Consider the following 1153433-nt stretch of genomic DNA (forward strand, 5'->3'; position numbering starts at 1 on the left):
CCGCTGCCTGCAGCCAGTGGTGGCCGCTGCTCCAGGGGCAGTCATGTACCCTCCGGGACTCTTTTCCCAGCTCTTCCAGCCCATTTTTATATCTTCCAGCCTATTTTTACGTTGCCTTCTGTCCTACACTGGCTGCAACATGGAGACACCGTTTAAAACCTGCTGACATTGTGAATTGTTGACAAGCAAATGGAGGTCTATTTTCTATGATTGCTCTCTCTGGGATTTCATGGCGGGCAAAACAATTTGTTTGCTGTTGCAGTGTTTAACGGAGGCAACAGCTATCATATGTGAGGGATCTGCCATATTTCCCAAGAGTCAAAATAAAATTCAGCCACAGCGAGGTGTTCTCGGTTGCTCCGTGTACATAAATCCTCAGTTACCTTGCTTCAAGGTCAATCAGGTATTTCATGCCTCATAAGTGGTTTGCTTTGTCGAGTGACTAGGAAGTAATGCTGCCCAGACATATCAAATCTCTGATTTCACTGCTTATGTTTCTCATATATGGAAACATTTGAATTCTGCTTTCTCATCACCAATATGACTAATCACGTACGCACGCGACTGGTTCTGGACAAGCTGCTTTCAGGATGACAGCCCTGCAACCGTTTGTGGGGATCTCCATTGTGTGATGGCAGGTGGAGAGCTGCTGCCCGCATATGCTGAGGGGGTTTTGTGACTGGCTTGGCCAGTGTGCAGCGGCTGTTTGAAATGCCCTGTCTCCATGGGCTCTATTAGCACTCTGCACTGGGAGCATTTAAAAGGGAAGTTTTGTGTCTCTGCTGCAAACAAACTTGACTGAGTTTAATCTGCAGCATGTATGGCAAACTTTCTGGTTTTGGTGCTTCAATAGTTTTCTTGATTTCTAAATATATTTTTAGAGTGCACATTCATACATGCAGTTAGGTTTGAGATCTTTTTTTGTTTTGCTTTTGTGTGTGTGTGCATCCCAGCTCCCCGAGACAAGTGATCAGTGTGCAAACCTCAGGCTGGAAACAAAAGGGAACTAAATCTCTCAGTAGTGAAGGAAAACCTGAAAGCCAGTGAATGGTTCAAAATCCAGAAGGCAGTCAGGTGTAATCTCAGAAATAATATTTTGGTCTGAATGTAGTTCTCCTGATTGTACACAAAGGTCGGTTTCACATGCTTGTGACTACCTATTGCAGCAATGTGAGGACTGGTTGAGGGAACATACGCTGTCTGGGTTCCTGGCTTTGATGCTCTAGAGTACACAAGCTTTGCTTAAGTTAAACTGTACATCAAATTTTCATGATGAGATTAATTAGCAGAACCATATTACAGTATTGGAAGCATCAAATTATTTTTAAAATTTCTGTTGGACAGAAGTCTTATATTACCAGTTGGATTTTTTTATTGGAGCTCATCAGGAATTCAAAGTTAGGTTGCTCTTAAATAACTGTGCTCTATTTCAAAGATTTTGTATATCTTTGCCAAATTTAGGTGGGCAGTAAGCTGTCCATCCCTGCCACAGTGGCTGTTAGCAAGATATTGAATCCGTGTTCTTTGGTATGGTGATGACAGAATTTTCCGCAGGAAAAAGAACCATCTCCAGAATACTTATTATTATTTTTTTTTAATCCCTAAACTAGTTTCCCCTCCTAGCCAAACCCTGCTTAATTTTGAAAATATCTAAAACATTAAAACTGAAATCCCCTTTCTTCTTTGAAACAAAAAGGCTGTCTCATACACCACCTCTCACAGAAGACTTCAGTCAGAATGAGGGAGTCTGATAGAACGAATCGGCTAACCAGGACATCATCGCATAGTGGGAAAATTTTGAGTAACAGTAGTAATTGATGAATATTGCCCACAGTTGTGTAGGATCACGAATTTGAATACTTTTTATTTACTTGAGCCTTTCAGAAAAAGCCCTTCAAATACTTTTGTTGTCTTATTTTTGAGGATTTCTGAGCATTAGAATCCCGAGATACAGAGGGAGGGTAACAGGTGAAAGATATTCAGAAATGTGGGTGCATGGAAATATGTATTTAGGACTCCTGGTGCCTTAGTTCTACCACTTTACTGACATTAACCTCACTCATTCAATCTTTATTTGTATGTGACCCAGGGCCAGGTCTCGTCTTTTCTTTACTCAGTGTGTACATGTAAATTTCTAGAAATTTAGTGTGAGCACAGCAACCATAAAATCCTCAGCTTTCCACTGCCTCATCATTGTCCTGTCCTTTTTTTCTGAGGCACACAAAAGTACTCAGTATTGAGGAGGGTGGCACTGCAGCAGCTTGTAGCCCTCCTGCCATGCCAGCTTCCTATCGTAGCTACTGCACAGAGGCAGCAGCCAGATTTGATGACAGTAAAACCAAATTGGCAAAGGAGTCCAAGTGCAGAGAGGAGTTTCTCAGCAAGTTCAGCAAAAAAGGGTTCTGGCAAGCAGATGCACAGTAGCAGCAAAGGCTTCCTTACACCTTCAGGGAAACTTTAAGGAATGGTAGATGCCACTGTTAGTGAGAAAGGGCCATTTCGTGCTGAGCTCGTGAGGTTTCCAATGCCAACCCTGAGAGCACGACATAAGCAGTTCCGTTGCTTGGGGCAAGCCACAGGGACTCTGCAGTGAGTGCAAACAGGGCTCTGCTGATTGCCACACAAACCAGTCCATGGTGAGCTCTGGGCTGTTCGTTTGGGGACAGGGCTGCCACACAGTGGTCCATGGCATATCTGCAGAACTGTGCCTGCCCTGAAGAATTTTCATTTCAATGCTTTGGGATATTCCTGGTTTGGAGAAATGTTGCATGTTAGTGGATGTTAAGAAGATGCCGACAGTGCTGGCATAGACACAGGTTTTTCTCTCTTGGCACTGAGCTAAACCCAAACAAAAATATCCTTTGAAAGGTAACTAAGGCTGTACTCTGTTTTTATATCTGCTTAAAAATCTTGACTTACAAATGGCTTCTTATTATATGCCTCTCTAAAATTAGATTTTCTTTCTCTTTATTTTTTTTAAACTGTCTTCTGAAGTTATTGACTTACCAGCCCTGTCACTAAAACAGAATTGAATCTGGCACCTCCTGATTGTTGTCAACTGTTCCTGGTTGGCCACAATGCATGATTGGTATTGATTTTGTGGGAATAAAACTAACAATGATTTTGGTTTTAGATCCAGAGAGAGATTTATCTTTTCATCTGTAACTATCGTTTTCTTTAAAAGAATATATCCAGGTCTGTAAATTCACACTACAGTTATACATTGTATTATTTTCTACCAATGATTTTCATTGGAAATATTGAACAAGATGCTGGGGTTTTGTTGTACAACTTTCCACTCTATTCTTGTCTGGTAATGTTCCTGAGGGCTAATGGATATCAATATGTAGGATTCTGGGAAACTGAGAGGGTTAGAATCATTTTACAGCCTAGATCTTCATAATATCTCAGAATTATATGATGATTTAGATTTTATTGTGTTATCTACTTTATTGGTATATTGTATTTGGACCAGATGTATGGTTATTTAATGAATGTATTGATTATCAGGTTTATGGACCGATCAAAAAGAGAGGAGAGACAAGAATGTAATAAATAAGCATTAGTATTGGTTCATCCTATGTTATTTTGGTTATTCAGAGGGGCTTTGTGCATCAAACTTGATCTAAAAAAGGGAAAGTGGTCAGAACCCTCCTTTTTGCACATTTCCCCCTTCAGATGGCAGCACAGGAGGTTCCTGGGAAATGGAGCGAATGGAGCAGTTGCAGGGAAGGGTGACCAGATCCCTCCATTTGCCCAGTTTGCTCCTGTTACACCTGGCAGTCCCAAACAACAGGATGCTTCAAGAATACCTTATAGTTTTGGTGGGATGAGACCAAAGGAGGTATTCAAACTGCTTTCTCCAGCTGCTGCTTTGCTTCCCACCTGGGAGAGCTCGCTGGCCTGGCTGAGGTTGCTGCTCACCCCTGTAGAAGCAGCATCCACGTCCCTTGAGGGCAAGGTCACGTCTCAGTGACTATGTCATCCATGGGGTTTGTCTGCTCAACTTAAGTAGGTATGGGCTCAGACACACACACAAACCTGCATCAGATGAACACAGGTGTTCATCCTGACATATTTCAGCAAAGCTCCTGTGCATGAGTTTGTGATAGGATTGGTTCCAGATTAGCGGGACTTGGGAGGTGCCAAAACATGGAACATGGCTTGTGTGGTGGTTGGGAAGAGTCTGGTCGTTCCTCTAAAACTTGTTGTTGAACTGGAGCTCCTGAAGTTCTCCATTGAGCCAGAAAAGCAATAGGTAGTGAGCTGAGAACACATACTGCTTCATGGTTCAACGTTATGAACGCTGTAGAGTGAAAAAAGGTCGTTCCCTTTTAGTTTGGATGTGGAAATTACCAGAGATGTGCAGAATTTAACACAAGGGGGGAAGTCTGCTGTTTGTTGCCCTTCACTCTCGAGGGTTCATAATATTGGTTTGAATTTCAAGTCCTTCAAGAGGAGCCCATTTTATGGAGCAAACTGAACTTTCTGTGAAGTATGTATTGATTCAATGGGGTTAGTTTGTTTCTTTCTAAGATGTGAACAGCTTGATATGGTTTGATGGTTCTATATATATTAGTAAATAATATGCAATTTCTAAATTAATTCATGTCATTTCTAAATGTTTATGTGTGTAATAATAACTTTTTACTTCTTTTATGCCATTTACAGTGAGCAGGAATTTAAACACTGCCCCCCAAGATGCCAGAGCAATTTTGCTTGTTGACCTAAATGCTGTATACAGAGAAGAATTGTAGTCAATGTTTTTCTGATACTTAAACCCCCAAAACTTCTCTAAATCACTTTTCTAGAAAAATACTGGACCACAACATTATCACTGTGTCAGTGTCCTGGAAAGATGGATTTTTGACAGCACATGATGAAAAAATAGCACAGTGAACTTCATATTGTACAAAAGGAAAGCACCTTCACAATGTTGTGCTATTTTGTGGTTTAGATGAACAATTGTGAAATTGTCAGCATGTCTGGAATTGACTGGACGTGTCCTTTAAATTCTCACTACTGAAGGGACACTAACAATGGAAAATAAAGTCAGTGTTCACAGTTTTCTGGTGCACCTTATATGCTGCATAATACCATAAGACACTCTTAAAATTGGGATGGGGTGGGGAGGAGGGAAACAGGCTGAAGAAGGCTGAGATAAGAGTTTCAAAACACCTCTCTGAATTCTGCATTGCTAATTTCTTTGGTTTGTTTGTATGCACAGGGAGCTGGTAAAACAAGACAGAATAATTTGAATAATTGCTGTGAATAGAAAAACATGCAGTGAGGAGATATAATGAGAGATAGATGGTACATTAGTGTGCGAGTTGCAAAAGGTTATCAAAAGGTTATCTTCAGCTGCTGATGCAAACAAGCAGTGGAAATAGCAGAGCTTCTAAAGTGGATGCTTATGGAGGATAAAAAAATGGAAAAAATATTCCGAGTTCTTGTTTTTCTGAGCTTTATATGTGGACTTTGGAAGTTCAGACATCTGTCCCCATGTGGGTGGTTTGAATGATCAGAAGGTGATAAGGACTCTGTCTCACAGGGCGCCAAGAGAAATTCCCGACTTGTGACATTGTGCTCTCTGCTGCACATGTGAGAGGTCGTTAGTTGGTGAGTGCTGTGGGCATTGAAAGATGTAACTTGATGTTGGTTTCATTGCCTTTGGTGGGCAAATGGGTTCTTGGAATATGAGATAATTGCATTTCTACATTTTCCTTTGTCATCATCAGAAGCTACTTTTTAATGAAAACGTAAGTTCCTAATCCTGTGAGTATAGAAGCTGAGGTTTCAAAACTTTTTTGAGAGCTGGCATTAAATTTGCAGCATCAGGACTGCTGACTACTGGCTGTGATAGCTTTGTCTCTGTTTATCTCCTATAAAGAGCAAACTTCCCTGTAGGAGAACAAGCGTGTAACTTGTAGTGCAGTCTGATAAACCAAGGTCTGTCCCTGCACTGAAACATGGATATCGCAGGAAGTGAAAAAGTGGCTAGCAATAAGGCAACAGAAGAAGCCAGAAGAAAAATATAGGCATTGACTGGTTTGTGACATAATAGGAATTCTGAAGGGTTTGGTTTTTGTTTTGTTTTGTTTTTCTTCCACGAAGGAAAACCATACAGTCCAAGCTGTGTGGCTGCAGCTGAGGACTGAGGTTGTTACAGCACGAGTGGCAGCACTGTGACTAATATTTCCTGGGAAATACAAGCTTTGCAGGGAGCTGTTGGCAACTCGGCTGGATGTTCTGGTCTCCCAAAACCACTTCCATGTTACAGGGTCACGGCTGCATGTGCTTGCGTTTCTGCATTCCGTAGACATTGCTGCTCTCGTCGTTTTTTATTGTTATTGATTTTCAGCAAGATTAAGTTTCCCCAAGAAGCAGCATTTTCAGTTGACAGCTTGTGACTGAGTGTTTAAGACAGGTAGGCAGCCAGAGGTTGGAGCAAATGTTAAGTGCAGCTTCCGCCACCCTGAAGTTTGGTTTGATTTTCGTTGAACTAGACACACAAACTTGTAGAGTAAATATCCTGCTGTGAAGTTTAGAAGTTAGCATATTGACTCAGCCTCGGCATTTCTCGGGGTGGTTTCTAGCTTGGCTTAAACTCTCCTTTTGCTGTCACTACCAGATGAATTTATTTTCCTAGAGCAAGTGTCTTCAGCCTGTCTCTCTGGCATTGTTTCTTCGGTAAATCAGTGGACACTCACTGCAGTTGTGCAGTAGCTTGTAGGGTTGTGTCCTGTTCACCATTGCAGGGAGTCTTGTGCCCTTTCTCCATGACTTCTTCCATTACACTGAGCAGGGTGGTGGAGAAGACCCTCTCCAGTGCCCTCATGCAGAAGAGAGTGCCGTCATCCACACTGAGGTTAAAACACTCAGGTGAAAGACTCCCAGCATTAAATCAAGCAGAAGGTTTCCCTGATCTGCTTCTTACAGTTAGTATTTCCTTTCCTATTTACACAAGCACATGAAACAAAGCATTTCATTTCAGAGCAAATGGAATGTCAAGTGAAATGATTTGGTGGAGGAGTTTTGTTCTGCAGAGGAAAAAAGTTGGATCCGGGACAGTTTAATTTTTTTATTTTCACTCTATATCTTTTGATTCCGCAGCTGAACCAGAAAACCAATTGTTCCTACTGTCTTGCGTGGAGGGGGAATACAGATGCAACTAGAACCATATAATTTTAATCTGAGCTTGTGATTTAGAGGTGGCACTGAAAATTTTTTTTGAGGTATACAAATGTCTACATACTGCTTTAAAGAGAGTAATAGAGATGTGAGTTTTTGGATAATTGTAATTTGTTCATAGGTTAATTGCATATAAAAACCAAGTAGAAATTGTACATTTTAGAAACAAAAATTATGATATTTGATCCTGATAATTTAAATTAGTTTCACAGACTCCATTATCTGAGTTGATTGTGATCACATGCATGGGTTAGCCCACCCAATAAATGGTTGTTAGGCACCAAAGTGAGGTGTTTCTGCAAAATATTATTTTATTTAGATCTCTGCAATAAATGGAGCCCAGAGACTAAGCTAGGATCCGTACCCTGCCTGTTATGTTTGGGGCCAGAAGTGGGACTCTGGCCAAGTAAAGACTGAGGATGTTGAGGCAGCTGCTTAGATGGGATTATGGGGAGAAAGTGTGTGACAGACACACGTGTGTTGTGGGTGAGGGTAAAACTAAGGCTGGGAGCAGTGTGGGGTCACGGATTAGGGACTGGGTTGGAAATGTCTGGAGTTCCCCAGGTTCTGTTAGGATGGGGCTGGTAGGAATTAGTTTCCCAGACAGGATCAGGGTTGGCCTTGTATAGATTTTGCCATTAGTTTCATCATTGCTCCATAATTATTACAAAGAAGCCATAATATTAATTTGTAAAAGCCTGGTAATCTGAAAAGCTAAGTGATACAGTCTTGCAGAAATCCTGGGCGGTGGGAGTCAAGGGTTATGGATTGAGACATCCCAAAGGCACAGGTCCCCTTTTTATCAATAAAAAATTTATTTGAGTCCGTGGCTTCTTTGCAAGGGCACAGATATTCGTTTAGCCTTCTTTTACAGCTGCTTCGTGACTGGTTTAGAAACTTCTCTTTAGGCTGTTAGTGTGATCTGTAGAGAGAGGATCCTCCAGAAGGGAATTTGGGGCTCTGATTCATTTTCAGAAAGAAGCTCAGAAATGAGCTGACAATTGTTGACTGACAGTGGAAGTAGCCTAAATGAAAGCATCATCAGATGGAGGGAACACTCCCCAGAACAACCTTCTCCTGCTCTTTGTTGTGTTAGTTTTCCATGAACTTTCACAAATAGTTCTCCTGCTGAAGGCTCACCAGATTTCAGGTCAATGTACTTGTGTTTTATAGTTTTGTTGAATGTGCCATAGAGCACTTCAGACGTTCCCCAACCTGCCCAGATCACAACAATCCTCCCTTCGCCTAAGTATTAGGGGTCTCTGCTGCTCCTAACAACTGATTTGAACTTTCTGGAGCTGCCTTCAAGTGTTTGCCCCAAAGCTGCACAGAGGCTGAGATCTCTCCTGAGCCTGTTCCCTTCTTATGTTTACTTAACGCCTTTATCCAAGTGGCCAGTTGGTGGCCACTGCTGAAAGTCCAGCTGGCATGTGTGTGCCCGGGGGTGTCAGCACTGGGTGTCCCTCATGGGGTTGTCCTGAGTACACCGAAGTTTCTGCCTCTTCTTTTTCAGGAAATGAAAACTTGAGCAAATCACCGAGCATAAAGAATCTTAATTCTTGTTTTTCTTAACATTTTTGAGTTCAAGTTGAGCTTTATCTGAGGAAAGCATGTCATGCTCTGCTGGTTTCATAGGCAGGTGGGCTTTAGTCAGTAGCTTGTAGTGGAAGCAATCCTGACTTACACTTTTCATCTGAGGCAAGAAAATATTCTTTAATTAAATATTCCCAGGCAACTGTTGATATCTTTAAAGCAAATTCCTGTTTGTAAGATGTACTTAATGTAGTGTATAGTATTTCCAGGTATAGCGGAACTCACTGCAGGCAGGTCTTTCTTAACTTACAAAAGGGTCTTGTTCTTTTTAAAAACCTTCCATTACTGTCGACCTACACTGGAAAAAAAAATAAGATCTCTTAAAAATTCACAGTATATTTTAGAAGAAATACTATGTCATTTATAATGCTGTGAAAGCCCTATTATTGATTCATGGGTAGTCTCCATTAAAATATTAAATTATAGAGCCTGTCTGAAAAATCACTAGGAGAGATGCATTAACTCTGAGTATTTAGATGGGTCAGTGTAACCATAGTTAGAGTGGTAGGTTGCTGTAATCCTGATACCATCATGTGGTTCTTATTGACAGCAATCCAGCTCCCACACAAAAGAAAAGTAAAATTTCAGTATTTCCGAAACTCTGACCCCCTGGGAATTTTACCAGGCTCAGTGAGTTCAAAAGTTGGCATCTGTTGTTCCTAATTATTCCATAATAATTAGTGATGCAAATCCCACTTGGGGAGGATCTTCCCTGTGCTTTTAGAAGCTAACAGAAGACAGAGCCCTCGGAGATGAGGTTCAGTGTTTAGTGAGGTGATTATACAGTTATGTTAGTAAGGATTAGAAAGGGCAAGCTGGCTGCCTCTGCTGTTCCTGATAACACAAAAAATGATATTTTCTACTTGGCGTGATATTTTATTTTTTTATCAAGTCAAAGTGCAAAGTATTATGTGACACATCAGTGATTTACAGATGAGCAAGTCTATATAGACTAAATAAATTATAATTTATTGTTTTTAAATACCCAGCTCCCTCTCCAAATGTTTTATGTTTTACCATTAAAACAACTAACTGATTAGAATTATTTCACATGGAATTAATTTCCAGTTGGTTTACAAAATTCCTCCAATAATTTTGTTGTTGATGATCTTATCTCACATGATGTCTGTCAAACCTGGCTGTGAGAGAGGATTTGGGCCCTCTGATTCAAGATTTTCTGTAAATGTTTGTATCAGCTTGAACATTCTTCTTGTAAGACAGGAAGTTATATATTTGTGTACAGTTACAGTAATTACAGTATATCTCAAGAGACGTTGTGAATCATTCAGAAAAGGTTGTATACTGTCTAGCAGCAATTATTCTTAGTATGGAGTCAGAATAGCATGGATAAAACTGGAAGACCATGTGTTTTGGATCATGAAATAAAAAAAAAATGTGCTTCTGTTGTTCCTGTTCTTAAGAAGAGGTGGCTCTGAGGTGGATATCTGCACTGTCCAGTCTCCAGTGTCCTGGACAAGTATTTATCTTCTTCAGAAATGTCTGGTGGGCTTTCCAACAGAGAGTCCTTGCTACTGCTGTTTGATCATACCTCAAGACCCTTTTTCTGTCTCTCTTTTTAAAATTGTCTCTCAGTAATATTTAAAGTCTGATTAGCCCCAGAAGTGATCAGCTGTCTAGACTGCATCAGAGAACTTCATATTCAGGAAATAACCATGTTTCTTACTCTCTCAGATGATTTGGTTTCAGCATACAATTTATCTTCGCAGTGTTTGACTCTTGACGTCTCATGAAAAAAAACAAGAGATCACAGAATGACAGGAGTGTTGGCTGGGGGAGCTCTCTTGAGGTCTCTCGTCAACCCCCCTGTTTGGAGCAGAACAGTCACCAACACCAGACCAATCCAGTCCTGGTTTTCTCCAGCCAGCTCTTGGGAATGTCCAAGGATGCACTTTCCACCACCTCTCCAGGTACCTATTTCAGGGCTGTATTGCTCTCTTGGTGAAACAACTTCTTCTAGTGTCCAGTCTTTACCTCCTAAGCTACATCTTGTACCCACCATCCTGTCTTCCACTGTCTGCCACTACAAGGAAGAGTTTGGCTCTGGTAACTCTTGGTAACTCCTTTCAAGAACCTTTGAGCTCCTCTTGTCAGGCTAAACAAGCTAAGCTCTCTCAGGCTGTCTTCGTAGGTCTTATACCCTGACTCCTTATCCCTGGCTGCCCTCCCTCAGTCTCCTACCCAGGATCTTCTTGGGCATTCCAGTGAGTAGTTTACCTTGCTTATGATGGGAACCCAGGACTGGCTCCCATGCAACTTTGTGTCTGCCACAGCCCCAGCTGCTTTTCAGCAGGGCAAGCACTCAGGTGGTAGTGATGATGCATGGGGTTATTTCACCCCAGCTGCCCAGGATTGTACTTTTCATGGTTGAACTTGATGTGATTTCTTTTTGCCTGCTGCCCAAGTTTCTCCAAGTCCCCTCAGGTGAAACAACATGAGATACAGACAGACATCACTAATAGAAAGAGGTTTCATCAGTTCTGCGTGAATTTCTAGTGTGATGAGAATGAACCTGTTATCTCTGTGCATCATCATGTGGTACCATATATATGTATCCTAGTTGAGGAAGGGGAGCCGTAGCCACGCACTTGCATGCAAAAATATGCACTATTAATTGTCATGTAGGATGCAAGGGTCAGTAAAATAGCAGGGCAAACATTTTCAACACGTGTTTTAAACTTGTGGTTCATCATCCACTCTCCAAAAGATGTCACCTTTGTGCTGCAAATGTTCTGGCTATTGCCCTTGGCTCATCTGAAGCAGATTTTAGTGCTACCTTTTGTTTTATGAGCCACCACACATGAGTTATCTGCAGTCAAAAACCCATACTAGAAGCTAATGCTTAGTACTGGGTGCACACCTGGAATGGGAACCATGGATGTTAATTTAAAACAACAACAAAAAAAAAAGAACAAACAAGAAAAACAAACAAAACCACAACAGGGATGGAGATCTCCATCTTTGACTTGCTGAAGTGACTGGGAAAGTAAGTCTGTCATTGCCTTTGGCTTTTGGACTGTCCCTGCACAAGACCACCACACAAAGGGCTGTTTTTCCATTCTTTGTGACTTACTAAGGTTTTGGAACCTCTAATTCTGTACATAGAGAGCAAGCGGTACATTGTGCTTTTTCACTTAGACCCTGAGCAAGACACCACAGTGGTCATGCAATCGGAGTCCTTTGCCTGAATGTTACACAGTAGAATTCAACTGTCCTATCTGCCTGGGTCAGCCGAGGCTCAGTATCTCAGTATCTCAGTCTTTTACATAACAGGTGCTGCTTCTGCTCTGCACCTCTCTGGTTTTGACTACGTGTTTCACTCAGGACCTGAGAAATTCAGAGAACCATAAACACTGCTCAAACTTTTAGTAGTAAGTAACAGATGTAATTTTGAGGAGTCAGCATTTTCTGACAAAAGCAAAATGTGATCAAGAAATCCCTCACTTGATCTAAACCTTACCAAAGTTTTGGTCACTCTCTATATTTTTTTCACTGCAGAGTTGTAAATCATTTTACTACAGACATCGAAAAATTCCGCTCTCCTGATGCAGAAACAGTGCTGCCGTCTCTTCCGATTAATTTTCATCAGCCCTCTCCTAGTAATTGTTATTTAAAATCTCCTTCACCTAAATTCCTGTGAATATTGGTTTGGTTTCTGTCTGTGGGGTATATTTGTTTATTTACTGGGGGGGGTGTGGTATTTTTGTTTTTAGTAATTTTTCTACTGTTACAACTTAAGAGAAAAAACTTCAAAACACGGCTGAACTGTGAGGAATGTAAACCAAAGTACAAACAAAAAGAACAAATACCAACTCTCCCCCTGGATTTTTCAGCCAATTTCAGACAGCTTTAAAAACATTTAAATGTAGTTACTGCTATTGCATAATGTGGGCTGCATCCTTATACCTCCTGTTGGAGTAGGAGTATATATTGGATGTCATCTGCGTCTTACCAGATTGATGTTTTATTTCCACATGCAAATACTGTGGTGTTTTCCCTCTCTTCACTGTTCTTGCTTGCTGCTGGCTGTTTTGGTTGCATAATTCATTGCAGAAGTATTTATTAAAAGGGACTTTTTTTTCAAGATATTTGGTCCAGCCTTCGCTTCTCCCCACTGTTGTTGCCATAAAGTGCACTTCCACAATTAACCATTAAGCGGGGATGTAAATTAAGCTGCTGAACTAGCAGATAAATGAAACTGTCACATATATAATTGCTAGGCAAAGTGGCTACAATTTCAGCTATTTTCATTGGCCTATTATTGCAGCTTTCTATTGCTAAAATAATAAATCATTGTTTGTGTAGAAAGAGGTATGTACCATATGAGAAAGAGGGAGAACTATTGCATATGCAATATGCAATATACAGTAGGATGTCGGGAGATTTTTGAGCAGAGATTTTGTATAGAGCTTTGGCAAGGTCCCAGGCCCATTGTGAGTTAGAAAATAATTGTTTAAACGGGATGCAGGGCTGTGCTGGGTGCTTTGCCAGTGTGCTTGATGGAGATGGTGAGAACCAAGCGTAGGGTGTAGGCAGGATGAGGAACACCAGGCTGGGGCTCTACCTGGTCGTGCCATGAGTGGGTCGATAGCTCCATGTGAAGTCATCCTTGGTCTTGTGTGTTCAACTGTGAGCCTGTTTCAGGGACTGTATTTCATCAGGTGCATATGCCGTAGTTCACTCAGTCATTAGCACTGGGACAAGAGGCAGCACTGTGATATAAAACACAGCCAATGACTTTTAAAAGTAAAGTATTGGTAGGCTTTCATTCTCCTTCTCCGCCCGCCCCCCCCCCCCCCCCCCCCCCCCCCCCCCCCCGAAATAATTGTTCCTTAATGTTTAGTTTTGCTTAAAGAAAAGTATTGGGTGTATTTGATAATTTCCTTTCTTGTATGACATCCAAGAGACTCATTCATGTGCCAGGTGACTAGAACATATCTTTCACTTAGAAGTGAAATGAGAACAGTTTGGTTCGTGCTTCTGATGCATTTTTCAGGTTGCTCTGTGTAACTTTAAGCTGTGTCTTATTGTGCAGGTATTTGGAGCACTCTATAGTACTCGCTTTGGTCTATCAACTGCATGCATTGGTTAGTTAAAACTTCCATTTGGGGAAAAGCCCAGATTAAAAATTCAGGTGTTATTAACTGTGCCTACAGCAGAAAGTCGTCGGAGTTTCAGATAGGTCTCCAGAGCTCAAGAAGCTATAAATCATTCAAGCTCATTTGAAAGTTGCTTAAGCTCCTTTGTTTACTGTCCTAAAATTCTCTATTATGCTGTATTTTATGCTATACATAAAGCCCCTACAAACCCTCATTGTTATGAAGAACAAATGTAGAACTTTGCAATTGTTTGGTCTGTTTTCATGGAAGAAACTTCTGAGATATCACATGGAGATATATTGTACATTTAAAAACAAAACGCCAACTTTGGGCATTTTGTTGCCCAAGTTTCCAAGGATATTCAGTTCCTCAAAGTGATGATAGGCAAGTGATGGAAGCCCCAACTTTAGTAAATTATGCCACTGCAGGGAGTCTCCAGTGGGTCACTCAGACTGTCTGCTTCTAAAAATACAGACCTCAGTATCTCTCTTTACCTTAAAACCTTAAAGTAGCAGAAATAAAGGAACCCTGTTCTGGACTAAAGTTCCTGCTTTTAATTGGAAAATATCACATACTGTAGGCTGTGAATAGATCTAGCACAGTTGCAGATCCAATTCAATGTAAGTGAGGTGTTTGGTCTTTCTGCGATTTCCCAGTATTGCAATTTTCCCAGAAATATTAGCAGATATAGATAAGGCAATTTTAGCTATTCCTCAGTGGCATCCTCTGTACTGATTTCAGTCTCTTCTTGAAATGCTAATATATCATCCTCACTGCTGTTCTCTTGCAACCTGTTCCCTGAAGGGGATTTGGATTGCCTTCTTAGTAGCAGATTATTTCCTGATCACATTTTTCATATTAGGGAATCCATGAATTCAGCCAGAGACCAAAGCACAATGATCATTTTACTATTCAGCTTTATCTACTCATCTATTAGCAAGTCATATGATATTTCAAGTCATTTTAGCTTTGATGAGGAAAAGAGCTCACCAAGACGTTAATCACTATGTTTGTGTACAATACAAATCAGTGCCTCGAAGCATCTAAATAAAATACTGTCTCTTTGCCTAAAACCCAGATATTCTTGCTATTAAGGGCACCAGAGGATGTTTACAGATGCCTTCATGTGCCTGCTTTGCTGGATCATTTAATGCTAATCTAGTGTTAGATTACCTTTCTGGAAACTGCTAATAAAATCTGTTACATTACTGTGTTTAGCTGAGGCCCCAGGGCTTCAGAGATGAGATTTCTATCCACTGACAGATCATGGCTGTGTGAAAACTCAAAGCAGATAATTTTCTGCATCAGGTGTGAAACACACTCGCATCCTGATCTTGCCAAATGATACGGTGATGGGGAGATGTGTAGAAGGTTTATTTATTCCACAGAAGAGACTTCACCTGGGGATGAAGGCAGGGGAAATGTATCCTTGAGCTATATACAATTGCAGGAAGGCTGGAGTGGATGTAAAATGCTGTTTGGCACCCAGGGAATGCAGATGTTAAGGTCTGTACATAGTACAGAGTGGTAGAGCCTAAGACCCTCTTTGTCTTCCCAGCCCTGTTCGTCTCACTGGTGCAAACAGTCCAGGAAATTCAAGAACATCTCAGTGCGGAGGGGCTTAATAAGATATTTTCAGCTGACATAATTCCGGATCATTCTCATGTCCCAGTGTAACGATGACTGTTAAACTTCTGGGGCAAGTACTACAAGAGTTGGTGAGTAAAATAGGCCCTGGAGATCATCTCTCCATATGGCAGCATGACTGGAAGAGTGAGATTTTTCGAAGACATATCAGAGCTTTGTGCTTATGTTGCACGTTGATGGAGTAACTCTGTTGCATTTGTTGCCCAAATGTCTTCCCTTTTAACAAATGACAAAGTGTATTTTACAACTATTGGTATTCGTGGAAGATTCCCCTGGAAAGCATCACATTCCTTTGTGTAGGGCGTCTTTGGGGGTCTTCAGTGTTCTGGATGGATAGTGCTGGCTAGCACCCAATAGGAATGCAACTCGGGAGGAAGTTTGAGTTTGATCTTTTGCAGCGTTATATCTTGTGCAGCCCTTTAAATCTAGGCACTGAGGGCAGGAGATAGAACACCTCCCATACAAAAATTCAGGACACCGCCCTGGCTCTGTTCTTTCTGTGGTGCCAACCACAACTGGAAACCAGCAGGAAGTAAAGCCTTCTCTTTCTGCTTTCCAAGTAACGCATCCAATTCCTTCTGCTTCAGATAGCAGCAGATGACTTACTCATCCAGGCTTTCTTTATAATCACTGTCAAGGAACAGGCATTTCTAGAGCGTGATTCCTCTGATCTGTTTCAGATGTTTGTGTTAGGAGGAGGTGGGATCCACTGCTTCTCTGCCACCTATGAGGGGAGGCTCTCCATGTCTAGTTCTGAGGTAGGTGGCTAGCTGGCAGAGATATTTGTCTATATGTTCAGCCCCTTCACCTGATGAACTTAGTTGGCCCTTCTAGAGTATAAGAGGCCTCTTCTGAGTCAGATTGGATGTCTGTGGTTTTTGGCAGCTGAGCAGTGCAAAAACACAAAGCCCAGTGTAATTTGTACTCCAACTTAGAAAAGTCAATTCCCAGATTAAAACCTACATGTTTCTAAGGCTTGCTTCTGTTGGAAGAAATGCTCAGTGATGGTTTTCCACCAGAAGCACTGAACTCTACAAAGGGTGAATTACCCTTTGCAAAGGATGGACTCCAGACCTGGTGGGATGTTGGTTCCCTTTGGCTGCTTTTAAAAGGAGATGGCAATTTCCTTTCAGAAGTGTGTGTGAAAATAAAATCTAGGGCTTGACTCCCAGCTGTCTGTCCTTATTGCAGCAAGGATCGGCTCTGCACATGGCAACCTTCTGCCATACCTTTTGCTTCAGCTGCCCACCCCCTCTCTTGGGACATTTTGTATGGGTGACCAGATTTTCAGACTTTCAGAATCACCCAAAGGCAGCTACTGGAAAGAAAAGCCAAGTAGCTTTGTTTATAGAAGGGGAAAGAAATTAAGAGTTGGTCTGAAAAAAAGACTGGGAGACTAAATGAAGATAAACTAGAAAACAGCAAGCAGTCGGTAGAGTGGGTGGTCATTTTTTGTTCTTGAAAACTCTTTGGTCTTATGAATACCAGTGACCCTTGAAGGATCTCTTTGATTGATTGGACAACTCCAGCTAAGTGGGGAACACAACAGTATATTTTTCATAGTTCCTGGAGACAGGCCTGCTAGCACAGGCTCAGTAGCAGCTTGGATGGCTCTTTTCTAACCCTTTTGCACTGCTGTTAGACATTCTGCAGGCTGCCAAAGGAGGAATAATGAAAATAAAGCCAAGGGAGGTCTAAAGACCTCACTCCATCAAGGACAGTGTCTCCTGTGTGAATTGTCAGGAAAGGTTTAGATATTGGCACAGTCTTCTCTCCTAGAGGCACGGCAGTCAGGCAACTGAATTCTCCATAAATTTTCCTGTCATTCATCTGCCAGGAGTATTTTTCAGAAAGGCTGCTGTTCCTTCCAGGTACTCCCCTTTTGTAATCGAATGATGATTTATTATCCAAGCAATGAAGAAAAATATATTACCTTGGAATTTATGAATGCATAATGATATGTAAGCCATAATAATGAATCACTCCTTTCCCTCCTCTCCCTCATGTATATTTGGATGTTTATTTCCATATAAATTTCCATTTATTTATGTCCTCCGAAGTTCTCCTTCACAAGGGGGAATTCCCAAGTTAAGGTGTTGGAGAGTTTGAGATACCCAAGTTAAAGAACAAACAAACACAAGCCATATTCCCTCCAGCTTTCTGCTTCCCTGTTTACTTGCTTTCCCAATGCTTGCTTGTTCTCTTGGTCTGAGCTATTGCATGTTTTCCTTGCAGACATGTTTTTGAGCCAGGTAATTATTTACTTAAGATCTGAGTATGGAGCCTTGCCCAAGTCTGAGCAGACGCTAAGGCAAGCCAAGGTCCTTGGCCACTTGGCTGCCATTGCATGGGGCAACACAGGCTGGTGGAGAGTCAGAGAAGTGCTGGATCCCCTGCACGTTCTCCTGTGAGAGGTGCCCAAGGGGTGACCCCCAGGACAGCAGCGTTACGTGCCTTAGCGTCTTGAACCAATCCCACAGTTTTGGCTGCTATGTTAAAATCTCCTAAGACAGGACAGACACTGCAGCAGGCTTCATCCCTTTGGGGCTACAACATGTGGTTCTGAAGAGATTAATAAACCCACTGTATTTCAATGAGTGCTGTAACAAGATGGTATTGCAAAAGTCGCTCAAATACCGAGTAGGACTTTGGCCAGAGGCAGACTTTTCAGTGTCTAGAACTGCACACACACAGGCGCTCTTAGCTTGCTCAAGACATAAGACTTTATCCATCCTTGCAGGCTGCATTTGCATTTGAATGGGTTTTATTCTTTTCATGCTCATAAAAAGTGTTATATTAATATTTAATATGGTATTTTTCTTATGTTACTGTACACTTTCCGCACACCTGGAAATTAACTCAATTGTAACCACAATAACCCCCTAAAAGAGGACAAAAACCCTGTTTATACTAGTGGAAGAATATTGCAAAAGCAGATTGAAGAGTTTCAGTTTTCCACAGGCCTGCCAAACTCCTTGACTGACATCACTAAAGATATAAGCGTGACTATCACTGTGTTACTTTATTATTAAAATGCAGCAGAGCAACAGGGCAGGCAGTGCTTAGTAAAGCACAGAGAAAGAACTTGTAAAAACCTGCTAAACAGCCTTATCTTGGAGTTTTGCTCTCTGGAGACAAGTCCAAATGAGCGTGAAAATTTTGACTTAAGCTGCATGGTATATCATCTCTGATTTTTCTGCAGGCTGGGGTGGGACGTGTGTGTGTTGGGGGGAGATGAGATGGGAGCGGGACCACATGAATTCCCTTGCACTAGCTGGTGCGATGAAGGCACAACCAGAAACATCCTCATTGAAGTTCCTACTGATTCTGGTGCAGTTTCTTTTGCATTTACACTGGCTTGAGCACTTTGCTCCCTGTAGCAATACCTGTGCTCTGACTGCATTCGGTTCTTTCAGAATTACATTCTGGCCTTTCTGAGCAAGATGTAAATGTGTGAATGTAAACTTGAATTTGGAGCAACACAGAAAAGGAGAAGGAAATTTTCCATAGGTATAATAAGCATTAGACACACAATACCTACAGGCAAAGTAATTAAGTTTTTGTGCTCTCAATATGAAAAATACTAAGGTATCTCAGCATAGTCCCTCATTAAATTGCTATTTTATCTGAAGGTTTGTCATAGAAACTGCATGTCAAATTTCAGATTGAAGGACAGAGTCTCTCTTCTTCTGAGGAACAGACTGATTTGTTTAAGCTTGCTACACTTATGGCAAATCCTTCCTACCAGTTGCAGGGGAAAGATTCTCTTGCATGGTCCTGGTTGACTTTCTTATATATTGTGTACCAGGTGGCTGATCTTATTGGTCTGACCTTAGAGAGAAGGGAAAAACTGAAAGAATCAAGACCAACTCTGTCCGATAAGACAAGAACTGCTGACTCAGCTAAGCCGTATGTTTGAATTGCACATGCTAAGCTAACAGACTAGTATTTACAAGACTTCACTAAACACTTAGATCTGTTTTGTGGACAAAATGATTTTAAGTTAATTTATTTTGTTGAGAGAATAATTTAAGCAAGTTAGCATTTTGTTGACAGAATTATGATGAAATTCATTTTGTCTTCATAACTGATTGGACAGTTAGCTGAATGCATTTTCTTCACAGAATCAAGTATGTGCCAGGACTGTCAAACAGGGTTTCCTCTGCGGTTTCAAGTCAGTTTGTCAACAAAATGAATACAAAATCCTTTTGTCTAATGAACTTAGGTGTTAATTGTTTGTCGATAAAGAGTGCCAAGCCAAGTGATCCTCTGTGGAACACTGATAAAATGTATAGGGGAGTGTGTGTGTACACAGACACGCAGAGCAGTGTACCGTGCTTTGTCAGAGCCTGAATGTCACCAACCAAGTGCCTGGCAGGGAACCGTGTCTGATCCAAGCTGGGATGAGACGTGGTCTGGATATCGCGTTCATGTTGAGAGCATCACAAGGAATTAACTAGTGTAGAAACATAAAACGCAGGGGCTGGAAAACCATCAACACTGTTTCTAGCAGGGATTCAAAGCCTCCTGTTGTGAATCTTAATTCCAGTTGTGCTTGGTATGGTACAAGCACACGTGGGATGCAGTGGTTTTCCTACCTTGAAGAACTGTGTCACAAATAGATGTCACAGATGAGGAGCAGAGAGAGGATATGTTGTATTTGAATCATGCTGGCTGGGAGCTGAGGCATAATGAAATAAACTCATTGGTTTGAAGTCCTATGGGGAAACACCTCTCAGAGACCAGGAACAGATTTGAGTCTTCTTGACCACATAAATCACCCTCTCCTTCAAGATAGGCACTAATTAAGGGTGGGACACTGTGAGCCACGTGCTCATACAAGATGGAAATTTCACTCAAACTTTGACTGTAAGCACGGTGGCCACAGATGGCTTCATTTTCTCTTGCCGTTTTCATTTTTTTCATGTTTTTGCAGGTACAGTGGAATTGCAAGTATTCCTGGGGCTCAGTTTAGAAGATAGCACCGGGGATGTCATCCCTGAGCACCTCTTGGGTAGACCTGGAGGCATAATGGAAGAAACACTGTGTATTTTATTCTGAAAATATCATTATACTTTTGGAGCAGCCTACTTAACATTGAGTATCTGGAAAGGAACAAGAAAAAAGAAATATTCACTCATTAAATATGTAATAAAATTCACACAAATTCTTTTTTTTCCTTTTCCCTCTCCTCCTTTGTGCTTTTAAGAGAGTTAAAGTCAATGGAGGGTAGGAAAAATACAAAATAAAGCTATGAAGCAACATGACAGTGGCATAGTGCAACATGAAAGTTCAGCCCTCTAATATGTTTTCGTGTTCATTCAGGAGGAAGCAGCCAACTAATCTCCAAGTTAATTTATACTCTTTAAAATGACCCTGGCTTTCAGCTCTGCTAATTGTCAGAAAAGCCAAAAAGAAAAAAAAGCAGCATTTTCTCTAAATATTCTAGTCACTGACGGAGGCTTGAGGTTAAGGAGAGGTACATTGCATATGCAGAGACAAGGTTAAAGGCAGGAAAGTTGTTTCTCCTAATGAGGTTTGTCATTTACAAGGGCATAATCATCTCTGTTTTCTGCAAGGGAACATTTATGTGAGGAACACTAGGCGACACGCTGTTTTCACGTTCTTTTGCAGAATGTGACCTTTCAGAGAAATGCAGCCCTGTACCTGCAGGTTTAACGCTGCTCAACAGGGCACACGTTGCAGGAACTCGGCTGTCGGTGGGATCTTCCCGCTAACTCTGGACACAAAGAGCAACTGGCCTCACATCAGGAGGTGGCAACTCTGTTTGGGCTTGAGTGTCTGTTGCTCTTTATTGTGTTTGGTTTTTATTACATTCTTTTTATTTTTTTTTCATTTTTTACAGTGCTTCCCAAATGTTTCCCTACTTGCTTTTGCCTTTTGCTTTCTGGTGTGAACAACTGGTCTGTGAGGTGGAAAGGGAGCAGCAATGTGGGTTTTGCAGTTTGATTATACCATTTATTCGGGCTTCTTCGGTTGAGTACATTATGTTGCATCCTGCGCAGAGCCACAATTGCTCTTGCTGCGGAAGGTAAAGCAAATCAGTCGTGTCAGGCTGCCTGGTTGCTCACCAGTCGTTAATGATGGCAGCATATGTTGCTGCTTCACAGACCACTGGGAGCTCAGTGCATCTGTTGCTCCTCCAGGAGCCAAGTCCTGACTGTCGATACCACGATCCCCATTCGCTTGGTCAGCAGAACTGTGATGGTGTGAGATGGTCCCAGGCCTGTGGCAGTGGGGCTGTGCTGGAAATGCTGGCTGTGCTGGATACTGGGAGACACAGAGAGAATTAGGCAACAACTGGGGACCATGGCGTGTTAATTTGTAACACACAAATGATGTATCTCACAGCAATCCCAACCTGGAAATAAAAAGGTTGCAAATTGCCAATGTTATATTAACATGGGTTTGTAAGGTAGTCACTGGGGTTCACATGCATAAATTGACCAGGTAATAAAAAACTGCAGTGTTAGTGCTGAGGGGCCTCTTGGGGGCCTCTTGAAAGCCAGGATTTTCAAAAGAATGCGGTACCCATAGTGTGAGGAGTCTGTAAATCTGGCCAGTGAGTTACCAGTGTAAACCTGGGAAACCACATTTTTAAAATGGCCTGGGGAGAAAAAAAAAAAAAAAAAGGTGACATAAAAGGGCTTTGGTCACCCCTGTATTTCATATACTTCCTCACTGCTCAGAAACTTACTTATTTCCATACTTCCCAGCAGATCACACTGCGTTTCCATTTTACCCTGTGGTCAAGTCTGCAGTGTACGCATTCAAAGTCACACCTATTCATAAAACTGATTTTGCAGCCTAATAACTCTTCAGGGCCAGCGAGAGCAGAGCAGGATTTTCTGCAGACAAAAGGTAAGATACTTGGAAAAAATAAAAACTGTTCTATGTGCTATAAGGAGGAGAGAAGGGAGTACTTGCTATTAAACTTATAATGTCATACCATATAATAAAAACTAAATTTGAGCCACTAGAAAGGCCAAGCCCTGCTCTCCTTTGCCTACATGCATTTTCTTTGCTAATGTAGTTATTCCTGCTGCTGACTCCAGCACAATCATCTCCTAAATGACTTGCCCTACATTACACCTTGCTTTTTAGGGGAAACCATAAGTGTCATTTTAGTATGTTGAGGTGATGAAATAGACCTTCTCAGTATGTAAATTATTATCAGATTCATGTAAAACCTTCATAACTAAGTGCTTGAATGACTAGACAGTCTGCCTGCAAAGGTCACGTGGCATTATTTTGAGTGTAAACTGCAGAAATGGCTTCTAGTCAGGCTGTGTGGTATTTTGATATGAGGAGCATAAATGCCAGTGGTTATTCCACCTGTTTCTAAAGGAGTCAAGATGTGTGTGGTTTTTGCAGCTTTCTGTGAAGTGCTATAAAGGATGGTTAGGCCACCCTTGCTGCCTTCAGGCCACTTGAAATCTCTGCTGTTCGAGGCATTTGCTCTTGTTTTGTCCAACAGAATGCCAAACTAATGGAGCTGTCACTGTAATCTGACAGGTAGCGAACATATAAAGAAGGAAAGATACATGACTCGGAGCAGCACTTGTTTGGAGCTATCTCATTAGTCACATGCAGGAAATCAATCAGAGTGCGGTGGGGCTCCCATAATTCAAATGAGAATAAAATATATGTATACTTCATAGTCTGTGCAGGTGACCATTTTAGATCTCCGCTGGAGAGCTTTTCTGGCTCTGAGACAATTTTTTGTGGCATTCTCATAGGGACGTGTGGGTGTACCAGGGATTCACAGTACCTCCCTGAACACATTTGCTTAAAGACATGACCCAGCTACCCTGCCTGTTTTTTCAGATGCGACAACAGGTTGAAGAGATGGTCCAAGTGCTCTTCTGGGGGATTGCAGAGAGAAAAGGGCACAAGGTTTCCTTCTTGGAAGAAACCCAATGTGGTTTGCTGCACAGACATACTGGATTTGTAGGTAGCCTGAACCTCGGGTGAGGGCAGCCTGCTTCTGAAAGGCTCTATGGATGGGCAGAGCCAGGTCCTGGGGACAGCCTGGGATTCAGAGCAGGGTTGTGCCCATCTTCCGTGGTCTTGGTGCTGAGTCCTCATTTGCCAATGTGCTCCAGCTCTTGTGCATGTCCAGCAAATCACTTTTTCAAGCTCGGTATTGGCCTGATTGAGACCCTACTATACCCATTTTGAGACCAGATTTCATTTTTAATGACCAAAGACAAATCCTGCCTTTCTTTTTCGGTCAAGAGTGCTCAGTTATGTCAACACTGCTGTGGGAGCAGCAGTGTTATCTTCCTTCTCTTTTTATAGCCTAATGAAAAAGCATGAGAATGATGCTTAGAAACAATAGGGTTGACTCATACGAGGTGACTGTATATGACTCATAGTATGTGAGATTATTCCAGAGACCTGAAGTACATATACATGTACTGAGACTTGGGCTTGGGGAGGTTATTTTTCATAATTGGAAGAAGCATGCTTGCTGTGTATTTTGAGATGCCCCTGACACATAAAGCAGCGTGCTCCTTGCCATTGTGTATGTCACAAGATTCAGTGGCCTTTCTAAAATTTTCCCAATCTCGAGGAAATCCAGCATTAATCATGCTTTCCGCATCTTTTGCTTTAACTCACAAGACTACAGGTGATGGCTGGTACAGTCAGAACTGTAACTTTCTAAAGAATCTGAAATCACCAACTTTTGCTAGAGGTAGCCTGGGGCGGAAGCATCCTAAACCAAGGATTACCCTGCAGAGATACCCAGTGTCAGCCTGGGATTTTACACTGATTGAAGCTGGCTATGCCATTTTGCTCTGGAAACTAAAAAAGCCCAATGCAGAAATGTCCATGCAAGGGAGAGATACCCTGAGGATTCATGACCTGTCCCTTTAAGCAGCACAATTGAGCACCAAGTATCCATGAGTGACAAAGATGTGCGGTTTCACTGTTAAAGCCTCTCTAATGAACCCTTGTGATCAATCAACTGTCCTATTCAATTAGAAAAGAAAGATGTCACTGGTGAAGGTGTCCTTGCAGTCAGCAGGGTGGAAGCGCTAAACCAGCCCCATGGGAGCAAGACTTGGTGTCGCTGCCGGACAAGCACTTGTTCATTGCCTTGGGACCTCCATGGGTTTCCCAGCCAGAGGCTTTTGCAGCTCTTCGTAACCATGCGCTGGCAAGGAAAGGCAGCATGATGGATTAATGAAACAAGCCTGCTTGAACGGGGCTAGTAAGCAATTGATGAGTTTCTGCCATAGCTGCAGCGTTCTCCTGGATTATAACCAAAGGTACATCTTCCTTAAAACGAAGAGAGCTCTTGAAATTATGCCTGACAATACTATTTTCAAATGCCATAACATGTAGCAGCATCTTGTCCCATTAATTTACAGCTTGGAGAATATAAAGATCTTAGAAGAACAGATCACGATTAAACAGCATAGTTCACAAATCTGATTTGTAGGGACCTATTAGTCCACAAGGAAAGATCTCTCCTCCCAGCTTGATGGTTTCCTTCATTTAGCAGCACATAGCACAAACAGTGGCTTTTCCTCATGCACCCAGGTCCTTACTGCCCTTGAACTCTCTGCTATGCTCCAGGTATTGAAGTGCCTGAACAGCCTAAAATAAAAGAGCACATCTTCGGTATACTCTTTATTTAAAACTTATTGATTTTACATGCATCCTGTACCACATATGATTGTTTAACTCGGGCTGCTGAGATACCTTCAGAGAAATTCTAGCAGCTTCACAGTTGTTGCAAGCAATTAGTTGCACTTCTTCCTTCTCACCGTTTTAAAGAGCCATCAGATGGGGTGGAAGGGTAAGTGCCAGCATAACTTAAGTGGACCTCTGGGTCACATCCCAAGTGACAGTCATTTCTAAGATGATGTTTACATGTTGGGCTGAGCACGTGCTCAGGTGGGAGGGGGACATTCAGCATTTTCCTACACAGCGAAATCAGATGACGTGAAATCAGAGGTCAGAAAATTTTATTGTGAAACTTGCACCTTGTACCAGCCTAAAGAGCCCCAACTTGCTTGATGTGGTTCCCAGCATACTACAGATGTGTTTGCAAGCATTGGTCACCTCTTCTCACCATCACTATTGTTTATCAAAAGGAATGTGAAGAGGCTGTCATGAAAGTGTACCATGCTATAAATAATGGCTTTGCTGTGCCGAATATGAGCCATTCAGTGACTGGAGCAGAGACAACTGTTGACAGAAGGCTGAATTGTTCAGCAACAGCAGACACCAGGATTAAGTGTGAGATTTGGAAACTGCCTCATCACTTGCACAGAAAGGTTAACATGTGACATCAAAGATTATTTGTGTTGTCAGGCATGCATTCTCACAGTGAGCTTTCTTTGGGTAGGATTTTCCTCCTGGGAAAAAATGAGAAGACGGATTTGTGTAACTCTTTCCGAATTCTTAGCCTATTTTGAAGTTATGGTCTGTCAGTCCCCTAGACGCCATGCAACCCTTATCCCAGCTCTAGCTGGGATCCATACAGCAGTGCTTATGGTTGGGTGTGCACATGCTGACTCTGAATGGTCTTTTAAAGAGCAAGGTGTCCTCTGGGAAATCCTTATGTGATAAATTAAGACTATAGATGGTCTTTTAAAGAACAAGGTCTTTTCTGAAAAATCCTCATGTGATAAATTAACCCTTTTAGTCGTATGTGTCTCCAGCACCAGACATGTCAACCAACTACACAACCGTATGTGAAACCTGTGCTCAATCTGGGATTTAGCCTGCATTGGAGAGTTCAGTATGCCTAGCCTACATTTGCCACCATTAGACAGAGATTGAGTTATAACACCTCAATACATGTGTGCCTGTCAATGTGACCATGTCCCCTGGCTCAAGGTGTCAGGGTGCAGCGCAGCCCAGCAGATTGGGGCACACTCAGCACTCTGGGTGTGATGGGCAGGAGGGAGCTTGGCAGCCCTGCTCTCAGCTGGAAACTCCCCTGGGATGCTCCTCCGAGTGGTTTGTACAGAGCTGCTCTGGGGCTTACGGCCAGCAAGGTGTGAGTCCTGGCAGCTGGCTTGAGTAATACTATTCAGGTCTGGTCCACGGCATAGAAATACTCAGGGCATCTGGACAGCTGAGGCGTATGACATTTATTCAGAAAATCCACATCATTTCCCTGAGACTGATTACTGTAAACCACCATGAGGGTCTGCTTAGATGGGAGAGGGTAGGATGTTGCAGGAAAACCCTTGTTTCCTTAAGGCTGTCTTTTGTTTTGTTTTCCTTTTTACAAATAGCAAATATAATGTGTTAGAGACTTCACAGGACACAGGAGGTAGCTTTTCATGTTAACTATGGTTTGGAAAAGGTGACAAATATTAGAACCCGATATTGCAAAGTGTAGCAGTCCGGCAGCTTGATATTTGGAGCTTAGAATCACAGGTTCATTCTTGCTTGCTTGTACCAAAATCCATAATCAAAGTCTATATTAACAGTGTAAGAGAGGCTTGGCAAGAGATCCAGAATCTTGCCAGGACTTAAAAATTCAGAGTGAATCACAAATCTTTTTTTCAGGAAAGAAGTAATTTTAATTGTATCTGAACATGCAGTTTGGCATGTACAAAGCAAACTATTCTGTTCTGGTGATATCGGGACAAGATGAGAGTACAACTCTTGGCTTCAGAGTGGAAATCAGCATGAAGAATTTGTCTGTGTGTAGCTGGGAGTGTTTGGAAACCACGCCAGTCTGGCTTGATTTTTTCCATTGCAGACAAGTATTTTTTGCTGTAGCGTTTAACATAAGCAGCAAGACTTTTCCAGCTTCCTTTGAGAGGCAGTGCCACAGCCCTGTGAGACATTAACTGAAGGAAGGTTATCCTGGTGTTTATCCTATGTTTAACTCTTGCTCAGTTCCAGCCCATTTTTCATCATTAGAATTGGTTAAAATAGGTGGAGGGGTTGGGTGACGGGGAAGGTGTTTATTTTAGGGAATTTGTTGAAAATCCACTCATGCTGTTTATCGTTCTTTAAAGAGAGAGATGTGTAATGGACAGCATCAGAAGTTTTGATGAAGCATTTTGTTTGACAGTTTAACAAGCTGTTTCCCTAATTAGCACGGGTAATGTAACCTCACCCTCCTTCCCGCCTCTTCACCGGAGACTTTAGGCAAGCACTGAACTTTAATTACAACCTCATTTCACTGCTGCTTTCTTTGAGGACTTTCCTCCATCCCTCTGTCCTCTCCAGGAGTGGCTTGGCACCGACCTTGTTCCTTGCCCAGGAGTTTCAGAGATTAGTAATTGTTCTTCTGGGAATTAAACCTCATTTCTTTTCAGTGTCCCAAATAAATATATGATTGTTGCAGAAGGAGGGAATAGCAGTTACCCTAAAATATCTCCCCAACTGATCAGTCACTTCTTGCAGTTGAGCAGTTTTCTAACTCAACAGGTAATCCAGTGTTCCTATTTTTGTGATATGTTTGAAGACAGCTGCCTCTTCCTTACTGGGTACTTACCTTCTTTGAGTCCAGTGTATGCAATTAAGCAGAAGATGATATTTTAATATCTAATGCGTCATTTGGAAAGCAAGAACTTTGAAACAAAAATCTTTGCAGATAGATACTAGAAATGTAGGTCTTCAGAATAGGTTGCCTCAATCACAGTGACTCTGCTCACTTCTCAGTCTTCCTGGTTTTACTGAACCAAAAATCGGTCTTCTGCTGCATCTGCTGGAACATATTTTTCACAGCTGTCTCAGCCACTATTCCTCTCTCTCTACATCTCCACTGAAGGCACATTATCCTTTGCTGCATCTTTTGTTTGTTGCTTTTCTATTATTATTCATAGTCCCTTTACTGCTTCCTCTTTCTGAAGGACAAATACTCTTTTAGATTATGTGAAGCTGGAAATCAAGGCCACACATACCTTTGTAGGTGTTACAGATACATAAATTGTCCATGTCCTGTAGCCTACATCAGACATAGTCTTGTAAGCAAGGACATCAAATTCTGCCCTTACCTGCTCATGCTTAAAGCACTTCACAGTCGTTTTCACGTATAGCAAACCATGTATCTACTAGCTACATACAATTCACATATTGTAAGTATAAAGTCACACGTGTATATTTATGTAAGTAACAAAATATTTGCAAATAATAACTTCTGTTTCTCTTCCTAGCAAGTGGGTAGGCCTCCATATAACTTAATGATGTATTTACCATTTTAGCATAAATGAATAGGAGGCCCTAATAATGCAGGACAGAAAGGGAGGTGAAATTTGAATAGACAGGCCACAGTGAGAAAACTGCAGTTAGTTTAATCACAGGAGGAGAACAGGTGGCTCTGAAGGCCTTGTCAGATGCACCTGTTCCCAGTTATGAGTGTCTGTGCTGAGCACATAGGCAGGCAATATATGAGAGCGGGGAAAAAGCGAATTTATTCAAGTGGGATCTGATTGTGCCATGAGTGAGAGGAGGGTGCAGAGCCATCCTCCTGGAGAAAACCTCCATATCAGAAGTGACCTCATTCCCAGGACTCCTGGTCCCACTTGTGGAGACAAGCTGAACATCTTTGATCCTGTGCAGGGCTTGACTCTGTAAGAGAGGATCAGAAGACTGCAGGAAATTCATTAGGGACTCGGCTTCTGCTTTTTATGAAGGGTACAGAGAAAAGCAGCAAGAAAAAAAACTTGCAGTAAGGGAGAGGAAAGATCAGGCTGTTGCTCAGGCAGTGGCATAGCCTGGAGTCCTGAAGGTGCCAAGGCACATGTTAAGAAGTCGCTATGGAGCAAGGAGGAGGATCACCACCTGCTTCCCTGTCGGAAGAGGTACTTGCCCCCTTCACAGCTCCTCTCCTTTCTTTGGCACTCTAACATTTAAGGATAGTTCGTCCCATCGTAAAGGTACACAACTGCTACTTGTGTCAGGGAAAACTGAATTTGTATGTTAGGCATATTGAGCTTCATAATATCTTACCTGTAAGGGAACAGTTGTCTTGGTTTTGTTGCAAAATGAGACAGATACAGATAGGCAAGGGGGTAACAAAACCTATGCAAGCAAAAATAGCTTTGGTATTTATCCAGTGTGTGAAGAACGTTGCCAACGACTGTGTGTGAATTACAATAGATGTGTCAGGTAGTGCTTTCTTTACTGTGGTTTCCTAGAAATTGCAAGACTGTTTTTAGTTGCTGATAATTTTGGCAGACTTTAATTGCTTGGGTCGATCTTCTCTATAAACACAGCCATAGGCTGGTATCCTAAAATTACTGTTATTTTAGCCAAGTCTGTTCACCTCTTTTTGGAAACAGGGCATTAAGAATGCTGTTGATCTGTACATACTAAACAATTCTGGAAACCTTTTCCTGAGCAATTTGGGTGGTGGTGGCTGTTGCATCCAGCGTGTGGATTTCTGCTTTACTGTGCAAAGTTAGACTATGCTTGATTAAGTGTTTGGGGAATAAAGTTTATAATGGAGAGACCTGTTGACTTTAGCAGGGAAAAACCTCCAAAGAGTCAAAACTCTTTGAGTGTGTGCCATCCCTTTCTATCTGGTAGCAATGTTTGACGGGTGCAGGTTTCACTCCCACCGAGTGACTCCTGTGCCTGCCCGGCCCAGGACTGCAGCACCAGGTCAGTGTTTGAAATTGCCACAGCTCTCTGCCCAGGGGTACAACTGTATTGCCCTGTGAGTTTTGGTTTGTACGTCCTTCTTGTGTTTGCACAGTTCAGGCGGGGGAACCATCCTGTTCAAATGCAAAGTGGGTAGAGGATGAGGAAAATTAGACTACAATGCTGATGTTTTGTGACCTTTGAACCTATGAGGTTGCAGTACTAATAACGATATTTACTGTGATCTGGAACTTGTGCACAGGGTTATGCTGTAGTCAGCTTTCAGCAAAGACTCTATGGTGCTGAAGTTCCTTTTTAAAACGTCTGGGACTGGGAAAGTGATGGTTGTTCACAGCTTCAGAACATTTCACATGCAGGTGCTGTATCAAACAGGAAAACTATTTCAAATATGCAGTGAATTTTGAATTATAGATGTCAAAAGCCTTCAGAAATCATAGAACCTATCTCACTTATCATTTCATATCATCAGATCAGAATGGTTCTGATTCCCCAAAGAAGGTCTTGAACACATACTGCTTAAATTTTAAAGACATCAGGAAGGTATCCAGATTTTCTGTCATCTTGCTTCTGTTCATTATTGATTTGCTTGTTAAGGTTGTAGACGGGCTGAACTGAACTTTCTAACACACTTGCACCATGGATCATAAGTGCCGTGTGCTCGTGGTGGGCTGAACATGCTAATTCCTGCCACATGTGCCTGGCTGCTGTTGTCTGGTGGGCTGGTTGTTCTGGATCAGATCATTGCGTTGAGCAGTGTCAATGCCACTTCTGCCTCTGGAAAACCTCCAGAGAGGAGGGATATGCAAACCTTAATCCACACAGGGACAAGAAAGGATCTTCTGTAGGTCAGGAGGAGAATGTCACCTCGGAGCATCTGCAGGTGCACAAGCTGAGGTTTTTGACCTCAGCCTGCAGCTGGCTGGGCGGCCGCTGAGGGTGCGCATTTCTCTAAGCAGTGCAGATGAGAGAAAACTCCTCATCCCTGCTTTGTTTCCTCTTGTGAGGAAGTAGAGATTGAATTATGTTCTGGAAGGCATGCAGAATGGAGATGCTGACCTGGCATTACACATCCTAAAGCTCTGAGCAACCTTGTCAAATGTCGTTGCTGACCCTGCCTTGAGCAGCAGCTGAACTAGAGACCCCCCAAGGTCCCTTCCAGCCTGAATTATCCTATGATTGCTGCATGCAACAGCTGCCTCTTAGACATTTCTGTCCCAGTTCACTCACCTTTTCTGCCACAGGCTTTACATACTGAGCTGGAATGATACTGCTAAGAGCTGAAATTGCAGGCAAGGTATGAGGGATTTTTGCCAGGTCCTCGATGTCCTGCCATCCAGACCCACACGATCATCCTCCAGAGTGTGGTGGCTCTTCAGCCTGCGCTTCCCACTGTAGGGCTGGATTCGATTTATGGCAGAGACAGTGGAAAGAGAGGTTCCAGTGCTGCTCCATGTCCTAGGTGGGAATGGGCTTGCCCTTTGCTACAATCTCTTTTTCCCTTCTGTGGCAGAATGCAAACCCCCCCCCCTCTCCCCCCCCCCCTCCTTCAGTATGGAGGGAGTAGGCACATCTCCCTCTCTCTGCTACTTGAGGCTGACAGATTCTTTTGTTTGGCCCAGAGCACCCTGGCCAGGGTCATTAGGAGAAGGGAGTGCCGAGGCGCCAGTGAGCCGCTGGGCGCCTGTGACCAGTGTGGGGGGTGTTTGGAGGCTTCAGGGGCGCCCCACACACGGTGTGGGGGTGCAGAGAAGCTTCTAGAATGCCTACAGTCAGGTCTGATCAGCCAATAAAAACGGGACTCTCTCGTCGAGACTGAGCCAATTGTTGCCGGTCTCTCGGAGCTACGAGCAAGATCCTGCTGCTGAGACCCCGCCTCCCCGGGATGGAGACCCCGCTTGCCTTGCCGCCACGTGCGTAAGTAAAACACTCGCACAATTGCGAGTGTATTATAAATTTACACTCGCGGAATCGCGAGTGAACGCTTTACCTTTATCTCTTTAAGAATAATCCCACAAACCGGATTCAGGCAAGTGTGTACTCCTCCGGGACTCGAGGGTGGTTCCAGCATAGTTTTGGGTGAAGCCACGTGTATGTACTTTGTGGTCCGCCTGTTGTACTAGTTGTTACCCCTTAATAATTTTCCTCAACTGATACCCGAACCTATATTTAAGTCACTTTTGGAGTGTTAAAACCCTGTTTCTCACTGGTTTAATAAAAGTTGTTTTGGACCCTGTTGTCCCTTAAATCAGCCTCGGGGTGCGTGACACCTTCCCTCCCAGGTATTTGCTCTGGTATTTGTAATGCAGATGAATTAAGTCTTGCACACTCTGATTATTATCTGTGATTAAACCCTGAAGTAACAGGACAGCTGGGAAATGTGAGATGCTGATATCTTCTGGTGTGAACAAAGGGTAAAAATTGACCTGTTCAGGAGCAAATCAGTCTGGATATTTGTCACTATTGTTGAATTCTGGCTCTGTGCCTGCAGTTTATTCATTCCTTCAATCCCTATTCATCTTCCCTCCTTCCTCTTTTAAAAAATTATTTTTTCAGATGCCTAAATAAGTGGCTTTGCAAAACCCACAGTGTGTTTTCCTTATGTTTCTGCCTAGTCTAAGAATAAAGTATAGCTTTAACTTGGGAATGATACATCTGTCACTAGTTGTAAAGCAGCCTTGAAGAATTTTGCCTTGGCGAGCTGTAATTGCTGATAACTGCTCCTTTTATGCTAATCTGGGCACGTGTGGGACTTGCTAATGTGGTGGTGGGCTCAGCGGAGTCGTGCAGCTGCAGCGGGCAGGACGGCTTCGTGGGCACTGCTCTGCATTGCAATGCGATACCCCGTGAAGCTGGGTTTTGAGTGATGGTTAGCTTAGATACCTGCAGGCAAACAACGTGGTATTGAATCCAACCCAGAGAAAAAAAACAAGCAAACAAACAAAACCTATTTATTTAAGTTCCTGCTCATCACTAATTTAGTCTTCAGTATTTATTTTTAAATACAAGGAAATTGCCTTTTGAGCTGTGGTTGTTTTTATTGCCTGCCTCCCTTGCCTTCGGTGGTAAATACAACTGCACCGTGATCATGCTGCCTGCCAGCTTGGCTCCTGGGACGCTCACTGAATTACTACCCCATCTTACCTGCTTCTCCCTTACCATAGAAGCAGTTATTGCTTGGCAAAACTTGGAAACATAAAGTCATAAGGCTGCCAGCCCCATCCTTGGCCTCCGGATGTGGTTATGGTGCTGAGCAAGTGGCCTCGCAGCTGCTGAGCTGCGGTAATCTGTGTGTACCTCGCAGAAAATAAAGTGAGGCTTTTTCTGCTCCTTCAGCAAACGAGCAACTGCTTAAAGGGGTGGCAGTTGGGCAGAATGTTAAGATAAGACTACATGTTTTGCTGAGTAGTCTCTTCTTGCTTTAAGGCTTTGCTGAAGCGTATTCACACCACTGGGAATCTGACCACCCAGTTAACAGTCCCAGAGATGGGTGATGTCCCAGGAGCAACCCTGAGCATAACATACGAGCCGTTAGCTAGCTGGCATCTAGCTGCTGAGGCTTGCACTACCAAAAATGGAGTGATTATAGAACACAGTGAGGCTCAGTGCGGCGTGTGAAGCATATGTTCAATGCTACATGGGCAATAGCATGCATTGTAATACCTGACTTATCTGGAAAGGTCAGCAAGCAATGCAGCTGGGCGGCTGTCTTGCGATTGGTGTGGATATTTCTCTGCAGCCTGATGTGAAAGGCTGATTCCAGCACATGGATGCCCTGGTGGAGCTGACATTCAGTAGACTTTTCCTTTTTTTCTTCCAGGGTACAACAGAGGTCCTGAGTCCCAGTGTGGTACGTGATGTAGAGATGTGGGGCCTAGCAGGAGAAGCCAGCTCAGGTTTGGTAAGTCTGACTGTTCTTGGCTTGTTAATGGGGAACAACCGAGTAGTTATTTGCTGTTTGTGTGGAAGTGGCACTTCCCTGGGTGCAGGAGTAGGTGAGTCCTCAAGCTGGGAGGTGTGATAAGGAGCATGGATGTTCATGTCACATCTGGGCATGTGCTCTCAGAGAGGAGAGGGCTTTGCGCTGTCAGCTTGGGAGCGTGTCCTCCAGCACCGTCCTGCTGGGATGGCTGCTGAGCAAGGTTCTCCTGCCCTGTGGCCCTTTTCAACCAGGTGTAAGCTGGAGCACAACAGAAAGCTCAGCCCTGTGCTGCAAATCCATGTGGAGCAGCTGCCACAGGGGGTAGGTGAGGAGCTCACAGAGGGAACCTGAAATTACATATCAACTAGACATTTTGAATGAAATCAACCACATTGTAGTAAACCCTTTAAAAATACATCAGGAGAGAGGTGCTTTCCTTCCTTTTTACAAGTAATGGGGTTGATTTCCTTGAAAGGTGTGCTGGCACTCTTAAGGGACATGAGGTAACACTGACCAGGAGCTGAGTTATCAGCTCACATATCTGGGACTTCTTGGTCAGGTGGTACTATTTGCATTACCAGCAGCTTGCAAAAGCAGAGGCAATGGTATTTTGTTGCTACAATGTGAGTTCAGCTTGTACAGTTATGAATGGCACAGACTGTGTGTCCTCTCATTTATTTGTTGGTGTTCAGGCTTCTCTTAGCATGTCATATATTCAATTGCTGAAGACGAAATAGGGCTTTAATTGCATAATTCAGAGTTTTCAGGGACCATATCAACCTGGATAATTGCGGCTGGCTCTCCCTCTGTTTCCATCACCTCTACCGCAGCGCGCTCCTTGCTCAGGTTTGCTGTCGTGGGCATGTGTGACACCACACTGCAGACCAGGTTGGGATAATAAAATGCAAAGGCTGCACTAAAATGCAAATAACATACCTTACTTTTCCTTGGATCAATACATCCTTCTGGAGGAATGTTATTTTGCTGTCCATTTATGGCACAGTTCCATAAACACTTTGGGACAGTCTTGCACAGCAGCTTGACCTGCTGGGAAAAGAAAAGTCTTACCACTGCACTAGTTCATCTGTTGGGTTTCATACAATGTCTCTGGGCTTCTTAGGAGACGAGATGCACACAGTTCAAACCATGCCCTTACAAAATAGAAAGCAAAGGTGACATTGGGGTCATCCGTGTGAATCCCCGTAATGAACTGATAATTGCCTTTCTAGTAGCTAGAATAGCAATGAAGCAGTGCCACTGTGCTTAAATTATTGGGGAGAAAAATCCCCTGAAAGCTGGGTTTCAATAGGGAAGGCAGAATATGAGGTGAAATAAATTTTGCAATAATGCTCTCACAAACTGTTCTAGGCACATAAATATTGCGTGGCTAGCTCATAGTTGTCACCTAGGGGTCTTTACTATAGACTGGGAAGATTCAAGACTGGACTAGGAATAGTTGGTAGGATAGTACTCATTAAGGTATAGTTACATGTATTCTGTAGATGAGCAATATAGATACATAAAGGTATTATTTTACTTGTTTCACTTAATAAAAGTTCTGAGATTTGGGGAATTTGGAGTCCTTGCTCTTCCCAGCAATATCTCCTTCACTTCCCTGGTACGTGGGCACACCAAGCATTTTGCCTGGAGAATACAGGAGAATAATAAGGAAAAGTGGAGTGTTTACACTTGGGATGACATCTCAGAGATGCCTGGCAGAACTCAGGGCCGTCAAATATCTTGGCTAGCAAGGACATAGCAATATAAGAAGAAGAATTAGATTTTTGTGTGAGTAACAAAATGTTTAGTAGAGAATATGGGAGGGCTCAGGGAGATTTTGGAAGGACAGCCTTCATGGTTCAGGCTACAGAACAATTTTGCAAAGGAAGGAGGTTCCTTTATAGGGAAGAAAATTTCCTCACAGAAGCTATTTCTGCAACACTTTTTTTTTACTTTGTTTTGGAGAAACTGGTATGTTCTGGCTCTGTCAGCATTTGTTTTAAGTCATGGTGGTGTTCTCTGGGTCTGGCATTTCAAAGCTTGCAGTGTTGCCATTACAGGCCATGATAGCTTTGCTTGGAGGAGAACATTGCATGGGCATACACTGAAGTGTGACTCTAAAATCCTGCATTTAATTTTGTCGAAGACCTCTGCTAAATAAAACCAGAAAGGAGAGAGCACCTGATCTGTTCCCCTGATAACCTCGTGTTCTTTGACTAGCAGTAGCTTTGGGGCAGGTTACTGCAGGATGGTAGAATTAAATAGTTTAAAAGTTCTGGTGTAACTGCTGATTTTTCCGGTTCGGATAGTCCGAGTTTAGACAAGGAAACAAAGGAAGCGGGTGCCTTTGCAAGCTCTTGTGGCAGTGAGCAGAACAACCAGGGCATCTGCGTGGATGTGGCTGTTACCTCTCAGTGTGGAAAAGCCCCACAGTTCTCACTTGTAGCTCAGTCCTGTTTCTCTCTCTGTGTGTTCGGTGAAGAGATTCATGCAAGCAAGACAGAGGAAAAGATGCCATTAATGGTTCAGCTCCATGGCTACGTTAGTGCATGTAATTATTTGGAAACAAATATGACTGTAGATATCTCTCATGGTTGCAGGCAATATTGAACAAGTCATCTGCTTAATGGGGACTGTGCATCTAAAACTGCTTCAGCTATGTGGATGACTGGGTCCTTTTTATGTATATAAATCTGCAAATGTGTAGTAGGTTGTAAAATTTATGAGCGCTGTAGCCCTTATAAATTTTTATCAAGTGTGGCCTTTAAAACCAAGGGTTGTTATTAGTGTTACATGCACATTTTCATTATTACTAAACCTCTACTTACCCTTTACCTTATAAGGAGAAAAAAAGAAAAGCACAAAAAAAAAAAAGCAAAAGAGAAGACAGTGCCTTGGATGAAAGCAGTGAAATCACTTTCAGGTGATCACTTTTCAGATTGCGGGACTAAGGCCTGGTCATAAAGATTATGTAATCCAGATGGGAGGAATTTGAAGGAAGATATTCCAATTAAATTCTAACTGCCTAAATGCAATGTGGCTAAAATAAAATGTGTATCAAATCACTGTTCACTACAGCTAGATGAAAATGTAATGTTTTTCTTGCCAGAGTTTAACTTAATTAAGAAAGTAAGACATGGTGCTGTTGAAATATGCTGGACTGACATTTTGAGGAGGAAATTGATAACTGGAACCTTGATTCTGCATCTCTGTGCTTGTTTTTCCATGATTTGGATGCTGTCCTGTCAAAGCGTGTGCAGGGCTGGAGCATGCCTTGAGACCAGGGGAGGATGAGCCCATACAGACCAGGCTGTAGATTAGAGCCACTTTGCAGGTCTGCAAGGACCCTGGGAGAGTTGGCGGGACACGAGAAGTTGGGTTCTCACAAACTTGTTGATGGGCTGGAAAAACTTATACCAGTGCAGTGTAAGGATATTCACACTCATTGCAGTCTTGGGATCAGTGCTCATTACTACCAGTGCATACTACATTCTCACACCTGTGTTACCTGTGTTTTCCTTTCTCCTTCCATGTTTTGTTTTTTTGTTGTTTTTTTTTTTTTTGTCATGGAGGGGAGTCCTTTTTTCTCCTCTTTTAAAAAAGGGAAAACTGCTGTTAGGATTATGTCCTATTACTTAAAGTGCTTGTTCTGCTACATGTACACGTAAATTTAATTATATTTGCCAGATGAAAGATGCATGAAGGTTCAATTTCGGGAAGTATGCCAAAGATATCTTCTGAAGGTGTAACTGTTTGATGTAGGCTTGTGCATGGTAATTGAATTACTGATCAAGTACTGTATCAATGAAATAATCTTGGTAAACTCTATGTACTTAAGTCAGTACAGCCTTGAGGCTATGGTAACTGGAGTAACCCTGTTATTGATTTTTTTTCTGTTGAATATGCATATTTTGTGCCTATTAATAAGACTGTCCTTTTCTAGCTGTTTCTATGTCCTTCAGAACTGAGGTTTTTCTTTCAGTCACTAGTGAAGGATTTTCCTGTCACTGCTAATATGAAGGGACTTCTCAGACATCTTTCTCACTGCCCCATTGCTGCCTTTCTCCTCAGCCATGGGGAATCCTGCTGCAATACTCCAGTGGATTGCTCTTGGCTTTGTGCTCCCTCTCCTGTGGCCCTTGAGAGATAGGAAAAGTAGGACATGATTGTTCTCTTCTGGCTGCTTGCTCTGCAAAATGTCCTTGCTCTAATTCTGCTGGAGTTTTGTGGGAAAGGCCATTTAAATCTTCCTGGTCTGTCCATCCCTATCTGCCTTTCATATTGTCCGGGAGACTTATGGTCACAGGACTGGGGCGTGATAGTAGCAAATATAATCCATCCCAGTTGTGTCCCAGGGACCAGGAGAAGTGAGTCTATCAAGATCCTATTAATATCATGGGTTCAAAGTTAACCAGTTTGTCTTTCTCCTCCTTCTATTTTTTTACTCCTTTGCGGTAGGCTGCTCTGTGGTTAAGCTCTGGTCCAAGGGGTAGCTCAGTTGGTGCTCTTCATAGTGTTGCTATCAAATTGCACAAAAAACAGCTGAAGAAATAGTGAACATCATCCTAGGATCATCTTCTGCAAACAGGTGTTGAAGTTGTTTCAAAACAGTGTAGGATGGGAAATGCAGTAACTCCTAACACAGTAACTCCATGGATTTATGACCCCACCCACTTATATATAGGGGCACGGATGGTATGCAGTGGATGGACTTGAGTAAAGCTTATTTTGCAAACTTTAATTTTGGAGTCGTTCTGAATCCCGAAGTGAGATCTGAGCATGTACTTTCCACTTTTCCTAGAGTAAAGCTGTTTTCTTCACCCTTGTCAGTATTGGACATGATGTATAGTATCGATGACAATAATACAAATGACTGATAGAAGTAATTCCAACTCAGTTTTGGATGTAGGCATTATGTATAAACTCCCATAGTATGGCATCAGCAAAAAGCGCAGTCTTAAAAATTGACCCAAACCTTCTGTCCTGAAATGCATTATTTATGAAATACACTAAGTCAATTCCTTTTGGTATTTTAGAGATTGAAAATTTTAAAGAAAATTTCTGACTTGCTTGAAATCATTCATTGTTCACTGCTATTGCTGCATGTTGGATCAGACGTGCTCCTTTAGCAGCTGTAGTCTCCGGTGGCCTGTTCCAGCAATTCCTTCACACATTCAGGAGGTTTCCCAGTGAAACTCAACCCCAGCATTGTGCTCAAGAGATACAGTGTGTAGAACCTGGCTTTGTTCAGCTGGAGAAACAGCACTTTTGGAGGTATTAAGAAGCTGGACTGGACACAGTTCTTTGCTTTGGTACCTTTTTTTCCCCCTCCATTTAAGGAAAAATAAAAATCAGAGATTATCAGATGTTAATGTTTCCACTTGCTGCTTCTGTCCACATGGTGAACTTAAATGCAAATCCTCCGCTAGCAAAAAGGATTCATTGTTTCCTACTGTTTGTTCTTATTAGGACCAATGTGTGAAACAATGGGAAAAGAAATGTTTGATTTTCTTAAATTTGAATCACCCTATAAAAGAGGCGCTAGAAACAACATACCTTTACTAGTGAATTGAACAAAAGTGATGAAAATACCTCTGAACCTGAGTTTTTAGAACGAGACCTAGCAAACTGAATGCTGTAACTGTTCTTTCTTTGATGTTTGACATCACACTCATAAAAATAACATCTTACTTCTTGTCACTGATGATAGCAGGTGATGCAGGAACTTAAACATCAAACCATTTTCTCCGCCTCTTCTTTCCCACGAATTGCTCTTTAAGGCATTCTGTCTCAGTGTGATCAAACTATAGTTTCATTCACATCTGGTTGGGGTTTGTTTTGTTTTGTGTCATGGTTTTTATTTGTTTGTTTGGTTGTTTTTTTCCTACTAAATAGAGCAGCTGAAGGAGGTGGGAAAAAACCAACTGTCTGAGAGTATAGTGTAAAATTTAACATACTTAGTCTACTTCTTGATTTTTTTAATTTTTTTTTTTCCAAATTTGCGGTCTGTTTTCAGGTCAGGGCATAGTCAGGCCCTGTAATGGCAGTTTGAGTGTGGATCACACCTTTGCTGCACAGCACAGAACGGTGTGAATGTCCTGCCTGCACACAACAGGACGTCTCCAATTCCTGAAGAAGGATGCAGGTCTGAACCTCCCAAGCATCCATCAGCACCAGACCTCTCCCTGATTCCCCAGGCCTCTAGCAAGTCCCTGTTTTCTCCCAATGCTTTGGTCTCCTATCTATACAACACAGACATCTCCCCCGAGGAGCAAGGCTGGGTTTTCACAGCCGCTAATGCCATACAATCCTGCTCCATCACCAGCATTTCTAACAGCTGTGGAGGAGCAGTATATATTAATAAAACTAAAGGTTTACAGGCCAGGTTTTGGTTCTGTAGGGCTTGGTAAGGATTCCTGACCTCAGTGGAGCACATCAACCCACAGCAGCTGGGGGCATGACCTATCTCTCTGCATTTTTGCTCTCCGACATATTAACTTGATTCAGAGCAGCAAGGGTTATGGTTTGGGGACTGTTACCTAAACATGAGGCAGAGGTCAACAGCAAGGATGCATTTGTGGTTATTTTTGTACAGTGCCGTGGCCACTGAAAATTTCTGTAGTCTATTTAATGCGTTGCATGCAGGGTAATTGATGTACAGATTCTCTCAGACCTTTAAAATCAGGAAAGCCTCAGGCTTTGCAGTCCTGTCTCTTCCCTTTACTCCTGCCTTTTTCCCAGTCTCATGCAGTTCAATACTTGCATTTCCTTCACCTCAGCTGTACAATTTGGCTCCAATTGCACTAAGCCCCAGAGGCAAATTCTTTATAAAAATCAGCCAATAGTGCCACCGGGCAGCATTAGCTAAAGAGCAGCTTCTTCCAGCTTTTTGTCACAAGAAAAACATCCTTGTGTAACCCAGGCCTGGGGAAGGGGTTGGTGTGAAGCTCCCCCAAACCTCTGTTAGTGATCTGGGAAAGGGGACTAGACCATAACTGAGTTATTCCCTCTTAGTGCATCTGTCCTGTTGTGTGGAAGAGAGCTGGTTCCCTTTGTAGGTTGGCAATCTTGTGCCTGCAACATAGAAATTAATTTTCTCAGTGTTAGCCAGATTTTGAGTCCCTCTTAAGTCGTGAGATATAATTTTAACTGCAACCAATTATCTCTTTTTATAGACGCCTCTTAAAACTGCCTTCTCAGAAAGTCTTTAAGATCTCCATGCTGGTATTTTTTATTTTTAATAACATGGATGTTTTCTTGAACTCCTGCAAATACTCCACAATATTTTCCCAAGAGAAGTTCAATTGTTCATGAAGAGCTGTGAATAAGATTTCAGGGAATTTTCACTCTATAGGAATTTGTGGAATCTACATTATTCTGTGATTACAAAGGACAGTAAGAAAATATATTGAATTTGTTAAAGATTCTATTGGTATTCTACATTTTAATTTCAATTTCTAATATAATTAATGTAATTAGTTCAATTTGTCATAAAAGCAGTCCTTGAAATGTTTTCCAAGGCATATTCAAACATTTAAGAAAAAAAACAGACCTTACAATGTAATGTTTTGCATGTTTCACCTCAGAAAGAGTATTTAAAATAAGTGGTCATATTTAGAAACCCACATGAACAAATCCCTTTAAAATTCAGTGGTAGAAAGGTAGTCCATGGAGATTACAACTATAGAAAATATTGCACTACTAGCACTTACGCTTTCCTCAGCAAAATATAACTAATGAAACCACTTCAGTTTCCAGTGCTCTTATGAATACTAAGTCCATTGTCTAAAAAAAATGAATAAGCAGGAGTGGGAGTGTTATTTAATAAGAATGGTAAACAGTCAGGCTGCCCCTTGGGGAGCAGTTGCTGCTGCAGAGTCCAAGCAGAGGTAACGGGCAGGTTTGGTGAAGGGAAGCTACCATTAGTGGTTTCATTTCACATGGAGATTAATAACCTCATTTTCTCTTCCTTTCTTGTGACATTAAAACTGTTAAAAAAGCAAATAGTCTGTTTTTATAGGATGGAAAAACGGTGGAGAAAAGAATTTCAATGTACATAAAAAGATCAAAGAGAAAGAGACTAGTATCTCAGAGTAACGTGCAGAAGGACACAGTGTGGTACAGATAAAACAAAGGATTTATTAGTTCCTTGGCCCTAGATCTCACTCAGCAGAAAAATCTTCGCTAAATAAGTGTTTGCTTGTGCGTATGTGTTTTTCATAAAGTCCTTTCTGATTTTACAGTTGTAGTCAAAGACCAATATCACTGACAATATGGATGTCAGCAATTTAACAGCATCTTGCAGAAAAGATTTGGAGGTGAGCGAAATTTATCGGTTAACAGCTCAAAAATCGTAATGTCACCTGTAAGCATATTTGAGATTTTTCCAAAGTAGCAGGAATCATAATGTTGGGAACAGACATAGAAATTGAGAACTCATGGACATCCTAAGTATGTTGGGGCCACATGCAACACTATGCTCTGGGCCTGAAAGCTTTTGCCTCTAGTCTCTGATTTACCAGGGAGGTCAACTGATTAAAGTGCCTATTTCTTTCAATTCAATGGAGCTAAGACAAGCTTCAAGTCCTGATGGCTCAGAGGTTTCAGGGACAAAAAATGGGAGACTATAATGTCAGCTGGACTGAGGCAGACCAGAAGCACCAGCCTGGGCTGCCACTCTCTGGGATCAGAGCTGGGGGGTGTGCTGGAAATGTGACATTGTGGAAAATCATGAGTGGGAGACTGTGGCTTAGCCTATAAACTCAGATGTAGATTAAAAGCAAAATTTGGAAGTTTCAGGGTGTTCAGGCCTATGGTCTTGCTAAGAAATTTCTGTCAGTGCCCTACTTTTTGACTGCTGTAATAGAGTAAACATCAAGGGGCTAAATTTTCAATGCAGTTTGTGGCTCATGTGCATTGCTGTGCAAAATAATACCTGTTCTATATCTCAGTTCTCTATTTTGTGGCTTGAAAAATAAATATGGCTTTCCACTCACTAAATGCTGTCATCACCATCTAGTTGTCTGAGTGGTTTAAGTCTGTTACTGGAGTAGGATACATGCAGAAATGTTATTAAAAACCTGGCATCTCCAAAGAGGTAGACACAGCAAATGTAATGACAGTCGTAAGTATTTGATTTTTTAATACAACCTTCACAAATACATCTCTCAAACACCATTTTGCTGCAAACCTCACATCTCTCTCTAAGTGATAAAAGTATAAAAAAGCTGATCAGATCTAGCAAGTCATAGGTAAATGACGGGTGGTGCCTAAGCTGTTTAGTAGAATAAATCCTATTCATCAAAGCCTGCAGGCATGTAGTCTGGCCCAATATGGGCTAACTGGGGTCTTGTGACACATCAAGAATTGATTTGTTTCTGCCTATGAGACACTTTGTGAGAGTGTAAGTAGTTTTCATAAGTATCTCTTAGAGGGCTCTCAGTAATGACAGTGGCAAGGTCAACAATGTTTTAATCAATAGTTGCTGGGTCCCTAAACCCATGTGTAACATTATCTGCCAAAGTGCTTGTTTCTGTCTCCCACAAGATTTGCTTGTCTGCAAAGTCCCTTAGTTATTCATGAACCCTTTAGACAGAGAACCCCTCACTGAAAATGTTTCTCAAAATCACCTGCTTTTTTTTGTGTGTGTGTGGTTTTTTTTTTTTTTCTTTAAATAGCTTTGGGTGTTTTTACAAACCAGTAATGATTATTAGTCATGCCATCGCATTAATGGTGTTTCTGATGTTCGGAGGCAGGACTGCTTGCCATAGTCTTTCTTTCCTGTTGCAACTTCCTTTAAGTCCCTTACGTTGTTAATTCAGCAACAGTGGTAGTCTTTCAGACCAACCTTTAAAAAAGATACAATAAATGAAGTCTTTAGGCATGGTAAAGATGCAGTTGTCAAGCAAATGAAGAATAGAGAAGGCATAATCTTCTTCATCAGTACCCGGTCCCTTGTCTGTATGGGCTCTGGGAGCCCCATTCTGTACCATGGGCTTTGTGCCCTCTGTGCTGGCCTGTGGAGTGAAGCTGCACCTGTGGAAAATTGATTCTGAATTTCTTCAGAGCCTGTTGGATTATAACAGACTTCTCAGTCTGCAGGAAAAAAAAAATCACTGTCTGCACAATTCACACAGTTGACAAAATGGCCTTTACAGATTCTTGTAGCCATTCTTCGTGGTACCAAGCTTGAAAAGAAGTGTACAATGTTATGCCAGTGTGAAGCAAGAGAGACCATTTCTAATGCGGTTTACGTTTCTATTGGCTGCATATACAATACTAGGCATAGCCTGTAAGCCCAGTGGGAAGCGTTTACTGCTGAAAGGCTGTAGAAATAAAAAGATTCCTGAAGATTCTGTCCTCTCTTGTGAGCTCACTGACTTTGTGATCGATGCACTTTACTTCCACTGCATGCTATAGTAATTTGTAAACATTGGGTTTGCTTATTTGACCAAAGCCAATCAATTTTTGCCAGATGAAACAAGAGAACTGAGTGGGTTTAGGCTAATCCTTGTATAAAGAAGCAGCTAAATCTCTGTGCAGAGCCTCTGGGTCACCTCGGCAGGGCAGAGGGCTGAAGGCACAGGTCTCGGTTGAAGTGTTGTCCCTGAAAAGGGAGCAGCCAGAGGCCATGGCTGCTGTTGGCATTGTGGTCCTTTTCAAGAAGAGCTGCTAACCTGTTTTCCTCCCCCTGTTTATTACCAAGATAAAGAAAAATGACAACGGCTGCCTGATCTTTAACTGTAACCTAACTGGCTAGAAAGCTCGCTATCAGCCTGTCCTATTTTCTCGGTGTATTTTCTTGATTGCTGTATCTAGTGATGTTTAGTCGTATTCATTCTTGTTATCTGATCTGTTGGGTGATAACAGCAGACATCAAAAGCAAGGATTTTTTCTTAGAAACCCTACTGAGAACAGCACAGGCTTGATGTGGCAGAAGCAATAAGCTCTGCATCTGCTGGTGTGCAGTGAGAACTCTGTTATCAATTAGCCCGTCACTCGAAGGCTTGTGTTGGCTTCCCAGCCCTGCGATGTGTGCTGGTAACAGCCAAGTAGTGATGGAGATAACTCTGCTTTCTATATCGGACAAGTATTTTGCTGTAACTTTCTCCCTCTCTGTATTTCTCTCCAGCTATACAGCTCTTTGGGCAAGGCTCATCTTTGAGTTGTGCAGAGGACAGTGATCATATGCTAGGACCGGTGTGCAAAACACTTTGTTGAAGCTTGAACACCAATGTGTGCACGACTTTGGGTCAGTTAAGTAGTCCTAGCCCCTTCTTGTTTAGCAAACCACCCTGTACAAGCAATCAGGCTTAATCCCACACTTAACAGTCATCACAGGCACGAGAGTTTTGCTGCACAGGACATGATTCTCTTTTTCATGGAAAAGGGACTGTGAGTGAGGGAGACTGTCACCCTTCTCCTCCCTGGGAGTACCAGGCTTTGGGAGGGATGGGGGGGCTCACAAGGTGCTAGAAGGCAGCTGCAGGGCAGAGAATGGCAGTCATTGATCCCAGCTGTAGCAAAAGCATTGGGGTTAGAGACCTTTCTTCTGTTTTTATAAAAATGAAATACTGAAAAGATTTTTTTTTTCTGCTATTAGAAAATTGGCCAGGTTTCTGACATGTTCCCTGAGGATTATGACCTAGTAGCTGTTTTTCTGTGGCCTTCTTAGAAGTAACCTGTTCCTACCCCTGGTTTCACTCCCTAGAAATGGAAAACCACCATTTTCAGATGTTACTGTATGTGAGAAAAATATTTTTTCTCAGCTGAAAACAAGGGGCTACAGGCTTGGGACTACAAATTGGCCTATTTACAATGTGTACCAGTCTCCTTTGAAACACAGTGTTTTATAGAGTTGGTCAATAATAAAAAAAAAAAATCCCAGTTTAACAGTATTAACTGCAGCTTGGAACTCAGTATTACAGGCTTTAGTCTAGACAAGCTTGCAGACTTCCCCAGATCAATCCCATTCAATTCCATGTTGGTTTACAATGTTTCTTGTAGTTCCTACAGAGTTAGGTGTTTAAATCTTTTTTTTTTGAAACACATTAAAAGCTGAACTCAGCCTGGGGGAAGGTAGACAGAGTTCCCACCAGAGTTTTTGGAAGCACGCTGCTTTGGTTTACAGGCCTTTCTGCAGGAAAAGGCTACCAAGTGCTTAGCCAGATGCTTTTAATACTAAAAACACTATGGACAGAGTTCTAGCAGTACAAGCATGCTTTGTTTAGGGTGCTTGTTCCCCTCTTGTTGCAGGTAGAGAGTCCAATCAGACCAACATACTGCTTGCTTTCTTCTTTACACTAGCCAGCCAGTGTTGGCACAATGTGGTGTTTTGGTAGACTTGTAGGGTGTAGTCCCCGCCAGAGGGTGAGCAAGCTCAGTCTGCCCACACAAAAATCACAGGGCTGGGGACAGCAAATGCTGAGCCCGAACACCTCCAACATGGTTGCTCTGCATAGGGTTTTGTGTGTTGTCTCCATGTAACAGCTTGGTTTAGCTTGACTTTTTATGTCTTCAGTGTGGAACTTTGAGCAAAATGACATGTCCCACATTTGAGAAGTCCCCTTCTGCCCTGCAGCTGTCACACACGTAACCTGCTTCTCATCCTTTAGCCTTTCTATGTCTCAGATTCTCTGTGCACCAGTAGTACAACTGTTTTACAAGCATGCTGTCTGTTTATGGGAAAAGTTGAAATGCTTTCCTGGCATAGGAGAAAGCTCTGTCCCAAGGAGTTCAAAGACTAAGGGTAGAAAGCCTGGACTAAGAAGATACCAGACCATTGGTGGTTTGGGTATTAAAGCGCGACTCAGGTGACCAGATTATATTCTTCCTGCAACCACAAACCTCCTGTTTGACCTGGGGCAGGTCATGTGGATCCAAATTATAAAAGAAATACCGACAGCAGTGATCTGGGCATTGTATAAACCCCCTGTAACATAGCTCTGCTCCCACCTCCATGGAGCGCTTCAAGAATAAATGCATTATAGTCAGTAAGATCTCCAGGTACTAGCGACAAGGAACAGATTACGTGCATTAGCTGGGATCAGGGAAAGGGAAGCTGCTACACGAAGGACCACCATTTGTTGCAAGCTGGCATTAAATTTTAAAGCACAAGAAAGAGCTCCTTCACAAAGCAAATTGGCATGTACTGAGCCTCTGCAGGCAAAGCTAAACAGCTTCCTCAGCCCAACCTTCCTCCTCTGTGCTGGAGGGATTTGTACCATGTCAACAGGCTGGACGGGAGGAGGAGATTGAAAAATAATAAAAACAGTGGCAGGGGTATGAAGCAGAGAAGTTCAGATATGATGCGAAAATTTACAAGAAGTTCTAAGGAGGGAGATGAAAATGTGGCCAGTAAGTTTAATCTCTGACGGGGATTTGTGAGATGTTTGAGTATATAGCCCAGGCTGTATATTCAGCAGAGGTCAAATCTTTCTCTGCAATTCTTTATCTTTCCATGCTTGCCTCACTGAATTTTGATGGGTGTGTTCCTGCATACCCTGCCAACCAGCCTGGAATTGCCCATGTACCTAGTGGAAAATGACCCATGCAAACAATGGCATTGTCTTTTCAAACTACGGATACTACTATGGGTTTGAGTTTGCATGACGCACAAGATATCAGTTTCTTTATCGGGCAACTTCAGAATGAGTAGGTTTAAATGAAGGCCAAATATCATGGAGTTAATATGTTCATTTTCTGTAGTACTGTCTGTCCTGCAAATCCCTCACGGTGAATGATGGACAAAACTGGCGACATTATATAGTAGGGGACTACTTAGCTCAAGTAAAATTGTAGTATGAATAGGTCCTGCATTTTATATATATATCTATATATCTATATATCTATATATCTATATATCTATATATCTATATATCTATATATATATATATATATATATATATATCTAAAATTACCCTATCAGGACTACTAGGAGTAGCATGTCAGAGGTGTATCAGAATGTCAGTGTTCCTTTGAGCTACTAAAGACAACATATATTGACCATACTGCAGGGGAGACACTGACTGTGGTGAACAGGCTGGTAGGGGGTGTGAAATTGCCACCAGAAATCAGTATTTTTAATACACTGTTCCCTCTTGTCCTCTGTTCAACAGCTCCGAGAATTAAACAGTTTTAAGCAATCTCCTAGTCTATAACAATTGATTACACATTTATGAAAACATCTATTAAGCGTGTATTACCCCTCCCTAAACCAGTTATGAAGTGACTGCTTGAGCGCTCTGTGACTGTGTTTATAGTTGCTGTCCATGTACTCCAGCAGAGTTCTGTGGGATGTAAAGGTGCACAGACAATAAAAAGTCTTACTATATCATAGCCACACACATCTTGCTTGTTTCTTCCACTGTGGGTGACTCTAGTTAGCAGAATAGGGTGGTTCAAGCAAAACATGCCTGTACCAAACTGCCTTTCAGATAATGCACCATGAAAGGGGCCTTCAGTTCTTGTTTTAGTGAGGCATGTGTGTGATAAATGAAATAATACTTTGGGGTATGGTGTATTTCAAAGGGTTAAAAGGGACTAGAAGATTAAACTAGTTTTTTAGGAGTTAATGTTGCATTTCTACCTTGTGTTATTTGATGAAATGCAGTATTTTTGTTATGCTGTCCTACACACTTTAACTAAAATTTACCCAATCTTATACAGGAACCTTTGAAATATCCATTGGCAAAACCTGATGAGACGACAGCGATGTGCTTGGAACAGAAATCTGAAGAACAAAAACTGTGGCTACTTCCAAGACATGATGAGAAGACGACAGAACCTACAGCTCTCTGCAAGGAGGAACAAGTAGGTAATGGGCTCTCTATGAGGGCCAGTGATCACCACTTTAATGACACAGACCTAACACCAGCATTGCAAAAGCCATGATCTCAATAGCCTGATGAAAGTAGGGACACCCTGCCTACAGCTTTCGCCTCTGAGAGTCCTCTGCTTCTGCTGGTACTATGCTAAAGAGTGGATTGGTTTGAAGTGCTTGCTTTTCCTGAGCTCGGTTGTGACTAACAGCATAATGTTAACTGACAGCTCCTCTGTAGAAGCTGTGGCTTTAGTTGTGATGAACATTTCTGTGGAAATGGCCGAAGTGCCTCTCCAGACAAGTTTTTCTGCCCATCTGATGGGCAAAATGTGGTTTGGGGGTGAGAGTACCCAGTCTCTCTTAGACAAGACCCTGGCACCTGCCCAGCCTGCCAGGCTTGAATATTGTATGTGAAAGTGTGTGAATTTACATGAGTTCATTCCTGAACTTGCACTTTGACTTTATTCCTATCTTTCTCTTTAAATGTCTTCTACAAAAATACAGTGGATACCCAAAGGATTCTGGTTTTAAGTAAATTGAAATTGGAGTGCTGAACGTACTCTGCCATGAGGCTAGCAGTGAAATGTTCGCAGGTTTGAAGTGTTATTATTTGGATCTTTAGGTAGCTCATGAGGGAAACGATCTGCCTGAATTTCCAGTGCAGCCAATATGAAAATGAAAAAAAAAAAAAAGTTGGAAGCAGAAAATTAATTAAGCTGATAGTTAAATGCACATGGAAGGAACTGTGGGGTGCAGAAAGTCATGCAGCTTTTTTATTTTCTTTTTTTTTTTTTTCCTTTTAAGGAGTTTTCCTTTTGTTACTTTCAAGTTATTTCAAAGGCTTTTCAAAGGGAAGATTGGTGCAGTTCCTGACTTAAGCTCCAAGGCAGAGCAGTTGTGTGGGGTTTGTTCCACCTGGAGCTCCTTACCTTGCTCAGGTCCCCAGCCTCAAAACTTGCCACACACCGGAATATCTGTCTGTGTCACGAATGGTGCTGTGTCCCATTATGTCACTACTCTTGTCGGGGTCAAAAGCAAAAATTGTGAATATATATCTGTTCTGGTCATGGTACTGTTTCAAAGGAAGATGAAGTTTCTCACCTTTTATGTTTTCGAATCATAGATCCAAAATCCTTCTCTGACCTCCTCCTTTTGCATGCTCTGCAATAGGCTTTGCTAAGTGGTAGTTGGCACCCTTACAGAAACTGCAAAACAACATGCTCCTTGTCTTTGTGCTGGGCCTGCCCATGTGGATAGTACTTGACCTTAAGGCACAGCAGTCACAGGGGAGAGGAAAGAAATTGGAAAATTCCTTGGGCTGTAGGACTTGCTGTGCTCTCAAGGAAAATAAAAGCATCAGCAAAGCAGGAAAAACAGTTAATAGAATTTGTAGAGGAGATTTACAGAGTACAAATTAACCATTTTGCCAAATATCTCATTTGATTGTTTTGTCATGCACTAGTTTTCAGAATTGCTATTGCTGGTACCAAGCAGGAAATAAATGAAAACAAAGATGCAGAAGGAACATTTATATGTGAATTAATTCAGTTGCCTCCAAAGCTAAGGCTGTTCTTATATTTCAAACCTGAAAAAAATGCCTGAATTTTTCTTCTTTTTTTTTTTTTTCCCCCCTACTTCTAGAAGGTAATTCAGGTGCCTTTTTTTCCTCTCCCATATGTATGAGTGAGGAGATAACTGCTTGATCCCTACAGGGGAGGGCAGCTCTTGCTGGAGACAACTGGAAACAAACTGGTGGGATTTTTTTTCCCTCACAGCCGAACATTTTGCATTGAGCTAACATCTTTTAATCACTTTTTGATGCAAAAGAGGTGGAGAAGTGGTTAGGGCAAAAACTACAAAACCTTTATCAGCCTCTCAAGCCACTGAGCTCAAAAAGGTATGAACTTACATGAACACATATCTGTGATTTCTTTCCCAAAAGTATCAGTGCTTCCTGATGGTCCTGCAGGAGCCACACACAGAGACTTGCAGTGAATGTTAATACAAGGGCTGGACTGGGAGGTGAGTGAAGCACCAAATGAGTGTAGGTTTTTTCCCCTTTACTTGGAGGAGGAGGAGGGGAGGTAGATATGGTATTCTAGAGTCAATAACATCAGTCCAGAAAAGGAACCAAGCAGGTAACATCAGACAGCTCATGCTGACGGAGTGTTTGTGTACTGTGAACTGGGCACGAGCTTGGCTTGCTGCCTGTATTCAGGCTGGTTTAAATCGAATAAATGTGCAAGTAGAGTTTTACAGAGCTTTAGCTGAGGGAAGTTTCAGAGCAGAACTGGAAAGCCTGGAAATTTGTTTTGAATGTATTTATTTTAGGTTTGGTAGATAGTTTTACGTTATTTTATGTCATGACATAATAGAGTTGATTTTTTTTTCAGCCAACAGCAGAGAGTTGAAATTTAGTGATGATTGAGATATTTTTATAGTAGCTGCCCAAGGTTATTTTAAAAAGAATTATTTAAATAGTGTATCAGATTATTACACTAAAACATACCGGTAATGGTCATGTATATTCTGTAGAATGTACATACAAAAGTGAAGGAGAAACATGGTATGCTGAAACTCATAATCTTTGGATATATTTGTTGTCAGTCTGTATTGGAAAGAAAACAAATGTTGACATATCCAAATATTTTGTAGACCAGAAATCCTATCATCTGACCAAGTACACTGGTTAAAAAAGAAAAGGACAGTGTAAGAGAAAAATTAGAAAGCAAGCTTGAATGAGCAAAAAGAAAGTCTGGGGAAAGACAAGAGAGATGTGTCTGTATGCGTCATTCTCACTGGTGCAGTAGGCTATTTAGTATCTCTGCCATGGTTATTTCTTATGACAAAGTTCATAGTTTTTCCTCATTCCTGCAGTCTTGGTTAATTGACACACCTTTTTTTTTTAATATGCTATCACTTTCTTCTGCCCCAAGTTTAAAAAAAAAATTAAAAAACAAAAGTATCTTTTTTTTTTCTTCAATTGTCTCTTTGGTCTGAAAGTAGGGTAGGTGGGCAGATATCATTCATCCAGCAAAGGGATAGACACTGAAGGCTACAGAAAGGTCCAAGCATCTTTTGTTCTGTGGAAGTATATTATAACTCTACATCCGGTGTATCAGAGGTCTCAAAGGCCATGTTTCCATACTTTACAGTTCCTTTTTTTTGCCATCCCTTTCGCTTGTCCTTCTCTTTTGCACAGGGCTTCTAGCTTGCTCCCGGGAGTGCATGGAGAAATGATGCCTGCTTGGAGGTTGCTGCAGCTGGGGAGCCAAATGGGGGCCACGAGGGGATCAGTCACCCTAGGAATTCTTGCATGGTCCGTATTGGCTCTAAGAGGGCTGTGGTGCTTGTGTCTCCCAAGGCAGCCCCCATCTCCCCCATCCTCTCCTTCTCCACAGACCTGAAGTCAATGTAACTGCAGCAAACGCGAGCAAGTTTTATCAGCTGCAGCCAGCTGGAAATCTGTCCTTGTACCAGATAACCACTATATAACTCAGACTGCTTTCCATTCTCCCCTGCCTCTCCCTCCATGAATTAGTGGCCATAAAGCACAGCTATGGGCAGCAGCAAATCTTTACATAATTTCTGCCTTCTGGAGCCAGGTAGCAGTCCAGGTTTCTCATCATCTCTCTCTCCCTGTCTTTCTTGCTCTCTTTTAGGGACAGGTAACAATAATACTACACATTACATGTCCTCCTTACAACTAGATAACTAATGATAGCCATTATATCTCTGCCAGAACTGGGTAACTGCCATACTCTTAAAGCCAGTAACAGCAGTACTCTAAATTATGTAGCTTTCTTCCTTTTTCTCTGTCAGGCAGGTAATTGTTATGCTCATCCTTATGTGTCTTTCCTGGAGCTGTAACAGTTTTCATTGTGTGTCCTCAGAGCTTATTATGGTAATGTTCCTTACTTTATATTTTTTAGAGTCACCTCTGTAGTATTTTGCTTTCTATATTTCTTATAATTTTTGTAATTAAAATAGTGTCCTTAGGTTAACAGCTTTCAGAAGGATTGTGCTTTTGCTCTTGGGAGTTCTCTATAGACTGTCTTGGGGTTGGAGGTGTCCTGCAAAGTGGCCTCTGCCCACTCTTGATTCCAGGACTGTCTCGTGCTGTTCCCCCTTTGGATTTCAGCAGTGCTTTACTGCCAAGCCCCCGTGACTGTGGGTTCAGCCATGGAAGACGATAAGAGGGGCTTAACCTCCCCTGGTACTCAGGGGTCACCTTCAGAAATCAAGTAGTCCTAAATGTCTGCACTTTCATGTCCAGCTTTTTGCAAAGTGGGATGCTGAGTTATTCAGATGAATGGGCTGCTCCTTTACAGTGCCTCCTCCTGATTTTTATTTCAGTCTTCTTTCTTATAGTGTGAAAACTACTGTACGTGGGTAACTGAGGCAAGTTTCACAAACTTGGCTGTGACTCCTTGATTAAGAATTATCTTTCTGGGATTTCAGTCTTTGCTTTTCATTTTTCTTCTGATGGTACAATGTCTTCTGTGAGGCCATGATGGAGCAGAAATAATAGTGTGTGTTTTAGGTGATCATCCTTCTTGCAGCATGTATACTGAACAGGTTAATAAACCAGTAGTTGTTGATCAATTTATGTAAAATAACTCCAAGCAGCAAGCCCAATCTGAAAATCACTTGATAAACTATTCAGTAACTATATCTGCATAAATAACACACAGGAATAAATTGGAAATTGTTTGGGAGCAGAAAAAGAGGGCTACTTTTGCAGCATGATTCAGAAACTGTAAATCAAATCAAGCCAATTTTGTCTCCTGTTCCAGCTTTTATTGGAGAATCAAAATTCAGATCAGTCTCATGAAAAGATTTCCTTGTACTGCTCGAATCTCATAAGTCAGCCTGACTCTACTTGCAGGTGAACATAGCCTCTGAAAAAACATGGAAACACTGCCTGCCCATATACTCAACATGAAATAGCTGAAAAGTAAAATATGTTTCAAAATCATTTTGCTTGAATTTTGAGATGAACTGAAATAGAAGCTGCTGAGAGAACCAGTGTAATGTGGCTCCAGGTTAGGGACATGACAAATGAAGAACTCTTGAACTTCACGGGAAATTAAGTATAGTTGAAGTGGGTGATTTCAAGAGTGTAACCATAAAAGTTGATGCCGATCTGTGGATAACATTACATCCAAGAACTGTGTTATTAAAATTGCCACCTTATTGACTGGCATGGAGAAAAATCACAGAGGAAATCAGTCAGCAGTATTAAGGTCTAATCAAGACAAGCCAGCGAAAATGGAGGGCATTCTGCAGCTTAGAAAGAAGCTGCAAAGTTCATTGCAAAGAGCACTGCATTTAGGAGAAGGGCTTCTAGCAAAGCCAATCTAAGTGAAGTTACCTTCAGCTTAGATGAGAAAGATATGCTGGCAATATTTTTTCATATAAAAGAAAATTGAATTCTTAGCCAGAATAAGGAGGGGAAAAAAAGGTGGAATCTGGCCTGATTGGGAAATTCCCTCTGTGGTAATCCAATCTAGAGGGCATCAGCCAGGGGAGGCTTGATCTGTCATTGCCTGACAGGGAGAATTTCCAAAGCAGAATTCCCAAAGGAGTCAGCAGAGGTGATTGCTGTCAGCGGCAAAAATCCATCGACCGTCATAAGAGCAGAGCTGGGGTAGTGCTGAGCACCTCCTGTGGCAGTAGGTCAGACACAGACTAATGTCATGACGTGTTTGGTGTAAACGGCTGTTGATTTCAGCAGGTGTAAAACCAACCCTCAGAAAGAGCTTGAAAGCAATAGATAAGGATTTGCTGCCCAAAGTGCTTAACTTCTCTGAACCTCTGTTTCTTGGATGAAATGTTTTTATGTCTCATTTCCTCATCTATAAAATGGGTATGTGGGCACTCCTGCTTTTGCCTTGAATATGTGAAAGGCTACCGGATTGCATCATAACTGTAAATGTTAAATGTTCAATTTATCAAATTGAACCAGGGTATGAGTATTTATGTGGTATCTGCAATACAGCTTTGCGTAGCCCATCCCAGGCTGTTTTTGTGCTCCTCAGAAACTCGACAGACCATGAATTCACCAGTACTGGCAGGTCCTAAGATCTGTGGTATGCAGCACAAAACTAGCAGGCTCTCTGTCTCAGTTGAAGGCTTTTTATGTTACACACCCCCACCTAAAAAAAATAAGATGCTCAGTACTTGTTATGTTGCATTGACTAAGTTAAAAGGAATGATTTCTATCTACCTGCTAATAGAAGGAAAAGTGAAATGAGCCATGCTGTGTGTTTAACAAGGTCTACCAGTCTCACATAATAACATGCCAGCACAGGCAGCTGTAATGATAGCCAAACAACTTATTGACGAGGAGTTGAAGGAGTCAAATTCAGATAAACAATTTGCATTGAGGCATTTTAAAAATTGGTTTCAAATGAGGTCGAATCACTCGATTCTTTCTTTAAACAGCTGGAAAGGTTTTATGGATTTCATAATGTGTTCAAGGTAGCTTATGCTTTTGCAAGAGAGCTGCTTTGAAAGAGCTGCAAATACTTGTGTTCTGATGGAGGTGGTACTAAACAAAGAAGAGTTACATAAATGCCTTGTAGCATAGGCTTCATGTGTCAGGAATATTAAAAATAACTCCTCAGTGCTCGCAGGGTCTTATTTCAGTAAAATGTGCTGCGTTTTCCATCCTTTTATGCATGACTTCAACTACAAAACCATTATGGAATTGAAATGTATCTGAATATCCAATATACGATGCCCCTTGGCAAAACCCATGTGAAACTAAGAGGGCTAAAGAGGGAAAACACATTTAATATTCATATATGAATTGACTATATAGTCAATACACTGGCTTGCCTTTTTGCTTAGTCTTCAGTTAAGTGTAACTTTTTTTGTCCAGCTTCCATCAAACTTCACTGAAGCAGCATATGAAAAAGAAAAACAACCTATTTCTGAACAGAGAAGAGGTCCCAAATGTGACTTTGACTTTTCTACATTTGTGATTGGTAAGATCCATGATTTGGGGCTTTCTGTTATGAGAATGGGCCTAACTTTGAACATCTAGATCCATATCTCCAAAGGATTCAGGAAAGGTTTTGAAGTCAGACTCTCTTAACTCTGCTTTCAAGTTTTATACGAATCCATACCGAATCTCCTCCTGCACTTTTAGCTTGGCTTCTCATATAAAAAGTCTCTTTGGATGGGACAGTCTGTCATTTTTTTCCCCAATAACTTTTGAAGTTGTTCGGTTTCAATGTTTCCTAAGGGATCAAAAGCTTCAGAACATAGTATTCCTACAAGCATAATCAATATAAACAGCTGGATAAAGGAGAAAGACTGTAGAACTGTTCCCTGCTACAAAAAAAAAAGAGGTTGCAGTGAACTCCTCATAGCCATGAGGAGTTGGGAACCATGAGAAAAGTTCAAGATAGAACCCTTTTCTCCTTAGACTGCAAAAATCTAAGCACAAGACATGGACTCATAGTAAAATAGGCTCTTATTCAGATATATGGGAACTCTGACCTGTTTTCTTTGATAGTCTGGGAAAATATTTTTAAGCTTTAAGTGTAAGATTTACTCCTATGTGAGACGGGCGAACAGGGTTTTCCAGGGTGGAATAGGAACCTATTACCTTTGAAAATTAATGTGCGTATGCAAACCAGTTCCTCAAACACACACTTGACACCTGATTCACAGAGCATTCAAGAGCGATTGCATCCAGATTGTAGTCCTGAAGAAAATGAAATAATTTTGTGAAGGTTAGGTTTCTCTATTTTTATTTTTTTTTTTTCTAAATCTCGTTAATTAGGAGGACAAGAGCAGAGAATGGGATCTCTCAGGGCCTTTCGGCCTTCTCTGGAGAAGAAAAAAATAACCCAAGCAAATAAAAAATCTTGATTATTAAAGTCATTTTTAGGAGTTGCCAGGAAATTTGAATACCATAAATTACTTACCTGCAACACAAATTCCCATGTATTTATATTCACAAAGGCCTTAAAACTACTGCAGGAAACTAATTTTTCTTAATCTCGTGTACAGTATGTAAATCAAAGACCTCTTTTAAGAGAAACAGTATTTCTAGCACTTATAAAACCTCTAATAACTTTTGACTTCTTAAAATTTCCCAAGTGCACATACATGTGCTTTCCTAGGAGGGCCTGTTCTCTGTCTTCTCTGATGGCAAATACTGGGTGTGAGTTTCCAGTTTTTGTCAGCTATCTCTGAGCCAAATTGCACTGGGCAGGTGTCAGATTAGGTGGTTGTTTCATGTATAATGTATCAGTAAAAACTGTAATTATATTAATTTTGAAGTTTTAGAAATGTAAGGTAGTGTTAATAGGTGTTTCATCTTAATCACCTCCAGGACATGAGAAAGGATGAAGACTATTGGTGGAAGGATTAAGGGAGCAGCTTTGGGACACTTTTGGTGGAGGCAGCACTTGACTGTCAGAGTTTATCCTCCATTCAAGCTGGGTTTCAGAAAAGAGCTTCCCACTGTATCATATATGTCCAATGACCTAAAACGAGGCTGAATCTGTGTAGGAGGAAATCTTTCAAGATTAGTGTTGCAATGGAAAATAGATCGTCAAAATACTTCTATTAGGCGTGGTAAATTGAGGATTTCAGAAGGGAAGGGATGAAGAGAGTAGTTTTCTTCTGAATGTGTCATGTTCACATAGCAGTGAGGGGAGACAGGCTTTTTCTAGGCTTACACCAGTTTCCCATGTGTCCATCATGGTAAAGCTAGGGGTTTTGAAAGAAAATAATTGGACAAAATAATTTCAGTAATATTTTTGTGACCCTAAAAGCAAAGCTGGGAAATGGCATTTGTGAGAGAAAATGGCTTTACATTAGGTAAATTCTTACGCAGCACTTAGGCTTTGTCTGCCTAGTGTTAAGGGTTAAGGGTAGGATTTCTAAAAGAAAACAGGACTTTTTTTTACATATATGTATGTATGTCTGTATATATCTCCATATAGAATTAGACAGATATATAAAAACATATTTCAAACATATATAAATCTATATTTCTAGGTATGCAGAATTGCAATGAGGAGGACCATTTTTCTTAATAACTTTTCATGCTGTTGATTCAGAGACTGGTTATCATGGTGTAGTTGAAGGTAAGGGCAAAGGGCAGAGTTACCGCCCCAGAGAGGCCAGCATAGGGAGGGAGTATTTCTGGTGATGAGTTTACTGGCTATAAAGATAGCATGAGAAACAACAGCTTATGGAAGCAAATGACTTCTTGTATGTTTTTTAGAGGCACTGCCAACCCAGATGTAGTTTTTCCTGGGGTTGTGGTTAGAATGGAAGCAGATGAGATTGTTTTCTACATATTCCTTTATGGCCAAATAAGATCAAGTCACTTTCCATTGGTTTAGATACAGATACTGCTATTGTGGTTGTGGTTTTCTAGGTAATTAGAAGCAAAGTTTTTAAAAGAAAGTGATGTGTGGAGCAGTTTTCATCCATGCATGGTAATATTTAGAGGAAAAACAGTCCTTGTAGAAGCAGATGTATTTATATAATTATTTTATGTAGACACTCCTAACCTGGATGTGGTTTTTTGCCAGGGATTTAGAAACAAAGCAATGAGGTGTGCAGTTTCCTGCTGAATATTTTATGGCCTTTGGGATCAGTAAGAAGAATGGTGCTTGATAGGAGCAAGTGGCCTCAGATTAATCTGTTTCAATGCACAAACTGCCTGCCTGGGTATGGTTTTCTACCCCACTAGTGATGGCAGGAACAGCTTGAGGACAGCTGTCTGGAAGAAGGTACTTGGAGGGTGACCCTCCCTGTCTTCTGCTGTGCCCAGGGAACTGGGTAGACAAGAGGAGAGGTGAGAAAGGTTTCAGAAAAGAAGCAATTAGAAGAATGGTTTTCCACTGGAACTTTGACCCACTGCAGGGACCAATTTTGAACGAGACCATGATCTTGATTTTTTGCACACAGTGGTAACCTGAGTCCTGTTTCCATCAGAATTTAAGTTGCGTGCATTAACGTACAACATTTTGAAAAGCAAATATTAAGGAAAGACAGAAGTCTGAGATGAGAAACCATATTGGAAGGAACAAGTAATTTTGATTTATCTCTGTGAGCAGTAAGTTTTACACTGGGTTTATGATTAACATTAGAGTTTCAGAAAGTGAGCAGGGAGGACTTAATTTTCCTATTGATTGTTGAGTGTTCCACCATGGGTCACAGGGTAAACAGCGTTTACTTAGTTTGAAGTAAATATCAGCCACTCAGGTTTAGAATTAGTGTAAGATTAAGATTCTAGAAAAAAAGAAAATGCAACTCTTGTTTCCTACCGCTTCTTTTTTGAGTAGGGAACTTGGAAGAAAGCTTCTCCCAAAAAATTCTGTTGAATATATGCTTGAGGATTTTGGACTATGTCTTAGCAGAACAGGATTAAGAGAATGCAGAGCTTTTGTGCAAGTCTCGCTATTGCACTGCATTTTGCTGGATTATCCTGAAAACAGAGGCAGATTACTTTTTAGAGAAAAATCCAAAGTTAAAACAAGCTGATAATGCTTCCAGGAAGAAGCATTGTACTTCCTGGCATCTCTGTAGGCTGAGCAGCTAAGGCACATGGAGAATGAGAAACACTGGTCCGGAGAATGATCTCTTCTCCCCAGAATGCCAAGTCATACTCTCTAAATGAGATACAGGGGTCAGATTAAATGTGTTTGCCCCCTGTCTTTCTTAAAACTGGCTGAATGGGATTGCACTGCTATTGAGGAGCCCTAAAGTGACATACAGGCAGATGAGCTCTGTGTGCCCTGTCAACCATGGCATCATGCTGAAGGCAAGCAGGAGCACATACCATCCAAAAATGTTGTGGATGGAGAAGATGTTTTCAAGAGTCACTAAGAAGATGCTCTGGCTTGTACCAGAGGTGAAGGCCAGAGAATGGAAAGGTTCGAACAAGTTAGGGTCATGGCATGGCTGGACGCAGTTGTTTGTTATTAGGGCTCTTGGGTTATTAACATGGACAACATGGCTCAGTAAATGTTATGCCATTTGTGCAGGGACCTTTGCAAGCTGTGTTGCTATCACAGCTACGCTTAAGAGAGGTAGTAAAGCTTCCACATTGGCAGTAGATTTCAGAAACTACATCAATAAACGAAGCCAGCAAAAAAAAAAAAAAAAAAAAAAAAAAAGGAGCTTACCCCTGTCCTAACCCCTGTGATTACAGTAGAGGAGCATCAAGATATGCTGAAGTGAAATGAGCTCATAAAAAAATAGCAGTAACTGAGCAGCAACAGATTTGTCAGCCTGAGGAGGTTGCAAGAGCTACAGTAAAGATGGGCAGGGTGATCTGGGGACAAAGGCTGTGATATCCAGACCTCTCACAAATGGTAGTTGTTTTTAATGGGAGCTGCTGGAGCTCAGTAGCACTACAGCTTGTCATTTCAAAACAAATGTTGGAAAGGTAATGTTATGCCCTGTTTCTGAAGGAAATGACAACAGTTTCTCCTTTGGAAAAGACTCCCCAGAGCCAAGTCGCTGATTGAGTTTTGCATAAATTAAAGCGTATACAGATTCATTCAGAGGGATTGCTATACCAGTGAAGGGGAGGAATAAATCCCTCAGAGACAGAAAAAAGCAGAGACAGATGTGGCGTGTATGAGACTGGCAGCCCTGTAAGTGCGATACAGGCACGCAGCATGCCTAGAGATGTAGAGTCTGAGTCGGAAAGCTAACAGCACAGTCCTCGTCACCCTTTGGAGGTCAGAGAAGCTCTTACGGATGGAGCTAGGCAGTGGGCTAGCCTGCCAGCAACGTCCTGCCAAAAATGCTGCACTGCACCGGCTGGCGAGGGTCAAATAGCATTGCAAAAAATATCTCCAAGGGGGAAATATCCAAGTAAGGAGTTGAGAGAAAAAATATGTTGAACATACAGACTGTGCCTGAAAGAGCCCTCAGTGGCAGCACGCTGCTGCCAAAGCATGGGACCAGGGTATGCCTGGCTTGGTGTATGGGAATATAGCAGAAGATTGGCAAGGAGGTTAGTTAAATGTAAATACCCTCAAGTGACTTGCACCTGCCTGTAGAAAAAGAACATACAACACACAAATTGTTTTACTGACCTTGTGTGCTTGATGAATAGAACCTCTGTGTTAGATAACATAGGCCTGTGAGAAACTCTAGGCACCTTATCACTATGTCTGAGATTCCTGCTTTGTTGTAAGAAAGTGTGGGAGGCTGCATCTGCCCAAAGCCTTGAAATACAGGTGAGCTCAGCAGGCCCAGGGATCTTCCAGCTAGGCTGAACTTACCAGTGCCTCCATCCCTGCTGGTGCCACCTCTGCCTGGGAGCTTAGGTGCTACTTCAGAGATCCCCCAGTAGAGTGGTAACTAAAATAAAACTTGCTGTTTGCAATGCCTTCGTGGCCTCTGGCTCTTCTTATGACGTGTGTGCGTATGTGTACGCACCTAGGAATTCTGCCTCCTTTCATGTTAGACTGGGAAAAAAATTATTAGAGATAGTCCTATGGTCTAGATCACTTACGTATTACAAAAAGTCCTGAATACATCCTCAGTCTTTAATACAACATTACTTTCCTCTGTTATGCAATTTAATGGAAATTTGCAAGGGCTGTTTCAACAACACATGAGCAGGCAGATAAATGTGTCTGTGATTCTGTGTAGCTTATGCAGCTGATTTTCTATAGAGGTTGGATGTTATTTTGGATAATATTGACTGGTGTTATTTTGCTTTTGAGACTGGTTTTGTAAAATTGTACCTGTGTGAAAGGAAGCCCCTCCTTTAAGGCTATGAAGGGCCAGGACAATGATGAAACAAAAGGCATTGAAGTTTTTACATTCTCCACGGATCTGGAAAGCACTTGTGCTTTTCTGAGTGAAAAGCTCTTACAAGAGAAGTGCTTTTTGGGGCAAAAGACAAGCTTGTTGGGCAGTGACCCAGCCGGCTGCTCCCTGGGTTGGTTAACTTCAAGGGGAGTTTTCTGCGAGCAAAGCTGTCCACTGTCCCCAGGACAGGGCATCCGGGGACACTTCACCCCTGTGTTGTTCCCTCCCTGTGTCCAGCTTGTCTTTTTGCTCTGAGCCTTCTCAAGGACAGGCACAGGTGAGGCTCTTGTTTATTAGACACTCCACGTCCTGTTTCAACACGTACCATCTTAGCCTGTCTGTGCAGAGGGGTAAATATTTTTTACTTCCAGCTGAAGACTTCTTTTAGATGCTTTTTTTCAATTACTGGAAGCTAGCACTTACATATTTACCAAATGCATTGGTTATACATACAGCCAGTCTATTTTCGAGATGTCTCATTTGGATATGATCATTTGGGTAACTGCTCTGTGATGTGTACCTGAAGAGTCCTAGAAAATCTTTTATTGGCAAATAAGACATAGCTCCAACCTTCAGCAATTGGGGAAAGTAGATGAAAGAACTTAACAAATATGTATCTTTGTGGGTTTTTTTGAGTGGTTCTCTTTTTATTAACTCAATAAAGCAATTCTCAAAATTACATTTCAGGGCTTTCAAATGACCACAGTCTCTGGACATATCATTATCTTTAGACTATTCAATACATTTGTACTGTATTTTCTGCACAGTATACATTTTTACCCTTTTTTTTTTTTTTCTTTTTGAGAGAAATATTGATTTATCCAATGAAAGCTAATTAATTTAGGGGGGAAAATGTCATCCACAAGGGAAAGATAGAGAGCAGGAATATTTGGACAATGCATATATAGTAGAAAACATTCTTTGCATAGCTGACTGCATTGAGGTTAAAGGGCACATAGTTTCTCACTGCTCTGGAGAAGAATTTCATTGCTGACTGAACACAGGTTTTCTGAATCTTTCTATATATTGGCAGTGGTATGGACATTGAGATGCTGCTGATCTTCTCCTCATATTGATCCTTATGTCAGGTTATGGTCACAAATACAGTATTCATGCATTGGGTGCCCAATCCAGTCAGTCACGTCCTTCAACGTGTTTCAGGCAAGATTTTAGCAAATATCTCGAGAAGGAAAGAGTGAAAGAAATCTTTCCCATGCTGCTCCTTTGCAGGCTTATGACATGAAATTTGTGACATGTTAAGCTCCCAGTGCCTGGTGCGGGGTGGGAGATCAGCCACTGTTCTGCATATTGCACCCCCTCAAGACCCCCTGAGTGGCCTTGCCTCCTGCAGGTTGAGGTTATTCTTCAGGTACTGTGCCTTCTGGTGTTTTGGGGTGGAAAAGCTGCAGTAAGGAAGGTTGAAATGAGCTGAAAGGCTACAGGAGCTGGATGTTGAAGCCTAAGATATGGTGGGTGCAGGCAGATGACTAAATTTGAGAAGGAAATGAGGTGTTATTAATCTGAATTATTGAGAATAAAAATACACCAGAAATTTACTGGCTTTTATACATATGTATTTTAATATACATATATGTTTTATATGCATATTCTCAAATTTGTATCCAGCTTGGACCTCTCAAAGTAGGCAAAAACATCTCAGGTGGGACCCAGACCCTGGACTTTAAGGCCTTGTAAACATCCATCACCTCCATGCCTTTTGAGATGCCTTTCTGCTGGGGAGGTCAGCTCTTCATTTGCACGCAGGAAAGCTGCACTTCCAGCAAAACTTCAGCACAGTTCCTATTTGTTTATATCTGTAGAACTGTGGTTGGCACTGGAGACAATAGTACCTGCCTGCTTTGGAGGTGGTTATGCTTCCCAATGCGGGAATTTGGTAGAAGGATATGAAAGAGGGTCATGAGGTCATGAAAGATCCTGTCTTGAGGCAGCTGGGTGTTGGATCCTTAGGCTCACTCTGGCTTCATGGCCGTAACTGAGTCCCCTGCAGGGTGTTGTGCCTGCCCAGCACCCCCAGCCCGCATTCCCAGGGTGTTCAGTCAGGTGAACCCCCTGATCTGCGCTCGCCTGAAGCCGCTCCGCACAGCAGGAGGTCAGGAGAGGAGACATTCCCCGTGCCCTCCTGTGCCGAAAGCCCCGTCTTCACAAGCCATTTCCCAAATCCCTGCGTCTGAGCAGGTGCCATAGCCATCACAGAAAGTGCTGGGAAAGGATATTTGTCTTTCGTGTGTGTTTTATTCTTTTTTGTTAAGTACTAGTGTTTATTCTGTTTTTGTTTTTGAGGGGGGAAATTCTGTCTCGTGGAGAGATGAAACTTGACATGCTGCAATAAACAGCCAGCGGGCTAGCTATATATTTAGACAATTTTGAAAACTTGTGATACTGCTTGTATTTTGGAGTTGTGCCATCTATCACATCAGGTTAGCAGAGAGCTGAAAGAAGTGCTAACCACACACCAGGTGATCACATTAAAATTACCACAGTGACTATGGACACCAAAACATTTTCAAATGTAGTGTTTTCTGTCTTATTTAAGGTGACCTCCAAAATAAGGCTGTCTGGAGGAGCATATGGGTTTAATGCAGTGTGGCTGAAATGAGTGGATGTTTTTGTGGCTCTGTAGCCATGCCCAGAGGCCCCTTCGTGCCCAGCAGTTCTATAGGCAAGTTCATCTTCTTCATCTCAGTTACAGTTCTTGAATCTATTTAGTTTTGGTCCACAGTAGAATAGCAGCCTAAGGGGGCTATCTCTGGAATGTATTTCATTTTACTTTCTGAATCCAGATGGGTTTTTCTTTAGTGTGACCTCTGGAGCATAGTACAAAGATGGGGATGAATTTTCTTTTCTAAAAGACCAGTATATGGCCCTTATTTGTGACCAGAACAGTTCTTATTATACCTATCACAATCCTGTGAAGATACTGTCACAGGTGACTCAGATATCCAGTTTTTTGGTGGTGTGCAGAGCGTTGTGTTTTACCTGCATTCTCCTGACTTCAAAGCAGCACCATGAGTGCCCCACGTTTCTCTACTAAAGTATAGCTTAGAAGTGTAAGAAGAAAGAAATAACCTTTTCTGTTCCCTTGCTGAGATTCCTTTAAAGTGCCTTTCTCCAAGTGGCTCCAACTAACTTTCCTACAAACAATTAAAATAAAAAGAAAACTAGTGAAATGTTGAAACACAAAGGCTAAGCAAAATGAAACAAAACCCATCTGCCTATGCAAAGTAGCCTTGACTAAAGCACATACTTTCTTATGAAGTATAATTTACCAAATACTTAGATAAACATCAATAGTTAGTCTATTTTGCAACATCAAAGGATTTCCTACATTTCTTGATCTTGTTTCAGCTACTACCAACTCCTCTCATTAATTTAAACCTGAAGGGAGCACTTCTCTTTCGTATGTAGGAATAAGCTTAAAATGTTTTAAAATAAGTGCAGGAGATCCACTTTTCTTTTTAGCTTTGTGTATATAAGAGACATGCACCATCCTCCAGATGCTTCTGAGGTGATGAATCCACGTGCCGGGTTGAACACAGCAGCCACAGAATGGGCAGGGTGCAGTGGACAGGCAATGTTATTAGCAGGAACAGCAGAAGTCATGATGCCTGGGGTTTCTTCAGCCTTTTCAGCAGGAAGCTTCAGTTTGCCTCAGGGCATCAGGAGCATCCCCATGTGTACAAGGGAGTAATCTGGTCTGTGGGGGGGGCTTGTCCCGCAGAGCCAGCATCTGAGCCCAGCCCTCCTCTGCTGCTCTCAGTGAAGCTTAAATACTCAACTGCTTCCCAGGGGAGAGAGTAGAATGCGCTGGGAAAAGAAATAATTTTGATGCATATTGAGAACAGTAATATTTTTCTTTTCTCTGGGTCTAGACAGCTTGGATAACAGGGAGGAATTCAGATATTGGTGGCCTAGAACCTAGCTGATATAAATAGCAGTGGCTCTTGACTTCAATCACAACTGTTGATGCCAGGTGAGAATTAGGGCTCTGTTTGCAGAGCTCTTTGAACAATAAATCAGCCATCTTTTCTCAGTACTGTTTCTCTCTGATGAGAAGCCATATCCCAGAGAACGGCTGGAAAAATCAATGTATAGCAGGGTGACCAGAGGAAGGCTGTTTTGCCATCAGTGCAGAGGAGCTGCTCTGTCCTCAGGGGTGGCCATGCAGGGAATGGGGTTTCTCCAAGGCAAAACATGGTCAAGCCCTTTTGCCATGCAGGAAAGGGAGGCATAATCAAAGCTTTTCTCCATGTGGTTCTTGTGATATAGGTGAGTTAAGATTTAAAAGAATAATAGGGATAAGAAGCAGTAAGTCCAGTTACTTACAGCAGCCAGCAGCACAGAGGGAGCAGAGGGAGATCAAACACGCAGATTTGAGTGTTTTGTCACAGAATACTACACTCTCAATTACATATGTAGTGGAGAAGGGTAAGTAAGTCTGGGATTTTTTTTTCCTTTGCATGATGGGAGCCTTGGACTCCAGTAATGCTGTCAGCCATACCCTGACATGGTGATGTCAGTACAAATCCATTCATTAAGATTTCAGGTTTTATTATGACAACAAGCAAGTTTTTTAATTTAAAACACTGGATGCAAATACCTTTACAGCAGTATCAAAATGTGTTGCATCTATGGCATTTCTGAAGTGGAGGGTGGAAGTTATTTACAAAAGCTTTTTTCAGGGGCCAGGAGCTCTGCGCCTATTATCCTGTGAGCTTCCTCAGGTGACAGAAATAAAAAAGGACAGTCTCGTTTGTTCAGCAGCAACCTGTGAATGGAATGAATTCAGGAGAGACACTTTGCTAAGGCAGCAAAGTCCTCAAATGTTACAGGCAGTGTGCCAAGTTCAGTAGAGCAATTGCATTCACAAAGGCTACTAGGGAACAAAGATAAATGATCACTTAGTGCGCTAGAAGTGCTTATTTTCTCTCTTTCTTCTTCCCTCCCTTTCCCATGAAGTGTGAAGAAATGTGCTCATTTTGTAACAGTTCTTCTAGTTGTTTTGATTTCTGCATGGAAATCTGCAGATGTAAGGATATTATTTCTCTTCTTGTCCTAGCACCGGTGCAGTTGTCAACTTTGAGAACATCTGTGTAGAAGTAAAGTGAATCCTTTCTCTGTAATTAAAAACCACCCAGGCTATAGGAAGGCTGTGTCTTGGTGTTGTGCTACTGTGTGTTTTGCAAGATGATGATTATTAAATGGAGAACATTAAAAAATATAAAGACTAGTGCTTACATCAGTTGTTTCTTATTGTAAATACTTAGCTTCTAAAGATGTGTCTATTTGCAGTTTGTAATTGCTCTTTCAAACTCCAGATTGTTGTTCTGCCTTTTGCCATTAATTTAAAGAGTCCTTCAGTGCCTCAGGTTTTTGTCTCATACAGTGTTTTTTCACATCCCTGGAACAGCTGTGATTTTAAAGGGGAGAACATGTTTGCCAAGGGAGTCTCCGCTCTGGCACTGGGTGAAGATGCAGCACCAGAGAGTCGTCCTTCCCTGTGCTGGCACTGTGGAATGACAAAACATGTCTGAATTGATCCAGATGGCTGGCATGTAACAGAAGAATCCTATTGGATCCTTCAGGTGAACAACCCTGCTCCTTCCCTGTGGCAAAATGATTCCCCTTTTTAAGGGAAGACTTAACAATTCATTCCTTTAAACCTAATTCACTTTTGCTCAAGCCCTTTTCCAGCACACAAAGGATTTATTACTTTCTATTACCAAGCCTATTCCAACCTACGCGTTCCCTCATGGAAGTGGTGAGTTCTGTATTGATTTTGTGAGTGGCAGTTGCAGAAGGCAATGCGTAGCTTTGGGACACACTTCTCAAAGAACATGGCCATGTTTTTCTGCTATAGCTTGGGCACTGTCAGTCTGGAAACTCTCTCATTTCAGTATGGAGGAGATGCTAGAAACCTCTCAAAAGCATTTTGAACTGTCATACACTTTCTCCCTTGCGGCCATAAATTCTGTATGTTCAATTCTTCAGCACGCAGCAAAAGCTGTTTCCTCTCCTAGGCAGGTAGAGGGATGGACCATAAGGCTTGGAAATGTAGATAGCAATTAATTTCTCAGCCTTTGTTGGATTGGACTGGCGAGTTGTGGTTTTGACCACTGGCAATGAAAGATGGTGAGGATTTCAAAAGGCAGTAGTTAGATGTTTGACACTTTTCGTTTCACGCCTCCTTAGCAAATACCATCAGGGATTGATCCATATTGCAGCACATCTGGTTTGGAGGCTGCAGGAGAGATGCTAACAAGCTGGAGCAAGTCCAGTGGAGGACCATGGAGGTGTTTGGAGGCTGGAGCATACAAGTGAGGAAAAAGGGGGACAGGCTGGTTCAGCCTGGAGAGGAGAAGGCTTTGGGCATGAGGGGAGCTACCTGCAGACTGTCCCTACCAAAGGGGGATTGTTACGGAGGTGGAGGTGTTAGACCCTTCCCAGGGGTGCACAGCGACAGGGCAAGAGGCAACAGGCACAGGTTGCAACAAGAGCAATTCTTGTTGGATAGAAAACTATTGGCAGCAGTAACAGTTAAGCAAGGGAGCAGGTAGTCCTGCATGATGGTCCTGGTTGTCCCAGTTTGGTGCAATTTCCATTGTTGCAGATTTTGAGAATTTGAGTGGAAAAGGTGCTGAGTAATCATCTCCAGGTTCGAATTTAGCCCTGCTCTTAGTAGAGTATGGGTCTCCAGAGGCCTCTTCCCACTTGGATTATTGCGTGATTGCAGGCAGTGTATGCATTGCACATTGCATGCATTACAATTACACATGCTTTAGCCTGTGGTTACAGCCCTTTAGCAAAAGAGAATAAAATCTTTAAATTACCATAATTCCTATTGAATTCACTTGTTGTATAAATATTTAAAAACATTTGGTTTCCACTATGCAGTGTTGTATTTTCTTGAAGATCGCTGGTTAGAAACAAAAGCATTAAGAGTTCCCTTGTCCCTGCTTAACATGGCACTCGTGGCTTGATAAGGAAACCTGCCTGTTGAGTGCGTGTCTGAATTTGTTCTGTCTTCCTGAAGTGCTAATCCTGTTTATTCTTTCACCATAACCTCACTAAGTCTATTTATTTGCTGACTAGCTCTTAGCTTGATTGTTCCCTTTAAGCACTGACAAAACCTGCTGAAAACAAGGTGTACACATGACAAAATCTGAATAAACAGAATTATCAAGGAAATGCTAGAAGAAGTCTGGAACACAGTGCTGAAGATGCAGAGATGTCTGTTCCAAGCCATTGGTCTTAGATGTAAATCAAGAGGAGATTTAGGTGAGTAATGCGTGAAAACTGGGAAATACGTAGGTGGCTGTGATAAGGGACTCAGATTTTTCATCTCATGACAACTGATCCAACTCCAGTTACTTCAGTGGAACTGCACTGATTTATCCTAGCTGAGGATCTGGCCTTGTGGTTTGGGGGTATGGTTTGGGTTTCTTCAGAAAATCTGAGAATTTTAAAATTAATATTCAGCACACTTAATAAGTTGGTAGAGGAGGACCAGTTGCAGGAGAACCAAAGGACTTCACAGAGTCTCATATGTTACAGCTCATAACAATGGTTCCCCATGGTTTTAGACTGACCTAGTGAATAAACCAGCCCATAGTATTTTGTCCTGTGCTTATTCCTGTGTTAAGCTGATAACCTTTTTTGAGTTACCACAGAGTTTTTAAAAGGCACGTCTCCCTTGGCCAATTGTTTCAGTGGTTAATTACTCCTGACTATTAAAAGAAAATAATGCTTAATGTGACCTGAATTTATGTAGCCTTATCACCTGGCCATTGGATCTTTTTATGTCTTTGTGTGGCAGGTTAAGGAATTGCTGGTAACTGAAATGTTCTCCCTGGGTATTTGGTTAGAGACTGGCAAGATTTGCTTAAGCATTTAGGTATCAGTTGTGGTTTTAAAGCCATTTAGCCTATTGTCTTGGGGAACATAAACTTTGGTTATAAAGTAGACTATGCAGCCCATATTTACCTCTCAACTTCCACCTGAACCCTTGTTCCTGTTGGCTTCAGCCACCTCTGGTCCTGCAGAAATGTCTAATTAACAACAACCACAAACATGGTTGGAAATGGAGTTTAGACTCACTATATCTGAGAATGTGTTTAAGGAAGGATATCAGGGTCTACTGCAAAAAGGGTTATTATAACAAGTTCTAGGATTTAATTGGCCTGTTACTGCCCATTTAGTTACAAATAACAACACGTAAAATCAATTCATGAGAATATATACAGACACTGCAGTTGTAATGAATTCATATCATTAGCGTGATAAAAATAGCACTTGTAGAAATTGTGGAATATGGCAAGAAACACATTTATTTAACATGGATTTCTGATGTCAGACTTCTGAACTTCTTAGTAATGAATAATAGATGTGTTTTACCTGCTCAACACACTCTCTTCCATTTTGCACTCTTCTGGTTTCTTTGGTATATTTATGACATTAAGAGATTGGAACAGCGTCCGTCTGTCCCACAGAGCAAAGGTGAATCTTACAGGTGTTCTGCGTTGCCGGCACCCTGCAAACCTGGCCAAGAGTATCAGCTCATCTCTCTAACTATTCTCACATTGTATTGTCTGCTAATGCCATCAACAAACTTTGAAGGAGTTACCTCTAGCTCCATTGAGAGGAGGCTTGAGCTTGTCCCTGTGGTGGCTTACATTATATATGACTTACAAATACCATTTTGAAAGTGCTTTTTTTTGTGATAGATAGATTAAAATTTGGGCACACAAAAATATATCACCTTAGAAATTAATCTCTTAGGAAATATAGCTTAAGACATGGAAGAGTCAGACAAATTTTGAGATCACAATTGCTCACCTTATTCCTTAGCATGTTCCCTGCTCAGACCCAGAGTCCAGGAGCATAGAAAAATTGCCATGAGTAAAATGCAGAGACAGGCAGGGAATGAATAAAGATTTGTTCTTGTCCCATGTTACGCCACGTGCTGCCTTCTGAAGACACTGATTTACCATGAGCATAAACCAGTGTTGTAAGAACTAAATAGAGGTAGGGGATTATTTTGCACTCTGGAGTTGACCGGGCCTTATGTGGGCCATCTCTTATTTGCAGAAGACCAGCTGATAAGCGCCACAATTTATTTTTAGCAACATGGCACATTGTTCTTCTCTCATGGGTATAAGGCAGGAGAATGCTGTTCTCTATGCGCAGCAGTAATTCCCCCAGCGAGCGACAGGAGTAATTAAAACAGCTTCTCCATGATGAAAAACACATTGTAATGCCTAATTAGGAGAACTTTCGAAACAGAATGAATAAAATACCTGGTGCTACCCATCTCATCTGACTAAGGTGTTACTGTGGGACAGACTTCACTGCTTTTAAACTTGCACGAAGAAGTCTTCATTTTAATTCTTCTGAAGTGTACAGCAGTGCTTTCCATGTGGGAAGAAACTTCATGTCTTTATTTAGTTTGAGGTCAGTAGGAACCTCTTTCAGCTGAGAGAGCACTAAACTCGAGTGGTCCTCGTCCCCTTCCCCGGGTGTCCGTCAGTTCGGGCAGCCAGCACGACCGCTCACTGTCTGTGCATCCTCTGCTCCATCCTCACCAGCAAGTCAGGGAGCTGTCTGCTGTCTATAACACACAACTGCCTCTAACTCTTAAAAAACATAGCACTCTGCTATAACTTGGAGTGCTAATTGCTGATACAACCTGAATTATGGAGTCATAAACAGAGAACTTTTACTGTTGCATGGGGGATTATTTACAGTAGAGAAGTATATGAATACTGAATTCTCTGAGTGATTTCTGTGTGGATTTCACATATAACTTATGATAACTACCTTGATAAAAGCCCTGAGAGAATAATTCCATCTTGTAGCTTTTTCATGATTGCTATTGTATGGGTTATAGATCTTACACTTTTCGTTTAGATATGCTAAATAGGTTTTTTCTTCCATTAATAATGAGAAAATTTCCCCTTTTTTGTACGCTTTTCAGAATTAAAATTAGTGTTAAGGTTACTCGGATATCTGCTTGTGAAGGGAATTTCAATGATGTGAGCAAGAAAGTTAATTTCATTTTTAGAAGAATATTACCAGATGGAGAGGAGCCACACAAAGGAGAATTTGTGGGATGAGTCTTCTCTCTAGCAGATTCATGAGGTGCTCTGAAATGATAAAATTATTTTCTTTTTGCAGAATAAAAGTTTTGGAAACACAAAAAAGTTCCTCCCTGCCTTAAAAGTAATGTTCTTATTCCATTAAACTCTCAAATCTGGGCAGCCAATGTAAACTTATTTTGGAGACTCTTTATAGACCTGAGATGGATGGCGATGGAAGCGCTAAGGTGTGCCCTGCCACAGTTTCTTCTGCCCCACCGCAGAAACGAGAGCAGCGGTTTGCAGAGCTGGCTGGTAGCAGCTCTGTGCCTGTGGCTTTCCAGACTGACCGGGCAGCTTGTCTTGCTGTTCGTATCAACTTCATGTCCCTGTCCCCAGGGCTCTTAACAGGTGCCCAGCTTTCTGTCACGTGCCTGGCAATTGGTTTTGACTAAAGCAACAGTTAGCAAATATGGCACATCATGGATTTTGGATTTCTGGCATAAAACAACTGACTCCATCCCCCTGCTCTTTCTTGTCAGAATTCTTCTTTAAGCTGCAGTTCTCCTTTCCTTTTGAATCGTCCGGTCCTGACCTACTTCACAAGGGCTTACAGATATAGCACAGGTGAATTATTTCTAAAGACCAACTTTAGCTTAAAAAGGCTAATCTCACTGGGTGCCCTCTGTAGCCTGTGGAGAGAGACTTATACTCTCCCCAGGAAGCACAGCAGGGAATGGCTTGTTGGGTTAATAGTGGTCATGTTAGTCCAATGCAAGAGCCTCTCTTGCCCATTCTGAACCCTCCTCTGAAACGCCTTATCCCATCCATCACAGAAGTAAAAAGCAGAATTTTTACCATAGCTGAAACCTTTATTGGGTCCTTTCTCAGTTTTCCTCTTTTAGGGTAAACTATTCAACTGTTATCCTTCCCACATAAATTCTGTTTTCTGGACCTCTGATCCTGTTCATGCTCCAGTCTAAACTCTTCCCAAATGGTAGCTGATTTCCTAGAAATGCAGAGCCTAATTGTGGTGCTTCACCAAGGCTTTCTCCCTGCTGGAGAGCGGAAGGATTTTTTCACGTACTTCACAGGCAAAACAAATCCTCAGTCCTCTTAAAGAGCATTCTGGTGCTTGGAGCTAGAATTCTCATTTGTTAAAGCTCCCTGTAGGACACATGGATCCATACCACTATTTTGGTGTTGAAACACTGATAACTGCTTTCCAGGTACTGCTTTCCAACCACTTTTGCATTCTCCCTGCAGTGTGAAGCCCCTATGCTTCCTTAATTCAGTTGCGAGACTGCTACAAAAAACTATGTCTGAAGCCAAGATATATGACATCTGCTGCTGTTCTTCTACCTACAATACCTGTCAGCTTCTCATAGGAAGAAACTATATTGTTTTGACACAGTGTGCTCTTGAGAAATCCATGGTGGCTGCTACTCAAGTCCTGCTTTCTCCTAGGTGCACGCTGCACTGTATTCAACTGTTTGTTCCAGTTTGTTTTTTCTTTTCCTAGGATCTCATGTTGCTTCTATTTCATTTTTCCTTTCAGAAGAGGAGCCAAAACCAAAAGCTGTGAATTTGGAGATGTGAACACCGATAACACCCGTACCATGTGTGACTGCTGTTTGAGGTAAAGGTTTTGTGGAGGACCTGAGGCAGGAGCTCTCTGCTTGAGTTTACCAGGTGACAAATTTCAGTGACCCAAGGCTCTTTGCAGCACATGTGCAGATGGGCTTTCCCTGCCCACATAGTTCTCACTAGCCTTTTCAGGATTTTTTTTTTGCGTACACTGTGAGTCAAGGACTACTACTGGCTCAAGAGCTCAGAGCTGACCCTGATTTTTAAGTGTGATTTAGCTTCAGGTATAAAGTCTACAGACAGTTACAAGATGAAAGCTATCTGTTACAGAAAATGGTGTTGTTTTCTCTCTTTTCCCCAATTCCCTTCCCTGTAAACGAGGTCAGGAATGTTATGAAGCTGACATCATTAAAGCTTGCAAAGTGTTTTGAGATCCCTGAATGGAAGGGCTTATATAAGCGGTGAAGTCTTATTAGGATAATTATAATTGCTAACTGTACTGGCACAATATAGATCACTTAATGAATTATTTGGCTTTTTCTTTCTCTCTCTCTTCCCCTCAGCTCCCCAAAGCAACATAAACAGTCTGATTTTAATTGGCAACTTTCATTTCTAGCAAATGGATTTTTCACTGAAGTTCAAACTCAGCAGCAACATTTAGAAAATGCAAGTTGGTTTCAGATCAATTGGAATTCACAGGGCTGTGGTAAAGAGGGAAGTCTCTATGCTCTTTGAACTAGAGAAGCACACACTGAACCTGCCTTTTAAATTACGAGCACTTCTCTCTCCATTACCTTGCAGTGTGTTCCCTGCAAGAGCTGTGCTCAGCTGTTGACAGATGCCTGTGTCCAATATGATGAAGGTGAATTGATGACTTAGGCTGTCGACTAACGTGATATAACTAATAGTCTCTGCAGAGGAAAAGAAATCCTCTTTGTAGTTTGATCTCCCGCTGCTGTGATTTACGCTCTTGGGTTTTCCAGCATTTCATGTGTATTGGTTTTAATGTGTGGTCTTCTGGAATGGACCTAGAGATGGGATAAGGAAACCAGCCCTTGTTGTATTTTTAGGACTTAAAGGACTATTAATAATTAGCCAGCTTCCTTCCTGTGAAATTTTCTCAGCTGCAATAGCCACACATGTTCATCCCTGTGACTGAGAAGTGGCGACTTAATGCTTTAAAAGTGGCTTTAGAAAGTTATTAAGATTTAGGAAATTATGGTCTCCTTGTAAGTATTACTGCCTTAAAGTCACTAATATTCAATGCTTTAATCAGTAAGGGTTTATTTGTTGTTGAGCCCTGAAAATTGTATTTATTAGATGTGGGCCCATTTGGAAATGGCAAGTGTGTTGACTGCTGTAGAGCATACATGCCCTTTCTTTCCCTTCCTACTTCTTGCAGGTTCCTTAGAAGTGGTCCCAGAGGTTGTTTGCCCATGCATTGAAATACCATACATTTAATTTATACAATTGCCAAAATAAGTAATGCAATACTTCAGTATTATTACTGCTATACAATATTTAGCTGGAACTCATACCTGTCCCTTTCTGCTGAATGTTTTTTCTACTATACAGGGAGTGAAGTCTATACCCTATAAAACAAATAACATAGCACAAAAGGTTGTTCTCTAGCTTTTCAAGTTCACCTTCATTCCTGCTGTCAGCATGAGGGGAAAATGGCTGTTATTAATACAACACAAACCAGGGGCTCTTGAATCCTGGTGTGGAGAAGAAAGTGCCTTTGCTCAGCTGTGAAACCTGGGAGGGATTACTTACTTGCTTAGCCATTGCTTGTATAGGCTTCATGCTCAAGGGGCTGTGGAAGAAATCTGCAGTGAAGAAGAGCAACCCAAGGACTGTGCAGCCCCACTCTGCCCGTGTTTGCCTGCCAAGCTGAGAAACCCTTGTGGAATACACAGGGTGAGGTGGCATGCAAACGGATGTATTTCTGGCAATGTCAGAGCGTAGTGATGATAGTTTTTTACGTCATGAGTGAGTGGTGTGGCATAGCTCTGCAGCAATGTATTCAGTTTGGAGGAAGACAAGTCCCAATCTGTATTTGTTGCTCTATTAGTATTTTGTTCTGCACAGTGCTGATGACCACATTACTTAGTAACGGAAAACCCCCACAAATTAGTAGTTAAGCTTTCAAGAGTAGCTGAACTTTTTCATGCACTGTTCTTTAGGATGGTGTGTTTACCTCTGGATAAATTTCTGTGGGCTGGATAATGCTTTTAAAACGCAAGAGATGTCAGATGTGTAAATCCTGCATTGTGTCACAGTGTCCTTCTGATGCAGCAAAATGGGCTGGGTTCTGCCTGTTCCACCTCCCACCCGCCACACGCTTGGCAGAGAGGACAGCTTACACTGTAGAGCTGCCGTCAGGTATTTCCCAGGACAAGTTAAAAATTTAAATCTCACTGCCAACCTTACTAAAGATAATGCTGATGGTTATAGCCCCTAGAAGCCCTTAGATAAATGTACAATGTCCATACTGCCTGCCTTGAATCCAAAGTGTTACAGCAGGAATCACATCCCGTACAAGACTATCAGCTATAGTCTTGCTGCAGCAGAGCCCTGTTGCATGTCTAATTAGCTTTGTATCTCACTTGTATATGTATGTGTGTGTGTGTGTGTGTGTGTTCAAAAAACGCTCTGACATTAAAGATCCAGAACACCACTGGGTCTCTGAGGGAATGCTGCCTCATCTCTGCTTTCTATTCAGCCTCAGGCTTCCCACTTTGTGCATTAATACTTGGTATAGTGTGCCTCGTCCTGTTGTGCTGGAACATCTTCACCCCTTGGCAGAGTCTAGCCAAACATTTTGGGTACATCTCCGGGGGCTCTTGCTTTGTGTACCTGTTCCTTCAGTTCACTCGTTTGCCACCTAAGCCTGGGGAGATGCCACACACTGGAGCTGCCCTGCACCATGGCCCTGCAGTAAACCCCAGTTGTGGTTTGGCACTGCCCCAACAGCCTTATCTCCCTCTAGACCTCCTCAGCTCCAAACAGCATCCACATGGTCACCCTGTGAAGAATTTGGGTATCTGAAAACACGCAGTCTGAGATGCCCTTGTTTGGGTGAGCCATGCCAAAGAACAGGAGGAAAACTAAGACTAAATCTACTGTTTGTGTCTCAGAGGTGTGGTCTCTATGTGCACAACATGGCTGTACCTTTCCCTTCAAGCAGCCCAGCACCCAGCTCACTTATTTGGAAGCTTCAGTCACTGCTTCACCTTCTGTTACTTAGTCAGCCTGTGTCTGTATAGACTGATAGTATCACGGTGGGATGCGATACCACACAAGCAACACTGTGCTTGGCATAAGGAGCACTTCTTTGTGCATGAGGTTGCTGGTTCTCGTGACAGCTCTCTTTTTTTTTCCAGGGAAAGGTTTTTCTAAAGGCCTTTCCCTTCAGTTAAAGCAGAAATTGCTAATATTGAAGGTACATTACAGTTTTAGAAGCAGAGGGTGGCATTTTCCACAGTGCCACCGATACCCATGTTGAACAAGTTTCCTTTAAATGCTTCATCTCACGCTACCTGATGCCTCAGCATCACAGGGACCTGCGTGGTGGAGCAGATCGCTGTGGTTACAGGCTCAGTGCCCTTCTGGGGACTTGGGGCACTAATAGTGAGAATGAGGAAGCATTTGTGTTGTTTTGGGAGCATTCTGCTTTTTCTTGGCATGAAACATTCCCATACCCATAAAATACCGTTTGGGGTTTGTTGTTTTTTTTTTTTTGACCCTGCCATTCTGTGGAACTGATGTGTTTATAGCATCATTCCTCATCTCTTTCTCTCAGCTTTTAAAGAAGGAGTTGGACCACAACTATGCATGAGCTGTGGGTGAGAAGGGTGCTGGTGGGTGGCAGGTCCAGGTGGTCCTGCCTGCTGCCAGCCAGACACTGCCCAGAGAAGCGGTGGGAAAAGCTCTTGACAAATACTGAATATATCAGAAAATGGAAGAGAACTGACATAATTTACTGGTTCAGCAGGGATCTGGCAAGCCCTAATAGCCCCAAAAAGGGAAGTCCTGAAACTAATTTTGTTGTGTGATTTTTCTCTTTTTATTCATTAATGTTACAGAAATAGAAAATTTTCAGCTAGTTCATTCCTGCAATTTGCAAACAAAACTTGTTTGCTGTTTTGCTTTCCATTGAAAAAGGCATTTTTAAATTTAAATATTGACCTACTGATTTAAAAGGAGAAGAGGTTTAGAAAAAGGATCAATAATCTGAAGATGAGATGAAGGATTTTATGTTGCACTGCATGGAGCATTTTGCCCAAAATGACATTTTGAGGGTTTTTTCTTTTTGCTGGCTGAAATTTCTTTTTTTTTTTTTTTTTGGACTGGAGTTAATTGTTTTATTTCAGCATTACAAACGATTGCATAATTCCAGAGAGACACAAGCAGGGGAGACTCCAGTAATTATTAGGTATGGACAGTGAAGCTAAGGGGATTAATTCTTGGACTTCTTTTTCCTGCTATTTCCCCATGCTTTTTGTGTTTTGTCTAATCTTTGCTTCTTGCTCCCTTGCATTAACCCCCCTTCTTTAAGCCTCTCTTTATGACTCTCAAAGCAATTTTTTGTTTTCTCTGTGTGTATTTGTTTTCTTTTAATAGTTCCAGGTGTTGAAACTCCTCAGGTACCACCAAGGAGAAGGAAATGTGGATCAGGACTTGGCCAGCAAGCACAACAGGCTAAATGTGACATTCCTGAAGGTGTAGCAAACTTGAGACACAGGCTTTTAAAGTAAGAGAAATGATGATCAATAGGTGAATTTCTAGGACACTTAGGTGACAAAATTCAGTTCAAGGCAGTGTTATGCCAACTACTAGTGTAACAAGTAATCCTCACGATAAAATACCTCGTGGTCCAGGTTGACACGGTGGGATTAATAGGTAAAAACAGCATATTCAACAGGTCTTAGGTCGAACTGCAGTACCAGGAGATGGAGGCGCTTGCTGGGAACTGGGGAGCTGTTGGCAGCGTGACACTGGCTGCAGGGACCCCACCGTGCGTCTGTGCCGCCAGGAGGGCTGGGGCTCTGGGACGGAGCTGTTGGGGATCCCCGCCGTCCTCATCACTTCTGAGCAAAAAAGCCAGAAGGCAGCGTGCCATTTCATAACGTCAGCCTGCTGTTCTCCTGATCTAGCATGACAAATTGGTGTTCCCAGAGTGGCAGCGGAGTAATCAGACTGTGACAAATGGTTTACTTAGAGCAATTTGTTTTCATTTTACTGAAAATTTCCGTAGTCTTAACAAAAGATTCCCCCCTGCCTCCTCACTCCCACCATCTCCTCCTTCCTTTAATGGCATTCGCATGGTCTTGAGAGAGGGACTTGGACCTGACCTGTGGCTGAGAAGGCAGTGTGGCAGCTGGGAGATCACATTTCGGGGGACCTCAGGCTTTTTGCAGTTGGAGGCAACGCACTGGCGGGTGTGAAGCTGCCTGTCCATTACTTATAGGCCTGTACAGGTACTTCTGCCTGTGTTTCTCATGTGGGAGCTGAGCTACCTCTCACCTTTTGCAGGTGGTTCCTGATAGATGAAAGGTGTGTGGGATTCCCTGAGGGTTCAAAAAGGGTGTCTGTCAATCTGGCACCTTTCATCAAGTGCTAAAATCCAAGCACAGCACTATAGCAGTGATGTAGCTGGGAAAGGGGAACCTGAAGTGCTGCCAGCCACATCTGCCTCATAGGTGATGGGCAGCTGTGCAGTCTCAGCCCTGCTGCAACCTGCTGTGGGACAGCTGGATCCATCTAATTGGAAAAGATGAAGTATACACATAGAAGGGGAAAACTGCTAAAAATGAACCAACGCGCAAAACTATTTCAACCACTCAGTTACAATACCTGACCAGGAATTTGGAAGTGGTCAAGTCCCTCTCATGACCATGTGCCTCCATCTGACCCTGGCATGGGGACCTCACCACCCTTCCCTGACCGAATATCAGCCCAGCCTGGCATGGGTCTTCTCAGTACTGCAGTACCACTGCAAGATTAGAACCTGGGCGGATTCACCTGCTTGGCTTTCCTTGCACAGAAATGAGAAACAGGTAAGTTCTGCATTGCCTGTTTAGCAGAGCTGCACCCTGTCCTACACATGGAAGCAGCCAGTGCTTTCCATGGGCTGCAGAAAATGGAGACAAACACCCTGTGTAAAAGAAAAGGGTAGTGGTAGGTGGGGGTTGGAGCTGGCTCTCTGTGCTGTGGGGGACAGGCTGGGAGGGCAGGGAGGAGAGAGGCTGGTGACAGGGGAGGCTGCTGCAGTTGGCCTTTAGACATGGGTTACTGACATGAACGTTGGGAGTTCCCCACTCAATACTATTCTCCAAAACCATGCACCAGGATGGGCTTGGTGTCAGAACTGGCCAACAGCCTTGTGCCATCCAGCCTTTTTTAAGTTCTGGCTTCTTTCCTGACTGATCTTTTCCAAAAATACATTGCTGCCCAGGGCAGAGCTCTGCGGATACAACATGTGTTGCTGTCCACCTTTGAACCCACACCAGAACCAGAAAAAATTATCTAGGGCCTTCTGGGGTGCAAACCTTGCTTCTGGACAAGTGGTGGGCTTGGAGCATTGGAGGGTGAAGTGGTAGTGTTAAGGATTTTGTCCATGATGCATCTTGTGGCTGCTACTATTTTATATCTTTATGTAATTGTTTAAAGATTGCTTCAGTACAGGCTAATGGGATTAAATGCTCAGGCCACTCTCATATGGGAGGTTGGACGCCACAGTCTATAATGCTCTCCTTTGAGATCTGCCCATAGCCTCCAGGGCTTGATTTGGCAAGCTTCTGTGTTAGGTGCTGGTGCTACATCTTGCATCCTTGTGCTGCTGCACGAATGCTTAACAATGTGGTGCAATTTACTGCTGTGTTCCCCATCTGGCCACCAGAGACATCCATCAAGGCCTGGGGAGTGACCAGCCCAGTCCTCTTCCTGCACTTTGTGGCAATGGCGGTTGTGTCTGAGAACAGCACAGTGCCACTGAGGGAGCCTGACAGTGCAGTGACTTTCTTTAAATGAAATTCCCACTCTGTTGGCAACTTTGCTTTTCACAGAAGCTCTTGGAAATTACATGCCCACTGGAACGTGTCCCTCACCTTGGGTGGAATGAGCTTTCTGGTGGATGCTCATGCAACAAAATGACTTAAGAAAGACCATTAAGACCATTATCACAACATGGTTTTCATAGCAAACATAATAAAGCAGTAGAAAATTACTTGCACTAATCAGATATCCATAAATAGGCTCAAATAGTATGTTTAACTCTCAATTGGAGTGAATAATTTATCACCTGATTAAATCTGATCATTTTGTACAACCTGCCAGCAGTTTTCCAGTGCATGTTTTTACTGTCCATGTGTCTCCATTACATTGACAGATTTGGGTAGTTCAGAATGGTAATAGTTAGGGAAATGCCATGTGTAAGTAAATAAAGCCAGATATACAGCATTGGGGCAACACTCTCAGATAGCTAATGCCAAATGGGGTGCTGTTACATATTTAACTAATAGCTGCTCTGTGTCTCACAGGTGATTTTGTAAGACTTCAGGGGGAAAAAAAGAAAAACAAAACAAAACAACAAACAAACAAATAAACAAACAAACAAATAAATAAATCAGCTGCTGAATATAACCTTCCAGATATTGCAAGCAGGGCAGCAAAGCTGCCCAGAGTCCCTGCGATGCCTTCTGGGGTCACTCAGGGAGAGCAGTGGGGTGCAGCGGCAAGCAGAGGAGATTGTGGTGCTCAGTGTTTGAGTCCCAGCAGTGAACATCCTTCAGCTTCCGACCTTCTGTCTCCTTGCTCCTTTGTCCCATCTCCTCGCCATGTCCCTGCTCCCACCCACACTTGCACACTGTTTGCACCCGCATGGGGTTTTTCTGCATGTTTTGGTGTTTTGCTCTTCTTCCTTGGTGTTGAACAGTAGTTCTCTTTTGCTGTTTAGATATGAGACATTTCCTTTGATGACACAGTAAAGCTTATATTTGGGTGCAGAATCCCATATGGCTGCAAAATTTCCTAAGACATATGATTAAAAAGAAATTACCATTGTGAATAAAATGAGTATTAGATGGCCTGCCACGAACCAAGGAGCACCGGTTTCAGTGCTTAGCGCGATAGTCCCAATTCTGAGAACCGTACCAGTGAAACTCCTGCTGACTTCCTGAGGAGGAAATGGAGGAACTTGGCATCAGAGGAGCTGCAGGGTTGCTTAGCAGTAACTTAAAGGAATTAATATGAAAAGCACCAAGCGGTTGAACCAGTCAGCCAGGGACCATTTGTAGGGCTGGCTGTGTGTGAAGCAGGGATAACAACTGTTCCCTTTTCCTTTCAGATTTGTAGCTGCAATGTCGCTGTTATCCCCAAAGGTCATTGATCCAGTTCTCGACAAAGGAAGGAGAATTGAGAGAAAACAAATTTTCAGTGTTGGATCAATATTTCGGTAAGACATATTTCTGTGGACAGATAGAGGGGTGAGTATAGAATAAATATTAAATAATTACTATATGTCAGCAGATAAAAGTAAGCATATAAAATGTATACCTTTGGCAAGTTAATGAAGTTAGCTTTAGTGTTGTTACATTGTACTGCGAATATTTCCTGTGTCTGTCTGAGAGTGGTGACAGGTTAGGACCAATAATTAGCAACATTTTATAGGGACCAAAAAAAAAGCATTTTTTCTGTCTTAAATTGCCGCAAAACAAGATCCTGGCCTGGATTGGCACAGAGCCATGAAACCTGGAGAGTGCCTTGGAAGAGGTAGTGGTTTTTTTGGAAAGAGAGAACACCAGGAACACAATCGTCATTTTTCACCCAGTGACAGCATTGCTTGTTGTTTAGAAAACTGAAGTAGATTCTCTAGCATTTCCCCTTGTCACTGTTCAGACCAACCTGGGCTCAGCACAGCGTGGGTGGGGGATGCGGCCACACAGTGAAAGAACAGCCAAAGCTTTGGATTAGGCAGAGCTTTCTTGCATTTCCTGAGCTCGGTCCTGTCCCTGGTGTGATAGTGGGGGTGCTGCTGCTGCCTTCAGTGGGGTCAGCTTTTTGTCCCAGCCTCCGGGTAATGAGCGCTGCTGGCAGCGTTATGTTTTGCAGATACACTCAGCCAAACAACACTGTTGCCCAGCTCCAGCAAGCTGAGACATGCCAGGGGGGTGTTCAGAGGCTGGAGCTGCATCTTGCCTCTTTCCAGCCCTCACATGGAAGAATTAGCTTAAAGCCGGACTCTCTGGTTCAGGTCTGCTGGGAAGGCACAGAAATGCTGATCTGCAGCCGTTTCTGTTCTCACTTCTTCAGGTCTGTTTACACTAATGAAGCTGGTGATGATGTTAGCCTTAGCACACACCTCTATGACTTGGAGCACTGGCTGTGATTACCATGATAAAAGGACTAGTTCTTCCAAATGTTTTTCGTGGCTTGGTCTGTGCAGTGTGGTTTATGTATTTCCTCTCCCTTGGGGATAAAAACTGAGTTATTGTACAACTTGTTGAACAGAACAGTATATGGGGCTATGTGACAAGCTTGTCTGGAAGGATGGCATCAAAATTTGGGATTTGGGTTCACAAAATCCAGCGCTTTCTTTACATCGCTAAATATCAATCTTGGAGGCTCTCCCTGGGTTTTGTTGTTTATGTATTGCTAAGGTGACATTTGACACCTCAAGTAGGAAAAGACAAATTGCAGTGTTTGGCAAAGTTGCTAAATGTTCATCAGTTAGTGATGAACTACTTAATGATAAGAAATTGATGTATTTGGGTACTATCCAAAGCAAAGAGATAGGATCAAATCCTTTACTCACATCGGCATCCTTCTGTTGACTTAAGTGGGGTTAAGACAATTTACCAGCTGTGTACCTCAAAAGAGTACTTATTTCCTGGTGCAATTGGCAGCAAGACCAGAGCCTAGGAGAGTGATTTAGCTGTGAATATACAGTATGTTCAGTGCTGATTCCCTGCAGGCTCCCTCGTGTGTGCAGGCACAGCTCCCTGCTTGCTCACTCAGCGTGCTCTTCCTTTTGGACCCAGCTTGCGTTTCCACATCTGTTTGCTGTGTGCTTTCCTCTTTCAAGACTAACGTGACCACTAATGATTTCATGTGCCCCTTCTCTTCCTATCCTAAATAAGGAAACCAGGACCTTCTTAGTCAACAGTATTTCATTGTCATCTTTTTGATGTTTTGAAAACCGAGAGTAGCTGCTGATAATGCCACAGCACTTTCTGACACCGTTTTATATGACACCATTTGCAATTGGAATGGAAGGTGGTGGTGTGAGGGAAAACACTAGGTTTTACTGTTCTGCATCATCTCACCTAAGGAAGATATTCCTTTTGAAACTCGAGGAAGATGTTCCAAATTACTACAGCTGTAGAGTTACAAAACCCAAGCCATTTAGCAAGGCAAAAATAACAAACTCTCAGAACTGAGGAGGAGGAGGAAGGTGCAGCCCATCTCCCCTCCTTCAGGCTGTCCAGGGATTGTAGAGGGGAGAACCAGGGAATGGGGATATGGAAAAACGTATCTCATCCCAGTTACAGCCCGGTTATCTCTGACCTGAGAGCTGCAGCACTGCACAAATGTGTTTATTCAGGGACAGAAAGAAAAGCTACATGTTCAGAGAGCAGCATCAGTGATCTGGCCTGCCCAATATATTAACAGCTGGAAAAGGTGATTGATATTTCTTTTCATACAAGACCTGAGGCTTAAACTGTCTTCTTCAGTCTTGTACATTTGTCCAGTGTACAATCTATACCTTGGCCCTCCAGCAACCTGTTGATGCCACATTGGCTCTAAGGCAGCATTGTTGTCTTCTAACATTGCTCCAAGGTTCGTGGCTGCATGAAGCAGGGATGTGGGATCATAGTAAAGCCTGATTTCCAAAAATGGAATCAATATATTATAAGAGAGCTCTGGAGGTAACCCTGGCAATGTTCAAGTCACTGAATTTGCTGTTTGAGCCTTTAGCCACTGAGATGTTTGGGTATTCCCAGCAGTGAAAAGCAGTGCCTGTGTATGAGGTTGTGGTTTTGTGTCTCCTAAAGATTGATAAACAAACCAACCATCAAATGCAGAGGAGTATAAATAACACTGGAAAATCCAGATGGACACTCACCTTCATTCCCTCCAAAGTGGAGAGGACTGACTGTGTGAAATTCCATCTGAAAGAAAAAACTATCATTTTTACTATTTATTACAATAAAACTGAAAGCAACCCACATTGTCTCTGAAATGGGAAGCGTGACACAGTCAGTATTACATTTTCTTTCTGGGTGCAAGGAAATGACCTTCATAGCTCACTTGAGGCTTTGTCTCTTTAGAGTTATGGACCATTCCCTTGTTAGTGGTAATAAACTGCATTATATTCCACTTCACACTGATGGGGTTTTTCTACATAATGCCAGGGAACTTGAAAAAAAAAGGAAAGAAAAAAGGTCAGTGAGTTTCAAAATGTGCTTTATTAAAAAGGATATAAAAGGGAAAGAGCTCATATCACTTCTCAGATGATATGTGTTATATTAATAAGCCATTATGTTTTAAGCGCTATTTGTAAGTGTTGCGCACTTGTGGTTTGGGATGTTATTATACTGTACAAGAGGGTACCAGATATTCAGGACATAGACTGGGCTGGGACAAGAATCAGAGGGATCCATGGAGACATTGGCTCCTCCACTGCTGAGTGTGGCTGAGGAGCTTCACCTTGGCAATTTGAGTTAATGGCAGGTCCAATACTTCCACCCCTCCCAGATTTTTGGCTCTGTTTTTAAATAGCCCTACCTGAATAACAGAGACCAGGACACTAGGCTAACAAAAACCAAAACCCACATTGATGTTGATGATCTGCCTTTAAATAACACTCGGAAACTCCTTTCTCTCCCCTCTGCACTTTTGGCCTCCCGACAGGCCTGTAATTAGCACAGATTTTTCACATTCGCGGATAGATTGGAAATTTGGAAGCGCTTGATGAAAAAGGTCAGTTACCTTGACCAGACTGAAATTGCAGTTAGAGGACATTTCCTTACTCTCAAGGCCGGCAGCATACAAATATATGAATATTAATGTACTCCATGCAAAAATGCGTGTAACGTCTGCGAAGACAGCACCTTGTGTTCAGCATGAAACCAGCCCCAGGGCCTGCCTTGTGTTTTGGAGGCATTTCCTCCTAGACTTACTATTGCAAAGCTTCCACAAAATCCCTGCATCTAGACCTGGGTCCAGGTCCAGATTAACTAGCAATCCAGATTAACCACCCTCCCACATGATTTCAGCCACAGCTATTGCATTTGGTGGAGGTGTTTCCAATAGGTTTTGTCTTGGGGAGCTCATGTTGATAGGAAACTGAGTGCTGTTTTGGTTTGGGGTCAGGACCAGGGCCTCAAAGGTGACTACCTCTTTTATTTTATATTATATTCCTGAAACAAGTAAGTGCCTGTCTAGACTGAGAAACACCCCACCTGCAGTCTTGTGGGCTTTGGAATGAGCTAAAAAAATATATATAGCACAAATAAAATAACACTGTCTGGAGTGCCCCTGCGGCAAGGGACTGGCTGGTTTTGGTCCCATGGCATCTTCCGTGATGCCTCCTGTTTGGTATGTGTACACTGAAGGATAACAGTGGAGGTCAGAGGCTGCCTCCAAAACCTTACATATAGACTGAGAAGTGATTAAAGGGCTGCCGTGGAAATAGAAAAAGATATGTGAAGCATAATGTGGTTTCTTGTCTCTTCCTATATTTCATGAGTTTAATGCAGATTTCTGTGACACTGGCAATAAGTGCATAATGCATCTTTATTTATCTGTTTTAATCTCTCAGACTACACTAAATTATGACAAAAGTAAAATAAGAAACTCACACAGCAAATCCTCCTAATAACTGTTAAGAAAGCTCAGATCCTTTCATTTCTGGATCTCCTAGGTGCAGTTAATACATAATGGGAGAAGAAGAAAGTCCCTGGTAATCATTACACAGTTTGAATTGAAGCTTATTGCAGTAAGGATTCTTATAATAATGTGCAAAGCAGCATGTCCTATACTTATTAAAAAAAATAAAAATGCTTTTCAAACATTTATTTTTACTGTGTGTATTTAATACTAAAAGTGATTATAGCACATTGCTCTTCACCTTAATTGTTTGGCAAATGTCATTCTGTAAAACCAAATCCCTCTCTTGCACTTAGAGAGTACCATGACATTCTCGTGCTGCCAAGAAGCCCCTGCAAGATGCTTACAAGAGCACCCTCCCCATAGCAGAGTTTGTGGTTCATAAACCTTTCTACACAGAGCATCCCTTGGAAGTGAGGAAATTATTTTATTCCCACTTCTTTTCACCTGGAGAATTGAAGTACAAAAAAAGCCCCAGGTATCCCCTGTGCTGCTCAGATGCATAAGCCCCCCTGCCCCTCCCCCCAGCTGTAACTGCATTCTTAGTTAATCTCGCCTAACTTTCAGGATGTGGTTGACAGGAGGGTCCTGCTGGAAGTTTAGTTGCCCTTAAATATCAGTTCTCAAACACCAGACAGCTTTGTTGCTTCCCCTCCCACTTCTGCAGCCCTCAAGCTGGCTTGCTAGATCTCCAGCAATGCATGGCCAGATTTCCAGAAGAGGTCAGCACCAATTATTTGAGCACCTGGCACCATTTGGATCTAGTGTTTGTTTTGTTTTTAAAAGAAACTGGGCCCTAGCATGTGCACCGTGTGTTCATTAGCATGGGAGAAAAATGTGTGTGATGAGTTACCCTTACCAAGGATTAAAGCAGAGCAGACTCGCAGCTTGGCACAGCCAGAGCTGTCAGGGCAGAACTGGCACCTCTGCGAGAAGCTGGGTGGACAAGGTAAGGACAGTTTGGTCTTCTCCAAGACTGCCTTCTCCTCTGATTGCCCATGGAGCTGCCACCAGAGAGACTGCAGTGATATGGTGAGATCACCACTAGGAAAGGAACAGCAGGACCCTCAAACTTGTTGCTTGTGTGAAAGTTAGTGCCTGGCTGCTGGTGCTCTTAGCTGTTATTTGCTGGTTGTCATTTATAGAATAGGGGAAACAGAACTATCGGCATCTCAGGAGATGCCTGATGCCTTGCAAGATCAGGTTCTGGAAATGAGGAAACTGCTTTATGTAGCAATGACTGTCACCTGCACTCTCCACTCCACTAACCGGATTTATTGTAAGGCTGCATCAAACAAATGGAGTCATAAGCTGCGCTGTCCCCAGGGCAACTGGATGAGTTACAATATCCAAGACAATGATGAATGCTGCCAAAGGGTGTTGATTATTGAGCTGCTGGACCTGTTTTCTGTGGCAAAGCCCAAGAAACACTCTTGTTGTGGGGAGACTCCAGAGTTATTATATAATTCTCAGCAACAGAGGGCAATTGGGTTTCTTGCTTCTCTGCCTTTGCCATCAAAGGGGCATCCAGGCTCTGCGATAAAGCATCCCGCCTCTCCACAATTTTGAGAGTGAAAAGCTTTATATCTTCAAATTTAGCTTTCACAGCACTCATCACCTCCTTCCCTTCACTGCTCCAAAATTCAGCTTTAATAAAATATAGATCAAAACATGCAGCAAAATAGAGTGGGCCCTATGCAGCTCCTGGTGAAATCAGCAGTGACAAAACTCCTTGTCCTTTAAATAACATGACGTCAGCAGTATGGTTAAACATTTAGCTGTGCATTGTTATAATATTCTTTCTGTGTGTCTATGCATGTGCATTTTATATTATATATGCTTATACAGGTATGTACACATAGGGGAGATGAGTGCCTGTTTACATAAAGGCAGCACATATTTTTCTGTGTACCTGTACGTGTCTGTATGTGTGTTTTGCAAACATATGGTTAAACTGGCATAAGGCCACGGCTATGGCTGTGTAAAGTGTGTATCCCTGAATGTCTAAGGAAAAAGCTGGTCTGCTTTCGAATTGCAGAGGCCAGTTCTAAATGTAAGCTGTAATGGAGACCTTTGATTTATAAGACCTTCTCTCTTGGTGTCTCCTTGTGTAGGATTTCCATGTGATGCAAAATCTGAAATTGGTGATGGATCATTGTCTGCTGGGCTGCAAGGAGAAAGCTCTGCATGTAACCCTGTCAGGTACAAGCTGCTTGTATGATGCCTTCTTTATTTACAGCCATCCAAAGTGAAACTTTAATATGAGATAGCCTGTACTTTACAGCAGCAGGTCCAGAGCCCTGCCATGTCTTTTCCATTGACCCCTTTTTCTCCTTTCTCAAAAAAATTGATCAGGAGGCCCTTCACACGGGAGAAGTCAAGGAGGGTAAGTGAGTTCATCTGTTTGCAGTAGCAATGGCCAGCCCAGCTCTTGGCTGACTGCAGCCGTGTGCTGACAGCCTGGCAGATGATCCTCTGCCAGGAAACATGGCAAAGGAGAGGGTTTTTGGTAAAGCTGCCCTCAGATGTTCAGCTCCCCAGGAGGAACTGTGACCCTGGGGAAGGCCAGGAGTGAGGTCTCTGCTTGGGGGATGAACAGGGGTTACATGTGGGCCCTGGTGTTAAGAGGGTGAATCAAAATCTCAGAGCAAAGTGAGCAGTGAGTGCATCTGTCCATTGCATCTACGTCAGCTGTACGAGTCAGTCACACAGCCGCAGCCACCTGGGGCTGTGTGCTCATACACAGAAATGATACAGCCTTGTCTGCAGCAACCCCCTTCTCACCTGGTGTGCATCTTCCTTTCCCCAACCCCATCTTCTCCTGTCTGCATATTTCTGTCTCCAAAGAAATCACTAAGAGAGAGATACATTTCTTTTCAGCATCATGCTGACCCCCTTTCTCCTCCCCTCAAGCCCTGAAATTAATTAAATGATGTCACGCCTGATTTTATCTGATTTGGAAGCAATTCATCACCCTTTTGCTAGTTCTATTAGTCCAAGCGATCAGCACATTAATTCATTTGTGAGGCTAAGCTCAAGGGTAATTACAGTGAGGAAGCTTAATGCCTAAACGTGTTAATGTCTGTAATCAGAACTATTTTCTCAGTGCGGAACAATTGTTAGACAATTACACTTGGATATGATTGCCCTGGTAGGCAACAGACTCTGTGTCAAGAGGGGAATAGCAGAAGCTTGTTCTGCAAGTAGTGTGTTATCAGCAAATTTGACTCTGCAATCTCTCTGTTGCTGGATTCTGTGCAAGTTGCCCCTTCCTCAGGTTTTGCATTAATAATTAAGTTGAAAAGTAATCTCTTTCTCTTTTTCAGGCTGGGTAGTGTGCTTTTTTCTGACATAAATGTCACAAGCTTTTCCTTCTGGTGTCCTGGTTTATGTCCATGGAAAGAAATCATTCATTTAATAAGCAGCCTTTTGCTTCCTGGTAGGCCTATTTTTTTTTCTTTCAACAATCAGGGCTTTCCAGTCAAAAAATGCTTGGGACTGTGTGAACTTCAGGGCTGACGTTCTCTCTCCTTTGCCCATCTGGAGGACTCTTTGTTAACCTCATGGTGGGGAAGTGTCCTACCAGGGTGATTCTGGACTTCAAAGGAAAAGTAGCTGTTGATCCCATATGGGCACAGTGAGACCATGCAGGCATGGCAAGGAGGTGCAAAATCTTTCTGGGCAAGGTTGTTCCCTCTTGTTCTCTCTTTTTCTGACTGAGCTATTGGTGCTGTTGTCTGACCCCACAAAGTCATTCCTCTTCCTCCCTGGGCAGCCACAGTGACCTGTGCTGTCACCGAGCGAGTCCAAGCCCTTGTGCTTTTCAGCTGGGGAGAGATTTTATTCCAGCTCAACCTGGAGGTCCTGCACTCCACAAGGCACTGTACCTCACAGAAATTCTCATTCGGGGTAATGTCCCATACACAGTTTGCCTTGAAAAACGCATTTCTTGTTATTTGAAGAGAAGCCTCTAGCTGTGCTGGGTTGGCAGCATCCTCAGAGGCCCCTGTGTTAGTCCTTAGCAGCAATCCCAGCCTCCTGCCACAAATGAGGCAGGGAAGGAAATGAGTTTACAATGATGAGTTTTGCAGAGACGTTGAAACATGTGCCAGCGACAACTGCAAGAAGAGCTGTCTGCTTGAACAGCTTCAGAAGGCTGTCTGCGCCCCAAAGGAAGGTAAGAATAATCCTAAAGTTTCTATTGTTATTACTGGTGCAGATGAAGAACAAACTATTTCTTTTCCTCAAGAGAGCAGTCGTCTCTGGTCTCCAGCTGGGCTTGCAAAGGGGCTGTGGCAGCCACCTCCTCCTGTCTCCACACTTGATTTAGCAAGACTGGTATTAGCACCTCCCTGGCTTTTTCCAAAACCTAGGATACAACAAAATACTGCTTGGCTGCCCCCACGACATCTGAGGCCTGACCAGACAGGCAGATTCTTCCCTCTGAGGTAGCTGGGGACACGGCAATGGGTGGTTTGCTGACTGTCACCCCAGCGCGGTTTTCTGAGGTCTCACTGCAGGTTTGCCAAGGACCGTGGCGCAGCAGACAAATTGTGATAATGTGGTGTGAAAACCAACAAGATACCTCCAATGTTGAATGAGTTAAAAATAATGAAATTCACAGCAATCTCACATCTGTTCTCACCCAGCTATCAGGTCTGACAATGGGGAATATAAGCACAATAGGATGTTACTTGAAGAGGTCTGAATTTTGCATTGTTTCTTCTTCTTTATGCTGGAATACCTTCTTAACAGCATAGATAACCCATTTCTCACATTCTCCTGGCAGATCTTTGAATATTAATGCCATCACCAGCTTCCATGAGTTGAAGCGACCTGTGCTGGTTAATGAGGGTTGTTGGACACGAGTGACGTTCCTCTGCCCGCTCCCTCTCCTGTGCAGGCAGCCAGCAAAGCTGCAGCAGCACATTGTGTCCCAATACAGGGCTCAGTAGGGACCCTGGCCTGGGAATCGGGGATTTATTTGTTGTCACTGGTTCCAACTTGCCAGGGAAGCTTAGGCAAGGCATGTCCTCCCATCTTTTGCTTGCCTCATGATTTTAATCCAAAGCCCCTCCAGTCCTTGCTCTGCTGATCAGGTCAAAAGCATGTTGACTCTGTTATTCAGAAAGGCACTGAAGCCTGGGGTGGCTGAGCCCATTGTGCCTTCCAGGGCCTCCAAATTTTCCCTCTCTGTCCAAGTTGCAAGGAGTGGCAGGAGACATTGCCCCTCCATTGTGTTACGGATGTTATTCCTCAAATTTAGCCCCAAGTTGCTGTAGATACCATTTGAAACTGGCATTTGAACAACAACTTCTAAAATATTCACCTGTTGCTCCTCTTTTTGGCTTCATTAAAAGCTATAGGATATTTCTAATGTGACAAAAAACATGCTTCATTGTTTCCTCACTATTTGACTGAAGTGAATCTGCTCACCTGCACAAAGGTACCAATTTCTGAATAGTTCACTGTTCTGAGCCCTGTTGAATTTGAAATCACAACTTATTTTAACTGTTGCAGACTCAGAGAGACCAACTTGCGAAGTTCTTCCATGCCATTAAAGCTCAGTGGGGTTTTACCCTCTCAGATAACAAACCAGAACAATATGTGGCTTCTGATGAAGCACAAATAACAATCAGTTGAATCAATAAGGAGATTAACTTCTCCATCCTCTCTCCTGCACTTTGCGATTGGATCTCCACCAGAATGCAACCTCTTTCTCCATCAGTCATTTAGTCAGGGGTTATGAGATATAGGTGTAGTAAGAAGGAAAAATTAAATTGCCCAGGAGATCGCTGGGCTGGAGTCCGAGGCTTGTGCCACAGCTTGCGCACCGGTGTCCCCCTGCAGGGAGGGATGTCTCCCTATGCATTGCTGCAGCCCCTCTGTGCCGGGGCTCTTGGACCTCTCCATCCCGTCTGCAGTGTTGAGGGATGGCTGCCTGACGCTCTTTCCATAGATGTGCCGCTCAGGTAGGTAATAGGCAGGTAAAAGCCAAGCTGCTGGGTGGGGACGTGTGACTTGGAGCAGCAGGTTTCTGCTGAGAACAACCTGATGCATGTCACCATGATATCACCCTGATTCAAGAGGTCAAAACTTGCTGTTAGGGTTGGCACCATGGTTGAGATGAACGGGGTAGTGGCAGACAGGCCTCCGCAGTGCCTGGGGTGTCGCTGCAGGTGTTGCAGCCTCTGCGCTGCAAAGCAAATATCTGCCTGTACCGATTTGTATTGTAAATGCATGACTATAAGCCACCCCCAAGCTTCTTTGCAAATTTGTCTGACTGCAAAAGCCATCAGGAGAACGAAACTCCTTGCTCACAGATTTCAGTTCCTTTGCCCCTGCTTATGGCTTACAGAACCGAAGAAAACAGCCTTTTATGATGCAGGAAGAGTAAAGGTACTGAGAGTGAATTGTTTTTCCTTGTCACACAGCCAGCCACAGGTGCTGAAGAACTCCACCCGCATCTGTACAGAAACACCGCTGGGCTAAAAATCACTGGAGACTACCAGGCTGCAGGGAGGGGAGCAGCAGCGCTTGGTGGGATGCCTGAGGTCTCCTCCAGACAAAATAATCCATCCCTCCCAGCCTCCCCGCTGCACAACTCAGTGCTCACTGAAGCTGCCTTAACCTGTCTGTCCACGTGCTGCTCCCTGTGACGTATCAACGCGTCTGCGCCCTGTTCCCTGAGGTCGGTGAGCATGTGGGGTGCGTTGGAGTGTGTGAGCTGGGGCCGGGGTTTGCTCATAATGCTCCTGCTGCCCTTGAGGACCTGGGGGCAGCTCAGGCCATGGCAGCTGTGCTGTGGATGGGCACTGGAAAATTGCTCAGTTGTTGCTCCTGCCTTCTGTGCATGATCATTCTCTCCCTTGTGGTTCTAAATACATTCAATCAAAATGAGCATGTTTTGCTCTGCTCTGTAAACAATACAAATGCAATGCAAACATTTCACTGTCTGCTGCTTGGTATTTCTGCATAATCTGGCAATCCTGCACAGAGCAGATAAAACGGTAGAGAAAGCAAGTTCTTACCTCTTTTCTCTCTTCTGGTCAAAACAATACCTCTAATGGCAGGACACCCAGTGTGTCTGCCCCGGATACGCAAACGTTTCATATTTAAGTCTGGCTAATATCACCTCTGCTGGGGTCCTGGGAAGCTTTGCAGTCCTCAGCTCCAGCCACAACTCCTGGTTGCTGGTTGGAAGCCATCGTCGCCCCCTCCAACATTCTCATTTTAGCAAATCAGCAAATTCACACAAGAAAATATTTATTGAAAAATTTCTCCTTTCCTGCTGCCCTGCTCTCTCCTCAGGTCATATGGGTCATATTGCGTGGCATGTCAGTGTTTCGGCGAATGGCTTTGCTCATGGGCTAGTGTCTGTGTGTGTGTATGTGTGTGTGCATCCATTTGCTCCCAAAGCGCCCTGTTGAGCTGAGGGAATCATGCTGCTGCTGGCCACCCATAGTGTGCTTAGCACATCTCAGGGAGAACAAATGTGCCTTCTCCAAGCTTAAAGCAAAGAGGAAGCACCTCGACACAGGCAGGCTGTGGATTTCTGCTGGGTTTCCCTGGACTGTTGGGGCAGCTTATTTGATAATGATATTTACAGGCAACAGAACAAGTGGGGTGGCCTTCGGGTAGGACTGACTTGTCTCTGTTTGGTGAGATGTATTCATTACCTATAGTTTGTTTTCCTTGGTTTGGCAGGATTTGGGAGTGCCACAACTCCTTGGAACATAAAGCAGTGATGTGGCATTCAGAGCAGCTGTCAAGTGGGGAGCCCAAATCTGCCATCTGCTGTGTTAGAAAGTAATAGAAGGAAACAACTTGTCTGTGGAAAGCTGCTCCAGTACACAGCAAAGGAGGAGCTAAGGGCAGGTTGTTTCCATCTCCAAGTACAGCTTTGTGCTCATCAGAGTGGTGGTGCACAGGGCTGCTCGCTGCTGACCTACGCAGAGTTTGTGCCGTTGGGGCCCACTGCTGGCAAACAGGGTTTCCTGGAGCTGTGTCTGTGTTTGCTTTCCAGGTTGCCTTCCCTGTGCTGTGCTGCAGCGTGTGATGCCATCAGCCACTGTTCAGCTGCCGAGGAAAGTGGGGAGAGTACCACAGTCCCCAGCCCCAGTGGGACCACCAAGGTCAGAGGGACAGGTAGAAAAACAGAGAAAAACACAGGTGCCCAAGCAGCAGGTCATGAAGGAGATTGGTTTGCTTTTCACTCAGCACAGCTGTTTCTTTATCCCGCCTGCCTTCCCCAGCTCCCATCTTCTCCCCAGTCCTCGCCCCTGCCTTGCCAAGAGCACACTTTGGTACAAAGGTCTGAAAAATCAGGACCGTTTCCATTCTGTGGGAACAAAAGATTTCCTTTGTTGTAATTCCTCCGTTCAGCTCTGCAAAAGGCCCTTGCGCAGGGCACAGCAGCATGTGCCCTGTGTGACAGGGACAAAGGCAGGTTACTGTGGGGATGGCTGAAAGGAAACCATGACTCGTTCCCTTGTTGCTACGATCTTGTTGACTTGCTGGTCTTTTGCATTGCAATTCATACAGATTTTCTCTGCCTAATAATGGTAAAGGCTTTTCGTGGTGGGAAAAAAGCAGGGAGTAGAGGGGAGGATTTATCACGAGGACAAACAGAGCCTTGGCGCAAACAGTTTATACCATTTATGTGAAATTAAATTATCAGTTTCTGCTTCCGTAATGTTGTATCTTGGTGTTGTGGCCCTGATTGAGCATGGTGTGGAGGGTGATGTGAAGGGCTGAGGGCTCAGAGATCACGTTAAACTTTGTTCAGTGCTGGCCCATGACAGGAAAGCGGAGTGTGGCAGGGAGATAGGACAGCAGCTGGACTTTGCTAAGATCAGCCTGCTGCATGACTTGCTGTTGGTGGTTGGTTGTTTTTAACATTTATTTTTTGAATATATTTGTAAAAAAGAGTAGGTCTGTATTAAAGATCATGATGAACATGCACTCGACACATGGGGCTTCTGCAGACCGCTCCTGCTATCTGCACCTCAGCCTGCTGTTCCGGTGGCCCCCAGCACTGGCTGCTGTGGGGGGTTTAGCAATAGAAACAGCCACTTTTACAGTGGGGTTTTTTTTCGGTAAGGGGGAGGCTTTTGCAGATGTGCTGGCTGTTTGTCAGCCATTCCTTCTGGAGAGGTGAGCAGGCACAACAGGTTAGGGCACAGAGCAGGTGTCCCTTTTGGAGGTGCCAGCTGTCTCCTTAAACAAGGACTTGCATAGGGCTTTAATGGTCAGGGTTAAACCCAGCGATGCCCTAGTCTGGTGTCTGCAGAAGTAAAGCAGAAGATGGGTTTGAATGGAATGTTGCAGACAGCACAGAAAGAGCTTTTTAAGTACAATAATTTTATTTTTTTTTCTTTAGTAGTGATGTAAAGGCTCCCTTGGTGGCTGTGTTGGAGGCTGGAGGGGGCTTGGGCTCAGAAACAGCAGTCCCCAGGTGAGTGAGGAATTAAGGCCTGAGCTGTTTGGGGTTTTTGCCTCCTTTCTGGCCCACCTTCAAAATCAGCCTTGCCCTGGGGAGAAACAAGCCACGACTGCAGGTGAACAACAGATTACCCACCTTGGGCAGGAGGGAGGGAGCCAGGGCTGCATCAACAGCTCCAGAATGTCCAGGATCTGCCTGGGAGATCTGTGTAGGGATCTAAAACAAAACCAAGCATACCCTACCCTGCTCCCTGAAAAAAAAAGACCCAAATACAACCCCCCCAAAAAAACCACCTCCTACCCCTATAGCCCCGCCAAATGTTCTTAAACATCAAATCAATATTTCAGTTAACTTAAGCCAACATACTTCTGGCTTTTCAGGTGGCAAATGTTTAGTGAAGTGGTCTTAAAATGTCACAGGACACATTTCAGTCTCCACCTTCCTGTGTGGTGAGGGGACTTTGGCAACTGTGGCAGAATGCAAACCCCCCTCTCTCCCCCCACCTCCTTCAGTATGGAGGGAGTAGGCACATCTCCCTCTCTCTGCTACTTGAAGCTAACAGCTTCTTTTGTTTGGCCCAGAGCACCCTGGCCAGGGCCATTAGGAGAAGGGATTGCCGAGGCGCCACTGAGCCGCTGGGCACCTGTGACCAGTGTGGGGGATGTTTGGAGGCTTCAGGGGCGCCCCACACACGGTGTGGGGGTGCAGAGAAGCTTCTAGAATGCCTACAGTCAGGTCTGATCAGCCAGTATAAAAACGGGACTCTCTCGTCGAAACTGGGCCCATTGTCGCCGGTCTCTCGGAGCACGAAGAAGATCCTGCCGCCGAGACTCCGCTTGCCTTGCTGCCACGGGTGTGAGTAAAACCCCTCGCAGAATTGCGAGTGTATTATAAATTTACCCTCACGGAATCGCGAGCGTACGCTTTACCTTTATCTCTTTAAGAATAATCCCGCACCGTATTCAGGCAAGTGTGTACTCCTCTGGGACTCGGGGGTGGTTCCGGCATTGCTTTGGGTGAAGCCACGTGCATGCACTCTGTGGACCGCCTGTTGTACCAGTTGCTGCCCCTTAATCATTTTCCTCAACTGATACCCGAAACTATATTTAAGTCACTTTTGGAGTGCTAAAACCCTGTTTCTCACTGGTTTAATAAAAGTTGTTTTGGACCCTGTTGTCCCTTAGATTAGCCTCGGGGTGCCTCCGTGACAGCAACACGAAGAGCTCAGGCAGCAAATCCAGCTTTCCAGGTAAGATCCTCACTCACAGTGCTGTTCCCAGCTCTCTTACAGTTGCATGTGTCCAGTCCCTTTTTTCCACCCATCCCCACGCAAGCTAGTCCGAGGATGGCCGAAAGCTTGAGAGCTCTGGCATTTCTGGGCTGAACTCCTTGCACAGTTCATGTAGACATTTTGCACAGCCCATGTCTGTCAGTGTGGCTGACAGGGAAATTAAGTTGACCAAAGTGTTACAGGCAGATTGAAAGAGCCAAATGGAAGCTCATTTGCATAGCTTTATTTTTCTCCTTTGACTTTTTCTAGCTTCTGGCAACAATTCCCAAAATATTTGCTGAGCCAGCTTGAGGTGTGATAGAGGAAACATGGTCAACTACTGCACCTTGGCGATGGCCACAGCCAGGTCAGTGGAGCTGATTTTTTATTTGCTGATGATAGTTTCTCATTGATGCATTCTTCAATGCATGAGGTGGTGCTTGTTTTAAATGGGGTGTTCATTGGACCTCTTTAGCAGCTTTACAATCATAGCACGGTTTGCAAATTGAGTGCAAGCTTTAAAGTGATTTTTCTGAATTCTGGGGCTTATTCAGTATTACTGAAACTGTTAAAAACAGCCTCTCCTGCCTGGACAGTTCCAGGCCTTAATGGAGGCATTACAGGGCCAGCAGCAGCTGCTTATTTTGCTTTTGGAGAGAGCAAAACCCATTTGCCCTGTGCTCAGTGCACAGGGTTGTAATGATTGGACAGAACACTTCTGGTGGAGGAAGCTGGGACAGTTCTACCTCTGCAAACGAACACTGGGCAGTCGTGGGCCAGTTTGTAAAGCCCACTGTCGGTGTGTGTGTTAGGCCCTACCATCCCTGTAGGAAACTTTTTCTGTTGTTGTAGGATCAACTTTCTTCAGAAATTAGTCCTTGGGCTTAAATAATTTCATATTGCACTTGCCCATCTGGTTCACAAGTGACACAGAGCCATAAAGAACTTCATTGCCATTAGTGCAGCATGAAACTGCTTGCAAAAGCGAAATTGTGCTTTTCAGTTGCAGGTTAAACCCCTGAGTTCAACAGCTTTTGCCAAATCGGCCTTTGCTGAATGAATGGCAGAGGGCTTTAAATTAATATCGTTTCACTGGAAAGTAATAGGTTGACTGATTAGTTAAACAAAAATTATTATTATCGTTATTTTTTCCCCAGGTATTATAAATAAAACTCACTTGGGAAAGGAGTAGAGGGGGAGAGAGTGCATTTACTAGCACTTGCCTCTGTTGCATTGTTCATGTCTCTGGATTTGATTTATTCTGAAGCATTGCTGAAGTTCTCCTGTGATCATGTCACTAGCTTTTTTTTTGTCAAATCGCTGTCTTTGCACCAGACACCGTTTCCTCTGCGCCGCATGACACGAGCTGCAGCCTCTCAGGGTGTGCGTGTCCCTGAGTGCGGGACAGGACCTGCAAAGCGCCTCGTGGGGTGACGGTGGCCGGGGCCAGGTTGCTGCTGCAAGCCTCCCTTCACAGCCCCTTGCCTTCCCAGGGAAGGGTGGGCTTGCAGCAGCATCTGTTTTGCTGCCAACCCTACGGAAAATAGAGTTTATAATACCTACAGTTGTAAAGCAGGAATGCTTAATAAGGTAAGAAAGACCAAGAGCTTTTCAGCAAGCAGTGCTGTGACAACAGCCTCCCGAAAGCAGGAGAGAAAGTCAGCGGTGAGGCTGCAAGCAAGGCACAGGGCGTTGGGAGGATTGTGTGTGTCTGTGCAATGACCTTTCCAAACTACTGGGTATAAAATGTCGAGGTTATGCGTGAAACAAATAGTTGCAATCCAGGGAGACTGGAGTATTTTAAAATGCACCTCAAAGAGCCAAATGACCTTTACTGTTTCTCACTAAATTTAAAATGTTCTCTGGGGTCCTGGCAATGCGGTTAGCCAGAGAGGCAGATCAGGGCAGCGAGAGCACTTTTACTTAGGGTGTGTGCCAGACCCTGTGGGATTAACCACAGCTTTTGAAGTGAATGTTGTGCTGGGGAAGGGGCCACGTGCTCAGGCTGATGCTTTTTTTTTACATGCTGAGAGTATTTCCATATGGAAAAAAAAAAAAAATCTGATAATTTGTGATTTGAACAGGAGGTTTTTCTATTTCCTCATTTTTATTCTTGTTTGCTTGTTTGTTTCAATCCTTTCTTTACTGAGCAAAAGTGATGGCGTGAGCACCACAGCATGTTGGCTGCGAGACCCGAGGCTGAAGTTATGAAACCAGTGAAGGAGACCAGAGTGAGCACAAAGAAGTTGATGGTGAGGCCGTAAACACAGTACCGTGAACTCATGGAACACTGATAATTAGTTGTGGATTGCACTATCATGCTATTAAAAGGTAATGCAGCACCATGCGTACACCCTACAGCCTTGAAAAGGAGCAATCCTAAAAGAAAGTTGTAGGACACTGCACGTGAGGAGCAAAGTCTGTTCTTGCTCTGTGATGCGCCAGAGTCTTCAATGACAACAGAAAATGAATGTAGGCAGTGCTGCTAAATACTCCTCTGTATTACCCTCATAGTAGTACCCAACCCCACATATGGATAATTAGCCATTTTCAAACATTTGTCTACCATTTTATTAACTATAGGCATGTCAAATACTCTACTATTTGATATGGGAAAATGCAGATGATACCTATTATGGCCTTTCATTTATTGTCTTTATAATATATCCCCAATTTCCTGTTGTTTAAGGAATAATTTTATAATTACATACAGAAATTGTTTCCTGAAATGAGGCTTTTTAGTATCACACTCATAATGTCAGGTGGGAGTAGATGTGTATTTATTTTCTGGGTAGAGCTCTTATATTTTCAGCTTCTTTGCATTTGTTTCTCTAGTTTTTGTGATATTTTTACTTGACTTTCTATTTTTTCATGGGGCTGTTTAACAAGATGCCACTGATATGGAAAAAAGGTTTAAAAAGTGTGTCATGAAGATTTTTTATTAACAGGTTTTAAATGCAGCTGGAAGATATTCATGGCTATAAAAGCACTATCAACAGAGCTTTTGGGTTGGTTTTTTTCAGTTGTTGGAAGTTTGGTTAAACCCCTTAGAAGGGAAATAGAACCTGCTCATCTCTAAATGCAAAAGAGGTGAACTGGCTGCATAGCAGCAGCACCTACAGCTAACTAACTAGGCCTTTTCAGCTATTATACAACATTGTAAAGAAAGAAATGCAATTTGAGCCATGGTGAATATTTCATTAAAAAGCTTATTTTTTTGAGCCTACTGATAGAACAGCCATTTCCCTTAAGCATCTTCACAGTAAACAAAGGAACCTAAAATGTGACTTCTCAGCTTCGAGATCCAAACTATAGAGTGTTCTGAGGTATAGCTCTTGTTTCTGACCAGAACTTGTTCTCTGACAGGCAACTGCCTTGAAAAGAGGTACTTGTAATCTAGGTTAGAAAGTGTGCTGTCAAACTTCACTGTAACTTGTGGATTTGTTGTTGATATTTGTTTGTAAATAAATAAACTATCTCCTTCCCTCCCTCTTTCCCTTTCCTCTCTCCTGTTTTTGTCTATTTCTCTTTCCCTCCTCCCATCTTCCTCTCACTCTCTTCTACTTTCCATCTTTCTTCCTCTTTCTTTCTCTCCTCTCTTTTGCTCTCTTTCCCTCATTTCATTCTCTCTCTCCATTTCCTATCTCTCACCTTCTCTCTGCTCTTCCTCTTTTTTCTCTCTCTTTTCTTTCTCTCTCGCTCTCTCTCCCCCCTCTTTATCTCTTCTCCTCTCCAAGTCTTCTTTCTCCCTTTATCTTCCTCTCACCTTCCCTCCTTTCTTTCCATTTCTCCTTTCTCTTTCCTTTTACTCTCTCCCCTCCTCTTTCCCCCTTTTCCTTTTCTCTCCTTCCTTCCTTCCTGTTTTTGTCTGTTTCTTTTTCCTTTCCCTCCTCCTCCCATCTTCTCGCTCTCTCCCCCTTTCTCTTACTTTCTCTTTCCGTCTTTCTTCCTCTTTCCTTTTTCTCTTTGTCTTTCCCCTCTTTTGCTTTCTTCCCCCATTTAAGTCTCTCTCCATTTTCTTTCTTCTCTTGTTTCTCTCTCCCCCCTCTTTTTTCCTCTCTTCTCTTGCTCTCTCTCCCCCCCTTTCTCTTTATCTCTTCTCCATCTCCTTTCCCTCTCTTCATCTTTCTCCGACCTTCCCTCCTCCTTTCTTTCCATTTCCCCTTTCTCCTTCCTTTTACTCTCTCTCCCCTCCTCTTTCCCTCTCTTTCTTTTTGTCTCTTACCCTTCCTTCCTTCCTTCCTTCCTTCCTTCCTTCCTTCCTTCCTTCCTTCCTTCCTTCCTTCCTTCCTTCCTTCCTTCCTTCCTCCTTCCATCTTGCTCTCCCCCCCTTTTTCTCTCCTCTCTTTTGCTCTTGTTTCTCTCTCCTCTTTCTTCCCTCCTCTTTTTTCTCTCTTGTCTTTCTTTCCCCCCCTTTCTCTTTACCTCTTGATCTCCTTTCCCTCTCTTCTTTCTTCCTCTCCCTCCTTCCCCCCCACCACAGGCATGCCTGCATTGCACTCACACACAAAGATGTGCACACACAGACACACACGGGGCCTTACCTGAGCAGGGGCTGAGTCCCTGTTGCTGGCAGCACCTGAACCCTGGCAAGAAATTTCACACGTACACAGAGAGTTTGTTTCATATTTTATTGAATTTCATTTATATTAAATTAAAAATATATTTCTGACAGATTCATGTAACAAAAAGGCAGAACAGTTTTCAAATTGTTCAGCTGGGATGAGCATGGGTTGGTGCAAGGTGGGTCACAGTCTACATTTGCCTTAACAAACAGATAAAGCTCTACCCCAAGGACCGTGAGGAGAAACTCGGGACTGCACATGGGGCGGGGGGTGGGGGGGGCAGGAAATATAACCACACAAAGAGAAGATCCACAGGTTTCTCCCCAGCCTCCAAACAAGACAAAAAGGGAGGGAAGGAAACAAAACAAAAAACCAAGAAGAAACCATGAAAAGAAGGGAAATTATGCTAAAATATGTACCTAATATTAACCCAGGTCAGTATTTTAACAGTGCATAATTCTCGATAGCTAAAATATGAGAAACAAAAGGTTAAAGTAACGTTACACCACATACAATTGGCATACCCTACTGTGTAAGCAAGTGCAGAAAGTCTGAACACACCACAATAGTGCTAAAACACAGAATCACACAGAATGCCAAAAATGGTACTTCTAACCAAAACCAGAGGGTGGGAAGGAAGAGAAAGAAAAGGGGAGGAGCGGCTTAAATCACAAGCAAATTACCTATATACAAATCAACTCTAAGGACAATTATGTTCCAAATAATGATGTCCACAAGGAAAATAAAAGCAACATTATCCTTATTTACAAATGCAACTAGCTGTGTCTTTAACAAGCTATAAAAATACTATTCACATTTTCAAAGTAACATACAGTAGTTTTTGTATTTTTTTTTTTTATTTCAGAAAGGCAGCTAACTCTGAATGCATCACTTTGCAAGAAATTAGCATCTTCCCCAACATGCTGATGTTTCTCTTCGTCTGAAGGTATGTACTTACTTCATAAGGCAGAAGTAGTGTTGTTGTTGTTGTTTTTTTTTTTCCTTTGCACTTTGAGAACAAGGCGAGTTGGCTACAACCCAGACTGGCCCCATCATCTCTCTCTCTCACCCACCTCCCTGGCTGCAGAGCATCTCGCAGGAGTTTGGTGCTGCTCCTGCGTCATCTCCCAGCCGGGGCTTGGCTTTTGATGGTGAGGGGACAGTAATGTCATCCTCCGGGCCTGGGAGTCTGAGCCTCATCAGGAAGAAAAAGTCAATAGTTCAAGAGTGCCAGGTCAGGAAATATATTTTGGATATCTCTGTTTTTCAGAAAAAGACTGCTTTTTCCCCTTAATTCCGCCCCCCTACAGCTGGGCTGCTACTGCTTTAGAAATTCTGGCTTATGATGTTGGGGAAATTGCAAAAACTGGGCAAAAAAGAGATTAAAACCACAGTGAATAATGTATTGAATATGTACCAATCTCCAACAATAAAATGCTATAAAAAGTTATGCGTTTTATTGACCTGCATTTTCCTCTTAACATATCCCACCATAAAATGACAAGTACCCAGCAACTCCCTTCAGTCCCTGTCTCCAAAGAAAGGGTGGTTTGGTGCATTCAAAGTTAGCTACCCCTTACACAGCTGCTCAGTTAATTATCGACCCATTTAACAGCAGTACCAGTTTATGCTACATATGTCATAGTACCTTACCTCAAAAGAACGGCATACATATCTACACTTACTTATAAAATACCATTCACAGTTTATTACTGTGGTTATCCCAAAAGGGTTTAGTCTTCGGAGTGCTATGGACAATACAGTGTTTTCTCCCTTGGAGGGCTCAAAGGTTGGGCAGGGCACGGGGCTGATGGCGCCGCGGGGACAAACGTGCTGGTAAAGGGCGCTGATGGGCACCCTGGTCACACCCGAGCCACCAGCGAGACAGTGCTACGTGAGACGTACCTTTGCCCTGGTGGTTTCATCCACAACACATCTGGAGCACAATTTCATGGCTTTTTTAATTGGGGAGGGGAGAAGGACTGGGAAATAATTAATTACTCACCCTGCAAAACACCTTACAGGTCTCCCTTAAAACCCCTCTCTACCAAGGTCCACAAAGCTCTCTCTCAAAATTAAATAACAAGAAAAGAAAAAAAAAAAAACAACAACAACAAACCAGCTCTGACTCCTCATTTCCCAATCGGGACAATGTCCTTAGGCTTCCCCCTCATACCTTTTCCTGGCTTGTCTGCACGGACCCCAGCTGGAAGATGCCTTGGGTGGACGCAACTCTGGCTGCAGTTGAAGCAAGTCCTGCCACCATCAGCCAGACCTGAACACCCACCAGCTGCCCCTGAAATGACCTGTCAGTCATTTCCCCAAGAGCAAAGAGCCTACCAGCGTAACAGCATTATAATCCACTCAACAGTACAGGAATATTACCCACTGCTAAAATACAATTAAACCCAAGGTGGAGATGATGTGATTTTTTTGGACGTTTTACAGTGGTACTTGTAACCACAGATCTTTATTTCTGTTTTTCTTTCCCAGTTTGAAAGCCCCATTTGCAACAGTGACCTTTTCTACCTGTGTAACACTTAGCAAGAGCCAGGAAATAAAAATGAGGGGGAATCTTGCAAACACAGCAACCCGGCACAGAGGCTGCCATGAGGGACGACCCGCAGCTCTCTGCGTGTGATGGAGTGTGAATATTGCAGCCAATCAAACCCACCCTGCACAGCCTTGGTTTTCTAAAAACCAATTAAACTCAAATAAAAGGTTTTATATAACAATGGATGAGCTGTTGTGTCAGCAGCAGAGGTCTAAGATACACAGGAATGAGAATATTGCAAGTGACAGAGCTAGAAATGAACATGCACACAGTCTTCATGTAACCGCGACACCACCTTTTAAAAACTACCTGCCGAAGGGAACTCGAGGAGATAGTACTGTCCCCTTTGAGGTGCTCTGTAAGAGCCAAAGACATGACTGAAAACCAGAAGCCCAGCTCTGGTTCAGACAAAAAAAATCCTCTGCTCCACCACACATGCTCAACCTAAACGGCCTTCAAAGCAGGTGAATACCTACCTGAGCAAACAGTTCCAAAATGTGTCTGGGAAATAGCAAGGGAAGCCCTGATACTCCAGTTGTGCAAAGTGATGGGAAAATCCATGCCAACAGGTGAGCGATGCCCCAGCCATCAGTCCTGCCTGGGGCATTTCTGTCACTCCCGTTTCCTCTCTCTCAAAGGGACAGCGGGTGTGAGCACACCGGAGCTGCAGGGGCTGCCACCCTGTCCATGAACAGACACTTGCCCAGGGTGAAGCAAGGCTGACTGGGACACCTTCGGTTACCCTGGGGAATGCCAAGACCAGCAGCCTAATTCTGAGTTGGGCCAAAGCCTCATCTTGCAGGTGGTACAATGGAGCTCAAATAATCCCTTAATACCTTTAGCTGCCACCATGATGCAGGACACCTACACAGACCCCCATCAGAAAAAAAGATTTTTCAGTTTAATAAATACCTAAGTTTCCCATATAGCTCCATCCTCAAAAAAACCCCAACTTCAAGGCGTATTTCTAGGCTGACTTACCTCACAGCTCGTGTTTTCCATTGTCCTGCCCAGCTCGCCCTATAGCAATGGAAAGAATGGATCTGCAGAAAGTCAGGGGCAAGCTGGTCTTTCAGAGTTGCCATTTTCTTTGCTTCTAGTCTGGGCACGGTGGTGGCTGAGGGCGGGTGGAAACGCTCCCCTGTAACTCCCTCTCAAATCATCAGTGCAAACAGGTACCGGGGCAGTGGTGCGTGCACAGGCTGCCCTGCCCCGGCACCCTTCACACACAGCCTGCCCGCCACGGAACGGCAAGGGAAACGTATTTGCCCATTAATCACAAAATGGTTTGGGTTGGAGGGGACTTTAAAGATCATCTAGTTCCAGTCCCCAGAAATAAATGAAAAGAGATCATTCCACACAAGTACTGCAGTCGAGAAATGCATTTTCTACCAAATCAGTGGTACAAAGCAGGGTTAACACAACCTTTCTCTGTGCAAAGGATTTCTGGGCTGAGCTTAAGGTACCTGAAACAGACCCACATGGTGGCTCCTACTGATGATACCTGCTCAGATTTATTTCCATTGCTTGCTACCTGTGCGAGATGACCTGTTTGAAGGCAAGCTGTAAACACTCTGCTGCATCTGAGTGAGCGGCCATGTAAGAATCCCTCCTGGCTATTTTGCAGAAAAATTTGAAAAGAGTTGAAGAAAGAATAGTTGGTTTCAGTCAATTATGTTACAGTAAGTCAATCGGATCCAGCATCCCCATCTGTGTGAAATAACCCTCAGGTAGATAATAACATCTAAGACAAATGTCACTGAAAGAGATTAGGAAAAAATAAGCTGCTGTTCTCTTTCATTTAGTGCATTGCCTTGTGCCTTGGACAACAGCTGATACACGCTCAGGTATCTGCTCTAGGAAAGTTAGTCACTGCTCTTCAGTTGCACAGGGAAAGGAACACATTTACACATAGGAGACCGCATTATAAAACCCATAAAACCTGACAGTGCTGTGTACAGATACCATAGAAGAACCAGAGAACTAATTACAGCCAAACAAAACACTTCTACTAATGCTCTCACCTATTGCTTTGTGCTGACAAAATGCAGTTTGTGTGGAAATACTGGTTTGTTTGTTTGTTTTCCCCAAACCTGTGACTATTCATTAAAAAGCCTGACCCACATCTTTCACAACATAATCAGTTGAATACCTGCCATGATTTTGCCATGTACGTTTGCCCACCTTCCCTTCACCACGCCAGCAGCTGACACCCACTAAGGCAAACATGTGAGTTAGGACCAGCCAGTTATTTCTGCTGATCAGATTAAAACAGCCAAACAGTTCTGCCCTTAGTTTTGCTTTTTTTTCTTTAACCACGGTTAAGCTTTGTCCAAGAGACAAAAACCTGTCCAAGGAGCTGAGCGACACCACGCTTCCAGAGGGAACGCGCGCATCTACGGGCTGTGTTCACAAGATCGCGAATCTTTCTGGGGAGAAGGAACCGGTCACCCAGGTGCCCAGCACCATGGGCAGAACAAACGTCACCTGCTGGCAGCGCAGGAAACGTAAGGACCATTTTCAGCAAATTCAACACAAACCAGAAGCTCAGGGAAAAAACATAAAAAACCCACAAAACAAACAAACACTTCCCCCTAAAAATCAAACCAAACACACAAAAAAAACCCCCACAAACAGACAAAACAAAAAGCCAGACATTTATGAGGCTGCAGTTGTTGAGTTTTCCACCATCACGACTGTGCCCATCAGCCCCTTGTTTGCCCTCTAGTCACCACACAGCTGGCATGGCCCGGCCCAAAGCAGCTTCTGTTCCCGCCTTCACGCTGCCTCGCTTCAAGGAACCTCCGCATTTACACGCTACTTAAATATATATTATCACACCCACAGTCAGCAAAATGAATAAATAATTCAAGTTTTGTAAGAAAGTGTTAAGTTGTTAAAAACCACAATTATTTACATTTTGATTATTTGACGAGCTTGTTTCCAACACCGGTACTACTTAATTACCAGAGAAACAAACTGGCCTCACCTTCTGTCAGCAGCTACATCCCAGCCCTGTCCCACCCGGGCCGAGCTGTGTGCGCTTCTGCCCAGCAGCCTTTGAGTGCACCTCCGTGAATTCAAACACATAAGCTGTACCAGAATTTAATTTTTTCTCCATTAGGAGTTACTCTGATATGAGACTTGTTCAGGGACAAATCAACCCCTTTCTCCACCTACCTACAGAACCTGAGCTGCTTCTGCGCTGAAACAGGTCAGCCACAATCCCATGCCAGTCGTTGTCCTCGGGCAGCTTGGCAATTGCATCCCAATCTGGCAGAGCTTTGCCTGTGCTTCAGATGACGCCCTGTGAGCACTACTGCTGGCGAACCTTCCCCGGAGCGTGCTCTCCAGGGCCTCACACCACCCCTGCATCTCCAGCCCCTGCCCAATGTCCTCTTCCATCTCCTACCAAGGTCACGAGGAGCTACAGATGGCACCAGCAATAAGCAAGACGTGATATTTTTGTAACCATCCTTCCCACTTTAGTGGTCTGCTGGTCACTTTGTGCGGCCACCAGAGACCACCCTGGTACCACTTGACCCAACATCTTGTAATACCTTCAAAGATCTGTACTTGTTCCTGCTGTTTTCAGACTCTTCAGCTACATATTCCATTTACGGGTTTAATATCCACCCTGCAGCTGATGCAGAAACAGGCTGTCGGCTGAACCAACCTCGACCTAGTCATCATATACAATTTGCCTTCCATCTACAAATGTAACACCCAACCCAGGTTTGAAATCTCTTCATACGTTCGTCAGGCTGACCCCTAGCTACCATGATTTGGGTGACCACCATGTGTTTCTTACTTCTTCCCTTATTCCCCAATGATTAAAGGTGGCAAGCTGTTCAGATGGCAGGGTTCTGGAGGAGCCTGACGCCATTGCCAGAACACTGGTGGTTGCTGGTTTCATTGCCGTCACCCCAAATATCTCAACTTTAACAGTACTGAAGCGCATAAACTGAGATACTGTTGTATCACCTAAGATTGCCATCCATCGGGTGTTGTTTCTTCCTGTTTAAAAGCCATGATGGATAGAGACACAGGCAGATCTTCAAAGGTACTTAATAGTTCTTTAGGATTTTTGGTGAGAACTAGGTATGCAAATGTTCTCACACACATGGGTCTTGGTGCATCAGGAGCAAACAAACAGTGTCTCTGGCCCTTCCCAGCTCCATCTGCTTCAGATTGCTAAAAACGTCCAGAACTCTGGCTGACAAATATTCCCAAAGAGGAGCAGGCCAGGGGGTGAGGTGGGGGTGTCTACCTAAAAACTGAGGTTGATGAAAGCAGAACTAAGTGCAAGGACACTGACTCATACTTATTTACATTTTTGACTGAAAGCTTCCGTGAGTCATGCGCATTTTGACTTCTCCAACCTTGTATGCACTGTCCTCTGTGCCAGAGTAATCTTCCTTTTAGAAAAAAAAGTATTCCATCCTGTGCTGCAAGCCAGAGCAAAACATTTGTCTCCTCTGATCCCTGTCAGGGCTTGCTGTGCTGTCCTTCACGTGGTAGCAGCAAGAGCTGGTTGCTCTGTCACTGTATTCTCTGAAGCAGTCAATGCAATGGCCTCTCAGAACTGGTAGACATTGTTCCAAAGACTTGATTTGCTTCATTTTGGTATTTCCACAGTCAACCTTTACATATAATTATTTTTTTTTTAAATTTAAAATTATTATTTTGTATTTTGCTGGTCACTTCCATATTGCTTCATTCAAAATCCAGAAAATAGTTCAAATAAAATCAGAGCTTAAGTGCAAACTATCTTTCCAGTGAACCACTATGTGCACTTTCTCCAGTGAACCACTATGTGCATTTTCTCCAGTCCAGTGTGTGTCTTCCAGTTTAAAGGACCCTTCCCACCACCACCCCACAGAACACCAGTAGACTTCATGACCCATATCAAGCTCTCCAGTTCTCCATCTTGTCCTCAGTTCCTCAGTGTTGCCTGACAGCATCCCCAACTCCCTTCATGATCACCAAGAAGAAAAAGAGGGGAGAATTTGTTTGGGTCTTCCTATGTATCTATAATCAGCAGGTATAAAACAGGAAAGCTAAGCTGTTTGCATACAAATCTTGGTTTCTTGGCCTTTTAGGTTCAAAAAGAACATATTGGAGGTGTGGTTTTGTTATTCTTTTCTGAAAGGGTTTTTTTGTTTGAAGTTGGCACATATACAAAAAGGTCATGTCATGTACCAGTTCTGAGCTGGAGTCTCTGCGGTTAGGAATTGGCACAAAATCATGGTGTGGCTCAGAAAAAGGCTTTAGCTGTGTATCAGAGTCACATCATCATTTCTTGGAAAGCCACAATGAAGATCTGAATGATTATGAAAAGCCAGGTTAGCCATTTTAAGTCGCTGGGATAGAAAGTGTTAGAGAAAGAAATTGGATTCTCAATCTCAATTACTATGCTATCACACATGATATAAAAATCGTCCATTTTTCACCCTAATGGAAACTGCACTGAGATTTCCAGGAATGCTGTACAGACTCTCATCAGTTCCTGCTGAAAGAAAACAGCCTCTCTGTGGCTTTCCCTACCACATCTGGCTTCAATCACTGAGAACCTGCTCCAAGACAGGCAACAGTGCCACTGGCCTCTCCTGCTGCTGCCCGGCTTCTCTGACTGTCCGACCCTCCGGATCTGCGGAAAGTGAGAATCGCCAGGTTGTACATTGCCTTCTTTCAGTCTCTTTCCTTCCTTCTTTCCAGGTTCCCAACTCAATCTGCAAACGACTCCAAGACATCCATTCACTTGGAAATATCAAAAATGAGTGAACTGGCAAGAAGAGGAAGCTCATGGGAGAAAGAAAGGGAGGGAGGGAGGAGAGACAGAAAAGGAGAGAGAGAAAGAGCGAGGCAGCTAGAAGGGGTTGCCTTTCCACTTCTGTAAGACCGCAGTCGCTACACCACCGTATTCCGGTGTCTGTAGGGCGGCGGGGGCAGCACAGTGCCAGGCTTCAGGGAGAACTCGGAGAGGTATTCAGGATTCTCTGCCACAATGGGCCGGATCCGTCCATTCTGTTTGTAAAAGTATTTTGTGCTGTACTCTTGCAGGTAGTCCGGGTGCTGGAGGGTGCTTCGTGGGGGCAGGCTGTGATTCCAGTAGTCTGGGTTGTCGAAGGCCTTCTTAGCTTTCTCCGGCAAATTGTTCTTCAGGTACTCGGCATTTTCCAAGGTGTTTGCAAAAGTGTTGAGGTACAACGGCTCATTCACGTACTCATCCTCTGCTTTGGGCTGCCCATTTGGAGCGTTGTGATACTCTGGGTTGTCCACAGCTTGGAGATCTCCATTCTTTCGTCGGGAAACAAATGGGTTCTCTTCCACTGGGTTTAGGTAATCTAAGGAAAGATTAAAAATAACAAAGAGAGGGAGTAATCCATCTGTATTACCACCAGGCTGTGCCAGAAGCAGTACTGGGGCTTGTGCACCCTTCCACCCCAGCCACTCATTCCAGAAAAGCTGGAAATCAAACTACAGCTCTCACTGAGCCACAGCCCATGTGCCTTGTTGATCCTGGCCTTCCTCTGTGTGCCATCGACAGAGCCAAGCACGTCAAGTAACTTCTGCCTCTGCTGCTGACTCTCTGTGCAACCTTGGACGTATCAGTCAAACCCTCTGCTCTGCAGTGTTTCCACCCAGAAAGCTCTATAGAAATCTTAGCTAAGCCTCTCTGCACAAACACCATCCCAAGGGCTAACTTCTAAGACAGCTTCATTTCTAACAGAACAATTTGCCTGATTAAAAACCTTCCATCCCTGAAGGACAAAGGGCCTCGAAGCATAATGAAAAAAACGATTCAAATGAGCCCTGGAAAGTGTACAAGAGAATCTTACACCAGCTCCAAAACAGGAGTTGGAGCAGGCTACAGTTGTTTCAAATCACTTTCTGCGGATTAACACCACAAAAAATTGTAGCTGAAGCACAGAAAGGTTTTAATGCTGTCATGGAAAGCTAGACAGGGGATGGGGAGGGAAGAGAAACATAAAGAGACTGGCTGTCCTAGGTTAAAAAGGCACGCTTAGTAAGGTCTCGCCCACGGTCACACACAGGCGACTGAGCCACAGGGCAATGGATGTGTTGAGTGCCATGTCCTGCTTTGCTCTGTGTGTAAAAACGTCTTGCTGCAAAACAGAAAGCCCATCAGCCTGGGCAGGAGGGAGGTCACTGACACTGCGAGCGGGCTGCAAAGGCAATGGCGTGGAGGTGGGCCAGGGACAAAAGGAACTGGGGGTGGGACCATTGCGGCAAGATAGTCAAAAGCATCCAGTTCATCCAGGGCTGGAAATGATCAGATCAAATCCACTTCTGCCTTTCAAAGAAAGAGGCCCCTTTCTCTATGGTCCTCACTTCAGCTCTGCTTTTATCCAGGACAGGGACAAAACTATTAAATGCAAAAGTTCAAGACTTTGCAAGTACCTTTGACCACACAGCTAAACCTTTGCTGAATCTAAGAGGTGGAACAGGTACATGTGCCCATACCAAAAGCACTGTGAGAGTATCTTTTTTTTCAGTGATGACAACCAAGCAGTGCTTGGACTCGAAGCCTCCAGCTGACAGAGAGCATGGAGTGTTGTGGTCACACTGTGACATCCATGTGCCTATGCCCAGGGAGACTGGAAAGAGGTGCCTTCTCCTAAGCTGCTACTACCGCATCCCTGAGGGCTCAGGTGGCACCTGTGAAGTTCCTGTAGAACTCTGAGGCTCTCCAGGGTGAACCTGCATGTGAAGATATGCACGAGCTCACACTGAAGCAAACTCACAGCATCAGTTCTCCTAGTGGAAGGGTGATTGTGAAGTGCAGGGCCATGAGTGCACTCCCAAAATCACTGCTGCTGTGGGCCAAGCCCCAGGACTCCCTCCATTTCCACCACATAACACAAAGTATAATTTTGAAGAAAACTCAGTAGTTACTTGGCATTTACATTTGCATTAATTATTTTCTTCAAAGCTAATGCAAAGGTTTGGAAGCAAATTACTAATGACACATCCCCTCACATCTAAATGACTGCTGTCACTATTTAAAAAGGAAGAAACAAATGACGGCAAACTGGGAAGTGTAGCACTCTGAGCTGGCACAGATCAAGGCAAGCTTCACCTTGCAGTGATGGTCTCTCTGAAGCACATCTTGTTCTTTCAATCCTAAACTTCTCTTGGGTATAAAATGCCAACTGTGTGTATCTGCTCTGTGATACGTTCAACGTGACATTTACCAAGTGCAGTGCCATGAAGATGAAGAAGATCAATAAACAAAGCAAAGTGGACACTATGGCCAAAGACAGATCCTTTTCTTGGAAATCACTGAAGATTTGTGTTTGGATAAGAAGGGGGTTTGGGTTGTTTTCATTCCTCTCTCTTCTTATTTCCCAGAAAGAAAAGCAGGAATCACCAAACTTGACATATTGGTGCATTTGAGCTTTTCTTAGTAGAAAATTAAGTAAATAAAAATGAATCCTCATGCAAAGAAATATTAATCTGGTCAGAATGTTTCAACCTGGCTGGGTTGCTCAATAAATCCATTTCTGGTGAAAAGCTGCTGATGTAGAAAAAGAGAGAATGAAGTCAGACCAGACCAGGAGCTTCTCTGGAAAGGCAATTTCTTACCTGTTTTAGGCTTGTCTCGCATCGGCGTCATGTACCCGTCCTCATCCAGCTCTCCCCGGACAACCCGCTCAGGTATGAAGACTGTGGGATCAGCACTGTACCTCTGGGTGCTGCTGTCCTCTTTTGTCAGCGTTGTCACTTGTTTTCGTAGTGTGCCATTACAGCAAGTGTCTTCAAAGATCTCTGCTGTGGCCCCTTGAGCAACTGTGGCTTCAGGTATTATGCAGCCAGGAGCTCTGTATGGCATCGGCACTTCTGCAGCGTAGCCACCATCTCTATACACAAACTGGTTCTGTTGAAAAAGAAAAAGGCAGCATGGGAAAGGAGGCTCTGAAGGGAGAGAAGATCCATCAGCAACTCATCTCTGCAGCTCCTGTGCTTTTCCTGCCACACTCGCTCAATAACGCATTTTACCAGGCAGGAGAAGACTTCTCCATCCTACAGACTACTGCATTTCCAGTGTTGTGGGATCAGCAGCAGCACAGGCTCTGCTGTGGACCAAGCAAAGCATCCATCTGCCCGGTGGTGCTGGGTGAGCTTCCCCTCCCAGAGAGGCATCATGGGTGCGGGGAGGGGAGCAGGGAAGCAAACTGCATGTGTGGGTCTGGAAATGGGCCTAGAAATGGGGCAGGAAAACTTGTCTCCTATGTCAAGATGTGGAGGTTGGATATACATAACTGCAAGAGGCAAATATAGTATCTTCTATTATTTTGGCAATCTCCTCTAATTTTGGAACAAAACCCTTAAATCTCATGTTAGGGAAACCTCCTTCTGCAAAAGGGACTGGGGATGGAGGACATTATCACCTCTGAACTCAGTTCCTGGAGGAACTACTTCTAGGGTGTCCTGCAGTGACAACCTTGCAGTCACCCAAACACTATGTAATTCCATCAGGTAGTGCATTTCAGGCTGGTGAACCGTGTTCCTATTGGTACCTCAACTCAACCTACCATTCTGCTTGACAGCAAGGGTGTGGAAGGATATTTAGACAACATGACCTACAAATAGGAAGGAAAAAATGTACAGATTCATACAAGCCTGTTACCTAAATGGTTTTTCAAGAAAATCTGGCAGTTGGCAGAATTTTGCATGTGGGTCCATAGAGCGTGCACATGAATCCAGACTCAGTGTAGAGATCCTGACTATTCGACTGCTTACATACACACTACATTCACTGTTGGTTTTTGAGCCATTTATGTAGGAAAAAAGGGGTTTGAAACAGAAAATACGTAGTGAAGGAAGGAGGAAAACCTAAAGGATGAAGGTTGAATGTGAAATACTTACTCCTGACATAGGGGTGTAGGCAGGAGGAGGGCTGTGTCCAATTTCACTCTAATAGGAAAGAAAAATGGAATGATGGATACATAATAGGAGGTCACATGAATGAAACAAGTCACATGAGCTGTATGATCTAATGGGGAGAAACATGCAAATCGGATTTCCTAATTGAATCCAAAATTCAAAGAATTCAATCATGGCAAACGTCTCATCAATGTTAACAAGCTGTGTGCCTTCGCCAGCCTTAGGGAGGGCTACTGAGCTCCTCTGGCTGAGTAAGGGCACCTGCTGACACGTGTATATCCTCCAAATGTCTCGTGTCTAAGTTTTGGAAAGGCAGATCATACAGAAAGAATGATGGATGGTGCACTCAACTTCAGAGGAAACACAGGGCAAGAGAAGCACAGAAAGCACTGAGCCCTAAGCCAAGGCTTCCCTTCCCAGGGACAGAGCAGGAGAGGCATAAGCAGGAGGGGGCAGGACTGTCATTAGACTGTCACAGCTAGCTTCACTATCAAAGGAAAAACAGTCCCTAGGCTCTGGTAAACCCAAATAGCACAGCAGCTCCTGGATTTCAAGACTCTGGCATGCTGTGATCCTGCTCTCAACATATACTACCCTTCTAACGTCACCTCTGTATCATAGGCTTAGGGGTTTTACTGAGAAGTCTGGAGGCTGTACATCACAGTATCCATGCAGATTGTTTCAAAAACATATCCATACCAAGAAACATACCAAAATGAAAATAAAAGATGACATATATCCTCATATAGTAACAACTGGATGTACTACAGTCAACCCTTCCCTTACAGGCTTCTTGCCAAAACATCAGGATGGAGATGATGGTCACAGTCAAATATCTTACTTTATAAATGAATGCTTAGGCTTTAAGCCTCCAGATTGCATGAGAGTGAAAAGAGCTGTAGCAATACTGTGCTAGTGGGACATGCAGAGGAGCAGAATTCACTGCTGTCTACTTTTCACAGACACTAAACCAGTGACCGCAACTGCTCCTTTTCTGTTCCATACTACGCCGTGCTATATGACACACCTTAAATTTACATCCTCCTATTTTCACAGAGGTACTACCGTGAGTTTCAACTTGAGGTTCATTGATCCTAGATTAATAAGGGGAGAGCTGTCTTGAACTACTTTTAGTTCACAGCCCAGAGTGATCTCTTTACGGTAACTTAGAAAAGCAAGTTTCTTGTTAATGGGCTTGGATTCAGTACACAGGGCTATGTTCCTCTGCCAGTAAATGTCTAGGTGTTTAGCAACCTAAAAAAAATCTTGTTCTAGGATGAACACATTACCTGTCCATCGGCATACTTTACTCACTCTCATCATCAAAGGCTAAACCCACTGTCCCATCTTTACATCTTCTTGGCCATGACTCTAACATTTAAATAGGTACTATGCAACTATAACAACAGGCCTCCTTAGAACTGTCCTATCCCCAGATGTCAGGAGAGAATGGGCTAGCATTAATGCATTTATGGATATTTTTGCTGACAAGACCCTTCCCAATCAGTGACCTGCCAACGAAGACCACGGTAATGGTATTTTCTTCAAGCTTCTCCTTTAACTGCCTTACAACACCCTTAACACAGAACCAAACAGCTCAGTTCTTCTCAAAAGGACTGTTGCCCACATACTTTTAAAATTATTTACTGTTCTGTCCCACAAACTAATACCCTGTGGCCACTGTTCAAAAAAAAAAAAAGGAGGCAAAGAAAACAGCTGTGGTGCAAATTAGTGGGGCTGAAAACATGAAATAATTGTTTAAATGTCTCTAAATTGCCTGCTAATTGTAATGTGATGTCATCATTTAGGAGGCTTCCAAGATAAGTACTGAAAGCCCCAGCGAACTCCTATTGGTCAGGAACTGAATCGCACTGGGAGCAGAAAATGTATTTGGACCTTAACCATGTAAAAATTAAATAGCTTGATTTGTATTTGTAATCTAGTTTACTTTGTTGATTCTTTTTTTTTTTTTTTTTTTGGTTGTTGTTTTTGTCATCTTAAACGCTGTCTTGAAACAAAAAAGAGCTGATGTTCCTGTACTGAGAAGATCCAGGTTTTTGAATTTCTGATCCTGACATTCTGACCATCTCTAGCTGGTTGAGATGGACACAGACTTCATAGGCTGGTTGCTCAAAGACCTCACTGTGTGAGCCTACTTAAAAAAGCTCAACTCACATAATAAAAAAACCCAAAGATGAATAACTAATCACCCCCTTTTGCTAGTGTGACACACATTATATCCATTAGCTCTGGAGTGTACATATCCATCGATACCTACACTCTAAGCATCCCCCAGAAGGAGCCTCACCTTTTTAACTGTTCATGAGCAGCCCTAACCAGAGATGTCCAAGATTTCATTCTTTATACTACACGATTGAATATTAGGCATAAACAGGGCATCAGGAAGAAAAGATAAAAAAACAAGCAAATGTCCTCTAAAGCATTTTTAGAGGCTTGTTGATATTAAATACCAGTGATGTATCAGCTATTACAACCACTAACGTTTGTGTAAGAAAAACCTTGATAAAAGAGAGGTAAACAACACTTTTGTGAGTATTGGCTTGTGTTATTGCTTTCTATTCATTAATTTCATTTTCCAATTCCTTGCTTCTAAAATCTCCCAAAGGTAAATATCTCCTCCTTTATAGCAGTGACGTAATATTTTCTGGCTGCATGTTAAATCGTAACGAAATCAAAGCCTTGTTGGGCCCTGCCGCTCATATTTATGTAGTTGTGTGAATATGCATCTGTCTTGTCTCTTTTCATTTGAGTCCAGCATCATTCCTGGATTATGGTACCCAGAGCTGTTCCTCCCTGGCCTGTGCTGTAGCTCATCCCACACCAGCCCCACAGTGCCCACAGCTGTCTTCAAAGCTGACCCACAGCAGATTCCAAGTGGAAAAAATGCTAAAGGTACTCAGTGATGTGATGCTGCTGTGGGACTATGGGAGGTACAGGACTACCACCAAATAGAAAACAAATAAATGTTTTACAGCATGATACGGTACCCCCATGCTTTGCTTGCTAGTACAGCCTCCCAACAAGATCCTTGCTGCTGCAGAGCTGATTTTTCTTGTCACCCACCAAGACATGCATGAAAATTTGACAGGTTTGCATAGTTATTACTGTTCTTCTTAAGGAGCCTGCTAAGCTCATGTGACTGAAAGACTTTTCTTTATCAAAAGATAAGGCTCTGCCAAGATCAATGTACACACATACACAGATGTTTGAACCCACTCTGATACTGCTCCTGCTCACATGAAAACCCAATTCCCTTTCACTCTACTTCTTGCTCTCATACCCAAAAAGCATCAAAACACAAAGCAGGAGTGAACCACTCCCACCTTCTCACTGGGATGCTCCTCACACGTCCTGTTCAGGGGCATCTCACGGTCTGTGCTTCAGGCAACTCAGTGATTATCTGTTTTGATCTACAACACTTGGTTCAGTCCTGGGCCGTGTGTCCCCAGAAATAACTCACCTCCCTCCTTCCCCAAGAGACTGTTTACCTGATTCGAAACCAAGTCAGTACCCAGACTTGAGTAACCAAACTGCAGCCTCCTAACACACCAGGCTGAGCAGATCTTGCTGCAAGCACCAAGATTTCAGCAGTTCTGTAGGAAGGAGGACAGCTGATTTATGCAGGTGGATCTGAATAATACGTTTGGGATGCTCTGGTGGGGCTGCAGGCAGACCACACAATGCAGAGCTGTCCCACCAGCCCCAAGCAAACTTCAGCTGTATTTCAAGGGAGCAGTCTGGTATTTACAACTGATCTGAACTGAAATTCAAATAGGAAAGGCCACCCCAGGAGAGCAGTCACCTCTGCTCAGAAGCAGTCCTGCTTCCCTCTGACCGCAGAGCTAACAGCCTGCTCTGCCCCGCTTCAGAGAGCCCACAGCAAACATGTCTGAGATGAAAATCAAAGGGAAGAAAAAACGTATATCATGAGATAGCTGTGTAATGTTAAATAGAAATGAAATGCTGTTTGTATAGTAATAGCTAGAAGGTTTTGCAGACCTCTGGAAATTTCTGGTCCTAGTTCCTGCTCAGAGGAGGGCCATATATAAAAAGAAAGGATCAAACAGCCCCCTCAGCCATTATGGTTAAACCATGTCTGTCCCTACAGCTCGCAGCTCCTGACACAAGTCTGGCATTGCTCATGCTCTCTCTTCTATTGAGCTTGAACTCCTAAGCCTACTTCAGAAAACTCCATTCCCCACTGGGCACTTTAGGACTACGAAGAAAAGTTCCTGTTAGCATCACTGCCAAGTGTCATGGCTTGGCCCTAGGCACAGATCATTGCTGGTACCCTGCATCATTTCAGCACACAGAAGAACAGTCACAGCATACTGGAGATGTATGTCCTCTGAAACTGGTTTGGGATATGTGTGTGTGTCTCTTACCTATTTCAGGCACACAAACGGCAATGTGGCCCACCTGAGCTAATGTAGCAAAACAGGACATATATTTATCCAGTGAGAACAAAGGGGAGTCTATTATTCAACAACAAAGATAAAAGGTAGGAATAAAATACACAGGTTGCAGACAGGAGCTATGCAACAACTTACAATGCCCTTAATTCAATGGCTATAAGGTTCCATTAGAGACTGATGAATCTTTATTGGAAATTATGAAGTGTCTGTCCCTTTTCCAGCATTACCCTTTCTCAGAATGCGTGTAAACATTTTAACTTGAATGTTGATACGCAAGTATAGAAAACAACATAAGCACCATCCTGTGTTAGCTAAAGTGTTTGCTCCAGTCTCTGGTGACTGCTTCTTCTACTATCAAGACACAAAACACCCAGTTTAGATCAGTGAGAGAAAAAAATATAAATAGAAGAAACAAGGAATAAGTCTTTTCTGTACATAAAATTTTTCTGGTGGCTGTTTGTCAGAACAGAAGTAAGATTTGCAGGCAGCCTGACCTCACACGGGGTGTCTGCATCATCTAGATGTGCCCAGCCACATCTTGGCAGTAGGATGGGGTTAAGACATCCCACAATTTGTTCAAAATCAGTATGGACATTTCACTGCTGACCTGGGTTTGTGTCAGTACTGACTTACTTCATAGCTTCAGATAGGTCATTTAAACATTCTCTTGTAGAAATTTCTCTCCAAGCAGCTGTCTATTTTCAGACTTATCAAGTCTTTCAGAGCAGGCCATACCCAGTGGGATGCCCAAACCTGAAAACAGCCTTCAAGAAGTAATTTGGTCTGGACTGTGAACTCTAAATGGCATGTATCACAAACAAAACATGTCTAACAATCTTGGCATAGTGGTAAAGGAAATGACATACCTAAATATTACAAAGAATATTTCCTGTGCTGTTACTGGAAAATACCAGACATACACCATACATTTTCATTCTAGCACTTCACCAAGTCACAGATTATGAGGCGACCAATGAAAATAACTTGGTAAGAGATGCACAATGTGGGTGCAAAATTCAGTACCCAAGCACACTGACAAGGAAATGTAGGTGAAATGCTTTTCCGTAGACTCATCTCCTACACCTGGGCTGGGAATAGAAGCATTCTCCTGCTGTATGGCATCAAATGTTCTCCCTGGAAACCCCCTGTCCTCCAGACCTTGGATACCTTCATCCTTCCACCCTCCACAGTGGCTGGCAAACAGATTTCAGCTGGCACAATATGAAATTCGATCTAAGCGTGACACAAGACTGAAGATGCAAGAATTTATTTTCCCTATTATTTTGTATTAACACACCATGAGTGTCAAACAAGCAGGAGAGAAGGAAGAGATCCAGCTTGCATGTTGCTGCCTTTCCCTTTCAATCTCTCTTGCTCTCATACCATTCCTGTCACCCATGACTAGCTTTCTGTCACTCCTTTTTTAATACACTCTCCATGATGCTTTACAGTAAACGACACCTTCTAACACTGGGCCAGCATCCCACAGTTTGGAAGAGACAACACACCATTTCCTGGCTCCTCTAACAATTCCCTGGTGGAGAGACGGGTCAAGGCGTTGCTCCTGCTCGTATGCTGCAGCATCTGCCCAAAACAGGGGAACAGCAGCAGCTCCTTTTCTGTGCAAACCTTGCGTTTCAAATCCCAAAACATGAAAAGGATGGGGAATGGGACAAAAACCACAACATGGTCATGATTTGTGATTGTGACATGGTAGGCAAAAAAAAAAAAGCACAAAAGAAAGTTGATGAGCAACACTCAGAGCAGCAGCCCCCTCCTATGCTGCATGCTGCATTGCCATCTTCCCCAGTCTGTTTTATACAGTAATCAAAGGATATTCTGAGCCTCTCAAAATGCCATCAACCCTCATTGAGAATGAAATAGAGCACATCTCCACTGAAGCCTTTACAGCAGTAATCACTGCAGCATGCTGGCCTGAACAGGGAGCTCTTACAGACAAAGATGGGTTTTAAAAATAAAATAAAAAAGCCTTCCTAAAATCTGAATAGAAACTTGATGATAATCTCCCGATTTTATTATGCAAGGGGGAAAAGAAACCCATAATTGTGCACTCTTGGTCTCTTATAGCAAAGAATAGGCTTCTTGATGAAATGCTGAGTTGATTTAGAGCAGGGCTGAGGTTCTGGTGGCAATAATACGCTAAAAGAAATAACCATCCAGCTGATTTGGATAAAATAATCATTTTTTAACATTATAAATCTAAACTTCATCTGTGCCTTCTCCCACTTCTCCCCACCACATCTTTTGGTGAGTCTTTTTATAGCTTGTAGATTTTTTTTTTCCTCTCCCCTACCACAGCATTTAGTAAGACAGACAGATTCTTTACTCTGGCTAACATTTTTGGCTGTGCTGGCATTTATCCCCATTGCATGTATATTTAGAAAGTACAGTATTTGGCACAGGATGCTTCACAGTCCTCCTGCGACCTTACGCTCAAAGCACCGTCACAAGAGTCCCATTGCCAGGGGACACTGTGGACGGGACCCTCCAGCTCGTGAGCCTTGGCTGTCCCACACATACAGGTGTTTAAATGACAACTCTTTGGAGCCCTGCCAGGTGCATTTCTAAATCACAGCCCCTTACATGTTCAGGTGCTTTTATTCTTTTAAGAAAATCACAAAAATGATTCCTCAGAAATGGACTTTTTTTACTAACAATTTCTGTTTAAAATCTAGTCACTGAAGGAAAATTTTCTTCCAGCTCTCATAATTATTTCCTGACTCTTAGTCCACTTTTCCATCTACTGAATTATGTAGAGTTGTTTAGCTTGCGATTTTCCAAGAATGCCTCATCAGTGCAGTGTAGAAATATTTATTACTTACTTTCTTTATATCTATTGACTTCTTTTCAGTAGAGAAAAGAAAATGGATCAGCTGTGAGCCCTCTTGACTGTTAACACAGCCAGCAGCTATTCATGGATAAAGCAGATGCTGCCTGATTTTAAACCAGTTTATATTAAAACTCAATAAATTCACATGTCGTGCATTGAAGCAATATACAGCTACAGACTCTTCCACTGATACCACTGAGTGTTAACTTGCAGTAGGTCTCACCAGGAATTACTGTGAGCTAGCGATCTGTAATTAACTATATATTAATATTGAATTCGTAGAAACCAAGATGCCATCCAACACCTTCAGAAAGTCTGACTCTAAATGCATGTCTAAATTCAGGAGCCTAAATGCAACAGTGAACAGCTAATGCATTCAAAAATTTCTGTTTTAAGGCACTTGACCTGCAAAACCATGAGGCAATTTGACAAGTTGGTCCTGGTAATGTAGTCAGGCTGAGAGGGTCTTACTCCTGAGAAACATCACTGATTTCCGCCAGGCTGGTCGCAAAGCAGAGATTAATTGCCATAAAGCGCTTTCAAAGAATTCTATGTGAAGAGTCGGGCATCACCTATTCTCTTTGAGTCCTTCATATGAGTTTTCATCTTTTTTCCTCTGGCAAACTTAGCACATTTTAAAAAGGTATTTAAATACTTATATTCTAAATATACATATTTTGCAAGAAGCTTTCCTTTTTCGTGTAAATTACTAAGATTGAAATAATTTTTCATCTAATGTCTTTTACGGAGTATTTTTGCATGTTTATTCTTCCTACTTCATTCACCCTGAGCCCAGAAATTAGGCTGACTGGTATCATTCTGGGTTCAACTCCTGCTTTTCATGGACAAAGATTGCCTTGTGCTATCTCTGTTTCCAACAAAGACTAGAAATAGACACAAAAGAATTTCCCAGAACAAGGAAAGTTACAGGAGGTAAAATATTTGTGATGGTCAACTAGACGCCAGCAAAACACTAACAGCTACTGAGAAGTGTGTCTTGTAAAATGCAGAGCAGCAGACAGGAGCCCTCTACCAGTGGGATGCACTAAAACTTGGAGAAGCAGAAAATCGGAATTTGAGATCTTGAAAGAGAGCTTGGTGGAACTTCCAGAGTGACTCTAAAGATTTGATGGCAGTAACTGCATTAACCGGTACAATGTTGCCTGGACTCCACTAGGAAGATACATAAAATCTAGTATTTAATGAAAGACATAGAGTGTATTAATTCAACCTAACTAATCAAGCAGTTTTTCAGGAAGAGAGAGAGCTAATAAAGAGTTAGTGTCAATGTAATCTTCTGAAATGCTACTAAACTCTTTGATACAATGTCCAGTTAATTTACAAGTTCATCTGTTCTGGCATTGGAGATTTCATTGCAACACTTGATTAGGAAGTAACAGAGTATAGGAGAAAGTAAAAAAAAAAGAAAGACTACTAAGTTTTTCAGAAAATTTTTGATCACCTGTTCAGGAGAAGAAATCAAAGACATGGGATAGAAATAAATAAAAAAAGTCTACAACCTGACATACTGCAGTAATAAGCACCAAATTTAAGGAAAGATTTGGGGAAGATATTGCAGAAGCAGAGGGGTAGCAAACACCACAAATAAACCAAATACAAGAGAGACATCAGTGTTGTCCTTCTTTAACAGCAAACACATACAAATGGTACTATTCTACTCAGCCCCTTAAGTAGAAGGGATTTCTGATAACTGGCATCTCCTTAACTGAGCACAAAACTGGGCACGCAGTGGAGAGAAACAGGATCCAAACCCTGCTAAAGAGCCAGCATTAACTGCCCAGTGAGCCTTTTCTGCCCTGTGATGTATTTTCCATCCCACCTGATACAATCAAGACAATCTTTCTAAAAGACAAACTCTACCTCGAGCAGAATTTCTTGTACTTGACGCAGAAATTAAGAGACAGGAGACTCTGGCCTACGTTATTCCAGAAGGTTAGACAAAACGCTTGCAATGGCCCCATCTAGCCTGGATATCTCTTCACACAAATTATCTGTTGACTTTTGAAGAAGTTTTACTGCCATCAGCCTCACATGGCCAGGACACACCTGGAAAAATAACTAGCTTGAGAGCTTGGGCAGGAACACTTACCTGTTTTTTCTTACAGAAAAAGAAATGGGAACCAGGAAAGCACTGATTGCTACTATAGCCCTGGACACAAGGAGAACCATGGACGAATCATGACTCCTTCCTGCTGCTTCCTTTGCCAAGGGGAAAGGATGCTGTACCCAACTGCTGGCTCTCCCTGCCTGCAGTGACAGTACCTCTTGCACTAGCTCAGCTGTGCTCACACACTGAGAGGTGTCCCCAAATTCTGACTGCTCTCCAAAATCCTTCCTTTCAGCCATAACCGAGGATGGCAGTGCTCACAGTCCCCCACCTTCCAAATCTGCTGTATTTCAGGATGTGTAGGAGGTCATATTAGACCTCAGATCTGATCTACCACTGGAACACTGCAGGTGTCTAAGAAATTCTGCCCTGTTATTTAAAAATCTAATGAAAGTCACTTCAATCTGGTAGTGATCCCACTGGGTGAGTAGTCCCTGTTGTACATGATAAGCTTTGGAAGGAAAGATGCCATTCACCATGCTGATGTGAAACACATTTGAAAACCACTAACAACCACTTCTTTTGTAATCTTGTGATTTGAAAAAGGCTACCTTTCAAATTTAGAAACCAGAACAAATTAATCATAAAGATAATTCCAGAGAGAAAGCAGGCGAGAAGTTATCTTTTTATATGCAGACATATACAGATGTTCAGACATGAAACACCACCAGACCCAACACCAGACAGGACTGTTGCAATGGCATAACAGACGCTACTCAGGAAACTGAAACCTGGCTTTTGGCATTCCAGAGGCTGCTTTAGCCAAGTAAAATAGTCTCCCTGGACATATGAACTAGACATCCCTGAGAAAAATAGCTTGATATTTAATTGCAGGGTTGGCAGGTGCTTCCATGATATACAGCATATGGAATAAAATTACAAGGACAGTATCAGCAAGTAATAAACAGTATAGACAGTTTTCAGCAGGAATTAGCCAAGGATTTAGAGCAAAAAGCACCATGAGGCACACAGAGTGCCTTCTGTATTAGTATTATCTCTGTGCACACAGGACAGTACTTGTTACAAATACCTGAATGAATCATCTAATAGCTCTGAATGTAGGACACTCGAGCACTAGCTGGGGTCCTGCGCTCATGGAAACACTGCCGAGGATTCAGCTTATCTCTCAGAAGCACAGAGCTTCTAAAACTCCGTATTTCTAGAGTATCTCTAAACAACGGAAAATAAAAGTTGGGAAAAGCTGAAGAGCTAAAATTGCAACTGAAGAATCTCAGATGCAATGAAAGAATTCAATTTAGCTTTGGATGCTAATTTTTATTTAAAAGCTGCATGAGTCTCAGGTTGGACTTCATAACAGAGGGCACTGTTACAGGCTATATCCTAAAGACGTGCTAGTATGAAGCCAGTGTGGGTGTGATGAAAATGCTGAGCTGTGCCTGAGCCTCATAGCTTCATAAATCTCAGTAATACCTGGAGGAAGAAAGATGTGACACTTCCCAGGGAGCTGGTAGCTCCCTGGAAGGTTTCCCTCTTTCCAATCTGCTTTCCATGGGCTGCAGCTCTGTCCTGTTAATTCACATCCGAATAGCTTTTTTCTTCACATGGGAGAAGGCAAGCAGTGCAGTGTTTTATGTAAACTTCATCCAGTGGCGCCTCCCCCAGGCAACAAACTGCAAGGATTTAGGACTGAGATCACCCCAGAGAAACTTCAGAGCTTCCCTTAGAAAGTAAATGCTCTTGCTCTCCCTTAATTCCCTGACTTCAAAGCCTAAGTGTGAGGAGGCTCACGATCTCCCTGCTTTCTTCCTGCGAACTTTTGTCCCCAGTAGAGCTGCGCTACCGGAACACTCAACTGAAGCTGTCAGTACAACATGCCCAGAGAAGGAACACAACACCCTGCCACCACATAACAACTCTTTCTTCACTAAACTATAATCAGAACACCTAAGATGGGAAATACAGTATCTTTTATGCTTCTGATCTCTGAAAATGACACAAGGATCATGTAGCTCTTGTCTGTACGTTTTATTTCTTACCAAACTGTCTGGCAATCTCCCCATAGAATTTAATTTGCCAAACACAGTGAACACAAACTACCTAAGCTATATCAATTCACTTAGCATCTATGGCTGTAGCAGCAACATAATGAGTTTGTAATATTAATATTCACCACACCAAACAAGTATAAATCACAAACTATACAAAGGAAACACGAAGACAAAATCACACAACTGCTGACAGAGAGCTCTGACAGCATTTCAATTCTGTGTGATTCTTATAGTTGACGTCCATCTGTACTGAACTATTCACAGCAGACACACTATTACCTTGAAGGAGCTACTGTGTATTTTGTTTTAAATCAACATGAATCTTCACTGGAAGAATAGTTAATGTACCAAGAACCTGAGTGCTTCAGAAAAACAACAGACAAGTATACAGAGTTCTGCACAGAGAGGAAACAAATGTACTGCATCCAGAAAAAACCTCTTAGCAATGCTAAGGTGCTACAGGGCTTTCAACTTAGTCCCAAGCCCCTCCAGCAACAAGGTCCTGCGGCCTTTGTGTGATCTAGATGTATTTGCCTATGTGGCAGTACTAGCAGGGCACCTAGGAGATGCAGAATTGTTAGCAAACAAAATTGAGACTGAAGTTGAGACACTGGACAAGCATCAAAATTCTATTGGTAATCCTGTTCCAGGACAGCAGTCAGTCTCAAATGATATTAGCAAGTGCTATAAATCAGCTGGTTGTTCCATGGCAACCTCTTTGCCCACCTCTTCTTTCGGCCTTAAAAATAACCCCTCCATAAAGAGGCTCCTACAATAAAGAAAAAGGCTATGAAGCTTCCACCCAACTCTGTATTTCTGCACCCCTTCCAACTTCAGGTCAGAAAACTCGACTCAGAATCTGAAAACATTTGGCAAAGTGTAATTCCAGATTTAAGTGTTAGATTGTTGTATGATACCAGAGAAAAATTCCCAGTGGTAGGAGTTACTGAAATAAGGATGCAGTCTCACTACTGTCGTTAAATTGAATTGCAAAACAAAGCTCCCACTGACTTCAGCGGTACAAGATTGAAGTCTCAAGCCAAGGCGGGAAATTGTGAGCTGCAGAGAGGAGATGTCACATCAAGAATGTGATGGAGACTCCTTGTGTGGCAAAATAGAGGTCTCTTTCTGCAGTTCTACTGACTTCTAGGGGATCACATGTGTTCAAGTAGTTGCAAACATGTGGTTTAAAGTTGGGCAAAGGCTGTGAGAAAGTTACAATAATAATAATAATAGTAGTAATAGTAGTAGAAATAGTAATAATAATAAATCAATAAATTATGCCAGCAAGCATGTTGTCTGTCCAAACGGAACATTCTAAAAAACTCTTTCAGAATATTTACTCTTGGATTTTTGTTGGAATTAATTCCCTCAGCTCTAGTGGACTCCTCTGCTTGACTGGCACTTGCAACAGAGGGCAAAAGAACTGCTGAAAAGGCAATTACATTTTCCTGCTAATCCCTTCTGCTTTAAATGGGCCCCAGTGTATCACACTAATATAGGAGCAAGATGAATATAGCAAAGCTTATGGGTCTGACTCTGGTCTCTCAGCCCTATGTTGGGCTAAATTGCAGTACTCCACTAAGCTACAGTGATTTACATTAGTGTAACAGTGAAGACCTTTCAAAGGTAACTATTGTTGGTTTCTTTTTCTCTCAGAAGTTGGCAGCAAAGGAAACAAAACCTCTCCAGAGACAGCTAGGAGGAAAAGTGACTTACTTCAGATCAGCATCAACACTAAAAATTAACTCATGCTACCATAAAGAGGAGGTTTCTTGCTTATTGTTAATTTGTGCATCTTCCCCCCTCCACTGCCTTTCAGTGATGCAGGAGAAATGCTGCGTGAATCCAGCTTTGCCAGTGGGACTACAACGCAGCCTCTTCCAAAGACCTCTCTAGCCTCCTTGCCTTTAAAAACAGTAGCAATTTCCTTATTAATTGACTGGATATTATTTAATATCAGATTCTGTCTTCCTTATCCCAGAAAAGCACTACTTTACTCAGCAGAGACAAAAGAACTTCATGCAGTGTATGGTCAGAGCACGAATACTGACCTGGTTTATACACTGGATTCCTTCTCTTACCTCTTCCCTACCTCACATGGTGTAATCAGTTCAGACCAGGGTATGAATCTGGAACTACCTCAACTAAGGACACAAGTCCAAAAGGTTTCTAAAGCATGAGGAATAAACACCAGCATCCCAGTGAGACTCCACTTAGTATTTAAAATGTGACTTTCCATGAAAGGGAGCAGTGGATAAAGACACCTCCAGAAAGTAACTTATCGTACTGTAAATGTCCAAGGCAGGCACTGGGCACACACACTCTTTTCCAATGACACAAAACGAGCCTAGATGAAGATCTTAGATTATATCCTCACCCTTTTGATGGTTAGAGTTACGGTGAGCTGAATTCCACCTGAGCAATCTCTGTGCCTCAGATCCCCCTGTAAAGTGAACAGCATTTCCTCCCCTGACAGAAATGGTACGCAGATCAACATGCTAAAATCTGTGCTCAGCAAAAACACATGTTTGTGAGGGACAGCCATGAAAGCATCACATACAAACAGGAAAAGGGGTGAGGTTTGAAATCTGGCTCCAGACACAAAAGCAGCATTATCTATATATTGCAGCTGCCTCCATTACATCAGTGCCAGTCCTGTCAAGACAACAGGATTGTAGGGACAGGAGAATCAGAGCTATGCACCTCCTGGCCAGGACGGTACACAGCTGAGAAACAACACTGCTTGACTTCCCAAGTCTCAGCTGTGCTTTCAGGACAGGCAGTTCAAGTCAAGCCTTTGTGCACTCAGGGCTGAGCTATTAATTTATAACACACTGAGGCACAATGAACAGGGAATCCAGTGACAACATTTTTATAGTCACTCTCTTTACAATGGGAACCTGTAATTCCCAAGGCAACTCTGGCCTGTGTTTGATTATTGCACTTAAATCTCCACCTGTGCTTTTATAATAACCAGTATTTTCTGTCAGAGCTTGCTCTTACCCTGTTGGAATCAATTCTTGTCCTCGAGGTGTAGATGGGAGGTGGGATGTTGAAGGCTTGAGGAACCAGATACTCTTCAGCATCCATCATATCTTCCAGGTCTTCTTCATCGAGAAGGTTTTGGAAGAACTTGCTGTCATTTGGGCTTGGGAGCTTCATACGATCATCTCCCTAAATAGGTTGTATTCAGAGAGAAAACAGTCAAAAGATGGATTAATTTCCCAACAGGGAATTCAGCCTTCTCCATGGCCTGGCAGCCAGGCTGCAGGGACCACACATGCTGTTTTGTTTGTTCTAAAGCACCACATCCAAGTCTTTTTTTTTTTCTTTTTTTTTCTTTTTTTTTTTTTTTTTTGTACTGGGAATATGATGACAGAAACAGAATAACAGCATAAATCAAGCAAAGGCATTTTTTGCCATTCTGGTGGCTGAGCTTTTACTTCTTCTTCTCTTTTTCCCATACAAGCTCAGTTTCTGACCCAAGATCTGTCAAGGCCTGATGTATTTGGTGAAATATCTCAGCTATTTAGGCTCACATGGAGGGGACAGGGCAGAGAATAACATGGAAACTGCTGTGTCTATGTGTTTACTTTATTTTCATTTGTATTTTTAGAGACTTGGGGGTTAAATTTCCTTCTCATCCATACGGAAAGTTCTGCAGAATGTAACAGGGCTGAAAGCAATAAAAATCAAACCAAGCAACAACAGCAGCAACAATGATACGTATTTTTGTTGAAATAGCACCTATGAGGCTGGAGAGGCAAATCAGGGTTGCGCTTTGCTTATTGGCACAAACCATCCCAAAAGGCAGCTCATGTCCCAAACACCTAATACTCCATAGAAATGCTGCCATACTTAATTGCATGGCTAAAAATGGCCTCCCACCCTGTAACAATTATTATGCCACATATGGAATCCAGCAGGGAATGAAGGCTGCGCTATTGGGTGCACACAGACCAGTTTAACAGCTCAACAGCAAGCTCATCATTTGTGATTGCATCTGGAGGGAATGGGGAGTGGTAAGGGCAGAGATACCAGTGCAATGGAGTTAGCTGGTTTCTCCTTGAGAAGCACATGGCCTATATTGTCTGCAAGGATCACTAGAGAAAAAGCCTCACAGGATGAAACATCCACCAGACTATACAACAGCGGAGTGAAAGGGAGGGAAGAGGTATTTGGAATAGGGAAACATGTCCTATCTAATGAAGTAAATTAATCGGACGGATTTTTCTAGAATCAGTCGTATCAGCTGAGCTTACAATTTAACACATTGTGAAATACTGCAAGAGAAATTCAACGTTCAGCACCACAAATCCTCTTGACTAGCATTTTACTTTTCAAAATATTTGACTTCTCCTCAAGCTGAAGTAGAGTAGCACACATTCATGCTGTGCACTAACACACCATGAGTAGGCTAGCATGTCTACACAGCAAAACTATACAGTGAGACTAGCACTAGAGCCAGAAGACATAAGGAGACACAAAGTGGCAGCAGTAGTACTTCTGGAGGCTTTTCAGAGAAGAATTCTTACAACTGGATGTATGTCTGCCCTGTACTCCATGATGTGGAGCAGATATAGCATGAGAGTATCATTAACTCGATCAAACTAACTCTGTGCTTTGGTCTCTAGGATTTCAGCACCATCTTCTTTTAATTTTTCACTGTAACTTCTCACACACACTGGGACCATATAATGACCTTACCAAATAGCTGGATTCATTTGTTGTTGCTTGAATCTGAGTTGTAATAAACACATACACAACTCTAGGCTCCTCCAGAATGTGGGAGCAAAAAGAAAAAAGCTTCCACATATGCCTGTACTCAGGGCATACACAGCTCCAGCTACATGGAGTCTACAGATATGGCTACATGGGTACTGCACAGCTGCCACGATGTAGTTTCATGTGATGAATCGTGCCGTCGTGGGTCTATCACACCTTGAACTTAAGACATTCAAAGGTAACCCCCTTAACAGTCAGGTTTGGTAGACAGAATTCTCTACCCCTAGCCCCCCCCGACGTTGCAGAGCTGCTTACCTGAATTACTAGGTATCTCTGAGGGTCTCGAGCCATTCTAGAGAATTCAGCAGCCAGCTCCTTGAATTTGGGCCGACTGTCAGCATCAATCATCCAGCCTGGAGACAGATAAAAAATAAGAAAGAAAACAGTTAATTGGCAAGGGAAGAAATCAGTTTTTAAAAATGTCCTTGATAGCTCTGGCCTAAAGAAGATATGCAATGAAGAGTCCAGAAGAATGAAAAGCTAGAACTCTATTATTCATCTAAAATGCAAAACATCTGGTCCTGGTCAGAGAAGACTAGAAGTTCTGCACTGCATGGATTTCTTCTTAATATGCTCTGAGCTCCTGCTTGCTATTCCCAAAAGAGAGACAACACCACCTTGCAATTTTCTGAGTCTATCCTGCCCATTTAGATGTCAGCCCCAACTGTCTTTTATTATGGATGTGTTCAACTCCTAATATAATGAATCTGATCTCATCTGAATCTAGTGGGTTTATTAATAGTTACTACTGAATACAATTTTCCTTTAACTGTCCTACTGTTCCACAGTGACTTAGATTAAAAAGATCTGTTCAACATATCTACAGGGTGACTGACCTCACATCCACTTTTCAGATAATTCTGCATTCACATGTCTGCAGCATTAACACGAACCTCATACAAGGCATTAGATGCTATTTTAATTTAGTAAGGGTGATTCTTTTGTCCTTCACTCTCCAAGAAGCATTCATTAGGAACAACAATTCTCAATCCATGCTAATGCTTTCTGCAGAACAAGCAAGTAGCAGAGGCAGTCACCACCAGCAACTAGTTCTTCTCAGTGTCAGCTTTTTCTAATGGAAGATTCTATCAGCAGCTTCCCCAGAACATGTTCTCATTTGCCAGGGAGACTAAATGAGGCAGGCCTTATCTCCTCCGTGCCATTTAACTGAAGTAGTGACCAACACAGGAAAAACAAAGCTACTATAGCTCATAAAGAACTTCACACAAACATTGCAGGACTAAGTCTGTACGTCTCGCTGTAACTTTCCATCTTCCAGAATACTCCATCTACTAGAACTTCCTTTCGTCCACTGAGATTACTCTCACACTCATTAGAAATCCTGTCAGATGGAACATTTTTGCACTAAAATAACATGAATCCCTTGCACTGTTCAGACAATTTCCACACTTGCATGCACAGCACAAATGTTTTCAGAAGATACGTTATCTACCGCTTGTAGTGTTATTTTATTTCAGTTTTTTTATGTACAAAGCAAAAAGGAAAGGCCTGTATAAGATGGATGAGATATCTGCGTGTTAATCTCACTTAAATTAAGTCAGAAACACCAGAGAGATGTTGCTAATTCTTTTTAAATTAGAAGCATAGCCTTGGAGGATACTGTCACTCATGTGGGTATCTTGGCGATAAAAGGGTAGGAAGAAACCATGTGCAGACTGTTTTCCTTTTTTCGCTAAAGTAAAAATATTCATAGATTATTGTACTGTACTAAAAATGACAAAAAAATACCCTCTCCATAGCATTTCTTGTATTAATTTAACTTTTCATTATTACGATTACAATCAACATTCTTGTTGCTAACAATAAAACATTCATGCTTTCTTTCCTCAATATTTAGAACCAGTTTTCTCCTCACAACCTTCACTGGCTGGGTATCCATGTACCATAATTATGTTTAATACTATCTTTTTTAACATCAAAATCAATTGTCATGGAAATGACAAGCGTTTACAATAACAATCATACAATTTTGACTTCACAGCAAGAATATGAGATACCATCTGACAGTAATAAAAAGCTGAGCTAACTCAATCCTTCATGGCTAAATTTACAGCTTTTGCAAATGCAAAAAAATGTGCATACAGTATTTAAATGGAATTTACAGTATCTTGGGAAGCTTTTGTTTTGAAGCAGCCTGCCCTATTACCCAGCACTGTCAGGGACTGTAGACGCAAATGTTGTAAAACAGTGTCCCTCTTGCACTGAGCATAGGGATAATAAAAACAACTATTACTTACATTTCACCATCACCATATAAACATCAATAGTGCAGATTGGAGGTTGAGGCAACCGCTCCCCCTTCTCTAACAGGTCAGGGATCTCCCGGGTTGGGATTCCGTCATATGGCTTCCCACCAAAGGTCATCAGCTCCCAGATAGTGACTCCTAGACAGGAAAAAGAGAGTGTTAATATTTGAGGTCATACTAAGATTCCTTTTCAATTTCTTCCATCGCAGTATTTTGGCCCAGTTCTGGACTGCTATCTCTTCTTCATTACACCAGTGCCTGCAAAAACACTGACGTTTGGTCTGTCATTTTAAAAGCTCAATAAAATGGTGCAACAGCACTTTCTGTTAATCTTCAAAAACAATTTCCCTCATTTTTATCGGTGTAAGAAGCAGGATGATAGATCTGAGGCACAAGAGAAAGGTCTAAGACAAATAAATGGTGGTAAAGTAAATGGATGCAATAAGAAAAGAATGCATCACACTCTTCTATCATATCAAAAAGGAAAATAAATGGCTGATGTACTCTATTATTTTAAAGGCAAAAAACGCAGATGTTCCCTAATGCAGAACATCGATTTCCCACAAAGGTACAGCACTGAGTAACATTATGTCATTATCTTTGCCTTGTAGGTCATTCAGAGCCACTTGTATTATTTTTTTCCTTAAATCACCTAATGGATTTGAGTTATGATAGTGTTATGCTTCAAAACCAAGATTCTCTTTTTGAATAGCCATAGGATTTGTTTTGGCATCAGAGCTGGAAATAAGGATCATATATCATAAGTAACAGAATTCGTCCCCCAACAAAATCTTAAATATTGAAAATGCTGCTGTCACACCAGTTTAACTTTTATTTTTATTGCAAAGGTCATTTTAAACATGCCTCCAGATCAGTAACCACATTTTGCCACCTGTCATGCTAATGTGAAAGGTGATGAGCAAAATTACCATTTATGTAAAACACATATTTACTTCACCCTCATTCACTTCTTTGTTGATGTTCAATAACTATAACTTGCCAATTCTTTTTGGTCTTGTCCTTTCTGATTGTACATATTCTGGGTTTCCTGCATTTAAAATGAATTTCATAAATGAAGGCATATTTCTTTCTAAGTGATACAAAGTATACAGAATTTGAGGAGAAAGAGCAGCTTTACATGATCAATTTAACTTTCATATGTTTTTCTCAGCTTAATAGAAGGCAGCAGCTAACCAGCCACAGCAAACAGTGTCTTTTGCTGCTACCCACAGGTAAAAGTGAGTAATGGATAGAATTGTACACCTTTGTGTTTCAAAACAATATGGCAATAGCAAATGTAAATAGGAGTCCCTAGTCCTAGATTCTGCTGAAAAATTCCACTTAGAAAGGTATACATGATTTTATTAATAATAGCTACACTAGATAAAGAGGCAGGCAGCTCAGCAGATGTGGCACAATAGCTCATCTGGATAACAAAATTAACAACGGCAAACGAACATCTCATTTCTCGAATGTGACTTTTGTTTTGGTGTGTGTGGAGACCACATGAGCTGACCTGTCTAACCAAGTTACCTGTGAAACGAAACAAATGCTTGTTTTAGTTAGCTTGGAGAATTCATCTCTTTCTCTTCTTTCTTTTGCTGTATTTGCTCTGTACTATGACAAATTCCCTTTTATCTGACTGTAGGTACAGAAAGTCCCATAAGCCTGAAAATGTTTTTTGACATTCATGGCTTTTAGAGTTAAGATTTTCAAAGGACTGCTGAAAATTATGACCTGCAGCTGTATTTTTATGAATCTGTGGCTGAGCTGAAAGGGGCCTTCTTCTCTCATAATAATCAGCCAAACTTCTGCCAGCCCAGACCTTATGGCAGTCATCCCAGCAGGGACATCATGATAATGTATTTTAGTGAGCACAGAAGAAACGCAGGAGACAAGTAACAATTGCTGTTTAGAATTACACATTAAAAAACCAAAACCAAACCATCAGAAAAAGTGAAAAAAAAAGAAAAAAAAGAAGGTCAAAACCCACTAGAATTACCTCCTCTAGGAAAAGAGGGTATCTTTAACACTGTAATACAACCTGGTTTAATGCTCTACAAGAGACACATTTTTAAATTAATCACATGAAGACTTACCATAGCTCCAAACATCACTCTGATGAGTAAATTTCCTGTAGTGTATGCACTCCAGAGCCATCCACTTAATTGGCATCTAGGGAAAGACAAGAGAAATGTAACCTTAGAAATATATCATTAGAACAATACAGTCAGATCCTATACGTAGATGTTGGCTTCCTCCCCATTTCCTTTTTCAACTGCAAGTTAAAAAAACAAACAAACAAACCAGCACAATCCAGAAGAGGAAATGGTTGATCCTGCCCTCTAGAATAGGGCTTTTCCTCGTAAAACATATGAAGGTGAAAAATACAAACCAGTTATTTTGCAGAATTTCTCATACCACCCAAATTTTACTGATTCTGATGCAATGGAACAACTCACTTTTTCATCATACCTGTGTAAAAAAGGGACCAAAGCAAAAATCACATCCAATCCCCTTAAATCTGAAGTGCAGCACAGAGGGTGGAATACAGAAGCTCTTTTGCCTCAACAGTTTGCAAAACCAGACATTGCTATCTCGATTGCTCTCTAACGAGGCTAGTCAACAATGCAGCGTCCGTAACACTTCACAGTGCAAATAATTATCTTCAGAGTAAACAGGCAACAGTGCTTAATTTCTAATTCCTAATACTCGTTAGGAACTCAGGTTTCCTGGTCCTCTATTGTTACTGCAGTGAGAAAAGTTGTTTCCAAAGCAAGTCTAAGTCAGCCTTTGGCTCTGAATTGCCCTTGGGGAGAGCTCATTGTCTCTGACCCAGAAGGGTGTATGGGCAAACACAAACCCATGTTTCGCATGAGGGTTCACCCTCTTGAGTTCATGTCAAAATGAGAGTCACAGTGTTCCCTATTCCTGAGCTGGGCTGGTGAGGCACATTCCTGGAGCCATTAACTTCTAATGGACAGACACTTTACAGATATCTGCCTGGCATGGACTTCTGTGGGTCACGTGTAATTCGAAACTATGGAAGATGTACTGGAATAAACCAAAGAGATCTGTAACTGCATGCAAAATCTGAACAGATGGTGGGTGTAAAAGCAGAGGATGTGTCTTCATTCAAACCCTTATGAAAATACCTTCCATGAAGTTGACTAATGAACATAACCTATACAGTTGTGGCAAAAATAGCACTTTTTAATAAAGGTTGGCTTAGCATTTGTGAAGACAGTTCATCCTCCTCCACTAAACTCTGAAGAAATATATTGATTTCATTACCATTAAATATGATCAGGTTGTTCCAAACTGGAACAATTGCTGAAGGAGCAAATTTTCATTGTTCATTATGGGATAACTCAGGATGGAAGGGACCACTGGAGGTATCTAGTCCAACCATGGGCTCAAAGCAGGGTCAGCTGTGAGATCAGACCAAGTCGCTCAGGGCTTTATCCAGTCTGGATTCAAAAAAACTCCAAGGATGGAAGTGGCACCACCTCCATGGGCAACATCATAAACTGCTTGATTGTCCTCACGGTGAAAAAGTTTTTCCTTTTATATCATCTGAATCTGTCTGAGCATGTTCTCAATACAATTTTAAGCTGAAAATATCTTCTAAATTTCACAGGATGCTTCTCTAGAACTGGGAAGTGACATATCTGATGCATAAATCCTGCTCCAGAACTCCCAGCAGTGTGATTGGCCTCACAAGTCCAAGACACCATCTAACAACTGCCAGGGAACAGCTGGTTTGCAAAGACCAGCTCATTTTCTGTCATTCACTGGCTGATGGAGGCAAGAGGCAAAGGAGTTACTGAGAGGGGATTAGAGAGCTGAAGGAATCAGGGAAGACTGCCAAAACTCCACCTTCCCTGCCAGGAGGTCTCTTTACCGGGGAAATGGGAAAGCATTGGTGACTCCTTTCAAGCTCTTCACCTCATTGACTGAAATGCTGATGTAATCCACGCAATAGCTGCCAAAGGCAGCAGCCACACAAATAAGGCAGGAGGCCATCCAGGAGAAAAGCACACACTGGCAACAGCTGTTTGTCCCAGACAAGGGCATAAGCGAGCACAGAAAAACACAGATAGCAAGTAGATAGAAAACAAACTGAACATTCAGGAAATGGAATGACAGCAGACGCAGAACCCTTTGGGATTTTGTGACAGGTTGAAATGTGGAGTTTCAAGATGTTTAGAGAGCAGCCAGCAGCAGTGTGTACTTACAGCCTTCAGAATTTTACAATGCATTAATCTGAAGGCATTAGAAATTGGGTGAAGCACTGTATGATGTTCTGCGGTATGCTGAAAAGTAGCATGGGAATCACAGAATCACACAGATTCACAGAATTTAAGGGAATGGAAGGGACCTTAAAAGATCATCCAGTCCAATCCCCCTGCCAGAGCAGGAACACCCAGATGAGGTTACACAGGAAGGCGTCCAGGCAGGTTTTGAATGTCTGCAGAGAAGGAGACTCCACAACCCCCCTGAGCAGCCTGTTCCAGGCTCTGTCACCCTCACTGTGAAGAAGTTTCTTCTCAAATTTAAGTGGAACCTCCTGTGTTCCAGTTTGAACCCATTACCCCTTGTCCCACCATTGGTTGTCACCGAGAAGAGCCTGGCTCCATCCTTGTGACACTCACCCTTTACATATTTGTAAACATTAATAAGGTCACCCCTCAGTCTCCTCTTCTTCAAGCTAAAGAGACCCAGCTCCCTCAGCCTTTCCTCACACGGGAGATGCTCCACTCCCTTCATCATCTTTGTTGCCCTGCACTGGACTCTCTCCAGCAGTTCCCTGTCCTTCTGGAACTGGGGGGCCCAGAACTGGACACAATATTCCAGTATTCCAATATACCCCCCTTCTAATACACCCCAGGGAAAATGGTTTCAAAATTATCCTCAAGCAAGCTTTCTAGCTGCCTGGCATTCAGCACAGTAGCGGAGACTTGGAGACAAGAAACATGTATGCAGGCTCTTCAAATCTGACAGAAGCGGCTCTTTGCTGAGCATATGTAAACTCTCATATGCTACAAACAAAACATGTTCTGTGGCCTTCTTTTTTTGTTTTCTGGAAACCTACTTATCTGGGAAAACGGAAGTGCAAGTTATGGAGGTCCTTACTGACCAGAGAAAGGGTCTTGGCAGGAATGTCCTAGAACATCCATCACTCGGAAATCTTCAAAACAAGACACAAAATGAAGTATATGAACAAAATCTAATTCTGAGTGTGAAAACTGTTCAGACAACTATATTTCAGCACCTGGAGAAGCTCACTTAGCAAAAAATGAGCAGCTTTTCTGTGTGCTGTCACAACACAGTTCTTCTAGAAGACAGGGTTTTGCTAAGTCACTAACAGACTTTCTTACATAGATAATAGTCCCATAGGGATACATTGCCCCGAAGAGCAACCTCAGGAAATTTGTCAGAGTATGATACATTTACTGCCAGACATGTTCAGTACTCACCTTCCCTCCATCAGCATTATACTCCTTCTCATCCCCTTCCAAAAGTCTGGCCAAGCCGAAGTCAGTGATCTTCACATGGTTTGGTGACTTCACCAGGACGTTACGGGCTGCCAAGTCCCGGTGCACAAGTCTCCTTTCTTCCAGGTACATCATTCCCTGAAGCACAAAGAACAGTAAAACAAACCTTTCTTAGAACTACTTTTCACTGGTGACATAAAATTTCTAGTTCCCTTATTGGTTCACAATAAGAAAATGGCCTAGAAGACAGAAGTTCAATGCTGCCTTTGCTCTGGGCAAGAGGTGGGATTAGATGACCTTAGGTTCCTTCCAATGTGAATGATTGTATAAGATTATATGGCAATTGCCCAAGAAAAGAAAACCAAAACAAACCACACGAATTTGCTCCAGCAAATTTAAAATCTGGAAATGTGAGACACAGAAAAGAAAAATTACGGCCCTTATTTTTCAGAAAGGAAATATAAAGACCGTAAAAAATAATTAACTTAGCCAGAGCCCCACGGAAATTAGGTCAGACTGGGAAACAATCCCAGCTCTTCTACATTCCAGGTAAGTTTTACCCATCTCCAAACGCTTTTAAGTTGGACACCAATTTTCACTGCCCTCACTGAATTAGAAGGAGAACAATTATTTATTCCAAGTGCTGCAACCCACTTCCCTTTTCATTCCCTTGAAGTTTTGCATGGAGTATTATAAGACACTAGAACAATGGCCTGTTTTTTATGAGCACAAATATTCTGTTAGAAGTACTTTTGCTAACAAGCCCATCTACCTGCCTGTGAAGATAAGGTAACAAATACACAAGCCTCCTGGCCTTAACCTTACTCTTACTCTGATGACAGATTAACCATCTATCATCAGTACGTAAATTTAGGTGATGCTTTGTGAAACTGAGATGAACACCAAAGCTTGGTCTGATTAATTATATGACACACAAAGGATAGTCAGGCAGGATTACAAGCCTATAATTTTATTAAAAGGCATTTATGACATTAACCATCATTATAAGAACATACAGATGAAATTACACACTTGATAATTACCCTTAAGGTATCTCTTAATATATTAGCTCTGTATAATATATATGGTAATTTTTAAAAAGTCACTGCTGAATGCCTAAGAGATTGTATTATCCCATAATACAGCTGATAATTCAGAATCACAGGTAATGATTAAAACAACCAGATTACTCAGTGTCATGGGCCAGATTTTACGCCCTTTCACAGCATAAGAAGCTCACACATACCCATGCCCATACACACCATGAGGACAATCCATATGGATAAGCCAACATGCACAGCCACTGTGCCAGGACATAGCCCTTCCCTGACAGAAAGTGGATGTCTTCACAAAAAGCATCAAGTGGAGCTTTGAACTGCTGTGGCATTTAGATGAAAAATTGCAGTGCAAACACTGCTAAAAGGTTCAAAAATATGTGCCAGAATGTTTGGCATAAACATTATCTCATTTGTAATGTGGTAGGCTTTGCTGCAGTCGACATGAAGATGGTCTGAAAAGGGACACAGGGACTCTCTGGCATAGAGCAAATAGAATTACTTTTTTAAAAGCACTGCTTGTGGAAACAAACACACCCTCCTGCCAATTGCCAAGCAATACTTTTGGCTGTTGAACATCAGAACTGTAAGTCTTTGAAAGCATAATGGTTTTTGACATCAAATTAAAACCTGTAGAAATAGGACAAATAAACCTTATAGGTCAAACAGTTCTAAGTCACACAACAAACACACCATGAAACCAGAGGCACCATCACTTAACACAAGAATTACCATCTGAAGAAATCCAACCAGAAAAAGACAACACCACTAACAGAGAAAAAGCAACCACAAAAGTGGCCCTATAGAATTCAGATTGGGAGTTCATATAAATCCTGTTTCACACCTCTAACACTAAACAGTAACCAGAAAGGGCTTCAGGGCAGTGTCAACACTGCTCATACCAAGTACTCTGGCAAGGAGGTGGACCACAGCAACCTCCCAGCCTCATGTCTCTCCCCATCACCAAGCGCACTGCAGCCAGTCTGCTGAGATGTCTACAGGTAGGTGTCAACCAGCCTGTCTGGATGTGCCTCAGAAAGCCACTGAGTGAGCACCGTGCCTGCACTGTGTTGGGCTGAACAGTACATGTGGGACTCTGCATGCTTTGGGGGCAGCTTCTGGCCCACAATCACACACCCAGTTTTGCTGCTCTTCCAGAGAGTGAATCTGATCTTATGGGAGGCTTCAGGGTGCCTTTAAATACACCAGTCATTCCTCACCCATCTGAAGTTATACTGGCTGTTTGCAGTTCCTGAAAGCGCTGCCCTTGAAGCCAGGATTGCAGTCGTGTGCCAACAGAGCTGCCCTTCTGCTTCCCCCCAACACATCTCTCCTGCAGCTCACTATCTCTTCCTCCAGCTTCCACGGGATTAAGCTCCTTTCGTCAGTCCTGCGTCTCTCACTGCAAAAGAGCTCCTCCCTGAACAAAATGTCTCAAGGTGCTGCTTACACTTCCTTTCTACTTAATTCAGGACATATCTCAAATTTTCAGAATGAACAGAAATACTTCTAAAACTTCATAGATTTGACATAAGTTCCAATGTCCTTATTTGGTAAAAATTTTCAATACCTCAGAGGTAGGGAAGAGAAAGGTCCAAACCTGCAAACGGATCTTTGTGGGCAGAATCTGATGAGGCCACAAGAAGCCAGGGAATGTGATGAGAGAATACTGTTGGTATCAGAATACATTAGGCCCAAATAAAATTGTCATTTTTAATAGATTAATTTACACCTATCAGCACTGAAATGATATAAGGATACTGCAGATTTCTTTTAGCAGAAATGAAAAGCTAGAATATCTGTCTTGATAAATCAAAACAGAATCACCTGTATCAAGACTTTAGCCTCCCCTATTTAGCTGCTGATGGGAGGAATGGGTGGTAAGGTGTCCAGAAACATCCTTCATTGAAAGAGTTAAACAATAAAACCGTTAACCATGTCTCCTTCCTCTTCTTAAAATTCTCTACGTTTTTAATTTCCAAGCATTTTTTAAACACATAGGCTAACATATTAGGATGTTTCACTATTTATTCTACTCATTATTTCAATCTTGTGCTATTATTTAATAAGAGCTTAGTAAAATTATATTTTATTCAACATAGCCTCATACTCTCTTATGAACTAGAAAGACGTCTAATCACCAACCTGAAAACTGCTCCTAACCAATACCACACCTGGTTTTCTTTCCTATCCAGAAAGAGGGCAGAAATCATGCGTATCATTGTATTTACAGTTCACTTCACCTCTGTCAAACAAGTTTCTCAGGGCTTTTTCCCACCTGTGTTATCTGCGAAGCTAAATACAACCCATGTATGGTTTACAGCTACAAAATCTTCTGCAGGTCCTTGACCTGAAGAAATGTAAATTGTCTTCGGAATATCCAGTGTAAACATGTTGAATTTTCCTGTTATCCTATCAACAAGTTTTAAAGGTGGATGGTGGAAGTATAAGAGAAAAGGTATATATATGTATATTTTATTTCAATAGTTGACATTATACAAGTAGAATGAAAACAACCTAAAAATGGAAATCCTAACGGTTTTCACCACAGCAATACTGTCTAAACATATACTATGCCAAAAATCATCATTTGAAGGCATTTTCTAACCTTTTAGTAAAAGTGTTCTACATACATCTCTAATCTTTTTACATGACACAGAAGTACGATAAAAACAATACGCTCTGCTTTACACAGCTGGTGCCATCACTACCCAACAAGCCCATGACTGAATACCAAGAGGATATTTTATGAGAATTACAAGGCAGAACTACAAGTGACCCCAGACCCTGACAATGGAAAGGGATCTGTTTGTAAAAATGACACTTTAAAGCCTGATCCAAAAGACAGACACTATGCTGTGTGATCTGTGAGGCTGGGGAAATAGAGTACCCTTAAGGACTTGTCCAGATTAGAGCTATGCAGATTCCATATAACTATCAAAGTATAAAATACTCAGATAGTAAGACACCTCACACTTTACTTCATGTATTAGAACATCCACAGCAGGGTGGGACTTTCATGCTGAAACCAGTGAGGGGAAAAAGTTCACCACTAACGATCAGTTGTCCCATTATTTCTGAGCCCAGATTCATCTCACATGAACACAAGAATCAGCTTTGACCTACCCATCAATGCTGCTTCCTCATCACAGCCACAGCAGAGGTTTCCTCACAGAGAATGTCATTAGAAATGCAATTACTGCTAGGATCCCTTAACATAAAATCACTCTCTGAATCAGCGGCTGATGCTTAAGAAGTCAAACAGCCACTGCAAACAGCTCTAACACAGATAAGTAGAGGAAGTCCCCTTGGAACTTCAGGATGAGTGAGGAATAACCTTTTATCTTTTACAACTGCACCCCTTATCTTCAGCCAGTACCAGAGTCATGTACAAAGACAAACCTGTGCTATATGGATTTTTACCTAGACATACATAGCAGTAAAGCTGCCTGTAGCCTAGATCCCTTCTACCCCGTGACTATAAAATTATGAAAATGTAAATTCTCCTTTCAGAAGCAGACACAGATGCCCTTGCCAGGGCTCCAATTAGTGTTACAGGTCTTTTGTCCTTGCCTATGCAATTACTAACCTGACCCGCCCACGTGTTTATACCTTTCACACAAGGCTTGCAACAGCACCAAGGAAACTAATAGTAATGTTGAGGGGTAGAACAGGCTTGTAATAAGCCAAGACAGCTTTGTTCAAGGAAGAGAGGTGGACGGTAAAGATGTAAATGCCCACTAGGAGCTTAACTCCAGTAAGAATTTCCTACCTGTCACTTTTCAGCCTTGATATTTTTCCATGTAATAACTAGGGGGCAAAAAATCAGCAGTTTTAGTAGTAGCTGAGGTGAATTCTGCTCTCTACCCATCAGTTTACTCTCAGAGCTAGCTAGAAATAACAGAAAACAAAAATTATCTTGTTGAGTAGACTAAAAATTAGTCATTAAGAGCTATAAAGGAAGAAAATCTTCCCCAATTTTATTACAGAGTGTTTGTGAAGTCTCCAGGACTGTGGATAGACATATTTGGTATGATAACTTCAGGTATGGACAGGTATGCTCATGCTCTTTTCATCAGAAAAAAGACAGACCTGAAAATGAGACGTGCTAGCAACAAACTGAAGTTGGAGAGTTGGAAGGAGACTTTGTGTCAAAAAATCCACAGGAGGAGAGAAGACAGTAAGATAGGACAGCTTTCTGATCTTTCCATGTGCTGAACTGCAGTAGAAAGTACCAAATTAGGTTCATAAAATATTAGGACTTCCAGTGCTGCAGACACTTACAGAGGAATATCCTCAAAGGCAGGCTGGGGGGAGTGGGGGGGAAAGAGTAAAGGGATTTTTTTTCAAAAAGCAAAATGAAACTTTCTGGGAAAGTTATGGGTTTGTCTCTCGAGATTTGCCTTTAAGACATGGTCACAATTTGTTGTTTTCTTACTTTACTACCAGATTTACTTTCTGCTGCTGTCATTTGTCTCGCAGTTCCCGCGGGCAGTTTTTAAGCACAGAATCCATTTGTACAGCTCAGAGTGTAAGAGTTGCAAGCACAGCCTGTTTTAGATGCTGTTACTTGATTTCCTTCACTTTTCTGGACTTTTCAGAGTCCCTTCTCCCCGCTGAAGATGCTTCCGGATTCATTTCAAAGGTGGTAGCTGCTGTTTGGAGAACGTCTATCTCTTTGAATTGCATGAGGCTTGTCTGAAAGCCCTTTCCATTAGGTGCCTGTACCTCATTTCCAGAAAAAAAAAGGTATTCATGACTCAGGACGGAGTTTAAGCAGGTTATGTATGTTTCACTAAATACAAAGTCTCTTTAGGATGATTACCAGTGATGAACTGAAGTGTGTTGAATCACTACCTTAAGTATATCTGTATGTCCTTGCAAGATGCAAGACATTCTGCAAGACCATTCATATTAAAAAAAATAAAGGCCTTCACCTGTTCAAAGAATTTACGCAGTACCAGCAGACAACAAATGTACTATAAACACTTTTTTTTTCCTGGTGTGACTTTTTGCTGTTTTCTAGAATAGACATTATTTTCTCCCTAAATAGAGTGAATGTTGATCTTAACCCACCCAGAAATTTAAAGCAGCCTGCTTTTCTTCGATAATGACTTCCACCCACCAAAGCCAGCACACATGGCAGATTCATCAAACAGGTATGTGAAGAAAGAAAATTTCAAGTCCAACTCAAATCTCATGGACATTAATCTCCAGCCTTGGAGACTGCTCTCTTTTTATCCTAATAACTGGCAGTCAGCTTAATAACAGGAATCACTACAGAAAGCTTGAAATGATCATCTTTTTGCCCGCTTACCCCATGGAAAAAGTGTAATTTTACCTGGGGCTAAATACGCTTTCAAGGAAAACGCAGTGCCCTTTGTTGTCAGGAGCAACCAGAATCATCTAAGTAGCTGTTACTCCGGAGATAGCTGTGGGAGGGAAAAACTGACACTGCTCTGAAATACACTCACTCAGCTGCAGAGGTGTGATTTGTTATATAGCTCTGCTTGGGAGCTGGGGCTGGAGGTCATCCTCACAGCCAAGGGAGGGTGAAGAACACAAACAATTTCAGTCCAGAGCTGCCAAACTGAGCTGAGGACTCACACCCTGTGCTGTGCATGCACATCTCCACCAGGTTAGCTGCCAAGGGCTTCTGAAAATGCCTGGAGTTCATCCAACTCCAGCAAAGCTGGCAAGTGAGGTCCATTCCTGCATCCTGGGGTGTGGTGTCATCCCAAATATTTAGAGGTTCAATTACTTCAGATTTATATGGAGCAAATTAATAACTATCTCTCTCATTGGTAAAAGTAGACAAAAGAAAGCTTATGTGATAGCAATATATTTCTTCCCATCTTCTGTTACCTTAACGAAGCTCGCTCTCTCAAGGTTTATCTTCTCTACAGTTTACTTAAGTCTGAAGCAATGGGCTATTCACATGTAACAAGCCATATGTGGGGTACCAGTGCTTTTGTCTCAAGCTGCCTGTCTTTAAATGCAGCCTTAGGATACAGAGCTGACGTAACCAGCTGGATTCTCCTACAGTCACTTTGGACCTATCCACCTGACCAGGACCAGGTGAATGAAACCTTGCTAGATCTGCACTCCAAGGTGGTGTGACATGAGTAGTGTGGATGCTGTGTATTCATGCCTGCTAATAAATCCCTTTTCTTATAGTACTGTTGTGACGGTGCTAAATGGCTTCGGACTAAACAGCTCAGAGAAGCAAGCCCGAGACTACCTGCATTTGACTTAAGAAGCAAGATCCCAGTGCAGCTGGATTATTGCACCTACGGAAAGATAACCAGTGCAAATGCAACTCCTGCAGAGGTAACTCAAGCTAGTTCTGCCACTAAATAAATTAACAGTGAGGTTTTGCACACAGGTTAGTCTGACATCTTCGCCCTTGTGGGTCACCCAGAAGTACAAATTCTGTCCTCTCACACAGGGGAGCGTAATCGCGCATTGTCTGACTCACTTGAAGCACAAAATGGAGATGAGATGGCTTCATACCGACCACAGGAGGACACACACGATCTGTGGCAGTATAAACATGCCAGTTACCCATCAAAAGAACAAGCCTGGGGAAAAAAAACAAAGTCTACACCAGATCTTTGCTCTGCATCATGTGGCTGCTGCGGTATATTTGTTCCAGTAACCGGAGTTCTAAAGCCTGATTTACTGCATTGCTGAGCTCTGGCCCAAGACACAAAAAAGCACAACAGGTCAAAACAAAGTCAGGAAGCAAAAGGGAAGGGAAAGAGGCTATGAGGCTAATGTTTAGACGAGAATTACACGAAAAATGCAAGCTACTCCAAAATGGCAGGGAGAAAAAGTAGAAAGAACTGAGAGTAGAAGCAAGTTCATAAGCTTATGACATTTCAAGACTTAACTGACTGGACTAAGCAGGTATTTTGATGGGCCCAGACCCACTGCAATCCTAAATTAAAATCTCAGGAGTGGCTTTTCATCCCTTCAAAGCACAGATAAACAAGTCACAGCTGAACTGACTGGTTCACAGTTCTTAGGTTGTGGAGTCCTTAAAATGATGCTGTCTATCTAGGGTGGGTGTTGAAGTTCCTCAGGCATCACCAGAAGAGGAGTTTGTTCCACTGTCATCATCAAGCACGTCCTTTGTCTGAACTACCGTGAAAAGTATGAGTTGTCTCCCTAGCTCCCTCAAATTATGCAGCTATCCAGATTAGGTGTTGCTGAACACAAAGAGTCTGTGAGGCACTTCATGTTCTTCTGATGAAAGATGTGACATAAATATATTTAGTAGCATAAGCAATGAGCTGCAAAACAGGTTATTTCAATACTGCCCATACTGCATGTGCCTCCAAGTTCTGGTTCCACCTACAGGCGCATCTGTGCAGCTGCTACATGGGCTGGTTAGGACAGGAGAAAAAAAAAAGTTCATTCCTGTGCATGACATTCTTGAGGGAGGGAGCTGTGTCGAATCTCCATTTTGCAGTTAACTCAGACTCTTGGCACAGCGCTTCCTGGGGACAGCTGGGCACAACGTGCTCTCCTATGCCAGCTTGAGTGCCTTCAGGGGGCAAAGTGGCTCCTAATCAGCTCTATTACCACTTCACTTGGGCTGGGTGTCCCAGCCTCCTGGGCTATGTGGACACAGACTACATGAATCTCCTGCAGTACCTCCTCCCTGTTCACAGAGTGGTCAATAGGACAATGAAGTTATCCCATAATGTCTGAATAAAATCACAGGGCAGCTTATGGTACTGCAGCCCAAAGAGGCCTGAGAAATTGTACCTTGTAGCTGCGCTTATAATAAGTGTATCACCAGTAAGGACATGGTAACCTGGATACAGCTTTTCAGCTCCTCTCATACCCGCACTAGGCCAACATAAATGCGATGCACAAATACACGTTGCAGCAGAGACACACCAAGAGAGTTTCTGACTCCAATTACTGAACAGGACTAAGAGATGTAATAGGAAAAACTTAATAAAGTCAGGAACTCCTGGGTAAAGGGTCACCCCCAACACTTTGATAAAGTACTTGGCATCTGATGCTGCCCTGCTAGCTCTGCAGTATCTGCTGCTCACAAGGGCTTCTGAAGGTGAGCACACTAAGCAGTCAGGTGTTTTCAAAAGACTGTCCTTTGGGTGCATTGTCCCATGTAGGAAGAGAACAAAGCAAGGCAGAAATCTCCTGTGTAAGGAAAAGACTGACAACTCAGATGCAAATTTCTGTTCTACCACAGAGATGCCCTTCCACAGATGTACCACGGGGCCTGGGCTTTGCCAATCAGAATTTAATGCTTGCCATGCCCACTAACAGTAACAGAACGCATCTTTGTCCAGGGATCACAGAAGCACTTATCAATGGTGGATGTGGTCTACCTTGACTTCAGTAAAGCCTTTGACACAGTCCCTCACAGCATCCTCACAGCTAAATTGAGGAGGTGTGGTCTCGACAATAGAGTAGTGAGGTGGGTTGCAAACTGGCTTAAAGAGAGAAGCCAGAGAGTGGTGGTCAATGGTGCGGAGTCCAGTTGGAGGCCAGTATCTAGTGGAGTGCCTCAGGGGTCAGTACTGGGGCCAATATTATTCAATATATTCATTAATGATTTAGACGAGGGAATTGAGTGTACTATTGGCAAGTTTGCTGATGACACTAAGCTGGGAGGAGTGGCTGACATGCCAGAAGGCTGTGACGCCATCCAGCGGGACCTGGACAGGCTGGAGAGTTGGGCGGGGGATAACATGATGGAATTTAACAAGGGAAAGTGTAGAGTCCTGCATCTGGGCAGGAACAATCCCAAGTTCCAGTATAGGTTGGGGCATGACCTATTAGAGAGCAGTGTAGGGGAAAGGGACCTGGGGGTCCTGGTGGACAACAGGATGACCATGAGCCAGCACTGTGCCCTTGTGGCCAGGAAGGCTAATGGCATCCTTGGGTGTATTACAAGGGGGGTGGTCAGTAGATCGAGAGAGGTTCTCCTTCCCCTCTACTCCGCCCTGGTGAGACCCCATCTGGAATACTGTGTCCAGTTCTGGGCCCCTCAGTTCAAGAAGGACAGGGAACTGCTGGAGAGGGTCCAGCGTAGGGCAACAAAGATGATTAAGGGAGTGGAGCATCTCCCTTATGAAGAAAGGCTGAGGGAGCTGGGGCTCTTTAGCTTGGAGGAGACTGAGGGGTGACCTTATTAATGTTTATAAATATATAAAGGGTGAGTGCCACGAGGATGGAGTCAGGCTCTTCTCAGTGGCAAACAATGATAGGACAAGGGGCAATGGGATCAAGCTGGAACACAAGAGGTTCCACTTAAATTTGAGAAAGAACTTCTTCTCAGTGAGGGTAACAGAGCACTGGAACAGGCTACCCAGGGAGGTTGTGGAGTCTCCTTCCCTGGAGACATTCAAAGCCCGCCTGGACACATTCCTGTGCGACCTCACCTAGGCGTTCCTGCTCCAGCAGGGGGATTGGACTAGATGATCTTTTGAGGTCCCTTCCAATCCCAAACATACTGTGATACTGTGATACTGTGAATGCTTTCGCTGCAACCACAGCTATGTGTTGTCAACTCCTTTTTCTGCAAAAAAAGCCTTAAAATAAGAATTGCCTAAATAACAAACTTATTACTGCAAAACTGTCCTTGCTGGGCAATAAACACTCATTGCCAAGTAACTACAGTTAAGAGGCTGGCAGAAACACAGTCCTCATGGCAAAGACTGTGAATTGCTGTTTCAAAAGCGAATCCTTGTAACCTGTGCCACATGTGCCAGCAGGAAGAACATACCTATCCTCTGATTTAGGGAGTGCTCAGAGACTTCAGGATTCAGTTCCCAGTGGATCACATACTCCTGCAAAGTGTTTGATGCTTTTCAAAGTGGCAACCAAAGAGAGAGCTATCAGTGCATTAACAATATGAAAGGGCTTTTTGAATGCTATTTGTCAATCTTAGATTAATTGCTGCAGTTAGACTGGCTCCAGCTCCTTCCTCTGAAGAGGCAGCCAGGCTAAACGTGTTCTGTATAGGAGCTCCCAGCACAACTTCAACAGCAGAGCTGTGACCAGCACTGTCTCAATACTCCATAGTTATGAACTGCCCATGAGGGAGAGAACTTGGCCTTCTTCAAACAAAGTCTGCAGAGAAGCCTGTGCTCGGAAGGCCAGCAGCATACTAAATGATGGGCTACCTTTCCCCAGCCACTGACCTCTTGCCAATGCAATTATAATCGGGAGAGTATATTGTGTAGTGCATTCACTCTCTCCAACAAAGTGTATTTAAAATGGATTACTTCTGCTCCTTAGGCAGGCGATCAATAGAGATGTGGACTGCAATAAGTACAGAGATGTCTGTGGGCTGAGGCACTTATCCTCTGTGTCTCTTCAGAAATTAATTAAAAATCAATGAAGTGTGCAGCCTATTAATAAGGAACCTCCAGATTAACAGATACAAGTACAGCCTTCCCTAAGTTCCAGAACAAATGCAGCCACAGCACAAACATATTAGGAAATTCTCCAGCACTCCAAACAACACCGTAAGAACTGTGACCTTTCATGGCTAGGCCCTGCATCTGGCTGAACTGCAATATTCTCAGCTTTATGTGCCCCTAAGAAATTATCTGCTATTTATGTCAAGTTGGTTAAACAGGAAGACTTGGGGTAAGCACTCAGAGGCTTCAGAGTTACTGTGCTAGCTTTCTAGAAAATGATCTTATGACAAAGCAAAATCACCAGCATGAAGATTGGACTCAGCAAACGTCTAACATACAAATAAGTTCACTTTCTGACTCCTGGAGGTCACTCTCAGGATTCAGCAATAACTGAAGAATTCAGTTATCTGACTCCTCCAACAGTCTAAAGACTACACCTTGCAACCTGATGAATGCTTAATTACTGTGAGAGACTGAATTTGCCTGGGTTTAGAAGCATCTGGGCGAGGGCTGGAGAAAGGCGTTTTTGTTGCTGGTTTCTGTCAAGCAGGACCCCCGTCCCTCCCACCCCCTCCACAGCCCAGCAGTGTTAGCATGCAATGCACAAAATACAGAGCAGCTCAGAATACACCAGAGCTGCCAGCCCAGGCCAGGGCCCCTGCTGAGCACAGAACAGCACATACCCATGGCAAGAGCTTTTCCCTGCTTCCAGGAGATAAGATTCTGATAAAGAAACCACTCTATGTTAACAAACACTGTAAGAAAAGAAAAAAATAAAACATTTAATAAGCAAAGGTGTGTTTTAGAAAGAGAAAGATTAAATGACTTGCCCAAGATCACTGAGTTTGGGACAGAGACAGGGACTGCTCCTCGATCTCAGGTCCAATGCAACACCTGTCTTCCCTTAGTTACAAACCCACCTTTTTCAGACAGCTTTCTTAGGAAATAAGTACTGATCCAGTAGCAGGTAATAATTTAACACTGGATATGCAGCGATAAACTGACATGTCATGCATTGGATGCAAGTTTTTCCAGTATTCATCTTATGTTGCATGTTATGATCATAAAATATGACAAAAGAGGTCTTTCCTGTACTCTGTGCTTGGCTGGCTCAGATGAGACAATGTTTTTGGACAACTGAACTTACTGTTCCCTTCTCTTGGGCAGTGCCCACCGAACACTGCAGTGGCTACTATCTTGTGTATTCAGATGAAAATCCTACAAGAGGAGGACACAGCAGCTCCCCGCTTTACGAAAGGCAAGTATGCATATAATTCCACTGATCCCCCTGAAACACTTGAGAGGGGAAGTTTTTGAGCTCAAGACACATGCTTCCTAAGGCACTGTCGATCCAATTAAAAGCTTTTAGCATTACCCTCTGATCTCATTAAATTAAGCACGGATGATTTTATTTTGTTTTTCTCATGGTTGGGGCTGAATTTACTTGAAAGATGCCCCTGAAGCACATGCAGCTTCATGGCTCTGTATGAACACATTAAAAATCCTTATTTCAATGCAAATAGGAATCCAACAGGACAATGGAAGCACTGCTTCTCCCAGAACCCACCACTTTCACAAGCTATTCTACTGCAAGGGCCACGAGGCTCTGCAGGAGAAGAGTGGAACGAGGGCATATTTACTCTCTCCTGCTCCTATTTTCTTTTCACGTGAGCAGAGCAAGCAATCGGTCTGCATGATGACTTCTGCTTAGGACTACAATATTGTTCTACAAAAGAAAATGTTCAGAATTTATTCTAAATGCTTTTGATACTCCAATTCAAGAGAGTTCTTGAATAAATTAAAGCTTTGCACTTCCAAACTGTTGCCACTAGGTTTCTGAGCACTTCTTAAAAACCCACATCACAAGTAACCATAGTTACCTATTTCATGCTTGTTTTTACCTTTTCTAATTGAGAAGCTTATGACAGCTGACAGAACAGGAGAGGCCGGCCACATAAACTGAGCATGCTACCTGATAATGGCTGGAGAAACGTACTAAATAATCTATTAGCCTTATTCAATAAATCCAGACGAATGCTAGAGTGGGGTGGGTGGAAGAGGGAAATGTGGTTTCAAGAGGCACATAGTTCCCCCCAGTTAAAACATCACATTATTATTAATGGTTTGGAGCATCACTATGTTGACAGCAAGAGCCCACAGAGTGTGAGTCAAACTGCCACCGTGCCCCGCTAGTTGTACACATTCAGACTGAAGAGTCTTTAGCGTGTGTGGGGGGTTAATCATTAAATACAGCTGTCACCTTTTTCTTTCCACTTTATAATGCTGAGGAGGATGTTTATAACACAGATAATTTATCCAAGAATACATGAAAGGTTCATATGCTCCCTGAGTGTATGGAAACAACAGCTAGTGACGTTGCACTGGTAAAGGATGGCTGAGTACTGCCTGCTGCATGAGCGCACGACCTGTCCCTGCCCCGCTCCCCCATCCCTCAGCTCGGCCCCATCCAGACAGTGACACCGACTCCACAGAGATGTGGGAATAACACCTCCAAGGCAAGTTCAGACAAGCCCTCGCATTACTTGTTACAGGTTACACAAAATAAAGTATAATTCTACCCTTTAGGTATACGGACTCAGACAATTACGGAGCACTGACTGCAGTAACATTTTGTGCTCTACGTCAGTTGAGTTGTCCTGCAAAGTGGTTCTACAGTTTTACCAAGGGACCACGATCCTACACAGAGGAGAAACTACTTCTGAAGCTGTAAAGGTCTAAAAAAGAAACCTCCATTATGTCCTCAAAGCAAAACTAATTCTTCCTTTTGCTTAGATTCCAGAAATATCTGAACATGGTTTGGCTCAAGCTTTCAAAAGCCATTAACTTTTAAGGAGAATTCCAGGTGCTGGAGGTTTCAGTTCCCAAATCTGAGAAACTTCTCAGCGAGTGAGAACTGGCTGTTTTAATTGATCTCTGTACACTTCCCAGCTACAGCAAATACTTCAGTTACAGCTACTGTGGTTCTGCAGCAACATTTCCATGCTTGGACTATTGTTCCAGCACTGCTGATTTGCCATACAGCCACAATTGTTTTTGCCAAATTGCCATACAGACATATAAACCTTCTTTTTCTTAGTACGGAAATGAGAAGATTCATAAAAGCAAAGGTCTGCTAACAGTAAAATCATTGCAGTGAGTAGACAGGTCTCCTGTTAGTTTTAGTTCATTTGGATCATTCCCAAACATATGAGAAACCTCCAAGCACAGTTTCCACATCTCTTGGCTGGAATTTTTCAGCCATACCTCCATCTCTTGTCTGCTTCTTTCACAGTTACTTCCTTCTCCCTTTTAAACTGCCTATATATTTCAAAGGCTCAGCTATAGAAATGCACCATTTCCTTAAGGACCCAATCATGCTGTTTGTTTTCTTTTTTTTTTCCCTCTTCAATTAAAACTAACTGGCACCAGGCTTCAAATGTTTTTGTAACTTGAGTGTAACACATTAAAACTGTTATCGTGTTGTGCCTTTGCACAACATGACTCTCAGAAAGAAATACCTTTAAAAAGGTCTTTACAGTAAGGGCTCTTTAGGAGCATGGCAAGGAGAAGCAAGCTGTCATTGAGGAAAGTAAAAAAACATCAGCTCAATAAGAAGCTTCTTCACAGCGAGGGTGACAGAACACTGGAACAGGATGCCCAGGGAGGTTGTGGAGTCTCCTACTCTGCAGACATTCAAACCCGCCTGGACACCTTCCTGTGTAACCTCATCTGGGTGTTCCCGCTCTGGCAGGGGGACTGGACTAGATGATCTCTTGAGGTCCCTTCCAATCCTTAACATTCTGTGATTCTGTGAAATGCTGCACAGTCATCAGGTGGTATGGACTGTAATGAAAGCAGTTCTTCTAGAGGCACCCAGATGGATAAAGGTTCCTGGGATCACATACGGACACCTATCAGCTGGCTTCTTGCTCACAAGATTATTACTAGAACACAACATACCGACATATAATTCTAGTTCTGCCTCTCCACAAAACTCATGCATCTTCTCCGAACTGCACCACTACGAAAATTACTTTTAGCACATTAGCACACATAGCGCAGGTCATATGTGCATCTCCAATCCCAGATTCCAGAAATAGTATAATTAATTTTATAGATTTCTAGCCAAGCACATACAGGAGGAATGGAACTAACAGCTTCTCAGAATCTACTGCCTCTGTTAATGGTCACGCCAATAGGTTGGGATGGGATGCAGCAGTTGCAATTCTTTTATACTGCAAGAGCTCATAAATGACTACTCTCTATTCTCACCTGAATTGACATTTACTTCACTCCCCTGTGCCAGGTCACGTACTCAGCTCTCTAACAAATCAGGCTGTTGCAAGTGTGACGTGTGCTTATTTATCTTTGCATCTCTCTCTAATACTTTTGATGTTTTTGACTGTTTTCAGCCCAGTTTGGCACCACATTGTCTCAAAAGTTTTGCATCCCTATGAGTTTCCTGAAAGCAGGTAGGCAAGGAGAGGAGAAAGACAGGAATATTTTCCCTGGTATTGTGATCACAGTCTTTCTTGGGCACTAGAGACTCCATGTAAGAGAGACACATTATCAAGGATACTTTAACTAGCACTAGGAACATATTAAATTCCAGATAACCTAATCACGAGACATAAATCATAGGCAAACAGCTTTCAGTAGCTCTCCCGCTCATAAAACTGCTTTTCTAAAGGGCTCCAGGGGGCCTCATTGATCACAAATTGCAGGAAGTTCTACTGGAGGAAAAAATGCAGCCCTATCTACATACACTTATCTAGCCTAAAACTAGGGCTCGGTGCACCTACTCTGGGGAGCTGCAGAACGGCACACAACTACCCATGGGATGCTGAACCCCCTTTCCCTTGAGGTGCTAAGTGACACTAAGGGGGGCAGCTACAGAGATGCTGGTAATGGGGTCAGGGAGAGCTTGTTTTCAGGAAAACTACTGAGAGTTTTGTCCTTCACATGGAAATTTCTGTGTCATAGCATCACCCAACTTAGCCCACAAGAGGCTGAAGACTACCTGGCCTCACATACACAGTAGCTATGGTCCCCTATGTGGTGGTGTACCCTATGGACAGTAGGTGTTCAGGAATGGGAGAGACACAGCCAAGCACAGTTTCCTCTCACTAACTCTGGGACTGGAAGCACAAGGTAGGATGTGCAGATTAGGAAAGCCTAAGCTGTCTGCACATTGCAAAGGTCAAGGCTGGATGCACTGCAGCTGTTTCAGCCTCACACTGTGTGTAGGTACGGAGGCAACCCAGGTCTTCTCAACCTAGAAATGCCCTGGAAGCAAGGCAGGACATTGCATCTGGACCAAACTCTAAGTCCTATAAGGTGCCTACTGCACCACACAGTCCCATTTGCAGGTCAGAGGTTCCCACTGACGCATACATTTCTGCCCTGTCTTCCAGTATGACCTGTAGAGCTCACCTTGTAACGATGATGACATCCCCAGACCACAAAAAGGTTTCATGACGCTTAACGCACACTAATATTCTCCTTCTCAAGGACCTTGAAGTCTCTTCCAATACCAAGTGAAAGCCCTCTCTGAACTTTAGAGGGCTTGATGACATCTAGTTTTGAGGGAATTAGGTAGCTTTCCAACACTGAGTTCTCTCTAAAGGTCCTCATGTGTCCTGCTGATGCTGCAGGTGCATGGGTCAAGACTCTCCAAGACAGCCTGAAGGCAGGTTTTCTGTGGCAGTCTCCCACATGGACTCTCAGCTGTTTAATAACGTGGTTGAGCCTACAGTGACTTTTTTTTTCCTTTAGCGGGAGTACTAATCACAGTCTCATCTATCTGGATGCCTATTTTTATGAAACTCATAGAAAGATAATATCTTTGAGTCCTTTTCTGCCCTGTCAAATCTGAATAAATTCAACCAACATTTTGAAAAGTTATTGCAAGGGAAACTGAAGACTGACACAGAGATTGCAATGAGGCTAATTTCCATAGAAAACCAGGCTATGTCCAAAAAACTTTAAGAATACCCAAGCCCTTACACATTCTTTTAAAAGAAAACAGTTTCCCTTCCATTTTAAGGGAGATTTAAAACAACCATCCAGCACCATCCTGAGAGCGAAAAAGCCTGAACAACAAAAATACCCTTTGGGCATTATTTTATGGATGGCAAGCCTCATGTAGCTCTAGTAACTGCCATCTTCTCTATCTGAACTGTGAGCTGTTGTTCAGGAGAGAGACCATATTGGAGCATCTTTGTATCACACAGTGGACCACCAGCTCCCTGGCACATCCAGACCAGCAGCTTGGGCAGCACCTGGCTGGTTTTTTTTTTGTTTGTTTGGTTGTTTGGTTGGTTGGGTTTTTTGTTTTTTGTTTTTTGGTTTTTTTTTGTTTTGTTTTGTTTTTTTTTTTTTTTTTTTCCCGGGATATGTTTCTGATCTTTCCTGTAAGTGCAGTAATACTGTAGTTCCCCAGCAGTCAGGCCACCATAGAAGTCCCTCAGTACTCCAGAAGGTTCACCAATACACATGTTATATAGACAAAGTTCATATCTTGCTATGCAGTAGAATTACAGTCAACATAACAGACACAATACTGCCAACCTCAAATGCTGAAAAACCAAGGCCAGAGCCTCTCAAAAATAAAAAGCTCTTTACTTTCAAAATTCTGAAATTAAAAATACCTAGGGGGTACTATTCTCTTTTGCTCTTTGGTCTCTGAAATGTTAGGGTATACTTCAACCCTCTTTTTAGGCTCATCCATTATTTGATTCTGCTTTAAACGAAAGCAGAACATCCCACAGAGTCTGACTGGAGCTTGAGTTTCCAGAATATCCTGAGGAATGGTGGTTTACAACACAACCGACAGCAAGAGTGTCGATGTGCAAGAACACTTGGATAGCAAAAGACATTCCCCAAACAACTGATTCTCAAAGGTCTAAAAGTGTAGTTCATCTTTTACATATTATAATTTATACTGCAGTTTTCATACTATCAATTTATAATTTATATCTCCTAGACCCAGTGTGCTAGGCAGCCTTCTTCTGCCAATGAAAATACAACCCCAAGTCAATATTAATGTATGTGTTTACATTTTCAACACCTGAACAACAGAGTCTTGGTATGTGTTGAACAAACAACAGGTAAATCACAACAAGTAGCTGACCTAGCAAACACTGATGTTTTGGAAGCATCACGCTGTATTTTTAAGAAGGAAGGTGGTTTTGCACATTTCTTATGAGAGAGTTAACAGTGGCAAAGGAAAATGGCTAATATCATCCCAGGAGTTGTGTGAAACAACACAGAACCAGGTAGGAATGAAAAACAGATTTCATTCAGTATGAATGCAAGAAGAGATTCAGTGTATTGGATGGATTAGATGGTTGAAGCAAGAGAGGCCACCCCCAAGAAACCAGCCAGGAAGCTCAGATGCCTCCTGCGGGGTCAAAAACCAGCTTTGGAGAAAGGGAACAGCCTGAACGCCAACTGCACGTGTGTATGAGACTAAGGGATGCCACAGGATGACATGCAGACAGGAGGACAAAGAAAGTTAGAACAAGACTTTTAGCACAGCTTGAAGGAAAACAGGAGTTGGACTTGATTATCCTTGTGGGTCCCTTCCAACTCAGGACATCCTACGATTCTATAAAAACCTGAGAACGATGGTTTCTGCAGTGAATTCAGGCAGGGGGAAGTCAGCGTCTGTCTCCAGGGAAGGATGGCTTTTCCATATATTCCTAAATTAACTACACGTCATCAAGGAAAAACTTGAAGACATTATCTCTCTGCTATGCCCATGGAAACAACATTACAGATCTCAATTTTTGGCTGATTGTGTAAGTCTGTAATTACTGGCATTCAATCTTTGCATGTCCCCGTGGTTCAAAGGCACCGTGACACATCAAGAGACAGTGTTCTTGGGAGAGGGGATAAGAACATATTTCAGAGACAAAAGGTTGAACACAAACAGCCTGAGCTGCCAAAAATTATGGCATTTCTCAAATGCAAACCCAGATTTCAGAGCGAGCTGCTGTTCCTTGTTTCAATGACAGTAGTGGGGCAATCCCAGCCCTTGTCCTCAGCTTCCCTGGCTCTGCCGAGCCGCTGCGCTCCTACAGCAGGCAGCCTGGGATGCACATCAGTCCCTTTGGAAACACTGAGAGCTAAAACACCGGCAAATAAAAAGCAGGGGAAGAATTCACTGTTTTGGGCAGAACTGATTTGGTGACAGGGATGTGGTTCAGTAAAGCCAGCAGAAGAGATTGTCACTTTTAAATAAAAGTTCCTAGGTGAAAAAAAAAAAAACAAACAACAGACAAAATGGGAAGGGAGACAGAAGAAGATGAATTTACAAGGGCAGTGCTCTCAGTTGTCAAGAGACCTCAGGTGAGGTCATTTTTAATGTTTGCCATTTTGAAGGAAATGATCATATTCTATCTTGTAATTAGCCAAGCATTAGAATGAAAGCTATACTACTTACACAGTTGCAATGTGTTTACTATTCTGGGTTGTGATTTTTATATGTCTAATGCAATTTTAATACTTTGATCTTTTATGACAGGACTTGGTTCAGACCAAAATAATCACTGTATTAACATTTTTTTTCTTACCCACTCAAAGTAGTTGGGTTCATTACTGCAGAAACAGCAAGCTTCCCCAGTCCGTCATTAATTCCTACTGTTTTAATTATGACAAAGAAAAAAAAATCTCTATGGAAGACTTTGTGCATAATGACACAGTAAATATAAATCTTAACACAAAACTATAAAGTACAAACCAGACAAGTCAGTTGCTAAAGCAAGATTCTGGAAAAAGATCACATTTTATTTGCTAGAAACTTAATTTTACGCTCTGCCAAGACATTCTTATGCTACTCTAAACCCACTGAAATTAACTGTATCACATCTGCCTCAAAAAGAATGAAGCCCTTAAAACTGTCCCAACAATGAGTTCAAACCACATTCCTATACCTTAATTTGACAAAGTTCAGGGAAATGTCACTCCAAATGGTGCAGAAAAGACCTATTTCCATAACGAGCATGAATTTGGATTCCAATTCCAAACAGCTCTTCAGCATGGGGAAAGTCTTCATGAAGATCTGAATTTGGACTCATTTCTACTTTGGGCTAATTTCTTCAGCTGCTTCACAACAGAAGTTGAATCAATAAACATGCTGCTTGCAGACAACATTTATAATAATACAGATAAGCTACACATCTAAATGGATGGGATTTTCATAGGTATGAACAGACATAATTAGGACCATTTTGACCTAAGGGCTTTTGGATCTCAGACTGAAGCATAAGACGTGTCACAACACAGAAACTGCATATCCGCATTTCCAAATCAAAACATTTAAAGTTCAGTATATACATACATGGCACCTCAGAGAAAACAGTACTCTTGCAAACTAGAAAATTCAGGAACCTTAAGGTGATGCCAATAAATGCACTATACATATGTATCCAAATGTGAAAAGCTAGACTTTATTTTTTTTTAATTTTTTTTTTTAGATTTTGAGATTATCAAACCACAAATTCAAGCAAAACCAGGACCAGAGAAATAGATTATTCTGTTAAAAGAAACAGAATTTTCTTCTACCATCCACCGAAAGCCAATTACTTTTTACAACTAACAACTGCTGGCACCAGGACATTTTATTTGTTCATATCCTCGTTACAATATATTCAACTACTGAATGACCAAGCAGACATATTACTATGTGTAGTAGAATCTTCTTCAGAAAACAGAAAGAAAAAAGCTTCTTGCATGTAGCTTTGCTGATTAACTTACTCTAGCAGTAACGTCTGGAGCAACAGTGACCATTCCCAATAACTCTCAGAATAATTATTTTCATATATACACACAGACGCAAAAAAGCAAATATGACATGTTTATTGTGATACAGAAAACCTCTTAAGAACCTGATCTGACATCAGTGAAAAGACTTCTCAACTTCCATAGCCTCTGGATTAAAGTGAATACAGTGAAAAAGCTAGAGAGCAGCTAAGAAAAAGCATAATGTACTTTCACGATGACCTTCAAATACTGCATTATTATCAGGTTCAGCTTCAACAGATCAATAATTGAAAATAAAATTTCTCAAATTCTACATTGCTGCTGGATACTTGCTGTCAAGTCCATGGTGGATTTTACCTTGGGGTTTTCCTGCTTATAAAAATCACCATCTTCACTGTTTTTGGCATCTTTGCTGGCGATCCAAATTGCGTTTGGGCTGTCTGCACTCTGCCACTACCCCTTTGGCAAACACTTCAAGAACATGGACATCAGGAAACGTAAATCCCTACTGGACAGGTACAAGAGCTCCAAATATCTGCCAGTTGCCACAGGTCCTTCCTTAGGCTTCACAAGATGGAGCCAAATTAAACCTCAAACCACTTCTGCTTCTACATCAAGCCCAACTGAAGATCACTAAATGACTAAAAATTATCATCTCCCAGCCTTAATTTCACCGAAAGCCTCAAGCATCTCTGAGCAGCAAGGCGTGGACTGAAGGGTTAGGCTCTACGCTCTACATGGAGGCTGGCTGGAGCTGAGCAGAGCGAGAGCTAAGCTGATCCTGGTCCCAGTTCCCTGTTATTATTCTGTGATCAGGAGGCTGACCAGACCCAACAGTCATCAGATGGCATGTAGCAGCATTTCCAGCATGGCCATAAGACCAACTGAAATAATTGAACAAAATCCATCTCCTACTAGACAGAAAACAAAATTCTGCAGCCCAGACTGATTTCTGGACATTACTTTTCACAGAAAGTGGATGACAGAGTTAGTATAGAGATGTATGTATTACAGAAAAAGCAAGAGTTTGTACAGTGAGACCACCACATTTGGAGAGAAGCAATTTCTGTTTTAAAAAAATCCTGTTCTGGCCTTGAGCTGTCCCTGCCTGCATTTCAAACAGCTGCTCACCTCTTTCCACGGGCACCCTGTTTCACAGAATCTAGGGAGGCTGTTCACAAATAAGCAGCTCCTGGGAATGACAGCAAGGAACAAAACTTAAAAGAGACTATTTCAGAAGCCCTAAAGCCTGAGGTATCAATAGACAAAGACTTTTTTTCTAAAAGACATAGTTACAAACAGCGCAGAGTTTTTCAGCCACAGAGAAAATCAGCAAAGAGAGCCTTCCATGGCCTTATTTATGACTATATTTACTAAGGTACAACAGTTAGAAAAAGATGTAGACTTTCTCTTCATCTTTCTCCTGTGAAGCAGGTTTTTCTTTCTTACTTAGTATTTAGCATCTCAGGGCTCACAACTGATTTTCAGCAATGTGAATAATATTGGCTTCCTTTGTGTCTCTCTGCTGGGACCGTACAAGAAACTCTGTCCCTTTCCTAAGAGCAGTGCTCGGATATTGTGAAGATAGACCAGACTAGTGAGACTATCACAGACATTTAAAAATGTAACACTCTTGCCCATTTCATCCTGGGACACCAATTCACATGGTACATGTGTAAAATAAGAAAACTGTAAGAAAACTGGACACACGCTGGTAGGATAAGGGAGTTACACAGCTCCGGGGACACCCTGCACGTGGCTCTGAACAAAGCGAGCACCAGGTACCTGCTTGACAATAGATGCAACTGCAGCAAGTACCTCCTGACAAATATTTCCTGTCCATTTCATGTGGTTTTGTGTGTGTGTGTTTTGTTTGTTTCCCCCTGGTTTTGAGCTGCCATTCACAAATGAACACGGAAACAGAAAATTTAAAGGCCAAATAAGCCAATAGGAAGGGTAACGCATGAGGGCTTATTCATCTCAAACGCCCTCCTCTTCTCCTCTTGCCCCAGTTCTGATTGGGACCATGGTAATTGCAACTACTTAGTGGGGATGGGTCCTCAGAAGCCCCGTTATCTTTCTTTCTTAGGATTCGTGGCAGAAATAATCACTTTCACTATTAGGCAAACAAAAAGAGCTGCCAGTTCTCACACCGCTTGTGAGACCGACCTGCGCTGCTCTATTCCCTTCCTTTGCTTAAGCTATTTGTGGGCTGGCTGGCAGAAGAATGCCACCAATGTTTGCTAGCTGCTTATAAAACATTTTTCCAAAGGCAAGAAAGTGTGATCCCTTCACCTCTTCCCTGCCACTGCCACCCACACACCCCAGCCAGCCATTCAGCTGCTCGGCTCCTGCCTTCCTCTCTCCCACCCCTCTGTCTGCTTCTCTTTGACTGTATTTTAAATCCCCTTTAGTGTGTTTCCTTAATGCACTGTCACACATTTTAATTCCAATTCTTAGTCTGTCAACAATGAACTCTGCCAGCTAAATAGAGCTGAAACTGCTTGCAGTTGGTGGCAAAGATCTATTGAAGTGGGGGATAACATTTTTTCAATAGCAGCCTTTCATGTAAAAACCTAAACTGTAGTGCAGTCTTTCTACTATAGACTGCGATTAAACTGCAATTCCCTGGTAGACTTTATAACCATGATTTCCTACCAGCTGGCCTAGGAAATTATTTCTGTACTTCACCCAACAGAGCAGTTATTTAGATGGCACACACCAAAAATGCACATTCAGATTTGCAGTGCAGTGTGTGGAAGAGAGGAATGTGCTGCAGCTCTGACCGGGGGCAGCTTTCCACAGTAGATGGCAGCACCCAGGAGTGCTGAAGCTTTCCAGCTGGCCAGGCCCCCCTGCTTCTGAGGTCTTATGAATTTCCACACCTTACCCACAACAGGGATGTCCTCCTCCCTCCCTGCCTGTCAGGCGATGGTCAGCTTGTTCTGCTGAAACAACTTCCGAGCAGAGTCAGAACAGAGAACCTGCTCTTTGCAACTCTTATTTGACAGATTTATTTCATCCCACAAAAGGAAAACAATATGACATATTCTTCAGGGCACGAAACTTAAATGGGCTTTATACTTCACTTGCAGCATTTGTGGAGTGAAAAAAGAGGAGCAGTAACAGGTAGCGCTAACACAGATTACAGGCCAAAGGAAATGAGATGTGGAGGAGGAATGAGCTCCAAGCAACTGTTCCTTGCTTTGCAAACTGAGAGCACAGCATATGTTGTCTTTATTATGTTTCCACTCTGGCAAAGAGGCATCCCGCCACTCATTTGCACCAGCAATGAGGCCTGTTTCTCCCAGTACCAGCTCCGTGCCTTTCCACAGGCTTCTCTCCTGGCTGTGCATGCTGAGGCTCCTGCTCCAGCTGCCGCCAGCGGCTGTTACACCTGTCCGACTCACACCAACGCTCCCGGATTTCTCTCAGGTCAGAGGAACAGTAACCACCAACCTTTCTAAACTGTTTCAGCCAGCTCAGCTGATTCAGACTGAAACATGTCTCATTTGAACCAAAACAGACACAAGCAGCATGTGACAAGCCCAGGAGGAGTGACCTCTTTGGACAGCACGGGTACAGCCAGAGGGGACTGTGTCCCCCAACAGCCCTGTCCCGGCTGTGGTGGCTGGCAGATCAAGGAGCAGAGCAACTGCGTTGAGAGTTGCATGTCTGTGGCCTCCCCTACACACTCCACAAGTGGCAGTAGTACAAGGGATTGAAACTTTCCCCCAAAACATCGCCCGCACATCTTTAGTATGGAGACCGGAGTTATGAGGTTCTCAGAAAAAGGAAGAGAAGGAGAAAAATTTGGAGAAAAGATGAAGATGAGCTCCCACTTCTAGGGACTGAGAAATGACAAGGTATGTTGCTGCACAGCAATGGTCTGTTGGATGCCTCTGCGCAACAAAGCAAAGTGCTGTAAATCCAAACCTACAATGAACCATGGCACTGCTAAAAACGGCCACTGCATGAGGTTGGCATAGTTTTAACCAGAGAATAAAAAGACCCCAAACTGCAATTTTAAAGATTATTGCTTATTCTGAACTTTTCCTAATACTGCCTTTTCAAACTGCAGTGCCTTAGTTCATGCTGATTTGGCAACAAATGTGTTAAGGAAATCTGCACTGGCCTTGATGTGTGCATGGAGCAAAACGGGTTGTTTTCTTTTTCTTCCAGATTTCTGTGCTGTTGTAATGCACTTGAGGAAAGTATAGTAAGACAAGCATGACCGGGGAGGGTTAATATCACATCTAGTACTATCTTGCAATCATTTCAATGCATGCAAGCTGATTTCTTAGTACAAATACAGAAGCATTCACTCTTGCAAATAAAGACCTGGGATTGTTTTCATCTACTGATTTAATTTTAGGCATTATTTTGTAGGGTGCATTTCTAAGCCTTGTTTGAAGTGCCTAGACCTCTCTATTTTGCCTCCTGCATTCAGACATGGTATGGCAGAGCCTGAGGACAGGGTAAAAAGGGAAGACAGTGCTGTTTACTGTGGCTTTCATTCTGCTCCATTCCCTTTCCCAGATGAATGCAATAACTTTCACTGCCACTTTGTTGGTGAGACAAAAATATGCAGCATCAAACATGCCGTGTTAAAGTGGTGTCTCGGATATGAGTTGAGGGAGCTTGAGCCTTTGCTTGTGTCAACAGCATCTTTCACATCTCACAGGCATGGGGAGATGAAGGTCACTGAGGAAGAATACTTGAATCAACACAAACCCAACTGACAGTGTTCAGCTTGACAGAAAAATATTGCTCACATGTTTTTTTTCTTGTTTCTTACCAAAAATAATAGGAGGAAAATATCTAAAAATAACGTACTGCTAAGAGCACCTCACCCCCAAACCACCTGTGCCTCTAAGATAATGATAGAACGGTGTCTCCCCAGGACATTAGCAATGTGAATGCTCTTGACACACTTGCCACTTATGGCTTTGTGCAGAACCGAGTTCTGGGACTGGAACTTGCTTTTACCTCTCTTTAAAGCCAACTTGTCAGCCAGACATTTGTTGCCACTGGGAAAAGCCCCTGGATTAAATACCAAGTGGATTAGCAGAAAGTGACAGAGGGAGAGAGAAATACACATTATGAGTCTGATCCATGCACCATTCAAACAGTGAGGGACAATCCAAATGAACTGGGGATCAAGCTCCAGCCATTTTTTTCCCCTATGTGCAAGAAGGTGAGTTTTGTTTAGAGATAAAGTTACAAATACATCTAAGTTTTAAAATACAGAGCAGATTATTTCATTTGGCAGCAATCCTATGCCTTTATATTGTCTTCTACAAATTAGTTTAGAGAACAAGACACCCACCTAATAACTCACTTTCCTTATGTTTATATATTAAGTAGGCAAGGACTTCCACCGGCATTGCACAGAGGAGAATATGAAACACAGGAGGGATTTGAAGGCCTGCAAAAGGTGAGGCAGGAAGTCCATGAATTCATCAGGAACACTGTTCCCAATCTTGTGCTGTTATCACTGTCTGAAGACAACCCGTGCTTGCAGGACACTATTATCTGCTCTTGATACAACATCAAATCAACAGTGGGAATATCAGTCTTCTGACAGATTGGGAGTTTAATCCCCTCCCTTAAAACAATCAACACAATAGCTACTTGAACATAGCTGCAGACAGATTCAAAAGATGGTAAATCCTACCACACTTGTTTCAAGAGAAGGCTAGATGAAAGTTAATAAAGAAACAATCCAGGACATTGATTTTTCAAGTTTACAATATGTTTCAGACACAGCTGGCTCTGTGGAATTTGGCATCTTGTAAAAGTTTAGCATGGAAATAACATCCAGTCTCTGTCATATATTCAACTTCAGTGGAGGATTTTGCATTTTTGAATTATGAAGTTCTTCATTTAACACAAACCCAAGAAGAATAAAATTAAACTATACCTAATCTTGCCCACAGAGCCAGCAATTTCCTTTTTGCCCTAGACCGTGATCTCTTGTAAGTCCATGCTGAATGGAAACCTGATGCTGTAGAAGACATCTGAAGTGAACAGACAGACAGGGATCCCCAACCAGAATCACAGCCACACCTGTACCACTAGACAGAGAATGAATATTAAAGCTCAATAACAATTCTGAACCCTCTGGCTATTCACTTGCTTTGCCATAGGAATACGTGCCAAAGTACAGTTAATCTTACTTATCCCCTTTGTGTTCCTTAGCTAAGTAGTAGCTGGAGACATGAAGACAGAAAAGGAATATGCTGCCAAGACAGTTTCATCATCAGGGCTGCATCCCAACACTATTTACACCACATAATTAGAGTTCTCCTCCCCTCCAGATGAAAGAAGAGCACATACAGCCTCCAGGCATGAACTCTCAGTCCTTCCTACCTTCTTACCTAAAGGCAAATTCCCATTGCAAAGAAAAGTCAAATTGCAAAATAGTGGGAGTTTGGTGGAAAAATATTTGGTTCAGCTAGTAGGAATCTGTAGTATACATTTGAACACAATATTGAACAGCAGTCAGCAATGCACCGCTGTAGTCACGAAGAGTAACCACATACTGAGCTGTATGAGCAGGAAACAGCTGGCAGGTCAAAGGAAAAGATTAGTCCCCTTTACTTATTTGAAATTGCATATGTACCTCTCCACAGTACATGGGAGATGTCAATAGATCAGAGAGTCCAGCAGAGGGAGAGTCCACTAAGATGGTTAAGGGAATGGACTAGAAAAAACACCAGGAGAGGCTGGAGAAATTTGGGTTTGTTCACTCTAGAGAGGAGGAGGCTAATGGTTGGGTCTAACCGCACACTTCCACTACCAAAAGGCAGGAAAACAGAGCCAGATTTTTCTCACAGGTGCACAGCACCAATAGGCAAGTGTCCTGAGCCAACAGGCACAAACTGCAACAAAGGGAATTTCAGCTGGGCAGCAGGAAGCATCCAGATTGTTCGCGTGTCTGTGTTTGCTAACTTTCCCCTGCAGACTTCCTTACTGGTGAGGTAGGGGAGATAAAATGTTTAATACAGTCACTTAATCCCATTTTCTCATCAACAGAATGTTCACCGAAAATGAGGGGGGGGGGGGGAGGGCGCGGAACAAAGCAGAAACACAGAGAGCATGGCCTCTGAACTTCCTTTGTGTGTGACTACATGAAGTGGGGAAAAAACCCGCCCCTCATTTTTGGGACTGCCTGTGCCTATTAGTCCCCTGTAGTCAGTGTGAACTGGTGCGATGTGGTGGTGTTAATCTGCAGAAGGTCCCTAAAGAGGGATTCTTCTCACTAGCAGGGCTACCTATTTCTAACAAGTTTATCACGTGATTTAAAATATTACCTACTCCACTACCCTCACCCCTGATCTTTCTCTTTGTAATTTGAACCATTATGGACATGTCCCCTGAAGTTTCACAGGCCATCCTTGCTGCAAAACAAGGAGGCTGAGAGCTATCACAAAGAACCCAGTAGGCTTCTTTATGCTCAAGCCAGCCCCAGTGTTCTGCTTTTACCCACCACCTGCCATTAAAACAGGATATCATCCTTAAGCTGCAACAGCAAGAAGACTCTGATATCACTTGAATTACAAAATGCCCAAGTTATTGCAAGTGAAGAAACTGAAGATAAACAATTGCTTTTGACACAATGGAGTGATAGTCAACATGTGAAGCTCTAAAAGTAACAGCTTATCATTCTTATTATGAACCAAGCAGCCACTTTCCACTTCTCTGTAGTATGCTTGTGCATGCTACTATAAAAAATGAACACAAAGATTACATTTAAATCAGCAAACGATAATGAAATACTTCATAGAGAGAACCTGTTAGAAAGTTGGACCTGATAGCGAGTTACCGGACTGCTCAAATGATGGCCTGAACTCTGCAGTGGACTTCAGCTTTCTGCCTCTGAGGAAGGGGATTGCTTTGAAATATGAATATTCTGAAAAGCAACAAGGACCTCCAAAAAGCAACAACAAATCAAGACTCTGTAATAGCAATTTCAGACTTCACTGTTTAGAAATCTAGCTTCAGATAGTAAAGGTCAGTCCCCTTTTCCTGGGAACCCTGCTCTGCAGAAGTACTGACCTGTGCAAAAGTGATTTTCATGACATTTGGCTAAAGACTGAAAGCTGTCAGGTTGAGTCATATGCAAGGGGATGGATGATTGTAACAGTGTGTGGGTTTCTTCCAATCTTTCCATGAATTACAGTAATATAAAAAATAAAATTCAGCAAGGCAAGTTTAGGAGCCCTTGAGAAAGATTTTATAAAACCTTTACACAGAATTGCTTTCCCTTTATAAGTCAGTACTGTTGTTCAACACAATGGTCTTCACTTAACCGGAGTCAAGGGTCAGCCGTCTTTTTGTGATAGGTAAAAAAGGTGCCTCACAGCACTCCAAGGAGTTAAGCAGATAAAACATTTTAGTTCAAAGAGAAAATATCTGCTTGCAATGACATTGCAATGGGTTTATGCCCTGCACTTCACGTGGAGCTCTAACGCAACGCTGAGGTCTTCTGAACAAATTCATTCAGCTCTTGTCAGAAGGGAAATGTTGTGGCTGTAGCTTCTGCAACTTCATGAGCTCATTGCAGCTAGGTCTGAGGTTACAGAGTCCATGTACAGTCAGTCTGTGAATGCAACCAGGTTTGCCTTTGCCTGCTCCTCTGCTGGGTCTCCGCAGTTTCTGGGTTCTAACTGATCATCTCTCTGTCAGTAAGTGTGAGATCTGATAAGGCCTTGATTTCATCTTGTATTTTTGAGCCATTTAAGTTTTGTTCTGGTTCAACTTACAAAATCCCTCAGTTCACAGAATCAAAAGAAAAAGAGAGCCTGAGATAATTGGGTCATTATCATGATTACACTTTGGGAGAGAAGACACAGCTTTTTTAGCTGATATCCCTCTTTATAACTTCCTCTTGCTTTCTGCAAAAATGCACTAATGTATTTAAATAGCATTATATTGGGTATGCTTGTCTCTTTCCCAGGACAACGATGGTCTATCAACAGGCTCCTTGAACAGCTGACTAACCTTAAACAGTTTCTGAGTTTTGGTTCTACAAATCTGAGTACTCTAAGAAGCCAGTTCTGCAAAGAGTTACAGTATGAAACAGCATCTTCATTTCAGCATTTTTCCCTCCCCTTTCTTCTTAATTATTATACTCTGGTCCTATGCATCTGAACTTCGTAAACACACTGCAGAATGACTCGCCTAGTCAAGGGGTTGCACTACCTACATAAATGTCTATTAGCAACTGAAGTGATGCATGGCAGACAAGAGACTTCCAAAGAGAGACAAAGGGCTATTAATTCTATTTAGCTGCACGTATAGAACATGCAGCAAATAACAAACATGCACAGGAATGTACACAGCACTCCCAGAGGACAAAACTCAGAAGAAAAACCAGGAGCAACAGAAAAGAAAGATACTATTGCTGAAAAAACATTAAGCTTTAAAAGTAAAGATCAAATGTTTGCCTCTGAGAATAGGAAAAAAACCACAACAGGATCAGAGAACGCCCTGTTGTGCGTGGGATTCCTGCCATGATATGGAGTGGGGAGATGATGTTCAAATAATAAGGTTATTTTGACAATGAGTATTGTGCTAGTAGGCGTTGCATATGAAAAGCAGGAAGTACTCCCCAAGTAACAATAATACTAATAACCTCAGGTGTCTGGTTGCTAGCACTAGCATTTTCCTAGGTGTGAAAGAGCATATGGATGTCTGCCTTCATGGTTGTTGGACAGAAGGGGTGTCTATGATATTAACAGGTAAAAAAAAGTGTCCTGTAAGAAGTTATCATTATACACCAACCAAATGAATAGGAAGGTCAATGATATTGACTGACTGATTAAAAATGAGATTTATAAGAAAACAATCAGATTAATAGCTTGTATACATGAAATACTGCAAAGAACAGATAATACACCAGGGGATTTATTACTAAAACCAATTTGATTTTCTAAGCCTTACGTAATTTAGAACCTGCAAGCGAATAAGAAAAAGGCTGTTCTCCTCTAGAAAATATTGCTTTTGGCAAAAAAACAGGAAAAAAAAAAAAAAGGAAAAACCTGCTAAACATTCTCCCCCACAGAAATGAAAACAAAAGGAAATAGGAAAAAAACCCCAATCCTTAAGGTAGCAGAGCTCTATGCTTCATAACTTCATGTACTGCATTGTCAACCAGACTGGCAGATATGAGAAAGCTGACAGCTCTCCAGAGGACCCCGCTGAAGCCGCTGTGCACAAGTCTGGAACGGCGCAGACCTGATCCCGCATGTAATGAGACTGAAGAGAGCTGGAAGGTAAAACTCCCTCCCCCAGCTGCAGGGAAGGAGCAGACAGGCGGCTGCCCACCCCACGTATGCCCCCCCCGTCTCTGCAAACACACATGCACAGGCTTGGACCTGCTGTCCTGGGTGGCTTTGGTGGGGTAAGGCATCCTCATGGGGAAGAGGAACCAAAAAGTCAAGGTTCTGTTGCCATAAATGCACCAAAAAAGGCATTAAATTATATTACATTAGAAAAACCCCCACCCTGCACTCAAAGCGTCTTATTCATGACCTCAGAGAATACAGTCAAATCAAGGAAATACTGACATATCTCTGCTCTTTTTTTATGCCTTAGGTTAAGCACACTGGAAAAGCCTCATTAACTGGTGACAGTTTTAGCGGAAGGTCTTGTGCACCAGGCTGGCTGAGAATATTAGGCCTCATTAAACTAAAAAAAAAAAAAAGACAATGAGAAAAAAAAGAAAAAAAAAGGCAACAAACATAGGTCCTCTAATACTCCATCCCATTTGTCTAATTTCACTTTAACTGGTATCCATGTAACTGATCTCTTACATTCCTCACTGAACTGTCCAAGGCATAAGCACCTCACACAACTGAACACAATCAATCCTTTATTTTGCTCCCAATGATGCCGGCCCAAAAAGGCTCTGGAGGAACACAGAGACTTTTCACAGTCTCCTAGCAGGTGAGGCAATTCAAAAAACGTGGCCGTCCTGTTATATCATCACATCATTTATGACTTAACAGGATAGAGGTTCAACGAAAGAGACAGGAAAACACAACTGCCACCCTAATGCAATGCAGATGCCAGCTCATTCCTGCCCCAATACAGCATTCTGGCTTACCAGTGGTATGCTGCTGTAAAAGGTGCAGAATGAGAATGGGTTTGCTCCTTTTTTACAGCAATGTAGAAAAGAGTTTGTTTCACAGGATGGTTGTACTGCCTCCACATACGATGAAATTAATAAACATACAGCCATACACACGTCTATGTATATACATAGACCTGGAGAGCACCAACGTGAGAGAAAAAGAGAGGGAACACCCATCCTATTCTTTGCATAATATTCACAGATATGATTTTGGGGTTGTACTTGCTCTGACATGTGGTCTCTTTGATTGCACTGTATTTTCCTTTAAGGTGCATGAATTCCTTAGGAAAGGCGGTTGTGACAATAAGAAGTTTGCATCAAATGGAGATGCTGTTGGCTTGTAGATTTTTAAAGGAAAGTATCTCATTGACATTCCTGTGTGTCCAGTATACTTCAATTAAAATCAGTCACCATGCAATAATAAAAAAATAGAAATACCAACAAAAAAAGAACCATTTTATAGACCGATGCCTGTGGTGAGTAGGATACATGTGAGGATTTTAATAATTCTGACAAAATTAATAGGTATCATCACACTATAATTTGGGGAAAGACAATATACTACTCAAGTATAACGCAGGTGACACTAACAGACTGTGCTGGCATCTTTTAACAGCAGCCAGAAAGATTATGGCCAGGTCTCTGCTTCTCCATCAAGCACGACAGCCACACAGAGCATGCTGACATGGACTGCCAAACCCCTGGCACATTCTCACCCCAGGCACCTTCTCGTGAAGTTGTTCTACCAAAAGTCTTTAAAGGCAATACCGTAAAGTGACCCTTCCTCACTCCTCCATTCCCAGGCATGCACACACATGCGCAAGCATTCCCAAAGCTTCGCTGCTGCAGTTTAAGCTGATGAAAAGAGCGGCTTTATGGAAAACCCCGCTGGGACTGTACATTCTGCAAAACTGCCTCTACAGCAAGTAAATAAATAAATAAATAATGTGATCCTCGTTTTTGATTTAGACTGCAATTTCCTTTTTAATAACTATCTGCTTTCACAGCACACTCACCAACTCAACAGTATTTAACAGGAGGCTTACACTATTTTCAGGGGACTTCAATTACGAATTAAGACTATAAACTTCTTTCTGTTTTTGTTTTTTATTTCCTCTAACACTTTACGAGTTGGCAGTGTATTCAAATTCCTCTTCAAACAGATGTATTGCTTCAAGTTTTTACATTAGGGAATAGGGCTATTCTCTTCCTGACTCTACTGTTCTCCTCATGGCCATCAGATTATAAAAACAAAACAAGAAGAACAAACCAGCATGCTAAAAAAAGCCCAGGCACCAAATAAACACTGTCCAAGATGAATCCTGTGTTTCAATCATCCAGTGTTCCTTCATCTTGCTACATGCAGCATATTTGGTTGAAATAAATAGAAACGCTTAAATCTCAGTCACCTTTCTCCATTTTAAATGCCAAAATTCATTTGACTTTGTAATGAACTGCAGAGCTGTTTATATAGCTTCCATGTTTTAGAATTAAGCAATAGGCCCCATGAAATCACTCATTACCACCCAGTTTGCTTATTAGAGCCTCAGGCAAGTGTAAGGGCAATTAACTCTCTAACATCACGATGCCAACTCCAGTAATGACTTATTCCCAGGTCCTTCTTCTATTATATACGCCACACCTTACAGAGCAGGGTTTTTACAAAAATGCTTTAAAAATTTCATCTTCAACTAATCATTCATTAATAAATGTTAAAAATAGATATGTGGGTTATAGTTACTGGGATAAAGCTGTATCCTAAATGGGCCAAACAACAGGACAACCTTCATTTAGAAGCTGGAATCACAGTCTCTAGGCCAGTAACACCGAGCATGAGAAAGGGGAACTACTGTCACAGAGAACCAGCTACAACATGTTCAAATTTAGCCAGAGAGATCAGGAACAAAGTGATGCTCTCAGACCACTACCCGTGAGAACCGGCTAGGCATGATGGGGAGCCAGCCAAATCCTCTGGCTTTCTGCTCTTACAGAAGGTTATCAATAGCAGACACAGAAAGCAAAGAAATTCCCAGACATTTCAGCTCCTCTGCATTGCTCTCATGTCAATTGTGATTGTGCTCAGCTAATTGTGTCTTTCGAGGTCAAAGTAATAACCCTTGCTCTCAGCTTAGGAAAAGAGCAGAGATGTATTCTGATAATGAAAATGAAGCAGTTCAGCTATGCTTCAGGAACTCATACACCACGGGGTCCAAGCTTTGACGAAATAAATGTGAGAGGGCTTGTGTTTCACTTCTTGCTCCAGCAGCATCCAGAAGATTAAAAGGGGCTCTGTCATCATGAGCCACATGATTGGACCTGACTGCATCTAATAGGCCAAGTTCAGACTGGATTTATGAGGATGAAGCTCATACAAAACAAACACATGTTTCTGGTTGAAGTCAGTCTGAACTGAGTTCTAAATCTTCAGGAATCATAAGAATTTTGATGGCAACAAAGGATGCTGGCTTCCTCGCAAAGGGAATTTGCATCTACTGTACAAGTTACTGAAGGGAAGGGCTGAGTTTCCCACAGCCCTGAACTTCAGTCAGTCATTGACAGGATGGCAAAACTGTATCCTGGTATGGCAGGATACTCTAAATAAAACCAATATGCCTTGATCTATCTGCCCATATTTATTAATATACCTGATTAGACTATGAATACAATACTTCAATATACTAGGAAAGGGGCATGTCCTGAAGTCTAGTGGACTGAGAAGTGGAGGAGGAGAGGCCATTCATGGCTTCAAGAGTTACAGGACAGAGACTGCCGGCTTAATGGCAAAGAAAACTTCTGCACCACAGATTTACACCTTCACAAAAGGATCAGAGGCTACTTAAACATGGTTCTAGGTTGTTAATATGTTCAATAAACAATTTTGTTAATTTTATATTTAGTTTGTAAGTATATACATAATCATACCCTGTTGTGTAAATATTTGAGTATTTATATACTAGGTATATTTTGTTTATACATCTGTTACAAAAACACTCTGGCTTGAGTTTATTTAAACCAAGAAGGAAGACTTGCTTTTTTACATATCCAAAAATATTCTTCTATTAATATAGCATCTGAATTACTCTGTTGGAGAATGCTACAACTGCCAAGCTCTTAAGACCATGGTTCTACCAAGCTATTAAGACCGTGGTTCGATATAAGTCTATTTTCAGTTTTTCTGTTATATACCCAGAATCAACTATATTTCACGCAGTCCTGATATTAGCGTTCAGACTTCTTATCAACTGAAAGTTTAATACCACATGATAACATCACTGTGTGCTGTCAATGGAGTCAAAATATGAATATATTTCTAGACAGCAGTAGGATTTATTTTCATCCTCTCTAAACACACAGGCACAGATACAATATGTATCTGTGGTACAGGGAGGAAAGGAAGGGAGCTTTTCAAAGATACAAATTAGTTGTCTAGTACTTTTCCATTATATAACACATATATTTTATATATGGTAAAAATATGTCTGTGTACTTGACTTGTTTAGACAGAAAAATATATACATAATTGCGAAAAAAACCAAACCAAAACAAAAAAGGTGTCTGTAATACCGCATTGTACTAGGACTTTCAAACTTTTCCGCTAGGAAACAAAGCTGAGGCAGTGAGAAGTTGAAAAAAATTGCTTATTCTTACTCTACTACTGACATGGAGAAGAACAGCTGAGGGCAGAAATGAACCCATAAGTTCCCGTATATTTTAAGGCAGAAACAGAAACAAAATTCCTTGAAGATCTGTTTATGGTACACCACAGTATTAACTGATGTTCATATATTTTTTTTCCCAGTGACATGCGCAGGTTGCCACTCACTCGAACACCACTGATCTGGCAGCCGAGCTTGATAAAAGAACAGTGGTGCTTTTGAATTCCACATGGGCCGAGCTCAAGCAGTAAGAGAGCATTATGCTATTACTGTAAATTACCCTGGCTGGGGAGGGCTGCTGGGGTTATGTGGGACAAGCAATGTTGCACAGCCACCAGTAGTAGAAGTAATTAGTTGGTGTAATGAAGAGCAAGAAAAAGGAGAAGGGTGTTGGACAGCAGAGGGTTGTACTGTCAGCATTATCATTCTCCAAGGCTTCGGCAGAACAATGCACTGCTGAGCCCCTGGTAATCTCTACACATGGCTACCCATGAAGAGAGTAATTAAGAAATGGCATTGCCTCCTTGGGAAAACACCATCACATCTCAAAAGAATGATAATAATCTCCGTAACGGCCCTGTTCTCTAGCTCTCTGCTCTTTGTTTTGGTGGAGACTAAAAACGCGTGACAATGCACTCTAAGCTAAATGCGCTTTTGTTCTTCCTTTTGTTACACATCAACCCAAATAAAGCGCTGTTGGTTGAGCCAAAACAAAGCTGGATTTAGAAGCAAGCGCATGCACTCCCAAGGTCTGTATTACCAAGCAAAGCCAGATCTGCATTGGGCATCCCTATTAAAAAGAGTATTTAAAATTAAAATGTCTGGAACAAGAGAAATAAAATCATACAAAGTCAAATTCACAGAGAGCAAGGCTTTTACAGGAGCTTTGGGATCTGACAAGCATGGAATGAGCTGTGTTGCAGCCCTCATTCAAGGGCCGGGGAAGCCAATGCAGGGCTGGCTGACTCCAGCTGAGAAGCAGGATTGCTGCAGTGGTGTGCAGCCGTGTCACCCAGGGAAAACATCCATATGTCCAGGCCAACGTAAACAAGACAATGGCTGTTTTTCCAGCACTAGGCCAGGCTCCTGTCATGCTTCACTAGGTGACCTTCCTATCATACTCAATCTTTGTCAATCAGCCATAAAAGTCTGACCCTGTTAACCGACATCATGCCTGAAAACATATACATAAAACTGACGTTAAAGGTTACTACCTATAGTCTTCTATAAAGACTTTTCAGGGAACTCCACATGGCTAGGGAGCCAAGCAGTATGTCCTGTCAAAGGCCATTGATTGCCAGCAGTTGTGGAGGAAGCCAGAAACATCTCTGCCATTCTTCCTCTCCCTGCTAGATGCATACCACTGGAAACACATGAGAGCTGGTAAGTATCTTGCTTGTCACAGCTGTACCTGTATAAATACCAGAAATCCCCATACAAAAGGTGTGATTAATTACACAAGCAAAGATTTCAGAGAAAAAGGGTGAGTGCAGCAGTCTGCTAATAAGACTGATCAATTCAAATACCTTTTTCCTTGCCCCAAATTTCATTCCAGGTTGTTTACTCTAGTCTCTGAAATTAAGCAGGTGTGTCTACACAGCTAACATAGCTTTGATTCTCCAATTCACCACACATTTAGATTGTCCTGGAGATAAATATTTGCACCTGGAAAGTAGGCAGCTGAGAGTTTAAATTTAACAATTGCTATTTCTGTTTATTCCAGCCTGTTTCTGGTAAAAATGGAAAGGATGAGATGAGAAACTTTCATGTAAAAGGTGTCTTTTGGGTTCTGTGTTACACAGCGCAAAGGGCCCAGGATCCCAGCCTGGGGTTCTCAGACACTCGTACAACTCAAAGTCATTACCACTACTCACGTGTGTTATTCTGGAAACCTTTAGGCAGAAATATAGCATTGATTAGTGTGTTCCGAGATACCGAGCAATTTTTTCTGCAAGCACGATTACATAAAGAATGCCGATACCATGTTGATGGAATAAATGAGAGAAAAATTGAAAAAAAAAATATTTTCTAGTGATTATGGTGACTGTCATTCGCCAGAGAAGCCTGATGGGTCCCTGTTAGCTATTGCTAGCTTCCCAATTTCAAGACATTATCTAGTGACGCTGCTGGTTTAGCCCAGCATTCCCCCTCAGGATACAGCTGAAACCAATCAGGTAGGTAACTAGGCAAAAGATAATCACAGTGAGGTTAAAAATATAATGGAAAAATGAATATTTAAAAAGAGCTGAATACACAGTTTGAAGAAAATGGAAATGATGGAAAATGACAACTCCTCATAGGCAGATTCAGAAAGAAGGCATAGAAAAAAAGTAAGGCTTTTTCGATGGCTATTGAAAGAAGGACGAAGTATTTTTAATTTTAACATTGAACTATTGCAAGAATAGTCAACAAAGACTAAAATCTGTTAGAAAGCCAAATGGAGAATTACCACTGCCGTGGACACATAACCTTGTCCGATAGTGTTGCAGTCCCTGCAAAGGCTGTATTAAAAGTCTTTGCCTCTGTCTACAGCAATAGACATTTTTCTGCAGCTAAGGATCGGTGGGTTTCTAAAAATACAGAGGGCATTTTCTATATGCTTCCAATACGTTCAGTAATTATGTCCCTGAGTCTTTTATTTTCAGTAACAGCTACAGAAAAATATAGGTATGACAGAGACATATTCAACTGATACAGTCTGAAAAAGCTGCAAATATCCTAAATCTCCACTGGATTTCATGTACAATATAAATTCTGAAGAAGTGGCCTATGTCCCTTTCTGTCAGCTTATGTCGATCTCAGCTGTTCTGATGTGGACTTCAATAGACTCCTGATCTCAATCCAGAAATGTCCAAATATGACAAAAGGACAACCATTTTTCCCTTAGTTTATCAAGCCTAAAGTCTCACCAAGAATTCTTGTGTATAAGGTCCTGAACCAGGTGCTGACAACCAGCCCAGATAATTTGGATGAACACTTATCAAGTATGTCTGATCAGGAATCATTTTCAAAAGCAGTGTTCTTCATAATAAGCAAAATGATTCCATGTCATTGGTATGGCTAACCTCCCATATTATTTTTACGTAGCTTGAACAAATCCCTATACATGCTTTGAATCCAACAGATTTGCACCTGGAGGGAATTAACTCATTTTCAAAGGGATTTTCAATAAAATGTAAAGCTCTAAGTCTGTACTGTTTTGACTAAATACCTGACTAGATGAACAGATATAACTTCATTCTCATCTTTCACTAAACCAAACCTATTTCAATCCAGGCCCCAGTAAAACAGACTTATTTTGTGGGCTACTTTGCTATGATGCTGTCAAATGAAAAAAAGAGAAGGGTAAAAAATACACATGGAGGAGGGGGGTGGAAATTACATCTAATAGGGCTATAAAATTCTGCCTGACTCAGATCAAATGCTTCTGTCATTGCTGTCAGGCAAAATTATCACAGATCTGTATTAACGGTGAGTTCTTTTGAATCTATAGTCATGCTTCTTATATTGATTTGTGGAAATGGGTCAGTACAGAATCCTTAAAATGTACATTTATATATATCTGCATGTGAGTCACACCATTTGCGTGTGCATGCATGTGTGCATTTCATTTCATTTTGCTCCGATTTGCCACATGAACGTCTTTTCAAACACGTTCATTATCGTGACAACAGGTTCAATCTACAATTCACCATCTGCCTAAACAACATTAACCTTCATGCAACCTCATATTGTTATTGTTAGGCTTTGTCTGAAATTTAAAATCCTCCTAATATAAGCTGGGGGGACAACCCTTGCACTTTACATCATCCCTTCTATGATATGCTCAACCACCCTTCTCTGGTGTAGTTGGAAACTTGCATATGAGATGGGTTTAATTTACCAAAACACACCAGACTCTTAAGACAGCACTAATATATTGGTAACTGCCTTGTAACACTGGACAGTCTTCAGACACACACCCCCCTCCTCACCCCCAGCCTTCCAGCAGCTGCAACTTCTGAACAACGCTGCTGGGCTGCTGAAGTACATCGCCACATTCCCTTTTCCCCACTTCTAGAGACACAGACACAAGATTTGCCAACCACTTTAAATACCACAATGCTATTCCTATAGAATCTTCGCAAAGGACTGCAAGTAGTTCTGGATGTTTGAGTTTCCACTGAAAAATACAGCAAAGTGCCTCTAGTGGGAGTATTAACACAGCTTGCTGCTGCAACACAAGCACTATGAGGCTGTGGCACCACATCCAGCACTCGCTTCTTGACAGCAAAAGTATGGATGAGACTAAGGGAGTTCAGCGAATGCTGAAATATATCACACATCCATCCTGCCATTTTCACGAGGGCACAAAGCCCTTCCTTACACCCAAACATAACCCTCCTGACAGAAAGCTGATTGTACATGTGCTTATAGCATATGCACAGCTGAATAAGGGATCAGCTTCATCACTTTTAGAAAACATCTTGTATTAGAGAGAGTATTTTAAATCTAAATCCAATTCACAAACTCCTTCCTGAAAAGTATGTCACAGTTTAATGACCCAGGTTAAGCATCTCTGCATTATTCTTCCAGAAAAGGAGGTAGGTGCCTTCCTCCTTTCAAACTACCAACATGTGTTTGACTTAGATCACAGCTGGCACATCTGTTTGCAACTGGTTCTCACTCCAAGCACCAGTCAGCCAGGAGACACTTCAGTTCAGGAAACCTCCCTGCATGTGAAGGGGCATATTAAGCACATAAAGTTTGAGCACTTGCTTAAGGCCCTCTCCTCAATCACACCCAAAGTCAAAAATCATCCTTTAATTACCTGATTTTGAGGCGCCTGAGGTAGAAACAGAGCTTTCCTGGACTTTCAGTCAGGTAGAGGGTTCAGAGACCCCCTTCAGGGACTTGGGGGTTGTGAACAATGGGACGGTGACAGCCCTGCATGCTGCGATCTGCCACTGTCCACATATTGCCAACTCACAGTTCATGTCATTTGAGCAATGTGTCTCAAATGTGACCACAGAAGACACAAGAAGCCCATTAACCACTTCACGGTTTCACACATGAAACTGCCAACAGGAAACTGAAGCAGATTTTGAGCTTTAGGCATTTTTGCAACATTAAAGGTAGCTTTATATAAATCATATACTTCTAGACTTTAAATTGTTGCTTTCTTAGTGGCAGTAACTTGCATTGCCTGTCAACTAGATACTCAACTATACTTCAATCCAGAAAGGAGAATTCTAGGTAAAAGCATTTTAAAAGATAGCAGTCTGCTATTTTTATTATTTCAGAGAAGAACACACCAATTCCCTGGTTTTCCAGAAATGTACAGCCTTTACCTTCTTAGATTTCCTCTCCTTATAGACCACACCGCCCCATGCTGTTAGTCCTCTGCTCAGTTCTAAGCAGACCTTTTCATTGTCACTACCAATATCTCTTGGCAAAATATTTTTTATACACTGTATAATTTACTTTAATCATCCACTACCACTCTGTAATTAACATTCTGAAATGAAGTTGCCAGTGGCTGGTTACCATTCCCACTACCTTTGAAATCTAATCTTTCATCATGTACCTCAGATGGATTGTTTGCAGTGATGAGGTATGAGCCCAGTTGCTCCCATTTTACCTTTTCTTCCCCTGTGTAATTTCATTGGCATAAGAGAAAACTGGCATGGAATTAAAATAAAAGCCACTACAATCAAGCCTCCAGACATTCTTGGATCTCTGAGAAAGGCTAGATTCTGAATTCTGAAATTGCTGCTTCTCTCTGGTCATAACCAGAGTCTTCTTGCACTCAATGGAAACCTACCAGTAATAAGTGCTGCCCTGGGAATGCTGGGGTTCCAGTCCTGCAGAGCCTGAGTGACATCTCTGAGGATTTAGATACCAAGGATGGCAAAGATGTGTCACTTGAAAATAAACATCTTTGTTTTCTTTCTGCATGCTTGTTTTCTATAAATGCTTTAGCTAAGCCTCAATAGCTATATTTCACTAGCAGAACATTATCTGTTGGCAATTATGCAATTCTATTAACATCGTTGCCTTTTTAATCTATGAAAGGTTACATTAAGCAGAAAGAAGGCACACAGGAGACTACAGAAAGGAAAGTACCTACCCTTTTAGAAAAAAAAAAAAAAATTCAAATTATCATCCTGACATTTATTTTTATATGAAGGAAAATAGAATGAGAAACATAACAGGGTATTTGGTGACCTGCATACCAAAAGAAAGTAACTTAAAACTCACACAATAATTCCAAATGACAGGAGAGATTCTTCCCTCTGATCAGGTATGTTTACAAGGGGTGGGGTGAATAAGAATAACTGGGAAATGGTTATTTCATGGACTTGTCTGCACTAGGCACTGCTGGACTGCCTGACTAAGCACAGTGAATATCGAAGAGGATGATTTAATGTATGCTAACTTCCTATAGACCCTTGGCTGTCCAAAGAATCTGGGAAAACCAAAAGCAATCACCTGGAGCAAAATGGAGCTGCAGGCTTTCTCTGTATCTGGAGGTGGAGCATCACAGTATTGATGAAAACAGGACGGGCAGTCGGAATTTGCTTATCTTTCTTAATTCACAAAGGGCGGGGGGATGGGTGTGCTAATTAATCTAATAAGTAATACACTCCAAATACTGTGCTCGGTTCTACCCAAAAAGCTCCCTCCAAATCAGGACTATAATTTGAAATTGTCTCTGTGTCCAAATGTACCACTGCTTAAGTTGCTTCCAAAGTGTCACCTTTCAGCTGGAGTCACTGGTCAGCAGCATACGAAGCTCTGGAAGGTAGTAAATGCTTCTCTGACTTATGGTTTGTGGTTTTTAATTAACTCTGGGAGAAGAGTGGGCAAATACATGGTGGAGAATTGTGCATATGTGTTTTTCATCAAGCACAGGCAAAGAACAATTGAGACAGCAGAGAATTTACTGATGCTTAGGACACTGCAATTGACTGGCTTGCCTACTTTAGAGATCCCATTAGCTATTATTTAGGAGATTTCAGAAAAATCTGTTTAAACCCATTATCTGTCCAAGTGCATCTGGATGGGCTGATGACCTGTAGTTAACCGGCGCTTTGCATCACTCAAATACTCGCTTTCCAACGCTGTGCTGCCTATTGCACACAGCATAGGAGGGCTCTGTAATGACGACCCAGAAGGTCGGGAGAAAGAGGTTATTTTTCGTAAGTTCTGTTGGTGCTTGAAAGGTTGTATATTGAATGGAAGGAGCACCTGCAGCAGAAGCGAAACATGAGGACATCTTTCTTGTGAGCTGATGCTGTGTTTTGCGGAAGTTGAATGATGGCAAAATTGCTAAAGAATTCTAGGAATTGCACAATTGCATGCCTATTTGACATTAGCACAAAATCACTAAGAGACAGACTATGACTGTCTATGAGGGACAGCACTTTTTTTTCCACATGTATGAGTAGATGTACTATGAGTTGGTCCTTGAAATTCAAACTGCTACCAAGGAAATCATGTTTCCAGTGAAAATTTGCGTGTTCAGCCTTTAGGATTTTTTCACTGTTCCACACTTGGTCCTTTCCAAATTCTCATCTTGTGACTTGTGCTCTACACATGGCTGCTGTCAGATACAGCTAAGAAGTAAGAATAATAGTTCAGCATGCGGAGGCATTATAAGGCATGAAAGTACAGGTTATTTCTACCAGTGTCTGCTAAAAATAAAACTGAGAATGGAAACAACTGGTTGCACCAAGACAACAGATCAACATTTAAGTTCAGAATGCCACATTTTCTGTCACTCTACGTTTTTGTATAAATCTAAGCTATTTAGGCACTAAAATTTTCGTGACATTCCAACAATTGTGTTAGAGAAGTGTCACTAACTCACTAGCACCACCCTACACATGCCAGTGACCACTAATGATACACTTAGGCAACATTAATATAGCCAGTAACTGCAGAAAAGATAAATTAGTCCCTGTGGGGATATTATGGGGCTGTAATTTCAGTTCAAGTTTCTACGACAATACAAGCCAAGAGACTGAAGTCTGAATCATGCTGAACTTAATTGGAAACGGCAAGCTTTGGAATGCCATCTATAACTTCGCTTTTAAATGGCATGCTGTACTAATACATGAAATGGTTTTACATGCCTTTTACTAGTTTCCACTAAGGCTAGTTCAATTTCAGAACTCATTCTTTAATTGTGATGTTATCTGAGAAGAAGCCTTTCCAAATGCCAAGGTAAATAAGCATCAGCAAGGTGATGGATGAAAAAAGGAATGTGTTCTGCAGATAGACATCAGTATATAGATAGAGATTCAATTAAATAACATTTACCTGGGCTCTTATGTTCCAGCCTTGTTATTAGATCACCACGCTTAAGCCCAGATACCTTCAAAAGACCGTAGCTGGCCAGGAAAATTCACTTCCTGGAATGGGAAAAGCTTTGGATAACGTAAACGCTTGGATTAGGTTTTCCTCTGATTGCTAGCTAGAATGGAGAGAAGGGCCATCCAGTTCCATATGGTACCCAAGTACATCAGCAGCCTTGAAGTAGAATTATCAGACTCATTATATGGCATAGCAAAAAGTGTGACTCTTCTGGAGATTGCCAGTGCTTGAAATGAAGGGATGTCTTTCCTTTTTGTTGTTGTTTTGTTTTGTTTTTTTCCTTTCCTTATGCAAGAAGTACTTGGCAATAAGCTAGGGATTCTTTTTAGAAACTGTACAGAAGACAGAAATGTGTTTTCCATTATCAAACCTGTATCGACTATTACAAACTTCAGAAAAATGATGTGTTACAGATCTGCTGAAGCTAAAATACCTGCTGTTCCTAACAATCTCCAATTTGCTTTTGGGCTCAAAATACCCATTAGCTGTCTCTCTTCAGGGCAGTGAAAGATTACATTATCAATTATAAGCCAGACTGCTTATGAGTCTCTGCTGTCCATTTCTGGTAAGTGTGTTTCTTTGACTTCAAAAACCAACAACAGGCCATAAATGATGTGGTGTTATCTGTGTCAACTGCATGTGGAAAGCCAAAGATTTAAATTATATGGTGTAACTCCACAGATAGGTATCTGTGTTCCTAATCATTCTTACTCATAGTATTTACAAGTATTGTAACAGGCTCAAACACTTTTGACTTTGCCAAGCAATGTTCCTGGAGAGAATGAGACTTTTAAAAAACACTGAGATGGAAATAAAAGTATGTCCATGTAACTTGAGAAAACTAGCCATGTGGCATATTTAATGCAAAGATTTCATGCTGGTTTTTATGCATATTCTACATTTATTTAGACAAATATTGTCACATCTCAGACTTAGCACCTGTCAGCTCTGATTTGATAAAACATCATGTATGTATGTTACAACCTTCTGAGATTGCACAGTACAACTGGGTAACATAAACCACCTTTAGTTAAAAAGTCCACCTAAAAGCGACCTCACATAATCACATTGTTGTGCAACTAAAGAACTGCTGTAACAAATAGTTGGTTACTGTATGTCAGCTGCCAGGTAAAACTTTATTAAGAGATGCCAATTCTCATACTTTCAGGTAATCAGAAAGGTGAATGCTTTGCCTGAAAATTGAAATATAAATATTTCACTTATCTTCAGGTAACTGTAAACAAACAAACTGATGCCAGGTCTGGCATACATAATTTTCTCTCAATTTGAAGCAGCTGAGCAATAGCATTTGGCACTTGTGTAGTGCCTTTCAGTAGAGGACTTCCAAATGTTTTATTTCATTTAAGGGCTGCAAGCGCATTTGCTGAAAATAGTTTAACTGATATGTCAAGATCTCATTTAAAAAACAAAACAAACCCACAAAACCAAAAAAACCCACAACCAAACACCCCCAACCCCATCCCCGCCATGAAAAAGTGAAGAATATAATCCAGCCCTATCCAACCCCGTATGTTGTCTTTTACCATGAAAACAGGGACTCCCGTTTGAATCTTTCCCTTCTGAACTACCACTGAGTGCAGGTACCCCTGAAGAAAGAACACAAGCAACTGCCTGGAGTAGGTTTTTGCTTAAGAATCAATGGCAGTCTGTCATCTACTGCTTTAAAATGCAAGTGATCTTTTCTTCACCTGAATTTGTTCTGGGGGACACATTCAAGATTAAAAGTTGTATCTCTCCTCACTGCACACAGTCTGGATGGAGTGAAAGATTATCATTCACGAAAATGATGAGAAGCTAGAAAGCACCTCCTGACAGGGTCTGCACATGAACTGACTATGAAATAAAATATGGTTTGAGGTTTCCTTGACTGTAAGTGCCAAATGACTTCACGTGGTTGACGCTTCAGTTGCAAGCCACTATCCACGCTCCTTTGGCATAATTCCCATACTACATAAGCAGGAGGCACACACTTGCCGCTTAACGCAAAATTCTCTACAATACACCTGTTTCTCTACTTCTCATTTTGCAGATTTCCCATTTAGATATAGTCATCATATCAGGATGCAGAAAACTGGACCTTACCATGAAAATAAATTAAAGAATGTAATGTATAATTTCTTTCTTTCTTTGCTGGGCAAAATAGCAAGAGACCTAACACTTTGTTGCCAATACAGAAATGTGCATGTACATGCAGTTAAAAAGGAAAAGGTAAATGAGCACACCAGAAAAAACCCATAGGTTCATATGTACAGCTAATTACAAAGTCATAAGAGGATATGAAGATAAACTACATAAAAATAGGCCCTGGAATCTACTACAAGCTTTCTAATGCACTTGGACTCCCATGTGTCTATCAGGATTTCCAGGACAATAATACAAGCAAGTGTGCCCTGGAGTACATTCAATGTGTATCGCATGAATTGTGCAAAATCTATGTGTGCTCAGATCGTCAACACCACTGGTGTGACCTGTCCTGAACGTGCTGCAGCTTTGGGCACACTGGGCAGTCCGCACGTGCACAGAAGAGCAGGGTTTCTGGTCTCCCACAACTTGGAGATGAGCGTCAGTCTGCATGGCATCTGGGCATTTCAGCCTCCCCCAGACACCTGCCACTTGGTTTTTTCTCCAAGTGGGTTTTGATGCAATTACTACAACTATTCTGGAACATGTTACATCAGTGGCAAAATCCTGATATAAATCCTTTACGTGGTTAAGAGCTTTTAACATATTTTTAAAATTTCTCTCTCTTTCTTCAAATAATTGTATATTATTTCATATTGTTATGACACATCTACTCCCATAATCATAATGTGACACCACATCATGATAAAATACATGGTGAATGTATTAATTTTTTTAATCAAATTTTACATTAACAAGTATTAAAAGCAGCTACTACTAAAAGAACACTGCAGCATCTTATTTCTTTGATAAAAGCATCTCCCTGTTTGTGTTGAAATAAAATAGGCTCTAATCAAAAGGATCTTCAAAAGTTTTTCCAATTACATTTTATTATTATTATCTATAACTATATATTATAATATGTCAGAATGAGGTATGTTATCATACGATACTCTTGACATACCATAGCATACCTTCCAGAAAATAAGGTAAATATATGAAATTAATGTATTTTATATGAGCTTTCTTGAGTTTATTTCAAGACAAAATATGTCAAGTGCATTTTTGCTTCTTTTTGAAAGTGTAATCTTGTTCATGATCCAAATGTTGAAATTCTGATAGCTGGCCAGCTCTGTCAGCCAAAAGGGGCTTCCTCATGTGCTTTTTATCAGTTCTTTCAACCCATTCATGCAGCAGCCAAGGTAAAGACTGGAAGTCAAATTGAAACCAGCTCCAAAGAAGGTCAAACAGTAAGCAAATCACCCTTGAGGTTTTTACAAAAATACAACTCACTGGCTGAACTGGACGAATCCACAAGCTGTTTAAAAAACACTCCAAATCTTAGACATTATATCATAGAGGGAGCCTTTCTAACTCACTTGTAAGAGACATAAAACAGGCATCATGTAGGACTGCATTAGCTAAAGGGTAAAAATCCTGCTTGCTTTATAGATAGCTTATTTATTGTCATTTTCTGCAATTTAATCCTAAAATAAGTGTGTTTCTAGAGATCACTGGCTGACCATCACTTAACTCTGTCATGGTCCCTGAGGAAGAACAGCGCTAAATTCAAGTCAGTCTTTTCAACCATAGAGCAGCAGTTTAGAGACTTTTCCTAAAGTGAATCCTGGGCCTCCACCCAAGAAGCATGACAGCTGGGGACCAAGGGACTGTGGCACATTATTTTACCCTGAAATTTTGACAAAGAAGGGGAAGGAAGGGAGGATGTGAGAGGGGAAAGGAACCAGAGCTGAGTATGAAAGATAACCACTCCCAGGTAAAATCCTGCCTCTCTGGAAGACAACAGTGAGCTGTGAGGGCTGGTGGGGCTGGGATTTACACACAGATTACAACCCAAACAACACTGCGCTAGCATAAAAGAAGAGTCTGATGATGTAAAGACAGGCTATTAATGAGTAACTGAACGTTTTCCTCAGCTTGCTTCTGAAGGTCTGTTTTACAACAGTTTTCCATGAAGACAAAAAAATTTCCTAAGAACTATGCCCTGGAGATTAGTTAAAACACAGAAAGATTACAGTAAGTGATTCAAAGGTAAAGGCTAAAAATAAATTAATATTCTTTAACTAACACACTAAAATGGAGTCTGTGATTTAACTAATATAATAATAAAAGGAAGCTCTTATGAATTAAATTAAAATAACAAGACAACACTTTTTGAATAAATGCACTGTTGCTCTTCAGTGTTCAACTTGAAGTGGTAAAGCTTAAGAGAAGCAAAGATCTCACAATGCATGTTTATAACAGATGTTCATGAGAAAAAGCTTCTTAATCTGTCACAAATCTCCAATTCAACTTGGAATATTCTCCTAAACAAGGTTTTGCTTAATGTGCAGGTATCAAACATTCCTTTCTGTTCGTTAATGTCCTTCTGCCTTTTTTTTTCTTTCCTTCCCTTTTTCTCTTTATAGGAAACAGATTTAAAGAAAAACTCAGTTAACTAACATGTATGGAAAAGCCCTGAATCCTATCCATTCAGGTAGCACTATTCAGTGTAGCCCCATTGATTTCAAACCCAATTTGCCCTAGCTAAGAGCCTGTTCGCAACAGCATGGTAGAAGAATGCAACAAAGAGAAGCAACGAGCACTTAAACCCAACCCAAAACAGAAACTCCCTCAGGTTTAGGAAGACTATTTTGGATGTCCCACCTTGCACAGAAGGACAGTCCTGTGTAATGGTTGCCAAGAACTGAAACCTCCACGTATAATAGAACACGGGGCTGTGAGCAACATCTCCACTGCTGGGAATGCTAATGTGGAGCAGGAAGGAGCAGGCTGGGCAACAGGAGCCCAGGGGCTCTGCTGGCCAGAAAAGGGAGAGCATCCCTGAGGTCCAGTAACAGCTCCTGCACTGCTCAGTTGCCTGGGACACTACTAAATACAATAGATGCCAGTGGCGCAGACATGGTCCTTACAAATGCCTGAATCTAGCCCCTTAGCAGCAACAACAAGTAATAACATCAAGCCAGTGTGAGGGATCTCAAATTTCTTCTCAAATGTTAAGATCTGCTTCGGAAGCACAGAACCAAATTCAAAGAAGTGGGTTATTTTACTTTATCATAGCGATGACTACAAAGGCAATTTTCTATGAAAAAAAAAAAAAAATTACAAATTAAATCTATGCTTACCTCAGTTTGAGAGGCAAATAAAAAAAAAACTCACAACAAAGTACCAATATAGAGATGTCAAACCACACTTTTTCTATCATTTCTATGATTCTATTTCCTTTCTTTCTGACACACTCAGAGTTTTAAACCGAGATGTAAAAAAATTATTATTCATCTTACAATTCAAGATACACAGAACTGTACAGAGCATAACACCATTATTAAGATTTTAGTCTTAAGAAGACAGAACGGTAAATGGAAAAGAAAGCCAAGAGCGAGCAAAATTGGAAAGATTACAGAGGAGGAGGTAACAAGCTGTATTTGTAAGAAGCAGAATAGTAAAGAATTAATAACTAACGGGAGGGACAGAAGAACTGCAGCAGACAAAACATGAGACATTATTCTGTGACTACAGGTTGTCCAAAAAGACTCGTAGGTCTGAATATTTCACAAGAAACAAAGAGACTCGTAAGTCAAGAGAGCTAAAATGTGGAATAAATTCCCTCTTCAATGATATATTGTCCAGGTGGTTCAGGTGGGTGAGCTCTGAACTATAATGAAGTATTTTTAAATGTAGCCAAAATCAAAGACACTGTTGTTTCATCTTTTCCTTGAACCATCAGTTTTGCAAAAGAAACATTGTGGGTCATTAGTCTCTAACACAAACTAGAACACTCTACGTTTAAATGTAATAAAGTCTTCATTAAATAATTCCATTATGTGTGTTTTCCACCTACTGTACACATACCATGAATTACTGATAGCAAGCCCTAGGCAAAGGCAAGAGGTAAAAAGAGAGCTAAAGTGAAAACTTCATTTATTTTTTTTTTCTCAGGGTGAAGCAGTCTGAACACATGAGATTGATTCTGTTAATGTTTACTCACAAGAATAGCATCATCATTGCATGAATAGGCTTGCTGATTTCAATGAAAACTCAGAGTAATGCATTATTCAGTTCAGCTAATGGAATCAGAATCTGATTTAATTTGAATTAAGAATGAGTAAGGTGAGTAAGAAACAGAAAAACAAGAAACAATCCAAAGTGCAAAACACAACCTGATCTCCATCTGCAGAAGCTCCAAATTTGAGACCTGGGCTGTCTCCCAGCAAAGCCTTTCATTGTTTATTCTTGCTCTGTTACTCAGCGTCAAAACAGGGAACTAAAAGCAACCATATCACCGAATTCTGCCCCTTGAAAGCACTGTACCATTCACCCCACTTCTGCTTCATGAACTTATCAAGCTCCATCTTAGCAGTCAGCCAGCATTTTGCCTCCATTATTTCTACTAGAAGGTTTGAGAACCTCACCACTTACAGTGGCTAATAACCTTACTCTAATCTGCACTTTAAATTTATTCGTAGCCAGGTAAGACTCATTCGTTCTCATGCCTCTGTTGTCCTTTACCTTACATACTTGTTTTCCTCTTGGGTATTTAACCATGCTAAATTTATAGCTTACACTTAGCATATAAAGCTTAATTTAGCTAAACTAAATACATCCAAAGATTTAATCGCCTCTCATATGATGTACTTCACACAATCTCAAACCACTACATTTGTTGAAAGTGGACTTCACTTTTTAGGTACAAGCAGATGCTTTTCCCTGTTATCCAGAGGAGGTAAAGTCAGAGCTTCATATAGTGATAACAACACATCCTTACTCTGTCTAAGGTGACCTGGCTGGTGTAGTGTAGACTTATCTTAATATGAGAGATGGAAGTTTGTATTTAAATCCAAAAACATGAGAAAAACAAAACAATTGCAGAAAGAGTCATCTATGTTCCTTCCAATTCAGAAACAGCAAATCCTCTATTTGCTTTGTGTATGTAAATAGCATTTCTGCCTTGTGGAAATAAAAGATTTTTCAAAGGTTAGGAAATGAACCCTAAATTTTGGAGAATAAGGACATCTACTCCAGTGTCAGAGTCCTGACACACCACCTGGTCTTTTGACTCTGCAGTTCCTCATCTACTAAGACAAAGATATTCCCTCGTTTAGCAGATGTGTATTAGGACTGCTAGGTGGGAAGACAGTACCATTTTGAGGGTGCCCAAGTATGGCAGGGGAGTACAACAATGATAATACAAAGAATGGGATGAGATAACTTCAAGGTAAGCTACTTAAAATGCAAAACTCAGAAACGCATGTGGCCACGTCCCTGTGGGTTCACATCACAGACCTGCAGGGTTCTTTTATGACTTACCACATGCAGGAGCGTAGGCAGCAACATGCCAGCAAACACAGAACAAGACTCCAGGTCAAGCTTTCTCAGCAGCAGAGCCAGCCATGCACACAAGGTGATGCACAGGGATGCTCGCAAGGAGAATGAGGATGCAGCACCACCTGTTACAGCAGGCACAGCAGCAGCCTGAGCTGGCACAGCCCTGCCCAGGAGTCAGTAAAGCATGGCAGCTACTCTTATCTGCGCCACCTCCAAAAGCCTTAACGTAAAGCCACTGTCACCTGTCAGTCACAGTTTTGCACTCACAATGTCAAACTCCTTCACTGCCACCTCGCTCTTAGACTGTCTCCACTCCCAAACATACAGAAATTCACGTACTTTCTGCCTTTTCAAGTCCCCTTCTGATAGCTTATGTTTCACTTCTTTCTCCCCACCTATATCATGCAATTGGAATGGTTTACTGAATGCTGACATGGGAAACATTGCTGTAGGCTTGTCCCTATGTAAAGGAATTCATGATGCAAGTAATGCAAGTTGAGCCTAAACACAAGACCAAATTGTATTACAGTGTAGCATTTTACTTATATATACACAGGTTCCACAGAAAAATTGGTCACATATTTTTTTAAAAAAATGAAGTCGCCTTCTCTAAAACTGACTTTGGTTATATGTGTGAAACAACCTGGCAAAATAGCATTTTGGAAAAAAAAAAAAGAACAAAAAAATGTTTATGAAAGTCAGATGTATTTTTTTTGTTTCAAAACAATTTGTTTTAAAATTAATTTTTTTAAAAAGTAGTATAAATCCAAAGACATTTCAAAGGTCTTGGAAACAGTCTTCATTTGGAAATTTCAGAACTGTTCAGAACTGTTTCAGTTCAGGGCAATGTTTTTCATGGGATACGTAACCCAACCCTATTTCCCCTCTGATGAGAGATATTAACATGTTACAGGGCTTTAGGTTTAAGTCATGTGCCATGTGGAATATGATCCCCTCTGTTTGCTAACATGGACAATTAGTAAATAAAAATAGAAAAAGAGAGGATTTTACTCTGGCCCACAGACAAGAGTAAAGTTTATGGAAGCAGGAAGGTCACAGGATGAAGAAAGAAAACCAAACTAGAGTGGGAATTGCTGCATGCTGAGAGGTAATTTGCACAAACAAGCTAGACAGAAACAGATGGGATGTGGGAAAGCGGGAGAGCGTTGACTAATGACACCTGACTGCCAGCTGACCCTGGAGGTTTGAGGGCTGGCACGGCACCTGAGATGGTGCCAGCAGCCACTTGGACCTGCCCTCTCCCCTCTCACGTTTCATTAAGCAGCCTCACCTTGCTCTTCTGCACGGCACAGGAGCCCACACAGAGATCCCACAGCATCCCCAGGACGTGCATTGCTTCAGCCACACTGCCCTTATATCCTTGTTTATCGAGAAGCTGTTTAACCAACTGCTGGTCACTGCTGTGGGTGTATTCATTGCTGTGTCCCACAGAAACGTGGTTTCGGTAGATTTTCTGTGTTTTGACACATTCTGGTGTTTCTGTAAAACTCTACTTTAGGATGGAAGGAACGTATCAAGGAAGCGCCAGGAAGCAAGGTGCTGTCTTCAGGTCTCATTTATGGCTTGAGATATATCTCAGCAAGGTTTTGTAAAAGGATATTAAACGATTGTTGGTTTTGTACTTTCTTCATGACCCCCTGATACAGCAGGAGACACTAGGACAAGGAGACAACAGGCTTCAGTCTACTGCCACTCCTGACTCCGCCTTGGACAGCCAAGCAGTTTTACATGGACAGTGGAGACGTGTGGGGTTGGTTTGTTTGCTTTTAAGACACATCTGGATTTGGGACACGGTCAATAGTTCTTCTGCTAATAGACACGTGCAAGGTTTGATCTCACACTTACAGACCGTAGCCCTCATCGGGAACAGCTTCTGCCGAGCATCTCCCTCACCCTTCAACAGGCCAGTTCTTTTTTCTGGTAGAAAGCGCTACAGGATTGATGCCTGAGCACTGGATTGCACAGAATTTGGAGGTCCAGCCAACTGTGAAGGCTGAGCTCTATTCAAACATGGGCACACGTTTGAGAGTCCCAGAACCTTTTGCAAATGGCCTTGCTGTTTCCTGCAGACTCTTAACATGGCTTTAGGAGCAGGTTTTTGTGAGGCACGTGCATACGGTGCTACTTTGCAAAAATGTGGGGGGGTCCTAATTTTAAACATCAATGCCTTGGTCATTCATTTTTTGTAGTTATCAAGCAGGGTACATTATGTTATAAAATACAATGTCGAAAGAAAGGCATTCACTAGGGAAAAAAGCATTTTAATTTATGGGTATATACAGAGAGAAATCCAGCTTTTGTATCTGAACTCCAGGAACTTAAAAATATCTAACCACATATATTTCTTGAATAATAATAATAATAATAAAAAAATGCTTTAGGCTGAGATATTTTATGCCAAGTCACAGTCCAGAGCAGAATTTTATGGTTGAGTTATAAACCTGAAAAATATGGGCTTGTAATGGAAATCCTGACAGACCCTAGTAGGTGCTCCTATAATATCTTGAATTTGATTTAGGAGTGGTTTTCAATAATGCTTTCCCCAGGCAAGTCTGTTGGGGTCTGCTAGGAAAAATCTAATGGGTGTTTTTTTCCCCCTCCCCAGTGCAGCTCAGTGTACTTGATGAGAATGCTGGTATGTCCAGACAAAGCCAGCCTTTGGGGCTTGTGCAGCCTGTGGCTGTCAGGTCCCCAGTATCAGAGTCCCTATAAATGTCAGTACTAAGTGCACTTTTCATTTAACAAAACAATAAATTGTCTATATCTGTGCAATAAACTGCTAATTTCCATGCCTTTACAAAGGCTGACATGATTTGTAAATGGTTGAAAAGAATCTGCCTCTTATTTTCTAACAACCATGAACCATGGAACTGTTTTGGGGACCACTGGATTTTGGGGGGGAGGCAAGAGGAAGCCTAGATGATCTAGAAGGAGTCAGATTAAGACTGGAAAAAGAACAATTACTACTATAAACCTCTCCTGCTCACAGGACCTTATACAGTACAGAAGGGTACAGCTCTCTAAAACATGCACCATACTGTGCAGAAAAGAATCCAAACACACTTGTGTTAGTATTTCCAACCTTAACTTAGTCCTCCAGTACCTGCTTTGCTCCAGATTCCCTGTGTGTCCTTGTCACCACCCGCACCCTTCACATTTATCCCCCTGCAAATTAAGCTGTCAGAAAGCTACAAGGTTAGCCTACGCTTGTCTTCTAGACAGCACAGTCAGTGGAGAGAGATCGTCACCTTCAAAGGTTGAGTCATTCCACCCAGCTCTAGAGCTAATGACCAAATATATATATACATGTATACATACAAGACCGTAAACAACTGAAATACCATTAAACAGAGGTTATTATAGCACGCAGAAGAGCCTTAGAGAATCAGAGCACAAAGCTGAAAGAAATATATCTCTATAATTTTTATATAAAGTGATTCTTACATTTGTGTTCCTGTGGTTCTGATGCAATCTTCCAGACTCAAATATCCCTCCCCCACAAACTAGAACAGCAAATGAGGTTCATGCAGTCATCAGTTAACTGGTATTAAAACCATCAAAACCAAATGCATTATTATGAGAGAAATGAGGAAATTGAGGTCCTCTCCAAACCCTGTAATGAGACACAACAACATATTATAGAAACTCTGCTGGGTGGCAGGCGTGACGCTCCTGTGCTCTTCCAGAGCACTGAACAGGTACCAGCTAGAGGGAGCCAAGCAGCCAGAGAACGTGAATAAAGGAGAAATAATGACACTGAAGAAAGCAACAGGCAACAGAGGCTGACACAAACCCCTATAAAAGCAGGGGAAAAAGTAAAGAAAGCAATGGACAAAACTACAGAGAAAGAAAGTGTGAATTTGCTGAGTGGAAAGTCAGGCTGAGACAAAAGGAGAATGTGAGAAATTAAAGGGAAAAAAAAAAACCAACTTGTTCAATATTTAGGTGGATGAATTTTATTGTGTGTTTCTTCGTTCTAACACTTTTCACAGGAAACTTCTCCTTTGGACAACTGAGGTTCATAGAAAAGATAAAGAAGTTACTAAACCAGTTAAATACTCCAGATGAAATGGCTGGTGAAGAAATGGGGGAACTGCATTAACGCCTTCATAAATAGGTATGCAACTACACAGCAAAATGTGGGATACTGTGCCTGCCAAGGAAACATGCAAAGTGCAGAGATGCTGTAATTATTTTTAATAGGATCCAATTCCCTGATTTATTTGGAGATTTCCAGCTACAGCAACAGCTGTACTCAGTGCAACCACATTCATCTGAGCATGGCAGATCAGACACAAAGACCAAAGTTCTAAAATTTATTTCCCGCCCTGCCTTGGATAAAAAAAAAATATCTTAATATCTTAGAGGATTAAACACAGTCTCTCACAAAAGCCCAAGACAGTCCAGGTAACCACAGCAAGAAAGAAATCTGTCCATCACTTATAGTCAAAAGCTAGGATGTAGAATTCCACAAGATCCACCTAAATTTTGTTGCAAGAGCTTCTCAAGCTCACACGAATCTTTGTAACCCAGGGAGCTGCCCAGCAGGGTACCAGAAAGTCTCTAGGTATGGGCAAGGTAGAGTAATTCCCCTCTGAGACTTGATGGCATTCCCTCTTTCAGTGAGAGCTCTCTGGTGACACCAGGAAAAGGGTCTTTCATTTCAATCTGCCATTTCTGGATATCCAGGCTTGCCAGCTGAGTGAGAAAAATAGTGACAATTAATAAGAAAACTGCATGGAGGGATGCAGGGTAGTAAAATCGTACTTTCCCCACATATTTTGATTTAGCTCCTCCACACAATTAAAGCCTTGTTTCAATATGGCTTTAATTTCATAGTCCTTGTATTAGATCCTACTCTTCTATACACTGCACTTGCTAATAGAGCAGCCCCATTAGTAAACTACATCTATGCTAATGTACTTGCTTGCAGTGATAATTATCACAGCCCTTAGCCCTGGTCCTTGCCAGTGTGAGCACGTCAGGAGGGGCTGATATAGCATTATAATTATACAATTAGCCTTGTCATGGCAAGGAGCTCTGGGAATAGAGACATCTTGAAGCTTAAAACGTGGACAGCTGATAGATGACTGTCATTAAGCTCCTTTGTTCACTCCATGATGGAACAGTCACTGTGCTGAACAGTAGGCTTCTTTAATGAAAAACCAAGACCTTGAACCACAGTCACTACCCTCCACCTCTTCCCAACCTGTCCAGTTACCCCTGATTCCTCCCACTTCACACAGCTTCTCTCTCATCCCATCTGCAGAAGAATAACAAAAGCTGTCTCTAACAAGTAATTCCTAATCCATCAATTCTTGACGGAGGAGAAAGGCTCCTCAGCTCACAGCGCAGCCAAGGGGCCTCACTTGCCTCCAGCCCTCCCTTTATAAATGAGCAGCACCGGCCAAAACCTATTTAATTTAGGATGTGAGATGAGCACTGTCCCAGCTTCTGGGTCAGCTTCTCAGTTGCATAAATCAACATAGATCCTTCGAATTTCATAGAGTCTTTGAATTTACACCCTGTTGAGAAGCAGTGCCCTGGGCAGTAATAAAATACGCCTTTCTAAAAAGTGGGCAGCAGACAGGGCCTCCTTTTTGCCAAGAGAACTGCAGAAGGGCACTGAGCCCTGTACCTTGAACCAGTTTAAAAGAGAGAGAGAACAGCGTGGCAGAAAGCAGCAGTATTGGAGGCTTTGCAAGAGTCTTTGGCCTGATGGCTCCTGGAGACCCCCAGCTGCAGATCTGCACTGCTGGCAGAGAAATTTGAGAGAAAGCAATGAGTGCAAGTGGGCTGGAATAATACTCAACAGACTTGAAGATGTGCATCTGCTTCATTAAAATTCGATCCCCAAGTTCCTCTCTGTTTTTCTTTCCTAGAGTGTTTTCAAATGTTGTTTTCCTGCTTGCCTGGATAACTGATACTGTGCAGGGTTTTAGTTAAGGTAATTTGAGAATTCTTTTATATTGAAAAGGTATATAAAGTAATTCTCTGAAGTACTTGATTTTCCTTCCATGACATTCCACTGTATCAATCTACTACTGCTTTACCTTGTTAGTATTCTGAGGGATTATGAATGAATTATTATCATTCAGAAAGTAAAAAAACAGGTCTAGCAGCCCCTGGGGGATACAAGACAGAACAGAATGGGGCACTGGCTAAGACCCAGGAGAGCTGAGCTCTCCTCTACAAGCGAGGTGATCATAGGCAAGCTGCTTTGTTCAAGGAAGATTGCTGCCTTTCTCACTCTGCCCTGTCTTCTTTGGGGCAGGAAAAGTTTCTCTGCATTTGAACACTGCTCAGGAAAATTGGTGCAGGCGCAACACAAAAGCAGCAGAATGCAACCATAATTGTACTAGAAATAATACAAAAACAGTAGATGGGGCTGCCTGGGATGAATGTCTATGTTCAATTTAGCAAGTGTTGTATGCAACATTATAGAAGCAAAAATACGTTTCTATATGCCCTTGAGTCAGACAAGGATGCTAGCACAGCATGAAGGGCCACAATAATAATTCCAACAGGACTCAAGCTAATTTTTCCCCTCAAGTAACAGTGAGAGGGTATCAGCCTTAAATACAGGTGCCTTGTAGTTAACCGCACATAGTGGCAGAGTATAACCAACTCTTTCTGATTAGAAACCTCAAGATGTTTCTTTTCTTTTTGAATGTGCTTCTGCAAGAATCTCCTCACCCCCACACCGCCAACTTGCCAGGGAGTGTATTTGGGCAGCCCTTGCTGAGAGAAATTATATCAAACATACTGAAATATCAATACACACAGTATCTTTTCCTTTTTTTTTTTTTCTTTTTTTGTTAAATCTTCCTGATTTACATGTATGTCTCATACACTGGCTGACAAGAATTCACCTACTGACATTTAACTTCTAGGCTCGTGCTAACCTTACAGAATTTGAATCTCCATCCATTTCTCAAGTTGCCAACACTATGGTTGTTCATGAAGCATCCTTCCATACCCTAAGGTCACCACATCATAACTCTTGCTCCCACTCTAGGAAATATCTTGACACATGAGCGTAGTTTACTGCTTTAGTAGACAAACTCCACATAAAATTGCTGTGCTGAACTGAGAGCTAAAACGTTAAACATTTGGTCCCTAAGTGAGACAGTACACCCAGAAGTGAGACACAAGGAGATGCCTTGTGTATCTGCAAAACAGAAGGGAAGAACCCCCTTCGCTCAGCTGCTGTCTAACAACCACATTTTATGCTGAACGCTTAGGGGCTACTCTATTTTTATAACTTTCATCATAAAATGAGAAGCTAAAGCTTCTGCAAAGAGAACACAATTACCCTACAATGATATAACAGTCAGAATAAATTCAACACAATCTGTGTATGCAAAAAGAAAAAGCATCCAAGCTATTTTCAATTGGCAGTAGATAATACTTAATAACTGCCCTATCATCAACCTTCAGAAATGATCTCCAGAGCCATATGCAGGTTGGCAACCAGGCACGGTGCCTAACTAGTTTTCCATTTAGTTGTACAGAAGTAGAGACATATGGAAATGAACAGCCTGGCAGAACAAGTGAACTCGGAAGCAATGACTTCGATAAATAAATGCCTGCACACTGGCAGATGGAGAAAAGCGCAGTAGGGAGGAACTGTGTTGCAACAGCAACTTCATTTTAAACAATTTGTAAAAATCCGTTTGAACTTCAGAATTGAGGTATTGTTGGGGAAAATTCTCACCGTAAGAAGAGGGAAGGTGAGGGTAGAAAGGTGTACCTAACAGAAGATACCAGAAGCTACTTCAGGGAGCAGAGAACAGGGCTGGAAGGTTACTGATATTTTTTGCCTCTTATTACATTGCTAATCACAGTTTTAGTAGCTTTCAGAAAGACACAAGTAATCATTCCCAAAAGTCTAGAAAAGCAAGATGTGGAGAGACATTCTCAAGTTGTGTGGCACAGCCTGAAACGTGAGCACAGCGGATACAGGTACGTGGGATACACAGACCTTCCCCGCAGTGAATGGAAACTTGTGCTCGATGCAATAGCCACCTCCCGCACCCATTCCTCTGGAGACCAGCCTATCTGTAGCCAAATGGAATCGTTCCTATTTGCAGGCCACAGACTGATTCCTAGGCACTGTTAAATGTTACAGATGAGTGGAAAACAAGTATTACTATTACCCTGCTGCTAGCAGGGGACTAGCACATTTATTCCACTTTTTGAGCTAAGGAGAATCCTTGTCTGGTGATCTCAAAGACTGTTCTTCCTACCAGTTCTGAAACATTTTCTTGTGTATGTTCTCTAACCCCAATATGCATTACAGTCTGAGAGATAGCAAGGGAATAGGCATTCCCATATCCCATGAGAAGTACAATGCAATGCAGAAAATTCTGTGCAACGTTTGCATTACTCTTATACATTATGCGGTGTGCATGGCCTCATATGTCCCTGTTTCTTTCCTCTCTTCAATGATAGCCTCCTATAAGATAATTAAGATATGTATCTTTACATGTAGATGCAACCTCATGTGGAAGATTTTCAACATGCAACTGTCATGCAAGGTTTCAAAAGATAAGAAAATATAGAGTTAAAGGTACATATTAGTTTTTTGGAGTCTACTTCCACAATAGGGTTGCACCACACTGGCATGGTATGCAAGTAGCCGGTACCTGCAGTGACCTTCTCATCTATAACAAGCCATCCCCCCTAAACACCACCCAATACGCATCCCAAAGCAGCAAAACACAGAACTCCCTGTCAGACACATACTGATTGTCTCCATACCAACCACTGCAGTAAAAATAAAAGAAGGGAAAGAGACACATGAAGAAACAGAAAATAAAATAATCCAGACAAACTGCGATGTTAACATGTCTGCCATATATACCAAGTACTACACTTTTTCAGGAAAACAGTCACTTGCTGCTGTCCCCTTTATGGGTAGCCAAGTGGATGAACTTCATGCTGCAACATAAGGCCAAGGCAAAAATAACCTCGAGATTATTGTGATGTGGAAGAAGATGAATTTAACTAAACTTCAATAAACTAGATAAATTTTACTAAACTTCCCCTCAATAACAGACCAACTTCTGTTATAAAGAAACTCCTTTTCTCTTCCTGTCACTTTATCAGTTAATATTACACATATGATCTCACTTCTTTGCACTAGTTGGTTACCCTCCACCTCAGAACTCAAATATCTGTAATACCTCATCTTCTCCTCCCACATCACATAGTGATCAAGAAAACCAGCAGGCAACAATTTTCAAATGATTGTACCTAAATCCAATGCCCACGTTATGCTGAAACCCCTTACAATGGAAATCAGTTTGGAATCTGTTTCACTTTGATAAGAATCACTGTGGGAAAACATGACCTGGCTCCCACAGACCCTCCCACGGATCTGTCAGCTCTGGAAGCCGCTACTATGGATGAGGCTATTGCCTTCTCTAAAGCAGCTGCCCACATAAAGTCCATGGCAAAGCAAGTACAGCTATTAGTCCAGTGAGTCAATGGCTATATGCACACACAAAATGAAAATAAAGGTGGGTTATCTTCTCACGTATGCCACTGTGTATATGTTTTGTAATAAATAATAACAGCCACTATCAATCAAGAGAGTGGAGAACAGATGGGGAGGAGGTTGTGTTGAGAGAAAGGACTCAAACAGGAATATGTATTTTCTCCCCCACCTTCCTCACTCTGATAACAGCCCTCAACAAACCCTTGCAAATCTCCAGCTACAGGCAATCCCTATCAGTGTGCTCCAATATTCTGCGCAACTCTGTCTGCTTTACCACCACAGCAGAATCACAGGTACTAAAACATCCACGAAAAGCTGCAACACCAAAATGTGGGTTCGGGAGTCCCCCCACCCCTCCTATGGATGAACCCGTCTACCCAGCATTACGGTCATTTCATCTACTGTCACCTTCAGGCAGGTTTGACAACAGATCTGATCCTGGGAAGAAAATAGTCCCTATTAATGATGATTTTGCATTTAAGTTTTTAAAACTAGTGAACGTTTACTTGATGGCTGCTATTTGGTCCAGCAAAACAATTTCTGAATCTCCAGGTTTCTCTCCAGTGCTAAAAGTTTAACATTCCAACTTGAATTAAGACCTCGTTGTACCTGTTGTAGCAAATTTGCTTAAGGCTAAAGACTTAATAAAAGAGGGCAGTCTGTGGCACAGATTTGTATGTAAAAAGCATTTCCACCAAAATAATCTAAACCTTTAAATAACTCTAAGTAAAAAGTAGGTTCCAGACTCTCATTTGTAGTAACATCATTGTACACAACTCTGGTTGCAAGAGCCTTTAAAATATATAAAAACTATGGCCCTCCACACTGCTACATCTTGTTACCATTTGGAACTGATTATCAATAACTTGGTCTTGGCACAACACTGAATACCCAAACACACCTAAACCACAGGTAAAACATTGCACAAGGATTACACTAGGGCTTTGTTTATGACCTATACCCTGTTCCACCTCTGCTGAAGTGCACTCTGTCTCTGAATGATACTGGCTTCACTCTTGCTCCTAAAACCCCACAGCAAGGCACAGAGCATTATGCCACGGCAAGCAAAGCAGGATCCAGCACTTGAGATTTCCCATTCTGCAGAGAGTAGCAATATTATCCCCTAGCCTCAGCTGTTTTGATAGGTCTTAAACACAGCAGAACCGTGCTGGTTCCCAAAGGAGTGATGTGAAGTGAATATTTATCTTCTCGGCAATGTGGGGGCAGACAACTGATGGCATATCAGAATTTAACTGGCAATGCAGATTCAGAAAGGTTGAAAACTACAATCAGGTTAAATTGGTATCTATGAATAGTGAACAGTAGTAGAGGTTGCAAAATACTTCTGTGCTCAGTCCCCCTAGATGTCACACAGGGGACTTCTTCCCCCACTTTCCCCTTCTCCTCTGTAAGACCCCACCCCATTAACACTGACTTGGAAATACAGTCAAGAAAAATACTCTGGTTTACATATTAACAAGTAGTCTCGAATACTATAAGTAGCCAAAAGTGTGTATTTCAAGAGCTACTCAACCTTCTTGAAAACAAAAACAGGTCCAAAAAAAAACCCAACCAAACCACAAAAAAAAACCCAAACGGGAAGTTTGGTATTTTTTTTGTTTTGGTTTGTTTGTTTGTTTGTTTGTTTTGCATGACATGTTTTTCAGTTAGTTATGAAAATGACAAAAAAAGAGCAACATGAACTACATACCTTAGCTATTTGGACACACCAGTTTAGCAGAAGCTGGGAGCCAATATTATCCTTATGTTCATGAACATAATCCAACAGGCAGCCATGAGGCATCAGCTGAGTGACTAGTTGGATGGTCGGGCTCAAGCAGACACCCAGGAGTCTCACCAGGTGCGGATGGTCCATGCTGGCCATGATAAGAGCTTCCTGTAACAACAAAAGTGACCCAGTTACTCCAGTGTGCTTAAACACTCTATGCATAGAAAATTTCCCACAGAGTGTCTTAAAGGGGATCAGTGTCCCCTCAGTACCATGAATTCCTATGTTGTCTATCCAGTGCTAGGCATATCTAAGCAAAATCTACTCTGATGTAGTGAGCCCCAAGCAACAGGTCACATTATCTGAACAGATCCAGAGAAGGCTCAGATCAGAAGTTCTGTACTGCCCTATATCTCCTGTCCCATTACAGCCACAGAAGCAAAGATGTAAGTGCGACACACTTGACCTCTCTCAGAGGTCTCATTAGTATTGTTTTACTTCCCTTAATTTTGTTTCTTTAATGTATTTTCCCAATTTGTGTTCAATCCATTGGTCATCAGCAGTTAGGCCTCATTTAGCAAGATATTTGATTAAGCTGTGCTAAAATGCCTTACTGGATCAGACATTTCATGCATAGTATTTTATAAGCTTTAGCATGTAGCATTTATATGTTGATTGAAGCTTTCCCAAAGTTCAACCTGTGAAAGGTTACAAATCAGGAGGTTAACTGTGTGCTTTTCAAATGCGTCTGATGCTCAGAGTCCTACTGAAAGTCATCACATTTATTAGGCCGTTAGGATACAACCAGCCCGCTGTACAGCAACAGTCTGAGCTAGCAGTTGTGATGGTACAGCAGCAGTCCAGCCACAGGAGCAGTCCTGCCCGTCTCCTGATGTTGCCACAAAACCACTACAGAATGCAGCAGCTTTCTAAATCTGAGCTTCTCAGCTCAGCTCCTGATTCTTCCAAAGTCCTCTTCCAAGAGATCTTGGATGAGTTACTTCATTTTTTTTCCATGCTTCAGCTTCCCACACAGTAAACAAGAAATAATATTAATTTATTTCTTCTACATTTTATTTTTCTTTTCCAGATCGTACATTTTCAGCTAGCAAGCTGGGTTGTCCAATACCAAAGACCAGAACTTAATCTTGGCTATGCTACTTGGCCCTAAAGTTGACAAATAGCAAGGGAACTCCTTCTAAAAACCCCACATATCTGTACTTAGAGGTAATGCCACCATTACAAGCAACTGGCATTCAAAAAGGGTAGGGAGAAAACTGTTCTCATTCACTAAGCTGAGACTTCCATTTCAAGACCACTTCATCATGGCAATGGAACAATGAAAAGTGAGATGAATCTATGGTTTTGTAAAGCTATTTTTGTTCTCTCTCTTTCTCAAAAAACCTATATGACATCTTTCTGACAACTTAAGGAATAACAGCTGTAATAGTGCCAAAGAAAGAAAGAAAAAAAGGATGAGAAAAAGTTGGCATCAGAGGAACACAGCATACCCCCAACTCATAAAAGGCTTTTTTTTTTTCTTTCTTTCTTTCTTCCCTATATTAAGGCAAAAAAAAAAAAAAGGCCTGGCAAGTAGGCTGAGTTTGTATTAAAGGAAATTGCTCATCATAGTACAAAGAATATTTGAAACCAAATTGCAGAGTATTTGCATAATAGTTCTCCCTTTCTTCCCCTCTCTTTTTTTTTGTTAAAACTAAAAGATGAACAAGGCTCTAATTGTAGGGTTTCTTTTCCCCCAATAAGAAAAGAGCAGATGGCCTCCATTGGGGGGAGCATCTTCTTCCTTTTTCTTCCCAAATGTATGTGAAGAAATAAAACAAACAAGTAGGGATTATTTGATGAGATGACTGAAGGAGGAGCTCTGAGGAAGATTCCGATGTAACAAATTAGAAAAGAGATCTTAATTTAAATCATTTTGCTCACATTCAAATTAATATAGTTCTTGCTCACTCAACTCCTATGCATGGGGTCTCTTTGAAACAATTTTAGCCTTTCTTCTGCTGTCACTAGAAAATGTCACTGAAGATCACCAAGACAAATACCTGTTGACAGGTGCATTATCCACTTTTAGGGCACAAAACTACTCTCTTTTTTTCTTTTTATCCCACTCATTTTTCTCCTGCAGGTGCATAAGGGGATAGTACTTGTTGTGCTCGCCCTCTCTGAGTAAAGGTAAGAGTTCCTCCAGGAACATGGGACAGGAGTACTTTTATTTATAATGAGGCCTGACTGGAATATAGACAATATATTCTCTTTGTTCACCAAAGGACCAGATGGAAAGCTATGAAGCATGTGCTCCATTAGTCTCCAACTACTTGCCATTTACAAAGTCTGAGTCCAAAGGAAAGACACTTCTGTACAATATTAAAAATAAACAGTGCCGCTTGTCTCATTCTGATGTTATGGGAAAGCACATGTTCTTCCAATAGTTTTGGGCAATGATTCCAGAAAAAAATTAAAATGTTGTTAATAAAATATTATGGACGGCTCTATAATGAATTGAGACATACAACAGAGAGCAAGGAAACCATCATTATAGATCTGTGTCACTAATGGATACTCATTTAGCATGAATCCTGGCTTCACATAGTTGTTCTCATTAGTAAAAATATTGTTATTTTTATTGAACTTGCATCTACAGGAGAACTAAATTCAGGCTTATGTCTAACCAGCACAGCACAAAACGCAAAGTAAAAGAGAATGCAATTGTTCTGCTAGAGCCTAATTAGACAAAACAGACAAACAACAACAGAAACATTATGACTTAGTAGCATTTTAAAAACCTGTTCAGCAAATAAGGAGTATGAGCCCCCATTTTAAAATGATTGGACATGAAAGTTGCTGTAGCTACAATCTCCATGGCACTTAGGCACTCTGCAGCCTGGTTGCCAATTAAATTTTCTAAAACATGTAATCAGGTAAGGCACCTAAACCCAGAGCCTTGGTTGTCTGACACAGGCATCTTTCAAAACTGGCCTCTACAATTTCCCGTATGTTTTGGTAGCCTTGCAGATCTTGTCTCTGTACTCAGTTGGCACAATTACACAAATGGTTTTTAAATTGGGTCTATTCTAATCTAATGCAGAGGAAACTGAAGTACAGAAAAGCCCAGCCTACTGTTCACAGTCACACAGGCAGCCTAGAGCAGAAGTGGAAACTGTGCCCCAGATCACTTTATCTTTCTGTCCTGAAAAAATCCTTGGAAGGTTGAAATAAGAAAGGGAAGAAGGGAGAGAAATGATTAAGATATGGTACTTTATCTTTCCCCCAGGAGTCAGAGTCTTTGTAACATCATGTGCTCACACTAGCATCTGAGAAATTACAGGAGTGGTGATGGTTTTGAAAGGCTCCTATTTCACATCAGGCACTCTTCCTCATCTGTCTGCAGGATCAAGAAGTCTCATCTCAAGAGTAAGTCCCCTGCCAAACAGAATCCCTTTCTGGAGTTTCTTTACACTGTTGCGGCTCAGGTATTAATTATCACAGCAGTGTGTGGCAGCCATACACAGGACGGCTGTAAGCCAGCCAGCTTACACACAGGTAGTAGCTGTGGAGCTCAGCTGGCCCTTACCTCTAAGATGTACTTTGGAGTCTATGGTGAGCCTTGAGCAGCTGAGGCTAAGGTAATATAAGATCTCAAATGAGTTACCTAAAACCAAGGCGCTGTGTGTATATTCTATTCACAGCAATGCTTACAGTGTTAATATATCCAAGGGGAAGCCTGGTAAAGAAAGAGGCTTTGATGCAGAAGGCAGCTAATCCTTGAGCTTGAGAAAACCATTGTTGTGTCCTCCCAGCCTTGTCACAGAGAGAACAGCAAGTGACTGTAATTGAGCCTTCTACGTTCAACTTAGCATTAAACTTATCAGATATGCTATTTCATATAAAGAAATCACATCACATTGACCATTCCTCTCTTCTGCCCCTTTGAAATGTGGTTGAATGATTGCCACATTAAGCTCAACTCCTGTGATTTATATACACAACCCTATACTAAACAACTATATTAAACAATTACATGTTATTTTTTGCTTCACACTGATCCATCTGTCATGTGCATTTAGTAACACACTAGCATATCCAAGAAGAAGGGTGAGTTTGTAGATCCTAGTGAGATGCCACCAGACACATGACAGGTTTCTGTCAGCACAGCTGTGTCAGTAAATTCTGACAAGGAACAATTGCCAACCTACAGTGAGTGGCCAGAAGAAGCACCGAGCACTGGTCATTAGACCACCAAAACATGCTTAGACGAGTAGAACTTAAGTTATGAGAGCTGGCCGTCACTGTAACGATACAACGCATAGTTACATCCAGGCTAAGAGAACTTGTGAACACAGATGACGAAGGGAACTAATGACTCAGTTCTCACAGGTCACTTATGTCACCTTCATTCCTTAGATGGCTTTGAAAATCCCACTTGTTTCCTGATCTATCCATACTCTGCAGTCACGTTTGAAATGCCTTTAATTTGACTGCTGTTTCTGAAAAGTAACTCAAAATCCAACTAAAGCAGTATTTTCATTTCAGCCTTCCAGGATGTGGAAGAAATACAATTCTCAAGACTGTAAGGAGAAAGGATGCTCTGAGTAACATCTTACAGCACATCCTGTAAGATGGCATTTAACTTCCCCCTTTTCTACTTCGATATGTTATTGCTAACAATTACAACTGAACATAAATATTTGCCAGCATGACAGTCCCTGAAGAGCATCCTTTGATACTGGCTTTGTTTCCCTGACCATTTACTTTGTAAACCAGTGGACTCAGCAAGGTACATGGGTCAGTAAAATAATGGCGTACTTAAGTCTACGTTAAAATTTATCCTCCACCCAGAGTGGTCCAGGACACAACTCTCTTCTAGCACATGTGCTCATTCATTAGTACACCAGTTCAGTACATGGTCAAGCACCCCTGGGCAGACTGTTCCTGAGATGGTAAAGATGGTATACAGGCAACTCCTGAGATCCCTGGGGTCCTGGAAGGGGGCAGAACTGGCAGCAAGCCATCACCCTGCCCAGTCCAAAACCATGCTCTAAAGGAAATCTGAATATTGGAATTGGTCAAGAGATCTTCCCTGGGCTGCTTAGGGAGGCTCTGAAACATGTTAACAGGTTGTGTCATTAAGAGTCCTGTACTGTGTGGTGGATCCCAACACCTTCTAATGTAGTGCTTGATAACCTCACCTTCTTGCTGCTGAAGACTTCATCTAACATGAGAACTGGCACTTGGAGCAATATTATTTCCTTATATCAGGTCTAAATATCTGGCAGAATGGAAAAGATAGTCCTTCTGAAGGTTTGCTCTTTTAACACATGAGCTTCCTGAGCATCAATAACCATAGCACAGAGAGCACCAGGAGAAGTTCACTTACATATAGTCAGTATCCCCTTCCAGTGCAGGAGAAACATGCTGCCTGTTCAAGATAAGTATCACAGATCTGCTGCCCCAATTCAGCAAGTCCAGTTAAGCGAGATGAACATATGCACCTGACAGAGTTCAGTAAGCAAAGACAAAATCCGAAAAATCTTTGTTTCCCTAACCTTCTGCTTCTAACTGTTCTTGCCATAAAATAACCTCAAACAAAACAAAACAAAAGCAGCCAGGAAAGAACAATCCACCTGTTTTTCCTAATCATTGTTGAATAAATAAACGTATTTAAAAGCTGACTTCATACTGTGCTGTGCATTTTTCTGGAAACATAAGCCATGCTGTGGTAACAGGAGAGATGCTACAGTGAATATACTGCTTTTTACATTAATTTTACAATGCTTCTAATGGCTAGAGCAAACACCTGTCTGGAACACGTCTGACATGCTTCAGGGCAGATCTGATTACAGTCCAACATATTTTCAATGCCTTTTGTTTGTCTCCTATGTCTTACCAATTTTTTAGGTTATAGCCAACTTGGCCTATGCAGTCTGCACAACTACTTAAGCTGAGAGACAGCACAATTTATATACTCTACAGCACACGTGCCCACATTTATGGTATGACAACGATACTCATTTATTTCCCCTGTACTTCCTATGCAAAATGCAGTTTTCCACCGCTTTACAGCAGCGCTATACTTTCAACCCTTGGGCTCCAATTTTTCACCCCTTGGGCAGACACTCTCTGGAAAGCTTCTGCTGAAACGTCTCAGATGCTTCTGAAGATGAAATGAGAGATGCAGCTATAGGGACCAACAAAGGGTATCAGAGTTCCACAGTGGGACAGTAGCAAACAGAGGGAGGACAGTAACAGCATAAACTGCCAGGGCTGCTTTTTCAGGAACCATTATAGTCAACTAGGAGCAGACACATTTAACAGGGCACTTTCAGGCAAAAGTCTCATTTGGGGACTTGGCAACAGCTTCTATAACCAATTTTACTGATGTGTAATACAGTGACCAGCACTTGAATGCTGCACAGATAGATTCAACCCCGAGGTTACTATTGCAGGACTGAGCTACATGCTTTAACTTGGCTCATGTGAATGCAGCAGCATATCCTGTGTCTTGTGACAAAACAGGTTTCTGTCACTGTGCCCTCCTGGGAGATGGTGACAACACCTAGGTCACATACAACAAATTCTCTCAACATCTCACTGAGCATCAGGGCTAAAGAGGAAATGAAGAAAGGTATTTAAAAAAAAAAAAAATCTTCCTGTATGTTCACACTCATACACCATGCATAAAGCAAGATGAATACTTACAGTAGGTCCAGTTTCACCAACAGTTGTTGCACAGAAGTGTAAAAATGCATATTCAGGTCCAAATCCTATATTCACACACATGACCAACTGCTTTTTCTCTGGGGAAACATTTGGTTTGGCTGGCAAAGCAAGGAACAACTAGAGGTCTAAGTCAAGGCCCTGTTATGAAGAAAGGCTAGAAGGTTGTTAGTGACAGTTCTGCACTAACCATCCTTTCCGTGAAACTGCTTGCATGCTTCCTCTGCTTTCAGAAGGTCTATGGGAACTGAGAAGGTAACAGTTATGAGTCTTGTTACTTTGTGCTTCCTCAGAGCCAGGACAAATCCTTACCATTAGAGAGACTATAGGCTTAGAATGGAAGGTTCTGGGCTTTGTATACACATAAGACATTTGACCTTTTTTAAGTTCAGTTTCCAATGAGGAGCTTGACCAGAGCTCCACTGGGTACTAAGCAGAGTCACTGCATGCTTAGACAGGAGTACAAGTGTGCTGCGCCATTAAATGGTAAAATTAAGTCATTCCTTCAGAAAGTTCTGGAAAGTCATCTGTGCCACTACACCAAAACTTTACAGGATAAAAACTAAGAATGAAAAAGAAAAGAAAATTCCACAGCAGGCACCACACACTGTGGTGAGATATTTCAAGCCCACCTTGGAGAAGCAGTAGGTCTTATTCATGCAGGAACAGATACCTTCATGTGCTTAGAGAAGCAAATCTGGCTCACTATATATTTTGGGGCAACATAAATTAAAACAAACAAAACCCCACAACAGTACTGTGATCCCTGTCTTGCAAACACTGAGGCCATGGGCAGCCATGCTGACTCCAACAGAGCTCAAGTGCTTAAGAGTTAAGCACATGCTCAGATGTTTGAAAGTGAAGGAGACATATTTTGTAGAACCCACGCACCATATGCTCCTTACTTCTCCCTGATGACTTTGTACTAATTAAGTCTCTCAGTTCATCAGAGCCTGTGTGAGACAGCTGAGGAGGAATCTCAAGTCTAAAGGAACAAACCTCTAGTGTATAACAAACTAAGTGAAGATTTTCCATCTAACACCCAGTCAGGGGACAATTCCTACCAGCCTTTCTGTGAATCTTGCCTAGAAACATTGATTCTGGTGATTAGAAGGCAAACTCTAGATCATTTTCAGTTCACTTTTATGCATAAATGGCCACGAGCTCAGCACGCCAGCAACCAGAAATGTTTCTGTTGAAAGCCATCAAGAAAAGTAACAGTGGGTTTCAGACTGGCCATTCCCCCTCGCAGACTGGGTGTAAATGGTTCAGCAGCATGGACACCTCTTTGTAAAAACTTTCTGACAAATGTTTTACTTACAGCTTGACACGCATCATTATTTCAGAATAGTCTGTTAAAAGTGATTTGTTTTTTACTATTTTGATGCAACCAGCAAAAAATGTTTGATGTTTTAAATGCACAGTCTAAAAAAAGCAATAATTTCAACATTATTCAAACAGGAGAGTACAAAGACCTTACCACTGACCAGCTTATAAACATTTTCAGGCTTAGCAGCAGATTTCTTTCAGAAGGAGGGAGTTATTGCTTTAATTTTTTATTTAAGATGAGCGATGGCAAGGTCTCAAGAATGAGTCATAGAGAAAAAAAAACATCTATCAAGTTCTCACTCCTTTCTAAAGAGTCTTAGAGCATTGCTTTGAATTTTCCGGTATCACTGAAAAGCTTGACTTTATAATCACACACTCAAAGCTCCTTCCTCCTTCAGGATCAATTTAAAAAGACAGCATCAGATTGAAACCTAATTTCATCAAGTGTACTATCAACATTAAGAGTTGTTTTAATCAAAGATACATTTTGCCCATAACCCAGGTATTTAATATCTCACAACTGAGAATTCAAAATAGGCTCATCTCCATGCTTCCCTCACTTCTACTCAGTTGCATAAGAGTATCACACTTGGGACTCAAGTACTGCAAAGGGATGATGATATTTAAACAAAAAAGGTTTCATTTGACTTAGATGACACACTCATGGTGGGTTTTTTTTGGCCAAGCTGGCATCAGTGAACCATGAAGTCATGAAAAGCTGTCACAAGTTTCCTGCATTATAGCACTTTCTTCCTTTCAACGTTACTCTACCTACTATTTTCTCCTGAGTTTCTACAGTTTTTCCTCCATCTTGTTCTTTTCTACTTTGTTCTTTCTTTTACCATCCTGTGGACCTGCTCTTTTCCCGAAGATAAAATCAAAAACTTCTTAAAAAAAAAAAAAAAAAAAAAGCTGTTACACCATCAGCCTTTCTAAACAGCACTATTGCCTCTTTGGGATGACTTTTATAAAAGTGAAGTAGAGTTACATAAAATTTATCCATCCTACTTATTCCTTGTTGTATGCCTTAACTTTTATATTTTGAAAATTTTGTTTTTAAAGACCTATACTGCTGTGGTATGACATCTGACTGGGATCAAAGAATAAGCTGTGCCTTCAGAGGTGCACTGTGAAGCTCAAAATGACACCAAGTTGCCAGCTCTTTGGTCATCCTCAGCAGATCTCGTGCCAGTGAAACACCAAAGCCACAGCAAGCTGCTGCACATCACCAGAGGCCTTACAGGAGTGTTTCCTGAGAGGAGTTGTTGGAAGTCAAAAAAGATGGCATGTTTAGATTGTACTGTGACTATATAGACAAGGAGAAAATGGGTATGGGTAGCTATGGGCAAGCCAATATGAATTTGAAAGTGATCTGGAATTTTGTCTCATTTAAACAGGCAGGGAGAGAGACAGACATCTCTGTACATTAAGACATCTTTCAGGACTGGGCTATATAAGGATATTACGTGACAAGAAAATGTTTTCTCTGTGTGACACTTTTTATGTCCACATGGAGCACTGACTGCCACTCATGTTTTCAGTACCAGGTCAACTGCAGACCAGAGGGCTGATATGCAAGTTTTAGTTTAGCTAAAAACATTTATATGGTGACACAACATGGTTTAAGACACTTTCTGGAGCTCTAGGACGCTTTGAGAGCTTGCCAAGCTGCCACATAAACATCAACAACCTTTGGTAGCGTAGAGTTTCGATCAGGTCTATGTTCTCATCTCAACGACAGCACTGTCAAGAACTGAAATTGGGCTCTCACTTGAGAGAAGAGATTAGTCACAGAAGCATCTCCCCGATCTGCTTAAAATCAGACAGGACACAGCATTCAGATCCTTAGAAAAGACCTAGCACTGGAAAACGTTTCCCATCCTTTACTCAGCTACATAAGAAATTTCCCAGTTCTCCCTGTTCCCCACAATGACAAAGGAAAAATGTTTAATGTTCTAATTTGGATGTAACAACATTCTTGTCTAATAAACATAGTCTGACTTTCGAAACAACCAAAGACTTCAAAAACAGAAATCCAGCAGATTTCATTGAGAAAATGACAAAATAGGTATTTCAGTCACTAACATATTTCTAAAACATTCTAGCTGAGGAATTCACTGGAAAGCTTCAGCAGAAACTCTTCCTTTTAGTTCCAACAAGTTAATACATTTTACCAAGAAATATTTGTTCATTATTTTGCCAAGAAACCATTTCAACAAGGAAACCCACTTTCTTTCCCCATTTCAAACACCCTTTCTTTCCAAGCCTCCTCCAAACACTTCCATTACTAAAATTATGTATCAGAGGACTTGTGTTATTAGCAGGGGACTCTACGCACTAGCTTGACTTCAGAAAACATACAAAGAGCTAAATTCTGCTTTCATCTGCATGTAGAAATCACGGCACCGAACTCCAGCGAAGGGCACTCCCCAGCCAGCAAAAGCACCCTCCACATCAGAGAACATTTCCAGATGGATTCAACCCGGGGATTGCCTGACATTACCTCCACTCCCTAAATAGAAGACTGGGGAACTGCCCATAGCTAGTCCATGTTCCATGTGCCCCTACTTTATTGAGGTCTGATTTCCATCAGATTAAACTGTTATTTAACTGTACTTCAGCCATTTCCTACCATCGCATTGACTCTGCTCCAGATCACAGGATTTACCAATGTAAGTCAATCAATGAATGGCTTTGAAACCCATGTTGAGCAAATGCAAGAGAGCTGCAATTTGTCAATGTAGCTCAAAAATCTACATCACTGTATTTTCTTAAACATTTTAGTATCATTTGTCATGCAAAACATGAAGATCAAAAGAGGCTTTGGGTCTACCTGAAACATATTTAATTGTATTTTGTACAATTTTGTCTATGCAATTAAAAAACTGATATTCTATATAAAGCAGAAACCTTTAGGATAAAATTGCAATCATCTTACAAGGAACTAAGAGGTAAGAATACCTATTCTCTCTCTTCTGTTGCTAAATAGACAATTTGCCTTATATCAAGTGTTATCAGCTTCTTTAAGATACCTGACTTGGGGGCAAGCACTGACTGATAACAAAAGATGTTTGGAAAGAACATTTTAGACACCTTCTCAGTGGCTAATTAGATAAAGCAGCTTTGTCTGGAAACAAACATCATATAGTATCTGTCTTTCTCAGTAAATATTCCAAGTCAATTTAAAACCAGAATATAATTAAAAATAAAAATTAGTTAAAAAAAAAAATTCCTTAGAGGTTATGAGATCTGTGCTGCAATTAACAGAGTCCCATTTATAAACGGGTATAATAACAATCATTCCTCTACCCTGTATCTGTGATGTCCATCTTGATTGAAAGCCTTTCAGTTCAGGGATAAGCCCACCATGTTTTCACAGCACAAAGGTTTTCTAATCTTAATAGTTCCAAGAGATGCCGTACATTACAATGAGAAGCAGCACTGAATTTAATATGGAAAATATTGCTCTGCAAAACCTTGTTTATTTCTGGAACTACAGTTTCAGTGTTGAAAGACCAAGCATTTCAAACCAGCAATTACTGTTCTGCAGACAGCCAGGCACATCGTGACCTCAGCTCTATCTCTGTTTATCCTTGTTATTACATTGAAGTCAAAAAGGTATCGGCAGAATATTACAAAGATTATCAACAAGCCAGTCATGTACCAGATTTCCCAGTCCGATTTCTTCCATTACTACTATGTGACAAGCTGTGATATGGACAGTTGACTATCACTTGTAAATAATATGTAGAATATTAATACGAACAGATGTTCATTATGTCATTTTTATAAGTCTGTGACAGTTGCTGATGTATCAGAGGTGTCTGCATCAGCACTGAGACTTGGAATACACTTAATTTTTGAAGGGTTATCTGCAAGAAAGCACTAAGGGAGAAGTATTTCAAACTACAGTTTCTTAGAAGACTTAAAATATGTTTTGACAGTGATACTTCAAGTTCAGCTCCTATAAGCCTGTACCCTTAAATTTCTATTAAAAATGGACACCATGTGAGTATTCGTATGCATAACATGGTCTTGGATTTTTTTTTTCTCCCTACAATACAAAAAACCTTGTTCTCTCTTAACTTTAAGTTGACTTGGCACTTTGGCAGTACAAAAACAAGCATGACAAATATAATACATTGATCCTCCAGGGCCCTTTGCCCTTGCTCACTTTCTGCATTGTTGCTGATCTGTGCGTTGCAGCATGTGCTGGAGCTCACACGCAGCCCATCAGCCTTTCATGAAAAATCTGATATGTAATAGCCTGCCCATCTGGCGCTGAACTAAATCTCAGACAAGTGTACTTCAAAAATGATTAGCCAGCATATACATACAGTTTTACAGCCAGCTCCTCTGACTTCAAATATCAAGACATTTCTTCTTCAGTCTTTCCCTCAAACCTCATTAGATTCACCATTAACCTCGAACCAGTGATGGCTTGTTTGGGATGCATTACAGTTAAGCCTATGGAAACAGCATCTCTTTTTCATTAACAGAGGTCCCATAAAACACCTGTGTTTTTTATCAGTGTGGCAACATTCTGGCGTAAGATTGCCCTTTAGGAATTTAAATTTAACGTGTGCCTATTTTATATTGCTATTGTGAGCTGGAAGCACAAACAAAAATGCAAAGCAATAGGAAGTTTCTTAAATACAGGCATTTAGTTTCTTTTAGTGGTAAGTCAGCATTAGTTGCCCAGTTCTCAGTGCCAAAATCTGCTTTAAAACTGGGTATCTGTGTTGGCTTCTTCTCACAACGTATCAAGCATTATTCAGTAACCTTATCTTCCATTTTACCAAGCTTTTAATTTTTATTTCTACACTTTGAATCTAAACATCAGAAAGACTCTGCAAAGAATTCCAGTGCTCCCAGTCACTTTGTGATATTTAAGGAAAGCTGTTTCTCGTGTGTGTAATTACAAGTCTAGCAGTTATAGCCTACCACTCCAGTGAGATCTGTTCCTACACAGATAACATCTTCCCCTCTGCCTTAAATCATACCAGCCACTGGCTGTGCAGATGAAAAGACCAGCACCTGCAGGCACTATCTTGTTGAGAGGCAAGTCCAAAAGTTCATGGCTTTATGGTATCCAGTAGAAATTTTTACTCAAGTGTGTAAGATTGCTCTCCTAAAAGCCCACATCCAGATACAAAATACGTAAGACCTGGGAAAATATGGAGCTGAAGGAGAGCACTCTGGCTCAGGTCCAGATCTCGCACATAGTAAAGGGTGGCAACATACAGCGCAATGCGAAGAACTAGACACCCAGGTTACTGTAAACAACAGAAATCTCATCATGGAAATACAAATCCAAGAGCTTTAGATTAATCTACTAATTAAACTGTTGTGTACCACTTTCGATACTCACAGCAACACTATTCTGCCTTTTTTTTTTTTTAATTTTCCCATCCTTCGCCTGTTCAATTTGTAAACACTTTTTCGAAAAACCTCTCTCCTACTGTGTCCTGATAAAACAGCGGCAACTAAGGGATCCTGACTTTCATAACAATCACAAATACAGCTACGCAAATAACTGACTTCACGTTTCAGTAACGAAGCTCAAACGTAGACTCCAAAGCAACAAGTATGAACCAGGTTATTGGTGTACCTCATATACCTTGAAAAAGAAATCGGAATACAAGACACTAGCGCAAAATGTTTCCTTCACACACATACTCTTCACATCCGAAACTACTTCTTGAATTTGATCATAATAGTTTCAATTAATCCACAGTTATGTTTCCCAGTAAATAAACTAACACTCCTTCCTCATCTTCTCACTCACAGATTTACCCAATCTTATGCACGGTTTCCGAGTTATAATGTTTAAACAAGCAGTTCTGCCATTTCCATCAACAAAATCTTCTGAATATACTTCCTAATTCATTTAGGAATAACTCAAAACGTCGGTCACTCAATAAAGCATGTGATTCTCCCTTAAACCTGTGGCAGACATTTTAGAAGGATGACACCAGAGGTGAAGTCCTGGTTCTGCTGAATTTACTGGCAAATTCACAGCTCCCGTTGATTTAAACAGGGCTCAGATTTCCCTCCCCCCAGTACTAGCAGGCAAACTCTTTCTCACTGTATTTTCCAGTTAAGAGTGTTATGCCAGGGTGTTTGGAAACAGTTCTGCTGGCTTGTCTGTCAGTGCTTTCCCTGTATATACTTTCTCCATACAGCCACATGCTCTTGCATATGGAAAATTAATACCCCCCTGCACATACACACATCTGACCCTTGCATACTATGGCAGGAAAACGTACTGAAAGAAACATTCAAAAATAAAATTATTACTTAAGATGGAAATAACAGAAATGTGGCCTTGCAACAGTTAATCTTCAGATGACTAAGAGCAGTTAACCTTCAATAGTGATCAGACTTTCAGCTTCTGTAGAGGCTGATCACTCTCGGGGCTTGTGCATGGTATACGGAGTTCTCAAGGACAGCTTGATTTCTGGCATCTCTGGACAAGCTGGAAATTGTAATTGCAATCACAGTGAGCTTCTGTGCCGGGAACTGACAGGCAAACAGCTCCCCCTCCTAAGTGGCTACACTTACCGTGTGCTTAAGTGGGAGGAAGAAGGGAGACTGCACAAAAAGGAGTCTACAATCAGATGAGTCAGGTCAGTCCTTGCTCCCCACCCTGGCAACTTAACAGGATGGAGTGAAAAGCTGTTGGAGCCACAGCTGAAGCAGACTGCCAGGCAGCACAGCAGCACTGCTGCTCAGTATCAGCTACTCTTACAGAGACCCTGTGTACCAGGTGGAAAAGAGAATGTTTACATTAATGACAGCAGACGACACTAAAGAAAAATGTCTCACTGCTGCCATAAAGGATTTGATTTGATCCTAAAGCTGCCCTTTAAACTGAGGTTCAAGACTAACTTGGCTGTATTTCCCAAGCAGCCATGCAGCCAGTGGAACGACTGGGGGGTGCCTGGATCTCCCATCCAACTACTGCTAGTGGATAAAGTCTTTTCAGATTTTCAGAAGCATCTACATGGACTGTTGAAGACCTGGGTCAAACACTTGGCTAGGCAGCATGAGATGTACTCAAAGAATTAAAAATAATTCAAGGGCCAGGCAAAAATATTTCTTTAGTCACCTACACAGTCATATGAGGCAGGATCTTACACGGAGACTCCGTATAAATGAATGTGTTAACTGAGAAACAGTACATCAGAGCATGTGTCCACAGGGAAGCCCACGGGCTCTACAAAAGCAACCAAGAACCAGGGAAGGAACCCAAAGGCTTTAGCTTAGAACCTGTCTGTGTCTAATGCCAACGGTGGAAACCAAGAAAAGTTAAGTCTTTTGCCACCTTCCCCCTTGACTAGCTAACTGTATCTCCAAGGTACTTTCCACAATGGCATCTAGACATATCTGAAGAAACAGAGAAAGCATCTAGACCTTCCAGATGTCTGTGGGTTTTCAGCTGAACAGGAAATAAAATTTTCTTTTGCTAGTCAGTTACATGATTTTGTTCCCCTTGAAACCTCTGAACGAAAGGTGAGTTCAGTATGTCTTGAGGACTTTATTATAAGACAGGCTCACAATTTAGGAAAAACCGCTTCTCTTTCTTTTTTGCAGTATGAGACAATTGACTGCTTTATTAATTTAGTTCATTAGTCCAGACATAAATAAAAGGATGTGGGTATCAGCACCCTATATGCAGCTTTAATTTGTTTGCCGCATGCCTGGTGGGGGTCACTCATTACCTTTATACTTCGCTTGACAAATGCTCTCTTGCACTCTAAACACTGCTCCTAGAGACAGCAGGGAACTGCAGTAAGTCCAGGCGAAGTCAAGAAGCCACCTAGATCTTAATTATAAAACCATAAAAGAAACCAACCGCCTCTGAAGCTCTCTTACCAGGAAACAAATGAGAACGGGAGATTTATTTCCAACCATAAATCCCAAACCCTTCAGTTTAATTTTTCCCAAGTTAACTTTCTCACCTAGCTAAGCAGCACTGCTTTCTATTATTAGCTTCTGGCCTGGTATCAGCTGACCACCATCAGTCAAACTGTCTTCATCTCAATGAGCTCAGGGACTCCCAGGGAACTCTGTGTATGCAGACTTGTGCTTGCAGCCTCTAATTATTTTCTAACAGATAATGGAGCATTTAAGTTCAGAGAGGATAGATTAAACTTGTAAGTGCATCAAAACCCTGGACAGAATCACAGCTCACAGGATTACTTCCTGGAAACACCAAGCTCAGAGGGCTAGAGAGAAAAGGTCCTCATCCATTGATTGTTTCCCCATGACATGTTAGTTTAAAGATACATTTTTTTTTTAGCCTCAAAGATGGTTTGCTGTGCTTTTGAACTGCAGCATGACGTTGGAATGTATTACGTTATCAGTTGAGCAGGTTTGATGTTAAACCAACTGATCAGACAATCAAAACAGTCAAATAATTTGAGGCTGAAGAGGGGAAATAATTTTCACAAGCGAAATGCTAAGTCCCTGTTCTACTATCAAGTAGCCTCTTACCCACATATTTGCCTTTTTTTTTCCCCACAAGAAGCCTCTCTTCACTCCCTAAAACTCAGGACCCTCATATGTTCTGTTACCAGCCTTAGGCTGAGGAGCAGGACACCCTTCTCTCCTGACAGCCCCTGCGTCCGCTGGTGACTGCCCTTGCTGACGCGCTTGCAGGCAGATCAGTAACAACAACACCTGCACTCTGAATTCAATTCCAGCGCCCGTCTGGGGACAGTGGAGTGTGACCAGCCAAGCAGGGAGCAGGAACTACTCCCCATAACTTAAGGACCTAACCATTTCAACACCTCAGGCAAAATTCTTTACACTGTGAAATTACTCCAGGCATAATACGTATTTGAAAATACACAGAAGAATGGTAAACCTACATTTTACAAAACTGCAGCAACAACCTCTGCAGGGTGAAAACAAATCCATAGAAGTCCACATTTACATTCCGCTTCTGCGCTGGAGAAGGCAGTGTGGGTTACTTAGTAGACTTGAGCTGGCACCGTTGTAACAGACACTGACAACTGCAGTGATAAAAACTATATTAGAAAGCAGGGAGCAGAGTAAAAGAAAAAGAATTAGGTGGGAATGTGTGGAGGAAGCCTGAAAAATGGACTCTGCTGCAATTCCTCAAAGGAAAATTCTAAATAAGGGATGTACTTTCTGATCATGGCTAATTCATCATCCCCTGATGGGAGGAGGATGGGACATGTCTGACCATAGCAGGTGTTACCATCATGCATTATATCATTATAGTCATTACAGACCCATTAGTGGGTGTTCAGGGTGCTGAAATGACAGCCCAGTAGCCAAATTGTTGTTCTTTACTCTTTTAGCATAACATTTAGCAGAATTCCAGGAGCTTGCAGAGTGCTTTTAAACTTATATTCTGCCAACTTTAGAAGTCTTAACCAGAGCCAATGCACGATGCCACTAACATCTACACCAGCTATTTCTGTAGACACTGAAGTGTCCCAAGTACTCTGTACACAAACCACTGTTTTACGTTTTCCACAGCATCTCTAGAAGGAATGCTAAGTTTTAGTTGCAAGTACAAGGACATACACAATCAAATAAGAAGTTATTGCTGGCAAAAACACAACTGTGCTTGACAGGTTAAAAAAAAAGGTCAAGGGTGTGACTCTCATAGTGACACCTCCTTCCTGCTCACCACCTCTACCCATTCATAACCGACATGTCAGACCCTTCAGAACCCCCACTATGTTCATAATGGCACTTAGTCACCCATATAGCTTTAAAAAAATCTGATACAACTGCTTTTAACTAATGACTATTCATAATACTATTTTTACTGAAATCACAACTGATGCATTTTGCTTTCATATGTACATATTTTCCTCATAAAATAGCACCACGAAACAGTATCAAGTTTTATCAGGATAGATATACTGACCAAAGCATTGGAGTGAGAATGACTAAACCACATTTTTCTATGATAACTTACTCTTCAATGAAATATATTTAAGTTTAAAACTTAAAACTATTATGAGTAGACAAAAGTTCAAAACAATGTCCTTTCTGGGACAAAGAGGAGTAGTCACATTATACCCATAAACAATACCTAGGGCATTCTCTAAAAATTTGGCTTGTCTCAGGAAATAAATAACTGCGTTAGGAGGTGACGATGACAAGAACATGTGTACGATTGCATGAACAATTATTTCAAAAGAGTGAAATTAAATCTTGTTCTTCATCAGCGCAGTACTGAAAAGGATGTTAGACACTGCTGCACATCTACCAAATGCAGCTTTGATACAAAACATTTTATTTCACCTTATTGTCACTAATGTTAATTAAGTCAATTCCTTTTTTATTATGATTAAAAATAACCTTTAGGCTATTATTAACCTCTAGGACAAAAAATAACCTCCACTTTTGTCTCACCTTGTTAGCACTGGGTCAGAGGCTCATGATAAACTGTTATTTTAAAGAGAAATCTTTCCTAGTATGGCTGTACCTTACATAGTTAAAATCTCTGGAGTTTCCAAAAATCCTTCCTTATTTCAGAGCCATTTATCAGAGGTTCTGATGCATACACTGGAGGGGAATGTGGTCCAGTGAATTAAGTCAGCTGATCAAGCTGAGCTATGAAACCTCAGACGAGTAACTTTGTCTTTTAAAAAAGGACCTTATGTTTTCTTTGTAGAGTGCTTCAAGGTTAATCAATATCAAAGAAGGAGATATTACTATTATTTCTCTATCACATAAAGGGTCAGATCCTCAACTGGTGCAAGTTGCTCAGTTCCACTTTCATACAGTGATAATTCTCTTATCTTGAGGCTGAAATCTGTATCACCGACCGCTGGCATCAGATATGAAGCACAGATCCCTTTCAGCACCCTTGCGCTCCCTGCGCAGTCACTTCAAAAGGGTGCGGAACACCAGCTCTCCTTTTTCTGGGGCTCTACTGTCAACAATACTCTTGACCACTACTTTGTCCGTTTAACAAACTTCTAATACTAATACTCTTTATCCCTTTAATGCAATTCATTCTTTTTCAACAGGGCCAAAATGAAAAGGCCTTTTTTTTCCATGCACAATGATTACTGAATGTCATCAACATAAATGTGCAGTGCTCTGTAAAAAGCACAGGAAATCCGTTCATCTCTGCAGCCTTTGTTCAATTGCTTAAGAACTGACATATGATAATTCGTCTGAAATAGCTAAATCCATAAGTGTACATTTCTATTCATTTCTAGATGAAGAACAGACCATGCAACAGGAGTACATTCTCCTTGTGGTTTATAGTCTCATTAATGCTAAGTAAATTAAGCCTATACACTGAACAGATCTTCAAGACTATGTCCTATGTAATTTTTAAGTTCACAAGAGGGATTTACAAAAAGTGCAAATTTATATGATTTGTCAAAAAAGTCACTGAATAAGACATACACATTCACAGTGTCAATGAAGCTTGATCTTGATATAGAGCTAAAAAGAGCGCATAGTCCCTGTGAATATAAAACATTCATGAAAATTATAATCTTGACCTCTTACTAACAATATTTCAGATTAGTAAAACAAAAAGGCTTTTAAAATCCAGCATATTTGAATTTTCTTTCCCCTCCCTGTTATGCTTTACTGCAGCTGACAGCTTCCAGACTCCCAGTGCTTAGTTCTCAGGAACACTGAAGCAGGAGAGAGCTGAGGCTAAATTTCTGTTCCCAAGTTCTGCACCAGTGGAGACTTGCATACATGGTAAAATGCTCCCCTGCAACTCCTCCTCTTGTCTCTAGCTTCTCTACCATGGAAAGGTAAAATATGTGGCACACAAGACAGAGCAGTTTTAGACTTCCACTGATGGGAAGATCACTTGTAAGAACTCCAGGTATCTTCGGGTTCAGATATTTGCACGGCGCTTCATTACTACGGCCCTGACCTTACCTTGCTAGTGCAGGTACTTACAGTTCTGGAACAATCTACATGTAATAAACTGAACAGGGCAGAGCATTGCCTCACGCAGATCTGCCCAGTTCTACAGCTTCAGAGAAGCGGCACTGACCTACTTGCAGCTGAGGTATAACTTTGGTTTTTGTTTTTCGGTTGGATGGTTTTGTTTGCTTGAACATTGCTGCAATAGTGAATGCTATAGAAATGCATTAACACTGAGGCAGCTTGTCAAAGACTAAGGGAAGGTGGGAAATAGCCTACTCACAAAATCTCAACTGCTGAGTTTTTCTAGGGACATGATATTGTAGCCCTTGCTGAACATGAGCAAAAGATCAGTCCTGTGTACAAGCTCCCTTCTACTATTTAAATATAAGGAAAGAAAACCGGCAGAAATTCCTCTTCACAATCTCTGTGGACTACAGAAAGACAACCCCCCTCAAGACTCAAAGACACTGATCATCTCTTACTTACATCCATAAACTCCACATTGGCTTTCGGACCAGTGGTCTCATTAAGGATCTTAATGGCCACAGGAATCTTTACAGTTTCTCCTTCAGGTACCCAAATGCCCTAGGAAAGATTACCAAAAATAAATAAAAAGATACATAAAACAACAATCATAAAAACTTCATTCAGAATTACAGTTCTTTTTCATGTATTTGTCACATTATGCAGTTCAGTTAGTTACAAACCTCAGAACTGAGAATACACAAAGGTATAAAATAATAAAGACTCCACAAAACTACTTCTTGTTATCTGAGAATGAAAAGATGAGATGGCAAAAAGGTAAATTTTAAATTTAAAAATAACAAACTGCGTGTCCTTGGGCTATTTTGCCATCCTTCTTGACTAGTGCTATGTTCTTGGCAACCTCATGGCAGCCATCTCTATCACTTTACCATTGTCTAAGTATATGCAAACTGATTATTCAAAAATGTATTCCCATGACCTTGTAGCTGTAGTGACCTGGTCTGTATTTCCTCCAGGTCCTCCCCAGTCTGAAGACAGATGCAGTATCTGTCCTCCTCCACTGCTCTGACCTGACACCTCCATTTGACAGGTTTGTGTTGCTCCCAAAGGGTAGGGCAATTTGTCTGACTTGCTCACTAAGCCCTACTTCATGCCTTTGAGAACTGGACATGACCAACAGACCTTAGAAGAAAAAAATCTTTAAATGAAGTATGTTTTGCCTTGTGGGTTCTGCCCTTGCATCCTCATTGTCAAAGCGTGCATTGACATAACTCATCTATCTTCTCAAATGGAAGAAATAAAAAGTATTACTGTTTAGTTAATGACTATTGTTTTACATTATATTATTATTATTCCAAGACTTGTGAAATGAAGGTTTATCTAGCTTTCCAAAATCGTACTCTAAAGCTGTTGTGTAAGAACAGATGACAAATTTTGATATTGCATTTCAATATCAAGACAGCCCAGTTTGTGTAGTCCTCCTGCGTGCAAGGATGCTTGTGGCTGACACTGCTTTTTTTTACCAAGAAATAATATCTGCCCATCTGATTAAAACTGAAGTTAATGTTCAAGTATGAAGATGTGCTCCTCCTGCACAGTTCCACCATCCAATGACTTTACCAGACATGGAGGGCTCATGAACCCATCCATAGTATGGGGCACTTTGTCGCAATGCAGAACTTTACCTTTCAAAAGTTAAGTGAGGGGACTTGTTCCTGTAGATTGAAGACTCTTACCTTGTACACAGTTCCAAAGGCTCCAGAGCCAAGAACCTTGACTCTCTTCAGCTCAGTTTCCTTCAGGATACGAAGTTGTGCTTGGTTGGGTGCTGTGCCACTTGGAGTCAAGGGTTCCACAAGCTATGAAGGAAAATCCAAGAGCCTTAAATATTTAAAAATGTGAAGATCCATCAGAAGTTTACACTGAAAACAACTGTAAGACAGTGGTGGGGTGGGGTCTATTGACCACTGACCTGTCAATCTGTGGAGGAATTTCTCACATTCAAAAGCAAATGAGCAAGAGATCTAATAAAGAACATCCTCACTCAACCTGTCATAATTTCCACTAGGAATTGCACGATGGAGTTACGAACTGGAAATTGAATCGGTGTCACAATAACACACCCAAGGACTTCTGCTAATGGAAGCAGTATAAATATTTTCTGCATGACAGAAATACAGCATTTATTATCAGCGCACCACATTCTATTTTTGCCCATTTCAGTGCCTTTTAACTTGGCCATATTTCTTTTTAATAGCCCTGACTTAATGGCTCATCACATTCTTATTCTGTTTTGGGGAATGGACTATCTTATGAACTTCTGTTATACCACACAAGAGGACAGCTTTAAGGAGAAAACATCTTATAGCAGATCACTAATTTAGAACAGCCACTAATTTACTGCAAAAAAGGCACAACTAAACAATTTGCTCAAGATGTCCCAAGAAACTTTGTAAATGAGCCAAAATGGCACATTCAGTTAAAAATGCTCTCAGATCTCAACGTTATACCATCTCTGCCAGAAAAAAACAATGCTTCTTCAAAAATAAATTAAAAATACATGAAAAGGACAATACACTAAACAATGAAAAATAGTCTGTTCCTTTACAGGATGAAGAAAATAATTCAGGGCTACTCCTGCTCAAATTGGTTTGAAACCATAGCAGTATTTCGAAGTTGTCTGTTTACAAGGCTAAGTGCATGAAGCTCTGCAGATTGAGAACGACTTCTGTGGCTCTTTGAACTACTCAGTTAGTTGACCAGACTACTCTGGTTCAGGTGAAAAATACCAGTATCTGGAAGTTATGAGAGTATGAAAACATAACAAAACCAAACAGCAACAGGCCAGGTTATCACAGAAATAATTTGCGAGCTGTACTTTTTTTAGAGTGGTTTCTCTTTTTTCCTTTCCACTTTAGATACCCAGTGCTTACATGGTGAAAGAAAGATTTAGTGTAAAAGACAGGTAGACAGCCTGGCAGTACACCTCTGTGTTTTCAGTTTGTGAAGAGTAAAAACAGCTTCTGTGCCACAACCCACCAACATAGGTATGTCAGGGAGAAGCATTCAGGGTGTCTAAATAAATGCTGGTAGAGTTTTACCAAGGATGACCTACAGAAAGAATAGGTCTGTCACAGCCTCCAACTAGAACTGAAGCTGAAGCTATAGCCACTTGTGTGTCTACCTCAGGATGCTCCTGATTTAACCTTCAGTATCTAAGCCAAGACAAAAGATTCACCACATATTCTGTAGAAGACCTTGGTCCCCCAGGAACTGCTGTCAACCACAGCCTCTTTCTCTGACCAAATGGAGAATAAGAGCTGGACTTCACAAGCCAATACTTCTCAAACCCATTGAAAACTACCTGCTTAAAATAATTCACACTTAAGTAAAGGCTGACACAATGGCAAGATTTGCGTATCTAAAGGCACTGAGAATTGTTAAGCTTTCTATACAACTTAACAATATTTAAGAAGCAACAGAAACTCTAGCCAGGCACACAGATGCTCAGGCAGAACAGAAGGGGGATGCACATATCATTTGCTCCCAAGTTCTACAGTGGAGATGGGTGGGAGCAGGACCCTTGGAACAGAAACAACAATATCAAAGAATCCCTATCTAATAATATTTCCAAGCTTTATCATCTTACAACGGGAACCCTAATTTAAAATTATCATCACTTGCAAAGTGTCTCAAAGATAGGACTGAGGAGATGCTAATAATCACCTTTGCTGTAGCTGACAAAGATTTAATGTTATGTTTAAATAGACTTCCTAGATTGTCCCCTCTATCACTGGCATTACAAAGAGCAGGACCAAGTGGGCACAGCACACCATCCTATAGCTCCAGTACATATTTTTTGCCAGTAGAACCATGAACCTCATTTGGTAAGGCTCTGAGAAGTATCTTAGCTTAATAAAATACATCATGATCATGATTACAGACTTGGACAAAATCTGGACCACAAAGGCAATACAGGCACTGGGAAGAACAGTAAGCGACAATCTGTGCATTTAAACATTCTCAAGTTTGCATCAGAGCTTGCTGAACTTACTTCAGTCTTAAAAGTTGGCCTCAGTGTGCACTGGATGAAAACCTGTAACATTTAAGCATGAGAGCTGCTAAATGTACTGATGAACTGGGATAGAAGTTCAATTAAGAGCAGGATGGGAGTTCAAAAATCTGGTGGAACAAGACTTTGTGATCACATGGATCTTTTTTGGTCTTCAAAAGTCATGAATCTGTATATGCACAGAAAACTAACATCTTGAAATAACTTCATTCCATCAGTTCAGTACTGCAGAAGTTAGCAAAAAGATTTCTGCAGACCTCCCTGGTAAATGAAGACCTGAACATCTTGAACAGAAAAGCAGAATAGTTCTGCATGTATTTTCAAATATTCTGCGACAAGCACGCTCACCTCAGTCTCCAGGAATCTTCGCAATGCTCTCTTCTTTTTAATGCTTTTGCGTCGAACATACACAGCAAACGTCAGGCCCACAATGACAATGATGAAGAGGCCACCAATAACTCCCGCAGCAATCAGAGGAGTTCTAGCAATCAGAATCAGAGACTTTATTTTTAAGTAGAGAGAGAGACACCAAAGAATGGTTGGGTACATATAACACAATCGCTTGCAAAGCTTATTAACTGTCTCACGATCACAATTTTTAAGTCAGTCCTAATGGGAAGTCAGGCAAAACACATTAACTTATGGTATGACTTTTCCTGTTTCTAACCAATATACCAATTCTACTTTTTTCCAAACCACCATGCACATGTGAGGAGTTGTGTGGACAAGGAGACACAACATGCACTTTGATGGCAAACGCAAATCTGCAATGGCAAAATGAGGATACAGGTATCTGCAGTTTTCCTGCAAGACGTTTAACTATGTTTATTTATTGGCTACATCTAGATTAACTCATGGGCTGTGCATTTAGAGGAAAACAAACTAATGAAACATTCCCAAACTACCAATATGATGTGCCTTACTGACTATGGAGGAAGCAAGAGGCAACTTCAAACATGGTGTTTCACAGACAAAAATTGAGGCATCATACTCATAACACTTTCTTCAAGTGGAGGATATGTATCTAAGAACAACATAATTCATGACTAGAACCACATACACCTTCCGGAAACTCCTGGTTCATTGTTATTACACACAAACATTTTGGTTGTGTTTATGGCTGCACTCACCTGGTTTTTCTGTGGCTTTTCACCACAGCCAAATCCCAGACCAAAAGACTGGTGTGTTGGAGCCCAGCAGCTCCTGTCAACAATGCCAAGTGAGACTCAGCCTTTGCACAAGACCTGTTGTCCCCCACTACTCCTATAACTCTCCTCAGCTTCCCAGGATCTTGAGCAGCATGAGCTACAATTACTAACTTGTTTTTCCATAGCAATAAGAAGTAGTAGGCTGGCATCATGGCAGATACTACACAAGTACAAAACAAAAAGACAGTCTCAGAGAGTCAGCCTGACTTAGATGCCCATATTTGGAGAACATCCACAGTCACTGGAGCGAAGCAAGCACCCTCGGGTGAAAAAGTCAAAGTGATAGGTGCTCTGACTCAGTTTTCTTTCTCTCTCCCTGCTCCATGTCTAAAGGGTGGGTAGCAACCTCCAAACCAAAACCTTAAATTAGGCGTTTTCACAGAATACCACCAACTTACTAGCATAAACGCACGATGTTTAACATCCCCCCAACAATATCTGAAAAGATAAGTAGAAAGAGACAACAGGACAGCTGCAGAGTATAAATGGTGCCAAAACCACTTCTTGGTGACTACAGCAAATAGGTTAACTATTGTCAAGATTGTGGAAATATCACTGCTAAGCTTTAACAGCCTTCCTCAGTTATGTCTGAATGATGACAGAAGATACATTATGGCCTATTAATGAAGAGGTAGCACACACCTATTGAAAATGTAAAGGAGTGTCCCACAAAAACAGTAAATTGATTTATCTGTCCCTTTAGTCTTCTTTTTATGCCCTGCCATAAAGCTGAGCAGTGGAAAGTAGTGCCATCTAACCTGGTTTGGTATATTAAGGTGTGCCTATGTTACCACTGAGTACCATTTTGAAGCGCATCTCTGAACGGTCCTCATACTCCCACATCTAGTTATTAAAGCACAGTCTTCAAAGAAACGCTTTCACGTTTGCTGAGGGAAAAAACCACATTGACACTACACAACACTGTGGAAACCATAAGCCTGAAGATAAAGGAAGCTGAATGTTGGCTGGCTGTGAAATGGGTTATGATGCTCGGGAAATACAGGTCCAGCACCACCTACTCCTCAGGCAGAGACACTCCTCCTTCCTCTAGTTTGGCCTTTAGACACAGTCCCCTTTCTAATCCCATTGCTTATTCTGCTGATTTTGAGTGCAGAGCTCAGATTAAAGGACCTGGCATATTCACCCAAAACCGCACACCTCTTTATTTGCATGCACTTTCCATGATGCTGATGCAAGAAACTTTAATAGGCAATTGCAATAAACACTGAACATCAGAAGACTTCTGTGGAGCTACTACAAAGGTTCTTCAGAAGAGGAATTGGTGTTTTTTATGCCATATGAACAATCATGTAATTTTTAACAAACACCACCAAACTACAAACTGACAAAACAGGCAGGAAATCTCTCAGCTTTAAAGTGCCTACTAAATAACTATCATAACAGCTGTCAAAATAAATAATTAGAGTTTTATGGTACGGTGAACACTAAAAATGGTCCAAACCATGTCTGCATGGTAGACCATAATAAGGAAGTGGTTCCACAGGAAACATAATGACTAGTGAAGAAAATAAAATGAAGTTACAAATTCCTTGCAGCCCTTTTATTGTTGTAGAGTACAGGGGTTCAAAATGAATCTTTATGGTCCATTGCGTCAACTTTCATTGACTTTAAAAGAAAGTTCTTATCATGTTTAGTAATGAACTGAAAAATACTAAGTAGTTTTCAAAAACTTCACCATACAACCATTTAGTCATTAATATGAAATATGATGTAATTGCATATTATATCTGAATTTTAAGGAGGTATCACCTAAACACACTGTTAAGCAAGCTTAAAAAGGGAGTGTAAGTGGAATAATATAATATGTGAGGTAAAAAACCATATTTAAATGCTAAACAAATAACTGTAATGCAAAAGAAGTTTTATTTTGAACTCAAATGGTGCTCAGCTTCCTTCACTATTAAGTCCACTATCCTTGAAAAGAAAGTCATGACAGACACAAACACCAGAGACCTAAACGGATGTGACTGTGTACCATACGGCTTCTCCTCGCTCTGCTACTGAGCTAAGCCCCAAAGTCAACAATTACATGTTTTATGTGCTACAATACCAAATGACAAATCACTGCCTTCAGTGCTTTCTGGTATCATCAGTGCAGTTCACTGTTGTTTCCAAACACAGAAAAATTATTTTCTAAGCCCACTTTTCTGGGTGCCACCTACCATATTTGGGTTATTTTTACTTATCTTTGTTAGGCTGACTTTGCTTTTTTATCTGCTTTACTAGCATCTTCAAGTATCATGTATCATTTCTCTACTATTTTCACATTTGCAGTGTCTTATATTTAATACCCTGCTGAATTTCATTAACATGCTATTTACCTTTCCTCTACATCATTAAGTCTGTTTAACATGGATCCCTGTGAGGTGGCACTCATCAGTGATGCCGCATTGAAGATATAAAACCTTTCTACCGTTTTGGTTTTTTTTTATAAATCAAATCCATTTCTTGGATGTGCACCTAAACAACAGTTCAGCTTCACACACAGCTGGGCACACATATCTCCTTATCTCTAGTGGCATTACGGGCTTAATCCACAGAACCATAGAATTGTTTAGGTTGAAAAAAGACCTTTAAGATCATCAAGTCCAACCAATAACCTAGCACTGCCAAGCCCACCACTAAACCATGTTACACTGTGTTACTGTCCCACAACCATCTCTGTGAATGCAATTTGCTACCTTTCTCACCTCAGACTACTCTACGCTTAAACCTAATTCCATGAAAGCTAATAGGAGCAACGTTGATGCAGAGACAAAAATTTCACTATAAAATCTCTATTTTATTAAAGTCATTTTTAAAAACATGGAGACTCCATTTCTGTTAGGGCTCAGGAAGGCTAAAGTCAAGCAAAGAGAGCTAGTTCCACATCAGACCTGCCTGTCCAGCATAAATAATGGGCAGCCAAAAATCAATCCCAGCTCACATCTCAGCTCCACCATGAACTCCCCAACAGGAAACTCCTGATACTCTGCTGCTTTCCTTTACATACTGAAACTCTACCCAAAAGGACAAAATCTCTGCTAGCTGTTTCTGGACTTTTATGCTTATCAAAAGAGACTCAGCATTCCAAGAAATATGAATCATAATTCAACCCTATATAATTAATTTGCTATCCCCCTTCAGCTGAGGACAGGACGCCCAATTAATGATTGGAAAAGGCGGCAGCAGGGGAGGCAGTGGGAGGGAAAATATCACAACATGTGAAAAATCCTGCCTTTTAAACTGGAAACTGTGTATCTGTGGCTAAAAGTTGAAAGTAAGATTCTAGTATTCCCTCAGGAGAAATGAATAATATATATATTTTTTAAAATGTGTACTGTGTTTTCATATTTAAAATCATGTAATATACACTCCCACACACCAAAATGGAGACAAAAAGTTCAAAGTTAGTATTCCAAGATGGACAAGGATGCGCAACAGGGGGGCTCGTATCGTTCCATCCATCCAAAACATCAAAACATCTGCCATTCCCACAGTGATTTGAGAGCAGGTATTAAAGCCTAATTACTGATTTAGATGAGTACATGGTCTCATACTCTTGACTGGAGAGCACAGCAGAAGGGAGAAAGGAAATAGAATTGTGGTCCATGGAGTAAAGTTGAGAAAGAACACCTGTTTTTTCTATCTTGGGCATTAATCCACCTAACATGATATGCAAATAAACTGAGCTTTGAGGCTGAGCTGTTAGAGGGCTTTAAGTTCCTGCCTCAACCTTCCCTACCTTCGAGTTTCACCTATATATCCAAACAGGATTCCTTATAACTTTGAGTATTTGCTAAGTGGTCACTTCTTGTAAGTTCTCATTATCAAGGCATTGTTTTTTCCTGATGGATGACTCATACTGCATTCCTCACCCTTTCCATCAGTGGGGAGTTCAGCCGCCTTTGAAGCTGTACTTTTAGAAGTCTAATGGATTCTACTAATTCTGGAATGATAAACTTGGTATTAAAAATACACAAGATAAACAACCAGACTGGGAAGCAAATTTGTGTATGTTTTAACAGCTTCTCTCTGCTGTGCGGCACTCCCCTGGCAGAGCTCTACAACCACAACTTCCAGAGTGCCTGGTGTTCACCAAACAGTGCTCCCCTGGGCTGGGAAGAATTAATCTTATATTATTCACACTAAGACGCGCTTTGCTCTATGTTTTTCTCTTTCAAGAAAAAGGCTCCCTTTCCCCACCTAATCTGGGCATGTTTGAACACTGAAAAATGTCACCATTTGTGTACAGATTAGGAGGTTTTTTCATGCACAAACACAAATTTTAGTTCACAGCTGATCTCATGATTACTACCAATTCCACATTTAATCCAGATAAGGGCAAACTGCTTTCCATTGTTCTGTCACCTAGCTGCAGTTAAACTCTGGTGGCAGGTAGTTCTAGCCACAACTTTCCAACATAGGAAGTGTTCACAACGTTGCAGTCTGTATTTAGGTCTATTCAGCAGTTTAACCTCAAACACAGTTTTCATTTTGAACAAAGGTAAAGCTGACAAACAGGGATCTACAGCCAAAACCGTCCCTTACCCACACTGGTTCCTATGTGGAAGCCTTTCTCAAGCAAGGATTTAAAGACATTTCTAGACCACTATAATCAAGTTGTCTGTAAGATCAAAGTTTTTGCACTGGCTTTGCAAAATGAGAACATGCAGAACAAAGACCTGGGGTCTCTACTGGACAGCGCACACACACCCTTTCCTACTCCAGTGTACCACTAACCAAAATATGTTCTTGAGAGCAACTGTGCTATTAGGATACATCAAAATGTTTAACATAGCAACATAATTTACTCATGGTTTGCACATATTTTGATGATGAGGGCGTTTATTGAAAACAAAACACCAACAAGATGCAAATATCTATATTATGTGCATTCTTTAAATTGTAAAAGTGTCCTACTCATGCTTCATTTTTTTTATAGGTAGGATTTTGCATTTCACTCAGCAAAATAAACGAATATTTAATACAGCTCTGAAAATGAATATAACTTAGCATTCTAGACATTAATACATATTGATTATATATTTATGACATCTTTATTGTTATTAAGCACCGATAATGGATTTCTTTAAATCTAGTTTTAAATCTGAACTGCATAGTTTAGGACAACAACCACATTTCTGTAATGTTTTCACCATAAATTAGAAAGAATTCTCAATTTTAACTCCCTGTTAATACAGTTGATTGGGAATAAACACTGAAATCTCTGGGATTACAGCACCAATATGGAGGCTTTTCATGGGCTTCTCTCCCTTTAAAACCCATCTGACATCTCTTGCACCCCTGGTATTTTTAGTCTGAGATTCTTCTCTTCTGCCACAACATAAAAAATTGAATGCTATTGTTAAGAACTTGCACAGTGACTTTGTTTTAAGGTTTGTGCTTTAAGTAAGCAGATTAACGTTCCTTGTAAAATATGCCAAGTCAGGCCCCATATAATGCAGATTGATTTATCTGTGACAGAAAGCCAGTTAAATCCCCTAGATTGGACTCACAGGTGAAGCCAGTTCATCAAGTAAAAGAACAATCCTCTTTATACACTTGTCATATTTCGCATTTTCTTTGGAAGAAAACTTTGCTTGAAAATAAAGAAAACTAGACCTGTAATGACCATGGGCGCTGATGGACTGCTCTGAAACTAAAACCATCAACATTAGCTCAAAGAGTTTCTCTCTGCATAAAGCATTCCTATTAGAAGCAATAAACCCAGCCTGCTTCCCTGCAATCAGTTGCAGTCAACTGGCTCTACGATTATGTCTGTGTACGTGAAATTACAAATAAGAAAACATGGTTTTCTCAAACGGTGTGTTTTCCTGTTTGACATTATATGCTGACAGACTACTTTGTGTGGTGGCACTGCTTTTTATCCATTAACAGTCAAATTCAAAGGTACCAGAGAGCAGCACAGTCTGAGGCAGAGCACATCACACCACTTGAGAAGCTGGAGAAATACAAAGTAGTGCCCATATTATATCAGTAGGTAGCCAAAACACTCAATGGGAGCTGTGGCATATAGAGAATACAAATTGTAGTATAAAAGTGGCTATTGAAACGGAGCAGGAACATTCCTTCTCCACTCTGCAACAGGTGTTCAGGGCAGATTTTTGTAACATTTGCTTAATTGCTATATTTTGTTTTCTATTATATGTTTTAGCAGACAACGACGGGCCAGTTACCTTCACCCTGCCTCCTGTACATCTTCTCAAGCAGAAGGCTGAAATTGAGCCTAAATGGCTCAGAAATTATTTAAACCTGCCCTCAGCTTTGCTGCACCAGTGACTGTACAGATGAGTGAATACTGCAGCCAGTATTAATAGGAATTTATTAACACTTCAGGTGGCAGCTTGATTCAGCCTAATGAATGCTGGTTTTTTCTTTACGTTTAACAAAGAGTTATGTAGACAGGTGTATGATTCAGAGTTTGGAAAAAAATCTGATCTCTGGGGACCTGTGTTCATGATGAATTAGACATTCAATAGTTTGCTCTCTAGAAGTTTTGGTACCCAGTATTTGGTCCAGGAGCTAGAGGGAATATCACTTCAGTTGGGTGACAAATCAAACTGTAAAGAATAGAGAGTGGGAAGGAATGTTCAGGAGTATTTAAAATAACCATTAGGATGAAACCTGTTTGAATCCTGTACTCTTCTTTCTGCATTTTTTTAAACACTTTCCACATTCCACTGGAAAATGCTTCTAAATTACTTAAGCTCCAGTTAAGCGTTCACAGAAATTGAGCAAATGAACACACAAGCTCTCCAAAACCATACACAACTAAGCAAAAATTTGCCAGTAGGACTGCACAGGTGGTTTGCCTACCTTTAAAGAGCTGGAGGAGGAAGGCTTCTCTACGCCATATCCTTCATTTTTACTTTACTTCACAAATCATCTTTTGAAAATGCATTGAACTCTCTTTTTATACCTGCCTTCTTTGATTGTTTTTTTGAATATCAGTCTTTCCTGAGAGTAATCATTCGTAAGATTTAAGGAGCACAGAGTGGATTTTTTTGTCCAAGTGCCTGTGAATACTGGACTCCTTTCCGTTCCATCTTAGAATCATATGGGGCAGCAAGTGTTTGCCTTCACAAGCTCCAGGAGTATTTCACAGCAGGGAACCTTCAAAGATTGTATTTGGGGACCAAGTCTCATATTCTGTGCCAGATTCCCTCCTCCTGAAGTCTTTGTGACTTCACGTTTCTCCTTGTTAGAACAGACTCTAAATTAAAGAGAGCTCTAACTTGTGTCAGACCGCTTCTGGTCCAGCTCTGCATCTACACTCCCATGAGCCATCCCACCAGGGTGAACAGGTCTCTTCACACGAGCAAGCACTCAGATTAAGGTTCAGCACTAGACACTGGCAGAGGGGACAAAACAAACCAACCAACCAAACAACAAAGAAAAAAGAAACCTCACAAACACAGCGTCAAAACAAAATGGGACATGATAAACTGATGAGAACAGAACTGTCACACTGTGTTCCCAGTCTTCAAGTTTCTTTTCATATCCAATCATTTGTTTTGTGATAAATGTAGAGCTTACGTGGGTTTCAGCTGAGATTTTTTTAACAAGTGGCAGTATTGACGTATCTTCTGGACCTACGTTGAGATTAGAGCGCATGGAGAATTTGTATAAGATTGTGTTTGGAAATACGCACCCATATATCGGGCATGTATTCCATACATTCATACTATATCTATATATACACACACACACATTATTAAAATTTTTTCCTTCCAAGTCTAAATCAAAATATTAATGCTTCAACGTAGTAACACTTCATTCCACACTGGTATAAATGTATACATAAATATAGCATTTGAGACATTTATTAGAATACTAGTACTGGCCATGATGCTGTTAACTTCAGCATATATTTTAGCTACTCCTCATTTGAGTTCTAAATATGCGGAATTTATCTTTGTAGAGCATAGCAGGGAATAAATGCAGCCAGTGCTCATAAATATCAAGGAAAATCCAAGGTAGATAAAGAGCTGGGTATAAGGAATTTATTTCTAAGTATGCCTGATGCTACTTTTGGATTTATCACTATTATTTTATAAGGATAGCATTCTGTCTAAACACCCTACACAAATTACATCAATCATTAGAAAATCCTATATGATTATGCGGAAAAACTCACATAAAATCGAGTTCCTCCTTCTGACTCAAGGCTTATACAGGATCATCTCCTATATGATAATATGCCCAAAAATTCTTTTATGTCTGTAATTTATCAGTCATCTCCCAGTAGTTCTTATATTACCAAATGGAGCAGAGAGAAACTCTGATGCATCTTGCAACTCCTCTTAATTCTAGTTGTAATCCCACTGCCAGCATTTCCCCAGAAACCATTCAGAAAAAAACCCAAAGAAGTTAAACTTAGAAGTAGAAGCTCCACACCCACCCATCTTCAACTCTTCTGTAACCACAGCCACCCAAAGGAATCTATTCCGCTTCCCTGGCTGGAAAGCAACCCAAGGGAAACCAGTCTTTGTGAATATTATCTTCATCTTCTGTTCTCAGCTGTACTGATGATTTTGTGTGTGTGTGTCTCTCTATGTACACAGTAACTTCCTATCATCTTGATAGTCACAGATGTGACTTGATTAGAAAAACAGCTTGTGTCCATGGTGAGGGGACTGCTCAGAGTAACCTAGACTCTACAACAGCTGTTTTATTGTGATTATTTTGCAGTACAATATAGCCCAAATAAAGGCAAATCATAATTTAGTAAAACAGCTCTTCCTTCTCCTAAATTTCAGTATGATAGAACATTCCAGAATTGATTGCAGATACTAACTTAACTATGAATCTTCCAAATGTTAAAAATAGTCCTCTTCCAATAGCTGCTCAAATCCCAGAACATATCAGGCCAAGCATCTAGGAAAATGGTGATCCAGTTTAAACATATCTCCTCCTTCTTTTAGCCACAAGCCCCTTCCTCTTCCCCCACCATCAAACCCCCAAACCTAAGTACCAGCTTGACCGGCAGACAGCAGATCCTGCTGACCTTTTATGCCTTTTAGGGCTCACAGCTTCTGAAGCTCATTAGGGCTCAAGAAAATAAGGTTAGAGATGACTCAGACATCTTCATTTTCCTATCTCTATCATAAAGAGAGAGGAATTGCCCCTCAATTCCACTTCAAGATATATGTATTCGAACTGTTTAAGTGAGAAGAGCACAAAAAGGTTGATGAAACTAGCTAGAGAGAATACACACAAACATAACTGCTACAGCTATAGGTTTTGGCTTGCTTTCTTAGTAACTGCCTTTTTCCCACTGGAATGTTCCTGGAAAGGAAAGGAGCTCTCTTACTTTAAAAATCTGTTGATTAAAAGATGACTCAAGCATCCCAATGTTTGGAATTTGGAATCTGAACCACTGGTTGGTTAGGAAATCAGAGAGCGCGCGCGTTCATGCACAGCTGAAGTGGTGAGACACTGAATTTAGCCTGCATCCAAGTCATTTACATGCAGAGGACATCGCTACCACGAGGGAGAGAAAAACATATCTACAGGAGATGGGACTATTTAAAGCCAGAATATTATCTCTTCAATCTGTTCTTTGTCTATTATCCTTACTGTGATTGAGACTATGCATATTAACAACTAGTTGTCCACTTTTAATGCAGGAATCCTTTTTACTTCCCCTCCTTCCCCCCTACATGAGACCATGAGTGGTAGGGAAAGAGGTAATTTACTCCTGAAATTTATACATTTTCTTTAAGGAAGGTTATTCAATCAAACAAAGCAATGCCTGCCAATACAGAGCCCACTGAAATGAACTGAAAACTTCCCAATGGTTGATTAAAGCCTAGTAGGAACATAGAAGTGACCAGTTTGGCTACTGCCACATTGGTGACTTGCACAACTAGTATTAGCCCTCCTCCCTCCAGTCTACAAAGTCATCACTGACTCTGCTTCTAGCCAGCCAACCTACAGGATCCATGTATCATCGTCATTGTTCCCAGCATCATAGAATTACAGAATATCCTGAGTTGGAAAAGACCCGCAAGGATCACTGAGTCCAACTCTCATCACTTCCAGATTAATCTGAAGATTAACATTCTATATTGCCAAAACTAGGGATCGCTACCATTTCTTCAGCATGACCTGTAAGACTATACTCAGCCACACTGACATCAAGCCCATGGGTTCTAACTTGGTTGAACCCTAATAGCATTAACTGGAGCAAAACAAATGATAACAAATAATTAAACACACATTCCTCATCCTTTTGTTTGCTTCTACTTTTCCACTGTCACCTCTTCTTTCCATTCAGGTTATGGTGCTTTACAGCTTCTCTGCTTTCTAAGAAATATCTGTGCTACTTAATTTCAGTGACGTATCTAAACATCACGAGGTTTACTACAAGTAGACAGCTATGATTTAAAATGGAAAAGCAAGTAAAATAAGAACATATAATGACAATCCAAGAGAGCATTTTAAGAGGCAAGTAACATGGTGTATTGCTTTGATGGTCTGTGTTTCTAATGGACAGACTATGCCACAAGCAAAGTATTGGCAGCCTAAGACAAATTATTTGATGAGTTTGCAATAATCACGGAATCACAGAACGTTAGGGATTGTAAGGGACCTCAAAAGACCATGTAGTCCAATCGCCCTGCCAGAGCAGGAACACCCAGATGAGGTTACACAGGAAGGTGTCCAGGCGGGTTTTGAATGTCTGCAGAGTAGGAGACTCTACAACCCCCCTGGGCAGCCTGTTCCAGTGTCTGTTACCCTCACTGAGAAGTTTCTTCTCAAATTTAAGTGGAACCTCTTGTGTTCCAGTTTGTACCCATTACACCTTGTCCTACCATTGGTTGTCACCGAGAAGAGCCTGGTTCCTTCCTCGTGACACTCACCCTTTACATATTTGTAAATATTAATGAGGTCACCCCTCAGTTTCCTCTTCTCCCAGCTAAAGAGACCCAGCTCCCTTAGCCTTTCCTCACAGGGGAGATGTTCCACTCCCTTAATCATCTTCGTTGCCCTATGCTGGACTCTCTCCAGCAGTTCCCTGTCCTTCTGGAACTGAGGGGTTCGGAACTGGACACAATATTCCAGATGTGGTCTCACCAGAGCAGAGTAGCAGGGAAGGAAGACCTCTCTCGACCTACTAACCACCCCCCTTCTAATACACCCCAGGATGCCATTGGCCTTCTTGGACACAAGGGCACAGTGCTGGCTCATGGTCATCCTGCTAATTAAAAGGCTGATTGCATTTCAGATAATTTTTCTGCAGGTACTACAAGGAAAACTTAATATAATTTACAAATCAGGGATTACATCATGACTGGACCATGTTTAACCAAAGTTTGGTTTTCGTCCTGATGACAAGGTTGAATTTGTTCTCAAATTTCTGCATAAATGCCACAACTGTTCAGGATGAGGGATTACCAGCCCTGCTGAGAGGTGTACCAGCACAGGCAAAACCACAGTAAGCTCCTCACAACTCTCTGCCAATAAGAAGCTCAGTCAGAACTAGCCAGCACATTTTACACATTATTCTATAACCTTTCCTTGCTGTTCAATCATTTGCCTAATCTCAGATAACTACAGAAATTATTAGCAGCATTATTGTTTATTGATTAAACAGCCAATATGTCCTCAAAAGAGATTTTTCACCAGTGTGTGAAGATAGTGTCATTAAAAATTTACATCAGATTGAACAAAAGTGTGAAGTTTTTTGACAAAGGGACTGTCATCTCTAAAGAAAACTTCACTTTCCAAGGTTACATACAAATAAAACCAATATCAAGAGGCCACGCTTTCTAAAACTTCGTAGTACCAAATGTACAGCTTCATCAAAGCATCTTCCAGGAAAGGAAGGGAGGAAAAATAAGAAGAGGGAGAGGACTAAAAAAGAAATAATAATAAAAAATAGTCTGCCCTGCAGAACAATATAAGATACTTAAGTACCTCACTAGTATCTAAGGCTTAGAAAACCTGATAGAGATGGACAAATTAAACCTTTGAATTTGTGTCATTAGTGGTGAAACTAAGTCACGGGAAACAATTTGCCTTCAGTTGTACAATATCAAATACAAATGCCAAACCACTAACACACAAAAATGCTACTACATTTATTCAAAATGAATGTCTCATTTAAGTGAATACAGGCACGAAGCAAGAGACTTCAGTCAAACAGGTTAAGATTTGAATGAGTTTCTCCTCTATTCTAGCAAAGGACAGTCTGAAAACTCAGAATTTTAACTGACCTAACTGATAATGAACAAAGATGTGTCAGCATAACAGGAACCTTGTGTAAAGTCACTTGGAACTCTCACTCTGTGCCTCACCAAAGCTGACAGGAATCAAAGCCCAATATTCAGCAGCTAGGTTTGCTTGTTTGTGTCCAAGTCAGTAGCAGGAATCAAAGTTCAGAGGATGAACTCTGGGTCCTAAATTTAGAAAATGAGCCAAAAGCTGATCATAGCTGGAAACTATAATCTCAGACATGAAAGTGTTATGTCACACACTGTAAAAAATGACAGGAGGAACCAGTAAAATTCTCTGGCCTGAGTATCTGTGGAGCACAGCCTACAAGCTTGGCACAACATCATTGTGCTTGCAAGAAAAAGTTCCAGTCTAGTGTTGGAGAACAGAACACCACCAGGAAAGATCATTCCAGGGATTAATAATCCTCATTAGAGGATGGCATTTTGCTGCTTTGAATGTGTCTTTCCTCAGATTTCATTCACTAAATTATCTCACAGACATCCCACTCTCCTTTTCAGTCTGCTAGACCAGCGGCATCTTTAAGCAAACTTTTGCTCCTTACCTTTGTACTTTTGGATAGTAATCAGGCTCTATACTTTGACCTTCAGCCAAAAAAAAGCTTTAGCAGTTTGAGCTCTCAAACGTCCTCACTACCAGGCCCAATGTACAAAGCTTTAGTTATTTCTGGTGACTCTTCTCTAAAATCTCTTTAATGTAGAGTCCTGGGAAATGACTAAGTGTTTCTGAAAGTACAGGGTCTACATTCTTGTTCAACCCTATCCAGTACCTATAAAACAAGGTAGAAAACACACAAAATAACTCTGTTTTACAGGAGATCGAAAATAAGCTGAACTAACAAAGAGGGCACATTGCATGGGAAATGAGATTAGTATTATATTAGGCCCCCTTTCTCACTACAATTTGAATGTAGTTATTTGAAACCCTTCATTTATTTTCCCACTCTGCTACTTCAGTTTACAGCATGACAAGAAAAACATTATAGTAAGATATAGTAATCTGATCTAATGGCTTGATTTACTAGTACTTGATTCCTGTACAGTTGCTGGTATTTGTGGTAATGCTTCCACATTTGGTAACTACTGCAGTACAACTTTCCACACGTAGCACCAAGGGACAGAAGCTTGTTAATTCCCTCAAACCTACAGCTTGTTCTATTAGTTTACCATTGTGTTTGCAGGCTATACACTGGTAAAACTGGAAAACGTCTTATCAAGTTCAAAGCTGGTATTCCTATTTACGCAAAAACAAATGAAAAAGATTTACTGTGAACCGTATTATTATCACTAACGAGTTTTATTTTATCTAATACTGGAAAAACTGTTGCAAATTAGCTTGAGAAGTAGAACATATACTTTTGCACGTAAAACAAAAAAAGGTAATGCCATTTGCAGACTTCAAGTACAAATTGTCATCTGCATCAAGTGTTCTACACTTGATCATTCCAGCAAATATTTAACTGGTTTTAAATAGGCAAAGGAAAAGTATGCATGGGCGAAATTCTTGCAAGATTACTTTATGAATACCAGAAAGGAATAAATCTATCCCAAACGCAAATGCAGTCCCCAACTGCAGCAGACTGCATGGCTTAAGATACTAACTTTGATCTGAAGAGATTTAATTAAGCAGACATGACCGTATATGCGCTTACAAACCAAGCCCACCACTACCAATGTACTGTTCTAAAGAATCCCAACGAAGAGCTTCCCATTTAAATGCAAGAATTGCAGCTCCTTTATCACCTGACAGGTCACGGCAAGTAAGCCAAAATGCAGACAATTAAGTCTTGGTTGGGCTCTGAACTCAAATATGTTTGTCATGTAAATTGTCTAAATATGAAAGAGTGACAAATCCTGCATTACGCAGGTAGATTGGAAGTAAGACTGCGAGCTTTAGTTCTGATTTATTATATGTTAAATATTAATGTATTATTAAGAAACCATTCACTGAGGTTTAAACAACTTTGTATCTTACATATTTCTAAAGCTCTACAAATGTATTTTTAATAATAGATAATTAATTTAAACCAACATTAAATCCAAATTAAATCCTCATTTCAAGCCATAAAAGAAACCCATTGGAGAGTGGTGAGATACATACTGTTGCTCTATAATAAGGTCACTTATTCATGGCACAGTTTTATTTCTGCATCATATATTATTTGTGTAGCCAAACCAGTACAGACACACAACACAAGACTTACGTAGCCTGACAAGAAATAAAAGTGACCTCTGCAATAGGGCTGTGTGGTGTTTTCCATTCTAATAAACCATTTTCAATTTGGAATTTCCTAATGCCTCTTGTCTTTCAGCAGTGACCTACCATGTTCGGTCTAATCACTTCTAAATTTTTCTGCTCGTAGTTTCAGTAAAAAATCATTTAGTCTCTTTTCTGAACAAAGAATTTTCTTGCTTTAAATTTATTTGAAAAAAATATTTGTCAACTTGTGGTAGCAAAGAAAAATAGCAAGCTTTTAGTGAGAAGTCTCTGCAGAGGAATTCGGTGATGACCTGACAGAACTCTGGTGCTCGGAAAATACTGTGTTCATTGCATTTTGTGTACTTTTCATGATACTTCTGATGAAACCGAGAAGGCTTGCTGTTCAGGGGGTCTGAACATATGCATGCAGCTCATCACGTTGGATCTTGTACTCAAAGTCCATTGAGTGGTAGAACTTAATGAACACTTGGCATGAAGTCTGAGGATAACAGAGGTACTATGTATTTCATTATGTTACCTTGGGTGCTAAGCTAAGCTGACCCAGTACAAGTCTCTGCATGTTTCTGCAAGAAACCTGTTTGCTTCCCTTTGTAAGACTGGGCACTGCTCTAGTGGTTCTTCAGAGCTCAGCAGCTGAAGAAGGCACAATGGCTGGGACATACCAATGAGACAACAGGTACTACCACACTTAGCCACAGTGAGACATGCTAAGACAACTTCTGTAACCTCATTGTAGCACTTCTCTGATGTGCAACATGGCACAATCATGAGCATCAACCAAACCCACTAAACGAGCACAGCTGTTGAGAAACTTGGTCTATGGGTATCAACAATCTCAATATACTGCAAGAGTATTCCACTCTTCGTATAACAAACAACCAGAAACATCAGATTTCTGGATTAATTCTATCCCGCGTACTCTCAATGGGAGCTTCAAACTATTAGAGCCACAGAATGGATTTTAAAAAGCACTTGCATGACAACTGCTTCTAGTTCTTTGACTCTCCCAACCTTAACAGTTTATTTCTCTCTGTAGTAGAAGAACCTACCAAGTCCTTCCATACTATGAGACCATACCAGCCAACCATGCTGAGTCAAGCAGATGAAGTAGAAGCCCTGGCAGATCCCAGATAAATCTTTCAGAACATGTTACAGAACAGAAGTTTTAATACAATGAGAGTTTTCTTATATGTGGTCAGATCCGTACAGCAGAAAAGAAGGAAAACCCACCTGGCTCCCTTCCTAAGTAAACCAGTCTTACTAAGTGGGAGGGGTAAAAAGCAGGAGAGCTCAAGACATCACTGCAGAGACTTTCACTCATGTCACAGGGGTTCTCAAAACATACTCCTCCTAAAGCTCCAGGCAGTGACATGTTGCTGTGACAATAAAAGTGTCCACAGCAAAGCTGTTTTGAGAACCAGTTCAGTAGCATCAAATTCTCACAGAGAACAGGGATTTCTTTATCACCCTGTCCTAACAACAAAGGCACAACAATAAACTACTTGTTTTTCTAGACTTGATTCTTGAAAAAATACAGAAATCCGTTTCTTCAACTGCTCTGTTCTGACATAGTATCAGAAAGCTCCATATTAAAAGTCTCTCAAGAGTAGCATCTTTTACCAATCAAGTAATGTTGCTTAGTTTGTACTCACAGATCCTATTTCTCCTCTTATGTTACACAGAGATTCTCTTCCTCTTCCCTCCAGAATGACTATAATTATTCTATAAAAATACAGAACATATGGAACACTTTCCTCCAAGCAACGGAACAGAGCACCATAAAGGCAATGAACATTAGCAGTTTATTAGAGGTGGTTTCCCTTCCCCATCATCTACTCAGAGCTGCCGTGAAATTCTATTGAAGCCATACTGTGCAGGGGTACAAAACAGCTATGAAAGGATTTGGCTGCATTACATATGGTTTACAGTTAATTAGCTCTTATACACACACGCAGTACATAAAAACAGCTTTTTTGTTTAGGAAGTGATGATTTGTTGAGAGGACGTCCTTTGTTGATACAAAGCTAGCATTAGGATTGTAATTCAAGTTAACATCTACGCAACATTTTACGTAACCACTTGACAATGGTGGTCCTGGCTAATTAGTTTCTGTTGGTTAAAAGGGAAACGTGAATGACATTTTCTTTGGGCATAAATGGAGAGAGACGTCAGCTTCCTCAGAACAATAACATCAAGGTGCTAGTTCTTTCCTATCATATCCACCACATGCTTCTGATCACAACTTCAGATTTGCACTTCTCTCATGCACTAGAAAACAGAATCGTCTTGCATTGTTTTCAACAGAACTCTGTTGAATCAAAAGGTTTCGAAAAAACCTATGCAAAAAGAAATGCAATGTCACAAGTAAGGAGGTTTTTTTCCGTTAAATATAAGAGTCCAAACATAAGCAGAAAAACTGAAGTTTCACCAGCCATCAGGACAACAAGCCATGTGATGCACATCTGGATCCATCTTCATTAAACACAACAGGAAGAACTCCTCTGCTGTTCTAACAGACTCTTACAAATGCCTCCAAGTCAACACATCATGGCAAAAAACAATATTCAAACTGCAAACTGGAAAGAAAAGCAACACTGGTATGAAGATGGAAATAGGTGAAGATGAGAAATATTGTGGCTAGAGCCCTGTTCTCACTTTCAGCTGCCTGAACAGCACAAAATCCTCCAACTCACTGCTAACTCACAGCAACAGAAGCAATTGAAGTCAATGGATAAAGGTAAAACTGGTTATTAATTATTTTAAGGTCTGTAAGTCTAGGGAAGTCATGCAATTGTTAGAGGGACATGAAGAAGGTTCTATCTTAAGTGAAACACCACAATTTTTTAATTTACATTCCTACCATAATAAAATGGATCACTTTTGCCAGTGCAGTTTTGCCCATTATTAGCCCAAACAAACGGAACTATTTTCACTGAAAATAATAATCCACAATTTCACTAATCTAATAAATATAAAGGTATGAAATGTCTGTCTTTGTCTTTAAAGAATACATACTGACATTTAAGCACATTTTCCTAAAATAAGTGCAGCAAAGTTGGGAAAAAAAAAATTGATCAGATCTAAAAGAAACATTCAAGGATCTTCCTCCTCATACTGAATGGAGCAGGAAATTATTCACCCGAGCAGAATAAAACAATTGCTTTAATATCCACCCCCTCTTGATAATTTGCTTCACTACCTTGACAGTAGATTAAAGGAGACAAAATCTATGATTTACACAACATAAAAACCAAAATAAGCATTGTCTGCTAACACAGGGCTTAAGCCTGTCACCTTACCAGACAACACTTTCTTTAGTGTTGTGTCATCACGTTTGAGGTTCTGCTCCTTTAATTCCACTTTTAAATATAAGGTCCAATGTTACATCCATTGTGATTCATAGGAGCCTTTCCATCAAATTTAGCAGGTACTTGGCAGTACCTCCAGAGACTTTACTACTACCTGAACATTTTCAATGGAAAGGTAAGTTTTGGAGTTATCCCACTTGAATTAAACAGCAAACAACATCTGACCAGCTTTTGAGCTAAAAGAGCGAGCAGCCTACAAAACTGTAAGAGTTACACTACTGCCAGCAAATTGACTTCCCAGTATAGAGCCCTTACTGTTCCCTCAAAAACTGATTAAAAATCCAATTGAAGAAATATGTGTTATTTTTAAACAGGTAACTAAAGCAAAGAACTTCAGCATGGCCTTTGTTTGTGGCTTAGCAAGGCCCTTTAACTTGTGCAAATAATAATACATTTTCTCTATTTGTGCTTTGAGTAAAGTTGATGGAACAGAGACCTTTAAAACTGCTTGCTTGGTTTGGGAAACTCAGTTTGGATGCATACATCTGAAAATGAGTCCCACACACAAGTATCTCAAACTGGACAGCCCAGATCAGAAAGATTAAAAAAACACTGAAATATTGAAAAACTCAGTCTTCTCATGTTCCTTACCCATTGGTCGATGAATTAAGTCAGAACTGATATTGATTTAATTAAACAATTATACCATTTGATAGCATTTATAGACTACCCTTTTTCAAGTCTAAACACACCCTCCCTCAACAGCTAGAAATAAGAACACATTACGTATACAGTTAGGAAGGAAAGGCAATCTTAAAATCTTTTTTTAAAGACAAGAAAAAAAAGAAACCAAAATAAAACCCTTAATGAGGTGAAGTTGATTGAAATGCTATTTTTTTCATTCAGTCTTAGCTCATGAAAGTAAACCCAAAGCCTGGAAGTCATACTAACCAGTTTGAATTTGAAAACAAACAAACTCAATGGCAATGAAGGGCTTACATGAAAAAGAATGCAGAATATAACTGGAATTTTTGGGAAGTTTTTCTTCTGTTAATTTGTTTCAATCATCATTAGTGAAAAATAAAATTGTGGCAAGGTTATTTTTTTTTTTCAAACAGAAAATGAAAAAAAGATAATAGTGTTATATGAATTAAAGAAGAAATTCATTTTGCTGAAACACTTTTTTTTTTCCAGAGAAGAAGCAAGAAAGAAAAAGCTGCATTTGCTTTTAAGCTCTGTCTTAAACAGAACAAACAAAAAAACAACAGGAAAAAGGTCAATTCTAATTTAACCAGAGTTTTCACCATGATTACTTCTTGTAAAATTTTACCAAGGAACATGTATTTCTGCAGAAAAATTCAGAATTTAACCCTTACTGATTTAACCTAAAAATTTAAAAAAAAAGGCATTTTCTAATCAGTCTAAAAAAGTAAGACATTTAATTTGCTTTCAAATAGAAGAGTAAATTTGGATGTTCAGAGGCATATCTTATTTAAGAACAAATTATATTCTCCCAGTAAGCCATATTTCTGCACAAACTGGATAGTATAACATTCCCATGGTAACCAGGGAAGGACCTTGGGTACAAAAATGGAGAAGTGCTGGATGTTACCTAGCATGTTGTGGTAAAGTGGACTGTCGTGTCCATGGATAGTAAATGCAGTCATGACTAGCGGGACCTCTACACCTGCAGGCAATTACAGAACAAAAGACATCATTTGCCATTCACAAGGACATGCACACGCATGCGCCCTTGTCCACACGTGAAGGATGGAAGACACACAGGGAACGATCACTCAGCAAGTACCTATCCATCAGGCCGATGCAGTCCTCCATACGTGGACCTATGCACCTGGAGCAAATCCAAATTGAAAATAGGGAGAGAAAGAGAGAAATCTGTTATTTACAGGTCCAAGAAACAGGAATCCCTTCTTTGTGTCACATTCTTAATTGTAATTCTCAAGAGAGACCCAGGGCACCACAAAATTATAGCTTGTGACAAAAACAAGCTTGCAATGGGAACAACAATAGCAACATAAACAGCACCTCAAGGTTGGACGTATCTTGGCTCAAACAACACTTGACGGTTTCACCTGCACATGTGGGAGCCCTGACAATAGAGATGCTTTTTCTGAATGTCATCAAACCAATGATTACTGCACAAAAGCTGTTCATTCGTGAGACAAGACCTCCAGGAGCACAATGCAAAACTTTTTTCCTTTCCGTAATGGATGCAATTGTTCATTCTCTTCTGAACACCTGGCTAGGGCAACTGCAGAAATATTTTGGAAGTTGACTATATTTTTATCAAGGAAGTTCAACTTGCAACAACAAAAAACAGAGCAAAATGGCATCTGCTGATTCAGGCATTTTATTCTCCTTTCCTTAGATACTACCAAAGAATGTCCACCTGCAAAATGAGCAGGGGCTCACCAAAGGCATCAGAAATGCAGGGAACCAGCTGACACAGGACCACTGAAGCACAACCACAGGGAAAATCTCCATTTGCAAAACATGGGTATGGGTAGATTTTTCTCGTCCTCATGAGAAGCAGTAGGTGAAGTGGTGTCTTAGACCCTCTGCATTCACATAGCAAGTCAATGGCAAATTCACACAGCAGTCAGGAATCTGAGAGAGATATATAAACTTAAGACAACCTGACACCCTTTAGTGCTGAATGCCCAGCTAGTCCCTCTGTAGCCATGGGGAGTATGGAGCTCTCAGTGTTTCAAGGAAACTAAAGGACTTATTTCAACCCTTTAACTAGATCTCAGAGCCATTTTATTAACAGGCTCTTTGGCTGTATGTCTACTACAGGAGCAGGTGATCTGACATATCAGTAGACTGAAACTCACCTCTGTTGAGGTGTTTTAAATTTAAAAAAATAGTCAGGAGATCATATCTTAAAAGTCTTCTGCTTTCAGTTTGGCTTTGATAGAGGGATATGCATGTCTGAAATCTGAAGTTCAAAAATGCTCCCATGAGACCTTATTTCCACTTCACCATCACTTGCCACTCATCAGCTGTTGCTGCATTCAAATTAGCTACCACTCTGCCATTATAAAATAGATTCAGTGAATTCAATTTTCTTCTACCTGCCCATCAGGGAGAACAAAATGATAGTGAACCTTACCTCTTGTTTGTTTACTTGAATTTTTATTTTTACAAAAATAAACTGCGACATGCAAACAGAAATTGTAAGGATTTCCTCAATAGTCATTTTATTCAGCAAATGGGCAGACATAAAAAGGATTCATTAAATACCCAGGTGGCCAGATAATGCATGAAGCAAAAAGGATAGATTTAAACACAGTTCAAAAAACTTAGAACTCTTGAGGGTGTTTTTTTAAATTCAGCTGTCCTGGGCTTCAGGACTTCAGCATTCAGGACTAAATGAATTCTAGCCAGTCTCAAACATATCCAACATCTCTTCCTTTCAAGGCATTCCCAGCAATTTGCAGAAAACCAGTTCAGCAATGAAGGAGACTAAAAAAAAGGTTTTTCAGCTCTTCCATTTCCTAGCATGTCAAGAGAAGCTGAGCTCAGACTCTCGCTATAAATAAAAAGAAGGCCATCTTCAAATGAGAGGTCTGAGAGCCCATTACTAGTTCAGATACCCGGCAAACTAACAAAGAGAGCCTATTGGTCTTGGAGCCCTTTTACATCTGTACATTTATTCTCTCAGGCTTCTGGAGAATAGAACTAGAATCCAAGAAGAGAGAGCTGTTTGGACCTCACCCACTCCAAGTTGAAATACCATTGATTTTTATTTAAACCTGTGATCTTCTTCAGTGGATTTCCCAGCCCCAAATGTAAAACTCTGTCCAGGTGCAATTTCCATTACTCCTAGTCATATTGAGCTGTCTCCTCCTCTCTGGCTGTCCTGGTTACATGCAGTAAAGTATAATACTGTGTGAATAACAGCAATATTTATTAACAAGCTGATTTGCACCACCAAGTCATCAGTTATTTTTCCTCTGGAAATGACTTCCTTGTTTTCAGGCTTTTTGACATGTGTAAGTACAAGCGTGACACAATCATACACCAGTACTTCATTCACGCCCAGGGCTCTTTCTGCTTTGAGTCTGGCCGATATTTTCAATTCCAAGTTTGCTCTGTAAAATGAACTGGTTAACTGATACATGCCAATTTATTCATTATATATTCAATACCTTACAAGAGTCCAATACAGCTTATACAGAAAATTATACTTGGAGCTCAACCAAGCTTTACAGATAATCATTCTCTGAAAAGAAATGATGAGTTAAAACAGTTTTGAAAGTTGGTCTACCAACTGTTTTTTTCTGAAACAATCCTTTTTCTCCATTGCAAATATTGGCTGTCATCACTTTTCCTTAAGACAGAAAGGTGGAGTCTTAACTGTTCACAGATGTGGAGCAGCCAAACCATTTCTAGTCAAAAGAATTCTAAAAAAGTCTGTCATAGGAGACAAACAAAACTGATTATGCAATGGCATAAATGGATTAGCCCTGGAGAGGATAAAACCTTAGTTGTGGTGATGACCTGGTCATCCAGCTATTGCTATGGATAAAGCCAGACAACTCAAAACCAGGAGGTTACTCAGCTAACAGAAGGTAGATAGTGATGGTGACAGTAAGAAAACCTCACTGGAGCAGGGGGTAGGAAGAAATTTTGCACCAATGAAATAGTAACGGTTTCTTGTTCGGAGTTTGCTGCTGTTGAATTTGTACTATTGTTTTGTCTTGAATTCATAAAGCCTTCCAAAAAAAAATGCCTCTGGACCACAAATGTATTGATAAGGCTCCCATGAATTTTTTGGACTTAGCTTAGAAAGATAATTAAGTTTTGGTGAAGAGTAACACAATTCCTTCAAAAAGTTGTGTGAGAAAATGCTTTTCTATGATAAGCAGCGGTGTCCAGTGAGATCTCACATTTTTATCATGTGCAGCAAGGAAGCAGACTGTCAAATGCTATTATATAATTAGTATTTTATTTCTGTGAAAATGTTCCATTTTGGCTAGCTCTGCAATAAGAGGTGCCAAATGCTTTCTGACTCTCTTGAATTTAATGGGATAGCTGCCCCCCACACCTCAAATCTGCTCCAAACTGGCTTCAAGTAGCTGGTGTTTACTGTGCAAGGCCAAGAGCACAGTTGTTGCATCCAAGGAAGTCACTCCTTAATAGTTCTCTTAGTCAACGTAAGATCATTAATAGGGCTGGAATATTACACACTTATTAACAGAAGCAGTCATTATACTTGAACAAGGGAGGAGAATGGTGTTATCAAATCTCATGCTGTAGACTGTAAAGCAATCGTCTGCAAGTGCCATAATGAAATTGTGGCAAAATGCTCACAGGAAACATAGAGGTGGGACAGATATCTTCCTTGGTGACAGCAACAGGTGGGGATGACTAGAAATGACATATGAGAACAGCCCATTTTAAGGAGGACTCTGATTCAAAGAGCACAGTACTGCAGGAATGAGATAATACCACACTGGGAGCACAGCTCTGCAGCAGTTCAACCCTTTCTGATGAGTATCCAAGCTGTACTGCGAGGACATCAGTTTTATTCCAGCAATTGATCTGACAGAGAGAACAGACATGCTAGATAAAGTAGAATTATGGTGTCTCTGTGTCATTTAGTCATGAGCTAAATATCAAGATATGTTCCCTCCACAACCTATTTCACTGAAGAATCCTGATTGAGGGGAATTTAAATATTAATTTATAAAGGAATGGTATGAAACAAGCAAATTCAGTACAGAAGGATAAAAGGAGAGAGAGTAACTGCTTTCCCTTCTCTCTGTGAGCATATTCAGCCCCTAATAATGCTGGCAAGAAGATGGACAACCCGTAATCCCCAAACATCTGTGGCAGTCATTAATAGTTTAATTAACATAATCACACGTCAGAAAGTCTTTAGGAACACTGGAAAAGAATACCCATGCATACCCATATTTGAGGGGTGTTAGGGTGTTGTTTTCACGAGGGGTGACAAAATACCTAAAAGTAGACATATTAACCCTTTAATAAGTGTATGAGGACTTCTGCGAGGAATAGTATTTGCCTCATGGCAAAGAGATGGCTCCTCCTCTGGGAAATAACCACGCCTTTACAAATGTAAGCTAGACGAGACCTTTGGCTCTTTTACTAGTGGTACTTTGTCATTTCTCCAGGGTACTTCCTATTGCAGGGTGGACAGTGAATCTATCATCTGGGCTTGTCAGATTCCATCAGCACCGGCACTTCCAGCATCTCTTAAAGCGAGGACCAGAGCTCCTAAAGTGAGCTCATCTTTTCATTTTGTTTCTTCTTACACTCTTCTTCCACAGTAGCAGCATTTTTCTTATTGCATAACTGATTTAAAGGGTCTGAGGGGAAGACAAATCTGTAACAGATCCTGGTTGTGTCTTTGCGATCTCACTTTCATTTCCCTAATGGTTCTATTGTAATTAGATTTGCAAAACCAGCAAAAGGTCTCCTTTTGAATGGCAACAGCTGTTGACATCAAGATTACATTGAATAATTTACTGGTTTAATTTTAGCTTCTAAACAATAAGAGCCTCTTGTCGGAGATTATTTCACTGGCTAAAATGTTCTCTTTTTTCCCCTGGCTGCCTCTCCCTTTCTTTGTATGCTGGACACCACCATCCGACTCATTGAAAAGACATTAATAACTTACATGGCCCATGCAAAACAATAGCTGGGTACATGACTACTACCATTTTGTTGCACAGATTCTTGATTGCAGCTTGGATACATGGGCTGCGTATTTCCAAATGTAACAAGTGATTTTTGGGCACTTGACAGATCTTGAGAAATTGATGTTCAGACTCCTGTACAGAGTCCAGTTTCAGACACACCCTTTGCATCATACGAGAAAGACGGCAATAACACTTTTGTCTTGCAGTAATGCTGCCCGGAAAAGTTTGTCAACACCTGTCAAAATGTAAATACTAAAAATACAGTAATTGTACAGGCCTACACTTACATAAGTGTCCGTGGCAGCATTTGCTACAAGCCAGTGCTAGCTAGAAGAAAAGCCAAGAGCAATACTGTGAAAAGTTGTTCTCCATGCTTTTCAAAAGACATGTAAGCTTTTTTTTTCTGATAAGCTGCTGGACATTCATGACTGGAACCTGAATGCGATGAGAAACCTGGAAATCAAGAGTTACATTTACTGCTGCACACACTTTGTTTTCAGGCATGGGACAAATGCTTTATCAAGCTGAACTCGTACCTAGAGCACAATGTGCTATAAACAGCGAATAGAACACCTCACTTCACAGAATTTGCACTCACCCTTGGGTACAGTTCGGATGACATGGATGGCATTCACGATCCTCATCAGCATATTTGAAGATGAAGCTGTTGGCCCCCTGTAAGCCATCAGGACATTTTTCCACGCAATTTGGACCATCCTTAAAATGGAAACATTTTGTGCAGTGGTCAGGACCCTGGAAAATGTGGTAGAAAGAAATGCAGTGCACTCAGGTTACTCTGGCTTTTCCTGCTGCAGGTCCTGACATGATGGCACACTCAGCAATAACTGTTGTAGCATTTATCTCCTAACAAACAATGAGTTAGCTGCACGGTTGCAGTCTCTGTAAAGAAGCAACACACATAGAAATCCTGGTGCTTTTAGTCATAAACTTATTCTGTAGAGCATAAGACTGATTTCCAGCTTCTAAATAAGTTTCTCAATATTATTGATGTACTTAACACAATGCATTTCATGCCCACTTTAACCGTGAGAAACTTCCTGCAACGCTGTTCAATTCTGAACCACATCTGAAAACCAACTGCAATGACCTTTCAGTGGGATCCCCGGTCTCTGCACTCCAGAATCACTTTCCGCACTGTGTTCTGTCTATGGTATGGGGACATACGATACCGAAGACCTATAAAGTCTACTTCTTAATACATATGCAGATTAGACTGTTAAGAACTATAAACCAAGGCTCCTCAACAATGTAAAAGTAAAATTTTAAAGCTGTGATGATAAGCCAGTGTATAACCAGATGTGATGTCCAGGATTTTGTGTCCATAAGCTCTGCTACAAACGCAAATTTCCCTCAGGGGCTGAACACTTGAAACATTAGTTTCTTACTTGATGGTTGTGTTGCATAAAATATAACATTGCAAGAAAAATGAAAATGAGAATGATTGTCAGGGTAGTGCCCTCTTTTTTTTTTTTCATTCAGTAGGTAAGTCACAGAAACAAGAAGAAAACTTACGGGTTAAATTTTCTCAATGATGAAGAGCCCAAAATACAACAATAGCCCAGGATAATTGTGACTTTTAATCTTGGTAATATACAAAAGGCCAAAAGAAAGAGGCAACTTCTATCTCATAACAGAGCAATAACCTTTGACAGAAGACTCATTGACCATTTTAAAGCAGATAGCTGCACTTAATACGCATTTACAATGCATGAAAAAAAATCTCTAACAAAAAATCCTAAAAGGCTAACCTAAAGTAAAACAACCAACCAACATATTGTCCAAGCTTGCTGAGAGACTAAGAAAAATTCCCACACATTTTTTTGCAGGCGGGGGTAGAAAAAGAAACTGAAGTTGTGAAACAGTACAGAACTGAGCATAAGGAATGAAAACAGTGATAAAAGAGGGCACACAAATCACAACTGAATGTTACCTGCCATTTAAAAACTTTGTGCATCTGTACAACTAAGGCATTAAGACAACTCAGGAAAGAAAAGGACACTACATTTTTTAAACCAATTTCTTAAGGAGGCTTATCCAAGAATTCCCAGCACCATTTAACAAGAGCAGAATTATTTTCCTTTGAGCAAAATATCTGTAATTTTTGCTTTTGTTAACACTAACTTTCAACAGCTGCTCCAAACTCTACAAGCAAAAAATGCGTATGTTTTAGCACACTTTAACAAGCTAGACCATAATATACTGAATTGTGTTCTTACCGGTCCATAGCACGTGATCATATTTTCTTCCATCTTTTCACACTGGGGATCACACTCCACACAAACAGAACCATTTGCAAATTCTCGAAATTCCCTAAGAAAATATATTGCAGCCAGCTTACAAAAAAGCAAGAAAGACACTGAAATAGAGATAAAATGGCTGACTCTCCACCAGGTGGAAATGATTTCAGCTTCACTAAGGCCAGCAGACTGTGCCAGCTGAGATCAATTCTGTTAACAACATTATGCTGCTTTACACCAGCTGAAACTCAGGCCCCATCAGCAACCTCTTCATAGGCAAGTGAAACAGAAACCATCTTGTTTACCAGTATAAAACTAGAGTGTTTTTCCTCATCTTTGCTTAAGAAACAATGACCTCATTAACAGGACAAAGCAATTCATTTCTAGGTTTTTACCTATGAGTTGTGCCTCATGGCTCGGAATTAGGAAGTGACTTATTACATGTGAGATTCCCCTATGAGATGGGAAAGGATTAGAAAGAGCATTGATCACAGTGCTGTGTTTTTTTTAGCTAAGTCTCTGTGCATGCTCCTTCTTTGAAGTCCATTCTCCAAAAGGCTCATAACTTTTTCATCAACAACAATCCTAGACTGAGGTTTGAATCTATTAAATGTCAAAACAAATCCCTTTGCTCATTTATTTTCTGTATTTACAAGAAACTATCGCCCAAGTGTTTTGTTTTGTTTTTTATTAACCACTTATAAGGGAGAAAAAAGTGGTGATAGTAGGTGAAATTTCTTCCATCAAGATATTTCATTTTGGCTTCCACTCACAAAACCCCCCCCAGCTCCAGCTCCTTCTCCACACAATTCATGCCACCCTCCTCTAGGGCTGAGATGAATTAACATCTGAACAGGTCACTTCTACCCCACTAACCACAGAGAGAATCTGTGTAACTAGCTCAGACTGGACACATAAGCTTTACAGATGGATCCTATCTTGTTGCATTAGCTAGTAAAAATATTTGCATTAAACAGTTAAACATATGCTGTACACTCATGTTAATGAACTCTAGTAATATTCAGGTGAAAGCCTCAGTACTTAGTTAACTCGTGTTCTCCCTCTGCTCCTTTACAGCCATTAGGATCTATTGCAACAATACAGCTGAGGAAAACCTCACCTGAGCATGACAAGTGAGCTCACCCTCCTCTGGCTTTGGAGACAGAGCTTTGGTGTTGAGGACTAAAATAGAAGTAAAATACATCTGACCCTACCCTGAAGCACTGCTGCTGCTGTGTGAGATGAACATGCAGCCCTCTCAAAAAAACAAATGAAAACCTCCTCAAGCCCAGGTCACAAATTACTTCATATAGGTAGGAAGGAACTGAGCCTGTGGAAAGTGTAAATACCACTCACTGATCAAGACAGATCAGAACATCCCAATTTGAGGGCTGGTTATGGAAGCCTCCATATGATCTTACTGCAATAGGCTTCATGGCAAACAAGCCACCAAATGTGGTCCAATATAATCCAGTGCATATGAAAACACAACAGTGGTCTGCAACTCTACTGCTTTAGTGGTTGTGTGGTTTTGTTTGCTTGTTTGTTTTGTGGGGTTTTTTGTTTGGTTGGTTTTTGTGGTGGGCTGCTTGTTTGGCTTTGGTGGTTTTTTTGAGGGGGCAGGGGGAAAAGGGGAGGAGGAGATGGCCTATCAAACATTTAAAACTGCACTCTGACATCAAAGATTTATTTTTTTTGCATACATTGTACAGATAGAAGAGTTTAGGATATTTTCACACATATATGGGAGTTCATTCAATACTCTTACCATAACAGTTACATGAGCTGGCACCCAAGGCAAGAAAAGAGAAAAAAAAAACCAAACTATACAGTGGTCTTATTTTCAATTAGCAGTTTGAGCTGAAAAAGGTTGTTAAAATAATTGAGGTTTTATTTTGTCCTGACTTTAAAAGAGATGCCAGGGACTTTGCTATACTGTTACATAGAAAGGGAAGTTCCACCTCCTTGCCTCCACGGCCTAATAATGATTTTTTTTTTTTTTCTGCTGCAGCTAATACAAGCTCTATTTTTCTGTCATGAGTCTGATTCAGCCACCTTGGCTGTGCTGTATGTAGGTATTCCCTCCACCCATCCTCCCATGCACATGCACAAATGGGATAAGGGCAGGAGGAAAGAATTCATGTTGCTTTTATTATTTATGTGTGTGTACACATATACAGGGCATTACAAAAAAAAAAAAAAAGAGAGCGTGTTTTTCTACTTTGAGGTCCTTACTTTTTATCACATGCCTATATCTAACTAATCTGAAAGGACTTAACTGTATATGTTTCTGAATAAGAGTGTCAATATTCAAGTAGGGCTAAATAGTGTGTTAGTCTTCACCTAAACCAAACTGTCCAGGTCATAAGGAATGCAAAAAGTGCAAACTTTTGATGTTGCATGACAATTTTAGTCAGCAGAATACTAGGTAAAGCCTTCTACACAAGTTCAGATTTGGAAATACTTAAAACCTACCCCACAATATATTTTACTCAAAATCAGTAATATTGGCAATGGAACCAGCCACTGATTGATGTAAAACCAAAATAACTTACTCATGAAACCCCTGAACAATGTAGTCAGCAACTTGAGGGAGGAGTGCAAGGGAAGTATCTTACCCATCATACAGGTTACAAGAGTCGATGCAGGTCCTTCCCCTGATGAAGTGCTTGCAGGAGAGACACTGGTCTGGCCCCGGCCCCCAACAGCCATCGCTTGAGCACAGCTCATTACAGACCATCCCATCGGCAGCTGCAGAGAGAGAAGACGCATCACCTACATAGTCCTCTGAAATCCAAAGGGAAACATTTCATTCAGCATTCTGCCATACTCAGAAAAATAAATGGAACATTCAGATTTTCTAGAAGCAGAATAGAGAAAACCCAGAAAATTATCATCATACCACTAAAGAGACACAGTTCTAATAATACACAAACTTCTGGTCTGTTCCTTTCAGAAAGGATATAGCAGAGTGAGAAACTGTTTAAAAGAGTGCTGCAAGAGTGCTGATCAAAACTAGGGAAGGGTTTCTATACCAGGACTAAACAGAGGAGTAGCCTTAAATAGGGCTGAGAAAGATCATAAAAGTCTATAAAATCATGAATGACAATAAGAAGATAAGTAAGCATGAAACAATAGTTCATTGCTTCTTCCAAGTCCTTTGTGGGCATTCGGAGCGACAGGGACCCAATAGGGTTCAAAACTGAGATTTTTCTTCATAGAAAGTATAGATCTAGCTACAAAATTCCATGACAAAGGACATGGCAAATGCCAAAACTTTAAAAGATTTAAAAATCAATTGTCCAAATCACATGGACTAAAATATAAAACGCTATCTCTGAATTGAGGACTCCTTGAAATAAAACTTATGAGTGGTGGAGAAAAAGTTGAAAGAAAGTCACCATTAACTGCTATTTTTAATTTTTTTACTGCAAAAGCACCAGAAGAGCCAAAGAGCCTTTATATTAAACGCCCAAAACCCACACGAAATAAACAATGAACAGGGATGAGGGGGAAAGGTTGTTTCAAAATACACAATTCATTATTTAATTTTATATAAATCCTCCTCTACATAAATATGTATATGACTGTGATAGATGGAGAAAGTGAGCAGACCAAAGGGAATACGTTATCTCTCCAGCCGCTGAAGAAAGTTCACTTTGGTTTCAGCAAAACCCTGGCATGTGAGTAGATGAAAATAGCCAAGATCTGAAATATCAGAGATGGCAAATACATAAACACTTGTTTTTTAAATCACTGGAAACAACTTGAGGGAAGCATCAAATAATAAAAGTAGATTTGCTGGTAGAATTGTACCACTTCCTTCAGTGCTGTAGCAATGAAGATGCCCAGTTGAGAACACACGCAGACACACTGAATACATGTACAGAACCGCAACTGCATATGCCCAGCACACGTCTAAGGAGTGGCAATAGCAAAATCAACAGAAAATCTTTTCACAAAATGCAAAATCCCTGTGGAAGTTTTACATTATTTAAAAATACAGTAGCCCTTCATGCACTCTTTTTCTACACTTCTTTCAAAATAGTAGCATAGCTGGGTGAGTGGGAAAAAACAACAAAAAAACCCCAAACAAACCCTCTTCTCATTGCAGGGTACCTGATGGTTTTCTCTCCTCTGTCAAGGCTGGAACAGTGCAGTTAGGTACTGCCCATTACAATCTACCTTAACAATTAAAGATTATACTGAGTTTTATTACCTGAGAAGCACAAAGACCTTCTAAACCATTAAAGAGTTAGCAGAAAGACGCTTTCTGCTCTCCACAGCATGTTTTAACACCGGTTATGCTATGGTGTACATAACGTCCCACATTTGAGCCCTTGACTATCTGTCACAGCAGCCCACTGTACAGGAGAGCACATTGCTTCTCAGAGGAACTCTCTCCTAAACCGCTCCAAAACTGCCGCTTCGCACCACACGGCATTGCTTGATGTTGGCACTGTGTTTGTCAAGCACACCTATCCAGCATGCCACACCAATGTCCTGTTCCATTGCCTACCAGGCAATTCCTGCAGCCCCTTTAGCTCACTGAGCTGCAGGAAGTTCATGGCAGGCTGGCAGGGTGCTTGCCTTTGCGATACACTACCTGTCTTGCCCTGTCACTGTTACCCTGCTTTCTGACCACTGAATGTATTAGAAAGAACTTTTTAGAAAAAAATAAACAACAGTTGTGTGCATGGTTTCTTTCTGCTCACCCAAGCAGTGAGTAGGCAAGAGAAGTGAAGCTATTTCCATATTTCCTTTCTTCTTGCAACAGGACATTTTGCTTTATCGAGATTGAAAATAGCAGATCTTCACCTACTTGCTTGGTTTTATGCCTTGTGACCATTGTCATAATTCGGTACCAAAGAAGGGCATTTCAGCTCTACAAGCAGCACAGGAACCAAAGATTTAATGTCCTCCAGCCCTTGCAGACAAACAGATCCAAGAACAAGAGATTCACCAGCACGCTTCCTACTCACACAGTGCTGTTGCTGACTCTGCACAGCACAACATGGAATTCAGCAGGCAGATGAGCACTATATTATTCAATACCATACCACAAGGAACCTCAGCCATGAAGAGTCTGCACACTTACGTCTAGCAAGGCTGGAATGCTTGAATACATATGTATGTACGTATCTATCTATCTATCTATCTATCGATCTATCTCTCTATCTCACATATACTTTCTTAATGACACAGGCAGAAGGTACTCAGAAGTATCTTTTTTTGTTCTTCTTTTGTCTCAAAGTTCAAATTGTGTATAGCCAAACATTAAATAATTAAATTTAAGAGTAATTCCAGGTAGTCATTTAGTTTCCTTTAAAGCATATTAATTCTCAGAGATTCCAGCACAGCAAGAGACCTGAGCTCTGCAGCATACCATTACATAGAGATGTCTTGTCTGTCCCTGATCTCTGCTGTAAATCAGGAGTCATTCTGCTGCGGTTGAAGGAACCACATCACAAAAAGCCAGTATAATGAGAGACAAAAAATTCAGCTTTTCCTTCCTGTCCAATACTAACATTTTTTTAGGCCTGGCAACATTTTTGTGACAACTATCAGATGCCACTAGTTCCACTACGCTGCCACTGACTAAACTTCATAGAAATCAAAGGAACTAGGTGAAAGCTTTGCAATATCAAATGCTGCATGTGTAGCCTACCTTTTCCTTTCTCACTTACTTTTAGACACCTCATGTATATCTCAGTCTAAAGCTGGCTTTGTGCAGTACAGTTCAGCAGGCGCATTGATTTGGTATTAATGGCAAGTTTTGGCCTATTTCATGTTCATTGCCTACAGGAGCACCCGGGAAAACGTTCTGGGTGATTCGGCTGGTCATGTCAGGGGAACCCCGAGTAAGCCTCAGGATTTAGGGCACACCTGAGGGCTCCCTCAGAGCCGACTCCAGCACTTCACACCTGGTCTGCCAATGTCCCTCGATCTCAGCCAGTCTTGTGGTGATGCGTGACTGACACCGACCAGACAAATGTCTGAGTCCTGCCTGACGCTGGCCCAGGGACACTGGGGATTGACAGAGAGCTTCAGGCCCAAACTCTATCACTAAATTAAAAAAAAGAAGAAGGAAAAACCCCAAATTCAGAAACTACTGCAGTTCTAATTAAGCAATTTATTCATCAATGACTCATTCTAAGTACTTGTCACACAATAAATAAAAACATCCTGCTTTAGAGATCCCTTTGTTCTCATTTGCAATCTTAAGAATATCACTAATTCTTCTGATTTCATTTTACACACTCTCACCATCAAACTGCATTTTCCTGTTTGCTTTCTCACCTTTTTTTGTAACTGGAAATTGAGCTTTTATTACTAGTGATTTCCTTTCTTTTCACTGTTTTCAGCTGTCAGACTGCTCTGGGATCAGGATTTATTTACACACGCACGCATACAGTGTTGCACTAAAATATCCCTTCAAATAGCAAATGACACTATTACAAGATAGCTCAAAAATTTACTGAATAACCTTATGCAAATAAAATGAGAGCTTTTCAGTAAAGAAAATCATTATTACCCCATTGAAATCTAGCCAGCATAGTGGCTGTAGTCTATGAAAAAATAAATAGAAAAAAATAATAACTATTTCCTTTGGCTTATTTCTAAGTTACAGACATGTTTTCATAAATTAATCTTGGCAAGAAGGGAGTGGATTTTTTGACAACTTATAAAAAGCCTTTATGCTTGTCTTTCTTCCTCTTCTTTAATTACAGGAACAGCTCAAGAAATGTTACCATTTTAGACAAATTATTTGGCATTTCCACAGGGTGAGAATGTTCTGAAACTCCAGCATATCACATGGCCACATGTGGAACGACAGAACAATAATGTTTTTGACAGGAACTTATTTTCCTTTGGAGTTTTAGAACAAGTGTTCGTTCCTTACTAATGGGGTCACACAGGTTAGAAACTGAAAGGTTCAATGTTTTCTCCGACCTAAATAGAACACAAGAAAATTAGCTATCTAAAAAAAGAAAAATTATTGTTATTTGGCCGTATGCTTACGGGCCTGATCCAAAGCTCTGGGAACTCAACTGAAAAGCTCCTGCAGACTTCAATTAACTTTGCATCCCACCTGATAATGAATGTAATCATTTATTCAAGTTGTTAATTGGTGGCTAAATTGACATAATTCATAACAATCACATTTATAACAAACTTTGCCTAGAAAGGTTTCACTGTACACTGCAGGTATCACTAAAGCTGAAAGGGATTATTTAAATAACGTGGTAGAAAAGAACATTTTTTCTGCATTTATTTTGTGTGCACTCATTTAACATGAGTCATCTCTGGTTGTTCCATAAAATAACCCACGCTGGGACAAAAAGGCGGATTCTTCATTTCAGCATGGAGCTATGGTAACATGTAACTACCAGAGTACAATCTCTAGCCAATAACTTTATAGTCATTGATTCTGCCTTAACAATGTTCATGACAAAGTAAATTTTATGCGCAGTTTGAAGATGCCCATTTGTGATCTAAACTCTAAAACAACCTTAGGAGACACTATGAGAATGTGCTACAGGTGCAATGGCTGTTGAAGCCTCAACCTTGGCCCCAAGTGAGCCCCTTGGCCTCAAGTCTTCTCCTGAAATCTGTCCCCAGGCCTAGGAGTCTTTAGGGTCTGTGCAGTTCGGAAGCCCCCTGCTGATGACCATGTACTGCCACCCTTTCCATGGTGCTCAGCCTCAAAGGTGCCTCTTTCTTCTATGTTCCCAGTGCACACAAGCTTGGACACAGCCCTGTCCCTGAACATGTGTGGGGAAGGTGAAGGGGAGAGAGGTCACATTCCTTCCAGGTACCCATCCCTCTCTGGCCCTGAATGGGACAGTATTAGAAAGACAACACAAACAATAGAGTATTGTGGGGTTTACGGATTTTTTAATTCAAACCCCACACATATGTTTTGCTCCTGTATTTTCAACATTCTACAAACAGGTGAAGTATGCCCTAGACTTTTAACCAGCTTTTGAAAAAGCCATCTAGAAGGTGGTGAAATATCTGGTGACTATTTTAACATTGTTAAGAAGTGGGAGAAATAGGAAGATCAAATAATTGCAGTATCAGGAGTATATTTTGTGTGTTGGATAATTCTGCAGCATTTTCCACTGACTAAAGTCTGTCATCTTTATCTTCCTTATTGAGAAAAAAAATTCAAAACAAAACCAAAGAGTTCTGCCAGACCTTATAATGTCAGTGTAATCTCAAAGATGAAACATCACAATAGACTGAACTTTTCAAGAAATATTTTACTCCCTCAAAATTTTTTTCAATATTTCCTCACTGACTTACATGGTCAGCTGAACACAGCATTAAACAGCATGGAAAAGATATTGCCATCTTGTGATATATGCTAAAAATCACTTAAATACTATATTGACTAGATTTTGGAAGTTCTTACTTGAGTTTTCAGATAAGATACACATGGACATCAAATGTTTGTTGTTACTTGCTTTAAGTCATTAACAATCACTAGGTAGCGAGCAAAGCAAAAAAAGAAAAAGTTGATAGTGACTCAAAATATAGAAAGGAATAATAATAAACACACCCAAGAGTGGCTGTAATAATTAACAAGGTCTAGACTGGCTTCTTCACTAGAAATCATGTGAAAAAATCTTTAATGGATATTTTCATTAATAATACACACCCTGTCAGTTACTATGCAAGCAGACAGTACTTCTACCATAGAGGATGGATTCCAATCCTGCAAATATTTAGTTCACATTTCCCTTCCCCGTTCTGATTAGTGTTATTTGTCACTCAAAGAGGCATGGGCGCATGCCCAAGTATCTGCAGGATCAGGATCTAGAGCAGGCAAAATAACTGAAAGGCAGACATTGAAACCCTAGAGGCTTGCCCTCAAATCTCAAACATTCAAGCAGTGAAAGATTCAGAGAAAACTCTCCTAAACCCCAGTCTGTCGCCTATCCTGAAAATCACAGATGTTTCAGAGGATGCTGGAGTAATGCATCTAGCTCTAAGGGACAGCTCTGCCTTACTCCAAGTAACTGTGAAGATTTTTGTTAGACATTTAACCTGCAGCAGAACCCACTTAACTCCAGAGAGGTGCTGACTGACAGGCAGAGTTGAAGCAGCAGGATAGCTCTTCTCATCTGATGTTGACTCTCAAAAGGCCACAAAATATTCATCAATTCATTCACACAGATGTGCATAGAGAAAACCACTGTTCCCTGTAAGGATTCTAAGACACTGCCTTCTTATCAGAGTAACTTGGCCCCTACCCTATGTTCATAATATACAGTCCCTTTAACGAATATAGGTTAAAGTCCATTTTCAAAACTAGTCCCCTGGTACTGTAGTTTACATTGTGACTTCTTAAAATGAAATGAGTAAGATTTGTTTTCCTCAGGAAGATTCCCCTGGTGTTAAATTTCATAAAGTATCTCTAGGAGTATTTTTATTCCTGGAAAAGAACTTTACTAGACTGCTAGCACAGAACTAGGTTCCTCCTCACCACTTGGATCATATTAAATTCCAACCCCACTGTAGGGAAAAGCAACTAGCATTTCACTGTTGCTGGGCAGATGTGGTTCTCATTCTTGGCAACACCTACATTTGCCAAATAATATACCTTTTTTAATAGCTGGATCTCTATGTGGGGGCAGAAACAGAAGAATGCATACTCGAATTATTATACAAACCATCTACAAGTGCTCTAGCTGGCAAGACTGAAGGCAGTAGTTATTCACAGGAAGTCAGGAGCTTTCCTCTAAGTTTCACAGGAGCTGAGGCTGCCAGGAAATGCATGATTTTCCCTTTCAAGCCTGATCTTATTCAATGTTCAAATAATATTCACCCTCAGAAGAACTCAAAACTAAGAAAATGCTTTGAGATGGAAAAAATGAAAACAAAGAGAACAGAAGCCATTAATATGATAACACAAAGCTCATGGATGTTGAGCTACTGGAGCAAATTCAGAACAAGATGAAGTTTGGTATGTGGAAAATAGAGACCGTGCAGCCTTCTTCATCCTGTAACTAGTTAACTCACTTCATGATTCAGGGTAATTCTTGGACTCATCCTCAACACTTCATATCACGACATTATCATCACGTGTTCAGTCATCTCTGGATGATGAAGAGAGCTACGCTACTCTCACAGACAACCCCCTGGACTCATTTACTCACACCTTTGGCTGGGTTACAGCAGCAAGGACATCAGGGCACAAAGCTGTTCCACACACAGGACACCCTTGTACGCTCCCTCACCACAGAGGTAGCAGCAGACACTGCAGCTCACCTCCACCTTCTGTAGTGCCTTCCCACAAAATGCTCTGCCAAATGTAAGGATCTAATCCGTAGATTCACAGCCTATGCCAAGGACATTTTTTACAAACACACACAAGAACTTTTACGGAGAAAAGATCTGGTCAACACGTTCTTCTGTCCCATGTAACAGAATGTTTACATCAAAGGATAAAGTATGCCACAATTTAAAAGTAGACAGTGGTCTGCTGGAGGTTAAGCAACAACCCTTTCCCTCTACACACTCTGGTATGATCACAATTGAACTGTTTACTATCTACTGCTAACAGCAAGAGGCATTTCTTTCACAATCACTTTAACTTGTATGTAAAGAAACAGCCAAATACTACTACTACTACTACTACTACTAATAATAATAATAATAATAACAACAACAACAAAAAGAACGAACAAAACCATGCAGAGCAAGACTTTTCACTTCATGTAGCTCTTACATGGCAGAAGAAATTAGAAAAATAATTGAGAAGTAGTGATAAATATATAGTTGTGTTTCACCTGACACTGGAAGTTACACTCATACTACAGGGATGAGCACAGCCACAAATTTTCTCAAAGCATAGAAGAATAGTACTTCAAAGAGAGGGAGAAAAAAATAAAACAACAACAAAAATTCCACAACTAAAAGAATAAGCTAAATGTAGGACCAGAGCCTGAAAAAACACAAAGCAAACACTTCTGGCTGGTGAAAGCACGAAACCCAGAACTAACACTTAAATATACAGCAATTTAATAAATCTCCTGTCTTGCTAGCAGTCTAACAAATGCTAAAAATGTACTGTATTGCTGCTACAACACGATTGTATTAATGCAATTTGCTGCATGATTTCTGTATAACCAAATTGTTTCATCTGTTGCATAGCATTAATTGGCTTTTCAGTACTGTAATCTCGGTCCAGGTATTGTCATGTAAGTTTTCCTGAAAGACAATCAGACCCAATTAAAAATAATCTTCCTTATCAGATAGGTCAAGTACAAAAAGGAGGAACCCAGTGATCAAAAACAGTCCCAAAAATCGCCTTTCTAGATTAAGACAGGGCCACTTTGGTGATGCAGAGTAGGGGAAGTAAAAGATGCTCATCTCGCTCCATAAGGAAAGGGCTGTAGTTTTTCAATGTGTAAAATCAATGCCTTTCAGGAACACCACATTCACTGCACATTAATGGCATTCAAAATCCATATCTGTGAAACTCGATACCTAATCTGGAAAATTCACATCATGGCAAGGAAGCAGCGCTCTCTCTCTCTCCCTTTCATTTGTTCATACTTCAAAGCATCACATTTTCCTATAAATCTGCTCAGAGGCAGACTGGGCCAAATCCTTAGATTCTGTGAATGATCACAGCTCCACTGATGTCCATGGAGCTCCAAGATACACCAGCCAAGTTCCTGGCCTGTATCCTGCCAGTAATTGTATCATTTCTCCCCCAAGTGAGCCAGTCATAGGCAAGAAGTTTTGCACTGAGCAGCAGTACTTACTGCAGTTCTCTGCCTTTTTATTTCGATGAATCACTGTCTTTTGACTGGGTGTGCTGAAGAGGCTGGTCCAGTTGACAGTGTGGTAGTAGCACAAATTGCTGTTGTCTGTTATGTAGATGTTGCCAGCACTGATTTGCTTCAAGGACTGAAACTGCAGAGAGGTAATGCCTTGTTGCTTTAGGATGAGTAACGAAAGACCACTGTGATGAAAATAAAAAGAAGTATAAGAAAACAGGAATTAGCTCCAGAAGGTAGAATTTCAGTTAGAGTTGATTGTGAATTCCCAATAAAATTAGTTCCTAATGTCAAGATGATCTTTCTGGCAAAACTGAAATTTGGTCAGAAAACTTTTACTTTGGGCTGATACAAATATTTTACGAGTCAATATCCAGTTCTATTGCCTAGAAAATCAGGAGTCTTGTAAGAATTGCCATGCCACAAGCTGCAATGCTCACAGTGCTAGGCCAAGTGGGCGAGCAGAACTCCTCAACTTGTTACATGTCACCCATTAACATGTTTTTTGAGATAAAGTGCTGTTGAAAAAACTGCATAAAATTCATAAGGTTATTTTTGGACAGAATCAATAGTCTGATAGTTTATATGCTAAGGAGAAACTGACAAAGTCATGCAAAATGTATTAACGTCTTCTGTCAGGCATCAAATTAATGTCATTTATAGTAATACAGGAAGAAATTGTTGGTTTCAAGGATTTTTTTCCAGTCCACTTTCTAAATTTCATTTTTCTTTTGTTGTACTATCTGGTTATCGCCTTTCTTCATCAAAGGAATAGTAAACTATTGTCTGTGTAACACAGAAATGACTGCACATATTTTATGACTGAAGATTAGAGAAGACAATATCCAGTTTCTGGGCACCCTTCATGTTATTGTATTTAAATTATTATAATTGTTTTCCAGCTGTTTGAAATAAAAGTTGCTGCTTCCAAACAGAATGCTGGGCTGTAACTCAATCTCAAGGTTTCGCTGCTGTTCATATTGCACTTGGGTTGCTGTTTGAGATGCCAGCAGAATCCCAAGACTGATTTACTACATTTACACAATGGGGAACCAGGGTCTGCTGTATAAATCATTCAGGTGCCTTCTTGTGCTTCCCCCATTATTTCTCACCACATTCCTTCTCCTCAAACCACGTAATTATCCATGTATTTATCTTTTACCATTTATTTAAACCACTGTGTTCTTTAGGTACACAAGCCTGCACTTGCCATTGCAACCACATGCATTTCCTGATAATGGGGCTAAGTTTTACTATTAATGTCTTTTAAGTCATGCTTCACACTCACAGAAGATTTTAAACTATAAAATGTACTTTACAGACAATAAGCTACAGCAATGAACTAAGACATTATTTAAAAAAAAAATCATTAGGCTCAGAAGGTATTACCCATTATAAACAACTGATTAGCAGATACTGTTAATGAATACCTTGGTAACAGAGAAAAATATATCAATTTATGATGCCTTTCCCAAAGGATGTTGTATTCTGTGCTACTGAACAAAGAATCATTGAATAATACTAAAAAAACATTCAATCAACAGAGGAACTATCTTACCTATAGAGAGCTCTTCCACCGATAGTAACCAAGTTAGAAAACACCCTGAAATCTGTCATATTCTCAGGCCACGACTGTATGTTCAAATACCCTGAAGGACAGATAGGCAAGGACATGGATGTCAATCATTTTAGCCATAAAGGCTGCATTATTGCATACATGAGTTAGAACAGGCTTAGCCTATAAATGAAAGGTAGTGCTGGTTCGAGAAAAATAAATAAATAAATAGGTAATGAATGCTGCAGACTAATGTCTTTGAATTCATCAGGGTGCTCACCACCGTCTCCACCACAAAAGCAAAGAAGGAGTCGTCACAGCAGCACTACATCCACTTTCAACAGCCATAGTGAGGCTGAACCTAAACACAGGTTAGAACCTCGCAAGGCTGTGCAACCTTTTCTAAACAAAAGCAGCAGAAAAAAATGAAGATCTTCCTGAATTAAGAACTTTCCATTTTAAAATGCGTTAGAGACTTAGAAGTTGAGACATCTGTCATGGTTCATTGAAAGATGACAAACTTACACACTTCTGAATGCATGTGTGAGGACTGTCTATCACCAGAATATTCTCTGCACAGGTGTGTGGGAGTACTCGTTTTGTGCTACACAGTCCTTTATAGAGTGTGGTTCTCCATGATTTTCATTCAGTACTGGACTGAAATGCAGTACATCTTTAAGCACAGGGGGAATTCCACTTAAGTAGTAGAGTTGAGACTGTCAATTAGCGTGTTTAAGAATGGTAAATTACAGACACACAGATGCCAGATTATCTTTGACATCAATTAAGGGAAATTTAGAGCTTACTTTCACTTTTAATCCCACTGGTTTGCTGAAATACACAACTTTTGAGAAGAGAAGCATGTGGGAGAGAACTCATTTCCAATGCCAAACACTTGTTGAGCTCCACACAGCTACAATCACACTACAGTGTCCAAAGAACTTTTTTTGTGCATGAAATAGACATTTTTGGCATTTCCCTATTTATACATAATCAGCAATCAATCAAGAAATCAAAACTAATATACCTTTCTCCCTGTTCCCTGAATGGCAAAAAAAGAAGCAAGATGCAAGAACACAAAGTACTGAGTTCTAGCTACACAGCTGCACTGTAAAGTCACAAAAGATGGGAGCGACCATCACCTCACACATTATACATTTGACTTTAAATTACAGAAACTAATTTGCAGCAGCATCTTCTGTTAGAACAGAAGTAGCTGCAAAAACAGATTGGCTTGTCTGGATTTTTTTTCCAAGGCATATTTCAAATTTCACCTTCTTTCAGGTGAAGAGAATGGTTTCCCACATTTCAGCACCATTTTCCTCGCTAGGTGCTCCCCCTTGTCCAATACTTGTCCCACTTTGCTACCACAGCACCAAGACCCCTTGCCCACCCAACAGTAAGGTCTTGGTTCTCTGGTTCTTGTGCACCCCAAACATAATGGGCATTCTGTATTCATGAGTAAAGGACAACAACTTGTGAATACCAATTGATACTGAAGTTGTGTATTAAACTGTTATCAAATTTACAGCATGATGAGTTTAAAGAAAAAAAAAATCACCTTGTGTTCTTCAGAAAACCCAAAAAATGATAACCATAAATGCAAAATGAGAAGTTCAGATTATATGAAATCAGAAACATGTTACCTGTTATCTCTCTCACTGTTTGGAAGATATTTAATTTCTCTGGATTGATTGCGGCAATTGTGTGATATGGGTCTCTGAAAGAATAAAAGCACAAAATGTGATGCTGAAAAGAAAAGAAGATCAGGTTCTCAAAGCCATACTATGTGGAAGCAGTATTCAGGAGGTCAACAATTTGCTTTTAGGCTGCATATGTGCCAGATTTCTTCAGACTATTTCCAACTTCTTTGGACTATTGCTCCTGCAGAACCCATGTCTAACTTCTCCACAGTCATGTTGCGGGAAAAGAATGGTACTTAGCAACTTTAAGGTTCAAATCATTAATGTTTTTGCAAATATTTATGCTCATGGAAAATTAAGGGACTCTACACAACCATGGGTGACCTCCCCAATGGAAAGAAGAATTCTCAATGTTTTTTTCCAGGAATATTAGATCAAATGGTATGGTTGTGATACTGTACTACCAGGGCTAACAAAACTGCTACTGAAGTGCGTGACAAGCTATAAGCAAAAGAAAATTAAGAGCATGCCAGCAGCTCCCAACACATGGCATTAAAAGGGTACACTTTTTAGAAAGTGTTCCACAGAAAACATCAAAAAGCACAAATCCCTGCCAAGCCAGTTTGTCACCTGAAGAATGAAATAACCCCATAAAACATTAAAATCTCCAAGTTAGATATTCTACAGTGTAAAAAGATGAAGCTGACCTTGATTTTGAGAGTGCCATCAGTTAGTAAATACTTCCCCCCCTAATTTTAAAGGAGTAAAGACTCTCCAACTATTTAAGAAGCCAGCTAGGTATTGTATGTTATTGTTGTTGCTCCATACTGTCCATTTATATAATAAACTGCCTGTGTAGCTAGTGTCATTTTAAAAAAACTCCTTTCTGTATTATTGATTTGTAAAACTTAACAGAAATTTTAAACAAAAAGCTGTTCCAGAAACATAAAGTTATTTAAATTAATTCTCAAATCTTCTCTTTAGTATACACTACTACTATTTGCATTCGAAAAAACTTAGCTTTGCAGAACTCTACATCTCCATATTAACTCATTGGATTGAGTTTTTTTCACAAAAAGTGAGAGACAAAGTGCTACACAGTTTCAGAACTATGTGTCCTAGGCTCATATTCTTCTGTTGAAATAGGACAAAATATTTTAACCCCTGCTTTATAGTCCACAATTTAGATATTTTTCAGACAAATACAGTTTTATTCAAGGTTGGTTTTGGTCCTTTTAATTTTGACAGGTTTTTTTTTTTTTTTAATGAATTTTTAAGGTTTAATCTCATAACTTTGCGGTTAATACAACTTTGCAGCAAAAACAGTTCTAATATTCAAAATTACATTTCACATAATGCACTGGAATCCACACAAAATTGCTCAAGTCCTCTAGCTGCCTGTCTTGCATGTGCTGCCATACCTTCTGTCCTGTGAGATTTAAGAGATTTACATCCAGCCTCTCAGTTGGCCGTTTGGCCAGATCAGAACATGTGGCAGCCTGAGCACTGACTCCTGTGTGACCTTCTCCAGGGCTTCAATAAGCTCGATGAAGCATTTCCTTAAACCACCTGAACCAAAGTCCTTCTTCCCCAATGCTACATTAACCTTTCACACCGTACTCCCTGCTGGAGAGAAGACGAACTACATGAAGTTCACATTCGCTGGCCTTTTGAGAACCATTGAGCTGTAGGGCTCCACTAAAGTGGATTTTCAGCTGTCTTTCTCATGGCTGGAGTCAAGCTGTAGGTCAAGCATTATAACCAATCACGTATCAAATCAAGGAAACAAGTTGTTTCCACTTCACCTAGTAGGGAAATTTGAGCCAGACAGCCTGGTGTCAACCACTTTATTATGATCTAAACATAATTTATGGAAAGACTAAAGAAAAATGTGCTGGCACTACTCATGCCAGAATTCCATTTTATATCAATCTGCAGACGTTCAGTTAATGACACTTTAACTACATCATAAAGCTGCAAACATGGAGTTGGTTTGGGAACTGTATTTGAGTTATCAAGTCTTGACAATCAGTTTCAAGCCATGTTGAAAGATCCAATGAACCTAAAAAGCAAGTTAAGGTTTGAAGCCTATGCAGTGGTAGAAGCAATTGAGTACTTTACGCTGTTAATGTACCACAAAATATCTGCATACTTATCGCAACAAAGGAGCAAAAGGGTTGAATCTTATTTTTACATTTTCAAGATTTTGATAATTTTAATAGGTCCTGAAACACCTCAAAGTGTCACACGTAATTCACCATGGCTGATTACAACATGGAGGCTTGAATTAGTAAGAAGATGGAGTTATGTTTGTGTTGTCTCAGTGACAGAAAGAATACAATGCAAGAAAGCAGCCAGTTGCATCGGACCTCACCTGACCATCGAAACAGAGTACGTCTGTCTGCCCAGGACACATCCCACCCTTGCAGCATTTGCGCCACACATTCACCTTTGCTACAACAGCAAACACAGAGTGCACCAAACTACAAACAGCAATGCACTAGTTATCTGGCTGGTATATCTTCCTTTAGAAGGAGACACCGGTGAGACTTTTAAATACTGATTCCATACCTCCACGTCTTTTGCCGTTACTAAGACTTGTTCAATATACAGCCATATTTAAATCAAAATAGTGGATTTAAATACCAGTGAATTTTGTGTATCTCTGGAATTGAAACCTGACTATATACTTCAAAACTGATTGACAAGATGGCAGCTTTTTTACATGCAAATGCAGTGCCAGGCACTCAGGCTGTGACAATTTATGCTGGGTGAGGTATTCCCTCTGCATATTCTGCACATTAGACTGCGGGTCATACAAAACTGAAAACAAACTCACAGAAGGTAACTTCCCTTTCTCCCTTCTATTGTCTAATCAGCCATTATTGTAAGCCAGTACCAAGGATCTCATAAGGTAACCAAAGATCACAGTTCTCTTTCTAGAGCAAACGATCTACTTCATCCTTTCTTTTCCTAAAGGCTGAATCATAAGAATCAAGTTAACAGTTTTCTTCATAATCGGAAGCTGAGAACTGATTTATCCTCGATTTGGTACTCCATAAAAGAAGCTTGTGGCCATCATTAAGAGGTGGACGCAATTTGTTTCAACTGGCACCATGACATAACATCTTAATATTTTGCCACTTACCCATGAATCCCAGTAACAAGGAAGATAAGGTTGCCATTGATCTTGGTACAGTTTATGAACTTGTCAATGTTGCTGGAATCCACTGTCTGAGCTGACACTAAACTGCCTGTTCCAATGCCATCACATGCTGCCAAAAGAAGGAGTTTGTGTAAAGAACTAGGAAAAACAATTACTAAATCAGAACACGATGGCCTTCTAGACCCATGTCTTCATTTCTTTCACAGTTAAAGCAGCAGAGAGGAGTTAAACCAGCACTCTCTACCCATATTCCCAAAGAAGCACATATCAATTTAAAACAAACAAGAAGCTAAAGTACCTGCCACAGAAGGACATCCTTGCACACAAGTTAAGCTATTTCACACTGGATCTAAGGCAAGTATAAACCACACAAAATCCCACTCAAGCCAGCTGTAAACAGGTAGTTGATAACTTACCTCAGCCTGGCCTGGTGGCCATGCCATCTATTCATGCTACTTGCTGCAGAAACTGAGAGGTCCTAACACTGGTAGCTCCAGAGGTGCCCTTCACTCTGGTGGATTTGTGAACTTACCCATTCACAGGACATACAACTAATTCTTTACTCATCATCCCAACAAATAAATTACTGGGGCCTGCAGAAACTTCAGTACCCAGTGAGGAAACTTCTCTGTTTAGCCATTCTATGTAATTTAGTTGCATTTTCTGGGACACATGATGCATCCAGGAACAAATCCTCCTTGCCTTCCATCACATAATGAATCACATTTCCTTAACTGGGCTCTTCTAATAGCAACCACCAGCAGTACGCATGAACCTTTTACAAATATGTGGTAACTTCTGTCTGCACAGAGTAAGGCCAAGAGCCTGACAGGAACTCTACACATGTATTTTTATGTATAAAACTGTCTATTCCGCAAAAATCTTATTTACTGGAATTAATTTAAAGGTCTGGATAGTGCCTTCACTTAGAATTCACCATGTCAGGAAATAAATGGAAATCTAACGTTATATTAATAAGACAAACCATACATTTTCATTCTATTGTATATACTTCACGCTCAGCCTACATAGCTCAAAGTTCTCTGGATATCTAAAGGCTATTAATATTCTACAATGTAGTCAGGAAGGGTATTTCATGTCAAAATAACGCCCTGCTCTGCTCTACTACAGAGTAGATGACATTCAAGAAAATTTATACTGAAGTACTGCCTACCTTTAGGACAAATGTCAGTGCAGGGCTTGCACATCTTAATACCATTTTCTTCAACCTCCATCTTGGAACTTGGGCACGCACGGACACAAGAGCTGGAATCTACCACAAAGTTGTCTGAAGAGAAAAAGAAGATACTGTCAGAAAGCAAAGCACTGGACTAAATAGTACTGGGACATATGTTTTTGGACTCTGTGTCAATCCGTATTATTAATTATCTCTGCACTTCCATATTGACCTTAACATTTAATGTCCAGTGTTTTCAGAGGTGTATAAGCAAGCAAATCAAGCACGTTTTAGGAGACTTATGAAAATCTATGAATTGTCAGGTCCGATCCCCCCTCCTCCCCTAATTTGGTCTTACCATTATTTTTGGTAAAAAAAGATACAGCAATTGGAGAGAAAGAAAGCAAGATGCTCTGCCATGTCTCTTCCATACATACACAAATGTATACCTCTGGGATAAAACACTGAACAAGACAATAACAAGTATTCCAATTTCACCTTGTAAAACAACTGCCAAAGGGGATAGAGACTGATTGTGCATAATTGAAAGCTTAATAATGTCAAGAAAAGAAAAAAACAAAAGATAAAAAAAAAAACAGGTCAATGAAGTATTTGGACAAATAATCATATCCCTTAAGTAGTGTATGGTATGTAAGAAAAAATTATCTTGCTTCAAAAAACCCATCACTCTATTAGAAACAGAACTAAGCTTTGATAGTCAACAGCCTCAGCCTACTGTCAATTTGAACTCCATCACAGAGACTGAAAACTCAGATTTAGCTTTGGGTTGAATTATGGTTCCATTTATTATAGATTACTCATCATTCTTATATGTAATTTATGTATAAAATAATTAATGCATAGCGGAACTGTAAACCTTGGTGGGAATGCAAGGGAGAGCAACAATACCATCTCCCTTATTTTTCTTTGTAACTAAATCAGTAGTATCAGAGACTACGTAACTGATGACCCTTTACATTTTTCTGTTACTTGTCATCATCTGTCTGGCATCTCAGAAGCATGTGTTTTTTACATCCATGGCATTATTATTCTCTTTTTTTTTAACTCCCTCCTCCCCTCCAGTTTTACTCTGGAACCTTAAGATTGTTGTTGTCAGTATTGTATGTTTTTTCCTCATTGGTACAGAACTGCTCAGAAAATATTTATGGTAACTTGCTGTCAAACCATCATTACTTCATGTTAAGAAAAGGACATCAGTATCCTGAAAGCATTTGGTGCCAGGTAGTACTGGTGGTAGACTGTTATTTTCCTGAAATAGAAATTTCTACCCTTTACAATCCCGTTAACTAATATAGGCCTTTGGCACTATTTTAAGAGTTCATTTTGAAACTTACAGATGCTGATCTAAAGCATGAATGTGACAAGTGGTGGTCAAGAAAACAGAAACCAGAGAATTCTCTTTCTTTAAGAAAATCACTACAGTAGAGGATACCTGGCAATTGTCAGCAACTCCGATTTTCACTGCCTTTAGTTAACACACGACTGAGTTACTACAGCCTGCAAGCATATGTGGAATGATTTGAGATAGTGCACTATGCACTCAGCTCTCATTCTCTCAGTGTTTTGTAAGGCTCCTGAAATACAACTTAAAACTTTCCATCACCGCAGGAAAAGGCAGCTAACACAGCACTTACGTGGGCATTTTTTGACGCAAAAAGCCCCATAGGTGTACTTGGCATTGTGATTATGCTCCAGTTGGAAGGTGGTAGGATTATATACAAAAGTCTGGGGGCACTGCGTGACACATGCACCACTGTCATTGAAATTCATACAGGCCTGCAAAACAAAGGAGAAAAAAAATAAAGTAATTTAGTTGGTTTTATTTTACTTTTTTTTTTTTTCAGTTTAAAATACAATCTTAATTGTTCAGACATGCTGCAACAGTGAGGAATACGATATATAGTTTTCTAACCTTCCTTTAGGCTACTTAGGTTTCTTACTAGGATCTGGGCAAAAACATGGCCTTTGAAAGGGGTTCACTGAGTCCCCTTAATTTGAAACACAATTGAGTGTTACAGCACTTCCTACAAAAACATAACAACACTGTAATTTGCTTCATAACTATTGTTACTACTACCAATCAACTAATTCACACGCAATAGGACATTCTAAAACTGCCAAAAGTGAACAGCTATTTGTCATAGTCAGTCTAAACAAATGCTAATGACTTTTTCAGAGGTTCAACCTTTAGATTTCTTACAGCATGAGTCCATCGTCCAGCTGAAAACTGAAATTCCCAATTAGAAAGCAAGAGGGATAACAACTTCTTTTGAGCTAGCACAGTAGGGGGTCATTTCCTTAAGTGGCAAGTTTAACAAGGTCAGTTGCTTCACACACTGAGAAAAGAAAATAGGACTTTGTATCACTTAGCATTCAAGCTCAGCCACCCACAGCTGACAGAGGACAGAGCCCTGACAAATGTGTGCATAAAGAAAGTAATGGTATGCAGGGAAAATAATTGGCCATGCAAGGTTGATAATTAGTAATAGAAAAACCCCACCGATTCTGACATTCCTTATCACCACATATTGTGTCTATGGTTTTAAGCACAGCTTATGAAAAACTGTTGGAGTAATATTCACAAAGCATACTGTAAATGTCACATTTCATGTGAATATGAAAGCTGTAGCCTGGCTCAGATCCCTCTAGCAGTTTAAGCAACAACTGCTACTGGATTCTGCTTCCACACTAACCTCTCTTCCAGAAGCCAGGTTGCTTTCTAAGTTTTAGTCTAAGGATGAATACTTCTGGTCCTTTTCCAGGTTGTGAAAAATACAGATGGTTTTGAATCTTTAAACAGTCAACAAGTATAGCAACATGTGTGTTATGTCTCCTCTCCTCCACGGCTAAGACTGAGGGAAAAGTGAAAAAGATTCCTCTGTTCTGCTGCTTTCATTACCAGTCCATATCTTTGTTCAGAACAGTACCAGCAGGACTGAGGGAGGTTACTGGTCATCTCAGAAGACTTCAGAACGGAGAGAATAATAATGTCACCAAGGGAAAACGACAAAATCTACTGTGGAAAGGGACAAACAGGGTGTTCCATGATGAAGGCACAGTCCTATATGGAGCCAAACTCCTGATCTTGTCTTTTCTGGTTCTTTAAAATGCCTATGACAAAAACTGGCAGTTTCTCACAGAACCAGGTTGATGGTTTGTTTGTTTTCCTTACAAAGGTAAATACAGTCAGTTACTTCTTTACTAAGAACTGGACCCTATCAATAGGGTTGTGACCCTTTACTGATTCCATTGGGCACTAAACCAGACCCTCCTATGCATTTCAAGTTTTAGATCTGCCTTGGTTTTGAATGCAAGATAAGAACATCTCTAAAGCTTTGTTTTAGCATGCTTGCTTGCAGTTACGTCAGATGATGATTATTGCCTTGCTTTTAGAACCGAATATGCAAATGATTGCATGGCAGCATATGGAGGAGGGCAAATGAATTTTATCTAGAAATATTAAAACCATATTTACAACAGGATGCTGTTGAAGCTGCCATAATATGCTGAAGGATTTGTAATGCTTCATAAACTGTACTTTTACTTACTAATAAATATTAATTTACTTTGTTTCCTCAACACTTTTTTACATTCACTGTTAACTTAAAAGATACTCTATCGTGTACATGAGAATCCTTTGTTAACAATTTAGCACATTCATAAAGTAAAGCACACCCATAGTCTTAAGAGAGATGACGTTTCTCAGGAAAAGCTCATCTAGAAGATTTGGGAACTTTTAATTTATGACTATAATGCTTTGTATCCATTTGTAACTGCTTTGATAACATATGCAACCTTCTAGTGTTTGGTGCTAAATGCTGCTACTTTGTGAATGAAAGCACAGGAGCACACACAGGGAAAAAACCAAAGTTGAATCTCTCAGCCAAAAGCTAAAGACAGTTGTCTATAGCCTAAAGAGTTACACTTTTCACCCAGTGGGTACTAAGCAAATAATGACTAGTCCTGAAAATTGCCAGACCCCTGCTGAACTTCTTTTACACTGCTCTCAGACCAGGACTGAATGAGAATAAAGTCCTGGGTGGTTCTCTGCTGGATCAGAACAAACACACTAGCTGATTTTCAGCAAACATATTTCCATAACTGCCACAATTCAGAAAGTAACTAGTTTTCTTTCAGGCTACAGTATTACGGAACTTACGCTACAAATCACTTGTCCTTAACCTTTGAAAGTGGACACATATCAACACGTCAGCTTTGAGGATGTTCCTCAGTAGTCATAAGGGAGCAATAAGTGCATTTTTAACTCCTTACCTATTTATACTGCACATGACAAGGGAAAGAATGTTAGTTTCCCATCTCTCCAGTCTGAAGCCAACACAGAACTTCCAGTGAGCACTGGATCAGGCCTATCATGTGTGGGCTGAGTATCGACTTGTGCTAAGTCCCCACCACAAAGAACAGTTTTAGTAAAACCTGTTAGTAGTTAAGTCAGGCCATCCCTGCATTTCATCGGCACCAAAAGAACAGCATTTACAATGTGGTTTTGAAGCACAACATCTACCACTATCAAACAATATCTGACCTGTGAGCAAGTTTCAAGTCCAGACAGTCAAAGATTAATCATTGCTGGTTCAGTGTGATGCACTTGCCTACCGTATCAAAACATTTGCAACTGTCCATACCATAATATCCCTCCTCTCAGTCCTATCTGGCAGATTTTAAAAGGAAACTACTCAATTTTGTAGATACTTGTCTCTTTGGTCACTTTGGTACCTTTGAAAATCCATCTATTTGTGCATGTTCTAGTTCTAAGCTTTTTTAGGCCTAGGTTTGTTTCCTGTGAAAACATTAGCAAAGCTTGTCTCTGCAACCCTGTGTGATGAGCTACAAAGGTTTGCAATCACTGTTGGGTTCTGAAGCTGCTTATACTATTATTTTAGCAGGGCCTGTTATGACAGAACCAGGGGTAATAGGTTTAGGCTAAAGGAGGGGAGATTCAGGCCAGACACAAGGAAGAAATGTTTTAGACTGAAGGTGGTAAAACACTGGCCCAGGTTGTCCAGGGAGGTGGTGGATGCCCCATCCCTGGAGACATCCCAGGCCAGGCTGGATGGGCTCTGAGCAACCTGAGCCAGGTAAAGATGTTCCTGCTCATGGCAGGGGTTGGACTGGGTGAACTTTGAAGGTCCCTTCCAACCCAAACTATTCCATGATTCTACAATTCTAAGATTTTAAATAATGGACTACAAACAAGACAAATTTATCTAAAGGCCTGTATGTTCAGATTGCTTATTTTTTAAAGGAAAAATTTAGCCCTTTTCATCTTAAGCACACACAGAAGCATGCACTTCAGGTAGCGTATTTTGGAAATCACTTTCCTTCCATCGGCGCTAAAAACCACACCCAGTAAAAAAGCTGAGTTTAAATCCAGCCTAGCAGTAATAGGGAATGCCTTTCACACAGAAGCTAAATTGTATTCTTGGCTTTCAAATAAAAATACTTCTTAAAATTCTGTATCACCTCTAATAGTTAATTTTAAGAAAGCAAGAGATAAAGATCACAGAGATTAGCATATTAATGGATCCCAATCTGTATTTGCAAAGCTGTTAATGGGTAATATTAAGCAGATAAGTGATGTTAACATGTGAAAAATATTAATGCTAAAATTTGCAGTTTAAACCTGGGAGTGCGCACGCAATACATTAAAAGGGACAAAATTCTGCATTTCATGGATTAAAGCATTAAGAATTTGCAGTGTGATTTTCAGGAATGAGAAAAATGAGAGTTCTCACACATACAAAGCAATCAGTGTCTTTAGGTCCAGAACAGCCTCCAGCACATTCCCGGTGGCAGCAGTCACTGACGTAGGGCCCGTAGCACCGTCCATCACACTGCTCGGCACACACCGTCTTTGTTACTTGGAGGAGAAAGGAAAAATTATCCTGTCAGAAACAGAACTAAGGAGAGAGCTCTTCAGCTGCACACTGAGGAAGGCAATAAACTGAACCGCATACTGAACAAAACCACCAGTTTTAAGGTAATTGCTTCAATAGCACTGGCCAATCATACCTTCCAGAGTACCTCACGACAGGAAAATAGGTGTTGCTCAAGGACTGCAGAGGAAAAATTTTTTAAGTGTTTGCTCTTACCTTTCAGAAATTCAAGTGGAATATTATTTTCAAATTATTAGTTTTTGTAAACGGTTGATGGAAGGATATGGCGGGAAGAAGAACCAACCAACCAAAAACTAAAACACACATATAAAAAACCACAACCTACAAAATAACAGAAGAGCCCACCAGTTCTTTGTGAATTTTCCCTCCACGAAGAACAGCAACAATCTCAGAGCCAAATACTGTTCTTGACAGTAATCAATTTGACAAATAAGAAAGGAGATAATAGAACAGAATACAACCTGCAGATTGGAACGCATTTGGAAACACCAGTTACCTTTTCTAAATAACACAATCCAGTCTTCATTCTCAGGGGAACAACTATATTCTATACCAACTGGAAAGCACGATGATTTAAGTGGTACCACACTACTGTACCTCAAGGCTTAAACTTGTGCAAAGAGTGGTCAACAAGTGGAGCATCTTCTTCCCCTCACTCGGCTATAGCTTCTATCTTTATTCAATGGAAAAATAAATTAATATTATCTACAGGACTGTACCAACCACTGCCTAGAGAATGCCAGGAAGCTGTGCTGTCAGCTGCATTTTGATAAAAACAGAGCTGTCGCACTTCCGTAATTAACCTTTACCATTTATTTTGTTAAAAACATCTAATTAATTCCCTATGGAAAACACTTTTCAAGAAGCCACAGAATGCAAAATTCCACCCAACTTCCTGCTCAATTCTACTATTTAATGTATCAGTAACTCCTTTATAAGTACTTTACAATTCAAATTCCCTCCACAACTTTCTGGAAATACTTAAGGTAATACCAAAGCTTCTTGACATACAAAGTATTTATTTAGTACATAAAAATATAAGTAACCAAAGAGGAATCTTCATTTACAATCTACGGAATAAAGCAATGCACTTTTAGAGTCATTTCATCTTGCTGATACCAGGGGACAACCCCCAGACAGAAAACACTTTTGTGCCTTATGCAATCTGATTTAAGAAATAAGGAAAATTTCTGTAAATGCACTTGCTTTCAACACTGCTAGAGAAACAGATCAAAAGTATTTGTTTATTTAAGTAACAGTATTGATAAACACTAGGACAGAGATATAAAACAGTGTCATATGTTAAGCAAAACACTCACGTCGCAGTGTGCCGCCACCACACCATCAGCTGACAGACAGTCTCACCTCATGAAAATTAATGAAGATCTCATTTAGGCAGTGATTGCATATTGTTTGCTGCCTGTTCCGAAACTGGTCCATAGCACCTTTATTTGCATCGGAGCAACCACTACTTGCTTTCACCTCACATGAGTGTGAAGCTCAGAGTCACCCTGACTTGAAGGAGGGCTCTGTTTACCAGAGGCTCTCGCTGCTATCAGTCTAAAAAAGTGCACCAGCAGCATATTTCCTTTTTTCTTTCTTCCTTTTTTTTTTTTTTTTTTTTTTTTTAAATTGCACTACCAAGGAGCCATATTTCAGGTGGATACCATCAACACTGCTACAAACAGGAAAAGACGCCATGATATCACACCCTGGCTGCTTGCTGGCAGAACGCTGCTAAAAAGCATTCCTCACCATTGCTCCACAACAATTTAACATTTTGCTTAAACCTGGGAAGTTTTGGAGTAAAGCACTAATTGCAGACAATTGGTACAAACCACCTAATTAATCCAATTACAATGTATTTACCTCAGTGCCGGCTGCTGTTAGGAGCAGGTCAAGATGTCCACTGTGACTATATAACCATTGCTTCCCTGTGGAGGAGATTTCCTGGCAGACTTTTAAAAGGGCAAAGAGGCCAAGGCCCAGCAGCATGTCCCAGAGCATCGGCTGCAAGAGGTACTGGGAATCCACTACGCATCTCCCCAAAATCCAGCCCTGAGGAGGGGAATCCCCTGCCTGGAGGGAGCAGGGCCCTGCTGCAGCATTACCCACTGAGCTGCAGATAACAGCGCTTCCCCTGGCTGGGCAGTTTAAACAGCGCTGGCAACCAGCTCCAACAACAGCAACACATCTGAGAAATTTACTGACTAAATTATTTACCCTCTGCTAGAGCCCCACCATAAGGCTTGTCCTTTTTAAAAAAAAAAAAAAAAAAATTACTAACTTCTTAAGAGATTACAAGAATTTATTCCAGAGTAAGTTTTCTTTTTTTAAAACAAACAAGTATTCCCCGCACCTGGGCTGAGCTGAGCTCCCTTTTCAGCAAGATAAACAGAGTGCCTCCAAAAGCACACTCTCCTTACGATTATGCACCAGCTTAATGAGGGCCTCTACCATGCTGCTCAGGATTCTGAGTTTTCCTGAAGACTAGAAAATTATAAAGTGGTTTGCAAAATTTACAATCACAGCAAAGGCTTGTCACAGTTCTGCCGTAATTGTTTATTTTACTGGCAAAGCAAACAATGCCAACAGAAATGCCAACACTTCATTCTAGGAAAAGGCCACAACATACTTTATTTAATCTTCTGGTTCACTACATGCAGTATTTGCATTACGACTGCCACTGAGAGGCCACTCACTGGAGGACCTGTCAGATGTCTTCAGTGGCATCACACAGCAAGACAGAAAAGAGATTATCAGGCTCTGGATGTTTTTAAGGACTCCTATTGAAGACAGTTTGCAATGAAGGGTTTTCCCCAAAGCAAAACAAATACAAGACAATATTATGTATTGTTTGAAGTCGTGAAACAATCTGATTGTTCAAATTCCAATAAACATAATTCAAGAGTTCCTGCAATCATTATCGTGAGGTAACCCTATAGAAAAGGTACATAGCTACATGGGCTTAAAAGGTGGCAAGCTTTTCCACATAACCTTCCTCCAAATGCAATCAATTGATTTTCTAGTTGTGGCTCAAGACCTATCCAGAAGAGTGAATGTTGGTGGGTGGCTCCTTGAGGGGACACGTGGCTCGAGCTGGTGGACAAGGGTGATCAGGAGCTCTCACGTCATGTCCTTCTTGCAGCCTGGAAACACACGTGAGATCCAGTTCTGGGCTGGGACCCCAGAGGCATTTTAGGTGCCAGAAAATAATTTCTTCACCCAACATAAGTGTGAAGAAAGCCTTCACTAGTCACAGCTGAAGCCCCAAGTTTCAAATCAGACTCAAGGGTCAGCACGACTTTCCATCCTGATGCCTATTGAACCTTTGTGGGATCCCAAGGAAGCTGAGGTTTGGCTGCACAGAACTGTCACAGTTGGGTCTGGGATAGCAAAGGACAGTGGCAAACACCAGCGTCTTGAAAAAACGTGCCATGTGTTGAGACAGGGGGGCACAGAACACTGACTGTCAACGTCTACCAATATTTCACTGTAATATAGCAGTAAGCTATATTTGGGATGGGGTGTAAAACACACTTCATATATGTGTGCAATTAATCAGCCTCTCTTATTGTTTCCCTTAATCTTTAATTATGTCAGGGCACTACAAATCTATGAAGGAAAAAATTAGAAGTAACTAAATCAATGAAAATGTCTTATGAACATGCAAAGTTATTAGAGAACTACAAGGATTTTCATTAAAGATGCTGGCTCCAAGCAAAAATGCTGGGTTACCCTGATTGATCTGAGCTGCTGGTTCAGCTTTTTCTGTCTCTCCCACCAGGCTCCTGCTTGGCTTTTGCTGCTCTAATTGGGTCCTTACTGCTACGGCACCTTCTTCTTCCCAGCAACATCAGCTCAGGCCAAACTCCTCTACACATACACAGTCATGGAGCATTTTACATCTGCTGAATGTTTATGTCTCGGGTTTTATTTAAACACCACTTGCTCTTTTTGCATTCCCTTAGTTGGGCCTATATTTTGATTTTTCTCTTTTGTTTCAATTACATTCCTCTAGAACAAAGTGCATAATGTGTTGTTTTAATAATAGAATACATTCAATTAGTAAAATTCTCAATTTCTTCTACTATGAAAAGTAAAAGAAAAAAAAATCAAACTCTTAGCAGGCACCAACAGCAAAAAGATTAACAACTTAACCACAGATTTTCAAATTTGATTAGGAACTTCCAAAAGCATTTGTTCTGGGTGTTTGTTTTCATTTTCTTGGTTGGTGATATTTTTTTTAAAGTGGTTTACATTCTATTTAGTGGGTCCCCAATACTCTTTGAAAAATAGATAATTTTAAAAAGTATTTCCACATAAGCTTTTCCTAACACTGAAACAAAAAATATCTCCTAGCATTTAAATGTTCAATATTAATATTTACTGATTTTTTAATTGTAAAAGAAAAAAAGGACTGTTAACTGCATAAAGCAGTACTCTTAAAATTACATCTTCTCTACCTCTTAAAAGAACAGCTTATTTTAAATTTCCTATTAATTGTCTCCTTAAAGACGTAAATTTTCTTGTCACGTTTAGAGAGACATTAGGACAGAGTTAGATGCAGGTGGTGTTTCAGGTAGGGTTAGAAGTACAGAGAAATGTTGCTGCAAGGCAACATAAGAAACAGTTAGGTAGATGATATTCAAGCAAAAGAAAAACAAAAGGATTTTGATTTTTTTGTAATTTGAAATGAAAGACATGGATTAAGATCTTTCATTTTTTATCCTTTCCCAGGAAAATAATTTAAATCTTATCTTGGGAGGGGGGCTCATTAGAATTTTTCGCTTCAGTGACTCAATAAAAAAAATGAAATTATTAAAATGCAGATGTACCTCTGAGTTGTTTCTAGGAACAAAACAGTTCAACATGAGGATGTAGTCCTGCTGAAGTGTTTTCCTACAGGCCTTTGAAAGACGTGCATCTCCTAGGTGACCAGGTTAAGGTATACGCTATGTTTGTGATACCATTCATCCTATCTCCAGCTTGTATCTAAGAATAACATTTACGAGCCTGAAAGCCAGGCAGGCTCTTTAAAGTCAGAAATGAAGACAGGAAAAGCACAGCACCACTTGCATTTTTATGTTTGTAGTCTCATATTCTTGGCTTCAAACAGTTTGCCGAAAAACACATTTTGAGAAAGTGCAATGAAGAAATGCCCATTGCCAGCCTAATATTCAGTCTTTTTCTTAAATGCTGCTGTTTACCCAATGTGCATCAAGGTCAGGAGGCAAAGAGGAAATATACAGTATAAAATTAACTCCTGTCCCTGGCAATAAGAGGCTGCAGAGTGTGATCAAAGCTAAATAGGCATAGAGCAGCTATTTCAAATTAGAAATATGTGATCTGTGTATCTCCCTGGAACTTAGATGGTATATGTCTTTCCATAGTTTATTATTTTAAATGCAGGTCGTGCCTTAGCCTGTCCCCAGTGTTTGGATTCGAGAGGGCAGTCACTGTGCAGAGACAGCTGTCACTCCTGGAGCAAACCTGCCGTGCAGCTCTGCTAAGCTTCTGACTTCCTAGCACTGCAGATAAGTTTTTCTCTCTCTGGTATTAGTACATTAATCCCCCAAATCAGTTCACTTATCAGACAGCAGTGCTTTGTAGAGGTTGAGACCGTGGGAGCGGATCCTGCCACATGGACTTCTGCAGCCACACCGTGTTCACTTGGACTTTCCAGCTTTAGATAAGGCTGGAGCCAAGGCCTGAGCCAGCATCATATCGTCCTTATATAAGCGGCAAGGTTTTACAGTATTCTCAGATAAACTAGCCACATAAGGCCTGAATAAGTCTTGTCAAGTTGGGATGAATTACCCAGGTTCTTACAGAGTTAGTAGTTTTAATATAGATAAACAGACCTCTCATTAGGACAGAGAAAGAGCAAGCATTAATTAATTCTAAGCTAGCCATGATATAAAATAATTTGGTCAGCTAGGGTTTAATTCCCTTTCCATTATCTACTTTAATACAAAACCTTGATGAGGGGGCTTCCTGAGCACTGACTTCCTTGGGGCTTTCATAAAGACTGTCAGCAAAGGATGGAGATGTATTAGCTCAATTCACATAAAGAAGAATCTGCTTAGCATCACTGTACCTGGTTTGTTATACAGTTATTGCTACAACCTGTCCTAAAGCATTTTTAATTACACCTGCAAATGAAGCTCAATACAAAACAGTAACATTCATGTAAGCACATATGAACTTCTGTGGAGCTGTGACTGTCACCAGCTTTGCCAGCAACATCAGTTGCTGCTCCTGATTGAAAAGCATCGCCTGGCAGGGTGGCAGAGCCGCTACAGTTGCGCACCTCTGTCATCTGTGCCCCTCGCTTTGCCACGGATGGGAGGTCAGTTTGGATTTTCTGCTGTTCATGCCAAGCTGTCTGCCATTTCTAATTTCCTCTTATCTCTTGTTCCAAACAGTTTAAAAAAAAAAAAAAAAAAAAAAAAGGAAAAAATGTATTAATAATTTTAAAAAAAGGACAGATTTGCACTGTTCCTAATATTTCCAACAAAAGAGGCAGATGACATCGGGCTATCACCGGTTCAGAGAGTTAGTCAGTGTGCTCGCTTGATAGTGGTTAATTTGCCACAGCTCAGCCAAGGGAAGAAGCACAAGCTAGAGCAGCGCTCTCTTGGGGAGATATCGGCAACCATTTCATTTCCTGGGAAGAGTGACTCCAGTAAACACAAACCATTTCCACTCTCCTACATTTCAAATAAAGGAAAGAAAAAGGATAGCTCTATTCTCATAAGGGGGAAAAAAAGGAAAAACTTGTAGGAAAGACAGCTCTCAATTTTCTCTTCTTTTGTATTTGCTAATGTTGTGACTGCATTTCTAGCTCTTTAGTGCCTCTCTGAAGGAGCTGAAAGCACATTAGGAAGAAACTCTCTCAATATAATCCTTTTAAATTCATTTTAATGCTACCTAAATTCAAAAGGACAGACATTGTGAACAAACCTTCACTTACTACGTCCTTCACAGAAAAAAAAAATTTAAAAAATCGTTCTCTCTTTCAGTACAACTCAAATACATTCTGAGTTATTTAAAAGAGAACAATTCTGCAAGGTAACCAATATTCCCAAGCTTCCACTGAAATTAACAGAGTATTTTGATATTAGGATCTTTGCAGTGTCAGGCTGTCATTAAAGATCTCCAAATCCACCTTGTAGTTTATTCCTGTAGTATTCATTTCAGTATGTTCCAAAATAACCATCAGTATTCTCAGGAGCCATGTTCCATGTTGCCGCCAATAAAATTCAAGTCAGCTTAAGTATTTTTAGAAAGCACAAAGGAGGAAAGAAAAACGTAAATTCACATAGGTGGAAAAAGCCCAATCCTGAAAAATCCTTGAAATATTTTAGAATCATACTGCAATCGGAATTTCTAATATCCTTTCACAGTTAAGAACAAAGAAACAAACAAAACATAGGATCCCTATTACATTGTTTTTCAGGTCTTTGTTGCCCACAGTCTTGCGCACTTACAGGTCTGGCAGTGATTCTCTGTGGGTCCCCAGCATCGGCCTGTGCAGGACTTGTGGCATCGACCACCTGCAGGACAGACAGACAGAGAGATTAGAAATGTAGCTTACTTTCATTTCTTCAACATCCAGCCAGCAACTGCTGAGGATGATGGTCCATCTTGTCTTTGTAGGGATTTTATGCTTTACCAAGGTTGAAACAGTGCCTGCAAAAAAGGCCCAGACAAATAACTAGAATTTATGTCCAACATGTATGAAATATGGGTACTCATCAAAGTGCTTTATTCCGCAAATACTTACCTGCTATGTACACTGACTGGGACATTTTAAAACAAAACAAAACAAAGACGAACAAGCCTGGAGGACTGAGGACCGATTTAATCACCCAAGTGCTATTACTATTGCTCTTTACATTTTATGTAAGATACACTTATTCCACAGACCCACAGGAGAAGGGATGGCTGTGCTGGAGAAGGTATCTATCTATCTACCTACCTACCTACCTACCTCATCTGAACAATGAGGTGACACACTCAGTGCCCTTGATTAAAAGCCATCCCCACCCCCAAAACCTTGCATAGACTTCATGTCCACTATCATGGTGAAGGAAATGTGCCCTGTGCAACCACTTAACCCCAGTGACAGCAAAGCTCACAGGACATTTGCTTTTCTGACTGCTGATGCTCTAGTTGCCTGTGGTTGTGGTTCTGAAGGAACCTTGTGTTCTTTCAGAACATAGAGGTGATGCTGTACATCAGGGGTGTCAAACTCATTTTCAGTGCGGGCCACATCAACCTCACGGTTGCCTTCAAAGGGCCGAATGTAATTTTAGGACTCTACAAATGTAACTACTCCTACATCATCCTTCCACATGCTGACAGGTTTAGTCCCTCAAGAGAAAAGGAACTGTAAGTGCTTTCACTGTATAATACAGATGAAGGTGAAAAGAGTTAACAATGGCAGCTTTTATAAACTGTTATGAACTACATAGTGGTTAGCAACTGGAACTCGCATGGAGTAAGACAGAGTTCACATCTCCCATTTCACAGCTAAATGTTGACCACTGTGCGGGGAAATGGAAAGCAGGCGGGACTGGCACATACTCCTCTGGCTGCATCTTATATGATTTGGGTAAACACTTGTAAAGTCCTGAGGCAGTTCTGCCTGTGAGCGAACAGAGACCTCATTCCACAGCTCCCATTCAGAGGTGGCCAGAGCTCAGCCATGCTCCTGCTCTTAGTGCCTCTCCCTCCCAAATGCCAAATGCTCCCAGAGCGCGCCTGGCCATTCTGCCTTGCTGCAGCCTGAGCCCCAGGCACTGAACCACCGGGCCGGCAGTCCCCGAGGGTTGGGCAGCCGAGCCCTTTGCACCCAGCCTGACCTGAAGGAACAAACTGAGAAACCCAACAGCAGCATCAATAAAGAATATGGACAGTTCTTACTGCTGCTCTTTTGACTACAGGAACGTAACCTCGTCTTTGATTAAACTTTTATTCATCACTGAACACTGCTGAGATTCTATTAAACAAATTTCCCCTTTGAACCTGATTCAGAAGCTTGCCTTTCAATCCTGTATTAACAGCAACTGCTGTTAATGCTGCTCCATTACACTAAATCAGATACTTCTCACACACCCTGATGGGAGACAGAGTTGGAGAAAACACAAAAAGTCTTTCAGCAAAGGCTGGATCACCCCAAAAGAAAACCCTGCTCCTCTGGTAGAGGTGTGCTTATACCTACGAGACATCATACAGCTGAAAAACCTACTGGGACAGTTGTGTAAAGTCAGACTTTCTCTCACTGCTGTTTCAAAGCTCTTCCCCCAGCACTCACACAGCATTCATGGCTCTGCTGATGATGTGGGATGGTAATTACCACACTCTATGCCAACTGCCTTGTTAAAACTGCGAGCTCCTTGCTTCATGCATATTCGTTTAAAGCAATTCCACTTGGGAAGCGTTGTTGCTGACATCACCAACACATAATTTGCTGTCACATTCTGCCATCTGTTTATTTAGATCACAAATGTACTATAACTACATAATGCAAACTAATTCTGGCTGACAGGGAGGGGACTCCATCTGGCATGAATAATGCAACTTTAATCAGTAATAATGATTATTATGATTATTATTAAGAGACTATTGGAACCCTGTACAGAAAGCAAATACATCCATATTGATTTATAAGAATGTAAGTTTAAAAAGAAGGTGGAGTAAACAGCAAATTAAAGGAAGAATCTAACAGAGGAGACTCAGTTGTTGGATTTGGTACTTACCTAATTGAATAAAAATTATACCAAGGAAGTGCATTTTATAAACTGGCTATTCCTGACCAATAGAAGAAGTGGGAAGGAGACAAGGCACAATGACAACCCATGGGCAACAGAGCCTCCTCTTGCAAGATCCCTCCTTGGTGATCAAATCTCATGCCTGTCTAGTTTAAGGGGTCTCAGGTTTGGGGAGAAAACCAGAAGTCTTGCAGCTAGATGCAGAATAAAGCACTGCACAGATCACTTGTCACCACATATTCCTGAGGCAGAACAAAGCACCGGCTTGGCTGTTTCTTCCTCTTTCTGTCCCTGAATTCTACCAACTTCCAAAGGCAAGGGGCTTTCCACTGCTGTGAGACAACACAGAAGAAACTTCAAACACCCCTCCAAGTGATCTCTAACTAGAGAGGACACCCACTCTTCTGCAAAAGGTACACTGTGCTGAGCTGACCCTTGGTACACAGCCAAAAATGTATTCAGCCAACTCCACTCCTCCTGGAAATAAAAACAACCCAGCATCTTCAAAAATCACTTAAAACTTTTTTTTTTTTTTTTTTTTCCTCCTTAAACATGCATGTCTGCTTCCTGGTACACGACTTTGTTTGGAAGTGTCAGATGATCATTTGCATTTAAATAGAGATATTTCACAATATAGTGAAAAAAACCCTACCAGTTTTCTTTTTTCTCACTGGGAACTCAAAGTATCTGCTTCATTGTTTTCACTTTTCTCAGACACAAGGAGCTGAGTTCGTGGGCAGCACACCTCTGAACTTCATTGTTGCATGCGCTTTTGAAGGTCAAATATACCAAGAATTAAAAACAAAAACCCAAATTCCCTCCAAATAGTGTATCTGTATTGGTTTGTTTAAAAAGAAAAATAACTTTCTTTGCTCTCAGTATGAACTGGTCCAGATTCTGTCCTCACTTAACTCAGTATTTCACCTGGTTTTCCCCACTGTAATAAGGACAGATTGCTACCCATTAAAGATCAGCTTTGTAAATCTATTACAACAATAGTCCCATGGAAGTCAGCATAAGTAGCCAAAAGCATAAGCAATATTCATGTGAGGGAAATGTCTCACGATTAGATCTATATGTTAGGCTTAAATCTATTGGCCCTGAGACTGATGAGGTCCTTGAAACAAATACACTACCATTCACAGATCTTTCTGTATATGTTTCTTACGGTTTTTCAATTGTAGTGAGACAACAGATTTCCCTTGTTTCTCTAAAATATTCTAAGACTCTCCAAAATACAGTGCTAAGAGCTGAAAGAAAAAAACTAATGAAGAAATGGCAAACTATGAAACTGCAGAAGTGTTCTTCTTTTCGTTTGGATGCAGCAGAGTAAAGGGGTTGAACTCCTGCCTGTGATATCCTCCACTGGTTCTCAATGTCAAAAGGTCCTGAGTGTCCTAAAGCCCTGGTGGCAGTCAGTGGGACCTAGGAACACCCAGCCACGGAGAAACAGCCCATCTCTAACAACTACTCAAATATAGTCTTATTACTATCAAACAGTAATTCAAGAATTAGCTGGGATTTGTCCCTCCCCCCCCTCCAAAAAAAAAAACCCCAACAACATTCTGCAGGCCTCTAACTTGCCCATTCACTTAATTCTTGCACATTAGTGAAGGCAAATAAGCAAAAAGTGTTGTTTTTTTTTTTTTCTTTTGTAAGTGAGATATGGAGAGGAAGAATATGGAAAAGTCTCTTGTCTTATTACAGATGTGACACTAGAGTATGCTTCTGCTCTGGAGCAGTAGCATTGTTTTGCATACACGATGTCATTTTATTCATTTGATTGCAGAGGAGAAGGGAAGGAGTTAAAAGCAGACTTACACAATCTGAGTTTAGAAAGGACAGATTCCCACCGGAACATGAGAATTAATTTTGCTTTGGAAAATTCCATGCAAAAAACCAATGGCTCATCTCCTGGGCACATCTTCTTTTAGCCAAACAGATCTTCACTATAGACTCTGGTGCAGAATATTGCTGTTGAAACTTCCAGGGTGGAGTTTTAATTGTGGGAGATGCTTCTGTTCTCCCAGCCAGGGAAAGTCACCAGCAGAAAACGTTTGCTCACTAGCTTGGGAAAGACCAAGGTTACTTCATCCTTGTGCTTTCCTGAGAATTGAGAAGGGCTTTTCTTTGGCTCCAGACTGACTTGATTATTTCAGGAACAGTAAAACCACAAAGGATTAAGTTACTGACAAGACAAGAAAAATGAAGTGCTCCTCTTAGCTCTAAGCTCTGTGTAGTACAGAGAAGAAACACTGCTGCTTCCCCATCAGCTGTGCCAGCTGCCTCAAGCAGACCTCTCTCAGTGGGAGAAGGAAAGCAGAAATAACCAAAGAAATGGTCTCACTTTGCACAAAGCTTGCATTTACAGATGGTTTCTACCAGGTTAATAAATCATTAATAAATGTTACATATCTGCAACACACTGATACTGAAGTACAAATAAACACAGCCAAAATAAAGTGGCTTTGATGGTTACAAGCCATGGTTATAAGCAACCTCTTTACTTATCTAACAGTCTAAAATAATTGATTAAATATTGAAATATTTATAAATCATTCATTGGCTTCTGGAAACTACTTATAAACTCGTCCTTCACCTAACATATTCACTCCTGCAAAAATGCTAAATGCCATGTAGGTGTTTCTAGACAAAACTAGTCCAAAGGTCCAAGAAGCTCCAGGTACACCCTGCAGTAAGAGTCCCAGTCTCTTCTGATTATTGCTTAGATGGGACAAAAGGTTTAAATACACTTGCACTTTGCTCTTCCAGGCAGCTAAAACTCCTCGGTTTTATGTATGAAGAGATAGCAAAATCAAAATATAATTCAAACACTGCACCACAACATTAACAAGAATTAAATATACTATTGTTGTGATGGATTGTTCTGCCTTTATCGGGCTGTAATGCTTTCCGTGTCCTTGTCTGACTACTCCTATTGTCACACATTCATCCATTCATTCACACTTCTTTGTTAAGCAAAAATCATTTTGTATTTTCTACCAGCCCTGTGCTGGCCTTCACATCTCCTCTATTGATTGGAAGTTAATTACCTAACAGAGAGTCACACTTTTCAGGATTTCCTTTCTTCATGGCAGGGGAGACACATGTTGCAAGAGAAAGTAAAACTTTCTGTGAAAGAAGAAAGCATCTTATGGAAATATCTAGTGCTCATTTTCTCTTCTTCTTTGTAGAAGCGTTATAGGATATAGTAATCCAAGGGTCAATTCCTCTAGTGCTATCAAACTGTGTTGCTTTCACTGATGTTAAATGAGTTCACCTTGGGATGTACCACCAAATAGTTTTCCAACATGAGATTAGTCCCATAAAATTCAGGCTTTCCTTTAACGAGCTGTACCTGCACTGATTTTGTTACTTCTATCACAGTAAATGGCAGCACTTAACTGACCTTTCCACCTCACACCTGTATTGTTGCTTCTACCCTGAAGCCTCCATGCCCAATAGAAGTACCCTGCACCAATATTAATGGGATTCCTTTACAGTGAAACCTCACATAGTGTTCATCAGTGATGAATACTTACACTGTGGAAAACCACAGCAGCTTTTGTGGATGCCACCATCATCACAGTATCACAGTATCACAGTATGTTTGGGATTGGAAGGGACCTCAAAAGATCATCTAGTCCAATCCCCCTGCTGCAGCAGGAACGCCTAGGTGAGGTCGCACAGGAATGTGTCCAGGCGGGCTTTGAATGTCTCCAGGGAAGGAGACTCCACAACCTCCCTGGGTAGCCTGTTCCAGTGCTCTGTTACCCTCACTGAGAAGAAGTTCTTTCTCAAATTTAAGTGGAACCTCCATAAGACAAAGATTTCTAGTGCCCAGTCCCTTACTACCAAGCATGTGTATCCTGCATACAGGGATCGCTGGGGCTCAATAACAGTGAAAACAAACTCCGCCTAACGTTCACATCCAATGGGGACTTCCAACTGTGCTATTCAACACCTCTATCTTTCCCTCATCTTCTTCAGCAGATAAGAAGAGAGACATACACAAATGGAGAGGGACATGGGCAGAGGCAGCTGAAAAGAAGGTGGCATGGGAAATAGGTCTGGGAAATGAAGACAATCCAAGAGATATACCTTGAAAGACAGGCATGGAGAGAGATACGGGGCCAGCACGAGGGAGAGTAGGGACAGGGAAAAGAGATAAAATTGAGCCAGCACTGAAGAAAACAAAAACTGAATACCAAAGGGAGATGCATTTCCTTGAGTAATGTGGGATGGAGAAAACTCTTGTGTGCACACAGGGACCAGGGATCTGCTGAGAACGGCGAAATTACAGAGTATCGCTGGATACTCTAGTGGCAGACAGTTTTGATTTTAAGAAAGATTGGCCACCAGAGGTAAAGGAATAAATGGAAAGTCAAGAAGAGCATGTCAGCAGCACCAAACGGGCTCAGGCTGGTGGATTCATATCTATTGTTGACAGCTCTGAGCTGATAGGAAGCTCACTGTAATGTTACTTCAGCTGCTATAGAAAAATGTCTTCAGGCCATAGTAATGACTACAGAAAGGGACCTGCGGGGGTAATGAAGACACTGGCTATTTTTCTCCGCCTGGAACAGACAGCTCTGGTAAGGCTGTATGACTCGATGCATTAATTGGGGGTTTAGTCATCCACACAAAATAAAAAACTTCACATATGACATAGTCTAAAACTTTACACTGATTAAGCACTTAGGAGCTATTAATTATCACTGCTTAGAGCTGTTAGCACAGAGCAATGTAAGTGAATTTCCCCCACCGTGGTGGTGAATTATTTCCAATCAGCATCAAATGCCTTTCTGAACACACACACACACACACCCAGATCCTGAGCAAATGGGGAGACACAGCTGGAAGGCTAAAAGGACAGGTCAAGTCATACCTGCTGCTTGCAGGCTCATCAAGAACAATAAACCCTCAGGAATGTTTCCTTGTAATCAATATTGTTAAAAAAATATATATTCCCCTTCAGTAAGCCACAGATAACTGCCCATCCTTGTGCACTGCAGCAGGACCTCTGTTCCTGAACAGCAGAGCAGCTTGATCTCTGACTGCACTGGGGTAGAAATGAAACACCCCCCCTCACATGGACCATCCTCAGAGCACACAGATCCCAGCAATCCCAGAGCCTTTCAAAATACAGGAGTAGCTCTCGTTTTGTCTTTTCTCTGTGCAAGAGGAGAGGGCAATGTTCCACCGTCTTTAGATGTTAAGACTCACCTAGGATATGGGGTGACACATCCCACTTTCTCCTTTGTGTCCTGTGATGAAGACTCTTGCCTCCCAGGACAGCAACCTAAGAAAGAGTCTTCAGGCTGTTCCCTGGAAGGGGAGAGGACAGAGCAGGCAGCCATCCCTCTCAACAACATAGGGAGCTCACTGGCCCTCAATATAGAGAGCTGGACGCACCACGCAACCATTCTTGTGTTCTTGCCCCACAGCTCAGTGGTTATGATTGCTGGAGAAGGAGTACAGTCCATGCTCCTACAGCTGTTTCTGTATCTTACCTGATGATTATATAATACTCAGAATTTCAACAGAAGGAGTAGAAAAGACCCCAACTCAGATCAACCTGGGGCAGTTTCCACCAGGAGGTAGGAGGTACAGATTTAAATGCCTTTAGGCAAGGTATGAAACTGAACCCTGCTCCTCCAGATCCTGGGGACCCCCTAAACTGCTAATGTATTTCATAACAGGGGGAAAAAGTCTGTCTTATTGAAGAAATTTGAGTACGAGCAGAAGACAGGTCTGTGAGGGGAAGGCAGCAGGCAGATAAGCACTGCAGATTCCCAGGAGACAGACACCATAAAAAGCCAATATCTTCTATACTTTTATATTCATTTCAGCATCTCCCCCTGGTTTGCTCCAGGCAGGTACTATTTTAACAGGCTTTCTCCTCTGCATTGGGGTGTCCTGAGGTACATGAATTTCTGATCTAAGCAGCAGCCATTGCAATGCCTAACACTGCAATACCCACACCCCTCCCTGCCCTGGGATGCTGCCGATCAGCTCTCAGCCCTGGTGCTTCAGTTCATGATGTGACAACACATGAAATTAAAAACCACAAACAAGCCAAGCAGCAGTGACTCCTACTGAACACAGCAATTAGATGTGCACCCATACCAGTGCCTGTAATAAATCTTATGCCAGATATCTGTCCTCAGGAACAGCAGCAGACTTACTGCCCAGTGCTTAATCTTGGCTGAGAACTGAAAGATGCAGATACAGGGTTGTGGTTTTAGTTTTTGTTTTGTTTGTTTATTTTGGTTTTTTTAATCAAAATGTGTAACACTGGGCAAAAAATCTCAGCTCTGTTAGAGGAGATTTTCAAAGGAGGTTCTTAGCAAACTCAAAGACACACTGAAAAGTGCCAAAGCTGGGGCTGTTCTTCTGCTTGTTTAATACCAACTCCTCCACCCCTCAAACAGATCAAGTCAGTCAACGTTAATGTAAGTCAAAATAACGTCCTGTAATAAAGTTCCTGTAATGCTGCCAAAGCAGTAATAAAGTTTGAACAGAGGAGCCTACAGTTTTTGGTTTTTTAAACACAGTAATAACCTCAAAGAAAATAAATCAGAAGTTGAAATTGAAGTGGCTCTAAAAATTCATTTTACTTTTCCTTGATGCCATGTAATATTCCTGGAGTCCAGCTGGGTGGTGTTAGGTGTGCTAATGTTTTAACAACTTTTGATTCAATTAGGCAGAAATACTACAAAGGAACTCCCCATTCCCGTGAAATCTGGAGTCCAGTTTTAGACAAACTTTGGATAAGTATCATAATACGCTTATGCAAATGTAATTGCTTATTCAAAACGTATCTCTGGCTATTTGAAACAAAACTGATTATTACAAAACAACATTTGGACAACAGATGCCCTTTCTCTGTTGGAAAACAATGCTTGGACATATACTCTGATATCTAGATTCAGTCTTCACTATCCACAAATATTAAATGAAAATAATCATTTAAACAAATTTCAGACTGTAGTTTCCTGCATGATCTTCAGCTATCAGAGATCTTCACAGAGGTGATGCTGTGTATCATTGACGTGTAATATGATAAATTAGATATAAAGTTGTTTTCATATGTAGCAATTTGTATAAAACCACTTGAAAACCCTAGACTAAGTATCTTAGTCTGCAAATATTCCCAACATTTCCCCTAGGCCAGAACACTTCACTGATTATGGCTTTATGAGGTATTGAAAGTAAATTACGAGTTCCTACAAGAGGACCAGAAAGAAGATTTTGAGATGTGAAAGCTCCTTTCAGTACTAGTCCAAGGAGGTATGAACGTGGAGATCCTACACACAGGGACAGAAAGTGTGCAGGATCGCAGGAGCATAAAATACACTCTTCCTTTTTGCTTTCCCACTTGCTACACCTTTGTCCATTGCTTAGCAGACAGAAAATTCCCTTCTAGTCACTCAGCCTCATTTGAAGCACCAGCACTGTCCTCTTCCCTGCAGGAGGTGCGAAGGGATCAGAGAGAAGCCCCTAAAACAGCCCAGGGTTTGAGCAGAGCAGTGGCCAGAGTTCTTTAGCCAGGCTGACCAGAAAAGCAGGACAGGAACCTTAGTGACAGTTCTAAGAATTTCCACCAAAGACAGGCATGTGTAACAAAATCCTTTTTAAAAAAAATAAAGCATCTATAATAGCAATAAAGGCTTGGGGTGGGTTTGTGTTTTATGCAAGCAACAGCACAGTCTGTGAGGAATGGCCAGTCCCCATGTAACACCCACCTTGGCCACCGAGCGATGCCCCGACCCTCCTGCCCTGCACAGCAGCACCAACCCAGCCCACCCTGAGGTGGTGGCTGGACGCGCATCTTGCACATTGAACAGCAGACAGCTTCAGGAGGGTGGGAGGCACGCAGCAGTTTCAAGAACTAGTAGATGCAATTAAGCATCTGATTTTATAGTTCTTCTTTTCTTCCTCTTTCTTTAAGCAGCTCTTCAAAGGCAGCTAGCTAGAGCAGCTGGAGCTTGCTGTGAAAGACCTGTTCCACCCACCCACCCACTCACTGCAAATCTGCCAATTACCATTCAATTAGACTATTTTAAATATTCGGAGTATTTGGGTTTTATTTCCTACTTTGAAGAAACACTGGTGTTTGTAATAAAGCGAGTTGCTTATAACAGAAAGGGACACTTTCATTTAAACTGAAAGTCTATCCCTTGTGCTATATACTGCTTAAACACCAGTCTGCTGATAAACAGGTGGTATACAGTAATACATTATACATACACAGGTTGCCATTAAAAGATAAGCATTTACCAACAGTTGCCACACTCTACTACGTGGAACACTACCTGAATTCTGTAGCTCCAGAACTAGTGCCACCCACTTGCTGGGTGACTTTCAAACTGTAACTGCTATGAGAAGGGATAGAGATAGTCAGCAAAACAAGGTCAGCACTTTGGCAGGGAAGGAGTTGGTTTTGGGGTTGGGTGGTTTTTGTTTATCTTTCGAAAAATATATTTTTCGCTGCAAAGAGATGCCCGTGTCTGAGGTTCTTCAGAAGCTGTTAATGCTGGTTTTCTCCATGCCCTCCTTTCCGTGTGCACGACTCCTGAAGATCCCTGGATTTGTAGCAATTCCCTTGCTAGATCCCTGGATTAGGCTACGGCAAGCCTAAGGAGTTCTGTGCCTCATAGCATTATTTATTCGTATTAGCTAGGTATACTTGTGTTTGTTACTTACTTTTTATTCAGTGAACTCCACTGTTAGAAGCATCGTATTTCCATTAAATGCCACGTCTGCCTGCCTTTCAAATCTGTTTCAAGGGCATTCACCAATTGACAAATCCCTTCTGAAAATGCTGGCTGACGGTACTTATTAGGAAACGAAACTGATTCCCTTTATTCAAAACACACCGTTCTGGGTTGAGGAAAAACATTACAGGAAACTTCAAGCAGTCCAGCTTGCCATACTAATGCAAAACAAATTCATTGTATCACTGGATTTCACATATTCCTCCATTTTCAGCTACATATGCTTGGGAAAAACTATTCTTTAAAATCAGTTGCTGTATTTGTCATTCAATTCCAGGTAAATAAATAAATTCTGTCCTGACTAGAGATTCCTTAATGGTAGGAAAAGCAAGTTTCCTGTATCCTGAACAAAAGGCATTTGTAGGACTTTCTGGTTGCCTGTATTCAGCTCTGATACAAATTTTCTTTCCAACTGAGGTATCTGTGAAACTGGTGCTAAAATGCAATGCTGTAAGCCCTTGAAGTGTGTTCCACATGTAAGGAGCTTTCACAAAATGGTTTAGTTATTTGTGGCTTTTTATTGGAAAGAACAGCTTCTCCTCCTGGCTTTGCCACGGTGACACCAGCAGCAGGGAATGTATTCTGTACCGAGACCACCTGTCTGCACGGGCCCCATTCACTAGTCTCCAAACATACATTTAAAATGTTAATTGAACTTCAAATAATAACCTCAATGAAAGGTTATAATTTAACAAACTCTGCAATAACAAATGTCTTCAGCGCGTAATTTCTGGAATGCCATTTTCTCCGTAGGTAGTTTCCAATTTAGATGTACACCAGAAATGATACACTAGCTATTCTGCAAGTTGGCTTTAAGCGTGAATTAGTCACTTCCCTCTTTTCTCCAGCATAAATATACTGCTGTTACTCTAGTCTTCTGTACAGCACAATCCTTGTGCTTTGAAAAAGCACAAAGTATCTTGAAGGAGTAATGGGACAGAATGCAGTCAGCTCACCCGTGTCTTGGTGCTGAGGTTTGATTTACGTGTATTCAGTGTCTGCACATCATCGTCTCCTGTTACAGGAGCATCCACCTGTCTAAAGGAAAGCTTTCCATGTACTTATATCTATGCTGCGTGCAGCTCTCCTCATTTTTTCCTAACCAATGCCAGTTTTACTGTGGGAAAGGATTCCACCCCCACACACACCCAACTCTGATCCAGGGCTCCCCACTTCACCTGGGTGGCTCCCCGCTGGGAGCAGGACTGGCCCTGCACAGGAGTCAGCTTTGGATGGTACAGCTGGAAATGCAGGTGTGCAGATGTATAGCATTTTTAACAAACTAACCACAGCGTAACTGAGAGCTGGTGGATGGTTGGGACTTTTGGGAGAGATTGCAAGGATCTAGGGAATGCCTGTTCTTCATAACTATCACGTAGTTACTTCACAATTAAATACTCAATGGTTTGACCTGAGTATACATTTCCAGATAAGTCGCTATGTGTAAAAATGATCCTTTTCTAATATTGTGACTACTGGTACAAAACATGAGTTACTGTGCTCTGTGAAGAATTACAAGGCCACTACTGAACATTAAATCAATGGGCTGGCTACCTGTCAGACCTCATTCTGTGGCTGCTACAAACGGTTGTACATGAATTCACCTACGGCCCTTGCCAGCAGCTCCAAACACGGATTGTTAACACTCAGTGGAGAACAATGCTGATCACTTACACAAAATCCCATGCGAACATCAACTTGTGCTTTTTGTGAAACACACTACAAGAATATACTATGTATGCTGAAAGGGATGTACATGTATCCACAAGGCTGACAGAGACATTTCTACCAAATTGTTCGAATTTTTGTAATATGTTAAAGAAGTATCTTTTTAGAAATTGTATTACTACTTTTGCTAGCATGTGGAAAACTTGAAGTAGAACATGGTCCGGCAAACTCTCAATTATCAAGGACAATGGGCTAGCAGATTAACCTAGAGAAAGCAACTCACAAAGACAGTGTAACAGAGACAATGAAGAAAAAAAAAATTGGAGCCAGCACTGACTCACGTCAACCAAATACATACTATACAGAGAGGAGCACGTCAAACTGAGCTAGAATGCTTCCAAACCCACTTGCACCCAGGTAAGGTACATCACAGCCTGGACTGTCTGCACCAGGAGAACAGACCTGACTTCCTAAGCAACTGTGCAGCTGGCTAGTCCATTTTCTGTTCCTTTAATTAAAATGCAAAGCACTGGCTAAACGGTAAACATTTAATTAGATTTGTCTCTATGTTTCAATATTAACAAAAAACATGAAAAATGCATTAAGATCCAGCTAATTGCAGGCTCTCCAAACATAGCTGTAAATGAGCAATTGTGATACCATTGGGGTGTGGTTCCCTAGGGATCATCAGAGGACTGATGCTTTTTAATATTACAGCCAAAGATTTAAAAATTATTTAAAAATCCCAGGCAATAAAACATATGGATGACAGGAAAACTGAAATACCAGCAAATTACAGCGAAGAGCAACCAGTATTTAAAAGTGAGCCAGGCTGGTGGGTAAGTTGGCGTCACCCACACCAAATATCTTTTATACAGTTAAACATAAGATTGCATCTTTTGGAATAAAGCATGCAGGCTACATTTTCTAGAAAACAGGGAGTTTCTAAAACCCAGATGTCAGAACTGCCTGAATGACAGGTTCTTCATGTGAAGCTGAAATACAAAGGATGCCATTTTTACTTCTCCAGGATATGGGTTAAATCATTAATAAAATGCTATGCACACTTTGGTTTCTGCCTTCTAAAAGCACACTGAAAAACACAGATATTTTACAGATATTCTAGGGCTGGCAAGAAAATCCTCACTGTGAGACATGTGAGAACCTCTATCTGTTTAGCTTATGAAAAAGAGATCAGGAGGTGAGCTGATTACATGGTAAATGCCGTTTCTGCAGGGAGAAAATGCTGGCTACGAGAGAGATCTTTGAGCTAGTTGGAAAAGGTGTAACATGCAACAACATCTGCAATTTAAAACTGTATTTCAATTCAAAATAAAGGCAGCTAGTATTATTTCTTATAACACTCGCGAAGTAAGCAGCTCCCTGAGGGACGGCTGCACTTCTGCAAAGCTTCAGACAGTGCCATGAGAGCGCACAAAGGACCAGAGCTCCGCGCTCACCCGTCCCGTGGTGGCGGGAGCTCTGGCCATGCCAGGGCTGGGGCTGCTTCTGAAACGCAAAGCCGGGTTGGATGATATGCTGCGGTGAGGAAAGTTACCGAGCTCAGTGTCAGGCAAGATGATGATACTTCAGGGCCTCCGCATAGAAGAAATCAGAGCTAATGATGATTCAAGGCTTCTTTCGCCCTTGAAAAATTCTATGAATCAATAGGTAAAAAACAGAGAAGACATTTTAAAGCAGTGTTTCCCTCGAATACATCATGGGATTTATCGAATCGCAGGTACACAGCTAAAGATCAAAAGCCTTTTTTTCTTCCTATGCATCATGTAACAATGCAGAAGTACTTCTGCACAGCTCAGAAACGGGGTGTGTTTATGTTACCAGGTGCAATTAGACACAAAGCAGTGACAGAGAAATACTATATTATGAATAGCAAGTAACTGAAGTTGTTTGGCTCGAAAAATATCTTGCCAAAAATTCCAGCTTTTTCACGGCTAACAGGGGCTCAGTCCAAAAGCCACTTCAAGCCAAGGGACATTTTTCCACAGATCTCTCTGCACTCCAGAGCCTGAGCAGAAAGTCGTGTTCAAGACAATACTTTAAAATGGGTTTAATTTTCACAGAGGTCAGTATTCACAACTCTGGGCATGTGCCAACATGCATTCCTGCATTTTTCTTGAATAATTTCTTGAAAAGCAGCATTTTGTTAAACTTGAAAATGGAAAGTAATTTATTTATTTTTTTTTAGTATTTCAAAATGCATTATTGATTTATTTGAGCCATGCTATTAGCTATGCAAGTGACCTCAATGCAATAATTCAAACCCTTCAGGCTTTTCTATGAAACAAAATCTCCAAGTAAAGTTCCACCAAAAATTCTGATTTAATACTACGGTCCTTGTAAAATCCTGAAAAAGAGCTCACCTGGCACAATGTGGGGCTAGTCCAGTTCCTGCTAGAAACAAAACCAAGGAGAACACAGGGGGCACAGACCAAAGCAAAAGGCTTTTCACTGGACTTTCCCTGAGGCTGATCAGAGAGAAGTTGTCTACCAATTTAGAGGCATTTTAAGCAACAAGTCTAATCCTTATTTCCTGCTTATTTCTTGCACCATCACTAAGAACTGCACCTTGGGTCTCGAGCTCTGAAACTCTTCAGATCTTGAAGATCTTCAGTTAAGGGACTAAATCCAAAAAGTGGCTGTGGTAACAGGGGAATATATTCTTGCAAAGTGTGGCTTTAGCATGCTTGACTAATGCTTGAATTCATGGCTTATTTCTGGAAGTAGAGAAAACAGACTATCAGCATTGCAGATTCAAATTCAGTAGCATATACCTAAACAGAAATTTTGTTCCTTAGACAGTTAAGCACTTCGAGATTCCCACTGCGAGACGCCCAGCTTAAAAACCTGACACTGGTAGTGTTTCAGGTAAATGGAAGAGAAGGCTGCTTTCAAATTACAATTAATTTTAAAAGCTTCAGCTACAAGATGGCAGTATGGGAAGGATCTGCAAACAGTAAATACTAGTATTATTTCAGCATATGATTCAAAATGCCAGGTATAGAGGTTTCTGTCCTCAGAGAGCTGAGGTGTGTGTGGTCCCTGGTACCACATTTATTACATTTCAGCAGTACATGACAAGCACTGCACCGGCAGCTATGGGCTGTATTCTTAACAGTAAGGCTGTGTAATTAAAGGCTTCTAACACAAGCTTTTCTGCATGCATTTGATCAGAACATGAAGCAAAGGCTAGAATGCATTTCAAGCTAAAGCAAAAGCAAAAAGAAGCAGCAGCACTTAGGATTCGTATGTCTGCAGTATTTCTATCGTAGCGGTTAAGATGCCGTGGCCTTTACAACCGGTTTCTTAACACTAATGTGACAATGCAAGCCTGTGAGGAAGGGAATCAGAAAAGCTTTATTCCTAGAGTTCACTGGCCATATTATCTTCTGTCTAGCACTGATGTAAATTAAGGCGATTGTCAGAGCTGGTAGGTCCAAGGTATGAAACAAATACAGATGCAGGGGACTGATTTTATCCCAAAGCATCTTCATTTCACTCCACCCTTTTGTCTTCCCCCTCTGCTGATAGCCTAGGAGCAGTGGGAAGGGTTGCAAGTGAAATTATCCCTGAAGTGGGACCATTATGAGCTCTTTTGTCTGGCTGGGAAAGAACAGCAGGGGCAGCTTGCATCATGGGCTCCCTCCTGGGGAAGATGCACAAGGAGAGCAGCTGAGCCCTGAGCACACACGAGCTGATGCACGCGTGCCCCCGGTACGACAGGGCGTTTGTATCAACCTGCTGGAGTCTGCTCTGGCACTGGAAAAAACCCGGCACACGTATGTTGGGCTCTTCTCTGGAGCTTGGCACTTGTTCTTTTGGACATGGAGACACCTTAAGGGAGATTTCATGTGTGACTGGAAACAATGCTGGCAATGCCAAAACACCAAACTGCGTTTCAAGGCTTTAGGACCTGCTGGAATTATGAAGTGTTGGATTCTGACACTCATGGCAGGTCACTGCCTTTTGTCCCCAAAGTATTATTTTCCAGGGAGCACTACTGATGTGGTCACGGCGAAACAGCCCTAACAATTCCTGGGGCATATCCTACCCTCCAGTCCTGCCAGTCATGGCTAACACAGTACATAGGCCAACGCATCGACCCAAGTGTCGCATGATCACACATTTACACAGACTTTCCTAAATTACTACTGCTATGGACTTTGTTGAGCATGACACAGAAGATCTGGTTGGTTTACGTTCACAGATTGATGCAGCTTCTCTAACAGATCTTCTTCCTCTCTTGTAAAGGTTTTTAGAGAAGCAGTAAACCCCACTCATTCTTTTCAAGATATTCCAACACAAAAAGTGTTAGTTTCCTTACATCTCTTGGACTTAGGATATTCTCAGTAATTCCAAACAAAGGGTACTTACTTCATTCCAGTGGACTTAGCCAAGATTTGCATTTGATAGGAGGCACCTGAGACTTCCCGCAATTTAAGACAGTCATAAAATAAACATTAAAAAAAAAATACATATGCATGCTGGATCCAAAAAAATGTGACTCACAATCTATGCAGAAAAGTACTGAAGACTTTGTAATGCATTAAGCATTGGTTGCAGCAGTGGAAAAAATAGCAAGGCTGGGCCCAGCAAGCATCCACACTGCCTAGCAGATTACAAAAAGTGACATGTGAGCCAAATTTGAGAAGCATATACCTTATTTAATGATAATTTATACTGATTTCCACTCTAGGGTTATAATTCAATGTTCATTTCTCCAAGTCCTTTCTGCACCAGAACAAATAAATTGTCGTAATTCTTTTGTAAGAAAATTCTTTCTCTTACTTCTTGACAGGTAGTAATAAGGTTCCACATTTGAGTGATTTCATTTGAAGTCTTTATATACATATATATTTATATACATGCATGCATGCACACATGGAAAACTATTAAATTTTAGGCTATTTTAAATGGTGATTTCTGTACCTGAATTCTTTGTTTCCCAAAGTCTTAACACCTTTGTTAAACCATTTTAGGTATTTGTTGGTTTTCTGTATAATGGGTTTAAGTTTTCACCTGTGTAAGTTGTGAAGATAGAAATGGTTTGGATTAGCTAATTTAATCAGATTTCACAGAACTTATGAATAATATTGAGATGCAATCCTGTTTCTTGGAGGAGTCTTATGTTTATTAAATACAGTTCAACTGCACTCTGCTCCATCTCAATTAACGAAAAATAAAACAAATTTTGGGTGGCTCTCTTAATGAAGCTGCCTTGGTACGTAGCTCTCAACCATCATTGAAATAACACTGTTTATCAGGTTTATCAAGCACAAATGGCAAAGCACAAATTGTTCCTTCCCTATGTTCCAAAACAACTCAAAAGGAAAGAAAAAATGCTTTAAGAAAACTGGAGTTAGGTACGTATATTCTTTCATCTTGCTGTGGGAGCTAATCTTTGTCTTTATTACTTTCAGAGCGTGATTCCAAAAGTACTCAGCACTGATCTTGTTCTGATTCCTCTGAAGTCACCAGTAAAACTTCTGTTAGCTCAAAAAGACAGTATTGATGTTGGTTGCTTTTCTAAAACATCTTATTACCTTGTTGTTGCAGAAGCACTTTTCTGAAGAATTGGCAAAGGTTAAAAGAAAACCTAATAGGAGAACAAAACAGAGTAACAACTAAGTCTTTTTCTTGTTGAAGTAATGATTCATAAAAGGGTACAGGCATTCCCTAACCTCCACAGGTTTATCAGTTCTGCTTAGAACTGATTATCACCAGTGATGAGGCTTTTTAATATGCAAATAAGATAGCTGGCTGCATTACAACTATGTCAGGTTTCCAGCCAGAAGGCAGAATTGAGCCTCAGCTCCAGACTTGGAAGGTGGAGGAGCAGTGGGGGCCACATCAGCTTCGCGATTGCCTTCAAGGGGCCGAATGTAATTTTAGAACTGTATAAATGTAGGAGCTACATTTGTACACTTATAAATTTATAACTGCAGTCCTAAAATTACATTCAGCCCCTTGAAGGCAACCACGAGGCTGATGTGGCCCCTGATGAAAATGAGTCTGACACCCCTGGGATAAGGCAAGCAATCCAAAATGTCCTTATATCCACAATGCTCAGAACAGTATATCTGCTCTGGTGTCACTCCTGATATTAGATACAATTAGATACAATTCAGATTCCAATGTTGATACATCTTTAGAGTAGGATTTAATGGCAGGGTATTCATTCTGAACGGACTTCACTATATTATGGAATATTTTACCTAAACACTTCAGATCACTGTCACCACCATTCACTAGAACTCATTACTGCTCCAAGAACCATCAAAATACTACTGAACGCGAATAACTCTAGGGAAGGCAAATATAAGAAATGGATCAGACATTAATCAAAATACATAGATACTACAAGTTCGAAATAGAGAGCATTAAAATAGAGAAAACAGATTAAAAACAGAGAAATATTGGCTATATTGTGAAGACCACCATATCCTCTGCAAATTCTCTTTCTTCACAGATACACACAAGACAACAGAATAACTATTTCTTAGAGGCTCATTTCTCATCTAAAGTCAGCGTATCCGTGAGCTTGTGCCATAATTACTCCAGCAGCTAATTATGATGCGATAGACAGATCATTGTGACTCAAGGACCAGACTGAGCAGCAGGAACAAATGCAAAGCAAACAATAACGGCTGTGCTTCCATGGCAGCACACTGGCTTTAGCAATAAATAGTAAAAAGAATTCACAGAAGAGAGAAAACAGATGACAGAAAATTCAGAAAATGTACGATATTCACAAATCCTCTCTACACAGTGTTTTTAAGATTAGACTAAGCGTTCTGACAAGCAGCATACAAACTTTGAAGAACATGGGGAAAATTTACAAACACAATTATCCGTAACAGAGGATCGGGGAAAACTAGTGGTCATATTTATACTCTTTCATGCTGAGCGGATGACAATGCTAAGAATAAAACCAGTACTTACATCCTGAGCTGCCATTTGTTGGAACCAAAGTGAAGTTGGAGGCCCAGGGGTTACGCACGATATCCTGCCAATGAATGGTGTCTGCGAAGCAAAGAAATTTGTTCTGGCCAACATACACCCCTCCATTCAGTATTTCTGCATAAAAGAACAAGAGAATATACTTGTAAGAATTTAGACACACAGTTGATTAAATTTATTGCTGCTTTGTGTACTGGAGAGAGAGGGCATGAAATTTAAATACAAAAAAATTCTCACTGTAATCTCACTTAATACTCTGAAAACCGGAGGGCAAGTAGCTTACAGTATTAGTAAACAGGAACCATTTATTTATATGCAGAAGTTGCTAGATGAGTTACTGAGTTTACCTGTTGTTCCAGTGCAGTAAAATGTGGAACAGTACCATTATTTGTGGGTAAAATGTCCTTCAAGACTTAACTGACTTTAAAAGTACAAGCAGTCAACCACACTATGCTGTATTTCATTAACAGGTATGAATGCTTAAAACAGATAATAAACTAATGTTCTCTGCTGAGGAGGAATTTTCTGAGCCCACAGTACATGACAAGGGTCCAGTCATCACAATGTCTGGGAAAGCACATTTTTTGATCAGACTCTGCTGTTGGAATACTATGACCCAAAATACTCAAATACTAAATTAGCTATGATCCAAATCTCAAATACTATGATCCAAAACCACCACTGACGTGCCTTGCTGGAAGCTTTTGTGTCGAATTGAGATGGTTTCTGAGCAGATAAGAGTTTGCCTTTTTTAAAAAAAATTATTATGTTTATATCAGTTGGTGTAAAAATACGGCTTGTTCCCATGTCTCTACAGACTTGATTTGTCAAATCTCAACACAAAAATGATCTTACAGCTGTTGGTTGTAGCATCAGGTTTCCTCTGGAGCAATAACTTGGTTTTTGTTAGCCTGTAAATTCTTGTTCAAATTCACCATTTCTCTTCTTAACCTGGCTCTCATATTTCCAGAGCAAAAGACAATCCATGTGCGTCTCATTAAAGTTAACAGGAGCTACGCAGCTAAAACCTCCTGCACCGCTTAGTGTCAGAGATTCAAGCAAAAAAATGTTGAAGGTTAGTTACTAATCGCACCTTAGAATGACATCAAGTGCTGCTATAGAGCCAGGAGTGTCACGCTTCTGAGAGAGACATTAAGAGCAAATCTTGTCTATGGTAGCAATGATTAAGGTCATCTGATAGTCCTGTCTCCCAAGAAAACCTTTAAAAGCTATAGTGGGAACACTAATGCTGACAAACAACAGGGAAGGAATTACTGCATATTTTTTTATTAATTTCAGGGTTTACAGGCTACAGCATGTAGAGGAGGCAGCCCCCAAGACATGAATGTATTAAATAAAGGATTATCTGTAAATACATCCTTCCACCATATTAATCAGTTCAAAATATTAATATTATTTCTTAGAAACCTCTGGTTTAAAAGGTTGGCTTTTCAATGAAAAGGGGCTTAAAATGAAAACAATAATAATAATAATCTTATGTAGAAAAGAGTCCAGATTAGAGACATAGCAATGATCTGTATAATATTCTTATGATCCCTGAAAAAACCCATACAGCATCTGCTAGTAATTCTGCTCTGGAGAAAAAAGTGGGACTTAGAAGAACGCTTGAAAACATGACTAGTGATGATTTCTCTGTGTTGTGCCAGCTATACTGGATTATCTAATCAATTATGGCACAGACTTTGATTAAAAGTAATATCTAATAAACCATGAAAAACTGTAAAATACACATTCCTAGCTTCTTAAACACTTGTACACAATTCCGAATAGTGTCACTATCAGCTGAACACCTGCCACTGGCATAATTTCTGGGGTTTAGAGCATTCACTCATGACAATACCTACCAAATTTTCTTTTCTGCTAGGAACTTTGATGCATTCTTGTATAGCAGGCAGCATCTCATTCTAAAAGTAATTCTAATAGTTTTGAGTTGTGGATAAATACTTTTTTTCAGCATAAAATTAACCAGAACATGTCTCCTCTGTACTGTAAGGAAAGCTGACAGCTTTCCTTGTGATTTACTAAAAGCAAACATGGAAAATGCTTGGACATCTCTCATCCCTGAATAATGAGCGCTGTTGCTTCTGCCTTTCCCTAAAAACATGATTCAGTATCTTTATTTGTCCTGCACTGTACCATTTTTCACAGGTGACAGGATTGAAGTTTACAGGTCCCTTCGTGCAGTGAGGCACTAATAAACCTGCATAAAAATAAGAAGGGTGTGCTCTTACAGATGTTAAATAATCCTGAGTTGGAAGTTTAGTACAATCTTTAAAGTACTTGTGCTTGACTCTTCCTGTTCTGTGGGATCCAGATTCAGTCCCTGTCTACTTGCCCATTCCAACCTGATATCCTACTTTTCTTTACGCCGAGTCCTCGGCATGTGTAAATCAGCACAGATGCCATCAGCTTCACTGACTTAAACCCAAATGCATTTTGCACTTCTCTGCCCTCTCTTAGCAAGAACAATGCCTAGAAAGACCTAATAAACCCTGTTACATGTTGAGCAAATGAAGCACAAATGTAATCAATATACAATAGAGTTACCGTATAATGAAGTCATCATCATAAAGTCATCTCATTTTAATTTACAGCACTGAAAGTGAGAGATAAAGGTAAACAACAAACAGGAGGAGAAAGGCAGGCAGCTCTGCCTGTGCAGATGAGCTAGCAAAGGAAGCCAGGCAAAAAGCGCTTTCTTCCCTGTCTGCAACACCTGAGGTGCCTCTTAGCTCAACTCTTTCTGAGGCTGGAGCAGGAAAGAGAACGACAGGTCTCTTAGTGAATTTTGTGACTTCTACTGCAAAAAAAGAAGCTCGTTCCTGCCAAACAAGTGCTCAAAAGCCCTGCTCACAGTGGAACGTACTTTAAATACCATTTTGGGGAGAGTATTTTTGTCTTTTAAAACCAATTTTTGTGGCACTGGAAAATTGTAAGTCTAAGTACAGTCACTGCTGCCTGGGGCAGGAGCCAGAGGACTCGGTGCTATCAACTGGTGCCTGCAATACCCACCATACTGTGCTGGTAGCAAATGTTACCCTTGGACTTCCACGCTGCTCAGGGACACCAAGTTACAAAAGGGGATTTCAAAGCACAAGTCCCACTGGCTTTCTTTGGGAAAAGAGTTTCTAAAGGTGTCAGGTGATTTTGGATGCCTTCTTGTAAGGTACTGCTGGCCACACTTCAGTATAACGAATTCCCGCTTTGGCAACAGGGGTGCAGCTGGTGCTCTGAGCAAAGGAGTAGCTCCAAGGTCTTTGGCCACTTGATTCTGAAGTGAGAGCAAAATCTTATTATCTTCCTTACTAGAGCTATTTTATTGGCTTAAAAGTAGTATAATTCTGTAACCAAAGTTATAGGAAAACAAAACAGCAAGTCCACTTGCCGCTGACTTCTGTCATTATCTTGCTTATTGCTGCCAAATGATAGTGGGGAACTTATATCTGCATATTATTAAAATTCTGTTAAATATTTATTTATTCAGGAAGTTAAATCAGAAATGTATTGTCCGTTATATCGGCTATTTTCTTGCTTCCATTAGCCCAGTGAATAACCAGAACCATTACCACATGACTTGGGTAACTTACCATAAAATACTCAGAATACTAACAGAAGAAACAAAAACATACAGGTCCCTGGCAACAATGAAATACAAGTATTTTGCACTTTCCATAAAGTGCCATGGAACACAGACAGGTACAGAACACACACTTTGGTCTCCTAATTTCACAAAGAGGCTAAATTCATAAAAACTATTCTAACAGAACGACGTTGACTGAAGCCAGTGAAAATACATTACTAGCCACCAGAAGCTTAAGATCCCTGAAATAAGACAAAGGGACACAAGCTCTACAAGTGTGTTGTCTTTTCAGATCAGAGATGGAAATAAATCATCTTCATCCATCTGTTAAAAGGGCATTTTCTTCAGCTGACTTTTTCTTGTGTATAATGTAATCCCTCACGGTCTGTTATCTAATTACTAATGTGGATTAAATTGGCAAAACATGTTCACATTGTGCAACATATGTTGAAGTACAAGTAACTTGTGTGTGTCGATATGCAGTGGGGCTGTAGAAACCCGTTTAGCAATAGGCACTGGTTCTAAAACTATTATAAAATTGTTTTGGCTATTCAAGGTTGCGAATTAAAAGCTCTTCTCTGGTGCTATGAAGCCAGCTGCCACGATGAACTGGAAGAAGGCACAGTGAGAGGGAAAAGAACTAGCTCTAAAGTGGGCAGAGAAAGGGCAAGGATTTAAATAGGAAAAACTGTTGGGCATGTCTGCTGTAATCACCTCAAAAGCAAAGCAGAGGATACCTTATAACTTTCAAGCTGATTGTCTCCTAAGGAAACAGCTGTCTTTTACACCACACCATATAGAAGTGTGTACTCTGCACATACATATCACATCATGCATATTGAATACACCTTAATTTCCAGGGTCAGCCTCAATTAGAACTGAAGCACCTTTGCATGCTCTTTGCCACCATCACTCAGGTGATGGCGATATGTTGTCATATACTGTATCACTCTCAAAACACTGTCATATTTCTCCCAAGATGCTGAATGCATTATCTGAAAATGGCTTTGGCCTGGAAATTTCATGCCAAACCAAGTCTTTTGATCTCTTAGCACAGCTGATTGCTGGTGACCCACTGGGAAAGCACTTGAGGTCCATCATTAATAAGCTATGTCTTAAAGGGTAATGAGAACTGGGTGCTTTAGGAGACAATAGCTCATCCGTCATCAATCAAGATCTGAAGTTTTTATACAGATGATTTAAGAAGAGTTGGACTGTGTAAAACTGAAATGTCACATTTGTACTGGGAGATGGGGGGAGCTTCATAATGAAAATGAGAGTTTTAACCTTCTCCATTTCAGCTCAATGACCATACTCTAAAGCTCATGGATGTGGAATTTGTGTACCAGCTAGAAGCCACAGACAGCCTTCGATCTCAATTATACAATTTCAAGTAAAGATTATGTGGGTCATTAGCTGGAAGTCAGTTTCAAGGCTTGATGGTAACAGCAAGATATTCTTTATTTTTATCAAAAGCATTCAGTGTTATGTGCAGCCTGTGGGTCTGTACTTCCAACTGCTCAATAACTAAGAACACTGGATAGTAGCACCTGAGCATAAATCTTCCAAAACTAGCTACTTATTTTTGCTGCTTAAATAAAAATTGAGTAATTTCATTACCTTTCACTGAGTTTAATGGGATACCTTTTCACCATTTCACCGCAAATGTGTGTGAAGATGGACTCACAGGGTCCTTGCGAATCATTTAGCTACTTCATTAAAGGACAACAGGCTCTGGTCAACTCTTTCTTTAGTGATCTCCCCAAAGGGAGTATCTGTTTTATGAACAGGTTCAGCCATATTAAACCAATTCAAAGAAGCCATTCATTTCTGCTCAGATTATTTCTCTGTCCCTGAATGCCCTCAATTCTTCTTTCTCACAGCCTTTTCAAAATCAAAACATCCAATCATTTAATTGGCTACTGTGTAAAAGGAAAAAAATATGCCCGTCCTTTGCAGTAAACATGCCAGATTTACAATACATATGCCATTACCACCCTGTTCTCATAGAAGTGCAAGTTGGTGTCAGGCTAACGCGCCCCATTTCACTTTGCACCCTGAGCAGTTATTGAGATCCTAAGGCATATAAAATGCAGCTACATGGCCCCAAAAGGTTCACCGCAGGGAGAAAGTAATCCAAAATACTATGGAAGACAGAAGAAACAACTAAATCAAACAAATATCACAAAAACCCTCATGCATACAAAAGGGAAGAAAACAGTTGACCACAGCAGTTTCTGCCTACTTGGATCTTGATTCCCCCAAGTCTTTAGGTCCAGGTTTACATTTCCATCATCTCCTTCCCCTCCATTCTGGAGGAGGCTTCCTGCTCCTGTAATAACTACTCTGCTTTGACAAAGAGTAAGATGATGTACTGATTCCAACCAACACCAGTATCATTAACCACACAGCTGCCATCAGTATCGCATACCCTTAATGCTGATTAACAACAGGGTAGACAGAAAGCTGTATGCCCAGCCTTAGCTCCAGAATTTCCCTTGCAGTTATTCTGTGCAGAAACAGCAGCAGCTGTTTACAATGTTACCCACCTTGTTTGTTTTCTTCTTTCCCCATCACTAGCTTCTGAAAGTTGTTTGACCCCATTGACTTTGCAGGTGAGGAGCTTTTATGTAAAATGTTGACTTTGCTACAGGGATATTAATTTTCAGAAGGAGATGCTAATTGACTCACTTCTTTGTCCAGTCAAATCTTGATCCTGATGTGAGCAGCCAACTGCTTGATCTACCGTTTTATTAATATGATTTTTGGGGGTGACAGGTAGATTAACAAACATAAACCATAATATTGTAACAATTCACCTGGCTTCCTGTGGGTTCCTCCAAATCAGGGAGAGGGGCAGAAAAGGGCCTGGCAGACCTTGTGGGTGGTAAGACGGATGTGAGTCAGCAGTGCATGATGAAGGGTGATCCCACAGCAGGCTGCAGAAGCAGAGCCAGCAGGTGAGGGAGGTGATGATGCCCATCTGCTGGGCACTCATGAAGGTGCATCTGAAGCACTGTGTCCCTTTTGGACATCCCAGCACAACACGGTTCTTGCCAAACTACAAGAGAGTCCAGGAAAGGACCACTGTAGTGGTTAGGGGCTGGAGGACTGTAACTCGAGGAGAGGTGAGAGGACCTGGGCTTGTCCAGCACGAAGAAGGGATGACTGGGGTGGGGGGACACCTGCCTGCAGATTGCCTCTACCTAGAGGAGAGCTACAGGGGAACACAGAGCTAGACTCTTCTCAGAAGAGCAAAGCTTGGGGACAAGAGGCAATGGGCACAAGATGCAATGTGGGAAACGCTGATTAGACATCAGAAAAATATTCTTCACAGCAAGAGAGGTTAAGCACAGGAGCACACTGACCAGAGACATGGTGCTGTCTCCTGTTACAGAGATTTTCATAAACAACGAACAACCTGATCCTTGTCTGAAGTTAGTCCTGCCCTGAACAGAAGATTGGACCAGATGACCTCTAGATATCCCTTCCAAGCTAAATTATTTTGTTGTTCTATGATTATTAATCATCTGCCATGACAGTACTTACAACACTCCATAAGCAATCCATTTTCTCCATTTCTCCATTTATTAAGCATACTTAATTTTAAATTTTTACCTACTGATAAGTATTTGATGATGCAAAACACACATCTGGAATATAACATATATTTAAAAGCATGCCACATGTGTATATAAAGAAGTGCTACAGTATTTGAAACACAGAACCTTTGTCACCATCACTGTACTCCATTTCATGCAAAGGGGACATCTGGATTAAGAAACATCATAGCTTTCAGCATGAAAAGAACTGGTGCCCTTCGATCTTTTGATTTTTGTTAGCAAAAAGAAAATTGTATTCATTTAAGTCACTGTAATGAATCACTGATGAGTTTCAAATTACTGTCTATGGAGAGCATGACACATCGCCAGCTCACCCCAGAAGGCACGCTCTTGAGCTCAGTAAGAGCAGCAATATGCCAACAGCCAGAAATGAGCAGTCAGTGCACTCGCAGAAGCCATGACTTCACATTCGGGTAGCACAGTCCTACCCCATGGAGGTATCTGCATCCAGGTTAGCAGTGACTGCGCGCTCAGGATCTTCCTGAGCTGCTTCTGCAAAGTGCGGGTATGTGTCTCTTCACCAAGTCCTCCAGTAAAAGTGTTTTTCTTTCAGTTGTTCCAAAACCCATACCTCTGAGTACGGGCTTCAGCAAGGAAGCACAGCTGTAGGCATTTGATTATTCAAAAGTTACTGAAACCTGCAGAATCCAAAATAAATCATCTCCTTCCTGCCCTGTTCTTATTCTTTGGCAAAAGGCCAACAGAAGGTGCAGAAAGGGAGATGATGTGCAGCACACTGGGTGCACCAAAATGGCAAACGAAGTCTCCCTGGTGTCCCAGCAGGCTGCAGAAAGCCTAAAGGCTCTGACAGGTACCCCAGTACTGAAATGAATTTCTGTTGTCTGGTTATTTTTAATGGTGAGCATCCTGGGGGACATCATCTGGTATAGTAACCCACAGAAGTTGTATGAGCACTTGCCTTCCAGTCTTTCATGACACAGACCCTGCTTCCTATGTCAGGCACCCTCCAAATTTATTTAGCGAACACTTAACAGACCCCAATGTCATTTCTTCAGCCCTCTTGAAAGGCTACCCATGCCCTATAGCTGCAACACCTTGATCTGTCACACTGATCAGCCTCTGCAAAGGTGCAGCAGCAACACACAACCAGGTCACCCTTTCTGGCCCTCTACAATGGTTTCACATTAATTTTTCCTCACAACTTCTCTAGAGCTTTTGCTGTGATTGAAGCATTTCTCCAGAAGAATGGTTTCTGCTCGTGAGGAGCAGTATGTTTGTTTGCCAGCCCTACAGCAACATGAGTGGTTTCCAGCAGAGTTTCCAAGTGCTTCCAGGGGGTTTCCAATGCCTGCAAATTCACCCACAAACTACAGAGAACCACGTGTCAAGGCTTCCTAGGGGTAAGACTGCAGACTGATCCTTCAGGTGTCCTCCTTCCCCTATGATTCTGCTATTTCAGAGTCCTGGTGCACAATACTGGGACCTCACTGTCCCACTGCTCCAACAGGGACTCATCCCACTTCCTTCCTTCCTTGATCTCAAGGGCAGGCAGCCAACAGTCATGGGAGTCTTAGGAAACATGGGGCAGCAGTGGAGAGCATCTCCTGTTCCAGGTCAGAACAGCGAAAGCTGGTGCTTGGAGCCACCAAATAGGTATGAGGTCCACTGAGCCAAACTGAACCCTTAAGGAATCCAGCTCTCCACTACCTTACATTCCATATCAGATATGTGGGCCAAATTCGAAAAATCGTTCCAAGAGTACTTGTTTTTATTTTTTCCCTAAACTTTGCTTCTTTCCTTATAGGATGGTCATATAATTTCTCCACCCAGGATGAGGCTACATACTTTGACTGATTCTCTTCTATGTTGCCAAGATAGACACAACCATTTCAAATGCCTCTCCTTGTCAGGACACTTGCTTTATATTTTGTTCAAACCTGTAATGTTTCATGTCTGCTGGTGGTAGCTCTCAATTTATCTTTTCCATCTGCTGCGATATGTAACTGGGAGACTACTGCGTCCCTGTTCTCCTGGCATCAGCTCTTTATAAGAGGCCTCTTGCAAGTAAATATTGCATGACCTTTTGTCTGCCTTTGCTGCTGCACCCTTTCCAAGTGGGGTTTTCATGTGGAAGTCAAACAGCAGTAGGAACAGAAACCTCAGCAGGGCCAGGGGCAGGGTTTCCCTGCAGCATCTCCGGGAGCTTCAACTCTGGCATTATTTGGTGGTATATTTTAAAATTCTTTTCATACAACCACTGACAAATTCAAGAAGCCTGCTTTCTATCCCAAGCACATCTGGCACTCAGGCCATGCACTTGGCAAACAGACCGATGGCCTTCTGTCTTGGAGCGTAAGTGCCTCAAGTACGTCCTGATTGGCATCAACATGCAGAAATTCCTTCTCCCTTTGAAAAAAATGGTTAAGATCGGGATGTAGTGGTAATTTCCTCCATTTTCTGAAAGGCTGTGAAAAATTACTGGCTCCATAGAGCCCTTCTCTTTCAAAACTGTCATAATGTGGCTTGGAATAATCCTGGAAGGGTGCCCAGACCCACGTCCAGCTGCATCCTGCGTTTCAGTACAAGCATTTGCATAGGGGCTGGTAATTGGCATGCAGCTGGTTTTGTGCCAGCTCCAGCAATTGCATAACCTAACTAATCTTTTCTTCTGGGCTCGAAAGAGGAGTCTGTGTCCGCTGAGCTTACAATTTCTATATGGGATCTGTTCAAGTACGCTCTCACATTTCTATGCCACATTGTTAACCTCTCCTGAGATACAGCGTCAACTCTTCGAAGAGGAATTTAAATTGAAATTTGTCTGAGGTGGGAAGTGCCTGTGCCTTTCCCCAGCTCTCCTGTACAGAGACTGTGTGAATGACATGCTGAAAAACCTCCTCCCGCACAGAGGACTGTGAAGTGACTTTTCTTTGGCTCCTTGGAGCTGTAAGGACCTTGGCTTGGTTTTCCCTCCCAGGGCTGTGACTGGGGACAGCCAGCAAGCCAAAAGTACGCCCATAAACTGAGGAGCCTGCATGTTAATCACAGCAATCAGTAAGGCCTTTGTAAGTTAACGAGTTTGATAAGGTCTGAGCCTGAAGCATCCCAACTCATTTTTTCCCCTTTTATTTCTGTAATTGCTAAGAGATGACTGTCAGTCCTGCTTTTTGCTTTTGCATGCACACTAAATTCAGGTTTCAAATCTGACAGAATGTCAGGGAACCTGTCCAGGCTGCTGAGCCGCTGACCCTGTGGAAACACAGCTGACATGTTCCTGCTAACTGTTCTCCCTTCCCAAAACTCACATGCCCTCTGTGATCATCATGTTTGACTGCATCCTTTTTGACCTTAATTATGCTCATGTTCTGTGCATCTATTACAAGGTAGGAATGAAACAGTGGTGACAACTAAAACGTAGCTGTTACATAAAAAAAAAAAAAACAACAAAAAAAACCACACAAGAATTCAGGCCAATTTTCCTTAAACTATTAACCTCAAACCAGGTGCTTAGGTGAGGTAAATAAGCACATGTGAATCCTTGCCAAAATTACCACTTTGGATATCAGAAGCCAAAGTGATGGGTGACAAGGTCTTGAGCACAAGAGAGAGTTCAGAGTTGGTTTGTTCACTTTTTTAAGACTAGCAACACCTCAAGTTTTCTCCAGTCCTTCTGCCCACTCTTAAATATGAGCCCTTCTCATCTCTCACCAACCCTAATCCAGTAAAGACCTCGTTCTACGCACTTAGCTTCTTAAAAGCCAGAATGAAAACATTATCTTCTTTCTTACAATCAATATTTTGTTTGCAACCAACAAGGTTGCAACCGTTCTCCAAACACACACTTTTCCCAGCAGGTGAACTGCATTGAACCCGAGCTGCTCCCAATTATGATGCAGTAGATCAAGGGTGATGCTGTGGCCTGGAGTGACATGGAAGTAAAACTGCCCTGAGATCTGTGCTGCCATCAACAGAGGACATACTCTGCTCCTGGTAGTGGCTTGTCACAGGGTGGACAGTTGTTTCTGCTCTGTACTCACACAACCTTGGCAGGAACGAAAGTTACTTCCCTTGTCATATTTGATAGCAGAATACACTTTCTTCCCGGAAAAAGGATCGGTTTGCTTCCAAGCATTTTACCGCTCTGCAGCTACGCTAGTCCGAACAGTTTCTGTCTGCAGGCAGCCAGAGCGCACAGTTTGTCCTTGTCTACACTCCAGCTAAACTGCAGCTGGCACTGATTGATGATATTTATTTCAGTGAGATCATTTTTAATAATGTAGACAACAGGAGGGAAGATTAAGCGCCCAGACCCAACAATTCTGCCATACTAACTGCTATCCTTAGCATTAAGAACAAGTCTTAGTAATTTTTTTGCCAAAGAGCGTCCCAAATAACCCTACACAAGAGAGGGAGAACACATGAACAGACCATGGGCTGCAAACAGAGTAGCTGAGGGTAAAACAAAGCAGGCTCAGCTGGGAAGGGTTCAAGCCTGAATCTGCCGTGCATTGCCCATGGTGAGCTTTGTGGCTTTTCTTGCCATTGTCATGCATCTCAGGCACCATTTAGAAATAAATAAATAAATGGGAGAGATATCCCGAATAATAATTTCTTTCTCAGCCCAGTGAGTGCTGCGCCCCAGAATGGAATACATTTTGATAAAGGAACAAGAAAATTCTTCTAGTGAAATATAGGGGGAAAGTATATTATTCTGAGTTATTATAACTCCTTTTTAATAGCTTGTCTTTCTCTTGAGCTTCAGAAGTTCTTGCTCAAATTCCATGGGCAGTGAATATACGGCTGCAGAAGTTATATACCTGGCTATTCCTAGTCTTCAAAGGCTACAAAACATCTGTTGGTTGGTAAGAGCAATTAATTAGCTAAATTGAAAAGATGTTTCCTTTTTACAAAGGCTTGGATGAAGCAGGGGAGGGGGAGATGGCTCCAGGGAAGTGAAGCCTTGTGAAAGCCTGTAAGCTGTGTGCCTCTGGGCAAATTCCCAAAGCTGAAATCTCAATGAATTTAATGGCTCTTAATTCCACAGTATTTCTAATTACAGACAAGAGAAGGTAACAAGATGTGATGTAAATGTTTAAATGAAAATAAAGAATATAAAAAGCCTGTCAAATTTACCAGCCAGTCTCCTAGACACAGCTCCCCTCACATCGAGCACCTGCATGGGTGCTCAGAGCAACTGATCCCACAGACACAGTGACAAGAGAGGAACAAAACAGCTCCCAAACCATGCTCCCCACATCATGCTAGAGGCTGTCTCCTAACACAGAAAGCCTCTCTTTCAGTGCAGGGAAGCAGCCTTCCTCCCCACCGCAGTCTTCCTCCCCCTGCCCCACCGCAGCTTCTGCCACAGACTGTATGGCACCTACACGGGAGCTGCTGCCAAAGCACCTTCCCCTGTGTCCCCTGACCATTTCTGCCCATTCTCTGTGTTGCAGGAGACAGCAAAAGCCCAGCGTTCTCACCCACAGAGAAGAGAGGCGGTTTGTTAAACGCCATCGCCAATGTCTCACCTACCCTATTAAAAGCTGTCATCTTCCCGTCATAAGCTCAAGTGAAGATTCTCACTCCTGCAGGGCAAGGGGCCTGATGGTAATTGGGGGAATTCTGGTAGTGCAGAACATGTCAGACAAGAGGACAGAGCGAAGTTGGGTAACTCCATGGACCACTTTGCAGGGAAGGGATGGGAAAGGGCAGTTAGGCTGCATGTTGTGGTGTGAACAAACCTATTCCAGGTTTTCAGCCTGTTAATCACTGGCTTTCATTTTTCAGCATACATGATGATCTTGCTTTTCCCTTTTCCCCCATTTTACACCATTTTAGAATTAAATTATTAGAAAATGGCTCTGTGAATGACTCATGTGTCAGATGGAAACAGCTGTAAATCCCTACTAAGGGACAAGCAGACAATCCCCTGAGCACCCCTCATCTCTGCAGACACAAAAACCTGCAGAGAAATCCCACCAGGAGCCAAACCTGGGGTGCAATGTGGTGGTGCAGCATCGCTGGCCACTCCCACCGACAGGCCAGAGGATGAACCCCCACTGTCGAGCAGCTTGTGGGACTCTCTCCAGTTCCCCTGCCTCTGGGTTAAGCCAGTTGGCAAGGAAGGAGCTGAAAAAGGTTCCAAGAGGCATAGCATAAAATTCAACCTTAGTCTTCTGGGCAATACCCTTAGCACAAATCACAGCCTGCACAGGAAAAGCATATCTCCCTTCAACGTACAGAGAGGAGAAATTCCTAAAACACCTAACACACATGACCCTCTGATGATGTACCAGAGCAAGAGAGGTACCATGCAGAGAGGCATGTCTGGGTGATATCTGGAAATGACACAGATGATTTATCTACATTTTGGAAAGACCTAATACTCTCAGATGAATTGGACCAACATCGACTTAATACCATATTGGTAATTATGGACTTAGAGGTTTGGGGTGGTTTTTGTTTGTTTATTTTTAAGGCACTGGTGTTTTTCCAAGTGAAGTTTTCCCACTACTGACTGTGTCAGTCTCCTGTCTCACCATCCTTCTGACTTAACACCAACTCAGTGGTCCAAGAAAGCTCCCACTAGGGCATTGCGTATGAGTGCACTCAGTATGGGGCACTCAGTATGAGCTAGCTCAAGTCTTGCCCCATCTTGTAATGTGAACAGAGGAGAAAATGTCCTTGACTGCCTGCCAGTGCTTGTCACAAGAGGGACTAAGTATTCAGGGCTCCAGCAGCCACTCTGAGATCTCTGGATTCACACATTTGCTGGTCTGGGATGGAAAAAATAGCTCCGAGCAGCTCTAAGGAGCTGTCAGTGCTGTCAGGACCCGATGGCTGCTGCCACAGGTGCTGATGCCTTTCTTGCACTTGCTGTTCTTCACTTGCTTTTGAGTTATGGAAGAGGTGACTTAAATCCAAACAAGTCTGAACCTGAACTCTCTGTTCCCAGTTGCCTAAATCTGACACAGAGATGATAGCTGCCTCAACAGAGAAATGCAACTGCTAAAACACCAGCTGCTTCTCCCAAGCACATCGTGTGCCATGCTGAACACATGCAGAATCACAAAATGTTAGGGATTGGAAGGAACCTTGAAAGATCATCCAGTCCAATCCCCCTGCTGGAGCAGGAACACCCAGATGAGGTTACACAGGAAGGTGTCCAGGCAGGTTCTGAATGTCTCCAGAGTAGGAGACTCCACAATCCCCCTGGGTAGCCTGTCCCAGTGTCTGTTACCCTCACTGAGAAGAAGTTTCTTCTCAAATTTAAGTGGAACCTCTCATGTTCCAGTTTGAACCCATTACCCCTTGTCCTATCATTGGTTGTCACCGAGAAGAGCCTGGCTCCATCATCGTGACATTCACCCTTTATATATCTGTAAACATTAATGAGGTCACCCCTCAGTCTCCTCCAAACTAAAGAGACCCAGCTCCTTCAGCCTTTCCTCATAAGGGAGATGCTCCACTCCCTTCACCATCTTTGTTGCCCTGCGCTGGACTCTCTCCAGCAGTTCCCTGTCCTTCTGGAACTGAGGGGCCCAGAACTGGACTCAATATTCCAGATGTGGTCTCACCAGGGCAGAGTAGAGGGGAAGGAGAACTATACACAGAAGAAAAACCTTATGATGATGAAACAACCACCTATCATTTTTTTCTTTGGTGATTTTGATGCCTTTTCAGGAATAATTAACCTTTCCAAGCATATGAAATGTTTCTTGCCACACAACAATAAACAGGAGAATAAATATGTTTCAAGGCTGGGGGGTGAAATAAAATCAGATCTTCTGTTCAGTCATGAAGTTCCTGTACATTTTCCCTTTAAGCCCATAACTCAGTTCTATATTTACTTTGTTAATTAAAACTGAGATTTATTAAATTCGTAACTTAAAACTCCAATAAAGAAGAAGCCACCATAGGCAAAAGCATTTCCCTTGGTATAGCTGTTATAGTAGGCTATCAATCAGCTATGAACACAGATACACAAATTGACTGTTCCTATCAGAAAATGATAAAACAACATCCCACTGATGTAGGAAAGTTTTGCTTATCAGCACCATGTGTCCTTATTCCACAAAATACAGAACAATGTTCCATACAGGCAAATTCAAGGATGAGGTATTTTTCTCTGAGGTACTCCCTATGCTATATTATTATTATTCCAGTAATACCTATCTCAAATTAATTCAGTGCAAGTATCCTGGATGTGGAGAAATTGGAGTAGATAGCACTCTATACATAAGGGATACCAAAACCACACTGTTCTTTACCTCAGAATTTTTTCCAATAATTTTAGACCTGTTCATTAAATAACCAATGCTCTTCACATGAGCAAGCAGGACACTGAACTAAAAAGAAACCCTGAAGAGAAATAGTGCAATCCTGCCCTGACAGCTTTCATGTGCTTCCCATTGCTAAGGGGTAGGGTGAGCGCTTGCTTGGGATGAATTTATCACTGGGCTCTTCTGCAGAGCCTGTTGGGCTGGACAGGAGGTACAGCATAAACTGGATGGGATGTTAAGATGCATTTCCTCAGTGCTCTTCCCTCACTGCTTGAAAAATACATAAGGAAGGGAGAGGAGTCTTTAACTTTTAACCTTGCTATATATTTGCAAAAGGATGTATCAACTTCACAAGTTTCTCTTTGTTGATTCATTGTGTCATTAAATTGTGCTTAAAACTCAATGAATTGCTGAAAAACCCTGCGTATGTCTCAGCGCCTTTCTAAATAACACGGATTCAGGGTTCTTAAATGGTATTGTACTAGCAACAGTAAAAACGAAAGCCTGGCCTAATTATACAAATTATCACAGTAAATACTTAGGACTGAATATGGCTTTTGTTTGGTACTCAAGAGTGGTAATACATATGAGATGAAACTTCTAATGAACCTTACCCATTCGCTTGCATGAAAAATTAACTTTTAGGCTTTGAGTTTCTTCACTCTGTGCAAGTGAAATTTCTCAAAGACTGCAAACACGTTTTGCTGTGGCTCCCAAATGTTTTCTTTTATTTGCTGTGATCGTTTGCGCAAGTAAATTCCTGCTCAAGAGAAAACCAGAACATCTCAGATACCAACGTAAAAGAGTTTGCATATCGCTTCAAACCAGAAAATCCATGTGCATGACCTGAAATGTCTCTCTCTGCATATTTTGGCATATGGGAGTTTCAATCATTCCACAAAGAACCAGAAACAAATGCAAGGACCATCAGGAGCAGCCACCATGCCCTTCCAAGAACAAACTAGATTTAACTCCACTGCAATGGTTTTACCAGCACCTCCTAAATAAACCTGATCAGCAAAAATATCTATTGTGTTATTTTGATTGAAAGATAAAATAATGTTTTAAAAATAAAGTTTTACAGTGAAACACCAACAGAGGATCAGCCTGTTTGCAAACTACTCCAAGCTGTAGTTACATTAAGAACAGCTCTTTCCATGTTCTCAAACCACTGGGTCTCATGCCTATTTGTACAGCTGAGGAATGCACTCTTTTACCATTTCAAATGTTCCTTATCATATTTTGATTAGACAAAAATATAAAGTAATCCTGGGTCACTTGAAAATATTTCTACCATCGCTGTTTTTTTTTTTTTTTCCTGAAATGTATCAGTGCTCATATATATTATTAATATATTACTTGTTAGTATAAAATGGGCTTGAAGGCTGATATCTGGGGTGATCCATTTAAAGGCCAAATAAAATGTACTATGGCAAATAAAAATACAAGAAACTCAAGACAATTATAAAGTAATCAAGGCCTTTAGGAAAACAAATTTAATACCCAAACAACTGTCATTCCTGAACTGTTTCTTAGCCAAGATAACTTAGTGACTCAGCTCCCAGCCTGGCAATTAGAAATTGGCAAAGTACTTGATTGATACAATAACAGCACTTAAATTAATGAAGCAGATAACGCCTATAATCAAGGAGAAAAACCTAGAAAGGGTCTAGGTAGCATGTTATTACACCACAAAGGAGTTGATTTGTTTTGATTTCACTTGTGCCTCAGTATGTTTACTAAATGTGGTTCATTTTATAGGGACTTTCAACTCTTTATGCACACAGCAATTTCCATTAAAATGCCAACTCCATTAATGATAAATCCCAGAGAATTTGCAAGTTTATGGGATGTGAAACCTATAGAAAATTTCAGTTGCCTCTCCCTAAAGCTGTTGCTGACTATTTAGTGGCAATCAGTTGGCAGACCAGAATTTCAGAACTGCTCAGATCTGGTGCGGGTAGAAAACAAACGGAAGGATTTACATATCAAAATGAGCTCTCTGGAAACAGTTTCCTTTTCTCAGTGAGTTCAAATTCTGTTCTGGGATGTTTATGACCACTTAGCACATTCACAAATCTACGATAGCAAGCTGTTTACGATGGATTTTACACCATGCCTGGTGACCCACTAGCACAGTGCCTCTTCTCGGGGATGGGAACATTCAGTGGCCTCTGGTGGAGCTGCGGGCTCTGGTTGGGGAACATTTCAGGGCTTATTGCAATTGGCCTTTTGCCAACTTCCCACAGAGAAAGCTGGACTAACGGGAAGATTTATCACCAGGCCCTGACACTTCATATTTCTCCATCACTGGCAGGACCATCATCCTTCAAAAGTCCATTTCCAACTCAGCTGTCCGAGAAGAATGAAAAATCATTCTCCTATAAAGTCTAAGGAAGTAAAAAAAAAGATAAATGGATTTGATCTAATTTAAAAGTTGTTGAAGATGTAAAATGACATGAGAAGAGACAAGTAGTAGTTTATTTAGGACAGCAGCCTAAGGCATTGGCTTAAATGTTTCTCTTTGGTAAACGCGGGAATGGGTCTTTTCCAAAGCTTTACTTCTGTCCGGGATTCTTATTATAGAGATAACCTTGGTATAGATACCATGTCCTTTGCTCTAGCACCTGTCACAGACCCACTTTCTTGTCTTGCCAAGCTCTCGAGGAGCATGCCTGCTCTCTGGAGTAGCAAACAGAAAGCATCTGTCAGAGTGCCAGAGATTGTTATTAAAAACAAATGGAGAAATAACAACAAAACAAAGAAACACTTAGTGCTTGGGAACCTCTGCCAAAACCTCTCCAGTTTAAGACGTCACTGTTGCTGTAACAAAAGGAGTAAATGAAACACACTTACACATGCCAGAGTTGATACCTTCACGAATTGTTCAATCAGTTCCTGGTTTTATTAATTATCTAGTGCTCCACTGTATTCAATGAACAAATACCACCACTCAAAAAAATCCCCAAAACTTCATAAGCCCTGCTAAAAGTGTATTTTTCAAAGGATGCAAAACCATGCCTTTTATCAAATATGTAAACCAAATATGACATCTAAGCTTTAAAATCAAATGTTACATTTTTCTTTAGTTTATTTAAAGAGCAACATGCATCTACCAAAAAAAGAAAGAGGGAGAGAAAAGGGTAGTTGTGCACACACTTGGAGCTCTGAAATACTCCATATCTATATTACGTGGACAGGGGAAACCCAAAGGATTCAAGCTCTAACACCTCCCCTTTCCATAATCCAGGCAGATTACATGATCGACATATTGCAATGTAAAGGATCCATTCAGAGCACATCTGCCAAAAATATATGGACATGCAACAGAATCACACAAGCTATTTGATCTAATTTGCTTCTTTTGCCATCACTCTGATGCCAGAGGCCAACTGAGAGCCCTGGCATTCAACTGGCTTTGCCATGTTGCTCAAGTGGGAGCAGAGACCCCAATGACTGAGGGACCAGCTCTACCAGCTTGTTCAGAAACACTGAGGTGGGCAGGTTCCACGTTTTGTGGAAGCTGCTTTTTCCTCAACAGACACAGAGTGTTAGCTTTAAAATGCTGAGATGAAATCTGAAGTCCCTGCAACACATCCCAGATGCTAAAGTCAATACTACGGTCAATAATGAAAGACCCAGTCTCTCTTTCCCTGCTGGTAACACAGTGCATGCTCAGCTCACCGTGCAAGCATTGCTGCCCCTCTCCTCACGTGTGTCTCTCAGATGCAGTTCCAGAACGAAGCTCCCATTGATTCCTACTTTCTACAGACTGCTGGGTCAAACACTCTACCTACTATTTATGACTGGAGCGTTTTAGGTAATGAAGAAAAACAAAACAAAACTCAAAACCCATGAAATGACCTATTTTCTCCTTCACCCTTATACACACTCACTTAGCAAAACTTCAGCCCAGGGAGATCTGGAATCCATTCCAAGCATCACTGAAGACAGCACTTTTAAAACAGGAAAGCTGCAGCTACAGTATTTGACAGTACAAGGCTTTTTGCTTAACAGTGTTTCTGGCAGACCTGTGAGGTTTCTAGTCCAGAAGTCAAAACTGGCAGCACTCTGCCCATTGTATTTCTGGTGCAAAGGCCACGAAGAACAAGCTTCTGGTGACAAGAACCATTACAAGGCAATTTCTAACCCCACCAGCTCTTTGCAGCATTCTTTTTTTCATCTCATAGTATTCATCGATGAACAACAAAAGAAGTCAGAGCTGTAGGATCACAAGGTCATGAGAAAACACTCAAAATCTGCAAAGTGTAGTTTCAACATGGGATTTTAAATTTTCAACTCTGAAACAACTAAAATAGCCTCCCAAAACGTCAGCAGTGTCATAAGAATATGCGTGTGCACATATTCAGGAACACACCTCCTCATCAAAACAAAGCTACTCTTGGCAAGTTTTATCAATACAACATTTTCCTAATATTATAGCTGACTGAAGTAAATGAAGTCAATTTTAACTTGTAAGATTTTAATTTCTTGATTAATTACAGGCATAAGTAATCATGGCTTGCACACTGATTTTATCCTTTGTTTAGGACTATGCATAAGGGAGGTAGCAACACAAGAAACAAGTAACTTACTACAGCTCGGAAAGAGGTGAAACAGCTGATGCATTCAAGGAACCAGATGTTCTTGTAAGTACTTGTAAAACTGAGTTGAAGCCATCTGGCCTCAGTGCTTTGCCATTTGGAAAACATGACACTGCATTCTCAATTTTCTCTCTTGATATCGCTGATTCTAGTTGAGGTTTCTATTCCTCCAAGGGTCATGGGGTGTTATGTTTCCCCCAGAAATTATACCCTGCTTCAAAAGTTACACTTTCCAATGTCAAATGAAGTTTAAATAAAAATGAACAAACACCCCTGCCACCTTCTCATTCCCTGTATACCCTAGAGCTGGTAGCAGCAGTGAAGTTGGAAAAGGGAAGCTATATATTGATAACAGATTGACTTTTTTCTCCAGTCCTCAAAGTCTGCTTTTGCACTTCAGTTATAGTTGACACTTTGTGGTCTTGACATCACTAGGTTGGGAAGCAATGAACTTTGGCTTGCAAAGCCCACAGAGTTATTTTAAGACCTTCTGCTCTGTGTCTAGGCTGTCCTTAAGCACTTCTGGCTGCCAGGGCTGTCCTAGTGTAGGTTATTATCTCGTACCAGATTCGTCTTTCACAGGGATTCCTCATGTGGTATAACACTCCCAGGGCAGCCCTACCCTTCACCATCCCACATGCCTGTCAAGGGTTATCATGAGATAAAAAGGTTCTGCAGACAACTGTTGTAGCTCGCTGGGATTTGGCCACCACCTGGCCCACTGGAGGCCATCAACATGCAGCTTTAATCAGAGCATCTTTTAAACCAGAAAGACCTGCATGCTCTTATTTTATCAGTGCTGTGGCCTTAGCATGGCTGAGGATCACACACTTCAGTCCGTGGAGCCATGCTGATTTAGAGCATTTGCAAACTCAGCCTTACATTTTTTGCCTTGTCCTTTAAGCACGCATTTTTGCCTCGCAATGTGCTCACCCTTCTCTGTGATAGCTCACAAGTCACTGCTCAGGAAAAAGATGCTCTGCCAGGATAAATGCCAATTGCCCTTCAGAGATACTTGTAGCAAAGCAGCCTTCATGCTGGATGTTCCCTGCATTTGTTCTGGAAGTGGACTCTGACTCAGGGCTGCGTTCCACCACAACCTGGTCACATTGGAGGCAGGGCTGAACACATTGACTTTTCTCAGTAGGCAATGCCTGGAACGGTGCTTTTGATTTCTTCACTTTTTACAATTGAATGGGCTACGCAAAGTAAGTGTCAACCTAATGGCTCATAAAAACACTTTCTGGAGAACAAATGTTAACTGTTCATCATGACTGAACACAAAAAGTTACTGCTTTGGATGCTGCACAGGCTTCATATTCAGGGTTGCACAGAAAGGCCACTTAGAAGTTGGAGTCTGCATCACACTGCAACCTGTAAAACAATCTTAACAGTCCATTCCCAAAGGGCTTTCTCTGGAGTAACTTCAAGTAAATTGGGACAAAGAACTTCTGACACTTCTGAAGGCTGTATCATAGCCTAGGCAGGCTTTATTATTGGTAAAATCTTCCCACCAAAAATTTTCTGTGTCCATTTTATTCTGTTACTTCACTAGAAGTAACAGCTCATTCCCTGTGGCCAGGCTTTTTCTTTCTGAATTAAAGCAAAGAAACAAGCCAAGCTTTCATTGCTGCAGCATTCACAGCCCTCCACAGTATTTCATGCAAAATTGAAGACCTTCCAAATCTGGATTCTTTTTGAGTTGGAAAAGTTCTATCACCATGAAACATTTTCTAACATTCCGTGCCGCCACCCCATTTCTGTATTGGTTGGCTTGCTTCCTTTTAAATTTCTTATTATAAGCCCGAACAAAACCACAGCACATCAGGACTAGAAGTGTTGCCCATGTATTGAGAACACGCTGATGTTCCCACATGAGTGCATGTTGTTTCAGAAGAGCTTTGATGACATGGTGTCAGAAATAAGCCAGCAGAGAGATAGCTCCTGTCAAGTAATCACAAACACCTAATTTTAGTGCTGCAGCATATTTCAGCTCTAACAAGCCCCTGGACCAACCAGAGCAAAAGCTGCACTGTTGTAGTCTCTGCCCCTGCAGAGTTTGGGAAGAACAAGGTAAAATCTAAGGTGGACTGAGGTCACTGGTACAAAGGGTCTGTGGAGAGCATAAGATTTTTGGCCTCTCAAGAGTCAAAAGAGCTGATTAGCATCCCTTGAGAATGTCATGTATTGTGTGTATCGTTCCCAGCTGTAGCTTTTGCTATGAAAGTGGGTTGGACAGGTTGTGGTAAAAATCAAAGGCCTGGTAATATGAGAATACTTTTCTTGGATGCCTGTAGAATACAGAGGAATCCTGCAAAATATTAGGAGACACGAGCTTGGATCTGATGGTCCATTCAAGGTCTTCCCTGACTCCAGTGATGCACCATGTGCTACAGACCTCAACGAAGAGGGAGATTACACCATTAATGTGCACTTTGTGTGCTCACTGCTCATGGCAGAAGGGAGCACATTTGGGATGACCTCCTCACTACCTGTTTCAATATCACAGAAGATTCAAATCCAACAAATTACTCCATTGACAAGCCACCTTGAGATGATTAATTCCTGAAATTAACTATAACACTGAGAAGAAAAAAAAAAAGGATGTATGAAACTTGAAACTCTTTTAAAAGAGCATGTCTCTCCTAAACCAAGAAACGGTGGAGGCAAATGAAAAATGGTTACATGAACAACAAAAAAGCAAAAGCAGCTAACAGAAAGGCATAATCATTTCTACATTCATGTGGTTAAGCACTTAGCCAAAAGCACAAAGATCTAAGATCTTCTCTTAAAAATACCAGACCAAAACAGTAAAGGATCTGACAGATGGAAAGCGGTGTAAAACAGGTGAGGTGAAAAAACACCAAATGCACAGAGTGCAAGATGCACTGCTCTTTTTTGGGTTTATCCACATGTGGTAAATTGTGGAGTAAGTTTTGCTCATTGGTAGTGGACAGCCAAATTCTAAAACAAACATAACTGATAAGCAGTGTTTTATTTATTAGTTAGGCACTCACCAGCGATTGATCAGTAATCAACCAGTATTCACTAGGTAGCAGGTCTCAGGGTACTACTGCAATAGAAATAAATTGACGTACTTTTCTGGGTGCTTTACAGTAAAACCAGTAAAGCTGTAGTGAAAGCACAGAGACAGGTACACCGTCAAGCACAGGTCAGCACTGACTGCTGGATGCTGCAATGTTTACACAAGCCTCATGGGAGATTTGGCCCAAGCAATAAACCAGTCAGGATTTCTATGTGATGGTATTTCCAGGAACTCCCAGGCTGGCCACCCCAGCAAGAAATACGGGTATTCTGTTAGATTTATTACCACCAAAAGTGTAGTAGTACACAGGGTTCACCTGATTTAAAAACATCAGGAGATGTGGGCTTGGCCAAAGCCCCAACAAACTTCAGTGGTGCAGCGTGAGGATCAAAGCCCCAAAGGAACGGGAGATTTTTGTCATTAGTATGTATTTACAAGCTCTTCTGACAAATACTGCTGCATCCAGAGACTGCCAAAATAGCGATGTTAATTCTATTTGCCCAATACTGTTTTCTGCACTTAACTAGTTTGGCTGATGAAATATCTCCACTGCACAGGACTGAACTGCTGCAGGATGGAGATAAATCTATGAGTGATATTTTGATTTGGGATTAAATCATTAGTATTATGCGGCCTAGATTCCTGAACCAGTAAGTGAAGACATGTTGTTTTAGATCAGAAAATAATCCAGCTGCAGAGCTGCTACATTGAGAAAAGATGGGAAATGGTTTCATAACCATGTTACATGAAAACTGTAAGACCTCTTTTCAGGGGATTTGAAATGCTGAAGTCTGACTTCATTGTCTTTTAAGCTGAAAGTCAAAAATTCAAATTCCTCTGGCAAAAAGATCTCTTTCTCAGATTACTTGAAGCATTTCATTTCAACAAATGTAAATATTTCCTTTTGATTTGCCCTTAGAAAAATTTAATATATATTACAAAGGAAAATATTCAAAGCTAAACGTATTTTTAAAATGAAAAGCTGAAGTAGTTCATCATCAAAACTGTCTTGGGAGAGTCAGGAAATCCCCAAAGTAACTTCTGCTGAAACAGCCGCGTCTACAAAATCATTCCAGTTCTGACAGAGCCACATATTGTCACTGAATACAGTTCAGTTGCGGCTTTGCCAAGGTCCCACTAAGACATGTCTCATGGACTAAAAAGGTCCATAGGACAAGCCCTGAAAAGATGTGTCCTTCTATCAATTAGGCCAAAAACATTCTTTAGGGCATAATCAACAGAAGAACATGTTCGCAGCTGCAACTGAAAAATAAAAGAGATAACTGCTGAAATGGGCCACTGTACATGAAGTATTAAGTATATTACTTAATTAGAAGAGTATTGCCTGCTCTGTTACTAGTTTTCAGTACTCAAAATGTCTTTCCAAAAATGGAGTATATGAAACCTGAAATGAACGGCTTTTACTTTTTCATCATGTTGAGAACTAATTCTAATTAAGATCTTGTCTCAAAATGTGCAGACTCTAAAAAGCAAACATATATTGTCTTGGGAAACTAAAAATATGCTTCCCCAGGCAATAGTAAGGCTTTGCTGTCAGAAAACTCCCTTCTGCCATGCAATCTTGACAAGAGAATATGATGATGAACAAGATACTTGCAGATGCAAAAAACTAACAAAGATGACTGAAATAAAACATAAGAGTGTCAACTACTTTATCAGACTATGGTTTTGATTAGAAATGTACAAAAAAGTCCAGAAATGTTTTTATCATCACCTTCACAAGAAAGGTTATGAACAGGTTTCCCAATGTCTTTAAGACAAAGGATGACAGTACTGTAGGATAAATTCTTATTTTTGAGGTGTTAATGATATTTGCCTAAAACTTTCACATCTTTGGAAAGTTTGGCATGTTCACTCTGGGTAAATTCTAAGCTACTCTTTACAGATAATACACAATAATCTTATGCAGCAAGGTTTCAAGTTTTCAAGGAGACATCATTTTCAGAACATCACTACATGTCTTCATCATCCTGAAAGTAAGAAGGCAAAATAGCCATCAGGGTAGCTAAGAAAAGTTCCTAATGTGATGATGCCTTTTTGGCCCTAATAACTTACGCAGTAACTTGTTCTCACTATCACTAAATTCACCTCCATTCTTACAAAAAGAACAAGAGCTGCAGTTGTAATCACCTGAGACAGCTGGAGTCACCTGAGAGACTTGGTGGTACCTCCTGCTCCTGCCTGGGTAACTGCAACACCCCTGCCAAAGCAGGTTAGTGGGTAACATGCTTCCTGGTGAACTCTTGAATGAATGGTCATTTACACAGAAAATCAGAAAACTTTCAGAATTCATACGCAGTTTCTGTCTCCTTCCCCATGTAAAACAAAAAATCTCACAAAGGAAATGCAATGGAAAGTGGTGCGTATATTTGCAACACTAAATGTGATTTGGGCACTTATGGAGGTTGACAACATGACTATTAAGTATGAGAAACATCCTGCTGGGACAGAACCATGCTCCAGTCAGCCCGGACAGTCTCCTAGAATGTGTTGGTGGCCGGAGCAAGGTCTGGGACCCAGAAGATCCAGGTGTAATTTTCTTGCTATGTCATGAAATTTCCTGCGCCCTTGGGCAAGCCATTCCTGTCCTGGTCTCCATCGGTACAACAGGGACAGCAGCAAGTCACTTACTCCTAAGGATGCCGTAAAGGTACAGACATTAACAAACACGAGACCCTCCGTCAGCTGAAACCAGTACATAAAAAAATGACAGCTGCTTCATCAGAGAAGCAGGGACCAGCCTCTTTGTCTGGAAGACTCCCATTTTAAACCCTTTGTCAAATACATACGACTGCTCTCTGAAGCCAGGAGAACAAAGGACATTATCTTAACCTCAAATCAAATTGTGCACCTTTACATTCTGGCTGTGGAAAGGCTATTCCACAGGATACTAAGGAGTTGGAAGGAGAAATATGCTTCACTGTGTGTGCAACAGGTGTGTGGCACAAAATCCATCCCCCATTCTTTATGAAGCACTTACATATCTATATAAGGGCCACCTACTAAGTATTTATTGTTTCCATTCTGGAAGTGATTGTCAGAGTGGCTCTGGGGAAGATCTTTCATCTTCTTTGCTGGATATTCCTCAGAGGGCAGGGGTTTTCATACCACAGTGTCTCGAGACCTTGGTGCTCCCACAAGGGCAACAGAGGTTCAGCACTAAAACAGAATTATTAAGTGGTCTAATTAACTTGCAAGTTTGCTCACTGGCTAAACAACTAAAATGCACCTTGGCTCCTTGCCCCATGAGGGATCTTGCTTTCTTCAGTTCCCGAAGGAACTGGTTTATTCATATCCATATTGTTCTGTGGAGGCAAATGTGATTGCTTTCAATATAACATTAATGCCACGAAGTTTTGATTAGAGCTAACTACAATTACAGAAAAATTAGTGCTGTTTTTTTTTTAATAGGCTGATTACTTGTCTGTGTGCACAGCCTACGAAGAATGTAACAGCAAGATATTTTAGAAACTAAATGCATATTTGCTCTCAGTAAAGGCTTTATCAAATTTAAAAAAAACAAAGCAGAAAAAGCAGTTATCACCTTTCCAAAAAAAAGTTATTATAAAGCAGTATATGAGATAGTTCTTGCCCAATACCAAAAATGAGAAATAACGCACCTCTTGCACTTTCAGTTAACAAGCAATATTCCCTTTACCTTTCTGCACCAAACAAGCATCCAGAGTTCCACAGTTTTTCTCAAAGGCTGATTTCCACCTCAAAGCAGGCTGCGACCCAATAGATGCATAAACATTTGATGTCTGAAGATGTTTGTACAAGAAGTGAAAAAATGCAGGATTATTTACTGGAGCAAGAAATAAAAATATACAAGAAAATATTCTTTCTATAAAGTTGGGCTTAAATTAGGACTACTGTGTTTACAGTATCTGCCACTCTTTTTTTCATTTAACAGGGTTTTTACTTAGTGAAATGTTTCGAACTTGTTTGGGTTTTTTTTTAAGAAAAGAATGATGACTCTGATATCCTACTTCAATGATTCAGTCCAAAAATATAGAAACTTCCCTTGGGAATTTCAAAACTTTTTCTTCTTTAATCAAAGACAATATTCTGTAGCTACCCTGTGGGCTGGAGTTTGAAATTAATGCTTGTGCCTTTTTTCCCCAAGTTCTCACAGAAGAACTGAACAAACGCTCCTAACAGTGTAAATCTAAAATGTTTTTATTAGTATTATTTTCATGCCCATAAAAGAAAAATAAGGTGTAATCTTCAAATAAACACTGTTAGGCTTGTGATCAGTGTGCTAAAGCAGAATTTGGAAAAATAGGAATGACTTTCAGACAGCAGAAGAGTATTTGCCTAAGAAACAAAAATTGCTCATATAATATCTGTATTATTTATAACACTGAGTTGCCAACATGTAATTAAACCCTAATAAGTGTTTTGATTGTTTTAACTTTGCTGCTGTATACACAAAATCCTCTGCTGCTTTTTCAGAAAATCAAGAATAATGACAAACAGAAAAATGATTTAAAAAAAACGATTTGAAGGCCAAAAGCTAAACCAGCACAGCCTGTTGGCTGTAGCTCAGTACAATACCTGCTGCATGAGTAAAAGCTTAGTACTTCAGCAATCTGTGTGTTGCTCTAGTAGTATTCTCCACATTTACCACTGTTTTTACAGAGTAGGAGGAGTTATTTAAGGGGAAGCGAAGTCCCCTCCGAATGAAAAATCCCACTATTTCTCTTCCCATTCCCTACCAGATCCTTACTACCAGTGTACATGAAATATTCTGTACACTCCATAGTAACACATCCACATGGAACACCCGTGGCTCCTGCTCCAGTGCTCATAAGCACGTCTGGATGCTGAGAAGAGCTGGAGGCTGTGCAGACTGAACCTTTGTCTTTCCCATTCCTAACCATGTTAGCGAGACCCAGAGGGTGCCCCTTAAAAGGAAAAAGTCTCTGCATTTCAGGTAGGTCATCAGATAAACATATTTCTGTATCCCAATTAGAGCTGCGTAAGGCAAGACAGCAAATGCTGTAGGTTGCTTCACCAGCACCTGGCTAGAAGCAATAGTCACTCTGCTTCCCAAATCAGGGATGTGATGCCACGGTCTTGAAATTACTGGTCCAAGGATTAAAAAAGAGTGATAGTGTTCCACACAAATAAACCATTTTAGACGGCCGTGGCAGAGCACAGAAACACTTCAGGCAGCAAACACCAGTTAATGGCTGATCTGCATCCTCATCCTCTTTTTTCCACCATTTAGTAGCTCCTCAAGCATTTTGTTTTCTTAACCTGTTCTTGACAAAACACACTTTTCTTACACAGGATTCAATGTTGAGAAAAATCCACAGCTCTTGGAAAGGACTGGTTATTTTCTTAAACTACTCTGACCCTTCCAAATGAGAACTGCCCACCTCTGCTTCCCATTTGCTCAGCATAACCCTTGGCATTTAACCTTTGTCTGCGCTGGGCTGGATTCTGCTCCACGCCCGACATATTGGGCAGTGTAACTGTGTTAATGTAGTCAGGGAATCTCAGAAGGGGTGCAGTCTGTGTGCAACAGCAATACGGATACTCACGGTGTCTGTGGAAACACCACATCCCAGAAGGTATTGCAGCATGAAAAGCTACCGAATTATATACTTCAGGAGATACAGTTCAATGCCAGCAAGACAAAGGGACACAGCATGCAGACTCATGCTCTAAGACTGGAGAACCACAATTCCAACATCAGTATTTGTGTTTGTCACTTGGGATGTACTGGGAAAGGACAGTGTAAATTTAGAGATCTGCTTCAGATGGCAGAGCACAATGTTATCTCAGCAGCACTGGACCCTCATGTGGTCTAAAGCAGGGAAATACTTTTTTTTTTTAAATTCCCTTAAAGGAATGCAGCACTGATAACTATAATTCACCATCAAAGTAAGCAAACTCTCTGCAAAAGTAGGAATTCCACAGACCTAATATTTTCAAGTACACACATTTTCTTCTAATAGTTATACCCAGATGGTGGAGCAGCATTGTATTACATCAAACATAACAAAACGGTCCACTCTTCTCACAAGGACTAAATGAAATAACAGTCTGCTTTCCTGTGTTCACAAAGCTCACAGTACTATTTCTAATGCAGAGTCAGCATCTCGATTTTCTGGTATACACTATGGCCCTGTGAGGTTGCCTAGTTTCTCATCTCGTGTTTCTTAAAAGTGTTTTCAAAAAAGTCTTTATGACAAAAAATATTTGTTCTGGAGAAGAAGCCACCATGTCCCTTGCTAGGAAGAAATCAGATGGGTTTATGCTGCCCTGGCTGCTGCAGTCTGGATCTACGGTAGCAGTGGAAAGAGGTGCCTCAAGGCTATAAGTACAAGCCCTTTGGAAAAGCCTGGAATCAGCTCGATGTGTCCCTCCCTGGGCAGATGCCTCCTAACACCTGGAGCTTGCCTCTTCACGTAGATCCAAGTGTGCACCCATTTTGAGGAGCATTAGGTCTGTCAAATCATGCTCACCACCTCAATTAGGATTGCTGCTCTGTGGGAGATCAGAAGCGCTGATTCCAGACCGGCACTCTACCAAGGCGTTCCTTTCTTCAGCCTTGATTAAAGCATTTCTATTCTCTGTAAGTCCCTGCGGGAAGAGCTGCCGTGCCGGGAGCACTGTGTCCTGCCAGCCAGCCCAGCAGAAGAGCACAGAACATCACAGAGGCGTTCACCTCGGGAGCTCCTGGCTCATTTCAGAAGGACACAACTTTAGAAAAACACGAGCACCTTTTTAGAAAATATGCATACTTCTACTTGAGATGGAACATAAGGTTGTCCTGCTAATATTCTCATAAGCAAACTAGAGACAGACGGTCATGGGAAAACATGGAGGTGGGTGAAAGCTGGTTGAATGGCTGTGTGGAGGGAATAGCTACTGCTGGCCCGAGCTCCAAATGGAGCCCTACAGGGAGTGATGCTGAGGAACCTGCCTGATTCTCTACTGCCACAGCCTCGGTGATGGATAAGAATTTATGCTCATACATTTTCAGACAATGTCAAGCTGTGAAGGACCTCAAATAAAAGGGGAGAATAAAATTAGAATACAAGTAGTTCTGGCAAATAGGAAAAACAGCCTGAAAAGAACAAAACTCACAGGGACAAGTGCCAGGCACTATCCTTAGACAGAAATAATCCGCTGTACAAACACTGAGAAAAGCGGAGAGAGAGAAGTTCTTCAGGAAAACATTTTGATCTGCAGCCCTAAGACACTGTCACGAGCCAGCTGTGACACCTTGTCACAAAAAGAGGTGAACAGCACACTGCAGTGTGCAGAGAAGCACAGAGCCTGCAATGGTTACGAGATAATCCTTTCATGCTGCTCATCCCTGGCAAGACGGCAGCTCAAACACTCTGAGTTTGAGCACTGCACTTCAAAATGAGGTGGACCACAGAGAAAATTCAGAGGAAAAAAATGAGAAGTGAGCAGAGACCTACAAGAGTAGGCAGAAAGAAAGGAGGTGGTTTGGTCTAAGGAAAAGAGGACTGAGGAGGAAGGTGATAAAAGTCATTCCTGCACAAAGAGAGGGAATCATCTCCTCCCCTGGTCATGGTGAACACACATGACATAATGAGCTACAGCAGAGGGAGGAAGGGCTCAAAAAAAGTGAAGCACAGGGACCTACTCCAGCTTGCCTTGAGGAGTCACCTGAGATCTAAGAGCTGCTTTCCTTTGTAACACTGGCAAGGTGATTTCCTTTGTGAAACCCTTGTTAGAGCACTTAGTTTGCTGCATGAGATGTCTCCTCCACCCACCAGACACTTCTGTTGTCCAGGACGTGCAATACTCTTCACTGAGATGTAGTGCCTGGCTAAGAGGTGTGCTCTGGAGATGGGAAGCACTTAGCTTCGCATCATCTTAAGCTTAAAGTGAAGCTAAACTAAAGCAAAACAGTGCTTTCAATGAATGAGAACTCACCCATCAAAAGATCAAAATTCAGTGAGTCACGCCACCTATAAATAGAGAGTACAAATCTGCCTGGCAAAGTCAGGTGACACATTCTATCTGGAGTCACCAGTACTTGCAAATAACAAAACAAACAACCAAAGGAAACTAAAGTGTGTGTGGCCAAGGTAGCTTTTCTTACATGTGGCAAGACCTTCAAATTACTTTTTGGTAACTATCATTGTGTAGATGAGGTTCTTAAGGACATGGTTTAGTGCTAGTGTTGGGTTAATGGTTGGACTCTATGATCTTGAGGGTCTCTTCCAACTAAAACGATACTGTGATCAGCTGTAATGCCATCCAATCCTGACAGTACCTCTGTACACCAAAGAGACAAGCAGCAGGTTTGAGGAGGGTGCTAATTACAGCATGTAATTCATGTCTCTTACTAGCACACAGACCAAGTGGAACACACAACCAACCCTCAGAAAGATTCAGCCTCCAAACAGAAAAGGGATTGTTGGGGCATATAACATAGAAGGCCCCTTCAAAGCCACCAGCAATAGTATATTTTTCTTCACTGAACTTTATTCAAATTTTAATTATTATTTGTCTAGTTAACTTCTTTTCCTTAAACAGTTGTGATCAGAAGAGCTGAAGGCAAAAAAGTCCCAATTGTTTAATAGCCCTAATTATAGCCAAGGTTCCAAAAGAATTCTTGTTTATGCCACTGGGCCAAGATTTTCAGGAGTGATACATGATAACAGAAGGGGGTAAGTTAATGTACTGAGAAGGGGACCCTTTTTTAGTGAGAAAAATAACCACTTCTCTTGGAAAAACAGACTACTTTGAGGAATGTCAACCCAGACCTCCAAAAATGGAAGTACCTTAAGAAAACAGAAGCCTAAAATAGGTTGGAGTGCTGAGCTATATGAAAAGACATATTTTCCCTTTTATGACAGCACCGGTTTGCTGAATATTTCTGAAAAGAATACCTGTTACTAACATGCCTAAACAAGAAAGGAAATCCTATGTGAATGTGGCTTCGGTCCTGAAGAACAGCTGATATTTCAGGTCCAAAAATTTTGAAAATCACACCTCTGTAAGCATTCCTTTATATAAGCAAGCTCAAGGTAAGCAGGGCCACAGCCCATGGTATACAGCATTATCACAATACAATTCAGGCATAGTAATTGACAGAAATCATACAGGACTTTTTACCCATGCTTAATCGCTTTTCAACCGTTTGCAATGAACCCTTTCAGGGAATCAAGGCTAGCCCCTCAGAAGATGTGTGCTCAGCTCCAAGACATCCTCTCCCTGCAGCAGGTTTTTATCTTTACTGTAAACTGAATTGCATTTAGGACCAAAATATGCTACTTGTGGAGCTCTTATGAACACATTTTGTATTGAAACAAGTTATCATAGAAGTAAAAGGAACCTGCACACAAGTAAGACATCTGATTAATCATATCTGCAGAAACTACAAAGGCTTTAAAAGAGAAACCAGTTTCCTGTAAAACAGTGACTGGAACTATTAAAATATTCTGATTCTTGGATATTTATTATTTCACAGTAATTAAGTGTTCTTTTTTCTTTTCACCCTAACTGTATTATAATTTGTGACATAAAAAGAATAAAAAAGACAAATGCCACATTGTCTGCCATAGCTGAGGAGAAGGCAAGTTGGAGAAAGGTTGTTTTGCACTGTTGATGTTTTGAAGATTTCAGACTACATTTGAGGGTAGGCATCAAATCTGCAGAGAACTGATAGGCAGTGCTACCTCCTCCCTTCTCAGCAAGGCTGTAGCTCCCTTCCCTTCTCCTACAGAGTTTCTCCTCTGGTGTGCTTCATTCCCTCCCTTCCTGCTAAACAAGATAAGCCCAAGGAGCAACAACATCCATTAACAGGGTTAGCAAGGCCAAGTTTAACTCTTCAGGGTAAAAAGGCCCCCAAACTCTCATGAATGGTTCAAAAATGAGAAGGGTTTGGCTTTGTTCTTTTTTGTCTTTTCATTTGAGATAGTTGCTGTTTCTTGCCTTCTTTTTGAGCTTTTGAGATATATGTTGATTGGTTCCTTCTGCACCACAAAGCCTGTTCTTTCTTTTAATCCAAAAGCTAAGCATCACCCTTGAGCCCTACAACTGCCATCTGGGCTTCACTGCTACAACCATACCCCAACTAAGGATGGATTGTTTTCAGAAAGCATATTCAGACTGAGTTTCACAGTTCTCTTATAGAAAACTTTGATGTGAATATGTATCACACTGTTTTAAAACTGCATTATTTGGGCACTCTTCCTGTGCTGTTCCCCCCAACCTTCTAGTTTCCATGCAAAATTAATAAAATGCATTCCCTGACTTCAGTGATCTGTGACTCCAAATTATGCAGCAGGTCTACTCGTTGGTTTAAAATAAACATCTAGTTATATTTAGAAAAGGTTTAACATTAGAACATTAGCCTGGCCAAATCTTAATTTTTAATACATGTCACAGTGCCAACCGTGTGTTCTGAACCTATTAATGATGATTTCACACAGCATTAATATGTGCAGTAGGATCTACAGTATTATTTTGAATGGAAAAAACGGTTCGGTTCTAACATTTGACCATCATATACTGCAAATTGCTTATTACCAGCAAGTTGACGCTGAGGGAATTGGCCATTTCAAAAGCAAACCTATCTGACCTGTCAGAATTAGGTGATTAGCTGATTCTGTTTGCTACACGCACCTGCTGCAAACAGAGTGCAGTTGCAGCCCAGGCTGGCTCCTCAGCTCACGGAAGCAGAGAGATCGCTGAGCTGGCTTTGCTCTGAGCATGACAACGACAGCTTGGTTCACACATACTTACTTGCCAGCATGGAGCAACACTCTCAGTTATCTCCCATTTCTGCCCTTTCTTTCCCATCACAGCAGAGCAGAGGAGAGGTCAAGAAAGTGCAAAAATCTCGCTAGAAAATTATTGGCGAAGGACCTCAGTGATTTGCTTTTGTGACTGCCTCTAGCAATGAAAGGATGATAGGATTAATGGATTTTTTTTTTTCCTGGGCAAAAATAATTATGATCCTGTGTTTTTTTTCATCTTTTAGCTCCTATGAATTACATGAGTTCATTTAAATACATGGGGCTTAAGGATCTTTTTCTTCTAACAAAAAAAAAAAAAAAGATGCTAAGCTCCATCTCCATAAGAATTATCATCATAAGCAAAGCAATGACAGACACAAGCAAATCCAAATATGAATTATTAGAGCCAAGCAGAGGACTGTGGCTGTCCACAATTGCATTCTCAATGATTTGTAGAGCTTTGACTTCACACTGCCCTATCTTTGCATACTGGTCAGTAAAAACCAGACAGTTTCACCCCTGTGTTGGAAGGAGAATATATAATGAGGAAAAAAAAAGTTACCATTTTTTTTCTCTCTCTTCCCTCACCCTTTTATTTAATTTCTTAAAGCTTTGCTCCATTTGGTCACAGGAAAGACTGGTGCAGGAGGCTAGAAGAAGGGCTTGTCTGGGGGTTATCACTCCAGTAACATGAAAAAATGTTGCCCTTTGCATCCGAAGCCCAAAGTTTTCTGAGCTGATCGCTGACGTCCATCGACAGCCTCAAGAAAGACAACCACAGTGCTGCTGAACTGGATCCCCCTGCATATTCAATCGGAGCCAAAAAGGGTCGACCCACACAGCCTAAATGGCAGAAGTGCGACGGGTGAAGACAGCAGCTCTTCGGCCAGAATATCACTGCTGTGGATGAGATGGACAGGTCAAGCCAGACATTTTTATCCCTTTCATTTGATGCAGGGTTTGGTGTGAACAGTTTCAAAGGCATCTACCACTTCTTGCTGTATATAGATAAAAGAGCAAATAAAGAACACAAGTGCCAGTGCACTTTATCAAACAGAGGATATCTGCTTAGGTATAATGACACCTGAAACACATTCGCAGCGCAGGCTCAGCTTGGTTCAAGACTAAGAACGCACACAGCCATTTTAAATTCTTGGACTTGGCTTGGAAAGTCCACAGAAACCAAGATCACCACACAATTACCATATTTAAGATTCTGGTTACAAACAAAAAAGTCCCTTTCTTCTGGGTATATCTGTCTTTCTGCTTCTGCTGCTACAAAATGACAAATGAGCCCAAAGAACATAGCTTAGGGATATGAAATTTGCCCAAAGCTGAGTGTGTATGGAATGACTACTTCAGATGTCTCCATTATGCACAAAAGCCCAAATTTCAGTCTGACTTTTAAACACTTCTCAGGATTTTTAAGAAAAAAAGGGAGGAACAGACATGAATCTACAGCTCTGCTTATGGGTTATGCCTAACTTAACATGTGCAGAAGACTAAAAATGCTTCGCTCCAGCTTGGTTTTAAACCAAGCCAGAGATTTCATGCAGGCATTGATTTTCCCCTTGCAATGTTCCTAATGCAGATTTCTAACCTCTCTCCCATGTCTAAGGGGTTTCTTTGTCCTGAGCAAAACCACTTTGGACTTTGCACTGTTCTGGGGGATTGCAATGGATTTGGAAAGACTCAGGTTTAGAAATAGCAAACTTTATCTTTTAAAAGTTCTTTCTCTAGGCATTTTTTTTCCAATGCTGCTTTTGTTGTTCAGCTCTTTAGTTCCGTTCTCACGTGTACTGGTTTGTAAAGCTTTGGCTAGCAAAGAATTTACACTAAGCATACTTTAAAGTGGTGCTACCTGTAAAATACTATATTTACAGTTTTGGAATGCTGGAAATAAATATTGTTTGTATCATTTCAGGACAACAAAACAATTACCACTCTATTTCCTTAACACATTTCAGCCACAACAGCATGTGGTGACCTCTTGCTCACACACATCAAAAACCATCAGCCAAAAGCCATTTCCCACTAGCACTTCCAAGTTGGTGCTTTGCTTATCATGTACCTTGATCAGACTGGAAGTCATTTCTTAATATTTGCTTTGAGATTTTGTTCAGCTAGGAGGAGATTTGAGAGGCATCCAGTATTTGGTAAAACATGCTACAGATTTGGGAGAGCCTGTTAAAGCCTGAAAGACCTCCCTTGATTTCCCAGTGCTTGGTAGGATCTTTTCTGTCCTTGAGAGATGACACCTTTCCTTCTGTGTGCAGTCAGCTTTAAGAAGTTTACTTGCTTCTTTTTTTACACGCACACACAATGGTCACCGGGACCTAATAATAACCAGCGCTTTGCACAAATAGACAATGAGTTTCCAGTCAGTACCAGAATTTCACAGCTCCCCAGAGTTGTGCGTGTTCATGTCTAAAGCGAAGCCACTTGCCCTCTCTCTTGCCCAGAGGACACCCTGACTGTAAATGACTTTAACCACTTCCTTTGGCTAAATCCATCACTTGCTCTCTGTGCTGAACATGGTTGCTGAAGTCCTGCCTGCACTGCTGAAACCCCTTTTGCAAACACAGTTGCTGTTTCCACATCTCCTGCAGGAACTTTATTTTAGGCATTAGAGGCTCCAGCACGTTGCCCACACTGCTCACCACTAAAGGAGAAGAGAAATTAGTGACTCTCATGATCCAAGTGTATGAAAGTTACTGCTCACACTTTCCACCTCATCAAAAAATTAAGAGAGAAAAAAATAAAATTCTACCCCATAACCATTTCAAATTAATTCTTTTTTTTTTTTTTTTTTTCAATTACAGCACCGTTTTGTTCCAGCTCTTGCTAATACCCTGCAGTTTGTTCACCTGTAGAAGCAATTGTCCCTTACATCTCTCTTGTACCTCTTCCTCTGGGTTATTTTGGCTTAAGACATCTCACTTGCTAGAATAGACAGGATTAATAGCGCTTTCCCACCAAATTTAGGCAAGAATATTCTGATGCTTTAGCAGCTGCCTGGGTTTCTTAAGAACTTGGTAATCCTTTAATCTCCAGACACTTTTTTTTTTTCATAAAAGATTCACAAGCAAAACAAATGCAGTATGGATCAAAAATTCAATCAGAATGCTTAAAATGCAATTACATTCATCAGGCTGTTCTGTTAGGTTGGGTATTAAATCTGGGTTTTATTCAATATCCTCCTTTTATTATAAAGCAATATTTTTCCACTCTGTAAATCATCTGATCCCTAGGCTAAAGTCCTCTTTGTCCAAGACATAAACAAAAAATTGGGGGGGGGGCAGGTGTGGGGGAAGAGCTGGTTAGAAATTTCTGCATGAGACAGCTCCAGTGGAGACAGAAGAAAGAGACAAAAAAGACAGTGAGCAAAGACATTTCTACTGAAGCAGGAAAGCTAATTTCAGAATCTGAGATTCTGCAGTTATGGCTCTAATAAGTAGTTGTCAAATGAGCTGCTTCTTTAACTCCATTTTCAAAGCAAATCCATGTGTCTGCCTGCACCTCTCTGTGAGCATTTTCCCCCGTCTTGCAGTTTTAAAGGTGTTCTGAAATTCAATCACATTGTTTTGCACCAGTGCTATTTGGAAATTTTCCAACGGATTTTTCTTGGGGAAATGCCAACCTGTCTAAATCCAAACTTTTTGTGAAAATAGAACTTCAACCAAGTCTTTCAGCAGAGACACATTTCAGACTGGGGAGCGAGCAGCCAGGGAGACACCCACCCTATTCAGCTAACTTCTTCACAAGTAGTTTGTGCTCAGGCTTGGATGGGGGGGATTTGGTTCTCTCTTCTGAGACAGGGTAAGGGGAGAGGTGGTCCCAGGTTCCAATCACCACCTGGACCACTGAGCTACCTGCTGTTCTGGGGAAGGGGCAGTAACACACCTCATTTCACTAACTCTGCTGCCCTTCCTCTTCCCCCCATTTCTCCTCCCAGAAAGGAATTGCTTTTATCGGAGTCTACAACCCAATGAAAGTCTAAAACCTCTGTTCTGCTCTCGCTAAGAGGTAAAACTGAAGCACGTACAGATGCCCAGCAGGCTGTCACCATCAGCTTCCTGCAGAGCCTCCAGCACAGCCAGCCCCAACCTGCTGTGCACTCAGTTGCTTTCTTGTCCAGCATTCAAGCACAACCAAAAGCTTGCAAGTAAAATGCTGGTTTTCTTTCAGAGCATACTGGTTGCCTTGCACTACCTTTCTGCTATAAGGAAGGGGCAGTTCTCAGTTGCTGTGTGGGGGTCTAAGACAACTGTGTCTTATGCTTCTCAGGTGTTAGCTGATACACCTTCAGCTGCTCTTATCTTGCTCAGTGCATCCACAAAGAGGTTCAAGCACTCAATGGCTTGCTGTGCACAATCAGAGAAGGCCAGGGATGACACTGGCTTAATGATTTGGATAATCTGCAAATTGGGGCTCAGAAATTAATCTAATTAACATTCTATCAGTCTCTTTAGTGCTTTGAGACAGACGGGGTTAGTGTTTTTATGACTGGACAACATCAAGCAGAGTATGAGTGGGGTCCCCCTGTATCTACATTATGAAATGCGTTATGTTTGATTTGTGCTATGGTCCAGCAGCTGGAGGCAATAATGTGCAAAGCATTGGTAGCTCCGCACACGGTCCCCCAACTGTTTCTTTACAAAATTAGGCTGTGATGCTGTTAGATGCCTGAAATTTGCTATGTTTTATGACAGCTGGGCAAAATTCAGTACTGATACATGCAGCAAAGTACAATGGTATTTTACCATCTGACTTTCATCTGAGTTTGACTGACAGCTGTCACAATCCAGTGTCTGTAATATCTCAGTTTAGCACCATGGAAGGGAGCAGGATCTCTGTGAAACAGTTGTGTCTGAGCATGCTTCACTGAACTGCTTCCATTCCTTGTGCAAGCCACTGGCCAGCAGTGCTCCCTCCACCCTTTGTGAGGCAGTCATATTTTCAACTTCTCAGATGCACACAGACAAACCCTCTTCCAGTTGATACAACATGTGATTCTCTTCCTGGGCTGTCTACTGTAACTCACTACCAACTGGGAAAACTGGAATAGAGATCTCTGAAGATTTTAGAGGTTTCCTGAAAATACATCATTAATGTGACTGAAGTTTTTGTGCCAAATGGAAGACCAACTTTGAAATAAATTATTTCGAAATAATGATACTGAGTGTTTTGTTAACCTGAATTAAGATTATTGGCATTTCCATTTCACTCATTTTCTTCCTTTAGAATGCATCTTGACAGCAATTAAATGTAGGAAATTTGTCAAAATCAACCTCAATCTACATGAAGTTTTGATTTGATCACACTGACAGTCTTGGGGTGGGGGGAGAGGGACAACACTGTGTCCCCTTGTTCCCAGGCACATTGCTCTCCCAGCTTCAGGGAAGGGACACACAGGAGCTCACCCAGCACAGAGCTGCCCAGAAGCCCTGGGAGATCTGGCCATTCTTGTCAGCTCTTCTGACGAGAAGGATGAGAGCATTCTGCACAAGGGAACCATGACTTTCATTTTAAAATGTGTAATAAACTATAGAAAGGTGTCAATGCACCCTAGATCAAACCATTTGTTCATTGTTTCCAGTTAAAGAAACTACTGCTGTTCTGTAATCCTCTTTTGTGCGTGCGTGTGTTTTTGGTGTCTTTCTTTTTCTTGCCTTTTGTTTGTTCCAGAAGATGCAAATACATTGGATTAGAAAAATAACTTAGGTCTCAAAGCAAATAGCTCTGCAAAGATACTCTTCTCTCTTCTCTTTTCATAGCTGAAATCATACATAGAGAAGAAGAAGAATGTTTGCTTTCCAACACAAATGTATTAGTGATCAGTAAGAGTGTAAGTGAAATGCAGATAAGAATAGTATTAACTATATGTTTATAAATGTAAAATATAACATGCATAAAAATCTGTTAGATATGAAAAGAGTTCTTTGATAAACTGGTTCCTAGTAAGCATAAACCAAACTTGGCTTAAACTAACAGCTCACAGGGTCTGACTTCTTTCCCCTATGATGACAATTTTTAACTTTTTTTTCAGCTGCTAGGTTGTTACTGTCACACATTGAAAGGGCTGTTCCAGATTTATAAACAAAGTAAAATACTTTTTGCTTCTAAAAAATTGCTTTGCAAAAGTAGCTGATTTTTAAAGTTAAAATATTCCATGAATTTAACTGAGGAACGTTATAGACTTTTGAAAACCATATGTAAAATAGGCTGTCAGAAATGTGAACATCACATTAGGGCTCTTCAGTTAGGTTGGTGGACCACTCACACAGAACAACAAATTGCAAATCTTCATTAAATTGTTAGGGGAGATAAAGATGCCCAGGAACAGTTAACACTTCAAATGCAAGGATTCACATCATGGAAACCCCTGTAGTGAGGCTTCAGGCCAGTCTCATAAAACAGAAGGTAAGGCCGAAAGAATGCATTCAATGCCACAGCCAAGTTAAGGGGAAACATTCAGCTGAGTTCAGTGAGAGGTGACGCACCAGTACCTGATTTGCTCTCCTGCTTGCCTTACAGAGACAGATAATACTAATGTTTTTAATATGCATGTTTCCTACACTGCAGCTTTAGCTGTTCACCTGCATAACCCCACAAGAAGCAGCGAGTTTCCTTTGCTTCATTTTACCTTTGCCTGTGCCATTTCCTTCTCTGCTGATTTACAGTAACATCAATAAGGAGGCAATCATGGTCCATCAAGAGGTCAGCTGCTCCACTTTCCTGACCCCTTAAGTAGGTATTCCAACAATGACCGCAGAGCAGACAATTGGGCAGCACTTCAGGCCCACTTCACCACTGTTTCAGTGCGATCTAAATGTGCACAAGGTCAGCTTTCACATACAGCACAGCTCTGCTGCTCACTGCTCTCTGCTCCTGTAGTCATCCTCAGTCCCTGGAAACTGGAAAATGTTCTGAAACTCCAGCAGCAGCATCCACACTAGCCCAGTTCCGTGCCAGCAAAAATCATCACATGAGATGTAGGATAGTAGCAGACCTGACCAACCAAGCTGTTCTTGCCATCAGGTCCAAGCTGGGAGAGTAATTTTGCCATGCTCTTGAAAGCTAGTCTCTAACAGTCTCAGTTTCCCTGCAGACAAGCTCACACCACTCAGGGGTATTCAGACAGACAAAATGGGCCACTCAAAATAGCCTCAGTGTTAATGACAATTGCACTCGTTACATACAGTAAGCAGAGGAAGAATGAAATCAGATGCTCCTCAGAAAACTAACTTCCTAAGATTTCACCTTCCATGGTATCCAATTTACAAAAACTTCCTTTATACTGTGGTTCATTTTCACATACCGTGCTTTCTCCTGCCTGAATCTTTCTCCTCATTTCCGTCAGGGTCGTTGCTGAATTCCAATTAAATCATAAAAACGAGTGAGAACAAAAGGAAGAACAACATAACCAATGCAGACCTGAGCAGGTGACAATTGCAGAATGGAGCTATCACAGAAGGTAGTTTAAAAGCATCATGTCAAACAAATGAACTAATTACAACATGCCTTCCGTGAACCCAGCATAGTATTTCATGGCAGGAAAACTCTACGTCTAACATAAATCTAAAGGCAAAAAGAATAGCTTGTACCCAAAACATTGCTCCTGTAGTCATCTCTGGAAAACCACCCAGCTTCAGAGTCAAAAGGGTGCTCTTAGAAGGTCAAACACAAGTAAAAGCAAAAAACTTAGTCACAAAGCATGAGAAACGTAATATAAGAGCACAAAAGTAGTCAGCCCAGCTCAGACTAGGTTTTCTTCTATGTCTTTCCTTCTTCTGTTGTCACACAGTGTCTAAAAGAAGTGCCTATTTTTAAGGAAAATGTCCCTCTGCACAATTTTCTTGGGCCTGCTCAGTTTACAGTACAAAATAGAATGAAATACAAATCCTGAAACTCCATGCAAAGATTTATCGGAGGTGTCTGGAACAACACACACCATTCTAGGGATGAGTGAGCATTTTAGGATGGTACAACTGTTGCACAGCACCATGAACAGATTATTACAGGAGCAGCAGTACTTTCTGAACTACTTCAATAGTTGTTCTTTATACAGATATTGATATTCTTTTCAGAGAATAGCTTTGGGTAAAAAAAACCGAGATGTCTTCACTGAACTGTCGATCCTTTGATAACAAAGCAAGTAATTTCTGGAATAGCCTCAGGGAAATTCATGTTGGTTTTTAAGTAATAAAGCAAATTAGTACCATAGCTTTAAAGGTTAACAGACAGAATAATCCCATCTAATAGCAGTAGAAGAAGATTAAATGATTAAAAAAATCAATTTGTCGCTATGTTGTGATGTTGTTTATTATCAATAATTGTATAAAATCAGCTCCTTTGCATTCAATAAAGACCTGATCCTTGTGCATAGAGTAACAGTCTCTGTCCTGAGCAGCTTGTACAGAGGATGGACGAGGCAGGCGAAGCAAAGGTAGAGAGGCGCAAAACTGTGTGATGCAGTGCGATAGAGCAGCAGCGGCTCCATCATGGTCAGAGCCACAGTTTTTGGATGCACAACGCAAGGCATCCTGTGGCCCACCGAGACTCTCAAGACAGTCAACAAAGCAACTGAAATTCCTCCCAAGTGCCCATCTCATCTGTCTGTGGAGAGCAGTGTAGTAAAGACCAAATGCTTTTTCTCTGTTGCATTGCATCAGAAAAGATTACATGGTCTTCAGGTGTGACACAGAAACACCCGCTTCTCCCCAGGGCTGGCGGTGAAGGAACCAGCTCACAGATACTGGGAGCTGGGAAGCTGTTGCGCATGTGGGCATTGCAAAAGGGTCAATTCACTTTGTTGCAACAGCTAGGCTGTGTTGGGTAGCTAAGCTGGTTCATTTTGAGCTAGTTCAGGTTCCTTTCTGAGTAGGTACTCCTCTGGTACATATGAACAAGCTATATCTATGCTCTGAGTCCCCTGAAAGCTACACAGTTGCTTTAGCATGGTGCTAGACTTGGGCTAATATATTCTGACACACAACTCAGCACGGTGTTCCTGAAGAGAGACAGCTCAGACTCAGCTGTAGGCGTGAGCAAAGCAAACTCATACTGACCCGTAAAAGACTGCAAACATAACTTCATCCACCCTGCAGTCAGCAGCGTAAGTAGGTCTCCTCCTAAGAAGTCAAGTCTGATTAATTCTTTAGCACCCCTTTGCTGAAACACCAGGCAGAAAACTAGATGGGGCCATTCTCCTCTGAAAACCACATAACACCCCTGATTACCCAAAACTCATTCAGAATATCACCTCTCATCACAAATGGGCATACCTACCACTGCAGCCTGTCAGAAAATAAGGCATTTTAAAATCATATAATCATTTTGGTTGGAAAAGCCCTTTAAGATCATGGAGTCCAGTTGTTAACCTAGCACTCCCAAATCCACCTCTAAACCATGCCCTTAAGAACCTCATCTACATGTCTTTTAAACACCTCCAGGGATGGTGACTCCACCACTGCCCTGGACAGCCTCTTCCACTGCCTGACAACCCTTTCTATGAAGATATTTTTCCTAATATCCAATCTAAACCTCCCCTGCTGTAACTTGAGGCCATTTTCTCTCGTTTTCTCACTTTTTACTTGTGAAAAGAGACCAACACCCTCCATGCTACAACCTCCTTTCAGGTAGTTGTAGACAGCGATAAGGTCTCTCCTCAGCCTCCTTTTCTCCAGGCTAAACAGCACCAGTTCCCTCAGCCGCTACTCATCAGACTTGTGCTCCAGGCCCCTCACCAGCTTTGTTGCCCTTGTCTGAACTCACTCCAGCACCTCAATGTATTATGCACAAGAAAACAGGAGGAAGAAACACCAGCGCTAAGAAATCTCTCTTTTTCCCTGAAGCTCATGAAAGACACCCTAGAACAGACCCCTTCCTTCTTCCCATCACAGCTCACACATGTTTTCTGACTGCCAAGACAACACTGAGTTCACACGTTTCCCTCCAGGCCCCTAAATCTTCCTCCCCTTCCACCCACAAGCACTTGAAAAGGACCATCTGGCACAGAAACCACAACACTGGCTTTCTAACACTTGTCACAAGGCTCAGCTCAGCCACCTTTGCTTGGCAGCTTTGGGCAGGGTGGATGGAGTTAGAACAGAGATGTCCTATTTTACTGCTGTAATCATGGGCGATACTCACCCAGAGTCCTGCAGCTCCTGGCATTTCCTAGCAGGACCCTGTGCACTGACCACGCTTCTGATCACTGCACTTGGCCACTGATGAGGTCCAAGCCTGAGAAGCCAAAGCAGCTCCTCTGTGCCATTATGCTTCTGAGATACCAGCTCACCAGCTCCAAAAATTCCCACCAGTGCTGGGGCTTTTATTTATTTTGTACCCTTGGTAAGCAGCTGCAGTTCAAATTGTACAGAATATCTTCATCTTAATCAGACTTTGGGCACTGATGGGCCCTGGCATGGGAAATTGCAACACCTCTATGACACCATGTCCCTTTAAGGCAACAGGTTGATGCATTTTTTTTCATCAGCCGAACAACCTGTGGTCCCTGAATTACTGGTTATTTACTAGTCTGCAGGTCAGGGGTTTGAAAAGCTATCTTGTCTGGATCATTTAACAGTCTGGTTTTCCACACGGATGATTTTACCATATCTGAAAACCACTTGTTCCATCATCCCACAGCAGCTTGCAAGTCGCATTGTAAAAGAAAGTTATACTCTTCTTTAATGGATAAAATATGGTTGTCCTGAAGAATATGTTTGCACAACATGAAGTAACAAAACATGCTTTCTTTTCCTTTTTTTGGATTTATTTATCACATGGAAAGGACTACTAGCATTGCCTCCTATGATGGAAAGAGAAAAGAAATAAAAAAGGGGGGCAAAGAAAGCCAAACCTGCCATGGATGCGACAAAAGAAAGGGTTTCCTTTGGCAAAACCAATACAAAGCGCAAAGAACAAGGAAAAGATGAACGACAGATCTCTAAATGTAACACAACAGGCATGGTGACAAAGCTTAAAGAAATTGTTAGCTCTAAGAATGTGAAAGTGCCAGGAATCCTGTCCTGCTCCACACCCATGAATGGAGAGAGTTCAAGGGTGGCTCACTGGTGGTTGTGGGAACTGGACCATCCTCTCCTAGGTCCCTTTTCTACCTGTGATGTTAAAAGCTGCACTGTAGAGGTAGGTGAGGAGTCCCAGAAAGTGAGAAAACCTGGAATGAAACAGCACTAGGATATATAGTTTAACATGGTCTGGTCCTCTTTCCCCTCCTCGGTTTGAGCACTAAGCTGCCTGAAGCAGGCAGAAGAGACCAAGAGTGAGTAAGCGGCAGGTGACATCGAAGGGACTAGGTTGCCCTGGAACGACTCTTCCTTGCACTAAGGCTCCAGGCTGCTGAGAGCAGTGCCCCAGCCTCAATTCTGTCCCCGGTTGTCCTGGGTCCAATTTGATAACTCACCATTCCTATTTTATCTATTTCAAGGCTGTTTGCAATGAGACCTGCATACTTAGTACTCTTCTGTGGTGGCATCCTGCATGAAAACACACAGTTAAGTGATTCCCTGTTGCACTGGCACACCTTAAAAGCCTTTCACGTGCAAATATGTAGGGAAAGACTTTTCTGATCATGGGCTATGAGATAAACTGGTTTTGTGTGCCACCTTCTATGTTTATGTTCCAGCTACTATGCGGAGTATAAAGAAACCAAGCAGTAGTTGTGTACTTCTTGCACTTTGCAATGAGTGGAGTTGAGATGTCCTGCTTGCACACTTCCAAAAGGACAATACTGTGACTTCTAGTATGTAAATGAAGGTAAGGATTCCCCAGGTGAGAAACTGTATTTGAAAATCTGCAACAAAAAGCAGATCAGTATACTACTTTTGTTTTTAATGTGTGATAAGCAGAGGTGTTAAAAATTAAAACGCAATAGGAATAATGCAGTATTGCTAAGCTATCTTTTTGCCATCTGTCAAGTTTGCAATATTTTCAAACTACTCTCAAGTGAATTACTAATTCATCACAACATCTTCCTGTTGTATGATAAAATAGAATACAATTGCTAATGCAGTACATTTAACTTCTGTCAGGAGTTTGTATATTTATGCAGAACCATAAACCAGTTGTTAGTGTGTGCCAGAAGGCTTCTGGCAGCCTTCCTAAGGATTTGTCAAAAACCAATTTGGATCCCCATTGCAGCAAACGTGGAGCCACAGACCGATTGTTGCTGTACGTCACAACCTTGTCAAAAGCAGCCCTTGCAGATAGTAAGAATCTAGGTCCGGTGGATTTATCGCAGTGGACAAAAGCATCGTGTCTTTTTCCAGTGCCTCAGCGACTTGACAAGTATCATGCTTTTTTCCTCAATTACCCAAATCACGTCCTGATCATTTGGAAGGTTGCTGATTGCTTAACAGTGACCAGTCAAGGTCTCACCTCCTGCTTTACATCTACCAAGATGGCCAGGGAATGTTCTGATTTGCAGGCAGTCCATTACATCTCGAGCAGAGGAATTAAACGGGCATCCTCCTGGGAAGAAACAGCTGAGCTCATCACTTTTTGTTTTTTAACTTTTAAATGAAACTAATGGAAGCAGTTTGTGTCCAATTTTCTATTAAAAAAATAGTATACTTTTTAAGCGTTAACAAAGCAAAAGCAGAATGAGTCACCCCAATTACTGCTATCTGTGGATTTTACACCATCCTACCCATCTAAGATAAATAATTAACTAACCCTTCTATTCTGTAAGCTCTTCACACAACTTAGTCTGCAATTTTCTGCTTTTCTACCCCCTTGCTGATATAATTTTATCTTACAGTTTTATTGACAGTAAATATAATAAATTTTTATTTTCTCAGAAGAAATCTTTGGTGCTTTGGACCCTGCTAAAGCTGTGGCTCTTCAGGATGATATAAACTTTGGATAATGAGTTAGTATTGAATATTAACAACTGAAATATTAATAATTAAAATAATGCCAAGCAATAGCAGCATTTTCCAGATTATGGCCACCTATGGATCATCACTGAATAGAAGGGAAGTTTGAGCTTGAACAGAAGCTTGAACAGAATCAAAGCTGTAAAAATAAAAAGGGTAGAGAAGTTGGGAAGGGAGGGAAAAACTGATTCAAGGTCATAAAAGAAAAACCTGGCAATATGATTGACAGCAAAACTCAAAAGTTAATTTGATAAAAAGCATGCTTCAGTTTTGCTTTAAACACTTGTATTTTGGCACACCCACAAATGCTTTATTTCTCACAATAAGAGAAAATGCAAGATACTGCAGATTACAGTTTTAACTAAGAGAGCTGTTGGACTGACAGATATCAAAACCACGTCTGACCACTGGACTATTACAGCAACCAAGACTGTTTCATTAGTGAGACCAAGAAGAGATGAAAATAAAAGTCCCTGTGCCCAATGGACAGGGCAGGAGGTGCTGAAGCCCATAGAAAGCTGAGCTGGAAACTGAAGTTCTGTATTTACTGAAAAATTGGCAGAGGGCGAAGCTTAGCTAGCTTAAGGAGTAGGAAATGGGCAGGAGGTTGCTGAGGATTGAAGCCAGGCCTGATAATTGAAAGAAGAACATAGAAATGATCAACCTAGGAACTGAAGAACAACAGCTAACACTGATGTCAAATGTTAGTCTGCTGCTTTTAGCGAAGTGTTTTAATCAGTTAAGGGTCTACTTTGGAATTTCAGGGTCCTGAATCAAAACAGACAATTTCATTCCCACCCTCAGTACTAAAATGTGTCTTTCACGGCAATATAGTCTCAGCATTTTAAAACATACGCGTGCATGTGTATACCACCACTGCAACCACCACTCATGTTCTGAATCAGTTTTTTGGTCCCTGGTGAGCTCAGGTCTCTGCAACTTCCTCAGTGTGAAGGCAAGGAGAGTTCACCCTGTCTCTGCGTTGTCAGGACAGCCGCCACCGGCTGGTGGAACCACAAAGAAAAGATCACCTGTTCAAAGAAAACTGCTTTACATTCACTAACAAAATACCAGCGCCCAATGCATACAAGTTTCTATTTTTCCTGAGATCTTCCAAAAGCTTTTCTAATACACTTCAGGGCTCCAATACATCAAAACCACAATATATTTTTAAACACTATCCAGCATGTCACATTGCACAGAGAGTGCAATGCACAGGAAAGATCTCACTGCACCACAGGGTCTAAATACGGAAATGCAGATGTAACATTCAATCCTTCAGCAGCCAAAGGGAGTTTTGCAATTGAATTTCAAGCAATGTGGAACTGACAATTGCAAGACTACATGCTGGAGCTTCACCCCGGGGCATAAATTAGCAAAAGAACAGAAGAACATATTTGTTTTTAAAGGGGGATGATAGATTTTGTGTGTGTAAATATCTTTGGGTTCCTGTGTTTGTTACCAACTCTGCCATTATATTGTACCACCTGCTTGCTGCTTTCTCACCAACAGAAATCTTTATATTTGGGAAAAAAAAAAAAAGCTAATTAATAAACAAGAGCAACTCTCACTTGTAATGGCATTAGCTAAGATAGCGCTACTCCAGCTAAATGCCTGTAGTACCATTCAATGCCACTGGAAGGAATGACTCCCTGCCCAGATGGAGCACATGAAACATCAGTCAAGGAGCAGGAAAGAGTGTGGGGCCGGTGGCACCAATGCCTCCATCACCTCCACATCACCTTTGTCCCACAGGCAGCACCCCGAGGGGTAAATCATCTGGTACCAAAAAAGGTGTCATTTGCAGCAGCCTGTCAGCCTGGAAATGGAGCAACATCTGCAGCTGGATTTCTGCAGGAGCAAATGAGAACAGGGATGTTGGGCTGAATGGGGTCAGAAAGCTGCAGGCACCAGCAGGGAGCACCGACCTTCGGCTCATTGCTGACCTGAGGCAACCTGTCACAGCTACCGAGAAATAAACATCTCTCTTACTTCTCCTTTGGTCTCTAAATGCCTTTTTTTTTTTTTTTTTTTAAATTGTGGGCTGCATCCTCAACAGATATAAATTTGCGTAGCTCCCTTATAAGCAGTGAACCATGTCTATCTGCACCAGATGAACATCTAGTCCTATACCTTCAATGGCTTTCCAATTTCAGATGGGCTGGAAAATTAAGATTTCTCAGTTCTAAATGCATTCCTGAACCTCTCTTCTTTCTAATGTGTCTATTCCCCCCCCTTCTCCCTTCCATTCTAACCTACAATTTTTCAGGTCATTTAGTTCAGAATGCAAATACAGATGAGTTATTAGGAGTTGAACATTGGCAACTGTGCGTGTAATGTGACTTTGTTTCACAAGAAGTAATAAGCATATCTGAACTAACAAAAAATAAGGACTCATAGTTCAGGAAGACATGATACAACATGAGAGGCCTCAGCAATCTAACAAGGAAATGCTCTTTTGCCTGAGAACTTTTTCAAGTATTCTCAAGCTGAAGATATAAGCTGAGAGCAGCAGAAAGGACTAGGCCAGTGGAATAAACTATAATTTCATGTACTGCCACCACTGCATCACCAGGATGAAAAAAAAAATCATTTAGAGGGGAAAGGGTAATAATGAGTGTTCTTCAACATGTCAAATTCAAAATACTGCAGACACGTTGAGGCCTGGAAAAGAACTAAGCTAAAAGGAAAAGGGTGATGGTTACACAGGATTGGAGAAAGTAAGAGCTGACCCCTAAAAAAGTATCATTTATTTTAGACATGCTGATCCTTCAGGCTCAGAATTTAACTTCTTTTTACTGCTATTTTATTACTTTTTCCATTTTGCCATGACAAGCTAATGATTTTTGCAAAAATGTACCATGACAAATCTGCCCCTGCAGGTGGTTCTACACACACTCTGTTCACAAAAGACCTTGATCCCTCTTCTCTTTTTAGTTTTTCTCCATGCGTTTTGTTTTATTTTTTTTTTTTTCTTCCAAAGAAAGACTAAAGGAGAGAAAACAGATGCTGAGGAACTTGTGAGTAGGACACAATCCAACACAGTCACACTAAACCAAGAGATACAAGGCTAAAGGAAGATTCGCAGCTGACTTCCCTCACATCTCCAGCCCTTGTAACTGCAGTGTGCCATTTGCGGGCCCGCTTGCTAGTCAAGGACATTCGATATGATACTCAGATGGTCACAAGACACCGAAGAGAGGAGCTACTACCATGGCACTGTAATGCTCCCTGTCCTGGGCCACCCCGTGTGCTGTCAGGATGGTTGAAAACACCCCCAAATGGAGGTCATCTTTAGGAGATCTTCAGGTACGCCCTGTTGTTGTGGGAGCTCTGACCGCATACCCATGTAACACCCTGGGCATTTCTGATTTCTGTGCAACATGTTCACCAGACCATCACTCGAGCTGTGATGCTCCATCATTGAAGCTCCATGTGGCACTGCCATCAGGAGATGCAGTCCAGCTTCCCGCTGTACCCTGGGGAGCTGAGCACCACCCATGTTAAGTCAGTGGGAGCTGCCCACCCCCTCAGAAAATTAGGCTTTATTACTTTCAATCATATTCCCCAGTATAATTATTACCTGATACCTATGAATGGAAATAACAACAGCTGTTGCACAGAGGTTGGGAAGAAAAGGGGGGGTGAGATGGACTTTATAAACACTTATAACTTCTAAAGATTATTCCTTTTGAAGCTAGACATACATTTTAATCAGCTACTTTCATCATTATTCATGAATGAATTATTAATTAGTCCTCTTGACTAAAAATATCATTTCCAGCTTGCTGCAAAAATACACACACAAACATGAAAAAATAATACAAGAAAAGGAAGATATTCCACATCATTAGCACTAGAGTAAAGGCTGGGTATTTGATCTCAGTTTAATTATGAATGCTTAGTTTGAAAGAACATTTCCACATCACCAGTCAATAACGTTGCTGTGTGCATTTGAGTGTAAGACACATTAAGAGGCAGTATTGGCAATGGCTTATTTTTCAGCAGCTTCACTCACTACGTTAACGGTGTGTGTGCATAAGTACCTGCACAAATACATCCCTTGCTAAAATGCATTTAGTCTTGTGACTTCATATTGAAAATTGGAAAAAACCCAACAACTCACCCTTGTGGCTATTTCTGATTACAAGGCAATGCAAGGCTTCAGCCACTGTATGAACCCTGAGGAAGAGACAGCCTTTTCCCCAAAATGTATATGGGCACAAGAAGAAGAAAATCCAAAAGGAAGCAGCATCATTTTACTTTACATACAGGGAAACAAGGTAAAGACAGTAGAGATAACTTACCCAAGTCAGAAGTCAGGTCTGAGCCCCTATCTCCCAAGGAAAATCTATTACGCTACATGATTCTTTCACATCCTTACGTATCTATACCATTCAATGTGGGAAAACTCTCCACAAAACACATGTTCATTCCCTCTCTGACCTCTCCTTTCCCCAGACTGTCATCCACAGGCATCTGGCCAGATGGAAGCCCGGCTTTCCCACGAGAGAACCCAAGATGAATGACCAATCTTGTACCACTGTACAGTAAGGAGGAATGTTCATGGTGGTGTTGCTCACAGAGCTGCTGGGAACGGGAGGGTGGGAAGAAGAGGGAGGAAGGTGCTATCTGGCAGCCAGCAGCTACAGAGGACTCTGATCAACTTGCAGGGTCTTTTTTCCCCGTAATGATAGAGACAACTAACAATTGTGCCTTTTTGTTATCTGAATTTGTTTCCTTGATGAGCACATCCCTTCAGAAGCCACTGCAATGTTAATTTCCTAAATGATCAAAAAGTTTCTAAACTAAGAAAATGCTGCATGCTCAGGGAAAGAGGGGAAGGGTTCAGAGGAATTGGAAATGACTTGTTATTCTTCAAAAATCTGGGCCATCCTCTGAACACTTATTTTTAAACAGTTTGTGTTTCATGTACATGGAGGTACATAAACACTCTCGGAGCTAATAAGGCTGAATGACTCCAAAAACCTCTCGTTTTGCCAGAGGTCTAGCAAAAATTTTAACTAACAGGTTTCATGAACCTCGTTTGGGCTATCTTAGCAGATACTACACATCTGCCTCAAGCTTACTGCAGTCTCCTCCAGTAAAGCAGCAGTTTCTTAATATGTATTTATCATGACCAGGACAAATGAACTAACATTACGAATGGAAAACACAACCAAGACACAGCTTTCACCCCAGCTTACTTGAAGAGGCTGAAGTCAAAGATGTACAGTGATAAACACACTGAGGAGAGGAGGATTTGGCCCTTATTGCAGAACAGCACCTGTTCACCTGCACAGCACTAGGGGATGGATTTAAATAAAAAGTAAGGGAAGGTGCTTGAAGGGGACTTTGCTGGACTGGGGTACTTCTGTCCTCTCAGGACCAAGAAGGGCTCCTCCAGCAGTTCCACCTCTTTGAATCATGATTACAGCTCTGTCCCTTTTTCCTTTTCCTCCAGACCTCCACAGAGATTTTGTTCCCATAGGTTTAATCTTGCCTGGTGTGATCTTCCAGGTCTGTTTTCAGTTCGGAAGGCTCGTAGATCTTGCTCCGCTGCCCACAGCTGACCCTGCTTTCCCTGTGGATTCCTACTTGCTGCCCCAGAGGAGTTCCCCAGGGACGTCGCGCTGGGCACGCTCAGGCAGTGCAGGGCACACGTCCTCTGTGCTGACTTTGCTGCTCACAGAGCACATTCAGGTCAGGCTTCTCCAAAGTGGAATCATATGCATCTCTTTGGCTGTTATTAATATTTCATTAATTTCTCAGCTACAGTAGCTTTCCCTTGAGAGATCATTAATAAAATACCACCCAAATCAGCAAGATAATAGGCAAAGTGACCAAACTACAAAACAAGCTTAATTACCTTGGTGTTATACCTTCATAAGCCCCAGCTTTAAATTAAAGAATTGTATAAACCTAAAGATTTGATGATGGTCTATTGCTTCCTATGTCTTGTCATTCTAATTACTACTCTGATTTTCCCCCACTTTCCCTGTTTTGTTTGGAAGAGAAATGAAAGTGTCTGTAGACATTAATGGTGGGCTGCTGGGAAGATTGGAGCAAAACTTCCCCAGAACGTGCCACCAACAGTGGAGCCATCCCACCGATATGCAAACATCTTAGTGAATTCAACACTGCCCAAAGTGGCAACTCTTTCAGGGTTGGAGAAAAATAAGACATGGCTTAATTAGCTAAATCCTATTTCTAGCGAGGCTAAAATATAAATCTTGCTAATAGTTAGTATCTGAGATTTAAAAGTAACCTAAACAATAAAAGAAACAAATAGCATTTTTGGGGTCTGCTCACAGAAGTGACATGGCAACTAACCAATTAATGAGCATGAGCTACAAAAAGAACTAGAGCAGGGGGATGAAGCAGCACAAAGGAGGAAGATATTGCCTTAAAAATAAATATATGTACATAGTGGCAGTGCTACACACAACGTCAAGTCTGCAGGAGACACATGTTCCTCCTGGCAGGCTTTGGACTACGGCATATAAGATCACTCTTTATGAAACAGTTGTTCATGTGAATCCAATCAAGTACGTGCAGAAATGCTTCATCCTCCCCCATTTCTTTATCTTCAGATGATTTTGTCCACGTTCCTCCCCAGATTGCTCTCTTCTCCCATTGTGAACGAAAACTTATTTCATACAAAAGTACCCACATAACTCGTATTATTTCTGTGGTTCTCCTATGTATACTTTCATGTTTTAATTTTGTAAGCTCCATCTACTTTGGAATACCTCAAATTGTATGTGCCTTTGTCCAAAAATAAAGTACTACATAAAATTATACAACTAACATAGCAGAGCACTACCACAAACTCTATTTTAAGGGTTTACAACTTAGGCCTGCCGGTGTGATAACCTAAAGCAGCTGCATCTTTCCGTGAAGGAGGAAACTCCATCTCCGTATGTCAGAACATGTGGTTCTCCACAGAGTGATTCCCTAGCACACTCACACTACCTGCATTTAAAAATGAATTCAGGTGACAATGATTTAAAATCAGATCTACTAATCAATAAAACAAAACCAAAACCAAAAAGTAAACAAAACCTCCACAAACAAACAAAACAAAAACCCACAACCAAATGAAAACAAATGAACAAAAACCCCAACCAACCCCAAACCAAACATGCTAGCACTTTATTTTCCTTAAGACACATTTAATACTCACAATACAAAGTATCCATATAAGGAAGATCAGCAAGATTTGGCCTACGGTGTTCAAAGTGCCAATTTCTTTTGTGGAAAAATAAGCAAGGGAAATGCATGTCAGACTTTTACACTGATTACTTTTAAAGTAGGAGCTTTTGTAAGTTTATGTAAAATCACATGCCATGTGCATGTGATTGCACATGCATACCTGGCTGTATAAAAAGTGTATTGTATAAAATATTGTATTGAAACTACAGCAGAAACAAATGTGTAATATTGAGACGAATTCATGCCTTCTTTTTTTTTTAAATAAAGAAAGAAAAATTAAAAAGTGCATACACAGACACATCTCTTGCCCTTAAAATTTCTTTCTTGTTGAAAGTGTTCTCAGTTTCAGCCTGGAATTAATTTACTGCACAGTAGGCCCTAGGAAACTGTACTCTTTTTAAGCCTAGCAAAGGAAAAAAGAAGTAGATTTGTTACACAGAGAAAAAGCTGAAAGGTAAGCACTTCTTCTGCCAACACAGAAAGTCAATAACTGATTCTTTGATGGTTCACTAAAAAAGCTGAATGGTGAAACCAACGGAAAAGCAACAGAATGGTGAAACAGATTTTTTTAAAAGGCAGCTAGAACAAAGAACAATAAGAGACTAACACATGAAATAAAGAAATAATTGTCGTAATCTTCTCTAATGCTTAGTATGACTTTGATCATCTTCAATAACCCGTGATGAACAACAAAACCAGTTCCAAAACAAATTTGCATACAGGAACTTTCTTACAGTGCTCAAGATGCATTTCTTGAGTCAAACCAAAAAAAAAAAAAACACTACCACAATTTAAACAAGATGGCACACAAGCATGGCACTAACCAAGCACAAAGACACACCAGCAAGTAATTCTCTTTACCCTTCTGACAAGATTATTTTAAGCTTTTGCCTAACCAAATGAGAACATTAACTACAGGGCTGCAAAATGCTAAATCTCACCTGGACAACTAACAGTCTACCACACTGAAACCTATAAAATGGCTCACCAAACAACTTTAACGATGCCAAAGCTGTCAAAGGATGTCAAAGTGGGGCTGTGTGCACAGAGGGGGCTGCGGGAAGACGGGATCTCAATGCAGGAGTCCAACGGAGGCTCTCCCGTCAGGGCTTCGGCTGAAAGGGCTGAGGAGTAGGTGCTGTGTTTGGCACCAGTAGGACCTTGGAGTATTGTGTCCAGTTTTGGTGACAAAATTGGAATAAAAGTGAACTCAATAAGCTTCAGAAATGAGCCATAACTATTAGAAATCATCATTTAAAGTGAAAGGCTTCTGAATCTGCATCTACTTCCTTTTCTGAAATAGAGCTAAGCACTGACCTTATCACAATCCACACATACCAACACAGGGAACAGACACTGGATAGGAAAAGGCTCTTCATTCTAGCAAATATTCTGGACATGACGAGTAATGCTATAGGAATTCAGGCAAGAAATACTGCATGTGCCCTGAATGGGAAAAGTTACCCGCCGGCCCAGCAAACAGCCAGAGCTGAGGCAAAACTCCTTCATGGGAGTCTGCCTTCAAAAGGTACATGGGTCATCACCAGTACATACAAATCAATGGACATTTTCCAGGCTGTTTCATGCAGGAGATCTAACTACATAATCACACACCCTTTTCAGGCTCCATAATGAGATGATCTTCAGAAATCGTGGGATCAAAGGGTCTTAGTCCTCTAAAAGCCTGAGCATTTGAAATAAAATACGCAAATAATAACATGGAAGTCTATGAGCCTACTCCTAGAGGCGAACTCCTTGCTAGGCTGTGCTCATACCTTGCAGGACTTGCTGGGGCCAGTGCCCACAGGTCCCCACACTATATGGGTAGGGTTCTCAGCAGGGATCTAGTGAGATTTTCACCAATGAATTCAGTGAAGGAAAATCCTGCCAGTATACCACCAACTCTGATCAGTTTAGAAAATCCTGCCCCATGTGCGTGAACATTCATTTGTTTCATTCCACTTTTACTATATAACATGCCTTAAAACATTGCCTTGGGGAGCCTGAAAAAATATTAAAGTGATTACATAGTAATTTATGCAAATTGCTATGTTAATTTTGAAATTAGTTAATTCTATAAAATGCCTGCAGTTTTTACTGTCCTGTTCTGAGCCCGCTCTTGCAACACTCCTTGTGTGAACAAGCAAAGGTGTTCGAACAACCCTGCAGCACAGTCTCTCACACATGGTTACAGAACCACAAAGGGAAGGAAACACATCTTCAAAGAGGCCTGAAGCATTTCCAAAGGACAGGAAGCTCTAGCTGCTCATTAGGGCCCAGTAGTACAAGAGAAATGAAGAGCAATAGTGAGGGATGCTGGGAGCAGAAGCACAGGATGACTCCTGTGCTGTTGCACAATAACCACCACAAAGAGGTGGCACTGATGACCAGCTACTATTCTAACAGGAGAAGTTTGTTTTTCTGTACCTCTTCCCATTAACTTCCTAGTTCCTCTGGAAAACTAAATTCACCATTTGCTAATTTGGACTGGAAGTCAGTGAATAATAAAAGCTTGTACCTCTACTATTCTCAAATCAGCTCTCACAGCCAACTCCACAACAGGTACCCCAGGTGCAGGCGTGTAGGAAACATGTTAATATAATGCAATGAGATCTACCAGTACAAAATTTGTTGCCACTTTTGATATGAAATATTTCCTGTTTACATATCATAATCCCTTCTCCCTGGAGATCTTTTCAAAGGTTTCTCTCAGTTTCAGACAGGTTTGCTGTTAAGCCACTGCTCATCCAAAGGTGGCCTGTTTTAGGTCAGCAGTGAAGTGGGATGGAAAGAGGACGGAAGCCCTCCCTGCAGCACAGAGGAGCCAGGGACGTCATAGGGAAATGCCTCTCTCAGAGACAGGTGAAAATGTTTGCCTACTTTCACTGAAGGAGGAGGAATGAATGAGGATCCCCCAGTCTGCTGCAATCCTGAATGGCTGGTCTTAATCACTGGGAGAGGCTCCACAGCCAGCAGCTAGAGACCAGTGGACATAGTGATTGCCTTTCACCTGAATTTCTGCAAAGTCCAAATTCTGACTAACAATGGCTAAATTATAAACTCACCCATTTATGTTTACTTAGTCATGATTACCTTGATTGAAAAGATCTCAAAGAATCTAAGAAGCATCCATATGTTTTGAATAAATCAGTTAAGAATAGAGACTTTACTGAGCAGCACATTAAAGCAGATGGGCACAGCGGAATAAGCTTCCAGCCTTAATTACTAAGGAAAACAGTGACCTGTTTTCAATTTAAAAAATATACACAGTAATAATTTACAGGACACAGAGCATACCATGGCCTAAGTAAACTCTGGGTCTGGCTGACTGTGAACCACCAGTACGGTATGTCTTGCTAATGCTCAGAGTATGCTTTTAATATGCTAAGTGTATCCCTAAAAGGATTCTAAAAGCCCTACATTAGCATATTCTGGATGATCTTTGAATATATGATCAGTGCAAGACAGACAGAGACTCACTGCCATGGCCTAATTAAAAATGAATAGTGTAGCATATTGACCTAACAAAAATTAATTTCTTCATCTCAACTTACTTCTCTCCTGCTCTTTTTAGTCCTTTGGCTCAAACCAGCAAAGACAGTCAAACTGAATTCCCTTTAATAGTCAGCAGCTTTGGGTTGCTAGCTTTTCATCTCAAACAACCTTTATATTTTGTTAGAACTTTTTTTTTGTGTAAACAGAATATATCATGACTTCCAGTGGGAACAATACATAGTCCACTCATCAGATACATTCCAGTGCCAGCGGTACTTGAGCATAAGGCAGTCTTCCTCAGCCAAGGATCAATACTTGATGTGCCACAGCAGAGGCATCTCCAAAGTGTCTATGTATCATTAATAATGGAAATCAAATTACATATGGCTGTCAAAAGCAATTCACCCCAAGTTATTTGGATGCCCTTTCTCCAATTAGTACAAATAAAAATGTTTAAGTTATGGTGACCAAGCACAACTTTGTACTTGTATAGAACTCCCTCAATACTAAATTTGCTAAATCTACTAATCCACACGGTAGGAAAACCCCATGAAACTTTTGTGTGCATCCCATTTCCTTGCTATGTGTGTCACTACAGCGATGAGGGGAAGTGCAGGGAAGCAACACAGAACCATCAGTTTGCCTGCCCATTTCCCCTGATGCGCAAAAGGATGGAGTGAGGACTCTCTCAAGTTTCAACTTAGCCTTAGCTCCACCATGGGAGAGACACAGATACAGAGCTTATGTGGGGAAACACCTCTTTGCAGCAAGGAGACAGGTAGCAGAATCAGGTGCCTCATTTGCTATGGTGACATTGCCCTTCTCAGCTTTTCCCTCTCCCCAGACTATTCTTTTTATTAATTTATAAAACAGGAAGGGTGAGAAACATAAACCATCACCTAATTTATAATTTTCTATTAACAGGATTAGAATTTTTAACTACTTCCCTCCATTTCTCTTTTCCTGTACTTTTTCGCCATGCAGCCAGGCACTTCCATCTTCATTACACACGTGTGGGGCAGGGTTTTAATCTCTGCCCTCAACAGAACAGTGAACTGAATACAGCATTTTGTATTTTGTTTTTCTTAAACAGGCCCTTGACGCGAAAGTGTATTAAGTTTCATAGATGTCTTATCAGTCCCTAGCACTTCCCATAATTTTGTTTTGAAGTCCAGTTAATTTAAAAGTCAGACTTTCCACTTGTATTAAGCACCTAGCAATCTAAGAAACATGGGAATGAATGCAACATAAAGGAAAAACATGCTGTCTCAAACTCATTATTAAATTACTCAAATATATATGTGTGTTTTGCTAAGCAAAAGCAAGTCATTTGGCTTTGCTAAGTGACTTCTTTGCCTTCCTGCTAAGAACGGTGCACCTAGAAGCTATCCTGTACCATGAGCTACCTAATTCAGGTCTGGCTCTATCTGTTAAACTGCTCACAAGGTGTTGTAACTTTAGTGTTGCAAATTAAGCTTTCAGGTATATTCTAAAACCAGATCCCAGGTTTCTCACGTATCAGAGCTGGCTGAGAATGAACCGTTCCCTTCACAGCTCAGGACTATCAGACACAGACATCACAGCCAGCTATAATCTTCAAACTCTGGCAGAGAAAAACACATTTTCAATTCCTACTAAAAGCACTACTCCTTGCCAGTATGCCAGAACCATCTCTAGCAACTGACACTGTCTTGCGTACACTGAGTTGTGTTCTATTCTATTTTAAAATAAAAATTTGCCAGCTTCCTATGTCTAAGTAAAATAACACCTTAAAGGGCTCAATCCTGCTCAAGTAAGGCAAAATGTACATTGGATTCAATGGATCCAGAGAACGCCTCTAATATTTAGGTTCACATCTACCTGGGGACCTATGTATAGGTCTCCTAGCTTTTCGTAGTTTCAAGCCTGAAAATCTATGAGGTTCCCTGCATGCCGAATGTACAAACGCCCTTCAGTTCCACTGCACTGTCTTACACTCAAGCACCTTCCCATACTTATGTGGTTTTATAAAGGCAGCTGATGCTACTTTCAGACTCAAAACTATACCAAATCCAGCCTTGCATGCATGTATATATAGGTCTCTGGCTTGATTAAAATTAGAGGTCTGGGGCTCAGTTGCCTGGGCATACTGTAATACTGACACAGACATATTGGCTCTTCCCACTGTGGTAGGAAGCTGTTGCAAGCAGGGAGCAGATGCATCTCCCATCACAGGTAGCAACCAAGGGAACCAGGCATTTGCTGGTTTTACATGTTTTCCAGAGTCTATTTTAGATATTTGTATATATTGTAGCACTACTCAATATGCAATATAAAGAATAACCCAATACATGTGACGAGGAATACAAAAGGCAGATTAATTTTCTGCAAATATCATGAAACCCCCCAAAAACGAACTGCTTTGAAACAGGTGAGAAAGCTGGGAATTTCTTTTAGTTGTTGAGATAATTTTTCCCCCTCCTTGACATGACAAGTTTGGCTTCGCTGGTTTGAATTTAACAGGTCCTGTCAATGAAGTACAAAATTACTGTTCACACTAGAATCACCTGATACATGATATGGTTTAACATGTCACAAATGATAAGATGCAGACACAAGCTACGACCAAGACACACACTCTAGGGTGGCAGGGTTGTCCACGCAGCTGGCTTTGCTTGGGTTGGCCTTGGGGAAACTGCCCCTCCTGATCTCAGCGCAGCCCTTCGCTTTTGTAAGAGCAGGTTTTCTGACACCCTCCCTCCCTTCCCCAAGCGCTGTGGTTCAGCCTGCGCTCCAGAAGGTGCTGCTCGTGCTCGCGGCTTCAGCACAGCCCAGGGTCACCAACCTGACTGTCAGCAGCCACAAGTGTCCTTGGGCTGAAAGTGATCTCAAAAACTAAATGCCTGTGAAGAGTGGGAATTCCTGAAAAAGGCGCTTCTCTTTTACTTAGTGTTCTTGTTAAGTGGTATCTATTTCTGGACAGATTATAAACACTGAAGACAGTTGTTGCCACGTTTAAAAATAGCCCTGAAGGAAGGATTAACCTTTCCCTGACCAGCAACAAATTGTAATTGCTACTCCTACATCAAAAAGGCAATTATTTAGCAGAATCTATAAAGGAATGAAGGGATTAGGAACATGTCGACATGAGATTCCTTCAGGAGTTTCTCACCCCACCTAACCCTGAGTCTGCACCCAAATAACTATCCCAGCATCTAAGTCCTAGAAACAAACCCTCAACACGTTACAACACTACAGTGACACGGATCACCGTAGTCCAACACTCCCACTTCAAGCATTTGTAAACCTACAAGAGTGGCAGGAAAATTTCGTTGTGTTTGAAGCGCACAGGAACTTTCATTCACCTGGTATTTTACTCTGCAGCTCACTTAAGCTGTGGCTTTAATGCCAACCATTTGTTTTGTAATCCCTGTTTACAAGAAAAAGGCTTCATCTGTCTTAAAAACTAATGCTTACTGGAGCTGCACCAAAGCATATTTAGCAAGGGCAGCATCCTGACCAAAAGCTTGTGTATGCATGTTGTGCCAGCACCACTTAAGGTAGGAATTTAAGGAGGTATAATCAAACCAGAGCACAGTCTTTGTGGATGGTCTTACACAGGTACACATGTAGTGTTTTTCACTAGATACCTAAGAAATCAGGAAAAGTCTTCATCTCTTAAATAAACCCTTCTCCTGTTGAAATTTAAATGATCATATGAGTCTTATGAAATTCTATCTCCAATAATTTAAAAACTCATCCAAGTTATGCTGTCCTGAAAAATTTTACTTCCGAGGTCAGTGTCAAGCAGTGGGATCACATTTACAGCTGAGCTGCACACCGTGTACAGTTACACGCACAAGTGCATCCATGCAAGGTGGGAACCGAAAAGAAGCATCTCCCAGCCTCACGCTCTCAAAATTCCTGTTGGACTCACATGATGCTGCTTGACCAAACAGTTAAACACTACTCCCTTCAGCTCATCGTGTGAGCAACCTGAGCCTACGCCTGCAAGCCAACACTTCATCTCTGCTCTTCACCTTAAATATAATGGAATTGTACATTGAGGGACTGTTTAAAATACCTTTCCAGGAATAGACTCAAAAAAATGCTTCCCTTCCTATGATCAGATTTTAGAAAGGCCTTTTTGAACTGTGGAGTTTAGAAGTTGAGTCCTGCCTAACGCTAAGGGAGGCACAGCTTCATGGCATGTGGGTGTCTGGCAGGAGCACAGTGTGGGTGCCACACGCATTCCCAGACGGATGCCACCCATCAGCTCCCACCCCAGCCATGTACAGCACCCAGAAACCAGGGGAATGCAGTTTCCTCACAAGAAAAATTATGAGAAAACTAGCAACAATACTCTCAACAAACAGTGACGAGGACACCAGCTAGCTGTAGGGCGTTCTAGTTTTGGAAAATTCAAGTACACACCATTTCTGAGCACAACATTCTTTTGCATTAGAGCCCTCACATTTCATATACTTATGGCTTTCAGAAACATTATATACCAAAAAGGGGAAATACTGCATGTAAAGCATATGTATGCTTTTAAGACACGTATACGTTTTTTTTAATTTAAGTATGATCAGTTAGACAAAAGCTTTAAAGCTAAAGCTGTGGCTTTAGGCTCTGTGTGTAGAGGCACATGTACACAAACCTTTCTTTTGGGCAAATGTTCATCTTACTTGATTCACAGCATAATAATGCACAATTTTCATACAGCAAATCACTAAAGAATCTGATGTTGTATAAAGAAATTCCTCATTTTCATTTTAAAACATTCTTTTGTCATGGGAAATGTAAAACAATTTATGAAATTAAAATACATAATAGACTAATGATGAAAGGTCTCATCCAAAGTCAATGGAAAAAAGTTAATTCATTTCATTTTGGTTTGGATTAATCTCAGACATGTCACTCCATTTCAGAACTAACTGCTTTGTCACGAACAAAGAAACAAAGGGCAAGGTGTGTGTGGAAAGCAGCAGCCAGGGCAGCAGGCAAAAGGCTTCAAGCTGGTGCAAACCCCCAGCCTAGTCTGGGCCTTATGGAAGAAGGTTCTAACTGGATTTGGGACATGTATAGGCAAGACTTGCTGGCAAGTGAAAGAGTTTCTGACATAAAAACTGACCCAGCTCAAACTGGCTTCTCTAAAGAAAGGCAACTGTGAGTGCAGTAACTTGTAAGGTAATGAGCTCATATATATGCCAGGACACAAACTATGGGATCTTACAGTCCCAAAGACAGTAAGAACATAAAGAACCCCATACGAAGCAGGGGAAAGTTTAAGGTAATAGATGTAAGGAATCTTGAAAGCAAGGAAGTCCTTTGAACATGCAAATGCTGTGGGCAACCAGACACAGCTTTACTACACCAAACACTGAAACACTCTAGAAGTGTGTCTGCCTAAAGACACTATCAGACAAAAATCATGTCCCTGAGCACAAAATGCCTCCTCTGTTCTCAATATCCATGCAATGCCAGCCCAGAGACACGCAAGCAACCACTTTTACCTGCTGAAACCAATCAAAAAATCAAGTTCCTCTCAAACATGAATTCTGCAATGAGTAGCGATAACAAAATATTGGTGTGGGACTCAGCTACCTGCTCCTTATCCTGGAAACACTAAGTACTGCCACCACTTTCCTCCTGCCACAGGCAGGACAATGTCCCACTCCAGGAACTCACAAGTAAGCAGGAGTGAGAAACTGCCTTTTCTGAGCAGAAGAGAAACGAGAAAGGCACCTTTCTGCTAACAGTAAGGACAGTGCTACAGGTGTCTGAAACTGTAACACAAGCCGGAGACTTCAGTTCTCTGCAGCTTCAGTACTATTTTGGGATGGAGCATATTGCTCAGCAATAGTGCTGGTGACATGTAGGAAATAATTTCCATAGCAATAATCTGAGCAAACTACTTGAGTACAGATGCTACTTTCGTTCCTCTTTTGAAGAGAAGCCCATACTCTGAGATACCAGCACTGAAATATATTAGGCAGGTTGTAGGATAGCATTGGATCAAACTAGTTTTGAGCCATTTGTGAATCTGCAGTCTATTTGATAGAGCCATGTGTATTTTCTCTTCATGCTGCCTTGGTAATTGAGATGGTTTTACATATTGCTGCATATTTGGAGTGAAACTCATAGCTGGGTGCCAAAGTGTCTGTAGGAATGGCAATATGAATTCAGGAGTACTATAAAGGAAACACACCACTGTCATTAAGTACTTGCCCTACAGAAGGCTGGTCAGGACCCACATGTGGCTGGTATCCCCCTCTGTCCCAAGTACCTCACAAGAAACTAGCTTTTAGTAACTTATAGGCTAAATTTGCACTACTGGCTGAACAAGAATGGACAACATAAGGGGCCATAAAGAGATGTAAGTTCCCAAAGGTCACACAGGTAAGGGGTGCCTGTACCTACAACAGCAGCCATGTCTCCAGAGCCTCAGGCCAGTGTCAGTCACTGGGAAGATGCTCCCTGACACATCTGATTCCAGCCCTCTGCACAATTTTGTCTGCAGGTGAGATGAATCATCAAAGTACTCTGAAGTGGCTATGAGCATATATGCAAGCTTATTGAGCCATCAATCTGGAAAGCAGTGTGTTCAGGTGATTTCCAAGTTCACCTAAGTTTTATGAAACCTATTTTTTAGCCAAACAACTGCAAATGATCTGTGCCTGGTGACATTTTATTACATTATCCCTTATTATGCCTTTCTGGTGAATTGTTCTTGCCAATCAGTGTTGCAGTATCAGAAAGGTTAAAGACAGTTGCCTAAAGAAACTAGAGATAAAAGATTTGACTGTCTGTCTTTACGAAATGGGCTGCTTTTCATTTTTTAGTGCAGCTTAGAGTCCTGATTAAAACAATAAACCAATACAATGATCAATTAAGAGAGTGGAGAAGCCGGTATGTCAGCTGAAACTAGCAGCCATACTATAGGAACAAATCAAAGTAACAGCAGCACTGAGAAAGGAGCAGTTTACCCTGAACGTTATACCAAGTATTCTTGAACTTGATGTTCTACAGTGATGCTATTAAGCATATTTACACCATACTAATGAGAAAGGGAAGACCATCAAGGATTTTTCTTTTCCAATTACGTTCAATTACAACATGAGTATATGATTTATTAATTTACAATTATCCTTATTATCACAGAAGAGCCCAAGGAAACACCCATGTGTTTATGGTGCTGTTAATGAACAGCACCTTTGTAAAGTTTTCAAACACTGGTGAAAAAGCCAGGAGCCTGAAAACAAAGCAAGTTTATATTTTCTTCCCATACAGTTTGGTTAATAATGTTGTAAACATAATTGCCCATTAGCCAGTGAGTGGAATACACATTTTATTTCTCTTCCTAAGAGATCACCACAGGGTCACCCCACTTTGCCACTTGTGACTACTGCGGGTCCGCTTAATGAATACCAGAAACCTACTGCCGTGTCCTCCTTCTCTCTCATACATTACTTATGAGTTGGCAGGCCCTGTTAACCATTTGGAAAGCAGGCCTATTGTGAGGTTAGCAGCTCATTAAATGCTGTTCCTCAGAGCTAATAAACTTGCATTAGCTGAATTCTACATTGCAAGTGACTGGCAAAGCACAGACCTCCCTGTTGCATTTCCCTGGCCGTCACACAGCACAGTGCACTACAGTAATTAACATGAAAACGCTTGCTAATTCTGTTGATATTTGATATAGAGCAGTATTGCCTCAAAGTGGTTGTCAAAATCATGTTTGCTGATAATAAACGGTTCCTATGCAAGTGAATGTGGCAGCCTCCAGCCTTGGTGTTTATCGTATTACAGTGTTATGGGCTCTCAACTCTGAATATTCATGGTGGGAAATTAGGCTGTAATTTTTGGTGCTAACAGTAGTCGATGTTTAATGTCATTGGGTTTTGGTAGTGCTTTAGATTGTGTAAGAAATAAAAAGCTAAACACACAATGCATTTTTAAAGTAACAACAGAAAGGAAGCCTCCTAAAAAGTCATGTTTAGGTATCAAAATAAAAGACACTTTCAAACAACTTCATACTTGTAGGGCTTAGAAACAAACAGAACACTCTAGGCCCTAATTCTGCAAACGTTTATACACATGTTTCTCTAAATATTTGGAAAATTACTATTTTATGTCAGTGTCTCACTTTAAGCACTTAGTTTTCTAAATCCTAGCCCCACAGCCTGTTGAAATACTCCTAAGCGAATAACAAAAAGAAGAAGATGCCAGTGACTTTGGGGATGGGACCATATCCTGCTTCTGAATCAAAGGACCAACCTTCCTCCAGCTTGTGTTTGTTAAATGCTTCAAAAAGATTCACTCGTTTTCAACAAACTGTGAGCAGAATAAACAGATGTGATGCCTGAAACATCCATTTGGGACAGAGTCACCAAGGAGAAAGATTGCACAAAGAGCCGCAGTTCTTCACAGTAGTCAATAGAACATTAGAGAAGTGTTCTGAGAAGAAGGGCTTTCCCATCTCTAGATCAAATTAGTGAGTGGCTGGTAACTATCCTAACACTCTCTAAACACACACTGCACATGCCATGAGTTTTCATCTGTTTGACTCGGTGCAAAACACCAGGTGAGAGCAGAAGTGGCACAGCAACAGAAAAGCAGAGGACATCATGAACCTTGAAAAGCCTGGAAAAAAACTCACAAAAGGCACAAAGTCTGCCATCCATTTTATGTGTTCCATCAGTTCACTGACCTTCTTGTATTCTCTTCACTGGGCTGTGAAAGTTATTACAATTAAGAAAGAAAAGCTTTTCATAAAGCAGGGACCCTAGGAACCTTGTCCTATCCCATCTTGTTCTTCTCCCTAGTAGTCCACAATAACTAGTCCTGGACACCGTGTTGCTTTACAGAGCCTGTTGCTCTGGTGTTAGCCCAGAGTAATGAGTCCATGGCTTTCAGTTGCTACATGATTTTTAATTGTATTAAGGGAGTCCTTTCTAGCATTCTTGTGTTGCTAAGGAATGTATAGTTCCCATCCCAGGCTGCAATTTCTCACAGCAATCCTATATTCCCTTGGATGAACACATTAATTAAAATGTCATTGTGACATTTCTTTCTGCATGAGATCATGGTTTTGTTTTTAAGAAGGCAGCAACAAGGTGGGAGAAATGCAAAAGTGGGCTATGGGAAGATAAGAGCACAACTAATTACAGTTTACTGCTGGAATGTAAGCATGAGACCCAGCACAAGCAACAGGCTGCAAATGGTCTCCTGGGCACTGACCAGCTCCCCCTGTTCCAGTAGAACCAATCTGGATGACTTCAATATTTTGTTCTTACCTTTCAGCTCTCAGTCACCAGGCTTGGAGAGGAGACAGATTGATTTAATGAAGGATGAATGCAATGCTCTGCAAGTAGCTTAGACTGCACCAATTAATCAATTATCCAAGTACATTCCACTTTAAAACATTCATTACTATTCTAATCTTTGATCAACTGCTTGTTCTACGCACTATGCAGTTCCTGTGTTTCTGTGCGAAGAACAATATCCACTCTTCAAAGGAAAAACACCACTTCCAGTGCCAAACATGAAAAATCAGAAGTGTGATGACTGCTGTATAATGTGAACAATCTTGCAAGTAATGGCTTACAGACCATGCTGGCACTTGCTGTAGCTTTGTTTGATACACCCATTAAAAATATTTATTGGAGATCAGTAGCAGAAACTGATCTGAAGAACATTTCCACCTTCATATCTCAGCTTGGCACATGCAACTGAAACTTCTACAACCAGCTACTGGATTTCCTAAATTCAGAAGTGCTTTCAAGCTTTGATTTATTTCATTTTTTTGAAAAGGAGGGAGAAAGTTTGAAAACTATTTGCATCACCTCCACATCTTCAGGTGTATTGTTACCCTGTCTCCCCCTCTTCTGGCTCTACTGTAGGGCAACTCCATTCCCAGAGGAGACAGCCCACCCCAGCAAGGCCCACTGAAATCTGGAGAACCTCTCCCTTGACTTCAATGGGTGTCAGAGTATGGCCATAACACTCTGTAGTTCACTTTTTAACCACTTCTTTGTAAACTGAGTGACCTTAGTATTACTGCTTCAAGTCTATCAGTTTCTTTGCCCCTGTAGGAATTTCACATATTTTTTTCCCATACAGGAGAGTTTCTGCCAGGAAGTTCTTTGAACCCCCATTGCCAGTCAGGCACTGAGGAAGATTTTTCTGTAAGACCCATCTCTCCATCGGTGTGCCATGAGGGAGCCCTGGTGCCAGAAGACCAGGGACTGGGGTGGGGGAAAAGCAAGATCTCAGACTGAAAGTGGATCAAAAATTACCTGCAATAATGAGAAAAATGCACTTGTTGATAACAAGCCCAGTGTTTGATGTGCATACATACTTTGCTATCTAGCGTTTCATCACGAGCCAGAGGATTTATCCTTCAGTCATGAGAGATGGAACAGCTTAAAATGGTCAGTGACCACAGAAAGGATTAGCACATTATTATCTTTTTAATCCACAACATGTACTTTTTCAGGATTTATTGGAGCTAATACAAAAGTGATTAGTGTTCTGGTTTTGCCAAAGTAAGAGGTTGTTTATGACTCCATTCCTACATGTGGCCTGTAACAGACAGATAGTGCTGACTGGAAAGTGGCCAACAACAGAAAGTTTCATCATCTACAACATATTCACAGAAACAGAAATGACTTGTGCAATTCCTAATAAGTACCTGAACCTTCTAAAAGTAAAGCAAAAAGTATGTTACATTACACCACCCTGCAAGCACACAACAAAAGGTGGCATGGAAAGTCTTTCAGATTTTTTGCCTTTGCTAGACGTGCTATTTTTACAAACGTGGGATAACCAGCCCCCAGCATTCCAGGATCTCAGTCACCCCCTGAGAAGTCATAACTAAAAAAAACCTGAGGTGTTAAAAATAATTAATGTTATTTTTTGTATGTGCATTCTAGCTTCTGAGAATTCAGGATTCATATTTTTCACTTTTGTTCCAGATTTGCAACAGCTGTAAACTGATTTCTTTAGTTTTAAATGGAAGCTGAAATACCCAGGTCATAATAAAACTTGAGCACCTAAGGTTTTAAGAAGACTCCTCAAATTGACTTTTTCAAATTTGTCTACATAATTTAAGATGTTCAGTCTCTTTTTCAGAATAGCACAGGAACCTGAGACTTCAGGATTGTGTGTCCCACCCTTTCCAAACTGGACTTGTGTTCCTAGATGGCATACCATTTTAAAAGGTATTTAGATGGCTACGTCTTACTAATTTGAGTTAGATGCTTCTCTACTTTTAAATATCTGGCCCTTGCCACTTTTTGAAAACAGGATTTATTATTCTAGGTCTTGGCTTTTGAAAGTTATACTTAAAATAATGCCACTGTAGCAAAAAGTAAAAGAAAACTGGTAAGCTGGAAATATGGATAGATGGACACATGTAGAGAACCAAAAAACTTTCTTCTTCCCATACTCTTGCAAACACTGCTTAAATTTGTTTCTATCTGTGTTTGGAACAGATATGGAGGAGTGGAATTAGTTTCTCCAAACCTCTCTAACTCTTAACAGAATCAAGCCAAACTCCAAAAATGCTGACAACTGAATGCTGCCAGTCTTTTTATATACATTAATACATTTTTAGTTTTTCAGAGACAGAGACATAGGAATGACCTTTAGTCTTGCAAATGGCATGAAGTTATACGAGGCAAATAGCACAGCTTAGCCACACAAATTCTAGACTGAGATAGCTTTGTCTTGCAGTCAATCCCCTTTGGTCTGTTGTAAAAACAAGCAGCAACATGTGCCTTCACACATACACAACCCAGTCAGCGTGCTTATTCAGTATTTGAAAACACATTCCAGGCCTTAGTGTATTTCCAATGAATACCTCCGCTTAATCTCTCCAGTATGTAAATGTTCCTTTCTGAAGAAAGATGCTAAAACTGAAGATGAAGAAATTTAACTGTGGGTCGATTCCTCTAGTTCATTCACCGTGAAGCTGAAAGCACCACAGACAAGCTCGTGAGAGCGTTATTTTCTCCTCCAGTTTGGACTGCGGATCAAATGCAAAGTGCTTTGAAGCAGATTAGGATTTCAAAATGCCTTTTCTTGTTTAAAGGTTATGTCTGTATTGCAATCATGGTATCTCAAGTAGATGTTCTGGGCTGGCTTCAGACCACTTAGATCTCATACTGTGAACAGTGTGACTTGGGTAGCATGCAGATCATTTTTGGTCTGCAGCCCAAATGGTTGGTTAGTACCTCTGGAAGCCTTTGTGGTCTGTGCTGGGTTCCCTTGCTCCACTGTCAAGAGCAGCTGAGCCAGGCAGCTCGCTGGGGTTCCAATCCCTGGCTTCCACGGTGCAGACATGCGCTTCAGCACTTGAGCACAACCACCTTGCATCATCTAGCCACAGAATTACTAAATTCTTCACACACTGAGGTTGCAATTCTCACCTTTTACCCGGGCTGGTGCTTTGTGAGGCAGCATCTGTGCTGTGCACACTAGATGTTCCCTGTGTTAGCAAATACCTTTGTCAACCAGACGCACTTGTAAATTTCAGTTTGGACAAAACCTGTGTGGTGCTGGACTAACACTTGGCTGTTGTGCTGAAAGCATCCCACCAGCTAACACCAACCCTCCCTCTCACTCCCCGCCTTGGTGCTGACGGAAGGTGCACAACCCCAAAGGGAACCAACTCCCTTGTGCTGGGCAGGGCAGCTGCCCATGCATCCCACTCTGCGGTGCTCGAGCAGCCCAAAGGGGCCAGGGAAATGCCAGAGCTGTCCGTGTACATCTACAAGTAACAACAGTCGTAAAGGATTTAAACTATATTTAAATTAGTTGCCACTCTTCTTCCATTCCCTGTATGCTTTTCATACCTGCATCTCAGTTTTCATTAGGATCGTTTCTTGTAGGGCAGGGCTTTTAAGACAATAGTGCAAAAACCACTCGCAAGGATCTGGGTAATATACTTCCCAATCACATCACAGACAGGTGGAAAAAAATGAAAGGAAAACAGTCAATAGCTGCTTGTTATTTCACCCCCTCTGAACTGAGAAAATTTCTTAGGGAGCTGTGAATTACTCCCCTATTGGTCTTGCTACATTATTACTGTGAAGTGGCTCATGCCTGTGTTACTTGGTTGCCTGCTTTGTTTGCCTTATCAGTTTGCTGGGTGATGTATAATTAAAGAAGCCCTGTTTTACCACCTCACTCAGAAATCTCTTTAGATAATACACGAAGTGTGATAACAAGAAAAACACAACATAAACTTCAACCACTGCAGCTTCCTTGCACATTTATTGAAACTCCCCCTTCTGGGATACATGTTTCCCATCAGAAATGGGTCTGCACTGCAAAAGCCAGTATTTGTTTCCTGGTGACAGCTGTGAGTATGACAGTTTGTTGGCATAAGAAAGCACAGGCTCTGATAGCAGGTGAGGCTGGACAATCCTCCCCAACTGCTCAGCGTCCAGTGTTCCTCACAAAACCTCCCGGCAGGTATTTAGCATGTTGTGATAACCTGGAGACGGTGATCGTGGATTGGAGCTAGACAGTACCTTTCTAAGTGCTAGGCTAGGTACTCCACAAATGCTTGTCACAGAGAACAAACTCTGCACCTCCTCTCCTGTGCATGCTCTCCCCTCATGCTCAGCCCCAGCCCCTGTGGCCAGTGCTGCCGACTGCCCAAGCAATGTGGGGCCCTTTCTCCTGTCACCTCTTCTCCAGGCTCTCAATCTGTGAGACACAGCTGGCACTACCTCTGTTCTCTCTTTCTAACATGGTCTTCTTTGTCTATCATTGAATCTAGAGCTCCTGTCCAGGCTCTTCTCATGTCTTGACAACAGCATCTCACCTCTTGTTTTCTTCCAAATTCCACTGTGTGACTACTTCTCTAGCTCACCACTCTAAACACGCCTTTTTTTTTTTCTCTCCCCTGCATTTCATGCCTCCTCATCACATCAAAAAAAAGCAAATTTTATTCACTTTCAGGATCTTCCTGAGCCTATCATTATCTCATACACTATGTATTCTCCCATCTTCAATAAGCTCATCACGCTACCTTTCATCAAACACAAGATACGTTTTCAAACATCTTTTGTTCTTTCTCTGTGCTGTATCTCAAAGATGTGGACATCTAGCAAGTTATCTCATTGACCTCTTTCAAATCCTTCCCTCAAACCTTCTTTGCCCTCGTATAGAAGTGAAACTTTGCTGCTATGTGATGTGTAGAACTGATAATCCCCCCAAGAAGCTGCTCTGTCTCCCTGCGTTTGCTTTATCCACTTCTCTGGATCCACTGCTGGTCTCCTGCCTCAGTCACACCACAATATTTAAAGCAGGGGCTATTTTTTTTCACTCTTCTTCTATGGGTTTCTGATTCATGGCTGGGAAGTGCTGCTTAAAGACAAGTCATCTGTAAGCTGATGACCCTTGTATTCTATAAAAAAGTAGCTCTAGTCTATAGATTAAAGTTTACAAAAGTTTACATTTACTTACAAACCCATTACTTAAAACATGAACACAGCCCTTACTTTAGAAAGGCCTATGCAGTAACACTTTCCTCAACAGGTAAGAGAAATTTCAGTGTTTATTCAGAGTAGTTTCGGGAGACTGGGGTGTTGCCATATAACACTATCCCACCATCTAAACCTTGTTAATAGGTCTGGTAATCCTAAGCAAAAATAAGCTAAAACATATTCCTGTAAGTCATCTGGAGCACGAAAAGCATGTACATCACCAGTTATCACAGCTCAACTGTTGAGTGGTAATTTATGAACAAGTGACTAAGGAACCTGTGTAACTCACACACCTGTAATCACCTTCCATATCCTATCTTCATAGAGGATTGAATGGAAACTATGGCCCATGCTGCAGGCCCAGTGGCCAGCTCAGGAAAGTGATGGGTTAGGTTTCAATTCCTTTCCACACTGTCAGCAGAACAGAGAACTGGTCACAACTGTTAGTTTGGGCACTTAAGATTAGATCTTGGTTGCTGAGATAAAAAGAGCCTGTTGGCTTGATGGTTGAAGAAACTCTGTTATATAGCACAAAGAGACAGCGAGCTCAGCCAAAGCTGAAAGACACTGTCTGAAGAGCAAAAGAAACCTTTGCTTAAGGGCCCTTAACTGTTTTTGTTTGGCTTGAGGGGCATTAGGCAGGACAGTAGAGAAGGTCTGTAAGCCTTTTGATACTTTTCCTTTCTCCAGATACTAGGTAACAGTGTACTTGGGAGTAAAAGTGTTAAATAAACAGTCTTCTTCAAACAGCTGCCTTGCAGAAGGCAGGCTGCTACTAAGGTATTTGGGCAATGCTAGTACCACTTCAGGGAGAAAATTAGGGACAAAGTTAGTAGAATACCCCAGCATTACAGTCAGCAGGGTAAGAGTCACCTTTCCCCTTCAGCTGCATTTACTTTTCCCCTAAGTTGCCACATTGCTCTTGATCAAAGCAGTAGTGACAAATAAGAAAGGCCTATTCTTCACACAAGGCTTACATTGGTTTAACTAAAATCAGTTTTGAAATCAAGTCAGATCAGTAAGTATGAAATCCCAAGTGAATGCACTTAAGTTAGTGCATAGACATCAGTTTAGCTCATCTGCGTTACTGAAGCAGGCTAAATCAATACAAGGCACTTGTAAATGGATTTAAAAGAACACTTGTGTGGGGTTTGTTTCAATTTAACAAGTTGTGTTAAGGAGCAATTCTAGTTAAACCCAAGTAAGTTTTCTTTGTGAGCTATCTTTAAACCCTAGATGATGACACTAATTGCCCATATAACAAAGTGCAGAGGAAAGCAACCCTTGTATATCTGCACAGGTTAACCTGAGTCTCTGAATCAGATCGCACAGAAGATGGATGTGAAACCAGCTGTAAGAACCTTGTATCATAAATGTCCCATTGCTGGGCCAGTGAAGTCACCACTATGCAATGCCAAAGTGCATAATCACCAGTCACATGCTAATATACCAGGAGAGAGCCAGAAGTCCCCTCCAGTAGCCTCTGAGATGCTGCTAACAGCACAGCTTCCATCTTCTGAGGCTATGCCATGCGAACTCGGAAGAAACAAGGCAGCTTCCTCATGGTGCTCATGGAAAGATCTTGACTTGGTTTGGATCCCAACAACAGACAGGAACAAAAGAATTTTGAAATGGCCCTGTAAGGCATGAGTAAACAACCCACCACCTCACTGTAACCCGGTGCTCACCAGGAGACACAACACCAACCAGAAGAGCCCCCACAGCCACACAGCTGTTTGTGTGCCCTGTAGCACACAAAATCACCATCCCAGTGCTTGGGAATCAAGAAGAAAGCTGCAGCTCCATTTGCCCAGTTCCCTCCTCCCCTCCTTAAATCCACGTCTGGCCATTGAGAAGGCTGTAAAAGGATTACATATACCATAATGCTTCTCTGAACTCAACCAGGCTGTAGGTAGTCCCTTTCAACCCTCCTTTCCTCAATGCCAGGACATTATTTCCATGCCCCATATTTTCTTTCCTAGGACTGGTACAGGAAGGTCACCTATCACAACCTGTCTTGATACAGGCAAACTTTATCTCTTTCCAGAAAAACTCAAAGAAAAATAAGATGGAGGGCAGCTATCTCCAGAGAAGGATACAAGAACAAAGAGTTAGCAAAAGAGGCTGTTGAAGGATATATGCCCAGGAAGGCCATGCCCTATTTGGCCCTCCTGCTGTGACAAGCAAGCAATAATCTGCCCCATCCAAATACCGCAGGGTGGACAGTCCTCCGAGCAGAGAAGTACACAGGCAGCACTGCCACTTCTTCCTCAGAAGCCAAGCAGTAAGGTTGGATAGGCCCACTGACAAAATAGTGATTACAATTATATGTTTTTTCTATTTATACCAGAGGCTAAATTAACAGATTAATGTTTACTTCCAGCCACTGCAACCAGCCTGAAGGGGAAATGGAGCAGAATGAGGTCAGTAGAGGTCACAGCTCATTCAACCCATCAAGTATAGTTATATTTGCTCAGCAGAGCTTTGATTACTTTTCCAAACTTCAATTTTTTTTTTTAGAAAAGGAGGAATAAAAGGCTAAACCTACAGCCATGTTAAGATATTAATAAATCTCTCAATTAGTAAAACTATTATCTTTATTTGGGAAGCTGAATGCTTCTGAATATTAAATCAAAACCACTCAGCTCTGAAGATCCAGAAGTCTTGCTCCTGGATGAAATGGGGGCTGTAGTGAGATTTACCGAGCTCATGCAGGGATAACTGCACAGCCCATGGGATCAATCCATTATGCATTTACAGCCATTAAAATACCCTGCTCAGCTCTTCTGACACACACCAAGAAGGATGCTGCCCTTGCAGCCTTACCCTATGAGTGTTTTAGCTAGGTGCCTCCTTTTAAGACATCAAATCCCACTTAAAGATCAGCACTCTCTAAAGCAGAAGAGTTTCTGAGTCGAGCCATTGCTGAATGACAGTCACCTTCACCTGACAGCAGCACTACAGCACACTCCTGAACTGGCCTGTATTAGCACTTAACTGTGACCGCCAGAAGCACGGCTGCCACAAGTAATAGTTAACCCAACATGAGCAAAGAAAACCACAGCCGTGTAGTCACAACATCATTTCAGAACTCCTACTCACCCTATGTAGGCAAAAGAAAAAAGAGACTCAAGTCCTAATCTGCCCAGTTCATCTTGTACTTGGAGTGTTTAAAAAAACAAATAATCCTTTCTACCTTCGACCACCTTTGCTGCTTCCCACACACAGCCCCAAGCTGGGACTCAAAGAGCCGCACCGATGGCACGAGCCATCAGCACGAGCCCAAGCTGCCTGGCTGCATTTGTAGTGGCAGGGCTTTGCCTTCTAAATGAAGGGTAGCATACATCTGTTAAAGAAATTAAGAAACAGCACTTTGGTCTGTAAAAAGAGTCAGCAGTGTGCTTACTTCTTGAGAAAAAAAATATAGGGAGCATAGAATCACCATCTCCAAACAAAACACAATTCCTGCTCAGTCCTAGTGAGGATGGCAGAGAGCACCAACACTATGACACGCCAGTCTTCAGACATCCTGCCCATGCTGGTCGATGTCTGACTTTCCCAGAATGTAGGTCATAACTATCAATCAAACATGCAGGAAAATTGGCAATCAACTCTGTGGGCTTCTTCCACAGCCTTTTCTTACATAACCTCAGACACACTCAGCAAGCTGTGAGTACCTCAGCTTCCCCATCAACCATATGTGGGACAGGGAGCTTTGCCTTTTTCTTCCTTGCCTGTGCCTTAACTTTTTCTGTAATACAACCTTTTTGTCATTATTAAAGTTTGCCCCTTTTCTGTATTACATTTTTATTGGTGTTTGCAACACTGTGCTCAGGATAATGGATCTTAATTGGCTGAGACTTGTAAAGAATTCAGGTATTAGGGGAAGATAATAATAATTATTATTTCATGGAAGTGAAACTCAGTTGATTCCACCAGAGAAGAGAAACACATCTCCTGGGCTATATATCCACTTTGCTTCCCATACAAAGCTAGTAAAAAGTAATTTCAGTAGGATCCAGACTGAGCCCTCAAACCAGGGAGTGAACTCAGTCATGACTTAAAGCTCACCACAAAGTTTGCTACTAATTCAGGTGCAACAGAACCAGAGAGAGACATACTTGAATCCCAGAGTTAGTCATATCACTTAAAAATTAGCAGAGGTGCAGAAGTTAGGGCTATGTATCTGGTGTAACCTCAGAAGTGTTTGCTGCCAGCTCTAGGGACATCCACAGCAGTCTGTAGCTGGCATATTGGGTTAAGTTCAGACACAGCAGCAGGCAGCTCCCAAAAAAAGACAGTTGACCCTGCCAAGAAGCAGGTTGCTCATGTCAAACCATCTTGATAGACCTGCACTAAAACCAGGAGCTGACCTGATTCATTTACAACTTGCTCTGTGTATCTGTTTTGCATTGGACTCACTCTTACAACAAAAGAAGTATCTTATGACTGATACTGTAATGAAATATGAGCAGAAAACAACTTTTGAACCCTCCAAAAGTTTTGGAAAACATTGCATTTCCTAGACCAGGTAAACAAGCCAAAAACAGATACTACAGTGAGCTGAAGTCTGATGGAAAAGAAAATCCAGTCTAAAACAGATTCAATTATTATTGTTCAATTAACACAATTTTTGTTGTTGTTATTGTTTGAAAATGTGAGTTAATTTATAGAACAAAGCATAAAAAGCTGTTTAATATCATAAGCCATCCACTTTCATTTTTAAATGAAAGATAGTACCTAACAATTTCAGCACTTCCCCCTTGTTGTTTAAACTACTCCTGTCTCACAGAAAACTTATCTATCAGACATTTTTCAATTTTTAAAAAGTGCTCAAAATATCTGCTACTAGCTCTAACCGAAGTCTACACACAGGACACTGGAGCAGATGAGCTTCTCTCATCATGTGCAATAGTCTTGGCAAGAACACCTAGAACCTCTCCATGTAAAATCCAACTTCTGCATCCTGCCCTCAGGTACCTGTGCCCCAGAGCCATTTTCAAAGCTGACTGACTCTACAGTCCCTTCATTGTGATGAAACCAGCTCCCAAAGTTTTCACAGCCTTTAGCATCAATCTGAACTTGTGCCCAGCTGACCACTTAAAACACACCACCACAATCTCCTCTCTCCGGCTCAGTAGACAGTCGTCTGTGATGCTGCCCTTCCTCTGTGCCCCCAAGTTGGGAGTATCCGCAGTTTCAAACCCAAAGCACGTGGCTATGCTGTTTATGATGGGCAGAAGCAGAAGGCAGCTCCCGTGGAAACTCCAGCACAAACATGGTGGTGTATGATGGCTGGCTAGATGGATGCCCTCTCACTTTTAAGCCTTAAAGAAATAAAAGCACATCTATGAAAGTTTCACCGATGGGGTGGGGAGAAAAAAAAAAAAAAAGGAAGGCAAAGGGCTTTCAGAGAAGACAGCCCCTTGAGCGATTTCCAGACATCAAAGAAAAAGGCCTCCAGCCTGTTTTCCTCATCTGATACCTTTGTTCCCCCCCTCCATGCCCGCAGGCACGGTCCTAGTGATGCACAAAAGGCTCCTACAGCTCACGAACAGCTCTATGTCCACATGCATTATCTGCCTCCTGCTCCGATAGCCTCTCGCTGTCACTTCAGAACAATCAATGTTCATTTTATATGGAAAGTGGCTCTTGAGAAGCTAGGTGGGACTGACCGGGGAGTCTTGAGTTCCAGAGAACTCCAGCAGTTCTGTATCAAGACGAACTCCAGCCTGTCTGCTCCTTCGTCTGTAACGCAGTCACAGTTCAAGGTGAGTCCTTCTGCTTCAACATTAGATTGTGAGGCACATACTTGCATGTTTCCCACTTTCTTACCTCTGTTCACATGATGATTTCCCTTCTTGTACAGGTCTGCATTTCTATTATTATGTTCCCCTCAAGGTTGCCTTTTCTTGCCCATCTCTGTGTTTGTCTCAGCGGTTTGCAGAGATGCAGGGCAGGTGGCTGTGTGTTTCAGTGTTTACAAAGCACACTCACGGTCACCACACACTCAGTTGCCCTGAACTGCTGCCCTTGCACTCATCTCTGTCATCACATCCACTCTCGTGGGGCTGGGCGCAGACAGCAAATGAGCCAGGCCAGGAAGCATCTCTGGAGACAACTGTAATTGTCAGTCCCTTTTACTTCTCAGAGATACATAAGGAAAGCTCCTGATGGTAAATTCCTTGCTCCTCATCAGGAACTGCTGTTATCTGTGTGCAAATTCAGAATCAGTATTCAATGTGGCTAAGCTAACAAAAGAGTTTTCCTCACCTTGGAAACTACAGGCAGGACCTGTCAAGCTGCAGAAAGGTTCAATCTGTTGGAACTTCTTTCACAGACTAAAACAATGCATCCTCATAACAGCAGCGTTTCCCTTTCACATCCCAACATACAAAACTTGTGTGATCAAACTCAGTTTCAGATAAACTCTTCATGAACTGGTGCTCACTCTTGGCCATGCACTGCCACACATCTCGAGGCTGCTGCAGACCCATCCAAGTTAAAACCACCCTGTGTTGGTTTTGACGAGATTAGTCCCAGCGTTGGCCAGGCTGAGACTTGCAGGGCTGCAAGAAACAGGTTTGTGTGCAGGCAAGGAACAAGCAGCCTGGGATGGAGCTGCCCAAGTGGAAGGTGGGAGCACTTGCCTCTATCAGCCTGCAGGCAGTGAAGGCTATGTGACAGTCCTGCCCCTGTGCCAAGTCTTTGACAGGGCTTCTCTGCCCCCTCTGTCTGCAGGGGCTTCCTTGGAGCTAGAGGTAGTGAATGAAACACTTTTGGGTTCATTGCCTCTCCAGTCCCTCCACAGAGAGTTTCTAGGGAATTTCCCTCAGCCGCAAATGACATGAAAATGAACAGGCATGAAAATATCCTAAGAACACCGATTATTTCCACTGTGTATAACTAGGAGTTTGATCCACCCTTCTTTGAACTCAGTAGGACTTTTGTGTTTGCAGTGGCTGGTGTCCTAAGCCCTTACTCCTATAGGCTGGGCAAGAAAAGCTCACTCTAGGGTTTGGGTTTAAATCCAGGTCTGTAAGCGTATGCTGCCTTGCAGATACAGGCTGCGAAGCTACTGAAATGTCTTTGCTGAGCTTTGCTGATCTTTAAGTAAAGGAGCCAAACTTGACACCTGATCCCCAGAGTTTCATGCCATTTTGGGCCCTAGACGTCAGCACCCCCCACTGCTGGAGGCTGGTCCCTCTGCCCCACCAGCCGCTCACAGCTCATATCCCTGTCGTGAGCGATGGAGAGAGCCCACCGCCCCGTGGCAACTGAAATTACCTTGCTCGGTAACCTGCCTTTTGCTAGAGAGTGCTGATAGGTTTCATTCGCCATGTAGCACAAGACACTATTTTACAGAAGCACCAAATTCCTTGTCAGCTGTATCCTGACAGAAGGAAATAAGAAAATCAATGAATTCAGAAGACTGTAGATAGAAAGAGGTAAAATTAAAAAAAAAAAAAAAAAAAAGAGAGAGAGAAAAAAAAAAAACAACCCACTGACATTAATGCTGCTTTCATTCACCCTAAATGAAGAAGATGTACTACTGGAGTAACAAGGATTTTAATCTCTAAAATACCTAGTCAAGACCAGACCTTGGCCTGTGGAGAACAACCCAGCTCTTTCTTCCCTCTCCTAACAGGTGGGGAGCTGGGATATATTTTTTCAGCACTGCTATTGCTACAAACAGCATTATTTCTTTCTCACTTGTAATGCCTATTGCATTTTACTTAAGTTATAGTGTAGCTCAACACAGATCTGTCTGCCAAAGTTGGATGTTTTGGAATGCCACCCATTCCTGACCCACATGATTGAAATGGAAGGATTACTTGGTTCACGTGTTTAACTCCCTGTGAAGCGTGTGGCCAGAGAAATCCCTGTGCTGCTAAAGCTCTTGAGTCACTGAAGTCAGGCAAAGCTACTCCATTACTAGAAGGCTTCAGTATTACTGGATTTATCTTGATTGCCCATATTTCTCAAAAGCTAAAGGGTGTTTCACACCTCCAGAACACGGAGAATTTCTTACTTCATAATTGAAAAATGCACACATAGAGACAACTATTGCAGGGAGGTGGAAAGAAGAAACTGTCAAGAAAAAGTGAACAAATTGTATTATTATTTTACATGGCATTGTCAGGTGACAATGGCAGCATATCTGGATATATTTTATACTGACATTCAAACTAACATTTGTCAGTGTTAAATTCCACATCACACCAGATCCTCCCCGAGCAGCATTTTCATACCAAACTCTCAAAACAAGCCTAATTAAAGTAGGTAAGCATTATTGGCTCTGTTGTAGAAGTGGTGATTCACCACAGAAAGCAGCAGAGGCATAGGTTACACCACAGGGCTGGGAAGGATTTTGTCTATCTACTCTTGACCTCAGTCCTTCCTCCCAGTCCACTCCCCTTTTTTACCCAGCAGCCATACAATCAAGACTCTGAAAGCCCAGGAAAATGTGTTCCTGTTTGCAGAGACCATAGTTACACAGGAGCAATCTGCCATGTCCAGCTTGCTGGGTTATTTAGCCCAAGCAAAGGACCCAAGTGGTGTGATAAACACTATTTCTGAAGCTAGTTCTGCTCAATGCTAGCTCAAGGGTCCCTGTACACAGCCCTGCTACACGGTGCAGACATGCCTTGAGTCAGCTATCATCAGCTGGTATTAATCCTCACAGAGCACCCTCAGCACAACATCCCTAAAAGGGCTTAAGTAGGAGTTTGGCACTAGTCAACTTATAAATTAGAGCGTGAATTAAATTATCCACTGAAGAAAGTAAAGGGCAATTTAAATTTCAGTTCATTAGGAAATCAAAGCAAGTAAGACAATTTACACCAGCTAAGGATTTGGCCTAGTTTCTCCTCCCCATGATTTCAAGCCCTGTTTTCTTATAGAAGTTGCATGATGTGAAGCTATCCTGCTGCGTGATACTGGAGACTTACATCAAACATTCTGTGTATTACTGTCAATAAACTGGTTTGGACAATTTGAAATCCACTACATGCATTTTGTAGCTCACATGAAAATATTGGAGGGCAGGGGGACACCAGCAAACAACTTTCTGCGGGATGCTTTGAATTTCCAGTTAAGAACATTTACCAAGACATCATTATTATTATGAGCTTTTAGTTTAATCTCTTGTCATAATAATTCTAAACAAGGTTGTGCATTTCTAACACTAGAGACAGAACTGAGAACAGTAAAGTGCTTTGAAATTAAGCACAAATTGTCGATCAACAAGTTGCAAAGAATCCCAGACATTAGTTATACCATTTAGCATGACAAAAGCATATCCAAAGCCTGTGCAAAATCCTAGCCTTAGTGAAATTTAAAAAACAATGTGCCACTCTTGTTACTGATCATAATAAACTCATAAATATTCATCTCATGGGGCTCAAAATCTTTTTTTATTTCTGGCCCTATACAATATACCTATTTGCCTTGATACCACCTGTGAGCAATTTTCTTCTAGCTCAAGGCAGTTGCTCCTCAGCCTGCAGGTCCCTTATCTGGGATTCCTCGGGGCCTCATCTGCAGCCGTGAGCCCAGGAGTGCCTGGAAGCGTTCCCAGGCGCTGATGCCAACTGGCAGGGTTGGATAGGCACTGGTAATGGCATCTGTGCTCAGCACAGGGTGGCTGTGCACCGACTGCCAGCAGAGATTGGTCTCTGGATGTTCCTGGCTGTCAAATCACGCCTACGATGTCTGAGGAGAGCAGTAGCTGGAATAAGGCAATTTTTTTTTCCAGGAAACAGTCTAACAGTGTCCTGGGTGTGAGGAGACAGCAATATGCTAGCAGGCACACTTGCATTTATGAGCACAGGGGCAGCCGCAAGTCTTGGCCCTTCTCTCCACAGGCATGAGGTGAGCAAGGGGAAGCCAGGGCAGGTCCTGCACCGTGCCCAAGGTCTGTGCCACCTCACAGAAGAGCCCTCCTTTCCCAAGGGAAGCACAGCCATGCTCGAGGTTTTCCTCCCTTTTCTCCTACCCACCAGTCAGCAAAGATGTGCTGGGATACGAATGCCTCTGTGGTCAGTGCAGCTCTAAGGATACAGGGAAAGAAGCCAGGGCAGTCACAGAGCCCCTGCATTTTCTTCTACAGGGCAGGGAACTCCTGCAGCAGCTCTGCACACACACAGGGTACCCAAAGGGATTTTTTAAACAAATTCCTCATTTCTCCATGTATCCTAGCAACACCTCGCCAAGGTTAGAGATGTGCTGCCTTGCCCACCTGTTGCATAGGAAGCCTAAGGCAAGTTACATATTGCTTTCTTCCCTGCTCCCCTCGCTAATAACAAAGCCGCAGTGATTAAGGAATGTGCCACAATCGGCACGGCCCAGTCTCATCCACTCAGACCCGGTGTCGCACACAGGCATTCGCATCTCTAAACATCGTGAACCCAGCAGTGACTTACATGATGTCCAAGGAAAGGTCTTGATGACATAGGCTGAGGGCTTTGTGATCAAGGCAATAAAAAGGGCGTGGCCTTAATCCCTGCCACGAAAATGTGAAGTCACACAGCGCTGAAAGACCTCAGACCCTTTGCAGACATCCAAATAAGATTTCCAAGAGAGCTGTAGGTCACATGCACAGCGAACAAAGCTGAAAGAAAATCTGACTCCTCTCATGCCCTTCCCTTCCCTGGATGAGCTGCAGTATAATTACAGTAAGCGAAGAGTCCTTGTTAAAAACAAACAAAAAACCAACAACATACAAACAAAACCCCAAAACACAAGCAACTGTTAGAAAACCAACCTTTTTCATCAAAGATCCCATTCCCCTACCCAAGCACCCCCTAGCAGTTTTTATTTCTTCTAGGGGAAAAAAGAATGTTGAAAATGTTAAAGAAATGATCGGAGGACTTTAGAATTTTGTTTTACAGAACAAGTAAAAACAAATTTAATCAAAACTTAAAAAAATCAAACCTATGACAAAAATCTGTAGAAGGGGAAATTTAAAATTGATCACTTTCTACACACTTGAAAACAGTCCTTCTCCTCTGATTCTCCTGCCCATCAAAGTAGATCTCCTTCCTCTGGCTAACACTAACCAAATATTTTCAGCTACAATATGCAATTGTCACTTGAACTTCAGTTATTTTAATTTACCATTTATCTGCATTCCGGAAAAACAAGCAAATAAGAAACTACAGATGTTGTTGCTTTTTGTGTTACTGAACTAATAACTGCTAAATCCTTTTAATCCTAATATATTAAAGGAATTCAAGGGTTGCACAGACATGTGGGGAGCCTCTGTCCCCAAGGCCAATACGGAAGATGAGGTTATCACTGCTCGAAGATGTACCATTCGCTGTAGATCTCTCTTATTCATCTTCACTCAGAAGAAAATATGGGATATTTCATAAGTGGTTTTGGCACTTGTGAGTTATCCCTCTTTCCCCACTCATGAAGATAAATGCTGTAATGAAACACAGCCATCAGGTATTCTCTATATTTGGAGTACTCAAAGTGTGAACAATGATTATGCCTTTTCATTGGATAAGTTAAGGTTGACTGCCTGGCTACCTGGGGAAGACAGGAATGATTTGCACTAGCTCATAGGCAATGAAAGGAAAAAGGTGGCATATTTTCTGCCTCAGCATCAGTTATTCTGCTAATCTCAGGCTGAATAGTACGTTCAGTATGTCAAACCTTCCTTTCTACTCTAAGGCTACTTGGCAGCTGAATCTGCAAGCTGAGATGAGTCCAGCTGACATGACAGAATCTACTTTATTAGTTCAATGTCTGTTTTTGATGCTTTTGTGGAACAATTGATGAAGTTTTTATAACAAGTGAGCAAAGGATTATTATAGGCAAGATTTTTTTGCAAGTATCACATGAATTTTAGGACACAGTCCTGGCCTGCACTGCACGCAACTCCCTTATGGTTTGACAGACACCATGACTGAGAACTGGATCATGTTTTCTGTGTGAGATAAAACTTACTGCCTTTATGCTGCCATTTTTTTTATAGTGCAAGCAAGGAAATTCAAGCATTTAAAGCTACATTTAAATATGAAAACTTGATAGGCATATCTGGCAATAAAACCACAGCTGTTAACAACACACTGAAAATAATGCAATGGTACTGCACAGGAGGCTGAAACCCTGTCTTCGGTTAAGTCTGAGGATAACCTGCATGTGAGAGCAGCTTCTTCATTTATTTAACACAGGGAGCAGTGTTTGTGTATCATGCAGTATTGGGCAGAAATGCCCCCAGGAACCCATCATCTAACACTGCACAAATAAGAACAGAACTTCCCAACCTTCTTTGAACAAGGCATAAGCCCTGGAAAGACAGTTCTTCACATGCAAGGCAAGAGTTATGTTTATATTTTACTCAAGTGGAAGAGTTGCACCATTCAAAGCCAATCTCTTGAAATCTGCAGTGGACTAGAAGGATGTAAACTCACAGGGGCTGCTTCACCTTAAATTTAATAACAAATCCCTGTTTGTTTCTGCTGTAAATATGGAGCAGTTGGTCAACACAAGACAGATTCAGACAGGTGATCTATCGCAGCCTTGCAACATCACTGACTTCCACATCCACCTGTTAGTTTATGCAGCTAGTAATGCTAAGGATGTATTAGGGAAATAAATTAATACGCTCCAAGGAAAGCATTTGCAACAAGAAGCAAGTTGTAGGTTAAAATAGCCAGGTGCATCTTAACCAGTATACAAAATAGTCAAAGAACAGCTGCTGAAGAGACTCATGAGGCCCTGGCACACTCTATCTAGAAAATATTAAGAGTATTTTGAAGCACACACTGGCTCACATTCAGCACCCAGAAGCTATTTTAAGTACTCAGTGGAGACAAGCTAGTGTTATTACGGCACTTTTCTCCCAATGCATTTTGAGCCAAATATTCCCATTGGAGGCCTTTGTAAACACCTAAATCAGATGGAATGGCTGTGGTGATCTCATGTTAGTAAAGATTCAGAGGCTGAGCTAAGGCAGGATTTCTTATGCCACTTGTTTTGGTGCTGTGCCTATCACATAAAAGCAGCTTCCAGAAAGAAGCTGTGGAGTCAGAGGAACCTCCTGTTGCCACAGGGCAGCTGGTTCAAGAGGAAAATCTTGAGCTATAGCCTACAAGATAAGGTTTTTTACCTTACCGAGCAGCAAAGCCACAGCTAAATAAGTACTTGAAAGTACAACCATTTCCTCCTGGCAGAATCACCACCTGAGATTCAAAAGGAAAGGGTTCCCATCTTCCTCTGGGCTTGGCCTCACACCACCTCTCTGTTTCAGTTTCACCCAGCCTAGTGTCTTTTACAAAGCATTTTGAGACCCACAGACAAGAAAAAGTAGACAAAGAATCAGACAGTACAAGTATTACCCAGTGCTATGGCTTGGTATTATGTGGACAAAAGAAAGTCACAATGAACATGCTAAAGTAGGAAGACGGGAAAAAATACGGGAACAGAAGGAGTAGACTGGGTTCTGACAGTGATAGACAGAAGAGTAGTAGATGGCAGGGATTTAGAGACCTTGGGAAGTACTCTGATCTCAGCATGATTGTCCCAGTAAAAAAAAAAAAAAAAAAAAAAAAAAAAAAAAGGTTAAAAATATGACCAGAAAAAGTCAACCCAAACTGTTTTATTTTGTAAAATATTTCAAGCTTCCTTTTCCCTCCTGTATGTGAAAGTTTAGCTGTACAACCCCGCGAGGCTGGAACAACAGGGAGCCGTAAGCGCTTGTGTGCAGCTCTGAGTACTGTGACCCACAGAAAGCAGAGAGTGAAGAGTGCTCCCACCTCTCTGTACTCACATTCGAACTCCACATTCAGCTCAGGTCAGTGATTTTCAGTCAACGTTTAGCCACTAGCAGAAATACAGGCATTTCACAATCACCAAAGCTTAAGATAGAAATGATCATAGCTGATGAGGAATCAGGTATAAATAAAATACTTCCAGTGAACTCCCTAAAAAGAATTTTTCACTGCCTGCACTTTATTAAGTTACAGTCCAGTGATATTTAGCCAACTTTTAATCTCTCAAACCACTGACTGTAGATTCCCAGCTGGGAGAAATGAAATGTTCATCTACCCCACATCATGATCCAGCCTTGAATTTACAGATTAACACAAACCCATGGACTTGGCTTACATTTGTGTCTCAAGAACATACACACTTTTCTCACTATATACCAAGCATTATTTTTGCTTAGAAAAGGGAGTCCTAAAATTAAATACACCAAAGATACAGTCTCTCCTTCCCACCCTCTTCCTTTCCCCCACCCCGAGTGCAGCAGCAATGGTGACAGCCAGCAGCAGGATGATAATACTAAACTAACGTGGTAGAAAATACACAACACCTGAAGCAACACACATTCAATAAGCAAGGATCACTAGGAAAACAACATGCTCACGATATCAAAACTAAGAAAAAAGTTCATCTACTCTTTCAACAACTATTTTTGTTTCAAATAGGCTCTGGGCATGTCTTCCATAGACAGCCTTTGATCAGTTCTGAGAAAAGTACAGATGTTCACCAAAAAAAGAAAGAGATACTGATAAAACTCTCAAACAACATACAACTGCCAGTCTCTCATGGTACCTCCATGATTTGCAGAATGCAGGTGACCGAAGGCATTGGGGCAAATATTCAACAAGCTCATTTTTTTTTCTTGTGACTAATCCATCACATATGCAAGTTTCACTTACCCGTCAAGTTCTTCAAGCCAAGTTCCCTGAGTCCAAAGTTACCATCCTTTCTGTAGTTAAGAAATATTGCCAAAGCATATCGCTCTTCATAGAGTTTGGTCCCACGAACGATGCGCAGGTTCTCCAATGGCAGATATTCAAATTGATTCAAAGCCACCAAAACATAGCCTGTGACTTCTCGGATAGACTGAAAGACAAAAATGAAACAAACACATTAGAAACAGTCCATTTTTAACTGTTCTGAATTTCTTCTAGAGTGGATGATTTAATATGAGATGCTGGTACCAAGGGAAAAAAAAAACCACACCAACACTTTGGAAAACAAATTCTGTTTCAACTTACTGATTTTAAGCACATTCCTATCTCAACTGAGTTTATTAGAGATACTTGTTTGAAACGTAGAAAACAAAAAGGTAGCCATTTGTATCAGTTTTATTAAAATTGAACAGAAATTCACAGTGAAGTATTAAAGACGCATGAAAGGATGACTTTGCACAAGCCAAAGCTGAGAGCAGATCCCAGGCCTCTGCAGGACACAGGCAGAATCCCTGGGGCAATGCCACGGTTCAGATAAGACTGCTGTACAGAATCTTCCAGGGTGAGACACAACATGGTGTGAGAGAGACACCTCCAGAAGAGCTCACCATTGAACCAGAACGGATGGCAGAAATGGGGTGGCAGGTTTGGAAGGGTAAATAAAGACAAAGCACATCTGTGTTAACACCTACTTTTATACTTCTAAATGAAATCAATCACTGAATGCTTGGAAATACTCAACTTCAAGTTTCACTGGGAAGGGCCGGAACCACACATGCTCTATATCCCAGAGCTTTGATCAAAACCGGTATCAAAACCTTTAGCAAAATGATCGCTGCACCTTTTGGTTGGCTGACACCTTTGTTTGTTTTAGGTGAACTACTCAATAACCTTCCTGCTCATATTCAGGAACTGACTGCCTGGGTTGTAAAGGAAAAAACACTCCAAAACCCAATAACTAGAAACAATTTTTCGAAGTCCAAAATATTAACAGAACTAAGATGTTTTTAGAAAGAAAAAAAGACCTTAAAGTATGGTCTTTTAGAAAACAATGTTCATTCTAAGGAATTTAAATAAATGGCCTAGAAATCTGCAAATGCCTTTGGAGAGTGTAATTTCAACACTCATGTAGAGCCCCAATATCCCCACACAGGCTGAGGGAACCTCCTGCCCAGAGCTGCTTCCAGAAACAGAATATTTACATTGAAAAGGGTCTCTCAAATACAGTTTTCAAATCTCACCTACTTCCATGCCTGCAGCAGCCTGCAACCACTGTGTGCATGTATATTTATGTGTGTATGTATATTTAATGGACAGAAATTGATATAACTACTTGTGTGCTTAAGTGGCTGCATGCACTTTTTTCTTCCCTTTGGCAAAGTCAATACCTTAAACAATACACAGAAGGAAAAAAATTCTGCTTAGAGTAACGTGCACAGTCTATAACTAAAATGATGGGGACTGCAGTCAATATCATAATAAAAACAAACAGGCAAACAATAGCAGGCATCAAATTAAATTTGTTGTGTATGTATCATTAATAAAGAATGGCAACATTGATTTGCAGCCCAAAGGACAGGCTTTTGCTTTGCTTTCATACGTAAGTGTGCAAGAGCCTTTTAATTAGGTTTATAAAAGTTCATAAGATTATTAACAAGTGTGGCAGTATCCATACAGAAGGATTTGTATGCCACAAACTCCTAAAGTCAAATGTCTGTTCTCAGCTGAAGCTGCTGAAAAAACTCTGGAGCTATTTCAAGACTTGCTTGGCATCTAAACAGAGTACAGTGTCATTACAGGACTTTGATGAGAACCCAGTGAGTTGAGCTGGGCTGAGAAGTACGGTTCAGTAGCTCAATATTAAATGTAGAGCTGCATTATACCCTGGGACACTGATTCCATTATAATCAGAAGCTTTCCAGCACTTTCATCATAGCTCTTTGCTTTCAGACATTTCAGCTTAGCCAGTTTGGTCAGGAATACGGTTTTCACTGTATGCAAAAATTTCCTTAAACTGGCTTTTTTAGCCTTTCTTCAGAATTTAGGAAATACTAAAATTATACTCATAGCTTCATTTTCTCCACTGATATTCTAGGGATACTGTAATTGCTCCAATTCATTTAAAGGGATGTTTAACTTGGAATTGAGTTGAAAAAATCTAAAAGCAATTCCAAAACTGCATCTAAGCAAGTCCTCCCTACCAATTTTTGTCACTTATAACCACATTTTCTATTTTTAGACAATATCTTATTTACTGACAAACAGCAAGTTCATCTGAAAGGACCTTAATTCAGCATGGCACTGAAATTAAGCACACACACCCCTAGCAGCAAATCTCCAACCCAAAGTTTAAAAAGAAAAAAAAAATAAGAGAGAGAGAGAAAAGGGCAAAGTTTTGTTGTTGGTATCTGTTAACTACCCCAGAAGCCCTGTACTTACTTTGTTTGGTTTATCTGACTGTAATGAGAAATTACAGAAAGTATTTTGACAAACCAAGGGTCTTTTTCCAGTCCTATGGCTTCCACCATATTGCAACATCTATTTATTTGCTGGAGAAACTGTCATGTTAATCTCTGCAAAACAAAATTATGAAAATAACCAAAGGGTTTCTAATTTCCTAGAACATAGCAATGTTCTGACTGACCAAATCTAGTGGCCTGTTGTATCAATTTGGGTTTGGTTTTGTTCGGTTTTTTTTAATTCAAATTTGAATGAAAAAGGCAGAGCAATAACATGTTTTGCAGGATAGTGTGTTGTCTGACTGGTCCAGCTTGAAAAAAAGTACTGAGAGTGCAGCCCACAGCTCAGCTTTTGGCCGCTCCCAGCCAACACTGTCACTTTGCCAGTCACTGCAAGTTTTGACATGATTCTTAGTGAAAATGGACACCTGCTGGCTTGGAGCCTGTTGGCTTCCATGCAGACTCACAAATCCTCACACCAGACAGGATCAACCAGCCTGATCCCCTCCTCTGCAACTTCTGCCAAGGTTAGGTGTGATTTGAACTTCTCATCCTTTGCATACAAGGCTGAAAACCCTCCTGTTCAGGTATCCTGAACTTGGGTATAACCTCAGGTATCCTAATGCTCTGTTTGAGCTGCTTATCCTTCAGCATTAACCTGTGTTCCACCAAGAAGGTGAAGTGACTCACAGCAGTGCTAGTCTGAGTGCCACCTCCTAGTTTGATTCTCCTGCTAGAGCTGGAGGTCCTTGCAAAAAAACATTTCTCGTGAGTCCATCCCTCAGGAAAGGAAAAAGGAGATAAGGACTCAAACAACTACATTTTGTTTCACAACCTACAACTGGAATAGAAAGAGGCGGATTAATTGCCAGTAGACTTAAAGCTGCAAATTTCCAATGGGGAAAACCAAATGAACTCAGGCAACCTCCAGTCTTGCTCACTAACCACTGTGGCTTTACAGGACTCCCTCCTGTCCCCATTACAGCGTTACTGTGACTGGGAATTCCTGGCCAGTGTGTTCTTGCCTTTCCTTGTCACCTTTCCAGCTCTTGAGACCTGACCTGTTATGTGAAGAAGCAACTGAGTGAGGCAGCAGAAGACTCAGGTTACTGGAGCACTCCACCTACTTTGGCAAATGCATTTTGGCTCCCCAAAGCTATCTGGTACAGCAGCAGGAACAAGTGTGTAGATTTGAACAACAAATGCACTGGAACAACCCAGCTCCCTGTCGCCAAGGGACACTCTTCATTGAGGTCCCTGAGGAGGTGCCTGGTTGTTCAAAAGCAGATGAGGAGACACCTCTGAGGATTTAAGCGCCAAAGGTGTCTGCTCCCCTGGCGGGGCCTGTTAGGTGTCAGATCCTGAAATAACAAGAGAATGCTTCTAGCAGGAAAGGAATGGGAGAAGACAAAAATAAAAAAAGTATTAATCTTATTAATCTTTTATAAATCTAAAGCATCATGAGCTGCTTTAGAAACATGCCAAGCCACAGGATCCAAGTCTGATATATTTACCAGAGAAAAGTTCTTCATCTATTTTCATGTTCGAGTGAGAGATCAGTATTTGTGCTGTCCCTAAGGCCCAGCACTGTCCTGTATTCCAAAAACAGGCATGCCAGCCTACAAACCAGCTTCCTGCCAGCCTCTACTTTTCCTGACACAGTCAATTTTTTGTTTTTAAACCTAAAAGCACGTTACTGCTCAATGACAACAGACTCAGAGAAGGTTGTACATCCTGAAACTCCTTGTGCCGCCCTGCCCTGGGTGGCTGCTGCACCTCAGAGGCCTCCACAACATGGCGGCCACTGCTCCCCTCAGCCATGCTGGAGTGAACAGAAAAATGGGGTCCCAAAATGATGCCAAAAATAATGTGTTATTTTCGGAGGTTCTTTTTCAGGTGATGAACTGTAAAAATGAGCTCTAGACAACCCATTCCCTTAATTACAACTAGTATTAGCTGAGCAGGGGTAAAGCATCTGAAGCTTACAAGAGCAAAGCCAGAATTATCCTGTCAGCTGGGAGTAAAAGGCAAGATTGTTCCTTGCCATCTCAAATCATCCTTCGACTCGAATCAAACGAATCTGAGTGAAACGGAGCAAAATAACAGCGTAAACTTCATCATTCTGTCTAGAACAACAGATCAATGAACGATTAGGGAAGCTGATGTATCTCATAAACACTATCACATGTTCTTAACATCTATTGGGGAAGGTTAGACTGTGGCTAAGGCACTGAAGAGAGCTGGTTTGGGAGGTTTTATTTCAGCTGCAGATACGTTATTTGTCCAGTCACTGAACCTGATTCCAGTAAAGTCCCTGCAGCTTCATCTGACCGGACACGTGTCCCCAGTACAGGAGTCGGAGCCCCAATTAATTATTTTTTAGGTTAATTTTGCCCTTTTCCATAAAAGCTATATATGCTTCAAGTCTGCTTTGATCTCATTTCGAAAGTGCTAATAAACACAACTGCAGGAGGATCGCCTGATAAATCAGTGTGTTTAATTCAAAAACAAACACACAAAAAGAAAGCATAAGAAATGTATATTCAGGATACTCACTTGAGAGTCAAAGACAAAAGCCTTGGCTTTTCATTTGCAGTGAGAAAAAGGTGCTTTGGTCCCCAAGGGAAGCCAAAGAAAGGCAGCTACCAGGAAAAAAATGGGGAAGCACAGGGGTTTCCATAGGAAGGGGTTTCTTCTTCTTCTTCTACCACAAGGAGGGAAGCAGTAAGGGAAAAGAACTTTAAATCAGATATATGTAGGGAATAAGTGGACACTTCCCATCCCATCTGATGCAACTACAGTTATTTCTGTTTTCAGGGGATATTCATTTCACAAGGCAATGGCAAGGCTCCTCGCGTGGCTCAGCTGCCAGCAGATAAGTCATCTCCTGACTGATGGAAAGGTGCTGAGTTGACCGACCCTCCAATGTGAACTCCGTGCCTTGTTGTGCTACATTAAATCCTAAATAATCAGGTTTCTAAGTGATACAAAGGGAAAAATAGTTACTAAGTGCATCATTCTTTTTCCTACCTTAACAGAGGTTAACATGCCACAGTGAACTCATGATTAAAATAACGTGAAGAGGTACCACCACGTTGTCTCTTTCAGCAGCTGTTCACATCTCAAGTTGACTTGAATAGAGCATTTCACACTTTGCATTTTGATCAGTTAAAAGATACACACTTATATCTGGTTAGAACTGTGCAACACCCAACTGGACAAATTTGTTTATTGTTTTTACTAAAAGAAAAAAAACACTATACTGCAAAGACAACACTTGCTCAGCTTATAAACAAGTTCTCAGGGTAATCATAATATCTACTGTCATAAAATTCAGTTGGCCATGTCTGTGAGTGCGCTGGTAACCTAAAATACCATCAATTAATTTTCATTACTTTTAATACATATTCACCCATGCTATGCATTACATCTTCCATTGTCACAATTAAAAAATTACTGTTTACTGGATAACCCCAAAGGGGCCTCTAAGCAGCTACAGCACTTGCAATGCTAACTCTAAGGGAAATGCTAATATCCAAAATGTGGAAATAGCTGGTCTATTGCAATTTATGGAGCTCTATTAGCTCTTCCATGCATTGCTCATTGATGGTTATGAATTTTTAATGAGATGATAAACTGAGAGTTTTCAAAGGAGTTCAGCAGATGTATTTACAGGATTCAGGTGCATGGCTGTTCCTGGCTTCTCCTCAAAGCCCCATCCATAACCATGAGAAATATGCAGTACATACTGACATTTCTCATGCCTAAGAGGACGCTCCATCTAGAGACAATGTCAAAGCTAACACGGAGCACGCATGTAAGGAATTTCATTCCACAACAAGCTCGCGTCTTTTTCCCCTCTGCACTGTGCAACTTTCAATTACTCAACACTTGTGAAATTGTGATGTTAAGCCCTTCTGAGCACCAGTAGTTTTTCAGATACGCTGTACAAGCTTCAACAAAAATCCCTTAAGTTTGAGCAGACTGATGAATATCAGAACACAGATTGTGAAAAACATTTTTCTGGTGCCTGATCCAGAAGCAAGCAGTGTATCGTAACTAGAGCTGCCTTGGCAGCTGCAGAGAATTTATTGTCCAAAACACTAAAGTTGCAGTTTAGATTCAAATTTGTTACCAAAAAAACAAAACAAAACAGAACAAACTTCTGGTAGTCCTTCCATTTGCTTTAAGATGTATTAAAGGCAAAGGAAGGGCTTGGTTGTAATTTTGTTAGGAGCTGTACATGAGGAGCCTTGTGTTGCTGCATGACTGCAGAATCGAGCAGTGATTCAGTATTTAATACAGCTGGTAGAAACTTTAAATCATACTCTTGTCCTCACAGACATCGAGTCTTCTTTGGTAACATGCTTACAAAATATTAATAATACCCTGAGCAGCAGGTCAATGGATTGAACACAGCATTCGATTTCCTCAAATTCAAGGTAGCAGTCAGTTAGATGCATCTTTTGTTAAAGCTGTTGGAAACTTGTAAGTGAATGTTTTGCAACATAATTTATAGAACCTACCTCGGGAATTGCTGAACTAGACTTCTGTTTTGTAAGTTGTTATCTTTACATTTTGTTATTCCAAGAGTGGGCCTTTTCATACATTAAAACAGGAGGATTAGCTGTGTAGTTATATATTCCCAGAGTTTGATGTAGAAATCGCACTGTTGCATGCATGAGGCAAGTTAGGCTGAGTCTGAGCTAATACACATTACAGAAGGGTCTAGGGAGGTCTTGGAGGCAAAACAAATGCCAGTCTAGAATCCATTAAACTGCAGATCAATGCCCATATCTGGCATTTGGAAAGGAAGCCTCATTAATAACACATAAGTGATGGTGATGGACAAAAGCATGGGAAGCCTTTGAAATGTGTATCTTGACTAATTTTGCAAAGTATTTCTGGGAAAAAAAATAGGTGGGAAGTGAAAAATAAAATAATAACAATAAAAAAAAAGAACAACGTAGGAATGGGAACATTACATACAAATAACAGGATCAAAACCAAAATTCTTTTGCTTTCAAATTTGGAAGCAGTTGGTAAAGACATATCCAAGTATTCTTGCTGTTGACTGAGCTAGACTTAAGCTCAGGTGTCAGCCTGGACCATGTGTCTATGCCTACTTTTCAGTTAAAAATGTCATATGAATAAAGAAACTGATCAGGCTTACATCAATATCTGAGAGTCTTCCTAACATTTTCTGTATAAAACCTGATTCCTCTGTTTGTGTTATCTGTTTAGGAAGCATCTGACTTTCAGGTACACAGGCTGCCTGAGTGCACACAATAAATCCTAAACTGTTTATGTTGAGGAACATTATGACCTAGACAGAGTCTCTAGTCTGTAGCAACCCAATCTTCCCAGCTAACATCTTTCTGTCCGGAGGAAAGCTATGGACGACTACATATTTAGCAAGTCTGTAGGAATTTTGACATTATACCTGTAATACCTGATTTGCCTTCAACATATTTGCAGAGTGGTTTCCAGGAGAGATTACTGTATCATCTCTCAGGGGAAAACTTAGTCATAAATTAGATCAGAAAGACTAAACTGAGAGCACTGTGCTGTTACAAAATGCTTTACCATTTGTACTGTTTAGTAGTAGCTGCATTTTGCAGAAACTCAAAGTACAACAGCATATAACTGCCCAATTATAGAGTTTCCAGGGGGAGAGACTGATGCCTTTTGCTTTCTCTGCATTTGGAAGCTTCAATCAAGTAAATCATTGTTACTTTCCAGGCAACATAAAATTGCATGAACTGCTACTTCATAAACAAAATAATATCAGTACTCTGGAAGGATTTTAGGAAAGTAATAACCATGGGAAAATGCATTGCCTTGTATCAATTTCCCTCAGATGGTCAAAGCCTACGAGTAGCCGTAAGCACATTCAAGGGTCTTGGGATGCTTTCACCAGGAAAGACAAAGCAAGGGCTGTCTTATCAAACCAATGCCTGGAACTGCTGTGGAGAGGCAGCACAGGTGCTGCATCGGGATGTCCACATCCACTATCTGCTCTGATGTTTCTGTTTCATAGCCAGAATGTCTAGTCCTTGGAGCAGAGACACTTTCCTAAAAATGCAAGGAGCCTTGACCCTAGTTGTTACCTTCACTGCACAATGTTTGATGGTCATATTTACACGAAGTACCAACTGCACTACCACAGGCATCCTGAGGTGTCAGTGGACATCTTATTTTTTTGGCAAAAAAAGATGTCATCTGCAAAAGAAGAAAGCATTTGGTTCCTCATTGTTGCTTTTATTTGTGACACTCTAAATCCCCATGACATTTGTGTCTAAGCTGAACTAAGTCTTTGGAGGCTGCTTACTTAGTCCTCCAGATCACAAAAGTGGTTGGAGCAGACCAGGGAATCCATCCATGCCTGATTCTCCTGCCCATGGAAAGGAAATGGAAGAGGAGCAGCAAGATAGGAGCTCACAGTCTGTCCCAGCTCAGCAGCACTCCTAGCTTCTCCAGCTTACACACAGTCTGAGACTATGAGTGGATGAAGTTCTATTCGGGGAACAAACAGGAGAGGTGAAAAAAGGATGTCTTTCCCATCATGGTTAAGAAAGGCCAAGTGTCTGATCAAGAAGTCAAATGGAAGAATACACAGGACAAACGGAGTGCAGTCTGTAACAGGGTCTGCAGAATTGCACACTGCTGTAAGCAAGCTGGCTGCGAAGATCCTAGGATTGTTTTGTGGGCATTTAACAGCAGAAGGAGGTTTTGTTTGTTCATTTAATATCTGATGAGTGACAGGTTTCATACATCATACATCAAGAATTTTTTTTTCCTAGTACACAGCCAGGTTGGTTGGTATGAATTACTGGCAAGTCTATAGTTAGCCAGATAAATTAAACATGTTTATTAAAATTTATTCATAGGCTACTGTGGAAGCAATGGGAGCCCCTGGCTGGCATGATTCCCAGTCCTTGGAGTGATGCAAAATGAACTAAACATCCCTGAGATAAGGTGCAGATGTGGAGCTGAACAACAGGACTTTCATATTTTTCTGTTCAAACTGCAGGTGAAGGTGTCAGACCACTCCTGAACACAAAAGGCTGTTTCTATTTCTGAACACAGGGACTGACGACATATAGTGAAAATGTGTTAACCTTGCCAAATTTCAGCTAAACAACTGCAGCCTGAGCTTTTGGGTTTGGTTTTGTTGGTTTTTTTTTTTTTTTCAAGAAGCGAATGGCTGGCTGTCCAATTCTCAAAAAGCAGTTAGCTTCTTTTTGGAGAGCTATGCTTTTCTTTCCCAGAAAATACTTCCTTAAAACCATACTTTCAGTTTGTTTCATATGTGCAACAACTACTCTTTATTGAGTATTTTAAATGCATTTCCTGGGAGGAAATGACTTTATTGGCACTCTAGGACATTTTTACACACATACATTAGTGAATATTGGAGGAGTTGTTGACTGTCTGTTTTCACTGAAGAGGAGAATCTTCATCCAAATATTGGATTGTAGCAACTCTGTTTTCTAGCTGAGCATATACAAATACATGAGCTGAGCTCAACATCACACTTTCCTATTGAAACGGTTTCTGCCTTTGTAAGTCTAATCTCTTCAACAATAGAAACCTTGGAGAGATTCATTAATCACTGGCTTTTGATTAGGTTTATTCCTATTAAGATAAAAAGTGAAGAGGTTTCTTGTTGTTTTTAAAGCTGTAGTTTTGTTTTATCTAGAAGCTGGAGAATAGCTCTGTTGTTCAGACTTCAATAGATTGTTAAAGCCTCCTGCAAGAATAGAGTCATAGTTTCTAAGATGTGAGCAATTTGTAAATGCAACTGGTTTTCAAATTCAGAGGCATTCCTTAGGAAGGACACATAAAATCCAGATTTTTAGATGATGCAGGGTGCCACCAACAAGGAAAACAGCCTCTAATTTGCAGTGACTGAATTAACCATGAGATAAGATTTTTCTCTGCATTAGTTCCACTACTTTTCTTTGAGAAGGCATATTGAAAACTTCTCCCACTCATTACGTTTTCTGTTTGGTTCCTGAACCAAGCAAGACACACGATCTTACAGGAGATGGAAGCTTTTTAAAATAATGTCCAGAACAACCAGACACCTTCAATATATCATTGTTCCTAGATGCAATTATTGAAACAAATTTTGACTCCCTCAAGATTCACACACAACATCGTTTTTTAAAATTTAAATTATAGGTGAGTTTCTGGAGGGGAGTGTTCTACATAAAGCTATTCCTCTATTTTCCAGAAACAAGACCAGAAAAAGTGGTTTGTTCTTGATGTGAAAAATCTAAAAAGTTTAAGAATTAAGACTCCAGAAGAAATGGCAATTTTATCAAAGGAAAAGACGGGGAACAGGGCGAGAGAGCAGAGAGCAGAGGGGAGCTGCTTGTGACGAGGAGCAGAGGAGGACAAAATATGTCTTTCCTAACACAAGGCAGATTCAGGCAGCTGTCATTCTGGCATTATCTAATTTCCGAGTACTTGAGTTTGCAATCTTACTGCTTTATTTTTATATAATTTTGTTCCTGTTTTTTAGGGGAAGCATGGCAGGAAAAGTGTAATACTTTGTACAAGATATAATTTCCTTCAATACTTATCACTGGTAAATGATTGGACAAGCAATCTTTTGTGAATGGCTTAATTAGAGGAAACCTCTATATTTAATAATGTTCCTTAATGTACCGAACCACACACAATAGCTTGTTGAAGGAGAAAAAGCAGAATGGTTATTGTCAGAGATAAGGATGGAAGAGACGTTCAATCATTAAAGTCATCACAGAAACAATGTTATTAACTATACAGGAATAATCTCAAAGGAGTTTCCAGCTGATTGACAATGATAAAATAATGCAGCAAGATAAAAAAGGGCCTCTCTCCTTACCTGTTTTTATTAGTACCCTTATTACCTTTCCCTGAAAGACAGCTTTTCATGAACTATTATTGTACTTAATATTAAATTAAATTAAGCATGGCAGATATTGAATTATGTCTTCTGTCCTAAACAGAGGATGCTCACTAGTGCATCCCTCAGCTGGGATGCGCCCTTCAGCAGGAGGGGTCCAGTGGCGAGACCTCCAAAAACTCACCATCTACTTGTGACCCTCAAGACACTGAGTGCTGCACCCGAGTGAGCCGGGCTGTGTCCAAAAAACCACAGAAACAGTCGAGTCTGGGTTGAGTGGACTGAAATTCTCCACTATTGCCTCTCCTTAACCTCACTGACAACACTGGGGGTGTATTCCCCAGTGGAAAGAGGGCCCAGGGGGTAGAGTGGTCATCCAAGTCCCAAGATTTCTCTTCCAACAAGGGCTTGGTGTGGTAATAGCCTTGAAAATATGCCCATATTTCAGTATTCAGGGGCACAAGGAAACAAAAGATGGCAAGAGAGAGAGAAAAGGGAGCGCCCAAGGACCCAACTACATCAGAAAGCCAGCAGTGGTATTTCATAGCTATTAATTACTTTACAGTCTGTAAAGTATACAAAATGTGCCAGCTGCTGTGAGCTAGGACCACAAAGGTCAGATTATCATGAAATCGTTACAGGAGAGGCTGCTTTTACTTAGCATATAATTGCTGAACCTAAGCACACTCCACATAACCAACAGGAAAATGAATTATTTAAATACTTTTTTTTTTTTTAACAAATAGTATTACCATTTTAATTATACCAGCATTAATTTAACTCTAAAAAGTGCCTGAGGATTTTGCAGAATTAAGTTTTGCCACTCTGGAGTTTTCAGAAATTTCAGAGTTTCTGCACAGCATGGATGTATGTATGTATGTGTATATATAGTTTTTATATGTGTTAACAAATACATATATGCAAAACAACAAAAAAGTGCACGCATTTGTATTCCTGCAGAATCACAGAATGTTAGGGATTGGAAGGCACCTCAAGAGATCATCCAGTCCAATCCCCCTGCCGGAGCAGGAACACCCAGATGAGGTTACACAGGAAGGTGTCCAGGCAGGTTCTGAATGTCTCCAGAGTAGGAGACTCCACAACCCCCCTGGGCAGCCTGGTCCAGTGTCTGTCACCCTCACTGAGAAGAAGTTTCTTCTCAAATTTAAGTGGAGCCTTTTGTGTTCCAGTTTGTACCCATTACCCCTTGTCCTATCACTGGTTGTCACCGAGAAGAGCCTTTCTTGTCTTCAGATATTTTGGGTGTCTAAAAATGTAAACCTTAGGTAGCATCTTCACTGAATTGCATGCTGCTGTGAGACAAGAGAAGAATCCTGGCTAAAATGACAGTTTTTCCTCAGTTAAGCAAAAGCAGTTCTCATTCCCACAGTACCCAGCCTGATTTCAGGGCTCAATCAGCAGGTATAATTATCAAGTTAAAGTTGCAGGCATTTCTGGTTCCAAAGAACTTTTTTTTCCTCTTTTTAGCCAACTCTCTTTTCTACCAGTGCTTTTGAGAGTGAACTGGGAAAACAAGATGGTAGGTCAGGGGTATTTTACTCCTGGAGATGGAGCACATAGTCAGTATAGTCATATACACACAGTGTCCACACACACTATTTCCTAAAGTACCACATTTCCAGATGCTGCAGCCAAACAACTACTCTCTCCATATTGCTCCACAGCCTGTTTACCCAATAATTACAGTTACTTTCTGCATAGTCCCACCACCCAAGGGCTTTGTTTGCCCTTGTTTCCTGACCCAGGCTTCCCAACTTGACAGCTCCCTACCAGATGCACCAAACATTTTTCAGGCATCAAAAACACCTTACTGAATGAAAAAATCCATTCAGTTTTATGGAATTAATTCAATAATTTAATTAATTGAATACATTTGTGAGCATTAAGTTGGACAGTATAAGCCCTGATCCTTTGAAGTCAATAAACACCATTTCACAGGCTTTGAATTATGTCCTTAATTTGTCAGGGCATGCCCCAAAAAATCATTTAGCCATACAACCACCTTACACAGATATTTCCAGGATGTCTCAAAACCAACCTTTTCTGTCCCTTAAACCCAAGACATATGATGGACTTGTTACGTGTAGAGCACACCTCACATGCTTCAACATTTGGAAAAGCTTGTATATGCAACTATATAACCAGCAAACATTGGCACCCTTGGTTGTGTGCCGATTTGAAATATTGTGTGTGTGTGAGTGAGTACAAGAGCTTGCTCACGTTGCACTTCACAGCCTGGAAGTCCAACACGCCGGGGGCAGGAGCGGCTCATGTTCAGCTCTCGGACTCACAGATGCAGGAAGATATTTACAGTATTTTTCCTGATGGGTTTCCACAGATGGCTGACCTTTCAGCTGAATACTTTCACATCCTACTTTGCCAAAGTCTGTTACAGTTCTTTCCTATCCCTATTTGACCCTGACAGTCCATGAATACTCAATACTAAATTAAAGCATTACAAACCAAGGGACAAATTCTGTTCAGGGTGCAACCCTCACAGACCTTAATTACATGTGCCAGTGCAAATGTTAAAGGCCTGAAGCTGCAAGAGCTTTGGGTTTTGGCTTCTATTGAACCAGAGCGTGAAAAAGAAGGGAACAGTCATGTGCCCACTCCTTCTTAAAACCAAAGAGTTAATACACCTCTTGAGGTTTTGTTCTGCTACTACTAAAGAAGCTAAACTCAGCTCTTCTATTTTCTTCTTTTAGAGGCTCTCCACTCCTTTACACCAGCACAGTAGTTTGCTTCTCTGCTTCTCTCTTCCCCATCTATAAGAGAGGGTTTAGCAAATTTTCCTTTGCCTTCATAAAATCACCACCTTTTTTTTTTTTTTCTTCCCCCTCTCTCTTGTCCATTTAGGTTATAAGCTTTCCAGAAAAGGGAAAGGTCTGTGTCAAATCATGTCCTTATGCTCCATAATGGAATTCTAAACTGAAATAAAGTCACAGTAAAACACAAATTATCAGTAGTTACAGAAAACTGGCTGTGATCTTTGCAGGTCAATCCTTAGAGTTCAGTGAAAATTGCTGAAAAGTTGTGGTTGCATATAAGCATTTATTTCAAAGTACTCATTAAAGCAGGGCCAAAGATAATGTCTGCACACCCTGTACTACAGATCCCAGCAATCCTGCCATTTCCAGGGAAGGTACATTGGCTTTTCCATCTTGTCTTTCACAGAATCACAGAACGTTAGGGATTGGAAGGCACCTCAAGAGATCATCCAGTCCAATCCCCCTGTCGGAGCAGGAACACCCAGATGAGGTTACACAGGAGGGCGTCCAGGCGGGTTTTGAATGTCTCCAGAGTAGGAGACTCCACAACTCCCCTGGGCAGCCTGTTCCAGTGTCTGTTACCCTCACTGAGAAGAAGTTTCTTCTCAAATTTAAGTGGAACCTCTTGTGTTCCAGTTTGAACCCATTATCCCTTGTCCTACTGTTGGTTGTCTTTCCAACAATTCACATTGGGCTCACATGAAGCCAAAAGACTAAGCTTAATCTGTCTCACCAGCACCTAAAAATCAGCAGGCGCTCTCTGTCTAAAGAGATAATTACAGCCATGGCACTCCAGCAGCTTTGACTTGACAGAATATTATCTAAATGGTACAAATATCTATGTAGGACTCCATTACCCAGATTCGAAGAAAACTTCAGGGAACAAAGAACTGAATCCCTGGCTCTTGACACAGCACCATGGGTGAAGGGATAATGTCCTCTGGAGAACCTTCACTGTCACAGCCGTTGCCACCCTCACTGCAAATATTAAACTGAAGACACAGATGAGAGACAAGGATCTGGAAGGCACTGGAGGCTCATTGTCACTTCACATTCTGGTATTTCCAACAACTGCATTTTCCTTTTCTGCTAAAGTCAAACTTAACTCACAGGACACTTACAAATTAACATGCGTCCTTTGCTTTGGCTGTTCTTGATGAGATTTATAACTGAAGCTGAATCAATTAAAACAGATAAAACTCTAACAAAGCATTGCTCTAAACTAGAATTTCATCATTCCCCCTCCAGGGGCCAAGAAGTGCCGGGGAGATACCTGAGGCCAAATTTACCTAATTGTTTCACAAGAAACCCTTATGTTTAATCACAGGCTGCTTCAAAGGAACTCCCAATAGTTTTAATTAATTATCTAAATGCTATGTCCTTTCATAGAAGTGAAAATATTCCTCCACTCTTATCTTCACCAACAAATCATTGCTTTCGGCACTGCAGGACACCTGAGGAAGTGGACTGGTTAGAGCTGCTGATGGGATCGTAGGTGTGTACGTATGTGTGCCTGCAGAGGGGAGGGCTGCAGAACAAGTGGATGGACAAAGAGGTTTGCCTGCTTGCACAGCTCCTCACAGCAGGTATTTTCCTTCTAGGAAAGTTGTGCTGGGATTAACTTCAACTGTACCAACAACACTGCATGTGTATTTCAATATCAGCAATTATGTGACACGCCAAGAAAGAGGAGATATTTTCCTTTTGGAAGACCACATGGGCTCAGGGCTGACCTGAGGTGCTCCTGAACTGCAGCATAAGATCAGGAACTCCCTTTCGTGTCCCCAGAGGCTTTGCTGTGCTTACCACAGCTGTAACCAGCTCTCCCACGACGATGCCTGTCCTCCTTGGCAGAGGCTTGGTCTCAGTTCAGGCAAGAGGACAAAAAAACATATGAAGACCAAGGGACTTCAGCTGAGGTTGTAACTGTAAGCTAAAGCATGTGCTTACATGCTTTCTGAATTGTGTCTTTAAGGATGTGCTCCAAACCATGCAAGTCATGGACCTGTCCTTGCTCTGCGAAGTACATAACACACGTAGCTGCTGCTGTCACAACGCAGGTGGAAATGTCTTCTTTTCTCCCTCAAGATGTCTTCCCTGGGTGACGTCAGCATGTCAAACTCCATCATCATCCTTTCTAAGCTAAGAGCATTTTGAAGTGAAAATGATTTATTCAGAAGAAAAAGTTTCTCATACCTTTCTCTGAAGCTATGCTTCATGCAAAGCTCTAGCTGGCTTGTATTCTGGAGGCAAATGTCTCAGAAGACTGCCATGGTTCAGACGTTTGGGTTTAGTCCTTTCTTGTCACATTTCCTGCTTTATTAGGAAGAAATTCTTAGTGTAACCCTTGAATGAGTCTAGAAGGCAGCCCTGGCTTAAGGCATGGAGCATGCCACATCTCCCACCTCCAGAAGCTGACTTACCTAGTGCTGGAGAAGAACTATTGCCCTGAAAACTAAAAATTAAGCAGAGCATGCCACGGTGCTTTGTGGTGGGTCTTAACCAAACAGGCTCCACCTGAAGCAGATCAGGAGGGATGATGAAGTTTTGCTATGGGTTGATGCATTCATAAATTATCAGAGCCACAAGCTCTGCCTTGATGACTTGTTCAGAGCCTAACTACAGTACGACCAGATCTAAAAATTACTGCAAGGCATCCAGCTCTCTAAACATCCTAATCACGAAGAATCACAAGACAGTGGTAGATGATTGGGGTGCTGAAATGCTCCCTGCTCCTTGGCTCCCAACACTTAACTTATTCAGTGCGTTTATGAATTTTTAGAGACACACTACAGAATGTGGAAACTGTCAGAGGAGGTTTAGCATGTGCAAACGCACACTCTAGAAAGACAGTTTTACACCAGGCATACGTCTGCAGCTTTTACAGTTACTGATAGCCTTTCCTAGGCCCTGCATTTCCAAGCATTAGTAGGAGTCTCTGGCAGCTGCTAACAGGCTGATGGTGCATGGGGCACCCAAAGATTCTTCCTGCTCTTCATGTTCTGATTGAACTTTTCTCCTCAAGCCACGGCACTTGCCCAATCAGCATCATTTATACTTCCATATATATAACACTTCATATTTCTGAGGCACAGCTAAGAAAGTAACTTGTTATCAAAGCTATTTATGTACACAAGAAAACTCAGCACAAGAGAGACAGGGGTAGGATAAGGAGGGAAAAAAAGAGTGCTGCCTTCTAGGTGGGTAAAAATGCTGACATGACACATCTTCCCCCTTGATCAACTTATTTACCTTCTTGAAAGCTCGTGATGACAAACTACCTGAACTGGAGCGGCTTGGGAGCTGATATCCCTCAGCGTCCGCTGTAGTAAATTATTGCCTGGCTCTGCTGATGGAGATAGAGAGAGGTGATAGTGTTCCATAACAAAGGATAAATGGCAATATCCACCATTTCTTTCCACTCTGTAAAAAAGCTACGAGTACAGAGTGCTTAGATTAGGAAGTCAGTGCTATTAAAATAAAATGGCTCTCTCCTTTTTTTTATTTTCTCCCTAAGGTGAACAATAGCTATAAAAAAGCCACATATTTCCTAATAAATACTAAACTGTGCTAGAATCAGATAACTGAGTTTATGCTAAGTTCTAAAATGCATTTTCTGGCAACAAATAGTCATTCAGATATCAATAAACATTGTGCACTTTATCATCATCCTGCTGGGTTTTCAGCTGGCAAAAGAGCTATTTGTTATGTGTCTTCAATTCCCAATTCTCAGTATCCTGCTGCTGTTATCCCCGTCCTCTCCTCAACTCAGAAATGACTTCTGAGGTGCACGTGTGTTGCTACGGAGACAGCTCTGCTCCTTTGCACTTCTCCTGTGCATCACTCAGCAGATAAGCTCCTGCTCTTCACGTTACAGATGCAGGCTGGAGACAAAGTATGGAAGACTTCAAATGGTTCCTACTGTCCTGAAAACAGGGATGTAACTAGTGGTAGTTCCACAGTGTCGTTCCACTTCAGCAGCTATAGATTTAATTACACACTCCAGAAGGACACAGCCATCAGCATATGCATGAAATGCAGTACACAGTCTTTTACTAGATGTCTTTAACTACTGCAAGGTGTGAAACATGGTTCAGGGAGTGGGGTACAAGTGAAGGAGGAGGTCATGCAAATGCAATATCAAAGTAGCAAATGGAGAAAGAGCCAGGGAGTGAGATCCCTCCAGTCTGCAGTGCTGTACTGAAATCAGCGCAATAAATAGGATGACATGAAAATGTTGATTAGAAGCAGCGCATGGCTTCTATTTCTCAAAAATAACTCTGATGCTCACTGAGAGTGAGCTGAGAATCCACGTGTTTTACATAATACAGGCGATCAGCAGGGGAAAAGTGCTGTAAAATCTGCTTTGATCCTCTGCTGTGTCAATGGTGAATGTCCGTGAAGTTGGTAGCAACCCTGGCAATCCCTAAGCATGAGGCTGCCCCTTACACCTCACCTCCCACTGCCAGATCCACCACAACTCCCTCGCTACCTCCTTTACCTCTCCTCAGTCTCAGCATGGCAGCTCCTGGCAAACCCTAAAGTGGATTGCATTGGCTTCCATTCGGAGAGCACTCAGCCCTCCCAATGCAGGAGAAAGGCGCCTGCTCACCGACACAAACCAGCTGCTTGCCACCAGCCCTCCCGAGGCACCGGCGCTCAGCGGGTGCCGCACCGGAGCTCCTGCTGCCCACGGTTCCTGCATGGGAAATAATTCCCTGAGCAGCCAATGCAGTGACCAGCTCTCATCCCCAGTCCTTCATGAGCTGAAGGGGCTGTGTTGGATGCTGCTCAGAACCAGCACAGGTCCTGCACAGCCAGGTAAACACAGGCATTTATTGGATATTTTTCACTTGGCTAGATATTATTAGAACAGCATAAAGTGCTGTTGTTTCAATCATTTAACATAATATTTTCCTCCCCCTGCTCTGAAAGGCCTCATCTCCCAGGCATTTCAGCTATGGCTAGTTTTGTGGTATTGGCCATTTCCCCTCCTCCTGAAGCATGTTTGCAAGTGAAAATTAGTTCACAAGCTGCAGACAGAGCTACATTGGCTCTAATGCAGCCCTACAAGCTTAAAAGTTAAGACCATGGCTGGATTTGCAGGTCACACCCCTAACACCGCACGGTCTGGCAGTACACAGCTATAACCACGAGGACAAGCCATCTTAGGAGCCAGAAACATGAAATTACTAGCATTTACTTGCTAGGCAGGTACAAAACCACAGGGACCTTCTACACAGAGCAAAGCAGACAGCAACGCTCAAGCAAATGCTGTCAGTGATGCTGTCACCACGGACATGGCTACATTCAACTCCCAAGTGCTCTTAGATTCAGACAGCTCCTAGTTAAACTTGCATGTTCCCAATTTCAGCAGATACTATACCTGTTGATTAGGTGCTAAGATGCAACATACAACTCCTGCCCTTCTCTGGGGTTTGCTTCATTTAAGTGAGAGAGATTTAAACTGCCCTGTTCACTTAACTCACCTCATCTGCCACAAGTAACCTCTCCCATGGGTGACACAAGGACAGATAACGAGAGCTCGGGTGGCTGCAGGGCTCTGCTCAAGAGCCAGAGGTCAGGCAAAGGAGCAGGTTTGTGAGCAGCAGAAAGCACGGCTGCTGGCTTTCCCTACTGTGTCCTGGGGGAATCTTCTCGAGACTAATAGTGCGGCAAAGCTTGAGCTGCAGTGAATCTCTGACTTGAGTCCCTGCCACCCACCCCATGATCATTTTCCCAATCCTGTCTGGAACGTACTGTCATCGGAAGCTCTACTTGTCTGACAAATTTGGTTGAAACTAGACAACGGCAGTCAAAAGGGAAGGAGACTGGATAACAGGTACACACAACCCCTGAATACTTAAGAAATCTGTCTGTAAAGGGACTGGGTAACAGAGACAGAACTAAAGAAACATCAAGTTTATCCAGCCATTTACCTTTTGCTGCCTCATTTTCAAGCCAGAAGCCAACATGTACTGGAGTGAGCTGACTCAAGATAATTTACGATTTTGACCTCCAGCTTCCAATGAAATTCAAGCAGTGGGGATACCATGCTAATGATGCAGGAATATTAAACCCGTAAACCAAATCACCTTGAACAATGAGGATCAGCAACCCCAGAAAACTAATGAAAACTGATATGGATGACCCAAGTCGGGGCTTTGAACAATTAAAATTTTGATGGTGATGTGTTAATTATATGATGAAGAACATTCAGCTCTTTTTCTAGACGCTTCAGATAGCAGAAGGCTGGAGAAACAAGGCAGGACGAGGAGGAGGAAGACTATGAAGGCAAGAGGCCCCTGCCTCAAGTGTGCTCTGGAACGGTGGAGGGACAGTGGCCAGACGGTTTCACAATCCTGTGTCCTGATGAAACACGTGTCAGTTGCCTGCAGAATAAGGCTGGAACAGGACTGGACCCAGGAACCACGGTGTCCCCAACCCCACGCTCAACATCATGGGCCCAGCGGCAAAAGGTAAAACCACCGCAGCTGAAGATGGCACAACACGATAAGGCAACGTTTTATGGAAGCCAAGGGCAGAGACAGAGAATGCGCCAACACTAGAGCCAAAATGTGAGCGCAGTAATGAAATTATTCCTTCCAGCGTATGTCTGGCACTTCCACTCCTCAAATGCTAGATTTACGTGGATACATTTAAAAAGCATTGACTATAAAAGATGTCAGCGTGATTGACTGACCAGAAAAATGTAAATAAAAGAGCCCTAAATTGCATCATTTGGGTAAATATGTATTTATACAGTTTGGAAAGAAAAGCCTTGTTATTCAACTGTTGGACAGCAGCAGCGACACAGGAGCTATTCTGGTTTATAATGCAAATCATGTAATTTGGGACACGCGTTATGTGTATTAAAAATGCAAAGTAAGATCCATGTGAAATGCTGTTAATTTGCAGTAGTCACTTTTCAAAGTATAATTTCTCAGACATTTACATATTTTTTTCAGTTAAAAAAATAAATTAAACAGTATTTAGAACATTAGACATATCTCACTAGTTGGATCAAGATACTTTTGAGCTACAGAAACACAAAAATGCCAATAGAAACTGGTGAATTACTGATTTCCTTCTATTTTTTTAGATCAAATTTAAATTAAATATAGCAGTCTCGCATTTCTAATAGGCCAAACATTTTTAGTTACAAACAATCTGATCTCAATCGAATTATATGATCTTCTGTGCCAACTCCCAGTCACTGTAAGAGTATTTACACTGAAAAAAACAAGCACAGAGAAATTCCCAAGTCAAAGCAGAGATGTGCTCTGCGGGTCAGCCCCACACAAGCTGGGCCTCGAGCAGGGATGAAGAGGGGCGAAGGACCAATTTTGACCTCCCTAACAGGAGGGGCCAGTTGGCCCTAGCAGGAGTCTCACAGCTCTTCCAAATCTTTGCTGTACTTCTGCATGTTTTGGCTCCATTTCTCCCTCTACATGTGCCCCATTGAAGGAGTTTCCAAGGGTGATGGCTGGGAGGTGCACACATCCGTGACACACAGTGGTTGCACGTTTTTCCTACAGTTACTTCAAGAACCTCTGATCTTTTCCATGTCAGGGACAGCCCCCCACTGCTGTGTCTCCTAGAGAGCGATCTGTCTTCTCCCTTTCTACTGAATCGGTAGATTTATTTCCTAAATTTGCAGATCCTTAAAATCATCACAGAGATTCTTCATTGGGGATGCAGAGGATCCCTCTGTGCTTCTCCTTGCAATGGCAGCTTTGCTAGGCTGCTCTCTCTGGTCTCAGAAGGAGCCTGAAGTTGGGGTGTGCTCCCCAAGCAGGCAGCTTGCTGGTCACAGCATGGGAAGAGCTATCCAGAAAAAAATGAAGGACAGGTAAATGACAACAGTATGTTGACACTGCAATGCTGCTCCAGACCACCTGATACTTAGGAATGTAATTTTGCATTGCCACAAAATGCAAAACCAACCCACATATATAAAGTCAGAAGCAGAGGTTTTATTTTCAGGTATTTTTCTTTGCTTTTGTTTTGCTAGAATTTCTCACACTTGTCCACCTGAAGAAGCTGGTGCTGGGGGCTGGGTGGCTCTCGGCTGTAAGCATCCTTCACCTCTTGCAAAAATTAAAGGGCTTTGACTGCCCCGGCCCTTCCTGCAGGCACAAGAAGCCAGAGGCCAGTAGTTCTCCTGCATGGTTCTACTTCCCACAGCCAAGCTGGAACACTGAAAGAGGATCTTTAGGTCTGAGCCCTAATCCCAGCTCTGCCACAGCAGAGTCAATACAGTCAGTGCCTGGTCAAACAATAACCCTTGAAGTGGTGAAACCAAGCCATATTCTTTGTCAGATTAAACTTCGTAGACGCCTTCTAAAATCAATTGCAAATGTTAGCTCTGAAGGACCAGGCACATAAAAAGCAGATTCTATCCACTCCCCCCCCAACTTTCATTTCATGTTGCAAAAACAATCCACAGACCCACTACAAATCAGATCTGAAAAATGGCTGCTTGATTATTTTTTAAAGAGCTCAAACTAGGTCACCAAAAATAGTGTCTCTAATGGGCTAAATGTGGAAAACGACTGCTCAAAATTAACAAGTTCCTGGGCTCCAGGACTAGACAAAAGCTTTTTGAGTAGATTGCTTGCAGCTACACAAACTGTATCCTCTGCCACACAAGGCAAAACCCCAGCCTGCCTGATGCTAAGTGATCATTTGTGCAAAGTGTAAAGTAGTTTTCAAAAAAACCATAAAGGAATATTTTATTCTTAGAAAATAGCTCTCCAGTTTCTTTTTCCTTCATTAGGAAGTGCTTTACAAACACAGCTGCCAAGGCTGATTGGCTGGGCCACCTCAAAGCAGAGGCTTTTCAGCTCCTGTTGCTGCTCCAAGGCTTTTCTCAGGAGCGTGGCAGGGGAAAGCATTCGGCCCCCGGACCAACAGACCCACCAGAAATTTTTCTTAAGAATAAACCTTCATAGGCAACAACAGGCAATACAAGGCAATTTTGCTGGGTAGTTCTGATCATAAGACCCCATTAAATGGTTAGCAAGCCCTACGGGGCAGCCTGCTCAACCACCACACTGAAAGCCACGTGAAACGTCAGAACACAGAGGAATATTCACCTTATTTTCAAAAGCAGGATACCCTCAACAGAATTGCCCTCCAGCCAGTCACTGCTAAGAGCCAACGACCATGTATCAAATTGCTATGAAACACTAGTTGGTAGTACATGGGGTTCACCGGGATCTTGTGCTAGCTACTTTGGCATTCAACACTCACAGCAATTCATATGCAAACCCTAGGGTCTGGAGAATTATAGGAAACATGCTTTTTTTTCTCAGAGCCAACACTGGACCCCCACATACTAAAACCAGTGGCTAAACCCTAGAGGAACAAGCAGGTCCAAAGAGTCCCTACCTTGGGCACAACACACTGTCACACTCCCTGTCCCAGAACCAAGGAATAGTCAGCCCATGACCTCGATTCCTTGCCTGTGTCCCCCATGCTTAAACCCAGCACTAATTTCAAGGGAGATAAAGCTGTGAGAGACATCCTGTTCTGGGGAAAATCTCTGGCCCCTGTTGCACCAGTACCCCTGAAATGATGTGCAGTACCTGTAGATCTCCAAGGTTGCTTGTTTCCATCCAAACTGGATTTAATGCAGAAAACTATGATAAGGGGTCTCAAAGTTCTGGTGTGTAAAGAAGGAAAAAATGTTATGTACCCCAATTGCTTTCTCCCTTCCATCTTTTGAACAAACATTTCCACAGATAAAAGCGAGTTCTGTCAGATCCATGGAAACAGATAGAGAAAACATCCTTCTGGGAAGTACACATAAGCCTCTGTAGTAAACAGATGTGCTCATGTTTTGGACATGAGTCACCCTCTGCACAAACCTCATGAAAAATCAAAGACAAGGACAGTCTTCCTTTCAGAAAAGACCAGTTCAGACATGCATTTTGGAGATCATCTAGTGAGCAAACGTCTGGAAGCCAGGAAGCTGAAAGCGGTACTTTAGAGCCCCACTTTCACCAAATGCTTAGTCAAAACATTTCATCTCTGCCTGTTTCCTCTCCATCACAGGAGGATTTTGCATAACACCCTAGACCCTTGGATAAGAAATGCTTCAGTGTATGCCAAGTAGGATCCTGACTTTTCTGCAGCAGCTCCTGTCACACCAGGGATCTGACTTGGAGGTATTCAAGGCTGGGTATGATTTGCTCAAAAGCACAGGCAGGGCTGATTTGGTTTGCTCTGCATTTTATTTTTTCTGTACATGCCCACTAGATCGCATCTCTCACAGAAATGTCCCTTTCCTGCAGACAGACTGACCATTGGAAAAAGTGAAACATTAAAAAAAAAAAAAATCTATGATAAAGCTCAGCCATATGTTTGAGAGAACTCCATCTCTCAAATTTTTCACCTACACAGTGAGCACCTTACTGCACTTGTCTTCTTACATTATGCTACACGACATGATGGAACAAGACATCGATAACAACATGACGTGAAGTGTAAAACAAAATAAGAAAACTCTAAACGTATCTTTCTTAGAAAAGGCTCTTTCAAAAAAATTATTTTGCAGAAAGTACAGATCTCAGGGTACAGAGACATGGAGAGGTTTCCCACTTCTGGGTAGGTGGCATGAAAACAATCCAGGCAAGCAACGAGTAAAATGTGGTGCTCTCTGATCTCAGCTCAGGAGGGCAATGAAGTGGCAGATGCGGGGATATCCGTGGGTGAGTCCAGACTAACCTGCTTATTAGCAGCCTTGCAGCTGCCTTCAGGAGGACGGGCAAGGAGGAAAGTGCACATCATCATCCTCTGCCTACTGCTGGTATCTACGCCCAACGTCCGTGCTGAACGCGAGGAAGACTGCGGTACAGCAGCCATTGCAGCTCAGGCTTTTCTGTCTGGCAGTGGAAAAGGGACCGGGGTGTGGGCAGGTAAGACTTGTTTTGGTCTTTTTATAATAGCTGTGGAATGAGAAAGGCACCGCAAACAACATAGTTTTGCTATTGGTTTTAAGGGCTATCACCAAAAGTCACGCCTATTGACTCACGTTGCAATTCTGTTTTTAACAGGTCAATAGAAATACCACATTATTAAAAATACATCAGTATTTATATTGATATGTTCACACACTTTTTTTCTAATTCCTTCAGTGCAGCCAGCTGTGTGGCACCGCACGGCATGTGGGAGTGGGACAGACTTTCCCCACAGTAAACTCGAGTGTGGCTTTCCAGTGTGGGCAGCCTCCGGCAGGGGTCTGCACAAATTCATCAAGGGTTAGCGTGATACGGTTCCACCAAAAATGTCTGTGGGATTAACATAGTTTAGACTGTGGGCACGAGTGTCATTTCAGCCTACTTGTATGTGTATGTGAATACAGTTCAGCTGGCATTCATTTTCTATACGTGGTCGTAGGAGTTTGTACAGAGGGAGATGAATTTTACAGGACCATAGCATAAAGTCTTCTCAGGCAATTCGCCCACTAATTTCAGAAAGAGGATTGCTGGCATTTTAGGATATTTACTCAAAGAGCTCTCTGTCTTTATATGAAATTGGTACCTTTTAGCATAGACTGCTATATCCTTGTTGTCATGTATAGAACTTCTTAAGCTTTATAAGCAACAAGAGCTCATGGATGTGATATAGCAAGTCTAAAAGAAGGTGGATAGAAGTGAACAGGTAAGGATTCAAATCTTCAATCCTTAAGGCAGGGAGGGAGAGCACTGATACTGAACTGCCCCAATGTCAGCTCCTTCCACCATCCAAACAGCATTTCCCCTCCTTAAGCAAAAGGGTCCCCAACATCTTCCATTTAATGGCTTTGCACAAAAGCTGCAGCTTAAAACCTCGGTACAGATTTGTGCCAAAGAGAAGAATGGAACCACAGGTCTTCAACCAAGCTTCAGGAAAATTCATGATTTATGCTCTGATTTTACACTGCCAGTTACACAAAGCATTACCGTCCTCAGGCAACCAGCCTGTTGTAACCAGGTTATGGGCACAGCTCTTAGAGGATGATGGAGTTGGGTTTAGCCAGCTGGAGTACACAACTCACCTGGTACTTCCACACATGGATGTTAAACGGGTCATAATAAAATTTTACAAGGACCTAAAATCAGGAATTATGAACCAAACTGCTCCCAAACTGCACATCAGGAGTGAGACTTCAGATGGGGACCCATAAATATGTAACGGTATCAGAACTGCTTGAGATACAGGCCACAGTAAATTAGAGCAATTACTCTATCCTGTCAAACAAAGGAAAATTGAGCAAATTTTCTTTCACCCCTAAATAGTGGAGCAGAGATCCTGCTGGAGTGAGCCACAGGTGTAGCTGACGTGCAGAGGAGGTTCAGGAGAGCACAGACTGCAGAGAGCAGGACCAGGGAAGGATAGGGACAGTCAGGACAGGGTCAGTAATCACCAAACGCCTTCCAGCTGTTTCATCATTTAATGCTTTGAAACAAGCTATTTCTAGCACTAGAGGCTTGAAAAATCCAAGATTTTACCACATGGCAACAGTGACAAGTGCTCACGGAACACTTGTGAGCCCTTCCTTCACAGCCATACAGTGAAGATGTGTTTTAAAGTCTCAAAAGAGAGACATGGGGAGAGCGTCAGAGCTTTCATTAGCCATTTTGCTCACAGGAATACTCATCAATAGCTGCCCAGTCAGTTTTGAACTTGGGCAAAGCATGTTCTCTCCATAAAAGAGTAAATAAATTAGCTTTTCCATCAATGCCTCTTGTATTCTCGCTTGACAAAGAGTAGTTTTTCATTACTCCAATTGCTTTGTGCATTAGTCAATGAAGTCCCAAACATTAAATTCTGCTCATGAGTTACAAAAATTCAGTCCAGATAACTTTTCTTTTGCAGCCTTTTTTTGTGTGTTTGTCAGAACAGAAATGTTATTTCGTGTGGTTGATTAGGCACAGGCATTACAGCGCTCTCGCATCTCCCCACAAAAACCACCCGCGCTCTGGAAGGCCTGTATCCATTTCTCCTGGCTGCTGTCACTAACCAGCGAGCAAATCATTAGATAATAAAATACCAGCATCCAAACCACCTGCATGTTTCTGCCACACACCAGACACCCGCGTCCTTTTCTAGACAGCAGTACAACATCTTCCTTTCTAATGCAAACTTCCACCCACCCACATACCACACATAATGACTCAAAAGCAAAAGCAGTGGATTAATTATGCCTCTGATGTTCTCCAGTTTTTTGTTTTCGCTATTATCCAATTCTGAAAGATTGGCATCCCTGAATTCGCTGAAGCCTCTTTCAGCGGCGGCTGCGTCTCTCAGATGCAGGGCAAGGCAGAAACACCACGGATGCCAACAGAGCGGCGCCGAGTTACGCCACCATGAGATCTGGCCCTGAATTTTTGCACATCATCTCTTCAACCACATCTCTACTGAAAAAGCTGAACAAAACTGAATTGTCTTATTTTCTTTCTTCCCCTTAGGAACCTGATTACTTCAGGATTAGGACCAAAACTGCTATGAGTGTGTTTCACTAGCAGAGCAGCATAGGGTTTCTTTTTTTTAAGATTATAGTGAAATATTAAGGATCAAGGCCCTTTAAAACACCCTTTTAAGTACAATAATCTAAACATATTAAAACACCTGTTTTTTTTTTTTTAATTAAAGTGAAAATAATCTCAGAAATATGTAGTTACAAAACCCCCATAATTACTACTGTCCTTTCCAACTTCATTCATGAACACAGAAAGCTTTCTTCTCCTTTGCAAAGATGCTTCTGCTTTCATGGTTTTGCCATGGGCTCTAATTTTTCAATAAAAATAACAGCTAATTCAATCTCTGTGCTGAACTGTTCGGGGCTTCTTTTCTTATTAGAGTCTAATTTTGGAATTTTGCCATAATTTTGCTGTGTCTACAGTTTATCTGATTTTTATCGACTACTTTAATTAAAATGACTTGCAGTACAGTACTAATTGATTTTGTGATAAAATAATTAATAGCAATTAATTCATTTTTGAAGTAATTAGCATATGTAATTTTTCCTCCACCTGGTGTTCTCTGCTTCTCAGAAGCCATGCCCTTAGGGCAGGAGAGGTAAAACAGCGACAATTCTTTATCCAGAGGTCCACAGAGGATGCTCAGCCCTTCCCCTCATCTCCGTGCCTTTTGCGATCACTCTTTGGTATTCTGATCACTCCTTCATCCACCTCAAAAAATATCTGTGTTGCTACCCAGTGTTCATCAGGCAAGTTACCCAACCTCTCTTTAAAAGAAACAGAGAGGTGTTTTGTGGAGGCGTTGCCCAGGAAATGCTAAGACACTGCATTTTAATTAACCTCTCAAATTATACACACACACACACACTATAAAATGAAGGATTTTTTTCCCCATTCCCAGTATCTTTCTCTCTCCTGGCCCTTCACTTTGGCATACACAGCGTCCATCTCCAATCAAGCACGCACCCCTGAAGTATATAAGGATTTTTCCAAAAAGAGCTCATACAGTGCAAATGCACATCAAGCGCTTACTTTTTCTGACTGACCTCAAATTACCTGGGGCCTTATGTCTTATTTTCAAAGCAAACTCCCCAGTTAGAACTCACATAACCTTTGGCTTCCAATTGAACTCAAGAGTCCAACTCCTTTCAAAATCAGAAGCCGCCTGTCCCACGGCTCTGCCAAGGCAGGGCAGGAGCAGACGCGCCTGCACACTGCACGATGCCCAACACGAGTAACATTCAAAAACCCATTTTGTCGGAGCTCACGGTACTGCTGTCTGGAAGCATTGACCCCTGTGCAAAGATAGCCCGTGAATGCTGGGTAAGAAAATTGCTTTAGAAGCGCAGGTCACCTCTTAACACAGTGCCAAACACAGGGACCAGACCCTGGCGCAGCAGGCGTTCAACTACTGTGAGTTTTCCATTTGTAAATCTTTTTCTGAGGCAGCAGCTGAGAGAGGTTTTGCTGCTGGTAGGTGTAAAGTGGAGCAGAACAGATTTTTGTCGTCTCTGCTACCTAAACCCACACATTCTAAGTACTCTTCTAGCCTACTGAAAAACACCAAGGAGCTACCACACCTAGGAACCCCATGCATCACACTATAAAAACTTCTGAAACTAGTAACACACTGAAGAAGGAGGAAGGTGACCTGAAGGTGTAAAACGGTCCTCGACCTCTGCTGCTGAAGGTGAAAGGAATTAAATCCATCACTGAGTCAGCAGAAAGGGCCCTACCATGGCACAAGAGAAGATGCTCCCGCAGAAGTTGCATTGGGCTGCGCATGTGATGGAGAATAAATGCACCTGGTCCCCTGGCAGCAGCCACTTCTTCAGAGACAGGTGGCAAGTCTGCGATTCCCTTACTGACACCAGCCAAATTTGCCCCCTGATATATCATTGATCTGGCCGTGTATGATAAAGCAAGACACCTAAATGCAGGGCAAATTAAACACCAAATTTAACTCGTGTGGTCAGGATATCAGAGGGCTTTATGTACAAACATTTCCCTTTTAACGGTTATTCTACCTTACTAACCAATTTTATTACAGATTTTCGTATATTCTAAAAATTAGTTTTCAAGCTGCTACTGCTTCATTTTCAGTGCAGACATATTTCTATCTGTCACTTAGATCTAGAGCTGTCTTTGCCTAATATTGTGAACTTTTGACACCCCAAAGGTGAATTATAATTGCTCTGGGAATCGCTTTTCATACCAGCTCAGTTCTGTAAATTCCCTTTTTTGGCTGCTTGTCTCAGAACCTCCTTATGTTTCTGTCAAGTCTTCAGCAGCTGGTACCAGCTCCTCCAGACATACAGATGTTTTTAAAAGGTTGTGTCTTCTAGAAAACCACTTGCTTTCTTCAGAATAGCTGCCTTGGAGTATTTTGTCAGTGATCCCCGATTTATTACACAAGAATTCACAGTCCAAAGGATTTGCTTGCTGTTTTAGATGGGCATAACCCAGAATTTCAGGTACGTTTGAATTACGACACCATGAAAGGAGGCAGTTTCATAGAAAATCCATCGACTTCTGTTGCACAAATTTCATAGTTTTTCATTACTTCCATCGGCTGTCATTGGAGGATGAACAAAAGCCCTAGAGCCTGGCACCGTGTGTTCTCTTTGTCGTCTTGATGGAGGAATGAACGATGATTTCACCTTCCATTTCTTACTCGTTCCTGCTCGGTTTTGACACCCTCCTAAATATTCCTCTGAACAACAAAAATCTATTTGTGCTTTGTTACAGATTATGTAAATAGCACTGAAGTCACAGAAACCTCATACCCTGGAGTTACAGCAACCATGTCAGGGCCGTTTAGCCCCAAAATGACAGTCACAGCTTTCCTTAAGCAGAGAAGAGGCAGTGGAGACAGATTTCAACCTTTGAGCCAAAAATACTTCACTGACCCAAGCCTGGCTTCCTGGTAAGACCTCTTTCTCTTCTTTTCATCTTTTTATTTAACTGATAATTTTTATTTTATTTTATTTTGTCTTTTGCAGTATTGTTTTCTTAATATTCTGAAGGGAAAAAAGGATGTCTTGGTTGACTTAAGACTGAGATATTTCTGATGAACTGACTGGAATACCCTAGTTCAGTTCATCTTTAACTTGCCAAAGTGTTGCTCCATGGCACTTATGATTCTACAGCTCTGCTGATTTTTCAGCTGAACTTGCAACTCTGAAAACACCATGGTGCAGCTGGTACCCTCACACCTCACAACACAATTCATCTTGTCATTGCCAATACATTTCTGTGTGGGCATTTCATTCTGTCAAATTTCTGGATATTTTAACTTGTCATCACAAATCAGGATTACCATAAATGTTGAAAGAGCAAAATTTTCCCATAAGGTAGGAATACCAAGATTGCATTTAGCCTTGCAGTTTACATCGCTGCTGGTAGTGGAGAAGTTTCCTGCTGCTCTTCAGTAGCTCATTATCCAAAATAATTTGGAAATGCATACTTAAAAAAAAAAAAAAAAAAAAGGCAAAATAGCCCTGCCAAGATTGAATGACCAAAGAATTGAAATAAAAAAGCCATTTGGTCCTGCTGACCCTGCAGCTAGTGAAAATCAACACCAAGGTGATGGCAGAAGGAATGAGTTGTGACAAGATGAGAAAGTACCTCTGCTTTAGTTATAAAAGAAAATCTATGAAATGATCAAGGAGATAAATAAAATCTGCTTCACGCAAGAATTATCAAGGCCTTATTATGTCAGGAGAAAGAATAATTCTCCTGTCCTCCCTTTCTCCACCCTGACTACTAAACCTATGGAAGCACAAGCTGCTGATGAACTGACTTGAAATGGAAAGCTTGTGGCCAGTTCAACAACCAGAAGTATTTTAACTCTAGTTAGACAGACCCAAAGTCTTTTACAGTTTTCCAAATCAGTCTTTAATGAGATTATGGGAAATGAACAGATTTGAGACTCCATAGCATTAAAAAAGGAGCCATGACAATTACACAGATGTTCTATCTTCTTCCCTTCACAGAGCTGTCCGACCAACAGATTCCTCACCAAAAACATATGAATATCTAATACAGACATAATCACCATTACTAGGCCTTGCTCCGCCGTCCTTCTTCAAAGAATGATCTCAGCAAATTCACCAGGGAGCCCTAGACAAGGGCCATTTAGATATTCCTAAACGTGTACCACATGCTGGCAGAGGAATAACGCATCTTGAAAGAGGCAAGTACATGAGGAAGACAAAATTTTGCCCAAGACTAGTTGAAATAGATTGAAATAATTAAAAAGGGCTAGAGGGAGAAAGAGATTGAAAGGAATATAATGAGCCAAGGCGCTGGATGTCACTGGCGGTGGAACAAGACAAAGGCAGAACAGCTGTGCAAGACGACGGGATTGCTCCCAGCAAGCTGGAAACAACATAAAATTAGCACGTCCATAATTTATTCAGCCTTAGAATGTTAAGACTTAGGTTCAGTATTACCAGGCAGCAACAAGTGAATGCCAGTAATTTGTTTGTGTCACCCTTTGATACACAGTTTACCAGACTGATTTACAGAGAAAGTTTGGCAGACCTGGTTGTGACAGGTTTCTTAGGGAGAAAATAACTAGCTGGTAGCCAACCCTCTTGGGCTCTGCTTCCCTGCCATATGGGACCATTTCAAAGACAAGGTCTCTAACGCAGCAGATGATGCAAGGTATTTAAAAATCTGCATTTACAGGCTCTAGAAAGTCACTGAAATGTTAAGGACTGGAGCAATTTGAAAACTACTGAATTTCCCATTCGAGGCTCAAATCAATCAAGACATGGCAGCACAGCTAGCGGTGGCCAGCCCCACACCAGGCCAGATATTAAGTGTTCTGCAAGAATTCTGTGTATTTATGTATACTATATTGAAAATACATATACTGAAGTACAGACTGAAATTATGCCTTGACACAGCACTTTTCTCCCACACAGGACACCCCAAAACCCTTCCCAAACTGGTGACCCGCACAAATCCAGCCCAGCTCTCGCAGCCCCTCAGCACCTTCCCTGCAGGAGATTCACCGTCACAGCATCTCCCTCAAGCCCGGCTCCACGGCTGCACCAAGTGCTGCTCCCACCTGGCTGCAGCCAACTCCAGCCATCCCCTTTGCGAAACCCTGCGAGGCAGAGGGTCTTGCTCTGCTCCTGCCTGGGCTCATCTCAGAAAAATACCCTGAGTCCTTTGCCCTTGGCACACAGTGACCTCCTCGTTTTCCAGCCGAAGTCTGGTGGTTGGTCACTGAACCCTGCACCCAGATCTCTTAGTTGTTTTGCAAAACCTGTCCGAAATCCACCTCAAAGAAACAGTCTTTTCACAGGCCATGTCAACGAATCAGCATTTTGGGATGGCAGTAAATGTGCAAAGCCACAAACTTTTTGCACATCATAGCTACATAAAAACACATTCATACAGAGTTCACATCCAAGGTATAGTCAGTAATTCCGATAAACTAGTGAGCAACATCAGATTCACGAGACATGGATGAGGAGCCGCAGAAACGGCAAAGCACAAGAGAAGCTGTCACAGCTCTCTAGAAATCAGTTTGCAACTTGGCTTTGTGATTTCTGTTTCTAAGAGTGGACACAGTTTAAATGTATAATGAGAGGTTCACAAATAATTTTGTGAATCATAACTGTGCGTTTGATTCACCTTCATTTATTGAGTCAAATTTTAAGAGCACTTGAATGGTGCCAAAAGAATTTATTTGCATACTTAACAGTTACAGGAGTTTTAGCACACGTGAACCTCCATTCAGTGATTCATATGATAAACATTATTTGTCTTTAGCAATGCATGAAAACCATTTTAAAAAAATAGTTCCAGTCACCCAGAGAGAGAACAGAAATGATTAAGGATGGCACCTGTAGAGGGTAGCCAGGATTCGTGTGATGGAACACACCTCACCAGCAAAACACAGTGAAATATCCCTCAGAGTAGTTCACTGCCAATTTATGGTACGGGAAATATTTTTCCAAAGTAGAGTAGATGGCAAGATCTTGTAAATACCAAAAGTGTGGGAAGAATATGAAATTAGCCATCAGCAGTTTGCGAACCACATCAGGAGCAGAAACCTCAGATCATTAGAAAATGATCACTTCAAATAAGCAAGTGCTTAAGTTCATCTTTATTTAGCATAGTGAAGCATGTAGTCAAGTCCCTCAAGCCAAAGACATTTACCCACATGCTCTTAGTTAAATAGATGTCAAAAAGTTTCCCGGATGATCTGCCATGGAGTTCAGGCTGAAATGAATGGTTGATGCATCTATGAGATGGTATGATCAGTGATGGGAAATAGTAACACAGTGACAAATACATGCAGAAAAAATAGTAACGCGCAAAATGGTCTTCAAGAGACAAATGTGTTGGACAGGCTCCTGGTGATCTACACGATGACCTACTGCATCTCTTCTGATTAATGCAGAAGCCTTATCTCCACATGATACAACTTTTATGTGGACAAAAACCATTTGGGACCAAATGAATGAGCCCTTGCAGGAGTACAGAGGCTCAAAACATCAGAGTTCTGCAGGTCCTGTGCTTTACCTGTCCCAGTAACACGCAGGAGCCGACGGCTGCACAGTTCAGCTACCATGCTGCAACGGGAAAGCTCTTTCCACCTCCAGAAGAACAGTGACCCAGGAAAATCCTTCCTCAATTCTACTTTTTCAGTTTCTGGACACGTATGCTCAAGCCTATAAAGCAACCTGGAGCCTTACAAAGTGTGAATCCCTGTGGTCTCCTGGTCCAGAGTGGGGATCTTGTGCAGCATTTCAGGAAGCCTCACAAAGGCAAGCAGTTTTCAGCAGGAAGGTTAAAACATGAAGGTTTCTTGCTCTAGAGAACATGTTATCTAGAAAAATAAGCATGTAAGAAAGTACCATATCTTGTCAGAAGTAAGATGTTCATTCCGAATAGTATTAAAAAGGCCTAATGCAGTTCCACACTATACACTCCCAAAATCTCAGGGATGGGACCCATCTGCCAGTAAGAATGCAATCCTACCAATTTAAACCAGTAGAGGCTAGCATTTAAGTCCACAGATCTTCATAAATGCCTCAAAATGTCTCTTGACACCAGTGTTTCCTTCGAGCACCATTAGGGTCACCAGCACAGACCAGGGAAATGTTCACTGCCTTCAGGTTCTTTGAAATATTTCAAGGCACTACATTTGCCCAGTGAATTTCCTTTCTGACTGTTTTTTAATCTATGGGAAAAGACAGCTGTCTTAAATGTTTTGATATTAAGCATACAAAGACTGTTTATTTGAGTCATTATAGCACAGCTTTAAAGTCTTTGCATTTTTTCTTTATTTTTAATTACAGGGGGGAGAAGGAGGGGTGAAGAACCACCACCAACCAGATTTATGAGGCTGTCATGGATTCAAAGCCGAAGTTGATCTGAAAAAAGCTTTGAATATTAGACACAATAACTAAGCCAGTCCTGTGAAGCTTTGATAGATGTGGCCTTTCCTCAAGCCATGAAATCCTACTGGAGAAACTTCAGCTTGTCATACTCTTTTAAAAAATATCCAAAGGCTCCCCAAGCCCAAATCTCTTTGGAGTGATTTAACAGCATCATCCATGCTAAGCATTATCATCTTTTCCATGCCTCAAACTTGAGCGACTTGAACGCTATCTCACTGCAGCAACAGAGGCATTCAGACGTGAACACCAAACTGGAAGGCAAATGACTTCCCCAGAGCGTACCTTATGGAACTCTGTAGAAGGTCATATCTGGAGCAGCCATCTCCCCTGTTACAGTCTTAGGGGAAAAGGTCTGTTTTCCTAAACAATAGGAGTCACACTTCAGTGCTAAATTCCCTCCAGGCAACAAAAATTTGCTGTAACCAAAGAATAACCCAAGAGCAAGAGCTGGGTTCATTTGTATTGATTTATCATCACACATAACGAGCCCTGACCTAGACCCACTGCAATCAGCTCAGTTGCTGCTGACACTGCACCTTTTATCTTTTCCCTGGGTCTTGCCTTAAAGTCTAGAGACACTTTTCTTTGGAAAAAAGTAGAACTTGATTTTGATCACAAATATCTCTGCATGATTCACTGCCATTTCTCACAGCCTCCTGAATTCTTCACTAGTTTGGAAAACGAAGATGGGTAATTGCATTTTATTTTGTTCATAGCCTTGTTAACTTACTACAAGAATATAAGAATGAACACTGACAGTCAGAGCTATATCCTGAGATCACTCAAAGTCATACACTTTCTCTAGGTCTCAAGCTTTTTACACAAGTGAAAAAAGGGCAAAAAGTCTCTCTTCCCATTAATCTCTGACGGGACTGACCTGTTCAAATCCTGACTAAAACGCCATAATGACCAGACGTTTGCTTTTCACCTTGGTGTATCATTTCCCACTGTCAGAATGCAGAAGGGTAAATCATCTCACTCTTCAGGATCCCCATGAGAAGTTTGGTTTGAGCTCAAATTAGGAAGGCCTGGCCTTCCCTTCCTTGCCATTTGTCCAACTTTGGTATGGTTCTGGTGTGGCTAAAACATCTCCCATGGGCCACTCAGAGACTTGCTCACTGTTTTCTCTGCTCAGAGCACAAATACAGAGCCCTCATGCTTCCAGAAGCAATCAGGTTAAACAGTGTCTTACCGAGTACATGAAAACTCAACACAATTTAAGAGGTTTTATCTCAAATACAAAACCACCTGAACTACATGCCTGGGCAAAGGGAAATAAACACAGCGACACAGAAATCTTTCCTAAAACCCCATATGATCAGACAAGGGTACTGAAAAAAGTTGATGGCTGCTGCTTATGCTGAGCTCTCAGTTGTCACTAAAGCCAACCAGGCAGAGGCCAGTGAAGCTGGGACATGGCACAGGACAGGCACAAAAGCACCTGTGTAAGCCCTACGGGAACCTCCTCTGCCTACAAATCCATACTCTTATTTTTGTTCAGCATAACCCAGCAAAAACAGTAGTGATGGTAAATGGGAAACAAGGCAGCTTTTCAGGACATCAAACGCCTGTGCAGACCATGCAGTCACACACCTTCATGCAGAACACGAGAAACAAGAATAAAAACCCCAAGAGGCTCAGTCAGTGTTCGCTACCCCCTTACAACCAGTGGCACCACTCTCTTCATTGAGCTGCTGCCCAAAACGCGTGGCCAGGCTTGCGAGTCAGCAGGGCTGACCCCACGGAGGAGCACAGGCTAATGCAGCCCATGCCCCCTCCAGCAGTCCTGCATTTTTAAGCCAAGGACAAGTCCCCACAGCCACCTGAGGACTCGTTTTACCAAATTTGTGGAAAACTGGAAGCAGCAGCAAAGTTGACCGCTCCGGTCTCCAAGGCACAGCTGGCGGTTTCCACCGCCCAAGCCCATAAATGACCAGCTGTTACCAGAGACTCCAGGGAAAAGCTCCATGTCCGAGCTGACATTTGGCTTGGCCCTCGTGAAAAAGGGCTGCCTTGATTAGGTTTGCACTGACCGGAGCAATCCTCCGAGACCAGGCAAGAAATAACAGCTAAACCACTTGCACATTGAGCTACTATTTGTTGGTGGCTTGGTAAGTAAGCTTTTTTTTTTTTTTTTTGCATGGATGTAGGAGACCTAATGCACAAAGGAGGCATACATAAAAGAAGACTAAAGAGAGATTTAATCTAAAGCTCACTTTTTCATGGGCAGATTTATTTCCCTCAGTGGAATGAAGCTTTTGCACTGCTAGTGTGCATTGGAATAAGATTTCTGAGTAAGTCCATCCTAAGGATGCAAACTGATTAGAGAGTAAATTAAAGCAGCAGTGGGCACAAAATCATCACAAAAATTAAAATAAATTATAAAATTCGCCCAGAAATGGGGTATTTTGAAGGTATCTAAACTACCTAACACAGTCTAACACAGCTGGTCTGAATCTTTCCCCAAAGGAATACAACCTCCTACCCCAGGAACATCACACAGGTGTCTGAATTTGATACCACCAGTATTCTCTTTGTCTTTAAAAATAAAATCACTGAACAATATGTTGCAGTTTTTGTTTGTTTGTTTGTTGGTGTGCTGTTTTATAAGCGGGGGGACTTAGACGTTGCAGAAACCAACTGATTCTCCTGAAATCCCTCCTCTGATCACTACAATTGACACAAGTTCTAATCTGTCCAACTGTTTTATAATTGAGAGATCTCATCACACCTACAGGGACATAGACTTCAAAGAAAGACTCTCCAAAGACTTCTTCAGTGCCCCTATCTTCAGCATACACATTTCTAACCTATTCCTAAACCCCGTAACACAGAGTTTTCTATGGATCTGATGATACAGAGATAACTATAATGCCAACATCTATAAAGAAACTTTTCTGTACTGTGAAGGCTTACATATGAAAACACAGTGAAGAAATGGAAAATAAAGTCATACAGTTCATAAAATTAAGTTAAAATGTATTATATCCTCAGGGTGATGGTTTTGTATAAGTAGAAGGCAGTTTGGAGTTCGGGTGGTGTGACTTTGTGCCCAAGAAATGGCTGGGATTCCCATCTCTTGCCAGCCTGCCGTCTTTCAGGGAATTATTAATACAATTTCTAACACTGTGATTTCAGAAGGACTCATGGAAAGTCCCACAGCCCGCTGCTTGAAAGACCTGCCCCATGTCTCTCTCCTCCATGCTCTTAGAGCAGAGGCGCACCTGCTGCTTGGGGCAGGTTGTCCCATCAGCTTCCAGATCCTACACTTACCCAGGAAACACAGAGGACCATGCATGCTAAAAATAACAGAAAACTCTTCTTTTTTTTTCTTTTTTTTCAAATGAAGGCTGTTTTCCTTCCCCACATCCCAGCTCCACTTTTGGCAAGAAAAGAGCAGGAAGAAAAAGTTAAAAATCTCAGCATCCACAGAAACTTTCATTTCAGAAAGAACCCCAAATCAGACTGCAAACAAAACCCAACTCACTAATTCTTCTCACCCGTGTGCTACCTGTTCACAGGATACTCTCTGGGCAAAAATGCAACTGGAGAACCTAACGGAAATACACTTTGTTTTGAGTAATTTCCCATAAAAAGCAGCAAAAACCAAACAGTCATTTCTTCAATTTTCAAAATGCAACACACCCTGGCAAATGTCAGTGATTGAGAGGATGAAGTTGAAAAAGGGTAAGAACAATATTCAAGCAGAGAAAAACAGACATGCTGCCAGAAACACATCTGGCCAGGAAATGCCAGTTTTTAGAAACAACACACACAGCTATAAATCACAAAGACCTTCAAGGAAAAGTGAAAGGAAATATTTTCTTAACAAAACCAAAATGTGAAACAAAAGGTTTTATAAGAACCTCTTTTTTGTTTAAAAAAAAAAAAACAGTTTCATTGAAAATATCTGATGGAAACAAAAAAAAAGAAATTAACCAGGTGGATAGTCCTTATTTTTATCTTGGTCATTAATATCAAGATCACTTGGATCAGCACATGAACAGAGCTATTTTGGAGATGCTGAGGCACCCCACAGCTGACGGTGCTGCCTCCTACTGCACCAGCTGCCTCTGGCAGACCTGGAGCTGGGGAAAGCCGGAAAGCTTTTCCCCGCTCTTTGGCTGAAGACCACAGAAAATGCTTTGTATAATAACATAAATAAATAAAAAATATCAGGATTGGAAAACTCCGCCTGCAGTATGAAACCCTGCAGTATTTTTTCCCAACTGCCCAGGATCAAAGTGCATCCTCTATAAAGAGACCTCGCCCTTGCTTAATTACTGCCCTGAGCTGTTGATTGACCTGTTTTTGTGATTACTCGCTGTCCTCTCCCAGGATCTAAGAAAATTATCAAATTTCTTGCTTTTGATAAATATTTCTGACCTACCCTGGCAAGGACAAAAGTTAAATGCTTCAAAGAAAAAGACTACCATCTCCACATTACCTGACATGGCGATGGTTTATCTTTGTAAAGAGCACTACTCCCTGCCTTTGGAAAATGCCAGCTTTTAAATTACACCTTTCTGCAGTTAGTAGGTTCTTGTTTTACACTGTTTTGTGAGACTTGACCCTGAGAAAGGAACATTTTGTAAAGCAAGAGAAATCCCACTTGTCACACTTGTCTGTTGTCACCAAGGTGGCCATTTGGCCAGTGGCCGCTCACAGCCCTCCTGGACCCGCAAGAGGAATGGCACAGGTCTCACTCCCAGCCATTGCAGAACGAACAGAGATACACCAACAGTCACAGAGGAGAAATACAGGGAATTACCCAAGATGGCAGCGTTTCAGGTGAAGGGCAATACGATTTAGCATTTCCTTGCAACTACTGTAGCACAATTCAGGTAGCTCACAGCTCATCATTGCTTCCATCGACTGTTTTAGCAAAAAAACATTTGCTAGTGGGGCTTAAAAAATTGCAACAGGCGGGATATGCAGGTGTCTGTTTAGGTACCAGCCTGTCACTGAAGCTAAATTGATTTAAACTGGCTCGGTCACAGCCAGAGGCACAGAAATGAAAAGATATCTGAAGTCACAATGGAAATTAATGGAGAAATTCCCCTGGATGGCTCCAGAGCTACCACACTTTCACTAGTGAAAGCAGCCCAGACTACAGCCACACGCCACATCAGCCCTTATCATAACCATGAAATGGGATGGAGTGACAACACATCACCTCGCTCCGCGCTTGCCTTTATCCCGGCACCTCTAAATATTTATTGAAGTTGATAGACCAGGCACTGCACTTCAGCTGCTGTATGGCCAACTTTATCATGCTTTTCCACACAGGAGGATGCTAGTAATTAGGATCCTTCCAGATTTTGATAATAATTGCAAATCTCCAGCACAGAGTGCTAACGATAGCTTTAAGGAAATAGCTATGAGCTACAGCTCTTATACCAGGGCTAGGTTTACTTTACTGAAACCTGCTGGTGGCTGATTCACATGAATAACAGGTAAGCTGCAGAGAAGTTCAAAGTTTAGATAAATCCCTGTGTTTTAGATGCTTACATGAATTACCCTGGCCTCTTGTGCCTGAAAGGCTGCAGCAGAAGCTCTTCACAGGCAATCTTTGATATATTTCTGCTGCTCCCAATACTTTTTACTATACCTGGTATTTTTGACAGGCGCAGACGAAAAAAAAACAACCCTCCACTTCAGCCTATTGCTGTATTTCTCCTGGATGCTATTTATTACCTGCACTGCAGCAGCAGCTTGGAGCAAGATGAACCTAAAGAGAAAGTTCCCTCCTTGGGTGACTGATAACCAAACTCAAAGAGATGAGAAAACCATGAAATGTAGCAATCTCTTAGGAGAAGCAAAGGGAAAGCTCAGGGATGAACCTGAAAAGCACCATCAGCTGGGGAGAACATGCCCATGCTTCCCCATGCTGAGGGAATTACTCAGAATTTAGGGCAGATTTCAGGTTTCTGGGCTTCCATGAAGAGCCCCTCTCCCACCAAACAGGTGGGAGGTAGCATCTGAAGGACACTGGGATGCAAGGGCTGGCAGGCTACATGGCATAATAAAGTGAAAAATAATGGAAGGAGTGAGGTTAATTAAGCATTTCTGAGCCTTTAAAAAAGGCTGGGGTTCCCCCTTCAGCAGAGGCAACGCTTTGGGACAGAGCAGACAGCATCTCTCCCTCTAACAAGCTGGTTTTCAGCCTTATTTAGTGTTTGAATGAGTTAATTCTCCTGAAGCATGCAGCTCTGCAGCAGCTCAGGCACCTTCTCACATGGCATGTTGTTCTAACAGATCAAAACTCTGTTGTTTTTAAAATGTCATTAAATACATATTCAGCTGTCAGACATTAGCACACATTACAAAAATGAAATTGATGGTTGAGACTGAAAATCCAGGCTGATGTGCTGTCCCTGACTTACCCCGGCTATTGCAGCAGACTCTTTGGAGTGTGTGATCTGTTACAGAATGTTCGCTGTAATACCCGAACACAAAACCGGATGAGTCAAAGGCAGAATGTCAGGTCACATTTTTCAGGCTTAACTCAGGATTTAATTGCATTTAGAGGTTTAAGTCAGACTATTGCAAACACCTTTAAGGTAATGTCCTCATGTAGGAGGGAGTATATATGTCCCACACCCAGGTACACCTCCTAACCCTCTCTGCTGTTAACCCACTACTCCGTACAGCTCCTGTGAGACCCCTGTTTTCCTCATGTTTTACTGACAGCTGCTGAATAAACAGCTTAGCCTGTAAGTCAGGAAGCACAGGCAAGGCACTCACCTCCAACTCGGCTATAGAAAAACACACAGAAAAACCGCTACAGGGATTTCACTAAGAGAAAGGCTCAGAATTCACTAAAGTTGGGAGCTGAAGTTTACAGGAGCAAGGCGTCGTGGGGCTCTGCGGGATTTTTGTGTCTAATTAGGCTAACCTGAACACATTTGAGAGCTCATCCCACATGAAACACCAGGTACATGGCTTGGATCCTGGCTGTGGGCTCACCTGTGCTGGATTGATATGTACTGTTAGTATTAAAGCTGGTGGGCATCATATGCAAATACTTCCAAGAGACAATAGTGCACTAGATCTTCATGCCAATGCCAGGTAGGTGGCTCAGTGCAAAGGTTGCAGAGGGATGTGCAATCACATTTGTCATGGAAAGAAAAAAGTGGAGGCAAAGGCACCTGGAAAGGCAGCACCCCCATAACAGGGCTTAGCTGCTGCTTCACACTTACTACACAAACCTTAAGGAATGCCACTTCTACTGGTTAAAATGTCAACATTTTAAGCCAGGCACCCACCAACATACCTCAGTGGAGATGTACCTGTCCATCCTGACCCTAACAGTGGCTGTGTCCGTCCCACTATACATTTGCAACCACAGTGCTGCCATTCTCATGCTGACCCTATCCACACAGTATTCAGTCAGTCCTCTCCTAGTGCTTGATGACCTTCCCTATTACCACTCACACACACATGCTCACCTATAATAAATTAAACAATAAAATAAAGGAATAAACAAATAAACCCCCTTTTCCTCCAATACTGCAAGTTCACGACCAACGACCATTTGGCATAGACATCAGAGGAGCAGCCCAGACACTCAGACATCCCCTGCAAAGTCTTCTGTACATCTTTCCCAACCTCTCTGGCTCCCTGGACTATTTGGACAGAAATACTGCAGAGTAGAACTCTCCCTTCCAAAAAAAATGTTCCCTGTAGCCACACTCAAGTGAGGCTCTTTGGACTGTATCATCATACCAGTACTGTACAAAAACTTACAGACCCAAGGTATTATTTTGTCCTTTCTTCCAAATTTAAGAATCCAAATGCTCCCACTCAAAGAGAGCTGCATCACTGCTTATAATAAAAGTAAAAAAGAAAAAAAAAAAAAAAGACTGAGCCTTCCACAGCTGTTCGGATCAACCAGTTCAGCAAAAAGTGAAATTTCTTCCCTCAGTCTTCAGATAGCCTTTGAATTAAATACTTGTTGCAGCAAGAGAAAGTTTGGTTTGTTTTTGTCATCAGATTTGAGATCAAGAAGAGATGAGATGCTCTAGGATGAAAGGCAGAAATGACAGATGAAAGGCTGAAGCCCAAAGAAGATTTGAAATAACTGTACAAAGGTCCTGGGAGAAAAACTTGGACAACTTCACAGTGCTGGGCTTGGTTCCAGCATACCTGCTCTCTCGGTGCCTTGAGCTGGAGGCAAATAAAAACCAGAAAGAGCCAGCAGGTTGGTTATGCAGTGTTGGTTGGGATGGATCTCACCACCCCCCATGTCATTATTGCCCTTGCCTAACCCTAATCCCAAATTTACGGTGCTTGTGGGGGACTTCTAGCCACAGCCACAGCCCTCTCCTGCCCTTTGGCAGCCCCTTCTCCCCCCATCATGCTGCCCTCGCGTGGCCTCCGCTCGGGGCTGAAGGGAATTAGGGCTCCTTAACAGATACTGCTGTGTTACACATCCACCGTGACAGTAACTGCTTTCCCCCTGGTCCAGCCTTCTCTCCAAACCTTTTTTTTTGGTTGACAAACAAATCCATCCTGGTTGCACACAGGATGCTGCAGGTGCAATTATGCAGAGCCCGATTACATCAGTGATAAAACACTCCTCCTCTCATTTCCTAAGTCCAAATTTATAAAGGGAGTACAGCACACATCTTTTAATCACCGAATATTCTTCTCAGGGAGAACACTCTCCGTTTTGGGTTGGTTGTTTTAAAGTTCGTTTTTCAATTTACAAGCCCCCTACCTACTTTTCATCAGGATCACATCAGGGGAAGCCCTGGATAATCAGACAGAAATAGGTTCAGCATAAGAAGAGCTCCAATAACCTGTGGGAAGTAGGCTAAAATCTGTAACAACCAAGAAAAACAAACTTAAATCAAGGTAAATCAACAAGAATCATAATAGAAAAGGCGCACATGAGACATAATCAGCTATTATTGCAGCAAAACAATTTCACATCAAAGAAGAAAAGTGGGGAAAGCAAAACCTGACTTCCTACCTCGAAAGACTCAGTTTGGTTTGTGCGAGTTCAGCATCTTCACTGCTGCCACAGATCCAAACCCTTCCTCAGTCTGGAGTAAAACACACGGAAATTGCTTGCTAAGGTCTGCAGATAAAACTCCGGGCCAGGGATTACTAGGGTCTGAAACACCATGCAAGTATTTTTTCCATCTGATTTTTTTATTGTATCACAAACCTGCTGCTTTGGAATAATCACCCAAATTACCTTGTAAGACACCCAAACACTGACCTTTTTTCTGTCCATGTGTTTTCCTGTATTTCATTTGGTAACATTAGTAAATTCAGTGAAGGTGCCCTAAGGTGCTTAAATAAAAAAATTGCAGTTGGGGTGTCAAAAAAAATCAGGTCAAATTCTATTCCTTGCAAAACCCCACTAGCAGAGAGAAAAACATGCCTAAGGGCATATTAATTTGAATTTAACTAATGAAGTTAAACAAACAGCTTCACATCACCCAAATACTTTAACTTATAAGCAAACAAACATTATAGAATTAACAAAGAGGTGCCAATCTAATTAAAATCAATCCACAGATATCTGCAAACACCAAGGGAGCCTGATTAGTAGCTGTTTATAGTAGCTGCTTAAGCAAATTGTGAAGGAGTAATAATTCTGATCTTGACACTTGCCAGGAAGATTTTTCACACCTCCAAGACAATACTTCAGCTTCAATTTATTCAAATTCTGCATTTTAAAACAAATCAAAATCTTCTGTGGTATAATCCCTTCTAAATAGCATTTTTCAGAAAACACATGTTATAGCAGCAACTGTGTTGTCACATGCTTATGAGCAGCATCACACACTTATGACCACGTGCCAATGGTTTCTCTTGGTAGAGAATGGAGTCTGTGGTGTAGTAGTACTAGTTTTCTCAAACGTTTCATTGCAGCAGAATTGATTACAAATAGGTCCCTCCATAAAATTTTCAGAGACCCCCCTACACACCTTTTCCTTTCTCCCTCCAGCTTGAGTGGCATGTTAATGAATCCCTGTTGCAAAATAGATGGCATTTTTTTCCAAAGACTTTTGTAAATATTTGGGGCAGGAGTGGCAGAGCTGCAAGAGACTTTAAAATACAGGAAAATGTTTCATCCCCTCCTGATGTCTGTGATTCCCCCCTGCAAACTGCCCACATTCCTCATTCCTCTCCTGCACCCCAAATTGCACCGGCCCAAGAGCCTTTTGGGGTGCTCTGCTCTTTTATCGGTCTTGAGTGTTAGTCGCTCATCTGTGAAATGAGCAATACCAGACACCTTATGGGGGGGCTCCAAGGAAAGGGAATCTTGTAGGTGCTCCAATTAGGCACTAATTATTGCTGGGGAGATACCCAGACAAAGAGATGTACAAAGAGCAAAAGGGAATAAATCTCCTCTGACAAAATGCTCTGATCCATTCCTGTAGACTTGCTATGTATGTGAACAGCAGTGTCAGTAGCTGAAGAACTAAGCACCTGAGTGCATTTGGCTCATTGGGAACATAGGACACATGGCACCCTAATTAAAATTAAGTTCTTGTTGTTGGTTTTTTTTCTCCCAGGTTCTTTTCAGGGGTTTCAAGAACGGCATTTCCCAAAGGGAGAGAAGACAGGAGCCCAAAAAACCACTGAGATCTGAGAGGAGAATGAGATTGGGGATGAGAGATAATACTTTGAGAAGGAAAATATTTTTTCAACTGGACACTCAGTCCAGGCTGGGAGAAAACTGTTTGCTGGACAGTTGTAAGTCAAGAGGAAAATTATGAGCCCCAGGCAAAGTTCTAGACATCTTGAAGATGGGTAAATCCAGAAAACTCCCAAGAGAAGTGACAACGCTGAAACCAAGCATGGGGTGAAAGTGTTTCTTCCCTTGCATGACCTGTGTATTTCAAGACTAGCCTGAAGAGAGATTACATTAAAACTCCATTTGGCACAAAAACACTGAAGGGAGCAAAAACTGCAATGGGAGATAGAGGTTGTGCTAGGATCCTCTTCAGAACTAAAAAAAAACTTAGAAAAGATGGGGATCAAAACACATCAGGCTCAGGATTACCTGACCTGAACCATCTGGAGATGTCACAAGGCCCAGCAGATACACGAGACCTTCTGGGGCTGTGATAGACACGGAAACACAAGACGCCACAGCACTCACATGTACCTCTCGCTCTTCAGTGCAAGAGCTTGCAGTTGGAAAGTCTAAGGAGGAAGAGACACCAGAGTTGCTCCATCACACCAACCTGCTCTCACCCCTGAAATTATGTATTTGTTTGAACTATTTTATTTCTTATTAGCCACAGGACCAGTGTCCCCAGTGAGATGCCTCCAGAGATGCCCATCTCTACCCCCTCAGCCAAGCCCAAAGACAGCAACAGCAGAATGTGCAAACTCAGGCTGTGCAGGGACATCTGCAGCCCCAAACAATACCCAGCCCAGCAAATCACTCACTGATGCTCTTTTAGCTGCTGAGTGGGAAAGCGAAGTCTAGAGGCTCAATCTGTGGGTGCTGCCCCTCCCCTGCAAATGGCACAGCTGTGGAAATACATTTGTTTTTATAAAGAAGAGAGAAAGAGTTTTTTCAGTATCCAATTCACAGAGCTTTGCTTTTTCCTTTTTTTTTTCTCCCTAATGTGAAAAGTGCTTTGTGAATGGGCCAGCTAAAATTATTTATAATGAGCTAATTTCCATAAAATTGGGCTAATTAATTTCCATGCTGCCTGATGAAAATTGCTAACATCGGCTTTTTACTGACAACTGAGGTCCTGCAGGCAGTCTCTCACCCATCTGACTGGAAGGAGGTCCAGGCTCGATCCTCAGCTCATGTAAATCAGCAGATACCTACTAAAACAATCAGAGCTGTGTGCTCATTTACACAGGAAAAGAGTAGCTTGGGCCATTTCACAGTTTATTTGGGGGTAAGAATGTGTTATCTTCATTTAAGGGCATACGTAAATAGAGAGGCACAACATAAAGCTTGTTCTTCAAGCTCAGGAAAGCCAAGCAAAGACTCAGCTCAAGCAAAATGCATTTACTCTCTCCCGAATGTAGGGAAAACATCAGTCTTGATGCAGCCATCAACTGGGAAGCAACAGGAGGAGCAGCTCAAAGGGAAAAAGAAAAACAACTTTACGGAATTGCCCCAGCGCCTTGAGGTTTCCAGGCTATGGGGTATGTGCGCTCCCCTAACTTATTTGCATATGAAAATTGCCACTAAAGGGATTAATATTGCCCTTTTTAAAAACCATTTCACACAGTATTAGTGGACACAAGTGCATCTATGGCTAGCCTTGCTGAGAACAGTTGGCTTTGCAAAACAAAATGATGATGTCTTACACCAACGGGATTTCACAGGTATAATCAAAGGCAGCATTTGGCTGGTCTCAGAAGCAGGGAAGCACTCCTCATAGTTTCTCTGTGTTGTGGGCTACACTTTGACAATATTTTCTAAATCACGTTAAGCTTCAAGTCCTTAAGCCTACACAGCACCAAAGGCAACTCCTTTTGGCATTTAGAAAGGTATTATTGAGTTGTAACATGGGCTTGAGATGCTTCTTGGACTCGTAAGAAATATTCTGTTGATATTCTCGTATTATTCCCATCTGAACTCTTTTCTGTAAGCTCAGACGTAAAAGTTTGTGACCGTTACACCTCCTGTAATGTCAATGTCCACACCTATGGCCTCCCTGACAAAAGAGATGATCTTTCCCAGCGAAAAAATCCTTTTAGGTTAACACTGTGGATCCAGTTGCCCCACCAAAAGGAAAAGCAAATCCATGACTCCTGCAACTTTGACATCCAACCTCTGACAATTGATGGAAACTCTTTAAGAACTCATTCAAAGGCTTCATTTCTATACTGCCTTTATGCTCCCTATTAGTCGAACATGCATACTAGGCACAGTATAGATTTATGTGAATATATATAATATAGCTAAAACCTTGATATATGTCAAGCTAATATCTCTTTCTCCTTTTATTTCCACTCTTGTCCTTATAGAGGCATCTTATTCTCCTGAAATATTAATTATGATTTTTCTTCCCTGGATGTGCTTACATTTGTCTTTTGCTTCTATTTACTGCTTCATGACAGCTCATGAAAAGACAGTCAATAACTCTGTTTTCCACTCCCAAGCAATTTGAATGGATGAACTTGCAAGAAAAGAAAATAAATTTAAAAGGTGTACGGTGGAGGACACGAGCATTAGGTCATAGTTGTGCTGAATGACATTTTCCAAAGGGGCTCCTCTAATTGCTTTTTAGTTTTTAATTCAGCAAGGTATGGCAGAATGAATGCTCTTTTAGAGAGGGAAATAAAGCCCACCAATGTGTTTGTATTGCTGCTTCAACACAAAAACCTCCCTGGCTGAGCTTTTAAACTGCACGTTTGGATCAGTAGGGAGGAAAAATGGATGGAATGCAGCAGTACTAGGAAAAAGAAGAGGTTTTGACTGTTGTTACCTGCAAAGAAAATCTCTGTGAACACAGCCATGACAGGCAAAACCACCAAAGATTTTTTAGTACAACTCCAGTTCTGAAAATTTGCGGGCTCTGTAACAGCCCGCAGCCCAGACTGCCTTGCAGGGCACCAGGTTGGAGCTGGGATGATGGTTCAGCGGGTGAGTGTACACACAGTGCGAGCAGAGAGGTTACGGACAGAGGAGACGGGCACGACTTCATATCCACCTCAATAGCTGACCTAGGGCTTTAATTCCCTTCTGCAAATGGCAATCAAGTACTTCTGAACAGGTCGGTCCTGGCTATTATGAAAGGTATAACTCCAGATTTGAATGGACTAGCAATCAGAAAAGAGTATAAAATACTAGGAGGAATAAAGTGAGAAATAAATACCAGAGAGATGCTTTAACACGCTGTGCGTATATGTCATCTGGGTGCATGTGGGATGTCATGTCCACAAATAGAAAGGACAAAGCCAAAATAAAGAAAGCCATAGTAAAAGGGTGACCATTGAAAGGAAGAGGAGAAATGACAAAAATATTCCCATGACTAAGAGGTGGGGAGGAATTGGATTGCAAAATTCTATTCAGCCTCCCTCCAGATGTGTAACTGTCACTGAAAAGATGCGCAAGCCACCAATTGCAAACCCAATACATGAACACTAAAAAATTAATTCCAATGCCCAGTTAGCTGTTGATCTCGCCACTCTAAGGTATCATTAAATTCATGCATTTTGAAAAGGATTTCAGTAAGGATCCCACAGCTGAAATTATGATAACAGTATTCTCAGGCATAACAGAAAAATCTTTTAAAGGTGTAAATGCAATCCCTGCAGGCCTGGGGCACAGAGCTGTGCCTGCAACCAGGGCTGAGGAGGAGTGTTGCCTTTGGGGAAGGACTCACTGCCTGCCCTCACTGCCGGTGGACCTGCAGGTTCCTGCACGGTCCAGCCCCACGGGGCTGGCAGCCCCTCAAGAAACACCTTCCCTTGGCTGCTCCACCTGCTGCCTGCATGGAACAGCCTACGAACCACCTCTCCAGTTATCATCTCCAATTGCTTGGTCTGTGCAGAAATGCAGAGGTAAAAGAATGAATGATGACTACTTTAAAAATAAACAAGTTGAACCCTTCAGAAAGAATCCATTCAAGTTTTGAGCAGTGACTCCGGGTGGATTAACAGGAATGCTCGTATCGGTTGAAGCAGCTGCAACGCAGCAGCTGGCTTCACCCTCTTCAGGCTTTGGGACCCTCGGATTAAGAGCAGATCCTCAAGTCAAGATGAACAGTAGCTGTTATCGAGGGGCCCCATCCTGATCAGAGAACCAGATTCCTCTGCTTGGAAACACTGCAGTGGGTTTGTCCCGAGCTACTTGTGCGGGGTCAGACACAATCCAGCAGACAATACCCTATGGCCATCGTCACCACTGCCTTCCTGTTTCACTTACAGGAACTTTGCTAGAGTGCTATTGATATTACACATTCATCCCTAAACAGACAGACTTGTTAAAATAACACATCTTCTTTGCCTGCAACAGAGGCGCTCATGGAAACACAATTAAATCCTTACAAGACAGAGGAACGTGCTTTTTATCAGGTAACCAACCTCCAAAACTCCTAACAGGAAAGGGACAAACAAAAAAATACATCATTCCACTCGATAAAACCTTTCTTCTGCAGACCAGGGCAACTGCATTCTAGAAAAAAAAAAAAATTAAAGTTTTAAAATCTTTTTTAAAAATACAACAGCTTTATCACATTTTGCCTATAATTTGTTATGTATAGGATGCATCATTTTAACTGTATTTTAAGGCTATTTTTTCCCAGATATTCTAAAGACGTAGATGTCTGATTTTCATTTGTTTTTAAGAGTAACTGAGACTCTACTCGGCCATGCTGAAACATTCAGTCAGAAAGCACGCTGCGCGGGGTTGGTATGTATTCACTGCAACGCAGCATGCTGCTAATACGTGAACTCAGTATACACCATGTTATTAAATAATAATGAATCGAGGTCCTAAATGACAGCATTTCAGATGGAGACATAAGAGACTTTAATCACATTTATTTACTTTGCTCCCAAGGCGTTCAGCTTAACACACGCGCACATCCCAGTGCACAGTCAGCACAGGCTGCAGGAGCTCCAGCTCCCCTCTCTTGCCCCATCAAAAAACCAAACCAAACAAAAACAATGCAACATTGCAGGATGCATATAGGTTGTTCTCAATTGAGGTGGAACAAGGTCCCTCAAACACAGAACCTGAGGTAGCCTCCTCTTGCTTGCATTATAGCATATAATTCCTCTTATAAATTTAACCACCTCCATCATGAAACTCCACTCATCATCATGACCAGAAGGTCGCTCCAAACCTTCTGTTCCTCTGATACTCTGACACCTTGTTCTGACTGAAACTTAGTCAGTTTGCCCTTATCTAACTCCATCCTTTTAGATGTCATACTGCTTTCACCCTTTTGAGTTTCTTCCTTTCCCACCAGCAATCTTATTTCCTTTCAGTCTTCTCTTAACTGCACTTAAGTGACTTAAACTCACCTGAAGAAGCTTGTGCACTGCAAAGATGCAGCCAAGCTCCTCGCAGTGCAGCTCATCCAATCCTTAACTTACATTGGCTTACACCAATCCCATCGCTCTGTTATTAATACCATACAGGATCTATTTCCATGTTCCACGTTTCACACCAGAAGCACATCATCTTCCTTTCTGCCACACGACATTATTCACCTTAAAATAACTTTGTGATATTTAATTCATTTCCTAGTGACCAAACACTCAGTACCTTAGCTGGGTATAGTAACACAGCATTAAGCCATAAAGCCTGCAAAAGGACACGACACTTATATAAAATGCAGTAAGGCATAAGACTGAACAGCAAATCAGCACATCACTAAACAAACTGACCAGAGCAGTCCCACTGTTGCCCTCATTTCATCAGAATTTATGCTGTTGATGATGACAATCAGTGTGAAGTGGTTTGATTTTCAGTAGAAAACTATCCTGATGTGAAGGAAGTAAGTTAAGCCAAAAAAAAAAAAAAACAAACAACTGCTGTCAACAATATCATTACCTCCGCATGGAGTCATGCAGATTGCAGCCTTGCAGAAAGTGTTGGTGCTAAGGGTGTCCTGAGGGATCAAGGACAGGTGACAAACCTGCCCTGTGCTACCCTGTTTTCCTGAAAATAAGACCTACCCAAAAGTAAGCTCTAGCATGATGTTTCAGGATGCTTGAAATATAAGCCCTACTCGCAGTTCATTTAAAAGTCAATTTAAATAGTGTCCAGGCAGCTATACATGTACAAAAGTAAGAAGTTTCGGAGCAAAAATTAATATAAGATCCTGTCTTATTTTTCCGGAAACAGGGCCAGCACTCCCTCGCTATGTGCCATGGGTTTTAGGCTTGGACATCATCAGGATATTCCTTGACAAAAACTATTGATATGTCAACATTTGTGCATCAAGATGGGAATAAAATCTTACAAGGTTAGCATAGGCGTTTGTGTAAGTGGTTAAGTGCACCCACATGTTTACAGCACGGGTCTAGTAACTTAGACATGGGAGACACGGAGAAACTCTTAACTCTGTTTTGGGAAGAGAATAGAAACAAAGCTGGATATTTAAAAGTAATACTTACATTGCCATAACTTGCTACCCAAGATACCAGGGCTTCTTTATTAGTTTTGTACAAAGCTGAAACCAACACTCAGTCCATTTCACCAGCAAATGAAAAATCAAACTCAGATTCATCAACCTCCCCTGAAGCACTGTTCCTTAATCCCAAAGCAGCTTTTTACTATAGCATAAGTCAAATTGCACAGGCAGGATAGATCTCACATCTCTCTGCAAGGCGCATCGATACGAAACCGCCGATCAGTCCTTAAGCCATGCAGCAGCAGTTTCCCCGGCACAGCTGTAGCCCTGTGGATCAGGGTGAGGTTGTGCACGGGGCTGTGCCAGGTGGCACCTCAACACCTTCCCCGCTGGAGACCAGGCTGCTGGGCACAAGGTAGAGTTGATCACATTAAGCAAAATTCCCAGCCTGGGAACTTGGTAGCCAGAGCCAGGCTACTGCCACTTTTCCCGGGGACTCTGGGGACAGCAGGAGTGAGATGTGGGAGCAGCAGATGTGCAGGGCACCAGCTTCACATCTCCATTTGTGCACCCGCAGGGATGCCCCCAGCACCCCAAAAGCAGTTGCGCCGACAGAGAGGATAAACTCAAATGCACTTTGGGCAGCGGTTTTCCTCCAGCCCTTTCCCTGTGAATCCGTTCTGCCCATGCAGAATAGTGTCTTTGACAGAGGTTAATTTGTGGCAGCATCTGCTGTCCTTTGGTCCCAGGTACCCATCCCCAAGCCGACTGCCTCCACAGTTTATCCTTTTCAGGATAAACGGCTTAAAATAACAATTGTTACGCAGCCGGCCTATTTTGATGCACACACCCCAACAGCTTTCCCCTACTCAATAAAATACATACAAGAAAATAAGAAAATAACAGTATCAACATGGAGTATCACCTTCTGCGGCAAACGCAGGAAGGTGTCCCTGGAGCGGGGAAGGCACGTCCTTCAATATTTAACTTCTCCACTCTTTGTTCTCTGTCTCAAGTTGAACAATACGTTAATTACCTGATGAAGCGTTATAATTACTCTAACAGCTCTGCTCTTAGTTATAATTACTGCATCAACACTTTCTTTTTCATATGCTTCAATCTATACCTATTACATTGTCATGATGAAGACACATTAACATTATAATACCGTATAATTAGCTGATGAGCAATTAAATTATTCCACTGCTCTTGTTCCTCTTTGCCAAGAGGTTGCTTTCCAAGCGCTATTATCTTCTTTTTCACTGGTTTGCTTCAGAGGTTGGTTTTACCCCTCCATTTTAAAAAAAGACTTAATGTACTTTATTCAAACAATTTCATTTAAAATTCCAAGAGAGTATGCTAGTTAAGGTCCTAAAAGAAGCTAACTTGTTTAAAATATTTTAAACTTTTTTCCTATCGAGTTCTAACTGGTTTGGTTTTCCAAAAGCTGACTAGAATAGAAAAGCATCAGAGAAATATTTGTGTAAAAATAATAAATCAATCATTAATTGCTCCTTTAAAACACTTTGAGTGACGTCACGAAATTATGCTAATAAGGAGGAAACATGAAAAAAAAAAGTTTTTATCCCCGTATTTATGCTACTTTATATCTGAAGGAAAAAAATCAGTAGTATTTTCTGCACTTTTCTTTTTGGTAACATCCTGAAGAAAAATGTTGATAATAAGCTCAGTGTAACTTCGAGAAGCCCGACTCAATCTAGACAACAGCATCGGCAAATGCTCATGGCATATAGGAAATCTCCTAACAAACACTGTACAGCACACGATAATGCTGTGTAGACTTTTTTTTAACTCCAGCATTTATCTTGGTTATTAGCTTGCCTTGTAGGTCTCATTTGCTTTGTCCTCTCACTTGATTTTTGTGGCTGAGAATTGCTCATTTGGTTTTCAGTCATTGCAAGCAAATCGTATGTTGTTTAGCCTTTCCTCTCGCATGCTCCTGGCTAAAATAATTTGAATGTTTGTAAAATGTCCCCAGCACTGTATCGGTGGAAATACTGGATGCATCAGTTTTAGGTGGCACTGGGTTGCCCAATTTCCATTCTGGGATTATTTCTTACTTCCTTTCAGCCATACTTTGTGTCAAGGTTGTTTCTCTTCAATCAACACTTTGTAATCAAACAAACAGTGGTTTTGATTTAGTAACACAAAAATACAAGCAAAATGCCTCAGTATCATGACAGAGCAGACCCTGGTGATGCGTCTGGCCCCAGATGCTTGGGAAGCAGTCTGTCACCAAACAGCACCGATTTTCCCCATCCACCTACCAAGCTTTACACCCGGGGTTTTTTCCACCTCTTTTAGCATCAGAAACCCTCCATTTCCATCTGAAGAGAATGAAAACTGCTTAAAAGCACACCCATTATTTGCCGTGTTTATTAAAATCTTCAGTTTCTGACCTACCCACTGAGTCTTCTGCCACCTACCATAGCAAAGCTGAATTTCTTGTTTCCATGTTCAAGCTGTCACTGGGCAAAATTCCTCCTTTGCTGTAGGCACCAGCTCTTGAAGAACTCAAGCCTGTGTTTGCCTTCATCTCTAACCAAGAAAACCCTCAAAAACCTGACTAAATGTGTCCCAGTGAGGATTACTAAAAATGTACGGCATCTGAATAAACATTCAGAGGATGGAAAGTTGGCATGAAGGGTTTTGGTCTTTTTTACTCTTTCCTGAAGACTCCCTGTTTCTGTAACACCCGCATCCACCTTATTGCTAATAACACACTCAATGGTGTTCAGCATCCATTCCCTGATGTGTCCCTTGGTCCTTTGCCCCGCAGTGCAGGGCAAGTTTCCACATGAGCGCCCTGCTCACAGGAAGGGCTGGAGTTCGCTTGCCTCCTCCTTGCATTAGTCCCTGGGTGAGATGTGAGGCTTTGAAGGCTTTGTCAGATGAGAAAGCATCAGGAAAACCATCATTTGCCCTCTCTGATGCTTCCACTGCTTCCTGCAGTGCTCAGGATAGGCTGTGTTAATCCTGGACAGAGAGACTGACGGCTCAGCTCTGGTGACCATTCAAACCCATAATCAGTTTTGCAAGTTTCTTTTCATCTACTGGCAACTGTTGCACTGAAGTTACTTTTAAATCATACACATCGAGGATTTATTATTAGTTTTATGACCCTATTAATTGCCAAGAAAACTCCTATTTATATTCTTTCTGTACAGAGGTGCTGTGAAAGCACAAGACAGTGCTGCAAGACAATAAACAGCTGAAAAGCACACAGGGGCTGATACCCTCCCATCCTCTGATGCCTCCCTGCGGTCCAATCTCTGCACACACAGGTCACAGCATCGCTCACATGCAGTCGCATCTCACACCATGACCCTGGCGAGCTCCACCTCGGCCCTGTGGAGCCACGGGCTGGTGTTGCCATCTGGACACATGAATACAGGAGAACAAGAGCATCATGAACAGGCAGCAATCAGCATGATGCTATTGCTTTCTTGATATCTCTATTTGCTGGAGCAGGGATAGAAAGTTCAACATTTTGGCAACATGTCGTTGTTTTGGGCTTTTTATTTTGGCACACTTTCCAAAAACCAACCATTTGGTCAACGCGGTACACAAACATAGTCATCCTTACCCATCCTCTGAGGACCTTGCATGAGCAACATAAGTGCTTTGGACCGCCAGGCTTTATTACTGCAATTTCATTTTTAGCAGAGATTCTGGAGAGGCTGCTCTGGCACACAGGGCTGGTGTGGGTACATCCTGAACAGCCAGGGAGCTGGCACTTTCATGCAAAGATGTCCCTGCCAGCTGCCTCCAGAAGAAAAGCTCAGCTTTCTGAAGTTTTCTAGTCTCCCCCTGTAGTGACCATCACCCCAGCAGTGCTGAGCTCCTGCTCTCCCAAACAGTCAGGGATATGGCTTTTCTTACAGTATAGGTTAAATTCAGAAAAAAGATTTACTGGCACATCCCCATGCCTGCTGGGGTCACCACTCATGACTAGAGACTTGAACCTTACACTTAATTTTTGGAAGAAGGGTCAGCTTCAGTCTCTGAAGCTACGCTGGACTGATCTGACCTCTCTCCTCATCGCTCCCCAACAACATGGTTTTTTTTCCAGCACTCGCAGCTTTTCAGCTTTAAAAAACATCTCATCATTTTTTGCCCATGCTGTTTATTTCCCAATGTTATTTTAAACTGTTTGCACATGGCCCCTGGTATCTCAGCGGGTGAGCACTTTACAAATAAAATGTTGAGGAGGGTTAAAATGATGCAACTTCATAATTCACACTAGTAGCAGCCAGATGTCTTATTGCCTTGGAAAGAAACAAAAAGGAGAAAACAGATCATCCTCATGTGAGTTTAGTTGTACACAGAACACTATAAAAATGAAAGCAAAAGAATATAGCAGATGCAAAAACTGAAAAGCTTAACACAAGTGAGCTCAAAACCAAACGTACAAAGAAACGCTGAAACACGTGTTTCCTCATGCTGTTCTCCAGCATCAGTACTTGCACTCAGTAAGGTTTTAGTAGCCCAAACCTCTCTTCAAGCAAAGAGCTTCCACATACTTTTTTGCTAAACCAAGACAGGTTTTCCTAGTTGCTAACGAAAAATAGGATATGCACACATTTGTGGCATGGGGTACAAGAAGGGAGGGATGGCACGTGAAGGGCAGATCCTGTCTTAGTGCACTTCATGGACGCTCCTGCATTACATTTACTGTAAAATGCTGGGTTCACAGCTTGTCTTTGCAAAGAAAAAGCAAAAAGGGAAGAGAAAGCTACAAGCTGGATAACACAGTGCACTCCTCTTACAAAATAACACACTGCCATACTCTGGCACTTAAAATAAAATTATCACGCTCAGTATGAAGCTGAGTACAACTCAGAGCAGAGGGAGCTACAGACTCCGGTTCTCCCACAGTGGGGTGAGTGGGAGAAGCAGCAGACATCCACCCAAGGAGGGGAACCAGAGGGTCCTTTGCAGCTCACACGATCCTCTGACATGGAACTGACCTGGAGCAGCAAAATGTCTCAACTTAAGATCCCATTATTCACAATCATTTGATAATACAGAAACCAAATGATTTAAAAGTCTCACTCCCCATTCCAAATCCCCAGCTGAGCAGCTCTTCGGTTATACCCTACGATGACTGACATTCGGAGTGTCTCAGCCCCCGTTGGCATCTTGGAAGAACTGTGGTCCCACTGGACCTTGGAGGACTGGATGAAAAACTCCAGCTCACCAAAGACCCCACAGCAAAGTCCGCCCAGACTGCAGAGCTGCCCATCACCCCTCCGTGCCACCGAGACACGCATGCGTGCCCAGGCGCCAGGAAAAATCGTGCTGCCATCTCACACTGGCAGAGGCAAAAATCGTGCCGAAGGCTTTGCAGAAAAAAAGATCTTTTCCTTTATAGGACTGTGCAAGGCCATAAAGCATTTCCAGAAGCACACATCTGAGAGAGCGGGGTTTAGCCGTAAGGCATGGAGGGGGAAGCGGCTATGCACAAATCTCAGGACTGTAAATGTGATCACCTTCTAAAAACCATCTGGAGCCTAGTATTAAGCTTAGATCTAGTTCTGCTTCACTAGCAATAAATAAAATACTAAAATACTCCAAGTAGGGGACAAGTTCAAATTTGTAGGGAAAATAAAAAAAGTGACTTTAGTATCTAAAGGTGCTCTTTTATTCCCCACCCTCCCTCTCTTAATAAAGAAGAAAGACATTCACCAAGAACCTGAGTTAATGCTCCTTGAAACCAATTTTCCACTGAATTTCACAAAGCTGTGGATTTTGCTCCTGGTGAACTTGATGGTAGTTTCAAGAAGGGTCTCTTCAAACACACAGGTTGCAAGCTCAAGTGTGCCTGTGCATTTACTTAACCCTTCGACACGACACAGGAAAAATTCAGGTGCAGACTATCAGTACTCAGAGATGAACAGGGACTATGTTTCCTCTGAAATCACACTGAAGGTTAGTTTGTGAGGTCTTAACTCCAAGAAACCAGCTGCTTAGCCAATAAAACCTTGCACAGCATGACTGGCATCAGTTGAGCTCAGCTAATTTATACTGGTAGCAGATCTGGCCTTCAGCACCTAAAGGTATTTACTGAAATTCTAGAAATCATTTAGTTTGGACAGAGCATGTGTGTCCAGTATTGGTATTAGGATAGGGATTATCATAAATCCAAATAAAATCAGGATATGCATTTTTGTGGTTCTAGAAACTATTTAGATTGGACAGAGTTAATACGCCTCGTATTGGGACTTGGGTTATTAAACACCCAAATAAAATTAGGAAATAATTCTAGTGATTCATCCCAATATGATTCTGATAAAACATTAATTTTTTGGCTTTTTGAGCATGTCACCTCAGAGGCAATGCCTGCACCAGACCTGGCTGGGGCCCCATAGCCACCAAGCCAGTAACTGGTTGATTAAGGCAGGTACAGATACAAAACTAGAGCTGGTGGGTGGGAGTGAGGGGTTTCTAGGGTTTTGGGAAGGTCACTGGAAAAATCTCAGTGTGGCATCTCTTCTCTTATGACCCAGAAAACTGATACACCCAAAGATAGCCTAGAGCACTGCCTGGGGCATCGTCAGCCTGGCACATCCCAACCCCCCAAAACTCTCAGGCTCTCCACGGCTTTCCTGCAGCACCAACAGCAGCCAAACCACACCCCAGCAACTGCATTACCCGTCATGAAGGTCTCAGGGGCATGCACGAGCCAAAACAAGGACAAGAAGAGGCTAATGATGCCGAGTTTAATCATCACTAGAATTTTGTGGCTCCATTTCAGGTCAGTAAGGCAGGAGAAAGAGCTCCACACCAAGAATTTCATTGGCAAGTGAGATAAGCAGCACTTTAGCTGTGTGACTGGCAATTACACAGGTGTGACAAGTGTCAAAATCAAATCCATCCTTGCACCACTCCTTCCTCCTTTTATGTCCCAGCTACCACTTCTTTCTTTATCTGGAAAGAGCACAAACTGCTTACTGGGTTTCTTGGTCATGGCACCTTTTCTTTGACAAGGACTGTGGTCAAGCAAGAGTGTGCCACACCAGACTCATCCCAAGATTAAATAAGTGAATATGGTTTTCAAAGATGACATGTACCTATTCACAAGCAATGTTGAAATGGCTTCTGCCTTTTATTGCAAAGCTGTAACTGGTAGGAGAAATGATGTTGTATACTACTTTGTGCAGAACTCCTTCCAATAACCAACATGGGAGAAGGGAGATCACTCAGACCTGCCATTCACAGGGATTTTTTTTCCACCAACACATCCCATGCTATTAGTACTGTTAAGCCGAGATCTCACTCTTTACATAGCACATGAAAAAACCCAGGCAAAATCTCAGCCATCTTGACATGGACACCTAGGCTGGGCATTTAGCATCATTTCCACCAGAAGATCAAGGCCTCATCAGCGTGCCAGACACTGCTATTTCCCAAGGCAGAGGAATACAATGCCCATTCAAGTCTACAAGGTTGTGCAGAGCTGGAGAAAGAGGTAGCTGTCACCGCCGGGTATTTCTTTCCATCTCCGCCATTTAATGCATGGCAGTGTGCCGTGGCCAATGTCACACCTTCCAGCTCCTACTGCAGCAGAGGCAGGAGGCCTGGAGACAATAAACGCTCAAACTGGTGGGTACAGACGCTGCCCCTCCTTTGGGATAAACAGGAAGAGCAGCTAGGGCCAGGGACCAGAAGACAGCAGATGCCACCAAAACAAAAGGTATGTCCATGTCTCGGCTGCATGGGGTGAAGATCTGCTGGCACGTTGAGGGACAGCACATGCATGGGAAACTGAAAACCCCAGAGAAACTGAGGAGAAAAGCAGAAACACAAGGCAAGAGCCCCTATAATTGGAGAAAGCCCAGCCCCATGCAAGGACAGCACACATGGGGCCAAGCAGTGACTGCTGGGTGAAGCTTGGAAGAGCAACTGAAGCAATTACCTCCCCCGATTTTTGAAATTCCTTCTGTGTTCAGAGAAAAAGGGCCTTGGGCAGTGACAGATGGTCCCTCGTGAGTCTTGCTGCGTCAGTTTGAGGCTTTGGACGTGTCCAGCCAGCCCGTCTGTGCCATGGCCCTGCAGCAGTGGTGTCAGCAGAAGGTGTACCGGGGGCCAGCGCTCGCAACCCAGACACATCCCAGGTGGAGAAGGCAGGTTCTTGAGTTCAGATGCCAGCGGAGGTGGGCTTTCAGTAAAATGTTGGCCAACAAAGCAGAGTAGCTATTGCCTGAGCCTGAGGGGACTCTGCTAGTGGGACAGGCAGCTGGAGATGGACATGTTTTAAACCTGTGCACAGCAAAGTGCACCAGAACAGGGCTGCCTAAATCTTCCGCAACGTCTATACAAATAGGAATAACTGGGAAATAAGCATTAAAAACACCTGTCTTCAAAATCCATCTCTCTACTTGGACAAAAATATTGCTAGACAGAAGTTGGGGCAATGGCTTAAGTTAGGAAGGGCAGCAACACCAAGGATTTACTCTAGTGTGCACTGACACTGCCCAGATGCAGCAGAAAACACACGTCCAGAGGGGAAAAATAAGCGTACTGCAAGAATTGCATTGCAGCGCAGCCAGGATCGCATCATACCACAGACACCACAGCGAAACTAAAGCAGCAGGGGCCACCTTTTTTCTAGCACCTCCAGACTTGAATTCCTATGTTTACCCAGATCTCCTGGAGCGCGTTGCACGTGTGCGTGGATGCACAGAGGTGCACACACACTCGTTTTAAACCTGGAAGCCTTTCGGCAACATCATAAGCAAAACATTCCACTTAATAAAGCTAATAACCAGGCGCTTAGCACCTATTCGAACCTTCCACAGCGCTCCTTAGCCAAACAGTGTGCCCCTAATCAGAATTCTTCCTGACAGGTTTATACTGTAATTGATAAAATTAGACAAAGTACTATTGTGCCAAATGGCAGTATAATTTAAATTCCCTCTGTTTAAACAACTGCTAGCTCTTGCAAAAAAAAACAAAAACAAAAAACTGCACTTGAGATAAGCACTGTTACTTCTAATTCCCTACTTTCCTATTGTGTCAAGTATTTTCTTGTGGCTAAGTTGACTCCCAGGTCTATTCTGTTCTGTAACCCTTCTTTCATTCATCACCATCAATCTGAAATGAGGTCCTTGAATATCATATTACTCAATACAGCATCTTTGTTGAAGCCTGCTTATGTATAACACCCAGCAATCTAAAGAACAGCCCTCGAGCAGAATATACCAACACACATCTGTAATTGAAAATGCAATAGTAGAAAACAAAAGAGAACTGACAGTGCCCAGCATCACAAAGTGATAGAAAATATCTGAAATGCTGAACTATCTCCCCAAGAGGCAGAACAGAAATGTTGCCTTTGCTCTTAGTGTGGGGCTTGTAATGAAGATGATGCTCGTTCCTTCCTGGTGAAAGAGCAAAGCTCTGTAAGGAAATCTTTGCTGTGACCATCAGCTCATTCATACTGTGGGGAGAAAAACAAAATTTGCAGGGAAGCAGGGGCTAAACAGTAAGAAAGATAAAACACTGAGGAATGGTAGCCCAGAAAACATGTCTTATGGAACAATGAAAAAAAAAGCAGTACACTCTGAACACTCCAATTTAACTCAAAGAGATATGTTAAAAACTGCCCCAGTTTTTAACATTTCTCTCCTTAGCCATCCACTTTTGAGTCTTGCATACAGTTAAAAATAGGTGTATTTCACATCATGGACACTAATAACATTAAAAAAACCTACCCAGCATACCTCACTGAATTAACTTTTATAGCCTTTTCTTCCATTTTAACATAATTTACCATGATGTTATTTCTACTGTGTTCATATAAGGTAATGTGAATAGACCTGGCTGGAAAACAGGTTTCTATTTCCCAGCCACTTGGAGATCAAAAAAATCAGTTTTCAGTTTGCACTGGCACGAAATCCCCAGCCCATATTGATAAGTTTCTGTGAAAGATGCTGACCAGGCAAAACCAACATTTCCTAATAAGAGAAGTTTTAAAAAAATCCCTAATTCACTACTTCATGGGAGGAAACAGACAAAGCTAACTGGAATGACAACAGTTGCCTGGGGAAAGAGCTGTGAGCATGGCACCCCAGAAAAGGGACTCGGAGCATGCAATCTGGATTTAGGAAAAGAATTAGGGAAAGACCTTTCAGGAAAAAAATGGAGAAACCTCTCTCTGGGGAGGATCCACATTGATTGGTGGCATCAAATGTGTTTGGTGCAGGCGGATGGGAAGGATAAAACTCTCCAAGACACAGATCAGCAGTTCTCAAGTTTCTCGTAAGTGATAACTGAAGGAGTTATCTGCTGAGATGGGTGATCCTACAGGGATGGGACAGATAAGCTGTTTTCCAGCAGGATTTATATGTATATACTGTACAAGCACATAAATATTCTCTTAGTACTGCTTCTCCATGCATACTATTGCCATATATACCCCAGGCACACGTGGTTGTAATCACATATCTGTGGCATCACCCACAGGATATGGTCTAAACCTTCCAGAAGCCGTACACCACATTTAGCAGGAGGGACTGGCAATTGTTAGAAAATGCTCATTTTCAGTCTACTCACTGAAACAGCAAGGTCCTTTCTCAAAGGTATAGTAACAAAAAGAATTAAAAACTTACCTCACAAAACTATAATTAAACACACTGCCGGGCCTATGTCTTTTTGCTATGCCTTAGCACCACCATCTTGTTCAATTAAAAAACAAAACAGGGCACTATAGATATTGTTTGGCTGAAACAGCTAATTTTCTTTGATTTATTGTTCCTCAGTCATATCTCGCTGATAATTTATCTAAATGAAATCTCTTTAAGACACTTGGCACTAATGCCAGAAATCATGCATTACCATGCACCTTAACAATATTTGTGAGTATAAAGATTTCAGCATGAGAACGGCGGCCACAGAAGGATAATGCATCACCAGATTGCAAGCAGAGGTTTTGCTCGTTATCTGTCATGCAGCAGAGATGACTTAAATGATCATCTTCCATGAACTTGCGAGGAGTGGGGCGTACAGACGATCAGCTGTGGCCAATCCCCATGTTTTTGGGAAAACCAGGGGGCAGTGCTCACCCTCAGCAGCCCAGGAGCTGCTCCTCTGACCTTGCTTGGCAGCTCCCTTGCAATTGCTACGTTTGCACAAAGCTACCACGTCTCTGGAAAGCAAACCAAGATTTTAATTTTGAGACCAATCTGTGCCGGTGTTTGAGGTCTACATTGCCAGAGCTCCGGGGAAGGAGCAAAGCAAAAAGGCAAAGTGATACGTAAGGGAGAAGAAACGGAAGAAACACTAGATTCATGATAAGAACAGCATAAGAGAGAAGAGAATCAGCAATCTTAGCACAAATTAATGTCCAGAGGACAAAGGTAACCTGGCTTTGTCCACAGCAAAGGCCCTCAAACCAGAGTTTTGGAGCCAAGGAAACAGAATTCTTTTCTGGACTCCCTGATGGTTATGAGCTTCTTTTTTAAGGGCTGTGCATGCTAAGCATGCACTACTGACACACAAAGCATTTCCATGCTACCTCTCTAATTGGTCTAATCATGCATTTCATTATTAAGGCAATTTCTAATGTCACACATTGCATTAACCAAGTCTTTCAATTTACTTTCTTCCCCACTTTTCTCAGCTAATAAAAGGAGAACAAGGAGGAAGGCAAAAGAAACTGCCCATGTTCAACACTGTTAATATTTAAATGAGCTCTGGCTTTTGAAGTTTACATCTCCCAGAACTAAGACACCTGCATTTCATTTTTACTGAGGCTACAGATTTGAAACAATTTCTTTACAGGTTGGTTTACAGGGCATTGGGACACTGTTTTCCAGCTGGAAGGCTGTATATGGATAGCTTGGAAATGCCCACAGCATCAGTAGTTCCCTGCTGTCCCTCCCTTTTAAAGCCCATCAGAGGCAGATGATTAACTCAATTGTCGTTCATCAGCAAGGAAGGGGATCCTAAATCATGGGGCTGATTATTTCCAGCTTGTAAACCTACTAGAAATGCCTCCCCTTGTCCTTCCCCTTCCTTTCCCTTCTCTCAAACTCCAGAGTGTACTTTTTTTTTTTAATGGCTTTGCCTATTTGTTGTCAACTGCTACTAGTCTTGCACCAGGCCTTAAAATGAGTGGAGGATATTGTCCTGTTAACTCAGTTCAGTAAATCACTGTAACCAATGGCTGCTTAATTTGATCAGGAAAGCAGCAGCAACTGGCCTGCTCATCCAGACAAAAATAAATCCCTAGAGAAAAGTATCAAAGGGGGAGGTCAATAACCAGATCTGTCCCACTCTGAAATTGTTTGGGAAGCCCTTTTAAATCCTTGGCAAGCACCTCAGGTAGCACAGGGACATGCTGCAAAGGTAGGACCACGGACAGAGGAGCAGTCACCAGCACACAGAAGAGGACAAGACGAACCCCTGAGATGTCCCAGGCTGAGTCCCTGTGACAGTGGGCTGGCAACCTGAGTGGACAAAAAGCTCTCAGCATCGCTGTAGGTCTAAATAACTACACTTTATCCTTACTTTATTGCACGGTGGTGACATACAAGCACAGAAGAAAGCTGTAAAACAGCAAAGTGCTCTCTTGCAATCTTGCTGTCTTGCAAAGGACACTTCACTTGAAGTGATAAGATCAGTGGTGAAGTTGCTCATCAGTGAAACCAAACATCCATTACCTGGCTTCAGTGACTCCCTTGACATTGCTGTTGTTTCCTAAAACCTTCACAGAGCTCAGAGCAATTTAAACTTAAGATACTTAAAATGCTATTTTAAGCAATTCAATCCTGAACATGTTTTTGCAATCAACAAGGGTTTGCCTGACACCTCATGGCAGCTGTTAAAAAGGTTTGTCCCTGTCTACACTGACCATAAGACATATTGAAGAGCAATTTAGTTAATATGATACAAAACACTCATAATTTTCATCCAAAGATAGAACTTCACTTACTGATCGTTAACTTACTGATCTTCCCCACTGGTACATGTCAGAAGTGATCATCATAGCCTGGACAGCCAAATCTTCAGCACCAGCAGCTGGGCCGCTCACAACATTCATTTTTACTCCACAGCCACGTGACAGCCACAGCTGATCCCTGCAGCCCTTCCAGCCCCAGTGCGGGGCAGCAGCAACATCACATCCCACCACCAGCCCACAGGGCTCCCCAGGGCGACATTCTGCAGGCAAAACGCTGATCTTAGTTTCCAGTTAATGTCCCACCACAGACCAAGGTATGTGCTTAAACACTAATTAACTATGATTTTCTACACCTCTGGAGAATGGGAAGAGTGAGAGACTGGAAAAGATGCAGATACAAAATGGCTTAGACCACTAATAGTGGTTGCACATCCAGTTCCATGGCTAGTATTGAGGTTCTTGGTAGGGGAGATGCCCTGGCAAGCAGACAAGGCAGGCGAGGAGAGCCCCAAAGAGTAAGAACTACCTGACAGCCCCTGATGCTGAGCTGTAATAAAATCATGCCTGTGCTGTGAAGTACAGGAAAAGGCAGCTGGAACTGTGTAACAGGATAAACTTATTTAATAACCAGCTTATTTGGAAGATACAGGTCTCAAGAGCATCTTGCATGATCCCGCAGCGCAGCTCAGGCCACCTACCTCCTCCCAGGCCCTCGGTGAAAAATCCTCCCCAAATGCTAAACGGTGCCTAAACATGGATAAATTTAGATGCTTGGATTGACTGCTCTTTGCCACAGCATGACTGACAGCTTACAGAAACTAGAGAGAGAATTAATGTTTAAAAGTGCCACAATAATCACAATATATTTACATTTTTCTGACACATTAGTCAAACATTTATCATTTCTTAAAATGTAGCTATGATACTTTGTCTAAACTGTCATGAGTCACAATGTAATTACATGGTAATCATATGGCAATTAATTTATACGATATTCATTTGAAACAGAGAAGAATTAGGCTTGTGATAGCGTGCAAAATTAACAGTCACACCAGACAAGGAATGGAAATTAAGCCACTGGAAAAAAAAGTAGGAAAATAAATGTTAAAATCAATGTTTAAACAATTGCTCCAAGCTTTAGGGAAAAGCTATAAAAATAAACCATTCAATTTTCTGTTTCTGAATTTCTTTCTGAAACAATCTCTCAAAAGTTTTCTTCTTTAACTTCAGTTTAACCCTTTCCATCCACCACAAAGGACCATTTTAATTTTCCTACAACATGTATTTTAACAGTTTCCAAAACCAAACATGAAGACAACAGGCTAATGCAAAGGACCCATGAGCTTTTCTGTGCCCCATTTCAGGATTTCAGGTCTCTAGATTGCCGTCAGGACTTTTGACAACAGATAATATGATATGGCATGCACTGGTGATGCTCATAAGCTAACAGAAAATGAGTGGCAACACTGAGTTCTCCTTGCTTCAGAGACCTCTAGCCTTACAATCTCTTTCTCGAATTTATTAGCTAACTCCAGGTCAAAGCTGGCTGTCTCAGGCACTGAGCTCTGGTCACTGAGCTGAACCCAATGGGATAGGAAACTTCGGAAGGGACAAGGCAAAGATGACTTGGGCACAACTATAAAGCTGTCTCTGTACAAAACCCGGGAGGAGTGACAGAAAACAGAAAAGCAAAAGAGAGAAGGCAGAAAACCAGGAGGGACCCACCAAAAAAAGAAGTTCTGAACTTACAAGCAGCTTTTAATGGCAACGGAGAGTAAATAATAAAATGAAAACTCTTTCGCGGTGAAGAAAATTAAGATGCCACACGTGGTAAATTATTCCATTTACAGCTTCCTTTTAAAAAGTCATACTAATTAATGACTTCAGCTAATCTCATTCTTATTCACAAGACAGCCTTTATTTATTTTGCAAAGAAAATGTTTAACTGGAATAGCCTACTGAGGTCTTCCTAACTCATCTTCAGCAGTTGTCTTGGGAAACAGCACTGTTGTCATATTTAATACATGTACTCTGTACAGCAACTTTAATGAAAAGGGGAATAAAATTATACAATTATTGCATTAATTATACAGTATACATTTTTGTCCGGTGGCCATTAATGCTTTTCAGAATAGCTTGGTCACCTGGAGAAAAACTGCACCACAAAGGTTTCTTGCTAACATTGCAATGAGGATGCCTTGGACACTGCAAGCAGGTGTTAAGAATGAAACCCAGCACTTAATTGATAATAAACCCCATATAGTAGGTGAGGCGGGGTACAGGGGTCACACAGGCGGATGCAGAGTGATCTTCCCAGCAATCTCCTTAGCCTAAGTGGGTCAGTGTCTTGGAAAAGACTCCAAAACCCAAACCCACCCAGTCCCTCACCTTGAGGTGCTCTTGAAGGACATCTAGAACTGTGGCTTTTCTTACAACAGTTTACATTGACCTGATGTGGTGCTACTGTAATTTCCCCATCACCATCGTTCCTCACCCACTCTCATCTGATCACAGGGTCTGGCCCAGGAGCTCCCCTGCACCAGGAAATGGGAACCACCACATTTTGGTGGCCCCATTCACTGGGAAGTTCCCTGTGTACCTGAAATAACCCCGTCCAGAAGGAACATGTTTCCTTCCCATCAGTGCAGGCCAGGGAGTGGCAAATCCCAAATTACAGAAACCATGTGCTGATGTGAGGTCTGGAAGCACAGTCACTATGGCAAATGTGCCAGGAGTAGCACTGTCCCCACTGCTCCTGCTCCCCAAGCCTGGTGGCCAGCCAGGTCACCCAGCACTGGGCTGTCCTTGGCAAAATCACCAAATGAGTCTGTCTGAACAAAACCAAACAAACACCTTTTTGAGGTAAGAGCAGAGGAATGGTGGCTGGTATTGCTCTGGGAAGCTCCAACTACAACCACCACCATAAGGTGGTGGAGGTGGCACTGGATACCATGTGGGACAGGATGATAACAAAGATGCAGCGAACACCGTGAAACAGGATTAAGCTGTGGGATTGCAGCTGCTCAGGGCCTCTCATATGTGTTGACTTATAACCTCTCAGTGCCGCACTTGCACACATATGAAATGGGACACGAATTGTCTGTGGCCGTCCACCAGCACAGAGCTGAGGCGGTCTCATTCAGGCCACAAATGACAAATGACACTCAACGGTGCCGTGTCACTTCTTATATGTCATAACTTCATTGCTAGCTGTCACCCTACAGAGCCACTCCTGGGCTCCTCCTCTGCACTACAGGGAGGAAAAAGGATATTTCAAGCTCCTGATTCCATTTACTAGAGGCTTTTCTACTTGTGTGGGGTAAATACACCAAGGCTTAGGCAAATAATGAAAAAATAATAATTACCTAATGAATTCTCTGATTGATTTGATAAATGCTCTCCAAACAGAGAGGTAAATGGAATCATAAATAATGTACTCCTCCACTGATGGAAACAGTTTTGAATAAGCTTGTACACGTCTGGCAGTGTTTGCTGAGACAGCTCCAGTATGTCCTCAGGTACCCTGCCTGCCAGAAACCACCGACATGAGTTTTGGTGTGCTGTCACTCCATCTGAGGCCATGCCTGGGGTTCTAGGAGCAAAGTGGAGGGTGTATAAAGGAGCTGAGGCAGAGGAGCTGGTCCAGGGAGGTGAGACAGTTGTATTTACATCCATCGACCTCCATGGGTACAGCCTGCACACGTTAAACTGTGCCAAGTTTGTGTTTAGAGATGGGCAGAGAAAGAATTCAAGTGGTTTGGCCTTTTCTAAAAGCTGAAGTCCTACCTGGTTCAAGCTCAAACACAACAGAGAGCTGTGTGTCCAGGCACAAGCTGGTCCCGCCTGCACAGCGCCGTGCATGCACTTCGTACCCTAACAGGTCTCTGCAGCATCCAAAGCCTTCTCCAGGCTCTGCAGCAGATCCACCCTCCTCTCCCTCTCCTCGGCACTGCCTGCAGCAGCCATGCTCACAGGAAAGGCTCCAACTGAACTCTGTGTTTGTTTCTTGCTGCCTTCCCTACCTGCAAAGCCAACCTCTGGGAAGTATAGGTTCAGCTTTCACATCCTACCTATGTGAGGCGCATATAGAGCAGGCTGGGAAAAGTGTCAGCAAATAAATTATTTATCGTATTACTGAGCGGGTTTAGCTTGGATGGTCAATATGAAGAAACCCCCAAATGCTCTGAAATGCTTAACAAGGCAAAATCCTTGGATCCACCGGATCAGTATGCCAGTCTTCACAAGGACTAGATTCTTCTCTGGCAGCAGGGGATTTCAGGTTGGAAATACATGATGAGCTCTTCCACCTCCCAAGCTTTCTGCCACCTTTCCTGCGTGGGTGACTTAACAGTGTCAGCTCAGCCTCGCAAGGGCCAGACGCACCGCACGCCTCTCTGCCCGCAGGCTCATCGAGCAAAGCAACACCTCGTGCTGCGCTCTGCAGCTCCCAGCTCCTGTTCAGCTCTCTGAGAGAAACCATAAAACCTTCTGGAAGCAAAACCAAAATATTGCATTTCCTAGGTTTTCTGGAGAAGGATTTTCAATGCATATATATATATATATATATATGTATGTATGTATGTAAAGAAAGTCTAACGTTGCTGACTTCTTTTATACAAGTCCCCAGAGCTTCACCATGCTTGCTAGCTGTGCATCAGGAGAAAACTATTTTCAAGACTTACCAAAACTGCATTTATCTTATTCTTGCTTTCCATGCCCAAAACAGTTTTCACAGATGACACTTGAAGGAAAAGGCTTTAATGGACTATAAATTCTGCCATCTCTTCTATGGCTCCAGTTAAATATGGCAAAGAAGAACTACTTGTATATAAATAAATGGATAAAACCTGTCAATGTGGGCAACTGGATCCAGTTCAATTAGTGCCTTCATGACAGTAATAAGAAACATACTCCTCCATGACCTATTGTAAATCTAAGAGAAAAGGTTCCAGCAGGGACTTAGCAAATGTACGTAACCAAACAATGTAACAGCATCTTTTACAATCATTTCAATGAAGTTCAATGATACACGCATTTACTAATTTTATTACATCTGTGATCTTTGTTTTGTTTCATTTATTATATTTCTTACTGAGGAAAGAGCTCTTTTCAGTACAATGAAAACTGACCTGTATTTTTATGAACAATTTGTTTCCATCAAATTTTAACTCAGCAAACAGAAGGCAGATTTAATAAAATGCCATGAAAAAAAAAAATCTATCCTTATCAGGTTGGAGAAAGTTTTTAAAGAATAAACATATCAGTACAGGGGAAAGAAAAAAATAAATCCATTTTTGGTTGACCAAAGTAAATTAAATATTAATCTTGAATGTTGCAAATAGCTCTCACTGGGAAGGGGAAGGAAAAACACCTGAAAAATCAAGGTGCTCATTGCTTCGTAGTTTACCAGAACATGTTATTTAAAACTAATTAAGAACTTTGAGCTGAATGAAAAATCTCAATTGGCACAAGGTAACATTTTCCAGTATTTTTGTTATAATCAGAAAAAAACCAACCAACCAAACAAAAACAAACACAAAACCCAAAACAATAAACAAGCAAACCCAAACCACCACAAACCAAGCATTTTCCACTTCTGTCAACCCCAAATGACTTTTCTAATTCTTTCCCCGTTCAGTCACCGAGAGTTAAGTACTTGCACGGTTCCGGCTTTTACAAAAGTTTGCTTTTCTTGGTCACAAATCCTTCTTTCCCAACCCCTCACCCAGGTACCTGCTGTCACTATTAGGTCTCTCATTTATAGAACACCATCCATTACCCTTTTTTCCTTATTGCAAAAGCTTTATCATCTACAGCTGGACAAATACTGACGAAACATCCTTTCAGTACCACCAAACGAGCACCCACACTCCAAGTTCCACTCCATCTTAACAAGATTAAATCACATCACAGAGATGCCATGAGCAGAGGTGTCCTCGCTCATCTCTCCAGCATGTTTGTCCCCTGTGGAGCTGTACTGGGCATCGCCTCCATTTGGCCTCAGTGATGACTTTCAGCTAACAGCCCCAACAGGGGACAGTCACCCATGGCTCTGCTGTGTGCATAAAGAGCTCAGTTTTAAAGCTAAAATGGAAAAATTCATTGGACTTTTACCAGGGGAATAGGATTCCCTCATTCACTGTAACACCTGGTTGCTGTAGAGTGTGTATGTTTCAACCTGCATCAGTGGTCCTCAGAGGCGCTGAAGAAAAACAGCCGTCTGGTTTCAATTTGCCATTGCTCCAGTGGATAAGTTTTAGAGGTCTCCTGAGGAAGACTTAGAAAAAAATAAATAAGGTGGAAACCCCTGAATGAAAGCAAGAGGAATTAAATTAAGAATCTTAAAGGCAAGGATGATTCTGTACCTTCTTATATTTCTAAGACGAAAATCTCTGCTGGGCACCCAGAAGAGGAGAAGGAACAGAAATCTTAATGTCAGATGAAGGAACTGTGTGCTAAAGGTGAATGGACCGCTCAGGTGAGAGCCAGAACGAGACAGGGAGACCTGGATTCCTGCTTCTAAAAAGGCTTTGCAGACCCCAGTCCCAGGCAGCAACAAAGTTGCCTGTTACACACAGTCAGGTATTGGGTTTGCTGGGATCCCTGGGAGAAAAGTCTCTGCTCGGTCATCATTGCGTGCAAAACACAGAGCAATCTGGTATTTGCTCTTTGGCAAAGTGGTTACCCAATGACAGCCCCAATATAAGGGATCATGGTTTGTCCCTGCTTGTATTTATGGAAACAGCACCTATGTCCTACTTGTCCTACTGTTCCTTCTGTCAGCTCTGTCCCACAGCTTGCCCAGGTTATTGCCTCTCTTTGAAGAAGTCAGACCTCTAGGGAAGTGTATCAAGAGGAAATAGCAATCAATCTCCATAAAAAATAACAATAATTAAGCAAAAAACCAAGACTTCCCACAAGAGCTGGTAACTTTTCCTCCTACGGTTACCTCTATCGGCTGCACTATGTGGATCTTTCACTCTCTCTCCTTATCTTGCAAAGAAAGTGAGAAAAATGAGGATATGTGGAAGAGGAGGAAAAAGAAACTGAAGCTCAGAAATAATAGGCAATGAATCTGAAATTTGAAGAACAGGTACTTTTTTTTCCTGATAGCATTGTTCCAAGCAGCGTGGGCTTGTAAAAGTCTAATCACTTCCCACCCGGCTCATCAATCACACAACGGAACCGGCCCCTCACACAACAGAGCGAGCCTCAAATTGGCTCCCACCAATAATAAAAGGTAGTGGAGAAGGACAATCCCTTCAGAGGATTGTTTAATAAATCTTGTCTAGACAGGAAACACTAGAGAAATGGAAAAGATTTCTTGGAAGACCATTCAGTGCTGTCCCACTTACATTATTGATATGTGCTTGCTGCAACCAATACTTTAATGTGAATTTTCATATTTTGATTCTTGTTATTCAGCGTCATCCAAAATTAAACATTGAACTTTAAATATTTAAAAACAGGCTGAGGTAGTAATTGGAGCTGATGGAAATTGCACGCTGGCACTATTCCTGCTGCGTGTGCGTGCCTGGCTGCAAAAATGCCAATGAGACACTGTTGCTACTCTTCTATTTTCAGCAGTTGCTGACATTTTACTGTAATTTATTCTCATTTTCTCCCCTTCTTCTTAAAAATAACAACACTATTCTACTGTTCTAATAATAAACCGACAACTCTTACATCCAAAAGACCTTTCAGCCGAGGACTATTTCTGCCGACAAAAGGTGCCCAAGCCGGGCGCACTGTACAACACCCAACTGGCTGCTCAGTTACGCTCAGCTTTACATTACCCTTTGGTTTCTTAGTCATAAGTTTTTCTTTCAGTAGCCTGTCCTTTTGAATGCAGGGGCCCAATTGTCAGCGACCAGCAAAAATCCTGTTCCGGCCTGTATTTGGTGTATTTTTTGACAGCTTCTTCCTCCCTCCTCCGCTTTTATCTGTCAGAAGCACTAAAGACTCCCACATGCCATAAAGTGTTTCTGACATTCATGGCTTTCAGATCCCAAGTTTCAAAGAACCGCTGAAGGTTATGTTGATTAAGCCCAAAGACATACTTCTAGAAAGCTGTAGCTTAAATAAAAAAGGTGTTTTGCTGTCACAGTGATCAGCCAAAACTGTTGCTGAACCAGAGCATATGGGAGCTGAAAGCCATCAGAGAAACGTGTGATGTTCCAGGCTGCTAAGATTTGCTCTCTCCAGCAGAGATCAGAGGCAGCGGGAAAGCAGAAAAGGCATTTAGCTCAATTAAAAAATAAACAAATAAAAACAAAGCCTTGTATTGAGCGAGATGATGGCCGATTACCCGCCAGTTAAGCGAGGGTAAGAAAAAAACCATTGCCTCTAAAAAGTATTATCAGACAAGAGCCCTTTTTGTTTTGTGAGAGCCCCAGAGGGGCACTCAGAGATGCCACTGGAGGATGGAGCTGAAGACGTTTATTTAAGGGAATAAGAGGAGCCTTTACTGGGAGCTTTCCTTTTTTGCTTCTTTTTTGCCTGCTAACCAGACACAACAGGGTTCATCCTTCTGGCAAATTAATATCCAGTGGACACTGTCTGCAGCAGATCTGATAAATATTTGCATCCACTATGAATTCATGGCACAATGAAGCATTACATATTCACGGCAGGAAAAAAAAAAGCTTAAGGAGTTGTTGGGTTTGGGCTCCTCACAGTCGCAGGGATAGTTACAGGCAGCAGACATTGTAAAACTGCCAGTTGCATCACCTAACAAAATTTCATTCCTTATTAGACATACAAAGATATGTAATTGCCTTCCAGAGGTCAGAGGTAAAACCCAGCGCTTTAGGTACAGCAGTCGAGCAAGGGCTTTACAAACAACTTGATGATTAAAAGGAGAGAAACCAAAAGCGAGGACTATGGCTCAAAATCTGAAGGCACATCTGGAGAAACGTGACCTTTCTTGAGAGGAGCTGAGGTGTAGAAATGTTATCAAAATTATTTCTTTTTAAACTAAAATCTCAGGTAGTGTGTGAACTCTATTCAAAATCATTTATATAAATAAGAAGTTTATAACTCCTGGCTGCAGGCTTAGCTGGCTCCAATACGTTTGTTCAAGTGTGCACAGATTACCTTATGTGAAATGGTTTCCTCTCACATTCAGATCATCAGGCTGATCAAGCTAAGGACACCAGCCCCAGGACTAATGAGTGTCATAAGGGCCCTTGGAATCAGCTGCTCCACAGCTCCCAACACTGGGTCTTAAGAAATCGCCTTTACAATGTTCTCCTCTCCCACTGACTCAGGAGAGACAGAGAACTTCCTAATGTAGGTTGCTCCAAATGCACCTGAAAAATCCCTTTTCAGAAAATAAATATTCCTATGGGTAGTTTCCTCCTGCCTGGTGCACAAAAGCATGCAGGCATCAGCAATGGATCCACAGTGGTAGCTCTACTGTGCAAATCGGGTACCTTGCACTGCTGTGGTGGAAATCTAACCAGAACAAGAAACAATATTTAAAGCATCAAACCAGGAGCAAAACAGTTGGATGAAAGGGGATTTTTCCTGCCTCGAGCCATTCTCTCTCCCCTCAGGGCATGGGTGCAAGTGCTGCAGGACACAAGACAGCCGCCTGATGGAAGACAGACCCCACATGCCAGCTCCCGGTGCATCTCCTTGTTCCCAACAGTGGCATGTTTCTGATAGAAGCTGGAAAAGCAAAACTTGACCCAAAGTGCAAAGAGCCGAGCACACAGAAAAGCACCTGCTCACACCAGGAACCAGACGCTTTAAACCTCTGTGTACTGAAAACATGATATTGAAGTGAATGACAAACTCAGTATTTCCCATCAACGCTGAATAAGCATTTCACTCCATCTCAGAAGACCAGAGACTGTAACAAACATACGGGGGTGAAGGCTTGTGGCAGAAAGAACTGGGGAACTTTCTGATAATAACTGGCATGTCATACCTGCATCACTGCAATCTTTATGGGGAAAAGTACACTTACCAATTGCCTCTTCTCTTAAATAAAAACAACACGTTTTGGTCAAACACAAGGACCACAAAGCCAAAGCAAAATTGTATTCTAACATTTTACCAAAATTTGCTTTCTGAACACTTCTAGCCAGCTCTCTTTAGCCCTACATTGCTCAGCCACACGTCCACCAACACAAGCAGAATCGAATCCCAAAGCAGGGCTGCTGTGAAAGATGCAAACATTGATATCGCTATAGATTTAAATGTACTGTACCTACTCTGCCCAAGGAAATACCGGATTGCCTACCAGGAACACCTGTAGTGATGCCATTACTTCATGATTTTGGGACTTTGTTGTTTCATCAGCATAGGCTAGGCATTCACCAGGTGAGCACATACCAGATGGATTTGCAACGTGAGCGGTCTTCCTTGCAAATGAAGTGAAATTTCTCAATTTCACTGGCAGGTCACAAAAAAAAAAAAAACAAACCAGAAGGCCACAATACTTTTAAGGAAAAGATTGCATGAAAACACTAGCTTTCAATGACTGGATTTCCTTGCACACAATACACAGTGCTTCCTGACAGGCTCCAACCATCACTTTGAGTGATATTTGGTGTCACCCGACCAGGGACACTTAGAGGCAGCGGGAGAAATAAATGCCCTTTTAACTGCATTTTATTCTTACATATGCATCATTCTGCTAAAATAATTCATTGTATCCTAATGAAATGAGCATGACTGGTTCCAGGAATGAATGAATACTCACTCCCCGGTGATGGGTATTTATGTGCAGGTACCAAGGGTCTGTAATGGAAGATCTATCATTAGTGCCTGAACCCGTTTTATCTTCATTTCACATGATACGAGTGAACTGAGTGTTGTTTTGGGGGTATAATTGATCTATAGCTGAAACAAATCAGCTCCGCAGCTAAGTGAGGAGATGAAGTAGTGGATAATCTGTACTTTAAAACCAGCTGTTCTGCTGAGATCAAGTGATTACTTTGGCACCGAAATGATTAGCTGACAAGGGAGTGCATTTCGGCATCCGCCGTCATTACCGGGCACTGCTGCCGTAACCTCCGGCCGTGCCGAAGCCCGGCAGCCGGGCTAATTGACAGCGTGGTTGAGATCAGCTCGTGGTTTGCTAAATTGATGGACCTCACCTGGCCTCAATTATAAATATCAGCTTTTTTCAGCAAACAAATAGGCAGAGGAGGCAAATAGGGGAAGGAGGATACTCAGCCACTGGTCAGATAACTGTGACTGCAACAAATGCCAGCAAAATGTTTTAGGTTTAAGCTGCACAGCTGTCTCAGCTCCCTGCACTAGTTTTAACACAGCACAAATATTTGCAAATATTTCCCTCTAATTGCCTCTGCTTGAATATCTCTGACAATTATTGAGAACTGAAATTCACCCCATCCCTTTCTGCTGTGCCCTTCCGTGGGGATTCCTGCAATGGCTGTTTTTAATGGGTTTCCCATTTTTATGCAAGGTAAGGCAAGGAACCACCTGCTCACGAGAATGTCACACTAAAGGAACAGAAACACAGAAAGAACACAGGTTTGTAGTTTCCTTTTCTTTTTCCCTAGGTGCCTTCTATGCTTTTAACTACAGGAGCCTTTTCCAGATAATCTGAAGATAACTGAGGTTGCACAGCCAAGGAAATATAAACGTGTTCCCATAACCAGGCTGCAGAGACCGGCTGCTGCAGCAGCAGGGACATTCTGCATTGAGCTCTCCGGCTCAGAGAGCAGGAGAGTAACCCATCTGCAGAGTGCAACTTCTTTCTTTTTCTTTTTACCCAAAAATTCACCAGGTTCCAAAGACATTTAAAATGATATTTAAAAAATGACAGCAACCTACAAGTCCTATTAAGTCAGGCTATCCACATCCATATCAGAGCAAGACAGCTCCTTACAATAGATACATCTGCTTCTAGTTGATCACTCAGCAGGTTTGAAAGGAATCTAGTAACATCTTGTGCTTCCCTAAGAGGTTACTCCACACTTTTGCAGAGATGGCCATTAATTCCTTGAAATTCATTATGGATTTTCGTTTCTTAGGTCTTCACTCTGCACTATACACTTTTGAAAGATGAACTGTCATTATCATTCCTGAGTTACGTATTACATGAGGTGGTTGCCTTTGATTTACAACAGCAATATGACACGCACCTCACCATTCCTTTCACTGTCTTCTGCCCTTCAGCCCTTTCTGGAAAGGAACAAAGCTGGGAGGTTGTTTTCAGAAGCCCCCTTCCAAATTCAAGGCAGGGGGGGTCCTTCTAAATGTAAACCAGCAACTCTGGTATGAGAAGAATTTAAAGAAATGATGTTTCAAGTCTCAGGCTTCCCTATTTGGAGGCAGCAAGATATTTGCAGGTAGCCATGGATTTCCTTGGGTTTCCCTGTCATTTTTTGTTCCCTGGTTGTCCCCTGCAACAAGACACAAGCACGTGCACTATCACCATGATTATACAGAACTGTAAAGCAATTTATAATGCTTCCTTTGTTGGAACTTAGGATCTGAATCAATCCCAAAACATCAGAAATCTGAATGAGTGGCAACATCAGCCTCTGGCCATCATTTAAGCTCTCGGACCACTTGGCTACAGCCATTCTTTTTTCCTATTAAACCTGAACAGCATTTACTTTGAGGGTCTCTTTTCTCCATCCTGGGCTTGATAAGGTTTGTCGTCTTAAAGCATGAGCATAAACTCTCCTACAAAATGTATTTTTGGTATAAACTCTCTCTCTACTGAGCAACATTAAGCTATCACTATTATTTTTCCTGCACAAAACAGTGCAGTTTTGTCAAAAGTGGCATGATATTTCTACTTCACCTTTTGACATTTTCAAGTTTATTATGTTCAGAAAGTACTTCAAAGCACTTAATTCTTCCTCTCTAGTAGAACTAATCACCACCAAAGGGGGAAAAGAAACGCTATGCGCTATTCAATACAGGATACAAATGCTATTACCTTCCTACTTCAAGCATGAATACTAGAAGTCAATGCGACCGATTGCACTTCACCACTTGCAAAAGTAATGCCTTGAACTAGGTCTTCATTGCTTTAACTAAAACCTCTCTATTCCACCTCTCCATGAGATGTTTGACACCAGGGACATCTCACCTGAGAAGTCATAGGTACTTGATTTCATACCCTGCAGGGTTCAGCACTCAGAACCAGCTGGCGCTGCACACCCCCATGCACCACGTGCGGCTGACGGAGATGTCCCTGCTGGCTGTTCCTCAGGTTGGGCATGCTCATCCTCAATCCCCGAAAGATACGGCCACTGCCACTCCCTTGGCCAGCTCCAGTCTCCATGGCTCCTCAAACCAGCTCCACTCACCAGAGCAGCTTTTGCTGGGATACATCCTTGAGAACACACCCTTGACATTCTATTTTTCAGGTGGACACTCGGGAAGGTCAAGTTCTCTCCCTGTCCACCCAGCCTTCCTGAGCACCTATGCGAACCATGTGGGGCCACATCATTCGATGGCCCTATGCTAGTATCAGTTTGGGGGTGGGAGTGTTGCTGTTGCTTAAACATTGCAATCTGCAAAATTCTGCTGACATTTCTGAACTAGAAAAGCCCTCTGGCAGGCATCTGCAGAGGAAACCTTTAAAATTGATCTGGTTTAGCACAAAAACTGTTGGCTAAGCCTCCACCGGTCCCTCTGCTCCTCCATCCTTTGACACAGCTCACAGCAAAAGACTTCGCTTTCCCTTTCTGCAGCTTTTAACAGCAATTCAAGCCCATTGATCCAGGACTCTGAGTCAGTGTATTACAATCCACGATTATTCAGCTCCCTGACAGTTGGTTTGTTTAATTTCATTTTATTCCATAGTAAAATGGGATTGGAAGGAGGGAGGGCTAGAGGACAAATTGGCACCATATTGCCTAAATGCTCAGGAAAACAGAAAAATGTCACTCAAAGGAAAGTACAAAATACTTCCACTTGGTACAGGCTGCTGTACCACTACTATATACGTATCTATATGCCTATCTGTACCTTGTCTGTGCCTCTCAACTTCAACGTCTGTTCCACAGAAAGATTTGAGAGGGCGGGTGGACAAAGAGATTAATAAATAAGCCTTAATAACACTTGAGCAAAGCTGGTCAGTAAACAGCGTGAAATACTGGAGTTTATGGTGTCTCCTAGTGAGGGTTAAGGCTTGAAAACTCATTACACTCACCATTTACACCAAATAACCTTTCTTTTCATGGTTAGAAGAAAACTACTAATCTGCTTTACAAACTAGTAAATCCATTTAGAATTTAAAAGCATTTGGAACTATTTTTTTTTCCTGTTAGTTAGTTTAACTTTACTCCATTGTTTGCTTTAGTCCAGCTTCAATTAGTCCAGCATTTCCAATTGCATGGTAAGGGAGAGGTTTACACTTACAAGAGTAAGATCATTAACAGCATAAGGTGCTTGAAAGGGAGAGCATAATTGGTTTCACTTGCCTAGAGGGAAGATCGGCTTCTAAGAGAAACAACACCTAATTAAGAAGGTTTGCACTGTTTTATTTTTAATAATGTCCACCCCCACTACCAGCATTTTTATAGTACCTGCCACAGCAGGTTCTGGCTTAGCCACATGTATTTTGCAGCTGTGCAGGAGCTGAAAGCATCAGACAAAAGAACAGACAGAAAGAAGACCCTGATGAGACACTAAATGGTAAGAAATAAATAGATTCATAGTGTGTATTTAATAAAAATAAATAATAAGAAAAACAAAAAATAAAACAAACACAAAACCAAACAAGCCTAGACAGAGCCGCAAATCTCAACAGTTGTGTTTGTTCACATTAAGAATTCAACTCCTCATCTATATTTTTGCTGGCGGCTGAGCTTGTGGTTGCCAGGACGAGCTGGAAAGCACGACCAGTTTGTCAGATGCTTGGCTGGCCGTGCACAGGTGAAGGCAGGTCATACAGTGGACAAGCGAGGTGATGGGGCTGGCCCAGGTGCTATCCTAGATCAGCACAGGGCAGGAAGGTTCCCTGACCTGCACCTCAAAGATCCCCAGCAGATATTGCCCAGGGAGTAACGTGCTTCCATAAGCACACATTGGTGGCTGGGGTCAGCATGTAACCTCAAATACAGCCCCATACAGCAATCTATTAGGAAGGCAACAAGATCTGTATTAGGAGGAGGAGAAACGTCTTTGTGGCTAATACTGATGCTACATGACCAAAGCATAGGAACGCATCCACTTTGCAGACTGCTAAACAGTTTAAGTACAGACCCCCCCAGACCTGTTTATCACATTCCTGGGGAGACGGTGGACTTTGCTGGCTACTCCAAATGCTCTCCCCTACCACCAACACCCTCCATGTGCTGCCCAAGCTGTGCTACTGCCAACTGGCACCTGTCCACTGAGTTACCTCTGCCAAACCTGGAATGCATTCCATATGGAATGGTGAACCCCATGTCCTGGGCATATTTTTGATACTGGAGCATCTTGCGCCTCAAAATTTTCCAGCAATGGGGCTGGAACAGGGGTAGAAATACTGTTGAATGGCAAACATCACTTGCAGCTGTGGCTGGCATCCCATCATACACAGAGAACGCTCCCACACTGTGCATCCCACACCTACCTGGGCTTGCAGGCACCTAGCAGCACCCAGAAGATGCCAGAGGAGTTTGTGAGGTTCAGCAAGTCCAGCAAGAAGGACAAACTGCCACCTCATGTCTCGAGGAGGACTAGTACAGCCCCTGGGCATGGGGGAGCCGCCCCACATCACTTCCCCAGCTCTCTGCTCTGACTAATAAAGGGCAGCTTCACTGCAACCACAACTATGGGATAGCAAGCCAAAAGGATATTACTGATCTCAAGCATGTGCGGGGGTCTGGGTTACTCTGAATAATTTAAGTCAGGCTTCTTTTATCTCTCTCTTCCACTCCAGAGTCACTACCGCTGCCACAGACATGAATCAGACAGGCTTCCTGGGCAGCTGGAGATGGGGTGCCTCCCATACTATGGGAGCTGAAAGAAAAATGCTAAAAGACAATTTAAAGAGACTTCTTAATCACCCTGGACTTCAAATCTTTACATCTCCTCTCCACATGTGATAGAGCTGGAGGATGCTTCCCGCAACTGAACGGGATGCAGGCAGAGGCTGCAGGAGAGCTGGGGAAGCTCTTGGTCGCTGCCAGCAAACGATGGGGGAAACAAAGCTCCAGGCTGGGATCCATCCCCATGTCCCCCAGGAGCTGGAGCCTCTCTGAACTACCCGTACATGGATGCACAAATGTTGACCAAAGGCCTGTCGATGCCACCTGCTCATGGCTCCACACGACGACAGCGCCTGTTTTATACAGCAAAAGGATCAGAGGGAAGAGGCCACTTGGGAATGCGGCCGCTCACTGGCAGCGCTCCCGAGAGCAGCTCTGAGGCAAACAGGACTTGAGGAGCAGCCCAATAACATCCCCGGCAGGCCCAGACCCCCCCCCGCTGGAAAAGGGCATCATCCACAGCCCCATTCTATTCCAGCCCCCCCCAAATGCTTCCTGGAGGTTCACACAGCACCTGAGCCACACAGAGGCAAAGGGGCAGCTTTACAGCCTGTCCCTGCGCCAAGCAGGGAGGCTGCATTTCCACAGCACACAGCTCTCCTCCTAAGCACAAGTGGTTATTTCAAACTGTATCTTTCATACAAAGCCACCAAAAATAATTGCTAAATTAATGGCGCAATAGCTAAAGTATATATATTTGATTATGGCTTGGTAAACCCATCTCAAAGATTAATTGTATATTAATTCTCTTCTATGTTTGTTTTGCAGAAGCTAAAAATTTAATTCAAGCAGAAGAGTATCAGCTTGCAGAGTCTTTAAGTTTCTGTCAGCCAAAAAGCAAAGCCCAAATTGCCCTGCAGAGCTGATCTGGGCTCCTTGCGAGTGCTCCAGTGCTGGTAGGGCAAGGACAAGAGGGGAAAGAGAGCTTGTACAAGTGAGATTTTCAGTATATTTTAGGGAGAGGAGGTTGGTGTTGTGTACAGAAGAGAAAGGAGCCTCCTAGCCCAGTTATTCTGCCTGTTGCAATACCCCGGACAGCTACAAAAAAAATAAAATAATAGGCCTGGAAGGAGTATAAATCCCAAGTCAAAATCTGGCTGTGGGGAACTAGCAAAAGCATTAGCTGCTTGGAGAGATGAAGCTGCTGGGTTCATTATCAACGTTTTAAAAAGTCTCTGCAATAGCCAGACTGGGTGGTGAACGGGGCCGTCATAGCAGGGTGAGGAGGATGTGGGAGGTGGGGAGAGGGCTCGGGGTCACCCCACAAAGCCCCGCAGCTCCAGGGAGGGAGGCAGATGGGAGGCTGGCACCCCTGCAGGCAGTTTTTTGGGGGGAAGAAAGGGAGGTGTGAGCAGGGTCCCTGTGCTGTCACCTTGCATCTAGCAGAGGAGATGCACCGGCAGCAGCTAGAGGCTTACACCAGAGGGGCCTTGGCATAGGTAGGAATTGAGCAGTACCATGTCCTGTGTCCACCAAAAATGGGTTGAAACCAGACAGGCTGTTGAAAAAGGGTTTTATAGCATCTGAGGAAGGGAAGCAGTGGCTGTAAAGAATATACCTATATTACAGATATCTGACCGGGGCAGCACAGGAAAGCAGAGGCTGTGGAGACACAGATGCTTTCCTATCAGTGGAACATGAGGGGGATAAGCAGCTGAAGCACAAAATTAATGTAACACCTCCAGACAGATTTAGGCCAGAAACCACTGGATGCCTTCTACCTACTAGCTGGGAGGCTCTGGGAGTGGTGGAGCTAGGTGACATTAGGGTAGGGACTACAGGGTGTGCAATATTTGTCTCCAATAGCAGTGACCAGGCATGGACCGCAGAGGTGCTGTCCCACATGTGGCAGGACACGGGCAATGTGAACACCAATGACTGTAACAGTGCCTGGCACTCAGCTACTCACCACAGCCACAGCATGGGCTTCCCATTCCACTACCTGCTTCTGAGCAGAGGACAGGTCTGGAAGACCCCACAAAGCTGGGCTGTTCCTCACCTCAGCAATCAACGCTCCCTGGCCATTCTGAGACCAGTTTAAACCACTGGGATTGTTTTAAGCTACTGTTCCTGCAAAAGCAGTGGGAAATGGTAGAACCAGCTGTGCTCCTGGCAGAGAGCTGTATCACACATGCTTTTTGCAGTTAGCCTCTGCTCCCACTCCACCCTCCGAGTTTGGGATCCAGCTCGCTTTAAATGCAGTTCGGGTTCATCCAACACAGTTGGCGGTTGATCATGGCCGGTATAAAACATTTTGCCCACGCCAGCAGCACGGCCTGGCATGCAGCTGGCCTCCCATAACCCACCCAGCACAGCAGCTGTGTTTATCACTGTGTGTGCAGGATGCCCATGCCAGGTGTACGCAGCAAGTTGGAGGGGTTCTCTTTCCACCTGAAATTTTGTGGCATGCACAGCCCTTTCCCTCACAAGCCAAGGACAACACATGCTGGTGAGGCTCTCCTGAAGCCACTGACTGCAGGACAAATGTTACAGGGCAGCTTTGTCCAGCAAACCTGCCCCCAAAACCCCTGTACTGGTGTGGGGCTGGACTGCAATGCTTTCCAACCACTTCTGGGGAAAACCCCCCTCCACATAGACATATACCACCCCCTCTATTTCGGGGGACTCCTGACAAGCACTGCTTCACATCCCACTCCCTTTCTGCTGAGCTGAGACCTTATTGAAGCCTGTCAACTGGGAATTAAGATACCATTTTGCTGCAGAAGAGGATGTAGAGCTGTGCTGCCAGGCCTGCAGGAGCTGTATGTATCACCAGAGTGATCTGCCGAGCAAATGGGCCAGGGCAATACGCTCCTGTCAAAACTGGACAAGGCAATACCCTCCTGTCACAGCTGTTCAGACTGCAGGCTCTCTCCATACCCACATCTCCACTGAGCTCTCCCACCAGAGCTTTCAGAAGGTACTGCTTAGACTCATCTTGCTATAAACGACCAAAAACTTTTTTAAAAAATTGATTACTTGCTTTTTCTTTTTAACCAGAAGCAGCTTTGAACACCTAGGGGTCAGGCAGCATGGTTTGCAGCCAGTTCTTCCCATGGCTGCTCTGGCAGTTCTCCCCCACGGAAGGGTCTGTCTAACCCAGTCTTCCTCCCAGGCTATAACACAACCAGAAGCAAAAATATGTAAAACCCAAATCCCATCCACCACAAAGTCTAAGTGTGATTGTAAGGAAAGTGATAAGTACAGGCTGGCACAGGTTTTCACTAAGAACACAGTTACATGTGTTGACAGAGGGAAGATGGGGCTGGACGTCTGTGCAGGAACTGCAGCAGCTGTAAAGTTGCCCACCACGAAATCCCCATCCTGTTAAAAGACAGGCAGGTAGCTGCCAATGTAGCCATGGCTGACAGTGCTACAGAGGTAAACGAAAAAAGAATCTATAAAGCAGCAGTAGATCATTTTCAAAGGCTGTTGATTGCAGTTAGAAAAAAGTTTCATAATCATTTGGGAGAGTTATTGCAGGCAACAGCACAGAACTTTGGTCATGTCTTCAAAAATAAATAATCTGAATTGGTTAAAATAAAATTCAGACACAAGAAGACAATTTACTGACTGTGAATTGCTAAAAGCCTGGGGATTAGTCAAAGATAACTCTCGTTTACCAAATGTGTTTAACAGAACAAGAGTGCTTGCAGAAGATTGTTTTGTAGTATACTAATTGTGTATTTAATTTCGAAAATTGAATTCACAGATGCTATTAAGAAATAAGAACTGTCCACAATACAAACTGTCAGCTTTGCCAAGTAAAAATAAAACAGGTTCCTGTTTCTGAAACCAGTCATTTGCAATATGAACCACTGCATGATCTCAGCTTTTCTTGATTTTTTTCTGAAATCAAAACTAGGGAAATAAACGTCAGCTCAAGCCTTGATGAGACTGAAGACACACACCAGCTTAACCAGCTTACCTAGTGTCACAGAGCAAGTCCCAGTGCAAAAGCCCAGCCCATGCAATTAGCTGAAGGATGCTGGTGGGTTGGGAAGCAGCGGGAGATGGAGCCCGACCTCTTCCCACTGTCACTGTCGACTTGCTGGGTGAGCCTGGGCGTGCAACAGGAACAAAGGAGCTCTCGGGGCCTGTATTCCACCCGTTTATTTGCCCTGCTCGCTTCAATCATGCTCTTGGAAACAGTAAGTGCCTTTCCCTGCTGCAGCCTGTGCCAGCAGGGAGCCTGACTTGGCCACCACAGGAGGTGTTGCTCCAGCAGCAACGCGCTGCATTAACCCAAGCCTCATTTCACTGCCAAAGCTTGCCGTGGTGGGATTCCAAAGACTGAACTACCACAGTGTACATTTTCTGTGGGTAGGTTGAGCCTCAGAAGAAAAACAAAAACCATCAAACACATTGTCTTTCCCAGCACTCAGGCGTGGGCACATTTTTTCCACCTACAAGTGCTCCTTTCTTCTGCCCAGCCTCCTGTTGTGGCCGCAGTGCAGGGAAGCAGCAGGAGCAGAGCTGATGAAGCTGGAGGGTAGCATGTGCAGAGCAGAACTTGACATTGCAATTGCACACCCTTGTTTTGGCCACCCAAAGACAAACAATACACAAGGCTATAACACAACCAGAATTAAAAAAACAAAAAAACAAAAAAACAAACTTACAACTAAAAGACCAGATTTGTACTCCTGTTCTGCAGACATGCAAAAATACTGGGAAAAAACCACTAGTATACGCAATCCCTTCTTAAACGAATGAATCTCCTCTTGAGCTCAAAGCCACGCGCTCGCTTGCAGACCTGGAAGTTTAAGTGGTTGAGCACTTTGTTCAGGTGATAGGCAGCCCTTTTTAGTCTTAATCAGCAGATATTCAGACAGCTAACTCATAGACGTAAAGCAAATCTACTTAGGGAATAAACGTCTAAATAAATATGAGAGATGGGATGCTGATCTTTTAATGTGCCTCTGCAGGGTAAATAAAATTATGGGATTTTTCACTTCAATTCATTTATGGTGTTCATTTATCATTGCATGATAAAAAGGCTCAGCATGCCTAGCTTGCTATGGCTTCCGTCTGTCCTGCAATGAGAGGCTGCCCAGCTAAGCTGAGAACTAACGAGAGGGCAGGCAGGCACACAAAGCCACAGTACTCATCAGCCGGATGTACAGATAGAACCCAGGGGTGCGTCAGCTGCCTACCTGAAGTCCGTTTTGTGGAGAAAGAGGGTAATTATTGCAACAGAAACAAAGGAAAATTGGAGGAGGCTGGAGGAGCAACATCTTGCAAGACAAGTTCACTATGTGTAAGTCTGACAAACAGCCTTTCTTTTAGTTATCTCCCTTCTGCCACATTCATTTCACTATTAAAACCATTTTTGAAAGGATAAACCAAGTAATGCTGCCTAACTAATGAATGTCGAATTATCGGCGTAAATATGCCAACATTTATTTATTTATTTGCCTCCCCAAGAACGTGTTCTCTTCTGGTTTTCTATTTTAATGACTACAATTCATCATATTAACTAGACTTCCAGTTTGCTGGGTTTTGTTTCAAGTTCTCCTTTTTGCTGAGACATCTGCAAGAGGGCAGCCACAGGTAAGAGAAGTAATAAAACTAATAAAAAAGTGATAGTAGCTGCCACCAAAAAGCACGAGTGACCGAACCACCTTCATTTACTACACAGGGCCCTTCTTTCTTTCTTTCTCTCGTTTGCTGATTTTACTGCCCACTTTCCACTAATATTTCACTCTGCTTATGGCAGCTCTCTGCAAGGAACGTTAATTCCCTAATTTCCGAATAATTTGCTTTCCCTACCAACCAGCAGGCAGCGTAAGAAGGAAGGAAAGTTGAAGCGGAAGAATCGTCTGTGATGAATTCGAGCTATGCAGAATGGCCCAGTCAGGGGTTTCAGGAGGCATCTGAAACTCCAGTGATGCCTGAATCAGTGCGAGGATCCTGCCCTCACAGGAGGTATCTATCTGCCGACTGTCTAACACCACGGAAAACGTCAGTCCAGCTGCACCAAGGCTATATCTATTTCACAGCACCAGCATATGTGTTTTCCCCACCTGTCACAACTGTGAAATGTATAGATAGCATTTACTTCCTAGGCATTCGTCGCTCAAATGAACAGGCAACCTGTTAGTCTGAGTGCAATTAGCACCCCGAACTTTACTCCAGACATATCTGGTAGCTGAATTTTGCTTGCAGATCTTTTAGCAGCCTGCTGTACGTTTGGAGTAAATATAGGCCCATGTATAGTGTGGGAATTCTGTGAAATCCCCAACAAATTTAAGGTGAAATAAAACTAAGCACGCTGTTGGAGAATCTTCTTTGCCTTTGTTAGAACTCATAAAGGAAAGTTCACATTTTTACAAACTGAAACTGAGTACTAGGTTCACCCGAGACCCACCAAACCGACAGTGTGTAACACAACCTGCCGGGCCGACTCCTGCCTCCCCCTTCCTGCTGCCGGATTTAAGCTTCACCACTCCTGCTACGTGGTGTTCACGAAAATGCCGGTTACATACACACACGCATTTTGAAACATGACATTAGCAGTTTGCAGAAGTATTCATGAGGGATACCATATGATACGAGCAAGTGTAAACCCTTACCTGTGTCACGGCTTGACGACTTCTGTTGGCGAGTAAGACCAGCACAGCCTGCAACCCCACTGCTGTGGGCTGCCCTTTCCACCATGGTCCTCACACCTACATTCCAGTTTCTTCCATGTCATAGCCACATCATCTGCAGCATCCTCAGACGCTCACCAATTACTGGATCACTTCTTTACTGGGATATTTTTCAAACGTAATTAGTTTCAGAATGCCAAATAATGCTGGGCTTACACTCTTTTAATTTGGCATTCAACTTTCTCTCCTTGTGGTTGTTAGAATATTAACAGGGAACGTACAAACCACATTGAAATGTTCCTTCGCAAACCCGGAAGCATGATATTTACTGAAAATTCGATGTAAGGAGGGCTGAGGGAGTGCACAACCCCAGCTCCATAGTGGTAGGATAGCCTGCATCTATCACAGCTTCCCCTGGGTGCTGCAGATTCAATTAGGCTCGTAACTCCAGTCTCATACAGGAAGAGGGTTTTATGTTCATTCAGCAATCACCTTTCCTTTCTTAAATGCTTCACAAATCTTGCCCAGAGTTCTTCCCTTGCTTAGCCTATCAACCAGTCCATATATAGCATTTCATTAGGATTAGTTTCTCCAATCCTCCAATGCTTATCTGCATGATTCTCTGACCTTTCTAAATCCTACCTTACCCGCTCCTGCTCCGTACCTGCTGGCAACACACAGTGATAGAGACCTGCAAGATGTCACCTTTCTGTGTAGTGACACAGCTTTCTCCCCCAAGTCCTTGATAAATCTAAATGATGCGTACTCAGAGCATCTGTCACAGAACAACATTGCTTTTGTTCTCTGCACATCTGTGACATTTTATTATCCTCTTATATTGCAGCAGAGCTTGCGGGAGAGAGACCCGTCCTTATTCAGACTAGTATCGTTGGCTACTTCCAAAAAGAAACAAAGATCGCTTACCCGCAGGAAGGAGAGGTCTCGGTTGTGCTCGATGCTGGTGATTTCCAGGTTGCCCATCACTACCTCACAGTTCTCATAGTACTTGCGTAGGGCCCGATACTGCTGCTCCAGGTCAGAGAGGGAGCTCAGCTTGTTCTCGGTGCCGGCACACACTGCAAGAAACCACAGGACACACAGTCAGAATGAGTATGGAAGAGGGGTACAGGAGCAGAGAAGGAAATAGAGTTTTTATATAGGGATACAGGCAATTGTAACAAAAATCCTGATTTATTCACAGGATTGGGTCCTTCAAAAAAAACAACACACCACAAGTTACTTGAATATCCTCAGTAGCAAGAGGCAGGTACAAATATGGTCTGTGATCATGTCAGTCATTTAGACATGTCTCACCACATCGGAAGACGTGCTGGTGTTTACCACCAAATGCAGAAAGGCTGAAAACACAGAAATGCAGGAGAAACGCAAAACTAGTTGACCCAGCACCTAAAGGGTGAAACCCTAGCCTCAGCAAAGTCCCTACTAGTTCTGCCTGTGACAGGATTGGACACTGAAGAGGGATGTGCCAGTCACAGATTAAAGGGCGCAAGGCTGGAGAGACCCACGCATCCAAGCTGACCTGGGTAATCCAACATTTTCCCTATTACCCTGATGCTCAGAAGGGTCTGTTGGACAAGGTAAGAGCAATCTGACCAGAAGGCTTATACTCATCATTGTTTTCCCCATCATTTTCCTTAAGTCCCCAGGTTCTTCCCAGCTTTCCAAAATTAAATAGGAGAAATACAACAGCAAAGCACATGCCATCTTTCCACAAATCACCAGACTGTGATCTGAACGTACAAATGGAGACGTGTCAGATGAGTTAGGAAACATCATCCTCATACAGTTAATTTTCAGAAGATGCCTTTAATATCATACTCCTCTGTTCTGAATTTTTAAGTCCAGTCCAAAGCCACTGCAGCATTGCATCTCTGCTTGCTGTGCATCAAGCAAAGACAAAAACGAATGCAGAGAGAAACACAGAAGCAGCATTTTCCAACAGCAGTTTTTCACGTGGCTCTCAGCCTGCCAGGACAGCGATGCTACTTAAATGGTCAAGTGTGAGGCTGGACTTGATTTTTGCATGCACTTATTTTTCCTCTTTACTAACAGCTTGTGGGTTGACCTTATCTGCGAGCAAATTAATACGAATATATCTAAACTTCTGGAATGGGCATTATATTATGCAAAACACAAGCCAGACCAGAAAAGCATTTCTGGAGCCATTCCCACCCCTGGATTAGATCAGTACAAACAAAACTCTCCATGACTGTAGGCATAATCAGTAAAATTGGTTAAAATATGCTCTTTTGAATGATGCAGGTCCTGTTTTTAAATATCAAAAGTAATTAGGTTTTTGAGTACTACTATTATTGACTATTTACTTACTACACCCCCCACTTTTTTCCTCATTCTCTGTTCTCCGCTGCAGTCTCTCTGCTACAGAGCAATGTGCTCTTGTGCCAGGGTGATTCGAGCTTCGAGCAGCCTCTTGGTGAAGAGCTTCGGGACACAGCCAAAACCCCACAAACTGCTCCAAGTTTTCTCCCAAGGAAACTCCCTCTGCCCTGAAAATGGCAGTGGAAATCTGCTCCTCCTGAACGGTAACTCCCCACCAGGGAGGGACAGTAGGGGCTGGTTTCATTGCAAGCCATTCACAGAATGAAAGATTTATCAGATCATTTTTGGGTTTTGTGTTTCCTAGCAGCTAAAGAGCACAGACCGAAGCTGAACAGGCACGATGTGAGACTTCTTTTCCAAACATATATTCAGTCTAGATACCAGGGATATTTTAAAGGAGGCAATTCTTAAAATTTCTTTCTACGACCTAGTAGAAATAAAATTTCAAAGTCCTTGCTAAGTTTAAAAACTCAAAATATTTGACATATATTCACTATATTGTGTTGCAGGAAAAAAAAAAATGGTTGGGGCTTACTCATGTTTTAAAATAAAAACTACCACTTTATCTCAAGGCTTAATTTAAAGCACAAAGTCCTGCTTTGAAAGTTTTCTTGTAAAAGCTTACCACTTAGAGTAAAATATATCTAAACACGATTTTGTTTATAATATTTTAATAGCCATTTTTGAGGATTGTCAAGATGGAAAGGTATGGTCCCACAGGGACCTGACGTAGCTCTGCTGGACCGGGAACACCTGGGAGGATTAACCACTGTTGCTAGGGGATGGCACATCTTTCCTTTCAAAATAAAAAGTCCTATCGTAGCGCATATTTCAAGTTTTATTTGGAACAACCTCGAGATCTACCATACAAACATCTACACACTCCAGGGAGACTCACACCTGTCCCTGCCAGAAGACTTCAAAAATGTTTGCTTACAATTACAGAATCAGTTTGTTTGCTTTTTCCTTAAGAGTAGCAGCAGTAGCAGCATCTATAACAAGACTGACTGTGTTTCCAGACGAAAAAGTATTATTCTTTCTTACGGCTCCGGGGAAACTAATAAATAATTTCTGGTCCATTTTGCAACTAGTGCTAAGGATCAACATAGCTCAGAAAACAATTCCAGCAGCTCAGCTAATAAAGCTATATACTGCAACACTGGTATTTCATGTTGCTCTCCCATTAAACGTTTCACAAAAGCTAATTTAGCCATTTGTTGCTGTAAGGAGGCAGAACACCTGGAGCCTGCTCTTGCAAGAGGACTCGATGGGGGTGAAGCCAGCCCAGATGTAAGCCAGGGCTGCAGCTTTTATTTGAGTAAGATTAATTTTGCACAACGAAACTATTGCAGTAACTATTCCCAGCTTTTGATATTGCTATGGAAATAAATTCTTTCAGATGAATAAAATCTTAAAAGCAAATTTAGAAGAAATTATGTTGATCCTTTACATTTATCTCATAGCAATTCCAAGCATTTAATTTCTGTCTTAAAACAAAGAAATCCCCTCTGTTACACAAAACATCTCCTTGTTCTGGTTCACACCTGGGCCTTGGCTGCCTGCCTGATACGTGGCAAAAGGAACAAGCAAGTGGATCCTCCCAGCCTGCTCTGCCATGAAATTTGGGAAAGCAGGGAAAGTCACTGCCCAGCATCAATCCTCCCAACCACCCCGTGACCCAGCTCAGCTTTCACAGCTCTGTACTGTCCTGACACATCATCTCCCCTCAACAACAACAAAAGAAGTTGGTTACAGATTGCCTCAAATCAAGTTATACCCAAAAAGTGAGACTAACCCACATCAATCAGGGGGTGCAGCAATGCAATTTTTTTTGCCATGGATACCCAAACAGCAGTGCAAGTGATACAGAAACAGTTCTTGGAGTGGGAGAGAACCCCAACCTGCAGAACAAGTTGAAGTCTCAAAAGCAAAACACGGGCCATTAATAAACAATTATTATAATAAGCCATTAATTTCTCTGTGCCTCAGCTTTACCGCATGGGTTTTAAAAATATAATTTTGATGCACGTAATAACTATGCCAGATTCAAAATATAAAGTCGTGAAAGCATTTAAAAAAAGCAGATTAGATCAACCGTCACTTGCAGAAGGACAGAGCTGGGAAGACACCTCCATCCTTTGCAGAGTCCTTTAGAACAGAGAGATTAGATACACTGTTGGTGTTTTTTTAAGGCAAAATACAACTAATGAGGTAAAAAGATATTTCTGCCACAAAGGAGAAATACTGCTGCCATTTACATTTCCAAAGGTGCTCCCGCTTGCCCACACATGCCACAGAGCCAAACTTGGGAGGGACAGAGGCCAGAAAGGAAGCAGAGGACAGGTAGTTAACAGTAAGTTATATCCCCCCATTTTGAGTCACAGGAGGCAACTCCCAGCTGCTCCAGGGCAAAAATAATTGTTCTGGGTCTGATTTGCGAAAATAGTTAGGGAGCACTAAAGTAACTGTGTGTGAGGTAGAAGCCAAGCAGGGGTCTCACGGAATCTCCATTTCCCCTGCCCCTGAACTCGAACATATCTCACTCACCCTCTTGCTCATCTCTTGGAACAGCAACAGGCATCTATGGGTTGTAACGGCTCTTGAAACTTAAGTGCCAAAATAATACATATTATTAGGGATGCTCCAGCCATATATAGGCATAAACATGAGCACAACAAAATGTATTTCATTGTCATGTCATGCAAAACCCCCATAATCTGTATTTCATAAACTCTCTTCAAAGTACTTTGTCATATATTGTTAGGCACATTATTTTATATAGCCCCAGAAACTGATGAGCGGCAAGAAAATAAAGATTGCATGTTAAAAGCAGTCCCTGCAGCAGAACCTCTCCTGGATAGTAAAAAGTATTATTATAATTTCCCTGCCTCTAACAGAGGTCAAAAAAGTAGCAGCTTAGGATGTACCTCTCATCTGCAGCTTCCCTCACTGCTGAGCATCTCCAAACATGTACATCCCTGACTTGCTCAGGAGGTCTTACAGAGGCATCTCAATGAGTGAAACCCTTCAGCACCATTTCAACACAAACCCAGGAAAATCTGACATCCCCTTACATTTTCCCAGACGGAAACCCCAGTGAGCTGTTGGCTGACAGCCTGTACCAGGTTTCCAGCTTGTCATGAAGCTCTCAAGCACAGCTTTCCACCAACACACACATGGCAAATTCATCTCTTGCCGTATACTGGCAACAAACCTTGCAGCGTACACATGTGTACGTGCCCAGAGACACCCACTGCTAACAGTATCCCAAAGCTGAAGGATGCGCACCTTCCTACCAGCAGTGGTGATGGTGACCAGCCAGGCTGCCAGCCCATGGCTGCTTCTCATCTGCACCCAAACACAGATAATTTTGGGTGGGCGCTGGGGCGGAGCATTGCTTGGCCATCACACAAGTGGATTTCGGGCACTACTCTCACATTCACACTTCACTTTCAGTTGTTTACTTGTTACCAGCTACCTCAAGTGATGGAGAAGAGCTTCAGCTCTTAATGGCCCCAATTACAGCAGTAATAATCATCTATATTGAATTGAATTTATGTTTTTCATCAATATTCAATGCACATGACTTGGAAATTAATTTTCCATTGACTTTTTTTTTTTCCATAACAAAACCAAATCATTCAGATGCTCACTCAAAGGCAGCAAATAATGGAGGCATTTAAAAATGTCCTCTACTTTCTGCTTTTTAGGCCATTATTTCGCTCTGCTCTGTTGATGATAAATCTATGCATTAAATTAAGAAATCACATTTGACTGAATCTAGTTTCTGTTTCTTGTAATACTAATGGATTTTGTAATCCTCCCAGCTCAAAAGATGAACTAACTTTTAGAGGGATGTCAATTTGTTTCAATTCTTATTCGACCCCTCTCTGGATCTGCCTACATTTGGAGTTATTCAGGAAGAGTGAATCACAGCCTCCGGCGTGGTCACCGCCACCTGCAATACCAGCATCTCACTCCTCTCCCAAACCACATCCAGATAAGCAGTGATGAGGCATCCTTGTCGTCATCTCCAAGGGAGTTATCTTGAGCTTCTGGATATATTTGTTTGAATCGTAAAACATTCATTATTATCTTTTTGGTGAGGAAGTGGGAGAAAGATGCATTTGCCCTGCACCAGCCTCTGCCTGAATGCAGCACATTGTTCTGTCAAGGGGGCCAAAAACACAAGAGGAAGCTTAAACTCTCAGACCTACTGATTTCAGGAGTGCGTTTATGAAAAGAGAATCACATGCTCCTTCACCCCAGACACCATGAACCCAACCACAGTCAGTACCTCTTTCTAACACATTATTTTTCCCATACTTCCCATCTATTTGCAAAATTAGCTGTATTTTTACAGAGAGGGTTTCTTGAAAGGCAGTTAATGTAACTGTTTATTAATAATTGCAAACACTCATGGCAATTTGTTAAGAACCCCAGATGGGGGGAAATACTCAAGCCCCTTAAGGAACAATTAATTACCTGCAACACCACTGCAGTCCCTGTTTGTTTCATTACACTCTGTGCCCTCAGCAACAGCCTGGGCACCCTATCATGCATGCACACAGAAAGGGGTAAAACACACTTTTAATCCTTTCATTATAACTTTACAGCTCTCCTTGAATGAGCGGCAAAAGCCCTGAATTTTCTTGCAATTAGGCACATCCTAATGAAGGGAGGGAGTGCCTGCACTTACAGTCTTGCAGATGCCTCCTGGGAGAAGGCAGAAAACTCCTTGAGGTCACCAGCCGTTTTCCTGTAAACCCAGTGGTTTTGGAGAGTGTTTTAAAATTAGAGGCTTGCTTTCCCTAGGTGCGAGACTGTAATGAAGGAGAGCACAATTTTCTCTGTACTCCTAATTAAAAGCTCAGCTGGCACAAGTCTTTTCCTTTCGTGAGGTTTACTCTACACTAGAAAATTATCATCCCATTTGAATCCAGTTGCATGCAATCAGCCCAGCTGCCATGAACCACTGGCCAGCTGCGTCGTCAGGAGAGGAGCAGCTCAGCACTGCCATCCAGCTGCCCTTCAGTTTGGCAGGATGTCATCAGGATGAGGTGACATGGTACAGGCTGGCCCACAGCAGCTGCGATCCACACCAGCATGGCTTTAATCCCTTATATCTGCATGCAAACAGCCTAGAAAGACAGGAGCATTATTCTTTGTTTTAATTTCCAAGTCAAGCTCTCCACAACTGCTAGATAAAGCTAAATAATAACTAAAATTTAAAAATAACTAAAATTTTCCATCCAGACTTTAATCTGAAATGCTGAAAGGATGCTCTGAAACACTTCTATAGTCTTTCTTTTCTTTACATGGAGAAGCAGTCCTTGGGTTGATTAATTCCCTGAAATTTGCTCACTGAACACCCAAATATTGTTTCACATGCCACTGTAAAAGCTTCCAGAAAAGTTGCAGGGATGTGTGTTATCAGGGTGGTCCCACCTCCAGTACAGGCGCACCAGATGCCACCTACAAAGGAAAGACCTTCCTCTATTTTATGACCAGGAACACAAATAGGCACAGTAAAGAACGACAGTGATTGTAACTTCATCAAGAAAGAGTAGTGATGTGTGATAACACTTTATTGCGCTGCTGGCACCTTCTCCTCGCACTGAGCTCTCCAAAATCTGTTTGGTGGATGTTACACAGCATATTTTACTGATGTAGCATTCCATACCAACCAAAAAATGGCATCAAAATGTTGGCTAGATTTATACTGCAGCATTTCAGGATAATTGCCTGTGCCATGTCAAGCCACTGTCATCTGCTTGTATTATGCCAATATTTCCAACATTGTTTCTCTTTTAGTTTTCCTCGCATATATTACGATACAGCAATTGGAAAGGACAAAAATGGGAAAAATGTACTGCAGGAGTTATAGCACACAGCTATCATTTAAAAAAAAATAAATAAAGGCAGAAATTTATACACAAGGTGTTGCCAATGATTCTTCCCACCCAAGCCTTTCTACCAAATTATTCTTTCTGGGTACTTCTTCACTTTTTCTCTCTACTCTTCAGAGACACATATACTTTCTTTCCTCATTTCATTCTATTTTGAGGGTAAATAGTTGCTTCTTAACTATAATGTAGGTACTGGACTTGACAAGCAATTAAAGCAAACAATTTCCACTCATCTAACTTTGCCAAATTAGTCATCTGCCATCTGCTCTATCATCTGGCTCTCCTTGAGGTCTTGCTGTGAATCTGGAAGCGTTCGCTCCGACAAGGAGGCAGCAGATAAGCCTCCAAGCTGGCAGGGAACCCAAGGGACAGAGGTGACACGTGGCCATGCACTGCTCCCCACCATCCCCATCAAGCCAGCTCCAAGGAGGTGCTTGCTGGCTCTGGTGGTCAAACTGGCAAATTACTAGCATACAATAAGCCATACAAAAGCATTTAAAACTAAAGATTTCTTTTACAGCCACTTACGTGGCATGATAGCTCAGAAGGAGTGTGGGATTTTCTTAGTGGAGAAAGGATGTGAAAAATAATTTACTGCATTGAAATGTCTTTAACATTCATAATTCAGTCCCCAATAAACACCATAACTGAAACAATCAATTAATAGACATCATCTAAGAAAGATTTGAGCAGTCTGCTTCCAATACCTGGCTTAGTTCAGGTAAGGCCTTGTTTTGAGGCAGTGCAAAGGTTTTCAAATAGCTCTGAAATACAACATCAGTCTCCTCTGCCCTCCAGCTTCCGAGCACTAGCAGGACTATTCTCTGTTACCAGGTTTCCAGTTTGGGCTCCTTAATGTCTCTTCCAGTATGATCAAGAATATCACCAGCACCCCTTTTCCAACCAACCTATGTTTCCTCCCCAAGGAAATTAAATACCACTCCAGAGTGCAAGTTAGTCCACATAAATTTTGCTGCTGTTCTGAACCACTGCACAGAGGAATCACTCTCCCTGTTGTTGGTGAAGATCTTTACAGGTTGTTATTCTTGCACCAGTCTCCAGTTTCGCCACTTGACCGCAAGCACCCAAAATTAAGTTTGTGAATATAACTCATAATGCTAAGGATCAAAATCCTTCCCTACAGTAGCAAAGTACAAACCATCACCAACGCCTTCTAAAATTAATAAGTCTGCAGATAGATGATAATGAGTAATACAAAGCCACATGTTCTTGGACAGCTAAACACAGAGCGAAGTGCCAAGCTGAAGGCCCAAGAGTCTGCAAACGTTGCTTTCCCTGCTTTCTAACACCTGCCCTTCCCAAGTCCCACTTGAACACAGCAGTAACAGTTCATCCAACCTGCTTCCCTCCATCACTGCATCACAGTGCATCCTGGCTCCCTACCAGGGTGAAGTGGTGGAAATCTCCACAGGTCTCAGCAGCAGGAAGGATTTGGGATGCTGCTTCTATGCCAGGGGAAGGAGTATGGGGAAGATGATGGAGCACAAACCACAGGAACTTGGACTGGGTTTTGTATGTGTGCTTTCAACTCAAATCAATTTAGTGAGGGATGCCAATAACATCTGCTGTGAGTCTGGCCCAAAATCACTTCCCAGCTCACAAACCAGGCTGCTTTGCTGGGAACATGAAGGGCTCCTTTCCACCCCCCCCCCGCCCAGTGCTCTCCTGGGGACCCAGCGGTGCTCAGCTTGCAACAGAGCATCGTCACCGTGCTGTGGCAGCGACCACCTTCCCAAGCAGCTCCTGCCACGCCAGTGGGACTCGTACAGCTCCACAACAGCCAGGGGCCTTTCCCTGCCTTTCTCTTTTTTCCTCCCCCAGAGGGCCCCTGAATACCGCAAGCATTCACTCAACTTAAATGCATTTTAATTAACATTGTACAAACACACTGAGTTTGTGTGTGCACAGGGAGCACATTCATTCAGCTCCTGCCTGATGCTCAGCCCCAGAAATCCAGCGGGAGCGTTGGCAACCGCTGCGATGGGAACGGGATTCCAGTCCTCACTGCTTCTCCAACATTTAAAATACATTTCACAAAATGCACATGAGCCCTCAGATCCTACTTACTACTATTTAAGCACCATTTATGTAAAAGACACAGCTCAGACAGGGTAGGTGGGACAGGTGCTTTTATATTTGCTAATGTAACTGTGGGTAATTAGTCACCACTAAAGCACACAGCAACCGCTGCATCGTTACAGGATAAGCACAAGCCACTTATGACATAAAAAAGGTATTTCCCCAAGATCTCCCATAGAAATTTTTCTCACATTAAATTAGTAATTATCACACAACCCAAAAACTACCTAATAAAATGATTAAAATAACTATGAAGTTTAAACACAAAGGAATGGATTGCTTCAGAGAGAACAACCTCCCCAGATTCTGGCAACCCTGGAAGACAGAACTGCAGAGAGGCTTAAACAAAAAGTCCCTGGATAAAGTATCTGTGAAATAAAGAAAACCAACATCAAACAAGGAGCACCTGAGGTGGCCATGCCAGGGCTTGGGTGTCCTTATGAACCAAACAAGAGCAAGCCCAATGTTTTGGAGCTGCTTTACCCAACTGCTTCAGGGTGACTGTGCAATGGAGGAGAACGTGATTAAAGGAACTACCCTATTTTAACCAACACACGTAGGTCTATTAAGTTGAAACTGCATGCAGTTTATTTTTCATTGATGAAAATAACAGGCTCTCAAGCAACATGATAACCTTGTCAAGCAGACAGGAGAATTCAGTTCCTGTAAGACAGCTGAAATGGTAATTATTTAAACTTGTAAGTACTGCAGATGAGGAGAACAGTGTTGCAGTTGCAGGGAGAGGCAGATGCTGTGCTGGGGCTGGCCAGGCTCACAGGGTGGATGCTGCACTTTGTCTGGAGCCAAAACACACCAGACCTGGGATCTGTGGTGGCCATATACATTAAGGTCATCGAGTCAAAGAACTAATCTGAAGTGGTCTCTTACACAAGCCTTCCTTAAACTGATGGTTGTATTTTCCTAATCGCCCGTGGCTAAACTAAGTCATAAAACCTATGTGTTATTAAACCAAGTGCTTTCAGATATCAGGTTTTAGGCAAGAAAAGCAAACTTTCAATAACTGAAGTCTATACAAGAACCTTTTTTACTTCAATATGCTAGGTATAAAAACATACAGCTGAACTCTAAGCTACTATCCCCTGCCACAGACAATCCTGCAAGGGTTGCAGTTCGTACGTGTCTCACACAAACAGCCTCACACGGTGACGTACGGCATTGCCACCGGGCACACTGGGTGTGGAGGTGCCTGCAAGCACCAAACTCCCACCCTCTGCAACCTGCACATTTTCAACCAAGTCCTGGATTGCACAATTTAAATTAAACATAAGAAAAAGCTAAATAAAAATCAGCCTATCCTTCACACCCACTTTTTGAGCACCCAAAAAGTTCTTCCATGTAACACCAATAAGCTTTTCCATTTAACACCATACTGCTACCACCAAGATGTTTTCCCCCTTATTAAGAAAGTAAAGGGAATACTTTTTAACCACTGGCAAAGGCTGCCTGCCTAAGAGGACAGATGAAAGACTTGTACTTGAGTTGATAACCTGATCGTATATGAGCAGTGTATTGAGAGCAAAGTTTCTACCTGCTTTACCTGGGAGGTCAGGACTGTGTGTCTGCATTTGATGAGCTTCTTGGTTTGTCTCATTGATTCTCTAAAAACGAGTGAGTCAGCAGGTGAAATCCCAGACTGACTTGCCTCTCCTCATGCAATTCCTACCAAGCCTTTGTAGATGGTTTCACTTTCCAAGGCTGCAAGGGGGGAGGCAAAGTTTGTGAAAATGCTCCTCAAATGCACTTCCCTTGCAGTCAAGTCTGGCAAAGCGACTTCAAAATCTCTAATTGTTTTCCTCAGCCAACCTATTGCTGCATGGGACTAACCTCTGGCATGTTTATTGGTTGTTTTATTTGTTTCATGTATTTTCAGAATTCGTCCCAAAAGGTAAGTTCTAAGTAACTGTACCTATAAAAATCATGTATTTTAAATTCTTTATAGATCAGTTTGTTCAAATGTGATTCCTGCTAATACTTTCTGTTCTTTCTGTCGGGCTTTTTAAAATGCACTCCATATATATTTTATAAATGTCCAGGTTTATCCACCTCCCACCACCGCCCCAGAGACTGCCCTTAAACTTCTGTTCATTGATTGTGACGGCATCAATTTGTAAAGGTCAACAGAAAGCTTCTCTGACAGCTGAACTCAGAAAGCAATTTTTAAATGAGCTGTTTCTCTTCCTCTACAAAGCAAGATGCCAACAAAATCAAAACCCAAGGTCTTTATTTCACTGGCCTGACCAGTGGCTTTGATAGGCTTCGGATCTCTGATGAACACTGCTTGGAAATCCGAGCTTGTTTGAGGCTCTTAAAAAATAACATATGAAAAAGCAGGTTTATGAAGGGAAAGAGAAAGGTTTATGACAAGAAGAACACTAATTTGCTGCTCATTTGAAAACCTCTGCTCTCAGGGATCACCACACAAACGTAATGACTGCGTGGGTTTGGCCTCATTCACCCTTTTATCATATATGAATAACTTACATTTTGCACTAAAAAAAGAACCCTCAACCAGCTGGCTAGTCAAGAAACAGACTATGCCAACTTATCTTGATGCTTGCTTCAGAACTGTACTGAGAGAACAGGTTGTTTTACCTGGAGCTGTGATCAAAAGCCTCTTCAAAAGGCTTCTGCCCTTGCCCCCCATCCCACAGTTTACTGAATATCTCAAATTCATAACCATCGAAAGTAGGGCTGCACAATTTATGGCACCGTTATACATGAAGAAAATCTGCCATAAATCAAAGAAAACAGTTATATAAATGAGCATAAAAGTGCAGGGAAATGTCACAAGATAGCAGTAAAGTATCTTCCAAATGGTAAATCCCAGGAGCAGAAGTGCCATCAGTTTTGAATCCTCCACTCAGCAACAGCAGGACTGGTTCATCACTGGAGCAATCAGCACTGGAGCTTGCCTCCCTTAACTGCGGATTTGGGCAAAACTGCAAACCCTTGGCAGGGAATCGGGGAAGGCAGGAGGCAGCAGAGGCAGCAAATGCCTGTTTGCACTCAAATCAGCCACATGCGACACTGCAATCAAACAGATTTTCCCTTGCTGCCAACACAGGTCCACACCACGAGTAGCTATTCTCACATAGATACACGCATATATAATGACTGGCCTTTTTAGAGCCTGGGTGGACATTTTCTTGGCCCCTTTTAACTTAAATACAGAAATAACAGAGGGTTTGATTCTTGTATCTGCAAGAAGAGGGATGCACACCCCACATTAGCCAGCCAGGTCTCCTCCGCAGAGATTGCAAAGAAAGGCACTTCGAAAAAAGAGAGCAATACAGGATAGGCACTGCCTGGGGAACAAACTGCCCATATCCACTGGCCGGACCCTCCCCAGGGATAAAGGAGGCTATGGCAAATACGGCAACCGTGGGAAGGAGTCCTAAGAGACTCTGGAAGAATGGGGTGAAGGGTTTAGCCCTGCAAATGGCCACAGAGCCTTTCACCAACTTCCCAGGCCCCAGTTCAGGCTGCTATCTGATATTTGGTCATTTTTCTGCAAACACTACCAGCAGAATGGACATGTAACAGCAAAACACCAAGGAATTTGTTGGAATGAAAGAAAGGCAGTGCCTTGTATAACACCGGAGCTGCCACGGGAGGACGCGACAGAGTAAAGCTTCAGTCAGGAGGGTACAGAGAACAGCAGGAGAAGAATCACTCCAAAACTGAGCATGGTGCAGGAGACACCCACCCCAACAACCACATGTGGTGCTTCTTCTCCAGGGGATTCCCTTTCCATCCTGCTCGCCCCAGCAAGGCTACACCTGAGCAGTCGGGAGCGATCACCAGCCTGTGCCCTTGGGTTTATTTCTTCTGTCTGGGCACAACCCATTCCCTGATCCTTTACCACTCAGAAAATTTCCAAGACTATTCCCGACCTCTTAAGAGGATGTTTACACACACCTTAATCCTGCAAACGATAACCATTAGCTCACTTAAAATAACATGTCCCAGTGATGTGCCAAAATAATCTGGTTTCTAGTTCTTAACCCAAAGCAAGGGGGAGAAAATGAAACGACATAGCAGATGGCTGGTTGCTTCTTTCAAAGACGTGGATGACACATTCCCACAGAACAAACACAGCTTCATATTCCTGCCTCTCATAAGTAGATGACAGCATTTCTGCCCAAAGACCTCCCCACCTGATTTTATTTTCATAAACAAACACTGAGAAAGGCAGATGAATGACAGGCGCCTTGCTCCTCGTCACCGGGTAGAAAGCAACTGGCACATTACTAGAAGCCTCATTAAGAAGAAAACACCAAGAAGCAGTTTTCCCCAATGCAAGCTCTCTGCAAAGACGCTGCTCCCACGGTCCTCGTTACATTAATACCTTCCTCTTGCTCGCTCCGCTCGATGATCCAAGTTCAGCTGAACCTGGGAAACGAGAGGGAGGAGGGAAGGGGAGCCCCGGTGGGGGGCACAGGGTGCCTGGCATGTGATCCCAGACAAACGTTGTGCTGGGGGCTTTGGCCATGGCCATGTGCTTAAGTGATGCAGGAGCACGTGCGGCTGGGGCAGCTCAGTGCAAATTTATCCACTGCAAAATGTCCTTGAAGCTGCCTGTGACGGGTACATGGCAGCAAAGGTCAGGGAAACTAATTCAATGGTAACAAGCCTGGCTCTGCACTGCTCGCCGGTACGGTGGCCCCGTCTTTTACAACACCCACATCCACCCCAAAACAAGCTCACAGGGCACAGGGAAGTTCCCAGGAGCAGGGCCCCCTTGTTTTCTCTCCTTAATAATGTCCTTACTAAATGCATTCATTTTTTATTACAACACAAAAAAGCACCACCCAGCTAGGACTGTTAGGAACAGCTTAATTAATAACAATTAGCTGCAGCACAATTGTGATTCAGGTGGTGTTTTGGAGCATGAAGGAGAAACTTGACACTTTTGCTTGTGTGCACGGACCTAAGAAATTCCAGGCAAAGTTAATGGAAACTGCGTGGCTGAGCGATGCTGAAATTCAAATGTACTGTAAAATTACTAAATGATTTCAATGTCAGAGGAAGGCGTCGCGCTACTTCCAGGATTATTAGCCCTTGCAGAGTTTTAATAATATTTGGTCAAACACCTCAGGAGCACATCACTGGGAAATGTTCATGTCTTAGGAAGTGGGGGTGAAAAAAAATTTTTAAATCCTTGTATTTAAGCAAAGGGGAGACAACAGCCTTAAAAAGTGCCCTGGAGGGGGCCTGGCGGTCCCCTCCCCTTGTCGCCCAGGCAAAAAAGGACACTTTATGAAATTCCAGATGTCTAAAGCGGTCGAAACACCTGCCAGTCATGGCGGGTTTATTGGCCACGCTCCCCACAAGGGGGGCTGCATCTGAGTGCCTCTGCCTTAATTAGTGTCACTGCAGTCAGATGCAATTTATGTTTAAATATACATGGGGAATATGAAGACAGTCCCAGCGACTACTTTCAAACAAGAGGAAAAAGGTGGAGGCTTCAAAGCTTTTTGTTGGAGATCAAGGGAAATTCTTAACTGGCGACTGAGTGGACCCTGCTACTAACAGTATTTCCTGGCTCCTGGAGGAGCAGCAATAGCTGGCTTTGTCTTATTAAAAATAAACAAACAAAAAAGGATGAAGTGGTCCTACAGGATCAAGTCTTGAACGCATGGAAAAGTATAGAAACACGCATCCAGTTTGCATGCCAAATGTGAACACACAAAGGGCATTTATGCAAGGCAAGGCGCGCAGCTCCAGGTACACCTGTGAAACTCAGCGTGGAAACCACACGCGTGTGCTCAGATTGGTTTTCACAAGGCTTTTTGTAGCTTTGCATGGAGTCATCACCCTGATCTCAGGGAAACAAATGTCCTGTATGGACCAGTAAAGTACACATATTTTCTGAAAAAGAGAACATACCACAGGTTTTTTGCAGGCAGAGGGAATGCAAGATAGCAATGCCTGGCTAGGAGGCAATTTGTTTCTAGGTTGTTGTGATACAGATGTGATACAGACAGAAACCCAAGTGTTGCAGGGTCCTTACCAACAGTCAAAATAACATTTTCTAAAGTAGGTAGACCAAGAACGTGTGGGTTAAAATTGGAAATGAAAGAAGGTGACTCCTGCCCCAAAGCTGTGCAACAAATCCTACCTCAGCAGAGCGCTCCCTCCCGCAGGAAAGCTGTTGTATGCTCAGTAACGTACACTTTCCTTAAAATTTAAATAAAATCAAAGCCATATTGTTGTAAAAATGTGTCTCAATGCATGATAACTGTCCCAGGGCTTCTGCGGATAGATGGGCCAAAAGTATGCCTCCTGGTAGCACAAATCCATCCTACTTGTCCCCAGCACCACCATCCCAAGAGCACACAGCTGGCTCGATGTCACCAGCGCTATCTAATGCTCAGCAACCAAGGAAACAGAAGTCACCACATCATGAACTTATCAGCTAATCTCCTCATGTCTTTTTGTCAAGTGTAGCTAGAGAATGGCACTAGACTTTTACTTTCTGTTTGGTCTCTGCAAGATCCCTCATTTTGCCATGACAAATACTCATCAAACTTAAGTTTGACAAAACACATCATCAAGATGACCGGTCGGGCATTAATCTCCTTTCTGCTAGTAGTGCTGGTTAGGGAAAAAAACAGCATCTGATAAACAGTTTTGGATCCTACTGTGTTACCTACATAAGGCTGAAAGGTCTGTAAACTCTCCACACCCAAGGAAAGGAGGTGGTAGAACAAAAACACACCTTACAGATCATTTGGACTTAGAGAAAACTTAAGAAAACCTCTCAGGCACCCCTCAAACTCAAACCAAGGCCTTCTGTGAACTTACAACTTGCATGTCTGTAATCATGGATGCAAATAACATTCCAGCTCAAGAAAAGCATCACTTTTGGTTTAACTATCTTGCTTGTCCTCAAATATGTTCCTTCCCCAGGAAGGTAAGGTTGGGCTTGAAACTGAAACTAATTGCCCCTGTAGACTTTGTTCTTAATGCAACAAACCTAAGTTCAAAATTGGGTTTAATATTCACCTGTTTTAACCTGATGTGCTTCTTTCCCAAAAGCGATGACAACTGGTTGTCATTTAAAATACTGTGGCCCTGCTCCTCCTGAAAGGCTGCAGAAATCACCCAACACAGATCACACCATGCTCTGCAAATTTGCCATCTGGGAACTGCCAGCACTTGTGGAAATTAATGGTTGTCCATTACACTTGCCTCTAGGTGAGAGGAGGCAAATGTATTCCACCAGGCTTGGAGATAGTGGGAAGCACCACCCGGAAAAATACGGGGTTTGGCAAACCCAGCTGAGAGTGGCACCCCAACCCAGGGGTGCAGAAGATGCACCCAGCTCACCTGGAAGCAGGATACTGATCCCCTGCTTCAGCAGAAATAACCTCCTCAAATCAGACACGTACTGGGCTAAATCCTTTCTCTCCCTCTCCCCTTTGTTCCCGCTCGCGCTATATGATTAATATCACACCAAATTTGTCTTTCTACAATATCCAACCGATCTTTCTTTGTGTAATGTTCACTTTACATCAGGTGACAGTTTTAGTGATTCCTCCTTTATTTGCATGTCCCCTTGAAGAAGCTTCATTTCTCCTTCTAATCAAGTCATTAATTTTCACGAAAATCATTCCCACCCTGAGATGGTTGGATTCTAATTTGTCTCTGTCACACAAATGACAAGTATCAGCTCATTTCCATGCTGTGATGTTCCTCCACATACCTGTATTTGAGTAGGAAAAGCACCAAGATTATTTTTCCACAGCCATAACTGCTTTTCTCTGTGGCAGTTTGATTCTGTCATGATCCTTCCTTCAGGTACTTTGTAGCAATATTATACAGCTGCTTGCTTTTTATTTCAAAGTAGAACTTGTTCATGATTTTTTTTTTTTTTTGGTAATTGGAGAAGTGGAAATGATGGTGCCAAAATTACTTTTCTTTATCTTCTCTGCATCCTGTTCACCAACAGTGCTGCCCACCTGGGATGTCAGTACATACCCCCCCGCTGTCAGATTGATGCATCTTTCCAAAACCTCTTCCCCTTCCATGGTGTTGTCAGCACATGGATTTTCACAGGCTTTAGTCACACACACAGCCCTATAACAAAAGCTGAAAGCATCATGTTAAGACAGAGTTTATGCAATCTGAAATCCCACCAGGGCAGCTCCTCCCTTTCCTAGTCTTCTTCCAATTACACCTCTTGCTCCTCCTATATTTTTCTTTTTTTGATCCAAAACTGTCCTCCCTACTTCTGGGCCACCAGTCAGGAGAATCATGAAATGCTTTCATGAAAGCTAACATGAATTATGGCCGCAGAGGACGATGGAGGGCTGTGTAGTTTGCAACTCATTTCCTTTGCACCTGCCTTTTTGTTATCAAAACAGCAAAACTACTATCTACATCTCCAACTTACTACAGTGCTTACATGTGTCAGTCTCAAACCTACCAGGAATACGCAGCAGAGAAATCAAAGACTGAAAGTCCGAGTTGCCAGACTCCTGTGCCTGTGTCGTGGTCAATGGACCATCCCTCCTCTCCTCCCGTTCATTAAACTTGCTTCAGACGAACACCACTCTGCCAGCAGTGAGCTGCCCGACTGCAAACACAGACTTTTCCAGGGGAAAGATCTTGCTTCCTGATTCACTGAGTATCTGTGATTTTCTTCTGCCATCTACTATAACGCATTAACTTGATACTAACATTAAAAAAAAATGGCCTCTCATAGATTTTTCAGAACACTGATCAAAGTATTTCTCATCTCATGCTGCTTCTGCTTGTGGGAATGTACTTGAGCTCCAGAACCATCCCCAAAATCATACTTGGAAAAAGGCTGGGGTTGCAACTCCTTCACTAGTTATTCCCAGCACACATGATATTAGATATCAACAAATTGCAGTCCAATATCATGGAATAAATCAAATCTTTCTCTTAAAGACAAATTGCTTTTGCTTCATTAAAGCATCAGGCTTGTATGCACACCCTTGAGGGCTGCCCTGCCTTTTTGATTCTCTCTCTGTTGTTGCGCTTACCACACCACCTTGCAGAGAACACCACTAAAAGTGATGGGAAAAGTGGAGTTATTCACAGAGAACGTGAAGACCTTGCAAAGTTGTTGGTTTTTTTTATTGTCAGCTCAGCAGATAGTTTCCACCAATGGGCCTGGATTACCTGGTTATATATTCAGCTGGTGCCCAGGGTTCACGCTGTTGCTACGTGGTAATACGGAGTGCAGCGCTCTAGGGAGAGGGTTATCCAGCAGAGCAGTGGCCTGGTCCTTGCCCTCAAGGTTTCCCATGGCAATGCTTCTCCTGCCTTATCTGGCCCTGTCCCATCACCATTCCTTCTGCCCCTCCTCTCCCAGGGATGGCCCAGCATGGGTTCATCTGCACCCTCTGCACAGCATGCATCTGCAAGGCTGCTCTGTTTGCTCATGTATCTCCTAACAGCACCTATATTTCACACAGTCATAGAATCATTTTGGTGGGAAAAGACCTTCAGGATCACTGAGTCCAACCATTAACCCAACCCTGGCACTAACCCATGTCCCCAGGAACATCATCTCCACGTCTGTTCAACCCTCCAGGGACGGTGACTCCACCACTGCCCCGGGCAGCCTGTTTCAATGCCTGACAATCTTTTTGTGAGGAAATTGTTCTCAATTTCCAGCCTAAGCCTCCTTCTCCAGCCCCTTCCCCAGCTCCATTGCCCTTCTCTGAACTTGCTCCAGCACCACAAGGTCTTTCTTGATGTGAGGTGATCCCACCACCTGTCTGGCTGCCATTTTTAGCCCTGAGACGGGGCCAACGTTTTGTGTTTTGCGGTGATCCTGCCACCCCTGGTGCCACCATTTTGAGCTGAGGTGGTTCTGGTGCTGCCATTTTGAGCCCTGAGGTGACCTTGGTGCTGCCAATTTTGAGCCCCACTCACACTGAGCCAAAACCGCTCAAGTGGGGTAAGAGAAACCTGTTAAACAGCAGTGACGGACCCAATGTACCTGAAGTACGCAGTGCTGGCAGGTGAGAGCGCTCTGCCAGCACCCCCATTCTTTTGGTCAAAGACCACACTGGGGCTAAATTTAGTGCTGGCAGGGGCAAGCAGGCACCGGTTCAGCAAATTACAGGTGCACATATTCAATTGCAAGCGTTCAAGACTCAGTTAATAGGAGTGAACTGTAACTGAAAGGATTGATTTTTGTGCAATACCATCTCCCACCCTCTCCTGCTCTTATAGGCTGTTTTATGTTGTGTGCAAACACTGGTCACATTTTTTCCAACCCTGTAATTGCACAAATCAATGAAACTCTCAACCATAAAGAGGTAAAGCAGCAGAGGGTTTCCTAACATGTTTCGTCATTGCTGAAGCAACCAGAGAAGATCAAATCAATCATATTTGAGTATCAGTTCAAACCCCAACTTCAGGAAAGAAATTAAAAAGGTGGTGTTTTTCATTTCTACTGTGAAATCCTCCAAATGTCTGATTAGAGATGCAACACCATAGATGTAAAGCATGTGCACAAAGAGAAAGCACAGGTGATTTTTAATCATCCTGAAATAAAACCTCTACAAGTGACAGCTCACAGAACAGAAGAAAAAGACCTATTTCTAGATCTGGATGTATTACCATTATTTGGCATCCAGTTGGTCTTGAAAAAAAGTAAATGTATGAACTTCAGAAAATCTTTTTTTTTCCCCAGCTGGAAGAAACTGTTACAATTCTTATAAAGTCTTGTAAGAAATAATGTGAAACAATACCGAGCAACACTACCCGGCAGAAATTCAGATTCATTTTGTATGATAGATTTACCTTGTTGGTCCCCAGACTAAAAAACTTTTCATTCAGTTCTAATTTACTCAGCTGGGCTCTTGATTTCATAGACACGCAGCAAACTCGACACAGATAAATCACCTTGCAAAGAGCAGACCTGGAGTACAAGCAGACGTTAAACGTTTGCACTGGTGTAAAAAGCAGACAGGAAGAGAGATTTCCACATTTTGCAGGTCATTGCATTTAATAAAAAAGTTTAATTGAAAACTCGGATATTTGCTCTTTCTTTTCCATCAGACCATTGTTATCACTAGATTACTTAATTTTAAGAGAGTCTATAGCTTAAGGCAAATCACCTCTGGTAACACTTTCATTCATTTCAGGTGCATTCTGGGTTAACAATGTCACTTATTGTATTTTGCATTCAGTCTTCAGGTATCTGGTCACAGATTACTGTGACCTTATGCAGTGTGTCGATGCAGAAGATCTCACCTGGGAGTAAATTTTGTGCTGAATTCAAGTTCTCTCCCCAGATGACTCACATGTGTTCCCTGACAGCTCAAACCCAACTCTGCTCCCAAAACAACGCCAGTGAAACCCCAGTTTCAAGGACCCTGAACGTGAGAGGCGTCCAAAAAACTAGATGAGAAAGTTACTGCAACGGGGAGACTGACAGATCCAGAATCATCATCTGGAAAAGCGTTCAGAAGGATAGATGTTGCATTCTTAACACCAAATAACAAAAGATGTGGGATCTGCCAAAGCAAGGAGGAGGAACACCCCATCAGAAAGCAAGATGCCAACATGGCTTTAAGGTTGGGAAGGTGCAAGCAACCACTCAGCCTGAAATAAAAGCATTTTTCTTATTTGTTTTGAAGCCTTTTATTCAGTGGCTTGGCAATCAGTAAGAGCAACAGGGTTTCTTTTCTTATTTTAAACAGCATCAACTAAATTAACCTCCCTGTAAGAATTCACACCTAATTTTTAAATGTCCAAGCCTCTTTTTTTGGGTACTTAAAGAACAGTCAGGCATTTAATCACTGCCTGGATTTCAGGTAGGGCAAAGAGCTGCACCCCTAGATTGAAGCATGGTCTATTTGAATATACATTTTGACAGAGAGTAGCCCAAAATATGGATTTTTAAGTCCTATATTTAAAATATCTGCCTTAGAGTGTCAGATCTTAAAGAATTATACAGGTACAAGTATTTTCCAAATGTTATGGAAAATCTCACCAAAAGGAACAAGTCTTTTGAATGCAGGTGTCAACCCTATCCTGAAATTAAAAACTAACAAACAACAAAAACCCAACCAAGCCTCAAAACATTAAGTCTTACTCCCTTTTTGAGGCCTTTAGGGTGGAGACAGCATTAGGTAAACGGTTGAAAAAATTCCATTTCCTGAAAGTAGTGAAAAAGAAGAAGAAAAAAAAATCTATCACTCAAAACCCCTCCCTGATTAAAATGCATGGCGGCTTCTGTTCAGGTCTGTAAGATGTTTCTTGGGGATTAATGTTAGATTTTATTTTTTGTTATGTGAATACCCTGCTGTATACCATCTGCATAACACTGTCACAAACATCAAAAAAGTAGGATCCCCTCTATCTTATTTTTACTTCAGTTTGTCTGGTGAGTGGATGGAATAAGCAGTTTTTCCTCCACTGAGGATAATAATAGGAAGAATACAAAAATGTTCATCTTTGCTTGTGTCTGCATTTATGGTTTTTTAGTTGCTTTTGGGATCCCACAGCAGTGACGTTCCCTAAGATTAAGTTACAAACCCTTTGTTGTTGGTTGTGACTGATTTTTGACTCCACCATCCTCAAACGTCCCACGCCCTAAAGCTGCTGCTTTTATTTCTGCCCCTCAGTAGAAGTTGTCTGGTGGAGAGAAGGAGGACAGGGCTGGATTGAGATTGATCATCCTCCTGGTGGCATTTGAAGAGTCAAGCTGTGCCTTATCGCCCGGCGCAGCAGGGAGGATGCAGCAGCAGCAGCTTCACAGACGTCAGCAGGGGCTACCTGATCAGTTATCGAGTTTCCCAGGGTTTTAAATGGCTTTCAAGAGCTACTCATTAGAACAGGTATCCTCCACCGCAGCCCCTTTGGAGTCAAATAAAACCAGCATCTCCAAGAGAGATGTAACAGCACCTGCCAACTTTCACTAAACAAGTCAAAAGAAGGGATGTGATAGGGAAAGAACAGACAATTGTGACTGCTTTATCCTTCAGACAAGGTTAGCAAAATGATTTGGAGGCACTGGTGATGCCAATATGATTGTTTGGCTTTACAGGATGACTGGATACCAAATATGCTCAAATAAGTTAGCAGGTTTTTCAAAACTTGCTCCCAAATTGACAATGCACATTCTTTTCTGTGTTTCCAATTGAGGGAGAAAACATCTTTTTGTCATTTAGCACTTCTATAGTTTCCCTGAAGTCACTTGGAATGGAGCAGTGCCTAAAGCCAACCACGCTGAAGCGTTTTGTTGCATCGGCTGTACACCTTTGACCACAAGTCACTCAGAAATGAGCTTCCCTTACCAGATACTGCTAAGAACCTAAGGGGAGACAGACTGAGAACAAGAAGAATATGAAGTGCATAAAAACTTTCTACTATCCGTTTCCCTCAGAATATTTCCTAGTACATCACAGCTCCCACTACTTGCCCTGTAACTTTATTAAGCAAGAGGCTGTATCTAGCTGGAAAGCGTCTGTACTGAACTGCCAGATTCAGAGTTTCAACACTAGTTTTGAATAAACTGTGTATCTTCCAAACCCAATAGTTTAAAACAAACTGCTCCAGCACCGTTTATAGTTGAGGATATTGTTTACAGTCAGCAACAATAATTCTATAGCCTCCAAGTCAGAGACACAAGGAAATAATATCTTGCTCATCTCTGTATCAAGGATAGAAGTCAGTTTGTTCTGGAACAGCATGTATTTTCATTTGGTGAACGTAACAAAGATTAATACCCTTGAACCACCCCAAGCAAGGCCATTCCAGTTTGAAATTTGGATTCAGACAAAAACGAAAGTGCAAGATTACTGTGTCTTCTGAACAATCCTAAAGTTCAAGCATACCTTTATAAAAGTATGAATGTCTCAACCTGCAGCTCCTTAAGCTGGTACTTCGGTGACATGAGGAAGACAGAGGCAACCAGCACTAAGGTTATAGAGGATGTTTGGTTGGACACAGAAGTACATAGAAAGCAGTAGGACAAACCAAACCAGGGAATTTTGCAGCAAAATAACTCTCAGGAAACTTTTCATCACAGAATTAGGAAAGCAGGTCCAGAAGAGGCCCTGGCAGGTCACAGAGCCCTCCCCTCTGCCCAGCCATATAATCCTTACTAATATGATTTTAACTTCTCTGTCTAATCTCACATGCTACTAAAGACCAAGATGACTACTGGATACCATTCATTATATGGCCACCAAGTCCACTGTTAAAATGAACATATATGCCCATATATCTCTTCTACAATCCCATCACCTGTTTCCATCTCATTTGCCTCTATTTACTTGTTGCTGTCCTAATTGCTATGCTGCAAGATCTTGAGGACTAACTAGATTATTTGTATAGCACCTGTGACACTTGTTCCCTCAATCAGTTCTTTAACATATCATTGTATACGACAGTAAAAGGAAGGGTAACCAAACTAATTCTCCTTTCTGTAAATCAGAAGAACAGAGTTCTTGCTCTTTCCCACGTCGCCTACATGGCTTTTCCACAGTTGACTTCTTACCAGTGTGAAAGGATCTTTCTCCTGTGTCTCTGTCACTGCATTTTGTAAAGGTCACACGCTTTGCACTGATGGTGCACATCGACACCTCACACCTCTTTGCAGCAATTTCAGCCAGCCATTCAGCATGGTCATCTACTACAGGGTCAAGAGCAGCTCCTCATCTGGCCAGCAGCTGCTGGGTACCCAGCCCTACACAGCTCCCTGCTTTGATGGATCTGGGGTCCATAAAGATGCACAAGCTCAGCCTTGCGGTCCAAAAGAATTCAGAACAAAACCCTTTTCTCCTTCCTATTTCAATTGGTTTAATACTTGTTAGTAGCTTCAGACCCACAGTATAGAAAATACTTATCTGCTGTTCAGTGCCAGTCCCATCCATGATGGTCACCAAAAGGGAACTCACTCTCCCCAAGAGCTCATCTGGTTCTTTCTTTTCCACCCATTTAAAACCAGAAAGCTTTATGCCAGGTAAGTAACACTTCGATGAAAGTAGGGATTGCCAGGATGTCTCAGCACAGCTGCATTTGACTCCCAGTGCAGCCTGTCCAGTGCAACTCTGTCACAGCCAATACCTTAAATTATTTCATGCCAGGACAGGATTTATCCAGGCTGGAGTCTTCTTGGGGAGTAAGATGCGTAAGAAATCTCACAGCTGACATTCACTGGTATTTACCCAAACCAGCGCTATTTATCATTCACTGAAATAAGGAAAAACAACCCAAATCACACCTTTATTAATTAGCCACCCAGGTAGAGAAAAACACACAACAAAATGAGTGACAGGCTACATGTGAACAAATAGCTCAGAGAGGAAGGATGCAAAGGCATTGCTGGGTGAGCCTCCGGGAACTCCCTGACCGGTGTGGGGGGAGCCAGCCTCCCGCCTGCAGAGAATCCATGAACACAGAGGATGAAGGTTGTGCTGTGAGAGACACAAATATGAGTTGCTATGCCTTCCTGTGTACCTGGTAACAGGCGGAGAGAGAGAACAGCACAGCCCAGAGAGCAGAAAGTCTTTCCCAGATAGCCAGGGAGATAAAAGATGACAACTACAAAGCACACAGCCTGAACGGTGAAGGTTAAATATGGGTTCCCACTGCCATTATTTATTCGCTGAAACAGCTGGGAAACTTCCGAAGTAGTTAATATATCACAGGAGTGGAGGAAGCGAGACCGACTGTATAAACACACCTCGGGGCCCGCTACTGTTCCCATTAACCGCGCGTCTCCGAAAAGGTCTGCTGTGAGCCAGCCTGCTGCTGCCGCCGCGCTGATTGAACGCTGCAGGTAGGGCAGCGAACTAGAGCGAAACGCGTCTCTAAAGATGACTCACAAGAGGGTTTTTTTGGGAATTTTGGGAGGGGCTGAGGCCACAGACACACTCGAGCCCCTGTTCCCTGCCTGTCCCCCTGCAAAGCTGCCTCCGTCACATCAGCTCTCATGAGACAGACACAGAAGAGGACGCAGTTGTGCATTAAACAGGGGAAAAAATTGTGAACCTACTCCAGTAAGGTTCAAGATGCAAAAGGCAATGTAGATGAAATCAAATGGAAAGGACCTCATTTGAGTTCACACATGACGCAAGTAAACCCTTAAAAATTACCAGAGGCTGATGTCCTAGGGGCCAGACTATGTCAGGGAGAGGTGTGTTGAGACTAGAAGTCTATTTTAAAAAGTTTTATGGGTGCAAGAATCTGAGACAGCTAAAATACCTTTTCTTGGTGTTACCATCATACTGCCTACAAGAAAAGAGAGGCAAAGCTGCAGAGCAGTTCTCAGTTTGGCTTTGCAAGAGAGGAGGGGCAACACTCCACACTGAAGCTGCGAACTCAAACACAGAAGCAAGCTAAGGTAAAATGGTGGGGTTTATGTCACTTGGGGAGGAAGCCTGCTAAGATTATTGAAAACTGTTGATTTTATATCATACCACAGCAGTCTAAAGGGAGGCATTTAGTGGAGCAAAAATGCCCATCCTGATCTCACTTTTTTTTTTTCTTTTTTGCGCCCCAAGTACCGTAATCTTTCTGTTGAGTGGTTTGAGAACGAGTCCATAGGCTCACTTAGCCAAAGTTCTTTACAGAGACAAGATGTGTGGTGGCAACATATTTAAGAGAAGTAAAAACAAACCAGATGATGTCTGGAGATGCCGGAGCTGTATGCCTGTCCAGCCCCTTGCCCTGGGCAGCTCCCAGAAACACAAACCACACAGCCTTATGCCAGCAGGTCTGTATCTGCACCAGCTCTCTTGAAAGCAAGTTGGCTATTTGACTTGCCCAGAAGAAAAGCCTGAAACAATTCAAGCTAAAAGGAAAATACTATGGCAAGGTTCAAAGCACCTGAACCGAGCAGAAACCTTGCTGCAACCTTAACCATCACTGTCACTGTTATTTTCAGGAACAAAATGTAATGCAAATGGTAAGACAACACATCACAATTAGGGTACGTCAGACAGATGCCTTTGAAGTGAAGGAATGGTGATAATTACAGTGTATAAGCAAAAAATTTGGTTTTACTGTTCAGAAATCTTCTTCCCTTTTATATGGGGGAATGTAGCATCTGCTACTAATATAATGCACCAATAATCGAGGCATATAGTGTGTACTCACGGGAACCATAAGGCTGTTTTATTTATTCTTGGCCAACTGCGAAGATAAACAGATTTCACCGAAAGCGGTACATATGGAACCCTATCTTCATGGAGAGCCTATATATTTCTGCAGGGAGGTAAGTACTGAAACACAATAAGAGTCTCAGTTGTGAATGCTAATGGAACTAGCAGAAAATGAGGCAGTACCATGAAGTTTGACCTTGAATCCTCCCCTCTGCATGGAGGAGTGGCATCCAGCTTAGTCGAGTACCTGTGGAGGGGACAGTTTTAAGACTTCTTAGTACCCCAGGCTCAACAAAAGAAAAATTAAGCTGCAAAATCCAAAACTACCACAGGCACTTGTTTGAATTTCTAGCAGAGGGGTCTAGATTCAAGGCAAATAAGCAGAGTGAATACAACTCCCATTCTGTGACAGGTTGCCTTGTACGTAATGTATTCATATGCTGCTTGACCTCTTACTACAGCTGACTTTAGGGGAGAACCCAAAAGAAAAACAAACCAACAACAACAACAAAAAAAACCAAACACAAAAACAAAAACCAAACCAAAACAAAAACAAATGAAACCCACAAATCCAAACAAAAGACAAAAAGAAAGAAAACAACAACAAACAAAAAAACCCACAAACCAACCAAACACCAAAAAGTATTAAATATATATACACACACACAAATAAATGCAAGTTCATAAAGCCTGGCAGGTGGTCAGCACTAGGCAGCATTCATATCCATGAATTTATCTTGCAAACAGGTGTTTCATTTTGGATTTGACAGCCAGTCAAAATTGGGACATATTTTGGGGGTGATCCCTCACAGTTGTTGCGCAGAGAGACTGGAAGGATGAGCTCTCCATGCCAGCCTGCACTCATTACAATAATCCTCCTTCCTAATTGCTTCAGAGTTGCAGCCAGATCTCTCACTTTGCTCACTTACAATGTGATTATAAAGAAGCTGGCCTGCCAAGGCACACAGATCTCTCGGACAATAACCCTAACACAGTATTTGCTCTTTCTCCTCTCTCTGCTAAGTTAAATGCTGCTGTCCTTCAAGAAGAGCTGAAGATGGTGATGGGAACTCCATCAGGTCCAGCCTTTTGATTAACTCCAGCATGTAACATTTAGCTTCTGGTGCAGTTTGCAAGCAGAGAGGGAAATGATGACTTTGCCTAGGAAGATGCTAGATAAAAAAGTCCTAAAAACAACACTTGCACTGACTCCATAAAAAAGCTGTTTGGCTTTGCACAGTCTCAAACTCCAGTGAGTGCAGTGAATCAAAGTCTATGGTAGAAGCTTTCCAAGTACCCACAGGAGAATATCCATTCCTCTTCCTGGGTTTATAAGCAAAAGATATTTATCAGCTTTAAGAAGAAGAAACTGCATCTGCTGATGAATAAGTACAGATTACAAGCGAGATTTTTTTTTTAAACCTAACCTAGTAACTCGGAGTCTGTCACCAACTAGCGGAACGAGAAGCAAATCACGTCTCCAAAAAATGCTCATCAGCTACATTAGAACAATCTCAAAATGATTTTATTAACCTGTGGTGACTCTTAAGAAACTTCTTAAACGGTTACCCAGGACTGTGCTTGAAGCGAGAGTCAGACTCTTCTAACTCGCATGTTGCTCAGGCTTACATACAGCAGGACCTAGTCCACCTTCACCTCTACTGGTTTCTGATAGACCTCCTGGCATCTCTGAGACAATCAAACAATCCTATTTAAACCATTTCTGTTCCTGATTTCTGCCAATGATGAAGATCCCACAATCTCTCCATCTATTACAATGCCTTGCAATCCTCAGCACTGGCAAGATTTGCCTAACTTCTGTCCTTCTTGCTGGTATGTAAGACCACGACTCAACTCATATCCTTCTCTGCAGCATCCTATTGTGCACGTGACATGAACTACTCCCTCCACTCCAGGCCTCTTCTACCATAAACTTCTCATCCTTCTTCCCCTTTTTCTTTCAGTCTGCCCAAAACTGGGTGCAAATGCTACAGCTGAGGGGCAACTTCACATCCCCCTCATGAGATACTCTGTTTATAACACCAAATATGAAGCTAGTTTTGTTTCCAGGAGCTCACGCCTAGCTTTCAGTTTATAATCCCCCATAACCTCCAAATTAATAACGGCTGTTACAGGGAAATTCTTTGCTTTCACATCCATTCCAACACGCTAGATGTTTTACAGAAATGTCCTGCCACACACAGGATTAAGCCCCAATTCTGAAGTTTGCTCTCAACAATGACTTCTAGATATTAATACATTTGCAGCAGCAGCACTTAAATGAACCACTTCTATTAATACAGTGAAGAACAGAATATAAATTGAGTTTACGGGGTGAATCCCCCCATGAATGCTTGAAAAAAATGAGTTTGAGCTACCCAGTTTAGAGATGATGCATTTGTTTCCTCCAGCCTCACCTGAAGACCAACAAGCCTTCCCTTGCCCACCCTGATGGGCTCCTGGTGCTGGTGAGGGAGGAGAAGGTGCAGAGCAGCCCCATGTCTGCAAGGGCTCAGCGAGACACAGCTGCCACCGCTCACAGCCACCACCATCCTCTCCCCTGCGCCGCTCTCCCCTCAGCTCCATCCTTCTACCTCCCCACCGACAGGTCTTCTCTGATTTACTGACCTATTACCCATTTATATTAGAAGCTTCTTCAGGACAAAATAGAAGCCTGGATCTCCATGAAAGGCTATAAAGAAACCCACACACATTCAAGAATCATTACAGGGTGATATTTTACCCTGTTAGCCCATTAAACAACAGATGAAATACCAGGCTACTGAAAACACGGCAGCAGTGTGGTTTCCAAGACACAGCCCTTAAAAGACCACATATCTTTGATTCTCAGAAACTATATATTTTTTTAATATTCCAGAAGCCGTCATCTGCAGAAAAGATTGTATCTTATCGCTTAGCAATGGGAAATCTATTTTCAGTAAAGAATGGGTGTTCAGAGGCTACTAGTATCACTCACTACTGCTTGCAAATGTCAGCATACAACTGTAATTTCTTCTGAGTGGAAGGATGAATTATGTTTAGACTAATAACTGAGGCTCAAAAAACCTTTAAAATGTATTTACCAGGTGTTAGTTCCAAACTAGGTTTGCAGCTTGGATTTGTTCTCCACTCCCTGGAGTTGTGCATCAAGGTCTGTCTCTGCCAAGGAAGCGCTACACACTAAAGTAGAAATAATTTAACACAGCCTAATTGCTTCATGGAAGCATCTTTAAGATGATGCATAGTTTGTTTCCCAGAAGTTCTGGGAAAATAGCTTAAGATAAATTGCACTGCTCTTGTCAACAGAGCCCAGGCAGGCCCCAGTCTCATTCCCACCGCCACTGCAGGATCTGGCAAGCCCACGGTGCTCTACGTTCACATACTTTGCTGTGATCCTCGACACCGGAGGCACTTTGAGTGGCTTAGGGAGACGCACAGAACACCAAGAATTTGTGTATCCCATGAAAATAAAGAGCAATTTTGGCTACAAGCTGCCCCAGGTCTCAAAGTTAACTGAACATCTCTCTTCAGCCCTCAGGATACACTGAGCCTTCCAGAAACTGTACAGCTCTGCCATGCTGCTAAATCACCCCAAGCAAGAGAGCCTGGAAATCAGAAATATCTCCCACTGACAGCAGGACTGGTTACATTCGCAGTCAATCCAAACCATAAACACATCAAGTTCTCCACCCAACTCCTGCCAGAGGTCCTGATGCTTTAGAGAAGCTTTTAAACTGCTGGTTTTACATCCCAAACAAGGTACCTCCCAGGAATCCTTAAACAGCCACAGCAAGAATTTATTTAAAGAAGTTTTTACACAAGCGACCTTTCTATATTTCCTCTCCCTGCCTCCTGGAAACTTTTGTCTGCTCAGATATGTTACAGAAGTTATGTTTCTTGACTGACAATTATCTCATAATGAAAAACAAGTCACAATTAATAAAGCTCAAAACTAATACCTGCTAAACTCATTTAATGATTTAATGAAGTAGGAGAGAGTCTTATGAAAAGATTTTAAAAGCCAGGGACTCAATTTCCAATTAGAGCCAACAATCATTTGAGAGCCTACAGGCTCCCAAGGTAAGAGATGGGGAAGAAAGGAGGGAGGGTGAAAAAAGAAAAAACAAGAAAAAAAGAAAAAAAGAGAGAGAGGGGGAAAAAAACCCACACAAAGGTTTTTCTTTGTATACTTCTGAAAGGGAAGACTTTGTCCCCTGTGATATTCATGCTGCACCAGCCTCTCCAGCTGTGAGCTGGTGCCACAGGCAGGATGCCATCCCCTCTGCCCAGCTGCCAAAGGACAGGGCTCTGGGCAGGGGACAGGGTCACAGACACCAACAGGACCAAGTGGCATCCGACCAGCTACGAACCCCAACAGCAGGAGCTGCGACAAGCACGTATCGACTCTGCAGGAGCAGGAAACACTGTGCTAGCAGATAAAGGAAATTACTAGATCGCACGTAACTCCAAAGACAATGCAAGTTCAATTTGCAACCGTAAATTTGATTCTTGACTGATGATACACCTTTAAATGTTTTTGCACTCGACCAGCTCTGCTAATAAGCCTAAAACTAATTTAATGTTGTGCTATTCATTAATCACTATTATGGAAGAGAAATGTTGAATGCAGGGGGCACCCTATAGAGGAGTTTTCAGAGTGCTAGACTTTTACCAACAAGCATACCACATCTCCCCAAGCACAACTGCCTAAGCGTCAAATAATCCATAATCATTTCTGAAAAGAAGGAGGACTGAAGTAAAACACCGAACAGCAGGTTCTCAAACAACAGACAAGAAAAATGGTACTTAGGGAGAGCATTTACCCCATCATCAAAAACCCATTTTTAATAGAAAAGACCTCAGATTCCAGTTTGGTTTATAAGGTGCTTACAATTTGGGGGGAAAAAAATAATAATACAGCAATTTCAATGGGCTTTGCCAGAAGCTGACAACTGCAGGCAAAGGAAGCAAAGGGGAAACAGGGAGCTCAAAGTCCATGGATGTGGATAAGTCAGATCCAGCTCAGCACCAAGATTTCATGCAGAGTGGAGACATTTTTCTTTTTCAATCCATTATACTTAGAAGCACACTCTACCTGGGATACCTATTTTTTTCCCATCTGCAGTAATAACAGTAGTATTTTTCTGCTTATATCCCCCTAAAAAAAAAAAAAAAAAAAAGGTGACTAAATAGTTCTAACAATTAGATTTTAACATCTCATTTCTACACCTGCCAGGTGGCACCTCTCCTTGATGTCTTCAGCTCTAGTGAGAGCGACCGTTTCCAGACAGGCTGCAGAAATCTAACCTGAGGCTGTACACCCATGGGACTCCCCTCTGACTTCAGAGCAGCTAAGTAGCTGAATCCCTCTTAGTTATCCATGAAACTCTCAACTGCCAGTAGTTTTTAAGGTGAAAAATCCTGCAGTTGATGCCCAGGAAATATAAATCTAAGTCCAGAAGGATCTACAGACAGGATTTTACAATGGGTAAAAACAACGAACACACATAAATTTGCAAGGAGTTGGATCAAACCTCACTTTCCATTCTGAATATCCTCACAAAAGTGTCTGTGTTCACAGCTTATGGTCAGGCTGATGCTCCTATTAGCCACGACTTGCACGGTCCCCCTCCCACCCCGGATGTAGCACCTGGACCTCACCGGGGGTAACCACACACTTTGGGGACAGGGACAGACAGACAGAGGAGCTCACTGCGCCCACAGGAACCACCTGCGGGGTTGCAAACACTCATTTCTCCTCTCCTTACTATTTCCAGCAGTGATACCCTATTTTACATTGTCTCCCCCACGCTACAGGGAGACAAAGTGGTGGGGAAGGAGCTGAGAGCAACGGCAAACTTGTCCACGAGCAGCTTGCAACTGGGATCGTGTTCTTCACTGCACTCATGTCCAGATGAGCTCTCTGCCCATCAGAGTTATTATATTTATTAGCCATCTCTATTGCATATCTCATAAAATGAAAAAAATCATTTGACACTCCTTCATTTTGAGGCTGCTAAAGGTCACCCTGCCTTGAGGGTCGAGAAGATCCTGAAAAGTGAAAGACAAATGGCACGTATAGTACCAGGTGTTGCCTGTCCCTCCTGCCCACACCCATCCACCTTCTCCCTTAAAAAATAAAGTCCAGTACTCTTCTTCATGGCGAACACTGGGACTCTAAGCCCAGAGAATGAGCAAGCCTGTGCTGCTGCAGTTATTACCGAGGCAAAGGAACGACAGTGCTTCTTACAGTATCAACTCGTGATTGAACCGAGCTGTAAATTGCCGAAACTCCATTTACTTCAATAGCTCAGATCTGACTCAATTATGATTCACACCAGTCTCCATCTTGCCAAGTCATACAGGATTTGTATTTTATTTTTACTGGACCTACAGGAGTTTCACCTATTTAAAAAACAGAAATGCTCCTAAGATTTTGGCCAGTGCTGCCTGTGTTCAGCTCTTGTATGGATCTCCAAGGCAAAGACAGCCTGCTCCCAACTGTATACAAACCAAACCATGAAGCTGGAATCACTTTGCCCATTCTTTCCTCTTATATAACAATAATAACAATAATTGTTATTATTACTATATAAGAAAGAGTTATCAAAAAAGTAGGTTTAATCTTTTCTACTTTGTGGGCTCTAGAAAAAAAAAGCTTTTACAGTGGAAGCTTGCAACTACATACAGAAAATTTATGTCTGTTAACAGCAAGCCTCTTTTCTTACTTGCGTTGTATGGACCCCCTTAGAAAATGCACATAGGCCCCTAAGATGATAAATCACAATGCAAAAATTCTGTTTTAAAAGGATCCTGAGTTGTTTATGGGAATACTGTCCCTACATACAGCACACCTTACATATGTAACCTCGATATACAAAGTGTTTATTTCAGAATATAAAGCCTTGAACCCCATTTTTCTATCTGAAACCAGATGCTCTCCAGAAGAAAAGAACTATTAGCAAATTCAAAATCTATTTCCCAAAACCCCCATGAATTTTCTCAGCTGGTTCAGAAGCTCAGCTCCAGGTATTACACTGGATGGCATCAACACCAGATGTCTTGGACCTCTCAAGCTCCATGGGAGAAATAATCTCCCCCTGCTCAGTCTACAACAAATAAGACTCATAAAATACTTTACAATGCTGAACCACATCCTTATTCTATACGTAGGAGAAAAGAGCCACAGAATTATACTTCACCAGGGGTCAGGTAGAGCCAGAAGGAAACTGTAGCACAGCTCCTTGTTGCAAACCAGGAGCATCTTATACTCCCTTTGCCAATGAAGGGGGCAAGTGTGTTCAGCCAGTGGGAGCTCAAAGGGGTTTTCACCACAGCTGTCACTGAACATAGCAAGTCTTGCCTTGTGTACAAGAGATGGGCATTGCACACACCCTTCCACCATGCTCCAAACTGCTCGGACAAGGGAACACCGTGATTTTAACCTTCACTGCTGCAAAATGTAGGTGCAATTTATCCAGTGCTTAACTTCACAGCTTCACTGAATCGCTAAACCAGGGTGGATTTAAGCCGTTACTTAAATGGTCTTGTTTAACCAACGTCTATATTGAATTGGAATTATTACAGAAACATTTCTGCAGTGCCCAGACCCACTCAAACAAAAAGCACTGCCTCGATCTCCCTGTCTTCTCTTCCACAGCCTGCCTGAGGAGCAACCAGAAATATTTTCAGAAGCTATTCTCCTTCTCTTTTTAATAAAATGCTCTCTCCCTCTACCCCCAAATCAAATTTAAATACACAACAATAAAACACGCATTAGTCTTCCTGTCAAAAATTGCAATCACATCTCAGGTAAAAGAACACCAACTCAGCCCCAAGGCTGCAGTTAGCCAGGTTTCATTTGACTGTTATGTTCTCCAGGAAAAACAGAAAGAAATCTATCTATGCTGACACAATCAAGATTGCAATAGCCAAAACACCACAGCTGTTCTTTGAATATTTCAGATAATACTCTGCCATCGCTGATAATATTAGGACCGCCTGCCTGTTCCAGTGCTCTGCTACAATAATCAGAGTGCCAATAGGAATATCTGCCACGCTCCCAGCTGCAGAGGAGCTTCGAAAGATTTAATTGTGGCTATTATTTTCTCTCTGCGACACTGTATTTTTGCATCAAAGGCATTAGAAACAGAAACCACTCAAGAGAATAAAGAATTTAGCTATTCTGATGGAACTATAAAGGAAGGTGGCTCCTGGACTCATACATTGACCTCTCAATACAACAAGGTGTTGCAGCATGCGCTTCCATTAAAGCACTTGAGTAATTCCACTGGATTCAAAGTGACTTGTAACGTGTTTTAAGCGAGGCACATTTAGACCCAGATACAGGTTCTGTGTTTGTCTCATGAAAAACAGCTCTACGTCTCAGGTGCCAGATTTGATCAGAGGACAGATGCAGAAAGTTTCAGATCCCACATTTCTGTTCAGATAGCATTACTAAAGCTGGTCATCTATTAAAAATCAAGCTTTGCCTTTCTTATTCAATTTAAGAATTTTAATTAAATTTTTTCAGTTTAGGGATTATTTTTTTTTCCCCTCACCTAGTTTACTGTGGAAAAAAAAGGTGTATGACTGACATCATCTTCCTTTCTGTTAGCCAATAACTGCCAAGGCATAAAAAAGGTATAAGTATAGGGCAGTTTTTGTCATGTTTTTCTTATTTCTTCTGCAAAACCATGGTCAGAGAAAAGTAGAAACATCTTAGAATAATAAAAGGAAAAAACCACTATGGAATAACTTATTATATTTGTTGCTCTTAACAAATGAAAAGTTAGAAATAGGAAAAGTAACCATTTCATATTTTAAAACAAGTCTATGAAAAATGATGTCATGAACACTAGATCTTCAAGATGAGATGTCCTAACATCAAGCATTTTCAAAGGCCCCAGTCTTGAAACATCAATGATATTGTTATATAAGTCCTAGCTGATCTATACTATGTTTCCTACTGGTGTGCAACATTTCTTATCTGTGGAGCTTTCAGAGACTCAGAGAAGACTGAATTTTTGTCTTGAAATACCACACTGTAGTATTTAAAAACTTGCTGACAGTTTGGACTGAGCACACATTACAAAAAAGTTGTGTAAGAATGTCTTCTTCAGATATAAACCCTGGCAGCTTCCAGTAAATGATACTAATTGATAAGATCATTTCCCCCAGCTATTCTCTACTACACAAATGCCAATGAGTTCACTGAATACATAACAGGAGATTACGATATTTAAGCATGCCTTGAGAAACCACAGAAACTCTGTAATATATTATTATAATCTATATAAAGCCTTCAGTAAAGAGGTTAATTATGGATTAAATGGTCATGCTTGCTTGTGTATCTTTAGGCTAGTGATTCTTAAAATGCAATAATACAATCAAAGATGTCTTAATAACAGGAAGAGTGGGATGCCTTCTATGCTTTTCTCGGAACTTTTTGCCTATAGTCTGGGAGAGAGCATGCTACTGAGAGGAGACAATTCAGCTTCAAATGATTGTTTTGGTTGGGATAAAATCATCCTTAGAGGTATCCACTCGTGAGAGAGGGAGCCTGGCACGCCATCTTAGTACTTAAAATTATATTTCAGCAACTCTTAAACCTAACTGAAGTCAACCTTCCTGGTTTCTGAATATAAGTTTATTTAAATTTCGGTTTTTCCTTGATAGGGCTAGGATTCAAACTGTGAACTGTTCCTTGCATCCTGAGCTACCGAGCACCTAAACTGATCCACACAGGGACATGCACACCATGGAAGTTAGGCTCCTTCAATGAGTTTATTGCAGTTCTATAGTAATTTATAATTGATTTCATATGCACTGCAAACCATTAATTAGTATCTTTCAAACAGAACTTTCTAAGTAGGGCTTGCAGTTGAATAAAGATAGTTTCCCCATAAGCTGATTTAATGCACCGGTTTGACGTTCGTCACCAGACCAGGAAGAATCCTGGGTTCACAGGACTGGCCACTGCTTCAGTAAATAAACTCTCTCAGACATGTGCTCAGCCCACAGAAATTCACATTTTTAGTCCTGGGATGCCACAGTTTCTTTCCTGGTCAAGACAAAGATGGCTTTCATCACCCTGATGTTTTAATTTGGGATTCTACTGGCAAGCTCAAATGCCAGTTTAAATAAGTCTCTGATTCAGTACTGGCAAGCTGAGATAGAAATAGAACAACTCAATCAAAAATTCCTCCTTGCCTGGAAGTAACATGACACTTAGGAGAGAAACTTTGGTTCCAGTGGGTTACGGTCAAGAAAACACAGGAGCCCAGTGCCACCCAGGTAATTCAAGTTTCTTCAGACAACTACAGCTGGCCACGTTCATTCTCACAAGAGAAATTCTTGCATCAAAATCAGTGCTGCTGTTGTCCTACTCACAATGCATTTTTCCTGGAAAGCATCTCTGTGAGCTGGGAAGGAATGTAACACGATATGGAGTTAACGGTGGAGGATTGAGTGCTTGTCTTCATAAATCGCTCATTAATAAATACCAAAAAGGAAAGTCTACAGACCTTAATCCCTGAAAAGCCCAGCAAATGGCATAGCTGTGATCTTAGGAAGGCTCTTACTGTGCTCTGCATACAGCGTGCATGCAACAAATGTTAACAGTAAAGTGCGTATCAGGATATCACACAGACAGGTTCACAGGACGGTCCCTGTGGACTTTCTGCTGCTTTGCCACAGACGAACAGTTATGCTTCAAAATAATGCTAAATTTCTAAACCAGGGGTGTCAAACTCATTTTCACTGGGCGCCACATCAGCCTCGCACCTGCCTTCAAAGGGTCAAATGTAATTTTAGGACTGTATAAATGAAGCTAAATTCTTCTTCATATTGAAGTGTTGGGGATATGCTGGCTGCCATGCTGAAGCCTACAGTCATTTTGGAGGCAGGTGTGCAAAGACAGCAGGGCAAATGTGTTTCATAGCAGGATGTAAAAGTCTAACCTTGAAGAGTAAACAGAGATGGAACTTGCAGAGATTATTTCAGTAACCCCAAAGTACAGGGTGCTTCAAGAAGATGGACTCAATTTGCAATCACACACTATTTGAAATTGGCTCCATCTTTTTAAAACACTGTGTAAATTAGCTGGGGAACATTTTACTGAGCCCCAAACAACTGTTCAATGTATTTTAGACATTCAGAAGGTCATGTGTCCTCTTTTTTCCTCCTTGACCTAGGGCTAGGCTACCGGAATCATTCCAGTTGTGCTCTCTCTCATTTTGTTACTTGTGCTATGTTCACAGATGAATTCCTTGGCTTGTGTTTTACCTGAGAAACTGTTCTGATCTGGTAGCGGGAGAGGGACGATAAGAAAACATTAATAGAAAGAGAAATGCAACAAGGCCATGCTGGGAGAGGCATTAACTCCCCTCCTACTCCCCCAAACACCACCAACTGGCTCATTTGCGGAGCCCCCGCAGTGGGTTTGCCAGGAGGGCTGAGAACAATGCAGGGACCAGCTCGCAGAGTCACTTCATTTATATTCCCAGCTGGTTCACCTGTTTTCTGCAAATTTTGCAGTTACACCGCAGACAGATCAATCCTGTGATTTGCTTTCAGCAGGGAGGTGGGAACCCCCTCTGGCTCTTCCTATTTTTAAACAACTGAAGTTGTTTTGTATTTCCTAAACCATATTGATCCACAAGGCTAATGATAGTTTTTATTAAAGCTCCCTTTTGTAGGCCCTGTCACAGAGGAAGCCTTTGAAATTACAATTAGCAATACGGAAAATGTTTGAAATCTATTTCACCGCACAAGCCTGCTGCCAGTTACTGCTATGTGCAAAACAGAACCACCACCACCACCACAAATTCTTTTGCTCCCACATGGAACCGTGGATGGACGACTATACAGGCAATAAAGAGCACTTATATAGGGTGTGACAGCTACCATACACCTTTGATTTACACCATCCTGTTCGTTATATGAACGGTAAAAATAACATGGGCATAATACTACAGTTCAAACATACTGACACATATGCAGGGCTCCCCTCTCAAAGTATTTTAATTTTCAGTTTGTCAATGGAATGAGAAAATGAGATTTTAGAAATATTTCTCCATCCTCGGGGTGTGGAGAAAGTCAAGGTCAGTCAAAATATCTTGCTAACATCAAAGAGCATTTTTCAAAATAAATGTATGAGTAAGGGACCTCATCTCCGACAGACAAACCTATGTAAAACAAAAATAGCACCCAACCTGTGTGTGAACTGGGCCAAGTCTGACAGACAACAGAAGCGAATGGGCAGGTTTGGGTCACCAAGAGGTTTTTTTGTCATGTGCTCCCACTGTGCATGTAGTGTTCACACCTGCCCAGCACTCAGTCGTGTTCTCTACTGAGAAGGATAACCCTGAATGCCCACTCCTTGGTACCTTGTGCTGTTACCTACATCTCTCAGAAGTACTTGAAATACTATGATAAAATATTATGACAAAAGAGTCACTTTTGGAAAAGTCAAAATTACAAATTATGCCCTCCTCCTGTTTAAAAAGGAAAAAAAAAAAAAAAAAAAAGAAGCCACTAAAACTCAAATACAAACTATCAACAAAACAAAGCCCAACCAAAACCCCCCCACATTTTCATCATCTGGATCTAAATCACTGTTTCTCCTCTAGAAAAAAAAAAATGCCATAATACACATTTCCATAAAATTGTACTGTTGGGAATTAACAAGATAATAAAAAGGACTTTAAAGATGCATTAAACTCAGGCTGGGGAACTCTCTTGCATTTGCAGCATAAATGCCAATAAAATTATAAATCTGTTATTAACTTTTTATATCCCTGCCAAGTGATAAAGACTTAAACAAAAAAAAGGACCTTAAAAAGGCTCTAGATGTACGTTTTATGATGAAAAACTGAGTAGTCCAGACAATGCAAAAATTACTTACACCATATGAATGCTTCATGCAGCCCTGAAAAAACACAGCTGTCTCTCCGGGCAATCCAGGATTGATATCTGACACATTGTGAGGGCAAAGGAAAAAACAAAACAAAACAAAAACAAACAAAAACAAACAAACAAACAAACAAAACACACACAAAACCCACTTTTCCTTTAAAAGCTGATTAAAGCAGGATCCCAGCAGCGTGTGCCAGAGGGAAAGGGCTTCCCCAGGCATTGCTTGCCTGACAATAAGCAGTTTATGTCAAGCCCTGGCTGACAACGAGCTACATTCGCCCATTAGAGCCCTACAACTTTCTTGCTGTACTTAACACACCAACCTATTCAGTGAGCTCATTGTTTCAGCCAGCAACAAACCCTGGCTAATTGCTACACATCGAAGGGAAATTAAAAGGATGGTCCTTTGAGACTGCTACGTCTGCTTCCAAACGAATTTAATTAGCAGAGGAGGGGAAAAGATTTTAATTGCTTCAGACTTAGTGGTATAAGAGTGATTTAAGGTTTAGTATTTCGGGGAACAACCAGTCTGCCAGCTCAGTATTTGGGAATTCAGAGTATGACAGGCGAAGGACCATACACCCCAAACCTGCCATCCTTGACGATGGGAAAGCAAGGCAAATTGGCCAGAAATGGGACTAGAGAAGCTCCCTGGGGAGACAACATCCTTTCATTTCCAGGGAGATGACATCAACCACCAAACACACGAGAGGGAGGTCCCAGCCCCTCACAGAAGCAGGTCTTGAAGTGCCTTGTCCGATACTGTAAAAATATGTTATTACAACAGACAGTGGAGATCACAAAACCTTCTTTCCACCATTGAAAGACTTCCCACGTGGGTTAGCCTAGGTGGCACAGGTATGGGCACCTTACAAAACTCAAGACTGAGGCCAATCCAACAACTGAAGAACCTCTGCTACAGGAGGTAGCAATGGATTCAATCACACTAAAAAGGTCTTTTATACAGAAAGAGTTTTGCTAACACCAGGATTTGTGATGGTGGGCTCGTGGCTCTTCACCACCTTGTGCAGAGTGTTACAGCCCAGGGGCTGGGGAGCTCGGCTCCCGAGGGTCCCCTCTCACCAGCCAGCCCAGTCACTCGTCTCACTCCACACCATTGCAAGCACATGCTTTTACTTTCCCCCATGCCAGCATGCTGAAAAAAACCAAAACTGCTGAGTAGTTGTTCAGTATGAACTCAGTATTGTGTGCTGAAGTTTTCAGCTTCTGCCCAATAGCAAAGATAGAGATACCTGTAATGGACAAAGTGATAACAGCAGGAAAAAGGAGACAACTAGCTGAAAAAGGAAGGCACAGCCCAAGAGATTTGTCTGTACGTTGTCTCTATACTGGCTCCCTCAAAATGTTATCTTTTTCCACAAGAAGTGCTTCCTTCATCCATAGCCCTCCAGCATCACAATTCACTTCAAAATCTGCACTAGAAATAACACTTTCATTAATTTATTCAGAAAATTAGTTGAATGGGATTATTTTACTCTGCATTTCCCCTCCTGGTGTCACTTGAACTAAGACCGAACCATAACATACTTCAGTTACTCCCCAGGTCTCTGTCTCCGTATAAGCCATATGCCTGTCACGTAAATCTAGTTTAAAAACCAGTTGTGCCTGAAGTAAACTTATTTTTTATTAACTTCATGAAACATATTTTTTGCCCTGCCTCTCACAGACACAACAGGTACCGTTTCAACCTGGATCTCAAACCACACAGGGTACGTTGTCACAGAAACATGAAACCAACCACAACAGGCAATAAATGCTCACATGGTTTCACCTCCCCTGGCCCACCAGTCCTTCCCCTCCTTTGGAAAAAGGAGGGAAAAAACATGCTGCTATTGTGATTCAGGCAAGCATGGACATCTAGAGCTGCTTCTCCTTCCTCCCTGCTCTTCAGAAAGTCCCCACCATGCATCTGGACGGCTCTGCAGCAGATTGTGTTTCTCCAAGGTTTTAGACTCTCACTAGGTAAAGTGACGAGTACTTTTTGTCCTTGAGTCTTCTTCAGATTATACGTATATCATATCACTCTTACAGGAACATATTCATATACATGCTTGGAAACCTCTAGAAACAGAGAAGCACAAACCAAAGATGTGGATCCTCTCCAGCACTCCCATGTTTGTTTTCCATCACAATAAAGGCTTGCCGCAGCACCCAACAGCTAGGGAATTAGAGGACTACGTTTCACTCACACGAAGCTTTTGTACATAAATCATGTGAGAAATCAAGAAGTCGCCGAGATAACAGAACTCTCCCCAGTAGTTTCAACGGGCCACAGCTCTGTGTTAATTCTTTTGCCAATACCTGTTGTGCATTGAGACATTTCAGAGTTTCTGGTTTTCTCCCTTCTGAGTGACACCACTGAAAAGTGCCAATCAAATTGAGAAATTCAGTTTAAGATTTTAATATAAATGCATGGCTAAAGAATGCAACGAAAGTGACATAACTAAGCCAACAAAAGATTGCTTGATCTGTTTTTATGTTGTGATTCTAGATCATGTTAAATCACTGATTTCTTATTGAAAGAAAAAAAGGGAAAATAAAGTGACCTCCCTCTTTCTGCCTGCTAGCTGACTGCCACATCTTGCTCTTTTTTTAAAACAGGCTTTGAAGAAAGCAAGGTCCAGCCTCAAAGTGTTTGAATAACTAAAAATACCATTATTTTCCCTCAAGACTGAGTCAACGGCAAACTGAATAGTGTTTCATAAAACCATGTATTACACACGCAGCAACAGCAGGTTACTGTTTCGAAGTGTGTCAAAACCACGACTTATGTAAAGCTTGTAGACCTGTGGTAAATAAGGATAGAGACACAGAAACTGGCAAAATCTACCTGCTTTCTGGCATTAAATTAACTGAAAAAACAGATCTCTGTGTTGATAATTACTAATTGCTTGAATAGGCTTGGTGTTAAGGCAAATATTTTTCTGTAATACGCACAAAATAAATGTTCAGAGTTGTAAGTTTTTAATACAACTTAATTTCACCTACAATATTTGTTTTACCCTGAAATAAGCAAAGAAGGAAGCCAGAACTAAAACAAAACAAAAGGACAGAAAAGAGGACTCTTGACTTTCCTCCTCAAGTTCTCTCTTCAGTTGTCATAATGTTTAAGTACCTAATATCTGTTGATTAATTCCCCTCTTTATCGTCAGCTCATCAACATGCAGTTCCTACTATGTCAAATTACCTTAAAATGCTAAAAATCAATGGAGTGTGTTGTTTTTCCCCTTTACAGTGAAAGAAATCACACCTGAGAACGATACCAGAATAACTTCGGAAGACACTGTGGGTAGTCACTCAGCACAGAGGCTCATACCATTCATTTTGATTCTGGTCATGTTTTGAAAAGTCCTTAGATCAATCTTCTCAAGAACAAAAGAGTAGTTTGGTCCAAGTTTTTCAGGCTGACTTCCTTCTGTCTTTTGCTAATCTCTGAAGCAAGACAGGATCTGTCATTACACATACCATTCAGATTTAAGTAATTCCATAAAGTAAATGCAAAATAAATGTATTGATGTTAGGAAACACTGCAAAACACACACAAAAAAAAAAAATTCCTAATGTTCTTGCTGCAAAGCAGCGGCAGCATTGCAGACCTTGTTTTAGTATCAGATAAATTGGCCATAACTAATTTAGTTATTATGCTAACTCTTCTTTTTCAACTAATTCACAGGAAGAGAAAAGTAGCACAACTCAAACTGGGAGTTTGTTGGCAGTGCCCTCCATTAAAACAAACCTGAAAGGAGCGATATTCACATTAATGGGATTTTATGACAGATACATATTCTTACATGGCTGACAAAAATACAGAGGCACATTTAAAACTATACCAGGGTTATGACAACAAAACAAAAAAAAAAGAAAGCGATACTGAAGACTCCTTCACCTCGGTTGTGGGATGCAGCAATGCAGTGCACTCTATGGACACGGGTCTGATGTGATGAAGGGACAGCTGTAGAAAAAGCTTTTACCAGTGACCTTCATGGCAAAAATGGAAGGTACCAAGGTGTAAACACACACTTCTCCCAGAATACCACATTTTCTCTCTCTCGAGGGGACATAGTGGCATCACGTCAGATGCCACCAGCACGCGACTGGCTCTGCCTTGTGCTCACCGCAGCGAGAACGAGGCACACAGCCGGCATCAAACACATCCCAACAGATAAACCCCTGAATTTCCTCATTTCTTCATTGCGTTTGTATTTCTGTACTAGCAAATCTACTAGATCAATAAATGGCATAGCATTTGGTCACTGTTTTCCTTTAGAGTTTGCAATTCAGTATCAGACGATCTGACTGATCTGCAGAAACCTGCACAAATACTTAGCAAACATTTTTGTAAGACTGCTGATAGTTAATCAGGACCAGAGGTTAGTTATTGCCCTATATTATAAGTTTTCAAGCACATCTGATGAAAATAATATAACTGAGGAGATTTTTTTTTTAATATACATCAGCATCATATACTGTATCTCTTTGCCCCAACAAAGTCACAGAGAAGTGCTACAGATATTGCACAGCACACACTGGCACGATCCTGAGGTCATGGGGCCAGGTACCTATGTCTTTTTTTAATAAACACTGATTATCTTAGGAGAAAATTTTAAACAAACCTAAGGTGTCGTTTGCAGGCAGCCATTACATTTTTATTTCCCCAGGCTTATGGATTTAATTGTCACCCATGAACCTCATTAGATAGGGCGCGCAAACCTTCATCATGCAGTTCCTATGTTGAAAAGCCACTTCTGCAACCCAGAGCTTAAGTAGTGTGCAAAGACTTGTCCAGGATCACTAAACCCAGGTCAGTTTTGCAACCAAGCCAGTGTTGAGTTACAGCAGATACATCTTCAAAAGCAGTCTGAATGGCTGGACAGAACTTTTCTAGGTGCTCTCATGCTCCCAGACTTGGAGCTTGCTAAATCTGTCTGCCCTGTGTCTGGGCAGAGATTAATTTCCCCGGTCCACTCTGCCAAGTCCACGTCAGTCTCCACAACCACTTCGCCAAAAATTCAGAAGAAAACCAGAGTAATAGAAACAAATAAGAGTGCAGATGACATAGGAACTGTAAATCATTGCCAAGATACTTGCAATCACATAGTCCTCATCATTTCATCATCCCGACTCTGAGCTAGTCCCTGTTTTCAGATATGCTGCGGGCCTTGCCTTTGGTATCCTAGCCAGGATATTTTGGCAGGACTGGGTCTGGCTAAATGCCAAGGCATTGCTCAGCCTCAGGATCAAGGCAAAACAATATTTGTTTTTCTGCCATGTAGTACTGGCTTAAAATAATAAAAAAACCCACTAAATAAAATTAAAAAATAATAATAAAAACACACACAAAAAACCACACCACCACACACCATCACCAAACAAAACCAAACACACAGACATAATTTCTGCCTTTTTCTAATCACACAAAAAAGAGCAAAATTCCCACATAGATGCCACATGAGAGGTTGCAGGTTATTAAAAACTTTGCCTTTTTTTTGACTTTTAAATCTTTTCTGTGAAAACAACGCCACTTATGTCAACAGACTTCGGCCAAAAGCAACCAACTGTGAAAACTTTGTCAGTTAAAAAACCCAAACAAACAAACAATAAAACAAAACACCCTCCACATTCTTTAGATGTTACCCTGGTTAAGTGTGACATTCAGACTTGCAAGTTTAAGAGCAACTGCACTCAAGGACCAGGGGTTAGATGTGAAGGTACGCTTCTCCACAAGGATAAATAACTATTCCTCCATACCCCTCCAATGAAGAAATATGTGAGGAACATCAGATTACACACTGGTATCATCTGCCCAATACAGAGAAATGAAAAATCAGATGGAAAACGGTGTGCTAGACACCAAAATGATTCCTGCAATGCAAGGCCCAGTGTGCCAACACTGCTGGCTCTTGTCATCCCAGTTTGCAAGCCTGGAAATTAATTAACAATGAATGGGGAAAGTTCATTAAAGAAATAACTATAAACTCTTTAAAAGACCTTAATAAACCTCCTGAAGCAGCAGCAGCCAGAAACTGTACAATATGCAGCTGCTTTATTGGGCTATAAAACTGGAAAGGGGTCTGGACAGAAGGTGAGAGATGAGGTCAGGATAAGCAATGGCAGGTGCTGCTTTTTGATATTTTAAAAGTGTGTTTGAAACCATTCCACTGATGAGGCATTTGTGCACTTGCACTAAAACAGCAGAGAGATTTCATCTGCAGGACTCTGGAACGAACTGGGCAGCTTAAGGGCTGTTCAAGTACTGGGGGCTCCCAGCCAAGGTCCTGAGCTTGTGACCAGGGTCTCCCCAGGGGGCTGTACACTCACCAATCCTTATTTCCTTCCTATCCATCAATAAACCACTGCACGACAATGCTGGGAAAATAACTACCCACTTCCAGACGCTTTTGATTAGGGCTGGTCAGATTTGCTTGAACAAAGACCTTTACACTCCAAAGACCAAGTATTTCATTTGAAACATCACAGGTTGGACTACTGGGAATTTCTTCCAGAAATGGCAAGCTGTGTAGTCCCAGGGAAGAAAAACTCCATTAAAAGCTGCCAAATCAAGCAAGCCAGAAACTACAATTCTGGTCCCTTCTATCCCAGACTATTATTTAGTTTATGAAAGCACGTTTCCTTCCATAAAGTTTTGTGGAAAGTCCGGTGTCTCCATGAAGTATTTAATCTTAAACAAAATGACAGATAAAGAGATTTCTAACTAGACAAGCTTGAGGAGCTTTTGAAAGGCTTATGTGAGTTTATAACAATAAAAAAGAAGAAAGCTTTATGGCTCAGGGGGATATGACACCTACAGTTTTTCTGATCTCTCAAGTACAAGAGGACATGTCCTTTCAGAAGCGACCGAATCAGCAGCTTCGTTTAACCCGTCAACCAGAACCACCAGGTTTTTAATCTGACAAGTGGCAATGCTTTATTTGACTGACAACATTACCTTTTACCGCCTAACTTTGGCAGAACACAACTTAAATAAATCCTGACTCTATTTTGAGCTCACTGCAGCTAATGACTTTGAACTTAAAGGTCTGTTAACGCTAAATGGCTATCATCAGGCCAACATGCTAAATTACTGCAGGAAGCAGAAGGTATCTTGAAAGAATAAACTGCACCCATTTTTGCCAAGAAAACTGGATGTCAATGAATATTGTTGGACTTTTCTGCAACACCAGGTTTCTGGCCCAGACAAACATGTTTCTCATCTACAGTATTTATCTCCTGCCAATATAAATCCAGCCAAACTGGCTCCATCTGATTCTCACTCAATATGCCCTTGCTGAAACAAACACAGAAAAGAGAAGTCTTTATCAAGAAACAGTCCTGCATAATGCAGAGAAACTCTCCTTCTTGCTCACTCATGTAATTTTCTCATCATTTTAGATACTTTTATTGGCAATTTTAGAGGCACTGCTCATAGAGAAAGGACTGATGAAATAAGGACTGTAACCTAACAGATACCTAACAGATTCTCAAACACAGCCAGAATCTCTTGATATTTGCTGGAAGCTCTGGGTCTTTGAAAGACAGCACAAAACGTGGCTTCACTCAAGACAATAGAAATGTTGCTGTTTTCCCCCCCAACACTGGAAGGTTTGATGCACAGCTCTCAGAGGCTGCTGAAAATCTTGCGGATCAGGAGAGGGACACCGCATATTTTAGTTGCTGGTGACTTACCATTGTGACTGCAGTTGGACAAATAGCACCATGTGTGCTATGCAAAGACAGACATTAAAAAATAATGTCCAAAAGAAACAAGGTTCCAGTATGCACAAAGCTGGAACAGCTCTACTGATGTATAAAATTCAGCTTCACGACATTGGTTCAAATTGTATCTCAGTATTTACAAAAAGCTAAATGAAAGTAAATGTTTCGATCAGCTGCAAATCCACATAGTACAGGACCACGGGTGCATGATGTGGTGCATAAAGGCTGAGCCTTTAGGTGAGATGTCAGACGTGTTCCGTTCTACAGCTCAACTGCAGTTAACTTCAAGATTCTGAGAAATGAGAAAATACTGAAACCCTGTCCATGCTGCTGAATAACACAGTATTTATTTCTATTATACTATGTTAAATAAACTCTCTTAACCAAGCAGTTTCCATCATAAAAAAGTAACAAATTGTTCACGGATAAACAATTCAGCCATGGGGAGCATGTAAATAGAAACTGCAAATTAAATGAAATGACTTCTTCTCGCTCTTTTAGATCTATTCTTCCTCTAAAACATAAAAAAAAAGATTAAAGAAAAAAAAAAATTAGGCTTGGATTTTACCATTTTTGCCTTGTTAAATCTTCCCAGAGCAGGTAGAGGTGGCAGCACAGCAATAATCTTACATGTTGTGACATTCCTCTGTCTCAGTCCCTTAATTACCCTATGCCAGAGCACATGCAAAGGATTTGGGGACTCTATGCTCTTTTTTTTTTTCCCCTTTTAACAACTACCCATGGTAGTAATTTGAATTGATGTGGCAACAAGGATCCCCCCCAAGCCTATGTAAAGTTATTCAATATCTTGCTTTAAATTTCTTCATAATTTCTCGTGGATAGGTGGCTGTTTGTCTCTTCCTATGGGGACATGTTTAGTACACACTTTGCTGTGCTCTCACTAGTGGGTCCCTGAGAGGCTTCAATATGCCAAAGGTTTGGGAAAAACCTGGATCCACATTTGTCTTTCATCAGTCATCCTTGCCAGCAAGCAGTGGTCCAACGCTTCACTGGGCATCTCTCAACAGAAAAAACAGTTAAGGAGCTTGTACTTACCTGCAGTGTCATCACATTTTAATCAACAGAAACACATCCTGTGACTTTATAACAGAGATTACTACTCATAGAGAAGTCTTCTGCTTGCTAACTTTGCCACTGCTCTCCAGTGTCGAGCTTTACCAGTGCTCTGACTCTGAGGTTAGCAGTAAAATCGTTAGCAAGTGTATGTAATACATTCTGGGACACGTACCATGGCTGCTTCTCTTTGTGGAGAGGCAAATACAATTTTTCTGCTGGAGTAACACTTGGAAGACTTTCTAAAAAATCTTACAGCAATTAAGCTAATTTACCCCTGCCAAGCAGATGCCAGAAATTAAAACTTGCAAGAATGACAGACTTGCATGAAAGCTAAAGACAGAAGAAAATTGCAAGATCCAAGATTATCATTCTTTTGCCTGTATAGAAGTGATTGTAATTATTGTTTGGTTCTCAACTATTCTGGGGCAGGCAACAAGGAACGACATCTATCAAGACACTTGGATTCATTTAGGCCCCCTGCTCAAAGGGGTAATAACTGCTGGGCTAAAAATACCATTGACATTTCAATATTAATAAAGATGTGTGCTCAAGTATCACTGTAGTGATCCTTCTGCAATAGCTTTGGGATGTCTCTGTTGACTGCTGGCTTGCATTTACCTTCCAGCTTCCTGAAGGTGATCTGCACATTGTCGTAGTCTGAGCCATGGGCTGTCCAAAATTCATCACTTGATCCCATTCCTGAGTATATAAGCATTTTAAGTTGCCTGCTCCTAAAGTCTGTACTTTACATTAGTAATGCACAAGACTATAAGAAATTAAAAACTGATACAAGAAATGAAAGTGGTTACTAACAAGCTCAAGATTACTTAAGATTTCAACCTTGTAAAGCAAAGTAAGAGAAATCAAGTCCTATTTGGTGCTTAAAACAACTTCCAAAAGCATCTACATTTTATTCATTTTATTCCCTGAACTTATAGGAAGCATTTGGATGACATTACAGAAACTAATTTGAATATACGTTCCTTGTGCACCATGTGCAACTGCAGCCTCCATTTTAAAAAAAACCAAACCCTCTCGTAACAGTTTAATTACATCGAGTCCTCACACAATATTGCCCAGCACTTAGCAAGTAAGATACCCATCCCTAATGGACCTGTCTCCAAACCTCTGCAGTCTGTGCGTTAAAAAACGGCAAATATCTTTCACAACTTTTCATCCTTGCCCATTCTATGAGGTCAGCACATCCACAAGAGAAAAAGCCAGACCCACCCACACAGGTGCACTGAGCAGTGCACCCCAGCACAAAACATCTCCTCTCAAGGTGATGCCAAATGGAGGTTAAACCCTGACACTTCAAAGGACAAACTTCCCCCCTCCCCTGCCAGCCCCAAGCACATTTGGTATGGTAATCGTTAGGAAATAATCAACACAGAGTTTGACACTGCCACGGTCACAGCATCGCTTCTCTGTGCACAACGGCACCTTAATGAAGAAGCCCCTGGATTTAACGTAGATTGAAGAGTTTCTAGAGCAGGGCTGACAAAAGTGTATTTATCCACCGCTGCCTGATTTTAATCTCTGAGTTTCGCAAATTCTGTGTAATTATGTACACAGGTCGGTTTCAGCTCTATCATCCTCTCCCAGAGTTGTGAGCATATTAATAAAAATAAATAAGCCTGGCTTGCTAAAGGAGCTTTAAAGAGGTGGATGTCCAATTAAATTCCCAGGGCCCTTTGAAAATCCTAGCATTTTTCACTGTCAGGTGCCATTAGAATAAGAAAGGTCACAGCCAAAGAGGGATCTCATGTAATTCTCTGTGAAGAACACAACCCGCAAGCAGATAGCATTAGGAGACGCAGCAATGAATGCTTCCTAGCAGAAATTCAGAGCTTGCTTTGCAAAAAATATATTCCACTGCTAAATTTATTTTGGTTACGGCTAGGTGAAGAGAAGAAGCAAATTCTTTGGAACATTTTTGGAAACTTTTGCTTAAATATTGTTCAAAGACAAACCAGTATAGGTTGTTACTTTAACTCTCTTATTAATAAGCAGATAGCACCAATTCAGCACCTCTCCACACGGCACATGCTTGACAGACAGGACAATAAATTTAGATGGAAACAGAGACAGGAAGACAGATGTTTTGTGTTTTAACAACTCCAAGAAATGCTTCATGCAACCCGATCAACAAAGCCCTGTGGGTTGTTTTTATAGTGTGGATCTATCTCGAAGGTTAAGTGAAAAAATTAGCTTTAGAAATATTACTTATCGGTGTACTGTCACAGCACAGTTACCTAGGAGGATTATCCTACACCAAACAAACAACATAAGCACCAGAAGAGAATCTCATTAGCAACTGAAAACCCACGGCCTTGTTGTGGGTGCCATTTGCATATATTACAATCACACAACGTTTAGAAACTGCAAAATGGATTTCGTTTTCCCCTGGCTACCTGCCCATTTTTCTTTAAATTGATTTATTAATGTCCACTGTTGCTTTGCAGTTTTATCCTTTTAGCAATAATAGATGTAATATATCACAAAAACAAATTTTTAAGAGTACATCATTAGAGTGATGTAGCACTAGTAATAAACCCCTTCACACTTGGATGAACTTAAATCAGTTTCTCTTTATTGATTTTTGGTCATAACATAATTTTAAAGTTCAACTCAGTTAATAAAAAAAAAGATTTGCTCTGGTGTTGTGTGTAAAACACTTGTGCTCTAAGTTTTCACATCATCTGTTGCAAAGCCTCTTAGGGATTTATATATTCCTTCAAACAGTGGCTCATCATTATATAGCCTGTCTTATCTTCTCTGTTGACCTGCATTTATCTGCCTATCTTTATCGCCACACAACTTAGTGCACAATAGATCTTTACTCCGCAACCATCTATCCAGACACACGCAGTCATTTTATCTTTCCAGCAGCACTTTGAATAATGGTCATTTGCATTTTACCAAACTCTCTTACTTTACAGAGTGTTCTGCATTGACAAAACCACTTGCACGACCATGCTTTTTATTTTCTTTTAGGGGAAATGCAATATTTCACCTTTTCCACTTAGCTTTTTTGACGGCGTATGTTTTAAAAACTAGTAGAATATTTTCATGCTTGGCTTTCTGGTGTTTTGTTTGTTTGGAGGTTTTGTTTATTTGTTTTAATATACTTTTTAATCTTCCAAAAGCACAGAGTCGCACAGACAGAATAAGTTAGCAACAGCTGAGCTTCCGGAGTTATTGGTTGAGACTGCTTTATAAGGAAGCATATGATTTAGACAGGTATTTAAATACTTATCTCCATTTTTCTTGTCGCCCCCCACCCTGAAAAGCTATGAAGATTCTGGCACAGACTAAAGATGTGGCTTCACTGTCACCGCAGTCTCCAAAGGGCAGTGCAGATGTTCCCACCCCTGTGCCCTATTGACATTACCTCCAGAGGATGAAGACCATGAAGAAAAGCGGCGGCCAAACCCAACAAACAGGGAGAAATTACCCCAGGTTGAGGTGACACAGCTCTGAAAAACACAAACCACTCAAACTCTTCTATTTCTTTCAGGACTTTTAAAGTAATTTTAGAAATAGAAAACACAAAAACCTACCAGTACAACAGTGCTTATGAGACAGCTGGTTGCCTGAGTCTACTTCACCCTACTTTTTAAGCCACAATTTATTCAGAAATCAGGTTGTTAATTGCCTGGCTTGAGATCTTTAGGAAGGGACTGTGCTTTCATCCAGCGTTGGTGCAGGACCCAGCCCATCACTGTCTGAAACCATAACAAGCTGCTGTAATAATACAAATAATTGGGCAATGGCAACTCTGAGCAAAACTTGTGGTTTTATTTGCTCTTTCCCCTACCTCACTCATCAGTGGCTCTGAGTTCTCACATGGGGCCCTTGGAGCCCTCCCAGAACTTACTGTAACACTGGGAAAGTAGCCTGGGTGTTGCACAAAATACTACCCAAACATTTCATTTCTTTGTTTTTCGTTTTCTCTCATTTAACAGGTCACAGTGTCTCCTGCAGGCATAAAAAGAGGGTGATCAGTCCTGGAAAATTTGTAAAATCGGTAAAATTCGATAAGATATAGAGTGGTTGGAAAGAAAGACAGGTCAGACGCTGACCCCAGATCAGTTCTAACAAATGCTGTCCTACAAACTTATCCATGCAAGGGCTTACCTAATCCAACACTTGGCCTACAGATATCTTTACATATTGGCTCACTCCAGAAACTTCAAAGAAGTGAACACAAATGAGATCACTTGGAACTGGTGGCCTGTAAGGAGGCTTTATGACTAATAAACAGAACAGTTTGCTTATATCCCAGAAGGTGAAATAGTTACATCCACATTCATTCAACAGGAGACTTAGGGCTAGTGAGTTCTATATTTACTAGCACATCATCTACAAAATTTGTGTTCTTAAAATCAAAGAGATTAATAGCTGAATCATATCATAAATCTTATGTGCTACCCACCAAAACAAATTATTCTTGTAACAATAAGGAAATCCTTACTTCAATACATTATCACTAACTTTGACTCAAAAAGAATAATTCACTCCCCAGTAAGCACTTATTTCTGTGTTGTTGTTTTTTTTTGGTTTTTTTTTTCCCCCCCCCACTTAAAAGGCTGTTTGTGTACGGCCTTAATACAAACATGCCCATGCATCCATACGCACTGAGCAGCTGTAGGTAGGATACAAATTTGTACTATGTCTTTGCAGTGGCATACAGGGAAACTCTGTGAAAGCAAAAAGCAACATAGGTTGTTCTAAATCACCTCGACTAGTTAAACAAAGACAAGAAAAGGTTTTATCATTTTAATTCCTGGTATGTGCCTTTTTTTTTTTTTTTTTTGTTACATGGATTTAGGATTCATCCCTCTCTTGTTTTGTCCTGGAAGATTTGCATCAATAGCTACTTACAAGAAAAGAAAACTAATCCCTTACCTGACATGTACAACAAGAATAAGCAGTTCAGAGTTGGCCTTACACATGGCACCAACTCGGAGCGTGACTAAACTCCTGAAAGCAGAGGGATGTGTTTTCCAAACCCCGGGCTCGGCAGCATCCCGAACCGTAAGTGCCAGCACAGCCCCAAGCCACTCGGTCTGCCTGCCGAGAGCCCCCTCCTCCTCATCCAGCTCTGTTACAAGCAAGCTGCTAATGAGGAAATCCATAACCTTTTTACAACACATGCTGTGAAATATTCTTTCTTTATATATAATGGTGTATTGATTTTTAATTTCAGAATATGCAAACATGACATTTGCAATAGTGACTCCATACACACAGAAGATGTATTTTTAGACTTTTCGATCTGTATCACATTTTGCAAGCATTTGGCATCAGTACACAGGCAAAAAGAAACCCAACCCTAACCACAGGGGGTTGCCTGCCTGTAAAAACAGCATAACTAGGGATTTCTCCCTGAATAAAAACTCTCTTGTAAAAAGCTGATGTAAACAGCTGTGTGTAATGAACTTGCAAAACCTCAAGGTTAATTTAATGCTACAGTGACAGAGGTATTTTGGATGGAGCAGTGCCCCTGCCTTGACTCTGCAAGTGCTCTGCATTTCCTGTTATGAGTGAATCCAATAGCATCGTTCAGGCTCCCACCTCCCTTGCCTGCCTCTTTTATCTCCCTTTGAAATGGTGATGGTGGAAGTACCAAAACAAATTCATCATTTTCACAAATGAGATTTTGGAAAACTATGTTTTGCGTCTGTTAAAATAATTCTTATGACTGAGTCACTGAAAAACTGAAATCAGTTCTGATCATGCTGTGCAGTACAACCTATGCCACTGTAAAGATGCACCCCAATTTGAAAGAAATCATTGAGAGGGTTGGTCTGTACCACGCTTGTCCCACTCCTTGCTGGAGATAGGCTCTGGGCAAGGGGCTGAGGAAAAGGACCGTGTCAGGGAAGACAAATCAGAGACACCTGGTTGGAAAAAACAGGGAATAAATAGTAGCCCCCTTGCAGCAGAGACAGTGGGTGTTCAATCATTTAAAGCGCTTTGATTTGGCCACTTCTTTTACACATCCAAGCCTGGCTAAAGCAGGAGAGGCAGAGTCCCCCAAACCAATCTCCTACCCCCAGGGGATGGCCAGTTGAATTAGAAATGGGTCACTTTTTCCATGGCTGGGTAAAACTTCTATATTGCTGGGAAATCACTGAGGAAATACGCACTAATTCAATTCATTAGATGATATCTTGATTTCTTATGAGCAATCATTATGAGTTCAGAGGCACATGAAGAAAAAGGAAAAAGAAGTTATTCCTTAGTGTAGCCCTTGTCTCTGCCTACATTGGAGAGGCAAGTATTTAAATCACCTTTTAAGTTCCCTTACAGTTATAAAGTACTGAGTCACTCTTCCTCAGATGCATACAAATTTTACCTATGGTGGCAAAACCAGCTCTACCCTATGGACAACATAGGTCATATCTCCAGCAGGGATAAACTGGAATAGCTTTACTGACTTCAATGGAGTGACATCGATTTATACCAGTTGAGACTCTGGCCTTACATTTATTTTGCAATTTGTGCCTAATGTACTTAAAATATCTTCTTGGAATCAATGTCCTGTAATAAAATATTATCCCAAGAGTGCAAACACTGAATGTCAAGGAGAGATGAAAAAAACTCATCTTGCCTAGACTTATGCCATGTTCATAATCATTCTCTTAATTTTGAAGCAATTCAAAAGGAAAAAAAAATGCTGAATATTTCTCAGGATGTACCCTATAATCTTACAACATATTTAGAATAGGAAATTAAAGCTGAGCTAAACTACCAATTGTGTCAGCAAAAACAGCCTTTCATGGCAAAATGACAATTTTCTGCCTTTGAAAGCTGCCTTTTCCAGTTAAAAAAAAAAAAAAAAAAAAAAAAAGGCAGGAATGAAGAGTAGTTTGCCTTTTTACTGTGCAAACCAGCAAAAATACATTCCTCCCTGCAAGATTTTTTCCAAATTAAATATTTTTTTTTTTTTGGTAGCAAAAGATTTTTAAAAAAGCAACATTTAACTAGACAAAGGCAAATAATCAAGCCATCAACATTTTGAACTGCTACAGGTTTATCCAAATATTCAGTGGGTTTATTTTTACCTTCTTCTAAACGCTCTCACTGTGTGCAATTTTGACCGTATTGTGTAAAATGGCACGAGTCCATCTGACTTTAGCCCAGCTTGCCTACTTGTAAGTCACGATCCCTCACCATAAGGCATGTTTATGGACTACTTTGAACACTACAAAATAAAAGGCATCAGCATGGTACAAACAATTTAAAAGAAGCATCATGTTATGTGACCTGGTAAATCCCTAATTCTAATTCCTGCCCCAAGCTCCTGTGGCACTATGAACACTTCAGCACACCCCTTATGGCTTTCATGATTTAGCAGGGAATTCAGTTTTATTTTTCATTCCCAAGATAATCAGAGTCATTCTGTATGAACAGGCAACTTCAAGCCCCACAGTCCTCGAGACACAGGACCCTGCAGGAAGACCTTTTGGTAGGAGAAGTTCCCCAAAGCACCTCTTCAATTAGCTTTCTGTACTGCTGCATACTTCAATGATTCTCACTTTGGGCTCATGATGTTTTCTTATTTATTTTCTAGCATACATAGGCTACCTGCATCACAGAGCCTGTGAAACAGATGTCTACCTATGAGCACAAGGTCTGGTACCAGCTTGGCACCTGGTTGCACTCTTTAGGCACCAATAGCTTTAAAGTAGAACCTGTATGCAAGAAGTCAATGGGACACGCCATTAGTACTGCAATAGGCTCCTATAAGACCTGAGTAACAACAAGCCATTATTTAGTAACAACGGAGAGCAACTTGGCAAAGCCAAGGCTGTAGGTATAAATAAAAATAAAACGACCTTACATTGCGAGCCCAGCACAAAATGGCATAAAACCTGGGGAGAACAGTGCTCCAAGTGTTAGCCTCTGCCCAAGGAATAATAAGAAAATGCCAAATTCAGCATCCAAATCTTGCTGGTCTGCCAGGATCCCAGCAAGTAGCTCAGAGGGGCCAATTAAACTGTGATGGTGGGTAGTGGGAGAGGCAGCAACCATGGCAGACCCGCTGCCAGCCAGGGAGGTGTAAGGAGTGGTAGCAGTGATGGATAACCCACCCACACGTGCCTTTGAATAAGATGCACATCCATTAACAAAGCTGCGGTGGAGGGGACTCCCCCCATGTGCTACGCGTTAGCTGGATGGAACGCAAAGCACTGGGCTCTTCCCTCCTGCTCCCAACTCAGAGTTTTAAGGTACACCAAAATGCCACACTTTGGAAAATAGTGATCTCCTGAGCTTAATCATGGGCTAGTGGGATTGGTACCACATCTGCCCCGTGCTGGCAACCTTTCAGCATCCAGCAGGCAAAGAGAGGAGGAAGGGAATAAGTGTTGAACCGAGCTCTGCATGGGTCTCCTTCAGCTTAATTCAGGGTCAGAAACATCAGGCCCTAACAAAAGGACATATTTCTCTGAATGGCATTTACTTCTCTCCTCTATCACCAGTTAATGAACCACAGATGAGGCTATGAAGCGTTACACAGGTCCTGAGCACACGCTAGGTCTGAACTGCTAGAAACCTTAAGGAGCTGCAATATCACTTCATCACTTAGGATGGGCTCTGCTTCCAGGGTTTTCCTCAGCTTCCTGACAGGGTAGGCACACAGGATTTGTCTCTTCTGCCAGTTGCACTTCAACATTCAAACACCAGAAACTCCAGAGTGGCAGATGACAGAGGAAAAAGAAAAGCAGTTTCAAGCTGTTGTGTCAATAAATGAATCCTGAAACTATTTTAATGACTTGGAGAAAACTATAACATGTGGGATAGAGTTACATCAAGGGAAAAAACCTACCACTCCAAATCTGCAGAAGCAAGCTTTGGTATCATTTTGCATTTATTAAAAATTCTCAGTGAAGCATAAGTGAAAATAGCGTCGGCAAACCCAGCCCAAGTAGTGGCTTCTAATGGGAAAGAGTCCTGGTGAAATCGAAAACTGAATAAAAAAAGCCCAATGTCTATGACACATTAGCACCACTAGGAAAAACACAAAGACAACCCGTTTCATTGATATTGAACTGAGAGGAGAAAAAACACACAAACCTCTGCGCACACTGAATCCTCCTCTTTTAGCCAAGGACCCTGCTATGGTTTTACATACCACATCCCCCTCAAGCCTGTCCCTGCCCGCAGGAGAGACCAGCAGTTCCACGGGCCCCATGTGGGGGTGGTGCTGGCTGTGCCACAGCACAAGGAATTACCGCTCCCATGACCTTCCCAGCTGTGCCACCCAAGCAAACACTCAGTTTTCCAGTAGTGCTTGTAAAAGACCCTGAGGTTCAAGAGCAGCTCATGGCGAGTACGCAGATAATCCAAGGACATGTTTGCAATTAGAAGAGATGCCAAATCAAGGGCAAGAGAACCCTCTCCAGAAGTCTCTGGCTTGACCTTTTTTTTTTTTCCCCTCCCCGAAAAGCCCTGTTACCCATTGCCCATCCATCATCACCTTCCCTGTACCAAACAAAGCCCTGACCGTGGAGTTTCCCCACCTTGGCTTCCAAGTTCGCATAGGGTATTCAAATACTTCATTTCACACATTCACACTGTACATATGAAAACATAAATTATACAGCCAAAGGCTACTTCTGCTGTGTCAGATAGCATCAAGAAATTAATCTCACTCCACTATGTTCAAGCCATCTTACTCAACCACAAAGTTTCCGAGAGTCCCTGTTCTGCTGAATACCTTGCATTTAAAAAGGGAGATTTGCTGCTGATTGGATTATAACACAAGTGAAAATTCATGTGTATTAACAATAAAATCCATTATTAGGGGTAAAGATGAATGTATAGTCATGGGGCATATTAGTAACTAACTTTTAAATGGAGATTATTTCTTCAAATGAAAAGGCAGAAATAATCCTCTCTAAACCCGCTTCATTTTTAATACTTGCTGCCAACAGCTAGATCTGCTTGCTTCCATTCCAGATATACCATAAAACCTTGCAGCTTGTAATATATCCTCTGTGTACGTGTCACATCACTTACTCAACAACAACAACAAAAAAAAAAAAAGCAAACCCAAACCCGTAAAACTGAAAACTGGAAAAATCATCTGTGAAAAACTGGTGATTGGGGAGGTCCCTGACATCTGGGGAAGGCTGATTTTGCCTCCACCCTTTGGGAAGGGAGGCCATAGGGAACACTGGGTAAGCCCCTGGCAGCCCATCCTCCTGACATCCACCTCCCAGCAGTGAAGGACCAGAAGAAATTTGGGTCAATATCGAGGTCATCATCAGTGACACATATGTCCTAAACTAATCGGCAGGTGACATTACACCATGGGATGTAACAATTTGAAAAACAGATAGAACCCTACACTAGAGGGAGCCTGATGAACCTGTGGATGGAGCCCATCAGAAACCTAGTGAGATCTGGTATGGAAAAGGGCCAGTTTCTGCCTGGGGGTGCAGACTAACACCATGCAGTGACCAGGGGAGCAGTGGCCCTGCAGAGAAGGGCCAGAGGATTGTTAGGGACACCAAGCTGCCTATGGGGCTCCCTCCCAACATGAAGCAGGACTCCATCCCTGAGAGCAACGATGCTCCTTGAGGCAGCATAAGTAACCTTGCTTGGGTGCTGGGGGCTCCCTGGAGCAGGAGCTTGAGCTGACTGACCTCCAAAGGGCCCCTCTGGTGGCATTTTCATCATTCTGCAGCCCAAAAACAACAGGTAAAGGCTTTAAGAGCATCTCTGCAAACTGATTCTGTGATTTTGTGATACTTACCTTTCTTACTCTAAGACTTACGCTCTCTATCACAACCAGGTAATAGAAAGAATAAATTTGCCTTCCGTCAGGCAGTATCACAGATATGAATAAAGCATTACAAGGCAATTTCAGTAATGCAGATCTTTGAACTGTGCTCTGTTTTCCCATTGCTATGCCCCTAACCACAGCAGCAGAAGGAAAAATCCCTATTCATCACACTGGGGCGTTCTTTTGATCTTGACTAGAGATGGAAGAGATCATGCTCAGACCCTATGGATTGCTGGTCAGTATATAAAAAACTCCTAATGAAAGATGACTTCTGCCAGAAGACCCACGCACAGTGGTGCAGGATAAACAGCAGCGAGATTTACAGCGATGAGCCACCGTGTCCTTTGACATTGCACTGTCAAAGCAAAACCAAGTGAGATTCAGTGGCTCCCTGCCAGCCCGCTCCAGCTAAAGGCCATGCCACACCAGTCGTGTTATTACACTGATGAAGAGCTCGTATAAAAATAGGGAAAACTGTCCATCACTTACTTCAATCTCTGTCTAAAAATACTTCCTCCTGTTAGCCTTTGCTCTCTTTCTTCCTGGCATTTCTTTCTTATTTTCTTCCCCATCTCCTTTTTCTTCTTTCCAGAGGCAGTTACTGACTTCCAGTCCTTAGGATTACACACATTAAAGAAGCTGAAGGTTTAATTCATGGTATGCTCAGAGGAGCTCCAAGGTGGAAGCCCACAGACAAGACCACCCCAATTCAAATGCTGCTTTTGAGCACTCCAGTCTGACTCTCTCCTCCCTCTTTTCAGAGTCTCATCCTGCAATAATGTTCACATAAAGTTCCTACTCAATATAACTCACAGAATCACTCACACAAGTAGCAGCCTGGGATATTTGTTTCTTATTTAGACTAGGTTTTCTTTAAAGGCCTGAGTCCTGTAAATACTCAAAGCACGTGAGCCATGCCCTTGATTTTTGGGAGTTACTAACATGCTTAAAGATGTACAAATGCCCCAGAGCTGGTAGGAGCTGGACGTGCATAGGCATAGAGCAAGCTTTTAAAAGTGAAGAAAACAACTCAGTTAATAAATTACTTGTTAACTGATTCTCCAGTTCCAAACAGAACCACTCAAATGATTGAACTCCAAACACAACACAGAAGAAAACCTGCATTTAGAGTCCAGCCCTGCAGGAACCCCAGCACCTTCCCTTCCCAGTGACTTCCAAGAAAGCAGCACGAGGCACCCAGCCCCATGTCCGAGCAGATATTTTGTGCCAAATGGGATCATTCTTTAAATTTCTCAATTACCTCAGTAACAAAAAAAGCATGTGTCTAAAGATCTGCCATATTTCTGACAGCAAGTAATGCTTTTTTTTTTGCAGTAAATTCAGTTAGTTGTTTTTCACAAAGGAATTGCTTATAAGGACAACCTGTTGCATCTCTTTTGTTTTATTTGTAAGATGAAAAGAACTTCTGTCCTGGAATCGTACTCAATGAAATTTTTGTAGACATAGAAGAGGATATATTTTCTAACATGAAGACATCTTTTTCAGTGAGTAGTTGCATCACACTTTATGTGTGACCTTGTTACATGTTTAATTTGACCACATCAGCATGCAAAAATCATGGAATGGACTTGCTCAGGATCATTTCTGTTATAAACACATACAACACCTATATATCTAAAAATAAAAGCTGGAGTTTTCCTTGGCTTGTTTTACACATTTAAATGTTTACATTTTCCTGTTTCTCTCCAATTTTCTTTTTTCAAAACTGAAATCCTCATACATCACCACATTGATTTTAAGAGGGAATAAAATTCCACCTGGGGTTCGGGGAATCTGCAGATACTCAGCATCTGAATATTAAGACCTGATGCTTTGGGATGATAGCAGCTTACGCAATGATTCTGCACAGTTAAAAAAAAAAAAAAAGTGGTAACTTGGAAATAAATTTTAAATAAAAAAGCAGCCATTTTGCTTCACAGTTGTCTAAAGTTAAAGAAACTTTTATCATCACAGCATTCAAACCTTTCCAACAATGAAATCACAATGTCAGCTCTGCTGCTGTGATGGCAGAACCAGCAAACATGGTCTTTTGCAGGAGCAAAGCCACCTGACCACCCTTGGAAGTCAGTATTTCTCCCAATCTCCTTGACTTGCATCAGTATCCTTCCTACAATCCTGCATTTTCTGTGACTACTTCACTCATCGCTAACATCCCAGGGCAAATTCCCTTTTGAGGGAGACAGTTGGTTTTGACCAGCTGAAAGGTTTTCCTCAGAGAAGGGAGTGGTGGGAAAAACCACCCCACCAGCACACGTTATCTAAAAATATAAGCATATACCAGCCATTGAGGGAAACGATAACAAAATGCTATTGAGACTAAAGCCATGAACTCCTTGAGAAGCTGTTGTCCTACCAGAAGTCCGTGAGAGAGCACGGTGTGGCATTATTCGGCTGTTTGCTGATCTTCCGAGCACACGGGGCCGCTCCTGAGATCTCGGCCAACACAGCAGAGCCCGCTGTTATCTCCCACTTCTTACTGTATCAGAAGGAACAGCTCTTAGCATCTGACCTCTGGAAAGAGCAGGGACTCGTCCCCCAAAATCTCAGCTAATTCTAGTTTCTCATCCGACTAGATGGGTTTAATGGGTGAGACCTCACACTGTCTGTCTTCAGTAGTATCATTCTTCATATAGTTTCTATTTCTTGTCTCTTGCCCCATGCCTGTGGCCCTAAGGTATCTTGATGAATGAAGAAAAAATCTGTCTTTTCAATAAAAGTTCTATAATTATTTTCCCAAAAGAAAACCACAAAATTTCTGCTTGCTTTTAGTAACTTACTTGGTTTTTTTAATTTCTTTTAACAAAAATCTGAAAAATTCCTATTCCTACATGAATTTAAACTTTTTAAGAAAAGGGAACTAAAAGAAAACCACCAAAAGCATCTTTGCCCCATAGCATGTGATAAGTGACATTCATCCTTCACACCAGCACTCCTGTGGCTCCCAGCAGCCTGGCACAAAAGCTGCCAGGGGAGGATCCACATTTCAGCCATCCCACAGCAAAGGGACAAGGTGTCCATAGCACTAACAATGCAACAGGGCGGCACCTGGTATAGCTGAGAAATAACTTAAAGATTTTGTGCTACAGTACCTCATCTTCTTAAGCTTCCTTTATCAGAAAGGACACTGTTTTCTGGACGTATATGTTGTGGTTATTTTGTCCACCACGTCATCTCCCTAGCAGGGTGGTAAGGATGAAGTGACTCCCGAATTCTTTGTCCCCATCATGTAAAGGACTAGAACCTTGTTTCTTTCACTCCTTCGATCAAATAAAATGCCACTTAAGGGTAATAAAATCTTACTGCAGCACACAGTTTCGGTGCCTGATTATCAAGTATAAGTACATCATATTCAGCCTGTAATAGCCAATCTCAATTTGTAAAAAGCATTGCCAACAATAACCAGAACGTTACATTTAGACTTTAGAGCAAGTATTCTTGGCAATTATTTGTGATAATCATGTCTCAAGCTGGTACAATTTCATAAACAACGAGATCTCACACAGAGCTAGGAATAACACTTTTTTTTTTTTAATACCCCTCATGCAAACAGAGTGAAGAATTTCAAACAACCTCTGAGGGCTAAACTAAAAGAAAATATAGAGATGTTGGAATGGTAAAATACCTGCAATTAAACTGAACACCTTTTTCGGGAAGTAACACAAAAGGTTCCAATAACAAACCCCAAGAGAGCATGTGAGTTTTGTTTGTTGGGGAGTCAAGGTTTGTGTAAGACCTAAGCAATGGCACAACTGTATAAACTTCTCAAAAATAGGTAAAACAAACATGTAGCCACAAAGACCATACAGAAGATCTTGTCCATCAGTGGTATACTTGGTCCAGCCATACATTCGAAGGTTGAAACGACAGTAAGAGTCTAAGGACCATCTAGGAGCAGCATGCAAGTCTCCCTAACTTCTTGTGCAGCCCCATTCCCTCTTTGATCTTGTGTTTTAGCTGCTACAGAGAAGGCAAAGCATCCAGCATGTTTCCTATGCCACCTCCTGATGACTGGAAGAGCTGGGACATCTCACCTGTGGTCCCAGAGGCACTGGCAAGGCAGGATGTTACAGTGGCTCATTTTGGAACAGGGCTGGCACACAGGGTACTCTAGGATCTGCCTTGCCACCACGGCCACAGGACCTGGTGTGGCCAAAAGATCACACAAGACAGCTGCTGTGGGAGAAGAACACAGATGGTCCCCCCCAACCTCAACACAGACAAATACAACCAACTTTGGACTTGTGTTATTCAACTTAACAAGCTTTCCTGCTCTGCTTCAGCACCTATTTTCCATTTAGCTACTCCATAAAAATAAAGGAGGTGACACTGCACACAAAGTCCTTTAGCTGCTTAGCACATCCCCAAAGGAGCAGGTATTTTTCCACGCATCTTTAAAGTAATGCTAATTACATTATACACAGTGGTAAATATACACAGGGGACAACAGTGTATCTTTTAAATAAGTATTACTGTTGCCTCCACTGTCTCTTGTGGTCATTCTCATCAGAAGATGAGGAAGCAAGGTACCCTCATGGGTTGGCAATCCTGCCCCCCTGTTGTGCTGCAGCAGAGGAGCCTCTGGGTCCAAGTCCCTCCAGGAACCTGCTCTGAACTGACAGTGGGCACCAAACTCCATCTTGGTATTTTAAAGAGGTTATTCTCCAATGCTAAAAACAAACAAAAAAAAAACCTAAACATGTCATCTTGGAAAATTTTCCTGGGAATGGTTGGCTGTGAGACCACTGTGCTGAAGAGGGACGATCTTTCACCAAGTGCCCCTCATCTATAGGGGGCACTCATAGACACATCCACCTTAACAAAATACCCACCAAGTACACAAACAACATCCCCTCTCTTCCTGCTGAGCTCATCATAGAATTATTTTGGTTGGAAAAGACTTAAGATCATAGAGTCCAACTGTTAACCTAACAAGGTCAAGTCCACTTCTAAACCATGTCCCTAAGAACCTTAGTGTCTTTTAAACCCCTCCAGGGATGGTGACCCAAGCACTTCCCCGGGCAGCGTGTTCCACTGCCTGACAATCCTTTCCATGAAGAAATTTTTCCTAAGCAGTTCCCATTCAGTTGATGGTGCCCTTAAATCACAAGCATATTTACTTATCTGGCATTAGGTTGCAAGCACAACTTAAAGGATGTTTAACACAGTTAATAACTAAATACTATAAATCCCACAGTGAACATACATAGTCATACATAAATTATACATGATCATGAAAATTTATTTATATATGCACATATGCAAACCTTTTTTTTTCAGGGATTATTTTTGTAATTCCCTTGTAAAACTGTAGAGTATCTCTTCATCATTGTTTCCTTAAATTTATTAAAGCAAATGCCTGCAACAGATCATAAGGATGGGTTATAAAACCAAATTGAGCTAAACTGTACTTAAAAAACATACAAACAAAAACCATAAAACCACCATGGAATATTTCCCCAGTTTCAGCACAATTTCTGAGTTTTTGCATTAGAACCCAGTCCTGCTCCAAGGGGAGAGGGAAGACACAGGAGTACTGCCACACAGTGGGGCTCAAGTCAGGGTTGGGTCCTGGTCACGGGGTGCCAGCAGCAGCAAGCCCTTCAGCAAGCAGATGCCTCCAGGCAGAAAGATCCCCCTGTCCCACAGCATTTACAGCTGACATACAAGAAAACAAAGCCAAGGGGAAAGCTCTGTACAACCGCTCCTCCACAGAGAACTCGGGTAAGGTGCCAGAGCCCCTGGGGTTCCTCCATCCTCCATCTGACCAGGGCATCTGGGTGCAACCAGGCAGCTCTAAGAGTACGCACCGACAATGTGGCCTGGAAAGTTTGGGTGATACTCAAATGCATAGATATCAGCATCTGGGGACATTTCAGATACTCGCAGACATCTCACCTGGCCTCCTCCTGTCACTGAAGGTCTCCTCTGGGTCCAGTGTCACATTTACTAACACCCAACAAGTGTCTAGACACAAAAAGTATGTAGTAAGCAGAATCACAGAATCATTTTGGTTGGAAGAGACCCTCAAGATCATCGAGTCCAACTGTTAACCCAACACTGGCACCAACCCATGTCCCTTAAGAACCTCATCTACATGTTTTTTAAATCCCTCCAGGCATGGTGACACCACCAGTGCCCTGGGCAGCCTGTTCCAATGCCTGACAACCCTTTCTGGGAAGAAATTTTTCCCAATATCCAATCTAAGGTGCTTTTTTTGGCCTTTCAGGATTACTCTCCACATCCAAAAATAAGATTTGCTCAGGGATGCTCCAAATCTCTGCAACTACCTACGTCAGCTGTGGACAGTGCAGAAAGGGCTTGTTTTACCTGTTTCACTTCTCACATGGGGTCCAGCCTTTCTCTGTCTCAACTTCTCCCTTCCACACGTTGCAGTAATGACAAAGTACTACAAGCACATTACTCAAAGACTTCATCTCTTCCTTTTTGAGAAGCGAGAAAAATTGTTCTCCATGCTATTTCTTTGAAATAGTTTTAGTCTGGACTATAGACATAGCAGGATGGTGAGTTCCAGTCAACCATCCTATTTTCATTTTTTTTAAAAAAAGGTCTGGAAGAACAAAGGACCCAACCTAGCTATCGCAATCATGCTTGAGCTGAGTAGAATAACCACTCTTCTTCCAAGTAAAAGACTGTTTATGCAGAGCTCTGCAGACCAAGGTGACAGGTACCATAGGACTGATAATGACAGGCACCAGTGGGTGTGTTAGAAATACAAGAAACACAACTCTGTATCTCACTCAGGTCCAAAGGATTCAAGTGATTTAAAAAAAAAAAATCTCCTAAGCCAGTCTATTTTCAGAGGACAGTATGTGCATGGGTGGAGGAGTGCACACACAATGGATGATTTAGCTTATGGTCAGTATGCTCAAGTTAAGCATGTTTCTGCTGAGAGAGATTGCTCAGACTGGTTTTGTCACAGCACACTGTTCTTCAGCTAGTGGGAATATATGGAAAACATGTAGAGCGCGTTATTCCATTTTCAGTGGAAATATCAAAACAAATTAGTATCAGTAGAAGTCAATTTACATTTTCATATTTTGAAAGAAAATACTAGCTAATTTATCTCCCTACTAATATAAAGAGAATCAAGTTTGCACATAACCTGGTTAGCGTCTGTCTAGCTCTGCACGACAAACCCTAGGGTGGTCCCTACAGTGAGCTCTGCCAGATCTAACCGACTGCCATTCCAGAGGCAACACAAGAGGTGCCATAATGCAAGCTGGTGCTCCAACTTTTCTCCTCACTTGCAATATACAGGCGTAGTTTGGGGGCACTAGAGCCTGTTACTGCAAGACAAATTCAGAGCTAAAAGGATATGGCAGTCCTCCACACTGTAGTCTGATTGCATTAGACTGAGCACAGCACAAGAAATAAACATTTAGACAGGGTAGATGGCACCCTGAACACATCGAGGTGTCAGTTCTGATCTCCGACAAGCGAAAAGCACCCTCCTCTTCCCATGCTCATGTGAAGCTCGCCACCTCTCGCTGTCTCATCCAGATGGTGTGCGGGCAGTGCTCTTCTGCTGCCTTCCTAGACGGCTAAAAACCACAGCCAACCTGCCACGTTATTTCTGCCTCACTCTACACTGGCTCATCTATCACTGCCAGGGTATCTACTGCAGTACACGCTCCTTCTCTGCTGCTGTTTACAACTAAAAAGGAAAGAAAGAAGAAAAAAAAAATCTCCAAGTCCTAAATTACAATTGAGCTTCAGCTGCACCGTAGGTAATTAAGAAATTTGGGAACTTGCAGCTTCCCAGGAGGTAGTGGACTTAATTAAAATTAAAGCATTTCATTTGAAGAGGGTGGTGTGACCCTCTTTCTGCCAGACTTTGGGCCCATGGAAACCCCTCGCTGGTAGCTATGTAAGCTCTGAGTATTAGGATAAATGTTTTCATATGCAAATTGAGCAAGCATTCCTCAGTGTCCTGCCTACAGAGCCGCTTTATTGCTTCTCCCATACAGTTGTGCCCACCAAACAACAAAAGGCAACCTGTGTTTATAGGGCATTGGCCTGACATTCAAGAAATCTGCTCTCAAAATACTCAGCTGTGCCAAATGTCAGCAATGTGATGTGGGCAGGCCAAACACTGCTCTCTCACAGTTCCCCCATCAGGAAAAATGGAAACAATTTGTACTTCTCTCCCACTTAACCTATATAAACCCACAAACTTTTCAAACAGGGTTGGTCTCTAACCACATAGAAGCGCAGCAACAAAAGAGGCAAGTGCCCTCTCCTCTTTGTCAGTGCCATCTCACACGATGGAGAGAGCAAATAAAAAACACTGCTCCAGGTGCCCCATCCTCTCCCTCCTGCTTCTCAGGTTGTCAGAAAACCAATTCACACTGGGTACGTCTGGTCAGCGCAACACGCAGCGCCAGCCCTGTCTGGGCTCGGCAGCCATCAGCTGCTTCACGGCGTGGTGGAGGGCGGTGTGGGAGCTTTGGGGGGTACAGGGAATGGTGGGGTCCCCTCCGTGCTGCAGCATCTGACCCAGTTACAGCTGCCGACAGCAGAATGAGGGAAGAAAAAGTTAAGCTCCAATTTGTGACAGCAGAGCTTCTGCTGGATTTAAACTAATTGCCCACCATTAGTTGTAATCTATGCACATTCTCCAATGTAGGCAAAGCCAGTATTTGTTCTAAAAGGAGAAGCAACCATAGCTACAAGGGGTGAAACAATCACAAGCTCATTCCCTATAGTAACATCAGTCAGGGCAACTGCAGTGTCCTCAAGGATGCTACATCAGTGCCAGCCACATTCTTCCTCCACCCACCCTGTGCAAGGCTTCATCACCCACAGTGGAAGATACCTCCTAAAAACACCAACTATATCTCCTAAAAATATCAACTGTGACAGGGAATCAAACAAGTAAAGAACTAAATATATTGTCCAGCAATGCAGGTGAAGCCCAGAGCACTTCAAGGCAGTGGATTGTCTAGGAAAGCGTCAGAGAAACATGGCCAAGTGACCAGACAATACATCCTGCAGCAGAAGATATTAAGAGAATATGATTTAAAAAAACAACAAAAAAACCACAACCTGTAAAGGATGCTAATGAGGCACACGGGCAAAGATTTTCACGAGGCACCCTGCCTGCTTGAACATGACACAGCCCAAAATGGAAGTTGACAGCACGAAGGGAGGAAAAACGATCACAGTGACAAAACCTGAGGTTGTGGCTGCCGAGCTCCTGTTCTGACATCTGAAAAAGCAGTGGCCCACAACAGTGAACCAAGACAACTTAATTGCCGTTTCCAGATAATTACTATTGGTGTGCTGTTCTTCCTTCAACATGCATTAGCCTATCTAAGCTGTTTAAATTCCCATTTGTAGCCTCCAAGGCTCTCCAGCACTGCCCTGTTGCAGCTTAGTTAGAGCAGGGTCATCTCAAAAACCACAACAAAACAACAGGATCAGCCAGTGCTGAAAACAGTGGAATGAAATACCCAGCATCCGTAATAATTTTTTCTAATCAGCTTTTCACCATCACTCAACTTTCAAGTGTTCTCAGAGCTCAGCTATTACTATGCAAGAGGCTGAGACCATGGTAGAAAGCAGAAAAGATTACAATTGTTGGATAAGAGGATAGTTAAGTTTAACTTACATGCTTTAAGCATCAGGAAATAAAAGAAGCCTAACAGAAACATGATTTGGAAAACTGTAACAAAAGGTGGATCTTCTCCTAAATTAACAGGGTTGGCTTCCTGAATCTTGTAGAGTTACCTGCAGAAACCCATCAGTTCCTGTCCATTCCCAGTAGCAGCAGCATGGCACTGCCAGCAGGGTACTTAGCCTTCAGGAAAACGTCACCAGGTTTGGGTAACTCCATATATCCCACCCTCCAGAACATGGGGTGTTTGCTTCCCCACTCCATATACCCTCTACTACGTATTTTGGAGATGGGCAGTGGACATCTGAGTGATGAGGAGTCTCCAGACAGCCATTGCTTGAGGAGATGCAGCTTCTGTGTACCATTACAGAAAGCAGTAAGCTCAGTTCTCGCTAGGAAAATAGGAAAGCTGCCTTCTCTTTGCCAAACAAATGATAAGTTGTAATTATGAGTTGTCAGGAATAGAGACAGATACTATATGCCCATTTTAAATATCTTTAATAAACAAGAATGTACAGGAGGTTGCACATAAACCCATAACACAATAGTGGAAGCAACTGAAAGAAAAATGGCTAATTTCTACTAATAAAATAATTCAAATTAAGCAGGTAGTTGCCAATTGCTCTGTTTAAAAAGCCCCTATTATATGTGCCAACTTTTCATTTCAAATGTTTTGATTGCGACTATGCACACCGGCATCTGAATTTCTGCAAAGATGAAACCATTGATTTTGCCAGTGGCTGCGAACAAGAAAGGAAAAGAAAAAAAACACCTTAAGTTTTCTTCCTTTCAGTCTATTCCTACTCAACTAAGCACTTCACAAGTATTTCAGAGCACTGAAGCCCTCTTCAGTCTCAATTAGACCATTTATTATTCAGCGAAGTTCCCAAGATTTTTGGTGAGAACACTTTTCCTCCATTGCATTTTGCTTTTGAAGGGTCACACAACACAGAAAATCTTCCAGTGGCCCTGGGAGCCACAGGCATGTGACGTGATGCTGCTTCATAGCGGGGACGGTTCAAGTCCACATTTTCATGTGCTTAATTCAAGTAGGGTGTTTTCATGCTACATTTTCCCTTTCTAAGGTTGGAACAAGCCCAAATTACAAAACAAGATGTGTGACAAGGCCACATCTTCGATTTCAGTCTCAAAGCACTTCATATAAAGCAATTGGGACAAAATTACAATGGAAAATCTGAAACTCGTCCCCCGGGTACATCATGGATGCAGGGAACGTTCAAGGATGAATTTCAGTGCAGTTCTGCCTGGTGTCTGGCTACAGATTTCAATAGTTTTCAGCAGAACCAATGCGGGGCTGCTGGAGCTGGAGATTTCAAAGCTACGAAGCCAGAAGGAAGCCTGAATGAGCACCTGCACAGAGGGCAAGGATTTATTTCTTGCCTCAGGCCCACTTGAGCCTCCAGCTCCAGCTGCCTCGTTGGTCCAGCTATTTGCCTCACTCTGAGGCACTGGAGTCAGTTCATGCCCCCTTGGGGGCTACAAGCATATTAAAGAACAAGAGATTAATTACTAAGTAGTACTGATCCTCCTTACCTGCATACAATTGGGAAAGTTTGCTTTAAAGAGATAACAAGAGTTGCTTTAAGCACAGCTATGACTGAAATCTGATGTATCAGGCAAGAGACTTGAACAAAATCCCTAAAACATGAGGACAGACTAGCGAGACAAAAAACCTGGTCAGGGGCTCATTTACAAGGATGCTTACTTCAAATCACCAGTGGCTCCAATTAGCCCGCAGGCTGAGGAAATGTCTTCAGAGAGCGGAATTTTTATCACCATTGCCATCTCCAAAGGAGCACGATTAAAAGAGTTCAGGGTATCTTTGCCACAGTGGGAGCATCAAGTCAAATGTGAAATAAGCAGGGAAGGCAAGCGGATCACTTATTTTCTCCCAAGAGAAAATGATGCACACTGACAGACTGATAAAACCGCTGCACTCTGATCCTACTAGCCACGCGGCAACGCAAAACAAATCCGATGTAAATCTCTCCAGCATTTCCCACAGCCATATAATAGGCAAAGCAACATCAGGTGAGGATTACATGAAGACTGTAACTCTCAGACACCGTAGGAGCAGAATGCTGTAACATTTCAGAAATCTTTGAAACATATTTCCTCACCCAGGTCTTTGAAGCCAAAAACCCCTCGACAAGAATTAAGCTCTAAAATACCACACACCAATTCACAGACTGGACAAAATCATCATGCATGAGGAGGTCACCGTAAAACACTAAAAAGATGCGGCTCTGCAGAGGGAGATGTTTCATTGACTGGACTGAGCTTTCCCATGGTGCCACCTTCATGTGATGAACATGGGAGCAATGTTAGCAGAGATCTTCACTGCCTACTCAAATGGAGATAGAACTCATGCTCCTTGGTAGCTTGACATCTGCAGAAACAATATTTCTGCCCTGGTTCAGATTTTGACATTTACAGAGCATCTTAGAGGGAGGTTGTCCACCTCCACCCACCACAGTCGGTATTTGTTTGCCCTGTTAAGGCACTTGGGCTTGGTCTCTATTTGCACCATCATCACTGGCTGAGACACAGTTGCTGGCTACATGCTGGTCCACAGGCCCCATCTGGACCATGCTGCAGGTCTGAACCACCTCAGCCCATGGACACATGCCTGAGGCAAAGGTGACTGTGCCAAAACCCACAGTAGCAGCCTGCCTGGCTTCCACAGGGAGAGGACATGGCTGCACTGCCTCCCCCACAAACCCAGGAGGTGCCAGCACATTTCGTAGCTTGGTTTTACCACTCGGCACACGTAAGTGATAATTTTTGGCATCCCCCTTCATCTAAACCTCATCAGACACAGCTTGCTCCTGTGCTGTTGCTCTCCCAACTTTCCTGCTCTACAGTTAACTCATCAGCTGCTTTCATTATCATCACTAGCAGCATTTCACAGATGCCAGCACTGGATATTCAGCAGAAAAAATTTGTTCCTTGCTCTTTCTGCAAGACTCCAGAGTCCCAAGATCTTCCCGTTTTGGGCCTCTGCTAATCACTGTGTAGAAGGGAACACAAGCCTGGTACATGTCTCAGGGACACCAAAGCCCTGAGCCGCACACACAGGTTGGATGGGACAGGGCAGGACAGTCCATGGGATGCTCACAACCTCTGCAGAAACAGATCCGTCCTCTCAGCCCAGCTATAAGGCACTGACTACCATGTGGGCATTTGCAGGGTGTCCAGGACCCAGAAACTCCATCCGTGCTATGCACACTCAAATAATGACAGCAAATTCTGCCCATCATGTTGGGCAAACTGCCTGGACTCTGTGCCTCTACCTTTTGGTTCACCTTCCGACAAGTCTGCTGTGTGTTTGGGATGAAGACCGTCTCCTTTTGTACAAGGAGTTCACATCTTAGTGAAGGTGCTTCTGTGTTACTTTTAAAACAGGTAATAAATCATATTTTGAATTCCAGTGCATTCATCTTACTGGAATCCCAAAGCCCAACCTTGACTTGCTAAGCTGGCAAACACTACAGACAGTGCAGTCACTCTCAACCATCATTAGCCATTTGCAAGGCTTCGATATGCAATGAAGAAGAAACCCAGCCAAGGGCTTTCAGATTCCTGCCCTGCAAGGAGAAGTGAGTATTTATTTAATTTCTAGCACAGACCCCTGCAGCAAGCATACCTTGTCAGAAAGAAACGGTTGCAAGAGCAGTCGCACGCTTGCTCTGTCAAAGTCTGTGCTGTGGATCTGACACGCACTCAATTTTCAAGGAACCAAAGTGGCTGCGAAGGCTGAAAACTGGGGCCTACAGCTCAGCTGGAAGGGCTGGCTGGAGCTGAAGCACTCCGACGCAGAAGCCCATATGCATCCCAGGTTTCCTCAGACTACTGTGATTTTTCATAGTCACACTGCTGGGAAAACGGGACACTTCTGCTTTCTGCACAAGCTGCCAGGGGAGGCTGTGGACTTGGCCGGCTCCTCAGCACAAGCGAAATGACACTGGCGGGGTGAGAATCAAAGAAACATCAATTTTTTCCTTTGCTGCCCTAAGCATCCTAGCAGCCGTGCCCACCCCGTCCACTGACATGGTGTGCTCATGCCTGTCCCTCCCAGCTAGCCTTGCTAAAAGCTATAAACAGGAGCACCCTCCTTCTTTTGGGTAGGCGCAAAGGTACAGGACAGGGCAGAAAAAAACCTTTCCTCATCTCTTTATAGCAGGTCCCACAGAGTGCTTCCCATTACACCTCACCTCCCTAAAAATCCAGACAGCCTTTTATAATCCACATGCCCAGTGCTCTGTGGCAACATAGCGCACAACTAATAAAAGAAAAACGTTTCAATTAACTTTTTATGACTTCTGGAAAACCATCTGCGTAATTTTGCAGCATTTCCTTTTAATCCCACTGACAGAATTACGTTCATCCGCCTGAAACATCACATTTGTTGTGACTATCACAAGACCTCATTTGGTGGACGTCACAGCCCATTACCCGTTTTTAATAGCAGGCCAACATCTCTGCGGTTTGCGTGTGCTGCAGCAGACTGCTGCCCTGCAGCTGCGGGGAGCAGCCCCTGCACCACCGCTGTCCCACAGACCCCACTTGGCAGCACAGAATAAGGAGGTTTTGCCTGTAGAGCTGGGCACAGGTGGTTTTGGCTACATCCATGCCTCTTTATCGCTTTGTTCATTTGGGCAGCTGACTACACCCGTGCAAAAAGAGGTTTCAGCATTTTATACCCACCCACTTTTGACAAATACTGAGGAGCGCACTGGGACCACAGCAGCCTGGCACATACCTGAACACATTTGGACTCTGCTGAGCCTCATCAACACCCTGTGGATCAGGCCAGTACCCCAGGGGAGGGCTGCAAGCCAGGACCTGCCAAACTCACAGCCGCTAGCAGCGCAGCCCCCTCAGCCTGCTCCTTGCACAGGGTCTCGCTGTCCCGCACTGTCCTGCTCTGAGGAGTCAGGGCACACCCTTCCTCCCCCCTCTCCCTCTTCTGCCAGTCCCTTTTTGTGTACCAGGGGCACGAGAGCTCCAAGGCTGTATTTGCACAGGCCTCAGCACTATGTGTCCCTGTAGCGCTAGTAATCTTGTCATACAAGTTCGAGAATGGGGCTACCTCTGCTCCCATCTGTTCTCCTACTAAAAAGGCTTCACACCCTGATGTAGCAGAACTACATTTAAGGGGCTGCTCTTAATTTCACAGTCTTCTGGGGTTTTTTTGTTTTTTTTTTTCCTACTTTTCAAGTGACTAAGAGCAAGACAATAGTTTTGAAACTCTATTAATAGGGCAACTGGACAGAATCAATCCAACTGCTACTCCAGGAGGCATTTTTAAGAATTGTTAAATACAGGGATGGCAAAATTACCACTGCTAGAAGTCCAAGCATCAGCTGACAGAGTAAAAAAATGAATAAAATTGACATGGGGTTCAGCAAGTTCTGCCTGTCCCTGGGCTCCCATACAGCTCCTCAGTGTGCGCCTGGCACCCTCTGATCGGCCTCACAGTATCTCCCTATCTGCCTGTCAGAGTAAATATCGGGATGATTTTTTCAGATGTCTGCCTCTTCTGCTTGCATAACCACACAGGGGCTTACCCACCAACAATTAGGTAGTAGTTGTTGCAGCGTGTAAACCTTTGAAATGCAGATTTCTTGGGAAAGCGAGGGCTGTCTTTTTTTCTCTTTCTACAAATCCAAATGCTGTCAGAATGGCACGTCACAAAAATCAGTGATAAAAAATTCATAACAACCCCCCCAGGCTAGAAGAGCGGCTGCTTATTGTATCTACTAAGCCACTGTCTGGGAGCCTGAAGCCTGATTTCACACCAATCCACTCATTAAACATCAACAGATCAACATTGTACAGATTAGGTTGAAATACAGACAGTAGCACTGGATCTGGCTGCAGAGATCACCTCACAAAGGAAACACACCCCCTATGTGTTTTTTTTCTTGAAAAAAATCACAGTTTTAGCAGTACCAATAAGCACCTTGCTCCTCCTTGCTGTGCTCTCCCTCACCTACCCTGCTCTGCCGGGTTTTGCTGGCTCAGTCCCCTCTGCTGAAGGATCAACAGCCTGAACCAAAGCCTGCAGGTGACAGAATCAACCAGCGGGGGACATCACCCAGTGGCACGTGACACTGATTTTTGACAAATCTACCACCTCATTTATTCTGTAGCTCTCTCACAGAGAAACCACAACATACTATTGACTGCTAGGTTGTTTAAGCTGTTCCTGTTCCCAAAGAGGAAGGGCTCCTCACTGAAAGACGAGGACGGTGTGGTTTCCCCCGGTATGTTTTCTCCATGCTAACAAGCTTACAAAGGAAAGGTTAAAGCTAATATCAGAGATACCAATTGCTCAAAATCATGATTTGATAGGGAGAGATTACCACCCTGAAATGGCTAGTTTAAAAGGAGGAAGCTAAAAGCTATGCTTAAACCCTGGAAAGTCTTTCAGAATATATGTTATCTCTACAATGACAATGTGCTGGTTTGGTTGTGGTGGTTTTTTTGGTTTGTTTTGGTTTGTTTGCTGGTTTGGTGTTTTTTGGTTTTGTTGTGTGGTTTTTTTTTTGTTTGGTTGGTTTTGGTTGGTTGTTTTTTTGTTTTGGGTTTTTTTTTTTTATAATAGCCTCAGCTTGAAACTACGCAGTTAAAGGTATGAAGGGTGTCAGCACTTTGAGGTTTTTGTTCACTTTTCTGTGCTTTTAAAGTGTAGTGGGTTTTTTGGGTGGCTTGTTTTCAGGTTTTTGTGTGTGTGTTTTGGGGCTAGGGGGGGTGTCTGTTTTTTTCCCTTTGTGTTGCTGCCTGGAAGAACACAAAAAGCAGAAGGCAAACTAGCTTGGCCAAGTCACTTACACAGAGAACAGCAAGGCTTCCTGTGCCCAATGATCTCCAGGGCCCCGGTGTGCCTGCTTCCATGGAGCCTCTTTGCAAACCACAACCAGCTCAATGGCAGAAAGTGACTCTGAGCGCTAAAAAGTGAGAAGAGTCAATAAAACAAAATGATTGATCATCAAGAGTATATTTTCTTATTAAAAGCGTCAGTTTTTGTTTGGTAATGTACAGAGCATCTTCGGGGTGACAAAACATTCACAACAAATTGATCTCTGAATTGCCCACATCTCCAGCATTCTAGCAGCTGCAACACCAGCCAGTTTGCAGAGCAACTTCGTGCAGGATCTCTTCACCTTTGCAACACTTCTTAAGCCTCCGTTACCACAGCAGATAACAGCTCAGTCCCTAATGCCCTGCTGTACCATGCACTCCAGCACAGTACGGGGCTGTTCATTCTCCTTTGGTTAACGAAAGCCCAGAAAGGCTTTGCAGCTTGCCCAAAATTCTAGATTTGTCCTTCCAGCTTCCAGGCTTGAAACCAGCTGAAGGCTGTAAACAAGTGCCATGGCCAAACCTCAGCCACTCACAAGCAGCAGTGCCCTCTTGATCCACTGTAAACTGGAGTATTTAAACATGCTAAGGATGGGACACTTGGTACCCAAGATGCAAGATCAGGCCTCCCTTGCATAACTTCCTAGTCCTGCATGTCTTTGCTCGTGCTAAGCGGAGAAAAGGAGCAGTTATTTCCATTGCAATAGCATTCACACATTCGATGCCTTATCATGGCTCTTTTGTGTCAGGCACACCCCGCTCAAATGCACATATACACACACAAAGTCCTTCCTTAAAAAGCTTGAAGCCTAACTATTAGACTAAGGGGCTGTAAGCAAGACCTTGACGTGAAGGGATTAGTCCCTTGAAGAAAAATCTGCCGCATCAAGCATTACTACTGAAACCTGCAATACAGCCCAAGAGAGACAATGCAACAGAAGTCTCCTGTCATAAAAATAAATAGATCAATGAACGCTTCAAGGAGCACAATAAAAGCAGAATGATAATCCAGGTTTCCTAGAAACCCATCTCAGAGCCCGGCGCTGGCAGAAGTGTTCCACACAGCCACATGGCAGCCATGATCTAAGCGCCCTCCCAAAGGGGGCACCTCCAAGGGGCCGAATCCCTCCACCTCTCCCAGGAGAGGGGCTGGCAGCCCTGCCTGGCTCTCTGCAAAGCCTCATCCTAGCAGCTCCTGTCCTCCGTAAGCTTCTGGTGCAGCTTTTGAAAAAAGAAAGGAGAGGATGCACCAAAAGCAAACAAAGGCTTTGTTCCAGACCTTCTAGCCACTCTTTCCCCCAACAAAATTGCTCTGAAAACCAGGAACAGCAGCTGTCCCCTGGAAATGCTCAGCAGCAATCTGCCTCATTTCACAAAAAAGCTCAAGCCTTTTGATTTGCAACACTTTCTGGGTATAGGCTAAAGCATTTTACACAGAGGAGGAGTTCTTTTTCAGACTTGTATTTCTATAATAAAATGTTCTAAGCATTTAAAAACAAACAAAAAACAAAGAAAAAATCACACAAACAAAAAAAACCAAAAAAACAAACAAAAACCAAAAACCCACCATGAAAAGACAATGCCCACATTGCTTTCAGCTGCACAACTGAGGCTGTAGCTGGAAGGAGATAAAAACTCCACCTGTCTCGAGTCCCCATCTCAGGCACCACTTGCACATCAGATGAGCTTTTGTGAAGAACAGATTTACCCTTCCCACATGTTTCACAGCCTTTGGGCTAGCGATGGACATCTGGCATTGTCTGAATGAGCAGAGAAAGGACAAGATTCATCTTCTCCTTGGTAGCAAGGACATCAGCTGCTTGCTAGGTATTAAAATGAAAGACCTCTATGTACTGCCAGAGGTAAAAACCCTGTTTATCTGTTGGAGACTTCAGCCTCCAGATCCTCCTCCTTCCCTAATGGTATTTGTTTCCAGATTTGTGCTTGTCTGAAGAGGTGTGAAACAGAACTCATTATCAAGATAAATGACCTAAACCACAAGCCTACACAAGTGACAAAAGCAAAGGTTACACAGTACTGTACAGATCCAGAGATTCCAACGCACAAATCCAGGTTAATCTACCATGTAAGAGAACTTGGTGGCAAAGTCCCAAGTTGTTACACCCCTGATGCGGAAGAAAACTTGACATGGGATCTTAAAAGCTGGATCATGAGAAGCAGCCCTGCACCATTCACAACAAACCCCTTCTGTACCATTTCCAGGGTGGATAAAAGCAGACAAGACTTGTGCTGAGGTTCATATCCACCGTGCTCAGGTTCAGCAGAGGCAGCATTTCACCATCCCAGCCCCAGGCTGTCTAATTAAGTATGACCATGTGCTGCACCAAGTCCCTGCTGTGCAGCTCCAAGAAATGAAGGACTGCCTGGCTTTTGAACATCTCACTTTTTAAAAATCAAGCCGCTCATATTTTTAGAAGAGCAGAGATACTATTGATTCAGTAACCCAGGATTTTCGGAGCCACTGCTGAGGTTTACTTTTATTTGCCCTGAGAAAGAAAAAAACACATACAGTGACACCACCAGAAGAAAAGAAGTTCTCCCAACTCCACAGTGAGGGAAACATCAAGTAGAGTACAACATAAAGCATTTTCAAAGTTATCTGCAATTTTTCCCCACACTTGTTGCTCCTACAATTGTATTTCAAGTCTGGAGCAAACTCTCCAGCAAACTCCCACTTCCCCCTTGAGCCATCCCAACTCATGCTTTTTGGTGCAGGTTAGAATCTCCTACTGCACAGGCTTTGCCCACTGCTACATCTGAAGAAGGATATTTTCCTCAGACACAGCAAAGGCCTGGCTTGCCTTCAAACTTTGGGTAAAGACTGTGGTCAGGCTAAAATAGTTCGTATTCCCCCTGCAGTGGCTCACCACCTGTTAGTCATGGAAGGAATGAAATAAACTCAAATCACCATTTTATCTTACAAGTCAATGGAGCTCTAAATTGCCTTTAAATCTGAGGTCTAGAGTACCCTCTGCAGCAAACAGCCTTCTCACAGCATCTGCAGGGTCTGAAGAAAAACTGTGCTCCTACTTGCTTCTCAGGTCAGCCTACTAGTATTAATATCTCAACTAAGCTCAGTTCGGCCTCCCTTCAAGAATCCCTCTTAACCTCCTACTCCTTCTACAAGAGCTCAGAAATTTCATCACCAATCGTGCTTCCTGAGGGCTCCCAAGCTCAGTTGCAGCAGAAAGAGTGAATAACTACTTCTGCTACAGCTCCTTGCTGCTGAAGTATGAACCTTTGTGCTAAGGTCTCCCAGAGTGTGTTTCGGCAGGACAGAGAAGAAGGTTAGTTGTGTCTTGCACCAGGGCTGTACTATGGTCAGCTCTGAAAATCAGGCACGCTCGACCTTCTTCTTTCCAGTAGCCTCCTCCCAGGGACAGGGCTATGGATGTGGGAGGCTCCCAACCGTATGTCATCCCAGGGAGATCAATAAAACCAGCAGCCACAGCCAATGACACAGAGAAATAGGTATGACATGCATGTATTTGGGATTTGCATGTACCAGCAAAGCACACAGGTGGAAAATAACTTGTGACCAGTGACACATCACCTCCTAAATCCTGTGTCCAAACATAAAACAGGACAACTGATGCACAAGCTTTACTCTGAGGAAGCCCCCCTTTTCTTGGACCCCCAGGAGCAGTGGCAGCCCCCCCAGGATGTTGGGTACTGCTATTTCCCTATATTGAACCGCAGCATCTAGAGACGAGGGACCTCAGAGAACAGGTCTGCCCTTCTTGACCAATTTCTGCAAACATTTGCGCATTAAAAAGGAGCACAAGCTCAGAGTGAGCAATTCACAGCCCTGATCTACAAATACCAGTTCAACTGGATGCCACTGGGTGTGGTGGATGCAAGAGGTAAATTCGTGCTTACATGCAGTATGGGCAAATGTAGTTGGAGAAAGGGGATGTGGGCTAAACACCAGCTTCTGGGGAGTATCCAGGTGGATCCAGGGCTGACTCCTGTCTGCAATGGGACACTGGTCTAGTTGGGATTCGGCATAGGAAACGAACTGTAGAAGGCAGTCCCTAAATCATGAAAAAAAAAAATCTAGACATAATCTATCCCTTCTTTTGTTTTTCTCTGTATGTCCCCTTATTTGGCATGAAGGCAATGACATTCCCATGTTCAAGTCCTGCAGGAATTAGGTAAATGCAAATCTTTTGATGTGCTGGTTGTTCTAGTGAGTTAAAGCACTGATTATCACTGCTGGAATTCCATGTATTTCCCTGCCAGGTCTAGTTATTAAAGAAATCTTACACATTTGATGAAGTATTTTCCCTCTGCACTGGAAAAGATGAAATCCTCTTTGTGGCTCACGTCGCTTACATGTCTAATCTGTTCAGTTCTGCCCATCAGCTCAGCCCAGCATGCCCATTAAAGCTGAAACTCCTGGTCAGAATAGCCAGAGTAAATACATTATTTATGATTTGGAAAATTCAGATTGCAAACCAATGGCTTTCCTGGAGACTGTTTTTCTTGTTTGTTTAGATACACAGCACGACATACACCTTCAGTTTATATTTTGCTGCTTGTCATTTCTGGTTTTGCTGCAAATTTAAACAACAACAACAAAAAAAAAAAGCTCGAAAGAAAAACAGTGTTCAGTCTCCTTACATCACATGTGATTAAAATGTTGGCTAGAATAGTGCTGGGATGTGATTTTTATATTCAGTATTATTCTTTCGAATGATATGATATTATTGAGGGTAATCCATGGCATGCATTGTTATTTTATTTTGCTTCACCCACTGGGAGTAGTGCTCATCATGGCAAAGTGCCAGTGAAAACACCATGAAAACCAGCTCCCAGGTAACCTGATCAAGCCTTCTTGGTAACACTCAGGATATGCCTCCAGTCAGGGTTCAGTGAAGGATTCAGAATAATTATTTCAAAGTATTTGATGGAAGAATGGAATAGAGAGTGTATAAATCACATGTGTTAATAAATGAGGAATCACAACTCTTATAATAATGTTCTCCATTACAGACCCTGTCTAGGTGGGTTGTTGTGCCACCAGGATGTTTGTGTACCTATATAAGCAGACACAAGTATAGACTGATGTCTAGTCAATGCATTTGCCAATAACTTTAAATGCCTTGCTGAATCAGAGCCTGCCCAAGAAAGAAGTTTCACAGGAGAAAAGAATCATGCATTTGAAGACAACCTCACGTTGCATTTGAAAAAGGGCAAAATCAAAGCTCTATGGTCAATGCAGTTCCTCGAAGATTTTCCAAACGCTCACCACCACAACCCTAGTGCTCTTTTAATAAGGTTTGTGAGGTGTATTTGTTCTTTACATATCCTCTACCTGCTGAATAAACAGAATACTACGAAAAAGTGTCCTGGCATGATTTATTGATCCATCACCCCTGCTTCAAACTGTTCAGTGAATGCTACAGGACCAACCACGTGAATATATCTCGCATTTCTTTCCTCCTAGCAGGGATGCCCCCAGGAAGACCGTATGTCCACATGAAGAGCAAGGGGCTCAGGGCAGCACCCAGCAGCACAGCAGGTGCAGCTGCAGCTCCATCTTGCATTTAACAGGAGGTGAGACCACGCACAGGTCTCAACTGGCAACTGCCTCAAAGTACCTCCCGTGCTCCACATCTGAACCCCCATTTATTCACCAGCACAAAGCTCCTCATTCTGTCCCAAAACAAGGATGGTGGTACCGGTTTTCAGCACACAAAGGTCTCTGCCTCAACCTAGACAAGAAGTCTTGTGGGAGAATATATTACCATTCCCAGATCTACCTGTCACAGAGAAAAGCACTGGAGTTATTCTGGAAGGTAACTGCAAAGGTTGTATCTTTAGTAAAAAAAAACACTGTCTTCTAGAAATAAAGCAAAAAATTCTGGTTACAGACTGACCACTGCAGGCTTAAAACACCAAAAGAGTGAGTCATCCATCCTGGTCCCATCCCGAGGGAGGCTACAACAACTATCAGCATTTTAGTGGAACACCAGGTTCCAAAAATGACAGCAGCAAGGAGGACTTTAACAAAGCTTAAATAATGTTTGTTTTCAGGAATTGTGACTCAGCCAAATACCCCCTGAATAGTTAAAATTTCTTAAGCCCTGGAGCATTTTATGAAGCTATGGTATTGCGATCATTTTGTTATTTCATTAACTTTATTAATAATTAACCATTTTAGTGAGATGCAGAAGGGACAGAAAACAAAGGCAAAAAAACTTGGAACTACCTTAAAACACGCAATACTATTTCTAAAACGGTAGCTGTTGTGAGGAACGTGGACGAAGCTGAACTACAGAATATTCTGACATGCCCTTTGGATATAGCCACAAAACTCCCCCACAGAAATCCCGCAACACATTGGCACTTATGAAAACAGTATTTGCTAACATCAGCCACCTGGCAGATCTCATGTTTTAATAGCATCAGGAGCACCCAGCAAAAAGGCAGGGTGTGTGCAGAGCCACACGGGACGAGTGCCATCCCCCTGGGGGGAATTGCTGCTGAACCCCACTTTCAGCTCTGGGAGAAGCCCAGTTCAGCACCCTTGGATGAACACGCATCTTGGGAACACGCAAGGAGCAAACACCAAGCTTGTCCACATACCAAATACAAACAGCAAAACCAAGTTATATTGCTTTGCATAAATACCACCTGCTTTTTCATTTTTTAAATGAAAACAAATGCTCGTCAAGTGCCTGACTCACAGATACACGCACAGGCTGACTACCCTCATCCCCACAAAGAGCCCAACATTCTCCACACATCAAAACCAACTTGATAGCTACAAGGCTCATGCCATGTCCCATCACACACAATTGAAAAACTCTGTATGTTTGTGTTGCTTCCCCTTCCTCATAGTACTAAAAACATACACTGAAAATCAGTTTGCTCAGTAGATAATTTTCTTTAGCAACCAGACCGAGGTCCATAAATTACAGAATCATAACAAAAAGATCAATAGGTCCATTGAGGTAGAGGAATGGGAGGAGTAACGCTTCTCCCAACGTATTATCAATATTCAGACAAATTAGCGTTGCATGCTTCAGCAAGACCGGTTCTATATCCAAGAAGCAGAGCATGACACATTGATTTTGAAGCTCCTGGCCTGGTGCAAGAGAGGTCATGTCTACTTCTGGATGCCTCTCTCCTCTACACAGTGCAATGCCTTCTGAATGCAACAGGCAGGAAAAAAGAAAACACATATATTGGGGAAATTAAATCCATTACAGCATTTACGTAGCAGTATCATGACTTATTCTGGAAGGCTTGCAATGGGCTAAATGTCAAAAACATCTCTGCTTGGAAATTAATATTCAATCAGGTATTAAAGCACACAGAAGCTGTATACAGTAACTCCCCCTGCGCTTATCAGCAGCATTAATCATAAGGCACGGATGACAAAAATTTCCCTACAAATAAAGCAAAGCAAGCAAGTGCTGCTCATGATCTGATTTGTTTTGACACAACTGCATTGTTGAACATTTGCCATTGTGCTTTTGTACGACGAGGCATTTAGCACTCGGCGCACCAGGCTCACGTACCCCCGCCTTCTCTCCCTGACATTACACTGCTGTTCAACGGGAAGCGAGCGCTCCCAACGAAATGTTTAATTTGCAGGCACGTGCGATTCCCTTTTTGATTATCCATCTCCCCACACAATAAAATCCAGCTGATGCTGAACTCTACAAGTGCTGCCAAGTCAAACTGCAGGCAAAGGTTCACTTAGAAGGTATAGAAAGAGCTCTGAAATTTCCATTTATTGGATTCTACTGCCAATCACATTAATTCCAACACAAATGTCAAAATAAGATTAAAAATAAGTTTCCTGATTAAAGGACTGAGCAACAAGGAAGGCTTTATACATAGAGTTTTTTCAAAAAGGTCAGTTTAAACAAAGCAACTCCCTTTTCTGCATCTGCAGGCAAATGCAAACTCTTGAAAATAAGAGGTAATTATTTAGCCCAGATAAATCAGCAAGAACTCAGTACCAACATCAGCTGCTTTTGGTAATTTCAGTCCCAGACAAGAACTTTTCTGCAGCATTTCATTCACTCTTACTAAAATCAAACAGAAACAAATATCTATCTTCCCAAGCATATATTTACTTTGTACATCTTTCACACCCCAATTCCACCACATCAAAACCTTAAACGTTTAATGGTGAGTTTTACTTTTGATACACACATAGTCGACCAAACACAAGACTTTGACAAACAGGCGGCAACTGGATTCATGAGCTTGGTGAAACGGGCACCCACCACTCAGTCCACTGAAACTCGAGAGGAAGGTAATGGAAAGGGGACAAGTCTCTTTTACTGGCAATTTACCAAGTCCAGCATGCTCCAGACATTTTACTTATACCAGCAATTAGCCTTTTTTTGTTATTTTGAATGAATTTTTTTAAATGAGTTTTTGTTATATTTAACATATATTGGGTTACTGTCTTCGTAACCTGGAAAACACATTAAAAATCTATTCCTGAGCACAGACTGCGTGGCCCTGTGCCAGTAAAATCTGCAAGATACAGCCCATAAACCAAGCCCACCACACATACACAGAGTGTAAATAATAAGTAGAAGCGTTGTTTCAGATACATAAATGTATATATTTGCTTTGTGGTTTATTATTCATGGCTTTCACTTTATGACTCTTAATAGATATTCCCTACTGAAAAAGACATTTTAGTAAGGTTAAGCCAGGACGCGCTACAATTAAGACAGCACATCCAGCCACAACCTCTTCCTCTTCTACACATATGTTCTGATGCCCTCTCTGCTAATAATATCAAACCCATTTATAGGATTCATTTTCTTCTTCTGCAAGCAGGCTTTTCCCTAACCCAGGGCTGCGCAGGGAAATGATCCACAGCGGCTCAGTTTTCTCAGATGTACATGACCTCTCTGCACGCACAGAAGTCCCCTGTTCATCTGCCAGCCTGCAGACAAAAGCGGGTGGACACAGACCTCTCTGGCATATAGAGTGTCTCACCAAGCACTTCTCCTGAAGTGACATTTCTCGGAGGCTCTGAGGGCCAGTGATTGCACATCACGTCCAAGATTTGGCTCCTGTTCCTCACCGTGTCTTCTCAGGCTTTCTGTGCTCGCATCTCAGCTCAAGAATGTGAAAAGACAATGGAGGAGGAGCGGCTTCTTAGGCCATGTGAAACATCTGGACCTTGCACCAAAAATAACTTGCATTTGCATTAATAACTTGCACAAAATCAGAAACGACCTTCCCAGGCTGCTCAATCTGCCTCACGTTTTTCCAGCTCACACAGAAAACTGCCAGGACTCCTCTTCCCAGAACTCCTAATGGGAAACCATTCCAGAGCTTCACTCTCTAGCCAGTTAAAAGCCCTCCTCTATTTCCCAGCTTAAACTGAATCATGAGTACTTTAAAACTGATTTTTCTACTCATAAATATTTCTTTCTTATATAGCTCTTACTTTACAATCACAAGTGAAATGAGATTTGTGTTACCAAAGAAGATGGCAAACTGTTCATAGAAAATATGTAAAGGAAGCTTCTATTTGGGTGCAAAATTCCCATCTGAGTAAAAGGTATGGTTGAGGCAGCTCTTAAAAAAAAATCAGATGCCTGAAGAGCAATTCTGGTCTCCTCAGAGAAGTTAACAGCAATACACTGGCCTTGATTCGGGATCACTAGGTTGTTCCCAGGCTGAGGGCTCACTCTCAGTTCCAGGGTGAACTGTGAATTAAACCAGCCTCTGAAGACTGTACAGTGCCATCCCGACCCAAAACAGACGTGGCATCTTGCATCCACATCACGAACCCTGCTGCCTCTGCTCCTCGCCAGCCTGCTCAAAATTAACTCCCTTCCCACCCTCTTACCCATGTACAGCAAGGATCAAAGCAGGTCATCATCCAGACTTATCAAGGGAAAGAAAAGCTACTTATGTTGCAGCTGCACAAAAATGCCTCATGAAATTACAAGCCACTCAACAAAAAAACTCTGCATTAAACTATCTGACTGATCGATTGCTGTCTCTGCCAATTTAAGTAAAAACAGAGTTCCTCTATCTTGTAATATAATGATAACAGTGAAACAGAGGGGCTTGAGCAACTCTTAACTTCTCTCACCTTCATATCCTATCTTACAGTAACCACTGAAGCAGCATTTACTATAGAGGACACACAGAGCCATTGTGCTAATCGGTCCCTGCAGACTTTATGGTACACTTTGCTGCAAAAGCAATTCTCATTTTTTAGCCAAAAAAGGCCCCGTGGACTGCAGCGAGCATTTCAGCAGCTTCTCCACTGACATCTTCTCCCATTCAGCCTCTTGAAATACAGATGCGGTACTATAAAAGAGGTTGACTTTATCGCCAGGGTGGGTGGGTAGCAGGGAGAGAAGTTCCCATTTGTAAGGGCAAGGAGCTCTGAAGGACCTGGTTAACACGGGAATGTTGTGAATGGGCAAAAAGGCAGGCCCACCAGTTTGTTCACAAGCTTTTTGACACAGAAATAAAATTTTAGTTTAAAAGGAATCATTTTCTTATTTTAAACATGCAATTACTACACTCAACCAAAGCAAGAAATTAGTTAGGTGAACACAGAACGCCTACAAGACTGAAAATTTTCAGTGAAAAATAATGGTGTTTTAAAGCATATCTGTCTACACCACATCTGCACTTCATTTTTAAACATTTTGGCTCTTCCAAAACAAGACACTGCGCTATTTCCCTTTAATTTTACTTTTGCTAGCTTTTTTCCTCCCCCCATTTCTTTGTTTCTGAGAAATACAGGTAGGTCAGGCACCGAAGTAAATGTTTTTGGTTCAGTCTTCCTCCAAGGGCCATCAGCACAGATGCTCACATACTTATCAATAGTCCTTGCAGTAAAGTCAAGAATTATGACAAGAACAACATATCCAGCCCACATTTCTGGTAGTCAGGGACAGGGGTCTGGCTTCTGCGGGGATATGGTCATCTAAGCCTGTTCATAAATGCTTTTGCAATAATGCTATTCACAGAAACAAGAAAGTGGCATTTCTCCTCATCTAGCAGACAAACAAAGTTGAAATTCAGGCTGTGCAAGAACACATTAGTTTCACCTTAATAAAATCCACTTTTTAAAATAAATCTAAGACAAGCTGATATCACAAGACTTTCCATGCTCCGAACTGTGCCATTAGGGCTGGATTTGCCATCGCCATCTTATCTCATAGGCATTTTAGAAGAAGTCATAGATGTGCTTCCTACTGTGGTGACAGGAGCTATTTTCACTAAAATGGTGTGATAAAGCAACAGCACAGATCATTGCTAGATACCACATTTCCAGTTACCATGTCTGGGAACAGCTAGTCAACTCTGCTGCAGACAGGAGCTTGCACTGGAATTACGCTGACAGGAGACTGAACCTAAACAAGGTGATAATACTATTTTCAAAACGCTTTCAATTAAGTTGCCTATGCGCATACTACAGTTCAATTTAAAGAAATATCTAAAGGTTAGAAAAATAAATGTTCCTTAGACAGTCAACTATAGGAAGTCTATTGGCTAAACAAAGCTTAAAAAAAAAAATTCTTTATTTTAATAGAATGACAGCAGTAATTCCCATGTTACTGATAATTGCTAACATCCCATGCCTACTTTATTGACCCAAGGCTTAGATGCCAAAGTGACAGATACCTGGTCTGTGCTTTGGAGCCACCAATAGTTGATGGAGTAACCAGTAAGTGATTTATAGTCTATATGGGAAAGTCTTCAGCAACTTCAGTTTCAGACCAAACAGATTAGCTGTGGTGTATTTTGAAAAACTAAAGTTTTGCACTTTTTAAAAGGTCAGATGTGTACCACCTGCACTTTCCCTCCTAGGAGGAAAAGAACACGTGTTACATGTGGCAGTTAATTACCTACAGCAGGGAAACTGAGGCAGGGATCCCCAGACCCTGGCAAGCCCTGTGATGCCTGTAGGTACAAAAAGACACTTGGCCAGAGGAGACAATGTTGGTACAGGACCACCTTCTCCCAGCAGTAACACTGACAAGGGAGAAGCCCCCATCAGCACATCAGACTTCCACACTCTCTCCTGTTTGAACCTTGGCCATAAATAGACTCTCTCTTCTTCAAGGAGGGTTCTGGCCAGCACCACAAGCACATGGGTGCCCTAAGTCAGCAGCTCTGTGTACAACACAGGAAAAAATTCAATTATTCTCATTACCTCTTCATCGGGTCCTTTGTCTTTGCTTAGCGGCTTGGAGGAGGGCTGGCCCTGTGTGGTATTCAGAGCGCAACTGCTTTGCTCTGGCTGGCTTTCTGTGCCTCATATAATGCACTTCTCTATGAAGAATACTTTTTCTTTTCAAAACATTCTTACAAGTCCTAAGAAGTAAAGGGAGTAATTTAGCCCTGCTTGCAAAAATTGTTAAAACTGGACTGGTACTCAGGGCATGCAACCAACAAATATAATTGTGTCATCTACAATACTCAACTTTCACATACCACTGGAAAAAGTAAGAGTGAGCCATCTGAGCACATTTCAGGTAACTGCTACCCAACTGTACCAGATAATTAGTTTCTCTTTTCTCATGGTGAAGTTTGAGACTCCCCCATGCCCAGTACAGCCAATAAGCCCAGCTGCTCCAACACAAGCCTTGTTCAGTCCCTTTGGAGGCATTTATTTTTATTGGTAGACAGAAATTAAAATTGGTGCATCAGTTAGTCCTATCTGATTATCTCAAAATTCACCTCCCTGGAAAGCCAGCAGAGGATGCACAGATAAGAATCAAAAGTCGCTTTCAATGTGGTCATAAAGCAGGAAATAAAAAAAAAAATAGAAATCAAGGCCAGACTTTTCCAGGCTGCCAAACTGAGCCTGCACATGGAAAGAAACAAACATCCAATAACTATTTCTCATCATCTGCTACATGTAAGGAGAGAACAGTTCCCTGCCCCTTTGCAGGACGTAAAGCTGTCACTGGCACACCGCTGCAGGACTCCACTGTCCTCTCTCCCCTTCCCAGAGATGAGGGAAGAAACGTCCAAGGTTGATTGGAACCTTGGGGATCTCATGGGATCCCCTTGTCAACAGGCTCCCCAAACACTGACTCTGCAGTAGAGGATTTTTAGCTTCCAAAGCAAAAATAAATATAAATAAATAAACAGGAGAAAAACCCAGGCTTTCAGCCCTTCCCATTGCAGACCCTGTGACACATTGAGGACATGTGCATTTACACTATTAAAAGGAAGCACCTGACATCCGTGCCCTGCAGAGCATCCCAAAAATGACGATCCTGCCATCAAACCCTGCTCCATCAAAGCCTGCAGCACTGAAGAGCTACACCAACCCCTTTCCCAGCCCCCTCTGCCCTCACTCCCAGGCAGGCTCCTTTTCTCCGTAATTTTTTGTTTTCACTATTTATTTAATTTAATTTCTTAGAAAAGCTAGGTCATAAGCCATCTGATGACTTTGTAAATGCAAAGGGCCAATGTTGTGGAACAGACAATCTAATGACATAGTGTTTAGTGTTCCCTAAAGCGGGAGACAGATGAAGAGAAACGGTGAACCGGCAACCTTAGCATAATTAAGACAAGCCTGAGTGCTTGCTGTAGTGCCATTACATTAATCTCACATCGGTGGCACCTGGCTAAAATTTATGAGATATGTAAAAAGGGCCTTTCTGACTGACCTTGATAAGACAGTGTTATTTATCACGTGAGGGAACAGGCAAGGATGCGAGGTGGGAGGGGGTGGAAAAAAAACCCACGAGCTAGGAGGAAGATGAGAAGCCATGGACTAAAATCTGCTTACACCTGAAATTTTAAACAAGAGTACGCCTGTACAGTAGTTGTATCTGGCAACTATAATCAATCAATACAATTTTGTATTACTAGAACACCACAGAAGACAACAGTGGAGCAATGCTCAGCCTTGTGAAGTCGAAACTCAAAGTGTGCAGATTTTTCAAACTGGCAGATTTTTACATCCAAGAATTTACTCTTACTTTTCAAAATTCTCCTACCATGAAATAAAATGAAACCTGGATATAAAATAGTGACCTCACGTTGTGAAAACACCTCTGCACTGAAATTATAGAGTGTTTATAACAGGACAAAATTCATTAAAAATATGTGATGATTTCATGCATTTCATGATGTTCTGAATGTTGCAAAAAATGAAGAGGATGAAACTTTAGGACAAATATTTACTTCCTGCAGAAAGAATTCTTATAAAACCTCAAAGCATTGTAATAAAACAATGTGAGAGTCCCCAGGAGCCTGTGACAGCCAGTGACTGTGGCTGCAGACACTGACTGTATGTAAAGCTGGGCTCAAGATCTCAAAGCACCTCCCTGCCAAAACACTACCTATCTTTCCATGAACTGAACCAGAGGTTACTTCAGTCCTGAAGGGCATCCCAGGGTGGGACAAAGATTAGATGTTATGTTTTTAGAGAAAATAACCTGTAAAACAATTGAAGGGACCTAGGCCAAACTTCTTCCTATCCAGTAAAACAAGGCTTTACAGATGGGTTCTGAAAGCCAAAGTCCACAGACACCACCATTCTTTCTTTTGGCTGGTGCATTTTCAGATTTCAGAGAGGGCTGTTTAAACAAACGCTTTCAGACAAGACACTCATAAATAACAGCACGCGTTGAGAAGCTGAAGTGCAAGGAGCAGGAGTTATTCTTCATTCTGAAGCCTTTGTGAGATCCACCACACATATGCTCTCGTACGGTCACAGCATGGAGCTGCTGATCCTGCGTCAAGCCAGCAAGGCGAGCAGGGGGCAAGCAAGACAAAGTATTCCTTGCACCTCAAGTTCAGAGATGGTCATTTCTCCCAAGAAACTGTCACTGGACAACTCTGGCTCTTCCTAAAAAACAGAAATGAAAACCACCAAGCTGCATTTCTTTAGCATTAATACTTTTATCTGCATTTTCCCAGCAAACAACAGCAAATCTATTTGTTGTTGTGAGAAATGTAGTTGTAGTGAAATACCCTCAGATATTTTGAGTTGTTGCTTTGCATTCTTCAGCCAAAACCCAAGAAACAAGAAAATAATTTGTCAAAGGTTCTACTAGGACTGAAACAAGGTGGAAGGGTGTGTGATTTTTATCCTTTTGCAGTCAATCACAAGGTTAGCGACAGTTTCTAGCAAAGTAATAACACATGTTGACGCTTCTGCTAAATTTACGCTGCACAACTAGTGTTGTCCATTTTTATAATCTATTATTATTACAGCAAGAGAACTATTAGATTCACCACATAACAAGTTTCAGCTTCTTACCTGTGGATTCCTTCTTCCCTATCATTTCAGTGTGAGGATCCCTCCCCAAATCAAATTTCTTCAGAGATGTTGCCTGAGGACTTGGGAAAAGTGAGTGCATGACCACAACACCCCAGAGACCTCCTGCCTCCACCACTCTCTGCCCATCGGTACCAGACTCACACCCCAGCTGCTCTCTAAGAAAACCTGGGCCCATTGAAGCCTCTCTGAAGCACACAAGCTCACCTTTCTCTTTCCATTAGACACCAAAGAGAGGGGATCAGAAACATCCCTGTGCTTTTATTACTCATACCAAAATGCAGACCTTTCACTTTTAAAGTATAATCAAACAAACATGAAAGTCAACGGTTTCCCACAGACCTTTGCAAATACAAGGATGCTGCTCTGATGCAGTAAAGGCAAAGAAACTACATGTGACCCGTACTTGTCGGAACATTAAGCTGGAAAAAAGCAGAACGTAATCCATTTCTGATGGATAACTACCACACCAGGCCAGGTTACTTTCCCTGAAGAATGCCTTTTGCACAGATGAAATAAATAAAAAGAAAAAAATAAATATAAGCAAGACACGTAATTTTGAGCCCTGCAGCAATACTACTTCAGGGAAAGGAGAAGATTGTAACATTTTGTGTAAATTGAACCTCTCAGCAGCATGGATTTTCAGCATCACAATAAAACCACTAAGTTACTTAAAACCAACCAATGCAAACAACAAAATCACCTTCTATAGACCAGTTCATTATGAGGCACATGTCATATCCCAGTCTGTATTCTTACCAATGCAAAGGTGGTATTAAGATGTAGGGAGCAGGCAGGAGAGGAAAAATCAACTACCTGGACCCTACAAAGCTAAGGCTCTGCTCCAGATCATCTTCTAGGGGAATATGTCATTCCCAGTAACTACAGAGGTAGATGAGGCACCTCAGCTTGTGGTGGTTGGACTGGTCCCAGTGAGTATATTCTTCCCACTGTCCTCCACCCTTCAGTTTTATTCTGCATCAAAAGTGTTTCAAAGACTTCAGAGAGGAGCAGAGCACTATGTACAATCATCCTGGCCAGGAAACCATAGTTCTGACAGCTGAGGGGTGCAGCTGACATCTAGAAGACACTGAAGCGTCTACTTCAGTGAGATTTGGTAGCTGGGTAAGAGCCTGGTTCCTCTGGGACTGAAGCGTGTTGTCCTGTGCTTTCTTCCCACCTGTTTTAAGGGTAAAGGGAAGAAATGCAGGAGGACTTCCTGCAGAAGCCCTGTAGGGACAAACTGCACTGAACTCCCTTCAGGCAGCACGCGGGAGCCCTGGGCTGAGCTGGGTCTGCAGCTGTACCTTCCCTATCCCACAGCCCCAGGAACCAGCATGGGCTCTGTCCTCCTCACACAAACCCTGATGTCTTTCATCAAATAACACTCCCTGGGGGATAAAATAATATAACCTACTAGAGTCAGCATCTCTGAGCAAACAAGACAAAACTCTAAGGTGTATTTCTGTTGAAACTAGAGTTGCACTGTCAGATGCTTCACACACCCTGCTCCTATCTGATCTGGCTTTCAGAGTTGGTGGATTTTGTTTCAGACAAATTTGTGCTCAGATTCCAGGGAAAAGCCCTGAGACACGGCACTCCCTTCTTCTTGCTTCAGCAACCCGTTGTAACAAGGCTTTATGGCTCCCTCTGAAAAATGACACTTTCTGTCACATAAACCAGCACAGCCTCTGGTCCCAGCTCTTAGATGCTTATAATCCCAGCTCTGCTGTCAAAAGACAGGGGACAGTTCTCCCATTTTAAATAAAACCAAAAAAGCACAAGGGTTTTTCTGATCCCATCCAAGTATAAACGTCATTGTGCAACAGCCATCAGCAAAATTCAGCACAGCCCATCTATCTTCAGTGCAAAGAAAGAAAAACAACAAAAATAAACCCAAATCAGGATTTGCCAAAGACAGCAACAACTGAAATGCCATGGCCTGTCCTGAACTGTCTTCATATAAATGCAAAAATCACTAACTTACCATGTTATCTCTTATCCAGAATTTCTTAAGCTAGGTTTGAAGAAAGACACTATGAAAACCAAACAAAAATTATTTAAATATCTCAACAATTGGTTTGGGTTTGATTTTGCATGTTGCCTTATAACTAATTTTAATCAAACCCTTTTCCCACTGAATTTAGGGGCTGACCTTCGTCAACTAAATATATGCATTTTTTTATTCAAACAGATGTCGCTTCTTTCAGCTGACAATAGGAGCCTAGAAAAGGCAGCAGCTGTGCTGAATACAGCAGTAATGGCAGAGATACCATAGGTGACTGCACGACAGGCCAACAGGATCCTTTCCGTGACAGGTTTACACAGTCTGCCCTTGTGCCATCAGCACCATTTTCATCCCATCGCCCTCCACAGGGGTGTCCTCCTCCCATGCACACACAGTTGGGGGAAACGGGAAAGACCTAAACCATCTTGTCTTCCCTGGTTTCCTCCTGCTGGAAGCATTCTGGGCAAAGCCTGTTTGTAAACTGGTGTCTGAGAGAAAGGCTGAACAGCAAATGGAAACATTATACTGTGATGAAAAAGTGTATCGGAGAAAGGTACCATCAGTAGCAAGCTGCAACAAAGAGGAACTGTTTACACATAAAAGGGGTTATCAAAGTTGCCATTCAGCTTGTGTTAATCAACGGGTTCAGATAAGACCAAGTGCTTCTCGTGGGATAGGCTCCACCAGACCTTCCAATTTAAATAACCTTGTTTATAACTCCTTTTCATCACTGCACAAAGACTCCATTTTCTCTCTGTCTTGCTCTCCTTCTCTCTTTGTTGGTGCTGTTTACTCCCAAGTCTGTCTTCGAACTCTGTCTAATTAGCTCTTGATAGATCTGCTGCCCTGTTTCCACAAACATTTAATTCTGCCGTCAGTCCCATTTACATTACAGCATGTTGTATTGTCTTTTACCAACCTAATTTTGTTTGAGTGAATGTAAATCCCATTAAGCAGTCACTATGTACCTATTAGACTGTGGCATATAAACTCAAAAACCCCTCCTTATTTGCAAAAGCAAACATAAGGCCCAATTCATGAAGGATTTCTAGGACACTGCAATTTGTGCTTTCTCCCAAACTACAGAAAATCCTTAAAGGCTGCAAAACTCTTTTCTTCAAGGTAGTATTGTTGAAGTGCCCAAAACTCGACATGTTCCAACCACTGCATAACTGACAATAATGCTTTTACAATTCTAATGAGTCCCCAGGGAGCGCTCACTAATTAGAGCAGTGATTTAAAGTTGTCATTACCAGTTTCTCTACGTCTACTCTGGATTTTACTTCATTTTTTTGTTTGAGAAGAATACTTGGGCAAGCTGTCCAACTGTAATGAACCAAACCCTGACACATCATTCTTTTTCCTAAGCTAACTACCGTAGCACAAGGAAAGAAAAGACTGTACAAAACTCATGGAGGTGATCAATATGGTTTTGAAGTTTCACCTGGAGTGAACTTTCATTCAAAACACAGTCTCCCTTTTGCCAAAAATCTTAACAGCTCAGCTGGAGTCAACTTCTGTCTGAGTTTTCCCTCAGGAAGGGAAATGTTCCCTGCTCTCTTAACACAGGGCCATGCAGAATATTCCCAAAGTGCCAAGCCCTGCCCAGTTATGAACATTTCCTTTGTTAGAATCAATATTTTGCAATATGCCAGAGCCCTCAGTCCATACAACACTGTGATGGGCTTGAGCAGGAACGTGACATGGAGTCCCTCTGTGGAAGGCGTGAAGGTCCTCCCAGCAAAGCCAAGCTTGATTGCTTGCACCAGGACTGCTGCTTCTTAGTATCATATGGACTCCCAGTGCTGGATGCCAGCAGCAACCTGGAGTCTTGAGCGCTCCTTGATCAACAGCAAGGCTCTGCATACTGCACAGCATCCTCAGAGCAGAGCTAAACCTCGTCTGAGGTAAGGAACACGTGCCATGAAGCTGCCACTGCACACTTGGAGAGAGCAGAAAGCACGGAAAATTACTAAACCTAATACTATATGAAAATAAAGTCCCCTGCAGGGACAGGTCAGTGCAATTAAACAGAAGTACACCAATTTATATAAAACTCTTGCTCAGCAAGTGCAAAGCCCAAACAGCAATAATATTCCTGCCAGAATAATCTGGGAGAACTGGTTTCTTCAAACCACAGTCTTCTCGCACTGTGGCAAAACCTCAAAATCAAAACTCAGAAGCAGCTAGCAATAAAAATATTTGCATAAACAATAAGTTCTAGGTACTAAGAAATTCAGTTGTGTCCTAAAGACAGCACAAGTGTTTTTCTTCTGCAATTTTGTCCCATAAAAAAAACCCAAACAACAACATGCAAACAAAAACAAAGACACACCAAACTTGCCCAATACTAGTCAATTAAAATTGTAAAGTTTAATAAAAAAAGTTTTACTATGGCCACTGAAATAGACAAAAAAGTTCCAATTAGATGCATTGAAAATTAGCTGAAAAGCACAATTTCAAGTTGAATTAACTGAACACCTTTTCTAGGGAGAGAAAAAAAAAATATATATATAAAATTGCCAATATGTTTTATGTCAATAATTTTTGTCCTCTAAATACTGAAGCTTTAAGGTATTTTTAACTGTGGTTTGGTTTGGTTTGGTTTGTTTTGTTTTTTTTTTTAGTTTTTTTCTTTGGTGCTTTTGTTTGTTTTCATTTAGAATCTACCATATTTAAGGAAAAGGTAAGATAAAATAAATAAGTTCAGAATGAAATGGCATCAGAAAATAACCCACTCTTAACATTAAGTAAACTTTTCCTGGGGCACTGAATGGGAATTCCATTACCCATCCACTCATGCCCAAAAGCCAGAACAGGAAGGGTTTAAGACATTGGTTAACTACGTCACTTATTGATGCGTAGTTCTTACCAACCTTCATTAGGAGTAAGAAGCCAACTCCTTTCTCAATAAAAGGTTAGGAGACAAGTGTTTTCATGATCTGTGCTATGACTTAAATTATCTGAAAGGACGATGATATGAGCTGAAACAATAACTACCATGCCAGTAAGTACACAAGAGAAGTCCATCCATTTGCTGATGATTTTGCCTGTGGCTCACGTGCAATCAGAAGTACCATTATGTAGTTAAACCAAATGGAATGCATAGTTTTCAATGTAGATTAAAAAATCATTTCAACATTAGAAATAACCAAACAAGCTCAAAAAGATGTTTTTCATCCATGTCCACATTTATTTTGGGCTACCCGTTGCATAATTTTGAAGCAAAGAACACAAAAGGCAGATAACATCTCCAGGTGTTCAGTACAAACCTGCATTCCTGTGGCAGACTGCTAATTTCCTTGCCACATATGCTTTAATTTTGGATAATGGCCTCACTTGAAATTACAGCTCACATTTGATGGATCTGGCTGATCGGCATTTCCCCACTGTTTATAGTGTGGGAAGCAGGCAGGAGTGAAAGGGGAAAAAAAACAAATGGGAAGGGAGGTGATTTCACTCACAGGATTCCCAGGTGATGCAAACACAGGTTACCCCCCGGCAATCCTGACCAGTTTGGGAACCCCAAATATATATTAACTCCTCTAATCGGTTGACAACCTCCCCGCTTTAAGAGAGTACAGCAGATCCTCACACCCGCCTGCACACAGGTCCTCAGCTGGTGAATGAAATACCAGGATTCAGAAGCATATCAATGTCAATCCCAATGCTAATGGATCGGTAATGTCCAAACAGGCTGTTGATTGGCACTAATTTGTTAGCTATAGATTACCAAATCCTTTGAGATACTAAATCAGTGTGATGTACTTTACTGTGCTATAACAGCACAAAGTCTTTAAAAGGTTACCTAACTCTGAGGCAGCCTTCAAAAATGTTATTCTTAAGAGACAGTTGGTTAATTAAGTACGAAAGCAAGAGATGTATACCAGAAAACTTACAAATAAATATATTTCAATAACTCCAAAATCAGATTTTAAAGCTCTTTTTACATCCTATCTGCAGGTTCCACTTAAATTTGAGAAGAAAGTTCTTCTCAGTGAGGGTGACAGACACTGGAACAGGCTGCCCAGGGGAGGTTGTGGAGTCTCTCCTACACTGGAGACATTCAAGACCTGCCTGGACACCTTCCTGTGTAACCTCATCTGGATGTTCCTGCTCTGGCAGAGGGATTGGACTGGATGATCTTTCGAGATCCCTTCCAATCCCTAACATTCTGTGATTCTGTGATCCCTGCAAGTGACTCATATGAAATTTGACGCCACGGTCAAACCCATCTCTACACGTCTCATGCTGAAATATTCAAGAATCCATAAAAATTAAAGCCCACAACATCAGCAGTTCTACAGAGGCACGTAACACACAATACAGCTCAGAGAGAGATGTGCTCAAGCTCCTCCTCCTGCTGTAGACATGAACTTTAATGCTGATATCACTTAAAATGGAGTTGAACTGTCACTATCTGCTTCCACGTCATGTTAAATGAAGAACTTCATAGCACATTCAGGCAGTTTTCTTCACTAAACAGCTATCCAGCCCAAGTAGATTCTCATCTTTGGGGCTAAACTCTCATGAAAACGGCAGATTGTGGGAAACATCCAATACAAAGCCTTTACCTATAGTCCTAATTTGGAAAATAACTGAACTTGAATGGCTCTTTAGTCTACCTTTTGTTATCAAGAACCTCAAAACCAGCACAAAATTTTAAATAGTAACACCCAAGCAGGTTAATTGAAATCCTACTACATGGGACTGGGATCAAGACACCTTCTCCGTCAGCCGTTCAATGTCATCAGCATTGTGTTGCATACAGGCATTCACGTGTTCCCTGCTCCAAGACCAAGCAAGCTGCTCTCCAGACACAGACAGTGAAGCTTTTGCTCACAGAAGAGATCAGGGATGAGGCAAGTGGGGGTTTTTGCAGCACTCCCCTGGAAGGGTGATGTTTCTTCCCTCCCAACACACAGAAACCACCCAGCCAGTTACCTCTCCACAATCCAAGAGCATTATGCTATGACAAACTGTATTCTACCTTATTTAAATTATGGCTTTAAACACAAAAATCCATTTTTTTCTGGTCTAGTTGCTTGGCATCAATAAAAGCTAGTCCTAATCCCATCACCACTTCTTAGACTCTATATCTGATGTCGTAAACCAAAATATATTTTAAAGGCTTCCTGCACAGCAGTTTGTTTACAGCAAAGTCAGGGAAGCTCTGATAGAACAGTAAGAAATTATGGACCTCATATTTCCTATGCTTTGGAAAAATAAAACTGTTGTATTTTTACTGGGATCATACCTTGAAATACTAAGTTTCTGATGTGAAAAATGTGTTTTATCTACCGACAAACATAGCTTTCAGCTTTCCATCTCAGACCTTTCCTGCCTGACTGCATTCCAGAAAATGTTAGGGTCTGTTTTTTTTTTTTTTTTTTTCAGAAAGCATTTCAAGTTCTACTTCATCCTCTGTTCTTCCATCCTTGCTATCATCTATGTATAATTTACACTGCCACTATATATTGTCTCTCTACTATGTATTCTTGAGTTTTTTCCTGCTAGGTATTAAAGATAAACCTTTCAAAATAGACACCTTTCACTGATCCTTACTCATTCTATAGATTTAAAAAATGCATGCTACATAGGTGTGTTTTGCTTCCTCGACTTTTTTTTCTTTTTTTTTTTAAATCCACATTTGTACAGATGCAAAGTAGAGGACACTACAAGGAGAGAACTGCACTCTGCAGGCTGCACATGTGTGCATCGCACAACTAGGAAGAAACTCTTTGGTTATGCTCACGCAGCTGAAAGAGAGAGGTCAGCAAGTGCACAGCCAGAAGGGCATGGTAGGGTGCTAAATCTGGGAGAGCCCTGGGAGGCAGCGTTTTAGCAGATTGATTTTCCTGTGCCTTCAGGCCGACACAAAGCCGCGCGTGAGAACCCCTCTCAGTTACTCAGTGAACTGGGTCGTGTGTGACAGTATTAGTTAGACGGTCCTAAGATGTGACAGCAGAGAGGGAACCAGCTGTCCAAGGCTAATGTGCCATCTGTGCCTAAAGTATTCTGCCAGTCGTGTTGGCAGAACATAAAAAGTGTGTCCCTTTATCTGGCTATAAATCACAAGCAGGTCTTTCATGTTGTCAATTAAATACTGATCTATTGAGTGGCCCGGATGCTTCATTGACTTCCAGCCTTTTGAGTGAGACATTTGGTGGTATGACTACTACAGAGGTCATTAGCTATGAACTTAAAGCACCAAAGCAGCCTGAGCAGCTCCTCAAGTGACAGCTCCGTGGTTTGCTGCCATCCAAAAAACATCCAACTGCCCCATTTGGTAACAGGTTTAACTACATGGGGCAAAGAAAAAAAAAAAGAATCCATGGTAGAAAAAATATTATAGATTTCATTATTATATTTTCTCTACTGCCAAGAGACCAAGTTGAGTATTTTTCCATCTCTCTACTTACAATTAGAGGTAAAGACACCCATCCAGTTTTCCAGCAATTGGCCTTTTGGTGGAACAGCTGTCAGTCCTGCAATCAGCACCCTGCCTCTGGGTTGGCTGGACTCAGTTCCTGGACAACTGCAAAACTCAGGTAAGCAGAGTTTCACATGATGTCAGATTCTCCTACGAAAGCCTTACCAGTCCTTAGTCCACGCAGTTCGTTGAACATGCATATCAGAAAACCCCGTCGAGTAGCTGAGAAAGCTGTGACAGCAGAGGTCAAGCACCACTCCAACTTAATGAAATGATCCTTCTACAGCAGCCTCTGTGCTGGGTGAGCAGAAAGGTCAGCCTGGACTCCAACCACAGCTGAGGCAGATGCCTACAGAGGAGTAGGAGCATGGCAAGGAAAAACCTTTGCAGGAGCCTCCCAACAAATCCAAACCTCTGGAGCCAGATGGGGATTTGCCAGGTTATGGTGTGTGATCAATAACTTGCACCTGACTGTGAGCATGGAACTGGCATAAATACGCATATGATACACAGATCATTCAGAACAGAGATGCGGTACCTATGGATTCACTTTGAGTTGCCAACACAAACAAAAAGGAAGGAAGAACAAAAACTGCAATCAATTTCTACAAGACAGCCTCCTAATAAACAGCTATGGACTGAGGGAAACAGACAAGATACTGCTGTCTTTTCAGTTGTCAAACATGGTATGTTAAATACCCAGAAAACATGTACATCCAGAATGAACCACATTTTATGACATCAGCCTTGCAAAAATACAAAATATAGGACCAAAATCACTGATCCTTAACTTGGATGTACTGAATATCTTAGTGATTGGGCAATCTATCCTTTTCTTGTTGTTTTTAATTTGGTGATAGTGCAACGTCATCTCTTTTTCCCCTTTTAAAATAAGAAAACAACACAAAGTAGTTCAAAAGTAAGTCTATGGTTTTAGTTAAGTCTTGCTTTTAACAGCAAGAAATAGTTTGATGTATTTTGTAATGGACTCCCTAATCCTTGTCTTTCTGCACACAGAAGTGAGAAGCAATCAAACTCAAAGAAACACGTTTTCTTTAGACCCCTGGAAACTAAACCCCTCTACTGCAGATTAATAGAAGATACCACTTTTATGTTGCTATGTCATGAGCTACCACTAAAGAGAATTGGCACCAGTAATTGGAAAAAACTTTTATATCTCCTGAGAGAAGCAATTTAGCATACATCAAAATAAATATAACATGCTAGTAGTGCCTTTAAAAAAAAAATCAAATCAAACGTTCAGGTACAATATACACCTGATGATTCCAATCATGTTGGGAACATCTAGGAACTGAATCACCACAGACTAGAGCCTCTGTTGCCCGAGCAGAGGGAAAAGACCCTCACATTTACAACTTGAAGATTTGTACCCATCGAGGAGGCCCTCTGCCCTTCACAAGCACAGAAACTGCACAAGCACATCCAAACAGCTGCTGGTGTTGGGGTTGCATGGGGCAAGAGCGTGGAGTTGGGAGCACAATTCTGTACGAACAACTTTCACAGTGCCACAAATCCATAAATCTACTTTTTATCATTGTAGTGTGAAGAAAAAAAAAAAAAAAAAGACAAAAGGAAGATTCCTTCAAAGCCCCTTCCCAGCTCAACTGCATGTGTATTCACCTGTGTGTTAAATACGCAACAAGTCTGAACAGAAATTTTTCCCTAGGAATTATTACATCAATATCAGTGAACATTTTGGAGTACTTGCATTGTAAGACATGAAGACAAAAATCATTATTACACTTAACTGGTGCTTTTCAAAAGCCTGGCCTATATCATCACCACTAGGAAAAGCGGAAAGAGTAATTTTCCAGACATTCATTGCATTTATAATTCACTGTTGACCTCCACTGTCTGTGAACAAAACAGCACTTCAAAGCCTATATGAAACTCTCTTGCCCAAAATAAATGTTGTTTCTAAGTGAGCTAGCTTTTCCTGAAGATTTTTTAGTAGTCATTTCTAAATTGCAGTGCCATGGAGGGAGAAAAAGAAAAAAGAAAAAAGCTGCATGTCAGTGTTTTGGTTTAACTGGGCAGGCAGCTGAGCACCACACAGCTGCTCGCTCGCTCTCCCCGAGTAGGATGGGGAGAGAATCAGAGAAGAGGTAAAACTTGTGGGCTGAGATAAAGACAGTTTAGTAAGTAACACAGAAGCTGCACACGCAAGCAAAGCAAGATAAGGAATTCCTTCGCTCCTTACCATGGGCAGGCAGGTGTTCAGCCATCTCCAGGCTCCATCACATTTAACTGTTACATGGAAAGGCAAAAATGCCATAACTGAACATCCACCTCCTCCCCTCTTTCTTCTCCCAGCTTCATATGCTGAGCATGACATCATACGGTATGGAATATCCCTTTGGTCAGCTGGGGTCAGCTGTGTCCCCTCCCAGCCTCTTGTGCACCCCCAGCATCCTTGCTGGTGGCGGGTGTGAGAAGCAGAAAAGGCATTGATTCTGTGTATGTGCTGCTGAGGCAAGACCGAGGGAAATTCACAGTAAGACACAAGAGTAGAACAAAATAAAGATCTATTAACTATTGATGGAAATGTCATAGCATTTTTCTTTCATTATATTCTCTGTGCTTGTGCTTGATCTATTTGCATCAGAATCACAACAGGCTGTTGGACTTCGTAGCGAGTTACTGAACGTGCACTTTCAATCCATCTTTCTATTTTCCTATGTGCTTATTCTGACAGCTTCCTGTTTTTCTCACAGATTTAATTCCTAATTCTCTGCCAGCTAATATTAAAGTTGCAAAAATAAATAAAAGCTGAAGAACAGGATTAGGGATGAATTTACAAGACATAATAGCTGTACGAGCTTTCAACACCTACTGCCAAAAATCACTGCAATGAACTAACATTACGATGCTGTCTGGTGTTCCCCAGCTAGCCCCTAGGCTAAACGCAGGGAAACCTACGGTAACATCATCTGCTGGCAAACAGGAAAACCACAAAGTTTTTAATTGAGAATTAAATGTCACTGAATACTCCAAAGGTTACTGAGAGGTCAAAATCATCTTTCGTATGCCAGGAGGTGGAAGAAACTGGGTTCAGCCTGAAGTAGAACATTTTTCAAAGGTTCACTCGCACAAGGTTAACACGTGCTTTCCGATCTCTCCTGTGTAACTCAGCCAAAAGGAGAGAAAAAAGGGTGTGTTAATATTTGGCTTTTCTAACACTGAAGCAGAAGCTTTAGTGCTTAATCCTGGGTAGCTCTGTTCAACTTCAGAAATAAATATATATGCATATGATTTTTATACAGAAAATACATTTCATGATGGAAAACAAAAGTATTAGTGTTACTAGTTATATCAGACGATGGCATTACAAAGAATTCTGATTACAGTTATTAACAGTGTTAGTCACTGAAGTGGAAGCAGTCACAAAAGAGCTAAACAAGAGACACTGAAAGTCATTAAAGCAAATGTGTTTTTCTGAAACAGGTGATCATTTCAAGTTAGCAGGTCTCACTGGAGGACAGTCAATAATCCCAGGGAGGTGTCTGCATTACTATGAATGGTACCTCTTGGCTTTATTAACCAGCAGGCACAGTAGTTAATAAAACATTGTGTTGAGGAGCTAAATTATATGTCTCCATCAGGAGACTCAACTGCATTGGATAATACTGGTTTTAATCATTCAAGCTCAAGTCCAGTATTTAAGGAATTCAGCACTATATGCCCAAATAATGTCTTATTTGTTAAGAGGATAAACCATTCCTCTCCTTTGGGTGAACCTTTAGTCCACCACATGAAAGAAAAATACTCATTTACTATTAAGCATTGCTTCTATGGAAAGACTTCTTTTAAGAGAGACAAATGGCAGCTGGGCACTAAGCTCCCCCTGGTACTTGAGCCCAGTTCTCAGCAGGGTTTATGGAAATCTCCCATATGACTTTTTACACTGGACTGCCAAAATCTCCTTTCAAGTTAATTTTCAGGTGAGCACACGGTTCTTCTTGCATTCATTACAAACAAAACCCCCACAATGTAAAAAGAAGACATTTACAGACAGTTAGCAGAATTGGCTAGAAATGCTATAATGTACATCTCTGCTTCCATCAAGCATGAATAAACAATGACATTTGGCTAAAAAGTGCTATACCTATGCTTATTAATTGTGTGCCCTTCGCAAGATACCAAGTGATTTCTCTGGAGACCTCTAATCGTCACTTACTGTTGCCAGCTATGTGAAACAGGGTTTGAGACACAGCGGTAATGACATTGCGTTATTCAGAGATAACATCCCCAATAATATCTGTGCCCGATGACTGTAGTAAGCCATGGAGACGAACAGCGGGCTGCAGAAATCCCTGACTCCAGGCACGAATGAGCAGGGATCACTGACAGATACTTCTGTTGGGTGAAGAGATAACACAGTATTTGTAGTAATTCTTTTTCTTCCCCCAGGAAGTCTGCTGCTCTTCCAGTTGAGCTAACTTTATTTACAGTAGTTTCTTTATACACAGTATAACGCCCTTGTTTTTAGCCTCACAATTTAACTACAGTAGGTCCTAGATTAGATCAGCCTGGTTGCTACTCACACTTGATTTAGAGATAACAGATTTTCTCCAGTGCACACAGGGACTCTGCACCTTCTACCTTGGCTGCTGAAGCAAGTTTGAGGATGTCTTCACACCAGCAAATTGCCTCACCTAAGCATCAGCCTCAAAAAGCAGGTTAATTTGCACTGTTCAAATATGATCACTTTAAAAAAGGAAAGGACTCATTACGTTAGTGATGTTTCCTGGTCCATTGCACCATTGTTGGAAACTCTGTCAGTAAACAAATTACATCTAACACTGTGCCCTCCCGCTAAACAGATCTCCTGAGAACATCTTGTTATGCATAATGCTTTCTTTCACGCCTCTGTATCTGGCAGGAGAACACAAGCATCATTCTACAAATGCTCGATACTTTCCTCCCATATTTTCCACCTAAAAAAAAAAAAAAAGTAAATAAGCCAGGCAATAACTAAAGCTCAGTACTAAAACTTTCAAGTGGTAGAATCAAAGAAAATTATTTTTTCCCTATAGTGGCAGCCACTTTTGCTACTTCAACCCATACAGAGAAAAACAATCAATCTTCAGAAAGTGCTACAGATCTCCTGCCTAAAAAACAAAGGAGATTCTTTGTAGATGGGTGTTTTTGGGAGTATTCACACTTTTCAGAATCACTAACTAGATCAAACTACCAGGTTCACCTGGGGAGGAAGCTAAACTCCAACATTATAGGCAATTTTCCTGTTAACTGACAGCCAAGACCACAGAAATAGGCATCTTTCTGGGAAGTCGCTACTGCAACACTGTACTATTACAGTTTAAGGATAAATTTGAAGGACAGATGGAACTTGCAAAACATGCTGAAAGCTTTGTTGGCAAAACAACAATTCTTGTGAAATGAATTCCCACCAAGATGAAGGCTTCCCTCTCCCCACGAAGCCCTCCTCTCACCTGGAGGTTTCTTCAACAATCACTGAATTTGTATGCTTGCTTCTTAGTGTATCAAAATTATAGCAGTTAGTGAGAATTATAGTGGAAAGATCTAATTTCTTTCAACTCCAGTGGACTTACACCATTGCTGCAGTTACAGCTATTTAAATGGATTATCCCATGTGGAGTTTTATGTCAAATCAACCATATCCCCAAATACCACTAGACAGACATTACCCACAGAGGTTCACATACCCCCTACCCAGGGTAGCAAGAGGATTCCCCGTGACCCTCCTGCCCTAGCACAGCTGGGGGGTCACCCCAGCACCCACAGTTGCTCCCAGCAGGAGCTGCAGGATGCCAAGTGCTTTTGGACATTCAACCCTAATAACCGTCTGTTAATCACGAGTCACTTTAAAATGTGAACCCCAAAGAGCATCTAAATCAAATGCATGATAATAACACTCCCCAAGACAACCATATTTTTCAAAACCAAATATATTGGAAAACTCCCCTCCCCTCCTATTTCCTTTATGCAGTATGCCTTGATTTCAAATTCACAGTATTTGCCTCCAGCCACTGCTGGCATCACACGAAATACAAAAACAGAGGGTATGCAAGCTAGGCATGGGGGGGAAGGGAGAAATCTCTCAAGGAAGGATAACACACTGGAAAACAAAATGATTAATGCAGAACCTGGCTAAGGAAGAACAAACTTCTGAGGAGGAAAAATGATTGAACTGCAGAATTTTCACTATATGATAGGAAAATGCTCCCATTATTTTGCTTGCTCCACCCATCCTTTTATTTTGAGTGGACATACAGCAGGAAACCACGTGGCACCACAGAAATCTCCAAGGCCTGCAAGTAATGGGAAGGAGTTTGGAAACATTATAGGCAATTCTGTCCAGAACATCAGTGCAAGGCAAACTTCAATTTCACCTGAAACCCTGCTTTGAGAGTTCAAGGGAGAGCCAACACCAGGTCTAATGTATGAAGGAGAACTTGGCCCACATCTGCAGACTGCAGCAGAGTTCGCTGTTTGCATTAGTGACAAAGGAAGATTTCAAGGAGTGAATCAGTCATCAGACGAAAAAAAAACACACATACCACAACAAGGGGGACAAAATAAAACTTCAGCACAAGAAGACAAGCCCAATTGAAGAGAGCTAAATTTAGCTTATATATTACTGTAAGTCATCAAGGACATCAGTAAAACATCAGCAGGTCTACTGTTTTTGTTTTTTGGTTTGTTTTTGTTGTGGATGTTTGGTTTTGTTTGTGTTTTTGTTGCTGTTTTGGGCTTTTGTTTATTTTTGTTGTTTGCTTTGTTGGGTTTGGTTTGTTTTTCCTCCCTAAGCTGAAGCTGCCAGCTAGCAAAGCATTTTGAGTGACCCTTCAGTCTGATGAAACCTCAGGGAGAGCTTGTTTTCCAGCAATTCTTCAACACAAAAAGGGTAGCCCATAGTAGAATTCACAAACGCTTGTACAAATTCTTACAACTTGCTTCAACAGGCCCAAAAAACTAGAAAAATAGGCACCAGAGTGGCAGGAGCTGCCAAGACCATCCAGCTCAGAGGCCAGTACAGGGCTGCTGAAAGGCAAAGTGCTGTTCACAAATCAGTGTGCAACCACCTGAGTGCAATTTGTGCTTTGGTTTGTGAGGCAAGCCAGAGCTTTGGGAGAAAGTAAGCTCCTAAACATTATTATTACACCCATGTATTTTATAATAACCCGTTACAGAGCTTAGGAAAGAGATCAGACAGGACTGAGATAGGAGGGAAGGAAGGAATTATACCCCAATTGGACCTTTTAATATACAGTGTTTTGCCTCTAACTTTTGAAAATGTGAGTTTAGGTAATTAGGTGTGACAGCAAAACCCACTCGTGCAAAACAAGGAAGGGGTTCCCTACTCCCTGTTTTCAACGTGCTAGTTACAGAATCAAAGGCCACTCTCCAATTTTGTCAGGACCCGATCCAGAACCTGGGAGTGTTGGGCTGACCTCCTTATCTTTTTTTTTTTAACGCCAAGAAACTTTGGTGAACTGCTGATTTTGCTGACGTAGGCTCCAGTTGGATTAACTTTTTGAAAAATGAATTTAAAAAGAACAAAAACTAGGAACGGTAGCAAATGAGCATTTTGTGGTGTTGGGAAATGAATGCAGCATCGTGCAAGTGTGCCCCAGTGAGTTCTTACAGGATGATCAGCAGCAGCTCTGTTCCAGCTACAAAAGGTGTGTTTTGGAGATGGCTATTTCAAGGCAGGCATCTATAATTTTTAATTCATTCAGGCTTATTTATTGACTTTGTACTTCATATTTTCCTTGGACAAGTACCTTAGTTGGAACAAGAAAAATTGATAAATGCTGCCTTGCCAATACCGTGGGTAATACTGCATTTATTCATAATGTGTCCATCCAATTTTTCTGACAAGACGCATTGACGTAAGAGTAATCAAAACATAAAACCATGTCCCTTAACCTCTGACACTGGTCCTCAGCTACATCTCAATATGTTGTGAGCTGAAAATGATGAATGCCAGAACTATGAATGCTGAACAGGATAACTAACACTAGTAGTGAAAAGCAAAACACATCTGAATATGAATTGGTATTCTCAAATTAAATAGCTCTGATTTTGATAGCTAGTAAACATATTTATAATCATTCAGATGCTAAAATATGTGCTTCTAGTCCTTGGATGAATAAACACGAAAGCTGTGCCTGTTGATAAGTACTTACACATTCATTTCTTTAGTCAGAATACAAATCATACTCTTAACTTTTTTTCTTTTTCTTTTTTCTTCTTTTTTTCTTTTATCTTCAGTGAAATGGGCTAGCTCTCTGTCAGCAAGTCTATGTCACAGCAACACCACAACCAATTGCGAACGAATGATTTACTATTACATGCGATTCCAACAGCATTCCGACAAAAGACTTTCACACAGAGATAAACCTTCTTCCGTGCATTTGCTGCCTGGGTTGATCAACAGTCTGGTTAATTTCCTCATTTTGTTTTTTTAATGAAGATACATTCTCAGTTCAGGATTTTGTTTATGTACAAATATCATATTTTGATCATACGCATGAGGAATAATACCAGTTAGTGTGGTTAGAAAGCTTGAGAATGGCAGAGAAAAAGAAAAGAAGAGAGAAAAAAAAAATCAACAAAAGAAGTATTTAATTCTAATTCTTAAGGACATGTTTTAAATGGTTAAATGGCAGAGCGGGAAAAAGGAAGAGGACATGCAGCGCTTTAAACATACACGCAGCTGGAAGAAGGATCACTTGGCAAGCAACAACCTTCCTCTGGGTCTGAGCAGGCTGAATTTTACCTCCTGCGAGTTTTGGAAGCGACAGAGCCGACAAGAGAGGCCAAATATAGCAATCTAAGTATATATTTGTAAACAAAAATTTATCTAAGGGGTAGAGCATAAAAATGCAACTGTTCTTACAACTGCTCCAAGATCTTCTATAAAGGCAAGCAGAGGAAGCGAGACCTCCCCGGGCGGACACCCACCTGCCCAGCAGCACTGACAAAGCTGATGGGCATCACTGGTGGACCCAGAGTCAGGGATCTGGACCCAGCGCTCCCAGATGATCAGTGTGTGAAAGAGGAGCTGGGGAGCACTTGCTGCCAAGGAACTATGAGGCAGAGAAGTACTGCCATCCTCAAGAGTCAAGAGAGAGGCACCTTAGCCAAACAGAAAAAAGGAAAAATTCTGGAGGAGCTAAAAGCCAAAAGTAGCTTACAAAGCAACCAAGTGATGCTCAAACCACTCCAACATCCTCACCACTCTCATGAGAGCTAAGGTGCTTTATTCATCCCCTCAAGCAAATATAGAATTGGAATTACGGTACCTAAAATTGCTCCTCAATATCCGGCCCTGAATGCCTAAATCTTTGGAAGAAATGTGCACATTGCTTAGTGTTATGCAATCATTATGGTACTATTTAGAGGTTTCTAAAGTTACAGTCTCACAAATACACACACAGTACACAAACCAGGAGTCAAGCTGCTTAAAAATAAATAGATAAAACCATCAAATTGAACCCAAATGATAAGACTGGAGAAAAAAAAATAAAAATTAAATCACTGAAAATATTAGTTTAGTCCTTGGATTTTTTTTTTCTTTGCCATAAGTTTTTGGAGTCTTTAATTTTCACTTCTTTTATACTTTCCTCAAGAGTGTAAAGTACAAAAATTACTTTGATGAAATGAAATAAAAAAAGTGGCAGTAGAGACTGACCTGTGGATCAACAAATCCAAGAGCAAAGACTGTCAAAGAAAGCTAAATATCATGAGATATATGAAAAACAGAATGGGAAATACTATCAACAGTATGTAAGACTAATGTTTATTTGTAGCAATTCTAGCACAACAGTCTGACTTTCTCAAGGATACTTAAAATGGGACTTTCCTCTTCCCTCACCTCCAAGTATTAAACCAACAATAAATCCAGAATCTCGCTCTCCTTAATGCTCCTGGAGGACACCAAACCGCTGCTACTTGTTTCCCACATATTTTACTGGATCTGTTCATGCATGTGTCTACATTTGAAAAGTACATGAACACATACAGCTCAAAAGAGAGAAGCATTTCACAAATATAAACTGACTCTGTTCTTCTGAAAACTGCCTCTCGCTTCCAGTCCATGCACACCAACAGCAGCCCCTGTCAGGAGAACTCACACCAGCCTCAGGTTTGAACCCAACGGGGCTTCTTCCTTTAAATAAGAGGCTCAACCAGAACCAGAGCCTGTGTAGAGACAGAAATGGTCTGCAGACTCGTCATTCTTTCTCCAAATGATGTGATTAAAATGAACGCAAATGCAAAACTTCACTATCTAAATTAAAATTCAAGAGGAAGAGGGAAAATATGACACCCTCTATTTTAAAGCATAATGTTATGCAGAGACTGGACCACTTCTACCAGCCAAGCAAAACATGACATGAAGTTTAATAAATATTCAATAAAAAGAAAGGAAGAAATATGCATTTGATGAAGTTTGCAGGCAATTAGAGCAATTTATTTCACTATTAACATGACAGACTAAATGGAAATCAGCTATGGGTGAAAATGCAGTTTTACTGCCCGCCATTCAGACCGCTGTGTAATTCAATAATGAAACGGGTGAGGGGCACCCATGACTGACTTCTCCAGCGAGGCAACCATCCATCACAGCTTTGCCTCACGCCAGTGCAGCGCTGAGACTGTATTTGTGGGGACGTGTGTGTGCCCGCCTGTGCGTAACACTGTGGCGGGGATTTCTTTCCGCTATGGAAAGAACATTTCCCACTCAGCTCCCGCCTAGCTTATCCCTGCTCCTGCTGCTCTGAAAATGCCAGCTGCAGTTACGGGGAACCAGGTTTAGTTCACTGTTTGTTTACTTTATTAAAATATTAGACATTACGCACACCAATGTATTATCTGATTCCAGACTGAAACTCAAAAGCCATGCCATTCTCTCCCCACTCCCCCCAGACACTCCTTGGAAAACCAGGACACGGTCTCCTACATCAGACAATGTAGAAACAAGGAAAAATAGTCTGTGCTTAATACACCACGTGCAGCCTTTCTACCTTCCAGGAGTTTCAGTGGAGGAGCACAGATATATCAGAACATGAAGATTGCTGCCATTCTAAATTTGAGCATATGTACTCCAGTATTTCTGGATAAATGTCATTATCTATGTATGTTAACCAATGTCTAAATGTTTCCTTACCCTTTCAATAGCAGGCTGGCCTCAGTCACTGAGTTTCTGTTCCTGAAAGACTCTCCAGTAACACAGTTAACACTCAGTTGTGTTCGACAGATTGTAGATCTGCTCAAGGTTAATAAAATGCTCTCCTTCTAAAATAGCTACTTTGTCTGGCAGCACGTACAGTGATAGATGTGTAAAACACTTGCTCTAAATAATTCCTCCTTTTAACTAACCTCCCCCCAAACATCGCCTTCTTGCAAAAGCATTTAAAAACAAGCAAGCAAACAACACCACACACACAAGCGAAAAACATTTGTCTGCTTGCAAACTTGTATTATGTATAATAACTGCAATAGGCAAGTTTGAAAGGTCTGATTTTTAAGAAGCCTTAAAGGAATTTCCTTTCAGGAAATCTGCACAGTACGTAGAACCCTGCAAAAAAAATCTCTTTACAGTGGCTCCAGCTGGTGACCCAAAAATTGCAAATACATTTGAAAATCTATTACTAAATTAGTCTATCATGCAGCATATAGCACACAACTGGGCTAGTGCTATTTACAACTTCAGAGCTGGTCCATCCACTAATAGCCATCACCATGGGAACAAGGAAACAAGCACTAGTGAAAGGGAAAATATTTTCTTAATCCTTGATAACCTACAGAGATGTGCCTACCTTTCCTCAGCTGCATTTCAGCCATCAACTTACTGTTGAAGCAACTGGGACTTTCCAACAATAAAATCAGTGGTATTCCATCTAAAATTAGGAACATTTTTATGGATCAGAATTTCAGATTGAATAAAGATACCCATCTTTGTTCCAGCAATAGGAAACATGCTTTACAAATCAATCTCAGATTCGGTTTCAAAAGGAAAAAAGAGGGCCCCAAAAGCTTTGATCTGACAGACCTTGAGAAAACAAATATTCTGTAGTGTCAATATTCCTATTTATTTCCCTTTTGACTACAGATTTTCAGGAAAGAAACTAAGAAAAGGAAGGAAATAAGAAAGCTATTCCAATTAAATGTATTCCAATGAACTTAATTTCAGCTGTGCATGTAACAAATTCACCTGACTAGCAAATAATACAGCCAAGTCAATGCAGCATTAGTTCATCTTTAGAGCAGACACACTGCTGTATCATTGATTTACAAAATATGATATGGTTGACTTAATAGGTGTATCGGTGCATACAGTGGCAAAGAACACACACATGATCAAAAAGCACATGTACATTTTAACAGCAATGAGCCAGCATACTGGTTTGTACTAACAGGTCAGATAACAACCTGGCCTTATTGAAATCAAGGGAAAGCTTGCAATGGCCTTCAGTGTGACCAGAATTACAGCCCAGCATGTTCTGCAGAGGCCAGAATGGTGCAGAAACCTCCACCATCTCCTCAGATTAGGCAAGCTCCTGAGAAGGTCCACTTTAATTAAACTCACTTAAGGAGCAAGAAAAGGATGTGATGTACAAACCAACTCATGAAGGATCCATGAGACTGCTATCAAAGTTGTATTCTAGTTTTAAAAGCATGTGTGATACTGACGAACTAATTAAAGCAAAAAGAGCAAGACAGCCAGCTCTCTTCTATATCAAGAGGAATACCTTGATCCCGACTTGCCGTTCTGCCGCCTGCAAGCTGGTATGTTGTTCCCTTGTCAGGGCATCAGAAAGCTGCCTCAGTAATGAGGAGCCTGTAGCTATTAATTTTTCATAGGGAGTATGTATCACTGCAGCATTGTGAAGAGTTATTGATAAGGAGAAATGAGAAATCAAAAAGAAAGTACAGCATCTTTAATCATTGAGATTTCCCCCACTCTCTTGGGTTGAGAACAGAGAGAACCTCATTCAGAAATAGGCACCGGTGCACAGGCAGCACCACAGGTAGGTTCCCCTGCAGGCACCCAGCAAACCCCAAAAATGGAGGCATTAGGGACAACATACAGCACAATGCCAGGAGCCACTTTTAGCAGGAGAGTAACAAAATGCTAAAACAACAGGCCTCTGCTCCCTACAGGCTAAACAAGTTTTTTTGTCTGGTTAACAGTTTAAAAGACTGCAAGGGAGAAGCACAGCAAAATGACCAACACCAACTCCTTTTGTATCAACTGCAAATGAGCATCAGAAATCTCAGGAGTCAGCACACTCCCCCCACTATTAACAGAATGCATTAATAACGACATTATTTTAATGCTTTTTCATTTTGCATTTATCCAAATGCCATCATGTTAAGGAGTGTTAATTACACAGTGTTGTCTGCGACATCACATTTACGGTAGCATCTGTTGGAGCCAGTGACATGCAAGACCTGTCACATTTGAATTTTTTCTGACAACTATCACACTGAAGAGCTGGTGATGCTTCATTAGAGCTTCCTTGAAGTTTCAGAAACATGGTTGCTTCAGCTCTTCATGACACCCATGTTTCCCGGAGTCACAGGAAGAGGTATACAGAAACATAATCTCTGTCCTCCAAACCTTTTTTATTTTTTTCATTTCCCCCCTAAGGTTGCTCCATATATGCTCTCAGAGATAGATTCAAAAAGTTTCTTTCCCCAGTGGATAAACATGGGTGTTTTTTTCTACCAGTGCCCAGCTTTGTCTGTCAGGAACCAGTTCTCCAGAACCACTCCAGCCCAAAGGCTGCCCACAGCTGCCCCATTTTCCTCAGTGCAGAAATGCTGCAAAAACACCCCAAAACCCCCAGGCCCTTTGAGGGACACCAACACCCAGCCACAGTGCTGTTCCACCCAGAGCAGGGTAAACTACCACATCTTCTATAATGGGAAATCCTGAACTGATAACCTGGAGTCATATAGGGTGGTCAGCTGGCGTGCGAATGAAAGGGATTTTCAAAATAATTGGATTTTCAAAAAGCCTTTAACAAAGTCCCACGCAAAAGATTACCGAAGAAACTAAGCTATCATGGACTCAAAGGAAAAGCTCTTTTATGGACCAAAAGCTGGTTAGGAAGCAAAGGTTTGGGGATGAAGAAAAGCTAGCTCTGGGGTCCCCCAGGAGTACACATTCATGAGGATTTCATTGAATACCTTCATCACTGACCTGAAGAATGGAAAAACCAAAATCTCAGAAGCTGCAGATAAAACCAAATCATTTTGGATAGTGAAATGGCAAAGCAATGGTGAAGAATGTCAGCAGAAACTCAAAAAGCCAAGTCAGTGGGCACGGAGACGGCAGCAGAGCTTCATTAGATAAGCTTGAATGCAATAAACATAGGAATAACCCCTCTAAACCATGCCCACGTGATGCTGAACTCATGGGAGTCACAACCTGGATCTTGGAGTCATCACTGACAGTCATCTGAAATCATCAGCTCATTGTGCAGTGGCCTCCAAAAAAAGAATCCACAAAATTCTGTGAATCATCTGGAGGGATACTGTGAGAGGGACAGGTGTTGTTTTGCTACTTCACAAGCCCTTGGCATCTCCCCATCCTTTATGCAATCCTGGTCTTGGGATGGTCCCAGCAGTTAGGCAAGGGCAACTGATCTAATAAAGGGATAAAGGATGAGGGTTCAGACTATCCAGCTCAAGAAGGAAAAAGCTGAAGAAGAGTTTACTGTGTTAAGGTTTAGAAAAACATGGATGCAGTGGATAAGCTAAAGGAACCGCAGTTTGCCAAGTTCTGCAGAATGAGAAGTAGGGGGAATTGGTAAAATTAGGAGGAGATCGATTTAGGAGATAAAAGAAATAATTTATTTGCACAGGAGATGGTGAACACCTGGGACTTGCTGCCACACAAGGCTGGAGAGGCAGGCAGTGCCAGGGGACTCAGAAGGGGTTGGACAAACTCACAGACAACAGGGCCACCAACAGACACTGGGATGGCAAGCAGGGACCTGACATCCCCCAAACAACCATGAGTGGTGGGGGGTGCTGTAGAAGTGGCCACACTGCCTCCTCTCCCTAAACACCAGTCTCTTTTCTCATGGAAAGAGGCAGAAGACTGGGCTGGCTGAACCACCTGTCTGACCCAACAGGCACAGGGACACAAACACACAGTGCTATGCAGAAGGACCTCAGGAGATCCTTCAAAATGCTTTTAAAAAAAAAAAAAAAAAAATCCATTTGAAAGACTTCCCTGCTAACCAAATCTTTGCAAAGCCCTGGAATATTTTCCAGTGGTGATGCGTGAACAGTGCAGCAGCATAATTTAAAAGACTTTTGTGTCACTGGGTGGCAGCGGGTAAAGGAAAAACAACAGAAGAAGTAGGAAGAACAATATCCAAATCTGACTAAATCATTAGATCGCTCCAAATGTTCAGCTGAAATCTCCAGCCAGGTCTTCAGTGCCCCGAGTGCTTTCCCCATCCTTGCTATGTCAGTTTAAATTATCATCAACATCAATTCTTTTGTTTCTTCCCTTTCCTAACAGATGTAGTAATCACGCATCTGGACATTGGCAATATTTCTAAGTGTATAATGGGGGCAGAGATAGAATTAATTAATGATCCAAGTTAGACAGAAAATGTGAGTTAATTTCTTGGAGGTTTTTGAGGGGTTACTTGTGGCTGGAGGTGTTCTTGTGAGCTTCCAGCTCTGTGGCACGACCCAGCCATGCATGCCAATGAGAAAACAGGCATTTCAGAAAGAGAATAGGCCGGATATTGAAGGACCCAGTGCCACAAATACTACTTTCTTAGTGGCAACAGGCCTCAGATAGTAGCTAGAGTCAATGCAAATCAGTACTGCCAGAAATTAAATTTCCCTGCTGGGAGCATGGTAGAGTGATTCCATTTGAGGGTTTCTTCATCTTCCCTTCCACATACCCTGTTTTTCCTTGTCTGTTCACCTATCTGATTCCATCCTGCAGAGCAAAAGACAGCTGCTTTCCACCAAGAACAACATGAACAAATCACATGTGCAGGAAAACACAGACAAAAACAAAGACAATGAAAACAATCAAGGCCACCGCAGTTTTATGATGAACGCATAAATGAACTGCTAACTGGGAGAGACGAGCTCCAGATCTGACATGGGTCAGATGCTCTGGGCCTGCGTGGGATGAGTATATAGCAGAAATTACACGCTTGCCAAAGGGGAGACAATCACATAACACCCAGCTAATCCACACAAGCAGCCTGCTGGCTGTGACTCGCTGGAGGTGGTGTCAACTGCCACGGAAGAGTCTGGCACAAAGGAAAGGGAAGGAGCAGAGCAGATACGAATAAAGCTTATCCGCAGGCAGGATCACAACTCCTGTTCTCCTCTGCAAATTTTAAATCTTGTTAAATCACTCCACTATCAATTATACATATATAAGGTTAAATGTCTAGCAAAAATGCTACTATTCAGTCTGAGATGAAGTCATTGAGGGGCAATAATTCTCAATGAGATTATTATTTTCACAGCTTTTGAGATTAGTAACAAGTCTTACATTTTCTATGACTAGTTATTTTGGGTGGCTTCAGTTTGGGGTATTAAACTTATGCAAGAGAGAGACACTTTTCTGAAAAAGGCTGTGTCCCATCTCTGAACTCCCAGTTTCTAGTGTCCAAATGCACTACCAATTTTTATTTTTTTTTAAATGCCTCCTGCTATATTTTTGCATGTGTTTGCAAAAACATTACCGAAGCCCTCTAGAAGAGAAAAGACACACAGAGACACACATAAAATACCGTATTGCAAATTTATGATTCTATATCCATCATCATCACTGGATGTCTACTTCTTCACCAGCCAAGAACATTTAAACAGATATTGGGGCAGCATAAAGCCAACCTAAATGCCATTTCTCTAGGTGACCAGCACAAAAAGGCCTCGCTATAGTACCCAGCACTTGTACAGCCCAAACTTACAAGGTACAACCTTTGCACAAATAAGAGAAATGAACCCCAAGGCTTCTCCAGCCTGCAGCCAGCACAAGAACTGGGAGCCTTTGACAAAGCGGATCTCAGCTCCAAATCCTGAAACTAAACTGGGCACAGGTCTGTATTTAGCCCCAGCACTGGGAAATAGCATTTAACCCTGCTAACGTAGCACCGGTCATGTACGCCAGTTAGCAACAAATTGAATCAACTCTCAACATGCACCAACTGGCAGGATTCGGCTTCTACAAGAGACACAAAGTCCCCTCAGGTCTCTGTGTATCTTTTATGATCCAGCTTCTCTGGTTCAGGTCTTGAATTCCTCCTTTTACTGTCATGACAATTCCTTAAATAAGCAAAAGCTGTCAAGAAACACTGAGCTTACAGCCTTACTCAGCAAACCAAATAACTTCAGTAAGTTGCGCTTAAATAACCTTCACCATGCCTCAACTTCTGAGGAAAACACAACTCGGACACCAACATCACCTTCTCTTTGTGGAAATCAGCTGGCTGGCCTTTTGCTATGACAAACATCCAGGCTCCCCAAAGTTGCTTTTTCACCAGATTCAATGATTGCATAGTTGCAGCAAGCAAATACTTACTCCAATTCCCACTTTGTGCTCGCTCTTTTATCATTAGATTTCTCCTACTGGATGTACACAAGCTGCATGGTAACTCTCACACTGGAACAAGCTCTCAGGCAAATTTGCCTTGGTGTCCCCAGTGATTGTGAGCAAGTTCCCCACCACTCACTCTCTCAGAACTGCACCCACACTGCTCCCGGCATTTGGATGGAAGTGGTTTGTCAATAAAGCGCTGAAAGAAATTGCCTGCTTGGAGTGTGTAGTGTCAGCTGACGGACAGGAACCGAGCAACTAGCTTATCCTGACCAAAACAGGATAATTTTTAAGTGTCAGGGAAAAATTCAAATCCAGGTAGTTTATTTTTAAAAATATCCCCAAAAAATTCATTTTTCATCCAGCATTCCAGCTTGGCCTCTCTCTAAAGAAGAGGAGGATATTTTTCTTTTTGGTTGGAAAGTGGATGTTGATGTTTAACAGGTTATACAGCTCCAGGCATTATTATTTTTCAAGCTAACAGCTTGAATATGCCTTTTCTTTAACTGTAGCATTCCAGAAATTCCTAGCTCTAACCTTATATATTGAGACAAAAGCCCTGTGTTTCTGCATTAGCTCCAACTTAAAACTGCTGCGGATCTCCACAATCAAGAAGTGTAAAAAATTAAGGTTACCACATCATCTGGCCACAGCTTATTGTCTCTTCATAATTAGTACTGCCTAAACCCCTTGGCAAAGCACATAATCTGCATTTTTTGTTTGCTTGTTTTGGGTTATTTGTTGTGTGTTGTTAATAATTTGTCTAACATATACACACACATATACACAAATATATATGCTTATACACACACACATGCACAAATATCATCTTTGTATTGTAAGTATTGACGCACTACAGCTAATTGTCAACACGGAATCTCACTGATTTTTAGGTACTTGCCACAATGAGAAGCTGACTCTTCTGATATGAACACTAGTTGTCTTGGGTGAGGCAGATAAATGCTGGCAGAAATGACAAATTATACCTCTTCAAACCGAAAAAAAAAAAGAATACATAACTACATATCAAGCAAGACGTGACTGAAAGCCTCAGACCTCTAAGGAACAGCTTGTAAAACACAGGGCAGGAAGCGGAAAAACTTTTAATACAAACAAAAGCAACAAATCTGAAATTAACCTCATTTAAAAACCACCTGAGTTGCCTCAGATAACTGAACAGGGATTAGTTTGCGCACTTCATTCTTGGCAGCACCATGAGAAAGTGCACAGCTCCCAGGATTTATCTCCTTAAATCCTGTAAGATTTATCCCACTAAATCTCACTTAGCCAAAGCAAAACAAGTGAATTTTTAAGAGTAATGAACACCTCTTTCCAGCTCCCACCCCACTTGTCCTTCAGTTTTATTGCCATATTTCTTTCCGTCACCCTTATAGTGCTTACTGTTAGAACACAGAAAATGAACATTCAGCTAAATCAACATCTACCTGTCATTAGGGAGTTAGATGACATTCCCTGTCATACAAGCAGCAAGGGAAGCTGTGTCCCAATGGCCATCCTTCACCCCAACAGGTGCCAAAGTCAACAGATGGCTGGAAGGACAGTGCCTCAATTCGCTTTTGATTATTGATCCAAGTTTGGAAGAACAGCTATGCCCCGGGTACTCCTGCTTTCCAATGCAGGAGCGTTCAACAGAAGAGGTACTTGGTGATTTGACACCACTCATCTCCCTCTTCTCTAAAGGATATGAAAAGATGTATTAAGACAAACCTTGTGCCAAGCTCTATAATGCACTTCTAATGACATACAGTAGAAATCAATGCTTCTCCAATGTCCCGCTATTTCCTTGGACTTGCCAGTGGAGTGGAAAACAGATATTCAATACTTGACACAAATTACCTCTGAAAGTCAAACTATATTAACAAATATATTCTGTTGGTGTAGGGTACATGTTCAGTTTCTGGTGTTTGCTATTAAAAAAAAAAATAGCACTGTGCGGAAAAAAAAAAGGTGGAAAGGGAAGAAAGAAAAACAAACCTAGTGTCCAACTGAACTCTGCAGTTCATTACTGAAGTTCAAGTGTTTTATGCAGAGGTTTGACACAACCACGGATGACATCAAGGAATTCTTGGCTGGCCTGATTCATTGTGTTACTCGCTTTACTTCAACACATGTAATTTGTTACATTTTGTTTTTTTCTGCTTGCCTCCCCTCAGTCATGCGCCTTCCTACATGACAGTCTGTCTGGCTTCTAAGAACAAGATAGAGGGTTTTTTTCTTTTAAAGAATGCTGCTGCATGCCCTGAGGACACAGTTCATCTACTCTCTGAGGGTCAATACATTAGAGATGGGACAGAAGGAATGTAAAGTTGTCTTAATCTATCATGACCTCTGAGCCTACAAAGCCAGAATGTGGAAAGCTTTCATTCCTCCATTAATTTGGGGGCAGAGTCACAGGAGCCCATCCCATAAAAATCAAAACCATTTTCTCCAAATAGGATGCCAACTCCTATTTCAACATGAGAGCTACTCTCAGAGAAGTGCTCCACGCAGGGGTTTTGAGACCGCTACTGCCAATCATAAAATGCTTATCCACCAGCCTGAATCGAAAAACCCATGTACAAGCAGACACATGTTGCACAGGCATGTGCGTCATTGCAATCCACACAAACAGAATTAAGCCATCCAAAAGGCTAATTGTCATAGCAGCAGTGACCAAGGAGTGGGCAAGGGGAGGGAAGCCACGGGGTGCTGCTCTGGGCAAGGGGTTGGCAGCAAGGGGTCAGGGCAGCAGCTGGCGAGGAAGGGAGCAGCCAAGCAGCCCAGATGTCTCCTGCTGAAGGAGGGAGGCAACTGCAGGGAAGGAGTAGAGCCAGCTGCCTCAGATGTCTCATGCTGTTCGAGTGAAAGGTCCCGGGGGGTTTCAGCACAGTGCCCCCTCCCCACGCTGTGCCAGCAAGGGGGAGAGGGCACAAGGAAACTGGAGACACCTCAAGATCACCATCACCTTCAAAGTCTTCTACAAGGTAAGCAATGTTACTGTCCAACAACGCAGACTCCAATTAAAAAAAAAAAAAATTCCTCCCACAAAACCATTTTGTAAAGATGGTTAGCAATAGATCACAGATAATGGAGATGTTGCAACATACCAAGAAAAACTCCAGCACTGCTGACAGAGAGAATAAGGGAAAACTCACTGGCAAAAACAGCAGCTTGGCTTTTGCAGCTTACCCTCTGCTTTACGTAAAATGCTACGTTCGATATTAGTTAAACATTTATGGTTCCACATCTATACGCATATCTGCACAGACAGGCAGACATAGGGAGCTTGTTCTACCATCCAATAAAGTAAGGGAGGAAAACAGAAAATAAATATGCCAGGAATGGGTTGTCTTTCGTGTATATACTAAAAATGATTTTGCCAAGGACATTCATGACTGGCGGAAGGGAGGCAATGCAGAAACTGAAAGTGACTTCACTGATAGAAGTGGAAGAAAAGTGCCTCAGTGTTCAGCCTCTCATCATTACATCACATTAAGTCAACCCAGCCAGTGGAAATATAATAGCATAGCTGTGGCTAGGTACATGCACTGTATTTTCATTGTTATTATTTATTCATATGTGACAAAGATTATTTGTCCTTTGCTTTCAGCCTCTGGTCCTGCTGCACCTCAGTACACTGTGGTACCTAGATGGGAGTATCAGGCAACAGCATTATGTATAGAGGCATATATTTGCCATTGCATATAGTCAAATTTGCACCTGAGTTAGTGACAGAAAGATCTAATTCCAAAATTTCCTGCGGGGAAACTGACCAGTTTCAGCAACACGGTCTGACATCCCCATTTGCTTTGTTGCTGTGCAAAATCCCACATTATCAGCAAACACACACAACCAGTCTCTGTGTCACTACAAACACAGCTCAAGGTGAACACAAAGCACTGTGTAAGTCAAGTACCACAAAGGCAGACATCAAGACATAAAGAAAGCTGTTTTGTGTTACAGGGCAAGGCACTGTTATTCTTTACACACAGACTCCAGAAGTGGGGACCCAAATCCTACCTCCTCCGTCCTAGGAATTACAGACAACATTTTCCACAGAAAAATGGCAGTGCCTTTAATAACATGCTTGAACTTTTGGTCAGCCCTGAAATGGGATCATGGTAAGTCCCTTCCAACTGAGTCTGTAGACCTCTGGTCAGACAAGCGATCCACTTGCCCATGCCCTAGGTGTCAGGGAGGGTGGTAAGGAAAATCTCTCTTAGGTGCTGCTTAAAATTTTTACAATTAAAATAAGAGTCTTTTCTGAAATAGTTTCAGCTGATCAATGTTAGTGGCAGGGGAAAGGGTTTTGCACGTCCAGTTTTCCTCTGAAAATCTGACATCTGAAACATCGCTCGTCTGATTGCCAGGAAGTAGGAGTACTGTATGAAATGCTCCAGCTACCAGATTACTGTGCAAAACCTCTACAGCAGCTACTTGTAAATAATTACATAACTGTTGACATACACCAGATATTTATGGAGGCATTCATCTATAGATTGTGCTATCTTTCATGGAAAGTGGGGGGTGCAGCAAGTCTGAAAAGGACAGATCTTTCATTCATAACTAGCTCTGCATCCCTAGAGTACTTCAGCTCCACTGTGGGCCATATTTCTGATGTCTTTTCTGTTATGTTGATTCAAGTCATTTGACTTCTATTGCATCCTTGGGTATCATTAAGTCTATCAAACTACAAAACACACATGAAAGGAAAACAGGCCCAAAATGCATTTGAGATCTCGAGAGATACAGATTTGTGTAATCCAGTCAACCTCAATGGGAGTTGGCCACCTAGCTCTTCCAAAAATGCAAGACTACCACTTGACCTTGTTATGAGAGAAAAACATCCTATCTAGAAATGTAAGACAAGCACCAACTCCATCTCACTATCAGGAACCCTCATTAACTACCTCACTTCACGTCTTCTGTCATTTAAGCATCCAATTCACAAAAGACTCTAATAGGTGAAACAACAGAGGGACAATAACCCCCAAAAATAAAACTGGGGAGAGTAACTCCAGCAATGCAAAATGTAGCAGGTCCATCGCTCACCAACTGCAGGCCCGGAGCTCAACAGCACTAATTAATAGGGCAGCACTTAAGATTAGAACACAATTCTCTAGACATATCTCACATGATAACGGCATCTGCTACTTGCTCTGAACATACACAGACATTCCTTGTAGGCAACCCCACCACAGGAGGAAAAAAAAAAAAAAGGGGGTTTTGATATCATCCTGAACCTGCTGAACTAAAACTAAATTACTTAGTCAAAGCAGACCCTTACTGCAAACCAGTCAGTATTATCGCCAATGTGATGGATGGATGTTTATACTCACTGTTACCAATCATCAGTGACAGGGACCTTTCCTTTGTTGCTTTGCTGAGCTGTAAGCTCTTTGTAAAGACTTCTGGTCCATTCCTTAATGTTAAGACAGCCTCAACTTAATTTGGAGGTCAGAATGCATCCTTTATCCTAATGTGTGTAAATGCATACTATATATGCATAAATCTTGCAGGCAGAAGGTGTCACTTCTCCGCTCAGTACCCTTCCCTTTCTCACCCAAAATTCATAATGGAAAGATAGAACAGTAAATGTTTAAAAAACAAGATCTTTAAACACAAAAAATATAAGGAAGAGATCTTGGAATGCTAAAATTCAACCAAGTTGCACATGCAAAAGCACACATGCACACTTCAGAGCTTGTATCATATTCATGGCGTGCAGTGTAACCGTCAGGGAAAGCTTTATTAGATGAAAATAAGCCTGTTGTAAGAGATTTCCTTGCAATTATTCTGCTACTATTATCCTGGCCAGGCATTCATGTAGCTTTTCAAATTAATATGCTTAGTTTTCTAAGCAGGAGATCAGAATAGTGGAATTCTATGGGGAACTCAATTACCAAAGAAAATGATTGCTTGAGCATTGAAGAAATTGGAACTACATCTAATTGTGAATAGTAGATTATTATCTGGATTATGGAAGACACTTTGAAATTAACTCAAACATATAGCTATATACATCTTGAGGATGGTACCTGCGAAGATTTCTAGGGCTCCTCTCAGGCACAGAGCGGCTTGCTCTCACACAGAAAACTGAAACTACCAATGTGGTTTTGTTGGCTTTCAGGCAGGGATGCAAAAAGCCAATATCCCTGCTGAGAAGTTAAGAAGCAGAGAACAACAACAACAAAATCACCAAGGGAGTTTGCCTGGGACTTGTTCCTTTCCTGGTTTGTATTCCTTTGGTGTGGATAAACATTAGCATGTTGCTGGGTGGTTGGCTTTTTTGCTGCTTGAAGACGGTGCTGTCTGGTTGTAGCTTGCTGGTGCGTTCAGGTGGCGGCTACACACTGAGAGCAGCACAGCTCTAAAGAATGAAGGTAACCTCCTGCCTTTGAGCTCTGCTATAGCACAGAGATGAGCTTAAGTAGTGGAACAGGAGGGCAAGAAGAAAAGGGTTTACATCCAAGAAGTTTGGGATTTTTCAGAGAGTAAAAACAGGAGGCTTTGTAAGGGAGAGATTCAAGGATTTTGTTCAATTTCTCTCTGAAGATAAGCAAGTGCCACAAAGATTATAGTATTGAGAAAACATTTCAGAATTACAACAAACATGAAAGGATACAGGATCCATAGGATGCACACTGAGTAAATATCTGGCAGAAATGATGCATGAAATATACCTTGCAGATTGGCATCAAAATGGTACAAAGACCGGAGAAGGAGCTGGGAACGATGCTGAAGCTCAGACAGCGGGAATAAGGATGTAATAGCAGAGAGGCAATGTGGACAATTCAAGACCTGCAGGTACTTACGTACAGATTTTACACAAGAAAAGTGTATCTGTGGCATTCAAAAAGTAGTAAAAAAACTACCAAGGAAATCAGAAACTGAATTGAGGAGTAAGTTTGCTGTACAGGAGAGCACACTGGGAAACCATAGACAAAATCACAAGGAAGAAGTGAGGAGGAAGCAGTTGTTTGGGTTTTTTCGCCACAAAAATACTACAAGGCAGACAGGCAGCATCACAAGCAGGGTCTCTCTAGAGACAGAGAAACATCTATGTCAGTGCCTGGTGAGAAAGCCACGGGAACTTCCTCTGTACAGACAATTTCAAACAGAAAGAGGCCAAGAGACCGGCGTGCAGAGTAAACAGGGGGCCCACTTTCAGAGGATAGACTCGGAAATTGAGCTCATTTAGACTCAGAAAATAAAGGTTCAAAGGGTGTTTAGTTGTTTACTACACACGTTAACAAAGAGAGAGAATATATTTCCACAAAACAAACAAACCAACAAAACCCAAACCAACCTTGTTTAATACAATGTTGGCATTAGAACAAACAAGAGTAACGTGGGCAGAGTAGACTCAGGTTGGCAATAAGGGTTTCTTAACATTCCAGAAATCCCAGAATTATCCTCTCAGAGCAGGAACAAAAGCAAAAATGGCAACCTAATACTCTAAAACAGGGCACAGTAAATTTTACAGAAGGGATTACATGATAAAACAGTTTGCAACAACTGAGGACTAAACTGGACAGCCTTCTGCTCCCCACGAGGTGACATCTCAGATTTTTTCAAATACAACCACACTTTTACCACCACAGCCCCAGTTTTGTTCCAAGAAAAAGGCAAAAACCATCTCATAAAATGGAAACCCTAAATTTGCTAGTCAAAAACTAGCTCATTCTCCTTAAAATGCCTTCAGGATAACGTTTTCTATACCTATATCTATATAGATGGCTGAGTACACATTCATTCACAGCTGGTAAAAACACAAATGCATTTCAATACAGACTCACTGAGAAATACTTTCCAGACTTGGCTTTGTAGTACTAAGACAGCTTGACAGTAACCCGCTCTACCAGCCTTTGAAATCCATCAGAAAGAGCTCCATCCTTTTTTACACACCTATAAAACTTGAGTTGTAACCAACCCCATTTTCTCCGCCCTCTAAGCTCAGATAGTTTGGACAAGCTGTTTCACCTATACAGCTTTCTAATAAAGAACTGGTGTTTCTCAGATGTTTTGAAGGTTACTGCATTGCCTGCCATTTCTTGCTGCAGATAAAAATGGCTTGAGCCTTGAGACTTCAAACTGAGCATCAATGAGGGACCTTAGAGAAGTCTAATGCAGGAGCCAATTGAGAAGGAGAGAAAAAGCTGTTCATGAGGTTACTCTACAGCAAATGCATACTTGAGGCAAGTTGTTTTGGCTTCTATTTAATTGCTGATAGAGAGCAAAGCTAGAGACCAGAAACAGAATTCCTTAAGTTCTGCTTTCATTTCTACCACTGCCTCCAGTTTCATCATCCATGAATTACACAGGTGAGTTTCCTGTAACCATATAATGAAACATGTAGTCCATGACCACACAAGTTTAAAAAGAAATCAACTCTTTCTCAGGTTCGCAACTATTTCCCACTTGCCCACAGAGCTCTTTGCTTCACAGCTGCTGGGACTTACCTCCAATCCAAGCAAGTCTGCTCCCCATTTCACCCTTCCCTGCTTTCCAGGACAGTTTTCCTTTGCTTCAAAGCATGCAGCAAGTTAATGAAGTCTTCTCATGCTTTCAGGGAACATCTCCTGACCTGCTCCCCACCAGAGATCTAGGACCTCCTGGTACAACTGGGCTGACTCATGTGCTCTCCAGCCCCACCAGCAGTTAAAGAAATTGCCCCCAGCTGAGACCAGGCTTTCCTTGCTGCAGGTGTATTTGAGTACCAGTCCTCCTACAGGGCCCATCACCGCATAACAAAAACACTTTCTCCAGCCTTTTCCTTTACACAGGGAAGCTGTAATGGCTGCAAAAAGGAGCTTAGCATGAAAAATGCAACCATTGACTACTCAGGGTAAGTCAGAGAAGTCCATCTGCTCAGCCCTCCTCTTGCTTGAATTTCTACCCCCACGACAGCCACTCACTGCAAAAATACCAGGCAAACTCAATGCACACACAGCACTTTATAGACACCAATGCTGGCCGCTTATTTGCCTTCAAAGAGACATTAATAAGTCCATAGGACACGTCCACACAGATGTTGAATTTGGAATAAACAGAGCATTTTCTAGGCCTTGCTAGCAACATACTGAAGATGTAACGTTAAATATTTATTCATTTTCGAGTGGGCTTCAGACACACGTGTCTCCCATAACCAACATGCTGCCTTTTCCTCACATTAGCCTCACATCCCTTCACGAAAACAGTGCAGTTTCCTCAGTCTAACTCCAGGAGGTTTGCATCAAATATGCATTTGTGCTAGTCAGCTCTCCACTGAACAACAAAGGGAAAAATCATAGTAACAAAGTGGAGACTGACTGTCCATAGGATATTATCATTATTATAGGAGAAATACAAGAAGGATCAATGGACAGAGATGAAACAGCTATCACACAGTTAGGAGTATGATATCTTTCTGAGATCTACAGGCAGCTTAAGATTATGCAGTGCTAACACAGACACATCAGCTCCAACCTACTGATGGTATTTTAAATCATGATATCTTAAGCCATTTCACTTCTGATTATTTTAGTGGTAAATGTCCAGCTCACGCTGTCGTCCCACATTTGTGAGGGAAGGAGAAATGGCTGCGGCATCAGACCATGTCTTGGGAAGCACAGGACCAGTTCCCAGCTCCTTCATGGTCTGGGCAACCACTGAGCTTGTACCTCACTCCTCTGCCTCTAACACCACCAGACTTGTTAGCTCACATTTTAATTATTGGGAGGTATTTAGGTGCCTCTGGAAACATGTTTTCTTTCTGTTTAAGAGCCATAACCAAGGGCTTCTACCAGGCTGTCATATGTAGACACTGCAAAAATCCGTGGCTTACTGAAAATGCAAAGAGAAAATACACTGACTTTAAATATATGAATTCAAATAAAACATAATGAGTTCGGTATCAAACTAGATGGAATTAGGTGATTATGTGGATTGTTCTGCTGAACCAAAATGTCTGTTTCTAGACTGAAGGATGTTTTACATATTTATATGAGCAGTCCCAAACTCTGATGGGAGACTTTGCAGAAGGCTTGCAGCGATGGCTACGTCTAGCAACTACTGAGTGCCAGAGGCCATGGCCCCTACTGGTCCATGACAGGGAATCACCAATAGTTTTTAAATGGGTATCTCCACTTCCGGGCTCATCCATTTTTCTGGGAGGTGCAGAGCTGCTCTGCTGGGGTCACTTACTTACACTGTTCTCTCCCAGGGAAACAGAGACATTCAAACAGACAATGAAAAGAGGGAGAAAAGGCTTTCAGTGGCTGGATAACCAGCTGTATGACCTACAAGCGCTCCCACTGGAGCGTCTCACATCTCAAATCTAACATGGCCCTTTCTACCCTACATTTAATTTTAAAAAATTATAAATGTGCCATTGTCTGGCTAGAGCTTTAGAGAAGCACAAAGGAACTCACAGGCAATAAAATGCAAGCTGCTTCCCTGTAGCTAAGTTTATCACAGTTTAACAACAAACACTTCTTATATCATTTATAGTTTCTGTATATTAAGTCTTTCCAAGTAGATACCTGCCAGAGAGGGTATTTCTAATCCTCCTGCTCAGAAAAATATCAAAGAAATGCTGGTCACCAAACAACAATAATACATATAAGTATGTATACAAATATATGTATGTTTACATACAAATGTGTAAATGAATATATGTATATCTAAATCTTATATATACACATATGTATATATATACATTTTCACAGATGGTAGCTAGAAACAAGTTTGTGAGCAAAAGACTTCCACATATACCAGTGAGGGCTCCTCACCGGCACCTGTAAGATCTAAGTTTGAGGATAACCCCCTTCTCTTGAAAGATCATAGCTTATATGAGCTGAGAAAGAATAAGGTTCACCCAGAACAAGAAGTCTGGCAGAACTGTTTTGAGACACAGAGTAGTTGTTGTGGATGGGAATCAAAGATTTATCATTATCCAGCTGACTGAGGAAGAAAAAAGCTTGTGGGTAGAAAAGGGTGGCCCTTGAACCAAGGTCTCAGCTGAGCACTGCAGTTAAGCAATATGCAATTTCCACAGAGCTCAGCCAGGTTTGCAAATGTGTTCAAAGCCAAGCACAAGCCTAAATGCATTCCTGAGTGAGAACAGTTAACGATCCATTACAGGAAGGTTAATAAGAGGTTTGAGGTAGATATAAATATGAGATGCAATCGTTAGACATCCTTTACTCTTTTGGCATCCACTGGCACCATCAAGCCATCTTTGCCAGCTATGTTGCAATGGTTTATACAATAGCTTATGCTGAGTTTACTTGACAGTTAAAATTGCTTAGGAATTACCAAATTAGAAACTGGAGTTAAGGTGTGTTATATGGTGATCATCTCATGCCCAGAGCAAAATTATAGTTGTCACAGGTGATAGATTACACAAGTTGGTTATTTTTATTTTCAGTCTGTTATTGTTACTAAACACTGCAGAACTCTACATCCCACATGTAAATTTTTCATTCGTCTCTACCCAGGTTTTGTTTTTCGTCCTTTTCTATTCAGTTATGTTGGGACTATAAGGGCAAACTGAACTTTAATTTTCACTTAGAGCCTGAATTCCAGACCACACCAGTGCTGCCTCTCCGTGGGAAGAGAAAGAGTGAGAGGAACCATCAGCTGGAGCTGCTGCCCCCCATGTGGAAAGTCCCCAAAATCCATGGGGGTGAAGGTTAAGCTCCACTTGAAAGTCAGTTAAACTTTTGCCCCTCTTTTGCCTCCTAGCAATTTGTCCTCTCAGTATCAAGCCTGGTTTGCCTCACAAATTACTTAATCCTTGCACTTACTGTTCTTGCAATCAAAGAGATAGAACAGGGATGGAAGATTTATAATGCGGACTCCACAAAGACAGAAAATATTGCTCCACAATAATCTATGGCCCTTCTTATTTCCTTTGGCATATCCAGTGGGTCAGTAGAGCCTACAGCAGATAAAATGGAGGCCCTTATGAAGGACATTGTCCGTTGAGATCACAGAACAAGGTCTGAAAGACAACCCACAGAGTCAACAACATCTATTTTCATAGCACCATTACATAATATGGAGAGCTGAGAGAAACTCTGCATTACCCAGAAACTAATTAAGTAGCATCTACTAAAAAGAGTATCATTTTCCCCATGTTTACTAATCCTGAATAAGCTCTATTCTGTTTTTTTCTGGTGTTTCTAGCACACAGTAGCAGCATGCTAGAAAGCCCTGGCCTTGTCTTGCTACAGCTGCCAGAGCAGGAGAATCAATGCACTGAAGTAACTGCAATCCCTGTGATGCCACAAAACCTCTAGTTTCCAGCCTATAAACACTGTAAGCCAAAGAGTCCCAAAGATAAAACAAGACATGGGATTTAGTTCCAAATCCATGGTTAATGACAGCACATCTCAGAAACAATATTAAACTGTAAACCTTGGTGGCAAAGGCAGTCTCTCACTATTAAAGATCAGAGTGAAGCCTATGGCCATATTATCTTATACGTCTGCTTTGCAGGTTTAACGCTTTCCTCCAAGCCTCTGGTATTCCACCTTGGAGAGATAACAGGGTATACAGGGGATTTAATAGACTTAAATGTGATAGAGGCTGGCAAAAATCCTATATATATATATATTTTTTTTTTTAAATAAAAGAAAAATATCTAATAAATAGCAGACCCTTAGCATTAATCTTCAAGGAAGATACTAACGATGCCAGGTTATTTCCATAGAAATGGACTGACTTTATAAACCCATAGAGATCCACATAACAGTACTCTTCTATATATAATCATTATTTCTTTAGCCGACTAAATTTATGCATCTAAACAGATTTCAAGCCCAAGCTTTTGAATCCTCCCAATTACAACATTAATCAACTTCAAAATTTTTATTAACTAGCAAAGGATTCAGGAATCTCATAAGAGTATTTGGAGTGGCACAGGAACCATGTGGCTTCCACCAAGCTGAAAGAAAACAACAAGAAATAACTGACTGCTATTAACATTCCTGTTTGGAAGACAGTACTGACCATGGTTCAAGTGAGAAGGGCTGGCTTTTCAGTTAGCTGCTTGTTCATCTCCATTTTTCAGCCCTCCCACTCCAACAGATTTAACTAGCAACCTTTATAAATCGGCCAATAAATTACTGTAAAAGGAGAATATACTTCCTGTCTAAATAAATGATAGCTGAAAAGTTCCTAATGGGCCTTGTACGTGGGAAGAGGCTGGCTTTGTTCAACACGCTGCATGCTTTTTTCATAAGAAAACAGAGGCTTCATTCACTCAGGCTCCCTATCTGCACCTGTCGTCACTGCAGCTTGGCAGCTTTTCCGCGGTGGTGTGCCGTACGTTATTTTCTCTCAAAAACCAAAGGTCAAGCCTGCCTATAGGGTGTCAATGGGAGGCAGCCATTGCTGCATCTCAGCATCACTCCCCTGATTTGGCACTGCATCTCACAGTCCCCCTCGAGCGCAAGCAGCCACGTACCTGTGCCTTTCAGCGTTGGGCTTCAGCGTCCTGTGATGCCAAATCACTCACGGTCTCGTCTTGGTGTGAGTAACACACAACGCTGATCCCCTCAAGTCTCCATAGCCACGGCTCGGCTCACCCTCCTCACCCATCCCTTCGTGATGAAACTTTTGCACTTAGATTTTGACAGTTTGAAGATTTTTTCTTTATATGATTACGTTACCTACCACTTCTGCATCTTAGCAACAGCCCCAGTGGGCAGATATGCCTGAAAACAATAACGGCAATCTACATGTTTGTTTTAACTTCACTAATTGTCTTGAGAATGAGTGGAAATTAATCTTGCAAATGCTTTCACACAAGTTACCTTTATCCTGAAAGGGACACGTTCAACCAAGCTGAGCAAGGTCTTTGATGAGTAAGAGAGACTAAGAAAATGAAAATGCTGGCAATTAGCTGCCTTTATTTTATCAGCAGACCAGATACTGCTCTAATTATACCACACTCGACTTTGCACCAGCATGGCCCCTTGCAAAGCCCTGCCTTTCACACATCATTAATATCGCTCATGTCATGTGCCAATGCAGGGTTACCACCACAAGATAAACAACATTAATGCAATGCAACAGCTACACTTAAAATACACATTTATTGTCAGATTAGCCCCGCTCCCCGCTTGAGTAGCATACGCTCTAATCTACTCCAGCAGTTGCAGGCAGTGCAAATGCCAAAGGAGCCTAAGTGGGGCATGCACTGACTTCTAGAGTTAGGGAAGGCACAGACATGGAAAAGTTTCCTTGAAAAGCGGTCAGAGATGTTTGTGTGACTGAAGCTGTCTATGGCTCCTTCACTTACATCACCAATCCCACATTGTCTGTAGTCACCAAACTAAAATTTCCAACTAAGCAGGCAAGATTTAGCAGACTCTCCAGAGTGCACAGTTGCAGTAAAGGAAACCTACAATTTTGGAGCCTCCTACCAGGAGCAGATGTCACCCTCAGGAGGTTTGCTAAAATCTTCATCAAGATATCTCAAAAAGCATTTGCAATTAGGAGACAGGATGAAAGGAATTGCTACACCACTCCTATTAATGTCAGTTGGAGCCAGCTTAATATCCATGCACCATCTTCAAGAGTTACTCCCACAAATCTTACTGAGCTTCTATTTTTCTGTTGCTTTTGTATGCAAATTAGTTTGCAAGTGATAGCAATTCTGGCTTTGTATGAGTGCTGGGGTTACAAAACATTTGACATATTCACACGGGTAGCGGTGACATCGCATCACCTTGTCTCACTTCCAAGTTCCCTTGCATACAATCACAGACCTCCAAACTGAAACGATTATGTCCTAGCGCCAAGCACTCTCAGCACCTCAGTTCAGCTCTGGGTAGGTCTGAAAGCAGAGTTCCATCACACCCCCAAGCTCCTTTATTGCTCAGCATATCACTTGGCGTGAACAGCTTCCCCTCTCAACCTTGTTCTCAAGCCTTCACAAACGCTTCATTATCTTTTCTTAAATAGAAATTGTTACAGCAATACAGCTGTTTGCCCAGTCATCAAGCTCTGTCGGCCTTTGATGGTACACGACCAATGCCTGCAGTGTGTTGTCTGCTAATGGAGCGCATAACGTGGTCTACCCTGGGCCGTGAATTTTATTTCAGAGCAAAAAGGAAATTATGACTCGGGCAACTCAGCTTCTCCTCCACACCCTTCAGTCTGTTCTCCACTTCTTTCTCTCAATATAATCTACTTTGTTCCTGAGACACCTCTGCTCTGACTTTCTAGTCCCTTCGGTCCTTTTTCAGCACTTGGCAAATTTGTAAGATAACCATTTTGTTTTGAGGTGGGCTGCTAGAAAGAAAGATTAGAAAATAGGTGTTGGAAGGAAAAAATCCCTGCATACAACTATATCACTGCTTAGCAAAATACAATAACAAGCACAGAGAGCTGGGGAAAGAGAATAAACGTCTGCCAGGTTCCCTAATGCAATAAGAAACTTGTCTTTTCTTAGGTGTAATGACAAATAACTTGTCAAAAATTGGAATTTCTGTCTAAAGTCCTATTTTGGAATTTAAGAAGCTAGAAATGCTGATGTTCCCTGGGAAGAAACAGAAATGGGCCCCATCCTGAAACGATGTCAGTGTTATCTGTTAAACTCCAAGCTGAGTCCTGACATCCAGGCATTTGCGCAGGCTCCAGCTGTGACACTGCAGGTGTCTGTCACCCACCGGGCTGGCAGGGCACTGGTTTGGCCCCGGGTCACCTGTCCCTTGCAGCTGCCCTGGGGAGAGATCTCTGTTCTGCTGGAAATCCACCAGAGTCAATGCACTGCCACAAAACATCTGGCTTCAAAACACAGGTATTTCTCTAAAACAAAACAAAACAAAACCCCAACTCACCAGTGCTTGATCAAAAAAAGACCACACAGTGTGGAGGATAGGGCACCTGAAAAATAAAAGTGATCTTCCTTGCTTTGCTGCCCTAAATTGACACTGCCCAGGCTGCAGCTCCTCCTCAGCCTTTACTCTTTAGCATTTTTCTCAAATACAGATGTGTTTATAACGGGACACTCAAATTTCATGCTCTTTCATTAGTAGCCAGAAACTGAAAACAATTAAAATTATCATGCCTTGAGTAATACTTAAAAGGTCTAAAAAATTATTTCATTTTCCACTGAAAGTGACAGGTGAATTTCAAATGAAACAAGAAGGAGAAGGATATTATGATGCCTGCAGTCACTCTGCAAAATGACCACTGCCTCTAAAGCTCTTACCAAAATTCACCATTTAATCTGTTAATCACGTCTGAAAATAGATGTGTATGTCAAAAGGAAAGGAAAGGAAACAAAATGGCTCAATCTCATTGGGATGAGAAAAAAACCCTTTCAGACATGGCTGTTCAACCCTGCAATCCCATTTATGTCATTAGAAACTGTTTGTACTATGCTTGGAGGATGGTGCAACTACGAGAGGAAGTGACCTGCATTAGAACAAATACACCTGGTGTGAAAGCAGTGAACTTTAAAAACCTTTCAGAAATTCAAGGTATTATTTAGTCAATCATATACCACAGAGCTTCCCCCAGAGCTGTATGTTATTTTGATAAATTAACTTGAAAGACGTGGAGCATAATAAAGTCAAACCCGGACCCCTGACCACAGCAATCATGCTTGAATGCAGTGTAAAATACTTCCCACGATAAAAGTCAGGCTTGCTACAGTTTAATGTTAAAGATAATTTTGAACCTGATCAAGGTCAGCAGTTGCATAATGTGTTCGGGCTTCATTGGTCTTCTGTGCATTTGGGTGCCCAGAATAGCAGCAATACTAATAACATGAGTCTTGGAGGAATACCTGCCTCACCCACAAACACTGCTTGGCATTCAGCATCCCTGCAAGGTAGCTTGCCAATTTTTTTTTTTTTTTTTTTTCCAGGGAGAATTAATGAAAAATACAGCATTTTGTTCCCTTGAATTTCTTCACAGACTAAAGTAACACTGCATGACAACATGAGAGGGCAAGACATACTGCAGACAGAAGATTGCTGAGAGAAGAGCACATGCTTCAAGTACCAATACCTGTGCTGGTGCAAAAGCCCCACCCCCCCCCAGCACCCTGTTCTCTCTCTAAGAACTGGTCAGTCCAGGGGTTTTTGGGAGACCACAGCTCCATGAGCCCTTAATCCTGACATCTTTTTTGGTAATTGCATCGCTTCTCTTTCACAGAAGCCCTACAAAAAAACCCACAACACCCTATTTTTGACCCAGTTCTGATGTCACCCCTCACTTTGCTGGTGCCTATAGACTTACAAAATACTTTTCATGCCTGCACGGTGTTTTAGCCTCCAAAGCAGTGCTGTGCTGCAAACAGGGATGTGCTGCTGTTCTTCAGAGAAACCGAGGCAGAGTGTGGAGCAGACAGCCGTGCTGGGCTGGGCTTTGCCTCTCCTAGAGCACAGCTGGTTTCCCAGCCCCAGGTACAGGTGTCTCTATCTTTTTGGAAGAGAGTATTTGCCTCTCCTGCTGTTTCATACTATTTCCACACCAAGATTGGTAAATAAAACATGTTACTCAAAGTCTAACCGGAGACTCCATGGCCGGTTGTTTTTCTTCCCATCATTATTTCTCCACTCCACTGCCAGTGGGCTCAGCAATGGGGCAATGAGCAGCCATCAAAGGGAAGAGCAGCCTCACCTCCCCCAGTCATTTCTGTCTGTGCTCAGGGCCAGGAGCTGCTGAAGGAGCGAGTGATGCTCATGCATCGGCCTTTGCAAAAACATAACTTCAGGGAAGGGAAAAAAAGAGAATTACTTTTCACAAGGAGTAAACACTGTGACTCAGTTTTATCTCACAGGCATCTTGACTAATTCCATGTTGGAGGAAGGAAAAAAAAAATACAGGAAGTTTTTCCTACCAGAACTTCTAATAATCTAGTATTTGATCTGCCAACTTTCTTCACCTGGGTAATATCTACGATCCACAGTCTCATATGAGCCCCAGCAGTTTTTCCAAGTAAGGGACATATGACCCAGCTCATCACCCTATCAGGCAGCTAAACTTCAGACACTTAAAGCACATTCAAAAGAGTGCAGCCATTCCAAAGTCTAAAACAAAAGAAAAACAAAAAACAAACAAACAAACAAAAAACCCCACACTTTTTCTGATCAACTTTCCCTGTTGGAGGTTGCTGAGCAGCCGTCACTCAGCTCCTCTCTCGAAGGCAGCCCTGACAGCTCCGCCACACGACCTGGAGCCAGGCTCCTCTTTGGCTTGGTTCAGATGTGCCTTAAACCAGAGTCCCAGTTACCGCATTTTTCCACTTGACTGTGCGGCACAATCAAAAACTGCTCTGTTTTATTTTGCATTAGGCTTTGAGCATTGCCCTCCTGCTTCTGGAATGATGAATAAAAAACAGAGTGAGAAAATAACCATCACAGCTCTCCACAGAGCACTTGTGGCAGGCTGTCAAGTTTTAGAGTCCTAACACTCACTTCTCTCTTAACCAAAACCCCCAAATATTGTGCATTGCCCTGCTTTCCTGAAAGCCCTCCTGAGCATGCTGTCCCCCCTCCCTCCACACTCTTCCTCCCAAATGTCCCATAAATAAGCACCACCCCTGCCCAGGAGACCACGCAGGCTCTCTGGGGGCATGACCCTTCCCAGCCTCCAGATTTTAGTCTCTGTTTTGTTCAAGGGTCCACACCACTGTGTTAGCTTAATTTACACCAGTGCTTACTCTCTTATCCTCTAGCTTTGCATGCTGTGTGCAGCAAGTAATGCAAACCCCACCTTTTCCACCTTCCAGAGCTGGTCCTGTGCATCTTTTCTACCAGTAGAAGTGTGGTCAAAATCTGCCTAAGATGGCAGCTCCTTTCCATTCCACATCACCCTCAGGCAGTGAAATGAGACCCTCTCTGTTCATTTAGAGAAACCGTCCCCAGCCTCTAGTTTACCTCTTCTTACACCAGAATTAATACCGTAGCACTGTGGCTTTGGGTTATCGACAGACTTTAGAAGACCACTTAATATTTCTGTCTTCTTTCATAAATATTTTCTTTTGGCCATAAGAGTATTTACTTAATATAAACATGCAACCAAATAAAGAAAAGCTACAATTTCTGAAAAGCAACACACACATTCGATCGCTCTCTACCTCCTAGTTTTTCCATATATTGCATGTAAAGGCACTTAGGAAGTCAGGTTGATATATCTTCTACGGTTTCCTGATCTTGTCTGTGATGAAAATAAACAACTACATGGGATTATTTACTTGTAAATGCCGTTAGTCTCTGCATACCCAGTTTAGATTTTCACAGCTACTCTTGGTCACAACTGGGGTTGCCTGAAATATCTGATGCAGCATGACCACATGAAGCAGCTTCTTGCATTTTGATTAAATTTTGCTAAATGCACCAGTAAGAAGTGGACAAACAAAAAAAGAAAACAAAAAAGTGAAACTGATCTGCCTAGAGTCACAAAAAAACCCTTCTTGTACACTTTTTAAAACAAAAAAATCCCCATACTCATGTTTCTGTTTCCCTGCCCCTCAGCTGGGGTTTGATATACAAACGCCTTTGAAGTGGCCCATTTTTCCCAAGGGGAAGGACACCGACCCTGGGCGCTCCTGCACAATCCACAGCCACGGTGCTGGGAGCCAGCCCCTTCCTCCTGAATCAGCATCTGTGCCGGCCAAATCAATAGCGGTCTGTGTGCAGACAGAGCCCGTGTCAGTCCAAACCCAGAGCCAGCAGCGGTGGCTCAATGCTGCATTTCACATGTAAAAGGCTTTTGCTCACTATTGAAGCCTGAGTAGTTAAAATAAACTCTGGTTGAGGCAGGGAGAGGGGTGGAAGGTGATACACAAATATATGCATTGCCCTGAGCATCCTCGTGCTGCGACAAGGGATGCTTGTCTCATCTCCCCAGGAGATCAGAGCTGCAGGACAGTCTATTTTTCCAGGTTTTATTTCAATTAGAGAAAACTGGTTTGCAAAGGTCTCGGATAGCATAATCAGCATGTTATGCCTAATATTACAGTTCTGAATCTGTGGCTATATTCAAGGTTAGTGCTATGTGGCATACCACAATGAGCTTATTGTTCTTGCTATTGACTAGGAGCTACATTTTAATCTTGCTACCGATGAAATAACTAAGGGGCCATTTCCATGAGAAATCATGAGAATTAATTAACCAGAACTCAGGACCCTCATAGTCTGCTTTCAAGTTGGGATTTCACTTTGAACTCAAGGACGTCCTAATTCCCATGCTTTGACCATCTCATCTCTGAAAGAACAACCTTATTTCGGGTTTGCATGCAGAGAAAGATGCAGTGAGGCTCGGTATGCATATTGCTCTGCATGAACTTACCTACTGAAGTCATATTTATTAATATACACTCCTTCCCAAAGCACGCTTGTTCAAGGTTTTCCAACTACTCCTAGTAGCTAATAGCTCTTATCTTTCCTACCTGCCTGGTGGATTAGGCACAAACTTTTCTGTAGAACCAAGTAACCATGACGACATTTAAGAACAGGTCCACAGCCTTCAGACTTTTCCACAAATCTTGAAAAGCTGCTCTGGTTTATAACTTTTAAATTGTGTTGCACTTTACCTGTCAAGTGTAATTAATTTACAGAAGCATCCTTGATTTCACCTAAAAATAATTTAAAAAATGTTTCTAAGCTGATTGTCACTTGAGCTTCAGGACACAAGGATGTCTCCGCTGGTTTCTCAAATATTTCGAAACATAACTCTCAGTTTTGCTTTCAGAGATTGCAGTTCCCCATATGATAATTACTACCCCAAGACTCCTCTGTTTTGAGGATGGTGAGAAGAGCAGCAGGGATGGACAGACTCCCTCAGCACCGTGCAGAACAAGCTCTTCCTGATCCTCAAACCAGAGGTGAAGCCTTTGCAAGACATGAAGGAAAAACATATTCGTGCACTTGTAAACAGGAAGGAGATGAAAATCACTTCTGCTTGTTCCAAATAATGTAGAAGGTTGGGTGCTGCGGTGCTGGAGCTACCCACAAAATAAGGTGTGTAAGTCCAGGATTTGAAAGCTGTCTTGGCTTAAGCTACTGATTAGAAAAATATTATCTTTAATAGGCTTTATTGAATCTCAGCCACATTATTTACCTATAGATTTTGAGTTCCGGACAGTTCAACGCTCTAAACATCTTTAAAGGCAGCAAGATCCTTGTATTTGTGCAACAGCTTTAAAAAGCCAACATTTGTTTGAGCTTACAAACATACTTAAGCCTGTTCTTCAAACAGCAGTTGATGAAAACAGCGCTTCTCAATTAAATTAGCACACATTAACATTTATTAATTTCTACTCGCTCCTTTGGTTTAGTCTCAGGGTGGCAAATATGCCACGAAGACATCAGCCAGCTCCTGACACCACGGCCACAGAGGAAGCGCAGGAGGTGAACACAAGCACCCGTCTTCCGCAACATCACAGACGTGCATGTTTTGTAGCGAAGTTCAGCCAGGACAGAGGTGACTTTCTGTATCCCCTGAGAGCAGGACACAGCTTTGGGGAAACCATGGCAGATTCAGATCAGCAATTCCCTCTGCATTTGAAAACGGCTCCGATTGTGCAGCCATGCACCCCACGTGCTGCTGGGAATGGTGACACTGGTGCTGGGTGTCCCCACTCGCAGCCGTGGGCAATGCAGGCACCGGTGGCTACAGCTCATTGCTCTTCCCCCAGAAAATAACCCCCTCTCAGCTGGCAAAACCCCTTTTCTGCAGCAGCTGTGTGGGTACCAGTTTCTGTGGGGACACAGCATTTCCCCAGCAAGACATCCATTCTGTGCCATCATTACGCACAGCATTTCTTTTATATTCAGAATTGACCCAAACAAAACCAAAGCACAGATAGAAATATGTGTGTTTTATCAGCAAGAGCAACACCTTTGAATTACCAAAATTACTTCTCCATAGTGCATTCTGAATCTACAGCACAGTAAGAGATAAGTAGGTGCTCCCAAGCTTGGGCATGCTGCCCACCTGCTGACTGCTATGCCATGGGGCACCACCCCACACCACTCATTTTAACTCCCCAAGGCAGCAAAGACAAGCCTGGACTTACTGTGATGCCCTGAAATACAGAAAGCTGGTCAACACACTTGGAAAAACAGAAGTGGCACAAAAAGAGGGTCTAAGACATTCCTGGTAGGCAATAAGGTACCACAGCAAAAGCCTTCCAGATACACAACTTATTCTTCATTTCTACTCCATAAGATCATGGGAATATGACAAAGTCAGGATGCACAACAGAAAAACAAATCCAGTCTGTGATGCGCTTTAGATCATGACTCATGTACTAACATACAAGTGTAAAGTTTGCCCTTTTCTTTTTTCAGCAAAGGGTTTGAAATCCAGCTCCAGTGTTGCCTCTAGGTCATTGTCATTTGCAGAACAAAGATGCTGCGGCGTGTAGTGCCAGAAATGCTTCCACAACAGCAAGTGACTGAAAGAAAAAGGTGTTACAGGAGCAAAAGGGAATAACACATTTACTGTATAATGACAACGTGTATATATGCTGAAAAGGAAAACAGAACTGAAGTGCTCTTTTTTTTTTTACTCTTAAAGTCAAGAAGGACAGAAACCCTCTCTCTGTCAAAATAAGTGGCCTTGCTTTCCAGACAGCACCAAAAATTGCAGTCACTGAAAAACGTACACTTGTAGATGACCAAAATATATCTTGTCCTCCAGGAAAAGAGAGTGCCAGAGAGTTGTAAAGTCTTGTTTAGAGCCATGAGAGCATGTTCTCCCTTTCCTTTAAACTACAAGGAGAACCGTAAACCTGATGTATAGCGTCATCTGAAAAAATGAAGGCTTCCAGCCATCAAAAGTAGTGCAACATAAACTTAAATATTTGATTCGTAGGAGCAGGCATATAACAAGATAAGGGAACATACCTATGAGTGCAGAGTAAACTCATAACTGCATCATTTACAATTCTGTCCCCGAGCTCCTGTATTTCAATATATAAAACAGAATGATAATCTCCATATGGCCTTCTCTTCAGAACTTAAACAAAAAAAGAGTCAGAGCCAAATGAATGCATGTTATACCCACTCGGTATGTTATTTCGTATCTCATATTGCAGAGTTTCTTTTGATTTCCCCTGATGGAGATGGTACTTCCCTTTTCCAGCTCAATCAAGGAGGTTGCTGGCCTATAGCCACAAATCCTGCCAAATCGTTTTATCAACAAAGAGGGAAGGTTTTGGCTAACCAGTGTGACTGGGATACTCAAATTATTAATGATAATAAAGAAGCAACACAAAATTAGGGGGACCAGTGCCTTGCATTCTTCCCAATTAAGTCAACAGCAAATATATCCCTGACCATGGTGGGATGAGGACGTGGGTCATTGTAATTAAATTCTTTTTTCCTTTTTGAAGTTTGGGCTGCAATAAATTAATCTACTGCTTGTCTGACAGGACATTCTGGCTGTGATTTATTTAATGAGGGGAATCAGAGGAAGAAACAAACGAGGCAGGACAGCAGCAGAAGATTTGTGGTGGGCTGAAAAGAGGAAAACAGAGACGGGATTATCTCCCTACATGCCTGTAAGAAAAACCACAAACTTGAGCAACAAGAAAGACTTCACAAAGCTGATGGAGCTGTAAGATGGGAAGCGGTTTGTTTTTCCCAGATAAAATCAAATCAGGTTGATTTAGTATGGAGTTTTTCTCAGTATCTTGTAGGAGAGTAGCAATGAGCAAGGGAGGAATGCAAGCAGTAAAAGGCTGTCCAGAGCAAACAGAGAGCATGCAAGGAAACCTCCTCCCATATACGACACTCTCACACCGTGATGGACAGAAATATATTGGGGAAATATGCAGGGAAAGCAGAGACAACCAGAGTCACCCCTTTCCCTGCACTGGACATAGACATGTGCTGGGGTGCACACACACCACTCAGCTCCACGCACCTTCCCCTAAGCCTACATTAGCTAATGAGCCTCAGTAGTGCCAATGGACCTGCAGAACGAAACAAAGCAGCACCCAGGACCCAACATCCACAGCATGTTCATCCCACGGACTAAACGCTTGCGAGCAACCAGAGAGGCTTAACAGAGATTTGGAGCACATCAGCCAGCGGGGCTGCACTCCAGAAGAATTCAGCACAGGCACCCTGAGGCAGCTCCACAGCATGAACCACAGCACAGTAAGTGGGGACAGTCAGGAAATCCACTTCAAAAACTCACTCCAGATGTGACCTGGAATAGCAGCAAGAAAAAGACCCTAGAAAAAAATATGGATGTATGACAGGCAGGCAAAACTGCTGGGTGTTGCCCAAAGCTGACCTGTCCTAAAAATGAATGCAGCCACAACAAATTGCCTGTCATTTTTAATTACTCTGAAGAATGCCCCTGGGCAGATGATGGTAGGTACAGCAACTCAGTAGTCATTCAACAGATTATGTGATCTCTGTACATGGAATCACAGTAATTTACCAGTTCGGACACTGCTGTGGCAAGCACTCCCCATCTTGAAGGAGTCCACAATACACCAAAATTTGTTCTTCCACACGGCAGCATTGAGCTGTGGTTACAGTACCACCAGCCAGAGGCTCTACACCAACTCCCTTCACGCCTGGATAATGTACGCTGCTCTGTTGTATAAGAAAAGCATGTGCTGTTCAGCTCTTTGATTTATTCAGGTAATATCCATTCAAGCTGATTGCAACCTACCAAAATGGCAAGTACTGGACACACATTTAAATTTAACTATCTACAGTGACACAGTGATAAATTTAGACTAGCTCCAGGACCAGAGTTTTTCTCTATGCGTCACTTCACAGCAAAGCTCTACGCCACTGAAAAGCTCTGGCAGCCCTTAAATTGCTGCTGTGTCACTTTTTCCCAAATTTAGCCTTTTGAAGAGCACTGGAAAACAGTAGAGATGGGAGAATGTGATACTAACACAGCTTGGATGGACGCAGCCATCGCTGCTGGCTTCCTTCCCTCTTCGGAACCCACCTTGCCTGCACCACATTGAACCATCTCCACTGGTTTTCTATAACATGCGGAAAGTAACTAACCCAAAAAAGGCCATCTAATGTTATAAAGCCAATACCTACAATAAGTCTAGATAGCTTGCAAGGCTGTCCATCTAATAAAGTGAGGCTTGTGTGATGCCAGGGGCTCAGAGAGCTCCTTCCTTGGGGATTTGCAAAGTGCCGCTGGAAATTCCCCCCATGCGCTGTCCACAAGCTGAAAATGCACCAGTACTTGCAACTTCTTCTCTGCTCTTTCCTCTAAGTTTTGCTGAAAAGGTGTGGGGAACCTGGAGGCACTGTACGGATCCTCCTCTGCAGCACACAGCAGTTTTGGGGAGGCAGTTTTTGAGGGCGCTGTACTAAATTTCCACCCCTCTGTGACTCAAGTATGAACACCACAAAAAGTTAATTTATCTTTAGACATTTGTCCCCAAAGGCATTTTTTTTTCCCTGTGCAGTTCACAAAGCTATCAGAATACCATGTAAACTAATGCTCTCCATTACAAGGGCAACAAATGCAATTGAAAACAAACAAACAAAGTACAACAACACAAAACCTACATCATACATTTCTTGTATGTGTTTTCACATATGCTACTACTCTGCATGTTTAAGCAGCAAATAAATCAGTTCCTCACACAAAGGTTTCAATGCAGGAACACACCAATAGAAAATGTACTCAGTATGTAGTCTGTACAGTCACAGATGTGTAAGAAAAGCTTCAGTTTCTTGGTTTGTTCCTCTCGGGAACCAGCACTATGCAGCAGCGAGGCACGTGGCGCCCAAGAGCACAAGGATGATATTCGGCAGCATGGTTATTGTGTTAGCAAGGTAAACACTGATATCTCTGCTTGCTTCTGCCCCACTCCGCCTGCTGCTTCTGTATCAGTCGGAGCAGCTTTCTCTTGTGTACAAAAATCACAAAGGTATAGGAAAAAACTAAGCAACCTTATGAACTTTTCCATCACGTACCAACTCAAGAACAGCAGACAAAACTAAAATTATCCTCTATTAAATGTGATTATTAGTTAGATGTTTGGGTTTTTTGGTTTGGGTCATTTTGCCTTGCATACTAGAAGTTCACAGGGGAGTTTTACTATAACGGTTTCTGTATGGGATATCGCATTCCTGCACACTGCTGTTGTGGGGAAGGCATAGGTCAGTGCAATGCTCGTTCACCCGCAGATCACTATATGCAACCAGTCGTACAAAAATTAAAATAATAGAAAAAACACTAAGAAATATCTTAGGTTGCATTGAAAACGTATATGGTAGCAGGATATTAATGAGAAACTCTTCCTTAGATCAGAATAGATGAAAGGTTTGTGTAGTAATGTGTGAAAGGTAAGACTAGTTATTGCCTGGTTTCCATAAAACCAGAATCCTTGTTCTGGCGCTATCATCTCACTCAGCTTTTCCTATCATTTAGTGCATCACCTAACCCCATGATGCTTTCTCACAAAGAGATCTGTAATAATGCAGCCACAGAATGCTTTGTGGGAGATCAGCTAGTAAGGGAATAACACAAACCCGCACTCACACTGTTATCTGCTGTAATTAGTTTGTGGCTGGTAAAGAAAACGAGCGAGCGATTCCTCGCCTGCTTTGCCTCCCCCCGCAGCCCTGAGTGACAGCTTCTCCGTGCCTCTCCTCTCCAAACCAATGTGATGCATCGCTCTTCGGCAGCAAGCTCACACTTAGAGCAAGCGCTGGCTCTTCTGAGAACATGAGAGACATGCCGATGCCAGAGCAAGGGAAGTTATCGCTGTCTTTAATTCCTACTGGGCACAATATTAGAGACAATGAGGATCGAACGGGCAACGTGAGTCTTGCAGGCAAACAGGCGCAGGGTTTATTATCTCAGCAGCGGTTCTCCAAACTGCGCCTGAAAGAATTATCTTTGGGATTGTCTGCCCCGCCAGGATCTCTCAAACATGTTTTTCTGCCAAAATAACCCAGGTCTACAATGGGGCGGGAAGAATATCCTTGGCCTGAAAATTCCTCCAAAACTTTCTGGAAAAGTACAAATTTACCCTCATTGCTGAACAAGTGTGCACCTTCAGTAATACCAGAAAGTAACCACCTCAGAGTACATCTTCAAAATGATCACTCAGATGACAGGAGTTACAGGACGAACTCACCATAAGCACTGCAGCTACCGAGTGAGAGAAGGCAAAGCTCAGACAGTGAAAGCAAGCCCCATCATGCAGCAGTACCAGGATGTTCGTACAGCCAAGTCCTGGGGATGAGACCCTACAGCAACACTCTCCCAAATACCACGCTGTTTTTTTTATGGAGCAAAGGAGGCACCTTCTTCCCCTCGCATTAGACAAAGGCATTGCCTGGGCTTTGCCCATGGGAAAAGACACCTTCAGGAGATGATCGCTCAAGGTTACCACTACCTCCACGCTGGTCTTTTGCTGGAAGAACTGGAAAAGCCTTTCTAGAGCTCCCCAAGTAGAATACTCAAACACTGTGGCTTGTGAAGAGCAGATCAGCGAAGCCCCACTAACTGGTTTCCATCTACCCGCTCCTGTGAGCAGTTTGTCTTCAACAACTAACTATAGCAACTTTGCACAGATTTGTCAACAGTTGGCTTTTCACTCTGCAAAAATATTAAAACAGTAAAAGAGAAAAGCCATTTACTTAAGAAGAAAAATGCCCTTTGTACAATACTTTGGGGGAAAAAGAGCCTTTATAACTTCGAGTAACACCGAGGTAGATGTGCCTTGCCACTTTTGAAGGATCGCCTGGATGTACTGCCATTATCATGGTTCCACCACCAGCAACATACAGCACCACCATCCACCTCAGGCTCTAGCACAGAGCCACCCTCCTCCCCTTTCTCTTGCACCCTCCTCTCCTCCATGCATTTTTTCAGTTCCTTCTGGTTTCCCCCCATAGCTCTTTCCTTTTTCCCTTTCCCTCCATCAGCACAATTCCAGCCAATGCATTTCACTCAGCCAAAAACTACTTTCTTCTCATTAAGGACATGGAAGTAGGTCCCTGTTATGCTATATCTACTTCAATTATATTTTTTAGCAAACAGACATCTTGGTAAACTGTGAATTCTTCCATGCAGAATATATTCCTAGATAATCAAGAGAGACAAATTTGCTACTCCAGCTGTGACTCAAGGAACTCAATTTGTTTATATTGGTAGGTGCTTATTAAACACCTCCTTACTAAAGAAATTTCCAAATCAACATATCAGTACATTGATTTTCATTGCCTATGGAGGTATCTCAGGGAAGATAGGATTTGGACAGCAAACTACAGCCCAAGATTTCAGTGCTGTACCAAGAGGATGCCACAGCCAATGATGCTAACAGCCACTGCAGGGAAGAAAGCTGCTACATATAATCAAATGCTGCAACTGAATAGTGACATTTTAAGTCAACTGAACATTGATCACATTTTCTATGCTATCATTAAACCACTTGAAGATATTGTAATACCATCCCTCAGCTCCTGGAGAGCACCTACTGCCAGGGAGATGATGTGTAGCAGCAATTACCCACATCACAGCACATAACACGTTCAGACAGATAATTTCTCGCTTATCCCCTCCTGGCAGGAGCAAGGAGATGCTGAGCACAGTGGGGCCAAGAGCCCCCATTCTGGTGAGTGCTAATTTGGGTAATGGATATAGGCGTTGCAGGCTAAGGAAGAAGCTTCCACCTGATGCACTCTGGGGCTTCATGCATGAGCTGACTTTTTGCATGTTCTCATTGCATTCCTTTCAGAACAAATTTCCTTATTTTTATGCAGAGGTCGGACCCTGATGGTCTTAGTTCAGCTTCTTTAATAGCTACTCAATGCTTCTCAGGTTAAAAAAATAAAGCCAAGTCCCAGAATCCAGCCTTAGACATGGCCAGGAGCAGCAGTTCTGGTCTCCTGCCCAGGAACAGCTGGGGCAAAAACACGCTGCCCGTGCCAAGCACTGGAAGTGCAGTATGGTTTTAAGTGAGGATCAGCCCATGCCATGGGCAGATGAAAGGACCAGAGAGCAAAACACTGCCCTTGCATGGGCCACAAACTGTGGATGTGGGACTGCCCGGCTGGGGCAGCAGCCATACAGTGCTCAAGTGGTCCTCACTCACCTGCAGGAATGGGCCATGCAGGACCATAGGACAGAGCCAGACTTTGAATAAGCTGGCAAGAGATGAGAACGGAGACTGACTGAAGAGCTGACAAAAGGAAAAGATGGCGAGGAAGACAACAGCAGCTGCACAAGTGTACAAGCCCTCGGCAGCATCTCCTGGAGCACCTGGCTCCCAAACTGCCAGAGCTGCACTGAGCCCAAGCTCCAGTGCAGCAGTGAAGCCGCCTGCAAATGCCTCGCTGGGGCCTCCTGTCAGGAGTCCTGTTTACTAAACCAGGAAATAATACATCTCCTGTAACATAATTTACTGCACAATTTCACAGCACTTCTAGGAAAACTCATCCTGGTGTCACTAAGATTATCAGCTCCAATCTCTGCACCTGTGTTCTTAGATGGATGCTGTTTTGTGCTATGTAATTCATAATCGTAGCATGTGAGAAATCGGTTGTTTCATTATTTATTCTTTATCCCAAAAGATATTGTCCTACTACCATTTCCCATAATTTCACAAATCAACACACAGGGGGCTTATGTTGATTAAATTACATCACATAATGATGTGCGTTTTTTCAGCGCAAAAGGAAAAATATGCGACCTACAGTTGTCGGGCAATTCTCTACATGGAGCTTTTCACAAGCTAGGTAGCTTCACCCAGCAGTGAGGACATGCTAACAAGCCAAAGAAATAATACACGCCAAAATGCTGAACATGGATTTTCACGGTTCCTGTTGTCTGGCACAACCCTCTTCCCTGCTGCCCAGCAACTCTGTGAAGAAGAGTAGAGGGCTGGAAAGCATTGCTTTAATTATAACCATCAGTCTCCCAGACCAGGCACTTAAGATCTTTAGCTGCTGTAAACACTCCCTTGATAGCAGATAAGGAATCTGCTGAAAGCAGGTTTTGTGTGGGGAAACCTCGGGGGCATAGGGGAGAGTCTGGGGAACACACAGCTCCAAAATCGGTATGGAACACAACTGAAAGGCATCAGAAAAGCTCGGCTGGCTTTGCCCTGTTGTGGTGTTTCTGAACTTGATAAAGGTCCACAAGGGATGCATTTGAAGCAGGTACTATTATTCCTCTCTCTGTCTTTCTCAGAATCCTACCCTGGTCTCCAGCAGCTTGCAGAGAGGAACCTCCAGAGCCACAGGTTGTTCCTTCACATTGAAATACTCTCCACGATATTTTTTTTTCTATGAATGTGTTCCACTGTATTTCAAAACATGTCATTGATTTGAATGGTGTTTAAATGAACTCAGGAACTTGGGCTTAAAGCTGTCACCACCACAAATAAGTGATTGATACCAGCAATGAGTTGTGTCTACTCCTGCTAGAGATTAATTTGGCCTCCACCATTCACTGCAGACAGACAAGCTGGCTTTCCTGGAAAAGGTGGTTAGACTTTATGTCTTACCACATTTGGGGCCAATTTGTGCTTTTGGCAAAAGCAAAGCAGCAAGAGTTCAACCTCCTCCTGCTCCTTTCTCACAGCTCTTCACCAAGGGAAAGCCACAGGGAAATAGTTTTCCTGTGGTGAGATGAAGACATGGGAAAGAAGCCCTGTCCCCTGCACCTGCTGCAGGTGCTCCGCTGAAAAGCCATTTTTTTGGAGAGACCTGCATGAGTATGTCCATGCACTTCTATACATGGCTGATGCAAATAGCCATTCAATCACAAGACAAGAAAGAATGTTTGAACACCACTTTGTGTGTTGCACTGTCCCCCATCTCTAGCTCCCTACTTCTCTGCCTACTCCCCTCGCTTTGTACTTTTGTTTGACTAATTCATCTATTTATTAAATTCCCTGCTTGAAAAGGTAAGCGAGAGAAATTGTCAAGCATCAACACCAGAGACATTTTACATAGATAGAAATGTGTTTTTAATCACAACCTACAGGCTGCCAGTTTCTACGTGCCAACGATGAAGCAGCTTTTTTACTGGGAGAACACCATATTGATAAATTCAAAATACTGTCTGTCTATTACCAGCTTTTGAGCACTGCACTCCTTATGCTGGTGAGTCCTGCACAGAAGCAGTGTGATTACATGTATTTTTAACTCTCCTGCAGCACAGTAGCACACATCTGCGTGCCCATACACAGCACTTTTCAGTAAAACAGCAATAACAGCTCAGAGGGTCACTCTGAGCCCTTTATTTTGAAGGCAAGCAGCTGAAGATGAGTGATGATAGACAGAAAAAGGGGGAGGCACCAGGTCATGCAGCTGACAAACTTCCCAGTGATCTGTTTTTAATGACTAGAACATCACACAGAGAGCTTGGCTTTTTATACAGAAAACGCTTAAAATAGTAAAACTGTCGAGCTAGACTCCAAAGCAAAGGAGTCAAAGAAATACCACAGAGCATCCTGAAGGAGGGCTGAGAAACCAGTGGCTGGGCTGGAGCTGCCATAGCCCCAGCTGTGCCCTGAGGCCTCTGCCCGCTGCCCCGCACCCACTCACAGGCTGGTTTGACCAGGGCTTTTTACAAATACACAAAATGCTCCTTCCCAGGTGTTTCCAGCTGGAGCCCCTACTTTTATTTATTAAAAACAACAACGTGCATTTCTGTCTTGAACCTCTCAGCTCCTGCTGTAATACTAAATAAAGAAGCTTTGGTCAGCATCCTTGCAAGCCAGGGCAGCTGGATTTACATACTGTCCCTTGAGATTTCTATTTTGTTTTTCTCTAAAAAAAAAAAAAACACAACAGAACTATTATTTTCCTGTAAAGCCAGATGAATCAGCTCTTACAGCACTAGTGCATCACCCCAATTTATTTGAGCAAAATGTGCTGTAGTTGTTTAACAGGGGGCCAGAAGAGTTGTGTGGCTTATTTCAAGGTGGAAACGAGGCCAAGACCATAAATGCAAGGTTGGGAGCAGACCATACACCCAGTAGACATGAGTCTCAGAAGGCAGGGAGAGGCTGGTCCTCCAGGTACAGGTCAGTAACTATCACCCTGGTTTCACACATATACAGCTTTGGAAAAAAATAAACTTTCCAACATGGCACCCTACCTCCCCTGCCACGTGTATCAGATCCAACACCAAACAGACACACTGCAAGAGTCTCCCCAGAATCTGCAAGTAACTATGGCAGATGTGTATGACCTACAACTGGGTGCAAGGAAGGATGTAAATACGTTATCTTATTTAAAAAGGCACAGGTTTACTGAAGGGAGTTGATTCAGGAAAAATAACAGACTTATTCTTCCCCCCTTCCATCACTACCCCCACCAATTCAATAACCTCCAATTATTAGTTGACAAAAGCAAAAACATCCCCCAGGTTTGCTGAGATAAAATCATCTCAGTACTGACATGGCCCATGAAAAACATTCCAATTCCTGCTGAATGGATCAGAAACAAAAAGATATTTTCCTCTGTCCTTCAGCCTTGGATGCTGTGAGCAGCCGGACGATTTCTCATTAATGTTTACAGATATATAAAGGGTGAGTGTCACGAGGATGGAGCCAGACTCTTCTCGGTGACAACCAATGGTAGGACAAGGGGTAATGGGTTCAAACTGGAACTCAAGAGGTTCCACTTAAATTTGAGAAGAAGCTTCTTCTCAGTGAGGGTGACAGACACAGGAACAGGCTGCCCAGGGGGGTTGTGGAGTCTCCTACTCTGGAGACATTCAGAACCTGCCTGGACACCTTCCTGTGTAACCTCATCTGGGCGTTCCTGCTCCGGCAGGGGGATTGGACTGGATGAGCTTTCGAGGTCCCTTCCAATCCCTAACATTCTGTGATTCTATACTTTCTGCTGTTGTTCTCACTTGGCTTAAAATGTGCTCAGCTGCTCTGAGGGGACAGTTTCAGGGGTGCAGGTTGCTCCATAAAACCACCATCATGAGAGTTAAATCCCAGGCTCCTGCTTACAACACTGTCCCAGGCGCCAGCACGCTTCCAGGCACACAGCTTTGCCATAAACCTTCAAGAAAAGCAATTATTTATCTCTGATGTAAAATACCTTCCTTCCTCCGCTTTCTCTGATAATTTGGTGCTGTATCATCACATGAAAGCGTCTCAGTGTTTTTTATAGCAGCGTAAAAATTTACGAGTGGAAAAAAAAATCCACCTTGGTGGCAGAGAGAGACCTCCAGTTAACCAAGACTAGTTTAACATTTCTGTGCTCCTCTATGGTACTAGATCACCTTTTGTTGATGTTTAAATGCAGTCAACATTTCATGCTCTAAGGACGATTACAAGGTGGAGAGCTCAACCCTTTCACAAGTGCCTCCACAGGCCATCGCTGCCCAGGGCGAGCAAAGCTGCTGGTGTTACTTTCAGGAGTAATTTAATCAATTTTGTAAAGGTTAGGACAAAATTAAGATTAAACTTATATGTTCTCGACACTTAGCTTTTTTTTTTTTAAGGTATTTTGAAGAAATTATTGCTGCAATAAAGGAAAGGACAAATACATGTCAGTAATAGAAAACAAATTTATATTCCTGCTGTGACAAATGGGCCGTGCCACACTGCATCCCTGGTCAGAGGGGACACCCCAGCCTGGCCCCACATAATGGGAACGTCTCATCCTCTCCTGCCAGGCCAAGTTTCCACCTGGAGATTTGATATTTGCCTTCATGGCTGGTTCTTAATCAAATATGGTACCTTTAGAACGAAATTACCGTGGCTATATTACAGATATAAGACATCTCGCTTCAAGGGCATAAGCCAACCATTAAATGACAGACATTAGAAAGAAACTTTCTTTGTGAGTAAGTTATTGCGTCCTCACAGTGCCGCCTGCATTTCTGCTCAGAAAATGACACCTTTGCACAGCACTGTCCATATCCTATGCATCTGCATCCCACCTGGTACATGGAACTTGGTCTTTCCACATTGTCCCTTCTCACAGGGGGACACACCTGTGAGTCCTGGGCACCTGACCACCATACACCACCTTTCTTCTTACAGAAAAGCAAATGGAGGTCACAGTAGGAAACGTGCTAGAGGACAGGAGTATTACTATTTAGCAGCTGAGACCCTGCTGCCCAAAGATGCTGCGGTTCTCCAGCCCTGACTACATAACAATGAAGCCCTGAGAGCTTCACTGTTGCCTTCAGCTATATCAGAATGAAGCTTCACGTTCATTTCTGCCCCTCAAGAGGTACCTGATTTCTATTCTCAGGGATGTGCTGTGATTTGGGAAGGCTCCCTTCCCTGGAGAACTCTACTGTAGCCATGTACCATGGCTCTTCTTAGTTATAGACATTTTTTAGGGCATTGGAATCACCTAAAACTAGGGCATTGGAACCACCAGCAGCAGATCACCAGCCCACAGGCCCATCATGGGTCAGATCTGCTGTGCAGATCCTACAAGCGCTGCCTCTGGGGAATATTTGCCAAGATCAGAGCAAGGAGGAGAGTCCCCTTCCACCATACGAACTTCATTCAAACTACATTTAAATCTCCACACTGACAGGGTCCAGCCAAACAAGGTACAAGCACATATAAAACAAGAGGTTCAGTTGAAAAGGCATAGACTGAGCTACACAAGATAAAGTTATGGGCCATCATTTTTAGTGGCATTTCTGTGTAGTTACTTTCAAATTATCCATTATCCAAAGTTTTCTTTCCCCCCCAGATTAAAGATAATTCAAAAATAACTTGATTACACACACTTCCCATCAGTGGCAACAGTACTGAAATTAAAAATGTTTTCCTTGTTACTGCCTAGTGCTCAGTTTTCTGATTTGATTTTTTTCACGCATTTAATACAGCTTGTTAAGTAGTAATATAATCAAGAATGGCAAGCACGGAGACCAGTTTTACGGCGATTAAATAATCTCTAAAGAAACCAGCAATAAAAGAGTCTGAAAGAGAATCTCACCCTGCTGAAAATCCATTTGTTTCGAAAAGGACATACTTGCTAGAAAGGGCACTGATTAAATCAGCTCAGGCACTGTATAAAATAATCAGGTGGGGGGAAAGGGCTGGTTAATTATTATGTTATAAACACAATTATTGCAAACTTAAGTCTTTGCAGAGATTACAGCTGCATGTGTGTTTTTTTCCAGTGATGAATCTACAAGCTTTCTGTCTGGAACAACAGGTGTATGTAATATACGCATATACAAACACACACACTGTATATAACATACAGTAATACAAAAAAAAAAAAAAAAAAAGAAGAAAGAGGTAAACCTCAAACACAAAACTAACACCTCCCAACAGTTACTACCATGAAGACAGATGCAACACTTAGAGAAAACAAACTCTTGCTGCATAGATGCAATATCCCAGGACACAGAGCACAGTGACCCAGCTTCTCTGCTCCCACACTCTCCCCCTGCAAAGAGGAGCCATGAGGTGAGGACATGGGTATTTCTTCCTCCTAGTGAAGCTCCTGAAGATCCATAACTAAATATTTTACCACAGTTTTCATTTTTTATTGTAAATACTGACTACATGCCATTGCTAGGAAGCATTTCAAATGACAGAGGTTAATTTGCCTTACACATCTCCCTTGAAACAGCTCAAGATCCACTGCTACATACAGTAGCCAAAGTCACATGGCTGATTTCTTCCTTTAAAGGAGTGAATTCAACTGTACATGGTTTTAGGGGTAGGTGGCACTCCTCAGGCAAGTCAAAGCTTTGGGATTCTCCTGCATTATGTCAGATTATACCAGAACAACCAGATCTTCATTACTCTTGAAACATTCATGTTAAGATCAACCACAGAGAGCCAGCAACAGCCAAATCAACTGATACAAAAAGCATCTGTTCAGCAACAGATGTGTTGGGAAACTATTTTGACTGGGTAGATTATATGTGTCCTTATATTTATACACAGATAAACGCGCGCACACACATATTTAGGTACACAGACACCGTATCGTCGCATTAATATTAGGGAGGTTAAAAAAAAAGAAAACAAAAGGATGCAGACTTTGAAAATAATAGATGTCATAGAAAAGGCATACAAGAAAGGAGTGGCATCTTCCCCCATGTCTTTGCATGAACTGCGAGTTCTGCAATCCCTTTTCTAATGCTGCTGCTTTCAGCAAGAGGAGAGGAAAAGCTAGGAAGCGGGGAGGAGGAGAAAGCTGTCCCAGTACAAAGCACAGCAAACTGAGAGCAAGAAAAAACAATTATTAATAATACAAAAGAGAATACCAATAGGATTGGGGAAGCACTGAAACATTTCCCATGGCTCCCATAGCTTCCTACAGCTGCTCTTTCTGGAATTCCTCTATAAAACATGTATTGTGTGCTTTCACAGCATTGCATCCCATCTTGGTTTTCTCTAATGCAACAACCTTCCAAAACAGAAGGGTCCCCAAGGGCACTCCAAGAAATTCACAACCTAGAAGCCAATGAAACAGGCCAGTGCGCTGGGAGGGACTACTCCGAAGCAGCGAGATGCTAGGGATGGCTATGGGTTTGCCAGTTCCATTAAACACATGGAATATTATAAATATAAATATAAATATAAATATAAATATAAATATAAATATAAATATAAATATAAATATAAATATATCTCCCCAAGTACCCACAGTCTGGGGTAGCCCACACGCAAGTGCCTCCCAGCCCAGAGGTGCAGGGACCACACTGGTCCATGACAGCCCTCCACAGGTGCCAGGCAAGGATGCTGTGGGAAGACCCAGCCTGTGGCTTAAAGCTGCCTTCGACAAGTTGTCATCAGCACCCTCCTCCCGTTTTCCTCTGGTTTCTGTCTATCTAGGTCATTAGTTTCAAAAATGCTGCATAGAGGATAGCAAAAAGGCTTATAAGAAAAATAAATACATCTTTGTTTGCTTTGAAAAAATGAAACTATAGGATTAAAGGTATCTGTATAAAAATTAATATCACAGACGAGCTGGAAGCTGTTTTGTTTTTTAAATCAAGAGAGTGAAGACCCAAAGACATGTACTGTGTCTTGTTAATCCACAAGCTATTTGAATGCCCTAATCCTTTACTCTGTTCACCCCCTTTCTTTTATTTTCTTACCTTGACTACTTACTGTCTCCTTATAAGCAGCAATCTTTACCTATAGCACAGATCTTCCCATTGTCTGAAATATTTACCTTGCAACTTCATGCCTCCATGGTCAGCTGCAAAGATGCTTCTTAGCTTAAAATTTGGATAACTGCAGAAGACCAAAGTGAATGAGCAAACACACATGGACTGGCTCATCCTCAGACATACTAAAATCCAGCAGCAACCAGGAGCCTTAGGCAAAATTACTTGAGTCCAAATCACAATTTGAACGGCACAATGTTGTCTTCAAGGGCATTCAGCCCTGTTACCCATCCAGGGAAAGGAAAAAGAACAGTCGCAGATTCAAACGTACTATGCTATGAAGTTGTTATTCCAATTTGGTGACTGCTGCCTTCTTTCCCTCTCCCTGTTATTTTGGTTATTCCCCCTTCAGTCATGTCACAGTGAGATGCTAACAGGCTGCCAAATAAACCCTTTGGAGAACATAAGGACATTACATGCTTCATGATTCCTAAAGAAAACATCTAGTACTGTATTAAGGATTTTACATAGTTCAATTTAACTCCTGTGTACTTGCATTACGCTCCCGAGAATGACAACTCCCCGCAAAACTGTGCCCCTCTGCTTTCTTTCTGCACCCTCCACTCAACCTCCACTTCTTTCAGGCAGTTATGGGAGCATGGAGGCAAGTGGCATCTCTGGATGCTCATGATGGACAGGCCAGGCGCTTGCTCCTGCCAGATGCTGCCTGACCCTGTCCAGATTTCTGCCTTGACAGCAGGACATCGCTTCAGGAGCCGTGTCTGTAAAAGCTGCGAGAAAAGCCCTTCCCTGAACTCAGAAACCATAGAATCATAGAATGATTTGGGTTGGAAGGGACCTTAAAGATTATAAAGTTCCACCCGCCCTGCCATGGACAGGGACACCTTCCACTAGATCAGGTTTCTCACAGCCCTGTCCAGCCTCACACTGAACACCTCCAGGGATGGGGCATTCACAGCTTCTCTAGGCAGCCTGTTCCAGAGTCTCACCACCCTTATGGGTGGTTTCAAATGATGCTTTTGAACTGCTACTATTATTTGTTAACAAACTACAACTTGTCCAAAAAGGCAGGGTATTTAAGAAAAAATGACACTAATTCATCCAAAAGTAAATTATATTATTGCAATATTCATTTCCACCTCAAGTCAATTTTCAAGGTGGTAATGGAAACCAATATGGCTTGAATGGGAAACATCTGGCAGGCAAATCCAAGGAGAGAAGCTCAGAAAACGCAGTGACTGTGAAGAGACGTGGCCAATTGTGCTGCAGGGGTGAAGGCACACACCGTCACCACCCAGCCACACTCCTGTTCATAGGCTGTGCAGAAAACAAGGCTTCTTTTCCCTATTCAAATTCAACCCAAGGAGTAGAGAAACTCAGAGTGGCACAGACATGGCACAGCAACAACCCCAAAACAAATCCTTTGAAAGAGATGCATAACTTGGTAAGTACCACTGGTGGCAGCAGCAGAAGAAACAACCTTCCTGCAAGACATTCTGCAACGTATCACATGAACCACAGTGCATTCACTGCCTCTTCCCAATCCCTTTCTTACACTGAAATACATCATGCTGCCCTGGATAAAACCTCCTACCACAGAGCTGGCGACCAACTAGAAGTTTATGTGAAGCACTTACCAGTTACTCATTTGAAACGGAACAAATCACAGTTTATGTGTGTTTCTGCTGTAAAAACCACAATTCCTTCAACTGATAATGAAAAGCTGTGTGGAACATTTTTGACCTGAGAGGCTACTCAGTAACCTCTTTTTGCACTGCTGGGTCTTAAAGATGAGAGCGCACCTTGCTTGAGAAAACTTGGGGTACCAGCCTAAAGCCTGAAAGAGGTGAATTCCTTCAGGAAAAAAGAAAAACTGATTTTTCATTCTATCATTGCATTTGTCCTGCTAGATCAGAGCATAAATAAACCTCACAAAAACATCCTGTGATTATGCTTTTCTCTTCTTGGAGGAAAGTACTGAAAACAACTCTTTCTTCTATATATATTTAAAAAATCAATACAAAACAGCTGCTCTTATGTGGAAGATAAATAACAAAAAGCTACATTAGTGTACCAGGTTTCTGTTGGTTTTTGTGTTTTGTTGTTGTGGTGGTGGGGTTTTTTGTTATTTGTTTGGATTTTTTTTATTTGTTTTCCTAAGAATCACCCTCCCAGGACTCCAGATAACCAAACAAAGAGTACTAGACAGGGCAAGGGCATAGAAAGGACCTCAAAACTGGTCCCAATGAAGGAAGATCGCTTCTACTACATTCACATCTCTTTAGTAGAAAATGTTGCTGGACAGATAAGGCCTGATGCCTTTTGTTGAAGAAAAGCCAGTTTGTGATTAGTACATTGTGGAAAAGGTTGAAGAACACTTTGTCCATTTGAAATTCTGGACTCTGAAGTACTTTATTACCCAGGTTACTGAAAGCTTGGATGAATCAATATTTTTTGTGCATTCGCTGCACAGTTCAAAGCTGCCTGTCTGCTGATTTCATGGCTGCGCACATGTCTGTCAAGAACTCTAAAAACTGTATGGAGAAAATAAAAAGTTTTAAGTCTCTATCAGTTTGACATTTTTTCGCCCCCCCTCTTATTTATCCATTTTCTTGACCATCCTGAACATGCCTACAGCACTTACCCCATTAACCTAACATTCTGGTTCCTTATAAACACAATATCTAGCATCTCATTTCACTCAGCATAATCTGTGTTCTCTCTACTGAAAATTGCCTGAAAGTCATCCAGAGTCCCCTGAAGTCCTACACAAGGCTCCTCTGGCATTAACAGCAGATCTTTGCCAGCAAATTCCTTTGAATCATCAATATCTATTACACCTGTTAGTTGATCTTGATCTGGAGCATTATCTCAAAGCCCTCTGACAGTAGGTCTGTTCTAAGTTACCTTCCCCAGCCTAAAAACTATCAAGGCACAGAGTTCATACAGGCACAGAAATTGAAAGTCAGGAATAACTGTACCTAATATAAACAACATGAAAAAAAGGTGAACTTTTGGGATTCCCTGCTATCTGAGAGCAGAAAGCAAATCTTGCAGATGACATAAGATGGTAAGATTAAGATGCTTGCTGTGGTAACAACCCAGACAATTAAATGAGCTTTAATCCTTCCAAGGTAGTAGGATCTGTGGAAATGTCACGCTGGAATTCAGCTCAGCAACTACGCCAGCAAAACATGGTTTTGATTAGTTATGGGAATGAGTTAATCAATCCAGTATTGTTCATGGGGAGAAAAGGGGCATGGCAGCACTGAGGTATACTCTGAGCTGGAGCATTATCATGGCAGCTCCACTCCCTAACAGGCTCTTACAATGCAGTCTTGGAGGCAAAGTCAATGTTAGCCCAGCATCCCTTATAAAGATCTTCCTTTTCCTGCTCCTGAAGTAGACAGCCAAACAACTTCCACATCTTGAAAATCATGACAGTTACAAACTTGCATCACAAAAAAACACCTATCAATATTCAGAGTTTTTGACCTTCGCATTTCCTTGGGAAAAATCTGAACCTCAGACTCAGCCTTTCACCTAAGCTGGACTTCATTGTATTACAAAAACAAAGCAGAAAAGGAAACACACTGCTTTATTATATTTTTCTTAACAAAGCACATGAGCTAATGATTGTGCTTACAATACACTAAAAAACATCTGAATTGTTTACACAAGACCTAACTATGGAGAGTTGAGAAAGGACACGAGCAGCAGTTCATCAGTGCAGGCTGTTAGGAAAGTCCAATACTCATCACTGGGATATTACAGCAGAGACTGGAGCTAGCAGTACAGGATTTCTATCTTCAGCTGGGTTTTAACTGTACAAATAGACACCATAAATGTTTTACTGCCTGAGCATGCCCTTGGTGAGCTGTGTCAGAGCTGGTGATGTGCCTTTGCTTATTAACAACGCCAATGCATGGTCTGGGAACAGCCCAATAGTACCCACTGCACAGCTCAGCTAACAACCCTGAAGTCATCAATAGATTTTGACAGAGCATAAAAACCAGACTGATTTTTATCAGGAAACTACCCAGCACAATAACGTAGTAATAATGTTCATGTTATGGTTTCTCAGGAGTCATTTTGACCTGAACATATCCCCCAGGTCTGTCTTCATGGCAGAGATAACCAGTGATCAGCAGGACCCTGAGCAACTTGATGTGATGTCCATGTTGGCTCCTCTTTGGGCTGGGATTGGACCAGATGACTTCCCAGGGTCCCATCCAACCTAAGTTGGCCATCTTGTTGGTATAAGACTAGAAGGGAGGAAGGATGGAGGCAATCCCTTGTTGAAGACCCACAAGCAGTCCAGGGAGAAGACACAGCCCAAATGACCAAGGGTTCAATACTCAGGCTACTCTCCACATTACGTGGTGCTTGTGCTAACTGCAGGCTCAATCAAGTGCTGTTTTGACAGCTTAAAATGAGGGAGACTGTTCTCCATGAAGGATTCCAAGCTGTACCCATTGAATCGGAAACTACATTGTTTACACTCTGCATCTGCCAATCTTACCAGTCTACCTAGGCCCTGGAAATAAAGGAGAAAATGAAGGTACTGTGACATGATAGGATATTTTTGAATATTAAATTCATGCCACATCATTGATTCATTTATAATTCATTACAAATTGCATTGCAGATATTTGGCTAAAGTGCCATGATATTGGGAAAGACAACTTTTTTTGTTTTTTTCCTTAAGCAAGCCGAGACCAGAAATAACACATTGCACTTACTCCAGGAATGAATACACCTGGGGGTGGACACTAAGGACAGCCACCTCCCAAATGCTGTGGACTCAGGCTAAGAACTAGAGGGCAAGAAACTCTCCCAAGTAGGAAGGATTCCTTCAGAAAACACATGTAACTGGTGCCTGTCATTACAAATTGGAAAATGCTTTTACACGTTTGTGCATGTTAACAGAATGGAAGAATTAACTCATTGGAATAAAAAATTTCAGTCAGGTCAAACCAATATATATATATATTCCGCTCCCACCCGCCCCCAATTTAATTCCCTCGAGTAAGTCATCCAGACATTTAGGCAGGCAGTCTGCTAGGAAGCTCAGGCTTGAATGAAGAGGGAGAGCTTGTCTGCAGCGTTGCTAAAAGCCATTTTTTTGGACTACAGAGGCTCAAAGGTGGGCTGAGAAAGCTTGTTTTCCACCTTGAGAGATCAACACCTGCCAGCAAAATTTGTGACGTTACTATCATCTGCAGCCTACAGAGACCTCCAGCAAAACAACTACCAAGCCAAAACAGAACTAGCTCTAATCCTTTGTACCCTGGGGAACAGTATCCTTTGGTTTTTAAGCTCCTTGTAAGTTAGATTTTGTTTAATTATGATTGTTATCACTCTCTGTATGCTTTGGCTCTGTTGAGGTGATGTAAAGAAAGCAGGCATGACTTGAAAAGCACCACCTAAAAAGGTCTGTATTAGAGGTCTAGTCATTTACTTGGAGGTCCAATTGTACTGAGTGGGAAAACACATTTAACAAAGCACAAGGCAAACATGCATAATCACTTTTTTTTTTAAATAAAAAGAAATAAAACCTTCTATACACACCACTCTCCTATCATGAAGCAGTTGTAACAGCTTAAAATTCTTAATGAAGAGATGGAGAATATATTTAGAGACCTGTCTATTGTTAAGCATTTGAGGAAATTGCTAGGAGAGCACGAGACACTCACTTGCACTAAATTCTTATTTATAAACATCTAATGGGAAGTGCCCCGCCATTGACGGGCTAAAGCAGATTCAGGCAGCATTAGCAAGCAATGGCCCCAGCTAGAAGTTTTCATCTGCGTGTCCTAAGACTGCAAGGGTGAATTTATGGCCAACGCAGGAGACCAGAGCCCTGAAACCATCTGAGCTGAATGAAGCCATAGGAGTTGCCATTCGAATCGCTTCTGGACATCAGCTGGGTTTTGCTGCTGAAACTCTGCTGATGGGAGGAGGCTCCTCTTGCCAGTGTGAAACCATGCCAGGATAGAGCAGAGGGGAACCCCACTGATTTTCAAAGCCTTTCCCAGGTGCTCCAGCTCCCTCTGCCAGGCATTGCCCAGAGGAACTTGCACCAGCTGTAACCACCACCAAAGATCAATGAAAGCACCTATCCCAATGTTGCTCTTGACTATAAAATCAGAGTTTATTTTACCATGCATAGTTAAACAAACGAACAAAATTATATTCTCCGGTTTCAACAAAATCAGTTTCAAATGCCCAACACTAAACATAAGAGATGAAAACGCCACTGATCTCATTAGAAAAAAAACTCCCACAAAAGTAGCAGGGCCAGGATTTCCCCCCTGTATTTCAAAAACCCACAACCCTGAAATTAGGCAGCTTTGTTCTGGAGGGAACTGCTCAGCACAACCAGACCCCAAAACTGAACCCAGCACTCAAGGATGCTCAGGATGGGTCAGGAGAGTCCTGGTGTGGGCTGGATGCTCACAGAGGACAATCTGTGTATTTGTGTGCAACTGCTGTCCAGTTAATGCACCCTTTGGTTATGGGAGCAGCACTTAGTGCTGATTTAGGTTGTTTCGAGGATAGGAATACTTAGTTAACCCACTAAATAAGTTATCACATCATATAGACTTATTGTTTTTTCAGGATAGACTGACAAACCAAATATAATTCAATGCCTCCCATTATCTATCCCAACTAAATTTTATTTCCATAAGCATCTTAGCTGGTGGAGCAAAATACCTCCTATTTCTCAAGTGCTCTTCAGTGGTTTAGTCCTATGCATGGCTGAAGTCCACTTCTGGAAGATAAATGTATGTGCTGGCACACACAGGCTTAGATACACTCAGGCAAAGTCAGTCCCCTCTGCAGAAGATCTCCGCTAAGAAGGTAAAGCATTTAATGGGTAATAGCCCAACAGCCCAGATATCTCCTGCAGAAACCGTACCGAGTGTAAACCTTGTGCCCACATTCAAAAAAAAGCAGTGCCTTCTTATATATATGTATATATACAATAAGTTTCTGCCTGTATGAATATTACTCTCATTTTTGAACTAAAGCTTAAATAAGGAATATTTGCTTTTGCCTACCATTATTTGGGGGTTTTGATTTTTTTCTTATGGAATGACAGATGATACTGTCTTTTCAAACTGACAGAGCAAAAGAGATTACAGTGATAATCAGGTTACCTTAGATAGAAAGAAAAGAGAGATTCAGAGATACTCTTCTGCCTAACAATCCCCAGACTTAATATTTTCATCTGCTGGGTGAGCACTATCTCTGTAAGGTTTATTTGAACATATCACTTTCCCACTAAAGCATTTTCTGTCTTCTTAGAGTTTCTCTAAGGATTTTCAGCTAAAAATAGGTGGTAGTTTCAAAGCATGGTCCTAACAGAAATTGGAGAAGATATATCATGGTAATTTTGTTTACCTTATAATAAAACAAAATGAGAAATATTTCTCCTACTTGAACTGGAATTTAAAAAAAATGTCAACACTAGTCTGTCTAGCCCTAAGTCTATAACCAAGCACTGCTTTAATTACCTAGAGACAAAGCCACCAGCAGTGATTTACGTTCCTGGGGCACATACAGAATTCATGGACCTTTGAGGCATGGAAAATGGAAGCTCTAAAATCCAAAACGAATGCACTGGGCAAACCACCTCCAGTCCCACAGCCACCATCATGGTTCAGTTTTCCTTTCACACAATGCAGGTGACAACCTCCAAGCTCAAGCCTCCATGTGTCACCCAGCTGGGCTTTTATCCTCACATTTTTAGTGTTCAGCACAAAAGACAAACCATGACTGGTGCCACAAATTCCTCTCTAATATGCATTTGAGAATAAGAATAGGGCAGTATTAGAGTAGCGCCTACTGTCCTCTGGGATTGGTTTAAGTTCCAGAGCACAGAGAGGGCTGAAATAAATGCATGTACCCCCCACAGCCCACAAGTCTTTCGATCAGCATGTCTGACAAACGCTTTCACAGATGCCCCCAAAAACGTAAAGCAATGAGAAGATCCTAGTTTTCATTTCACTTTTCCAGGTTCAGCAACTCACACCTGAACTGAACACCAAATCAGCATCAATTTCAGCCTGGGGAAGATCTGGATTTTTCAGATTTGGTTTCTTCAGCAGCTCAGCCACAACGCTCAGTAGTTAGACAAATGCATTGATAACATGAGAGCCCTTTGCTATTATCTAATTAAAAACACAATTAGGCAACAGGGGAGCCACCTGCAAGCATCTTCAACTGTGACAACTGCAAAATCTTCGGTCCATTCCCAAGGAACACTGATAGACACGGCAAGGCTTGCTCTCCTACACAGTACCATTGACTTTGAAAAGGACCTGTCCTTACAGATTAATTCCTAGCACATGTCAAACTCTTTGCGGGGTCAGGGGCCATAATAAGGTTTTGCAAGTTCAAGATCCAAGTTGAATTTGAATCTCCAAAGTATATTTGATCTGCAACACTAAAAAAAAATCACAAAAAGAAAAGGCTTTCCAGATATAACACTGGTTTGGTTCATAAACAGCTAGTGTTTAGCAGATGTCAGCATTAGAAATATAACTTTAAGTATTTATGGAAAGGTCTAGTCTAAAAAGCCCTGCAAGGAAAGCATCCCAGGACTGCTCAGCTAAAGCCTGCAGCTCTAAACTAGACCAAACTAAGAATCTTTTTTGAGAAAACTTTTTTTTCCTTTGCTTTTTGAAAATGATGATGCCTCAAAACAGCACCAAAGCAAAACTTTGTTAGAGTAAGCCCATGACTTTGATACCATAATGTCTGGTCAAAACCACAGTGAAGATGAATAAGTATTTGAAAGCCAAAAATTGTTGTGGGATAGGGAAAGTATTGCCTGCTGCAGAGGAAACTGAGCCCAGGCTACAGGCAGGAGCAATCATCCCAACCCACCAGCTCCCCATGCCACTGGGGTGCTCATTCCCAAATCCTGGCCCCATGAGCAACGTGCAGGCAGGAGACCATTAACATCTTAATTTAACGAATCGCTGTGAGTGCTAGAATTACAACCACCCTTCTGGTTCCAGAGGCTGAACTTTCTATCCTAATAAAACCTCTTCTCCTTCCACGGCAGCCGCTTTAGAAGCCTTTGGTGAGCAATGGGCAGAGTTACCCTGACCTGAGGATTTCCAAACAAAACATGCAACCCACGCTGACTCCAGCATCTGAAAAACACTGAAACAGATGAAGCCAAATGACCAAAAAATAACTTCTTATTAGATTTAATTTTACATTTCTTCATACAGTAATTAAAAAGCTTATGGTCAAAAATATAGGAAGCATTCAAAATTATGCATATGAGAAGGTCTTACTGAACTTAATACAGCATGAAATTATTCACGGGGATGGTTTAAATGCTTTGCTGTAAAAATATACAGTGTAAAAGCATGTTTCACTGTTCTTTATTTAACAGTTGAAATAATTAAAAAGAGCCCAGGATTTCAAATTGTTAAAGGAAAAAAAAAAAATGAAGTATTTATGCTCTCAGAGAGTCCCTAGAAGTACAGCTCACTGACTGCAACAGCACTAGACACAAATGTAAAAGTCCAGGGACTCGCTTCTCTTTTTCAGTTCTGTGAAATCATCCTTTTCAAAACCATATAAAATACCAGAGTAATCATATTTCTATTGTGATTGACTTTTCATTTTACCAGGTCCAACGTGTTTAAATCACTATCTTGCTGTGACCTGAAATATTTCAGGGTTACGGTTATTTTACAAATGATTGTCAAGAGCAAATTTACAAATTAATCCTAAAGTAGAAAAAAATGACTGCTGAATAATTTCAGCAATGCTCCCCAATGTTTGCACAATGCTTTGCTTAATTCCCACTACCCAAACGACTCTGCTGGCACAGAGAGACAGAGACACAGCACAGGCTGTGCCTATACTGCCTATTCTGGTGAAATAGTTTTAAATAATTTTAAAAAGAAAACCATCTTATTAATTCTCCCAGTGCTGACACAAAAAAAATCTACTGTCATTAAACTTCTCTTTTTTGGGACCTTCTTCAAACTATCTGCTGGCAGCCCACTGGTAACCCACCACATCCAGGGAAGGACTTGGGACACCCACCAACATGGGGTCACGTGTATTTGGACAGTGATGCCTGCCTCACACCGTGTCAGATGGTTGGTGAAACTGCATGCTAATGCTTGCTCTCTGCCATGTGAAACACGTCCCCTCCTCCTGACGTGATCAGCCATGAGAGCATTTGAGATGAAGCAAACAACATCTCTAAAACTCGGCAGGAGAGAAGTGGATGTAAAATAATTATTAAGAAACCAAATTAAGGAAGCAGAATGCGAGTTTTGCCCACCAAGCACTTCAGCAGCAATTTTAAATGTGGTAAAAGCTGTCAAACATTATGTTAATCTTAATTTCTTCGAAAAACCTTGAAGTTGATAGAATACTAACAAGGGAACTTGTTAAATGTTGTCAGTATGATTCCCTACTCCACTGTATGCACAAACTACCTGTTTGTTGTTTTATTTTTTCTTTTAAAGTATGCTTCAGTGTGCTTTTTTACTGTATTTTTTTCCCCCACAAAGATAGGGAGAGAAAATAATGCTGAGGATACTTATTTTCCAAAATATACTAATGAAGTCAGTGGAGACTCCAGGAGCTTGATAGCATAGAGAAGAAACAGAACATATCAATCAAATGAACCCAGCTTGAATTGCATCTATAACAAAAATAAGGAAGGAAACAACAACCTATTCAGCATGGGAATAGCAGAGAAAATATTGACTTGTTAAGGAGAAGCTACAGATGTATTTTGAGCTCTGAGGAGGTGGTAATTGTTTCTAAATAAAGCTAAAAGTCCAACCGCATGGTCAGCGTGCTCCTGAAAGGATTCACACTGCTGAACTACGAAAAACAGGTGGGATTTTTATCATCATGTCTCCTCTGTTTTTTTTTCTTGGAACAAAAATACCAATGTTCACTAATTTTCAAAAGGAAATAAAAGGTGTGCATGCTGGTACTCTTTTATTAGCCACTGAAATACTTCTGCATTTATGTTGCACTTCATTTCTGCTTCTATTGACCTTTTGGGTGGCTTTAAATGAGTCTGAAGCATAACTACAGTTGTGGCACAATCCCACAAGGGTTTCAAATGCCTCAAAGCCCCTGCCCCAAATCATACTTCAGTATGAGCTCAGGTAGAGGAGCACCACGAAGACCTCAAGGGGTGCATCCCCGGGCAGCTCTGCACACCTGGGGATGATAGACGCACACTGCTAGAGCAATGATTTCATGGTACTTGCACATGAAACATTCACAAATGCCTCTCTAAATGGATCTGGTTTAGTTTTTGGCAGAGACTGTATTAATTACTGGCAGGACAACTGCTGTGGCCCTCCCTCCCCTCCCCAACACTGTCTCTCCTGCTCAGCACCGGGCTCTGGCGGCTGCATGCCGGCTGAGAGGCAGAAAATCCTCTCCTTTTTCAAGTGGTAATTATAATTCTCCTTGTTACAATAAAATCCTTTCTGTGATTAAATTTCAATCTGAGCAGCCTCATTTTCTCATTTGCAGAGATTTTATTAGTTTGTGGGAATGTCTGCTTTCCCTCCTTTGAATTTATTCTTAAATTACTCTCACTTTTTTTTTTCTTTTTTCTCTTTTTTCCTCTGAAATCCCTCTCTTTCAAGTGACATTTGCCAACATTAGTCTGATTTAAGACCTTTTATTCAAGCCATTGCCTTTTACTTAACTATATTGCTTCCAAGACCACTGGGATCTCCAGGCATTAATCATTAGCATTCACGCTGAAGCTGGCTTTAGGCAATGAGTTACCATTTCTTTGGGGAACTCCGTGCACCATCAGCTGAAATGCTCTGAACAGTTTGCTCTGGTAAATTAACTCTAAAAGCGAACTCTTTTCCCATGCCCGTCAACTGCTCTCTTCTTAAAACGCCTGTTCTGCAGCACCGCAGATCAACTCTACACCTTACCCCTTAATTTGGGCTGAACTTTTCTACCTACCTACTCTTAGTCAAGGCAAGGGAGGTTCATGGCCAAAGCTCAACAACTACACCTTGGGGCAACAGGTCAAACCCATTTGGTCTTGCATCCACCAGCAGAAGTGAAGCTGGATCATCCTGGTTGGAGGCCACCAGTCAGCAAGATGTGAAATCCTAGACAGCCTTGGATAGGCAGGGCAACATTAGACTGATGTCTGAGAAATTTGTAAAATGATGTTACAAGCTCAACAAGGCCACTCAGCCTAGCAGCAAGGTGACAGGGATCGGCATTGCTGAACAAGCATGAGGCAGACAGCACAGCAGCCCTAAATGCAAAATAAATTCTGGCCTGTACCGAGCATCCCATATGAATTAAAAAAGACATAAGAAAATACACCACACTACCCACGCACAAACCCACAACACACCAAACAAAAACCACTTTGCACTCAGCGTTAGAAGGGAACAGAGCCTGGAGCTTTTGCCTTTACCAAACACTCTGACGACTTTGCCACATCGCACCTGAAGCCATTACTTGCATCAGAGCAGCTGCTACACAGCTATAAACTACCATTATCCAGAAACTGAAAAAATAAAACCAAAATTCAGAGGTGTACACTTGTACACTTCCATTGGTCTGAGCTCAAACTCATCTTCAATCATTGTGGCTATTTAAATCAAGGGTTCGTTTTTTCGCATTTTGCAGAACTGCCTCAATTCTGATACTTCGTACAACTCAGGGTCTACTCAGCCTACCATAGATACCACATATTAAAATACCACATCATTGTTTTTACCCAGCACATGGAAATTTCCTGGCTGCTTCTCCTTATTTTGGGTGGCACTGAGAAAGAAAATGGAATCACACACTTTGGTGTTAGCCTCACTTATATCCAGTGATGTGCTCTCAAAGTAGCTATGTCCTTGCTTTCCATTTTAAGCTTCATTTCGTGTAAAACCCAGCCAGGGTGACTGCGTAAGCCTACACAGTTTTCAGGGTGTCCAAAAACACTCCAGCAGATTTCTGAGGTTCCCAATGATGCATTAGGCTCCCAGAGATGTCCGCTGATCACAAAGGGCTTGCATGAGAATCATTAGACTTTGTTCTTCTGACAGGACACAAGACATTTTGTATTGTTTTTATTTGTTGTCTCAGTGTTTATTATTAGAAACTTGAGGTCACATTCTCAGTCAAAATAAATCAGTGGCAGCGCACACACATTTACAGGAGAGAAGCACATAAGGTCGTGTTTCCAAAGGCATCAGGTACTCCTGTGCTGGCAGATACCCAGCAAGGTTTTCCAAATGGCACAAGGGGTCCGGTGCCTGACCTCCACTGGCTTTTGCTGAGGTGGAGGGCTGGTTTACAAGGTGAAATTAGTGCCAAGTAAGTCAGAGCGTGAATTTAACATGCGTTTGTAATTCCCCACAAATTCCCCCTGTGAACAGATTCAATCTGCATTACAAATGTCCTTTCATGGCTGCAGTCAACCCAGAGCTCTTATTTCAAGGGTAGGGGAAAGCTGAGGCTCTGTTATTATATATTTCAGCTTGAGTTTCTGGCATATTTTTCTTGCTCTAGGAATGCAGACTTAAAAATACACTCCTGATGTCTTCAAGTCTAAGCCAAAGCATAACTAATACTGTTACGCATCTAATAATGTAACTGAGATGTGGTACCTATAAGAGTGTTTTTTCAAAACACCATTAGTAGGCTTTGAACTTAATAGCCGTGTCTCTGCTAAGTTTTTGTTTCTTTTCCCTATGATTATAACATAAGGTTCAAAGCAGTTCTCAGCAAATTCAGCTTCTTCAAGAAAATCAGCTGTACAGGCCAAATAGCCAAACATACACACATGCAATTAAAATCAAATGCCTAGATGATCATTTCAGTTTTAATTAGATTTTACCAGGACTATGAGTTAAGTCAAGGCTGCAGGCTGAGATGTTGATTTAAAGCTGTAGCTAATGTGTTTTATTGCCAGATTTGCTCATAGTCAAAGCTAATTATCCCTATTATGCTTACATGATTTTTCAAACAACAACAACAAAAAAGCATTAAAAGGCAAGCGTGTAGGAAGCAGATTGGCATGTTAGTGACTGTGTGTGCGAGCTCGTGCGTGCGTGTATTTACCAACTATTTAAAACGTAGATCTTCAGTCACAGAGGAAAAAAAGCAATTAGCAAATGAAGTGTAGTACAGTTAAACAAACATCTCATTTCTAAGACCCATCAGGAAACATATAATGCAATGAGAAGATCCTGCACTATGCCTAAATATAGTGATATTGCGGAAAGTACGATCATTTTGGGGAGGTTCTAAAAAATGCTGAGTATTTTTTGCAATGCTATTTTGAAAAGTAAGCAGGGGTTAGAGAGAATTTTCTGTGGTTTTCTACGTGGAAAACTGAAATACTATTTTCGGGGGCGGGGGGGGTGGTTCTGTTTTTTTTTGATACTTCTCACTATTAACATTTCTTTCTTAATGTTATCTCTGGGAAAATAAAGAACGGCAAATGTTGAAGGAAAAAAGCAAGTGTAAATTTGAAGCTTTTTACAGTTTCAACTTCTTAGAAGTTCCAAGAAATTTCAAAAGAAACACCAATCAGCAAAAAAAGCAACCCCTAACAACTCAATCTGAAATAGTCTTACCTCTTTCTCAGAAAGAGTTCAGATATGTCTTGAAGAAGCCTTTACTATTGCTTTCCCCTTCTCCTTGAGCAAGGACCCAAGAGCATTCCCTCTTGTTTTTCTCTCTATCCATTTCCTCCAGCCTGGATGGATGCTCAGGGTTTGCCATTTGCTTTCTCTTCTATCAAGGAGCCTCCCATGATGCACAGGGATTCTAAGGAGAATCTCAGAAACTCATATTCTGTGAGTTAAATCACAAATAGCATGCAAACAGTTAGCCAATACTTCTTTTTTTACCACCTCCTGTCAAAATAGATTTCATTTTGCTTCTGTTTTGATTTTAAAAGGAAAACATTCTGGATGATAAAAAAAAAAAGTATGCTTCCCTATTGGAAAATGTCGGTTTTCTTCGAAAAAAAAGAACATAAGCACCCCAAAACTCAACTGCTGAGATCTTCACACAGAACTGCAATGCCTCATTGGTTTCTTCTCAAAGAGATTCCCCCAACATGGGCAGGGCCACCAGCACAGGACAGCCTGGGTGAGCACAGGACACCTGGATAGATAGCTTTGAGTCCAAAAGTGTTGGATTTTCAAGTCTTTTGTCTGACTGCTGGATCTGCCGGTCAGTTCTCTCGCAGAATTGCAATTATATTTGTTGACATTGTAGCAGGAATTCAATGGGAGTGTCCAAGCTGCTCAAGGCACCTGCAACAGTTGAGAAGCTGGAATGTGGCACAGCGGAAAGCCCACATAAATGCTGTGTTTTAAGGCAAAAAGAGAAGGTGCTCCATCTTCCCTGAACATAGTGCTGCATCGCTAAATACGCAAATGGATTTTTCACTATTTGCTTGCAGCCAGGATGTCTCCTATTTATAATTTTTGCTTACTAGCAGCTACTCCCTCACTGCGTACAGGCAAATTATTCTTTCCTAATTCTTTGTTGAAGGATAAGCCATCCCAGCTAACACCCAGCCATGCTGCTGAGCTCATTGCATGGCTCAGGAGCATCAACCCCAGTGCAAGTAGATCCTCAAGTAAGGAGACAACTGCAGATGGGCCGACTGCTCACCTCCTAACTGAGTAGGGATGACTCTGTCACTTAAATGCTGCTGAAGTAGCAGTTTGCTGTCATTAGATAAGCAAACCACTTTCTCAACATTATTAGTGGAATACTAAAGTGTAGGCTGTCTGTACCTCCCCAATACCTCACATACCCATCATTAAGAGACATCCAGCGAATACAACAGTAGTGGAGTATGTAAAGCCTTGTTGAAAGCTCAAAGAAAAAAGAAAAGAGAAAACTGGTTTTAGTATTTTAAGTGCCACCACATTTGACAATTTTAGGATTTGGTTAGAAAGAGGACCTGACATACATTCCTGCTGTTAACTGATTTTGCATTTATAGTCATAAGCCTCTTAAAACAATTTTTGAGCAATACTCAAACTCTTCCAGATTTTCTGACTTTCCTAGCCTTGCTAAGAAAAAAAAAAAAAAGGGTAGGAAACAACTCCAAGAACATTTATTTTTCTTAAACTATAGATATTTTGTTAAAGCCAATTCCTTTGTCATCTCAAGTCAGCTACACTGCTGCTTCAGACACAACACCAGAACCGAGTCCAGCTCCGTTTGCCAGCGCACCTCCAATGTTACTGAACACGTGAGTAAACCCTTGGGCACACACAGCACAGCCCATCTGGCTTCAGGGCATGCCCAGAAAATTATTTTTACTTCTTTCCCCAAGGGGTAGGAGCCTGCCCTGTGGTGTCAACATATTCTGGGACGGTCTGACCATCACCGGGGGCTGTACAGGCACATTTGCAAGTGTGTGCTCAGGCCTGCATGCTGCACACCTTCAGTTAGTTTCGCTTTATCTTTTCTGCGGCAGCTGATTTTACTCACTTCCTTTAAGGGAACAGATGGGCTCACTTATTTTGTATGCGGATTTCCCAGCAAATCAGCCAAGATTGGCCTGCGAATACAGCAAAGAAAGACACCTCTTGGAAAGCCTTTCCTTGGGCATCCAACAAAAGAGAAAATGAAGAGCTAATACTGGATGAAACCCAAGAGCTCTTCATATGAGTAACTGCTAATGGGAAAAAGATGCCCCCAAGAGACAGAGTTGGATGCAACTTGTGACAATGGCTGATATAACTCCCCAGGCCATCAGGGCTGGGGATTATTTAACTGCCCAGCATGCCTGTGGCATTGGATGGAGACCATCGTCTACTGAAATCCTGGAGGATTTTCTTCACTCTGCTTATAAATTACACCTGTGGATGAAGATGGAGCTTTTTGTTTTTCCAGCAAACAAAATGCCCTTTCAGCAACATCTGGCCAGGGTTTCTGCTTCTGTCTCAATCTCCTGGCATTTCCTTGATCGAACTACATCCCACAACCATTTCAGCTTTCAGTCTGCAACGGGAAGGTCAGATCCTGTGAACAGAGGCCAAAGCCTTTGTTTGCAGCCCCAAATAGGATTGCATTAGTTATGCCTTAGCTGCCGTTCTCAATTTTCTTCATTCACACTACACACTGGCAGCTGATTTGGTTGAAAGAAATTTGGCAAGTGCTCTTGGACCTTCATCCTCCACTGTTCCTTTTTCCCCAAACAGCTAAACCAACTATTTTCCTTTCCTATTAATGACAGATACTAAAGCATCTCACTAGTGCCTAAGCAGAGCAAACAAATGCATGCCTGTTCAGGAACAAGTTGTTTCATGGTTCAAACTGCACGGATCCAATAACAATTAATGCCTACATACAGAGACTTCTTTTTATTTAAGCATTTTCATAGACATCACAAAGCACATCACCATCAAGCATACAATAAGTGACAAGGTACACAGCTTTATATAGCTATTAAGCTAAACAAAACAGGAATTCAATCCCCTGAGGGCTGTGGAGGGATGACAACAGGAAGGCATAATGATTGGGACTGCAAAAACCTTCAATGCCCTGACTGAACACCCTGTGGATTTTCTCTATGGATCAAGTTGATATTACACCTGTGGTTTTTTATGCTATGGTTTCAAATACATAGCACTATCAGTACTATTTAGGAAGGACTAAGAGCATCAAGAGACCTTAAGACTTCAAAAGTAGCCTTGAAATATTACTTTTCATGCAGCCAACAGGACCTTTTCTAATACCAATCAAGATAAATCTGAACACCACCAGATCTCCTGAACTAGGCAAGAAAGCACTACTCTGAAGATGGAATGCGGGTATTTATGGCACACCCACCTTACAGTTACAGGTGCCTCTGTGCTGGCAGAAAGCAGGTCTGTATCACAGTCTCCACAGCAGTGAAATCAAGCAAAGCAGAGATGAGTTTGTTCAATGCAATTGTACGAGCATGACTTAAAGGCTGCAGTGTGAAAATACACAGGTAACACCCCCTTAGGACACTTTATACCAGAATAGACCCTTCCTCTCTCAGACAAAGATTATCAGTCTCCTACTTACTATGGCCTCGCTGTTTTTACAGGATGAAAGCCCTGCAACATCAGTGGAGTTGACCAAGCTCACACCACCACTATCCCTCCAGACCTTGACTCACACAGCAGGAGAAGCACTCACAAGCAATGAATTCCTGAGATGATAAAGGGCTTTTCTCCCTGGCTGGTCACACCTTTCCCTGGATAGATTCACTTGATGTCATGTGCCAGCACCACACCTTGCAATGACTCTAGATGCAAGAGGCAATGGATGTGTCATCTCTTGGACTGCACCACCAGCATACTAGAAAAAATATTAGTAATAAGTGTAAGTAAACCAGACCTGTACTAACTGTGTAAGTAGCGGACCCCATGGAAATCAGCAGCGTGAAAGGTGCATGCACACAAACACCTCTGCATATCAGAGTCCTCCGATTGTTCTTTCCCAAAATGAATGGCAGTGAAAGGTAAACAGCTTTGAAGGCAAGCAGAGCTTTAGTGTATTTTACTCTACTCAAAAGCTGCCCCAATTTGGGTTAATCAAACTCACTATGGACATAGTTTTTTACATTCCTGATTTTTTACTCAGACTTCTTTTCATTGTAAGAGAAAAAAATACTGCGTTATCCATGGGTTCCTGCTGCCAATAAACATCAGGACTGGAAGTTGCCTTATTTCCTCAGCCCAGTAATGAGAGATTTGTAACAAAATCATTTGACGTTGACACCATTTATTGACTTTGTAAAACAACCCGTTTTCTAACTCACCATCATTAATTGATCCCATGAAAGTCAAGCTTAAAAGAAAGAGGAAGACCCATCGTATTAGCATAGTGAAGTTTCCCACTGGCAGCTCACTAAGGGACTGTCAGTCGGATTATTTCCAGGCTTAAACCCTGGAGCTCAGAAATCCTTTTGTGCCCAGAACTGACAGAAACAGTGAGCAGAAACATGCTGCTGTCTGCTGTCCTTTCCCAGAGCTCACCCAGCATCAGCTCTCCTGAGCAAGGACCGGATGGACTTGGAAATTTAAAACACAACCTGCTTTATTCAGTTCAAAAAATTGTTTTCAGAATCAGGGATGAACTCCAGATCAAACAATGTTCAGATGTGAAGTAAAATATGCCAAATATCAGTGAAGGTCAGGAAAGTGTCCCTTTGTTCTTCTACAAGGACTGGATTTTAAAAACATTAAGATGCTCCAGGGTGCAGATATATCTAGAGTTAAGTTCACTGCTCTGCTTCTGAAAACCCTGCTAACCACCATCTTTAGGTACCTCAGACAGACTTTAAATATCTCACTACACTCGTTACTGAGAAAGAGCTGGACTTCACAACATGCTTAAACTTCTTCCAGAACAAAGGACATTATTAAAGAGAATGGTTAGAATAATGATCCTTATACAGATGTCTCCAAAACACAAACATCTGGCCAAATCTTAATTTAGGTCTAACACTTTCTGCTATCTCAGAAGATACTGATGGTATAATAATTATTGTATTTCATGTTTTACAATTGCAGAGACTCAGTGGTTATCCTGCATGGGTTTACTCCCTGTGGCAGAACTTTAATATGCCAAAAATGCTTTAAATCCCACTAACCATTTTTTGTTTATTTGGTGGGGTTTGTTTGTTTGTTTTTCATTCAAGAATTGTATCAACTGCAAAATCCACCTTCACCAAAATAGGAGCATTTCAATGTAACGTGTAATTTTGAACAAAAACATAATGGGTAAAATTCCAAGATAATTGTTTCTGCTTTTTTCATTTCAATACTGTCAAAACATGTCTGTTCAATAACAACAGAGTAGCTGTGTTTCAACTTTGTCATTTTATTTAGACACGTATATTAATTGAATTATATTTCTATTTATTTTACTCAATACCATTCTATTTATACATACCCAGTGATTCATTATTTCTGATTTTTTTAATCCTAGCTATTCTGTGCAATTTAAAAATACTGCATTTCCTTTCCAACTTTGAAAACTCATTTAATGTCTAAAGACAACCTGCAGAGCAGAAACAACCTCCCTCTGCCAGCCCTAGCTCCTAAGCTTTATACGCTACACTTTTTTAGAATAAACATAACCGACTGGGGGCTTGAGTCAGGAAAACCTAGGCCTGTTCTGTATCTGACAAGCACTGAAGATATGGGCTACTAGAAGGAATAAAAAAATAAGGAAAAACAACAAAGGATCTGAAGACCTTTTTAAGGGTCTAAAGAGAGTGAAACGGTGTGATGTCCTGCATCAGACGTGTTTTGGGCAACGGGCAGCCAGACTGGGTACCTGAAGGGACACCCCAACGGGTTCCCCAAAGCAGCAGTGTAACTGCAGCCTCACATGAGAGGATGGCAAATTTCTTCCTGTGATGCTCCCCAGTGCCAGACCAGGATCAAAAGCCCCAGCCCAAGGGCGTTTGCTCATTTTAAATGAGTTCACTGTGCTCCTTCCCTCCTTCTCCTCAAAGCTGGACATGAGATTTATGTTGAAGGAGGAGCCAAGTTACCACATGAATGACTTCGCAGGGTCGTTAGAGATTAAACTTAATGCAGGCTAAATTCTGCTGAATAAACAGAGGTGTAGGAAGGGGTTTGGGCCAGGAATGGGACATCCAGACAAAATAAACACATAAATCAGATTCAGAAAAGTCTGTGAAAAGTGTAAAACCATGGGAAGCCCTGGGTCACCTCCACTCCCAAACATCCCCTGTGGGGAAAAGGAAGAACCTTCCTCACCCCATACCCATCATTCAAAACTTGAGCCTCTGCTCTAAAGTCATGTGAGCTCCTCTATAGCCAGCTCCTTTCCAAGGTGCCTGATCCCATGCCAAGACAGAGATCTTAAAGCATGTGTAGGACGCCTTGGATTCAGGAGAAAGTTTTTCTTGCCCACGGATGGAGCCTTCATGATGGGTTTAAGACCAGAGCCAGAGTTTTAGACTATGAAATAAGATAAATCTAATTTGAGACAAGCCATCTGAGCTTATGTGACCAGACTGTACCACAGCAGCTCACAGTGATATCACACAAGCAGTGAACATAGACTGTACTTAACACAAACTTCTGCCTTTCCCACCAGCACCTTGACAGGACAATCCACACAGCCGGCAGCTTTGTCAGCTAGTTTGCTCATTTTATACTATGTTTTCCCAGGGAATCTGGCCTCAGTTTGGAAAACACAACAGATGCCTATTGGAACCCACCAAAACCTAGAAAGTGGGACTCTTTAACCTTTACAAAGCCAGAAAAACAACGGCTTCCGGCCCTCAAGGGACAGGTATCTTAGCATTCAAAATCTGACATATACAGAAAAAGGCTTGGCATTTTTCTTGAAGAGAGGGAGAGTCAGAGTCAAGTATGGTTTTCTTTTTTTTCTTTTTTTTTGTTTTTTTTAAGAAAAGGCCTTTGCAAGTTCCTGAGTTGCTTGTACTATAGAAATATACTACCATTTTTCTTCGACCACCAAAGCAAATGCTGTGTATGAAGGAAAAAGAGATGCACACAATATCAATCACAGGGCTGACATGAAATAAAATACTTCAGAAGTATTATGATGTCGTGAGGGACCTTCCTGGTTACACTTAAAAATGTCAAGTGTAATTCAGACTTGACTTCCTCCACTGTGAGTAACCCAGCCACCAGAAATTTTCATCAATTAAAAAAAAAAAAATTTAAACCACATGGCTTAAAACTCCCCATATATAAACACTAGAGCATGTGTAAACTGAATCACAGATCTAGTGCTCTTGAATTCCAGTGCTGCAGTCAGCCAGACACGGGGCGTATATCCTGGATCAAGACAGCAATGTCGAATTACCCTAATTATTTTCTTGGAACAAAAGTACTGAAGAGTTTTGGTTATGAAACATCCATGTTTCATTTCCCTGTGACAGTTCATTGGCCCAATGCCACCTGGGAGAGACAGAAAGCTCTTCCAGATAAAACCGTGCCCAGTTCTAAATGCTTTGCTATATTTATATTCATAATAATACCAAAAATTTGAATAGCACATATGGGGAGATACTTTGCCTTGTAAAACATAGATGAGGCATGACACATGCTGGGCTTCCCCCTGCCCCCATCTCCTCCTTTTTACCATGCTGTACACAGTGTGAAAGGGAAGCACAACCACCAGAAGTTAGGAAGACCAGCCTGGACTATAGAGATTATACCCACACATGTTAGTAATTTGATGCAACAGGAGGAGCAGACCAGAAGGTCAAAATCAGACACCACAATTGTGTAAAATTTTAGGGGGAGGGTTCGGAGTGGTCCATGAGCCCATCAGCCCAGCTCCATGTGTGGACTGAAGGTGCCTGCAGGACTGGTTCAGACACTTTGGTCTCTCGGGAAGCACATCTGGCGCACATCTGAAGCGGAGCACCAGACTGTGTTTCCTGAAAAGGAAATCCAGGAAACCTACTCCAAGGACACACTGTGATCCAAACAGGCATGCCATAAGTGAGGGTGGTACAAGGATCTGCCTTAGAACTGTGCTACTGGAATCTGAACCAAAATGCTCCCCTGTGTGATGCTGGAATATGACCTACAGGAAAGGCATAACAGCATAATGTTTGCCAAAAGCTGTGGCATAGCAGGAAAACCAAGCCTGCTAGTGGAGCACATTGAGGAGACATATTTATAGCTCCATGTAGGCTTGCAAAGTCATTAGAGACCTAAACGCATTCACAAACCAGAAAGAGTGAAAAAGATCCTTTAGGTTGATCTTTGCTTTTTTGCTTTATTAAAAACATATTTCAGCTGATTCTTTCTCTCAAATTTGACATTTGGCTTTCCCATCCCTATAGAGAAAACAATTCCCTCTGGATACAAATACACCTGCAGGAGGGAGCTCACACATGAGCCTGGGTCTTCACTACATTTATTTGCTATTCTGCTCCCTGTGAAGCCCAACCAAAGGATGTGACTGATGTGTACGATTCATTTGTTTTCTGTCAACACAGCCTTGGTTTCACGGAGGGTTTGTCAATTTATGAAGACCTTAAATAACTGCAAGAAATATAAATGACAGCTGAATATGAAGGCTTTGCTTTGTTTTTACCCAAAGACATGAAGACATTGTTTAGTGCTGAGATCTGCCCTGATACACCTTCCAGGGAGTTGATGGCAAATCTAGTTCCGAGCACAAGTTTCAGCCTGTGGTGCTGGGTGGGGTGCCCAAGTCAGGAGAAATTATTAACAAGTAATAGTTTTCTATCAGGAAAATAAAAACAAACAGCAGCTAAAAGTAATACCCATGAAAGAATCACAAAGCAGTAACTTCTAGGGTGGGACAGGGAGAGAAACAAACATCCAGCTCCTCACACCTTGCTTTCTTGTGCTCATACCTAAGTAAAAAAGACAGAAAGATATAAGGGGGAAATACCAGCAGTATCAGTGAAATTCAGTTGTACATAGAACACTGTGAGTTTTTTCACAAGCCACCAGCAGCTGAGTTTGCTAATGATATCTGCTTACATAAAATGTCACCTACGCAATTCTCTTTCTTAAGGGGATGGTTTGTAAAACTTCACAAGTGACAGGTTCATAGTCCTGTTCACGAAAGGTCATAAAAACCTGTATTCTCATTTTCCACTGCTCTAGCCGATAGTTGTGATTTAGAGCCTGCAGTTTGGCGGCATGATTGGCGCCGCACCAAGGAATAGGCTCCATGCATATCGATACTGCAGCTCCAATTTGGTAGGCTAAAAGTCCCCTAAAATTGTGAAGTGCCACCATAACTTTATATGACTTCTTTCCAAAACCTCAGCTATTTCTAAAATAAAGCGCTTAAAGAAATTTCAAGGCTCAAATTACAGTACTTAAAAGGAAATGTACTGCTGGAGACCTTGAAGCGCTCGTACTCAGATGCTCCTGCAAATCTGCATTCAAATGCTTCCAAATTGGTTCCCGCAGAGTAAACTTACTAGAAATCAAGGCAGCATTTTTTACTTCATTTTCCAATGACTTTATATGGCTGAGAAGCAAGAAGCATATTGAATGGATTTATGTTGATGCTGAGGGATGTCACAGTAAATGGCCACAACACAGGTTTTTATGGCCACATGGCCATCCTGCTGCAGATAAACCATCCAATTCTGCCACACACCTCTTTTGTTCCGTTTTAAAAAAATTAGTTTAAAGAGGAAAAAAAAAAGCAAGCAGCTGTGGCATGAAGGAAGTTCCAAAACCTGAAAGCGATCTCTAGCTCTTCCTGAGCACACTCAACTTTTCAGAGCAGGACCATCTGGTGAGGGTCAGGCTCCTGCTGGACCCTCTGCCAAGGTAAGACTGCTCCTCAACCTCACAGTGCGCTTCACCTGGCTATTTTAATCTCTGAGCAGAAATATCTACACGCACAAAGTTCAAAGCAGGAATAATGGCCCAAATCCTTTGTTGATAGAGATTATATAAATATCTACAAGGAACATGCAGCTGGTGATAATTTAACCATAAAATATAGGTACTGGATTGTAAAGAAAATTTCCATTGCGTCTTTCATGCTGGAAAAAGAGCTCTCATAACAAAATAGAGGGAAAAAAAAAAAAAGCCCCATTTTTGCTGAAAATGCTTCGTTCCTAAGAAAGGGAGCATAACAAGACCTAGACCAATGGCACTAAAAAGGTCTGACATGGAAACTCCCCAAAATAGATAAGTATGTGTTGGATAGAAGTTTTGGTAGAATAGAAGGGAATATTTCCAGTTGAATATTTGTTTTTCCAATTTACTGTCTCTCAGATGTGGTTAAAAATCATCTTATTAGCTGTTACGTTGACAAATACGAACCATGTAACTACGTGCAGAATTGCAATCCATAATGGGCTTTAAAATATCCCACTAAGCCCATTACCATGCTGTTTTCCAGTGCTGGGCAAGCACAAACTTGTGTCCAAAGGCAAAAGGTCCAACACTCTTCTCCAGTACTAGCACCTGAACTGAAATTGTAAATTTTGGATAAATGCAACCCCTAAATGATGGCTGGAAAAAACTGCTTTCTAGCAGGATTTCCCAGTTTCTTTAATGCACAAGATAAAAATCAGCATATTGGCATTCTGCATTTTGCTGACTCTGAACCAGAAGTGATAAGCTGGATTTGTCTTAGGTTTCTTTGGTCCACACAGTGCTTGGAATAGTCTCCACAATATTTTATTGCAAATTATTTTTCCTGCAGAGAAATAAAGACTTCAGGAAAAAAAAAGAAAATACAGCATTGTTTGTGCTAACAGGAAAATTTTTATAAACCTTGTAATTCTCACAAGGTAATGTTGAGGGGACATACTTGGAGACATGAAAAGCTGCTGATTGCACTGGGCTCTGCATTTGTGATTTAAGGTTATCTAGGTTCCCCCTCCTATAAGGCTTAGGTCCAAAGAGTTGTTGCAAACACCAGTGTGAACAATGGAAAGTAATCACAGAACAGTTTGGGTTGAAAGGGACCTTTAGAGATCATGTAGTCCAACCCTCAATGTCTAACACTGAAGATTTAAGGATTATTACACCTGATTTAATCTCCTCTTGAATATCTTACTGGACTGGACACACAATATCCTCAGAACAGTTACAAAAGCAAAAGCTAGTAATTTATATTAAATAAACTCTTTAAAGCTGTTTCTAGAAAACCACATTAAAAATGGACAGAAACGTGCAAGTCAGCCCATAACAAGCTCTCCATAGGGTTTCGCTCTAGTCAAGTGGCTGATCACCTCCGTTGGAATTGAGGTGTCTTTGCAGAGCGTTGCATTTGGCTAGTGCAGATGATGGTGAAGAAAATGCAAGTAAAACAAGTGAGTCCATACTGCCAGGTTGCTCCTGAGGAGTGAGCCGAGAGAAGGTAAAGGAATACATTGGTTTTATACATATGTGTCTTCCCACTGAGATACAGATTTTTCTTTTTAATCACACATGTCCTGCCCCAACAGATAGGATGAGAGACGAGTTAACTCTGAACGTGACACACACCCTGACTCAACAGATGAGAGCAGGTGTGAGTTAACTATGGGTTAATTCTGCTCAGTTACGTGAAGTCAATGACAGACAATCACTTCAGGGGTCCAATTCAATTATGAGTTTTACTAAAAGTATGTGTTGGGATACTAGTTACAGCAAATAGTGGCTTGGCAAAAGTATTTTATGATATCACAGAACTTCTCAATACATTAACAGCAAGCAATGTATTGGCAACCATTAGTAGCTATAATACAAAATTTAACTGGAATCCAACAGCAGAGCTTAAAGATGATGTTACCCTTATATATTCAAAAGTAAAAGAGAGAAAGAGTGGTAGAGAGGGAAGGAAAACTAAGGTATAAGTGAGAGAGAGAGAGACAAAGAGAGTAACATATCACCACTCACGGAAGAAGAGCCGAAGAAATAGGGATATAGAAAAAGGAGAGAAGGAAAGAGTAGAGAGAAAGGAAGAAAGAAAAGGGTGAGGGATCCAGCCACTCCTATGGCTCCACAGCGTGAATGACTAGAATTGTATGATGATGTATGGCCTCCAGTGTCCTGTGGTGAGGATGCTGGGGTTGTAGTTCAGGAGTACAGTGTCCTCCAGTGTCTGGTCTGGTTCCCACGGCGAGGCTAGTGGGCAGAAGGTCCTCAGCGTGGTGGGTTCCCTACCAGTGCTGTTTTAGGTGAGCTTTTTTATAGCCCTCTGAGTAGAGGAGAGTCCGGGGGGAAGGGGTGATCACGAAAGATCGACAAGCCTCGACAAGTCCCGGGCCATGTTGAAGGGTCTCAGCTTTTCCCCTTTGTGTGCCAGCCTGGGCATATCAGATGGGCTATGTGCCCTCCAGCTCATCCCCCACCTCTGGTATCGGCCAGCCCGCCTGGGCTGTGGCTTGTTAGCTTGTCCTTAATATGTAAATTGTAGTTCACCCTATACTGAATGTGTCATCCACTGTGGCTGGACAAAATAGTTTCACCACAATGTTTTCAGCCATGATCCTTATCAATACACAACAACATATTTTCCACCAGGTATTCTACAAGCTCCACCTGTGCATCTTGAGAACAGAGACATTCGGACTAACAGCTTGTTTGAAACTTCTCTTTCAGTTATTTATAATCAGCTACTTCTTACAAGGAGGTGCAGCTAAGAGCTTTTCCTAGAAAGGCGAGATAGGTTTGGTGGTAACTACATGAAAGCTTTTTGTGGCAGAGCTGAGACAAGGATGAAGGTTAAGTGAAAGCTGTCAGAGTAAATCCTGTGTGAGGTGCCTTAGCGCATCCTCATGCTGTAGTTTAGCATTGGCTCTTTATGGCAGTCTGTACTTGTTCATGCTTTCATTTTGATCTTTTTCATTATTTGTCTTCATTTTTATTAAATGGTGCAATATGCCTTTTATTCTTCAGTGCAATATTTAAATAATGTCTCTCCAATATACCACCTACCACAGAGAGTGCCATCCAAATGTTCCTGGAAGCAAATTTTCACTTGCTTTTTTCCTACTAAAAACAATATACTAAAGCATGGAAAAAATACTTCTTAGAAAAATTAACCAACTATCCCAGCCCCTACCAATTAGCAAGTCTTATTTATTCAGTAACTCATTTTAAGGAATGCATTTACTTCCCCCCCCCACCTTTTAGACCTCAAATTTATGGTGCAAGGCAGCAGCAGCATTTGCAGGTTGGATGTTTACCTAATTAGCTGTAGTTAATGGACCCTTTTACATAAAGCCCTTTTCCAGTTCTGATATTTCCCCAGTGTCCTTCAAATTCACCTGTTTAAGAGATGAAAAAACAGGACACAGAGAAGCTACAATGCTTCAGCCAACATCACATGACCTTGCTGGAAAAATCTCCACCTGCTAATCACCAAACCTCAACCTTCACCGCAACCTGTCCTACAAAGAACAGCCTCACTCAACCTTCTCCAATCTGACACCTTTCAGATCAGAGCTGACAGCTCCTCAACAGGAAATGTCCAAATAAAAATAATTTAAAAAAAAAAAAAAAGTGTCATGCACTTCCATATCTTGAGCCAGGTATTCTACAAGCTCCACAAATTAGTAGATACTCTACTACAGGATATTCACTGATGGATGCTGCACGCTTGAGTGCTTAACAAAATAAAACCTGCTCGTACATATGCAATGCCAAACAGCATTTCTGCACATCTTCAAAAGTACATCTCTGTGTCATTATACCACAGGACAAATGTTTATTGATATTTCACTGTACTCTACTGCACCTTTTAATAGAAAAACGTCTTTGTTCCATTGACAATAATATTCAGTCTGAGCCACCGTCTTCCATTCCCAAAAATGGCTGTGAAGTGAAATGGGGAAGACAAGGAAAAAGCTTCACACATTGTTACAATAGTTGTAACAGTTGTCCTGTAATAACTATTTGTTATGTATTATTTTTCTTCTGGATCATTTTACTTTCCAAATATAATGTGGCCATCACATTTGGAATATACGTATGTAATTTTTATGTTTCGCGTAAAAAGTATGCAACAAATATTAACGTGTAACAAAGGTGGCCCTGGGATCTTCAGGAAACCAAATGTACTAGAAAGTCACAACAACAATCTGTCTCTTTTATAAGGTACCAATCTCCATTTTCTGCCAAGTGGCATGTCTGCCCATCATCTTTGGTTGAAAAATCTGAGTTGCATATTCAGTTTGTGGTTTGAAGGACCCGTTTTGTAACTGTTCACTTCTTTATTTCATTTGGAACTGATTGCTATTAAATAATCACAAATTCTGCTGTACCATCACCAGCTTCACTGACCGAGAATGTGAGAAGTTTCCTGCCCAGCAGCTCTTGCACAAACAAGCCCATGGTGTCCCATGCATGAACTGCTCCAAAGCTCCCCACCACTGTTTGCTCTAGGAAAACCCGGAATATGTGGCACTCCCTTGCTCTGTTGCTCTTTTGTTATGGCTAATGTTGGGATGCCTTCTTGGTCTGTTACAGTCTCCTGGCTCACCTCCTCTCATCGGTGAGAAGCATTTGGATTTCTGTGTAAAAGACTGCAACTGTAATACCAAAATTCTGGAAACCTCTCTATTCCCGTGCCATTCTTTCACTCCTTAAAGATAAAATTTCACATTTCGTTGTGTTACTCCCTTCTAAGCCTAAAATAACAACACACAGAATAATTTAAGATCAACCTGGAAGGGATATCAAGACTGCTGTCCCATACCACAAAGGAAGACCAGCAGTGCCTAAAAATTTCAACAGATACATGTAAAATATCTGAACAACCTAAGTAACAGAATCCCCCGTGTGTCACTACTCCTTCCAATGGAATGTATTTCCTAATACCTAACTTGATGGTCCCTTGTTACTGCTTCAGTCCATCTCCCCTCATCCTGCCTAGTCTGGAAGTGGATATCTCCTCCTCTCTGCAGCAATCCTTAAAGCTGTCACCAGGTCTGTATTCTACTCTGTGTGCTAAACAATCAGCCTTAACAAATATCTTGTCCCACAGGCCCCCAACCATTCTTGCTGCTCCCCTTTCATGTTCTTCCCAGTTGCCCCTTCCCATTGGGACACTCAGCATCCAGCTGAGCGCATTGCTTGAGCTGAAACTGCCACATGTTGACCAGGTCAAAAGAAAAAAAAAAATCATACACAAAGTCTCACAAACAGTACATGAGATGACAATGTGCAGTCCAACTACATATTCAACAGTGGTCCTGGTGCACCTTTGTGGATGGACTATGCCCTGCAATCCCATTTATCACTGCCATTCTGACACACGTCTGACTAATTCACGGGATCAACACCTTTACTAACTCCATATGTCAAGGTGTTCAAGAAGAGAAGGGGCTGGAGGGACTAAGACCAACAGACAGCTGATGCTGACCTCTCCGAATCACCTACTCTGACAATCTCTGCTCAGACAGCAGCATCAAGTGTGATCTTCACAAGCCACCTAACCACTGCCAGCTTCAGGTCTAGAACTCCTGCAACTGGCATGAATCACGTATCATTCAACCATTTCAGAAAAAGCTATTCCTGTTTCGATGACAAACTTGTTGACTATCAAGCACAGCAGGAGAACCTCAGCTGCTCCTGGTACAACTGCAATACAAATAATTGACGGAAGTTGTTCAGATACTCAACCGCTATGAATCACTACCACTCCAGGGAGGTCAAGAGGCCAGAAGTCCTGTCTGTATTAAAAATACATAGCTCCACAGAGTCCTCTGCTGACTTTTATCTGCTAATGATCTAGAACAGTATTTTCTGACTAATCCTTCAAAGACATTATTTTTTTTCAGCCTCATCAAATTCCTCACATCCATTGTGCCTGCTGAGACTTGGCAACTCACCCCAAGTCTTCACTTTTTACATACATGATTCATCTGCAACCGCCTTTTCTCCTGCTTTGTCTGGTTCCCCAACAATTCGAAGTAGTGCCCAAGATAAACACAATGCTCCACCATTAAGTGATTTGGGTAAGTACCATCCTGCCCTAAGTTTTTTATTTTAAGGCATTGGTCTAGCCGGACCAATTGATATGGAAATGAGTGTAATTACCAGCGTAAACAATCTGTTATTTTCCATACAAGTCAGAGCTCTAAATCACCAATGGTCCACTACATTACCATTTGATTAGGAGGAGGTAGCTAATGGGCCATATGTTAAAAAGCAGGTTACTAGCATCTTCATTTGCAAATGAAAAGCAAGAATGACAGCTGGGTAGTAAAGATACCACCATTGATCATATTGCCACTCCCAGAACCCCCAAGCAGAAAACCCAGTTATCAACCAACCACAAGTTTCTCAGCTCCTGACACCATCCACTTTATGATGAAGCTCCAAAAATTACTGATGATACACTGAGACTGCCACCCAGCCCATCTCCAGCTCAACATAGGTTTCCTTACTAATATTCATGTATCACAGTGTTTGAGAAACTACACCAAAAAAAGTACACGTTTACCTTCCCAAGTTGTGACATTATACCAATGGACCGAAGTTTCCCAACAAAGCTGTGGAGAACCAGCAAAACAAGCACTGAGCATCAGCAGGGGCTCATACAAACCATCAGTTACAAGACAGATACGCCCAACACTGCCCAACTCCAGTTCTCTGTCCCAATCCCTACCCTACACGATGCTTTTGTAAGACCAGCTGGGCAGAGCTGATGGGCTGAAAGAAGCACTGGGGGCAACAACTGCATCCACATTGACTTTGTACCTAGGAAAACACTGTGGAGCCCTTGTTTAAGCAGGCATTAACCACTATGTTCAGCTGTAACAGGTAAGGTGGGCAAAAGAATCTTCAGCTCCATGATGGGAGGTGTTTAATTGCAAAGCTGAATTAAGGAGTTATCTCTCCCTACCCCTGAGCTGCTTGCTCACAACAACTGTGGGGAAAAAAACAAAAACAAACAAACAAACCCACAAACCCAAACAAACAAAACACAAAACAATTACAAAAACAACAAAACAACAACAAAACAATAAACAAACAAACAAAGGAAGGGGGGAAAAAGGGATTATTTTTAAGCCAAATTAGTTCACCTACCAAGTTCTTGGAGCAGCCCTATGAAGAGCTGCATGAACACAAGGACATACAAGTGATAACTAAAGACCCAAACACAACCAAACCAAACCAACAACTTTAAACTGTAAAGCAGTATCTTCTGATACTGCATCAAGCGATACATCATTTTTTTCTGCATTTCCGCAACAAACACAGTAGGACCAGGAGGCCAGTTCCCAGCTCCAATCAGAGCAGCACACCTCACCTGTGAAATAGTGCTGCAGCAAAGCTGTTTGCTAAAGGCACATCCCCTCCAGCAAGGAGAAACAGCAGTGCATGCAACAGGGACGATGGGACAGTCATAGACTCCGCAACTGATGTCCAGCAAGACTGATAATAGCACTGTGTTCTGCCTCAACAGTACTGCTGCTATTAGCAGTGTTTATATCTGATGCACCCTTGCAAAGATGCTGCTTTCATCTTTAGGAACGGGACTTTCTCCCTCAGTGTCCTGATTTTCCTCTGTCCTCCTACGTATATTCTGGACTCATTGGTTAAAAAGAAAGAAAACTAAGTTGAGAGGAGGTCAAGCCACTCTTAAATGCATATGCACTGGAGCTCCCAGAAAGCAAATTAATCACACTGAAAACAATGAGCTAAAGAGAACCAGTGTGACACCAAAAATGACCGTTCAAGATGCACTAATAAGCTCCAATACATACATTATTTCTCACTCAAAGTAAGACTAGGAAGCTTTAAAAATCAGATGTCTTTTTGTGAAAATAATCCTATCAGTGATAACATTTATAATGCAATATGTATGTGAAGCTCTGGCAGCCCTGCCTTGGCTCCAACACGCCCCCACCGTCCCTGTGGGAAATGGCATCTCTCCCCTCCTGGGGATGCACACAGATCACAGTACTGTGCAGGATGCTCCAGAGACCCACCAGTCCCTCCCCAGAGGGAAACTTAATATATTGATAACCCTGGGAGAAAACTAGAACTACCTACATACTCTTTTTTTTTTTTCTTTCCCCTAAAAGAACTTTTTCCTCATTCTTTACTGACTTCAAAATCACCTAACACATTCTTTTTCAGTAAGAAAGAAGCAGGCAGTCAAATCACAACATCCCGGCATTTGTAGCGACTAATGGATATAAACAGCATTTTCAAATCTGTCAAAATAATTTACAGTATCTCCTGAAGTTTCTCTGCAGTACATACAGTTGCTGAGTTAAATGCTTCTACAATTGCAAATCATTTTTGTGAACAGTCTCAAGAAGGAGAGTATTCATCAATGGGTTTATTAATACGGGTAGAAAGAACAATGGATGCAATATTTGCTAAGGGGGCATCACATTATGATACATGCTTCAACTAATCTGCAATCTAAAAACAAAAAAGTATATTGTATCCCAGGGAGACTCTTATTTGGCTTCTGCTCTCTCTTTAGGCACTTTTAGCACCTGCGTAATTAATAATTGTTGCTTGGGTTATGCTGCTCGACAAGTTCTGTACTCTTGCTGTGAATCATAATCTGGCACTAAAAATTTAATAGGTGTATTGCAACGCTATCCGAGATGCACCCTGTTGAGTGTTAAATAACTTATTTTTTGTAAATACAGTCTTTTTTTTTTTTTTTGAACCTGAAAGCAGCATTATGCTTCAATAACTCTACCTGTCACCAATAGCAGTAATTAGCACTTGTGTTGCTTGACTGAGAGATTACCTGATAGAATCCAATTAGAGATGTTTTTTTCCCCTCCGTTGTTTTTCTAAAGCCATCACAGCACTCGGCTGAGCTGCATTTTCATGCTGTGCAGCCGAGTTCATTAAACACAAGTGGTCGGCTGGGGGGTGGATTTTTGGTGCTGTTTGTAAATGCTGAGCCCCAGGAGGCTGGCGTCAGCAGCGCTGTGGATTGGGTCAGACAAGCAAGCTTCAAAGGTTTTCCCCAAAAAGAACCATGTGAAAAATGAGTTTCCAGGACAAATAACAACAGAGAAAGGGAGACCTTCTGTATCGTCACTAAAAGTAAACAACGTCAGCAATAAAAGCAAAGTATTCATCCTTCCAGCATCAACCCCCCAGCACTCACACGGATCCAAATAACAGGATGAACAGGTTATTTTGGTACCTAAACCTGCCCTGGCCAAACTCATCAGTGAGAAAGATGCAGTGAGTCAGACTAGGAGGGCAGGAGTGCCAGCACACATCAACACAAGCAAAGCCATACACCTCAGCCCATTCTGGGATGGACACCGCAGGCTTACCAGTCAGCAGAGTTATCTGCAGCCAACCAGGGGCTTGAGAGGGTCCATCCCATCACCAGGGCTGTGGAACAGGACCAAGCTGAGACAGTTAATGAACGCGCTCTATTGCCAAGGAGGATGAAGGTGAAAACTGAGGTAAATCCTGACCGCACAGCAGATCCCCTGCCGTGACCAGCAGCTTTCTGGTGGCTACACAGAGTCCACTGGTTAACCCCAAAATAGTGCAAAACCTCAAGCCAAGCAGGAAATCTTGGGTAGCAGGCAGGGAGAGCTGAGGGCTATAGCAGGTTTAAAAAAGTAATTTAAAACTGCACATTTGTCCCCACACTCTGGAAAAGCAGCCATGATGTTCTCCAGCAGCCACCTTCTGGGCAAGACTGCAGTCCCTGCCCAGTGGCAGGAGATTTTTGAAGCACTAAGTAAATGCCACAAAGCTCCAGGAAAACGGCAGAGCACTGGGAAGGGCCTTACCAGAGAGGGTTTCCAAAGGCCAACACAGCCTGGCTAGGCTCTCCAGAACCAGTCCATAGATTGGAATGGATCGCTGTGTCCTGCAACTTAATTTTCTTTCTGAATTTGCACACTATTTTTTCTAGTATATGCAAATTAACTTCTGCACAAAACAACAGTGACAAGAGGTTTAAGCAGCATGTCCCATGAAGGATGATTTTCAGCTCTGACTGAAGTAGATGAAGAATAGACAAAGAAGAGGAGCAAATGGCTGCACTATCCAGTACTGCCCAAAGGGTTTGCAATTCCCCACCCAACCCCATCAGCAGAGCTCACTGCAGCTGGGAGAGCACCAAAAATCTGTCTCTGCGGGCTACAGGACAGGCAGTGGTTACTCTCTGGGTTTGGTTGGGGCTTTTTTTGGGGGGGAAGGGCAGGGGGAGTGATGCATGTCTTCTTTGTTTGTTTCTTCATTTTTGGATAATAACTTCAAAGCCCTAAAGATAACAGATACTGCTGCTCTCCATGTAACAAGGTTCTTGAGGGGGAAAAAACAAACAAACAAAGAAAGAAACACTCAGTTAAATAACCATAACAACAAATTCTTTAATAACCTCAATCCACTGCCTGGCATGGATAGCATTTGCCACAGCTTTTCTGGGCAGAGCTGAGCACTTCAGAAGTGCAGGCATTTGGGTTCACAAAGAATTTTGGAGATGCTGACAAGCTGTGTCACAAGGTCTGAAAATTAGCACCTTCTTATAGGGGCCAGGATCACAAACATTTGCCTTTGCCTTGCTGTCACTTCCATAGAAAGAGAATAGGAAAGAGTAACAAAGCTTTTAGTAGAACTAATTAAAATTAAATCACTCACATCTTACAATCTGTTCCTTCTATATCCCTAAAAATAACACCAATAAGATAATAAGATAACAGACATTCTGAATTATCTATTACATTATGATTTAAAAAAAAAAAAATACACAACAGTTTTGGCTTTCCCTTGCTTTGCTTTGTCAGCCAAAAAAAAAAAAAACCCAACACAAACCACCACCACCCCAACATACCCCTACTGCTATGCACAGATCTTCACCAGCAATAACTCTGGACAAAACCATTAATCATGAAAAATTTATTCAACACATTTTGCGTTTTCTACTACATGTGAATAATCCACAAATTAAAATGAGACCAACCAGGGTTACTACAGTGATGATTCAAAGCTTTGGAAGAAATACAAATGCTTGTGCTTCAGGGTGTGTCCCGACTTCTAGTTAAGAGCAGCTGGGAAGAGCTGAACCAAAGCTGCAGCAAGTGAAACCAAAAGTGTCTTCAGGAAAAAGGTTTCCATTGCCCTTCACCAGAGATGGACCACCGACCACAGCTTCTGAGCTATTTGGGCAAGCTTGAAAAACCCTTTTGTATTATTGGTTGTTTAATATACTACATTTCCCTAACCCCAAAGCAGTGTTCTGGCTCTCAAGGTGGTGGGTGGTAGTAAGCTTCACTGCAAACAAGTCTAGGAGGTATCACAGAGGTTCCTAGACAGGCTTTTTGCACAGGATTCCACAAACTTGCATGTGCATATAGCCACCTATTTTGTATGTACACACACACACAACCATTACTTGTGTACACACATGTGAGCGTGGTATCGTTTGGTATGCTGGACCCTGGTCCATCCATGGGGTCCTGCCCAGCCGAGGCAGTTCCCCACCCCAGCTTTGGTGCAGACCAGCCTGTCACACAACGCAGAGCAGCTCGCACCAGGCACCAGGGATGCCTTGTCTACAGGTGACAAGTTAAGTGTGAATTTTGGGTAACTGCCATTTTTTTAAGCCAGAAGAGAGTGGGAGGATGGAATCAACTGCTCGACAAAAATGCTTCATGTTGCATTTGGAAGACAAGTAAATTGGTGAAAAAGTGAAGTCGTACCATCCCCAAGAACACTTTTCTGACATACAGCCAAAAAAACATTGTCTGTGATGCATTAAAATCTCCTAGAACACACATTCAAAGAACGGTATGAAGCCAGAAAAATCCCCACGATTTTGGAAGTGCTTCTCAAATCAGCAACAGAGCAAGTAACAAGTACATGAAATGAGACCAAGCTAAAACGAACTTATGACAAATGTTAAATATCAATGTAGCAATCAAGGACCACAGCAAAAGTAAGTGGAAAAAAAGGGCCCACAATTAACAGTCCTACATTTCCTACTTGGACAGACAATCCCATTAATGCTGCAAACATCATGTCACTTATGGAGAATTAATAGAAATAATATCCGTCTAAGGAAAGGCACAAGCTCCCTTCTACAGGCAGCACAGAAATTTGAGTTATGTCTTCAAGAGGACATTAGATCAACTCCCTACTGTTTCCTGTGTGTGGTCAGGTATCTCCTCAATCCTCACTGTAGCTTTTTATAGAAAGAGTTTCATGAAGAAGTCTGCAGAATTTTACAGATGGGGAAACTGAGGCACTTTTGCTTTGCAACAGTGAAACACCATATCAGTTCTTTCTCAGTTCTGCAGCTTGTATACACTCTGTGCTGCATCCTGGGACAAACCAAGGACCCCAAAGCACAGTTTCAGAAAACGAGGGATTGTTTGTCACAGTTTTTAAAGCAGACACTGGCTGACCTCTTCAGCATGCTGGAGTATTTTTATTTTCCATTGTATTTGCTGCACTGTTTATTATTTTCCTATCTATTTTAAGTCCTGCTAAGCCCAGTGGAGAGTTTTCAGTTTACATCGCGCCATACTGATCCTCCCCCCGCTTGTTTTTTTGTAGCATATGGCCACTGAGGTTATAGCCTCTCTTCCACTTCTGTGTCTAGCTTTATTACCTTAAATTTTTTTTAATACTAAAATCTATATGACACTTGTCTCTGCAGGCACCCCTTCTGTCTGAACTCTGATTTTATCTCCACCTTTTTTCCCCTAACTACTCTGGATGTCCACAACGTACCAGTGTAAAACTGTACCACCACCAGAGGGTTCAGATGCAAGGAGAAAAACTTAGTGCTTGTGCTCAGATTGTTACCTGATAGCAATTTATTAGCAATAAGATTAGCCCTATTTCTTAACTGCTAATAATTAGCTATTTGCCAACACTCAGTAATAACAGCCGTCTTCTTTCACCTCTTCATATCTTGTCACCAAAAAAACCAAAACCAATTCTCCATTTTCCTTTACTGTTCCAAGCAATTTTTCCTCTTTATTTCTCCAGAAATAGTTCACAACAAGTCTTACTGGCGTGTCAGGTACCTCGTTTTCTTGTGGACCAGATGGTCCTCCTTGGAAAAAACCCATGTCTTCATGGCAGGGAGAAGGACTGCAGGTTGACTGGTTTGAACCATTTTGACTAGGAAAGCTTCCTAACAAAGCAGCCTTTCCAGCTGAAATGCTAAGTTTCATCAAGAACTCAAACAGTTTTGCTTTAAATCTTACTAAGTGCTCTGCTGCTTCTGAAAACATGTTCCTGCTATTTTCATGGCTTGCCCCAAACCACTGTGATCTGCACCGCTCCTCATGGCAAAGTGCTACTGGAATCCCTTGGACCTCAAGACAGCGATGACTGGGTCATGTGTTTAACACCAGCGTTAAAACTGGAAGATCACTCTTTGAAGGCTGTTTTATTTGTGATCCATCATGCTACAGGACACACCACCTTTATTTAAATTTCTGCAATAACAACTCAACACTTTCCACCTGTGTTCACGCATTAATTCCCTTCTCTTCTATAATTTGCATTTGATAAATGCATTTCTTGATCAATTACAATTACTCTACAGAAAATCCATCCTATTTAGCATCTTGCTTGCTATAAACAAAGGAGCTGGTTTTGGTATGCCTCCTGAGAAGCTGCTTCATACATAGTCTCACTCATCCGAATGGGTCTGCCAACCCTCCCAAAGCCCTATATTTAATATAAATATCAAAACCCAGTACTTACAGGTGAGAAAGAGACAAAAGTGTTCCCAGGGTGCTACCTGCAATTCCAAGCACAGGTACTGAGTGGAGAACATAATCTTATTAGTCTTCTTTTCCATAAAGGATAAAAAGTTGAACACAAAAATTTTAACCCCTGTTAAAGAAGTGAGAAATGATGCAGCTTCAAACCAGGGAACATAAATCCTTTCTGTCTACAAAACATCAAAGATATAAAGATGCTGTCCCTTTCATTCCTTTTCTTCTCTCTTCTAATGAATGGGAATTTATCACTGAGTGCCATTTTTTAACAGTACCAGAGTTAAGCAAACAGTTAAGGTTTGATCCTCAGATCATGTAAATCAGAGCAGCTCCAACAAAGTAAAATCTATTTATACCAGCAGCAATCCCTGTAATGCAATTTCAAAGCATTCTTGTTGTCTGCTACTGGCTTTAGGAAGGGCAGAAGGCAGATTTACTGAAAGCCAAAGGAAAAAGATAGTAATAGAGATCTCTTAGTGATGATTGCAGAATCAATATGATGACAATGAAGACTAAACAGCTATGAATCATCTTGTTAAGTCTAGCTGGCCTGCAGGACTGCCCCAAAACAGCAAACAAACCACAAAAAAACCCGCAAGCAGCTTTTCCAAGCCCCATGACTACTAAACCCATGCACAGGACGCAGTGCCATCCTGAATGCCACATCACTGGGATGCCAAGGGACACGCCAGCCTTTGCAAGCCCCCGGTCGGCACAGCATGCCGTGTCCTCATGCCTGCCCCACGTCTTCGGGATGGAGCCGGGTTTCCGGAGCCAGGCAAGCTGCGGATGCCTGAAAGGGACACTGGAACAAGGGCAACATTGTTCCTCATACATCGTTCGGGTCGCTGGAGTTCACATCGCCTTTTTTCCCCAAAACTTGTTTATAGGAGGCAGTTACCATCATTCATTTCAAGATTAAACAAAAAAATAAAACCAAACACAAACTAATAGTAGTAATACAACGGGGTGGGGACCAAGGGAGAGTGCCCAATGATGACATGGGCACAAAGGTATGCAGGGAATGAGGAGAAGGAGGGAAGAGCCCCAGCCACCCAGGGCCCATAAATCACTCCAGCTGGACTATGACCTTTTGTGTGCTGCGCACTGCTAAAGGCTTCTGACGTGCAGAGTCCTCCTCTCGGCTTTGCAGGGACAAGAGAGACTCATGAGTTATTAAAACAAGGCCTGATAGCAAGTCAGAATGAATAAAGCTGTTTGGAAAAGAGGGAGATAAAAGGTACGAAAACTTTACATAAGCAAGGACACAGGTCAAAAATTTCCTAAAGGGATGGGTGTTTAGGGGCACATCTATTTTTGTCGTTGTGGACAACACTACTGCAATGCAGGGATCTTAACATTAGTTATGATGCTCACACCAAGACCCACCAAGGGCAACAGCTCTTTGCCAGCTAGATATTGGTTTGCAAAAAAGAAAGCATTGGGAATTTCATTGTCACTTGATAGGACAGTATTTCTCATCAGAACAAGAGCTGAAGTGGTAACTTCCTTATCCTCTTCTTTTGCCACTATCAGCCCTCATAGTTTTACCCTCTGTTTTGAAGAATATGAAGCTCTCAGGCCACTTGACCATAAACTCAATTGTCTTTCCCTGTATAAATAATCACGCATCTTCAGTGCCATACTGGAGTAACTCCAAAAAGAGAAACTGAAGTTTCTTGTGCATGCTCTATGTTATAATAGTTTATACATGAACACAGTTATAGCCACAGAATCTATACAGTTATGGTCCAAGAGGTAACTTCTTCATTTCAGGGCAAACCACAAGTTTCCTGGTTTCTTAATTTTCTTTTCACAAAAGGGAAGTTTTCCACAGATACTTACACCTGGCTGATGACTTGTTGTAGGAAGAAGCTAAGCTTCTCAATGGTAAGGATTGGTGGGGCTGGGACCCTGCATGACAAACAGATGGGCAAAATTTTCTGTTTGGATGTTATTTTTAAATGTGACACAAGATTGTCAAGATATTATATAGTCATTGTCACACCACGATTTCTTTGCCTGCCACAGATCAGAAACTGTAAATAAACTCCCAAGGCAACAGATATCCTAGTGTGGGCTTTAATCTATCAAATATGGTAATTGTTAGCACAATGTAACTCCTCACTGGCTTGCAAATTAATCACTCAGTCTTAGCAGCAAGGTGCATCTTTTTATAACTATTGCTTAGCACATGAAGTGTGGCTAATAAGGTGCCTCTAATTTAAGAGTCTCACAACATCCCCCTTAAGGAGATAATTCTTCACATTGAAGGCTTCAATCCCAAAAAGGCTGCAGAGCATAAGTTTCATCACTGCTCATCAACTGCTCCCTGCTGCTGGAGGGGAAGTCGGAGCAGACCACCTCTGGCTGGAGGTGGAGAAGGACATCACAGACTATAAGACAAACACTATGGGATTGCAACTCATCAAGGTGCATGTCCTACTGGACCAGAAAGGTTATGTAACTTCTGCCCCAGAAACGTACACCTGATTATTCAAGAACTTTTAACAATTTTGACCTAATGAGTTCGAACAATACATTTTGAACAAAATAGGTTCAAAACCTGTAGGTTTTGATTAATGCTTGTAGTTCCTTCCTTCTACCATCATCTTCACCTCTCTTGCTGTCCAGACCTAATCAAGTATCAAAGCCTTTTCTCACATGCGTTCCTTTTCTTCCCCTAATCAGTGTTCAGTTCTGCCCAATTGCCCCCAACTCTCTTCTCCAGCTGGTCTCTATCCATCTGCTCCTCAAGGAGGTAGCCAAGGTCTCATGAGCTTCACCTACATTACCTATCAGACTAACAACCCTTTTCTAGTCCTTCCATCTGACCTCCACCCAGATATTAATTTGTTGAAAAGACAAAAAATTCCAGCCAGGGAAGTCCTCCTCTTGGAACACACCCATGCCCTAGGGCACTGCAATGTAATAAGTGCCAATAGTAAAGTTTATGTATTTTCTACATAATGCCTTCATAGTCTGCAGTGATTTCAAATAGGGTAGTGAAAAATCTGAAGAAAACTGAGGAGCTGACTCATTACAGAAAAGTAATACAAAAGATATAGGTCCTGACAGACTTAGGGTCTTTGCTAAACAAAGCTAAGGAGAAAGGGGATTTACTGCATAACTTAAATAATAATTGGCTAGTAAATACACCATCTCAGTTGATGTGATAATTAGTTGCATATTTGCATGAGTTCATTTTGATGACAAAATGAATGTATTTTTCTTAAGAATTCTCCAAAAATCACAAAGATGGGACAGTGTGTGCTGCATGTTAAGTCGGGGATGTGACACTAGACAAAGCAGGCTGAGTCCCTCAAAGGCCAACATGAATTTGTGAACAGATCAGAGATCCCCTCTGCCAACCACTTTTATCAATGTTGTTAGTGAAAAGCATAGACACAAGCTGTCTCTTCATTATTGCTTAAGAACCAGGGCCACCAAGACTAGCACAAGACTCAGGTTGAGTCCTGGATAAAACCCCAGCTACCTGTGAAATCTGGAAGGAAGTAAAAATGAGCCCTTTTTCTCCTGTTCCAATTTATCATGCCTGGCAACACAACAAACCTCATTCTCCAGTTCTTTGAGTCTTTGTGAATGCAGATGTGTCTAAACCCCAGTGGGAGGATAGCACATCCTTTCCACTCTCAGGTCAAACAACCAGCAAGAAGCTGAGGAGCAGCTTTGGGAAAAGTCTGCTGCAAATACAAGACAGTTTGAGGAAACAAGAAGAAGATCATCCAAGGTTATGGTAGGTATACAAAACTTTGCCCCAGGGCAGCTTGAGCACTTCAGAGAACTGAACTGCAAACCAAATTATAGAGTTGTGACCAGTAACACTGAAAATTCCCAATACAGCACTGATTTTTTTGTTTGTTTGCTTTATTTTGTTTTAACTGGAAGTCATCGAAATATCTACTTTAAGCACAACTGCAGATCATTGACAATCTGGTGAGACTAAGCTATTTCTAAATTGGGAATTGTGACAGGAGAGTAGCACAGCGTTAATGCTTATCTAAGGAAATGAGTCACTTGAACTAGAGAAGCAGCTATAGAATTTAATTAGTTTATACCAGTTTATTCTATTAAAGTCTATGATTGCTACTATCAGAGGTTGTATAGAATTATAACTTAGATATCACCATATAAACAAAGTTGACTAACTTGTTTACACAATCAAAGCCCACTATACTACTTTCATCCAGTATGTAAGTGTTTAATAAAAGAATAGTGGATTGGTTAATCAATTAAAAGTTCAAGGGACCAGCACATTATCAGAAGGCTGACACTGCCTCTAATGACTTGGCACTTGCATTTTGAATTTCACATTCAACTTATTGGTTAGACTTTGTTGGCTACCTTATTTATATAAAACTTTTATCTTCTTGAAAAGCAGGAGGTACCCCTTCAGTAAGAGTTACTGTTAGAATAACATCACCTGTGTCTCTTTACCAGAAGTTAAGTTTTATAGGCTCTGGGAACAAGGGAAAATAGAAGTGAAAGCACAGTTTACGAGCCAAAGGTTGATGGTGAGACTGCAGGCACTTGGCTTTACGTCCTTAATGGTGGAGAGGCTGAGAAACAAGCTCCGTAAAGCCCATGAGCTAACAACACCTCAAACTAGAGGCAACAGCAATGTGCCCAAAAGAGACAACTTCCAAACTGGTGACAAAGTGGGTACGACAGCACCCAACTCTCCCCTAGGATGAGCAGAGCCCTGTGCCACTTACTGGTATTGATAGGACCAGGCAGCAAACAACCCAAATGCCACACATGGCCAAGACATCTTATCTGACCTCTTTGTTCCAGAAACATTTCTCCAGGTAAATCTGAAAAAGGAAAGAGCTGCAGTTTCCGCAAGGGCAGGATCCCACCAAGTCAATGACCTTTTCAGGAGAAGCACAGAGGAAAAAAAAAAAGCACTTTCCTCTCCCGCTTGCGGCCCAATCCCATAAAGCTCTCATACATGCTTAAACTCACCCCTCCACATTAAAGCACTTATGATGAACTTTAAGCAACATCTCAGGTACCACGAAAGATCTACAAGGTGCCTTGGAAGTACCTGGTCCTTGACTGCTCACTGAACTGGGTTGACATGGCATTAAAAAGTACCATGTTCTCCCCCACACTGAACGAGACCATCAAAAACTATCTAAGCACAGCAAATTCAATGCACGCGGTCAGATCTGATCAAAATGTTTCCCAAAATGAACTCCCTAAATCCCATCCCAATTCCTTCAGCCACCTTCTAGCACGACCGTAACAGAGTGCTCCACACGAATTATTCCTCACCTCAAGGATCTCAGTCCTGTGGACAATGATGCAAGGTCTGTCTACTGGAGAGGGGAGGACCATGGAGCAATCAACTGAAGACACCCCAGTGCAGGTTTCCCACAGGTATGTGTTCATGTCATGCTCTGAAAGCAGGTTCTCCCTCTCCATGTGAGGCTGTGGCACACCACTTCTATATGAAAAAGTGATACAGTCACTAATTGCCCTAATTTATTACTGTTGCACCCTTTCATTCAAAACATCATTTCGATTAGGGGCTAGAATGCTAAATATGCTTTAATCATATTATTCTTCAAAGAACGAAAGCAGGCAGACAGCAGCCATTTTGCCTTCATCTGTCTTCTCTTGTTGCCAAACCCCTTTCAGACACTCAGCCATTTATCACCTAGATAGCAATCGTTAGCTCTTTTCATCCCAACTCCTACAGACTGATGAGGGTTGTTAGACTTTTTTCATTTACTTTTTTGGGTTTTTTTCTAACTATGCATGGAGTTAGTGCTGTAATAACTTCTATCCTTTTATAAAAGTTCTCATTTAAACCGGGGCCCAGAAAATCATATACAACCCTATGCAGTCTGTATGGGGATGTGCCCCTAGATAATGAACAAACGAGGACATTTCAAAGCAAAAGGTAAGCAGCCAGATACTGCAGCTCCACACTGTTGACAAAATCTCGATTTTAGTATCACGGCATTTCAATCATCTTATTAAATATACACCTCAAACCAAGTCATGCTGGGTTAGAATTGTAGTAGTTTGCTCAAATTTATGAAGCAATAACATTTAATCTCCAAAGAACATAAGAAATGTATAATCTGGACCACAAACTACATTGGCTATCCTCACTTACCATGGGCGCTGATGCAGCTATGTTCACCTTTTTACCCCAGACTCCATGGGAACAGCACCAGGTCCAGGCTGACCAGCAGTGGGATGTGGCCAGGAGAGCCACCAGCAGTATTCCCACAGCAGCACCCACTGGAGCGGCACTTACTAAAAGACAACTTTGCTCCCTAAAATGAAATCACCTCAGTTTGCCTTACAGGAGGAGACATTGTCACCACCTTACCTTTTTCTGCCTGGGGAGGGACAATAGGCAGAGCAGAATAATTTTCTTTGCACCTTTCAGAGGTGCCATGGATGTAATATTGCTCATTTATTCCCTTACTGCCAAACACAAAGCAGCCACAAGTATTTGGGATTTTTTTGCAGAATATTACCATACATAAAAGGCAGAGAAAGAAGAAAGGATCTTTTCCCAAAATTTGATTTTCCACAAGGAACTTCCTTCTAGAGGCACAGATTATTTTTTTTTTCTCCCTTTTACAGAAGTGACTTCCCAGTTTCAGTTTACTTCTGTTTCAAACAGCACTTGCTTTCCAATTTTGCAATACATTTGGGTGTCTATTTCAGGATGTTAAGATGTTTTATTTCAGTTTCATTTAAGAAGAAAGATACAAAGAAGTTGACTAAGAAGGGGTGAAATTAACAGTTTATTTCAAGTTAAAAAAAAATAAACCCAAGAAAAGTAGTTTTCTTTTCTAGAAAACTTTGAACTAAGTCAAACAAACTTTCTTACTGGGAAAGTTATTCATGTGGAAAAGTTTGACCAGCTCTAGAAATAACTGAGACATCATAACAGGTCACTAAAGTGAATGCACAAAGCAGCCAGTGTTCTTGAAATCCAGATTTGTGGACCTTAATTTATTCAGGGCCATGAAAATACATGAGCTGAATGCTCATCACCTTTAGCATCCAGCCCCCACTTCTCATCCCAGTTCTTCACATTCACTCAAGCAAACGGTCCTTCTTGGGTATGCCAAGAAATCCTGTGTCTCACATCTCACAGCTCTTCATCTTGAGCATCAGTCCTCCCATCCCAGCACATGAGGCTCAGCCCCACATCGCAGCAACTCATTTGGACATTTAATGGAAACAGCAGGTACCTGCAGGGAACCCTCTTCTAGGGGTAGGGCAACAGAAAGCAGATCAGAAAAAATTACCTAAATCCCTCTACCAAAAAGCATCTCATCTGTCAAAAAAAAAAAAGTGCTCTCTACAGGCCAAAACCTGCTGACTTACATTTGTTCAACTAATGTCCAATTATTATTATTACATGAAACTCTACATGCAGAAAAAAAAAAAAAGGAGTCTAATAGGAAAGCTAATGAAAATTAAGTATTTTACAAGAAAGCTACCTGAGCATAAAGTCAACTAGATATCACGCTGGTTTTCAAATCCAGGGGCACTAACATGGAATAAACTGGCATTCACACAGGAGTTCTCAGATGTGGAGGAAATCTGGTGAGCCAAAATCTTCCAGAAGTCCAGTCGCACCACAGTACCTTTATTTTTTCCCCCTAGGTGTACATTTTAATACAACACAGGGCTTTCCATACACTATTTGGAAACTGTTCTCTGCAGAACATTCTTGAACTGAAACTTTTGCAAATAAACGTTTGGGAGGGGAAATAAGAGGTTTTCAGTGGGAAGGTCTAAAGGGGGCACAAGCTGCAGCCCCAAATTGCTGAGGATTAGAGATGCATGACAAAAGACAGAGTTTGACCTCTCTGCAGCTTGCTGTCCTGCATAAATGAAACAGGTAGCAAATTGTTAGACCGCTTGCAAGTCATTACTTTTTTAGTTTTGATTTCTTCCTTGATGATAAGCTTAATAAAAGCCTCTGCTGCACTTCAGTACAGGCAGATTTAACTGTGCTATGCTCTTCACCACTTCAGCCATAAAGCCACACTAATTACTCTGAAAGGCTAATGGGAGGAAAAAAGAAAGAGACACGTACAAACACACACATATTCCTAGTGAGCTGTCAGGGGTGAAAGAGGGCTACAGCCCCCCAGCTTGGCCAGCCCTATTGATAGAACAAAAGAGCTTCTGGCCTGGCAGCAGAGAGCAAAAACTGTGGATGCAGAGAGCAGAACGGGAGAGGGAAAAAAAGGAAGAAAGAAAAGGAAGTAACACTCATTCTTGTGCTGTGAGATCCTTACTATGCAAAGCTTTCATGCTGCAAAGAAAAGTGCTATTGAGAAAAGATGGAGGGAACCAAAACACTGGGAGGCAAACAAGCAAACACGCTGCAGCACCCGCTGCGAAGGGCCCAGGACCCTTCAGCAGCACTGGCATCGCCTGCAAACACATAAATCATTTAGGAAGCCAGATTATATAATAGGCATCTATTTTCAAATGAATGAAATAACTACTTTCTTGACAGATTTGTTCTACTACGCTGCTAACAACCTGCAGGTGCACACCATCTCTGAGCATCTTGCACAGCACAAACACATATTGCAAGTCACCACAAGATGGATCGTGTATTCACCTTTCCCCTGTGCATGTGTACTGTTCAGGATAGTTACCTCAATTAGATCTACTCTTTCATAAGAAGAGGAGGAGGGAAACTAAATTATGAGCAGACACTCTTCGGCTAAATGGGAAGAAACGCCAGAACAACCCCAGGTTGTCAGGACAGCCCCAGCTCCAACCAGCTCCAGCTGAGCACCCCATGGGCTCATGATGAGGGGATTCACCTCCTGCCTGGCTCACACATGGAAACCTGTCTCTTGCCACAGTCCTGCAAAACTGCAAACACCAAACACTGCAATTTACAACAGGCATTAAAATAACTACAGGGTAACTCACTTGCACAGATTAAATCACCAGTAAGTTATAAACTCTCTCTTTTCGATCCTTCTCTTCCAATTAAAAATCCTCTGAAATTGCATTTACAGCCGCATCAATACAGATTAAAACATTTCATGTGCTGAAGTTCAACATGTACTGGGGGGCTTTGCTCACTGAAGCCTTCTTCCACAGCAGTGAGCACTGGGACAGAATCTATATGTACCAGCTGCTCACACCAAGTTTAGAAAAAAAAAGCTATTTTAGAGTTTTTCCACATTTTTTACGTTGGATAAAACACTGGGAAACACAAGCCACAAACAGCATCACACAGTATTTGTGTGGGTCCAGCTCCTAGCAAATCAAGAGCATTTTATTCAAGGAAAAACCACAAGGTTTATACCTTAGATCACATTTCTTAATGAATACTACTCCATTTAGGAAGATTTTCACCCACAAATCTCAAAACACATTAAAAACAGGAGGAAACCTAATTTTTATCACTTTCTCCATTTCGCAGAAAACAGGTAGTGCAGTGAGAGAAACCACTTGCCAAGAGCCAAGAAATGGGACAAAAGTGTAACCCAGGTGCCCCCCACCTTGCCACAATTTCCCCAGGGCCTCACCACCTTGAGAAAACACAGGTGTTGAGATTGCTTTGGAAATGCATTTGGGAGGTCTTCCGTGAAACATGAGGTATTTATCTCCCTGTTCCTGAAATCTTGACAGGTGATAACTAGCCATATTCAGCACAAAGAAAGAAAACATATTTTCTGGCTTTCTATGTTAATTATACTTTAAAAATATGTAAACTGTATCATGGAATGAAAAAAGGCAGGGGAAAAAATAAAGAGAAATCCTGTTACAGTAGCCACACATCGACAACCTAACAGATACAAGCTAATTATTTTCTGTATTTCCCAGCAAGTTTAATTCAATTAGCTGCACTGCTGAGTTCAAAAGGTGATTAATTGAAGCCTAGTCTGCTTTATGGAATTACAGTCCCTCAATGATGTATGCAAAGACATGGGGAAATCTTAGTTTTAAGCTCAGCTGCCTTGACTAAATATTGAAAGAAAAAGAGGAGAGGAGGGGGAAGGAGGAAGGCACTCAGCATTCAAGTCTTGTCCATGGTGGAACAATTAATTTCCCACTCCGTGATGAGAAGACCAACACAGCAGTGTAGCCCACACACAAACACTTCTCTATCAGCACTCCAAACTTAAGGCAGGAAAGCATCAAAACAGATTCCTGGTGATGTACCATCAGGAAGACCCAGGATGGTCACCACTTCACCCAAAAGCTGATCCTTTTGGCCAAGTTTCAAAATTACTCTTTTTTTTTTTCCCCAGACTAATGGCCTATTTCCTGTCCTTAATGCGCGGGTTTGGTTTTTTTGTTGTGTGTTTTGGGTTTTTGTTGTTGTTGGTTTTTGTGGGTTTGTTTGTTTGTTTTTTATTATTATAATTGTTTACACACCCAGGTGCTTTTCAATAAATAAGTCACTGAGGATGCTCAGGCCATTCCTTCATCCTAGGTTGAGGAGCAGGAGAACAAAGAGAAATGTCAAATAAACTGAAAGAAGGAAGATCCCAATCTTTCCACTGACCCCTCACAGGGAGCTTGCTCTGCCTGCCCACTCACTGCCTCCTTCCAGCATCGCCCCAGGGTCTCCAACTCCCTGCATTCCCAAAGACTGAGGAACCAGACAGTTTCAAGGACTCCTTTGGTCAGAAATCCCACCCAGGATCCACCCCCGATTTTGCAGATTTGGAAAGAACTACCTTGCCCAGCATCTTGTGAGCATAAATATGGAATTGTAGTCATTAAAGGAGAAAGTTTAGCATTCCTAAATTGTTAGCTGTCAAAAACTAAGAAAACCCTCCTATGCCAAACGCAAGCTGGCATGTATAATACTCATTTATGTCCTGATAGTATGCAACAGAGCACTATTACTATGGAAATCTCTGAGCAGTCCCTGTAAGATGCACTTAGACCAAGCTTAAGACACCCCAAAGAAGTTCAGTAAAAAAGTAAACAGGCTTAGTGACAGGTTTTACTAAAGCACAGCAGGAGGACAAATCAAGAGAATGTACATCATACATGGGGAAGTTAGGTCAGAGAAAGAGAAGAAACATCTGTATCTTAAACATCCCTTAGGGTCTGCTAAAATACACTGTCCAAGTGAAGGGGATGTCTACCATAATGCTACATGGAAAGAACTTTACTTTTGCAGACCATTCACTGCAGAGAGCTGCAGAAGAAACCACCTCTTGAAGGATTAAGGCACTATGAAACAAGTGTGACCATGACCAGCAGTTAAATTCAAGGAGTGACCATTCACCTCAACCATGACTTTCACCCCGGGGACCTGAGAAGCAGCTACAGGCATAAATAAATACACACAGACTATACAATAAAATACAAATTTATTCTCAGCCTTTAAAGCTAGACTGCTTTGTGCTGGATGCATTCTCTTCATCCACATGACAATTTCAGGGAGGTGCAATGTGCATCTTTGCCAATAGCCTCCCAGTGACCCCAAGAGCTGCAAGGAGGTGGCAAGACACAGCACCCACACCAATGTTGGGGTGGACATCAGGCACTGGTTATGCACAAGTATTAAGACCTCTTCTCAAACCCTTGAATAGCACCTTCCAAAACATACCCATATATGCTGACCCTGCTGTAGCAAGTGGGTTGGACTAGATCATCTCTAGAGGTCCCTTCCAACCCTAATCATTCTATGATTCTATGAACCCTCTTGCCAGATCTGCCTGGAGACATCTACACTAGCCAGAGGGACCTGACAAGGCTCTGGGAAGACACAGCTGATGCCTTGGTGACCAGCATGAAACACCAATGCCGAGCACAAGAGATGGGATGGAGTGAGCAGTGGCTCTGCAGCAACTCCGGACATGCATGCTGGGGTCTCAGCGCTGCTGGGGCAAGAACAGTGGGTGAGGATGGCCTGTTGTGATGTCCGCAAGTGACGGACGGTGATGTCACCTAGCAACAGACTATGACATCCCACGCAACACATTGTGACCCCTCATCCTTCACTGCTTATATCCGGGTGTCAAGTCTCAACCACCCGTCTTGTGACCGCACTCCGGCCAAGCAAGTTTGCGAGGACTGGAGTGTTGACCGAGGCTATTGGCGGTGCTGGTGTCGTGCTCGAGGAGTTCCTTGCAGCTTTCCGTGCCTGACCCAGAACCATCAGAAGATTTTCCCTGACTCTGCCAGATTCAGGCAGTCAGGGCACCCAACAGACAGCCCACAGCAGCAGAGGTGAGCTGGGCAGGGACACCTTGGCCTAGTGAGCTGGGAGGGTTTCTATTTAGAAGGACCTGGGCATTTCTTCCACCCCTTCATGGGCCAGCCAATGACCACGATGTCTCTTGTTTTTCCAGCTTAACACCTGCTGCTGCAGTGCCAGGGAGCAGCTGCACATCCCCAGCTCCCCTCAACCCACTGCAGCACATCAACAACATGGCCGCAGAGCTGGATAACCGCTGCCCCATATGCCTGGAGACCTGGGAGGAGGCCAGCTATGTTATGCCGTGCCTCCACCAATTCTGTTACACATGCATCAGGCGGTGGGCTGAGAGTAAACCTGAGTGCCCCCTCTGCAAGAGGAAGTTGACATCTATTTTGCACTCAGTGAAAGGGGACAATGACTTTCAGGAGTATGTCATCTCTCGACCTGCAGCACCATCACCCGTCACCCGCTTGACAGGAGAAGCTCCTGGCCACCGAGCTGTCCACAATCTCCAAGGCCCTGCAACATCCGAGCCATCAGCTGGAAGACCAGTGCCCAGGCCCCCTGTGGGCGGTCTCCATCTCCACACCTGGGCATTGCTGTTCCGACAGCACCCAGTTCTGTTGCGGCACCTGGTGCTCTGGCTGCGATGGCAGCTCCGGTTGATCTTCCATGGTGCCCGCCGGGAAGTAGTGTCAGCACAGAGGCTCATCATGTCAAACCTGAGCCTCTTTGGCCCAGATGAAGAAACTCTGTGCCAGCTGCTGCAGGCTACCCTGGGCCCGCACACAAGAAGCTTCATACGCCAGCTGGTTGACACTGTGGTGGAGCGCTGCAGCAGGGAAGCCCAACGTCGGATGGAGCTGGGGGACAACTGGGCTGCCGAGGAGCAGGAGGGCAGTCCTGAAGCTGCCCCCGAGCCTGCTGCCACCCAAAGAGGGTCTCCTGTCCCCCGTCCAGCCCCCTCCAGCAGCCCTGATAGATCAGAGGCAGAAGAGCTCCCCGGCACCTCAGTGGCTGCCCTTCGTGGGGGTCCCGGTGGCACCGGCTCTGTTCCCGTTCCCACCCATGGGGAGCAAGAGCAGCCACAGGAGGACTCAGAGGAGTCTGAGCCTGCATCCTCCACTCCTAGCAGAGACAATGGATGCTCCCTCGGGAGAGCCCGGAGAGCCCCGAAGAGAAGGGCTGGCAGCCCTGAAGCCACCCGGCCAAACAAGAGGCCACCCCACCCGCAACAATAGGATGGTGCCCCAGGGGCTGCCAAAACAAGGGCTGGACCAGCAGCTGGGGCACCCGCCAGCCCTCAAGGGGACTGGGAGACTTAGATCTAATCATCAAATAATACAATAAACATATGAAAACTACAGAAATGTTCTCGGTATTTTTAGCAATGGAGTTGGCGTTGCTGTAACCACTCGCATTTGTTTCTCATGTGGCAAGAAACGGCCATCGAGAGGATTCAGTCCATGCTTTCCGTAGGGGCAGAAGTCAGCCATGAAGATGCCATGCCAGCCTCTTCATCTATCCATTGTGGTTTTTTTTCTATATTTATATTAGACACAAAAGAAAACAAAAAAATCTAGCAGGGAAGAAAATATAAATATTTGTATAAGTGTAGGGGAAAAAAAACTAGAGGAAACAGGGACAGCAGAGAAGCCCTGCAGCATGGCCAGTGCCCAGGCAGGAGCAGAGACAAGAGCTCAGGGATGTGGGAGCAAGCCATTTCAGTCGCCAGCACGTGCAGCGTGCCATGCTGCACGGAAAAGGAACACTTACTGCCAAAGAACTGTAAAGAAATATCGGTGCACTTAAGTATGCAAATATTGTTGTTGACAAAGGAAGTAACAGGTTTTTTTCATAATTTTTCTTTGTGGTAAGAGAGTCTGTACCTCTCTTTAGAGGCATGAAATAGCAACACCAGAAGCCCCATCGTCACCCTCAGGTTTGACACTTTGAATTCATAAGCACACACAAATGCATGCATATACACTCTCAACATACTTTCCCCCCTTTTCTGAAATGAAGTGCCACTTTTAAATATTTCCACTTTGCTTGCTTTGAATTGCTGGAGATCAAATGAGTCAATTAAGTGCTCTGTCTTTTTTGTTCAGAGGCAAGATGAAGGTAATTTGCCGCTCAGTGCATCTGTTTCCTCATCAGCACAGTAAGGACCAGGCTAATTAGGGGAGGAAAACAATATGGTCATATGGATAGGCCAGATTGCCTGTCACTCAGCTATTCAGCGGGCAGGTTGTGCTATGAGGACAGCAAACAGATGAGGAGTCTTCATCTCCTTCCTTGCCATGCCTCATCAAAAAAAAAAAAAAAAAAGCACTTCAAGCACTCAGATGGTTACCTGAATATTTTTAGCATTAATCACAAAGGGTTCCTCCTCAAGCCCTGTAATCGCTTATGTGCCCATGATGAACATAGCTCCTCAGCAGAGCAAAGAGCAGCAAAGGCAGCACATGCCCAGGTTTCTATGTGAGCATCTCTCTGGTGCCCAGATCGGACACATGGCACCACTTCATCACCCAGCTGGGCACAGGGTGACCCTGGACCATGCCCCAGGAAGCACAGGCAAGCCGCAGCACTGGCACCTGGAATTTATTACCAATTAAATGTGCAATGCTAATGAACTCATTCCAATTCCCATTTCTGTTGACTTTAATCTATACTGCAAACCATCATTCCACTTCCCAGCAGACTCAGGGCAAATGAACGCAGGGCTCTGCCTGTGCCAACACCTCCCCAGACAGCAAACAAGAGGGCACACATCTGGGGAACGACTAGTTTTGTAATGCATCAAAATCTTCAAAATCTCTGCCTCCCTAACGCCTCCCACACCATGATTATTTTTTTTAAATACATGTTTTGAAAACAACAGAAACTTGTAAGAAGCAGTGCATGACCAAAACCCATCTAAAAAGCTGTTGTTGCTACTCCCTTCACTATCCAACAATGAAGATTCCTAATTATTTTTTGTAACTTTTAATTTAAATAGATTCAATTAGGCATATGATTTCAAATGTCTCTGACTTTGCAGCACTGCAGAATCACAGACCCCCAACTCAGCAATGACATGGGTGAGTACTCCAATTCAGCTTTAAATCACCAATTCTAAATCTGATGTCAAAAATTATTTTCTTGGTAAACTGCAAACATGCAAGTGCATGAGAAAAACAACTATAAGGAGACAAGCTAGAGATAAGTAATTCCCAATCACTTACACACAATCCCACTGCGGCATTTTTGTTTATTAGGAGAAGATATGGAATATCAGAGGAAGTTGATCTATTCACTGGCCTGTAAAATCAAGTAGCAGTAGACACTACGTTTACTACATGTAAGCTTTATTTGCTATGACAAAACAAAATGGTATAAGGTACAGAAAACAAGTTAACTCATATCAAGCATATCATGAAGGCAATCAACCTAACCAAGGGCTTTCACATCTCCCTGTCAGCTACCACAAGACACAGACTGAGTGCTCAATACTGCATACGAGCATCTTTAAAAATAAATAAATTTAATAGAGTATTCCCAACAGGTCTCTGGCTTTACATTGACCAGAAACATACCAATAAAATCTGCTCTTCAAGCAGGGAATAGTTTTGCAGGGCTAAACAAAAACAAGGAAAAAAACCACACACACATCCCAAAAAAAATACGCAACCCAGAAAGATTTTTACTGGAGCTCACCCTTCCTTGCACACTGAGGAGGACTTCTTCATTCACAAGCCATTTAAAAATCGTCCAGTGAGCATCTTAATGTCTCAGCCCAAAATGAGATGAGTTTCATTCCAGATTTTGGCACATATCCCACGCCGGCCTTGACACAATGGCTTTGCTTAAATCAAAGCAGTTCTCTGCTCCCATTCTGAGAGCTGAAAAGTTTTGGAGAAGTCACAGGTTAATCTAGATCCATAAATAAACAAACATGCAAAAATATGGATCAGACTGCAGAGCTCCCTCTGAACTTCAAGTCTCTACCCTTACATCCTCACCAGATCTCACAGAAATTGTTTCCTCCTACTCAAGCCTTCACATCATTATCTCCTGAAAAGCTGCAACACATTCAACCCCTGAAAGAGGTGAATGTTATTTGATGATATACATCAAGGGATAGTGGTCAGTATTTGAGAGCAGCTAAAATTATATACGGTAGCATAGGTGAAAGTAAATAAGCAGTATGTCAGCATGGGTGTATTCAGCAGAAGTACCCAAACTCCTTTAGCCACAACCTAATTGCACAAAATTAAGGGCAGAAGCTACGATTCATACCTTTCTGCTCCTTAAAGCTATTTAAATTGTTCCTTCTTAGTGTGTAAATATTAAAACTCATCCAAACAGCATAATCAAGTTTAGCAAACTAAGCAGAAGACATCAGTGGTAGGAATGGCAAACCAGGTTATTTGCTTCATTAAGCAAGTCCAAGCAATAAGCAGTGTCCTCCCCAAGAACAAACACTTATGGAGTGGCTGTGAGTCACACAAAGGGAAGCACAGGGTGATGCAAAGGTTCAGCTTGTGAGCAACAGGGATCTGGGCTCTGCTCAAGTGCCTCACCAAAGCTCTGCAAAAAACACAGCACAAGTTGCTGAAAACCTTATTTTAGTGTAATATGTATGCCATACTGACAAATATATGTTAGCAAGTTTATGGCCACTGAAGCTTTACAGGCTAAGCTGCAACAGGTCTCATAGAACTTTGCTAAAAGCTCTAGAAGTGTCTTAACTATCAGAGCAATGGGGAGCACAAGGAAATTGCATATGAAGCTCAAAGCGTGAAAAACACCAGCTTGCAGGGTTATGCCAATAGCAGATTTTGTATGGGTTCAAAAAAGTAGGCAAATTCTCAGCTGAAAAAACTCCAAGTGCAATTCAACACAGGTCTCTCCACTTCCTGCTCAGGGGCCTGAGTCATAAATTAGTGGGAGCCCAATAAAGTCTTCTGGGAATAATTTTATATGCAGGTTTTGCTCTTACATCTTCCAAAGGGCATAAGTGGTGCCCACACTGGGAGCCAGGGTACTGCCTGAAGAGGACCATGGTTTGACCCAGCCAAGTTGTATGTTCTCACATGGATCATTACACCTTGCTGTATGCTTTGCATCTACACAGGCTCACCCTACCCCATTGCTCAACCCTTCCTCACTAGGTCCAAAAGGAAAAAGCTCACCCACTGCAAAAGAGCAAACACCCCATTTCCCAGTAAATAAGCCCTGCAGGAAGGTTAAACTGCAGGCTGACACTTCAGGCTCTTCATGGTAATTATAACAAAATGCAAGCACCTAGACTAAGCAGAGCTAACCAAAAAGTTGCTACGCTGCCTCTTCGGCTAGAAAATTAGAAAGCAAGCCAACTCTGAAGTAAATATAGAAAGAAACAAAATAAATACCCAGTTCAAATCTGGCAAACCATTGCAACCGAAAAAAAAAAAAACAGATGGAAACGCTGCTTCATTTTGGCAAATGAAACTGAAGGATCTAACAGGTCAAGTGCAAACCTCTGAAATTTTAGCATTAATTAAAAAAAAAAAAAAAAACACACAACAAAACACAAATAGCGACCGACTGAAAGGAATGCCGGAGTTTTAAGAAATGCCTCAAGTCAGGCCAACACTGAAAGCATTTAAATTCTGGCAGCTTCAGAAGTAAGTGCCAGCATGAATTTAGATACTTGGATACATTCAGAGTCTTCCAGTTGCAGTTCCACTAGAAAATAATGAAACTGTACACAATCAAATCATTATAAATAAGGTTTTTTGAGCTCAGTGGAAGACACTGATGGATTCATGATGTTGCTGTTGTAATAGAGCTAGTAATAATTTTGATATATTGATTTATTTTTTCTTTAAAAAAAAAAATCTCCATTTCTGTAAAGGAATGCCTGCTCGGAAACTTCAGCCAAGCTGAACACCGTATATTTCTGACATTGTTGCTATGCTTTAAGTCAATTAGAGAGACTGTAGCCAGATGGCTGAAAATGACCAAAATTACACAGTACATTCTGTTTATTAGTTAGGATTATTATTCAGGTCATAATTGCTTTTAACAGATTATTTATCATTATTAATATTACATTGATATGCAAGAAAATTACAAAGTTATGAAAAACATGATTTTTCAATTGCATCTGTCTGCACTCTGTTCAAAACTTTTCTTAAATATCGGAACAAATTAATTTAAAAAAAAAAAAAAAAAAAACAGCATTTCACTAGTCAGACACAGCAATTCTGGGACATGACCAGAGACAGCAGAAGGGAGTTTCCCAAGGCAGCTTCTGCAGTGCTGCTCAACTGAGCTGCTGGGAGCCTCTCGCAAGGACAGGAGGATGCTCAGTGCCTGTGACTCCTCCAAAACTGCCTGGACCCCATCATAAACTCAACAAGGTCCCTTTGAAAAGGGCACCTTGAAGACTCACCTCTAAAAGATTCATTCCTCCTCAGCTCCAGCCAAATGAGAGAACACAAGAAAAGCAAGTTTCACAAGGACTAATGACACAAAAATCATCAATCGGGAGAGGCAACCCAGATCTAATTTGAAAATGGTGGCAAATACCTTGCTCTGTGAGAAGCCAGGGCTTGCCTGAGGGAGTAATCAGTTGTTTACACTATGGATACCAACATATTTATCTCCTGCCTTTAGCAGCTGAGATGGGCCCTCTGATGGGTTTTCCTACAGCCCTCATCTTCTATAAATACATATAGTTGTTTGTTTTTTTAATCACTCATTCAAACCATCATGTTGAGGTAAAAATGGTTGAACACTTCTACCCATGAGGATATTCACCACTCAGGAGAAGGTTCCTCCAAACAGCCTTCAATATCACCAGTTTTGGAAATCTGGGTCCTGTAATTCTGAACCCTTAGAAGTATAAATCCAGATGTCCACAGCTGCAGATCAGATTAGACTAGGAGAAAGAGGCAAGTACTCATACCAGAGCTTACCCTGGAAAAGAAGAATACACAGAAAACTCACCAGTGGACAACAGCTTCACATAGCCACAAGCTCCTTTGATGCTGGGGATATTAAGTTAAAGAAAAAAGCCCGTGCAATATAGATCTGTTTCTCTGCAGAGATCCTAAGATCATAACTGAAGTCTAGCAACACCTATGACAATTCAAGTTATATGAATCCAAGTCTCTTAAAGCTTTTAACTTAATATAGACACAACAATTATCTGAAGATTTATCTTTATCCTACAGAACTTGGGGACCAGTCAGGTTTAGCCTTCCATCAAAATCCCAAAATGTAGGATGCCATATTGCAACTACAGTTCAGCTTTAAAATATGATCCTGTTACTACAGAAACAGATGTTTTGACACACTATTTGTGGTGAAACTTGAGTTAGCACTTGGCTAACCTATGGGTTTTTCAACAGCATCACTCTTCTCCCTCCTTATCATACAGACAGCTTAGCATCCCATCCCAATGAGCCATGATATTCTCAATGCTTCTGGCTGCTGCTAGGTTGGCTTTTTAAAGCTTCTCCTAAAAGGAGAAAAAAAAATGGCATGAGCAATATGCATGAAGTGCCCTCTAAGGTGGACGTAATATGAGGCACCATTAAGAAAAAGAGCATCAGACGAGAAAAGCATCATCCTTGCTTGCCATGATCCTCGTCATTAAGCTCTGGACAGAACAGTGAGGAATGGAGGGAAGAAGCAGACGGGCTAATCAACAGGTGCATCGTGCAGATACCCATTAAAACCACATTACATCTTCTTGAAATCCATATACTTCCCATGTTACTTCACTTCCCCCCACATCTACCTCCTCATTGCCCTCAACTTCTAATAGCAGCAATGACCTTGGCACATGGCATTTTCTTAGAATTAATAGCTGGCTGGTGTTAATGGCCCTTGGCTACACCTTGGGCCATCAACTCCTCCCAGACAGTCATTAATCCCAAGAAAATACCCTGCACCTCAATCGTTATTACTTAATTAGCTCCACACATAATCTGTGGAGCTGTAACACACCAAAGGGTTGACTTCTAACTTATGAGTGAGAAAACTTTCAAGTCAAAAGATTCAAGATACTGCACCAAAACCTAATTAAAGGCATTTTAATGTGCTAATAAATAAAGGATAATTATTTTGGGGCTGAATCAGCTACTTGAGTAAGCAAAGCAACTGCTTTTGACTCAGTGAAGAGTTGGAGGGGCTCCTTTATTTTGCAATGCTATGGTGCATGCCGCAGCAGCCAGCTGCTGAAGCACATAACCTAGCTTGCACTTCAGGAACGAAGTGCTGCTTTTTAATGTGCCATGAATTGCACCAAACAACAGTGTTTGCTCTGCTGGGGGAGACTGTGAGGGGGATGCATGCAGAAAGGCTGCACACAACAAACAGCAGGAGGCTTGGGACACAGTTATGGCAAAATCCTGTCATTAAAGGGTCCCCCAAGCACTGCTGAAAACTCCTACAGAAGTAGCCTGGGCTGCTGCAGCTCCTCTTTCTGTTTTGTTGCTCCTCACGTACTACTGCCACCTCTAGGGCAGGTGTTTTCCCCAGATTACATATCCTCTGCAGTGCCAAACGTGATTAATTACATTCTTTCATTACTGGAGTCACCTAAAGTGAAGACAGAACTCATATTTCATGATGCTGCATTAATATTTCTGTCCCAAAGGAGACCCAACCTCATCACTGGCTAATTCAAGCCCAAAGCCTCTTCCATCTCCATCCCCACTCCTTGAGGACAACAGGAAAACTGGTTTCTGTAGCAGCAGAGCCGAGGGAAGATGAACGGTTTTGTCAAAATAAAATACAATAAAAGGCTGATCTGCTGAGGAAGATAAGCTCAAGGAAACAATTCAGATGAAGAGGATGCCTGATGATTTAAACATGGGGCTCAAAGGGAAAATAAGATGTCTATAATTATGAAAGAAGTCTTTTCATTGCCTGGACTGTTATTAGCTAGGATAGGAAACAAGATGACAACCAGACTACATAAATCATCCAATGCCACCTGTTGCCACTCCTTGGCATTAAACAAACACCTGCCCACACCTGCACCAGCACAAGAAGTCAGCAGGATCCTGCTGTTTGCTTGTGGGCTGGCTTTCCTTAGCTTGTTTCATTCAACTACTCAACTCCATCAAGCTAAAAATAAGTGTACAGCCAGCAGACTGCCAAACCAGAGCATCTTCCAGACCTCACCTTTCCTACGTGCCACAACTTGTCAGATGAGCATTTTAAAGTTTTTTTTTTTTTAATGTTCACAGCAGCAGAAAGAGCTCATACATCATGCTGCCCCTCCTCTTTCCTATCATATGGCTTTTCCTTTTTGGTTTGTTTGTATGGGTTTTCTTAATAAGGATTCACCCATGCTGCTGAGCTCTCTCCTCCCCCCAGGCTGGCTACCTACCTGCCCTAATAGCTGCATAATTAAAAGGAAAACCACTCCAGGTAATTGGCAGGCTTTGCTAATTGAAAACTGGAGTGGTAATCTTTCAGCCCAGGGAAAAGCCCCACTCATATGCCATAGTATGGACTACCATCTGTTTGCTAAATTAGCCACTGTGAAATATTAATAAAGAAATGACTGACACAGATGATTTTTTAAAGGAGCTTGGTTTAATACAGAGGACATCCTGGGGTGTATTAAAAGGGGGGTGGTTAGTAGGTCCAGAGAGGTTCTCCTTCCCCTCTGCTCTGCTGAGACCACACCTGGAATATTGTGTCCAGTTCTGGGCCCCTCAGTTCCAGAAGGACAGGGAACTGCTGGAGAGAGTCCAGCGCAGGGCAACGATTAAGGGAGTGGAGCATCTCCCCTATGAGGAAAGGCTGAGGGAGCTGGGTCTCTTTAGCTTGGAGGAGACTGAGGGGTGACCTCATTAATGTTTACAGATATATAAAGGGTGAGCGTCAGGAGGATGGAGCCAGGCTCTTCTCGGTGACAACCAATGACAGGACAAGGGGTAATGAGTTCAAACTGGAACACAAGAGGTTCCACTTAAATTTGAGAAGAAACTGCTTCTCAGTGGGGGTAACAGACACTGGAACAGGCTGCTCAGCGGGGTTGTGGAGTCTCCTGCTCTGGAGACCTTCAAAACCCACCTGGACACATCCCTGTGTAACCTCATTTAGGTGTTCCTGCTCCCGCGGGGGGATTGGACTAGATCTTTTCAGGTTCCTTCCAATCCCTAACACTCTGTGATTCAGTGACATTTCATCACCTAACTGAAGCTCTCCCTGTGACAGGAAGCAATTTCTCTTACAAGGGACTAAGATACAAATGTGGGCAAACTTTCTTGAACATGAAAAGCCAGTATTTTACCAGTGATGGACCTTCCCAGTATCATCAATTTAATAGGATCAGCATCCTCAGCTCTCACTGCCCAAAGCAAGCATTCACCCCTCCTGCAGGGACACACAGGTCCTCCTCCCCAGGGAGAGGATGCATGGCCCAGTACATGATGAGAACAGCTTGGCACCTAGGGTCACTTCTCATACATTCACTGAGATTAACCAGACTTTAAGGAGCAGTCATAAGCTCTGGCTGGTTCATGTAAAGCAGGGGACAGAAATACCACCCCTGCTTTATCTCAGATCACCAGGCTGGAGAAAACCAGCATCCCCCAGGGCTGATCACCTGCTTGTCTACACAATTCCCACTCAAGACAAATCCTCCCCCCATCTGGAGTAGAAACTTGGCCACTTCAGCAGCCAGTAGTCAAACCCCACATTTTCATGCTCTTTCTCCAGAAGCAAACGCAACCAAAGAGCACATGAAGTCAGGACCACCTTGGGCACACACATAGCTTTGCCCAGCAGAAAACAGGAGCAAAATCTGCACACCACAGCAGAGATGACATTGTAGCTGAACTCCTCAATTCGATCTTCATGAGATTCAGCCTCACATGACCCTTGTGGGAACTGTCTACCTGATATTCTCACCACAAGCCAAAATCCAGGAACCACTGTGCACAGTCACATGGGGGAAAAAAAACAAAACAAAAACAAACCAGCCTTTGCATCCAAAAACCTTACCATAAGAAATAAACAGAGGAGTAGGAGCAGAGGCACAAGAGGGGATGCCAGGAAACCCAGGGTGGGCACTTCTGGACCAGCTCCCAAGCATCATGACAAAGCCCTGTTCAACCACCCTATCCGGAGCTGCAGAAAAACCACATCTGAGGAGGAGTGGGGCCGTTCTTCCTCTCCAGCCTCCCCACACCAAGTGCAAGGCACACCACGGTAAATTAAAACAAGGATGCTATTCAAGCAAGGAATCTAATTTTGCTAATTAAAATTGTAACAATGGCTGTAAAACAAAACAACATGAATGCAATTATGCAACATATTTGCAATTTACAAGTTCTCATCATATAGAAAAGGCCTTGCTTCCCCAGCACTGCTTGTTTACCTTGGGGAAGTGAAACATACAAATACGCTTATTTTTCTCCTAGATTTGTATTTTTCCAGTGAATGCATAATATCTGTAACATAACCTGCACAGATAACTGAAAGGACAGGAGTGTCCAAAATAGGTGTTACATCACTTGCTATACCCATACACAGCATCAGTATGTTGTAGACACACATGTTGTACACTACATAGATGCATACATAGCAGGACACAGGAACATGCCGACACATTGTATCATGTGTTTGTTAAGGCCAAGTAAAGCTGCGGCACTGCAACAGCAGTGAGAGGGGCTCGGTGAACTGCAGGAGGTCCAAATACTGTCTGTGGCTCTGCTGTCCCACACAACCATCAGGACCGCCCAGGGGACAGAGGACCAAAAGCAAGAAAGCTGTTTTCCTGAACCACACAGAGCCTTCAAACTCAGCAAGTGCACTTTTAGGAATGTGGAGTCACATTTTAATTCTTTACTTTGACACACACTAATGCTAGCAATTAGTACTGTGGGCAAACTGCTCCCCTTCATCTCTTTGATGTTTGTTATTTTTGCACGGATTGTTTTGCTGAGAGAGGAACTTGGATTCTCCGTTATCCTTCAGGGACAACAGAGAAGTGCTTAATGTAAAAATAAAAAAAAAATTCTAAAAAAAATCACCCACAAAGCCTAACTTGAGACTCAGAGTTAAATCTGAAAGCCTTTGCATCAAATATTATAATTACCAGGGTCACATCACCATCTAAAACATCTAGTTCTCCCCGCACCCCTTTTGCAAGAGATCTATTTTTATTTTTGCTTAAGCATCAGAACAAGTAATGGGGAAAAGTTTGAGGAGAAGCCCTACAAAGTTCCTGAGGCAAGAGCTCATTAGTGACTCACCGTGATAATTAACAGTTAAGCTGACCCCATCAGGAGTCAAAATGCATTTTTCTGATGGAAGTGGAGCATGTCTCCAGAAGCTTCATCACAGCAGCTCAAAACACACACACACAGGTGGCACCCTCAAGAAACACAATTTATCATTAGGGACTACATTTATATTAGGACATAAGTAAACAACAGCAAATAAAGAAAATAATATTTGCATGATGCCTTGATACATTTCCTTCAGACATTTTCAGGTGTCAGCTGTAATAAATGAAGCATTTACTGGGTGCAGATGACACTTTAAACAAATCAGCGCAAGTCCCTAAAGGAAACAAGCAGCAGCATATTCGGTAGTATTTCATCATTTCGGAGCCAGTAGAACGAAGCTGACAAGTACACAAGATAAATACTTTGTTCTGTCACGCTGTGTCATGTCATGGAAAACACGAAGTGTTATATGACCTTTGGAGGCACAGGCCACACAAGCCTGCCTTCTGGCTTCCACGCTGCCGTTTGCAGGAGGGCAAAACCAAGATAAAATAGAAACACCCCTCCAAAGGCACTGCCTCGCAGCAGCTGCGACTCCAGGGATCTCAGGGCCACCTTCCTGGCAGAGGTTTTGCTGCTGAAGCCGGAAAAGAGCTGCCGGAGCAGGAGGCAGTGCCGCCGCAGCTTTGCAAAACCAGCACTAACGCACTCCTTGCAAAGAGGAAAGAAATAAGGTGGTGCAAGTTAGTTACTAGCGATCACTATTTTCCAACAACAGAATGACAGCATTCACTTTGTATTTTTCTTTCTAAAATAATACACCCTTTTGCTCTTGGTGGGAGCAGAAACCAGCCCCACTGCTCTCAGTAGCACAGGGCAAGCCTTCTGCACCCAAATGACTTTATTGGGCCAGTCAAAGAAACCACACCGGAACAATTCCCCTTCAACAGGTTCTGCCAGACCACGGCGTGCCCCAACACTGTGACCAATTCAATCATAATGCAAATATTGACACAGACTTGTAAGATCCATGATGGTGCACTGTAACATGAACACTGCACCAAATGCCCATTAAGGCCCTTGGTAACATTTTTCTCATTCTAGCCATGGTGAATTTCCTCTTGTTTTTTAATTGTTGTTGTTTCCAGCAACATCCTCCAGGCTCCCTGTCCCAGGCAGCCAGAACAAGCAATGCTGGGTAACAGACACGACACATCCATCAAATTTTTACATGGCAAATAAGCCCCATTGTGAGTACTTTGGAAGCAGAGGAAGGAAAAATACTGAAGTGCTTTGGATGAGAGAGTGAGTATTAATAAACATCTTTGAGTCCTAAGCAATGGGTGTTTTTTAAACACTGAAGCCATTTGATAGGACACACTGTCCCGTCTCAGATTACCGGGATGTGCCTGCTACTCTCCCATCAGCCACTACTGTACCTCACAGACATTAGGACAATTTTTTTACTTTTTTTTCCCCTAATAGTTTCCATTTTTAAGACACCAGACAAGCAAGAAAACTAAAAAGTTGCAAGGCCACAAATACAAGCAAGACAACTCAGAGCTGGGTTTGGTGTGCAAAGCTTGTTTCAGGCACTATTTCAAAGCTAAGTATCAAATGTATAATTTTATTTAAAAGTAATCACTTTGCATTCTCAAATAACTGTAATAACTAACCACCGATATTGTACTAATCCTAAGTGTGGGAATGTTTGACTTTTTCCCCTCCCCTTTCTCCCATGAAAGATGGTACACAAGAGACCATTCTCATTAATTACACTGTCACTTTCATGTAACAACCAGCAGTTACAGAATCTCCATAATAAATTATATATATTTACATCAACTTGCTAGCTTTCACACTCATGTATCTAATTACTATGAAAGAGACACATAGGTAATTAAGCTATTTGCATCTATAGAAGTCTGGAAGTATCAATGTAAGAAGACAGGTAATTGAAAGCTGGCCCTCCAGTATACATAATATTAAAAGCAGATAAAAGTGTATCTGTAATCATTAACAATATGCTTAACATTTGATTTTAAGTGTCACATTATTATGAATTAATTTAACATTCATTAAAGTCGCTCTGATCATAACGAATCCGTTTGCCAATTGCTTTGCCTTCAGATAAGACTCCCACAGTTCCATCATAACCCAGTCATTAAGTGTTAATTAACAAACACTTAATGAAACACTGGAAAGAGTAGTTAGAAAAAAAAAAAATTGAAAGACATGTATTAACCTGCAAAAAAATATTGCATAAAAGACAAAAGCCAACAGGCAGATAACACGAACTCTTCCATTCATTTTTAGCCAGGTTCCTTTATAAAGTAAATTCTGGACGATTGCTGAGTGTTGCATCTGCCCAGGTGCTCTTTGTGGTCAAGTCCAACAAAAACAACCCGCCCTGACCCGAGTGATGTTATTGTACGTGTAAGGAGGGTACTGTAGGTATAAAGAGCCTGATACCCAAACAGGCTGCCCACCAGTCCCGGTTGCAAAGCCAAGGACAGAGGAAACCCATCTCCAAGTCCAGGTGAGTTCATCGCAACACAAGCAGCATCCTCCCCAGCCAGGAAGGAGAGCCATGACCACCTCCTCGCCCCACCCTCGTTACAGAGGCCCAACCACTAGCAGCCAGCATTGCTTGAGTACCACACGTGTGTTTATCCTTCTTTCTCCATAAATTACCGCCATATGATGTTTTAAGCATCATGTGAACTAAAACAGCATGGTACTTAACGTTAAAGAAGAAAAACACTCAAAGAAATAAGATACAAGCCAAGTGATAACCATTTATTGTAAACATCCATTAACTAATGCTGAACCATAATAAAATACTTTCAGAAGTACATGTGGCATCCCCAGAAACACTAAATGGCTTCATTATTTTTACTGTTTATAGACCGAATATCAAATGAATAGTGTAGGAACTACTGCAAGAAAATATTACCCTACAAAGAAATAGAAGCAGAGCGAAAACTGCCTTTACTACACATCTTCCCATCTCTTGGATCTGGGAAAGTGTAGAAACAAAGGGCTAAGTGTCCTACTTTTTCCATAGTGAGACTTAATAAAAAACCTTGTCTTCTCCCTGCATTTCTGTCCTGCGCCACCAGTGTGCTTCAGGCCCTGCTCCCCTGCCTTTCACCAGACCATCCTGCACCACTGTTCCGCCCTGCTGAAGTCTGGGAAGGTCCCGAATCTTCCCTGTGGAGGATCTCCACTCCCCACTGGTGGAAAGGGCAAGCCTGGGCAGCCCACACAAAACCCTGACAGAGTCAAGTGAGTTTTTTAGGGAGGTGGCATGACTACATGAAAAGGATGCACTTCACAGAGGGCTGCACATACAGATTTCTTCTAACAGCTGCTGGGGACCAGAGCCCTTCCAGCAGTGGGAAGCAAGACTTTCCTACTGCAAAACCTGCATTTTCTTACTACAAGGAGCCTTGACCAGGCTAGGGGAGATAACCAAGTGCAATTTCCCTGACACCAGGCGATCAGACCTCCTCTGCTCAGCAAGGGGCAGGGCCAATAACTGTATTTTCTTCAGGATGACCTGAGCTGATGATGATCTCCAGCAAGCAAAGCTTGCTTGAAAGGGCTCATAAGAAGAAAAAAAGAAAGAAGGGCATGTTTTCTCTCTATTGCTGTCTTCCCAACTGCATCCTTCTACCCTCTTCACCTTGCCAGGGGAAACCACAGTTTTTTAGGCAAGAGCCAATCTCTCTTGCCTCCAACGCAGGCCCATGCAGTCATATGTAGACAACAGAACAGACAGGCAGACAGACACACACACACACTAAAAATAACACCAGCACTGCGCTCAGAAGTAACTTGATGCTAAAACAATATGACAGCTGCCATTCGCCTTTCCCAGGCAAACCAATGGAGGAGTTAAGTCATCCTGACCTGCTAGACACCACAGCAAGTGCTGGACTATTACTAGGGAATTAGCAGCTCCCGCTAGAGGTTACCAAAAGAGGGGACATGTGGTGCCCGTGGCATCCACACAGCGAAGCAGGGGGATTGGCATGGGGCTGGACCCATGGCAGAGCGGCACAGGCTCCCAAAGCCATCAGAGCTTGTGTGGCCACAGGAGCAAGGCAGAAACAGGAAAGCAATGCTCTTGGTGTTTCTTCTCCTCTGTGTCCCCATTACCCAACTCCTAGAAACCTCCTTGCTATCCCAGCAGAGAGAGAAAGAGCCAGAGAGGCCAGATAGGGCAAAGGGAAGGACCTGCTGATATAAAAACAACACATAATAAACCTAACAAAGTGGAATTTGTTTCTAATGCCTCTTGCAAACTTCAAAAGTCAAATATGCCAATGAGGAGGCAATAAAGAAAACCATCCACAGATTTAACAGAAAGTTGTGCAATCAGTTAAACATACAAAACTACTTTTCTGTCAGCCTGTCTCCCACCAGCTCCCTTAAAGACCTTTTACATTCACCCCCCCATTAATTTGGTATCTACTTTAATTTACAAGAAAGCTTCCAAATTACCTTAACTTCATAACAAACTGTGATAAACCAAAGGCAAAGTAACAGACTGCAGAGAAACAGTCTGACTTGATTGTGCCTCTTTATTGTATAAATCTTTCTTTTTTTCCTCTCCATTGAAATATTGAGGTCTTCCAAACCTCCGTCTTTTGTCAATTAAGAGTTCAGCTAACTACACTTTCAGGCGGTACGATAAAGACAGGGACTGTACTTCATGCACTCCAGGCTGAATAGTTTGCAGTAACACAGGCAATACATCGCCTGCAAGAATAGCCAGCAAAACTTCAGTCTCTTGCTGGTAGGCTGTTTTCTGGTAGTACAGGAGTGATTGCAAGCCAAGGTCAATTCTTTTATTTAATTCCCTTCTTTCTCCTCTTTTTTTTTTTTTCCAAGGCATGGGAAGAGAGCTTAGTTATTTCTGCATGGATGCAAGGTGAATGAGACTGTCGCTTCTCATTGCAGCGCTATTTATTACAGGTCGCTGACATAATACAGCTTGGTTTTTTCCCCCAATGCAAAAAAGAAAAAAAAAAGTTCTTTAGCACTGTCTCACTCACTTCTTTGAAGGGAATATATGAACAGGTTTTATTTATTTATATAGCAATCTGACAACTGAGATGCATCAGCTTGTTTTCAGAGGCTTCCTGCTGAAAAAGGCAAGTTACCCTGTTATTAGGAGGTTTAAGAACACACACACACACACAATAGCAGAAAAGAGTACATGTCAGGAAAAGAAACTGAGAGATTAAAAAGACATGCTGACGAAGAAAATTTATACTGAAATCAAGGGTGGGGGAACAGTGAGAGTATTGTAGGCTTGCTCCTGCATAAGCCAGATTCACATTAAGGAAAGAAACAGGGTAATAAGAAATGAAGCTCCACATCATCAGCTGGTGTAAATCAGCATCAACCCTTCAGCTCCCCTTGCTGCACCAGGAGACCCATTCCCAAATGCCTGTCTGGTTTAAGGGTTGGTTCTGGTCTCTCATCAGCAGTTCCTCCCAATTTAATTCATAGTTTCAGATGAAAAGATTTTATAGATCTCTATTCTGTCTTGAGATGAGTTTGCCTAGAGCTCCAAGCAATAAATTGATGATAAGTCAATTTTCCTGCGCTGTGCTTTGTAGTCTGCTTTTTTTCATACAGAACCAAGAGCTGTGTATAATACACCACATTCCTTACTTGTTTTAAAATGCCTCTAAAAATCAAAGATATCCACAGCCTATATTTAGGTTGCTAACAGTAAGCCAGAACTGCCTTAACAAAAAGATCTTTTAATTCACATCTAATATTTTATTTCACAGCCAGATTAAAAGATAAGAGAGTCTACACCCAAGGCTGTAGAAGTTGCAAGCAGTGATCCAGGGAGAGGCAGAGCAACGCAAACGTGAATGTAAAAAGGCTTTTGCAAGCTCCTCACGGGGCTGGCTTTCACCCACCCATGAGGTCGAGCCCCACAGCCCACAGACCCCCACATCATATGGCCAACTCTCACCCCTGGGACCAATACACAGCCCAGAGGAGCGTGATCCTGCATCCTCTTGTACATCAGTTACCACTGGATAACATACTTTAACCCTTTCATCTGCATTTTCTCACAGCAGTATCTATAGCAGAGCATAGCAGTTGCTATGGAGCAGGGATAGCTATTAGCTCTGCTGCTGATAATATAATTAGTATAATTTACACAGCACACTTTTTATCCTTTCCTATCCCAAAATACTTTATGGATTTATACATTTACTCCAAAGACTGTCCATCACATCTGCCTGAACTGCAACCGTGGACCAGAAAATCATGTCTTTGGAGAGTGTTCAAGTCTTCAAGACTCTCTTTCCCAGTCCTTAGGCTACCAACAGCAGAAAGACAAGCTGGTGGTCACCAACAACAACCAAAGCCTTTCCAGCAATGTTGAAATGCTCTGAGAGGTCCAGCAATACCAACCTCACAGGTACTACCAAGGAGCCACCAGCTCCTGCCCACAAATCCCCTACCAAGGTCCCATCCTCCCCCAAGGGCAGGAGGTTGATGGGTCTCTACACAGAAAAATAAAGAAAATACAGTCACCTGCACTGAAATTAGGAAAGAATGCCTGTGCATCCTGCAAAAAGTCATAGAACATTTAGGTTACCAGACTGGGTCAAGACAGAGCTTAACAAAAGCCTCAAATGTCCCAGCACCGCTCCCAGATGCCTCATTCAAACATGGTTTCAGAGGCAACCCTTCACCTGTGTTTTTGGCTGCAGCTCGCCTACAAACTGTGCTTTTCTGACACCATCTCTTTCACCCTCTGTGGATGTGCAATCCTCAAAGCTACCAGGAAGGTGCAAGAAAGTTTTGCAAGCTCTGGCTTATATGCATATAAGACACAAAGATGTAAATTTTGCATACAGCAACCTGCAACTGCCTGTACTTCCTGTAACCTCCCACAAATGCCAGCCAAAATGAGTTAAATGCCACAGAGGAATAAACAAAACAAAAAAGTAATTTTGGAGTTTGGGGTTTGGGCTTTCACCATTTTTACAGCAGTTGTGCTAATGCAGCATGGAAGAGAAAAGCGGCTTTTCAGCCTGAGTTCTCTCTTCCAGATCAATTGCTGAGGCTACCCAACATGCCTGCACTCTTATTTGCTCTCCTTTCTACCGTGTCCCAAGCTGTGAAATTAATATGCACAGAGGACATAAACCTCTCACTCAGGAATAAAAAGTGACCTTAATACATTCCTGCTTAATCCTTCCTGGGCTCAGTGTACCATCACTTTGGGAAGACAAACAAGCATGAAGCCAAGGTACCACATCACCTTTGAGTGAAAGCATCCATCCCACATGTGCACCGGGTGTCTCCTTGTGGACAGTCCCTTGTTGGGAGGGAGCGTGGCAGGAACAGAGATACCACACAGGGCTGTCAAATAACACCTCTCCTGCTCAGCAGCAGCACATCAAGAACAGGGCAGCTGCATCCATACCCAGACAGCACAAGACTGGCAAGCACAGAGTGCAGATGTGATTCTCAGATAACCACCCAAAACAGCTGGTTCTCACAGAAAGTCAGGGGGTTTGGGCTCAAAAACACAGGCTTTACCAAGGAGGTTAATATGAGAAACTGCTTTTGCTTCTCAACGCACCTATGCAGGAGCCGTAAGCACCTTGTACAGGAGCACCCATCCTGCCACAGGCAAGCACAAGAGCACAACAGCTGTTGAAACTCCAAGGAAAAACTCGAAGTACTTTAAAAAAAGGTTTTTTTTTTTTTATAATGCCCACCTGAGCTCATTTCACTGCCCCAGGTCAGGCCTGAAGGCTTTGCTAGCCTGTGGCTTCTCTCATTCAGAGTTGCAAAACTTGGGTCCCAGACAACAAACCCTAAAGATTTTGGTCTATCAGTCTTCTCACAGATGAGAAACTGCCACACTGAGCCCTAAAACAGGCACGTGCACCAGAGATTTGCACTGAGAAACATGGTGCTGTTGGATAATGCCTTGGATGGCAATGTGGCTGTGGGAACAGTTCAAACAACAGTATCTCCTTCATCCCCCTCTGGAGAGAGGCACAAGTGCACGCCTTGAGTACTCACTCCTTGGAAGCAGCGCCAAATTCTGATAACAAATAATCACTGCCTGTCTCTGGGAGTTACAGCCCACATGCATTAGCCAGTTACGCAATTCTTCCATTTTTATTGGAGATTACATTAATTCTACCTCTCCTGACATGCCAAATGGCCATGACCACAGTGACCAAAAACCTTGCTCCCACCAGACCCAGTGCAAAGTGGTGGTTGCAAGAATTTCAACACATTCTTCAGCTATGGTTTTGAATTCTTTCACTGAAAATAAATATTTTGGCAGCACACCAGACAAAACCAAAACAAAAAAACCTCTTAAGTGTGTGTATAAATATATTTTAAAAATTTACAAATTAAACAATTGCTTTTGCCATTGCAAAAGCATCACATTACATGTTTTCAAAACAGTAAATTCCAGAGCAATGAGGTAGTGTGTATGTTAGCAGGTCTTAAATCTAATACACATGCAGAGGTGTAACACACACATACCCTTCATAGCTCTTTCAGCAGCTGTCACAGATCCAAGGCCCAATGCCACAGCAAAAGCAAAACCCCAACACACTAGACTTACGTCAGGAGAGCCCAGAGCTGCCTTGGACTTCGCCCCCAACTTGTACAAGGGTGATATGTCATCACTTCTCAACATCACATCCTTTTCTTTCCACCTTTGGCTTTAAATTTGTAAGCCCTTGGCAGGTGGACCCAGCATACTCCTCCCCACTGCTTTGCTTGCAGATACGACACCGACAGCATTACCAACCTCAGCTGCAATACTATTAAAAGTCATTGTATGAGGAATGTAAGAATCACCCTCTGCAAGCACAGAGGACAGTGCTACCCCTAAGAGGAGGCAGCAACAAGACCAACAGCTGAACACAGAAGAGCACATTTTGTGCTGGCTCACCTGCAATCAGAGCACTTGCAACCACAGCTTTGCTGTCCAACCTGCCACCTGCTCACTATACACCTCCACGTAGCTGCAAGTATCTTCTTTATCTGGTGCTCATCTGTACAAGTCAGGCAAAGCCACTAGCATGCTTTTTCCACAGTAATGAGCTACTGTGCCACAACCTGCATTTTGGGGGTATTTCTCATCAGACAATCTTCTCTTTTTTACCAACTGAAAGTGTACTGGTGTATATTAAATCCAGCAGCTTCTTACTAACATTTAAGCAAAGATAAAATGCACCAGAATTGTAAAGGAAGGACACCAATAGAAGGGGAAGATGTGACATAACGCAGCCATTTCTAGAAGGCTGTGTTTTCTACCATGAATATTCAAAGCTCAATTTGCAAAATCGGTTAATTTTGCATGCAAATGGACAGTTACACATCTAACTGACCATTTGTGCAAGCAATTACATGCACAATTACCTGATTGCATAATTGTGTGGGCCTAATTTTGAAATTGGGTCTTACATTTTCTGTTGAACACAAGTGCTGTATTTAATAAATAGATACTAAGTATTTTTGAAGCAAAGTCATCTAGACCTACTGACCTAAAACCAAATATTGACATGTCTATTTACTCAAAAATACTATCAAGGAACCCTGGTGCAAAGCAGCACGTGCCCACCAAACTGAGCCACAAGTTCCTCTGCTGAAACTTCCAGTCCTTTTTAAAATGCAATTGCCAACAAAATACATAATCAACACAGGCACAGTATCTGTACCAATGTGCCTAATATCTTCATTAGAAACACTGGCAAATCTCTTACTGTAATTTTTCAGAGGAAGACTTGTTCTGGGCCATTCTTGCTGCTTCAGTTGTATTCAAGGGAGGAAAAAAATTGAAGGAAAAGCACATTAAAAGAAACTTACTGTTAGCAAGCAGGTCAGCAGCTCATGAGTGTGGTTTCATTGGACAAACCCTGAATATCAGGTTAAATCCAGACTTTGAATTATGAGGTAGTGCAGGGTTTTTGCATGTGATCCAAGTGCTTAATGTCCCAGTCCTTCACACTGCTGACCTCTAAGAATAGGTTTCCATGTAAACTTAATCATCCTCAAGTATTTTCAGCCAATCATAGGGAGTATTTTTCTTTTATGGAATAATACTAAAGACTGACAGTTTTCCTGTGCATGTCATCCACAAGTCTATTTTACACGTCAACCAAAAGGTCTTTAAGATTAGTTGTCAAAGGCCTTGAGTCTTGGCCAAATATCAATTTTCTGTGTGGATGATGCATTAAGTATAAGACGCTCATTGTTGCTGCAGGCAAAGCAATATAGCAATTACCAAGCTATTTCTGATTTACAAATCTCTAATCATATTGTTGGAAACCCAAACTTGGTGGGAAAGAAATTAAGTAAATTGTTAAAAAACAAAGGCTATCGCTGAGGTAGTAACTGCCAGCTCCCTTGGGATGCATGTCAGTGGAAAGACCTGTTATCACAGTTCTTGAGACATACGTTAAAATGTTTGCAGAGACTCAGGAAAAAGCAACTCTAGTACCCTCAAGCCTGTACTTAATCATCTAACCTATAGTTAGACCACAGAGAGGACTTCAAGGTTATGTTTGCTCCTCTCTCCACCCTTTCCTGGTAATCTGGTACCTGCTGCTTATGCTTATTTCTATCACACCTCTGCATGGCACTATAGCCCTATATCACTTGGCATCTATATACTCAGTATTACTAAGGTTTGTGTGATCTGAGAAGTAACACTGTTCCAGCACCTCATACTAGAAAAAGGAAGGAAAGCCTCTGAGACTGTGCCACCAAATAAACGGGGGAGTTATTCCAGATATTCCTAGAAACACAGGCATGCTCCAGTTCATACGAGTTCTCAGAGAATTTAATCAACGAGTGGTTTAAGAAACACACATAGGATGTCCTTCAGTCACCTTAGGCATGCTCTGCAAGAGTCAGTTCAGATCCCCAAAAAATGTGGCACTTTGGCTCACATCGGCACTATCCAAATCAAAGAGCAACACCACAGGTACCAGTGCATCCCTGCTCCTTGTCTGGCATTGCTCCAGTGCTCCTCCTGCAAAAGCCTGCAACAGCACTGCCTCCATAAAGTGCTTAAACACCAACTGTGCCCTAGGGAGACACCAGCATCATAAAGGCTCAGGACAAACAATAAAAAACTTAAATTGGCCCCAGATGGCAAGACAAACAGATTTAAGCCTGACAGATGCTACCGAACACCAAAGCTCCCCATTGGAGGAAGGACCCAGTCATCAGTGAGCCAAAAAGGATGCTCTTACAAATACTGATGTCATGTATGTACCAGTAGTTGATGTCATTTTATCACATTACTGCAAAAAAAAAAAAAAAAAAGCTAGACTTAAAAACCCAATGGAAACAAGTACCACAGCAATTCTTGAACAGGACAATTTAGACACTTCTAATCCAGGAGAAGCCCAGGGTAGATACTATTTGGAGCAGAAGCTTTCTGCCCAAATGGACAGGAACCATCTGGGACAGACAGGACCTACAGAAATCACAGACCCTCATATGGCCTTTACTTGGAGATAGCTACTATTCATAATGTTTTTATTCTCATTTCTGTGGGCCTTCAGTGAGACTGAGATTATTCAAGTTGACAGCAAAAGTTTGGCAAGCTCATTTTCCAGCATCAAAGGACACCTACCCAGTAATTGTTCTACTATAACATGAGGCATAACCCCTATATTTTAATGCCTTAACCATACGTCATGGCAGCAATCAGACTAGAGCTATTAGAATCTTAATAAACCCATGTTTCCATCTCCAAAGTCACCAGCAATAATTCCCAGACATTGGAAGAAAAATGAGTCAACCAACCCCTGCATAAAATCTTACCAATAAGTTAAAAACCATGGCTTATAAAAACAATTCCTGGATGTCCCTGTTTCTTAAGCTACAGGAGTTTTTACTTTCATCTGCACACGGAGGAGCTAAAGATGCTTTTCCTTCTTTATGCAAAGACTGGGATTCTCACAACTCTAAGATCTTGGGATAAAATTAACATGAAGAAATTTGCGGGCAAAAACACTGTGTGAATCTATTTGCAAATCTTAAAAGAAAAAAAAAAATCTCCTTCTGTCCCCAGTCTTTAGTTACTACAAGGAAGTGAATACTAATAAAAGGCTATTTAAAAGCTATTTTATTAAAGGTTTGAGCTGCACACCAAAACCCTTGAGCAGCCAAAAATATTCAGCACAGACCTGATTTTATTTCCTTTCTGAGCAGTTGGACAAAGCCACAGAAAATGAAAAGCATTGCTACAGTTGTTAGCAACTCCAGAAAGAAACCTGTGCCACAGACACCACATTATCAATGCAGCAGCTGCCTGTTGTATCGTGACATAACAAGATTTCCCACTGACACATGAAGCAACATTAGAAGCAAACATAGCCCGTAACTTCAGCATGTTATACAGCACAAGGGTGATGTAAATGCTGTAAAAGTTATCACCACTATTTATAGTCTCTCATAATTTTACATTTTTCTAATACGACCTTCCCAACACAAAGTACAGCCCCGGGGTGACACCAGGGCTGCGCAGCTCGTCAAGCTCCCAGCAGTTTTAAACATGTTGCACAAGAGGACACAAACGTGCATGATTTCGAGAGCAGATCAAAACTCTGGGACACAAAGAAAAAGAATCCTCCCCACAGAGAAATCCAGGGAGAAACTCACAGCAACTGGAGGGCACGTCGAAACCAGCACAAAAGCCCTCCTCTACTTCAAGAACAGACAAAAGGAGAGAGAAAAGCTGCAATGGCTTCGCATTTGTTTTGAAAATTTCCATTTTCTCTTAACGGGATATTAATCCCCCTCATTCCCAGGAGCTCCGGTGGCGCCAGGGGGAGTGAGTCCTGCCTCACGCCGCCCAAGCCCCCGGCAGAATCAGGTCCCCAGGCATTTCACTGGGACACTGGGATGAGCGACTGTGTCAGCTTGCCAAGGGTGTGAAATAGCAGGGATCAGATCTCAATTTGCTAAACAAAATTAGCCGCACACCATTCTGTTTGCCTATCCGTTTCTCCCGCTCACGATGTGTTAATTCGGGCAGCAATCGCTGCAGTACGTACAGATAGAGCAATAAAGGCGGCTTTCAAATAAAGCAGCCATATACATTATTTTTGCCTCCTCCCTATGCAATTCCATGGCTTTTTCCATATGCTCCAATGCGTACGTCCTCTGAACATTATTAATAGCTACTAAAGAATATTATCTGCCTACCAATCACTTCAGCTTCCTACTTAATGGCAAGTACATTTTTAGAGCATCAAATACATCAACAGGGACAATGGTTGCTAAATTTGAAGTCAACAACAACTGGAAAACGTTAGCTACTTCACTGGTATTTTTATGCTCTACAGAAATATCTCTTGAAATAAATGAGCCTTTTTTTGTCCTTTCAAAGAGATAATAAAATAATACTGAATTATAAATACTGTCACATATCCTCAGCAAACAGCAATTTAAATTTAGATATACACATTTTTACTACCAAAGATAATGAGCAAAAATATCTACAATTCAACTTTGTATAGTGGACTAGAAAAAAAAAAATCTTAAAATTATAGCTGGACGGCAGCCACATCACAGCCAACGAACAGTTGCCTGTATATGGACACTCTTAGAAAAGGGGTTAAAGCAAAATAACTCTTACAAACAAATGCTTACTATTGCATCTGTTTGCAAGCCTAACCTTAAAAGATGCCTAAAATATTCCATTAGCATGCTAACCATGGTACATAAACTTTTATGCTTAAAATGCTTGATATTTCAATGTAATTTCAATTAATGGAAATTGAACATTAGAATGTGCATCAAGTAAAGTGTGATGATTTTTCTTCCTGTTCATGCACCAAAACAGCCCCACGCTGCCAGTGCCAGCTCCTGTCACAGGAGCTTTGTCCACGGGAGACATTCCTCAGTAGCTTGCTGGCGTTCAGGGGAGCCAAACTGCTACAAATCTGCTGGCACGTTCAGATCTGTGCACAGAGGTATTTAAGCAGATGCTTAAGTGGAAAGTGTGCAAGTGGATCTACAATATCTGCTCCAGCACCTCACCGAGCTGCAAGCATGAGCAAGGGACACCTGCCCTGTAGGAGATGCTTTACTAGGAAAACGGGAGATGAAGGTGTGGAGGAACCATTTAGAAAGGCACGAATGAGTGGCAGGAGCCAAGTCGTGCTGAAAGTCCCCAGGACAGGGCAGGTTTCAGAGGCTTCCCCCTCAGACACAAGAGCAGTGCACTCTCTTACAGTGATGCTACAACCAAGGCTGCCGTCACCATTTCACAAACTTTGGGCTTTTCCAACTTATTCATAACACAACTTGGTTGAAAAGTGATGGGGTTTTGTTTGTTTGGGCTTTTTTGTTTGTTTTAATTTGTTTGTTTTTCAGTGTGCAAGCTTTATTCTTCAACCTCCCTCCGACTTGACCTGTTTCCTTCATGAACCACAATGCCGCAAAACTTGGGAAGGATGAAAAAAAAGAGAGAGGTCAGGTACCACAGCTCTTAATAAATGTTTATTAAGCAGATTATTCAAGCAGCTGTGTCTGAAGGGTCAGATATTGTCCTGCAGTGCTACAGCAGCCTCCACACATGAACTTAAAACCTGTCAGCAGCATGTCCCCCAGCTCAGCATCCTCCCCAGACACCCTGTGGGAGCAGCCTGTGACAGAGACCTGCCTGCTATGAGGCAGCTCAGCCCCTGGCCAGCACACAGCTGAGCTCTGCCTCGGGGCCCCTGCCTTCCCCAAGTTCTGCCAAGCCCCATTTCCCCAACTTTCTTACACTCCTGGTTGCTCTGATAGTTTGGTGCACACTCTGAAACACAGAAGCACTGAGGTTTATGGTGGGTAGTTGTCACCCCACATAACAGCAGGGAGATAGAATCCTCACTTTTGGTGGAGTGGGTTAATGCTGCTCAAGGTGAGGGTGCATCAGCACCACCCAGAAACCAGGCATGAACACTGAGGAGAAAAGGTTCACCCGTCCCTGGCATCAGCTACAGGCTGGTTCCGTAAACCAGTGCCCACTCAGATTGTTTTTTAGAAGATATCTATAAGCGCTGTATTTCTGTATGCTCAACACCAGCTGGTGGTGAGATACAGGATTCATGTCACTATGTGACAAGAGCCCACATTGCAACACTGATTTATTAGGAAAAGATCAAGAAAGATCAAGTTATAAATGCCTGTTCAGTTACTGTACGCCTAGCTGACATCAGAAGAGGAATCAAAACACAAACTTAGTCCATCTTAGAAATATCTAAAAGGGAATTTACAGCATAGGATGACTGATTTTTTTTTTTTTTTTTTTTTTTTTTTTTTTTTTTTGTTATAGCTCTGAAATGAACTGCAACCAGTAAAGGTTTGGGGGTTTGGGACTTACTTTCCCATTTACCTATTTTACCACCTACTCCTTTGTCAGGAGCTATATTTTATAGGCTTCAGGCATTGAAACAAAACATAGTTAACACTGGAAAACAGAAATACTTCTTGATACTCTTACAGTGTGAATTTCTATACCTTGTACGTTTTTATATTCTTGGTATTCTTACAGTACAAGTTTACAGTGTGACTAGTACTTGCTCCTGTGGTTTAAATTACAGACTTTGCTGCCCAAATGCCTTCCAGTGTCAGACCCTCAGGTATCACTGATGCACAAGCTGTCCTGGACTTTGCACCCCCTTTTATGCAAAGTTGGAAGAAGGACAACTTTCCCTTGCAGGCTGAGAAAAAAAAAAAAAAAGTATAAACATATATATATAGCAGCAGCTGTTCAAAGACTTCAGGAGGCTTGGCATGCACCCGTATGCCCAGCAGAGGTAGCGGACAGTGCAGAAATTAGACTATCTATCACGTGGACACACAGATCATCACAGGGAAGCTGCCACCGAGCACAGCTTAAACTGTTCGTCCAAAGCAAGAAGTTGCTAAACAAACATTAACTAGAGTTGCTGAAATGACAAATCTTTCTGGCAGACTCCAGTGTTCCCATGGGATAATTCAGCTTCAGCTACACGGGTACAAAAACCCACCAGCAGCCCGCACTTGTTTGCAAAAGTAAAAGCTTTAAGTCAGTGAAAACAAGAGCCCATTGAACACCCTGAGGACTTGTCAGCTCAGCACACATGTGAGACACAGGACACAGCTGAGTTGTGATCACCTCCTCCTGCCTTCACTCACACCACAGGAAAAAGAAAATCCCAGGAACAAGCCCTCATTCCTTTCCTGGTGAAACTGCCTCAGCACACTGAGAGAAGCAGAGCCCACAGAGAGAAGAGGCTGAGCTATTCCTACAGAGTTGCCACCACTTACCAATAGTCTTAAGAGCATAAACACAGTGTTAAACCTGTATCTGTGCAGGCAGGGCACTAACCAAGTTCAGAAGCTTTCAGGGAACCAACCTGTTTCCCCATACCAACCACCACGCACAAGCTCACCCTTACTGTCCTAAAGAAATCAGGAGAGAGTTCACTGTGATGTCGAAGCACTTGCATTCCAAGAAAAGGACCAGAATGAATATTAAAAAAAAAAAAGCCACCACAAAACAAAACCACAAACAAACAAACAAAAAAAACCCACAAAACAAAAAACACACCACAACAACCCAAAAACAAGCAAACAAAAAAAAAACACCAACCCAAAACAAATAAAAAGAAAATCAAAACCACACCATGCACTATGGACTGCACCTTCCTTCTAAGCAAGTGCATGTGTTTTACAAGGACCATCTGATCACACTTAATTGTGTTGAGTAATAGGATTTCTTCTCTTTCTTTTTCTAACTTGCCACAATGTTTGCTACACTATTAAGAGCATGCACTTAATTTCTAGTTTGAACTTGTTCACCTTCAGTACCCAGTCTGGTCCTGACTTACTGCTTAGCCTAACGGGTCCTCTAGAATTCAAACCTAGAAATTCACTGCCAATTTTAAGCACTTTTGAGTACAACCAAACCATCCTTAACTCCTCCTTGAAGTCACCTGAGCTCCTTTGGTTGCTCATTTGAAGGACTTCATGGTCTTCTGCATTACTCTCTCAGCACATTATTACCACTCCCCTGTCCTGCAACCAAGGGCAAGGGAGGTGGGGGCAGGACTCCAGAGATGGCCCATTTGTTGTACCCCCTTTAGGCACCAAAAAGCTACTCCCTAGCCAGGGAGAGGCTGTGGAGGGGTGCTGAGCAGCAGGACCAGAGCCTGGGAAATCACATCTCCAACTCTAGATCCTGCTGCCTGGGAGCTCCTGGGGGCTGCTGCCACCTAGAGATGCTCACACAGCAAGGCTGCAGGCAGCCACCCCGCACACCCCACGGCACCCCATCATCGCAGCCCACAGAAAAGGCTCACAGCCCACCCGAGCAGCTCACCAGGTCTGGCAGTGACTTGCATAAAGCTCTTTTTCCATAAAGCCTTTGAACATGTGCATGCTCTCGATGACACACTACACTTCCACATACAGCATGAGTGAACTACCTGTGGTTTGTTTAAATGTATCTAATTCAAAACAAATGAAAATAACTTTACATCCCCTGAAATTTAGAAGGAAACATTTAGTTAAATTGAGGGCTGTGGCTAATTCTTTGTCAGAAAACTGAGGACACATTTTAGAACCACTCAGCATTACAAATTAAGGTCGGAGTGCAAAGCAGCACTTGCAGCTCAACTCAGTGCACCTGCAGGCTGCTGCACCCTCAGCTGCCACACTCACAAGGGACCCAACGTGGCTTATCCCACTCCCCATCCTGCTTCACTACCATGCAGAAAGGCTTCTCCCCTCACGAGCTGCCTATGCCAAGTTTCATTTCGTTTACTCATAGGCAGGCATTTCAGGTCCTTATTATTACTGTTTTCATGTTAATTACAAGCACAGCTCTTAGTGCCAGAATCCATAAACATATACATCAATTACCATCTCTTTAAAAAAAGAAAAAAAAAAAAAAAGGAAGTCACAACTAAGTCACTCAAGCACTGCTCTGGTTATTATGCAGAGGCTCCCCCCACCACAGCCCTAAAGACAGGCACGCACTGTGGGGAACAGGACTCCATAACAGTCCCCGTTCCCCCTTGGTAAAAGGGCTGAGATGGGACATCTCCTTTGCAGGGACTGAGTCATCTGATGGCAGCTATGGGCTGAAACTCCCAGTCAATATTTAACGTGCCTTTGCAAAGGCACTCAGAGCTCAGCCTAATTTTAACCATCAAATAGACATCGTGGCGGAATAAACGGGAGGGGTGCCAAGGAGGGCTGCTGCGAAGGAGAGGAGCTGCATCTCTCCATGGGCATGTGGCATGTCCCATCCAGCATGGCCCAGAGAGGAGCAGCAGCATGAAATTAAAGCCTTGCACACCCATCACCTTGAACATGCTCCTCACCGGAGAGAGAAAAAAAAAATAACAAAAACAACAACAAAACAAACAAACAAAAATCAAACCACCAACAAAACACACTGCAAAAATATTTGAAGTACAATTAATTTCTCAGAGCAGTTGAATAGTTCAAAGAGCACTAAGTTAATTTGGCTGTAATTATTTAACAACTCAACAGCTCCATGTATCAGAAAAAGGAGTTAATTTATCTGCTATTTCCAAGCAGAACAAAGACTCACTAGCTTCCAGGTAATAGCCCAAACTGTTTGGCTCACGTGACCCTGGCTGAGCTGTGCACTGTGAACATTATATGCCCAAGCACGGAGACACAATTAATAAAGAAAAAAACCTCCAAAGTATTCACATATTTGCATCTTAACCAACAGATGTGGGAAAATGAAATCAAAAGTTTGGCCAACAACTTGCTTGCATGACTGAAGACATGATCATCTCCCTTGATGAAGGTGGCAGCAACAGCCCCATCCTAACATCCCCAAAAGCCAGGAAAGCCCATATTGTAGGGCATCCTAAACATTTGCAAATCCATGCTCACCTGGCCAGCCTACTTTGCTATTTCAGTAAGTGCCAAGCAGCAAGTCAATCATTAATAACTGCCATTGCCCACAGCAGCACCCAAAACCCTCCAAACAGAAAATGTCATTCCAACCCCATTACTTTAACAAACAGATTTATTTTTTGCATAGTGCAGGGCACAGCAGCTTTTCTGCATCACAAATCCATGAGGGTTCCCCAGAGGTGTCAAGACAGACAGGACAGCAATCCTGGACCAATGCCCTTTATTTTCACTGGGTTATAAATCCAGCAAGGGAGCATCTTTATGATTGTCCACTCCAACAGCCACAGCTGAGCGGTGGGGAAGGAGGGCCAGAGAGCAGGGGAGCAGTCCAGTGAGGAGGGCTGCTGCACAAAATTGGGACAGACTACAGGGAAAGTCTGAGACAGAAAAGTACCAAGTCAGGGAAGAGAGGCTGTGTGTAAACAGGGAGGCAGGCAAAAAAGGTACGGTAAACCAGAGCCTGTGAAACCAGAAATGAAATGCTCCTTCAGCTGCAATTTACTGATCCAAACCGCAGGAAAAGACAACACAAGGAAAAGCAGCAGCAGCCCAGTGTTTCACTCCTGCTGATTTCAAGGATTAGAAAACAATCACACGCAGGAAAAGTAAACTGTGCATCAAGATCAAAAACTGCCTGCGAAGCCTAACCAGGCAAGCAGAGCCGGGACACGTTTCTTTCACTTCTCGTCAAACACGGCATCATCTCAGTTACATAAAGCCCCAAAATATAAACTGAATTGTGAGAATGAGGAGCTGTTGCACCAATAACGCCCAAGCATCATACATTTTGCATCACCGGGGAGAAGAGAAGAAAAAAAAAAAGTTATAAAGATTGACTATATTTTCTTTTAATGTTTTATTCACAGCAAAGGCGCCCGAGAAGCCGACGCAGCGGGAGGCGATCCCGGTGCCCTCCCCGGGCGACTACACCGGCACAGCCCCGGTACCACAGCGGTGGAGAGCGCTGCTCCGATGCCAAATAAAAATTATATAAAATCAAGCCAACGCTGCACGTTTCCCACCAGAAAGTTAAAAAATCAGGGGAGACTCTGCCGGAGGAAAACGCTGCTTTCCCGGGTTTAACTTCCAAGCCACCTGCTCGCTATGCCCCGTGCGCAAATACGCTTGGACCTGTGTTTACGTTGCAGTGTTTGGACACACCTTATAGCTACAATGTATACATGTGAGGGAAAAGCTTTCTCGTCTGCCCGGCGCAGCACAAAGTTTCGGAACGCGCAGCCCGTCGGAGCGGTAGCGGCGGCACCTGCGCGGCCGGCGGGGACACCGCGCCCGGCCGGGGCTGTGGAGGAGAAGAGCGGCCCCGGAGCCCGGGCAGCCGCCACCAGAGCGAGGACAGCGGAGAGCCGCTGCCGAGAAAGGGCAGCGCTCCGAGAGGGGCTCCAAGGCAGATCCTCAGCGCGGCACACGCTATCATTTATAATAAAAATAAAGTGGTGTTGCCACGACATTGCTCGGAAGCGGCGACCTGCGCGGAAGATCCGCGGCCGCCGGCTCCGCTCGTTGCCCGGCGGCTCCCGCAAGGGCTTGTCGCCCTCTGGCAGCCGCCTCTCCGCGGGACCCGAACAAACTCCCGCACCCTGCGCAAGGGGATGGGAACCCTCTGCTCGCAGCCCCGCCGAGCTTGCGGAGAAGTTGGTGGGAGGACGCCGCTCCGCCGACTCCATAAGACCCCCTCTCCGTCCCTCACCGCGGACCGGGTCGCTCGCTCACCCACCTGCCTGTGCCGCCGCGGCGGTCCGCGGGGCCCCGGCCGCCGCCGCCGCCAGCACGCAGCAGCTCCACCACAGCAGCCCCCCGGCCGCCGCCGGCATCGCGCCGCCGCCACTGCCTCAACGCCGCCACTGCCTCAACGTCGCCGCCATCCCCCGCGCAGCCTCCGCGCTGCCGCCGCCGGCTCCCAAAAGTTGCCGCCGCCGAGCCACCGCCCCCAGCGCCGCCCCTCGGCGGGCTCGCCGCGGCGCCGACGGGGCGGCCGCCGCTGCCGGCCGCGGGGCGCTGCACCGCCAGCACGCGGGGAGCGGAGCGGCGCGGAACGGCGCGGAACCGCGACGAGGCGGCGAAGGAAGAGCGGCGGGACAGAGCGAGGGGGCGGGCGGGGGCCGGCGCCGTGCGGGACCGCCCCGCCTCAGCCGCCGCGCCCCCCACCCCACACTTCCCTCCGCACCTGCGGAGCCGCGCGGGGCGGTGGCGGGGGCACTCCCGCCCCTCGTCCAACGCGGAGGGACAGGTGCGCGCGCGGGGATGTCACTTTTCGGTGAAAAAAAAACAAAACACGGGCATCGCCGCGCGCCTCCGCGAGCCTGCCGTGCGCGCTCTCACTTTCCCCGCCGAAAATTAAGGGTGGGTGGGTTGTGCACGTGCGGTTGCGCGTGTGCACGCTCGCTGCTCGTGCAAAACAAAACAAAACCGGGTCAGCTGCGTGTGCGAGGGAGCTCGCGAAAATCCCCGCCGCGTGCGTGTGCGCGGGCGTGCGCGCGCGGCCCCAGGGACAGCGGTGCCGCCGCAGGGAACTTCTGCCGCCGTCCCGGGGCAGCGCGCAGCCGGGGCAGGGAGGGGCCTGTCCCGAGGGACACGGAAACACCTCCCGGAGTAGCCGTGGGGAGGGGATCCCCCAGCAAAAGGCGGAGGCAGAATCTTAATGAAGCGATGAAGAACGCATGCTGGGCCCAGCCGATCCCAGCCGTGGTACCAGCCAAGTGTGAAAAGCATCAAGGTACACTCGGGCTCCTCCACTTTGGGCTTCCGCTGACACCTGATCGCACAGGGACGTGGCACATCGCCCTCCTCCGTGGGTGCTGCCCCCACAGGCCGGGGTGCTTGCAGCCACACACCTCCCCACCTCACGTGCAAAGACTAAGGCACCTGCACTAGGCTCTCATCACCAGGGTGCCAGGCAGGACAGCCACCCCCTGGTAAATTTGGGGGCTGCAGGTACCTGTCTCTCAGGTGGGGTGACTGGAAAGCTTTTGAAGTGAAAGTGATGGAAAGAAGGGCGAGTTTTCAATAACTATGGCGCAGGGTGGTGGCACCTTGGAGCTCACCCTCCAACATGGTGGATGGACTTTGCACTGAAGAAGCTGATGATCAGCCATGTTTTCCATAGTGCCTGCAAATCTGTGGCATGGAGAAGTGTGGTGGCATCTCCAACCACTGCATTAAGTATCCACCATCTCGATGGCTCCTGCCAGCCTGGTGGCAACTCCTAGATGCACCCGGGTGGGGACAACTGCAGTACAGGGATCCTGCAAACACCAGCCAAGCTGCCACAGCATCCCCCTCGCTATTGCCCACTGCTGTGCCCACCCCAGCACAGGGCTGAAATGCTGAAACAGACATTCTCCCTAACAGGTCCAGGGGGCCTGACATCTCAGGAAGGCTTGTCTCAGCAAGACAGTGACCAAAAATCTCAACATCTCATCACAGTTTTGAGACAGCAGCTGCCATTTATCACTCTTGATGAGCTGATCGGCATCCTCACAGCCTCAGTCAGAGCTGAACTGAACTCTGTAAATGTGCAACAGAAGACTGTAGAGGCATTTTCAGTTCTTCATTTTATTTCCCTGAAATGTGTGCTCTAAGTTTTTGCTCCCTCCTCAACCCAATCCAGCCCCTGTGGATTTCCTCAGCATGAAGGAGCTCTTCTCACCCCTTTCTATCTGGTCTGTCGGAGCGCTTCTGTTCCCAGTGACCCCGACAGCTTTCCCCGGCACCCTGGAGCAGATTTAGCGGAAGAGCACAGCAGTGAGCATCTTCCCTCCAGGCAGCTCCAACTTCAGAGTTTTCCCAAAGGAATTACCTCAACCTCAGAGGGTCCACTCCAGCCCATCCTACCAAATTGCCTCTTTTCCAGCAAAGCCAGAGGCTTGCTTGTCTTTAAAAAAAGAAAAAAATTTAAAAATCCCCAAATCAAGACAGAATTTCGAGTTGGATTACAGCTATTCTCTGAAGAGCCAGAAGTTTTAGCTGAAAAGAATTAGCTGGACTCTGCAGAAAAGAGATGTAAAGAAGGAAGGTTCATTGCCCTGGCGCTGCATCTCCCCGCCCCAGGACAGCTTGGCGTACATCAGTGGTGGCCAAGCGTTGATTCTGCCAGCCAGCACAGTGGCTGGAGAAAGAAAAGGCAGTGGGGAAGCAGAGCCTTGACGTGTGGAGTCTTTGACTTCTTGCTTAGGGTTTTCCATGAAAACATCACTTGGGTGAGCCCAGCCAGGAGAGGCCAGGAGCCAGCCCGTGTCCTTGCCGACGGGATTAGCAGCGATGCTAAACATCCCTTCTCGCCAGACTGAGGAAAGAAGTGTAATTCCTTTCCGTCGCTGAAACAGATCTGACGGGAGGCTGTGGGATGAAACTCGCTCAAATATTGAACTAGAAAAATTTTGCTCTATCTGCCTTTCAGTAAACAGTGACTAATTGCTCTGGCTGGAGCTGCTGTACCTTCAAGATTGGAAGGTGCAGATGGAGCAGTGATAGTGAAGGCTCCTTACCTAATGTTAGCTGTACATTAATCACAAATGTTTGCTATGCAAATCTTGTCATACAAAGCAATTATTGCTGTTCCCATACTGACCTCATGTTTATTTATTACATGAGCTCTTTATTTGAACCTTGTCTGGTCTCTCTTCCCATATAAGCGTATTAGTGTGTGGCTTCCAAAGGCATCCAGCTGAGAAATTATGGTTTTATTTGTGATGTGGAGGGATGGCGTGTGCCACGCCGACTGCAATGCAGAGCTGAGAGGCACGGCTCTTATGCCAATAGCTCTTCATGCTAAATATTCTCACCCCGAGGTCTTTTGCTGGGACGAAGGACACTTTCTAATAGTGCAAGGCCATGACACCAGGTTTGCTCTGACTCTGCAGTATTAGCTGATGGTTAATGGAGACTGTCAGCCTGAAGATTCACACAATAAAACTCCAGTTGGGCTTTTTAGGTCCTGCTTAGTAAAAGTAAAATTTTATGCAGTCCTTCGTCCTTGGCTTTGCCACCTTTGCCTACCTCTGGGACAGTGAGTTGCAAAAAGATTTAACTCTACCACCAAATAAGTAGGAAGTGCGCTGCTGAAAGGGCCAGTATTTGCATGGCTGGAGCACCAAATATTCTCTTGCCACAGGAGTTTTCTCCATATAATTTAATGTTGAGCAACAGTGGCATCCGGTGGGCAGAGGGTTTCTTCCATGACAGCTTACGGCAGCTCACTCCCTTGGTTTTGCTGTATGGTTTCTCTAGATTGTCATTAAACACAATTTCTAAATATCTCTGGATTCAGGATTCTTGTTTCTTTTGTTTCTCCCCCTTTCTTCAGTTTGGCTGCATACCAGGCAGAGCCATGCGTTAACTTCTGCAGCACCACAGTTTTCTTTTAAACATGCTAGATCATGCTCCACCATATAATCCAGAGGCAGGCAGGACTTCTGAAATCAGCCACCTTTCCAAGCCGATTGATTTTGTTCAGCAGCAAGGTGGCTCCCACGGGTATCTGTCTCCAACCAGACCTCCTGTCTGACCTCTCATGGCCCCCCTCTGCACCCACAAACGATACCAATGCTCTTTTATCAGGGGAAAATCACACAAAAGCCTCGGGAACCTGGATCAAATAAAATCCCACTGGCCTTCTGCTCCCATCCACAGCCTTCCTGCACCTCTCTCTGCTCTTACTGCTCCTTTCAGCTCTTCCTAACATAGCGTAGTTTTCCATTACTTTCAAATCCTTAATAAAGCTGGTAATGAACAGCAGGCATGATGATGAACCCAGCGATGCTGCACTGCGTACTTTCCACTGCCCATATCAGCCCTCTCCAGCATCACCCTTGGTGTTATGTTCTTGCTGGCTTTCCATCCCTCTGACAACTCACATGTCCTGCTCAATGTGAAACGTTTCTTCCCCCCCAAGTATTTCTTTTTATGGCACAGCTGTAGCTTTTGCTAATTGTTCATGAAATTACTTCTCTTTTTCCTAAAGTAATATTTTTCTTGAGAGCTTGAATTTTAAAAAAGGCCATAAATGACTAATGGTAATTAATAAAAATCAAGAAATAATTGGGCAATATCTTTAAATGTATATGCCTGAAGTCAGACTCCTAAATCCCTGTTTCAGTTTTGGGTTTTTTTCCTCTCCCAAAGGAACAGCTGTTCCTATGACTGTCAGGGAATACTCCAAGCAATGGAATAACCCTCTAACAAACTCCGAAGGCTGAGGGCTGGGGGAGCATGCTGGACCACGCCGGCAGCAGACAGCTTGCTGCTGCCCTCCTTTCCTCTCCGTGAAGAGAAGGAGCACCCGTGCCACAACAAGCAGGGATTTGGGGAGCTGGTGAACATCTTGGTCCTCTTGAAAAACAGCACATTTAACCTGTGGAGCATGTTGCTGCTGGATACCTGAGCCCTGCCGCTTCCATGGGACTGTTAGAAAGGGATTAGACATTTAAGGGCAAGACAGTTACATTAAAAAAAAAATAAAAAATACAAGCAATAAAAGTCTTTTGTGGTTCAGAGCATAAATCGGCATTTTACTGCTTCCCATTGCAGGGAGCGCAGCCACGAACGTCTAAGTCAGGGATTTTTATATCTAGTTGTGAAATATCTGGGAGAGAGCAGCATCAGGGAGCAGGCACGGGATCATTTGCCTGAGTCAGCGCTGCCACACCAAGGATGCCGCGGCATTTTCAACGGCTGCTTTACCCCTGCTCCCCTCTCCTGATGATAATTTATTGTCAGTCCTTTCCCTTGGCCAGTGTGGACTAGCAGAAACACAGATCCAACCCCGAGCTCATTAAAAGGTCATGTTTTACAAAGTGGCGCAGCCACCCTAACCAAATGTGTGCCTGGCTAATTGCCTTACATGTGAAATTGGGTTGTGGTTTCCGTGGGATCAAGCGTGGTTTCCTCCTCTCCTCCCTCAACTCTTTGGTTATGTTCCCAGTCGCTGATTTGCAGAAGATACTGCATTTTGCGTGGACAAGCAAAGCGTGCTTTCCAGACCCCAGGATTTGCTTATGCCCAGGGTGATGTAGAGACAGGAGGGCTGAGAAATCTGCAATGTAGCAGAGCAAAAAACACCACATAGGGCTAGACCTCAGTAGGCAGTTCGAGAGTGCAAAACACCTCCCAAGATGTCACACAGAGTAGGTTTGAATCTTACATGTAAGCCATTAGGTCAGTACATCACTTTATTTTCACTGCTTCTTGCAATGTCAAGTGGGTTGGAGCTGGCCAAGCTGGTGCATGTATAACAAACTCTACATTCCTCCTGCTCGCTGGGCTGGGGAAAGATATGTACATCACAGTAGTAAATTGTTTAGCTGAAAGCATGAGAGAACTTGTGCCTTGCACAGCAGCACCCTGTGTCATTTAACAAAGCAAGCGTGTGTCAGCTGGGGTGACAGAGACGCTCCTTGTCAGCTGTGCTGAGGGAGAAGCGTTGATCATTAGGCAACACGTGCTGGAGCACATGAAGCTGGAAGTGAGCATCTTCCCACAGAGCAGGCCAGCAAAAAGTTGCAAGCAGCCCTGAAAGAAATGCAAATGCTTTGCGTGAGAGAAATGTTCACTCAGGTTCCTTCGCATACACCAGCACAGCCTTACTTACGCACGATGAGTAGCCAAAACATTGTGCAAGAAGAAAGCTTCTGCAAGGAGATAGCTTCTCACCTCTGAACAACCCTTGGAAATGACAACTTACCCATCTTCATATTGATGTTCAGACAGTTAATTATGGAGGTTTTATATAGATACAGGCTTTTCCCTTCATGCATAGACAAGCAGGACAATAAGTACAGGATATAAACACCCATGTGAGCAGCATTTTGAAAGTCCATTGCTTTTGTGGATAGCTAGTGAATATTTGTGGGGAGAAAAAGTGGCACAGAGGCACCAACACCTCTTCCATCTCCTGCAGAGAAGATGCTCTGCCGCTTGGCTGAGATCCCCAGCGCCATGTTTAGAGAAGTGGGACCTACAATGGGAGCAGTGTGGAGCTCAGCTGTGTTTGCGGGACTTCAGAGATGATATCATAACCCAGAGGCAGAGCAGAGTGGAGCTCCAAGTGGGCTGTGAGATGTGAGCTCTGCCATTCACTGAGGCAAGTTAATTTGGCATCAACAGTGAGCCTATTGTAGGGTGGTGCAATGCACTAGTTTGTCTCTCTCTTTTTTTTTTTTTTTTTTTTTTAATCAGAATTATTGTTTGGGAAGTAACAAAAATTACCCTGGAGCACAAAGAACTGTATTCTGGGAACCTGAAAAAGGCCAGGCAAGTAGTTAACAGAAAACCTACAAAACACGAAATTTCAAAAGTAGTAGGTAATCAATACAACACAGACTTTGTAACTGCATTTTCTAGAATTAAGGACTGAGCTCAAGAAAGCATTTTAGATCACACTTGCTTTTCAGTTGTCCATATGTCTCATGCATACCAAAAGGATTTAAGTACACTCTTAATTTAAGGAGACCTAAGACAGGTCTGCAAGTTCCTCTCTGAATCTGGGTATCAGATTATCTCTTTAAAAAAAAAATAAAAAATTCCATGGTACTCCTGTATAGATCAATCGCCTTGGTAACCTGCCTTTCCAAAGGCTTCACATTTCACAGCTCTTTCGCTTACAGCACTCTGGATCTCAGTCCAGTAGAAGATGTATCCCTTACTGTCCCTTGTCCACATGCAAAAAGGTGAGAGTGTTCGTGTTTTGGTCCTACCAGAGTAATATACAACATACAAATACAGCATTCTCTTGCCTAGACCTTTCTCACTTATCCTTCTTTCCCACCTCTCCCCTACTTTATTCATGATCCTGGTGGTGGTGGGTGTCACATCTGCAGCCAGCTCCTTGCAGCTCAATGATTTCCTGCTGTATTTCATGTCTTCCCTCTTCAAAAATAAAAGAGCCTCCTCCCAACTGGCATTGAACAGAGTGTGGTGAGAACAATATAGAAGTCACCTGCTTGACACCAGAAGACTTTCTTCTTGTTTCTCCTTGTAGCAGGTGGATCATACATCAGTCTGGTCCTGGCACATCACTTCTCGAGCCATACAATGCAAGCATATCAACACACTAATAATGTTTGCATATGCTTATGCGGGACTCACTTTTGCAAGACAACTGAAGGCAATACAAGCTGCCGTTCAGCATTTTGCAAACCTGGTGCTGTAGATTGGCAATAACAGGGCTGAGACTTCTCCTCTGTGGTCAAAGCACTCCACTGTTTTCGGGGTTGTACCTGGACAATTTTAAGGGGTACTACAGGATATCCATGCATTTCTCAAAGCACGTTTGAAGCTTCCAGTTATGGTTATTTATGAAGCAGTTTCTGATGCCTTTTTTTGTACAAAGTTTTCCTATGAAAAATTCATTTAAACAGCACAGAATGTGTCTATAAATAATAGACGCTCCAGCTCACCTGCCTCTTTACATTTCTATAGGCAACACAAGCTCTACTTATAGAAAAATAGTGAAAATTAATGGTACTGCGTTATCAGCACAGATCCCCAGTCTGGCACAATTTGCTGGATGGTACATTTGCCCAATAATTCATTATTTCTATAGCAAACCCGCTGAGAAGAGTTTCCCATTGTGCTTGAGGCAAAGGGCACTCCCAGGACCTCAATAGCTTTATTAGCTCCAAATAGCTCCAAAAAGAGCCTCGTTATCAAAATTTGCTTCCAAAAATTGCCATTATTTTAAGCTTGGTCATTAAGGTGCTCAGGATGAGATGTGCGGATGCTTACAGGGGACAAGCCCATTTGCTTATAAGCAGCTGAACACAGGCTCATAGTGAGTTTATTTGAAATGCTGACTACAGCAGTCAGAGCCTTGCAAGGTTGTTGTTCCTGTGTTAAGTAGTTCTATTAATCCTTCATTTTCCAAACGGTTGTAGAAGTCATGAAGCTGCCACTGTGAACAGACTCACAGAATCACAGAATGGTTGGGGTTGGAAGGGACCTCTGGAGAAGCGCTCAGTAACTTGGCAAACTGCACCAAAGAGGAATTAAAACCCGGCTTTTTATAAATCCAGCCAGCAAAAGTGCTTGTCCTGCTCAAGGTGGTGAAAGCGGAGGCAATGAGGCTTTGCCCACTGATGCCGAGGTGGTACCCGGGGCTGTGGGCGCTGCTCGGCAGGCGGCTCACGCTGTTGCACGCTGGGCACCCCCGGGCTGGAGCCCCCCAGGAACCGCAGCACAAAGCCCGGCAGGATTTCAGAGCGCTGCTGCCAAGGCAAGAGCAAAACTTCCGCTGGCAGGGCAGGAGCAGGCAGCAGGCCAGTGCGTCGCCTTGTCTGCAGGCAGCCGTGCAAATCTCTGCCCGAATTTTCCCTTTTTTACTTTGCTTTTCTTTTTTTTTTTTTTTCCCCTGGAATCCAGCCGTTTGTGAGGTGAATGCTCTCTTCTTACACTGCTCGCTCTTTCTTTCTTTCTTCCTTTATTTTTTTAAGAGCATGCACTAGAAAATAATTTAAAAATTAATAAAACCACACACACACAAAAAACCCAAAACAACAAAACTTCCAGCAAGTCCTAGGCATTATACAAATCTTATATAATTTTGTACTTTATTTTCTTATTTATTTTTAATCTTTGTTACTGATTGGCTGGATATTTAGCTGTCAGGAAAAAACACCCCAAACAATGCTACTTCAAGTTATGATAGAGGTCCCATACCCCTGACAACATCAAACAAGTGAATAGATTCAGCATTAAAAGCCACAGGACTTACTTTTCCTGATTTTGAGGCTTCATTCTGTGTGCAGAGAGTCTGGCGTGTGCCTCACAGAGGTGTCACTCGACACCTCTTATCACTGAAAAAGCTGAAAAGGATGTGTGGGGGAAATCACAGCCCCTTCACATTTCTCTCTGATTTCCCAGTTTGCAGAAGCACTTGCAGAAGGAAATACCAGGTCTTGTTTCAATCAATTTTTCTCCCTTCATTTTCCCCCCCGCCACCATCTCTAATTTAGAAATTTATGTCAAGTCCAATAATAGCAGTTTAGTTTGTCTCAATAGATGGATGAAAAATGACCCAAATTCAGAAATTTACACTTTTTTCCTCTTTTAGGTAAAACTAACAAGGCCATTTGGTGGAAGATCACTCACAGAAAAAAAACCACACACACACACACACACACACCAACAAACAAACAAAACCACCACAAACCACCACAAACCACCAACAAAAAAACCCCCAGAACCCCAAACCAATCCGTTCTGATTTGGAATAACCCCTGTAAGAAGGAAAAAACCTTGTCGTCCAACCCACCCAGCCTTCCACCTCTCCCATACCATCTACCTAATTTTCCGATCTGCCTGCTTTGATCATGCAAGAGGTGACTTGAGCCCAGATCTTGTCCCACTATCCATGATACAGCCATTTGTCCGCTTACTGGCTTCAGTGCAGTTTTTCTGAGCTTTCCTCATTTGAGTAGTTTCCCTCTTCTGCCCTAAAAACCTGCCAGAATTCACACCCATCCCTGTAAGTGGAGAATCATTGCAACCTTCACTCCTAGGGTTTAAATAAAGAGTCAATGAAGACTCAGAATTTACGATTAAAAGTTCAGCCTCTGGCTAATTATGTTTGTAAGGTTCAGTTTACTTGGCAAGCAAAATACAAAACCAAAACAAGTGCCAAACAATATTTACACATTTGAGAACACAGTGAATCTTCCCTTGAAATGGCACAAGAAATCCCTGTAGAGCTGGGATGCTTGCAGACAGCCTTTTATTTTAAAATTACCCAATTTCCAGAGAAAAACAAACAAAAAACAACACCATCAAAACCAACAACAACAAAACCCCAAGTTCACTACCTTTGTGATTTAAAGAGCCATTTGTTCTCATTTTCCTCCCTCACCCTGCATGACTGAGAAGCTTTGCTGATCCAAATACTGAGTTGAGTCAGCAAGCAAATGAGAAAAAGACTCCTCAGATGGCAGGGGAAAAGCCACAGGCAAGGAGCAAGCAATGGTGCTGCTGTAGGGTCCCAAAAGGCTCCTGGGTTATTGGTCCTGACAGGAATTTTTTACCCTGCAGTGAGGGAAAATTAGTGAAATATCTCAGATATTTGTGCTTGTCTGTTCTGGCAGCTCCTGTGTGTATCACAGCTATGTTTGTAGCTATATAAGCATATAGCTGTGTTTGTATTCCACACCTCTACGTGGGTGAATATTTGAAGTACAGATCCCCTTAGCATCACTTTTCAAGAATTACTTTTAAAGCATTACAGTAAGCTGGTGTTTACCTTCCACTTAGGTGTTTCATTACAATTTCAGCCATTGGTTGGATCAAGTTTCCATTTTTATAATAATTTTCCTCACTATAGTGATGTCTTGTAAACAGTCCACCTATTTATGACTATGAACGAGATGGAAAAGCCAGTGAATATCTTGTGTTAAGAAAAAAATAGCTGTGGTTACTCTCTTATATAATGCACCTGATAAATTTGAATAATCTGAATTTTTATTGCAGCAGTCTTTAAAATAAAAAGCTACAATTTCCTTTTTTAAAAAAAATAAATAATGCACAAAAATTCTAATAAACAATTTAGTCTGAACCACAGGGAGAAATGAAAGGCTGTTCAGATGTAGTGACTCACTGGATCATCGAAAACAACTGTGTGGCTGCAACTACTTCAACTTGCCAATTTATCTTTTCCCTCTGTTTTTAATAACAGGATCATTGTAGAGCTTCTATGAAAATTGAAATTACGTTCTTTTCAAATTGACAGAAATATTTATTTGGGTTGGAAAAATACAGCTAAAATGATAAGACTAGTAACACAGATTTTTATATATATGAGTTGCGGCTTATCCCCTAGCATGATTTTTTCCCTTCCACAGTTGAATTTTTATTCCTTCATTATGAATAAACCTCCCTCAGAAGTGAAACATGAGGCTTGCATTATCTGGGGGAACTTCTGCTGCCACTGTGTATGAGATGTGAATTGAAAGACTGTTCTGCTGTGTGACGTTTAGTAGATTATGCCTCCCACTATGCTGAAAAGCTCTGTTGTCAACACTGTACCAACTTGTTAACAGTCAAAGAGGAAGGAAAAAAAGGGGAAAAAAGGAAAATACAAACCAAACACACATACACACAAACCAAACACAAATACACGCAAACCAAATACACATACAAACCAAAACCAACCAGCCAACAAAAACCACACCACCAAACTACTTCCAAGAAGTGGGAAGAGCTGGTGGCACGTCTCTGGTAGATGCTCGAAACATCTCCATCCCTCCATAGGAACGCAGAAGCATGGCTGTGTCAACCCATCTCAATATCATTACTGACACCACACAATGATTTAAACATGAATGATGAGCTGTGGGATTCAGAAGGAGATTGTGTGTTTTATTGGTGCTTGACACACTGACAAGCAGGTGAAAAATGTTGCCCTGTAAACATAGTTGTCTCTGTTGATAGAGAGATGCGTTATGGAAAGACATTAGTCACTGTAAACCCCGGGATACCTACGAAGATGGACTTCAATAAAAAGAGAGTCATTAACCAACCCATTCTCTCTTCACATGTTTAGGCTTAAGGATAAATGTTATGTATTCACTTCTGGTTTTCTCCACGCTTAACAAAGTCCCAAGCACATGGAATAAGGAGCATTTCTGGTACCGCCTTGTTTCTTTTAACTATTTGGAAAAATTTCCCAGGGGAATGGATTGAAATGCCAGGTCAGCCTCACTGATAAGACAGATATTCCCTCCATTGTGTTTTGGGGTGTGGTGTTTTTTGTGATGTTTTGGGGTTTTTTTGACTATGTGGAACAGGTGGATCATTTTCTTCTTAAATATTTACTAGACTCATTAAAGATCAAAATGACTAGTCCTTCCTTCCCTCCCTGCAGTGGAAACCAGGTAAAACAAACCATAGGTGCCAGCCAGTCAGACCTCTGTAAACTCAGTGCTTCTTCCTGAGCAGCTTTCTGATCTTCATGAAGCTTCATTTCATTTTTCCTGATGACTTCTCAGCACCGAGCTCCCTTGCAGGAGCAAGCCTTGGGGAGCCATCAAGGGCTGGACATGCCCCCAGCTTTCCAGAGCACAACAGCCACCTCACTGAAAGGGAAGGCTACAAATGTCACTGGCATTGCAGGTGAATTGTTTTAAACAACAAGAGGCTGGTGCTGGTTGCTTTTCTGGTTCACATGCATCTCCTGCTGTTGGAGAAAAACTATGATCATGATCTCCTCATTGTCTGACCTTGTAAGAGAAACTGAACTCCTGTTTTTCCGTCTTGAGATGCCATTTACATGGAAAAGTAAATTTTTATGAAAAAAAGGTAATTATCTGCAAGTGATCTGGTGTAGTGTGGATTTGTCTCTCCTACAGCATGCGGCAGAGGTGAAGGCAGCTCCCTGCCACACGTGGTCAGGTACAAATAGTTCGCACATATCAAAAGTTTTTGATTCCAGGAAAGCAGAGGAAATCAAATAAGAGAACATAATTCACAATCACTTAAGCATTTGAAAAATGAAATCAAACAAGGCAGTGTAGGGAATCAGGCAGCTTTGCACTGCACAAACCAAAACAACATGGCACATTTTCACGTATTTAAACTTCTGTAATTTATGAGGCTTTTTATTCTTTTACACCAGGGAAAACCTGTGGTGTAACCACTTTTCCAGGGCTTAACAGCTGCAGCAGAGGTGTCCGCAACACTTAGATTTGGCTCAGGAGCATGTGGAATGTGGTGGGGCATCGTGGGCATCTTAGCTGGGGCACCTGCCCACCTGTGAGACATTGACTGTGAGGTTTTACTTATATTTTTAAACTCCGTTGAATGTGAAATTTATTTTTGCAACAGGAAATATGTTGCAACTACTGCCCGTTATAAGGTACCACAGCTCAAGACCACAAAATACAGTCAAAATAAATGCTCCCGGAGACCATCGGGGATGCCGCAAGCGCGGTCCCCGTCTCCCAGCTGCCGGAGCATCCTCCTCCCGCAATACAACACTGCCCTCTCACGGCTCCTCTGCTGCTTAAACGTGACCTTTACGGGGCACACAGGCAATCTCAGCCTAAAACCCCGAGTTTATACCCCTTCATAGCTGTAGCCTCGCTGGTGGGTACACCCCATTTTATATGGGGGCAGAGCGCTGCAGGGATCCAGGTACCGGTATCCCGCATTTGCTCCCTGGGCTGAAGGTAAGATGGGTGGGTTTGATCCCTGCCCTGAAGCCAATCGTCACTGATACAGGGGTGAAGAAGCCAAAGGGACAGCTGAGCCACCAGTACCTGGTGTGGTGCAATACTTCACTTCTGTGCTGAACTGAGTCTTCTCCATGGGTTTACACCCACGTGAAAACAAAAAAACCCACTCAAACTCAGAAGCACACATCACTGCATCAGCCGCTACCAACAAGTGCTTTTGCTTTGACCTTGCCATGCAAACTGAAAAGAGACGGTTTTCCTTCTTAACACAGAAAAACTTCCCTTGGTAAGATCAAGTCAGCACTAAGCCCAGGTAAGATGAGACTTTTGCCTGGAGCAGGTGGCCTCAATAGGTGACAAGGCAGCAGGATTTGCCACCATGGGTGCCTGGGATAATCGAGTTGGGTGCTGCCCCAAGGCCCTGCAGGATGGCTCAGGGTGTGTAGGCAGCAGATATGGCTGGAATGGAGGGGGAAAAAATGCAGTGTGGTGTCCCTGCCCCTTCACCCTGGCACCAAGAAGGGGTAAGAGGCCTGCATGCCATTGTCAATCCTTCTTGCGTCCATACAGCCTCCCCCGGACAAGGTCCAAACCCTACTTTGGCTGTGCTGGGAGGTTGTTGTTCTGTCCTGTCTCATTCCCACCAGCTTGTGCACATTACTTTGGCCCAAACATGTCAATTGTGCCCACACCAAATGGTGAGGGTTCAGTTTATGCATAGCTGTGCCCCCTGAGCTCCAGTTCTGCAGCTCTCCTCTGTATAAGCAACTCCTGGATTAACTTTTCAAGTAAATAACTCCCTGTGCACCTCAGACACTTTTACCAGAAAAAAAAATAAAGGTGCAAGATGGTATTAAAAGTTGACCATACATACATCTCAGTTACATAGCTCAGACTCCTGAGTTGGAAATAAAACAGGCAGGTACAAGTGTGAGCTGTACTTGAATGCTCCCAGACTAACAGGAAGCCATCCACAATGATGTTTCAGTCTCTTCAGTCTTTTCCTGATCTGCAAGACTTGCTGAAAAACTTTGATCCTCAAATTTTACCTTCTGTTTGCAGACATGTGGCCTCCAGATCCATGGACATTTCGTTTTCTTCTTCAGCAACTTTCTGCTTCTCAGATGCCATCACTGCCCTTCTTCACAATGTCTCCAACTGGATGGTGCTTAAACCACAATCTCAATGGAGCATCAACAGTGAGCTGAGCAGAGAAGGAAAAAATTAGTAGCAAGATTTTGCAGAGAGACCAAGCTCTCCAGGACTTATTCCTGATAAGAAATAAATGGTAAGTGAAGAAGTCAAAAGGTGTTTCTGTATGAGTTGGATTTTGGTTCAGTATTAGCTACAATGCACTACAGTGTGACGAGCTGGCAGTGAAGAGAAAATAGCTTATGGACTAAACTGTGTATGTAAAATAAATAGTCCACAAATTAGTCACTGACATAAGGTAACGATGTAGTCTCAAGCCAAAAGGCCTGAAACGGTTTTACAAAGGCAACTGGTCTTGATCTTTGACAGCTGCAGAGTTCTCCTGCACTTGCTTCTTCCAATAAAACCTATTTTGCGGGTACAATTATTCAGTGGCTGGGGTTAACCCAAAGCTCTGAAGGATGAAGGTAAGGTAATGGACTGTATTAATCTTAGTATTTCTTTTTCAGCCCTCTGGGTTTAAAAATACAAGCTAAAATATTATTGCTTGAAGCCAGTATTTAACAAGGTATCAGCCAAAGGAAGAGGACTTCTAAATCCATGGGGATGCTACACTGAGAGCAGGAGCCCCAGGTAAGATGCCAGCATCATGCACATCAAGGTTGATAATAGATTATTTCATCATCTCTATCAAAATGTGCTGCACCCCTAGCTACCAATGCCATTCCAGGCACTGTAGAGTTTTCCCTTCTCCTGGGGACTGGAAAGAAGCCAGCTCTTCTCCTCGTCACTCTGTCCTTCCCCCTGGGGTCTGATCCAGAGCCCATGGGTCCTGCTGACAAAAGGGCTAACAGTTCTGATGGGAATGCAGGCATTATGTGTGGGCTGAGATGCAGCTAATCTGGGATGAGCCTGTGCATCTTTACTGCAGGACTTAAGAGGATTTGTTTTCAGAGACCAAATTCCCTTTTGCCTGGTCACTGGTGACATGGAGACCCTGCAGCCCCCTCAAATGACATCCCCTCACTAGTCACACTGGCCCAAATCATCCTTCAGGCTGAATTCAGCTGTCTGCCTGCTGCTTACCTTCTGTGTTTGATTTTGCCCTTCAGCCCCTGCATAAACAGGGCCAGGCGAGATTTCTGATGTCTCATGGCTCCTAGACTAACCACATGGTGATGAAGGCCTTATCCCCATCAGGTGGTATGAGATGCAGCACTGGTGCTGAGCTCCACAGAGACCAGCAGAACAAATGTCAGCACAGAGCTGTAAGGCCAGCATGGAAATTGGGTGTTCACAGGAATGGGGAAAAGTCATCATATGCATTGTTTGTCCTTGTATGTAGTGTTGAATTGAACCTACAGAAAAAAAAAGAAAAAATTGTTAGTATTAGAGAAAACTGCAGGTTTCTGAAAGAGCTTCAGGTCAGAAAAGGACATTTTTGCAAACTAAAATGCTTTTCGGCAAAGGTCTCAATCCAGCCCCCACAGGGTGCCCTCGCCTGGTGCTGTGGTTCAGGATGACCATCCCCACAGCAGCAGGGCAGCAATCTGGGATAAATGACAATGCTGGACTTTCCCAGTACAGGGGAAACCCACCACACCCCTGGGAGACCTGTGGGAAAAAGAAGGTTTAGAAATGCTTTAGAAATACAAAAAGAGATTACAGCATCCAATCCCTGCATTTAACGTAAGTGGTTCTTCAGCTTATATCCATTGTCTACTCCTTGTAAAATTCCTGGCATTTCCAGTGTCTTCTTTTTCCTACCGCTCCATTCAAAACCCATAAAAACCTGGGAGACATTTCTATGCTGAGAGATACCAGACCACGCTGTCTAACTGAAACCAATAAAGTGCTGCGCTTCAAGGTTTCCGTGGCGGCTTCTCTCCTGGCAGACAAATCTCAGTCTTCAGCTAACCCAGAAAAAGGTCAGCCAAGCCATCAAATATTTCAAAGCACAATTAAGACCCCAAATGAGAGAAGTTAATGTTTAATGCTGAAGCTTCACTGCCAGTAGATGCCCACCAATTGTAAGGGTCACTTGAAATACAATCCGTAGAACCACCGCATGTGTCATAAACCTGTCTCTGCTGATGGGCATTAAGAAATTTTTTGGCAAGGCAAACAACCTTGCTACAATATGACTGCTGCTATTAAAAAAGATTAAACAAGAAAAAGGAATTCAGGCTGTAGCTGACAGTTGGAGCTGGAAGCTGCTTTGAGTCTGAAGAAAATGTGTTTTGATGCCTTTAAAACAATTAAGTTCGCATATGGTTGTGGTTGTCCAGAAGAAGTCAGAAATTAACTCCCTATCCCAGCAATACAGCATTTAAGGATAAATCAAAAGCCTACAGGGAAAAAAAAAGTCCATACAACAGTCTAATGCAAAAATACCAAGTAACTTCTTTCTAAAAAAGCTGAAATTTTATCCAGATAATCCTCTCTCCAAACTGTATGAATTCTTCATGCAACATCCTACACTTCAGTTTGAAATAAAAAGCACAAAGTCAAAACTAAATTAAAGAAAGTTCAAGTGAAACATTTCAATGTCAAAACGAACAGGTAGCAAATAAAGATTTAGTGTCTGACATTCTTCTGTCCACTGCTGATTACAGCTGACACATTCCTGCACTGCGTTTTATGTGAACAAATCCTGTCTTTTCCAACAGCAAAAGGTTTCATGGGAAACTCTCCTCACTGCCATCCTACCCATGCCTGGCTAGACTTTATTTCTGAGGAAGGACACTGAAATGCTGTCATGTTAATATGAATTTCATACCAATGAAGTTATTATCAGCAAAAGAAGGGGAAAGAAAAAAAAAAAAAAAAGAAGGGTCTAATATTTCCAGTACCTTTCCTACCAAGTTGCCATAGCAAGGACTGTCTTCCATTAAAAAACCCAAGGATTTCCCTGCATCAGCCATAGAAGAAATATCAGCATTAAATGAGACATCCAGACTTGCTTCAACTTTAGCTTCATTTTCCCTAAATCTCTGAAGTCGAAGAGGTCAGACAATGAGTTGCACTTCTCATGCACCCAAAGTAAACGAATATTGGCCTAGTTCTGGCCAGCTGAAGATCAGGATCATTCACAGTTCGCTGAAAATGTACCAGAAGACCATACTGCTGCTATTTATGGCTGCCTACTTGCTTATCATTGCTATACCTCCATCTTCTTCATACAAGAAGAGTCACCAGATCAAAACTGGATCTGTATTTGGAAGGGGATGACCCAGATGCCAAGAGAGATGCCAATAAGCACTGTTTACTCCCAGCATTGTTTCTGATAGTATGACTTCCCGTGGGGTGTGATCTCATGGAAAAGAGGTCCTGGAAGGACATCTCCATAGTTTCTAATAAACCTCAGATATTTGCTTGTGGCCCTACAACATTCACAAAAGCCTCCATATCCTGGTGCAGGAGAGCTGGCGCTCTGTAAATTTAGGATCAGCTGGAGACTCTGAGTCTTCCAGAGGTTTTATGCACCTTCTATCAAGTCCCACCATGTCTAGTAAGCAGAGCCTAGCATGGAAGAAGGCTGTTGACCCATCCTGCCAGGATAAGGCCAAAACAGGCAGATGTTGGTGTCATGCAAGTTTGTGTGTGGGCATGATAAAGGTCTTATTCACACAAGTGGGTGTTCTAGCTACTCTAAAACATACACTACAATGGGGCTGCTATTTGACATAGATCCAAGATATGTCAGGTGCTGAGGGGCCCCTGGAGATGGAGAAGTTGTAGCACATGGTGCTCTTCACCAACTCTGTGTTCTCTGCAGTCTGTGTGGGGTTTTTGGTAGGGAAAGAGGAAAGGTGAAGAAAAAGGTAAATGAAGGCTTTAAATGAGGGATCATCAGTTTGATAGTTGATGGACAAACCCAACTTTATGCCATTAATAAAACAATCATCAGTAACCATGCCAAAAAAACCACTAAAGGATCAACAGTGAAGCCAAAAGCAAATCTGAGATTTACTGACACCATTTCTATTGATGGAAAATTGGCAAAACACCATTTAAGATAATTGAGTCTGGTTCCTTTTTTGGCAAGACAAAGATATTGCTAATTTATTCCATGTTCTCACATATATTTTAGAAAAAATTCTCAGCTTAAATGCCACCTTGACACACTAGCTATCTCCTTTCATTATATTCATCTTCATTTTTGGTGTATGTTATGAATGTGTTATCTAAGTCATAACATAAAAGGCTTCTCTGTGGTAGTAAGAGTTGACATTATAAGACATTACACTGCAGTTTATAATGCCAGTGGAATAATTTTGCACCAAGGGTTACAACAAAATTCTTGATGGAGAAAGACGCTATGGGAAGTATTTACTCCCCACCCCACCCTGTCCAAGCTAATAAACTTTAGCATTAATAACTCAGGCATGATTTCAGGTTTCCTGAAAGACAGCCTGGCATAGAAATTTTAGTGGCCAGAATGTAACAGAAGTATCTAGAACGTATTCACTATTTCATTTAGACTGAAAATAAATATTGAATTGGTTATTCATGGCAGTCTGAAAAATCCTTGCTCCTGAGCTTAGATCCCAGATACCAAATCCCATCAGTCCGTCTGCTGGCTAATACCGTAAATACAGTTATTTAGACTAGAAATGACAAATGACACATAACGGCACAAATAGGAAGGTAAACCTAAGATATACTTAATCGATTACACAAAAATGAGTGAGAAACACCCTATATTTATTCCAGGCTGTTGAGCTGGTTTCTTAGATGACTTTAAAAACTAAGCTACCTTCTCTGGAGAAATAGGTGTAGCCAGCTATGAATATATATACTTTTTTTTTAATAGCCCACTCATTGTGGTTCCCGGCCTATGTTATAGGCTGCCCTTTCTGCTTCATCATGAGCAAGGCAAGGGACTTCTGTAATGTTGAGTCTGGGAAATCTGATAAACATTTTTTAAGAAAACATCAACACAAAAGCAATTTGGCTTCATTCACTATTGCACTTGGAAACACCAGAGATGCCTGTAGAAATAATGTGTGAGTTAACATTTGCCTTGCTGGTTTCTGCACATGGAAATACCTGACAAATATTTTTTTTGTTCATTTGTCTGGAGTTTTTTAGTTGTTTGTTTTTTGTTTTGTTTTTTTTTTAAAGACATTTAAGTGGATAAATTATCAGACTGACTGTGAATTTCAAATGCTCTTTTACAATCTGGAGTTTCGCAGGGGCAGAAGAATTTGTATTTTTATGCAGTCCAGCCACAAAAACCTGACCTACCAAAAAAAAATAGCATTGCAAAGCCCGCTGCATTTTTGGTCTCCCTTGGCGGACTTACCTGTGCATGTCTGCACTGTTCATCTTGCAGAATGACTAAAATCTCACTAGGCATAAAAAAAGGGGAAGGGAGTAAGGGCATGAGGGGGCAATGGTACCAAAGCAAACCAGAACTTTCTTCTGTCAGTCTCATGAAGTGAAAAAGTTAATTTTTAAAATGCCAGTTAAAACACAGCAGGCATCCCTCGTTTAGTAAAGTGGCTGTGCACAGCAAGTGGGTTGCCTCAAATGAAATCAAGAAGAGCTTGTGGTGTGTGAGCCACAGAGGAGTTGAAGACGCTGCTGGTTGCTGCAGGGGAAAGAGTGTGGAGAGAAGGAACAATCAAATCTAGGGGCATATCATTTAAAGTGTATTTTTTTTTTTCTGGGTTTAAAGAGTGAAGCTGGGGAGAGGAGTCCTGTTGACAGAATTCTTAATTCCTGAAAGTTTTGGTCTCTGTAAGTGTGGGTTTCTGAGATACTCTTGAAGAGTTTGCTGAAGGTCATCATTAATACAGATCATCATAAACAGAAGGAAATAAACAATTCTAAGAACCTATATAATAATAAAAGCATAAAATGTTCAGTAACATTTTGCAATGAGTAATGGCTCTGCTGCTAGCATAGTCCATCAGCTGGCAACAACAGATGCGGGGAAACCTCTGGCTTATCTGTAGGCTGTCTCTGGATCATCAGCATGAGACTGCCAAGGAAAAGGCAAAAGTAACTTCCAAAGGCATCAGGAAACCCTTTTTTGGAGGAGATAAGAAGGTACTGAAAGTCATGGTGAGATAGACCACTTTACAGAGTTGCTTCTATTAGCTGGTATTTAGCTCAGCTTCTCCTTCTGTCTCCTGTAGAAAAGGAATATTAGAAATGGCACAAAAGCAAGTCAGTCTAGTTGGCCACAAATATGTTAAGTTTGAACTTAGAAACAGATTTGAGATTCATTAGAAATCTCTATTTATGGAGCAGCCCTCTAAAATTAATAATACAGGACAGAAGAGATAGCCACTTATTATGTGTGGCTCAACCAAGCTACGCAAGGGGTTACTTGATGGTCCTCAGCTCAGATGAGGAGTTGTATCCTTCCATACTGGTTAATGACACACCCTGTTTGCTTGTTTTGTGTCTATGAAGACACCTATGGATGTGCTAATCTTTACACCTGGGAATAATAAACATCAGTTAACATACTCCAAATTTAAGATAAGGGTTACATGTTCTGTGACTGAGTTCTGTACATCTTCAACCATCACTCATATATGAGAACTGTTCAAGATATCCCCAAATTTTACAAACCTTCCAAGCCTTTTCCCACATACTTTTACATGCTAAACACTCCAGGGAAACAAATAACTACAGCAAACTGCCCCAGGGCCTGCTTATTTGCACCTCCAAACACTGACATTGTTATATTGCAATCTCCCTGAGCACTGACTGTCAGTAAAGCGGGACCAGCATTGTGACATTCCTACAGCTGGGGTGACAATAATGAAGAAATAGCTGCTCCGGGTCCTGTGTCCAAGACACATTGGGCACTCTTTTGGGAGAGGCACTTGCTAGCCCTGTTGTACTCTTGGTTTCCAGAAGGAATCTTATCTTTCTAGCTGCTTAACCCAAGTTAGTAACATACCAGGGGCATAATCAAGCAGCTTTGTTATTTATTTTATTTTTTAAATTTTTTAAATTTATTTTATTTTATTTTTTTTATTTCGTATTTACCTGGGGGAAAAGCTAGGCCTTTCCTCTTGGCTGGAGTATTCAGCTGTGGGTGACATGGCCAGGAGGGCTGATTGGTGAGCCCAGAACAGCTTTAAGTCTTATGTTGACCGACTGGCATATAGGAACAAGGCTACAAAAACAGAGAAAGTTTGTCTTTCTGTTGGACATCAGCTATTTGCAGTTAGAGCTGACTCTAACCAGTTACAGTTTTTGAGCTGACACAACACATCAAGCCCAATATATCTACCAATGTCCAAGACTGCACGTACTTACAGACAGGCTGCCTTATGATGCTACTCTTCAGGTTCACATCCCTCCCACGTGCTGGCCTCCATGGGGATTTTAATTTGAAACTTGGGGTGTTTCAGAAAAATCCTCCAACACATGGGGCCACCAGCACCCAAACCACCGCACTATGAGGTGACCCCCACAAGAGTGGGGGTCAGCAAACACTGGGCTTAAAACAGAAATGAGACTTTTGAGTGGCTTAAAAAAAACCCAAAACAAAACAGCAAAAAAACCCACAAAAAAAACCAAAGAGTGAGAAGCAGAATACGATCAGTTGCCGTTGTTCAAAAACTTTCAACTTTTCCCAGTATTTTGTTTACCATCGCAATGGGTAATGACAGACACCAGGCCAGTAACAATAAGGACTTGCCCAAGATGTTGGGTGGATGATATTGCTGACCCCTCAGTGTCACTCCCTGAGCAAGGGGTAGGTTTTCCTGCTCTCAGACCTGCCCCTCAATGACCATTTTCTGACTACAGCCATTTTTTTTGTTGACAGCTTTTCCTCAGCAGGTCTGATGAACATGACCCCATAATTCTCTTCCATCTGGATTAGTAAGGACTCATTAAAAAAACAAAACGAAACAAAACAACCCTTTATAACCTGTATTTAAATTTGCTATATTACCATACTTTAACACGAGAAATTTCAAAAGTAATACATCTTCAAAGCAGTAAGGAATAGCGAGAAGGCTTGTTTTTCTGGTTGTTTGACCACTCCACTCCAGCAATCGAGAACAACCAGCTCCCACTAGACAGAGACCTTCATCTCCCACATCATCTCACCAGCTGCCCTCCAGCTACATTTCATGATATCAAGTGCACAGATTAATAGCTTCCTTTCACTGATCCAGATACAAACCATAATATTAATATAACATCCATAATATACTCTAATCCATAGTATTATTGGACAGTCAACACCCAGCAGAGAAGACACAAGACTTCATTCTCATAACATGTTTGGATGCTTTGTTTTTAGGCACTAGATGTCAGTGTTTTACCTACACTTGCAGAAATTTCCAGTCACAGTGAAGAGTTACCAATACATAAATAAATAAAAGCATAAAGCATCTTCAGTACCAAGGCCACATTGAAATAGCAGCAAAATCTCCTTCTCTCAGGTGGTCAACAGGTTTCCAAAAGAAAGTCATACTTTCCCCCTTTCGTTTTTGCATGGAAATAGTAGTTTAAAGAAGAGGCGCTGAGTCAAACAAATGCATGACACAAAAGATATCTTCATTCCACTTCAGAGAGTGCCTGACAATTTTATCTAAATTTTTAAAAAACATGCTTATATTTGCTAAGAGTAACTTAACGGACCTAGCTAAGAATTTTTAATACAAGGAAGGAAACATACCCATTTCTTTGAAACCCTTATTCTACATCATATAACATTCATCAAGGTTTTGACCTGCAAAAAGAAATCAAATTGGTTTTTAGCTATATGAAAAAGTTTCTTAATTTTGTCAGAAGCAATTTTACAAAGATCTTAAACTATTTTTAAGTCCAGGTTACAAAATTAGATCAAACACATTGGCAATATTAACTAAAGTATCTCAAACGTCTTTGATTCATGCAACTAGGACAGCCGACTTGCATTTAGATTTGAATTAGAAAATAAAAATTTCTCAAATCTAGTGATAAAGAAAAATTTAACCCAGGTGTATTGTATCCCATTGTCATCTCAGTATCAGATTAGCAATGCTTTGCATGGCTTAAAATACCGTCCTGTCCCTTCTCCTTGTGGACACACAGTCTGTGCAATGCACTTTTAAAATAAATTTGATTTAAAAATTTGTGGGAAAGTAAAGGAAGGAAAATAGCTCATAAAAAAGCCTTTTGCTTCTGTCCAAACACAAAGAAAAATACTCAAGGGTTGCCAAACTTGCACTGTTCACTCAAAAACTAATGACTCTCTATACTTTTAAATTAATATCTCAGTATACCTGCTACCCTGCTTCTCACATACTTGGTAGCATGTCCCACTTGCACTTGGCTAAGGTGTCAGCTGGGATTTATCACAGTGACAGACAGGAGAGGGACCACATTAGCTCCAGTGCCTGACTGCCTAGAGCTATGGCCTCAGCCTGCCTAAAAACCTGGTGAAAGGAAAGGTCTTCTCTAGTTTTCTGGAAGTTTACATGGGATTTTGAAGTCGATGTGAGCTTCTGTTCACAGATAAAGTGGTAGTTTGTGCAACCATGAGCCACACACAGCTGGGATGGAATCTCCAGAGACCTTTTCCAACACAACAAGGAACCCAGGGAGGTTTTCATGGCCGTGTGTTTTCTGCTGAGTGTGTTGCTGTTCACCAGCATCAGAGATGTTACCTGGGGTCCCAAAAGTGGGATGGCTGAGTATATTTGGATTATGTTTTTAAAGTCCAAAGATGAAAAATCTTATTGAAATGAAGCTTTTGGCTACTCATGCACACTCACTGTGAGGTGACCGCTTAATTACAGTTTCTTTGCAGATCATGCCATGCATGGTTGCCTTACACCAGTTGAAATTATGTCCTCCTGAAATAACTGTTTTCAGTCCTTGAAGATGAGCATTTGTGAAACAAAGGTTGTAGCAAATTTCCACACAGACCATTGGCTTGACTGGGGCTGGACTTCAACACAAATACAATTTCAATTAACCTATGCAGCCTCCTGAGATACCAATAACTGCAGGAATTAGCAGATATCCTTGCTTTTCAGGTGGTCCTGTCTATGATGTATCACATTTCTGGTCCTCCCCCAAATCCTTTTTGTTCCTACTATCCCCCTGACACAGGGCTGAAGGAGAGTGACCCCTTGACTCCCTCTTTGACCATCAAAGGTGCTCTGTGCTGGGAAACCACAACAGATTGTCGTTTGCCATTCAAAGTACTCCTAAGTTATTAAAAATGAAGAACCTATAAATGAGTAGCAAACAAAAAAGTACCAAAAGATGAACACCTGCAAATTTTAAAGACAGGTTTCATGGTATTTTTTGTCCACCAGTAGGTGTAGGCTCTATCTCACTTTGCATGTGTTGATTGAATGAGAAATTGTGCATCATCAAGTAGCTATAACAAAATAAATAAATCTTTCTTTTTCTTACAGGCTATCTAGGCACTACGGTCAATATGGAATTTCAAGTATGTGGTGCTAGTTATACTCAACAGCAGCATACAGGCCCCAGGGGAAAGGTAGGGGAGCACCTTTGCTGTAGAAAGATCAATTTTAATCTTGTTATGCCACTATTCATAAATGAAGTGTTGCAAAAATCATCCAGATTCCAAGCAAGTATGGAAAACTCTAAAACTTTACTGAAAGGACAGGGATATGCTCATATTTGAAATTAAATCTAAGGTTAAATTACCCTCTAGAAGAATAAATCAAGGACCTTTGCACTTCAGAGGTACCGATGCAGCCAAATACAATGCTATACTTACGACTTATTTTCAGACAAAGCCTGGACAAAAAGAAAAAAAAATATTTTAAAAACCCAACTTTCTGGTTTATCTCCTGAAGAATAAAAACAAACAAAAAACCACATCAAAACCACACAAAAGCCTCAAGCAAAAACCCACAAACAAAACAACCAACCAACCAAACATCTAATGATCTATCCTGTCACAAATGTTGAAAAGACATTAGTGCTCCTTCAGACTGAAGAGTCTGGGGTTTGAATCAGTGCAGTGTGAAAAAGTCAAAGCACATCTATTCACTCTGGACTACATTATATCCCAGCACATGCTGGGGAAGTTTGGCATCCGTTACTCACACTTAGCAGAGGGGTTTTTCAGGGAGGAAAGTGTGTGTCTGGCAAACCCAGGACCAGCAGGATAGGAAACAGTAACCACTTCCCTTCTTAACATGGGATGTGAAAAGCTTTTGACACAACAAAGCAGTTTCTCCAAAGCAATAGATGAATGCCCTGGGAAGCATGCTGTATTGTGGTTTTTGGAGCCCGATGTCCCCACAGTGGGTGATCAGAGATCTCTCCCAGTCACCTTTTGTTCTGCTGCTTTAACAATGGCTCAAAGGGTCCCTATTAATACAGGTTTGAAGAGAAGATAATATAAATTGACATTTCAACTGTTGCATTGGCTGGAAGCAATAAATCATACAATCAACAATAAATCAACTTTAAATCTTAGGACAAAATACTAATTTGTTTTGGTGATATACATTATCCACTGAAAAGTCAAGTCACCTTACTGGGACCAAGGGAGAGCCAGCAGATAGATACTGCAAGAGTCTAACAATCCACGATGAGATTATTTTTAAACCCTGTTAGGAACCACTTGTCAGCACCCAGCGTGTGGTTTGCTATGGCCACGACTCCTACCAACATAAAAAAAAAATGCACAATCAGAACAAAGTGCTGCTGAAGGAAAACTGTGACAGCCTTTCACTTTTCTAAGCAAAGCACCCAAACATCTGAAGTCTTATGAATAAGCCATCAGCCATGCACTTTTGGTTTTGCAGCCACTGCTACCAGGCAAGGCAGAACTACTCCACACACTACAGGCTACTCACTTGTCAGATGCTTTTCTTTATAGTCAGGCTGGTTTGGACAGGATAAAATTGATCAAGAGCTCTCAGCCTTCCTGCTATTGTCTAAAGGTGTTCATAAAAGGTCTCCTAGTTTGGAGGCCATCAAAGCACAGAAGAAATACAAGCTGGTGAGCCCCGCATATCAGAGGCAGGTCCAAATAATTGTGGCTCTGTGTAACTCAAGTTATGCTATGCCTATGTAAAAGTATATGTAGATCAGCCCCAAGGTTTCAGTCCTTCCTTTTAAAGGATTGTTCATGATTCAGTTAAAATCTCTGGTAAATAGAAAGTATTTGTGTTTCTGCCTAGTTCCTGGGAAATAAGCAACAGTTTTGCCATTGATTTCAACACCAGAACAATTACTGTAAGACTCGATGGGCTGGTTAAGCAACAGGTTCTCAATCATTTCATATAAGGTCATTAACAGCTGTAATTTCAGCCAACTATTACTTATTTGCAAGTGTTTTATGTTTATATTTTAACTTTAAAGGTTCTCCCCCTTTCTATCACATTCAACAGCATCTCTGTTTATGGCAGTACATCAGAAAAGGGCCACGTGCCACATATCCACATCTAATTAACACTGGATGAGCAGCCAATTTTCCATCTGCACAACAGCAAGACAAATTCTCATATTGCTACACATTTCTGCCCTTCAGCAACACCACAGAGGTAAAAGATACCGAGTCAAGAATGGCTGGTGTGGGTTCAAAATGGGGTGAGAATAGGACAGCTTTCAAGGCTGAGCTGAAAACCAGTATTTGGAAAGTTATTTTGACTTCATATTCAGTGAAGGGTTCTGAGATTTTGGTATTAGTTGGATCAGGTGAGCTGGAGGAATGTCTGTTCAGTCTTTAATCACTCATCCACTATTGGACCTTCAACTATTCATGTAATCAGCTATGTTTTAAGACTTCTTAGACACAGATAATTCTATTCCAAAATAGTTTTACTTTTGGAGAAATTTCCAACCATTTGAATGGGACAAAACAAAGACGCAAAAGTTTGTTCAGTATTTGGAGAAATATCATTGTTCAATTCCCACACCTGTGTGCCCAAAGCAGTTTGAGAACCCAGCTTTCCTCCCTGGAAAGAATTAAAAACAGCTCCTTAGAGCATCATGTTGTCATCCATCAACTTACTACCAACTACCATCCATCAATTCTAAGAAAGCTGTTCAGTTTCTCACTTCCTATGTCTTAGGCATTCGTGATTTCAGGGACCCAATTCAGCATTTTCTGGATTCTCCATCCGGATCTGTAACTCCCAGGCTGAGCTGGGACCATTTCCACCCACTTGTCACACAACCACTGCAAGGCACCTTCAGTGAACCCATCCTGTGACCACTGTGCCTTGCAGAAAACTCATGAATTTGATTAAATACCCTTTATACTTGGCAGTCCTCAGAATGCTGTGCCAGAGGGTAATTAACAGAAAAAAGGAGTTATAAAAGAATAAGCAGGTGAGTTTTGCCAGGGAACAGTCTTTGGTCCATTTTGGTGTCCAGGGGCAGATAATCTTTTAGTGGTTCTCATACAGCAACCCATCAGAGTCCCATACTGAAGGCAAACATTTTTGGGTCTTGTTGCATGGACAACCCTGACAGGGTTTCATCAGCCACTGCAGACTATATTGTGAAGTACTATTAACTTTGAAGGAAATAGAACAGATAATTTCATGCCTCGTTAATCTAATTATTTATTTCTGCATTGCTGGACTTGGGGATGTAGTTCTTATCCTCACTCAGGTTTCCACAGCCCTGTAGCCATTATCGTAGAGCAGTATTAATTAAATACAAATGTTCTCCTCATCAAAGCACTGACTAAGGAATGTAAAATCTTGTCTTCTCAGATGCCATAAGGTGCCCATTAAGTCACCTAAACACTTCCTGAAAGCGTCGCATCACATTGCAAATGGCAGCATTACAAACAGGCACTCAAGACACTCTTATCCACAAGTTCCCAGTCGAGTTGGAAGCTCCACCATGATGTCCATAGAATCTGATGTGGATTTGCTTCCTCTAACAGCATCAAAACACAACACACTGTTTCTGCCCACCTTTGAGGCTGATGAGAAACAGAGGAGAAACCTGTATCCCCATAGCATAAGAACAATCTTGTACCAGGTAAGGAGATGTTTCCTCTTCCGTAGTTGCACCTTCTGAGCAGGTTGCTGGGAAAAGCCAGGGCTGTATCAGCTCATCCTCCTCTGCTGAAGGTGCCCCTATAGGAAGTCAGAAATGTTTTAGGAAGGGAAGAACGCACATTTCAGAAGGTTAGCTTTGAGGATCATATACAAAGAAACAGAAAGCCTTAGATCACAGCCAAGTAAAGTTACGCAGCCCAATCTCCCAGCTTTAAACTCTCACATATATCCAAGAATGAATGGAGAACCCCACCTTCTCCTTTTACCCACATATGACCTTTCCCATTTGGTAATTTCCAGACTGTTTTCACCTTCATCCAGCTCCCAGTCAGGAGTCCTGGGCTTTCTTCCCCTTCTCCTACCAGAGAAGGTCTCCCATCTTTTTAGAGTAATGGAATCATTTAGGTTGGAAAAAAACATTGAGGTCATCAAGTTTAACTATCAACCTAACACTACCAAGTCCACAAGTAAAACATGTCCCTAAGTGTCATGTCTACACGTCTTGTTGCATGGCGGGGCAGTAAGGCCCACATGAAGTGTCCTGAAGCTAGGGACACACACCACCAGGGCCTTGGTAGTGGTGCCTCACGCTGGGGACAATGGCACTCCAGGAGATCTAATGGAGCAGAGAATGTACCTCTGGGAGAGTAAGAAAAACACTGTCAAGAGAGAAGGCAAAAAGAACATCTTTACCTGAAAGAGCAGAGTTGATTAGCTGCAAACACAGCTTCTTCAGCATAATATATTTCAGTGGGAAAGTTGTCAGCCCCTGCTCTGGGCTTCAAGAAAGTCTCCAGCAGTTCTGCAAGGGGGTCAGGAGCACTCTTGGCAAGAAAACACGTAGTTTTTCTGAATGCCTGGAGGGGAAGGTAGCTGCAACTTATTTAAACTACATAAGCAGCCCTCAGCATCCTTGGCAGGGAGCTGGCAGCACCTCTTCAGCAGGTAACTACACCTGAGAAACTTCTCAAGACTCAGAAAAGCACCACAGAAAATCTAGGATCTTGGTCCCAGGAAAATTTACCCATCCATTTTATATGCCAGAATCATACACAGTGAAAGGGGTTTCCCATAAATCTTGTGCACTGCTATTAAGTCAGCTAGTGTCAGCAAATATCACCAGCCTTTGCTCCCGAGCACACACTGGGACCCAAACTCAGGAACAAATCTCCTGCAGTCCTGCTTTGTGCTCAGCTCCTCTTGAAAATGGGAGGAACATTTCTAAAATGAGATTTGCAGTTTCTCTTACAGTTACCCCTTTCGCTTTACATAAACAGCTCAAAACATGTTTCTGAGCATGTTTATAAGAACAAACATCACATATTCTGAGAGCAAAAGCATTTCCTAATGTTTGCTATTAAATAATGATGGCAGCTGCTCCCATACCAAAAGGCACATGCCAGTTTTTTGCTACTTCATAACAACCTTTATATTCTTTATTTTTTTTCCCCTCATGTAGACAAGTATGTTATTAAGTGTGTATTTACAGACTCAGGAACCTCCTCATAGTGTTTTGTCCTGTCGCTCATCCTTGAGCCAGTTTTTAGTTGAAAATATTAATAAAAAAATGCTTCCTCACTGTAGCACTGTAGTTGTACAGTTTCACACCTGAATAGCAAGTAGTTTCATGTCTGAATGTTGTTTCAAGTCTCCTTTTCATTTTCAAAGATGATTTTCTAGTTCTTTGGATTTTTAAAAAGAAAATTAGAAGTATTTTCCTTCTTAGAAGTTTTTTAATGAGAAAATGTTCCTGGTGTGATAGGTGGGTCAGATGAGCGGTCACGCCAGTTGAGCAGTAAGGAAGCACTGACCCTTTGGTATCCTGGGCTTCCTCCAGCCGCTGGACCCTGTTGACATCTTCTTCCCCCTCTCCTGCTCCTTCAGCACAGTTGGGCCACCTTCATGTCCCCTCCGCAACCCTCCACAATGACTGGGCAGCTTTAGTTCTTCTTGTCAGAAAGCTTTTCTTTGTCCTTCCAGGTTGTATTTCCCTCCCTCTGAGAAGACACGCATGTAAGGTTGCGTGTCTCACCTCTTTGTGTTCAACCAGAATTTCACATCCAAACCCTGACCGTCAAATTGAAAATCTCATGTCCTCTTCCCATGTCCAAGGTCAGTGTGCCCCTGTGAAAGCTTGCAGGAGCTGAGCTGGCTAGTAGCACAGTTGTGAAAATGCTCTTGGAAGAGCTTCCAGAGTGAGCAGAGTGAGCAACTAGGAATATAATTCTCCTTTGAAAGCTTCTCCCTCCATCCAAAGTGGATATCCTATTTTGTCAGAGTCTGAGGACAAACATTTTTCCCTCCAAGAGCATGGACATTCATTGCTGGTAACAAATATATGGACCTGCTGGCAGGTAACCATATAAATGACTATTATAGCAGCATCCCATACAACCCTTGTAATAGAGGCTCTCAAGAAGTCTTTGTTTTTTACATCATTTCACACCGTTTGACATAAGAGTAATTCTTGGAGCTATTTTTAGTAAACTAATCTGTGCTGGGAGGCAATTTTTCCCCTTGAATATTTCCGAGTGTTTGATAACTGACACAGCCCCCACCAGCTAATAATTTGTCATCCTTCACTAGAGAAGGTCACTTACGACCATTTTAGCACCTCCCAGTACTTGACTGTCATGAAGAAGAAATGGTTCTTATTGAAGTTCAGCAAACAAGTTGGCATTAAGTTTCACAGGAAAATTATTCCAGACTATTGGTTTCATACTGGGTGACAGGAAAGCAACAGCAACAGTAGTTGTAGAGCAGGGTTCACTCTGGGTGAGCTGGTTCCTGATCCAGAGAAATTTTTTGTTGCTACCAGAAGTTTCAGAGCTACTTGGAGACTCATCTAGTCTTGGAGAGACAGAATCCAGATGAATGACTTAAAAGCATGTGTAACAAAAGTGTGTCACACAAAAGTTATGGCTGCCAAGGTTGGTACCAATGGACGTGGATCCACTTCACACCCAGATGGACAGGGAATACCATAGGTAGCACAATTCTGCTGCATCCGCGTAGCTCTGTAGCCAGAGCACTGGCATCTGAATTGAAAAAGCAATCATTAAAGCCTCTGCAAAGTTCATGTCATTGTAGTTCAACCAGTCACAATAACTGGAAAAAGTTCCTAAACTATAGCTCAGCAGCCTCAAAATGATGGCGTAGCCAACCTTGATTTAAAGCCCTGGAAGGAGGAAACAGCTTACCTGGAAGTTCTGATATTCTCACAGTCCTTCAAATGCTCATTGTTAGTCTCCATCTTATTTATCACCTAAGTTTGTCTAGCAACTGAAAGAAATATTTAGGCCATTTCTGAGCATTATTTCATGCAGTGCAAGAGAAATTGGTCCTGTAATTATGATAAGATTACTTCTCACCAAGGACACTCTGTAAAATCTCTGTGATACTTGCTATTATCCTTAGGAGATGTTCATTTCACTTACTCTGCATCCAAAATCATGGATCGTTTCCATCATCCACATTAACTTGTATACATTTTTTTCAGGATTTCAGTAGGTTTTCTTGTCTTCTGTAAAGCACCATGAAATGTATTATTTTCCCAGAACAGGCTGTGAAATTTGCCTACCTTATCAGCAATTTGTGTAAAAGCTACTTCTTGGATTAAGTGTTTGACTCATGGAATACCTCCTTCCCACATTCAGTCTATTGAATTGGTGTGTTAGAAAATACATGGTTCATCTTCTTTATTTTTTTTTTTTATAATGGTTGTAGTGTCAGAAATGATACATGGCATTTGATTGTGCATGCATATGTTTACATTTAATTGCTGGAGCTTAAGTAAGAACATTATGCCTAATTCTCTGCTGGAGTGACTTTATTGCACTTCAGGCACAAGCACACAGCTACAATACCCAGACATCTAGAAGCCCTACATATTGCTCAAGGTCCTGAAGCTGTGAAAACAGAGGGGATGAAATGGTACCTGCTTGAAGATTTCATGAACAAAGCAAAAATAAGGCCACTGACTGGCCCAGACTGGTAGTCTTAAACAGAATAACATCAGTATCTGTGACGAGGAGCAATGTCAGAGCACCAGCAACATATAAATAAGAGGTTTCACCCAGCCAGAAGATCCCCAAAGTGCAAAATACTGGGTTATTTGTAGACTTGGGGCTGTTTCTTCTGAAAAAGCAACCTCCAGGGAAAAAGAAAAAAACATAAGAAACAAAAAAGCGTGTTCTGCTGATTGCCCCAGACTATAATTTAGTCTTGTATCTGCAAGTTTCAGGTTTTGTTCAAGTACATAATGGTGCAGCGGAATGCTTCCCAGCAGTCTCCCAATGCACACTCCTTAATAACAGAGAGATCATTTATTGAAGAGAATGAGCAGATTCTTGCATAAGCCTCTTTTGTATGAGAAGTTTCAAGGATATGAAAGCAGCAATTATCCTCACCTTGGCTAATACAATTAAGAAATTCTGAAGTACTGGGAAAACTCTGGAGCAATTAGACTTTGAAAATTGCCTAACCATGAATTGTCATTTTCCAGCGAGCTATAGTTAGATCAAATCAAATCAGAGTTGTGGGGAATGATCCGAAAGCAGTCAGAGGCAATGGGATAGGATGTCTACTGCAGTTTGTTATGGAGCTGGATCTGAAGCCTCTGTGAGCTACAACCACAACTTTTAGGCACTTCGGAGTTTTTAGGGGACTAATCAGGCATTTTTGCCTAATCTGGGCAGAAGCATTACAGTATTTTAGTGATAACTGTGGAACTAATTTTACTCCCAGTCCAAAGTAAAAAGGTCTTAGGAAAAATGCTGCTTAACTTAAATCTCTCTTGCTGACTCCAGCTTTTGTGAAAGAGGTAGGCTGGTCCTTACAATGGGATCAAAATTTGAACAATTTGTCTTTGATATCGGTTAGAAAAAGCCCTTGCAGGATTATTGCAGTCCTCAGGTAAGCATGGCATTGACTTCAAGGCAAAGACATGGGCTGCAGAAGAGCACAGGCAGCAGCAGACATCCAAAACATATGAGCCATGAGAAGAGGATGGAAAACCAGGTCTGAAGAAGAGGAGACAACATAAAATTCCTTCCATCGGTGCTATTAACAGGAAGGAAACAATTTCTTCCATGCGCTTGTGAATGGTGGAAGTATTGAGAGGTTTAAGCTCACACTGGGAAGCAGATTTCTGATGATGAGAAGGGAGAAGCACTGGGTGGCTGGGGGTGGCGAGGAGCCTTCATTGGATCCATTTCTGGTAGATGTTTGATCTGCCTGATTTTGCTTCGGTGGAGAGGGAGTGGGTGACCTTTGAGAAGGCTGTGATTTCAGCATTCTATTTCTTGTGAGCAAGATACTCTTGGAGGGATTTCAGCTGTGGATGTGGCTGTCACAGCAGCATCCATGTCCCCAAAGAGAAGAAATGTTAATCTCAGCATGAAACTCTAGCTCTGACAAAGGTTTGGTTTATTCCTCTAAAGTAGAATGTGAGTCTTAACTTATTGCTTCCAAAAAGGAAAGGTAATGGGAAGGCATAGGAAAACTGAGGTGAGGGCTCCTGACATACCTAGGGGGTTCACCTCCACCATGTGCGGGCTGGCAGGAGCTGAGCAGTGCAGAAGACAAAGGAAAGGCACTTCAGTAGCCTGAGGAGAACCCACTTGCTAAAACATCAAAGGCATGCTGTAGCGTGGAGGTGTGAGAGCTTTTCACAGGAGAGGTTGTCGAGATCTTTTTATAGACAGCAATCAGCACAAAGAGGTTTTGAGCGGGTTTTTCCTCCTGTACAGTTATACAAATAGTTCTCTAGTCGAGATAAGGAGTCAGTTCCATAAGCAGCAAAATGACAGAAGTCTCCTCTTTTCTTGTTTTGTGTGCTACTGAATTTGTTGGAAATTAATAAAAGGTGAACCTGTACCAGGAGCCTGTCCGTCCCCAGGGACCCTCTGCAGGGAGTATTGCTTCATCCAACCTCTTCTCATAAGGCCTGGAAAAAACACAAGATGTGACAGAGATCAGTCAACAAGTTCAAATCTTCCCAGGGGATGATGCAGTGTTTTCATAAAGATACAAGTCTCCTCTTTGTTTACAAAAATCATAGAACCAGATGTTGCACAAACCCTGTAGCTTAATGAGCAACTTCTCTTTTGTATTAGCTGATGTATTATATGCACAACATCATTTTGTGCATTGATTAGCAGAAAATGTAGCACCTAAGGATCTATTTTAAGAGATTAAAAATCCACAAGGGGTTTCACGCTTACGTTATCTTTGTAAGATGAACAGCACCGCAACCTTAAAATAGTTCATGGGCACTCCACTCAGCAAGTTTTTTCCACTGCACCCAGACAGGCGTCTATCTCTTCGACAAGCATGCCAGTGTCAGTCCAGCCCCGTTTTGTTCCACAACGCCATGTGCCCTGAGGCTGATTCACAGACTTACTTGTTGTTCCCGTCTTCATTCATCTGTTTCTGCTGCCCCGCAGTCCCAAGAGCAAGTCTGAGCACTTGTGGACCTCTGAACACTGTTCAGGGGAGCTGGTGACCCTCGAGCTGCTGTGAGCAACAACAATGCAGATACTTCAGTCTGTAGGCGCAAAAGAAAAAGAATTAAAAAAAAAAAAAAAGACATACGTGCCACCCACCTCCACCCTCATCCACACAAGCATTGGAGATGACTAAGAACAATTCAACAATCCTTCCCAATTTCAAGAAAAAGGTTTTAGTCTTCAGTGTGGGCACCATGAAGACACGGTATTGGCTTCTTCTTAGTGCAAGAGCCATTTCTACTATGAATCACTATTTCCTGATTAATCAGCAGCTGGACTTTCTGTCTGCAGGGATTAAGATAAAGAAGGTGACACGATTAATCTCTGGATTACTGCATATCCCTGGTGTGATTTTACCCAGCCCAGCTTCTGGTGTCAGCATTCTCTTCAAAACCCATGACAGGAGGGAGCACGCCTGACCTTCCTCTGCTTCAGATGAGGCAGCAGGTCCGGCACCATCTGAAAAAGTTTCCAAACCAGGATCTGATGCCAATGGTGACTTACAGTTCCATTGCACAATGCCACCTTCGGAGTCATGACGATCACACTGGGAAAGCCCCACAAAACTCGATAGTCATCATAATGACTTATCTACAGCCCAAGGCACAGACAGGAGCCCCTGTCTGCAGCTGTGGGCTTGTCTTCTCCTAAGTGTCATTTACTCTGAGCTCCCCCCAAGATATTATGAATTAAATTATATAGACCTTTTCCAGTCCAGCAGAGGAAGACTTTGAGCAGCAAACCACCTGGATATATTTTGGAATTTATATTTTACTGTACTACACACAGAGAGGACAACCTTGGTCTTCATTTTGAACCTGCCTGTGGAGATAGCTAGGCAGCTAACGTTTGTCTGAGGTTTTTCTGTGAAATTTCAGCAGAATTGAGACATGCTGTCACAATTCTGCAAATTGCCTCTGAGAGCTGAATTTTCCCATCAGACCCAGAGGACAGGTGTAACTGTGCCTCCTTTCTGATGTAGTCCAGTGCCAAAGCCCAACAGCACAATGAAACTGAGTCTGGTGGCCCCACATACCAGGTGCTGCACAAGCACTCAGATGAAAACAACATCCCTTGCCTATGATGCATTGAGCTCTAACACCGGTTTCTGGACAGAAAACAGAGACTTTTCTCCAAAAGACTGTTAACACCCCCCAGATTCTACCCTCAGTCCTCTACAGTTCCCTGAGGACTGTTTTACCCGTCTGACCTATAGGACAAGATAATTTGATCTACCTGAAGCCAACAGCCTTGGCCAGGGCTCACTGGAGGCAACAAGCTGTTTCTGATCAGAACAGCTTGAAAAACCCCACGATGAAGCAGACAAAACTGTGTGGCTGATTCACCACCTGCAGCCAATTTCAGAACTTTCTCCAAAGTGAATAACAGGTCAGATAGGGACTTGTCAGGTTTTCATCTCATTTATGCAGGTACTTCTTCCTGCTTCTCTGTTAATAACATGGGAAGGACTGATATTCCCCAATAAAAGCCCCAAACCAAAGTCAAACAGAAAACCATGGGAGTGTAATGGCATGATGGCTTTGTAGGCAGGAGGCTTAGTTACAATCCTTGCTGGCATTAATTTCAATCTGAGTGCAATGGGGACCTCTGTTTCCACATGAGAGAGAGAAGCTGCCACCACAAACCACACAAAACAGCAGCTGCTCTCTTTTTCCTTGCAGAGTTGCCCTGCGAGCAGCGTGGTTTCTCAGCTGGAGGTGACCTGGAGGATGACCACAGCTCAACCTTCTTTATTTGCTCCCCAGCAGCTTGCATTGAAAGAGTTTGAGTTCGTGTGGTTAAAGAGCACTGTCCCAGCTGTGGTATGCAGGCCTGTGCCTTCAGGCTGGGGAATGGGACATTGGAACACGAGCAATACACATGGCTCTCTCACACAGTTGCTACTCCTGAGCCCTGCCAACCTTTCAATCCAGGCTGCCCAGGAGGAGGCCCCAGCAGCGGGATCCTAAGGAGGAGAGGAATCTAATCCTGGGCTCTATCAGCAAATACACATAAGCCATAGGAATTAACTCTAATTTACAAGTCTTTAAAACAACACACAAGAGGACAAGTCTTTCAAAAGCACCTGAGGCTGTTCTGAACAAAGTCTCATTGACTTCCAGTAGGGCTTCTACTGCTGTATGCCTCAGGTGTCTCTGAAAATCCTACGCAGAGAGGTAAAGCCACACAGGTTGGACAGGAGTGCACAGCTCAGCCTTCTGGTTTCTGCTCATAAGTACCTTAAGTGCAGCAGTTTGATGTTGTGGGGCTCAATGCAAAGGTTTTCCTTTATTTCTGACGTATCTCAGAGTGTGACCTCTGTCTTGCAAGCTCTGCACTGAAGCACCAGTGTGAACAAAGTCTCAAAAAGAAACTCAGCCATCACAGTTCTATAACTGGTTTGTTTTGCATGAGTTCAGTAAAAAAGTGATCAAAATTCAACCAAATTACAGCTAAAAGGCTTTAAGAAGAATTGTCCACTTGATGGGTTGGGTTGAGACTTTAAAGAGTCCTCTCTTTAGCAGGTAGGCAATGGTGGGGTACCAAGTCCACCTGCCCTCAGCCTTCACTGCTGCCTTTCCACTAGAAACTCTGAGTTTTTAATCCCTGGGTGCAAATCTGGAGTAACTTTTTCCACTGCTCCTCTTCAGTGCAATCGAAGTGGGAAGGGATGGATACTACTGCCCTACTTTGGGATGAAATGCCCATCTGCATCTTGAGATATGGGCCATCAGCCACAGTGATCCTCAGATATAAACCAGAATATTTGCACTTGCACACTTCTTGCAAAAACGCAAATTAAATGTTACTTGTGTACCTATTTCAGCAGATATCTGCAATTGGCTGGAGCACAGGTTTCCACAGAGCACTCAAGAAAGATTTCAGTGCTTTGCAGCAATGATGTGCTAAAAGAGGCTGCAATAAGCAGAGCTTGCCTTTGTAGCCTTTTTGCTCCCATCCCCGCTGCTGTTGCCAAAATGCTGCTTTGGCTTCTGCTCATCACAACATGCTGTGGGACATGTCCCTCCCCGTTCATTGGCTCCCCTCCCTGCCCTCCCAGTGGGGACACTGCCCAGGGCTCCAGCTGGGGAGGGGACAAGGGGCTCCCCGGCAACAGCGCTGGGCTCCCTGGTGCAGCCATCGCTGTGCATCACAAGATGTCGTTGCTGTGCCGCTTTTGTCCCTCCTGCCAATCCCCGCTCTGCTTTTCCCGTCCAAACCCAAACTCGTGTGCTCCAGGCCATTTCCTTGGAAGCATCCAACACCTCTAGTGACATTTATGGACAGGTTTCCCGCAGTATCCAGCAAAACAACCTGCTTGATGTTGCTGAAGCTACAGACCTGACCCATGCCTGTTTCTTGCTGAAATTCCAGCCTTGGAGAGAGGTACTCACATTTTGCTCTAGTCACTTAACCGACAGCATGGGTGTGCAGGACTTACAGCAGCACCTTGAGACCCCAGCTGGGTCATTCATGGACTTTGTCTTGCCTGGACTTCAAGTGCAGGGATGCCTTGGACAGGCATAGCAAGTGCAGAAAGATGGCTCAGATGGGATTGTCAGGATTCTGTCTTATGTGGCAAGAAGGGTTTAGGAATAAAAACACACCCCTCATTGCTGTAGGGTGGATGCCTGCACTTGCACGGCACCTGTGGAGGGAGGCACAGGACTGCTTTTCACAACACCACACTGGGAGTGGAGATTTTTTAGAACTGTGGCTAATTCTGGGTCTTCATCAGCCCCTGGACTTCAGCCAGGCCAGGCTAGCAAAAGCCTGGAAGGAGACGAGGTGCCTGCAAAGGTTAGCAGCTGGCCCAAGCTTAAAGAAGAGAAGACAGGATTGCTATCTGGGTTTCAGCAGAACTTAAAATCTCCTGTAGCTGCCATGAGACCTTTCACATCCCACCTCTGGATAACATCTCCAGTCTTATTCCATACTGTAAAGTTAAGACATGAAAGTTGTATTTGGCAATGCCCACTTAAGCACAAGCTTTTTGGAGATGCGGTGCCCTGGTGTAAATGGGGACAGGTTCACACACTCCCAGTAAAAATACGCAGGTCCCCTGCATGTTCGGCAGTGATCATCCTTTCAGAATCCACTTGATCTTTGAGGCATTCTCTACACTCCAGAACAAAAACTGCATGGCTGAAACCACTGCAGATCTGACAATATTTAGGATATCTATTACTCAGATTGATGTTTTCCCCTTTGTAATATTCATACCAGAATTTCTTTGCGAGAAGCACCTGGCAGATGGTATTATTCACTTCTAGAAGAACTTGTGCAGTAGCTACACTAAACCCAGCAAATTTTTTTCCACTAAAGGGGTTGCAATTACAGAAAACCCAATTTCCTTGTTGGATGCCAACAACTTTAACTCAGATCAGGGAAGTTTTCCTGCATGGATCTAATCCACAGTTCCTCAGCTCCAGCTCAAAGGCTCATCACATTATTGTGTTGGACTTCTACCAAATTCACTCAAGAGATTTTTGCTTTTTTAACTAAATGTTAGTTCTGGGATGTGTCATACGGAGCCTTCCATGAAGGTTTTAATGGTGGACAGCCAATAAGGACCAGCACAGGGTTCAGTTAGTCTTTACATGCTACCTTAAAAAATACATTCAGGTATATTGGAGTCAGGATATTCTTTTGACTAACTCAAGCATCCTTTAGTGAACTCCCTGCCAAAGCTTTCATGATACTGCAGCTCACTCATTTGTAAATCTTGCTTATACCTGGTGAATATTGTGAAACTTAAGCATGTTCATCCTTGGTGTCTGGGTTTCTAGTTCCCTTTACACAGCAGGAAGAAGATTCTTACCCTTATCACTCCCCTGAATCCCCACTCTAAAAAATCAGCAGGAATTCAGCATTCTTCTTTTACAACCCGCCAAAATTCTTAAAATGCCCTCCCTTGGGCAAATGGCACAAAATAAAATTGGTCATAATCCTGTCTGTGGCCTGGTGTGACAAGAAAGCCCGAGTCCCTCACAGGTTCAGCATTGCATTGCTGGCAGCAGCAGCTGCCTGAGAAAGCTTGCTTGGAAAGAAATGAGATTCCCTCACTTGCTTTGCCAGAAGAAAGAGGTTTGAGATGTCAAGCAGCAGAAGTGCCTCTGCAAATCCATCCTAGCCTGCCCAGTGAAACACAAGGGACCCCGTGGCCATCCTGGAGGCGCTTTTCATTTTGAAATCTCATGCAGAAATATGAAGTCACCCCAGAACTTCTGTTACTGTCACCAGATCAGAGGTGAACATGTTATAAATATTTCCAACACCTATTAGGGGGTTTCGCTTTACTGAATCTGGCAAACACAAATAATTGCTTGAGAGCTGAACTAGCTCTGAAAGCTTTAGCCTTTGGATTACGTACCACTGAACTCCTCATAATCCAGCCATTTAATTTCACTAAATAGCCAAGACAGCTTCAGTTAAAGGCCTGGGTCAAGCAACATACTGCTGTTTTTTCAGAGGGACCTTGTTAGGAAACAGTGCATTCCTCTCTTTAAATAGATACAATTTTATAAATGTCTACATGGTGCAGTAGCTTAAATAGACTGGTTTTCCCTAGCATCTCACTGGAAAACCCAGCAAGAATCATGAGTAAGGATCATGCCCCTGGATGGAGACAACATGTGAGCTGAAACCCACTCCTGCAGCACCCAGCTCACATCTCCCTGGGCTGTTGAAGCCTTTCTCGCTGATCCCACGGGTTTTGGACTCAGCCCATAATAATCTGCACAATCAGCAATCCTTCAGCAAGCCAGCGGGGCCGTGAGCCGAGGACAACCGAGGGGAGTGAAATTTAATTTCGAGAATGGATAGCTGTCAGCTCTGCATCCTCCCAGCTGCATCCGCGCGGGACTGCAGAACACTCTGGCTCCAGGCGGGAGGCTGCGGCAGCGCCGGCTCATTCCAGCTGGGCATGCCGCCCCGAATTCACTTACTCTTAATAATGCCGAATTGTCTCTTCTCACCTCCAGCGTCAGGACTTTTCCTTAAAACAGATTCAATTCTTCCCAGCCTGCTTTGTTGACCACAACGTTGCATTGCTTGTCAGAGGAGCGAGGAGGTAACAGGTCAGCACAGCCACTCCGTCCCCAAATTCACCCTCAGTCAGTGTTGCCTGTGAGGTGCAAGCTCATCTTGCTTGGATGCCGTTTTCCCCTGGCAGCTCTTGCTGCCGCAGTCGACATAATTCCTGGAGCCCTGAGCCAGCAGGAATTGTCCCAAGAAAAGCAGCATGGTCAGATTGGTGGTGTGGCTCTCAGTAATGTCAGGTCAGCAAAAAATAGGGTTCAGACACTTTCAGGTAACACTATACTTGGATATACATAGCAGAGAGGTATTTATTCTAGAGCTGTAAGGGAACTGCTAAAAGATGATTTAACAAATCACAGGTGAGTTTCCTCAGTACCTGATTTCCACACTGGGACCTGCAGATCTCATACAAACCCCACCAAAAAGTCAAACAAATAGCCAACAAAGACAACATCAACCAGACCTAACCACCAATCCCACTGCCTTCAGCAGCCTCAGATCAGGCCACTTCTGGTTAACGCTCTTAATCCAGAAGACTGACTTAGACACCCAAGCTCCCGTTCTGTTATAAGATGTGGATGTAGAAGTGCAACCTTTAAAACTGGTGTGTCTTGGTTGGTTGGTTGGTTTGGTTTGTGTTTTTGTTTTTGTCTGTCTGTTTTGTTGTTGTTGTTCCTTCTTGTTGTTGTTGTTGGTTTTGTTTGTTTGCTTGTTCCCCCCAGTCCCCCCACCCCAGACTGCAAAAAGGAGCACTTCAAGCCTTGTACATCAGGATTCCTCAATATTTTGTACCTGGAGAAAGATGGTGACCCTTCCCCAAGGTCAAAGTATTGTGCTACATGAGGTTGCGACCTGACTCAACTGAGGAACACAGGTTGTATTTGCAGCAATACACAGGGTGTGCACACCCCCTTACTTCAGAAAAATGCAATATTTACAGCTGGCAGAAGGAATTTTGCAAGGCAGTTTTCAGAAGAACACAGAGAAGGAGGTCACTTGGTGCTGCTCTGTCAAGGCGAAAGGCAACAGCAGCATCCTAGGCACTACATTCACATCCCAGTTATCTTGGAGGCTTCTCAGGGCTAAGAAGGACATTTTTGAGGTGGTCGTTCATCTTGCATGATAACTTCATCTTGTGCTCAGGGGAGAGAGGGGAAATGACGGAGTCCCCCAGCCCAACTTGCAGCAGCAACCTTTGCTTCATTGAGAAGAAAAAAGCCATGAACATCTAAATTCACAGTAGACATTTATATTAATAAGAGTAGGGTTTGGCTTTAGGCTCAGAACCAGGACAGTGTCACTCTCTCAGAGCTCTTTGCAGATGTAAATTTTTCTCAGAGCAGTTACTCCTGTGCAGAGTGCTGTGCGTTGTGGAAATACAGGAAAAAGAAGGGATGGTCAGGAATAAATTACAGCAAGATCGAGTGTGTTTTTCTCAAAGACATGTCCTAGCTCAGCCACAAGTTATTTGGCTCTCTACAGGAATCATGGAGCAAAGCTGTATGTCCTGTGTTATGTAGCGAGTGAAATGAGTCAGGGATGGAGTTTCCTTCTGCCGTAATCAGATACAGTCTCTGTACCAGCATGGGGCTGCTGCCAGCAGCAGGAGAACCCCTCTGCATCCACTGTCAAGTGTCCCAGATGGGCATCTGTCCCTTTCAATTACAAATTTAGTGAAAAAACCAAAACAAAACAACAACATGGGGGGGGGACAAAAAACCAAAACAACAACAACAACAAAACAAAAAACAAAACAAACAAACAAAAAAGGACACCAAAGTAAACAAACCAATTCCACCACACAAACAAAATCTCACATGTGTTGCAGAACACTCCTCAAAGTAAAAAAATCAATAGCTGACGTTTAAAAAGTGAGTAGAGTTAAGATGCAGAAGGTGCTGCTGTTGTGTTCAGCTTCCATCCCAAGCTCCAGTGCAGGAATGTTCTCTTTGTGAGGTGTTGTCAGTGATTCCAGCAGAAGTGCTTGAGAAATACGGCTTTGTGCACAGAGAGCCAGACAAGTCCCAGTGCAGAAGATGGCTTGGACTGATCATTTGCTCAATATATATTGTAAAAGTGTGTTTGAGATGAAAGTATTTGTTCAATCCCATGAGGTGTGTGTCTGCATTATTTTCTCATTTACAGCTTTCAAATATTCATAAGAAAAGTGTAAGTATTTGACATCTGAAGATGACTATTCTGTAGGCACCCTGTGTTTGCATGAAAGAAATTACTGAAGCTCTAATCCTCCATCTAGTAAGTTTTAGTCAATCAAACTTGGAGGGAAAACAGTAGGAAAAGAAGTCTGGAGACTGCTGACAATAATTATTTGGACATGAATAGACTTTCACACAGAGACACAGACCAGATCTCATTTAGTGCAGTTAGAGAAGAGATTAATTGTCTGACAGGAATATAATAAATGATCAATACCCTAGAACCTGGCTACTTGCACCAAAGGAAAAAATATCCACTGTGCTTTTTTTCTTTCCTCTTTCTCTTTTTCCGCCTCAGAAAAGGCAATGTTTTCGGGAAGAGCACCCTGCACTCCCTGCAGCATCCTGGGGTGCCTGTACCCTAAGAATGAAGGGGAAAGCACAGCTTTCCCACCCAAGCTTGACAGAGCCATTTAAACAAGGTCTAGCGGGGGTAAAGAGATCTTCCTCTGGCACATGTCTATACAGTAAGCAACTGCTGCCTGGGAGCTCCAAAAAGTCCCTAGACCATTGCTCGCCAATCTGGGATTGGATTTACTTCATTAAAAATAGTTAATGGAATGTTAATGGCACTTAATTGTATTCATTGCACTGGTTTTGCAGCAAGTTTTTCTTCGATTCACAAAGATGGGATTAAGTGCTAATGTATTGCAGGCTGCTGAAACATATAACCTGCGGTCATGATTTTAAACACATGTAGAGGTGCTAATTGCATTCAGTTGACACAACTGTAGATGGGAAGATCATTTTTCGCACCTTTATCAGTGCTGGGGAGGCGCTAACTGCATTCAGAAGACACCACAGCAGTTACAAAGGTAATTTCTTGCACTTCATCAGATCTTAACACATGCTTAGCAATGCAGCTAGCCAAAAATATCGTAACATCAGAGTTAATGAGGTGCCTGCACATTTTTACAAATGGGAATTGTAAAAAAAAAAAAAAAAATCACCTTTTCTTTTTTTTGGTATAAAGAGTAACAAATTCCTGCAGATGCCACATTACTGGAGTTGGTGGTTGCTTACCTCAATGCAACTGCTGAGCATGCTGCTAAGGCTTTCTAGCGGATGGATGTCTACGTCAATCGTGTGCAGTCGTGTGTCTGCCAACTGCAGAGTCCTGCAGCAGAGGAGAGCAGGGTACAGCACCTCTCTAGTTTCAGAGCCTGTGAAGAAAACCACCAAGACATCAGAAAATAGAATCATAGAATCATTTTAGTTGGAAGAGACTGAAGATCATCGAGTCCAAACATTAACCTAACACTGGCGCTAAACCATGTCCCTAAGAACCTCATCTACATGTCCGTCAAACACCTTGAGGAATGATGACTCTGCCACTTCCCTGGGCAGCCTGTTCCACTGTCTGACAAATACTTCTGAGCTCCTTTTGTTAGCAATCAGGACACATAACCACAGGCGTAGTTATATGCGGTGCTTTTTTTCAGCGCTGGGAAACCAGGGGTTCGCACCCAAAGCTGGCTTCAGCGGTCAGTTTAAGCTGCACAATATTTATACAGTCCATTCACATACATATTCATATATTCATTTAGGATCATTAGAATATGTAATAGTTACTCAACATTTATTGCAACATCGATTGCAACACCTTGGAATTACTTTGATCATGCGCAGTGTCCCCTGGTGGTCTTTCAGGGGGTCTTCAGGATGAAGTAAGTAGTCTTCATCGCTTCTGTCCTTTTCACCTTTGGGTACTGCACATGCGCACTACTCTATAATTGCATAACTGCTGACTAGCTTAATTTCCAGAGATACTGTGTAAAGATAAGAATATACTCAAATCCCTTATTAGGTAAAACACAATATGCAAAGGATAAATCAGTTTTGCATTGCATAGATCAGTTTTGCACCTGTTCCAGAAGAGAACATCTTGTAAAATTGATTCTGTTACTAACACTTTGAACCTCAGCAGAGATTCAGGCAAGGCTACTTTGCTAGCTTTTCTTAGGTCTCTGTTGCTTCTAAACTCCAGGCAATTCCTGAGGTCTGGGCCATCCAGGCAGCACATTTAGGCTAATGCTCCTCTCCTGCACCTCACCCACTTCTCTGCCACCATGTCTGCCAGGATCCCAGGCAGCGAGCCTGGTGCCTAAACCAAGCAGACCTCTGCTTCTTTGCAGCTTGAGGACAGGCAATGAGACACCTTCTTGGCTTCACCTAAGCATACCGAGAAGATTTGTGTGGTGTCCAGTATCACCTCTCTGGCAACAGTCCACTCCTTTTCATCTCCCGCTGTTCTACTATCTCTAGCCTATCTCCAGGAAGTGTTGCTTGTGGAAAAGCTGAAGCTTTTTTGCCAGGTAGCCAAAGATATAATTTTGAGATCAGAACTCATAATTTTGTGCAATTTCATTGTGTTTTATTATGCTATAAAAAAAGCCATAATGGTTCTCTCCTCCTCCTCCTATAATTTGAAGAAAACCTTTTACTCTTCTCTGCATATGCCCATGGTCTTTGACTGAAACTCTTGTGTTTGCATGGTGCAATGCACTGAGGTCTTTAGGCTGTCATTTGGACACGCAGCAGATTTCCCAACCGCTGTGGAGCAGGGCTGGTCTGAGGCAAAAAGTCCTACTGAGAGGAGTTTATCTCTGCTTATAAATAAAGAAGCCTGTGATATATTATTCCAATTAGAATAAGAGAATCTCAAGGCTCCTCTGGCACAGGCAGGTGACTAAACAACATGACCTGGGACCCCCTGCTTCACTCCCCTTCAGCTTTGACAGCACAGGTGATCAGGTTCTGTTTCTCACATCATCCTCAAAATTAATGCTGGGTTGCTCAGAATAACAAGTGGTAAGACATAACTGTTTAGCCTTCACAGCTAGAAGACCACACACTGCACTCCTGTTTCACTGTCGCATTCTGAGGAGAAGGTTGCACATCTGAGAGGTGCTTGCATGAAGGCGAAGGGTGCACCACCAGCAGTGCTAGCAGAGCAGAGAGCACCGGACAGCAAAAGCACACCTACACAGCTGGTGCTGTTAATGTTTACATGTGTCCTTGGATGACTTCATTGTACGTACCCTGCTCAGTGATTTTTCAGCTGTGCTGCTAAGCAGCACTCCCACCTTGCAAAAAGCAGGAGCCAGTGGTCATCCTGAGCTGTACTCACAACAGTGTGCACAGCAGAAACTTAGAATGGATTCAGTAACTTCAAGAGAAACTATTTCAAAGCAAAGGAAAAAAATGCATCTCTCATCCTCAAAGTACCCACATTGGGTGCTTGCCTTGCATGACATGCTGGTATGATGTTAACAAGAGGCAGAAATTTTAACTAATAGAAGCACGACTATTCCCCCATTTGCCTCTGAAATCCTTGAGCAAATAAAGCTAATCTAAAGACAAAGGTAGATTTGCAAAGCAAATTTACCCCAGTAATACACACATGCCATTCCTGGGGAGAAGTGAGCAATCACTCTGAGCACATCGCCTGGCTGATGCCCAGGCACTGCAGCTCCACAGCACTGAGCTGGGATAACAATCACAGCCTCCAGCCTGGGTCATTTTATTTTGCCTCATAAGACTTTCTCAAGTTCTCCTCACAGAGTCAGTCAGCATGTGTCTTGATCTCTCATTGTTTTCTGTGTGTGTGTTTGGTTTTTTTTTTTAAGAACTCTTTGCAGAAAGAATCACAGCTTTCCCTAAGCATAATAATATGAATGGCACCAGTTGTGCATTAAAAGTTGGTTGCCAAGCATGTTTTTTTGCAGCTGCCCTACTGCAAACTGGAGGGTTGAGCCCCAATTCACACCGACAATGGCAGGAAATTAGTACTTGGAATGACTTTCTTGCTCAGAGTGGCAACTTCATGCCAGTTCTTTCCCTACCAAAGCTCCCATCTGGTCCTCCCAAAAAACATCTTTGTGGAGCGCTGATCCAGTCCTCCCATCTTTGAATGTAACAGTTTTCCTCCAAATAGGAAAAAAAAAAAAAAAAAAAAAATCGAACAAAAAGCACAAATCTTTCAAGCAGCTTCCGATGCTCACTCCCTCTCTATCAGCTCCATCTGATGAAAGGTCGTCTCAAAACGTGTCACACCTGATGAAAGGTTCTCCTGAAAAGTGGCTGGAGCTAGACAAACCCAAGCCCATTAATCCCAGGGCTCCCAGTGTCACATTCCCCAGTGCAGACTGTGGAATTACCTCTGAGTGCATCAGCCTGTTCAGCCAGCTGGTTTGGTGGCCAGTGGACCTCTCACCATCATGCCCTTGGCCACCACAGCTGCTGTGCAGAGCCTGGATGGCAGAAAACATGAGGACTGGCCCATTTGCAAGTCCAGGGCTGCAATCACAGCTCCCGGCTTCCTGACGGGGCAGTAATAGCAGATTTACAAACAGGAAAGCAGAAGGTGGGATCCACCATTTCACTAGAGCCAAGCACTATGGCTTCAAGAAAAACAAATCTCAGCTTTCCCAAGCTCTGAAAGAAAGATCAACTTCTGCAGAAAAAGAAAAAAAAAAAGGCCTTGAGGGGCTTGACTTTTTCATCCTCTGTGGTGAGTTCCCAGCTGGTAGCCACCCTCGGAAATTATGATGTTTAAGGGCAGCTCACACTCATGCACCCTCTGTTCTCCCAAGAGACCCCGCACACCCTGAGCCATCACAGCTAGCAATGGTCAGGGCATCCCTCCTGTACATCCCTCTCTGCTTCTCAAGTCTCCAGCATATCAATTAGACTGTTTACAACATGAAATAAATGATCTCAAAGACACTTCACTAACAGAGGTTTGAGTGTGGCCATGGGTAGGTTAATTTTTTTCGGTTGTGTAGTGCATTAAGCAGATAGAAGAGATTTGATCCTTAACATGATCCTAAGGCAGCATTCATTTGCATTCAATGACACACCTTCTTGGGGAAACGTTTTTCTCATTAAGCATGCTTGGAGTGGCAAAGCTTGACTAGCACTGCGTTCGTGATTCTCAAATTCAGATGCAGATGGAAAGATGCCGTCATCCCAGTAACAAGCTGGGAAGCTCCTTGCTAAGCCTGCCCACAGCGAGACATGTCTTGCAGCTGCTCATTTCTTCCACGCTGTAAGAGAGAGCACATTTACGTGGAATTGGTGAGTGAGCAGCTATGACAGCTAGAGGGGTTTCCCCATCTACAGAAAAGATAGGTCATCCTTTTGTCAAATAGTTTTCACCCCTGTAAACACACAGCCTGGGATGACCCTTCGACCTATTTCCTTTGCTGCGCTCCTATAGGTGATGGTGCATCAGTCAACCAAGAGCAAAGATCTTCCCTTCCCCTCTGCGTTCCCCAGCATCAGCCTCAGGAGAAAAGGTGTCTTCTGTGCTGGAGTTTGGAAATTACAAGTTCAATTCCCTTCTTGAACAGCAGCTGGGCTCTGGTTTTGGGCCATTTACACAATTTGACTATGGTTCTTCCCTCAGATGTAAAATAGGAAGAAACTTCTTTCTTCTGTTATCTTTAACCACAGCTACATCTTTGTACCTACTCTTTATCTATTTACAGTTTAAAACAGAAAGCAGGATTATTTCTAAAGCACCTGCAGGCTGCCTGGGCAGTCCGATTTCTTTGGGATAATTAACAAGACCATCACAGAGATGTCCATGTCGCCGGCTTTGCTCTGGGTTTGCCAGCATTTCGTTAGCACTGGTAGTAACTAATAACACAGGGTGGGGGCCAAGGATTCTTCCTCTGGGCGAAGAAACACAACCCAGCTGACTGCAAGATGAAATTTACTGCAATAGGAAGGGATCACCATGGAAACCTCTTTATTTTATTTCAGCCAATCTTTCTGTGCTGTCACCAGCAATATCACCTTCTCACTAGCCATGAAGAAAGGATTCCCAAAGAGGTTTGTAATCCTCACTGGGTGGCTGAACCATCTGCTGCGAAGACATTTTTTCCCCAGAAAACCCATTTTCTCTCTGGTTTCTCTCCTCGCCAGGTGTGACATCACCAGTAAAGGATAAGGCACCGCTCCCATTCTGCATTGCTCTTCCTGCGAGGGTGCTAGATTTTAGCTTCAAGAATAAGAACAGGTATGAACAGAAAAACCTGCTATGTTACTGTCACCATTTTCCTCTGTCCACGTACCTCCTGACAAAGAAAACTGCTGTTTTGACACACATCTGCCCTTGAGCAGCTTCTCCATGGAAACTTTGAAATGAGACCTTTTGGAAGAGTCCCACCAAGCAAAGCTCCGCTTGAATCTTCTTTGCAGGAACTTAATACTTGAAAAAAATGAAATAATCCATTTTGGCTTCCAGCTGTGGTGACAAAGGTGAGGAAGAGAATTGCTGTCTTTTTGGAGAAACTACAACACCTTACACAATACTTAACAGAAAACAAGCTTTTTGCATTACACACTGGTCCTGTGGCTGTAGACAAGCAGCAGTTTCCAACTCTGCATGCCAAAGTGAGAAGAGCTTCAGTTTTGGAAGATCATCATGACCCGAGCTGCAGAGGGAGCTAAACAGGTTTCATTATTTATAGTGAGAGGCCACACCTTTCGGACACTTTGTGAGTCACATCTGGGCTTCCCTTATATCCCATACAACAAAACTCTCCATTTACATTTGCAGTCATCAGTAAAAAGACTTCAGGCCAACATCCTGCTCATTCAGAGGTGTTTCTAAAACAATCAGTGGATTGGGGAACATCAGCCTTGTCCACGGGATGTGCAACAGCCTCATGCAGTTCCACTTCCCTCTGAGGGTGCTCGGGATGTTGTAATACGTCACTTAAAGTGGCATACAAACTATGCTGGAAAAGCCTCCCATTCCAGAAAAAATATTGCCTGTTCCCTCTTTGTGTTTGGATCAGCACAAGCACCTATTTGCAAATTAACACCCATCTGGATCAGCTCCCATCCCCAAACTCTGCCAGGTGAACAGTTAATGATGGCCTCCACATCACAGGGGGCCCACATTGACCCATAGCAAGAACCATCCTGAAGAGATGTCTCCTGGAGCTCCAGGTTATTGCATTAGCCACCAGGAAGCATGCAGATCTTGGTGACCCGATTTGCCCCAGAAAACACAATTGCCTCCAGCAAGGAGGGGTTCGGCAACGAGCAGAGCACTTGAGTAGGGAGAAGGCCGTGATTAGTGAGCATCCCTGTGCCTTCCACTGTAAAATTGCCTCGCCTTTAATTACTTCATGCCAAGAAATAGCCTCCAATATATCAGAGGGAGCAGAATCCTGAAGAGAGCTTGCTTGCTGACAAACGCCTCTGCCAAGTTCAAAGAGCAGCAGCTGCTGAAGAAGCATCACCTTGCCTTTTAGACAAGGAAATATTATTTGCAAACTCTACATATTCTGCAGTAAAGTCATGGTAGGGAGATTACAAGCTGTGATATCACCCAGGGCAGAAGACACTGCCCACATTGACTGGCACATGCATCCTGAAAAGGGCACTAATGAAGACATTAGAAACTTACTTTGATGCTTTGGAAAAACTACACATTTGCAGGTAATTTTTATCCCCCCAAATAAATAAATTTTAACAGACACATCTAAATAAAATGAACCTGCAAGCCAGCTTCTTTTCTGAGCTTCAGGGAACATGACCTCCTAAAGGACCACTAGCTATACCTGTGAAGAGGTAACTAAAGCAATTGCATTGGCAGGCGAGCCAGCTTGACCCCCACACCTTGCAAAGATGCATCATTTCAGAGGTACAGGAGGTGTTTCGGTTTGCATTTGCTAAATAGCAATTTAATAGTCTGACTTTTTACAACGGATCAGTTATGGTTTGCAAGACAGGAATGTCCACCCACTGAATGAATAAATTTAGTCATCCCCATTCCCTACTGGCTCAATACCAGCTGAGTTACAAGGTACAACCTGGGGCATTTCTAGGTCTGCTTCCTTAATAAGCTCATTTCTAAGTATGAACACTGAAGCAAAGTAGGAATTTTCTGCCTCTTGTCACCAGGAACACATCCCAGGCCCATCCTGGCTTCCAGAGAGGCAAAATGGGGAGGAAAGATGAACAAACAGAAAACAGTGGGATACTTTGGAAAATGGCTTAGGTTTGCCACTTGTATTCCGTCACTTCTGTGTGGTGGTTTTAGGATGTTCCATTTGTCTTCTCCTTGTCTGTCTTGTTTACTTTGAGTGTTAGTTCTTCAGAGCAAAGACCGTCTCCCATCCTAATTTGGTACTCTATTTAACTCTAGAACAGCCTGTTATCAGGTCAGGCCATTCAATACTTCAGGAATATAAATAACAAGACCTCAAGTCTATTTTTGACATGATGTTATTGTGAAGGAAATCAAAGAATCATTTTTCTCTATGAAGCACAGTTAAATACTTTAGAGAAAACATTATAATATCACACGCAGCAAACATCTGTTCAAAGAGTTCCAACAGATGAGCCTTAAAAATTTGGCAGGCTTAGGCTTATTGTAAGATCAGGTGGAGTGATTTCCCAAAAACCTTTCTTCCAATAGAATGAATCTTTTACGGATAAAAACATACGCAAATTGTTTTTGACAAAGAAGCCCAAACAAGCTTTTACAAATCTGATGTTTTGCAGAAAGTGCAAATTTCACTTGTTTTGTTTTAGAAATTTTCTTCATGGCGTTCTTCATTTTACATATATGTATTAGATTATACCGCAATACCACTGCGGTAGTAGATGTCATGTAGGAACTTTTGCAGTGAAAAATGAATATTGCAAAACATGGGCCAACATAACTTTTCAGGAGATTCTGACATAAATTTGGATCAATGTATCTTTGAAGACTTTAAACTAATATTTTGACTCTCCAGTTTAATATGTCCTGAATGGTTTTTGTATACATCAATCACCATGTCATAGAGACTTAAGAAAGAGAAAATCAGTAGAGAGAAATGGAGCCATATTATGCACTTACTACTATACTTACACCATATATTCGTAGTGCTGTTATTATAAGGTTATCTTGCCATAGGTTTCTTTCTGTCATAGAGACTGTAGAAGTAGTTTGTTGGGAAACAACCTGAGGATAAAATCTACAATAAAGCAATCCATAATAAAAACAAAACATACAAACCCGTGTTTTAGAATCAGAAAGATTGCATATATTTATAAACCCTTCACACTTTTTAAGATGTAAAAATGGTGGAAATGTTATGTGTCAAATGTTTAATTTCAAAAATATTTGTTAAATTATGTCATTGTGGTTAATCTATCTTCACCAATCTGGATGCTATAAATATTAATAATTATTCTTTGATAGCTATATTATTACTTCAGTTTTTAATGGAAATGTTAATATGTATTAATATTTTCATTACTTTGTCTAAGTTTGCCCATTCTGCCATCTGTCTAGCTGTTCTGCACAAAGCTACCATAAAGTCACTGAACGAGAGCCTGAAGTAATGCATCTTGCATCACACAATCTCACATCTACTCCAAGGTCCCAACGCACCAAAGTGTTCAACCAAAGCCTTGGCTGTAAGAGCAAGAGCTGCTCACTGATGGCAGCAGAGCCACCTTTGTGCTTTCAGAAATACTCTTTCTGGTTTCGTTAATGGGAAGAATTTGCCTGAGATACTCTTTTTTTTTGCACGAGGGTCACAACTTCGTACAAGAGCATATTGAAAAGTGTGGAGGGTGTCACGGAGGCACCCCGAGGCTAATTTAAGGGACAACAGGGTCCAAAACAACTTTTGTTAAACCGGTAAGAAACAGGGTTTTAGCACTCCAAAAGTGACTTAAATATAGGTTCTGATATCAGTTGAGGAAAATTATTAAGGGGCAGCAACTGGTACAACAGGCGGTCCACGGAGTGCATGCACGTGGCTTCACCCAAAACAATGCCGGAACCACCCCCGAGTCCCAGAGGAGTACACACTTGCCTGAATATGGTGCGGGATTATTCTTAAAGAGATACAGGTAAAGCGTACGCTCGCGATTCCGTGAGGGTAAATTTATAATACACTCGCAATTCTGCGAGGGTAAATTTACTTACACATGTGAATGTGCACGGAATACTACACGTGCTTATGTGGAAGCACGGGAGGAAAATACACTCGCGATTGTGCGAGGATAAATGTAAAGTACGCGTGCAAATGTGCACGGAATATAAATACACTCGCGATTGTGCGAGGAAATAATTTTATACGTGCTTGTATTAAGCACGGGAAGTTACACGTGCACGGAAAGGATAAATACACTCGCAATCCTGCGAGGGGTTTTACTCACACCCGTGGTGGCAAGGCAAGCGGAGTCTCCATCCCGGGGAGGGGGGGTCTCGGCGGCAGGATCTTCAACTCGTGCTCCGAGAGACCAACGACAATGGGCCCAGTCTCCACGAGAGAGTCCCGTTTTTATACTGGCTGATCAGACCTGACTGTAGGCATTCTAGAAGCTTCTCTGCACCCCCACACCGTGTGTGGGGTGCCCCTGAAGCCTCCAAACATCCCCCACACTGGTCACAGGTGCCCAGCGGCTCACTGGCGCCTCGGCAATCCCTTCTCCTAATGGCCCTGGCCAGGGTGCTCTGGGCCAAACAAAAGAAGCTGTTAGCTTCAAGTAACAGAGAGAGGGAGATGTGCCTACTCCCTCCATACTGAAGGAGGTGGGGGGAGATAGGGGGGTTTGCATTCTGCCACAGAGGGGAGTGCGGAAAGATTGTTCATCCTTACCAGACCTGTTGTTACTTTTAGTTTTGCCTTTGCTGTCTTTGTCTGCACATTTAAGGGCTACTTGTGAGATAACGCAGCCAAAAGCTCTCCGAGGGGCTCCTGGGAGGAGTGCTTGCTAAGGGGAGCTGTCACAGAGGGCTGCATTCAAATATTTGCCTGTTTCTCTTTTTTTCTGTCTCCTTGCACATTCCAAATGTCATAGCAAAGATCAAAGCCTGAAAATTGGTTGCTTTCCCCACAAAAGGCAACCCAACTGGTTTGGTTTCTCGGCTAAATTTGTCTCAGGTAACTATTAGTGGAGATGTGCAGTATGAGGGGGAAATTGGGCAGCCTCCTCCTACTGTCTTAAGAAAGAAAAGAGAGAAGGATGCTTATCAAGGGCATTAGACCAGCGAGAATGTAAGAAAAGTAAACTCTGTCTCACCATTTTTCCAGCGCTGTACTTCCCAGCCTCCAAACGTCTTTCCCATAGATACTAAACTTCACGAGAAGTGCAGCAGTCCAACACCCGCCAAGCAGACCTAGACATTGCCTGGGAAAAACTTGTCACATTTATTAACTGCAAACCCAGTGAAAAGCTTTCCAGATTATAAATTGCCGATACCTTTCACTTAACCATCTAATCACGTCTCCCATATTACCAATAAACCCTCTACTTCTGCCCATCATGTTTTCTTGCAGTTAATCTAACTAGATGTTGAAGAACATGCTCAGCTTTCATTTAGCATTGAAATTTGCTGGTTTTGTTAACAAGCTGTTTCTATTCTATGCTTGCATGACCTAAGACTTTTCTGTTTTCTCCTGCTAGCTATGGTAGTTTGTTCAATACATTACTCAGTCCTTGCAGACTTTGTTTCACCCATATCTTGAAACCAAGAGTCACAGCATTATCATGAAGACTCATGCCTTGAAGTTACAGAAGTGCCTCCCTTCTCAAGTATCACCCTTTGGTGGTGTCCTGAATACCAGGTTGGCCAAGACACTTCTGAGACCTATCTCCAGAGGGCTTGGAGGACCTCGCACCATGGTTCACTCTCTCTACAGCTCCCATCTATCCTTGCAGTAATTCATGTCCTCTCTGGGAAAGGCTCAGAACATGTTGTATGCCAAAGTCAGTCTTTTCCCCACAGAGATATGTGGGCTAAATAAAGGCAGCCAGACACAGAGCACTGAGGAAAGACAAAGACAGGAAAAAAAAAAAAGAAGGGAAAATTATAATGAAGTGCAAGCAGGCAGGAGACACTCAGAGGATATCAAAAACAGAGAGCACAGATGTCATCTCATAATATTTAGCAATATTTAGCTGTCTGTCTAGTGAAAGCTAATCTCTCAGAGATCATTGTAGAGTGCAGTCTACAGTCAACAATAAGCAATAAGCTTTCCTAGGAGAAGACTCGTGGCATCCTATGACAAGAGTGGGTAAATCATCCTTAGGAGATGTCTCTCCCTCTCTCCACATTTCCCACAGGAGCATAAGGACAGTGCTTAACAGTTTTGTACAGCTGCCACTCCTATTGAAAGGTGAAGCCCATCTATTGCAGGTTCAGGTTAGATAAGAGTTCTCCATCTTGCATTCAAAGTCAACATAGAGTTATTTGTTACTCTACTGTCTCACTCCCTGAGGTTAATGTGCCAGAGAGACAACCCAAGAGTTCTCCCCTCTGGGAAGTGCCTTCCAGTCTCTGCCACAGGACAGCTGCAGTCACCAGAAGCTGAGATAGACAACCAAATTTATTAGCGGGTGCTTGCCTCCCACCAAGAATGACTCAGTTTTGTGTAGCATAAACCACTCCACTTGCATCAGACAAGGCTGAATCAACCTCACATAGATGTCAACACAGCATTCACATCTGTGTCACCAGATGAGGAATTTCTCTTTGAAAGCTAGCCCAAGCATTTAACTGCAAAATTACAGCTTAGAACAAAATTATGCCTTGCTCTATAAGAGATTAATAGGCTACAGAAGATAACAACAGTATTACCCTAAGTAATGAGGAGAAATCAGCCATGCTGAGTACAGTGAATGTGCAGGAGGGGTAGGAGGGATCTGATGACCTGCGATGATCTGAACTTGGGTTCTTGTAGGTCACCAGGAGATGGCCATTAAGATCAGTGAGGAGTAAATTTTCTCCTGGCTTTAACCCTCTGCTGCCAAAGACCATGTGAAGCTTGCACAGCTGAAATTAGATGACTAGAAATGCAAGAACTAGAAGTTGTCTGACAAATTTATTTAAGTGTACCCACCTCTGTCACAATTTGATGACCAGATTTTGCATTGGTTGGACATATAAATGGTATTCATGGAGAAATAGTCCCATCTCTCTCCAGAATAAACAACATTTCACAGTTTTAATTTGTCCTGATGTTATAATGATCACAACTAAACTGGGTAATCATTCGTTAAATGCAAGCTAATTCCATGTCCTGCTATACTTATTATTGTTTCCTGAAAATACAACGTGTAGTACAAGTACAATAAGTGCAAATTGAAATATTGCTTTTGGAAGGTTATTTATTACTACCTTCAGCTGTAAACATTTATAACTGAAATTTATTGGCCCATGGTCTCGTCATATAAATATTTTATGTTCAGCCTCAGGGATCTGCATCTTCTTGTCTAAATGTCTCAGTCTTGGTGTCTACACCAGCAAAATAATCTCAGGAGAGAAAGTTTTCTGTCCTGTATTATTTAGCCAACCTGCTGTTAACGTAAGGAAGCATTATGTGTGCTATATATTACCTGTCCACAGGTGCATGCAGATGTGAGGTAGCAGAAGGCTTGTTGTATTACTCTGGTTTATAAATTTGTCAGTGTAGCATGCGTAGCATTCCTACATGCATTAAGGCAGTGCAGAGTCATTACTTCTCTTATTGCAATATTTCTGCTGAGATTCTTCTCCTGAGTTGAGGAAAATATCTGGGGTAAGTAAAAAAAAAAAAATCTCTAAACATCAATGAAGAGGAAGGATTCATGGAGAATATGCTGGTGAGTCTTCAGTCTCTGTTCTTATTCCTACTCCCATGTCAATTGGACAGCAAGCAGTATCCCAAAACAAAGCAGCAAGGGTTTTTTTAGATAATAGGAAACAAGTTTAAGACTCAGCCTTATAGGTCAGCTTTACGGGAAAGGCTTGTAGCCAGCTAGCCATGGGACACCGCATGTACCTCTGTGTGACAGAAAAATAGCCAATGCACAGTACCACTTTTCAGCAGCCCTGATGTGTGCCCAGATATATGAATATGTTCATACTGCAGCACGCAGGAGGAGAGGTGTCTCTTGCCTTCTTTGCTTCCAGTCAGAGGCCTGATGCACCTAAGGAAGGTGTGAAGCAAAGAGCAAGCTGGGCTCTGCCTCCAGTTCAAACTCGTCTTTCTGTCATTGTCACACAGCTGAGCAACTCCAGCAGCTGATGCTGAACATGCTCCCCATATCTCTGGATCCCACCATCCCTCCTGGACCAGGGGTCAGGGCTGGGTTGCTCTACACCATGCACAGAGCTGAAGGAGATGCACAGATAGAGATAAAAAGGTGCCTGTTCAATCCCAACCACTAAATTATAATAAATCCTCTAGGTTTCCATGGCACCCATCCAGAAAAGTTGAAGGAACTGAGAATGAAGTAGTTGAACTGCTAACAAAAATAATGTATGATAAATTACAATTTCTACAGTGGAGGGACTGGAAGAAGGCCAGGTCCATATCAATCCTTTCAAAAGGAACCAATGGTTCTCCCAGAACTCCCAGTCCCTCCCCACACTGCCAGGAAAAATCACAGCAAAGATCCCCAGGGGAAGCTGTAAAGCCTCTTGATGAATTTAATACGTAAGGGTGAGCCAGCATGAATTTTGTCAGGGGAAAAAAAACACCACTCTGTCCTAAATAATAAGAATTTACTGAAAAGAGAAACAAAGTAATGATTGAGGGATAGACAGGAGATATCATGTGGACTCTCGAAGGAGCTTCCTCTTAAGTGCCCCAGAAGACTATTAACCCTTGGAGCATGAAACAGGAGCGCATGCTCTCAGCGCTCACTTTCAATTATCTGCACCGAGAGACTGCTGAGCATGTTTGCCTCTGGATTCCCCATTTTCATAAATGGATAAACACACAAGCGGGTGTCTCTCTGGCACCTCTTCTCATCTCTGCCTGCTCACAGACTTCCCATCTGATATTGTTTTCATTGCTACCGGTATAAATCAGGAATAAAACCAGGGGAAAACCTGCTTGAAAGATTATCATCAACCCGCAGTTCTGCAGATAAATTCCCCGTGCAATGAAATGCGACTAAGTCCCCACAACCACTGTGTGGGTTTTTTTTCCCTCTTGTGTAATTTCTGAGCAGTCCTTTATAGCAGAATTTTTAACAGCCCCAGAGTCCTTGATGCTCCATCACTTATAGTATGTAAGGGGTATCGATCTCTTTGAGTTTATCCTTTTAAGTGGTTCCCATCAAGTGCCGGGAAGTCAACCAGTTTGAGCTGTTTACTCCATTACAAAACTCAGGTCAAGTCTACTTGGAAAAAATAGGGGTTCTTTTTTTTTTTTTTCCCAGAGGGAACTTCAGTGTATATAATGCTGCTAACACACTATGTTTGCATGCCTTTAAAAATCAGTTTATAGACATACTGAATGCCTCCAAACATTAAATATATTTTATAAGTAGTTGGACAACTAGCTGGGTGTGCTGTAAATGCAGCAGTAAATAAAACAATATGATTCTAAATATCTTATGTTTTTCATAGTCAGGGGTGCTTTTTCAGCCATGCAGTAATTCCCAATGTTAAAAACCTTGATTTTTACTTTTTACACTAGACTGTGACTAGAGTTCACACCTAACCTTTTCAAGTTATGCTAAATATCTCTTACCTGTTTAATGTGATCATTCTCTCATGAAGAATGGACATGATTTATACTGAATGGATAAAAATGTTTTCTGAAGCCAGAAATTTGTTTCTCAGGCTTCTACATGCATCAATAGTGTTAAATCTGATGCTTCTTGATCTAAGTTCAGGTGATATCAGAAACTTCTGCTTGTTTGGTATTTTTGCTTACCATAGGATTGCAAAGGTTGAGGCAGTTTTTGTATCACCAAGCCTTTCCTGGGAAGAGGCGATTTTCCTGGCAAACCCATCTCACTCAGCTGGAGAAAGGCATGCTTTGTAGTCACTATGAAGGGCAGCTGCGAGAAGAGAAAGAAGTGAAGTGCTATGGGCACTGTTCAGATTAACCCTTCCCAAAATTTCCTGTTTATGGTACAGCAGAGGTTGACAGAAAACAGAGTTATGTCCTTCACCCCAAATTCTTGCCCTTAAAATCTCTTGGCTTTAAAGAAGTGTACACACGGAGCAGGAAGAAGAGAGTAAAGAAAATATAATAAAAGAGAAAATGTCACCTGTGAGATAGTTTTGATTTTACATAGTTTGTTGGTTTTTTTTTTTTTTTTCATGTAAGTATTTCAGCATTTTTCTTTTTGTTACCACAGGATGGGATGAGATATTGACAGGAGGAGAAAAGACACACTCCTGAGGGAGCGAATGCTGTATTTCTACCCAGCCTTGCAGTGCCCATGCTATGGAGTAGGACATCCCAACGGAGCAAACCAGACTCCAGCCCTGCCATGAAGAAATCCCGACCCAACTGATCTAAAGAACTCAAAAGCCAGAATGACAGAATATGACTTTGGCAGTCCTTATACAGACAAGTTTCCTTAATAAAAAAAAAAAAAAAAAAAAGGCCATTAATTATTTCTGCTTCTTCCAGTTTCAAATGCATTTTTGCCCTCTGAACAATGCAGAATTAAGTTCATATTATGCTGCTATAGGGACAAAAATACTGCTTGGAACTGGAAGCCAGGAGGGTGAGCGGGGGCAGAACAGCAGTAGATGACTCCTGGACATCAAAGCACACACTGAATGTGGCACACCCATCACTCACACTGTTAAAATATTCTAGCTCCGCTGTACAGATGACTGCAATGAGCTTTGTGCTCTTAGAATGGCTGCTTGCATGGTGTTGCTGAGCAGCCCTGTCATTTAGCTCCACTATTGCTAAACCCCATCCATAAATCAAGATGGGAGGATATAAACCAGGACGGAGACATGACTGCAGAGTGCCTGAGATCTGAGATCAATATTCATTTTACAAACCTCTCCAGAAGAGTTCCTTAATTAATTGTTGGAATTATAGTAAAAATTGACCCCTCAATTTGTTCCTGAGGTCTTTAAATGAATTTACTTTTCTTTACAAATCATCATCTTAGGACTGGCAAATGAAACAACACATTTTTTGCTTTATTAAGTGTAAAAAGAAAAAAAGTACCCACACTCTGAATATATTCTAAACAGGACTCACGGGGCATGAAGCCAGCATCTCCCACTTTAATCTAAAACAGGAGAAATATTTTCCCACTTATGAGCCCATACGGAGAGTTCCCCCAATTCGGCTTGCGTCCCCAGCTCCCTCCTTCCTCCCCCCTGAGGTGAAATCTGCTCCCCAAAGCCCCATTTCTCGATCCACTCAAGAAGCTGTGTCACCAGCATGGCAGGGATCTCCAATCACAATGAGCAGGAGCGTCTGCCCGCTGCCACAGCCGCAGCTTCTGAAACAACCTGTGTTTCCCCCTTCTTTACCAAATCTTAAACGACAGCAGAACCCCACCGCAAGTTACCAGCTGCAAAGACTCTTGTTCTATGTACCTGCTTACCTACCATAACTTCACAGCCTTTTACTGAATCTATCCTCACGTTGTGATCCATCAGGTAAGGAAAACAGGATTCAGGACATGAAGGGGTTTACTTAACATCACTGAAGTCCCAGTTTAAGCAGACCGCAATTCCCCAGGCTTTCAATGCAAGCTTTGTAATCTGCACACTAACTTCTGCACCTTTTCCTGGATTCCCTTACGTCCAACACTTTTAAAGAATGTATAAAACCCCCAAATTAGATAAAGTGCCTTTTCCCTGCGTGCCAGGGCCTGCCCCCCCAAAAAATCTGACACACTGATTGAATGCACTCACTATTTTATAGTTTGGTCCCTACATAACATTGCTCTCTGGGAGGGCAGGTAGCTCCCACCCATCAGCTGGAGATGCTTTCTTATTGCTGATGCTCTACATTGCAGAGCCAAGGCCAGATTAAGACATTATTTTCCACTCATTGTAGCCCAACCATGGGAATTACCTGAAAAGCCCCACTCAGGGTGACCAGGATGGGTCTGCAGAGTGATGACAGCAAGAGCAGCCTTCACTGGATTGCATGTTGATGGCAACCATGAAACTTCATTCCTGATCTTCAGTAGGTGTACTGCAGGCTACCTCCTCATACACAGGGCCAACACATCCTAAACCCTCTAAAACCTAGGACAAAAGGCATGTGAGCTCGACATAAAGTATTGGTTTCTGCAGGAGTGTAAGCTGGCAGAAAGATCATTGTAAATCAATATCTCATGGTTTTTTAAAATATTATTCAGAATACACTTATTTAATTGCACTTCCTCACGGTAATTAAGAGAATTATAATAGTAAATAAACCGATACATAACCCACGGAGTCCAAGTTTCCAAGGCTGCAGTGGGGATGCCGGCTGGGCTCTGAAGGCACCTCAAGATGTTGGCAGGTGGAACCAAGTCACCTCTTACCTGCTCAGACACAGCAAAGATGGGCAGTGAAAATGGGCAGATATTATGTCTGCATTTTAATGGCACACTCCTGTGCAATTTTTAAAATTGATCGCTCTGCACAACATTCACAGATGAATACCATCTGGTGTGGTGATTTATTGCCCCTGAATTTCTCAAGTTACTTTTTTTTTTTTTTTTTTTACTTTTCTCATCTTACCTTTTCCTTATATTTTCTCTCTACAAAAACATTCTATATAGAAATGCAGTTGAGAGAGGCATTTCCCTAACATGCTATTTTATCATAAGATAAACAGCAGCCTGTCACTAGACAGACCAAACAACTGATGTATGGGATCTATTTAATATCTCTGCAAGTCCAGAGGCCTTCTGATCATATATGCTGTTCTTTTTCAATAGTGTAAGAAATGCTCGTAACAGGTTATATGGAAAAATTAATATATGATCACAGAATCACAGAACGTTAGGGATTAGAAAGGACCTCAAAAACTCATCCAGTCCAATCCCCCTGCCGGAACAGGAACACGCAGGTGAGGTTACAGAGGAAGGCGTCCAGGCGGGTTTTGAATGTCTCCAGAGTAGGAGACTCCACAACCCCCCTGGGCAGCCTGTTCCAGGCTCTGTCACCCTCACTGAGAAGAAGTTTCTTCTTAAATTTAAGTGGAACCTCTTGTGTTCCAGTTTGAATCCATTACACCTTGTCCTATCACTGGTTGTCACTGAGAAGAGCCTGGCTCCATCCTGGTGATACTCACCCTTTATATATTCATAAACATTAATAAGGTCACCCCTCAGTCTCCTCTTCTCCAAACTAAAGAGACCCAGCTCCCTCAGCCTTTCCTTACACGGGAGGTGCTCCACTCCCTTCATCATCTTTGTTGCCCTGCGCTGGACTCTCTCCAGCAGTTCCCTGTCCTTCTTGAACTGAGGGGCCCAGAACTGGACACAATATTCCAGATGTGATCTCACCAGGGCAGAGTAGAGGGGAAGGAGAACCTCTCTGGACCTACTAACCACCCCCCCGTCTAATACACCCCCCAGGATGCCATTGGCCTTCCTGGCCACAAAGGCACAGTGCTGGCTCATGGTCATCCGGCTGTCTCCGAGGACCTCCAGGTGCCTTTCCCCTACACTGCTCTCTAATAGATCATTCCCCAGCTTATGCATGTACACAAGGAGAAAAAAAAAAAAAAAAAAAAGTGTGTTGTACAAGCATCCCTAGTCCCCCCTATCTTTTAAATGACTGGTCTGGAAGAACGCAGGAAACTTATTTTGTAACTTTGTTCATTGTGACTTCTATTGTAATCTTAGTGTAACCTTCCTAAATTTGATTTACACTTTATTTCCAGCTCACATCTTACCTCTTCCAGTGTATGTGATGTCCATCACTAGAGCTCCCAAGTTCTTTGTAATCCTTCATATATCTAGGCTTTTAGCGCTGGCCTGTGATGGCATTGCTCTTGGACCAGGGGCTGAGCAGGAGGAACATGGGCCATGGGGGGCGAGATGCACAATGCTGCTGAACATCAGCAGGAACGGGAAGGCAAGCCTATGTTTTGGAAAGGAAAAACATCTTAAACATCTTTGAGGTGAAGGTAGTGCAGTTACTGCCCTCACAGCAGGTACATTGCAAAAGCATTGAAGGCTCAGGCCTGTGGTGGTCAAATGATTTCTTATTTCTTAAATTCTGAACTAAAAGATTTTTCCTTTTTCAACTACGAAGAGCAATTAGCTAGTTTTGCAATTATTTGGGGAAAGTAACTGTTGTTATGCTGAGGAGCCTTGCACATATTTGCCATCAGGTGAGAAATCAAAAGCTCTACCAGGTTCACCAAAAGACATTTTCCTCCCACCATGAAAATAAATTTACCCTAAACTGGAGAGCTCTGAAGCCTCCATAGAGCCCAGGACACTGGGAATAACACCCACAGCTGCATGTCAAACTCAAACCCCTCTCAGCAAACATGGATGTAGCAAAGGCCCCTTAATTCACAGCCAGGAGGAGAAGCTTCCCAGCAGCTCTGAAAGGGAGGAACACACTGATCCACCTGCCGTTTATACAAACCCTGAACTATTTGTGATTTATTTTTAAATATATCCCCCACATTAGGCAACCAAATCACCCTTTTTACCCTGCTAAGAGGTAAAGTTTCCCATATTGTTTAAATATGTTAGACTGAATGGAAACCAGACATTGTCTGTCCTTTTACTCATATGAAAGTATAATTAAAAGTCATGTTAAAGTTGGGAGATCAAGAGGGTTTGTGATAGATAACAAGTTAAGAGCTGTCAAAACTGTCAGGCCATGAAGAAACGAAATAATTTACACCCCAGTAATTGCTTTTATGTGCATTTTCCTATAAAATCCAGGAGACATGAGTCACAGGTCCTTACAAAAGAGCCTTGTTTATCAGCCTCAAATATGCTATATTGCACTTCCACTTTCAGGGAGGGTTTGCCACAGGTATCAGCCTCTGATGATTTAAAGAAAGTGAACGCAACACTCAGTGTCACTGTGGTGTCCAGCCTGTCCCCTTCCCATCCCTGGAGCTGGGGATGGCTTCAGCCACTGCCATGCAATGCTCTCCCTGAGCGTCTTGCTGGCAGCAGCAGCAGTTTTGGTCCTGAACACCTGTAGCACACTGAGAAATTTTGCCTTTGCAGAACAGCACACGATGATTTTTCTTCATCCCACCCAATTCTGTGATTTCTTCAGTCTTTTTAAGCTGAGACATGCCTAAACTAAATACATTACGCAACTAAAACTTTGGAGCAGCAGCAGGCTTCCTCCAAACTGATGTTTGCACTCAGGCTTCCTTATTGCAGCTCCTCAGTGTGCTCGGGGGAGCCACAGTGACATCCGAAAGAATGCCACTGCCACTAAGCATCATTTCCACACATTCAGCAGAAGAAGGATGGAAACCACCTGCAAAGTTTTGTTCTTTGTCCAAAGTGGGTATTTTGGGAACAAAGAATGGGGGAAATGGCAAGAGGGCTGGCTTTTAAATTGGATTATTGGCAACATCTTTGACCTCCAGGTGCTGATTGTATTTGTGTAATGAGGGACACTAACCTGTTTAAAATGAGAGGGCTGACAGAAGCTGGTATGAGGGGAGGGTACAAAGAAAGCATTGCCATACCCCACCACTTCTGCAGCATTCAGCCACTAGATGCCCCTGCACGCCATGCAGTCCGCTGGGCACCGCCTGGGTTGCAGCAGGCAGAGGAGACAAAGCTGAGGCTCAACACAAGTAGATTTATTTTTTTATCCTTGCCAAGGTTTTTGATGATGTTACCTCTGTAACCAGCATCACCTTGTTATAACAAGCTACATGGGACGTGCATGTGAAGGGATTTCAGAACCTACCCCTGTGCTGTTGCACAAGCGAAGGCGCGTTGTCTTTTCCACCAGCCAGTTTGCACGGCATGAAAAGGCAACACAGGGAGATGTAAAAAGCCAACAAATGCTACAAAGGGCTCCAGATATCATTTACTTACTGTGCTGCTCTCTGTAGAGTCAACTAATTTCGACAAATGCTCTTGATGCTGCCTGTCTAGGGAGATGGATGTTATCACACCGGCTGATTATTGCCTCCAGCTCAATGGTTCTCAGGCCCCCACTTACTTCACATACCATTAGCAGGGTAACAAAGCCCCTCCAGCTTCCACATTCACCTTTTCCTCTGTAAGGCATGACTGACTGCATGCAGCAGAGGGAAAAGGAAGAAAAAATGAGCTTACACTATAGGCACAGGTATTTATGTGCCCAGGTTACTGTCATCTTTAGGAGTGAGGCACTCAGGTTTGGTGTGTCTGTGACCACGACCAAGGTCAGACCAAAAGCTAGGACAAGACCTGTTATTTTCCCAAAGCCTTCTTCTTTGGGGTCTTTTTTTTTCTTTTGTTCGGTGTTTTTTTTCGTTTGTTTGTTGTGGTTTTTTTTTTTTTTTTGGTGTGTTTTTTTTCTTCTTTTTCAGTGGTGGTGTTTTCTTTTTCGGTTCCTTTGAAGGTCTCCATTGCCCAAGCCTCCTGTGCCCCCCATGGGTGGGGCGAGTACCAGTTTCACTATGAATTTCAGCTACAAATCTCGCCATGCACTTCTGAGCACTCAGAGGAATGGAGATCTGGGGGCTGGATCTGCAGCCTGATCTGTACCAACATGCACCTCCCGCGGATGGAGCGGCTGAGCAGGAAGCGCCTCGTGACTCATTCTGACTCCCGCCGGCCTGTCCATGACACTGCTGCCGGGATCATCTCCCATCCGTCACTCGAGCTTTTCTCACAGTCCCACACTTTGAGTCGCTGTGTCAAACCTCAGCGGCACTGTGCATGCACCATCTCCTCACCCCTAGTGCCCAGGCCTTCTCCTCTGTTCCTGAGTTGGCCCTGCCTTTCCCTCTCGGGTACCAACTTGGGTCCTCCTCCTGTCAGGGCTGTAAATCCCTGCCTGGCTCGGCTCGCCCAGCCCACACACTGCCCCTGCTCAGGGGTCCTCAGCTCACAATCTCTGCAGCAGCCCCGCCAAAACAGCTCCTGCCCCACCGCCAAGTAAAAACACATTTACTTGAGAAAGCCCAGAAATAAATGTCTGTGCGAGCATCAAGGTGACTTGTGCAGGGGCTTGAATCTATACCCGACATCAGGGAGGGACCAACATCTCTCCTGCTCTTTACTGTGTCCATGAGGTATACAGGATAAATGCTGGATTTTGGTTTCTGGTAGGTCTTAAAAAAAATAAATCTGAGAGCTGAAAATGAAGCTATTTGACCATTTACATGCAAAGCCATTGTCTCCCAGCAATAGCCTGTGGCTTCTCAGCACTTGGACTCCCTGGCATGAAGCAGGGCTCTCCATCCTCCATCCCTCCCCTCTCTCTACAATAAAAGCTATTTGCTTTTTTTCTGTGGTAAAAACACATCTCCCCACCTCCAGTCATGCTCCCTGTTACCAAGTGATCATCTCCTCCTGGGTGAGTTGCCCTGACATTGGTTTTAAAGGTTTTCTGCTGGCAGCAGAGGTGGGGATGCTGCAACCCAGGGGAACATGGCCAGGTGTCCCCAACACAGGAGAGTGATGGGGGGGCTGCAGTATCCCCACATGCCACAGAGACCACGCAGCCATGCTCTGCCACCCCATGCTGTCCCTGCCAAGCACCTTCTCCATGGTGTGGGTCCCCACCATCCACCTTGGCTCACTGCCCCCCCTGCAAAGCAGCCTCTTGCAAACATTTGCCAAAGAGAGATCCTCACCGATAAGAGAGCCAGGAGGCTCCAGAGGGAGGATTAGGGCTGTCTGAGCAGGGATGGGCCCTGTAGGAGGCTGTTTCCATGGGGAGCAAGAATCCAGCTCTGCTGGTGGCCATCCCACCGAGCCGAGCCAAAGGGATCCTGCTGAAATGGAGACACATGTTTGCCCCTGTGATTCACCCCATCCGTGGCACAAGGGCTTGGTGAGACCTCTGAGCGGAGCAGGAGCACCAGCCTCCAGGATGCCACCTCCAAACAGAGTCCTTCGCGCTAAGTCAGTGCTTTCAGGGCAAGGACAACCTCTGCCCACGGGCTCGTACAGCACCTTGCACAACACACCCCTCAAAAGATCATTTCCAGAGCGCACTTGGAAAGGACATTTCCCTTTCCCACTGCCCTGCACCAAGGGTAGCCATGGAAAACACCTCTGGAAGGAAAAAAAAAACCATAACTATCATCCCTTTTATTAATTTATTTTTTTTTCAATCTCACTCTCTGGCAGAAACTACTCTCTCCCATTTTCATAACCCACCTTGTCCCCAGGCTGGCATTGATGGCGACGGGGAACAATGTGGCTTTGAGGCTCCCAGTGCGTGCAGGGGAGGGGACAGAGTGCCGAGCTCCACAGCAGCTGTAATCCCCCTTTAATTGCTGTATAAACACAAGCAGTGATTTCCATGGACTGACATAACTGAATGTTTTTTTTTTTTTTCTGACTCTGAGAGGAGTTTTTAACTTCAAAAAGCACATTTTTTCTCAGATGGGACTAGCATACACATAATTCTCGGTATTTCAGCAGAGGTGCTGTAATTTACACAACACAATTAATACCAGAAAACCACTATCGTGGACATGGTTAAACTAAAAAAAAAAAAAAAAAAAAAAAAAAGATTTAAAAAGTCTATCACTTCATGGAAACAAGCACATGTATATAAACAGTTGGAGCCACATTATAGCACTTTTCTCATATCAATGAATGAAAACATCCCAGGTTGGACACACCAAGCAGCCCCCGATTTTGATGGTTGTACACATGGCAAGCTGCAAGCTCAAATCACTGAACAGCACTCGCCAGCACTGTAAATCACTGTAGTACTAAAGTCAGTGGAGTTAGATTGATTTCAGCCAGCTACACATCTGACTCAGTAATTCTACAAATAAACTTTCAGTTATCAAAATACTTTCCTGAATTACAGGACACTGAACAAACATGAAATTCAAGAGAATTTTTCTGTGAAATATCTTGAAGGCTTTTGACGCATTCAGTTGGGCTGTTAAAATCCTACATAAACCAGCTACAGTCAGAATTTTTTTCTTGTTATAGGAGTAGACTAGAATGAAAATTGAAGGAAAAGGAATTGTGCTCTAGGAAGTGCTGACACACAGTTTTGGTTTTATCAGAATTTTGCACAGAAGAAAAATATTTTTCAGTGAAATATCATGACTCAAAAACGTGTCACTGTGCTTCTGTTTTTTGTCCCTTAAGGCTTCCCCCTGCTTAGCACACATACTCTCTCTGTCCACGCACATCCTGGGAGCTGCAGGTTGCAAAAAAACTTGGCCCAGAATAGAGAATGGAAGCAGAAGGTACTGAAAACCATAACTCCCATGAGACGTGCTAATGCCATTTTGCACAAAAATACTTTGGTTTTCAGCCAGAACAGCTTGGTTGCCAGTTGTATGATATATAAATATCAAGATTTGGGGTGGAAAGCAGATGTGCACATGAAAAAGGTCATTTTTAGTCAAAAAGCCCCAACTTTGCACCAGAAGAAAAGAGGAAGCTGCACCATAAATCTGACAAGCTGTGTTTCTGGAACAGTCCTGTGAAATCTCAGCCCGACTGGAACTTTGCTGTTCACCATGTCAGGATCAGGACTCCTCCTTCAGGATGTTAAACACTGCATGGCGTTGACTGAAAGTGTCACTGACCTTTACAGGCGCAAACTGGCTCTCTAGGTCACACTCTTTACAGGGAGCAACATCCCGTCAAAACCACGTCATTACCACAGCTACAACCAAGAAATGGTCTCAGTGGCCCCAAACCGGCTCTCAATATTCAAACCACATTTCTACCCATGGGTATGTTAACTGCAGCCATTTGCAGACTTGTGTCTGAACGGGACGTGCAATCTGAAGATGCTGTGCTTGGGCAAATATGCTGAGCAGTGCTCAGAGCATCACCTGCCAAAGCCACACCAGCTCCTCCTTTCACACTTGCTCCGAAGCAGCCAGCTGGAAGGCTGGGTGGCCAGGGCAGTGCAGTTCTGCCTGCAAAACCCATGTGGTGCAATATTGCCTTTCACTTTGTTGGCACATAATACCTGCCCACCAGCTTCGGAGGAGAAAAAGTCTTGATTCCAGCAGATTCAGTTAATACTCTCATGTTAACTTGCTGAAAACCTACAAATTTGTATGAATATGGTGATGAAGGAGAAGACAGACAAGCCCAAGCCTCTAAGTTTTTTGTGCACACACATCCCCAGCCATTTCAGGTATCACAGTGACCTGTTCAGGGCAACCAGCTCAGTTGGAGAGCTTTTTATACTTAATATCCCACTGCTACAAAACTTTGCTCTCAAAGTTACTATGATCCAGATTGTGTACCTACTGTGGCAGCTCAGGGATATTCTCATGTAGAACTTCATCTTGGTTATGAAACTAAGGCATTATAGGGAAATGCACAGAAAAGATTAGTAAAATGCTCATTAGTGTGCACAGGTAAATACTCAAAGGATGGAGATTTGAAGCTCAGGGATTCATACCCCTTGCAATCCATTTTAAAATGCATAATGACCAAACATTATTTCCTGTAAAACATAACCTAGTTTAAATAAGTCTCCATCCTACCTTGTGCCTACAATCTCTCTAAGGCAGAACTAAAACTCTGGGTCTTCACCAGTGCAGTGGTAAGACCAGTACAAGCACACAATGCAAGGCATAAGGCGTTTCCTTTCCATTTGAGTTATTCCACTTAAATGCTCCAAAATAAGTTGAGGGCACACCTATTTTCATGAGTCACTAGGACGAAAAGCCATTGTACATATGGTCTATATGATACCAGGCTGAGCTGTTCCAGGATTTGGCCCTCAGACTCCGTAGCAGCACTTGGCTTGTGAGCAGTCAGGGAGATGGACATGACGTATCAGGAATGTGACATTAGTTACTGAGATGAAGGGCTACAGGCTCTCCAGCAGCTAAGGATGTAGCTGGTATGATATCAAAAGGGCAGAGTTTGACTACCTTACAGAAAATTAAAAAAAAAAAAAAAAAAAAAAAAAAAATCATACATTTCCTGTTGTTGCACCAAAGTTTCACTGAAACACCCATTCTGAAAGGTTTAAGGAGATTGTTAAAAAAAAAACCTCAGTGAATTCCTATTTGGAATTTCTCATGCACACTAAGTCCATCAAAAACTCCCAATAACTTCTGATAAGCAAGTAATTACCTACTGAGGAGTCACACCTCTGCCTTGCCATGCTTGGGCAAACAGCTCTGGGGGCAGTTTCTGTCATATAGGCTACAAACATAGATGTTATACTGCAAAAACATACTATGCTCAAAACCAAGAGCAAAATGTATTCACTGTCAACCCTGCATTTCAAGGAAAATTGTTAAAAGTGAGAAGTATTAAATCATTATATATCATTAAACCATAACTAAAACATAACCATTAAGCCATCAACTCATAAATTTGGAGGGGTAAGGTTTCCATCTGGATTTCTTGAACCACTGCATGTGTAGGCACAGACTCCAAGCACTGTGGCGGTGCAGAGAACAGCATCAGTCCCCACTGTTCAGCAAAAAAATGTGCCAGAAACCATGTTAGCGCTCCAAGGAGCTGAGAGTGGGCAGAGAGGATCTGTGTAATGAACAGCAGCATATCTTGTGCCGTCTTCCAGGAAGGAGACAGGCTGTTTTGAAACACAGGGTATACACTACTCCCAAGGAACCAGACATGATGGGATCTGGACTGTCTGCATCTTCCACAGCCATAGAGGACAGCTCTGATGGGTTTGTTCCTTTCCCTTTTTTCTGGAGATGAGGCTTTCAGGAATAAGCTGGAAACTACAGTGAAACAGGGTTCCCCTGCACATTTCCATTCATAAGCCACTGAGCTGGTAATTTTATGAGCCATAATTAGACGTTTTCTGACACCTAATCCGCTCATGTGTCTGTTTTAATTTTCCCCATCGAACGTGCAAGAGGTAGACGACAGCAAAACAATACCCTCTTTATTCGCTGCTTGTCGGTCTCAGGAGGAGAGCTGCTCTTAAGAGCTGCCACGGCAGGTTTCTGAGCTTGGGGAAGGGATGCAGCAGTGGCAAAAGAGACAAAAGTGATGGGTGTTGCAAGCCCAGGGCTTGAGCTAGGCTCTTGCCCGCTGCTCCCTTGCACAGGCACATAGTCAGCTATTCCCGGCTTCCCGTAAGGAGTAACGTTTCCATTCTCAGCCCAGGAATTGGAGAGAAAAGCATTGCCATACAGTGCAATTTGCTGGACATAAACAAGAAGCAAAGGCCGGGGGGAAAAACAGAGTGAGCGTTTCTGGACTACTCTGTCCTCATGGCACAGGAATGCAGGCAGTGTCTAAAGTTGCAGGAAGTTGGGAAACCCCTCCTTTCTAGCAGGTTCTTCCTTTTTTTTTTTCCTCCCCTTTGCCTTTTTACACATGTATATATATATATATATATGTTTTTGGTGTTTGTTTGTTTTTTTTTTTTTTTTTTTTTAACAATCCCAAGCTTACAAAATGTGCTTTGCTGACCTCAATCATATTTTGTGGCATTTGTGTGTTGGAGACTTTGCTCCTCAGCGTTCCTGCAGCCTCACTCAGCCCACAGATGCACCTCTGCGTGTTGCACCCCCAGTCCATCCCAGCAACTGGGGAACATCCTGAACAGCAGAGGCATTGCCCCAGAGGTTGACAGCACATGTTTCAGCTTTGGGATGGTTTGGGACTGCACAAGGTAAATACGACTGACAGTGTAATTGATGTGGTTTTACTCCAAGCGAGTCGAGAGAGTTTTGTTTGTCTGGATTTGAACATCAGATCACTGCAGCTCATTTCATCAGTGCATTATCAAATTCCTTTCTTTCAGGTAAGAGGGTGCAACCAAATCACGGCTAAGAGGATTAATGAAGATGTGTGGCACCTAAGTCTGAATGAAGTTCAGATGCGAGCAAACAAAAACTCATCATCTAATGACCAGATATCCACAAAGGGCTCACTATTTCCAGAACAACAGCCAAAACCTGGTGCCAGATGCCATCAGCAATCCATGTGAATCACCCCTGCAGTGAAGCTGTAGAACAAGACATTGGTTTGCTATGTTCTTGCTTGATAAATCACAACCTTACAAATCCAGGGAAAAGCAGGAAAACTTCAAGATCTCTTAACACAGGGATTGTGAGCTGGGACTGTCCCAGGGAGCATGACTTTCTTGGGGCATCAGATGGAAAGGATAATCTGACTAGACAAGAGTGGTGTCCATGAGTCCAATCTCACCTGCAGTCTATCATATAACCTGGGAAACTGACCGCTTTTAGCCTTTTTGTCTGAAAATGAAGGCAAATTCTCCAACATCTCAATGGTCAACATCTAATACTGACTGCAGGGATCCTTGATACCTTGGTGACATGACTGTACAAAATACAGGATGGAGGAAAGACGCTAAATAAATAGAAGAAGGATTTAGTCCACAGAGAAACACAGTTATGGAAAACACTAAGGGAGGTCACTGAAGAAGCAGCAAAATGGTCAACCAATCTAAACCAGTGATGATGAGGGGACTTTGATACTGGCTGCTAGGCAGACAACTTGACCCATGATTAGATAGCCATATGTGGAACAAGGAAAATGGCTGGGATTTTAAAAGGGTGAGAGCCTTGTCCCCATGAGGCACCGCCTTTGCAAACAGGGAGGCAGAATGGCCAGAGGCACATGGGATCGGCACTTGCATTTAGTGTGATCAGAAAGACAGAGAGTTCTGGATGAGGAAGGAGATGTTAATTTACTCTGAGACTAGCAGGGACCCACCCACGAAGTATCGGGTTGGTTTTCTGAAGGGATTAAGGAGTCCTCACCCTTTTGGGAATTCTCTGCGCTGTTTTTGCTGCTGTCATCCAACAAAGGTGTGGCACCAGAGGGGTCACAGGAGAGGTGAGCAATGTGTTGAGTGCTTTGCTTCCCCCACAATGGGGCAACACACAGCAACCAGAACAGGTGAGTCAGAAGAAGGGGAAAAGTATAGGGAAGACTGGGAACTTGAATCAGAGCTCCCCGATCAGAGCTCAGCTCCTTATAACCCTTCATACTGATAACCAATGTTAATAGCCACTCAATAATCTCACTCTTTGATTTCAGTAGAATAAGCCATGGAAGAAAGTGAACTTTTCCTGAAAGAAACAGTCTTTCCTTGCATGGGATGGACTTTCAGATTGGACATTAAAAAAAAAAGGAAAAAATTGCACGAGGAGGGTAGCACAGACCTGGAATAGGCTGCCCAGGGAGTTGGTGACATCTCCTTCCACAGGAGTGGTTGAGCTTCAAGTAGTCAAAGCCACAGCTGACCTGATCTGGTGTTGGAGACAGTCCTCCCCCAGGCAGGAGGTTGGATTACAGACCTCCTGAAGTCCAAAACCACTATCACTTCTATGAAACCTTGGGGGAAGGAAGAAAGCAGAAGTGGCATAAATAGAATAATCCTCCTTGTTTTGAAGCCCTTTGCTATTTTTGCAAGTCATCAAATACGCATTTTCATGCAAATGGGGACAATGCCATAGATCAGCTAGACACAGCATGGGCCCATTTTCACTGCTGACGGGACAGAGAATTGGGTGTTTCAATTCCCAGAGGTTATCTATTTTTTGACCACCTACAGAGAGACTTTTTATGTGGCACTCACTGACGGAGGTCTCACCAGGAAACTGGGAACAACTGCTTTAGAAGCACAAAATGACAACCCAGTCTCCACAGCCCTGCTGTGCCCATGTTCGCGCTCCAGATAATGCCACGTTTAAGCTTCTAAAGATGCTCTTGTGTTGATGCTACCAAAAAGCCACACTTGAAGCCTTCACATGACAGGAAAATCACGTTTTTTGGTATAGGCAAACCAATACATGCAGCAGCTATTGACTGGGCACATGTTCGACTGTTAGCAGCTCTGTGGATGCCACTGGAAATGGCTGTGGGAATTTTTAAGGGCACATCAAATTGATTTGGATCTGTTAAAACCGACTGCCTTGAGCTCCATCTGTGTTTCGAGTATCCCTGCTGGAGGAGCAGAGGGAAGAACAAACACAAGAAGAGAACAGGATTTTCCTTGCCTTATCCCCACTAAGTATGTTTGTTTAAACAAGATGGGTGGAACTGCAGCCATGCATGGGTGAAACTAAAAGGAGTCAATGTATGTGCCTGAATACTTCATATCAGCACATTTGCTCAAGTACATTTCCTTGCAATGCAAAAGCCAACAGAGTCCTTCCAGCTTACCCTAGTCAACACCTTATTTCCTGGAAAAAGATTAACTTAATACCCCAGACCTTTAAATTCACTGTTTTTCCCTCAGTGCTAGTGTATTTCCTCCTGCCTCCAGTATTCCAAGTAGCAGGTTTACCTTCCTCACATCACACAACACCTTTTAAAATAGACAGTATGGCAGTATGGTGTGGGGATCAGCACCCTGTGCCAGCACTAGCAGGTAATGCCCCAGCCCCTGCCTGATTTCTCAGCCTTTCCTTAATGCTCTCTCCATACAGAGAGTGAACAGGTCTGTAGCTCATCCTTTTCCAGTCCATTATTCCACCACTTTCACAAATTCAATCTAGTAAATGGGTTGGGTGGGTAGAAACCTTTATACAGTATTAATACAAATGATTTCAGCAGTGGATAAATTCTGCAGGGATCTAGCCTCCTTTGCACCCCTTTGCTGTCTACGAGCTGATCTCTCTACCACAACAGACACCTGATTCACCCTTTCTGGAGTGAAGGCTGGAAAACATGCTGAACACCTCTTGCAAACAGAATCTGAGACATGTTATTTACAGTAAGGAGGAGATCTCTACAGTGTTGCTGGATTTCACCTCTGTCAGACAGAGGATCCTAAGCTATTTAAGACCTTTGAGGGCACTGAGCTCAAGCTGTGCCCATCACTCTATAGGTAAAGGTGCTGTTACACCAAACTGAGGCAGATACATATCTACTTAACCTGGAGTGGTTCACTAGTAAATGAGTGACACTTGACCATCAGGAGTCTGACAGTATTGCTTCAACATGATCCAAAACCACTCCAGCGCTCGTGTGTGCCTCCATGGCACATCCTACCTCATTGCTGAGCTCCCACCAAAGGCACCACGCAGAGCTTCACAGTTATGCGCACAGCAATCTACCAGAAAACCAGGACTAGATTGGATGAAGAGTTTGGAAACACGTCCTCGGTGAGTAAATACTCTTTCCCTTAAAACAAAACCAAACCTAAAACAACAACAAAACAATTTATTCACACTCTTTGGAAGATGCTAATTAAGGTTTACTTTAAAATACTAGCAGACATGAGTGTGGGCTGTAACAGGAACATACTGTGAAGTGACAGGTCTGCAATAATCCCATGCCTCAGCCAAGTCTAATTCATTCTGATCACATACAGGTCCGAAATCCAGGGAGGCTCTTGGAGCAAAAGCATGTGCACTTGTGGGAGGTGCAAGAAGTGGCTCCGGAGCTCTGGAGGTGCGAGAGTGAGAACAGGTGTGAGAGCAAGGGTTAATAATGGGGGGTGCCACAGAGCCCAGCTCTGCAGCAAGCAGAAGGAAAGCTCTTCCTGCTTCACCATGGCAGCTTTGCAGAGCTCTCCCTCGTTCACTGGCTCAGAGAAGGCACCTCCTTCCAAGGTTTGCCTTAGTCTAGAGCAACCCCACTGCAGAGAATGGGAACGAGCTGTGGGATAAGCTGAACACAGCTTGGTACTGGAGGAGGAGATGCCATGACTACTTTGCCTCTAAGAAGGTGGGCAGACCATTGCCACTCCAAATGGACTAACTCCCTTTGCTTTTAAGAGCTGACAAACCACTTGCTCCTCAATGAATCCCAGCACCACCGTGAAACTCATGAACTGGGGAAGAAAGGTTACTTGTCTCCTGTTTTCTCAGGGTTTTCACTCATGCGCAGTGATCTGGGAACATGCTCTGACTGTACCCAGGTGCCCAGAAGAGATCCAGATGCATCTCAGGAGGCACTGGGAGGGGTCTGGGCAAGGGTCTGGGAAGGAGCAGAGTCTGGGGCAATGCAGAGCACTGGGCTGGGAGCTGCGGCCACGGACCAAGGCCCATGCTTTCCAACAGGAGCAGAAATCCTCCGTGTTCCATCAGTTATCTGAAAACACGTGCTAGGTGAAACACTGAGCACTGACAGAGCAGTATAAAAACCCGTAAGGGCAATACTGAAAAAAAATCAGTTTGTCCTGGTAATGCATGTTACAACCAAATCCCTTATTGCCAGAGGAACATCAAAGTATTTGGGCCCAGATAGGTACAGGGTGTTGAGGAAAACGCTGATGGAGACATGTTCCATATACCTGAGCATGGCTCTATGCCATGTGCTTCACTGTACATTTAAATTCATATAACGTGTATCAGGTTGGGTAAGAAAAGCTACAGAATGCAATGCATACAGAATATTTTTTGTTTTGGGGGGTACTTCTTTCTAACTTATACGGGTCTGTTTCTAGAGGACTCAGGAGTTACTTCAGTTTTAAGGCCCTTCAATAAAAAGAGATCAGGAACATCAATACTGCAGCACACAGAGGTCATTGCATCTTGACCAGCCAATAGCTGGCTTGCTGTAAGCCAGCTAGGACAGGCAGTGGTGGCAGCACAGCCTCCAGCAGAGTTCAGTGGGCACGACCTGATGCTAGTCAATCATCGCTGACTTACTCAGGTTGCAAAGACAGTGCTGCTCATGTACTCCTGTAAGACAATAATAACTGCTGCAAGTTTTCAAGCTGCTCCTAAACTGCTGCCAGAGCTGTCTCTCCTCCTAAAGAAGGTGCTTACTTTTGCAATTCCCACACACATCGCAGCCATGCACAGAGGAACGCACCTGCCTGTCCCTGCACAGGGAAAAAAAATCAGCATCAACACATTTGACTTCTGGGCATGTTTTAACCTGCTGAACAACGCCGAGCAAAAGTGCTGAAGAGATCGCCTCCAATTTACAAAGGACCGACTGAGCTTTCTGAAATCACAAGAGTATACCTGAAAGACTATCAAAGGCAGGGCAAGAGGCAAACAGCTCCGTGGGGCCCCTGCAGTGCAGAAGGTTGCTGAAAACTCACAATGAGTTTGCCAGCTCTGAGTACAGCTGGGGGATTAACCCACGTGTGCTGCACTGCCCCACTCTTGCCTCAATTCACGGGGGACAGCAATGAGGAGAAGTGCGTTAAGTGCAATAGGAAATTTCACCTGTTTTCTGCAGCCAGCATTATTTATTTTTATTCCATCTTTCTTTCCCCTGGTCTGCACATGCTCTGGGAAGGCATTTGAGGCGTAGGATTTCATCGAGATCCCACCTGTGCTCGCTGTAGCACTTTTCTCTTCAGCAGACTTTAATTAGATGGGTCCAATAAACCATATGTCAAAATGGGTGATTTCACTTTTAATTACATTTTCCTAAAGGTAATAAATAGTTCCACTAAAGCAAACACGAACTGCCAGGTGCTTGCTTGTCAAGCCTCATGTCATGTCACCCCTCACAAGAAGCCCCACTTACTGCCGTGCCAGATCTGGGGAGCCCGGCTTGCTCCTCACAGCCTCCTGCCCAGCTAATGCTCGTCAGGAGCCGGCACACAGCCACTGTGCTTCAGGAATGGTGGCTGCTCCTCCTTTAACCCACTGAAAATTTCACCGGGGACTAAAAAGGAAAAAGGCAAACATATGCTCTTAAGTAATTGTCGAACTTGAAGTGGAAATGTTGAGTCTCTTGGGGCTTGCTCTCACTGGTTATACCATCAGAGTAGTTACTGCCTGTCATGCTCTCAGCTGTTCAACAGAACCACAACCTTGTATGATATCTTTAGGAAATTATCATCACAGACACCAAGGGGAGAGGTTACCTCCCCCTCCCTTTCCTCTTGAAACGCAAAAGCTTTGATTTCTTTGTACATGAACCTGAGGTCTCATTTTATACTCCCCATCCATACATGCTTCTGGATGCAGCAGTTACAGGTTACATGTTCCGAGGTACAGCAGGGAATGAACTTGAGCTTGCTCACATCCCAGCAACTCGCTCATCTGTCATTAAGTTCATGTCCATATGATACATGAAAGTGCTCTTAGACCCTTCATTGACAAACAAAGTTTCATTCATGTGTTTTCGCGCCTGTGAAATCCCCATTGCTCCCCGAGAGATGAATACATATAGATCCTAAAAACTAACCTGACAGATGGGAAGTAGTATAATGAAGAAGCCTTCTTACAGAGCCTCAAGCTTTCTCCTTGGGCCTCTGAAGAGTTGGAAAACAAGGTCAGTATAAATAATTTTCTATCCCAAAGCTGTTTAATAAAAACATCCCTGTGTTTACCAGACTGTCGCTTAGCCCTGTGCTTGCCGACATCTCTCTAATTGGAGAGCAAGAACTTCAGGGTAGCTACTTCACACTGATCGGAGTTTCTGGCCAGAAATCTGGGTCATATCCAGCGTCACATTTGCTGGAATATGACTTTTTCCATATTAAGAGTCGTCTTTTCGAGCTGACATGTTGCATTGGAAAATAAAGATAAGTAATATCAAGTGTGAACCACAAACCCCAGGGGAATCCTCCTTAAAAGTGTGGTTAGATCTGTTCCAAACACACACTCCTGCACATACCTTGCAGTCTTTGGGTAACATGACTGCCACCTACAAAATCAAAATGAGCTTATTTTATTTTTACCATGAGATGCTGGTACTCATGGATGAACATTGTGGCCACGCAGTGCAGAGCACAGACAGATCGTAGGGCCTGATTGTACTGATCTTGGAAAAAAAAAAATGAAAATAGGATTTGCACCGTGATCCTGGACCAATGAGGGTCACAGATCAAAAAAACTCCTGAGAAAAACTCAATCTTTAAGTTTAGCATGTGGACATAATACCTAGAAACGGAACCAGAATGTCTTGAGTCCTACAGGCAGACAGCAGAGAGAGCTGCCATCAGCATCAGTGGATGCTTCCCATTAAAACACCTTTAAATAGAAACTTCAGCACCCTACAGGAGAAAACGTAGCTATAATATCTCAATAGCATGGGATTTTGTTTTGATCCAAATTGGCATCTTAATTTCAGATTTAGCAAGTGGCAAGCTGTGTGTCAGGTACCACCCAGAGGAAACTTGTCTTAGAGTTGAAGCCAATGCTGACAAAATGTGACTTTTAACCTCAGGAAAAACAAAATCTTCTCAGTAACTACCAATTTGCATCTCCAAGATCAATGACAAGTGCCTGAGAGGATCCACGAGGGACTTGAGAGTCTGAACCTGTTGCTGCAGGCTCAGAAGAGGATGCTGTGCCTGTCTGGACTGTGTTTTTAAGGATATAGATGGGCAAAAATCTGGATCAGAGAATGGGTCTTTTTCTGACGTGTCATAACACAATGACAGCAACTACACTGGCTTTCTCAGCTGCTTGTGGGCTGTCAGAGAGCAAGAGAGTTGCTCCCAACCTTGGGAGAGACAGCTTCTGTGTAACGAGGAGTTACATTTTCAGTTCTGCTCTGGAGCCCTGTGACACTTACTGAGCACCGAGAACAGCATTTTAGTGTCTCATTTTCCATCTCTCCCTCCCCTCCACCCTGCAAGCCAGCATAGTGGGGTTCTCCGGGGAGACTTCAGGTTTGCCAGACACACAAATTTGACCCATGCTGTCTGGGCTCACCTTGCCATGGGGGCACAAGCTCACTCTGTCTACCTCAGTGCCACCCCAGGCTCCAGGGTTGGATTGGGATCAACCCACCAAAAGAAAGAAAGGGAGGGTAAAAGAGACCTGAGACCCAAATCTGAAGCCCTTTGCAAAGGTGTAAGGCAGGGCTGTCAAACTTATTTTCACTGGGAGCCACATCAACCTCATGGTTGCCTTCAAAGGGCAGAATATAATTTTAGGACTGTATTTAGGGGCAGTTACATTTACATTCAGCCCTTTGAGGGCAACCGCGAGGCTGATGTGTCCTCTGGTGAAAATGAGTTTGACACCCCTGGTGTAGGGAAAGGAGGAGCAAGGGGCTGGGAAGTACCAGAGCTGGCTGAGGCAGAATTGTCTTGAGAGCACTTCATCATGCAAACTTACACATCTTGTCCTCTTCCCTCTTTGCCCTGAAATCCAGCTGACAGTAGCTGATGAACAAACACGCTGCTCATCTCCTTCCAAATGCAAACCACCAGCCCTTACACTCTGCACTGACGTTATAAATCCCCTCCAAAACAGACCCAAACCTTCAAATAATGGCAAACGTGTGGACAACCGCTACAGCTGGGCACTACCACTATGGCTGTGGCAGTAGCATCCCAAGATTCCTGCTTACACCCAGCGGGGGCTTCTCTTCAAGTTCCCTTTTCCCCTTCCGCATGTCTGTGTGCAACAGGGGAGACGTGTCCCTGAGCACGGGCTCTTCTTGCTGTCCAGGTCCTCCTGAAACATTTCATCCTTTCCCCCTCCACAGTTTTTAGGGTATCCAAGTAGCTTATAGCTTTTTATAACTATAACTTATAACTACATATAGCTTATAATTGTATAGCTTATGACCATAAGGTCAGTTAATACACTCAGATGCATCTAGCAATGAGGAGATAGGATTTCAAGGCAAGGTTACCTTCAGTTTCCCCAACCAATATTATTGCACTTCAGTGCAACATTTTGCAGTCTTGGTGCATGAAGAAACACACAGGTACAAAGTACTGAGTTACACACCAGCACAGATTTCTGAAAGACAGGCATCATCACTATGGACTTTAAAGGTTATATTATTCAGTTCAAGACCAAATTCCTCAAAAAAGGCAAACCCCCTATATTTTCTCCTTCAAAACCATGGAGTGCATGTTCAAAATTTCAGTATCAGCCATCGCATTAAGGTGGTGTCCAGCTTATACCTGCCACACACCCTACACTCTCACTACAATATTATTTACTACTTAAAAGATATTTTTCTTCCGGTTAGCCTTTATCCCAAATATCTTGGCAAAGAATGGAAATTCACAGGACAGAGCAAAAGCTGCAGCAAAGAAAGTATTTGAGTTGGACTGCTCCAAATTGTGGTTTTCTTCAGTGTCTTTAACCTCAAGGAATGACCTGAAACCCCCTCCATATTTCATAACCATTAGTTACGTCTGACTAGCTTCAAACCTACGATATTGTTCAAAATCCACATTTTTTAACATATTAGAAGAAAAAAAGGGTGTACAGCTCGAAATATGCATGAAAACCCATAGTCAAGATAAATTCTTTGCAGTTTTAAACAGCCTGATGGGCAAAAAAGACAATAAAATAGATATTTTGCTTAATCTGTGGTTAGATATAAATATTATTAGCCAACTTTTAACCATTTGTTTCTAAGTTACATTAAAGGACTATGAAAGTGCCCAAATGCCTGAAGTTTATATTTTTTCCAGTTAGAATGTCATATTTTTCATTCTTGTTTTTATACATCACCCAACCTAGTTCGTCATTCAAACACGGTGTCTTTTACCTGTCTGGGAAGGTGATCCTCCCAGAACAAGAGAAAAAGCACCCTAAAAGTCCAGTTGCAGTGCTCCATGAGCATGCAAAGCAAAACACTGCAACTGCACAGCATGCACAGAGTCCACATCATAAACAGTTGCAAAAATATATTCATTTTCAGTGCTGGGAAACTTCAGACACTCAGGCTCTGGGTTTATTTCAGACCAGAATCCTGTCACCTAATAGTGCACATCTCCTAGCAGCCACCCAGTCTGCACATAGAGATTTCTCCAGCATAGATATTTTCTTGCCAGAGGGTGGTAAAAGCTTACCTGGCTTCCCACTGTAATTTCAGGGAGGAGGGGAAAAAAAGAGCTGGTCTGGTATTTCCAGTTGCTGTAGCCAGGAGCAAGGGACAATATTCCTTTGATAATTTCCAATGGCAAAATCTTTTTTTCTGCAAAAATTCCTTCCAGAATGTCGTTCTAGATGTGTTGCTGCTGTCTGCTGGCACACTGTGAACCTTAGCGGTCAAACCTCTTCCCATTTCATGTGTCCTCCGTGCTCGGTACCCAGCATTTCTTGTCCGCAAAGCAGAGGAAGGCAGAGAGTTTTCTTTTCAAGGCTCTTCATATACTGCAGAGAAAACATGGTCAACGTGGGTAGGAACAAAAGCTGCTCTCGAAGGGAAATCCTGTCCTTGGCTCCATCGGAAAGGAACGAGGGAGCAGGTTTTGTCAGAGCAAGTAGAAAATCAGGATCATCCAAGTTAGACAGGACTGTTGGTGGGTATTTTCTTCCTAGCTTTGATGGTTCTTAGCTATTGCTGTGCCTGGAGCCAAGTCAAATGCTTATCCTGCTGTGGAAAGCTATTTCTTTCAGTTTCTGTAATAAAGCAGGGGTATTTGCAATAAAGAATCATCCCATATTTAAAAAGCATGAACTTCCAGCTGAGATTGATCATGCTGCCTTTTAATTTTTATCACTTAATTTTAAGCAGTTAAGCTCTCACTTCTTCCAAGATCGCTCACTGTAAGTGCTGAATTCCCCGATCACCTTCTGGTCCCAGTGGGATGGAGAGAGCCCTTGACTCCCTGATCATCAGGTCTCAAACGGCTCTAAGATCCCTGAGCATCTTCTCTCCAGTGAACTGGTCTCACCTGGGTTGCTCAGACCCATTTTTACTACTCACATGGTGAAGTGAATATGCAATTTTAGGTATTTAGAATGGCACAAACCCCAGCTGATTCTCAAAACCCTCATGGTTAACCCCGAAGCACTTCTCTCCATCAGTACAGTCTGTACCTGCACATGCTGCCACCCCATGGGAGCTTCTCCGTTCCCACCAGCCATACTCCTCTTTGGTCAGGGATGGATGAGCATCCACGCTGCTGAGGATGCTCTTTGTGATTCTCAGTGCCAATCAACATTTTCACAGCAATGCCATGATGCTCCTCACTGTAACATCAGAGAGAAATTTAAACAGGAGTAGTGTCTACAAGATACAGGTAGCAAATCTTCTTGTCATTGATGGTGCCTTGCTGGAGTGTTGTGCTTCATTTTTTTAATATATTTCAAATAATATTGTAAACCAATTTCCAGCCAAAGCAGCTGTTTATACATACTTATTCCTCCCCACAAATCATGCATCCCGGAGCTGAAATAGTTCATTGGGGCTTGCAATCAAGTTAGTTTGGAAAGTCTGAGCAGACCCTCTCAGGGACTTAAGAGAATAATTAGTTCTGCATAAACTGAAGAAAGCCAGAGAAACAAACAAACACAGAGAATCCTGAAGTTTGCCATTTCTGCAATGGAGAAAAATGTTTTACTGGTGATCTAACATCAGCTATGAATAGTCACAAAAATACCACACAATTCTGAAAAATGGTGACTGATACACCTTTAGCTGCTGCTGCAAGAGGATGATGAACACTTCCCCTTCAAGATGATGGCAACCTATATTATTGCCTCAAACCTGAGTATTCTAAGTCAGTAGAGAATTCTGCTGTTTGAAATAAAAATCAGACATGAATGTCTGAGGAGAGTCTTGACCTTTTTATGTCCGTTTTTCTGTGAAATTTTGTAAACTTTATTGGAGGCCACTTCCTGCATTCACAGAATGCTACTTTTCTTCATTAATACCCCAATAAGTCTGCAGAATGATGTCAGAGCCAGAACTGCTTTTAACCATTTCCGTTTGGATAAATGTAATCATCTGCTCAAACGCAGTTACGAGAAATCAGCTGAAATCTTTTGCCATTTCTTCAAGGGCTTTTCCCCTCCCTGAGGAGCAGCATGATGAACATTCACATAACCAACTGCTGGCAGTGGGAGATGTGAACTTTCAATAGATTGACTCTGTCATTCCAAGTACTAGCTCCATAGCACTAACTTTAATTGCCAAATAATTTCCACCTGCTCCTCTAAAATTTTGTATGAATATACAGGAGATTTCCACTATGAAGTAGCTTTCAACACCATATGGACAACTAAGTTATTCCCATTTCAATGATAAGTTTGTGAGACCAAGAAAAAACAGCTTGTTGACACTTGAAAATTGACTAGAAGAGTTTTTCTGGATGTTCTTAAGCTAGAATAAGAACATGTATTAAGTCAAGTCAAAATAAATCAACTCATTCCAGAATTTTGCATTCAGTACATCAATCCTTATGGATGTGCTCCTAGATATATGTGAGTCCAAAGACTCTCAGAAGGCCATGGTTACACTTCCATTGACTTTATCAGGTCAGGCTCTTCAGAAAGGTGCTGAAGGGCTGCAGCCTTGAGCCTGACCAGAGCTCCTAACAGGCTGGTACCCGTAGCCAAAACCTGAGCCTGGAGTGGATGGAGATGTTCCCTGGGCTGTGAAAGGGTAGGAAGAGCCATGTGTCTCAGGACAAGATCCTTTTAAGCATCCCATGAAGGGGCAGTTACCCCAGCTCAACTAAAGGACCAGGAAACCTTCAGTGGAGGAATGATGAGGATGAGAGGTATTCTTCATCTCACCTCCTCATATCTTCACACTCCTGGAACTTTGTCATGCTTGAGATTCACTCCTCAATGAGACACTTCAGTCCTTCAGACTAAGAAATGGAGCAGGAAAATTCTATTTCCCAAAGAAAAAAGTTTTCATCCAGTACCTCATTGGTTAAAATACTTTCACCAAACACGAGACCTAATTTCAACTTCTGTTTGAAGATCAGAGGCATCTTTTCTGCACACTGAAAGGATGAAATTGTCACTCAAGACTAACTCATTCAAAAGAAAAAGGTAACTTTTACTATGGAGCCACCATCACTCAGTGATACTCAAAGTTATTTACACATAATAACCTGAATACAAGCACTCATCACCCAGACAAGCTACACTGAAGTTCACAGAAGGCTGAGAAGCCCAAAGCTGTTGGACAAAATGAGTGAGAATGGTACTCAAATCCCATAGACACTTTTGCATATTCCAGCCACAGCTTGTCAACCTGTGGGCGCTGTAAGCACTGCCTAGTTTTCTAGTATTGAACACTCTCCATTTTAACCACCTGCTTAACCATAAGCATTGAGAACAATCACCTTCAGACCTCATTTGTCCATTCTTTGACTATCCAGTAGAGTCTCTCTTGGTGGACTTGAGATCTTCCTGTTTCTACGAGAGAAAAATGCAATGGATTTGATATCTCAAGAGACTTAAAGCCAGATGCACCACATATGGCAGAATCCCCAATCACACAAAAGACCGATTAGCTTTTATTTTTTTCTTTTCTTTTTTTTTTTTTTTGTTTGTTTGGGTTTTACTTGCATGACATACAGTCAGGCATGGTTTTCCGCACATGCCTGGACCAAAACTTGGCCTCTTTGGCACGGCCATGCCAGAGCCCTAGGGCAGGCAGAACCAGGCATCACCAGCTTCTCTGCCATACCCACCTATTCTGTGTCCAGTCCAATCCTCAGCAGCCAAAACCTCAGTGAAGACCGCTGCAGCTCTTCTCCTCCAAAGGGACCTTGAAGAAAAGGTCTTCCTTGGTTATAAGTGATGCACAGTGCCTCAAACCCTCTCTCCACAAACACGGTACCCTTTGGCCAGCCTATGCACAGGCTTTTCTGTTATCATGTCCCCCAACACCCCTTAGGAAGCCTCCAGCCACAGTATGGAGCATCACACTACATTTTACCTTCAATGCCTTCAACGTCTGCCTGAAGTGAGACCCCAGCCTTTGCCACACGCACCTGTAATCCCTCCTGTCACACAACAAGAGTTTTTCAAATCTTGCCAAGTCCAAACCAGACGACTCTAACGAACGCTAACATTAGAAATGAGTGACTCCATTTGGAGCCCAGCTCCCTGATAACCACCTCACATGTTAGCTCCCTTGCAGGGTCTGTTCTGTGTTTCACCCACCCAGTGCAGCTGACAAGGTGATTTCATAGCTGTCAGAGCTGGGAACCGATGCCATGGATAAGGCACATCCCCTGGGCATTGTCTCTACGGACACCTCTTATCGCAGCCATTCTCGCACTTACTGACAGATATGTGCCAGCTCTGCGGACACCCCAACTTCACAGGTACAATTTTTTTTGGGAAAAACCTGTTCTGGATACCTAATGCTTACTTATCTCTGAGAATCAAACTACAGAACAAATCGAAGTGCTTCTCATCTTTCTCCCTAATTGAGCCTTTTTTCCAAGCGCATAGGATGCAAACAGGTAGGGGAAACCTGTGTTTCCTTTGTGCTGTGCCAGATTTTCAGCATTGGCCCATCTCTCCTGCCTGGAGAGAGCAGAGTTATCAGCACTCTGATCTTCCTCTGACCTGTCAGCATCGTGAGATTTTCTCATAGTTCAGCACTACACCACTGCTGACATTTCTCACACCACACATTCTATAGCCAGGTGCCCCAGTTTCCCCTCTGCTGTCAGACATAGACAATCCCCTGAGTGCAAAAGAAGAAGCTGGGGGGAGAATGAGCCAGCAAAGCCCACTGAAAATGGAGTGGAGGATGCCTGGGAGGAGCAGCAGACAGCAGAGGGGACCACAGCTTGGAAAAACAGAGGAAACCCAGGCAGACCAGGACCACCAGGATGGCTCCATCACTATCCCTCATCCAGCAACTTCCCACTGCTCCCTCACTGCAGTCATCAGCACCTTTTGTGCAGGGAGATGCTGTTCATCAAGTCCTCTCGGGCTTTGGCACAAGCTCACGCAGTCGACACTGGCAGAGGTGCTGGAGGTTAAACACCGCCCGCATTTGCCAAATCAAGCTGGGGAAATTCGTGTGGTAACTGCCTGCCACATTGCTTGGCTCCAGGCAGTGCAATTAGTCTCTCTGCCTAATGAGCATTAACCACGGGCACACAAACAAACACACCAAGCGTTTACATACAGCCGCAGAGTCTGATGGAGCAATAAACAGATGAGCTAAGCTGCTCTTTACGTAAGGATACATCTCACGCTTCAACACGGGACGGAATGCAATTTTTCTGCCACAAAGCATTTTCCGTGAGAAATTACAGGTGTGTTTCTCATGCCCAGAGAGAATAACAATAATTTTAGAATTCCTGAATTAGGCAAATCATTCATCCATGGGGAAAAAAAACCAAAACAAAACAATCTTGCCTGACAAGCTGCCACCTGAAACCAGAGGCAGGTTCTTGACCTAAAAGCAGCCCTCACCAGAAAGGCATCTGAAGGAGGTAAAAGGAAGCTCTTTGTTTTGGGAAAGATTATTATGGGGTTTTTTTCTTCAGAAGATAAATCACACGGACCTTTGAACCAGCTGCATGATGGGTAGGATAGCACAATGTAAGGAGTTCACACAGTACAATCAGAAAAGGATCATTTCTTTGCTATCTATATCCATAGCAAGACAAGTTCTGTCCTAAAGTACTTCCGCGAGGGCTAGAATATTATATAGAGGCCTGAAGCTGAAACATCTCAGGGCTGGATTCAAGCTTTTCCTTTTCATCCCCGCACAGCAAAATGCAGATGTATCTGGAAAATATTGCATCACCAGAGTTGCATTTCCCCTTTTGCTTCTTCACAAGTATCTCCAAAGGCAGGGAAAACACTACACAGCAGGCAACAAGGAGAAATAAAAGCATGGAAGGAAGCAAAACAACAGGCATCAATTAGGCTTTTGTTCGGCATTTTTTTCCTTCTAATGTGAATGGGAAGGAAAGAAAGAAATGAAAAAGAAAAACACCCTTATGTCAACATTTTATAAAAGCCCAGGCCTTTAAGAAGGCTGCATGTTTCACTCCCTACAGAATTAAGCACCAGTTCAATCCAACCACAAACTATTTTGATACAATCTGCAAAATTATTATTCTAGCTATTTTGATGAGTGCTGAATAATTAGCAAAACAGCACCTGAAAGTCCCCCTTTCTGCTATCCCGACCCTTGCGCATCCTGGCTCTAACACGAACCTCTCCCAGGGGCCAGGCAGGTGATTTCACCCCTCTTGCCCTGCAGCAGCAATGTTTGCTGGGGTGCGATGGGGAAACACAAACCATGGGACCAGGGACATTGCAGAGATCAACCACAAGCTGCCAGGATTTACTGTCGCTACCTGCAAAGGTGGCCTGAGCAGGTACAGGGTAAAGATGGGCCTTGTCCCCCTTGCACAGCAAATCTCCCCTGCAGACAGACTGCACATGAGAGTTAGACTCATTCTTGTCTCTGTGTGGTGGTGTTAGACTGCTTGGTCTCCTACAGTCCACTTCAGCTCTACATTTCTGTTCTTCTAACTTATTGCTGGAGTTAGATGAAAACTTGCATGGGGAGGAAAGGTGATAGAGTCACTTTTTTCACCTTTTTTGATTTATTTTTTTTTCTCAGGCACATTTTAGAATAACTTTATTCATGTCAAAACTCCCCTAGACCAACATAAATTCCTGGCTGGTACCTGCATTTCTGTGCATATACCAGCGTTTTCCAAATGCAAAAGATGAGGTGATTCCTCTCCTCCTTGGGCACAGAGCAGGTTTTCCCCCTCCCTCCTTGCTGTTCCCAATGCTTTTCATGGCATATTGTGATGCCATCACCTCTTCCCACCACGCAGTACAATTGCATGCACAGGTGAACTAGCAAATCCTACCCAGTCTATTAACCACCCATGGCTGTTTGGTGAGCTTTGCGAAATTTAACCGGTTTCCTCTTCTCCTCAATTTGGTACCCTCAGAGCTCGTAGTATCTCACTCCATCCCCTGAGACTCAGCGTCTGTGCATTATGGGATGAACCTCACCTGGGGTACAGATGGACATAGGTGGACCTCTGTCACCCTTCATCAGGTTTGCCTGTGGGCAAAAGCAGAGCCTAATAATTAAGTGACACTAAAAACAAGCCCCCATGGTGGAGGTACACAGCAGATTGTACTGAGTGCCAGGAAAAGTAGTCTATTTCTTTATATTTGAGGTCATTTAACAAATTCATCCCTCAGATGATATGTCTAAATATTGCAAACCTGTTCAAGCCTTACAATAATGTCAGAGGCTTTAAAACCTTTGAGTTTTTCACAAGAAGAGCTTAAACGGAGTCTCTGTAGCCTTGCTTGTCAGCAGCCCTGGCAATTGGGTACCAACCTGCTTGGTGCCAAAATGGGACAGGGCTAGTAGTCCCATCCCAGGTCTCAGAAAATAGGTGTCTGAGTTACATACAAGGCATGGCACAGAGATGGTGATCCCGGAGAGATGTGGCACCAGCTCCTTCCAGGTCTGGTCCAAGGCGCACTGGGGACAGAGGAGAAGAGAATGATTTATTGGGATCAGACAACTTCAGCCTTCTGTAACTATAAAAACAAGGGTTCCCATTCACTTGACGAATTAAGTAAAAAGGCAAAATCATTTCTGAGTTTAAGCAAATTCCAGCATATTTCAGCCAAAGCCCTGAGCACACCAAATGATGGGGAGGAGGAGGCCACGTTCTGTAACAGGAATCATCAGACATGCTCCACTTCCTTTGCTCTTTTCTGCTCACCAGATCTTTATCATGAGAGATTGCTCATGCTGTGCTGTTTCCTCTTTGCGTTACGATCTCCTGCACAACAGGGACTTCTCAGAATTTTAATGCTTAATAACATATTTGACCTTTTCATTAGTCCAGTTTTTGGTTGGCTTTCATGTTCACGTCATCTTTTTTTGGTGGCACACATCGCAAAGCGGGCAGAAACACGCACCGACACCAATTCACATAAGAAAACACTGTAAAAAACAGATTAACGTACTCCACAATTAGGTTTCAAAGAATTCAGGAATCATAAGAATTTGGGAAACAATAACACCTTTTTCAAAACAGAAGTAGTGCCAGGTGTGTCAGAGATGACTAAGTTTTGAATAAAAACCAGACGTACTTCTAATTTACTGGTAAAATTCAAGAAGTTAAATGAAACAGTATTATTTGGCATTGCTGGTGACCGAGCTCCATCTCTTACCGCTGTAGAAATGTAGGGCAAACAGCAGCAATACAAATATTAGCTAGTGATGGGACTCAAACACGACCACTTCTTGCCTCACTCTTTTTGACATTTCCCAAGAAACTGGGGCTAATGGTTTCTTTGCTCTTGTATCTCTGCTGCTGGTTTTCATTCTGTGTTATAATGCCCTTACCCAGGATAATCTGAATTTATTTGACTGCAGTATTTCACACAGTGGTGTATTAAAATGTTTTCCAAGAGCGTACCCTTTGGTTGTCTTTTGAAATAGACTTTAGACTAAATTGAGATACATTTATTGATTCCATAGGTATTGATTCATACTGGTTCAGGTGCTTATTTTGAAGTAAATACAGTGAATAAATTTTATTTGGAATACCGCAACTTTTTATATGATCCCATTCCACGTGTGAGTGATGTTCTGGCTTCCCTCACTTCTCCACAAAGATTTAATACTTGGTCCATTATTTTAATGAGGAGGGCAATGACAGCTATCAATTACCTGATGACAGTCACCAGATCAACCCAACTTGTCTCCTGAAGAAGACTACCTGAACCACATTTTGCATTCTCTGCGCATTTTCCACTGTTCACATTTTCCTAGAACTCCTCTGCAAGCGTAAGACATCCTTTGAGAAGAGAAAGGTTCTGCCTTTGGCCAAAATTGAGTTCTGTAAATTTGGCTTGAGGTGACATGTCAATCAAGCAATCAGGGCTGTGTCTCTGGAATCTTGAGTGGTACCTGATGCTCCAAACAAGACAGTAGGAAATCTTTTGACTTTCATAGTCATGTTACCTCAAACTCCATGCCACAGGTCATCATTTTTGCACATTGTATTTCTCCATATGTGCATACAGACCCCCAGGCCTCCTACATATCTATATACACGTTGAAAAATAGGTATACACATACATTACATTAGGAAACAAAATAGATGGAAGAGGTGAGAAAGAGAAACGTCCCTTTTCCTTTCCACCCTGAAATAAAGGGATTAAAATTAGCGGCTGCTACACTACTAGACATGTACAAAGACAGGTTTGGTGCCTTTATCTAGTCATCACTGCTTTACAGATACAAGGGCCTGTTATTTCTATACGATGTTTCCCCTGGTGTGACAAAAATCTCTTTCAAAATGTTCCCAGCCATGGTTTGAGGCTTCCTTGCTCAGGGCTGGTAGATAAGGCAGCTCCCCATCGCTACACGTGCTGCGAGCAGGGAGCAGAGCCCAGCAACTGGCGCCAACCGAAAAAGGAGCTCAGCCCTGATCTTATCTGCCTGGCGCGTGCAACACCCCACCTTGCTTCACACGGGCACCCTGTTTCCCAACGCTGCCATGATCTGTGCACAAGAAAAAGACATTTGTAACTGTGAGGGTGGCCAAACGTTGGCACAGGTTGTTCAAAGAGGTTGTGGGGATTCCGTGCTTGGAGATACTCAAAACCCAGCTGGGCACAGCACTGGGCAACCTGCTCTACGTGACCCTGCTTGACCAGGGAGTGCGGATCTTTTGAGGTGCCTGCCAACCTCAACCATTCTGTGATTCAGAAAACTCCAGCCTGACTCAGAGCACAGTTACCAAAAGGGACTTTGGCAATGACACAAAGAAGATGGTTACTCTAACATAAGTACAATTCACATTGTGTTAATACCAATTTGCCCCTGTCACCCACCAAGACCGAAGAGTGATAGATCCTGTAGAAACTCAGAAAGGAAGATGTGACTCCTTTCCTCTTTCTGCTCCCTTGTGTAGACAAAATTCCATGGCAATATCTGGAGAAGCAATGCTCTGATCAAAAGCCTGTTTCAGTCTTCATACTGTTTAAATTAAATGTCACGTGTGGGATATATTAATTATACTGGTTCGCAGCACAAATCTCAGGTTTTGTTTTTCCCTCTCTCCATTTTCCCCTAATGAAGCATCAGCTGGTGCCTTGTGAGTAGAAGAATATGGGTATCATCTGGGTGGAGTGAGTGATTAGCAATGAATTAATTGTACAGTGACAGGGACTAGTAAGAACACAGGAGGTGACAATTAAAAGATCTGTGACACATGGCTGCAACTCAGTATGCCAGCATAGCGAAATCATAACTCCATTCTGGCTAAGTAAAGCAGGTTGGATTCTTCCTCTCCACCTGTGAATGAATGCACGGGGAAAAAAAAAAAAAGGTGACAGGGTGAAATTGTCCTTGGGAAGCAGCGGGTGTAATGGTGACACTTCATATAATTAATGAAAGCAATGTAGGTAAATGCAAGAACGCAAAAAGCTGTGTGCCATGTGAAGATATTCATTAACTGATTTACTTCCTTGTTTTGCCATTTCCCAAAAGCAGAACCTGGCAACAACACCTACAAGTTGGATGTGCACATGATTACACCCCTACTTTGCTCTCCTTGGAGCTGAAACTATATAGTCAGGTAAGCATCTTGTCACCTGCACCTTGGTTGCCCTCTAACCACTCCCTTAAACTGGTCTGGGGAGGAAGGGGAAAACCCTTATGTTAGGCCCTCTTCATAACCATGACTTGAACTGCAGGGTCTATGGTTTCATCTCCAGCAGCCTGTCCTGGAGAGTCTAGAGTCCCAAAATTTAACACACTTACAACTGCCAGAATTTTCATCCTTCCTTGTTTCACCAGGCCATCCAGTGGCAACATATAAACAGGGTCATATCTATCACACTGCTGGATTTGTTTGCACACAGATTCAGGGATAAGAGCATTTTCTGAGCAGTCCCTACCATGTTTTGCAGAACAGACGTATTCACGAAAATCAATATTCAAATAGGAAACCAGACTGAATTCTGCATAACTACACATGTGGTGGCTTTCCAAGAAACTATCTCAATTAACACTAGCCAGCTCCAGCTGATAAAAACATTTTGAAAGATAATAATTCACTAGGAAATGGCTTAAAAGTACCAGCTTAATTCCAAACAAATTAACAAACAAGCATGCATTGGTTGTACCTGTCACTGGGCTGAATCTGAGATTTAAGAGAACACATTTACTGCCTCGACTACCTATAGTTCTGTACTTTTCAATTTTTTGAAAAGGTGAGCACTAGTGGATTGTTGTACTTGCTATTGATTTCATAGAAATTGCTTTGGATATGGAAAACACATAACACAGTTTTGGGGTTATTTTTTAAACCGGCAAAGAAAACAAGGTGATAAGCATCAAATTATATTAAAAACCTTCTCTTTCTTAGGAGGTTCTTAAAAATGCTTAAAACCTAGTAATTTATATGAATCAAATACACTAGAAATACATTCTTAAAGCTTTGCCCATAGATAATTTATCAGCTGATTAAGAATAGAGATTTCTCTCCTAATTATGAGAGCATGGACCACTTGAAGAGTTTTTCAGATTAAAAGAAAGTGAATATTATTCATTAATCAAGTCTCCCTGCCTTCACCCCAGCTCTGCTAAAAGCAGAAAGGTAAGTGGGTCAGGAGAAGGGTTACGGGTGATGCTGCAAGACCAGAGATAAGCCATCAGGCAGTTGGAGGGGAAAGCATTTTATCTAGAATAACAGGCCTGACTTTCGTTCCATCGAGATAAGCACTAGAGCTTCTCTATGTGGGGAAACAGCCCAAAATAGCTGTTGTGGAATACCCCTGCCTGAATACCTCCTGAGACAGATACATGGTGCTTTGCACTAAACCCTCTTTTTGGTCCAGTGTGGAACAGGATAGGTCAAGTGGTGCAAAGGCTGTGAGAATGACAAATTAGAAGGTACCCTGAGCGAGAAGCAGTAAAGGACTGCTGTGTTGTAAATTCCCCATTTGGCTGATTCTATCACCATTTTCCCCTAAAAAGAAACTTCGGGTTAGGAATTCTGGCACTGTGTAAGTTTGGTAGTGGAATGAGGCAAATGACTACAGAAAAAGTTGTGTCAGAGGTCACCCATGGTTTATTCCACCCAGCTTAGATGGGCACAAATCAGCCTGAAATAACAGCCAAGGTTAACGGCGTGGATCTCAAGGAAGTCTCAGCAACGTGGCAATACATGTGATGAAATGGAGTGTGCAGGCAGTGTTGCAGTAACCTGAATTTGGCAGGACAGAAGAGCTAGAGGTCACTAAAATATCAGTAATTTCACATAAAGCTGAATGAACTGGGTAGTGATATTATCTTCAAAACTGTTCCTTCCTTAAGAGCTTAAGTTTTCTTTTATAACTGAGTCTACACCAAACCCAGAAAGTCCTTCACCTTTCATCTGTTACATAGAGTTGTCTCCTAAGAGCAGTTGAAGTGTCTTGCACGGAGTGCGTGACACCACCTTAATCTTAAAAACTTCTATTCCAGCAGATATGACCAGCATAAAAATGGTATGGTATTGACACCATTGTAGCTTTTCTCCTCTCTGGAGAAAACATAAAAATCAATGATCACATATTAAATGGATCACAGCCCATCTATGTACTGGAGAGTTTTCAATAGAAACTGCAAATAGGGCATCATCCACCTGCAGTTTTTCTAGCAAGGTCCCACCTAGATCTGGTTTTGACCCAGATCAATAAATATTTTATCAAAAGGTCTAATAAAAAACCCACAGAAATAGAGCCGGTAACGGTGGCAGATAAGGCAGATCTGTGACAGCATGATAAAGACCAGAATGTCAGTTAGGCAAAGCCATCTGGATCTCTTGGGTAGCTGGACTCATTTGACCAAGATGTGTTTTAGCACATCTAGACTCCAAATCAGACACCCAAGGACCAGAGATGTTGGTCGCATTTGTAAGGAGGAGAGTTGTATTCTGAAAAGCAGTGATTCAACCAAAGCTCAGAAGTCAGCTAAACACAGGGTAAAAGTGCAATGCACAGTTGCAAGCCCGGCTCACTTTTCAGTACTCCAAAGTACTGAAAAGCCATTTATAGGAACACGAAGATACGTATCTCCATATCGTTATATCTCTGTGTATATACTCATGGAGAATAGTCCCCAGAAGAAACAGCAAGACAGGTACTAGAATCCTGTCTCCAAGTCTGTTATCCATGGTTGAACAAATAAAGGAGTCCTAATAGTATTACAAAAATACCTGTGGACTTCTGAAAATGAAAATCAGCTTGGTTTCATTTTATAATTAGAAGCTAAAACCATTAGTGCTAGCTAGGACCTATTTTTGCCCTGTGCTAGAACACCACCTCATTCTGAAGGACTTCTAAGAACTAACATGATGCAAATAATCAATATCAACCTGAATTGATTTAAACCTTGTTGTGTTCTAGTGTCTACTAACAAATTCTGCTTTCTTACTGGAAGAAAGAGGGGGAAAGTTGAAGGCAAATAAAGAGAACGTTTGACTGAAGAAATTAATTTTTAAAAAGAATTCCCAAGAAAAAGCACTTTAAATGCCTTATCATGGCCACAGAGCAGCAGCATCATGCTTGGTCTGTACTGCAGGCACCCGCACTGTGCATTTTCTGCTCTGGAAACACAACCATCAGCCAAACACTAGACATTTCTGCCACTTCAGCAAAAGGAGAAGCTTTTCAAGCTGGTAAGACCTTGTTTGTTTTCAGGTCAACCACTGAAACACCTCTTTGCTAGATAACAACATAAAGAGGTATCCGAAAACAATTATATTCCATGCCTTTCTTAGTACACTGGTCAAAACGGTCAAGCGTGGCCATCAGTTCCAAGTATGCAGCACACGACATCTGAACTTGAATTTTCATGGAGACCAATGACTGACACCAGCCACAGCCTCAGGCACAAGGGCTCTACGTGCCTCAAGCTAACCATCCAAATAAATAATTTAAAAAAATCTGCAATGACTCAACTCTTAGATGTCTGGATTTATCTGTAAATGAGATATAGACTGGACTGACAACTAAAAGTCAAGTTCCACTGCAACAGGCAGATTCTGTGTCATAATCCCCCATTTTGGTGGTTATAACAGCTCTCACCAGAACCTGTACAGATGAGAGGACATGCTTAGGTGAGGGCACATCCCTCAGCACACTCACAGCAACCCAGGGAGCCCAGAGGAGCACTGGCATCTACCAGAGAACCAGGGTAAATCAGCTTAGCTCCTGCCAGGCCACTCAGATCTGTAGCCACCGGGGATCCTGTCCCACAGGCCATGGAGCCCCTCGCGCCTTACATAGCAGCTCCTCCTTCCTCAGATGGGACCGGCTCACTAAAAGGGTTTGGTGAGCGAGAGCATCTGCGGTATAGCTGGTAGGAGGTGACCAAAATGCCTCTTCACAGCTTGTGTGAAAACACAGCTGCGTTTCGGGCACGTCTGCTGCGGCTTGTGTGGAAATGAACACAGCTTGATGACTTTGCTTGAGTCCAACAGCAACCGTAGAGCTCCCTTTTGTAGATTAGTCCTGTTTCTTCACTGTCATGAATCACATTCAGAGGCAAACCTTTAAGCTTGTCTCTCTCTTTTTTTTTTTTTTTTTTTTATAAAGTCAGTTATCAAGAGACAGGCAGTAGCAGGCTACCATAGACTAATTCAAAATGGGAAGCCAGTCAGATTTTCCAACTAACTGATAAAAACAAATCAACCCCAGAAAGAAATACCTCTACTCATTTCAAAGAAAAAAAAAAAAAGAAAAAGAAAAAAAGAGAAAAGCTTCAAGCAAGATCTCTTTTTTTCCATCTCGGAGATTTCTGAGAGTGCTTTGAATGCTTTATTTTAGCAAGGAATAAAAGTCCCTGCTCCTGATAGATTGCAGCGTTCTCTGCCCTGAAGACAGATCAATATTGCAGATCACAAATAAAATAGTCAGAAGGATTGAAAACAGGATTTACAACTGAATAGCTACCACACCTACATGAAAATAATAATTTACATTCCTCACCACACCCTATAAACTACACACAGACAGCCTGAAACAGGAAAAGTAAGAAAAATAATGGGAAAGAGCAGCAAATAGTGTCTTGACATTTTTTGAACTGATATGAAAACAGGAGTTGAGGGCAAGGAAGTATTTCCTCTTGAAACCAAACAAAATAACCCAGAAACCGTCAGAGGGTTTAGAGCTTCAGGCTTTCTTATCAAGGAAAAAAATGCCCAAACCCGCCCAAATCTATGAAAAGCAGTCACTTTCCACAGAGAATGGGTTCATTGAAAAGCAATTTTCTGTTAAAATCAGTTTTGACAGGGAAGTTTCATCTGGGCTGAGATGTTGGATGCCAGAGAACCATTTGCCAGGAATAAAAATAAGCATTTAGATCCGAAGGGCTGGGTTGCCAGGGTTTAAGATGACTTCTTGCCTGGGGGAGAGGTTCCTCCGTCCCAGGGACGGCCGGTGACAGATCAGAAGGGATAGAGGTTCACGATTTGTGTGGGAGTCTTGAATAATCTGTTCCTATTTTAATGTGAACATGGGTGGTAACATGGAATTACAGCGTGCGGAGGCGAGTTGGTGTGTGCGGATTAATGAAAAATAATGAGATAATATTGAGCATTTATATATGGTCTCATTAGAAGGGCTCGGTTACTCCACTGACAGAAATCCCTAGGAGATGTTGTATTCTGGGGCTCCATCCCTAATCTCTACACCAGGAATTAATAGGACATACAGAGACCATCTCACGAGTATATTCCTTTGAAAAGAGCTTTCATTCTTAGTCTTAAATTTTAAGCGACCTGAGTACTTACACCGTAATCCTTTCAACTCATATTTCCTTGAATCCAGAAGTCATTGTGGCTCCTAAGGTACTCTGCTGTGAAAAAAAAATAAACACTGATAATTGCATGCTGGAAATTATGACATGCTATTACAATGCACCAAGAAGAGACAAAAATAAGTGCTGAGGGGCAGAAGGGTAAAGCTGGGTTTATTGAGGACTAACTGCATTATGATTGACTAAAGAGAAAGAAAAAGAGAAAAAAAGAAGAAAAAAGAAAAAAATAAAACACAAGCATGTTCAAACTGCAATCCAAGCAAAGTTTATTTTTAGTCCCTCGATTACTGCGAGTTTTGAGGGCCTATTGTTGCCTCCCATTAAAATGGTTCTGTTATACACTTTGTGGTGTCTTGGTGGGAAATGATTCACTGGAGGGCTGGGGTTTGACATCTGAGCACAGAGATGGAGAAAAGCTTATTTTGATTCACCATGTTTTAAAAACACAGATTTACCCTCAGAAGAAGCTTCAGCAATTTCTTGAAATCACTGCATAAAAATAGGAATATTCGCACTATAGAAGCAAAATCCAGGAAACAACTCTATTAACTGGCAAAATTATATTGGTTTTGGTAAAGTTACCGAAGGTATTTGTCAGAACACACTGCTCAGAATTCACTTGTGTTGTCACTGCCTGTTGGTGACAAGGGGAATTTCGGCTTAACGCCAAGGCACTGGACAGGCAGGTCGCTTACCTGGCTACGAGACTGAAGGCTGATGTTGCAGTTTAAAAGACCCGCTGTGATTACACCATTTGACCCAGTAAGAGAGAAAACTCTGAAAAATTTTGAAACCACTCGCCTCCCATAGACCAAATGAAGACTCGATGATGACAGCATACGCAGACATTCGTCTCCGGAGTAATTTTTAAGTCTCTGTTTCTGTAAAGCAGGAAAAAGCTGTTTTCAACAGAGTGAGGGTTACCCAGAAAAAAAAATGATGCGGGGGAAGGACTAGACACAATTCCCTGTTGCTTGGATAGAGTTGAAGGGGTGAGGTCAACCTGCCCTGTGTTTGCAGCTGCTGACAGCGTGATCTAGAGAAATAGGTGGTGGTACACCATGGTGTGACTCTCATCCAGACACTTCGACAAGCACTAAAAGCACACTGGTCCTGAATCACAGCCAGGAGATTCCTAAGACTCTTGTCAATAATAACATGAGGCCATACACAGAATCTCTCTCCTGCAAATGACTCAGCAGCCTTAATGCTTATCCGTTCTTTAGATTTTGCCTATGAGCTCTCCCGCCATCTTCTCAGATCCTCATCTGAAGCCAATGACAAGAGGATGACCTTCTCCAGTAAGTTTGGGGACAGGACCTTGAGTCGGTCAAGCCAGTCATTTTTGTCTTACAACGGCACAACATGATTTCTCATCTATGCATTGAATATTTATACTGTCCCATTAGCTGAATCTTGGGTCTCTTTGAAGGAAAGCCAGTAATCTGGCAATCCGGAGTGAAGGAAAATGGGCAATTCTGCTTATCTGACAGAAGCAGTCCTCAGAGACAACATTCATCAAACATGACTTAAAGGAAGATCAAGTTTTACTCAGATGCTATCTGAAGGAGTTTCCATTATCATGTCAACGACGAACAGTTTTATTATGGGGAGAGGCTGGTCAATCTTTAATCAAGATTTTACAAGTGGTTCTTAAAACAAACAACAAACAACTTACGAAGTTTCATGAGATGATCTTTTTATTCTGGAGAGTTTGTACCATGAACGCTACCAGATTGATAGCTGAGTTACGAAAGAAAGAACAAGTTAGGCAATGTGAACTACCCAATAAATCCCTACTGGGAAGATCATCTCTGGATATAACAGAGAACTCATCCAAAAAAACATGGGGACGGAAGGGTTCAAAGGAATTGTTTATGTGGTGCAAGTATTTTTCAGAAAAAGTTGAACCTTGGGCTACTAACTCATTTCATGGCAGACCAAGTGGCAGGTAACCAATGCCACAATTTTACATAGTAGGACCTTAGGGGGAATACTTCTCTAATTTCACACTGAAGCTGATGAAAAGAATGTCATTAGCTTCAAGGGGTACTGAAGTGGATCTGCACCCAGTTCACCAGTCTCATAACCTGCATTCATAACCCTAACTCATAAGGCATGCAGTCTCTAGTTAATTAATAGGATTTCTTTTTGGGTAGAAATGCGATTCGTTTGAGGTGCCAAATTGCCATGTGTGTTTTCCTGCTGCAAGAAAGAAAAATGTATGCATACACCAATGTTTCCAGAAAGCTTGAATGGAAAACCCTTTCATGTCAGAAGTTTATTTTTATTGGTAAAATATTAAATAATATACAGAATTAAAAACTGCACTTACACTTCTGAGAAGAAATAATTCTTGGACAAATTATATGCTTGTTCCTGAGATTCCCTACATTTATTCCAGTAGCTGTGCACTCAAGACAGTACAAACCTTTATAATATAATCCTTTTCACAAAGTATTACAAAGTTTCTGCAGCTTCTTTTATTTATACACACATACAGACTCACACTCTCACATGGCTGTACAACACTCACACATGTACAGAGTACACACATACAGATGTGGAACCATATGTATGCATGTATACTAAGAAGAAAAAAAATAATAACAAGTTCCATAGTTCAGTCTACAGCGGCAAAACTTTTTTAGCGAGGGGGTACAGGTTTACATTAGGGTTGCTCACATGCACCACTGTCATAGTGATCATTTCTGAACTCCTTTTATAAGGGGACATTCCAATGACCATGTAAAGCAATGGGACAATTCCCAGTGTCTTCACTGGCTTTTGAAATAAACTCTGATTTCTATTTATTTATTTGTTTAAAAGATTCCTCAATTTGAGCTCAGAACATACGTTGCAGAACTGAAAAAACCAATCGTAACCTGGGAGACAAGTGGTCATTTGCCAGATTATTCACCCGGCTTGCTTCAGAAAAACAGTACTGAAGTGGGCAGAATGCAACTCTGTACAAGTCCGGGAAGATGCTGTGACAAAGGGGTCAGAGCCCAGAGCCTGAAATCCCGCTCACAAAAGGGTGCGAGCTTTGCTCCGATCCCACTGCCGCAGTGCGGGCCCCGTTCATGTGGGGACCTCAACATCCTACGCGAGGTTACCAGAATTTGGCCCTAGGAGCACGAGAACCCACAGGCAACCATGACAGTCACCCACCGAATGCATTTTTCCTCTTGAATGCAAACACAAGAGTCTTGGAAATAATTTTGGCAAACAATCAGAACGGGATACAGTCTCCTCACCTGTGTTATGATTAAAAAGAAATATCTTAAATATAATTTTAAAAGACAAAAGTGGCTACTGTGCATGCGCAGTAACTGCCTTTCAAAGAAATCTCCATGGGATTTTTTAAATTTTATTCTGTACCTAAATACATATTTACAGAACAGTGGCTTCAGTCTACTGGGGGGTGGGGGAGAGAAGGCATTAAAAATACACTATATATAAATATGTATGATATGTAAAACAAGTCCCATTAAACTTATGTAAGACAAGGGCAACTCTAAAGAAGCTTTTCTGGTCTCTCAGGTAGATAAAGGACATGAGTCCTGTAATTCTTACACAGGTAAATCTCTCGCATTAGAGTAAATGGGAGTTTCACCCTAGCTAAGAGATTAGGCCTAATCCAAAATCCATCATCAAAGTTAACAAGAGTCTCCACTGAGGGGGTTTTGGATCAGACCAAAAGATTTTTTTTTTTTGTTATTTTTAATAAACATCAATATTAAGTGCTTTTCTTAAAAAGAAAGCTGCAATTAGAAAAGAAAAGGAGGGAAGAGGCAAGAACGGGTATGTCCTTAATTCATACTCTGGATATGTTTCAATGTCAAATAAAAGCAGGAGTTAAGGTAAGGGCTTTAGCCTTAACTTACAGTTGCTCACCTTTTGTCAGTCACAATCTCAATTTACGGACTTACTTGAATCTTATATTTCAATGTATTTAAGACAGAGCATTTTGTTTCACTGATTTGTGTGGACTGAGGAAAGAAAAAAGAAACCATTGTACATTAATAAATGTCAGGGAAAGTATTGCACTTGAACAGAAAATAACCCAAAAAAGTGGTTTTGTTACCGATTTTTTTTTTTTTTTTAACTAACATAAACAAATCATCCATGTCTGCAATGAGCGTGTTTAGAAAGCAAAATCCAAGAATGAAGCACAAGAAGCAAATCTGGGGTTGGTAACCCCACCCTGGAATACAACAGTAGTAAAACTTTTTTTAAAGCATTTTCTTTCAACAGAAAAAAAAAAAAAATTATATGACTTTTTTACTTTACAATTTTAAATCTTTCTAAACATTTGCATTAAAAGTTTCCAGTTTCTCATAAAAAGATAGACATTTTAGGAAAAAAAAATACAACCAGAAAATAAAACCAACTAAAAACGAAGGCAAATATACAGTATTATAATTACATCACTGTGGAGTCACTTCAGAAGGTACCCTAGATCTTTAAAGTGTTACAAAGAATACGTACCTTAATATTTTTTTCTCAAATCAACTATCTTTTTTTCTTTTTCCTGTTTTTAATACAAAACTACACTTGAGTACAAAAATATGTAAACAGACTGTACAGCCAATGAACAAAAAAAACCCCAGAAACAAACCCCCAGGCCCCTAGACAGCCCAAAGCTACAGGAGATAGGAGCAGGCCCAGACTTAAAGCTCAGAGAAGGAAAAGGGGGAGAAAGAAAGAGAAAAACCACTGAAAACCAGAGGAGACTGCTACAGTGGCAGAGGAAGCCAACATGTTCAAGCTCTGAGGACACTTGACAATTCGTCAAATAATTGATCACAGTTTCAGAATCTGAACGACTACAAAAATAACCAAAAAGTCCTTCCCTTGTTACAGTGTGTTCAGCAATGAACATCCATTTCCAGTAAGCAATGTCAAATCCCAGTAAGTGCATAGTAGGGGATTCAGTGACCTCTACCCCTTCAAGAAGCTTTTCTTATTCGATGTCACTTGAGGTAAAACTAAATGGCCCGATTTACTGCAAACTGGCCTCATTGTGCCAATAACGGAGTCGTGCTCTCCACCACGCCTTGCGGAAGGTGACCGTATTTTATCCATGATTGATAATAGAGACTAGAGGTACCGGTATTCCCGTACTGCCGGGTGAAAGGGATTAAGGCTACGACCCAATTGTACAGAAACACATCTTCACTGCACAGCCCTGCCAGCGAGTGCTGACAACCAAGACCGGACCAGAGCTGCCACGTCACACAGCAAGTAAGGCCCTGATCTTGCAAATATCGGTAATTCTCAAGCACACGGTCAACTGCAAAGCTCCTGTGTGCTTCCAGACCTCACTGAAGGGATGGCAGGAGGCTAATCATGTGCTTAAATGCTTTCTTGGGCTGCAGCACAGCCACCAAGATCAATACCTGGTGCAGGAAGGAGGCATCAGCACCAGCTTTGGATCAAGCTGCTGCCTTTCTGCAAACCGAGTACACATCATACGAGCCCCTCTCAACACGTGATCTGATCAACTTTGTTGCCATTCACTGTGTTAATGTACTTCACATACTGCTAGTAAATACATCACAGAATTTTTCTTTTGTAACTGTAGATAATAGTAGGTTTTTACTACAGCAATGTCTTTGTTGAAATGGATAGTTCTGTCCACTGATTAATTAGGTCCCATGATTTGTATGTAAAGGAAAAGCTTTTACAGAAGGAGTGAGCACGGGCTGTTCTCCTCCCAGATGAGGATCCACGCGAGCATACTGATAACCACCTTTCCGAAGGCTGGAAGCGAACAGGAAACAAGAATGCTTGTCTGCACGAACAACTGAAAAGCTAGGTGATTTAAATACATACCAGATTTATAGTTATCTTGGCCTCTTAAATGTGCAGCGTGGCAAAACATCAGCATACCACCTCCTCCTGACTGCCCCCTGTTCACTTCAGGGTCTCAGTGAAGAAGAACAGAAATCGCACACTGCCAGGCATGGTTGTACAAGGCTAAATTAGAAATCGGTGATGTTCTCCTTGGCTTGCAGGACAACTCAACGGGAAATATATTTACTACAAAGAAAATTCTGCCTCTTGTTTACATAGTTCCTCCTCCCGCACAGTCTCTGTGACGGCGGTGGGCCCAGAGCCCAGCAGAGGTGGAAGGAGCCGGCTTGGCCCCTGCCCTGCCATGGGCTTCACACCGTGCCCGTGCCGGCAGCCTCGGACACTGCTCCTGTACAAGGTAAATAACTGCAGCTGAAACTAGGTCACCAACCTGCCGGGGAAGTACCGAAACAATACTGCAATTTTCACCAAATCCTCACAGCTAATAAACCCCCATCAACTCTTCTACAGATCGACTTCTCTAATCTCTACATCAATTGGTGGCAGCAGCGCCACCATTTCCAAAAGACTTCTGTTCTTGCCGGATTTCTTTTTCCAATTGAAGCAAGTGGCAGATGCTTTAAAGTCTGCTCCTGTTTCTCAGTGGGAACTTAAAAGCACAGCAAAGTCCATTTGCAAGTGTTCTTAAAGCTGTGGAGGGGAAGAAACCAGGAGATGACTGCCCTAGCGCTGTGCAGCGGGGGGCTCTTGCAGCGAGTCCTGGTGCTGCTCTGGGGACGCTGTGTTGGTTGGGACCAGCTCTGAGACCAGCTCTGGCTGGATAGCTGGAATGCACTTCGCTGGGGTAATTTTCAGCCCTTCCCACTCCCAAAAGCCAGCTGAGTCCAGGAAATCTCCCAGCTAAGTGCTAAGACAGTCCCTGTCTCCGGGCCAAGCTGCTGAGGAGGGTGCAGAAGGGGAGCGGGATCTGCCGTGGGAGAAGGGATGTTTACTTTGGGTTGGATTTTGCCCTGCATTCTGAAAGGGTTATGGTAGGATATCATGAACAACGCCACAAACTTCCAAAACGCATTTGAAAAAGGCACATGTACAATAAAGCATATACCTAATTATACGGTACCATATAAATATAAAATATACTTCCTCAAAATCCCCAGCTGCCCTAGACCACAGGCCATGACCACCATCCTCTCTTGGTTTTAAACGATACTAAGCCAAGCTAAGATGCAAATTTCTAGCTTCAAAGCCAATTTGATAACACTTTTCCTAAAATCTCTCACTGAGTTTAGGTAACTCCAGTCTCAGTGCAGCCTCCCTTCTGCCTCCTTGTTATATTACAATGTACAGTGGGAGTTAAAGAATATTATTATACCTAGCAAAGGAATGCTATGACTGCAGCTCCTGTCCTTGGCTGAAATAAGCACCTTTCCCCAAATTATCTCTAAAGTTTCTTTTTGGAGGAAAAAGTGTCTGTTGTCTGGCTTATTTCAGATATGAAAAAGCCAGCTCAGAACCTAGACAACAGTAAAAATGTCCTATTAAAGGCCAGTTTTGTAGGGCTTGGTTTAATTCCTGGCCTCCTCTTCTGCCTGACAGCCCCAATTTAGGAATGCCCTTGTAAAAAGAAAAAAATTTGGAAACTTAAAATTGTTAATTTCTTCACCTTGTAGTAAATATACCTTAGTTCCACATAGCTATTTTGTGACCTGTGTCCTCACATTGTAGAAACTACTACCATTAAAAAAAAATTAGGCCAACTAACAAATTTAGATTCTTTCTTCCTAATACAGACCAGCAGAGGTTAATGCCTAGACACCTTTCACATCACATCAGAGATAGAAGCACTTTTTAAGGAGAATAAAATTGTTTTAATCCCATAAGTTACTGAGTGAAGAGCTGGCTTTACTGAAAAATGCTATATATTTTGATGTGCCCTCCTAACTGATTGCAAAGAGAGGTGGCTGTAAAATTCATTCGCCATAACAGCAGATATATAGATAATGCCCTTTGCTCCAAGAATATGGATCATACCAGGAGTAGAATAAGCAGTCACACTTCTATTCCAATTAATAGGCTTGTAATACTCTAAATTGAGTCAGAATCTTGCCATCTTTGATGCAAAAAGAAGTGAAAGGGTTTACTGGCAGGGACGTGTGCCGAAATGGCGCTTTTTTTTTTTTTAAATGAAAATGGGGAATGCTCATAGGAAGCCAGTTCTAAATTTGCAAATGCATGTTTTTAACCGGAAAGCTGATTCCAAGAATTTTAAGAGAGTCCAATAAATATCAGCCAGGTTCAATTTCCAACACCAAATACTCAGAATGAATGGATCCGCAGGCCAAGGATTTTCTACTGAAATTCCTAGTATGCTGTGAATGACTAATGAACTCGGCAAAACTCAAGAGCTTTTCTTAGAAATCTGCAGAGAGCAAGCAAGAAAAAAAAATCTCCAAGGTCCCGTTTTGCACACTTTTGTGTAGGGGCAAACTATTTTATATAAAGCTACCCAATAATTTTCAGTAGGAAGTGAATGTTCAAATAAATGCTACTCCAAAACTTTGTTCAAAATTTGAACTAGAATTTAATCTTTCACCTTTCCCTAGCTCTAGGATGGAAAATTTCAGTGACTGTTCAGAAAAGGACATTGACAATAAAAATTAATGCAATGCTTCAGCTACTTGCTGTCCAGAAATGCAGGTTTTTGGAAGATAACTAAACCAGCATCTCCCCAGTGCCTCCCCAGTTCTCTGTGTCTGTGATAGCAGGACATGGCAGTGCTCACATGCAAATCTCACATGTCACAAATCATTGGAACAAGAAGCTGGGCTTGACTGAAATCAGCTACAAAAACACTGAGCCTCCCTGTCTGGCCTTTTGAACAGCTACAGAATACACGCTACAGAAGGTATCAGTGAATGAAAGTGCACAGTGATGAACTGTATATAAAATTGCAGCCAATTAATCTGTGGATACACAAGAGGTTCTCTGCCTTTCCTGTACTGTGGTGCTTTCCCAAACACAAACATATCTTTTGACCACTTTTTCCCTAGTGCTAGCCATTCCAAGAAATCACAGTCCATTTATTTCCACTGACCAGAAGGGGGAGAATGGAATGTTGTACCCCCAAGACTGAAAGGAGGTAGCCAGCAACCCTTCTCTCTGGCTCAGGACAAGTCTTTCTGGAGTCTTGTGCAAGCCTAGGGACTTTAGGCCCAGCACCTTTCCATTTGCACATTGTCCTTAAAACACCTATTCTTGCCTCAGCAGAAAACAGTCACTTTTTTGAGGTATGCTGTAAAAGCAAGCCCCCTTTTCTGAATTTCCAAGCACATCGCGATGCAGAACACAGCTAGCTGCCTCCTAGACCAACCCTCATAGCTGCAGAGAATCAGTGGTACAGGATAAAAGCGATGTCCTCCAGCATCTCCCCCTTATTCTCCCGCACAAACTCCTTTGATTGCACCAAGTACAAGAAAATGAGAATGGTCTGAAGGACGGCAGCAGTTCATTTGCCTGAGTTCCCTTCGCATTAGGGCAAAGAAAGAAGGAGGGGGAGGAGCCCAACGACATTAAGAACAATGTTGGGAATAGGTCTTTAAATCTGTCTCTCCAAAGCCCGTATATTCCCAGCCTTGATAGCTCTCACATTACACAAGATGACATTTCTCTCCATATTGTATTATAATTAATAGGCTACTGCAAGACTTTACCAGCTCCTACTTAATAGCATTTCAGTGCTGGGAAGCAGTCATCAGGTAATCTGGCCATGATCTACTGTATCCTTTCTAAACACAGGTTCTAGCTGCCAAGAATGTCACCATAAAAAGATTTCAATCAATACCACTCAGCTTCTACTTTCAAATGCTCCAGGTCTAGGAAGAGAAGAAGAAAAAAACCCAGTACCCTCAAAACGAACAGCAAACTGGCATATGCATTGAGTATGCAGATTGAAGTGAGCAGATGGGAACTCATTATGGCCTGATCTTGCTCTCTCTTTTATACTTCAGTAACTTCACACTTTGGAAAAGGTCTCACCAAGCGCATGGAGACCACATGCACAGAGGGGGTTAAACCCATGCAGATCTTTCCATTTTCAAGCTGTGTTCTTGTTGCCAAACAAGAACATTTCAATTGTGATTGGTACAAACAGTTGGGTTTCAATGGCAATCTGTCACGTAGGTTTAAGCCCAGTTTTTACTGATCCAACCTGCAACTTGCAGGGTGGTTTGCTGGCTTTGTTATTTATTGGGAGAGAAAGAATGGAAACAAAACAGACTTTTTTTTTTTTTTCCCTTGTCCAGTCTGTAGTTCAAGGACTTGTTCTGGAGTTTGTTTCTCCATCTGTATTCCCTAGAGTGAAATTAATAAATCAGGAATAAAAGTGAAATCTGCATATCCAATTCAAAGCACAGCACCTGCATCTCCACCTATCACTTTTTAAAGAAGTAGAGAAGGTCATATGTGATGTTTGTTTGCAGGGTTTCTGTGCTCTCCAAGAGCAAAGGCTACCCAGCAAAATCAGCAAACACATCCACCCCTAAATTAAAGTAGAATTGATGACTTAAAACCAAGGAAGGTGCTGGTTCAGCAAATTAGCAAATAAGATGTCAACAAGATGAAAAAAATGGTCAAGACTCGAATCCTGATGTAGCTGATTCAATGGAGCTAAGAGGATTAATGCTGGCCAAAGACCTGGCTCCTAGTGTTTTCCCAGCTGCAAGTCTTAACTTAGACTGTTGCCAAGAGTTTAACACTGTGATAACAGAATGAGAAAGTATTTCTATAGATATACAGAAATATTTAATTATATCTAAAGAACACCTTGCTACTAGTACTTCTGTCATTATAAGATCCATAATTTTAAAACAAAATTATTTCAGAAGAGCAGCAGAACCTCTTGAGTAAACTACAGACTCTTACCCACTCCTAGGTCAATTACTGTTCTAGAAGCAAGTTTAAATGTTATTTCTAAATGCTATTTCTTGAAACATAGGGTGCAACTAAGTAAGTAAGGCTTCCAGGGTCTCTAAGAAGCCAGTGAGCCAACACATAAGCATGGAGTAACAGCAAATCAACAATTCTAAAAAAAAGGTGCTTCATAAGTTAAGGAAAATAAAAACACAAAGCCTCAGACTTACCACAGAAGGCCCTCAGACTTATGAATCTAAACTGCTGTAACGTGGAACAGTGTTAAGACATAATTTTTTTTTTTTGTTATATTCTAGAGGGACAATACACACTGAACCCAGCAAAAAAGCTCACCCTGGAAAGTAATCTTGAAAGGAATATTGACTTTTATTCATGCTCTTAAAACCCTAAGAGTTTTGCTTTAAAAATAATTGTTCATTCTGCAGAATAAAGTTCCTCCCTTCTCCTCCAGCCACTGAAACTCCATACTGCATCTACAAGTTTGAAAAAAGCTCTCCTCTGAAAAGTTTCTACCTATTTGTCTGAAATTGCAAATGAGTGGCATCTTGTTGGGACTTTAAAGCACCTAGCAAGGTTGAGTGAGATCCCAAAACAGGACACAATGTACAGCTGATTAAGACAGAAACAGACTGCCTTTCATTTCCCACAGAAAGCGATGCAGGTCACTCACCAAAAAGTGATGGCAACAACTAACCCCTCTTTTATCCCTTCCCTTCCTTCTTTCCTTTCTTAAGCTGGGCAGAGCAAGTGAGATTGGGTCTACAAAAAATAAGGTTAATAATAATTAACACCAACAACAACAGCAACAACAACAAAATAGGCGTCTCAATGTCCGAGGAAAAGTGGGATTGTAAGTGCAGTATTTCTTCATGTGCAGTTCTTCTACTTCATACGAGTCCCCTTTGGATGAGAAGGCCTAGTGGAATGTGTGCTCCCCTCGGACTATGTGTGACGAGAACTCATAGCGGTCCTGGCTTCGGTAGCCACAAATGTTGCACTCTAGCGGGTCCCGGTAGCCATGGCAGCCCATGTGGATGGTGTACATGACATGGTCCAGGAAAAGGACGCGACAGTGCTCGCACTTGAAAGCCCTAATCTGCTCTCCTTCTCCATTGATGACCTTGTAGATATCCTTTAAAGAGCCCTTAGGAGCTTTTGTGGCATCCAAAGCCTTGGCGTCCTCCTTCATATAAGCCGGGCTTGGCTTTCTCTTGGGATTTAAGGCAGAGTTTCCTTGGTAGGACTGATGGTCTTCGTGGCTGCTCTCTGAGTCAGTAGAATCCAGGCAGCTATTGCTGGGGGAGCCCTCTCTATCCTGGGTTCGACTCTTTGGTCTGATGAGGGAGATCGGGCCATCCATGTTGTTCTCGTGACTGTCAGCCGTTTCCCTGCTAATGGGCCTTTCTATCCTGTTCGGATGATAGACCTGAGCGTAAGCTGAGCTGATGACTGGGGCCACCTCTGCAATTGTGCTTGGTGTGTGCTGCATCAGAGGGTGAAGTGCCTCAGCTCCAAGGTAGGTGATTGCATTGTTGATGGCTTGGTCCATCATGTGAGACTGCATCAGCTCAGTCTCCTTCTCATAGGTGAGGTTCATGTCAAAGGGAATATCTGGATAGCCAAATCTCATGAGCTTTTCACCTAAGAGACAAGAGCAAATGAATGAGAAAAAACAACATATTCACTCCAAGGTTTCATTGCAAAAGGGGTGGGAAGAGACAGGAAACCCCTGACTTGGGGTGAAATTCCTTCCAATGTTAGCCTCCTTCTACTTGTTTACTGACCTCCTACAAAGTTTTGTCCTGAGATGGGTAAAACAGCAACCTCACCAACAGCTTTTTTTTTTTTTAATTCCAGATGAAACATGCAGCTGCAGCATCCTCCAGATCGATACCAAACCTTCCACTGAGCCTGGCTGTGCCCGTGCTTCAAGTTTGGAAATACATGTTAACTGGTAGAAAATGGGACTGAACCATTGAGGTCAGTGAAGCTCTGCCGGCTTATGCCATCTGACATACTCTTCCAAAATTTAAAGAGGCAGTGCCACAATGTCCCCTGCACGCCAAGCTGTCTCATACATACCTTTTACAACATGGCTGCATAGTCAGAAACATAAGGAACAGGTACAGAGAGATACTACAGTGTCACCTTTAGAGCAACAGTATGTAAATCCTTCAGTCAGAAGGAAAAATGTAAAATCCCTCCATGCTGCCACAGAACGGGGCAAGTAACAGGAGCAATGAGGGCTGACCTGCCATTTTGTGTTCACGCTATAGTATTTTTGGTAGTTCTCTCCTTCAACAAAAAAATCCTATCCCCATGTTTTGAACTGAGGAAAAAAAAGACATGTGCCCCCCAGTGTCTATTTAGGCAAGAAAACAAAAATAGAGAAAATGCTTGTACAGCTTAGTTTCATCTGGTAAAGAGCAAAAGCAACTTTCATTGACACAGGATAAATAAATACATAATGATGACGAAGCTGGCTGATTCATCACTATGTGAATCTAAATTCACAGCCTTGTAACCTTTTTAAATCAATGGCATTACAGATATGCGAAATCAGAACCACATGCCGGTAAATTATGCTAGTCACAGGGCACACTGCGTAGCACAACACTCCTTTGAAGTTAACAGATTTACCATGAGTTACATCAGGGCTCAGCAGCACTGCTTTTCCAGGGATGGCCTTAGAGTGCAAGTACAAGTTATACGCATAACTATATGTGAGATACAAGATATACATGCTCATATGTCTTCACACACACAAATATGAGCTAGTTGTTAACAATTAACTTTTGAAACTCATTTTACAAAGTCTGACAAATAATTTCTGTTGGTTGTCTTTGTTACTTTTCACTGCCTCAGTACATAAACCCATACTTTAATTCAATAGTGTAAGCTAATAAATTCAAGGAATCACTACATACAATTGCTTAGACTACCCAAGAATTAAAGAACTCAAGAATCTTCTATCTCCTTTTGCCAAAATTGCTTGGAACAAAATGTGTACAAACCACCATAAGAACAAAACAGAACTGTAATCCCAAATTTCTTCCAAATACCATTAGTACATTTCAACACAGCTATCACTCAGCATTTTATTTTTCACTATATAACTCTTTCCACTTAGTGTGACTTATCTTCAAGCAATGCATAGAGAGAGAAATAATTTTACATTACCTGTGGAACAATCATGTTATCCTTAGAGATGATGCATCACTTTTGCTTGGGAACTTAGCCCTGATTAGCAAGGTAATTAAATGGGACGGAGGGACGGAGGGACGGAGGGACGGAGGGATGGAGGGACGGAGGGACAAAGTGCTGCAACAATGGTCTTTGTAACCTAACTTGACCTTGCCAAGAATCCTTGCCATCAAACATTGTCTTTCCAGAATTGCCACAGTGGGCCAGCTGTCCTGCCACTGAGAGGATGGACAACTCTTTATTGGGAGGTGGCTCCAGCCTCACTTGAAACTGAGCAGCTCCTTCCCATGTGGGACCAAAGTGGGCCTGGAGAAGAGCTCCAGGAGACACATGGTGTCTTTGGCATGGTGGGAAGAAAGAAATGAAAGTGGAAAAGTCCATTGGTCCCTGTCACCTGCTCTGGCCACCTGTGTTTGAAAAACGAACTGGATTTGGTGAGACTCTGATGTAGCTGCCAAACATGCAGCCAGTCTTCTGCAGGCTTTATAGATCAAGAACTAATACTTTTATGGACTACTTGGATGAATGATGCAAACCTTATTTTAATTCCTTTTATCTTCCCTGTTTAGTTAGTCCACCACAGACAGCAGAGTAGAGAAAACTGTAAATTGCCAGTGACCTGAATTATTCATTCCTTTAATTATGAACTGGTTCCAAAGATGATAGAGCCTTATAAATGGAGTGTGACATAAAAAAGTAAAATAAATTAGAATATGAGGAAGAGAGGGTATAAAACACAGAGCTCAAAAGAAACATTAACAAACCAGTCCAACATGGTTCTCAATTTTAATTCCTCTTTAGCCATATCTGTGCTAAAACTAACTAATCAGATTCATCATTTTGAACTTTCATGCAAAATTATGCCCGAATTCTATTTATTCTTGCCCTACATTAGTGAAGCAGAAGCGGAAACATTCCCTGCTGTGGTCATCTTACTATACGACATTCAAAACCACCTCAAAACAAGTATTTGAGACTAGATCAAAGCACACGGACACAGTTGTCCCGTAATACACGCAGTCCACCTCATAAGGTATCTAAAGCAACTGCGATGCTGGACACTTGGGAGAAAGCTGCAAGGAATCTTGGAGAAAACAGTTACAGAATTTCCCACTGTGTAAATTTCATCCTGACCCCCATTAACTAGAAGCTGACTCTAATTTTGAAGCTGGCTGATCTTCAGCTGTCCTGAGCTGCCTGTTTATTTTTAATTCTTCCCATAACAACTGTGGTCTTATGGTAAGTCACACAAACGTCTCCTTTTGTATCCTGTCAGTTCTTAACCTCAGTGACACTCTGTGAGAGTGAGTACCACATTCAAACCAAAGAGACATGAGTCTGCTTCATGTGATCAGCTCGAAGATGTTGGTTTCAATTTCACTACTGTCGCTTCTCCCCTCAGTGAAAAAGAGGCAAAACCAAGTACTCGGGCTCCTGTGCAGCATAAATTACACTTTCTGCCTCCACTTTTTCAACAGACTTAGTAAGACTAGTACCTCAATAGCAGATATATAACCAAGTCTCTCACTCAGAAATGAGCTCTACTTGCTGTGTGCTGCTTCCTTTCCTCCCGAAATTTCAGCCAGAGCAGAGACTGTGGTCCACAACCAAGGTCCCTTGGAGATTGCTAATCAGAAACGGCAGTAAAGCATTGATAGATGTAGCATGAAAAGATTTTAGCTTATGCTTACATGACCTTCTCATAAACACCATTAAGTTGTTTTGGAGAGGTGCCACACTTGCAGTATGCACAGGAAAATTTCCTGCAAGCAAGAGAACCATTACAAGTTCTTCCTGATAGAGCTGAACAATATTTCATTGGGGAGAAAACGGGAAGAAAAGTGAGGTCACGGTGAAAAAAAAAGTAGCAAAGCTGAGACTGTTGTTTTTCAGTTCAACCACTCCGATGCCACGAAAGATCAGAAAAGGCAGAAAAATGAGATACAGTAAATTTGAGAGAGGTCTCTTCTTCCTTACAGCTGAATCTCATAGAAGGCTGCATGTCACATGGAATCCTGAATTCCTAGCCCCAGAAAAATGAAACACCAAAATTATCTATTACACCTGTAGAAGAAACAGGTTTATATAACAACAAAGTAGTATACCCTACAGAATAGAAGAATTATCTGCTACAGCGCATCTCAGGCAAGGATTTCCAAGCAGTAAATTTGCCTTTGAAGACAATAACATATGGTCAACTGCATGCGAATGGACAAGTAAAATAACCTTCCTGGTCTAAAAAAAGAGAGACCATCATCTACAGCTTCCAAAAACTGATTCAATGTATACCATCTAAAAAGTGGCTTGCCTCAGTTGTGAGGTATGCTTATAATCAGTGAACTGTGCTGCTGTGAGAGCAGGCACATGGACACCAAAATTTAAGGGAAGGGAACAAAGTCTCCAGCCCCTGCAAAGAAAACCTCTGAGAGGTATTGCAAACACAATTCTGTTCAAGCCTGTGAACAATCTGGGGAGAAAAAGAGCCCAAGGTGTGAAATGCCTTGAGGCTGTATTATTTCTGAGGTCTAGACACACGGTTTAAGTGTCAGCAGGGTTAACTATTTCACTGTTGATCACAACCTGCAAGAACATACAGCACTCACTGAGACAACACTAGGAAAATTTGCTGTGATGGGACCATGTTTACAGACTCATAAAGCTGCATTTGGCTTGTCAGTAGAGAGTTCTGCTCCCATTTCCACCCTCTTCAACCCCAACTGTTGTCACAGCAGTAAATTAAATCAGAGTATAAATTCTCCAGTTCTTATCAGCTATACAGTAATTCATTTGAGACCACACTTAGAGATAACAGCCTAAGAATTAAACTTTTATCTCAGAAGGACTAGTAACAATACAGGAAATACTGATGCCTCCCAGTGTTCCCTGTGTATGTCAAAATAGATTGTTCCTGACCTAACCTTGGCTTAGCACTGGTATTTGGGAAGGGTCAGATGACTGAGAGCGGCCAGGTCAGTGTGTCAGTGCCCCTCAGGTGAGCTGCCACATGCTGCTCACCCCCTACTATTTAAAAGCATGTGGGTTCGCTTAATACCACCTTCAGCGGTCATTTACCAAACTCAGCTGAATCTGCATCTAGCTGAGGGGCAATGACTTTTCTAAATGGCTGTGTTAATTGTTTACAGTCCTCTGATCCTCTCTCGGTAAGAGTTCTCAGCACAGGCAGAATCAGTATGTGACACCCTTAAAATCTGTACGACTGTCTTTCCAGGGAGTAAGTGTGGAAAATGCCCATTATGTGACTTTGGTGTCTAGCAGCATACACTTACCCCAAATAATTCTGTTCCAGCTCCCCTCCTAAGAAGTTTAGCACTGCCTCAGTATCAGTAAAAAGCAGTGTTAAGGTACAACTCAGATCAAGTAAAATTCCCCATACTGTCTCCTGTTACAAGCTAAACAATTTTAAGATGTCAAGATACACAGCAAAATATGAATTTTGAGCCTAGGCTTCTAAATTTGGTAACCAAAACTCACCCAATACTGTTCTATATTAATGTGTTAATAAGTTTATTGTGTACAAAACACTGCACTTAGAGCAAGCACTTCTTCAAACAGAAGTGATGTGATTTTATTTCCACATGTTGGTATTAACAGACCAGTTGTTTCCAGCTCTCAGGAATTTAATACAAGTTACAAGTCTTGAGATACTTTTTATTTTTTTTTTGAAAGACATCCACATATGGAGACAAATAATTATGTGAGAGACATAGATTATTTGCTGGGAGAAGGAGCTGGAAAGATGACAAGTCTAAATCTCAAAAGGGCTAGAGAAAAGTTAAAAAACCCCACCAAAACAAACAACTAACCCACAAAAAAAAAAAAAACCACAACCAAAAACCAACAAACAAACCCCAGCCTTAAGCCACCGTAAAAAGCTCAATATTTTCTAACCCATTTTCATGATTCTGGGGGCCTCACTTTTGAATTCTCTGGGTTAGTAAAATGAATTCAATAATTTTCAGGATTTCTTGCTCTGATTTAACCATCTCCATTGTTATGTCTCCCCATCGCAACCAAGTTCTGAACCCTTGTTCTTTTGACTACTAAAAATTACAAGTAACCTATACACTAAAAATAATAAAAGGCGTATTTCAAGCTTACCCACAAACTTCTGTGGGGTGGAGCTTTTACGCTTTCCCATGTTGCTTGTCAGCTTCTCTATAACAGCAGGTCTCTCAAAAGGCACCAGAGAAATATTGTTGTCCATCACAGGCTCTTGTTCCTTACAATCTTCCATAGGAGGTACTACATAAAACCAAAAAATTGTATGAGACAAGTCTGGTCTACACTTCATAGACAACACAAATCATCTGAGCCCTGTTAATTGCACAAGTGCAACACAAAATAAAGCAAGGTGCAATAACACACTGGGCATCATGATAGCAATCACCTTTGAGCAGAGCCACATTTACAAAATGCCTCTTTTTGGGAATACCTTATTTAGCGGAAGCCCAACTTTATTTATTAAAGGACTTGTTTTGTTCTGAATACTAAATATCCCCAGTGAGGAGGAGAGACTCCCGAAAATTCTCTCTGTAGATGACGTTTTCTGTTATTCTCCCTTCAATACGGTCACTTGTTGCCACTGTAACTTTTCAGTTACCATCCTTTGTGTATTCCCTTAATTTCATGCTTATCATATGGTGTGCTTACTGTTCTTATTTTCTTTTTGTGCTAATCTCACTGACTAAAAAACATACAAGGCGTTGATGACTTGTGTTTCCTGGGCCTGGCTGTGCATTCCCCAAGATAAAGGTTTCCAGAATGAAGGATCTGTTTGTTAACATGTTCTTCCTCTTTCTATACGTGAGATTGTAAAATCAGCAAACGCCGTACTGGAATTACATACATTGTGTGGAAGTTCCCTACAGAATCAATCTCAGAAACCATCAATTTTTTAATTAATATTTTATCCCCTCAAACACAGACTTAGCAAACATTGAATGCAAGTCTTCTATATCCATCTTCCCACTTTTTGGGATCAGCAGGGAACATTCCTGTGCTCACTGTGTTGGCGGAATGGTCTTTGAGACAATAACAAGAAGTGAACAACTCTTTCTGTCTTTACTGCTTCCACTCTGTCATTTGCTGAGTTAGGGAATAAGGTGCTAGAGTGAGAGTAGCGTAGGAATTGCATTGGTTACCAACCACGGTAGTGACGAGCTCACACAGGGTTTTATGTCATTTGCTGACATAGCTATTCACTACATACCTAGAAAGCACTCTGTTTTTGTTAAGCATCCTCTTATAAACACCATGAAGGGTCAGTGGTATCGTGCTGCAGATCAGGCCCATATATTTCAAGTGTGATTCAATGTATAGCCATGAATTCAATACATGCTCTTATTGTCCCATATTAATCTTTAGAAGGTAACAAGAAAAACTTGGGAACGATCAGCCATGAGTCCCCGTGCTGATGTGATGGTTGAGGTGTAAAAAAGTTATTTGAGGAGAAAAATGGATGGCAGAGAAATAGAAACTGGGATGATCTTGCAAAGATTTCCTACAATTTGTAAACTGTGAGCAACCAATTTCTCTGTATTAGATAAATCTTCAGAGAGGTCACAGGTGATATTGCGGAGGTAGCCGAGAAGGACCGAAACCCACATCTTCCGCTGGTCCTCCTCTCTGGTCTCTCACCACATCACCCTTTCATGTCACAGACACCTTTCTGCCTGAGACTGCGCCACAAATGAACCTCACCAGCCTACTTTCCTCCCATGTAGCTTTACTGCCTTCAGGATCCTAATATGGAATAATCACTACCCTGTTCTTCAACACACAGCTGTTTGCCAGCATATAATATATGAAAAATGAGGTGATAAAAGCCTTGTCTTTGTCTTCTTTCTAGCAAGGAAGAGCAAATACCAAGCAATTACAAAACAGAGTATCTGCTCAGGTGAACTTCTCACTTCAGACATTCATAATAAGAAAACATGGCAATTTATTCATTTGATTCCATTTGTGCTTCTGCTGCTATGGAAAGCTCAGTACTTTGAGGCTTAAAATCTACCATATGCTATAAAATGATTTACTCTGCTGCTTTTTTATTTGTACGGGATGCTCCCCCTGAGAAACACAATGGTTTCTCATTTACAAGGCAGTCCTGCTGGCAGCAGTGAAAGAGACGAAGAAAAAGCATAAATATGAAATGAATCTAATGTTGCAACAAAATGGGATGCAGTGTTCAAGTGACCTAATTAATGCCCTGGGCAGACTGGGAGGTCTGGCATACTTTAATAGCTAAGGCAAAAATTTTCAAGTTATTTAAATACTGTGCTTGATCAGGAGCTATCCGCACTAGCTCTACTCAAGTGTTTACTGAGGAGATTTTAGAAGAAAGGAAAGAGGATGTCTGTTGATTTTCACAGGGAACTTGAGGGTGACTGTCCTTTTGGCTTTCCAAAAAATCAGCATCTGCACGCACACCCTGTGTGAAACCCTGCATCCCTGCTCAGTGGCAAAACCCATCCCAGGTTTGCATGCAAGTGCCACTTCAAGAATTTCCAGCCGCTGGTGTACAGGACACATGAGGCTGCTGGTGGGACCTGGGGAGGTGCAGAGGGGTCTAAATCCTTCCTAGGAAGACTTCCTAAAGGTATGGTGGCTTTGTAGGACTGTACATGCCCAGAAAATCGGTTGAAAACTTCCTGCTTACTTTCACAGTCATCTGATTAAGCCCCAAATGCAGTGACATTTGTATGTCTTATAACAATTAAGTAATTATTAAATAAGTCTACTGTTGGGCATATGTGTGTAAAATTTCCTACACTGAATTTGAAACCTTTCTTCCATGAAAAATGAATAGTGCTAAAAAAGACATCTGCTCTTCTTTAAATCAGGCAAAATTCTGCTTGGACTCTTTCTAAAAGTAAAATCATCGCCAATAAAAGCATTTTCTTTTCTGTCTTTCATGATGCAAGCTCTTTTCCCCATCTCAGAACTCAAGTCCATAATCCATGGCATGGCTCTTTTGCAACAGAATCACTGAATCATGCCAATATTTGTGTTACAATGGTAATAGGTTACTGGAATATGTTTTGTTATGCAGATTTCCTGGGAAAAGGAAGATATGTAAATAGCCTAGTTTCTGAAACCACTTAAATTGCATGCAAAAGTGGACCAAATGGCTGAGATGTCACATTTTAGAAACGCGAAGACTTAAGTTAGAGATGACATTGTCAATTCTGGAGACATTAATTTTCATTTCAATTTAAAGATATACAAATTAAGCACAAATAACCCTGCCTGCCTTTTTTTTTTTTTTTTTTTTTTTTTGGGTTGGGGGGAGAACAAAATAAATAAGGCAAAAAATAAACTGATTGCACACAACCAAGAGTTATCACAAATCAGTTGCTCTGTAGTCAAAGCTCAGGTGTACACATTTACTCTGTGGTAAATGCAATACCTTTTTTGTTTTATTTTATTTCATTGTACTATTCCTCATGACCTTGGCAGTGGGAGCTGAGGAAGAACAGCTGACACACTGTAACTAGCTTTGATATAGCAACTCATTTTACGCTGTAAACTTCAATCTCAGCTCAGGAAGGCCTTTTTATTCTAAAAATCAAGTGTCTAGTCCATGAAAAGCCCATGCCTGAGCATGTTTCTGTTCAAGGATGTTCTTAAACAGCTATCAGGGTGCTCTCCTGGACTGTCCATGCAGATGTTCACCATCTCTGACACTGCTAATGTTCTCAGTTGCAGTTAACACCAAATGTTGTTTCTAAGCCCAAACTCTCTATTCACAATCCTGGATGATCTTCAGAACAAAATCTTGATTTTCCTGAAGACATTAGTCTTTCAATCATAGTGCTCAAAGCAGCTATCTTTTAGTTTTGCTTCTTAATTTGTTAGAAACTACACATACTATCACATACTATTAAGTTTATGCTGTTCCAGTGAGGAAATAATAGGGAAAAATGTAAAAAAAATACCCACTGTGTGTTTTGCTGATGAATACTTTTGTGTGCAGACAACAGACACTGGGCTAACTCTCAGCTGGTACAAATTAGTATTACTCCATCAACCTCAATTTCCTTTCCTAAGCTCACAATATTGCTATTTTAAAAAAGTATGTGTGTGGAGAGAAATGACAGGAAATATTCCCATGGACCCTGGTGTGAAGTCTCCTGTGGGACCAGCATTTTAACGATGTTTTAAGCAACTATGTAAGAGGGAAGGACACCAGGGCATTGTGTGTTTCATGTGGAGCTGGCCTTTGAGCCTCGTGCAGCTTAGGGCTAGGCTTCCTTCTCCTAAAAAGAGCATCCTCTCCACTCCACTTTAAGAATTTCCCTGGACTTTTTGCTTTGTGAAGATGGAGAAGAAGTAAAAGAGGGTGTAAACAATAGCTAGCATTTAACATTATATTTGCAGGAACAAAGAGAAATGTTCTTAGTTCAAGGACTGTCACTTTTGTCTCCCCCAGTACACCACTAGCTGGGAGATGTGGCTAGGTCCACCTCTGGGGCCAGCATTGCTCAGCTGAGAATTGTCACCAACCCAGTCACAGGAGCTCTCATGTCATGCTGAGCAGGCGACAGGACCTTCTCACAAGGCGGGACAGCTCAGCAAGCAACCAGCACCCTGCAAGAGACTTGTACATTCCTACCCACACACTGAAACTAGCCCTCCTTCCCCTCTTTGGCTTCAGCCATCTGCAAGACAGAGATAATTGAAATTAAAGGGCTCACCAGGCCATGGCAAAAGCACCCAAGTTGATGACTGTAACATGCCTATAAACTGATCAACTTGAGCACAATGCTTGAAAAACATCCAGACTCTCTAGGGGCTGCCTTCAGTTTTGTAGAACAATTAATCTCTGCAGAAATAATTTAGGCCGATGTTAAATGTTGGCCTTATTGGTTGAGACCCAGCACGGCAACCTACATCCTTAAAGGATACTGGTAGGGATAAGAAAATCCACACCTCTACCTGTCCTGTGCATTACAGTGAAGTTCTGTCCAGGAGTCACACCAAAATGTATTCAGAAGCTTCAAAACACTCAGCAAGAACAAAATACTTCAGAAGTATTGGGGAAAAGAGTCAGGAAACTTAAACCAAACAGGATGTAAAATAAACCAATGATCACAATCTCCAGAGCACTCACTCATCCTCAGGAATACCCTTTCCACGAGTGACATGGGAGAGAAGGAAAGTAATACATTCTTCAGGGTTAGACTAAGACCTAACTTTAAGCTGAGTGATCATTTGTATACTCTTCCCTGGTGTCATTGCAAGCCCAGGAGAAAGAACTTTGTTGCAGACCTCTGCAGGTTGGTGCTCATGACCCTCACATTCCCATGATGAGCTTCACGGGTGGGAGTGATGCTGAGTGAGATGAGATTTATTACTGGTCCCAGCTGAATTTGGAGCTTCCTGTTGCTGCCTGTCCCTGCTATTCCCTCACTAAACAGCACAATGAGGACAGTGGATCAATCATCCCCTAAACATTCACCAGGGAGATTTAGGCATATTTGCCCAGAGGAGAAAAAGGCACTAGTCGAATTCCAAGTGCGGTTTTAAGCTAATTTTGTTGAGAAAAGTAAAGTGTTTGTGCGAATTTTTCTACTTTAAGCCCAAGCAAAGTCAGTCAGGCTGTAAATAAAGGAACTGTCCACATGGGGTTTGCACTGGTTTAACTTCAGTTGTTAGAAAAATCAGTGTAAGGTCAACCATTCCAGCTTCTTTGGGCAGACAAAGGACTTAACCTTCTTGTCATAGCACTAAACAGTTTAGAAAAAGCTTTATGTTTCCTCAGAAGTACACTGTCAACCAGAGTAAATCTAATTTGAATAAATAACTGAATAATAAACCAGGAAGTTGAGAGGAATTTGGGAAGATCTTCCACAACGTGGTCTTTGAAACATCCTGTCTGTCATCACTACATCAGCTCATTGGTATTCCCATAAGGCGAGGTGGAGATCATCGGCTTGCTGGTTAATCAGACAGGGACACACTTGCAGAGCGAAGCGCAGGTATTTTGTTGGGAATGGAGTTGGCGCTTGAACTCCTACTATCAACTAAGCGCTCCATCTAACAGATCAAGCACACGACAGGTACCCACAAATAGCAAAGGCCTGAAATCAGTCCTTCCGCTGACTTTTACAAGCATAAAGTCAAGCCTAAAGCAGATAATCACTAACTTCAATGTCTTTAAAGTAACACATTACATTTTAAATGTTGGTTTTAGTCTCCTGGGTGCCTACAAAGATGGTAATTACTTAATAAAGTTGTATCAACATTTTGGCAATACATATTAAATTCATTTATAATGCATTCATAGGATTATATTGTTAATGGAAAAGCACTCTTTAAAATTTTTGGTGATTTTTTTTCACCAAAAAATAGCCTGTATTAGAAATGCTGAATAGATTGTATTTCGGCTTGTATTTTTAGTTTTTTAATAATGACCTTTCAGAACTTTCACATATTTCATTTTGTTCATTTTCATGAACAAAAAAAAAAAAAAAAAAAAAGGAAGGAAACATTCTTTTGCCTTTTCATTTACCCACAATCTAATTTTTTGGTATTCTTAGTTGTGTGGTAATTTCTAATAAAAATGGAAAAGTTGTGATTTAAATATTTTCTGATTAGAAAGAAATTCTTAAAATACAAGTATCAAACATCTAAAGACAAATTCTAAAGTTAAAAAATGTTTAGTTTTAGAAGAGTTTCTGAAACACGAATTTTGAATGAAATTATAAAAATCTTTGTACAGCTACCATTTAGTATTTAGTGCCTACAGCCCTGCACTCTGAGACATTATGCTCATTATCTATACTAATAGCTACAGAAATTTCCAAAACCAAATTCATACAGTTTGACATTTCTTGCTTTCATCTTTTTGGCAATGTTCAGTCCTTATGTATATTGAACACATGCAGTGTTAGTTAACATAGTAATACTAACACATGTAAATGCTTATAAACTTCTTTTTGTTGTTATAATTACTTTAATCAACACTGTTGAATTTCATTCTGCCCTGGAAATTTTTATATCTAACCCTCCCTTTTTTTTTGGGTTATAAGATAATATTACAGGGAAAAGGAATAATGACTTCTGAATACCTCCACCATCCTTATCTCTTATAATTATCAGTCACTATTGGAAAGGAAGGTGAATCATACATCTTATACATGACTTAGTTAATTTTTAGGGTAACTTTGCACAGTTGGCTTTGCTTTATTTCCATATCTGCATATTAATACGTACTAAAAAGTGAAATATTGACTTAAAAAAAAAAAAAACAAAACCACAGCAAAACCAATGCTGTTAAATTGGACAGAGTGAGCATTTTAGCCCATCTTTTCCCCTACTGCCTTTCTGAGCATAAGCAACCTATAAGACGGAAGTGATGCAAAGCCAAAAGGAAGGAAGAAAAACAGATGGAAAAAAAACCCGCAAGAGATGCTCCAAGTCTGAGAGAACTCAAAAGGCGGTTTCCACCCACCATGGTGACTCATGACCTGCCCGGCAGCCTCCATACTGACATTCTGCAGATAGTTGTGGCAGCGTTCCTTGTGCTCCTCCAGTGAACTGCGCTGCTTGTAGCTCCGGCCGCAGTAGTTGCACTTGTGAGGCTTCCCCACTGCGGAGAGAACGAGAGCATCAGGTCAAATCCACGGCAACCCACTTTTTGCTACCAAAAAACCAAAATCACACCTTTGTAACAAACAACACCTGCAATGGAAAGACACCTAAGAAAGGTTACTCAAGTCCAAGACCTTTTTCCCAGCCCCATTTTCCCACCGCACACACCTCCTCCCACCCACTGGGTACTTCGCCCCACACGTTTTTCACACTAAAGCACGGTACCAGCAGAAGGAAAAAGAGGCGGACTTGTTGGTTGCAAAGCAAATAAACAGATGACAAGAGGGGAAAACAAACCAAACAGCTGAATCACACCCCAGCACTGCCTGTGTGTCACCAAGTCTCGTGGGAAAGAAACTTCTGAGACATTTCGCCCATGGTACGAACAGTTGCCTTCACAAAAATGAGCTGCCTCAGTGGCCTAATTCTGCTCCCAACTGTGGGGAAACCCATTACGTGGCACAGAGTTCTTCTTTCATTGAGAAAACTTTGCCAGAATTACTGAGGGAAAGTTGGAAAATAAAAGACAACAGAAAGTAACTTTGGTAAGCAACAGAAAGTAACTTTGGTAACAGCACTCCTACATGGCAGAACTGAGCTGCCACCAGTAATTTATAGAGACCAGATAATATTAAAATATAGTATAAATATACTAGAATACAAAAGACCATATATGATGAAAATTAAGCCAGATGAACACAATTTTTAAATTTTGGTTTTTTTACTCAGCAGCATTATGAACAAATAGCAAATGCCTCTTAACACATAAAAAAACTTGGCACCAGATTCTCATAAACTATATCCCTTTTGTAGCATGTAATTAAGAAACCACAAGAATGGCTTAACTCAAGGCTAGAAAGCTAGCCAGAAGTGTATTTTGCCAAGCTGTGCTAATAAAGGTTTTTAATATAATTTAAACTTGTAGAACATGAATGTTCATTCTCCAATAACTAAAGAGCAATTTAAGTCAGTACTGCAAGCCTAGTAAAACACCACTGGCTACAATTTTCAGAGCTGGCTGAGGGATGGGGAAGGTCAAACTTCTTTCAGAGTTTTGAAGATCTTAGGTAAGAATTTTAGTTTCCAGTCAAAGAAATTGAGAACATCCTCCCTGTTGGATAATATAATTTTTTTTTGTTGGGCTTCTCCCAATATTGAAAGCTTTTCACTATCATTTACTTAATGAAATCCAAGCTGTGTTAATTGCAGCTAAAATGCACCATCACCACTGGGAAGGGAAAATGCAGGAGAGGCTGCAAGGAGGAGCAGCAGATATCCTCGTGTTTGCCCCTTGTCACCTGTGTCACGGAAGACGAAAAAGCCTGAGCCTCCGGTACCAGAACTGGTCAAAAAGTTTCAAACGTTTTTGTCTCAGGAAAAAAAGTTTGATGAAATGAACACGCTTGCAGAAAGTTTTTGTTTTTCTCAAAAAGTTTGTTTGTATGTGCAGTTCAGTGACACAACCAAGTTTTTCAAAAAAGCTGCTCTTAATAAGCATTCAAACTGTGGATTCCTTTCTCCTTATTGAGAGATAAAGCTCATCCTCAGGAAAGAGTCTTCAGCTAAACAGTGGCTGTAGTCTTTATTTTCTTTTGCTCTGTAGCTTACACTATTGCCATAACCGGCATTGGCACCAGGAATCTCAGTGGAGGCTGAGTGTGGGGCTCATTACCATTCCCAGAGTAATTACCCTTGATGTGAACGATGTGGATCAAACCTCAGCTCTTAACCATAAATCAGCCACCTCATTCTGGAAGCTCCTCTAGATAAACACACTGGCAGCTCACTGGGAGGGAAAGACTTGTATTATCACCATTACAATGCTTCATCACGCATCTGGATGGCATCAAAGTCTGTCAGTCTGATATCTTTATTAGAAGCTAATTTGTTGCCTAATCAGAAAAAATCCAATGCAATTGAAGGGATTAAGGTAACTGAGCTGGAGCAGGGCTGAATCAGCCCACCTGGTTTGGCTATACCAGGTTATCAAGCAACTTAGATAAACTGTATGATGCAAGGGAAAGGGGTGGTTGCTTTCAGCTATTCCAGAGGCAGCTACAATTAATTAAATATATTCTTGTTTAGCACAGTGAAACATTCCCCTACAAGCCTGGAGTGCAAAACATTGGTTCAACAATCAAAAAAAACATCGGTATTACACATCTTCAATTGGTTGCTCCCTGCATTGCAACAATTTCAGATAACATAACAAGACTGAGATTTTCCAATGATGCTCAGCTACCTGAATTCCATCAGATGTCAAGGTTAACAGAGATGATAAAAGCTAATGATAAAGGCATGATTCCTACACACAATATGGGATTTGAAGGATGTAACTCCCCAAGGAAAGAAATACTCCAGCACACACACTCCTTCCTCTGGGGAGAATATAAGAGAATAAACAACATGTGATAAATGTTAGTCATGTTGCTTAAGACCCAACTGGAAGTTGCCCAGACACTACCGTGAAGAACAAAGTTTGCAAGCTCCAGTTAAGTAGAATCAATACAACTCCCTTGCATTCATTTTCAAATTCTGTCCCCCCTGCCCTACAGATGCAACGACATCATAGCCCACAGGCATGAAATCTGATTTATACTACAAAATTATACAAAGCCGCTCGAAGTTTGGCTCAGCTTGCTTGTTGTGAAGCTGCCTTCTCCAAGAACGTCACTGAAAACCATGGTACAGAGACACCTCATTGGGCATTGTACATAAAACCACTGCCAATGGTGGTGGCACCCAAGTCAAGTCAGCTTGGAAATCCCTGGTTTGGGGTAATTATTCCTTTATCACCTTTTCAGAGTAAGTAATCAGATTAAAAACTACCATCACTCATTCTTATAGAAATGACATAATACAGCGAAAGCAAACAAGCTCAAAATCTTGAGAAATCTTCGATTTGTTGTTAAACTGGGAAAGACCACAGCACTGGGTAAAACCCAGCGGCCATACCTATGAAACAGATAACTTGAAGAATATGAAAACCCACTTCGTATTTCTTACTGAAATGTTGGAATTTCCACACATTTAAGCTCAGATTCATACGGATGACAATGCGGCACAGAAAACCCACAGTGGAGTCTCAGCCTCTAATGGAAAATATTATGACAGTCACAGTGAAAAAGACATTTAAATTTGAAGTATAATTTTTACCATGAAACAGGTAAACCACTTGTTGAAATTCACAGAGAAACAGAATTGGCTTGTGAAATTAAAATGCTCATGTGGAGGGAGGAGGGGGAAGAGAAGGACATAAAAGACAAGGTGTTTCTGACTTAGGAATACTCTGAGTCCTGTGGGTGAACTTTGATAGCTGAGAAGTCTGCATGCAGCGACAATGAGATGGTGTAACTCTAAGGTCAGTATTCAAGACAGAAAGCAGACTTGGGCCTAGGGAAACTTCTTTAAAGTCATGAAAAAAGGTCAGTGAAAGAGAAAGAGCCCGTAAGGCATTCGTGCAGCATTTTGTTCTCAAAAGAGATGGGAGTGCACAGCGGAATATAAAGTAAGTCAAAGGGAAATAACAAGGCAGCCCAGGTAATACCTTGCCATAAGCATATAACATGAGAAAGGCTTACAGAACAGGTTAAAGAGCAATGATACACTTCACCAAACTAAAATCCTGTTTCCATTAAGACCAGTGACAAAACGCACACCAGTTTCAGCAGTCAGGATTAACTACTCACATGTTTCCCTGTTTTGGGTACCACATTCCCCTCTGCAGCAGCACAGAACCCCTTCCCACTCACCTGCAAGTGTCCTGAGCCCCTGTGACAGCTCAACTACTAACGTCACCAGCTCATACAGGATAGGGCATTACTATGGCTGTGTGACATATGGCAGCCCAATCCAAGGACTAGAGACTTTGCAATGAGCTTTGTAGCATGCTTTTATTATTTTTGCCCATCAGGGCCTTGGAAGGGGAGCCAGCCAAGATTTCTGAACTAAGTGGCCATCTGACATAGCTACTTCCAGTCTGAGCAAGTCCCTCTGATAGCAGCACACCAAGCATGATTTATTTCTGTAAAATCTGATCTCCCACTTGGCCCCTAGAATCCCAGAGCTAGAGGATACCCCGGCTCTCTCCCCTTGAAGCTTTCTGAAGCAGCACTGAAGAAGTTATAATGTTCTCTTGGTCTGATGTTTACACCTATCAGTAAGGCTTCAGAATTGTCTGTCATTATTATAAACAGTTTCAATTCATTATTTCTTCTTTCATCCCTAAAACTGGAAGCTGACTGGGAGAGGGGAGCAGTTCTGCAGTTACACAGTGCCTACCACAGAACAGCCCTTCGCCTTGAATGGGACTTATCACACTAAGATCAGTTTTAACACAGAGGTAGGAAATATGATTAAGGCACTGGGTTGGAACTAAGGAGCATAGGGTTCAACTCTTAGTTATGCTACAAATTTTGTGACTGCAGGCAAGTTATTCTGATTTCCTGTGCTTCAATTATTCATATATATGATTAAGGTAATAATTCCCTTCTTCACAGCATGTAAATGAATTCACGCACTTTGCAAGAGGCACAGAGGCTAATTTGGTGAAGCTCACACAAGCAGGGTAGACGCAGAAAAATACAGCCCATATCTCTACTGAGAAATTAAGGACTTAATAACACACTGTGATTTTATTAGATATGGGAGTGAACATTAAAGAGTGGAAGAGATATTTAGGATGGCACCGAGCAGAGGATCAAGCGGGAATAAAAAAACCTAACCAGTAAAAAAAATATAGGTAGCACATAAGTCAATTTGCAGGTACAGTGTCCTTTCAGGCTGTGAAACAGTCAGCCCAGGGAAATGTAAAATGTCCCTGAGCTTGGTGACATTTAACACCACACAGGACAAAAAGGAAAAAAAGAGAGCATGCACTAGTCACAAAAAGGCGGATATAACAGCTGCTGTGATCCTTCCCACCTCCAGGTTCCCCAGGCCGAGGAAGCAATTGTCAGAGCCAGGGAGGGCTGAGGCAGCGCTGAGGTTTCGGCAGGATGGCTGAGGCTGCAGAGAGGCAACACACGGTTCCTCTGGTTCACTACTGTAATTAAAGAGCGCACTTGGGCTTTTCTAGAGCTGCCTAGCTCAAAGCTTCAAGCACCAAAATATTTATGTGAATAACAGACCTCTGTATGAATTAATCACATAAAAAAAAAAGTGAAGACCTAAGCCCATGCTGGCCCTAAGCAGCATGTAGCTTTGCAAAGGAAACTGCCTCCCACTCTGATGTGCTATCTCGCTGCCCTGCTTAACGACTGTAAAAGTGTTCACTGAAATTTATGAGGGTTCTTTGATTTGTTACCTTTTTTTATTTCTTCTGAGAGATTACACACACACACAAAGCAGTATATACTGAAGCTCAGGAATAGCAGTGAGTCCCACAGCTAACCTAAGACCATCCAAGACAACCTGCATGCAGAAGTCATAACATGCAAACATCTAAGATAAGGCTCCAGGCTCCACACAAACACACAGACCTGTGACACGCAGTGTTAAGTACCTCCGCTTCTGAGCATCCAAACTGTGACATCATAAAGCAGTCTGGTTTTCGGAAAGAACTAAATCTCTAATCACATTATGAAAACTTTGCCTCAATTTTTTAATGCTTGCCAGTGCAAGCGGAGACAGCAATACCTGGGGTACATTTAATGGGACTCAGATTTCCAGAACTCATGGAGTTCTGATGTCTCCCTTCTACAAGAACTTTTTAGACTATCATATTTTTGGGCCAAGTTTTAGGGTTTGTGAGATCATGTGGTATAGAACAGGTTGATTAGATCACACAGTAGAGACCATACAGCTAGATATGTGCTTAAAGAGGCTTCTGGACACCCCAAAAGGTTCAAAATCCAAAATGCAGCATTACAACAGGAGAAGCCTACACACATGCCATTAAGCATTTGACTCACTTCATGATCTCGTGGCCCTATGCCTCTTAGTAAAGATTATTATCAATTGCCTATTGAAATATACGGGGCTGTTCAACATTTTGTGAGCCTCCCAGCAAATTAATAACAGCTTGTCCTGACTTTTCGCACAGTGGCAGTCAATGATAAGCTATTTCTGTTGACAACTACCACGTACCATTACAGTAGTCCTGTGCAGCTAGCAGTGAAACACCACCAGGTACTTAAGTACATCAGCACGCAGTAAAACAAGGGCAAAACATTGCGCCTACACACCTTTTGTTTTCTAGACATACCTTCTTTCCTATAAATATCTCCAGGGCACAAATCAGCAGCTTGACACCTGCATCTACCTGCCAGTTGTTTACAGTATTGTAAAATAAGCAGCTAGTGGTGAAATACTGTACTGGTGTTCAAATCCTCTCTTGATCTTCTGTGGCAAACAGTATTAAACATCAGATTAGATATAAACTCTAAATGCATCATCCATGCTACGTTTTGGCTAGAATGGATCCAGGACAACATGCACATATGGAGAATAAGTCAATACACTAGTTAGGAGAAACTTTTAAGCATCTATAGTTTCTCTATGTATAAAGCACAAAGCCAGAATTTAGTGTAAATCAGTAAACATTAGTGCTTGTGTACAACACCCAAGGGTTGTGGTCCTTATTTGTACCTTCAAGATGTTTCTGCCTGTAGCCTTTTATTACTTCAGTAGTTACAATTCAATCTGCAGCTACTGGTGGTTCTGTTATTTAATCTGATTCATCAGATTGTTTTTATTTATTAACTAATCTGCAGCATTTTACAGAGAAAACAATGTTACAATCTGCCACAAGGGTTATAAATAAGTAGGTGGCATTTTTGTGCCAGAAGTTTAACATACAAACAAACAAACTCCTGTTTCATTGGCACAGCCACAGAATTACTGAAATCACCCTGACTGTCCAGATACTTGAAGGACTCCTGCCAGTCTCGCAGCATCTATTAATTAAAAACAGAAAAGCAAGAATCTTACACCCCATTTTCTTCCATTGCAGCATAGAAGACAAACAGATCACTTTGTAGGTTTGTATGTTGTATCTAGGCATGCATGCAAAATGAAGAAAAAATGTATGTATCTATGTGAAACCATGCAAATAAATTATGTAGTAAATCATGGAAAACACAGATAAGGACACTAATGTTGTATTTAGTTCTGAAAAAGATGAAATCCATGGATACTTGCTCCAGTTCTGTGTCCCAAGAAATATGTATTGCAACAGATAGAAGCTCTCATACATTTTTCTCTTGGCTTACTCTTATTTCCTCCAACATGAGAGCTTCAAATGGCACTTGACACTCGTTTTTCAGTTTATATTAATGGCAACAGAGCTCTCAGATCCCCACAGATATCCCTGAAAATCTGAAGTGCAAATGTTCTGCACTTGTGCTGCGAGGTCCCCAAGCTGAGAGTGCTGTCCCTGTCCCACACCCATGACGTGGCCCGGTCCTCCAGGCACTGGTGGGATTCCCAAGAATTTTACACCAACTCTGAAATGGTTAAATACTATTAAAAAGGGACTCTGTTTAAATAGCACTCTGGTGGTGAAATAAACTAACAAAAACCAGGAAGTCCACAAAATAATTGGGTATTTTATCACCTAGTTAGCTTCAAAATCACTTGAAGGCAGCCAGGTTTACCGCAACTGATTTTTAAAGGGGGAGAGGCTCTGCAATGAATACAAGAGGTGACTCCAGAACAGAGTCTCCTCCCTGCAATGCCTCCGTGCTGTCTGCATGTGGGTGGGAACCGGCTTAAGACGGAGGTTAAACCTTAACTGTATGTACCAGCTCTGTACTTTCCACTTCACTTCAGACCTTTACCTTTATATTAAAGTTGACTTGATAAGTGGATCATTAATCGGTTCACATGACAAGCCTTCCAAAATACGCTCATAGGCTTCATTTTAACTCAGCTCCAACAACAGGGTGAGTAGGAAAAATGAAAACAAGTTCAGGTCAGGCTGTTGTTCTCTGCCCTGTCCTGTCTGCTCCCCGTTGGTGCCACAGCTCAGCAGGAATGTGAGGAGGTGACTGGAGAGCCACACGTCACCACGAGCTGAGCTCTGGCTGCTCACACACATAGCACAGGGTGTGGGTCCCTCGGTGCAGATCAGGAATGCTGCTGGACAAACACTCCCTTGAGAAGTGCTTTGGTTGGTTTTGGGTTTTTTTTTGTCCCCCCTTTGGGTAAAACAAGTGTAGGTGTTGGGCCACATTCATAGGTAGTATCAATGGAAGTAATACCCTGAAGTCAATTTACATCAGCTGCTCTACATTTGTTCCAAGTGCAGTCCCCCTGGCTATCTTGCAGAACCCTTAAGCATTGAAGAGCCAATAGAATCAATGTGTCATTTGAAGCAAGTAATGCCAAATATAGCATCACCAATTATTTTATACTACATAAACAAAGAGAGACAGAATATACGACATTTAGCTGCCACTATAGCACTAGATAGTTTTCTTCTGCATAAAACCACTGACCAAGCCCTTAACTCTAGCTCATTTCTTCCCATCCTGTGACAACGAGTCCACTGTTCCACCTACATGTATTTCTTTTAGCACCTGGCATCTCTCAATTTTATGTCATATATTAGGAGACAGCAGGAACACGCTCCAGTTTCCCTTTACGTAAGTTTTCCCTTTTCTTGTCACTGTCAGAAACAAAGTTTTGGAAACAGACTATTAACAGCAAGCTGTCATGAAGATAATAGTGACACAGGAGGAATAATATTGACAGCTCCTCTTCTTTTCCTAATCACTGAAGTTGGGAGTTTTTGCTTATTTTGATCAAGGCCAGCAGTAAAGGGAACCTTGCTTCCCAAAGCAGGTCAGGCTGTGAAACTAATGGGCCCCTTTGGGACATGACAATTTTTATTCATAGTTCCCTTACTGCCCCAGAACCCATGTGGCCCATGCCTTTGTGTTACCCTCGTAAAGATCTGCTGCTCAAGCATGTGGTTTTGTCATCTCTTGCACAGATGTCAAATAAGGTCAAACAGAAAAAGAGCTGACTGACTCCTTTTACTTAGGCAGTTTTCCTATCTGCTCCTGTTGCTCTCTGCCAACACGCCTCACAACATATATTTACCAGCAATCTTACAGAGGAGCTTGAAATCAGGGTGGGACTCTTCTCGAGCAGACAGCGCTGAGCCACGCTGTGCTGTGTACTTGGGAAAACCTCATGCTAAAGGCTCCTCCAGGAAGAGACTTTTTGGGGCTGCTCCCTACTCCCAAAAGCTCATCCCAGCTCCCATCGCATTTACTCAGCTTCACCAAGGCAAACGAATGTGCTGCCACCAGGGCTGGGAAGACACCTCCCTTCCCTGCCACGCTCATTACCAACACTCGTGGTGCTCAGTGCTCCATATGCAAAGTCAGTCATAGTACCTGGCAGGAAGCCAGGATAATTTTGTTTTATGAAAACAATTCCTAGCACAGAAAAAATTAACAGTAAAGATATCTTTTAAAGGATGATGGGATCCTTTAACTCTCTGAGACATGACTCTGGGATATTGGGCAGCTTCTGTTCTAGCTCAAACCTCAACACCAAGTGTCTATGTCTGACATCAAAGCTATGTTAATCCTTTCTGGGTAATAAAATTCAGCAATCCCTGTTAGCTTCAATGTCTTTCCTAGTTGGTGGTTTGGTTGTTTTTTGGGGTCTTTTTTTGGTAACACAAAAAATAAGTAACTACAGTTCCAGAGCACTTCCTAAAACCTATGAGTTTTTAGGTCTGCCCCGTGGAACGAACAAGAAGGGAGGGAGGGAGAAAGGGAGGGAGAAAGGAAATATTTGGGGTTTTAGGATGTTTCTTTTTTGGTGCAATTAGTTTTGCACTACAAGGCCTGGATAGATTCAGAAACTGTTATCATGGCTGAAAGGGAGGCAGACAAAAACAAAAGGAAATTAAATATGGGTGTGAAATTAATCCAAAAGGAAGAAAAAGAGAAGAAGGAAAGAAAAAGCAACTGCCTGGGTTGCAAGTAAAGACAGAAAAAGCTGGAGAACACAAAACAGAGCTCTCTAAGTGTCCAGAAGCACTTTCAAAAGGTTTCCTGTAAAAAGAGGGGAATTTAGGAAACCCTGAATATGGTGAACTGCTTTCCTCGATGGAAAAAAAAACCAAACAAAATTCACACTGCAGCCTCCACTAGGCTATTTAAAACAGGTGATTTCTCTGTGAAGTCTGAATCAAGAGCGAAAGGGTGTAAAACTTCTCATTTCTTAATACTTGAGAGAAGAAAAGATCTTTCATTTTCTTACTTTTAAAGTTTTCTACTTTTTTTTTTCCTCTTTCTGTGTGGAAGGTCTTGTAACTGACTCAGTGGATGGGGACATAAGACCCCTGGGTTCATTCCCATCTGTGACACTGATGCCTTTGACAAGTCCCTTTTTGTCTGTATTTTAGGTTCATACTCTGCAGAAGGTGGTCGGGCAGCAAACCTTGCAGCCTTCTTGTCTTGGACTTGAACTCCCTGAGAAATGACTGTTTCTCACTATGAGTTATATATTATCTGACACCAAACGGCCTTTTCCCTTCTCTTCACCAACGGTGCGATCCCATTCCAGGGACTGTACATCAGCCAGGTCAAATTCGTCCCAGACTTCATGCTGATCAAAGCAGAAATCTCATGCATCTCAACCAAAACTGCACTTGCAGCCTCCTGAACTTGGATCATCATTAGCCCTTGCGACAAACTCATTGCTCATTGAAGACTAATGATATGAACATAATGGATAAATTTTTCACAATATAGCTAACGTGGACATTTTACTGTGGCGTGTAAAAGTCAAACAAAGCACTTTTCCTGGTGGATGATGTATTTTTTTGAAGCTGAGTAGCTTCATTCCAACAAAACATGTCAAAAATCAATCCTTTGATGCTGCTTTATGGAAACGTAGCTATGGATGTTGAGACACACCTGATCCTACAGCCTTACCAGCACCTAGAGTTCCACCCTATGTCAGATCTGATACTGTGTTTTCCTTCAGCTTCCAGCTCCTGGACTCAGTTGATCAAGGAGAAAAGCTGGCTTGCATGTTTCCTCATTCCCTCCACATTCATGAAATAAATATCATAAGGTAAATAAGAAGGCAAATTTATCATCTTTCACTCTCATTTTAAGTGTCTACAATCTGGGTAATCCAGATCCATGATTTTTTTAATTTCTAGGCTTAGAAACACATCAATAGTGTACACTCTGAAGAATTGTGCCAATATAAATGAAGTTTCTTCAGATTAGTGCAATTACAATTGACATCAAAAGCTCAGTCATTTTGTTCAAAAACACTTTCAGGAACTACTTATTTCCCTACTGGAAATTTTCCACTCTTAATTTGGTTTAAAATCCAGTGGAGTTAAGATGGCTTTTCTCCCTAAATATGCTCTTACTTATGCCTTAAATAATTTCCCTGTTCCATCCTGATTTTTCATAGGAAGAAAACTAACGTTATATATGAATCACAGAATAAAGTGCCCTCCTACAAAAGACATCACCCTATTAGAAACACATTGTAAGCGGCACGTTTACTGTGCATTTAATTTTCATTTACTGTACACGCTCTATACCGAGTATGCTGCTTGTATCAGATTTTGTTTTCATAACCTACTCCTGACACCTAACAAGAACTGGGAGTGCTGCTCCAGGATTTGGCAAGAAGGAACAAGTTGTGGATGAGCAGGTTTCTCTGACTCACCTACACGGATCAACAAGGAAAAATAAAAGGGAGAGGGTGGAGATTGCAAAGGAAAAAAAAAAAAAGAAAGAGAGAGAGGAGTGACGTGTTCCTTTGGATGCGGTGTGTAATGCAGCTGGCAGACTGCCTGCTCGCGGTGCCACAGAGTTCCAGACATGCCAGTCCAGCTGACTCAGCTCTTCAGCAGAAGGAAAGGGAAGGGAGAAATTTCACAAACGCTTCTGATATCTGAAGGACGGGGATTGCTAGGCTCTCCTCAAGGATCTTCAAATCTGTCTTTCACACCAGGGATTCCAGTGGTGTCCCTGGAGAGGTATTAGAGAAAGATGCTCACACGATAACCTTGTACAAAATTGCTTATGCTCTTATCAAATCATGCCTCTGTGGTTGTTGGAAAATTCAGCAGCACAGCTTCATCCCACAAACCAGAAATGTCAGGCCTTTCCTAGCCAAGGCTAGCTGCTCTCAGACAAGCCACTGTCTCCAAGGAGACGAGCAAAATGCATGCACACGAAGGGTATCCAAGTGAGAGAGAGTCTATGGCCCATGTCATTTTTCTATATAAAAATGTCATCATCAGATTCTCAGCAGTGTATCCTTTGCATGTGAGATATTTTCTAGGAAGAGCCTGAAGCCTTTCAGTCTGGACTCTGCCTGCTTGTGAGACCAGCTCTATCCCGTGACTCAGTACTGCACCACAGGCAGCTCAGAGCAGCCCTGGTCCCATTGGGCTGTGAGGAGGCTCTCTGCTGTCCCAGGCTTTCACTCCAAACTGAAAAGAGGCAGGCGCAAGAAAGTATCTTATTTCCCAGCAAAAGCAACTGAAGCATGGGCTGAGACCCAGGCCCCTAATTCTTGCTGAAATCAAACAGACCTCAGTGGTTTTGAAGATAAGAGCCATGGTGAACTGGTCCCAGAATCAGGACTGGGATGAGCTTGTCTTAATCTTCTGGTCAGGATCCTTACCACAGGCTCTTGAGCATCTCAGAGTACATGACAGCATTCACACCTGTCTGACTGGGGGCAAAGGACGTTCCCCCATCCTTAATACAGAGCAGCTGGCTCTCCAGGCAGGAGTAGCATCCCAACAATGAAAATCCTACTTGGTTATGCTGCCCCATCGATTACTTGCAACGCTTCCCACAGGGGCAGAGCAACTCATATTTAATGCAAAAAGCCCAAACAACCTTTAAGCAGAGGCTTTTCTGAAAGCGAGTGCTTTGAGCGTGCGGATAACTGCATGGCTGGGGAGCGTCCCAGCCAGGTGGTCTTTGTCAACGTTTCAATAAGCAGGGCCTCACCAGCATTTCTCCAGTTTCAGGAATGAAGATAGAGATCTTGACTCTCTGTTGCAAGGCACGGAGGGAACTTGGGGCACCCTGTCTGAAATCAACACAGCACAGTTATGCAAAACATGTGTGCAACTGGCATCTCTTGTGTAATCCTGGCTGTAATCAGCCTCTCTAACCACTCCAGAAAGAAAGGAGGGGCAGAGGGTGGAGAAAGTTCACACTTAGATCAAATAAAAAATGGGAAAATATCCAGAGAGCTTTAGTCAGGTAAAAACACAGTTCCCTCTCATGGGAAACCTCCAGGACAAGTTTCCTTGAACTTCACACAGGGTTATAAATAGGAGGAGAGTCACACAGAGTTCAGTACAGGTTCACTGTAAAAAAAACTCTAGACATTCTCATTTTCCTTCTTGAGTGATATCCATCAATATCTTACCTGTAAGCCAATTTATAATTACAGGTTGCTGAGAGCTCAGGAGAATGTATCAGTAGCAGTTTTCTGAAGCTCTTCTATGGTGTGGTCTTAACTGGGTTATTTTTTTTTCCCTTTGGTTTCTCTTGGCTTCCTTTGCAGATGGCAAAAATACCTCTCTTTCACCTTAAACCACTCATATATTATCAAAAATGTCAATGGTGGTACTCCATTTCGCACTGTCCCATAAAACAGCTCTGAGATAGCAATGAAAGATGGCCTCAAACCATTTGATTCCAAGCTCAAATGTTCTCAAGCTGAAAGGTTTCACAAACTCCTTCACGAACTGACAAAGGCCAGCTCCAAATGCTGGATCTCCTTCCCTCAGAGACAATATGCAAAAGCTTTTTGCCCTTGTAAATGATTTTCTTAGGAGGGGAAAAAACAGTCAAACTTTTTCCTTCCTTAGAGCTGCTGTGGTATTTTGCTACTCAATCAGACTAAGTGCAAGAAGTGGTCTTGGTTTTGCTGAGACACGGCTTTGTCAAGTCAAAACCGTGTTTTCATCTCAAGTGTACGAGAAAGCTCTCAGTCACCACTTGGACCTCTGCTCTGCAAAAACCACTGCAGCTACCTCAGAAGGTTGATTCTACATCTGGACAACTCTTAGTACACTGCACCATGTCCCTCAGGCCTATTCTAATGCAATGAGACACCCAGCTCTCAAAGGCGGTCTGGAGCCTCGCTGTGCAACGCCTGTTTACAGCTGCACCTCAAATTCTGGTTTTGTTTGTCCATATGCCAATCCGAGCATAAAAATATTGGATTTGTGAAGCAATACTTGATGACAAGTAAAACAAGGCCAAAAGAGGCCTCTACAGCTTGAACTTAAAGGAGGAAAGGTACTACATATCTTTAAAAACCGAAGCTACTACACCCTCACCTGCCAGACTGTCCATAGTAGTTCTGGTGCAGAAAGACAAGTAATTCACATGAAGGTACCTGAATTTACAAATTGGCTCTCATAGGGTTTTTATCCTATTTCATTTTCCCTTCACTGAAAAACAGACAACAATGAGGGAACAACACACACTCATTTCACACAGGCTTTGGGCTGATGAAATAGATAGGGTTCGTAAAGGAAACAAGATGCAAAAATTGCAGGCTAAGTAGTAAGTGCTTTAGCATTATTAATAATCACCTTACTATTGTGTCAAAGATAATCACACTGGTATCAGGGTATAATACCTTAGTGGTTATGGTAACAATACAAAGTTATTATTCCTTCCACTTTGTAATTATCTCATTTCACTATTGCACAAAGGCTAAGTAAAACTAAGGAGATAACATGCAATGCTATGCAGCAGGGGTGCCAGCAGCAACAGAATATTCTGCAACGTACTTACATGACCTTCATTGCAGAAATATGTGTGGCTTGCAGTCATTTGTGCATCGTGCCCTTTCATCATCACGACAGGTTGGTAAGTGCTCTCTATTTTGATTTCACTGACAGGCAACTGAGGCAAAGATGAGGCTAAGGGATCTGCATCTGTACTGGATGTACTGGAGAAATTCTTCACCATGAGAGTGGTGAGACTCTGGAATAGGCTGTCCAGATGAGTTGTGAATGCCTCATCCCTGGAAGTGTTCGATGCCAGGTGGGACATGGCTGTGAGAAACCTGGTCTAGTGGAAGGTGTCCCTGTCCATGGCAGGGCAGGTAGAACTACATGATCTTTAAGGTCCCTTCCAATCCAAACCATTTTATGAATTTAAGAATTTAGGTCCCTCATAAATAAGTGAATAGGAGAAGCAAAAAATTCAAAATTAGTAGTAAAAAAAAAGAGACATGAGAGAATTGGAAAATAAAGACAGACTAGAACAGAATCAATGCCAGACATATGACTATGTACTGTCACAGTGTAAACTGAGCACAGGAATAACTCAGAGTCACAGAAGATAGTGTTAAGAAGAGCAATAGTCTGCAGCAAAAGAAAGGCTAGTTTAGGTGAAATATCAGGATAAGAGTCACAGCTATAAAAAGCAGCTGGGAAGTGGAATTGTCTCCCTAGGGAGGCAATAGAAACAGTCTCTCTGGATGTTTCAAAAACAGGTTAGGCATCCTGCTTAAAAGGACTGCTGCTCTAGACACAGAAGTCTTATCACATTCATCTGTTTTTTTGATGCCAGTGAAATCCCACATGTAGCACTGTGGCAGAATAAGAGCCCAGAAGAAAAAGAAAGGAAAAAGAACTGGCATCACCCAGCAGTGGAGAAGTATCTGTTTTCTCTCCAAATAGCAGCCCAGTAGGGCAGAACCAGGCGCTTCATTCCGGTTGTATATGGCCTGAGGCAACACAGAGAGGGACAGAGTCTGGCTGATGATGCCAGGATGTGAATTGCTAACATGGGGTGGAGACAGAAAACATGCAGTAAACTGGACATCAGCATTCCTGGCCCAAGGAGAAACTTCCATCTTGGCACAGGCATTCCATCAGGAAGAAAGGAACTGGTTGAAATTAATGAGGGATGATCCCACGCGAATGTTACACCACAATGATGCTGTCTAAACAAGGAACTTGTTACCCCTAAGCACTGCGGTGCTATCTGACCTTCTGCATGGGTGAAAGCAGGTTCAGGAGGCCTGAAGAAAGGGGCAAAGAACACCCTGTCCCCTCCTTGTGAGCACCTTGTTGCACTGCAGAACTAAAATCCATCCTGGGGAAACTCTCCCTCGTGGTAAAGCTCCAGTGTTGGGGCATTAGTATTCTTCCCCCTTTGGGGTGCAGGCCCTTCCTGCTTTAACATAAAACTCTTCCTTGCTAAGGGTCCAAAGACTTAACCTGACACCAAACACACAATTCTACCACTTTGACTCATTAAGGAAAGGATACTTGGCTGTCCATGGAAAGGAGGAGATGATGCAAGCTCCCTCCAGACCTGCTCTCTCCCTCCTCTCTGCTGAAGTACAGAGAACTTGCTGGTGGACCTGTAAGCAGCAGAGTCATAGCAATGCCATATTCCATGGAGAGATACAAGAAGGAGGCACGAGACTTGCCTTACAGATAGCACAATAAATCTTAGCACTTACCAATCTTGCTGTGAACTGATATTTAGAACAAAGATACCCCCATGGTGTTGGTGCCTCACATTATTGGCAGAGTGGGTGAGCCTTTCTCTATTCGGCCAATTTACAGGCAGCCACCAAGCACTAAAGGAACAAGCCACCTCCTGCTTACGCTGGGGCACCACGAGAAGCAGGGAGCCACACGGCATCTGTTCCTGTTATCGCAATCACACACCCCAGGACAGAGCTGGTGGGGGGAAAGGAAAAAAAGCTGACACTCAGTCCTAGGAAAGTGAGATTCATGATGCTGGTACACAAGACATCTACCTTGGTTCACCAGCAACACTTCTCCTGTTTCTCTGTCTTATCTCTTGGAAACAGACCTCCTGAGTTGAAATGTCAAAGGCTGGTCCATAGCACTGCAGATAAGAGGGAATCTTTATGGAATTTCAAGACTTTTAAAAGTCCAACTAGAAAAGAGTCAACTCTTCTTGCTTTGGGTAGAACCATATCTTTACACAAGTTCCCCCAGAAAACAAAGCCCAAATGTACTTTTTTTTTTTTTCCTGGAAAGATCATGATTTTACAGCATCTTTAAATAAAAAATGGATTCTCAGTCATAATTATGCTCTGTAGAAAAGGTTTAACATGACCAACCTTGTATACTGAGATAATTCTGAGCACATAAAAGATATTTTCATATAGTTGATACTAATACTTGTCACAGGAGTGCTCTGGAGGTGAAGAGGACTCCACCACTTCAAGCATCAGGTTTAGATGCAGCTTTAGCAAAGTATTGGATACAAGTTGGCTCTACAGACGATTAAACGTGAAATGAAGATGCCTAGGGGATGAAAGACCTGGCATACCAAACTCCTACCCTTGTACACGTTTTGATCTTATATTCCAAAAAAATGCACACGCAAGCAATATGAAACCCAGACTCTACAACACAGAGTGAAGGTCTCTAGGTACTAGAAGCATTAATGAGAAAGCAGAGCTCCTGCAGTATTGTGTACATGCTAATAACAGTTTGGGAACCTGAAGTCTGATAAGAAAAACACAAAATGATTTTGTGACGAGCTTAATTCCACTGAGTTTAACTGAAACAGCATACGAAAACCTGAGAGGAAGAGAAGCCCTGCGTGATTAAATAGAGCTCTAGATATCAGATCAACCAAATAAATGCCTACCAGCTCATCACAACTGGGGGAAGATGCTGTTTGCTAACCTATTTGCAGAACTGGGATTTGTATGTGAAATATCCCCTCACCTCTTCACATGCTCACTTCATTTTTCGCAGATAATATCCTACTTGTTCACATTTTTTTTTCCCCCATTCACAATGTGTTTGGGTCAATCCGGCTCAGAGTGTAATAAGAATTACAGGTCCCAGGATCCTGCTAATTATGATGTTCCCATCCTCAAAAACACAGCTACAGAGTGGATCCTGGGCCTTTTAAAAGCGGAGATATTAATAGTGGTAAAAGTCTCTTCAAGATGAAAAAAGCAGTTTGAAACACTGACTCTTCATTATTCTTAATAACCATCCTTACCATTGTTTCAATAATTCTTACCGGCTTTTGACAGGCAGGACTTGACGCCCAGCATTGTGTTTTTCAGTACTGTGCTTGTTCATTCTATTTTTCAGCTGGACTGAGACACTCACAGGTGGGATGACTCTCCCAAACATGTATGGAGTCGAGCACATTGACAGAATTAGGAATTGGGTTCCTCCTCCCTCTGAGCACAGCGGCACACAGAGGTATCACTCGTCAGCTCTGCCAACAACAGCCATGCAACTGCAGGCATGCAGGACACCTTGAAGGGCTCACTGCCAGCCAGGAGGAGCTGAGAATAAAGTCTTCATGGAGAAAAAGAAACGAGAAAGATAAACTTGCAAACCAAGAAACATAGAAGGAATTACTAAACTACATTTCCATGAAGGGGGCATTTTTCTTTTTAATTATGCATGCCTTTTATCTTGCACACTGTTCATAGTTTACTAAGATTGTACTTTCGGGAGTTTTTGCCTAAGCCTTTCTTTTCAAAACAAATGCTTCAGTGCTTTTCTTTTGCAAATAAAATGATACCATTAGTTCAGTGCTATTGAAGAGCTGGGCAGCAACAATGTGCAGCAGTAATGGAGGAAGAAGAGGGGGGAGGAAAAAGCAAATATTTGTTAAAACCAGAAAAGGGGAAAAAAGCATTTTCTTAACAGGAAAACAGTAGCTTGGAAGCAAATTTTAAAACGTATTGTGAGAAAAAGCTTCTGTGACGGGAAAAAAATAATGATCTGACTACCCATTTTTTAGGAAGAAATAAACAGTAAAACTGCTATCATATATGCATAACACTTACATACTCCCACAGTAAGGGAACATGATAGAAGTTGCCAAGAAATAGAGAAAAATCAGGAAATTCCAGAATTAAGACTGCCTGAGAATGCTTCATATGGCTAGTTGGTCTGTATGCATGACAAGACACACTTTTCACCACAAAAATCACAAAATAATTTGCCCACAGTACCATCCTTGCTTAGCGCAAAGGATGGACGGGTGGTTCTCACTTAATCAAAACCTATTCTATGTTTTGTTTTCCCCTTAGCAAGTAATCCTGTCCCTTACTGCCCAAGCCCTGCTCTGAAAACTAATGCACTAATGTTTTCTATCAGCTCTTCCAGATTACTCATCATTGCAGCCTTGACTTTTCAAAGAACTATCAAAGCATAGATGTTTACAATAGCATTATGAGGGGAGGGCTGACTTGGCTCTGTTTTAGACACAGAAGAAATTCATGTCAAGACATAACTGCTGATTTTACATGCCCATTTGAGGATGCCTGGTTTTTCAGGGGGAAATAGCATCAGGTTGCACATCATACATTTCCAAGTATGCAGGTCAACGTCTAGGTGCTATAACCATCAGGTTGATCTGTCAGATCAACTGTCTTCTTTAAAACTTCTGGTTTTCTGTTTATTAATGGCCTACAGTAGAATTCATCTCATCTGGTTTGTATCCACTTTCATCTTGTGTGATTCTGAGAAGATGGGCATGTCTCAGGGTGAGATAGCAGGTACTCTGTGACTGCCATCAGGAGATTGATTTGCTTTACCTGGCTGTTTTCCTCTTTAAAAGCAGCAAAAGGCAGGAAAGTGAAGCAAATCCCTGCTATTTTATCAAGTGCATCCTGCAGGAGGGGCTACCAATTTTGCCCCAGCCTTCCACAGCTTGTCCTTAAGCTCATGTCCTCCAGCCCACTCAGGCACCTCACCTGTACTATCTGTGTTGTGGAACTACGGAGTTAATTCTGAAAACAACATCTGAAAGTCCTGTGAGTACCTCGAGGCTCATGCCCACACTTAGTGTAATTCTGTGCATGAATCTCTCCCCAGGCATTATCCTACTGATATCCTGAAGGCATCATTATTTTCCTGAAATCAAAAAAGCTGCATGTGGGAGGAAAATATAGAGACAAAGTTCATCAGAACTCCGTATGTCAGTAAAAGGTAAATAATCGCAGGAGTAAACCACTGCAAGATAAGTGCTTAATTATTTAGGGTCAAACAGCAGCAACATTACAGATGCAAACTAATATTTTGTTAACCGCTCACCCTGGGAACACTTATATAGCATTATTCTTCACAAGAAGTGGAGGCAAAATGTGGATTGTGATGCTTAGAAACATTTTCAAATAAATGGAAAATAATATTAAAAAGCATGAACAAAAAATTCAAAGCAAAAAAAAAACTGTAATTTTTTTTTTTCCAAGTTAATAGTAGTTTCAGCTATTTCAAATATCTCTGAGATGCTTCTGCTAATTTCTGTTTGCAATTACATTTCCTTACTTGTTCACCTTTCCTGTCTTACTGTATGCAAACCCTACCGTAAGCACAGGAAAAACTGACTAAGTGGCAGTAGTGAGAGGGTGTAACTGACTAAGTGGTGACACAAACAAAATGCTTTCCAATTCACAGATCAGACTAGTTGGGAGAAAAAAGAAAAATAAAAACCATTCTTCAATCCCTTTCTTGCATACTCTGCCTTCTGTAAAAAATGAGTAGTGTAAAACCTTCTTGGGAAGGAAAAAAGAGTCGGGTTTTTTGATTAATAGCACTCTTATTTAGAGAGGAAACAGACATACAACATAAAAAAAGGAAATTGGTCTTGCGTTATGAAATCACGTGCGAGATTCTCAGCTGGTGCAAACCAGCAGTACTTTCCTTGCCTAGGGGATGTAATGCCAATCTGTATCAGCTAAGGATCTGATACAAAGAGTTTTCCTCTTATAGATATAAAAACATATTCAGACTCACTTCTAGTTGGACATTAAGTATACTGGGTTGAAACTGGATTGAAGTCTAATATTTCAAAACAGTTTTCAACCTCTTCTTTCTATATTTTATCTGATATCTTCTTTTCTGAACAGAAATAGAAGATGTAGACATTACTAGAATTATTTAGGTTGAAAATACCTTCTACAAAGTCTACTAGATTTGTTATACCTTCAGGGTCTACTTCCAGACATCAGTGTGTGTTTTATTAAAGCAGAAAGTGCTTGCATAGTACACCAATAGCAAACTGATGAAAATCTCTAGGAAGCATCTACTCATCTTCTCCATGACCAGGTTCACGTATGCATGCACATGCCAACCACGCTTGTCTACGCGACAGGGACAGAAAGACACCTTAACTTCCATGCTCGTGTTCAGATTGGCATTTCACCTTCATGTAGGTGGGTGTCAGGTTTTAGGGCAATATCACAGGTTTTGAACTTTTCATCTCTAAGTGCTACTCAAATAATTGCCTTGGAGAGTATTGCAGGAGCATTTGTCTGTTCCTGTTGGCCCTCTGATGAAAACTGTTGTGGCTGATACTGGGCGGGGTGACATTTTCTCCGTTGAAAACAAAATGTAAAATTACAAATGGAGCACTGCTGAACAGTCAGGGAAGGAGCTTCAGAGGAACTCATGTGCCTAAGCAGCTTAGGTGCCTTCTGAAAATCCCACACCTTTACATTTCATCCTCATGCAAAAAGCAGAAACACCAGCCATGTACTTTTCACACAGGAAGAATGAACAATCACTATCAATGACTGTATCTAGGTAACAAAATCTGTATTCATATTATGAAAACAATCTTCAACCGCAATGTTCGTGTTTTGTAATGTGGGCTATTTTATGTCACAACTCCCTATCGTGAATATTTTTATTGTGTTTTCTTTTTTACTAAATTTCAACTTGAAACTACAGCTATGGTCAGATGTGTGAAAATTGCATCTCACAGTTGCACAGACATTTTCCCCTTCTGACTTTCAGATCAAATCCTCTTGGCTGACAACTCTCAAGTAATTCCCTCTCAACCTAGTCCCACACTTGCACTGCCATGGAAGCTCAAGCTTTTTGTGAGCAGGACTGCCCCAAAGCCTATCTGGAGAAGCTTACTAGCTTATCCTTTCCGATTCTTGGAAACATCAAGGCAACTCTGGATCCTAAGACCAACCTAATGTTCAGAAAACAGACACCTCTACTGAAGTGAGGCTGACCCTGCAGAAAAAACGCGTATGAAGAGTCAGAAAGCTCCATGATTCCGTTTTCACATGCAGAGTTTCTGTCTGTGGCTGCACTTCAACCACTGCGTTTCAGTAGTCACACATTTGCTAACACCTCAAAAAAGTTCATCTCTAATGCTGTCACTTGTAACCAGCCCAATTATCTCTGCTCATTCAACAATGAAAAACACAGTTTTCTATATATGGCCTGGACACAAAAGTTGAATATCCTGGGAAATAAAAAACGCAGCAAGTTAAGATCTCCCAGAACAGTCCTACACAAAATGAGTAAGTGGGCAGAATGCAGCCCCTTGGTGTTGTGCACAGGGACTAGAAACACATCTGATCCTGATCATCAGGGCTACCAATGTGACTACTAACGTGCCGTCATGCGACGCTTATTTCTTTAGAAGGTATCAAGTAGACTTGATATAGACATGATACTATCAAGTAGCAAGACAAATCCAGTGGCTCTCTGACACCACCTGCTCTAGCGTGAGTGTTGTGGTTGCCATGAATTAGAATTTCACAGCAAGATATAACTGAATCAAAAAAGCAATTAGGAGGTTTTTGAACAAGTATGAACTCCACCAGCACATGGCATTTATTAGATGCAGTAGTGGGTATGAAAAGCAAAGCAGGCTTCCAAAAGCACACAGTTATTTTTTGCAATCTTTGGAATTTCACAGCCACTTTGGGGCTGAGAGTGTCAAAACAATCTGCCAGTGAAGCCTGGATACACCCAAGGAGATGTTCAAAGGGAAATACCATAGCATCCACAGACGAGCTCAGTTACACAAAAGGAGAGGTGTGGCTGAACCGCAGCTTTTCTGATTCACATCAAGGCTTTCCCAAAGTTCAGAGCTGCACTATCTGAAGGATGGTACAGATCCAGAGCCACCAGGAACACAGTTATTTTCACAACCTGCTCCACTTAAACGGTAATGGCAAAGAGGAAAACGAGAGAAGACAAGGTGGACTCACCAGAGTGCGTCCTGAGGTGTCCTGTGAGGGCGTCCCTCCGTCGGCAGGCATAGCTGCAGAAGGGACATTTGAACGGTTTCTCCCCAGAGTGCAACTTGATGTGCCTCAGCAGGTTCCCCTTCTGGGTAAAAGAGGCACCACATTGGTTACAGTGGAAGGGACGTTCACCTGGAAGGGAAATTGAAGGGAGAGAGCAGTCAAGAAACATGGGAAGTTGCACAGAGCCCATTATCCCGTTCTTAGTAACTGTGTCAGTTTATGTAGGTATAGTCCCCACCACCATCACATGGCACTTGCTAAAGTCACAGGCCATTTCTTCTGCGCACGGAGCAAAGCCTGCAGTAGCGAATTGAGGCTCTTTCCTTCTGCAGCCTCAGCTTGAGGTGATCAACGCAGCCTGATTTTCATAAAGTTCTCAACCTCTAAGGTTTTATCCTTCACAAAAGATGAGCTCTGCTCAAAATTTAGATCCATAACCATGGTTTTGTGGTACCTGTCTCCATGTTTTTTCACTTATTTTTAGTCTAGGTCCAATCCATTTGAGTATTTAGAACGGATCGTAACAATTAGACTTGGACAGATATTAAGGTCTTTGCTTTAAACCAAATCTTCTACTTACATTATAGATTAATTTAAATCCCTTTTTGAAAGCTGTTTTGGATTGCTGGAGTGATATAAAGAGAATTGATTCAAGTAAGGATCAGATCCACAAGCTTTGGGCAGTAGCAAACACTGAGAAAAATCTTATTCCATTAAACTGAAATAAGCAAACTTGTGCTCTAAGTAAAACTAATCAAAAAGACTAATTTGATTTAAAAAAACCAAACAAACAAATAACAAACTCTACACTTTACCATCTCACTTCACCCCATGCATTCTCACACACATGCAAAACTGATTCTGATGTTAATCCTTCATAAGAGAGGGAGGAAGAAAGCTCTTACAGTTGTGTACTAGTAAATCTTGCTTCAGTGGTTGAAATCACTGCCAGCATTACAGTCCTATCGGGAGAGCAGCAGAAGGCAGGTGTGCCACGTATGTGCTGTACGTCTGTAACTTTACTTCATGTGCCTGAACTGGAAACTTCATCTGAAAACACTGCAGGTGCACTGAAGAAGATACTAAGGTTCTTACAATCTTGTCAAGAACATTACAGAGTAATGATTAAAAAAAAAAAATAAAAAAAATAAAATCAGGGCAGAAAGCTCTTCTTCCAATGTGCTGAGCACGAGCTCACTGGAATTGATAAAGAGTTTGTGGTTTCCCTTTTAAACTCCCACACTGTACTTAAAAGATCTGATTAGCCATTATCTTCTTCTATATCATTTAAAAATGTCCATAACAGAGATATGTAAAGAGACTGCAGCAGAAAAATATATGAGGTTGTTTTTTCTTTTCTGTTTTGCTTTCACTGTCTGAGAAAACAGGCAAACCCCCTTCCTTTTACAGGTTTCTCAGTATTCAGGAATGATAGCTTCAGTTTCAGGATGACAACATTGAAGAAGGTGGTGAGTTTCTTACCAAGTCTAAAGTCTACTCCTGCTGTGTTTAAAACTCCACAAGGAATGTGTTTTACCCACTACATCACCCACTTATCTTTGATATTTTGGAGGCTGCATACGAGCAGGTATTACTCCTCAATAAACTGGCAGCTGAAGAGATGCTGAAAGCCTTTGGGCAGGAATTTGGATAATCCCTGCACTGAAGTTCTGTGGCAAAGATGACATGAAAACACTCACTATAGCCACCAATAGCCTGCTCGTCTCTTGCAACAGACAGAATATGCTACAATAGCCCAATTTACCTTAAATAACCTTTATATCTATTTAAAGCCAGCATGAATTCGTTTTCCCTACTAGCTTAACTCAGGGTAAATAACTGCTTTGATCTGTTTATTATACTTGCTCCTATTATTTGATTCTTGCTCCTTGTTTAAGCTGCAGGCTTGTGGGATGACCGTAATTTTAGTCACACCTTCACACTACTGATTAGCAGCTTTTACACTTAGCACAGCTAATCTGACAATTATGCAATAGAAGGGCACACACAAAAAAAAAAAAGGTAAGAACTGAATAATAAGAAGATTCTGCTGGTTTTCAGAGGACTCTGCTTTCTCATGCCCCCTCAAGTTACTAGCAAACCAGCCTTCTTTACCACTTCAGTGCCTTAAGACAGTTTTCCAATTATTTATCTCTCTGTCTTTTCTTAGTAGGTTTGCAAACAGTTCCCAGTATTATTTCCTAATAACAGAATAACAACCTTGACATCCTTATTCACTTCCGTTACGCTTCCGTGAAAAGTAAAAGTTTCTATTCACGGGCTAAAACTAATCACCCTTCAAACTAAAGATACACTCACAAAAATGTCTTTATCTAAATAAATTTCTTCTCTACATGGCAGGCCCTGACTGTGCCTAAAACGTTTTCCTGTCTTTGGGGGTGATGGCAGCACAGGCAGACCAGAAACTACAGACCTATTAAACAAGTGGAACATTTCTACATGGGGCTACTGACAATAAGCAGCACAGTGTGTATTTCACAATTACAACTACCTATGTATTTACTGTTTGACTCCATAAACTCATACTGATTTATTAAAATAAGAACTTTTCATAAGAAGAGCATGTACTGATGGATGACTGAGCAAGCATTTTGCTTTTCAACACTGGCAACTAAATGACTGCAAAATATTCTTAGTCTAGTTTAAGTAACAAACCTTTTCTCTATTTTAGAACTAAACCGGGGCAGAAAAACCTCAAACTTAGTGACACACAAAAAAAGTTTCTGAGAGGGGAGGAACAGCTAATCAAACAAGATAGTTCTTTTAAACTCCAGATTTAAAATTTAAAGCCAGACAAAACCAAGAATGCTTAAAAAGCCTTGTTCGCCAGCACAGGGAAGATAATTATCTAAAGTTACTTCAGGAATGGACAAGGCAGGGAAGCTGGAGCTGCAGAGTATCATCTTTCCTAAAGGCTTACTAAGACAGCCTTGTGCCAGGGAACAGCCTCAAGAATTAAATTAATAAATAAATCTATCGGGGTTTAGCATTTTACAGTTAAATAAAGTGTTAATTAAAAGGTACGATTTCAAATATTGACCTCTAAATTACATTAAAATACTGCTGAGACTTCACAGTTCACTATTTAACACCTATCCATTACAGCTATGTCTCTTCCAGGAAAAATGATAATGAAATATTACTGCTCTTTAGCTAGACCAGTATCTAAAGTACACAAGTTATCTTGCTGTTGTGTAAACAAATACTGAGATGAAAGGTGAAGTTGACCAATGGAGTCAGGGTTATTAACAAGATATAAGTATCTTTAATATATGGCAGCTGGCTGGAGACTTCATAGCGCAAGCTACCAACACTGTCTAGCTGATACAACCTGAAACCAGGCATCTGAACTGATTAACTTCCTACTAATAGCTTTCATATTTTACCATGTATATGTTAAACGTTCTTTCAGAAAGCAAACCAACTCCTTTTTCTGCTTAATTGGAAGCTTCCCCATGCAATAACTCTCCTTTACCGCCTCAGCACGGAAGTGCTGTGCAGAAGTTTCAATATGAGTTATCCTTCTTCGAATCTCATACCAGTGCAAAATACATCAGTGATATTTTCTGTACCAAACCAGAAATTTAACTGAGGACAAAGAGCCTGCAGAACTTGCAACCAAGGAGACTTAGATTTTCATAACCCTTGGTTGGCAACTTCTGTTCCTTTAAAAGCGAATGGGGCATCTCACAAAATAGTGCACTAGTTCTCGTTAACAACAAGGCCTGGTTATTTCCACAGCAGTGCTCCAGTCCCATCCTGTGAATGTTTTAATTCCTTTTTTTTTTTTTTTTTGAAACACTGGTTTTAAAGTCTCTTCAAAATAACAAGGAAAGCCAGGATAGAGTCCTTCTACATATAAGAACTGGGTCCAGACAGACTACATTTAACATCTGTCCTGGCTAAATGTCTATCTAAGATCTCGGCTTTTTTTGTTTGGCTCATACTTTCGAAATGCAAGGGAGAGCTTAGGTACTTCTCAAACAGGATTTTTTTTTTTAATTAACCTTTTAATGCAAAATTACTGTGCCCATGCTGCCATCAGAAAGTATTTGTTCATACTAATAATATTGATTTTCACCTTTCTGTAGCAGGCTTTTTCTTAATATTCAGTTAAAATGAAACCTTTCTCCCGATTCATCAGATGCTACAACTGCTCTGATTCTGCTCTGTCCCAGGAGCACAGATGAAATATCAGCTGTGCTACCAACACACCAACAGGCAGTGAGCTGCAACCTGCCTCCACCCAGGCGAGATACAGAGCAGACAACTTTGCTCTATTTCTGTATTTGTTATCCCGAGGACTATCTAGTCCACGTACCTACTTACTGTTCTATCAGATTCACTCAACAGGCTGCACATCATTTGAAATTGGTGATTTCACTAGTTTTTTGTTGTGAAAACCTACTTGCCGATAGGATACTTTATTGTAAAACAGTAGTGACAAATCTCTCATGAAAATTCCTGGGAAATCCTGGGTGATTTCCAAGAGTCCTCTGTATGCAGATTTATAAGTGTATTCTTAGGAGAGAAAAATCCTTCAAGTGAACTGGTAAAAATATCAGAAGAGTTTCGTTACTGAGTACTGCAAGTAAAACATCCTTCTGTAGAGAGCGATTTCAAAGAATCTAAGCTCTCCTTCCTTATGCTTAAGTAGAAAATGAGACTTTTGGAAAAGTTAGATTTAGGAATTTAAGTAGAAAACACCACTTGTAGAAATTTGGCCCTACAGTTTTTGATTCAGTGCCAAACTGATTCATATTGCACGAGGTAGGAGCCCGCACTAGGTTACGAATTACAAGTTAAACCGAATAAAACCTTTCAACTAGAATAATAAGACAGACAGCCCAACAGAGTTAATTGTAATGTGTTACTGTGACCATTTGTTTAAATTTGTTCCTGGTTAGCTCTTTAGACATAACAGTCTTTTACACTGAACAGCATGGTTGGGTTTTTCCCAATTTATTAATTGTTTCTCAAAAACTTGAACTCTGCATGAAAAAAAAAATTAAATAGCATTCAGAGTTCCGGTGTTGTGTCTGTTCAGTTATAATGCTATGGATGCTGCTAAGGCAGAACGTGAAGATTTCCCTCCTAAGCACATAATGTATCTCATTTCACTGACTTTATGATACTAAAATGCATGTAGAGTGCAAGCAAAGATCTGAGACCCTCCTGCAGTTAGCAACCCCAAAAAGCCTATAAGTAACCTGTTAGCAGCCCAAAGTGAAAGCGGGGCAAGACTGCTGTCTCTGCTGCCTTATGCCTTGTATGCAGGGACCTCCACTGCATTGACAGAGAAAGCATTTAACCTCTGGGCATTCTTAAAACAAGCAGCATGATCCTAGCCCTCCCTTAAAAAGTGTTTCAGAATCCAGCAGTGGACTAGATAACGGACCAGACATTAGGGTGGAGAAAAATCACAGTTCACAGCACATGGGAGAACAACGCATGGACCTCGCAGATCACAGCGGCAGTAGCACGGCTGTGTCAGCAAATGATTTCTGCTTTGCCAAAAATGAGAAGCAAGGAAATTTTAATTCAGGCCCACTCACAGAAAGCCTAAAGAGGTGAGAAATCTCTGGAGTTGCTTTTCATTACCTCAAACACGTTGGATTATTGACCTTACCTTCCCCTTCTCCCCTTCCCTCAACATCCCCAAGCACAAGCCCCTGGAGTATCCAGTGCCAACATTCTGCAACCAGTCATCTCCTGCAGTTACAAAAAACTCTGATGAAGATGCTGCAACTCAGGGCATGTGCTGTGGAATATGAAATTTGGACCAAGAGAAGATAGTATGGGAGAGGAGGAAAATAAATCAAACCTGACACATGCTACTTTTCTGACACGAGGACGTGGCATGTGAGGGAGAGTGTGAGGGTTAACCTGCTCGCAAAAGCAGGGAGTGCATCACACTTAATTCCCACATTGAATGTTTTATTTATTTACTGTCAGTAATGACAAATAAATAGAAAGGCCTTCTCCTTGATGCCCATACAGATTACAGAGATGCTTCCCTCAAATTATCAGTGTTTCAGAGAAATGTTGTGTTCATTGGCATCGCATGAGCAGGACCATGGGTTCCACGACAGAGGTGCCGTGTATCTGAGCACGGCTGGCACCACGTGCATGAGGCAGTGCTTGTGTGGATCCAAAGGATGAATGGGAAACCTCCAGCTCAATGTGTCATGGGAAGGGGTGACTGCAGACATCAGAGGGAATGGATGCTCCAGCAAATGAGGATGAAAGATGGGACACTGAGCTTATCTACTCTGGCCTCAGCCATGGCACAGATTATTTTCCCCATCCCTTTATCTGTTTGACTGAACCAGCAAAACGTGGCAGGGGAAACAACTGCTCCTTAGAAACACATGAGTAATGGCTGGAGAAAACCATGCCCCTTTATGTGTGCACACTGCCAAAGTCATATGGCACAACTTCTCGCAAAGCCTTGGTCCCCAGCATACATGCAAATTACAGCCTCTACCATGGACTTCAGAATTTCCTGTGATTTACAGAGAATGCTGTCAGGATTTTGGGGAAGGGAAAAGGACTTTAGTTTTTGCCAATGCAAACAACTGGCCAGAGCATGCTTTGGTTGTGTACAGATAAAGAGGAGAGTAAGGCAGGATTCAGCTCCCAAGAGATACTTAAATTGGCTTTAAGAGGTAAGGATTTACATGCCAGTTGCATTAGCTGATAAAGAATATCATCCGTTTCCACTCACCAGGGACAACCTCCCTTCCCTCGACCATTCTCCCTTGGGCTGCAAAACCAGACTACCCACAGGTCCGGGCTCATTCCAGAGCTGGGGCCAGCCCATCGCGCCCGGCTGCCGAGGAAGTGGCAAGAGATTTTAAAATACTGCACTTGAAAAGAAAGATACCAGTATGTTAAAAATACTCCTTAAAATCAAGGATGTGCAAATCCAAGCAAACTTCTCCTTCTGTTGTGGACAGTGAAGTAGCAGCATGTATTAAAAAACAAACAAACAAAGCGGAGGGGGGGAAAAAAATCCCACGCAAAATTTGCCAACTGGTTTAGTGAGAGCAGAGCGCTGAGCTGCACATGAAAAGGAATGCCATTTCCATTTGCTTGAAATCATCTGTAAAGAGCAATGCATCACAGCTCCTCTGCTCAGATGGGAAGAGAGTCAGAGTTCTACAGGAACCAGCAGTAGCCCGAAGGCAGAAGCCACCAGTTACACAATTCCTACCCATGCACCGCACATGGCCGCCTTGCCTGCACGCACAGGAGATTTTGTTCCGTTGGCTTTGAATCTGCATGTCTTCTGTAACATGAAAAAGGCAGCTGGTCTGTATTTAAAAGATGCACTAGCTATTCAATATCTCAAAAAATGCAGACCATTTAATTAAGTACCTAAATCTAAACTTAGCAGGTCTAATTTAGCTGCTCAAGTTCAAATATGTGGACTCCAATGCACCTACAATACATATGGCTCAGATACATGTAAGCGCCAACAAAAACTTTTAGGGAGGTTGAAATCTGGGGATTCAGTCTGTTACATTCTTTATTCCCTTTTCTAGTAACAGCATGTCAAACTGTTAATCAAGATTTTGGTTCTCCAGCTAATGCTTTTCATCTGTCCTAATTGCTGTCTAAAATCATGACTGCATCATAAATGAAATTGCAATGCCTTGCATTATACATTTATATTAAGTTATTATCAATATAACTTATATACAGGGCATTAACTATGTAATATATATTTATTATTGCTTTGTACAGAAAATCTATTGATTTCTTTCCCATGAAGAGCACACTACTTGACTGCAAACTACAAGGTTTGCAAAGGGATAACACAAAGTCTTTCTTGCGCTACCTTAAAATCCCACTTTTCTTTTTATATCCTAGCAGATAACTCAGTCACTGTGAGTCTCTCTCCCCATTAAATAATAGCAGAGAAATACAGAAACCAAAATATCTTTCATTTTGTCCAAAAAATATGAAGAACAAACCACTGAGGGCCCAACACAGAAATCTGTGCTTAACTGCGACAAAATTTAAGTGTGTATCTTAAGCATGTATTGTAGCACTTCAGATGATTTACACATGCTTAAATCTCATAAACGTACAAGCTTAAGTGCTTTTTTGAATCAACGGCACTGCCAGGTAGAACTCTCCAAGACCAAAGAGCACTGTCTTCTGGCACCATCTGTATTTTTAGCATCAGGATCACTAGGTAATGAATGTCCCCTGTAGGGTTTGCTAATCCCAAGTTTGCCAGGCTACCAGCATCATGCCCAGCCACATACAAAGCAGGTGTGAGATCCCCAGGAAACTGCTGGTGTTGTCCACCTGTGAACACCTCCATAGGAAGACCATCTAAGACTCACCTTAAAGGCTCAAAAGTCTTGCACATGTACTCACACATGAACACACACAAACACACCCCCACATGCCAGAGAATGACCATCACCATACCATCTTGCCCCTAGTCAAGAATAGTGAAAAAGGCGATTTCCAGACTTTTGTGCTGTTTTTCAGAACCGAAGGCTGGAAATCAATGTCAAGGAAGCACCATGCTTGCCAGAAGAACAGTATCACCAGAATTTGTGGAGAAGGAAGAGAAACAAACCAACGAAGCCTGTCTTACCCCTCCCCAGCCTCGTTACCCCATGAATGAAAAGGGAAGAGAGAAGAGTTGTCATGTAACATCAACATCAGACGCCACAGGCAGTCATGAGAATTTCTTTCAGCTGCTTACCAGTGTGGCTCCTTTTATGTACCATTAGCACATTGGGCCCAATGCAAACCATGCCACAGACGTCACATTTCAGTTTACCATTCGGAAGCCGGATTCCTCCCTCGCTCGTTAACTCCTGGATCTTTCTGTTATCCGCCATCTCGTTACTCTCAGTGAGGGGCTCTTCCAGGCTGCTTCCTTCATCATGAGCCCTGATCTCATCTTCCTGACTCAGGGGCTTCCTGTCACACTCCTCATCACTTTGCATTTCTAGCTTTACTGAATTTGCTGAAATTAAAAAAAAAAAAAAAGGAAAAAGTAATTAAAAATTTTGTACTTTCTACATTCCCAATTGCCAATATTGATAAATTTCTACTACTATAAAAAAAAAAGCATAGCCTTGAAGCTCAGCCAACACAAGGACCTCATGGTGGTGATGGCACCACAAGTTACAACTGCATATTTCTTCAAGGCCTTGGTTTGTGTGGTTTTGATTTTATTTTTAATTACTAATTTCTATCCCTAATTTACAGATTCAAAACTAAGGCATGGCGTGATTCAGAAATCTACCAAAAGTTGCAGAGATGCAGCAGGCTTAAGAATGGACCTCCTGCTTCTCAGCTTGAAACACAGTAGCTCCCTTCCATTCAAGGAGCCCTGGTCACAAGAGCAAAGGACGTAGGTACAGCAGATTCTTCCAGGTCTCTCCTACAGAGTGCAACAAAACCAGGGTTTCTAAAGACAGCACATGGCACCACCACAGCTCACAGAAACAAGCACCCTTCTCAAGCAGGACTGTTCAAAAGGCAGGGACCAAGCGAAGCCAGGCTTGTGGGCTGTGTCAGTAATCTCCAAATCACCCTGCTTGCATGGGCAGGTTTCCTGACAGAGGGGAGACTAATCTCTGAATGAGCCTCCAGTGCTTTTTTTGCTCCCATCTTCTGATTCACGTAAACGGGACATCATCCAGGCAAACACATATGAAGCACAGCATAGGCTGCTGGTTTATTTATATTTGCAAGTGAAATAAGCATAGTTGAAGATCTTTCATGTCTGCATGATTATACTGATGGGTTCGTCGCTGATTTCTGTGATCCTCAGGTCAGAGGATAAATCTTCAATAACTATCAAAGCTGGTGAGATCAGCAAATCTTTAAAGAAAATAAATGCATCAGTCTTTTTCACATGGGGTTTTGGTGCAGGGGTGTTTTAATCACCACACACCCCCATTTCAACAGCTCCTCCTTCATTGGTTGAAACTGTTGACAGATCGGTCCCAGAGCCACGCTCTGCATCCATAGCGCCAGCCCAAGGGTAAGCCCACATGCCTGCTTCCCTAACCCCTGATCCTGTTGAGGGGTTTAAAAAGGAGGCAACTCACCCTTCATATCTAAGCAGTCTTTGACCTCTGTACTAAGGCCATTAGCACAAATGCTGGTGACAGTAGCCAACCCAGAGTGCAAATGTGCGCCCTGGGCCTGGCCAGAGTCTCCGAACCCTGACCAGGCGGGATCCAGAGCAGCTGCCCAAGGGGACCCGTCTGGTAACCAAATGAGAGTTAGGAGAAAATGTATGTAAGAGCTGTGAGGCATTAGAGTTTCAAACAGCCAGCCTGGAAATGCCAGAACAAACCCTACTACTCAGACTTGTACCTTCATCCTCCCTTCTCCTCCCCAGAATTTACAGTTAAAGAACATACAAGGTTCAGAGACTGATGTTGATGCTGTAACTCTAAATCACTGCTGCTACTCCTAGGCAAAGCATAATGAGCAGGGTAAAGGCACCAGAGACCAAACAACGGTAAGATGTTGTTTTTTAATCATAAAATTGTTGAAACACATCTTCCACTATTCATCAAGACACTAACAGGAGCTAAGGAATGAAAGTACTATTACGGCAAAGCCCATTCAGAGCAAGGACACAGCCAGATCAGATCACAGCAGACTAGTATCAGTGCTGGCACCATCATCAAAACAGTCTGTAACTAGAAAATACTCGAGTGCTTCATTTATAGAATGGAATTCATATTTTCGTTGCCACAGAGATGCATTTATTGTTTAAATAAATAAACAATGGCAGTGTCTTTCGGCAGCGCATGGCTGTGCTGGTGCAGGATGGCCATCCCACCTACAGCCAGCACAGTCCCCAAGAGACAGGTCTCTGCTCTGTAGTGTTAACCCTGCTACCACCAGCACGCACAGGGAAATCTGTGGTTAAAAACAGCCTCTTGCAAACCTAGCCATGAAAAAGACACCCTGAACTTTATGTAATTGCAGATCACCCCCCAAAGACAAGATAAGTTTTTCTCAATAGCTTCTTCTGTGAAGCCGCCACCACCTCAACAAGGGGAGGAGGAAAGGCCGGAACAGCAGGAGGCTGTTTGCGTGGCGAGCATGGGGGCCCTGCCACACCATGGCAAGTGATGGGAAGCCCAAGGTCTGGTGAGTGGCACTGCCATCACCAGCCTCAGACCAGGAGGACGCACCCTATGTGGAGGGGCTGGGAGAACGGGAGCACCACCAGCTCCACAGGCTGTCAGGGAGAGAAAGCTGAGGCCCTAGTTCCACCTCCCCATGGAAAGCATGCATTAGTGATTTATGGAGAGCCCACTTCCAGAGCTACGGAACGGCAGTTCCCTCTAATAATAGCAGCCTTTGGGGGTATTCAGCAAGCCTGAGAATGAAGCCCAAATAAATGGTTCACTGCCTTCAGGAGCAGGATTTAATGCATCTGGCCACACAAGTAGCTAGGGCAGAGCCAAAATGGTGCCCTGAGCTCCTCACCTAAAACCCTGTGTTTCTGCCACAAGCCCACACGCCCTCCATGCACAGTAATGCACAAAATAACCATAAAACCCTGGTACCAATTGTGTATATTTATACATACTCACAAAAAAGATAGAAAGCCTTGTATCTTACGTGTCTTCTTACGTACATAAGTTTTTGTCTCTATTTCTCCGACATGGAATAATAAACACTTGACTGTAATAAGTGCCGAGCACCACAAGTTCCCATTCAAGTCTGTGGACCTCTGCCTGCTCAGCACATACAAAAGCAAGGCTGCAAGAGCTTACAAACTGGAAGATCACTTACTTTATCTTGCCCTAGCGTTTCTTTCTGCTGAATGACGGCTTTCATCCAAGCAGATAAACAGCACAACAAAACGGAGCAAGCCTTTTGCTGAAATGCAGTCCCCCCAAACATACAGCACTCCACAACTCTTGCAAACATGGCTTGCACAGCCCAAGTAATTCATGTTGCATCTTTCATAATATGCCAGCTATTCTGTGAAGCTGCGCAGGCTGTTTTTTACTTCCCTCACCTTCACGCACACACAAAGCACGCTCGTTGCCATTTGCAGAAACCCTCTGCTAGCTCTTGTTGCTGCGGGAAGGTTTCCTTCAGCTGGGACTAGTCGCAGGTCTCCAAGGAGGGGAGCACTGGTGCAGCAGGGATCTCCTCAGCTCATTGCAAGGGCTTTGCTAATCAGGTCATCTCCACTGCCTTACATCATACTGGTGTATATATTAGGCTTGTGTGGTAGCTTGCATACAAACAGGTGCGTAAATTGCACATAGTTTGTCTCCTCTGTTCTCAGCCAGACTTTGAAACTACATTTTGTGGCACTGTCTTTGTTTCCACCTACAGCCATGAACTCAGAGTGCACAATGAACTCTGCTGCAAAGAAAACAGAAATATTCAAGGGATGTGTACGGCTATCCTGCATCATACACAAGTCTCCATGTCAAATTTCACCCCGGGTTTCCTTGCCTTTCTAGCTCACAGGCTTGCTAAAAGTGGCAAGCTTTCTCATTCCTTGGCAAAGCAAAGCATAAAATAAGTAAATGGATTTTTTTTTTTTTAAAGTTGTTGGCATTTTTCCTAAAAATCACAGCAAAAGAGATAGGGATAAACTGTAATTCAGCTTGTTGCAAAAGCATGAACTTGAAGTCGAACCATTTCCATCCAGTTAATACAAGTTCCTTCCACTTCTTCCCAGGCCAGCACAACACTTCGGGGGGGGCAGAAAGGGGGGAGGAAGAGTCGAGCAGCCACAAAAGCTTCTACTTATGAACACAGAGCTAATGGCACATATTCACCAGACCACGCAGCAACATTTCTTTTTTTTTTAGAGCACCAACCAGCTGATCCTGAATCACACTTTATCCTGAGTGTCCAAATTAAATACAATTATTGTTAATGTCTTCTAAGTGCTAATTAAACTGCAATCCCCTGTTAAACAGCATTTTGGCAAGTTTTCAGTACCAAAATATTTCCTTCACCCTCAAATTAACATAGTTTCAAACCAGAAGTTGGAAGATCCACCTACGAAATATATCCCTAGTATTTCATGCTCTGTCATGGAAATTTGTTTCCCTCAAAAGTTGAGATCCGGGCAGGGGCGGGGGGGGTGGAAAACACGAAACAAAACAAAACTCCTGTCTTGTTGAGAGATCTGATCCCCAGGTGGGATGTAAATTAAAGCACTGGTCATCTTTTTCTTAAGCAAGCAAGCTAGAGTGCAATTCCCACTACAGAACAAAAATCCTTCTGTCCAACACATCAGGGAGTGAGCATCAGGACGCTGCTTCTCCGTCTCTTCCACTGTCTGCTGTCCTAGGTCATTGCTTATTTTATCCGTGGCCTTGGAAAACCAGGCTGGCCACTGTCACCAAGGGTTTGTGGTCTCCAGCTGGAGGTCAGCCTTTCCTGGCAGCAGCCATGCACCACCAGCCTCTTCCTGCTGCCTCCGGAGCAGCAGAAAAAGCAAACCTGATCCCTCAAACCCTCCCCTGCCTCTGGCCCCATTCCTCCTCTCTTGCCATCAGGAAATAAAGCTCTGGCCCAGCTTCAGATACTCACCCTTGAGGAGGCAAAATTTAAATCTGCCGCCCCCAAAGAGCCTTGGGGTGGCTCTGTGGGCGAACCCAGAGAAGGACATTTAGAGCTAACATGGACACAACGTGTTCTTTAACCAAACTCATCTGAGAGAAGGGACAGGTGGTGCATTCACTCTCCCAGGGTCTGCTGCAGATTCCCTGTCCAGAATACAACATAATGCAATATTCAAAGCCTGGATAATGCACGTCTTTACCCTAGAACATGAAGAAATTAATAAATTGATTCTTTCTTCTGGAAAATGAGACCAAGATTTAACTACCACAGCACAGTGACAGGCAGTTACAGCACAACCTTCTGCATATCATCTTGTCAATGGTCAGTGACACCATCTATTTTAATCATGAACTTCTCCTAGGCACTGGATTAATGACATTGCTAATTGGCAGCTAAAGACAAATAGAAAATGACCCAGCTTCTTGCATGTTTTGAACCTTGGTGCCTAGTTCTTGCATGTTGCAAAACTCAGATGTGGCGTATTTCTATACTATTAAATGCCCTGTTTCTATACTATTAAAAGCACTCAGTAATGGTGAGTAGAATACATTCAATTTTAAGAGCTGGGGTGGCAAACCAACAAGCATTTTGTAAAATGAAAGTTAAGGATGGGGGGCAGCAGGAGGCAGGAAGGAAAACTCTTCCACCTTGTTGGATTTTGAAAATTCAAGGTAAGGAATGCCAGAAGCTCGAAACAATGAGCCTCAACTCTTGTTCAGTCTAAGAGCACTCTGGTAGCAAAAAGGGTCCTTAAAGAGGGTGTTTACACCACTCCAGAAGTGTAGTGAGACTTTAATGCATGTTTAAACATACTTTCTTCCTGGAATAGTATAAAGGGGTCTTAGTGAAAAGAAAACTTCATCTTTGAGTTTCTTGCTGCTGGGAGAATTTGGCTCTTAATTAATGAGGCTTTTCAAGTCCATTTCAGCATAATTGTGAGCTATTAAACGTGTAAACAAGTGAACACCGACGACAAATCTTCGCTTTTTAAAAGGGCACACACACAAAGGGTATGAATGCCAGCCGAGCAGTGGCAGAACCGGGTAAGGAATCTGATCTGTTGTCCCCTCGTAGCCACAAAGCACTTGGCAAACACATTGACATTAAAAAACAAATTAGCTGGAAATTATATTTAGCTCCCGAGAAACAAACAGGCCTCCCCTTCTCCTCGTGTTGCGCTAGTGCAAAGCAGGTATCGCTCCAAAGCTGTGTAGGTGGGATGCTGAAGAATAAGGAGAGTCAGGTCTGCTCAAAGGCATCGCCAGTGCATCTGCTGCTTTGGGGTAGATCACCGTGATCTCCAGGAGAAAGGAAAATGTTTTTAAATGACACCTGTGGGTAACACTGCTTTAACAACACTGTAATGGAAAATGTTTCAGTTGGGGGTTAGAAAGGTGTGTTTCAAGGGAGTCAGTTCTGCTTTACAGTAGACTGAGGCTTTCTGGAGGTTTAGATAGAAGTGAAGTTGTATCTGGATGGAACAAATGAGGGTGAACGTCACCTGCAAAGAAAGGGGAATTACCCAACTCCTTTCTTGAGTCACGCGACAAAAGCCTAAGCGGGGCCTCTTACATTACACATGGACATCCCCAATGCTGGGTGTCAAATTTGTTTATCACAAGCTGCCAAAGATTTAGCTTTTGGCCACTGGGTAGGTGAGAATCTTAGATGGTGACACCATGTTGTGACAGTGACCTCAGCAGGGTTATGTCCATTCATAACAGTTACATCAAATATTTAAAAGCTAATAAAAAAAAGAGGGGGGGAAAGGAAACACTTAGAAGCCTTGTGCCCAGTGCTTTTCTGTATGCTGCAAATGAGATGCTTGAAACCCACATGGAGGTAGTTAATACACCAGAAATTCAGTGAGAAATGATCAGCTTATTTAGGCACCCTTAGAAATTTTTAGTTTTCACTTGAAGAATCTCAGTTTAAGCCTGCTACCGCTGAAGTCAATTTAAACTCTTACTAAATGCAACAGAATATTTATTTCGTATCTTCTGGAGGTGGTGTGTGCAGTAAGTGTAGACTAACAGATCTGTTAAACCCAAGTTTAGTTTAAATTAGGATGTGGTTGCATAGCTAAGCCAAGCTTCAGTCAGGTTTTAGCTAGCACAAACCATGGTTGCCATCCTCTCATTCCCCACCCTTTCCGTCTTTTATACTGGCACCAGTGCTAATGGAACAGGGTGGTAAACCAATCTGTCTGAAAACTAACCTTCCTGAGAAAAATCAACTGTTTTCCAGTGGATCAGGCCGCTGACCAGGTGGACTGGGCTACCCCAAGAACCAGCTTTGGCTGATGTGGATGCCACTGCATGCTTTCAGCAGCAATGGTTTTAAAACACCAGGCAGCTTCTCCCAACCCAGCTGTCCATGGTCAGAGCCAAAGAACGAGGACTGCAGCAGTGAAACCTGTGGAACAACTTTTATCCTCAAATGTCTATACAAGCTTATACAAATATTAAACTGAAAAGACCACAGTTACAGCTGGAAGGGCTCAGATTTAAGCACACAACACCCCTGCAAGTGCAGCATGAAGACCTGAAATTTTTTATCACAGGACCAAATTCTGACGGTTTAAATTATTTTTGAATTGCATCCAGTGAGAACCCTGCTGAAGCGCAAAGCCTGAGAGGTCGAGTAAGAAGTACCTTGGTATAAGTAAGGATGGCAGTATCTAGACCAGAATTTGCCCCACATGCCCAGCCTTGAGGTATGAGTGTTTGCTCACCACAAGTCACCCATGTTGCATACCTCCATCTGGCAGGAGTAAGAACTCCTAATTGAATATATATGATTGCTCAGTGTTGCAAGCGTCCTCTCCAGAAGGACCTCAGGCCAAATTACACCCACAAATACATCTATGCAACTTGTACTTGCACAAATGAGAGTCATGTATTCATAACCCAGGGTACGAAAAGTACTCCTCATGACCCATCCTCCCCCTCCTTTTTTGCCTCTACTTACAAAGTAATTATGGTGCAACAAGTATCGTGCTTAACGTAACACAAGGTTTCTGCTGCTTCCCCATAGGTGCAAGGAAGAGCTTTCCTCACCCCCATGCTCCGTTACCCATTTGCGATGTCAGAACCCAGCCCCTGCGAAAGACAAGTGGAACACTGCAGCACTCGGCTCCTCCTCGCTGCCGCCCCCTCTACTGATGCTCAAGCTAAGCCAGTTATTAGGCTTGAACTCATGAATTTTTCCCTAAGGTCAAATTAGGAACAATTGTTGGCTATATGTCTATTCACTCTGCTACTTTTTTGGCTGCTTTGATGAGGTGAGATGGAATAGGGATTTTCTTTTCCTCTCCTTTTTCTATTGCATGAAACATGCTTTTTCTGGGTAAATATCATCTAGCAAACTTTCTGCCTCTATGCAACACCTGGTCAGCCCTTGTAGTCTCCTTTTCTCTCCTGACACACCTCATAATCACTAAGACTTTCTGCCTCTGTTTTAATGACTTTATGCTTGTTACAGACAGGCAGGTGATGGGGGGGGGGGGCTGTGGTGCACAGCAGGTGTTCTCCAGGGTCCCCTTTCATCCTAAACTTTTATTTCACGGTTATTGTGAGCTGCAGGAGGCCAGGTTCAGTGATGTGGGTGGTCTTTCACAGCCCTTGCTGATCTAAAGCAAGTCTCTCACTGTCTGCAACACGTACATTAAATACTGTAAGTCAGTCTCCTCTCCTACCACAGCTCTTTTTACTTCAGTAGAGTTATTTCAGATGCACACTGGAAAGCAGAGAAGAAGAAAAATAAATTCAGTTTTAGTCTTGTAGTGAAACACTATATTTCAAAACATTAAGACCACGAACACCTTTTTATTTTTAAGGTTGGTTCAAATTCTAATAAAGGAGCAGAAGAAACATACTCATTGAGCAATGACATGACATTCACCTCTAATTGGATTTTCTAAGAGGCTGCTGAGAATTCTATGTGGTACCCAAAACTAGAAGTTTGTACTGAAAAATGCTGACAAACTACTGCTGTATATGGATCATATATTATAAACAAAAAGAAAATTATTTACAACATCCTTTTAAATTGGCCAAAACCTCATCGCTCACTCATTGTCATCTCTGCTTCTTAAAAAATACACAACTTCCTAAAATGCTTTCCAAAGTACAAAAGGAGTAGTAATTATAACAGTAATGATTATTTCATTTATAAGGGACTTTCCATTAGGGATCTGCACTATATTTGAATACACACCTGACAAAGTTTGTTTGAACCCAGTGGAATGACTTCCCTGGGTCTGGAATGGGTACTCTGTTTCATTTTCTGGCATTTTTACTAGATAGAGACATTATTTTAAGTAAGTGATAGGCTTTCATTACAAGTTCCACCTTTGGATCACTCACAGCTTTCAGGAAAAAATATATTCATTTTTAATTATATAAACTCTAAATCATCTTAATGCAACCTGATCTAGCCATGTTATCCTCCTCTGACGGAGGCACCTCCCCTGACTCATCAACCCCTGGAAAATTATAGGATAAGTGCCTGTCACAAAAATGTTTTCTGTCTTTGTCACCACATTGTAAAAAGGAGATTAACAACAAAACCTGTTTCATCTATTTGAGTCAAAGCCTTGTCTGCACCCTTGGAGGCAGGTGGTTAATGCAAAGTAATGGGCAGATCCCCAGGTACAGGACCTTTTGCAGCCCTGGATCACTGCAAACATCTGAGCATAGGGACATCTCTCCATGCACTTCACAGTCATTGCTGTGTTGGACACCACCGTGATTAAAAGCAAAAAGGGAAAGCAGTTTTGCCTAGCCACAGTACAGCTGCAAAAAGATGAAAGAAAACTTGAAGAATCTTTGTAAATGCCAAGTTCTGTACACACAGTGCTGCTTGTGCAGCTTTGAGACATGTATTTTTGCTTGAGACAGCTGGAAAAGATATATTTCCCTTACTTTTTTTTTGTTTGTTTGTTTTTAACTGATTTCAGATGGCCAATGGTGGCCAGGATCTGGGGAGCTGGGATCTAAAGAGACCCACTCAACAGTTCAGTGACCTCAGCAGTACTGAACTCAGCACATTCAGGCAGGACTCAGAGCACAAAATTCACCTACATCTAAAGATGCACATGAAAGAGCTACTCTTAGAATCAGACACCGATGGTATAAGGATGGTAGAATCTGGTTTAGTCTCTTTTCCAAATTTCAAGGATAGAACAGTTCGGAATAATTTGCCACTTTCAGAAGTCACTTCAAGAATCTAAATCTGTTTAAACCCAAAATTTAATATACTAAAAACGGGGGGGTGGGCATCTCTGTTGCCTCCTTCTCAACTTGAAACACACCAGCTATTAAAGCAGCAAGATATTTAAATGACTATTCATTCGGGATTTTTTTTTTTTAAGCATTGCTAGGGCTTTCACCTGTATCATTATTATGTAGGCAGTGACAGATGGCAATGGAAAAATATAAAATAACTCTTAGAGTATTAACTTTTTTTCAGTACCGTATGTGTCAGATTCTTTAGCATAAATAAATGGCATTACACAGTCTCATTAAATCTATACATCTGTGTAGTAACTTGCAATTTATGGATATTTTCTGACACAATGTTCAAACCAACAGGTTTAGCTCACATGTTTCTTTTCTCACCATGCCATCTCCAAGTCACCAGAAAAGCAAACAAAAGCAAAACCCTACAGTAAATATTCCTAAAGAATTCTCTGAGAAGATTTGCTATTCATCATCTACACATATTCAAGGGAATGAAAATGAAAGAGGGTAGTGGGATCATGGAAGAAAGGGGTTGGAGGGAGCTGGCAAATAAAACAGATAATTAGGTACCTAAAAATTTACATATCTAACAAGCAAGGAATATTTCCCTGAGTTAGATTAAACCAATGATAAGAATAGAGGGGACATACACACACACATACATTTTCTCATATCAATCACTTAAACACCAAAAGCATCCAGCACATTGTCACCACAGTTCCCAAGAGCACTGAGCAGACACCCCCCCCCAATTGACTGCTCAAACAAGAAAGAGCTTGGGATTGCAGGGCTGAACCCCAAGCTGAAATGTTTCAGACTGCTAAGGAGGACACACAATGCACTGTCACCAAACAAGCTGGAAGATGCTGCAAGTGACTTTGAACACCACTCAGTATTATTCCAGAAGAGTCAAGAAGACGTTCAACCACCATGTGCAGCTGTGCACACAGTTCTCTGATGGACAGCAGAACTATTTGTTAACTGTAAAGCAGCATGTGTCCTTTGTTTCTTTAGGGGTTGAGGCTGAGCAGCATCATGGAAGGCCCTTGTTTGCCTTGTTCTAGCTTCTGCTGCCTGGGTTGGATGGGGGTGACACTGCTCCTGCTGGGGTTCAGTACCACAAATAAGGTGGGATGGGAGAAGTGGGCTGGGTTGTGCACCTTCTACATACACACCTAGCCCTGGGAGCACGCCCAGGCCCACCTTCATTCACCCTTGAGCAGGAGGACGGCAGCTGTGGGGACCTCAGAGCTGCTACCATCTGTCCCAGCTAGAAAGTCCCTTCATGAGCTGTTCTTGGAAGCCCTCTCTTAATACAACAGCCCACTGGTCCAGGCTGGTGAAATAGGACACAGCACCACTCACTGTTACTAAACATTCATTAAAGACATCAACAAAAGATAAAAATCTGCAAATATAGCTGCAGGGATGGTCAAAGAACAAATACAGGGCTGCTGTACTCCTCTGTGGCAGGCAACTTCATTCCCAGTTGCTGTGTTTCACCTCCTTTTTTTCAACTCCCATCATAGTACCTTTGGAGATGTTCTCCAAAGAACCTGGAGAGCTGTTAATACCTCCAAAATATCACAGAGTATCAAGAAGCACTCCTGCCTCAACATCAAGTCACATCTTATAGACAAACTCAAACCTCATGTACATGACACATTCCCATTGGAAAGCTTAAATTTGGCATTAGCAGCAACTTCTGCACATCACCCTTTTGTCTCCTTGGGTTAAGAATCTGTTGGGAGCTATTTACGTGCTGGCTCTTTTCCTCTAGGAGGAGCTGGTATTTCTGCCTAAAATTAAGATCTCTTGACACTTCCTACGATGAGGCCCTGTTTTTTACTTACTTATCACTTTGCCAAAACAATTTAGTCTGAAATTTGTAGGCAGGTTTTTTTTTTTTTTTTTTTTTTTTTTTTTGTGTGAAACTGCAAATCGGAACAGATCAACTGGCTCTGACAAAGATGGAGAAACCACCACCACTGGTTCTTAGTGGTCAAGCAAGGTGATCCATGACCAGCCAAACAAACGAAGCCTGCTTTTCTATGGATTTGAACCCACGGTCTCTTTCAAGCCCTCTTTCCTTGCAGTAATCCCAACTAATATACCTGCTGCCAAACAGAATGAGTTCCACTTGCCTTTCCCCTCACTAATGAAGGTCAGCAATCCCAGGAGATCCCCTGATCATGTCCCAGATTTCATTTCATAGGTGTACTACTTCTGTTGTGTCACATCCAGAAAAGTGAGACCCAGAGAACAAAATATCACTGACATGCCTTAATTTGTTTTTGAGGATGGGTCATGTGCATTTAAAAATCATTAGTCACTGCAATGAAAAGGAGGGACGAAAGAAGAAAAAACAAAAAAAAAAAAGAATTTGGCATCCTAAAAGCCTCACTAAAGCTCTTTAAAGTGCATAATTCCATCACTGTACTGTACATAGCACACAATCTCTGAGGGGTAATTAGCCATGGATTGCAAGCCAGTGTGAATATACACACAGTCAATATGATGTTGTGCTTGCTGCTGCTTCTCTTTTTTTTCCCCCCTTTTTTTTTTTTAATCAATTTTAATTGTTGTGGATATACTTCTGCTAATAAAAGAGAGCGAACCCGTTCTGGTCGGATAGATTTCTGGATACGGAAAATGAGTGAGCAAAACATGTGAGAGTACTTACTGTATTACCAGAAATATTTATAAATGGTTCTTCCCTCCCTCAGCTGGCAGAGTATCAAAGCACTAAGGAAGCAGCATGGATGGTTTCTAAAGGGATGGAGAAAGCAAAAGTCCGCTCCTTTATCATCAACCTGGGAAAGCAATGCTACAGAGCTCCAGCAGACTGGAACTGCTCTAAGAGCAACATCTCCTCTCTTATCAAAAGGCTAACACTATCCTGAGTGCAACCTGTATCAGAAAGGATCAAGAATGAGCCTCTACAGGGAACATGGACTGTGTCTACTGAGTTATGACACCATATGAACCAGAGACCCAAGGGGCTTTTTGTAATTCAAATGCAATTCCTGGGACTGTCAGTCATTCCAGCTGAGGACAATCATACTCTCTGAAGGCCTGATACCTACATACACCAAGACCAACCTGGACTCTTTGGCTGGACAGCAGCGCAGCTTTCTCTATAACACACAGCGCTATCAAAACGCATTAGATGTGTTTAGATCGGCAAAATAAAAATGAGGAGACAAACACATTTTGGAGAGGCACATGGAAAAACGTCCATATCCTCGTGTGAGAACCTGGCTGAGAACGAAAGGACCCTGCACCTCGAGCTCCTGCAAACAGGGTTTCTGCAGAGGTACACACCCAGACCTAAGCTGGGATGCAGATTCTTGGTGTGGACATATGCTTTTGCATAACTCATACCTGCACACAGGCTAATGAGCCTTTCTAGAATTGGATTAACCAACCGCACACTCTGAACTTCGTCTAACATCATGATTTGTTGTCACATATCCCACCTGCATTAATGTAAAGGCAGACAGGCCAGCTGCAGCCTGTAGATTTACCTGGGGGTAGATAAGCACCCAGTTGGTCTGTCCCTGTGCCCAGCCAGGCACTTGCAGTGACAGCCGGGTGGTGGTAGTGTCCCCAGCCTGCTGATCATTCCCATCTGTGAAGAACTACAAGGTGTATCAATTCCCAAGTTAGCTGTGCATGTGAAAACGCCTGGGGGTCCTGATTCAGTGCAAAACTTAAGCAATCACTGATCTTCAACGCTAAAGTCAACAGGACTTCAGTACACACATAGGTAATCACATGAATTCATCATTGGGCTGAGCAAGCATGTTCCAGCTCACAAAAGCAACGAAAGGACAACATGCAGGAAGAACGAAAAGCCTTCAGGAAAGGATTAGTAGTGTCACAAGTCAAACATCTCCTCCCTGATGACATACAGGATTGGGTCAACTGTGCAGACAAGCGAGAACACTGTAGCATGAAGTTAGAAATGGTAATAGCCTGCTCAAACTACTGCCTCTAGTAGCATTTCAGATAACAAATACAGAATACTAATGTACAATAGGCAATAGTTTTAATAGCTCTCCTCTATAGAAGAGATAGAGATTTTTCAGTGTTTAACTGCACATCATTTCTATTCCAGATCTCCTGCTCAGCTGTTTTAACTTACCTAGTAGATTTAAGTGTTAAAAATAACAATAAACTTCTCTCTGTAATCAGCCTCCAAAACCGTGCAACTCTTGCTTTACGGTTCAAAAAATCATAACCTAGAAGGACTATAACCTAATAGCGATATGCTATCATTAACAGCCTACTGAATTACAACAATTAATTAAGAGGGACCTGAGTGACAACTCCACCCCATTATTTTAAAAATAGATCATAGTGATTTGGTGGCAATAGAAACACATTTCAGCTCTATTGTACTAAGTAACCTACCACTAGTTATGACCAGTCTCGGTCCTTTCAAAAAATTGTCTTAATCCACACTAAATATACAAGTTCCTCAGATGATTACGTCTTAAGTACAGGAAATATCAAGAATTTACAGTAGGTCATTTGAGTAGCCTCGCTCACAGCAAGCAGAAAGTAGTTCAGCAACTGCTGTAATAATTGCCAAGCAAGGAAGAGATAAAGATATAAACCAAATTTATTGGCTGTCTAGCAGACTTCACATTCAGTTTTCTCTTGTCACATCCTCATCAAATGTACGTGCCCGCACAAATCTAGTCGCAAAGGTTACGATCAGAACCACGTCAGATTCAACTGCCCTGGTGCCAAATCTGATCTGAGGGGTCCAGTACGTAGGACATAATTTTATATATATATTTTATATATTTTATATATCACATATGATGCTTCATTTATCTGCTTTCATGTGCATAGCGGATCCACTGATTTCCTTGAATGTTCTCGAACATTCATAACCACCATTATGTTGAGCATATATGCATGAAGTCCTTACAATAAGTGACTCGTTCATGTAAGCAATGCCTCATTACAATTCTGTTGTCAAGTTTCTGGCCTGGGGCTTTGGGATCATTGGCTTCCTTAAGGATACCATCATCAGGGAATTCTCACTCTAGGGTAAGAATAAAGCTTTTACCATGAAGCAGAGCCCAAGATGCTTAAAGCTTAAGAGATTTATTTTAGGCAGCTGCACCCCGCACACACGGAGGTGGAATATTCCAGTCTCCAACTTTTAGTTCTGGTGGGAGACATAAGGAAAAAGGCGTTTTTGCAGTGACTACTGAAGACAAAAAAGAAAGAAAAAAATCATATGGGTCAAACAAATAGAAATGCTTCATTTGCTGTGAAAATAATTTGAGTTGACTCAAGACTTTTATTTGAGCAAAAGAAAATATAACATTTCTTGAGTTGTATAACCTCGTCCTTTCAAGTGCTGGCCCTTTTGAGGTGAAATACATCAAACAAACATGGAAATGTTTTCTACTTTCAAACATCAGAAGCTATTTCAATGCTGCTGAAGTGTTTTCTCCCTCAACATTTTCATCTAACTTAACTTAAATTTCAGTCCAGTGCCACTCACAAGCTGCCTTTTTCAACAAATTTACTACATGTCATTTCTACCTAGCCATTTCCACAGCAAGCTCGTTCCCAGCAGGCTGTAAGGATGCAAACCAGTCTCAAGCTAGTCTTTTGCATCAGGAACAAATGGAGCACTAAAGTCCTTTAAATCAAGGAATTTCTGAAACAGGCATTGTTTAAAACTAACTCACTCTAAAAAAGCAAACATTTCAAACCTCTGTGTGCGCTTAACTCTCTAATGGTATGGTTATGAAACAGCTGTACCTCCTATCCCTTTCTTCAGCACAGATGCTCAGTTCAGAAGCCCTCACTGTGCTCCTGGCTGCCCAGACCCAGCCAGACTGTAGAAACTCTGCCATCCTTACACCTCTCGGTCACGGGTCCTGGTGCCATACCCTCTGCTGTGCCAGCTGAAAAAAAATGACCTGAGGCAGGAAGGGGGCTGCTGAGAATAAACGCAAAAAGGGAGTAGTGCTCACCCCAATGCAAGCCACAGGCTCCTCAAGGACCCACCTTTCACCTCGTGCCTGCACGTTCTACCTTCTGTGGGGTACGAGTCTGGGTTCGGTTCCAGCTCTGCTCACAGGTGAGACCAGGGAAGTCAGCACACAGCTGTTATAGATACTCCAGTGCCTCGCTGAATTTATAAATACCCTTCACTTCTCTGGGTCCTAAACTTCTACTCAGAATCAGTTAAGGCACTTTCATAAATCTTACTTGGCATCTAGTTGCATCCTTAGGTGCCCCAACACATGTTTAAACAGGAATCTAAATCTCTTTGCAACTCAGTTAATCTACAAAATAGAGGTTGTAACTCTCTATGTTATGGGGGTTCAGTGACAATACATTGATTAACGTTAGAGATTAATGTTCGTGCGCTGAAGTCAATGGAAGCAGAAACAAATCCTAATTCAGTGTAAGTAGTATACACTTCTTACAGGAATCCCAGCATTTGTAAAGCCAGGGCCAAGATACATCTGTTCACAAAGAAACTTGAACAATTTTCATGGCATATATTTTGGCTCAAGCTAGTAGTAGCAGCCTGCCTCTTTTATGAGCCCTTCAGAAAAAATACCTCTGTACATCCTTTAAGTTCTCTACTGTTGGTCTCAATGAAATTGATGCCGAACTACTTGGAACGTAAAATCAAGCGACAACTGAAGTTTAACACAGGTTGGAAGAAAAAGAAAGACAGGCAGGACTTTGCATATGTTTATACGAGAGAAATTGTTCAAGTGAGTGGGAAGAAATTTCTAATGCTAATGTCTTATTAATATGACCCCATGCCAGTTGAGATGTCTTTTACAAAGACCATATCACGTGCTGTTGATTCCATGACTCATTGTTTCCAATGTCAGAAAAAAAGTATGGCTGGGTACTACACTAAGAAGGAAAATTAATTTGTGTCACTACTAGTCAGTTTTTCTTATATTGCAAACAGAATACATTGATTAAAAAATATATATATTCTGGATGTTAATTTAATGGAAAGTATTTCATTACTCGTATTTTGGAAAGAAAAACTAACTACATCTGCTAAAATAGTATCTATCTGAAGAGACATGGAGCAAAATCCTATCTAGTATTTAATACATTTTATTATTCTCTCCCTCTGTAAACACAGTGCATGACTAAAGCTGGCTTTAAAGAGGGGTTGCACTATACAGAAAGTGTCCAGGTTGTCATTAAAAAATAAAATCATGAAGATGAAGCAGGCCTTGATTCAAGCAGGGGAAGAACCTCCACCTCACTTTGGGGTCTACAGTGACACTTGAAGCACTTGCTCAGGCTGACTGAAGCCAAGCTCTCCATGGCACTGACAGAGCCTCTACCTTCTAAGCTGGCAAGGGTGTTAATCACACATCTGTCTTCATCAGAAATTCCATCTGGATGTTGGAAATCTTCTCAATTTAGATCTCATCAAGACTTGCAAACATCTGCAGAGAGCTTTGATTTCTAGACACCAAAGGCTTCCAGCGGCAAAAAAGCTTCTCTGAATAGTTCCCCACCCACTCTCACAGCAAGACTGATAACAGTACATTTGTACCTGTGCTTTTGGATAGAAAAGGTACACACATACATATATATGTACACACATGTGCTTCTGCTACTGACGCCACGCTCTTTCCTTAGCTTGGGTTTGATGCCCCTGCTTAAAAAATACCACAGCATCCTGAGCTCATCAGAACACTCTCCGTCCTAGAGTCCAATACTACAGGTTTTAATGAGAAAATGCCTACGCTAATAGGTTTTGTCTCTACTGTATCTTTATCTGGTGGTTGGAGTATTTAGGTGCAGGAAAGAACATGAATGTCAGCTGGGTACCAAATATCATTGGCCAGTAGTGAGTCAAGCAAATGGCAGGACTGAATGGAATGGATTTGACCCAGAGGTCAGCAACCTTTCAAAATATTACACGTGATCCTTCCTTAAATGGATTAGATGACACATTCTCAGCCAAACACAAACCAGAAAATGGCATGGTTATCCTCCTGTTTGCCCTCTTTGTGGAAAAAAGGGAGGACAAACTTTCAACTTTCTTTAAAAGGCAGTGAGCTTTCTGCATTCCTGACCTTTCACTTGCAGAGGGAATGCTGATTTCTTGCTGAGCTATGGCTCTGATCATCCTTGCCAAAGCTAAGATGTACATGAGCTGGCTTACCCTTGTTTCCACTGGCTGCTGGAGCACGCCAAAAAGACTGTGTGCCCTACTGCCTCAAGCGCCGAGCCAAGCAACACGATACGTTTCAGAACCTTATATAGCACTTTAGAGCTGTATAGAGAAGCTTGAAACAGGATGACATAGAGGGCAGCGGTGCAGGGAAGCTGAGAAGTGTCTTCTACTTTTGCTCTCAAGCAGATCAAATGGTCAGTTCCAAAGTGGGGCATGATAAACTCCCTACACTTTTGGAATCGAAAGTTAGTTGAAAGACTAGAATAACACACAGTAGGAGGGGAAAGTGGATGCGATCACCCACAGACAAAAAAAGAAGGTTTATTGAAGCATTGCAGTATGACAATCATGCATTGCAAATGCCTCAGTGAAGTGAAAATTTGCAGCCAGCACTGGAGGCCTGAGGTTTCAGCATTGCCAGGGCAGGTCAGCTAACCAAAGAAGCCCAGAAGCTGCATTTGGCTGTGTTGTTTCTCCCAGTAAGCCCAATGGGAAACACTTCTGCTGAACCACAAAATACCCAAGTTACTGTTTGAACAGACTTACTACTACCCCTTCCAGTAGAGCTGTGGCTACGGATCTCAAATGATGTCAGGGTCCTGTGCTGCCTGGTACTCTGGTTTACACAGGAGAAGAAAAAGGTGCAACAGCAGAAAGTCAGGAGGTCTGTACCTGTAGTCCCCATTTCTCTTTCCTGTTATTTAGTGTAGTGCCTAATATATGCCACAGTCCTACAATTCTACTTCTGAATAAAAAGTTACCAGAGTTTCATTTTATAATCATTGCAGCATATATCTGGGGTGCTCTCTACCAATATCGGCACAGACAGACTGCATCTTCAGGCCTAAAGGAGAAGAGAATTCGGCCCAAGATGTTAAAGGGTTGTTTTAAGTAATGTCTTTTCCCCCCCCCCCCCCCTCTCTCTCTCACTTGCTCCATTTGTTTGTTTTGGAATTGATACCAGGAAAAAAAAAAAAAAAGTAACTACGAAACAGAATACATAACCGCCTGAGGTGATGTACAAGAAGTTTCTTCGCATTCTCTGACTTTTTCCTGGTTAAAACCAGTTTGCCTGGGGATGGGCCAGCTTGGTTTCAGCTTCTCCTGCTTTCCCAGCATTCCACAGACTAACATGACCTCCATTAACTCAACAGAACAACTGGATCCAGCTAACAAAATCCAAAAACATGTCGGCACTTGTCCCTCTCGTCCTCAAGGGTAGAGAAAAGAAAAAACCATGTAGTTGTTCCAAAACTGGCCGTGCCATTTCCAACCCTTATCCTCACACAACAGATGCTATCAAGACTGTTTATTGCTGGTCAAAGGCTGCACCAGCTTCTCTGCACCCTTTCTGCTTGTTGGATTAACACCCAGTCGCTGTCTTAGAGAGAGGTGGATATAGTGAGGGAGGTTTGTGAAAAATAGTTCACAAGAAATGATAAATAACTAGTAGCCAGCTCTATACTTGTGTTGGCTGCGTGTCAGGGTATTTGTTGCTGAGAATATGGATTTGTCCCAGTTTAGAAAAAACAAACAAGCACCAAACTAAGCAACAACAGAAAACCTCAGAATTGTAGCAATCTGGACACAATTTGATGGATTAGAAGGCATGGGGGAGGGAAAGATCTAGTCAGCCTGCAAAACTATGTATCTGGAGATGCAGAGATAATGGGGAATGCACTGAAGATAACAGACTGACCTCATATTTCATTATTTATTCAGAATTTTCGTTTTTTTCATCAGAAATTCCACTTTTAAAAAGTTCAGTAGCTTTCAGCAGCAGGCCACTGTTATGAATTAAAACAAAACAAACCCTCTGTACTATTCACATTCAGGATCAACACTCATGAGCCCAATCTTGGCAGTGGCAGGTCTTCTATGCTATCTATGTCCTCCTACCTTCACTAAAACTGTTTTTCTGAACTTACAATTTAGTGAACAAGAGAAGCTTCAGAACTAATAATTCCAAAACTGGACTCTGCACCTCATATAGAACAGAAAACTATAGTACATTGAGGAACTGCATTATTTTATTGACCATGCTGTTTGTCAGGCTGCACTATTACTTCTGACAACCTTACAAATGCTAAATTAGATCTTAATCCACAAAGGCTCCTTCAGTGAAACCAGCCCTTCGCAAAGCAGCTGTGCTGTCTAGCTGCTGATCCAGAGGCAGACTCTGAAGTCTTGCTCTAGATGAAGCTTAAAGCCATTCTGAATCCATCCTGCTGTGAGTGGATATCCACTTTAACTGAAACAGGGAACCAAAGGCCGGGTGTGCTGCTGGTTTAATCACATCCTCAAGGAGACAAAAACTGACACACCACCTACTCAGGGGCCATGTAAGAACAAGGCAGACCCTTAACATTATTTCTGACCATGATGGAAGCGTAAACCCTTTCCAGACCGGGACCTTTTCCCCAGCTCCTTCCTATTAAATACAAAATAAAATACCAACCATAGAAGACTCCGTAAAGTCCACAGAGTAAATAACCAGAATGGAGATGAGCAATGGGAGATGGTGGAGAAATAAGCCTGAGTGAAGTGTTGCATAAGGACTGTTAGAGTTTGAGTAGGGCTGGCTAGTTTAGGTTATCATATCAGCAAAGTAAGCAGGGAAAAGTGAAACCGCTTCATATTTATGAATTTAAATAAATACTTCTAAGGACTTTGCACCTTGGTAAGGATTCCAGGTACCACAGTAATACCAGAAGGAATAAAAATTATCATCAAGCTTGTACAGCAGTTGCTATGTCTCTGTTATTTGAGCAAATGGAGAAATCTGTACTTCTTATCCCCAGTTTAATCTCAGATGTAATCTGGTGGTATGTGTATTTAACCAAACTCCTCATTACAGTGCATACGATTTCCAGTAGCAGATGGCACCCTGGGTGATGCTACAAAGATCATTACTGTTATGAGCATATAGTATATCAAAACAACCACTGTATTTAAAGTAACCAACATCAGAGATGTCCTCACCATACTCAAATTCCAGAATGGTTTTGTGTATGCATTCCCATCTGTCTTTGTCCTTACTCATGGTAAGTTTAACTATCACCTCACCATTTACTGCTGCAAGGGCAAATTTATGCCACCTAGTTTTACACATCTAACAGCTAGTTAGCCAAGTCCCAGCTAGCACTGCCTAGGTTTCTTGTGAAGTCAATCCAAATAAATAAGCATTTCCAGAGGGCAAATAATTTCATCCTACCTGTTCTGTGAGATGATGATTTCTGGAAGAGCCTACAGAATAAGGTGAATGACTAGTTTGGACTGGATATCTAGCTTCTGCAGGGCTGAAGTTCCTCAAAATGAACTCCACGTGGACAGGACTATTCAGTGCAGAACTTCACAGATCCTTCCACAGAAGCTGGAAAAACCTTCTACCTGCTATTGCAGCTGAAACCATTTATTACTAAGACAACAGCTCTAAACCATGTTCAGAGCTAGAAGTCATCCTCACTACATATCAAGCAAAGCTGGATTATGTTGCTACGCCTGCCCATAGCACAGAGGGGATGCTTATATTGCTCACCACCACCTCTATTCTATTTTCTTGCCTGTTTTGTCCCTTGTCATTTTAATTATCTTATTGATTCTTGCAGAAACAAATAAAAATTCAAACTGGGAAGAGGAAACGATAATGGGTACTTGTCTTCCAATAATGCCCAAAATCTACTCTTCCGCTCCACAGTGGTAAAAACGAGACCCTTTTCTTTCCCCTGTTCATAAGGCAGAACTAGCAGGAGTTAAAAGAAGTGGAGAAATAAACTCACCTATGAGAGCTTTCATATACTATGACTTTGCAACGAGGTTACAAGCATTCACACAAAATGTCATGTAGTGAGACAGAACCTACCGTTAAGTCACTGTGAAACACTGAAAGGAAAACTATCAATTAAAAAAAAAAAGAGTGCAGTGTGGTTTAAGAAGTCCAGAGCCAGGTAGGATTGAGACACATTAAGATCAGAAGAGGTTGCCATGATCTTCTAGTCTGACCTCTCTACTCACAGAACTTCTCCTATCAGTGCCTGCACAGAAGACACAGCTTGTTGGCTGTTATCTTTCCTTAAACCACTGACGCTCTTTCTCCACGGGTGCCAGAGGCAGGCAGTGCAAAGGTTCCTATCAACTTGTTTCACTCCCTTGTGAACAGCAAGCACATTACATACACAACTCTTCTGAGGACAGTCCTGAACTCTAATGGTGTGACTGATGCAATTAACTCAGGATTCATTACAGGTGTGATGTGATCTGCCGTGAAAATGCCAGGGCATGGGGCTGCACTTGGCTGGCGACCATGTTAAGTCTTCCTTCCCGTCAAACTTCTATCCAGGACTTTGGGCAAGGCCAGGTTTAATCTCGGGTTATGAGCACGTATGAAAGCATAGCCCTGGAAAAAGAGCAGATTAATAGAAGCTGGAGCTCCTCCTAACTCCAGAAGTGCTGCTAGGGCAGAAGTCCTGCAAGCTGACTCACACCGTTCCCCACCCTCCGCAAAAGAAGCGATCTTGTAGAAGAGACCTATAAACTTACACAGAAAAGAAACCTCACAGGCTCACTCAAAGGAGACAAAAAACAAAACAACAAAAAAACAAAACAAACAAAAAAACCACCAGAGAGAATTTAGCTACACTTGGATATTTTTTGGACATTAAAAAACAAGAAAGATAATGAAGAAAAATAACTACTCTCTTTAGTTAGTTACTTTTAGTTAGTGCTCAAGAGAGTTGTACCAGCTATGTTCTTCCCCGCCCCCCCACCTCAACCCCAAAACACTATGTTTAGGTTTTTAAATTCTGGCTTTCCATAGCTGCAGATTTTCCTCCTGATTTTTGAAGCAAAGCCTGGTCACACAACTCAACCAGAAGAATAGGCAGTGCACAGCTTGTGGCAGCGAGGACCCGAGGATGAGCAGGCAAGGGATTGAGGGTCCTATCCCATCCACTGCTGCTGGAACAACCACATGGCAATGCCACTCAAGCCTGGCTCCTGTTCTGAGTGGTGGAAAAAATAATCACTTCTTCCTACAGTGAAACTGCAAAGGAACAACAGGTTTTCTATGCTATTTAAGCAGAGAAAAATTACTTTTTGGCTTATATTAAGAGCGGCTGCTCTCAAATTAGAGATTATTCTAATAGACATTATCACCAGTTGGTTTGAGTTCTTTGGTTGCTGCCTGAGCAGAGCTGGAAAACAGATTTGTACTCCCTGCAATAAATTATTGACTGCTATGATTCTCAGGAAGCCCAAGGTGTGGTCCTTGCTGGCAGGTGTGAGAGTGTGTGTTTGCCAGCTTTTCCCCCAGCTGAAGGAAAGGTGGTCGTAAAGTAAAACAGCAGAAGAAAAGTGAAAAGTGAGAGCCAGGATTCCCCTACGTGACTTTTCAGTGTCCAGTGGACATGCACATTTTGACCACGTTGAACAACTGAAGTGTATGTCAGAGCACAACGACACCCCACACCAGAAAACTAGGGTTTATATTGGTCTATAATGTGTATGGAGATGAACAAACTTTGCTACGTCTCCTTCAGAGCCACTGGAAAACACGATGAGGAATGCAGAAAGCACAGATCATGCGTGCACCGCACAGACCAACTGCTGAGCAAATAAGGACAGACCACTGCTGCATATCAGACCACTTTTAACAGCCATTAAAGGATATTCCTGTCCTGTCAATAGTGTTTCTGGAGATTCAGGTGGAGTTTAATTACCTACTCCGCCCAATGCCTGTCCTGGGAGGTAGGCATGGAAAAGTCCTTACCCTTTCCCTCACAGAGGGGAGAAAAATGAAACAGAAAGGTGAAGCAGCTTGCTTAAGTCTGCCTTGTGAGCTAGAACTAGGTTTCACCACCTCCTGCCTCCCAACCCAGTTTTCATTCCTGCAGACCACACCACCTTTCAGATCTGCTCCAGGTGAGCAGATAACACGCATGTACTTCATACCACAGAGGAGGAAAAGTCATAGCAAAAAATGACTCAAGGATTCAAAGGTTTGGTGTGATTTATAACTAAGCAACCTGGAACAGTGGAGGCTGGTGATACAAGCAGGTAAAAGCATAAAATTAGGACTGGAGCTAAGGTGGTGCACTAAGTGTAACAACCTGACTGCAAACAGCAACTCTTTCCACACCTCTCCAGTGCCCTCTGAACCCTTCAGACACAAGGCAATTTGGATTTCTTTCGTCAGTCCCTGGGTCTGTGCTGAGCTAACAACTCAGCACTGTATCCCCACATTTTTCTTCTTAATGTGGCAAAAGATTAGTTAAAAGTTTCAGGATAACAACTTTTTTAATCAATGGTATCATTCGTTAGGGCACTGCCAGTACAAAAACCCAAGGGATGTAAAATTAAATGCCTCGTGTCCTCAAACTTTTTAAAGTATATTTCCTAGGTATTTGGTTGCTGAAAAGTTCTGATGACACTGGGCAGTTCAGAGTTATGCTTCATGGATGTTTTCGCTGTTCTGACCTCCTATTCTAAAAGCACAAGTGCTAATTCCTCCTAGTTAGAAATAGGAAATGTTATTAAATCGGCCAGTTCTACCTCATATCAGTAGAAAGTAATGCCCGTTGCTATCTCCTGGTTGTAAAAAGCTGGGCTTCAAAATAAATCTAAGGCTCTGGAAACAGAAAGACATTGTGCCTAGACTTACAGCAGTTGAAACAGCACAAATATTCTGAGATGAACTGCTCTTTGGCCAGAGGCTCTGAAAAAGAACACAACTTAAAAGCCCTGAAGCTACAGGCTAATTTCAGTACTTGGTGAAACTTAAAGCATCCACATAGACCTGTTTAGGATTGGGGCCCTCATTTGTTTCTTACTGAAGAAACGAAAACTATCATTATATAGTTCTGGAAAAGGCTTATTCCCAAATAGATCCTATTTACAGGCCAAATTCCACCCTCCCATGTTTACATGTAGCTCCCATAAAAAAATTAAATACCATCCCTTGAAGATCACGAGATGATGCAAATACCTATGACCACACCACAGGTGTGCTTTGAGGGGAGCAGAGTGACCCCAAATTCTTCTGAAAAACTAGCTCTTAACAGACTTTTTCACCCGTCACAGACCTGCCAAATTTACAGTTACAGAAAAATGAATGAGTTTTCATAGCCATAGGAAAGGTGCTGTTTTTAGCTTATCTGAGAGTTAAGACTTCCAAGACCACAAGCATTTTCTCCATCTCCTTGAGAGCACCACCTCAGCCATACCTCAGTGGGCCAACATTGAGTGAAACTAAAAGGGTGTGCCAACAGTTAAAATCAAAATCACCACCTTTCCGGATGACAGGTTGGAACATTTCTTGCTGAAAATTATTTTCAGTTCATTTTAATTTTAAAAATACATTTTTTTTAATAATCTTTGTGAGTAAGCAAATCTGCCTGGCAGCGCCCTCTGCACAGTGCTGCTGAACCTTGTGATTGTGGGGGGACGACACAGGCTGTTAACCTCTGTATTGTCGGGTCAGCATCACAACAACATGCCCCTCTGACAATCCTACACCTCCCATCAGAGCATTCCTCTACCCCCACTTGTTTTTCCAAGTTTAATTAAAATCCACCACAATTTTTTTCCCATTTGCTCTGAGGGGCTGAGTGCCTCTGCCTCATTTCTGCTTCTGGAAAGCAGCAGGAACGGAGGGGTTAACGCTCTGTATTCAGAACAAAAACCGCAAAGCTGAGGCAGACCTGCACTCATCCAATCCATTCCCTGACAAAACTTGTTGCTAGTCCTGTCTGCACCATCCTAGATCTCCCAGGTTTCACTGGCCTCTAGCCAAAAGTGTCGTTTTACTCTCATAATGAAGGGGGCCAGAAGGATTTATCTTTCCCAACCTCTCCCTACATTATGTCCATCCCTGCAGAGCAATCTTCTTGTTTTTCCACATTTTCTTGCAGTCTGAAACCCTCCCAAGGGCATATCCCCAAGGATCTGCTGAGATGGAGGGCTTCTCAGCTTACAGCTTCTGCCTACAGTGCTGCATTTAGCCCATTAAAAATCCCAATAAGGTTACACATAAAAGCTCCTTCAAGGTTTTGGCCCCGACACTTTACTCCTTGCTTTCTAAATCAAGTTGTGCCTTATTTGAAAGTCTCTAGAAATTGTTTGGAGGAGTGAATGACCTATTCTGAGGCTTTAAAATTAGATCGAGAGTATAAAGTTGCTTCCTCCCAAGCCACTGTATTACTAAACAAGGAAATGGTCACACAATAAAATTTCCACAAGAAGAATGGAGTCTGTAAACTGAAGCTGTCACAGGTGAAGTAGTAAAAAAAAAAAAGGCACCAAGGCTAACGATTTAGTATTTGTTAAGGTCCTGAAAACTACTTAAATATATACCAAATACAGTTCACATCTTCCAATTTGCATTGAGAATTACCTCCCTTGAAACAATCACCCCTCCATAAAGCCAAACTTCTGGAGTCAAACATTTTCCCTAGAAAACAGGTGCAGCCTGAGAGACTCAGGTTAATGGGGGAGATGCCAATTTTACCTTTATCTGCTTAAGAAGTCAGGGTATTACAGACAAGTAAAAATGAAGTCTGTCCACTGGATCCCTCCTTTCCCTTTTCAGTCTTTTCTCCCAACAATATATTGTGACCAAGTTAGTCACAATATTCCCACTGGTTCATGAAAGCACTCACGAACACCAAAAGCACACCTGAAAAGCAACCCAAAAAAAATCCAGTTCCGTACAATGCTACGTTAGCGTTCTCTGAAAGGATTTGTTTTCCTGATCCTGGAAGACTAATCCAAGACTTAAATTGTTCTCCTCCTGGCCTGTAAAGAAAACCCAACAATAAAAGTTCTGCAGCTGGAACTTAACAAACAACTCCATTGACAAGGCACAAATACCTGTTCTGACACGGTGCTTATTGGCTCAGTCAATACTACAGTTGGAGTAGAAACCTCCCTTATTTTCAGGCAAAGTGAGCAAATACAAGTCTGAAAGCAGGGGGAAGGATCCTGAAGCCAGTAAGTGCTATTTTTACACACTAATTGCCAATAAAACCACACTCAAGGAAAGAACGAATACATCCATTGTTCCCTATTGCCATGGTCTACTGAAGGGAATCTCAACTAGATTGAGCCTGCCTTGAGTTTTACTTCGTGTTTTGATTCCAGCTTTGATAAGGTCACACCTTAGAAGAGCCATGCACAGCGTAACAGATGGGAATAAAGCTTTCAGCTACTCCCAGACTCTGCTAATAGCATTTCTAAGAGAAGAAAAATCAAAATTTTTTTAAATATCTATATAAATAGGCATATGAGTTTTCAAGTTACTTTTGCTCCCACCTCATCCCACCAACCCACACGGGGATGATTTCTGCTGGAGTGGAGGCTGTAACAGCTGAGAGCACAGAGGCAAATACCCACTCAGGCAAGCAGAGCATCTGTAGCCGCATCCCCCCCAAGGACTGTGATTGCTCCTGGCCTCCTCTCGGATGAGCCACAACTCCTCACGGAGGCAACTCCTATCATGAGCTCTGCAAACTACCCAGATCCCCAAATCCAATTCACTCCTACAGTGTCAGAGACCAGTTTATGCCTAGACAATCCCTCCCAAACAATCCAGCCAACCTCCGCTGCTTCTCTACTCCTGGCACTGATTCCACACTCTGAACTGACCCTTCTGATGCCTCAGGTCCTTCCTTCAGTCTCCTTTCTGCTGCCAGCTTGGAATTCAATCCATCTTCGGAGACACTGGTAAGACAGCAACAGTGTCAGCTACAGGATATACTACAGAACTAATATCTATATATATATAAAAATATATATATACGAAATATATATATACAAAATATATATATATGTATATATATATATATGGAAAAAAAAAAAAAGGGAGGTAATGGTGACCTAATTTCCTAGCCTGGCTGTCTGCTAACCACAACTATAAGGTTTCAGAAACTTTGGCTCACTACCAGCTTTCTCTAAAAATGCCTTCTCTACAAATGAGAAATAAGCATATTATGTTGTTTTCAAATAATATCATTCTGGAAAAAAAAAAAAAACCAAACTCAAACAAAGGAAGGCCACAAAACTTGCATCCCCACGAGTAACGAGCCAAAAAACTTTTTTATTCATTTCAAACTTCTAAAAGAAATACGAGCTTTTATATAGAAAGCAGCTTAACTCAAGTCCATCGTCAAGAACGATGCTGTCACACAAATGACCCTGTACCAAGATTTCTACAACACGTGCTTAATCTCCAGTGAATTACGTTAGAAAAACCTTCAGTTTAGTATCACTTTATATCAGGTCAAGAGATAAGCAGCGACATTATTAGCCATAATGCTGAAAATAAACTGCAAGGAGTAAATTTTGGAAACTGCATGCCATAAGAATGAAACGCTAGGAAAATGTGGGAAGTGATGAGCTTAAGGCTGTGGCAGTGGGACAGATGCAGAAGAAGTTGTGCTTAGCAAAGCCTCAGGAATTCCCTAGGGACAGCACTGCAGTGACATAAAGGAATTTTGGGGGATGATGTATACTCAGAGCACTAAAGAGAATTTCACGAGATTCTGCACCAGACAGCAATAGTTAAGTCAAGAGCTAAGAACTAAAGTAGGAGCAAATACAGTAGATAGACTTAAGAGCAGGAGCCAAAAGGTACCAAAAGTAAAAATGTTTCAGGTTGGAATGAAATCAAAACATCACTCCAGAGGTCAGTTTAAATCTTTTTTTAAAAAATACACTATACTTATTTATTTATACAGGCTCTTCTTGCCTATCCATGTATTTGACAGAAGTATAATAAGCCCATAATGTTGTTTTGGTGCACTCTTCCATGTTTCAGTGTATTGCATTTGCACATCACATTACAGTAGCTAAAAAGCAAAAGAATGAACCTGAATTGAAACAGGACTAGATCAGTAAAGAAACAGAGCCATCGCATGTCAAGTGATGTTTGATAGAGCCTGAAGTAGCTACAACAGCATACAGCCATGTGTGCCTAAACTAAATAGTTCATACTTGGGGGTTAGTACACACACCTACTCAAAACCACAAGTCAGTACATTGGTCAAGAAAAACAAACAAACAAAAACAAAACAGATTAGGCTGCATTCAGATGGGTCACAAAGACATTTGTTTTGGAAAACAGAAAAGGTCTAGAAAGGCTGTGGAGAAGAGGGGGCAAAAAGCCTAACCAAATTCAACGTGGAGCTTAAGGGAACTGAGAGATAATTGCCTCTGTCATGGCTAAGGACAGCAAGGCTCCTCCATTCTTAACTAGGGATCACAGCAAAAACATGGCTGAGAAATTGCAGTACCATACACAGAAACCAGTAAAAAAGCAAAGTATGTGGTTATTCTTCTAGAAGGTTTCATTCAACAATGGTCTTAGGTGCACACAGAAATCCTGTACAAGCCAAAAGGGGCTTGCTAGTGTCTTCAGACCCCCGGTGAATGGGGAAAGGATTACTTGAAGTTAAACAAGCACATAACTGTTTAACTAAATATTGTGCTACTGAATTCCGATCCAAGACATTCGCTTAATAACCATATTGATTAACTTGTATAAAACCCAATTCAGTTCCTCAAGGACATATTAGTACTATCCCAGAAACAGCGCAATGAAAAGCAATCAGGAAAATGCCAAATACCAAAAAACCATACTTTATGAAGAATAACTGAAGAAAGCAGGTTGATTCCCAGCAGAAGAGAAAATTTCTAGGAGAACTTTTAAAATTTTTTTTATCAGTACAGGAGGGACAGACATCATTCACACACCAACTGTTTCACAGTGGTAAAAGGTCCAGAAAAGAAGAAACTGTGTAAAAAGAAGAACAGAAGTAAACAGATTTGCTTCAATGCCTGGTTAACTCAGGCAAATGTAACTTGGAGAAGAAAACTGAAGTTTTTAACTGAGCTTACAGAAGATTTACAAAATAGCAGTTCTAGATGAATCCATCTAAGCTCCCGGATCAACTGGTTTGTGTTGGACCAGTCCCTGCTGAAAAGGCAACCAACAGCCAAAATCCAGCTCCAGGGGCTCAGAGGGAATAAAAGACAGTGAACACAGGCCATCTGATATTTTTTTCAGGAAAGAAGAGAAAAATAATATTATTCCAAAGACTGTCTCCCTAAAGTGTCCTCAGTTTCGCTAGTTCCACCACCATCAAGCAGACAAAAACACCAGCTTTGCTCATTTGCACTTAAGTACCTCAAATACTGCAGATCACTGACATGGTTCAAGAAACAGAAGAAACTTACCATTCTTATCACAAAGCATTTCCTACATCCAGCTAAATGTTAGCAAAGCCCTTGGCCTCTCAGAGTGTCCTATACATAAACCACAACCGTGAGTTTCTCTAATGTGTCATGGCTGTTTACCAAATCATTATTCAGCAGAACTACCATGGGGACAGAGGAAGATGCTTCTCTACTTCCCGGCTTTTACAAACAGATCCCTCACAAGTTTGTGTTTCTTCAGCTTTTTTGCAGGCCACGGGCATCGAAAAATCCTGGACCTATGAAGTCTTACTTATATTGCTAATGTAATATTGAAATGATGCTATATTACACCGAGGTCTATTTGCACCCATAGACCTCATGTGCCATTTTTCAGTTTGCCTCCAGCAAATAAATACTTCGATAAAGGAAAAAAAAAAATGTATTATGTTCACTCTTCTATTTCAAGGAAACATGTAAAAACTCAGTGATAGTTTTCAACCAAAATGTGCTTTTGCTTCGTCTTGTCAAGCAGCCCTTGTAAAGATAGTAACCCAGCAGTGGAAATAGGTGTAGACATGGAAACAAATTTGCAAGAACTGATCCCTATTCTTCTCATTGTCTGTAAGATAAGGAATTATCATATTCCAAGAACCAACCTCGGGGTGAGCAGGTACTAATCTGTGGTGAATTTACCCACCTCCCCCGCACCTCCCCCCCCGCCCCGAAAGCGTACCAAAACACCAAATTATATTCAAAGCATATATATGCACCATTTCTAATTGTTCGGGTTTGACAGACAAGATATCTTGAGGTAAGGGTCGTTAGAATAGCCTTTTCCTGAACAGCACTATAGATATATTCTCTTACATAAAAATACTGAACATATCTCCTAGAAAAGCCCAGCCTCTTTCATTGTCACATCAGGCAACCCAGAAACTTGAAAATTCTGCATTAAAAGATCATTTTGAGGCAGTCCTTTTTTTAAGAATCACTTGTTGTAGTTTTTTACAGTAGCTACTTTAGATACAATAAAAGCTGAGAGCACTGAGAAATTCCTATTCTTAGTCTTTAAAGAATACAGCAAGTCTTAAGTGTCAGAAGTTTTCTGGACACACGTTTAAGGGTACATTTTCAAAGCAACTCATGGGAGGTACACGCACAAATCCCATTATTTCTTAACGGGATTAGCAAACACTGCTTTGAAAATATATCCCAGACTGTTCTGGCATTAACATGCACATTTATTATACAAATCTCAAAGACATTATAATTTATTCCTTGTATGAAAACACTGGTCTACAAACTACTGTCCAAAAATTCCAGTTAGTCAGCCCCAATTAATCCCTGGTCTCATCTACTATCTGGGCAGGATACCTCATTTGTCTGACTGAAGTGACATTACACCACCCAACTTCACAGTGGAGGAGAGCTAGATTGTAAAATGGAATTTTGATCATGGGAGCGAATTAATGATTTCAGCCACACTACAGAAAAATGGCATTCCTTCTCTTATGATAAATACATGAGAAAGGAAACCAAACAATGTTTTATTATGGAGCTTTATGTTATATAAAAATGATGGCACATTTTTTAAAAAGAAATAAATGTTAGTAAACTAGAACATCAGGTACTCTAAATCAGAAGCACTATATTAGATCTATACTCAAGGCACTTTACACCAAATGAAAATTCAGCACCAGCTGAGGATTTTCATACCGTATGAATATCTTCCATAAAAGTCAAAGCAAATTTTCCAGAATATTTATACATAAACTACAATAGATTTTATTTTTAAAAAATAATAATAAAAAAATTACTTAGCCAAATTGTAATAACCATTAGAATTTCAGTTATCCAAGGGAGAGTTAAAACTCCAGTGCTCCAGACACAGGCCTGAGCCTTAATTTATGCCTCAACTCGTTCATTTAAAATTGAAGGTGGGCTTAACCTTGCCCTGAACAAAGCAAGTAGAAAAAGTAATGCACTACATTTACCGACTCCTTGGGAACACACTAGGTTTTCAGACTCCACACCTACTGTCACTTGTCACCAGTGAGAAACACTGAATCCTCGAACTTACGCTCTCAATCTAACTTTTCCCTTGTACTCAAGATTAGGTTCTGTGTATAGGAGTACAGAAAATAATACATAAGTCACTTAAAATGCACATAAGGGGTATGAAACATAGTTTTCGAGGGAAAGATGTCAGAATGAAACCTACATGTTTTAATTATTTTAGGAATAGAGACATATTAGTTAAAATGTTCTTTTTTTCCACTTGTTCTTCCCCTCCTCAAAATATTTAGCCTGACACATGGCTGGCCTCAAGCTGAGATAGCAAGGGTTATTACAGAGAAGTGAAGTCACCTTGCTCCCAACAGCTAACGGAGCACAACACTTAATAGTGCCAAAATATTACATCACTTAGACTCCTTCCACAGCTGCCCAGGGAAATTACTTTCCTTCTTTCGCCTTCCTCTCATAAGGAGAGAAGGAAACACAAACGTCTGAAGATTTTCATTTTTTGCCGTGCTTTATAGTACACCAACCAAACAAACAAACAAAAAGAAAGAAAAATAAACAGACTCTCAGCCTTCAATAACTCCAAGCTTCCCCAGATCTATAGGAAAATATGGAACATCTCATCCAACTAAAGGCAGCTCATAACCATGCCTCCATGTATCTCAAGGCTTCTTGTAGGCAACTGCTTCCTTGCTATAGATCCAGTATATGTCTTGCCAAGGAAAACCTTAGTTTTCCTACCAGAGCTCACGTCAAACAACAGGGTAGTAACCTCATACTTGAGTTGCTGAAAGTCAAGAAAAGTACATGGAAAGAATATTTCTGCTGCTGCAAAATCTAACTGTGGCCCATGAAAAGCAAGACCTTGTGTAAGTGCTCAGACACTGCAGGCCTTGGCTTGGACTTCGGAGTAGAGAGGTACTGTCATCAGCCTTTGAATTTGAGAAGATGAAGAAGGCATTGCTTATGGCTCCAGGCAGGCCACACAATTGGTGACCTCTATAAAGTGAAACGGCGCCTCATCGCCCTACATGACTTTCAGCCCCCCGCTGTCAGGCCGTCGTGCCATCTGATCCCATTCAGAAATGTGTCAGACTCCTGCCCACATTCTGGCAGAAGTGAAAGGGTAACTTAGCTTTTTTCGTTGTCTGCTGCTTCTCGTGACAATTTCCTAAGTTTAAATAGCTTGCCATCCTATCTGATATTTACCCCTTCCTATACTTTTCATTAGGCCCAATCCCATGCCCTTTCAAAAGGTTTAACTTACCAGGCTGACTAGACGTGGCAGAACGCACCTTCATTTCTTGACAGAGAGGAGATTCCCGAACTAGTTTTACAAGGGAGTTTGTGAAACAGAAGACGTCTAGTCGCTGAAGCGCAACCCTCTGCGTGGGCTAAGCTACCCTGACTCTCAGGCTTGTAAAACAGCGTCAACATTTCCCTTCTATGCTGGAAACGCTTTACCTGCAATATCACATCATGGCACGTGCCTTTTCGTAGTTGTGTTGGTGCCTGACAGACATTTTGTGTCACTTAGAAATGTTCAGATCTTTTTCCTCCTCCATCATTTTCAGGCATGCAGATTACAACAGAAATTCTTCTTAATCCCTGTATGTCCAACCTTGCACCATTCACTATATTGTTTCATCTCATTTTCATCACTCCAGCCCAAAAGCGTCAACTCTTTCTGTACAGGTTACTGATTCTTTTTCACATTGATATTGCCTTCTGATTTGACTTGGAAGGTAAATCAGTACTTCCTCATTATTAATGGCAATCCATTAATAAATATTTGAAACGTATCTGTTTTGAGACTGAACCAGGATGAGTTTGCAACCTTCTCGTAGCCTGATAATTCCCATCTATTATAGCCTGCCATGACCTCCATTTAGACATTTTCTCATGTGCTTTATAATAGTTAGAAGACAGAAGTTGATACAGCTAACAGCTTTCTCAGTAATAGCATATAAGCTGCTCTATCAAAATGCAGGTAGATCAGGTATACTGTGTGTCTTGTTTCCAAGATAAATATATTTTATTAAAGAGAAAGTAACGGTGAATCAATTAATCATCAAGCTTCTTAAAGCTGGGTTTTTTAAAAAAGCAACCAGGATATGTCCATTTAAATACTGTAGCTGAACCTTGTGTCATATTTGGACTTCTCAGTTATTTTCTAAACAAAAACTTTTAGCCACAGAGACCAGTGATTTTAAAAGTAAATGTAAGCTTTATAGAAGATCAGGAACTTCTTTTTATTACCTCAGGCAATATTCTGTGTACTTATTTAAAAAGCTTAACATTCATTTATTCACACATTAGTTTTATGTGGTAATATATTAAAGATAATTAACAGCTTCATTTCCTAGATGATTTTAAAATTCATTACTTGTGTCAACCTTACCCTAAATGCAAACTGGAATTGGCCTCAACCTCTCATATCAGTTTTTATTCACCAGCTTGCAGAGGAGAGTCTTTCTGCTTTATCTCCTAGCTGTCTCACCCACTTTGACTGAACTGTGAATAAACTGAGGAAAATATCCCTATACCAACAGAAAAAGCAACAACTATAGTAATAAAGCACCTTCAGCAACCAGCTCTGCGTTTGGGTGCTTATTTTGTGACATCCCAAATTTTAGTAGCTAGCCATTCCTTAACATTTCAGCAGCAAATATTTAAGCAGAACTTTTGCTGTTATTTAAGTGATTTTTTTTTTCTGTCACAGTCAATTTATATTTTAAAATAGGCTCTCTCAATTTCAAACTTAAGCAGGGTTTTAAATAGTTATTGCACTGAACCTGAAAATCCAATTGACATTTTAAATCTCCCTTTTGGAACTATTGGTTATCTGTGTACTGAGGTGTTCAGTTTGCTTGGCTTACCTTTGGACAACTTTGGTTGCATGTGTTCCTGAAGGCATCTTAAGGCGTTTTCCCCCTCATCCTCTCTTCCTCTTTTCTTTCCTCAATTCTTTGTACTATTGAGGTCACACTAATCCAGCTATAGTTGCTCACATTACTTTTGTGCGGAGATATGCCAGTGGCTACTCTACCATGCCTGCAAGTTGTATTTATTAAATTATGCCTTTGTGGACATTTATTTATTTAAAAACTCCAGGCTTGTGCAAAATAGTGTTAGCTAAGAGGAAGTACACAGAGTTTAATAGACAGGGATGGGCATGTTTTGCTAACTAGCTAATCAGACTCAGAAAAGCATAAACCCATTTAAAACTTCCTGGTAAAACCTGGTGCTGTCACAACCAGCCAGTCACCGAGGTACAGAGGAGTCGCTCTCCCTATTGTTCTCCTCCCTTCATTTTCTGCTCCGTTCACTCACTGGGTTCCTACTTTGAGCAAACCAGTATTTAAGGCAGCACGAGCTGCACTTGTCTGCACTGGCTGGCCAGGTCAAATAGCTTCATGGGGACACTTAACATCTACAAACGCTATAGGATAATCCTGGAGTCCTGCCCAGCATTCCTGCTCTTGCTTTCATAATCATACATAAATTAACTGGCACTAATGAAACGTTCTTAACTGTGTGTGGAATATTGTTGCGTGCCTAATGCGTATCTTCAGGTGCATAATTAATTGCTCTGTGAGGCATTTTGAGGCAGGGGGAATAAAAGCTCAGCATAAATGCTGATCCTACAGTCTGTAAAGGCAGTGGACTAGAACAGAAAGGCTTCTGAGATCAGTAGCTTTCAGCTAAGACTCCTGCTATTGTTATGCAGAGGACTAATTAGGATATTATTTGTTACCATTTGGAGGAGCAGCTTCTCAGTTTGGTTAGAGGTGAGCACTAATCAGCTGCTGAAATCTAAACTGATTATGTCTGAAGTGCCGACAGATGCAGAACTCCCTGAGTGAAGAATGAACATGTGTCAGCTTTTTGTGACAAGGTAAGGGAATACTTGTTACACAGAAAAAAACCCACAACCCTGCACATTATTTAATATCGTGCAACAGTTGTGTACAAATAGAATGAATCATATGGAGGACAATGGGACTGAATGTACCAGTCTAGCAAAAAAAAAAATCATTATATAAAATGTCCTTTTTCTTCTAAACATAACCAAACTCTTTCCTCACTAATGCTTTTCTCTTAATAGAGTTGTCAGGGGTAAGACAGGCCAGAAAAAACAAAAAAAGCAAAACCTCTCAGACTTGTCAGCAAAACATCCTGGTTCGTTGTTCTGCAGAACGTGCATTAGCACTGTTGTTTAAACAAGTGTTATAAATAAGTTTTCCATTCCCCAAACACGAAGCTCAAGTCCTTCCCCTGATCCCAAAATCATCTGTGCACTTACATTTTTACACAGTAACCTACCATCACCTGATATATCTACACACAACAAAACAGCAATCTTTGCCCTAAGGAATGTAGAAGGGAATTTATTAGTAATACTCCCATCCCTGCTTCATGGCAGTTCAGAAGTAGCAGAAAGGTCCTAGTCCTAACCAGGACAGTCACGTGAGCAGCCAGGGAGGACTGCCTAACTTGGCAGACCCTAACATTTTTTTGTTTAATTTTGCCAGAGGGGCACTCCATCCTGTTGCCAAAATACACGGGACTGAAAGGGAGTAAAATCCAACCAATTTCCTTTGATCTTCTCCCATGGAGCAGTGGGGTCTCATTCAAAGTACTTTGTAGAGCTCAACACCTAGCAGGAATGAACATCACCACTCTACTTGATACGAGTTATGCAAATGCACTAGTATTTGCAGGATTTGGGCTTCAAAGACAAGATGTGAAAAGAACAGAGGGATACAGCATCAAAAATTTCATGTTCACACAATTAGCAGATACAACACAAAGCAGTTGCAGTCACCATGCTCACTGCATTAAGTGAGGCAACAACTTGCACACTTCTGTCTGCACTTTGCTGGACCAGGTTTACAGCTAAGAATGTGCAACAGTTCAAACTGCTCTTTCATAAGTAATACGATGAATTATAACGACACTGAAAAAGCATCTAAACTACATAAGGTGCTGAGCATATATATGGAAAGAGACAGCCCATATCCCAAAAAGCTTTAGTCCTCCTGAAAATTAAAATCCAAATGAACGTGTGGGTTTGAAATGTCATTGTTCAGCACCAGCCAATGAGATATTCCAGCCTGAGTTTCTGAACCATCTGGTAAAGCATCACAACAGTTTTAAGCATCCAAGGATCTGTCAGGAGCTTTAGTTTAGAAATACTAATAATCCCATCATGTGCAGCTCCTGCTGAATGGAAGATATACCTACTCAATGATTTACCCCTCTCCCACCCCCCCCCCCTTTTCCCAACCACTCCAGGGAGAATTACCCTGAATGAGATTTGCTAATATTTCTCCATTTGAACACAGCATTGCTCAAATTATTTGAGAACTATTACCCTCCTTCAGCTTACGAGTCTCAGTGAGGACCCTTGGTGTGCCAAAAGGGAAGAACAGTTTCCAGGACAGACATTTAAGGAAGAGAAAGCATTATGCTTTGCACTACTTAATTCTACTGATTTTATGCTAGTGATTTCTTTCTTTCTTACAGTTCACTTTGACTTTTTGAGGTGATGGGGGAGGAAAGAGAAAGAAAGAAAAAGAGGAAGGGAGCTTCATTAAATACATTTAACACTTCTACACAACCCACAGAGTGAGAAACACTGGTCTAAGTGAAGTGGACCCATTAGTGGAAGACAAGCATTTCAGTTTGTGGCTCGGTGAACTCTCTGCCTGTCATTGACCAGGTCACTTACGACCAACTCTTCAAGTGTCCAATTTCATGTATTCTTGACCCATTTTCAAATGACCTAGCAATCCATGCCACCTCTAAAAGTCAGACCTAGAATATCACAAGTGAGGCATCCCAAATAGAGGTGGCTCAAGCTCTTCCCACCTCCATTCTCTTACAGTACAGAGAACACTGCTTGTACATCATTAAAAAGGTTTTGAAACCTTTGGATGAAATATCCTTCCTTATCCACAGCTTGCAAGAACTAATAAGGTGGCTTGGGGTTCTTTTTTTTTTTTTAAATTCCAATAGTGTTTAAGCCATGTGGACAAGCATGAAGTTGAACTAGCAATTTAGGACAGCTGGCCCTAACACATGGCTTGTGGTCAACCTGTTGCACTTGAAAGACTTTGATAATGCTCAGAGCCACAGAAATAGAAAAATGAGGTGACAAAGAGACAGGAATACGTCTGCAGCTCTGTTACTGCCTGTGGGCTGACAGTGCTGGCAACTGTTTTCTAGAGTAGCAATTTGCAGCCTCTAGAGCATGGGATACTCTTAGCAGACCACACACACACAAAAAAAGAAGAAAGGCAAAGCTGTTATTGAACAGTCTTAAAATTCACTCAGCAAGATCTATAGCTACAATGCAAAATGGTTTTGAGTTTAGAAATGAGGAAAAAAAAATAAAATTGAAAATAAGCCTGTTTTAGAAGAAACTGACATTTCAAAGTAGGCTCACAGTCTGGCCTCCCTAGATATGCACCCTAAGCCTAATATGCAGAATCTTCACAGAAGTTATTTAAAAATGCTTTGTACACGGCCGATTAACTCTAATTTATTGATTGAGATGGCATCTCTTAATTGTTCAATTTGTTAAATTTTTCTCTTTGAAGAATTTTCTTTCCAAAGAGCCACTTACACCGATTTCTATAACTTGCCATTCAAGTTATTGGTGGACTCATGCACATTCATAACAGTTACATACATGGTGATGAGCCTTCAGTAGTTCACAAAAGCCCAGCAGCAACAAGAAAAAGAAGGGAAAAAAAAATTAAAAAGGTTTGTCTTAGAAAACCACACTGGAAAAATAACCACTCACAGGTAATTCTAAATAGAGAATCGTGAAGTAAAGACAAATGCAGCTGAGAGCTAATAAAGCCCTATCTGTTAAACTCAGCATCCTGTGAGCTGAAACTGGGCTTTTAGCACTCACCATTCTGCTGCAACCACTGGAAAAAAATGGTAATGGGTAAAACCCAAAAAGATGTGATAAAGTCTTTCTATTTCGCTGAAAAGCCACATGTCATTTGCATGAACACTTCAGCACATCATTGCAGAAAAATCAGCTGTCAATCAGCTGTTGCTTCTATATCACAAATTGACTGGGGGGGGGGGGAGGGGGAAGTTATTTTCAAAAATTTAAAATGGTGTTGACGTACAAAAGCCATTGATCGGTATGTGGGCCAAGGGAGAAGTGACGCAAGTTGCAGGGTATTGAATTAAGAATCAAAATCCACGAAGTGCCAGCTCTCGCTAAACTCATATGCTACCAGCATCTGAGCAAGAGGGACACTTTTAGGTGAACGAAGAAGTATTCTTTATTGATAGGAAAGCAACCCTGTATGGGGTTCCTGGCCTTAAAGAAGAAAATAAGCAATTCACCAAAAAAAAAAGTCAATGCTGAATGGAAGCCTACTGAACACAATTGACAAGACAAACTTTTTTGCTGGTATCTGGGCCTTTTCCTATTAGCATCACTACTTCACACTTTCCAAAACAAACCAGTGAAAGTCAAGTTGCCCCACAATCCAGCCATGCATGAAAGCTCTCCCAATAGAGGACTACAGTGAGGGAATTTAGCACAAGAGTACCCTTAAATCACTTTAGAGCAACTACACAGACGAGAGTGTTTGATTTCTAAGTGTCCAGTTTTGCTCCTCACCAGCTCTTCCACAATCCCTGCCTATGACGCAAGAACACATGAATAATTCTACTCATGTGGGTATTCCCATGGGCTGCTCTGATAAGCCAAGGTTTACACGTGCCAAATGGCAATCAAAACTCATGTTTCACACTTGCTAGACCTCTGGATATAACTCGAGATTCTCAAATCTCAAAAGGGAAGATGTGATGAACACTTTGGTCTTTCTCTCCCTCTCAAAGCTGAAAAGGTTGGTGAGCATCCATGCACTCGACGATTATGTTCTCAGAAGAGTAAAATGCAGGTACTGGGTTATCACACCCATCCCAAGCCAAACATGCCTTTTACTGTAGCAGATGAGGAAACAGAGTGAAACCAGGCCTGGACAACAAATATCACAGATGTAAGATACAATTCTATCATTAAAGAACGCCTCGTTTTTTAATCAACATCAAAGCTGGCTAAAAAGAATATCAATTTAAATTTAAAGGGAAAACTGAAGTATTTTTCATTAAAACTGATTTTTCAACCAGCTCTAACAAAAAGGAAGTACAGGAAGAATGAAAATAAGACAGAGAAATGTAATATTAAAGGTATTCCATGTTTTGTGGTACTTAATACAGTAATAGCATCTTCCTGCCTGATCCACAATTTTCTTTGCAAGATCAAAAGCAGCCCAGCCCCTTGCTCCATATAATTTAATCTTCCACAGAGAAACATAAATAATATTCTCAGTCTCCCTCACAAAGTCTACTAGTTATCAGCTACAAACACCTTTACTCTGAGATAAAGTAGGTTTCCAGTTCTCTAGATCAGGGGATAATTTACAGCAATATTTCAAAAATGTGTTTTCCCAACTGGGGAGAATTCAGAACAAAAAGGGAAGTTCTGCAGAACCTGCTGACCTCTGATAGTCAAGCCTCTGTACTCTTTACATGAAGAACCAAGACTAAATAAGGAGGAGTGAAGAAAAGGAAATGTAGACATACCACGACTTCGCACTTATACAACACTTCCCCTCCACAGTGGTCTACAGAGAAACAAGGCATGAACCTTCATCTTCCCCATCTACCAGGGATGAAACTGAGGCAGAGGAGAGAGGGAATTTCCCCAAGATCAAAAGGGTACTGGGGGGAAGCAAAGTTCACACTAAAAGGTTTTACTGCATCTCAGGATTAAGCTAATATTATCACCCTTGATTTTTCCAACAGAAGAGCCCTACCACATAATTGCTTCTCCAACACAGCAAAGGACATTGAACTTGGAGTTCAGGGAAACAGGAGGAGGGGGGCAGAGAAGGGGACACAAGCAGAGTTTCCAATCTTTGGTGTGTATTTATAATGTCATAGAGAAACTGCATTTCAGGATGGAATGATTATTGATTTCTTAATGGATTACTGCTGCACAAATTTACACTCCCCCCAAAAAACATCAATCTTAGGATAATAATTATAAACCTATCACAGTGTATAGAGCTTTCTGACTGAGTAGAAACTTATAGCTATTTGCCGGGAAATGGCCAGTTTTCTATTTCTCCCACTCCAACCACATTACGGCATGGCAAAGGAGCTACTGAAAAATACATGCTCTTATAAAACAAAGTTTGTAATAGCCACAGGACATACCTCCAGTCAACTTTCTTTAAATCGACTCTTTTAAACTACTGCCCTTAAGACAACGCTTGATCCATTAGGGAACAAGTTAATTAGTTATCAGAATCCTTTTGTGGTTTTTTTTATCATAGTAAAGAAGCAGCCCCAGCATAGAGTGAGACTCCTTAATGGGCAACACACATTCACAAACCCACACACCCTCACTTTTTCTGCTTACCAGCCTACAGTCAAATGTTTCTGCAGCTAAATAATTTTTGAGCAAGCGCATCCATAGAACAGCCTTACTACAAGCAGCATCACGTTGCAAAAATGACTGAATTACCACAAGGACTCCCTTTGACTTCAATAAGTGTCAGACCAAATCACTGGAGATGGGGCACTATGGAAATTTACAATAGTTATAAAACAAAAAGCTCAATACTCCAAAGTTGGTGCGGGGCACAGGAATGTGGAAGATTCAAGTCTGGCTTTATTTAGTGGTTCCCACCCATAACACCACCCGTCCTCAGCCCACTGTCCAACCATGAGCCTTGCAAAAAGGCTGGTGGTGGAGCCAGTGCCTCTCAGCTGCTGGCCCCCTCTCCACCAAGAGGTGACCACTTTTTGCACTGGGCCAGAGGCAGCAGAAAAGCCAATTTGCTACCTCCTGGACCAACACAGTTTACAGATCTGTTCACTCCTGACATCATTAGCACAGCTCAGCGTACCTTGGCCTCTACAGAAACACCAGCACCAGGAGCTCCCAGCCCTGCTCCAGACACCACCTCTCACTGCATGAGACCATGCAGTAAACTGGATCAGTGAATCGATCCAAGCTAAAAATACCCCATTTTGTTGTTTGGTTTTTCTTTTTTAGAAAAACCGCTGGCATTGTGACAGAGAACAAGGCACATTGAACTCTGCTTTGAATGCTCGCCTCAGGAATAGTCATCTCTGCTAGAAGGGCATGTGGGGCACTGGCCAGTCATAACATCTTTAAAAAGTCCTAACTAATGACAGTCCACACATCCAACACCATTAAAACACGTGCAGGTTAAAACCCCACACACAACAGATTTTCAGGCTCCTGCAATGCTGTTTGCCTGGAGTTTGCTCCAGAGAGTTGTGGTTCCACCCTGCTCAGCACCAGCCCCAGCCCCACGGTACCCGCTGCTGAGCCTTGCTGTAAGCAGCAGGTAATACTGCTTGTAGAAGCCAAGTGCTTGAATTTAAGTGGAAAGACAGGGTACAACTTGATTGGCTGTTCCCTTCCAAGCCTAAAACAATTTCATATACAAATGTAGACAGTTGTTTTTCATCCAGACTACACTTGTCATTAACAACAACTTGCTCCCTTGATAGGGGTCTGCTCCAAAAGTGTGTGGACATAGACAGAGTATCTCCCACAGACTACATAGGGCTTTGAATCAGGTCCTAAATTACTCCCGAGGAAGCTCTCCAGCTACACAGCACAGGATCAGCACCTTAACTCTCATTTAATCTAAGAGGCTACAATTCAATTAGTGCGGCAACTTCTCCCCTTTCTCATAACGTATCATTCCTCCCCTAGCCCAGGAACAAGGCATAGCTGCTGTAGGACAGCAAGAGCATCTCTGAAAAACCTCATCTGCTCCAAAGGTGGTTAACACAAAAAGAAAACAGCATTCTCCGAGGTACACAGGCCACATAAAATAAAAACAAAGGGCCCAAAGCAGAACACTTGCCATCAGCTTCAATTAGCACGAAAGTAGGGTTTGGGAAAACAAGGGCCTCTTCAGAGCTGCTATAGGGCAAAGATGAAATCCCAGAATTAAAAACAAAATCCCCACATGCACATTAATATTCAGAGGCAATTACCTTTCAGCTTAAAGTCAGCCAACATGCATCTTACTACAGCAGCTCTTAAAGCAATCTTGTTTACAATTGGAAATGGATTACATTATCTCAGCTCCACCTATCCACATAATGCAGAGCAAACTGTCAAACATAAAATTACAAAATGGTTATTGTAAGGTATCCCCTTCAGCATAAGAATTAATTTGACCTATTTTATTACTAAATTATTACTCCCACACAAATTTTCTATCATAGATATCTATCAGCACTGACATTTATATTCCAGCAAGGCACTCTCAGATGCATATTTTCTTCTTCTCCATCTCAAAGGTGTATTGAGCAGATTTGATGTAAACAGCCTCCTGCCAAGCTAGTTAAAATCTTTATACATACAATTAGATTGTGACAATAACCATTTGCTTAAAAAAAAAAAAAGAAAAAAGAAAAAAATGTGCACAGAGTTTCAGATTCTGAAACAAAATGCTTCACAAGTTAAAGAAATGATTAGTCTAAATTTAAGGAAGATCTACAGATATTTTTACTGCGGTTCTGGCAGGTTGTTCCAATTGTCACCAAGAGACATGATTTGACACAATGCCCCTGATTAAGAATGTGCTTAAGTCCTATTAAAGCCAATGGAAGTTAATCATCTGTTTAAGAGCTTTGCTAAATCAGGACCAGAATAGGAGACATTTCTAAAAAATCCAGGCCTAAATTGAACACACAATTATTAGGTGCACACACCAACTACATGATTATGAGTGAAACACAGTTGTTTAGCACTTACAACAGCACACTTTAGTGTGGAATAGTTCAGAAATAAGGTCTAATTCTGTAACAGGTTCCACAATGCATTATAATCCACATACACCGTGTTAATTTTAGTTGAAGGAATAGCTTAAATGAGGGGAAAATAAATAAATAAATAAATAAATATACACTTCCAGGAATATGGGTCCAAATTCTCAAGTGGATTGAGATCTGACCCTTGTTGGAACTTCGCTGTGTTCACAGCGAGAACATCAGAGCACTTCAGCTCAACAATCTTCTCTTATTGCTACATTTTGCTTAAAGAAAATATTCACTCTTGGATTTCAAAACGTAACACTTGTATGCTATGCCGCTTAATGACTTAAGCCCTGCACTCAGGAAACAAATTTGCACAGATTTGCATATTCAGGATTACAGATATCAGCAAATAATTTCTAGCAAATTATCGTGCCTACAAACCATAAGTTGCTAAAAGAATAATTGTGAACAATCTCAATCATTTGAACTATTTGACATTAACCAGAATTGCCAAGTCTCACTTTAATTTCTCTCATGCTTGATATTTACTGTTTTTTCTTAGCAGCAAGATTTTCGGATAAAGTGACTAGAAGAGTCTCCACTTTCATTAAATGAGGAAAAAAGGCATTCCCAATCCTAGAGTTTGCCGAGAAGCCATACTCCAGTGCAAAACACAGCTCAGAAACGAGAAGATACACTGAGAATTACACTTATTAAACAAACACACACACAAAAATCTCTCATGGCATCTAAGGCAATCTTGCGATTTCAAACTTGACTCATGATTGTGAAAGTTTGGAGTTGGCATGCCAACTTGGTGAGCCATCTGCTCACCAACAATTTATAAACGAGACTGCTGCCAAAGCCACCCGATTACTCAGTTCTAATATTAGTGATGTAACTAAAACATGCTTGGAGGGTTTTTATCCCCATGAACCAGGAAGCACAACAACAAAACTCAGAGAAAAAGATAAAAATAAAATAGGTAAAGTGTATTTATGCTCAATATTCCCTTCAAGTCTCATTAGTAGGAACATTCAAGATTAATTCTGTGATTCAGTTCTATTATTGCCTCCAAACCAAGTCAGAAGGAAAAAAACAGTAGTGATTACAAATGATAAGACAACATGAATCATGTATTCTGTATCCAATGCCCATTTCCTTGTTAATGATTCAAATGGTAGTTTGTTACAATAAAACACACTATTCTAAAAAACCCTGACACCTCATAACAACATTTAATATATTCTGACAACAAACAAAGAAAAACCACCATAAATTGTGCATGCAGTCTAGCAGGTACAACTGCTGATTTTACTAGTAATGCTAATTTTACCATTAGAACCAGGCAATTTGGGATAAAAACACAATCCTATTTAAACAATTCCTTTCTTATTGAAGTTCCAGATTACATATAGCAGTGGACTAACTGCTGGTAGTTAATCTCCAGTAAATAATCCTTGGGGCAAAAGATACTGTAATGAAACTGCATGGAATATTAGTCACTCAATCATTTTAAAAATGTTGAGTCACAATTCAGTTTTGCTGGCCTGAAACTCCAGATCCATCTCCATGGCAAGTCAGTAGCAAATCCCAAAGTGCAGCTGGTATTCCCAGAGCTCAGACATGCAGATGCACTGCTGCACTAGTAAACCCAGGAGTGTGCAGTGTCTTACACGAGCGCCTCCACACAGCACCTCCTTCCCATTGAAGTAAAACAAACAGAAAGAACCAAAACAAACAAAAACCCCACAAACAAACAAACAAAAAATCCAACATTTTAACCACTAGCTCCAATATGAGCAGAATTAGGACATTTGCGAGTGTTCTAAAAGGGACACTAATAAGACTGAAAACGCAGGCAACCCTGGTGGTATTAATTAAGAGGACAATGACAGCAATAAGCATCGCGATTCATTTCAGAACACCTTGCTCTATCACGGCCAAAATGAGTAGCTTTTAAATCTGCATTTTGAAATTAAATGCATCATCATCACACAATTACCATTCTAATTAGCCTCCTCAACAACAGATCAGCTTTATTTATGATTAATTTTGGTTAATGAGTTAGTTGTAGTTTTATCTGACAGATAATGGGAGAGAATTAATAACTGCTTAATCCACACAAAATTTTGTTGTTCATATAGTGCACAAAATTTTGACAAATGTTTCTGAATCCTAGCCAACAACCACCAGCACATTTTCACTATCTGAAACCAGCCAAAGCTCAGCAAATGTTACCATATTACATTATAGTAGATTAAACTGTTTATATATATAATTAGAATTATTATTATAAACTACAGTCATAATTATAAATTGAAATTTTATTGCCAGCTCCTAAGGAAGCTTCCCCCTTCCAAAACACTGGCCAGAACAATTAATTCAAGTCATCTCCTTGATGGTCTACTAAGACCTATTCCATTTACAGTTGCACAAGAGAAGTAATGCAGAGACTCACACTGGAGAAGAAATTGTTTTCTCCACTATGTCAGACATCCCGTGCATCTCATGCCTTTGTCCATACCCCTCCGGTGAACCCTAGTCTGCCTCTGACGCTAGCTTAAGGTCACAGTCCTCATTTTTCACTCAGGCATTGGTTTTAAATGTTTTCAAAGCATCATCTTCAGTTGTCACATTGCCATCTTCTCTCAGAACCACTTTCCCCTTCCCAAACACAGGGCTGGTTTTGCCTCCACCCAGACCTGAGTACTGACCTCACAACAGGAGACACATCAGAAATTCCTCAAAGGGACCCTCATACACCACTAGTTTCGTAAGGGCATTCGGATGCCACAGCAAAGGCAAGGAAACCATGACAAGTTGGGGCACATAACAACATTCACATGTTTGAGAAAACAGAACGGATGGTAGCGATCAGCATATGCAAAGCAGAATGTAGGGCAATTTTCTTCTAGCACAGTAGTTTGTTGCTTGTGTGCTGTCTAGCTGATGCAACACAAAACTTCAGGATCTCCCCACCTACAGTAACTAAGGAAACCTGAATAAGTATCTGCAATTATCATTCACTTTTCTACAATTAAAACACCATCTTTACTCTTATCCTAAGAACCTGTTCTGTGTAGTTCTAGGCTGTTAAAAAAACAACCAGGGTTACGCTGCAGGAATGGCTGCACTTGGGACACAGATAAAGTATCTTCAAGTGGAGATGAGCAAGTACTTTACAGAGCATCATTATAGATTATTTCCTGGAATGCACTGCAGTTTGCTTTGGTTTTGAATACATATGTGATATATATTTACTACAGCAAAAAATCTCACTACTATCGATTTTTGTATAAATATTTAATGATTACTAGTCAGAATAACAATAACACTAATGACATTAAATAAACGAAGCACTTTAAAAGTGTGAGGAAAAAGCAAATACCTCTTTACAGCATTTCAACGCAAGAGCAGTAAGACAGCAACCTGAAACCATGTAACATGCTGATAGCCTGAGTCATGTCTGGTCTCAGTCTGACCAGAGAGGTGATTTTGACAAACATCTAACAAAAAGTAGGTTCTGCAAGCAGCAGACTTAGCAGAGACTGGTTTCCAGCAACTTTTTCCCATGCATTTGACATTTGAAAAGGGTGGCGCTTAATAGCTTTTCCTTCAGTGGAGGCACAATTCACATACCTCTCCTCTTTCTGGTTTCCTATTCTCATGAGACTTGCATGATTCTAATATTTTTCAAGCCTGTACCTCTCTATTGTATGTGACTGAAACTCTGTAAGTGCTTTCAATTTGTATTTTCACACATCACATGTGTACAGGTTTGTCATAAAACAGAGCCGGACACATTTTTGTATATTTCTCTCCAACTGCCAACCTTCACTACTTGGTATTAGCTAATTTGGGGGCAGCTGACTCGTGATAGCATTTATACTCTGAGAAAGCTCTGGTTTCGGATTCACAAATAAATGCACGGGATTTTGGAGAAATAAAGAAATTGTGCAACTGACAACACAAATTTAAGAGAATGCAAGAATAAACTCAGCGTTCTCATAGTCTGCTAAACGTCATGTACTACTTGACCCTTAAATATACAACTAGCATATCATTCTTGTGAACTGCTGAGAGCTACCTATAATCTGACATTTCGAAGTCACATACAAAAATGATGAAACTGACTGCCTCCCACCTATAGGAGCTGAATTCACACTAGTACTAATTTCTCTAATTTTTCTCCACCTCTTCAGTCTATAATTTTATTCACCCATTTGTATCTCTTCAACTGGCATCCTTTGTGAAGCTCTTAAAGATTTATTGTTGAAAAAGCATGATATAACGAGGGGATATTATTACATTACACTCTATAGGAATAGATTATCCAAAGGATAATACCTAAGAGTGACTGAGAGAGAGGTCTGTGTATTGAAGCTAGGGGAAAAATTTCCAACAGGGGTTTCAGGTAAAAGCCAATACCCCAGATTGTTCCATGCAACTGCATGGAGATATATTAAACTCACCTAGGAACCACCTGTGCCGGTAAGAAGGTCAAAACAACTGGTAAAGTTGACCTAATTTGGGGAGATTAAAGTGTAAAACTATTACACACATCTACATCTAGGACATGCCTACATCTGAAAGGTGACGTGTGTTAAGGCACTGAGTGAATTTAAGGCCCAATGGTGTATTCCAAAATATTTCTCTACTTGGGCAAACTCTGCACTGGTGCCAGATCACTGCAGACTCTCCCAGAGATGGAGGGAGAGAGGCCCCTCACCACAACACCACACATGCAATACAAAGGCTGTACCTTGGAACAGACAATTACAAGCAGTACACAGAAGTGCTAATTAATAAGATTTGTTCTCCTTCAGGGACCGTTATCTGGACAAGGCAAAACACACACTGCAGGATTATCAGTTTCTCAAGAAATAAGATTTAAAACCACTCAAACGAAACACCGTTGTCTGCTTTTGCCTCAGCTTTTCTCCCCTTTCACAGACCTGGCTTATAACTAGAACAAGGTCTTCAATCTACTCTAACTCTTTCCTGGAAACTCTTAACCAATCCATGACTTGAAGAGAATAGCTACCCTTCCCCAAATGAACAGACCTAGTACCTCTTCTGTGTAAAAAGACTTGCTGTTTTCATACAGAAAGAGGGAACTTCTTTCATTTTGAAAATAAGGGAATTCATACCATCCTGTTTGCTGCACTTTGGACAGAAGCAGGTCTTTAATTCATGCTGCTTGAGTTACAGATAGAGTTACCAAAAATTCTTTCTGTGTTTTATGGCTAGATCATTACCTAAGAGAGCACATTTGCTTGCAGAGGGAATAATAAAATGTCCAAAGGCTGAGGACTAGGAAAGAGTAGGTGTGAGTTCTCATACGATTGCACACACACATTCCCAAATCAAAGAAGAGTTATGAGAAAAATTAATATGAACTTGGGCATATCACAGGCTTCACTAGTCAGCTTTCTGAGCCACTCGCCAACATAACTTTCATGGACTGAGGGAATACATGTCGCTTGAGAAAAAACAGGACATCATCACTTTTCTTCTGATGGAATGAAGGTTTTTTGAAGGCTGAGGGGAATGCAAGGGAAACATTACTTAATAAGGAGCTGAGAAGACTCTAGCCTACTGTTGAAAGTCACAGCATCAATATCTTCAGGATAATATTTGTTTTGTTCAAGTGGAGGAACAAAGTGATAAACAAGAAAATAGCCCTCATTGGAAACTCAAGCTTTGTCACGTATGTGGTTTAACTGTAAACGGAGCAGCTCTATTGTAAGCCCTGCCCAGATCTTCCGTTAGCTAGAGATGAAACACAGACTGTCTTACCCCCTCACATAAGAGAAAACTTCATGAGAAAAAAGGTAACAGACACTACAGGGAGACAAAGTGAATGGATTTTCTATGCTTCTGTATGTTCTGCCTTCTTTGGAAACTGTTTCACTATTTCACCTGCCAGGACACTACCAGCACCAACATGTGGCTGGGTCTTCTATCTCTGTTGCATGAATCTTCAGGCTGGACAGCAGAGCTGAGTCCTCAGAAAGCCTTCTCCAGCGCAGTGATAGGAAAAGGACTTTAATATTCACTCTAGTCTTCCCTTTCTCTTTCCCCTGCTGGAGCAACTGCACCTGTGCCCAGAACAGCATCACAGGCAGTACCAATACCTGAGCTAAAAGAGGGAGTGAAAACAAACAGTTTGTGCAGCTTCTCCAGGCAACATGAAACCATGGTGGAGAGAGTGCAGGTAGGTCTGGAGTCAGATTCTTTGGCTCATGTCTTGTGTAAAATTCACAGCCTACTTAAAAAGAGGGATTCCTACCTATTTAGGAAGATGATGCAGTTAAAATCTGCTGTCTGTTGGATGCAGATATTCACCCTCTCCACACCGGGGCTGGGACTGCAGTTCAGCCCTAGGACTGACCTTCAACCACCTACAGGTGTTCCCATATTCCTGAGGGGGCACAGGGGTCTGAGTAGCAACCTCAGCTTCACCAGGGGGGAGGCTGAGAGCTCTGTGAGCTCCCTGGACAGGCCAAACACAGAGTAACCATGAGCTAAAAGAGTGGGTACAACGTACGCAAGAGCCCACCACCTCTGTGGTGCTATGGCTCGGCCACACAGCATTGAAGGAATAAACCCAAAACTTGGAAAGCAGGGTCAAAAAAAAAAAAAAGAAAAGCTGTGAAGAAAGCAAAAGCTATCAGAAAAAAATACATTAAAAGAGGTTCTAGCTCACAGAAGTTTAAATGACCTATCAGCACAGATCTGAGGTGGATGAATCAAGCCCATGCTTTTCCAGGAAGAGTGTCTCCTGTCTTATGGTCTGCTCCACTATTCCACCTGTAGTACCCCTCGTAGGTGATTCTGCCAGCCAGGGCTGTGCTCACAGCAGGAATTTCTGCCAGCATCTCTCTGCCAGTGAAGGATTACAGCTCCTCAAAGCCACAGGCTGACACAGCAGTGCCAGCAGAAGCCGGTAATGTAGACCTGGCTTCATATCAAGGCCACATTTTGCTGGGCAGTGTAAGCAGGGGTTTGTCCGCACAGAGATCTAGTAATGCTCAGCTGTACGGGAAGAGTTAAAATGTGGTGGTTGCTCTAATGTAATCACACAAGAACAGGGTGCTTTAGGAGTACCACAATTATTCCTGGATGGGACAGAATATAAGCTACACTGGCATTAAGGTACTTCTGAATGCATCTCATTATGGGGCTGTAAAAATTAAATGTAAAACAACCCCTAAGTAAAGAAACTATAATAACAAAATTCCTACTTTTGACAAGGCCTAAGACATACCATCCCAGCCTCCACCCTGAGTTATCTACGGCCTCTGTGATTCGTGAAAAAAGGCAAGAGGAGAAAAAGCAGCACAGAAAGATGAAGGAACTCTCCTACGATGACAAGAGTTGGGAGAAAAACTGGTCCTCTGGTCACCCAGCCTGGAGCCATACCTGTTAAGCCTCATCACTTCTCAGTGACAACCACAACTCTGCTTCCTTTCATTGTGATGCAGCAGGCAGCCACCTGGACTCCAAAGTAGCGCTCACTGCTCTAGGCAAGGGACAACATGCCGTGGCATGGGTTCTGAACCCGGGCTGGCAACAGGTCTTGTTACTACAGAGAGCAATGGCACAGCCTTAAGTTTTCTATAGACTTGCTTCAAGGTGGATCCTGAAAGGAGTTTTATTTATTGGGATTCATGAGGATAAAAAGCAGGAGACAACCGTGCCTTTTCCTCCTGGCTAGAATAGCGTTGCTCCTCCAAGGTGTCCTCTCGGCACAGGAAGAAGGAGCACTGCTCACCCTCAGAAACGCACGAAGATGACACAGGTAGCTGCATTTCTACCTGTAAAACCTAGTCCTGCAATCTGCCTTTTAGCTGGAGGACTAGACAGAGACAGTGGCCCACAGGAATGGAAAACAAGCCCTAGATCCTTTATTCATCGGTTTCAACAGGAGCGGCACCTTCCCCTAGATTCAAGGATGGGAAAGACAGAGTGCTCTCTAACTGGTATCTCGTCATTCAGCTGCTATCAAAGTGCTGCATTTCAAGGAAGATAAGGATTGCTCTTTTTGTTGGCATGTCCGAAAAGGAACTGAAATTCCAGAAGCAAACATTGAAAACTTGCTGACTACAAAGCAAGCAAGAGCACGGAGTGTTGTAACAGGGTGTGTACCAAGGAAAGTTAACTGAATCTGACAGTCCAAGAGAATAACAGAAGCTCCTCAAGAAAGGTGTGTGCTGCAACAAAGCCCTGGTAGATGACCTCTCAAGAAGCTTCCATCAGAATGAATAAAAACCTATTTAATGAGATTAAATTATCATTTCACTCCACCCTCATTATAACACTCACTGAGACAGCGGAATATTTTTGCATCCAGGGAATGCCAGAGAGACCATGACAGAAGATAGGAAAAATACACAGGGGAACCCTCACCATTGGAGTGTGAGCTACAGACAGTAGTTACTTAAACACCTATTAGTTTCAGTGGCTACCCAGTTTTCATCTACGTGCAGAGTTTGTATCAGAGCAACTACTTCATGATTTTATCCATACCAATGTGAAAAATCTAAGCTGATATCTATGAAGGTAGAACAATCCAAGGTGCATCACACAGGTATTTCATTTCCAGGTAAGCTTTTTTGGGTTTTTTTAGGGGAAAAAAAAAAAAAGGAAACAGTGTAACACTACTACAGAGTTTCAGTTTCATACATGTACACAAAACCCTGAATTTCTGTTTAAAGCCTGATCGTCACCTCTATTTTTCTTATTTCATTTTTTCCTCCTTAAGGAGGCCAAAACTTTCATGACTATTATTCCCCTGGCAATTCTCAGGGAGTGTAAGCATCAAAGTAGCTCACTTCTACCAGTATTCTACCACACTTTATTGAGCTCATCCCTTATGTGTAAGCTCATCTTGGCACAGTGCATCTTCACCACCCTTCAACCTGTAAAACTATAGGTACGTCTCTATCAGGCATCATCGTGAAATTCCACAGCTGAACTCTCTAAATATCAAACTGTCAAGGTTGGAAACCCAGACACAAGGGACTGGAGGACATGAAGTGACTGTCAAAAGTCCACCTCCCTGCACTGAGGCAGAATCAAAGATACCCAGACCAAGAGATGTTGCCTACCTGTTCCTTAAAGGCAGCTAAGGAAAGAGATTTCTCAGCTTCTCAAGGTTATCCAGTCCAAGTTTTCAGCACCATATGCAGTGTTTCACACTTTCCAAGATATTTGGAAGAACTGGAGACCTGAATCCCCATTTCAGAGCAGAGCAGTCTGGTTGCCAGAATTCTTCATGCCCCAGCGCATGTGTCAGGGGAGTGACAGCAGCACAGCATTAACTCAGTTCCCCCCCTGCAGCCCAGCCCAGACAGCTTCAACCACCCTCCCTAAAGAAAAGCCTCCTGCAGAGTCTCAGCCTCTACCACCTCATCCTGGTGAAAAAAACCACATCCTGAGCCAAAAAGAATCCCATTGCAAGGTCCAGTCTCACGTGCCTGGGCAGTAGACTCTGGCAATGGAAGGCTTGTTTGCCGCGTAGCTGAGGCATGAAGCAACCTCTAATTTTACGCTATTTTATTCCAAAAGGCAGACTCCATGGTTACATTTCTTTATCCATACAGATGTGGTGCTGTTACAGCTGTGGTTCATGAAGCTCTCTGCTTGGGGCAACACAACTGTGACAAAACAGAGCTTGTATGACAAGTTAGAGTTGAAAAATAAAAGTAATCAAGAAAGACTTGGGGCTTTGAAGTTACAGGGGAAAAAGAAAAAAAATGCAACTGATAGTCCACCGCAATCACTGGAAATACAGTGTTAGCTACATTATAATTAGACTTTGCCCAAATTCTCTTAAAATACTGCTGCTGAAATCACTCACACTCAATACTGTTGTCCCAGTAGCTATCTTGTCAGACAGCACGATCATTCCCCACCACAGAGAAAATGCAACTGCCTCATTATTTTCAGAGTCACTTGACAATGTTTATTTTCTTAATAAATTATTTCTCATAACTTAGTAACACTTTAAGCTACTATAAATACATCTTGAAAGCATACCACGATTTTAATCAGTTTCAAACATCAGATGTTGGGTTTGATATTTATGATTGTTCTGACTGCATTTCGTTTAAGGACTCCTTTTGTCTAGGAAAGCAGGGAAAGTTATTTAGGACACCCACTGTAAAGTCGCTAATTTAAGAGGAAATTTTCTCTGTCACTAACTGTTGGATAGTAACAGCTGGTGCTATTATTTTCCATATGATAGTAGGCAAGTGGTCTTAGAGAAGTATCCTTCATCCTGTGTAAAGTGGTCATCGAATCAAATAATCAAACAACTGTGCCCCGCAGTTTCTAAAGGGGACATTCTTTGAAGTCCACTTTAACCTACAGGAAGAAAAAAATAGTATGTATCTCTAATAACTATAGTAAGAACTCAGTGTGGTATTATGAGGACGTGACTGGGAATTCTTTCTTTCTAAAGCCTCTTTTATAAGGATTCCCCATCAGCCTTTAATTAGTACGCCAGTTCCTATTTGGAAGTTCCTGATCACTTACAGCCCAGTTCAACATTCACCAAAGGCAACAAAACAGATGGCCTTGAACTTGCAGGGTCCATAGCAGGGCTTAGGGCCATGCACAGAACTCTCTAGTACCAACACAAAGTTAATGAAGCAGGACTTGGACATGCAGCTCTGGATGTTATCCTCTGGATGAGTTTTCCTACCAAAGACAGGAAGAAAACCTGGACTTCCAGATTTGGGGCTATGTAAATGTGTCATCTGTACTCAGCAGTTATAGCACTAATTTGTTTTTTTGTTGGAGAGAAAAATTCGGTTTGACTATTTACATGTATTTAAAATCTTTGCTTACATAAAACTACAATAAAGTATTTTAGAACAGAGCATCTGCCAACATACTTACAGTATTCTGCTAAAGGCTGCTACATACCGTAAGGTAAATGTAAGATCATTAGTTAGCTATGACAGGCGATTCACTGTGATTTATCTTTCAGGATCATCTCATTCACAAGGAAAATTGAGTGTCAGCCCCATCCATAACCTATACGTACCATCTAGATACTTGAAAATGATAATAAGTTAAAGGATGCAGTAGACGACTCTACAAAAGAAGCCAAAATATTTAACCCAAAACCTTTTGGAATAGAACCCAAAAACATCAGTTGCCCAGCCAGAACTCTGACTAACATGGATTGCCAGGGGCTAATGAACACAGAAAACTCTTTACCTAGTACGTAATTCTACTGTTGCTGGGAGGGCACTGCTCAGTCATTTTGGTACAGATGCAAGAAATCTGCTTCTTACAGCTAGTCTGTGTTTGAGCCAGACACAAATTAAAACTAAATTAAGAGCTGCATTTCAGAACGACTCAATGGAATGCAAGAACAAAGGTTGAAACACAGATCTCTGCCCTGCAGGTGCACATCCTGAGTGCACAGCTAAATAGGGCCATCCTCCTTCTGGGGATGACTGGCAACAAAACTGGGAGTGAAATATTTGGGGTCTGATCCATGTACCATCTTATGTATCACCTCCTCCATTGGCAAACCCTACCCAGCCACAAATGACATGCCCTGGGCTTCACTACAATGGCAGCTCAACAGTCAATCAGTCTCCACCAGAAATTAAACTGTATTGAAATATGAGGCAGACACTTCCTCCGCTTACAAGGATGGATGGTGGATCAACCCATTGGGAGCTACCAAATTCATACAAAATGTTGTGAACAGGTATTCCTCCTTACTCTCCCACCTTCACCTCTCCTTTAAAAATAAAAATAAATAAATGAAATAATAATTTTTTTAAAAAAGAGCTCATAGGCCCCTGGATTACTGAACCTCTAAAAGGATTTCCTGTGCCCCACAAAACAAGTGAAAAACACAGCCTGGCAATTCAGTCTCCATGTACCAGATTCAAGATCTGGCCAAAAACCTTAAATGAGCCAATGTAACAGCTGCCACAAAAGTCCCAAACCTCCAATCAATACATTCCATGTTTAAGACAGAACAAACCACCTGTCTTCAAAGCATTCTTATGCCTGCAAAGGCTAAGTAAATTACAACAAATTTAAGAAGCTCAAGTTTTGCTTGGCTTAGGAAACCCAGGCAAAGACCCTAATTTTTCAACATCAGCACATGCTTAACACAAAGCAGCAGTGATGAAAGCAGTTGAGACACCTGTGAGAGACCAAAAGGAAAAAAAAAAAAAAAATCTAAAAAAATAAGATATTCACCAAGGCTGCAGATACATGTCTTGCAAGAACTAACAAAAATTAAAAAACATTGAATATGTTAACACAGTGAACGGGAAAATATTTGATGTGTTAAAGTATTTCTACATTACTTCATCTTAGAGCTTTTTATTCCCTAATTTGACTCTGGTCTTTAGTCTAGATGATAAAGAAGATTTAAAACAGGGAGCTTTTTTCCCCTCCCAATGAAGGCTTCCCATTAATAAAAAGGAAACAAAGAAAATGAAGAAAGTGAGTAGTAAAACTTTTACAACATAATAAAATATATCAGAATCCCAGTGCAGCCGGATTGGAATTGTCTAAAGATGCTGAATTATGATCAGTTGTCGTATAAAGTTCAGTCCAGAGTATTAGCAATCATATTCTCTAGAAACATGTATATAATTGGGAGATCTTCATAATAACCCTCAGTTTTAAAGGCTCATAAAAACTGTGTTTTACTCATAATTTGCAGGAGGAAAGAAGAACTCTTAAAGGAAAGTAACATCTTTCTTGCAGTAAGAAAGACTCTGAAAGCAATAGAATCTGTATTTTAAAGCAAGAAACCCCTAAAAGCTCTCTTTTTCTTTCACAGTTTTACGTGGGTTATTATACAAACATTCAATTTAAAAATATAAATACATATCTATAGTACAACACACTAGAAAGCAAATAGTATCACATAGACAGAAACTCTCTGAAAGTATATTGGAAACAAAGCATGTTACATTATTTTTGAAGACAAGTACAGAGTTACTTTAAAGTAAATATCTTATTGTAACAGTGTAACCAGCAGTAAAATAAGCTACGGCACTCACACACCGGGAAGATGTTGATGAAATCTGTGTAAACCACATTTATCCACTTCCAAAATATAGCACAAAAAAAATTACAAAAATATTACGAACACCTGACACTCTGTGGAGCCTCCCAAATGTCTCTACATTTTGTCAATTTCTCCCTTGACATTCTAAACCAAAATCCTTTCCATTTGTGAGAGTCAACTACTGAGTGCAATAAACTTCCAATTACCCCAGCTGCTCTCAGACTCGCCAAGGCAAAGCTGAGGTACTGAATAGGATACTGAAGTTTCTATATGGAACAATAAAGTACAATCTGCCACCAAACCCGGATATTTTAACTTTATACTTTTGCCAGAGTAAAGCCTTGTTGTAAATAAGATGTTTGTTTTCAAATAAAGCTACTTCAAGCTGTTTGGGGAAGCACAGTAAGTAATAATAACAACAACTCCCATCTGGATTTCAAAACCACTACATGTCAAACCTACTGTTTTCCTACCTGGAACAGGTAAGGACCAGCTCTCAAATGCCACCTTGGGATAGTTCAGACTAGTAATCCCATTCATGTTTAGATGAGACACCAGCACGAACAAGACAGACAGGAAAGGAAAAAAAAAAAAAAGTCTACCCTGTCCTTCTTTTATTAGCAATGCCTGCAGCAGTGGTTAAGACCCGGTAAGCAAGCCGAGGACCAGACTAACCCACAGGCAGAGGTTTAAGAAGAGACTTACTGCTTGCCATGTGACTGGGGGAGGTATGCTGCCCGTTGGGTGTGCTGGAGGTGAGGTCAATGGCCATGCCGGAGTGCTCCCTTTCAGGCGAAAGCTCATTGTCACCTGCTTTCACAAAACAAGTCCCATGTAAGTTTCCATGCCCACCTTCAGCAGAACAACACAGCCATTTAAAAGTACAACTTGCTCCCTTCACCCTTCCCTCCTTTATCAGCAGGGTCTTCCACAGCCTGTAAAAACTAGATTCTCAGTAGCCACAAGCACTGATTTTAAGAGCCCCCCCACAACCTACTCTCATCAGTCTTCTCCACACACACCTGTGACAAACCTTGCCCTAGCTGCTTTATCTCAAGAGGAGTTAGGATTACTTTTACACCTCTACACTGAGAATCCAGGCTGGGCAGAAGACTGAAAAACTACTTCACTGTACAGACCTTCTCCTCAAAGTTCCCAGTAAACTGACAGTTAAACAAAGCACTTAAAGAAACTAAGATGTTTTGCTCTCATACAGAAAACAGGAGAAATGTAGAGTGAAAGGCACAAAAAGTTTTTTTTGCTGCAATTTGAATTTCTGAAAATGAACTCTCTCTCATTTACAAAGTTCATTCATCCTCAGCAAATGTTTAAATCTAGAGCTACTCAACCATTCACCCATCCCCACACATTTTTCAATCATACACAAAGGTTATGTTTAAATGCTATTTATTCAGCATCATCTCAAAGCAAAGACCATACACAATGAAGGTAAAGTTTCAGGTCTCTGCATTATATAAAAGATAGTGGGAAAAGGAAAACAATTCAGAATAATCACATGAAATTACTACTTACACGTTATATATCCATCAGCAGCTTCTGCTTCCATAGTCAAAGTGCGGTGCTGTAAGGTAGAAAAGTACACTCTCAAAGACGGCTGTCAGTATCAACCATTAAATGATTACACTTACTTAAAACCCAAAGTAGTTGCACATTTTGCTGCTGTTGCAACCATTGCCTAGAGAAACACACAAGTGTACTGCATATGCTCGTTTGCAAATCACTGAACCCTTCCTGCAAATTATCTGAGAAATTCAGCTGCTACCTGGGCAGGTGGCACTGGGATCACCTTGGTCTGATCATACCCTTGTCTGCCCCCCACCTGCATTTTTACCTGATCTGAGAGCTTTTCCCTGACTTTCCACTTGTTTTACTTGAGCCGGGATGGTAATGCTTTATCAATTATCAGCTCTCACAGCCAGAAGATACTTTGAGGAGATGGATACAATTAACAATTGCTCTTTTCACACACACTCCAAGAAACTCCATCCTGATCTAAACAAAATAAAGCCCTCCCGTGTCTCTTCCCCTTCAAGAGAGAGTTATTACAACTCTTTGTCTCACACTACCTTACATGCACACACACCTGTATACGCACCTGTTCACTCTAACCCTATTTATCTGCCACAGCATGGGGCCAAACGTCACACTTAATAATCCCAGATCGTGCATTTTGTGGCGTGAAGCAATCTTAAAGTTTCTGGAAGCACTTTGCTGACACAGAACAAGCTATTACTTTCCAGAAACCCAAGTAACTGTATAGAATGACACCCCCTAGCTATCATTCGATATATATTGAAGGGAAAGAAAAAAAAAATAGAGATCAATAATCATAACTATGTTCTTTTAAGTGGAAAAGTTAAAAATCTGACATGACCAGAGGAGAATTTTATTTCCTCTCTCCCTCCACGGCCTCTTTTTTGCCTTTAGTTTCAAAACTCTCACTGCACCAGGCAGCTAAATTATTCACAATGAGCCATTTCTGTATTGATCGCCAAGTATATTTAGCCCTGGCTCCTGGAATTTCTCCATTACTTACTGGAAAACAGGCAGCTTCACTTCTTGTCTCCAAAACCACTTCCCTCCCCCTCCCTTAACCCGCTTTCCTTTCCCTCCACCCCCCCCGCCTTTCCCCCAATAAATAAATACTTTTCTCTGCACTCTTCTTTGGTATAAAGCAGATCAAATTCCCAAGGCATTCAGCACATAACACTTAAATTTCAACCTGCCCAGCTGCTACCAAACTCTCTTCAATTACTGATTTTCACATGACTCTTAAAAACAAATCTCAAAAGAAAAAAAAAAGTTTTCAAAACAGGTAAGCTGCCTCCTCAAGCCCTTCAAAATTACCTTATCTTCCCCCTAGTCCAGGTAGGCAGGCGCACACTGAGAAAAAGAAAGAAACATCAGAAGCAACAGGGGAAGAACATCCCAGCCAATGAAGTGGAAGGAAAGAAAGGGGAGGAAGGGAGGAGGAAGAGAACAGAAGACAAAAAGAAACAGAGAAACATCCATAACCGAAATTAAAACACGGTTTGATTTTTATTTTTTATTTTTTCAAGGGAGGGGGCGGGGGCGAGAAGGAAGAGGAAAAAGAAAAAAAGTTTGGTCACAATTTTGAGGCTGGTGATGGCAAATCCCAGCTGCTAAGCCTCCCTCTCCACAACGAATGGAGAGAGAGGGAGAGAGAGAGTTCTGCTCGGGCTGAAGACGCAGCAAGATGGGGAAAGTTTAAAAAATATTTTTTTTAACGAAAGGGGGAGAGAGAGAGAGCGAGCGAGAAAGGGAGAGACAGGGGACAGAAACCCGTCCCCGGCACTTACAGGTGGGGCATGCGGAGCCAGGCAGCCCCGGGGATGAGCCGGCGGGGAAACTCGCTCAAGAATGGCACATACTTTGAAGGAAGATGAACAACAAAAAAAAAAGAGGGGGAGAGAGAGGGAGAGGGAGGGAGGTCAGTCGGTGCTAAAGCAATGCGATTAACCAGCGGAGAGAGAGAGAGAGGAGAGAAAGGAAAGATAGAAAAACTTGATCCACCGGTTCCGTACGAATCGGCACGAAAACGGGGGGAGAGGAGGGGATGCGAGGAGGGATGGGGCGAGGGGATGCGGGGAGGGATGTGGCGGGGGGGGCCCGGCAGCCGCAGTCACACCCCGCGCAGGAAGCCCAGGCCAACTTCCCCGGAGTGCTGCTCCGGCCCTGGGCGACACCGGGCTCCGCGCCCCATCCCTGCCTCTCCCCGCCCATACCACAACCTGTCAAAGTCATGGAAGTCCTGTCTCGGTTGTTTTGTGGGGTTTTTTTCATGTTATTTTATTTTCTCCCTTTCCCTTCCACGCACCCCCGCCGCGTCAGGCCGCAGCCCCCCCGGGGGCCCGCAGGTGGCGGCGGGCGCTGAGGGAAATGGCAGTTGGGGCCGGCGCTGAGTAACGGACCGAGCGAGCCCCCCCCCCCGCTCCCGCCACACACGCACACCCGCCGCCCCTCTCCGCCCGCTCGGGATGCATTTGGGGGGCGGTTTTTTGGGGGCTAACAGCAACAAGTCACTGGCGCCCACCGCCGTGCGGGAGATGCCGCGCACGACCGCACTTTAACTCGGGGACCCCTCGGCAGACACACGGACACACGCGCGGCCCCGCCGGCCCCGCACGCCGGCCGGAGCTGTCCTCCCACCGAGGAAAGAGACCGGGGTGAGGGAGGGGAAGGGAGGGAGCGGAGGAGAAAAAAAAAAAAAAGAAAGAAAAGAAAGAAATAAAAAGAAGCCAGGCGCAGATTTACCTCAGCCGCGCAGGCAGTGAATCACTTCCATCACCCTTTTGTTTGTGTTTTTATTAGTGTCGGCTCTCTCTGCCTAGTGGAGGTGTGTTTGTGCACGGCAGTTGGCTATGGAAACTAAGGCAGTGGAGCTGTAGCTAAGGGTAATCCTGTTTTTACTTCCTCCATCTTCAGAGAGCAGGGTTAGCCTGGGACAGCTGGTCAAACCCCGAGAAACCGATCCGGCGGCGGCCGCACGCCCGCACTCACACACACACACACACACACGGCGACACGGACACGCTCGCGCAGACACGCGCGGCCGCCGGTCACCCCCCCCACCCCCACGCGCGCACGGGGACGCGCAGCCCCGCGGGCGCGCGCGCCGCCCCAGCCGCCCCGCGGCGCCTCACCCAAGCGCGCGCGCGGCGGGACCGGGAAGGAGCGCGGAGTGTGGGGGGGGGGGGCGGCTGGAGAACGGGGGAAGGAGCGGAGCGGGGGGGTGCGGGGGGCGGGTGCCCGCGCCGGCAGGGCCGCTCCGCACGCTCAGGGCCGCTCAGCACGCTCGGCAATCGATTAGAGGACAAGTGCCGCCGCCGTGTGCGCCCCGCGCCTCACGCGGACGGACACACGCGCGCGCGCCGCCCCCGCAGGGCAGCGCCGCGGGCCCGGCACCCCCACCCTGGGTCGCCCCGCACCCCCGTGTCCCCCCAGGCGCTCCCGCCCCTCGGGAGCCGCAGCCGCTGGGCCGCCGCCGGGCGGGTGAAGTTGCCGGCGGAGTCATGATTCAGCACTTCTATTTATAACCGGCGGGCGGCCGCGGGTGCTCAGCGCCCGCCCGCCACGGGCCGCGGCCCGACCCGCCACTGCGCCCGCCCGGGTTGGCTGCGCCCCGGGAGGGCGGCCGGAGGGGAAGGGGTCAGAGCTGCCCTGCTGGTTATCGCACCGAGCATTCAAAGTAAATATGAGGTTATTTCATTTTTTTTAAGAGAGAGGAAGCCCGGTTAAAATAAAATCCTTTGCAGGCTGTTTTTCCCATCTCCCGAGAAGCCAGCGCGATGGGGAGAGGGGAAGACCCAGCGTTATTCTCCCGAGGAAAACCCCGGTGCCTCTCACAACCAAGGCTGAAGTGACACTAGTGGGTGCCGTGGTCCCATCCCAGGGCCTGGCGCAAATCCAGCACGGACGCCTGGCACAAGCGCTGCGCCTTCAGTGCTGATGGTGAGCGCCTGATGTGTTTTCTCGCAGAAGCTTTCCCCTGCCTTCAACAGGTCGTAGATCAGGTGCAACAGCATCATCCTTTTTCCTTTGAGCATCTCTACGTTAAAGCTGAATGGCTGGGTGCTGGTGACCATGGTGATGCCATCATTAGCCACCAGAGTTAACAGTCCATTTTCAGAAGCTCTGGTTGTGTATGTCATGTGTTATATATACAGGTATTATTAAGTTGCAAAGTTAAGCGCACAAGCACGAGGAAGCATGAGAATTCAGGCTGCCCACGCGCACTTGAGCCTTTTCACCCAACAGAGCAGCCGACAGGAATAGTAGAGTTATCCTTTATTGCAGCTGGTCCCAACCACACGCGTCTTTTGCCAGTGCGTTTCATACATGTGCTGGTGAGGGTACCTTCATCACTACTTACCCATGTTCTTTGTGTATTGAGCCTGCAAAGGCTCTAGATACCTGTAAGTTTTTCTTTCAAGCAAAATCTTTAACTACAGCCTTAACTCTTGCTCTATCTGCACATGAGCGTAACAGTTGTTAGAGGCAGTAAAATCCAGATTTTATTAGTTCAGCCACTTCACATGAAACAACATTCTGCTTTGTTGGGGCAGAGCTGCCCTATCCTGAGAGAGGCAGACAAACTCCACTTTTAAAAGTACACTGAATTATTCAGCTAGCAAAAGACACTGAAGTTAATAGACAGCTCTCTCCTCAGCACTACAAATTTTAGCCAATTAGTCATTACACCACATCTGTGAAGTGGGTTGATTTAACTCTTCTCATTTTGCATAGGAAGGAGGCAGGAAGGTTAGGGGACTGGCCCAAGGCCACAAAGAGCACTCAGAGCTGAGCCTAGAAAGCAAGACTTCTTGTTTCCCACGCCTACGTTTCAACAACTAGACTTGGCTTGCCTACATCAGAAAATAGACTGGCACAGCTATAGCTGTGTAATTATACCATAACAGTTTATGCCGGAATAACGCTCTTTGTGGACATTCTCCTCCAGATGGAAAGTGTCTTCCCAAAAGCTGTCCAAATGAATTCACTCAACAGTACACACTTTGGGATTTTTCTTTTTTTTTTTTTCCTTTCCTCTTTGCATTTTGACGGGTCAGAATTCCCAAGATGTGGGTGTCAGCAACATTTTGAAGCCTTTGATCACTTTTACAGGCCATTGGAAAGCAAGGACAAATGCAAAACATGTCACTGAAATGCTACAAGTCTTGTTGTCAAGATTTTTATGGTGCTTTTCATCAAAATGTTGAAATCTGAAAGCTTCCAGCTGGCTCTCCTTACAGGTAATAATTTAATAGCTAACAACTTTTCTCTCAAAGCTGATGGAACCTGCTTGAGCTGTGGAAGCTGATGGGAAAAGCCAGACCCATCCTCTACATTAATTATTTCTGATTTTTTAATCCTGTTGCTCCATAAACTTGCAAAACCAAATGAAGCTGTGAAAACAAGGAAGAGTGATCAAAGGAAAAGGGACAGGGAATGAAGTGAAAGGGTTTGCCTTTAAAAATAGTCTAGTTAACTCCAAGGACTGCAGAGATGAGCACATCTTCACTAAAGCAACACAGGGGGGTGAATCACTGGTTTCAATGCAAAACTCAGCTTGGGGGCTGCAGCAAGAGCTCCACGGTGATTAACATCAACCATACGCCTGCCCCCAAATGATATTTGGCAGAGCAGCTGCGATGATCTTGATGACCAAGTGATGGTTTGGGGATCAGGAGCCCAGGGTTCACATCCAGCCATGGCCAGAAGCCCTCCACGCCATTTTAGCTAAGTAATTTCTCTGTGTTTCAATTCTCCATTTCTAAAATGAAGTGATTAATGCAATGAGAGATTTTCTTGTGCTGAACAATGCCTCAGGAGCAAATCTCAGCTTTGTCATGGACATCTGCTACATTATAGAGGTCACTTCAGCACACCTCTGAAAGAGCCATCTCTTTCCCTTCCCATCAATGAGACCTAAGCAGCCTTCACGCTGCCCTGCCTGCCCTGGGACACTGTCCTGCCCCACATGCCCAGCTGCCCCAGAGACCACAGGCTGTGCCAACAGCCACCTGCTGTTGACACCTGTGATGTCCCTCCAAGCATTCGCTCTGTCTCCATGGGCCTCAGTTCTCCTGTGTGCTGGAGATCATAGAGCTCCCCCATCTCACAGTGACCCTGGAAGGAGAATTAATTCCTCATGACTCCTCAGTAACATGTTTTGATAGGTCAGTGAGGGGCTCAGCCTGTTCTTAGTGAAATTTAACCCCTATATATGTGTGCATATGAACATGCACGTGAAAATTATTATATAAAACAACCATAGGGCTTTTTTATATAAATTCTGATTTAAATTATCTAATTTTTTTTATATGCCTGTATAAGGTCAAGGTATTCTAGGAGTTCACTCCCAAGGAGCTTGTATTAGGTATTCACATAAACAGTAGCTCATCACAGCATAAGCTCCAGATTTATTTATTCTTAGCAAATTAAAAAAGACACATCTGACACACTGTTGCCTTGGACAGCCGTGAGCGCCACAGAGCAGCAGACCCCTGCATCAGCTTTCTTGCCTCTAGACCGAACCCTCACTTCTTTACTCGCAGAAGGGGCACTTTGAAGACAAACTGGATCAAATCCCAACATACTTTGAAGAGGACAAACGTAGACCTTTCTTTACTTAACTGTGCGCTGGGCAATCTAAAAACCATATAAGCACTAAACTATTCATTATTCCATCTCCTCCTCTTTACCACAATAAAGCACTGTTTTATGCTTATATGCATCAATGAAGAGACCTATAATGAAAATAATGAACATCCTTGAATATCTTCAGAGCATACCCTGTTAATTTTAAAAGGAACACAACATACTGTACCCCTTGTATTTCACCAGGATAAAAGCCTATAGATTAATTCCTGTTAAAACAGTTGGTATTTTCAGGACATGCAGATGTAATTTATGGAGAGGCACAATACTCATAATAGCTCAAAGGCCACAGAAACTGTAGATCTGTGTCTGTTACTGTAGTTGTACAGGCATTCATTGTACAGAGAGCATTTGAAAAGGCAGAGTATGTAATCTGAATACTAAATTTGTGAATAGTTTCTCACTTGGGCTGGTTAGGCTTTTCAAGAGCAGCGGATGCTTTGTGGGGGACTTTGTAAAACATTCTGCTAATATATCACATGGTTGCTGTGTTTTCTTCTCTTATCTTTACTATGAGCTTTATTCATGAAGACACAATATTTGATTCTTAAAGAGGCACCAAATCCTGCTCTGTACTCTCCACCTGAATTCAGTGCACTCCGTGTGAGACAATTTTCACAACAAATACTTCTTCCTTCTTCTATGAAGTGGACTTTAGGTGTATATAACCCCAAAAGTATGCAAGCAACAAAGATCCTTTCCCTCACCCCAATGTGTTCCAATAACTATATCCAAGTTACTTGGAAAATAGTATTATATTTTCTGGTTTATTATCAATAATAAAAGTGTACAGGTTTTCTCTTTTATTATGGAGATATAAATGTATATGGATATATCACTTATGAGGAAGAGAAATTCTAAAGTGTTATAACAAAATTTAATTATGACACAAGCTACTAACAGAGAAGCCTTGAGCCTGGGATCATTTTTATTCTTTGCTTGTACAGCACCTAGCACAGTGAGGATTTATGCATGACCTAGCTTCCCACTTACAACTTGAACAAAAATAAGAATTAACTCTTGCTGTGCTTATGGCCGGAAACCACAATAAGAACATGAATTACATACATCCAATACCAAACAACGAAAACCACAGAATTAGGAACTTCATGAAGCAGCAGATACAAAAGTGTGCTGGATTTATTTAAATTACTGGAGCTGCTGGAGACATTTAGGTAGAGAGACAGTTGTTACTTGAGCTGAAATTTGGCAAAATTATAGACATCAATTATGCTGAGTGTTGCAAAGTAACAGGGAACTGGTATTCAATGACAAACGACCACGCTCATGGCTTTGCACCAGTTTGGTGGGAATGGAGTTAGTCCATTTCTCTATGACAGAATTAACATGAAGGCTTGAATCTCGAAAGGTCAAAAGTTGCCACTTGGGTTTGAAGTGGCTTCTACAATACAGAAGACTTCTACCAAACTAGGCTGCAAACATTGTGGGAGCAGGTCTTGTAAGGCTTCTGACACCTTCCAGGTTCAACCTCATATATTACAGCTGTATTCATAGTTCTCACCCTGGGTGAAACATAGAATAGATAAGGCCACCCTGTGCCTACATTTCTGAACTTGAAAAGAGTTTGCACCACAGCTCTCTGAAGTTTGGTAAAGAACTGAGGAATGAGGACATTTTCTCTTTGAATCCAACCTACCTGTAAGTGCACAGCAGCAGCCAGTGGCTCCCTGGGGGCCAGGAACCACAGGGGTGCCCCAGGCCAGCCCAGCAGGAACTTCACCAGCCAGGGTCCACTCCACAGCCCCCAGCCAGGGAGTGGGGTAGGCCAGAGATGGTGGCCAGGTCTAACAAAGAACCCTGATCTTCAGGCAAGTTCGCAGCGATGAGGCAAGTCTGAGGTCAATGCAAGAAGTCAATCTGCAAGTCAGGATCAGAAAGGTCTCTGGCTAAGTATGGGCACAACTATGGCCAAGAAAAAGTTGAGCACCCCAAAATCACCACCCAAATAAAGAGCAAAGCATGAGGCTGAGCTTAAATGGGCTCCTGGCCTAATAGCAGGAGTTTTGGTGGAGGCCCCAGCTGAGGCTGATGAGGGTCACTAAGATCTGTTAGTGCCTTCAGGGTCCTCACACTGCCAACCAACCCGGCTTCAACTCTGATCAGCTCTGTGTAGGAGTTTTCAAACAAGGGAACAAACAACTGGCCTTATCATGAAGTCAGATAGTCTAATTGACTGTGCAGGCTCTGGCTTAGCAGGAGCTGCTTGGCATCGCCTCCTCCTTTGCTGAAGAGTGATGCTGTGCAGGAGGGGAGTAACTGGTATGTTTTAAGCTCAGGTCTCACCTTCTCTTGCCGGAGCTTGCAGATCTCCCTGGAAGTTACACAGGCTGTTTTCCCAGATTCTACCTGGGTGGTTGTGTGATTTCACTCAGGGTGCCAGAACCTCTCTTCAAAACACCTGAAGGATGTCCTGTTTATTCATTTCACTCCTCACTTGCCACTTTTCCAAAAGCAACACCACCTCTGTTCACCACACATCGCCACAAAAAAGTCAGCACAGATTTACTGGCATGTACTTTACCATTATTAGTCCTTGTCCCTCTTCCTTCACTGCTTTTCTAGCATCATGCTGGTGCCCGTAGGGAGCTGGGGAGAGGCAGTGGTCAGGGATTAAACAGCAAAACCATCTTTCAGCCTGACAGTAGCTCCTGCTGGTGTGGGGCTCTGTAACATGGCCTGAACCAGGGGACAGGCACGGTGGTCCCAGACCAGGGTTTAGTCCCCTCTGTGGCACAATGCATGTTCTTGAGGTGAACAGTTCAGTGTGAAGTACCATCTCTGCAGTGAGCACTGGGGGTGAAAAGCTGCCATCCAAACCAGTCTTCTGATCATTGCAGAAACAGCATGTTGTCAGAGTCTCATGAGTAATGAAGTCAGAATGTAAAATTGTCAGAGAAAACAAAAACGCCCAGCCCTCCACCTCCAGGAATGGCACAGCTGAGCCACAGGCCGACACTCATCTCAGAGGTGAAGGACAGCCTGGAGACTAAGCCTGAGTCTGGATTGCGGACGACTTGCTTTCAGTGCCTTGCTTTGGAGGGGGACATTCATTTCTCCCTCCATTCACACAGGATATTCTGCTATAGGCACCTTGTATAGGCTTCTATTCCTCAGTTTCTTCCAGAGTGCATTGAAACAGCTGATGTGTCCAGATTGCAATTCAAAGCACCAAAATTAGACTCTGGCTTGTAGTCTTTCTCTGGTAGAACATTTATTTTTCTGGTGACTATACAGAGAAGCTGGAGATATCAGCTGGCTAAATTAGTTACTTACAACTGGCAAATATACTCATTTATACTTTTGCACTTCACCTAGCTGATAGTATTTCTTCTCCTTTGCCACCTGAGTGGAGAATGAGGAACAAACACCTCAGCTAGAGGGGCAGGGGCTTGGGTATGGTTGTGACGGAGGCCGTGCGAGAGTGCAAGAGAGAGACATTTGAAAAACTGGGGCGCTTGTGTGCCTCTCTTGTGCCCACAAGCAAAGTGTTGTCATCAAGTGTCCTCGTGTTTGACTGAAAATACGGTCACTTTAACTGACCGCATAATCAGTTTTGAAGTGGACCCAGGTTAACTTTGATTAACCACAAGTGACAATTCAGATCATAAAAATAAAATATAAGCATCTTTTTACGCTGCTGTCAATGTTACATGAATTGTTTGACCACAGCCTTTAAAAGCTGAATGTTAATTTTTATTGTGAAGCATTCCTCTGCCTCGCTCCAGCAGCAGAGCTGATGAAGTGCTCCATGGCCTTTTTAATAGGAGACTGATTTTGTTTAGTGGTAGCGGATTTCTTATTTTTTTTAGAGTTGCTTTTATTATTCTTATTTTACTCCAGGAAAAGAATAACATTTCTCTACATTACCCACACATAACTGTGCAAGCAAAGAAAATATAACTTCATTCTTGTGGTTTGAAAATGCCTCCTTTTTCTTGTTTATTTTTTTGTTTTTAAGAGGGAGGTGTTTCCATTTCTTAGTTCTTTGGGGATTTGAATCAATGAGGACATCATTCAATTTCTGTATTAAAGAGACAATCTTTTACTCCCGGCTACTGCCAATACACTGCCATTTTTATTGTGATCTGGAAGAAAAAATGTTACTTTCAGTTTATTAGCAACAATTAAGATTTTGGGTGATAGAACAATGGCTAAAGAAGATGTCATTTTATCAAGTATCTTTTCTTCCCTACACAGGCTTCAGTTTATGCCCCTAATATCAACACAAAAATCTACTATTGACTTCAGCTGGAAAGAGCCCATGTAAAATCTACAAAAGTGAAAAATAAAGATTCAAATTTTATAGCATTATGAATGAGGACATAAATAGAAAAACCTTTGCAGATACGACCATCATCTTTGTCTTAAAATTTCCTTTCTGAATTGCTTTTGCTGATTTATTGAATCTGTACACTGCTGAAGAGTGTTCTTCTCATAACAAAACTTTCCTCATGCAAAACACTCAGAGTTTATTATGAAGCCCCATAGCAGTCCCAGGTCTCAGCTTACTCAGTGCATTAGAAATGTACATGGTTTTCATAGTGACTTGCTGCCGGCTTGGGTTTATTGGGATGGTTTTTAATTCAACAAGGGTATAATTTTACATTCAGCTCTGAAGTTTGGTTAAAAATAGCTGTTGAAAATGATCTTTAAAACATGAAGATGTCTTCCGTGGAAATTGTATCCAAAGTAGCTACAGGTCTTTAGCATGGACTTGATTCTAAAGTTGATTACCACACTATATTCAGTTGTCTTAATTGCCTGGCAACAAAATCACGACCCTCCAGCGATGTTATCCTAGATGGCTTATGGAAGACTTTTGCACATTTGCACATATGACCCTTTGAAATGAGGTGTTTATCTGGCTGTAGATGGTGGCTGCTTCTTTTGTAAGACAAAAGAGCTCTGTTGAAAACCCTCACTTAGTTGTCATCTCCCTAAAATCAGAGACACTGAAAGAGGAAAAACTAAGATGACAACTTCTGTAAGAATCGCTATCTGTGGCTGCTCTTAAAGTAGACAGAGCTGTGAAAAAAAAAAAAAAACAAAATGCCAAACTGTGGGGCTGACCCCGAATTTCTGAATGGGAATGCTTTTTTCCCACTGCCGCCTTTAAGAGGCAGTTTTTTACTTTAGATAAGGGAACCTCCATCAGCTGCTTCATAGAGCAAAACTGACACCCACTGGCCACCCCCAGTACTTGAAACACTTTGAGCTATTGAGCAACCATTGCTTCAGGGCAGAGCAGGAGCAACAGAGGTGGAACAACCTTCTAGCTCGTCTCAGCTCTTCTTCCTTACAGCACATGGCCTCGACCTTGGCAGTGGGAGCCCCAAACTCCCCACTGCCATGGAGTGGGAGGATGCATGATGTGATGCTCAGGCTCCCCTTCACTCCTTAGGGAACTGGGCACATAAACTCCTTTTACAAGACAAACGACAGGGCTCCTGTCCCTTTCTGTAGGAAGATGAACCAGCTTTACTGACCTTTTTTGCCCCTGAAATTGAAGAAAGAATTTCATTTGACCAATTTCAGGCTTGCTGCGCCCATGGTCCGCCACACTCCCCTGCATCAGGTATTTGCAAGCAGCCATCCATGCTCTGGTTGCCCCTCAGCCAGACTTATTCAGTTCTGCTCCAGCAGAAATCCATCTCTTCTGCGTCCCACATGTCTTTGCAGTACCCTTGTTCCACATCACGCTGTCACCTCCGATCGCTGCAGCTTTATTATCAAGGCTCCCAAAGATAATGTTTCCTACCAAGTACTGTCACCTGTGTGTCATGCGAAGAAGTGTCCCTTTCTGCCACTCTGTCACAGCATAGGCCAGAATTACATTGGCATTTATACATTTATTTTTCAATCACATTGCATGCTCATGTCTGATTTGCTATCTGCTTTGGAACTTCCAACACAATTGTCTTATAAGTGGCTCCTTCCTTCCAAATATCTTTGGCTTAGATTATATTTATCTCCTCATGGAGAAGTTCAATCTTCCCTGAGATTCAATCTAATTCTGTTATTTCCTCCACATGTCATGTATCATCATATTCTACTCTCTGGTATTTTTCCTTGCTCCCGTCTGGTCTTTGAAACTCTTCTCCACTCTCTTGTATGTTACTGATTTCATATAGTACATTATATTCTACATGGAAGATGTCACTTTGCTGAAGGGTACCTTGTTGTATTTTATGTAACCAGCATGCCCTTTTATGCCTGTGTGATCAGTTTGCACTTCAGGTATTTTAAACATCCTGGTAGTACGTTATTCAAAATTTAAAGCATGGTATCTCTAAAGCACTGTCCTGTTTCTTATCACAGTTTCCAGGCAGTGTAGAGTAACTTACATCATTAAATAGGGAAGAATTTTTTTTTTTTAACACTGAGCAGCTTCATCCACACACACTTTCCCTGCCTGTGCCACTGCCTGGGCTGGCTCAGCTCAAGGGAACAAGGAAACCAGGGTAAACTCTGCTCCCCCTTTTTGAACACTCGTACATTCATACTCACAAGGGTTTTCAAGAATAGGCAAGCTACTCTAATATTTTAAATAAGTGTTTTTTGGAGACGTGCAACAGAAATTAAGCTCTGACTTCATTTTACAGTTCTTCTTTTTGCTTTTAACTTCTCCAGGTGAGCAAAACATCACCATGCATTGCTTTAGATGAACTTGATGAAATTAGAAGATTATTTGTTGATGTTTAATAACTGGTTAAAAAGTTGAAGGCGACATGTGACAGGAGCCTCTCTAAGATGAATAGAGGCCACAGTGTTGCTCTGTATTTCCCTAATGCTATTTATATCCACTTGAGCCTCAACAAATTCCTCACGCCCACGACCTGATTTCAGGACAGGCTGTATCCCAGGATGGGGGGGGAACTGTCAGTGCTGTCCATGGAAACTGGCCAAAGATTTTGGGGCCACTCATTGCCACATACCCAGCATCAATATCACAAGGGAGGAAGATCCCATCTTGACTTCCCAAGTCCAGGGTCGACAGCTTCATCAGAGTTATTACAAAAAGTGCCAAGCGGGAAGCTCTCCATCGCAGTAAAAATATGCTTTATTGCATCTCACTTTAGTTTCTTGTCTTGCCTGAAGTTCAGCTTCTCCAAAACTATGATGCACAGCCTCATGGCCAGAGGATGAGGTAGTTACTTGGAGAATATGGAGCATGTTCATTACCAGATGTCACCATCTCTCAGAGGCGGTGGCCACTGGTAGGACAGAGGGGACACCCTGTGGTCTCACTGGGGGGAACTGGGCTCCCTGAGCCCTCTCTACAGAGATGTGGTCATGCTCAACACTGAAGTGAAGCAGCGGATACCTCTTCCCAGCTTTCTTTCTGCAGTGATAACATTATCAAAATAATACTAAGCTGCAATATACATGGCTGATGGCTACATATCATTTATTGATTTTCATTGCTTAAAGCTTAGCCATGATTTCAGGCATACAAAAATCCATTACATCAGAATGATTTGTCAGTAAATTGCTTTTTGTGTTAAAAAGGGGATGAAAAAAAGATGTTCAATAAAGAGCCCTGGAATTTTCAGGCTATGCCTTAGGTAACCATAGGGTTGTGAGGATATGAGTAAGTCCCCATCTCGATTCACACCCACACAAATGAAATGGTTTCTCTGCTGGCTTCCATTTGAATATTCTTATTCAGACTAGATTTGTCTCTACATAGTGAGATTCCTGGGGGAGAGAATTGTTTATATAGATGAACCTTGCATTGTTTAGCTTTCAAATTTCATTTTTCAAAGCAATTTTTGAAAAAGGACCCACCCCATCACCCTCCTGAGTATTTGCTTATTCAAGGTCTGCAAAGAGGGATAATTTGCTCCAGCTCTCACCATGGAGGCACAAGAAGAGGTTGACAAATTTGAACACCAAGTCCCCGAACTCTCCGCTGTGATCAGGGCATCATTCTGAAACCCCAGACGTGTTTGGATGTGAATTATAGTGGGGTGTCTGCTTTGCAAATTCCGAAGTCCATATTAAGTGTATGTACAACCCTGATCTTATTAATATTTTGCTGTTTAAAACTAAACATCACATCCACTCTACTGCATCCTATTGAGACCTCTTCACTGTGCCATAAACTGTGAGCTTACTATCTTACTACCTGTATTTCCATCTGCTCATATTAACACCAAATGGTGTATCTGCAGCAATGGAAGCAACAGTCTTCTCTACATAGCAACAAATGATTTGAGGACACTTCTGAAATGCACATGGGAGCCCTTTGCAGACGGACACTGACACACTCAAAAGTTTGGATGCTGAGAAGCCCCTCAGAGGGAGACGACATGGAGACTATTCACAGTCATCTATAGATATATTTCACTGGGGTAGAAAAGGTACCCAGCAAGTTTGTGCTGCTGGGAAAAGACTAATCACATACCCCATACATTACCATGTGTTTATATATGTTTACTTGTTGGCTGATGGTTTGGTGTAAAATGAGAAGAACTTCAAGACACTGAAACCCTGAAAAAAGTGAAGGGCCAACATCCCTTCTGACATCCCATACCTTCATTGAGATGCCTCAAAATCTATATAGAGATCCAGACATCCAGCCTAGACATGCAATCCAGACAATTTCTAGAAGTGATGTGAATTCAGGAAGAAAAATCTCAAGAGCCAGCTGTAACTGTGTTTTCAATGCAAACTTGTTTGCAGACTCATAACCAGTATTTCCGTGATTTTACCAGCTATGTTTCTGTCATGAGACAACTGCTTGTTTTTTTACTTTGATAAGACAGAACTGCAAATGTGGTTGTTTTTTGTTTGATTGTTTTTGTTGTTGTTTTGGTGGGGTTTTTTTTGTTGTTGTTGTTTTTTTTCCCCTGTGGTCTTTCAGCCTTCCTTTCAGCTGTGTGAAACATACAGACTTTTTCCTTGGAATATTCAGGTTTAAGTCTCAATCCAACAAAGCACTTAAACCAATATCTTCATTTGAAGTTAGCCTTTTTTTTTTTTTCTCTCTCTCTCTCATTAGGAGATTGAATTAGATGAGCTTCAAAGGTGTCTCTTCCAACATAAATAACACCCCCTCCCTCCCCCCCCCTCCGCCCAGACACTAAGAGTAACAGTACTTAGTATTTTCTGTAAGAATCTCTCATGGCCATCACAGAACAAAATGGTTTAAAGGTGCTATAATCTGCATATACAAAAAGCAAGGACAGAGAAACAAAGGGCAACGTAATGTGCACAAAAAGAATTCATTTCCAGTGGTGTAATATTTTTTTGCAGAATAATGGATATCAGGGAGAGATTTCAAGGAAAATTCTGTAGTTATCCCAACTTTTTCCCTTCATGCATATTTTAAAACCATAGCAAATTTCCAGCCTTTAATTGACTCTTCTGTTTTGGGCTTTTTAGTATTACTTTTAAAGTATTTGAAAAATAAATAGACTGATCATAGAGTTTTCTGGAATTGTGGCTTGCTTTCTACCTTTTCATAAGTAACGGAAATGCACAGCCGAGGCATAATAAGCGTGTGTCTGTACTATTTATTGCTTTCCTCTGGGGAGCCATTTATCTTACAACTACTACAGTTTACTTTCAGAAACATGTCTGATTGTAACACTTGCAAATGCATGTTTCCAGAGTTGGCTCTGATAATTTATGCACTCACGCTTCCACATCACAAGTTATTTTTAAAATTTCCCTTTTCAGAACGATGTTCCCCATTTTCACTAAAACAAAGGGGTGTGGGGAGGGGGAAAGCCCACCTCTGATATTCTTAAACGGAAACCTGTGTATATGAAGAATAAAACTTCCATCACATTTGTTCTTTTGGGCTACATCATGCATAGTAAGATTAAAAAAAAATAGCGAAAGGTAGAATTTAGTACAAATTACTATAAACTTGTCAATATCATTAGTTCAGAATAGGAAATAAAATAACCTGTGCAAATTCATTGAGTAATACCTGGAGACCCATTCCTTACAATTTAGCAGAACACACAGGAAAATGTGTAGTTTGGTGGAACATTTTCCGTCAAAAACCCAAACTGGTTTTGTTTTAGTTTTTCATTTTGTTTTCTGCCAAACTTGAAAAAAGTCCACTTCAATTTTAAGTTTTCTACTGTTGAACAGATATTTCTGGATTTGGGGTCTTCAGCTTTCTTAAGGAAAAAAACAGCATACTGAATGGAAGTGATTTTATGTGGTTTTTTTTTTTTTTAGTTAAAATTAAAATTTTCTGTTAAAAAAAAAAAAGATAGAAAGTTTTCCAGCTTGATTAAGCTTTATTCTTGCGTTTAGTCCATAGCTGCAGGCAAGGCAACAGACTGAAAACAGGAAAGAAACAAGGAGAAACCCCCAGCAAACCTTCAGTGAAAGGAAAAACACATTGTGAATAGTTAAGGAATAATACTATTTGCCTGATTTTCATCAAGTGCCTTGTTCAGAGTTAACAGGCCCCAATATACAATGACTTCTTGCCACCAAATTTGAGAAATGAAACCACAGCCACAGTCACAAATATCAGGGTTTTCCAGATAATTTTTTCTGTGTATTTTAACACAGCCCCCGCCCCCCAAACTGAAGTTAATGTTGCTGAGCATGAGCAGTTCCCAATAAACAGCCCTTACACAAAAGGGACTATAGTATTTCTGGTGATTTTTATGCTTACCAGTAAGAAAACCAAAGCGCTATCTAATCTTCTACCCCTACCTATGCCTATTTGGTTTAGGGCACTATAAGCTCATTTTGCCACAGCAAAGGCCATGCTATCATATTTTGATAACAGGCCAGATTATCAGCCTTTGTTTAATATCAGCTACTTCTCAGTGAGGGAATATACCGTATCATTCACAGTAGGCTGGCTACCTAAAATTAATGACAGATATTTTTAGGCTTGTGTTTGTGAAGGATTGAGATGATAAAACATGTCACTGCAGAAGCTGCCTCGAAGTTACACACATTTGCAGGGAATCTCTTCGAATATCCCTTCCAGAGCAAAACACACTCCTGATCTTTCCAATAACACAGTTCCCAGTGCTCTCCAGATCCATCTGTGTGGGACATTATCAATCCTCCATCCCAATCTTTCCTGAGCTCTTTGCCATCCTCACAAGGGTACCCAGATAAAACCCCCGCACAAGAGGAGAGCAGCATCATGAGCATCTCTTCCAAAACCAGAATCAGGGAGCGTGTGGGCCACTTGCTCTCTGTCTTCTCCAGCCTGAAAACTTTCCCCAGCAAAAGGTTTTAGAGAAGGGCAGAGAGGGGTAATTTACAAAACAACCCCCAAAACTTTCCACCACACTTGAACTTTATTTTTTTCTGTGTTATAAGGCAGATGAGTTTGATGTTTATTATCAGTTTTTCCTATTGTCATTGTGCACAGTTAATGTAACTGCCATGGTATAGTAATATACATCTGCTCTTTGAAATGCACCGGTGAATGTCAGTTAGGCAGTATTTGTGCTTTTCATGGTGTCAGAGTAATTAACATCCTCTTCGTTTTAAGTATGTGGTGAAACAATACATTAAAAGTCCCCACAGAACACACCAAAAAGTGTTTAAACAGTAGGAGAAAAAAAAAAAATCATGAAGATCAGGGCTGCATTTCAACACCTCACTTCAAGTATGGCAAAGTTAAACCCAGGGCAAAATCTCACTAAAGGAAATTAAGGAAGAGTGTCCAGGCTACACACCAGCATGGAGATGAGGATGGAGGAGCATCATTTGCTGATGATCTGGACTAGAGACACCCAGGCTACTTGAATTCTCTTTTGTTCTCCATTTGTCCACCCTGGACCCTCTCTTTCTCTCCTTTTTTTATTCATAGAGCGTTGAGTTTCATTAAATGTTTATTACCCTATTACATGATACAGTTTTAGATTACTATAATAAAAGGAAGTTGATGAAACTTCATTATCTGTGGTAGCAGAGGAAGAATAAAATCTTACACCTTCAAGTTTGTCCATAACATTGGTTGTAATAACTTTTTTAAAAGCCAGAGCACACACACAAAAAACCCCAAACCAAAACAACAACAAAAAAAAACCCCACACCACAACCTGAAAAGCCAAACTCACTGTTGCTGGATTAAATGTCACAAAGTCACTATTGGAAATTGGTATATCAAGCATATAAGGAAAACTTTAATAAAACCACAATCTTTTTGTCACTGTACATGTTAATTCAGGGCAACACCATTTTGCTCCCTGTGTTACTAGGGTGGCAAGTATATGATAGTTGAAGGACAGGAGTATCACCTCAGCAAGGACAAATTTATACCTGAGTCAAGGTGTGCAGCTCAGAAATTCCTGTGATCTTTTCATTTAAAAATAAATTGATCTTACTTTAATCATTTATCAGAAGGAAAAGAGTTTGTTTCAAAGACACAGAATGAAGGCTTTAAAATTAAACTCTGCTCATCTTTGGCTTCTGAGTGAACACAGGAGTAATACGGATTTTAAGATCTGCAGAGATGTTTTAGTTCCTTTGTGTTCTGCAGGTTGAAACAACAACAGAAAAAAACCCAACAAAACCCCATCTTTTCCTTTCTTACCACGTATACAAGGGACATTTTGATGAAAACCAGTCCTCAATTTCAAATTTTTTGTAAAAAAGAACTACTACAACACAAAAATGCCATACCAACAGCCCCCGTAAAGTACTCCCTCCTCCCCTCTCAGAGCATTTTAAGTCTGATTTTGTTTAGAGGATGAATTTGGCTGGGCCATGCAGTCGGGATGCTTAATCACCAATTGCCAGACTCAGATATAGGCAGCCCCAAGAGGTACCACATGCCCCCATGGTCACGGGGAGGCCATGGTGAGGTCCAAGATGCACAGCCTGAAATGCCAGCAGGGTTTGGGCTCTGACTGCCCACAGGGACACACCTGAAGGCAGGCAGGCAGGAGGGAATCATGCTGTCAGGATTTGGGAAAGGTTTCTGCAGGGAAACCTTCTGCAGAAAGTTTGCCTGAGACCAGTCTCTGAGGAACATATTGGACACGGTGTGAAAAATTGGTCTCAAAGGGTTCTGCAGAATCAGAGGGCTGGGCAAACTACCAGTTACCCCTGAGCTTGGGGTAAGCAGCCTGACTGCAAAGGGTGGAAAAGACACAGGGTGTGGTGGCTTCCCCAGCCACACTGCTCCAACTATACCACTCCCTGATCACCACCTCCATGTATTTCATGTGCTTTCTTCATTTCTCACTCTTTCTCCCACAAAAAAAAAAAAAAATTCTCTGCATGGAAGAGCCACCCCTGAGGGCAGAGCAAGCTGCGGCCCTGCTTGCCAGCTGTGGGCTCCAGATGTGCTGGCAGAAAGCTCGGTGTTCCCCCTCTCCCCACCTGCTCACAGTCATGAAAACAGGGGGTGCTGCTTGTTCCGATGGTGGTTTCCCCTGCATCAAACATGGCCGGAAAGCTGCCAGAGGCATGCAGGGGGTTGGCAGCTGGTGGGGACAAGGAGCAGGAGATGTTGTCCCGTGGGCAGAGGAAGGAAGCTCAGCAAGTGAAGAGAGTGGCAGGTGTGCAGGGGGAAGGGTGAGGAGATGAGAGATTTGGGATAGTATGAGGCAGTGGATAGGAACACCTGCATTTAAACAGCCATTTTTGTACCTGAGACAAGCAGAAGGAGCACACAGTCCCTTCCTTACTCATGGCACCACAATCTGTGTGCTGGCATTGCCTTGGCTTGGAAACCCTCAGCCACCTCTCCTCTGCAACATGCTGGGGGAACAGATGACCTCTACTCATTATAGATGTCCTAGATTTAATGCTGGTTTTATTGCATTTGGACTATCAGTGCTCTGCATCACCAGATGTTCTCCCTACACCCACCTGAAAATGCATCTTCAGTTTGTAGAACCGGTCCTTGCTGCCAGTCTGGTTTGGGATTTCAGCACACAGGCAGGTCCCGTGCTCAGCTGTTCAGATGGAAGCATGAGGGCTAGAAAAATCTTTCATTTAAACTCTTTTGATATAAGCAGAAATGCTATGAGATTTGGTAAACTCAGGAGCTTCCCAGCTGTCCCCCCCCCCCTTTTTTTTATTTTTTAAGTTAAAAGGGAAACTTAGAGCATTCTTCATTTTAAAAGGCCCAATAATCAACTTCTTATGCTAAAAAAGTCCTGTTGCACACACAGGATGATAAATGCGTAAAGTCTAGGCACAGGATCGTGTGTGTGTTTCACGGCCAACAGCCCAGTTTCATGAAAACAAAACATTTGGTGCCAGAAATACAGCAAGTCAGCAAACACACTTTTGTTCCTACCTGTGAAAAAGATCAGGAGGTGGAAAGAGGAGATTGGGGGGACGAGGGAGTTTCTTAAATGGTCTTTAGGTAAGATCTGTTTTCTGAAACTAGAAGCAACCATGTTATAGTTGCTTCTTAATGGCTGGAGCAACCATCCCCTGGCCTGTAAGAAACTAACCTCAGGTACACTTCATACGTAAAAATAAAATTTCAGTTCAATGTCTTGGATGGAAACTGTTCAACATGAAAGAGGCAGTTTCACATACATGTCATTAGGATTCAGGGTTTCTGCCCACATGCAAGAGCAGAAAGCTGCTTTTAAGATGCTTGTTGGAGCAGCCCCATTTGATACATAGGTTTGTGGGATGGAGTATGCCTCTAAGGGTTTAACTACAATTTTAACTTAGTGTGGCTTGAGCCCTGGGGGAATTCAGTGAGTGCCTGCCAAGGCTTCTCAAAGGTAAAAAATGAAGTTGGTGCCTATTAGTCAGAAACCACCACAAAGCTGCAGAGCCAAAGGATGCTGAAGCCCCGGGTGTGCTATTTAACACCTGCCAGCTTTTGGCGCAACTGTATCCTACGAGACTGTTTCCACTTGCACTTGTGGTTTAGCAAAACCAAACCTCAAATCTTCAGCAATTAACACTTTGTCTCTAAGGTTTCTGCTGAAAAGGACTGTCACTTGCACATCCAAATCTTAGTGAGGAAAACACAGGTTGAATACTCAAACTGCCTTTTTTTTTTTTTTTTAAAATGTAGGCTTTGGTTTCAGGAAAGACATGTGGCTCAGCAATGGGGAGAAAGGGATCTAGGAGATGAAAAGACTGCATAAGAAAAGGAGACCGCTGAGAACGCATTGCCTCTGTGGAGTAAAAAAAATCTTTCTGCATACTCAAATTCCTTTGAAAATCCAAAACCATGGGGATAAGGCAGCAAAGTGCCTGCCTTTTAGCTTCTTTCAAAATCTCCTCCAGCCTGTGACCGTTCAAACAGAGGTTAAGGAGGGGGCTTAATTCACACTCCCCTAAAGCAGCCTCCTGCCAGAAGCCCTGCCTGTTCTCGGCTCCTGCAGCCCGGTTCATACCCACACAAAGAGCTGGAGCCCGAGCTCCGATCTTCAACTTGCCCATTCTGCAGCAGGACAGGTCTGGAATTACTCCTACAGCTCCAGAGATGCCATTTCACTTTTCGCTCGTCTGAATTTTGCTGCCCTGAGGATAGGGTGGATCTGCTCCCAAAGCAGGGGGGGGAAACCCTTACAGACCTCAACTTGTTGCCAGGTCAGGGTGCAGGGAGGGGAAGGATGAAGGTAAAAACTTTTTGGAGGAAGGAGGATCTGCTCTGCACCCCTACTCAGGGAGAAGGGGATGTGTTGAAGAGCTGTTTCTGCATCTGCAGGACCCTTCTGGCCCCTCTCCCTGCCCCAGAGCAATGAAGATTGTATAGACATAAGGTCCTTAAAAAGCTTTGGAAACAGAAACATTTTAAAACTTGAGTATCCCACGGGTATTCGTCTTTAGCAAGAGAAACTAGAGGAATCAGGCACTTGGGAGCAAAAGCAAATATTTATGTATGAGCTGCATTTATTAAATTCCCTTTCATGGTTGACCTCATTATTTTTCTTTTAAGGGGTTAAATAGCTTAGAAACAAACCCTCTTTGGATCAGTGTTTCGGGCTGCTCTACACCAGGTGTCCCCAGCAATCCTGCTGTTTTAACTGCAAACACAGCTCATTGCAGAACTGTTCCCCACCAAACATCTCAAACTTCCTGAGCAGGAAGCCCCGGCTTTGACTCACTGGTAAATCAACAATAAAATGGGGGGAGACAACACCACCCAAGCAATGTCAGCCCTGGAGCTGCTGGTTCATTCAGCAACGGTATAGACCTCCTCGGTCATTAGCAGGTGGCAGAGGTGGAAAGAGAGATGAGTAACAACACAGCTGTATCTGAAAATTGAGCAATACATTTACAGATGAGTATTTCCCCCCCACTCTATAACTAAAGGAAAATACACCATAATTTGTGAAAGACTATTAGTGTGCAGGGAATCACCTTTCCCTGTGTTAGTACAGTGCTCAGAACAATTATGCACCTGAGAAATAAAGGAGAAAATAAATATCTATGCACAGCACTGATGGCAGCTGAGTCTCTCCCCTTCTCTCTGAAAACAGGAGGGCTCAGACAAGACACCTGCCTGTTTGGAAAGAGGTGGAAATAAACACATTAGTTAACAAAACAAAAAAACAAAATGCAAGCCCCCACACACAGGGTTTTCAAGAACTGGTGGGTTGCAACTGATGTGATGGTCTAAACTACATCTCTGGTGTGATTCTGTGCTGCCCAAATTAAACAGATGCTTCTCCACAGCTGCTGTGGGACACACTGGAGCCATAGGTCAATGGCTGCATGGCTGGCATCTATACCTTATCAATGATATATATTGATATAGGGCCTTCCTGCTGGAATGAACCATTGGGAAAAAGAAACCAAAACACAGGATGGAAGCAGCGATTAACAAATCGAGATGGTTTAGGCCTTCTTTGACTCCCAAGAGCAATTGGCCATCCCTGAAGGATTTTGGTCATGGCACCTGACCTTTGCTGGCTGCACCTCACTGACAGAGCTGGCTGGGGCTGGCACAGCATGTCCATCTGGGCACCTATGGAATCATTTTTAGAGGTGATCCTGGGTTTCACACTATCCTGTAACCATGGGGGGTGACTCCAGTGCTGCACTGGGAATGGTTTTCCAGAAAGCATCCTCGCTCTGCTTCCATTATCCCAGCAGCAAGTGGGTGCCGTACCTAGCCGTACAAGAAATAAGTCCTGTAATATTCTTGCACAACTGACGTTGTAAGTTAGACTGCATTCCTGTCTTTCAGTTGTCAGGAGAGTGTGGAAAGAAGATATTTATCGCATTAGCCCTGCATGATCAAGGAGAAGCCTGGCTGTTTAAGGATGCTTTATTAATGAATGCTAGAGGACATCTACCCCTCCTAATGTACAAGTGGCTCGTTACTGAAAAATGCAGGGAGATAAACAGCCAAGTCCTCTGTCTTCTGTGGCTGTTCAGTAGGTGTGTTACACTTGACATGGGTTATTTATGAGTCTCAGATAGTGCCCAAGGCTAAACCTACCATTGCCATTAAAAAATAAAAGCAGATGTAACTGACAGTGTTCTGCCACTGCTGTTTTAATAACACAAATGTCTTTCACGTGACTTAAAAGGCCAAATCCAAAGCGTGTCAAAGTCAAGGATAATTTTTCTATTGACTTCAAAGGGTTTGGGATCAGGCTTAATAATGCAACTGGTCCCTCGCCCCCTCTCTCCTGCCCTCCTCCCCCCGCACCCTCCTGGTTGGAGGCATATTGATACCTTAGACAAAACCAGGGCTGTGTGTGTGACTACAGCTTCTTACCTGCTCTGCGTGGAAAACAGGGTCAGCCGCTGCTGGAGTGCTCCCCCGAAGTGTCCCATTCTTCCAGTAAGGCACCGGTGCTATGGCTTGTTCAGTTCTGCTACCACTGAATGAAGGGCCAACTTGCCACTAGAAGGTGTATAATGACCCTATAGCCATCACATACCACCCTATTGCAATGTTTTCCACTCCAGCAAAGAGGCACAGAGCAGGCAGGGATGCATAGGTGATACACAGTTTCCATACCTTGCCATCAGGCTGCTCACTCCCTCTTGCACCAAAGGCCAGGATTTTTACCAGCCAAGTTTAATTTCCACAGCAAACCATGATGCTGAAGTTTCGAGAGCACAAGTCATATGAGGAGTGGCTGAGGGAACTGGGAGGTTCAGCCTGGAGAAAAGGAGGCTGAGGGGAGACCTTACCGCTGTCTACAGCTACCTGAAAGGAGCTTGTAGCACGGAGGGTGTTGGTCTCTTCTTCCGAGCAAGTAGTATGAAAATGAGAGAAAATGGCCTCAAGTTACAGGAGGGGAGGTTTAGATTGGATATCAGGAAAATTTTCTTCATGGAAAGGGTTGTCAGGCATTGGAACAGGCTGCCCAGGGAAGTGGTGGAGTCACCATCCCTAGAGGTGTTTGAAAGGCGTGAGATGTGGTGACTAGAGAGTTGGCTTAGAGGTGGACTTGGCAGTGTTAGGTTAACAGTTGGACTCACTGTTAATGGTCTTTTCCAACCAAAAGGATTCTCTAACACAGGTGCCCTCATAACCACATGGGTCTATAAGCTGGATAGTTAAGGCTTCTAATTATTAATAAAACCAAAGGAGTTGATAGCTCAAAGTGTCTCATAGTGCCTGCTGGCAGCCTGGCTGTCCCCCCTGACCTGTACAGGGGAAAGGCTCCCAAAAACACCATCTGACAGGAACAGGGACACTGAAAGGAGCCATGCACATAATTAACCTCACCAGAGACTGCAAAACTAATAACACCAGGTACACACGCAAACACGTGGCTGGAAGGGAGCCTTTTAAAACAAAAAGTTAATGAAATTCCAGCTCCTGACGAGCTGTTAGTATTTTAACCCTCCTAACTGGAGGGTAGGTGTAAAGGCACTGTTAAAGGCAGAGTTGTGCCTGAACTGGAGCGGCTGAGGTGTCAGTGCTGAAATGCCCTGGTCACAGCCAGGTTTCTGGGCAGGAGCTGCAGCACGGGAGAGGAGCGTTTCAGAGAGCACAGGATACCCAACAGCAGCAGTTTCATCGCGAAACTGCCTTTAAACGTGAAACGACTGAAGGAGCTTTCCCCTGCCTCCCTGCTTGCTGCCAACACATTGCAAGCGCTCTGGAAAATGCTGCTCACTTGCTCTGCGGTTGCTCATGGCAGCTTGATTTGGATAAGAAGAGAGAATTAAAACAGTCTTCTGAAGAAGATGAATTACCTGCATCCAATACTACTTTTTTTTCCTCTCTCTCAAAGCAGTGCTATCCTTCCAAGGGCCAAGTCCTCCAGACACAGTAAGCACCAATGCATTTTCCAGGATGCAGTTGCTGCTCCTTAGCTCCCCTCTTATTGAACACACTGTGTGCAGGGAACACAACATCAAAATAAATTTATCTGTGACTTCTGCTAGCTCTGGACCCTGCAAGTACATCACCCCCTTATGAACACCTCCATGCAGAAAGGATAAATTTGTCCTCAAGCAAGAGGTTTTGGCAGCACCACATTCATGTAAGTGCATTGGATTTATCCTGCCATTCCAGATTTATCCTTCCATTCTGGTTACCGGCCCAGGTAAGGGTTAAACCAAGCCCTTCCTCCTTAAAACAGGAGAGTGCCCTGCTCCTGAGAATGAAACTCCTGCGGCACATGCAGACACTCATTTTAATGACTGTACTTTGTTGTAATGTTACCAGATATTTTAAATAGCATATCACTCTAGCAGAAGCCACTGCCATCTGTGCTTCCCCAATTAGGAATGCAAGCAAATATGTATTTTACAGTAACATCAATAAAATGTAATGTGCAAGTGATGTATCTTTTTTTTTTTCCTTTTTCTTTTTTAAAGACACAGATTAGGAAACCAGTCAGTCTTGAAACTGCGGAATTCCCTTGCAGGAAGAATGGAGGTTTTATAACCAAAAGAACAATCCGGGCAGGGGCTCCATTGCATGGACTTCAGTTTTCAAAGCAAATAAATGGGCTTTAATTTTTTTGTTTGTTTTGGTTTGTAAGTATCACCACTTTGAGAACATGGCCTAAACTTTTTTTTTTTTTTTAAAAAAAATACCTGCTTGTCAGGCTATTCATTACTGAGCATCCCATATGATGTGCCTGAAACCTGCATCCTGTCAGAAGACAGGTGTTAAGCATTTTCCAAAACTCCGTCTGTCTCTGATCAGTCACACACAAGCTAAGCCACTGTAAATCAGCAATTTAGGGAAGAAAACACTTTCTTTTCCCTGTGTTGCAAGTAACAGAAATCTGGGTGTTCTGCAAATACTTCTGGTTATTTCCAGAAGGTCCTTTCCCTGACAGACCTGGGCCATCACCTTCCCCATCACCCTACAGCACCCAGCTCCCAAGGGAAAGCAAGAAAAGCTTTCAGAAGGCAGCAGAAGAAAAGACCAGGGAAGAAAACCCAACATCGTGGAGGAGCAGAGAGGGTGGGGATCCCCAGCGCAAGGCTAGAGAGCCCACGGGGGCACAAGGAGATGGCGGTGGGCCGAGGCTGGGTACCGCGGGGGGGATGCCGATACTGCAGCATCTCTGGCTGGCGATGCTTATCAAGCTGCAGAGCCACACGGCGGGGCTGTCTGCAGGCTGGGGAGGCCTCTGAAGTCGAAGGGGAGCCGTTAGAAACGCCCAGCCTACCGAAACAGCTTTCCACTGCGGTCACTTGCCTCTCTCTGCCCCCTCCGCCCCCACCTTTTGCTTTTTTTTCCACCCAACAATGTTTTAAACTGTCTCTCTAGAGCACGCAGCCCCCAAAAGGGAGGGGGGGAACCAACCCAAACAAAGTAAAACACAGCAACATATTGTCTGACTGCCAGCAAGGCATCCCCTCCCTATCTCGTGCTTAATGCGATAATGAATCTTCCCGTAGGAGCTTTTGTGGTCTAGGGCTTACTGAATAATAATGCAACACAGAATACACACAAAGCCACATTTCTCTCTCTACTCCTTTCCCCCCCCACACCTTCTCTGAAATACACATCTGATCAAAAGCCAGGCTGCAATTAAAACGTAGCATAGTTTGGTGTTTGTTGGTTTGATTTTTTTTCCCCCCAATGCTACTAGATGGTATTTAATCAGCAAACAAAAGCTAAGACAGCATAAATATTTTCTCCATGATGATAATGATAAAGGTTACACTTCATAACTCTGCTTTGTGCTTTAACACTAAGGCCTTCGAAAAATGTTTTAAGTTAAGTTACTATGCAGATAACTAAAAACAGGGTGTCACACAGACAGGTTATACCTGCTTCATGACACAGGGAGATGAGCAGAGGACTTTCCCTGCTCTGCCCCTGTCTATAATGATGTTGCACTCAGCCATGTGCCCCCTCTACCCACAGAACCACAGCCACATTTGTCCAAAGACGACCTCAGAGCTTCCCTACATGATGCCATAGAGACCCAGGAACGATGCATCTTTTAATGGTATGGAAAACTATAAGGCTGTTGCTGTTTTCATCCAGGTTTTTCAACGACTTAATGACAAAGAAAATAGCAGAATAAAGTCCTTCTATGGCCTCTTCTCCTGCCTGTGCTGTCATGTGCCCTCCGCGTGTACATTAATGTACTCAAGAAACTCCTTGACGTACCTGGAAACTACACACAACCTAAATAAGCAGATATTGGGTAATAAACCCCAACTAATCAAATTTAGGTGGACGTGAGTAGGAGCGAGACGTGAGGACCTCACAGACGCTCACAGTGCGGTGGCTGGTGTCAGTCATGGCATTTGAGAAAATACTTGCAGGACCAGAGCAGTCATTGTGTTTTCAGTCTCTTTTTATGTAAATTGAAGCATAAAACCTGTGCAGAGATCCCTTCTTCAGTCTGTTGATGAAGAGGGACATTCTCAGGAACAGCTTCTCTATTTTTGTCTGCTTGAAAATTTTAAAACATGAAAGGAAAACAGGTCACCAGGTCTGCACTCTCCGTATACCTTCCTATACATGGTCTTCCTCATGGGATACAAATACAGTATCACACTTGAAACCCTGACAGGAGTCACTCAGATGTGCAATTAAAATTAATTATATAGCTGTAGAGATGGCCCTGAGCCTTGTTAATAAAGAAATAATTCAATTTGATGGTCATCTTCATTTCTATCGTAACCACAGCATGTAAGATTTGAAATACATGTGTTTCACTTCAGTTAATTGCTCTGGACACACACATCCACGTGCTCCATGATTAATTACTCATAGCACAGTGAACTTCGCAAAGATTCCACCACCGCCAACAAAAACCTTTTCTCCCCGGTTTGGTCCCTGATTCCCCCATGTCCCCTTGGGACGCCCTTCCAGGGAGAGGTGAGCATTGAGGTTTTTTGGGGCTCCAGAAACCACAGCCAGGTGATGTGGGGCTGGTGGAGAGGTTAGATGAGGGAAGGCGCCTGCCTTCCCCTCCCCACAGCCACCTCTGATCTCAGTCAAAGACAAAATACTGGGCAAGAGGGCACCCAGGTCTGGCCAAGCGCAGCTGCTCTTATCTCCTCAGGTATGAGAAGAAAGCCTTGGCAGCGGCAAGCAGCTTGAATTAAAGCCTCTTAAGTTCCTCCAGAAAAAGTTTTGTGTGGGAGCCAGCCCAGAGGAGCCGCAGCTCTAGAGAAATACCTTTGCCCTGGGCTGTCCTCAGATCCTGCCTTCCAGAAACATCCCCCTTTAGCCAGGGCAGTTTGATATACACTAAGAATGATGTTTGCACGGTTTCCTTTGGTTATTTCTCTGTTGTGTACAGCCTGCAAGACCTCCTGGGGAGAGCTGCCACCTCTCCTGGGCTTCTACAGTGCAGGACAGGGCAAGCAGGAGGTGCCACCTGCAGCCAAGGTGAGACAGGAGAAGCATCAAGGAAAAACTTCCTAACATCACAGAGGACACGGGCATGGGAAGAGATTAATTGCTCCTGGAGGTTGTGGTGTCTTTGTTTTTGGTGTTTTCTAAGATCATGAATACTTCTCAGGGGTGACCTAAGCAGCACTGACAGGTCTCAGAACAGATCTAGTCATCTTTAGGAGCCTTTTCTGGCCAAGTTTGCTGCAATTCCCAGGGCCTTTATACCTCACTGGAACTCAGACATGCCCCTGCAGCACCAATAACCAATACAAGAGTTTATGACCCATCCAGGAATTTATTTTACATGCTGTTGAAATTAGAGTTGAAATTAAGTCCCCGTCACAAACAACTATCAAGACATCACACGATGGAAATTCAGCAGACCTCATTCAGAAGATGATAGCTGCTGCATTATGTTTATTTTGAATTTGGAGGCTTGTGCTTAGCGACAGGTTTCTAGTGTCCATCTGTAGCTTGTTTTTTGTTTTTATCTGTGCTGCACATTTATGTGACAAGACGTGGGCATGTTCAGCGTGGAACAGACATGCTTGTTTTTCACCTCCAGTCTACCCACAGGGAAGGCTTGGCAGATCCCAAGCCTGGCAGCATTTTCTCCAAAGGCACCTGGAGAAGCTCAGCATTCCCAACCGTTGCTCCAGGGATGCCAGGGCCAGGCAGGAACAATCTCTGCAAGAAGCCTCTTCTGTCCAGGAGCAGAAAGTCCCTTAAACCCTGATGCTCTAAAGGAGCCAGAATATCCTAGTATTTCAGCTACAAAAAGACATTAATCCACTACACTTCTCATAACCTCACCGATGGAGCGGAGAACAGCTTTACCATCAAAATTTATTTAACAGCTGGGTCTATGGGCCACGGTCATTTGGCCATTAAACCAAATCAGTCTTCCCCAAGCCTGCAAAATCCCTTAGCCAGGGCTTTGCACCCCATACACATTTTCATCCCAGGACTAATTCAGCAGGCGATGCGCAGGGTTAATGTCTGCCAAACTTCACAGAGCTCTTCCCACTGACTCTGGTACCCTCCCTGCAGGCCTGAAGTTGGGCATGTATTAACTATCTTGATCAGTTAATTAAGCATCCTAATTATCTTTTCCCCTACTGAGGCCTTTCCTAGCATTTAGGAGAAACATTTAAACGCGCTAATGGCCCATCCCCGAGTGCTTCCAGCCATTTAAACTTCAGTCTGCCACAAGGTACCCACAGGAGGGAGGATGGGGAGACCAGGCTGGCTTTTGCTGCAGGTTTGGGGATTCTCACAGTCCTCTGAGCACATTCAGAAATGCACATGCATACAGTTAACTAACAAGTATGTTTCAGTAGAGACTCTTTGGCCGTTAGTTGGAAGAAAAAAAAAAAAATGATGTTTTTTTTTTAAGCAACTTCTTTAAAGAAGGGAAGTGATGCACATTACACAATTGCAATGACAAATAGGGAAGGCATTCTGCCTGGTCTCAAAAATAAGTAAGAGGTAAAACGCCTGAATTTTGGTTTTCTTTTGTCTGCTCTCTCTGCTCTGCAGAGATGAACTCCCCATTCGAGCACTAGGTAAAAGAACCCCAGGACGGACATCACACATGTGAACCCGGAGCTGACCGCAGCCTGCTGCACCGCATCCCTACCACGGTGCAGACTTCCCTGTTCCTCCCCAAAAGCCGTGCCCAGGCACCTGTCTGCAGGTGCCAACCACCGTGCAAGGCACCGTCTGCAGTCAGATGGCAACGTAGGAGAACCAGAAGTTGTGCCAAGGCTCTGGTTGGGGCGGGGGAAAGAAAAAAAAGAAAGAAAACAAAATAATCACCCACACAGAACAGCCTCTCTTTGCAGGCTCACCGGCAAAGCTTATTGGTGTGTTTCAAAACAGCACCTGAGCATCCTGAAAACGGCAAAGAGAGGAACCAAGCAGGTGGCTGCTTTGCCAGCCGCTGGACTCTGTTGCACAAGTTTTCCTTCTGCAGCATGCACTTTTTAGGAAAACCTTAAAAGAAGCAGCCATCTCTCTCCCTGAGCACATAAACTGACACTTTTAAGGCTTTTCCCTTCCTAAATATGTTTTCACAATAGTTTGGTTAAGGGAAAACAAAGAAAACCTTGACAGCAGCAAGTTTGTAGGCAAAACTTTGGCAGGGCCCTTTCAGGCAACACACCTGCAGGCAGCTGCAGCCTGTGCTCCCCGGGAAGGCGCGCAGGAGTGGAGCAGGGGAAGCAGCCGACATGCGAGATGGGTTTGGTAGCATGAGACCAAATGTTAGAGGAACCCTGCCACATGTGTACAAACGTTACAGCATTAGTATTTTCAGGAGAAGTCTCCTGGGAAATAGGGAAGTGAGCAAGTAAAAAAAAAAAAGAAAAACAACAACAACAACAAAAAACCTGTTGATGATTTTTACAAGATGTCCCTGCATAGGCAATATGGGAGCTGACAGCTCATTCCTGTTGCAAGAGCTATATGCAAGCTTTGCTAGGACAACTGGTAAAGCCCACATTTATCCTTAGCTCTATCCCAAGCTGTTGTGTAACCTGGAGCAATTCCCTTCCTCCCCACAGAAGCGAGCTCAAAATGGAAGATCTTCAAGGCAGACCCTGGGAGAACAGGGCCAGGGAATATCATCTCAGATATTATATTTTCTGTAATAATAATAGTGCCTGGCTATCACCCACCCTTGCATTCAGTTGCAAGCTCTGACAGTTTGGCCAGAAATCCAATTTATTTGTTGATGTCCTGATAGCTCATACCTTTATCACAGAGAGCTGTTCTCTTTGATCTGTGCACAGTGGGAGACTCCAGTGATCTCAGAGGCTCTAAGAGAACTCCTTGGAAAACAATCAACCCAGGGTGGGACTAGAGAAGATTTATGGCCTTATTAGTACAAGTGAGGCTTTTCTACCCAAATTATGACTGTTCTGAGATTGGGGTGCACAAGTGCTCTGCTGCAGAAAGCTGAGCACATGGGGAAAATTGTCTCTCTGCAAGCAAGGTAAGAGAAAAAGCCAAACTAGCACAAGCAATAATATTACTGTCCTTATTTATACTCTGCCCACTCCTGGAGAACAAGTTAGGACTCAGGCCACACTATAAGAGACACTATATATTGTGGGCAGCAGCCACCAGCTACACCCAGGACCAAGCTCACAAAACCATCACAGATACAAATGACACACTGGAGAACAGACCTCCAAACTCCCCAAAAGGACAAACACAAGAGAACTCACCAAGCAGCTTCACAACCACATATTCACAAGAACTCAAACTTCACCCTCCTTCACTCAGGGCAGTCCTCAGTGAGGTGCAGGGGGCTTTTAAGCCAAAAATACTCCTCCCTTAACAAGCCACAGAGCTCAGACTATAGCTGATGGTAATTGAAAGCTGCCAATGTGACCACCTTCAGCTGTAGCCAAATCCCAAAGCTGCTCCATCACCAGACTTTCTGTCAGTACTTCAAGTGATTTCGTAGTTTTTCAGAGGCAAGTATGTATCTCTCACAAGTATGGAAAACCTTCATTCAGTGACACTTAATGGGCTCAAAAACCCAGAAAGCAAGCAAACAACAGATTGAATAATCCTGGTTTGGGATGCTTTTTAAAAACAAAACAAAACAAAACAAAACAGTTTCTGCAGGATTTGGCTGATAATTTTTGAATACATGGGAAAAGCCAAATACTGGGGGATTTGGAATCCCAACAAGGGCAAGATTTCAGCAGGACCCCCAATCCTCAGGTACTCCCCCAGTCCTGTGCCCCCCACAAGCTCCAGCCATGCTGTGGGGCTGCAGTTATCACTCCCTCCACAGCAGCTGGAATAGCCAGCAGGGCTAAGATATTTTCTTTGATGGATTTGTGCCTTTTTGGGAAGTATAAGTAGATTGGGTGTTCTTCTAATTGTCTGTTTTGTTGCTGTTTTATTCAATGTGTTAGCATTCCTTGTGTTTGTGACTTCAGCCTCAGGACATCACCTTGTTTTCTAGATGTCCTATTGGAGTAAGAAATCTCCCTTTTTATGAGTAAAAGCTTATCATAGCAGGGGAGATAGGAGAAAATGAAAGCTGAGCACCTTCAGCTGGGAAAAGTGAGAATGCAAGCTATAAAGCTGAAGCATTTACAAGAAGAAAGGTATGATGGACTGTAATGTCTTTTTCTGGTTTCTAATCTCTTGCTGCTTGGTGAGCTATACTTTAGCTTTGTTATGTGGGGTTTGTTTGGTTTTTGCTTTTCACTTCTGTAAGAGACAAAACATACAACTTGTTTTCTCTTTGTGCATAGAGTCTGATACCAGCTACAGCCTGAACCACTCAGCAAATAGCAGCACTACCAACACAAGGTGTTATTGGATAAAAGTGCATAGCGCTTGTTTAGAAGGAACAGCAACTTGAATACAAGGAGTACCAAGTGGCTTGAGATTCCAGAAGCAGCACTCAGGAGCCTGCAGAACCCCAGTTCATGGCCTTGCCCTGACAAGGTAAATCCTGAATGAATTCTTCAAGGGCTTGGGTGTTTGTTTTTTGCCTAAGGATGGTAGACTGAACCCCGAGTTTTAAGAGTTTCAAATGTTATTAACCTTTATTCACAAATGGTATGAGCTGAGAGAGACTTGCTGCAGGCATCAGGTTTCTATTCCTGCACGCTCAGAGCTTTTCGTGCTACATTAACAGTGCAAGGACAGATGCACTTTTTAAAGACTTTTAGCACTGTAATTTTGGCTTTCATCAGTCCCCAAAATCCACATTCAAATGTAATGAGTTGGCTATTAGAAAAAGACACCCCAACAACACACTTGGAATATCTGCCATCCTGTTTGTACGAGGAACCCCTGCAAGGGTACATCTTGCATTGACAGGCCTCTGTGTTGTCCTGGGCACTTTTTTCAGTCCTAGGAAATAAAAATAAATAAAATCACAAATTGTGCTTTAGAAACAGCATGCTTAGGCTGTGGAGAGACAGCAGAGGTTGTGTGTTAGCAGTGCCCCTTTGCACCGCTGAGCTGCCGTGTTGGGATCCCAGAGGCACTTCACCTGGGGTCAGGGTACATGCAAAATAACCCTGGTGATTTTATCTAATTTCTGGTGAAGTGCAGGATTGCCTGAACTCTGCAAGCCTGGGGTATCATGCCCCAGCCAAGCCCAGCTCGGTTGCTGAAATAGGCTGTGTTTGTTTGTTTTCTTCGCTGATGGCCATGAAAGTGGGCAGTGAACACCAGCTCATGACAACCCTTTTACTGATTGAGCCGCATCTGACAGCAGCTGTGTTCTAGGAGGTTTCAATTATACTTCATTCACTAGAATATCCAGCAGTCTGATGACTACCACAGTTCACTATTATTTGAAAAATCTGGCCAAGCTGAAGAGACATGAAAGAGGTCTCCTGGTTAATATTGATACAATAGCTAAGGGAAAAAAAAACAACAAACCCCTTCTTCCTTTCATCCAACCTGTTCCACTTGTCAGGATGTTCACCCCTCTTGCCTCATGCCCAGCCCACTGCTCTTCAATTCACACTTGGAAGGCTGCTCTTTCTGAGCCCACTCCCAACATTATACATGCTTTGAAGTACCTGGTGTTCAACTTCAACACCAGCAAGTTGGTTATAAATGGAGCCTGAGGAGAGAAAAGAACTTTGTTGGCAATTCTGCCTCCAGAGCCACTGCCATCTCCTCATTTTCCTGCCACACCTTGTTAAATTCCTGCAGGAAATTGCCCATTTCCCTGGGGTTGAGCTCACCAATGCCTTACACAAATGCAGAATGAGAATTTTAAAAGTTATTAATCTAACCTGGCTGTGTTTTCCACCTGTCTGCTCTAGTATAAGGGACTACAGGAGGTGTAGAGTAACAGACCCAAGGTGCAGCTCTCACTTTACATCATTTCAATCAACAAGAGGCAGAAACCTCTTAAAAAGGTAACCTTGGCTGAGGCCCTGAGCAAATCCCCACTGAATCAGGCATTAAGACTCACCACTGACCCCTGACATTGCTCCTGTGGCAATGCTGAATGACAGAGCAATGTTTTATAGGTAGTAGTTTCGCAAACATACCTTCTTCTGCCTACAAAAGTACCACATCCCTCATCCTCCTGCACAATCCAATGGCTGGTGTAATTAAAATGAAGCCAGACTCAACTAATTTGACACTCAAGAAGTTCATATTTAAAATATTCTCTTGAAAAAAAATGCACTTTGCTGTTAAGAAGCAGCACATATGTTTATGTATGGATAATGAGCCTTGTTGGCAAGGACAATTAAGTCCTCTGTAAGCATCTGTGGTCATTCTCCACCCACATTTCAGAAGAACACTGCCTGTAAAATATTTGCCATTCTCTAAGGTAATTGTACTGTCCCTTGTACCTGGCTCTCAGGGCTGCTACAATAATTCTTTATAAGACTATTCCTTGCCATTTTCCTGATGCACCTTTCTATCTCAAAGGAGGACAGCATTAATCACCTAAAGAAGTCCAGTGTATTTTATCTTTATTCTCCTTTTACATTGTATTTCCACCTTGGACCTGGTCTCACATTTAGTTATAAAATAAGCATGAACTAAAAGATTGGATTGCCAACATAATATATCTAGTAGCAATTCTTTTTACCCAGGTTTTTCCAGCTTCTTGATTTGGCCATATCACGAGTCCCAGCTGCTGGTGAAATAGCTCATGGGATTTTACAAGTGTAGAAATTCAATGACAGGCTGGTGGAATTTTTCTCACGCCAAGTGGGGCTGGATGGCACCAGGGACAGACAAGAGATCCAAAGCAAACCATGTGACATCACCCATCTTCTCTGCCAAAAATGGACACATATCTGGGTATTTATGATTTTTTTTCAGCCTCTTCCCAGGCGGGAACTTCTTTTTCTCTGCCCCTAAAAAAAGAGTTATATTGTATTAATACTGGATTCCACCAGCCAGCTTACAAGCAGTGCAAGCATGAAGCTTTTTGGGGGCTCCCTGCCAGGTGGTCCAAGCTTCGTGCAGCCCATTTTGGGCACAGTGGGACAGGTCCAGTTTGCCAGGGAAAGGCAGAAGCTTCACCGCATTTAGACCAGCAGGATGCATTAGTTACTTATCATTTTTAATCTTTTTTTTAATAAAACTTTCCCTGCAGCTAGACACCTTTATCCACACAGGGAGTTTGCTTTGCTGTCCCAGTAATCCCCCACTTACTCTCACCCAAGGGATCACAGAATCACAGAATCACAGAATTGGCTAGGTTGGAAAAGACCTCAGAGATCATCAAGTCCAACCCTTGGTCCAACTTCAGCCCATGCCATAGGATTGTATTAAACAGTTCATGTAGAAATGATGCACAGGTAAAAATATTTATACTGGATTGTATTCTCATAATAGGAAACAAAGACATTATCTTAGGAGCCAGCCCTACTTTTTGCAGGGCCAGTGATCCCCAGTTATCAAGCCGTACCCTTACTTTACTGAATCATTTAAAGAACAGTTGAACAGGGTGGTAACAAAGGTAGCCTTGTGCATGTCAGCTCTGTTTTTTTTCTTTTTTTTTTTTTTAATGCATATATTTGGTTTTGGGGCAACAAATAGTCCAGCATGGTCCTGAGAAGCCCCCTTCTGAAAGTCTCTTCCCTGTTCATGGTCATTTCACAGTAACACACTGTTGGTGTTAAATACAGGGTGTTTTTTCAAAGCAGCACACTTGGGAACAATTATTTAGCCCTGGACCCATCCATCTACTTACACCCATCTCCACCCTTTTCCCCTTGATATATTTTTGGCATCTTTAATATGTGTCAAATTCTCAACAGAAGAATAATAGTCCTGAATGAGAGGCTTGGGAACAGCAAGCAGAGCATGTTATTAAAGGACCTACTCTGCAACATTGCACAATGGGGATCTGCACTCATGGAGCAGGGCTGTTTGGGGCATTTATAGCAAGCAGTGCAGTTTTCTCTCTTTTTTCTTAAATTCCTTCTTTTTAATAAAAGGATTCTATTATTTATTCACATTGGGAAAGTTGAGGCTACCCTAAGCTCAGGTGAAAGCAAAAGGTAACACTAAAATATCATTAAAAGTGATAGAAGGTTCCAGGTCAAGTTGGCTATTGCAGATAAAGCTGCTATCATCTCCAGTTAGTGACTGGGACTGAGAGCCAAGTGTTTTCATTACACACCAAGTAAAAAGTACTTTATAAATCACAATAACTCCTGACATGCAATAACATCCAGTCTTATTAATATAAACTGCAGGGATTTCTTTTTTTTTTTTTTTTTTAAAGTCTGCTGGCAGTAAAACCACCCCTTCCATAAAACACTGACATTCACACATGCCCTACAGCTCCACACAGTACCTATAAGCGCTAACGATACTCATTACCTCATCCACTGAAAAAGAAGTGGAATTATATCACTGCTTCAAAATACTTTCCCCCCCATCTCCCCAAGCTGGAAAGCTCCAGTTGTAGACACCCCCAAAACTCAAGGAGATAACTTAGAGCTGTCAGCTCTGATCCAGCATCACCTTGTCTCTGCTGATGTACCAACTGGTTTTAGCACCCTGGCATGCAGGTAGGACTGCGTGTTCCAAATTAGGGTAGAAGAACATAGATCTCAAGGCTTTCTGCCTCTTCGCATTCAGAGACTGCTGGGTTTTATTTTGTTATTCTGTTGGAAAGCACCACATTTAACTAAAAGCAGCCTTTCCACATCTGCCATTATCTCCCCCAATTTAGGAGGTTGCAAGCAGGACCTCCCATACTGCAGGAAATGGGCCAGAGGTTCCTGAAAGCATCCAACCCTCTTCTTTGCTCATGGAGCTTCAGCCAAGATGACAGTGTGCTAGCTTAGGTCCCCATAGCTGAGTGGTGGCAGGGTGGTGGTCTGTGGCCGCCAAAATCCCATAGACTCCTAGCCTCCACCTTGCTGGCTCACACAACCCTTTTTCTTCCATCTCATTCTCTGATGTTCAACTGGGACCTCTTCTGTGCTCAGTGTCCAGAGCATGAAGTCCCCCACCTTAGGGAGGGTCTGCAAGTGTTTCCTGAATGCAAATACACATAATTACAGGAGACATTGCACTCCGGTACAGGAGGGGCATGTAAGCTCCTGCAAAGGGAAAATTAGAACTACCCACACAAAAACAACTGGGATCACACTGTGATCCCACTGTCCTTCCTGCATCCATCCACCCAGCAAACAGCTCTTTGTGGTACATATGTACCACAAACATGTTAGAAGAGATACATGGTGTTGCAACATAAATATTATTATAGGAGAGAGAAAAACTCAGTGAGATACTTTTTTTTATCTTGCAGAGAAGTGGGGTTTTCAAAGTTCTCTCTTTTTAAAGGAGAAGAATACAACATTGCTGAAAAGTAGGGAAGGAGGAAACATTGCTGTCCAGATTAGCCATCACTAAAGAAAGCAGGAAGAGGATATAAGCCCCAGTTGAGCAACAGAGGGGCTTGGCTCAAGCTCTGCAGCATAGCAGAGAGCCCCACCATTATCAACCTGTTAGATGACTTTATCTTCTTGAAGTCTTTCATCAGACAATTTCTGACCAGCCTAGCTGCTGTCTTTATCTCAAAAGCCTCTCTAAATCCATCACCCCTGCTTAAATACACCTTGTATTATAGTTAAAATGCTCATCAGGTGTTGATCTTACATAGTTTTGTGCCAGTGCACCACAGCTGGGCCTCATGCATACTAGCTCTGAATATTGATTAAGGTGTTAAGCACCAAGCTTCTGTTATTTTCAAGTGACTTTTGATGACATACATCAGAAATGGCAGGATCATTTCAGAAGTCTGTCGTATTTTGCACCAATAGCTGCTTGTTGTGCGTGGTATGTTGAGGAGATGCCAGCAGGAATAGCTGTAGTACCAGTTTATAAAAAAAAAAATATATGCTTACAATTGGGAATGCTCCAGTAAGGGCACTCTTAAAAATGTCATTAGGAATCACTCACCTTACAATAAACTTTTGCAGCTTTTTGATGTGCAACTAAAAGCCAGTTTGCTTGCTTTGCTGTGCATGCAAATGGTGGATTTTTCTTATCCCCCCTAATGTAAGCACAACCATACAGAATTTCTCTGTTCCTGTTAATTGCTGGTGTTTCTCAGTGTTGCATTGCTTTGCAGCTTCAAGGTATATTTCTCCCCCCATCGATGGTTCCGATAATGTACACAAGGGGCTCCCGAATGTCACTTAAATGTTATTAGGGATGCAGCATTTAAACACTACAGCAGAGGCACAAACACTTATAAGCTTCATTTGTAATCTTTAAGGCTTTTTTTTTTTTTTTTTTTTGACAGTTTATTCTCTCTTGCTGCAGGAAATGAAAAGTTTCTTATCTGCACTGTGATGAAAAAAGAAAGAAATTTTTAGTACTAATTGGATGAAAGGAACAGTATAAAACTTAATAGAGAAAATAAATCTAGAAGGAGGAGAGAATTCATGCATAAAAGTCCTGTGGGTCTTCTAAAGAAAGCAAATGTTTACCCGTACTACGTACATTTTGAAGGTACCTTAGCCCATAACAAAAACGGGATTAGTGCAATACACCCTTCCATAAATATTTGCATTTCAGATCATTCTCTGGGGCTGTAACATCGTGGCATTAGTTACATTTCCTTAGTTTATTGGTACTTGTGTTTGCCCTCAGCCAGAGCTGTTATTTATCAAACCTGGCACAGGGATAACCTGTCTGCAGGTTCTCTACTGCTGACAGTAGATGTCAGCATTGCCATTTTTTGGGAGGAAATTTTCATTGGAGAAGAAATTAGTGAAATATTCACACAGAGAAAATATTAAACTGATAGGAAAGAGCATTTATTTTAGCTATTCTTCATATTTCTAGGCTTTGTTAAAATATTCATGTTACCTAATGTCTTAAGATAGATAAAAATGACAGCACTAAGTCTTTTTCTATCAGCTTGATGCTCTGCTGGATAGCCTTTTAAGGATTCTTTTAACGATTTTTCACATCATGTGACTGTGAGAAAGGGCACATAAGAAATGATTTCTTCATTTGACCACGCAGGGTATGAGGAGGGCAAGTGGCCTCTCTTCTCCCTGCTCTCCATCAGCAAGGGCCGCATCTATAGTGCTGTACATCTGTTTTACCAGCTTGCTGATAAACTCCCATGCCTTGCGGGAGGCTGATTGTGCCTATTCTCCAGTCCCTGAAAATCAGCAGATAAAACATCCCCCAGCCCCATGCCCCCTGCTGGGGTCCCTGACGGGCTCTGCAGGAACATGGCAGGGCTGTGGGGTGCAGGGATGGGGATGCCGTCTCTCTGCCTGCTGCAGATCTGTTCTTTACTTTGCATTTGGGTGGCAGCATTGGCCATGCAATGGTGACTTGCGGCAGCTCTGGCTGTGCTGGCAGGTGCTGTGCATCCTGCAGGAGCTATAGGTCCTGAGCTATAAGAGCTGTGCACACACCACCAGGTCCCGTGAAGCTCCTCCAGAGCTGATGTTTCCCCACGCTGAAATTAGGAGCATTGATCTCTGACAGCTCTGGGATGTTCTGTGGCCCCAGGCAGCCCATGCATGGCCAGGTGGTGTTCACTGAGCTGAATCGGACGGTGATATTTGCCACAGTGAGGACACAAATGGGGAACCAGCTTTCTTGTCCCCTCTGTCCCCTCTTACTTTTGGCATTTTGGAAAGATGACAGGTGGAGTTTGGGGCCAGAAAGTTCCCACTGGGGTGGCAGGCAGTGATGCTTAATGACAGGGACTTCATCTGGAGAGCACCTGAGTGAGAGCAAAGGAGACCAGTTGTCACCAATGGTGTGTCCCTGCAACGCTTCCTGTGCTTCCCCAGATGCGGAGGGACAAAGTGGATGCCTGGCAGGAGGAGAGGAGCTGGGAAAATGGAGAAGAGCCCAAGTCAGGATATTTACATGGGAGGTTTTAAAATGGTGATGGAGTGTAATTGCTGGTAAAAATGAGAGAGGATCACTCAACTTACAAGACTTCTCCCAACTTCTAACACAGCCCTTCTCGCAGAAGATGTGTTTTCTGGAAAGCATGCCTCTGCACATGGGATTTCAGGCTTTTGGATATCTAAAACTAAAGCTTTATTGGAGAGACTAACACATGCAAAGTCTCGCTCCAATAGGCCTCTTGGGATCCCAAAGTGGCATGGAACTACTCTGCCAGGACTGCGTAGTGCCGTAACATATTAAAATTTCATTTTAACTTGCACAGGGGTTTGAAAGCCTGGAGCAGCACCGTTTATGAGCAGTGCAGTCTTTCTCTTGCTCTACAGTGGTTCACTGGTGGGAAATATCATTTGAAGATTGCCATCATTACCTTAAAAATGTACTCACCAGCTACAGTTTTTGGAGTGGCTGACACAATTTTTTTGGACTCCAGACTCACAGAAACCACAGCACTTTGAATGATGTGAGTCTTCAGATGGTGCATGCAGGATAAACACCACAAAAGATCAGAATTTTCCATTATAATTACATACGACTGTTTGGACTGATCACAGCATCCTTCTGTGGTAATTACACTGGCCTTGAACGCCATGTACTGACATCCCGATGTCTTCCTGATGCTCAGTAACTGCTTGTGATCAATGCTGATGTGAATGAATTAAAGTTAATAATAGTGCCTCCTATTAGGGCAATGGTTGTTGGGCTTTAATTCAATCCTGCCAGCTGAGAGCCAGATTGAGCAGGTGCTTTCACTCTGGATGTGAAAAGATACATGATTTAAGGCTCTGGTGAACAGGCTGAGGTGTTTTTTCTCCTGGAAAGAAGAAAGAAGAGATAGGTAGAGATTGTTTCTTAGAGAAATACTTTACTGAATATGTTTCTTAAGTCTGTTTTAGGCCTTTTTGTTAGCATTATAAACATTAAAAAATAGATTTTTAGGATTAAAGGCTTTACTTGGTTTTGTTTCTCTGCAATATAAGGAAGTGAAACACTTGTTTTCATTTGTTTCTATGTTATAAATGAGTTATGTTAGGCTATGTAGCTTTACAATGAGAAATATATTTGTGTAGTGCGTGAAGCCGGAACCAAAATGCTTTAAAACCCCTATGTGTGTGCTTCTATTACTCTTGGAGCCTCAGTTAACCATTGTCCTGAACTTTGTTCATCTCATTGTAAGGCAGACGCAAAATCTAATTTGTCTTTACTGTAGATGGGTGATATTAAAAGTCAAGGTACTAGTGAAAATGATAGTACAAGGCAGCTGGCAATGGCTCCTGCTCCTTGCTTGTACTTTCCTTCTGGTTAGGTCCTCTTGCAAGCTGACAAAAGATGTATCTTTGCAAATCATTTTCTAGTCTGCACATGTGTTTAATTAGTCTCCAGTCTGCATAAGGAACTGCAAGGAGAAAGATAATTATGCAGGCTTCATGCTGTTTTGAGCTCTTGTGCTTTGCAATTTCTTTTCCAGCGTTCAATTAAAAGTTAAGCACTTTTTGAGGCTATCCAAGTAGACAGCTATTGATTCTTCATTCTGTAGCAGAAGCCCTTCTTATAGTTTGTCAATTTGTAAAGTTGCTGGTTGGGAGAGAAACTGAGTAGTGCAACATCCTTGGGGAAATAACACAATGAATTCAAAGCGTACAAAAGAGCCTCATGCTTAGGACCCAAATACCTGATAATTTGAAAGTGCCTTTTTTTAAATGTGAAAAAATAATTTTCTTTTTAAATGGAAGGACAATCTGTAACATGTGAAGATTTGAAAAATTCTTGTTATGTGAGCTGGTGTACTGTAAGCTGAGGTAAGGAAAATGGTTTCTTAGGTTTGTCCGTACTTAGAGAAGGTACTTAGAGTATAAGGATCTGCAGGCTGTTCAGGAAAAGTATTTTGGGACCCTTTACCTATGTTGATAAGGCACTAGTAAGATACTGCTTTATATAATTGTATGGTAATCACCCTGACAGTTCCCTGGGACAGACAAGAAACTGGAATAAAAGTGGTCTTTGGAGTGTGTGGCTCTGCCTGGCAGGGATCTTGGCTCTGCCAGCCATGCTTTGTTTTGTGTAAGGTGCTGCAGGGAGAGGAGGGCACTGTGTGTCTTAATTCATAATTTAAATACCATGTAGGTCTTTGCTATGCGCACCTCTTATTTAATTTGGATGAAAAAAGTGTTCTGTTATAGATTCACTGTCTCTCCTTCGGTTATAGACAACACACGTGTCCTTCATGGCCATGGTTTATCACTGTTACAGGAGACAAGCTGAAGTGATAACATCTGGTAAGGTAAGAAGGAAAGAAAATTGCAAATGTTTGCTTTTTTGTTTGTTTCATTTTTGTTGCTGTTGGCTTTTTGTTTGTTTCTAATTGCTGTTAATGGTTTGCCTCAATAAATGCTTGTTCTGTGGTAACCTACTCTGCTTTGTCAGAAGGAAAAAAGCTTCCATGAGGACCTAATCCAACAACCATTTGCCCATATGGGATCTTTTCCTCTATTTTAACAGATCTTGAATTTTTCCCTTTAATAAAGGAACAGCTAGTATGCTATTAGAGTAACTGACACAGTTAAAATATAAATTCCCTGGGCAGAAGCAAAGATCTTTATGCAGTAATGGCTAAGGAGTAAAGAGGATGGTTCAGTCTAAGGTTAGAAATATCCCCATTAAGGGCCCTCATTTTTACTGATATAATTGTGGAAAAACAGACAACTCTTATGAGCAAAGCCAACAGTTCTCATACAGGCACTTGGCATTGATAAAGCACAGGGCTTAATGGTGACCAAGTCAAATGGTCCTTTTGTAAGCGTTCACATGTGGAGACCCTCTGCTATACTAGTTTTTCATATCTGACCCACTGGATGTTGGCTGCTCTTCACAGCAGCTGGGTACAAGCTTTGGTGTTGAAATCAGCTGAGCATGATCCAAGTTTTGCTTGGTCTTCCTTCCTGAGCAGCTTTAAGGGGGCTGCAGAAAGCAGCAGCTATGGCCAGGAAAGCAGGAGGGGTGCAACAAAGGGTCCTGCTTCTTCAGGAGGTTCCTCTCACCCTTCCAGTTTGGGGATGTGGGCATGAGATGGATATGAATTGCTTTAGAACATCACCATTTCAGATTTACAATAACATAGCTCACTCAGTCCTAATTAGCTGTGACCAGTGGAAACATAAAGCTGATACAGTCTAGTGGAAGCAACATAACTGAATATGTGCAAAGGAGGAAGGCTGTTACAAAAATACTGTAGCAGAAGAAGAGTCTCTCTTTAATTAACAGATTCATGGTACGGTGGGTGCATGATGAATTGAGATGGTATGCTTAACTGTGAAGAACAAAGCTGTATCCTAACAACTGGTAGCTCTATGAAACTGTGTTTGCAATGAAATGTCATCATGCTTGATAACTCCAAGGTGGACTAAACTGCAAAGCTGTGATCCAGGTTTACAGGCATGTGCAAGAATAAATGTTCAGGCATGGAGGTTTTGGCTGACTTTTAGAAGTCCATCTGTGAAACCTGGACCCAGAGCTGGTTTCCAGCTTTCAGTGCCAGTTCAGACTGGGTTTTCAGAGTGAAGCTTTTGATCTGTGTGTATTGGCACTGCTGTCACAGCCCGACATGGACACCAATTTAGGCAACGTTTTCCCAATATTTAGAATGTTGTTTGTCAACCAAATGACATTTAAGACATTGTGTTCAGTGTGATGATGAAACAGGCAAGGTGTCTTAATGGGGTTTAATGGTCACAACACTTACACAGACTGCCATCTTCACTTGGGAGTATCAGGAACAGCTGAATTTTGAGAGGAATGACAATATTTTTGAGTTAGACTAGCTGATGTAGTTAGAAAAAAAAATGGTCTTGCTTTTGGTCCTGCCCATCCTCCTTCAGATCTAAGAGGATTTGGGATAGACATCACAGTTATACTGATCTTGCTGGCCCTTCTTAGTATTGAAAAAAACAAAACAAATTGAGGCAAACAGGTTAAGTCTTTATGCTTTTTCATAGGACTTGCTATTTAACACAAATTATATTTTTCCTGTATAATCTAATTGCCAAAAATTCAGCCTTTTCATTTGCAGAAAGTAAGGTAGCCCATGGGATATTATATAGATGTGAGAAACACATTCTTTGTGCTGTCTTAATACATTTATAATAGACATTCATGCTCAAATTAGGAAAAAACAGACTTGGCTGTTAGTTTATGAAGTATTGCAAATCTCATTTAAAAAATGGAGGGATGAAGAAAACATTGCTGATATCAAGTTTACCTTCCTTAGCCTTAAATTTGCTGGACAATATCATATTGAAGCTACAGCCATTTTTATAAGTTTTGTGCAGATCAGTGTGCCCTGTGACTGTTGAAAAGGACGTTATAAGTAGCTTCCAAAAAGTTAGTAGTTTAACTTGTGATGAGAGCCTGTGAATGATGGACATTATGGGTTCAGTTTGTTAGATCCAGTCCAGCTCCATCTTAACCTGGTAGGGAAACCTCATCTGAGGGTCAGGCCAACAGGTTGCTTTTTGCCTTTAGTGGTAAGTAAAATCACTGGGTGATGTCTGCACATGAGGTATACGCAGTGATTTTTAAATTGCTAATTCTGTAGTCAATATGTCTTACTAGGTTCAGTGGGTGCTTGTTAGAGTAAGAGCCTTGTGTTGGAAAAATGGACCATGAAGGTGATTGTTTCTTTCTGAATTATTAATTGGGGAATCTTCTGCTTGTAAATGAGATAAATGTCTTTGACATATGACCTGACCATGTGCCAGTCTGAGTAATTGCTGGCTCACTGTGAAATCACCTGGGATGGGCTGAGAGGGGGGGGTGAAGACTTGGCAAGATGCTCTGCTTTGTCAAGTGGAGTGTAAAAGGGAGGCTGTCCAGGTTTAGAAGTGTTCCAGCTGACAGGGCATCAGGGGTTTGACATCATGTGAAGACAGACATACTTTGCATTGTGCCATACATGCATATGCCTCCTGAACAGAGACGGAGGAATTTGTGTCTGGACAGATATATACTCCTGAAAAAACTCCAGCTCACTCAGAACACAACTTCATATGTAAAGATGTTTTTGTCCATAAAGTTGTGGCATTCTGTTTTTTTACAGAGCAAGTGATCTTGCCTTTAGCATGAGTGGGAATTACAACTGTAGTCACTTGTCATATGTTAAAAAACACTGATTTGTAGTCCCTCGCTTGTGAAAACTGAAATGTTTCCTTCTACTTTAAAAACCTTTATAAAGAAATGTAGGAAGTGAAAATGGCATATCTGTGATGGAAATGTCAAAAGGGATACATGTGGGTTATGCACCCTATGTTCTTTTTCTTTTCATATTTCCGTTTCCCACATCATATGGAACAGACTATAAGGAACAATGCTCTGATGCGGAGTTTGGACTGATTCTGGCCATGAGAAAGGGTGGTAGATACAGAAATGCACATTGCCGAGCTGGCATTGAACAGCCATTTCTGGGCAGAACCATCTGAAGAGCAATTAACTCTACAAGGTGCAGCAAGGCGAGTTGTGGATCTTTTGTGAGGGAGAAGATGGGCAGACAGGTGATCATGCTGGCAATGGAGATATGGGGATTATGTCCCAGTAAAGTACAAATATATGTCCATAACTTATTAGAGGTTAATTTGAGTGAATTCTGATGCTACTCTTCTGAACCAGCTGTGTTGTCTGAAGGGTCTGAGAAGTGCCTTTAAAGTGAAGTATTTCTTACAATCTGGTAAATTTTAATAACTTTTGTTGTCCTTTAAATAACTATATCACCTAAATTTCCACTAGAATAAACTACTGTTAGAAGTAAGGCTACATTTCTCTCTTCTTGAGCAGCAGAGAGGCATCAGCAGCTCCAGACTGTCTTGTAACCACGTTTTGACAGCTGGCTGCCTGGGAACTGTCTCATGTGGTCACAACACAGTACTGGTGAGACCTGTATCTGAAGTGACATCCTTCTCCTGGGCTTGGGTACCTCATCCCTGGTGGCAGGGAGGGGACTGGAGAAGAGCAGAGCCCATATAAAGCAAAACCTCTCCTGGACACCAGCACTGCAATTACTCTTTTCAGAAAAGGGAAAAAGCTGGCAGGGCCAATTTTAAGGATTCACAGTAAGTGGAAACATAGAGGATTTACCTCTTTTTTAGGTGCTTGGATCCCTTTAGGCCTCTCTAGATTCTCAGCTTATCCTGGGGCATTTAGCTCTAAATTACTGGGAAAGTATCTGAAGTATAAAGTGTCACAAATCATAGTAAGAGTTCATTAAAAAAAATATAGCTTCTAGTTTGTGAACTAGCACATTTTAAACCTGTTTGGGCATCTTCAAATGCAATGCAGAGTGTCCAGGGTTTAGGTATAGTTTAAGAGAAGCTGAATTACCAATATTTCCTCATTCTATTCTATACCAAAATGAGCAAATGGGCTGATAGCAGAAGTTATGGCTGTGCTATAAGCAACATGAAGGTAAAAGTAATGAACTTAAACATAGCATTTTCAGACTTCATTTTTGTGGCACTTCAGTATTTAAACAAAATATTACAAAACCAACAAAGCAAAGCTCTGACATTTAAGTATAGGGTGTCAATATTGTACTGTTGCTTTCATCAGAGATACATGAAAATCAAAACCATGAAATTCTTCACTCACGTCACAAATTGTAATCAGTATTGGATATAGAAGACTTTAAAAAATAATCTTTTATCCAAAATGTTGGATTTTTACAGAGTTGTTGCCTCAAGTCCCGTATTTGCTAATAATAACGAAGAAAAAGATGGACATAAAGACACAGCCTGTGCAGAGTCTCCATTATATATTAACATACAGAAACTGGCGTGCACTGCCACCCTCAGCTAAGACAGATTAGATGTGGATGGCTTGACTTCTAATTACTTGTCTTCACAATCTGTATGTGAGAAAATGAGGCTGCACTGAAAGCAAACAAAATAGAGATGAAGTTAACATTCCATGCTTGGTCTCAATCAGTGCAGCTGGCTCTAAGCTGTTGGTGACAGGCTTGGCTAAATACTCTGGTGGCAAAAGTTGGTTTGGCCAGAGATCCGCCCTACTAGTTCTTGCCCATCTGGCATCAAATTCTGTGACCTCTCAGACCAATATTTTTTTTTTTTTTATAGCTTTCTGGCTGTTTTCTTGGAACAGGAATACGCATTATCTTCTAGTTGTATCTCTGAAAAGAAACCTGTTGAAGAAATACCTGAGGATTGTCTAAGTTGATATAAACACAAATGGAAATGGTCAGAATTCAAAGGGGATAGATCAGAATAGGAAAAAAATGAAGCAAAAAGGAAGCAATGAGTCCAAGGTAAGAAAGCAACAGAGAGCAGGCAAACATGTTTTAGGGCAACAAGAGTGAAAAGAAGTGAAGTTTTCTGTGCTGTATTTGATTAAGATACAGAAAGGACTGGGTGCATGGAGGAAAACCACCCAACAGTTTAGAATAATTTTTTTGCTAGATATTTTCTTCTATGTATACTTTTAACATGATTTTGACAGGAAATTTGGTTGTGTTGGGTCTTAATATGCACACATATATTCTCTCTGTCTCTCAAAAAGAAACCAGCTAAAATTATTCTGGTATTTGCTAATTAGTATGAGATTCAGGCTTCCAATGTGAAGATGCATTACTTGGGTAACAAGTAGAGGGTTGTTGGAAGCATGGTAAAATAATAATTTTAGCTTTTCTGTTGCTTGCCCTTTAGTTTGTGTGGTTTCTGACACAATGGCATCTCAATTTTTGCCTCTATTACTAAGCACATATTAAGACAACATAGCACTTTTTCTCTGATCTTTTGTGTGAAGGATGGTGACTTTCCTTTATACAACTGTTACATATAAGTATTTTTAGCTTGTAGTATGAGTGTATTAGTTGCTTTATAGTAAACTTTAGTTAATACGTTTTTCAAATTTAGGTAAACTTTATTTCAAAGAGAACATATCAAATGAGAAGCCCCTAATTACCAGGAACCAGATGATCATTAGTTCCTATAAGCAGCATAAATAACTGTGTCCATAAAACTGGAATTTAAAGAACACAGGTCACTTAGACTGCTAAAATAAAAAATGACTGTATGCCACCTCTCTTCTCTTAGTGCAATTCAATCTTGTTTGTGATGCAGAAATATTCCCCGGTATAGTATAGGGAGACCCAAAATATACCATCTGTCCAATGCTCTCAAAAATTTTCAAATGCAACAATACCTAAAGATGTGGAGGCTTCTTGAGAACAGCAGCATCAGCGTGGATAGAATAACTTCCATTACACATTCCAGCGTACAGATGGGACCATACAGATCACAGTTCCAGTAGGAAACCTGCACTTCACAGTGTTACGCCCTGTAAAGCCTGTGCTGTGTGATCACTCTGCATTATTGACAAAATACTTGACTGTTCACACCCAAATTTTTCTGTAAGTGCAGTCAAACCTTCATGCTTCTATTTGCACTCATGTCACTGGGGTTTGAGCAGAGCACTGTCTCATTTTCTCCTGTGAAAGAACTATGTGAAATTGAAGCCAGGCTAAATTTTATAATTTTATCAAAGAAAAATGCTTTTGGATTAGGTGATTCAATAGTATCACTAGTATTCCAGCTATTGCTAGTGATGCTTTTAACAAAATGCTTAGGAAAATGAACACCAGCAAAAGTGCTGATACATTCTTGTTTTCATACAATCTCAACTCAAACTCTTCTTTTCAGATACTTTGTATGTCCTAGGTCTCATCTAGAGAAATATCTTGAAACTCAGCAGAAGCTTTTACATGGAATGTTCTTCTGCGGAGTAGAGACAAAATAGTGCTACATTTAATAACTTCACCTTAACTCTGAAAGCCAAATCTCTAGCATTCAGAAAAAAAGAAAACCACACCCACCCAAACAAAAAACAGCCCCCTTTTCTATCTGCACTAGTATGTTTTAGGTTATAAATATTTGAGAGCCTCCTGAGCACCAGCACAGGAACAAGGAAAGAGGCAGGAATGCACAGCAGGAGGCAGTGTAGAAAATGTGTTGATTTAGTGGGGGATCATATCGAAAATCCTACTTCATTTTTTAAAACACCCCATACTGTTATAGTTAAGGCCCAGCAAGGTTACTATGGCCCCTATGCTTTGTAATGTGACCTTTATAAATATGAAGACCTGGCATTACAGCTATTACACTGCACTTCATAGTGTATTACACTTTATTTGGCAATCCTTAGATTTTTAGATGACACTTTTGCTAAAGTGCCATCTTTTTGAGACTGTTTTAATCAATTCCTGTAGTCCTGCATGTAATGCTGTTGGTTAAAGAAACTTCCCTTGGAAGTTGTGTTGTTGTTTGCTTGCTTGTTTGTTTGTTTTATTTCAGAGTCTGTCTTGGAAGTATCTTTGATACGATTCTTAGGATAACTGTTAGCCAAAATTCTGCATGTTATTCTGTTGTTGAACAAGCAGCTGCCAGATGGTGATATGGAGAAAAGACATTTAACGTCAGTCACCTAACTGGAAGCCAGATGGCACAGCAGAAGCTGGAACAAGATGTTTGCCAACTCATTCCGGCTTCCAGCTGTGGTCCCATGTTCCACCATGACCGTGTGGGCAATAGCCTCTTGACTGTCCCTGTGATAATGGCTTTAAAGTCCTTCTGGCCACACTGTGCACTCATTCAAAAAGCTGAAGTGATGACATTCCCTTGACCCTTCTGCCCAAAAGCTGCACTGGAGAACAATCAGAAATGAGTGTCTGAAAGTCAGTGGGGCAGATAATTCTTTGCTGGCTGCTTCTCTGTTATGATGAGGTGCATAAACTGGACCTTTTGGATGCATTCCTGCAGGGGAGGGAAAATAACTGAAAGTAGCTTGGATGGATGTTCTGTGTTGTGTTTTTTTTTTTTTTTTTTTTTTTTTTTAAAAAAAAACCCTCAACTTGCCAGAATTGAAGTCAGTTTGCTTGTTGAATTCAGTAAGAGGGGGCGTGTTGCTCTGAGTGAAAGCATAGTCTCACAATCTTTCAGCTGGTGGTAGGAAGCTGGAAGAGTATCTGGCCCTTAGGGCTTGGGAGCATGAACACCACTTCTGGAGCATTCTAGTTCACCCAGCTTTTATGATTGAACTTTTTAGATACTCTAACTTGTCTGGCTAAGGTGCATGGCTTAGCCTTTGCTGTGTGAGAAAAGTAAACTGTCTAATGAAATGCTCAAGCTGTGGCAGATGCTGCTTCGGTGTCTCTTTCATGAGAAGTTATGGGATGCAGTAACAACACTGGTTATTGCCATTTGGGAGAGGATAATCATTTATAACTCAAACTCTTATGAGGCTATAAAGCAGAGTGAATTGGGTGTTTGGAATTCAGCTTAGCAATAACTAATATAATGTATTTATAGTAGGTGGCTCTCAATATGGTGGAGAGAAACAAGTTGGCTTGTTATACCTTTTGAAGGAAAAATATTGTACTATCAGGTCATTTATAGAGTCATTATGGGATGACATAAACAGCTTAGAAGTTGCCAACCAAACACTGTTTGCAAACAAAGGTTTAAACCTTTGGAAAATAACAATCAGTGATTCTTCTTTAAAAGAAACAAACTCTGGGGGTGTTTTAGGATATTAGCGAATCTCCACAGATGGTAGAACTGGTAGAACTTCTCATTTAAACTTTGTTTCACAGAAAGTGTCATTGCGATGACTGTATCTGACCTTTTTTGAAAACGCAAAGCATGGGACATCCTGAACTAGCTGGTGACTGAATGTAGAACATAAACTTCATGAAGAACTCGTTTATTGCTAAAATTCTCCAGGAACAGTTGTCACTATACTTGGAAATCAGTTAATTATTTAAAATTTGCTCTTTTAGTTGTAATTTATTTCTAATTCTTGACATAGTTGGACATGTATATTTGTGTAGGCTTTTTTAAACAAATCTACTACCTCTGCACTTTGGTTAAGCTATTAACTTATACCTTTAATAAACCAAGAAGACTGAGATCCTCTTGTCCTTCATTACTGTTTTTCAGGCTTAATCTTCTCTAAAGCACTTCTCTAAGGCCTTTTTAGGCTTTCATCAGGCTTTGATTGTGGATAACATTTCCAAATTCTAGTGAGATAGAGAAGTCTTCTGAAAAAATAGTAGGGCAAAATTAGGTCTGCAGACACAGAGAAAACTCAGTGGAGAAGGGAGACAAGGTTGCTGCTTAGCATTTTGTTAGTTCAGCTCTGTGTAAAAGACTAACAGCAAACATGTTGCTGAGAGAAGTATTAGGATGGTAATCAGCTGTTCTTGCCTGTATGATATAAGTGCAGCTATGCTCACTCTATGATTTGTGGTGGAAATGGGGACTTCTCTAAGAGAGTAAAGACTTCATTTGAAGCCCTCCCAGCTGCATTGTGATTTTTTTTTTTTTTTTTTTTAATCTCACCACTTCTGCTTATTTTTTATTTTTTGAGATGCTCTGCTAGAGTTCAGGACTGGTCTATTGGGTTGGGTATGGATGAAAGAACATTGTTCTGGTCACATCACTTTCTTCTGAAGGGGAAAAAGCAACCCTGCAAGACAAAAAGAAAGGAATGTCAATATTTGCCCTCTATCTCTTGAATCCAGATGAGCTCAAGCCCTGATATGTATCAAGCTCAACCCAGTGGTAAAGCTGGCAGTAGAGAATTTATGAAGGAATACAACAGTTCTTGTTGCCTCAGCAGTGTTGTGATGATCTGACGCCAAAACATTTTTCTTCTGTTACAATTTGGAGACTTTGATAGTGCCAAAGTACTCATAGTTTCTCAATAATGTGTCTAATGGGAGAGGAATGGCACAATCTCTGGAAAGAAAATGTTAAAATAATAGTTTCACAAAGTAACAGGCCCTCTTGCAGGACTGCATCTTGGTTTTTACGGGCTGAAGTCTGAACTGAATTACATAATTAATTTTCACCCACTTTGATCTTCAGACTGTATTTCAGTTGTTAGGTTTTTTTTTTTTAAGTTTGCAAGCAAAACTGGTGCCTCTCCTTTCAGACCAACTATTAGCACTTTATTTTAGAGTCTTGTTTTTTCTTTTCCCAAAGACTTTGGGCATTTATTTTTGGTTACTTTACATTAATTCAAGCACTGATTCTGAACTCCTATTGCATGCAAAGCCTATTAACTCAATGAAAATTCAGTGCTGATATCTCTAAGCTTATTTAAAATTTAAAAAAAAAAAAAAAAGAACAGAAAATTTTCTATTGAATCCTGCAGCCTTATCTTAAGCTCCTAAGAGCCATAACATGTACTCTCCACAAATGTACATGATATAGTATGCTTCTCTTCCAGACTTTTGCCTGGGAAAAATCCTGCTGTTAATTAAACTGGAACATGCTGCAGGAACTTAATTGAAGCAACCAGTCCCACAGGGTGGAGCTCAGGTGATCCTGCAAACACCTGTTTTAGGAATTAGTCCCTTCTTGTGAGACTGAAGCAGTTTTTTTCTGCCTTTGTCCTGATGTTTTCCCTCTATTCAAGGAAAGGCTATGTAACCTGCTCGGGAAGGTCGCAGGAGACAGTGGGGGGACCCTGAGGGAACACGGAGGCTTTGCCACCAACCGCCCTGGAAACCTCCAGAAACCCCTTCGTGCCCCCAACGGTCCCGGTCGGGGCCGCCCCCTCGCTGCCAAAATGAGTGAGAAGCTTCGCCTTGACCTACAGGCAGCACCCACCGAGGGAAAGAAAGTGAAGTGTGAGTAATGCTAAATTAGCCTAAACCGAATTAAACCGCCGCCGGGAGCGTCTGTTCCCACGGCAGCCGCTCGGGGCGCCGCCCCTGGCAACGGCGGGAGGGCAGCGGCTATGGAGGACGCGGCGAGCTCGGAGGCCTCCGGCTACCTGGACAGTATCCTTCCCGGAGTGTTTGTCTCCTCCTGGCCTGGGGCGGGGGCTGCGGGCACACCCCGGGTCCCGCCGGTCACGGCCTCGGGGTGAGCGGCGTGGGCAGCCCGGTCCCTCCTGCGCTGCTGCCCGGGGCGCTGCTCCTGCCCGGGTTGGGGGGCTCAGGCAGTGCTGGCTGGGGCCGGGGCAGCGCCGTCCCGGCGGAAGACATGCCGGTTGCGAAGGTGTTTCACTAGCAAGAGGAAAAAAGCCAAAAGAAGTCCGCTACTTTGTTGCTGCTTTCTGTGCGTTATTGCCCCAGGAGCCTAAAAAAGGCCATTATGCGAGATTTGGGTGTGTTTTCCGCCCTCCCTCCCCGCAGGTACAGTAGGGTCTTGCTCACTTGAATGAGATGTTTGTTTTCATTGCTAATGGTAACAGCCACTGAGTGATCCTTAGGAGAAGCTGGGTGATTTTTACCCTCCCCTGTGGATGGGGCAGCCTAAGCAAGAGTCAAAATTCTGACATGACTCTTCTCACCTGCCTTGTGTTAGTTGTCTATCAGTAAATGCAAAGTATCTTTCTGCAAAATATTTATGGAGGAGTGACAAGATTTGTTATTTAGAGTCACAGTCCCAATGTACTCCTGTAAAAGATACTTCTTCAGTTTCCTGGTGCCTGTCACACAGAGTAACTGGCCAGACATTCCTGGGTTTTAGTACTGAGTTTATGAGAAAATAACCTAGACATAGTTTTATTTGCTGTGGTTTTCAGAGGTGAAAACAAACGAAGACTTAACTATTTTCAAGATTGAGCTGTACCAAGTTATGTTAGTTTATGGCTTTTAAGTGCGTAATTTTCGGTCAGATGACTGGAATTCCCTTTTGTCACTAGGTCAGACTAGCTCCATCTGTTGTCTTTTGTAGCTGTGAGCTGCCAAATCAAGACCTTGCAAGCTTTGTTTTAGAGGCTAAATAATCAGATCTTAAGTATTAGGCCCTGCCAGTACCTTAGTTTTTCTTGCCTTGCTGTATCACCACTATAAAAGCAATATTAAAAAAAAAAAAAGTGAAAGATTTGCCTCAGTGAGCTTGTGACTCAATTTCTACCTTCTTGAAACTGCACGGCTGTTTTCACACTGTGGTGTGCTTAGAACAGAGCACTGCATCAGGACATGTGTTACAGTAATTGATGCAGTGTTTGTTGCAGAAATGCAGTAGTTTTAAAATTGAATTACTTTCTTTCATTGGGCACCTGTCTGTGGTTTTTGGAAAAAAGAAAACAAAACCAAACCCAAGTGGCAAAACAAACAAAACACAGGATTTTTAAAGTAATGTTTTAATCTATGCACAGTGTTTACAATGACACATTAGTTTAGACCAGATTGCAAGGACAGTCAGGTCAGCAGAAAATTAAGGAAAAACTTAGTGTTTGCAAGTGTTTTACTGATCAAGGGTATGCTGCTGTGATGCTTGTATTTGCATTGAAAGATTTGATAGATGTAGAAAGAAGTAGTTGAGGTAGTGGGGAAGGATCACTGAAAAGATAGCTTTAGAAAAAATAGCTGCTGGTCAGATCACTAAACATGTGAAAAATTACTGGGTAGAGTATTTAAATGTACTTTATTTAATTTTAAGTTGATAAATGCTGTATGATAAAGTAATGAAGAGGCTTAGGGGTTCCAGAGAAGTATGCAGATGTTCAGTTTGTACATACTTACTACATAGATTAAAAAAAACATCCCTTGCTTCATACCGAAAATGTTGTACCCAAGTATTCATGCTATACAAACATTGTTGTTTTTCATCTCTCATTCTTTAAAGAGAGCATGTGTAGTCAGCTACTTAGTGCTAGGATATCTTAATTTAACTGAAAAAGGGGGGTTTTTAGAACATTACTGTAACTAGTCGGTATTACTGTGTCTCTTCTCTTGACCAGCTTGCTGCAAGCATCCTTCTTGCGTTTTCAAACAATAAAGGAACCCTATTTCTTCTGCTTTGCACTTACACTTTGCTTTTGTTCCGTTTTTTAAATGTAATCAGCAGTTCAGATGAACCTTTCTGTCAGCTGAAGGAATGAAATTCAGTAATTAAGAACTGTTTCATTAGGACATAGTGAGACTGATGCAAGGAGTAAAATGTTCCTGCTGTATGGTTGAACACCAGCCCGATGCCCAATGGTTATCTCAAATCTGTTGGGTCAGCTCCTGAAAATCATGTCTCAACATGAGCTATTTTCATCTCTGCTCTCTTTGCTTATCTTGGTCGACCCACATATGGTCTTGAAGTACCCTGCTGAGAACAGGTGCATTCATTGAACCTCACAAGTTCTTTGCCCTTGTGTTAAAGTTAGAAGAGTTAAACCAGATTTGTTCTACTATGACAGAGAGCAGGTTTAGGCCTGTTAAATCTAATAGTTTGGGTGTTCCTTCCTTTTTTTTTTTTTTTTCCTTCTTTTTTTCCTTCCTTGTGGAAGAGAGCATAGTAATTTTTTTTCTTTTGAGGTCAGTTTCTACATAGGTCAGGTTTTGGAACTCAATGTTCCAGAATCAGTAAGAATAGAAAAATAAAGCTTTTGCAGAGAGCAAAATTTGAGATGCAAAAGTGGTCACTTAAATTCTAGTCCTGTGTTCCATACCTGCAGGCTGTGATGTAGTAATTTGGGAAGTGAATTTGGAGGTGTGTGTATGGCAGGCTTTTGCTTTTATGTGCCAAGCCTAGATGGGGGATTCTTAAGCGCTCATGCCTATTTCCTATTTACATATACAATTTTTATAGTAAGTATGTAGTGTAGCAGGGAAGTTGAAGGTACACAGTCATGCTTTGACTTGGTTACTGAAAATTATGCCTTTATTCACTCAGTGACTTCCCTCTTTTTTGGAGGGTGGTGTGTGGGGTTTTTTTTGTTCTTTAGAAGAGAAAATGACATATCTACAACTTCTATCTCAAACCTCACATCTATGTAAAAGTGAATGGTGGTTATCCTTTTTTGGGATATGATCTTCAGTTGTGCGCTGTCTAGATGGTAGCAATTTAACTGATGGTTTTCTTGATGTGATGCTGGGGTCTAGAATGCAGATGATAGTTTCACATATATATTGTACAGTGAGAACCGCAGCAAAAGGCGTGGTTTCTTTGGAGGATAATTCAGATTTGGTAAACATGATGTAAAACTTGAAAACAATGTATTTTTCTTTATATCTGGTGTGTGTGTGTAGCACTGAATTGCCAGCATTTCTTTTCTTCAGATGTTAATTTCTGGCTTGTTTACATGGGTCATTTGTAGGCTAACTGGTTTCCTAGGGAAACTGTCAACAGAGCATCTTGCTAAAAACACTTCTGTTATACTTTAATGGGCTGTGAGGGTGGTGCATGAAAAAATGTTTATTTGCGTTTCATTTTATACCATTGGTAGTTGTTTTTAATGAAAAGTTTGACTGTAAAGTATTTGAAGGAACTGTAGATGATTTCCAAATGAATATTTTACATGTTAAAAGTTCCTTTTTATTGTAGCTGTGTTGTAATTATTAAGGTACTTGTATTGGCTTCAGTAAATGGTCCTCTGGTGTTCAGTGTTTGATCTTAGATGTTTGTGTCGTACCTCTGAATTTGATAAAAAGTGCAATTCTCTGAGAGCGTGAAGTTAGTTATGCTTAGAAGCATAAAGTCGGTGGAAGTCTTGGTACAGTAGAACCCCTTTGAAAACTGATGATTGAGAGCAGAATTTAGTTAGGATAGTGCTTCGCTTTGAGCTTTGGCATGTCTGAGGCAAATTTTAATGGTGTTTAAAGCTGCTGTGAAAACTCTGTGTACAGTTTTTTCACCGAAAGACTGAAAGAAGCCTTGAAAGTATAAATTCTTGTGTCATAAAGAGCAAGGGTGAAGGTGGTGGCAACAGATGTGTAGGTAGTTGTTTTATGATACTTTTTAAAATTGGACCTCATTACATACATCAGCTGTTTCAGACTTAGCAAAATCTGCAGAACTCACCATAACAGATGACTCTAAAGATGACTCTCAGTATGAAGAGGTAATTTACAAAATTTATAATCTTCTGGTATATGTGGTAGAATATTCATGTTTCATTCTTTTACTTTATCAGACATGAAAATGTCCTAGGAGAAATTACACAAATCTCCTCTTATAAAGTGTGATGATGCTATGCATGTTTTCAATAGGAGTTCTAGTGTCTGTTGATTTGTTACGTTTTACTTTGATGTGAATGTTAAATACTTTTTTAAAGGTAAAGATATTTTATTTAGATGTTTCAGCTTATTTGTAATTAATATTTCAGTAATAGAAGTTCTACTTAAATATAGCAAAATACTATTTTACTAAGAACGGGATTATTTTCAGCAGTTGTCCTGGGAGTGGAAATATGTATAAAATATGCCAATACCTAACTTTAAATAATTTTGTTTAGGTTTCAGCAGATGATGAATTTAGTCTTGAAGAAGATGATGAGGACCTGGCAAAGGCTTTGCAGACTATTCAAGAGCAGGCTGAAGATGCCCGAATTTTAGTAAGAACTTCCTAAACATTAAGAATCTGTCTGTAGTTCAGTTGGCATTGGTGGCATAAAATCTACACATCATAATGTATTTTAATTATGAAATATTTGCGCAAAAATTATTTTTTAGATGTGTACAGGGTAAATATATGCCACAGAGGAAAAGGCAACTTATGTTTCCTGTGTTTCATCTTGATTTAACTATTGTTAATTTTATATTCCATAATCAAGCTGATACTGCAAATAACTGTAAAAAAATATATAGATACATTCTTTAAAATACATTGTTTTTAAAATATATTAGTATTTCATGGTTTCTTTATCTGAGTAGATGGAATAAGAGTGTGATCCCTGACAAAGGAAAGAAGCTGCATACCCACAGAAGCTTGTGCTTGAATACTTTGCTGAAAAAGTGTTTGTATATTGAAAATAGAGTGGGATGTTTTACTATGTTAAATCAAAATATTAATGAAATTATAAATCACACTGTTAGTTTTTAGAAGTTTTTGACACTTCTTACTTTTACAGTTTGATTTCAAAACAGTCATGTAATGGTTCAGAGTTAAACAATTGGATTGTTATATGGCATTTACCAAAACATGGTTTACCTAAATTTACTTGCTTATAACAACATAATGGAAAGTGCTTTTCCTGCTGTTTCTTATATCGCCGCCACCCTATAGCATCATCGGTAAGCTATCATAGTCTTTGTTTTGCAAAACCAAATGATTAATAATGAAAAGATAAAATGATGTGAATGATTTTTAACATGAAAATGGAGGAAATGTGCAATTTCTTCTGCATTAGTGCATATCAGCAGATCACTTCTGTATCTTAGATCAAACTTTGAATGAAAACTGACAATACCACAGTCTTAAGTGTTCTGAAACTGAATATTCCTGAAAATTAAGAGAAAGATGGCAGAAGTTTTTATGTTAACCAAGCAGTGGAAATTCTTAATGTTCCTCAGGGGTAGTGAAGTCATGTCCATTTCACTGTGTAACTTGACATTCAAATAACAAGTGAAACAAGGAAATATATTTTTAGTCTAATGATCTTTTGAGTGCTATAATTAATCATTTATCTCTTTGTTGGCTGAACTGAATGGTTGGAAACATGCTAATATCTCTTCCATTTAACCAAACTGGAGAAAGTGTTACCTTGCCTTACAACAAAAGAACGTGTGTCTGTAAACACAGATTGTTTTGATTTTGTGCTTGTGCTAATAGATGCCTGTTTCCTTGCTGCTTCACTTATTATTTGGAGGCTTCATTTTTTCAGTGATTTCACGACTGAAATAATATTTTCAGGCTTTAGGCTGGAAGACACAAATTGAAAACTGTTTTAATGCACTTGCTAGTTCCTAGACAGCTTTCATAACAATTTACTGTATGTTTTGCAAGGCTCAGCAATGACTTTGTTTGATGTTAATTCCCTGGAAAAAACAAGTGCTGCTGTGAATGTCAATTATTAGCTTCTAATCTTGGCTAAAATAGGTTAAATTAGGTAACAACCATATCCTGAAACAGCTACTCTGTGCTAAACTGTTTTCAATGATTTTGTATATTTGCTGTTCATAGTAGCTTGTATACCTAATTGTGTGTTAAAGATTGCATTTCAATACCAGATGCAAATCTTTTTGTTAAATAAGTTATATAGAGAAGGCACAGATAAAGGGAGTACCCAAAAATATTTAAATGATTTGTCAAATGTAGATACCATAAATATCCAGTTTCTAAACTGAGTAACTACAGATTTTTATGCTCTGTTAAAAATGTCAAGTAAAACTAGGAAAATCTAAGAAAAATGCTTATTGTCAAACTTCCTTCTAAAGTAATTAGTACTAATTACTAAATGAAGAGCAGCAAACATAAGCAAATGATATTCACCTTTAAAAACAATTGGTGTGTAGGATTTAAGATTGTTGCTACAGGGATGTTCAGACATGTTTTATTTCCTTCTGGATCTTTGCATATGTGCAGTGTAACTGCCAGTCTTCAAGGAGTTTGAAGCTTGCTCAAAAGTTACAGTTCATGTTTTTGTTTGGATCCTAACAGGGAAAGGGAGGTGGTGGAGGTCTAATCTCTAATTGTCATTGTCCACTACTCTGGTGGTGAAATGGCAGCTGACTCAAAATACAGCTGTGCTGGGCAACACATGCTTTGGATAATAGTGATTCAGCCTGCTGTTCCTGTTCTGGTCATCACTTGTCCTTTGCAGTCACAACTCATGATTTTTTTTTCTGTTTTCCTTGTTTTGAGACATGGTAAAGTGATATGAATTATTTTTAAACACAAGTAACAGGATACAGAATTTCTGTAAGGCCACACACACAAAAGAAAGCTGACTGATATACTTTCTTCATTAGTTACAGCTATTACATTTCCATTCCAGGATCTTTATTTTCTTCGTATCCTAAATGATACTCTGAAGTCATAATGCTCTTCATTGACCTTATATTTTATGTAGGTTTGATTGCTTTTTTTAAATTTGTTTGATAATGTTAAAAATCTTTGAGTTCCCTATTCGTAGTTTTTTAGTTTAGCATTAATCTTCCTTCATAGGACAGACATTTTTGTGAGTTGTGGAAGTCCTTAAGATTAAGCTCATAGCAATTATTTTATTTTACTGTCCATATTTACATTTCTTGCACTCAAATGTCTTAAAGATTGTAACTGAAAAATAAATATTTGATAAATATTCAACAAAGCAAATAGTTTGTTTTGATGTAGTGGTCAGATGTTTTTGTCTATACAGCTTCTATAGGGTGTCTGTTTGCACCACATGAATAGATTGTCTGTTCTCATTTCTAAATAGGTAAATATATACGAAGTATATACAAATATATACAAAAAAAATAGGGTTATACCATTCTGTGAGTAGTCATCCAAAGCTAAGATAAAATTAAAGTAAGTTGTTAGCCTTGTTGTTAGCCTACTCAGTCTGCAGAAGAGATGGAAATTTAATTTTGGTTTCCTTAGACTTTGTTCCAATCCTGTGCCTGTTAGACTGCAATCATTTTGTCCTCTATTGTTCCCCGCTCAAGCTTTGGTTCCTGAAATGATTCTCAGTACTAGTATCTAGCTAATAAATTATCTTCTGCTTGGATGAAATGAATTCCTATCATATTTCCATTTATTAAAGGAATTAAGCAGTGTTGTGTTTTCTGAAGACTGCCTTTATTGATGTGTTTGGGAAACTACAAGCAATATTAGACATTCGCCTCGCTTAGAGTAAAGAAAGAAAAGAAGGAAGGGATGCAGCTGCATGTCTGCAGATGTACTCTTTGGTTCTTTTATTACCACAATTAGAAAACAGACCTGTCTGATGTACTGTATTCTCTAGTAAGGAAAATGTGCTAAATATCGCATTGCACTTGGTATATTGTATTATTCATAATACAGTGCTACATGGCCCCGATTGTACACATACAATTCTTTCTGGGTTGCTTGGATTAAACACAACTTTTTCTGTATAATACAAAGTGGCTATGAGATTTTTTTTCCACTGTGGGGAATGCTGTGTGTTTTTATTTTAGCAAGAGAAATGCCTTTATCTCCAGGTAACTTATGTAGTTACATTGACGGAGTTCCCACTAAGGACATGAATAAGCCATAAATGGATGGAGTTATCAAAAATCCTAGGCCTATAGATTACTTTTTAAATTGATGGAGGAAATAATTTGCAGTCACAGGCTTCACTGTGTCTTGACAAATTTCTCACTGGAATTTTATTCAATCTTGCTAGTATTGAAATGAACAATGTAGGCATGTATGTAAGCTGCTTTGCTTCTTTACAGTGGTATTTTTTTGATAATATGTAGCTCACATTATCGTAGAATCAGAGTTTCTTTCAAGAGTGCACTACAAGGTACTTGTCAAGCCCAGATTTGTACTGTAGTCCTCTCACCGGGAGGAGAGGTATGTGCAGTACCTTGTTGTAGTGAAGTTCCCGAATGCTGAGAGCTTCACATTTAGCAATGTCAAGCCACTGTAATCCATTTCAAGTCTGAATGAATTAAGGCCATCTCTTTGGCTGCCAAATCATGGCAGTCTCTCATCTGGTTATCTTCAAATACATTTTTCAGCAGGTTAGTCTCAGACTGGGTCATATTCTGCTTTTTTTGTATCTCCTTGCATCTTAAAATCTCTCTGGGAGAGCTTAACAGAGCTGTGCACTGAGGGGGCTGAATGGGGTTGCGTAAAGGTAAGAAATTTGCATTGCAGAAGAAAACTGTGAAAGGTGTTTTTTTTTGGTGATTGTTTTTCTGTTGTTTGTGGTGTGTGTGGTTTTTTGGTTTTATGGTTTTTTGTTGTTGTTGTTGTTTTTTCTTCTCCTCTGTTGTGGCATTGCTCTGATTTGTTTTGATTCTGCTTTTGGCAACTGTGCCTGACCCATGAGCTGATCTTATCTGAATAACTGTCTATCTGGATGGCACTGGAGGAGCTGCTAAGGAAGCCTCAGTGCACCATCTGTCTTCTGCTAACACTTGTCTGGCAGCTTCACTTGGTGTCTGCTTATGAATGTTGAGAAGAGAGAACTGATCTTTGTGAGACTTCCTGAGAGATCTGATGATGGAGATGCAGTTCTGTCAGTCACTCCATTGTGTGCGTCATTAGAAAAAGAATATAAGCCTTTTTACTACCACCTTGGACTTTTGCCTTTTTCATTAGGTGAAGTACTGATTTTTCTCATCAGTAGTTTTGAAGATTGCTTGAAGGTGCAGGACTATGAGAAGTAACACTTTCTCTCTGGTCAGTGACAGAAAGTCATCCATCAGTTTAAATAGTTTCAAGTTCATATCAGACTACATCAGGTTCAGAATACTTGCTTAAATCAGTTAATTTGAGTTATTTCTCTATAAATTTTCACAGAACTTGACATTAGAACGATCAGTGATTACACAGCTGGTCAGTAAAGGCAAGGGAAACATTCAGCTGTTCTCCAGTAGATCTGTGACTTAGACTTCAGAAACAGAAGGTATGATAATTACATTTGTCTTGTAGGTTTAATAACAATTGTCAAATTTTAATTTCAGACTTTGCAATCGGTTCTGACTTCTGACAAATCACTGTCTGAAATACCTGAAGCAATGGATGACTTCTTCTGCAATTTCCTGGTCAGAATGGGAATGTCCAGAACCCTTGACTGCTTCCAAACTGAATGGTAAAATATTTTAAGTGGCAATGTTACTTTTAGAATTAGGAAATAGATGGTTAGGATTCAAATACTTCCAGTATTTCAGGATATATTTCCAGAAAACACTTCTGAGTACAAGTAATTTGTAAATACCTAGTGTTTTACCAAAAAAATATATTCATGTTGAGAATGAGGATGTAAACTGTTGTTTTAAGGACAGACTTCTAAGAAAGCTGACTTCAGGGATCTCCAAAACAGGTACCTTTGAAAGGACTGTATGTGTTTTACCTCTCTAGACATTTACAAGCCTGAACTAATGACCTGAGGCCTCTTATGTGACCAATGGAGAGAAATAATCATTTTCAGGATGTAACTCATTCCATCTCCTTTAGGATGAAATTAATTCCGTTATATTTTTTCAAGTATATTTTGCTCTCCACTGGCTACCAATGAAAACTAGAAGCCAGCTGCAGTGCAGAAGTCACCATTGGCTCAAATAAGTCCAATGCAAAGTGTCCAGCACTTTGTTTCAGCAGTGCTGAGAAATCATGCGGCTTTTTTATTTGAATTCTTTCCAGAACCCAAGTGCCTGCTTAAACTCCATGTTTTGTAGTAAGGAATAGCATTTTCACCTTACTTATTTGGGTATTTTTGGACATTTTTCATAGATAGCTAGTTTTTTGAAGTAGAATAGTCATGATTTTTGACACTTGGTAATTTTCAGTACATCAGTCAAAATAATATGGTTGGTTTGTTTTTTTTTTTCTGTAATTTTTATTTAGTAATCAGATAAGTAAACTCTTGAGCTGTTGCTATCTTCTTTTCACCAGCTTTTATAAACTGCAGAGACTTTGTCCATACTTCTCGCGGAAGTTTAAAAATGCAGCTTTGTAGAAATATTCCCCTTTCTCCATTCCTTCATATACGGAACGCTGCATGGTGGCTACTCCTTTTAATACTGATTGAGAATGATGTGCTAGGAGTGCTGAAAAGCTGGAGAGGAGAGCTTAATTATTTTGGGAGCAAGACTGCTTGTCATAAAGTTTTATTGAAAAACTCCCAGTTGAAGGTTGCTTTGAATCTGCAAATTACATCGGAAAGGTTCTGAGAACTGGAAACACTTCTCTGAATTATCTTGTAGTCAGTCTTCACACATCAGAGGTTCTCAGAGTTGTTAATAAGGTTTTTGAAATGGTTTAATTTGAAAATAAGTAAATTTGAAAAGTTAGAACCATCTGATTTTTTTCCTACAAAAGCCTTGAAGCTTTTAAATTTTATTGGAAATAGTCTCTAATGAAGAAATTGTTGCTGTTGTTTGCAACACTGTGGTCTTATTAGCATTAAGCTCACCAATCAGCTGTTGCCTTTGGAATTAATAATGGTCTGGTTTTTGATAGCATAACAATATGACTTAACTCCTTCATTAGAGAAGGAGCACTATAGTTCTGTATTCTTTTTCAGCAGAACTTGTATGAATAGCATTAAGTTTGAAGGAGTTTAGAAGTATTTATGGAAAAAGATAATGAATACTAGACAGACATAAATAGTGACCTTTTTATGACACTGCAGCTTTCTTTGAGGCACTTAGTCTGAATTTATATCAATGGCAAGATTCAAATTGCTCTTTAACGGAAGAAGAAGGGGTTTTAGCAGGCTCTATCTTGTAAATCCTTAGCTATACATATAGTTTTTCTCTGTAAGTAATATTTTAATTTCACTAACATTACAAATGAGCTCAGCATGTCAGGATCTAATCTGACTGTATTCAGACTTTTGCTGCATTAATACCTTATTTCAAAATGTTTCATGGTGGCTTGAAATAGATAATTTACAATATTAATGAAAGTGAGAGCAGATTAGTGTACTCAGGTTCCTCATTATGTATTGGGACGACACTCGCTCTCATGCTGTGGTGATCAAGTACTAATGGAATTTAAAATGAGAAATTAATTATCGTTGAGAATTTATCAAAAGGCTTGCTTTGAAATAATTGTCTGTCTGAGATCTAAAGGTCACTTAAATTGGACCAAATTATGTGTTTATTTCAGAGTTTGAGAAAACATTCTGTTCTATCAAGCTGTATAAAATGTCATGATTGTTTTATTTCAAGCCCAACCCACTATTTTTCTATAATGTAATGAAAAATTTTATCACACTTGTAGTGATTTTTTTTTACTCATGTAGACTTTTTGCACATATACTTTTTCTTCCTCTTGTATTCTAAGGAATTTAAAATTAGGCTTAAATTATTTTTAGAATATCTAATATAGAAGACATTATAGGGCTTTTGTTGCTTATTAAAGACATTGGGTTGACAGCTTTGGAGTATGAAATGCAAGGGCTGATCAACTGTAAATTCATGCATCTGACAGTCTATACCTCCTAATCCCAGCGAGCTCACTGATGCTGGCAGCATGTTGCCAGCCTGATGAGCAGATGAATCATTTGCTGTTCACAGATACGCACAGAGCTATTGCTGTGATTAGTTAGTGCACTCGTTGGGCTGGTAATCTCCAAGTGTTCCTAGAGACCTGGCAGTGTTTCAGCTAGTGAGGAGAAGGAGAGCTGCAGACTAATTGTGGAAACATGATTTGAAAATTCTATTCTGTTTGTGGTTAAAATTATGAATAAACTTTTGTGACCAAGCAAGGCTAAAAGCTATGTCTGTCTTGTTCATGCCTTGCAAAGATTGTCTGGGTTGTGCATAACAGCACATGGAACAAACCTACTATGTCTTCTCTGACCGTAAGGGTAGACTCATTAAAAAAAATTCCTCCTTGTAAAATGAAGAAAATGGATATAGGTTGTGATCCTCCATGTCACAGCTCCATGAAGATAGTGGAAACAATTTGCTTATTTCAAGCAGACCTAAGTTTCCTCTGCTCTATGACCTGTTTGGCCTGGGAATCATATGGGCACGTTAATGTATGTTGTACTTCTGCATCCATAAATCCTGAGAGAAACAGGGGTTAACAGTTCAAGGACAGCATCACACTAAAACAGATTCAGTTTTGGGATTAGGACTGGCTCAGAACACAAGTAAAGTAACATCAAGTTTCATTTGAAAAAAGCCATGTAGACATACCTACTTTCTTGCCTGTATAACCAGCATAACATGACAACATAAGTTTTCTACTTATATGCCATAACAGATTGGAGGAGTACACTAGAGGAAAAATGTGCTTTATTTTTCTGGGCTTATGTCTGTCTCAGCCTTCTGCTGAAGCTGTTGAAGATGTTATCAACTGGAACAATAGTTATCAGGAAGAGTTTCTTGTAAAAGCTAGAACTTGAAATTTTAATCCCTCTAGGTGATTTATCCCTTGGTAAAGGATTATCCTGAGCTACATGTCTGTTTATTGGAGGGCTTCCCTGCAACCGATTCCTTTAGAACTCTGAGAAACCTGAATTCAGTGCAATGTATATAGTAATAATATATAACTTTTTAGTCAGTCTGCACTGGGCTTTGATCATAAAATCACAGTTGACCATCTGTTCCTTAAGTTTTCAGATTCTTGGTTAACTTTAAATAGTGATTCAGGAATAATAATGTGGTTGTTCTGAAAAGCTTAGCAAAATGCTTGTGTGTGCCATGGAACTAAATAATTTGATTTGCATTGTGGTTCCCTTCTATTATGGAAAGAAGGGAGAACAATAGCTATTTGGCAGTCAGCTAGGTATGCAGGACTTCTCTAAGTTTTTTGGAACTAGGTTGATGAAAGATAATGGGATTTCACAATACAATTTTGTTTTGTGGTTTTCTCTTCTATTTCTACTACATGCACAAAAGACTTCATTTTTAAAGTGTTCTTAGACAGGGGAATAGTGAATTTATTGGCATTAATTGTGTTTCATTAAAATTGTCTTTCAGAACTCTTAACTCTGCTGGAGTTCATCAGTTATTCATGTCTGAGTCTGTGCAGAAATTTGATGGTTTTCATGAGATGCAGTTAAGGCATTTAGTGGAGAAATCTTGTTGGCAAATAAAGTAGTATGTAGAGTTGTGATCACTTGCAATGAGAAGTGCCCTTGTTTTCTGTATTTCCGATAGGAATTGTACCTACTCATCAACCAATGTTTATTTGGGTGGGGGGTGGAAAAAAATAGACTAAGCTTCTTTCTTGATATTAAAGCTTGTTGCAAGTCTCATTTGCTTAAAAAATGAAGCAATGGTAGAATAAATTTTGCTTTGGACATGTTCAGTTTACAAAAACCTTTTATCTGCTGATGGTGAGTGTGAGCAACAGCTTGATTTATATGGATGAGAATTACTAGAAGTATTCAAAGAATGCAGAGTAGTAGCTGCCAATAGGAAGTCATTTGAACATAAGATTTTTCTAATGTTCCCCTTAATTATTTTGGACAATGTTAAGTAATATTTGCTTCTCAAGTAAGAACCCCTTACTCTAAAAACACTTTGTTTCTGCAAGGTGTTCTATTGATTTAGGAATGCTGTGCTTACTGTCTTCAGCTTTCAAATCTGCTGCTTGTGTCCAAGTGCAGGAAATAGTATTTTTATCTCTAATGACTGCTGTTCTTCTCATGCTTTTTTATTACTTGGAAAAAAAATGCACAGATTCAATATAGTTTCTGTTGAAGAGGCAAATAATGTTCATATTATTCCTTCTAATGAGTTCACACCCAGAACATCTTCCAGCTGTGGCTAAGATCAGTAGGGAAGATGATTGTGGGCCTGTAGTCTTTGTGACAGAAGTGATTTATAGATCCATTGGACGCATGCTGGCTACAGTAATGTACAATGTATTTGTCTTCAGTGGATCTATAAAAGTTTATACCAACTGAAGATCTTGCTTTTCTGTCTTCTGGGACAGAAGCAAATGGAGAAATAGATGTTTCATACAAACATGTTCTGGATTCTCCAATCACCTCTGCAATATCTGTTTGCACAGAAGCGTCTTACACTTGTGTATGTAGACTTGAATCTCGATGTTCTTTGAGATGCTTCAACAAATACTGGTAACTTACGATTGTTCATTGACCAACCATGATCCTGCAGAAGCATTTATTTTGTATGGTGACAGTCACATTTTTTGGATCAAATTTAGCTTTTCTAAATCCTTTGAAATATCACCACACTTTTTTTATTGTATAGAAGATATTTAGGTACTTTAAGTTGCTCTGTATATAAATACCTTTAAATTAAGCCTAGAATTAATAGTGTCAAGGCCTATGTCCTTTTAACTGCCTGTTAGGATATTCTTAGCTTTTATTGCCAACCTACCAAAAGATGGATAGTCCTCAAAGATAAGAGATTTAATAGACTTTATTGTCTAGGTTGCTACACAGCATTACATGATGCTCCAGATTCCCTTTTACTTCTCAAAATGCAAGTTAGTTTGTATGCTTAACTAAAGCAGCACGCAGGCTTCTACATTGTGGAATCGTGTTTTCTTGGGGCCTGGTAAAATAAGTAAATATTGGTAAATATAATTAAATATGGAGAGAGCAACAAAAGTAAACATGAAGGAATGAGGAAATTTCCCTTGGTGAGCTCTGTATTCTATGCTGAAGATAGCTCATAGAATTATCAATTCAGGTTATCCACAGCTTTGTCATCTTATTTGAGTCCTGAAAAAAATAATCTTTCGTGTATTTGAGCATATGAGATAAAAAGGACTGTGAGTATATACAAATGTTATTTGAACAAAACTATTTTGTTTTCTTTTATTTAAGCTATTTGGAAGAAAGTAAGGAAAAGAACAATTGTTTAAATTGAGTACCATGTTATACAGGGCATGTCTTTTGAATATTGTGAAGAATAATACACTTCAGAATAAAAAGCAGTAAAATAGAACACAGTGTGTTAGGGTAGTACTGTTAATTGCTAATGAGATTATAAAAATCTTTGTGATTCCAGTTTAGGTAAACGTTAACATGAGAAGGGAGACTTCAGTGAAGTGAGATAAAGGAATCATGGAATAAAATATTTCTCTGTTTATTTTCTACTAGGTATGAACTCATACAGAGAGGTGTATTCACAGCTAAAGATATTGAATTGGTTCCAACTGTGTATACCCGCAACCAGCAACTTGAGGCTGAGAATATGCTTTTGAAGAAAGATTTGGAAAGCTATAAACTTGCTGCAAAGTATGTTATTTATTTTTAATGAAACTTTGATATGTGGTAGTAAATGGCCAGATAAAGTAAATGCAAGTACTTAATAGAAATAATAAGCTCCTGTTTGTTATGCTGACTGCACATATTTTTGCTTCTAAGTGACATTTGTAATTAAATTTCAATTTTCTCTGAGCCTTATGAGAAACTTAAATCTTAATTTCTTTTATTTGTATTTACTTGACTATAGAAAATAGCTTTCAATATCCAGTAATCACAACAAATTACTATAAAGAATCATGAGAATATAATATGTAGAACTAGAAAATAAATGGCTTTGTGCATTTTGTGTTAAAATACAGTACTATAAATTACAGATACGATGAAACATCAACATAGGAAAAAAAGTCAGTACACACCCTTAACTTTTTGAATTGCAAAAAATCTATGACCTACCTAGTGGTAAATGGTATGTCAGTGTAAATTACCATCATTGATTATACTTGTATGTACATTGTAGCAGCTGATTTTACAAGTTGGTTGTACTTTGTTCAGGAGAGTTAAAATATTTAGCCTATGCAATGGAGAGATGCAATAACGAACTACATGTAACATAACCTTTCCTGAAGAATGGTCTGTCTGCATATATATGCATTCACCTAATCATGCACTCGCTTTGATTTTGCAAGTGCTTTGTTTTAAAATACGGAGCTGTAAAAAAATGTGAACTCCATCTCTTTGATTTTCCTCAAGGTTGCTCAAGATACTAATTTTCATTTAGATTGTTCCTTTATATGAAAAATAGCTACTCAGATCTTAAGTAATAATTGCTGCTAATAATTACTGTATTTTCAATGTCAATGATTTATTACGTTTTAAATTAATTTGGCATAGTGTAATAGTTATGTAAACAGCTTTAATAATCAAGTCAAATATTGTACAGTCTAAATATACTGTTGCTTTGGGAGATGTGCCATATAGAAAACACACCTTTATTTTCATTTGCAGCTTCTTTGGGCAGTGGACAGTTAGGGATTGTATCTCCCTCTTGAGTGGGAGAGTAAGATGCAGTAATGTATAGTAAAAGGAGGACAAAATCCAGCCCTCCTGAAATGTATTATTGCCAGTAGCAATTTTAACAGGCTTTCCTTTTTTTTTTAAATTTCATTCACTTATTTTTCTTTCATTTTTTTTTTTTTATTTTCCCTGTGTGAAGCAGAATATGCTATAACAAGGTAATCTGAACAAATTATGACTTGATTTCATGTCCCACCAAATTCAGCTTTGGTGCAGCCTCACCTTGAGTGCTGTGTGCCATTCCGGGCCCTGCAACTGAAGAAGGGTGTGATAGTCCTTGAATGCCTCCAGAGGAGGGCAACAAAGCTGGTGGCTGGGCTGGTCAGGCAACTGGACTAGATGACTGTTGTAGGGCCAGGCTGTGGTGTGCCATACCACTGGAGTTGTCCTGGGCTTGTTGCAAATGTAAGGCTCAAAAACGTTTCACTATGGTTATGAATGAGTTGGGTTTTTCCCCATAAGAATATCTATACACTCTAAAGGGTACCAGAAAACGTTTTATAGCAGATGCCTAGTTAAAAGGCTGAAAGACAATATAATAATAATGTGTGAGAGGAAGAAAGCAGAAGAGAGAAGACATTGCAATATGCTGGGTTCCTGCAGGCTATCTGTTAAATAAAACTCTCGACACCCATGAAGTGAAATTTGCAAAAAGTAATTAAAGCCCTGAACAGAACCTGTGCCCTGCTTTTTTACATTCTAGTGTTTTATGAAACCTAAAATAGCAATGATGTTATGCTGGTGGTAAACAAATGGTTGATCACCTGCTCAGTGTTCTCGAGAGGATGATGAGAGATCTGGGAGTTATATGTGACACAAATTAGAAGTGGCTAAATTCGGTTCATCTACATTTGTTGTTAAATACTGCACCCATTCTGCATGTGTCCTCCTTTCTCCATGTGTAGGGAGAGCTTTATTTTCATAGTTTTTCTACTACTACCAGAGTGGAGTATATGTAGATGTGAAACCTAGTTTGTTTTAATAGTCATTATGTAATTTTTCTACCTCTTTATTTCAAATGACTTTCAAAGTTTTCAGTGATGCTACTGTTAAAAGTTCAGCACTTGTGTGAAATTAATTTTGTTTATTTTGAATAATTTATGAATTAAAACAGCACTGTTTCTGGAATAATGGGTAAAATTGAGCATTTCTGCTGTATATACTGAGAGTTGAAAGTGGTTTTGTGTCTTTTGGATAAAACCAGATCATCATAATCTATACTTAATCCGTTTACTGTAGTGACTGTTAACAGGAGTCAGTACACTTGCTATGATAAAGCAAATATTCCAGCAAGAGCTAAAATTATCTGGAGGACAATTTGAGTTTTCAAATATTCTGAGAGATAATTCACCATTTTACACTGAAAATGGAATGCCTAAGAGTACTGAAGAAATCTTGATTTGACTGGTTGGAAATGAAGGATTTGTGAGCAAACAGTGTTTCTCTTTTGCTCTGTGAATTAGTCAGAAGACTGTCAGTTTTTGTGAGAGACAGTTCTGTGATGTGTATTTGAAGAAAGCTTTTAATCACATTGGGTATTTCTGAGCTTGGTGCTCTTGACAGCCATCTTGCAGAAATGTTGAGACTTAGGCAGCATGTAGGCCCAGGATAAATGATACCAACCAATTACCTCCTGCTTTGATGTTGTTTAGCAATTGGTAGAAGAGATTCAGTGTCTAGAAGCTAACTGTAATTGTATTTTAATACAGTATCTACTGGCCCACATAGCAAGCAGGTGGGCAAGTGGGGTAGGTCGCTGGCTGTTCGTTTCATTTCACTGTGATGTTTCATTATTTAAAGAGAAAATCACAATCAGCTTTACTTCCTGTATACAATGAGTGTGTATTTTTAATAAATCTGAAGGCATCTTGAAATGTAAGAAAATGCCTGAATGCATATATTAAAATAAATAACACCATAATTATTTTACTCCAGAACTGGTGATAGCTATTACCTTAAAGTTTAGGTACACTACTAATCTTGATTTGAATTGTTTCTAAAGGCAGACATTGTGGTAGAAATGAAAACTAATTTTACACTGGTTTGCTATGTGGTAGTAGTTAAAGTAAGCCTTAAGTGTGCTCCCTTTCTTCCTTTTTTTCTCGAAGGCTACAGTTGAGCCCTGATTAAGTGGTAAGGGATGTTATCTGCTGCAACATCTCTCAAATGGAAGCTTAGACTTTTCTTTCCACTGTGCAAGAAAAATTTGAAAACAATATCTCTGAAAATTGTGAACTCTAACAAGAGACTGGTTAATTTTAATTCTTTGTCTTCAATGATGGTTTGTGTCATTCAAACATTTAATATTCTAGTAACAGCTGCTTATGAGTTGAATAACAGTTTGTAATTTCAAAGCAGCATTGAACTCTGGCTGGCTGTTTTTGGTTTTTTAAATAGCTTGAATCCCATATATTTTGATGTTTTCATATTGCCAGACCTTTTGTATTGCCTTTGTTTTTAATCATGTAGGTAAAAAAAAATGGTATTTCCTGTTAATCACAGAGACTGTTAACTGGGATATTTGTAAGTTTAAACACTTAAGAATTTATTAGGTAGCTAAAATCGGTACAAAACTTTGGTTCTATCTGAGCTTCATAACCGACTTCACAAACATCACTTGGGAAGTTTAAACATTTGAAGGTATCATTCCGTCCTGATTTTTGGAAGCATGCTCACAAATATATACCCGGTTTACAGCTACAGTAACAGTCAAAATATAAAGCAATCCTGGAAATCATATTTATTATTACTGTTACAGCTATCACCAGCAATAAAATTCTCAGCTGATGTCCTACACGGAAAGGTAACTATACCTGCACATATTTCTCCGCCTAAACCATTAAAAAAGTGTGAAGTTTTTGTATTGTGCACCGTATTTAAATACATCTGTTTAATTACCTGGTACGTTTAACATACTTACTGCTAAAATGCTGTAAAACTAGATAGTTTTATAAAACATACTCTCATGCTTTTACTCTATCTTTATTTTTATTAAAATTCTAGGGCTACAACTTGCAGCATCTTGGAAAATAAAGTCCCACTTAAATTCAGTGGAAACAGGGCATGTAACTCACTTTTTGAAAATCCCTACTTGGATTTATTGGACCCTGTCCTCTTCTGCTATTTCTATGAAACTACTTGCTTGAGAAATGTTTAAATGGAGAGACCTGCAGTCTTTGACATATATCTTAACTAAAATAAATGGATATTGGCTTTACTATGGCTGTAGCAACATCTTTTATGCTTAGAACAAGTCATCTGCTTAGCTCTGAAGGGGCAGGTTTTGTGTTCAAGATGTTACAGCAAGTCAGATTTTGTGAGTGGTGTCACGATGCAGTTGTTCCACAGAACTATCCTGAGACCGCTGATTCATTTACCTCTCAAATGTTTCCCTGTTTGCAGGAGTTTGAGCAGAATCATTAATCTGTACTTTGTATCCCATCGCAACATCCTGACTTGTTCTGTTTCACAACTAGTGGTATTTGTGCACATGCACACACAAAGCGTGCGGATGCCCACAGCTCCTTTGAGCTTTTTGCAGTGTTGCTGCAGAGGCAGCCCTGCCTGTTTTTATTTTGCTGCCAGCTTTTTCTCTACTTTGACTGAAATATAGTGGCATTAAATCACTGTCCTGTTCTTCAGGTCATTCTAACTGTTCCTGTTGCAAGCAACAATTCATATATAAATGTACATATATAAATATGGTAGCTTGTATAGTTAATAAATATAGCAAATGCATATATAGTAAACATAAATTGTACAATTCAATATAATGCACTGGCAGTTACAGGTCTTTTTATTGGACCTGTGATTTTTTGACATGTTCCCCTGTCATAGTTTTCCAAACTCGACTCCCATTGGAGGAGAGATGAGCTTTATTTTTGTGAAGAACAAGTATCATATTTCCATGCAAGGTAATTGCAAGCATCTTTTGCGATTAAACAATTAATCGGCTAGTCTTTCCTGCCAAACCCATATCAGTAAAGGCAAGGAGAAAGTGTATTGAATATATACAGAGTGTTTTGTGTTAATGAAACAGATTATCTCAGGGTGTCTCTATGTGTGTGTAAAATGTGCTTAGAGAATAGAAGATTATCAGTGTGTTTGCAGTTAGTTTTGAATTGAATTCTTTTTCCTTCCTGCTGTTACAGGGGACACAGAATGCAAACATGATTGATCAGAGCTGAGAACTTTTCTAGCAAATTCTTTTTCCAGCAGTTCTCTAAGTGCATGTATTTGCAAGGCAATGATACAGTTATCCTTCTGTGTCCTTCTAGCATGTACAATATTGCTGGACTCCAGACACACTCTAGATGTTGGAAAAATCAGTATTTCAATAGGTTTTCATGTAGAATTTTAAACCCACAACAGAGTATTGTTTTCTAATGACCTGTAGTTTGAATGCGTACTTCCACAAGGCCCCTTGGTCTTAAGGTAAGATTGATATCTGAGATCCATAATGCCAGAATTCCTGTGGATTCTATCTGAAGGAACAGAGGAAAGGTAATAGTGTGGAGTACCCATAGTTTTGTACACCAGCTGGCAGCAAAGAGACTTGAAGTACAAGTGTTCTACCACAAGGCAAGAGTTTCCAACTTGGACACAGTAGGCATGTGCATGTCTGAAAATACTTCTATGTGTATTCAACATACTGTGGTGAGCAATTAATAGGAGGAGAATAATACTTCTCTCTTACTTTTTTGTTTGTTTACATGAAGCAAAGCAAAGGAGGCTTACCTAAAAATGCAGAAAGAACGTGACTTCCATCGAATGCATCATAAACGAGTGAGCCAGGAGAAAGAGAGGCTTATTTCTGACATTAAAAGGTAAAAAATTATTTTAATTACCATACATTTAACATTAAAGATAATGCATTCAATTGTTGCCTGGTGATGAGAAAACATTGTGGAATTTGAAGTGGTAAAGGTGGCTGTGTTGAGTTAGTGTCCTGGTAAATAGCAATTCCCTCTGACCATTCTGCTGTGTCTCAAACACTTTCTAATGTTTTTTTATATGTATTTTCCATAGTGTGATGTGGCATTAATAAATGCATACTATTTCTAGTATTTGAAAATAGATAGTGAATTCTGGATTTAGGTCCTTTATGCATTGTAAGGGTAACTGGTGTTGCATTGAGTTCAGAACCTTGGCATTTGTGATTTCCATAGCTGGTATTTTCTGTCCTTTTGCATATTGAACTTTTAATATGAAATTTGGTAACTTGCTTTGGTTGCAAATAAGCCCAATGTATTCCATTGGTAGAGTTAAATTAATTTTAAGTATTTAATTCCGTAACTTTGTCACTCTGGAATTCTGTAAGTTCTGTTAACTGTTGCACTTCTTTCTCTCCACAAATAGAACTTTTATATTGTCCATTTGAGGATGAGTGGACCAGGTGGAGAGTTGAGTTTAGAATCTTTTCTTTGCACATGTTTGTGTCAGCACTTTAAAATCAACCAAACCAAACAAACACAAAACCCAAACCAACAACAAAGCAAACCATCAAAACCCAAATACTGGGGGGTTGCTTACATCTGCAATTCTAAACAAGTCACAGGAATTAGGGTTGTCAATGTTCTTATCAATAAATGCATGTTATAGCAACTACATATTCTATATCTTCAACCACACATGCTAATGCAAGAGGAGCACTGTTCACTGACTAATCCTCTGTGTCAGCTTTTGGTCAAATGCAGTATTTTTGAAGCTTGGTGTCCTGTGTTTTTCTTGAGATATTATGTATCTTACTTGTAGTTGTTCCAAAGAATTAAAGTGGTTAAGTATTCTAGATGTAATGTGGAGTGAAGAAAGGAACAGGAAATCATGTTAGTCCTGTTTTGTGTAGATTAGGAACTTAGTTGGTATTCAGATCATAGCTGTAGTTCTCTTTCTTCCAATGGAATATCATCTGCAAGAGAACAGAAGTTAACAAAAATTAATGTGCAGTATGTATATTAAGGACTAAGTACATGTCAAGACTGGATGGATTGTTTTAAAAGATATGACAAAACTATGATAACTCTTACTGATCCTTTTTTTATTTGCTTTCTTGTGGTATTCCAGTTAGGTGGTTACATACTAAAATGCATTTTGTTTCCTTTGTGCTGACCTTTTGGCACTTTCATTCTTTTGTTTGTGGAGGAAAAAGTTATACAGACATAAATCTTTGATTTAACTCATCTTTAAGGAATCGTTTTTGTTCTTGTTCACAGACTGAAGACACATTATGCATCCTATGAACCAGTGCTGAAGCAGTTGACTGAAAAATACCAGACTACACTGAGACAGAAAATGTTAACTAGTTTGGAGAGAGACAGAGTGGCTGAGCAGGTAAAATACGGTGAACACCACTTGAAAGCTGTAAGGAATGCTTTTGGTTTTTACTTGACTCACTACATTTCTGCAACTCACTTCTGCAGTAGTTTGAAGCAGAATATTTTAGTGAGTTTTGAGTTATTTGAAGAGTTAATGTGGAAAGTATGCAAAACTTAGTGCCACAGTGTAGTAGTTCTCAGTCTGTATTTGCTCAGTGCTGCTCTACACAAGTCAGCAATGTGCAAACCTTGTTATACCTTGTGTAGACATCCTGAGGAAAGCTATGATGTTTTCACAGATTTAGAAGTTTCCATCTATGCCTTTAGAAATATCTAATTTTAGCTTAATTACTATTTATTATTTTATTTTTCCTTAATAAATCCAGCAATGACCTACTAGTTAAGGAGAAAATACATTAAGATAGCAGAAGCACTTTTTCTCTCTTGTGGGTAGAATAACAGAGTAGCATTTTACTTCTATAATCTCATCTGATACGTAGACTGCTATACATAACATTCTGCCCCTTTAGCAGGAAGTACTATAAGCACAGATAGGATGGATGAAGAGCAGGAAATTACGTTGCATGTGTTTAACCAGCAGATTCTTTGCTAAAAAAAAAGGCATTGCATTTCAGCAGTAGTCTCAGTTATATGTGGGTAACAGGAAAAGAATGGACCATGCTTGCACATGTGCTCATCTCTTATTTGTTCCTATCCTGCCTCCAGTTTTTCTCAAGTCACATGAGAGCTTACTTTTAAAAGGCTGAGGTTTATACATTTGAATTTCAATAAATAAAAGAAAATATCCTCTAGAAAAAGAACTGTTACTGTCTGTATACAGTCATGCTGAATCAGGAATGCTGTGGAATTTCAGGAACATACGTAAGGCCCCGTATGCGGTGATGGATTTTTTGGTAATAGATTAAACGATGTTTTGTGGCATTTTCTCGAGACAAAGTTGTATGTCTTATTGTACCATTAAGTTAAAGATCAGTGCAGTGATAGTGGTTAAAAGCTGATGGTGCAGTAAGAACCGTAGTATTCTATAATATGTCTGCCTAGCTTTAATAGAGCTGTAAGAGTATTTTCAGATATTCTGTATGGCTTGAATTTTATCGTATTGTTTCACTGGGCCTTCCAAAAAAATCTAGGAATTAGGAGTAATAACTTAAAGACAATAATGAGAATTCAAATTGTAGATGGAGTTTATTACTTAAATATGCAGATATAAATGCTGTGTGTTGTGAACAAACAGTTCAAAAGCCATGTTTTCATATTTCCTCTTTTTAAAATTAGGTTACAGATTTGCAAGTCACATTACAAAATTTAGAGCCTGGACGTGGTATTTGGATTCCTGTGGCAAAAGGTAAAATATTCCTATCACCAGGCTCAGACTGGTTATAGGTTTTGGTTGTTGTGATGCATTTCAAAATTTAGCGTAATGCTAAATCAAAAGTACTTGCACTGTAAACATTTTATCAGCTCTCTTGGTGACTGCCACTAAAAAGCACAGTGCTCATTTTCATCTCACTTCAGATAGGAAGACAACAGACTTTTTATTTTGTTAGTTTAGGGTATATAACTTTCAACTCTTCATTATACTCAGTCTTTGAGGATATATAGTGTGGGTTCTTTCCCCATGTTAGCGTCTTATAGTATAGATGCTCCATCTGTCTCTTTTTGTATTTTGCATAATTTCATTTGTTCTTCGAGCAAGTCTAAAAACCACTCTCTGGCTGTTCACAGTACTTGTTTATTCTCCAAAGATCTTGAGAGAAATTTATAATACCAAAAAGTAACAAGCAGGGGAGCACTTTATAAATAATATTGAAAAAAAAAAAATCACTTAGTCTCCAACACAAATTAAGCTCATCAGCCACCCACGTGCTTGTACAAGCTTAATTTGCTTCATAACCTGTGTATCATAAATTAAGCAATATTTCAGCTAATTTCTTTCCAGTGTTTTGTCCTCTAATACTACATAATTTTTATTGCTCTCTTTAGATTATACTCATGTCTCAGTAGGTGATATTGTCTCGTATTCAAATACTTTCTGCCACCTCCTGAAAGATGCTCATGTTCTGTTGCCTCTTGAATTCTGATTCGCAACACAATAACAAATGTGACCTTGAGAAGCAAGCAGTGCATAGATACTGGAGAAGTGTTTGCTGCATTTTTCTCTAAATTTAAGTTCTTAGTTTAGAAGGAGACAGTGCTGTTGCATGTGCAAATCTCTGTTGTAAGGAGACCTACAGCTGCTTTTTTTTTAGTTGTCATCTCTTCAGGGCTGGCTTTTATGTATTAGTAAATCGGTATGTTTTAGTTAGAAGGTCCCTCAGTTCCAGAAGGACAGAGAACTACTGGAGAGAGTCCAGCGCAGGGCAACAAAGATGATGGAGTGGAGCATCTCCTGTATGTGGAAAGGCTGAGGGAGCTGGGGATCTTTAGTTTGGAGAAGAGGAGACTTAGGGGTGACCTCATTAATGTTTACAAAGGTATAAAGGGTGAGTGTCAGGAGGAAGGAGCCAGGCTCTTCTCGGTGACAACCAATGATAGGACAAGGGGTAATGGGTTCAAACTGGAACGCAAGAGGTTCCACTTAAATTTGAGAAGAAACTTCTTCTCAGTGAGGGTAACAGACACTGGAACAGGCTGCCCAGGGAGGTTGTGGAGTCTCCTACTCTGGAGACATTCAAGACCCACCTGGACCTTCCTGTGTAACCTCATCTGGGTGTTCCTGCTTCGGCAGGGGGATTGGACTGGATGAGCTTCTGAGGTCCCTTCCAGTCCCTGACATTCTGTGGTTCTGTGTAATGAACATTTAGATTGGCAAGTTCTCACTTGCTGAGGTAAGATGCCTTTTCTGGTCAACTGCTGTGTTCACTGGAGCCCAGAGCACAAAGAAAGGAGAATGGCTCTTCCTGGCAGCAGCAGATTGCCATTGCTGCTCCTGATGCTTCTTTTGTTCCACAACCTGACATGACTATGGAACAGAATGCTGGCTTTGGCTGATGAGCCCTGGGAGTGGCTTTTATATTAATTCGTTTGGGGTTTGCTGGATTGTTTGAGGTTTTGAATAGTGACGATGAGATCCTGCACACTTAGTCCATTGTGGGTTTATTGTGGTTTTGTGGTGTGTGTGGTTTGTTGTGTGTGGGGTTTTTTTTTTTTGAGTCATAGTGTGTAAAGAAGGACATAGGGAAGCTTCATAGTATTCACACTGAGTTTGCATTGTGAATTTCTGTCTGGTGGCTACATAAAAAAAATGATAACAGTAGTTCGTGTTTAGTTTTAGGGCGACTATTCTGGACTTATCACTTAAGCATTTGATGTAGGAGCTTTCGTTCTGATGAATTCCAACAAGTGAAGATAACATCCACAATGCAGAGCATGTAATGTATTTACATGGGGTTTTTTTGCTGTCCCACTGCCAGGCTGCTGTTTAGCTTTGCAAAGAGTGCTTTGTACATAAATCCTTCAAGAGAAAAGTTGTTTTTGTTTTTGTTTTCTATAGGTCTCTTAAAAATTACTGAAGTTTAAGTTTTTGTTTTCTTTTTAATTACCTTGTTTGTTTGAAGTTGATATGAAGGATATTTAATAGTTGGAGAGGAACTATTATATATAACAGTTAGGATCAGGTCTTAGTCATCTTGTAGACTGTTGCGCTCTTCCTGCTATGTTCACTCGGACGCCATCTCTGAAAGAAAAGTTGTATTTTGAATTCAGATTATTTTTTAAAAAAGTATTGGATGTTTTGCGTAAGAAAACTTGCATTAAAAGCTGGGTTGTTTTTTTTTTTTTTCATTTTGAATCTGGTCCTCCTTGATGTGGTAGCAAGATCTAATTATCAAAGAGAAATAACTGTTTTGTTTTGTTTTGTTTTCGTTTAGGTTATTGGGGTATGTTAAGAGAGCGCTTGCACCCTTGTTTATGGATCAAGACACAATGTTAAGTGGTGCTCTAAAAAAAAGACCACTTTTGCCTGAAGGAATTAAGCAGTGTTGATTGTGACTTGCTTATAAGCCTAAGTGAACGCTGCTGTAGCAGCTGGTTCTAAAAACATGTTATAAAGATGTTACTTGCTCGGTACATTTATTGTATTTTCTAAAAGCAGCAGCCGCTTATTTATTACTCAATTATATTCAAAAGCTGAACTCGATGAGTTTCTTTACTCATGGTTGAATTAACCCATTGCTAAACCTGTTAACTGTGCTTTTCCTTTCTTTGATCTGATGTAATTGCTGTTAGAAGGTCATGCAAAAAGATACTTGAAATGTGTCAGTGAAAGTACTTAAATCTGATTGTCCCTTTTCCATCTACAATGCAATCAGAACAGAAAAATCTGTAAACACAGGCTTTTGACAGCTGGGTGCGGTTGCAACAGGTCTTTAGAATTTGTTATTTTATTTTTTAATGTTTACTAACTTCTTAGGCCCTTCAACTGTCATAACTCTGTTAGTTTTTAAGTGTATGTATTTTGAAATCCCCAACAAACCAAATACTATGCGAGCAACATGCTGGTGGGTGGCAGTTACTGAGTAGGAAGTGTTCGGCAAATAACTAGATTTGCCTGATACTGTTTCTCAGTGAAAGCTAGTATTCATGATATCTGTGACTGTAACTTTAACTAGAATACAGACATTTTGTTAGACCAGGTACAGTTCTTTTTATCAGTTACTGTTTTACTCAGGCTGTGTATACAGGAAGTTTTTTTTTGCTTGATCTGCTTTTTTGCCTCAAGAATGAAAGTGGTGCTTTTCCCCTTTAAGACAGAAAGTTTGCATTTTGGTGTCAAGGTCTTAAAACCTTTTTTTCAAGAGCAAGCATTTAGAAATACATAGTGTGGAGTACACTTGTTTCAGTCTGGCTTTTAGCTGTATAATGAATTGTTTTTCAAAGCACTGGAGGGATGTGAGTGCTCAAATCCTGTTGGAATTCAATATTCCATTCTTTTTCCTGTAGACCCATGTACAATGCATTGCAATGAGATACAGGAATCACAAGAGACTGTGTTCATGTGTGTGGGAGCTGCCAATACAAAGACTGTTAGAGAAAGTATCCTTTCTACCAACCAGATCATGGCAGATGTGTTGGACAACAGTCCATGTGTGATACTGTTCCCTGAGTTCCTTTCAGATTCTTCTGACTATTTACAGCTATGTTACCTGCTTAGGATTCCTTTGAATTAACTATCCATAAATAATACCTTGTTTGAAAGGTGGGTTCGGAGAAAGTGCAGGGGAGTAAAAGGGAATGCAGACTGTAAATTGGAAAAATGTATCAGTGGTAGATATTGGATAGCACGTAGTGAGATGATGGTTCTGGCTCTCTAAGGGAAAAGAAGAATTATATTCATTTTACTGTGACTCTTGTACTGCAAGATTCAAAATCATTGCTGCAAGTTGGGGGCAAAATCTAGGGTACCATTAGGTAAGCTGAAATAGGTCATAACAAAATAATTTGTGGAGCAGAGTTACATAATTTATATTTATGGCACAGTAACCTGAATTTCTTTAAATTAAAAGTGGTGTTTCTTTTAGAGTTTCACATACCTAGCTAATATTGAGTAGAGAGGCATATTCCAGAAGAGTAAGTAAAAAATGCATTCTGATTATATTTTTTGGTTTTATTTTATAGCAGGCCATGAATATCGAAGGAAGAAAGGGTTGGAGGGTCCCACTCAGAAAGCTCTTCGGGAAGCTAGGCAGCAAAAAATCCTTGATGCTGAAAGGTCTTCATGTGATCCAGGCAAAAACAGAGAGAAGAGAGGCAAGAGATATCCAAAGGTATGCAGCATTCTTTTCAGTTGCTCAATATCTCACCCAAAGTACGCTTTAAACTTTTCCTAAGCTGTGGTGAAGGATACCTGTACAACAAGACTGAAAGAACTCTGTCATTTGTAGTGACAAATGCTTAGTAAAAGTAAACAGGACAGGTAAGTAATGGGGGTTTTATTCTTAATATGAGTTTCTATTGCAACTGATTTTTCAGGGAATAATTGGAACTTTGATTAGTTGGAGCTGGTATGCTACTTTTTGAGAGTGATGTAATCACGCTGCAGAGGAAGAGCACTGGCTATTAAATTCTTGTTGCTCTATTAAGTTTCTTTTTTTACCAGAGAGATTGTGACCTATTCTGAAGTGCTTGTAAACGCTTCAAGCATTTCAATCTGTCTGGTTCAGTTGGGTCTAAAAGGTATAACATATGGGAGACCAAGGGAAAAAAAGTTATTTCTGAGAAATCGGTTTTTTCTTAATAGTCAAGGAAAGTTTCTAAGCTTCAGTATACTAAAGCTGTGTTACTGTTTCAGTGTGGAAGTTGTGTAAAATCAAAATTCCACTCAATTTTTTAAAAATTTATTTTCAAAATGAGCTAATTATTCTGCTTGGTTTGTTTATTGAGATTACATTTTGGGACTATATAACAGTGCTTTTTATTTATGCAAATCAAGGTAAACATTCTAATATCTAAAATTTCTTAGGCTTTTAAAACTGTTACTGTTACAAAACTGGTCTATCTTTGAGAACCACAGTTAAGAGTTTAAACTGTTTTTTGAGCTTTTGTTTATGTTGATGTAGTTGGAATCGGCTTCAGTCTTCCCTGTCTCCAGAGAATGTATCAGATTTATTTTTTGTATGTTTCTATCTGGGTTTTGCAGGGACATGTTTTCTGGCAGTGCACCTCTCCTTTGATAAACCTAGTATTCTATTTTGTTTTTCATCCATTTTCATTCTGCTGAACCTGAAATAAATACATATATATATATATATATATATATATATATATATATATATGTATTTTTATATATATAAGTATTTATATATATATATAAAAATACATATTTTTATATATATATATTTTCTGTTGCTTTCTGAAATACTTAACCACATATTTGAAATAATTCTTTGTGCTGTCTACCTACCTATCAGTATCTGATGATTACTGAGGCACCTGCCAGTCAATCCATCTCCACTTTTGGAGTTTTTCATTCAGGGGTTAGAAACTTCCATCTCAGACTTTTAGGTATTGTTTTTATTTTGACTTGTGAACAGATGAGAATTTCTTTGCTGATCAATTTTTTTTGTTGTTCCTGTGTCTACTGAAATAATTGGAATTTTTATAGTGAACTTCAGAATATATAAACTCTACACAGGTAGCATGCCTGTCTGGCTCTTTCTTGTTCTTTGAAATTCATGAGCACTGTTATTTGCCTGGTTCTGGCCAGCAGCTGTGTTTCTGCAGATCTTGAGTTTCCCAAGTGAGTCCTACCAGAGGCCCTGATGTCTTTATTTAATCAATGGATTAGAAAACTGGAGCAGCTCCAGAAATAAGACGTTAGAAAATACGGGCATGTTTGAATGTATTAGACTTTACCAGGGCTAAGCAATTATGTAAAACTTTAGGTGTGAGTCTAACATGATTTACAACAATGAAACAATACCTTTTTTCACTTGAAATTTTCTGCATGTATTATTTCTAAATATTTTCTCTCTCCTAACAAAGGATACTCCCTTTGATACTGCATGTGAATTGTCTTATTTCTTAGACTGTTAGAAGTAAATGGCAGAGGGAATGATAAGGCTGTAGGGTGTAAAGGGGGGAGTTAAAATTGTTTCAAAGAAAGATACTCATGAAATTCTCTCGTGTAGTGCATGCTTATTGAACTGCAGTTCGAAATTACTTTTTTTCTTTAAAACAGTGCATCCTTACTCATCAGTTTAGTTGTATTTGTTCCAGTCCAAAGGATTAGGTACACGTGAGTGCCTTGCGTGCCTTAGATTGTTTTAGGTGATATTTGGAATCAAACTCCTATGTGGTGCCTCAAATCTTTTGACGTATCTCTAACAGTCTCTTAAATTCTGCTGTGTTTTCTGTGACTTATGTTCTTACAATGATTCAACATGGTGTTGTCTCTAGTGAAGTGTGTACCGAAAAATAATATTCTCATTTATAGTAAGTAAAATAACACTTTAAGTGCTTGTGTTTGTTGGGGTGTGGTGTTTGGGTTTTTTTTTAGGGGTTAAAATTGACTTACATCTATTCAGATTAACATTATGCTTCGTTTAAATTCTCTTTATACCACAAAGGAATTAAAAGTCAGGCCATAAATTGGTCAGTTTCTGGAGTTCATGTAAAGAATACATAGAAGAAAAGAATGCAGTTAAAAATCCGGTATCCAAATAGTGCATTTATGACAAAACAGAGAAAAAGAAATCTGACAATATGAGAAATCTAGGTAAAATTTACTGCGAAATGTTGCTTAGCTCTTTTGAGTAAGTGTCAGTTAATCTTTAAAGCTTACAAAATTTGAGTGAACTTTTTATCCAATTTTAAACTTTAGGCATTTGGATTATATCACGTTTAGTAAAAAGGAAATATATTTTGTCATGAAATTGTATCCTTGAGACAAAATTATAGATGTCAATATTAACTGTACTGTTACATAGGTGTGAACTATGGTGATGAAAATGATTTATAATCTGTTCTGTGTCTTGGAGCTAAATAGTGATCTAATAAATGCCTGTGCTTATTTTTAAGTAGATGCAAATATGACTCATAGCTGAGCTAGAACATTTACTTGAAGGACAGACATACGTTGGGTTATTGTAATATCCTATAAAAGCTGACACATAATTTAAAAACTAAGGTCCCTTTGATAAGAAGTTTATCACTGAAACAGTGAAAAAGCAACTGGAATTTTTCTGAGAGAGAATGTATTCTCCTGATTTTAAAATCTTTGTTACAAGACTCAATTAAATTATACAGTAACAGGCAATTAAGCTAAAGTGTTTATATAGCTAGCCCTTAATATGCCACTATCAATAGCATTAAATATTGTTAGGTTAAGAATGTGCATAGATAACTGCTTTAACCATTTAAATTAATTAAAATGCACTCACACATCATTAAAATTATAGAGAACCATTCATAATATCATTTTTTCATTATCCTGTTGAAATATATTTTTCCAATTTTTATATTTTTATTCTCTGAACTTCCTCACAGAGTACATGCTATGTTTGATTGCTTTTATTAGTTATTAGCAGGGTGACTGCAGCTTCTTTACATTTGGTAAATTCTATTTCCAAATATGTATTGCAACACAATCATATTTTCTGAATTTTTATTTGATGTAAAACTTTATTAAAAGGTCTACTGGACATTTCTGGAGTAGAGGTGTTACATATTTATTTGGAACAGATTTGGAAATTATGGCCAATGATACATTAAAAAACAAAAGTTGATCGGAGGCAGCTCGGCGGGTCCCGATTAAGTGAAATCTTGGAGGTACAGAGAAGCCTTTTTTTTTTTTTTTGGGGTTTTTTCTCTTAATCGGGAACTTTTGTTCTCAAGACACCCGAAAGCTCCCGGCAGCCCTTGCGAGAGCAGCTGATGTGGAGTGAGCATTACTGCGGCAAGGGCGATCACATCCCCACCACTCGCCTTGAAAAAGCCTCCGGGAGGACAGCAACACGTCGCTGCCCACCAGGCACTAGAAGGGGCAATCAGCTTGTGATGTGGGTGAGTAGCACCCACGCTGTGCTGCGGCAGCGGCTGTGGTAACTTGTGCACTAGGGTGTAGAGGTTGTCACCTTTTGCTAGTTAGACTCTCTCACCTGTTGCCACTGTCTTATACTGTTGTCGACCATGGTCTCGACCAATGGTAGAACAAGGGGTAATGAGTTCAAACTGCAACACAAGATGTTCCACTTAAATTTGAGAAGAAACAACTTCTCAGTGAGGGTAACAGACACTGGAACAGGCTGCCCGTCAGTTTTGTGGAGTCTCCTACTCTGGAGATGTTCAAAACCCGCCTGGACACCTTCCTGTGTAACCTGATCTGGGTGTTCCTGCTGCAGCAGGGGGATTGAACTAGGTGATCTTTTGAGGTCCTTTCCAATCCCTAACATTCTGTGATTCTGTGAAAAAACCCACAAAAAATAGCTAAACCAAAAGTGAAATCCAATGATAACGCAAACATGTAATAGCTTGGGTAATTATTAAGACTTGGGGTCAAAATATCACATGTAAATGTGTGTAAATGTGTTCCTCCTCAGTTCTATGGAAGAAAGCGTACAAAATTTAAAAGGACTACTGGTACTGTGCTCTCAAATAGAAAGGAAGCTGAAACCAAATGATTACTTAATCAGATCGAGGAATTTTGGGACAGAATTGGAAAGATGAAGTCCCAAAATTATTAGGCACGGTCACAAATGAAATAGGTAATCATTGTGTGTTTGTAGTGAGGTTACCAAGAATGCACTGATTAGATATTCAATAGAGAGATGATGACTGACATCATCCCAGATAATACAAGAAATATATATTTCTACAGACCTTCAGTGGTACAGGAAAACTCCAGACAGGTAGCTGAGAACACAGGTAGCTAAGAAGATATAAAATCGCAATCTAGAGAAGGAAAAAGAAGATACAATGCCTGTACTTCAAATGAGATAAAAAGTAGAAACTAAGAAATTATAGAGTAGACAATGTGACTTACGTTACCAAATTAATTTGTAGTGAATAAACGAAATTTTATCAACCATTGAGGAAAAAACAGGGAAAAAAGTAACAGTGAAAAAGGATTTGTAAAGAAAAAAATGTTTTAATCCAGTCTAAGTTATATGTATATCAGGATAAGAGGGCTCATGGATAGAAGAATAATGAATATTGTAACTTTATCTTATTCTTAAGATACAGGAGCTCTTATGTTTTTAATAAGGCTTTGGATGCTGGCTCACAGGTCGTTCCTATTTGCAGCTGTGGAAATCTGGCTGGACAGAAACTTTCCTAAATTACTGGAACACAGACTGGAAACATGCAGATACGTTGAGTAGGCTTTTGCCGGGGTATGTTGTCATTATGATCTGGAAAATGGAACAGAAAATATGATGATTAAACTTGCAGACCAAGTGAACTGGGTTTGGTGAGGGTAGAACTGCAAGTGCAACTGAGGACAGGAGTGCAGCTCAAAACTTGACCTATTGGAGAATTGATCTAAAGAAATAACATACAGTGTAAGAAAAGGTGTGAAATTCTACCTTAAAAAAAGATCGAATGTACAAATACAGAACAAGAAACAGTTGATCGAATACCTTTTAGAATAAGCTCTAGGGTTTGTATAAAACAAGCTTAGCATGAGTTAACAGTGACATGATACTGAAAATTAGCTGAATACCATATTGCAGCATAACCCAGGAATATTGTGGAGAATGTGGAATATTCCTCTTGCTTTGTTAAGCTGGCATGTAGTTCTGGCTGCAGTGTTGTGTTCAATCTGATCACAGCTCTTCAGGTGACAAGTGAAGTATCTATAATAGAGCAATAAGAACAATTACAAGTCTGTGAATGTAACTGTCAAAGAAAAGGTGATAAGAGAAATTGCATAATCTACAGAAAAAGAAATAAAACACAAAACACTAAAGGGAGAACAGGATACACCTTAAAATTTATGAGAATTCTGTTAAAAACAAACAAACTCATGTTGGAATGAGAAATAATAGAGTAGAAATCCAAGAAGGAAGATTCAGATTATATATTAAACAAAATTTATAGTAAATAGTGGAATAGATTGTCAAGAGAGTTTGTGTTAGTGGAATAGGAAAGACAGATTTTTCTGAGGACTAACAAAGGTGCAGTGTTCCCTTGGGAAAGGAAATGTACTGATTGACCAGCAGAGGATCTGTTTAGCTGGCATTATTAGTTTGATTTCCCCAAAAAATTGTACTTAAGGAAAGAAACACTCTGCATCACCTTAAAGGAACAGCTGACTTCTGACTTTCTATTAAATAACAGGAATATCAGACTAAGTTTGTTTAATCCCTGTTAGACTTGCTGGGTGGGGAGGGGGGAAGAGCTCTTGTTGGTGCCTGCAGGTGGGGACATCTCCAGCAGCTTTGCCAGTGGGGGTAGGGAGGCTTGGGAACCCAGGGTCAGACTGAGCTCTGGAACAAGTGCAGCATTCACAGCTTCTTGCCAGTGGGATTGTGATCCACGTACACAGTGGGAGCTGGTGTTAGTGTCATGGAACTGGATACTGAGCAGCAAAGACTATGTAGCTTTAGAATATGTTGCCTATTTACTTCTGTTTATGGAATTAATGTTCTGTGAGTCAAATATTAAGGATATGATCCAAGATTACCTGGATGTAAGCTAAAAAGTGTTCTTTAGTTGATTTTGATGGACGTCAGTTTAAAGGGATTAGATATTTTGTTAGGTGTACTTTTTTTTTAAACCCTATAGACTTGAAAATGGTAAAAAGAAATGTTTTTTTTTTAGATGAAATCCATGCTTTTAATTTTGTGCATGATACTCTGTAAGTAATAGATGATGTGATGATGGCTTTAGTTTTAGGCTTTGTCTAAATGTGTTTTTAAATGACAGGCCTACATGGAGAAAATAAAGTGTTTCAGAATGTTAGCTACAAATAAAACTGTATATCACAATATTTATACGTCTGTAAAAAAGATCTGTAAAAGACAACATAGATACAGTTTTCCATCCGTCATTGCAGCTCTGTTAAATCCAGGTACCCAAAGCTGTGCATCTCCAGAAATAGATAGTTTGATTTTTGAAGCCATTAGTCCCTGATAAAATTACCTTGCAGATCATCCTAAGGATGTCTATGTGCTAAAGAATTTTGCGTATTTTGAGTCATTACATGCTACTATGAATAATAAAATAACAGGCCCCTGAGACTGAAAACAAATGTGGAAGAATGTTGGAAAGCAAGATGCACTATTAATATATTTCTTTCTGTAGATGCACATAAATAGTGACAGATTCTAGAATAATAGCCAGTGTTCTGTGGGGCTGTGAATCTCACTCTTGCTATAATCATTTGCAAAAATTGCTGATAATAAAACTTCAATTTCCTAGAAAAGGGACCTAGTGAAATTATATTTAACTTAAGAAAAAAACTTTGAATGTTGCTGAGATAATATGGAAAAAATGATATTAAGAAAAATCAAAATACTTTAAAGTTTTTGGTTTTATTGTTGTTGATAGTGGTTGCTGTTGCTGTCTTCCTCAGGACAGGCAGCCCTGTCAAATGGGGAGAGTTGGGAACTGTTGTATGTAAGGGTTTGCTTTACCCCCCAGGAGTTCCTGCAGTGCTTTCTCTCATTCACTTGAGGCTTTACGATAGGATTTGACTTTGCACAGTTTAAAAGGGAGCTCCACAACAGAACAAAAGCTTCCATGAAAAGCATGCACAGCAGGTGGTGAAATAATGCTTGTACAACTATCAGTAATGTCAGCTTTGTTTGGCCTTTGAGACCATAATTGAGTTATTTCATTAACTCTGTTTTCCCTTTAATTAAAGCATCAAAACCTTGAAGTTTCTCTTGGAGATTGTTTGGGAATTTCAGAGGGCTCAAGAAGGAGAATGCTTTAGTTGTGCTTATGCTTTCACTGGCAAATATATACAGTGCTTACATCGCATTATTTTTGCAACATGCTGGGTGAAATACCACCAGATGGGATTCTACTGGTAAAATGTCTCTGTGCAGTTGTACTGCTGTTTTGAATGGTACCTCTTACCAAGGTGTCCCTTCTGTTAAAGGAAAGAGAAATTGCTGCACAAGACATATGGCAGTGCATGCTTGCCCATGTACCTTCATTGTGATGTTATTGTTGCAAAGTTCATTACACTTGAAAAACTAAATTGCACAGAAGTCTATTTGCAATTATAATTCTTCTAATATTTAAGGTCGGTTTCATAATAAAAATCTTGTAATGCAAGAGTTGGGAAGAGTTGCATAATAGTTTTTGAACCCTAAGTACGTAGTTTTGGTTTCCAATACAACAAAGGAATGATCTAGTTAGATATTTCGGGGTATTGATAAAATACACCTAAAATAGTAATTTTAATTGATATACAATTGTAAATTGAAGTGTTCAGAATGACAAATATATCTGAATTGGGGGAACAATCACCACTGTATTTTTAAAGAAATATTCTTCCAGAAGAAATATTTGCAGTACAAAATCCAGCAGCTGACTTACATTGGTGTTCAGGGATGAGGTTAAAAGGAACTACTGCATCATCTCAAACAAGAAATAATAGATTGAATGAGGCCAAAGTTAACAATACTAATTGTTTTTTGTTTTTCCATTTTAATGTAGTTTGGCTTAAATTACTCATCTATGAAACTGGATCCCTTTCAAGTTACTGAAATGTGATTGAAATATGAAATAAGCACTTAGACCACTAAAATCTGGAAGGAAGGGCTCAGGTGCTCACTAACTGTGATATTTATATTTTAAATTAACTATTCAATATTACATTACGGATTTTAGTGTTACAGTCTTTTTTCCAATATTTAAACAAAGCCTTTGCATATGTAAACATCACTTTAAGGAAAATGAAATTCAACATTAGCATTTAGTTTTCATGGTAACGAATCTCTCTAACATACCAGAATTACCCTGGCGGGAACATGCACCACCTCACCAAGTGCAGGGTTGTTTGTCTTGTGTATTCATACTACTTCTGGGAGTAAAAAGTACTGTCTTAATTGTTTCTATTTGAATGCAATGAAATGAAATGCTAAGGCTCTATTTCAAACAGTTTATGAATTAATAATCAGACTGTTTCCTCCAGAAAATTTAATTATTTTTCATTAGTGTCACATAGTATGAAGATAATGTTAATGGGTCACAGAACTTTTCATAATTGAATTTCCAGTTCAAATCTAGGCCTGGTAGGTTTGATCATGATTTGATAGGTGTTGTATAGCCATGGATTTGTTGATCTTCTCTTACGTGCAATGACCATAGTGAAATCTCTGTCAGCAGGGAGGCTGAGGTCCGACAAAGTACTGAAGATTTATAATCTTCAGGAGAAACACCACTGGGATGCAGAGAAGCTGTTAATGGCCTTTCGATGTTATCCAAGAAAGATCCTCTGAGATTGCTGCCCTTCACCTCCGTTCATACTTCCCTTGTCCTTAACACCAGCTCATTTTATACAGATCACTGAACAATTGTCAAATGATAACACCTTCACTCCTGTCAAGTAGGAGTTTTGCTTTCCTGAGGATGGGTTCCTTGGTGAAAGATTTCTGTTGGAAACTAATCTGTAATGATGTATATACACATGGATTTTTTTTTTATGCCAGTGGAACAGGGAGAACTTCACAGACTGATGTTTAGACAATAAAGGTGGATCAAATCTGCTGTTACTAAATGCAACCAGTTGTATAAAGCACAACTGCTCAACAGTGTACCTGAATAACAGGATATAATTGTGGGTGCTTTTGTATTATATTGCAAAAGTATCTGGTTTTATGTAAGTGCAGTTTAATGTATTACTGTGGAGTTTGGCTGTCATCTCTCAGAGCTTTGTTCTTGGGGCAGAAATGTGGAATGTGTGTTCGAGGGTGTGTGGAGGGGTGTTGTGTGTGTGGTTTTTGGTTTTGCAGGGTGTGTGTGTGGGGGGCAATCGAAATTTTTCGCCTCCCTAAAATAATGCTTTTTCTCTTTCCTTTCACTCCTGCTTTCTTCTCTGTAACAGCTACCCTTCTCTTTCCTACTTCTACTTTTTTTGTAAGCACTCTAAATACTTTCAACTAAGGTGCTGAATTTAAAAGTTATTTACACAAATTTGAAAGTCTAGTATAGAATTCTGTTATTCAAAACAGGCCAGTGATAGCTGTATTACAATATACTCAGCAGGTGGCTTCAGTTTCCATGTCTTTTGTATACATTGTAACTTTTTTCTGTATTTATGTTTACAAGTTACCATCTTGTGTATATACAGTTCAGATAATGTGCTCTATATTGTAAATCATCCAAAGCAGATCAGCCAATCAGACACCTAATTCACTACACATCTGAAGCTGCTTTTATTTTTGTGGGAATGTTTCACTTATGGTAGAAAGCAAAACCTACCAGATGTTTCTGTGGTACCTGTAAAGAAATTGTTCTCATAAAGCAATACAGCAAAACCTGGGATCAGTTGCTGTGATTAAATTTGTCGATCATTTTCCCCAAATTTTGGTAGGCTAAAGAGTAAAAGAACAAATAAACAAGGAAAAATCCCTGTACTTAGTCACATGTACCAGTGGTGTTTGTTAATGTGTGTATTCTCTGGGTACGCTATATTTCCACACTTTTGATGGTTAGAGTACTTTGTTTTGGTTAGAGTACTTAGCTCTTGGACCTCATTTAGGAACAATACATATAGCTATGACATCTGTCTTGGCTGTTTATATATGTTTTTTTCATGATCATTGCCTAAGAAAATGGCCATAAAAGGATGTTTGTAATAGTGAAGCTATTAAAAATACTCCTCCTTCGCTCTTCATGCAAAAATCATTGATATGCTGTATGGTATGCATGCCCTGGCTTGGACCCAGTAGAAAAATGATTAGAAAAAGAGCAGCACATCTCCATGTTAATGTCATAGTTAGGGAAAATACCGCAATTATGTGTTTCAGCATAGATCACAGGTTTGGTGAATGTGAAGATGTCGGATTATCCTTGGTTTTGCTTTATTACAAACATGAAAAATAGTATTGAAGATAGAGATGGAATAGGAGAGATTTTTAGTTTTGAAGATTATCCTTTGGTAAAAAGAACCCTATTTTGAGTTTGGATACTCACTTGGAGTTTTTGATATACAGTCAGCTGTTAAATGATCGGTTTTGTCCAAACAAATAGTAATTTGAAAGAGAGATTCTCTTGAGTCCCAGCACATAAGACTGTGGCAGCTTTTTCTTCTGCTGACTAAACTTCCCCTGTTCTGATCTGGACCCTCCAGTGTCTCTTCTCTTTTGTGAAATCATAGTGTATGGCTAATTTTTTGCCTGCCACCAAAGCTTTGGACAACCATTGTACCTAGAATTCCTTTGATCTCAAAAATCCACCCAGGCTAAAATAGTTTTGGAAATAATAAGAGAAGCCAAAAGGGCTTTGTTGGCATGATTGTTTATTTATAGAGCTTTGTTTTATTTTAATGGAACACAGCCTATTATGTACTAATAAAGTATTTTAGGAACTGTGTAAACAAAAAGAATGAGAGGAGAAGGCAGACAGTATTTGGAAAATATTTAAGGTTAATTGGATACATCCTGTGTTGTGTTCTATAACTCCTGTATTCTTTCTAAAAACACAACCAAATAAATTTACTTTAATGTATTCTTACCCTTGGTGCTATGTTAACTGATTTTTTTGTCTGAGAATCATAGCAAGGATGTCTTTATGGTCTGTGTGTTGTTTATGTCCATTTTCACCAGGATACACACCCGTAAGCCTTCAGCCACCATCTGGTGATGTGTCCAATCAGGCAGCCGCAGTGGCAGCAAAACGGGCTGTACGTGCCAAAGCTGGTCTGAGGAGCTTGGCCCAAACGTGCCAACACCCATGCAGAAGACTATTCTATTCAGCTAAATCAGCTACTCAGCGATGCATTAGATTACCTTAAATTTTATACCTTCTGAAACAGTCCTTCTCTGTTTCTTTAGAATACAAAGTTTGTTTTCTTAAGTAACTTATGAATGTCAGAAAGGCTTTTAAGTTGGAGATTTGGAGCTATAAATATTGTTCCTAATATTACAAATCCTGTTTTTATTACTTTAAGAAATCTTTTTACTAATTGGATTCATTCATCATGAATTTCATGCCAGAAGTTACTGTAATAAAACTAATGAGAGGAAACAAGAGAAGGGTAACTTTTTTGTTTATCTTCCCAGCCAAATGTATTTGAATATGATTTAAGTATGCCATTGGATTGTTCTAGTCAATATATTAATGACACAGCTGAGATCTGATTTTATTAGTGCTATCTTTCTGAGTCTGCATCAACTCTAATTTGTCTATTTTAGCTACACAAGTATGTGCTACTGTTTTACTAATGATAGTTGATCTACTTGTAGTTTAGCATCTTAACGTAATATAGTTGCACACCCCATACATGTAAGCCATTTACTAATGGCTTTTCAGGTTTCCATTTTTTTTCTTCTCAAAATAGTATCTATACGTTTAGCAGAAGTTAGTATCTAAAGACCTGCAAAGGTGTGTAGGTTCTTTGTCACAGAAGTTAGTAGGACTAAATGCCTAAGTGCTTTTGAGAATTTAAGGTTCATATGCTGGGACTGGGTTAATATTATTGTATAATAATTTTTCTAACCATGATAAAGAGTTAAACATCCCGCTTTTGTTCAAAGCCAGCTGTTATTATACCATTATATAATTTTATGGTAATCTAGTCTCTTAATATTCAGTTAAACAGATCTAATAGTGTGTTGCCACTGACAAGGTTCTCTTTTTCTGCCTTTTTTTTTCTTTTCTGCTTTCTCCTTTAATTTTTTTGCAGAGAAAAAAGTTTTTCTAGTGGTGGTTTTCTGCCAGTTTACATAAGTGAATGGGTTCACCCTGGGATCACAGCAATGCCATTCAGTGCCATGGGAGGTGAAACTGAATTGCTGTGTGTGAGGACATGGGATTGTCTCTGGCTGTTAGATCAGTATGTTACGTGAAATCTCATTCTCGTTTCCTGTTCGTGGTATAATAGGTGACAGTTTTGGGGGGAATTTAAGTTTGTGATGATTCCTACAGAATCCTAAAAGCCTTTCTACATCTGAGACAGAATTCTGCTGAAGTTGTTGAGGAATGTGTGAGCTGATCGAACCAATGGTGAGAGTTGGTCTAGTTGTAAAGAGACCTTCACACCTGTATGCTTCTTCTATAATTTTCTTCTGAGTGTTACATGTTCTGTCTGGTCCTTTTCAAATAACACAGTCAGGTTTACCTTGATTGGCGATTTTTTTGCTTTGAGAAAGCTGAAATTTGAGCTTTATGATAAAGACTACTGTATGAATTATTGCATTTTACCTATTAAAGTGTGCATACAAGGTACAAATATGGAGACTGTAAATACCACTGTAAAACCCATATTGTTTATATAGTGAGACTTTCTGTTCAGTGCCTTTGCTATAGGTATTTGTACTGCTGCTCTTGGCTGTTACTTCAAAGGCTGCTGGTTTTTTTTGTGGTTGTTCTCACAAACCCCAGGGAATATCTAGGTAATTCTGTGCTGTTTTATTCCCATGTCTGTTATGCAGTGTATATATTTAACAGATTTTTTTTAACTCCAGAGAAAGGATAAGTATACATTTAATTGTGGGAATGATAGAAACCGAGAGAGGAATTATGTTTGTTTTAGTGAGTAGTTGATCTGTAATTCTGAATGTAACAGTTGTTTTTTCCATAGTACAAAAAAGATCTCTGCAGTACCTTAAAAAAATCACCAGTGTGATTGCAGTAAATTTGAGTCTGATCTGGAGGCGGAGTATTACAGAATTTCATCAGTTAAGGGCTGGAATTTGGAGACTTTATTAGGATTTCCTTCAGGGCAAATACGAAAGAGGTCCAGAGGTACATTTTATGGATGAAACATTACAGGCCTTTTATTGGATGTGCAGCAATGGCTGTGTTCACATAGAAGAGATCTTTAAAAACATATTAAATGCCTTTAGTAACTGCAGTTCCTTTGAGTAAAACTGGTATTGGTTTTTTTCCAGTGTTACTGTGTGAAAGCTCTCACCAAAGACTGACTTCAGTGCCTGCAGACTGAAGGCTATGCTCTAAGGTGGATTTCTTTGGAGTGTCCACTTCTCAGCTTGTTTTTTCCCAGTAGTGTCTCGCTCCCGTTACATCCGGACTGCTTTTTTGTTTTTCTAAAACTCTTCTTATCCAGAATTTCTCTCTAGAAATATTCTGTGAATTAGAACAGGCTGGTGGAACTTGTTGTCAGACAAATTTTTAATTTTTCTGTGTAGTGTTGGGTTTCATCTTTTTCTCCATTATAGATTCTTTAAGCATTAGAGTCAAAACCATGGCCAGTGAATTCTGTGGGCTTTCACACGCTTGCATCTCATAACTGACCGTAGCACTCCTCTGAGCCCACAGAGGTATATTGATATATAACACTCTGAAAAATTAATAAAGCTAATGCCTACATTCTTCGTGCTCATCTGTTACTGTACCTACTGATGAATGAAATTTGACATCTCCAATAAAAGCTCTGAAACTGTTAAGTCAGTTCCCAAGTGCCTAGGTTTAGAATGAAATTGCAAGTTGTCTGTGAATGAGCAGTTGTGGAGAAAAGTTGTCAGATATTCCCTCTGACTGTCAGAGTGGGTGGAACAGCTGCTGTGTATGAAGGAGTAGCTTTACATTTTGAAGAGGGACACCAAAAAAGACAAATAGAATCCAGTTCAGTTTCAATATTGGGTTGGTTTGGAGGGGCTAATGGTAATAAAAAGCAATACAAATTGTTACTTGCATTCTTACTAAGGATATATGATTTTGATTACAAAAACCTTCAGATCTATTGGGTAAACCCTTGCTGGTTTTCAGAGTAAAACTCAGTTTATGTCCCCATGCCATCTGTCCTAACTCACATAAACAAGTTACTTTTATATTGAGAGTACATGGACTAGGTTTCAAGAATTAAATAAAATATTTTGGTTCTTTTATATCCCATATGTAAGAGCAGTATTTCAGTTTTGTAGCTTAGGAGTTCAGTGTTACAAAAACTAATTCCATTCTTTCATCTCCTTCTATACTAAGAAACTGCCTCAGTGAGATTGTGCTAGACATCTGTGGATACTTCTGAAGATGTCTTTAAGATGTAAAAGTGACTCATGAAATGGAGAGCTAGAATAATACAGAAAACTAAAAAGTGTATATGATTAGTACATTAAAAATTTGTTGTACAAATCAACTAAATAAGATTATGGTAAACTCTGACATGAAACCTTAAACGGATAATCATCAAATGTTTTCAGATAAGCTTTTTGTTTCCTCATAAGCTATTTAGCATTTTGATATGTGACTTGGGGGGTGAGAGGAGGACTGGAGGAAAGCAAATGTCACTCCAGTCTTCAGAAATGGCAGGAAGGAGGACCCCGGTAACTATAGACTGGTCAGCCTTACCTCCATCCCCGGGAAAGTGATCTCAAGGCATATCAAGGACAAGAGGGTCATTAGGGGCAGTCAACATGGCTTCACCAAGCGGAAGTTGTGCTTGTCCAACCTCATTGACTTTTATGAGGACATAACAAGGTGGATGGATTATGGCAGGGTGGTGGATTTGACTTGACTTGACTTGAGTAAGGCATTTGACACAGTCTCCCACAGCATCCTTATAGCTAAACTGAGGGAGTGTGGTCTGGATGATCGGGTGGTGAGGTGGACTGCAAACTGGCTGAGGGGAAGAAGCCAGAGCATTGTGGTCAATGGGGCAGAGTCCAGTTGGAAGCCTGTATCTAGTGCAGCGCCTCATGGGTCAGTACTATGGCCTGTATTATTCAATGTATTCATTAATGATATGGACAAGGGAGTAGAGTGTACTATCAGCAAGTTTGCTGATGACACCAAGCTGGGAGGAGTGGCTCACATGCCAGAAGGCTGTGCCGCCGTTCGTTGAGACCTGGACAGGCTGGAGAGTTGGGCAGAGAAAAAATTAATGAAATATAACAAGGGAAAGTGTAGAGTCTTGTATCTGGGTAGGAACAACCCCAGGTTCCAGTATAAGTTGGGGAATGACCTATTAGAGAGCAGTGTAGGGGAAAGGGACCTCAGGGTCCTGGTGGACAGCAGGATGACCATGAGCCAGCACTATGCCCTTGTGCCCAAGAAGGGCAGTGGCATCCTGGGGTGTATTAGAAGGGGGGTGGTTAGTAGGTCAAGAGAGGTTCTCCTTCCCCTCTACTCTGCCCTGGTGAGACCACATCTGGAATATTGCGTCCAGTTCTGGGCCCCTCAGTTCAAGAAGGACAGGGAACTGCTGGAAAGAGTTCAGCAGAAGGCAATAGAGATGATGAAGGGAGTGGAGCATCTCCCTTATGAGGAAAGGCTGAGGGAACTGGGACTCTTTAGTTTGGAGAAGAGGAGACTGAGGGATGACCTTATCAATGTTTATAAATATATAAAGGGTGAGTGTCAGGAGGATGGAGCCAGGCTCTTCTTGGTGACAACCAATGGTAGGACAAAGGGTAATGGGTTCAAACTGGAATACAAGCGGTTCCACTTAAATTTGAGAAGAAACTTCTCAGCAAGGGTAACAGACACTGGAACAGGCTGCCCAGGGAGGTTGTGGAGTCTCCTACTCTGGAGACATTCAAACCCGCCTGGACGCCTTCCTATGTAGCCGCATCTGGGTGTTCCTGCTCCAGCAGGGGGATTGGACCGGATGATATTTCAAGGTCCCTTCCAATCCCTGACATTCTGTGATTCTGTGTGACATGCTGGAGATGTTTTATTTCATGAAGAGACCAGGGAGATTAGAAGAGATCTGGATCACTTAGTAAACTAAACAGAAAAAATATCTACTTTTTTACTTAAGTGTCTTTTAAAGTTATCTAGAAACATTTATATGGAGCAGTCCTTACTGTAAAGAAGTAATGACAAATAAATGTTGTAAATGGTTGAACAAGGTGTCTGTATGTGGGGCTTTGCTGAAGACAGTGATGCAGTGCTAATGAGTCTAAGGCAAGCAATATTGAGGAAAGGTAGGAAAATGTTGTTTTTTCTGTATATGATAGTAGAATGATTAGGGTAGAAAATATGAGGCTAGCAAAAAATCTGAAACATGTCCCATTATGCAGTCTGTTTAGTTTCAAAAATGTAAGGAGTGTCTTCATCATTGGCTGTGATTATCTACAAAGGGAATGAAATATCTTCCTAATAGGACTGTTTATTTAGCAGACAAAAGTACAATAGGATTCAGTAAATGAAAATTGAATCTAAGGACATTGTGAGTTAGAAATAAAGTGTTGGCTTTTAACCGAGAATGTAGTTAGGCATTTCACAAATGTACAGGCAGTTACAGTAAATTCTTCAATCTTGAAAATGCTGATGATTTCTGAATAATGCCTTTTTAAAGCTATGTCTAGCTCCAGCAGAAATTAATTGAAGAAAGTGCAATAGCCTGAGTTTTATGTGATCCAAAATAAATTACTGACATTGTCAGGTCTGGCTTTATAATATGTTTTGTCGAATCTGGAACAGACAGACTTCCTTGCACCTAAAGGCAGTTTTTAGCAGTTTCAGTTTGAGTACTGGCACATTTGGAAGCCAGTCTGGCAGCACCTCACTTGCATCTTCTGTAGTATCCACTTCCTGCAGTGCTGAAAATATTTATACTGATTTACAGTGATAGATAATCAGTGTTATCACTAATTGATATAGTACTTATTGCTAACAGCTATTGTAATCAATTAATTAGCTTTTTATTGTAAAGAATCCATTACTCTTCGGTATTGGCAAGTTGAGTGCTCTGTACCCACATGTCAATGTACTCTTACAGCTTTGTTGTCATTATTTATCATCATGTGGAGCTTGGAATAATCATTATTACCTGTCCTGAAACTGAATCAGTATGAGTAAGTGCAAAGGGGACTAATATGGACAGCATCTGCAAAGGATAATTGCAAATAAATCAGTAACTAATGGTCCCTGAATGTGTTTACTAGTTCATTGTAGTGATATATGGATCCTTGTAAACCCTATGTGCCTTACACCAGCTATTGAGATGATTACAATATGTACTTTAGTCATCTGAAAAATAAGTGTATACTAGATACTCAGAGTATAAACACAAATTTTGAAGTTCCTGATAATTCCTTTAAAGTGGAGTATTAATTTCAGGAAAAATGAAACTCCTTTGTTAGTATTGGGAAAGTTAATAAAAGAATGGCAAAATTTAAAACTTATTTGAACTTCTATAATCAATATGTATCAATATTACTAGTTGGCAGGAGAACATTTAGGAGAAGATAAAGTTCAGGATAACATCAAGGCAACATAAATCATCAAAAAAATTTGTTTTTCCAGCCTTTTTGCAGTACATGTGTTAGAAATAAAATATTAAAAATAAATTCTGATGAACTGTACTTTGGAACATCTCTAGATGAATGTATCATCTTGTACTAGCTTCAAAGGTATTTTGTTCTCTGTTTTGGCCCTGCTGTTTCCATAAAGTTTTGCACGTGCACTCATGATGCTTTTTGGGTGGGAGTTGCTGGCACTGTTCATCCTCTCACATTTTGCACAGAATTTGTAGGGAAAGTACTCATAGATCTGGGACTCTAACAGTGTTTAATTTCTGCTGCTTAGCTTTAATAGACAGTCTATGTAAAAAGTCTGTTTAAAATTGCTAGTAACCCTGGGAAAACTGCATATAAGGTAGAAAACTGTAGCAATTTTTGTTTGCATGGAGTTTGAGTTTCATGGCAGATCCATCCAATAGCTTAATGTGAAGAAAACTGATCTTACTGTTATTTCAGCACTCTTAGACTTATAATATTGCCGTCCTGATCAACAGGAAGGTACTTCTTATGAAAGACACACCACTTGTGCTGGAGGAAGGAATTAGTGAAGAAACATTTGGCAGTATTTTGTAGCATCGAAACATTTTGATAGCTGATAAAACTGATGTTCATTTTAATTATGCTGTGGACTAAACTTCATAGTGACTTAACAAGCCTGTGTTGGGAAAATATTGTGAGTTATTTAGTAATTATAAATCAGCATTTGACATATCAGCCTTAAGCATGACAGGGCCTGTATGGGTAGCAGTCTTTTCACTTTCTATTTCTTTTAATCAACACTTATGTCAGGTAGCAACATTTTCTTTTTCCAGAGAAAAGTTATTTTTTGTTTTCTAGCTTGAAGAAAAACATCTACTACATGCAGTAATATTTAAAACTGGTAAATTATGATTCTTCCTCTTGCACGTTGGTTTTATATATGGCCACATACATACATGTGTATGAAATTTGTATATTCTGTATCTATTCAATACATAATCTTTAAGAGCTGTGATATAATTTAAAACATTTGATATTTATTATAGAGCAACGCGTTAGTCCTGCTGTTAAAATAAACCTATTTCTGTAAACCACATTTGGAAATGTTTTAGTGCAGTCTTACTACGTTTAAAGAGCCAGTGTTTGCCTACATAAACGTCTCATCTTCCCAGTCTACTGTGCAATTACAGTGTTCTTCTAACGTGCATTGGGATTCTGTACATATGGAGGTAGATTTTATATTTTCAGGTGTTCAGAGATCTTGTATATTCCTCAATGGATAGAAAAGGGGAAAAACAAACAAAGCCAAACTAACCAACCAACAAAAAAAAACCCCAAACAAACAATTAAAAAAACCCCACAACCCAGAGCTGGTGACAGTCAGGATGAACTTCAGGAATTAAAATATTTGAATGGAAAGACAATATCGAAGAACTAACCTGGTAATTCTGCAGAAATGTAATACTGATGATTATACTGTGTAAAAATACTAATTTTGTCTTTAAACTCATAAACGTTTAAATTACTTTGTTGCTCAGTAATTCTGGCAGAAGTAGATGCAAGCTTGATATTTAAAAAACTGTTTTAAAGCACATAGTGTAACTAAAAATCATTAAGACAAAATTTAGGCCAGAAGTTTTTTCCCCCAAAGATGGTTTATGGATGCAATAGCTACTTGTATGTCAGAAAACAGAAGGATCTTGATGTCTATCATATTGTCAACGTTACCTCTTTAACATGCGTAATGTATTTGTAGGGCATATGCAGCATGTGCTGCTGTACCTTAAGATATTGCTGAAGTTTAATTGCACTGCAATAAAAAATTAAATTTACAAATTAAAAGTATTGGTAGAAGTTTCTATATTTTATTGCACTACTGTTTATTTTAGCATTGATTGTAAATATAGTAGCTTTTTTAAGCACAGGCTTTTTAAAGAAAGGGATAGGGAACATCTCTGAGAATAGCACGTGGTTATTTGTGACTTACGAAACTGCTATGGACTATGAAGGTCCAGGCAACCAAATGCATGCCTTGTATCATAATTTATTGCAGCATTTTCATTAATGTTGTTTTGCTTCTCCTTGACGAATGATCAAACTGAGTTTTGTAAGTGTTTTCACTTGTTTATGCAAGACTCAGTTATGTGTACTTGTGCTGTACATCTGTATTGTATGGACATAGATATTGTTTTGTGCCTTGTAAAAGATGGATTATCTTTATAATTGGTAATACTATTTAGAAAAAACAAACAAGCATATTGTTAGGATGTGGCAGTGCTATGATGACAGAAATCAGGTTAACACGTTCAGAGTTGTTATCAATAAAATGGTACAAAGTTTATTCTTTCAGGTGTTATGATTTTATATTAATAATTCCCGTTAATGGTTATTGGAAGTAGATATTTTAAATCGAGGCATACCAACATTATGTAGACTTTGTATCTTAGAGTTGTTGTACTGAATTGCATAATTTTAAATTAAGAAATTAATTTTATGTATTAAGTTAAATTTCCACCATCAAGGAGTAGTAAGTTTCACATTGGGACTGTAACTGAACTCATCACTCAACTACTAGTATGTTCATGTACTTAGAATAATTTAACTGATTCCTCACTTTATTGACTCAGAGTTTTTTGTTGTGCTATATCCTGTAACAGACGAGGTAAAACAAAAGAGGGGATTAAAATACATTTGAGATAGCTGGGATGCTAGAAGTGATGGAAGAAGCTGCCTATAGTATTTCTGCACACCATAGATCCTTTCTAAGGTAGAACAGGTCTTCACTGAATAGTTTGAGGACTGTGCCTTCTCTGGAAAAATAATTTATTGAACTTTTTAAAGCTTAAGTATTGGTTTTCCATTCAGTGTGGGTGCAGAGTATCTTAAATCTACTAATTGTTCTGTAGTCAGTCTTGAGCAAGTGCATTCTGTGGTTCTCAGCTCTTGGTCATGACACTCCAAGCTCTCAGTCCTCAAAGCAACTCTGCCACTCTGTAGACATTTGTCTCTAGGTTATAAATTATGTTACAGTCCCCACATTTGACTGGCATATTTATCCTTAACAGCATCATCCAGAATGATATTGCTTTAAGCTGACAAATGCTTTACTAATGTATTTACTGAGAATTTAAGTCTTAGAAGAAAATGCTAAAGTAGTTTTCTTTCTGTACAGTTGGGCAATATGTTTTGCATATAGTTTTTTCTTTAATACTTTCTGAAATAATAGCAGTAAAGGTCCAGCCATAGTGCTAAAAATGGGAAGTTATTGTGTTTCGGTGATGGATCTTTTTATAATTGTTAGCTTACTCTTATTCTTCAAATATCAGATTATTAGTAATTGAGAAATATGGTTTTAATAGCCACAACGGAAGAAACAAAACAGTAGAGAAGTGCAGCAGCTTTCAGTCTTCAAATTTGTCCTTTTTATTGTAGACAAACCATTTCTGTAAATTTATCAGTGAGTACTAATGAGAGCTCTAGTCAAAAAGGTATCAAGTGTCTGTGGTATAGTTACGCATTTGTAATAGTACTACTTTCTCTTTTCTTCACTGCACAGGCAGCAGCTACAGGAAGACTTGATTTGGCAGATCCTTAAAACTGACATTGTCAGGAGCAGTTTGAAGTTCAAATTTACTTTTAGCACCAGTTCACAAACTGTCTGAAGAGCTGCATGAATACCTGAGTTCTGAACATGAAGACCGAAGAGTTTTACCGTTGCTTTTTTAATTAATCTGACTTTTACTACCTATTACATATTATCTTCATGCTTATTTTATTAGAAAAAGGAAAAATCGTCAGGGTTATAAACTGAATAAAGAGGATTTACGTGGTTAGAACCTTTGTAGGTGAGTTTTATGTTTTTTATTAGCCAGCCAAGCAAGATGTGGTATGCAATAAAAGTTTTACTATGCTCTCCTGCTATTGCTGTCAACTTGCTTTCCTTACATTTCAGATGTTTATAAAATAAGTATGGTTATGATTAAAATAGTAAAATAAAGTGCAAGTGTCTTGTAGTACAATTACTATAGACGCTGGAAGATGTTGAAATAGAGTTGTTTCAGTGTTAAGAATCATACAACATTGGCTACTGAGTACTTTGGCTACATGCTGTTTAGTGGGTGCACTGAAAGTCTTCATTTCTTTTGTACCATGTTAGAAAAGAATATTTTACTCCTTCAATTACAGAAAATATGAAAAATAAGATATAATAATGCTTGACTACTGTATTTCATATTAATTTTCTGTCACTCTTGCAGCCAAGCACTTACTGTTCAGTCGTTTCCTGCTTAGTATCTGGTTCCTTTTGAAGCCAACTATCTTCATTGCACCAAAACTAAACTGTGCAGAGGACAGAGATGTCCCCATCATGAGAGGAGCGATGGCCAGGTCACCCCCAGCACCTGATCCGGGTGGGGGGAACCCCTAGGCCTGCTACCAGGACAATGAGACCACCAAGAGACACAGTGTGTTTTTTTTAATTTTTTCCTCCTTCCAGTTTTGGATGATTGAAAAGGGAGGGAATAGAAAAACTCAGTCTGTAAACAACTGGCTACAGAAGTGGTGGATCTCCCTTATAAGGAAAGGCTGAGGGAGCTGGGGCTCTTTAGCTTGGAGAAGAGGAGACTGAGGGGTGACCTCATTAATGTTTACAGATATATAAAAGGTGGGTGTCAGGAGGATGGAACCAGGCTCTTCTTGGTGACAACAAATGATAGGACAAGGGGTAATGGGTTCAAACTGGAACACCAGAGGTTCCACTTAAGTTTGAGAAGAAACTCAGTGAGGGTAACAGACACTGGGACAGGCTGCTCAGGGGGGTTGTGGAGTCTCCTACTCTGGAGACATTCAAACCCACCTGGACGCCTTCCTGTGTAACCTCATCTGGGTGTTCCTGCTCCAGCAGGGGGATTGGACTGGATGATCTTTCGAGGTCCCTTCCAATCCCTAACATTCTGTGATTCTGTGAAAACCAGAATATATTGCTTTGATGCCTTAGCTCTCAGAACGTACATTTGTTGGTTTTTAACATGCACATTACTGGTGCTGATGCTGAAGTAGGATCAGACTTCGCAATCAATGTGTTTAATAAATATGTTTCATAAAGACTTGTTACACAAGGTCTCAACTTCCGTAGTGGATTCTCTCTTAGCATTAGGATTTAGCAATTGAAAATAATAGAATAGGGATTAAATAATGGCACTTGCCAAATATTTTTAGTATGGGAGCTATTTTCATATTAGCACTCTTGAGCATTTTTGTTGTAGGAAGTTCTTAAGATAAAAATACTTTTATTTTACTGTAACAAATATTCGTATCTAGGGGGGAAAAAATCTATATTGACCTATTTCATAGGTAGCTTGTTTGTGTTCCTTTTAAAGAGCTCAGAACCTACATGCCTCACGTAAATTGAATTTCTGCTGATAAATCAATACAGTAATAATATATTTTGGAAATGCTGTGAGAGATCACCTTAAGCTCATATTGCTTCTAAACTCCTTGGTAGCTTTCTCAGGCAGGCAATCAACGCAGCAACAGAACCGATGGGTTTAAAGTGTGGCTTCCACCTGGTGTGTACTAGGGAGCTCCTGAAATCAACACTTCACTGGCCGTGACAAGTGGTACCACTGTTTGTGCCATTCAGACCCTGAAGTATGAAACATAGGAATGAATTATCTGAACAACTGAGCCTTAACCTCATGTTCTAGTACAGTAAAGGATTATCACAGCAAAGGAGGTGTAAAAACTACAATTTCAGAAATACTTAAGAAATTCAGTGAAGAATGATAGAAATACTGATTTTTTGATGTTACATTCTTTTTACTATATTTCTATATTTGTGAACTTTACAGTAGTAATTTACAGCAGTGTCTCTGGAAGTAGTATCTGGGGTTGGTTGGTGAGTTTTTTGTTGTTTTTTCATTTGTTTGTTTTTTACTTCTGAAAAATGCAAGGCTTTCAGTCACTTCTATTGAGAGTCCTTAGGCTTTCTTAGAACCATTCCACTCTAAAATGAGTAATTGTTTTTGTTCCAGAAAGTGAATTAGTAATGAGAAAGTGAATGAGACACATTTTACAAAAAGCATGTTGATTGTATACATTTTTTGTTACAATATTAGTTCTTTGAATTTGTGATTCTTGAAAGGTAAAACTTTCTAATACAATGAGCACAAAAAGCTCCTAAGATTTGCATGAAGGCAGTGGCATACACTAGGATTATACTCACTTCTAGTTAAACTCTTTACTTTGTTCTTTAAGCTGTGTATAATACTGTATTTAAACAGGTGGCTAATCTATGTGAAATGGCTAGTTTAAGAAGCTGAAGTTTTGCCCATCTATAAAAGCTTACAGAAGAATTGCGTGGGATAATATTAGGAAGCTTTTCTGCAAACGGAACTCTATATGTAGATTGTAGTTTCAAAGAGGAAACATAAATATGGTTTAAATGGAACAAAACTCACTGTAAATATCTATGGCTTCTGTCAGATCCAGTTTTACATTTCTTACAAAAAAAACCTCAAAACACCACCAACAAAGAAAAACTAAATTTTGGTGTGGTTTTGTGAGGCTACATATGTGACTGACACCACAGTCTTCTGAAAAATATCTTCTAGGCTTTGAGTCTGTAACAGATATACTTGCACTGATCATTAAGTCATTAGCTTAATTATTTTCATAATAATTTTAAGTTTGACTTGGGTTAATAGTATCCTCATAGAACATGCAGTGTAGAGACTTTCAGAAGTGGGAGACAAAATTATATTATTTTGATAGCATGTACTTCCAAAATTTGCTATATGCTCAGTCCTACAAATTCACACAATGGCTGCCATCCAGTTAAGTGCAAACAAAGTCTAAAAAAAAACCCACGTTAGTGGTTTTCCCCGCTGTGTGTCTACATTTTTAGATTAAAATACGTTGATTTTTATTCCATTCTTTATCATAGTGGTTGATGGGAATTTTAAGGAATACGGCAATTTCAGTCTTTCCTTTAAAGCTTCTCACAGCAGGGTGTCCTGAAAATGTTGCAAACATGGGCAATCAGCCCAGGCATCAGACAACTGCGTAATCTTTTGAAGTGGTTTTGTAATGACTAGTGTAGTCCTTAAAATATACTGTGGGCAGTTATCCTCCTTACATTCTTTAATGACAATCTATTTTTAATAAAGCCATTTAGCTTGGTTAATTAGAGTTAATAATAAATCTCCTAGTCTGCTGACTAATCTTACAAGATATCTTAGACCACACTGAAAAAGAGGCTGCAAGATTAACTATATACATATATGTATTTTGACTTTTATATCAGCATTGTGCTTGCAAGAAAAGTCTTTTGAAGTGTACAGAAGATCTGCCTCTTGGTGCAAGTTGCACAGCTCACCTTCATGGAAAATAATGGTAGAAAAAAATAGGCCATGAAAAAATGAAGATTAGCCCATGACAGTGATTTCTTAGGGGAAGGCTGATGTAAACCATCATCACCTGTTCTAGTCTGGTGGTTTATGTCAATAATATGACACGTATCTTGGTGAGGTTTGTTTTTTGTTTGTTTGTTTGTTTTGTTTTTTCGAGGCTTCTTAGGCTTCTTGCAACCATTGAAGCTTCTTGCTCTACAATTCAGTCCCACATTGTGATACAGCTTCACTGCCAGGTGTACATGGAAGCTTCTTTGACCTTGTCCTCAGCTTCTGAGGTCTCAGGTCAAAGTAGATCATTGTTAATCCCACCTAAACTTGTACATTCTACTACATCGTACTAAGCAAATCTAATTCACTCGTCGAACTTAGAAGAGCGCTCAGACTCACAGGCATTCTCAGCTTAACACTACTTCATCGTACTTGTACAATCCCTTCTTTGAGACATCAGTTGTGCATAGGCAAGATGAAGAGGACTGTATAGTCATGACATCAAACAACTGCTTCTGATGGGACTGCACAAGACCTGTGATGGGTCAGACTTTGTGTCTAATACTAAAAAAAATACATGCATATAATTCTGTCATTTTAGCTCTGTCACTCGTTTCCATAGTAAGAGTTTTTTCTTTTGATGTGGAGAATCCATTCATTATTTTAAAGCACACAGTTAACCATTAATAATAACTCGATGGTCAATTGTAGTTAATACACTCACATGCAGATACTGGGAAAAAAAAAAAAAAACAAACCCCAAACCAAGCAAACTATATTCTGTATCAAGAAGTAATATTAACTGTCTTCAGCAGAACTGACATTTTTGAAGTCATGTTATGAGTTTTGAATACCACTATATGCCATTTACCTCCCTAAAATCCTGGACAGTCATTTAAAGCAAATTGTTAATGATAAGTGCAGATTATGGTGTCCAAAGAGCTATTTGAACATATTCTGAAGTCTTTTTCATAGACCTGAATGTGTTTATGAAGGGCTCTTCTCTTTAATTTAGGGTCAGTTTCTTTCTGAGGCCCATGCTGAATGATTTCCTAGTTCCCTGTTTGGGAAAGCTGATGTGTGTGTTCCCTCTTGTGCTGCAATCCTTTCTGCCCTTTATCTGGCACAGCCATTCCTGGCTTCAGGAAATGTTATTTTTGGTGAAGAGCCTGAAAAACCAAGTCTGCTCATGTCTGACTCAAAAACAGTTTGGAAAAGTTTATTGTGGAAACTCAGCCCGCTCTATCTGATGGCATAAATGCCATCAGGTCTATCAAGTGTACAGTAAGTTTATTGATTAATAGCAAGAACATTTCTGCTGTGTCCAGGGGACCATATTTTCTGCTCCTAAGCTGGTACAGTCCAGCGACAATTCTATGGTTCTTATCCCTCTAGGTTTTGCTGGAGCTGAAGAAAACTGGGAAACTTAGTATTCTGTTGGTGTTGAGTAATTTTTGTATCCTTCTGTCTGCTCAGTGTATATATCTGACAGGTTTGGACCTTTTTGGGAATCTATTCCTGCAGTGGATCTTAAGCATGTTATCTGTGAATCTTTGAGCAATCCACTTCAATCAACATCTGATTTTTTTTTTTTGCTATCCATTAACTGATGAGGAGAATGTTTTTCTAGATGATCACTGCTTCTACCAAATGAGAGAAGTCCGTGTAGCATACTCTGAAGATGTCCTGTTCCACATAGATAAAGTTATTTTCAGAGTTGATCCTGAATTCATGTCTAATGTATAATTAGTTTTGTCTGAATTACAAAATTGGCTTTCTTGTTTGTTCTTGAAGCCACAGACTTTCAGGACTGAGACCTTCTGAACGTTAGGTCTGTCTTTGTCCTTTCATGATGAGCAAACGAGAAGAAAGGACCTTGCTTCAGGTCTGTAACTGAATTTTTAGAGGCACAGATTAAAGGCAATTGCTGTCTCTGTGGGTTTGTTGCTTTGGAGATGCTGTTAAAAAGTTGTAAATCTGCATCTGCCTGTTGAGGTAATCAGTGCTACGGAACAGCATCAGCAGCTGACTTGGAAAATGTCTCCTCTGAACTGCAGCCTGGAGTTACAATTTCCTCTTCAACAAGCATTACTGTGTTGGTGAATGTTGTTGGGGATCATGTGGCACATGTGAAAGTGGTCCTTCAGTCTTTATTCAAGTAGAAAAAAGCATTTTCTTATCCTAGTTATTCAAATAATGGTGATCTTTGGGAAATACTACCTGGAGTTAGTGTCTACATATATATATATATATATATATATTAAGTCAAAGGAGAAAAAAGGTTATTTACCTGTAGCTGCTCTCTTTTGCATTGTATTGTTTATCTGTGTGTACACAGCCCTCCTCTCTTTGTGTTTGTATTATTCTTTTCATTTATAATCATAGTAGAAACTGTTTCATTTAGCTCATAAATAAGTCATCACACCACAGCTCATGCTGTGCTGAGCTTGATTGTAGGACTGAACTTAATTCTTTTAATCTTCACTATGGGAGGTATGCATAAGGAAATGAAAGAAAAGGAGATAAAATGTAAATGAAGTGAATTGGACAATGAAAGTAGTTCTTCCCTTCCAAATTGAGGAGCTTTCTGGCTGCCAGTTAATGAAATTGGAAGGTCTCTTGAAGCTAACTTCTTGTAATCACGAGATGGTCTAGGGCAGGGTAGATTGCTGCATCTTAAATTGGTAATTTTAAGCTTACTGTTAAACCATTTTAAAACTTTTTTTTTTTTTTCTGTTTAAGGAAAAATAATTAGTTTCCCTGAAGTTTGACCGTCTTCCACAAAATGCTTACTAAAACCAGAGTTAGTCCTGAATTGAATATAGGGGATTTTATACTAACAGTTTAACATCCTTCCAGTACCTTAACGCTTCTTCCAGTACCAGGTACATAAATGACAGTAACAATAAAAGTTTCAGGCCAAGTTTTTATCACTTCTACCCACATCGTTACACAAACTTTGTTATGAGTATAAATGACAGCAAAATTTTATTTGTGTTTTTTTGTTGTTTGTTTGTTTGTTTTAGTGTGGTTTGTTGTTTGTTTGTGGGTTTTTTGCTATATTTTGTATTGTGAGTAGTTTTTTTTTCTGTTTTGAAGGAGAAGGGGTCTGCTGGTATAAACAGTGAATTTCTGTTTGGCAGATAATGATCCGTAGTGATGGCTGCTCTCTTTCTAGAGAAATGCTATATTGATATAACTGTCCAGAAGTTAACTCATCAGAATATAATTTTAAAAGAACAAGTGGATAAACCTCGTAGTATTCAGTTGTTCACTACAGACCTCAGTCTTCTAGGTATGCCTGCATTCACCTTTAACAATATGTGTCAAAAGTAATAAAGTCAGGACAACAGTGATTTTAAAAATGGATGAAAATTGAACAGAAGACAAAAGTAGAGTGGAAAAATAAGACAAAATTGTATTTCCAAGATAGTAACATAGTAAGTAGTATGTTGTGTGAAATTATGCAATACCTCTTAGAATTACTGATTTTATTTTATTTTTTCGCCAGGATTCAGAGTTCCCTGTTGATACTCAAGTGACCCCATACCTTGTACATGCTAAACAATATACTCAGCTGCTGAAATCTGGAGAGTATGAACTGAGCAATGTTTTCAAAGTGCACAACTTAGCACTGAGCTGGTAGGAACCACTAACAGTACATAAATTTTATTCTTATATACACGTTCAGTTTCATTTTTCAACAGGTTATTGACAAGCATTTGCTTTAAGTAAATTTACAGAAAACTGCTGGTAGCAGTCAGAGGCACATTCTTTCTGAAGAATGCAAAAGTGGGAAAATGATAATGAAATGTAGTGGGAATGTAAATACAGTAAAACACCTGGGCAGAACTATTTACAGATTGAGATTCATCTTTTGTTTAAGAAGGGTGGGATTTGGTTAGTAGATACAAAAATGGCAACCAGAGATGTTGAAAAATTTTAAAGTGTTCTTTAAAAATTTGCCGACAATGTAACTGGGCTTTTCATTTACTTTAAGTAGATCGCTGCTTCTATGTGATTAACCATGTCTGAAAAAAGCATTTAAAATTTGTAGTCATTTCAATTAACAATTCCTATCTGAATGCCACTACTTAAAAATAATTCTTTTAAAGTGACTGAAAGGACAAACTGTTTTGTTTCTCTTGTTAATGCTAAAGGCTGTATTGTAGCCTGGTTTGCTAAAGGCAGGCCTTTTTTTGACAGCATGTCCTACAGAATGTTTTTAAATTTTAACATCCTGCCCAATTTCAAAGAAATTTGTCAGAGGAATAGCACTCAAAAGTACCAAAGTTTCCATATATTTCAAGAAAACAGATCTCTGTGTTGAAGAAAGGGTCACTTTTAGAACCCTGTTGGCTGTAGGTGGCTAAAAATTCAAAGAGGAGACAGAAGTTTCAAATACTCTATTTTTGGGGGAAGAGCTTCAAACGGAGCTCATAGCCAATTAGATGTTATAGAATCCAATCTCAAGGCACACAGCTGATGCACACAGAGCTTGCGTTACCATTTTTAGTTTGACAGAGCAGCTATTCAGTCCTGACTTGAAAGTCCAAGAGGTTATTAAATGCATAAATCAAGATTTTTCAGGGAACAATGACTTAGATTAAATTCTCTGTATAGAGAATTAAGTAAAAATTGCCCAGTTGAAGAAATTCTGAACTGTCACTAAATGTATTTATAGTAATGATGATTGTCTATTTGATTTTACAGACAGAATGAGTAAATTGGTACCCACTATATAAAAATTCTTTTTTGTAGTTTGTAAGATAGATGGAAAATATTCTATTGACTTAGGAAGACCATATTTGCTTTTTTATGATTTAGATTTTTCTCACCAGAACCAATGTATCAAAAAAATGTTATAGAACAGAGCCTGTTTTGTGTATGTATGTTACTAGATTCCTTTTCATTTCTCTAGAATTTGGAGCACCTGCAGATACAAATGCACAGTTTTCACATGCCCTAAAGCTTGTGTGGATTAATTCTTTAGACCTTAATCAGTATTCATCAAACCCCATATTTGCATGATGGTGGGGGGGGGGTGGTGGTGTGAAAATCCCTTGGGAAACCATGTTTGTGTTGTGCAAAGCTGAATGTTTCCCACTTTACAAATCATCACAAAGGCATTGCTCTTCTTTGTTAAGCTCACATTTCTCTAGTGTGCTTTTAACTATCCTGGTAAATCTTATTGTGCCTACAAGAGCCCCTGTAAGTTCTATAATGCCTAAATGATCTTCCCAATCTTGCTTACTGTTCGCTTTCTCCTCACCTGATGTCTGCATCTTTCCCGTGACCTCAAGCGCTTTGCGTGTCTTTCCATGGAAGGAACTTCTGCAGTCACCATTTGCAATACTGCATCTGTCATGGTTTATATTGTCTTCACTTGGGAAAATGAAGATGCTCATGCAAACATTAGTCAGTGCATTTTTAATGGTTAGTACAGTGTTGGAAAATAGGAAAATGTCATGTATTATTTTGGAGAGATGCTTATCTAAGACGCAGCTGAAAAAATTAGCAGTAATGTGTGAGAGTTTTAGGTTAGTACAATACTATATTTAGCATATAAATTAATGTATTTTGTAGATAGAGAGTAGTTCTATTTCTCTTGTTTAAATTTCAGATCAGAAAATTAGTGTTGTGAAAATACTGGTTATTTGCAGTTTAATTATGACCTTTTAAAATACCCCTTAACTCAAAAAAGAATAATAAGTGAAGAGTCCGTCCCCTTGCCTTTTTAAAAATTTAAGATGGTATTGTCTTGTTCTTCTCCTTCTTTCCCATGCCTCACACACAGAGGTTACAATTCTCTATTCAAAGCTTATTTGATGTTTATCATGTTATAGTAATTGCTGTAAAAATGCCACTTCTGATTGTGCAGTGAATTCATATATGGCCTAATATTTTAAATTTATGCTTTACCTAGTAAGTATAGCTGCATAAATAGAAAGTGTATGATATATCATTCTCATTTGCATGTAACCTGATGTTCCCAAATCCTTTATCCTTGTTCAATATTTCATAAAAGAAAAAGATATAGAATCACAAATGCTCTGCCTAGGCACAGTAAAAATATGAAGCTGTAGATAACAAAGAAAAGCAAATACAAAATGTTTAGTGATTATCTAGGCTTTCCTGATGGGCTCAGTAAAAGGTAACTTTTCTATAGGGACTAATTCATTATTATATCTTACTATAGTATTTTCCCCCAATTTTTATCAGTGGGTTCCAGAGAAGATTAAAACAAAACAAAACAAAACCAAACCAACAAACAACTATCTCCTTGGTAACAATGCAAATTGACTTGCAGCATAAAATTGTGTAGGTGATTATACAAGATTTATTCAGAAATTGAAATTAAAGTTAGTGTTGCAGTGCCTTGTTTAAAGGTATGCATGAAAAATGCACAGAGATTTATTCAAAACCCTGTAGTCTTTCCCCTCTACTACTTTTTCCTCTTTTTCTTAACATAGAAATACATATGTATGCACAGATGCACATGCATGCAGGGTAATAATCTTTGCAGGAAAGATAGTTCTTAGTGAGTGTTAGTATGAGGAACTTTTGAAATAGATTATAGCCTGCTGTAAAATATAGTTTGCTATATAATATGGTTTGTTATAAAATGAGATTATAGAGATGTGCATTGTCTCTTTAGAGTTTCAAGTTTTCCATTTATATAGTCAGGTGGGGTAAGGCAGAGAGACCTTGGCAGTGACGTGAAGAATGATGCATTTTGTTCTGTCAGTCAGGCTTTGCTATCTGGGCTGTACTCTGCCTTACTCCCTTTTAGACATACATCCCAATTTTCTATTTCATTCTCAAACTTCTGTTTTCACAGAGTTGCTTATGGAAAGTGCAGGCCATTAAAACTGTGTTGTGTATGAACAAGGTAACAGAAGTAGTGGAGATTATTTTTAAGCAAACATCTTGGTAGTTTTTTTCCTGTTGTGTCTCCCATTTGGAAAAAAGCTTTGTAGTAACATCTCAAAGCAACTTTCTCATAGTCTTTACTGTCACTCCTTGATATTTTTCTTCATTGTGATGCCTGTGGAGTTTTGACAACAGTTATCCTGATGTTTTGCTGAGACTGCTGCCTGTCGTTCTGATGAATGTCATCTCCCTTTTTCCTATGTTCTGCCTATTTCTTTCCATCTCTGTGTTAGAGACGGTGAAGTGATGTCACTTTGTTCCATGTCTGAATGATGCCAAGCAAAAGAGGTTCCGTCTATCAAGAGGTGATCAGTTGCATGGATCACATTGTGTCCTTGTATAATGCAAGCTCAAAAACAGGATTTGAACTCTGAAATTCGTGTAGTGGTATTTCCTGTTGAAGAAGAAAAACTTCAGGAGGTAGAAAAATCCTTATTAATTATTTAAGCCCTCTCTTTGCTTCCCTGAGGCATTAGAAAAGATTTTTCGTGTTATTATATTACATTTTTCCATTAACAGTAGAACTTTTTAATTGTGCCATCAGGTGCTGATTTCTTGCATGAGTAGCTACAGTGAATTGGAGATCTGCATTAGCAACATTAGCTGCTACTTAATTTTCCTACAGAAATTATACCTGTTTTTAAAGGAGTATGACGTGCAAGGTAGCTACTGCATATCCAGACCTCTCATGCTGTAGCTATTTGGATCAATTTAGCTGCAGCATAGCAGATTTGGAACCTTTTCAGAGCATGTCTTCCATGGGTTACTGTGACAGTGTGACACTCCTTACCTTCCAACTTCTGTGATTCAGAAGCCACCTGTTTTTTTAGTGTTCACTTTGGTTTTTATCTTACTCATTCTCATTTTCATTGTATGCTTCAAACTCAAGCCCATGACTGTTAAAAGGAAATCTGGGGGTGTTTAAAGTGTGGATTTCAAAGCTGTATCTCTGACAGCTAAGACTTAACTCCAGAATGGAATTTGTTTTCATTATCAAACTGTTCTGGAACCTGGAGGCATGTATATTTCCATGGAACTAACAATGCCAGCATGTGATCTTTCACTTTCAAAACATTTATATAATTTGGCTGAGACAAAAGAGCACATTTCTAAAAATATCTTTAGGCAAGAAGGCCCTTGTTTTCAGAGCTTAGACATTTCATTAAAACCAACTTATGTCCTTGTAATTCTGTAAACAACCAATTTATAATACTGAACCTTTCAAAGACTTATATAAGGAACTAACTTTTTTCATTAGAACTGCAGGTATCCCTTTTCTGTTATTGTTCTTCAAAAGCCAAAGCTATAATTATTTCTTCTCTATATATATAACACTGAGGATAAAGGTGAAGAAAGTGAGTCTCACCTGCATATAAAAATACTCAGTCCCCTAATATCTAGATATGACTTTAATTTACAGACTGCAAGGTGGATTGAAAACTGTCTGAATGGCCAGTTGCAGAGAGTGGTGAGCAGTGGCACGAAGTCCAGGTGGTGGCCACTAACTAGCAGTGTATCCCAGGGGTCAGTGCTGGGTCCAGTCCTGCTTAACCTCTTCGTTAATGGTCTGGGTAATGGGGCAGAAGGTACCCTCAGCAAGTTTGCAGATGACACCAGACTGAGAGGAGTGGGTGACACACCAGAGGGTCATGATGCCATCCAGACGGATCTCAACAAGCTGAAGAAATAGACAGGAATTTCATGAAGTTCGGCAAGGAGAATTGTAAAGTTCTGCACCTGGGGAGGAACAACTCTGTGTATCAGTATACGCTGGAGATTCACCTGGAAAGCAACTTTCAGGGCAGATCTCCTCAATCAGCACATGCAAATATCTGAAGGGAGAGTGCAAAGAAAATGAAGCTCTTTTCAGTGATGCCCAGTGGCAGGATCAGAGGCAACTGGAACAAATCAAAGCACAGGAGGTTCCATCTGAACATCGTGAAATGTGTTTTTACAGTGAGGGTGAGGAGCACTGACAGAAATTGCCCAGAGAGGTGTTGGAGTCTTCAAGTCATCCTTGAAGATACTCAAAACCATCTGGACATGATCCTGGGCAACTGGCTCTGTGTAGCCCTGATTGAGCAGGGGGTTGGATCAGATGACCTCTAGGGATCCTTTCCTACCTCAAGCATTCTGTGATTTAGTTATGTATAGAAATGCACATAAACACATATATAGACATGTATAAATTATATATACTTAATAACACTTTTAGATGTATGTGCTCTTAATTTTAATGTCCTCTGAATAAGTCTATACAGTGTAGTCACAGGACTGGATTTTTGTGTGTGCTGAAATATTCACGCAATTCTGCCTCTTTTGATATATTCAAATTCTGCTTTTTTTTTTTTTTTTTCAGAAATGGAAGAAATACAAGTGGCAGCTTGAGTTGATTCTTATTTCCTTCTATATAGTTAAAGAAATCCTTATTTCTCCTATTTTCCCTCTCACAGAATCACAGAATGTCAGGGATTGGAAGGGACCTCAAAACATCATCCAGTCCAATCGCCCTGCCAGAGCAGGAACACCCAGATGAGGTTACACAGGAAGGTCTCCAGGCAGGTCTTGAATGTCTGCAGAGTAGGAGACTCCACAACCCCTCTGGGAAGCCTGTTCCTGTTCCTCTTCCACTTGAGCATACCTAGCAGTTCCCTCTCTTCATTTTAACAACATTTGAATGTGTTTGTGGGAGCTAATGCAAGAGGTGATTAAATGTAGAATTAACAGGGGTCACTCAGGGTGTCTTTCTGACACAAGGGAGAAAGAAGAGCAGCTCTGCCTCGGTCGCTCTGGACAGATCAGTCTGTACAGTTGCAGCATGGTGGTGGTTTTTGTTTGGTTGGTTTTGTTTGTGGTTTTTTTGTTTGGTTTGTTTGGGGTTTTGTGTGTGGTTTTTTTTTTTTTTTTTTTGAGGGGGGGCTTTAAACTGTTAGCATAGATACTTGACAAGGATCCTTTTTAGCTTTAAATTAATGTTAATACTAAATTAGTTAAATGTATTTTTACAATATAAGAAATTTAAGTGGGTACAACTAACAACACCTCCAGTGGGATGGAAAGGATATGCCATGTCTGACTTATTACCCCTGCTGCCTCTGTCCTTGTGGGAACACATGTGGCTGCCATGGGGCACACAGGCTGGCACCAGGGTCCTTTTGCCAGGGTCCCTGGTGCCATCACAGGTACAGCTGGATGAGATGTGCACAGCAGCCCAGGCTTGAGCAGCTCTCAGAGACGTGGATGCCTGCGTGGAAACTCAGAAGCTGAGTCAGGGAGTGAGGAGTGCCAGGAGTGCTAGGCTGCAGTGCGTAGTGCAGATTTAGTTTAGATCTAATAGACAGTAAAGACATAGCAGACATATGTATCTGTATATGTGCTTGTACAGCTCTGAGTGTCCTGCTAGCTGAGACCTCGCACATATACACACACTTATCTCCTCAACAATTCTATGATGTGGTATTATCCTTGTGTGAAATAATTCCTGCAAGATTACCTAAGTGGAAGATCCAGAAATTAAATTCATGTCTTCCGAGTCACAGTTCAGTGCTTTAACCTTCGATTTCAGAGTATCACTGTTTCCTATAGAAATTAAGTTCTGATTTTCTTTCTGCATTAAGGCCCACATTCTAACGGAGAGATTATTTCATGGACTTCAGTCTGCTCATTATCGTACAGTCTCTGTAACAGCTTTAATGGAGTTTATGTGGAAGAAGTACTTGTAGGAAAATGTCAAATGTAGTTTAGCTCCCTGTAATGCAGTTTAATAAGGAGAAGTGAGCTCTCTGTGAATAATCGGTGAGAACCGTGTGGATTGCACTTTGATAAGCTCTGTGAGGGCTTTCTGCAGTGGCGGGATGAGTGTGCAGCTCCTGGCTATGACCCTTTCAACCTCATTTGTAGGTTTTTCCTACCTAACACAGTAATAAAAAAGAAGTAAATGGTTCCCTTAGCTCCATGTTTACCTCTTCCCCCCCCCCTCTCTTTTTCCCCAGTAAATGTTCCTTCCCATTAGTCTCTGTAAGCTTTTGGCTATCATAGGCTTAAGAAGTTTCTTTATTTCTCATTAGCTTTGTCTGCAACGTTGGCCACAAGTGCTTACTCCTGTGGGAAAGCATTGGCCATCACTTTAATGGGCAGTTTCAAACCGTGGCAGGAATAATTTGAACGCATATTGTGTTCTTTTATGGTGCACACATGAAATGAGCTGGGTACCTCAGTGATTTTGTTAGTGAACAAACATCTTTATCAGAAAACAGAAAATTTTCAGAGAAGGGTCAAAAGAGGGAAAGCATATAGTGCTTCTTTTCTTTTACTAGTTGCCTTCGTACTTTTTGAAGCAGGCTTTGCAAAAAAACCTGGAAGTACTTGTTTGTAAAAACATGATTGTAAAAAGATACTGTCTTAACATTATTAAGGCTCTTGTATATTCTCCATAGACTGAAAAGTATGATGCCTGGTAACTGTCAGCTCTAAATTTGATTATTTTCTTTTTATTTACAATAGTCTGTGGACAAGGAAGGGGTTTAATAGACTGGGTTAGTAAAGTTCCAATAAGTGTTTAACAGAACATGGTCTGTGGTGATCCAAGTATTCTCAGTATCAACTAGATATTAAATTGAAGTGTACCTATTTTGAACAAATGTAATTTAAAAAAAAAGAAATTGTTTTGACACTTGTCATATGGGATGAATTGCTAACTTTAAATACAGTTATTTTGAAAATGGATTTATTCATAAGTGCATTTATAAAGTGTAAACAAGATGTTGAGATTTTATTTACAATGAAATATTTTGGTGAGCTTAAAGATATTAATTTGCATAAGGGAATTCACATTCTGGAAATGTGGTGGTGTTTCTGGGTTTTTGTTTGTGTTTTGGTGTTGATTGTTTGTTTGTTTGTTTGTTTGTTTTGTGTGTGTGTGTGTTCCATCTATTTTAGAATAGAAAAATGCCAAACTCTAGGATTTCCAAAAGATGAATAATATCTATCTTGACACATCATCGATACAATTCTATTAGTTGTTTGCAAAAAGATCCTCAATGAATGTATTGTACTATATTTACTATATTTTTAGCACTGATTCAGAACTACTCTTTGTCAAGAAACATGGTAGGAAGTGTTTATTGAAGAACTTTGATTTGATTGTGTGTCAGTTTGTAAGTTTTCTTGTGTTTGCAATTAATTTCTCCATGTAAAGAAACACATCTTGGGGGGAAAAAAAAAAAAAAAATAAATAAAGCTTTTAGACAGCCAGATTAGAACTTTATAAATATTAGAGTCAGCAACAGACATACAATTAGCCTATAGGTAAACAGTTAAACAGTTTGTTTTCTGGGAAAAAAAGAAGTATTGCTGAGTGATGTTTCCGAGAACCAGAGTGTTCCTTGTGTGATATATTGGGATAGAGAAAAGCAAAGTGGAACATAATAGAAATATAATGCCAAATTAAAATTTATATATTCTAAACAGATAGAAGTGACTACAAGTGAACAGAAGAGTAATGCATAATGTACAAAAATCAGTTGCTACCCTGAAATAGTGTGAGAGGTTGCACATGCTGTGTTTTATGAGGAATTCTATTTGCCAAAACATTTAGTGCATTGCAATTAGTATCATGAAGCACTTTTAACTCAGTTTGATACTATCTTGTAGAAATTGTAAATTGATCTGTTGACGCTACCAATCTTTATTCTTAGTCTGACCTATGAAAAGGTGTGTGTGTGTGTATTAGAAACTTACTGTACTAATGATTCGTTTTTTATTTGCTGAGATAACAGAAACTGAAATCACCTCCCATTAATTTGTGTGCCAGTTTCATAACTTGAATATAAAATCACAGAAGATTGTGGATATTTATGGTTGCAATGATTGGGAGTTACAACACTAACACATAGATACATAAAGACAGCAGTTTCTATTTGCATAACTCTGTCTCCTAATCCCTTCAGCTTGGAAAATCTCATAGTGGTGTTTTACCTGGTGGGATGTTAATATCCAAAGTTTTTGAAAACATCTTCAGCTGTTTTTTCACTATCTAAATATTTTTGAAGGAGGTTTTACATTATTAAAATGAATGTAGTACTTGAACTGTAGTAGCTGCTATGTCTCTGAAGAAAAACATGACAAATATAAGAAATTTAAAGAAGAAAATAGATGTGTTTACTTTTCTGTTTGAGTGAGTAAAAATCCATAGACCAAAAAACAATGAATTATTGGATTGTGGGCAAACTTGCTGCATTGTTGAATAAAAGCTTTTAAGTACGAAAGAGCAATAAGGAGAAATATCTGTGAAAATAGAACTGATGGAGTCACTCCAAGAAGGATACGAAGTGTTCCCTCAGGACATTTACATAATTTGTGCTTCAGTATGGTTAAGATAAAGCTTAACTTATTTTAAAATTCATTCTAGAATCTTTCCAAATACTCCGTTTTGTATGTCATGAAATAACCTTTAAACTATCACAAGATGGTTGGGATTATTCCACAAAGACACACAATTCTAGATTTTTGTCCAGGACAGTGGAAAAGAAAGTGTAAAAAATGGTCTTAGCTGATTTTGTATGTTCTGCATGAATACCAGACAGGACATGGAACAAGGTTCTCTGCTTAAAATAATGGTGGGGGCAGGCTGTTGCCTTTTCTTGACATTTAGCAGGAGTGCTGGCCAAAGAGAGAAGGTGACAAAGCACCTCTAAGGTTATAGCTTCAGCATCTTGGGCTCTGCATTCCTGAACAATTGCCCCTTGAATATACACTGTATTACAGAGCTGTAATTTCAAGACAGAATTCTAATCAAGTGAAATTTAACGAACTCTATTTTGGGAATGTCTGGTATGATTGATAAACGCTGACCTTTTGATTTCCTTATAAATCAGATTATGGGAATTACTGTACACTTCCTTTGCTGTCCCATCTGCAGATGTACCTGTGTATCTTTACATTTCATCTTTTTCATTTACAAAAGTGTCCATATAGACTCTTCTCACAAAATTGTATTTTTTCCCATTCCTGATTATTTTCTTTCTATTCCGTTTCAATTTCAGTGTTTTCTTCATGGTAAATTCTGAAAATATCAGTATCAACAGACTTCTAGCTATACAACTGTTGATAAGATTAGTAGAAAACCAAGAGCTGTACGCAGTTTGAAAGGTGAAGTTTTAAAAATGTTGAAAAACATGTTCAAGTCCTATGGGAGGAGAATAAATTCCCCTGGGTTTATGACTTGAAATCCTGGAAGTGACTTTTAAAAGTTTGTTTCACCTCTTGGCCTGTTCTCAACACAACTCCTTCCTTGTTCCTTTACTTTTGATTTCCATTCTTAATCTTTCTGAACTATCTCCCTGGAGAAATTCCAGCATGGTATTAAAAAAATGTCCACAGACAATTGGTCAGAAAATCAAGTGATAGAGAATCCTTTAAATTTGGAGTGCTTTACCAACATTTGCCTTTTACAAACAAAACAAAAACACACACAGAACATCAACAAAAATCCAACAACAAAGAAACCCTAAACCAACCAAACAAAAAAACTAAACCAAATCCCAAATCCAACCAATGTCTAAGTCATTTCACTTCTGTATCTGATCCTGATTTTTATAGTGGTGTTTTAGGCCAAGAATTTACATGTTTCTTGCTATAAAAACAGAGCTTGGAACAACGTAGCACTGCCAGGAATTCAGGGCTATGAACCGTGCACTCTCTGTAGTGGGTGCTCTTGTTTTATTTCTCCCGGCTGTGTGTCCTTATATTGAAACAGGTGAAAGATGCGTGACAGCGATGAGTTATGGCTATCGGTTTATTTACTGAATAGACTTTAATTGCTGCTGTTATAATTAATTAGGGCTGACATAAAATTAGAAAATGTCTGGAGCATCGTAATGGATCATGTTAGTTTGTGTTTCTTGCCTGTGGTCTTTTAGGTGCAGATCAGCTGAGGAGCAAGGGATCCCTCACTAAGGATTTGGAAACTGTGACATGGAGCAGATGGATGGCAGTCACAATCTTACTTGAGTATTTTCACTCATGTGGACATTTTGAAGGAGAGTGTTCAGCCTCAGAGACAGACTTGCTGCATCCCTTCAGTGCTCAAATTATAATTCAGATCCAGCTTTCAGCAGCTACTACGCAGGTGTATAAACAAGCATGCATATTTCAGAAGAGACCAATTCCCAGGTAGAGGCTTGGACAAAATGACTAGATTTCCTTGGGGATGCTTGGCATATTCTGAAAATCTCATTCCAGTTGTAGATATTGCTAAAATTTGAAAATCTATGGAGTTTTTAGTTCATTCGTAAACTACATTATTAAACCCATGTCAGGATTTGTCAGTTATCAATGTAGAACAGAGTGTCTACTGAGGTAAACCAAGTAACAAACTGCTTCTGTCAAATCAGACAAAACAAGATCTTGATTTTCATTTTACGTGAATTGATACTAAATGCCAGAACAGTGCTTGCTAGATTATCTTGTATCTTTCTTTTCTGTTTCAAAACCAATTAGACTTATAACTATGACTTATAATCAAAACAAAGTTGATAGAGATTTCAGTTTACAGTCCCTGGGACATACACATTTGCATTTGTAAATAAAAATGTGAACTGGGTGAAGGTCTAAGGCTATAACCATCCTTGTTTCCTTGTGCATGTTCATAGTCATGAAATTTAATGGACTGCAACACTGGAAACGAAAGTTTCTGTGTTTATCAGGGCTATTTCCAGACTGAGCTTCTGTACTGTCATGGGTTTTTTTTAATTGTCGGTGGTGTGTTTTATGGTTGTGGTGGTTTTGGTTGGTTTGTTTGGTTTTCCCCTCAGAAATAAAACCATCTGTATATGAAGTGGAATGGTGATATTTTAGGCAGAGGCTGTCCAAAACAAAACAAGTTTGCTTTATTAAAATGTATAGCTTACAGTTGTCCATAGATCTGCAGACAGGTCTTTTTGGTCTGCTTTGGTTTTATATTTTGATTTAAAAGTTAGTTCAGAAACAGGTGCTATTTATTTTTTTTTTTCCATTAGTTTCTTGTGTTGAAAAGAGCAAATTTGTGTTTTGGAGTGAGGAAAATATGCACCTAAAATGACTTTCTGAAACAGAAAATGAGCCTTGGTTTAGTAATGTGGGAGTTTGTTGGCTTTTTTTTTTTTCTTCTATCTTGCTCCCCGTTGGCCAAGAATCCTGCCTGAGCAGCCCAGTGGGTTTGGAGGGGTCTGAGGCAGGTGTATCTGTTTAATTATTTACTTTTCCAAGCTTCCCCACCCCTTTTCATTCAAGATCAATTAACTAATTAGCCCCTGGGCAGAAGCAGTGAGTGGGGAAGTGGTGCTGGGTGATGCTCTGCTGTCTTTAGGTGAACTGGGAAAAAATACTGGAAAGCTCTCCACAAACCAAACATATCAGTTTACTAAATTTTGGCAAAGTTAATGAGGTAAGAACATTTCAGTTTTTACTTGATAAATGGTTTTCTTCAGCAGATAAATGCTGATTATTTTCTAACACCACTTTCTAGTTAGTAATTGATATTTTGATCCCTGTTGAATTTTTCTCCTTTGTTCTTGGTGTTTGGGTAACGTGGGTTAGGGTCTGCATGTTGCTTCTGTTGTTTTGGTGTTAATTGTGTCACTGCTAAATCTTAATATCATCAAAATGCTGTTAAATGATGGATCATTGTTAGTATGCCCTTGTGTACTTTGTGGTTTGCTGTACTAGTTACTTACCTCAGCAGTCCACTATTTTATCTGATATTTTAGTGAAGTGCTCTGGTGCCAGATGCTTGATGAGCAAACCAAACCTCAAGGCTGCGGAGGTAACAGGAGTGGTTTCTGAAGACTTTGGGGGTCTGAGGTGAATGGCTGTAGCTCCACTGGTGCAGCTGTGGGGTGTCCCTGGGGTGGGCACAGCAGATCAGCTCTTTCAGAGTCTCATTTCTGGTCTCATTGCAGAGTAAACTTGAAATCAATAATGTCCCCATACTTCTGTGTTTTTTTTTTTTTCTCTCCCATATGTTTCAAAGTTATGGTTTGAAAGTAATGGGAAACCAAACCTCATAATTCTGCTGCCTGAACAACTGTAAATCAACTTTTAAGACATCTTTATGGTGGTCAGTAAAATTTTACAGGAATTGATGACTGCCAAATACTATAGTGCTTTCTCAAGCACTGTTCTTCTAATGTACTCCTTATAAAAATGTCTGTCTTAGTAAAATATGTGTATATTTACATAGCTGCTTTCAAAGGCAGAGGTACCATCCTCCAGGAAATTAGTAGCTCTTGTTGTTTCACCCCACCAGAAATATTTCTGGTGCAGTTCCGTATAGTTCTTCAAACTGCTTAACGTAGCATCTTTTATCTTTACTCCCAAATACAATATTAACTGCAATATTACTGGGTGACTTCAGGGGGAGTTAGAGAGGCAAGGAAACTTTCTGTGCTTTGAACAGTGTTCAAATGGATCAGTTACCTCTCAGAAGGCAGAGAGTGGCAAGGAAAGGACAAACAAGACAACAGCAAATGAAGAAAGATTGATGGCCACTGAGATCAGTGAGATTTTTTTGTCTAAAAATAACTTCCCTGAGTTTCTGAATGATCAGAAAAAAAGTGCTGTTTTAACACTGTATCCTGATGTACTGGCAAGCAGTTAAATGTGCATGGAACCCAGCATGCCTCAGAAAATGAAGTAATAATCTTGATGTAGTAGTTTTTGGGGACTGATTTTTATTCAATAGCTATGTAACGACATATGAATTCACACCACTTATATGATAATGGGTACCTTTGATACTGGAATGTCCTTCAACTCCATTTTGTGTCCCATGATTGTATAAAGCAAAACACTGCAGTGTATGTTTCGGGTATTTCAAGTGTCCTATATCTTATAGTGCAATGTCATATCCCGATGTAATGGTACACTTCAACATATGTGATGTTTTGTGCACTGTAAACTTATTGTATGACAGAGAGCTTGAATGTGCTTTTCATGTGAAGATCTGTGAGAAAGTCTGCACTATGGCAGTTATTTGTAATTCCATTATACAAATGTGTATTTGCAAAAAGGACCCTAAGACCTTGCACCAAAATGCAGTCAAAGAGGTGCGATGTTTTCTTAAGAGAGTAAAGTCAAGACAGGGTCTAAGTAGAAAACTTGAAAGCAAGAGATGATGGGTATAGACAAGGTTTTAAAGCCTTCTGTTTTGTGCATTATTTTTCTTAAAAAGACACATTTTAACTTTAACAGATTATAAAGAAAAACTGCTTAATTTAATGCCTGAATTTTGTAATGAGGGTAGAGTTGTGTGACCTTGCAGTTGGGAACTTTGGACTAAGTGAAACTGGGTTGTGCACAGTCACGCTGGGAGATGTGAGGGGAAGGAGAAGACAAAAGAATATACAGGAGTTGGTATAGTTTTAATAGAATAAGGTTGGGACTATGGTGGCTTAACTTGGATAATTATTGAAATTTTCTCAGTGCATTTTAATGAGTTCTCAAGAGCCATCTGAATTAAACAGTAGGTGCTGAGGATGTTAAAATTATTTCGAAGTCATGGGTATGCTCTTCAACCCACTTTTATGTATAAATGATATCACACTTGGCCTTGTTTGCTTTCTCATCTCTTTAGAATTGATTCCTGTCATATTCCAGTATCACTTCTGAAGCTTTTCATCCTCTTTAGACACCATATCAATCATGGTATAAGGTTGAATCTGTTTCCGTAGTGATTTTATGAATACTTTTTGTGATTGGATTGGTGAGGGAAAGTTGAATTTTCTTCTTTTTTGCCCTGGAAATTATAACCGCCTACTGTATACCTTTATTTTTGGTGATGAATAAAGATACAGTCAGATGAAGATTTAAAACGTCCAGTGAAATAACTGAGACCTTTCCAAGTATATTTGTGAAATTCAGTATAATTGTGGCTATTGATTAGTAAAGGTTGTGCTGAGACAAGGATCAGCAACAGAAAAGGATATTGAAGATTTTCTCTGTCATTTTCCAGGTAACTGTAACTATTTAATAACACATACACTATGACTCCCTTAGTATCACAAATCTTAAAAAGAAATCTTGGTTAGAGTGCAAGTAGTGGGTCTGGTAGCTACTGAAATTCAAGTTCAGGGGAAATTACTTTTTTATACATTTTTGCCATTCCTTGTCAATCCCTTTCTCTGGAGCAGATTGAGTAAAATCCTTTACAGAAATCAAGGGGGAGTGGGAGCACAAAATCCATATGGAAAGGACATACTAATGGAGCATGTTATCTTAAAGTAGCAGTTATAACTTATGTTAGAACCATAGCTCTGAAAGGCTTATTATGTGTAATTGTGATAATAAAGTATAGTAAATTTTCCGTGCATTTAAAACAAATTTTAAATATCGTACTGTGTAAGCTTTTTTTGAAACACCTTTGGGAATTATTTAATGCTAAACTGAGGGTTTTGGTATTTTTAATGAGCTCTGAGTATCTGCAGAGTGGTTTGGCAGTATTTCAGTTTTTGTAGATTACTTGGATCTGTTAATTAATACAGCCCTTTGAGACCTTTTTGTGAAGATTAATGGGTTCCCTGAAGAATAACATTCCAAATGCTAGAGATCTGCAAGGCTTTTGAGACTAACACTATTTTAAATTATGCCAAAGTTTACTAGATTAAACATTATCTGTTGATGGAAGAAGGACAGAAATTCACAAGAGATATGGTAAAGATAAACCATCCAGTTATACTCATTTTTATTTTCCCTATCTACACAAAATATATAAATGAGGGAATTTTTAGATAACATTAATATTTAGAAGTAAGTGGGAGGGAAACAAAATAAAGCCTAAAAGCTTCAAAATAAAGCCTAAGAGGAATAACTCACCTGAGACGAGAAGCCCTCTGTATGTTACTTGGAGGGTTGTCCTATCACTTTGTTATTCATAGCTTATATATGAGGATTGAATCTGCACTACTCTGGAGCAGGCTGAGCAATACGGGAGGCAGTTTGAGCAGAAAATGGGCCTGTCCTAACTTGGGAGAACTGCTTTTCTCACTTTCAGGAAATTTAGTGATCTAGACTCCTTTGACTTCCACATGGAATCAGCATCTTTGCAGGAAGATCACCATTTTGAAAGCTGGCACAAATTAGTATTCTTTACCAGTCGTGAACTAAGCAGTGTTCCAATCCTTAATTTACTATTAAATAGGCTGTGAATTGTTGATGTGATCTTTAAATTCATGCCCATTACTGTAATCATGCCTTGATCTGTGCTCTCATCACTTCCAATCAGTCATTGCTGTTGTCTTTGTAAAAACTGTGTAGTATAGTGTAATGTCATTTTTTGTGACATACAGAGAATACCTTAACAACACTTAGAGGCATATCTTTCAGAGTTTATATTGTTTACTTTTGCTCTTTATTGTTAAAATCTTATGTAACAGATCTTCTGGTCTTCTTCTTTGTGTATAAATTTGAAGTTTTTAGCTGAATCGTGCTGTGTGGTAGTCTGCAAAAGTGGTTCAGTTTTCATTTTTGGTGGCTCCAGTTTTCCTATGGAATACATATCAAGCAGTTTCATTTATTCTAGTCTAATTTAGAATGAAGCTTGATGGAAACACTAATGTCTCTTCTTTTAGCCTTTTTACCTGTTAATGACTTTTCTTTTGCATAAAACCTCTTTGTCTTTATGGCCCTTGGTTTTTTTTTTTTGTTGTTTTGGGTTCTTTGACTTGGTTCTGTCCTGTTTGGGGAAGCTACAGTTGAACAGATAAATTAAGAAACTTGAACAGTTTCATTTACGGGTCCTTCGTTATGCCTCTTTGCTTTCCTCTCTCTTGCTGAGGTCAGGCCGGTTCTGAGACAGTATCAGGCTGTTCTGCAGAGAAGAACAAGCAGCCCTAATATGTATGTCTGAAACAAGTTTAAGCACCTTATTAAGAACAGAGTCAGACTCATAGGCTTTTTGAGCACCTCAACATCAATTTTGCACCGGGAGCTGATCTTTGCTGTCCTTTCTACCTTTGAATTTTTTATGTTTGTATTCTTTGGAGCACACATTGATGGATGCTTATCAGTTTGAAAGCCATCTTTTCTAGATAAAAGATAGCCTTTTGCTGAGTGATGCCACATCTGCTGAAATCAAGTCACAGGAGGCTTTTTTCTCAGGTGTTATCAGTAAGTTTCATACTCTTTTAATTTAGAACTGTGGTTTAACTTTTATCACCAAATTTAGAATTTAATTTTTGTCTTAGCTTTGATTTTGTGACCCACCTGTAACGTTGGCAGAACCTTTCATTTGAGTGAAGGATTTAAAAATAATGAACCTAGTTTTAAGCTTGATTTAAGATGTTAATTTGCCGTGAAATTCACATGTTTCCAAACCTTTTGCAAGTCCTAAATACCTGCTGCTTCCCGAGTGATTTGCTCTTTTGCCGAGCAGAGTGACTGACAGTTCTTACCCCAGTGAAAGGTGTGATCAGGGAATAGAATACTTTTTTCTGTGTCAAGAGGCACCAGCTGTAACGCAGTTCTCATTCCGTGCTGTTATAAGCCCCACAGAGTGTTTTATACTTCTCATTGCATTTGAAAGTAATAGAATAGTGTTAGTGGAAGGTAATTGGATGATAAATGAAAGCTCTTTCATTATAAAAATAGGATGTTCAAGGCATTTAGGAGCTTCTGTGAATTAAATGGCACAAAAGGTACATGAGTTGAGAAATCTCAGCTTCTTATCCTGAGAAAATGGAAAAGCTTACAAAATTCAGGTGATAAAGTATCTGTTAACAGGATAGTTTAGGTTATATAGACTTTAGGTTTTGCTTTCTGAAGATTTGTACAGTTTCTGTAAAGAGTATGGTGCCTGTATAATAGGAATGTTTGTTTGAAGGGGAAGAATGTTTGATAAAGGTGTTATAATGCTTATTAATATGTAAATTCTGCTTGATTTAATTTTGTTGAAATGAAAGTCCTCCAAACTCGTATCTGGAGACTTGCAGATGAGAGAGACCTGTTGCTTTTGAAATGGTGACAGTGGCTTTAAGAAGCAGAATAATTGTTCTTTCAGTAGTGTGAGTAGGGAATATGCAGCCCTAAATCAGCTGTTCTACTCGTCTGTAGTTTCTTTAAACACCAGAGGTTATATGTAGTAAGCTGATTCTAGTGTTGTTGAATCTTATTATATGACAAGTTTAATGGGATTGGCTTTTTTTGTTGTTGTTGATTGAAGTCTTATTTTGTGTGACTGAGTACATGAGAATACTTTCTTCTAATTAAAATAAAACAAACCAACCTCCCCCCTCCAAACAAACAAAAACCAAACACACACAAAATCACCACCACGTAACTAATAAAAGAAAGCTGCTCTGGAGAGCAATTCAAAACTAGGGGAATGGGATTTTTCCCTGTTTGCTTAAAAAAAACCAAAAAACCCAAACTGTTATTTTAATTGTGGCTTGATGACTATAGAACCAGATAGCGTTTCTGCCAGCAATTCACTTGAGCTAAGGACTCTTCACTGTGGTTGAAATTCAAACCTATGTTTTCCAGTTTAGAAGTCTCTCATGTTTTGATGACATGTATTTGACTTTCTGTTTTTATTTTCTTGATTCCTTTAAGAGTTTTATGTATTTCTTCTTTTCCCTCCACATCAGTGCATGTTATTTGCTTTCTTACTAATTCATGTTATATTTTAATCTATGTGAGGTTTTGGGGTGTGTTGTTTGGCTGTCTTCTTTTTTTTTTTTAATCCTTTTATAGGTTGGAGGCTTTTGAGTTTTGTGAGGTTATGTAGGCGTATTGATATGTTTCATAAAGGCCATTGAACAGAAAGTACTGCAGTCTTCCTTAGCACTACAGAAGTCAGTTTAATTACAGTTTGGAGGAGATTACTAGGACATTGGTATGTTGTTGACCCTATGACTTCTTGGAATGCGATCCAGTCCCCAGGCTACATCACTGCAGTGTTAGCTCAGGCTTCATTTGGCTTGAATAAAATGTCATGTGGTATGATGAATTGTCATATGCTAATGAGTGAACACATGAAAACTTATTTCACTTTCACTTTTTTTTTTAAATTTTTTTCAATTGAAAGTCCCTGCCATTATAGAACTTTGATAGAAGTCCTTTATAAGTTGGCAGTGTGACCTTTTCCTTCGTTAATTATTCTTAATATTATTGATGTTTTTAGTAACCTAGTAGTACAAAATAAAACAATTTAGTTTAGGTTTTTACAGAAAAGTCACTTAATTTTCCATGTCTGTTATAAACCTCCATGCATCCAAGTTTTGAACATGTTTATAGTAAGTGTTTTAGTTGTTGCTGGATTAAACAGCAAAAACGTGACTGTATGTGTTTCATAGTTAGGTAAATTAAATGGAATTTGGAATATTTCATTAATGGAAAAATAATCTAATTCTTGTTGAAAACTGAAGATAGGCTTTCAGTAATGCCACTCTTTCACTTAACAACTTACTGCCTTTCTGCTTACCCAAAAGGCAAAAACTCCATAACAAATGATGGAACTGCAGTCTCTTCTTGCTTTATGTTGTGCTATTATCAGTATTTTATTCTAACACACTGATATTTCTTGCATGGTGCAATAACCTCAGCAGGAAATGCACAAAATAAATAATTGCAACTTCTCCATTAGCGTGGTATAGTTCAGTGCACTGCAAGCACAATAAAATGAGAATTAATAGAGTTACAGGCAAAAGCCCCAGAGCAATAATGATTCAGGGATATTAAATTAACAAGTAATTACATTAAAATAAAGTCAGTCCTGACTTAATTCACAATGCTTTCCGTAGTGATGAAGTGTGAGCTCCTCTGTTTCTCTTATTATTGGGGAATGGGGCTTGATTAGAAGATCTTCCACTACTCTGCAGTGTGACCTTACTTTCAGTGGGTTACCATCTGTGATTAACACTGGCAGCAAAGTGAAACCTTAATATTGCAACTGTACCCAGGGCAAAATCTTATTTTGAATCTATGGACAAACTGTTGGATGGATTGTCTCTGCCATCCTGTCTGGTTTAAGACCACTGTTCGATAGAGGGCAGTGTCCTGTGTTCTTTCTGCTAATAGAGCAGCATACTCACATGACAAAATTTATTTGGTCAGATGTTAAATTACTTGGATTAATGAGCTGTCATTAGAAGGTGGTGGGTTTTTTTGTTTTGTTTTTTTTGTTTGTTTGTTTGTTTTACAATTGAATTAGGACTTCATTTTTCTTCTTAGCAAGAGTTTGCGAGAGTAAGGAAGCAGAGGAGGAAAGAAATGGGGAGGGAAGGTGAAATAAGCATGTGTAGCAGTATGATTCTGGAGGAAAAGCAGATTTTTGCAATTATTTGATATGTGTGAGAGTACATATGTCTGTCTGTTAATGCACTCTAGAAATCAGTGACCACATAAAAATGAGATTAGAGAGAAAAGAGAGGTCATGTAAAGTGCACATATGGGGAGAGATTGTTCTGTGATCCCACATTTACTGATGCTGGAGATCCTATGTGATTAAGGGATTTTATTAATATCAGAAAAGTTGGAAGGAACTGGAGTCAGTTGCCAGTCAGTGATGAGTTTGATACTTGTAGGGAATGGGGCTTTGTAAACTCCTTTGCTCCTAAAAACGCTTTTGTTTTCATATGCACTGCATTCTTATTGAAGTCTGTAAATAATTGCATGCCTATTTTTCACATACTGGGATTTTTACAAGCCTTCTTTTTGATGTGGAACTTTAAAGTAAAAGAAGGGAAACAATTTACTAAAATTCAGCAAGTAAAGGTGACCTACCTTGAAGAACCTTAACAGTTCCTGGCCTGTACCTGTATATGCATCTATTGATGTGTTTTGATGAAAAGCTTGTCATGTTGGCTTTTTAGATTTTCGGCAGAACAAGCCAGGTTGGCCGTCTCAGGGTTATTTTTTTTAAAAATCAGGTATTTCTGTTTCCTGTGCTACAAGAAAATGTTGCTGTATTAGTCAGGTCCAATAATATCTCATGAAAGTTTAGTTTTCAGACTTTGAAAATAATCCTATATGGTTCCCTTGGGTCTCATGCCTAGGATCAAGAACTGTTTAAAGTCACAGACTAAAAATCTACAAGTATGTGTGATAGTTATTGGTGGAAAGTGTGGAACGAGTGTTTCTCTGTAGTCTTTATTTTAGGGGTAGGCAGTGGGAGAAGATGGAGTTTATTCCTACCAAACTTAAGCTGTTCCTTACTCCATGTGACTCCTCCCAATACAGAATGAATGCAAAGCAACTCATAGACAAAAGAGAAATTAAACAATTTTTTTTTTCTGTAAGCAATCATTATTTTTTACATTTGTTTGCCTCAGGTTTGATGAAACAATTAGTACATGTCACCATTTATTTGCCGTTTCCTGTTAAATGATCAATGTGAATGCTTTGTGCTTGACCTCTTAAAGAAGTCCCCTAATTAGAAGCAGAATTTAAGGTTTTACATACAAGATTGCACAAGTGTTAATAAAATCTCTCTCTCTGCTGGAAAACACCATTCGTTAATGTTTTTACTGGGATGATGTTACCCCCTGAGACACTAAAAGCACCAGCAAAAGCCTGTGCTATGGACAGCATACCCCATTTTCCCCCCTGCTGAACAGTTTCCATCAGATTAACCCCCCCATAGGCTAAATATTAGCTCATAGTTCAGGGACCTGTAATGCAATTTTTCTTGCTCTTTGTCTCAAGCTCTGCTACTTTAAGCCAGAGAGTTGTGGTCTATGGGGCAGAGCCTAGTTGGAGGCCTGTATCTAGTTGAGTGCCTCAAGGGTCAGTACTGGGGCCGGTATTATTCAATATATTCATCAATAATTCGGATGAAGGAACAGAGTGTACTATCAGCAAGTTTGCTGATGACACGAAGCTGAGAGGAGTGGCTGACACCACAAGGCTGTGCTGCCATCCAGAGACCTGGACAGGCTGGAGAGTTGGGTGGGGAAAAATTTAATGAAGTATAACAAGGGAAAGTGTAGAGTCTTATATTTAGGTAGGAACAACCCCAGGTTCCAGTATAAGTTGGGGAATGACCTATTAGAGAGCAGTGTAGGGGAAAGGGACCTGGGTGTCCTGGTGGACAGCAGGATGACCATAAACCAGCACTGTGCCCTTGTGGCCAAGGCCAATGGCATCCTGGGGTGTATTAGAAGGGTGGTGGTTAGTAGGTCAAGAGAGGTTCTCCTTCCCCTCTACTCTGCCCTGGTGAGACCACATCTGGAATATTGTGTCCAGTTCTGGGCCCCTCAGTTCCAGAAGGACAGGGAACTGCTGGAGAGAGTCCAGCACAGGGCAACGAAGATGATAAAGGGAGTGGAGCATCTCCCTTATGAGGAAAGACTGAGGGAGCTGGGACTCTTTAGCTTGGAGGAGACTTAGGGGTGACCTCATTGATGTTTACAAATATATGATGGGTGAGTGTCACAAAGATGGAGCCAGGCTCTTCTCAGTGACAACCAACGGTAGGACAAGGGGTAATGGGTTCAAACTGGAACACAAGCGGTTCCACTTAAATTTGAGAAGAAACTTCTTCTCAGTAAGGGTGACAGATGCTGGACCAGGCTGCCCAAGGAGGTTGTGGAGTCTCCTTCTCTGGAGACATTCAAAACCCACCTGGACACCTTCCTGTGTAGCCTCATCTGGGTGTTCCTGCTCTGACAGGGCATTGGACTAGATGATCTTTCAAGGTCCCTTCCAATCCCTAACCTTCTGTGATTCTGTGATTGGATTTTGGATGGCTTCTTCATCCTTACATGATTTCAGTTACAAATGTGCAAACAAGGAATGAGAAACTCCGCATGTTTCAGTACGATGCTGTTCCTTGCATGTTCAACTAAGCTAATTCCATTTACTTCATGGACTGTAACTAGAATTTTCTGAAGCTTGTATTTTATATCTCATAACTGTTGAAATGGTTATGTTTTGGAGTTAGGTGCATTCGCTTATGAAAGTGATGTAGTTTTCTTTTCATACCTGCACATTATATATCTTTTAAATTTTATGCAATAGGTAGAAACTACGGGAACAATATATGCTGAAACTTATGAAGATGTGTTTGATGGTTTTCATATGTCATTGTGCTATAACATAAATAAATGTAGTATCTATGCCACTAGCATTTTGTTTAATAAAAATGAATTCTGGTAAGTTGGTGGGCTTTTTTCAGCTGCTAGATGTAATTATTTTCATCTACCTTTAGGGAATTTGAACTAGTTGATTTTGTTTTAAACAAAACAAAGCCAAAGCTAATTAATTCTTCAATCTGTTAGCCGTTTAACAGTCTGCTGGTTAGAGTGAACCAGGGAGGGAAAAACTTGTATGCTAAAATTGAGGGTATGTGAGAGATATGTGGCATGAAACGTCTTCTAGAAGTGTCCCCACTGCAGAGCTGCCCTGTCACGGGCACTGGCAACTAGAGTAGCAGGCTGACTAGCTCACACGTGACAGGAAGAGTATATTGTGGGTACTACAGTTCTAGTCCTTTCATGAATCTTGTCTTATATGTTCGGTGGCATGGAATTTGTATATAAAAGCCATGAAAAAGGCCTTTTGTGGGATTAAAAGAGCAGACTGTGGCTTCAGCTGCTGCAAAGATGAATGATGAAAATGAGTCTAAGTGTGCTTTACATTCAAAGGCATAAGGGAATAATGACCAAACCACATCTGCTAAGGTCACATAAAAGATGAAAATTCTGGTTTTGAACAATTCATACTGTGGAAAGTGCATGGAATGTAATTACTTAACAGTGGATGATAAAGCCATGGACAGTGACTCTGAAGTGTCAGAGATTAAATGTTCTGACCAAAAAGACACCAATTAAAGAAGAGAACATGAACATTCCTTAGAAATAGGCATATTAATCGGTAATTGCTCTACAAAAGTCACTGCTCTTACTCCAAACCCAGCTCTGTATCTGAAGCATTTCAAGATCTCTGAGACATAAAGGTGGCAAAGTCAGGTATATGCTGTAGGATAAGAAGATGCTGGGAGATGGCTGGTTAACAAAATATCTTTAAGATGATTTTGTTCTCAGGTTGAAACTTGGTTCTCCAGTGAGGTGGGGGAATAAGCTTTCATCTTTCCTCTTACCATTCACTTTGTGTATGACAGCTGATGTTCAGAAGCCTGTGAGGTTTTTTGTTTATGTGGATTCTTGATTGCTTTCCGTGGTTGTTTAAGGCAGCTTTTTTTGTTTGCAGTAATATGTCTGTTCAGGCTATTTAATCGATCGGACACTGAAATTTTCAATGTCACTATTTTTGTATCTGAAAGATTCAGCTGAGTTATATCTGAATGTTACTCTGCTGTTACAATTGTATGTATGAGGTGATAAAAATAACAGACACAAAGGTACTTGGCAATCTGGCATTGTATGCAAATATTTCTTGAAGACTGAAGGCCAACTTTTGAAAAAATAATTCTTAATGTGTTAAAACATGTATTTGTGCTTTAATGTTACTTAGATGGTTAGAGTAGGTTTTGAAACATCACTTCAGAAATTCTTTTGCTCATCAGGATTAAGCACATCAATGAACATCCTTATGCGCAAGGTTTCAACAATTTTATTTCAAACTGACTTTTTTTTTTTTTTCCACTTGCTACTTTGGAGATGAGAACCAGTGAGGCAAGGTGTGTACATAGCTCCAACGTGGCCTAAGTGAGAACTTCGGAGTCACTGTGGTCATGACGAGCACAAGTTCTAAAGTCCAGCTGGGGAATTTGTGTTTGGAGTGAAAGTAAATGTTGTTTTTGCTGAGCTGATGTTACACTTGTCCAACTTTATAGTTCAAAAGCCCAAGTACCTGCAAAATTACTCCAAGGAGTGAAGTGTCATCTTGAAACAGTGGCTTTCTTCAGTACATGTGAAGAACATAGCATGAGGAATGTAGCTTTTTGGCCCAGTGGGAAAGCCGAACGCGATAGATTTCTGTCCAGAAGGGTTTTTTTCTGTCGAGTTGCAATTCAATAGTTACTGTAACCACGTTGCTGAAATGTTAACTTTTAAGTCTTAGTATTTTGTTTCTTTCATGCTATGTTTGTAAATTGCAACATTTTCAAGAACCTTTTTATGTAGACTCGTAGAGTCACTCCTGGAGTCGTGAAGTAGCATTGTGTAGTTTCCTTTAAGTATGCTTTAATTATACTGAGATTTTTTTATGTTATTGGCAAGATGGTTCAAATATTGCATGAAATAGGTGCAACATGCAGCCATTTAGTAATTTTGTCTTTTGGCTATTGGTATTTTAGGATGAGCTGGTTTGCAGAAGCCCTGAGTCATCATGTTATAGGATTTTTGTCGTATTGCATGAATCAGGCAGTGATAGATCCTGTGTGTTCTTCAGTTTTACCCAAGTGAATGTTTATTTTTAAGAAATACTATAGGTAACTGTTTCTTAACATGTTTATATCACTCACTTTGGCGTGGTCATGAGAAAATTAGGGATGTGCTTAGGTGGATATCAACTCTAAAACACTACAACTTCTAGGCCCACTGAACACTAATTTCTCTTGATAACTGCATTTAGGGAGTATGTGAACTGTGGTTTAGTAGTGTTGCTCCAGCAACATGGGAGCAGTTTGTGAGCAGCTTCTTCCTGGTAAAAATGCAGCACAGTGACAAATTCTGCGTAACAACCAACTGCCCTCCTTTTGGGGACTTTTGTTGTTGTACATGTGTTTCTGTCCAGAAAGGCCCCCTGATATCTCTGGACACAAAGTTCTGCTTATGATAAAGGTTTTGCCCAGCAATTAGCGAAGTCTGCCAATGCTTCACTGCATGCTGAAGGAAAACCAGCTGTTTCGTAGATGGAAGTTATCTTATTATTATGCTACGTCAATAACAAATTTAGCCCATGCAAATCATGCCAGAATTATTAGTTTATGTAACTGCTATAAGTCAAGGGTCTTTTGTTATTTAAATGTGTGAACTGAGATTTTTGGCAGTGTGTTTGAGGTGTCAGCATCGACTTCTTGTAGGAAGAAAGGTAAGTTGATATACTTGGTGTTTTCAACTCCTTGGCAGGATTTCAACCAGTATTGTTGGTCAGTTCCATGAAACAGGCCTGCTGGAGACTGCGTGAAATCCATTGGCTATTTCTTGTGTGGTAAGGTTGACAATATGATACAATTCAACTAATTTTAAATAAAGGCTTGTTTAGAGAATGCTTGTTTAAAGGGAGAAAAAAAAAAAGTGTTGAGTGTTCAACGCTGTGTTGAGAATGCCAGTGCACTAAATTAAATTCGCACTCTGTGTGTGATAATTATGAGAAAATTACCATTCTTCAGAGTAATTTTTGACAAAGGGATAATGACCTTAACTCAGTACAGAACATTTAGGCTGTTCTCTGTTGACAGAAAATCAATTAGAATCTTTAATTATTTTCATGCAACTTTGAAATGATGCTTTGTGCAACAAAACTAGGTGGTGTACTGGATCACGTAGCACAATGATGCCTTTGTGGCAATAGTAAATGTTACAGTGGGACAAACTCATCCACGCAGTTTGGATGAGTTTGCCCTCTGAATGGCAACTGCAGCCAAAATCCAGAGATGTGAGGATTTCTGGGGTAATAGACAATGGTTTAAAGTGGTGTCTCCATCTCCTGCCTGGTGCAGAACCAAGTGGACTATGGGGAGCAGCAAGGGTGTGTGTGTAGACACAGCAGCTGGTGTCTGTAACTGCTCTGCCCCTTCTGGCCTGGGAAAGCAAAAATAGAGTTTGGCTGGACTGAGATGGCTTTTGCTTCAGTTAGAGTTGCAATTGTAGCAATAGCAGTGCTCATCACTGTTATCATTGCACAAATCTATGCCTACAGTTTCAACAGCTGTTTTATGTAAACTGTGTTGTAAAACTTAACTGATGAAAATGATTTTTAACAGTAATTATTCTCCATGGGGATTTCGTTGCTTTCTCACATAAGAAAAATAGGAGTATGGAGGAGAGTTTCTCCTTAGAAACTAGGATCAAGGATTTTTTTTCTCTCTTTACAGTAGTACAGCTGCATAGTCTTTTTCTATTTCTCTGTTTCTGACCTTAAAAATGGGACCAGGGAGCTAAGTTTTTAATATGGCAAAGCTCACTTCAAATCTAGGTTTGTTACTTTGTGCTGTCATTGGTGATAGACTACCCTACACACAGTTATGGTTTAAAAATTGTCTCTTTGTCCTCCTTTAAATGCCATCTATATCTTCTGTATCCCCTCTTATGTAGCTCATATTTTCTGGGTTAAATGACCACATATGAATTGTATTCTCTTGGATTTTTTTTTTTTTTAATTTCCGTTAATACTGGCAATTTTTTCTTGTTCATAACCCAGATTTCAAAACTTTAGTTTTTTACCTTCAAAATCTGGAGTCCAAGACTAAGGGCAGCAGGAGGTGTAATGTTGGGGGAAGAGAGAGAGGCAAGGCAGGACAAGACAGAAATAATTTGCTTCATACAACATGTATTTTTTGCTGTATTTTAGGGGAACTTCTGCATTTGCTGTCATGTCCAGGAGCAAGCATTTTTATCATCCTGTTACTGTTACCCAGTCATCAGTATCAATTCTTTCGGCTTAGAAGCTTGGCAGTTTTCAGTGCATGTACAGTTTGGTATCATCAGATCTGAGTAACTTTTCAAATATTTGCTCTTTTTTACTTCATTTTACATTGTAAAATAAAATTATTTCCTATTAGCCCTTGCACAAGTGTCTGAATTGAGAATGGAAAATGCCTGAGAAACGCTGTAGTTGACTAAAAGGTGCTCATAGTGACCATGACTTATAGTTTAATTTGGCAGACTATGGATTAATGAGTCACTTCAGTCAATACTAAGAAGATAATTAGTCTTTCTTTCGAAGTGTATTTTTTTTTTCCAATTTTGTTTAAACCCATGTCTGTTATATTTTCAGCTAAATAGTGAGAATTTGATGTATGCAGCAGCTAAAAATTTTTATATAAATAAAGGTATAAACAACTATACACTCTTGAAATATTTTTAACATTAAAATGAATCCTAGGCTTGTGCATTTGGCTTGTATTAGTCCCACTTATTATAAGTCTTTCTGCTGTGGAGAGAAGATATTTTATTTCAATTAAAGGAAAACTTTTAGAGTTTCAAATTAAAAAAAAAAAACAACAACCAAACACAAACAAAACAACAACAAAAAACAAACAAACAAAAACAATGAAAATGAGATACATTTACCTTTATGCAACTAATATGCAGCTACTAGTAACCTGTAGTTATTAGCAACAGTTTAGCGTTGGATGTTTTGCAAGCATTATATTATGACATAGTAGCAAAGGGGAGACAATAAAACGGCAGCAAACACTCATGCATAATGTTTTGGCCTTAAGCGAACAAGTGCAAGTTGGAGTTGATTCTGTTTTCATCATTGAAACTGATTTGCAGTTAGTCTTGAATCTGTTAGTCTGAGAATCAATTTAATTTACACTTCAGGATTCAGTATTTTCTCCTCCAGCTTCAATATTATTTAAAAACAACCAAACCAAACAAACAAAACCAAAACAAACCTACAGATTTTATTTTCAAAGTAAGATGACTTAATTGAAGATGTATACTTTTACTATGCTCTCAGAATTTTCTGTACATTTTAAAATAAAGTTGGTCTTTTTACAAGTGATATTTTGGGCTCAGGAAACAGTTAAGGAAAACCTAATGGAAATAGAGGAATCTAAGAGTGACATACCGGCAATAATAACTCATACTGCTTATGTGAGTTTGAGGGCAGTAAAAAAACCTCAAAAGGCTATAGAGGAATTGAATAATCATAATTATTTGCTGTATCAAAGGCTGAGATTTTTCCCCACTCTATTTCCTGGAGCTGTTTTTGCATCTGTCTTTCTCAATAGATAGGTAGGGCTATTATGTTTCAAATTTTTGTGGGTTTTTTCTCATGAGTGGAATATAAAGTTCAATGATGTGAAGCCATGTTGTACTCTAAATACCAACACATTTCAGGATGTGTGACTGAAAGGTGGGACGTGGGCTTAAAGGCTGCTTCTCGAAGTTCCCCTTAGAATTGTGTCTGAATGGGCTCTTATGAGCCTCAGCACCTTTTTAGAAGAGTCTCTTCTAAATAACTACTTTAATAGCTGGATCAAATAACTGTATTTTCTTTAAAAGTGTATTTCAAAGTTTTATGGAGGATTAATTGCAGAAGTTTTATTGTTAGAGAGTACTGTGGCCACCTTTGGAAAGGATAATGTTCTGATTATAATGTCATTAAATCTGAAATAATGAAATCATGGCCTCAGATAAGTAAAATGTTTTTACAACTCAATAAATTAGTTTAAGTGTTCTTGCATAGGTTTGATTTCCACTAATCATGAGGTGAAGTCCCATATTGTCAGGAAAGATGTTCTTATTACTTCTTTTCTGAAAATAAAACTCCACAAAGTGAGAATGAAACACTGATTTTTCGTGAACTTATATCTACATATGCATGCAATTGTAACCAGATTAGCGAATTGCCTATAGAATATATTATATTTATTAATGAGTACTGTTTTAGTAAATTAATGTTCAGTCATGTTATAGACCTTAGGGATCACTTAGTATTTTGATTAATTGCTAACTTTTAAAATCCATTCATTCAGTCCTGCAATCATTAAAACTGTTAAGCAAAGTATATTTGTGATTGTGAATAGAAATTTCACTAATGAAGTCATTTAATGTAAATTATATGCAAAGGTAGCAAGTTTTGGATAATTTGTCCTTTTATGATCCCGCAGCTTTGCTACTTTCAATCGTGAGATGGGTCAAAAGAAAAGGAGCAAATCAGTCCCTTGGGAATTTTGTTTTAAATCATGAACTTCATGTACTTTATGAAATAGAGAGTTTAAAATAAGTACTGCATTGAATGCATCAAAATGGCACACAAGTGATTTAAAAGACCTTCAGTTATTTCATTTCCTCTTTTTATCCTTTAATAGGCCATTTACGTGTCTTCCACTACTTACTATCAAAAGGATGGCTTCCTCATAGTAATATAATGCTTGTTTAACAGGAAATTGAATGTAACCTATCAAAATGTAGACCTATGCTAACATTTATTAACTCTGCTATTTGGAGAGTTTGAAAGCTTTTAATGTTGTTTTTGCAGGGATGTGCTGTCCTCTTCCAACATTCGTGAAGGCTTTATATAATAAAATTCAGAAGTGTGAAAAGATGACATTGTGGTAATGCTCTCCTGTATTCCCTTTGAACAGTTAAGCGATAGAATCACTTGTCACAAAGCTTATTATCAAAAGTACTTTTATTATGCAAGGAGTAATAGGAATATAAGATATGTGGCTGAACAGTATGTGTATGAGAACCTCACTGATTCCCATTTGAGTGGAAAACCCAGTAAATTTGAATGGCTGAATTTTGGGGGCTGTTAAAGAGGCAAACACAGTAACAGACAGTGGTGGTATGTGTGTTACCGTCCTTGTTTCACTTAGGACAGGTAGTGATCTTGATAATATGGCAGTACTTAATTATAGTGAGTGCAAGAGATGTCTTTTGTGTTCCCGAACTGGCTGTTCCTGTTACCTTTCTACAAACAGGTACCTGCAGATGTGAGGACCCTGCAGGTAACTGTTAGGTCTGGGTTTCTGAAAGCACAAATGGGGAGAACTGAGTCTGAGTTCTGCATTTGCTGGAGCACAGTAACATGGGCAAGGTAACAAGAGGGATTTACCTTGCACTGTGTGTAGATTCAGTGCAGGACATTCCATTTTTTTTTGAGGCTTTTTGGAAGTGCTCCAGTGACTCTGTAAGGAGATAGTATATGTGCTTTATTTAATGTCTAGCACTTCTTCATGCAAATATTTAAAATTTGTATTACCTAAAACTAATAAAATTTGAGGGCCATATGGGATACCCTACTTAAGCATTCCATGTATTACAGCTTTCATAAAAAGAGGGTAAAGTTTATAATTGAATGTATGTCTGAATTTTAAGGTGTAACAGCTGCAGAATTGTGGTTTGGAAAGATTTTGTTTCTCTTGATCACTAGAATGAAATATTTTATTTTACGGTGCTTTTAATGTTGTTTTAGTCCATTAAGTAGATAGCCTGTTTTAAGAAAGCGCAGAGAAATAATAAAAGAACAGATGCGCCTGCAATAAAATTAATAATGCTTACCTGTGTAAGAAAATAACAATGTTTATAATCTTTCATTTTATCCAGTTTAGGTAGTAGACACATTTATTGCTGTCACAAGGTCCTCTCTTCTGGCCAGGATGATGTTATTGAGTCAGAGAATAATTTAGGCTAGAAAGGACTGTGAGGTATTGTTCAGTCCAACCCAGAAGATCTAGTTCTAAACTTAAATCAGATTGCTTAGTCTCATTCTTTACCAAATGCATATAAAGGGCCCAAAAATGAGCTTTGACATATCAAAGTCAAGGTCAGGAAGCGTAAATATTGTAGTATTTAATATGAGTAAATATTAAAAGCACATTGAAACAATTGCTTGTTCCATTTCCAGTAGGGGTTGTTTTCTCCAGTGCTAGATTCCCATGGGTTTCTCCTCTCTTACCCAAGAATACAGCAGGTGGGTGGGTGCCTCATCTTTGCTCTCTGAAACAGCCGCATTTATGGTGAGCAGAGGCCAACAATGTCAGAAGAGCAGAAATTACTCAGCTGTGGAGCTCTCCTCCTTCAGAATGTTTCACCTTTCCACTGTGATAATGAAATACACTTTTTTTTTTTTAATTCTTCACAGACGATATTGATTTCAAAAACTGCACTATCAAAAGGACACTTTTTGTTTAATGGAAAAGCAGTGAAATGGTTACTATGATGGGCCATTGCTCTCAACTTTAGGTTGCTCAGAAAGAAGCAGGTTGGCTAAAACTGTCCAAAATTAGAACTGCCCTTTTGTGAGAAGTCCAAGGTAGCAGAATTAAAGGAGGAATTTGGAACTTCTCATGGAACCACAAATTCAAAATACTATTTAAAAGCATATGTATATTTTTTTTTTTTGTCTTGGCATTTTTCTAAATACTACCTGCTTGTCATTTGTATACTGTAATTCACTGTTTCTTAACGAAAAGTTTGTTTAAGAGCGTGGAGACTGTGGGAGTCCTGACTCTGGGAACTGCTGGGTATCACGTGCAGAAACTCCCTCCTGGAAGACGTTGTTAACTATTTTATTTCCAGCTCTCTTTGCAGTAAATAATGAAATGAGTGAGAGAAGATCACTGTCCCTTTTGAGTTCCTGTTTGCCTTGGATTTTTGCTTCCTGTCTGATCAGCATCGTATTTCTGGCATAAATGATTTATTCAAAAGGCAATTAGGAAGATATCGAAGTGAAAAAAAAAAAAAAAAGGTTTTTTGAAGTTTCATTATCATTTCATCAAAATAAGATTCTGATCCATGTAATTTTCTTGTGGGCAATCCTGCTAACTTCTGCAAGGTTACAAAAATACTCAGTGGTGTCTTTTTGTGGGAGATTTGGCAAGCATTGACTGAGAATGAAAGCATTACTTTTGGAGATGTGAAGTTGAGACACCATTAGATGACTTTCCTGAATTGATGTGTGAAAGCTGAGGCTCACATATAGCAGCAGTAAGCAGCTCTTGGCATTTACTGATTGAATGTGCACTCCATTTCTTCACTAAGTGCTGCTCATGTAACCCGTGCATGTGTGAGTGTTCCTATGGGACTCTAAAAGCATGCACAGAGACCTTTCTTCTTCTAGGCTCCGTCCATGGTTTAAATATTTTAATGCACTAAGGATTTTTAAGGCATTTTTGGAATATTTTTTAAAGAACTTGTGAAGGCTTCAGTCTGAAATCTCTTTTCCTTAACTCAGGATCAACCAGCTGCTAACTGTTCGTGGAGGCAGAGTTGCCAGTTTGAGCATTTAGCCACTGAAACCTTTCACTGATGTTGCTTTTTGCAAGGTTAACTAAAACTAATTGAGATTAGCTATGTACTACCTAAGGCACAGTAATTAATGCAACTGCATAAATGCATATAATGGGAAAAGAATTATACAGAACTCTGAAATACTGCTTTGTATCCGTTCATAAAAATAGATAGGATCAAGAAAAATGGAGGATGGAGAGGAGAGAACAGTAAATTAGTTAAGTAGGATACCCAAAAGAGAACAGAAATTTACATTTGAAGATGTTTGTAATACCCTCTTTTCAGCAACACCATAATGAAAATCAGTATAAAGGAGAAAAGGCCTTGTCAAAGTGGGATGAATATTAAGAGGTATGGACAAACAAAGTGAGAGTTAATGATTTGCTCACAGAAGTTGTTTGATAAACACACAGCTTCTGTTCCAATAACTGGTTCAGGGCCTGAAACACTCAATAAAAGGTAATATTGAAGTAAAAGTCACCTAGTTGTACAAAACAGAAGATGGTCTGAGGTCATTGCAAGATCATAAGGGATGAGATCATACTAGCAGAAAAAGCAAAATTCAACTGAAGTTTTCTGAATTAGAAAAAACTACAAGTAAGGTTAAGTGAAGGAAGGAATAGTGCTCTGAGAGGCTATTGAAGCTTCACTGCATTATTTTAATTAAGAGACAATTGGATTAAATTTTTGTGCAAATGGGACATGGTAACTGAAGCACTTGTTAGAAAGGATGGAGTGCATAGTCTAAGAAATAACTTAGATTTTTTTTCAGCCTTTACCCAAATCTGTGTGGAGAGCAGGATGTTAGATGTCAGGAACTGCTTATAAAGGAATATCACTCTTGTGTTGGACAAATCTGTGGTATCTCTTAGGTATCTGATAAGTCTCAAAGCTAAAGTAGAAGGCCATTGTGAAGTGTAGTTAAGTTTGAATGTGTCGGTAATGAAGAGTCCTCAGAGAAGTGCAACAATTCTGTATGAATTGCTGATCTAGATGTTTATAGGAAGCACAAAGCTCAGTGTCTGGAAAGCATTCATAGGGAGGTATCCATGATGTCTTCCTGGGTGAGGAAGAGGGCTTAAAATTCAAATTATTAATGATTTATGAACAGCTCAGTCAAGCACAGCTCTCATTTGCATGTCTACTGCTAACAAGGCATTTGAAGTTTCAGATGGAGAGAAGGTGTTCAGAAAGACACCAGGAATGAGCATATTCCTGGCGGGTACTAGGAGGTGTTTCACCTGAGCTGCACAGCTGGTCCTGAAAATTGCAAAGCTGAGGGTTTGTGTGAAGGAGATGCCTTTGGGTGATCAGAGAGAGCATCCTGGAAATCACAGGACAGGAGAAAGGCTCCCTAAGCTCATGGCAGGATGTGACAGCATTGTTATTTCTCTGTTCTACTCAGAAGTGCTTTGTATAAAGTGGGATCTGCTGATCAAATAAAACATCATTGAAGACAGGTTATAAACCATTGTTGTACCAGAAGGTGTCTAAACCGTTGGCAAATACAGATGTGTAATTTAATATTGGTTGTGCTTGGAAGAAGGAAACATGGTTAATGTAAAGAGGCGTTTTCTGAAGCAGTATCTTATTTGCAATTGAGGAGGAAAATGATGGATTGAACACCTCATTTAAAGCAAAAAGTTAAAAATACCTACTTCCCCCTGCCCCAAATCCTTCATTTCTTCTACAGCCTTTTTAGGCATAGCAAGCATGCAATTAATTGAAGCTCACTAGGAGTCTGTAATGAAAAGTCTAACATCATGTAGCCGCTTTCATTAATAATATCATTGTTTTTTGTCAACTTTAATAGCAATTGGGTTTATCCAGCTGGAAAAAGTGAGACAAAGACAGATAGGCAAGTCTGTTTACTGTCAACTGACTTAAAAAGAAATGCAGTTTTGCTTTTTAAATACATCAAACATGACATTTTATTCACTTTTGGGGTTCACTTTAAGAACTTTACATGTGGATACTGTCAGAAGTTTAACTAATGGAATGAAGAGGTAGTTGTGGAGGACAACGATTGTGACTTAGTGGGAGCTACTGTTCTTTTCTTGCTGTGAAGATAAATATCGTTGGCAACCCAAGAGAGCTAGAAATTGAAGGAAAAACTGAACTCTCCATTAATATTTGGTGAAAGGTTTAAGCAAGCTTTGTAGAATTTTATTGTGTTAACCATTTTTTCTGTTAGTCCTCTAACAGGACTTTGAACTATATCCTGTTAATTAGTGTGTTAGTATGGTTTTAATTTCATATCTGTGAGAGCTAAATGATGTCAACATACATGTCAATGCATTCTTTGACAATCAGAACTTCCCAGTGAAGCGTCTTTATGTGTTACTGGTGGATGAGGAGTACAGGTTAAGCTCTGATCACTGGAGCAAAACCAATCCATCATTATTATGCCACAAGCAGGCATTGTGTTATCGCGAGTCCCAGTTACTTTTATTCCCTCATGCTGAAGTCATACTGTAAGTTATCTTAACATTAATTATTCGATAATATGATATTGAAAAGGTACTCAGCAATTACCCCTGTGTTGTTTCATCATTGTGGTTTTGTGCTTCATTAAATAGTAATTGGTGCGAACTAAATGATCATCAGGTATCAATCTCCACAAGATGCATTGGTTTGCTATGCACTGCCAGATTAGAAAATGATTGGAAATTATTTTCATCATTTCTTCATTCTTTTGGCTCATAGCAAAGTGATTAAGCTAAATGATAGCCGTTTAATAGCAGTGTTTGGTTATAATCTGAAAAGTAACAAGGGAGCTATTGCTCTATTGATGGCTACAGCGTGGTGGCCAGTATAGTAATGTTGAGAGAAACAAAAATATGGTTCTTTTTTCTTATTTTTAGCATTTTATATAAGCTCAGTTTATATGTGGGATGGGGGAGAACATATACCATGCACTTCTTGGATTGGCAATAGTAGTGGTGAGCAACTGCAACTCTTCAAAGGGAGAAAAGATTCTGGAAAGAAGCGAGCCTTGTGTAAAGGATGTACTGTTTTCAGCATGAACTTGGACGGCATGGTTTCTCAGTAGTGGTTGTGGGTGTGTAGGAGACGGAGATACCAGTCATCTGAATGGTGTCTTTGGTGAAAATCAATAATAATATAACAGTGATGGAGATCTGGAGGTCGGCATGCTGATGGGCCCAAGGTAAAGCAGTGGAATGTGTATCAAGGTAATAATTAACTAAAATAGCTCATGATGGGCTCTTGTCAGTAGTATCCAGAATGGCACATCCCTGTGAATGGTGAATTTTAACTCCTTGAGGCCAAGGAGGTGCTCCTGGCCCATTTAATTGTCTACGTTTAGATAGATCCATACGTTCTTAGGAAAATGGTGCGTTTATTATTAGTTAAAAAAAAGTGTTCATTATATTTTGGAAAGGCAATATACCAAGAATACTTAGATGATTAATTCTGTCAAGATAACTGTTTCTAGGGAGAGAGGTGAAAAGTTTGAGGTGATATTCAGCATCCCAAGTATTTCTGAATCTCTCTTGTTCCAGCAGTAAGCATTACTGCTAAATGGAAATTGTGTCTAAGGAGCTGCTGATATTCTGCTATTAATCATTGGCTAGGTGAATGAATTATTGAGGGTTGGTTGTCATTTAGTAGTGGTTAGTACTCTTAGGAGAATAAAGGTACTGCATCTTTTAAAGTAATTCCAAAGCCAGCTGTTTTGGCACAGGACAGACACCCGACAGTGTGTTTCAGCATGAAGTGCGAATACCTCGCGATGCTGAAGGTTTGTTCAGATGTGGGTACATCTGTATGCCGGAGCTCTTAACCACTGCACAGATAGTAGCACGTCTGATTTGTTTCCACTTTTTCCTCTAGCAATACTGGAGATCTGACACATGTTTATGAAGAAAGAGTAAAACAAAGCTGGGCTGTGTAGTATACAATTTGGCATTAATTAGGGTGATTTCCAGGAATATTTGAGTTGTCCAGTATACAGGACAGCCATAAATCATGAAGGCTCATTTGTCTCTTGCTCATGGGGCAGATGTTGTGTGCACTTAAGGAATGGGTTGAGTTTCCATATCAAAATGTGGTAGTTGTACCATGTCTGGACAGAATTAACTGCTGTGCTTTTTGCATTCATACTTAGGCAAGAAATAGATTTGACATCAGTGCGACTTCTCTGTGGTGGTGTGCTTCTGCCAATTGTAAGTTCTGTCTTCAGTGGCTTTTCTTTGTCCCATAATTTGCTTGATTTTTGAGTGTGTGGTGTGTGAAATTGGTAGAGTAAGAAGCCACAAATTCTTGTCTATTGAGTTCTGACAACTGTCATTATATCATCTGCAAGTTGAGATAATTCTCAGTTCAAAATATGAAAATAATCACTATCAAATATCACTTGCCAAAAGGGCACACTGGCAACTGACAGCATTTTATTCTTGCTCACTGAATAGTTTTAAACATGTTTTAGTGACAAAATTAATGTTTATTAATAGTATGTCAAGTGAAATGACACTGACTAGGAAGCAATAGAGACTGTGAGATGTTAACTTCACTGGAGTATAAAATGCTGGCTGTCTTGTGTTAATATGTACTGGGATGAATAGCAAACAAAATAATTTAACCCAGCAGAGGTGTCAGTGGAGATAAAGTCAAAGAACTGACAAAATTCTGTGAAATTGATGTCTGTCTTGATAAGGGTTTTTAGTTAGTTAGTTTGTCTGTTTGTTTTTTTAATGTTACTTAGCTTTAGGGATGCACTAAGGAAGGGATGTCAGGGGTTGAAAAGCATGCAGTAGTAGATATGCTTTAATTTTCATATTGATTTGTGTTTCATATAGTATGGTTAAGGTGTGTATATATACTGAACTCTGATAGTTGTGTACTGTCCAGAGTACCTCATTGGAAAACCCCTCCATTTCATCTGAATAGGTGTATGACAAGCAAATGTTAAACTTCACAGTGTTGAAATTCATCCTTATTATCTGGTACTGCTCTTAACAGCCTGTTACTTTCACTGTTTTTCTTATGATTAAGAACAACCCAATCAAAGTTTCTCTTTGATACTTGGCTACAGTAATATCACATGAATGCACGGAAATGAGAACATTTCTTTTGGACTGTTAAAATGAGTCAGGACCAAAGATTTTCTGTGTGCGGCCTTTCTGCAGGAGTTAGCTTTTGGTAGTTCTTGTGCAATGCAAACTATTTCGCTTGCTTCAAAATATGTGCTTTATGTTTAGTCAATGCCAATTTTAAGACCATGACATGTGCCTCTCAGCAGCAGTGGATGTCAGCTGGAGCTGTGTTTGAATCTTCTGTGATGGGTCCTGTGGTGCCTCACTTAGACACTTTTAAATCTTTTTCCAACTCTTCAAACTATTAATAGTTTTGTGTCTGTGATTGGGCTGAAGTGATTAATTATTGGTTTTGAAGGATTTAAATACTGACAGTAAAAAGTACTGTAAAAGAACCCCCCCCCCAAAAAAAAAAAAAAAAAGCAACAAACAACCTACAACTGTAGACGTTAATTTTGTCTTCACTAGAACATGCCACTGGAGGTTACAAATATGGCATAATACTACTATTACCACTAATAGTAACTTGTATGCCTTCTAGCATAAGGCCACAGGCGAGATACTGATGAAATGGTCGATTATTGAGTGAAGTCCACCTTTAAGAACCATGTGGTCATACTGTTTAAAGCTCTCATAATATACATACGGCTTGAAAGATGGTCGTGGGCACATTTAGCTTTTGATGCTCAATTTTGCCACTTTAATTTCAACTCAGGATAGGTTTGAGTTCAATTTTTGGTTTTTTTTGTACTTTGGAATATGAATCTTACTCTGCTTCTAGATTTAACAGAACAATGACGAGGCATTAGAAAATGAGAGTCTAAAAAGCTAGCAGATAAGTTACGTATTATTTGACAGATGTATGTTGCCTCAACAGTTATTTAACAGGATTCTTTGCTAAAGATTGTTCTCTTTTTTTTTTTTTTCCCTTAGGTCTTAATGACTTTTTGATAAAGTATCAAGATAGTGTGTGTTTAATGTTAAAGAGTGTTGCTGCTGTCAGTGATGACTAGCCTCCACACAAACTACACCTTGACATTTCATTCTCTGCGCTGTATAAAAATACACTAGTGACAGCCCCTGTATTGCTGTAGTTCCGTGTTTATGTTTTGACAGTCACTGTTTCCAATGTAAATGTTTCTAAAATTCCTTTGCAAACCTCAGTATCCAAGCAGCCGTGTCCCAGGCTGCTGCGGGTGTGGATGTGTAAGGATGATGATACCAGAACACCTTTAGGCAAAAATACCCATGCATAGCCTGTGTGACCAAACTGATTTAGTTATATGTGTTCCTGCATAACAAACTTCCAAATTATTTAAAGGGTACAGTGAGTGGTTCAGAGGTGTATTGGATGGCTCAAAGTAATTGATGTAATTGTAGCTACTGATCCGTGGCATTTATTGATATAGTTGGTTTGCTGATTTTTCTCCGCATATCAATGGCTCTGGGCGATGCATCAACTACATGAATTCACAGCCACCCACTAAAAATGATTGGGTTTTGGGCGGAATTTGGCAAAAATGATTTCTTTGTCAAAAGTAGAAAGAGATTATGCTGTGCTTCTCTTCTGATGAAGCATTTTATCATCTTTTTGCTTATGCACTTTTTAGCTGCATCTTTATACAGTCCATTAAACAAGCAGGTGAAAATACTACTACTGTCTTCCTAGCCACATTAACAAAAGTTTAAAGATTATTCTTGCACTTCTGTTGATACTCTATAGTCTGAATTTACCCGCGTTTCACACTTTAAAGTTTCCGACACCTGAAAGGCTGAGAAATTCAGTAAAATCAATACAGACTGAGATACCAAATCTGTCGTACTAATAAAGTGAGTTTATCACACCGGTACAATTCTTTCACCACTATATTTTTCAACATTTTACTGTTCTCAAATCGAGGGAAAAACTGGGAAAAAAATTTCTTTCAGAAAGATTTCTAAAGGTTGTTCCTGTCCTTCACTGAAATGCCTTTTGAATAGAAGGCAGCTGTATCTCATATAAACAGGTGTTTAATGTGTTCTGTTCAAAGAACTATCCAGAAAGCTAGGATGATGGGATCATAACAGCCGTAATGACTAAAATACATGGAAGTTACTTAACTGAAACTTACAGATGCTTTTAATCTAATATTTTCCAAAGTTTTAGTGAAATATTTTAATGCTAGTTGAAAGCAAAAAGGCTGGGGGTAAGCACAGGCTTCTTAAAAAGTGTGAGGGAGGAGCAGTAAGTTCTAATTTGGACTTTTATTTATGAAATTGCACCAGATTTTTATTTTTTTATGACGTTGCACAATAAGGCTTGACCGTCTATTGTTTTGCATTTGTTAAGAAAGCAGAATAAGATCTCCTGTGTAAATTTGCACTCTCAGTGGTTTTCTACTTTTTCAGAACATTAGGAAGAAGTGTGGGTGAGCTTTACAGATCTTCAGCCTTTGGAGATAAGGCTTAGGTGACGTTACACTTGGTCAGCACTGACTGTCCTTCTTCTCTTCCTGTAACCACTGAATTCAGAGGTCAGTTCCAGCTGAATTTGAAAGGCAGACTGAAATTGCAGTCAGTATAAGTGGTTAACTAGAAGAACAATCTGACAAATGGTTTCTCTCTTGAGGACACAAGCTGCACAATGCAGACATTACACAGACTGCTTTTCAGCAGCCCCACTGCCTCCCATGCAGGACAGGATATAAAGCAAGTTACAATCCTGATGGAGTAGAGATGGTAAGTGAACAAGGACAAAAGGGATTAATTTACCTTTTTTTTCCTTTTGTGTTGTGTTTTCCCATTCTACTACATCTTTTATTTTTTTCAACAGAGAAGAAATGTTCATAAGAAACAAAAAATAGCTGGATATTTGGTGTCTGAAATAACTCAGCTTTTAAAAAGATTGGTTAGATTTTAAATCCACTTTGATCTTTTTAAGAGGGTTTTTTTAAGCAAGGTATTGAGTCAGACTTAGCTCTGTATTTGGGTTTATAGTTTAGGAATCTAGTACTTGAAGAACACTTTTAAAAATGATAGGCACATACTAATTATTATGCAGAGAAGTATGAAAGACACAAGTAATGCAGGTGTTGCTTGACAGTAGGGATTATTGTGGATCTGGCATGTGTATGTTTTGTGCTGTATGTAAGTAAGAGTCAAACCATATTTGTGTATTCAACTTTTTCATGTCTATTAAATTGTTAAATGGAGCATTACTGAAAAAGAAACAAAAGCTTAAACCACTAACAAAATTTGTCAGCAAATCTTTGAAAGAACGTCAAGATTTATATTTAAGATAGATGATATAGTTTATTTGAAAAAAACAAAACAAAACGAAAAAAAACAACTTGATGATGTTTAACCTTTTGTAACTCTTGGATGATTTAAAGATACATCCTTACACAAATAAGCTGTTCTTCCTCTTTCTTAAAACAACAGTTTGGCCTTCTTGATGTATATCAATCATGTGCTCCATTAGACGTCACTTTATGTAGGAAAGGCCCCATAAATCATGAGTGTCTTCCCCAGAAGAAATTCAAATATGAAATTTTATTGCTTTTTTATTACTAAGCACATCACAGTATTATATTGTTTAATGAAATGTGACAGGCTTTGCTGCAAGAAGTATAATATCTACAACAGCTTTTTTTTCACATTTAGCAAGGTAAGGTGCCAGCATTTTATTTTCAGGATACAAAATCAACAGCAACAAAAAAAACCCAATTAGAAAAAGATCCATAGATCCATTCTAAAGTTTGCATCTAAATTGGGAATAAGACCTCAGCTTCCCCAGCCCCTTGCACTAGGAGAAGGTATTTCTGGTTTCCTAGACCACAAAAGATTGCCAGATAGCTTTTCCTTTTCTCAAGCTTCTAAAATCTTTATTGAATATGCAGTAATAATTAATAAGATTTAAATATCAGCAGGAATTGGTGCTTTCATTGACTTTGATTTGACTTTAACAAACAAAATGCTTTCTACTTAAAATATATACGTACTAACTGTATTTAGTAATTTACTTTTAACAACTTTTTTTTCTTCTAATTTTTTAAATTTGAAGAATGTACTCTGTTCAGCTAATAGTTTCACCAACTCCTTGTCCAAAATTTGCCTCTCTGTACTTAACTCATTGATCATTTTTTAACTGCAAATGTTCATACTGGGGCAAATAAGAAATAGAGCACTTAAACAATATTATGAAATACTGAGGGGATGTTTTAATAGATTGTACAAAGTTGAATAGCCATGGTGCTGTAGCTCTTCTGTAACAAAAATTGAAGTCATATTATGTTACTGGAATCGTATTGAAATTAGAAACTTTTCTGAGTACTTTTAGAATTTGCTTATCAGTAAGTAGTTTTGACTGAACTGAACTTTCTGCTGAGAGCCCTATCTGTTGAGGTATTTCAAGGTAAAAGTCATATGTTACACTATTTCTGTCTGCAAAATACAAATAACTATCCATTTCCTAGTGCATTTAGTAATTCTCTGCATGGTTAGCAGTATAAAGTTACCTTAATGGAGAATTTTGGTATTAATGCCTGCGCGTACTATGGATAAGAACTATAAATGCATACAGTTGCTTATTGTCATGTGAACTTAGAGTAGTAAAATTGCACTATTTTGACTGAGAAGTTCTGAAATGGGAAGTTTGGCTATTGATTTCTAATTTGACAGTGGTTATTCTGATGAAAGAAATTTAAGAAATCAGTGTGTAGTTTACGTTGAGCCTGCTGGATTCTTGCATATGTTTAATAACTTGGGGGAAAAAAAAACCAGGAAGTTACTGATTTAATAAAATTGAAAGTAACTGGTTGCGTTGATGAAGAGGTGCTTATTTTCTGATGTGAAATCAGACTCTCTAATGAATAGAAAACTCTCAGCTGGGCAGATGCTCTTTTAGAAGAAAGTAGGATTACGATGCGGACATGCACCCATACCTGCATGGGTCCAGATATAGTTTAGGGTAGTCTTGATGTTACTTAAATGAAATACTAACCATATTCTAGCTGTGTGAACTGAAGTACATTTACAAACAGCTTGCTTTTTTTCCACAACATGTTTTAATTGCTTTATGAGATTGCTGATGTTTTTTTCCTAGACAATTACATTTTTTAAATAAGAAAGAGAATGCCAATATGCTTACAGTGGGAGTGGGATCTTATTTAAAAGTTAATACAGGGAAAATCCTTTTTTTTCCTCTCTTTTTTTTTTTTCCAGTTTCCTTCTCTGTCTGCCCAAAATAATAAACATTAATTCTGTTTTTCATTTGCTACAAAATACAGATCTCTCTTTGAGTAGGAAAAAATAAAAAAGGGAAAACACATTTAGTGATGAGGACAATGCTCTTATTGGCTTTAATTATGTAACTGTGACTTCAGAACTGAAGAGACATTCTGAGTAGCATTCAGAAGGTATTTAATCTTCTGACCTTTTTTCCAGTTTGTGTCCAGGCATGCGCAGGGTAGAATAAGAGCAGCTCTGCCACCTTTCACCTAAACCAGTTAGGGACAGACAAGGTAACAGATGTTTTCATTAAGTACCTCTGACTAGTAAGACTCAGCTTCTTTATTGATGGTTTGTAGTCATACTCTATAGTTCACCTGATTAAATTCTCACCACCTTAAGTATGGCGGTTGTTTGAATAATTGGATATTATTTCCTCACGTCTGTTTCTGAGCATCTTTCCTAATGGGAAAACAGTTACTCATGTATGTCTGATATTAGTGATTGTGTCAATGATTTAAAAATATGATCACTTCCTACAGTACTTTACACTTTATTTTGTATCTGTTCTGTATAGTAAGGATGAAGAAAAATAGTTATTCTAGGCTTTGTTGTGTCATTTTATATGTCTTCAGTGGTAGTGCTTCTCACCAGCTGAAGTACATCAGTTTTGCAAAGTGATCAATGTGCAATATAAATATAACTGTTGTTACTTTACAACTAAGCCTCTCAAACACTGTTCTGTTTCAGTAACTCTCTGCAGGGAGTAATTGTCACAAAGGAGCCTTATTTCCCAGTACAACTTACAAAATAAGCAAGGTATTAGGCTGGAAGCCTCCAGGCAAGGAGAAATTGTCTTTGTTGGCTGTATTACTGTTTTATTCATCTATTGTATGTATGAGGTCTCAGGCAGCTGCCTTGACGTTGTGGTTTAACCCCACCCAGCAACTAAGTACCATGCAGCTGCTCAGTCATCGTCCCACCTCCCCTGGCTTCCCCCCTGCAGTGGGATGGGGGAGAGAATCAGAAGAATAAAAGCAAGAAAACTTATAGGTGGAGATAAAGACAGTTTAATGACTAAAACAATACTGCGCGTGTAAGCAAAGCAAAACAAGGGATTTATTCGTCACTTCCCAGGCAGTTGCTCAGCCCTCCTCAGGAACACAGGGCTCCGTCACGTGTAATGATTACTTGCGAAGGCAAGTGCCTCACTCCGAATGTTCCTTCCTTCTTCTTGCCCCAATATATATGCTGAACATGATGTCATATGGTATGGAATGGAGCAGCTCTCCTGGCTCTGCCCCCTCCCAGGTTCATGTGCACCTGGCACGGTGCGAGAAGCTGAAATGTTCTTGACTATTTAGCAACAATTAAAACATCAGTGCGTTATCAACATTATTTTCATTTTAAATACAGGACACAGCACTATACCAGCTACTGGGAACAAAAGTAACTCTAACCCAGCTAAAACCAGGACACTTGCTAACTTGTAATTTGTTTTCTTTGACATTGTTGTTTGTTTGGTGTGGTGGTGGTGTTTGTGTTGTTGTTTTTTTTTGTTTGTTTAAGTCTGGATGGTCGTTAGTGATCTGAGATTTCCTTTACATTTAACACAGAATGCTGAAGGAGCTGATAAAATAACTTTAAGAAGGCAGAGGCAGAAATATTGCCACAGAATTTTGCACTTTTTATTGCATTACTTGCATCATTTCCTCTTCTCCTATATATACTACTGGATAGGAAAGAATGCAGAATAGGAACCTTTTTCCTTTTTGAAATGTCTTAATATTTTGCCTTTCTTCATTTGTAATTTTAAAACAGCACATTTGGTTGAGAGTTAGTAGGCAAGAGTCAAGAAAATGTTTGGACTGCTTTGCTTTAATGCAACATATTTGTGACAAAGCAATAGTCAGGATCTCTGAAACATGTCTCCTTTTCCTTTGGACATTTGGAGAAGGTATTTCTATGAGCTGCTTGTTTAATTGTCCGATTTCACAGAATCACAGAATGTTAGGGATTGGAAGGGACCTTGAAAAATCATCTGGTCCAATCCTCCTGTTGGAGCAGGAACGCCTAGATGAGGCTACACAGGAAGGTGTCCAGGTGGGTTTTGAATGTCTCCAGAGTAGGAGACTCCACAACCCCCCTGGGCAGCCTGTTCCTGTGCCTGTCACCCTCACTGAGAAGAAGTTTTTTCTTAAATTTAAGTGGAACCTCCTGTGTTCCAGTTTGAACCCATTACCCCTTGTCCTATCATTGATTGTCACTGAGAAGAGCCTGACTCCATCCTGTTGATACTCACCCATCATATATCTGTAAACATAAATGAGGTCACCCCTCAGTCTCCTCTTCTCCAAACTAAAGACCCCAACTCCCTCAGCCTTTCCACTCCCTTCATCATCTTTGTTGCCCTGTGCTGGACTCTCTCCAGCAGTTCCCTGTCCTTCTTGAGCTGAGGGGCCCAGAACAGGACAGAATATTCCAGATGTGGCCTCACCAGGGCAGAGTAGAGGGGAAGGAGTGTTGGTAGTTAGGGTCTTGTGTTCGGAAGATCTCGCGCTGTACGGCAAGATAGTGGCCCCTCCTCTGATAGGTGTAGTGTTTCGTGTGTTATCTAAGCAGACAGATGTGACGTTGTAAAACTCAGGGTGTATATTGCTTTATTACCTACCAATAAACGCCATTTGCGGTCCACCACATTGGTGTCTGCGAGCTGATGGACCGAGCGACCTGAGGGTGGTTGCCGTGCCGTTCCTGAACCAGGACACTTATGTTGCAGAGTGAGCTGCAACAAAGGAGAACCTCTCTCGACCTACTAACCACCCCCCTTCTAATACACCCCAGGATGCCACTGGCGTTTCTGGCCAACAAGGGCACAGTGCTGGCTCATGATCATCCTGCTGTCCACCAGGACCCTGAGGTCTCTTTCCCCTACACTGCTCTCTAATAGGTCATTCCCCAATTTATACTGGAACTTGGGGTTGTTCCTACCCAGATGTAAGACTCTACACCTTCCCTTGTTATATTTCATTATATTTTTCCCCGCCCAACTCTCCAGCCTGTCCAGGTCTCTGGATGGCAGCACAGCCTTCAGCCATGTCAGCCACCTCTCCCAGCTTGGTGTCATCAGCAAACTTGCTGATAGTACACTCTATTCCCTCGTCCAAATCATTGATGAATATATTGAATAATGCTTTCCATTAGTATGTGTCTATACAATAAAACAGTTCTCTCCAGAAACAGTTACAAATTCTGTTTATTATTAAACTGTAATGTAGATCTCTTTACAGAACATGTGAACAAATGAAAAATATATATGCTGAATTGTTCTCTGCATAAATGGGCAATAAGGGAGACTTTGCAGGGCCCTGGCTTCATTTGCTTATGAAATTTTGAAGGCATTTACCTGTCAGTAAAAAAAGACTCATACCAAGGAGTTTTCGACAGAACCGAGGTTGTTGCTTTTGCAATCAAAACACATTTATTTTTAATGTTGGCTGTGATATGTCTAGGGAGAAGTACATAGCTAACAGGAGAGGTTTAAAAATAAGATTGTCAACCTTCTAATGTGTCCTTACTTTCGAGCTTTCAACATCTGACCTAAGTACGCTGTGAATCAAATGAAAATCAAATTATAGAGGCATAACTGTTGTCTCACATCCTGATGTACTGCAAGGAAACAAAGTAAAGGAGAAATAAAATTTCATTTTATTGCAGGAAAGTCAGCACTTGAAGGACAATGCTTCTAGTTGACTGCAAGTAGTGGAAACTGGAAAAATATTTCTGTAGACAAATTCAATATGTTGAGACATTTAAGTGTAATGAAACTTGAGATAAAGTTCTGTGATTTTTATTGATGAAATACTTAGCTTGGTACAGGAATGCATTATTATCATAGGATGTTTGTACTGCTGTATAAAACATTCTGAACATATGAAATATGATTTATAAGAAAAAGTGGCTTGTTTGACAGATTGGCTTTTTTAATATGCAGTGAAAGCATACAAGGATTTAGGCTTCTACCATCTTTATTAGTTACTGCATTAGAAGCTGTATTCACCAAGTTATCATCTAAATTTTCATGAAAATTAGAGATACTTGTCCAATACCGTAAGCTTTATAGTGACTATCAAAATATTACATGTAAACTACAAAATTTTATGTCTCCAAGGGAAACTTATATGAACATTTAATGATGAAACAAGAAATATCAATGCATACATACAGTTCAGAAGCTGAAAGAGGACTTACGTTTGATCTAGATGGGAAGAATAGGTATGGAAATATCTTGATATGAATTTTTTTTTTTATAATGATTCATAAATTAGTTCTCTGAATTTTTTGGCTTCATCTCTAACCCACTGACCTGGAAGAGATGCAGAAATCTTTAAGTACCTTGAGTAGACGTTTTAATTGACTAAGGTTTACATAGAGATTGCATTAATAGGGATGAATACTATTTTTATTTGGTGTATATAAGTTCATGTGTTCTTTGTTTTACTTGCTCTGTGAAGGTGCAAAGAAAAGGGTAAAAAAACTCTACCTTTGAGATTTTTAAGACTGAGGAGGGTGCTTGTAAAATCAGTAGGCATTTAAAAAACTTTCTGTCACCTACGTTGAAATACAGGCTGTGACACTGCTCATGATTTCAAGCTGTAATCTTTTTGCTGTATTGAAAATGAGCTACAGGGTATGAAACAAGTTGTGCAGAAATCTTTAAAAAAGACAACTGAATTGAATTGCAGTGAGATTTGTGAACCTGGCTGCAAATGGAAATACAGGACATGCAAATTAAAGATCAGAACAAACCTTTTTATGTTGAGAGTGTTCAAGCATTGGAACAGGTTGCCTATAGAGTCTGCAGAGTTCCATGGGCTTTGGAGATATTCCAAATCTGATGGGAAATGGTCCTGAGCAACCTTGTCTAGGCGACCCTGCTTTGGACAGCAGCTTGGGCTGGATGATCCCAAGAGTCCCCTTCCAAACTCAGTTGTTATGTCATTCTGTGAAGCAAAGATCCACTTGAACTTGACCATAAAAATTTATTATTCATCAGCCCAGAAACCCTTCTGCAAGATCTTTATTCAAATTTCAAAGTGAGCTTGAGGCTGTATTTGAAAACTACGTGAGTTCAGTTCAGGCCTTTGATAGTTTTCCATCAAAATGCATTAATGCATCAGAGTACATTAATACATTAATAAAGATGTTGTTAATTCTCCTATAGTATAATTGATACTGACTGCAAGTCTTAAACATACTAATTTGACACTACGTTTTTGCTGTGGAACATGCTCATGTTTTAAATCCTCAAACCAAGCGGAAAAAACTAATTAATAGGTGGAAAGTATGCAAGCTTAAATAACTTGGTAATTCTCCTGATTTCTCATAGTTATGAAATAAGTAAAACTAAAATTTTTCAGTGTCTAGAAGGAGGATTCACAAAATAATTTAAGGGACAGCGTTTGCCCTAAAATACCCAAACAGCATTTCTCTCTTGGAAGGGCAGAAAATGAGGGGCATTAATTTTTTTTTTTTTTTTTTGCTTTGCAAGTACTGTGCAGATGAAGTCATTACGGTATCGGCAAGAACAGCTTTATTTTAAGTTAAATAGAAGTTATCCTGCAAGTGGAAATTAATGAACTAATGTTTTATTAGGATTAAGACTTCGATTCTTTCCCTTCAGTTAGTACAAAATTTGTCAATCTTCTGGTTTTTTAACTGTGATTTAGTAAGGAGAAAAATGGGCATTTAACTTAGGCAGGATGAGGAGGCATCTGGTTAGTTCTGCAAATGCATTTTGGATACGAAGGATTATATGAAATATTCCATCTCTGTTTTAATGATGGGTTATTATAATGAAAAATAAATTTGTCAGCTAACTGGCTACACAGATGGTGTTCCCAGGTGATAGTTTTGCTCCAGATTCAGAGAAATGAGGAATTTTGCAATTCAATGTTGTGTCCCACAGAATTAGTCACTACTGACTAAGGTTTTGAAAAAGAATAATGAAATACGGAGTGCTTACTGTACAAGCAAGAACTGTGATATTTTCAGCAAATTCAGTCATGGGCAAACAGACATGCTTTTAAAGCTTACCAAAAATGATACAATAAAAATGAATTAGGAATTTAAATGGATCCAAATAACTACTTAATGTTTCCATGAAGATACGTTTTCAGTAACTGGGAATGAGGTATCAAACCATTCCTTGTTGAATGAGAAATGTTAATTTCCTGGCAAGCTACCACAGTTTCAGAAATGTTTTTCTTGAAAAATGTGTAATCTTTATTTTATTTTTGGCCTTGGGAGATTTCAGAGATCAAAATTTTGTGTTGATCTGATTAGCACATCATCCATAAATCCTGTGATAGATGCACTTTTACCTTCAAAAATATGCCAATTCTGTTTCAGCAGGCAAATCGACATACTTATACGTACTAGTGTGTTGAACCCGACTTCTGTTGCCAAAAGGATGGACTCAGGTTTTCTTGAAAGAGTTCTTGTGTGTCAGCACTTCATATTTCATGGGCAGTGGTAAGAATGAGATGAGAAGATGACAGCAAACTGCAAAACTGCATCATCAGCCAGGCACAATTTTAGCTGTTGAATGTCTAAGCTCTTGATAGGGCTAGGATTTAATAGGGCTTACGTGATGGATCTGTTCTGCTTGACCAGCCTTTGGAAGTCCATTATCTAGTCAGTGTGCTTGATGAGAGTGCTCTTCCAAATGCCTTTAATGTGTTGATAAAAATGTCTCAAGGACTTGCAGAAGTTTGTTGGTGCAAATCTCTAACCAACACAAAATTTACTGTGTTCAGGGTATCTAAAGACTAGGGTTTCACTCTCCTTTTATGGTGAAAGGAGCTACAAAAGAAAGTGTGCAAGTGCTATATTTCTTGATTTGTTGGTTCCTGCCTCTTTCTTTCTTTTTTTTTTTTTTAAAGTGATTTGCAGGGTAAATAAATCTGAGAAACTTCCCTTGGGAAGCTTATCTCATTAACAGTATATTATATAATGATTAAATCTCTTCTTAAGAATTAGGTATATATTTCTGAGAGTGAGCTGTCTTGTATGGCTCAGCAGTTGCTGAAGGCTTGACTTAAAAAGGGAATAAATTCCTTTGTATTCAGTAATAGTAAATAAAATGAACTTGGATTCAATATCAGTTGTGTAAATCTTTTTTTCTTTTGAAAATTTTAGGCGATGCTATGGAGTTACTATTGTGTACTAGTTAAGCTTTTTTAGGACACGGTGGTGAATCTTCAATATTTCTGTGTTTGTACAAATAGTTGTATTCTTGAAGCTGATTTTTTTTTTTTTTTTTTTTAATCTGTGTCAAGAATACTGCTTGAAGCAATATTGGAAAATTGTGCATGCAGGTAGATTTAAGATGTGTTCAGAAGTGTCACTGACCTATAAAAAATAAAAATTAGAAAATGAAACCCCACCTGAAGTATTGCATCCAGCCCTCAATACAGGGAAGACATGGACCTGTTGGAGAGGGGCCAGAGAAGGCCACAAAAGTGAACAGAAGGGATGCAATAGCTCTGCTATGAGGACAGGCTGAGAGAGTTGGGGTTTTCAGCCTGGAGAAGGCTCCTGAGAGACCTTATTGCAGCCTTTCAGTACTTAAAAGAGGCCTGTGAGAAAGATGGGGACAGACTTTTTAGCAGGGCCTCTTACAACAGGGCAAGGGGTGATGATTTTGAATGAAAGGAGGGAAGATTAAGGATAGACTTGAGGAAGAAATTTTTTACAACAAGAGTGATAAAATACTGGAACGGATTGCCCAGAGAGGTGATGGATGCCCCATCTCTGGAAACATTCAAGGCCAGGCTGGACGGGGCTCTGAGCAACCTGAGCTGGGTGAAGATGTCCATGCTCATGGCAGGGGGATTGGACTAGATGACCTTTGAAGGTCCCTTCCATGCCGAACTGCTGTCATTCTATTTAAAAAAAAAACAAAACAAACTACCCCTAACCCTGTCTTCATCATGTTAGGCAGCTAGCCTGTTCCATGTACCCGGTGGCTGGACTACCTGCTACTTGTGACCTGAGTTAGACACCTGATTTCAAGTAGCTTGTGTGCCATAAACAAAAAAATCTGAAGTATCTCAAATTTCCAGATTGCAAATGTATTTTATGTAGAGTTTGTGACTTAGCTAATGACTGGGGTTGTTCGAGGAGCGTTTTTGCTTTCCTGTTGTACTCCACATGGATTGAGAACAGCTGAATTTGTCCTGCCATGTAGTAGATGAGGTTCTCAGGGACATTGTTTAGTGTCAGTGTTAGGTTAATGGCAGCACTTGTTGATCATGAGGGTCTTTTCCAACCAAAACGGTTCTGCGATTAATGGCAGTAACTTTCACTGTGCTTTGGTGCTACTGCTTTGCTTAGCCATGAGTAGCAAATGAAATAGTTGCCTTCTTCATATTAGAAGGTACAGTCCTGTTTATCCTCTTCCAAATAATCCTATATAAACTTTATAAATGTAATACATAAGGTTTAATAACAGATGTATTTGAGAAGGAAAATAAGTTTCTTTGTGTGTCCAAAACTAAACAAACGTAATAGTTAAAAATACTTTCAGAAATTCACTGTGGTGATGCTACTTAAATTATTGAAAATAGCTGGATCACAGCCAGAAATAAAACTGGCACAATAATGTTATCTCCTTAAACCGACAAGTTTTAAGTGCCTGTGGACAAGTGATCAGTATTCTACACAAGCACTAATCTGTTCCCTGAAATTTAAGGGCTGATTTTATGTGCTGCACATGTTTATCACATTCACACCAAAGAAATGTAAGAAAACTAATATAGGTTGAGCCGGAAAGTCTTAGGGTTTTGCTCATATGTCTTAATCTTCTCATGGCTTCAACCAGAAATGCTAACAATATACAGGCCTACCGTGCTAATGGAAAAGTTCTATATTTGTATAGCTCTGCTCACCTAAGAATTTAGCATGCTTTACAGCACGTCAAGTCTGCAGTTCTACTGCAGAATATACCCATTTACAAAAGATGAACTGAGCCATGAAGTTCACAACCTGAGGGAATTTCCAACTCTCTACTTTTGTGAAAAGAAACTGCTTTAGAGCCGTGCATTTTCTCTTCCTGCTTTTCCTGCAACTACTGTTGTCTGGAAAGGAGATTAATATGTTGGAGGGCAGCCTGAGCTCCAGTCCTTGTTCTTCTTGGTAATTGGATGGTGAGTTTTGTGGAAGGGATATCTGATCTGTTCTGGCCAGAGCACATCAAGAACGAATTGTTCAGCAAGGAGAGAAAGAGCATCATATCTGACTTTTTCAGGCATCCAGGACTGCAGCCTTCACTGTGGAATGGTAATCAGATTATAAACACTCTTTTGTGGTGAGGAACAGTAAGGTAGAGAAAGGAGCAAAAGAAAAAGCAGAAAGGGAGGGGAAACCTTCCGCAAACTGTTGAGATCATGAACAGGTAGTTCAGGTGCCTGTGCACAGAGAACGAATAGATGCTTCAATAGCATAAACTTCTATAATATATTCTGCAAGACTATAGTGGTCCTTGTAAAATGTCTGTTGCAAAGATATGTGAGGTAGCTCACATTCTGTTTTTAATTTTATACAGCCTTACCCTTCTTGTGTCATTAACATGGTATACTGCAAGTTCAGGGATACAGAAGTGGTCATGTTGCGTTCCAGTTCTGGTATAGGCAACCACAGAGCTTAATACTTCCAAGTTGCATATTGATGATTCATCTCATGTTTAAAACAGGGGTTCATATTTTTTAATTTTTAATGAAATTAATCTCTAAAACCTTTCATGTCCATTAGTCACTAATCTTTCAGTTTTCAGATTTAATCATGAGAATAATCAATCATGCATGTTTCTGCAATGTTGTGTTCTTGCTTCTATAATTTAATCCAAATAGGTAACACTAAGGATTCATATCTCCTTCAATACTTGGTTTATCAAGCTAAATAAGTCGGTCTCCTCTTGTAACTTCAGTTATCCATTTGCTTAGTGTTTTTCCTTTGTAGCTTTTCCAATTTGGGTCCATCCTTCTTGAATTTAACCAGAATTTTACCTACATTTCAAGAGTTTTGTAAGTGCTTCATAAGTGATACTTTCCCTTCTCAACTGATACATTTCCAGGCTTTATATTCAGAGATGGGATGAGCCAATCTAGTAGCTCACTACTACTGAAAGAGGAAGACCGTGCATCTCTCCTGCTTACCATCCATTGATCTTATTTATGTGAGACTGTTTCATGTGTTAACACAGGATAAGGGATAAACACAAAAATACTTTCTCATTGTGACAGTCACAAGCCAACGGAGGTTATTTGGATTCAGCTGTTTATGATATTGTGGCGAAAGACCTGTTCCATGGCTACATTAAGCAGTTTTCTTCGTATAAAATGTGTTCCTCCTTTCTAGCTGTTAGCTTCTCTGGAATTTAGCAGAAATTACTGGAGGCAATTGCAAAATCTCTCAATTTGTGCTGTTGAACTGCATCCTGTTTCTCTTGCTTTGATCCACAGTGGCATCCAGTTTTAGTACACTGGTTTGGCTGTGTACTGACAGTGCAGTCTCATCTTCTTGTGATGACCTTCATTAGAATGCCAGTATTTGTGTAAGAATTGCTTGTGAAAATATTAAATACAACTTGTCTCCTCAGTTGATCTTTGACAAGCTTTGCCTGGAACACTGGCTGTCTTGCTGAACTAGTTCAGAACAGTATGGGTAGTAAAATAGGTGGGGGTGCTTCTGTATTTTGACTGTTGTTTTCTGCAAAAATTATGTTAAATCTTTGCATGCTTTCAAGATCACATCAAGTTTTTTAAATGGCCCAGCTGCTTTCTCTGCCTTAACTACAGCCTCAGAAATTATTTGTGCTGCCATTCTGAGTTTCTGTTTTCCAGTCAGACTGACCAAGGTTAGTGTTATTTAAAATTCTGCTCTATGGGTTTGTCTTTTCTTTTCTAGCTCTCTTTTTATTTTGGAGTGAGCGCAAATCCATTACTTTGTGGTTTTTTTAGCTTTCTTTCTTTTAACATGCCATACTTCACGTTGAATGAGAATTTATATAGCTGGCACTCAAGGAAGGAAGGCAAAAATTATTCTTATGATGATCTGTTTCATTTACAAGATGAATGACTTGAACAACCCAGTGTGTCTTCTCTCATCCAGATTAATTGTAATTTCTCTGACTAGTAGACACTGCTCTAAGTTTCTTATACAGCATGGCATTTAAGCACATCTGGCAAATATTTAATAAAATCTTTTAAGTGTGTATTTAATTGTGCTCTCTTAGATAAGAGTCCATCAGAATGGGGCTGAATGGCTCTAATCCTGTTTAAATGGGGACTGGCTGGGGAGGTTTGTGCCTGCAGTCCTGTGTGTGTTCCTGGTGGAACCGCTGGTCGTGGGGTTCCTGTGGATACAACAGCTGCCGTTCAGCTCTCAGGCGATCTTTAATGCATAGTTACACCACAGATGTGCGTGAAAAAGCAATGTTTTAGTAATTGTCTTTTTAATATAGTGTTTTCAAGTGCTCAGGGCCTAAGGAACTGTATAATGCGAGTGGTTTTGGTTTTTAGTTTGATATTTTTTGTTTGACAGCTGCGTTTTTTTACATGCTTTAGAAGTATAAGTGGCGTGTTGTATTATAAATTTATAGTATTATAAATACACACAAGTATGGGAGCATATATGGATTTAAGATATTGATGCCAGATTTGTATTAATATTGTGCCAGTATGAAGTGACTTCAGCCTGGAAAAAATGCATTATTATAACTCTTCCCTTTTTAAAGAAAATCAAATTACAGCCATTTATCTGTGTCTCTGTAAAAGTGAAAACGCAATATATTGTTTTACCAAGATTTTTCTTGTTCACTGTCTAACTCACAAATACAACCTCTTCATCATATTTGTTGCATGCTTTTTAGTAGATAGAGCTGACTGAAAATAAACAACAAAAAAAGGTAGAAAAGAAGTTTATTACTGAAATGCAATTCAAAGATGATGAAATTATTGGTGAATCCTATATCTCACTGCTTATAGTAGTAAAAGGTCATAAATAGTTGTTATATATCTAGGTGGAGCTCAAATTGATTTGATGCTCATACCTGGGCTGTTTTTTCAGGGCAAAGGGCTCATCTTTTGCAGAACTTACTGGAACCTCTGCAAGTGCAAGTTCCCAGGTTTGGTGCTGTAACTACAATACTAAAAAACTTAATTTGAGTATGCTACCTTTTTCCTCTGTTCGTAATGAAATACTGTAAATCTTCTAACATGAGAAAAACTAATAATGTTCTTCAGCTTTCTAGAAAGTAGTTTCAAAATTAATTGAACCTTTCTATAGAAAAGTCATAAATTAAAAGTATGTGTAAAGAGGGGTTTGACAGTGGATTTGGACATATGGTTTTAACTTGTGTGGTTCTGACCTGGGCAGAACTTAGCTTAGTTTACTGGGGCTATGTGACTATGTTGGAACCATGAGTTCGCTTTGTGTTTATATTTTTCGTGATTCTGCTATTCTCCTTTTATACCTCCCTTTTAGTAAACTCGTTCAAGGCATTTTTTGAAACAAAGAAACTTTTGTTTATTTAAATGATAATCAAATTAGAAAAAAAGAAATAATGCAATAAGCAAATCATCTAAGTTTAGTTTTAACCTGAAGGTAATTTTTTGGCATTTGAAAACATTTTTCTCTGACATAGAAGAAAAGACTCATGCACCTTGTTTTTAAAATCTATTTTGCTAAGCAGACAATGCACCTTAAGAATAAAAAAAAAAAAAGTCAATTGAAGATAAAGGGAACCAAGGGAGAAACTCAGAATTTATCTTTCTGCCAAATACATTTGTTACAACCAGGAATAGTCAGGAAGCTTTCTTATTGAGACGTAAATGTGGTAGAAGAAAAACCCTCCTACAGGACAGGATCTACTGATCTCAGGTTGCAGTCTAACTTGCACTTTAAGCCAGCTTAGCTCACCACTTCTGCAGTCTGTCCTTCCCTTGCTGGCACTTGCAGAACTGCAGTTTAAGTTTTCAAATGGAATAGTAATATATCACGGTCACAGGATTAGTTCTATTTATTTTGAATTTTGATTAACTGATAAACCCTCCCGTTTCTCCAGGTATTGTAAATAATGTGTGCTCACATGTAAACGGATGGGGTAAGAACACTTGGAACTACGTTAATTGCAGAAGTAGTTGTATTGCTGAGATTATGCTAATGCTAAAATGATTGCGTGCACTTTAGCTGAATAGTTGTCTAATTCTTCCAGCTGTGCCTTGACAAATTACCATAGAAATAACTATTAATTATCTGATCTATACAGGAAGAAATCATTTGATCTTTTTACAATTATTACTGAGTAATTAAATGACAAATTACCCACATGTAAACTAATCTGCATATAACAAAACAGTACCTAAGACTGCAAAGCTCATTTAATATGGTACAGTAGAAGTTAAGGGAGGCTACTGTTAAAGAGTTCTAACTCGCAAGCATAGTGAAAAATGGGGGTATATAGTCTACTAGGAAAGCGAGAACATGGAGACTTAGAGATTTATTTCTGGTCTTTAAAATTCTCAACTAGATTTTCAGGCCCTATGAAAAATTGTGTTTGACTTAAGAGCTTTTATTAATAAAACTTTAATTTTATTAGCTACCTGTCATATAACTATAAGGACATCTGTTTCCATAAGAACATAATATTTTCTGCATTAAGGGATTGTTACATTCCGATGAGAAATGCTTTGAGCCTGTTTCCTTTATTTTGAGAAAGCAAAGAATAGCATTCTACTTGAATAGATCTTGAACAGATTTTTTTTCCGTCTTTTACAAAAAAGAGAAACATTTAAATTGAATTTCAATTTGTTTTGAAAAATCACTTGTGAACAGACTGTACAGATTAGCAGTGTTCTCAACACAAAACTTGAGCTGTTTTTAATTTTATGTTCTGTTCAACTGGCATCCAGTTTCCCGTGTAAATAGCTTTATGTTATAAATATAGATCCATGGCTGGTATTGATAGCTGATAGTACTGTATTTAGAGTTTTGCAAGTTTTCTTTTTAGTTTTACAGCTGAAATAAGTCCAGAAAACTTGTTTTGCTCATCTACAAATAATATTTAATTATATTTTTCAGATAAGAAAGAAAATCGAGAAAAAATAGCTTTCAGTAAATAAACTTTTTTTTTTTTTTTTTTTTTTAATTTTTGTAACCAGAGTACAAAGCTCATCTTGGCTTGATGCTTTTGAACTTCTTATTTAGAAATAAACATTTCCTACAGAGTGTGTCAAAGTTGATCTTTCTGACTTGGTTTGGAAAAAAATCCAACCTAAGTTGCACATAAAAATTCAGCACAAATGGAGCATTTCAGGTTGAACCAGAACTGCGCTCGGTGGGGTGGGACACGGGGGACCAGATGCCTCCTCCAAATGAGCCAACTCTTCCATTGACTTAATGGGTTTCTTGCAACCCGCAACTTGAGTCTCCTTTTCATGGGGAAGTTACTGGATTTTCCCCCATAGTGTGTTTCTTCAATTTCAGTGTGCAATTTAGTTGACCCTTTCTCCGGAAGCTCGTTCTAAATTATCAGCCATTGCCATGTCTTAGAAGGATGAACACCATTGTCATGAATTTGCCTTGAAGAAATAAAAAAATAAATAAAAGAGATAATGAGTAGCATTTTTGTGTTGTGGTTGGTTTTTTTGTTTGTTTGTTTGTTTGTTTGTTTTCTGGAAGACATTTTATTCAGAAATGAAGGAACTGCCTGTTTTCAGTCTTTGCAGCCCCTTTCCTACTGTGATTCAGAGTCCAGTGGAAAGCTAAACAACGAAATCCTTGCTGAAATTATAATAGTCCATAATATCTTGGAAATATTGTTATCATCTGCAGTTTTAATAAAGCATCTTTCAGATACCATCATTTACATATCTGTTCTTGTGTGTGTGTGTATTTAATTCCCTATACAAAATTATTACTGATTCAACAATTAAAGTAGGTATAACATTGTGACATGACATCTCTCCTACAGTTTACTCTTTTTGATGCTAATTCGTTCTCTAACAACCTGAAAACAATGGAAGCACCAAGATCACTGGTACGATTTTGACATTTATTAGGCTTCAAATCTGAGGCTTGCAACAAGAGATTTTTTTCTTAAAACTGCTTTTTCTGCTGAGAATTCTTCTTGCTGTGAAGTCCTAGTACTCAGAAAAATTGCTGTAGTTCCTAATATTTCACATTTTTAAGTGCTGAAAACAACCTGAGAAATTCATTAATGAATGTTCTTGTAGCTTGCTTTAGCATGTTAATTTTTCTTTGACTTTTGTTAAGTTATATTTTCTAAAATCAGAAAAATGTAGACCATCAGAAAGCCTTTTGGTTTCCATGTTAGTGGAAAGAATTGAAAAGTTATTTAGCTGTCTTTCAAACGGGAAAATATAAGTTCAGTAAGAAAACAAACTTCAGAGAGTCAGCACTTTTGTTGCTATAATGAATGTGAAATTTTTTTCAGGGGAATGTTGGCACTGAAATGCCTTTTTTCTCCCTTTGTCTAAACAAATGATACCCTTTCAAGCTAGGTTTTAGAGGTATGAAATTAAGTACAGTGAAAATTCCAGTTGCTTCCTTTCAATGTTAGATGGGAGTCAAGCACAGTATTGCTATTGCTGTCACATAATGAGATGATTACTACTTATGGAAAAGCCTTATTAAGTTAAAAATCACTTAGTAAAGCAGCCTCAGTTTGATAATTAGACACATCACTTGCAAGCATTAGTCTATAAACAATCTTTTCAGCTAGTTAATGGAGATGCATAAAACTTGCAAAATTTAAAAGCTAATCAAAGTACTGAGGAGACACAGTACTCTGAGAAGGGCACTGGCTTTGGAGAAACCTTTCCAGTCTTCCTCAGCTGCTAGTGCTCCCTTCTGGTGTTGGGAGAGCTGCTGGTCTCATGTTCCTGGTGGGGAAAGCTGTTCTAACTGCTGGTGGTCTTCAAAATTGTCTTTTCTACACTGGGCAGGTCTGTGGCAATGTACACATCCTACTTACTGCTTTCATGAGCAGACACTCATTTTCTAAAAGTGCATTTTCAAAGATGGTATAAAAATGCATTTTGAAATCATAGGTATTAGGATTGAGAAGACATTAGTGAAAGTTAGCAGTCCATACCCTTTTAGGGATATTGTGTATCCTTTGATCTCTCTGCCTGGAAATGCCTTCATAAATTGTTTTTGTGTTTCATTTGTTTTACCTGTGGTTTACAGAAGCTGAATATTACATTACTGGGTATTTTTGTTAGGTAGGTGACTGAACATTGGTAAGAAAATTTTTATTTTTCTGTTTATATTATCAATACAGATAATATTGCTAGGTGTCTATGATTGAATTGAAACCATCAAGGAATGGGAGACTGTGAGCCTACTTTCCATGCAGAGTACGGTGAGAGCTGGATCACTAGTCTACCTTCTGTTTAGGCACTGCAGTCATGTCGAGGTTCTCTCTGCTTTTGCAATCCTTTTGTTGACAATATTAGTCTTGTTTAGACAGCTTCAATAAATAGATAAAGATTGAGTTTTAAAATTGTAGAGCTCTTAGTTATATCGGTAATGATGACTGTGAATCAAGTCAAGTTCATGAATGGGAGGTCAGGCAATACCGAGTGTGGACAGTGCAACTAGCACAGAATTTTTGAAGAGGTACACCTTGCTATCATCAATCTGGCAGTGATGTACTCTGTTGAGCATTGGCAGGTAAAGAACTTAAATGGCTGTTCACTTTATGTTGCGCTAAATCAAGGTAATATCTTATAAAATTGATACATTGGTAGAAGAAACAGAGGAGTAGGGCACCCTCCCTTTTTATTATTTCAGACAAGGGTATTTGAGGAGAGAATGCACCTGACTAATGATTCTACAATTAAAAATGTGGAGGAATCAGAAACTGAATTTGCAGGTCTATTTCCAGTCTAGGAATTGTGATTATATTTTTGTGTTATTTGCTCTTGAACTACAAAACAACACTGGATAAACAAGGAAAGATGACCCTTATCTGGTAGACAGACTGATACAGGAGATGGGGACAGGCAGTGAAAAAAGCTCATTATTGTGGTTCTTTAGACAATAGCATGTATTTGTTTTAGGGAAACAGTCCTTATGCTGTTCTCTTAGGAGGATTATTCTTTTCTCTTAGGAGAAGTTTCTAGGCAGAAACATTAGATACACTTAGAAAAATATACTTTTTTTTCCTCAAATGTCCTTACCTGAAAGATTCTGGAGCATCCTTCTTACTGGTTGCCTGGGTCTTCAAAACTTTTTCCAGAAGTTTGAAAACAGCAAGTCCACTTACTTAGCTAAATGAAAGTAAATGCAATTTGAGATGGTCTAGGATTTTAGGATTGTCATTGGATATTGTGGCCCGAAAGTTATTCTTCCCAAGTAATTGGCAATATTTAGACAATGATAATTTTTGCTGAAGGTGCTAACTCATTTTCAGCTTAACTGTCTGAGAAATATTTGTGGCCCTGCAGATGAAGACATTGAATGTATCACAAAGTTCCTATGTCCCATATGATAAATTTTACAAGTGTGATATGTGAAGTCAATGTTCTTTCATATTATTTGTCTTTATTTATGTTTAACAATGAGGTTTTTAAATAAAGATCTTATTTATTTATTTTATCTTTAATGTGGGAATAAAACTGGGAGTAAGCTGTCCTTCCTGGTTTTTTAAATTGGGATCTTGAGACCTAAATATCCAAGCTCGCTAAAGAACTTCCTGAGGGCACAAAAAGTGTGATGGGTGTCTTAAATCTGTTATTAGAAAGACCTGAGGAACAAGATGTGTTTCCAGAGACCAGCAGTAACCAGGAAAAGTCTGACAGTGAGGTGATGGAGTGCACAGCTCAGCACATACTGAATTGACTTAACTAAGAGTAGAAGAGTTGGAAGAACTATTCAGATGTTGATGCACCTGAAATCTTTCACGTTTTAGTCTGCTAGATATGGAAACGTTCCTATATATCTCAAAGTCCACATTCCAGATAGTCTTTTAAAAAATGTCATCTTTGTAGCTAACACTTTCATATTTGTGTGGAGTGGTAATTAGTAAACTTCAGTAAATGCAGGAGGGAACACTTTCGTTTTTCTCCTGCATCCTCTCGCAGCCAGCTCGTATGAAAGGATGGTTGGTGCTGCTGTGCCTTTGAAGACAGCAGAATTCATTGGCTGGTGCCGAGTGGGAGACCTTCACTCACATTTTCTACATCTTTGTTTTTCCCTATGTGTATGAATATATGTAATATATACTACTTTAGAGATGATAGACTTACTGCTATCTTACACATGTATATAATAACCATTTATTATATATCATACTGAGGGGTTTAGTACTGTAATTCTTGCTAGTTTTCCTTTAAAATAGTAATATCATGAATAATGGCTGTTTAATCACCTACTCCTCTTGGCAGCTTGTTTCGACAGAAGACTTAACAGCCTAATATATTCCTTTAAGATCCTGTCATACTTGTTTTGCAGGTGTTAAAGAAACTGATGTCATGTTTTACCAGCAGTGCCAACTGGCATACCGTTATCTCTGCTCGAATGTACGTAAAACTCTTCAGAAATTGGGAAAATGATTTATTTTAAAGCATAAGGAGTGGCTCGAAAGACTTCAGTCTGTCATATCAGTAGTATTTGCAAAGAGCGGAGTTCAGACATCTTGGTAGCTACATAACAAAAGGTCTGTGATGGCAATATTCCCAAGAGGCTTAGAAAAAAAAAAAAAACAACAAAACAAACTTAAAGTTTTGTTAAACTTCTCTCTTCAGAGTTGCTTGCCTTTCTTTTTCTCTTTTTTTTTTTTTCTTCTTCATAGAAGCAGGTTCCATCTTCACTTTTTTTGCTGTTGACAGGAGGTGGCTTTTCTATTAGTATGCTATTGCCTATGGGGAGCCAATACACATGCTAAATTCTGTTAAAAGTAATTCCAGGGCTCACCCACCCATGCAGTAATTATGATTGTGAGCATCCAAGGAAAATGAGTGTATAATATCTTAATTAAAGCAGAGTAATGCAATTTTAGTTACAGATTAGATAATTTCGAGACTTCAGAATGTTGGATTTGCTCTTTATTTTCATGTAATTAATATTGTTATAGTTATTTTGATAGTACATTTCCTTGTTAATGTGAGGTTTTTTGGGGGTAGGAAAATGTACAAAATCTGAAAGTCTAATCGATAAGAAAAGTTTCGTTTATTTTGGTAGACTGTGTTTACTTGCAAGTCACTTAGTTACTTGCCTAAGAAAAAAATTGCATGCATGAGAGTGAAGAAAATAATTTTTGTAGTACACTATATAACCTTGGTTTCATCTTTCTCATTAACTTCAGTAGTATACTGAAGTTTGTTGGTTGAATCTCTGGTTTGCTTTTTTATGGTAAATTTGAGCTCATGTAGATGTTAATGTTATCTTGAAGCCAACCTGTGTTCTGAATCTTAATGATGCTGAACTGATTTTGCAGTAAAATAACTGAGTTACATAGGCTGGAGTCATCCCAGTTCTGTTTAAGACACCCTGTGTGGTCACTCTGTAGAAGTCAGTAGCAATTTTTGATGTATAGTTTAGAATAACTACCCTTTTGCCAACTAAATGTATGGCTGGAAATCACAGGTAACTAAAATGTGTCTACGCCAACTCTAGAGATTAGTGGGTTGTGTACACTTAAGGAAACCTGTGTGAAAATAGTTAGCTTGAGTACTGGCAGCACGAAGTTTAGCTTGGGATAAGTGTTTGATTGCTACCCATTTTCTTGGGTAACCTACCGTGAATTTCTTTATACTGCAGCTACACTGATCTCGAAACTGCCAAAGCAAAATTACTGGTTGTACAATCAAGTTTAAAACTCGACTCAGCATTTTCACATAGCACTGTCATCAGGGCAATCTTCATACAGGATCCCAGCTCTTGACTGCTACTCAGTATTATAGAATCACAGAATCATTTTGGTTGGAATTAGACCCTCAGGATCATCAAGTCCAAACCTAACCTAACACTGGTGCTTAACCATGTCCCTAAGAACCTCATCTAAATGCCTTTTAAACCCCTCCAGGGTTGGTGACTCCACCACTGCCCTGGGCAGCCTGTTACAATACTCTTTCTGTGAATAATTTTTTCCTAATATCCAATCTAAACTTTCCTTGGCACAACTTGAAGCCATTTCCTCTTGTCTTATAACTTACTACTTGGGAGACCGACATGCTCCATGTTACAACATCCTTTCAGATAGTTGTAGAGAGCTACAGTACCAGGCTTGCTTCATCAGGTAGAACTACTGTTTCTAGTCTGCTGAATGATTATCTAGATGCTGTTGGTATTTTCCAGAATTTCAGTATTGTGGGATTTAATCACAGGCCACAGAAGAAAATCCTTTCGTCTGTTTTAGAAGAACAAAAGCCAGGTGCTGTGCTGTCAGCAGGAGAACGGCAGGCTCCTCTGTGTGTGCTCCCTGTGTCCTCAGACGCTGTCACCACCAAACACTTCATTCCTCCTCTCTGCCAGCCACCCTTGCTCTCCAACTGTCACGAATTTCCACCTTGATGTGTTCATCTTGCTTCTGGCTCTCCTATTATGCCTTCAACACCTGGAATACTTTCAGCTCCTGTTGTGCCATCTTCAGCCTGGCCTCATCAGCATTTCCTTGGGGAATTTAATCATAGAATCATAGAATGTCCCGAGTTGGAAGGGACCAACAAGAGTCATTGAGTCCAACTCCTCTCTCTGCATATGACAACCACACAGTTCACACATTTTTACATGTATTTACAGCTGATTGTTTCCCTAACTGGGCGGCAGTCAGGTCCTTTCTTGGCATTTTTCACGTGGAAGCTGTTAGAAGGATTTGGCATAAAAATGGCTGCAGAAGGGCAGCAGTTACTGCAGCTGGAGCCACTAACTCTGTGTCATCCCAAGATGTGTACAAGTGATCAGTTGTTTTGCAGAACCCATCATCTAATGCTCTTGAGTCAGTGGAGGCAGCTGCACTTTGGGTTGGATTTCAGGGTTTTTGCAAGAACATCTGTGTCAGGGCGTTTCCAGACTAATCCTGTCAGACTTCCAAACAGGTCAGCAGAGACACAGAGTCCTTTGCGCAGGAATGCTGTATCCCAGACAGAAACCATCATGACTGTGACTACATGCCAATGTAGGTACTCCAGCCTGTGTGTGTTTTAGAAATTTTGATACCAAGCCTCTAAGCTGACAGCATTTAGGCCCTGATAAATCAAACTGTATGGGAACGCTAATTTTGTACATAACATGCACAGCTCCAACCATCACAATTATCTGCTTAAGGGAGATTTCTACCAGTCTCACAGGGTTTCACATTCTGTATCCACGAATGTGTAATCCATCTTTAATTTCAGTGGGTACTTCTAGCAATAATTACCAGAACTCTAGATGCATAAAAAGTGTTAATCAGGAAAATGCAGCTATTGGATTTTACTGAATTAAGGTAATGAGCTAATTGAAGACGATTCACTGCAGGTTGTGGTGCTGAACTTGATATACATTACAATACTTCACCGTTTCAATGATTTATGGACTTGTCATTTTATCTTATATGAGAAATTGGGTAAAATGACCTTGGAAGAATATTTTCATGATTGTTTTTAATACATAAGGGGGAAAAATAGAAAAATTACCAAAAGTACCGCTATGCTGTAGAAATCATTTAGAACTTCAATAGTGTTGTCGAATGTCTCTGCTGTAAACAGGATTTAGACAGATATAGTCTGCATAAGGAGATTCTGGCTTTTTACTTCTTTGAACATTAATAAAATCTTTCAGAGTCCATTCCCCAATTTAAATAATGAATGAGCTATTTTCTTAGCACTCCCTCACATATATACCCTCAAGAAATGTGTCTTATGCACTAAAGAAAAGCTTGGATCATTTTTTTGTTTATTTCTTAATGTCATAGGAGTTATATTTTGTGTGCCTCTATCCACACTCCAAAGGTTATGTAGAAATACTTGGGAAATGTCTAGGATAGGTAGGCTGCTGCACAGAAAATAGGAATGCCATGTCCTTTGTTACTTCTTTGAATGTGATAGTGGCTCCAAATATAGCAGCAATAGAAATATTGTTTTATTCTCTTCCCAGAACTGCCTTGAAAAAACAGTCCCTGTATTTTGTGCAGAAGTGCTTTTCTGGGATAAAGCTGTTGTGCAAACCTACATTTTAGATTTCTATAATCGTATGTCTACACTGGCCTTAAATCTAAATGTTTCCATGTAGTCTATACACAGAAAAATACTAGAACTTAAGAAATCAAATTAGATGCCTTTTAGACCAAGGTCAAGGTCTTGGAGATGAAATAAGAATTTTTAAAAGTAGTATTCATTATTTATTTCCTGCTCTGTGAAAATGACATTCTGGTTTTATTCCTTTTCCGTTTTGTATTACGTTTTTAAAGTAATGTTTTTACTAATTTTTGGTTAAATATGTGTATTTAATTCTGTCATAGTCTACCATTGCTAGTTTTTGTTCTCTGTTACTTCTCATTCTGAAGTATGCAAACTGTGTTTTATGATCAAAGCTCTTGGTTAGGTTCCCTTACATTGCTTCTAAAGGACTCCTGTGATAAAGTTACATACCAGAGTTTTAAGGCTAGGTCTAAGTCACCTCTTCTTGTGGCAATGCAGCAAATAATTAGTGGGGCCTGGACTGAGAATGGAATTAGAAATCGTATGGCTAGAACACCCTCTGCTGATGAAAAGTCAGTTAACTAGCCATTTTTGAAGCTATTCTGGCTGGTTAATTCAGACCTGTTTTGCAGCTGCTTCATCTATATCATGGAAAAAGGCTTATGTACACTTACCTGTGACTTTTTCTGCATGAGACGTTACTTGGGTGTAGCTGACTACAACAGTGAGAAGTGGTGGTAATGCAAGTTCTTAGCTTAGGTATAGGAAAAGAACGTAAGCTGCAATCTGATTTAGGTTACAACTTAAGAAACACTGACGTTATATACTCTTTGCTCATTCATATCCGTGGTATTGTGTATTACCTATTTTGAACTGTCAAGGGAATGATAGCATTTGACGTAGGTATAAATGATGCAAATGTCAAAGCAGGGCTTTGGAGTCAGCAGCCTGGCTGCCAGGGCTTTCCCTTGGTGTCATGTTGATAACATTTAAGTGACAACTGAAAAGAGAGTTCTGTCAGTGCTGTCTCTGTGTCAGCTACCAAACCACAAGGCACAGACTTAGAGTAAATCTCTTCCATCAATACATATGTTTGAGTAACTGTTAATTAAATCCGATTTGACTTTGGTTACTAATCTGCCTCCTGGATCAATCAATATGTGCCTCCTCTTCTGAACACGAGTATTTCTTTGTGTTTAGAAAAAGTGTGTGTTGTTAACACGGCATTTCAAATGCCTTGTGCTTTGCAGATGGAGCAAAGAGTGCCTGCCATATTCAGAACGGTTTCCAGCTTTATTTTGGATCTGAAATAATGAGTTAGGAGAAACAAACAATATCAAGAGAATAGCGTAGGGAAGAAGTTAAAATAAGTTATGAATAGTAGGTTCATATGTATCTTCTTGGTGTAGCTGAGATGTTTTTATTATTGTTTGGGGAAATAAAACCCTGACTCTTCATCTAAGTAGATGTATTGCATACTAAAGTTTAAGAAGCAGAACTCCGATTTTTCTCTCTCTCTTCTTTTTTTTTTTTTTTTTTAATATTTGAGAATGTGTGTTGTGTAAAAAGAGGAAAAGCAGGCCTTAACTAGACAGTAGGTTCCAAGTTGATGTAAATCAATGTACTTCTCTTGAAGTCAGTGCTAACCATTCCATCAGAGGATCTGGCTTTCACACCTCTGTGGACCTGAGTCCTCTCATGAATCTCTGGGGAAGTGGGTCCTTTGAAGGGGTATTTTTATTCAGCCTTCATGACTTTTGTTTGCTTTTCCTTTGGACCTGGGTGTCACTGAGGAATGACCTTACAAGGGTCATGAAGACCTCAAGGACTTTGTGATGCCACCTTCACTTTTTTCCTGCTCAAAACCCAAACTTCTCGGTCCTTCTGTCATTTGTCCTCTACTATATTGAGAGGGAAGGATGTGTTAGTGATTGTAAAAGCTACAGTGCAGAAAATGTGTAAGTTTGAAGTTACTCTGTAACATGTATTCAGAGAGGGGAGTTACTGAGTAGAAGAGAGAAGTCTATGGCTCATTTGCAGTGATGAGTTACTTTGTGCTGGCTGAGGTTTCGAGTTCAGTTCTGATGCAGGATATTCTGAGACTTTTGAAGGCTTTGTGCCTTAAGGTCTTGGTGTTGCAAGTGGGAAGTATTTTTCTCGACTTGATTCCGTGTCTGAGGCCAAAGCTGGTTTAACTGAGATCAAAGTCAAAATACTTGAAGTAGTATTAGCTTAGTTCTGTTTACATGATCAATCATATTCAACAAAAGAATTGGTATCCCTTAAACTTCTTTACTAATTGTATTCTCAAGTAATCATACAGTTCATTCTTTTAAATTAATCCAGTACTAATGTTAAAATTATTTTTTTAAATAGTGAATCATCATATTCAAGCTACAGAAGGGAAAGAAATGGAAAACGATTCATCTAAAAGGAGACACAGTTACCATTTTCTTCTCAATAGTTATCCATGCTTAGCTCAATTACTTTCTGTGTAAAAGAGTTACTATGCTGTTTTCTTAAGTGCTATTTTGAGAACCTATCAATTGGTTTTTATAAAAGTTAGTTTGTGATATGAAGGAAATTAACAACTGCGTTTTTAAGGTAACACATAACCTTTTCTGTTCTCTATTTTCCTACTTTACCAAGGTCATGTTCACACTAAATGCCTAAGGTGATCTATATTGACGTACATTTGTCTTAGTGGTAGTTGTTAGAGCAGTACAAACTACAGTTCATAAATTAATACCTTGCTGTTGGATTGTGAATTCTCCTGGGAATGGTACTGATACACAGCTATATGCCATTTAAATGACTTTGTGTCTTCCGTTTTGTTAGCAATTAAGTCATGTAAGATTCAAATTAAAGCCAAAATAAAGCTAGATTTTTTTTTTTTTGTTTTTGTTGTTAGTCGTGAGATTTTTTTGTTGTTTTTTGGTTTTATGGTGTACGGGGTTTTTTGTTTTGGTTGTGTTTTTTGTTTGTTTGGTGGGGTTTTTTGGATGTGGTTGCGTGTAGGGGTTTTTTGTGTGTGTTTTTTTTGTTACTGTGGTTTGTTTTGGGTTGTTTGTTTGTTTGTTTGTTTGTTTTTTTATGCTGCATTCTGAACTCTGGGAATCTGTTCTGAAATGTTCAGCTGAACAACCGCTGGGATGTTACTTGAACAGATCATTTAATTCATAGCAGTGCAATAATACAGAGTTGATACTCAGTGCAGTGTCTCATCTGTGTGTAAATAGTATCTCTTATCCAGTCCTGTGCCTCACCTGCATCTGAAGTATTGATTTTTTTTCAAGAGGGATATTCCATTCTTTTTTCTTTGGTCTTAGAATCATCATATAAGAGGAGGTTTGACAGTTAAGGGTATGTATGTGAGCAACACAAATCTTTCCTCCCTTATGAGGAAAGGCTGAGGGAGATGGGTCTCCTTAGCTGGGAGAAGAGGAGACTGAGGGGTGACCTTATTAACATTTACAGATATGTAAAGGGTGATTCTGTGATTTTTTAGTAAGGTTTAGCAAACTAAATGTGGAGTATGAATTTTGACTCTGACACATGGATGCCATACATGGTGCCTGGAAGTTTGATAATTATTTATCCTAGTTTTAAAAAGATTATTCTGGAAGATGTGATGTCTAGTTTAGTGTGAATGTATCAACACTGCATTAAAGGTTGCTGACAGATGCAGTATTTGTTTCTTTTCCAAACCTAAGAGAAGGTTATATTTTAGTACTAATAAAATACCCTATGTGTTGCATCAGGATTTGTTAGGGAGGGGAAAAAAAAAAAACAAAAAACAAACACAAAAAACAACAAACAACCGAACATGTAAATGAAACTTATCAGAAAACTTTGGTTATTTTAATGACTGATTGTTCAGGACTATGAATAAGCTACCTGTGTGGTGTGGGGCTTGCTTGTTTGTTTGTCTGGCTGTTTTTTTTCCCCTCTCTTTTTTCTCTCTCTGTTAGTCAGATTTGATTTTTTTGTTTTGTTTTGTTTCAATTTGCACAGTTGCTCTGTTGCTTGAATGCTATTCTTATGTTAAGTGAAACAAAGCACCCAGTGGTCCTGTTGTGCTTGTTTCCAATACAAATTTTCAGGTGAACATTTTGAGGTTAAAATTTTTGGTTTGCTTTTGAAATGATTTTTCATTTTCCATCATAAACTTGACTTTGGCTTTTGATTTGGTCTGAACCTTTTTTGGGGGCTGAATTTTGCTGTCAGCATAAGGTGCACCTTTGGCAATTCTTCAGTGAATTCTTCACAACTTGAATTGTCAAGTCCTCGAGGCAGATATATTCATCTGCGTGCTCAGGGCCAAGTAGGCCATCAGAATTTAACATATAAATAGAATAATGATTATTAATTATCTTAGCTCTGTGTAGCTTTTTTTATAGACAAATTGAGAAGATTAATTAGGTTCATGTTTGTACAGTGCTTTCAAGATGTACATAGCTGCCAAGTATTATTATTGGTTGAATTCTCATAGGAAGAAAGGAGATATTTAACAGGAGCTGTAGTTCTGTGATGATGAGACATCACATATTCGGAGTTTTTGGTGTCTGGCACATCATCTTTTATACCTATTAAGTAACCATACAGGAAGGATGTGCCACAGCAGCTGTATAACTGAAAGAAAAGGCCATGCTCATTTTAGTGTTCTCTGTGAAACAGAAAGTCATGATACGTCTAAAAGGTAAAATTCTTGTGATAGTGTTGGTTGCTAATAGGTATACTCTAGATAAATAAAACAGGGCTTCTGTAGGATTGAAAAAAATCTCATCTCAGAAAGTATGGAGAAGGCCATATCCTGGCAGTAGGAATAGGTTTTGTTAAACCACGGCTTCTGCCAGGGCCATGATTAGAGGGAAGCATCTCCGAACAGAGATTGATCAAAAGTATCCAGTGGGCAACTCACCTCATTAGGCTGGGTAAGAAAGGCATGGGAAGGAGCTTTAGAATCCAGCCTCTCAGAATCTTCTTGTGCCTGCACAGGAGTTTGTGTCCTAATTAGCACCACCAGTGGGTGCATGATCTGCTGTGGACAGTTCAGTAGTCATGTTTCCTTTGGGACGGAAGTAGGTGTTTTTCTGTATTGATGAAGAATGGGAAAAAGTATTAAACAGACAGCAGTTATGCAGCACTACTGCCAGATCCAGGAGGATTTAATATCCTACTACAGTAAAGTAAAAATGCTATTGAGAAAAGGTGTGTAAACCAGGAGTAAACCTGCAACACTAGAGGGCTGCTTGTTCTTCACCTTTGTGCTCTTTGCATTTGCACATGGGGGAATAAGACACTGGCAGCTTACTGATGCACTGAGATCAAAACAAAAGCGATATCCTGGAACAATATGTAACTAATGCAAGTTTGTACTGCATTGAAAAGTTGCAGCCCAGTTAAATCATGGCTGTAGATCTTGCTGTAGGTATGTATCATTTAGACCAGGGCTTTACCTATACAGCAGGAAGAGACTGCCTTAAAGGCACCAGAGCTCCCAAGTATGGGGTAAGATACCCTGCAGTGGTCGGGTTATTCTTCACTATTAGGCAGTGTAGGTGTTTATAGATTACTTGTTATATTTGTGGTCTATATTTGTGTACTTTGTTGAATTCAATCTGTACATGCTGAACGCATCTTACGCTAGAAATCACGTTGTGAGGATGGGAATAGATCTCTATTTCCTGTGTTGTGGTGGTGTGTGGTGTTCGTTCATTTTTGTTTGTGTTTTTTTTTTTTTTTTCTCTAATGACTTTGCCCAAAGCTATTCAAGTCCAAACCACCGTTAGGGTATCAGGCAGCTTTACTGTGCTCCATAATTCCTGGCATTGTAGACTGTCCTTTCCTATTGCATGGATGATATATTTTTCTTTTCAAGACATCTTTTGTGATTCGCCTTAGCTAGCATGTGAATCGAGCTTCAAACATTGTACCTGATCTCTTCCCTTTTTGATTCAAGGGCATCTTCCATGCGTGGAATATGACAGAAAATATCTTTATACTGGAAGAGAATTATTGGTGTCTTGCCGCAGAACTATTCACTGAAAAAAAAGTAACTTCAGTTCTGAATTTTGACAGGGGGATTTACTGGAAAGTCGCTTTCCAAGCAGCAGCTTTCTGCAGGATCACACTTGAAAATAGGAAGTGTTCTATTTCTTTTTCTGTACTGATGAATTTAACCTACATTTTAGTACCCTAATATGGCATAATACACACTCTCAACTTAGAAGAGTAAGATTGTGAAGATGTTTATTTACAGTTTGTTTACTCCTGATAACTTGACAGTATAGTAATGATTGTATACAGTCTGCTTTATAGCAGGAAGGCTTCATGTCCACCTGTTAGGGAAAATTAGTGATTACTGTCCCAGATGTGATCCCTTTTGTAGCAGCGGGTAGTGCCAGGACATTTGCAGATCAAAGTTCCTCTTTTGAGCTTTCAGGGTTGTTTCTGAATTTCCCTGCTCCAAACAAGATAGAAACCTTAAGAGACCCAGTTGTCTTGCAGTACCAGACCCCTAAAAACTGTTCTGCTAAAAGATAATACAAAAACTGGAGGGAAGCAATTTTCAGATAACAGATTGTGCAACAATAATCTATTTACCCTTCTGTATTGTTGTGATGGGACAAGATCAGATAAAGTAGTTCAGTATTGCACTGAGTCTTCACTGAGGGTTTTTTTTCCCCCTCTCTCAGAAGTAAACTATTTTCTCAGTGCTTTCTATTCACTTTTGTTTCTGGAAGACAATGTCTGAAGAGTATCTCTGTTATGTCCCATGAAAAGTGTACATCAAATTTGTTGTTTGAAGAAATTTTAGAATTATGAATGTAGCGAAAAATCTTCTGAAAGCCTGTTCTCCATCTGAATTCTCCTCCCCCCAAAAATTAGTATCTGGAAAGAAGGCAGGTAGAGCGAGTTAGATGGCCTCAGCCTCAGGGTTATATTATTGCACTGTGAATATTTTATCTTTTGAAAAGCATTCTCTCTTGTTCACTCTTCTTGTATACTTCATTGTTTAAAGGAAGAAGTAAATAGAAGTAAAAGCTTTGGGGAAAAATAAGATACCAATCTTTCAAAAATCCAAGATAGGTAAGTTGAGATGATAATATAAAATACAAACAAGTAAAACCTTGGGCAAAATATTAAGATCCCAGTGCATGGTTGAACAAGTTTGTCTTTAAGTCAGGACATCAGAAACAGTCCTGAATGCCTAGGAGAAAGGCTCTTTCACTTGTAGGTGTTTGAATTTGGGATCCAGTGAGCCAAGGTCGATGTGCTGTTCCTGGGGCTGCAGCTCTGGGGCACGTTGTCTCCAAGGAGGCATAAGCTTGTGTTGCTGCCAAAAGGAGCAAACCTCTGATTTCTTAGCAGCTTTTTCCAGCCTCCTCACTGCCCTCATGCTGGTAGTGGCATTTTTACATGGCTGTGCCATGAACTGGATCAGGAGGCTGGTGCAGATTTAAATTAGCGTGGTAAAATGAAGTGCAGTTATTTTTAACACAGATGAGTTAACTGACCCTGGTTCATTGGGCGGGTCTTTCACCAACAATGTCTTATACACAAGGAAGGATACAGAAGGGAAAAAGCAAAGGATGGGGCTGCAGTGTTTTCTCAAAGTGCTCTCTGATTCTGGTATAAGATGAGCCTGGAAACACAGTTTGAGAACATCCTAAGAGCTGTGAATTATGCTCAAGAATAACCCAGGGTTTGTCAGCTGTGTATCTATAGTAGATCTGGTGGGTTTGTTATAATTCTTAACTGGTTTAATATGTCAAGGAGAATTGTTCTTTATCAAATATAGGTTTATTTGTCTATGTACATAGTACACATAACATACCCAGAAACAGAGTTTACTCAATGTGATCATAGCAATTATAGCTGCATTAAAAATAATTTTACCTTTCAGTACTCAGGATGCTTGTGAAAATTAACAATGCATGCAATGCAGGAATTCCCCCTTTAAAAATAATTTCTTAGTCAAAATTCTATTAGACTTTGAAATTTCTTTGACTGGGTATGAATAAAAACTAAGGACTTCAGGATGTAGTTTGTGGAAGGTTTTCATACCCTTTCTTAGGCAGGAAAACCTGGCAGGTATAAAACATATTAATCTGTGCCTATTAGTTGGCATGGGGCCACAGAGGGCTGTCGGCATAAGTAGGAGCAAATTAACGAGGCAGTTCTCACACTGGAGTCATACTGTGTTAATTCAAGGCTTCAAACTAGATAATACGAAACCTGAATTGTGAGCGTAATATTTAGGCCTCCACAGTTGGAGCCGTTCATCACGATGATTACAGCCATGCCTGGGATTCTCGGCTGCTCAGGTTACCTTGTTTTACATGCTTGATTTGTAATGGAGTACACAGTGGCTGTGCATTAGTTAGGGCAAGCAGATTGGCACAAAATAGACTCGCAGTTCATTTGTAGTGACCACCTGAGGAGAAAGAAGCCTCTTGAGGAGCAGAGTGAGCTCAGTGGTTGTGCTTGAGCAGGACTGGAGTTGTGGTTTCATCGGGGTTGCAGCAGTAACGTGTTTGCAAAAGCAAGGACACAGTCCCATGTGGGCATAAAGATGTAAAATAACAGTAAGAATCTGTGGTGTTGCATGTCACAGTCTATTTCTTCTATCAAACTACAGGGGAACCTTTTTTTTCCATTTTGTATTATTTAGCAGCTTCTGAAACAGGCTGTTACTATTTAACATGTATGCAGTATATAACTGGTATGTTAATGGGTTGTTTCTCTGATTTGACAGGATGTGCACATTTCTTAGTGGTTCAATCAAGATGGCAATGCCATGACAACACTGATTTAGTAACATGTGTTATGAAGCCTGGTAAGACCCTGAGAGGTGCCATTGCCCCATTAAAGCAGGCACTCTACACAAACAGGAAAAACACCTCTCCTTTGGAAACCAGACAGTTAGAGCCCAAAATTAGTTTACAAAATTTGCTGTGCCTTGTGTATAAGCCAAGCCATTTGTGGTCAATGTGCCAGTGTGGTTGCATCTGGATACAGACTTACAAGAGAATAAATCAAGTCTTTCAGACAGAGAGATGAGGGAGATCTGAATGATGCTGACACCAAAATTTGCAGAAGCTCTACCTAAGCATTGTTATATTTTTGATGCAAAGGATTTTTATGTTCATGCCACTGTTTATTTCTAACTCTGCCTCTTAATTTTTAGGCTTTCCAGGCTGTTTTTAGTGTGTTACTGTCTGTGCACTTTTTCAGTTTCTGCGTGTTTTACTTGTCACTTATACCAAAAAGGAGCAACAAAGTATGGCTGAAGAGACTAGACAGTGGCAACAGGTTATGTGTGCATGAAAGACAACTAATGGAAACATCAATTCAAAATGCTAAATTTTCATAATTTTGCTTCTAATTCCTCTGCTAATTCAGTGTAAAGTTCTTTAAAAATAGTTTGTTCTCATCAGTGTTGTTGTGAAATGATGATGCTCCAGAGGTTGATGTCCAGAATAAGGATTCATGGAGCTGGTTGCTGCTTCTGTGCCTGGTGCTGACTTGCCGTTTGGCAGCTGGCAACTCATGTAGCCTCTGTCTTCACTCCAGGGTCATAATTCACTTTGACATAACTGTACCTCTGCCATCATAATTTTTCAGGTCTGTTTCTTTGTAGGTTTCAGCAATCAGAATAAGGTATTATGGTATATCCATGTACAATTCTCATAGTGTTTGGGTTCCATTCCATAGTCATTCTTACATAAAAACATACACAGTTAATCTGTATGCTACGTAAATACATTAACAATATTCATCATTGACATAATCTCCTTGCAACCTAATTGATTTCAGAGGCATTGCAAAACCAAGTTCTTGCTCATTTTTTAATCACTTAAAATATACAGACTTTGCTTAGCCTTTAAAAGATTATTAATGAGTTTCGTGATCATTTGCATGATCATTGAAAGGTGTCTCAGTTCTGTATTGACATTACATTACTGTGATCTTCCAGTGGAATATGTAAATGTAATTTAATACTTGTCAGGGTTTCTGGAAGGCATAGAGACTTCAGTGACTCAAGTGCTAAGTTGCTTGGAACAGCATCTTCCAGGTCTACTGTGATTTACTTACTTGGGTCTCATTTCTGAAAAGCAAACAGTAAGATAAAAAACCTCTTTAAACATTGGAAAGTCAGCTTTAAAGTTTGTCCCTTTGTTTCTTTCAAAAACGTACATACTGTGTATTTACATTTTCTTGTTTCTGAGTGTCAAACACGGGTATTTCAGCTGAATTGCTGAGCTACTGATGACCATGCTGAATATGTACAGTCTTAGTGCACTCTTCTGTGTTCAGTGTTCAATTGAAATTGTAAGATATGGTTGGTGTCAGATTGTCTGTTTTGTCTTGTACTGTGGCAGATTTTGGACAGAGCTCTGTAATAAGCGGACATAGGAGCTTCTGTGCTTGGAGTGTATAGCCTTCTGCCAGTGGTCCTGGATAAGCAACATCTAATAGCTACTCGCTGGGCTCAGGTGGGCACTGTAACACAGATGGTAATGATGCCACCTTCTGCTCTTTTCTTCTTGCATACCCAGCAGAAAGTAACCACAGTCTATTCACAGGTAGTTGAAACATTACTCAGGAAACTTTCGTTTGCTGAAGGAGGCACTAAAGTACAGGATGATGTTGCTGAAGTGATTGTAGTTCCACATATTACATTGTGGTTTTTGAACTATATGTTCACCCAGAATCACTACTGTTTAGCCCAGGATAAATCTCCCTGTGAAGAAAATGCTTTCAACTGAAGTTCTAATATCTGTAGGCTGTAATTTTTAACATCAACACCCCAACACTTCATGTGAGAAATAAACCACAGGCTATGTCTTTACAGAAGTTAGCACATTTTGAAATGATCATAACTGACCTGTACTTTTCGTATCTCTGTTTTTGTTCACACTACTGCAGAAATGAAAGCAACAATCATCTGAATGTGATATATGTATCAAAGGTCCTCTAATTATTGTAGACAGCTAAACCACAATGTGAAGACATTGCCTTATGAACAGTTGGCCTCACATGTTTTGCTTCCTCCCTTGTGTAAAGCATCTTATGGAGCTGGCAGTTCTGCAGGGTCTGAACTTGATCTTAATGAGAAGAGAGGCAGTAACACTTTATATGGAGGGCTCATATCAGTCATGACAAAAAAATGTGCAGATAGTCTTTATTGAGAGCAGAGCAATGCATTTTTTTTTCTTGTATTGAGCACTAGGAAAGAAATTACGTAATTTAAGCCTTTTTGATACCATGTTATCAATACCTGAAATCAGTTATTTTGCTATATGGGCTATTTAGCAGATGATTTATTGTGATTTATACCTCCTTAAAGATATTTTTCATGTTTTTGTTAACTGTAAAGGAGACTTTATGGCGTACCCATCATCTGTTACACCTGTATTTTCAGGAGAAATATCTTGCAGCTTAGGATTTAGGATGATAAAAGAGGTCTGTTTCTTGAGTAGACTGGCATAGGTCTGTGTTCCATGGGATGTGGTTTAAAGAAACTGGGTCTGAGGAAAGTGTGCAATTGATCTAATTCCTCATAAGCCGGTGACATGGGGGTGTCCTTAGCAGCAGTGGCAGTGCTGTTGAGGCTTTGCCTGGACAACTGGTTGTCACCTGTTCTCAATGGGAACAAAGGCCAGACTTACCTGGCTGGATGTTCTCAGAAACCAACAAACCCAGAAACTCAGACTGCTACCCACTATTTCTGAGAAATAGTTTTATTTTTCACCGTAGTTTTGGTAGTGATCTATTCAGTTAGTTATCTGCTTCATTTGGAAGTACTGATTTTGCAATTGATTTTGACTTGGCAATAGCACAAAAGCCTTTTCCTCTCCCCTTGGTGCCGTTCCATTGCCCACCCACATGGCTTGGGAGCCCTTATGGTGCTTGGCATCACTGGGGCTTTGCTAGGCAGAGCTTAGGTTCTCTCTTTAGGTACTTTTCCTGCTTCCTTCCCGGTACATTTAACTGGGAAGCACCTGATAGTCTATAAGTTCGGATTTGTTTCAAGAACAGAGCTGCTTCAAGAAGGGGTCTATGTGATGTACTAAGATCTACATTTGATATCAGCTAAATATTATGAATGTGGGCTGGGCAGGTTGATAAATGATTTCGGGAAGTGCTAGTTTGACTTGGGTTAATTGAGATATTTATGTAAAAAAATATTTGTTGTACTAACCTTTATATATCTTAGAATGGCTGTTATCTTAGAAAAATGCAGTTTAAATTTCATAAACATGCCTTTTATGCATATGTGCACTGGAAAAGAGAGACTAGTATTGTCTGGATCTTCTCTGGAACTAAGCCATTTGGAAGACTTGCAATACAGGAATTTAAATACAACACTTCTCCCTATTTCAGAAGTTGATTTGTGTGATGGCAACATTAACATGCATTTTGGAGTTAAGAAGAAAAATGAAGCTATGGTTGTGAAGGGTAGCAATATTTCAGGATTTTAGATTGAATGCTTTCTGAAGCAATCCAAGATTATGGAATTCACTGTGAAAGAAAATATAGTCTAAGCTACTGTGGAAGTGCATGTCTTGCAGACTGATTTCATATTGTTTCACCAGGTAGACAGGACACCAAGGAACTTAGTGGGCAAGGGAGGAAGAAACAACTAAAAACCCATCAAGGATTTTCCTCACTTTCATTGGAACTTTGCTGAATTGATATTGCTTCCAGGAGCTGTTTAGATTCAGAGAAGCTGGGAGAAAATTAAAATAATATATATATACAGTTTTCTCAGCACATGTGAGAGTTCGCTTTTGAAAGACAGGCTTTTTCTTTTCTTTCAGCGCTTTGCTCTTGGGGTGTATAGAATAGCTCGTCATATAGCTCTCAGTAGCTGTGTTGGTAGCACTAGGGGGATTGCTTATTATGCACATGATGTTCATCATGCTGCTGCCTCTTCCTTCTCTCTGCTTTGTCTTAGGGGTCTTTTAATGATTTTAAGGTGGGAGCTCTTGAGGCAGACACTTTATTTGTTAACACAGTGCCTTGCAATTGTACTAATTGGGCCATCCACACCTGTCATATAGAAACAAAAAAACAAACATAGCAGCTTGAAATAGCTTTTCTTCATGTTTAAGCAGAACTTCATTAGAAATACCTTCTTTAGTGTGGGTGGTAGGTACTTTCCTTCTGTGTTTGTTCCACGTGGGAAATGCTGAAGTAATAAATAACTTTTAAGTGTTATATAGCTGTTTCACAGTGTAATATCAAGGCAAACTGCAAGGGCTCTGCATTGAATCTAAGCAGCTTGGTTAGTTGGAAGTACTGTGTCTTTGAACTGGCAAATACAAAGCAGTCTTTCTGGCCAGATTATTTTAATAAGTAACAGTTTAGATGATGTAAATGTATCAGCATCTGTTGCAGCGCTAACATTTATATGCAGTTTTAGCTTTAGGAGCCAACAGTTCTGGAAACTTATTATTATCATGTTTCATAATAATAAACACTAATGCTGTATATCAAAATACAGTCCTAAGATATGTAGGTCTTGCATGGAGGAAAACTGCGATTATGTTTCATGAGAGATTTCAGAGTCTGAGAATTGGTATCAACTAGGGGAGTGTCTGGTAACGTGTCTTAGGGAATCACTGGACTATATTGATCCTCTGCTCAAAATGGTGGTTGTAATGAAGGCTTCCCTGGTATCTGGAAATCAGGCACAGTGAACAGGCTTAGGATACAGTGTGCTCTAAGAGGCAAGTTTTGAGTTTGTAGGAGGGATGGGGTATAAAATTACCCTGATTTCAGCCAAGGTAAAGGAACATATTTGGAGCATAACTTGTTGCTTTGCTGACTTCTCTGTTAGAAAGGCCACATAAAAACATGATATCTGAGACTTTTCAACAGTACATGTTTGTATATGTACATTGTGCCTATTTCCATCACATATCTAGGTAATGTATTCTGTGCTTCTGTGCTGAAAATCTCATCTCTATTTAACAAGCTCCCCTGCTGATTCCTGTTGGTCCTGAAATCAGATAGCAAGTTGGGTGAAAAGCTGAATCTTGTTACTTAAAAAGAAAGGATTGTAAAAGAGAAGAAAATTCCCCATATTGTAAAAAATATGTTACCTTGTCTTCGGGTATGTGCAGCAGATAGTCAAGTACTGTCTGAATTAATTAATGTAATAAGTCATTCCGAAGCTGAACATCTTTCTGGTTTTGTGACATTTCATCACAGAAGGGGGTAAGTAATTAAATGAATGGTCAGCCTCAAAATAACATTCTTGTGTTCTTCTGTGATCATGATTCAATCAACATAGGTTTTATGGATTTGTACTTGCAAAATATTTCAGTTGTACACCTTTCCTTACCTGACCATAAGGTTTTAACTATTCACTGTTAGGATATCCTCATGGTTTTTCTATTAGATTCATTTAACGATTTGGGACAGAGGAAGTAAGGAATAATGCTGCCTTATTAAAGGAATATAGATGGTTTCACGTCAGTATTGGCTGAGAAAACAACCACTCCAAAGAGAGAATCCAAACTAATCTTTAGTTCCACTTCCAGTCTCTGAAGCTTTGGAGAAAGGACTGAGTCTTAACCTTCAGTGCTGTAACCATCCTTGTGGAGAATGTAGTTTGTCCTGCCTCAGAAGTGACACAGTGTAGTTCAGTGCCTCTGTTGAAAGTCAGTGTCTCAGTCTCTTTATACGTACTCATATGTTAAATTACCATTCACTACTAGGAAGTGTCTTGTGGGGGTATAAATGCAATTTCTAATTTTCTGCTGTGCATTCATGGTCACAGGTTGACGATCCAGTTAAAATATTGATTGTAGCAAAATTGGTATAGCCTTTCACTGGAGATGGCTGAATAGCAGAGATGTGTCCATGTGAATCCTTGACACCTGTAGTCTCCCTTTAATTGGAAACTCCTGAAAATAATATGTGGAAGGATATAAGGGTTATGCTTGGTTAACTGTTGTGCTCTGCAGCAATACTAAATAACACACAATTATCTCTAATTTTGGGGCATGTAGCCTTCAGAGTGGTCTCTCTACACTTAACACATCAATGTCACATGGGAAGTGGTAGTCAGTAACTAATGTGCGTGACACTTTTCTCAACAGAAAGAAGTGGCTTGCCTTTTTCCTTTCTGGATTTCGATGGATTTCTTTTTCTTTTGTGTTTGTTTGTTTTGTGTGTGTGGATTTGTTTGGGTTTTTTTTTAAATAAGAAATAGAGATAGAAACCTAATTTACTTATGTCAGGAAAGCGATATATAAAAGACATTGCAATAGAAGATCTTCCTGGCTATTAACATCAGAAGCATAAATATTTTCACTGAGCATCCTGAAGATGATTGGATTAGGCACCAAAGTTAGATACTCTTAAATAAATTGCAAACTTTTATTTACTGCTTTTTTTCTTCAATTAGGAATAAGAAAACAATTCCTTAATTACGATTGCTTTATTTGAGGTTTTCCACTGATACTTAGTCTGTTTCTGTAGTAACAGTATGAAAGGACAGAGAGAGTGCATTTTTTTATATTTGCAGGTTTTTTTCTTTTCTAATTCACTAGGAACCTAGAGCACAATGACATAAAATCTTGTTTCAAATAATTTTACTAATGTGTTGTATTTCTGTACCTACACTCCTAATGTCGATAATCTAATCTCCACTTTTGAATAGCGTGAATGATGTGTTGATCGATACAGCTACTAACATTGAGAAAATTACTTTTTTTATTTTCAGATCAAATTTAGAGCTGGTATAACCAGGAGCTTTGAGGATCATCCTAAAATCACGATTATGATCATCAAGGAAGAAAGGGATCGTTCTCTTTGATTTAGTACTAAATTTTGTACGGAGAAAGATTTGTAATCTCAAGTGACTTTGTATTCAAAAGCCAAAGACCTTTCCTGTTATGAAAACTGGAGATACTATAGCTGATATATTTATTTCATGTGTAGTGATTGCTGTGCTGAACAGGGCTGAAGGGCTCAACAGTGTAGAGAGATTAAGCGTGTAGCTCATAATTTAAGGTTACAGCAGACATCGCTGAAAGCCATAGCTGCTCAGTGACCTACAGGAGAATTCCTCCATCTGCTTACCTCTCTCTTGTTCCTGACCTTGCTGCTTCTGTGGTAACTTTCAATGCTTATGTGACATCAAATAATCCGCTGAACAACTATGTGTTTAGCCATGTGGAGTTTAAAATTAGCAGTTCTAAGTTCAGTCCACAGTTTCTGAACAAGTGTTCACCTTTTGTTTAATGAGGACCTTAGTCCCAGAAATAGGGTTAGAGAAGCTCTATGGCTGTGAGGGCTTTTTAGAGACCTTTTGCTTGGGGCTACACACTGTCCGCTTCATAGCGAGTGAGGGTGAGGAGTTATGCTATTTAGGAAGAGAAGGAAAGAGATGTCATGTTTGGAAGTGAAGTGCAATGAATGAAGCAGCATACCTGAGTTGTATGAGAGGGAATAGCTGAAAATGAGTTGGTGGGTGAACTTGCTCCTATGTTAGTAGTCACTGCTGATTTTGGGGTTGTTCTTTGGCCATTGCTTTGTTCATCACTTTGGTGCTTTGACCAGTGGTTGTTGGTCCTTCTTTATCCTAGTAGGTTCTGCTCAGGGTCTAACTGGTTGTGTGGTATTAAGACCCATTGCCATGTTTACTTACCCACATCTGGCAAATGCTTTTGTTTTTCCCTGCCGGAAGGAGTGTGTGGGTGGGATTTGCTAATCCGAACAAATAGTTATGCGTTCCAGTTTATTTAAGCTATTCTTTAATGTGTAATGACATGATTTTGTTTTGACAGATGAATGTTGTTTCTGTAGATCTGCAGTGACATTGCTCCATTTTGACTTTGTGCTGTCATCTTGGTACATTTATTCTGACACTGTTATATTTCATCTTGATACCGTTTTCTTGATTTGACATTGCAATGCCACCTCCATAAATTTGTATTGACGTTCCTAACTCATTTTCTTGGTGTTTTTCAAAGTGCGTGAAAGCCTGACACAGAACTGGGAGCAATATAAAGGCAAAATTGTGGAGATGTATCATAGAGGAATGAAAAGGGCAGAGATTGTGCTCAGTGGGGAGAAACCAGGTGTGTGAGAGGCAGGGATGGCACTTGCAGGGAGCAACGTGACATTCTGGTAGGGGCCATCTGAGCAAAGTAAATGTGTTCTACTGACATGTTGACAGTACAGCCTTAACTTTTTCAGCTCCTGTGCAAAGACTGTAAATGAAATCTGGATAGTTTTGTCATAGAACGTGCTCTGTTCAGGTTCACGTAATCTTTGTCTTAGCACGACATGATTGCTGTTATGGGAGCAATCTTTTCCTCTTGATATCATTATTGACTTAGAGCTTCACAGCAGTACCCAAGTTTCAGCATGTGATACTGAACAGGCAGACAATAGCATCCTTCCCTCTTTTTGGTTTCTTAGTGGCTTTCTAAGACAGCCTGTCTGCTGTTCAAATAAGGCAGAAAGCAACAGAGTATTGCATGGTTTGCATTTGTCCAAAAGGTATCACTGCAATTGTTATGGGGATATTTACTATAGGGGGTATATGCCCTTCAATATATCCACTCTCTCTGCTGCTCAGTGCATCCTGGCATTATGGTGCATTATGGTCATGGTGTGTGTAGCTCTGAAGATGCACGCTCTCTGTAGGGCTGCAGAAGACTGATTTGAACATCTGATCTGTCCCATGTATTTTGAGATTTTTCTGTGTGATTTAGAAAGTACCTTTGGATCCTCAGTACCAGTAGTGGTGGTTGAACAGAAAGTGTATTTGCTGTTTTATCATCATCAGTGTTTAGAAGGATTTAGGTTAATAAGAAAATCATGTGAGTAATCCTGTGTACATTGTGTACTGCACTATTATCTGCACTGTGGCTGTTTAGTGTAGAAGTTGTTCAAACTTTTCTGTAAAATATAGGGAATGATATCTCCTCGATACAGAAATGCTATTGACCTTAAAATTGTTTAGTTGAAAATCAGTGGTTTTTTCTTTGGTTAAGAAAAAAAGAATGTTTAATAATTCAGTGCCTAGGATTTTTTTTTTTTTATCAAATATGTTGCCGAGCTTTTTTTTTTTTCTTCAAGTTTGAGTATGCTTCATCAAAATAATGTGAAAATAGAGGCAAAGTTAATGATACCCTTGTATCTCAATTTTGCCATCATCATAAAATCCTGAATCCTACTCCAGATGATTAGTAAATAAGATGAAGTAATTTAGCTGAGAGAATTGACTAGCTACAGTGCATGAACTGTAATTGTGATATTAATATCAAATAGAGTCAGTAATTTCCAGTTATATTCTGCTCTTGAGCATGAAGTACTTTCCCCTCTGAAACCCATGAGAGCTGCATGCATGCAAATAACTGGAACCTGGGTCTTGAGGTCCCAGCCAATGAAATATATTCTGGCCTGTTAACTGGGAAAAATGTATTCATGCACTGCCCTTACCCTTTTCTATGAAAGGATTCCATAATACAGGTTGTGAAGGATATCTCTGGTGTTGGAGGTCAAAGTCTGACTGGATATAAGGAGAAACTTTTTCCACTGTTAAGACAGCCAAGCGTTGGGACAGGTCTGGAGAAGCCATCAGCCTCTGTCCTTGGAAGTTTTCAAGAACCAGCTGGATTTAGTCTTGAGTAGAGTGCAGATGTAGTAATGTCATAGGTCGAAGGCATTCTAACTTTCAGAGATTTTATTTTTTTTTTTTTAAACCTTTTTCATTTGTATAAGGCAATAAAGGTCCTATTCCTGACTCCATGTTGATCTCTCCAACTCAATGGTGTCATCACTGAGGTTCTCCATGTGCACAGTCTTCAGCAACTGCAGACTGGAAAAATATATAAAAGAAATTTCAAAAGTGTCAGTTTACAGTGCAGTTTCTTTGTAATAAAATTGCTAGTGTGCATCAGGAGGCAATAGGTTGAATAAAATAAGAGCTACCAGTGAGAATGGACTTGTCTGCTCTACTCTTTTCTGATGTCTTTCCAGTATTCCATGCTGGAAAGCTGCAGTTACACCTTGACACCTAGATAACTTATATTGTGCATATTCTTAAAGTTTAACTACTTCAAATTTTTAAAAGCAATTGTAAAAGAGGGAAAAAAACCCATGAAAGAAAACAGCGCTTGTTTCATAAGAATTTTTTGTCATAGCTGACTGAGATAACAGAAATTGTAGCAGGGAGGAGAGCCAAATTATTCCAATATGTTGTGATCTGTACAATTAAAAGGATGTATTTCTAATGTCTACTGGAACTTGTGAAATCTCAGTGGACTGAAAACAAAGAGGGGCCAACAGACTCTTTTAAAGTAGTGTTTAATATGTCCACATTAAATATTAAACTTTGCTGAAATGCTTTTTCAGTGGTTTATTGCTGGTCTTCCACAACTTGCAGTCAGGTGGGCAAAATCATAACTTGCCAGTGATGGTGACTTTTTTTTTTCCATTTACAGACTTAAAATTGCTCAAAAATTTTTGCTTGCTATTCTAGCATACCTACAGCATCTACTAATCATGGACATTTTTCTTTTCCACTTTCCTGTCCCTTCTTTTAGGCAGGTGAATTGATTAATTATGTACCATTTTTGGCTCATCTTCTCATAATTCATGTTTTAGTTACTGGGCAACATGTGCTGGTGCCACATCTAAATGAATGTATTTTGAAAGTGAAATCTTTGCAGTGATCAAGTGATAGTCTAACCCACAAAATTCTGATTGATCATGTCCATGTGGTACTGTGGCTTTTAAATTGGTAGGTAGTGCTTTACTGGCAGCACGACTTCAAAGATGTCAGTTTTATTAAAGCCTCTGGATTAGGCTCTCAGTTACCTTGAGTTCCAGTTTCATTTAGACTAAGTTGGAAGAAATTACCAGTTTGCTGCAAACATCTTTGGAACAAAAGCAAATGAGAAATTGCTTATTTTTCAGCAGGCATCGAAAGAAATTGCACTTTGTGTTTCAAGTGGTCATGGCTGAGCTGGGCTGCAGCCAGGCTGGGCTCAGACTGCTGCTTGTACTGCCTAGTGGTAGTGGCAGAGGAATATTTAAAGTATCCCACAAGCTTCTGGATTACCGTAAGCCAGGTTCCCCGTAGAGGGTTTTTGTAATAGATGTTTAGTTCAGAACTGCAGGAGAACTCAGTACAGGAGATATTAGTGTGGAAAAAGCTGATACTGCCAGATCCATGGGGAACCGTATGAATATTGCCATTGGCAATCTGCCAAGTGTGGCCATAGATGCCTCTCTTTTTTTTTTCTTTTTTTTTTTTTTTTGCTGTAGGGTTGCTGTTGAGAATCTCCAAATGAAGCACAGTTGTTGCACAGGATTTGCATATCTGATACACTGCTGGTTGCAAAGAGCACTGCTTGTACAGTTCACTAAGCCAAGCACCTCACAGCGATTCAAATTCCCTGGAATTTCCATTTTTATACTAGTGTGTATTCAATTTTTTTTTGTTTTGCTGTTTACCATAAGATAGCATCTGAAATTACCTGGCTTTATGCTGTACTTAAACCAGAAGATTTTTGTAGTAGGTGTTTGGTAATGATAATAAAACTTCGACTGCAAAACTGCTTAGAATAGATGAAGATAAAACTATGAATTTAAAAAGAGGTGAAAAGGAAAAAGGAGAAAAAAGTGTAAAAGAAAAATGTTCCATTAGTATACAAATCCATGAAAATATAAGTGTGAATATTCAAATATAAACTGTGCAACCATGACAAATGTTGGAGACTCTTGCTGAAAACAACTGGTGACGTTGTAGGTCCTAATTCTGCCATTAAGACTTCACATCAGTGAAATACTTTTCTTCACAGAGCAGTTTGCCAGCAGTCAATTCTGAGGACTGTATTTACAGCATGAATTTTGAGCTGAACTGCCCATTAATCAATAATAAAATCTGCTTTTAAAAAAAAAATCTCTGGCAGAGTCTGACTGTTTCCCAAATGTTTCAGTAACTTATTGTTAAATGGATCACTAGTATTTCAACAAAATAATTCCCAGATCCTTGAAATTAAGAAAGCCAGAAGGTTTTCTTATAAAGTGTGTGATAGCTTTCAACTAGGATAACTGTAGTATGCCATTTGATTTATTAATTTTGTAGCTTCCCTCTGGTTTCACTGTATTTCTTTGCAGAGCTATAGTGTGTGTTTGGCCAGGAGAGGGAAAGGAACAGTTATCTATCTGATTTTTAGTAAGTGAGGGAAGTAATTGATCTGAACACGCTGATCACTTAATACCCAAACTGTTACAGAATTATTCCTTTTTTGCAGTGGTATTATAATTTTCCCCTCATGTAGTTTAAATGTGAAGGGAATTTCTTTGTCACCTATAAAAAGGAAAAATGGGTCTGTAACAGTCTGGATAAGTCATAGGATTCTTGTTCTTATATGACTGAGAAAAAGCCTTTGCACATTTACATGTAACACAATGCATGTCCTTCTTTACTCTTATCCTACAATCAGTAGGTCTTTACGTAGTAGTCTATACTAATCAGCAAAACAGTGGCACAGTCTTGCACATCAATGGTGTTTTGCTTCTCTCAGCCCAAGTCACAATTTTTCTGCAAAATAATTTTGAGTTGCGTTTTCCTGTGATTCCCTTGATTCCTGTGGTGTGGTCTCTCTGAACAGCACCACTCTACAGTTCTTCACACATCTCTGCATGCTGAATAACTGCACTAGGGAGGAATTCTAGAGGTTTTAACCATGAGTAGCTACTGCTGATTGCTCCAGTGGGCTTTAAAGAGAGAGAAGGAGAAATGTGGTGCTCAAACACACTATTCCCATACGTTCTTGGATTGGAGCAAGCTACCTTACCCAGTGACTTTTGTAGTAGTCTCAGAAGAAAATCCTCCCAGTGAACCCATGGCAGGCAGCACTTAAGTGATTTTAAATATTAAGTACTACTGCCATAATAAAAAAAAAAATAAATAAATAAAAAAAAATCAGAATGTCTTGTAGGGTCTTGGCATTTTTTTTTATTTTAAGTGAGGAGTCCATAGACAGAGAAGAAAAACAGGATGCTGGAGAGAAAACAGACATGACTTGAAGTAAATGAAACCATTTCAAGTTAGAAACAAACACCCAGGAGCTGCTGAGCTTAGTCTGAACGTTACAGCAACACCTCGCTAATCCTCTCACGGCATAATTGCCACATAGAAAATGTGCCGTTCTCTTCCTGCTGTTTAACAAAGGTTTAACAGCAGGGTGTTGTACCAAGGGCTCATAGTTCAGTTGACTTTATTGACTTGATGGAGTGTTCTATATTACATTTACTACAGAATTATGTTACAGCACAAATGTTGTGAAACAAATTACAGTGGTCAAAATAAATGAACAAATAAATGAGCCAGATTAGCTAGCATGTGCCAGTTGTCTTCTACTGCTCTAGTCATGCAAAGCAACTGTAAATACAGTGTAAACAGCCAGAAAGACCTCGATTACTCTCCTACTTGTTAATGCAGATTAGCATGATGTTACAGCATAGCTAAGCAATTTAAGCAACAATTCTAGGAACAACTGATCAGGTTCATTACACCCGTGTAAATCTACAACTTCTTGGTTTTGATACTTAAAACTTTAAAGTAAAGTTGCTCATCACTCTTTTAAACGGTGCTGTTTGTGGAACTCATAATAGAGATGATCTGTATGTATTTAGCGAAGTGGGAGAAAAAGTGAAGGTTTTTTAGATGTTTGTTCTTGTAGCACATAAAATCTGTATATCATCTTACAACAAAGCTTCCAAGATGCTAATTTAATATAATTTTAACAGATAATGGCAAGAGAAATTGCCTACTACCAAATAAGCAAAGTGAGATAGAGATGTTATATATTTCAATATCAATATGAATTTTGATTAATTTTGGAACCAGTAATAGAAAGCTTTCATTAAATTTATCCATAACAGGCATCACTAATTTTATGGTTTTGAGTTTGTAGTTACAAGCAATGAGTTATTTGAAACCTTGTTTGTTCTTAAACTTTATTGGACATCCTGTTGGTGGAAGGGAATTGCAGTAGTGCAATAATACAAGTATTGCAATACTATTTATCTTCTGTTCACACTGAAAAGCATCTTACTTCATAAGTAGGATTATTGATTTTTATGGGGCTTTTCTTTGAGGAAGTTTGTAGATAACTTGGTAGGGATGCAGTCTGGCTAATGTGTTTTAGGAGTTTTGACTAATGAGTCACAAAAGACCTTCAAGAATATACCTGAAAGATCTTAAGCTCTGGGCTTTCTTTTTTGCAACACTACATTACCTTTCTAAGACTTGTTAATGGAGTGCTATTGTAGTGAATCTTACTTTGATAATGAGAAAATACATTGACTGCATGGACTGGAAAACACCTGTGAAGTAAAGGCTTATTATTATTTGCAGAAATTTTTTTGTGTGTGTGACAAACAGTAGATTTTATTCTAAAAGGAAGAAGTCAAGTTTTACAGTCAGGGAGAGCAAACATGGTTTGAACATGGGAAGGTAAACGATAGAATCGCAGGACAGTGAGTTAGGAGACAAAGAACTGGGTATTGCCTCATGTAAACTGCATAGCTTTCCTAATTTTAGCAGACCTACCAGGTCTAGCACATGAGTTTTTGCATATTCTTAAATGAAACTCTTTAATGAGTGGCTTTGATCATGTCATCTTACCTCTCGTAGTCTGATGAAGTGAGACCCACACTGACTGGTGCCTGCTCTTGGTCTGTTCCCTTTTCTGATGTAGCACAGAGCATCACCATGGGCCACTGATACAAATCTTGATGTAATCTGAGGAGGGCATCAGGGATATCTTCTGAGGGTCCACACAGGGTTTTGGGTTTGCAATGAGTCCTTAATCACTCATCTTCATTTACTTGACGTTTTAGCCCTTTGCTCCAGCCTTTCTAGTTTGATGTCATAATTTGAATTTCTTACGTGCACCGAATTCTCTCTTGGTTTCACCTGTTTGCACTAATAGACTTTTCTTTCTCTTCATGATTCAAATTTTTTCCTAATTATCTTTCTTCCTAATTTATAATGAACAGAGTATCTTTTAGTGACCCACTAATCTTTTTTCATTTCAGGGCATCTCTTAGTTCCTTCTTCCTCACCATGCCTGGTACAATTAACAATTTCATAGTCAATATTGCTAACTCTGGTTTCTCCAGGTTTCCTGTGAGTTCATAATCCTTCTCAACTAGACTCCCAGTTTGTAATCTCCAGCTGCTTTTCCACTGCTGCTATGTTTTTCCTATATAGGTAAGTTTGCATTCTTAACTTACAGACTCCCCAATCCCTTCATTTCAATCTAGTTACTCTTTCCTCACAGTCAAGTACTTCATTCACAGTTTATGTATTTTCATAAGACTGCCAAATCCAGCTCAGTGCTGGTGTCTCCCTCTGCTTCTGCATCTATTTTCTTTTACAGCTCACTGGAGGACATTTCTGTCTTGTGTCTGTTTTCCCGAACAACTACTGCTGCAGCTTTTCTTTAGGGTTTAGCCACTCGCTCCTCAGATCCATCTCCTCATCCTATACGCCTACTTTCTTTTCTCACTATAATTTTATTTTAGTCCACATTTCTCTTCCTTTTTGTCTTCTCCCTCATATTAATATGTTATAAAAAGTGCTGTGTTCCTTCAATTTACTCTAAAGTATCTCCAAGTCTATTTTTCATCTGTTTTTAACAACTGAAACTGTTTTAGCAAGCCTAAAAAATGTTTTCTCCATCAAAGATGACAGCCTTTGCTTCAGGCTTTCTCATAGATCTCATTATTCCTCTTAGTAACACTGATCGCTTATTTACCCTTCTTTCATAATTGCCACTCCTTCCATTATTGTACAGTTCTCCATCTCTGCAGTTACCTCTCCAGCATCTTGCATCATCATTTTTGCAGATATTTTCCTCCTTCCTTTCAGTTTGTAGGAATGCAGTGTTCCTTTTGATTGTCTTCTCTCTGTGAATCTTATCACTGGCTGACCTCCTCTTCTCATACATGGTGATGTACTATTTTTTTATGCAGATGATTTCCAAAGCTGTTTGTCAGTGCACGGTTTGTTTGCCTCTGTTCAGACATGCATTTCATCTCGCAGCCTCAGCATTTCTGGCTTGACAGCTTGCTGATAACAAAGGTAGAACAGAGTCTGTATCTCTTCCTACAAAACCCTCCTGCGTCCCTTGCTTTTTATCCCACCCTCATCGTATTAACATCCGCAGTCGGTTGATGTTTGTTATCTGACCCATTCAGTTATGAATTCTTCTGCTCTGGCTTTAACGTCACTGTTATCTAATCAATCATCTAGAATGTGTGCCCAGTAACATTTTTTTTTTTTTTCTTTTGAACCTTCAGTTTAGGATCTTTCTAGCTCTTAATATTTTCCTCTCTTTTTCAGCTGTGGGCAGAAAGGCATCCTGTATTTTCAAAAGTTACCTTTTTATTATTTTGATTGCCCTCCTTACCATTGATATTTTCAGTCTAGTCCATTCTAGCCACTCCCGCCAGGATCATCTTTATCTGACACAGTTCGGCTCACTGGAGTAGAATTTCTGCATTTGTTCCAGCTTATCAGTGAATGGTTTCATGCTCTTTTTTTTTCTCTAGAGCTGCTGAGACATCTCTTACATAGCTAGGAGTCTGCCTTAATTTCCTCTCATTCTCTGGAATGTTTTTCTAACTGTTCTGTTCTCAGGATTTCTATCTTTGTGCTTTCATGCTTTCTCGAATACCCTTACGCCCTCCCTTCAAATTGAATTTCTTAATCTTGTAGCTTTGAGACTTTTTTGCATATCCTTGCATAAATGTATTTTTTTTTCCATCTGTGCAGCATTTGTCTAATCTTTTTAATAAGATAAGGCCAACAACTTAGTTTTTCCTCTGTCCTTTTTTATTGTGAGTTTTTATACTACTTAGGCACCGTAGGTTTTTAAATTGTTATCAGTAATACTTCATAGGTTTTCTTTTCTTTTCTCTACAAATACACTTTAACGGCTTTTAGGCATAATTGTTAAGATGAAGATGATAGTATACTACATACAAAATACAGTCACTGAAATTAAATTACACTGAGATGTGTAAATGGAAAGCAGTTGCAAATCTCTGCACTTGCCCCTTTGGCAGACAGACAGTGGCTATTCCTTTGTCTGGTCAACTGGCAAGATGACTTAAGAAGAAGAAAGTCAGTAGATGTCTGTAGCCAGTATTGTATATGATACAGAGCTATGTGGTCAAGGAACGTAAGTGGTAAAGAATCCAAAGTAATTATTTTTAGCTGTGGAAGAAATTTGAGAAGTTCCCATGTGGGAAATCTTTCCTTGTGGAGTATTTAGCACAGTATTTGTCTCAAATCTAAATGTCTTCTAGGAGATTATGGGATTACGTAATATGGAATAAATGGACAAAAGGAATAGTAATGGGCCACCAAGATCAGATCCTATTGACTCAAGAACTGGAGCCAAAACAGCTTAAATTACTAATTGTGATGCATAATGTGTTCCTTAATACTTAGTACTAAAGAACTTCAAGTAGCAAATATGAGCTCTGAGCTGACCATTACTGCTCAGGAATAAGGTTCTGAGATCATGCCAGGTGGCTGCATGAGAACATCAGCTCAGTGCTTAGTAGTGGTCAAAAAATAAATAAAATGTTAAGAATTAGTTAGAAAGAAATAGAGAATAAAGCAGGAGATATCACTGAGTAAACTTTTGTTTGCCCACAATTGAAAATAATTTGGATAGTTCTGGTCTCCACATCTCAGAAACAATATACTGGATTCATAAGCTATGCAGAGAAGAACAACAGTGTCCTTCATATGCTGTTCCATCAGGAACAACCAAGCAAGCCAGGATTCTTCAGCCTGGAACAGAGGGTGGCTGTAGAGTCATGAATGACTTGGGAAGAGTGAAAGGGGTTAGTGGCTTCTTTGGTGTCAGTTTTGTTTTGGGTTGCGGTTTGTTTGTTTTTTTCTGTCTGTTGTAACACAAGAACTAGAGTACAGGAAATTAAACCAACAAGGGGCGTGTTGAAAGCAAACATAAAAGAGTGGTTCTCCTTGCATCCACACATAGCGGATATTTGCAGAGGCTCAACAGAAGATTAGACAAAGCTCATGGAACAGAAATTTCTGGAGTTCACAGAACTTTTATGTGACTCAAGAAGTCTGTGAGCTGCAAGTCGCTGATGGCTGGGCGGAAACAGTTCCCTATTCTTTCTTCCCTAGGTGTCCACTCTTGGCATGTATAGAAAATAAGACAGAGGGTTCTATGGATCTTTTATCAGAGCACTATTGCTGGCTTTTCAGTGCTGTTTTGCCAGTCCAGGCATTATAAACAACAGTATTTTAATTAAGACCACATCTAAATAATACACGTGGTTATCACCAGTAATGAATTCTAATTTTTTAAAGTTAACTTTCTATTCTTTGGAGTGTACATGGGTGTCACATTTTCATTTGCACACAGAAGACACTATGGTGAATATATGGAAAATTTATTTTATTTTCTTCAGCGAGAGTAGAAAGGTGGTACCGTTTTTCACTCTAACAGGTTTTCTTTAAAGCAGTAACAATCAGCTTGCTGTATTTTTCCTCAGTTTGTTTCAGACTGTGTGGCTCCTTCACATTTCAATTAAATAACAAGATCTTATTAATAAGTGTAATGTTGATCATCTTACTGTCTATGTCTGACATAATCTGCATATCATAGTAAGTGATCTCAGTCCTTCTTAATGATGAACTTGTACTGAAGGTTCAGCACTTTTGCTTAATTATCTCCATAACCCACTGACTGAAAGACATATGTTTTGTGTATCATAATAGACCTCAGGGGTTTCTCGCGGGGTGTTTAATTCAGAGGGTGTCTTTTCTATTTGTAAGACAAAAGGAGAGCTCAGAAATTGGCAAAGTGTTGCATTATAGTTATATTAAAACCAAAACCAAAAACAAACAAACCCAAACAGATTGGTATTGTAATATGGAAGCTTACACTCATTTTTTACAGATCGAATGAGAATAAGTAAATTTGCATTAACTATAATGTCTGAACTATCAGCACAGCTACTTTAAATTCAGAAGAGAGACAAAGGATATATTCGTACCTAAACGTCAGGGTAAGAACGTTTGCAGGTGGAAAGTGGAAATTAATGGAGCTATGACAATTCAACACAGCATTTGTGTTTATAGTTTGTTTTCCTGCATCACTCAGTTAAAGGCATTAAGGTTGTTTTCTGTTCCTCTTCTTCAGCTGGACCAAACTTCTACTTAAATTTTGTGAATGTGACTTCATAGAATCTGTTACTCTTAGCCTGAAGATAGCTTTTTAATTTCTGAGATTGTTGTAGTTTTGGCCTAGTTCTCCTCCACTTTTATGTGTAAGTAATACCGTTTGTTTCTTTAGGAAGTAAAATAAAAATAAATGTAATAACTCCTGAATGAATTGAGGCCATGAAAATGTGTGTGAAGAACAACTGCTATGGAGATTCTTATAATTCTCTAGGCAGGTCTAAGAACATGAACTGTATGGTTTGACTGGTGTGTGGTATACCAGTCTATGGCATAGTATCCCTTAAAGATATTATATATCCAAGAGATTTCCCAGTTGATTGAACTGAGAGACAAGAGTAGGGAAACAGTCTGCTGAGAATATTGAAAATGATGAGTTTTAAAATTTTTATATTGAAAAGTGCTTGCCATTTAGCAATTCTGGGAAAACTCTTCCTGGTTAAAGACTATTGGATGGTGGTGGTAAATCAACTAATTGTAAGAGTGTGGATTTATATGGGTTTTCACTTTTAGGCTTGCATTTGCCAGTGACCCCATGGTGAGGTTCTTTTTCTTTACGATAGAAATGCTTCTTAATCAGTTATTTAACTACTAGCAGAAAACAACCTGTAATATAAAGAGTTAACTAGATTTTCTTAGAAGCATTAAGGTGCTCACAATACCAAGGTGAAGTCTGAAAAAATAGGAGAGACATGCAGAAAACTTGTATGCATCACATTAGTTACCTCCTGTATGTTTTCCTTTTCTACTGAGGCTAATAAGACTGTCAGATTGATGTAAAACTTCTTGCTAGTTAAATTACAGCATGTGGATTTACATTAGTATAAAGCGTCGAAAATGAAAAATAACCCATTGCAGAACAGGTGAAATTTGTTTTATTTTTACAACTGATTTTCTTACAAACTTTTTTATAAGTTTTCTTCACTTTCTCTGTGAAAAATGAGAGGTTTTAAAATAAGGAAACAGAGGACATTTTTACCTTTTCAATTATAGTATCTAAGAATATAGAAATCACTTTCAGGGAAAAATGTATTGCTGTAAAGATTGGACTTGTTTGTTTGTGGTGGTTTTTGTGGTTGTTTTCTTTTCCTTTTTTTTTTTTTGGGGGGGGGGGAGTCTGGAATGTGCAATAATTCGAAAAAATGAGAACAAATTCCTTTTTGTTATATAAGAAAACTAAACATTTCTTGTTCTTGCAATTGCTTGTGTGAGTAAAGACTAAAGGAATAATCATCTAGCCTTTTTTTCGCCCATCAAAATAAAGTATTTTTGTTTGATTTACATGAATCTTTTTTCATCTGTTGATTTTGTGAATAATTATTAAATAGGTATAAGCTAAATTCTAAATATGTCTTTTAAGAATCATCATTTGTTTAGAGAAACTTCTAATGCAAGTAAATTGTAAAATGTGTATCCCTTTTGGTGATCAAGCTGGAATGTGTGATTCTCAGCTATTTCAGGTAGAAAAATGGAAAGCAAGTGTGAGGCTTGGCTGGATCTTAAATTAATATTTAGAACTAGAAAAAAGATGCTCGTTTTCTATCCATATTGTTTCCTCAAGAAAATTGCATCAGAAAACATGCATTTTAGTCTGAATAATTTTAGAGCTGTCTACATGAAACATAGTTTTGGACGTGGATACTGAAAATATTTGCTAATGAGATATTCAAATTATGCATGTGTTAAACAGGACTCACCATGCCAAAGTAGGCATGTGGGGTTGTTTGTTGTGGGTTTTTTGTTTGTTGTTTGTTGTTGTTGTTTTGTTTTTATTTTAAAAAGACCATTTAGAGACTGCTTTTAAAATTATCCATTCTTTACAAATTAAAAAATGAGATTAACGTCACCTCTTTGTGTTTATCCCTTAGGATGCAGATGTACAACTCTGCTATTACTTTCACAGAACTGTATATTGAGAGGCACCTCAAAACTGGGAGCTTGGCAACTGGGGCTGTGTGTTAGAACAGCTGGGATTCTCCAGGTTCTTATAAGAGTCCAGCCCCCTGAGACATCGTCAGAGACGCTGGTGTAGGCTCCACAGCGCACATGAACAGTGATAAGGGATATTCTGGTATTTGATTGCTGCAGTTTTCAAGAACTGCTGGGTGTTTTGGGGTGCCTTCATTCTCCCTCTTTTTTTTTTTTTTTTTTTTTTTTTTTGGTGTTTTTTCTTCTCTGATTTGATCAGGTTACAGTTGTTATAAATCTACTGTTTTTGAGTTTCTGGAGAGTGAAAAATACATTTTCATTTCACGAAGCCATGTTGGATAAACTGCATAAACCAATATTGTGTCTCAGCGTGTGGTTAGTGGTCCCGCTCCCTGACGACACAGATAATGTCATTAGTATGTAATGTGCTCATGGCCATGGGATATTTTTCATTTTATAGCCTAAGATGATCTCTCCAGGCACCAGATTACCATGGGGTGGAAGAATCCGAACTTGCTAGTGTAGTTAATTCAGATGACACAGCATCCTGAGGTTTGGCTGCTTGCACATATGAGAAATAATGGATTGAGAGATGATTATGAAAAGTTAATACTTTAAAACCAGAAAAGCAGTAATAGACTATTATGTAATAGCACTAATCCGTAAAACTTCTTTGATCTCACAGTATAGCATATATTATTTTGAATGTTATGAAATATAATTTTTCAATTTCAAGACTTTTAACCTGAAAAATGAATTATGATAATGTAGATTAAAGAATTTAAACCAATCAATTTTAACCCTCCTTTGTTGGAAAGACTCCTTAAAACTTCCACATGGCAGTTCCTGTAGGATTTATGTTTATCCAGATTGCTGAATAGCATATATGAATTGCTTTTCCTTGCGACTTTATATATAAAGGCTCCTTAGAATGACAGTGTTGGCTCCCTTGGATTCACTGACCACAGGAAAATTAACTTGTATAAAAGATGTAGCAGCACATGACTTTTATCCTTTTCTCTTAGCCTGTAAGGCACAAATTACTGTATCTTGTGAGCTTTGACTAGAGTATGCATATCTGACATAAACTGCAGCAGCAGTGGTCAGAAGTGTTTTATTCTCTCCAGAAACATAGAGATCAAAAAGGCTGCATTAAATAGAGGAGGGACAAAAATGTATTACAGGATGATTTCCATGGGCAACATGTTTTTCTTTTTTAAACAAAAGACTCTGTGGTTTTTACGAGCACAGATGGCTTAAAAAGTGTGTCAGCCAATAACTGGAAACTGCTGGGAAGAGAAGTCCTTGTCCAGTTGATAGCATAATTGAAGGTCCTTCAGTGAAATAAGGTGTCTTTGAAGTGACTATCTTGTTAACTTCTCACTTAGCACATCAAAGTAAGGAAAGATGCCTTTATTTCTTGTAAATGCAAATTATGGCACTCGATTGTGTGAAGCTGTGCTTCAAAACCTGCAGATGTCCCAAGTGATTTTGACAGGGAATGTTTTGTCATTGGTAATACAGTAATAGCTTTCAGTTTTTAATGGAAGTGGTGTGCTTTGGTGATCTCACTGCAGCAAATTGCATGTGGAAATTAATTTCTCACTGGATCTTCCTTTTATGGTGTTTACAATATCACCCCAAAAGAACCAAACAAAAGCTTAAGTATTTTTCTGCTCTATCATATTCTCAAGATCATGGATTGAATGTTGCAGACAATATAATGTTCAAAATGTCTGACTTTCTGTTGTTTTTCTCTAAGATATTATTAATGTTTTCCCATGATGCTTCAAACAGTTATTCGAAAAATTGCAGTAGCTTAGTTAAATGAAATTTATAGACTCTTTTTCCATTCTAGTTAGTTTTCCTGATCTATGTGTCATGTCAGGTACACCTTGATCCTGTTTTCTTGCTGTGATCTGTTGTTAGCACTACGACTGTTGGCATGGAAATCTGCTGCTAAGCATGGCTTGGTGAAAGGCAGAGAGTAGTATGTGTTTTGTTACTTTTGTTTGTTGCAATGACTAGATTATAGCACCATTACAGGTATGCAATATTCCTCTTAAGGGGACATTACAAGCCTCGTCATCAGGTTTTCTTAAAATGCAAAGGAAGGCTTGACTTCTTGGAAAGCAGCATCATCTGTCTCCAGATGATGGGTGGCTTGATGCGGCAAGTAGAGCAAGTGAGCTGGAATGGTGCCCAAATGTTGTGAATGATGGTCTCATTCCTCAGCCTAGCAGTCCGATCCTGCAATACAGATGGTTGCAGGGATTGCATGGTAAGCTTTTTCTTTGTCAGAAATGGATGAGCCTCCACAATTCTACTGTTTGCCGTAAAATGGTGTGTGTAATACATCACAATGAATCTTTACATCCAAAGAAAAGTACGAATTGTAGGAACCGTTGATCCTTTTCCTTTAAATTCCTCTTACCTTGAGAGAAGGCATCATTACTAGAAGCAGCTTTCTTGACACTGCAGATATCAATACCCATATTCAAGATGTGGCTGTTGCAGGAGAAGCTTTGTGTTTACATTCTGGAGAGAGGCAAAGTGAGAAGGGATTATACACCTCTGAAAACTTCAGAGAGCAGAAGCACTAAAGAAACTGGTGAAAATAAGCAAACAAAACTTCTAACATATAATAACAATGAGGGGATAATTAGTCTTGTTAGCTGAAAAGCAAAGGATCATGAATGGGGTGCTCTCCAGGTTCAACAAACGTCTTGTATCCATTCCTAGTGGAGGAACACTGATGTAACAGCGGATCAGTTGAGCAGAAAGCTCTTCTAGCCAAGGAAATTTTCAGTGAATCAGACAATATTCACATGGGTAGTAAGATCACTTGGCTTTCAAGTGTCAGTAGAACACATCAAAACCTATCCCACTTTTCCACAGAGACTGATAAATGAGCTCTGTAGTCAATGCTGCAAGCACAAGTACCATCTATATGTCTTCAGACAGTATAATAATGCTACAGTATTTAACAATGACATGAGCCAGAGCCATACTGAACTCAGATACCAACTCCCAGACTCAGCACAAACGTGATACAGAAGATACTATTGCTAAGCAGCTCAACCCAGTTCAACCTGCCTGCAGCTAATTTCCATGACCTGGTAATGAGAGAGCTGACAGGAAACCTTCCTGATGAAGGGAACTTCAGAAAATCTGGGGCTGTGAGAATCACCAAAATGGTTCTTACTTGTCAGATGTTCTCCATATAAACCATGTTCTTCTTGCAGGTGGGCATCAGTATCTTTTTTAAATCTTAAAATTCTTGAATGTCAGACCTAATGCAGGTCCCGTGCAGAACATGGACACTGCCCAGCACCAAGGTAGATCTCAACCTGTTTGCTTCCCTTAAGCTCTGCTCTTCCACACAGCTCCTCTTGATGGACAGCTAGAAAGGCCGTTAGTACATTGCACTTGGATACTGGAACCTACACAGCATCAAATGGCTCAAATTCCTTATCTCAAAGGGATTAGTCATATTCCAAAGTGATAATTGATTGTATAACTATCCATAGCTGGCTGCTAAAATGATTCTACTTATTTATCTGTCTTCTTGGAAAGTTTGGCTGAACTGGTGTAGTTCTTGATGTGATCTGCTGTGAAGTGCACAAAAGCTGAGGTAGGAGTTGATTTATGGGCTTTGTCCATGTCCTGTCAGTATTGACAGCTCTGGCTTTCAAAGAAGAGTTGAATTTATTTGCCAAAGATCTAAAATGTTAAAAAAAAATAATCGATCAGCTTAAAAAACCCCTCCCCCCCATTTTTCTCTACTAATTAATGAATGCTCTGCTTTTGAATTTAAATATTAGGATGAGCAGCCCTAACACTGGTACCAACAGACAAGAAATACGTACAATTGTAATAAAGATGAATTACAGCTTCAATGCAAAACCTACTTTTTCCGTGCCCCCCACGTTTCTAACCTGTCTGCCTTGTGCAGTGAAGGTGATTACTGATCTAGTGTCTTACAAAAATTCATTACCTTTCTCTTGAGCTGTCTTAATATTACTTCATCCAGATGCTATGATGGAAATTTCAGCTAACTGGCAGATTTTATTTCTTTTATGCTAAGAACATGAACTGATAATAGTGTGGAACTCTCCACAGCAAGTTGTAAAGCATGTATGAAATTACAAATAAAATCTATGCTCCGTCCACAGAGTGATGGCTTCAGTCTCTTAGGCTTTGAGGTGTTTATTGCACTATTCATTTCAGATCCTGAAATAGAAAGTCCAAAAACGAGTAAAGTAAGACATCCAAAACTTTTTAATATCTCATTTTAAAACTTCTGCTTTGTATCCTAAATACCCTTCTAGCTATCTTTTTTGAGTTTTCAGGAAGACATACTTAATCTTTTAATCAGTTAAAATAGTGGCAAAATAAACTGTTTTAATATTAAAAATTTGTATTCCATATAGTTCCTGTAGAACTAGGGGTCATGGGAAGAATATGCAGTAATTGAAGTCAATAAAAAGCATTCACTGACTCCCATCAGTCAGTGTTTCAGTACTGCCTTAGGCAGGTACAACGATTTACCAAATTGATCAGTGACAGTTTCCAGGTAACTTATATGATGATTATATGCTAACTCTCACTTTTATGTAGTCATGTAAACCAGTGTTCAGAGACACTGAAAGATACAAACTAATTCCTTGCCTGGCTTACTGTGTTTTCGACATTTTCCGGATGTGCAAAGTTATTCAGCTGTGAATTTGCAGTCAAAGCTCTTGAAAATAGTAGTTGAAGGAATGGTTTGGGACAGGGGAGCTAGAGAAAAACTTCATGTAGGTGAGGGGTAAAACTAACAAAAACTGGAGATGCATCTGTTGAGTTTGAAATTCTGTCCTGGAGTAAATAACCCCATGTGTCAGTACAGGCTGAAGTCTGCTTGATTGCAGCCTTGCTGGACAAGACCTAGCTGAAGATGAGCCAGCCATATGTGGTCATCCCAGAGAAAGAATACACCACACTGGGCTATACAGGGAGGACCGTGGCCAGCAGACACAAGGGAAGCGATTGTCCTTCACTTGGTGTAGGTGTGGCCACACTTGAAAAACTATATCCAGTTTTGGGCCTCTCATGTCCAAATGGGTTTTGAGAAACCAGAGAGGGTTTAGGAGGTGGCTATCAAAGCTAGTAGGGTCATAGGGCACGCGACCTGGGAAGAGTGGTTGAGGGAGCTGGTCTTATTTAGTTGTCCACAAAAAGGAGACTGAAGGGCGGACTTGAGTTGAACTGCTCTAAGGAGATCGCAAAGATGATGGAGTCAAACTGTTTCTGACAGTGGCAGGTGATAAAATGAGACTGTGGCCACAAGACTTAGCTTAGGAGGTACAGATTGGACATCACAAAACATTGCATCACCAGGAAGATAGTGCAGCCCAGAAACGGTGGGGGACAGGCGAGGGGAGCTCAATTCTTGGAGACTTCCAAGAGCTGGCTAGAGAAGTGCAAAGCTGGTTTGATCTAGTGTCAGTGACAGCTCTGCCTTAAGCAGGAGCTGGACTGGAGACCTCTGTTCCTACCTTTCTTTGATTCTAGGAAAAAAAAACCAACAAACAAAACCCTAGAGCAATCTGTTTTATTACTTAGCAACTGATTAAATTTAACAAGTGTATATAGAAGACAAATCTTAGTAAGAATCAGCAGAGAAATAAGGCAAAGAATGTTTCCTCTGTGTGTACAGCTCGCAAAGGAAACTTCGCAAATTGCTATTAACTGTATCAGCACGCGTCTCCTTCATTTGCATTTGTACTTCAATTAATTTTGTAATGTAATTTGTGCAGTTCTGAATATTTCAGTGTATCTCTGTGAAGTGAAGATTTTTTAATGGACACAGCTGTGTGAGCTTCCAATAAATTTCTCCAAATACAAGTGCTAACAGTATTTCTACTTTGAGAATTATTTCTCCATAGGGGTGTTTGAAGTAGCACCATCATCATTCACTTTTCTCAGTGTTTACATTGTGTGATTTGTGATGTAGTAGTCAGAGCCAAGAATCCCACTAGCAACCAGATAGTGATTTCTGGTGTAATCTCTTAAACTGCATGTATTATTTATAAATCTTATTTTTGCATTTCTGTTGCTATTATTTAGTTAACTTTGTTTTATTTTAACTCATAGTTAAAGTGACTGAAGATTAACTGTTAAATTCATACAATGTACTCAACAGCTTTTGAGTGATCCTGGGGAAGAAAAAGCAGCATTGAAGATGTTTTAGTATCACTTTTATTCTAAGGCTGAAAGATAAATAGTTGCTAGATAAGTATCACAGTGATGTTAAATATTTTTTTCAGGTGTGTTTATGTATTTGTGCTGGCTTGTTGTAAGCCAAACTGCCACTGACTGCCTGATTCACTTAGAACTTGTAAATTCTCAGAAAGCCTGGTCTTTGATAGCTTGATTCTTCCGAGGCAGTAGAGAAATAAGTAATCTGTCAACTGACACGCAAGTTGATGCTGTGTTGGGATGATCTAAACTCAGGTTCAACTCGGTAGGGCACTTCACCTAGTGATAAGTTTGTTAAGAAAGCATCAAGACAAACGCATCACTAGTTTTTTGGTTTTGGTTTGGTTTGGTTTTTTTTTTAGTATAGAAATCAGTAGGGTGAAGATCATTATACTGAAACAGGAGCTCTATATACTTGTGCTATATGTGCTAATCATGCTTGCATTTTATTTCTGTTTGTTTGTTTTTTTTTTTTTAATAAGTTGCCTGTATTTGTTCTCTAAGAGGAAAGCAGAACTGGGTGTCCTTGTATGTTGCAAAGTTACTGTCATGCTAGGTCCCTCTGCCGGCCCCACCAGCCTCATTAGCTGCCTCTGCTTCATCCCAGGACAGAGACAGCCCTGGTGCTGGACGCCTCCTCTCTGGGGGTCAAATGGCATCAGCTGCTGTTTAATTAATAAATTCTATTTTATGTCTTTCTGTCTCAATGCCTGGCCTATATACTGAGTTCTTCACTCAGTTCGGCCTCCTCAATCACAGACCTCTTAGGTGGAAAAAAAAATCTAGTTATTTGTTAATGTGTCCACTGTTTGATAAATGACTGATCCTTGCTGGCTTGAGTCCTGCTTTAAACAACAAATGTCTGAAATGCAAATAGTTCCTGTGTTGCTCTGTCCTTTCTGCCTTCTTTTTAGCAGTCAGGAGCTTACTTGCTCTTAGTGAATTATGTGACCTAATGAGACATGCCATTTTTTATTTTTAAAAGATGAACTGTAGTGCAGGTGAGGATACTCTCAACTGCAGCAAAGCCAGTGGAACCGCTCACGCTGCCAGCTCAGCTTTCAGTGCTTTCAAGTTTTGTGGGTCATTAGGAATGAATCTGAAACTGTTAGTGTCAGTAAATTAAATAGTGGCTGTTGTACCAGGACACCTTATGTTTTTCTTGTTTGCAATAAGATAACAGGAAAACTCTGTGCGTGTTTGTTTGAATTTGCTTTTGTGATGTAATCCTTGTGTTCTCCCTGGGTAGCTTGCTGTCAGGCAAACTCTTCTATTTGAGGATTCTGTTTGGACCAGCATCTCTGTTAATGCATATCAGTAATATAATTCAACTTTTTAAATGTTTTTATCATAATCACAGTTTCCAGTGTTGTTAGACTTAAAGTAAGTTTCAAAAGTCCAGGCTGATTTTTCTCTAAAGCTGAAGATCCTAAAATGTGGCTTTGAAACTAATGATTACATGTTGGTTTCCAAGTGCCAACTGGGTTACTCTGCTCTGAGATTCTTGAAGGACAGATGGGTATGGCTAACAAGAAGATTAAAGGAGTTTAAAGGATCTTCTGTTCTAAGTTCAGAAAATGGATGTGGAAAATAACAGCCTTTAAAAGATGAAAACTCAAATGTTCATTTAAATTAACAAACCTTGGAGAAATACAGTCTTCCAAAAGTAATGACACCATTCTTCTAACACTTAATCAGAAAAGGTGGTTGACCCATAAAAGCAACCATGGCAGCTGTAACCATTTGGAGATTTTAAAAAGATACCAGTGAAGGTCAGCATATAATAGGCTTCCTCTGTTCTTGGTGACAGATTTTTTTCACTGCTTTTTGTATCATTAAGAATATATGTAGTTTACATTCATATTGTTCCACGAAAAGTCTCAGAACAGAAACACAGCATTTTCTGAAACTTAGTGGAAAAGTCAAAATGCTATACGTAGTTAGAAAAGAAGAAGAAATAAAAAATCTTTGTGTAAAAGTATCTACACCTGCAAATGTTCCTTGGCATGAATGCCAGGACCAAAAGGAGTTGATAGAAACTGAGAACCATTATGGTAAGGAAGAAGGGACTGGGTGTTTAAGCAGTAATGTTTTTCTTTTCAAGTAAAGCAGTGGACAAAGTAGAAAACTTATTGGGTCACCTCAGCATGAGATGAGGTCAAAGGCTTCGGGTGGGTTGTACTGACTGGTTAGGGCTGCTGTAGCCTGTACATTGGGGAAAGACCCGATCCACACTATGTAATGCTTGTGTAATACTCTTCTATAAAAGGAAAAAGATTGTTGAGAAGCAGAATGTGTTTCCTTAAAAAAAAAAAAAAGATGGGCTGAACTTGCAGGTGGAGCTGGGGGGAAGAGAGAGGTGTCACAGAATATACAAGGGTCATAGGTGTGTGCTGGACATGCATCTATAAATTTTGTGATGAGCACCACATGAAGCTCTGCTCACCTGAATAACCACAATAAATATGATGTCTGTTAAAGGCTTTGATCAAAGCTAAATTTTTCTATTCTGTTCCTAGGGTGTCTCTTTCAGTTGCGTGCCTTGAACAAGGTCTGTTTGTTGCAATGTGTACCAATTTGTATGCCTCGGAGCATCTGATGAAGCATTCCTTCAGCAGCACAAAACCAGAAAAAAAGACCTTTCAAAGCTATATAGTGGTATTGGTGTTTTTATAATTCAATCAAGGAGATCCAACTTTCATTTGTGCGAAAGCCAAGGACTTATTCTAAGAACAGGATTGCTCCACCTAGGCTAGTGTCGTTACTACTTGCAACTAGTGATTCAAGAGAAATACAACAATAGTATTACTATTACTATGTTACTACTATACTAGCAATAGTTTTAACTATTGCTTATACTCTATAAGCAAATTATTAGCTGACTTGATTGAGGACTGACTTTGACAGGTCCTGTAGATATTGTTTATTCTCTTTGTGTGTATTGGAAAGGAAGAAAGCAGATGTGTTTCATCTCCAAAAGCTTACCCTAGTTTTTATGTGTGATTTTATGCTCATTTGTAAACTGAGTTAGCAAGCTGGTGAATTGGTAGCAGCTGAGCAACAGTCAAATTATTGCCCTTTCCATCTCCCTCAATTTATATGTCTTTGTGGCAAAAGTACCACAGTGGAATTTGGTCTTGAGAATTAAAATTATATACATGTAGGAACAGGATGGTAAATACAAAATTGCAAACTGGGAGAATTAATTATCTTATCAAGAACCCCATCTTTGGCCCCACTATCATTGACTTTGTGCAGATCAAAAAATAAATTATCATGTCATTACTAGGAGGGATTTCCAACACTATATTTGCTTTTCAAATAAGAAGGGCACGTGAAGGGAAATGTGAAGGTAGGTTTCATATTAATTTCAGTATATGTTGCAGTACAGATGGTACAAAGGTTTTATATTCAGCAATAGATTTCTGTAATTATTATTATTTCTGACCTAAAGAAACAAAATTTAGATTTTTTTTCTTTTTCTGTGCAAATGCATAGAAAATTTCATTTCTCCCTGACAGTTATTACAGTTTGTCTAACTAAAGTTTGTCAGCCATTATCAGTAAGAAATCTAGGATTTTATCTCAACACAAAAAAAAGCCTGATTTTTTCTCCCTGTGTACTGAAATACAAGTCAAATGTTGATTGTTATCCATAAGAATTTTTTTGTTTGATATCCTTTGGAAACCAGGCGTCTCGACAATATTATTCAATATATTCATTGACAATTTGGACGAGGGAATTGAGTGTACTATCAGCAGGTTTGCTGATGACACTAAGCTGGGAGGAGTGGCTGACACGCCAGAAGGCTGTGCTGCCATCCAGCGGGACCTGGACAGGCTGGAGAGTTGGGCGGGGAATAACATGATGAAATTTAACAACGGGAAGTGTAGAGTCCTGCATCTGGGCAGGAACAACCCCAGGTTCCAGTATAGGTTGGGAAATTACATATTAGAGAGCAGTGTAGGGGAAAGGGACCTGGGGTCCTGGTGGACAGCAGGATGACCATGAGCCAGCACTGTGCCCTTGTGGCCAGGAAGGCTAATGGCATCCTTGGGTGTATTACAAGGGGGGTGGTCAGTAGATCGAGAGAGGTCCTCCTTCCCCTCTACTCCGCCCTGGTGAGACCCCATCTGGAATATTGTGTCCAGTTCTGGGCCCCTCAGTTCAAGAAGGACAGGGAACTGCTGGAGAGGGTCCAGCACAGGGCAACAAAGATGATTAAGGCAGTGGAGCACCTCCCTTATGAAGAAAGGCTGAGGGAGCTGGGGCTCTTTAGTTTGGAGAAGAGGAGACTTAGGAGTGACCTTATTAATGTTTATAAATATATAAAGGGTGAGTGCCATGAGGATGGAGCCAGGCTCTTCTCAGTGGCAAACAATGATAGGACAAGGAGTAATGGGATTAAGCTGGAACACAAGAGGTTCCACTTAAATTTGAGAAAAGACTTCTCAGTGAGGGTGACAGAGCACTGGAACAGGCTGCCCAGGGAGATTGTGGAGTCTCCTTCCCTGGAGACATTCAAAGCCCACCTGGACTCATTCCTGTGCGACCTCACCTAGGCGTTCCTGCTCCAGCAGGGGGATTGGACTAGATGATCTTTCAAGGTCCTTTCCAATCCCAAACATACTGAGATACTGTGACTCTTTTAAGTAAGAGTGAGAGCCAAGTGAAATATTAATTCAGGATATTTCTGTATTATTTCACTATTAATTTATCTGTTTTCTTCAGGAGTGTGTGATTTGATTCTTTGGTGATATAGCACATTTTTTTATGGTAAAGAAAAATAACTTTTTACAACTTTGGCTTTACCCATTGTCTCAGATCGCATTAGTTTTAATTTGCATTTTCATGTTTCCTTGTGTCTTCCAATCTGTTACTGTAAATGTTGGCTGGAATGAGGTTTTAAGGTGAGTAGATCATGTTCAGATTTGGAAGCACTCACAGTCTCCACAGAAAAATGTATGTTTCTTTACATCTGTATAAAAGCCCAAGGAACTTTCCTCAAATGTTTCCCCAGGTCGAGGTTGACTCTCTTGTGCTGCTCCTCTCTATTTTCTAGTGAGATCATTTCTGTGTGAGACAAGGCAAGAAGCAGCTTATCCAGACAAAATGGGCCTTGCTCTCTCTCAGCCCAAAGCCAGGAGTAATGAAATCTGTAGTTTACAGTAGTATTTTCCAGATAAATAGGGCAGAATGACATCCAGGTGTATGGATAGAGGGGAAAAAACAAACACACACACAAAAACCCCACAAACACCATCACCAAAAAAACAAAAACAAACCAACCAAAAAACAACCACACACAAAAACAACAAACATGGAAATCTCTGGTTTTGGCATTCAAAAATTAATGGTTACTCAGAATAAGTTCATGTCTACAAAACACGAATGTGTTTGTGCTGCTTTGGTCAAAACCCTAGAGAAACTTCAGGACTGTTTTATGTGAATATTTAATTGCAGTTGTCATGATTGGCTGAGAAACTTGAAGCCCATCTTATATAAGATTGACCTTATAGACTCTTTGTGATGAATATGTTTAAATTCTAATGTGTAGCCAGCAATATTCTCATGTTACAGCAGGTGTTTCTCCTCTTTTTAATTACATGGCTTCCAGAGTTGTTAATATTATATTATTGACAGATTAATAGTGTCAGCTATGGTAAAGTTAATCAGGCCAGTGTTAAAAAATACCAATAAATGATGTTGATTTTAAAGGATTCCTTTTGCATTAATCATTTAGACATAAAAAATGCTTGGAGAAAGGGGAGATTGGATCTGGGTTTTTCTAGGCAGGCACAATTGGCTTCTTGGTGATTCTGTTCATCTAAATCCTGAGTAAAATAAATGCACCACAGCGTGTTAGAGAGACCTAATAATAGCTCTGGAGCCAGGTTTGAGAGGAGATTCATTGACTGTGAAAGCACAAAGCATATTCAGATTGTTGCAGATTTAGAAAAAGTCATGTTTACAGTGGCAGATTCAGAGGCTTAGTACAAATATTAGCCTAAATATTATTACGCTAATAGTATGACATTCATACTTACATTTTGCTTGAAAGGTGGATGGGTTTTAAGAAAAATAAACAGAGGCTCTTTGCTCCTGCTGCTGTTGGCCCTCTATTGTTACTTTCTGTAGTAATTATTTACAAAATACTGGTTTGTTTGGATTAATGTGATGTTTTCTTTTTAAAGATGGTGGTTAATATTAGGTTTGAAGCAATGACAGCTAGGAGAGGACTTCAAAGTTGTGATTTTGCAGATCAAATTGTTGAAGGTATTTCGGGATAGCTGCTTTGGAAATGTTGCCCATCAGAACCAGTCACCTTTTAAAATGTGCATTTCAGAAAGTAAATTTTGCTGAAAGCACCAAAGAGATAACAGAGAAGGTAATTATTTCATGAGGACATGATAATTTTATGAAAAGCACAAATTTATTTCAGCTCTTCAGAGAAAAACAGTTAAAAGTTTGGAACAGACTCAGATGTTCTGTGTATGAATGAGCAGTAAGTGATTACTGACTCGAAGTTAGTGAAAATTGTTACTTCTTCCACACTGATTAAATAGCATGTACACGTCTCTGCATTGTGATTTGTTAGAAGCAGTAAATAGTAGGATTTTCCAGGCCCTTTAATATCAATATCTGTTTACTGGTGATATTAGTACCAACTTTGAGATACTGCAACACTCTAATTAAATCCAGACATTTCAGGTGTAAAATTTAAAATTGATTCATCAGTCTCCTGATGAGAAGACTATAGTCTCTTGTTATTCTGCGGTATGTAACATACCATAATTCTGCTGCCAAATGGTTATGTGTTAGGATGAACTATTTTATGACAGTTTGGCTCTAAGCAAACTATAACTCTGCCTATATTGTGGGAAGGAGATTACGTTTAAAAGTCCTTTCTGAATTGACTCCCAACCTTATAAATTCTTGAGCCTCCAAGCCGTATTCATCCCAGTGTATGACTGTTGTTACATCGTGATGAATGTAATGTTGATTTCTTGTTGTGCTTTTATGGCTAATTTCTACTATAGAAATAATTTCTTTAAATAATATATTTTTTTTTCTCATTAACTTATTAGTAGTCAGAATATGCAAAATCTTAATAAACCTACTTCAAAGGTTTTGCTTTGAGATTATCTCTTGTGCCCTGTGGATATACAAGGAAGAATTGTCTGTTAAATTGTGCACTTGCAAAGTCAAATTGGAATAACACAATTTCAACAATAAGTTTACGCTCTAAGGGAGGAGGTACAAACACTGTAGGATTTAATAGGTATATATGTGCATGTATATATATTTCACGACAACGTGGTTGAGACTTGGATCTTGC

General features: G+C 41.3%; 3 protein-coding genes and 2 long non-coding RNA genes across 20 annotated transcripts; 3 read left to right on the forward strand and 2 right to left on the reverse strand.

Moving 5' to 3' along the window:
- The first annotated feature begins 31976 nt into the window (after positions 1 to 31976).
- Positions 31977 to 96665, forward strand: LOC139828446 (uncharacterized). Of its 5 annotated transcripts, none has more exons than XR_011740041.1 (10): positions 31977 to 32069; positions 33973 to 34053; positions 48742 to 48885; positions 73352 to 73432; positions 78007 to 78136; positions 81731 to 81869; positions 88389 to 92965; positions 93982 to 94169; positions 94301 to 94422; positions 95657 to 96665. It is a non-coding gene; the product is annotated as an uncharacterized lncRNA (long non-coding RNA). The 5 variants fall into 5 exon arrangements; XR_011740044.1 differs by having other exon boundaries at positions 94301 to 94409; XR_011740042.1 differs by having other exon boundaries at positions 88389 to 92246; positions 92709 to 92965; positions 94301 to 96665.
- A 58-nt stretch (positions 96666 to 96723) lies between these two features.
- LOC139828447 (uncharacterized) lies at positions 96724 to 103004 on the forward strand. The gene is made up of 3 exons (XR_011740045.1): positions 96724 to 96968; positions 97260 to 99320; positions 102420 to 103004. It is a non-coding gene; the product is annotated as an uncharacterized lncRNA (long non-coding RNA).
- Positions 101607 to 718255, reverse strand: ERBB4 (erb-b2 receptor tyrosine kinase 4). Of its 6 annotated transcripts, XM_071811269.1 has the most exons (29): positions 718048 to 718255; positions 480718 to 480869; positions 392199 to 392385; positions 305540 to 305674; positions 285843 to 285908; positions 278194 to 278312; positions 274069 to 274210; positions 272411 to 272524; positions 271219 to 271345; positions 268074 to 268147; positions 266431 to 266521; positions 264858 to 265057; positions 255696 to 255828; positions 253057 to 253150; positions 251418 to 251572; positions 245938 to 245982; positions 245743 to 245817; positions 225479 to 225611; positions 222795 to 222917; positions 221560 to 221658; positions 201100 to 201285; positions 137980 to 138135; positions 134599 to 134674; positions 132491 to 132637; positions 130488 to 130585; positions 128451 to 128621; positions 114003 to 114050; positions 112719 to 113010; positions 101607 to 110455 (listed from the first exon to the last, which is right to left on the reverse strand). In XM_071811269.1, the coding sequence occupies exons 1-29, from the start codon at positions 718142 to 718144 to the stop codon at positions 110019 to 110021; spliced, it is 3972 nt and encodes a 1323-aa protein (XP_071667370.1). In that variant the 5' UTR covers positions 718145 to 718255; the 3' UTR covers positions 101607 to 110018. The 6 variants fall into 6 exon arrangements, with proteins under 6 accessions (XP_071667370.1, XP_071667371.1, XP_071667373.1 ...); XM_071811270.1 differs by lacking the exon at positions 245938 to 245982 and having other exon boundaries at positions 718048 to 718254; XM_071811272.1 differs by lacking the exon at positions 245743 to 245817 and having other exon boundaries at positions 718048 to 718254.
- A 99643-nt stretch (positions 718256 to 817898) lies between these two features.
- IKZF2 (IKAROS family zinc finger 2) lies at positions 817899 to 934987 on the reverse strand. Of its 7 annotated transcripts, none has more exons than XM_071811276.1 (9): positions 934683 to 934987; positions 933255 to 933290; positions 931920 to 931968; positions 931092 to 931196; positions 872946 to 873212; positions 864158 to 864325; positions 841059 to 841196; positions 833705 to 833848; positions 817899 to 828022 (listed from the first exon to the last, which is right to left on the reverse strand). In XM_071811276.1, exons 3-9 carry the CDS (start codon positions 931951 to 931953, stop codon positions 827298 to 827300), a joined length of 1581 nt encoding a protein of 526 aa, XP_071667377.1. In that variant the 5' UTR covers positions 931954 to 931968; positions 933255 to 933290; positions 934683 to 934987; the 3' UTR covers positions 817899 to 827297. The 7 variants fall into 7 exon arrangements, with proteins under 7 accessions (XP_071667377.1, XP_071667376.1, XP_071667379.1 ...); XM_071811275.1 differs by having other exon boundaries at positions 931092 to 931199; XM_071811278.1 differs by lacking the exon at positions 933255 to 933290 and having other exon boundaries at positions 873024 to 873212.
- A 51006-nt stretch (positions 934988 to 985993) lies between these two features.
- Positions 985994 to 1036949, forward strand: LOC136103181 (sperm-associated antigen 16 protein). The gene is made up of 10 exons (XM_071811280.1): positions 985994 to 986080; positions 990038 to 990084; positions 990478 to 990576; positions 995603 to 995730; positions 1001674 to 1001811; positions 1007574 to 1007681; positions 1009068 to 1009185; positions 1010466 to 1010535; positions 1014807 to 1014955; positions 1036545 to 1036949. The coding sequence occupies exons 1-10, from the start codon at positions 986038 to 986040 to the stop codon at positions 1036581 to 1036583; spliced, it is 939 nt and encodes a 312-aa protein (XP_071667381.1). The 5' UTR covers positions 985994 to 986037; the 3' UTR covers positions 1036584 to 1036949.
- The last annotated feature ends 116484 nt before the right edge of the window (positions 1036950 to 1153433 follow it).

Source organism: Patagioenas fasciata, chromosome 7 (assembly GCF_037038585.1).
Source record: "Patagioenas fasciata isolate bPatFas1 chromosome 7, bPatFas1.hap1, whole genome shotgun sequence".
NCBI classification, from domain to species: Eukaryota; Metazoa; Chordata; class Aves; order Columbiformes; family Columbidae; genus Patagioenas; species Patagioenas fasciata.

What these genes read in the sequence shown, in the direction of transcription:
- ERBB4 (XM_071811269.1), bottom strand. Translation starts at nt 718,144, where the DNA reads ATGCCGGCGGCGGCCGGGGGGCTGCTGTGGTGGAGCTGCTGCGTGCTG. An exon ending in TGGCTTGAAGAACTTGACGG is followed by an intron (nt 305,675 to 392,198) that starts GTAAGTGAAACT and finishes TCTTTTATGCAG; the next exon opens with AAATACTGAATGGAGGGGTG. An exon ending in CCTTTGGAACTGTGTACAAG is followed by an intron (nt 221,659 to 222,794) that starts GTAAGAGTCTTC and finishes AATCTTTCCTAG; the next exon opens with GGCATTTGGGTACCTGAAGG.
- LOC136103181 (XM_071811280.1), top strand. Translation starts at nt 986,038, where the DNA reads ATGGAGGACGCGGCGAGCTCGGAGGCCTCCGGCTACCTGGACA. An exon ending in ATGACTCTCAGTATGAAGAG is followed by an intron (nt 990,085 to 990,477) that starts GTAATTTACAAA and finishes AATTTTGTTTAG; the next exon opens with GTTTCAGCAGATGATGAATT. An exon ending in GACTGCTTCCAAACTGAATG is followed by an intron (nt 995,731 to 1,001,673) that starts GTAAAATATTTT and finishes ATTTTCTACTAG; the next exon opens with GTATGAACTCATACAGAGAG.
- IKZF2 (XM_071811274.1), bottom strand. Translation starts at nt 931,953, where the DNA reads ATGGAAGCAGAAGCTGCTGATGGATATATAACGT. An exon ending in ACATAAAAGGAGCCACACTG is followed by an intron (nt 864,326 to 872,945) that starts GTAAGCAGCTGA and finishes TTTCCCTTCCAG; the next exon opens with GTGAACGTCCCTTCCACTGT. An exon ending in GCAGGTCATGAGTCACCATG is followed by an intron (nt 833,849 to 841,058) that starts GTGGGTGGAAAC and finishes GGTTTTATGTAG; the next exon opens with TACCTCCTATGGAAGATTGT.